Below are 1153433 nucleotides of genomic sequence, written 5' to 3' on the forward strand. Positions count from 1 at the left end.
ATGTTTAACTTAATCACTTAATCTGAATTAACACGGACAACAGTGGTGACAAAAGATAATTACATTTAAGTGGTGTTCTAACTTAAAAATTCCTTTGGGAATATCTGTGAGTCACCCTGTTCAACTCAAATATCCATAAAACATGTACCTTACATGTTTTATGGATATTTGATATTTGATAGTCGATCATTGTTCCAGAAGGAAATCATTGTTGCAGAGGGCAAAAGGCCAAGTCAGCTGAAATAGCAGGTTCTTAATTTATAGTCAGTAAAGGACTCTTTTGTAAGCTCTTCTCAAGTCATAGTGTATTATCAGGTAAGTCTGGCACTAAAATCACTTTATGCTTAAATACTTCACAAGGGAACATACACTAAGGGCTTCTCGAAAGCATTTCGTGAGACAGTACTGTGTGAATTTACTCAGCTTTCAAGAATGCAAAGGCATTTTAAATTTTAAAAAGTCACCGGCTAAATACTCAAGATAAAAATACATGCTTTTAAACACTTTTAGCTATCTGCAATATTTAATAACTCAACAGAATTTTATAGCCACCATACTTTGGAAATTCTAGTCAAGGTTTTCCTTGAGACTCTGAAGTAATGCTTCTTTCCTTCTAAGCAGTATAGCTTTCTGTGTCAACATAGGGTGGAATTAGTATTTCTTTTTTTCCCCCTAGGTGGCTTTGAGCCAATGGAGGGGGGAAAAAAATCCCAAAGAGATAACAAAGGACTATAGACACTCTGCAGGTCGGTGGTTGGCCTCCTTCCTTTGGGCTATAGAAGTGCCACTTCTGAGTGGCAGTGACAGGTCTGCTGCTTCCCGGCCACAGGGAAATGCTACCCTTCAGGTGAGATGAGGCTCCTCGCCCTGCGAACCATCATTATGTTCCCATAACAATGTTGATTGATCCCATGCAAGAGAAGCCAAAGCTGGCAGGTAGGAGACACTCCCATTCCTTTTAAGTCTAACACAGAATCTCACAGTGCCTAAAGAAACCTGCATTTTTGGAAGGATTAAAAAACAAAAAACCCCAAACCAACAGAACTACGTTCAACATGTATGAGCTATTCCTGTAGACTGATGAACTGTTTGGGACAATGTTCTGTATTCTCGTGGGAAAAGACGCTCATTGTACTTTCACCGGCTTTAAATTTTTAAAGAAAAATTTTACCACATTTAAAGTTTTTGCTTTAATCTACTGTGATGAAACCTTTAATTGCTGTAGTTGTAGATGGGTAGATTTATCTAAATACATCAAATGAGAAGATGTGTAAAACGTTCAAGAAGTAGATAGGTAGATAGGTGCTTAATGAGTGCGTTTCACAGCTGTGCTTTCCGAGATGTTTTGATGATCTAAGACAACTAAAAATACGAAATTTAACTCAATTTCAGCACATGCATGCTATCTTTGCATGGCCATGAGCTTAGACTGATCATTGAGAGACATAAAACAATTTGAAGAATTTTTTTCCCAGAAGTATCTGCTGTATTCTATTTTCACCCTCTAGAAGTACCTGATTTCACACTATTACAATGGTTACTGGATCTGAGACCATGTGAAATCCTACTTGGTTCTACTTCCCTTTAGGGTGGTCCCCTAAATTGTAAAATTATGTTTCACTGCAGTGGTAAGCAATTTAATTAAAAAGAAACAAAACTAAATGAGATTTATTCATAAAAGAGATTCCATCCAAATCAACAAGTATCACAAATCACTCTAGTGGCAAAATAATTTATTAGGTCCCCTGAAAGGGGAATCAATTTGAAAAGATTTGATTCCTGCTTCTGGCAGGGGCAGCCTGCCCAGGAATCCCTCTCCTCCACGCCCAAGCCTTCCAGGGCTGTAGGTCTCTTCCCTGTTCATTGCTCCTCTTGGGCTCTATTTGTACATCCATTATGGCACTTTGCCTGCTTCTGCCTTATTTCATAATCATGTTCCTTTGCAGTTTAGAAATAGCTGAGGCAAGTATTTAGGCAGAGAAGGCTTGAGGAGACCACCTACAGGGTGCCCTGTGCCAACACGGGTGGGGTGATGGCAGCACAGAAGGAATGGCTGCCCTAGAGCCTACTAAGGTGCCCTGAGGGTGGAAGGGACCCATAAGTAGCTCCCGGCGAGGATATGGAAGGCGGCTGTTGGAGCTGAGTGCCCCTGCCATGTGGACGCCCCTGAGGCCAGCGGTTCTCACACTGTACTATGAAATTTAACTCAATTTCAGCACATGCATGCTATCTTTGCATGGCCGTGAGCTTAGCCCTCCAGGTGTATCAGAATCACCTGGAGGGCTTGTGAGCAAATTCAACTCTTGACTCAACTGAATGAAGTACCACAGCACTTCAGATCATGGTGTTGATTCCATAAAATTCATATTCAAGTAATTTTCCAGTTCAGATCTTTGGAAAGCAGTGTTTTAAGTTATAGAGAGACATGCTTCTTATATACTCCCCCCAGTCCCACCCCTGAGCAGAGTGTTGTTGCTTGTCTCAATAGCTCGTCTCTTTTTATAGCTAAGTAGTATTCCCTTGTATGGATATACACCACGTCCATTCACCTGTCGATGGCCATTTGGGTTGTTTAACCTTTCTTGGTGATCTCAAATAAAGTTGCTAATATCTGTGTACAAGTCTTCGTGTGGAAAATGCTTTTATTTTTCCTGGGTAGACATCTAGTAGTGAAATGGCTGGATTATATAGTAGATATATTTTTCACTTTTCAGAAACTACCAACCTGTTTTCTAAAATGGTTGTACCATTTTACATTCCCATCAGCAGCTGGGAGCACCAGTTGCTCCAAATCCTTGCCAACACTTAGTATGGGCAGTCTTCTAAAATTCAACCCATTCCACTGCATGTGTAGTGGGATCTCCTTCTGGTTTTAACTTACTTTTTCCTAATAACTAATGATGTTGAGCATCTTCCAAGGGCTTATTTGTTCTCTGTGTATTTTCTTTGGTGAAGTGTTGGCTCAAATCTTCTGCCCATTTTTAATTGGGCTGTTTGCTTTCTTATTATTGAATTGTAAGAATTATTTATACAGATACGGCCCTTTGTCAGGGCTTGTTTTTGCAAACTATCTTTTTGCAAATATTTTCCCTCAGCCAATGGTTTAAATTTTCATTTTCATAACAGTGTCCTTTGAAGAGCAAAGCTTTCTCAAAAAGAGATAGATAACCTGAATAACCCTATAGATATTAAATAACCTGAATAACACTATAGATATTAAACAAACTGAATTTATAGTTGGAAACCTTCCCACAAAGAAAACTTTCCCAATCCAGACCCAGATGAGCTTCACTTCACTATCTGCTAACAAGTTCCATATGCTTAAAAATATTGAGACAGATTGCCCAAAGCTAGAAAAAGTTTTCAGCACCCACAAACTGAAAAAAAATAAGGTTTTGCATGCATTTCAGCCTTATGAGTTACATTTAAGCCTAATAAAGAAGTGTTTCTTCTCTGAGTGAGTGCGCTCAGACCTAAAAACTATTCAACCACAGGAAAAGCTTATCCACCTACTGCCTGAAAGGGAAGAGGGGGGTTACTGCAACACTGATAGCATGCATTGAGCACCTCCTATATAAAAGGAAGGACCCAACACAAATGCTTCTGGAAAACAAACAAGAAGAGAAGGGGATGCTTCATAACTCATTCTGTGATTATAGCATTACTCTGATACCAAAACTGGATAAAGAAATCACAAGAAAAGAAAGCTACAGAACAACATTCCTTATGAAAATGGATGCAAAATTTCTTAACAAAATTTCAGCAAATTAAATTCAACAGTACTTTAAAAGGATAATAGATCATGACTAAGTGGGGTTTATCCTAGGAATCTAAGGTTGGTTTAACATTTGTAACTCAGTGTAAACTACCATATTAACTGGCTAAAAAAGAAAAACCTGCATCTCATAGATGCAGGAAAAGCATTTGAAAAAATAAATCAACATCACTTCCTGACCAAAACCTCTCAGCAAACTAAGGTAGATGGGAACTTGCTCCACTTCATACAGAGCATCTATGAAAACCTTTTCTCTCTATACTAACTCCCTAGGAGACCCCATCTAGTCTCACCATTTTAAAATATTACTTATATGCTGATGATTCCTACATTTAAGAACTGAAGCTGATCCTTTTGACATAGGTTGGATCACATCTTTCTTTTGCTCAAAAATGTCCAATGGCTTCCTGTGACACACTTAGGACAAAAGCCAAAGCCCTTATCATGGCCTTGAAGGCAACCTCTTCCAAGCCATCTGTTACTGCTCTCCCCTTCAATCCCAAAACTCCAGCTGACCCAAACGATTTGCTATTCCCTGAATCCATCCAGCGTATTCCTGCCCCAGAGCCTTTGCGTGTTTCCTCTGCCTGGCACGATCTTCCCCTGGATGGCTCCATGGCTTGCTCCCTCGACTGTACTTCATACAGGTTGGTCTCGGCCCAAATGTCACCTCCCCAGAGGGTCCTCCTTCAATTACTTTTTACAAAATGGCCCACCTGATCACTTACCCTTTACTTTTCTTCATTGCATTTCATTACCCCAAATATTATCTATTTGTATACTATTTGTCCCTGCCCAATTAGAATAGATGATCTTTAAAGGCCTTGTTCAGTCCTGTATCTCCAGGGTCTAGCATGTGCCTGGAACATATAGAAGTTGCTCAGTAAGTGTTTATTGCATGAATAAATGAACTATGAATCAGAATGCCTCATTTTCCAATATCCTCACCAGGTATTATAAACCTTTATAATCTGCCCATCTAATATGTGAGAAATAGTATCTCCATAATTTGTATTTAATAGTGGTGAGGTTGAGTATCCTATCATGTTTTTTAGCTTGGCCTTTGTTTTTTTTTTTTCCAGAAAGCTATCTTTTCATATCCCTTGTTCGGCTTATCTTTTTCCTATTGCTTTGCAAGTGGCATTGATACATTAAAGGAATTATTCCTTTGTCCATCATATACTACAGATATATTTTCCCAGTTTGTCATTTGCCTTTGACTTTGTAGTCACATTATCAATCTTTTCCTTTTGGTCTCTGGTTTCGAGACATCTTAGAAAGTCCTTCCCCAATCCAAGATCATCATAGCATTCACACTTGTTTTCTTCTAATACTTTATATATGTATATATAAAAGATTATAATGTTTAGATCTTTGATCCATCTGGGATTTATTCTGGGATATAAAGAGTTAAGGAAGTGATCTAGTTTAAAAAGAAAATTTAGCTTTAAGATACAATGAATACAAATTCCTGGATACCATTTATACAACATTATTATTTTAACAATGAGAACATTCATAATTTAAAAAATAAATTCAAACAAATTTCACCTGTTTTCTAATATATATTTTAATGAGCGGTTTGATACATATATTTGTATGTATGTACATGCTTGCAACAAAATTCTCTTTTTCACCATTCTCTGTAATGTTATATTACAATTTGACATTACTGTCACTATTAAAATATTTTCCCCAGAAAGTTTCCACTTCATTTTTCTCAACATTTTCTTGCTTTCCTGGATCTTGAAGATTTCTTTTTTGTTGTACTGTATTTTGCTTTAAAAAGTCTCTTTTCTATTAAGCTCACTTCTTCATGGAGAAGGGAGGTCTTTATTCTTAGCAAGAAGGAGAAGAGATTTAGTATAAACTGATAACTCAGAGAAAAATTTGATTCTTCGTAGGTTGTCACATGCTTACAATAGCTAGAAGGGGAAGAAAAAGGAAGACACTACATTTAAAGGTCTTTCAGAAACGTATGCAGCCATCCCTTGAACATCCCCCAAATAACTTAAAAAATATATATGGTTAGGCTTAAAATAGTACTCTGAGCTGGAAGAAAACAGAACAATTTGGAAGGAATCCTAAATTTTATAAAGGAAAAAGATTTCAGCACTGTCCCTGGCCACCATGCAATGGGACACGGGTGGTACCGAGCCAGGTCTCGTGACTCCTTCCACTCCAGGTGGGCCCCCCTCTTCTTACCATGGTCAAGGCAAACAAAAGCAGACAGGGAGAGATTCTGGACATACTTTAAAACAAAAGAAAGAAAGAAAATAATCCCCCAACTCCCATCCAAAATAAGACACCAGGCATAATAATGTATGTTGCAATTCTGTATGTATTATAGAAAGAAGAGTTTACAAAGCAATTTTGCTTATTGTAAAGTAGTAGAACCTGAATCTGATCAAATCTCTCACTACCACCATCAAATCTCTAAAACACGAATTAAAACTGCTAACTAACTCTACCAATCTCTAACTACATCAAGGTATAAGCAGGGGGACAGGAGAACACCTTAAGTGGTATCACGGGCTGTAATCAGTAAAATCTAGACTATGGGAAATTGTACAGGACACATGACCTGGATTACTCAATAAGTAAACTGCAAGGGGGAATAAAAAAGAGATAAAGGGGGAATTTATGAATTAAAGCACTTAAGGGATATCTCTACCACCTGCAATGTATGGACTTTATTTGGATCCTGAGTTATTTAAAAAATTACGTGACAATCAGGAAAATCTAGACGTTGGCTGCATGTTTGATGGGATTAAGGAATTACTATTAGTTTTTTATGTCTGATTAATGGTATCATGGTTTGTTTTTTTTTTTTTTTTTTGGTATCATGGTTTTATTTAAGAAAATTAAAATGTATGGGATTTTCTTCCAAATAATCTGGGAGCAGAGGGGTGAAGGAGTGAGTTGGGGAATGGGGGAAGCAAGTCTAGCCATGTAGACAACTGCTGAAGTGGGGTGGCTACGGGTGCAGGGGCGTTCATGATACCGTGCTCTCTACTTTCAAATGCCATTGAAATTTTCCATAATAAAAAGTTTTAAAAAACAAGTGAACAGTACACAGAGTATATAAACGAATAGATACTATGATTTATATAACATATATGGCCCTAAATTCCTGAAGGAATGTTTCTATTTGCACCACAAAGTTTGCCACCCATCAGTTGTGACTCTGGGTAACTACTCTTGGTTCTTTCATCTGTAAAACCGGAAAAAATAACAGTACCACCTCATAGGATAGAAAAGAGGATTGCATGAGAAAATATATGAAGCACTTAACCAATGGTTGGCACATAGTCAGGGCTCAAAAATGTTCACTTTCCCTACATTCCTTTAAAATTGATTTTTAAATTTTCACTTAAAATCTTAAGCCTATTTTAATAATACACAAAAAAGCTAATACCCTACTATGTTCACTAGTAGGAAATTTAAAAGCCTCAACTGTTTGTGCATTGACTGGTTTAATGGAAATCAAATATAAGTCATTTATGGTGCCCTCTTGCTTTTCTTCTAATTTTTAATTTTAGCTGTATTAAGAGAGATTCTTTCAGACAAAATATTACCAACAAAAAGGGTAAAAATATTGTTCTCTTGCCTAGGGACCATAAGGAAAACTCTGTTTTTACAACAGAAAGCTAAGAAAAGGTATACGAAGTATCTGCCACAGTAAGACTTTTTCTTTCTAAGTTGAATCAATAACAATATCTTTTTTTTTTTTTTTTTTTTTTTTTTTTTGTGGTACGCGGGCCTCTCACTGCTGTGGCCTCTCCCGTTGCGGAGCACAGGCTCCGGACGCGCAGGCCCAGCGGCCATGGCTCACGGGCTTAGTTGCTCCGCGGCACGTGGGATCTTCCCGGACCAGGGCACGAACCCGTGACCCCTGCATCGGCAGGCGGATTCTCAACCACTGCGCCACCAGGGAAGCCCAATAACAATATCTTTTAAGGATTACATTCCTTATCATAAACTCAGAAAGTTTAAATTTTCCTGAAGTTTTAAGTGATAAAACCAAATATAATATATAATCATTGAAATGCATCAAGATTGTTGTCCCCGCCTCAGAGAAGAAGGATAAACACCTTCGAGTATCTGAAGTGCTCTTGCGGCCTCTCTCTGCTTAGTTCTCAAGGCCCGAGTGTTCTCAAAATTATTTTATAGTACAATGTTTGTCTCTTCTGAACCCGCAAAAATGGGTCCTTCTGTGTAACAAAATTCTCCATGTAGCTGAAGATCTGCTCCCTTAAGCATCAAAACATTTCATTTTGACCACTTTGGATGGAAATCTTTAAAAACTGAGTTATACATTATTTGGTTATTACTAAGCAGAGTATATTCAGCATATTTGTTAAAGCCTTTACAATTGTATTGTGACAACCTGTCCACTTGTATTGCAGAAATGTTAGAAAATACAGGTAAGAAAAACAAATCTAGAGAGGACGCACACAATTTGAGGACACGCTCTGTGTTAAAGCTGAGACACGGTCAGCTTTATTCAGCTCGGCAGGGCTGCTGTGCGCCACCAATGAACTTCAGACCACTGCAATTTGAATTCTTTTGTCTGCTTTTGCTTCTGCTGCTGGTTCCTCGACTGTCTGTCAAAGGGATATCATTTATGCTTGCTGTCAGGACGCGTATCAGCAGACACCTCTCAGTCTCCTGCCTCGTCTGTTTCTTCTGACGAGGAGGCGTCTGCAGATCAGCCGCCTCAGCCTGACAGAGACACACCTCCAGGCGGAGTGAGCTTTCTGAGAAAAGCGTCTAAGCTTTAGTCATGGACTTAGTGACCTTTTCATAGGTTAGCTGGACCCTTTTTCGCTTACTCTGTGCTTCTAGGCTATGGTCTAAATAGGCAAGGTGATTCGACGGATGATTTTGGTGCATAAAATCGTGGGATCATAAAATTATTCATCTACATGGTTTGGTGTTTAGCCTTGTAATTCCTGAAGAGAAAAATATCTTGGTTGTTTCATCTCCGACTATACCGAGGTCTATTTGTAACTAACTATCTTTTATTACAGTATTAAACCCATGAGAAACATCCAAAAGTCCACTGATCGTGCCATGTGAAAAGTGTAGGGTGCAGGCCCCCCTCTAACTTCCCCAGGCTGACTCTGCAGACAGAACAGCACCAGCACGCCACATCCTAACTTCCCGGTCCTGGGTGTGGGCCCCTCGTGGGACAGGGCTACAGCCTTTTCTCCTCCTCTCGACGAAACCTTAAATCTTAAAAAGCCATTGCACTGACTGCTCAAAGGCCTGTATCACCCCAGATGCAGAGCTGACCGGAGGTTGGGATTCTGGCCTTTCGTGGTTGCTGTTAAGACATTTATACTCCTTAACCATTCTAGACTCGGCTAAAGATTTTTTTTTTTTTTAATGCATTTCTTTTATTTATTTATTTTATTTTACTTTTGGCTGTGTTGGGTCTTCGTTTCTGCGCGAGGGCATTCTCTAGTTGCGGCGAGCGGGGACCACTCCTCATAGCGGTGCACGGGCCTCTCACTATTGCGGCCTCTCTTGTTGCGGAGCACAGGCTCCAGACGCGCAGGCTCAGTAGTTGTGGCTCACGGGCCCAGCCGCTCCGCGGCATGTGGGATCTTCCCAGACCAGGGATTGAACCCGTGTCCCCTGCACTAGCAGGCGGGTTCTCAACCACTGCGCCACCAGGGAAGCCCTCGGCTAAAGTTTTTTTGAGCAGTAAATTTTAATACAGATAACTTCCTTTTATTATCTTCTACTGTATTTTCTACATTTTATTTATCTCGATTGATACTCAACTCAGGAAGTTAAACTCTTCAACAGAAAATTAGTTTTGTTTAAAAAAATGATCATAGTTATCATTTATCGAGTATTTACTATGTGACAGAAACCACACATCTCATTTAATTCTCATGAAAACCCTATGAGGCAGCTTCTATTTTCCATTCATTCATTCAACAAATACTTGGTGACCACCCACTATGTGCTACACACTGTCCTAGTCTCTGAGATTTTTCATTAAATAGGACAGAGTCCCTGCACTCAAGGACCTGACATTCTAGTGTACATATAATAATATAAATATAAAATAATATGTAATAAATATATAATAGTACATTATATATATAATAATATAATACATTCAATAGTGACAAAAGCTATAAGAAAAAAAGATAGGCGGGGGGGTTGGAGAGTGATGAGGTGTGTGTGGGTGTGAGGGTGGAGCTGTGATATTGTAGACAGGATGGCTAAGAAAGGCCTCTCCGAGGAAGTGAAATTTGAACAAAAACCTGAAAGAAGTGAGCCCCTGTAGACACACGGCGGAAGAGCATTCCAGGCTGAAGGTGCAACACGCGCCGAGGCCAGCGCGGGGAGCGTGGCCGGCAGGCCCCAGGAACGGCCAGGAGGCCGGCGTGCACCCGGGCGGCGAGCACGGCGAGCGGAGGAGCGGGAGGTCAGAGGAGAGCAGGGGCTGCTACAGGCCCCACAGGGTCTCCTGACTTCACTCTGAATGAGGTGGGAGCTGCTCGAGGTTTTGAGAAGGGGAGGAAGGTCAGTACCACACCCTCTGCTTTTACAATCAGGGCAACAGAGCTGTAGAGATGGTAAATAACCTGCCCACACGAGCGAGCAGCAGGCCTGGGATAGGAACACCTGGATTCACAAGCACGTCCTCTTAACTACGGGAATACGCGCCTTACAGACAATTCCTACGTCAACATGGGAATGAGACTAGTATAAACATATAAGGTTACAATCAGAAAAGTCTTTATAATCTAAGACTTCTCCCAGCTTTATTGAGATATTACTGCCATACAACGTATGTGAGCTTAAGGGGTCCGACACGATGGTTTGGCACGTGCGTACATTGTGAAATGATCATCACCGTGAGGTTAGTCAACACCCCCATCCCCTAAACTACACTCAGTGTGTAATTCTTGAGTGTCTTGATTCTAAGTTCACTACCTTCTAATTCCAACAAATAACCTGTCTGGCTCTTACTACAGCCAACTCCTTTAAATTGTACGTGGCCTGTTTTTAATTAGAAAAGAATACCACTTCGGGCCAAACTAGAAGTTTCAACATGTTTTTCATCCTGTCATTTCTAAGAGCATCACATACCTTTTACAGAATTTCTGAGTACTCAGCCAATAGAGGGAATTCTTGGTCGTCAGGGACTGGCCTTTCTGCTTCAGGACGCCCTGGAGGCTATGCCCATGGAAACAGGTTCCATCGCTGCCCTCCGTGGTCCAGCTGAACTGAAAACTTGAAGGGCTTTTTTTTTCCACAGTTGGTGCGGAATCAACCAGTGTGCTAAATTGTTTTTGTAGACTCACGACCATTTCTGGAAATGAAGGAAAAAAGAAAAGGAATAAAATAAAAACTAATGTTAAATCACAAATAAAGTCTGTAGTTTACTTGATAGTCATGTACCAACGTTAGTTTCTTAGTTTTGACAAATGCACCATGGTGACATAAGGGCATAACGCTAGGGGAAACTGACAGTGGATGAGGGACGTCAAGGAACTACTTTAAAAGCCTTTAAAAAGGTGAATTTTATGTTATATATATTTTACCACAATTTTAAAAAAAAAGAATGAACAAAACAACCTAAAGGCAGTTCTCCAGATAAAGAGTTCTGAAAGTCATAGATATATGGCATTTTAGATTTTGGTGGAAACTTAAGTTCTGTTTTGAATAATGCAATGTTCCTGAAATCAATAGATAAGATTCCTATGGACATTTCTTGCAGAGGATCATGTCTCTTTGGATGTGCATTGGAACACTTCCTAAAGAAGTGAAGAAAGTACATATGCATTTACTCTTCGAGCTAAGATATGCAGCTTTTCTACAACTGTGTTGTTACTTGGCGTTAGCAAGAGGAAATGCAGCTCACCTCTTCTTTTATATACCACTGATCTGTCAATCGCTGAGTGGTAGAGTGGCTTTTCACTTTTCCATAGATACCTGCACAAGGTAGAAAAACATTTGGAGCAGGATGGAGAATAAATGGACTCAACACATTTCAGAGAAGTTTCTCTAAAGCAGTGTCTGAAATTCGTGATACCCCGTGTAATAGCTCTGACTTAGAGTGACCTACTGACACGTGTCTGTATGGAGCTTATGACCTAGGAGTAGGCAAGTAGCACTGAAGGAGGCAGCAAGGCCACAGAAAGATATGCTCCTCCCCAAAGTCTCCCAGATGCCAGAAGATCCCAAAGAAATGATTAGTTACATCAAAATGCAGGAACAGCTTCCCTTACCAAAGCTACAAAAAACAGAGGCCCGCTACAAAGTCCTAACATTTTCTCCAGGATGCCACAAAGCCTGTATGCTGTGTTTGTCCAGTCTCCCCACGTGATTTGTTTCCCCACTGTTAGAAATTAAGGTATAATTTACATGTAGTAAAACTGACCCTGTTCAGTGTACAGTTCCACTAGTTTTGATAAATGCATACAGTTGTGTAACCACCACGATTAATCTACAGAACAGTTCCACACTGCAAAAATCTCTCATGCCTTTTGACAGTCAACCCCTCTCCATACCCACAGCTGAACTTGATCTCAGACAACCACTGATCTGTTTTTCTATCCCTATAGTTTAGCCTTTTCCAGAATGTCATATAAATGAAATTAGACCATATGTAACCTTTCGAGTCTTTCATTAGCACACTGTATTTATGAGTCATTCATATTTCTGGATGTATCAGAAGTTTGTTCCTTTTTTATTGCTGAATAGTATTCCATTTTACAGATATGCTACTGTTTGTTTATCTGTTTACCAGCTGAAGGGCACCTGGGTTGTTGCCAGTTCTTGGCCACTGTGAATGAAGTATATATATCTACATATATTCATATATAGATTTTTGTGTGAACTTAATCTTTTGCCCCTTTAAAAACCTGAACTGTTTTCTTACTGTATGAGAATTCTTCATATATTCTAGATGCAAATCTTCTATCAGATATGTGATTTGCACATATTTTCCCCCAGCCTGTAGCTTCTCTTAACAGGGTCTTTTGAAGAACAGAAATTCTTTCTCTTGATGAAGTCTAATTTATCTTTTTTTTTCTTTTATGAATCATGCTTTTGGTATCATATCTAAGAAAATCTCTGCCTGACCTAAAAGGCTGCAAAGATTTTCGGCAAGTGCTTTGAAATTTTCCTCCATGTTCTCTTCTCAACATCTCCATGGAAACTGGAAGTCATCAAAGCAGTCTCTAAAGGGGTCTCCAGGCTTTCAACTACTGTTTATTAGTGTTTCTCATAATCCCATGCACAGGGACCCACGCTTGGTGACTTTTATCTGACAATATGGAAGATGGTGTCCAGAAGAACAGAGAGGACAATTAGAAATTTACACCAGCGATGGAGGTGGGGTGAGGGTAAAACAGGTCACCAGCATGCACTGGGGCTCTGGGCCCACACGGCAGTCAGTAGTCACTTACGTAAGTTGCCTCACTCAGCCCAAAGCACATACTCTGTGAAGGATCTTGGTAATGGATCCCCTGGACAAGCTCCTCCCTGGGGCCTGGTGTCTGTCTGGAAAATGCCAGTTTGAAACTAGACATACTTTCTTTGGTCACTAAATTCTCCCTTAAAGTAGCTAAAAGTCAGGAAGTCTTAGATGTGCAATTGATTGTAGCACTGCAACATGAGTTTGGGCTCTAATAGCTATGTGTGAAGTGTAAGCTGTTGCCCAGGTTGAGTTCATGAATGCCTATTCACTACTGAGACGCCAAGTGGCATGGCCCCCGAATACCTAAGCTCGCAGTATCGGTCGAGACAACCCCAGCTGGCCCCCCAAAACACAGGTCCAATGGCTGATTCTCCAGGACAACCTAAAAACACAGGATAACCTTCTGTTCTTGCTGCTACTCTTATACCTGCTGAGATCCAATGACTTCTCCGACAAGGAAGAGGAAGGGCCCACCCAGTTCCCCGGGTGCCTGCAGCTTTCAGAAGACGTTCACCTCCCACCTCTTCTCCCTCATCATTATCCAACCTGAACAGGAAGAAACTGCTCATCTTCTCCCCTTTTGGGCAAAAGGATCCTCTCTCCCACAGCACTTTATTCATCCCTGGAAGTCTGCTTCTCTGTTTAAAAGCTCTCTTAAATTTAGAGGAAAAGTAATCTAATTCTACCTGCAAAAACTGAAATTTAGTTCTTAGCTAAGAGTATAAAGCAGGCATTACCAGCCCTATTTTATTGATGAGGAAACTGGAGCTGAATGAATTATCATTTTAACTAATTTGAGGAACACTGACTTTTCTCAAGGGATATAAAATTACTTGATCAAATGAGTACTACTGTAAATTTACATAAACTAGAGAGATGTTAACTTTTTCTTCAAAGTTTCACAGAGACTCCAAGTTCTAAGAAGAGATATAAAACCGCTCGAATCAGAGATCTATAGCAATGTACCCTATACTACATAAGATAGTGTCTCTGAAAATTCACGAGCTAACTATGTTTTAGTGCACTGAGGCTAAGAACTGAAGTCATTTGCCCACAGTCAAACAGCTGGCGGTAATACAATCAGGATTCGAGCCCCGCACTGTCCGTCTCTAACGCTACGCTCTTTCCACTCTACCGCAATGGTCCTACATCAGACTGAGAGCTCCAAGTCAAACAGTGAGACTGACTGAATTAAGTATACTACTTTCTTTCTGCTCTCCTTTGTTTTGATTTTTATAGGGAACTTTATTTGGGGGGAACATTCCAATGACATATGTCACAGGTTGACATCTGTAATCTTTGTAATATTGCGAAGCATAGATGGGAAACGATCCCCTTTGAGAAAGGAAAGAGGGAGCAAATCAGAAATGCAGAAGAGAGTCATGCAAATCATAAAAAGTTGATGACTCAGTACAATATGGTACCCTGGACTGGATCCCAGATCAGAAGGAGGACATTAATAAAAAGGACATTATTAGTTTAGTTAATAGTAATAGAAGAAAAAAGTTAATTTGGAGAGATGGGTCAATAGTGCTAGAAAAAATTTCACAGTGCTGGTAAGTCTAAACTGATGAAACTTCAGCTTTCAAATGTAAAGTAAACTAGAAGAGATAACATACTTTGCCCTGGCTTCCTCCCATTTTTGTTTTTTTTCATCAATAGCTTTCTTCATAACTTGGTACCATTTTCTGAAATCAAACCATGGCTTATCTGAAAGAAATGAAATCCACGATTATTAACCAAATATGTCACATTATTGTAACACACACTGTTCCTCCGAGTCTTCACTCACTGATGTGGCCCAGCAGTTACGGACCAGCCCTTGGAGATTACGGAGGGAGGTGCTGCTGTCTCCGTGCTCTGACACGACTGCTGAGCAACCTGCCGTCACTCCCTTCGCTGAGTTCCTACCTGTACCGTGGCCCCAACTAAATTATACCGAAACCAAAAATGTCTGTTTCTCCTAGATTTGACTATTACCCCCCTGAGAATAGAAGACATATTTTGTCTGTGTAGAAGACTACACAATCAGGCCTCTTCCTCCCGACCCAGGTCCCGGCACAGTGCCTGGTACGGGGTGGTGCTCCAAGATGTCTCGGAATACACGAATTAAGGAACCAACGATGGCTGTATGTGTGCAATGGCACCAGACTTCTAGTTCCCTCGGCTCCTATTTCTGTTCTTCCTAATTCTAATCCAAATCCCAATCCAAAGACTCTAGAGATAAGTGAGAAAGTAGATTGCACTGGACAGGTGGAGTGAGCATGTGTTCAAGACGTCAAGGTGAGACAGACAACAGAACTGAATATATAGTCGAGCATAAAACTCCACTCCTCACTCTTTTATTCCATCCATGTGGGGAGATGGGAGGAGGAGGCAGGAAAAACATGAAGTTAAAGGTAAAGCAGGAAAGAGGCTCAGAGAGTGAGGAAGTTTGAAGAAAGGAAGGCTGACAGGAGGAAGGTGGCTGGGTGAAAGGCTGAATTTTTTATATATTCTCTAATGAAGATAAGTCTACCCTCAATGTCTAGTTAAAAATCTTTCAACTGGCCAATCTAATCGTTACTTATGGCCTTGTAGGCCACAGAGCCACAGAGGACAGGCAGCTACCAGAAGAGCTATAAGGAAGAAGGAAAACTGTAACAGTGAATAGAACACAAGGTTCTCTGACCTTAAGTGAGTCATAACTTCTCACACTCCTCATCAGTAATGTGGGAAGGCAGGGGACAGTGGACAGCTGGGGAGCAGAGAGAACGGGGGCCACAATCCCCACCCTGCTGACACTGTGGGCTTCTTTTGAGGGTCACAGGAAGACAATATGTCAAAGCACCCTCTACTCTAAATGTCTACACAGGGCTTCCCTGGCGGCACAGTGGTTGAGAATCCGCCTGCCGACGCAGGAGACGCGGGTTCGTGCCCCGGTCCGGGAGGATCCCGCATGCAGCAGACCGGCTGGGCCCGTGAGCCGTGGCCGCTGAGCCTGCGCGTCCGGAGCCTGTGCTCCGCAACGGGAGAGGCCACAGCGGTGAGAGGCCCGCGTACCACAAAAAAAAAAAAAAAAAAAAAAATGTCTACACAGTCTATGAGGGCCCTTTAACATCAGAAAACATCTTGTCCATCCTTTTACTTTATGTAGGAGCCAACATGAAGCAATGTGCAGACAGAAGCGTGCTGCACGTGTTCTGGAAAGAACAGACGAACTAACTGCCACCATTAAATCTAAGCTCCTAAAACCAATGAACATATATGTGGAATCTTAAAAAAAAAAGTCAAACTCATAGAAATAGAGTAAAAAAAGTGGCTGCCAGGGGCTGAGGGGTGCGGGAAAGAGGGCGAGATTGGTACAAGGAGACAAACTTTCAGCTATAAGATGAATAAGCTCTGATGTAAAACATTAGATAATACCGTATTGTATGCCTGAAATGCGCTAAGAGAGAACGTAAATATTCTCACACATACAAAAAGGTAAATATGAGAGGCGATGGTGTGTTAATTGACTTCATGGGAATCCTTTCACAATGCAAACACATCAAATTGCTACAATGTACACTTTAAAGATCTTACAATTTTATACGTCAATTATACCTCACAAAAGCTGAAATTAAAACAATGAACATAAATCCTAGTGAGAACATTAAGAAACTGGAACTGAATGTAAGAATTCATGCATTTACCACACTTTATTAAGCGGGTATTAGGCCAGTCACTCTGCGCCGTCACTATGCGGCAGATACTCCAGGCACTTCACAAATACTGGCAGCCTGACAGGGATAGACATGCTTTGTCCGCTAGTTACAATTCAGCGTTTTAAACAACCAAGAGAAGTCTGGACAGGAGTGGCTGTGGCAGCGTCATCAGTTCTGGTTTGGGAAGAGGTGAGCTGGGGAGTGGGTGTGAAGAGAGGCTGAAGAGGGCATTTATGTTGCGTCTTGAAGCATGAAGATGGACTTGCCAGGGATAGGAGGAGTTAGCGGGTAAGAAGGAAGGAACACTTCAGGTAGAAGGGCCAATGTGAGCAAAGCTTGAAGGCACTGGAATAGACGGGACACCCACAAAGCTGCCAGTAAGTTAATGGTCTAGTATGGCTAGTGAGTGGGAGCTGGGAACAAAAAAGCAGGCTGGCCTTTACATACAGCAGGAAGTCACTGAGGTTTTTTAGTAGCCTTGAGATATAATTAAATAATTATACATCTAAAACATTGTATATATGTATACATATATGTGTATGTGTATATGTCTCAAAGTTTCTTCCCTATATTGATTGTATCTTTTAATCCACCATTTACAATCACTTTGAATTTGATTGTTAAAAAAAAGTAAGTACCTTCTTCATTCTCTTCATTATATTTCTCAGCAATGTTAGACAAAGACCTGGAGATACAAGTAAACAAATCAATTTGTTTAGAAATCATTTATTGGAAGACAGTTAAATTTTGAATTCTTCTCAAGGAAACGTACAGAACAGTACTTGAAGCTGATGCCAACTTTTAATGGAGAAGCAATCGCTGAAACAGGGAAGGAGATGCTATAAACACTGCCACTCTGTTGGCATTTTAAAATTCTTTTACTTTCCAAAATAATCTTTGAAGGCACATAGTGCCAGAAGCCTAAAGGTATACAGACGAGTGCTAAAGGACTCTTTAGGATTTGTGTATGATGATTCAAAACTCAGGACTCAGTAGAGCAATGAGAAACACGTGTTATCTACCTAAAAATAGGAAGAAAACATGATCCAAACAACCTACTAAGGGAAAGTGAAATCTCTCACAACTGTAGCTGAGCCAAAATATTATGTAAGAAGCAACTGTTGCTACTAGTCAATGTTCTGTTAACACCTGAGAGTGTTTATTTTCTACTGAGATATAGCATATGGATTCCTTTACTCTGAATAATTAGGTAAAAATAATACAATTTTTTCCTCATAAAATTGACATACACTTACCATTCTAAATTGTCATCCAATAAAAAGAGCAGTTTCAACACCACTACAATGACAGCTACAGCTTGTACATCATATTTAACAGTTTTTGCCTTTTTAGCTATAGGATCAAATGTCAGAAAATCCACGTCTCCCATTCCCGTCACTTTTACCACGTGGCAGGTTAAATCATGCATTTCATCTGTTGAAGAATAAAACAGTAAAATGTGAATTAAATTCTTTGGCTAACTAGACTACACTAATGTGTATACCTATGAGACAAGTTTATCTTAAAATATGATACTATGCTAGAACTCTGAGACACACATTCTGTAAATAAAGTAAACCAAGAAATGATATTTGTATAGAAAAATTAATGGTGGAATGCTAGCAAGGAGTATCTTCTCCTATTCTGACTTCCCCAAACATCTGCTATTCACAGGACACATCTTGGCACCTAATGCACAGCCACACATCGTTTTTCTATTGTTTCATCCATGTTTCTCGCCTGTGTTTCTACAGCAATTTGCATTTACCTGAAACTAACTCTCCTGTAAGAGCAAGCTGTGACAATGCACACCCGCTCCCCAGCAGGAAGCCTGGCTAGCACACTGCAAGCCCGGCGTGCATCTCACTAGCTGCACTGCTTTCCCCAAGAAACTAAGTGCTCAGCACAGACTGCATCTGTTACTCAAGGCTGAATAATGTGGGACTTGGAGCCAGAAAATCTACAGCCCATGTATTTAGGCTTTCTAATCATTAGCTTTGTGACTCCAAATTAGAGTCACCTAACCTCAGTTTCTTAATTTGTAAAATGGGTTATGCTGAGGATAAACACTAAATAAGATAGCACAAGTGAATATACTTTGAAAACTCTAAATTACTAAGCAAATTTCCTTACTCACTAATTTAAGTACCCAGGATGTACCACATTCTATTTTAATTAAATTCAAGTAGAATGGCTATTATTTATAAGAGCATAATAAACTGTATTGTATTGAATCTCCTACATGCATTCGGTCATTATATCCTATTGATTCTATTCTCTTAATGTAGTATACAATACTTTAATTTTATAATAGTATATATAATATTACACACAGCATATATATTACCATATATAGTATATAGTATTATATACAGTTTATATTATTATACATAGAATTATTACTATAAAGAACAGCATTTCTTGAAAAATGTCGCCCCTATTTATTTCAAATTAATTATCTCGAAACTGCTTCTCTTATGCCAAAAGTACAGAGTAATAAAAAAGCAAGTGGAAGAAATTACGAGGAAGGCAGCCAGGACAGCAGAGCAAAGCGAAGCGGTGCAGGGTTCTGAACCGGAGCGTTACGTGGCAACAACACTAGCTTTGGAATAGGCAGTGTGTACTCGGCCATCTATTACCAGCAGGCGTCACTCAGCTCGCCTGTGTTTTGTCTATAATGAGAATGCCCACCTGCCCACCCTTCCCACCTTCACAAAGGAGGTGATATAGATGGAGGCGCTTTGGACACTCTGTAATAAAGTTCCCCACAAATCATATACTGATTGTGAAAGCTGTCAGAAACTCTCTCTGGCAGGCTCCTCAGTGCCAGTGTGAGGGACGATACTAAGAAATGTGTTTGGAGTTCGCTCAAAGCCATCAACGAGGCAGTGCTTACTCAGTAAGGGTGTGTGTGACATGCTTGCTAAAACCTTTCTACCTTGTTCCAGAGACGACACTGTCATACATAAAGGCGCTGAGGAGGGGCATTTGTTGCCCCAGTATGCTTAAAACCACTTTTAGCTTTCCAGGAAAGGGCCAAATACACAGGTTTCTTCTTTTTGATCAACAGCACCATAGAACTGATAGTACTGTAGAGAGCAAACTTTAAACTTTGAAAATGGCAATATTCTAGAGGTCTTCTTATAAACTTACGGGTGCTTTGTCAATCAATGACACATTTTACAATATAAATCCTAAGGTGCGGGGACTTCCCTGGTGGTGCAGTGGTTAAGAATCCGCCTGCCAATGCAGGGGACATGGGTTCGAGCCCTGGTCTGGGAAGATCCCACAGGCCACAGAACAACTAAGCCCGTGCGCCACAACTACTGAGCCTGAGCTCTAGAGCCCTCGAGCCGCAACTACTGAGCCCACGAGCCACAACTACGGAAGCCCGTGTGCCTAGAGCCCGTGCTCCGCAACAAGAGAAGCCACTGCAATGAGAAGCCCACGCACAGCAATGAAGAACAGCCCCTACTCGCCGCAACTAGAGAAAGCCCACGAGCAGCAACAAAGACACAATGCAGCCAAAATAAATTAATTAATTAATGAAAAAAACAAAACCCTAAGGTGCAGGGACTATTACATGTTAGTCTGTCGATCTATTTTGTGTGCCGTTTCCCCCCCACAATTAAGTAATACAAACTCAGTACAGGACATTTACAAGATACATAAAGGTAGAAGAAAGGAAAAAAGGCATTGCCACAGCTTAGAAATAGCACTTCAATATTTTGGTATATTTATTTCTAATATTTTAATGAATACTTTAATTTTATGTAGCTATGGTTATATTATATATAATTTTATAATTTGGCCCATTTCATTTTTTATTATAACATAAACATTTGCCATGTTTTATATACTCTTCACAAACATGATTTTAAAAGCTGCATAATGTTCCACTGAATATACATAACATTGTTTACTTAAACATTACCTTTCTGTTGGATATTTATTTCTAATTTTTCAGTATAAATAAGGAGGTCAATAACATTTGTGTATAATTTTTTTTCTATATTTCAAATGATTTCTATTGAACAATTTGTGAGAAGTAAAATTTCTCTATCCTGGTTCTTTTTAATAGAGTCTCCAAAAAGGCACTTAAACATATCAGATGCTAGTAGTGTCTCTCTGCCTATTATAATGGTTTTAATTCTATTTGTTACTCTCAGAAAGAGTTAGGTAAAAAATAGTATTAAATCACACACACTGGTCAGAAAATAGTGCCACCCTCATCTCTGTCCAACAGCACCTACGTGAGCTATAGACACTTTCCATAACCCAGCCCGTGTCAGTCACGTGTTGGTAATTCCTTGTATTCCTTCCATATCTTAGCATTCCCATTATAAGCTCAGGATTTTGGAGTATATGAGAGAACACAGGAGCTTTCCATATTTTGAAAGAACCATCAAAAAAGTAAATGAAAAAAACCAAAATCCAAAACAATAATCTGATCTATGTAACATGCCAAAGTGCAGAAACCAGACTTTACAAATTCTGGAATCTTTTTTTTTTTTTAAATTAATTAATTTATTTATTTTTGGCTGCTGCGTTGGGTCTTCGTTGCTGCGCACGGCGTTTCTCTAGTTGCTGCGAGCGGGGGCTACTCTTCGTTGCGCTGCGCAGGCTTCTCATTGCGGTGGCTTCTCTGTTGTGGAGCACGGGCTCTAGGCACGTGGGCTCAGTAGTTGTGGCACGCAGGCTCAGTAGTTGTGGCGCACGGGCTCTAGAGCACAGGCTCAGTAGCTGTGGAGCAAGGGCCCAGTTGCTCCGCGGCATGTGGGATCTTCCCGGACCAGGGCTCGAACCCGTGTCCCCTGCATCGGCAGGCAGATTCTTAATCACTGCGCCACCAGGGAAGTCCCCAAATTCTGGAATCTTAATCAAATAGCTAGTGACTCCTGAAATCTTAACCAGAGACACACATTCCTTAGCTTAATAAATGATGTATTTGAAAAGTTTAAATTATTTTCCTTTTTAAAAAAATATTTTAAAAATACAGACTTAATATTTACATTTGCGTATATGTTACTCGAATTTGTTTATGTTTATAGTTAAAATTATACCATACATACAGTTTTACATATTGCTTTTTTCATATAACATATGTATTTTCCTCCCCTATTAAAAATACATTCAATCACATTTTCATATTGCTTAAGCAATAATACAGTCACACCATGTTTGTATTTTCTGTTAAGAATAGAAATCCTGCGTTTCTCACATTTCTAGTTTAGCAAGAAATTCAGGAATGGATTCCATCAGCAGATTCCATTCGGGTTACATGTGTCTTGGTATATTGTGAACAACAGCTAGAAAGGCCGTCTTCACATTCTGTGTTTCATCCTACCAGACTCGGACCTCCATTTCTTTTAGGGACTGGAAAAAGCAATATATTAGTGAACAACAAAAATGTTACCACAGATTAACTTCTGGGATTTTTAAAATTAGAATTCTTTATGTAATGATCATGCTTCATGCAAATGAAGAAGTGCTGCTTTTCTGGGGGGAGTGGGTGCCTAGGTAATTAATAACACATACTGAAACATGTGTTACTTTACTTCTACTCAGAAAACTTACTGTAAAAACCGAACATATTCTCTCAAACTTATCCCTCACACCAAAATAGAACTCATTATTTCTGAACAGTGTCCTTTTACCCATTTTAGGTTTTTGTTTGTTTTTGCAGTACGCGGGCCTCTCACTGTTGTGACCTACTCCCGTTGCGGAGCACAGGCTCCGGACGCGCAGGCTCAGCGGCCACGGCTCACGGGCCCAGCTGCTCCGCGGCACGTGGGATCCTCCCGGACCGGGGCATGAACCCGTGTCCCCTGCATCGGCGGGCGGACTCTCAACCACTGTGCCACCAGGGAAGCCCCTTTTACCCATTTTAAATGGTCCAAAACATTTCAAGATAGGATTTTAAAATTAAGCTTCATGTTACTATGGACCCTGTCAGGTGACTCTAATAGTCTCTGATTTGAGAAGATGCAATATATTGTTCATAATAATTTAGTAAGTCAAAGCTTGCTCATTATATACACCACAGACTTACCAGGGAGATTGACTTCCATCAAGTATTTCATACACAAGATGTTTGGATGAAGATAGCAGTCTTCAGTTATGTCTGGAAAACGTGGCAAATCTAAAAATGTGGCAACTTCAATTATTTTTTTATAGATATCTTCATAGTTAGGCCAAGACTGAAATGAAAGAGATAGTCAAGGTAGCAATTTTGCAACACAAATTATTTTAAAAACTACTTTCTGATTTTAAAAGTAATATGGGGACATCCCTGGTGGCACAGTAGTTAAAAACCTGCCTGCCTATGCAGGGGACATGGGTTCGAGCCCTGGTCTGGGAAGATACCACGTGCCGCGGAGCAACTAAGCCCGTGCGCCACAACGACTGAGCCTGCGCTCTAAGAGCCCGCGAGCCACAACGACTGAGCCTGAGCTCTAGAGCCCGTGAGCCACAACTACTGAGCCCGTGTGCCTGGAGCCCATGCTCCACAACAAGAGAAGCCACCGCAATGAGAAGCCCATGCACCGCAACAAAGAGTAGCCCCCGCTCACCGCAACTAGAGAAAGCCCGTGCACAGCAACAAAGACCCAACGCAGCCAAAAAATAAAAGAAATTAAAAAAAAAATTTTTAGAATAAAAAACAAAAAAAATAAAAGTAATATGTATTCATTGAATAAAGCTTGGAACGTAGAGAAAAGCATTAAGGGGAAACGCCCATAAATCCCAAATATTCTCACGAAGCAGTTTTAAAGAGTAATAGTGGTAAATTAAAATTCTATCTGGCTCATAAAACTCTTACTGGCCTTACCCATGGTGTAGTGAAATCATTACTTCTTGTCAATCATGGAAGAATCTGGTATACAGCTGCAACCCAACTGGAGTTACTATGTCGTCATAATCACTCCAAAGCACGACTTCCCTTTCACCCTCCTTCACCGGCACCCTCTCACCAATCTTCAAATTCACAGCTAACAGATTTAGCTCAGTGTTACATAATATTCTCATGCTTCTATGTGAGAGATGACACCAGGGTTTAAGTGTAATAGATAAAAATGTGCAATTCAAACTTCTATTTTCCCACATTAATAGACTATAAGAGTATCTTACAGAATTCAGGAAAATCTATGAGCTAATATTAATAAATTAATTCTGTTCACTTTAAGATCACCCTTGTAGTTTATTGGGTATGCTACTTATATTTCTGCAATTTCCAAACATTCTTCTTATTAATATTACATATAATTTTTCCTCATTTACTCATCCACTCACATAAAAATATTAAATTTAGAGTCTGTTCTATGTAAGATACTTTGGGAAATATAAAGATGAATAAAGTGATCTCTTCAAGGAGTTTATACTCTAGAAAAGGGATCAGTGTACAAAAATAACTATAGGATAAGATAGAAAGTTATCGAGTACTACAAGCAGGATTTTTTTTTTAAGGCTTATGGGATTTCAGAAAAACTAACATTTCCGATATGGTAGGACCCCATTAAAACTAGGCCTGAATACAAACATTCTGGAATCCTGTTTGGCAGTATCTGTTAAAGTTGAGTGTGGACATATTATTCTACAGCAAAGCAGTTCTAGCTACATACACCCAACAGAAATGTGCATGCATGTCCATGAAGAGACATGCACTAGAATGTTCATAACACTATTTGTGAAAGTCCCAAGCTAGAAACTACCCAAGTGCCATCAACAACAGAGTAAGTACAAGAATAACTATCTAGTAAATTTTGATATAGTCTCACAACGGAACATTATACAGCAAAGAAATGAATGCTCTACATGCAACAGTATGAATGAATCTTCAAAACATAATGTTAGAAGAAGTCAGATGCAAAAGAGAATGATTCCATGTATGTAAAGTACAAAACTTAGCAACTCAGCACCGAGCTTCTTTCTAGTCTATACGGTTAGAAGTCAGGAGAGTGATTGATTACTCTTGGAGTCGCAGAGGTAATGACTGCAAGTGAGCATAAGGGTGGAGCTCCTAGGGTGCTAAGAAGGTTGTTTCCTGATCTCGGGGCTGGTTCAGATTATGAAAGTTCATCAGGTTGGGTACATTTGTGATATGTTCACTTTTCTGCATGTATGCCTAGTTTAAAAAAAAAAGTGGTAAGAGAAAGATAATATCAGTTCAGTAAACTATTTTGTGTAACCGAATCACTTCATACATCACCTTGTAGGAGAAATAATCTAATTGACAAATTCAGAGTTGGAAAGACCTTTAAAAGTATATGGTCTAACTTTACAAAATCCCCAGCAGGTATATGTCTAGCCCTTCTTATAAATCTCCAGTGATGGGAACTCAATACCTTCCCTGAGGGTAGTCTATTCCATTTTTAATGGGTTTAATCATTAAAAAGTTCTTCCTTATTCTAAGTAAAAATCCATTTCCCAACAATTTGTGCCAATAATACCATTATGTCATGTCTTGCCCATTTTCTAAATGTGTGAAGGTGTTTGGAAGCCAACTGAAGGAATGAGTATTTCTCTGTTAAATGTTACTTTGGTACATTCAGCTCATATGCAATTATAAAGCACAAGGACATGATTTATAATTGGTACAAGAGTATGCTTATAGGGACTTCCCTGGTGGTCCAGTGGTTAAGAACCCATCCTGTGGGTTTCCCTGGTGGCGCAGTGGTTGAGAGTCCGCCTGCTGATGCAGGGGACACAGGTTTGTGCCCCAGTCTGGGAAGATCCCACATGGCGCGGAGCGGCTGGGCCCGTGAGCCACGGCCGCTGAGCCTGCGCGTCCGGAGCCTGTGCTCCGCAACGGGAGAGGCCACAACAGTGAGAGGTCCGCGTAACGCAAAACAAAAACAAAAACAAAAACAAAAACCAGAATCCATCCTGCAATGCAGGGGAAGCTGGTTCGATCCCTGGTCTGGGAACTAAGATCCAGCACGCCGCGGGGCAACTAAGTCCACGTGCCACAACTAGAGAGCCTGCGCGCCACAACTAATGAGCCTGTGCACTGCAACAAAAGATCCCGCATGCCGCAACTAAGACCCGATGCAGCCAATAAATAAATAAATATTTTTTTAAAAAGAGTATGCTTATAGAAAACAATCAAAGTGTTAACTATGCCTGATTTTACTTTGCCTGAGGTTACAACCTTCTTTGTATTGTATTTATTTTGATACCACTATTTCAATGTCTAAACTCTTGAGTTTTATTAGGAAAAAAAAAAAAGGCTTTCAATTAGCTATATTATTAACATATGATTAATCTGGAGCTGAAGAATACCAAGTAAATTTCTGTCAATCCAAAATAGCAATGTGGCCTTTCAAGTCTTTTTTTAAATGTTGAGACACAGTAATTCTACTTGTACACTAAAATACTATTAACTGTATTCTAATCTGTGAATTTAAAGGAGAAAAAAAGGAAAACATATATTCTGTGACTTCTGGCAAAAGCTCTCTTTTTTCTTTATAAAATTAACTTACTTAGACATCTGCATTTCGCACAAAATCTGAAGCATCTTTTCAAGTTAAAACAATTAACATTACTGACAAGATGTATGGCAACCCTAATCCTTTCAAATAATGAAGGTAGGAGATGAAATTAAGTACTTTTATCTGCAAACAAAACAAACTCTAGAGCTGTGAATGTTCCCCTTTGAAAAATAACCATCTCAAAACACCAATGTAATGGATGATAAATTCATGACAAATAACTGCAAGGTCATTAATGAAAAGGAATCTGGTTAAAAACACCTAATATATGTGTAAAACATCCCCAATGACATCCGCTCCCTTCGGCCTCCGCCTCCGACACCACTTGAAGTGGTGGCCCAACTGTCCCTACGGGGCTGGCTATGGACGAACCTCCCTAGACATCTGCTCCTATTCCAACCAAGGCAGGCCGCTCTTGAACCACGAGCTCAGCAAAGTATCCAACCTTGGGCAGGAGGCCGGGAGTACTGTTACACAGCATTGTTTTAGAGAATATGATCACAGTGTCACATTTTCCTTTCTGTCCCATTGTCCTTAGCCTGGAGAGGTGAATCAGGCTCTAATTCTGACAAGATTGCAAAACATGGATATATAATAATTACAGTGAACATTTAATGACTGCGTTAGAATAGTCTTACTTTGACTTTTAGAAAATGCATGCATGTACAGAACACACCCAAGGAAGGGGTCTCATAGAAGCTGCTGGGTCTTTGTATTTTCATACAAAGCATCTCTGAAAATACTGAGATGGAAATCTCTGAAAATGATGGGGAATCTCTGAGGTCTTAAGTAGAATCAGAGGACGACCAGAGTCCTGTTTAAAACTCAGCACATCTAGTTAAGGTATAACAGTACTTTGTTTGATACTGGTCTTTGGTTATCTGCTAATTAGTCTACTTTTTACCTCAAATTTTTTGTGGAATAAGATGTACTAACAAAAGAACGACAGAAGCAGAGATAAGAAAACTAGTCTGTACTGCTCAAAGCACCATTTCTATCAGTACCGCTTGCAAGATGCTTGCATAAAATATTCCTAGATCCCACACCAGACTTAATAAATCCATCCCTAACACTAGGACTAAGAATCTGTAGTTTAAACAAGCTCTCTACAATATTCTTGTGCAAAAAATAATAATAGTAAGATAAAACGGAGTGGCTCTCAACCTCCTTTTTCTTGTAGCCTGGAAGAGACCCCCAGATGGTCTTACTTCACAAACTTGACAAGAGAAGCACACCCACCGATCCCAGCGACGGAACAAAAGAACACATCAGCTGGTTTCTATTCATGCTGGCCTGGCAGTAGTCATTCTGGAAGGGAGCGGGAGTGAGGGAAACTGAGAACACCTGTTATCGTTACATTCGCCTTAATTTCCCTCAGGTAGATTTCAAACCTGTTGGATTATTACTCTAACAAAGATTGCACAAACAATCCCAAGAGCTACACACGGCCTACAGAGTAAGATGGTGAAAAAATCTAGAGTTTGAAGACTCAGAGTGTTATCAAACCTTGATCCAACAAGACAGTCATTTGGAGAGGCTGAAAGAGTGACTGACAGCTCTGGACGAGTCTTTTTCTTCCTTCAGCCAACAGGACCTAGTTTCACAAAGGGTGTAAGATTGCTCCAAGGCAAAGTGAATCATCACGGCAAAGCGCCACTCAGTGGGTCTGGCTGAACCAGCATTACATCTTCTCTTTTTACTCATTCAGAGAGGATGCTGTTGATCAACGTTCAAAATACTGGAGATGTACTTTGGAATGAATTTCCAGTTTCCTCTTTATTACTTCTTGCTGAGTCTAGTGAGGGATAATGAAATGACTAGTTCTTGAGAGCATTTAGAATTACTGTCAAGGACCATGGTAGAATAACATGTATGTTACATATTAACTGTTAAGAAGTTGGTCTGTGGGTTTTAAAATACATAAAGAAAATCAAGGCTGAAAAGATAGAAGTATCCCTACTGTGTGTTAAGTCACTGGCAGAATAAATTCTATCTGTAATAGAGATAAGTGTGTCTAGGCCCAACCTTGGTTCAAGCGGCAATTTGACTATTTGGTACTCCATATGGAGGTGGTAACCCTGAAAAAGAATAGATTTTTAGTTTATTCTACCAGATGAACTGAAAGATTTTTGCTAGAAGTAACTGATGCTTCAAATCAGCACCACACTTCAGAAACTTGACTCAAAAATAACGCAGCAGAAGAGGCAGAGGCAGAAAAAGAAGAAGGTGGTTATCTTGAAATTAAACACGGACTTCCCTCATGGTGCAGTGGTTAAGAATCCTCCTGTCAATGCAGGGGACACGGGTTCGAGCCCTGGTCCGGGAAGGTCCCACATGCCACGGAGCAACTAAACCCAGGAGCCACAACTACCGAGCCCGTGCACTGCAACGAAGAGTAGCCCCTGTTCTCCGCAACTAGAGAAAGCCCACGTGCAGCAACCAAGACCCAACGCAGCCAAATAAATGAATTAAATAAATAAATAAATTTATTTTAATAAATAAATTAAATGAATACGGAAAATGAAACAGCTACCTACCAGGAGTTGGGAATCACAACTCAGAAAAAGGAGATGGATGGAAATACTAAAACTTAATTTGCACACCTGTCTCCTCTCCTGAACTTTGCTCTTAAGTCACGGTGATGGCAGGAAGACTCAAACTCTTATGGCCTGCTTGTTACAAGAAACAAGCCACATCAATACCTGTACTCTGTATTCCATTACCCTATGTTTTAAAGTGAGTTTTGTCAGATTTGTTGTTAGTGGGACAGAGGGGCCCACTTAAATATTAACAGAACAATTTAATGGAAAGAAACAGTTCACACAGGATAAAGGTTTAAGGGTCTTTAAAGCTTTTTCCCCCCTTCCCTTTGGTTTGTTTTTAAGGTGTGCTCAACTTTCTGGAATAACAAAAACAAAACAAAACCAAACACAGAAGAAAAACAGTCCCGAGCAGCCCCCACACACAAAACTCCACTGGCATTATCTTCATCACCATCTTCTAGAACAATTGCACCTTTTGTCCTTTCTGGTGGAGGTACTGCTGCTGAAGAAGCCAAGACTTGGTCGAGAAAGCTAAGACATGGAAGGAGGAAAGAAAATGCTTCCTTTGTTAATGAAAAGCTGTTTCCACTTAAAAGTTTCAACATACTATGGAATAGTGAATGCACTTTTGTAAGCAAAGGCAAAGCATACAATGAAGAAAAGGTGCCTGTCAATTAAGTAAACAGTCATTTGAAGACATCCCAAACCTTCTCCATTTTTCTTGAAAAGGTGGGGGGAGGGGAGGAAGGGAATATGGACTACTACGAGACATGGCTGAGGATGTGTCTAAAAGGTACAGTAAAAATGACACACAGGGCTTCTAGAGCGCTGTAGATTCATTTAATTATAATACTAAGAAGTCACAAGGCTAGTATGTTTTTTAAAAGACCACAAGGCTATAATAAATTGTTCTAGCATGCATTAAAAATGGAGTGCTTGGGAAAGCATTTTATTGAATTTCACAAATATTCCAGTGAGTTTATTTTCCTTCATGAAGCAATGCCTTAAGACAGGTAAGGACAAGCTAGAGTTTCTGTTACACAACAGCAGGCTCTTGTGATAAACCTGATTACAATACCCTGTCAGAGGTGAACTTCCTGCTTTGCTATTAAAAAAAAAAGTACAGTGCCTCACCCTTACTTATTCTTAGTGTTGTTTTGAAGCAAAGATTCAGCTGAGAAAAAGCTAATGCTACACGCACCTGTTAACCCAAACTTAAAACAAGACTTCCTATTGCAAAGGAAAACTAACAAGGAATAAAAATGTCAGAAGAAATGACAAAGCACTGTAATGTATTATTCATGGAGGAAGGATAAAATGAATTCCACATGCATTATGATTCACAAAACAGTTCAATGTGCATTTTTAGTCTGCTAGAATTATCTTAATGGTTGTAAATCTATCAGCAGTAGCAAAAAATACTTTTTTATGTTCAATGTCTAATCTTCTGGAAGTTTGTGGTGAATACATTATTTTATGTGAAATACAGTCTTGGTCCTGGGGATGCGACCATTTCAGAAACATGCTGTCGACTTGCACAGAGCAAGATAAACCTTATGACTAAATACGAATGTGTGAACTGATGACCCTCTGAACAGGCGACAGTTCTTTGCTTGGGGCCCGGGATCCGAGCTGGGAAAAACCTATCTGCGCCCTCCTTCTTAAGATGTGCCCGTCCTCCAAATATCCTGCGGACTGTGGAACACCAATGTTCAAATTTCACACACCTGCACTAAAGCAGATTCAAAGCTGGTGTCCAAAAGGGTAGACAATCCCCAAACAATTTTGATTTGATTTTGGCAGGGTTACGTGAGTATTTTTGTAGCAGGCTAACCTTTGTCATTATTCAGTTTTCCTCACACGAGTGTAGTAGCACTTGGCTCTCATTCCTTCTCCTGGGAAGCAGAGGTAGGGGGAGAAGTGGGCCCAGCATGCTGGGTACTAGGTAGGGGTGGGCACTGGCACGGGATCAAACTAAATCACAGATATTTCACATGAAATCACTGGTTTCACTTGGCGAGCGTGAGGTATGATTCTCCTAAAACAAGCATCATCAATGTAGCCTCAAACACACATTTCCTGACTAGAGTAATTTACTATTGGTTTCAGTATACTGGTGAACAGCACAAACAACTGATAAGATTATTTATCTCACACACTGGTTTTCATGAGTGATACTGACACACCCATAACTCAGTTTTGTTTTGTTTTTTGTGGTACTCGGGCCTCTCACTGCTGTGGCCTCTCCCGTTGCGGGGCACAGGCTCCGGACGCGCAGGCTCGGCGGCCACGGCTCACGGGCCCAGCCGCTCCGCGGCACGCGGGATCTTCCCGGACCGGGGCACGAACCCGTGTCCCCTGCATCGGCAAGCGGACTCTCAACCACTGCGCCACCAGGGAAGCCCCATAACTTGGTTTTTTAAATGTCCTTGCTTATAAGCAGAAGTTATATCCCTTACACATTTACCACTAAAATATCAGTGGAATGTTTTAATTTTTTCAGTCAAATGCCACTATTTAATAGCCTCTGGGTATATTATATAATAAATACAAAAGCAGCAGTCTGGATGTTTACTACTTAGGTGGAAAAAAATCCCCAACAAATCTATTTGAAATCTTCTCTAAATAAAGTATTTAATTCTGTTTTTCAGCTATTTCAAATCATTTAACCAATACACACAGAGTTCTTACCACGTGTACATAATTATTATATATTAGGTCTTATGTATGATAAAATAGAAGCATTACACATGATTCCTACTCTCAAAGAGTAGTTAGGGATGCAAGAATATACAAACAAAGCCGACTGTTACATCTAGCAGCGTACTCCTTCTCTAGCCCTCCCTCTCTGTGCCTCCCCCTCCAGAGGTAACTAGTATCCTGAATTTTGCTTACCATAAACTTATTTTTTTTAAATAGTTTTATCATGCACATAAATATATTTATATAAATATATTTAGCTTAACTTCTTCTTTGAGCTAAACAAAAACGATACCATACTGTATGTAGCTTCCTAAGTCTTGCCTTTTACACTCAATAGAATGTCTCTTAGAGTCATTCCTGTTGCTTGTGGCTGTAGTTGATTCATTTTCGTAGTTGTTTAATATACCATGTCTGATTATGTCACATTTTATTCATTTTCCTGTTGATAGACATTCAGATTGTTTTCAGTTTTGTTTGTTTGGTTTTTTCATTACCTAGCTGCCTTCTTTAGCCTTTAATCCCCAAACACAAAACTCCATCAATAGAAAACTAGTCAGGTAAATTGTGGCATATCTATACTGTGCAGCTCCTAGAAAAATAAAAAGTTAATAAGTAAATTGCAGTTATATAAGAGAATATCCTTATATCTTAGAAAATATACGCTAAAATATTTAGGGACGATGGGCCATGATAAATGTAACTTACCCTCAATGATTCAGAAATAGAATTACATAGATAGATACATCGATAGGGAAGAACAGCACAAAGGATAAAATAAAACATTAATAATAGTTGAATCTGGGTAAAGGATATATTTTTATTTTTGCAGCTTTTCTATAAATCTAAAATTATTCCAAAATAAAAAGTTTATTTAAAAAAAAGCTCTCTAAGGTACAAGTGAAAAAGATAAAGTGCAACAGTTACTGTTACCAAGACATAATCTCATACATTTTTATGCTTATACTTTCTATCAAAATCTTTACAAGAAATCACTCCCCTAGTTTACATACACCTGTCCCCTCAACTCAAGATTAATTTAAAAATAGTCAACAAAAGAGATTATTACTAGGCAAGTATTTCGTAACACTCAGCTAAAAAGCATCTGAATATTGACTCTATTTCTAAATGTCTAAAAATGAGTATTTATCTTTTTTTTTTTTTTTTTTTTTTGTGTGGTACGCGGGCCTCTCACTGTTGTGGCCTCTCCCGTTGCGGAGCACAGGCTCCGGATGCACAGGCTCAGCGGCCACGGCTCACGGGCCCAGCCGCTCCGCAGCACGTGGGATCCTCCCGGACCGGGGCACGAACCCGCGTCCCCTGCATCGGCAGGCGGACTCTCAACCACTGCGCCACCAGGGAAGCCCTAAAAATGAGTATTTAGAACAATTCTGTTTCTGCCCTTAAAGGATTAACTACTATGGGAATGGACTTCCCATGATAAACAGAGAACTGGAAAAAATATATGAAACAACAGTTTTAGGCACTGGATAACAGGAAGCACAGGACTATATAATTGCTGAGAGAAGAGAAACAAATGGCCCCAGATTACTGCCTGGAGGCAGTCTCGAAGCTGTAGTGCAGGGAGTGAAACAGGGCCCAGTGGTCTTGCTGAGTTAAGCAGACAGAGATTAGAGTTCCTGGAAGCTGAGGTGGCTATAATTTGCAGGCAGAGTACCAATGAGGATAAAACCGCAGAGAGAGAACTCTGGAGGTCTGCAAAGGGGTCCTCTCAAGTCTTTGGCTGAGTACCAATCTGTGCACGTGTGAGAAAAAACCTGAGGCCAGGGGAGAAAAAAAAATCATTGGATTTTTCCAATGAATCCAAACAATTCTCAGAGTTTGCATAAGGCACCAGCTGGAGTGGAGAGACTTCATAATACTGGAGGCTCTGGGTAGAGTCTTCCAAAGGGACATGCTTTAGTAGTGGGGCTTCCTTAGTCTCACAATATAGGCTCTGGAACAGCCATTAAAAAAAACAAGCTTCTAGGGCTTCCCTGGTGGCGCAGTGGTTGAGAATCCGCCTGCCGATGCAGGGGACATGGGTTCGTGCCCCAGTCCGAGAAGATCCCACATGCCGTGGAGCGGCTGGGCCCGTGAGCCGTGGCTGCTGAGCGGCCACAACAGTGAGAGGCCCAGGTACCACACAAAAAAAAAAAACCACAAAAAAAAAAACAAAAAATGAGCTTCTAAATGATCAAACTGACATCTAAGTTACCTAATCATACACCAGAACAAAAATCCAGTATTCAGCAACACAAAATTCACAGTCTGCATCCAATCAAAATTACCAGGAATGCAAAGCAGGAAAATATGGCACATAATCAGGAGATCAGTCAACAGAAACAGACCCAGAAATAACAGAGATAACAAAATTAGTAGACGATAACCTTAAAGCAACTACTGTAAATATTGTCAATAAACTGGAGGATGTAAAAGAAAACATAAACATAATGAAGGAAATGAAAAACATAAGACTAAAATGGAACTTCTAGAAATGAAAAATATAGAATCGGAAATGAAAAAAATACTAGATGGGTTTAACAGCAAATTAGACATTCAAGAAGTAAAGATCAGTGAATCTGAAGATATTATCATAGAAACTACCCAAAACAAAACACATTGAGGAAAAGAAAAAGAAAAGAAGCCTTAGTGAGCTGTGGTCTAACATGTAGTTGCAAGGAAGGAAGGAGAGAAGGAAGGAAGAGAAGGGAAGAGAAAGGAAGGGAAGGGAAGAGAAGAGAAGATAAATCAGACAGTCCTGTAGAAAGAAATATTTTTAAAGTGCTGAAGGAAAAGTACAAACCCAGAATTCTGTACTAGTGAAAGTGTTTTTTTCAAAAATGAAGGCAAAACGAAGACATTTTTAGACCAAAAAGTGTCAAAAGAATTCACTGCCAACAGATCTGTACTATAAGAAATGTTACAGGACTTTTTTAGACAGGAAGAGTGCCAGAAATGGCAAAATGTGGGTAAATATGAAGTAGTTCTTCTCATTTTAATTTCTTAAAAAGATAAACAACTTTTTAAAGCAAAAATAATTCCAACGCATTGTGGAATATCTAACAGGTAAAGATAAAATGCTTAACAGTAAGGGATGGGAGGAGGGAATTGGAAGTGTACATATCCTTGTAGGGGTCTCACACTGTACATGTACTGGTTTATCATTATTTGAGGCAGACTGTGGTAAGGTAAAGGTGAATTTAATAAACTCTAGAACAACCTCTTAAAAAATAGAGGTATGGTTAATAAATCAATAGTGGAGATAAAATGGAATCATAAAAAAAAAATCTTAATTCAAAAAAGGCAGAAAAAGAAGAAACAAGAAATTAAGACTAGATGGGACAAATAATAGTAAGATGGTACAAAACCAGAACAAAAGACCATACAATGAGTAAAAGGCCTAAAGCACCGTAGTTCCAAGTCTGAGACTACCATCTGCATGACCTTGGCAAATCATTCTACCTGTCTGAGGTGTTTACTCACATGTAAAACTGGGAAGATGGTGAACCATACTGATGCAGGGGTTTAGTAAGGATCATAAATGTCTCTTGAATTAAACTGAAAACAATGTGAAGGTTGTGAAGGGTAGGAAAGCCTATGAAAATAATTCCTGAAGTGGGTAAACCGAGGATAATATTTAATATTAATATTTAGTACACTGAAGACCTTCTGATGAAGAGCACAGGGAAAATAACCTTTGAGTACTACAAATAGCGATAAAGGCTCATAATTTAAAGGACAGAAGCGCTGCCATTAGAGACACCTGAAAAGAGATCTAGAAGAAGACTAACACAAGCAAAGGACTTAAAATAGTGCCTCTTGAGGGACTTCCCTGGTGGACCAGTGCTAAAGAATCCACCTTCCAATGCAGGGGATGCAGGTCTGATCCCTGTTCAGCAAACTAAGATCCCACATGCCGCGGGGCAACTAAGCCCATGCGCTGCAACTACTGAGCTCATGCGCCTCAACTAGAGAGGCCGTGTGCCACAATCTACAGAGCCCACACACCCTGGAGCCTGTGCCACAATTACAGAGAGGAAACCCACATGCCACAATTAGAGAGAAGCCTGCACACCGCAACAAAAGATCCTGCATGCCTCAGTGAAGATCCTACATGCCACAACTAAGACCTGACGCAGCCAAAAATTAAATAAATAAATAAATAAATTTTTTAAATGTATGCCTCTTGAAACAACATAATAACTTCCATCTCTTTTCTCCAAAGCAACATAGTGTGCAAATAACAACAAAAAATACTGTTTTTTAAATTTGAAATTACCTAAAGGTCTCTATATAAAACTTTTAGTCTCAACAATACACCTATTTGCAATGCACACACCTCACATTATAGCCGTATTTTGAGGATTGCATAACCTAAAGGATTAGATGTAGCCACATAAGGAAAACAAAAAATAATAATTCTACTCTTCATTAAATTATGACTAATGTCCATATTTGAATAGGACAAAAACTAGATGACATTTTTGTTTTTCTTCGCAGGCCTCTCACTGTTGTGGCCTCTCCCGTTGCGGAGTTCAATCTCCGGACGCGCAGGCTCACTGGCCATGGCTCACGGGCCTACACGCTCTGCGGCATGTGGCATCTTCCCGGACCGGGGCACGAACCCGCGTGCCTTGCATCGGCAGGCGGACTCTCAACCACTGCGCCACCAGGGAAGCCCCTAGATGACATTTTTTAAGACTCCAACACCAAATAAGTCAGGAGAGGAATATAAACCACCAAATTACTCTTGTGTCTTATGAGTCACTACAAAGTAAAAAAGAAAATAACTTACCTCAATAGCAAAGATTCCTTTGTCACGCCCATATAATTTCATCTCTTCTGGAAAATGCTGAAAAGCATTTATATAAGGAATATGATCCTCTTCAACGAATCTATATTTTTTAAAAGAGTTTCAATAAAAGATATGTACTGATTTGGCAAAGTAAACAAAAGAGGTAAAAATGTATTTCAAAGACAAGGTAAGAATCAGTTGAGTATACCGTATATCCTACATATATGTAAGGATAATTAATCTGAAAATATCTATTATTCTCTGTACCCTCGTGTGGAGAAAACATTTAGTTGATTAATAATCTCTTAAGTTTCTGCCCAAATAGACAAAATGTTTCTAAAAGGTGTGTTTATCTGATTTGTCAATTTACCACCAGGCTTGCAGACATGGCATTCCTTCCTCCTATCCCTAGTTCCTCTCACATGATTAGCTCCTACTCATCTCTTAAATCACTTCTTCAGCGAGACCTTCCTTGATCCCTGTTTTCCTTGTTAGAATACCTCCTTGCCCACCATTCGGTCTCCAGTACCTATGACAGTGCACCGTACGTGCCTGTCACTGGAAGAACAATTAAACAAAGGAACATTTGTTCACCACTCCATCTCAATGTCTGGTACATAGTAGCTGATCAAATATTTTGAGTAAATTATTGAGTTTGAAGAAACTAGCACATATATATAAATAAACACTCATACATACTTATTTACAATTCATTCATTCATTCAACAGAAATTTATTGAGTACTATATACCCAACACTATTCTAGGCTGGGGGATACAGCAGTGAACAAAACAGTAAAATATTCTTGTTCCCATGGAGTTTACATTCTAGTGAAAAGAGAAAGATGGTTGGAAACAAATAACACAGGTGGAAGCAGGGAGACCAGGTGATCTTTTCTATGCTTAAAGCAAGAGGGTAGTGGCTTTGGTGACCAAAACAAATAAGTGAAATTTATAGTATGTCAGATAGGAAAAAATGGAAGAAGACAAATAAAGTAGAGAAAAATAGAGAAAGAGGGATGGGCACAGACTAACAGCGTCCCATATACCCCTCCTAATCAACAAACCACCGCTCCAGGCACGTCCCCTGGAAACACTGTCTCCACTTACAATATTATTACACTTTTCAAAAGTTTCAATCTGTGACAGACTGGAAATATAACAAATTGGTTCTTCATTACAGGTAATTTAAGAAGCACTGCATTAGAGGAAAGTTGTGTCTACCTGTAAAACATATCCTGAACCCCTTCCCCTCATTCCATTTCCATTACCACCACCCTAACCCAAGCCACTACCCTCTTGCCTTAAGTATAGAAAAGATCACCTGGTCTCCCTGCTTCCACCCGTGCCTACCCAGAATCCACTTTCCTCACAGTTGCCTGAGTAATCGTGAAAACATTCATCCGATTATGTGTCTCCTGCTAAAATCTTCCAGTGGCTTACCACCACACTTACAGCCAAACCCCCGGTGGGAATGGGGTTTCCTTTTGGAGTGATGAATATATCCCGGAAATAGAGGTGATGGTTGCACAACCTTGTGAAAACCTACGGAAAACCACTGACTTGTACACTTGAAGAGGGTGAGTTGTATTGTATATGAATTATACCTCACACCCAAAAAAATCCAAACTCCTAACTTGGCTTACAAAGACCTGCATCTGGCCCCTGTTTATTATCTCCCTGTCCTCATCTTCCTACTCCTCCTTCAAGTTCTTACTCCCATCACTTCAGCCTCCTCCGCTCCTTGATCACGTGGAGCTTGAAACTGCTTTAGAGCCTCTGGCACTAGCAGAGCCTCCCTCTACCTGGAATGCAAGTACTTCAGATATTCAGCTGCCGGTTCTATTTTCAGTCAGAGTGCAGCTTAAACTCCACCTTCTCAGTGAGGCCTTCCCTAATAACCCCTCTGAAGTAGCCATCCGGTCATTCTCTATCACATCATCCTATTTCAATCTTCTGAACAGCACTTCACTGGCTGATCGTTTTTGAATTTATTTGTGTATTTGCTCATCTGTTTCCTCCTCTGGTCTTAAACTTCACGAGAGCAGGGACTCGATCTATATATGGTTCACAACTGTATTTCAGGCATCTAGACTCTAGAACAACGCCTGTGTATAGTAGGTATTCAATGAATATTTGTGGAACAAATACATGTTGGCTATTTTTATTTATTATTATTGTTATTGTTAGGTAGGTAGGGTTCTTTAAAGGCTATCTAAGGGTTATGAATTTATCCTAAGGACTACGGATGCTGCTCAAGGATTTAAACAGGGAAGTGACATGCAGGATCAGTATAAAATGCATGGGTATTGGGGCCAGGCTAATAATATAGTCCCTTCAAATCAGTGTTCTTTAAGTAGTTTTCCAATAGTAGTTCTCAAACTTTAGCATCCAATAGAATCCCCTGGAGGGCTTATTAAAACAGAGACTACCAGGCCCTGTCCCCACAGTTTCTGATTCAGAAGGTTAGAATGGGTCCAAGAATTTACATTTCTAACAAGTCACCTGGCGATGCTGACGCTGTTGTTCGGGGGACCACACCTTGAGAAGAACCTGTGACTTGGAGCTCTTTTCCAAGAAAAGCAGAGAAAGAGGATCAGCGGTGAAGTCTCTCCTGTTGCTCCAAGCAGCTAAACTGGGTCCCATCTTTGTTTGTCCCACAGAGCAAAATAAAAGCCCTCCAGCTAACTAGATCTAATCTCCTCGGAGGGAATTCCCTTTGGAGGGGGAAGGGAGGAAAGAGGGAGGAAAGGAAAGATGGAGACAGAGGGGTGGGGAGAGAGAGACAGACAGACAGACAAAGGTGCAGGATCTTACCCCCACCCTTCCAACCACATACAGTATTCTCCTTGAGAAAAATTTTCGGGCAAATGTTGCTTTCTCCATCTTGTGAGATTGCTGGGAGAGCTGTGTTACCCCCTTACAGACGGCCCTGCTAGGACGGCTAACCCTGTTATCCAGCTCCAGTGACATGATTAGACTGCTGTTTCTAGTAAGATCCGGATGGCGTTCGGGAGGAAATGGACAGGAGTGGCACAAGACTCACTTCGAAGGCTGCTAAGTAACCCAGGTGAACAACGAGGGAATCGGGGAAAAATAACTGGAGAGTTATTCTGGAAGCATAATTGAGAGGACACAATGATTAACTATATGTAGAGAGAGCAAAGAGTCACGGATGAGTCTCAGGTGCCTGTATGGGATGCAACATGGCGCAGGTACTTATGAAGAAAGGAAACACTAGAGGAAGAGCTGGATTGCGGAGAAAGACGATGAAGGAGTGTCCAGAGGGCAGGTGAATATATGAATATATGGGTCTGGCCCTCAGTAGACCACTCTGGGCTGGAAATCCAGATTAGGGAATCATCACCAAATAGATGGTAATTAAAGCCTTGGGAAAGGATGAGATCACCCAATGAGGGCATACATAACAAGATGAGGTTTTTATTTATTTAATTTTTGGCCGTGTTGGGTCTTCACTGCTGTGCACAGGCTTTCTCTAGTTGCGGTGAGCAATGGCTACTCTTCATTGCAGTGCGTGGGTTTCTCATTGTCGTGGCTTCTCTTGTTGCAAAGCACGGGCTCTAGGCACGCAGGCTTCAGGAGCTGTGCCAAGTGGGCTCAATAGTTGTGGCTTGTGGGCTTTAGAGCTCAGGCTCAATAGTTGTGGCACGTGGGCTTAGTTGCTCCGCGGCATGTGGGATCTTCCTGGGCCAGGGCTCGAACCGGTGTCCCTTGCACTGGCAGGCAGATTCTTAACCACTGCGCCACCAGGGAAGTCCCGAGGTTTTTAGCTTAACAGTAAAATTCACTGAATCATGGACTCTGCATGTACTGTTTTTTTGTGTTTTCTTTTAAACATCTTTATTGGAGTATAATTGCTTTACAATGGTGTGTTAGTTTCTGCTGTATAACAAAGTGAATCAGCTATACTTACACATATATCCCCATAACCCCTCCCTCCCACCCTTCCTATCTCACCCCTCTAGGTGGTCACAAAGCACGAACTGATCTCCCTGTGCTACGCGGCTGCTTCCCACTAGCTATCTATTTTACATTTGGTACTGTATATATGTCCATGCCACTCTCTCACTTTGTCCCAGCTTACCCTTCCCCCTCCCCGTGTCCTCAAGTCCATTCTCTACGTCTGTGTCTTTATTCCTCTCCTGCCCCTAGGTTCTTCAGAACCATTTTTTAAATTCTATATATATGTGTTAGCATACAGTATTTGCTTTTCTCTTTCTGACTTACTTCACTCTGTATGACAGACTCTAGGTCCATCCACCTCACTACAAATAACTCAATTTCGTTTCTTGTTATGACTGAGTAATAGTCCATTGTATATATGTGCCACATCTTCCTTATCCATTCATCTGTCGATGGACACTTAGGTTGCTTCCATGTCCTGGGTATTGTAAATACTGCAGCAATGAACATTGTGGTACATGACTCTTTTTGAATTATGGTTTTCTCAGGGTGTAAGACCAGTAGTGGGACTGCTGAGTCATATGGTAGTTCTGTTTTTAGATTTTTAAGGAACCTCCACAGTGTTCTCCATAGTGGCTGTGTCAATTTACTTTCCCACCAACAGTGCAGGAGGGTTCCCATTTCTCCATACCCTATCTAGCATTTACTGTTTGTAGATTTTTTGATGATGGCCCTTCTGACTAGTGTGAGGTGATATCTCATTGTAGTTTTTTTTTTGCGGTACGTGGGCCTCTCACTGTTGTGGCCTCTTCCGTTGCAGAGCACAGGCTCCGGACGCGCAGGCTCAGTGGCCATGGCTCACGGGCCCAGCCGCTCCGCGGCACGCGGGATCTTCCTGGACCGGGGCATGAACCCGTGTCCCCTGAAACAGCAGGCGAACTCTCAACCACTGCGCCACCAGGGAAGGCCTCATTGTAGTTTTGATTTGTATTTCTCTAGTGATTAGTGATGTTGAGCATCCTTTCATGTGTTTGTTGGCTATCTGTATATCTTCTTTGGAGAAATGTCTATTTAGGTCTTCTGCCCATTTTTGGACTGGGTTGTTTGTTTTTCTGATATTGAGCTGCATGAACTGCTTGTATATTTTGGAGATTAATTCTTTGTCAGTTGCTTCATTTGCAAATATTTTCTCCCATTCTGAGAGTTGCCTTTTCATCTTGTTTATGGTTTCCTTTGCTGTGCAAAAGCTTTTAAGTTTCATTAGGTCCCATTTGTTTATTTTTCTTTTTATTTGCATTTCTCTAGGAGATGGGTCAAATAGGATCTTGTTGTGATGTATGTCATAGAGTGTTCTGCTTATGTTTTCCTCTAAGAGTTTGATAGTGTCTGGCCTTACATTTAGGTCTTTAATCCATTTTGAGTTTATTTTTGTGTATGGTGTTAGGGAGTGTTCTAATTTCATTCTTTTATGTGTAGCTGTCCAGTTTTCCCAGCACAACTTACTGAAGAGGCTGTCTTTTCTCCATTGTGTATTCTTGCCTCCTTTATCAAAGATAAGGTGACCATATGTGTGTGGGTTTATCTCTGGGCTTTCTATGCTGTTCCATTGATCTATATTTCTGTTTTTGTGCCAGTACCATACTGTCTTGATTACTGTAGCTTTGTAGTACAGTCTGAAGTCTGGGAGCCTGATTCCTTCAGCTCCATTTTTCTTTCTCAAGACCGCTTTGGCTATTTGGGGTCTTTTGTGTTTCCACACAAACTGTGAATTTTTTTGTTCTAGTTCTGGGAAAAATGCCATTGGTAGTTTGATAGGGATTGCACTGAATCTGTAGATTGCTTTGGGTAGTATAATCATTTTCACAATGTTGATTCTTCCAATCCAAGAACATGGTATATCTCTCCATCTGTTTGTATCATCTTTAATTTCTTTCATCAGTGTCTTATAGTTTTCTGCATACAGGTCTTTTGTCTCCTTAGGTAGGTTTATTCCTAGGTATTCTATTCTTTTTGTTGCAGTGGTAAATGGGAGTGTTTCCTTAATTTCTCTTTCAGACTTTTCATCATTAGTGTATAGGAATGCAAGAGATTTCTGTGTATTAATTTTGTATTCTGCTACTTTACCAAATTCATTGATAAGCTCCAGTAGTTTTCTGGTAGCATCTTTAGGATTCTCCATGTATAGTATCATGTCATCTGCAAACAGTGACAGTTTTACATCTTCTTTTCCAATTTGGATTCCTTTTATTTCTTTTTCTTCTCTGACTGCTGTGGCTAAAACTTCCAAAACTATGTTGAACAATAGTGGTGAGAGTGGTCAGCCTTGTCTTGTTCCTGATCTTAGTGGAAATGGTTTCAGTTTTTCACCACTGAGAACGATGTTGGCTGTGGGTTTGTCATATACGACCTTTATTATGTTGAGGGAAGTTCCCTCTAGGCCTACTTTCTGGAGCGTTTTTATCATAAATGGGTGTTGAATTCTGTCAAAAGCTTTTTCTGCATCTACTGAGATTATCACATGGTTTTTATCCTTCAATTTGTTAATATGGTGTATCACATTGATCGATTTGCGTATAATGAAGAATCCTTGCATTCCTGGGATAAACCCCACTTGATCATGGTGTATGATCCTTTTAATGAGCTGCTGGATTCTGTTTGCTAGTATTTTGTTGAGGATTTTTGCATCTATGGTCATCAGTGATATTGGCCTGTAGTTTTCCTTTTTTGTAACATCTTTGTCTGGGTTTGGTATCAGGGTGATGGTGGCCTCGTAGAATGAGTTTGGGAGTGTGCCTCCCTCTGCTATATTTTGGAAGAGTTTGAGAAGGATAGCTGTTAGCTCTTCTCTAAATGTTTGATAGAATTCGCCTGTGAAGCCATCTGGTCCTGGGCTTTTGTTTGTTGGAAGACTTTTAATCACAGTTTCAATTTCAGTGCTTGTGATTGGTCTGTTTATATTTTCTATTTCTTCCTGGTTCAGTCTCAGAAGGTTGTGCTTTTCTAAGAATGTGTCCATTTCTTCCACGTTGTTCATTTTATTGGCATATAGTTGCCTGTAGTAATCTCTCACGATCCTTTGTATTTCTGCAGTGTCAGTTGTTACTTCTCCTTTTTAATTTCTAATTCTGTTGATTTGAGTCTTCTTTTTTCTTCAGTCTGGCTAATGGTTTATCAATTTTGTTTATCTTCTCAAAGAACCAGATTTTAGTTGTATTGATCTTTGCTATCATTTCCTTCATTTCTTTTTCAGTTATTTCTGATCTGAGCTTTATGATTTCTTTCCTTCTGCTAACTTTGGGTTTTGTTTGTTCTTCTTTCTCTAATTGCTTTAGGTGTAAGGTTAGGTTGTTTGAGATTCTTCTTGTTTCTTGAGGTAGGATTGTACTGCTATAAACTTCCTTCTTAGAACTGCTTTTGCTGCATCTCACAGGTTTGGGGTCGTTGTGTTTTCATTGGCATTCGTTTCTAGATATTTTTTTATTTCCTCTTTGATTTCTTCACTCATCTCTTGGTTATTTAGTAGCGTATTGTTTAGCCTCCATGTGTTTGTATTTTTTACAGTTTTTTTCCTATAATTGATATCTAGTCTCATAGAGCTGTGGTCAGAAAAGATACTTGATACAACTTCAATTTTCTTAAATTTACCAAGGCTTGATTTGCAACCCAAGACATGATCTATCCTGGAGAATGCTCCATGAGCATTTGAGAAGAAAGTGTATTCTGTTGTTTTTGGATGGAATGTCCTGTAAATATCAATTAAGTCCACCTTGTTTAATGTATCATTTAAAGCTTGTGTTTCCTTATTTATTTTCATTGTGGATGATCTGTCCATTGGTTAAAGTCCCCTACTATGACTGTGTTACTGTCAATTTCCCCTTTTATGGCTGTTAGCATCTGCCTTATGTATTGAGGTGCTCCTATGTTGGGTGCCTAAGTATTTACAATTGTTATATCTTCTTCTTGGATTGATCCCTTGATCATTATGTAGTGTCCTTTTATTCTTTGTGTCTTGTAATAGTCTTTATTTTAAAGTCTATTTTGTCTGATATGAGAATTGCTACCCCAGCTTTCTTTTGACTTCCATTTGCATGGAATATCTTTTTCCATCTCCTCACTTGCAGTCTGTATGTGTCCCTAGGTCTGAAGTGGATCTCTTGCAGACAGTATATATACGGGTCTTGTTTTTGTATCCATTCAGCCAGTCTATGTATTTTGGTTGGAGCATTTAATCCATTTACATTTAGGGTAGTTATCAATATGTATGTTCCTATTACCATTTTCTTAATTGTTTTGGGTTTGTTATTGTAAGTCTTTCCTGCCTAGAGAAGCTCCTTTAGCATTTGTTGTAAAGCTGGTTTGGTGGTGCTGAATTCTCTTAGCTTTTGCTTGTCTGTAGAGGTTTTAATTTCTCTGTCGAATCTGAATGAGATCCTTGCTGGGTAATCTTGGTTACAAGTTTTTCCCTTTCATCACTTTAAATATGTCCTGCCACTCCCTTCTGGCTTGCAGAGTTTCTGCTGAAAGATCAGCTGTTAACCTTATGGGGATTCCCTTGTAGGTAATTTGTTGCTTTTCCCTCGCTGCTTTTTTCTCTGTATTTAATTTTTGACAGTTTGATTAATGTGTCTTGGTGTGTTTCTCCTTGGATTTATCCTGTAGGGGACTCTCTGCGCTTCCTGGACTTGACTGACTATTTCCTTTTCCGTATTAGGGAAGTTTTCAACTTGCATGTACTGTTAATCACATCTGAGAAAAGCCTTGTTATTTGGTTGATGTGGCCAAATTCAAAGGCACTATCTTCATTTACCAGAGGCATTTTATTTAATCAAAGGGCCTAGTGCCTATAATGATGATGATGATGAAGCAAACATAAACAACAATAACCAGCATTGAGTTCTTATTACGTGCCAGGCACTATGTGCTTCTCATGTAGTACTAATTATTGAAAGTAGTCTCAAACCCTCTGAGGTAGATATTCTTATTAGCCTCATTTTACCAATGAGGAAGCAGAGGCAGAGAGAAATTAAATAACTTACTCAAGGTCCTATAACACATAAATGGCGGAGCCATGATTTGAACCCAGGAGTCTGGTTCTAAATCTGTGCTCTTAAAATCACTCTACACACTAAAAAAACCTCAAATGTTACTATTTAGAACACATATGAAGCAAGGGAAAATTAACACATTAATGATTTTGGCACATCTTCTATTTAATGAGAAATTCTTACATAGAATGCCATAATTTATTCATTAACTATAAAACACGGCAGATTACCTGGAAAAATGTAAATGCTGACTATCTACATAACAGGTTCTTTTAATAGCTTTGTTTTTAATTTTGGCTTATAAACACAACCTATATTTTAGCTCTTAACAATACCAATGTATGCTTTTGTGTAACTACTAATAACATTTGCCAATGTAAAGGTCGTCTGTTCATCTTCTCTCTCAAAAATGAAAAATACTTAATAATACTACTCAGGTAATTAAATATCACTTTTCATCTTCAAAGCACTTTACTCACATTAGATAATTAATTTTCTAATACCCCATTGTAAGATAAATAGTATTATTTCCACTACATAAATAAGGAAACCAAGGAGATGAATTATTATCCCAAGGAGAATTAAACTTCAGAGTTAGAATTCAGACTGCCCAATCTTTCCCTTTCTTAATTTAAGCCTCCTTGTAAAATCCAAAATATCCAAGGTTGTCTCCTAGCGCACACAGAGAGTCAGCAGAAGCAGCATTATCTGAGAGGCCCAGCTCACCTCAGAAGATCCGCAAGAGTGATTGTCTCCCTCTGCCAAAGCAATGACAGGTAGCAGAAGGCTAGCGTCCGCGGCACAGTCATCTTCACAATTCCCTTCTCCTTTCGCAGTGCATACTCAACTCCGTCCAGAGATCCAGAACAGACAGATGCCGTTTCTAAAAGGACAAAGGGAGATTTTTAAAAGTGCAAGCAACTATTTGGGACAGCAAAGAAGAAAAACAGCAAAATCCAAAGAGGTATTTTAAGTATCTTTAGATTACTGATATAATCTTTACAAAGAACAATTTGGCAATAAAGAGCAATAACGATTCAGAAGAAAATTGTCCAAAAAGGTAACTGCTGGTTCTTTGTGGGAGTCAGATGAGCTGAGATTCCAAGGAGGGGTTTGTCTTGTTTGAATTTTTGTATAGTTAACAGGAACAATTTTTCAAATAAATAAAAGGACAAACAATTACAAAGCAAAAAATGTGTAATTCCTTTGAGTCACGCCTCAACTCACATGTCCCCTTGTCTGAGAGGCTCTCCAAACACTAGCTAAGGCAGCACCCCCTCCCACTCCCATCCTGCAGGCATCCTCCTCCACGGGGCATTATTCCATCCTCAACTCATTCACTCCACAGACACTTATCTACCTCATTCTTTGTGCCAGTCTTCTAGCTCTGTGGAAATGACCGTGTACAGTCTCTCATCTCTCCTAAAACCTACATACCAGTAGTGAGAGACAGTAAATAAACACCCCACACACAAAAATTTGCAGACAGTGGTTAAGCACAACACAGAAGAATAGCACTGGAGGGGCATACAAAATGATGGGAAGGGAAGAGACATGTGCTATTTTACACAGGTGGTCAGAGAAGCCTCTTTGGGAAAGTGACATCTGAGCAGAGACCTGAATGAAATCAGAGAATAAGTCTTAAGGATCTGGAGAGGAACACCAAGTACATCAGCAGAGTCAACCTGAAGGAACATCAAGGAAGCCAGTGTGGCGAGAGCACCACGGGTGAGGGGAAAGTGTTAAGACATGACAGGAGAGAGTAAGAAACCATATTGCTAAAGGGCTTTGTCGGTCATGATTTGTACTTTAGATTTTCTTCGAAGTACGTAAGAAGTTTCTGGAGAGTTTTAAACAGAAGAGCTACACGATCTCATTTATGGTTTTAAAAGGTTCCTCTGGCTGCTATGAAGAGTGGAGCTGGGGAGGGCGCACGGGAGACCACGATTCCAGGTCGACAACGACGGGCCCCTGTACTGGCGAGGCGACCCCACAGACGGTGAGAGATGGCTGGATTCTGGACATATTCTGAAAGCAGAGTCAAGAGGCTTTACTGATGGACTGGATGTGAAGTATGAGAAAAAAAAAGAGAAGACAAGTAGGATTCTAAGGGTTTTGGACTGAGCAACAAGAAGAATGGAGATGCCAGTTACTGAGACAAGGAAGATGGCAAAAGATCAGGTTTGACAAGAGAAATCAAGATATCAGAATTGCACAAGTGTAAGATTTTATTAAGCATACAAACAGAACTGTCGAGTAGGTAGCTGAATATAAAAAATCCTATAGTTGAGAGGATGGGAAAGAGATAGGAATTTTAGGGTTGTCAGGATATAACTGGTGTTTAAAGTAAGGAGTGAGGATAGATTTAAAAAGCAGGATGAGGAATGACCCTGAGAAACTCCAAGCTTTCTTGAGCAAAAACTCTCCAAATTATCCCTCAAAATCCCCTTTTCCAAATCCTGTAAATCCTTTCTTCATCGCATTTATCAGGAACTGAACTTTCCGTTTTCAGGGTTGCATTTATCGTCAGCTCCTCCCAGGACACTCTAAGCGGCCTGAGGACAGTCTTGCTCACCACCGCGTCCCCAGAGCTCAGAACAGTCTCTAGATCGGAAGAGGAACCCAATAAATATTTGGTGACAAACGGTCTAGCGGGTCTACTTCTCAGATTTCATCCTAGTGAAATGATTTTAAAAACATGCAAAGGTTCAGGGTCAAGGCATGTTGTGGCAACACTGTTTATAATAAGACAAAAATTTCAACCAACCAAGTGACTGGAATAGAAATGTAATTAAATAACTCCATGCAAGGGAGCAGTGCATAACAATTTACACAATGCTTTACATCAGTGGTTCTCAAGGTACAGTCCCTGGAGCAGATATATTAGCATCACCTGAGAACTTACTAGAGCTGCAAATTATCGAACCTACCGCTCTGTGGTTTAACAAGCCCTCCAGGTGATTCTGGTAGATGCTAAAGTTTGAAGACTACTGTTTTAAAGGAATATACAAGGACACAGATTTCCATAAAATATCATGTTAAAACCTTCTATATATATTATATATATAACAACATGTAGGGACTTCCAGTTAAGATGGCAGATTGAAAACATACATTAGGCTCTGTTCTGTCCCACTTCAATTATAAAAAAATTTTCACAAGATATAAATACAAGAACAAATAACATGGAAAAGGAGACAACAGCAATAAAATTTTAAAAGCTGGAAAGCAAATGGATGGATGATTATTGCCTTAGCAGTACTGAAAAAGCTGGATTCACAGCCAGCAGTAGGGAAAGCCAGGGATCAATCTAATTTTCCCCTGGGGACCTCTGAAGAAAGCTCAGGAATCAGTTAAACCAGGCACCCCTGGCAACTGAGTGAAGCAGGACTAATACTGGGAGGGTAGCTTGAAAGTCCGATTAAGAAGAAGTTAGGCACCCAGACCTCTCCCCAAACTCCATGCGGCCAAATGACTGCTCCCCACTCTTGCCAGAAAATTGGAAGTTTCTCCCCTAGAGACAGTAAAACAAAGGGCTCTCTGGGATAGGGCGTCAGTCACATACGCAGTTGAAGTAGGGGTATCTTACTGAAAACAGGAGGATTAAGTGAATGTTTACATATTGAGTATTGAGACAACTCCCTCCTCCCCCAAGGCCTTTTGCCCACCCAGTTCCCGGAACAGTCAGGGTTATAACCCCCAAATGGAAAATCCGATCAGCTAAGGCAGGGAAAAAAATTAAAGATGACAATGCTGAAGGTTCACTAAGAAAATAAACCAGAGCAGAGCTCACAAGATTAATCATGGGTACAAAGTTTCAATCAACTTTTCAATCTCCATTTTTTTTTTTTTTTTGCGGTACGCGGGCCTCTCACTGTTGTGGCCTCTCCCGTTGCAGAGCGCAGGCTCCGGACGCGCAGGCGCAGCGGCCACGGCTCACGGGCCCAGCCGCTCCGCAGCATGCGGGAATCTTCCCGGACCGGGGCACGAACCCGTGTCTCCTGAATCGGCAGGCGGACTCTCAACCACCGCGCCGCCAGGGAAGCCCTCAATCTCCATTCTTAAACAGGACTAGCCTTCTTAGGCTCGCTAAACACTTGAAGAAATCCTCTAATATAAACAGGCAAGGCCAAAACAAATTTTCAAATCAGTGGGAAATAATATTAATATCCTCAGCAAAATAAGAAAAGATGCTCCACAAAAATGAGGGAGTGAACCAAGAAGGAAGATGAAGTGAGATCAAGGAAATAAGAAATTTAACAAAAGAGAGGGGACAGAATCCTTGGAATGGTGGTAAAGAGATCCCAAAGACAGCTGGGACACAGGTCTAGAAATACATCATTCTCAATCAGAGCAGCTCAGAAGCTCCAGAAAGTCTATTACAGAAGATGAAATTGACAGAATATCTAAGGAATTGAGAGATTTTCAGAACTGAGGGGAAGTGTGGAGATATATTAGTAATAAATTATAGATTAGTAATAAATAAGTAGAAAACTAAACAAATAACAAGACAATTATCAACTCTGGAAAAACCAAAAGATATACAGAAAAAGTAATCATAGTAAGCTATGTGGTTCAGTTCTGAATAGCATTTATACACTTATAATTTAAGCACCAAAAACTGATCCAGTAAAAAATTATATTGGAAAGATAGAGAATGAGCAATTCGTAATTGTGTGTTGGTAACTACATGGGGAGGGGGCAGTGGAGGATGAGTGAAAGAGCTAAGGCTTCTTCTCCCATAGTGGGAATTTAATCGCTAATGTCCAAAACCGGAAATCAAGATGTAGTACTAGAAGCATGCGATAGAGATACGCAGGTTGCAAAAGAGTTGAAAATGAATGCCTCTTGGAAACAGGACATTTCAGGGAGACAATGGACTGCAATTTAATTTTATTTGTTATTTTTGTGATTTATTATAACAAGTCGTAAATTTATTTGAATTAACATGCATGTAGAATTCTGATTAAAAAAATTTAAAGAATGAAGAAATAGCTCACATTTTTGCAAAACAAAATAATAAAACTCTTTCCCTTTCTCTCTATATATACATGAATAAAAAACCTGAGCTGGGACGAAGTGAGAGAGTGGCATGGACATATATACACTACCAGATGTAAAATAGCTAGCTAGTGGGAAGCAGCCGCATAGCACAGGGAGATCAGCTCGGTGCTCTGTGACCACCTAGAGGGGTGGGCTAGGGAGGGTGCGAGGGAGGCTCATGAGGGAGGGGATATGGGGACACTGTATACTTAATAGCTGATTCACTTTGTTGTACAACAGAAACTAACACAACATTGTAAAGCAATTATACTCCAATTTAAAAAAAAAAACCTCTTGGAGTATATAGTAGAATACAGTGGCAGTGGTTATTCTGGGGTGATACAATAACTGGTGATCTTATTTTCTTTATGAATATCTGCATTTTTTTGGCCGTACCGCACAGCTTGTGGGATCTTAGTCCCCCGACCAGGAATTGAACCTGGGCCCTGGAAGTGAAAGTCCTAGCCACTAGACCACCAGGGAATTCCCATGAATACCTCCATTTTAGAGTTTTGTAATAAGAGTTGTTTGAATAGTTACACTTAGTGTAAAAATGAAAATAAGGCTCTAAGGATCATCATTTACTAAAAAACAAACATGCAAACAAAAACCCCTAACATAGGTAAATGATCACGATGCTTTATTTAAAAGGCTTGGATGGGGGTAATTCCATGGTGGTCCCGTGGGTAAGACTGCATGCCCAATGCAGGGGGCCTGGGTTTGATCCCCGGTCAGGGAACTAGATCCTGCACGCATGCCACAACTGAGAGTCCGCATGCCGCAACGAAGATTCCGCGTGCTGCAACTAAGACCCAGCACAGCCAAAACAAACAAACAAACCAAATAAATAAATAAATATATTTTTTAAAATAAATAAAAGGCTTGGATGGTTTGCAGTCACAGTCCTCTGGGCCTCTCTGGGCCAGGCTTGCCTGAAAACATGGAGAAGGAAACTCCAGAGATTCCATGCCGCCCAATTATCCTATGATTCTAACTTCTTTGGACACAAAATGTAACTTAACTGATATCTGTGTCATTGTGCAGTCCAACAAGAAATGTAGATACGCTGAAGAAAACAAAATAAAACAAAAGAAATGAGGATATGCTGATAATAGGAATTTTTAATCTTTGGAGGGCAAGGGGCTTGCAAAGAAGTACTCCATACTTCTGAAGTGTTTTGTTGAAAATTTTATATAACCATGCTTAATGCAGATTTCAACAATCCCTAACACCAGAGGTTTTGGAAGCTATCTCTCAAAGAACTCTATCAGCACACATCAAGATTCTAGCAATCTATAATAAATTCTTGGTCTGTTCTTTGAGCTCTGTTTTCCACTGCCTTTTTTTTTTTAAAGGAGTGTGGAAACTAAAATCATGAATAAATGCTTTCATGAGGTCTGTATCTGTAACCTTAAATATATTCCTTATCTACTTTAAATTATGGAATTAAATCAGAAGGTAAGACACATGTATACACACACATATATGGTACGTTTTATTCAGTCTGCTATGCTGAGAAATTGGGCGACTTATCTTTGACTCTTGTCTATCTTACCTTCTGGCTAAGTTCTGCCATTTCTCTGCTGCAACTTTTCTCCGAAAATTCTGAGCCCACACCTATCTTTATGGAGCTAGCATCCTTTCTGGATCTACTTACTGTTTACTCTCTTTAAAAATCACACCAGGACTTCCCTGGTGGTGCAGTGGTTGAGAGTCCACCTGCCGATGCAGGGGACACGGGTTCGTGCCCCGGTCCGGGAAGATCCCACATGCCGCGGAGCGGCTGGGCCCGTGAGCCATGGCCGCTGAGCCTGCGTGTCCGGAGCCTGTGCTCCGCAACGGGAGAGGCCACAGCAGTGAGACGCCCGAAAAAAAAATCACACCAAAAAACTCATGTAGAGACGATGTACCTTTTTAAAAATTGCACTAAGATTTCATTTAGTTTACCTTTCTCCTTGCCATATGATTCAACAAGTCATTCTTCCTTGCTAGGCCAAGTTTCCCTCCTTGGAATATGAAGAGGTTAGACTATTTTTAAGATGCATTGCCAGGTTTAAAATTCTAGGTAGTTTGATTCTCATCTTACCTGACTGTGAGGCTCTGATGATGGGGAAAGGCTTCTGAGTGTGGACAGCAGGCTGAGATTCTGCTCCACTCTCAACAAACGCAGGACAGCTCAAGTCACTCAGCAGCTCAGGTTCACTATCCCAGTCTGAATGACTTGGATTATCTTCTAATACCTATTTTGTAAGATAGTATAAATTAGGATTTTACAGGAATTTACAACATAATTACTTTCCATAGACATAAACAGTTGCTGAGCATCACAAACACCGGAAAAGGAGCCTCGAGACCTGCAGCCGCCTGCCCGGCCCCTGCGACCGAGAGGCCCTGCCCTCCGCACGTGCTCCCCACCGTCTCCGGCAGTGCTCCTGGAGAAGGTCTTCAAACAAGCGTGAGCAAGTCAACAGGCAGCCATGCCAGGCCTCCTTCTCTCTGGACCTAACACCTCTCTTGCAGCTCTGGTATCCACACCAATAAAAACATCAAGTGTCAGTCACTGACTCCAGGCACACTAACTGTTGACAAGGATATACCACCTCTTACCCTTGTTGAATTTTTCACACATGTATGGTTGAAACGGTGGTCAGAGTGTCCCTCAGAAAGGTCAGCTGGCTGGCTACCTGAAGGCCTCATTGAGTGACATTACCTCGGGGAACTGATCACAGTCCCCAAACCATGCTCTCAACCACGCAGGCCAAGAAACTTGATCTTATTATGAGGAGATAAAGCTCATATGAAGGAAACTCACAAGAGAATGAGACAAAAAAATCAGGGACAGGATAATGCTTGTGTCTTCTGTCGAGCACATCCCCTCCGACAGGCGAGCCCACGAGGGGCCAGGCAACCATAAAGCTGGCTGATAAGCGGAGCCTCTGAGAAAACCGAAGCAATCCTGAGGAAACATCCACAGGCTCCCGCAGGCAACCGTCTGCCGGCAGCTCCACCACGCGCTCTGCCCTCCGTCGGATTCTTCTGGTGTGCTGTCCACGCCACGCTCCCCTCTAAAGCCAGTGTCTCCCTTTGTGCACTCGATCCCACCCCCTCTCTACGCAAAGATGATCACTCACTTCTATTCCTCCTCCATCAAGAATTTCTTCTTTCTCCTGTATCATTCCTATCAGTGCACCATCATGAACTCCACTTGAAGAAAAAAACTCCCCTTGACTCCAGCTACAGCGCGATTTCTCTGGACTTCCTCGCAGCAAAATGCCCAGAGGGCGCTGCCCAGACGTGCCGGCTCCACCCCTCCTCTCCGTCCTCTCCAGGCGAGGCGCTGGTCCCACTCTGCCCGGCTGCCCGACTGTCAGCCTCTCCCTTCCTGAGCTGGAGGCAGCATCTCTCCCAGTGGATCACTCCCCTCCCCTTAAAACCCTCTGTCCCTTGGTTTCTAGAATGCCCCCTTCACTCCCTAGGCTTTCCTCCCACCTCACCAGTGGCTCCTTAGACTTCTTTGCTGACTCCTCCCTCTTTTATCCCAGACCCAGACCTTAACCCTAGAGTGGCCCAGAGCTCAGTTCTTGGTCCTCTTCTCTGTTGTCACTCCACAGGGATGTCATCTGGTCTTGTGGTTTTAAATACCATTTACTACCTATATTGCTTTCAATTCTAAAATGCACTCCCATGTCTCCACATTTTAACATCCCTGAAATCAGGATGTATCTTACAATCAGTGGCATGTCATGATTTAATTTGCAGCATTATCTTTTCTTGGAAGTACTTAAAATAATGGTGCATCTTACAAACAATGGCATTTTAGTTTTGATTATGGTGTAAGCTGCCAGCTTCTAAATTTACATCTCCAGCCCAGACATCTCCTCTGAGCTGAAGATTTGTATATCTGAGGACTTGACATTTCCTCTTGGATGTCCAAAAGCTGTCTCAAACTTATGCCCCAAACTGAACTATCATTATTCCTGCTCCACCTGCTACTTCTTTTCTTTTTTATTTATTTATTTATTTTATTTATTTTATTTTTGGCTGCGTTGGGTCTTCGTTGCTACGCACGGGCTTTCTCTAGTTGTGGCAAGCAGGGGCCACTCCTTGTTGTGGTGTGCAGGCCTCTCGTTGTGGTGACCTCTCTCATTGCGGAGCACGGGCCCTATGTGGGCAGGCTTCAGCAGTTGCAGCACACAGGCTCAGTAGTTGTGGCTCGCGGGCTCTAGAGCACAGGCTCAGCAGCTGTGGCACACGGGCTTAGTTGCTCCACGCATGTGGGATCTTCCCGGACCAGGGCTTGAACCCATGACCCCTGCATTGGCAGGCGGATTCTTAACCACTGTGCCACCAGGGAAGCCCCCACCTGCTATTTCTAAACTTCTCGTTCTTAGGGACCTATTTCTTTCACTGCTGGGTCGCTAAATTCTGCATGTGGAACCTACGAGACCCCAACCAAACAAGGAAACACTGGGCCAAGTTTCTAAGCTCTTAACAAAAGTCTGTCAAATAGATTCAGAATCTTTTCCCAGCCCTGGAGAATAAGTATCACACATAAAACACATCAAAGCTTACCAAACCCACGTTTCTCAGCAGTGGAATCCTTCCCTACCCCAAATAAAGTGATCCACGGCACACTTACAAAGCACTAATAGCAAACTGCTAAAAATCTAACTGCTTTGACGGATGGGGGTGGGTGGTGAAACACCCAGATGATAACTGAGCTGAATCTTGAAACACCAAGTAAAGGAAGTAGGTGTTCCAAGCAGAAAGAATAATATATGCAAAAAAGCTTTTAATAGTACAATGGTAGAAACTCCTTAAGCTTCTATTTAGAAACTTAACCACAAATTTCTTTGTTTTCAACCGGTCAAAACTGGTCAAATAAGACATCAATGTCTTATTTGGGGTCAGTGTCTAGATCAGTGACCCTGTCCTTCTGGACTATAAAGGAAACCTCTTCACTGAAAATCCTCTGACAAGCATCAGAAACCCAGGTAAGGTGGAACCTCATCGTCATCTCTACCTTTCGCTAGACATGTTTTCTGGTCCCACTTTTCAGATTTGTGACTTACCGTAGTTTTCCTTCTACTGGTATAAACTGGGTTTTTACAATACGCCTGCTTGCTCTTCTGAAGGTAGCGCTTCCAAAAATTATGTAAAACTTCATTCTAAGGTAGAAGGGAAATGAGTGGTGCTTCAGGTTATGATGAAAAATATACTGGCACATGTACACCACAGAATCTCTACTCTCCTGTACTTTACATACTGCTTCCATCTAATTTAGTATTCTTACCTTTCTTACCTAAATTTCCTTAAGAAGAATGATCATTTCAGTGTCAGGTATGTGGGAAACATGGAATTAATTCTTCTTAATCTTAGATTTTAGTTCCTTAAAGTCACCTAGTTGAATCCCTTCCTTTGACAAGTTAAGCAAATTAAGATTCAGAGAAAGAAAGTAACTTACATGTGACTATACTTCCAGTTAGGGGCAAAGCTGCTACTGGGTCCAGTGACCTACTGACACCCCTCCCTCTTACTGCCCCCACCCTCGTCCAGTGAAAATAAAACAAAACAAACAAACAAAACAATTTTTCCATTTAGTCATCACCTACCTGCTAGGTACAAGGCATCCATAAGCTTGAACACAATCCTGCAAGATAGCTATTATCTCATTTTACCACTGGAGAAACTGAGTAGCTTTGCCAAAATGACCTAGCCAATAAGTAGAAAAGCCATGAATGGGATTTGGAGTCGGTCCTGATTCCAGAGCCTGTGTTCTGGCTGTGCCGTTTAACTGGTCAGGTCTAAACAGTTATACTCATTGGTTAATTTCGGAGAAACTGCTTTCAGGATTAATCCCGATGAAGCCGGTAGAAGGCTACACAGGTATAAACCTTACTGAAGCCACTTATTGGAAAACACGTATCCACAGGATGACTATGCAAGGAGAAAGCGGATCCACAAAGCCCAGGCTGCCAGTAATGTCACCTGACGCCATGCCCGTCACGGGTAAGGCTCAGAGTCTGCTTTAGGCCACGCGCTGGCCTACGGGTCACTCCGCCAACCTGCCGCAGACACTGGTTTGAACGGCAAAGGCTACTTTACGAACCTCTTCTTGGTGACTTCAGGAGACATTGATCTTTCTCCCTTTTCTTTTTGCTCTTATTTTCATTTATGAGCATATTGCTATCTACTGTCGTGTTTACTCACTCCACATATGCATGAAGCCCTCTCTCCAGCTACAGTGAATCCAGCAGCATCACTGTCACCTGGAGACTTGTTAGAACTGCAAATTCTTGGGCCCTACTCCAGACCTACTTAATCAGAAACTCTGGAATGAGGTCAAGCAATCTGTGCTTTAACAAGCCTTTTAGGTGATTCTGATACACACACACTCAAGTTTAAAAACCACTGGTTTAATGTATCACTCCACCAAGTGCATTTCCTGGAACTCAAGTCCCAATGGATGCTACCCACACATATACATGCCAAAGGATTTTGTTCTCAAATTGTGAATACTGCATACTACATCCCCTAGGAAATTAAAAAGCACATTAACACATAAAAGGCACCAATAAGTGGGCAAAGTTATTTGTTTTACTTTAACCCAGTGTTTCCTAAATACCTGAAGACTAAAACCTTATTTTCTTTTGGATGCATTGCTTATTTCTATCCTGTAGAACACACTTTGGGAATTGCTAGTCTAGTAAAAGGATTAAAGCAAAATCATCAGAAAAATGATTCTTTCTAGCAGGCCTAATGTTATTACTGATAGCCCTCCTTAGTATCACTCTAAATCTACTGTTCTTCGAACAACAAAATGTAAAGCTAACATCTAGGCACAAATGGACTTACCTTTAACTCTGGGCCTACTCCAAGGGTCTGTAAGGCCTTTGCTTGTTGATAAAGTATGTGCTGAAAACCTTCGCACACGTACCAATCCCAGCCTTTCTCTAAATGACAAATGACAGGTTTCAGATATTTGCGTTCCTAACTTACTAAATGTAATGCTGCTACATAGTTACAATTTTGTTTTATACACTTCAGCTGGAATTTGTGCATACCCCCGAGTAGAGTTTCCATTCTTATACTCTCTTGCTTCCCATCTGGCAAATCTGTACATAAATCCTAAAGCTAAACACCATTTTTATAATTTATCAGATTTTACATATTTTAAATTATCTATAATTTTTCTGAAATGTTAATGTCAGAGACAGAAAAATGAATAGTCACCACATTAAAAAAATGAAATAAGTTTTATAAATGTATACAGAATCCTAAATGAAAGGATACTCAACACTCAGCCACCGCTTCTATGACTCCTCTGTTCCAACTCACATGGAAAGGGAACAGGGAGTATTTGGAGAATGAATGAACAAAAGTGAAGATGTGACGCTCCAAGATCGCAGGAAAGGGCAATAAGAATATACAAAGTCAATAAACTGCTCAACGGCATTTTCCTTTGCTCAAGATGGTTCTAGGTTCTGGGGTGAAGCTGAAAGCAAGGACACTAAGATTTACTGAGCTCAGCCTAGTTACCAGGTATTTTAAGTGGGTTATTTTTTTCCAACCTCAAGAGATTGTGACGAGAACTGCCACTACAATGGACAAAGCTACATGTTTAAATAAAAGTACCAGTTGAAGAGAATGTTAAAATCTGTTAAGACCCTTATGTTTCACCCCTCCCTACTGGACAAATACCGTAACTCTTTGAAAAATATGTTCTGAGCGCACAGCTTCTGAAGTCTGTCACCATGGCTCGAAAAGGTTCTCTCCCCTCAGGTTGTCACAGGACTCCTATGCCCCTCCCTTACCTCAAAGGTCACAAGGTCTCCCCACCCCTGCTGTGACTAATGCACTTTCTGGAGAGGGTCTTAGCTTGTGTGGGAGTAAAACAGGAAGCCTATAATTCTGACGCTTTCCAAAGGTGAGGGAGTTTAAACTCTCCAAGCTTCATCCGTGTGCGCTCTCTCCTTCCTGCACACTGCGCTGACAAACTGACAACGTCGTATTTTAAATTCTCAGTCTGGGTTCCTAGTCTATATAATAAATGGTATTACACTCTCACTTTACAGAGGGAGAAACAACTAAGGACAAAGAGGTTGAATATAAGACCCAGCATTTAATTTGAAGCACCTGACATTCCTTCAGCAATTTAAGTTTAAAATATACAATTTTAACTATTAGATAGGTCAAGTCCAAATGAATCAGGTTTTACTCTAATAAAATTTAATTAAAATTAATCAGGTTTAGCCTAATAAAAATAGTCACCACTAAAGGTTAAACAGGAACATGAGTTGGCATTTAGGCCGTCTCTCTGTTATTCATCTAAGAACAGCAATGTGTTTCATACAGATATTCCATTAACATTCACATATGTAATACGTTTCATGTGTGTATCCTTAAAGCTACCTCGGCAAGAGCCCGCCATCCCCATTCGCCGAGTTTCAAACCTGAGGACCCGGTCCTAGGCAATTAGTCACAGAAATAAAAAGCTTCCGCTAAACTCAACCTCAGATTCTTCTCAATAACGGTGAATTATTATGTACTCACTGGATTAATGAAATAGATTACCTTCCAAAGCACACCCATGCTGAGCTTATTTTAAGGGAAAATAATTTTCCCTATTTTAAAAGGGTGTGTTCAGAATTCAGTGTGAGAAATGGATTTCCAAAAGCTGAATATCATGTTTAACTTGCCTAACCTGACAACTCCACAGCTGATTCATTTCAGAAAATAAGCATTTTTCTTTAAAAGCACAGAAAATCTTACAATAGATAACAGATATAAAACAGAAAAACATATACCAACAGACAAAAAGAAATATGCCACCTTTGCTATTATTATTTTTTGCATAATAGTTGCTCCACCGGAAAATCAAGTCATTAACAATAAGCAGAATAAAAAATGGACATGTTTTAAGACATCTGCTTCCAATTTTACCATCAATAATTATCCACTCTAATTCTACTTTGGATTACCTGCTTAAAATTCTGGCAACTTCTTTAGAATCTATTTAAAATTCCATTCCACATCCCCAAATCATGAAAGTGAAAACATGATTGAAAAATGCTAAGCACATATGAAGAAAGAGCTTACCAAGCTTTCGTTTTCTTTTAAGTCCCCGGTTGATGGCTTGTATTTTAGTATTAGGAATAGCCCCAGTGTTTATAACTTCCTTAGATCTCTGCAGGAAATAGAAACAGACCATTAAACAGACCATAAAAAGATAGCTTTACATCTCCTTAAATATACTGCCAAGCATGCTCTGGGATGTATAATGAACCAGATTGTGAGTGCCAGGACCAATGATGGTAATATTTTGGGAAAATTAGATAAAGTGTAACATTCTGGTTAGCCTTTATATTGCTTTCCAATTCGAAATTTCTCAGTACCTAAAACTGTGCCAGGAACACAGTAAACACTAAATAAATGTATGTCAAATGAATAAACTTTTACTTTAAATCAATTTTTAATTGTTTGAAACTAATTGCAAAGTCAAATTTATTCACTTTTTTCTCTATCCAAAACATACTTTGAAATTAAAATAACTTCTGTATTCATTGTAGTCAGCAATGCCTAAGCTACATACAGATTAATTTCATCCTACTTTTTTCTATGTGTTTGAATAATACTCTAAAACAGCTTTATTTATGAAATTATAAAAGTGCTACTTTTATTCTTAATCAAACCTATAGGATTTTAGAATGACTAAATGCTGAGTACAGTTCATCCCAAAGTCTTCAATTCCAAGTTCTCTCAAGGGCTGGTACCTAAGATTCTGGTTCTCTCACAACCAAAATATAAAAGAATTAGGTCTAAATGATGGGGAAAAGGTGAAGATTTTTAACCAACAGGGAACATTTATATATTTGTCCAAATTTAGAGATTTGGAATGAAATTTATCTTCAACTTTCATTAAGAACAAAAGAAATGTCTCTAACAGGATTTTTGGAAGACATCCTCTCTTGTTAAAGAAACCACATTCAAAGCAGTTCTGGTGAACCGGGTTGGCCACACTGAGAAAATAAGACGTGTCAGAATACACAACGAAGCAGTTACCCAGCAAAAACAGGTAAAACCTATGAAGAGTAGGCAAGAAAAAAAAAAGGGGGGGCTTAAAATCTGGATTAGACAAAATGTGAAATAACTAAAAACTAGAAAAAGCTACATATACAAACTGAAGCTGTAACTAATTAAATTACTGAATAGTTATATTGTGGAATATTTATATAGTCAATTAACACGTCCACAATGTTTAGAATAACACAGGACAATATTTATTAAGACAGAAGATTCAGTGGTACCCACCCACATCCCCTTTCCCTTCTCATACACAGAAAAAAAAAATAAAAGACTAAATGGAAGCTGTTGAAAGAAATGTTGTATGTTGAGATCACTGATAAGTTTAGCTTTCATTTCATAATTTCTAAATTTTCTACAATAAATCTGCTCTTATGATCATAAAAATCTATTAAACTCACACAATTCTAGCATACACCTTTATTAAATACCCACAAAATACTTCAGAGAATGTCTATAATATAAATTGGCCAGATTTAAGACCTGAAAATTTCTTTCCTGTATAAAATCAATCAAGATAACATTCTAATTCCTTTATCAATTCAGAAGGCCTTCTTCCAGACGGTGGAGTATCTAAAGCATGAGAATTGTATACAGAGTAAAAGCTGAAGGGCAATGAAAGGAGCAGAAAAACAGGGGAAGTTGTGCCACAGCTTCCACTCTTTGCAGGTGCAAAGCACCACCTCGTCGGCCGTTCCCCACCCGCTGGATCTCCACACCGCCACGCCACACCCCCGCTCTCCAGGAAGGACTGATCGTGTCACACTCTCTCTATATGAAGACAATAAAGCCAAGAGAAACCACTGAAGTTGTGCAACACAGAGCTCTGCCTATCACATGGGAGGCACTGAGATGGGTTCTGCGTCTGTCTAAAGATGGTGCCCACCCTCAAGAATGCTACATTCTTGACAAGTTATTCCATACAGGCTGATATCTTTCAAATGTGGAAACAGTGGTATTAGGGGCTTTCGGGTTAAAAAACAACTGCAGCAGATTTTATCAGACAGAAACAAACAGAAACATTATCAAAGACAGAAATAAAAGCAATTAGTTAATGTAGTTTAATTTCTCCAAAAATAGTATATGCTGACTTCATCTGCTAACGATAAACAGTCCATTTAGACACATCTTCCTTCACCATGTTTACATTTGCACTGCTGGTACAAAAGCAAAAACTGTTAATGCCTCAATATACATCAAAGCAAACTGCCCATATTTAAAGTGTACAAGCTGATGTGTGTGCATGTGTGTATGTCCACAGACCATCACCACAAACAAGGCAATGAGCATATATCCATCACATCAACAATTCCATCGAGTGAGTACATATCTTCTTAATACTCTGTGTGACCAAATGGGAAGCAGACTGAAGAACAAAGACTATCTCAAGGAAAAGCTCTCAGGTGATTGAGTTGCAAGCTAAATTAACCACTTTTCTCAAGAAAACTATGTTTTACTTCATACATTTTGTCCAGGCTTTTAGTTGTTTAAGGTGGGCTCCTGTTACTCCGTCCTGGCCAGAAGAAGTTCACACAGTTACTTATATTTGTCCCCAATTTACCTTTCTTGTATAGGCCTATATGGCAAAGGCAGTATATCTGTTCCTTCCTGGCTCTGTAGACCTTGAGCAAATCCTTTTCCAGAGAGCAGAGTCCTGGCATGTTTAGCCTGTCCCATAGCAGGCTAACCACACCCTTGATTATTTTGGTTATACTGCCCTGAAGGTGTGGTAACCAGGAGAGGACCTAGCACCCCCAGTGTGAAGGTAGCCTCATTTACCAAGGTTCCACAGGACAGCAGGCCAACCTCTACCTTAAGAGACAGGTGCGGTGGAATAAAATGACCAGTGGCGTCGGAAGCCTGAGGTTCAGGTCCTGGCTCTGCACTCTATCCATGTGACTACGGCAAACTCACTCAACTGATGAGCCTGGCTTGCCCCACCTACAGACAGGTGTAATAGTATACCTATCTCACAGGCTGTTATGAGGAGGGGATGAGTTAATGGATGAGAAAACGCGCTGTAATGTGTGAGGCACTGCACAAAGACAGAATGAGGGTGAAGCACATTTCTCGAGCTCCCATCAGTCTTTCTAACATTCCGTCTTCCAAATCTCTAAGCGACCACAATACATTAAAAACTCGTAAATAAGTGGTAACTAATAAAAATAAATGCATCATCTTGTAAGTGCAATTTTATTGATTTCCCCTTATATACATACTACACAGTCTGAATCAGGAAAACATTTGTATATGTGGCCCAACATAATTTCAAAAGCTCACCCTAAATCTGCCTTACAAAGTCTTCAACCCTTGTGTAAGCATTTGAGGACCGCTTACATTCTTCATATTTGGACAGTGCCTGAGTAATAAAAATAGAGCAGTTTTGGAGGGACCTAGGCCACATATTAGGCTGAAATTGCAACTTTTAAAGCACAAGCAAATTCATAAATGAGGTCTGTTACTTACTTCTGTAACATTGTGGCAAGAAGTGCAATAATATTTGCCTTCATCAGTGAGACCCCAAGAGACAGCAGCACACTGAGAACAGCGGTCTTTGAACTCTTTCTGTAGGAGAAAAGGAAAAGCACGTTCAATACATTGTACCTAAACCCTGCAGTTCTACTTAGAGGGTTCCCTACAATTTTACTCTATAAATAAAGAATCACTGAGAATAGAACATATACCAGAGGGATTATCTATAAACAAGAAGAACAGTTCAGTCTGAGCCATTTGAAACTGAATTAAACTATTAAAGAAATGTTTCTAAAATATGCAGTGTGTGAGGGTGAAAAAAAAAAAAAAAGACAAAGAAGACAAAGTGGTAGGGGTAAAGTGGGAAAAAAAAGATGAGTAAATAAAACTCCCTGAACATGCTCTGAGGAAACAGATAATAAGATTCAAGTATAGAGAAGACTTAAAAAATAGAAATAGCGTACCATTTGGAACTTCCTCTAGGACACTAAGAACACATACCCACCACAAAGGAGCCAGAGTTTTATTAGGGTTGTTTCAAGTTTCGATTTGTTCACTCAGCAATATAAGGAGTACCAACTATACATGCTAATGGTGAGTTCTAGTTGCTAATTTCATTAACCTAGCATCTACAGACGTTAACCCTCATTCAGTAGACATTTATTGAGCATCTACAAATGAGTAAGGCCTTCTATCACCATATGCTTCTGTACATACATAGACTGGCACCAAATTATCCATTCGCAACTCTCTGGTGCGTGAAATCTTATTATCGTTGATCTGATTACCAAATGTTCCTCTAACACCATCAAAGAGTGGCATTTTATGAAGTGGGTCAAAATGCATGCCAAATCTATTTAGTGACAAGTCGGTCAAGTTTTCAGGGACCCCATGTGAATAACTATCGTAATCTTGGAGTGTCCCCAAACCCGAATTTGGAATTCCTGCACGGGCCATGGCTAAGATTCGCAGAGACACCGGCAGGGGTTACTTGGGGGCATTCTGGTTCCAAGCCCCGCCTCCCTCGTCCAACCTCCAGCATCAAAGGGAACTTCTGGGTGGTCCCGTTTAGAGATGAGCCACGTGGGTGGCCACCCCACAAACCCCACAACTTCATCCTCCTCCCGAAACACACCCACATCGACCAACGCCCCACCGTCCCTTCACCCACAACCTCACCCAGCCAGAAACTCCAGCCTCTTCCCCCAAAGAGCGGGCACACGCGGCCCGCCAGCCCCGCCAGCCCCGCCAGCCCCATCCCTGTCCCCACGCTGCAGCCTTCCGCCCCGTCCCCGTTCGGCCAGTGGCCGCCCCCACAGCCAATCGGCGTCCTCCACCCCTTCTCCTCAGCCTCCCTCCCCGCCCGCCCCGCCGCCCCGCCGCCCCGCCGCCCCGCCGCCCAGCTGCGCGGCACTCGGCCCCCTCACCGCCTCCTCCAGGTCCATGCCGCCGCCGCCGCCGCCGCCGCCGCCGCCGCCGCCGCCGCCGCCGCCGCCGCCGCGGCCCGTTACCCCGGCAGCGAGCGCAGCTTCCGGGAGCGGCGGGAAGAGCCCTCCGGGCGGAAACCGAGACCCTTAACTTTGGATTTCCGACTCTTGCGGCGGCGGGAAAGCTTCCGCTAGCTCCGGGATGAAGCGCCACCAATCCTGCATCCCCACACAGCATCCCTTTCCTAGTCGAGGTAACTAAAACCAATCAGTAAAAAAGTGGGCAGTGCCTACTGCTGAGAGGAATCAGTCTCCTTACCGACAGCCGTTCCTTCCCGGCCGTTCTCCTGCTTTCGGGCTGCGAGGGGGGAGCGGTGGCGTGGACTCAGAGCGCTCGGGGCTCTCCACCTGGTTCTGGCACAGGAGAGGCACCGGGTTCTGGAGAAAAGAACACGTGGTTGAGTTAGACCTGGGTTTGTAATCATGGCTTTTCTGCTTCTTTGTGCCTCAATTTCCTCCTCTGTAAAAATTAGCTATTACCTGTGGGTCCCTCGCGATGAGGCCTCACATGGTAAATGCTCATTAAATTTAGCTTTATTGTTGTCCCTTCACTGGGCACTTTCATTTCATTAAACAGGCGCTGTTTTAGGTCTTGGGGATTCAGCAGTGAACAAAGTAAACAAAAATTCCTGCCTTTATGGAGATTATAATCTGGTGGGGAGAGACAAAAATACATAAGGAGAATATATGGTATGTTAAACGGGCATGAGTGCCAAGGAGAAAAATAAAACAGGAAAGGAGAATGGGACCCATACTGTGGTTTCAGTTTTAAATGGAGTGGTCAAGAAAGGTCTCCCTGAGATGGTGACCTTTGAGGCAAGGGAGCAGGAACCAAGTTGGGAACCTCATTCCCGGCAGAGGGAAGAGGGAGTACCAAGGCCCTAGTCCTGAACCTGATGCCAGACCATTTTAGGATCAGCAAGGAGGTCAGCGAGTGGCTGGAACAGTGAGCTAAAGGGAGAGTAGAAAATGAGGCAGGGGCAAAATACAGCTCTAAGGACTGAGACTTGGAGAAATTGGAGACGCTGTTGGGGGAGGTACACAATCTTACATGTTTAACAGATTACTCTGGCTGTTGCGGGGAGAGTAGACTGCTAGGGGGCAAAGGTAGAAGTTGGGAGGCAAGTCAGGAGTCTGTTACAATAATCCTGGTAGCTTGAACCAGGTAAAAGCAGTGGAGAGAGTGAGAAGTAGATTCTGGAATCTACTTCTGTATATTTTGAAGGTAGAAGGATAAGGATATCTTGATGGATAAGAAGCCCATCAAAGCAGCTATCGAGGATGAAGGGAGTCAAGGATGACTTCAGGATTTTTGTCCTGAGCACCTGGAAGGGTGAAGCTGTATTTGACAGAGTAGGGGCAGACTATGGGTGGACCAGTTTGGGGCGGGGTAGAGGAGGAATCAGGAATTTGGCTTTGGACCTGTGAAGTTAGAGATGCTTATAAGACCACTAGGTAGGATGAGAAGGCAATTGGATATAGCAGTCTAGCATTCAGAGGCAAGCTCTGGACTGGAGATATTTATTTGGGATTTATCTCTGTCTAGATGGTATTTAAAGTCATGAGAATAGAGGAGATCACCGAAGGAGTAGCTCTGTATTCACTCACTCCTTATTCACCTGTCAATTCATTTCTTTTGCAAAGTCATTAAACACCCACTATATGGCAGGCACTGTGCCGGCAATTGGGAAATGAGAGATAAACAGGACAGAGTCCTTGCCTTCAAGAGGCACCCAGTACAGTGGAGCATTCAGTCTTATTATTTTAATCATGGCATTGGATAAATGCTCTTCTCCAGCTGTCACCCAGGTCATTTACCAGGCTTGGCTCTGAAACTTCAAACTCTTTCCAAAAAACCTTACCCATCTTCAAAGCATTAAGTATTGTCATATAAACAGGTTGATTATAAGCCTCTAATTTTCTAGACAAACCCTGATTTCAAATGTTGAAATTTTACAACGGGAAGGGGGCACTGCTGAATGCCCAACTAAATTGGAGTTAGTATATTGAATTGAAATATGAGCACCACGGCATCAGGAAGTTTTGTCTTTTTGTTTATTGCTATATCCCCAGGGCCGAGAACAGTACTTAGCTTATAGGATGTGATCAATAAATATTTGTTAAATGGATGGATGACTTTGTAAGATTTTTACATATATGCAAAATAGTTTATAAATAGATGATGTATCTTGATTTGAGACTTTGGACATGTGGTTGCACAGAAATGAGTCACAGATTTTCCCAGCCATTCCTTAACAGAAAATTGAGTGTTTTGAGCAAAGTCAGACTCCTTGGAAGAAAATGTCTTCTTAGACTGTAAGACTTAGATGACTATTTCAGCAGAGCAGCTTTAATATGCATTTCTTAAAACTGGTTCACATGCCATTGCTGAACTGTCAGATTGGCACAGATGATTTTTGCTTAATGGAAATGATCAGTGGCAGAAGGGCTCAGTGAGATGGACTCTGTCTTGTACAGCAGGTGAGAGTGAATGTGGACATATTTCTTGAAAATAGTTCAGCTGCATATCAGGTGATATGGTAGAGCACTATTGAGGCAATGCCAAGAAGAGGAAACAGGGAAATAAAATTAGAATGGAGATAATAAACCCTTACAGGGATTGAAGAGTCCCTGGGCCAAGATTTGATATAACATCAAAGCCTGATTGAAGGTATTAATATATCTGAAGAAAGAATGTGTAATCAGCAAGAGAAGTATTTAGTCCTTCAATCCTAACAAAAGGAGGACCTAACCATAGCAAGGACCCCCACACCACTCTTATGCCCACGCAGTTAACGTCCCCAGGGTACCATACTTCTTAAGTGACAGACACAGAATCCAACACAAACTATTACTCAATTCTGCCTGTAGGGAGAGAGGACACTGAATATAAAGGATATTTTCTCTGGGTATAGATTACTGGATCAGCAGTTGTTCTTTCAGCTCTCTGAAGACATTCCATTTCTTCTGACTTTCATTGTTTCTGTTGAGAAGTCAGCTACCAGTGTTATCAACTGTATGCTAAGTAACTAGAAAATTCCCAATTGTTTGGAAATTAAGCAATAAACTTCTAAACAGCCCAATCAACTGAGCAGTCACAATGGACTGACAGAACATTTTGAACTGAATAAAAATGGAAATGTATCATAGCAAAATTATGAAATGCACTTAAATCTGGAGGGAAATTTATAGCCTGAAATTCATGTATTAGAGAGAAAAAAGAAAGACCGAAAATCAGTGATAGGGACATACATCTGAAGAAGTTAGAAAAAGAAGGTTAAACCAGATAATAATAATAATAATAATAATAATAATAATAATAGAAGGAAATTTAAAAGAAGAGAGATTAATAAAAGAAAAAGCAAACATTCATGGGGGGGGTCCACAAACTAATATTAACTCTTTAAAAAGAATCGTAAATTTAGTAAACCCTGGAAAGACCAATCAAGAAGAAAAGCAAAATTAACCAATATTAGAACAATAAAAGTGGCATCACTACAGATACCATAAACATTAAAAAGATCATAAGAGGATACAGCTGTAAGGCAATAAATTTGAAAATGTTGATGAATGGACAGATTCCTAGAAAAATACATAATCAAGAGCTATGCAAGAAGAAATACAAGATTTGACCAATCTTATATCTATTTAAGAAATTGACTCTAAGTAAAAAAAAAAAACTCACAAAGAAAACCTCAATCTCAAATGGCACAGCTGGTAAATTCTACCAAAATTTTGAGAAAGAAATAACACCCATCTTACACAGACTATTCCAAATAATGAAAAAAGAGAGAGCAGTTACCAATAAATTTTGTGAGGCTACCTTAAACTTGACACCCAAATCTGACAAAGATATTTCAAGAAAAGTAAAAATTAAAGTCAATTCTCTCCTCAGAACAAATGAAATATCAGCAAATTGAATGCAAGTCCTTTGCTGTATTCAGCAATATATAAATAGAACAGTAAATCAAAATGACGTTGGGTTTATTCTAGGAATGCAAGGTTGTTTTAACATTGAAAAACAATAACAACAATTTAAATAGTAATCCAGATAGTGTGGTGCAAGAATAGACAAAAGATCAATGGAACTGAATACAAAGTCCAGAAACTGACCCATAAATACATATAAGATAACCTGATTTTCAACAAAGGTGCTGCTAAAATTCAGTGGGGAAAGGATCGTTCTACAATAAATGATTATGGATCATTTGAATTGAATTCATATGAAAATTATTGACCCCCTATCTCACACAAAAATTAATTTGAAATGAATCACAGACCTACATGTGATAAGTAAAACTGTAAAGCTTCTAAGAAAAAAAAAAGTAGGTAAATATCATTACGGCTTAGGATAGGATAGATTTCCTTAAAAGATCACAAAACGGGGGCTTCCCTGGTGGTGCAGTGGTTGAGAGTCCGCCTGCCGATGCAGGGGACACGGGTTCATGCCCTGGTCCGGGAAGATCCCACATGCCACGGAGTGGCTGGGCCCGTGAGCCATGGCCACTGAGCCTGCGCGTCTGGCACCTGTGCTCCGCAATGGGAGAGGCCACAACAGTGAGAGGCCCACGTAACACAAAAAAATAAATAAATAAATAAAAAATAAATAAATAAAAGATCACAAAACGGCACTATCCATGAAAGGAAAGATTGTTATATTGGACTTCATTAAAGTTTAAAATTTTAGTTCATCAAAAGACATTGTTAAGGGAAACAAAAGACTGAGAGAAGGTATTCATAATTCATATATTCAACAAAAGACTTATCTCCATAACAAAGAATTCTTACAAATCAATTAAAAAACAATTAAAAATAGGCTAGACTTGAACAACTATTTCACAAAAGAGGACAGCTAAAAGAACAATAAATATATGGAAAGGTGCTTAACATCACGAGTCATCAGAAAAACGAAAATTAAAACAACGAGATGCCGCTACACATCTACAAGAATGACTAAATATTTTTTTAAAAAATTGAAAGTATCAAGGTTTGCCAAGAATATGGATGAATTGCATCTCTTCTACATTCCTGATGGGAGTATAAATTGAATATTTTGGAAAAGTCTTGGAAGTTATACTAAATCTATGCTAATTATGACCCAGCAATTCCACTCCTAGGTATATACCCAAGGTAAATTAGTGCATATGTTCACCAAAAGATATGTTCAATTATTTTCATAAACCTTTCTTTATAATAGCCAAAAGTTACAAACAACCAAATGTCCATCAACAGGAGAATGGACAAGCAAATGTGATTTAGTCATTCCAATGGAATACAGTACAGCAGTGAAGAAGAATGAACAACTGCTACATAAAACAACATGAATGGAACACAATGACATGCAGAAGAAGCCTCTGGTGAATTTAAAATGGCCTTAAATTTTTTGCCATTTCTCACATTGGTTCTTTTTTTTTGCATTGGTTCTTGAAGTAAAATATGATGTAACAAAAACCTGGGACTTCCCTGGTCTCTCGGGGGTTAAGAATCCACCTGCCAATGCAGGGGACACGGGTTCGAGCCCTGGTCTGGGAAGATCCCACATGCCGCGGAGCAACTAAGCCCATGCACCACAACTACTGAGCCGGTGCTCTAGAGCCCACGAGCCACATCTGCTGAGCCTGCATGCCACAACTACTGAGGCCTGTGCGCCTAGAGCCCATGCTCCGCAACAAGAGAAACTACCACAATGAGAAGCCCATACACCGTAATGAAGAATAGCCCTCACTCGCCACAACTAGAGGAAAGCCCGCATGCAGCAACGAAGACCCAATGCAGCCAAAAATAAATAAATAAATTTTTTTAAAAAACTAAAAAAGCCTAAAACATGTGCCCAGATCTAATCCTATCCTAACACATACCCTTTAGACAGCAAAATACCAGAGAAGAATTTTGAGCATGCATACCCATTATACAGATATGTATTTTTGTATATATTATATACATGCAGGACTGTTCTAGTGATGTATATTATAAAACACTCATAAATATATAAAATAAATGTTTATATGTTTACTGATAAAATAAATAAAATTTTAATTTACTTATTAACATAATAACGTATCTTTCAGTGAAAATACTAGTAAGAGTTATGTAATTAAAGAGTTCACTAGTCTTTAAATCATGGCTTAATACTGTAATACAGTGATTTGTAGTTTTTGTCCTAAGTTCAGTTTGATACTTCTTTTTAATGGCAGTCATAACAGAAAAAGCTACCTTACAAAGATGCATAGAACCAAGTGTTTTCATAACAGTGGACACATTTGCAGACATCTAGTCTCAAAATGCTCTCTCCATAGCGTGTTACTTCGAACAAAGCAGTTACTTTTTTATGCATTAAACAACTGAGTGCCTAGCTTGTGCCAGACACTTTTTATTTATTTATTTTTGGCTGCGTTGGGTCTTTGTTGCTGTGCACGGGCTTTCTCTAGTTGTGGCGAGCAAGGGCTACTCTTCATTGTGGTGCATGGGCTTCCCATTGCGGTGGCTTGTCTTTGGTGCAGAGCACGGGCTCTAGGTGCGTGGGCTTCAGTAGTTGTGGCATGCAGGCTCAGTAGTTGTGGCTCGCTGGCTCTAGAGTGCAAGCTCACTAGTGTGGCGCATGGTCTTAGTTGCTCCGTGGCATGTGGGATCTTCCCCGACCAGAGATTGAACCCATGTCCCCTGCATTGGCAGGCAGATTCTTAACCACTGCTCCACCAGAGAAGTTACCAGACACTTTTTAGATACAAGGAGGAGATAAAGCAGTAAACAAAAACATCTCTACCTCATGAAGCTTACATTCTAGCTGAGGGAGATGCATAATAAATAAATAAATAATTATAAAATATGTCAGATAGCAAAACACTGCCGTGAGGAAAAAGAAAGCAGAACATGAAGATTGGGGGTGGGTGGGAGTTGCTATTTTAGACAAAATGGCCTAGGAAGGCCTCTCAAAGGTGAAATTTGAGAGGAGACATAAAAGAACTGGGGGACTGGGACTTCCCAGTGGTCGGGTACTTAAGACTCCCCTCCCAATGCAGGGGGCCTCGGTTCGATCCCTGGTTAGGAAACTAGATCCCGTGCGCCGCAACGAAGATCCTGCGTGCTGCACCTAAGACTTGGCCCAGCCAAATAAATAAATATTTTTTTTAAAAAAAGGAACTGGGGGACCTAGCCCTTTAGATTTGTTGGGGTTTAGCACTCCCGGTGCAAAGACCTTGAGACAGTAAGGTGGTCCTTAATAAGCCAGGAGGAGGTGGCAGAGGGCAGGAGGTCAGAGAGGTGGCCGGGCCAGGTCATGAGTAAAGTCTTGTGGATAATAGTAAGGACATTAGAGCTTATTCTCGGTGAGATGGAGAGCAGAAGAGTGACGGCAGCTGACTCATAGTTGAGAAGGGTTGCACTGGGGGGTCTGGAGAGTAGATTGGAAGGGGCTGGTGGAGGAGCAGGGAGATCACTTCGGAGGCTATGGACATGACCCAGGTGCGGGCTGCTGGTAGGGTGAGGGTGGTGATGCTGATGGGAAGTGGTCACCTTCTCCATAGATTTCAAAGGCATAAGCAAAAAGTCTTTCCTTATGGGAAGGGGTGTGAGGAAAAGAGAAGAGTTACGGATGACAGCAAAGTTTGGGGTCAGACCCTGCATAAGAACGCAGTTGCCATTTTTCTGAGACAGGGAAGACTTAGGTGTGGGCTTATGGTAGAGTTTGGGGAAAAAAATCAAGAGTTCAGTTTAGAAGATGTTTAAGTTAGTGATGCCTATGTGATATCCAAGTGGAGATGCTGAACGTGCTGTCGAATAGATGTTTCATGCTCAGGGGAAACGTAGGAACCGGAGGTATAAAGTGGGGAGTTAAGAGCCTGGCTGAGGTCCTCAAGGGTCTGAGAGTAGACAGAGAAAAAGGTGTGAGGACTAAGACTGGGCGCTCCAGCATATGCACGAGGAGGGGCCAGAAGGAGGACCCGGAAAAGGAGCCTGAGCCAAATGCCTGGGCCGTAGAAGCGTAGCCAGGAGCGTGCGGTGTCCTGGACGCCAAGTGAAGAGGGCGTGTCCCAAAGGAAGAAGCCCTCAACTGTGCCCAGTGCTCTGGAGAACTATGGTAGGACAGGGACTGGGGGCTGACCAGCAGATTTGGACAATGGTGCCATCAACGACCTTGACAAGAAAGCCAAATAGAGTGTGTTCAAGAGCGTAGACCTCACTTGTGAGGACTTCTGTTGCAGATAGAGGCAGGGGAGCCGTAGCTGGTAGGCGATGTAAAGTCCAGAGAGACTTTGGTCTGCTTTGGGTTTTTTGCTTGCTTAAGAGGTTTATAAGCTGATGGAATGCAGGACTACAGGGGACTATGTCCCAGGGAGAGCGACAAGTCCCGCGACGGAACCGGGCTTGGTGTGTTTGAGGAACAAAAGGAAGCCTGTGTGTCTGGAGGGTAACAGGTGAACAGCAGAGTCATTGGCCTCGGGGTCCGACGCTGGGCCAGGCCCGATGGCTGATTGCTGAAGGTCTCCTGGACCCACGGGGCTAATACGGGGCCAGTACACCCTACAGCCCCTTCTCTGTGTTATTCCAGGCGTCCCTGGTGGGTCCTGCCTCCCGGCCACACCATCACTGGCTCCCACCAGGGCGGCGGGAAGGGACTCCCAGTGGATCAGCCACGGCTGCCTTGTCCTGCCCGCTTAACCTGGACCTGTGTGTGGGGATAACAGGCTTCACAAGATTCTGACTCGGAGAGCGCAGGGAGAGCCTGGGGCAGGAGAAAAATGAGGCCCCACATAGGCATAAGCCAGGCGTGGGGGCTCCACTGGGAGGGCAGAGACTCCCACCCCAGCAGTGGAGGAAGGAAGGGCCTGAGGACAGCAGGGTGCAGGCCTCACTTCTCACCGTTCTTGCTGAAATTCACTTCCATCTAAGGGCGTGCATTGGTTAAAACCCTCCACGAGTCTTCCGGTCAAGGGCACTAACAGCGCTGGTTTCCTGAGTGAGTGAGAGCCAATGCATATGTATCGTTTTCTGGGCCAAACACCAGTCTAAACCTGTTAACTCCTTTGAATGTTAGCAGCAGCAGCAGCCCCGTTTTACAGACAAGAAAACTAAAACAAAGAGATTTTAAATTTCTGTAAGTGGCAGAGCCAGGAGTCAAAACCAAGTAGCCTAGTGGAGAGCATAGTTTTGGCCACATGGTCCTCTCCGGAAGGTCAACCTCATGAAATACGGCAAAATACAGCACTCCACGGTAGGTCCCTGTGGCTTAGCCAGTAATAAGATATCGACTACGTTAAGAACCTGAGATGATATTGTAAGGCTCAGAAAATGTTTGAGTATAATTACTCTTAGTTCAACAGAAGCTGAGGGACAATTCAGTACCGCAAACAATATTGTTTTATTAAGAGAAAATCTGTATTTCAAGACCACAAGTGACCTAGTGGCTACTGATTTAATGGGGAAGTTATTGGAGGAGCTTGATGTGTTTCACTCTGTCAAATCCTAGCCCCAACAGGGACATTATTTAATTAGTGAGAATGTATCAAACCAAAGATCGCATGAAAACCAGAAATGACTTAGAAATTATTACACTGATTTGATGAATGCTCTGTGTTTCAACTTACATCATCTATAAGCACTTTTATTATATAAACAGATATAGTTTGGTTTATTTAGAAAATAGAAGGGAATGTATTTTTAAATTGTGATTTATGTAGAAACTTATACATAATATATATTTCCCTACCAGTTGTTAAATATGAGTCTTTCAAATATTTCTTCTGGGGCCACAGAAGGTATTTCAATTTAATTCTAAATGTGTTGAGACGTCACTGAAGGATTTTGAACAGAGGAATGACATGGTCTCATTTATTCTTTTAGTTGTTATCCAGGTCTCTGTATGGGGAACAGAGACCTGAAGATCTCTGTGGATTGAGGATGGCTAATTGGGAGTGTCGACTGAAAAAACGCACACCCTAAAAGTTGAGAATTATGTTTTATTCAGCGGACATACTGAGGACCTAAGCCCGGAGACAGCCTGTCACGTAGCTCTGAGGGATTTCTCCGAAGAGGTAAGGGAGAAAACAGGATATATAGGAATTTTTGCAGCAAACAGACAAAACCCAGGTAGTCGGAACATCAAAAGATTACTGTTAATGAAAGAAAGACCAGAATCTCAAGTTAATGAGTTCAGCACTTTTCTGCGTATGGGCAGATGCAGGATATGCTCATTGAAATCATTTCTTTGATGTGCACCTTAGCCATCCGGGGCCAGTGTCCTGCTCTCTCCATCCTGAACCCCGTCAGGGTGCACCGTGGGGGGGTGGGTTGCCTGTGGTTGCTGATGGCTTGATGACTGCCACATCCTTTGTTTACTGATATGGCAGGCGACATTCTCTGTCCACAGGAGGCTGTTACAGGAATCCAGCCCAGACGTGGGGGTACTTGGCTGAGGGCACCGTCGTCGTGGGCAAATAGGATATAGATATACTTTGGAGGTGGAGCCAACAGTGGATCGGGTGTAGTTGTGTGGAAAATCCTAGGGATCTAGGATAACGTAGTGAGGTGAATGGTGGAGCAGAGATGGTTATGAGCAGGCGTGGGGTGAAAATGAAGATGTGGGACACGTCAGGTTTGATGTGTCTCTTAGAAATACAAGAGGAGACATTACAGATAAATGAATCTGGAATTCAGAGATGTTCTGGCTGGAGACGTGGTTTGGGGCGTCCTAGTGTCAAAATGAGATTTAAAGCCCTAGGACTAAATGAGAACATCTGGGGAGCGAGAGCAGCAAGTGAATGCGAGGCGAGAGCCCCAGGCTGAGACGCGGGCTCTGTGGCGTTTAGAAGTCAGAAGGGCAGAACAATCTAGTAAAGGGAGTAGAGAAGGAGCGGCTAAGGGGAATGAGGAAAACGGGCGGACTCTGGTGACCAGAACCACGTGAAGAAAGTGTCAAGAAAGAAGAAACATCAAATGCTATTAAGAGTTAAGCATTTTAAAAAAACCCCACAAAAATAGTTAAGCATGGAGCTGAGCTTAGCACAGGACCTAGCAAGGTGCACGGCACTGACGAGGCGGTTTTAGTAACGTGTTAAGGATGACAGTTGAGTTGGAGCGGGCTCAAGGCAGAGCCGGAGGAAAAGGATAGACGGTCGGGAAAGGTCTGTAAGGAAGAGCAGGGAGGTACAGAGAGGGTAGAAATGTGAACTGTTGCAGCGGCTTTGTATGTGAATGGAAATGAAACATCGACTGGGGTGGGGGGTAGAATTACAGGATCAAAGTCCTTGAGTGGATGAGAGGGACAGATCTGACCTCCGATGAGGCCACCCTGAGGGGCTGCATTATTCTCACCTGACCAGGCCATGGAAATTCCTGGAATGTGGCCACCTCTCAGCCAGCCTGGGGCCTCTGTCTGCCGGGTGTGGCCACATCGGAGCTGGTTCCACCGCCTCCTCCGGACCTACCCCCCCCCTCCCCTGGTGTTGCCAACATCCCAGGGCTGGGAGCCCAGAACAGCTCAGCTAGATTTTAGTTAAAAGGTTCTGCTGAGTGTGGAAATAGCTAAATACTATTTCTAGGAGGCGACAGAGCAGAGACTCTGCAATCAGGAGAGTAGATTTGAATCTTGGCCCTGAAACTTACCTGCCAGCTGTGCGCCCTGGACAGATCACTTCTCTGAGTCTCAGGTTTCTCATCTGCAACGTGGAGATGATAACTTTACCAAGACGCCTTCTGAGATTGTGGCGTAGAAGCGGGCTAGTGGATGTGCAAAGGCTCCGCCGAAGCTCTGTAAGCTGGGACGTGAGATACAAATGCCATAAACTGTCACGAGGCTTCATTCACTATATCATTCCCCCATTCATCTCACAAAACAGACACAGCTTGTAGAGGAAGCGTTTCTTGGAACACATTCCTGGGCACTCCTCTCTGTGGGTTTAATTTTCATAACTAGACTTTTGAGTTTTTTTTAAAGATAAGAGCAAGTCTTGGCTCCTTGTGAGAGCCTCCAAATTTCATTACAGACATAAATATATCACGTCAAGATCACCAGCTGAAAGCGGGGAGATGTATTATTATCTTCAAAGCTTTCTGGGAACCTATTAAATGCTAATAACAAAGCACTGGGATAGTCCAGAGTGCAAACACCATTCTTGACACCTATCACAACGCACGAGCCTCCTTTCTCCCTGGGCGCCCACGAACATTTCTGCTGGAGGAAGAGAGAATGAAGTGAGTCCCCGAAGAATGGACCCTCCGAGTGCCCCAAGGCCTGCTAGCGGCCTGGCCTATCCATAACTGAAGCTGTGTTTTGCGTAGCGCTAGGGAGAAAGATAAAGAAATGAATACTGGCTGGGTACAGAGTGTTTGGCGCTATCAAAGGCTCATTACTCAGGTTATCTCATCATTGAACTGGGAGGTAATCGTTCTCTCCTCATCAAATTGGGAGGGAAATTGAGGCTCAGGAGGTCACACTGGGTCACGTGGCCAACAAGAGCCAGAGGGGGGACACTATAACTCATTTCTCCCTGCTTCAAAGCCCACTCTTTCTGCTAACAGAGTAGGTGCTTCATAAAGGTTTTCGTAGTGAATGAGTGAGTGGATGAATGAATAAAGTCCTCTGGATGCAAAATTGCCTTGTCAAAGGACATCAACAGCCAGAAGGCACAGCCCCAATTAAACAGAAGCAGAACAACCTTGTAAGATTCATGTGAGGTACTCAGAGTGTGGCCTAAATAACTCAGGAGTTTCCCGAACTCTCGAGTGATAAGATCACAGGCAAGTTGCAGAACCTGTTGGGGGCTGGTTTCTCCATTTCTAATCTTGGGGCAAACATGTCTTGCTCCTCCCTCCCTTCCAGGAAACAGAATGAACAGAACACAGGTGTTTGTAGCTCTGGCCACGAGCCTTGAAGTCCTTGAAAGATGAGTCCTGGCTTGTGACCCTCCCGTGGCCAGTACTGGCTATATAACTCATGGGGCCCAGCACAAAATGGAAATGTTATTCCCGTGGATTGAAAACTAATAAGAACTGCAAGGCGGTGGCCACAGAGCAGTAAACCGAGGCTGGGGCCCTTCCGAGTATGGGGTCCCGTGTGACTGTACAGGCTGCACACCCTCGAAGGCAGCCCTGCCTGTGGCCGTTGATTCCGGAGAAGGGAAGAAAAGATCTTAAAAGGAGATTGGTGGGACATCTTGGGAGCACCCAAAATAGGACAAATCAATAAAGTCGCCATGGAGATCGGGTTCTAGTTTCTTGAAAGACACAATTTCAGACTAGAAAAAGTGTTAACATTCATCTAGTAAGGACATATCATATGATATCACTTATTTGTGGAATCTAAAAAAATAGTACCAATGAACTTATTCACAAAACAGAAATAGAGTCACAGATGTAGAAAACGAACTTACAGTTACCAAGGGGGAAAGGAGGAGGATAAACTGGGAGATTGGGATTGGCATATACACACTGCTATATATCAAATAGGTAACTAATGAGGACCCACTGTAGAGCACAGGGAACTCTACTCAGTACTCTGTGATGACCTATACGGGAAAAGAACCTCAAAAAGAGTGGATCTATGTGTATATGTATAACTGATTCACTTTGCTGTACAGCTGAAACAAACACAACATTGTAAATCAACTCTACTCCAATAAAAACTAATAAAAACAATAAAATTCATCTAGTACTAGTCTTCCATTTTATAGGTCAGGAAATTGAGACCCAGACAGAAGCAGTGACCTGGGGAGTCGTGAGGTACCACAGGGAAGGCAGATCCTCTCTGAATCTCATTTAGTCTCCTTTTCACTGAAACAAAGCGCAGGCCAGATTGAATAATGCATTATTTCTTTTTTTTCTCCCCTATCCCCACTAAAATAACAGTAAAATAAAAGGGTTAAGTCCACTACTGTATAGCACAAGGAACTATACTCAATATTTTGTAATAACCTATAATGGAAGAGAATGTCAAAAAAGAATATATATTTATATATATGTGTGTGTATAACCAAATCACTTTGCTGTACATCTGAAACTAACACAACATTGTAAATCAACTATATTTCAATAAAATTTTTTTTAAAAAGTATTAAGTCCACAAGGACCAAGGAAATGGGAGGAGAGGCAATGGTAATTGAAGAGGATTTGAAAGTGGGCATGTGGGGTAGGAGGACACAGACCAGAAATGGGGGAATTGAGTGAAAATCTGAATACTACCCCTCCCCCTTCCTAGAATACCAGTAGCAAGTTTTATATCCCCCCTAAGGCAGGAGGTAAGAATCTTCTCTTGAGTAAATACCAGAGACTACCATTTGGGATTCTTTACGATGAGCTGGTTTGAAGTTCTGTCCTATTAGACTGAAGCCCTAGGACCCAAGTCTGGCTTATGTGCAGAGAGATTTCTAGGCTCCCAAGTGAGAGCCGATGGCTAAGTACCTCCAGACACGGGAAAGCTTCTAACTTGAAGACAGAAAACAAAACAAACAAACAAAATGGGAAAAAGAATTGGGAGGATCAGAGACAACCTCAAACTGACAATGTCCCTGAAAAGAGTAGGGATGATCTATGAAAGAAGAACCAGAAAGCTTTGGGGGGAAAAAAAAAATCCACTAAATAAGGAAAACCTCTGGAAAGTTACATATATGAGTCAAAATAAAAATTCAATATAAAAAGTAGGGCTTCCCTGGTGGTGCAGTGGTTAAGAATCTGCCTGCCAATGCAGGGAACACGGGTTCAATCCCTGGTCCGGGAAGATCCCACATGCCGCAGAGCAACTAAGCCTGTGAGCCACAGCTACTGAGCCTGTGTGCCACAACTACTGAAGCCTGCGCACCTAGAGCCCGTGCTCCGCAACAAGAGAAGCCACCGCAATGAGAAGCCCGTGCACCGCAACAAAGAGTAGGCCCCGCTTGCCGCAACTAGAGAAAGCCCGCATGCAGCAACGAAGACCCAACGCAGACAAAAAAATTAAAAATAAAAATTTTAAAATCTAAAAAAATGAATAAAGCAAGAGGATAAGTATAAGAGGTTAAAAGCCAATTACTAGAAATGGAGAGCCAAGGGAACAAAATTATGAAGGAAACTTCTCAGAACTAAAGCATGAGTTTCCAACTCAAAGAGCTAGCTCAAGGGATGTTCCTAGCACAAAGAATGAGAAAGACCCATGGTCAGGTACACCATGGTGAAGTTTTTGACTCTCAGGGATACAGAGAAGATATTATAAACTTCTAGAGAGAAAAAGAAGAGGATCAGAATCAACGGACCTCTCAACAACACTTTGGGATCCAGTGGACAATGGGCCAGTGCCTTCAATGTTTTAATTTATACCCTACACTTCTATATTCAGCCAAACCGTTCATCAAATGAAGACAGAATAAGATATTTTCAGACATGCAAGAACGAAAATCATTTACTTCCCTTGTACCTTTAGTGAACTACTGGAGGTAGTGATCCAATAAAACGAGGGAGTAAACCAAAAAAGGAATACATGGAATCCAGGAAGCAAGGGATCCAAAGCGCAAGAGGCAACATGAGTCCCCACGATGATGGTGAATGGAAATTTCTGGTTGACGTTGGTACGGCATACAGTTTAAATTGGAGAACTTGGAAGGAAGGCTCTGAGAGGAAGGTCTCTAGGAATAAGATGAATATGATATATTTGAGATTACAGAAAACATTATTAATAGAACTGAAGCAGGCTTTATTGGGATATTAGGAAAAATTAAATGCGTAGAAAATCAGGCACATGGGAAAATGAGTAACTCCAGTAAAAGTGAAGGACTGAATAACCGAGGTGTTGTGGGGTGGGCAGAGAGTTCGAGTGATGCTCTAGTGAATGACATCTGCACAATCACAATTAAATATTTCCCGACTATAACTACGCTGCGGGATAGGGAAGTGGAAATGGGAAGGTGAGGGAGGTCCGAGTCCTTCTTTATCATTGTAGGGACTCAGTAGTAGCGTCTCAAAATGTAAATTCATAATTAAGAAATAGGGATAGCTCCAATCCATAGCTTTTAATATCATCTGTAAGACTTCCAAGTTTAAAATGGTGAAGGAAAGGTGTTCCCACTTCTTTTTTCGCTCAAAAAAAACCAAGGAAAGTAACAAGAAACACAAACTCTATTCTTGACACTTAGCAGACATTGCAAATCTGAACCATTAAATGTGAACCACTAAGTGGCTACAAGAATGACAAAAAAGTGAACGAAGATGAATCCAAATGCCAGTAGAAGTATAATTTATTTATAATAAAATTCACCAATTTTAAGTCCACATGATGAATTTTGACATATGTCTTCAGTAGTGCAACTGCTGTCAAAAATATGATTTAGAACATTACAGTCAATCCCCATCCCCAATCCCTGAACCCCTAGCAATGGCTGATCTGCTCTCACCACTTCAGATTCTCCTTTTCTAGAACTTCATATAAATGCATATAGTATGTAGTCTTTTGTATCTGGCTTTTTTCACTTAGTAATGCTTTTGTGATTCATCATGTTGTTACATGTATAAGTAGTTTATACCTATCAATTGCTGAGTAGTATTCCATTGAGATATAGATTTTTCTTTATCCATTTACCAATCAATGGACATCTGGACTGTTTCCAGTTTTTGGCTACTCTGAACAAGGCTCTTATAAATATTCACTTACGGATCTCTGTGTAGACATATATTAAATATTTTCGCTTCACTTGAAAAATACACAGGAGTGGAATTCCCGAGTCATATGGTAAGTGAATGTTTAACTTTGTAAATAAATGCTAACCCGTTGCTCCACGTTCTAGCCAAACTTGGCATTGTCAGTCTTTTCAATTCTATCCACTACAGTGGATATGTAGTGGTATCTCCATTTGGTTTACATTTGCATTTCCCTCACAACTAATGATGTTGAACATCTTTTCATGTGCTTATTTGGCATCAGTGTTTCTGATAAAATGTTCAGATCTTTTGCCTAATTTTAATTGTCTTGTCTTAATATTGAGAATTCATTACATATTGTGGACCTAAGTCCTTTATTTTGTATATGTTTGCAGACATAGTCTCCCAGTCTGTGCCTTGGCTTTTCTTTCTTTCTTTTTTAAAAAAATTTATTTTATTTATTTATTTTGGCTGTGTTGGGTCTTCATTGCTGCGCGCGGGCTTTCTCTAGTTGCAGCGAGTGGGGGCTACTCTTCATTGCGGTGCACAGGCTTCTCATTGTGGTGGCTTCTCTTGTTGCAGAGCATCGGCTCTAGGGCGCATGGGCTTCAGTAGTTGTGGTACACGGGCTCAGTAGTTGTGGAGCATGGGCTTAGTTTCTCCGCGGCCTGCGGGATCTTCCTGGACCAGGACTCGAACCTGTTTCCCCTGCATTGGCAGGTGGATTAGTAATCACTGCACCACCAAGGAAGTCCCGCCTTTTCTTTTTCCTAATTGTGCTTTCAAAGAGCAGACATTTTCAATTTTGATGAAGTCCAAGTTATGGATTTTTAAAATTTTATGTGTCCTATTTTTAAAATCTTTGCCTAACCCAAGGTCACTGAGGTTTTCTCCTATTTTTTTTAAAGGTTTATAGTTTTAGCTCATTTTTGTACATATAGCCACCAATTATTTTAGCACCTTTCATTGAAAAGATTATCCTTTCTTCCATTTAATTGTCTTGGTACCTTTGCTAGAAAACCAATTGACCACATATATGTGTGGATCTATTTCTGGACTTTCTATTTTGTTCCATTGGTCTATATGTCAACCTTTACTTGAATACCATTCTATTTTGATTTCTGTCAGCTTTATAGTAGGTCTAGAAACCGGATCGGGTAAGGTCTCCAACTTTGCTCTTTTTCCATGTTGTTTTGGCTATTTTACATGCTTTGCATTTCCACATAAATTTTAAAATTTGCTTACTAAATTTTTCAAAATAACTCTGCTAATATTTTGAATGTCATTGTGTTGACTCTATAGATTAATCTGGGGGAGAATTGGCATTTTAACAATACTGAATCTTCCAGTCCATGAATATGGTATATCTCACCATTTGCACTCATCTTTATTTCTCTCAGTAATGTTTCATAGTTTTCAGAGTACCGTGATTGCACATATTTGTTAACTGTATCCCTATTTCATAGTTCTGTGCATGTGTGCTTGTGTATGTGTTTGAGAGAGAGAGAAGAAAAGGGAGGGAGGTAGAGAGTTTCCTTTATGTTCCCAAAGTTGAGGAAAAGAAAATTGGTTAATTGAAGATTGTGGTTAGCTGAATTCCAGTTAAGTAAGATTTTACTGTATTTGGCATTCGCACTAATAGCTCTGATTATGTCACACCCCAAGTTCAGAAACCTTCACTGGGAAATAATTATGGGATGTGCTCAGAGAATGTAGTATCGATTTACAAAGGGAAAAATTGGAAACAACTGAGCAAGCTGATTAAGTGATGCTATGCTCTTACCTTGCAGCCATAAAAATGACGTTATGCAACAGTGTTTTTCAGAACGGGGTCAGGGTTTCTTACAGGGTCAGGTGGGCATCAGGGCTCCCACTCATGTTCTGATCACAGTAGTTCTACTTATATCCCTTTTGGCCTTTGAGATTCCTGGTAGGATTTTGTTTAAAACCAGAGTTCCGGTGCATACAATGTTTAAAAACCATTATTGCAAAAGAATTTTTAATGACCAAGAAAGATGTTAATGGAATTGTAATCAGATTAGAAAAGAATCTGTGTTTTATGTCCCTGTTTGGGGAAAAAAAGAATATGTGTACAGAAAAAAATTGGAAGGTTATACGTTTCAAAATAGTAATAGCAATTACATCTGCACAGATTGTGACTTATTTCTGAATGTTCTCATTTGTATTTTTCTAAATATGTACAGTGTAAAGTGTAGTGTTGTTTAATGAGAATAGAATAAACTACAAATTCCTTAGCGTGTCATTCAAGGCTCTCCACCATCTGATATTAAATGTCTTTCTAGCTTCCTTGGTAAACCTCAGCTCATAGAGTTACAAGTTTAGTCTCGAAGAATTACTCACTGTTTCCTGAATACGCCCTTCGTTTCCTTGTCCCCACACCTTTTCTCCAGCTATGTTCTTTCTTTTTTTTCTCTTTTTTTATTTGGCTATGCTGGGTTTTAGTTGCGGCCGGCAGGCTCCTTAGTTGCAGCTCGCCGGCTCCTTAGTTGTGGCATGCATGTGGGATCCATTTCCCTGACCAGGGATCGAACCCAAGCCCCCAGCATTGGGAGCGTGGAGTCTTAACCACTCTGCCACCAGGGAAGTCCCTCCAGCTATGTTCTTAGTCCAGAATTCCCTAATCACAGACCCACTGGCGTTTAACCCATTCAAAGTGAATGTGATAAAATGTACAGTAAAGGGGAAAAAAAGACAATTCAAAGCTATAGAGAGAGTATGATTTCAACTACTTTAAAAAACACAAAGAAAAAGCTGGAAGGAGCAATGTAAATGATTTTATAGAGGCAGCACCTCTGTTATCAGGATTATCAATCTTTTGTTTGTTGCATTTTATTACACTTTCCAAATAATCTACTATGACCTATTAAAATAGGAAAAAGGGAAAAAAATCATAGCCATTTAAAGACCTATATCAAATGCTAATCCCTCCAAGAGGTTTTCACAAAATAACAATAATAAATTTTTTTAGATTCTCCGGCCTGTGTCTCCTAACAATTTCACTGTATCTGTGTGTTGCATGATATAGTATGAAGAGCCCTGAATCTGTAAGCAGAAGACCTGGGGTTAATCCTGGCCTCTCCTCTTGCTGGCCTATACTTGGCAAGTTGCCTTACCTCTCTGAGTGTCTGATGCCTCCCAGGGCTGTAGTACGGATTAACTGAGACAACATGAATAGGCTCTGTAAACTGTAAAGTGCTTTTCAAATGTATGCTGTCTGATTCTCCCACGAGGCTGAAGTTCGGTCATCCCAAACTATCCACCATAGGCGACACTCAACAAAAGGCTGTTGATTTAAATCTTCCCACAGTTGCAAAAGAGAGCAAAAATCTCTTTGTATCCTGAAATGTTACCAGTAGACTGGGATTTAATAAAGGCCTGTGCTCCGGAGAGACTGTGATTTTCGTTTTGATTTCCCTTTGCTGTTCCCAGGACCTGTGGCCTTAATAAGCCATCCAGTAATCAGTGGGCTGCAGCACAGCCTGGGGGTGCTATTCAGTGTTACTAAAAATAAGAAATTACAGGCCAGAGCAATACTTACACTGAAGATGGCTCTGGGTTTATGACACCTACCCCCAGGAGTTAACTCCTTGAACTGCATTCAAGACCCTAACCAAGGGACTTCCCTGGCGGTCCAGTGGTTAAGACTCCGTGCTTCCACACACTGCACAGGACATGGGTTCCATCCCTGGTCAGGGAACTAAGATCCTGCATGCCGCAATGTGGCGAAAAAAAAAAAAGAAAAAAAAACAAGACCGTACCCAAGAATGTTACAGAGGACTAAGCATTTGTATTTGTGAGCTCAGAATGAACATGTCCAGATCGAAGCCTGCACTTACTAGAATATTCGTTCCAAGGGCAAGGTGTGGGACAAAGAGTATAGAAGTGCAAAACCAGAATTCCAATCCCAGTGTTGCCACCAGGGCCACGTGTCCCTGAGTAAGTTCTTTGTTCGCTCTGGGCCTCAGTTTGTCTATCAACAACGTGAGCATCCGGACCAGGCTGCTTCCAGCTCCGGAGTTCTCAGATGTCAGCATCCCTATCAGCTTAGCTTCCTGGTGCTCCAGCCTGTGCCCTGCTGTGGGGACCCTGCCTGTGTGACCTGGTGCTGTCACATCCTAGCCAGGGCCTCTGCCTTATCCCCAGGCACACGTGACCCAGGCGGGCTGAAACTCTGATGGAAGCTCAGTGAGAAGGATGGGCTGCCTTAGGGCTTGAATTGACTCCTAAGACGAAAATCAGACAGAGGGGGGAGGCAGATAAATACCAGCCAGATGGAGGCTCCATGGAAAGTAGACCCAGGACGTTCTGAGGCTTTGCTTTTGTAGGGGAAAAAGGTCTTCCTTCTACCTTCCTAGGGTTTTTCAGCTGGCCTGAGAATTGAATTGACATAAGACAGATCAACAGGAGAAAAGCATATACAGATTGATTTAACAGAAGTTTTGTGTGACAGAGGAGCCCGCAAAAGGACATGAAGACCCAAAGAAGTGGCAAAATCTCTGTGCTTTTGTATGAGGTAAAACAGACAGAAGCAATGGTGGAAAAGAAACTAAAATAAGTGGGTAGGCTAAAGGAAGATAAGAGTTATTTTAACAAGGCACAGAATTCCGTGGTCTCACCTGACCATTCTTGATGATAAGCATGTTACTGTCTCTCTGGTGTAGGGAGGACGTCTTTCACATGGGATTTTCATCTCTTGCTTTTAAGAAAAAAAAAAAAGGAAAGTCAGGGTGTTCTTCTTGTATCTGCTGTTTTTTTTTTAAGTGTCTTTAACTCAAAATGGGCGATATGCCAGAGTGGCATATTTGGGGTGGCGTGTTCTGACCTCCTCCTTGAATTGATGGTGTTGGACCAGATTTTTTGCAATAGCAATCGTTGTATTGGGCCCTGGCCTGTGCTCGGCACTCCACAAAGTGCTTCCACACACATTGCCTCGTCGTGCAATGAATCTCCTTACTCTGAGGCTACAGGTTGGGAGACAGGCTGCGAGATTTCCCCGAAGACAGAGTCACCTGTGGGGGGTCAGGGCCCGCACCCCTGCCTCTCCCCTCAGTACTGTGGGCCCTAGTGATCATGCATTCACATTGGTCCTCCCATTGGGCGGGCACTTTTTGCCTTGAGTCATTCAGTCTTTACAACAACTCTGCAGGGGGATAGGTTTCACTAAGGAGAAAACCAAAACGGAGAGTGGAGTAACTTCCCTAAATCCATGCAGCCAGTAAATACGTCTGAGGGCTGGAACCTGGGTCCATCTAAGTCGAGTCTGAGCTCTTAACCCCTCTACCCTGCCCCCACCCCCCAGCGGCTGGAAGAGCAGGAGCCAGGTTTCTGATTCTGTGACTTCCTCTGAGATTTTAGTCTGGGCTTCTGGAGGAGGAGCCCTCTTAGGTTCGCTCTCATCATCTCACCTTTTCTCCCCTAACCCCAAAGCCGGAACCACGCGGCATGAACTGACTCTCCTCTGCGTGACCCTGGACAGGTCCCTTGACCTCTCTGGACGGGGCTTCCTGGTCTGTGAAGGCAGAGGAGAGGCACAGGATGCCTGCTGAGGGCGCTGTGCTCCTGTGTGTGCGGGTGTGTCCCCCTAAGACCAAAACCTGTGTGAAAAACACAGCCCCCAATCCCTGCTCTGCTTCTGAAGTACCATTGGAAGGATTAAGGAAGAACAAGGATCCAGACTGGCTAGGAGTCAAGTAGGCCCTTGAGACCCACGAGGCCGGCATTCTAGAAACTTCTAAAAGTCCCAGATTCACAAATGCCAGTAGAGCGCATGATTTCTCCTAACAACAAATGCCGAACACTAGAACCGAAAACATTCCCGGGACCCCTTGGACCTTTAGTGAGCACAGTGCTGCTGCACAGGAGCCCCCGGGGAGACCCCCAGCTCTGTGCCCAGCCGCCCAATGACGTTTCAGAAGAAGGACACATTACCACGTGTGGTGGCTTCCAGGAGGCTCATGTAGGCCAGACTCTGAAGGCCAGAAACCACCTGGGAACCTTTGGGCCCCAGAGACTGAACATCCTCACTGCTAGCAGCCAGGAAGCCTTTTGCAATACTTCTTGCAATATTTCTGTCAACTTCAACATCTTTGCACTCTTCCCTGGGAGATACTGCAAATGATGAGAAGACATTTCTGGGGTCTCTCACCATGTGAACTGGGTGACCCCAAAGAGGGAGTTTCTTTTCCCTGCATGTGGAACCGAGAGTGAATCACAGGAAAAAACATGATGTGCCTCAACACGAGGCTTTGAGATGAAAAAGCACACGTGAGATCCGGCTGTCTCGTAACTTTCATCCCGTTCAGTTTGACAAATATTTATCACTGCCTCTGCACAGAGCTGTTTAAAATACCAGTGGGAACCACCCCAGGGAACCTCTAGATGCTTTTTCGTCCCATCATCACCTAACCTTAAGAGGCTGCTTGTGATGGTTCTGACTTTTCAGAATGAGAAAACGAAAGTTGGACAAGAGAAAACGACTTGTCCAAGATAACACCATTCATAAAATGGTTAATCCAGAATTTTAACCCATTTCTATGTGTCTCCAAAGCCTGGGAATGAGTGGAAAGGAGAGGGTAGTTTTCTATTGGTATAGAAAAAACACTAGAAGGAAACACGGAAATGTGAGCAACGCTTCTTTCTGGTAGTGGGGCTACAGTCATTTTTTGTGTATCCTTGTGCTTTTCCATCTTCCAATTTTTCTCTGACCTTGGACCTGAGGTGCAGAGGATGGCACTAGACGTACTCCTCAGTCCCTCTCTAGCTTTATTTATAATTTAAAAAAATTTTTATTTATTTTTGGCTGCGTTGGGTCTTTGTTGCTGCACGCGGGCTTTCTCCACTTGCGGCGAAGGGGGGCTGCTCTTGACTGCGGTGCTCGGGCTTCTCGTTGTGGTGGCTTCTCTTCTTGGCAGAGCGCGGGATCTAGACACGCGGGCTTCAGTAGTTGCAGCACTCAGGCTCGGTACTTGTGGCACACGGGCCCTAGAGCACAAGCTCTAGGCACGTAGGCTTCAGCAGTTGTGGCACATGGGCTCAGTAGTTGTGGCACGCGGGCTCAGCAGTTGTGGCTCGCGGACTCTAGAGCGCAGGCTCAGTACATGTGGCACGTGGGCTCGGTAGTTGTGGCTCGCAGGGCTCAGTAGTTGTGACACGTGGGCTTGGTAGTTGTGGCACATGGGCTTAGTTGCTCCGCGGCATGTGGGATCTTCCCATGCCAGGGCTCGAACCCATGTCCCCTGCACTGGCAGGCAGACTCCTAACCACTGCGCCACCAGGGAAGCCCTCCAGGTTTATTTAAATGATGAACCACCAATTCCCTTTATCCCCAGACCCTACTCCCGTTCCTCCCTCCCCTCCAGACAACAACTCCTCTACGTGTTAGATGTGTATTGCTTTGTTAGTACTCTTGTAAAATGTGTTTTGTTTTGTGTATTATATATTTAATTTACCTAAGAGAAAATCTCATTTTGTTTTTCACTTTTAAAAATACTTAGTACTCAAGAAAACAATTTTTTATTCCAGAAAATTTCCAGCTTTTAACAGTCGAGAGAATAATATAATATAGCGCCTTGTATATCCATCACCCAGCCTCGGCTATTGCCGGTGCGTGGCCAGTCTTATTTATCTGTACCTCCTCCCTTTTCTTAACTCTTTGGATAATTTCAAATCAAATCCCACACATATTATTTCACCTGCAAATATTTTAGTCTATATATTTAAAAGATAAATGTCTTTAGAAAAAATAAAACTATTATTGCACACGAACAGAATTAAAAATAACTCCTTAATATTTTTAAAAACCTAGTCAGTATTCATAGTTTTTGTCTTAAAATTTTGGGGGGGTTAAAATTTGTTTGTTTGAATTGAGATCAATGAGGTCCATACATTGTGATTGTTTGCTGTGATTCTTCAATCGCTTCTAATCTAGAGGGGTTTCCTCTATTTTATTTTCCTTGCAGTTTTTTGCAAGGAAAAAATCTTGCCAAATTTCCTACACTGTGGTTTTCCTTCTGGTGTTGGTTAACATGTTCCTCGGTCCCTGGTATTTCCTGTAAATTACTAGTTAGATCTAACAGACTCCAGTTGTTTTGTGGGTTTTTTTGTTTGTTTTGTCCGGACAGCTTCCTAGGTGGTACCATCAGGAGGTGTGTTTGTCTGGTTCTCTCTCTTTGGTGGTGTCAGCCATTGGAGATCATTGCCCAGATCCATAAGTCATTAGGGGTTGCAAACTGGTGCTTGTATTAGTCTGCCTGGGCTGCCATAAAAGATTAACACAGACTGGGGGCCTTATACAGCAGAAAGTTATTTCCTCACAGTCCTGGAGTCTGGAAGTCCAAGATCAAGGTGCCACAGGGTTGGTTTCTGGTGAGACCTCTCTACGTGGTTGCAGATGGCTGTCTTTTTGCCGTGTCCTCACATGGCCTTTCCTCTGTGAGCCTGACGAAAAAGAGATCTCTGGCATCCCTTCCTCTTCATATAAGGACACCAGTCTATTGAATTAGGGCCCCACCCTTATGACCTCATTTAACCTTAATTACCTCCTTAAAGGCCCCGTCTCCAAATACTGTCACACTGGAAGTTAGGGCTTCAATGTATGAATTTCAGGAGGACAAAATTCACTCCATAACAGTGATACTTTAATTTTTATCATTCTTTCTTTGTGTATTTGTTGGAATATATATATAAAGAGAAATGTTCCTTCATCACCTATTTGGTTTAACTCTGAAGTACAGTTCATTTCAGAAAAGCACAACAATTACTTGACTCTTTCCCTTTATTTATCTGCTTTCAAAATAATGAAGCAGTTTCCTAGTATTGTCTAAAAGAAGTCAATCCTTTTTTGTTTGCTTGTTTTTTGGCATCATTATGAGCTCATGAATATAACCACGTTCAATTGGTTTCCCCTGTGGTTGTTATCATTATTGGTACTCGAAGCATCCCATCTTTGGCCAGTGGGAGCGTCTTCAGGTTGGACACTGAGTTCTTTTAACTTGACTTTAGTGTCCTCGTCTGGCTCCTTGAGAATCTGGTCTGACCTATTTAGACCTGGAATCAATCAATCATGATGTTCCCCAGAGATGCCTCCACAAACAAGGCCACAAAGAAAGTCCCTGTGGGTGTCCAGGGGTGGAATTGCTGAGTCATGTACGAGATTAACCTAATTTAAGAATCGGGTTAAGGAACCAGAGTAAGAATTTCCAACTCAATCCAGAGGACGGCTGGACGAGTTCCCACTCCCACTGCACACTTGGAGGGGCCTCTACCTGCTTCCTGCCTCTCCCCTCCCTGGCTCTTGGCTCATTCAGCCCTTTGCTGTGGGAAACCAACTTTTTGTTATTCTGGTTTCCTTTTCTGTGATTATTGATGAGTTTAACAGCATATGCTTGCTTGCCTTTCAGATATCTCTTTTGTAAAATGTCAGTGGATCTTTGGAATAGGTTATGTTGTGTTAGGTAAGGAACAGTTTTAGTTTTCTCCTTATAGTGAGCCGGTTTTCCCAATACCATTTACCTTTTAAAAAAAATCTATCTTTCCCCTATTGATTAGTGATGCCAAGTTATCTTATATTAAATTTGCAAATATGCATGAGTCTGTCTAAGTGCTCTGCTGTATTGCATTGGTCCATTGGTCTCTTTTAGGGCTATTTTTATAACAGTGGCTTTGTAGTAGGTCTTAACTTCTGGTAGGGTAAATCCTCCCTCTTTGCTTTCCTTTTTTAAAGATGACTTACCTAGCCAAGGATCTTTTTTACTTCTATGTAAATTTTAGGGTAAATGTCCAAGCTCCTGTAAAAAAAAAAATCCCATTCTTTTAATCTGGACATTTCTCCGCCTTTCTTTGTCTTTCATGACTGATGTGTTTGAAGAATACAAACCCACTGTTTTGAGAACCTCCCTCAATTTGCATTTGTTGGATTGTTTCCTCAAGATTTGGTTGGGACGTCTCAGTTTCGGCAGGACTGGTGCATAAGTGCCACTGTGACAGCAGGAGGTACCTGGCGTCAGAGTGTGTCATCACTGTTGATGTTTACTTAACCACTGGTAAAGGCGGGCAGTGCGCTCCTCCACCTTCTCCACTGTATTTCTCTACCATAAAGATATCTATCTTTTCTCTTTGTAATTACTAAATCATCTCTGGGGAGATACTTTGAGACTGTAAATATCTGTTCACCCAACGATCTTTTGCTCAATGGTTTGAATATTCTCGTTTGAATCAATTACTCAGCGATGGTTGCAGAAGGTTTGTTTTCGAACTCTCACATCTCTTCCCCGTTTGTCATCCTTCTACTATAAAGAAGAGCTTTCCCATCTCCCCCAGTTTATTCGTATGTTGGTTTCATTTTTGGGATCACGGTGGACTCGTGCATTCTTTTTGATTCAATATGTTATAATCCATCATCGTCATAGTTCTTTTTGCTGCTCCAATGGTCCCAGGTTTGGCCAGGGCCATCCTCTTCAAGTGGACTTGCTCAACGTCTTTTTGACATGTCCCCACCGATTCCTACATCACACCCTTCCTTACTTCCAGGCATAACAAAAAGTTCCAGGCTCATCTTGTGCTTTTCCCTTCCCAGCCCTAGAGTCACCCATTTATCCAAGGAGTCCTGTCCCTTTCGGTGGAGAACAGCATTTAGAAACCAAGATCTGGGCATCAGTTGTGCTCGTTGCTGCCGAGGTGACATCGGGGCTGAACTTGGAAATTGATTTTTTAGAGCATGAGTTCATTCTGAAATCTCTCATCCCAATCCAACACTACCAGGTTTTTCATTACTGTTATGGATTGAACTGTGTGCCCACAAAAGAGGTTGAAGTCCTAACCTCTCCCACCCCACTCCAGTACCTGTGAATGTGACATTATTTGGAAAAAGGGTCTTGGCAGAGGATCAAGTTAAGATGAAGTGATTAGGGTGGGCCCTCATCCAGTATCACTGGCATACTTATGGCAGTAAGTACTTTAGAAGTGGATTTATTCACTTTTCAAAAGGGGGAACTGAGACACATACAGGGAGAACAGCACATGAAGACAAAGACAGAAATGAGGGCAGTGCTTCTATAAGCCAAGGAATGCCAGAATTGCTAGCAAACCACCGAAAGCTAGGGGAGAAGTCATCTCCCTCACAGCCTCAGAGGGCACCAACCCTGCTGACACCTTCATCTGGGAATTCCAGCCTCCAGAACTGGGAAACCAAACAGTTCTGTTGTTTTAAGCCACCCAGTTTGTGGTACTTTTTACAGCAGCCTTAGGAAACTAATACACTCACCTTTCTCTGTTCCTTACTTATGCCTCCTTTCTCCCACAGTGAAAACTCTGGCTCCTAACAATACCTCATTTTCTCAGTCTTACGATGCACAAAAATTGTCTCAGAATTGTTACACTCATATCTCTACCAACCACAAAATTATTAAGTAAAGTTAAAGATTCTTTGCCGTTCTTTTTGTGTTTATACAAAGGGTATAAAGTCAAAGTACTGCATTCAAAGCTACTTGGATTAGTTCTTTATTTCCCTCCTTTTTCTTATGCAATCATGTTATCGATTTGATGTATAGTTCAGTTTATTTGTTTTGGTTTTATTCAGTTTTAGGGGTGGTGACCTCCCCGTTCATACTGATGGCATTTTAGTTACTCAACATGTGACGCATAAACAAAGTTCCAAAGATTCGTCAAAACTATGCAGAAGAAGTATATTCAGAGAAGTATCATTCTCTTTCCTTTCCCTTTCACTCCATTCCTACCCACCCCTGTGGGTAATTAAATGTGGTTTCGTTCGTTCCTAGTTTACCCTTCTTGTGATTTTGCAAAACTAAGCAGATTTGTATGTATTTTCGTATTTCTCTTTTTACACAAAAGATAACATACAGTGTATCACTCTATTTTTCTACTTAACAGTATATTCTGGGAATCATTCCATAAGAACTTTCAGAACTCTTCCTCATTCTTTTTTTACAGCTGCCTAGAGCTCCATTTTGTGGGTGTACCACGTTTAATTCATGCAATCTCTGATTATGGGTATTGAGGCAGTTTCCACTATTTTGCTATTACATATAATGTTGCAGTGAATAACCATGCACATAGGTATTTTCATAAAGTTGGAAATGAATCTTCAGGATAAATTCCTGGAAATGGGATTGCTGGGGCAAGGGTTAAATACATGTCTAGTTTTGTTCGGTATTGTCAAATCATCCCCATAGGGCTTTACCCCTTTGATTTCCACCAGCAATGCCTGAGAACGCCAATTTCTCCACAGCCCCTCCATGTGGTGTGTTGTCAAGCTTTTGAATTTTTGCCAACCTGATGGGTGAAAATGGTATCTCAGTATAGTTACAACTTGTATTTCTCTTACTATGAGTGAAATTGAACATTTTTTTACTGTGTTTAAGGGCCGTTTATTTCATTTTTTGTGAATTGTATATTTATGTTTTTTGCCCAGTTTTCTGTTGGAACTTTGGTCTTTTCCCTCACATTTTAAAGAGTTCTTTAACTATTCATCATATTAGTGTTTTATCTTTGATATAGGTATTACAAGTACTTTCCTTCAGTACGTCATTTTGACTTTGCTTATAGTGCTTTTTGCCGTGTAAAAGTTTCTTTTCTTTCTTTTTTAAAAAAACTTTCCTTGGATATATCCAGTTATTAAACTTGGATTTATCCATTTTTTAATTGAAGTATAGTTGATTTACAATGTTGTGTTAGTTTCTGGTGAACTTATCCACTTTTAAAACTGCATCTGGATCATATTTGAAGTGTTAATGGCTAAACAGTAATAGCATTCCCGTTAAATCCTAAGCAATCAGAACACTTGCTTCAATAGATTTTGCCAAATGCCAATCATACTGGACTGAGCTAATCTACCCCTCTTTCTGAAACTATTAGGGCAAATAGTTAAAATAAGACTTCCTCTTATTTTTTTTTAACTTATTTATTTGGCTGCGCCGGGTCTTAGTTGCGGCACACGGGGTCTTCGTCGTGGCGTGTGGAATCTTCTAGTTGCGGCATGCACGTGGGACTAGTTCCCTGACCGGGGATTGAACCCCGGGCCCCCTGCGTTGGGAGAGTGGAGTCTTAACCACTGGACCACCAGGGAAATCCCAAGACTTCCTCTTACCTCATCTTGCTGGGCCACAAATTGTCCCTTGCTCCGAGTTCAAACTGTGACCGCCTTCTAGCTACAGTAAGGGGGGCCTGGGGCAGAGCCAGACGCTAACGGTGGACCAGCTGCTGGTCGATGTATTGTCACTGTGAATGAAGCAGGAGACGGCCTTGGGAACCGGAGAAGAGTCCTAGGGTCCAAGGGAGCTGATTTTACTGGTGAGGATGGGAACCTATTTCTCTCGTATGATTTGAGGAACTTCAGAAGACTCCTACCTTCCGTATTTGGTCACATCTCCAAATACGGGCCTGCCGTTCTGCCTGAAATTTCACTACGGGTCCCCGCTTTGGGCTAAGACATTGAAACAGAAGGATTATGTGCGTATACATACCTGCTAGTCCAGAGGCATGGAGTGGTCGTGAGCTTATCGGCTCCCTCTTAGCAGAGCTGGGAAGGAGTGGGCCATAGGAAGGTCATGCTTTGATAGGAAGCCTGAGCCTGGGGCCAAGCGTGGTAGAGGGCATTGAGGTAGGAGGACATGCCCTCGTGGGACCATCTAGAGAAGGATGTGGAGCTGAGGGTGCACACACGGGGGCAGAAGTGTCAGGACAAGGGGTACCATCTCTGGGAACGGTCCGTCTCTGCTCCACGTCCTTGCCCAGGTCCCCGATGCAGGATGTGGCTTCTGCCTACTCCCCTCACATGCAGCCGGAGTGATCTAGAGCCTTCCAGAGGCTCCCTGTCACCTTCTGAGTCCTAAACAAACTCCTCACCCTGGCATTCAAGGCCCGTCGCTCCAGGTTCCTGTCCCTCCAACTTTGCCCACAGACCCTATGAGTCTTCTCTGAACAAAAACATTGGAATGTGCAAAGTGACAAGGACAGAGTATTCATGACAAGTGGGGAACTGTGATGTAAAACTAGGACCTTTCTCATAAATCTGGGTTCAGGCTCAGCCAAGGTGGGAACTGTCTCAAACACACTTTCAAACCTCCAGGTCCCCCCCTCCGTCTTGGGGGTCCTTTCCCCATCCCTGGCACGACCGAGGCCCCGCATTCTGAAAGGCTCCAGGATGCCCCTCTGGCAGAAGCTGTCTCTGGTGCCCCCCGCCCTAGCCCACAGCAAGTGCCCCAGCTGCCCTGCTGAATTCAAGCTGTCCAAGGACTTGGCCCCGAGGGAGGGGTGCCGGCGCCACCTTGTGGCCCCAAGCGTTCATGGCACTGAAAGCTGACTCCAGACGGGAGAACTGCTGTGGATCCCAAAGCTTGAGGGCCCCAGCCCGTGGGTGGGAAGACCGCATGCTCCCAGCCTGCCTGTCCTGACACCCCAACCCCGCTAAGACGGGTCCCCGGGGTGCCCCGGGCCTCCTGACAGGGAAGCTGGTTTTAGCACTTGGAAGGGGAAGGTCCCATTGGTCTCATTCCTACAGGTCCTTAGGTTCCTCCATCCCCGCCCCCAGGTCTCACCAACTCTGAGGCTGCCAAGTGGGGCCGCAGCAGGGTGCCGCCTCGTCGGGGTGCCGTGCGGTGTAGGAGCTGAGGATGAGCTTGGCGTGCAGAGGGGCCCGGGTTGACCAGCCTGCCGCCACAGGCACACGGCTTGATCTCTTGGGGCCTCCGATTTCCTCTTCGTAAAGAGGGTAATGATTCACACCACAGACGTTCCCGAGAGTTGGAGATATGGACATAGACTCCTGGCACTTAGTAGGTGCTAAAAATGGCAGCTTGTGAACCTGAGTGGCGGCCAGGCCCCTTCTCCAGGAACGCACTCCCGCCCCGTGTGGGGGACGTCTCCCCTCAGGGGTCCCTGGGTGCCCTCGTCGCTACCCTCAAGCCCCTGCTGGGCATCACTTGCTTGCTGGCACGCCCACCAGCCGGGAGATGGCTCATGGCAGGCAGGTGCGAGGTCGTCTGCCACAGTGCCAGGCACCCGGAACGTGCTCAGATGGACACGTGGGTCAGATGTGACTCCTGACACGGGGGCTGTGAGACCAGCGTAAAATGGACGAGAAGGCCGCCCCCAAGTCTTCTAGGAGATGGTCAGTGAATGAAGGAGTTGGGGGCAAAGCGCTCCCTGAGTTTCTCTCAGGAGGACTTGAGTGCCAAGATGCCAACCAAGAGACCAGAGCTCTGCCCCGTCCAGCCAGAGCAGCGGGGCGCCCAGCCCATCGCGGGAAGGGAGCTGCAGAAGGCGTTGCAGCCCCCGCGGCGCCCACGGGCTGCGTGAGCGAGGCCTGGCCCGATGAGCGCTGCCTCCAGGGGAGGGGAAGCTCGAGCCGGGCTGTGTGCAGAGCTTTCTGGAAAAGGGGACTGCACTCCCTCCCTGTGCGGAGCCCTCTGAGTCCCCAGGGAAGAGGAGAGACCGTGGGGTGGAGGGCGGACACCGGCTGGGCTGCAGGGCGCCCGGGCCTCAAGCCCCCGAGCGGATTGCCCTCGGGGGGGAGCTGGGCGGCCTGAGCCGGCCGGACCCCCGAGGAGGCGCACCCGGCCGGGTGAGGCCGCAGCCCCGCCTTCCGCATGGCGCCTTGGCCACGGTGCCCGGACGTTCCCGGGGCCGGGCAGCCCGCGGGGCTGGGGCTCCGGACACGTTCTCGGGGCGGCTGGAGAGCCACACTCGGCTGGCCTCCCCGTGGATGCTGCGCGGCCATACGGCCCTCTCCAGCCAGCCGCCTGGTCCCGGGAGGGGATGAGGGCAGAGCGGCAGCAGGCGGCTCAGATACCCCTGTCCTGAACCCCAAATGTGCTGGACCGTTCCCAGAACTTTCCACAGAGCAAAGGGGAGGCCTCGGTTAGCCAGGAAGGAAATCGCCTTCCCTTCCTTCCTCCTGCTTTGATCCACCTCAACAAATACTTAGCATCACCCGCTCTGCGTTGATTCGCCTCAACAAATACTTACCATCACCCGCTCTGCGCTGGGCCCTGTGCTGCCCCGAGGGCTCCCACGATGACAGAGTGCAGACGGGCGGGCAGGTCCTGCAGTGCAGCCCCCTCCCGGCTTGGTCTGAGCCCACTTCCTCCAGGAAACCTGCCCGTGCACCCGTGCCAGGTGGGCTGGTTTGAGAGCAGGAAGGCACCTCCGGCTGGGGTAGGATCTCACTGCCGCCTCCCAGGGCAGGGGGGCACAAGAGACTTCTCTGGGGTCTGGTCTCTCGCCCCTCGCCCCTCGCTGGCTTCAGCCGTTGGGTCCGACACGGCTGGAGGGAGCTGTGAGGCTGACCAGCGCCTTCTCTGAGCTCTCAGGCTGCAGGATCCCTGTGGCGTCCCCGGCTGCTGCCCGGGGCACAGCCTGAGCTGCGTCCCTCCTCCTGGGCCTAACCGGGCCTGCCACCCGAAGGCCCAGCTCCCCTCAGACGGTGGCCAGGATGTGGAGAGTGCTGGTACAGTTACCTGCACGTAATAGCAGGACAGTAGCAGCGGGCATTAATCATGACACAGGCGACATCTGCCAGGAACGGGCTGGACCCACATGAGATGGAAACTGAGGCTCCGAGTGGTGAAGTGACTTGCCCGCGGCTGCGCAGCTGATGGGGCAGGGCTCCCTCCGGCCAGCTTTAGGGCTTCCCACACTTTTCTAAGTCAGGGACTGTGTCAGGTTCCTGGAGCTGCTGTAGTAGAGGGCTTGAAACAAGAGAAATGTATTGCCTCCCAGCTCTGGGGCCACAAGTCCGAGATCAAGAGTACCAGGGCTGTGCTTCCTCTGAGACGTTTCCAGCTTCGGGTGTGGCCGACGCCTCGTGCTCCTTGGCTTGCCCTGTGTCACCTCATTCTCTGCCTCCGTCACCTCTCCCTCTGTGTCTCCATCTTCACGTGGCACCCCCTCTTCCTAGAAGGACATCAGTCATACTGGATTAGGGCCCACCCCCATGGCCTCACCTGCAAAGACCCTCTTCCAAATAAGGTCACATTCGCAGGTACGAGGGGTTTTGGACAAGAACATATCTTTGCGGGGAAGGGGGACAACTCAACCCACAATCGAAAAGAAACCGAGATCGGGGCAGAGTCTGAAGCCATGAGTTCCAGGTTTGAAATTTCTTTAGAGACTCCAGTTTCATCTTAAAAATTCTTGCGTTTCATACATTATTCTCTATTTTAAATTCATGTTTGTTTTCATGGGAAATATTATTTCTTCAAAGCTCTGACACTTTGGTGAGGAGCAACATGTATATCCTATGGTTTCATGAGCCTTCAGGACATTTCTTAATTTCCTCAAGGGAATTTATATCCCGGTTGGAAAAGTATCAACCAGCAGAAATTCATTTAATTCCCTTAAAAAACCCAGAGAGGCAGATACATTTAACCAAAGAGGAAACTGAGGCTCCTAGAGGTTCATGATCAGCTAAAATCACACCATAATGGAATTCGGTTCTTCTGGCTCCTTCATCGGCTCTTCTGCTGTAAGTGTGTGACGGTGTGTGTGGGGGGGGGGGGGGGCGTGTGCCCTTTCCCACACGCCCACATGTGCAGGGAGGGATTTTTGTACTTGTTGTGAAGTTCAGTTCCAGGAATTCTGGAACATAAACATAGTTAGCTACATACAACCATAAATTTTTCATTAAGATAGAAAAGAAAATCTACCCACACCGCATTCAAATGTTATATCACAAATACTCGTGTCAGAAACGCCCTTCAGTGTTTGCTTGTGAGAAGGGCCCGTGTTCTTCATCAGCTCTGCTGGTTATTTAGAAGGTAGTTAGTGGACTCTTTGCACGGAGAGGGTTGTTTCCAGCAGCTGCTGTGAGCGGCTCTAAGTGAACGTACTAGTGTTAGTTGGGTGCCCACCCGGCTTCACCCAGCCACGCCCGTTCACCCGGTCGCCCACCCTCCCTCCACGCAGCAGACCTCTGCTGGGCATCACTGGGTGACACACGCCTCTGCCCGCAAGGATCTCGTGTGCTGGAGCACAGGGGCCCTGACACGAGACGTCCTCGTACCCGGGAAGGAGCAAGGGGGAGCCTCGGGGGCTGGGAGAACAGCCCCGTCCACGTGCCAGGCGGGCCGAGTGTGCACGTGCGTGTGCACGTGCGTGCGAGTGGGCAGGTGGCAGCCCCAGAGCTGCCCATCCGCTCGGTCTCACGTGGCATCCACGGCCCCACCCTGAAGCTGCCTCCTCACCTCCAGGGGTGGGTGAAGCCAGGACACCCGTTGCAAACGTGAGCAGCTTCCCAAGACAGCCCCGGTCGCCAGGCTGGGACCCCTGACACCCCTGCCCCGCCCAGGCACCGGGCAGCCTGGTCCTGGCCCCCGCTCCCCAGTTTGCTCCCAGAGCCCATGGCCCTGGTCTGGGGCTGTGTGAGCATCTCCTTGTTTTCACCCAAGGGTTCTCAGGAGGATCTGCGAGAGGCAGGAGACACTTAAGGCGACAGCCGTGCTGGGTGGAGGAGGGTGAGTCTGAGGTCTGTCTGGGAGGCCTTCGGTTCTTAGTTCTGCCACCCCGTCGGCTGAGGGAACAGCAGCTACTACTTCTGAGTATCGTGGCCAGAGCGCCGTGCCACCTCACCACAGACACTGCCGTAACCCTCTCTACAGGGATTGCTCGTTTCCCTCCCCAGAGAGCTTAGGTGACTTGCCCGACGTCTCCCAGCCAGGAAGTGGTGCAGTAGGGCTGCCTGCCGTACCCTGTGGCGTCGTGGCGATCCCGGCCCCTCGGTCCTGGCCTGGGAGAGGGTCTCGGGACGCAGAGCAGACGTTTCTCACGGAACCAGCCAGTGCTGTGTGTCGGTGAGAGAAACCGGACCGGCCACGGTGCCCACGTCTCGCAGCTGCCTTGTCCGGGTGCCTGAAACTTCTCCACTTGGGCACCTTTCCTCTGTGTGGAGTTACCGCGTCGGCGTCCTTGGAGAAGCAGCCCACGCCGCCACCAGCACTGGTGCAAACAAAACCTGGCGTAGATGTCCAGGCTGGTCCTGGGTGGGAACGGCACCCCTGGTCCAGGATCTCTCTGAGTCCTCATCTCTGTTGTGAGTCTGAGGTTCCAGGGCAGGAAACCGAGGCCCAGGGGGGCTCCCGGAGTTGCCCAAGGTCCCCCCACAAGTAAAGAATTGATGTTTAACTCTTTAACGTGCGGTGATGACAAGGGCTTTTGTAAGTGTTTGAAACTGAGGTGCTCCTGGCACACCAGCGCCGAGGCTGATCTTCTGGGAACAAATTCTAGTGAGATGCCACCTGCAGGCTGGTGGCAACTCTCTATGGCAAGAGGAATACAGCACTAATAATACTCACTGCCGCCTCCAAGGGCCCTCTCGGCACAGTGGTGATCCCAGGCTCTCAGCACGTAGAGATTATGTTTGATCTTCGAACAACCCTGCAGACAGGCGTTCTCATTTCCCAGCTGAGGATGTGATGGCGGCAGAGAAGTTCTTGATCTGACCGAGACCATCCATTGGTGTGGAGAGGATCTGGTCCTGACCCCAAAGCTTTTCAGTTGCACCCACTCGTTTTCTAGAAGTTTCGCCACGTGATTAGGGACGTCCTTTGCAAACATGATTATTTGTATCCGCTCTTATACCAGACGCTAGGCTGAACCGAGGGAAGAGGTTTTGTCCTCACCAGGTGAGCGTGGGGGGCTGCAGGGAGCAGCAGGCGGGTGCCCGGCCAGGAACGGATGTGGGTCCTCCCGCCTCCTGATAAGGTCCTACCTCTCCCTCAGGCTTGCAGCTCAGCAGGCGAGCCCTTACACCAAAAACCCCAAAGGGGGCTGCACCAGCCTTTGTGAATGAGGAGGGAGAGGGGTCGACAGAGTCTCGGGGGCAGCTGGACCAGGAGGGGCCCAGGCAGTGGACCTCTGGGGGGGAGGGTGGGGGGGAGGGGGCGTGTCCTCTGGGTAAGGTGAGTGACGGTGTACCTCGGGCCAGTCTGGGCAATGCCCCGGAGCCTGGGGGGCACTGGGGTCAAAGGCTCCCAGAGGAGCAGGGAAACTGAGACCCCAGATGTGTCTTCAGACTTCTGTGGACCCATCCACTCAGCAGCTCCTCCTAGAACGGCTACGTGCGCAAGCACGGCGGCACCCGGGCTCTGTGAGCCCCTCGCGGGGCAGCCGGGCTGGGGTGAAGGAAATGGAGCAGGGCGTCCGCTGGGGCTTTACAGGTGGTGGCACCAAGCTGGATGCACGGAGGGAGAGCAAAGAGACGGTCTCGTGGAGAAGAGAAGCCATCGAAAGAAGAGCTCCAGCACCGAAAGGGGTGGGGAAGGGGCTGCAGGGCCGGAGCAGGGCCGGTGCACCTCGTCGTGTTGCTGGGCTCCTAGCTGCCGTCAGAAGCAACCCAAGTTTTAGAGAGAGAGTGAACCTCTGAGAAGAAAAAGTGACCCGTGTAAAGAGATAAGGACGCGGGGTCAGGGACGATGGCCTCTGCGGCCACAGCTCCTGAGCCGGTAGGGAGCAGGCGGCCACTCCAGCCCCTCGAGATCCAAGCCACAGTGACAGGGCCGTGCCAAGTCCAGCTCGGAGGGCTCGAAGGGAAGCTTCTAGATAGAAAACTCTGTTGGAAGAGCCACCAATCAGTCACTGGCCGAGGGCCACCCCAGGGGACTGAGCAAGTGCTGGCCAGGTGGCCTCAGGAGCCCGAGGCCGGTGCCCCCAGGAGAGCTGCGGGCGAAGCCACAGGTAGCACCGGCAGCTGACTCCCAAGAGGGGTGCCCGGAAGGAGCCCCAGGGGCCCGGGTGTCTGGGTGGGGCAAGGCAGTGTCCAGCACAGGGAGTGGAGGCGAGGGAGGCCCCAGGGCCGCCCGGACTGCTCTGCGGACGTCGTCGACTTGCTTCCCCTCTGCTTTCGTCCTCTTTCCCTCCCAGCCTGTCTCCAGTGCTGGGGGTCTCAGGCTCAGATCCTGCAGACACTCTGTCTGCGGCCCCCGGGGATGGGAGAGGATGGTCTCCTGGCTGCATGGAGAGCGATACCCACTGCGGGTCCAGGTCTCTGAATAAAGACTTTCCATCACTCCCCTCTTACCAACTCCAGGCCTTCTGTGGTTCCATCGACTTCAAGAGCTGCAAGGGTCTGCGATCCTGCAAGGCAAACTTTACCCTTACCGCTGCTGACCTGCTCTGCAGGCCCTTCTGTGTAACTTCAGTGCTGCTACCTCCGTTACCTTGGCTCCGTGTGCTTCCAGACAGTCCGTGAACTCTCACTGCTGTTGCCATCACTCTACGGGGCTTGGGGGACCACAGGTGATAAACGCACGGGCCAATCTGCCATCGCACCGGGAACCAGGCTCTGACTATTCACCCATCAGCTTGCCTGGGACAGATGCCAGCCCCGGGGTCAGAGGCAGGACTGGCGTTGGGGCTTGGAGCCAAGGTTCTGACTCAAGCAGAGACAGGGCTTGAGTAAGATGTCAGGGTGCAGGGCGGAGGCTCCAGGGGACTGCCAGGCCCGCTTGCGAAGTGGGTGTGCAGGCTGGCCAGGGCAGGGCACACATAAGCTGGGGCTTTGACTACAGCAGGGTGACCGGGTGGGGCTGGCCTCAGAGGCCAGTCTTCAGGCTGTAGGGTCAGGAGTCACCGTAGGCGAGGAGGCCCGGAGGTAGCTGGTAAGCAGCAAAGCTCCAAGGGCCCCGGAGCGGAAGGCAGGGCATCAGAGAAGACCGGAGAGATGGGCTGGTGAGGCTGGTGGGCACGGCACGCGGTGTCCAGGCACCAGGGCAGGGCAAGTGGCGCCTCCCCCTGTGGTCCGGACTGAGGGTGGGCCCCACTTTGGACCAGAAGCTGTCTGTCCGTGGCCCCCAGTCAGGATGGGCCGCAGCACTGTGGCCCGGGGTGGGGAGGCTAGGCCAGGGCCCCGGGTTGGGGTGGAGAGGCCAGTGGGCCCAGAGTCACAGAATGGAGAGGAAACGAGACAGACTCTCCAAGGGCTGGCAAGAGTGTCACTCTGGAGGAAGCCGCCCAGTGGCAAGTGGATAAAAAAACACACTCCTGGAGGAGCCCAGAGCCAAGGGGACTCGGGGGAGGCTCTCAGAGGAGGGCTGACCGAGTCAGACTGCCATTAATCCTCATCTCTGAGGGCTCCACGTGGGGAGAGGCAGCCTGTGGTGAAGGAGCGTTCAGCCAACGCCATCGCAGGCGCGTCAGGGTGGGGCAGTGCCCAGCAGGCCCCTCCCTCCCAGAAAGGTTGCTGCAGGGCCCTGGCCTCCAAACCCTAAAGGACTTGTTTACCCACCAGGGCTCTGGATGTCAGCCTTCCAGGCTCGGAACCGGATTTGCCAACTCGGCAAGATGGATCCATCTCTGGGGGAAGGGCTCACATTGACCAAGCTCGCGTGACTGATGGATAAAATGTTGATTTATCAATAATAAATGTCATACGGACCAACTTTTTGTTTGTTTGGTTTTTTTTGACCGTGTTGGGTCTTCGTTGCTGCGCGCGGGCTTTTCTCTAGTTGCGGCAAAGGGGGGGCTACTCTTCGTTGCGGTGCGTGGGCTTCTCATTGCAGTGGCTTCTCTTGTTGTGGAGCACGGGCTCTAGGCGCACAGCCTTCAGTAGTTGTGATGCGTGGGCTCAGTAGTTGTGGCTCTTGGGCTCTAGAGCACAGGCTCAGTAGTTGTGGCACACGGGCTTAGTTGCTCTGTGGCATGTGGGAGCTTCCCAGACCAGGGTTCGAACCTGTGTCCCCTGCATTGGCAGGCAGATTCTCACCCACTGCGCCACCAGGGAAGTCCCTGTGTTGAAGTCTTGAGGAGAATTCTTTCTTGCATTTTAAGTTCTGGAGGCCAGAAGTCCGCGATCAAGGTGTCAGCAGGGTTGGTTCCCTGTGAGAGGTGTGAGGAAGGACATGTTCCAGGCCTTTCTCCTTGGCTGGTAGATGCCACCTTCGTGCTCACATGGTGTTCTCACTATATGCAGGCCCGTATCCAAATTTACCCTTTTTATAAGAACACCAACTGTATTGCATTAGGAGCTCTCACCCTGCTCCAATATGACCTCATCTTAACTAATTACATCTGCCAGGACCCCGTTTCTAACTAAGGTCGTTTTCCGAGGTCCTGGGGATTAGGACGTCAACATATGAATTTTAAGGAAACACAATTCAAACCATAACAGAGACTGAATTCAAAGGAAGGTGGAAAACCAGGCCTGGGCATGGCCAACAGCCATGGCAGTTCCAGAGGCTTCAGAGCAGCAATTAAACGATCTGATTTAGAGCCCACACAGTCGGGCCAAGCAGCTGCCCCTTAGCCTCTCGAGAGGACTGGCTCACCGTGCCCAGGTGCTGTGTCTCTCTCTTCAGAATTCGAATCCCAGCAGGGAGCAGCTGGCTGGTGTAGTAGAGCCAAGAGCCAGACCCCTTAGCCTGCAAGGGGGCGGCAGGAGGCAGTGGGGAGCCGAAGACAGGGCCCCCCAGACCGTGTCCCACGTGGAGGAGTCACTCCAGCGTCCACTGGGGGAGCGGTAAGGGAGAGGGAAGCGGGCAGAGAGCAGGCCTTCCAGCCCTGCCTCTTTTAAGTGGCTTTCACACCTCTGCCGTGACCTGTATGCGTTGCCGTCACGGCCTAACTCTCAGAGAAGGTTCACAGATGTGGACTCTGAAGCTCAGAGATCTGGCCAGGAGCCTGGAGGCCCAGGTGCCCCTGACTCCACCGGGGAGCCCTGGGCCAGCCCTCTTTCATGGGGAGCATTTGGGGCCAGGTGAGCTCTGAACACCTTACAGCCCAAATGTCTGCACGGGTAGTGTGTGGGGGGCAGTGTCTACAGCCCCTGCGTCCCCTCGTCCTCAGCTCCTCCTAAGAAACTGAGGCAGCAGCCTCCCAGCATCGGGGAGGGAGCTGGGGCCATATTTCCAGGAGGGCTGGCCAGGGGAACGTGCCAGGCTATTTTTGCCGAAATCTCGGTTTCTGTACTTGGCGCCGAATAGAAAAACGAAGACAGAATTTAGGAGGAAAGAGAAAGTGTAACTTTACTCTTGGCCAGGCAAAGAGGGAACACTGCAGCCTAGTGCCTCCGAAGACTGTGTCCCCCACCCTTCCAGAGGGTAGTGAGAAGTTTTATAGCAATAGTTCAAAGAGGGCGTGATCAGCTCCTGGACATTTTCTGATTGGTTGGTGGGGAGGTAAGTGGCAGTCGGCATCATCAACTTTCTGGTTCCAACTGGTCTGGGGTTTACATGCGTGCAGGCAGCAGACCATCATTAATCGTTAACTTCTCCCACCTGGAGGGTGTTTCAGCATCTGCAAAACGGCTCAGAGATACGGTTGTGTGTATCCATTGATGGGGGCACCAGCACTTTGCCCCAAGGCTGAACTATTGTTTCTCTTGACTTTGTTTCTCCCTGGTCTTGCATTCCCTCCCCTCCCTAATTAACAACTGCTTGAATATGCCCCTTGGAACTCAGGGAAGGTCATGGAGGCTGAATGAAGCCTGTTTCCTGTAATCAAAGAAATGGGGGACGCAGACTTCATGCCCAGGAGCCCCACAGGGCCCTGCTCGGTATCATTATCTGTTGGGACTTCCCCTCAGGGCCCGAGAGGAACCAGTGGGCATCCCTCCTGAGGACGCGGACCTCCCACCCGCTGGCCCAGGCCAGGCCTCCCGGCAAGGTCAACATCCCGTGCGGCCCGGACCCCCATGCGGTCACTGACGGGAGGCCTGGGCCAAACTCTTCTGAACGGCGAGCCACCAACATGCAGATGGCGTTGGGGAGTGAGGATGACCTTGCAGCGGAGGTGGGGTACAGACCGCCGCCCCCCCGGCCCCGGGTGCGTTCCCGCCTCTGCCCGGAGGGGCCTTGGCTGGCGGCCAGCTTGCCACCTCTGGGTGCAGCCACGAGCTTGAAGCCCGGTGTCTGAACGGCCACAGGGACTGGGATGTCTTTGAGGAATCACAGAGAGAAGGATGTCCAAGCTACAGGAGTCTTCAGCTAGGAAATAAGGCTCCAAGCAAGGTGGTACTTGGACAAGCGGACAAACCAGATGCTGGGCTAGTTCCTGACCTTCAAACGTCTGCTCTCCGAGAGTTCCTCAAACTGGGGTCCCCTGGGTCTGCTTGGGAGTCTAGGAATTCTTTACGAAGAAGACTTTTAGTTGGGTGTTTGTAACCTAAGAAAAATCTAAAAGGAATACGATTTGCATATTCTGGCTCATCCTGACAAACCTCTAATAAGTGGGGACAGCCATGCAATCACGTGGGGCTCCTTGAACCACTGCAGGCTGGTGAGAGAAGGACCCAGAGAAGCTGGATGATGTCATGGCCCTCGGCTGGGGAGGGCGGGGGCAGCAGGGAGGGAAAGGCGGGCAGCCCCAAAGAGGAGCCAGGCCCGCGGCTCTGCAGGTCTGAGGTCTGCGGTTCCCAGCAGCCTCCGGCAGCTCCAGGGCGTGCAGGTCCTCTGACACAGCCCCATGATTCATGCCTCATCTTGACTCAGGAACTGGAGCCAAGCCAGGGGCAGAATTTTCTAGGCTGTGTGGCGACAAGATCAGCCATCCTGAGAGAGCTGGGTGTGCCCAGGTTGGGGGCGGGGCTCGCAGCAGAAGTTGGGAGGCTCTGAGCGGTCCCCAGGGCAGCAGGGACTGTGCAAGAGTCGTAAAGGAGAAACCAGCCCCAGACACACGCGGAGCCCCTCCTTCCAGCCGCTTAAATTGCGTGCCTCCGTGGGGGTGCTGCCCGCCTCCCACCCCTTACCCCCTACCTAACAGGGTTCTTCACTCACTGCCCTGAGGACAGCCTTGCGGGGAGGGGCAGAGCCAGGCTGACACCAGGAAGCCCACGGGTGGATAGGCAGGTGTCCTCCCACGGCTGGTCAAGTTTCTGCGATATTGGTCATGGATTCTGTTTGGGCCTCTGAGAAGCTGCGCTTTGCCCTGCCCTGGAGGTGTTGACAGAGTCGCCTGGAAATCTGGGTCGGCAATGGGCAAGTGCCGACAAGCGGCCCCGGTGCCAGGAGAGACATAAGAAAGCATGAGCTCAGCTGGGGACCGAGAACCCACTGTCATGACACATCTCATTTCCGGGCCCGCCCAGAAACCCTTTCTCTGGAGGCAGCGTGGCGTAAGGGAAGGGCCGGAGCTTGGAATTCTGGCTGTGGGTTGTCACAGAGCCCTCAGTTCCCTGGGATTTGGACTGGAGCATCTCGGGGTCCCCCCTGGCTAACCCTCTGGCCAGTGACTTCCTTTGAAGCTGGCTGACTGGTGCTGCAGCCAGCCCGGGATGAAGGAGTAAACCCTCACAGTTAGTAGAATCCTTACCCCGTCCCCAGGACAGCCTAGACCAGGGCCATTTGTCCCCTAGGGCCACCACCAGTGGGAAATGCCAAAAGGACAGGGAGCTTCGAAAGGGGGACAGGCTCTCAACTGACTGCATTTGGAGCCGGCCTCCAAGAGGCTTAAGAAGGCTTTAGGGTTCTGCTGGCAGTGGGTATGAAAATCCCTTTGCTACAAATGCTCTGAAGCAAGTCTCGAATTTCTCTCATCCATCCACCCATCCATCCCCGCCTGCTCGTCTGGCCCAGCTGACGTCCGGCAAGCATCCTAGCACAGATGGCTGCGGCAGCTCCTCGGCTGGAAAAGCAGTGGGCCTGCCAGTCCGGCCACTTCAGCCAGCCCCAGGCAGCACCACAGACTCAGACCTTGAGATATCGTCCACCAGGGATGGAGCGGGAGGCCTGATGAGGACACAGCTTACAGCAAGGGGGACACGATTCTGCCTGAGCACAGCCTGGACCTCCGCGCTGAGAGCAGGGAAGGGCCAGGCTAAGGGAGGTATAGCCTTACACCGAGGATCCCAAGTCCCTAGGTAGGAGAAATGCTCAAACCTGAGATGAGGAAACTAAGACTTAGAGGGAAAAAGTACCTGGCCCAAAGTCACTCAGAGTCAAGGTTGACCCAGGAACCTGGAAGGGGAGGGAGGAGGGGAAAGAGGAAAGGAAGGAAGAGAAAAGGGGGGCTCTGGAGCTGAGGCTGGAATTAGCAGGGGAAGTGCAGAGATTTCCTAAACACCAAGCCGGCTCACCTGGCCTTCTCCTGTCCAGAGGTCCATTCGCTGGGCACTCAGGGACCCACACAGCCCCACCTTCTCCCAGTGGCTAGGCCCGTGTTCCCGCTGCTGTGTGCGCCTGCCCTCTGGTGGCGAGATCTGCAAGTGCATCACCACTGTAGGATGCAAGTCCGTTCAGCACCTACTGTGCAACCAGGTGCAGAGCTGGTAGTCAGAGAAAAAGGAAAATGGTCCCGGTTCTGAGAGCGCATGGATTAGGGTGGAAGACAGAGGAGAAAACAGGCCATGATAATACAACGAGGAAGGGACTTACACTGGGGAACTTCGGGGTGTTACAAAATAGAGCTGGTTTAAAACAGGACAGCCTCAGATCTGGGGGTAGGAGCCTTTCCCAGCAGAAGGTACCAGGAATTTTGCCAGCCTCCACTCCGGAGGCCCTAGGCTGCCCAGGAGGGCGGGGAGGGGCCCAGGAGTACTCTCCAGTACTTGTCTGTCTGCGGCCAGAGCACCGGAGCCAGGAGGGATGCCTGGAGGAGGTTTGTGACCGTGTCTGCAGAGGAGCCTTGGGGCTGTGGCGTGAGGGGTGGAGAGGATCCCAGTCCGTCTCCCTGTCTGAGCCCAGCCTCACACGAGAGAGGCCTTGGGGCCAGTTGGTTAAGTACCTGGGCTTCGGAGCCAGACTGTCCGGGGCCTCACGGCACCATGTGACCTCGGGCAATCCCTCTCTGGGAACTTCGGTTTCCCCATCCGTAAGATGGTAGTAAGAAGGCAGGTGCCCACCTCCGAGGGTGGCCATGGGGGTTAAAGACACTGGCACAGGAAAAGCACGTGGAATGGTATGTGGCACGTAGTAAGTGCTGTTTACGTGGGTCCTTCTTTCTTTTAAAAGTGTCCCCTCTCGGGACTTCCCTGGCAGTCCAGTGGTTAAGACCCCACCTTCCAATGCAGGGGGCACGGGTTCTACCCCTGGTCAGGGAACTAAGATCCCACATGCTGCGCGATGCGGCCGGAAGTTTTAAAAATAAATAACTAATAAAAGTGTCCCCTCTCGGGACTTCCCTGGTAGTCCAGTGGTTAAGACCCCACCTTCCAATGCAGGGGGCGCGGGTTCTATCCCTGGTCAGGGAACTAAGATCAGGGTCAGGGAACTAAGATCCCACATGCTGCACGGTGCGGCCGGAAGTTTTAAAAATAAATAACTAATAAAAGTGTCCCCTCTCTCACTCTGATGCCAGACAGTGCCCACGGGGCAGAGACCCCAAGAGAGGTGTCCCACCCGAGGACACTGGCTCTGCTGAGCCTGGAACCAAGAGCCGGGCACAGGCCTGGGTGCTGCAGAGACTGTGCCCTGATTCCAAGAGCCCTCATGTGATTTCCCGAGGCCCGGAACTGCTCTCCTCTGGGAGGGCTGCTCTGGATTCTCCCACGGGCCCTGTGGGCAGCTGCAGGCTTATTTCTGAGCTGCATCATCCAGTTTGCACAAAAGCATTGGCTGCAAGCCGCACATCTATTGCACTTGCTCTCCAGCCTCAGCACTCAAAGTGTGGTTTGATGCTAAACATCGAACCTCGGCGTCACGTGGGAGCTGGTTGGAAGTGCAGACTCTCAGGCCCCGCTCCTGACCTACACGGTCAGAACCTGCGTTTTAACCAGAGCCCAAGTGGCTCGCGTGCCCATTACACCTTGAGGAGAAAGAGTGTCTTAAGCAACGGGGCTGAGGGGGCAGACGAACTGCAGGGTGATGCACGTGCCCACTGAGCCTTCCCTGGGCAGCTCCCCTGCCAGGCCCGGGAAATTCCAGGGATGTTGGCCAAGTTCAGAGCCTCCTGGCCTCCACGCAGCCGGGGCAGCGCTGACCAGCGAGTGCTGAGAGGGACAGAGGCACACAGGCCCCTGTGAGCCCGGGTCTGCCCGGGGGGAGTCAGGAATCCGAGCTGAGACTTGAGGGGAAAATGGGAGTTGGCCAGGCAGACGCGTGGCAGGGGTCGTTCCAGGAAAGGGGAACCCATACCGGTTCCAGGGCTGGCTTTTTCAGACGAGAGGACTTCGCAGACCCCGTCCTAACACCGTCAAGCCCCGGGGCAATCGGAGGCCCACATCCTCTATGGCTAAATATTTTAAAGCTGTAAATCAAGCTCCTAAACTATTAAATAAAGTACGTTCCAGCCTCTTACCTTGACAAATATGCCTTCACGAGGGCTGCAAGGCCAGGTTCAAATTTAGAATTTTGGGCCTCCTTGGAGTTAGACAGCAAAACGTGATGGTGCGGAGAAGCCAGCTTTGCCTGCCCCTTTCTGTCCCACCCACACTGCACCGCGAGGACACACGCGTGCCACCGGCCCAGCCTGCGCAGCCTCACGCCCCTCGCCCCACAAACAGCTGCCCTGGGTGGCCTCCAGGAGGACAGACCCCAGGAGCAAAGCCCACAGAGTTCCTGGAATTGGAGGAGGGTGACTCGGGGAGGGCATCTCCTTGACCCCATCGTGGGGGCCCCAGCTGGAGAGGCTCTATGACAACGAAACTATGATACCCTCTATAAGATACACTCTAATTTCAGGGATGTTAAAATGTCAACAAAATGTGCATTTTTTTAAATTTAATTTTTTATTGAAGAATAATTGATTTACAATGTTGTGTTAGTCTCTGGTGTACAGCAAAGTGATTCTGTTATATGTATATAACTGATATATATATATTTTTTCATATTCTTTTCCATTATTATTATTTTTTTGCGGTACGCGGGCCTCTCACTGTCGTGGCAAATAGTGCTGCTATGAACATTGGGTGCATGTATCCTTTTTTTTTTTAAATAGATTTTACTTATTTATTTATGTATTGGCTGCGTTGGGTCTTTGTTGCTGTGAGTGGGCTTTCTCTAGTTGCGGCGAGCGGGGGCTACTCTTTGTTGTGGTGCGAGAGCTTCTCATTGCGGTGGTTTCTCTTGTTGCAGAGCACAGGCTGTAGGTGTGTGGGCTTCAGTACTTGTGGCACGCGGGCTTCAGTAGTTGTGGCCCTTGGGCTCTAGAGCGCAGGCTCAGTAGTTGTGGTGCACAGGCTTAGTTGCTCCGCGGCATGTGGGATCTTCCTGGACCAGGGATCAAATCCATGTCCCCTACATTGGCAGGCAGATCCTTAACCACTGTGCCACCAGGGAAGCCCTGCACGTATCTATCTGAATTATAGTTTTCTCCGGATACATGCCCAGGAGTGAGATTGCTAGACCATATGGCAACTCTATTTTTAGTTTTCTTGAGGAACCTCCATACTGTTTTCCATAATGGCTGCACCAACTTACATTCCCACCACCACCACCAATAAAAAATATTTGCATCTTATATTGGATGTCCAGCAGCCTTCTGATTCCCTGGCTGTGAGGGTGTTTTTAAGCCTAATGTTGCACAGAATCTATAGGTCAATTTACATAGTATTAGCAATATTGATAATTTTAAACCTTAATGATGTTAAATCTTCTAATCCACAAACAAGGAATACCTTTCCATTTATTTAGGGCTTTAATTTCTTCAAATGGTGTTTTGTAGTTTTCTGTGTAAAACCTTTGCACTTCTTTACAAAGCCTTTTTACAGCTATTCCCTCTTCAGAGCCTTGAAAACCCCTCTGTGAAGTAGAGATCACATTCTGTACATCAAAGATGCCTCAACTAGTAAGTGACAGAGCTGGGATTTAAATCCCCAGCCAGCAGAGCTGGGCCTAGACTTGCTTGCTAGGGGCTGCTCGTTCTAGCCCCTAACTGCATAGGGACCGGACATCTCTCCTCTATCCGGGAAACCTGCTGACCTGGTGACGACAGTCCCTCTGACTTGGAGCGGGGTTTGGAGGGAGAGACAGGGGCAGGACTGGCCTGAGATGCTCAGGGTCAGGGAAGGAGGGTCCAGGGGAAGGTCCCACACACAGGCTACAGGCAGAGAGGGAACCTGTTTGGTTGAAACAGTGTCCCCAGCCCTTGGCTTCCATGAAGACCACCTGGGCGCTTAAAAAGTTCCCAGCGTCCAGGCTCCACCTCCGACCAGTTAAAGCCGAACCCTGGGAGCAGGGCCGGGGAATCTGGGGTCTTAAAGTCACCCAGGTGGGGCTGCAGCTCGGGCGGGGAACCGCCGGGTCAGGTGGTGAAGTTGGCCGTCAGTCCCGACGCATCAGCTCTGCCCCGGCACACACTGAGGCCAGCAGAAGAGTCCAGACTTTAGATCAGACAGACCAGGCTACAGGCCCGGCTGTGGATCCTGGTTCCATGTCACAAGCTCTGTGACCCTGGGTGCTTGACCTCTCTGACCCTCCATCGATTAATCTGTCAAATGGAGACAGTTATACCTACCTTGAGAGACGGGCTGTCTCTCCTCATCTTGGACCTGGACTGGCCTGTGAGTGCTCCGACCAACAGGGTACAGCAGAAGGGACGCTGCATCAGCTCGGGGTCTAGACTCACAAGGATCGGCAGCTCCCCCCACCGTCTCTTGGGCCTCTTACCTGACTTTTCAGGGGAGGAGAATGAGGCCGAGAGGTGACGTGGCCAAGTAAAACTATCAAGCGCTCACTGCTCTCCTGGCTCTGAGGGAGGAAAAGGCGACATCTGGGGCAGCAGACTTGACCAGACTTTCGGAGTTTGAGTCCTGTGGCTCTGCCTCTCCCCTGCTGTGTAACCTTGGGCTGCTTGATAACCCTCTCTGTGCCTATGCCACTTCTTTTGTAAAATGATGATAAATGGTTGCACCTCAGGGCTGTTGCATGGGTGAACTGAGGATACCCTGTCTTGACGCAGCGGCTATAACAGCTGCTGTTAGCAGGGAGGCTCTGCCAGCGCCGGCCTGGAGGTCATTAGGGGCCTGGCCTCAGCTGTGCTGATCTAGTGGCTTATTTTTGAGGAAGAAGCAGGACCTAGCACGGAAGCGCCTGGAAAAGCCCCCTATTTCCCACTGGGCCCCTCTTCTCCCCTCTGGAAACAACAGAGCCATCCCGGGGGTGTCAGGGTGGGGCAGGATTTCCCCTCTTGGGACAGACCCTCACTTCCTCGGCTTGCGTATCAGAGCCAAGGTTCAAGTGTCGGGCGGGGCTGGGGAGGCAGCATAAGTTTCGCCCTCCTCCTGAAGCCAAGGGCACGTGACCCCACCTTTTTCTAGGGGTGAGCCAGATGCCCGGTGGGCCTCCTGGTCCCTGCATGCACGGGTCACCTCCCCTGGGCTCTCCCAGTTCTGAGGCCTGCGGAGGCACCCGCTCCTGCCCAGGTGTGCCCGGTTCCCAAGAGCCTCGGGACTCCCGTTCCTTGTGCGAAACCCTCAGACCTTCTCGGTGCTTCTCCCCGGTGAGCACGTCTCCCTGAGCAGCACAGACCACCCCTGCGTGCGGTGCTTCCTCTCCCTGTAGTGCAGCGGTCACACCTCAGACGACACTGGACAGAGTCTGCTGTCAGAAAGGGCCTCAGGGATGATCTGATCCAGCCCTTGGTCGGAAGATTATCTTGACTGCAGGCAAATGTAAACGGGATTTACCATTTCCACCATGCGTAAGTGTACCGTTCAGTGGTGACTGATTTTTATAGCTGAGGAAACATTCATTCAAATGAAAGTCTCAGCAGGAGCCTGGTATAAAACCGTCCACGTGTTGCGGCCCGTGAAGGGCTGGGCCTCCGCAGCCGCTGCAAGAGCAGGGAGGGAGCAAAGTGCGGGGCGCGGAGGACAGAGGCGGCCCTGGCCGTCGTCCCCGCCACCGCCCCTGCTCTCCATCTGGCACTGGGCCCCCTCGTCCTCGCCCTCCAGGCCTGGTCTGACCCGTGGACACCCCGTCCACTCGGGGACTCGTGGCCTGCTCCCCGGTGCCCACCGGGCCCTCCAGCCCCAGGTCAAGGCACTGTGGACAGCGGCTTACGGCAGGTCTGGGTGATGGACGAGTGGATGCCGGGCCTGAGCCTGCCGGATAGGGGCCAGGACAGCAGGATGCTGTCTAAAGCACTGAGGGTGGCCCGTGCCGTGCCAGGAAGACCCGCCGCCTGGCAGAGCCGCCCACAGAGGCACAGTTCTGAGATGACTGGGCGACCGTGGGGCTGTGGGCTCAAGACACAGGCCCGTGGGGGAAGGAGCCTGGCCACGGGCCACCCCCCAGGAGCCCCGTCAGGCGTGCTGGGACCGGATGGGACAAGCTGGCTCCACTGAACGTCCGTGAGATGTTGGGATGCTGCCCGTTTGGATGCATTTCTTCTGAGTGAAAAGCGGGTCACGAGGGAACCCCTTGGACGAGGCCTTTCGGTCCTCTGCCCCTGCCCAGTGGCGGGAGGCGCCGCGTGAACAAGGAGGGCCCTTCGGGGACCGAGGCGGGGAGGGAGGGAGGAGAGAGGAGGCCCCTGTGTCCCTGGTGGCAGGAGGGCGTCCAGCTGCAGAAGGAGGCTTTAAGTCAGGAGACGTGATGATTTTGTCCTCCACATAGAGGACCCACCTCCTTCCAAAGGCTGGAAGGAGGAAAACAGGAATACAGGAGACGTTCTGTGAAGAAAAGCAGATGCACAAAGCACTTACAGTTCAGATGAGAAGCCTCCAAAGTGAGCGAGCGCACGTGCGGCCTGAGATCCCACGGCTGGACGGTGAGGTGCCGGGGCGGCCACTGAGACCTCCCGCCCTGCCTGCACCTCGGCGAGAGCAAGTGCTGGGACTTCGCAGGAAGGCCGCGGGGGGGGAGTTTCCCGCGCGGAGGTAGAGAAGAAGCCACCCAGCGTGCGCGGAGACACCAGCCTCACGGTCACTGGAGTGACCTCCTGCGGGAGGAGACGGGAGAGGGGACGGGAAAGGAGAACCTCCTTCCCTCCAACAGAAACGTCTTCTCTCTTCTGAGAAGGAGGCTGGAGAAACGTGGGCACCAGCTCTTCCCACCCAGCTCGTGAGAAGCGTGTGGGGCGCGGACAGCAGTCGTGGAGGCAGAGGCCCGGGGCCGTGGGTCAGCAGGTCCCCAGGGCAGGAGGCTGCTGAGCTCACTGGCGGGGGTGATGCCACGTTCGCAGCAGCAGCCCCGCGGGCCCAGAGACCTTTACCCGTTTCCTCTCCTAAAAGCAATTTTGATCAATAGTTTTTAGTTTAGTTGCTGTTATTTAATTGATACCACACCTGCTCTTATTGAAGTTTAAGAAAATTGTGTTTCCTAAGACAGCGCTCTTCAAAGATGGATGATTTTGACATAATCATTACAAATACATTATTTCCACTTCATTGGACCCTCTAGAGTTAGGTGGGATAAGTATTGCATTTTGATTGAAACAAAAGATCCACTATCACTTAACCTGTAATTGAACTTGGATGCGCCGGGATGGAGATGCGTGAAAAATAAATCCATTTCTATAATCTGGGGAAAAAAACGATGAGAGTGGGTTCCTGCCCAGGGCGTCTCCTGAGGGGCGCCCTGAAACCCCGGAGCTTTTCCACGGATTTAAGCCTTCACGTTGCAGGTGGGGAAACAGAGAAGAGATTTCCCTGGGTAACCCCGGGAAATTCACGGCAGCACAGGTACGAGCGCCATGTCTCTTTGTTTCCAGTCCAGCTCTGAGCCGCGAGTTGCTCAAGAATAGGCTTCTCGGCCCCCACCTGTTAATTCTAAGAAAATTGAATCAGCTTTCTGGTGCTTTCCAAAAAGAGCCAGCTCTTTCTACTTGTTTGCAGCCTGGCCTGATGTTACCTTGGCAACAGCTGTCAACAGAAATATTGCCTCCCCCGGGCCTGTCACGTCCTTTATCCCAGACACGTGTGTGCCCAGGTGAAGGGCAAAGCAGCCGGGCCTCGTAGACCTGGCTGCGGGGCTCCTTTCCGCTAAGATCTGCTTATTTACAACCCGAAGGAAATTTGTCCTAAAAACAGGACTTCCGTGCTCGATTGGCTAATTTTCTTTTTATACTCTATAAGGACTTCATGGGGAGAAGCCTGCCATTTGAAGAGGTTATTTTGAACAGCAGTATTAGCCTGACATCCTAAAAATGGGATGTTACAGATCAGTAGGAAAACCCAGCGGACCTCACTGTCCAGAGGAGAGAAGGAAAAGCCCCTCCAGGAGAGCTGATTGCCCAAAGTCTGTGTAATTTATTGGCAGTGCAGGACTTGAACTTGGCTGGAGTCCCGGTTGCCTTTTAGGGGTTTGACATTACTGCAGGTCTGGCTTGCAGACAGCACCGCTGTGTAGGTACTGTCATCCCAGGGGACGGGCACAGGCTTGTTCGTGGCCTTTATTAGAGATGGAGGTACATTCTGGGGGGTAGATCCTGAAGTCGTCTTCTGGGAACCCTATTCTCTTGCTCCCAAGTCTCCCTTCCCTTGTCTCCCAACTGTCCACCACGGGCTGGAGACCTGGAATCTCCAGGGTTTGGGCAGGGGACGGACTGAGTGAGGTGGGCAGGGTGGGGCTGGTGAACTGGTCATCTGTCCCCACTCGGCCTGCATGACATCTGGGGCTGGAGCTTTGCGTCTGTTCCTTCTCTCCTCAGTCAGGATCCGAGGTCCGTTCTGCTCCCAAGGCCCCTCCTGGACTTCCACGGGCTCCATATGCGCCCCTGGCGTCTGGCTGCACCCCCAGGTGGGAGGGGGAAGGCTTGACCTCTCCCCTCTTAGGTCTCCAGCTGGGCCTGAGGATTCAACTGACCTAAGACAGATTAACAGGAGAAAAGCATGCAGATTTTTACCTCTACATGGGGGCCCTACAGGAAGACGAAGGCCCAAAGATGCGGCAGAACCTAAGTGCTTATATACCAGGTTGGACGAAGAAAGGAAACTGTGGAAAAGGAACGAAAACATCTGGGGAGGCTGCAGGAGGAGAGTTAGTTCAGCAAGGTCCGTCTGTACGGCATCCTCCCTGGCTTGACTCCCTGTCTCTGATGATGAGCGTTTCTTCCTCCTGAAACAGGGACCCCACTTTGATCTGCCAGCAGCAGGGATGCCTTCTGCGGTTGGGGACATGTGACGACCCACAAAGACCCCTTCCTGGGGGACACTTATTAAAATAGGCAGGAAAGTAGATTTCCCAACCGCCATCGTGGTCTGCACCCCGGGGAGAGCTGTGGACCCCGCTGTGGACCAAGGACTTGCTCCTCGTCACCCAGGCTACCAGCTGGGTTCCTCGTTTTACTAAAACGCTCACCTGTTCGCTGTACCGCCTCCCCGCCCCCCCCACCAGAGTGACCTTATGTGCGTGTGTGAGGGTTGCTAGTGGCGGGGCCACAGAAACGAGAAGCCTGGGTCAGGGGACCTGGATGGGCCTGCTGGCCCTCAGGGCCCCCCGTGCCATGAGTTGGTCTTTGTCCTTCTCCCCTCAGCCAGCCCCTTGGCATCAGATCCTGGAGATGAGGCCCCCGTGCCAGGATGTCGTGAGGCCCAGTCAGGGAAACAGGGAAAGCTATTGGCACTGCATCTGGGACTCTTGCTATCAGTTTGTAGTGGCTTTTTTCAGGGTCGTGCGTGGCCCTCTCTGCCGGCCAGGCCTCCCTGGCCCTCCGTGTGCACGAGTCTCCCTGCAAGTGGAGGCTGCTCTGAGACGGGATCAAGAGAAGGAGGCGGTGTGGGAGGGAAGCCAGGCCCACCTCTAATCCACGTACCCCTCCTGGTCCCTCCTTGGCCAGCCTTGGGGTTTGGGGAGCTGCTCTGAGCTGGAGATGAAATGGGCCACAACCGTGGTCACTGTTGGTTATGAAAAGTGGGGGAGACATGATCCAGCACGCATGCACGCATGCATCCATCCATCCGTCTATCCTTCCATGCATCCGGCCGTCCATCTATCCATTCATTGACCCATTGATCCATCCATCCATCCATCCACAATTTATTAAGTGCCTCTACCGTGTCTGAAAGAGTGCACCCCACCCCCACGGATGACTTTCTATGCCCCTATCCTGCTCTGTTATTATTTATGCCTTTGTTCATCTGTTCAGTCTTTCTCCCCCACTAGAATTTTAATTCCATGAAGACATTGTCTTATTCACCACTGCATCCACACATCTAAAATCAAAGCTGGCACTTAATAGGTGCTTGAAAGCATTTCTTCAGTGTATGAATTTAACGCCCCTCCTGCAGCAACCCTGGGAATAGGTGTTATTATCCTTCATTTTTATATGAAGAGAGGCCAAGGGACTTGCCCACGGTTTCATTATTAGTAAGTCGTGACCTGGGAGGTGAAGCCAGGTTTCCGGAGCTGGGTCTAACCCTTCATACTGCTCCACGCTTGGTGAGGAGGGAGAGAGGGGCACAATTAGTTCTCACTGGACAATCGAGGGAGGCTTCCTGGAGCAGGGGGCCGTGGGCAGTGGAGGGTGGGTGGGACGTCCCCAGGCAGGGGTGCAGGTAAGGACAGCCAGCCGAGGAGACTTCTTTGGCCAAGGCCTGGGGGATAGGAGTGTGGAACTGGCCTCTGGGGTGAGGAGGGAGGCCTTGCAAGATCCAGCGAAAAGCCTGCCAGACTTCTCGGGAGCTAGAAGCAATCCTCCATCCTTGCTGGTGGCTCTCATTAGGACATCGGTGCTGAGTCTGGCCTGTCTTTGTCAATCAGCTGACAGCAAGACATGTCCCCAAACACCTCTCGCTGAAAGGGCCTTTCTCCCAGGTTGTGGGCTCAGGGGCACCTCTGCCGTGCAAAGTGGGCTCCCCCTGGGCCCAGGAAAAGGGTCAGCTTAGCCAGGCCTGGGCAGACAGCAGGCCGGCCTGGGAGCCCTGCGTACACTCTCCCTACCTGCTGGACGACACCTTCCCCGCCCTGGACCTCAGCACCCCCGTCTGCAATCGAAATGGTTACTGCAGCTCTTTGTCACCTGTGATGCCGGTGACCTCACCCAAAGCTGACTCTCCTGTGCATCTCGCTGCAGGCGAGGTATCTTTTCACATTGGACCCCTCCTCTGATCATCAAGAACCCCGTGAAAGAGGCAGGGCGGCATCAATTATCTCCACTTTCTCAGATGAAGGAACTGAGGTTCGAGAGAGAAAGTCGTCGGCCCAAAGTCGCTGAGTCAGTGAGTGACGTGTCCCGGTCTGGAATCCCAGCTCATCCCTCTGCGGCCACGAGGCCGGAGACTGCAGTCAGAACGGTGTCATGTTCTGATTCCGCTGGGGTTCCAGGCCAGGGTGTCCCTTTCTGAGTTCTCCTATCACGCCACCCTCTGCCCACGTGGCCCCGGGGAAGGGGCAAAAGGCCCCCCTAAATACACCAGAAGTGACTCCCCTCCTCTGATCTAAACCCCACACCGCGTTTGGGCCACCACACTGGAGGCTCCTCACCTGCGCCGGCATTGGAGCCGTCCTGCCGTTCCCGCACGGCCCACCCCAGGGAGGAAAGCTCGGGTGAACTTACAACCTGACCTCATTTCCGGGAGAGATTTCTTTAACCCAGAGAAGCTAAGCCTAGCTGGCGCTGGGCATGGGGGCGTGTTCTCAGGTGGGGAAAGCAGCTGCTTGGGGCCAGGCTGAGTGCATCAGCAGCGGATTCTCGGGGTAGATGCAGGGGGACCACAGCTTTGGCCCCTGGTGGACGAACGCCAAGCCCTTGTGGAGGCCAAAGCCTTTTTTCCAGAACTCTGGGCTCACTACTTCCCTTTGCCAGGCCTCCCTGCCTACAAAGTGGGGTAATAACCCTTCCCCAGGCTGTCCAGATCCAACAGGACAGACGGGGCAGGGAGAGGGGGCAAGGGTGCGGGGTTCTAGGTGGTGATGCACACCTAGATTTCCGCCCTGGTTTTGCCACTTACTAGCCTAGTGGCCTCGTGCAGGTTACTTAATAATAAATACTATTCACCTGCTAGGATTGTTTGGGGCCGGGGGGTTAATTTGATAGAAGGCACTTTGAACACCGCTGAGCTTCCCAGGGGGCTGCTGTGTTAGGGGTTATGGTGGCAAGGCCCAGCAGCAGCCGCACAGGCAGAGGGCTTAAGGCTCTGAACAGCGTGATGGCTCAGGGCCGGACGAAGGCTCAGGGCATGAAGCCCTTCGGAGATGCAGATGCCAAGGACGGGCTCTGGGTTGTAGGGTGACAGAAGGAACCAGGGCCAGATGGGGATGCGTTCTGGTTTGGGGGGAGACCTTGAGCTGTGGGTACCCTTTTGGGTAAAGCTCCAGAGAGGGGACCAGACGTGAACGGTCGTTGGATGAGCAGGGAAAATGCACAGTGACGGTAGCTGAGAGCCTCTGCAAGGCTGCCTGGGCCTGTGCGGAGGGCTGTACTCTGAGACATCGCCTTGGCTGGCTTCCCTGCAAGACGCTGGTCCTGGGGGAGCTGTGCTTTGTGAGGTGACAGAGGAACAAGGTGAGGGCTGTCGTGGGGCGGGGAGAGCCCCCAAATGGTCGAGTTTTAGGCGCAGGTGGAGACTCGAGAAGCCCCGAGATCCCCCAGGAGGAGAGTAGGCCTTCCCTAACCCGGCACTCCGTCCCTCTGTGCCTGTCGGCCACCTGGTTCCCTGCCTTTTCTCTAAGGCCTGTCCCAGAGGCACAAACATTTCTGTAGGTTGTGGGCCCTCTGTGTGTCAGGTCTGGACACGGACATGGGACCACCGAGGACGCAGACTTGCTGGATTCTCTCAACAGCTCCGAGAGGAGGTGTCATGACCCCCGTGTGCCCACGAGGAAGGGGAGGGCTTGGGGGGATGGGGATCTGGCCGTTGCCCGCTCTCCATGTGGCCCAGGGCCCTGGGGCTCTGGCTCAGCTCTCCCAGCAGGTCCTGTCCCCTCGTGCAGCAGATCCGAGGACAGGTGGGTGTGCTCAGGGTTTGTGGCCTGTCCAGGGGGCGGCTCCCACAGAACCCTTCAAAGGCCCTTGCTCTGGCCCCTGCTCCCGTGTGCTACTTAAAAAAATATATATATAGAATGAAAAAGAAGAAAGTTTCTATTTTTGATGAGACACCGATGAAATGAAGGCTTTTAAATGATTAACATCCAGAAATAAATTATTTATTCAGGTCAGCCTTTCATTTCACGCACATTAACCCCACCAGCCCACTGTCATGAATTTGCTGAGTGTCCTGGCAAGTCATTTACCCTCCAGGGACCTCGGTGTTCTCTTCTGTAGGATGGGTCAGGGGCCAGCAGGGGGCTGGGTTTCCCAGGTGCTGGAGGAGCCTGCAGGGAGGAGCCCAAAGACCGGCCAGAGCAGGCCTGTCTGTTCCCTTCATCTCTCTTCATCCTGTACCCTTGGCCTTCACGATCAGACCTTCCCTGAGCAGCTCAGGTGGCTGGGAAGGGGAAGAGCTATTATTAATAATAATAGTACTATGTGCCAGCCCTGCACAGTGGTTTACACATCCAACTTATTTATCCTACAGCAACCTCTAAGGTGGATAATATTACCATCTCCAGGTTACAGATGAGGAAATCGGGCACCGAGTAGTGAAGTGCCTTGCCCAATATCACCCAGCTTGGAAGTGGCACAGCTGGAGTTCAAGGGCAGGCAGCCTGGTTCCCGTACTGACTGCTGCAGCACACGGCCTCGCCTTGGGTGTGAGTGAGGCCCTCGGGAACCTCCCGAGATGACTCTTCTTGTAGGTGCCGTGCCTGTTCTCTCTGCCTTTGCACTTGCTGTTCCCTCTGCCTGGGGTGCCCTCCCTGCCCCAGGCCAGCAAAAATGTCACCTCCTCCAGGAAGCCCTCCCATCCTCCCTCTGTGCTTCCACAGCATTCTCCCACTTCCCTGTGAAAGCCCTTACCCGCCAAATCGTCCTCATTTACACACCTGTCTCCCCACCAGACTGTGGCCTTCTTGAGTTCAGGGACCGTGTTGGATGAATTTCCACAACCCCAGCCCGGTGCCTGATGTAGACCAGTTGGTGTTTGTTGAATGAATGAGCGAGTGAGTGTTTGAAGGGATGTGACTCCCTTGCCCGTGGGGGAGGGTTGCAGGTTGCGTTACGGCCTGGCCCTGGGAAGACCTCTAAGTTTGCCATCCCTGGCATCCCTGAGATTGTTCTCCCACCAAGAGACTCAGCTTGGCGGAGAAGACATTGGGTTTCCATGGCAACGGAGTTTTTTCTGCCCGAGAAAACATTTCCACAGAAATCCCAATAGATGCCAGTGGGTGCAGTGGGCACTGCCTCTCCTCCCACATCCTGCACACCTCCTGCCTCCGCAGGGCTCTGAGCCCAGAGCCAGCCCTTCTCCTTCTGTGGGTTTCCACTGGGTTTCTCACAACTGCCCTATTTGAAGCTGCTTGACGCCGTGCCGGCTTTGCCCCACACCCTCTCTGGGTGAGGAAGGGGAGCCCTGGCCCCAGGCTGTCGGCATTAGGGAGTCCAGCCCCACCATCCTCAGACGGGAAAGCTCGGCCCAGGGCGGGGAAGCAGAGGGCTCCCACCCCCTGCCCTGGCTTTACGCTGCCATCTGCAAGCCCCTCCTCGCCTCAGGCATGGGCGCCTGCACCTCCCCCTCCCCCAGGGCCCTGGGGTCAGGGGGCCTCACAGCTCACCTGGCAGAAGCCGAGAGGCCTGAGAATTACAAGGTGTCCAGCCTCAGACCCTGCCGAGCACCAGACCCACTGCCCTGCGATCCCGGGGGCGGGGGGGAGCCTCTCGGGCGGGGGAGGAAGAAAGCGGCAAAGGCACTTGGTGGGAGAAGCTCAGAGAGGCCCGTGGCTTCGCTGAGGACACGTGGTAGAGTGGCGGAGGCAGGACCCGTGCTCTGGTCTCTCTGGTGACACGGCCAGCCTCTACCCAGTCTCCGGCCAGGCGGGAGCCCACTTTCCCCCCCTAGAACCGGGGTAGACGGCCCCTTCTGGAAGCACGGGCAGAGCGCCTGGTGTGCGTGTGGGGCGCCGGCTGGTCAGGGGAGAGTCCAGCCCGAGGACTGAGAGCTCGCTTGGCCCTAGAGACCATCAGACCATCAGAGATGCGAAATGACTTTGCCCAAGCTCACAAGTGGTGGCCCAGGGGACGGATAGGGGACGTGTCAGACTCTGACCCCTTCCGTCTGTCCGCGTCCCCCCCTCGCGGCTGTCTTCCCAAAGCCAGTTATTACCTTTCCCTGCCAAGGCCCGGCTCTGCGCTCCCTGTGGGCGTTGCCTCAGCTGTGGACTCGACACAACTGCCGGTGAGGGAAGAGGGCCAGGGGTGCGTGGCCCTGAGGCAGGGACAGAGGCCCCATGGTCTGGCTTTGTGCAGCCAGCCGGAAACCAGCTAACAAGCTCGTCGTCTCATGCCCAGGCCTGCCACGCGGGCAGCTGGTCCTGCCATCCCGGATCACTTCAGCCCCCCCCCCCCCAGACCCCAGGAGTCTGCCTCCCAGCCCGGACCCTTAGACGCCCGCCCTCCCTCCCTCCTGTAGTCGATGGATCTGTGCTTGGGCCTACGGTGTTCCGCCACCCACACGGAGCCGGCCTCCCAGCCTGGCATGTCCAGGTCTCATCGCCATGGCAACACTCACCACCCCCCGCGCGGGGACCACTGCGCTCAGCTAACCCGTGGCCTGTCCCCTGCCACTGGCCACCCATTTGGGTCGGGAGACACCCACACATCCGCTCAGGCCGAGACTCGGAGCTCACTCGCGTTCCTGCCTCCCCCCACAGGCCAGAGAGGCGGTGTGCGCGGGTGTGTACGTCCCACCCGGCAGGGGTGTAAACAGGCACACGTGTGCACACGTATGGGCGCAGGTGTGGAAAACACCGGCAGCTCATCTGACTCTGGTCTGAGGGACTCGGGGGCCGCCGGCAACGCCTAATTGTGTGTCATGGGTCCTCTGAGGGGGGTGGTCTCTGTGTGCCTGCACCTCATCAGGATTGCGTGTCTGTCTGTCTGTCTGTGTTTGTGTCTCGGCAGTGGCCAGGGAGGGGAAGGGAATGTGTCCGAGATTCTGGACAACAGCTCCTTTCACTGCATTTCTCCAGCCGCTGGAGAAGGACACCCTCTCCTCTGGCCCGTTCTCCTAGGACGTTCAGGACCCAGCAGCGGCTGATGGGGGCAACCCACTTCCCGTCTCTGCTGGGCTCTCCCCTGGGGCCAACAGTTACACTGGACTTTGGCCCTTGGAATCCACATCATCTTCTCTTGAGGCACCACCTGATTCCATTTTCCTATGCAAAACACAGAAGCTGTAGAGAGGGGCCCGGGCAGGGCATTGGGAGAAGGGACACGTAGTCTTGGTTCTGTTGACAGCTGGCTCTGTGACCTTGCACAGGACACCGTGCCTCTGGGCCTCAGTTTCCCTGTCTGTTAATGATTTCTTGTGGACTTTCTATCCAGACCATCCAGAGCTCCATCAAGTGGCCACTGTCCCAATACATCTTCCTCTCATCTTCATGACAGCCCTTGTGGGTCGCCTGTTATTATCCCTGGACGATAAGGAAGAAACTAAGCGCAGAGGAGGCTGGTGGGATGGGGGCCCAGCCGCATCACCCTGACCAGAGCCTTTGCTCTTTCTCTCACCCCTGTGCTCTGCCCGCAGGTTCCAGGGCCAGGATGGGCCCTCTGTGCCACCTGCCACAGCACAGCCAGCCCCTCACGGGCACCAGGGCAGGGGGCTGCCACTGACAAAGGGCACCCGCCGGCCCTGCTGGGAGACCCCTCCTCACCTTCACTGTGGACAGGGCCAGATACCAGAGAGGGGAGTGTGGGAAGGCAAAGGAAAAAGACAACGACTTCAGGCTGCCCTGTGCTGGTGAGTAATGACGCATCGAGTTCCGAGATCAACAGGCAGGGCTCGGCTCCAGGGCCGTGTGGGGATGAGCCTCAGAGCTGGAGCCGGCAGGCGGGAAGGGCTGGCGGGCGCTGGGTCAGGTGGTGGGAGAAGGCCCCAGGCTCCATGCAGTAGGGCAAAGCTTCTCAGACTTCCTTCCCCACGCAGACCGGTCACCGGACACTTGTTTAAATGTGCGTCCTGGTCCAGCAGGTCTGGGGTGGGGTCTGAGTTTCTGCATTCCTAACGAGGTCCCAGGTAATGCTGCTGCTACCCATGGTCTGGGACCACCTTTTGAGTGCCTGAGTGTGGGCTGAGAGGTCACACGAGCCGGGTTTGAACTTGGATCTGGCCCTAATTAGTTGTAGGAGTGGGCAGGTGAGTTCCCAACTCAGCAGGCCTCCGTTTCCTCACCTATAAAGTGGGGATCATAATAGTACCTGCTTCAGGGAGGCAGTGGTGAGGGTTCAAAAGTTAATCTATGTTAATCTGTGTCAAAGCCCGTAGATGGTGCGTGGTAAGTGTGTTATTATTCTACAATGCCAGGCTGGAGAATATGTGCTTTTCTGCTGTGGAGAGTGGGTTGCGGTTAAGTGTTAAGTGGGGGGTGACGTGACCAAAGTCTCACTGGAAAGACTTTCTCTGGGCGCTGCTGGGAGTTGAGCTGGAGGTGACGGCCGGGCCTGGGGGAGCCGTGTGGGGCTGTCGCAGGAGGGGTGTGGGTGAGGGAGGAAATGCAGTCTGGAAATGGTGGATGGGAGGGACGGAAGGAGAGAAGGGGCAGGAAGGATGGACATTTCCGAGGCAGATCTAACCGGAGGTGGCCTGGGAGGGCCTGGTAGTTGGCGTTGCGGTCCTTGGGCTCTGCTGTACCCGCTCACCACTTCTCCTCAGCCCGGCCCAGATGACTATATATGACTATATTGATTATATTTGGGAGCGCAGCAGGCAGAATTCTGAAGGAGGCTCGCCTGTTGGTTTCAGCCAGTCTGGACACCGTAACCTTGACTCTAGCTATTGAGAAGAACCCCCTGTGCAGAGAGCTATCTGTAACAACACGTTCGGGGGATTCGTAGGGAATGACTGAACCAAACTCCGGAAGGAAACATAAGAGTTTGTGCATGTGGGTATGAATATGTACACACATCAAGGGTATAACAGAGTGGGCCTTCCCTGGTGGCGCAGTGGTTAAGAATCCACCTGCCGATGCAGGGGACACGGGTTCGAGCCCTGGTCCGGGAAGATCCCACATGCCACGGAGCAACTGAGCCTGTGCGCCACAACTACTGAGCTCATGTGCCATAACTACTGAAGCCCGCGCACCTAGAGCCCGTGCTCCACAACAAGGGAAGCCATCGCAGTGAGAAGCCCACGCACCGCAACCAAGAGTAGCCCCCGCTCGCCGCAACTAGAGGAAACCTGCATGCAGCAACAAAGACCCAAGGCAGCCTAAATTAATTAATTAATTAAATTTTTAAAAAAGAGTACAACAGAGTGAGTTTTGTTAGCAATTCCTGCTTTTTCCCTTCAAAAGAATTGAAGGCAACTGTAGCCAGCGTGGTGAAACAGGTGTTTTCTCTTCTACATGCAGCCCTGTTCCGACGTTCCACATATTGTTGGTCCTGTCCTGGGGGTGTTTCATTCTCCGTAAGTCTTGGGGCCCAGCTAGCCCACGGGGGCCTTTTGCGTGAATTAGGGAAAGGTGTCCCCTCTGGACAGATACAGCCCCATGGGCACATAGTGTGGTGAGTGGAAGGCAGACTGGATTCTAGTCCCCACTTGTCCCTCGGGTGGGCGCCCTTGTGCAGTGGACAACCTGCACAACTCTGTGTGCCGTCTCTGCACGCGGACCACACAAGCTGTTCAGGAAACGGACACTGTAGAAAATTCTTTAACTGCAGAAAATGCTTTATCTGGGCATCCAGCTCAGCCCTTTAGCCCAGGTTCTTTCTTCGGGTGATTTCTTCTGGGCCTAGGTCCCCCCTTGTTATTCTCTGCACCCTGCATCTGCTGGCTTTAGGCTTTAACTCAGGGAAAGGCTGCCTATTGCTGCAGCAACCTGGGCTGCTCTTTGGGGTGAGGGCCCCGTGTCCACATTTTCTTTGTTGACAGTATTATCTCCCCAAGACGGGTGTTTAAAATTGCTTCAGGGGCTTCCCTGGTGGCGCAGTGGTTGAGAGTCCGCCTGCCGATGCAGGGGACGCGGGTTCGTGCCCCGGTCCGGGAAGATCCCACAGGCCGCGGAGCAGCTGGGCCCGTGAGCCATGGCCGCTGAGCCTGCGCGTCCGGAGGCTGTGCTCCGCAACGGGAGAGGCCACAACCGTGAGAGGCCTGCGTACCGAAAAAACAAGAACAAAAACAAAAAAAACAAACAAAAATTGCTTCGGGCTGGACCAATGATTCTTATGGGGGGGTCTACCCCGAAATGGCATTATTCTGTTGTGCAAGGCTGTGACTGCCTATCGTAACACCAGTAAACATCCCCACCATCCAGAAGGGTTACTATGCACCTCATGCCAACCTCATGCCAGCCACAAAGGGAAACCTTTATTCTTTTCTCCAAACTTTCTATAATGCCATATAGCTTTTACAGCATCAATGACTAAACCAAACCAAACATAAAGAAATACCCTTTTGGGGTAGGGTTGTTTAACCAGAAGAGATCTACCTAACTGCACCAGAGTTGTCTAGAGCCAGACCGCCTGGGACCAAATCCTACTCTGCCACTTATTAGCGGTCATCTTGGAGAAGTCATTTAACCTCTCAGTGCCTCAGTTTCCTCATCCATAAAATGGGGATAATAATAGGACCTACTTCAAAGGCTTGTTGTGGGGACAAAGTGAATACACGTAACGCTCTTGAAACCACTCCAGGAACATGGTCAATGCTGTGGGCGTGTTAACTCTTGCTCTGGTGACCAGACCCAGAGGAGAAATTGGTCAGATGGCTTGTTGAAATCCTGATTCCGCCTCTCTCCAGCCTTCTCTGGTTTCCGCACTCAGAATCAATTCCAGTGTCTTCTGGGTTTGTTTTACATTTTTCCTAGTGTCTCTATCAAAGCTCCCAGGACAGTGTCTGTCACTCTGTGGCTCTAATGGTAGCCCATGTCAATCTGCCCAAAGAGAAGCGCTCCCAGCAGGCAGGGACCCCCTCCTTCATTTCTGCATCCCTCGTGGCAACAAAAAGCCTGGTAGGAAGCCAATGCTTGATCAAGGACTGTCGGCGAGTCAGTGGCTGCATATGGCCAAGGGCATCCTTTCTCGTCTTCACCCCCCACTTCCCTCCTGGCCCCAGTAGGTCCTCAACAATTTTGTTTGAATCGAACTGAATTTATTCTGGAAGCTTGAGACCACACATCCTCACTGAATGGGTGCCTCGGAAGCCCCGCCCCAGAAGGTTATGGGATTCTTTCCCAAAGGGTGCAGTAAAATCCTGAGGGCGAAGTTGTTCTTCTGCCTTTCCAGATGGACTGAATGCGAGGTAGAGATGCGTCCAGGAGTCTTCCACCTACCGCAAGATCTTCCCAAGTAGTTGGCAGAGACGTTTCACATTTAGATTACCCTGCCGAGATACCCACTGCCCACATTTCTGGAAGCATCTAGAATTTCTCTCTGGTGCACTCTTCTTCTAAGTGATAATTCTAGAAACCCATTCCTTTGTCTTTGGCAATAACAACCCAATTCCCAGGACTCCATATGGAAAATAACAGCCTTCATTTCCAGACTCCTGGGGGGAGGAAAAGCCAGACAGAACCCTCCCAGCTGTTAGGTCTGTCTGCACCAGGCCAAATGCATCAAGCCCAAATGATTACTTGAAGCGTTATTAGAATTCAGGTTGCCCCATCATCACAATTCTCTCTGAGCTGGGAGGCTGGGAAAAAATAAGGCAGATCGTGTGCCATGTGCAAAAAGCTGGACCAGGGAGCCTCTGAGACTGATTACACCCGGTGAATCCAATGTCTGGGAGCCCCGGGGAAGTGCTCTCTGGGGGAAGCATAAACCAGGCTCTCCACAAGGAAGTAGGGAGGAGCTCCATTCCACTGTGCAGACAAAATTAATGCTGCTTATCAAAGTCCTTCCTCATCAATATAAAGTTGGATTTCTATTAGTCACCAAGGGCCATTTGCCTAGGTGCAAATGGCCTTACCGAGCTGGATGATTTTAGCGCAAAGTCTGATGGAGGTTCTGGGGAGCAGACAGCCCACGCCAGTAGATTTAACAAGCACTGGGGCTTTTTCCTTTGGCTCTATAATGAGGCTTAGCTCATTATCCAAGGAACAAATGGAATATGAAGGCTGCATCGGCGCTGCCAGAGGCCATAAGAAATTTTCTATGAAACAAAGTCGGTGCATTGTTCAGCTGTGCAGAGAAGAAACTTGGAAGCAGAGAAGGTAAAAACAAGGGTGGAAACCTAGTTACACGGCTCGCTCTGTGATTTTCTGCAAGCTCATGTTCTCTCACCACCTGGTTCTCAGCCAGAACACAGACTTCCTCAGACAGTTTCCAAAGAGCCCTCTCTGACCCCCATTGCACAAAACCATCCCAATTAAGAAGCAACTCCCAACCAAAATGTCCAACTGTTTATTCTCACCTTCACTCTTTAAGCAACAAACAAGAACCACCTGACATCTTTCTTTCTTAATTCATATGCCTCAAACTCAGTCAACTCAGTACCTTCGGAACTGCCTCTCTCTCCCGACTCTCCCAAACTCGCTCTCCGTCCTGGGTTCTCTCTTCCAAAGCCGGAACCCTCGGAGCCCTCATAAACCCCCCACTCGGTCAGTGTTTATCCATCCTGCCTGCCCGGGAGGGTCACCTGGGCCCTTTTAGGAACTACCCTTGTCTCCTGCATCACCCAGACCATTTCACTGAGACTGATTGCTGGGCCCAGGCGTCAAAACCCCTCCAGGTGACTCTCTGCTTCTCTTTACTCGCCCACCCGGGCACCCGGGCACCAGGTCACGTAGACCTTACCTCTTGGGCTTTTCTCCTCTCTACATCCCGTCCCTTCCGCCTCTGCTGTTCCTGTAGACAGTTTGCACTTTTCACCTGGATTATGGCAATAGCATTCTAGTCAGTCCCTCCCAACCCCAAGTCACACCTCTCTGCCATCTCTCCTCTATTTGCTGCCAGAATGATTTTTCTCCAGTGCACAACAGATCTTGTGACTGCCTTTCTCTCCCTACCTACCTTCCCCCCATTTTCTAACCATCCACTATGACCAGGACCTCTTCTAAGTCTAGAGAATCATAGGGTGGAACAAAAAGACATCTTAGTCTCTGCTTTCTTAGAGATTATATTAATATTGGCTCAGAGGAAATGCTAAATATCAAACTATATCAGTAGGTTTTTTGGTTTGGGTTTTGTTTATTTTTGCTGTGCTGAGCAGCTTGCAGGATCTTAGCTTCTGGACCAGGGATCAAACCTGGGCCATGGCAGTGAAAGCGCCGTGTCCTAACCACTGGATGGCCAGGGAATTCCCAGTAGTTGTTTAATAACAACTGTGTTGTTATACAGCAGAAACTAACACACCATTGTAAAGCAGTTATACTCCAATAAAGATGTGAAAAAAACAAAACAAAACTGTGGTTCATACCTGGAAGAAGTAAGGGGTAATATTAGAATGTTTTCCCTGCTTAAAATCCCCCAGCAGCTCACATACTAGACTCCTGGCTGAGGGTTAAAGCTCAGCTATTCCCTTTCTTCATTGTGCTACTTAAGGGCCGTCTCACCAAACAGCCCCTTCTCTGAGTACACAACGCTCTCATGCCTGAGCCTCTCTCTGCTGCCTGGATTTCTTTCCTCCACTTCTCTTGTCCAACTCAGATGTCACCTCCTCCAGGAAGACTTCCTTGATATGCCCAGCATGGATTAGTTGTCCTTACTCTGTGCTTCCAGACCTCCTTCTGCCTTCCATTGTCCTTACACTTTCCCTATCACATTGTAGAGGTCTGTTATGTGTTATGTATCTGCCAGGGCCCCTGAGCCACCATCGGACTGGGAGTGCCCCAGAACAGGACAGTCTTTTAAACGTGCTCCTAGCACAGGGCCTGAAGCACATTCAGTGAATGAATGAATGCAAAATAAAGCTAACAGTATCTGATTAGCAGGAACACTGAGAAAATTCTAAGGAAAGGGGGAAATTTTGTTATTTACTTATTTATGTATTTATCTATCTATCTTTGAAACTTTACTGAAGTTCTAGAGATTGGGAGAGTGAGCCTCCTGGCCCCCTCTGCCTCTAACAGGAATGCTATAGTTGAACCTTGACAAGCTCTTAACCAGGATGTGAACTTAACATAACAGAAGGGAGTAGAAGTATTGGGCTGGAAAAACCCGAATGAACTTTTTGGCCCACCCAACAGTACTCTAGTAATATTTGTGTCTTGGATCTCCTATTACTACAAGTCATATTTATGATAAGTAAATAGAGTTTTTAAAAATCAAACCCAATCTAAATGCTTCAGAAGCCTTGCTCCCTGGTTTCAAGGCCCTGTTGACGTAAAGAAACCCTCGAATAGGAGCCCGACAGTCCCTTAATACTCACAGTCCCTGACACGAGGTTACCACGCATGTGGGAGCAGTTTGTAAACCGAGGGCACTAAACAGATGTCATTCATGAAATGCAATCCTAAAGCAAATAAGTAAGCACGCCTCTTTTGCGTAATTACCCCTGTCTAACCTTAGGAGTTGCTCACGGCCAGGAACACCTGTTACCCTAACCCGCTGGCTAAGTCACCCAACTCCAGGCTCTGCCACTTGCAGCTACACCCCATCTCTGCAGCCGGTGGGCCTGACCTCAAAGAATTCTGACCAGGTCGCAGCGACACAATGTCCGTGAGAGGTACATTGAGGCTTATTTAACCAAACTAGTATCTAGAGGTCAAGAGGGATAGGAGCCCAGCGGCCCAGCTGGTGTCACAGAGGCTGCTGAAGGGACACAGGACGTCAAAGGCGGGCGGCCGAGGGAAGTGCTTCAGGTCTCCGTCTGTGTCTGGCTGGAGAACCTCACATGTGGTCACGATGGACGAGGCACAGTTGTGCGGACCAGGCCACCTGAGCTGGTCCGTCACGAACCAGCTCCATGGCCATGAGCAAGCCGTTGGGACTGGGCCTCCCTTTCCTCGCCTGTGAGAGGAGAGACTAATACCGCCTACTTCCCGGGGCTACCTCGACAGGAAACAAGAGAATGGCGTGGAGGCCGGCCCCTCTGCGGGACCACATCAAAGGTCCCGCCTTTCTGTCTGGTCCCTAAGAGATGAGGGCAGGGGAGGGCGCTGGAAGGGCGGCCACGGCTGAGGTGGGCATTTAGTCACAGCTCTGCTTCTCACAGCCCGCTGAAACAGGATCTGTGGTTATGGCCTTGGAGATGTCAGCTGCCCTCCCAGGTGGATGCTCCAGATCTATTTCTCATTCGGCTGATTTAGGAGATGCTGCTAATCGGTCGCTATGGTTTCTTTATTTTCTCTTGAGAGAGAACAAATTAACCCGGTTTAGGAATAGTTCTTTCAATTATGTCCCAGGGAGAGAAGAAGTATGAGGAGGATCCAATGCTTGGAACGAGGAGGAGCTGGCCGACCTCAGAGGCGGCCTCGAGTCTTCGGGAGGACGGCTGCAAGAACTATCCGAACCCACTGCCAAACCCGGGGACACTGATGCAGCCCCTCCAGCCAGCCCGGTGTGGACCCACTTCCTGAGCCCTCCCCCCCCAGGCCTCCCAGTCTCCCTTTTCATGCATTCATTCAGGACCAGATACTGGCTTAACGCTATTGTACCAAGAAAATAAACAGGACGGGCTGGCCGGGGAATATGGGCGGAGGTGAAATCTTCAGTAGAGCTGTGAGGGAAGGCTGAGTTAGGAAGCGACAGCTGAGTGAAGGCCCGAGGGAGTGGGGACAGAGACAGGAACTACTGTCTTTGATGAGGCCAAGTCCCTGGGAATGGCCTTGTGGAAGGGCTGCCCTTTCCTCCCTGACTGCTGAGGACTTAACATGTATTATCTCATTAAACCTGAGACCCTGTTGAAATCTCCATACCAAGGGGGAAGGGGGGGAAAGGGATAAATTGGGAGATTGGGACTGACAAATACACACTACTCTACAGAAAAGAGATAACTAATAAGGACCTACTGTGTAGCACAGGGGACTCTACTCAGTACTCTGTGATGACCTATATGGGAAAAGAATCTAAGAAAAGAATGGATACCTGTGTACGTATAACTGAAGCACTTTGCTGTACAGCAGAAATGAATACAACATTGTACATCAACTCTACTCCAATAAAGATTAAATTTAAAGAGTAAAATCAGGGCTTCCCTGGTGGCGCAGTGGTTGGGAGTCCGCCTGCCGATGCAGGGGACGCGGGTTCGTGCCCCGGTCCGGGAAGATCCCACGTGCCGCGGAGCGGCTGGGCCCGTGAGCCGTGGCCACTGCGCCTGCGCGTCCGGAGCCTGTGCTCCGCAACGGGAGAGGCCGCAACAGTGAGAGGCCCGCGTACCGCAAAAAAAAAAAAAAAAAAAAAAAAAAAAGTGAAATCAATAAAATATAAAATAGAATCTCTGTCTCCCAGGGGCCTGTGATGGGGGACTAAAGCCCAGACAGAAGAGGGAACCCGCTCAGGGTCGTCCGCTTACAGCCTGGGCACAGCGCGGCCCCCAGAGCCGGGGAAAACACACCTCCCGACTCCGCATGCCCGGATGCCGCCCTTGGCAAAGACAGGAGTGGGAACTTCTTCTGGTTGAGGTTATCGGGGAAAGCTTGCTAGAGGAAGAGGCATGCGGGACAGGCCTTGAAGGCCGTGTAGGGTTTCAGTGGTGGGGGATAAATGAGGTACAGGGAGAAACGGACACATGCACGAGAAAGGCCGGAGTCGCAGGGGAACGGAGCAGGAAGCGGTGGGCCAGAGCGGGAGGGGCTTGAGCGACGCAGACACAGCAGATGCTGCCTGAGACCCTCTCATGTCTGTGAACGGCGGCAGCTCCCGAGTTTCCACAGGAGGGTTGCCCTGGCCTCCGCCAGCCCTCCAGCGCTGCCACTGCCTGTGGGGAGGGCTCTGTGCCCAGACTCGCCCTAAACAAGGGCCGGTTCCTCGGGGCATTCAGGGCCAGGCAGGCCGGGTTCAGAGGCGGCTGAGCGCCTGCGTGGGGGATCAGTTCCCCTCCTCTGCCTTCCTCCCCTCACTCTCTCCTTGTTGGGAGCTGGGGTGTGGACAGGTGTATAGTGGCACAGGTAACAGCAAAGGTGAAAAATAAAAGCCAGGGCTTCCCTGGTGGCGCAGTGGTTGAGAATCCGCCTGCCGATGCAGGAGACACGGGTTCGTGCCCTGGTCCGGGAAGATCCCACATGCCGCGGAGCAACTAAGCCCGTGAGCCATGGCCGCTGAGCCTGCGCGTCCGGAGCCTGTGCTCCGCAACGGGAGAGGCCACAACAGTGAGAGGCCCGCATACCGCAAAAAATAAAAAATAATAAATAAATAAATAAATAAAAGCCAGCTGTGCGTGGGCAAGTTGGGAAAAAGGAGGAAGTTAGAAAATGTGGTGTCCGGGGTCTGCACGGGGACCTGCTGAGGGCTGGGCGTGGCCTGGGTCCAGGTTTCCTGAAGATGGAATTTCAGGGAGCAGGTGTGATCCGGGGCTGATAACGTAGCGGGCAGTTCTGGGGGTGGCTGGGGCTCAGCGGCAGCCCTGAGAAATGTAACTCAGCTGTCTGTGCTTGAGGGGGGGTAGCGGACAAGAACCAGGAATGGAAGAGGAGGGCCCTGGAAGGTCATCTCCAGTCATCTGGCGTCGACACCATAGCCTGTGCTGCCGCGGGCAGAAAACCTCTCGCTTTGATGAACTTGTCATAAAGTAGTATTTTTTTTTCTCCCATCCTGTATTAGTTTTCTAACGCTGCTGTAACAAAGTACCACAGACTGGATGGCTTAAAACAACAGAAATTTATCATCTCACAGGCTGGAGGCCCAAAGTCCAAGAAGCATCCCCCTTCATCGTCAGACGGCTTCCCCTGTGAGCATGTCTGCCTGTGTCCGAGTTTCCCCTTCTCATAAGGACACCAGTCATATTGGAATAGGGCCCATCCTACTGACCTCATCTTAACTAATTACAACTGTAATGACCCTGTCTCCAAATAAGGTCACATTCTGAGGCGCTAGGGGTTAGGACTTTGTATTCGTTTTCCAGAGCTGCCGTAACAAAATACCAAAACTAAAACAACAGACATTTATTTTCTCACAGTACCTGAGGCTGGAAATCTAAGATCAGGGTGTCGGCAGGTCCAGTTTCTCCAGAGGCCTCTCTCCTTGGCTTGCAGACAGCCGTCTTCTCTCTGTGTCCTCAAGTGGACTTTCTTCTGTCTTTGCATTCCTGGTGCCTCTGTGTGTCCTAATCTCCTCTTCTTATAAGGACACTGGATTGGATAAGGACCCACAGAAACAGCCTCATTTTAACTGAATCACCTCTTTAAAGGCCCTGTCTCCAAATACAGTCACATTCTGGGGTACCAGGGTTAGAGCTTCAACATGAATTTTGGGGCACAATTCAGCTCATATCAGGCTTTAACATATCTTTTGGGAGGGACACAGTTCAACCCATGACATATGTCACAGTCTCTTTTTTCCTTCGAGCCTCAAACATTTTCTCAGCTCCCATTCTGTGCCAGGTCCTGTGCTAGATGCTGGGGATACACAGAGAGAAGCCAAGAACCAAAGTGCTGTCCTTCAGGAGCCCCCAGTTTACAGGGGGAGGCAGACCGGTCATGATTGTGGCATGGGTGATAACCCCAAACTAGAGGCCCAAATGTAAGGGGCTCTGAGAACCCAGAGGGCCAAACTAGCTCTACCTGGGTCAGGGAAGTGCTGGCTGGGAGTCAGGGCTGCACCTGCAGATACTCTGAAGCACCAGGGAGCCTGGTGCATTCCGGAAACTGCAGGTGGTGACATGATAGAGCACAGAGGGGTAGTGTGGGGAGAGGAGTCCAAGCAGGTCCGGCTGTTGGGGTTTAATGGGTGACCGTAGGCCTGGGAGCGAGCTGGTCTGATTTGACAGGTGATCAGAGTGTGTTTGAATGAGTGAATGAACAGATGAATAAAGAAATGAATCCATTAGGCTCACAGACCATGCTAGACATTAAAGATAATTCAGAGCAAATGAAAACAACAGCCAGTCTCCCAGAGGCCAGGAAGATTAAGTACTGTGCCCAAAGTCACCGTGCTAGGAGGGGGCAGAGCCGAAATATGAAACCACACGGATGGGACCCTACAGGCCGCCCTCTACGCTGTGCTACCTACACAGCCTTCTTCTCCCCCTGGATTCATTTAAGACCAGTGCTTCACAAAAGGAGCCTGTGAAGCCTTGGTCCCCGTGCAGGGGTAAGGGCAGGGGATCAGGAGGGGAGCGGGAACGCCTCTCTCCCGAGACCGTGCCACTCTGTGTGCCCATGGCCTTGGGCTGGCCTCAGCTACCACTCTGACCCACAGCTGCTTTCTCGCTGTTGTTTCTAAATTGTGGGTCAAAGACGTTTCTCTGGGGCCTTTTCAGGCTCCCGTGTGACCATCCATACTCAGCTTTCCTTCCTCCCCACCCGGCACTCCTGCAGGAGCCCCTCCCGCCTGCCCTGAGCTCCCGCAGTCCTCCTGGCAGAGCAGCATGGCCCAGAGCTGCGGCTGCTGTGACCCCGTCAGCCTGGATGGCATCTCTGACAGGTTCTCCTGGCTAAAGCGTCTCTTCTGGCTCAGAAGGCTGCTTCTCCCCCTGCAGGAGTCTGCTCTGGTCTCCATGCCCCCACTGTCTTTCTCTGAGCAGGGCACGCCCGGCATGACAGAATACCTCCCGCCCTGGCTCCCGGTCCCTCTAGCTGGACACGCTCCCGTCTTTCCTGGGATCCGTTCTTCCGTCCTGCGCCCACGTATCTTCGTCACTCCCCAGCCCGTCCTCCCCTATCCTCCAGCGTATAACTAGATCTAGCAAAGGAAAGGGGGATTTGTGGTAATTACACCTCACGTAGGCACGTGCTCTAGAGTTCACACATCTCAGGTGAGGCTCACCGCAGTCCTGTTAGATTCATGGGCTCAAAGAGCGCCGTGCTCTGTGTGTGTGTGCACATGTGAGGGGTAAAGAGTACTGATGTTCACTGAGCACCTACTGTGTACCAGGTGCCGTGCTAAGCCCTTTCCTCCATGCATGTGTGTACATGGGGGCAGGTTCTAGCCCGAGCGAAAAGAGTGCCCTTGCTACTCAGAGCACCCTTCAGAGACTAGAGAGGCAGCTCCAAGACGCACCTGTTTGGCAGGAGGGATTGAGGAACCCCTGGACCCCGAGGGAACCCCAGCTAGGCGGACAGGCTTGGCCCGGAACAGAACCCGGTCTTTGGGAAGGACTGACTCCAAGCCGGGGTGCAGTACAGCTGCTCAGCGTGGCCTCCAGCCCAGGCTTTGGGGGCTCAGGTGTGAACCCCGTGGAGGTAGTGACCTTGAGGAAGACCCAGACGTGCCATGGTCACTAACAGTTCTTCAGGGCCCGAGCCAATATTGCTTTGGTCCCCAGTAAAATGCCACAGAGGGCAGGGACACTGGCCACAGTGTGCCGACCACCCCAGAGGATGAGGCGCCATCTGCCTCGGCACTGGGACCTCCCACCAGCAGCCCCAGATGGTGTCCAGAGGGGGAGGAGCCCCTGGGGGAGGGGGAGGGGAGGAAAGGGTCCGAATGTGAGCCTCAGAGACAGGGGCTGGGAGACAGAGGGAGACTGGGCACCAAACATCCCTGCGGGCAGCCCGAGTGGGCGCTGACAGATCTCCTCAAAGGGTCTTGGAAGGTGTAGGGTGCGGGGGCTCTTCAGAGTGTCAGGCAGCTGTGGTTTAGCACGCGGGGCCTGGCCCAACTGCCAGCTGGCTCATTTCCACAGCGGGCCCAGGACATGGGCATCTTCCCTTCCACTAAGGCTGGGAGAGGCTCCGTCACCTGTACAAGGTCACTGGTCTGACAGGTGGGCAAGCTGGGATTTGAACCATTTGGAGGCTTAAAGAGAAAGAGGAAATTCTTTTTTTAAAATATTTTTATTGGTGTATAGTTGATTTACAGCGTTGTATTAGTTTCTGCTGCAAAGCAAAGTGCTTCAGTTATACACATACGTATATCCACTCTTTTTTTAGATTCTTTTGCCATATAGGTCATTACAGAGTATTGAGTTCCCTGTGCTCCACAGTAGGTCCTTATTAGTTATGTATTTTCTATGGAGTAGTGTGTATATGTCACTCCCAATCTCCCAGTTTATCCCTTTCCCCCGTTTTCCCCCCTCGTAACCATAAGTTTGTTTTCTACATCAGTGACTCCAGCAATCCCAGTCCTGGGCATATATCAGGAGAAAACCGTAATTCAAAAAGATACACGCACCCAGCGTTCACTGCAGCACTATTTACAACAGCCAGGACATGGAAGCCACCTAAATGTCCATCAACAGATGAATGGATAAAGAAGATGTGGTACATATACACAATGGAATATTACTCAGCCATAAAAAGGGAACAAAATAATGCCATCTGCAGCAATAAGGATGGACCCAGAGATTGTCATACTGAGTGAAGGAAGTCAGACAGAGAAAGACAAATATCATACAATATCGCCTATACGTGGAATCTAAAAAAATGGTACAAATGAACTTATTTACAAAACAGGAAGAAGAAATTCTTGAATAAACCGGCCTAGGCAAGGCGGATGAGCAGGCAGACAGTCAGAGAGGCAGCACTCAGAGAGGAGAGAGGTCATCTCTCAGGGTCTCGAGTGTAAGCCGGGCCAGCCTTAGAAACAAGTCCCCTCCGTGCTGAAGGGGAGCCCACCATGGTGTGCAGATTCCATGCTGCGGTCGCTCTGTCTGGGGCTGGACCTGTGACAACCGCGACGAGTGAATGCACAGACTTAGTGAGAATCCGGTGCCAACTAATCAGCATTTACTAAACCACCGTGTATCCCAGATGCTTCCCTTTTTTGTCTGTCTGCTGTTTTCACTGTGAAACATGCGCTTCTTTTTGTCTCTAAGACTTTTTTTCCGATACGTCCTTGTGGAGGTATAACTGACATTCACTGACCCGCACACATTCAGAGGGCACAATTTGGCGAGTCTGACATATAAACACCCATGAAACCATGAGCACCCAAATGCCCCTGTGCCTCCCCATCACCGGTCCCTCTCGTCCCGCCCCACCCCTCCATTTCCCGGCGGCCACTGGTCTTCTTTCTGCCACTACACATTAGGTTGCATTTTCCAGAATTTCAAACACATGGAATCGTGCAGCATGTGCTCTTCTCTGGCGCTGGCCGGGCGATGTCTAGCTTTTTAAGGAACCGCCAAGCCGTTTTCCAAAGAGGCGGCACAATTTTCCTTTCCCGCCTGCGGTGTGTGAGGCTTCCAGGTGCTTCGCGTCCCGTCAGCCCTCGAGGGGCTCAGTCTTGTCCACCTCGGCGCCCCCCGCAATGGGCATGAGGTGCACCGCCCCCATTTCCCCGGTGACCCGGGGGTCGGAGAAGACGCTCCGCTGTCATCGTCTGGCTGGGCCCTGCGGCTGCCCCGTGGGCGGGGCGGGCTGACCTCGTCAGGCGCTGAGGCAGCTCCGCCTCAGCGCACGTGATCGACCGCGGCTGCGCGGCAGAGCCCCCTTCGCGCCTCTCGCTCAGCTCCCGTCTCCTGCGCCGGCGCGTCCTGCGTGACCCCGTGAACTCTGAGCCGCTGCTGGGCCTGCAGTCAGGGCCGGAGCACACGCGCTTCGGGAAGGGAACCGTCTGCGGGGACGTGTCAGCCAAGCTCCCCGCGGCTCCGTCTTCAGGAGCAACACACACGTCAGCACTCAGCACAGAGCCCGGCCGGCTGCCTCGGTCCGCGGAGAAGGGCTCCTTCGCCTCTACGTTTCCTCACACTCAGCCGCGGGCTCGAGAGCCAGGCCCCCTGGAGCCCAGGCTGCGGGGACATCTCCGGAGGCCGCGGCTCCGCAGGCGCGCGCGGCCCACGTGTCCTCGGGGTGTCGACAGGCCTCCTCCGCCGCTGGGCCACCTCTGACCCGGCCGGTGTCGGTCAGCTGGGCCAGAGGCCCCTGAAGGTCTGAGGGAGATGCACACAGTGGGTCGGAGAGGTGGGAGGAGAAAGCGCCTATCCCCAGCCAACGGCCTCCTACCTGCGGCGAGGGCTCAAGACGAAAGGCGAGAGGTGCCCATTTTAAATCAGATTCAGGCCTGGACCTTTGAAATTCCTGGACTGAACCCATTTTATCAACTAAGAGCCACCAGAAAGGCCACAGGACTGGAGTGTTCAGAGGGGACCAGGCAGAAGGGGACAGAGGGAGGAGACGCTGCCTGGTGGTTTCGTCCCACGAGTCCAGCTCATTCGGCGTGTTGGTCAGCTTTGGTCTGAGGAACGACGCCAGTCGAAGAGCTCCTGACAGGTGTGCCTTGGCCTCTTACCCGTGCGACTAGCCTGGCTGGTAAGTGGTGGAAGGATGTGACCCAGACCTGTCCAACTCAAAGCTCCCACGTGTGTCTGCCTCAGAGGGAAGCTTCCTGTCCGGTAAGAGGAGAAGGCCATAAATGCAACTAAAATAAAGCAGGATTAAGTAAGTGCTACCATAAAACCCGCAAGCTTGAAGCTGCCCGGGAATAGAAGAGGAAGCCATGTCTGAGGGTGCTGGGGAAGAGTAGAAACCAGGGAAGGCTCCCCTGAGGAGGTGGCGTTTACACTGGGCCTGGAAGGGAGAATGTCAATAAGCAGAGAAAGGAAATAATTTTTCATGGGTTTTTAAAAAAAATTTTATTGATTGATTGATTTTTGGCTACTTTGGGTCTTTGTTGCTGTGTGCGGGTTTTCTCTAGTTGTGGTGAGCGAGGGCTACTCTTTGTGGCGGTGTGTGGGCTTCTTATTGCTGTGGCTTCTCTTGTTGTGGAGCATGGGCTCTGGCCTTCAGTAGTTGCAGCACGCGGGCTCAGTAGTTGTAGCACGCGGGCTCAGTAGTTGTGGCTTGCTCTAGAGCACAGGCTCACTAGTTGTGACGCATGGGCTTAGTTGCTCTGTGGCATGTGGGATCTTCCCAGACCAGGGCTCGAACCCGTGTCCCCTGCATTGGCAGGCGGATTCTTAACTACTGCGCCACCAGGGAAATCCTTTCATGGGTTTTTAATTTACTTCTTACAGGAACTTTCCCCTCATCCCCCTTTAATGGACTGTATTGGGAAGGAGCTCAAACAAAGCCAGACCTTTCCTTATCTAGATTTTGCCATTTCACGTGAAAAAAAAAAAAAAAATCACCCTAATTTTCCTCCTTGGGAAGCTTTCTTCTAAAACACTCATCCATTCAACACCTATTTATTAAGCACCAACTACATACCAGGCACTAGTAGCATTTCATGGTTTAACCCACTTAACCTCGACAGTCTTTTGAAGTGGGTACCAGTATTATTCCCATTTTACAGATGAGGAAGCTCAGGGACAGAGAGATTAATTTTCCAAGGCTCCTGGTGAGTAACTGGCAGAGCTTGGATTTGGGCCCAAGTAGTGGGGCCCCGGAGTCTAAAAGCTGGACCATCACCCTCTATTGCCCTTTCTTTAATAGAAAACTCAGGGTGACTGGCCATTTGGAAAGGAGGAGAAAATGTGCCGCCGCTATTCGGATGGTCTGCTGTAAACTGATGCAAGACTTCCCCATGTCTGAGGCAGCTCCTGTGCAACCACAGTTAGCTTCATGGCTCAGCTTGTGGTCAAAGCATCTGCTCCCACCACTTACGGGGCTAAATTGTCAGAAGAGGGAAAAACCATACAGCTGGCGTGGGGCAAGGAAGGGCTGGTCTCTCCCCAGGCACCAGGAGCCGCCTGGGGAGCTTGGGCTCCAGAACGGCCTCTATCACAGGCCAGCTTGACTTCCCCTGAGGGACCTGCAGGACCCAAGGGATGAATGAACCGAGGCTCCCCATGGCCACCCTAACATGAGTGTAGCCGGTCGTCTCAGCCTCCCGTGACCTCTCCCTGGCCCAAATGCTCCACGGGGTCCTCCCAGCCCTAACCCCACACACGCAGTCAGTCGTCCGGCTTCTGCCGCGCCCCCTGCATGCTAACCTTCCTGCTCCCACTCCATCACGTGAGGCCCTCAGCATGTCTTACCTGAGCAGTTGCAATAACTTCCTAACCAGTTTTCCTGTCTCCAGGCCTGCGGCCCCATAAATCATCTTCCAGCTCCCGATTCACTTCTTAAAGTGAAGCTCAGTGTGTTGCTTCCCCACCTCAAGAGCCTTTGGTGGCCCCCCAGTAACCTACTGAAATAAGCATTAACTGCTCAACTTGGCAGTCAAGCCGGCACGCATCCATCCCAGGCCACCAGCCTTCACCGGCACGGAGGAAGTGAGAACAGTGTGCTGCTTCAGGCGTAGGGGTCGAGCCCTAGCTCTGGCACTTGCAAGCAGGGTTACCTGGAGCAAGTCCCGTAAAGTCGTGGAGCCTCACCTTCCTCATCTGTTAAGGGGAGATAGGAAACAACCTCCCAGACTTGCTAGGAGGAGTAAATGGGGAGATGCATGTACGTGCTCAACAAATGTCCCCTCCTTCCCTCTGTAGAGAGGTGTCCATTGGCTGAGCTGCCTCTGAAGCAGGGTGAGGACAAGGCAGGTGGATTTGGCCAGGGGAGATGAGTCCCCCTCTGCGCTTTCATACTTACATAAAGAATGTCACAGATTTTTTCCGCAGTGAAAGTAGATCCTGACACATATTCAGGGAACTCCCAGCAGGTGTTTCTCCAAGAACAGAGAGTGTGGGGGGGGGACCCACCTCCAGTCCATCGAGGCCTCAGGCTCTGAGTCACCAGCCCAGCCCAGACACAACCGGCACCATCAGGAAAAGCAAACGGCATCAAATCCACGAGAAGGCCATTTACAGAATTAATGGGGGCAGGGAGCACAGGCCTGTTCCTTTCCCACCTTGGCAGTAGAGGTGGAAGGTCTGATTTGCCCAGGAAGACACGAATTGTAGAGGAGCCAATGCAGATCACCTGGCCTCAGCAGTCCTGCCCTTTTTGTGCCAGAGCCCCTTTAATAGTCTGGTGACTGCCAGTATTATTATTATTATTATTATTTGTGTGTGTGTGTGTGTGTGTGTGTGCTAGGCGGGCCTCTCACTGTTGTGGCCCCTCCCATTGCGGAGCACAGGCTCCGGACGAGCAGGCCCAGCGGCCATGGCTCACGGGCCCAGCCGCTCCGCGGCACGTGGGATCCTCCCGGACCGGGGCACGAACCCGCGCCTCCTGCATCGGCAGGCGGACTCTCAACCACTGCGCCACCAGGGAAGCCCTGCCAGTATTATTTTTGAATGAATGAAATAAAATACATAGGATTTAAAAGGAAACCAATTATACTGAAAGACAGTTGACAGAGAATGCGCAGTACGGTAGCATAGGAGTGTCATTAGGGAAACATTAGATAACCAGATAGCAGCAGACGTCAGCCTTGGTTTGACTGTGTGATGATGCACGTACCCTAGGTTTGGAGCCGTCCATAACAACTGTCATGCCATGTGAACATATCTGTGACTGCACTGGTGATAAAGACTCTAATAATGCACTATTAAGTGCTTTGGTTTGTTGCCCACAGGTACGATTGAAAGAAATGCCAAATTTCGGTTTGAGATTAGGGAAGTTACAGATGCATTTTTTCTGCGTTAGGTTATAGAAAATACTGTGCCTTCTGTTCTCTCTCTCCCCATCTCGTGCACATATACGCACACAGATATCTCACTCTGGGGGGAGCCAGTTGTCCTCAGAGACTCTACGTGGAGTCTGGAGGTGCTCAGGAAGGAACTGAGGACTCCAGCCAAAAGCCACTTGAGTGACCCTCTTGGAGGTGGGTCCTTGAACCCTTTCAAGGCTTTCGATGATGCCGGTCTGGCCAACAGCTTGACTGCGGCCTCGTGAGAGACCCTGAGCCAGAACTACCCAGCTCAGCCACTGCCGGATTCCTGACCCTCAGAAACGGTGGGAGAGAATAAACTGTGGATCAGTAGATAACACATCAGCCTCTGATTTCTCACTACCCTGCCCGCAGCAGCCCTGAGCACTCAGGAGTGCGGGGCCACCATCCCTGTGTGCACCCAGCACATCCAGGCACAGGCAGACATTGCTAAGGGCCTTTGGAAGTAACCGAGGACGCGCGTCTTTCAGGGATGCTCGGGGGCGTCCAGGTGAAGGCAGACCAGAGAATACGATTTGCTGCAGAACGGTGCCTGTGATCATTTTCGGCAGGTGCTCTCTGGCCAGGGAGAATACGAATCTCACATCTGCTAAGTGTGCTTCTCAGTGTGAATTCTCCCAAAGGTAAATATTATGAACTTTTAATAGGATCCAGGTTTATCTATTATTTATGGAGCACTTACTAAGTACCATGCACCTAATCCTTACAAAAGCCCTGTGAGGGGTGGCTATTCATCTCACTTTTGGATGAAGAAACTGAGGGTCAGAGGTAAAGGGATTTGCCCAGTTTCAAAGCTAGTGAGTGATAGAAAAGGAATTCAAACCCAAAGTCTTTGGATTCTAAGTGGCCTTTCCACCGTACCACGCTGCTTCCCGCAGGGCAGGAGGGGTCAGAGAGAGGGTGGGGACATAGGTGCAGGGAGGAGGACGTGGTTCTGGATTCATCAGGATATCTACTGGCTCCGTCTTGAATCCTCTCTTCTGCTGCAGGAAAGAAGACAGGAAACTCCCAGGTGCGTGGAGGCCCGTCCACAGTGGCTGAGGGAGTGGCCCTGGAGGTCACAGCAGGGGATCCCCAAACGTTCAAAACATTTTTATGTATGTTAAAATAATACATTCACGGGGCTTCCCTGGTGGCGCAGTGGTTGAGAGGCCACCTGCCGATGCAGGGGACGCGGGTTCATGCCCCGGTCTGGGAAGGTCCCACATGCCGCCGGGCGGCTGGGCCCGTGAGCCGTGGCCGCTGCGCCTGCGCGTCCAGAGCCTGTGCTCCGCAACGGGAGAGGCCACAGCAGTGAGAGGCCCGCGTACCGCAAAAAAAAACAAAAACAAAAACATTCACATAGTTCAAAAGTTCATACTGTATACCTTTTCCACTCCTGTCCTTCAACTAACTATTCCCCTTTCCCAGAGGCAACTAAGAAACCCAAGGTTTCTTGGGTACTTGTATTAGTGTCCTCTTGCTGCTGTAACAAATTGCCACACATTTAGTGGCTCAAAATAACACAGATTTATTACTTTGTAGTTCTGTAGGTTGGAAGTCTGACACAGGTCTTATTGGCTAAAATCGAGGTGTCATGCATTTTAGTTTAAAACTTAAAAAGCAGTGTTGCACGTTCAAATGTGGTATATACCTAATTTTAACCTACTGAAGATATGCAACCTATTAATTGCCCTGCTTCATGACCATCATTTACTTTTAGGAAATAGGATGCATAGAATGTAATAAAAGTAACTATTGCTTTGTGAAAAAAAAAATCACAGCGGGGGAAGGGTGGGATCCAGGAGGGAGCGTGGGATGCTGGTGCTGTGACGGGGATACAGTCAGATCCAATGTGACTTCAGGCTTTCCAAGAGCCGGAGCTGACAGCACAGGGCCTGCCTTGGAGGAGGGGCTCCCAGCCCGCGGGGCCTTCTGCCGGGGTGGGGAAAGGGAGGTGAGGGTCGCAGAGGACATCAGCCTCCAGTGGGACAGGCTCCCCACATTTTGAGAATGGAGACCCTTTTGAGACGTTTTATAACACTGTTTTACATCAAAGCCCCTCGTGATGATGATTGTGCTTTTAGTATCCATCATCTGAGAAAATGTGCAAGGATGAAAAGCCATTATAAATTTAGTAATGCCTTTAAAAAAACTATCTTTTATTAAACACGACAGCTCCTGCAGATGTGTTTAAAATAATAAGCACAGAGCCAGGCTTGGAAATATGCCAGTCCGTCAAATGTGTCATTCTCCTTCCTTGGGAAGAGAACCTGGTGGCAGACACATCAGCCACCGCTGGGTACCACCAGGCCAGAAGCCAGGCATCTCGGTGCTGAAGTGCTGCCCCTTCCCTGGGTGGGCCAAACCCACCTCAGGTACTCTGCAGTGTACCTCCCTCCACGAGGGAGGTGGCCCCAGGAGAACAGCTATTCCTGCAGCACATTTAAGGCTCCCAGGCAGCCCTCAACTAATTCAGGCCCCTGTGGGTACCCTGCTCAGCCTGCCCAGCGAGAGAGGAAGCCCAGAGCCAGCTGGACTGGCCACCCGCTGCCATCGCCCTGACCCCCTCTTTCAATGCTCACTAGTGACTTCCCTGAGGCCCCTTTCAAGGCTGGCATCACTAACCTCTCCTGAGGTCCGCAGCTCAGAAACACATGTTCAAGGTCCGCAGGAAGAGGGGTGATCTGACTGACTGGAGAGATTTAAAAAATACTGGAAAGGCAGAGCCCTTTCTTTTTTTAAAAGAAAATGTATTTATTATTAATTTAATTTATTTATTTTTGGCTGCACTGGGTCTTCGTTGCTGCACGCGGGCTTTCTCTAGGTGCGGCGAGCAGGGGCTACTCTTCGTTGCGGTGCACAGGCTTCTCATTGCGATGGCTTCTCGTTGCGGAGCACATGCTCTAGGCACGCAGGCTTCAGTAGTTGTGGCACGCGGGCTCTGTAGTTGTGGCTCACGGGCTCTAGAGCACAGACTCAGTAGTTGTGGCGCACGGGCTTAGTTGCTCCGCGGCACGTGGGATCTTCCCGGACCCAGTCTCGAACCCGTGTCCCCTGCATGGGCAGGTGGCTTCTTAACCACTGCACCACCAGTGAAATCCCAGAGTCCCTTCTTAAAAAGAATGCCCTGGCTTCACTTTGGCTCGATCCTGGAGAGACCACTATTAAATTGTCCATATTTGTGTATTCATTTTGCGGAGACCCGAATTCAAACACAAATGCCCACAGGGGAATTAAAACCTTACATACTCTCGGGTTGTGGCGCGTATTCCCCTGGAATGCAAGGTTCCTGGTGGGGCAGGAACCTTGTGTGAGTTGTCATTGCATTTCCATGCCTGCCCCACAGCAAGGGCTCTGGACCTGTTGGATGGATGGATGGATGGATGATGGATGGATGGATGGATGAACAAGGAGTGAAAAATACACAAATAGAGGGGAGAGAAAATCAAAGAAATCTGTGTCCTTGCTTGTTTCCGGGAAAGAAGCACACTGCTCCGGACCTCCCACCAGGTTTGTGCCTGGACAGTGGGTCCCAGGACCTTCTCAGTGGCGTCGGCCATCTGTGGAGAGAAACAGCTACCTGGGCCCACAGGCCTGAATAGAGGTCAGGTTGCCTCCACTTCCCGTGCTCGCACCTCGCCTGGGGAGTGGTCCCAGAGGGCGTCCACAAATAACAGAGCCATGCAGGACAGGGAGAGGGAGCCCTGGGGTGAGATCAGGCCCCCCTTCTTGGATGGAAGGGGCATATGGGTCAGTGAGAGGGCTGGTCCCTTCCTGGGGCTGGGAAAATCAAAGGTGCCGGCATTCCTAAGAGAATCAGAAAGCAGGGGAGCCGGTCTGTAAAAGCAGGGCCTGGAGCCATCTCTCCACAGGGGCTTTCTGGAATGGGACCCAGAGAGCCAGCGCAGGCTTACCTCTAATCTGCAGAACCAGGCTTGCAGATAAGGGAAGCCTCACGCCAAGAGATGCCACCCTCCCTGGCTGCAGGCCCACAGGAGGGAGCTGGGAGAGCCTCTCTTGCCCCTGGTGCTCCCCTGGGGCCTCCACGTGCCTACAAGCAGAGCAAACACCATGCGAGGATTCCTCTGGTGGTTAAACTGATGCAGTCACTGCAAAGGGACAGCGAGAGCCGTCTGACAGGACCATGAATCTTTCAGTGCAGTCCGTCCACAATAGGAAAGGAGGCTTTCACTCCCAGACCTGCCAGGCTGCCTGAGGATGCAGACCTATTGGTCACCTAGGCCAACCAACTGGTTCCCTCTGAGTCTTAGTTTCCTTACTTGTAAAATGATAATAACCCCTTTCTCGTAAGGTTATGATGAGAACAAGAAATAAGGTGGGTGTGTCAGGCCCACACGCCTCTGGCTCCCCTTCGCTGCCAACAAACCAGAAGCCAGCTTCATTCAGATATCCCTGTGCTTCAGGAGAGGCAGTGCTCCTTCCCAGCTCAGCAAGTGTGGGTCCTGATTGGTCTAAGCCAGTTATGGCAAGCCCATTTCATCTCAATGGGTAGTTTATGAATAGGCATGTAATTTTATTCTGGCTAAGGGGCCAGGAGGGGAAGCATCTGGAGGAATTTGTGGATGTTTCCTTCATCTTAAAAAGAACCATAAGGAAGGGACTTGCTCTTTTGATGGCCTTTGGGTGTTGTTAGGTAAGGATGTGATACTTGGAGCTGCTGCAGCCATGTTGTAACGTAAAAGGATAATACTGAACAAAAAAGCCAAGAGGTTAAAGATGGCAGAGCACAAAGATGAAAAGAACCCCGGTCCTTGGTGGCAAAGTTGAGCTGTTGAATTAATTGCCCTTGGAATTTTCCCACCTTGGGACATCTTGTTAAGTGAAAGAATCCTATCCCACGGTTTCATGCACAGTATAGTGGTGGTCCAGAGTGTAGGCTCGGAGCTAGACTGCCAAATCCAGGCTCTACCACTTATGACGTTTAGCATGCTTATCTCTCTCATTCTTCTCATCTGTAAAATGGGCATGGAGATAATAACTATATGTACTTTATGAGATTGTTGCAGGATTAAAAGGGTTAATATGTTGGCCATTATTATGACAAGCCATTTGGAGTCTTTTCTGCTTTTTATAGCTGAAAGCATCCTGATATAGTAAGCGCCGAGCACTGAGTAGGTATCCAATCAGTAGAAGCTGTGTCCACTACTTACTAGACTGAAGGAATATGTGCTTGTGTGTTTGTGTGTGTGTAAAAATGGCAAAGATGATCAAATGAGCTTCTCAAGGCACAAAGGCTGGCACTGGAGAGGCAGGGGGTCGAATAAAGGGCAGCTCAGGAGTGTCATGTGAGAGTAGCGGAGGACAGTCGTGTGCGTGCACCAGGAGCAGGTACTGCTGGCCAGGACTTGTTCCCTGTGCGTGAAGGCCAGGCAAGATCAGACAGGAGCAGAGATCATCCCATAAACAGATCCAGGCCTCTGTGGAACTGGGCTGTGGGGGGAGAGATAGCCAGTGCTGAGCTGGAGTCAGAAGAGGGAGTGAGGGCCCAAACAAAAAAGCCTTGGTTTCCAGTGAGACAAATACTCTGGCACTGAAGTACGAGAAGGGATGTAAGGTGGACTAGAAGGGAGGCTGGAGCAAAGAGGAAAGCTTCTGATTACAGGGGACACACCCCCTGAATCAGAAGGAACTGAATACTGAAAAACTCTCCCGGTGACAGGAGCCACTGCAGTTGAGTCCCCAATGGCCAGAAAGCCAGCAGCGGGGCCGTTATCTTGTCGTGGACTTGGAGGAGCCTTCGTAGGACCACAGGAGAAGACAGTGCAACGCAAAAGACCTGTGCAGCGGCAGCCCAGGCCAGTCTCCAGCCCATTGTGTGATTCAGGCCAGCCCTGGACTCAAGACTCACCCGCGTCCAAAGTCGCAGAGAGGTTTCTGGCAGACTCTTGGCTGTTCAAGGAGTCCCAGAGGTTCATATCTTTTCAAGGAGAAGCAGGAAAAATGTGACCCTGTCCCTGCTCTGCACCCTACATTCCCCCACAGATCAATTGCTTTATAATGCACAAATACGGTAAACAGTGACTGTCTCTGAAAGAGAAAAATGAAATTTCCTTAAATCCTTCTTCTTTTTTTTTTTTTTTTTGCGGTACGCGGGCCTCTCACTGTCGTGGCCTCTCCCCTTGCGGAGCACAGGCTCCGGACGCGCAGGCTCAACGGCCACGGCTCACGGGCCCAGCCGCTCCGCGGCACGTGGGATCCTCCCGGACCGGGGCGCGAACCCGCGTCCCCTGCATCGGCAGGCGGACTCTCAACCATTGCGCCACCAGGGAAGCCCCCTAAATCCTTCTTTATTTCTGGCATTGGAAAGACTCAGCCCAAGTGTGGTTAGTTAAGGAACACTCTACTAACCTCTCTGGGAAGGACATAAAGAAGGTGGTGGCCCGGCAAGTCCTCATGTGGACTGGGACTCCTCCAATGACAATCAGAAAATTTCAGAGAGTATGGAATTTAGGACCAGACCGTTCCTGAGTCATCCAGTTCAGCACGTTTGGCTGCCATGTAGGAAGAGGAGCCCCAGAGAAGTAAGCACCCCAGGAGCCCAAGTCACCCCTGGGGCATCTAGCCCAGCCGAGGTAACTGAAGCCCGGCAAGCTTCAAAGATTGACCTCAAGCAGCTCAGCAGCCTGGGGCAGAGGGTGACCCGGTCTCTGAGTCTGAGGCCCTTTCTTTACATTCCCCCTCCCCAATTCCCCACCTTCCTGTATTATTGAGAAATCAACCCACAAATGCCTGTCTCCTTCCCCATCCTATGCAGGCAGTATTCCAGACTGTTACAACCTCGAATAACAACCCGCTCGGTTCCCAGAGTGAACATTTCCATTTTTTCAAAACTCTGCATTGATGCAATGGTTTCACAACATTAGAATTATATGTTTTCAAGAGCAACTCTTGCAAAACATGCAATTTCCCGAAGAACATTGTTTGGAGCTTTAGCAATGACTCCCCTACCTAATTAGAAAAGCAGAGTTTGGCTCCAGGGCAAGTGGAGATTTTTAAACCTTCGTGACAAATTTGCATAAACACTCTCTTTTAAAATGAAAATTGCAAAGGAAAGCCCAGGCTTCAGATGACAGGCTCTGCTGTAACGCAAGGTTCACTGAACCTCAGCTCTAATTTAAATGTTTCTCTTTCCAGAAGACGGGTTTGGAAGAGCCTTCCGGCTATACCAGACCCTGGCAGAGATAAGGAGGCAGATTTTTGGAGCCAAAGCTGGTTCTTGACCAGCCGCCAGTCTCAGATTCAGTTTTAGACCCTGCCGGGCCCTGTGGGCCCCTGGAGCACAGCCCAGCCAGTGGTTTCTGGACAAAGAAGAGCCCGAGGACTCACCTGGGGCGCTACCTGGGGTGAAATGGGGGACACGGTGGCCGCTGACAAAGTAGCTCATGGTTTGAGCCTGTCCAGAAATGAACAGAGTTGGCAGAAGACGGGAGAAAGATGATGTTCTTGGATTTTTGCGAAACTAAGTTCAAATTATTGGCTAAGGCCCCCTTATTGATCTGTGACCCTGGACAAGTCACTCATCTTCCCTGAGGCCTCATTTAACACCTCTCTTCAGTGGCACTAACAATATATGCCTTGGGCATGTTGTAATAACAGAGATCACAGAGACTTTGCCGTTGCGGGGAGTGGACCGCATGGATCGGGGGAAAGTGGGGTGGCGAAAACTCTCAAAACTGGAGATTAGTGAATTCTGCTATGGGGACACCAGAATTCCCAACCTGCTCGTTATTTGACCTGAATTCTGTTCCAAACGTATATGAGTGTGATGTATTCCTCACTGGGGTTAGCAGCACCGTGATGAGGACCAGATGTTAGACTCTTTTTAGGGGGTCTGTGGAGGCAGGAGGGTAGCGGTGTCCTGAATTAGAAAGAGCACTGAACCGCGGGTCCAAAGAGCAGGTGTGACATCCACTCTGGTCTTCATAACTATGGCCTAGACATTTCCCACCTCTGGGGTTCACGCCCACCTCTGGGGCTAGAACAGTGGTTCTCTATCCTGGCTGCACGTTAGAACCACTTGGGGGGCTTTAAAAGAATATCAGTGCCCAGGCCTCATCCCCAGAGGCTTTGATTTATCTGGTCCAGGGTGGGGTGCAGGCGTGGGCATTCCCAGGTGATTCTAATGGGCAGCCGGGATGGAGAACCCCAGACCTCCATGCCTTCGAGGCCTCACCTTCTCTGATGCCCAGGAAAGATAAGCTGCAGAGCACAGTGGAACAGGCCCACCTGGGAGTCAGTAGACTTCAATTCCATTGTCTTGCTGTGTGGCCTTGGGAAAATCACCCTCCCTCACTGGGCATCAGCTTGTCCCACCTGCAAAGTGGGGAGAGGGAAAAATTCAGTGCCAGTTTCAAATGATGTGAGGCTATGCGTCTGGTAGCTCTGTGATCCTGAGACCCAGACCCTCCACTACAATAGAGACCGTTGGGCCCCAGCTCAGTTTCCCTGGAAACCCAGGCCCAGAGGTTCCGAAGACCTGTGCTCTGTGAACTCCTGTTGATCTTTCCCTGAGCCTGGGAGAGACCTGAAGGGAAATTATGAATAGTGCTGCTGTAGACATTCTTGTGCGTGTCTTTTCACGAACGTAGGAACGCATTTCTATCTAGGAGTGGGTCATCTAGGATGCAGGATATGCGTGGATGCAGCTTCAGAGGGAAAAGCCTCCTGAGAAGGCAGCCTTTGAGTCAAGGAAGGGAGGGAGCTGCCCTGGGGTGTACGCAGAGGATGGTTCACGGAGGAGCAGCCAGGGCAAGACCTGGGTCCTGGGAGCCTAGCCATGTGCTCAGGAACCGCAAGATCGCCAGCGCCTGGAGGGAAGTGAAGGCAGAGAGCAGAGATGGAGGAGGGGTCCGGGTGACTCGAGGCTGCCGGCTGAGGTTAGCCTGGGGAGGAGATGGTGAGAGGGGGCTCAGTAGTGCTGCTCTGGGTAGGATATGCTGAGATGCCCATTAGACAGTCCAGTGCGGCGCCTGCATACGCTGTGGAAATGAGTCTGGAGTTTGTGGAAGGGGCTGGATCAAACAATGACAGCACACGTACGTGCTAATGGGAATAAAGCACTAGAGAGGAAAAGTTGATGCAGGTGACAGAGGAGAGGCTGGGATGTGGTGCACGTCTGTGCCCGAGAAGGTGCGTGGACAGGTCGTGGAATACGGCTGGCAGAGGGACTGAGGGAGTTCTGGAGGGAGGAGAGGGCTGAGTTGATGACCAAGAGAGTGGAGGAGTGGCTGGGTGGGGAAAACATCGGGTTGCCAGGTAACTCAAGGGTTTAGCGGTTGTGAACGAGAGTCGTGTGTGAGTCAAGTTTGGCGGTTGTAGATTACAGCTGTGATGCCCGAGAGGTCATCATCACTGGTGGTGACAAGGCTAGATTTTGACCATGGAAACAGGGGGCTAAGGTAGGGTTCAATCCTTCAACAAACATGGATTAAGCACCTTCTACAGGTGTAGACCCTGTGTAGACCTGTGCAGATTAAGCACCCGTGTAACCCCTCCATACTGAGTGCTGACTAAAATAGACACATCTATTTCCAAGTCCAGAATTATCTGTTACATGAGTTTCCATTAATCACAGGCTGGCATTGTACTAACAACTACCATTTACTGAATGATTACCTCATGCCAGGATTTAAGCTAAGAAAATGTCCATACTTTATCTAATTTAATTTTTACCCCAAAGAGTTTTCACTTCCAAAATGTTAGAACTTGGGCATTTGACCTGGACTACTTAAAGTTGTTTCTAGTTTGCCTGTTTTTTGAAATGGAAGTGGGGTTGGATTAAAAAGTTGGTGGAGAAACCGGCCACTTTCTACAGGTGGCCCTGGAGTGGAAGGGCCTTTCGCCGTAACGTGTTCTCATCCTGGAAGCTCCAGGCCCTTCATGATGCTGAACCAAGCTGGTCTCCCTGCTTGCAAATTATTTTCCCTCTAGGAGTTTTTCACTGCAATGTCTTATTTCTGTTCCAACTCATAAACTTCGGGAAATGTCCTATATTTGAACCTGAAAAAGAAACCCAACTTTCTAGTCTTCCTCTCTACTGAAGAGGAAAAAATAGGGGACACTAGTGAGCTGTGTGACTTTGGACAACCTCCCTACCATCTCTGAATCGATTCTCTCTCACCTTTTCCTGGACTTGGCCCTGCCCTCTTTGCCCTTCTCCTCTGCATAACTCTTCCTACGCTTCCAGTTAGATCATCCTCATCGACACACAGCATGTGCTGTCACCTCCCATATTATAATTTTAAATCCTATAAACAACATAGACTGTATAGCACAGGGAAATATATTCAATATCTTGTAATAACATGTAATGGAAAAGAATCTGAAAAAGAATATATATATATATACCGAATCACTTTGCTGCATACCTGAAAGTAACACAAGATTGTAAATCAACTACACTTTAATTAAAAAAAAATATCTCTGTAGCTTCCTTCTCACTCTCTAGTCCCCTTCAAGGCAAACGTCCAGAAAGTGTTGTCTAGGCATGTGTTTTCACTTCCTAATCGTCTAATTCTGGAGACCTTGCTTCCACACCAAGCCTGCTCTTGAGGTCGCCAATAACCTTCACATTACCCGATGGACAAGCCTCTGTCCTCTCCCACCTGAACGCTCAGCCCCACTCGGCACAGTTGACTGACTTCCAGGGTGCCGCCCCCTTGGAGTTCCCCTCCCTCTCCTCTGGTCCAGGCCCTGTTTATTGGCTGGATCCTCCCCTCTCCTCTTCCTCTAGATACCGGGGTTCTTCAGATCTGGTCCCAAGCTCGCTTCTTCAACTCTCACCCTAGGTAATCTCATCAATTCTCATGTCTCAATTTCCATTTTTAGTTTTAATTTAGTTTTTGGACTAGGTGATACACACAGTACAACATCTTTAAAGTACACAAGGCTTACAATGGGAAGAATGTGTCTCTCCCTTTCCTGTTGGCCACTTCCCAGAGGCAGCCACTGCTCCTAATTTCCTGTGCATCCTTCCAGAGGCGTCCTATACATTACAGACAAGTGTATATATTTCTCCCCATAAATAGTCCATGTTACACAAAGGTCCTGCGTGTGGTGGCCAGGAAAACGTGCCCACCAGTCTCCTGCTGCAGGGAGTATAGTTGGCTGACAGCCCAGCTGCTGCCCTCTGGATCCACTGCCTTTCTTCCCTGAGGCCTGGCTTCCTTCAGGGTATTTCCAGCTGGTGACTGCCAGCAGGGGCCCCTAGGCAGGCCTGCTCCTTCCATGAGACAGGAGACTCCCCTGGACAGGCCGCTTCGACGTGGGAACTCCTCCATTAGCCTGGTGGAGACTTTCTTACCCTGAGCTGCCATCAAGATGCTTCCTAACTTCTCACCCTCCTTCCTTCCTGCTCTTCTCCCACAGGTGTGAGACCTGCACCCAGTCTGATGGCTGCCACCACCCCTACCTTCCCCTGATCCCTCCCCCAGTAAGTGTTTTGTACTCTAATCCCATCTTGGAATTGGCTTCTAGTGGTACCAGAACTATCACATTGCTGAACTATCATATTTCTCCCTTAAAAATATTTTTAGAGAAATTTCCTTTTTTAGTGTATATAGAGATTTCTCATTGTTTTCTCTGCCCCATCTTATTCTCTAACTTATTTAACCAGCCCCCTACCAATGGACACTGAAGCCGTTTCCAGTCATTTGCTAACAGTGCTGTGGTGAGAGCACCCTTGCGCACACATCACCTCCCCAGGTGCGAGTTCAGCTGGAGGATAAACATGCAGTGAGAGAGCAGGTCACACCCCAAGTATGACAGGGGTGGCCAACTGACCTCCTTAGACGTGGGAACAAGTCACACTCTCAGAAATACAGGAGCTCGAAAACTTGGCCGCTCCCTCTGTGTCCTGGCATTCTCAAACGCTTTGATCTTTACCAGCCTGAGAGATGAGATATGGTATCCCTTGTAGTTTATTTTCCATTTCTCTTATCACAATGAAGGGACATCTTTTCATATTTTTAAGGTCCATTTGTCTTTCCCTTTTGTGCAACTGGTTGTTAATAGCCCTTACCTAATTTCCTATAGTTTGTTAGTCATTTTCTGAATGATCTGTAGATGTTCTTTGTTGATTTATTTTAGCATTTATTCATTATACCACTTGTTTAACTTTTTTTTTAACTGAAGTATAGTTGATTTACAATATTGTGGTGGTTTCAGATGCACACTTGCTTAATTATTTGTTGTTTTGGGTGGTTTTTTTTTTTTTTTTTTTTTTTTTTTGCTACAAATAATAAAAACAGGACATCCCTGGTGGCGCAGTGGTTGAGAGTCCACCTGCCGATGCAGGGGACGGGGGTTTGTGCCCCGGTCCGGGAGGATCCCACATGCCGCGGAGCGGCTGGGCCCGTGAGCTATGGCCGTTGAGCCTGCGCGTCCGGAGCCTGTGCTCCGCAACGGGAGAGGCCACGGCAGTGAGAGGTCCGCGTACCACAAAATAAATAAATAAATAAATAAATAAATAAAATAAAAACAGTGTCAATTTTACTGAAAGGTTCTGCCTTGATTTGCTCATTTGCATGATGAGGATGCGAGCGTGACTCGTTACCCACGTGGGCTCACGGGCCCCAGTCCAGGGGCACAAGCACCTCACCAGCCTCTGGAAAACAATCCTTTTCTTTCTTTTGCTCCTCTAACCCCCACCCCCTTTGTTTTTGTGATCTTCTAACCCTCCCAACAGCTGGAAGCCAATTCCCTATATTCAACTCCCTCTGACGTGCCTAGAATGGTTTCTGCTTGCCTGACACTGGACTGGACGCCGACTGTCTTTGTCAGCTAGAGCTGCTGTCACAAAACATCTCAGAGACCAAGTGGCTTAAACAACAGAAGATTATTTCTCACAGTTCTGGAGCCTGGGTAGTCTGAGTTCAGGGTGCCAGCGCAGGCGGGTTCTGGTGAGAGCCCTCTTCCCGGCTTGCAGACAATCACCTTCTCACTGTGTCCTCAAACGGTGGCGAGCCAGCGAGCTCCAGGCTTTCTCTTCCTATCGGAGCACTAATGCCATCTGAGGGCTCCGCCCCCATGGCCCTGTCTATACCTAATTACCCCACCGCCAAATATTATCACTTGGGGATTAAGGGCTCAACGTATGAATTTGGGGATGGAGGCAAAAACATTCAGTCCGTAGTGTTGACTGATACACTTAACTGAGAACAAAACGTGCTTTGTGATTTCCCCCGACTTCATCTGCTTTGCACATGCTAGTCATGCTGCCTAAGGTGCCCTTTCCCCTCTTCTTTCCCAAGCGATTCATTCTAACCATTCAGCCCTTTAGCTGAAACGGCACCTCCTTTGATCGACCGGCCCTTATCCTACTATCTAGGTAGATTTACCCCACAGACACATTAATCTGTACTCTGCATCCTGTGTTCTCCCTTCCCTCTGCTTGTCACAATTTGTAATTATTTTGTTTCTTTATTTCCATGGCTCCCCACAACCCTACCTAAACCATAAGGTGCTTAAGGGCAGAGTCTGCTTCATCATTGAAACTCCAGGGCCTAGAACAGTTCCTGACAGAGGGTAGGTGCTAAATGAATAAATGACTAGAGGAAACGCTAGGATGGTAGACATAAATTGAGATTGTGGATGTGGAGTGCTGTACGAACACAATATAATTTTGATATTGCTTTTAGCGTAATTATTATCGGCCTTGTATTATTTCTTTCCACTCCTTCCACGGTTCCCTGGGCCCGATGACTACTCTAAAGATTGGTGAAATTGGTCCGTTTTTTCCAGGGACTTCATTGTCTCACGTGCACACCTCTCAGGGCTGAGTTGGAAACGCAGCTGCCAGAGGTTGCCATGGCAATGGCTTGACAGAGAGTCTGGTAGCTGCAGCCTCATGTCTGTGCTGGTAGAAAGGGCAGCTTTGGGTGACAAGGGCCTTGTCCATGGACTTTGGGGTAGGGGGGCAAGGGTGCTGCAATCTCCTCAGGGGAGCCTGGCCCCAACCCTGTGGTCTCCACAGCTGGGTGTGTGGCTTTTTGAGAAATGGGAACAGAATACCTGTGCTTTAGCAATTAGAGACTGATGAGAAAATACAGACGGAAGCTAGAGACCTAGAATGAAATCACTTGACAGGCAAATAGTTACCGGGAGGGCAGGAGTCAGCCAGCTCCCTCAGCCAAATCTATCCCTACCTGTTTTTTTCAATTCAGTTAAAGATTCTTTAAATTCTATAGTGCTTTACAATTTTCAAAAGCTTCACACACATGATTTCACATAATCCCATAATAACCCTTTTCCCCACTACCTCTATATTGTCCCTCCCCCCTCGGTAACCATTAGTTTGTTCTCTATATCTGTGACTCTGCTTCCTTTTTTAAAAAATTTATTTTTGGCTGTGCTGGGTCTTTGTTGCTGCATGCAGGCTTCCTCTAGTTGCAGCGAGCGGGGGCTACACTTCGTTCCGGTGCGCGGGCATCTCACTGCAGTGGCTTCTCTTTGTTTCGGGGCATGGGCTCTAGGCACGCAGGCTTCAGTAGTTGTGGCACACGGGCTCAGTAGTTGTGGTTTGCAGGCGCCAGAGCACAGCCTCAGTAGTTGTGGTGCACGGGCTTAGTTGCTCTGCAGCATGTGGGAACTTCCCAGACCAGGGCTCGAACCCATGTCCCCTGCATTGGCAGGTGGATTCTTAACCACTGCACCATTAGGGAAGTCCTCTATTTCTTTCTTCTTTTATTCTAAACTTCTTTTATACTAGTTTGTTTATTTTTTAGGTTCCACATATATGTGATATCATACAGTATTTGTCTTTCTCTCTCTGACTTATTTCACTCAGCATAATGTCCTCCACATCCGTCCATATTGCTGCAAATGGCAATATTTCATTTTTTATGGCTGAGTAGTATTCCATTCTATATATGTACCACATCTTCTTTATCCATTCACCTCTGATGGACACTTAGGTTGCTTCCATACCTTAGCAATTATAAATAATGCTGTTGTGAACATTGGGGTGCATTATCTTTTCATACCCCTGCCTGATTCTGTAAATAAAGTGTTATTGGAACTCAGCCATAACCATTTATTACATATGGTCTCTTTGCTGTTTTTATTCTACATGGAAGAGCTGAGTATTTACAACAGAGACTTAATGGCCCACAAAGCCTAAAATATTTACTAACTGGCCATTTACAGGAAAAGTTTACCAACTCCTGGGTATGAAGCTTTTGAAGGTTGGGGGAGGAGAGAACCAGAGATAGTTTATATGGCCTTCTACAGGTGCTTGTGTTTTCTTTTTTAACATTCACTGAATGCTATTTCGCGGTGGATTCTATAATACATTATCAAAGTTACTCTTCACAACAGTTCCCTTTTACCTGTTAAAATTAGAGGAATAATTAGAGTTGCCAGGTGTCTTAGTTTGTTCTGGCTACTGTAATAAAATACAGTAAAAGACTAAGTGGCTTATAAACAACAGAAATTTATTTCTCATAGTTCTGGAAGCTGGAAGTCCAGGATCAAGGTGTCAGCAGATTTGATGTCCAATGAGGACTCACTTCTTGGTGGACAGGTGGTTCCCTTTTGCCGTGTCCTCACTTGGCAGAAAGGGCAAGGGAGTCTTTTTCATAAGGGCACTAATGCCATTCACAGGGCTTCACCCTCACTATCTAATCACCCCAAAGGCCTCACCTAATACCGTCACCCTGAGGGTTAGGATTTCAACATTACAATATTGGGAGAGACACAAACATATAATCTACAGGATCAGAGTTAGCAAATATTGCATGGAACATACTTATTCTAAAAACACCTATTCATTGTTCACCTGAAATTCAAATTTAACTGGACGTCCCGTATTTTAGCTGGCTATTGATAACACACTCAAGATTATACAGCCAGTAAGTGGAAAAGCCATTATTTCACCCAGGGCTTAAAGCTTTAAAAAATATCGTCATGGGTATGGGCAGACTGTGAAAAAGCACTGGCTTAGAAGGCAGAACCAGAACTCCTGGGCCCACCACAAACAAGCTCTGACTAGGGGAGAGCCATTTAACTCTCCGAGCCTCAGTGTGTCATACTCATAAAATGGGATAATAAACCCATCTTCTTTATCTCCCTGGTTAAGAAGAATAGTAAACGTCTCTAGTCCTCTGAAGGATGACAGTGTAAGAGAGAAAACATCTGGGGGCCCACAGAGGGGAAGTCTCTTGGCTTTCAGAAATAGCTCCCATTCTCCAAAAACATCTGGAAAGCTTTTCCCCAGAAACGTTCCCCAGAGCATTCTCTGTCTTCCAAATCTGCAGGGCTCAGCAAGGCATCTGCTAACCACGTAGGTGTGGACCTCATTCTTCCCTGATCGCTGTTGGATTCCTAAGGTCTTCACAGCACTGACCCAGGGCCAGAGAGGAGTCAGATGCCAGGCCTCCCCCTGCGCCCCTCCCTCTGAGGGGGGAACGCGCTCTCTAGGGTGGAAATCCCTCAAGCTTGGCCTTGCCCGCTGCAGCTGAGCGCAGGGAACCCCGGTAGCGGTAGCTAGTGGGAACGAGTCCCTTGGGATGCTGCCTGGCAGAATCACCTGTGGAGTTTTCTTCCATTGGAATAAACCTGAGTCCCTTAGTGTGGCCTCCAAGGCCTCCGTGGGATAGAAAATGTTATCCCCATTTTGAAGCTGGAGAAACTGATGCTCCACGAGGCTAACAGACTTGCCCAACATCTCCGCTCTTGATGGGCACAGGCAGGGCAGGCCAAGGTCCCCACCCAGAACTCAGCCTCCCAGAGGATCTAGGGCCCGGAAAATTCACATGTACCAAACTGGTTCCTGGGGGGCCAGGGTGGGTTGCTTCGGGCCTCCGGGAGCCGCAGAGCTCCTGGCGGCAGGACCATGTCTGATGGGTTCTAATGAGGCTGGTTTATTATTTTTTAAGTTTATTTTGGCCACGGGGCTTGTGGGGTCCCAGCTCCCCAGCCAGGAATCGAACCTGTGCCCCCCGCAGTGGACGCGTGGAGTCCTAACCACTGGAGCGCCAGGGAAGCCCCAAGGCTGGTTGAAATAGAGCGCCAGAGGGGTGCCACGTCACCTCCCACACCTGGCAGGGAGGCATCTGGAAGCTCCCATTGCTGGCGAGTCAGAGAGACGGCCCCTTTGCCAAGTGCACATTGAGGGCGCACGTTGAGCTCAGGGGACACCAGCTTTGGAAGCAGGCGAACCGAGTCCTTCCCCAGCTCCTCTGTTGCTTTGTCCAGCTGTTCCACCTTTGTGGCCACCTGACTGCTGCATGCTTCTAGTTAGGGTCTAAGACAACGTGGAGGGAAACCGTTTCACCGATCAGAGGACTCACAAACGCTTCCTTATTGTAGAGATTTTACATGTTCGCTGCAGATACACTACACAAATAAGGATAACCAAAAAAACACCACATAAAAGTCACACATCATCTCACACCTAGAGATTAGCCGTGTAACGTGTTTGTGTATACCCGCTAGAATTGTGTGTGTGTGAGTGTGTACACTGTGGAATATCGCTTTGGCTGGCAGTTAGGTAACCCATCCAAAGAACACGAATCCCCTGCCATTAGTTCTGGGGGTTACATCCAATCACTTACTACAATAGCCAGTGCTATTAGGGGTGAGCATTCGTGTAACTAAATCTTTGAGCATATTCTTAATTATTTAGCATATTCTCTTAGAAGTAAAGTTTCTGTAGCGAAATGTCCTTTTATGTCTTTACTGTATATTTCCATATTTCTTATTTTTGGTTTTATATGCAAAACTGTATTTTCTTGTTATTTTTAACTTGCATTTCTTTTATCTCTAATGTGGTTAAGGTTTTATTTGAGTGCTTACTGGGCATTTACATTTCTTGCCCTGGACATTTTGTCCATTTTTCTATTGGAATATTTTTCCTGATTTATTTCTTTTTTAAGTGTTCTTTTATATTAAGCGTACAAACACAATTGTTATCAAATATCTTCCCACTTCCGTTTTTAGTAGTAGGTAATAGTAGTAATACCACCTGACCAAGAAGCTATGCCTGAAACTAAGATTTTATCTACTGTGTTTGTGGAAGTTCTGACCAAGCTGAGTGTGTGTGTGTGTGTGTGTGTGTGTGTGTGTGTGTGTGTCCCCACCTGAGGTCACCAGGTCAGATTAAATAGATTTTAAAAGGCAAACACAAGATAAAGCAAAAGTCACTGCACACTGGTTAGCAGATTTGATCACATAGTGGTGTTTGTCTTTCCTGTAAGCTTTTTCTTTTTAAGGCATAACTTTACTGATCACACACTTTAGGTTTCCTGGTCTTTCATCTAATTTGCAACCCTTAGATAAAAATATAAAATAAATCTGTGTTTGAAGGAAGTCCTTATAATTGATGAAACTTTTCACGTGTATTCTTCCTTGATGTGACATCTCAGTAAGGTAACCAGGAAGGAAACTATTTATGCCCATTCCATAAGTGAGTAATTGAGGCTCCAGAAGAGGAGTATCAGTGTGAGGTTAAAAGGGGTGGAAACCACACTCAAACCCACAGACTCTGACTCTGGTGGAATATTCTCCACCAGCCCACAGTGGCTCGTGGCCCATGTGCAGAGCAGGCAGTCAGAAACTCTGCCTTTAGAACCCGGGTGATTTGGTTCTTCAGCTCTGGGGCCTCAGTTTCCCTGTCTGTGTTATCACTGCAGCATTAGCTAAAGCCCCACAGGGGCGTAAGGGGTGGAGGACCCTGTGTCACGGCAGATGCTGTCAGCAGGCTTCTGAATTGCCTGCTCTTGGGCTTCCCTGGTGGCGCAGTGGTTAAGAATCCACCTGCCAATCCAGGGGACACAGGTTCAATCCCTGGTCCAGGTAGATTCCTCATGCCATGGAGCAACTAAGCCCGTGCGCCACAACTACTGAAGCCCACGTGCCTAGAGCCCGCACACTGAAACAGAGAGTAGCCCCCACTCATGGCAACTAGAGAAAGGCTGCATGCAGCAACGAAGACCCAGCACAGCCAAAAATAAATACATAAAATAATAAATACATTTATTTTAGAAAAAGAATTGCCTGCTCTTGAGCTGACGTGGCCACCTCAGCTTCCCAGAATTAACCTATCACAGGGACAGTTCTCACCTCTGTCACTCGTGTCCTGGATGATTTCCCATAATTTTCTGCATGAGACTGTGGGTAAACTGCTCCACTTTCTTTCAGTCACTTTGGGCTTGTTGACAAGTGGCTCGAGTCTTTGTTCATCCATAAAAAGTCATTGAACCCTTCCCCGTGCCTAGCATTTTGCAGGAAGATTGGCGAGATCCCTCCTCTTCCAAAGCCCTCTGTCCAGCGAAGGACCCCTGTGAGCAGGACCCCGGCAGGGCGAGGAGAGCACAGAGGGGGCAGCAGGCGGGGAGGCCCAACTTCCCAAGGGTGACGCTGGACCTGGGCGTTGCAGGGTGAGCAGCACCTGGCCGGGGGAGGAGGAGGAAAAGGCAGAGGAGACAGCACAGTTACAGGGCCAGGGTTTGGCGTGGCAGTGAGAAATCCATCAGGCTGCTCATGAAACCAGGGTGCCCCAGGTTGCAAAGAGCCCTGAGTGCCAGTCCGAGGAGCTGGTTTCATCCTGTCCTCCTGCTCTCTCCAGCAGGGCTGGAGGTCAGAGGTGCCGAGCCGCCAACTCTGGGTGCACCCAGGACAAGGAGGGGAAAGGCTGCCTTCCAGAATCCTCTCATGGGACCGGCATCCACGAGAAACCCTCCTGCTCCTGCAGCACACAGGGCGCAGGGCTGGTCATGCCCACCCGGACCACCAGCTGCGGCGGCTGATTTCTGGTTCCCTGGGCCTTCAGGGCCATGGGCAGTTGATGTTCACAGCACGGGCTGGAGGGCTTCCCCTGTGGCGCTGGACAAACACCTCTGCTGATTCAGGGTTGAATTTTTTCCCGCTCTCTTGTCAAAGTATTGTTTTAACTCATGCCAAGTATTCCAGTGCCCAGGTTCAGGCTCTTGCCTTGTTCTCAGACCGTGGCAGATGGCGTTCCCTGTTCCTGTTCATCTCGACCGTTGACCTCCCTCCATGTTGGGCTCCCTTCCACAAGGCTGTGGCTTCTGAGACCCTTTGAAATCCAGAGCTTTGTCAACTAAGGTTAGATTCAAATCTGAACTGGTTGGGATGTTGGGTTTGGCTGTGTAGGTGTAACAGGCACTCAAAGTAACGGTGATTTAAGCAACACAGGAGGCTCTCGATGGTAACCTCCTTTTATTATTGCTGTTATTGTTTAGTAAAGGCTTCCAGGCAGGAAAGACAGGAGCGGAGCCTTGCATGAGGCACGTTCAGACGACACTGACTGTTCCTGCAGACGCTCCCCACAGGCTTCTGGGAATATCATTAAGCACTTTCAAAAATAAATCCCCCTCCTCTTTCTGAAATGACCAAGATGACTTGCCAAGAAGGGCCCAGGCAGCAAGATGCAGAAAGCAGAACTGGAAATAGCAGACGCAGAGGCACGCGCTCTGGGCAGCCAGGCTCCTGGCCGTGTCCCCATGTCCCCATGTCCCCGTGGCTCTGTGGTCCTGAGCAGCGTCCTGGCCTCCCCAGGGCCACCTCCCACTTCGGGCTGGGTAGGAGGGTCACGCGTTTCTGGGGGACCAGTTCTCTTTCCAAAACTGCTGACTAATAAGGAGCATTTAAAATAAGAAGGCTGCTTCTTCAAACAAAGCTACAGCTGAATTTATTGAGCCCCTGCACCAGTCCCTGGACTTCCCCTGGGGAATCAGAGTGAGCAAAATAGAGCCCCTGCCCTTGAGAGGCCCCCAGGCAAGACGAGTGTCAATAACAAATACCGGACATCAGCGCCTGTGATGGGTCTAAGAGGAAGGGACGCGTGGGGCGGAGGATCCAGAGCTGGACAGTCAAAGGGCTAGCAGGCAGTAGACAAAGGGAATAGGATGCCAGGACGCGGGGTGTTCCCCAGAGGCGCGGTCCTGCTGGAGGCTGCAGGGCAAGGCGGCAACGGGGCAGGATGTGGGTCTGGCGGGGCCGATGGGACCAGAGGTCCAGGGCCCGAGGTCAGCAAGGACTTAGGCACCAGGGAACCACTTGAATGTAAAGCAGGGTCAGATTTGCATTTCAGGACTATTGCACCAAGGGGCAGCGTGGGCTGCACCCAGGGGGCTGGGCAGGAGATGCTCACTCATCTTGCCCTCTCCGTAGACCTGGAGCCCCCCCAAAAGTAGGACAAGGCCTTTCCTGTTTCCGCGATACCAGCTCATACCCAATCATGGAGCAGGTGATGGATAAATATTTATTGCATAGACACGAGTGACATGAGTGAATGCATGAAGTACACATTTAGACCAATATTTTCTAAAATAAATTCCCAAACCAGAAGATTAATTGCTCAAGGAGGGACAAACATGCGAGTTATTTACTTACTGCTAGTCTGGGCCGGGTCCTCACATACGGGATCTTGTTCAGTTTCACACAACAACCCTCCCATCCCCACTTGACAAATGCAAAAACCAAGGCTCAGAGAGTTTACTATTTTGTCAGAGACCTTAAATGTCATGGCGGAGACAAAATTTGAAACCAGGTATTTTTATATCAGGTCCAGTGTTCTTTCTAAAACAGAGCACACACCTGCATGTAAAAACGCGTGTTCTGCATCTCCATTGTGTGGGCGAGAATGTGTGTGTTCACCAGCCATCCTCTGAGAGTTTCCGTTGAGCCGTTGTGTGAATGGAGGTGGTTCAGCCCCGAGGGATCGACGGGAAGCCCCCGCCTGAGGTTGTCATCACAGATAAAGCCAAACGCACATCCAGAGAACGCAGGCAGGCTTGGTTTGCTAGGAGCAGAGGCTGCTCGGCTGAGGGGAGCATGGATGTTCCACCGGTTGTCTGCAACTGCTTTTCAGCTGGGATGTTTTTAAATAGGGTGATCTGCCCTCTAAACATGCGCGTTTCCAACTCATCTCCTTTCCAAGCAGAACGTGTCATCACCGGGGCATGACAAGTCACAGCAAAGTCCAGATGGAAGGGGTCACTCGGGCCCCTGTGGGCCACTCCGCAGGGCAGTCACGGCAGGAAGGTGGAGGCACTGCGGTGACAGGGTGGTGGCCGGAGTGGCCTCCGGGACGGGAGCAGGCTTTTGTCTCTTAGGGACACAAAGCTCCTGCAAGCTTGAGGACAGACTTGTAGCCTTGCACGCCATCTGCCCCAGGTTCTCGGAGACTTCCCAGAGAGCATCCTGTGGTGACATTGTCAGGGCCCCAAGTGGGGAAACTGAGGTAAGCTGTCACCCAGCACCTGGCCCAGAGCAGGCTCTGGCTCCTGAGAACCCTCCCCACGGCCCTGAAGTGGCTTTGGCCCCCTCATGCTACACAGGGGGGAGCTAAGACGCAGCAGGACCTGGTCACTCACCCAAGGTCGTGCAAGAAGCAAGTGGCAGAGTCAGGACTCCAACAGGCTTAGCTGGGTCCCAGGCCCTGGCTTCTGGGAGTCGAGTTAGAGGGCTAGGTCCGTGCAACCCTGTGCCGAGTTCACCTGCGATATACGCACACTCTGTGGAGGGCCACAGTCTTTTATCTCTTTTGCTCTCTGCTGTGTCTCAATTTTCTAGAAACATTCCTGGCACATAGTAGGTGCTCAATAAGTATTTACTGAATAAGTAGCTGGTGGTTGTCATTTTTCTTGTTCTTGTCGTTTGGTGAAGAGTGGGAAGAGAGCTGATGAGGAAGGCGCTTGGTCTTTCAGAATTCCCAGAAGCGTGGAAAGAGGTGGACGCTGGGGGAGCAGGGGAGGCAGGGAGCATGGGCCTGGGCTTCCTGTTATCACATCACCCAAGCTGGAGTCACAGGCAGCAAGTCCGATCACGGTCCTCCTGCCGAAACCCCTTCTATGACTTCCTGTCATCTAGACCAGGAGCTCCCTGAGGGTAGGGACCATGTCTCATTTTGTTTTCCCCATGCCTGGCATCCGACAGGCACCAGTAATTGATGAATAAATTAATGAGTGTGAGGGACGAGCATCTTGCTCTGTGGTGGTCGCAGTATTTGATGTGTTCTGTGGGATGAAAGGTATATTTAAAACTTTTAGGAAAGAGCTGGAGAGTTCAGGAGGCAAGTGGAGGTCTCTAAATCCCATGGCCTTAGGGGTGGCATCATGGAAAGAGGCTCTGGGTTTCTGGGGACGGAAATAAGGGTTTTTCTTCCTGCATTATCCCCCTCCCCCCTCCCCAGCAGAAGAGCCAGTGGCCTAGGTCCCAAGCTTTGGAGGCCTTTGTTACAGGCCCCAAAGTCCTCTCCTCCCCGTCCTTTGTTTCCTAGTCTGCTGGAGGAGGGTGGAGAAAAGGGGGCCCCAGGAGCCATGGAGGGGTGGGAGCCAGCGGGGGTCATAGGACTGTAGGGTCCTAAACCTGCTTGAAGACCCTCGCCCTCAGAAGGGGGCACACAGGGAGGCTGGGCTCAGGGCCCAGGACGCCAGGCTGCAGGCTCAGAGGCAGTGGGGCCTCGGGCTGTGCTGTGCAGCTGGGCCAGTGGACATCTCAGCAGGAGCAGTGGGGATTTTGCACATTGCAGGGTAGGGGTGAGGGCCCAGGAGTAACTGACAGCGCATCTCTCCCAGCGTGGCAGGTGGGTTGAATTTGGTTTAGGAAGACACACGCTCACAATCAAGCCTCACACAGGTCACCCATGATCCCCTCTCCTGAACAGACGGGAGGCTGGGTGTGGGGCAGGACCCTCACCTGGATGACAGCTAGAGAGAAGCAGGGTTTGTGTTTCTCCTTTTCGCTTTGCAGGAACATCCTCCCTGGCAGCAGGGCAGGCCCACATTCCCAACCTGATTCTGTCCAAACTTGAGACTTTCTCCTAGAAATGTCACTAAACTCCCCCTAGAATCACCCTCCCTGTCCTGCTCCAGGAGCCCAGGGCATCCCTGGGGGAGGTTTCCTGCCCACTCTTCTCCGATCCTCACCTGCTCCTGGAGCCCAGAGGTGGCAGGTGGTGGGTGGCATTCAGAGGAGCCCTTCCACTTGTCCGAGGCCATGCAGGCTCTCAGCAGTGGGCCAGGACTCGACCCAGGTCTCCAGACTCCGAGGTCTGGCCCATCCTGCTGCCCTGGCCTCGACTGCTGGGCGGCTCAGGTTGCCCCAGAGAGACCAGTGAGCTGAGACAGGGGATGGGGAGACTGGGGGACACTTGGCTTCCCCGCTCTGGGCGTCAACAGCTAGTTACACTTCCCACCGGTCTTTCCCCTCCGGGCAGGCCGTCTGTGTCTGTGTCCCTGGTGGGAGAGGGTGTCAGTCAAAACAGGGGATGGTAAGGAGGGCTCAGGGACCCTAACACATGGGTGTTGACAGTCAACCACCCAAATCCTCCCTGGAATTAGCTGCTCAGAACTCAGTGCCAAGAGCCATGGGTGGGTGGCCCTCAGGAACCAGAGGTAATGGCCTCCCCCCAGGCAGCCCTCACCCCAGTGAGCAAACCCACAGTATAAGAGCTTGTGTACATGTGACTCTGGCAGAAAGAGGCCAACCAAAGCCTCTGAGCTGGGTGTGGTGGGTGTTGGCGGCCCAGTGGTGGTGAGTGGTGGTGACAGGATGCCTTGTTTCCCTGGCAACCTAGTGGAGGCTGTTCCACAAATACCAGCTAGTGGCTGCTGCCGCTGGGCAGCCAGGAGGACTGAGATCTGAGATCCGAGTCTGCCCGGCTGCCACCAGGTGCAGGGGGGCCCCGGCCCCCTCCTCAGCGGCCGTCCTCTGTGGTTGGTTCTGCGTGTATTTATTTTGTCATTCAGCAAATCCCTTACATCTCTGCATACACATCTGCACATCTTGGTACAGTCTCTGCCAGGAGTGTCCTTTCTTCTTTGACTGGTGAACTCCTCCTCCAACCTCAATGTCCACTTCAAATAGCCCCTCGTATGGTCACATGACCACCCCGAGGTAAGCTCAGGACAGTCAGTGGAAAAGATAAGCTTTATTCAAAAGGCCTCAAGGAAGGTCTAGGCAAGCAGATCAGGACAGAGGGAACAAGTCAGGTCAAGGACAGGACTTCGGGGTGAATAAACTGTTAAGACTCTCCATCAACTGTCTTTAGAGGCATCGCAGAAGGAACACTATCTTGCCCTGACTGGGTGGCCTGGGACAAGCCCCTTTCCCTCTCCAAGTCCCAGAATCCTCTTTCCTAAAATAGGGACATCAGAGAAGGTAATTCTTAAAGGCCCTCCCAGCCCTGACAACTTCATGACTCTGTGATTCTGGGGTGCCCTTTCCTCTCTCTCTGAGGGTTACCTATCTTCCTGGGGAGCTTACATCCTACCTGTCTGTCTCCCAGGCCGGCCTCTGTCCCGCTGGCCTCAGCCTGAGGCGGGGCTGTCTTTACTAGGTTTTCTAGTGTGGGATCCACCGGCCGCTCTCCCCGGAGAGTCCCACAAGTCTCCCCAGTCTACCTGGGGTCTCTGCCACTTCCACCCTCACTCTTGCCAGGATTTTCTCGAGGATCTACAACAGCTACTCACTTCCTTTTTTTCTCAGATTCTCTCCAAACTCTTTCCCTGGCCTCAAAAGGATTTTACTACTTCTGTGGTGGGAAAACCACCGTGTGGTTAATGGCGTGAACTCCACGCTCTGAGGCCTCTGGACTTTGCTTATGTTATTGAAACCAGGCTTCCGGGAAAAGACGGCAGAAAGAACATCTAGTCTTACTCTCTCCCAAAACCTCAGTAGGGCTATGTTAAAGAGAGATCGATCCATGTATGCAAGCACACGTACACACACACACACGCACGCGTGCGCACACCAGGAGAGCAGACCACAGCAACGATTGAGAAGCTGGGAAGCAGGTGGAAGAATGGAACTGACCTAACAGATCCCAGAAAGTGAAATCTCAAACCCACAGGGAAGAAAACTAAAAACTAGAGTTGTGCGTCTTAGAATTCTCAAGGAACTAGAAGTATCAGGAAACTTTAGAACTCAGAGTAAAGGCATGGCTGAAATGAGGAGGATTAATCTAAAGTAGCCAAAGAAGGAAGTGGGTCCTGAGGTTCCCTCCACTCCTCACTAATGGGCAACTTCCCATTCCCACCCCAGGGTAAGACTGGAGATTTACACCCTGGAAAAGGGTAAAAAGTGACCCTTTGGATTAGAGGATATGGGGTCTCACCACAAACAGCGAGATTAAGTTAATGTGGGAATTCTGAATGCCAAGGCCATACCCCCAGGCCCCCTGCCTGAAGCCTGGGGTCTAAGTCTTCACCCTGGGGGTGGAAGGGGGCCGCTGGAAATGTCCTCTCTGGAGAAAGGAGCCCTGGTGAGCCTCTTGTTCTCACTTGTGCATTCAGACGACACCACGACCCATCACCATGACATTTCAGATTACTGTGGCCCAAGAGAAGATCCTACCAGCTTCCAGAAAGAGGAAACAAGTCGCATTCAAACATCGAGGCACGAGTTTGGGTTCTTACAGAGACCCTGGAAGCTAGAAGACCTTTCAAAATTCAAGGGATAGTGATTTATGATCTAGAATCCTATAAACAGTGAAACACTTTGTCAGTTGAGAAGTTAGAACAAGGACGTTTCCAGACATGCAAGAACTCAAAATACTTGCCTTCAGTAACTGTCTTCTCAGAGACCTCTAGAGAATGTGGTGCCTCAAAGGGAGTAACCCAGGAAAGAAGAGGCCACCGGACCCAGGAAACAGGTGTCCCGACACAGAAGAGCAACGGAGGAAGCTCCTCTGCCGAAGCCAAGACAGAGGCCGGGCAACAGCTCAGCTTGGGACACGGGGTGGCCGGTCCTGATCAGGGTGGTGAGGAGGCGCTGGAGAGCCGGGCTTCTCCAGGACGATGAAACCCAGAGAGCCCCAGAGACAACTGGATGTTTCGGGAAGACCCTTTGACAACTGGCAAAAAGCCTGGAGCGGAATTGGTGATAAATACACAGAAGATCAGGCTGTGAAACAACACGGTGATTAATTTCAGGGATGACAACACTCTGTAGAGAAGGAAAAGGGGTCATAGTTCACCACACTTTTAAACTATAGCAAGTGTTTCCATGGCTTAATAACATAAAGAGTGGCTTGATCTAAGCAAAATTGCATCACAGTTCAACGGGGACCAAGGGGTATGGGAAGGGTTCACACGTCCAGGGGCAGCAGCGGGTGGGAAGTCAGGGGACAGTGTCCATGCTGAAAAATTAAACAGCGAGCGTGCACGCGCGTATCTGAGGCACAGAGGCCAGCCCAAATCCTCGGGGAACAAGATTGGGAGCGACCGCTTCAGGGCGGGAAACGTGGGCCGGAGGGTCAGGGACTCGTGTTGTGCTTCCACAACCCACCATCTAGAGCACTCTGCCCGCTTAGTAGATGCAGCGCGTAAAACGGAAAGCAAGGGCAGCGCGGGCTGGCCGAGGCTCTTCGCTCGGGCGAGGTGAGCGATGGCCTCGTGGAGAGCCCTGCACAGCGCGGAGGGGCACGTGCCGGTGGACTGGAATCTACTTTTGGAGCCCGAGTTGCCAAGTCACAGGCTTGCTGAGGCAGCCTACAGCGCAGAGGCCCAGAACCAGTGAGAATCCCGAAGCTTCTCAAGTCCCACCCTCGAGGACAATGACGGGAACGCAGGAGCCAGCAGTGGCAACTTTCCAGCCCGGCCTCACCGTGGACGGCGGTCACCCACACCTGATGCAGCCCCAGGTCCCAGCCCGCCCCGGCCTGGCGCCCCCTGGGTGCTCTGAACGTTTGTTTGGATTCATGTCATGGACAAACTGTTGAGCTAAATTTGATCTCAAACCTGGTGTGCCGGGGGGAGGGGAGGGGGGTGGTGTAGGTCTTTTTAAGGCCATCTTCAGGCTGTAAATAATACATACACGTGTGTGTTCTGGCCCCGGACTTAACCCTTCTGATAGTCACATCCTCTAAGGATGTATAAGGGAGGCGTTTTAATTGTTCTCTTTGCCCAGAAGGCAAAACTCAAGAGTCTGGGAGGTTAAAGCATGAGCCCAAGGCCGCTGGGCTCCTTGTGGAGCCTGAGAGGATGTTCTCAAACTCCCCCAGCTGTGCGCAGGGCATTTGATTTATTTATGGCCTTTTATTTCACCTTTAATTTCTGTTTCCATCAGGCCTCCCAGAACCCACTACAGGGAGGAGGGAGGCCGAGGCGTCCAGGCACTGGAGATGGTGTGTACAGACCCCCGGGCCCAGCGGCACCTTCTCTTCTCACACGGTTCATCAGAGAGGGCTCAGGAAGCAGCTGAGGGAGGGGCTTCCTTTACACAGCCAGCCGGCCTCAGATCTGGAGGGAGAGCTAGGGGATCCCGTTCCGGGATCTGAACCCTCCAAGAGGGACCGAGCAGAGAGGAGGGTCAGGGGAAAGGGGAGCCGACGTGGATCAAGCCCTGGGTCTGGGTTGAGCTCTCCACCCAGGCTCTCCTTCAATTGTCACAACAGTGATATACAGAGGAAACATTACCCCCATCTTCCAGATGAGGACACTGAGGCCCAGAGGCTCCCGACAGGCCACGCTCACCCAGCTGGGAAGTGGGAGGTGGCACAGCAGGGGCCCTCCCACCTGCCCACACTGACAGACCAGAGTGAGGTTGCAGGGAGTCAAAACAGCCACGTGGGCCCTGTCCTGGGGGTCGCGAGGCACACCTCAAACTGCAGAGGGACCGACTCGAGAGGGCGTTAGCTGGTGGCGGGCCTGTGGGAGCTCGGTATTTTTAGTCATTTTGTCATACAGACCAGGATGGAAAGATGGGAAACCACAGGGGCTGGCACAGGCCTCGGGATGAAATCATGAGCCCAAAATAGGTGGAGCCGAAGCCCTCCGACGCCTGTCGTGGAGCCTCTGCACTGACAAGCCACAAACACACTGGGTTCTTTCTTTATTTTTGTTTTTGTTTTCTGTGGAGGGCCCCAGACCTCTTTTAGAAGGTATTAAATCAAAGGATGTTTGAGCTGGCAGGAACCTTAGAGGCTGCAGAGTCTGCTCCCTCTCTGTGTGGCTGGGGTCACTGAGGCTGGAGAGCAGGGAAGTTTCATCTAAGGAAGCAGCAGAGTGGGGGCCCATCCAGGCCCCTGGGCTGCATCCTCTCCCGCATGCCCCACTGCCCCCGCACCAGCCTCCTGCCCTGGCTGCCACCCCATCTCAGGGGCGGGATGAGGCAGAGTGTGGAGCCTGCAGCTGCCACACAGGGACTTAGAAGGCCCTGGGCTTGGGGACTGTGGACCCACCGCTTCCCTTTTTCTGTGATGCCCATTTCTCAGATCAGGATGTTGTGGATTTTCATGAGATTCCAAAGATACAGCATGTAAACACGACTTCTGCTCCACCGACCTGGGGGTGTTTCTGGAAGGAAGGTGGTGTACAAGGTGGCGTAGGCACCCGTGCTGGAAGCTCCCAGTCCCTCCTTCCTCCGTCCTAGCAGAACCAGATGGTGTCAGGTAGCTGCTCTCACGAGTGGTCAGCCCCCAGCACCAGGGCCTCAGGACAATGGTAGTGACCTCATTCTCCTGGCAGGTCACTGTTCAGCATGGGCTTGTGACACAGTTCTGGCCAATAAAAGATGAAAGGAAGTCTGCAGGAGGCTTCCAGGGAAGGCTCCTCCATGATTTAAAGGGATAAAAAAGCACATGGGAAGAAACAGTCCCTGGACATTGTCATGAAAATGTGACAACTGGGTCCATTATAGCTTTACCATGAGGGACTCAACTTGAGGGCAAAAGACAGCAAAGCAGAGAGAGGAAATGAACTTGGGTCCTTGTGGCGGGTCTTGCCTCTGACTGCTTGCCATGTGAGGTCACAGATGCGTTTACCTTGGGGGCTTTTAATATTTGAAGCCCAGATCATACCAGATGCTACCGATGAGTCTGAATAGAAGTACACGGTAATTTTATTTTATTTTATTTTATTTATTTATTTATTTGCGTTACGCGGGCCTCTCACTGCTGTGGCCTCTCCCGCTGCGGAGCACAGGCTCCGGACGCGCAGGCTCAGCGGCCATGGCTCACGGGCCCAGCCGCTCCGCGGCACGTGGGATCTTCCCAGACCGGGGCACGAACCCGTGTCCCCTGCATCGGCAGGCGAACCCTCAACCACTGCGCCGCCAGGGAAGCCCCGGTAATTTTATTTTTAATGCCAAGGCTGACTCAGGATTTGGATCTCCTTGTGACCCTTTCAAATGATGGTGCAACCTCATTAATCCTGCAGCTTCCCTCTTTTATTTGAACTTCCTGATGCAGGCTTTTAGCCTCTCACCTGCTCCCAGGACCTATGTGTCGTGTTCAAGGTGTATCACTCTTAGATCATGAGGTCAGGCGTCATGACGATGCCAGAAGACATGGTGAGTGCATTTTGCATAACCCAGCATTGCTGCTAATCCTTGGCAGTGCTGGACACCAGACTGGGGAAATCTGTCTTCTGGTCCCTCCTGTGTGATCTCCTCTCCCCACCTCATGGTTCCAGCATCTTCCTCGTGTTCTCTCGCCATTCCTCACCTGGTACCTGCCCTCAGATGGTGGGTGCGATCGAATTCTGTGCAGGGGCTCAGAAGGCTCAATTCTGGCTCTGCCACAAATTCTCTGGGAAGGAGCCATGTCTCCAGTCCGAGCCTCAGTTTCCTCACCTAAACCATGACAGGGTTGGGTTATAGCAAGTGCTGCTTCAACCAGGACAGCTCTGTTTATGCCTCTGGGTTTGATCTTATGTCTGCCCCAAAAGATTTAAATTCACTGGATGAGATTACCTTTAAGGGTCCTTCCAGATCGAATGTCATTTTCTACCCCACGTGGGAACAATCTAACGCAAAGGGTGCACCACAGGTATCCACAAGGCAGGGCAGGGGATGTGAACAAGTGAAGAGGGCCCAGTGCAGGCAATAGGGAATGGTGAGGACTGAGGCAAACGCATGAGCACGGACAGCTAAACGGACCGGCTGTATTTTAGTTGTTGCCCTGAGGGAGTTCATAATCAGGGCTCCCAGAGTTTCTGATTTTTCGAGAGAAACCAGAAATCTGAACTTCTGTGGGAAATACTTGGGCTCAAGCCAAATGAAGGAAATCCAGCGTGTGGGCTACCAGTTAGCAATCCTTTGTGTGCAGGGCGACTCCCATGGAGGACTGTTGAGTCGAGGGATGAATCGAAGTGTAATTGGAGTGACTGTTTACTCAGTGTCCCTTGAGTGCAAAGCCCTGGGCTCCAAGCTTCACCGGCAGCATCTCATTCCCTCCCGGCCACGACCTGCGACCTCTGGGGACGTTGCCAGAGTCTGCCTCCCACCCCGCCCCCTCCCTTGTGAGTCAGTTTTGGCCCCTGCGAAGCTCTGCAGTTTGTCCCTCCCAGAGGCAGCCGGCTCTGAGCTTGTCCCTCACACTGAACCACGGAGTGTAATCTGGGAGAGGGCTGGAGTGGGGGCCTGTGAACATGGGGTGGAGGTGGTGCAGCAGTGGTAGGCGGGAAAGAGCGGTGACAGTGCTGTCAGCGCCTGTATCGTCAAAGCAGGGGCCCACCTGTCAATGGCCTTGACTGCACTCTTTGCCCTAAAGGCCCCGGTGAGTAGGTGTAGTTTGAAGGCAAGAAACTGGGAAGGGAAAGAAAATCAACAGTTACCGAGCACCTCCTGTGTCCCAGGCCCTGTCCTTTATGTATGTTACTTCATTTAATCCTCACAACAACTGATGAGGGTGATATCCCCATTTTACAGATGAGGAGACTGGGGCTCAGCAGGTGGAAAACATCAAATCCAGGCCAGAGGTCTGGTGCATTTAGCGCCAAAGCCTGCGCTTTCCACGGTACGAGCTGCCCTTGCACATCCCACCGCGGACAGGCAGTGTGGTTAACTGGACTAACTGCAGCTCCTGTGGAGACAGGTCTCGCTGCACTTGGCTCTTCGGGGGGCAGAACAGTGTGGTCTCTTCCATATGTCTGCCCACCAGGAACAGCGAGGCCGCAGCTTACAGCCTCTCGCGTTCCTGGACGGTGTGTTTCTTCCCACTGTCCTCGGCAAGGAATGACCCCAGCCCTCTCTGCTCCGTCATTCCTGGCTGGTCTCCCATTATCAAGCCGGGAAAGGCGGGTGGTTGGAACAGCAGCGTGTGTGTGTTGAGCTTGTGACTGTAACGCTGGGTGCGTGTGTCTGTCTGTCTGTCTGTGTGTAGTTAAACCTGATGGGGAGGGGGTGAAATTAAAATGTGCATGTGTATTTATGTGGCTAAGTCCCAACTGTGTGTGTGTGTGTGTGTGTGTGTGTGTGTGTGTGTGTGTGTGAGAGAGAGAGAGAGAGAGAAACCTAAATTTGTGTGCATGTTTCTGTCTTTCTGTCCTTCTGTGTGGCAGTACGGCTGACTTTCAGCTCAGGCCCCTGTCGCTGGAGCAGCAGCTCCTTCGAGCCAGCGTGAGAAGGTTGGCAGTCCTGCCAGGCTCCTCAGAGGAATCCTCCAGGGTTAGCTGTGAATCTCCACTGCTCTCCTCCCAGATGGGTCTGGACAGGTCTGGATGAACATAAATTCTGAACCTCCTGGGCCACGTTTCTTCCATAACATTCCCCTCTGTCTGCTGGGATGAGAAGAGTGAGATCAGACTGAGGCCTCACTCAGGGGGCTCCCCTCTAAAACACAGCGCCCCGAGGCGGCCTCAGAGCCCCGTGCTCCTGGGACATCAGCGTCTTGGGAAGCCAACAACACTCTTCCTGGCAGGGATGGAGGGCCACGCCCCCTCCTTAGCTCCTCCCCACTGTGGCCCCAGCCTGGAAAGACCCCAGTGCTTAATGGGCACGGATCCCAAGGGGCAGACATGACATCCCCCTCTGTCTCTCTCCCAGGTGTCACTAACTAAGGGACCCTGGAGCCAGTGCCTTTCCTGCTCTTGCCCTCATTTCTAACGACCGTCAAGTTGTACCTGTGACGGGCCCAGAGGTCCACCTTCTCAGTAGATTTCAAGCCCATTCCTTCCCAGGAAGCCCCTCAGGCCTGGGGAAGCATCTGGGGTGTAGAAGGAGTACTTGCCTTCACCTCCAGAGTTGCCTCCACACTCACTGGCTGGGGGTCTCTGGCCAGTGGGCTCCCTGAGCCCCTCTCCTCCCCTGAAGCAGAGGTTAGGTTCACATCCACCTCAGCTGAGACAAACAACTGAGTTCTGTGCAGGGCAAACTCTTGGTGAAAGAACTTTGCCCAACTTTTTCTCTATCATGTACGTAAAATATCTTTTGCTTTTTGTTATCTGTACAAGTTTCTTCTGGTTAAAGGTAATATATCTTTTTTCAGTGTTTACTTTCAACATTTCTGAACTCTTATGTTGTAGATGTAAATAGGATAGAGTGGAATTTTGTCTTTTATCCAGTCTCACAATCTTTAACAAGATTATTCAGTCCCCTTTAACATAGTTTCTGATTTGTTTCTGGTTAAATATAACATTTTTGTCATAATGGTATTGTAGTGCTATATTTTTAAGTCCTTTTCTGGTAAAGATACATCCTAAAATATTTATGAATAAAATGATGTGATGTCTGGGATCTGTTTTAAAATACTCTAAGAAGAAAAATGAGGGAGAGAAATGCAACTAGATTATTAAGTGTCTAGGATGATGGGTACATGAGGTCCATTATACTGTTATGTCTATTTTTGTACATTATTTAAATTTTTAATAATAAAATATTTTATTTAATCTGCCATCTTATTTTATAGTTTCTAATTGTCCTGCCTATTCTGTTTCCTTTTCTCTCATATCATGCCTTCCTTTAGATTGATTGTTTTCTAGCATTCTACTTCTTTCCCCTTACTCATTTGGAAATTACATATTCCATTTAAATTCATTTAGCGTTTACCTTTAAAATTACAACCTGCATTCCTGGCTTAGCCGTATTTTTACTCTGCTCCCTCCTTTTAACTCCATTTACTTCTCTGTCAATTTACATGCTATTGTTGTCGTCATGTATTTAAAACCCTACAGGACATTGTTTTCATTGCCAGATACAGTCCATGTTCATTTAAATGTATCCACATATTTACTAGTCTCTTTGTTCCTACTATCTTCTTTTGCACTTCAGTCTTTCCAGCTGGAGTTATCTTTCTTCTACCTTAAGTAGATTCTTTGGAATTTCCTATAGTGTAGGGCTTTGTGTGACAGACTCTCTTAACTGTCCTTGCATGAAGACAGCTTAGGCTTTATTCTTTTTTTTTTTTTTTTTTTTTTTTGCGGTACGCGGGCCTCTCACTCTCGTGGCCTCTCCCGTTGCGGAGCGCAGGCTCCGGACGTGCAGGCGCAGCGGCCACGGCTCACGGGCCCAGCCGCTCCGCGGCACGTGGGATCTTCCCGGACCAGGGCACGAACCCGTGTCCCCTGCATCGGCAGGCGGACTCTCAACCACTGCGCCACCAGGGAAGCCGTTGAAAGATATTTTGTTGAGTGTAAGATTTGAAGTTGGCGATTCTTTTCAGCATACTGAATTCTGTCTTCTGTCTTCTCTTGTTGCTTTGAGAAGTCAGCCCTTAGTCCTAGCGTCGCTCATGTGAGTTTGCCCTCCAGCTGCTTATCAGATGATCGCTTTGGATGTTTCTTCTGAAGTTTCACGATATAGCTAAGTGTAGATTTCATTTTATTTTTCCAACATGAGATTCATTGTGATTCTAAAGTTTGTGGATTAATGTCTTTCTTTCATTAGTCGTGGAAAATTCTCAACCATTAGGTCTTCAAATATCACCTCTGCCACATTCTTTTTCTAGGATTCCAATTTTATATGTATTAGACTTTTCCACTCTTTCTCTTGCCTTTTCACCCTGGATTTTCCATCTTTCTGCTCTTCCATGTTGCTCTCTGGAAAGCTTCTTCTAGCTTATCTTACAATTCACGAATAGTCTCTTCGGCCATGTACATTCTGCTATGGAACCCATTCTTATAGTTTTTTGTTTTACCCTGCGTTGGGTGTTCGTCGCTGTGCGCGGGCTTTCTCTAGTTGCGGCGAGCGGGGGCTGCTCTTTGTTGTGGTGCGCGGCTTCTCATTGAGGTGGCTTCTCTTGCACGGGCTCTAGGCGCGCGGGCTTCAGTAGTTGTGGCTCGCGGGCTCCAGAGCGCAGGCTCAGTAGCCGTGGCCCGCGGGCTTAGTTGCTCCGCGGCAGGTGGGATCTTCCCGGGCCAGGGCTCGAGCCGTGTCCCCTGCATCGGCAGGTGGATTCTTAACCACTGCGCCACCAGGGAAGTCCCCATTCTTATCGTTTTAATTTCAATTATTGAATATATTTATTTCGACAAGCTTTATTTGGTTCTTTATCAAATTGGCTCCATGACTTTTGATAGTTTCCTATTCCCTGAAGATATTTTCAGGCCTGCCTTTATTTGGTTAGACATAGCATAGTTGCCTTGTAGTCTGGTTCTTGCACATGGAGCCTAGTTTCCTTGAAAGCCTGGTTCTCTAGGACTCTTCTAGTCATCGTATTTAAAAATTTACTTGTGGGAATAATTTGCCAACCATGATAAAGATACCTTCCCGCAGAGAGGATTTCCGTTTGCTTTTCCCATACCTGGCAACATTACCAAGGTCAAGGCTTGAGAGTTTATGACCCAGGGGCTTTTCCACTTCCAGATTTTAATTCTGTGTCTCTCACCTCAAGAATCTGTCAAACTTGGGTTTTATATTTCTGGGTTTAGCAAATGACCTTTGTGCAAAACCATCTTCAATTCAGGCTTAGCTCTCCAAATGAATGTTCCTTTCATTTTGGATATGGCTGTGCCTAGCTGTCTTGAAATCTCTTTAATGCTTTTATGAAGATGCATTTTAACCATATTTTTTTGGTTTCTTTCAGTAGCAGAATTAACCCAGATAAGCTGCCAACCGTTCTGGAAATTAGAAGTCCTTTTGAATTTTAGATTCTAGATTCTAAATGTTTATCCTAGAGCAGTGCTTCACAAACATTCATGTGCATACAGATTACCTGGAGATCTTCTTAAAATGTATACTTTGACCTAGTGGTCTGGGGTTGGGGTCTTGGACTGGCTTTTTTTTTTTTTTTTTGCGGTATGCGCGCCTCTCACGGTTGTTGTGGCCTCTCCCGCTGCGGAGCACAGGCTCCGGACGCGCAGGCTCGGCGGCCACGGCCCAGGGGCCCAGCCGCTCCACGGCACGTGGGATCCTCCCGGACCGGGGCACGAACCCGCGTCCCCTGCATCGGCAGGCGGACTCTCAACCACTGCGCCGCCAGGGAAGCCCTGGACTGGCGTTTTTAACAAGCTACAGAAAAGGCTGATGCTGCTGGTCCATGCTGGTCCACGACTCTGTAGCGAGGCTATAGAAAACGCTTTCCCAGAAAACACTGGGAATCTGTAAGCTCCTAAAACAGGGCTTCTGAGTTTCCTAAATGGGTGTTATAAAATCAAGTGTCTCTACTCTCCTTCCTCCTTATTTGGAACCTATGGACTTAAATTTATACTTAATTTTAACAAACCTTTATCTGGTTTCTCAGGAGAGAGAAAATCAGGAGTATGTGTGTGTGTTGGATATTGAGGAGGGTCTGTCAGACATGGAGATAATTTGGATCTTTGGTCCTTGAATGACCTTGAGCTGCCTCTTCTGGCCAAAGCAGGGTCAAGTATAACAAGTAGCCTCCAGGTTTAAAAGCTCATTATCTACAGCAACAGTCTTCAAATTTTTTGGTCTCAAGACATCTTACTCTCTTAAAAATCATCAAAGAACCCATAGAGCTTTAAATTATGGAGGTTATATTTATCAATATTAACTCAATTGGAAATTAAAACTGATAAAGTTTTAAAATATCTCTTAATAAATTTTAGATAATAGTTACCCATTACTGTGAAGGTAAATATGTTTTTAATGAAAAATAATTGTGTATTTCAAACAAAAAAAATTTAGTGAGAAGAGTGACACTGTTTTATATTTATAGCTGGAGTTTTACACCATTTTGCACTCAATGAACTGTGATATACTGGTTTGGTTGAAGTATTTAAAGAATAGCTGGCCTCACAGATACATAGTTTGAAAAGAGGAAGATTTTAATGGTCTTTTCCAGATAATTGTGGATATTCTTCTTCCACATTACATAAGTTCTCAACAAGTAGTAGTTTCTTAAACATAGTTGCAACGTAGAATCTAAATCCATATCAATATACTGTTTATACTCTGTTACATTAAAATCCATTATTCTGTCTTGTACTTTGAATGGATCTTTTATCTATGCGTGATTTTGTAACAATGCATTTGTTGTTTGGAAAATATTGGTTCCTTGAGTTGTACAGAGCTTCCAAGTGTTGACACAGTTCATCATATAATATTAAAAAAAAAAAACCCACGTTAATCCTTAACCATATCTCATCAGCCTTTAAGTATGGGAGGCTATCAGCTTAAGGTGGCCGATACAAATTTTCCAAATTCTAATTTCACTGGAAAACTTGAATCTTCTCATTGGCAACAAATACTGTCAGTCGCTTTCCTTGAAGTGACAGTCCACTGTGTTCATTTTTGTGGAAATGTTTGCCAAACATCCAGGTCAGAATAATCAATCATCCCTTGGCTGTCAGTTGTTCTTTTCAAGTAAAAATGATGTTCCATGGAAAGGCAGCCCATTCAGCTTGCAGCTCCATCACACAAGCGCTTTCCTCCAGACGACCACCGCATTTCAGTACGCATAAAGCTGCCTTACGATGATTTCCCAGTGCTTCCCACAGAATGCTAAAAGGCCATGTCTTTAAAGATTGAGATTTAACAAAATGAATAATTTCTACTGCCTCTTCAGGGACATTCTTAAGTGCAGCTGGCTTCTTTTTTCCACTGTGAGTGCAAGGTGGAGAACAATGGCCACTAGCACAGTTTGGGGTCTCTGTCTGCTTTGATTCGCGCTAAGGCACCAGCAGATCACCCAGCATGGCTTTTGCATCCTCAGGGCAACTGTCAGCACAGAGAAAAAGGCAGAACATCTTAGTATTGGTATGACAAGACTTTTGATTTCAAGGACTCCCTGAAGGGTTTCAGATTTCCCTAGAGATTCAAGGACCACAATTTGAGAACCACTGATCTAAGATTTTTTTAAATGATGGTTAATCCTACTGTAAAATATGCCATTAACAACATAGAAACAATGAAGTAGAACTGTATATTCTCACATGGAATTTCTTCCAAGTCAAATTTAATATGTAAAACTTAAAATTTAAAAAGCCACGGGATAATAGTATTTTATATACTACAGCATTATCGCATTATGTTAAAAAATGTATACGTGGTCTATATGACACATATACCATACTGTTTGTAATTATAATTTGAAATTAGTAAATGATAAATAGTAATTAGTTATAGATGTATGATACATACCACACTGTTAGTCATATCTTCTGGGAAGCTTCAAGCTTTCATTGATTTGCCTGTATTTGAATCTATTATAGTGATGTATTCACATGTTGCTTCTTTCCATGACTAAACAATTTTTTAAGATGAAAGGGGAAAAGAGCTGATTATCTCAGCTTAACACCTCCTCCCTTCAAGCCTTGAGTCTGGCAGGCCTCAGGAGGCACACCAGCCCGATCCTCTGCTACAGCAGCTCTTCCCCAGGAAATCAGCCCACATTTGTTCCTTCAGGAGGATGAGGTGGCCCGGGGGTCGGGTGGCAGGTGCAGAGCTGGTCCCCCGGTAGTGTGATCTTGCCAGGAGGGCCTCTAAGAGGCCAGAGGGATGCAGCCCTTTCTCTTTCAAGGTTTGCAGACAGCCTGGCTTTTCTCACTTTGGAGAGGAAGGGAGCCGTAGGGATAGAACTGGATGCTTTTTCCCTCTTGGTGTTTAAAACGTTTGCAGAATCTGTAGGGACAGAGGCAAAGTGACTCTCCGACCTCGACCTCTGAGCTCCGGATGGCAGCAGGTGGTTCAGGGGTTGGCGGGGAAAGGCTGGACTGAACTATCTCCCTGGGGGTGGAGCCCTGGGAGGCCCTGGAAGGAAGTTTGCTCTACAGGTGGAGCCTGATGCCTGAAGGGGCCTCAGAGACCCCAGGTGCAGAGAGAGACTGGGTCGAGGTCCTGACCCCCCCCCCCCTTCAAGATGGTGAGATCCCAGACAACTGACTTCATCTCCCTGACTCTCAGCTTCCTGATTGGTGAATGAGGATACAATACTCTCAAACTCTGTTGGTGAATATACAGGAGGTACTGTGTGGACAGCATCAAGCAGAGTCTGGCACGTGGCGGACAGCCATTAACATATGAAGAATATGCAGTAACGTGACGCGGGGAGAGTCTCACTGGGGTCTTGTCGTAGACGCGCCGCTTTGGGGGGAAGAGGCCGGAGGCTGGCGGGCAGGAGCAGGGCGATGCTGGCAGGCGCTGGGGCTCTCGGCGCAAGTCTGGGGTTGGGACACTGAAGAGCCCCCGTAGAGATGGAGAGACGAGTGGCTAGAGGGAGCCGGAACAGGAGGAAAGTCACCAGGAAAGAACCCGACGCAGGAAACCAGACAGCTCAGCGGGCAGCCTGTCCTGGAGGTGGGCAGGCAGGGCTGGTCAGACTCTCAGAGTGCTGCCCTGGCCTCAGCATCTCCAGCGTGGCCATGAAGGCAGCAACGCAGCGTCCTTCCCCGTTCCCAGCCCTGAGCCCGGGGGCTGTAAGGAAGGCCAGAAGGAGGTGTCCGTGGAGGTCCGCCGTGTGTCCGCCCTGTGATGTCCCAGCCCCCAGGTGCTGAGGCCGGGGTGCCGGGCCACAGCTCCCCAGACCCTCCCAGCCTCTGACCCAGACCGGCCCGAAGGCCGGGGCTGGCTTCTCCTTCCTGCTCAGGACCCTTGCTGCATGCAGAGGGTACAAATAAGGAGTGCCACGGGTGTTTGTTTATTCGTTCATTTATTCACTTTTTTGCTTTTTTCGGCCGTGCCGCACGGCATGTGGGATCTCAGCTCCCCAGCCAGGGCTCGAACCCACGCCCCCCGCATGGAAGCCCAGAGTCTCAACCACTGGACCTCCAGGGAGGTCCCTTATTCACTTCCTTTCAAGAAGTATATATTCTCAGAAGCTGGAAAAGATGAATAGTTTTGACTACTGTATTTAAAAATTTGTGTGGCAAAGATAAACAATAAAAGAAGAAAGGAATAAAATACAATGATAAGAGATCTCAAAAAAAGGAAGGGAGAAAGAGGAAATAAATAAAATTAAACAACAAACTGAGGAGATTTTATAATATATATGAAAACAGACTAATTTCCTTAAAATATAAAAGACTTCTACAAATCAAGGTGAAAGTGAAAAATAAACAAATATGAAAATGGGCAAAGGACGTTGTAACTAAGCAGTTCATTACAAAAGAAATTAAAATAATCAAACTACAAAAAAATACAGCTTTACTCATAATTAAATTAGTGCCAGTCAGAACAGTGAATTATATTTTCCAGACTGATAAAAGTCACAAAGGTTGATTATATTGTATGTCATGATGGTAAGAGTTTCTAGAAAAAGACACACACTGTACATGGGAACTTAATACGTTGCCATCTTTTTGGAGAGCATTTGACAAATTCCAACTACTTTTTCTATGTCCTAGCAGTTTCATTTCTAGAAATTTATCTTATAACTATCCCTGCACAGAGCAGAAAAGTGCATATTAAAAGGAAGGCTATTCATGCTGCATTCTTTTAAATATCAAGGGAAAATATCAACTTAAATATTCTTGAACACAGGATGGTGTAAATACAGTTTTCTACACTTACATTATGGTATGTTATGCTGCCGATAGAAAGACTGAGGTGGATCTGTACACACTGACGTGGAAAGTTGCCTAAGATCCATCACTAAAGAGCGAGAAGCAAAGCCAGGGACAGAGTGCATCTCTTGACCGGCGGTGTACGCATCCGCTCACAGACTGTGCTCCTTCACACAGTAAATACCCGGAAAGGCCTCTGAGGAGCAGGACTGAGAAGTGACAGGCAGCATTATTTATTTTTTGCTTTAGACCCTTCTGCAATGTTGGAATTATTTTAAAAACCAGTTTGAAATTGGCGCTGAGCACCAGTTCAGGACGTAGCACCACGTCAGACCCTGAAAGAACAGAGATGAAGGTAGCGTGTGTGAACATGCTGACCTTGAGCAGCCCCGCAGGACAGGAATACAAACAGACAGGTTGGGTACAACGTTTTGAGAGTGACAGAGTGGGCACAGCCTTCTGTGCGGAGGAGAAGGGGTAGCCCCGTTTTGGAGGAGCTGGTGTGTGGGCTGAGATCTGAAGGTCAGTGAGGGCAGGTGCACCCAGGCTGAAAGAAGAGCCCACCCGGGAGCATGGAGCCCCGTGGGGAGGGTGCCATGGCTGTGGGTGTGGTGAGAGGCGTGGTTGTACAAGGGATCAGAGCACATGGGGCTGGGGGACCTCGGCCCAGGGTGGGTAGCCGCCCACCTGCTTCACCAGGAGTTCTGAGGAAGGAGTCATTGAGGCTGTAGTCAAAGTGGAGGCCTCTTGGAGGAAGAAGTTTCTGGCTGCTTCTGGCACCGTCTAGGATTGTTGGAGCAAGATCCCAAACTCCATCTCTTTCTTGGTTGGGTTTTTTTAAAGTCTTACTGTGATGGGGAGGGTGTGAAGGGCTGAGAAGACAGAAGCCAGAAGTTGGGATTGGGTCATCTGTATTACTCCTTGAAGAGGATGTGTTTTCCCAGCTGACCTGGTGCTGCTGTAAGTGAAAATTGCTGAGAGAGTTGGCTGCTGGGTGTGCTTATAACAGCTCCCCCAGGGGCCTAGCTGTGAAGGCTGATGAGCTCCTTCTTCACTGCTGTACAGGAAGCCCAGGGCCGTGTGGACTAGCCCTGTGACCGCTCGGACACGGAGGAAGGATCGGGGGCAGAAGAGCAGGTGACACGTTTGCAAATGCGTGATTCCTTTTTGTCCGTCTCTGCCTGTGTTTTTATCCAGGCTCACTGAGGGAATAAATCATGAGTGATGTCAGCAAGCCCAGGGATTCTGACTCTTGAGTCATGCTCAAGGGAATGGGGCATCTGGTTAACTGAATTCTATGGCTGCATTTGAGTTACCACGGTAACAAAGGATGTACGTTCCAGAGCTGAGAGCATTAAGACATCAAAAGAGTGCACTTCACACTCCCGCTCCACAATGGGAAATCAGAGAACCCAAGGAAACCTGATAGTTGGCAAAGCCTGACTCATTGTAAGGGGCATCGTTCATGGCCCTGGATTCTGGGCCCCAGACATAAGAGGCGCTCGAGTTTGGGCTGATTCAACCGCTTCATGCATGTCTTGGTTCGAAACCCTTCATTGACTCCCTACTTACGATAGCCAGATTTAGCAAATAAAAATGCAGCATGCCCAGTTAAATTTGAATTTCAGATACCCAATTAATACTTTTTTAGTATAAGTATATCCATGCAAATATTATTTGCTGTTTATCTGAAATTCAAATTTAACTGGGCATCTTGTATTTTATCTGGCAAAGCCTATCTTCTCAATGGCTACAACTTGCAGCCCAAATTCTGGCATCCAGTTCTCAAGGATTTAGCCCCTTTCTAACTTTGCAACATCGCCTCCTACTCACCGTTCCCTCTTTTTTTTGCGGTACGCGGGCCTCTCCCTCAGCGGCCATGGCTCACGGGCCCAGCCGCTCTGCGGCACGTAGGATCCTCCCGGACCAGGGCACAAACCCGTATCCCCTGTATTGGCAGGCGGACTCTCAACCACTGCGCCAACAGGGAAGCCCTCGTTCCCTTTCTTGCATCTGGTTTAGTTTCCAGACAAACTTAACTACCTTCTATGTGTGGCTTTGCCTTTTGCTTTCTTGCTCCTGGGCCTCTGCAAACGTATCCCCCTTCACTCTCCATCTGAAATGCCATGCCTAGTATGCCATCGCCGATCCCCGATGGGGCAGAACCTCTCTCCTCTTCAAACATCTTCGGTGTCTTTTTGAACGGGCTTCTACAGTTGAGGAGGATGGCTTCTTGCTTTTTTTTGTCTGGCTCCTCCTCCTTCTTCTGGGAAAAGCACCCTTCCTTTTGAGAACAGCTCCTCCAACTCCAACCCCTTGATTCCAGCAGGAATTTCCATGCTCTTATTGACATGATGGCCATAGATGATTAGCCCAGAAGTGGACACCTGATCTGAGCCGAGCCTATGAAATCCTTCCATAGGCATTTTTATGCCTCATCTTTTCTGGCACCCAGCCTAGGTCACACCTCAACACCTGTACTCAGCATTGAACCAAGATCACCAAGGCTGTCAAGGATCTAATCAATTCACCTATAAGGATCTACCATGCTAATTGCCCTACTGTGTAAGATCACCCACCTCCATGTGACCGTGGTGATAGAAGAGGCCCCAGTAGAATGGGATAAGCACTGCCCTGGAAATCCAGAGAGACCTGGGCTTTATTTGGAGATGGGCTGCTAACTCCCTGGAAGACCAATCATCTCAACAGACGGCCAACTCCTTGAGAGTGAGACCTCATCTTATTCTTCTCTGTAGCCTCAGATGCATACACTTGGAAAGTGTTAGGTAAATGGTAGACGGTGGTGGTGATGAGGAAGATGGCAACAAAGACACAGCAAGTTGCTGCCTCTCCCTGGGCCTCAGGTTTCTTTACTAGGAAATTGGGGGATTGAATTTGATGAGCTTTAAGAGCACTTCCAGTTCAAATAGTCTATCACCACCAACGCCAGTCCTAAACGACTCTGAGAAGTGCCTTACAACATCGACCGAGCATTAAGCCAACGTCACAATTGCTGTCAAAGACAGAACCATTTTACCTGTTAGGGCCCATACGCAAAGGGTCAACATGTGCTCTAAGGTTTGATAAAAATGTGTGCAACCAGAAAAATGATACTGACTCATGAAGATGACAAGATCAAAAATGTTAAACATTTCATTAAAGTATTATACCAACTGGTCATCCACCACTCGAGTTACAGAGTTATATAATTTTATTAAGTTTAAGTTGTAAGAATTAAATATCCTTAACAAAACTCAAAATTAAATATTTAATGTGATTCTGTGAAAGGCACCATCAAGAGAATGAGAACACAAGTCAGACGAGGAGAAATTGTTTGCAAAAGACACATCTGATAAAGGGCTGTTATCCAAAATATACACAGAACTCTTAAAACTCAACAGTAAAAAAATGAACAATCCTATTAAAAAATTAGCAAAAGATCTGAACAGACATCTCACCAAAGAAAATGTCCAAATAGCAAACATTAGCATAGGAAAAGATGTTCAACGTCATGCATCATTAGGGAATTGCAAATAAAAACAATGGTGAGGGACTTCCCTGGTGGCACAGGGGGGTCCCAATGCAGGGGGCCCGGGTTCGATCCCTGGTCAGGGAACCACATGCATGCCGTGACTAAGAGTTTGCATGCCACAATTAAGACTCGGAGCAGTTAAGACCCGGTGCAACCAAATAAATAAATAAAACAATGGTGAGCTATCACAGCACGCTAAATAGAATGGCTAAAATCCAAAACACTGACAACACCAAATGTTGGCAAGGATATGAAGCCACAAGAACTCTCAGTCATTGCTGGTAGGAATGGAAAAATGGTAGAGTCACTGTGGAAGACAGTTCGGTGGTTTCTTACAAAACTAAATATCCTTCTACCATATGATCCAGCAATCATGCTCTCATGCTCCTTGGTATTGACTCAAATGAGCTGAAAACTTATGTCCACACAAAAACATGCACACAGATGTTTATAGCAGCTTTATTCATAATTGCCAAAACTTGGAAGCAACCAAGATGTCTTTCAGCAGGTAAGTGGATAAATACACTGTGGTACATCCAGACAATGGAATATGATTCAGCACTAAGACGAAATGAGCTGTCAAGCCATGGAAAGACACGGAGGAAGACAAAACACATATTCCTAAGTGAAAAAAGCCAATCTGAAAAGGCTACATACTGCATAATTTTCTAACTGTATAACATACTGGGAAAGGCAAAACTGTGGAGACTGTAAAAATAAAAAATCAGTGGTTGCCAGGGGTCGGGGGAAGGGAGAGGTGAATAAACAGTGCACAGAGGATTTTTAGGGCAGTGAAAGTATTCTGTATGATACAGAATGGTGGATGCGTGGTATATAATGATGTATTTGTCAAAACCCATAAAACGTACAACACTAAGAGGGCTTCCCTGGTGGCGCAGTGGTTGAGAGTCCGCCTGCCGATGCAGGGGACGCGGGTTCGTGCCCCGGTCCGGGAGGATCCCACATGCCGCGGAGTGGCTGGGCCCGTGAGCCGTGGCCGCTGAGCCTGCGCTGCGCGTCCGGAGCCTGTGCTCCGCAACGGGAGAGGCCACAGCAGTGAGAGGCCCGCGTACCGCAAAAAAAAATAAAAAATAAAAATGTACAACACTAAGAGTGAACCCAATATAAACCATGAACTTGGGTGATTAAGCTCATCAATGGTAATAACTGTACCCTCTGGGGGAGAATGTTGATAATGGGGGAGGGTGAACATGGGGTAGCGGTGAGGCCGGGGTACATGGGAAATCTCTATACTTTCCTCCCAATTTTGCTGTGAGCTTAAAATAATGTGTGGGATATGATATGTCGTGGAGCTACAATATTCTTAAAGCAAAAGTGAAGTCCAGGAGTAGCACTCTGGGTAGGATCATTTTTCACCTTCTTCTTTGCTAGATATACACCTTGTCAAACTTCTCCTATGGCAATGGTCACACTGTTTATCCAGCTGAGGTGTGCATAGCATTAGCGGTATGTGAAATGATTTTAGGTGGTACACAGATGAACTTTTTTTATTCTGACATTTTTATGTTTATCAGAATATAATTAGCATGTAGAGTATTGATGGAAAGTTCCTTTTAAAGTATTAAGTGATGACTAGTACCAATGACACCGAGATGGCCTGATACACAAATATGGGGGGAAAAAATCCCAACCCAGGGAAACACATAGGTCACAGGTGAGTGGATACGTTTCGTGACCTTGCGGAGCAGTCCTGACCTGGTTACGCATCAGGGCGCTTGCAGGCTGGCCCCAGACCTGTCTCAGCCACCCTGAACGGAGGCCCTCTTGTACTCAGCAGGCCAGCATGCAAAACACTGGTGTCGCTCCCTTTATAAAGCCAGCACATTTTAGCAAAGTTGTACTTAAATTGAACTTCTGCAAAGTAAAAATCTGTAGTGACATTTACTGTTCTCTGGACTGCTGAAATGACTTTTAGTCCCTTAAGGGAAAAAAATGACAGGGCCGGTGAGAAATCCATCAGCTCCTTTGTGTCGCGGCCAGAGAATAACTAATGGCCTTGTCACAGGGCGATGGCTGCCCAGAAGGGTATTACGAAGGATTAAAGAGTATCAGGGGGGTGATTCTAACTCAAGACTCATAGCACCTTAAAGCTGTCATGAGAAGAAAATGAAAACTTATATCTCCATGTGCTGACAGGGAGGCTTTGAGAGACATTCTCAGAAAGAGTCAGAAATCTGACACCGGGGCGTGGAAGGTGAAGTGGGAGCCAAAGTGTGTCTGGGGGGCTGCCTGTAGGAGGGGGTGTTATACAAAGCGGGGTGCCGCAGAAGCTGAGAGGAGGCTTAGAAGCCTAAGAAGGGGCTCAAAATACACTTCATTCATTCATTCATCCATTCATGAGCCTCGCAGCTCCTTCTGTAAAATAACAGCGTTCAACTCGAGAGTCTATGGGACCATCCAAAGAGTCTGTGAAATATTCTGTTGGTGTTTTCTCGGCTGCATGAAACTCTTTACTTTTTAGGGAGAGTTAATATCTCCTTTTGTATTCATGAGTAAACAAATCCTTAGAGCGTTGAAGCCAGCAGGGCATAGCGTGCAGATTTCCTGATTGTAGGGTCGAATCTACACATTCTAAATCAGCACCTGCACCCAGGCCTCAGGTTCTGCCAATGGCCCCCAAGAAGGAACTGCCAGTCAGCAAAGCAAATGCTCTGACATGGGCTGGCTGCAGCCCAAGGAGAGCAGGTGCATGTCAGTCTTGAGCAAGAGCAGGGTGTGGCCCGCCCCAACAGACTTCACCTTCCCAGCCCTCCCCTCCAGGAAAGGAAATAGCAGCCACGATATACCTTTGCCAGAACAATTGATACAGGGGTTTCTTGCACTTTAGACTTGGCGCTGGGATCTGGGAGTTCAGCTGCAGAAAATGGTGCCCACGCTCTGGAATGAACTGTTCAGGTTCACCCCCTTACCCGTGTCTCAGGACTCAGAAACATACATAAAAATAAAAACATCACTCCAGATATAAACTTACATCTACACACACGTAAAATAAAAACATCACTCCGGAGGGAGTCTGGAGTCACCGGCCAATTTCGCCCCACTACATAGCACTTAAATCCCCACCTGGGAGCATCTGTAGTCTCTGCCCTGGTTTGGGCCCAGATAGCTTTTCTCATCACTCTCTTTGCGCTTGATCCATTCCAGCCCCACAAAGTCCATGCGGTTACAGCATCCATTGGTGTCGACAGTGTTAACTGCGGAGGGGCCTCATTCTCTCTGTCTACCAAGTTTTAGCCACCATCCCCTGATCCTGGATATTTCCATTTCTGTTCATTACTGTGGGATCCACGTGAGGCTGAAGTGCTGGTGGGATCCGTCTCCAGGCACGCTCTCTTAATGGGAACAATTCTGAAAATCTTCCTCTAAAAATGGCTGTCACAGCTGCAGGGCTTGGGAGGTGTTTCATTGACCTCTTTTGTCACTAAGCAGGGAAAAGATTCATTCCAGAGCTGAATGGAAGCCCTCCCTCCTCCTTGGATTCTTCTTGTGTTCTGTTACCAAATGATCTCTTAGTTGGAACAGTCAGAGTTAAGCACTGTGCCCATTCCATTCTTCCTCCCTAGGGTTTTGCAGCGTGGCGGTTTCACACCGGTTCACCTGCTGTATGCTCTCTTCAGTGACCCGTGTGGTCCCAGCAAGAAACTCAAGACCCTGATTCAGACCTTCCCATGGAAGTCTCCTCCAGACCCCCAAACCCCACAATTACATATTTGGAGTCTTTTCTTTTTCACTCAGATGAGCATCTTATCCAAATGAAAAACAATTTCCTAAAGGGGCCAGTTAAATGAACAGATCAGACCATGTTTAAATAGGATTGGCTAATAAATTAGTTTTTTTCACTCATCATTGGGTGGGGAGTGGAGGGTGGAGAGACTTCGGGAGAAAGACCATATTCATTATGGAAAACATAAAAATTGCACTCACTTTACACATTCAAGTGGTAGTGAGTTACGTTCTGTCCTACTCAAGTTGTGGACTAGATATCAGTCAAACAGAAGAGACAGGAAGCTATGGGACCTAATGAAATCTTGGAAATGGACATAGAGAGTTTGCATAGATCAGAAGAAGACAGAGGACAACATCTTGAAAATGCCCTTGAATTGTATCAAGCAAACCCGATAATCCTGCAGAATTTGGTATCCTGTGCATATATCCTGTTACTGCTAAAGCCACAGTTAATTGAAACATCTGCCTTTCCATCTTACACGAGGCAGGGTTACCTGTGCACGTTTCCAACAGTGACTGGCACTTTGCGGTAATCAGCTCGCCATCACTGGGGCCAACAGTACCGATTGTGTGCCTCCACTGTCAGAGACCAGCCAGTAAGCCGAGGACACGCCAGTACTTCACAACCTGTATCATTTCGCACCTTGAAGTTCTTGTGTCAGAAAGGCAGCATTTGGGGCTTCCCTGGTGGCGCAGTGGTTAAGATTGCCGGCTTTTGGGACTTCCCTGGTGGCACAGTGGTTAAGAATCCGCCTGCCAATGCAGGGGACACGGGTTCGAGCCCTGGTCCGGGAAGATCCCACTGGCCGCGTAGCAACTAAGCCCATGCGCTACAACTACTGAGCCTGCGCTCTAGAGCCCGCGAGCCACAACTACTCAGCTCGCGTGCCACAACTACTGAAGCCCACACGCCTAGAGCCCATGCTCCACAACAAGAGAAGCTGCTGCAATGAAAAAAAAAAAAAAGATTCCGGGCTTTCATGCTGTGGCCCATGTTCAATCCCTGGTCAGGGAACTGAGATCCTGCAAGCCACATGGCATGGACAAAAATAAAATAAAATAAAAATCACCCACAATTCTGCTACACTAGCCCAAAACAGCCCTTTTCCATCTTGCACACGACCTTACACACACACACACACACACACACTTATATACCCTTGTAATCAAGTGTACATACAATTTGGTATTCTTCTCTTTTGTTTCATTAAGAGTGTATCAAAAGCATTTTCCCACATTTTCATAATGATCGTTAATACTGGCTACAAACATTTCATCACGTGGCATACCATAATTTACACAGTTTATGTTTTGGATTCAAAGCAGAAGCTGTGTCTTACCTACCCTGTAGCTACCATGACACTCGGCCACAGTAGACCCTCAACAACTGTCAGAAAGTCTTGTATCTGATCAATAATCAATAGCATTGATTATTGATCAGTGTTTGTCTTGGCCTCTGTCAGCCTCCGGCGTCCCCCTGCTGCTACTCCTGCTTACTGATGCTGGGTCTCCCCCCTCAGCCCGCTTCTCAGCACTGAGGGGGGCTCAGAGGGGCACAGGTGGTGACTGGGCTTGCCTCAAATGCCCACCCAGAGGCTGGCCAAAAGCAAGCCCGGGACCACTGAGAACCACCTGAAGCAAGAGGCACCAGCTGCTGCAGGGCTGTGGAATGTTCTGGGCTGTGCTGTCCTATGTTTAAAAGCAGCTGTACCAGTGACCCAGTTCCACGGTGTGGTCTCAACCACGACTGTGGTCATTTGCCAGAGCTCTTCACTCCTGAGCATTTTCCACACCTGGTTCTGGGACCTCTTGGCAAATCTAAAAGCTACTCAATATACTGCCAATAAGTCTCTTTTCTACATCATTAGCCCGAGTCTGTTTCTGTTGTTTGCAACTAAGCACCCTGTCTGGTTCAATCCTCATTTTCTATTCCTATTGAAACCTGTCCAAGAAAGAATTAAAAATCTATTCCTACTGAGGCATAGAAATACTACCTCTTGTTCATCCAAGGCTTTACTGCTTACGATATTCTTCTTTCGTTATGCACTCTCTCACTTGATTTAAGTCAAAGCATTCTAACATAAGTTTTTATTATATCCAACTTAAAGATAAGAAACACAGGTGGCTCAGTGACTGGCCCAGGGCCACACAGTGAATCATCAGGTCTTCTAACTCAAAATTCCACGTCCTTTCACTCATCAAGCCACTTCCCACCTGAACATCCTCCGTTTCAGGTATCTCAGACAGGAGGGAATAACTGGGGACCAGGAGAGGCAATACAGAAGGGGAAATCACGCCAAGCAGGTAGCGATTTGTGCCAGCGAAGGGAAAGAGGTCCCGTGTGTCCACACTCTCCCGCACGCGCACACACGCACCCGCCCACCTGATGGCTCCCCCCTGCTTTCCATTACGAGCTGCTAAGCCTCACAGGAATTGGTTGGCAGCCACCCAGCTGAGCAACGCACACCTTTGATGAGCTTCTACCTTTGTGATACCAAGTGCTGCATCCGTGAGGACTTTAAAAGGTACACACGCAGCAGAAATGACTCAGCCGTGGAGGCTCTCGTGAGGTGAAGTGAGCCAAACTCTGCTGCTTTGAGAGCTCTGTGTGAGGGGCAGCCAGACACACGTCTCCTCCCATTAAAGGAATAGTGTGCTACCTGCAGGCGGAGATATCCGTCAGCTTTGGAAGGGCTTAGATACAAATGCAGGGAGGGTAGCTCCAAAATGGGTTACAGGAGACATGAGAGTAAGGCTCCAGAGTCTTTGAGGTAGAGTCCTAATGTTTTGAGGCACAAAATACTAGCAGGTGCCCCGCCTACACAACGCCAGTGACAGATGCGGTACAACAAAGCACACAGCACCTCCTAAGAAGCCGACCTGCCAAAAAGAAAAAGATAAGGAGCCTGAATCTAGCCAAGCCTCTAGATGTAACCATCCCTTATGGGACATAAGGAGGTGTCTTAGTTTGGGACCCAGCAGGAAAAGGGCCTGAGACAAGGATTTGGGTGGAGGTGGCTTGTTTGGCAGGTGGTCTCAGGAAGAAGTGAAGGAATGAAGAACGTAAAACCTGGGCGAAAAGACAATGAAGTCTGTGTGTTAATAATAAAGGGTGGTTACCTTCTATTAATAAGTTAATAACAAAGAACCAATGAAAGATGGATACCTGGGGACCCTCCGAGGAATCATCTAGAACATGCCTCAAAATAATCCCACCAGAGGGTGGGGAATTTATCTGTCACTGGTTAAGGGTTCTCAGAAATGTTAATTCTCCCCCTGGACCTCCCCTCCTCCGCACGATGTTTGGGAGAAACCCAAGAGGCAGATAAGCAGAGTAACGGCTGCAGTGTTTCGTGTGGGACCACAATTATCATCATTTAAGCCTCACTGAAACCAGGCGGGTCCAAGCCGCGGGGCCCAGTGCAGCACAAGCATCTGCTACCCCGGGGTAGGGGAAAGTGCCAAGTGCCACGAGGTGGGAGCAGTCAGCCACACCCAAAACGTGGGAGATGTCTGCAGGACCCGCGAATGACCTGGCTTCTACAAATAAGCAGTCTTTTAAAGATAAATAAATAAAAAGAGAGCAACTTAGAGATTAAAACAGACATAGGGACGTACCAATCCAATGCCACACGTACTCTTTTAAGAATCCTCGAATTCCCTGGCGGTCCAGAGGTTAGGTGTCGGCGCTTTCACTGCCGACAGCGTGGGTGTTCAATCCCTGGTCGGAGAACTAAAATCTCGCCAGCCATGCGGCACAGTCAAAAAAAGAAAAGAAAAGAAAAGAAAAGAAAAATAGAACCCTCATTTGAACAAAGCAACTGCAAAAAACCTCTTTTGATAGATGGAAAATTGAATCTGGCCTCAGTGTTAAGATGATATTAAGAGATTATTGTTAATTTTGTTAGTTGCAAAAATGGCATGTAGTTGGGTTTTTTTTTTTTTTTCTTAAGAAGTCCTTCCCTATTCAAAATCTATACTGAAGTCTCTATGGTTGAAATTACATGATGACTGAGGTTTGCTGTAAAATACTCTAGCAAAAAGTGTTGGCGGGAGTGTGGATGAAACAAGAATAGCAGCATGATAATTGTTGAAGCTGGCTGATCGGTATGTAGTGGTTAATATGCAACTCTCTCGAGTTTTGTGTAAAGAAAATGTCTATAAGCTAGTGTTAAATCTGGAAAGAAAGAAAGAAAGTGGTAATAGGCTATCTATCCACTGCTCATTTACGGAGTAGCTCTTCTGCATGTCCAAAGTGACTGGAACAGTCTCTACCCTGTATGAGTTTAAGAAAGCAAAATACTCAAACAGCGCATGCACAGTCAGTAGTTCAGTGCCAACACTGGACAACTACAGGCTGTCACTTCACATCAGTGATTAATTCACTTCTACACAAGTAATTGTGAAATAATAATGAATATATATATTAGTCTCTGTTCCCAGTTCCTGGCATAGAGCTCCTAAGCCCCTTAGAATTTCCTGGAGCATCTTTTGTTGTAATGAGATGGCTCCGGGATAGCTTCAGGAAGGGGGTGCTCACCAGAAAGACCCAGCCCTGATTAGAAACCTGCAGCCCTACCCCCTATCCTCCAGGGAGGAGAAAGGGACCAGGACTGAGCTAATAAATGATCATTCCTACATGGGGAGCGTCCATAGAAATCCCTAAACTATGGGATTCAGAGAGCTTCCAGGTTGGTGAACGCATCTATGTGTTGAGGGGGTGATGCACCCCAGCTCCACAGGGACAGAAGCTCCTGCACTTGGGACCCTTCCAGGACTTTGCCGTATGTACCACTTCTTCTGTCTGTTCATCTGTATCCTTTGTTATATAATAAATCACGTAAGTACGTGTCTCTGAGTTCTGTGAGCTGTTAGAGCACAGTATTGAACCTGAAGGGGGCTTGCGGGGACCCCCGGCTTGCAGCAAAGTCACACGGAAGTGGGGCTACCTTGCCGTTGGCCTCTGAAGTGGCAGCAGTCTTGTGATATTGAGCCCTTAACTTCTGGGGTCAGCGCTACCTGCAGGAAGTTAGTGTGAGAATTGAACTGCAGGACCCTGACTTGGTGTCCAGAAAGGTGGAGAATTTGTTGGTGACACATTTGGGGTCAGAAGTGTTGATGTGAGTGTGGGTAGAGAGAAGGAGGGTTTCTTCTTTTAGTGATATTAACAGGAAGTCCTTGAGCAACTCTGGATTGAGTTGTTTTTCCTGCCACGGGCAAAAGACAGACAAGTTATGGGATGCCACCCCTTCCCCCAACTGGGATCCCATAACTGCCTGCATCAACACTTTCCTTCTAAAGCCCTGTTTGAAAAAAATCCGATCTGATTTCTGATTTTTAAGGTATCTGTACGTTCTATTAGCTAATAAACAGTATTATTTAGTGTTTTGAGAGCTCCTAGAAAAAGCAGAACTGGGTGGTTAGAAGTTGAACAGAGAAAGAGCAGGTGGTGTTTTGGAAAAGCTTCACCAAGGAGGGGCTGTCAGAAGCATGCTTAGTAGCGCCTCAGTAAAAAAGCTCTTATAAAGGGAAGTCGCTGAGCACCCACTATGGATCTGACGGCCTCGTTAGCCTCTCTGGATTCTGTCTAGGAACAGAAGGAGAAGGGGAAGTGAGGAGGGAGGGCAAGTTCAGGGGAAGGGGCCGGGGTGTGCGTGAGGGGTGCCCGCCGTGCTTCCCACTCACTCATCCCGAGTCAGCCCCATCCGGGACCTGAGATCAGATCGGTGGTTCTCACGTCAAAATCTGAGATAATCTGTAAATGGTTTTTTCCCCTGGTTTCCTTTCCCAGCAGAAGCAGTTCATTTAAAAAGTTTATCTTTGCAAGAGACGTGGTTCAAAACTTGATCATTGATTTCGCTTTGTTTTAAAAGTTTAAGTTTCTAAAAACAAGTTTAGAACTGTGGAGGGGACCAGCCCCACCCCAGGGGTGCAGGCCCTGGAGGAGGCTGCCAGCTGGCTCAGTGGGCTCTGGTGGCAATCAGTAGCGTGAAATCAAGGAGGAAAGTGGGGCAGCGGAGAGGAGAAAAGAAAGTGAAAAGGGCAGATAAGGAAGCAGGGAGGGCCGATGACTTTCCACCAACACCTGCAGGGTTTTCCTACCTTTCCGGCTGCTGCGGAGCGTCCCCTGCCTGCCCTGCAGGAGGCTGGGCCGTCCTCGCCGACCGCCCCCCACCCAGCCCCCGGACCCCGACTCTGTGCCCACTTGCTGCTGTTCGGAAGGCTGGCTCTTGATGGAGTCCTCAGCATCTCCACTCAGGCTCCCAGGGAACTGGGCCCTGGAGACAGAGCAGTGCAGGGTGATGGAGCAAAGAGCCTGTGTGTGTGACATGAGCCCCGGGGCTTGGGGCTGGGCCCGGAGAAGGAGTCCCTGGAAGCTTCCGGCCCGGTGCAGTTGGTAGCTACTCTGGTTCTGGTTGTGGGGCACACTTCAGAATTACCCCGACTCTTTTTTTTTTTTTTTTTTGTGGTACGCGGGCCTCTCACTGTCGTGGCCTCTCCCGTTGTGGAGCATGGGCTCCGGACGCGCAGGCCCAGTGGCCATGGCTCACGGGCCCAGCCGCTCTGCGGCACGTGGGATCCTCCCGGACCGGGGCACGAACCTGCGTCCCCTGCATCGGCAGGCGGACTCTTGACCACTGCGCCACCAGGGAAGCCCCTCCCCACTGACTCTTAAGGGCCATCCATTTTATAGACAAATAAAATTAGCTACAAGATGATACAATTTGCTCCATGAAACACACTATATATTTTTATTTAAAAAATTTTTTTGAATTCTGTTTATTTAATAGTCAATCCTTTCCGTTGTAATAGTACATGGTTTTTTAATGTAGATAAAAAATCCTAGGAAGAAAAAAATAAGAACTCCTCCCTGAACTTCCACCCCTTATGCTAGGACCAGGGAAAACAGACACAGGAAGATGGTAGAATGAAGGCCAGATAGATGGACAGACACATCTTAAATAACAAAGCACTTCTGTTTTCGTTATTTTGTTGAGTCTCATTAGGACTTTTGTTTTCCCCTTTCACTTACATACAAATCTTGGCTCAAAGAGGCTCGCCCAAGGTCAATCCCATTATCACATGGGGAACATCATACTACAGTTACACAGTCACCTACATAGACTATATGCTCTAAGGGTCAAAGCCCAGTCTGTATCTCACATAATCCTCTCCCCAGCCCGATGTGATAGATACCACTGTCCTCACTGTACAGAGATAGACCAGAGAATTAGGTAAGTGGCCTAAGGTCACACAGCTAGCAAGTGACGGGCCCAGGATTCCAAGCCTGGCGGCTCGGGATACACCACCAGTGCTGTGTCTACTCAATTTATGTGGGAAACTTCCTCCCATATAGATAGAATTCCCCATTTAGATAACAATACAAATAATCTGTATGAAAAGTCTGTTCTGTTCTGTTCTTGGCTAAACTCCTTAGTCTATAGAACTCTGAAACACAAAGCATTTCACAGACACCCAATACAAGCAAGGAAAACACCTCCCATTGTCTTTTCAGTGATGTGCTCCGTAAGATGAAAACTGATATCCAACAAAGACTGGCCCCAAGCGCTGAATCTATATGAAAGAACAAATGCTTAAAAAAAAAAAAAAAAAGGCTTTGTAAGCAGAATACAAAATTGTATGTTCACTGTGATTACCATGAGTATAAAATATGCTGCATATAGACAAAGGCTGGAAGGCAAATGTGAAAATTAAATCAGTCCTGTGGCCAAGCGGTGGTTTATTTTTCTTTCTTAAAAATGTATTTAATATTTTTATCATATGTGCAATAACAAAAGACTTTGCTATCATGTAAAGAAGTTCATAATGTGAAACACAAAGGCTCTTCACACAGTAGTATAACCCAAGATGCAGCTGCTGGAGTCCCTGGGAGTATTGCTGCTTGGTTGACCATGTTTGACCTTGACCAGTCCTAGTAATGGTCACCATAGAGATAGACAGGAAGAGAGAGGGGAGGGAGAAGCCTCTTCACTGGGCAGTTTTGCTGATTGCTTGTTATTATAACATTTTGAATGCAGACTGTTCCCTACGTCTCCATTTTTGCAGGGACTCCTCTTCAGGGCAGAATCAATTAAATTCTACAGAGTTCACTGAGCACCGACTAAGTGCCGGGCTCCAGAGGCACACAGAATAGTAGGACAGGGTCTCTGCCCTGTGAGACCTCACACCCAGTTCACTCCTTGGCAGGTTTTGGGGGCTGTGGAGTGCAAAGTCACATGGTCTTCGTACACCCCTCTCCTCCCACAGCCTTCCCCTTTGCCCCCCTAAAGGGAAGACTTCCAGAATTAGAGGCCCTCTCTCTGCCTCTTGTCCATTGCACCTAGCAACCAGGCAATGCCAGGCACATGGTGGGCGCTCATTATATATTGGGTTGGCCAAAAAGTTCGTTTTGGTTTTCCCATAGGATCTTACTTTCCCGAACAAACCCAAATGAACTTTTCGGCCAAGCCAATATTTATTGAACAGACTTCGCCCCGGCCTCGACGCTAACGCCCGCCGACTGGCTGCATGATCTTGCGGAAGTCTCCTGGCCCCCCCGCCGCGCGTCAGTCTCATTACAGCTCGATGATGAGGTTGTGGGATCTGGGGTCTTATCCTTGCATTGCCAAGCCTGGAAGGATGAATTGCTGTTCCAGGGACTCAGCTGAGGCCTGCTGAATTGACTCACCTTGACTCATCCTTGGAGGAGGCTCAGCTCCTTGGTGGCTTCTGTGACACTGTCTCACCTGCTCAGCCCCTTACAGGTTACACGGGAACTGTTCAAAGAAGCCACTGCAGGAGCTTCGCCGTGAATCCAAACTGCTCTGGCTCCCTCCCTTCCCTTGTTCCTGTGTTTGTTGTCAGAACGTGCCCCGCTCCTGGGTGGACCAGAGAATGAAAAGAAGGCTGTCTCAGGGGCCCGACGGAGAGCTGTCTTCCTAGGACATGGCCAGAGGCAGCTGGCCATCAGGAAGCCTCTTTCAGGGAGAGATATTGATGATCAACTCTAGTCTCTCTGTCCCTTAGAAGACAAAAGGAAAATTTCAGACCTAAGCTACTCCAAAATGTAAAAACCACAGAGCCCAGAATGTACCTCCTAAGTTGTCTCCAAATCTTGCTGAGTAATTCTCCAGGCATTTTTCCCCCACTAGATGCAGAGAACTATTAGGAAATAAGGCTTGTATATTTTATTCTTATCCCTGGACTGTATCATCAGCTTCTGGAGAACAGGCACTGTGTTTTACTTACAACATTCCTGGCACAGGACCTGGCACTGGCCGTAGCACTAATGCTCAGTGTTTGCTGAATATATTGAGCACCCACAAGGCACTATGTCCTGTGCAGAAAGGAAGAGTGGGTGGATGGACAGGAGGATGGGAGGGTGGGTGGGTGGGTGAATGGATGGATGGATGGATGGGTGGATGGATGGTTGGATGGATGGATGGATGGTGGATGGGTGGATGGATGGATGGGTGGATGGATGGTTGGATGGATGGGTGGATGGGTGGATGGTGGATGGGTGGATGGATGGATGGATGGTGGATGGTGGATGGCTAGTAAGGCCCCGTGTCAGGAAACAGGTGCACAAATTGGGAAATCAAAGGAGAGTTTAATTAAGAACTATTTACAAAGTGCTCTGGGTAAGGGTTTAGGGCCATCAACAAAAGATGGGTGCAGTTCCAGGGCAAAGGGAAAAAAATGATTACCAGAACCTAGAGAGAGTAGCTGACAGGAGAGGAAGATGTGGTTTCCAGTAGAGGGAAGTAGCCAAACAAGGGAGCAGGCAAGAGACCTTGATCTCAGCTCCTCCTGATATGTTCTGGGTTGAATTATGTCCCCCTAAAAGATGTGTTGAAATCCTATCCCCCAGCACCTCAGAATGTGAACTTATTTGGAAATAAGGTCATTGCAGATGTAATTAATTAAGATGACATCATACTGGATTAGGATGAGCCCTTAATCCAGTATGACTGGTGTCTTTATAAGAAAGGAGAATGCCATGTGAAGACAAAGACACACAGGGAGAAGATGGCCATGTGACAACAGAGGCAGAGATTGGAATGATGCATCTATAAGCCAAGGAACGTCTAGTGGAAAGAAAGAAAGAAAGAAGGGAGGGAGGAAGGAAGGAGGGAGGGAGGGAGGGAGGGAAGGAAAGAAAGAAAGGAAGGAAGAAAGGAAGGAAGGAAGGAAAGGAAGGAAGGAAAGGAAGAAAGAAAGAAAGGAAGGAAGGAAGAAAGAAAGAAAGAAAGAAAGGAAGGAAGGAAGGAAGCAAGGAAGGAAGAAAGAAAGAAAGAAAGAAGGAAGGAAGAAAGAAAGAAAGAAAGAAAGAAAGAAAGAAAGAAAGAAAGAAAGAAAGAAAGAAAGAAAGAAAGAAAGAAAGAAAAAGAAAGGAAGGAAGAAGGGAGGGAGGGAGGGAGGAAGGAAGGAAAGAAAGAAAGAAAGAAGGAAGGAAGGAAGGAAGGAAAGAAGGAAAGAAGAAAATCCTGGAGAATTACTCAGCAGCAGGCCTAGTCTATTTTAGAGGTGAGGAAGTTTAGGTTTGTAAAGAGTACCTATGCAAGGTCCCCCAGGCAGTAGGTGGCAGAGCCAGAGCCAGAAACTCCTGTTGGCACAACGTACACCCCATTGTTCCCCAGTGTGGCGTCCTGGGCCCAGGCCGAGAATGGGAAGATAGAATGTTCCCTCCCACTCATGCCACTGGCATGCTGAGTACAAGTGAGGCCCAGCACCAAGAGGCTGCCATCCACAGCATGTACTTGGCCTCCCAGACGTCTGGTGCCCCCATAAGTGTGACAGGTAGGGAGGAGGGCCTTCCATAAAGCCCTCTCCAGAGCTATGCGGGCCTCCAACCCAGGCCTCCTTGGGGTGAGGAAAATAGCCCTCCAAACAGCATCTCCAGTCACTGTTGGACCTGGCAGGGGAGGAAAGCCAGTGTGTATTTTACACTCTCAACACACCTCAATTCGAGCTAGCCACAACTCAAGTGTTCATGTGGTTAGCGGCTACCATATTGGACATTGCCCCTCCATACCCATCTCAAAAGTAAGGCTCAGAAAAGCAGGTAGCTTTCCCAAAGTCACACAGCTAGTAGCTGGCAGAGTTGTCTGTCTGATACCAAACCTGGGCATTGCCCACTGCCCTGCACAACTAGGATGCCTAAAAGTCAACATCTGAGACCAGTGCCAAGCATCCCACATAGGCTGGGCAGAGGTGCCCACTGACTTCTAGTTAAAAAGATGGCTCCTGGACTTCCCTGGTAATGCAGTGGTTAAGAATCCATCTGCCAATGCAGGGGACACGGGTTCAAGCCCTGGTCTGGGAAGATCCCACAGGCCACTGAGCAACTAAGCCTGTGCGCCACAGCTACTGAGCCTGTGCTCTAGAGCCCACAAGCCACAACTACTGAGCCCACATGCCACAACTACTGAAGCGTGCAAGCCTAGAGCCCGTGCTCTGCAACAAGAGAAGCCACCACAATGAGAAGCCCACACACTGCAACGAAGAGTAGCCCCTGCTCGCCGCAACTAGAGAAAGCCTGCGTGCAGCAACGAAGACCCAATGCAATGAAAAATAAATAAATAAAATGAAATTATAGAAAAAAAAAGAATTTCTGAGTTTGTCTGCAGTGAATATTTTTTGCTATAAAAGATTCCTGATATTAATATTTGTTGAATACCTACTATGTGCTGGGAGAGAGACAAACACTGTCCCTGCCCTTAAGTTAGGGAAATATCAAAACATGTAGTGGGGCTTCCCTGGCGGCGCAGTGGTTGAGAGTCCGCCTGCCGATGCAGGGGACGCGGGTTCGTGCCTCGGTCCGGGAGGATCCCACATGCCACGGAGCGGCTGGGCCCGTGAGCCGTGGCCGCTGAGCCTGCGCATCCGGAGCCTGTGCTCCGCAGCGGGAGAGGCCACAACAGTGAGAGGCCCGCCTAGCACAAAAAAAAAAAAAAAGCATGGAGTGAACAGCAAACCTCTTTTTCAAGGCACTAAAAGATGTAAGGACCTGAAAAGTAAACTACATAGGGTGATATAGAACCTCAAGCCTCAGACAAAGTAACTTCAGAAGATCTGTGGTGTTTAACCTCAACGAGCAATTCTTTTTAAAGCACCTTAAAGGTTTTTCCATCAACAAATATTTGATTCTGTAATCATTTGGTCAATTAGGTACATGCCCAGCCCTGTGGATCTTGCGAACAAAGCAAGTGATCTAAAACTGGACACCGTGAAAAAGAAAGCACGGGTCTCCCTCAGGCAGAGAGAGCCTAACCAGGTGGGAACAGACAAGGCTAAAGCCATTTCCTACTGGTGTGAGTTTCAAAGCTGCCTCGACTCATGTCTTATCCATTGTCTCACCTGCCAGTCTCTTCTCAATCAGCAGAGTTCACACTGGCCCCTGCTTTGTCCTGGATGCAGCCCTGCACCTACCCATGCACCGGCTATGCAGCTGGCACAGAGCTCAGGCTGTCCCGCTGGTCCCTGTGGCCTGGCCACCCAGTGGAAAACCTCATCATCCAAGGCTCTAGATAAGATTCTGTGCCCAGAACACACCTTTCAAAAGGGCACCAGAAGGGGAGCTCCAAGAGCCAAGGAAGGCAGAGAGAGGCTGGTATGCAGGCTCTGAGAAAGAATGGGAGACAGACGGCTGTGGTCCAGGAGAGCGTAGAGCGAAGAGGGCTTGACTCCTGCGTCTCCTGCGCTCCCACACCCGGCAGGAGATGAAACGTCTCAGCTGCTAAGGAAGACTGGGCAGGGTGACTGGAGCCAGCGCAAGCTGGGGGAAGCAACGAGAAGCAGAGAGGATGAGGCTGTGGCAGAAACAGCACGCGCAGCGTTTCTCCTGCGGAAGAGCTGAGGCCGAGTCTTCAGGGAGGGAGAGAGACCATGCAGGGGGCAGGCAAGTCCTTCCTTTCAGAACCACAAGGAATGGACAATTCCATCGCCCTCCAAGAACTCCTGCAAAGAGCAGGGTTTCAGTCCTGAAAGAGGCCTCCGAGGTAATCATCATCACCATCGAGAGCACAACAACAGCCGCAGAACCCAGGCACTTACTGTAGGGCAGACACTGCAGTGCTTTGTACACATCAGCTCATTTAATCAACAACCACTTTACTAAAGAGGACACAGAGATGCAAAGAGGTTAAGTAAATTGCCCAGCGCCACACTGCTGGTGGAGGGCAGAGCTGGGCTAGAATCCAGGTCGTCTGAGATCCTCTCCAGACCCTAAGTGTAGTCAGCTGTCCTTTGAAGGCAAAGCTTCGGATCATTTTTCCCAGCACCGGGTTGCCACTGCACGTTTAATGACCACAGACGACTCCTCTTGTGAATTCTTTCTCTTTAAGAAAGTCGATCATAGCGTGCAATGATCAAATCCATCCCAAAGTCACCTCACACGTCCTACAGTAATGATATGGGGCTGTACTTTGCCATCTACATAGGCTGTAATTTTGAAATATTTGTGAGCCAGTAGGGTCAGAGAGTTATTTAAAAATCAGTTTTATAGGCTTGTAACTCCTCTCTCTCTTCCTCACACAGGAAGGGGCGTGGAGGTCAATATAGAGAAAATAAAATAGAAAAAGGTGTCTAGGAGTATTCGACTCCTACATCTAATCAGTATCTCTGCAATGTCTTCCCAGTCTGTCTACCACTATCGCCATTGCCCCGATACAGCCTTCTCAGTTCTTCTGCAGTTTTCTGCCACCGCTTCCTACCTTAAGTCTTCTAAGCCATCCTTCATACTGTAGGCAGAGGCATCCTTCTAACTCCATTAGGTCATTCTCTTGCTTAAAAGTATCTGATGATACAGACAGAAAGCAGATGGCGGTTGCCAGAGCGGGGGGAGGGGGAGGGGGAATGTGTAGTTGTAGTGTAACAGGCACAGAGTTTCAGTCTGGGACGATCAGAAAGTTCTGGAGGGCTTCCCTGGTGGTGCAGTGGTTGAGAATCCGCCTGCTGCCAATGCAGGGGACACGGGTTTGATCCCTGGTCCGGGAAGACCCACATGCCTCGGAGCAACTAAGCCTGTGCGCCACAACTACTGAGCCTGCGCTCTAGAGCCTGCGAGCCACAACTACTGAGCCTGCGTGCTGCAACTACTGAAGCCCGTGCGCCTAGAGCCCTTGCTCCACAACAAGAGAAGCCACCGCAATGAGAAGCCTGCACACCACAACAAAGAGTAGCACCCGCTCGCCACAACTAGAGAAAGCCCGCGCGCAGCAACGAAGACCCAACGCAGCCAAAATTAAATAAATAAAATAAATTTATTTTTTTTTAAAAAAGTCCAAAAGTTCTGGAGATGGATAGTGGCAACTGGTGCACAATGATGTCAATGTGCTTGATGCCATTGAAACTTACGTTGCAAAATGGTTAAAATGGTCAATTTTATGGTACACATATAAATTACCAGAAAAATAAATAAATAAAAATAAAGATGATTCCTGGTGTCTCAGGATACAATACCCCTTCCTCAGAAAGATATTCAAGGATCTTCAGAATGTGGTTCCACTCTTCATTAGAAACCATATCCCCCCGCTTTCTGTGCCTGGGCCACACACACACCACAACCCACCCATTCTGTTTTCCAAACACATCACAGCTTTTCACGATTCCTTGCCCCTGTCTATGCCTCTCTCTGAAGGGCACTGCTTCCTCCCACCCACCAACGGCTGAGAACATCTTAATCTTTAAGACTCATTTATACCAGGTCAGAAGCCTTCACACCCCCGCACCTGCACCAGCAATGACCTTCTCTAAGGCACAGGCCCTGTCTTTTCCCCCTCGGTCTCCCCAGGGCCTCACAGACACTCAATAAATGTTTGTTAACTATTAAATGAATGAGATTTTTGTCTCCATCCTGGGGGAGATTTACAAGACATATATAAATGAAGCAATTCATTTCTAAAAAGTATGATGCAATCTAGAGGTGAAATAACATCTTGGACCAGAGAGAGATCTTTGTGGATCTGGGAGGAGGTCCAGTTTGAATGGAGACAAGCCTTCCAGTAGGGGTGTCAATGACAGCAAAGCACCCTCCCTTTTTATTCCAGAGTAAGATGAGACCCAGGTTAAGGCTTTCCTCAGGCTCCAACTTTCACATGCCCCTTTCCCCCACCACAATGGCTTTTGCTTTTGTCCATCGTGCAGACCCGAAGTTCAAGTATAATTGCAAGGGACATGGGCTATTTTGGGGCCGCCCAGCATCTGAAGCCCCTCCCTTTGAGGAATTCCTCACTTTATGAATCTTATTTGGGGGGGTGGGTGGAGGATTATACACCTTTTTGGAAGGTGTATATTCCAGATACCTACCTCCTAAGCTTGTCTTGTAGCAAGATACGGCACTTAACTCAGGCCTGGCCAGACACCCCCGACTCGGATTTTGAATCTAGAGCAGGTGACCCAAAGAAGCAGGGGTTGTGGAGAATTCTTTCTGGGGGCGGTGGCAAAGCTTCTTTGGGTTTCCGTGAGGGTGGAGCCAATGCAGGGTCCAGGGTCCGGTGCCCATGGTGTCAGAGCAGCAGGAACTCGTGCCTGGGGTCCAGTGGAAGAAGCAACAGGAGTCCCTCTGGTCGAGGTCTGCTGTGGGATTTCGGCCATGTTTCGGACTGCACCCTCTCTCCAGTGCCCACGCATCTCGGAGGACTGGTTCGCCAGCCTTCCTCACAACTGGTAAGAAGTAATTGTCTGATATTTAAGTCAATTAGAGTCAGTGTCTGTTACTTACAAATAAGGACTCATGTAGAAGCTAACCTTGACCAAGCTGGTCTTCAGGAAGGGGAAAGGAAACACATTTTCGGAGCACCTACTAGCGAACGTGGCTAAACATGCTTTTATGTGCGGATCCTCTGAGGACCCTGAGAGTGCAATGGGGCTGCCAAATCCCTGCCACCTCATTGTCATGTCCAGGCTGAGTTTCAGCATCAGCCCCCTAACCCCTAACCCTTCAGGGGCTGCCTGCACGGCTAAAACATTCTTTTGAAGACTCCAGACTGCCTGCTTTGGTCCGGAGAGCCAAGTTCTTGTTTCACCGACTTCCTGTATGTTCTTTCATCTCTCTTGTTCTAAATTCATTGGCTCAAGAGCAACAGGCTGCCGCCTTTTCCCCTTTATTTCCGGAAGCTTGCCCGACAGCTGTAGCAGCTGCTGCTACTGCATTCTGTTTGAACACATTTTGGCAATTCGGCTGCTGTACGATCCTTCAAAGGGGTCCTGGGCTCATCAGTCTGACTGGCATGTCTCTGAGTTTCAGAACGCGGAGCAGGGAGAGTGGCTGGGGATCATTTGCTCATTAACATTGATTAGAGCCCTGGCAAACTGTCCAAGCACCTCACGGTGTATTAAAAGCCGGGCAGGGCAGCATCCGCTCCTTCCTTCCAGGGGCGGCTTTTGATGGAACGAGGTGTTATGTATTTTGTTGAGACGTATGATGCCCCAAAATTTCTTACCTGGGCTTATCCTGGTTTAAGGAAATCCTGGAAGAGAAATTGTCCAAATGAATCAGGGGCTTATTCATACTCAAAAGCGTCTTTGCTCTGCAAAGTTTCCTTCACTGGTTTCTCTTAATCAGCAGGCCTTCTGGGGCCACTGGGAGTTTGTTTACAGAGCTGGACAGGACTGAGGGGAAGGAGGGCCATCAGGGGCTGCCTGGGGCTTCCAGCCCCTCCCAGCTAGAGGGACGGGTGCCTCCAGCTGGGGGCTGGACTCCAGCCAGAGCCTGAAGCCATCCTGTGCCGCAGCAGCCTCCGTTCACCCTGTCCCGTGGCCAAGGTGCACGTGCCCGTGACTCCTCCTTGCCTCCCTCATTAGTTTGTCCATTCACTTGTCCGCTCCTCGGTAGCCAGTGTAAGCCCCAAGCACCCTGCTAGGCCCCCTAGGCAAGTCACAGGGACACAGCCCCGCCTCCCTGGTGCTTCAGCCCGGCGGGAAAGTGAGGTGCCAGGCTTCCTGCTTGCCGAGCGCAGGGCAGGGGCGAGTTCACCTAGCTGGGAGGGGAGAGGCGCCCAAGGACAGCCCCGAGAAGCTGTCATTTCTGCAGGCTCAGGACGTGAGAAGTTAGCCGGGTGAAGATGTGAGGAAAGAGGGGGTGGCGGGGGCAAAGGTCAGAAGAGGCTGGAGCACAGGTGAAGGAGGAGAGGGCCAACAGATCAGACAGGAGAGGAGCTGGGGTGAGATCACTGGGGGGCTTGTGGGTCACCTGAAGGATCTTGAGTTGATTCTATTTATCTAACAAACACCTGTATAGCACTGTTCAAAGCACCTTCCCAATATGAACTCACTGGATCCTCATAACAACCTATGAGGTAGGTATCATTACTGTCATCGTCCCCATTTTACTAGTGGAGAAAGTCAGGCACCGCGCACTGAGCTAACCTGCCAGGATCACCCGCCTAGCGAGTACGGGGGCCGGGCCATCTGGCTTCCGCGTCCAAACACCGTGTTGAGCTGCAGTTCAATGAAGCCGAAGGGTTTTAGGCAGGAAGGTAAAGCAAAGGTGAGACTTGCGTTTTTTACAGGATCAGCCCTGCCCAAGGGGCCAGGGGTTTCATATAACCAGTCTCCCCAGTGCGCCTGCACTTGCTAAGCTGCCCGTGTGGCTGCGCTGCTTCTGCCAGGGTGGGGTAAAGAGGCACACAAGGGTCCACCTCCAAGCTACGGATGCCGAGCCCCCCTCGGGTGGTCTGCATTCCCGCATTCTGTCCGGAGCCCCCTTCTCGGGGTTCAGCCCTGTCCAAAGCTGACTTCCGCACAAAGGCTGCCATGGCCTTTGCTGCGCTTGCAGAGGCCTCCGCTGGAGCGCAGAAAGGTGGGCGTGCAGACCATCGCCATCTGGACGGCTTTCCCCTTCTACCACGATCCCTTTCTTCCTGCAGCCTTCTGATGCCTGACGTCTTCTGCCGCGGCCCCGGCCAACACTTACATCTCCCTGCTCTCCACTCCCGCAGCACTTATTGTGAGAGCCACACAATCCGTCCTGTGTGCATTGTTCTCCGACTGTTTTGTGTTCATTCATCCATTCAACTGTCCTGAATTGTCTGCAGATGAGTCATAATTTGAGAGATGGCTGAAGATCTGTGGCTTTCTGTACCAAAGCTTTTTAAAAAACCCCAAACACTCTGGATATATGTGCGTGTGTATATATACACACACACACACATACACACGTAGTATATAACGGACTTCAGCGACAGCAACAAAAACATGGAACATAATGAACATTTTTTGTGATGATTGAGGCACCTTTCTACGTACCTAGCCCCGCCTGAGACGTACGGGTCGTGTGCCCTTCCACTAAAAGGGGCCAGCCTCTTGGGCTTTCTCATTCACTTCTTGTAGGTTTGTTGTCTCCACCTGTCAACTGATGGCCTTGCACAGACCTTCCACGTAGACTAGATGCCAGGTCAAGTCATGGGGACAGGCCCGTGCTGGCCCCAGAGCCCCCTGCACTTCCTCTCCTCTGAATCACGTGGTGAGACGGTGGAGTGGATTTCAGAGGGGCTCTCAGGAGAAATTCTACTCCTATTTTCGGAATAGTTCCTTCTGGACCGCTGTGGCTGGCAAGTCAGGTTGCTGAGCATCTGAGAACTGAAAAGCCAGGGAGACGTTCCCGCCTCCCCCCTGAGCCGCAGGTTAGGTGCCCTACTTCCAAGCTCTCCATCAGGCTCCTCGTAGGCACTGTGTCTTAATCATTTTTGGAATCCCCTAGGGCAGTGTCTGGCACATGGCAGACTCTTCAATATTTTGTTGAATGAACTAATAGGAAGTTGAGCCGAGTCAGGGCGTGGGAGCTCCTTAGAGGGCCTCACACACTCCTCCGCGTGTAAACATCGGTGCTGGACTTCAGGACGTTTTTCTGATGCTCAGAGACCTTCAGGGCCAACTTCAAGGTTCTTAGTGTGCTCGTCACAGCAGATGCGATTCCGTGTGAAGGGGACACCTGCGAAATGGACAGCTCTGCTTTGTACGCTTTCCTCTGTGCATTTACTACGATTCTAGTGACTTTACGTATGCTTGGATACAAAGTAAGCGCCCAGTGCAAATAATTGCTGGTATTGGAAATGTCCCCCTCGATGGCCGGGATTCACTCTCAAAACAAGCCCTCACTGAATGTCTTCTACGAGTCAGAGTCACTAGGGACATGGAAAGCAGATGAAACTCTGGCCCCTGGAAGGTCACAGTCTAATGGGAGAGCTGGGAGAGGAGAGGAGAGACAGACATGTAATTAAAAAAAGGGAACAGATAAAAGATGAGGAGGTACCCTCTCGCTGCAGACATGCTGAGAGTAAAACAGAGACTTCTATATGAAAATAAAATCAGCAGCTGATTCACCAGCAGATATATACTTAGCCACCCACGAGCCTCAGATAACTAAACATTGTTCCCAGACCAGCAATCACTGGAGTTTTCATCTTCCATTGCAGGTAGTGTAGAGTCTTGCTTATTGTTGTAGAAGAAGATTGAAATTAGACAGACTTGTTTTTGAATCTTAGACGCCGTAGCTTACCAATTTAGACTGGTAATTTAACCTCCCTGGGTATCAGTTTATTCACCCGCGCACCTTTGTTGAGAGGGCACTAAGGATACATACAGATCAAAGAAGAAAACCCACACCCTCAGGAAGCTCACACTCTGGCAAAGGAGAGACGTGAAACATATGTCACGGACACACGCTTAAAGCTAGTAAAAGATACCAGATTTTCTGTTGAATGACAGTATCAGTCAAGATTCTCCAGAGAAACGGAAAAAGATATGTACATATAGGTATATATTATACGATAATAATAAGATAGATACATTGGGAGATTTATTATAAGGAATTAGCAAGTCCGAAATCTGCAGGGTGGGTTTGCAGGGTGGGGATCTAGGAGAAACTATATTTCTGTTTGAGTCTGAAGGCTAGCTGTTACAGACCCAGGGAGCGTTGATGTTGCAGATGAAGTCCAAGGCCGTCTGCTGGAGAATTGTCTTTTGCTCCAGAGAGACAATTCTTCTTGTTCGATTCAGGCCTTCAACTGATTGGAGGTGGCCCACCCACATTATAGAGGGCTATCTGTTTACTCAAAGCCCACCCGTTTAACTGTTAATCTCTCCCCAGAACACCCTCACAGAAACATCTGGAATAATGTTTGATCACCAGGTTGACACACAAAGTTAACCACTGCACTGAACAAAGTGAAGAATGTAATCTCATGCATGCAAAACCGCATGCATATGTCCAAATGAAAAGAGCTATATCTAGAAGGAGGTCACCGAAATGCCGGCAGTGGTCCCCTTGCAGAGGCAGCCTCTCAGGTTCTTTTCTACTCTCCTTTTGTACATTTATGTACTGTTTCATTTTTTAATACAATGTGTGTCATTACATTTTTACTCAACATTGTCATCATCACTATTCTCATTACAAAAGCAATCAAGCTTTTAAAAAAATACCTTACTGGGCTTCCCTGGTGGCACAGGGGTTGAGAATCCAGTTCGATCCCTGATCCGGGACGAGCCCACATGCCACGGAGCAACTAAGCCCGTGCACCACAACTACTGAGCCCTCGTGCTGCAACTAATGAAGCCCGCGCTCCCACAGCCCATGCTCCGCAACAAGAGAAGCCCACGCACCACAATGAAGACCCAATGCAGCAAAATAAATAAATTAATTTATATATATTAAAAAATACCCTACTAGCATAGAGGAAATGCTGGAGAAATGTCAGAATGCTTAAGCCTTTCCCCAGAAGCCTGGTGGATCAAAAGCTGGTTCACAATGCCTGAAATTCTACCAGTGAACTTTTTGTTGTTGTTTCTGGCCGGGCCTCATGGCTTGTGGGATCTTAGTTTCCCCCACCAGGGATTGAAACCAGGCCCACAGCAGTGAAAGGGCTGAGTCCTAACCACTGGACTGCCAGGGAATTCCCCTACCAGTGAACTTTTATTCTTCCAATGTAAGAGCTTTCTTTCTCTTAAAATGCAAATCGTGGCAGAAGAAATACTGCTGGAAGACTCATCTGTTTTTTAAGATGGAATGATTTGATTAGATTTTTTTTCCTGAGAACACACAGTGAGAGTTGGAAAACACTGTGTAGCCGACGGGTGTCCAGGAGGTGCCAGAAATGGGACACCCACGAGCACACAGGGATGCCTCCAGATGGCAAGAATGAACCTCGCCAGCTGCAGGTCTGATGGGAGACTGAGTTCTACAGGCCTGACCCCGGTCCTAAGCCAGGAATTGTGTAGGAAGACCTGCCTGACCAGACTCCTTTGATTTCCCCGCCTGTCCTGGCTCTACCTGAGTCTCATTTAGCCCCTCCAGGTGGAGTGGAGAATGGAGGCAACTCTTCAACTGCCCCTTCGACAGAAGTATTGATAATGATTATATGGAAATTTTCAGTGAAAAGTCCCACTCATATGTTTGTTTGTCAATGAAATATCTGCCATGTGGCAAGAGAGGAAGAAGTTCCTCTCTGATGACCCACTGCTCTGGGCAAATAAACCACTGAAACAATTTATCAGAGTAAACTCAACCAGAAGAACTCATTCATTCTGAAATGTACACTGAATGTAGCCATTCTGCAGACCATTAACTCTGCTAATTACAACAGTGATTCAAGAGATAAACCTTCACTAACTTTTTCCGAGGTTCCTTGCAGCATGACAGACATCGCCCTCCCTCCACCTGCGCTCTACCACCAAGCAGAGGGGAAAAAGGGGGGAAAAAAACCCCTAATATTTACTGAACACTTGCTATATGCCCAGCATTTTCCTATGGGATAGCTCCACGATCCCTTTGGGGTAGGGATTATTTTTACAGGTTAGGAAACTGAGGTGCAGAGAAGATCATGGAGTTCAAGGTCAAACTGCAAAGAAATAGCAGCGTTGGGACTGAGGACCTTCTGGCTTCAGGCGCAGTGTGCTCCCTCCTGCTCTTCTCCGGAAGCTTCTTCTCACCAAGTAATTTAGGAAAAATAACAAGAACATCAAACAAACAAAGAACTCAGTGCTTTCTTTCTTAGCTGTCTGTTCCCTAGAGTTCTTCCCAGCACATTGGACGTGGATGTTTAACACGTTTCGTATTTACTGGGATGAAACTCCTAGAGAACAGAGACTAGTGTGATCTTTCCTGGAGCCCCTACAGCATCAAGCAAAGGTCGGGCAGAGCCGGTACTTGGATGGGCTTTGGCACCCAGACTGCGCGCATCGGTGCACATCAAGGCTCTGGCACACTCACTAGCTGTTAGACTCTGTGCACAATCCAAGGACTGTGCCTCAATTTCCTTATCCGTGAAATGGAGACGGTGATCAGAATAGTACCTACTTCATAGTGGCATTAAGCAGAATAAATGAGTTAATACTTGCAAGAGACTTAAAATGGTGTTTGACACACCTAATCACTTAGTAAGTGTTAGCTCTTTGTGTGTCCAGGGGCTTCAAGTCCCCAGAGCTTTTTAAAATAAATTTATTTATTTATTTATTATTTCTTTTTGGCTGTGTTGGGTCTTCATTGCTGCACGCCGGCTTTCTCTAGTTGTGGCGAGCGGGGGCTACACTTCGTTGAATTGTGCAGCTTCTCATTGCTGTGGCTTCTCTTGCTGCGGAGCATGGGCTCTAGGCGCTAGGGCTTCAGTAGTTGTGGCACTCGGGCTCAGTAGTTGTGGCTCGAGGGCTCTAGAGCTCAGGCTCAGTAGTTGTGGCGCACGGGCTTAGTTGTTCTGTGGCCTGTGGGATCTTCCCAGACCAGGGCTCGAACCCTTGTCCCCGGCATTGGCAGGTGGATTCTTAACCACTGCACCACCAGGGAAGTCCCAGTCCCCAGAGCTTTAATTTTCCCCAACTGAGTTCTTTCAGGTGCCAAGGACTTTAGATTTAACGAATCCCTCTGGTTCCTCATAAAGTATAATTTCATAGTTGTGCCATCACTTCCGAGCAGTTTTTACCCATGATTCCAGCTGTAACTGTATGAGTTGGTGCTCCATAAATATCTGATAATTGGATGAAAGCAGAAGTTATAGAGACTGAGTTACAGGCAGCAGCAAAAACTTGCCCAAGGTCACCTGGGGAGATGGCAGGACAGCCCAGACTTTCTGACAAAGAATTAGTGTTCTTGCCCCTGCCCTCCCTCGCTACCACAAAGGTTCTGCCCTTGACCATCCTGCTCAGGGGTCTCCATCCCCCACCACCTGCGCTGGTTTCTTCTCTTGCCTGAGCTGTCTCTAATTTCAGTAAGCTTGAAATTCACTGGTCATACAGAAAGCATTTTATCTGCCCTTGCACATGCAAATTCTTTCCATTGGGATTTCTTGGTGTCCGGCTCCACCCCAGCCCACATGGCCATAAAAACACTCATGTGTCTACAGCCCGGCGGCCCCAGGGATTCCAGAAATAACAGCAGGGCCCTCCATTAGAACGCTGGAACATAGTAAGGCATTTCTGCATTAAGACACAAGCCCTTTCCAGCCCAGGCCTCTCCTGTCCGTCAAAGCACAAAGCAACCTTTACAAGTCAGGACAGGGAGGGGCAGCTGGGAGGGAGTGTAGATTTCTGGAAAGTCCGCACACCTTCTCCTGCCGTCTCTCTGCTCTCAGATCTTCCATTCTAGAGAGTCTCCAGATCTCCGCTTAGAATCTGAAATTCTTTCTCGGCTGTGGCATTCTTCGCCTTCAACGATCTATTCTCCCTTGGACTTGCTGGAACTGGAATCATGGCAGTGTGAGCCCGTATGGCACAAAGGCCACTTTCCAGACACCCAAGACAGCCACCTGATTGGAGTCAGGCACTGGGGAAGTGCCAGGAGAGAAGGGAATGGCTGGAGGGGAGTGCCCAGTTTAAGGAGAAAGGAAAAGGCTAGCAATGACCCTCAGTAAAGGGCATCTAGGGCGATCATTCTCGTTTCAGAAGGATGTTCACAAGTAGAAAGTCAGAAGTCAACATCTAGGGAGAGAAGTTTAGCTTTTCAAGTGTCCTCTCAAAAATAATACCAGAAGGTACTTCCCAGGTGTCGCAGTGGTTAAGAATCCGCCTGTCAATGCAGGGGACACGGGTTGGAGCCCTGGTCCGGGAAGATCCCACATGCCACGGAGCAACTAGGCCCGTGCGCCACAACTACTGAGTCTGTGCTCTAGTCTGTGAGCCGCAACTACTGAGTCCGTGTGTCACAGCTACTGAAGCCCACGAGCCTAGAGCCCGTGCTCTGCCACAACAGAAGCCACCGCAATGAGAAGCGCACGCACCGCAAAGAAGGGTAGCCCCCGCTCAACTAGAGAAAGACGGCGCGCAGCAACGAAGACTCAACGCAGCCAAAAATAAATAAATAAATTTATTTTAAAAATAATAATAATACCAGAAGATTAAAAAAGCGTGTACGCATAAGACGACAATGATGTGAGAAATACGTATTTAGATACATGACCTAGAAAGGCTGCAAAGAAATATAAAAACAGTTGCTTTTTCGTGGGGCGGGGGGAGGATTAAATGGGTGTTTTTCTCCAAATTATCCTTAAGGTCATTTCCCATTTTAAAGAAAATCATAATATCTGGCATTGCCAGAGACACCTGCCTGGACTTTTTTGGGTATATTCCAAAGGAATTTCAGGTTTTAGGTGCCCGTCTGAAACCGAATTTATCTTGTAAAACGCATGCTTATGCCACTTTCTCCAGGAACTAATTCCTCTTTAATGGGGATGGGATTATTTCTAATTCGCGGTCCCCATCGCAACGTCATTAAAGGCTGAGTTCAGTGTATTGAGCTCCAAACCTTTGTCACGAATAGGAAGGTGGAGGAAAAGCAGGCGCTTGTGCAACAAAACAGCCGATGGTGTCACCCTCCCAGGCCGGACCTCACCGACGAGAGCCGCAGCTGCATTAGCCCACAAGATGCAATGCACCATCAGCAACGGTGCTGCAGCAGGAGACCCAGCCACCGCAGGGGAGGTCACGCGAACCTCCTGCTCCCGTGCCGCGCCCACGAGTGCCGGGGGTGGCGGGGAGGATGAGGGGAGTTGGTAACAGCATCGCCATGGCAACAGTGACGTCCTTGTACCCTGGATCTAATTGGAGGAAACCCCGTGGCCGAAGCCGCAGCCTGTCGGCCAACCGAACTTGCCCAAGCCGACCCACCCTCCTAGCCTCCGCTTCCTCTCCCGCCCCGCCCCCTTCGCCCCCTTCCGCGCGCTCAGTCCTCATTGGCCAAGGGCGGGGCGGAAGGCGGGACTCTCGGGGACAGCTCAGCGCGCCACTGGGTGGAGGGAGCGAGGGCCGCCGCGCTGAGGCCCGCCTCTCGGCTCGGAGGTAGGCTGAGACGGGAGGGTCCTCCGCTAAAGCCAAAGGCGGATCAAAGTGGTGGGACTCGCGCTGCGGCCGCGGAGACGTGAAGGTGAGCGCCAGGGTCGCCCCCGGCCCTCCTCGGGTCGGGCCGGGCCGGAGAGTCCGGCGGGAGGCCAGCCCCGGGAGCGGCTGGCCTCGACGCTGCTCTCCTCAGGGACGGCTCCGGCGAGAAGGAAGGTGCGGGCCAACGGCCGCTTCCATCTTGGGCCGGGCGGGCGCGGCCCTCCCTCCTCCTCCTCCTCCCCTTCCTCCTCCTCCTCCTCCTTCTCCTCCTCCTCCTCCTCCTCCTCATCCTCCCCCCGCCGCGGGCCGCCTCGGCTGGTGCCCCCGGGCCTCCCGGACACCCCGCGGGGAGCGTGGGCTAGGGAGGGAAATTCAACGGGGCCGCGCGTGCTGACACAGACAAAGGGGGCGGCGGGCGGGCGGGCTGCCGGGGCGGCGGGCGCATTGTCTGACGGCGCCACCCCCGCCTTCTGCCCGCGACCCCGCCCCGCCCGCCCGCTCGCAGGCCCTCCGCACTCCTCCTCGGCATCCGGGTCGGTGCTCGCCCTCGCTGTCCTGTCCCCGGCCCCATGGAGAAGACGGAGCTGATCCAGAAGGCCAAGCTGGCCGAGCAGGCCGAGCGCTACGACGACATGGCCACCTGCATGAAGGCCGTGACGGAGCAGGGCGCCGAGCTGTCCAACGAGGAGCGCAACCTGCTCTCGGTGGCCTACAAGAACGTGGTCGGGGGCCGCAGGTCCGCCTGGAGGGTCATCTCGAGCATCGAGCAGAAGACCGACACGTCCGACAAGAAGCTGCAGCTGATTAAGGACTACCGGGAGAAAGTGGAGTCCGAACTGCGGTCCATCTGCACCACCGTCCTGGTGAGTCCGCGACCGTCCGGGCGGCGGGCGCCGAGGCGCCTTTGTGTGAGGCTCTCCGTGGGGAGTTTCCCGGGAACGGGAACGAAGTGGGGGCCTGGGCCTGCCCGACGCCCTGCCGACGCGTAGAGGGCTTGAGGAGGTCAGCCGTGGCCTCCTTAACGCGTTATTTCAGCTCTTGAGATGAAGAAGCTGCTTTTTCCTTTTTTTCCCCCTCTTTCCTTTTTTTTCCGGTGGTAAGTATATCTTTCCTAGGTGCTGCGTTGCTCCTCCACCAGATAAGTTTAGACATGAGAGTAGATTTGTAGAAGGCTGAAAATCGTTTTCCAGCGTCCTGAGGCGATCTGGGAACCCTTTAAACGTATTGAATCAGTTCGTAGGCTTTAGGCTTCCGTTGAAAGAAGGGGCGGGCGCCTTTTCCATAAAGATCACGTATGTAAGTCGGTTTTCCTTCCAAATCCAGCAATGGAAATGTACTTCGAAAATCTACTCGTTTTTCAAGTAAGAGTATCTGTTGAGTTTTTTCCTTGTTAAAAGCGGGGAGGGGGGAGAGTTTGGTAAATGTGAAAAAGGCACAGCTAAATCAAAGGAATAAAATGTCCTGGGAAATTTCGGTGCTTGATACCATTTCTTCACTGTTACATACATAGCTACACGTGAACCCCGAGGTGTTGAAATGAATTCATATCTGGTGTGGAGTAAGCGAGGAAAGCTTCCCAGGCTTTGAACTGTCTAGTCTTAGCTAGGGTGGCTTTGGGTGGAGTAGGGTGACTGCTGTATTCACGCTTATTGGTGAGAGAGAGCAATTTTAGCTTTGTCATCGTATGGATCTTTTGATCAGTAAGATAAGTTTTTAAAATGTCAATACCAGCATTATATCCTGAGGTGTTTCAAAGTGTTTTAATACTGCAAAGAGTCATTTCTACTAATAAAATATGAAATAGCCGATGCGGTTGCCTTTTTTAAGTGCCACTTTTCCAAGGGGCCTACTGATTTTTGATGTGTTTGTTCCACGTTGTGTTTTAGGTGGGCTTTGAAAGACAAACATGCTAGATGGGTGATTTTTCAAGAGGGAACAGAGGGGCAAATGCCTCTTGCTCTCCCAACCTTTTCTTCCTTTGCCCCTGAGATTCGTGGGGCAGGCAAGTTGTTTTCTTTCACCTGTTTTTCCAGCACAAATAACAGGTGATCTGAACGAAATCATGGCTGATGGAGATAACTGGTAAAGGGGTTAAGGAAGCAGTGCAGAGCATGTGTATGAGGTGGAGAAAACATTTCGAGATTATTTGCTTTATGTAGGCGAGACTTTATGTTCATCCATGTCTTAGGTTCCACTCCCCGCCTAGCATAGAGGAGACACTTAGGCTTTTTGAACTGAACTCCTTGTATTCAAAAAATTTGCCAACTTGAAAGTGATGGTAGACTTCAGTGGCATGTGGTAACGGTTATTGACAACGTCCACTCTGTCATCAAGGAAGACTCTAAGAACTCCATACGTGAACGAGAAGCTTTTCTATACATGTTTTACTTTGGGACACTCTCACAGCATATTTCAGTCTCTTTGTTCTGTTATTGTTTTGCAGTTTGTTACTTACCCTGCAGCAATTCAGAATTACCACAGAATTTTTTCGTGTTCTCTAGCAAGTTAGCTGGGAGTATTTGTTTTATCTTGTGGCTCCTATAAATTTTAGTTTCTCTAATGGCATAAGTAGAGGAGACTGCTTAGTTGATAAGTGCCTTAAAATAGAGACCAAGTAGATCATTTCAGTAGGAGAGAACGCCTGAGATTAGGACACGTTTTGTGTTTGTTTGTTCTGTTTTCTTCATATATACTAAGTGAAATAGAAGAGTTGATTCATCAGACACCAAGGAATAAATAAAATATTTTTATTAGTGAAATGGCTTAAAAGACTAATTGTGACTTAACGGCCAACCTCCGAAAAAAGTCCTGAGGAAAGCCCGTCGTCAAGTTGCCCGCTGTATTTGAGAGCTTAGCATGTGCCAAGGCACTGTGCTAAGCAGCACGGGGAAGAGCAATGCTGAAAACGGTCAATTTTGTCCTCCAGTAATTTATAATAAGGAGTGCATATGAGAAATACCCAAATGTAAATAATATATAATTCCTGTAAGATGGTTATGAATAAAATGCTATGTAGTTTAAAGGAAACAGAAAACTCAGGAAAAGCTTTACAAGGAGTGGCTTTTGGAATGAGCATTGAGGGAGGGGGATCAAAGAGGGGGGAGAGTGTCAATATTCCAAGCAGAAGAAGTATACAGGATGGGCCTTATTCATGGAAGAAGGTTTCTGTATGAAGAGCAGAATACGTGCAGAGCTGGTGCAGGAGAAAAGCCTGTAAAAGAAGACAGGAACTATATGAGAGAATGTCAGAGGGCATTTTTCTCATTTGATTGACAGTGGGAAGACTGAAGAGTTTCGGATGAGGTGCAGGTGGCAGGCAGTATCTCGAATTCATGGTTTGGGTGCTAATTTCCGGTTTGTAATCTGAACTGATAGATAAGGAAGTGATAGACTAGCGAACAAGAATTTGAGAATTGGTCAATTAGTGATTTAATCAGGAGTCTATCAAATAATGGGGAAAGAAGAATGAAATCTAAAGTTGCTGAACATGAGTGCCAAAATTAGGTTTTCTCTCTTTTTTCCCCCCTTTGGTGAACAGGAAGGAGAATTTAGTGTGGAGGAGGTGGATGACACTGACTTGTTATAGAGGCTAAGAAAAGAGTAACGGGGAGGGCTAGGCAAAATTTTGGTTTTAAATAGCAGAGATTCTCAGCCTCATCTTTCTATTTCATAGAGTAGGTTCAGGGTGCAATTATTTGGACTGTTTACTCAAAATCAACATGGCAGACAACTCTCAACCCTGTTGATAGTCACTGTACTGAGAGAGATTATTGAATTGCAGAGGCAGTAAAAAATGTTAAAATCCAAATATGTAATCTAAAGAGCAAAAGGAATTAACAAGACCCAAACGTCCAAGACCAAACTCTTTGTAGAATCTAAGAGAAGTTAAAGAGGAAGATACTACCAAGTTATCTCTGTCTCTCAGTGTCATTTGTGAAACCAGAGGTTGCGCTAAAATTTCTAAGTCTGTTCCAATTCTGATACTTTGGGACTATAGCATTATATGGTCCCAGTCATTCCACCTGTGCTCTGACTTCCAACTCTAAAATGAGTAATTTTTATAGTCCAGGTTGAAGAAGAACATGTCATCAGTCATTTAAGAAATGTTGAAAAACTAACGACTTCAGTGAAATGTCTTTAGGAATAGGGGATGCAGAAGTCATTGGTGATCCTAGTAAGCAGTGTTGGAAATAGCAAAGTTTAAGTGAAAAAGGTTAATACTGTAAGTTGGATGACAACCGGGCAGCGGTTAAAAACTTGAACAAGGTGTTTAAGAGTCATTAAGAACTGGGGTGTGAGGTAAGGGTAATTGAAGAAATCAGAGGGGTCCACAAAGCCCTTCTGGGACCTGAGAACAAATATCATGTACAAAGTTCATGACCTTGGAGTAAGAACAGGACACTTAGAGAATGTAGTTACGAGATAACCTCTGTCTCAGGCAACCCCATGTTATCCTTCTGTGTTAATGGTCTTTTTATTAGACTATTTTCAGTAGGTTGCTTTAGTATAATGTATAGATGGTTTCAGGAGTTAAGGTCTATGTTGTGATTTTTTTTTTTTTAAGTAAGAATCATTTAAAATATATAGAAACTGAAATTTGTCTCTGGTGTGTAAAAGCCCTGTAATCTTAATTCCATAATGTGCTTGAATTTAGTTGTGTTCTAAATTAATCTCTTAATGAAAATATGTCTAGTGCTGGTTGTTATTTTGAAGTAAGACCAATATGTTGTTCTTGATAGTTAATGAGTCTTAATGTAATCTTTTTGACATGATGGAAAAATTACAGGCTCTGGAATCCAGACTGACTGTTTTTGGGTCATTGCTCCATAACCTTATAATTCTGTGACTGCAGGCAAGTTTCTCTCAGCCTCTGTTTCTTTATCTATGAACTGGTGATGATGGTTCTTGCCTTTATAGGCTTGTAGTTAAAATAATAGGTAATAACTGACATTTATTAGGCATTTACTATTATATACTAAGTACTATTTTAAGCACTTGATATACTCACTGTGTTCCCATTAGTTAGGTTGATAGTATTATTTATGTTTTAAAGTTGAGAAAACGGGGGCATAAGGAAGTTAAGTAACTTGGTCAGTATCACAGAACTCGTGAGTGGTAGAGCAAGGATTTGAACCCAGGTGGTGTGACTCCAAATGAAAGTATATGAAACACATTTGGCCCTCAGTAACATAGTAGCTGACTAAAGATCACAGTGTTTTGAGGAATTTATGCAGTTTAATAAATGTTTGTAAGTTAGGAGGGAGGGAGGATAGATCTGTGGTGGACAAAACTCAGTCTATAATTTTGAAGCCCTCCTTATATGCAGGATATTGCAGTAAAATTTTAAAACTTGACTTTTAGATTTTTTGCATTTAGAGTATAAGCTCCTTGAAGGTAAAAGTTGTTTCTGAAGAGTGAAATGGAATGGAATATTGTACATACAGGCATAGAAGTATAAGGTGTAATCAGTGGTTCTCAGCCAGGGTGAATTTACCCACCAGGGAACATTTGGCAAGTTCTGGAGATAGTTTTTGGTTGTCAAGGCTGGGGTGGGAGTGGGGAGATGCTGCTGATATACTGTGAGTAGAAACCTAAATGCTGCTAAGCATCACCTAATGCATAGGAAAATCCCCCACCACAAAGAATTACCCAGCCCAAATGTCAGTCATGACTGAGGCTGAGAAACTCTGGGTTAGGTTATAAATAAAACAAGCAGTATTAAGTTGTATTGAATTGTATCACACCTGTCCTTTAGATTCTTATTAATATATTGGCATCTTGTCAGAACCCTTTGTCTAGACTTCAGCTGTTTGTTTTTTTTTTCTTTGTCACTCTTGTGTGTATGCTATTTAACTCTGCAGTTCACCTTTCTGGCACTTACTCAGTGGGTCCTGCATTTTCAAAGTTCCACCTCAGGGTTTACCTCCAAGGCCCTGAGCTTTTTTCTTTAAAAAAAAAACTTGGCACAGAGAAAAAGGATCCAGCTGAAATTATAGTGAAATCTATTTAGGAAGAGGCAGTTAAAATTGATGAACAGCAGGGCTTCCCTGGTGGCACAGTGGTTGAGAGTCTGCCTGCCGATACAGGGGACACAGGTTCGTGCCCCGGTCCGGGAAGATCCCACATGCCGCGGAGCGGCTGGGCCCGTGAGCCATGGCCGCTGAGCCTGTGCGTCTGTAGCCTCTGCTCCACAACGGGGAAAAAAAAAAAATTGATAAACAGCAAATATTCCCCTCTCTTTCATAACTGCCATTAATAGTTCGGCATATGTGGTTCCAGACTTTCAAGCCTGTACTGTGTGTTTATTTGGATGTTGCATAATTATACTAATGCCCCACTGAACATTTAGGTTGTAAACAAATTTTTCTCTTTTATAAACAACACTGGGAAGAACATCCTTGTTGCGTGCTTTATGCTAGGATTTACTTAGGTTAAGTTTTGGGAAATGAAATTTCCAATCAGAAGATAAGCATTTTTTTTTCCCCAGATAGCCCTCTGAAAAGATTGTATGTGTTTATACTGTCATCAGCTGTTGTTGAGAAAGGCCATTTCCCCTTACCCTCTCCAGGACAGACAGTTGTTTGAGGTTAACAAAAATCTAGTGACTGGAATGGTTGAAATTTTACCTCCTTGTTCAGTTTTGGATGTAATGAGGACTACCTTTGCTCTCATAAAGGGCCAGTTACCAGACTTTTTTTTTTTTGAGTCTCATATACATATACAGTTTCAGTTATAAAATGATACCATAGCATGGGATTAGTTAATTCAAGGTGCTTAACAGTTGGGAAATCTGCTTGATCATACTGATGTTTATTTATTCCTTTTTTGATATTTATCAATAGCAATTTTTGTATTTAGCACTAGTTCTTTCAGAGTAACAATGGAAAATACATCTTTGTACCATTGACTTTCTAGGTATCAAGGAGGGCTGGTAGAGAGGCATCATTTGAAAAGATGAGAAAAGAAAAAAAACTATAGTTCATCCATTTCTACTTTAATTAAACTCTTAATCCATGGGTAAATCAACAATGAAGGTTCCTGAAATATTTCATGATAAATAATTTGATCAGATTCTAAAACATTGTTTGCATATTGAAGTGTTTAAAGACAAAATGATGATGATACCTAGAACTTCAAAATAATGGGTGAGGGTTATAGATGAAACAAGTGTGTCTGTGAATTAATATAGTTGCAACTGGCTTTAATGGGAATTCATTATACTAGTCTCTCTTCTCGTATATGCTTGCAGTTTTCCATAATTAAAAGGTTTTCACCCCTAGAAATTTTCCACTCTTACGTACTTACACAAGAGGAAAGACCTGTACAAGAATGACCAGAGCAGCTTTGTTCTAAGAGCAGAAAACTGAAAACAATCCATTAGTAGGAAAAAGGATAAACTGAGGTATATTCACACAGTGGGATACTATTCAGCCGTAAAAAGGAATGGACTACTGACGCATACTATAATGCAGATGAATTTCAAATACACCCTAAGGGAAAGAAGCTTTGTGCAAAATAGTACATAATGTCATTCTATTTGTATGAATGCTAGAACAAGCAGAAGTAGTCTGTGGGTGAAAAATCAGAAGAGTGGTGACCTCTGGGGATGGAGGCAGGGACTGACTGAAAGGGGCAGGAGAGAACTTTCTGTGGTGATTGTAATGTTCTTTGTGTTGATATGGATTTGCATTACACATGTATATGCATTTGTGGAAACTCAGCAAATATGCGCTTAATATTTGTTCATTTTATTGTATGTAAATTTTTGCTTCAAAAGAAAGTAAACTCTAGGTAGTGGTATTCGTGTACTGATGTCTCAGTTTACACAAAAACTAGTAGAAATGGATGGATATTTGATAAAGCAGTTTGGTAAAAGGTTAATGGCGGGCTCTGCGTGGTGGGTATATGAGTGCTCACTGTAATTGTTGGTTGCTCTATATTAGGGCTATAATATTCTACACGGTACGGTTGAATGCCTTTAATACCTATAGCAAAAAAAAAAAAATAGTGAAACCCATGTCTTGTTGACCTCAAGATGTGAGAACATGTCTCCTATCCACCTAGGAGATGGCCCTGATGGACTTGGCACCATAGCTTTTGTTTGCATTTGGTGCTGGATGCTAACTAGATTGATGGGGGTACAGAATGCAGTGGAAGACTTACAAAACTGACCATACTCTGGGGCAGTGGTTCTCAAGCTTCTCGGTCTTTGGATCCCTTTGCACACACTTGAAAATACTGTGGAACCTCAAAGGTTTTGGTTGTGTAGATTATATCTGTAGATATTTACACTATTAGCAATTTAAACTGAGGATTTTATCATCCATTTTAGAATAATAAGTCCATTAGAAATTAACATTACTTGTTTCTTTTTCAATTGTAGTAAAATATACATGATGTAAAATTTACTATTTTAAGCATGCAGTTCTGTGGCATTAAGTACATTCACACTGTTGTGCTATCGTCACCACCATTCCAGATATTTTTCATCTTCCCCAACTGAAACTCTTTACCCATCAAACACTAACTCCACATTCTCCCATCTCAGCAACCACTGTTTTGCTTTCTGTCTCTGAATTGACAACTCTGGATACTTCGTGTAAGTATAATAACATATTTTTAAATAAAAAATAAAATTGAATGAGAAGAGTGGCATTGCTTTATAATCTGTTGTGGTATCATGTCTCTTTTAGCTTTTGGAAAACTCCACTCATGAGAGAATGGCAGTGAAAAAGCAAATAGTACCTTAATACATATTATGAAAATGGTTTGAGTTTGTGCCCTTCCCCATCCAAAAAGTGGGGATGGGGGGTAGAAGTTCTCTGAACACACTTCGAAAATTGCTGCTCTAGGGGCATTCTGTGTGATTGAGCAGTTTCTGAGTGGTGGTCATCATGTGGTGATAACGACATTTGTAAAACCTTCCCCTCCCTTCTCATTGCCCAGTCCCTTTACCCCTCAAATTATTCTAGGAATATGGTTTTGGAGACCAGAAAAATCACACACTTGATAATAAAGAAAAGTTGATTTTAGATATTGGGTAAGAAAGAGTCCCTGTTCATTCCTGAAAAACTAACTTGAGAACTAGTATGTTGGAATGGCTTCTGCTTCCTTTTGTTGAGAATGGTAAAGTAAGGTTAATATGATGTCTCACTACCCAATACCCAACCCAAAAGCAGAGGTGGCATGAATGAAATATGTAGATAATGGGCTTTTGGATCTGGTTGCATTTAGGTTTGAAAGTTAGCTCTTGAAGACAGGAAGTCAGGTTAGTTGTTAGCCAGCATTGGTTGAAGCATTTCAGTGAAACTTGTCTTTCACGAAGATCTTGACTATCCATTTACATTTTTTCTATCCAGCTGAACAGTATTCCATGATTTCTTTGTCAGCTGGGCCTTTTGCTTCGGATGGATTTGGCGTGGTGTGGTGCTGAATACATGTTGTAAAGTATTCTCAGTTAGTTTACTGACTGCCTTTGACTATTCTCCTGTATGTTTGTTGCAGGCTTTACTTAGAGAAATGGAGAAACAGTGGTGCAGGTGGTGAGACCATGACTATAAGGACTTCTGTAAATTTAATCTAAATGCTTTATTCTTTTTAAAAAATTCATTTATTTTATTATTATCATTTTTATTTATTTTTGGCTGCGCTGGGTCTTCGTTGCTGCGCGCGGGCTTCTCCTTGCGGTGGCTTCTCTTGTTGCGGAGCACTGGCTCTAGGCGCATGGGCTTCAGTAGTTGTGGCACATGGGCTTAGCTGCTCCGCGGTATGTGGGATCTTCCCGGACCAGGGCTCGAACCCGTGTCCCCTGCATTGGCAGGAGGATTCTTAACCACTGCGCCACCAGGGAAGCCCTAAATGCTTTATTATTAAAGGGCAGTCTTAGATTGCTCTTTGTAAGTGCCAGGGTGACTGTGGGAAATAAGTGGGAAGGTACATGAAACTGCTTTAAAACCATAATGATACTGACTTTTATTTTTATTTTTTATTTTTTTATTTTTTTGGTGGTATGCGGGCCTCTCACTGCTGTGGCCTCTCCCCTTGCGGAGCACAGGCTCCGGACGCACAGGCTCAGCGGCCATGGCCCACGGGCCCAGCCGCTCCACGGCATGCGGGATCCTCCCGGACCGGGGCACTAACCTGTGTCCCCTGCATCCGCAGGCGGACTCCCAACCACTGCGCCACCAGGGAAGCCCGATACTGGTTTTTAAATCAGACTTTCTACTGTTACTCGTCTAGAATATTTAGTACTCCCATTTTCCTTCTTATTTTGCTCATTCCACCAGACATACTTGAACACAGCTCAGAAAGGTTTTGCTCTTTTAAAACCTATAGTATTAGATACCTGCAACAAAACATATATCAATATATATTAGGTGTACTAATCTTTCAGCCTGGTACTATTTCCAGGTATTTGGCAATATACTTTTAGACCTTCAGCGCTTGTGTTGCTCTCTCAGGATTCTGATGGACTAGTAAAGAGGTTAGAAAGGTTATAGTAGGGCTTCCCTGGTGGCGCAGTGGTTGAGAGTCCGCCTGCCGATGCAGGGAACACGGGTTCGTGCCCCGGTCCGGGAAGATCCCACATGCCGCGGAGCGGCTGGGCCCGTGAGCCATGGCCGCTGAGCCTGCGCATCCAGAGCCTGTGCTCCGCAACGGGAGAGGCCACAACGGTGAGAGGCCCGTGTACCACAAAAAAAAAAAAAAAGAAAGGTTATAGTAAGGGTTTACACATCCTTTAATCAGAAAATACTCTCGATTATTTGGGGACTGATTGCAGAAACCAGGTATTTGATTCTTAAGGATGTCAAAAACTGAAAAAAGAGTTTGGAAGGATTGACTATCCCGTTAATATAGTTAATGCTATATGTAAGTTAATTTTTATGTAATTTAGCTTTTTAATATATTTGAAAAAAATATGCAATATTTAAACATCGAGGGACTGACATTTGAAATGGGGAATGGTATATATTGAGGTGACTTTATATTCCTGAACAAATTGAGATGGGAGTCTTTATCAAACTACCAATGGTCCCCCGGAAATTTTTATTTCCTCCTGACCTTTCCCACATCTGCCAAGATACTTGGAGTAGAAAAAAACTTGAGAACCATATAATTAGAGAAAGGATCCAAGAGAGTATTAACTTCAAAAGATTAGGGAAGGAGGTAGGGGAGAGTGCATTGGTCAGGCTCAATGACAAAATTTGTTAATTTTGATGAAATATGACTTTTTTTTTCTTAGGTTGCTTGTGCTTTTGTTGTAATATTTAGGAAACCATTACCTAATCCAAGGTCGTAAAGATTTATACCTGTGCTCTTATCTAAGAGTTTTACCATTTTAGGTCTTACATTCAGACTTTCGGTCCATTTGGAGTTAACTTTTGCATGTGGTGTGAAGTGGGGCCCAACCGTCATTCTTCTCATGTGGCTACTCAAGTTGTCCCAGTACCATTTGTTGAAATACTCATGTATGCTTGATCTGAAATTCTCAACTTATGGGGAAAATAACAAGTGGTTTGGCATAAAAGCTCACTTAAGGAAAACTTGTGATTGCTCCATTCTTCATGCTCTAGCCAAATGGTTCACCCAAAGCCCTCCATATTTTGTTTCTGTCCCTCTACTCACTACTTTTTCTTGGTTGGAAGGCCTTCCTTCTCCCATTTCTATATGTTGAAATCACACCTATCCTACAAGATATAATTTAGGTGCCACTACAATTGTTATTATAGTCAGTTACAAATTACAGCCTATTAATACTTTCAGACCTGTTTCCTTCTACTCTCCTATGTGCAATTATGGGTGGATGAGATATGTGTTTACCTGCAAGGAAACTGAGCCATATTGATTTACTTAGTTACATAGCCAGTTAGCTGTGACCTCAAATTCAGCTCTTCTAGAATAGTGTTCTGTCTGTTCCCTCCTGCCTTTCTCAGGAAAGCTTCCTTCATAGACCCTATTCTTCTGAGATCATCTCATCTTTCTCTGGGTTCTCTCTTGTGTGGAAGTCGGGGAGAGTCAAGGCTTTTTTAAGTCTGTGCTCTTCAACTAGAGCAGCTCCCTTTTATCTCTTTTACTGTTTACTGGTATTGCTTTAAAAAGACTTAGGGCAGGGTAGAGAGAAAATAAACACTTCAAAAAATTTTGAAACCATTACCCTGTTAGATGGAGTCCAAGTTCCTTAACAGGACTTAGGAGACCTTCAAGCCTTTCCCTTTAGCTTCCTTTCTCACTACTCATTCCTTCCCTCTGTGTTCCAGCCATGTGGAATTATATGGTTCTGTCCTATATTGTGTACTTTCTTAGCTTTGCTCTTATTCTTTCCCCTGTGTAAGCATGGGTTGTTATATTAATATAATGCTTTATTTTCCACCATCTAGTAATGAGACCCAATTCTGTATTGTCTGGAGTTTACCAGTGTCCTGGGTTCCTCTTGTGGCTGCATCTAAGTTAGATCAGTATTGGTTAGCTGTAAGGGTGTGTAAGAATAAGGGCTTCGTCTGTATTTTTTTCTTCTGTATACTATTAAGCACTGCTTTATTTTTCAAGGTTATTTTTTGTGCTGTACCCAGTAGTTCAGTTGAATATAATCAGTAACCCATGGAAGTTTAGGTGCAAATGCAGATTAATTTTTTTTGTTCTTCTTTCTTTTTAAATTTTCTTCTCTTTATGCTCTGTAATAGATCTGGTAGACGAAAGGCTCAGCTACAGGGTTGTCCATAATTCAGCTGCAGGGGTAAATGTATGCGGCATGGGTTAGCCACAGATGGAAAAATTAGTCCGCAAATGTGTAATTTCTGTAATGTAGAAATGGCTTAATTCAATTTGTCGTAGACGTACAAAAGACAAAGCTCATGTGAAAGTACACTGGTATCTTTGCTATTATCTATTTTTGGTAGTTTTCCTAGGACATAGCAAAACTTGACCCATATACTAAGCTAGCAAGACAATTTTGACCTATTTTTAATTACTTGAACATATTTTCTTTTAGGTATCAGGATGTCTGTCCAGTTGGATTACTTATGATCAAACTAAGATTTGACTTCCTGTTCTGTTTGTTTTGTTTTCTTTTCCTTTTAAGGAACACTCTTGTTTTCTCACTATCATTTGTCATGTTTTACTTTGCAAATTGCAGTGGCTAACATAGTTTCTGAATACTAGTAAATTGCAAGTTCTCTAAGGGGAAGGAAGTATGGACATTGATGCTTGCCTTGGTTCTTTTGGTAGCGTTGATCTGTAAATGTCGGTAAATTGTGGTTGTTTATGTGCTTTGATGCAGATTGACACATTTGGAAATCAGAATTAGTGTTGCCAGCGTATGTATTAAACTGTCATTCCAAACCTTTATATCTTGGCCAGAGGGTTTGGAACTTTGAGCAGAAGGGATAACATTTTATCTTGCTGTTGTGGCCACTCAGTGTCTAGCTGCTAAAATGTGGAGCTACAGCAGGTCAGAGACAAAGGACTGGACATTACATTTGTTTCTAAGAATATCTGGAATTGGCTCGGCTGCCTTGGGTGAAGTAAGGGGACAAAGACCATGACTTTCTTTAATACTGACACATTGCAGTTTGCACAAACCGTATTATTTGTCAGAGGCTAAACTCTTTCTGTTATGTGTCTTCACCACTGCGGTCATAACAGCTCTGTAGCTGCGTTGGAAGATGGGACGAACATTCTTATACAAGAGAGCATTTTTATTGTTTTTAAGTGCTAATTGTTTAGGAGAGGAGAGAGGGGTGTACTATGCTCACAGAAGGGCCCCTAAAAGGCACCACGGTGCCACAGTAGATGTTGATAGCAATAGTACTGTCATTGGTGATCATTTCGCCTGGGTCATGGGTGGTGGTGGCTAGACATCTTATAGACCAGGAGAAAGAGTTTGGAAATAATTGGGGACAGGGACATAGATCAGAGCTTTTTCTCTTTTTGTTGAGAACTTTGAATTCTTTTTATCTGTTTCCTCCCCTTCCCCTTTGCCTGTTTATCTTCTGGGGGTTAGCTCCTTATTTCCTTTTGCCCACAAAATAATTAACCGCTTGATTGCATGGACTACTCTGGCTTATTTTACTTTCATTGAAACTACAGTAGCACATATCATATCCCTTTGGATCTGAGGAATCCATATTAATTTATCTGACCACGGTGACAATTCATCGTGTCACATTAGTTCCTATTTTATTTTATTAATTTGACATGGATTTCAGGCAATGTTGGATTTTAGGTCTTTTGTTACTTTTAGAATCATATCTCAAAAGTTTGAACACTTATTGTACAAGGTGGTTTTTAGTCTATACCCTTTCTCCCAGGAAGGCATGTTCACATTCATGAATGCTCCAGACATGTTTAAATTTTAGTAAGTAAAAATTGGAGATAGGAAGAACTTGGTTAACACTTTTTCACAGATTTCCGTCCCTCAAATCAGGGTAAGGCAGAATTGTCTGTCTGTCTGTCAGGGTGCCAGATGAGTAACACAGTAGTGTACATTTATTTATTTTTTATTTTTTTTATTTTTATTTTTTTTTGCGGTACGCGGGCCTCTCACTGTTGCGGCCTCTCCCGCTGCGGAGCACAGGCTCCGGACGCGCAGGCTCAGCGGCCACGGCTCACGGGCCCAGCCGCTCCGCGGCATGTGGGATCTTCCCGGACCGGGGCACGAACCCGCGTCCCCTGCATCGGCAGGCGGACTCCCAACCACTGCGCCACCAGGGAAGCCCAGTAGTGTACATTTATGGTCCAGGGTTTGTCTCCTTGGATTTAGGGCCTCCAGATCCACTTTGCTGGCACACTGAGAGGGGGAACTACTAGAGTTACAAATCAGGCAGTCATTGTCTAGCCGTGTTTATTGCTTGAAGGCAGATTTACTGGAGGAACCAAATTAGCGTTAGAAGGTTGTTTGATGAGCATAGAAACCAACAAGAAGCGGCAGTAGTTGGATGATCTTAATGACTAGTTACTATCAACACTGCTGCATCCCGCCTCGCTAATGGAAGACTGGTCATAGACCCAAGTACCGTCTTCTCTGAATAGTGCTGTAGATACTAGCAGTGTTTGCTTTTTCATTAACCTCCCCCCCCCCCCCCCCCCCCGCATACCTGCTGTATTCCCATCACCTAATAATGAGTGTTTTGCTTCTTAGCGCACCACTTTAAGTATTGATATTTGGGAGGCACCTCGTTGTTGCTCCATGCTCTTCCTGCTGGTGCAGGAATGGTGACAGTAGAAATAAGTGTGGGTGTCAGTCAATTGAGACAGTGCTTCCCAGCTCCTTTTGTCTTGTGGCACATGCAGAATAACCATATTTGTGTGACACACTGGGGCAAATGGATTTCTTCTCCAGCTTCATTCACCCTGCTGCTCTGATGGCTGAGAGGATCAGTACTTCTCTATCACTTGTATTAGTTGAAAGCTCTTGGTTTAGAGTCTAATCCTGAAGGACCATGAGTGCTAGGCTTTAAGTTTATTCTTTAACAGCCATTGGGATTTTTTGAGCAGGGGATTAACATGTCTAGAATTTATGGTTAATCTTGTAGCAGGATATAAAATGGATTAGAGAAAGAAGAAAGCCTAAAACCTGGTAGATCGGTTAGGTTATTGGATTAGTTGAAGTGAAATGATATGGTTAATTCTGGGTAATAGAACTAGGAATGAGACTGAAAGGACAGATCAGAATACTAGTACAGAGGTACAATCAGTAGGGCTTAACAACTGGTGGTAGGATGGGAAAGGGGAGTGAAAAGTCAAAGGTTGTGGTGATGAGGCTGGGTGGCTAGGAGGTAGGAAGATGGTGGGATAATTAGTAGAAATAAGCAATATAAATATAGAAACAGGTTTGGAAATAAATTTTTTCCTGTTTAAGGCATATTGAGGTCTAATGGCTATTCATTTTCCAAAATGTATACGAATACTTAGCCGTGTCACACAGGGGAGAAGTGGGGATTGTGGATGGGTTAGTGACGGGGGTTGCATTACCTCCGTGAGTTTATTGCAATTTATAGTGTGACCTTTAGCCTTTTTGACTCACACACACCAGAATTGAGCTACTTTTCGGGGATAGATCCACAATAATCAAGCTCGTGTGACTGATATATAAAACCAAGAATATTAGTTTATTCATTTACAGTGAGGAATAACTAGCACAGAGATTGAAGTACTTGTGTTGGCGTGACCGGTAAGTTCTCATTCAGGAGGCAGGTAGACTCATAGGAATCAAGTCATAATGAGGGAGTTGCTTAGTAAATGTGGCATTGTAACAAGAGAAGTGGATGGCTTTTCAGGTGTTTAATGGCCATCATCTCCAGGGTAGGGCATGGATGGATCAGTGGTTGATTGACTGTGATTCACACTCCCCTAGACTATACAGTTATCCCTTAGTATCCAAGGGGGAATGATTCCAGAAGCCCCCAAGGATACCAAAATCTACAGGTGCTCAAGTCCCTTCCATAAAATGATGTAGTACAATGAATAGGGTTGGCCCTCCATGTAAGCAACTTCCTGATTATGACTGTATATTGGATCCTTTTCCTTCAATGTCTGTAACCCTTTTCTGTTGCCATGCCTCTGAGCGCTGTTCCTTCTGATTGACTCATCCTTATTTGTAAAGTAGATTTACTTTACGTACTGTCGGATTAGAGTCAAGTCTTGCATTCCTATTAATTTGCTATACAAATATATATATATATATATGTATTGTAGACAAAATAAAGTCTTTTCCTTCAGTGGTTTATAGTTAAGAGCAGGGAGATGTGTGTTCCCAAAGTATACTCTGTTTCTTCGAGAAGATTTCCAAAGCCTTGACTTGGAAAAAATTACATCCACAGGCTTGGGTGACTACAAATATGGGGGACCAGTGGAGTGAGGCCAAAGAAGCATTAGGTAACACCCAGGTTTCTAACTAGGGCAACTGAGGGCTTTTCTTTCCTAAGACAGAAAATTGAGTAGGGGAGGAGAATCAACAGCAGATTGTATTAGGAAGGCAAATTTAATATGTTTTAGATGAGTAAAGTTTAAAGGGCCAGTGGCCCATCCAGGTGTCAATAAATATGAATAGGAGCACCTTGCTTGGTGCTTAAGAGAAAGACTCGTGTTGTGGTGCTTGGTGATGGAGGTTTGTGTACCAAGCACTGTTCTAAGTAATTTGTATTGAGTCATTCAGTCTTCACATCAGGCTGCTGAGAAGTAGAGATTGTCATTAACTCTATTTAACAGTAAACTGAGGTTATGAGCTGCAAAAGTAAATTGCCCAGCCAGGTAAAGGGCAGATTTGTGAGTAATCAGCATGTAGATAATTGGCTAAAGTCCTGCCAGTAAATATCTAAAATGAACCCACATCTTGTCAGTTACCTTAAAATGGATGGTGAGCTGTAGAAGTAGTTGAGTTACATGATTATTCTAATGAAACATTTCCTCCTAGTAGCAGATTGTATTATCATAGTTAATTGTCAGATTTTTAGAAAGTGTAGTCTCTTAAAGGCAGACACTTGTTGGATTAAAGAAGGGGGAAAGGGAGCACATTAACTATCCTTAAAAATTTTAGTTAATCCTCTAAAAGAGGGTAGGAAAACACTTGTCCTTTACTAGCCAACTCAATCCTTTGCACATACTTAATACGAAAGAACTTTTGTCCTTTTTTCGTTTTTTTTTTTTTTTTTTGCGGTACGCGGGCCTCTCACTGTTGTGGCCTCTCACGTTGTGGAGCACAGGCTCCGGACGCGCAGGCTCAACGGCCATGGCTCACGGGCCCAGCCGCTCTGTGGCATGTGGGATCCTTCCGGACGGGGGCATGAACCCGTGTCCCCTGCATCGGCAGGCGGACTCTCAACCACTGCACCACCAGGGAAGCCCAACTTTTGTCCTTTTAAATCATCTGAAATGCTATGGTCTGCAGACGTGAAGTACCACACATGTATTGTTATTCAGCATCTTGTAATACTTCTGTGTTGTTACAGTTTTGGAGGAGTTGTTTTCATAGATTATGACCAGGAATTTTCCAGTTAGTATTATAGTTGCTGTAATTATTCTACTTGGTGACTTCTCTTTTATTCCATTACTTCTTCCTTCCCAGCTCTAAAAAGGTTCTTCCAGTAAAGGTCTGAGTGGGAACTTCTGTCTTTGTCTGGAAATGTCTTTGTTTTGCGCCTGCTTTTATGTGGTACTTTAATTGGTTTTGGAATTCTAGCTGACAGTTGTTTTTCTCCTCACTTTGAAGATACTTGATTGTTTTCTGATGAAAAATCAACTGTCAGTCATACTGTTGTTTCTTCCTTTATAGGTTACGTGTCATTTCTCTGGTTGCTTTTAAGAATTTTCTTGTCTTTGACATTCTGCAATTTTGCCATGATGGTCTAGGTATGACTTTATTTTTATTTTATTTTGCTTGGGATTTAGTGTGCTCTTCCACTTTGAAGCTTATTTATATTCGTAACTGGGAGACTCTCAGCCATTATCTCTACATAACATCTCTGCCTCATTCTTTCTGTTTTCTCCTGGAATTTCTGTTGCATATTACCTTAGACATCCTATCTTAGACATCTCTTTCTATTTGCATCTTTTGACTTGTCCACACTTGTTTCATCTTGTTAGTTCTGTGTTCTATGGCGTTTCCTCAAATATGCCTTCTATTTTACTTTTTTTTTTTTTTTTAATTCTAAAAGCTCCCTCCCCCACCTCCAAGCTACTTTTTCTTAATTCATTGTATCCTGTTCTTTGTCTGCACTTCTGTTTTGGGTTGTTTTAATCAAGAAAATTTTCAAAAAGAGTCTTTAGACATTTTTAATATACTTATGTTTTATTACACGATGTTTCATTTTTTAAGCTCTTGGGTACTAAACATCTGTTTGTCTCCTGATCCCTCATTATGGTGGATCTGTCCCTTGATTAGTTTTGTTATTTTTAGAAGTTCAGGTGTAGTTTTTCCTGTGGAACTTGTGTGTGTGTGCCTTGGATTATGGAAGTGGTTTTGATGATTTGTTTCTGCTGTGCACACTAAGCCTCGGCCCAGTTTTACACAGATTTTCAGCTCGTGGACTCACACATCATGTATGAAATAAAAATTTGAAGAGCACCTGCACAGAACATGCGTTTGGGTTTCAGTGTTTCATGGGAGACGACACCCACATCCATCCACACCCCCAAAAGCCCAGGAAATAGCTTCCTTGCTACTTCCCAGCAGTGATAGACACGGTTTTTCTAGGGTCCTTACCCCCTACCTATCACTGTCATTGTGTTGTAAATTTTTACTTTTTTGCTCTAACTTCATTTCCTCTTCCTATCTAGCACTTGAATATTTCCCTTCCTTCCTTCGGAGCTTTGCTGTAATTTTTTCTTCTCTTTTATCTGTTTCTGCTTAGCATTTTGATTATTTTTAGAAGGGAAAGTCTGCTTGGTCTTACTGTATTGCCACCACCAGGAATCATGTTTCTACCCATCTATTTTAAGGTGAAGAGTCATAAATTTCTTAAATACTCCATACAAGAGTGAGTTAAGGGCTTCCCTGGTGGCGCTGTGGTTGAGAGTCTGCCTGCCGATGCAGGGGACGTGGGTTCGTGCCCCGGTCCGGGAAGATCCCACATGCTGCGGAGCAACTAGGCCCGTGAGCCATGGCCGCTGGGCCTGTGCGTCCGGAGCCTGTGCTCCGCAACGGGAGAGGCCACAACAGTGAGAGGCCCGTGTACCGCAAAAAAGAGAGTGAGTTAGAGGGGGGGGGGTGTGTGTGTTTTAATCTGATACATTGCTATTCAGGTAACATTTAGTATGTGTTACCATTTCATCTGGTGAGGTAGACAATACCTACAAACACATTCAGACTTACATTTCAATTAAAAGTCTTCTGTTCGTGTATTTGTGCTAAAATCGAATAGTTACATTAACTTTTGCATCTCACATTTGTCAGAAACGTTGGTAATATTAGATCTCATTTAATGTAACAGAAAAATATTAATAAATGCAGTTTTACTGCCAGACAGAGTCTTTATTGTTTAATATTTACTTATTTAATTACTTATTTACTGGGCTGCGCTGGGTCTTAGTTGCGGTACGTTGATCTTTAGTTGCGGCATGAACGTGGGATCTAGTTCCCAGACCAGGGATCGAACCCAGGTCCCTCTCGTTGGGAGCGTGGAGTCTTAACCACTGTGCCACCAGGGAAGTCCCAGACAGAATCTTTAAGTACATGAAGTTACATGAGATACATCTGGAAAATGGACTAATATCATTAACATATATCCCTACGTATCAGTAAGGGAAAAAATTCACTGGGAAAATGGCAAAGGATATAAACATACTGTTTAAAGAAAACTGCAGATAGAACCATAGTAAGATGTTTTTCCTTATGAAATTGGAAAAGATAAAAAATGATAATACCTTGGGTTCAGAAGGATGTTGAGAAATTGGAACACTTAGCATTGCTAGTGGGGCTGTAAATTGAAATTGCCCCGAGGAAGGACAGTTAGGGACAGTTAAACATCTGTCTTCCAGGGGTCAGATGTACATTTGACACATTGTTGGAAATATCAACAAATTGGAAGCAACTTAAATGTTCATCAGAGGAAACTAAATAATTATGATATGCCCGTACAGTGGACATACATAATACTGTTCAGTGTTCTATAGCATGAGGCAGTTATAAACATATGAATATGGAATGATCTCAGAGGGATTATTACATGGTAGAGGCAAGGTGTAGAACAATGTAGTATGCTAACATGGGGGAGGGGGAATGTACATGGATTTTAAATGTTTAAAATATCTGGAAGAACATACAAGAAACTGGTGATGATGGTTACCTTGGGAGGGAAGAACTGGCTGGCTCAGGATCCAAGGAAGGGAGAGAAACTTTATTTTTCACTTTTGAGTTTTAGGGGATGGACAGTATTACGTATTATTTTAATGGAAACCAGAGTGTTATTGTGTGTGAAAAGAAGATACAGGTAAGGGAAGAAGAATCCTGTGAGGTTGAATTTGAATTCTGGATATATCCGTATAAGATCGTGATTTTTCAAAAAAAAAATTTTGCTGAAAGAGTGAAACAGTGAGAACAGAATGGGGGAGATTTCTTTTTTCCTTTTTTAGAAATTTTAGAGTGGTAGTTAATTAACTATTGTACATTATTACTTTGATAAAAATAAAGAATTACAAAAACAAATAATTCAGGAAAACCCTGTGCCATCTTAAGCCCTATAATACGTGTGAAATTCTCTTGCTGTTGCATCCATTTCAGAATGTTGCCATGTCATGGTTAATGTTCATTTGACAAATAATGAGTCTTGCTCTGTGGTAAGCACTGTGCTGAATACTTAATATACGGTATACAGAATTTTGTGAATGAAAAATATTAAGGAAACATTTTCATCTAGAAGTTGCTCTGCTTAACAGGTTGCTCCTTTGATTTAATACCTTAGAATTAGCATAGATTATTAAAACTAGAAAATATTTTGATTGTTTTACAGAAGAAAATTAAACTAAGGAACTTGCTCTAGATGGAGACTCTAGAACCAGATGTTTGGTCCAGCATTCATTCCACTGAGGTTCAATTGTGAAATTTGATTCCTTTTTAAAATGTACTTTTGCTGGTTTGGAAAGTTTTTTTCTACTTATTTCTTCTTGTTTTAAAAAGATTTTACTGTCTTCAGTGACTTTCTACCTGTTTGTGCAATTGTGCCTTTTCCTATGCCATGGGCTCTGTGCCTTGGAATGTTTTCTTCCTCCATGCTTTCTGCCTGTTTGCAAAATGCGATAGAATTTTCTGGATGAAATATGACTTCCTTCTTGAGTATTGAATTTTTCTTTGATTTTGGTCTCTTGGAGTTAAAACCTAATTAAGAGTTAGTTATTGTCTAGAGACTTTATTCTTCCTACATGTCAGTGGTTCTTTGTACTATATATAATACTTGAAGTTGGGATGTTAGAAAAATTTAGCTCTTACCATTAGATAAATGTTCCATTTGTTGAATAGTTATGTTACCCTATATACTATATTAATTCTTTTTTTAAAATATAAATTTATTTATGTATGTATGTCTGCGTTGGGTCCTCGTTGCTGTGCGCAGGCTTTCTCTAGTTGGGGTGAGCGGGGGCTGTTCTTCGTTGAGGTGCGCAGGCTTCTCAATGCGGTGGCTTCTCTTGTTGCGGAGCAACGGCTCTAGGTGTCTGGGCTTCAGTAGTTGTGGCACGCGGGCTCAGTAGTTGTGGTGAACGGGCTCTAGAGCACAGGCTCAATAGTTGTGGCACACGGGCTTAGTTGCTGTGCGGCATGTGGGATCTTCTGGGACCAGGGCTTGAATCCGTGTCCCCTACATTGGCAGGCAGATTGTCAACCACTGTGCCACCAGGGAAGTCCCTATATTAATTCTTTTGTTTGCTTTACTAATTAAATAACTTAAGGTCAAAGCCTTATCTCTCATAGATATATGCTCCATTATTATTTATTTATTTATTTATTTATTTTGCGATACGCGGGCCTCTCACTGTTGTGGCCTCTCCCGTTGCGGAGCACAGGCTCCGGACGCGCAGGCTCAGCGGCCATGGCTCACGGGCCCAGCCGCTCCGCGGCATGTGGGATCTTCCCGGACCAGGGCACGAACCGTGTCCCCTGCATCGGCAGGCGGACTCTCGACCACTGCGCCACCAGGGAAGCCCTATGCTCCATTATTTTATAGGGTAGTGCTAAGAATGCTAGCTTTATTTTCAGATTCTAGCCCCATTTAATTAATAATATGACTTTGTGTAAGTTTCTTGATTCCTAGGTGATTTTATTCACTTGTAAATTTATCGTAATGGTTCTTATATGTAAATAATACATGCAAGAGTGGTTAGAATAGGGCGTGGCACATATTGAACACTTAAATATTTGTTGAATGAATAATGTAATCTTTTATGGTTAACGTGTACTGGTTAAATGGATAAAAATATACAGATAGTGACTAGTATATGTGCCATAAAGTTAGAGATTGAACATGTTAATAATGTTTTATTTAATGAATTTCAATATGCTGATAGAGAGGAAATTGAAAATCCTTAGAGCATTTTTTGTTTCCTGTTGATTATTTTGTTTGTATTTCAAGGCTCTTCATTGGTTACCTGCTCTCTTAAAAAAATCAGTTTGGAAAAAAAAAATCAGTTCGGTATATATAAAGAATAAGGTATATAATGAGGAAGAAGAGCAGCTTATTTTGTTTATAAAACAAATCACTTATAAATGAATTTAAGATAAAAGTATTACTTTGTTGAATGCCACACTCGGACTATTACCACTGAAGGCAAATTAATTGTTTTGGAAAAGCTATGGAAGTGATGGTAGGATTATTGTATGTAAACATAATTCACTCCTAGAGATAGAGTTGGTACTGGAGTTTTGTTATTCTTCCTAACCTTTTCTCTAAGGTTTGGGGTTGAAGAGGAATAATTACTATACTAAATTTGCATCACTGTTATTTCTCACAATTTCATTTCTTGCGTAGTTCTTTACTGCCTTTATGATGTAATCCTTTTTATTGTTACTCCCATCCTATTTTTCTGAGATTAACCTTATTCTGGGGTCCTTTAGCATCTCCTAAAACAACCTGTATAATAACTACTTATATTTTTTCCTCTGACTTTGCTTGTGTTTGAGTTTCTTTCCTCTAGAATGTTTTGTTACTAGGGCATCTTGTCATTTGGGGTAGTAAGCGCACTGACCTCTTCACAGGTCCCTCAGATTCTCAAAAAGGAATGTACTTCTTGCATCTGCCTCTCAATCGGGTAACACTCCACACTGAAGGGGGAGCCCCGATCTTAGTTCTCCAAGCCTCCCAGGATCATAAAATTGGCTGGTTGAAGCGTTACAAAGGGGATGGATCTCCTGCTTAACGGACAAGAATAATGTAAAGGGGGAATTAGTGGAGGAACTTTTAACTACATTAATGTTAAAAATTGATTCCTTTCCTCTCTCCTGACTTCTTACCAATGACCTTATCTGGGAAGATTTTCTTATTCCAGGGAGCCACTTGTCATTTTGGTTTTTACTCTCTGACCTGTATTGAGTCTTTTTTATAATTTAATTTTTTTAACAAGAAATTGTGCACCTAGGCTCTATATACCTTAAGTGTTTATAGCCTTTATTCTGTGTGGTATTAATAATTAATAACTGGTATTGATATACCTGATACAGCCGTAAATCGTTTTGGTAAGACATGAAGCAGAATCCATTGTCTTTTAACTGGGCTAAAATCTACATCGCTACTACTGATAGCACATGGAAAGACAGAATTATTCTGTACCTGTTGTTTCCTTCACAGAGAGCTAGTGGCATCTGACAAAGAACCATGATACCTGGCTGAAACTCCAGGATGGAAGTAATGCACAAGTCACTTTATAAAAGCCAACACTGTAAATCGTACGTAATGGCTATATGCAAACTAGTGATCAAATTTAATAATTTTAGAAGGGAAAAGTTTACAGTTAGCTTATAAGTGGCTGTGTAAACTGATGCAGTAGCTGCTGAGCAGCTTTCCAAGCCCTTGGAAGGCCAGTGTGCCAGGAAGAGAGTCCTCATGAGCATTCCCACATCTGGCTCAGTGACTTAGGGGGGTGAGAGCTAGAATCACATTCCTCTCCTCTCCCCACGTCCTCATTCTAGTCAGTCAGGCTTTTCTCAGCCCCTGCTGCCACATTTCTGCCACATTTCATCACAAAGTACTAGGTCTTAAATTGTAAATACTGTCTTTACCAGAGCTGGCGCTGGCACTGTTTTGAAGATCCTCTATGGGATCTCATCTTAACTGCCTGACTTACTTGCGAGAAAAAGAAAAGTGAGAGGCTCTTCATTTTACATTGTAGTTCGTTAGTTTGGATATAAGCCAGGGGTGTTGGTTCCCACAGTATAAATACTGTGTTTGCATTATTTGATACTGCTTCTCAGAATCTACTCTCGTTTAAAATTTTTTTTTTTTAAGATAGAGATGACTGAGTCAGTTTGACGTTTAGAAGCTTAGTGAACGTTTTTGTGGCTGTCTCACCATTGCCCCCCCTTCCTCCCCCCAAACCCCCTAAATTCAGGTGTTCCATAGAAATAGTTTTAAAATTAGAAGTCATCCAGGATGTGTAAAAATGGTATTAGAGGAAAAATTTAAAGTAGTATGATTTTGTAAGATTCCGGGAAAGAGAATCCCTATCTGTTTTGTAAGATTCTGGCCCTTTCTCAAGTTTATTTTAATAAATAACCATTAAAATTGTATTGGTGATGTTGAGCAGGAGAAATTCTTACAATATGATCCTTCAGTTCTTTTCCCACTTAGGAGTATGATGGTGCAGAAGCAGCATTTATTTTCATTTGACTTTAGTCTTTGGGTGTAGCCCATCTATTTCTTCCCTTCTTGGCCCAGCAGTTTTGCAGATGTAAGCCACACTTTTGATACTTGCCACTTTTATAACGTATACATTTCTGGGGCTTCATTAGGTAATTTTAGTGTAATACTAAGTTTAACTTCCCCTGAGCTTCAGACCCTTTATATATATATATATATATATATATATATATATATATTTTTTTTTTTTTTTTTTTTTTTTTGCGGTATGCGGGCCTCTCACTGTTGTGGCCTCTCCCGTTGCGGGGCACAGGCTCCGGAAGCACAGGCCTAGCGGCCATGGCTTACGGGCTTAGTTGCTCCGCGGCATGTGGGATCTTCCCGGACCAGGGCACGAACCCGTGTCTCCTGCATCGGCAGGCGGATTCTCAACCACTGCGCCACCAGGGAAGCCCTATATATATATATTTTTAACCTAAACATATTTTTCATTAGATTTAAGGATTTAAAATGTTTCTCTGTTTATTTTCTTTAATATGCATATAATCATTGCATTTTGTTTAGGCTCTTTTTATTCATATAAACAGCAAGAAAGCTCTTGAGTTAAAACTACATTTTCTAAACCATCTTTTACTTCTTTAGTTTCTATTTGTTGATTTTACTCCCCCCAAATTTTATTCACCATAGTATTTCTTATTACAAAAAGATTTTTAAATTACTTAGCATCAAGTAAAATCGATAATCCAAGAAGGTGTCTATCATATTCATTTTTTGTGACTTTTTAATACTCCTGGGCACACCTTGTACAGATTACCTCAGTTTGAGAGGCACTAGCTCATTGGATCAAGCGGACATTTCTTGCATGAAATGAGGGATAAAAGACATACTTAGATACTAACCCAATTTTTAAAAATAGTTGTATTTGATAGACATGACTGTCACATTGCTAGGTAAGTTTTTAGACCACTTGCTCTCAACCCCCTAGACTCACCCTGTTTTTGGATGAGCGCTGGTCGGCACAGGACACTGAGTAGCCCTACTCTGGGCCATAATGACTGACTTACTCTGTGATTATACTCTTCTTCGTATTTGATGTCTTAAACATTTTATTTCCCCTCCCTAAAATGATGGCACATCCTCGTTTTCTAGCTGCTGCATTCCTTCTGTTACTTCTTGACAAGGCAAATATCCCTTTCCCAGGGAAGCCTGTCTTTACAGTGATCACCACCAACAAAGCTAGACATTCCGTCTCTGTGCTTCCATAGGCCCTTATTCACATATCTGTACTGTGAACGGTATACTTACCTCTTATTAGACTGTGAACTCTTTGAGGGCAAGGACCTTATTTCCCCTCTGGTCAGATACAGTGCCTAGCACCTAGCAGGTATCAGGAAATGCTTGCTTCAATGAGTGGATGAGCGGACAGACAGGCTCTTGCTAATTAGTGTTTGATGTAATATAGCTCTACCATTAGAAATTATGACTTGCTGTGACCCCAGAGCATTCAACTAATGGCAACCACCTGACCCCTGCTCTCTAGCCATGCTTCCAGTCCCGGGTGGTATGGTGTGGAGTTACTACGGCAGTTAGTTTTGCTAGTACCTAATGTTTTAACTTATTTCTTTCAGGAATTGTTGGATAAGTATTTAATAGCCAATGCAACTAATCCAGAGAGTAAGGTCTTCTATCTGAAGATGAAGGGAGATTACTTCCGGTACCTTGCTGAAGTTGCTTGTGGTGATGATCGGAAACGTAAGTGTATTTGGCTTATGGGTAAAGCTCAAGTATAAAAGAGAGGGAGGATAAATTTATAATGTGACCTTACATTCTCAAAAATGAAAACACAGTTATGGCTTTACATTATGTGCCCTTTATAAAAAATTAAACTCATGAACTCTCTGATTATAACCTGATAAGGTATTATTAAAAACAGGCTTTTAATCTTTTAGGCTTTAGAATTTGGTTCACCATATTTTTAGCCCCAGAGTTCTTTGCATATGCTCTGGGTGATTCTCTTGTGTCACATGGTCTTCAGCATCTTGTATCTTGAAACTTAAGATCACTGGAAATTACGTATAGACTAGAAACAAGACATTGTACTTTTTCTACTTGACGTATTTATTAATTACTACCTATTTTGAGGGATCATAACATTGACTACTAATTACACATAACCAGATTTCTGAAGAGGAGAGGTGAGAGCAGAGTGTTATTGCTAGTATATAATCTATCACAGAAAACACAGCTGTGGGGCAAAGAGTAACCTAATTTCCTAACTTGATTGTAACGCAGTCAAAGTAAATTTATTAGTAGTGAACTCAGTCTCCTGGAGTATTGGTAGCTGAGTGTATGGTAGTATATTGTGCATGTGCCTGCTAGTCTGGGTAGCAGCAGGTCTGGGTAGAAGTATCACTTAAGTCCTTATTTTTTTCCAATAAGTTTATTATTTTGTTTGTCATTTTACCCTATCCAAAAAGGGCATGCCCCACAAACGGTTATTACAGCCTCCTCTTCCTCTCTCTGAGAGAGTTACTAAAAGTGAGACAGTTTTAGCATCCCCAAAATTAGTGTAATTGAAGATATAAAGAGAAAACTTTTGTACCTTGCTGTAATAGAATCTGTATACTAAACTGTTGTGTTATCAGTATATAATTTCTGTTGCCATATGATAAGCAAAATTGAATGTGACAGATATTTGCACAGGATTGAACATTAAAACATCAACTAGTCAAAGGGATATCTTTGGGAGATTGGGCCATAGCCCCAGCATTGATCTGAGCTGACCCTTTCTGGCTCATTGGGATTTTCTCGTCCTATACGTAGAACACTCCAGTAGTCTGGGATTCGTAAATAGTCTGTATTTACAAAGTCTAGATGCTGAGACGCTTTAGAACTCTCACTGTAATGCCTCCTTATGTGCTGGACACCCAGAGCTCCTTAGTTAAATGTGAGGGCCATACCATCTATGTTTAGATCAGTGAATGTGCCATTGAAGAAGAAGAAGGAAAGGCACATATTCGGGCTTTAAAGGGTAACTTGGATTTCTGTTAGGTCAGTCCTTCTAGAGCTGTAATGGGCCCAATGGCCTTATTCAGAAAAACCTAACCTTTTCAAAACATGATGTAATCAGATTAGTGTTGGTAGTTCTTCCTGAACATTTTATTCAGGAAGGTGACATTTTTATTAAGCCAGTAATCAAACTCTGGTCAGAGCAGATTTTGATCTGTATATTGGTGCTTTTATATTGCCTTTCACATAATACATCTTGATACCGAGGGTCAGTGTTATTTCTACAGATAAGTCACAAAAATAGCGATTTTGGTGGTGATGATCTTTGTAAAATGTTTTCATTATTGTGGGAAGGAATATTGCAGCTGATTTTTTTTCAAGTTTTATTGAGATATTATTGACATATATCAGATTGTTTTTAATTGCTGCATTTTCAGGTAATAAAATTAAAAGACATGAAAGAAGAAAAGTGTTTTAGACCCAGAGATGAAAAAACCTGATATACTGTTTCATGGTTTTTTTTACTAAGCTGATGATAAACAAGCAACATTATAAACTAGTTTTTTAATAGCCCAATACAGGATAATTTTTTTTGGTTTGCTACTGTGGTTTTAAACGAAGGCTACAGAGAGAAGTCTGGCTCTACCAAGTTAGTAGCATATGTTAAAGGTATTACTGTATACTGGATGGATATTTTCAGTATCATGCTTTTTTATTTCGTTTTTTCCCTTCGCAGAAACGATAGATAATTCCCAAGGAGCTTACCAAGAGGCTTTTGATATAAGCAAGAAAGAGATGCAACCCACACACCCAATCCGCCTGGGTCTGGCTCTTAACTTTTCTGTATTTTACTATGAGATCCTTAATAACCCAGAACTTGCCTGCACACTGGCTAAAACGGTAAGATGTGTGTCTAGAAATACCCTCTTTAGGTTATTTGAGATAGCAAGCATGTTAATTTCTAGGTATTTTACTTGGATATCCAGGGATGATTTCTACATTTATTTGGATATCTCCTTTTTCTTACCATCATGACCACCTACCACTGTCCTTCTCAAGATCTTACTCTCCCAGCTGTGGTTGTAAGCAGTAAGATCTGTCTAAAGAGCATATTGGTCAGAGTAATCAAAAAAGTATGAGAGGTAGGACTGGAATAAAACACAGACCTACTAGAGCATGGACTTGAGGACATGGGGAGGGGGAAGGGTAAGAGGTGACGATGTGAGAGAGTGGCAGGGACATATACACACTACCCAAAGTAAATTAGATAGCTAGTGGGAAGCTGCCGCATAGCACAGGGAGTTCACCTCTGTGCTTTGTGACCACCTAGAGGGGTGGGGTAGGGAGGGTGACAGGGAGGGTGACGCAAGAGGGAAGAGATATGGGAACATATGTATATGTAGAACTGATTCACTTTGTTGTAAAGGAGAAACTAACACACTATTGTAAAACAGTTATACTCCAATAAAGATGTTAAAAATAAAAATAAATAAATAAATAAATAAATAAAATTTTTAAAAGTATGAGAGAAATGTAAAGGATTGGAAAGTAATGCCTGCCAGGTTTGATCAGTAGAATCTCTGTATTCCTCAGTGTTTCAAAATGGAAGTGTTCCAAGGGGTTTTTGCAAATGAATACTACTTCTTTGTAAAAAATATATTGGGCATAGCTACTGTGCTGTCTGTCCTGTGAAAGAACTAAGAAATGCTTGTTTACTGATTAAGTACGTATAACTTTATAAGTTTTAGTCATTCTCAAAAATTCTTAAGCTGAGAATCGGAGGAAGTGATTTCATTGAGTTTTGTTTTAAGTGATAATAGAACATAAAGTGGATGTTCATCTATTTTATAAAAATGGTTTGTGACTATAGAGTATCAATTTGTGTCAATGTAAATATTGTTTACCATGGATATTAATATTTGTCAGGCTTTTGATGAGGCCATTGCAGAACTTGATACACTGAATGAAGACTCATACAAAGACAGCACCCTCATCATGCAGTTGCTTAGAGACAACCTAACAGTGAGTTTTTCGTTCTTTTAATTTTATTTCCTTTTCAGGAACAAAAGTATTAATATTTTATTCAGGCTACCTGTGTTTTGGGGCAGCTATATTAGAGGTACACTTGCTCTTAGAAAATGAATATATAAAAATTACATAAAAATATTAAATATGTATTCGTATTTTGTATAGGACAACTGTTCTTCGTAGGCAGATTTTCAAGTTGAATAGGCATTTTACCAGACCTTCCTCAGAAAGTACTGAGATTTTAGGAACACATAATATTAACATTATTGACTCTTTATTTCACTGGTATGAAGATGTTGATAAATTATGTTAATATAGAGAGTTTGTCTTTTTTAATTTGTTTTTCTCCCTACCTCTTGTATAGACGGGGGATAGAGGAAAAAGTAATGGCGAAAAAAATACAGGGTGAACTTTACTTAGCTTCTTTTGTAGGTTCAAGTAAATTGGATATGTCAAAATCTTAGACAAAATGTGGAAGAAATACACCTTTTAATATAAATGTAGTTCTCCCGCCCCCTCCCCCATTGCCACCCCCAGTTTTGATGCTTTATCTTCTGCTAGATAAAAAAATTTTTAACATTAGCAGCCTATCTGTTCAACTTTGCTGAAGAGAGTAATTATGAAGACAGTTTATTTCCAGCCATTAGAAATCCCTCTGGTTGTGAGGTGACAATAGAAAAATGATCAGCATAAATAGCTTCTATAGAAGAAAAACAAACTGAGCAATTAACCTCTTTCCAGATGTGCCATGGAGCTATCTTTCAACTAGTTCTGTTTTGTCTCTCCCGGAGACAGTTCTTTGGGGATGTTTGTTTTGTTTGTTTGTTTTTATTTAGTATCTTAATAATGACTTAAAGGTTAAGACTTCAGCTTTGCTAAAATTGCCACTAGTGTCTTGGTGCTGGTCTAATAGAAATCCATTTCGTGAACTATTATTATGCGTAGTCGACAAGTATTGACTATTCCCTTTTTCACTTCATTGTTCCATCCTAAAATTAGAGAGACTAACATCCTACCTAATTCAAGAACCGTATCTACATATCTTCATGCACACATGCTGCTTCCCTGTAATTTCACATCGTTCACTCCTGTTTATCTCTTTGCAGCATACAAAGTAAGCCTGCTGCTTTTTCTATATGATAGCCCTTCAAGTACTTGGCAATGGTGACTTTGGTCCCTGCCCACCCCCCAAAAAAAAAATTGTTTTGGCCTTATTAGTCTCATAAATTATATTTTAGTAGTGCTTTTAAAAAGAGCATTGGGCTGCCAGAAATTGAGAGAGCATTAAATTCTAAGAATGTTGGTTACCGTGTTTTTATCTGAGATTATAGTAAGCTTTGAAAACATACTCAAATAGCGTATATGTGTTTGTCGTTTTGTAAATGCACAGTGAAAGGAATACAGGGGGTACACTTTGGGAGGAGTTGATGAAATGTAACTTCCAGTCTTAGTCATAATCTCTATTGTTTAATTTACTGCTCTAAGAATTACACTTTGATACAATAATAAGACTTGAACTAATTGATCTAGAAATAGTAACTTAATTTGATTTTTTTTTTTTTCTAGTTATGGACATCAGACAGTGCAGGAGAAGAATGTGATGCAGCAGAAGGGGCAGAGAACTGAGTGCATACAGGGTGTCGTCCTTCCTCCCCTCAAGAAACCTTTTTACTCATCTCCATTCCTTATTCCATTTGGATTTCCTATAGCAAAGAAACCCACTCATGTGTATGGAATCAACTGTTTATAGTCTTTTCACACCGCAGCTTTGGGAAAACTCCATTCCTTGATTTGTGTTTGTCTTGGCCTTTCTGGTGTGCAGTTACTGCTGTAGAAAAGTATTAATAGCTTCATTTCATATAAACATAAGTAACTTCCAAACACTTATGTAGAGGACTAAAAATGTATCTGGTATTTAAGTAATCTGAACCAGTTCTGCAAGTGACTGTGTTTTGTATTACTGTGAAGATATGAAAATGTAGTTAATTACAATTTAAAAAGAGTGTTCTACATAACTTCTTAATTTCTACATTCCCTCCCTTACTCCTCTTCGGGGATTTTCTTTCAGTAAGCAACTTTTCCATCCTCTTAATGTATTCCTTTTTGGTAGGAATCCAGAAGTATTAGATTGAATGGAAAAGCAGTTGACATTTTGAGGCTGGAGGTCACAAATTAAAATGCCTCCTGTATCATATATGATGGAGGTTTTGTGTATCTGTGACAACAGGGAGTTTCCTCATTCACTCTTCATTTGCTGCTGTTTAAGTTGACAACTTCCCTTCCCAATAAAAATTCACTTACACCTCCTGCCTTTGTAGTTCTGGTATTCACTTTACTATGTAATAGAAGTAGCATGTTGCTGCCAGATTACAAGCATTGCTTTTGGCAAATGAAAGTGCATGTCATTTCTTAATACACTAGAAAGGGGAAATAAAGTACACAAGTCCAAGTCTAAAACTTTAGTACTTTTCCATGCAGATTTGTGCACATGTGAGAGGGTGTCCAGTTTGTCTAGTGATTGTTAGAGAGTTGGACCACTATTGTATGTTGCTAATAATCATCGACTGTAGTCCCAAAAAGGCCTTGTGAAAATGTTATGCCCTATGTAACAGCAGAGTAACATAAAATAAAATTACATTTTATAAACCATTTACTATGGCTTTGTAACAATTACATACTCATATTTTAAGGGACAGGTGAATTTACTACTTTCTGAAGTTTATTGATACTTCCCTTTTATCTCCTGTAAAATGGAGTAGTGGTACCCATTTTTCTGCATTGTGATACACTTGTCTAGGGATGCCTGGACCTGTATAAAATTGGACTACATTTCTTAAGAGTTAGTGTTTTACCTTAGATCAGTTTTGTGGACCCTCTCTTCCTTAGATGTAAATGATATTAGTTAACTGTTAAATGAAATAAAGTGGACATTTTAAAACTAGAAAAGTTAAAATTATGTGATTGTGAGTGCTTTGGCTCGTGTTAGAATTATGTTTCAGTGGATATTCAAACAGAATGTCAGAGTTTAAGAGTACCTTGTTTTGTTTTCAGATAATTCTCTTGTAAACACCCAGTTGTACCATTGGTGAGTTCAGAATAATTTTGGTTTTATAATATTGCCATGGCTATTATACTAGCCTGTCTTAGTATTGGCCTGAGAATTTATTTTAAAGTCAGAAAATAATCTGAAAGATTAAGCTGTGTAGGATTATCCTTTTTCTCCTAAAAGTGTAACTGTGAAACAAGGTTTTGTTTGCACTTGATTTGTTTTCTTAGGGGAAATGAAAAGACAGAACTGAATGGGACTTGCAGAAATTATCCATTTAAATAAGATTAATAGAACTCTGGTCCGCCAAAATCAGTAAGACAGTGCTTTTTAAATAAAAATTTCAATAAACATTGAAAGAACATTGTGAATTAGGAGAAAAAAATTATCAGTCCTAACAAAGTTGTAAGTACTGAATAAAGTAATGGCTACACTACTTTGGTGAGTTATGAAAGTAGCCTTCTTTCTTAAAGAGCAGATTAGTCCCAGGTTATCTCCTTGCTTTAGGGGAGGTGAGCATCTTTAAAAGGGGGCCCAGCCTGTGGTATTATCTCTTTTTGACTCTCATTGTGGGGCCTCCTTGTACTAGATGTAGAGGATATTCATAGAATACTGCTAAGAACTCAGTCGGGGTAGAGGGAGGGTTTAAACCCAGGTTTGAGCTTTCTAACTTCTATAATTACTTTCTGAGATAGCTTAGAAATTTTAAATGTTACACCTATTTTGTAGTTAGTTTTCCCTTTAGGAAAAAACTGTAGGCAGTTTTCCCTTTAAAATGTCATTTAGGTTTTAATCATTGAAAATGACAGGAGGGTAGATTGCATCCTAATACTGATTATCCAAAATAGAAACATTAGGCATTTCTCTTCCAACATACAGTGCGTTCAGCCATGATTATTTGATCCAAGATTGGGAAAGAACAGTACATTTTTTTAGACGGGATTGGTAGACTGCAGTCATGTCTATAAATATTAAATATTTATCAGTAGAGACTGTTTGTTTTTTAAAAATGAAAAACACTAGGAAGCCCATTTAAAGTGTGTAAACATTCTAATAGAGTAAAATATTTTGAGATCAGAATTCTAGTCACTTATATTTAAGTGGACTGATTTTTTTGTTTTGTTTTTGTGGAGTTGAGCCAAACATTCAAAAATATTTTAGGGCCTATTTTAGGCACAAACGTGACAATTTTTGTTAAATTATGAGCCTGAGTTTATTTGGACTGGTTATAGATAGGTGTCATCTGATATGTTTAGGAAGACTCACTTTAAACTGATTAAGACAGTTATGTTGTTATGTTTTATTCTGCCGTATATCATCTTCCCTTGTATAATTTGTATTTCATCAGCTTTGCAAAAGGAGAGTTAGCATTGTATATCATATATATTACAGTTGAATTTTGAGGCCATCACAAGTACCAGTATAAACCACCTGCCACAATAATGTTTTTTTAACAGAAACCACTAATTTTTAAAAAAGTTATTTATGCTTTGGCTGTGTTGGATTTTTGTTGCTGTGCGCGGGCTTTCTCGAGTTGTGGCGAGCGGGGGCTACTCTTTGTCGCGGTGCACGGGCTTCTCATTGCGGTGGCTTCTCTTTTTGTGGAGCACGGGCTCTAGGTGCGTGGGCTTCAGTAGTTGTGGCTCACGGCTTTAGAGCACAGGCTCAGTAGTCGCGGCGCACGGGCTTAGTTGCTCCGGGGCATGTGGGATCTTCCCGGACCAGGGACCGAACCCGTGACCCCTGCATTGGCAGGTGGATTCTTAACCACTGCACCACCAGGGAAGTCCCCCACAATAATGTTTTTGATGCATTCAGCAGGTGCTTAAGAAACCTGTGGTATCAATACTGGAAGATGAGTCCCAGACCATCATGAAATTCAGTTCACAGCAGACTTGCCAGTTACTGCTTAGCCACAATTCACTTACAAAAGCCTTTAGACTTGATGCTTTAAAGGGAGTAATAATAAATAGTAAGTAATAATAAATACCCAGGGGGAGAATCTGGAGACTGAACCATCTTCAGTTTAAAATTAGAACACCTTGAACATGTCCATAAATGGTCTGGCCGTTCTGTTTTAGTTATAGGGAACCAGCGTTGATTGAATTCATTTTGGTGCCTGGTCATGTATTAGGCACACACATTCATATTTAGTCATATTTAATCCTCTCAACTGCCCTGCCAAGTTAACTTCCCCTTGACTGATAGGACATCTGATCAGAAAAACAATGAAGTTATTTGTCCAAAATTATGTGTATTAAGTGGTATACCTATAGTTTGAAATCAGGTGCCAAAACCAAATTCATTTCTGTGTCACTGTTGCCAGCTGTGGATGCGTCAGCTTGTTTACTATGGCTAGTAAATAGAATTATTTATCTTTTATTTTCTGTCATATTTGGAGGGTTTGTTTTTTTAACTGTTCCTCCACTTACCCTTGATCTGTCAGTTTTGCCCTTGAGGAAGACCTTAAAAGCAGCTCAAGGAATATTAGGACATGCTGGACCTAACCCATGTTATGGAAGCAAGTCCAAAAAAAATCAACTGTATTTCCCAAGGTCCCAGCTAATGTTTGACCTGAAACTAGACAAAATTAGACCAAAAAAACAGATGAAAATAGCTCCAGATTCTCAGTAATTCTCTACTGCCTAAGTTGAAAAGAATTTTCAATGAAAATTATTTGTTCTTGCCACTCAAACTTAGAAAATGAAGGCTTTAATTTACATTTCTCTAGGAGGTTTGTTTTTTTTTTTTTTTTTTTTTTGCGGTATGCGGGCCTCTCACTGTTGTGGCCTCTCCCGTTGCGAAGCACAGGCTCCGGACGCACAGGCTCAGCGGCCATGGCTCACGGGCCCAGCCGCTCCGCGGCATGTGGGATCTTCCCGGACCGGGGCACGAACCTGTGTCCCCTGCATCGGCAGGCGGATTCTCAACCACTGCGCCACCAGGGAAGCCCTAGGAGGTTTTTTTAAAAGGTGTTAGCCCTCTAATGATTTTCAGAAAGTAAGGAAATAATGTTCATTACAAGCATTTGTCAAATTTATGGTTCAGATACGTTCTTCATTTTGTATGTTTCGCACTGAAGGCCCTTGTATTGTCAATGTATCGTATACTCAATGCTTCAGTATAGTGATAAGGCCATCGGCCAGGGTTCTAGCCCAAGCGTCCCACTGGTAGCTGCATGTGATCTCGGGCCACCATATCGGGGGGGGGGGGCCTGACTTACCCATCTTCACAAGTTCTGTTTTTAAGCATCTTCACAAATAAAACTCAGCTTCATAAAATTTTTGAGGTAGAGTTTTCTCCTGATTTATGAATGAGGAAACTGAGGCACAGAAGCTAATGACGTGTCCTAGGACTTGGGTCCTCATAGCTAAGCAAGTGGCAGTATCAGGATTCAAACCTGGGTAATCTACTTGAAAGTTGGTATTCTTGCTGCTGTGCTATGTTGCCCTTTTTTGGAGATAAAAGCAGTGACAGATCAGTGCTTTTTAAAAATTTCATTATGACCAATGAGTAGATAGTAGAAACCTAACGGATCACAGCCAGCTCTTTTATAATAGAAGTATATGGCATGGGAATTCCCCGGCGGTCCAGTGGTTAGGGCTCAGCGCTTTCACTGCTGGGGCCCGGGTTCAGTCCCTGGTCGGGGAACTAAGATCCCACAAGCCGCATGGCGTGGCCAAAAAAAAAAAAAAAAAAATACGGCATGTTAATAGGGATAATAGTTTGTGAAATCATTTTCACTTTATGTGAACAGTGGGTCGTGATGTAAAATTGATTTCAAATGAGTTTAAGAGCCATTTGTTCCAGATGGTCTTAGAGGTTTCTTTGCAGTTCATGTCCTAGGACTGTTCATAATTTCACTGTTGTGAATAGTATCAGAGTTTTTAATGGTGACATTGTTGGGTCCCTTCCACTTACAGCATTGTGTTAATGGCAACACTTTCTGCTCTAGAATATGCTGAGCAGTGAGTCCCTTAATGCTCTTTAGAAAAACGGAGACTCCCTCTTTTGAGGGCAATACTTTTATTCCACATTGCTTGAAGGATTATGTGAAGATTAATTCTTGTATCTTTTCTTTGTCCTCAGACACTGTTTTCTGCAGCATTATCACAGCCTTGGCCTAAGACCATCAAGGAGGTACTTAAACCCTAGAAGCATGGCAGAGTTAGGATTTACTCAGCTAGCAAAGAGGATTTAAGGGCTTTCATGGGATATGAATTACTAAGTGGGTTTGAAACTGGGTTGAGTCCCAAGTAAAAATCAGTACAATAGGCCTTACTGCTCTAGGCTCCTGAATTCTTTTATTTGAGCTGGAATACAGCTCTTTGAGGAGTACCTGAGGTTCTTACCCAAATGCCTATCGAAAGAGTTGTATTACTGTAATTTGAACTAAAGATTTAGGAATTTCTTTGCTAATTTAGACAAATGAAATTATGTATTGTAGACTTATTTGTTTGAGATGAGATTTACTTGCTTTTATACAAAAATCACCATTTTTCTTTCTGTGACAGCAGATGACATTGTTGAAAACTAGGAAAGGTCCGCTTAAAAGTCAATTAAAATTTAACTTAAGAGTGCAGCCTGGTTTTCTTTCCATTACGGAAATGTAGGGGAGCTAAACCCACTTAATGAGGCTCAGGTTAACCTCATTTCTGAGGACGTGTGCATGTATATGCTAGAAGTTGGCATTTATTGAAAAAAAATCCTGCCCCTCACTCATCTTATGAGCGCCTCTCCACAGCATCTGACTTGAATAACTCTGGACCCTGAAGGAGACCAAACTACTTGTTTTTTTATTTTCTGCTGGCGTCACTATGTTTTTTGCCCATTTGGAATTAGTGCTGAGCACTCTCTCCATCCTAGAGCCGTGGGTCTTCAGACAAGGCCCTGCATTTCAGCCGTTCTCCTTAGGTGGTGTTCTTTCAGCTAGTCTGGAACTTAGAACCTTGGAGCATTCAGTGGAAAGATTTCAGAAGACTATAGTGTCCTGAGACTGGGGCAACACCACTACTCTGGAGCTGGGAACATAAGTGGGACAAGATTACTTGTCTATTCCTACAGCTGCGTGATGTGAGAGACATGTGACCTAGCCGAAAAAGATCTAGCTTACGTGATCATTTGTTCATTCACTTACTCGTTAAATATATTGAGTGCCTGTTATGAGCCAAGAACTATACTGGGTACTAGTACTTGCAGCTTTGCCACTTTTTTAGTTGTAGGCCTAATCTGTCTCAGCTTCCGTTTTCTCACCTATGAAAGAGACACCTGCCCGGCCTGTGAGCCAATACGTGAAAGTATTTCCAAGTGTAAATGGGTTGTGAGATATACATATGTGGAATACTCAGTGAGTAGCAGGACAGCCTAATTTCAGAATTGGAAAGCTCTAATGAAGTGAAACCAGGCTTGTGGAAGAGAAAACCGACCACACTTGGAGCAGACCTATTGCTCTAGATTTTCAAGGGCATAGAAGACACAAAAAGAAAATGAGTGAAAAAAAAAAGTGTAACTTGCAAAGTTACAAAAAAAACTTAAAAGTTAAAAAAAACTTAAACTGGTTTTGCTTCTAATTAGCAGCATTCGCTGACGGAGCAGATGGGGAAAGGTCGTTCCTTTGACATAAGAAAAAAATCGAGACCCAGGAACAAGTACCAAGAGGAAATGCCTTTGTTTCTCAAGAGGTAACTTCAGTAAGTGATTGACGGTGCCACCAGGCCATACTTACGAAACTTTAGCATCGTGATCACCTCGAGGGTTTGCTAAAACAGATTTTGATCCAGTAGGCTTGAGGTAGGGCCCATAGACGCTGTGCATCTCTAACACCTTCCCAGGCTGTGCTGATGCTAATGATCGGGACTTGGTACAGGACTTAGGAAAACGCTGCTTTAAGGAAGCATGAGCAGTTAAGGCCAAAGCAAAGATCAGGTGATTTTCACAGCAGGGGAGTAAAAATAAGTCAGAGGATTCTGAATCTAGCGGCACACTGTTGAGCTTTGTGCCCACCTGAGGCTAATGAGTGAGAGGGCCCTCCCCTCGGCCACTGAAATTGATTGGGCTGATTATGCAGAAGAGCACGGAGGCTCTGGTTCACTCTGCCTGGACTCTCAGCCGTGCCCCTGTTAATGGTTTTGTATTTAAAGTGAAAGCGGGATATTCCCTGGTGGTCCAGTGGTTAGGACTCTGTGCTCTCAGTAGCAAGGGCCCAGGTTTGATCCCTGTTCAGGGAATTTAAATCCCACAAGCCGTGCAGTGTGGCCAGAAAAAAAAAAAAAGTAAAAATACAGTTATACTCTAATACTGAACAGGCAGATTTTGTGATTTGACAAGATGCTGTGGAGGTGAGTTAGAACTGATCCTTCAGGTCTTAGGTAAGGAGGATCCATGTGGCTGGTGGATGTGAGGTTAGAGGCCTGCATTCAGTATTAATGGGAGATCAGTGTTGGGAGATTGGCCCAAAGCTTGAGGCAGGAAGCCAGGGGTGTATCTCAGCAGTCGGCGGGAGGCCCAGAAACTTGTTAGGGCACCGTGTGAGCTGACTAATGGCTCTGTGGGTCACCAGGGTCAAACTGGAGGCCCAATATTCCTGTTACAAGGTAGAGCACTTGAGTTCCTTCTGTCCTTATCGATCCTAAATTGTTGATCCGGGGCAAAATAAAATGCAAATTAGCTTTCTCTCTAAGATAAGCTAGAGGGGCTTCCCCGGTGGCTCAGTGGTTAAGAATCCACCTGCCAGTGCAGGGCACACGGGTTCGAGCCCTGGTCTGGGAAGATTCCCACCTACCGTGGAGCAACTAAGCCCGTGCGCCACGACTGCTGAGCCTGTGTGCCCTACAGCCGGTGCTCCGCAACAAGAGAAGCCACCGCGGTGAGAAGCCCGCGCACCACAACAAAGAGTGGGACCCGCTCGCAGCAACTAGAGAAAGCCCGCGCTCAGCAACAAAGACCCAATGCAGCCAAAAAAATAAGTGATGAAAATTCCTGATGGCTCTGGGGAGATAGTACTTAGATAGAAACGAGTATACTAGTCTCTTTCTCCTTAGTTCTTTACAGGCTAAACTACTGGGTTGGCCAGAAAGTTCATTCGAGTTTTTCTGTATGTTGTTACAGAAAAACCCAGATAAATTTTTGGCCAACCCAATAGAATAAGACGTTGCAAACCCAAATTAGGCTGCCCTCCCTGTCTTTCTCTTCTTAAGACTCTCAAGGGCAAGTGTCCCTGTACCTCTCCAGGAGCTAAAAGCTCTTTAACTGTAAAAAGAGCACTGTACCCTCTCATTCTCTCAAAATAGAGGTCTCACTCTTGAATTTGGCATTCTGTGCTCGACTTGCGTACCCTGTTGTGGAGGCGGTGGAGGTGACAGCTGGTGAATGACGGCCCTTCCAGCTGTTCTCTTTGTGTATGTTCTGCTGGGTGGGTGCTTCTGTTCCTACCAGCTGTTGGACTGCACACTCATCAGCCAGGTGACAGTCAGAAACTAGCCGGTCTCAGCCAGGGCCCATTTTCAGGAGTTGTCTATAAAGAGTTACCACCGTTTAGGCAGCAAGGCCACAGACTGGAGATCTGAGTCCTGGCCTATCATTCCTGCCATTAACTTGCTGTGGGACGTCGGGAAAAATCAATGAACTTTCTGTAAACTTCAGGAAGGCCTAGGGATTCTATGAAGATGGTTCAGGAGTACTTCAAACCCAGTGCTCTCCTTTGATCTATTTTATACATTAAGTTTCTGCAAAAGATTTCTTGTGGAGCTAGAGTGCTACAGCTAAAAACAATAACAACCAAAAAAAGACTTGAAAACATCACCAAACTGGATGACACACACATTCCCTTGTTTATTTAAAATTCACATCTTTGACACAAACTGGAGTTTTTAATGGATGTCTACTTTGAAATTACTTCCAGAACAAGGCAGAATGTCAATAAATCTACAGTGCTCACTTCAGCAGCACATAGACTAAAATTATTGGAATGATACAGAGAAGATTAGCATGGCCCCTGCGCAAGGATGACACGCAAATTCATGAAGCGTTCCATATTTTTGAGAGGGGGAAGGGTAAGCTGGGACGAAGTGGGAGAGTGGCATGGACATACACACACTACCAGATGTGAAATAGCTAGTGGGAAGCAGCCGCATGGCACAGGGAGATCAGCTCGGTGCTCTGTGACCACCTAGAGGGGTGGGATAGGGAGGGTGGGAGGGAGACGCAAGAGGGAGGGGATATGGGGATATATGTATACGTATAGCTGATTTGCTTTGTTATACAACAGAAACTAACAGCATTGTAAAGCAATTATACTCCCATAAAGATGTTTAAAAAAATCATTACATAACCAGATGTAGTGATGAAATATCGAGGGCCGTACACGATACTAAAAATAAGCCAGCGTTGTAATTCTGCATGGATTTATTTATCTGACCTGTACTGCTTCAGAGTAAGCCAGTAAATAAATGTTAATGTCCCTGCAGGCAACTCTTACATTCAGGATCTTCAGTGTGACTGGTCCATCAGAAGCAGAGCACAGGACTGCACAGTGGCCACACAGATCAGAATTAGGGAACCTCTGCTCTGGAGAGAGGCAGCACTGGACAGGGAGTTCTCCCTGATTTTCATGCATAATCTGAACAGTGTGGAAGCAAGAGTGCTTCTTTCCGTTGTATAGATTCTAGGATTTTTTATAAGTAGATCTCATTGATTGGGATCCTAGACCCTGACCTCTTAGCTCCCTGCAGGGATGTCATGGTCAGCTGGGAGACCACCCACTGCCCAGCTCTGAGCGCTCCATGCGCATCAACTACAACGTAAGTGAGTGCTGTCCCCTTAAGGAGTCTGCAGACACCCCACAACTGATGGTACCTCCTTTTCCTAAGCCACAATGTGGGTAAACAATATGCTTTTTTTTTTTTTTTTTTTTTTTTTTTTTTTTTTTTCTGTATGCGGGCCTCTCACTGCTGTGGCCTCTCCCGTTGCGGAGCACAGGCTCCGGACGCGCAGGCTCAGCGGCCATGGCTCACGGGCCCAGCCGCTCCGCGGCATGTGGGATCTTCCCGGACCAGGGCACGAACCCGTGACCCCTGCATCGGCAGGCGGATTCTCAACCACTGCGCCACCAGGGAAGCCCAACAATATGCTTTTATAGAAGGACGAGCTCATTCCTAATCAGCTAGGACTCTCTAAGCCTAAATTTTGCTTACTTGTGTCATAAATTTTCATTGAGCACCAACCCCTTCTGGCTCCAAGCCAACATCCCTCTGGAAAATTAACAATTTCAAAGGCATGAAAAGCACTCCACTAAGATCCTAACACTTTTCTTTCAGGGCCTGTCTACCCATGGCTTTGCTTCTTCTCTTTCAATCTCCTGCTGTCTGATCTCTTGATCATCTTATAATTCACAAGAAGCTCTCTGCCAGTGGGCAGGACAGGGGGAGAGGAGAGAGGGAAAGGAAGCCAGGCACACGGCTACTTGATAGTAGCTTTGGCAAGTAAACGAGGTTAAACTGCTGGGTTAGGTCAAAAATGTGGGAGTTGACGTGTGGATTTTATTGTTCACCCTCAAGCAAGAATAAACTAGAATTTGCCAAAAAGCAAAGAGTGAATCATTCAAGGCTATTAGCCAGTTATTTTATCTTCTGGGGACAGATTCACGAAATACAATTCCTTGAATGGAGTCAGTCCCCACGCCCTATAGCAAGTTTTCTCCAAACAGTGCATCAGCCCAGGATGAGAAGAGCTTTCCCCCAACTAAGAACAGAAATAAAGAGCTTGAGGAGGGAGGAGCTTGAGTCCATACCTACCATGACCCGGCCTCAAGAATTCTTGAAGAGAATGGGAACAGCTGAAGAAGAATGATTAACTCATGAGAGCTTTAATATTAAAAGTTAGAATTAGGCGGGGAGGAGTAAAATAAAATGTAAATTTATTCTCTTTCCTGCTGGCGACCCTCTGGCAGACTGGCTTTGAAAGACCAAATGTATGCATAATGTATAGCTTTTCTGTTTTTTTCTTTCATCATTCAGTTGCCCCAACAAATTGCTTTAAAATGCTACAGTTATTTCCCTACATCTCTACCAGATAGAGACCAGCCTCTCTCATTTAACCCTATGAGGTAGGTACTTTTCATTCCCTATTTTAAACGTAAGGCTACGAGAGTTTCAGTGATGTGTCAAACAGATGGTAGATTGTTCCCATCCAGGCTGTTTGGCTCCAAAGTGCATGCCCTTAGCCTCGAAGCCATAATGAAATCCTCAAAGAACAAAGCAGGATTGAGTGGTGAAAGTATAAGTTATGGAATAACAAAAGATGAGGCCTGGGTCCTGAACCAGATGACACTAGTCCTTCGGTCCCCTCTCTGAGGAGGGCTGCCATGGCTGGAAATGACACGGTACTTGGCGGAACCTGGGGTAATATTGACTATGATGTTGAAACTTATCAAATCTACACAGAAGCTTCTCTGTGTTGGGCTTGCATTAGGGGGTGGCCTCATTCTCAGGGCTTAGGACATGCTTTGTGTCCAGTAAAAAAAAAAAAAAAAAAAGTCTCCTAAAAGTCTATTGGTTAACAGGTCTCTGCCTACTCTTTATCAGTTACCATGGGATCTTCAACAGGCGACAACTACTAAAAAATTGTGAAGGAGACCTGGAACCCACAGAGTCTCTTAAGGTGGCCACTGAAGGATAGGTAGGTTTTTGATAGCTAGTAATATGTTCTGGGCAAGAAGAATTTCAGAAGAAAAGGTAGAAGGGGAGGAAATCTCAGGGTGTGTTCCATGAGCATGTATTAGTTTCTTAGGGCTGCTATAACAAATGATCACAAACTAGGTGGCTTAAAACAAGAGAATTTTAATATATTTATTTATTTATTTATTTATTTATTGCTGCACCGTGGGGCTTTCGAGGTTAGTTCCCCAACCAGGGAATCAAACCCAGGCCCCCTGCAGTGGAAGTGTGAGTCCTAACCACCGGACCGCCAGGGAATTCCCCAAACAAGAGAAATTTATTCTCTCACAGATCTGTAGGCTAGAAGTCTGAAATCAAGGTGTCAGCAGAGCCTTTCTCCCTCTGAAGGCTCTCGGGAATAATCCCTTGCTTCTTCTTGGCTTCTGGTGGTCAAGAGAAACCGTTGGCTTTCCTTGGCTTGTGGCTGCACCACTCCAACTTCTGCCCATGTCATCACATGGTGTTCTCCCTACGTGTGTATCTGCGTCATTTCTCCTCGTAAGGACACTGGTCGTTGGATTTAGGGCCCACCCTGATCCAGTAGGACCTCACCTTAGCTTGATTATATCTACAAAGACTTTATTTCCTAATTCGATCACATTCATAAATACAGGGGGTTAGGACTTGAACGTATCTTTTTTATGGGACACAGTTCCACCCATGACAAGCATTAAATTGTCTAATTTGGTTGGTGAATGAGAATAGCCTTCTGCACAGGACTGTGTTACTTGCTGTGGAAGGTAGCGTGGCCCTTGCCTCAGGAACTTATGCTCTTGTGGAGGAAAACAAGATAGCATCGTAGACAACAATGTGGGACAAAACGGAGGATAGACTATAAAAGAAGCAGAAACATGCCATGAGGAAGAGACATTTAGCCAGTGTTATCCGAGGCAAGAAGAGATGTTGGTGGAGAGAAAACCAGAAGCAAGAAAGTCACTTCAGAGGCTGTTAGACTAGTACAGAGGAGAGAGAAGTGAGGGACTGAGCTGGATAGTTTCCTTCAACACCAGTTAAGCATATTAACTGGTCCTTCTCTACAGAGTAAAATATTGAGGAATAGTTTTATATGTCCTAAAGCGTAAAAAGGCAACGTGACTAAATGCAATAGGGTATCCTGGGTTGACTCCTGGAACTGAAACTGTGCAGTCCTATTAGTGGTCATCAAGGGCCAGGAAAAGGGGGTAGTGGAGAATGACTGCTTAATGTGTATTGGGGTTTCCTTTTGGGGTGATTAAAACCTTCTGGAACTAGACAGTGGTGATGATTGTACAACACTGTGAATGTACTGAATGTCACTAACGATAAATTTTATGTTACGTGTATTTTGTCACAATTTTTTGAAGACTACAAAAAGGCACATTTAAAACATTGTGAAATCTGATGTTATTTTTCTAGTTTTGACAAACATACCTTGATTATGTAAGATATTAACATTAGGGGAAGCTGGGAGTATATGGGAACTCTGTACTATCTTGCTACTTTCCTGTACATCTAAAATTCTTCCAAAATGAAAATTTTATTTTAAAAAATTAATAGGAAAAAATTCATGACACCAGTTTTTTTTTAAGGCCAATACACATTGTATGTATTTTTGTGTTTCTGTGTACCTTTCATCTTTTAGGATATAAGTCCTTTGAGATCAAAGGTATGATGTGGGTCTCTTTGGTATTACTTTATTTCCAGCCTTATTGAGGTATAATTGACAAAAAAAATGTGTATGTATATATATATATATATATATATATATATTTAATTGTGTATGTTTAAGGTATACAATGTGTTGATGTTATATACCTATTCACTGCGAGATGATTATCACAATCAAGCTAGTTAACACATCCATAGTTACCATTTTTTTGTGTGTGGTGAGAACACTTAAGAAATACTGTCTGGGACTTCCCTGGTGGCACAGTGGTTAGGAATCCACCTGCCAGTGCAGGGGACATGGGTTCGAGCCTTAGTCTGGGAAGATCCTACATGCCGCGGAGCAGCTAAGCCCGTGCGCCACAACTACTGAGCCTGCGCTCTAGAGCCCACGAGCCACAACTAATGAAGCCCGCGTGCCTAGAGCCCACGCTCCACAACAAGAAGCCCCTGCAATGAGAAGCCCGAGCACAGCAGTGAAGACCCAACACAACCAAAATAAAATAAATAAATAATAAATAAATAAATAAATAAATAAATAAATAAATAAATTTAAGAAAAAAGAAATACTGTCTGAGCAACGTTCAGTTATACAAAACAGTGTTCTTAACTATAGTCACCATAGCGTACATTAGATCCGCACATTTTATAACTGAGAGTTTGTACCTTTGACTGATACCTCCATATTCCCACCCCTCCCACGCCCCGATTCTGTCAAACACTGTTCTACTCTCTGCTTCTTTGAGTTTAACCTTTATAAGATTCTACATGTAAGTGAGATCATACTGTATTTACCTTTTTGTGTCTGACTTATTTAGCCTAATGTCCTTCAGGTTCATCCATTTTGTTGCAAATGGCAAGATGTCCTTCCTTTTTACGGCTGAGTAATCTCCCATTGTACGTACACACCACATCTTCTCTATCCATTTATCTGCCAGTGGACACTTCCGGTTGTTTCCACATCTTGGCTGCTGTGACTAACACTGCAGTGAACAGGGCAGTGCAGTTATCTCTTTGAGATTCTGATTTCATTCACTTTGGAGGTATTATTCTTAAAATGCTAGTAGAATTACCAGATTTTAAACATTCAACAACTGAGTTCTGTTTTTCTAAACAGGACAAAATAGAACAGGTTTTCAATTAAGGCCTCTGGCCACTGCAGAACTGGAGAGTAATTGGCGATTGCTTCCTCTCTGGGGCCTGTCAACCCAAGAGTAATGACTTTTGGCCATTTCAGACCTGAGGTAATTTCAAACCGGCACAAGTTTCCATTTTTTTCTCTTTATCCAATCTATTCTCTGTGTTCCGTTATTCCTGTGGTTCAATTACTCTGAGATCTCTAGGGAGACAGAAAGGGATTTAAGAAGGAAAAGGACACAGCTCCATGTTCTGTATGGCGTACAATACATAGGAGATGTGCTACCTCTACACAACAGACAGATTAGCCGCTGCAAATATTGATAATTCTGTGATAAAGACAAAGATGCCCGATAAGAAAGAGACATAAAAAAATGTGTGTGTATGTGAGAGAGAGAGAGAGAGAAATTGTTACTAAAATTTTAGAAATGAACCTTCCTGAAATAACATTTTGAATGAAATGGCTGGTTTCCTTCTCTTTTGAACTTGAGGGGAAATACTATTCCATTTTCAAGAGGGCTGGTTATTCTTTTGCCTCTTAAAAAATTCCCAAAGAATTCCCCCAAATTCCCAATGATTCCCAAAGAATCATCTGTTTATCAGATGAGGATCCTCAAATATTCTGCTCTGCTCCGTGTGTGATGTATTTTTCATTTTTCTTTCTAAAAGGATCTGAAATACATTAAAATTTCTGAACTAAAATCCTGGAAACTAGAGTTCTTGATACATGACTTTGTATATAGTCATATTCCAGTAAGAGCGGTCTACCGTCTAATGGAGATTTGTGGATTGACTCATACTTTTTAAGTTTTTTATCGAATTTGTTACAATATTGCTTCTTCTGTTTTACGTTTTGGTTTTTTTGGCCGCAAGGCATGTGGGATCTCAGCCCCCCAACCAGAGATCGAACCCGCACCCCCTGCGTTGGAAGTCTTAACCACTGGACCACCAGGGAAGTTCCGACTCATACTTTTGGAAGTGCTAACTTCACAAAGGTTTGTTTACTGGCAAAAAAGGATACAGATGTAGCAATAATTAGCATTTTAGAAATAGAGTGATGAAGAATCTATACATCTATAAGGACTGGTGGGATTGGTATAGGACAAATAGTGGCTAATAAGAGAAACAGAGCGTGGATGACAGAAGAAAAAGCCCCCAAACTCAGCTAGAACTAGACAGCCATGTCTCTGATCATTTAGATGAAAGGTCTTACCAATGCTTATGTGGATCTGCTAGTTAATTCCAGAACCATAGGTGGCAACAGGTGTTCAATGATTGTAAATATTTTACTCTTACATTCACTTGCAGTAAGTAAACTGTAAGTAATTCATTCTATAGCCTGGGATCAGCAAATCTCAAGTAGTCTTTTACTTATCTTTATTAAATCCTAAATTAAAAGAACCACTTCTGTTGTTAAGGAGAGGAACCCAGGATCCAGTTAACTTGTTCATGTGTTTTTCAGACACAATAGTGGCTGTGTAACAAATTACCCTTAATTTAGGAGCTTGAAATAACCAGTATTTATTATCTCCCAGTTTCTGATGGTCAAAAATCAGGGAAGGACTTGGGTGGGCAGTTCTGTCTCAGGGTCTCTCCTGAGGTTGCAGTCAAGCTGTTGGGTTGGGGGGCTGCATTTGTCTTAAAGGTTGCCTAGGGCTGGAGGATTCACTTCCAAGCTCAGCCATATAGTCTTTGGCAGGTCTCAGTTACTTGCTGGCTGTGGGCTGGTGACCTCTCTTCCTATGAACCACTCCAGGGTCTTCTTGAATGTTCTCATGACTCAGAAGCTGGCTTTGCCTAGTGAGTGATCCAAGAGAGAGCAAGCGAGTAAGAGAACACCTGAGATGGAAGACAGTCTCTTACAACCTAACCTTGGAAGTGAAATACCATCACTTCCTCTTTGCGCTATTGGCCACAGAGACCATCTTTGGACCAGTGTGGAAGGGGACGGACTCTACAAGGGAGTGAATATCAGGAAGCAGGGATCATTGGGGGCCATCGGGGAGGCTGGCTACCACAGTGGCTTTCAAATCTGTCAGGTATTTATATTCCATTGGGTAGATTTAAACCTAAGAGTTTTAATTTTGAATGCCAGTGTTGGGACTTCCTTGGTGGTGCAGTGGTTAAGAATCCCTCTGCCAACGTAGGGGACACGGGTTCGAGCCCTGGTCCGGGAAGATCCCACACGCCGCGGAGCAGCCAAGCCCGTGCGCCACGACTGCTGAGCCTGCGCTCTGGAGCCTGCGAGCCACAACTACTGAGCCTGCGTGCCACAACTACTGAAGTCCGTGTGCCTAGAGCCCGTGCTCCACAACAAGAGAAGCCACCGCAATGAGAAGCCCGCGCACCGCAATTAAGAGTAGCCCCCGCTCGCCACAACTAGAGAGAGTCCGCAGGCAGCAATGAAGACCCAATGCAGCCAAAAATGAATAAGTAAAATTAAAAATAAATAAATGTCAGTGTTTACAGTATGCTGGAAATTTCATCCTTTGCAGTTACTTACATTTATGATGAAAAATGTTAAATGTATATAGGGAGTACATATTTTTTTAAAATTCTTTTGGGGATAAGAGTATACAAGTTTGAAGACAGCTGGCTGGCTCACAGACTACTAGTTCTATCCAAAGTGTCCCTCTTATTATGTTCCTCTGGCTCTTTATCTCCCCCACGTGGTGCTCTTATATCTTAAAGGCATGGACAATTTATAAATGAAAGATAAACCTCAAACTGGAAATCATTATTTGGGTCCTGATTTGTGAATGGGAAAAATTACTTGAAACCTTGACTGTCTTGAAAATCTAGGACTTCTGGATATGAATAAGCAAATGAATCAGGAACTTTACTTTTTAAAAATGGCCTTTATTAAACAGATAGTGAAGGGCCGTCTGTGAGCAAGGTACTGTAGAGGAGCTGTGGGTGGAGCACAGAAAGAGCATAATCTAGGATCTACTGAAGGTGTAAGCTGGAGAGCATCGTGTCTGGGCGCTCAGAAAGTAAGATGATATTCTCACTGTACAAAAATAAATTGTCCACAGCTGTCACGTTTTATGGGGTACATCTTTTAAAAATTATGTACAATTTGCAGAGGTGAACCTCTGCTTACTTTTTGATTAGGTATGCCATCAATGTATGTTTAATGAAGGCATTTTATACCTCAGATGAACACAACAGGTTCAGTTAAGCCCCAAATGCACAAAACCAGTAACTCTGGATAATAACTGTTGGGAAAAGATGCTGAGGTTTTACTGAGGCATGCCACAGTGAACCTAAATTCTAACCATAGTTTTGAGTATTTTATTAGGAGTGGCCGTAAAACTTGACCAGACAGGACTAATATTTTATTCCTAAGAATTTTCGATTTCATAATGGAGACAAGGCTGTCCCACCCACTCACTCTTAAGCGGAAAATGTGTTCTGTCATACTTGCATAAACTGTAGTTGAACCAAAATAGCGATTCACGTCCAACGTTATTAGAATGTTTTATTCAGTACCATAAACACTAGAGCTAAAATTATGCAAAGGATTGCAAAACAAAACACAAACTGTCTTTCCCAGGCACTTCTCTGCTGGGTCATCACCCCGAGCCCACCCGGCCCGGCGCTCCTCCTCGTCCACTCTAGACCCCACAGTGGTTTCCACAGCTAGGTAGTAAAAAGGGTAACAGGGATCCTATCCAGACGTGGGTCGGACCGAGGCGAGGGAGGTGGCCGGGCGCGCCTCTGAAGCCCTACTCGCGAGCTCCCGCCTCCCTCGCGGCGGTCACCCAAGGACAGAGGTGTGGCCCGGGTGGGTCGAGTCAGGACGTCGCGGGCCGCGTCAGAGGTGGCACCGGCCGAGCCACGGCGGGACGCAAAGGGGCGGCCGGAGGGGCGGCAAAATGGCGGCGCGCCTGCGCGGGGCCGGCGGTAGCGAGGGCCTCCCGGCATGCCGCGCGGCGTCCGGCTGTGGGCGGTGCGGGGGTTGGAGGCGGCCGGAAGCAGGCTGAGCCAGCCTGTCCGAGCGCTGCCTGCGCTTCCGGGAACCTGGAGCCCGGCTCTAGAGTTTTCCGGTAGGCGGCGCGGTAAGAGTAAGAGGCTGCAGGCGGCGGGCCGTGCGGATACCCTCCTCTCTCTATGTGAGCAGCGTCCTGAGCCCCCGTCAGGCGAAGGCTGCCCAGAGAGGTGGAGCCGCTGGCCGGGCCGGGAACATGAGGCAGTGTGTCCTCTTCCTGAGCACCTTGGTTCCTTTCGTGCTGTCGCCGCGACCGCCGGACGAGTCGGGCTTCGGCTCCCCCCAGCGACTCGGTAAAGACCCTGCGGATCTGGCTTCGGCCGGCACCGGGTGCCTGGAGCGCGCAGCTTTCGGGGAAGAGCAGGGGAGCAGGATCTATCAGGTGTTTGGGGGCGGGGTATTGGACGACGGTGGCGCGTCCCTAAGTTTGCAGCGTAGCAAGGGGGTGTGGCTCTCAGAGTTCAAGAAAGAATGGAGATGGGCTTGTCTCGGGATGGGCAGGGATCCTGGAAGGAGCCTCCGGGAGTGACTGAGGGCCTGGGAGGGCTCTGCCCGCTGAGTTCGTGTTTGGGTGTGTGTTCCGGACAGAGGTGAGGCGGGGTGGTGGTGGCTCGTGTTCGGAGAGGGAGATGTGGTCCAGGTCCCTGCCCTTCTCGGGAGCAAATCTGTATTGTGTCCTTACCAAAGGCAGGGTTCTGGAGGAGGATAGGAAGGCCCAAGGCTGCACGGCTCTTCCTGGCTCTCCAAGGAAGCGAACTAGGTTTTCTTCTGTAGGAGGTACTTAGGCAGTAATCTGGTTGGAAGGCGGTGCCTGGGGAACTCGTCTTGGAGTTGCTTTTTGCGAACATCTTAAGCGTGTTAGTTATTTAAATTGTAGCTTATGGAAGGTTCTTAAACTTGCCGGGCCAGCTCGTAATGCCGCTACTGTGAATGCCTTCCTTGCCATTTGAAACAAAAATTATCAGGGACGACCAGTTTGGTCAGTTTTGAGGCGAGAAAGTAGAGGGTCATGTGGATTTTCTAAAGAGCTTGGATTTGAAGGATGGACTAACATTGTGAGATGTGAAATTTGGTGGGAGTTAGTTTGTGTAAACGTATAGTGACCCCTGTTAGGGTCCTTTATCTGTTAAAAGTTAGCATGTAAGAGAGCTTGATTAATAAGTAGCAAAGTATGAAACAGTATATTTTCCCAGTGTGAGAAGTTGTAGCCTCATTTTTCATGGTTGCTTTGGCCCCCAAATCTCACCATGAATCCATATAGTATAGTATCGTGCAGATTGAGACACTGTGTAGATTTTCTTTATGACCAATAAAAACTTTGCATTAGTTTACCTGGGAATTCTTTTTCCTTCTTTAATGGACAAAAATTGTAATTGGCGGAGGGTATTAAAGGTGTTGTGTTCTCACCTGAACAACTGCTTGTGGTTATCTCAAATTGCAGTGGATTGCAGGTGATTAGTTTAATGAAAGGCCAGGGAGAACCTGGTAGGAAGTGCTGAGTTGTGATAAGTTAATACAAATTGAAGGAAAATGGTGAGCTAGGGGTGGTGAGGATGGAGGAGTAGGGTAAGGGTCCACTTAGTAAGGATAAACGTTAATGAAAGGAATAAACGTGCATTTTGAAATATTAAAGTTATATTTTTACCACTCTAACACAACTGTTTCACTTTTGTTATCATTCTCTTGTTCACAAGTGGAGAAATAAGTAGAACGAATCCTAGGAATGCACATAGTATAGAAGAAAACCTTATTTTCTAGGTCAATTCTCAGCATTCACAAATCGTAAGGGTTTTTTTTTTTTTTTTTCCTTTGACCGTGTGTTTTCATTTGCAAAGTGCAGACCACTGGTGCCAGAAAAATGCATAGACTTACCATTTATTAACTGCATGTTTGAAGAACACATACTGTTTGCAAGTTTTATGTGTGGCATTGGAAATATGAAGATCAGACTATATTCATCTTCAAACAGCTTTTGGTGTAGTAGAATAGAGACATCTAAACAGACAATTCTAGAACAATAGGAAGGAGAGTGAGAGAAGACATTATGGTGGGTATTATTTTCATCAGGGGACACTGAACCTATCCAGGGAAGGTTAGTGAAGGCTCCCTGAAGGAGGTGATGATAATTGAGCCCAGGCTGTAAGGTTAAGTAGCTGAAGAGAGAGAATAAGGACAGTCGTGATAGAGGCACTTAGAGATTGTTAGAATTGAAATGAACCTTGGAGATCGTGTCTAGTTTTTTAAATAAAGTGGCAGGTAAGATGAGTCTCTGAAAGGTGTAGTGACTTGTCAGGTTCATTCAGTTAGTGATAAATATATGGCTTGAGAGTATTTTTTCTTTTGAAGAATGACTTTTTTGTGTGTTTGTTTGATAGCTTTGGATGTAGCTTGTTGCTTAACTCTACCCTCCCAGTTAGATTGAATTGGTCGAAGCCAATGAATGATTTCATAGTTAAAGAGCATGGTTTATTGTTTAATAGCCTTCTTATCCTATAAATGTTGCCATAACCCCATAACTGCAGTTCTAAATATTGATTAGGGGTTTGACAACATTTTCTGAAGAATAAAAATGTATAATAAAATCTGGCTTTTGGAGGACTCCACAGGTCACCCAAAATGATTTCAATTGAACTGTCATGAATTGCATAATTTAGGAAATTTACAAGTCATTTGAGCTCAGTCATAATGATATCTTGTTGAAGTTACAGCTGGGGGTATATAAGTGTCACTGTGATTTCAAAAGAGTTTTCTCTGTGTTACTTTTAATAAGAGAATATAGTGGGTGGAAGGAAAAAAATATATAGGTCACAGATGAGGGATGAAAATTTGTGTCTGAAACATATATTTGAAATGTACCTTTAGGTAATTGGCATGGGGATTCTCCACATTGCAGCGCTCATTTCTCATTCTTGAGGGCAACATTTTGTTCTATGTTTTGACATCTGACTTCGTCTTTTGGTGTTAATTTTGCTTACAGGCTGGATTCTTTTGAAACTAAAACACCCACCCCATCTGCTTCAAGAGAAATTTAATGCAGTTCTCCTTTGTACTAGTCAGAGAGAGAAACTGTATTTCTAGAGTAGAACAAAGAGAAGAGTTAAGCAGAACGCCATGGTGGGGAAACTGGAGAATTCCATTTGGCCTTTGTGGGGTTTTCCAGAACATTAAGTGTAGGTGTCCTTCAAGACCAAGTGTGGTTGAATTTTAGATCCTTCACCATTTTGTATTTGTGAGAGATGGTGAGTGTTTTCAGTTGGAAGTATACTTTGAGGAAAGTCAGAAAAAGATGGGTAGGGAAGGAGGGACAGGAAGAGGCTTCACAGAGGTTGGGAGGTGAAATGAAGTGCTTTTTCACATATTCCTTAACTTAGTCCTAAAATGAACCAAGGAGATGGGTATCTCCCTCCACACATACCTCCTTTTCTTTTTTACTCTCTTTTAATAAGAGTTGTAGGCTTTGACAAGTCTCATCTGTTGCCCTGGTTTCACTTACCATTTGACTGTTTGGGTAACTACCAAATATGTGTCTCTGACCTAGACTTGTTCTCTGAAGCTCCACTCTCATGTATCCACCTCAGTGTTCACAGGTACCTCAAACATATGTCCAAAATTACTTACCTCTTTGATTAGAAAAATGTGTATAGGAGACAAGGTTTAATCTAGGAAAAGGCAGCAGCGCTGGAAATTGTGGAAGTAATCTCATTGCTTAACCTGAATTTGCTTCCATTTCAGCTACAGAGCCTTATGGATCAGTCCAGGTTCTTTGGAGGTTCCCTTGGGCTGTGCTCACTTTGATTTTTGGCTCAGGGTTTCCATGTGACTGGTCTTGCTGGAGAGTCTTGGCCCAGGGGGTTTAGTCCCAGCCCACGTGGAGGGCTCATGATAAGGAATTATTTGAGGCAGCTCGCCCTCCAGCTTCCCTAACTGGTATAAATCCATAAAATTAGGTTTTTAGTTCCCAGGTTCTGGGGTCCACTGCCTAGCAAACAGCACTGTTCTTTTCTTATCCCTTAGTCCCAAGGAGGGACTCACCCATGCCTAGGCTTGTTGCAGAGTGACCCGACCAGGCCTCTCCCTTGTGCTGCATATTTTGGGGAGTATTGAAGAGCAGTCAAGTCTCATGTGTCTTCTGCACAAGCAGAATAAACAGTTGACAGCAGCCCTGGCTTTATCTTTTCCACTTCTGACACCAGAAGTGGGCACACGACACTGTCTTTTTGGGGGAGCTCTTCATACTCTGCGCAGCAGAGCCGTGGAGAGTGAGCAGAGTGCTACAGGGAGTCTGCATGACAATTGCAAGTTGAATTCCAGGAAGATGCAATTTATTGCAAAAAAAAAAGAGAAATTAAGTAAAAAGTTCACAAGTGTTCCCAGACTCTTCTAACACCTCATTATTTAAAAATCAGTTTTATCTTAAAAACCTGCCTTGGCTTGATGAATGAAGTAAGGGTATATTTTGTGTCATTGTACCAAAAGTCAGTGGTCATACAAGCATATCCTGGAGACAGAACAGTTTAGGTATGAGAGAAGGGTAGAGTAAGAAGGTTTATCAAATCTATAGGCCACTCCATATCTGTATCCAGAAAGCCGGTTTGTTGCAGGCGTGAAGGTCCAGCTTCCTCTTTATTATTATTTTTTTTAAAGGGAACTTTATTTTATTTATTTATTTATTTTTGGCTGTGTTGGGTCTTCGTTGCTGCACGGGCTTTCTCTCGCTGCAGCAAGTGGGGGCTACTCTTCGTTGTGGTGTGCGGGCTTCTCATTGTGGTGGCTTCTCTTGTAGCGGAGCACAGGCTCTAGGCGTGTGGGTTTCAGTAGTTGTGGCTCACACGCTCAGTAGTTGTGGTACACAGGCTTAGTTGCTCCACGGCATGTGGGATCTTCCCGGACCAGGGCGTGAACCCGTGTCCCCTGCATCGGCAGGTGGATTCTTAACCATTGCGCCACCAGGGAAGCCCTCTGTTTATTCTTTGAGAACGTAAAAAAAGGAATGAAGTATCAGCTGCTTTTTAACCACTGATCTTGATTTTGAAAATCATAGAATAACAGATTTACTCTTTCCCTGCTTAAAATCATTGTGATTTAGCAGTGACATAACTGCAAATATATGATGACTTAGTGCAAAAAAGTTCTATGTAAATGAATAATTGCAAACTGTATATAAAGGAACAAGATACAGTGTAGAACTTCAGAATCTTTCAGCATCCACTTGTCCCCTTATATCAACCTGCTAAAAAACCAAAATTCAACCGAGTAAATCTGAAGATCTAATTGGCTTTATTAGGCGATTTATGAATTGGGCAGCATCCCTTCTAGCAACTAGAAGGGCCCTCTGAGGGTTTGTATCAAATGGAAGGTTTTTATAGGAATAAGGGTGGGGCAAGGGATCTGTTAGTGAAAGAAAAGAAAAGGATTGTTTTTAGGCCCAGACATCATCTTTTTTGGGGGAAGGGAACTGGCAAGGATTTTATCATATGGATAACCTCTTCTTCCTCTGGGGGGTGGAGGGGGCCCCTACGACAGATTACCTCATTAGTAGACAATTCCAAACTTGTTGGTTGAGATTACTTTTCTGGTGAAGGTCAAAACTACAGTTAGGTATTAAACCTAGGTTTGGTATCGTGGGCTTTAGCAAAAGTGGGCTTATGATTTTTCTCTTCAACAAATCCCTCCCCCAAACCTCCTCTTAGTTGTGTATTTTTTTAAATCTCAGTGAGTGTGGTGCCACTGTCTACCCAGGTATCCAAGCCAGAAACCTGGGGGTCTTTTAGTGATCTCCACCTGGATTGCTCAGCACCTTACTGGCTGATTTCCCAGACTCCAGTTTTGTCCTCCTCTAGCCCGTTCTGCGCACTGCAGTTGTTGAACCCAAGCTCACGTGCCTGACGCACAGTGAGGCCCAACAGATGGAAATGTCCGAGTTTGGAGCAGAAGAAGGTTTATTGATTGGGAGGGCACCGATGGAGAAGATGGGAGATGTAGGCTTGTCTCAGATCCATCTTCCTGGCTGGCCATGTGTTTTAAAGGCAACATTTGGGGTGAGGGTTGCAGGGAGCATGACTTTCTTCTGATTGGTTGGTGGTGAAGTAACGGGGGTTTTCATGAGTCTTAATCATCAGCTTTCTGGTTCCAACCAGTCTGGGTTCTGTGTGCTTGTGGTCAGCTTGTAGTCACTATCCTCCACTTGGGAGGAGGGGGGGTGTCTTTAGTTCCTGCAGAACAACTCAAAGATTTGTGTCAGATTGTTCTGTATATCCCCGGAGGAGGAACTAGGACTCTCTCTTGTTTCTTGACGGTCTTCCCTTTGTTTCAGCCTTCCATCACTTCTCTAATTAGTAATTGCTTGAATCTGCTCTTTGGACCTCGGGGGAGGTCTAAGAGACTAAAGCCTTTTCTACAAACCAGAAACGGGGGACAGAAGGGCTTTTGTAGGGACTTCCCTGGTGGACCAGTGGTTAAGAATCTGCCTTCCAGTGCCGGGGACACGGGTTCGAGCCCTGGTCCGGGAAGATCCCACATGCTGCAGAGCAACTAAGCCCGTGCGCCACAACTACTCAGCCTGCCCTCTAGAGCCCGTGAGCCACAACTACTGAAGCCCACGCACCTAGAGTCCGGGCTCCGCAACAAGAGAAGCGACAGCAATGAGAAGCCCGCGCACCGCAACGAAGAGCAGCCCCGGCTCGCCGCAACTAGAGAAAGCCCGCGCGCAGCAACGAAGACCCCACGCAGCCAAAATTAATTAATTAATTAATTAAAAAAAAAAAAAGAAAGATTTTTTTTTTTTTATCTGGGAGGGCCCTGAAACGTCCTGCTTGGTTTCAATCCCGCCTTTTCTTTGATACTCTTCAATCCTGAGGGCAACAGAGGCAGGTCAAGAAAGAATAAAGTTTCAGATAGAGAGGCTAATCATAAACTTGGCAGGGGAACTTGGTTTTAGGGGCATTTGGTTTCACAGTCACGATGAAATTTCTAATTTATAGCTGTTGCCCTTATCCAAAGTAAAAAATCCTTAATTTAGTTCCACGACCCTCCACGACCAGACCTCCGCCCGCCTCTGCAGCCTCACACCTCTTCATGTCCGCGGCGCCGTCCTGCACTCCAGCCTCACTGACTTGCTCTCAGTTCTTTGAGTGTATTGTGTTCTGTATTTCTTGTGGACCTCAGCCTAGGTATGCCCTCTGCTTAGAACCCTGTCCTTTCTTTTCGTTCTCTTGGCTGCTTCCTCATCCTTTCCGTCTTAACTTCAGTGCTGTTTCCCTGGGAAAGCATCCTTGGCTTGCCAGACAGGGGTCATGCTCCTGCTGTGTCCTATAAATTCTTCCCATTTCCTCTCCCTTGGTTTGTGACATACTTTATAATGATTTTTTGTGTGGTGCTCTTTCCCCCAAAGTCGCAATATTGGAAATGTATCTCTCCTTCTCTCCATTAATATCCCTAGTGCTTGGAAAGTAGGAGGTTTTCAATAACTTTTTGTTGAATAAATGAATAGATGGGGTCTGGTGGAAAGGGGAAAAGTATGTGCAGAATGTGTTGGCAAGAAAGGAGGGATGGGAGTGGGGGTGGAAGAGATTAAAAAAGCAGTGAGTAAGGGTAGGGTCCCTAAGGAGGACCAGACAGAGGAGGCCAAGTGAGGGAAACTAACAGTGGCAGAGAAGAGCAGAGAGCTTTGGGGAGGGGATCCTAAATAATAGAGTACTCTCGTCTGACCTTTTGAATAGTGTCTGTTTTCTAATATGTGTTTGTAGCAGCCGAAGTGAGAAAAGCTCAGTTGTTGAGGCTGATCGCTGGAGCATCCTGTAGGAAGCAAGGAAAGTGTTCTCGTTGTAGAGCATTGCTGGGCAGCCATCGTGGCGTTTCTCAACAGGAGGATGTGAGCATACACTGAACTGATACGGAAGGTAGTTTCTGTAGCATTGTCTAGTATAGACTGTCATCAGCTCTACTGTAAGAAGTTAAGTGGTTTGTACTTAAGATTTTTGAGATTTTTGGATATGGATGGGGGAAATATAAATTCTGTTGAAAAAGCTATAGAAAATTGGATTACCGATGATTGGAATTTTGGAAGTAAAGTGCAGTGAAATACTGAGCATCTGAGAGGTTACCTGCAAGAGCAGGAGCTCAGGGTGTTGGACAAAGAGAGCGCGTTTACCATGCTGTTTGTAATGGCTCCCGGACGTCCAATTTGAGACCTGTCATTATTGAAAGGGGTAAATTACAATTCAAACATATTAGTTAAGTATTTTAAAGTGCTTTAGCAAGCTGCATTTAAAAAGTGCTTATTGGGGGGCTTCCCTGGTGGCGCAGTGGTCGAGAGTCCGCCTGCCAATGCAGGGGATACGGGTTCGTGCCCCGGTCCGGGAGGATCCCACGTGCCGCGGAGCGGATGGGCCTGTGAGCCGTGGCCGCTGAGCCTGCGCATCTAGAGCCTGTGCTCCGCAACGGAGAGGCCACAACAGTGAGAGGCCTGCGTACCGGGGAAAAAAAAAAAAAAAAAAAAAAGTGCTTATTGTAGAAAAATAGCTAAAGATAACCGATGATGTTACTATCTTGCTCTTTTTTTTTTTTTCTAGCCCTGTTTGTATACATAGTTAAGGTCATGCGGTATGAACAGTTTTAAAAATCTACCTTTGTTTGTTTAATATTGTGTTTCCTCATGTTCTTAAAACCTGTTGTTGACAGCATTTTAAATGATTGCAAATTTTTTTTTTTTGGTCATTTGGAAATACTATAACTCCTCTATTTGCCAGGTATTAATTTACTTCGTTTCCAATTTTCTTAAAACTAATACAAGGCTGAACAGTGAACATCTGTGTGCTTAAAGGTGTTTTTCTTTGCTTTATTTCCTTAGTTTAGCCTAGTTCAGCGGTTCTCATACTGGAGTAGGTGTGCATCAGCATATCACCTGGGAGGCACGTTAAACGCAGGTGGCTGGGCCCTGCACCTGGAAGTTGCGACGGAGGAGGACTGCGAAGGGAAGCAAGTTCCCAGGCGGTGACTGGGTGTAGCGGCCACTCTTTGAGAACAGCTGGCCCCTATTGTTGACAGTGAAACTGTAGAATTGAGGTTAAGTTTCTCAGTCAGTGGGAGTGATGATGATCTTGAATGAAACTGAGTCTGTGTACCAGCCTGTATCAGGGAAGTGGAAGAGCTAAAGGACTGACTGTATCAGCATATTGAGAATTTGAGCAAAGGAGTGCTGTTTTGTGCAAGGTTCTGTGCCAGGCGTTGTGAGGTAAGAATACCGTGATTTTAAAACAGAGCTCATTTTTGGCCATTTTACAGTCTATTTGTGAGGTAAGACAAATACAACTAAAAACTGCCAGAAGAAAGGTGTAAACAAAAAACTTCAGAATTCAGAGGGAGGCATGGTCATGTTTGATTGACATGTCAAAAAGTAGGAGGCCAAGAAGCGGAAGGTCCAGGGAGAGGTAGGCTATTTTTAAGCAGTTTCAAAAGTTGAAATCAATAAAGCTTGGGGTTTTCAGCCAGACAGGCCCCAGTTCAAATCCTAGTACTGTGCTACGTTAGCTTTGTGATATTATTCCCTCCGAGTCTGTTTCTTCATTTGTAAAATGGGGAAAATACCCCAAGATGTTTGTGTAGATAACATAGAACACCTAGGATGGTGTCTTGCGGGAAACAAAACACTCAAAAATTGCTGAATTTTTTTCATTGATGCCTCAAAGCGTTGTAATTAGCAAGGCCAAATCACCAATACACATCCCTCGGCATAAAAGAGATTGACGCCTTCTGAGACAGCTTTCCTCTGGATTAAAATTAAAAGGAAATTTTTGTTGACCGAGAATGGGCGGCACCCAGCAAGTGTGGAATTTGCTTCCTCTTTTACCTTATCTTGAATTAGAGCCTTGAATGGACTTTGATTAGATCGCTTTAACCCTATGCTAGCGTGCGCCTCTTCACGTTCGCTCAAGGGTTATGTGACAGTGGGGCATTTTTCCTTCTTTGACCGCTCCGTATAAATTGGCCCTTCCCCTGCCTCTCTGCTGTCCTGTTTTCATACCACACGGCACTGACGTGGATCTTCTTGTGCATTGTCCGTCTCTCCCACTAAAACGAGTGCTGCTTTAGACAAGGACTTGGCTGTGCTGAGTGCTGTATCTCAGTACTTAGCCCAGGGCCTGGCACACAGCAGTGAATGAACGGATGAAAGAGCCAATTGAGGATATTCAGGGGAAGAGGACGGAGAAGAGTATTGGGTGGATTCTTTCTTTTAAAAATGGTTTTGTGAGCATATTTAACTGTAGTAGCAACACACTTGTATTTTAAGCTCCTGCTGCTAGATTTTGAGGACATTCTAAGTCCAGTGGAATGATTTTGAATACCATTGCTTCTCCAGTGATATTTGTTGAGAGAAAAGGAAAGCATCAGCTCAAATATTTTTAGACAGTTTTTACAGAGCCTTAAGTCACCAAAATTGTCTTCCAGAAATCCTCCTGATTGTGAGAGACAGCTGAGTTGCTGTTGATAAAAAGTGACTTATGGGGGTAGCTTATACTCTATAGTGTTTACTCTTGCTCTATACCAAATAGAAACTTGTTTGTGCTTGTTCTATCTTTGGGGTAGTCCATCTTTGCTTTTCCTGGGTTCCAAGTCAGCCTGGTAAAATAATTAATGTTTTTCTTTTCCTAGGGATTGGTTTGGTCTTACCACTTATACTTCCTGCTGTCCGGTGGATTGATACTCTGCTGTGTTTGTTGAGGGCAGCAATGATCGGGATATTACCACTTCTTTGCTCTCTAATTTGGAATATGTGGTTTTTCTGTAAAAGATTTACTTTCCCAGTTTGGTTTCCTCCGGCCATTAATACATTTGTTGCTCTTTGTTACTGTACATCAACTGATAAGGGATTGATGTAGCCCAAGTGGGCAGTTGGCAGGTCAAGTTGGCAGGCTTGATCTTAAAAATTCTAGACATACAAGCCAGAAATGCCTTGAATTTAGAAGTTAGTTCACTGCATACTGTGATACTCTCTGAGATATCAAAATTATTAGTATCTAATATGAACATGGACTCATGTTCACATTTCCCTGATTGTCACAGATATCTTTCCACAGTTGGTTTGCTTGACCTAGGATCCGAAACGGCTCACACACTGGCTTGCTTAAGTCCCTTCTGTCTTAAGTCCCTTCTGTCTCCACCCCTCCCTTCTTTCTCATGCCATTTGTTTCCTGGAGAAATTGGGTCATTTGTTTTGTAGGAATGGAACATTTTGGGTGTGGCTGATTACTTCCTTGAGTTGTTATTTAATTTGGCAACCTCTAATCCCTTTTTGTCTTAAAAACTTGTGTGTGTGTGTGTGTGTGTGTGTGTGTGTATGTGTGTGTGTGTGTTTGGTAAGAGTATTTCGTAGGTCGTGCTGGGGCATTATTACATCAGGAAGAGTTTGTTGTCTGACTCTCATTTTAATGATATTACAATTGATTAGTAAGTTTAGGTGTCAATAACCTTTTTACCTTTATTTCAGAAAAACTTGATTCTTTGCTCTCAGACTACGATATCCTCTCTTTATCCAGTATCCAGCAGCACTCTGTAAGAAAAAGGGATCTACAGGCTTCAACACACTTAGAAACACTACTAACTTTTTCAGCCTTGAAAAGGTAATTTGAATTATTCATAGAATAATGTTGGGGCAATGAGGGACTTGGTTTGGTAAAAGCAGAAAAATTGGAGTGTCTAATTAAATCTTAAAAAGTTACATTTTAAAGATTTGTAATATAATTATAGTCTGTCATGATTCTTATAATAGTGTATTGCTTATTCTAAAATTCAGATGATGACTATTTTTTAAAAAGTAAATGTGTATTCCAAAGGAATTAATGATGGTATATTTATTTATTTTTTGGAATTCTGACAAAGAATTATAATTAATTGAATATTTATAATACTTTTGTGCTACTTTAGAGTTGTCCACCTTATACTAAGTACTGTCTTAATTTTATATATGAAGACACTGAGGTTTAGAGATGAAGGATTTGTTTAGGACTCCACAACCTAGTGGTGAGCTGGGTCTCTTTGCACATTGAATTGCTCTTATGTCATAGCACAAATTGATAGATGTGGTCTATTTGGGCATTAATTTTAATATCTCATGTTTTGCAGATGTAAATGTGTTAGATAATAACAGGCCCCTTTCTAAAGCCTTTTTAGGGAGCTCTGCTAATGTCAATAACAAACATTGGGAGCATATAAATGCGCTGACTTTTTCTTTATACATAGGGTAAGCCTTCTCCAACACACATATAAAAGTAATATATGCACCTGATTTAAAAAACAAACTACAGAGGGACTTCCCTGGTGGTCCAGTGGTTAAGACTCCACGCTTGCACTGCAGGAGGCATAGGTTTGATCCCTGGTCAGGGAACTAAGATCCCTCATGCTGTGCGGCGTGGCCAAAAAAAAAAAAAACTATAGAGGGTATGAGAAGTGTTTACTTCCCAGACCCAGCAAGTTTCCTGTATAAACTTCCAAAAGATTTTAATGTATATTTTTTGCATATAGATCTATATATATGTAGGTGATATAGATAACATAGATTTACCTCATTTTTAACAACTGCATAAATATTCCTATTGCGTAAAATTATGACAGTTTGTTGACTAGTACCATACAGATGGATACTGTTTAATCAAAGTGATTTTTTTTCCTGTAACAAACAGTGCTCCAGTGAATATCTTTATAAATATGCCCTATCTAGGTATTTTTATAGGTTACATTCCTAAAAGGTGAATTACTGTACTGGCTCAAGGGTATACATATTATAAATGTTTATGGATCTTGACATGTTTCCTCCTAAAGACATTAGACCAATTTATTCTTCTAGCAACAGTGTGTGTTTACCTCTTTCTTGTTATCCTTGCCAATACTAGGTTTTATCAACCTTTGACTTTTCTTGCTCTGAAAGGGGATGGTACCTCACAAATGTTTTGATTTTAATTTTGTATAAAATTGATCATCTTTTCATGTGTTTATAAGTTATTTTTCTGTCTGCCTTTTCGTATCCATTTACCATTTTTCTATTGGGTTTATCCTTTGGGTTACTGAATTGTAGTAGTGCTTGGTATTAAGGAAATGAATCCATCATCACATGTGTTACTGATATTTTATGCACATATTTTTACTATATCTTTTTATTTTTCCTAGTTATTGCCATCATCCTTAGATTATTTTTGAATGATTTCTTTTTGTTGGATTTTATGTCAAAATTTTGCAGTATAGGTTATCTAGCTTCACCTACAGCAAATTTGAGCAGAGTGGTGATACTAATAATAGCTATAGTTTATCAGGTATTTACTTCAGTAGGCACTTTACATATATTATCTCTGATTCTCACCATACTTTGCATAGAAGTCTTTGTTACTCCCTTTTGAAGGCAAAGAAGAACTGAGGCTCAGAGAGGTTAGGTAAGTTGCCCAAAGTGACTCAGCTAGAAAGTGGAAGATAAAGGATTTGAACACAAGTCTGACTTCCAAAACTTGTGTTATTTCTGCTATGCTGATGAAGAGTTTGACGAAGGAGTTGAGATTTAGTAGCAAGAAATGAGTAGGCTCAAAAGGAGGATGGGAGAAGACTTTAAAATGATAAGAACTCAAAGTTTAGTTTTCTGGGTTTCTTTTGAAGTTAGACTTGAGGTAGCCTTTAGAATCCTTACTCTAGGGTCAAACACTGCCATAGCCTAACATACTGCTCTTTCGTGTTTCATAGATGCCATTGATTCATTAAGGAATGTTAAACAACATCTCCTTATCTTCCCTCTGTGTAAGGAAGCAGAGAAATTTATAATTTAAACTTTCATCTTAAATGTCTAACAGGAAATGTATCTAACAATATATGAGAACTTTGTATCTGGTACTTTAAAGTAGTTTATTTCATTTAACCCTCAAAACCATTCAGTTAGTAGTTGGTATTACTTCCACTTATAGATGAAGATAAACTAGGTTCAGAAGTTAAGGTCGAGATCAAATAGCAAGTCGGTGGTGGAGGCGGGATTTGAGTCAGGTATGTCAGAATCCAAAGCCCCATACCCTTTCTTTTCTGTTATACTGTGTTATTGAAGCTTAAAAGAAAAAAAAAAAAAGGGATACTTGAAATGATCAAATTGTAGAGGCCTGAACTGCCTATATGAAGCCACTCATTATCTGATGGTGATGGTAAGTGAGATGTTCTGTTTTTAGATGGTAGAGGAGAGCAAAATAATTTAAGATCATAACATTAAATTTTGATGTGATTATTAGTGGTTGAAAAAGCATGGAAATACTGAGAGATTGTATGATGAGTTAAAGAGTAATCTTATGGTAAAAAAAAAAAGTTTGAAACTTACCCAGAAGTTACATTCCCTCTTTTTTATAAATCAAGAAATAGTATTACTATTAAAGTAATGAGGGTGGTGGCGGCGGAGGCCGGAGACTCCCGGCTCGCCGGGAGCGGAGCGGAGGATGCAGCAGCCGCAGCCGCAGCCGCAGCCGCAGCCGCAGCCGCAGGGGGAGTGGCACCGGGGCGGCCTGGGGTTGGGGGTGGGTCCGGGGCGGGGGCCCGGCCCGAGTGCATCCTTAACCGCGACCACGAGCGCTTCCGCCTTGCCAGCGCCTGCCAGGACGAGCTGAGCTGCGAGTTCCTGCTCGCTGGGGCCGGAGGGGCCGGGGTGAGGGGACCGCGCCTGGACTGCATCTCCCCTCACGGGGGTCGCTGCCTGGGGATCCCGTCCGCATCCACTGCAGTGTCACAGAGTCGTACCCTGCTGTGCCCCCATCCGGTCAGTGGAGTCCGATGACCCTAACTTGGCTGCTGATCACTATGAAATGAAAGAAGAAGAGCCAGCTGAGGGCAAGAAATATGACGGCATCGGAAAAGAAAACTTGGCCATACTAGAGAAAATTAAAAAGGATCTGAGGCAAGATTACTTCAACGGTGCCGTGTCTGGCTTGGTGCAGGCTACTGACCGGCTGATGAAGGAGCTCGGGGATATATACCCATCACAGAGTTTCAGAGGTGGAAACTACGCAGTCGAACTCGTGAATGACAGTCTGTAGGACTGGAATGTCACACTCCTCAAAGTTGACCAGGACAGCGCCTTGCACAACTATCTCCAGATCCTCAAAGAAAAAAAAGGAGCTGACTTCATCCTACTTAATTTTTCTTTTAAAGATAACTTTCCCTTTGACGCGCCGTTTGTCACGGTTTTGTTTCCAGTCCTCTCCTGGGGGTATGTTCTGGGCGGAGGTGCCATCTGCATGGAACTGCTCACCAAGCAGGGCTGGAGCAGTGCCTACTCAACAGCGGCAGTGATCATGCAGATCAGTGCCACACTGGTGAAGGGAAAAGCACGAGTGCAGTTTGGAGCCAGCCGATCTCAATACAGCCCGACAAGAGCACAGCAGTCCTACAAGTCCTTGGTGCAGATCCATGAAGAAAACGGCTAGTACACACCCCCGAAGGCAGATGGCTAATCCGGGAGTGCCATCCCCTTCCTCCTTCCCTAGGCACCACTGGACCAGTTACCTTTGAATGCTGTATTTGGATCTCACGCTGCCTCTGTGGTTCCCTCCCTCATTTTTCCTGGACGTGATAGCTCTGCCTATTGAAGGACAATGATGGCTATTCTAAACGCTAAGGGAAAAAAAAAACAACACAGAACTGTTTCAAGTACTCAAGACTGACTTACAGACCAACCGACCACCTGGCTGGAGTCCTTGCTAGCAGGCATTCTTAAACTTTTGAGCCTCCTTATATTGCTGGAAACTCAGCTGTGCTCCAGCCTAGAGCCTCCTTACCTATGCTATGGTAAGGATTTTTAATTTATTTTCTCTTATTTCATGTACACTGCTTTTTTTGGTTACAGTGTATGATGGGTGTGTATGAAAAAATATATATCTTTGGGAAAACAATTACAGTTAATTTGAAAAAAAATAATGAATACAAATATTGTTTTAATACTTTTTTTATAACGTTATAATTTTTTTGGAGAAAGTTATACGTATTATATGATATCACTTATATGTGGAATCTAAAAATTAGTACAAATGAACTCACATGCAAAACAGAAACAGACTCACAGACGTAGCAAGCAAACTTACGGGGGTGGGGGGGGAAGAAAACAAAACAAACAGGATTACCAAAGGGGAAGGGAGTGGATTAATTGGGATTATGGGATTTACAGAATGCACACTACTGTATATAAAATAAAAGATTTATGTGTATCACAGGGAACTGTATTCAATATCTTATAATAAACTATAATGGAAAAGAATTGGGAAAAAAATATATAGATGTATACATATATATTGATATATAACTGAATCACTTTGCTATGTACCTGAAACTAATACAATATTGTAAATAAACTATACTTCAATAAAAAAAGAAAAGAAATATACACAGGAACCTAGGAAGAGATGAATTCCCAGGCGTCAGGAGAAACAGAAACTGGAGGGTGTTTATGCCCCTTTGCCCTGGTGGTCCACTGTGAAAATGACTTCTGTAGACTGTGTGTGTTCCCACAAACGCATCTGTTGAAATCTTAATCCCCAATGCAATGGTGTTAGGAGGTGGGGCTTCTGGGAGGTGATTAGGTCGTGAGAGTGGACCCGTCATGAATGAGATTAGCGCCTTTTAATTTTATTTATTTATTTATTTATTTGTGGTACACGGGCCTCTCGCTGCTGTGGCATCTCCTGTTGCAGAGCACAGTCTCCGGACGCGCAGGCTCAGCGGCCATGGCTCACGGGCCCAGCCGCTCCGTGGCACGTGGGATCTTCCCAGACCGGGGCACGAACCCGTGTCCCTTGCATCGGCAGGCGGACTCTCAACCACTGTGCCACCAGGGAAGCCTGATTAGTGCCTTTTTAAAAAGAGGCCCCAGGGACTCGCCTGGTGTTCCAGTGGTTGAGATTCCACACTTCTACTGCAGGGGGCGTGGGTTCAATCCCCAGTCAGGGAGCTATGATCCTGTATGCCATGTGGCCAAAAAATAAAATAAAATAAAACATGAAATAAGAGGCCCCAGAGAACTCCTTCATCCCTTCTGCGATGTGAGGACACAGTGAGAAGGTAGCTGTCTCTGAACCAGGAAGTGGGTTCTCACCAGACATTGAATCTGCCAGCACCCTGATCCTGGCCTTCCCAGCCTCCAGAACCATGAGAAATGAAATTCTGTTGTTACAAAACAAACAAGCAAACAAAAAGTGAAATATCTCAAAATATTTGAAGAGGGCTAGAACTGGTAAAGAAATGAAAGTGGGGACTTCCCTGGTGGCACAGTGGTTAAGAATCCGTCTGCCAGTGCAGGGGACATGGATTTGAGCGCTGGTCCAGGAACATCCCACATGCCGTGGAGCAATTAAGCCCGAGCACCACAAATACTGAGCCTGCGCTCTAGAGCCCGCGAGCCACAACTACTGAGCTTGCGAGCCACAACTGCTGAAGCCTGCGTGCGCCTAGAGCCCATGCTCTGCAATAAGAGAAGCCACCGCAGTGAGAAGCCTGTGCCCTGCAACGAAGAGTGGCCCCAGCTCGCCACAACTAGAGAAAGCCTGTGTGCAGCAACGAAGGCCCAATGCAGACACAAAGAAAGAGGGAGAAAGGAAGGAGAGAGATATATACCCAGCTAAATGGACCATTAAAAATAGATATGATGGGGACTTCCCTGGTGGTCCAGTGGTTCAGAATCCGCCTTCCAATTCAGGGGACGCAGGTTTGATCCCTGATCGGGGAACTAAGATCCCACATGCTGTGGGGCAACTGAGCCTGCGCGCCACAACTACTGAGCCTGTGTGCCGCAACTAAGACCCAATGCAGCCAAAAATAAATAAATAAATAAATAAATAAAACACTATTAAAAAAAATAAATACGAGGTACAGACTTCCAGGTATAAAATACATGTTTTGAGGATGTAATGATGTATAGCATGGTGACTCTAGTTAGTAATACTGTACTACATATTTGAAAGTTAGACCTTAAAAGAGTAGATCTTAAAAGTTCTCATCACAAGAAAAAAAAAACTGTATGTGCGGTGATGGATGTTAACTAGACTTATTGTGGTGATCATTTTACAGTATATACCCCCCCAAAATAAGAAAATAATGTTAATTCAGACTGATTAACACCAGTTTGCAGTCACTGTAAATCCTTAAAAGTCAGAAAGATAAATTGCTAAAGGAAGTTTGTAAGTACATGATTTCACATAATTTGGGAAGGATAAAGTAAAATATAAGTTCTGACTGACATATCCTGTTGGAGGTTTTATAGCTCAAAGGTGAAGATTGGAAACTCAAAAAACAGGAATTTTACCAATACTTGGTCCTTTTCTTTACGACATAGAAGATTAATGTAGAAAATGAAGAGTGCAATTCTAGTGATTTTCCTGGAAAGATCATTAAGTAAAAATAGTAGTGAGACTCCTAGAGAGTCTGAAACTAATAAGGCATTTATAAGAGGGATGCTCTTTTTGGTTGTTGTTGTTGTTCTGTTTTTTTGTGTTTGTTTTTGGCCGTGCCACCCGGCTCACAGGATCTTAGTTCCCCAACCAGGGATTGAACCCGCGCCCTCAGCAGTGAAAGCACAGAGTCCTAACCACTGGACTGCCAGGGAATTCCCAGGAGGGATGTTTTCTTTTCAAAGTTCTCAGCATAACTGACAGGGGAAAAGAATGATAACTGTGTGTGGGAAGGTACATTTTAAGGTAGCAGGAGAAAATGTTCCAAGGTTTTCTGAGATTATGTTCTGTTGTGTCTCCTTCCCAATGACCATTAAAAAAAACCACAAACAAACTGAAGTTACCTTGTTATGCTCAAAAAGTTTAAAAAAAAAAAAGTGTTGGCATGGAGATAGTCCCACTCTGGATTCTTCCTGGCAGTTTTGATTTACCAAGCCTGTAACATTTTATATTTTCAACACCATAGCTGACAAAATTAGTTCCTGTGGCTGAGATAAAAACCATACCTTTATCTTTGGTGTTCTTGGGTACATTGAAAGAATTTTGTAAGTGATCATTGAAAATTCTTTCTCACCATGTCCAGTTTTTATGTCAGAATGAAACTTGTACAAGAGTGTATTAAGCCAACTAAAGAACTGGAGTGTGTGTTTTGATATCTTTGTTGGATACCTGATACTTATTTTCCTCATGGTAATTGTAGATTACTTTTTTCAAGGGAAGTTCTCTTTAGAAGGAGAAAAGCATGGCTGGTTTTAAACGTGGAAAGTAGCATATTTATTAATTTTGTGCAACAGTAAGAGCAGCTGATTGCTGGAGGCAGCGGAGTGCAGGTGTTTGAAGTAAAAGCCAGGTTCAGTGTTCAGTTCCTCTGTTTACCAGCTGTGGAACCTTGAGCATATTGATTACTCTCCAAGGCTCAGTTTTTACTGTGTGAGGTGGAGACAGCGTACAGAGCAGCTAGCACTGAGTAGGTGTTCAATAAAAGGTATCCAGTAATATCAGTCTTCCCGAAATTTTTAAGATAAGCAGAACTCCAGCTTAAACTATCCAGTTGTGTTTCTTTATTTTTCTGAGTCTCCAGAAAAGATGAATATATAGGCTCTTGGAATCTTTTTCCCCCCACTTTTAGTTTCTTTTGGTCTGCGAAGTTCTTACAGCTAAAGAAATTAGTCTGTTTTGTCTTTACTGGAGATAACAACACTCTAAGTACCTTATAACTAAGTAAAACAGTAGTTATAACTTGCATTGTACTTTGTTAATGTAAACTCAAGTGTCAACTTTTTTCTCAAGAAAGTGTAATTAAATGAAAATTAGGCCTCTGTTTTATGTGCTTAAAGTTCAGATGCATTCTTTCTTTAGGCATTTTAAATTATACCTGACATCCAGTACTGAACGCTTTTCCCAAAATTTCAAAGTCGTGGTGGTAGATGGGAAAGATGAAAGCGAGTACCCCGTCAAATGGCAGGACTTCTTCAGTGGACATGTGGTTGGTTAGTAGGTGCTCATTTGCTTGTCTTTGTGCTTGGGGGGTTAGGTGTCCAGATTGAACTAGATTGTATATTCTTTTCTAAGGGGAGGAAAAAGGGGTGTCAGAGAAGTGCTATTGTTTGTCTGTTTTATTTGAGCTTTGTAAATCTGGAAGCAGAAACATTAAAACAGGAAGAAATGGGTATTATCCATCATGTCATACTAACTGGCTATTTTCATGATTACAACAGACTTCCTCTTAAGTCGTACGAATTTAACCTCCTTTTGTCTTCAGGGAGGGATTGTCAACTTCCCTTATGAGATTGTCGACTTCCCTTATGAGATTGTAAGCAAGGAAGATAGGAGATAAAATAATTGACTCTGATCCTATCATGTATTTATTTAAGAAAATATATTAAACAAGCAATTGCAGTTTACTTCAGGAAAATTTTCTGCAGTATGAAAAAAATGGCACTAAAATATCCAAGTAGTGCAGTTCAAGACCTGTATATTCTGAATCATGCTTTCTGCCTCTTTCTTACCCCAGAGTAGGTAAAGTTATTCCAGAAGAAAATCTACACTTTGTTTGTTTTGTTCTATAACACACTAGATAATTCTCATAAGAGGCTTCAGGGAAAGAGGCCGATTTCACATGACTAGAGTTGTGGCTCCTCCTTAAGAGTGAGAATACCCAGCTGCTTTCTGGGCCTGTGTGTTTTACATCTCCACAGTGCCTGGGCACATTCCACTCTGTAGAAGAGCTTGCTTGATTTTTATTGATAGTGCATAGTTTATTTTTTGATTTAAATATTTTTTTAATAATGACTTTTTTTTTCTCTTAAGGTGAGCCTGACTCTAGGGTTCTAGCCCACATAGGAGATGATGATATTACAATAAGAATCAACACAGATGGGGCGGAATATAATATAGAGGTAAGTCTACATGTGAATTCTTTTTTCAGGAGCATGTATCTCTGATGTTTAGAAAGCCATTATGCAGTTGTTTTAAGAAGAAAAGGGTCTTTATACTGAACTTCTCTTCTTGTATTAAAAAATTTTTTTAAACCAGAAAAGTAGATGAGTAAAAAAATATATATATATTTTATGTATCTAAGATGCTGTCATAGGATGCACTCTGTAGTTTTAAATACAGTAATTGAAAGTCACATGTGAGATGAATAATGGGAAGAGGAAACTCCCTCACTTTTTCTTTATTCTTTGTCTAATAATCCTTCTCAAAGATGAAGGTGAAATCTTCTTTCCTAGATGCTCTGGAAATGCAATACCTATAAAAGGTGATAGTTTATAGTCTTGAGAAGTTAAAAGAGGAAACTAGGAAACACAGGCTCTGGCCATTCTTCCATTGAAATCCTAGCAGTAGAAACCAAGAGCAAACTGGCCACATTTGTGTGAGACACATGGCTGTATGTCAGATACTAGTCCAGAAAACAAAACATTTGCTACAGATCTGTGGGTTGAAGTGTTTCTGCGTCTCTAGGAAAATGAGAATACTCTGGCACATGGACACATATTCTCTGAGGTTGCCACAGAAGGGAAACAGCTGGAGGATCCCACCCCACTGGGGCTTTTTATGGCCAGGCTTGGAAGTGGCCTACATCACTTCCACCCACGTTCCAGAAACTCTTGTCTCTGAGCTGCCTACAAAGGAGGCTGGGAAAGATAATCTCTTGTGCTCAGAAAGATAAAACTGTGTGGGGAACAGCGTTGTTTCTGCCACAGTGCACAGGTTTGCTTATTTCCTTAGGATCATCTATTAATTCTTAATCCAAAGTGGGTGCATTTAGGGTCCAAGTTAAATTTGCTCAGATTCCTCACTTTTCCAAATAGCTCCCTTTGGGACAATTAGGAATTCTGTTTCCATCCGTATCTCTCGGTTTCACTAAGTACAAAAATGACCATAGTTAACATTTCCCTGTGAGATGTTCACTTAAAAGTAAACTCATCAGGTTTATTGAAGTACTTTTGCATGATATTAATAATTTTTAAATTGAAAAAGTGGTTTATTACTTAGAAACCCACTTCCTCCCCACCCCAACCCTCCCAGCTCTAGGAAACCACTAATCTACTCTCTGTCTCTTTAGATTTGTCTTTTTTGTTTCTTTAGATTTGCTTGGTCATTTCCATAAAAATGCAGTCACACAACATGTGGTCTTTTGTGTCTGGCTACTTTCATTTCGAATGTTTTCAGTGTTCATGTTATAGCATGTGTCAAGTACACCATTTCTTTTTATTGCCAAATAATATTCCATTGTTTGGATATACCACATTTTGCTTATTCATTCATCAGTTGGACATTAGTGTTATTTCTACTTATGTTATGAATAATGCTGCTATGAACATTTTTTTTTTTTTTTTTTGCCGTACGCGGGCCTCTCACTGTTGTGGCCTCTCCTGCTGCGGAGCACAGGCTCAGTGGCCACGGCTCACGGGCCCAGCCACTCCGTGGCATGTGGGACCTTCCCGGACCGGGGCATGAACCCATGTCCCCTGCATCATCAGGTGGACCCCCAACCACTGCGCCACCAGGGAAGGCCTGCTATGAACATTTTTGAACAGGTTTTTATGTGAGCATATATTTTAATTGATCTTGGGTAGATAATATACTAGGAATGGAATTGTTGGGTCATATGGTAACTCTGTTTTTAACCTTTTGAGGAACTGCCAGACTGTTTTCCATTGTGGCTGCCCTTTACATTCTCACCATTTTACATTTACTGCATTTTATATTCCATATTCCTTTCTCACCAGCAGTAAATGAGGGGTTCTCCACATCCTTGCCAATACTTGTTGTTATATGTCTTTTTGATTACAGCCATCCTAGTGGGTATGAAGTGGTCTCCTTGAGGTTTTGATTTTCATTTCTGTGATGGATATGGAGATACACACACACACACACACACACACACATACACAGAATCTTTTCTGTATGAGCTATCTGGTTCTGATGAGACCATTGTTGTTACAGAGAAGAACTTTGTTTTGACTAGTCAGTTTACTTAACCTGGAAATGAATGTTATCTAAAAATAGGGAAAGGATGTTGTAAGACTTGAATATTTAGGAAGTTTTATATTTTCCATCTCAGTTATATTTGTTTTCTATTTTAGCCACTTTGGAGACTAATTAATGATACTAAAGACAAAAGAGTGTTAGTTTATAAATCTGAAGACATCAAGAATGTTTCACGTTTGCAGTCTCCAAAAGTGTGTGGTTATATAAAGGCGGATAATGAAGAGTTGCTTCCAAAAGGGCTGGTAGGCAGAGAGCCACCTGATGGTAAGACTAAAAAAAAAATATTTCAAATAAGAAGCAAGCATAACAGTTGTCTTCAGTAGGGGTGGTTGTTAATTGATAAAAAAAAAAAAAAGAACATGATTATCAAGTTAACTATAGTATTTGGCTTGAAAATAGTTTTGTTCAGAAATTTCTTGATTTTTTTGTCTGTAAGAATTGAAAACACTAGAAAATAATGGTGGCAATAAAGATTGGACTTTAAAAAAGATTGGGGAAAGGGGAAATTGAATAATCTGAGGGAAAATATTTTCATTTGTAGGTATTTAGAAATGAGAGAATAGTACTGTGAAGAAAACAATCTTCAGATAAGTTTATAAGAAATTAGTTGGTAGCAAGAGAGGTCTGTCCTGTTTAGAAAGAAGAAAATTATCAGTCTTGGGACAGATGAATTGAGTCATTTAAAGACCATCTACCCATCTTGGAGAAATATTCTGTCCTCATTTTTGAAAACTTTAGAATAATATTACTAGCTCTTAAACAGTGTGATTATTTGATAAGAAAAAATGACCTGTTGACAAAAAATAATTTTTCAATTTTTTGTTTGGCTGCTCTGCATGGCTTGTGGGATCTCAGTTCCCTGACCAGGGATTGAACCTGCACCCTCAGCAGTGAAAGTGCGGAGTCCTAACCACTGAACCTCCAGGGAATCCCCACTAATTTTTTAATGTTTGATTATCTGGATATTTTTACTGTTACTTTTGTCAATTTTGTAGACTTCTTCTAGAAGAAAATGACACCTTCATAGCCCAGCAATAGATAGGTGATTGTACTTTTAAGTACTTTTGCACTTTTCCTTGGTTTTGAATTCTACAATTTGAAAACCTCATATTACTTTTCACTTTTTGTCTTCAAATTGTTTTCCTGTTCAAGATACCGTTAAGGATACTGAGCTCAAATAATATTTGTTTCAAAAATATGGTAGATGTAAAATGTTACTATAAAAAACTCCTTGTTTTGATGAATTTTGATTTAATAGTGCATCCAAATTCATATTAGAGCTTGTTCATCGGGTGAAGAGAAGAGCTGACCCTAATCCCCTGAAGAACACGTGTAAATTATTGGTGGTAGCAGATCATCGCTTTTACAGATACATGGGCAGAGGGGAAGAGAGTACAACTACAAACTACTTGGTAAGTGTTTGGTATTGGATGAGGCAATGGACCAAAAAGCTCATGTAGGCAGGCAAATTCCATTTAAGAGAAGACTGCTATAATTTGAACGTAGTGAAATGAGATCTGTTTCAGATGCTCTGTGATTTCCTAGAATATTTGAGGGCTGTCACATGAGGTTCTTACATTATTGTATAGAGATTCTAGTTTCAAATTTTTGAAACCCCATTTTGCCTTTCATGTGCAGATTTTCTGCACATGAGAATTTTTATGCATATTATGTTTAGGGAAAGTTCATAACGTAGGCCTTCCTTCTTTATAGAAGTGAACTCTGTGAAAACATCTCTGCTATAATGGCAGTGATCCTGTTGGTGACACGTATGGATGTATGCTCCAGAGTGGGGGAAAAAAGTATTGATATTTGTATGAACTTGTGTGTATTATTTCTGCTTATATGTATATGTCAGAGGAGTTGGTCAATTTGGTTTATGTTGTACTGGTATAGAATAGCTAATTGTTGGACTATAACTGGATGAAATAGATGGGACTTTTGTGGTCATAACTAACTATAGGGCAAAGATTTGAAGGCAGGATTACAGAAGTATTGATGCTGGCTTTTTAAGCATTTACTATTGTAATTTTAAAAGTCAAGGGAATCATATTTCATTGACATTTTTTTGTCAGTATGACCTCGTTCCTCGTGATAACTTGGCACTGACAGAAATGATGTTGAGGGAATAAAAGAGAATGCAGCTATTCATTCGTAGTGCAGAGCCCGGTGCAGCAGAGACGTCTTTCTCCTTGCCTTGCTATCCCCATTCTGTGTTTTTCTGTGCCCTTCCTCACCCTTCTTTCTTCCCTTCCATATCAAGTGAATTTATTACGAGGGTAGTAGGATTAGTGTGTGAAGTCACTATAGTTCTTGTTCCTAAGTAAGAGAGTCCTTCTTGAAAAGCTTCTTTCTTGGGCTTCCCTGGTGGCGCAGTGGTTGAGAGTCCGCCCGCAGATGCAGGGGACGCGGGTTCGTGCCCCGGTCCGGGAAGAGCCCACGTGCTGCGGAGCGGCTGGGCCCGTGAGCCATGGCCGCTGAGCCTGTGCGTCCGGAGCCTGTGCTCCGCAATGGGAGAGGCCACAACAGTGAGAGGCCCGCGTACCGCAAAAAAAAAAAAAGAAAGAAAAAAAAGAAAAACTTCTTTCTTAGTATGGGTTTTGTATTAGGGGCTCTTAGTTTGCTTCTTTGTTCATTACACCAAGAATATGAATGTAACGAGAGGTCTGGTGTTAAAAATTGCATTTCTTGGGCTTCCCTGGTGGCGCAGTGGTTGAGAATCCGCCTGCCAATGCAGGGGACACGGGTTCGTGCCCCGGTCCGGGAAGATCCCACGTGCCGCAGAGCGGCTGGGCCCGTGAGCCGTGGCCGTTGAGCCTGCGCGTCCGGAGCCTGTGCTCCGCAACGGGAGAGGCCACAACAGTGAGAGGCCCTCATATCACAAAAAAAAAAGAAAAAAAAAGAGAAAAAAAATTGCATTTCTTGGTTTACAGTTACTGTAAGCAAAGAACAATTTCTTAGATGTATAATGTGCTTCACAGCTGCCAGAACAAACCTCATTTACCCAGTTTTTGAACAATAAAATCTTCCCTTTAGGAGCAGGTTGGTAATGAGTATTCTGTTCCTATATATTCAATAGTTTGAATTGTCCTTGGCTACTGTACTGTGGCTCCTCCCTCAGTAATCTCTACCCACCTTCCCCCTTCCCAAATCAGAGGACTGGAGAAAGGAGGTGTGGTGAGACCTCATTCCTCTCTGTTTCTACCTGGTCCTCAGCACTGAACTTTGCCCAGGGAGGGTCTGGTGTAGGGTTAGCAGTATCTGTCACTGTTTCTTACCTCTTTCTGAAGAAGGTGTTTTTTTGAGGTACGTGGCAAGAGATAGAATGAACAGAGTACTTATTTTTAGGAATATTTTAGGTAAGTTGATTGACTTTTAACTTTCATTTCCATAGTTGACTGGAATGGCAGTTTTTAAAAAACTTGTTACTTGATATTTTAGTTCCCTGTGCAGTTGATTACCTGAAATTTGGGATGAACTGTACCACTGCTCTATTCTGGTACCAACATTTTAAGTTTGAGCTAGGAATAATTTTCTTTATTAGCGCTGTCAACGTGAAGCGTAACATCTTAATGCTAGTTTTTGTAATTGGTGAGACTTTTACAATGGTATTTTATCTGAACTGATTTTTTTTATCCCTGCAGAACTTATATTACATTGCAAAGAGTGGTAAAGATAAACATAATGTCTTTCTCTCGCTCTCTTTTATACACACAGATAGAGCTAATTGACAGAGTTGATGACATCTATCGGAACACTTCATGGGACAATGCAGCTTTTAAAGGTTATGGAATACAGATAGAGCAGGTATTTATCAATGGATGTGGGTTATAATACTCAGTAAGTTATGTGTTGTAAATATTTGTCACTTGTTTTCACAACTCAGAAACTTATCTTCTACTTTACTCATAAATAAATATTCCGAAATGCCAGTGATTTTTATCTGATAAACTTAACAGTGTTTTGATATTATTTATAGATTATGAAATATTCTTTTCTTAGGCTTATTTTAGGCAGAAAGCCACCTTATGCTGCTATGATCTCTCTTTTTTCTGAATTCATGGCCTATTTATCCCCTGCCTTGCTTTAGTTTTCTATGATTATGCTTAACGTCTTTAGTTAGAATTCTAGCATGTATTGTTGAATGCTTAGAAAATTTACTTAAAAATAATATGTACATTTGCAAGGGCATTTATACATATAGAACCATTAGATCTCTTTTCCCAAAAATCTCCTGAGTTCTTATCTGTCAATAGAGTATGTCCAGCAATGATGTATTAATGTCATCCTAATTATATCACATGGTAAAAATTGTTCCAAACTGATAAGACTGATTAACAAGACTTCTGAAATTGGGTATTGCTTTGGACAGACATTTTGACATGTAAATTAAGGAAATTATTGTCTCTGTTTTTTCCAGGCTCTTTGTACTAAACTAGACATATTCTTATAGGTTCTGTAGTTTAGAATTTAGAGAATAAAAAGAAAAAAGCTTTTGAAATCATACTTATAAATGCTAAACTTTTATAGTACTTGTAGAAAACTAAGAGAATTATTTTCCCCTTTTCCATTCTTTTACTGTTTTGCATTTTCTTTTTTAAGTTATTATTTGAATAGGTAATATATACACGGTACAAAAGCCAGTGAAAAGTAAGTCTCCTCAACCTCTATCCATTGTCAAACCAGTTCCTTTCCCCAGAGACATCTGTGTCACTAGTTTCATCCATATCTTTCCAGAGATATTTTATGCATGTATAGCATGTGTTTGTATATGTGTGTATTTGACATATTCGTGGTATGTTGTACTCTTTTGCACCTTGCTTTTTCATTTCATGAATATGTTGGTGATTATTCCATTATGGTACAATAAAGATGTCTCACTTGTTTAAAATAGCTGCATCACGTTTGAGTTTTAGGAGACCAATAAATAAAGCTCCGTTTTGCTTTAAAATTTGGAAACAATTGAAAAAATTAGGTGTGATAGGAGATTATTAAAAAACCAGTTTCTTTAAAGATGGTAGGTGGGTTGGAGGCTGTGGTTTAGATGTGCTGTCACAGTGGGCCCCCACCTAGTTCATCGCAGAATTGATCTTGATCCCCCACCGCCAAAGCTGCAGAGCCGCCCCAACAAGCTTACCACATGGTGGCAGAGCAGACCCCAGTATCCCCTCTGTAGGCAGGCAGATCTGGACGAGAGACCGGACACAATGAGCTGAGCATGGCTCTGTTCCTTTGCCAGATCTGCCGGCCTGTATGTTTCATCTCCTTTGGAGGGAAACCTTTGTTCCTTTTTTTAGAAAATTAGGATTAATATGAATTTGTACTGAATGTGTAAGGAAAAGCCCTTATTTTTTGTACTCTTATTGCTGTGGTGTGCGGTGCTGCACATCTTATTCTGTATCTCTGAATCAATGACTGTAGTTGGAGTAAATTATTTTAGGCTCATGGAACCTAGATTTTCATTTTTTCCAACTAAATATAGAGGAAGTAAAATTTTAGGAGTACATTTATAAATGTATAAATCATTCTTTGACATATGTGTTTTCCATACCATTTGCTTCTCAGTTTGTTTTTAAATTAAACATTAGATATTAGAGCTGAAGAATTTTATGGAATTTTGACTCTAAAACTTTTTTTTAAAAAAAATTGTAGATGGTCAGTTTTTGAATAGCTGAAACAATGCAGTATTATTTCAGTCTTGTGACTTTTTTCTGAAGTGTTCTAAGTATTTTATCTCTTTAAGTATAGATTCGCATTCTCAAGTCTCCACAAGAGGTAAGACCTGGTGAAAGGCACTTCAATATGGCAAAAAGTTACCCACATGAAGAAAAGGATGCTTGGGATGTGAAGATGCTGCTAGAGGTACGTCGTGGAACCCTGAAAGTGACACCATTTAACACCATTTTCTGATTCCTAAAAATGTGGGTCATGTCTGTATTAATGAAGGGGCATCTTAGGAAAGGTGACTGAAAACCAGGGGCAACCCACCCCAGCTGATCCAACAGTGACCTTATCCCCTGTCGCAGGGCAGACAGCAAGGTGGGCAGAACTGAAAGCGAAAAATGCTGCAAAGCAATGCTTCTTAGCCGTAATATCTCTGCGAATCTAGTGAAGTAATCGGCCTTTAGAAAATAGATGGATGGGCTTCCCTGGTGGCGCAGTGGTTGAGAATCCGCCTGCCGATGCAGGGGACACAGGTTCGTGCCCCGGTCCGGGAGGATCCCACATGCCGCGGAGCGGCTGGGCCCGTGAGCCATGGCCGCTGAGCCTGCGCGTCCGGAGCCTGTGCTCCGCAACGGGAGAGGCCACAACAGTGAGAGGCCCGCATATCACAAAAAAAAAAAGAAAAAAAAAGAAAAAAAAAAAAAAGAAAATAGATGGATACCCAACTTAAAGATTTTTTTACACACCAGTTTGTTAGTTCAGGTCTCTTTGAAGCTTATCAGTAGATCTTTTAGGTCAGTAATTACCAAATGGTATGAAAATGTATTAGATGGTAGAAGTATAACTTGGAGATCTGCAAGTTCTCTATGGAAATTTTAAATTTTTGTGTTTTCATTCTGGTAACAAATCTAAAGATAACATAAACATTCTATGTCATATGGATTCTTGCCTTGACAAGATATGATTTATCCTTTTTGTCACATGATCTCAGTTTGTCTGTGTGTCCTATTGCTTTGTTGTAAAATGACCGCCTATGAAGTGATAGTGTTTATCTTTTACTGTGTTGTTAATGTGTTAGTTTCCTATGGCTGCTGTAACAAATCACTGCAAATTTGGCAGCTTAAAACAACATCTTTATTTATGTGATAGTTTCTAGGGTTGGTCCAGGCACAGTGTGGCTTATCTGGTTCTCTGGTTAGAGTCTCAACAAAGCCAAAGTGAAATCAAGTTTTTAAAGCTTGAATGGAATTAAAGGATATTATCAGGTTGAGATCCATAGAATGCAGTATCTGTATAGTACTCTGACATACCTTATCTAACGTGGGCCACTAGCCACCGGAGAGGTTGTTTGAGATATAGCACCATTACTCTTCTAAGGAGACTCCGCCAAGTGTATTAGTCTGTTAGGGCTGCCAGTAATGAAGCACCGCAGAGTGGGCAGCTTAAACAATAGAAATTTATCTTCTCACAGTTCTGGAGGCTGAAAGTCTGAGATCAAGGTGTTGGCAAGGTTAGCTTCTTCTGAGTTCTGTCTGCTTGGCTTGTAGGTGGCCGTCTTCTCTCTGTGTCCTCATATGGTTTTCCCTTTGTGTGTGTAAAGGCACCAGACATTTTGGATTTGGCCTACCTGCATGACCTCATTTTACCTCCGTCACCTCTTTAAAGGAAGACTCTGTCTCTAGATACAGTCACATTGTGAGCTGCTAGGACTTAGGACTTCGACCTATGAATTTTGGAGGTGGACACAATTCAGCCCATTAACAGCAAGGTTAAATGACTTGTCTACGTTTAGTTACACAACTAGTGATGACAAAGCCAAAAGCAAGTGGCCAGATCTCCAGACACCTAGGACAGCTGAAGGATCCCACCTCTGCTTTTCTGTGGGCCTCCAGACAGCTCACACCAGGGGAGAAACAAAAGGGAATGACTTGCCTCTGCAGATTCTCCTCTCCAGTTCTCTTCCCTAAGGCTCCTAAGAGTGTCCCAGAACCTAAGCCTGTTATCATGGAACTATCAAAATCCCTATGTGGCTATGGAGACAGCTCCCGGGAGCACCTCATTCCTTCTATGGGGCTTTCTGACCACTCATTTTAAGCATTAAAAAAGTCAGTCTTTTTAAGTTGGAGTCTCTGACTGTTATGGTAGAGGTTTTTAAAGTAACATGTGGACCCGTTCTGGGGAATTCCCTGGCGGTCCAGTGGTTCGGACTTGGCGCTTTCACTGCGGGGACCTGGGTTCAGTCCCTGGTCTGGAACTGGCGTCCTGCAGGCCGTGTGGTGTGGCAAAAAAATTAAAAAATGAAAAAAATAAAGTAATATGTGAACCCCTTTTAAGAAAAAATAAACCCTCCCAAAGCACCAGTGCTGACTTGAATGAATTTTTATCTTAATTTTAGTAACATAAAACTAGTTATATATGTTTTCCTGTAAGTTTATAACTCCTATACATCGTAAAACCAAAGCAAACTTTAAAACCCCTACAAAACCAATAGAATCCTTGAAGTCCTTTAGAGGGATTTGTTTGGGTATGAGGTGCTGAGATCCCCTGGAAGAAATACCAAAGCCCCGAGTCTTGCAGAATTGGAGTGTCTCCAGTGCTGCACTGCATGTGTTTACATCAACCCTCCTAGTTCCGAAACGCTATAGAAAGCTCCACGCTCTTGCCTTTTTGCACCCTCCCCGTGACAGTCTGCTTCTCATCTGTGTAGATGAGTGAGAACCATAGGTAAGGAGCACTATACCGCACAGTTTTGTGATTGCGGGTGAAAAACTGCAGTCGATCAAAGAAACAAATACTAATTTGAAAAGAAACAGGCATCTCAATGTTCATAGCATTTTTTACAGTTACCAAGATATGGAAGCAGCCTAAGTGTCCATCAGTAGATGAATGGATAAAGAAGATGTGGCGTGTATAAACACACACACACACACACACACACACACACACACACACACACACACACACAGTGGAATACTACTCAGCCATAAAAAAGAATGAAACTTCGCCATCTGCAACAACATGGATAGACTTGGAGGGTGTTACGCTAAGTGAAATAAGTCAGAGAAGGACGAATACTATATGATATCACTTATATATGGAATCTAAAAAGTACAACAAGGGACTTCCCTGGCGATCCAGTGGTTAGGACTTGGCACTCCTACTGCAGGGGGCACAGGTTCCATCTCTGATCAGGGAACTAACATCCCGCATGCCACCCGGTGCAGCCAACAAACAAACAAACAAATAAAAAATGCAACAAACTAGTTAATGTGGCAGAAAAGAAACAGACTCACAGAAGAAATTAGTGGTTACCAGTTGGGGGTGGGAGGGGCAAATAAGGGTAGGGGGTAAGAGGTGCAAACTGTTATGTGTAAGATAAGCTTCAAGGATATATTGTACAACATGGGGAATACAGTCAATAATTTATAATAACTGTAAATGGAGTATAACCTTTAACAATTGTGAATTACTATATCTGTAACTTACATAATATTGTCTATCAACTACACTTCAATTAAAAAAATGTAAAAAAAATTGCAATCAAAGTATGGTAGTATTCTGGAATATTAAGTTGATATATCTTTTAGTCTGATGTAACTGTTAATCTAATTAAGAGTACTTTGTTTTTTTAAAAGCAATTTAGCTTTGATATAGCTGAAGAAGCATCTAAAGTCTGCCTAGCACATCTTTTCACCTACCAAGATTTTGATATGGGAACTCTTGGATTAGCTTATGTTGGTTCTCCCAGAGCAAACAGTCATGGAGGTGTTTGCCCAAAGGGTAAGTTTTCCATTTGTTGTATGAATATGTGGGGATAGCAAGGTGATTGGATTACATTATAATTCTGTATTGAACAAGCAGTTTGTTTGTTTCCTTTCTCCTATAGCTTATTATAGTCCAACTGGAAAGAAAAATATCTATTTGAATAGTGGTTTGACCAGCACAAAAAATTACGGTAAAACCATCCTTACCAAGGTATGTTCTTTAATTTTTAAAAGTGTAGATTTTGACTTTATTGTAGTAGGACCTGAGCTATTACATATTTACTTAGGTATCTTTTTAAAAAGCTATACATACTGTTTTTTGTTTCTGCCTAAAAAGATGTATGCTTTTAGTGGGAAATATGAAAATAAAAAGTATAAAGAAGAAAATAATCGTTAGCTGTCAAATTTCTTTTGAGACAAGTCGGGATTATTGTTTTTCCTAAAGACATCCCTTCTGGAGCCCTTCATCTACAGCTCCTGTTAAAGGACTGCTATTCAAAATATATAAGGAATATACTAAAAACTCAACAATAAAGAACTGAACAACCCAACTTAAAAATTGGCCAGAGATCTTAATATACACCTCACCTCACCAAAGAAGATATACAGATGGCAAATAAGCATATGAAAAGATGCTCAACATTATATGTTGTTAGGGAATTGCAAATCAAAACAACAGGGAGATACCATTACACAACTATTAGAATGGCTAAAATCCAAAACACTGGTAACACCAAATGCTAGCGAGGACGTGGAACAACGTGAATTCTCACACGTTGCTGGTGGAAATGCAAAATGGTGCAGTCGCTTAGGAAGACGGTTTGGCAGTTCCTCATAAAACTGAACTTACTCTGGTATTACCATAGGATCCAGCAACCATATTCCTTAGTGTTTACTCAAAGGAGCCCTCACCAAAACCTGCCCACGGATATTTATAACAGCTTTATTAGTAATTGCCAAGACTTGGAAGCAGCCAAGATGTCTTTCAGTAGGTGAATGGATAAACAAACTGGTGTATCCAGACAATGCAATACTATTCAGCACTTTAAAAAAAGAAAAAGAAAAAGAGTTATCAAGCCATAAAAAGACATGGAGGAACTGTAAATGCCTATTACTAAGTAAAAGTAAAATGCCTATTACTAAGTAAAAGAAGCCAATCTGTTTGATTCCATCTATATGATATTCTGCAAAAGGCAAAACCACGGAGGCAGGAAGGGATGAGTGGTTGCCAGTGGTTGCTTCCCCAGGTGGGGAGGGCTGAGGAGGTGGAGCACAGGATTTTTTCAGGTGTTGAAACTATTCTGTATTCTTTAATGATGGATATAAGACATTATGTGTCTGTCAAAACCCATAGAAAGTGCAACACAGAGTGAACCCTAATATAAATTATGGACTTTGGTTGATAAAAAAGTGAAATGGGATGAGAGAAGAAAAATATACTAAGCAGTTCTTGGAAACTTTTTAATTTCCAAAATTGTTTCTTATGGTACTCCTTTACCATTTGGGTATCACAGCATCATCAGTGGTTTGATGTCATGACATGTTTTCCTCGGTCTTCCAGAATTTTTCTATTATAAGACACACAGAACAAAAAATAAATTGCTTTGATGTTTTTAAAGTGTCAATCTGTTAGAGAATCCACTAATGAATTTTTCCAAAGCACAGTTTGGAATCACTTCTCCATATTGCACCTTTGGGATTTGAGTACTTTTTTGCTAAAAATGCAGTTTTCTTTGCTGCCATTTTAATATAAACACTTGGTAATCTTCAACACATAGGTTTCAGAATTGGGACTCTGTCTTAAAAAAAATTCCCATGTCTTGCAAAATACATAGAAATTTTTTCAGATTCTATGGAGTGACTTTTTCCCCCCTCTTAGGAAAAAAATCAGTAAATTGTTATTTTTTGCAGTTAAATACAGGAACATTTTTAGCTTTACTGGCTAAATTCGTTGTTACATTCAGGTAGAAATTCTCTGGTGATCTCATCGGTTCAGTGCAGCCCTTTAACTGGATTCTGATAAATAAAATCCTCTAGGTCATTAAGATTGTCATTGGACATGAATTCAGTCACTGGGATAGGAACACTGTTTTGTTCTTCTTCAGTTGTCTTGTTTTCACACACACCCCCGCCACCCCGCAATAGTTAGATCTTAACAGGCGTGTGATTGGGGTGAGGGGCGGGGGGCTTGGATGATTGACTGTTAGCTGTTTGGTTTACTGGTGCCGGGCAGTTTTTGGAATGGCCAATGTTGGTGCCTCAGTAAGAGCATTCCAGTATATCTTTTAAGTTATATTTTCTTACATTGATTTAAATTCATCCTTACAATACTACTTACAGTATTAAATAAAATCCCACGAATTCTGTTTAATTTCTATAATTGATAGAAGAAGTCATAGTCTAACATGTAAGACAGCAGGGCCCAACTGGCCAAAGCACTTGATGGTTAGGTATTAGGAAATAATGTTTTCTCTGCATGATCCTTCAGGAAGCTGACCTCGTTACAACTCATGAATTGGGGCACAATTTTGGAGCAGAACACGATCCAGATGGTCTAGCAGAATGTGCCCCAAATGAGGACCAGGGAGGGAAGTATGTTATGTATCCCATAGCTGTGAGTGGCGATCATGAGAACAATAAGGTATGTATCTTTTGGAGCTTTTTTTATGTGGTTAGGAAAGGAAGAGGCTATGTTTAATTACAATGAGAGCTCAGAAAAGCTTTCCATTCTAGGGATGGAACTGCAGATTACGAAGTACTTTGAGACTTGGTTGTGTGTGTTAAGAGTGAGACATGGCCCATCTAAATCTGCTCATCTGGACTGTTTGCTGTCAAAGATGATCATGTGTTGGTTTGGGCTCTGTGGAAAATTAATTACTTAATATAATGGCTTGCACTGGAGTCCTGGTTTGCAGGATCTGGTGGGCTCAGGCTTTCAATTAAAATTTTCCATTCATTTCATTTACAGGTTTGTCATTCATATTAACCCTACAGTGCTTCACAATTTGCACATTTTAATAAACCTTTGCAAAAAAATATGTAATTTGCCAGATGTAAGCGTCTGTGGGTAGGGCCCCTCCTTGCCTTTCTGGTTACTGGATCTGTCTCCGGTGCCTATTCAGGGTAGCTGGTACATAATAAATACTTGTCAGGTAAATAGAGGAACGGTTTTTGAGGTGTCTGGTGGAGTACACAATACTCATTGACTTGGGACACGGTAAACAGCTTCAGAGGCTTTCCTAAGAGTGGCTATGACTAACTTGTAGAGCCTGAACTGAGAGTGTTCATAGATGTCTGTCTGGTCCTTCTTCCTTTTACTTGGAGTTGAGCAATCATGAGGAAAATATTGTGGTTTTGTGCTGAATTTAAGTGGGCCGGGGGATGGGCTAACCATCTGCAGCTAGTCAGGAAGGAAGGTCAAGTTACTTGTCCTGACTCCCCTTTTAACGCCTGACTAGGAGCTAGAGGAAAGGGTTGCTTTTGTGTTTCCCTGGCCCTGACCCTGCCTTTTAAAATTCTGGTCTCGTGGTTTTTTTGTCATGTTTTTTGTTTGTTGCATCTTGTTTTCTTTGGCTGTTAGGTGTAAAGTCCATTCCTCTCTTTCTTTGCTTGTCATGCTTTATTTTTCCTCCACTGGACAGCTTGTGCCTAAGGAACTACCTGTTTTGCCTGTTCCTCCATTGTATCACACACCCTATTGAATTTTTCTCCTTTTTTCAGGGGTTGTCTCTCTCTAATGATGTACATTATAGTTCAGCACTGTTCACTGGAAGGTTCTGTGATGGGGGAAACACTGTCTGCTGCACCCGATACAGTAGTCACTAGCCCCGTGTGGCCAGTAAGCACTTGAAATGTGGCTGGAGAGAGCAAGGAACTGAATTTTAAATTCTGTTTTATTTAAATTCAGCAGTGGTTGCCTGGGGCTGGAGGTGGGAATGGGCATTACCTGTAAAAGGATCTGAGGGACCTTACTGAGGTAATGAAATGTTCTAAAACTGATTTATGGTGATGGTTTCATCGCTTAGTAAAATTACTGGAAATCACTCAGTTGTACAATTGAAACTGGTAAATTTTGTGATATGTAAAATATGCCTTAATAAAGCTGCAAAAAAAACCAAACAACAACAACAAAAAGCAGGAACAGAGGGCAAGTGGTGAGGATATAGGTGAGTCACGAAGCCATGAGTTGATCATTGCTGAAGCTGGTGGGGGGCCATGTGAGCATTCATGAATCCATTCTGTCCACGTTATAGATGCTTGAATGTTTCTGCAACTAAAAGTGTGAAATATGTGGTGAGGAAAAACATTTAAATAATCACATATGGCTAGTGGCTGTCATATTAGACAGTGCAGCTCTAGTTGTTTGTTAGTCACTGCTTCTTGGTTGTGAGGATGGCATCAGTACTTTGGGGTAAAATGTTTTACTTTGCAGACTGTTCAAGTGAGCATGCGTGGTGCTAACTCTTCCTGTTACAAGTTCTTCCTAAGTGAGACTTCGCCGACGGGCTCTTGGAACAGCCCTGTTAGAACTCACTAACGAGAATGGAGGCTGGGCAGAGCCATTTATTTCTGGAGCTGCTAGTCTATCAGCGAAGAACACTTTATCCATTTATTTATTTTGTCCCAAGTGTATTTTCTTTAATAGTTTGGTTTACCCAAGTAGCAGTCTCCTTGTAAAAAGATACCGAGGGCTTCCCTGGTGGCGCAGTGGTTGGGAATCCGCCTGCCGATGCAGAGGACACGGGTTCGTGCCCCGGTCCGGGAGGATCCCACGTGCCGTGGAGCGGCTGAGCCCGTGAGCCATGGCTGCTGGGCCTGCGCGTCCGGAGCCTGTGCTCCGCAACGGGAGAGGCCACAACAGTGAGATACCCGCGTACCGCAAAAAAAAAAAAAAAAAAAAAAAAAAAGATACTGAGCATCTTCTAGTCCACATTTTAATTCCTTAATTAAAATTAATTCCTTAAAATGTTTTTAACTAGGTAAAAAACGTTCCAGGACAAAAATAAGGGGGTTCCTCGACCTAGAAAGACAGGACCTGGCGCCTTACACCAGACAAGCCACTGAGAAGTATCAAGCCACAGGCTCTGCTGTGTGCAGAGGCATTAGGGATTGTAACCTCTGAGTGTATTGGTGGGAGGAGAAGGGGGTGTGGTAAGGCTACAGAGAGAGGGATCAGAGGTCCTCGGGGAGTGTGGAGGCAACAAAAGCGAGAGTGAAGTAGTCACCTTTCCCTCAGCTCTGTCCGGGGGTCCAGCTGCTTGGGGGTGTGACTCTGATAAATTAGCAAAGAGACCTTCTTATTGGTTCAGTGTGAATTTGAATTCATAAGGACCTGGCCTCCCATGATGAACTGGTAGAATTGAGCTCATGAGCCTGCAGTGCTGGTGAATAAACGCAGCAAAATACTAACTGCCTGAGACCTAGACTGAAATAACCAGGCCCCTTAAAAATGCCTTTACTGTAAAAATACATTGGAAAGTCCTTTAAAAAAAATCCAGTTAGTGTTTCTGTTTAGGGAGGTGGGGACTTCAGTGTCTTTCCGAGAGTAATCCTTCTGTATCTGATGCAGTGGTCGCAGTCCCCTTTGGAGGGTTGAAAAGGAAAATCAATTCAGCTTTTTCTTCCTGTGTAGGGGAAACCCAGTTCTTCCCTATTGTGTGTTTCTTCCTGTGTGTCTGCTTTACTATTCATAGAGCCCACTTCACTGCTGACCCTTCTCGTCACCAAACGTGGAGGTTTTTCTTTACACCGAGCTGTTTCCTGCAACGCCAGCTGGGTTTAATTCAGCTCTGACGCTCTCTTCCTGGAGACAGCATCAGATCCCAAAGGTTAAGGGCTCAGCCCCGTACGAGTGCCCTGACGCTGCACTCCCCCTCACGTCCCCAGATGCCACTCAAGCCCAGGTCATCGCCTGTGCTTCTCAACAACTGCCTATAGATTGGGGGTTCCAGTGACCCCCTCCTTGGGTCCAGTTAATTTCCTAGAGCAGCTCGTAGAACTCAGGGAAACACGTTTGCCGGTTTATGATAAAAGGCTATGATCAAGGATGCAGATGAGCATCCAGATGGAAGAGAGATGCATAGGGCGAGGTGTGTGGAAAGGGGCGTGGAGCTTCCCTGCCTCTGAGTGCACCCCTCTCCCAGCACCCCCATGTGTCCACCAAGCCCTAAGCTCTCTGAACCCTGTACTTTTGGGATTTTATGGAGGCTTCATCACGTAGGCACGATCAACCATTAGCTCCGTTTTAAGCCCTTGTCCCTTCGAAAGAGAATGGAAGGCGGGGCTGAAAATTCCAAGCTTCTCATGGTGGCTTGGTCATTTTGGTGACCAGCCCCCATCCAGGAGCCACCAAGGAGCCCACTCCAAATCGGCTCATTACAACAAAAGACACTCCCATTTTGACCCAGGAAATTACAGGGGCTTCGGGAGCTCTGTGCCAGGAACTGGGGCCAGAGACCAGTGTGTATTTTATACTATTTCATAAGGGTCCTGTTGCTCTCTGTTCCTCAGGGGTCTCATGGCCCTTGTCTGGGTTGAAAGTGAAGCCAGTTTAGCCATTTGCAAACTGTGGCGGCCCTACCTCTAGAAGTACCCACGCTGAGTTTTACCCATGTCTTGTTCTGCTTTTCTTGATAATTTGAGATGGTTTGGGAAATGGACTCCATTTTAGAGCTCCAAGTAAAAATGCCCAAATTTAGAAGGTCATTTTCATGTTACTGTGCACCAAGTGGGCAAGCTAGGGTTCAGGCTTCCTTTGAGATGCTGGTCAACTGTAGAAACTCAAAGAAACTTAAGATCTTGGGGACTCATGAAGGCGTTTAGGTCATAATTTGGAATTTAATCTCTTAATAGACGATATGCAATAACATGCCTCTTACTAAGCTCAACTATTTAAACACTTTCAACATGGATCATTGATGTAAATATTCAGGGAAAGATGAAGAGGTAAACCAGAGCAGATCCTGTTTTGCAGGCCTGGATCGTTACATCTAGGAAGACGGCTGCCTGTGCCCCCATTCTCAGTGTCCCTGCGGTGGGGCCTGTGCCTGAGCCTGGGGTGGCGTAGCGTCTGGTGGCTCTCTGCTCGTGCCGGACTGGCTGGGGTGTTTGGTCTCAGCATTCGTGTAGCTTACTTTCCTGTGAAGAATTTTAGGCTCTTAACCACGTTCACGTCACCTTTTTAGCATCTTGCAGAGGGCCATGACTCAGTTCCATACAAATGACATTTAGAGGCGACAGTGAACCTGACATACCTTCAAGGTGGTTCTGATTGTGGCTTTTGTGTTAAAGTTTGTCCCTGAAAAGAAGCACAAACACCACCTGGGAATGAATTTTTATGTTATTTTGGGTCCTATGTGGTCTCTTTTCTCTTCAGATGTTTTCAAACTGCAGTAAGCAGTCCATCTATAAGACCATTGAAAGTAAGGCCCAGGAGTGTTTTCAAGAACGCAGCAACAAAGTGTGCGGGAACTCCAGGGTGGACGAAGGGGAGGAGTGTGACCCTGGCATCATGTACCTGAACAACGACACCTGCTGCAACAGTGACTGCATGCTGAGGCCGGGCGTCCGGTGCAGGTGAGGAGCGCGGCGTGGGGTGGAGTTGGGCGCCTGACAAGGGTCCTCACAACAGCGGGTTGAGAGCATGGGACTCTGGAATCATCAGAGGGCCTGGCAAGTGTGTGTTTACCCCTTCTGCCCTTTACAGCGAGAGAAACGTTTTCTGGAAAGCAGCGTGATGTTGTATCACACATCCTCCATCTTGCATCCTCTCCGCTGTAGCGATGCCATAGTACAAAGAGTCTTTTCTAAGGAAACATAGATGTACAAAGATAACTTAGCAGCTGTGTTCATGGCTACATTCTTTTCTAATAACAAAATATGGGAAACAATCAAAATGATAGTCCTGCGACATAAATTAATTATTGTGTATCTGTACTGTAAATAGTGTTGAAGAATACTGTTTAATCCCAGAGACTGTAGAGGAAGCAGGTTACAGGTTAGAAGGTCCTTATATTTCCATTTTTAACATCCAGTGCCTGGCTTAGAAGTAGAGGGGAAAACTTTAATTTATGGTAACAGATTTAACGGCATACAGTGCATATTAACATTGTAAATACTGAGAGGGCTGACTAGTTTCTTGACCACTGTTGCCTGTGGGCTTGTGTATTTGTTTTGTTTTGTTTTTTTTAATTTTTTGGCTGCGCCATACAGCACGCAGGATCTTAGTTCCTTGACCAGGGATCGAACCCTCGCCCGCTGTGTTGGGAGTGTGGAGTCTTAACCACTGGACCGCCAGGGAAGTCCTTTTATTTTAATTACTGTATTAAGTTAATGAAAACCAAGGACACCAAGATGTTTTAAAGATGGGTCACTTTGGGGCTTCCCTGGTGGCGCAGTGGTTGAGAGTCCGCCTGCCGATGCAGGGAGCGCGGGTTCGTGCCCCGGTCCGGGAAGATCCCATGTGCCGTGGAGCCTGCGCGTCCGGAGCCTGTGCTCCTCAGCGGGAGAGGCCACAGCAGTGAGAGGCCCGCATAACGCAAGAAAAAAAAAAAAAAAAAAAAAGATGGGTCACTTTGGACCACTGTGCTGCGGGAGTCTGCATCAGGAAGGGTAGGTGGGCCATGTGCCGGTGGTGCTAGCACCTGGGAGTCTGTGCAGGAGTGGGTGACCCAGCCAGGAGACCCTGCCCTGCCATTTCAGAGTCCTGTGGCATGACCACAGTCTGTGCTGTGGGGCTGTCCTTTGATTTGGACTGTCTGCTCTTCCTCTGTAGTGATAGGAACAGTCCTTGCTGTAAAAATTGTCAGTTCGAGACGGCCCAGAAGAAGTGCCAAGAGGCTATTAATGCTACTTGCAAAGGCGTGTCTTACTGCACAGGTATGTCCTCCCGTTGGTTCTCTTGGAATAATTTGCTCTAACAGGTATGTGTGTGTTGGAAAGCAAGATTGTGTTTCATTCAGATGAATATAGCCCTTTTTTTTTTTTTTTTACCTCATGTGCAGAGTTGAGCTGATCTCAGCACACTTGTCATTGGTCCGTGCAAGGCCCGTGGCCATTTCTCTTCGTTGTCATTCCCTTTTATTCACTTCCATTCTCCTTCCCCTCATAGGCATCTGCTTTAACGTGTCTAATATTTGCCTAGATAGGTGTATATCCTTGAAAGATAGTGTGTTTATTTTCTGTATGTGTGTGTTTTTAACGTGCCAAAATGATACTCTACCTTAGATCATTTTTTTAAAGACTCAATACCATGTTTTTACAACTGTTTTCTATTGCCCTGTATTTCTGTCTGTGTATCTGTATCTTTGTATCTACTTCATTGTTTTGGGCACTTGCTGAGTGTTTAGTCTTGTGATTTACTATATTTACCTGTTCGCCAAGCAGAAGCTGCTTGGATTGCCTTTATCTCCTAATACTGCAGATAGGACTACACCAAACACCCTTACATATCTACTTTGGGAGCTCTGAGAGCTTGCTGAGTGCATTCAGAGGAGTGGAGTTGCTTAGTCGTGGAGGGAGGCACTCCAGTGTTCTCTAGAGCAGCAGTAACGGGTTTTGTCAGTGCCACCGTCAGTGGTCCAGGTGCCTGTATTTTGATGTCCTTGCTGACACATTGTATTATCTAGCGGTCTTGTTTTTTTTGCTGATCTGATGAGTATAAAGTGATTTCTTCTTATTTACATTTTTCACGAACATCTCTTTATATTTGTTAGCTATTTAGATTTCTCCTTTTGTGAATAACTATTTCATTTATTTGGTCCATTTTTAAAAATTGCACTTCATTTTTGCTATTATTGATTTGGAGCAGTTCTTTTATGATAATCCATTTGGTTTAAACGTTGCATATGCCTTCCTTCTATCTGTTGTCCTTTTTGGAACTGAAATCTTTCACTTGAATCAAATCTGTCATTTTGTGTGTTTATTTTTTTGAGTTGTGGATATAAAGATATTTTCCACAGCTGCTTCTGTAGCTTCATAAGTTTACCTTTTACATTTAGGACTTTATCTGGAGCTAATTTTGAGATTGTGTTGATTATCAGTATTACCTGTAGTTCTGTTAGTTGTTCCTTTAAAAAATCTCCAAGCTATATTATTATTAGGTACATGATTGGACATATTCTCTGCATCTTCTTGATCTGCTATTCCTTCATCAGTATGTAATGCTCCTTTTTGATCCTTGTGATTTCTTTTAACTTTTTATTTTTTTTTCCGGTACGCGGGCCTCTCACTGTTGTGGCCTCTCCCGTTGCGGAGCACAGGCTCCGGACGCGCAGGCGCAGCAGCCACGGCTCACGGGCCCAGCCGCTCCGCGGCACGTGGGATCCTCCCGGACCGGGGCACAAACCCGTGTCCCCCGCATCGGCAGGCGGACTCTCAACCACTGCGCCACCAGGGAAGCCCTTTTAACTTTTTAAAAATTTTCATTGGAGTATAGTTGATTTACGATGTGTTAGTTACAGGTGTACAGCACAGTGAATCCGTTACACATGTACTGTTTTAAATTGTTTAATAGTCAGTCTGCTACCTGTTTGTTGTTGTTCTTGTTCCTGTTTGTCTGGTGTGTGTATCCCATCTTGTATTTTTCTAATTTCTGTGCCCTTTGGTTGCTTGGTTTGATTTTTGTACCAGCTTTATTGAGATATAATTAACATATTATACCGCCTGCCTATTTAAAGTGTAAGTTCAGTGGTTTCTAGTATATACTCACATTTGTGTGTCCACCTACCAGTCAATTTTCATCACCTCAAAAAGAAATCCATACCCTTTAGCCATCATTTCGAGTCTCCTCATCATCCCAGCTCCAGACAACCACTAATGTACTTTCTGTCTCTATGGATTTGCCTGATCTGGATGTTTCATATAGATAGCATCATACAATATGTGGGCTGCTTTCCCTCAGAGTAATGTTTTCAAGTTTATCCATGTTGTAGCATGAATCAGCCCTTCATTTATTTTTATTGCTGAATAATATTCCTTTGTATGGATATATCACATTTTTTAATTCATTCATCAATTGATGAATTTTGGATTGTTGCTGCTTTTTGGCTGCTATGAATAATACTATGCAGATTTGTGTGCAAGTTTTTTTTTTAATGAACCCACCCAATTTTTAATTAATTAATTAATTAAATTTTTGGCTGCATTGGGTCTTTGTTGCTGTGCGCGGGCTTTCTCTAGTTGTGGTGAGTGGGGGCTACTCTTCGTTGTGGTGTGTGGGTTTCTCATTGTGGTGGCTTCTCGTTGCAGAGCACAGGCTCTAGGTGCGCAGACTTCAGAAGTTGTGGCATGTGGGCTCAGTAGTTGTGGCTCACGGGCTCTGGAGCGCAGGCTCAGTAGTTGTGACGCACAGGCTTAGTTGCTCCGCAGCATTTGGGATCCTCCCGGACCAGGGCTAGAACCCATGTCCCCTGCACTGGCAGGCAGATACTTGACCAATGTGCCACCAGGGAAGTCACTGTGTGCAAGATTTTGTGTGGACTCATGTTTTTATTTCTCCTATATATTTATCCTGTTGTTGAATTGCTGGGTCATGTGGTAACTCGTTTAATCCTTTGAATAACTGCCAGGCTGTTTTCCAAGTGGCTGCACCATTTTACATTCCCACCAGCATGTGTGAAGGTTCCAGTTTCTCCACATCCTCACCAACACTTGTTATTGTCTTTTTTTTTTTTTTGGCCGCACCACACGGCATGTGGGATCTCAGTTCCCTGACCAGGGGTCGAACCCATGCCCTCTGCAGTGGAAGCGTGGAGTCCTAACCACTGGACCACCAGGGAATTCCCGTCTTTTTGATTGTATCCATCCTAGTGGATGCGAAGTTTTATCTCATTTTGATTTTTCCTTCGGCCTTTACATGTGCATTTTATAAGATGTTTGTTACTCATGATTCTTACATTCTGAGATCTGAGATCTGTCAGCATCGCATTAGTTTGGCAAATGTCAGGAGCCTGAATATCTCAATCAGTCTTTAAAAAACACTTTCTAGCTGTGCTCAGTGTTTGTCTGTATTATAATAGTAGAAAGATGTTTTCTTTAAATAAGTGTTAAGTAAAACAATTTGAAAAAGATATTCCTTTTCAAACAGCCTTTTGTTCCCTTGGTATTTTATACAAAGTAGCAGCAGCATCACCTGGGCTCTTGTTAGAAATGGAAATGCTTGGTCCCCTCCCGGGCCTCCTGCAACTGGCAGCTCGGGGGGCAGGGCCCAGTGCTCTGTTGCAGCGTCCACTGGCGGGTCTTGATGCATGCTCCACTTTGAGTACCATGTTACATAGGTGGTGCTATGTTTTAAATTATTTTCCTGTGCGTTTTATACTCTGATTTTAATCTTTTAAGAACAGATGTTCAACGAATATTCTAAAGCATTTTTTATGTCTCTGCTGAGGGCAGCATAACATACGAAAAATATGGTGACAGTACAGAGTATAAGCCTTCACTGAACTGGCTGTACTTTTTCCAGAGCTTTGCTTTCAGTGGCAGTGAGTTTGCTATAAGACAGTCTTGTTGACAATCTGAATGCCCAGTACACGTAAACGGGTTTTATACAACCAGAGGCAGAGGTAGCAGCCTAAGCAAGTGTCTCATATGTGTTAGGTAGTTAATGAAAGGCTGCTTTTGTAGGAAATAGGGCAGATTCCTTTAAGTTCACAGACCTTTAATTCCGAATCTTTTGATGGGTTCCATTCCTCAGCTGAAAGGCCGGGCCTGCAGTGTTTCCATGCAGTAGTTTTTCTCTTCCCTTTTTAGTGTTGACTTTCACCTGCTTGTGCTTCTCATTTTCCAGAATGAGTCATTCGTTCCACCCTTTCTCTCGAATTTAACATCCTTGGTTGGCTTTTCTTTGTCCTTAAGAATCATTGATTCACTTAAAAAATATTTGTGGCTTACCTACAGTGTGACAGGGATTGGACATAACTGATTCATTAATAGTTTTGGTCTCTGCTCTCATGGAGCTTTCCAGTCTGGTGGTGAGAAACAGAAAATAACCACAGATAATCGAATAGATGTAAAGTGTAAAACACGTGCTGTGAGGGGGAGGAGCCCGTGTAGTGATCGAGCATGGCGGGGGTGAGGGCTTAGGCAGGGTCCTCGGGGTCCTCGGGGATGGCTGAGAAACGCTGAGGAGGTCTCGGAGAGAAAATCTGAAGGGTGAGAAGGAACCAGCCCGTCCTCCTGAAAGAGTGGAGACAAGAACATTGTGAGTACTGAGCGACGTACGCTCAGGTTCAGAGGTGAGAGAGAAATGGAGTAGATTGAAGGGAGGCCGTTGGAGCAGGCGTGTGGCTTGGGGACGGTTGTGTGCCTTCCTAGGGAGTCTCCCTTAGTCAAGGGAGGGCACACAGGTGTCTTTTATTGGTGATAGTAGCAGAGATCTCTTTTATATATTTTTATAACATTCTTTCGTATGTATGTTATGTTTCACAATATAAAGGTAAAAGCAGAATGCTTGGCACGTGTAAGTAGTGACGGGGGCGAGGCCGCAGCGGCCGAGTGGACGCTGGGCGGAGCGGGCAGCTCGGTGCCGGTTGCCGGGAGACGGGCCGCCCCGAGGAGCTGGGCCACGTGACTCACGGCGGCCCGTGTGCGCTTTGCGTGCTGCAGGTAACAGCAGTGAGTGCCCCCCTCCCGGCGATGCTGCCGACGACACGGTGTGCTTGGACCTCGGCAAGTGTAAAGATGGCAAGTGCGTGCCCTTCTGCGAGCGGGAGCAGAGGCTGGAGTCCTGCGCGTGTAACGGTGAGCACGCGATGCCCCGCCCATCCTCGCAGCGGGGCGAAGGGGCGAAGGGGCGGGGCGAAGGGGCGGGGCGGCGGGCAGTGTGCGCCGCCGACCGAGCCTGCCTCCGGTCCGGTCCGCTCCTTCCCCGGTCGTCTCCCTCGTGGCTGCCTTTTCAGACCATGGGGCCTCTCGGCGGTGAGGCCAGAGGGGACTGCGGGAGGGCGGGTGGCTGGAGGTCCGTCCCCACTCCTCCTCCCGCCGGCCTCGAGCTCTGATGCTGCCCAGGGTCCCTCTGTCGGGATGTCTGCTGGGCCAGCCCCTGCCGCCCGCTGCCAGACGCCTGGGGCAGGGGCCTCTCAGCCGTGGCCCCTGGGACCCTTGTCGTCAGATTTCCACACTGTTTTTGGAACCCTTGGGTCTGAGGAAGGGCCTGAGGGACTGGCTGGGCTCTGAGCTCCCGGCCCTCCCTAGAGAGAGTTCTGCTGCTTTCGAAACAAAACTCCCGGAAGTCAGAACCCCACACAGTGGAGCGAGCGGCTCTTCCAGGTGGAATAACATGTAAATGAAGATGACACACAGTAAAGTCCGTCCCAGCGGCGGGAGGCTCGCGGTGCCCTGGAGGCACACACAGTAAATGCCCGGGAAATGCTTGACACGTGAATGAATGAGGAAAAGGGTTTTGTTTTCCCTTTAAAGTGGTTTTGCTTGTTTTTGTGTTCTGGTTGATTTCAATTCTTCCTAAGAGGTCAAGTAAAGATTGTCCCGAGTTATGCGGCCAGTTGGCCTTTTGGACGTCCCTGCCGATTTTACGTGCCAGATACCCCATGTGCTGGCGGAGGTTGGTGTCCGTGGAGGGGAGAGGTCGTGCTTAGGCTGCGGTGCTCCTGTCGCTGGTGGGTCACTCAGATCTGCACCCGGGGCCGGCACTTCTGTCACAGTGGCTTGGCTCTCGCTGGAGCCTTAGCTTTCCCGAGTGTGCTGGAAACTGAGAGGCCAAGGATTGAAACCCGCGGTGTAAAAACGTTGGGTCGAAGGGAGGGAATCACTGAGCGTTATGAAGGGTTTGAAGTAGAGAGAATCATCTGCCTTTTAATCTCTTAAAGGAAACTTTTCTGTGTAAATCGGGTTTTTTTTTTTTGTGGCCTCCCCCGCTGCGGGGCACAGGCCCCGGACGCGCAGGCTCAGCGGCCACGGCTCACGGGCCCAGCCGCTCCGCGGCACGTGGGATCTTCCCGGACCGGGGCACGAACCCGTGTCCCCTGCATCGGCAGGCGGACTCCCAACCGCTGCGCCACCAGGGAAGCCCTGTAAATCGTTTTTAGCTTGCTTTACCTCTCTCAGGGCTGAGGAGCCTGAACTCAGGAGTTACTCTTTGGCGGGGGGAGGGGAGGGGAGGGGTGTGAAACCTGTATCATATTCGCTGTTGGAATAAAAAATGAGAGTGATTCCTTCCCCGCGGGAGCGGGGTAGGAGAGGGGCAGGCAGGAGGGGAGCGCGTGTCTAAGAGGCTCTGCTCTGTTTCAGAAACCGACAACTCGTGCAAGGTGTGCTGCAGGGACCCCTCGGGCCGCTGCCTGCCCTATGTCGACGCCGAACAGAAGAACTTATTTTTGAGGAAGGGAAAGCCCTGTACAGTAGGATTTTGTGACATGAATGTGAGTATTTATCTACAGCTTTTTCTCTAACAGCCAGATGTGAAGTTTTTATTTTGTAAATGCTGGGTTTTGCAAATGGAAGGGAATCAGAACACAGATGCTGGCATGTCTATCCATTGTCCTTGTGTGAGAGTCTAGTTACGTACTGAGCGTGTGACCTCGGAGGAGAGGACCAAGTGTTCCCAGGAGACCCGGCAGGACCTGGGGGACTTTGTGGTAAAGTTGAGTTTGAGGCAGGGAGTCCTACTTACTTGGTTTCCTGGGCTAATTGTAAAAGTCACGAATTCTGCAGGATTGCAAGCTCTGATTTTGCAATGGGTGCTGAGTGGGTAGGAAAGACCTACGGGCAGCTTGACTCGCCTAAGTCAGACCCTTCTGCTGTCCACAGAAACACGATTTTATTCCTGCACTGTCACGGAAGAGGGCTTAAGGGGCTCGAGAAGCTTCTCTGGCAGTGTGTGTGTGAGATCGGTGCAGTCCTTAGTGAAATTGGCCCATCATTAACAAACTGGTTTTCTTGAGTTTTGTCTTCTGGTGACTCTAAATTCACTTATAAAAATAGACTGACTGTGGAGTGTCAGTGACAGAGAATGCTACCTTCTTAGGTACCCGTTCCCGTGTGTCAGAGATGGCTCCCCTGGCCGTTTGGTTTCAGTGGAGCCCTTTTCGTGTTAATTATGTGTTGGACTTGAAGGAAGCCATGTTCCTTCTAAATGCATGGCCGCCGGGGTAATGCCGGGTGCTCTCTGTTCACAGGGCAAATGTGAGAAGCAAGTGCAGGATGTCATTGAGCGGTTCTGGGAGTTCATTGACAAGCTGAGCATCAATACTTTCGGTACGTGGTTTCCCCAGGTGGGTGGTTGCTTGGAACTGAGCCGATTTCACTGATGACATTAGAAAAGTGTGGTTTCAGACTGATAGGCCCTAATTGTGCAACAGAAGATGGAAATAGTTACCGCTTTTGTTTTGAAACGACTTTGTTGGCTAAAAAAGAAAAGTGGACACGTTATAGGTCTGTGCCTGTGTAGCGTGGATGCACAAATTTTCAGACAAGGGAAGTAAAAATACTGGCTTCTTTACTAAAAAATGAACATGTGACAGCGTAAGTGTCCTTCAGTCCTATAGATTGTAAAGCTGAATCCCGCTTGATATAAGAGTCATTTATTTACATGTGGGCCTCAGGCTTTGCAGACGCAAGGATGCACTGTGTCCTCTAGGGCTCATAATTTAGGGTTTAGTCACAAAAACAATAGTACCCAGAGAGCATCAGCGTTGTCTTTGCAAGCATGGTTCCTAGTAGGAGCCGCCTCCAGGATGAGTCCCCTGCACTGTCCCTCCGGGGACTGTGCGGGCCCTCCTGTGATGTGATCTGTCCCCCACAAGCACGTGGGGCCATTCTGGGGAGAGCTCCCGTGTATGGGGGGGCGGCTGGGTGTAGAGCAGGCGGCACAGAAACGCTCCTCGGTGCCAGCTCAGGTGTTATACCCCGCCAGCAGTCTGTGCCGTTTGACACATGATAATGCTCTAAGAACGCTGCATTTTCAATTTCTAAAGTACTTGGTCAAGACATTCACTGTTTGGAATTGTTCACAGGGAAGTTTTTAGCAGACAACATCGTAGGTTCCGTCCTGGTTTTCTCCTTGATATTTTGGATTCCTTTCAGCATTCTGGTCCATTGTGTGGTAAGTCACCAGTTTTTAAGTAATGAAACATTTTATTAAAATTTTGAGCAACTCGAACCATGTTACCTTCGGAAAAGATAAAAATTCTTAGAAAAATCTGACCTGCTGTTTCCAATGACATTTTTGGTGCCATCCCTGGGAAAGCATTTTTTGTAAAAAGATTAACTACTGGTCTCTTAAAAAAATTACACTTTTTGTGCACGGATGGTTTGCTCTCATGTATAATTTCTGAGCAGTTTTATACTTCTAAGCACAGGAGACTGCTTAAGTGGGCTTGTCCAGGACCTCTGACGAGTGAAGCTTCTAGACGAGCGCGTCCAGGCTGACTCTGCCGTGGCAGAGCAGATGCCAAACAGCAGCTTTCCAGACGTGCTGCCCCACCTGGTCTGCAGGCTTGGCCTCGTCGTCCGGGGTCCTTGCGCAGATGCTTCCACGGGAGGAGAGGGAGCCGGGAGCCGTCTTCCTTATTGTTCAAAACAGTTAACAGTTGAATAGGGCTTTGGGAAATTCCAGGCACTTTATAAAGTTTGATTTTGAAACGGGTGCCGAGTGCGTAGGAAAGACCTACGGGCAGCTTGACTTGCCTAAGTCAGACCCGTCTGCTGTCCACGGAAACACGATTTGATTCCTGCACTGTCACGGGGAGGGCTTAAGGGGCTCGAGAGGCTTCTCTGGGCGGCCTGGTCCCTTTCTTCCCGAAAATTTGTTTCTCCAGAAATTTTCTTATAGGTCTATTCTCCTTGCTTCTGTGGGAAAAGGAGCATTTGTCTGCTGTGTAGAGACGAGGACGGCAGAGCCAGGCTTCCAGGCCTGTGCCCCGACAGCCGTGCGCGGGGCCCTCCCGCGAGCACGTGGGAAGCTCCGGCACGGCGAGCTCTCGGGTCTGCGCGGGCCTGTGCCTTCCCGCGGCTGCGCCTGCGCCTGCGCCTGCGCGGAACGGCTCTCCTCTCGGGCGGCGAGCGTGCCGGGCGCCAGGAGGAGCCCTGCTGAAGCGGAGCGGTGTTCAGGGGGACGCGGTGGAGGCTGAGGCGGATGGGCGACGGTGCCGTCCATTACAATGGTCGCTTTTATCCGAGAGTCAGAGCTGCGTGGTTTGCGGCGAGAGTTTCGATTGTGGACCGAGAGGCCTGACGCTTGATTTCTGCGCGGGGCTGCCGACGGGAGGGGGGCCAGTGGCTTGTCTCTGACCTCGGCGGCCGTTCAGGGCGGCGGGCGGGAAGCCAGGCCCCGGGCAGGGACTCGAGGCCTGGTGCCGCCAAGAGCTTGGGCCCCAGCGGCCCTGGACATGGCCGGCGGGAGTAGCGAGGCTCCGCCGGGCAGCCCCTCAGCCTCCGGGAGCCGCCCTCGTCGTGCCTGCCCGGGGCGGGGCCTCAGGAGCCTGCGCTTAATAAGCCTTGCGCGTTTGCTTCCTTAACGCCGAGAACCACCTTTCCTCGTCGTGCAGAGGCAACACTTGGGCGGAGCCCGTACAGCTTTGCAAAGCTTGCGTGTGACGGTCCTCGTGCTGTGCGCGACCTGCTCCCGCTCGGTACACCCGCAGGCTCCGAGTTCGCTCTTCCCCCGATATTAGGAGGGGCGCGTGACGGCGCTGTTCGCAGCAGTGACGCCGCTCTGCTCTTCTTTCTAGGATAAGAAACTGGACAAGCAGTTTGAATCTCTGTCCCTGTTCCACCCCAGTGTAAGTGTCTCCCACGAGTCGTTCTCGGTTGTATTTTGAGGCCCGCTAAGCAGAGACCTTCACTGGCCTCCCCAGCTGCGCCTTCTCTGGCTGCAGGGGTCTAGGTTGGATGCTGAGGTCAGTTCTCGTGACAGTGACGGTGAACGTTTGCTGGTCGCTTGGACGGGGACTGAGAGCAGCGCCGCCGCCCTCCCCGCAGCCCTGAGCGGCTGGCTGTTCGGCGCCGCCTAGTTTAACCCGGAGGGCGCTTTTCCCGTCTTGGGACCCTGACGGGGTGGTTTCTCGTGAGCCGCCTTTGGCTCTTCAAACGGCGCGGCGGGCCAGCACTTGAACGCTGACCGCTCGAGCCGCTCGCTTCTCGGGGTGCCTTCCCCAGCGCGGGGACCAGGGCGCGGCCGGGACGGTGGGACCCGGGGTGCATCTGCTCCATGTCTTTGCAGAACGTCGAGATGCTGAGCAGCATGGATTCCGCGTCGGTTCGCGTCATCAAGCCCTTTCCCGCGCCCCCGACCCCGGGCCGCCCGCAGCCCCCGCAGCCCGCCCCTGCGGTGCCCCCCGCGCCTTCGGTGCCCGTGGCCCCAAAGCTGGACCACCAGCGGATGGACACCATCCAGGAGGACCCCAGCACGGACTCGCACGCCGACGAGGACGGCTTCGAGAAGGACCCCTTCCCAAATAGCAGCGCGGCCGCCAAGTCGTTCGAGGATCTCACGGACCATCCGGTCACCAGAAGCGAGAAGGCCTCGTCCTTTAAGCTGCAGCGTCAGAACCGCGTTGACAGCAAGGAAACCGAGTGCTAGTTCGGGACCGCGGCCCGAGCTCTCTGACTTCCGTGTGCGGAATATTTGTACAGACTTGACCTCAAGTCGCTGCATAGTTTTTGTGAAGATCTGGGAGAAAAAAGGAAGTGACTTCACAGCAGATGCCGGTCATGTGTTTGGACTTCCTTCGCTTACGTAATACTTGTGTGGTCAGGCCCTTTTCCTTCTGAAGAGGTAAGGTGACTCTAGCTTATTTTGAGGCTTTCAGGTTTTAGTGTTTTTGATCTCCAAGATGTCCTTCAACCTCTGATGCAAAAGCAGAAACTACAGCTGGATTCGGTTGTGAGTATTTACATTTTTGTAAATTAACTTTTAATACTGAGAACGGCACTGATTAGGGAGATGATCAGTTTTTTTAAACACTGTAATGATCCAGCGGACATAATGAGGCATTTAGCAGTTTCTTGTGAGGATAACGAACACAGAAGAGATTTATTTATTCTTTTGCCTTCAGGATGAAGGGAGATAAAAACCAACGTATATACGTTGTCTCCAAAATGTGGGTTCTGTTCCTAGGTATCACCTAGAACTTGTAGCAGAAGAAGGGAATTACACTGCTAAATTTAGGGATAAGTTGGGTTAGTGTTTCTTAATTCTAAATTATTAAGAATTTCTAATGTCTAGAATTAAAAGTCTAGCTTATAGTGAGGGTTACACATTGTAGCCCAATGAATCTACACAATTCTGCCAGCTGTTTTAGGGCCCTAGATAGCTGGGCAGTTTTTGAAGTTATCTTCATGTATCGATACTGTCACCATCCTCTAAAAACATTCGCCCTTCAGAAAGCCTGAACTCCTTCAGAATAAGCGGGTTGTGTTCGCCTCTTCTCAAACACTAGTGGCCAAGAGCGCACAGGAGATGGTTTCTGCGAAAAGAACCGGGTGTGATGTGCTGGCCTGGGGCTTTCTCCCCACACAGCTGATTGCTAGAAACCCTTGGTTTTGACCCACGTTACTTCTTGATCTAGTGCTTCAGTATGGTCTGCATCTACTGTGTGAAGGATAAAAACCATCAGGTTGAATTCTGATTGATTTCCTTTTACAAGCTTCTTTCCCCTGCTAAGTACTGAAATGTGCTCACCAGGGAAGACATTTTAACTGAGATAACTTGTAAGCTTTGAGAGCAATCAACCAAACCTGTGACAAATCGTATCTTTTTTTCTAAGGATGTTTGTTACGCAGATACCTGTTACACTAATACTTGAACTTGTACCTTGTGGTATATGCTGTCTTTTAACTAGTTATAATATTTCTTATATTGTAGTTAACACTTCTGCAATCTGATATAAGGTGAGTGGGTGTATGTATGAGTGAAATGGTTCCCAGCTGAATGTAAGAAACCATTTTTTATAAAATTGTGACTTAAAAAAAAAAAAAACACTGTCTTTACCTTTTTTCCATTTATAAAATTAACAAGCTGCTCAGGGTATCAGGGTATATTTTGTAGCTGTGGCACTGATGACACCTGCATCAATCAATAAATATTTATTATCAAATCACGATGTACCTAGGTACAAAGCTGTCAAAAATTCCCATGCTTTTACTAATTTTGGTGGCAGATGTTTGTTAGTGATTTTTATGGCAGGGCCATGAAAGTTGAGAAAAGAATCTTCTCTGACCCCTTATCTTGGGCCTCTGTGCGCTGGCGGCTTCCTGTTCCGTAGACTAACAGCTGGGCGTGGTTTTCTGTGACTAGTGGCCCCCATCTCCCAGAAGACTTAGTGCTGGTTTTGCTTCTGCGATGTCTCGCCAGTAAGGGAGCAGCAAAGGCAGGGAAGAGACTTTCTTCTCGATCAAAGGCCAAAGATGGGAGAACAAAAACTCATTTCCTTTTGGTGATAAATGTAGTCCATCTGACAAATAGGAAGAAAAGTCCTGTAAAGGGAAGAGAACGCAGTTAAAGGGGTGGCTGGTCTCCCAGCTGTGGCCCCAGGCGGCGAGTCCCCGGCCTGAACAGCAGCCTCTGGTGCTGCGTCAGCTCATCAAATGGTCCCACGCCCTTTGTGGAGGGACGGTGTCTGCATATGACACGCGGAGCGTCGCAGAAGCTCACACCATTAATGAGCGCCTGAGCTGAAGTGTCCTTCCAGGTCAGCAGATGGAAGAAGAGGATCAATGAGTGAGTACAGCACGCTGGCGTAGTCAACAAAATGAAAGATTTGTTAAAAGAGCTCAGGGCCCAGTGTGGCGAATTGTTTTTGACTCTTCTCAGTCTAGGAATTAAATTGACAGGCACAGTATTAGATGAAAAGGCTTTGTACCGGCCAGAGTCCAGACACCCCAGCCCTGGAGCCCTTTCTCCTTTGGGGAAGAATCCTTTCCCTAGGCGGGAGCTCCGCCCATCCCCCGTCCCCGTTACAACCTGGAGCTGGTTCATGACTTGCAGACCAGCGATTCCGATTCTAGCCGCACTCCTCCCCGGCCTTAGTATTCTCATCTCTGCTGTGTTTGTTAGGTCAGATGATCGCTGAGGAAGACCTTCCCACCTCTGGACTCTTAATGTTAAGCAAGTCTAAAAGGACTGTTCAAAGAGCCACTCGCCCAGCAGTCTGCAATTTCCTTTTCTCTAGCAGCATTACTTTTCCAAACCATCTCAGGTGGAAGCGTACGTAACCCAGACAATAACAGCTCTGGGTGCTGTCTCAGCGGTCACGTGGCCAAGCCTGCTCCCGACCTGGGAACGCACAAGGTGGGTCAAGTCCAGTCAGGGTGCAGAGGAACACAGACACGGCCGCCTCGTCTGCGGCGGGATTGCTGGGTCCCACACAAGCGCACGTTCATTTAACCGTACAGGAAGCTGTCATGCTGTCTTCCGGGGTGGCTGTGTCCTTCTGCACGGGGACTGACTTTTTACCTTTTATATTTGTAAGTGGGCTTTCTGGCTTTAAACCAATTAGAACTCCATACCTCAAAATACACATTTTAGTTAATACAACACCATATTCTACTTAAATTCATTGTTTTGCCTCTTAACTTTCCCTCTCCCCATATTATAAAACTTGGCCTGGATGTTCTTAAATATGAACCATTTGTTGCTCATTCACTTCACTATATGCCAACTGCCATTAAAGGGGTTCCCAGAGCACGGTGCCAACTGCTGGGTGCTGGGTCTGCAGGCTGTCCTGGAGCCTCTCCAGCTCCTGCACTCCATCCAACTCTTTCATTCCAGTTGGTGAAAAGGACAACTATCTTACGCGCTCCGAGCTGCTCCAGGCGGACGGTGCACAGCCGTGGTCACTTCTGTGTGATCCTACTCACCCAGCGGGGCCGAGCATGCCACCGTACCTGACTGTCCTTCTGCATCAGGCTCCACAGGTCGAGTGCATCAGTCCCACAGTCTTGGGCTACTTGTAGGCAGGCCCTGGCATATTCACCAACGACCGAGTTGAGGCGATTTAATTTGCACCCTATCGAGAAGAGAGAATCCACTGTGCAACTGGTAAACCCAAGTGCTGGTCTTTGTGTAAGTTCTCCTACCTGGAGAGTTTCTCAGTTCAGGTGAACGGGCGTGTGCTTACAGACCCAAAGTGGGCGAGCCACGGGGCCTGGGGGACACAAGGACGGGCCTCACGGGTCACTAGTGTGCTGCTCTCCCCAGCACGGGACCGAGGACGATGGGGGTGAGGGGCCATGGAGGGCACTTAGAGGACCCCGAATGGACAGAGAGGCAGAAAAGGCCGGGCGAGCTGAGCGGCTTGGCTGGAGTGCAGGCCAGAGGCGAACGGAGTTGGCCAGGTGGCCGCTATGGGGTACAGCGGGGAGGACCGCTGGGCTCAGGCCCGTGAATTGTTATGTGTAACGAGAAGCCACTGCCACGTAGTGGGAAAGTCACTTGTAGACTTTGGACCAGAGAAGGCGAGAGCTGGAAGGGAGCACAGAGGTCACTCAGGCCAGCCTGGGGGTCAGCAACCTTCCTCTGCCACGGGCTGGACAGGAGACAGGCTTTACAGGCAACTACCAGCCCTGCCGTCACAGCTCCAAAGTAGCCACAGACGACATGTAAACCGTGGGTCTGGCTGTCGTCCAGTGAAACTGTGTTTGTCGTAGGTGACGGGGCGTGGTTTCCCCACCGCCACCGCACTGCGGGGATTCTCAGCCTCGGGCACCGCAGGGTCACGGGGAGGATGCCCTGGGCGGCTCCCCTAGACCTCTGCTTCCACAGGTCTGGGATGGGTCCAAGAACCCGCACTTCTACCAAGTTCCCAGATGACGGTGATCTGCTGATCTGGGACCACGGGGGGACCACGCGTGGTCCAAAGTCGTAAACCTGGCTAAAACTAGAGTGATACAGCAGGACTCATTACGTGCACGTCTACAAGAGCGCAACGGTCTCATGAGACGTGCCCACCGCATTCTAGATACGGGTTTTTCTATTCTATTATAGTCCATTAAAAAAATGTCACAACTCACTTGGTTTCACGCTCCACGCGTGGGTCGTGACCTGCAATGTGAGAAGCACTGAGCTCTGGCTGCACTCCTCTGCCCGTCCAGGCTCAGCGTGAGCGTTTCCTGTGGCGACTTTCTACCTCACAAGCGATCATTATGACCTCAAGTCGCCCTTGAGGATGCCCACGGCGGGGGTCTTCCCTTTGCCCTCTGGAGCTAACAGCGGGGCGTTCTGTCCTCTTTACGTGACAGCGCCCCTCCCCTGCTAGCCCAACAGCAGGAACTGGGTTCTGGTCGCCTCTGTACCCCGCGCACCTGGCCAGGTCCTGGTACAGCACGTAAAGGTGCCAAGAGGCACAGCTGGTGGGGACAGAACGGGAGCCAGAACCCCGGCGCCGGCAAGCCCCAGAGCAGCCTCCGGTCACTCAACCACCAGTGATGCTGGCGGCCCCCTTGCGCTTGAGCGCGTGCGGGCCGCTGAGCCTGCGGAGGAGCCTTGGATCTGGGTGAGAGGTCCCGCTGCCGAAGGCAGGCTCGCAGGTGAGGCGAGGCAGCGGAGAGGGGGCCACGTGCAGGCGGCCACGGGCAAAGCGACCGCCCCCTGCCGCCAGAAGTCGGGAAGACGCCCCGAGTGCGGACGTCGGCGTCAAGGCGCGCCCGGCCCGAGCCTCAGCACCACGGCGGGAGCCGCAGCCCCGGCTGCTCAGCGCGCTCCTCAGTGGCCGCCTGTGCACCCCGGAGTCGGGCAGATACCGGGCCCGGGGCCCGACTCGCGCCCGGCCAGGATCCTTTTCTGCGTCACGCCGCGCCACGCCGCGAGCCCTGCTTCAACCTCTGCCGCCTACAGCAGGCACACGGGAGTTCCCAGGCGCCCACGAAGCCAAGGCCCCGGCCAGGCTGGAGACCAGGTCCCGCGTGCCGCCCCGGGGCCAGCATGCGGGGCCCCCCCGCGCTCACCCCCGCGCTCACCTTGCCGGAGGCACTCCTGTGCCCAGGCGGCCTCGCCGAGCGGCGGCGGCGTGACGAGGATGAGCCTGCTCCCGGGCACGTCCGCGGACCGCAGGTACCGCACCATGCTGGTCAGGTTCGCCGCGTACTCCTCCAGGGGGACGTGCTGCTTGGGGCTCTCGTCTGTTTGGGAGGAACACGGACGCTTCAGCGCGAACGCGCATCTGCTGTGAGTGATGACGAGGCGAAGGCACATTCCCCAGTGGGCGTAACTCGCGACGTCGCCGGCAACCGTTCAGCGCCAAGTGCAGAAAGAGGAGGAGGACGCGTTCAAGTACAGACTCCTACGTAAGACAGACTCCAGAGGCTCCGGCTCGGGGCCTTGTCAGCACTCTCGTCTCTCCTCCTTTACTGGTCAATCAGGCTGAATTTGCTAAGACGACCTGCGCTGGGCGGTGAGGCGGCCCAGGTTCTAGCCCGGCTTCGTCACTGGCTGGCCACGTGCCCTTGGACAAATGATCAGCCTTCCTGTACCTCCGTTTCCTCGCTGGTAAAATGAGGATGACAGTAGGGTCTACCTCATGGGGTAGCTGTGGAAATCACATCAGCAGTGTGCGTAAGGCACTTAGAGCAAGGTGCCTGCCAGGAAGGAAGCCCTCAGTAAATAAACTAACAGCCAACGTCACTGCAAAGGATTCCTTCTAGACAGGCTGACACACGGCTCACGCAGGCCATTTGCAAACCACACCGAAGTATAATTTAGGAGAAAAGAACAGCACTCGTGATCCTACCACCCAGGAAACCACTGTTGGCACTTGGTCGTACTTCTTTCCAGTCTTTTCCATGCAGATATGTAGACTTTTAAAAAAAAAAAAAAAAGAGGGATCACACTGAAGATAAACGACCATATTGTGCTTTTTTCACGTAACATTATGAGCACTTCTGTGCCTACAAACAGTCCTCAAAAACGTGGTGTTTAGTTGTCGGGGGACCACGATGGATGCTTCCATTTCCTTACTGCGCAGCATTCTAAGTGTTTGCTAGTATAAGTAACTGCAGAGAAATCTTTACACATATACCTGGCTGCATTACATGCTAGGTGCTTCCTTAGGCTGGGTTTCTAGATGAGGGAAGTCTCTAGGGAAGCTTTCCAGAAAGGTTTCAAGTTTTCCCACCAGTACTGTAAGAGTGCCTGTTTTCCACACTTGTCAGCTCTAAGTATTACTGCTTAAAACCATGGATTTGAGAGTCAAAAACCAAAACTCCTTGTTTCAGTTTTCATTTTGTAGATAACTGAAGTTTTTACACATTTTCAAACATGCACTGGCTACTAAATTTCTCCTGTTGTGATTACCTGTTCCTGCCTTTGCCTATTTTTTAAACCGGAGTTAATACTTTTCTTAATTGATTTCTACATTAATGACATTAACCTGGGCTTCCCTGGTGGCGCAGTGGTTGAGAGTCCGCCTGCCGACTCAAGGGACACGGGTTTGTGCCCCGGTCCAGGAAGATCCCACGTGCCGCGGAGCGGTTGGGCCCGTGAGCCATGGCTGCTGAGCCTGCGCGTCCGGAGCCTGTGCTCCGCAATGGGAAAGACATTAACCTTTTCTCTCATGCTTTTGCAAACATTTTCCTTAATGTGTCATTTTTTAAATAGTTTTTATGACATAGCTAATTTACTTCACAAATCTGTTTTTTCCTTTGCAGTTTCCTCTAAGTTTTTATACGTAGAAAGTATTTCTCCTTATCCTAAATTTGATAGAAGTTCACCTGTTTGAAAACTTCTGGGTTTTTCTGGAGAGAGCTTAGCCTCCACCGACACCTGTAGTCTATGATCTTACAGGCGGCAAGACTTCCATCACAGTTGGCAGCTGTCCCTTCCCTTCTCTCCAGCCTCACCTGAGAGGCCCGACCGTGTGCCTGTTAATAGCAGACCTTCGCTGCCGGGGGTGGGGCATATGAGAAGCCCCTGGAAGCTGACTACTCTTCTCCTTTATGCCAAGCAGAGGGCTGTCCTTTCAGGAGCAGGAAAGGAAGAGAGGCCTGTGCCTCTAGTCACAGCAGCAGTTCTTCCAAAAATACGGAGACACGTCTCCTGTTCAGACCTGCTTCCCATCGCCCAGGAGCCAAGCCTGTGCTGGGTCAGGGCGCTGCTGCCCTGAGCTGCCCTTTCTCCGTCAGTGTGAGTCACACCGCACGGTGCCCAGTTTGACCTCTCTGCCGCCAACAACATCAACTAGAGAGAAAGAAACATTAGAAATGGAGCACAGCACCACCGGACTCTAAAAAACATGCAAGTGCTTGCAATTTTAGGTCTGCCAACGACCCAGGCATGTAGAAAATAAGTCGGGAATGAAATTCACTGACATTAAAGAAAGCCAGAAGAAATACATGGAAGTAAACTCAGGGAACTCATTATAAATTTGGCAAAACTACCTACTGGGAGATAGGTAAACAGATGAAAAAAGTATATAAATTTAAGTTTGCTGTAATGAAAGAAACAATTAAAAATAAACTAGGAAAACAAGAATGCCTTTACCTTTTAGCGCACTGTCATTGGCACCAAAGAAAATTGTAACTGCTACTGGGCTGTCCAAACTGTTCCCCTTCCTGATTAGCCTCGGGAGAATAATTTTCGCCCATCTGGTATTATAACCTGAAAATCCACGATTCAGAACATCGCATTTTCTGAAATGAAAAATTTTTAAAGATGAATTGTAGGGACTTCTCTGGTGGTGCAGTGGTTAAAAATCCGCCTGCCAATGCAGGAGACACGAGTTCGAGCCCTGGCCCGGGAAGATCCCACATGCCGCGGAGCAACTAAGCCCGTGCTCCACAACTACTAAGCCTGTGCCCTAAGGTCCGAGAGCCACAACTACTGAGCCCACGTGCCACAACTACTGAAGCCCACGCACCTAGAGCCCGTGCTCCGCAACAAGAGAATCCACTGCAATGAGAAGCCCGTGCACCACAACGAAGAGTAGCCCCAGCTCACCGCAACTAGAGAAAGCCTGCGTGCAGCAATGAAGACCCAATGCAGCCCAAAAAATAAATTAATTAAAAAATAAATTAAAAAAAAATTTTTTTTAAAAAAAGATGAATTGTGAGCAAAGAACTATTTCTGGTCGCCGGGAGCCAACCTTCCGTGTGGGAGGGTGTGCTTGGGCTCACAATGCCTGCTCTGTGCCGTGGCCCTGCCGCTGCCCAGGTGTCACTTTGGTAAGACCAGAGCGGCAGCAGAGTTGAGGCAGTTCGTCTCCTTCACGGTTCCAAGATGTAGCAAATCCATCCCATTCCTCGATGAGAGAGGCTATGCGTAATAATGAACAGAGGGGCCGTGCAGACTAGCTGAGTTCATGCATGGTCGGGGGGTGCTTGTAAAGTGGAGGTCACAGCAGACAGGTATTAAAGGTAGACAGGCACCAACAGGCGGGAACTCTAACGGAAGTGCACACAGAATTCCTGGGACTTATTTTACAGCCTGTCTCTAAGGGGAGATTTAGGTTTAGGGAGAAACCAAGCAGAAGGTACAGATTTCCCCGATACCCCCAGCCCCACTCCCCGACGACGTACACCGCCCAGCAGCGGGTGCATTTGTCACAGGTGACGAACTACACTGACACATGGTTCTCGTCATTACCCAGTGGTCTTGACTCAGTAGTTTTAGTAGGTATGTATTAGTTGCGTTTCAGTTTAAACCAGTTTGTTAACGGGCATTTTATTCCTTCTTAAGAATATATGACTTGATTCACAGTGCTGGACGGTGTACTGAAAAAACAAACCATGGAAGCTGAGCTGCTGCCTGCGTGAGAAGCCCAGCCCCAGCACCGAGTGCCTGCGACTTTGGGTAGGTTTGTAGATGTTTCAAGTTGTCCACTAAAAAACATTTTTTCCCCAATGCATCTCAGACTTCAATTGATGGTTAGCAAACTGATGTGGTTAATTCTGGTGTACGATTCAGATTCCTACACATAAGCAACTAAGCAGCGAAGCTAGGGCACCAGTTAATAACTGCAGGCCAAAGGCCAAGCACCAGAGGCCAAAGAGCGGCAGGAAAGGACTCTGGTATGACGCTACTCGGAAAGCTCTCAGTGTTTATAAGCCTTGGGAGCAACAGAAAACTTCAGCCACATTTATGTCTAAGTGCGGTTCTTGTGTTTTTAGTATGTAATGATTACAAAATGCTGACTAGCCATTTTAAAGCCTCCACTTAGAATACTTTAAAATGGAACACTCTAGAATTTTGACAAGTCTGTCTTACATCCATCCAGTGGTTCAGTCACGCACGGCAGCACTTTGAAAAGCAAGAGGCGGAACAGCTCCCTCTCCGAGGCCTGTATGCTGTGGCAGTGATGCAGAGCAGCCAGTGCCGGGATCTCACTGCCCTCGGCTAGCAAGGAGGCCCTGACAACTTACTTAATTTCTCCCTGCCTCAGTCTTCCCAGCTGTGAGAGATGAACACTGATACCCAATCTGCTAGGATGTGTGAAGATTAAAAGTAATGTAGTGGCCAGATACGTACAAGGAGCTCAATAAATGCCAGCCATTATAGATTTAAAAATATATATATATGTATCATTATTATAAGGCCGTGAACCAAAAAAACTGCTAGTGAGGCCCACGGTTGAAACTGTTAAAGTTCCCTTGTGAAAGGGGAAGAATACCTGAATTTCTCTGGATTGAATAACATAATCAATAGTGCCCAAGTTATTCAAAAGGCTGGAAGAAACTGGAAAATTAAGGAAGGTTTTTCCATGAATTCTTGGCTAATAACAGGTATTTAAGTTCAGATGAAGTTGGGAGAGGGATAGGAATTAACTAAAAGATTCCTTCCAAAACATCCAGGCTCTGTGAGATTGACTGCCTTCCAGAAAAAATGTAAATTAGGTTTTTATAAATGACAACAGGCAAGAGCATATCTTTAAAAGCAAACAGCAGACGCTTTTAAAACCTGAAAAAGGTGAGTTTTTTCTAACCTTTCAAACCAAGTATTTCTGGTTAAAGAAATACTAGGATAAGGCTTAAAAAAGATTGATGAAACTGTATCAGTAAATTAAAAGCATTTAAGTGGATTTAAGAATGGCTAAAATGCTTTTTGTACCAGTATACAAAAATCTTATTTAAAGCTAAAACTTAAGGACGTCACTATGGGACACAATTCCACGCAGGCAGTACGGACGGGCAGTCACAGTAAGGTGACTCTTAATAACCTTCAAACTTGGAAGTGAGGTGAAATGAAAACACCGAATGACGTCAGCTCTGGGCCTTGCCCGTGGCTGAAGCAGAGTGTGGGGTCTGGGTCTGCAAAGGATTCACCCCAAGCGTCAACGTGGCTAAAGAGCGCGTTCCTCCAAAGGGCAGCGGCCGCTGCGGGACAAAGGGCGGCGCTGCCGGCACAGAAAGGAGGCGGGGCTGGAGCTGCGGTCCCCGTGCCGCGCACCCCTCCCGACACGGCCTCCTGCTTTGTCCCGTGGGCCTGCCTGGTGGACGGGGGACCCGCCTGCCCGCTCACGGGGGGAGCCCGCTCTGCCTGGGTTCCAGCTCCCGGGCCGCGGTGCCCCTCTGGCTCACAGCGGGCTCTCGCGGGCTCGGCCGAGGGCAGTGAGCCCAGGAGACGGGAGGCGGGCTCACCCCGCTGAGGCCTCCCGGTGGCCGCTCGGTTCTGTGCCTGCTGTCCCAAGATGCCTGTAAGAGTGACACAGGTAAAGCCTAACAGACCACACACTGTCTACAGCTTCATCTTTTCCTATAATTACTCTCAAATAACTACTTGCTAATTAAATGGTCTTCTAGCAATCACACCTGTAAGCAATCAATTCTGACAGGATTTTAGTACTAACATTATGATGTACCGGAGAAACATTTGCAATGCCTGCAGTTTCTCAGGCCATTCGAATAATTATTTAGCTTTTCCGTATCTTCTATTTGATCAGAAAAGGTTGATGGACTAATTAAACAGGTACTGAATTATCTTTAAAAAAAGAGCCAGTACTTACCGAGCACTGCTCACGGGCCAGGCGCTTGACTAAGCAGTGCACAGCAGCTGACCCGCCCTCGGACAGGAGAGCAGGGCCGCCGTCGTCCCCAGGGCCCGAGGACCACCTGACCCCTCTTAGCTGTGTGACTTTGTTGTCTACCTCTCTCCACCTTATTCTCCTCAGCTATAAGACGGCTCGGAGGGTGATAAATCACTGTATTACTGGGCAGTTGTAGATTAAATGAGACAACAAACATGAAGTATTTTAGAGTCTCTGGCCCCCGAACTGGACACTGTTTCCTTTTAATGATTTCCAGTTAGCAAATGGAATACCCAAATCATCACTATTTTTATTAATCTGATATATTTTAAAATATTTTTTATATATCTGATATATTTTATCATTTATTTTATATATCTGATACCTTTTATAAAGAGAATCTGGGGGGAAAAATCTCTATCCAAAAATGAATCCAACTTTGGTTTTAGAATATATTTTGTATTCTTTCAGTTGAACTCCTTGCTAACTATTTAAATCGTACCCACCGTAACTGAAAAAGAACTTGTCTTGTTTAGACAGTGAATAGCTGTATTTTTGGATCCAAGCCCCTAATATATTTTACAACTTTTAGGGTTTGGTTTCATGAGGTGGCAAAGTTTTAACTGAACCTGAGTGCTGCCCTTCTCTCCCCCAACCCCTTATATACACTAACTAGGAAAGGCCTGCAAAGACAAAAAGAGGAAGAACTTACTGTTTCAAACTGCATCATTCACTCTCTTCTCCATCAATAAACACTCAAGTAGGAATCTAGAAACTATTCTCACCTGACCAGCTTGTCAGCCAGTGACGCTCCCCATCCACCCTGCTGGAAAGAAAACTGAAGAAAGAAAAGCCCATTACTCTTTATCAATGCAATTAGGACATATTGCTCAGCAACTCGCCTCTTGTTTTCTCTTTGCACTCCCTGACTTCTTGGCCCTCACCATTTACTGTGCTCCGAAGTCGTTTTAGGGGTTACTACGCTACACCTCAGCAGCACTCTGGAAGCAAGAGGTAGTTTTCTTCCCTGTCAATTGGATTTGAGCCAATCACCTGCATTTTATTGAGACCTATATTAGACTCACTGTTATCTAGAAAAGCTACTTAAATCTAGATACGAGATGAAATCAACTGTATGTTGTTAGGAAATGAAATCCACACACTACCTCTTCATAGCTGAAATAAAGAAATTAATTACAGAACTCACGGTGATTATTTTTTGATATACATTCCCATTGAACTTGGAGAGTCCTTACTGCCCTAGATGCCTAAAAATAATGTTACCAATTATTGGCATACACACAGAAAACTGGTTTAGGAAGTCATGTCCGAATGTGAGAAAACTAAGATAAAACAAAACGAAAAACACCATGGGAAGGTAATTTTTAAAATGTACTCCCTCCCTGAAGTAAGAACACCTATTTTTCCTTGGATGAGAGTTGAAATAATCTTGGGTGAAAAGGTGATCTGGGACCTGGGGCCCTCGGCTGCAGATCTTGCCCCTGGACCTACATCTCCTCCTTCAGCAGCAGAATACAAAGAAACGCTAAGGGACTAAAAATAACTGCGTCCCTGCGCAGCTGGGGCAAATTATGGACAAGACACAAAAAAGGCCAAAAACCCTAACTACCACTTCTGAAGAGCCAAAGCAGGGGCCTGCGCATGTCCCCTGCGCTCAACACCGCCAGGGGGTGGGCGAAACACCTCAGCCGCCCCTCCGCCCGACCCCTGGACACACCCCTACCCTCACTCCATGTAAGGGACGAGCTCGCCCCCCTCCGCTCGGCCCCTCTTTGGTTGGTAGGGGGCGGGTGTAGCGAGCAAGGGAACCTGTTACTTGTTTTCGCTCCCCTCCTGCAGCGCAGGAGCCCCACTCAAGCCCTGCCTGAATTTCTGGCCTGGCTTCTCATCCATTTCTACTGACTCGGAAGGCCAAGAACCCTGGTCGGTATCACTTGGCGGCATCTCATTCAAGAGAGCGGCGAGATGTTCCATCAGAGGAAGCACGGGGGTTGAGAGTGTTTTCCGCATGGAATGGGAGGTACGAAACTTCAGGAAGTGCTTCAGGCGCCGCCGTGATCTGTGCAAGGCGACGCCCCAGGAAGCTCCGCGTGTTCCTGCTCTGAGCAAATTCAAAGTACCTTCCAGGGAAAAGGACAACAACCACTGACCAGGAAGACACTACGATGAAAACAACGCGCCAGGTCTTCCCAAAATCCCTATGAAAAATGACACAGGAAGAAAAGAGCGGCCAGCCCAGGCCCTGTCACTCCCAGCGCGTGGCGTGGACAAGTCCCTGAACTTCCCTGCACTTTGTCTCATCCGTCAAACAGGCCCCCTAAGACTAAACGGAACGTTGTGTCCACTATTGCGAAGCCGCGCTACCCTCCTGAAGATGTCACCCTCCCTGAAGCTACCAACACCGAGAAAATGAACCACTGCCAGGCTGTCACGAAGGGGCCCTGGAGGCGGCGGGGACACGACGTTCTGTGAGCGTCCAGGCCTTGGCGCAGCATCTGCTGGGGGAAGCGGGGCGCAGGGAGGCGGCCCCGACAACCTCGTAACAGTCGGGAGGAATGGGCCCCTCCCGCGCGGAGAGGAGAGCCAGGAATCACCGAAGAAGCCTGGCCCGCGGCTCTCGGCCGGGGTGCCGCCCCCCCCCCCGAGGGCGCGGCGAGGACGCCCAGGAGACCGGGCCACGTGAGGGCCGAGCCGGGTTCCGCGGCATGGACGGCGCCGAGCGGTGGTACCTGGGTGATGGAGTCGCCGAAGAGCAACACCTGAGGCCAGAGCAGAGAACTTCCGCACGCCACCGTCTCGCACAGCGCCATTGCCCCGGTAGCCGGGAAGCGGGGCCACGCCGGATATCCGGGCGAGGTGAATAGCGGGGGGGCGGGGCAAGGCCGGATATCCGGGCGGGGCGAGCGGCTGGGAGGAGGGGCTCCCCGGGGGCGGGGAGGTGGAGGCGCCTGCGCAGTCCGACGCCTTCGCTCATAGGCTATCTTCGGCCGCTGGTTTTCTTTCCCGGGTCGACCCGTAGGGGCTCCACTAGCAGGGCTCCTTCGGCGACCAACCGGTCACTTTTAAGACGTGCGATAGCTGTTGCTTCTTGGAAAGCTCATTTTTGTCTGTTTACAAAAGCTTGGCCTCCTGCATGCATTCGCTTTTTGTTCACTTATCCGAGTCGTTAAATGCGGGGCGCGCGTGGCTACCCTGCCCTCGGGGAGCCCACCCGCCCTCTGGCCATTGTTGCCTGTCAGTTCCCCAGGCGAAAACCAACCCCGAAAAGAGAGTGATTTGGCGCTGCCACCAGATCCATTATCACCCACCCCGCGAAGGTGGGTTCAGTTGTTTGAGCGAGTCGCAAGCACTTCCAAGGGGCTCGTTCATCACGCAGCCCTCTCTTGTTAAGTAAAATTAGGCAAGCATTTGTCCAGCGTTTTGACCTCAGTTAGAGAAGCTGACGACATTTGCTAAAGACAGTAAGGCCGACTATCAAGGAGGGATAACGAAGGTGGGCTTTCGCAGTAGGGGAGATTAGGCTAAATCCTAAATACAAGAAAGAAAAGGGATTTATAGCCAGGGAGCAGGGTGAGGGGGCAGGTGAATGTAAAAGTACTAAGAGGCAGGGTAAATCTTTGCTAAACTGCTCTGACAGGGTTCTTGCTGAAGGCAGGGCAGGGTGTCATCAGGATGAGGAATTTGAACCGCTACCCAGGGGGATCAGACCAAGAGGGAGGGATTTTTGCTAAACCGACTCAGCGGGATTCTTGCTACAACTGGGCTGAAGGGGCCAAGAACAGGACCCAAGTGGGATGCTTAGTCAGAGAGAAGACAGAAGAGCCTGCCTCAGGTTTGCTCAAGCACGCAATGAAGTGTGACAGCTGTGATAAAATCGAGCCAGAAGGGTGTCTTGAAACAACTGAGCTTAAGGTGAAAACCGGAAGGGGAGCAGTGTGCGTTAGAATAGCTGCCGTTTCCGTGGCTTGGACGTAGGGTGTTGGGGGGAGAGTGGCTAGAGCTGGAGAGGCAGGTAGGGTGATACAGAGCGGGACCCCCGTCTTCAGGCCGGATTTCCCTGGCTTCAACTAGAATCAACTGGGAGCTTTAAGAATGTGCTGATAAAGGACCACCACTCTAGACCAAATAACAACACTTCTAATGGCAGGTCGTGGGCATCAGTACATTTTTAATGCTCCTCAGGTGATTCCAATATGCAGCCAGGGTAGGTGTTTGGATTTCATCCTAATTAATCACAGTAAAGAAGCCCTGAAGGATTTTCTGCAGGGAGGCTTTCAGCAGATCTGTCATTTTAGGAACCAGCTATAGGTAGAGGAGGAAGGGAGGCTGGGGCAGGAACCAGAGGGGGAAAGATGACTTGGACTCCGAGCCACAGTGGAGATAAGACGAGGACAGATTCAAGAGCAATTTAGAATCCTTAACTGAAATCGGTTACCTCGGAGAGGGACTTGCCATTTTTGCTGTGTATAACCTGCGTGGTAAAGATATCACAAGTGTGTAGTTTTTCTAACTTAAAAACGTTTTCACATCTATCATAACACACTCTTATATGACACTTATAAAAGGTGACCCTTAGGGCTTTGGTTTGGGCCAAAGACAAAGTAGGGTATCTAACAGAAATAAATGTATTTGGTTTCAAGTAAAAATTCAGATTCAGGCACCGAAGTGTGTCACCAAAGCACAGGGAAGGACTAAGCAATGTCAGTGCAAACTAGTGACTGTGGCTGACCGATGGCTTTAGCTTGGCAGTGAGTGTAACAGCTCTTTAGCTGCCCCTTCCCGTGCTTGTTCCCACCCCCTCCGCTGAGGGAGCAGCCAGACCCTTCACTGAAGTAGAGGCCAAAGCCGCCCCGGAGCAGTCGACCTGCTCCCTCAGCACCCGGCACCCACACTCCTGTATCCAGTTACTTGCAAGTGTGAACTGCTCGTACTTGGAAGAAAATGGATTAATGTTAAGTTATACATGAAACGAGTCAACACGCATGACGAGCCCTTGAACCTGAGTCATAAAAATTATATTTTGAATATCTCTGAATTTTTTTTTTTTTCTTTTTTTTTCTTTTTTTTTTTTGCGGTGCGCAGGCCTCTCACTGCTGTGGCCTCTCCCGTTGCGAAGCACAGGCTCCGGACGCGCAGGCTCAGCGGCCACGGCTCACGGGCCCAGCTGCTCCGCGGCACGTGGGATCTTCCCGGACCGGGGCACGAACTCCTGCATCGGCAGGCGGACTCTCGACCACTGCGCCACCAGGGAAGCCCGAATATCTCTGAATTGAATGTAGACATTATACAAAGAAAATATTATTGACTCTCAAAAGTCACAATTTTACAGACATAAATTAAGGAATTTGTCAAGAATAATGGGAGGGAAGAAATAGAAAAAGGGCTTAAAACTTTAAGTGATAATATGTAATTATTAATTCAAATTCAGAAAATGGATATGAAAATTCAAACCATCACTCATTTCCTTCCTGAAAACAGACAATAAGACATTCTGTTTCAGCTGCTATGAGCAGATCTTAAAGGTGTCAGTGGGAGCTGCACACAACCCCAGAAGCAGAGTCAGTAACAGCAGTTAGTTTAGCGGTGCTAGAATAATGGACAAATTCGTTGGTAATTTAGCAGTATTCACACAGGTGCTGGAATAAAGGCCATTTGCTATCAAAAGTCAATAGGCTACCCCAGAGAAATTCATGTATTTTATTTTAAGTAACAGAAGTAGAGTCAAGCATTACAAAAAAGTTTTAACACCTACAGACACATAAGGTTATTAGTGAACTGGCGTGAGGGCCTCATACAGTCTCTGGGCCGCCAGTTCCACCATTTCTCGGAGGGACTCGTCATCTTCACTTCCTTCTTCACATTCTACAGTCTGAAAGTGAGAGCACAAACATGCCTTTCAACGAAGTGTCTAGAATTATTATATGGAAGATAAACTAATGCTCTTTAAGAACAAAACTGTTTCCCATAGGGGTGGGGGGGTCTTGATTATTAAGAGCCAGAATCACTGCACACCTGTGGGTCTGCACCTGGATAGAGACGTTCCCGAGAGCACGATGAACTCTGTTAGAAATTAACTTTGGAAAAAAAAAAGAATAAAGGGAAAGTCAAGTGAACTATGTTTACTTCAAAGCCCATGTTTGGATCTAGTAAATAATACTCCAAGGACTCTAGCCTGTGCAACACAAATTACTTAGCAAGCAATGGATGTGGTCATCTACTCAACATTTGGTATTAAATTTGGCTTTAGATTCACTAATCATCCTCCAGTTACTCCTTAACTACAAAACACTATGCTGTTTAAAACAATTTTTATCACACAATAACTATCCCTCATGTAAAAATTTAGGAAAGAAAAAAAATACCCTTAATTCTATGACCTAATGATAAATCACTGTGAACATTTCAGTGTATAACCTTCTAGACTTCTGGCTATACATGTGTATTTCTTTAGAACACAAATGGGATACGTCAGCACCCTGACTGTCTCGTGACTCCCCCACTCACTACTGTAGGTGGGCAACTCCGCACCTGAGTAAACCATTTCTAGTGGCTGTGTATACAGAGTACTCCAGGTACGAGGGCACACCATACACATTATTTATTCCGTTATTTTATGAGATCCTACTCTTGGAAATTTAGGTCTCTTGTAGTTTTGCTAATCAATACTAAGATAGACATCCTTGTATATGTATATCTTTGCTCACTTGCCTAATTATTTTCTTTGTTAAATCCAGCAAGTGGAATTGTGGATAAAGGCATTCACTTTTTTAAGGCTTTTGATGCAGATCACCAAACAGCCCTGCAGAAAGAACACACCACCTAACGTACAAGCTTCCCCCTGTCCTATGTGGCACTTGAAAATAACTGTTTCCCTCTTCTTTCACCATCACTGGGTCCTATCACTGTTTTTCATCCGTGCCAGGATAAGCTCAGAAACAGTGATATTTCATACTTTCAATTTGTATTTCCTTTAATTATTAGTGGATCTGATCTGAACATTTGTTTCATATGTTTACTGGCTCTCTATATTTCTTCTCTAGTGAATTACTTGTTTATGTTCTTAGCTTATTTTTCTATGGAGGTAAAATAAATCTAGTGTTTTCTCAAAAGAATATACAGAAATAACCCCAAACATGTTATTTGTTTAGTAGAACTGTTGTAATCTTCAAAAACAACCCCACAAGGAAGATGATACTTATTCATTTATGCTTGGGAAATAATTATGAAAGGTCTGCTGGGTGCAGTGGGCATGGGCCTCACGCTCTCAAGTTCTATTGTTTGGAAAAGCCACTTGGATCTTGCTGCAAAGAGAAAAGCAGCTTCTCTGAAAGTCTGGAATCAACTGAATGCCAAAGTAGAGAAATGCTGAGGTGGATTAAGGCATATTATGAAAATGGAAAACAGTGGAGTAATAAAGACAAGGGAAATGTGTACTATGCAGCAAGTGGAAAAACGCTTATGCCAGAGAAATAAAAAGGATGTAAAACCTGACATATGATAGCGTAAACACAATCTATTAAAAAAATGTAGGAAAACAACTGGAAGAAAATGCCAAAATGCAAAAGTAAACTGCAAAATAGATTATTTTTGCTTTCGCTTTATCTCCCAAGTGTCTTAAAATGTAGGAACGAACAGCTACGTACCCGTGTCTCCAAGTTTATGTTAGCAGTTTTTCCGTCCACTGTGACGCTAAGAATAGAACCATCTTTTACGCTAACACAGTCCTCTCCAAATATGTCCCTTAAGATAAACAAAGATGCAGTATTAGTGGACAATGCTTTACAAATATATAAAGTACAATTTTATATATTTGGGGAGAAATAATATTGAAGATAGGCCCTAGTCCTGAAGTAGAATACTGACTGTATCTACCCCTGAGATGTACTTCTTATTTACTTTCACATACTTTGTTCATTTTATAATACAGGTGAAATACACAGCTATCGTTCATTAAGAATGCTCCGTTCAGCAGGCATTGCACTAGGCACTTTATATATATTATCTTAACCTATATTAATTTTGGTAAGGAGCCCTTTTTACCCAGACCTGGGACTGCTATAGCCACAGGGTTGGAAACCAACAAACACAGAACCTGCTGCCTTTTTACCAGCAATGGAAATCAGCGCTCCTGCACCGTTGCCTGCTTTTTAGTTTGTATGACAGGGATGCTTTTTAAAATCAAAATGACAACACCAAGAACACTTCTGAAGATGTGTGACGGCTTCTGTAGGCAAAGTCACCATTTAAAGCCTAGCATCCATTTTTTAAAAGCCACTAAATGGCTGCTTTAAAAGATTATCAGTGTGGAATTTTGAGGAAAGGAACAGAGGTGTTAACATAAAAATCTCCAAACATGCAGAGCACCTCAAAACGTCTAGTTAAGTAACTTTCAATTTAAAAATAGAAGCATTGGGACTTCCCTGGTGGTGCAGTGATTAAGGATCCGCCTGCCAGTGCAGGGGACATGGGTTCGAACCCTGGTCCAGGAAGATCCCACATGCCGCGGAGCAACTAAGCCCGTGCACCACAACTATTGAGCCTGCGCTCTAGAGCCCACAAGCCACAAGTACTGAGCCTACACTCTAGAGCCCGTGTGCCACAACTGCTGAGGCACATGCGCCTAGAGCCCGTGCTTCACAACGAGAAGCCACCTCAATGAGAAGCCTGCATGCTGCAACTAGAGAAAAGCCCGCACGCAGCAACAAAGACCCAATGCAGCCAAAAATAAATAAAAAATTTAAAAATGGAAGCATTTATTCAACAAGTATTTGAGAGATCTGCTATATGTTCAAGGCACTGTGCTAGATGCTGAAATTATAAAACTAAATTCAATCTTTTTATTTTTCCTTTTTGGGGTACAATACATAAGCTTAACTTGTAGTTGTCCACTAAGAAACAGTTTTAAAAAAAATAAATTTATTTATTTATTATTTATTTTTGGCTGCATTTGGTCTTCGTTGCTGCGCATGGGCTTTCTCTAGTTGCAGCAAGCAGGGGCTATTCTTCGTTGTGGTGCGCGGGCTTCTCATTGCGGTGGCTTCTCTTGTTGCAGAGCACGGGCTCTAGGCGCCTGGGCTTCAGTAGTTGTGGCGCATGGGCTTAGTTGCTCTGTGGCATGTGGGATCTTCCCGAACCAGGGCTCGAACCCATGTCCCCTGAATTGGCAGGTGTATTCTTAACCACTGGGCCACCAGGGAAGTCCCAAGAAACAGTTTTATATGATTATTTTATTTGGAAAAAAACATTCTGAAATCAGGCTTAACAAGTACTGGAGGAAAGGGGAAAGACCTAATTATCTGGCATGTAAGAAAAATATGAGTTTAAAGGTGATTCATAGTTTACAGATTTACTGAGAAGAGTCTAAAAAAACATTCTTAATGTGGAATTCACATTTAAGGGGAAGTAAATATGTATAATAATTCTTAAAGGTGTAGTAACACTAGGTTAAGATTTCAGCACATGTCCTTGATAACAATGCTTTATTCAGCTACGCCAGCCACAGAAAAGCATCCTGAGGCTGTGTATTAAGTGAAACGTATTTCACAGGGAAGTGGCTGACCAGGCAGGTCACATGCTCTCAGAACTGGCCATAGAGTGTGTAGCTAGAAGGAAGTGGTTCAAACTGCGCCACTGATAGAAACAGCGGCACCCAGACCCGTTAAGTGACCTCGTCTGACCCCACCCCCGGCACCCTGTTGAGCGGTAACGTACGCAACACTTACTGGAGCATGATCTCCAACCTCTTGCTATAAACGTGCATTTCTAATTTTTTAGAAACCTTCTGTACTGCACCTGGGGAAAAAAAGCAACAGAGGGTTCAATTTCCAAACTCCCGTTCAGAATAACTTCCAAACCAATAATCGGAATGTAGTTGCTGAGAAACCAAAGTGGTTAATTGTAGAATATCCTTCAAGTGACAGATGTATACAGAGCATCTACCTGCTGAGGCAGACTGATATCTTCATCACTTTATTTCATGTTCTTGTTAAGTAACCACAAGTGACATTTAAGATTATTTAAAAATTTATTTCCACTGTTTCTCCGTCTTCTCCATATTTATGAGCAGAAGTGAGTGAAATTAGAACTCCAAGAGGTCTAGGAGCACATCCATCCTCAGAGAGCTCTGAAGCTTTTGTTTTATCTAAAATATTAAGTAAATTTAGCAATTCTACTACATATAATGCACTTACAGTAGTTTTAATAAAATATTTAAAATCACTGGCCAGTTAGATTACTTAGCTTTTCCCCTAAAACAAAGTAATCTGACAGCTCAGGAAGATGAGCCATACGTGATCTAAAGTTTCAGTATTGCCTTAGGGAGCATCACTAAGTACCTCCCAGTTCATCACCAGCAACAAAACAGTGAATTAACTGGTAGTTTCTCAAAAAGTTAAACAGAGAGTTAACATATGACCCAATAATTTTACGCCATAGACCCGAGAAGTGAAAACATGTCTATACGGGAACTTGTACATGAAGGTTTATAGTATGCAGGATTATTCACAATAGCCAAACTGTAGAAACAATCCAAATGTTCATCATCAAATGAATGGATAAACCAAATGTGCTTTATCTACACAATGGAAGCTTATTTGGCCATGAAAAGGAATGAAGTACTGATTCATGCTACAACGGGGATGAACCTTTTTTATTTTTTTTAAAGTCTTTACGCTCGTTGTTTACGTAGTTGAATTCGGCCACACAATTCTACATTGTTACAATCCCCCGGGCATGAAAAGCTCACGGGCTGTTCATTAGTAAATTCAAATGTCATAGTTTCAGGTTTTAACCTTAGAGTGTCAATAAAAACACAACACATGGCCAGGAGAGGTTGTTTCTGAAAGACATGGATGAACCTTGAAAACATTACGCTAAGTCAAAGAAGCCAGACGCAAGAGACTACCTTTTGTAGGATCCCATTTATATGAAATGTCCACGACAGGTATATCCAGAGAGACAGAAGTAGATTAGTGGTTGCCTTGAGTTGGGGAGAGTGGGGAATGTGGGGAATTAGAGCGAAAAGATACACAATGTTTCTTTTTGGAGTGGTGTGTATGTTCTCAAGTTGAATGTGGTGAATCTACTCTATATGGAAAGGAGCCAAGCTGTCATTTCTCCTAAATTGTTCTATAGTTCAGACCATAGTCACTCTAATTTTAAATTCATCGGTTTTCACTGAATATACAAGTAACTAAATGCAAGCCAAGAAAACTATATAATAAAACTTTTATACTTTAATTATAATCAATTCTGTTAAGTATTAAGCACTTAGCTGACATGTAAAAACAATCTCATAAAACACATTATTAAAAAGCAAACATTAAGCTATGAAACTGTCTATTAAAAGAAATTTTCCGAAGTGTGTATATATATTTATTACTAAGGTTTATGACAAACTCCTCAGATACATGAGATTATACTAAATGTGAAGTCATACACTCATACACATACATCTATCTGCCCTTAGGTCTATGTGTCAAAACAGGGCACAGACATGCTGAAAACAGGTACAGTGTGAAACAGAAGAATGTAAAGGAATATAAGGACATTAAAGAATACATTTTGAAAATGTATAAGATTTCTCATGTGTTCTCAGTGAGAAAAGGGGGACTATATATAAATGGAAGTTGGGGCTCAACACACACACAGATACAGATATAACTGTACTTCCAGAATCTGGACCAAAGTGTCAGCAGGCTAAGAAATGAAAAGGGAGCAAATGCTATCAAAGAAGAATCAGAGTGTTTCTAGAATAGAGCTGGCCAGCTTTTTCCGTACATGGCCAGATCGTATCTTACGCTTTGTGGACCACACGGTCTCTGCTGCAACTACTCAACCCTGCGGTGGTAGCTCAGACAGCAGCATTACATGGCATATAAACAAATGGGCCTGGCTGTTTCTTTCTTTAAAAAAAAAAAAAACATTTTGGCCATGCTGTGCGGCATGTGGGATCTTAGTTTCTTGATCAGTGGTCGAAACTCCGCCCCCTGCGGGTGGAAGCACGTTGCCTTAACCACTGGACCACCAGAGAAGTCCCATAGCTGTGTTTCAATAAAACTTTATTTACAAAAATCAGGTGGAGGACTGGATTTGGCTCAGGGGCCATAGCTGCTAACTCAGCTCTAAATTGTTAAAATATCAAATTTGGATAGGATAAAGCCAATTAATTTAAATGATAAATATATAGAATGAACGCTCTCAACTTTGAAGAGAGGGTATGTGCTAGTCCTTGTGATAATTTTTCATCTTCTGAAGGAGCAAGTACTACTTATTAAAACCCTGTTTAATAACTTAGCCCCACGGGGGACAACTTTCCATACTGATGTATCACATACACTCCTCGGGTCACTGTCTTATCTCTTTAAAACTCATCTTGTCTGTTTCCTTTCTCACGCTCCATATTTAATCTGTCAGGAAATACTGCTGGCTTTACTTTCTCCAGAATCCAACCACTTTCTGCTACCTCCACCACTTCCACCCTGGCCTGAGCCTCTATCTCCCACCTGCATGACCACAAAAGCTCCTCACTGGAACCTGTCAGCTTTCATACTTGTCCTCCTAACAGTCTCCTCTCAATCAACGCCAGAGTAATTAAAAAACCCTACAACGTAATCCATTTCACTCCAACTACAAGTCCAGAGCCTTAAAATGGCAGACAAAGCCCGACGCATCTGTGCCCACTCCAGAACCTGTCAAGCTGCCCAGCCCTCATTAGAGCATCAGCTCCTACAGGGCCAGCATCTGTTTGCTTTGTTCATGGACGTACCCTAAGCACCTAGAATAATACCCACTAAATAGCAGGTGCTCAGTAAGTATCTGTCAAATGACTGTTAAAAGAAAACAAGGAAGCACCTCATTACCCAGAAGAGTATAAAATCCCACTCTCGATACACCACAAAGTGGGGAGAAACCAGGAAATATGAGGCAGCCAGTTAGCTTTTACAATCACTCATGGAAAATGCCTGTTCTGACTTCTCCGCAATGAACCTCTTCCGAAATGCCCAGAGGTGTAACTTAGTGAACAAATGTTTTGGGGGGGTTTTATCTGTGGTACGCGGGCCTCTTCCGTCGCGGAGCACAGGCTCCAGACGCGCAGGCTCAGCGGCCATGGCTCACAGGCCCAGCCGCTCCGCGGCACGTGGGATCTTCCCGGACCGGGGCACGAACCCGTGTCCCCTGCATCGGCAGGCGGACTCTCAACCACTGCGCCACCAGGGAAGCCCTGAACAAATGTTTTCATAATTAGTTTAAGACGGATCACTAATAGTAGGATGATTATTTTTAGTTCCACTAGAGCAGATCAGAGTAAAGGTGTATTTTCACTTTGGACCGGAGTGCTAAGAGAAATACCCAAGATAAAGTCAAGCCAGCAACGATAGCTCACGTATTCCTTCCTGTACAACAGACATTAAATATTTGGTGATTATCTGTTAAACCACAGCATGTTGTCGGTTTTTCAGCACAATCATTAGGTGGAGTCTTCATTGGAACAGCAGATGACATCCTGACAACACAGCCGACAATCTCACACCGACACGCACTGGGTCCCCTCTTCTGCCACCCAGCGCGGAAATGGGCTTAGAGGAGCTCAGGTACTTAACATCCCCGAAGACCACACAACATCCTAACTGGCCTTGGAAAAGTGTCATTTTTGCATAGAAATTTCATTTTTCAGTAAAGTATAAATATCTGACTTCATTTTACAAAAGAGTTATCAGAATTTAATGAACAGAAAGCAACCTTAGAGGTTAAAACACAATTCAGTTCAGAAGTGTTTGATTCCAAGTGACCAAGGCCATGCTACGAAGTGAAGGGGCCGTGCTCCTGGAGAGCTGGGTGTCAGCACGGGGAGGTGGGCTGGCTCGTGCGCTCCAGCCTTGATCTCTCACTCCTGGTCTCTGCACTTAATCCTGTCCCCCACTTCGCTGCTCCTAACTTTGCACCATGAATTAGTTATGACCTTGGTAAAAGGTCCTCTTTCCCACATAGCTCCCCCATTTTAATATTTTTACCACCTAAGATATGAAAAATGTAAAATAATAAGAGAAAACCGACAACTGCCTTTAAAACTGTTCTGGCATGAATGTATTTGTACCCCCGGGCAAAGACTGTGCTACTGAACATCATGTGAGAATCCAAGGTGTGATGTTCTTCTGTGGCTTGTATGAATGCACAGCTCCATCTCTTACGTTACAGGCACACAGGGGTATCCATTACCCACGAATTAATTCAACTAAAAAACAAGTTATCAAATGGTGTCCAAAGGGTAATTTTACAATGACTATTACTCAAATTCAAAAACTTACCAGTAACTTAGATGAATGATTTGGATTTGTCTCGGCATTCGTTAGTTTCATGTTATAGATGTGACCAATTACAAGCAGATGCGTTATGAAGTGGTTACCTCAGCTTTTTTTCTCCTGAAATCAAAGAACTAACTATTTGCTTACTTTAAAAAAAAATTTTAAGAAACAAAAATATTCTATCAGAGATCTGTTGCCATGTGAGGCTTCCCGGAATATTTCAAGGGTGGCTTCTTCCCACAGGAACACAAAGGGCTACGGTGTATGTGCACCGTAATGTGTTATACTGAATTATGTACAAAACAGAATCAAACTATAAAGAAATGACACAAAAATATTTTCATTGGTGTTTTCTTTGATTGAAAATTGCTTCTTAGAAAAGGAAAGCAAGTTACTGCAAAACTGTCCCATGTGGAAATTCCATTCTATTCAACAAGTTTTATTCAACACAAATATAGCAGCATATTTTCCTATTAGACATTCTGGCTCAATTCAGCAGTATCTTGGAATTTCCGATTAAATTGTTTTTAAGAGGACTGTTACTAAGAGATTTTTATCTTCATGTTAACTGCAGCCACGTTTTTACAGCATGAATGAAGACTCAGGACAAAAAGTAAAATATTAGTAATACACATTGTTATGCATATATCATATCTTAAAAGTTACAGGAATGAAAAAATCAGGATATTTTAAGTTCTTTAGGACTCTTGTTTTCTGCTTTTTATTTCAAAGAACCATAGGAGAAATGAAAGAAGTGATAAAAATGAAGTAATTCTGTACCTTTCCTTATTTTCGGGTTTGATTGGACTTCTAATATCACGGTTGTTACTGTATCTGCATACATATCATTGGAAGGGTTTGCCAGCCACTGAAAAACAAGAGGCAGAATTAGGGAGGTACAACCCAGCCAACCCCCAAAGCTGCAATCGCTACCACCCATCCACGGACTGCATGTGGAGGATTATTGTTTCTAGCATTTCACTGAAACCAATTTTTTTCTGAAATTGATTAGCATTACTAATTAATTTCAGTAAACCCATTGTTTACTGAAATTAATTAGTAATGCTGGAATTCTCTAATTTTTTTTTTTTAAACAACACTAAAATGTACGGAGCATGTCCTTTGTGGCAAGTGTCTTATATGCATTATCTCATTTAACTCTCACATCTTCATCATAAAGGAGTAAACTGACTCAAAAGTAACTTGTGCAAGATAACATAAGCAGTAATTAATTGCTGGTTCTGTAACTCAGACTGAAATTCCTAGTCACTGTATTTTAGTAGCATAGGCAGTAATATTTTTAAAGATTTACTTTTGTTTCTCACATGAAGCCTAAGATCCCCTGACACTGTGCCATGTGCCCGCTGCTCTAAGAAAGTTTTCCATGTCTACCAGGTTAGGGTGAGACCAGCTGAATTACTTCAGGAATGAGTAAACCCCCTTCTTTTAATTCTCTCTCCAAAGAGTACTTTTACGAGCAACACGAGTCACTTGAAAAACCTCCTGTAAGATCTTCTTTGATCTGTTAATTCTAGGGAATAAAAGATGCATTCTCTAATAGTATTTGGTAGCAAGAGCCAAACTAATGTCCCTAACAACTTTTCCCCTTTCGCAGATAACACTTTATATATTATCATATGTAACTTCATGTTATAGATAACTATTCCTCTTGATAATTTCTCCAGTTACCTTTAGCCGTATAAATCAAATTCAGACTTAAATCAGTGAACTGCAGTGGAACCAGAGCTGACAGATCTTTTTTTTTTGTTTTAGAAAATAATATGTATGACAGAATAGTTGACCATATAGCTGGGAAATTTACATTCAACCTTGAGGCAGAGAAACAAAGTATCTCCCTGTATCATTCGGTTCCAGGATTCACTTTGAAAGTCCTTCTTTAAACATAGCGGATGCTGAACTATTAAAATCAACCATCAAAGTCATTTGGTGTCTGGGTTCTAAATTCTACCAGTATGGATTTAAAAGTCTAACAGTGGCAACCACATTTACCTAAATTAATTATTTCTAGCCTTTAGTGGATTTGGGTCATTTTAATGTTGCTTATTTGAATCTTCAGAATTCCACTCTCTTAAGAAGTGTTGCATGACAAGTTTGTTTGCTTTAAAGTAATGGAATTATATTTTTATCTTGATAATTTTAAGACCTTTTGATATAACTGAAGACACCTGTGGTACCACAAAATCTGTTAAGACTCACTCAGATGAGAGACCTCTGCTCATTTCACATACTAAATATTGTCTTAATTTATTATTAGTTTCCATGCTACTGTAACTATATAAAAAATGCTTAGTCATGTTATATTTAATGTTGATCTTGGAAAGAAAAATATACACATATATATTTTCCAACAATTTTTTTCCTGATTGGGAAGAACTCAATTTTCTCTACATTTACATGTGAACTCAAAACTTTTTTCCCCTCCTTGTTTAGGTAAATGATCTTACTTCTAATACCACCATTCCTGGTTCCTGTATTACAGTAATATTTTTGAACACTTTCAAAGCGGGTTTTTCTTGAATTTCTAATTCTTCTACATCACCTGAAAAAAAGAAATTGTAAGATGTATATAATTTTTTTGGGGGGTGGCAATATAAGGGTGGGGAGTGGGAGGTACAGACTGCTGGGTGTAAGACAGGCTCCAGGATGTGCTGTACAACACAGGGAACAAAGCCAATATTTTGTGATAACTGTAAATGGAAAGTAACCTTTCAGAATTGTATATAAATAAAAAAATTTTTTGAGAAAGCCAGCATAAAAAAAATTTTTAAATAATCTTCTAGAGTATAATTATTCATTTGTTTATAGAGACAGCTGAAATAAGGCGATACACAATGAAAAAATTTAATAACTTGTGTATAGGCAGATTTTAAGTAGCGAAGTTTTATATTAATTGCTTTAACAACTAAAAGATCTCAACATGTATTATAAATATTCATATAACTTGATAGGATTTACCTTGGATATTAAACATCTTATCAGTTGCAAACTTTGGTGACTGTCAAACACCTATGTTTGTACAAGGGATTTAGTGACTAGCATCTTAAAATTTAACACGAACCTCATCAACTACATCACTTCTACCGTCTGTATTCTTAAGTTTAAAGGTTCTACAGGAAAATTCTGTTGTCTAAGACAAGGCTTTTCTGGTCTTCCCAGTAGTAACTTCTTAGTTAAGGATTAATTCAGATGCATTTGATTAACTTCCTGTGTTATAACCTATAATTCTAACATGAGGTTCTGAAGTAAAAAAAATATATATTCTACTGGTTTATTTTATGGCAGTACTTCACTCTATGAATTACAAAGAGCATATTCATAGAAAGCATAACTTTGTGATCTGAAGTGTTCTTGTTTATCAGAGAGAGCCCACGCCTTTTAACTTAATTCTTCACCTCTCATGATGTTAATACACAAAAATCTCTAATTCAAAATGGTCTAATATAAAAACAGAATAGGTTTACTTTTTACTGGCCTTTGGCCAGTGGTCATGCACTCTTATATAACCTGCTGTAAAGGTTTGTACTGATGGAACCAGAAAAATTATTTTCACTGAATAAAGAAAAGAAATTATGATAAAATCTAGGTATAGCAGCTAAAGTAGATTTTAAACACAAGAAGCAAAGACTACTGACAATTTTAGAATTTTAAGTGAGTCATAATAAGAGGTATTATGAGATTTAAAAATTGTTTATCAGTGTATTTTCAAAAATTTCACCTAAAGGTGGTAATAACATGACCAAGTAAAGTACAAAGAAAATGTGTGCATTCTGACACAAATACCAAAATTAAATCCTTTCCTAGATATATAATTATCTTACTCAAAACTAGAAAACAGTTAAGTGAATGTCAATAAATAAACACACCTGTCAATTTCTGTAGCTGGTAATAAAGCAAATTAAAAGGACCAGTATATGGAATGGCTTGGGTCTGCTTTACAGTGCTCATGGCCAAGTCCGTATAATCTGGAGAGGAAATTAGAATGAATATACTTTAGGAAACAATACTAGTCTCACAAAATACGATTTGCAAACACATACCAGGAGTAAAGAAAAGAGAAGTAAAAGCAAAGTATGCGAGAACATGCTTGTCAAGCTAACAAAGTGCTCCACAGTTGGTTCCCATCCTACACTCCCGCCCCACCCCTACCCTGGCCAATAGCTAACCTGTGCTTCAGCCATAAGAAGGCACTCTCATTCCCCCAAACATATCTGGTCCCTAACATCTCCAAGCCAGTAAGCCAGCTGTCCTCCGCCATCTCTGCTGGTTAGCTATCCTTCACCACCCGGCATGAGAGCTACCTGGTATGCAATGCTTTTCCCAACCCTTCTAGGCCCATTCTCTCCTTACATGTTATCCTGCACTTCTGTATGTCCCGGGTCAATACTGTGATTAGCTTTGCACAGCATGGTTTCTCTCAACAGACAGTTTTTCAAGAGCTGGGACTGTGCTGCTTAGTACATCTCTAGTCCTCCAGCACCGAGCACAATGCCTGGCATACAGGAAGACCTCAGCAACTGTTAATGGAACAAGTTGTATTCTACTGTGTGACAGTGTGAAAGCTGACAGGTGGCTTATCTCACAGTTGAACAGCTAAACACTGCTGCTATTTCTTATTCCTTTTTTTTTTTTGCGGTACGCGGGCCTCTCACTGCTGTGGCCTCTCCCGTTGTGGAGCACAGGCTCCGGACGCGCACGCTCAGAGGCCATGGCTCACGGGCCCAGCCGCTCTGCGGCATTTGGGATCCTCCCGGACCGGGGCACGAACCCGCGTCCCCTGCATTGTCAGGAGGACTCCCAACCACTGCGCCACCAGGGAAGCCCCACACAAGTAACTTTTTTTTTTTTTTTGCGTTGCGCAGGCCTCTCACTGCTGTGGCCTCTCCCGTTGCGGAGCACAGGCTCCGGACGCGCAGGCTCAGCGGCCACGGCTCACGGGCCCAGCCACTCCGCGGCACGTGGGATCTTCCCGGATCACGGGGCACGAACCCGCGTCCCCTGCATCGGCAGGCGGACTCTCAACCACTGAGCCACCAGGGAAGCCCTATTTCTTAGTCCTTGATAAAGCACTTTTAATTTATTAGTGCCATATAAATAAAATTGAGCACAGTTATTTACTTAAATTTAATATGATAGTTACTGCAAAAGTAATGACAGCTTAGCATTTACACGTGCATAAAACACAAGGCCCAGCAAGCAACTTAACACTACAGGTCATAAAAATCAAAAAGCTTGTGTGGGGAGTCCAAAATTACTTCAGGAAATAAAAGTAGCAGTATTCCATGGTGAAAGGTAGAAGACAGGCTTCAGAAGGCAGTAGTCAATCGTTCTTACAGGGGAACTTATGTTTCCAATTAAGAAAAAAGTTATTTAAATATTGTAATAGTTCAAGGAAGATTTCTTTTTTCAAATAAAGCTAACTAGATTATTAAGTTTCAACTATTTATACTTTTGTTATTTGGCTGTTACTTAAGATTTGGGCACTGGGTAAGAGAAGTTTTTGAAGATTTTCTTTAAATGCTAAAATCAAATTACATTTGACATTTAATAGTATACTTACTAGAGAGGTCACAAGGAGAAAGTATGTGATAATTAAAGTTTCTTTTAACAAGTATTCCTGAGACCCGCTGGCCTTGTTCTGGTTTTTTGTCTGCTAAAAAGCCCATGACCTATTAAAAAGAAAAATCAAAACAAAACAATTTGAAGAGAACAGAATCTTGTAAAATGAAATTAATTATTCAGGGACTCAATCATAATGATGACCATTTGAACCATGAAAACAACCCATGAATCTAAACATGAAAAATATACAATGTTATGTACCTCTCTGACCAGGGCAGTAACAAGGTTACCAAAAGACCAAAAGCAAGACCCACGGGGGCAGATCTGGCAAGAATGCTTCGGTTCCATTAGTTCCAATCAGTTCAGCAACCAAGTAAACCTACAGGGCGCTGGGGCTTAAAAAAGCTCTCAACAGAGACAGCATGGTGGGAAGGGTAGCAACCGAGGGCCAGACGCGTGTGGCTCCCTCAGGCTGGCTCTCAACCCTGTACATGGAGGGAGCCCCATAATACACAGATGCAAGGCCATGCCAGACCCCAAAAGCAGCAGCATCTCTGAATAAAAAGGTCTGTAAAGACAGGTATGGATGAACTCATACAACTGAGGGGGAACATTTTCTAAGAGAAGAGAGTACTGACTGTTCAAAAACTAACAATAACACCAAACAAACAAACAAACAGACTCTTACAAACACTAAATCCAACATTCTTAAATATAACTTTTCTCAGCTACAAATAAATGAACTCAAAGGGGACAAAGACCCTATATTTCATATTTGTTTACCTTTCATCAGTTAAGGGCAGATGGCAGCGGGGCGGTGGTAACATTTGCTGTTGTAACTATAATGGGACCTAGCTCTGTTTCACATGGTTTGTCGGCGCTATTTTCTCCTTAAATGCTGGTGACTTAAGGAGGCTGATTTCCGTGCACTGGCATTCCGGACGCTGACGAGGTGTCTGCCAGCAGAACCAAGTACCTTGGAGAACAAGACTGAGTGGTTCTTCTGGCTTCACCCTCTGCTGCCAGCCTCGGTTTCTTTCTTTATTCAGCTGTGTGCTAGTTCCCAACATGCTGATTTCTTACACGCACACAACTGCTTGGCCTGACAATTCTCGACAGTAGACCGCATGGATTTTTTGATAGTTTTTGTCGATCTGATTTCTTTACCTCCTTCTTAGTTTCTGTTTTACACGCCTGAGGATGGCTGCCATAAATCTGACTTCTCCCGAAGTAAGGTTATTACACTTGAGGAAAAAAAATAACTAAAGCTAATGATTTTAAATAAAACTATGGCTAAAATAACAGAACAACACTCTAATACAAAAACTACATTTGGGGAAACAGACATTGACAACAGTTTCTCTATGCCTGTATAAAGTTAAATATAAAAATGACACATATACCTAAAGTGTGTTTTCAGTTCTAGAGTCAAAAAAAATTTTTTTTTTTTACAGCGAAAGCAGTTCTAAGAGGGAAGTTCATAGCAATTCAAGCTCACCTCAAGAAACAAGAAAAATCTCAAATAAACAATCTAACCTTACACCTAAAGAAACTAGACACAGAAAACCCAAAGTTAGTAGAAGGAAAGAAAGCATAAAGATCAGAGCAAAAATAAATGAAATAGAAACAAAGAAAACAATAGCAAAGATCAATAAAACTAAAAGCTGGTTCTTTCATAAACAAAATTGATAAACCTTTAGCCAGACTCATCAAGAAAAATAGGGAGAGGACTCAAATCAATAAAATTAGAAATGGAAAAGGAGAGATTATAACTGACACTGCAGAAATATAAAAGATCATAAGAGACTACTACAGGCAACTATAGGCCAATAAAATGGACCACCTGGAAGAAATGGACAAATTCTTGGAAAAGTACAACCTTCCAGGATTGAACCAGGAAGAATCAGAAAATATAAATAGACCAGTCACAGGTAATGAAATTGAAACTGTAATTTAAAATCTTCCAACAAAAAAAAGTGCAGGACCAGATGGCTTCACAGGTGAATTCTATCAAACATTTGGAGCAGAGTTAACACTTATCCTTCTCAAACTCTTCCAAAAAATTGTGGAGGGAGGAACACTCCCAAACTCATTCTGAGAGGCCACTATCACCCTGATACCAAAACCAGACAAAGATATCACAAAAAAAGAAAATTACAGGCCAATATCACTGATGAACATAGACACAAAAATCCTCAACAAAATACTAGCAAACAGAATCCAACAACACGTTAAAAGGATCATACACCATGATCAAGTGGGGTTTATCCCAGGGATGCAAGGATTCTTCAATATATGCAAACCAGTCAATGTGATACACCAAATTAAAAAATTGAAGGAGAAAAACCATATGATCATCCCAACAGATGCAGAAAAACTTTTGACAAAATTCAACACCCATTTATGATTAAAACTCTCCAGGGGGCTTCCCTGATGGCGCAGTGGTTGGGAGTCTGCCTGCCGATGCAGGGGACGCAGGTCCGTGCACCGGTCCGGGTAGATCCCACATGCCACAGAGCGCCTAGGCCTGTGAGCCATGGCCGCTGGGCCTGTGCGTCGGAGCCTGTGCTCCGCTACGGGAGAGGCCACGGCAGTGAGAGGCCCACGTACCACAAAAACAAAAACAAAAACAAAACTCTCCAGAAAGTGGGCATAGAAGGAAACTACCTCAACATAATAAAAGCCATATATGACAAACCCACAGCAAACATCATTCTCAATGGTGAAAAACTGAAAACATTTCCTCTAGATCAGGAACAAGACAAGGATGTCTACTCTCGCCACTATTATTCAACATAGTATTGGAAGTTCTAGCCACAGCAATCAGAGAAGAAAAATAAAAGGAATCCAAATTGGAAAAGAAGAAGTAAAACTGTCACTGTTTGCCAAAGACACGATATTACACATAGAAAATCCTAAAGATACCACCAGAAAACTACTAGAACTAATCAAGGAATGTGGTAAGGTGGCAGGATACAAAATTAATGCACAGAAATCTCTTGCATTCCTATACACTAACAACAAAAGATCAGAAAGAGAAATTAAGGAAACAATTCCATTTACCATCACAACAGAAAGAGTAACATACCTAGGAATAAAGCTACCTAAGGATGCAAAAGACCTGTACTCAGAAAGCTATAAAACACTGATGAAAGAAATCAAAGAGAACATAAACAGATGGAGAGATATACCATGCTCCTGGATTGGAAGAAGCAATATTGTGAAAATGACTATATTACCCAAAGCAATCTACAGGTTCAGTGCAATCCCCATCAAATTGCCAATGGCATTTTTCACAGAACTAGAACAAGAAATTTTACAATTTGTATGGAAACACAAAAGACCCCAAATAGCCAAAGCAATCTTAAGAAAGAAAAATGGAGCTGAAGGAATCAGGCTCCCTGACTTCAGACTATACAACAAATCTACAGTAATCAAGACAGCATGGTACTGGCACAAAAACAGAAATATAGATCAATGGAACAGGATAGAAAGCCCAGAGATAAACCGACGCACATATGGTTGCCTTATCTTTGACAAAGGAGGCAAGAATATACAACGGAGAAAAGATAGTCTCTTCAATAAGTGGTGCTGGGAAAAACGGACAGCTACATGTAAAAGAATGAAATTAGAACACACCCTAACTCCATACACAAAAACAAATTCAAAATGGATTAAAGACCTAAGGCCAGGCCTATAAAACTCAGAGAAAAACAAAGGCAGAATACTCTATCACATAAATCATAGCAAGATCCTTTTTGACCCACCTCCTAGAGTAAGGGAAATAAAAACAAAAATAAACAAATGGGACCTAATGAAACTTAAAAGCTTTTGCACAGCAAAGGAAACCATAAACAAGATGAAAAGACAACCCTCAGAATGGGAAAAATATCTGCAAATGAAGCAACTGACAAAGGATTAATCTCCAAAATATACAAGCACTTCATGCAGCTCAATATCACAAAAACAAACAATCCAATCCAAAAATAGGCAGAAGACCTAAATAGACATTTCTCCAAAGAAGATATACAGATGGCCAACAAATACATGAAAAGATGCTGAACATCCTAATATTAGAGAAATGCAAATCAAAACCACAATGAGGTATGACCTCACACTGGTCCGAATGGCCATCATCAAAAAATCTACAAACAATAAATGCTGGAGAGGGTGTAGAGAAAAGGGAACTCTCCTGCACTGTTGGTGGGAATGTAAATTGATATAGCCACTATGGAGAACAGTATGGAGGTTCCTTAAAAAACTACAAATAGAACTACCATATGACCCAGCAATCCCATTACTGGGCATATACCCTGAGAAAACCATAATTCAAAAAGAGTCATGTACCAAAATGTTCATTGCAGCTCTATTTACGATAGCCAGGACATGGAAGCAACCTAAGTGTCCATCATCAGATGAATGGATAAAGAAGATGTGGCACATATTTACAATGGAATATTACTCAGCCATAAAAAGAAATGAAACTGAGTTATTTGTAGTGAAGTGGATGGACCTGGAATCTGTCATACAGAGTGAAGTAAGTCAGAAGGAGAAAAACAAATACCATATGCTAACACATATATATGGAATCTAAGAAAAAAAAATGTCATGAAGAGACTAGGGGTAGGACGGGAATAAAACACAGACCTACTAGAGCATGGACTTGAGGATATGGGGAGGGGGAAGGGTAAGGTGTGATGAAGTGAGAGAGTGGCATGGACATATATACACTACCAAATGTAGCGTGGATAGCTAGTGGGAAGCAGCCGCATAGCACAGGGAGATCAGCTAGGTGGTTTGTGACCACCTAGAGGGGTGGGATAGGGAGGGTGGGAGGGAGGGAGATGCAAGAGGAAGAGATATGGGAACATATGTATAACTGATTCACTTTGTTGTAAAGCAGAAACTAACACACCATTGTAAAGCAATTATACTCCAATGAAGATGTTAAAAAAAAAAAAGATATATGTACCACAATGTTCACTGCAGCGCTATTTACAATAGCCAGGACATGGAAGCAACCTAAGTGTCCATCGACAGATGAATGGATAAGGAAGATGTGGCACATATATACTATGAAATATTGCTCAGCCATAAAAAGGAAAGAAATTGAATTATTTGTAGTGAGGTGGATGGACCAAGAATCTGTCATACAGAGAGAAGTAAGTCAGAAAGAGAAAAACAAATACCATATGCTAATGCATATATATGGAATTTTAAAAAGGGGCACTGATGAACCTAGTGGCAGGGCAGGAATAAAGACAAAGATGTAGAGAATGGACTTGAGTGAATGGGGCGGGGGAAGGGGAAGCTGGGATGAAGTGAGAGGGTAGCATTGATATAGATACACTACCCAATATAAAATACATAGCTAGTTGGAAGCAGCCACAGAGCACAGGGAGATCAGCTCGGTGCTTTGTGACCACCTAGAGGGGTGGGATAGGAAGGGTCGGAGGGAGATACAGGAGGGAGGGGATATGGGGATATATGTATATGTATAGCTGATTCACTTTGTTATACAGCAGAAACAAACACAACATTGTAAAGCATTTATACTCCAATAAAGATGTGAAAAAAAAATTTTTTAATGCTGTATACTGCATTTCTTGAGGATTTATAATGCACAATGGCCTAATAAAACCTCTGGAAAGTCTCGCTATAAACTCAGCTTAATTTTGTTCAACTCGGCTTCTCCTCAACTGACCGAAAAACTTTCTTTTTCTCCCCACACTGCAACCAGTAGAGTTTGGGATGTACCCTTCTAGATTCCCAACTGTAAATATTCTTATACCTATAGAATATACTTTTCTACAGGTATAAGATCTCTTCCATTAAACTGGCCCCTGGAAAGTTTTGTGAACAGTAAGATTCAGGAGTAAATACAACCATTTGCTCTTCTTTGGCAAGAAGAGCCTCACATCCTAATTTTTGCAAATTTTCCTCAAATTCAACTGCAAGAAACGATATTCATCAATTAGCTTCCTCATATTTGGCTCATTATGTACTAAAACAATTCTGTAAAGTTGCTCATTACCATGTTTGATATTTAAAACTTCAGACAGGACTTCCCTGGTGGTCCAGTGGTTAAAAATCTGCCTTTCAACGCAGGGAACGCGGGTTTGATCCCTGGTAGAGGAACTAAGATCCCACATGCTGCAGGACAACTAATCCTGTGCACCGCAACTACTGAGCCTGTGCACAACTACTGATCCTGTGCACCACAACTAGAGAGAAGCCCGTGTGCCACAACAAAGAGCCCATGTGCCGCAACTAAGACCCAACGCAGCCAAATAAATAAATATTAAAAAAATAATAAATATATAAAACTTCAGACAGATAATTTAAAAGTTTCCTTTAAAGGTATCTTAAAAAGATTTTTGATGAACAGGAGGTAAAAATGCAGACTTCTTATAGCATCCCTCTAAAATCCCAGGTAAGGGTTTTTTTGGTAACCATTTCTTTTTTAAATTTTGAACACCTTATATTTCATCATCAAAAATGATTAACTCTTGAAAAGACAAATCTTTATAAATTCCATCATATCCACAGACATTATGTTTAGATATGGGCCTATTTTTAGATTCTTAGGGAGAATGCCAAGAGGTGGACAGAATACTGTATTGGATGTAGTGAAAAACAGTAATGGAAAAAAACAAAACAGTAATGGACATTTGTTTACTCTCTAACATGGGTATGAAAAGTAAGTGGGAATGTGGATTAAAAGCCATCAGACTGAAGATCTAATTTATTTGAAAATTTTCCATGTGAAAAACAAATTAGTGGAACCCAAAAAAGCCTAAAAGCACAAGGATCAAGGTCTTACAGCATATTGAGTAGGCAGAAATCATCGTTGAGCACATTATTTGATTAATTAAAAGCTGGATATTCTTAAGAAGTATACATTTCCCTAAAGGGATTAGCCACTATTTGGAATGGACAGGATTAAAAACCATAACCTTTTACCTTGGCTAGTTTTTCTCCCCTGAAGTTCAAGGTCACTGCTTCTGTATTCCGAGGATTATGAACCTCTATGTGAACTTCATCATTATCTTCATATTCTCGAATCAGGGCTGCTTTCAATCTGGCCATTTCGTTTTGTTCTCCATGGACTAAAATCTACAAAGTGTAAATTGCAAAGGAGCACAGGGAAGCATCCTTAGTTCAGATTAATGATGGCTGTTATCTGAATTAGTTAATTATATGAAATGGAGATATAATTGAAGTTATTAAACTTTACTACTTTTAAGGATCTCCAGTCAATCAAACTTGTGTGACGTTTTCATTCTATTTGGCTTTAAAAGATCCTTAAGTGGAACTATTTCAAGAGAAAGTAAAGAAACTTCTTTTCTGTTCCAGTTTTTGCCACTACCGAGATACACAACTTTGTGAAAGCCATACTTTTTCTAAGCTTCTGCGCTCACACTAGAAAAGGGCTGGACCAGGTGACTTCTGTAGTCTCTACCAGCTTTAAATTCATATGGTTCTTGTACGCGACTATTGCTACTCCTACTATCTCAGAAAACGCTCACAGTTTTCTTCAGGTTTCTTAATATACGACTAACAAAATAAGCTTTTTATGTGAAAAAAAATGACTTCTGATACTTTATTTGTTAAAGTAATATCATATAAAATATTCCAGAACCAAATGAAACCATGTTTTAGAGAGGTGTTTACAATTGCATTAGCTACCAGTCTTTCTAATTCACTTTCATAACTTATTATTTATAAGACAGATCATTCTTAACCTATAGACTACTGGTAGATGATTTCCTGCCTGGACTAAAAGAAGGTTGTCCAGTGTCACCACTAGGCAGAGGCATATGGCCTAGACATGATGAGCCCCAGCTCTGGGGCCTGGCTGCTGTAACACAAATCTTGGCGTTGCCACTTACTAACTGGGTAACTCTACGCAAGTTATTTAACATCTTTGTTTTCTCATCTACAAAACAGTTGTTGGTTGTGAGGAGTAAGCGACTTGATACATGTAAAACACCAGTACAGTGCCTGGCGCACAGTAAATACTCGATAAACGCTAGCTATTATTTACCACTACCACCAACACTACTATTACTTTATCGTGTGGACAGACTTGCTGACTTGGTTATTGGAGGAAGGTAAGCATCAAATTCAATCCAGGAATTTAAACTGATGGCAGAGACAGAGTCTGGAGAGCAACAAAATGGGACCGAGGACGAGGTGGTGATTCCAGAGAGAAAGAGCAGTGCAGCTTATCCTCCCCAGCTTTAAAATCTGGGAGGATATCCATAAACAACACACACCAGAAGGCACCCATGAACTGCCTGCACTGTAACTAAACTTGACGTGCTATAATTTTCTCCACCAAAGAATCTACTCATCAAGGGCCAATGGTAACTACCTGTGAGGACTATATGCTAGAAAGAACTAAAAAACAAACAAAAGGTACACAAAATGCTCAGCATCGTTGGTCACCAGGGAAGTGAAAATCAAAACTACAAAGAGGTACTACTTCACCCTTACTGGTATGGTGACAATTTTAAAATGGGAAAATAACAAGCAGACAAGAATATGGAGAACTGGAACCCTTGTGCGTTGCTGGTGGGAATGTAAAATGGTGTAACTGCTATGGAAAACAGTTTGGTGATTCCTCAAAGAGTTAAACACAGAATTAGCCCATGATCCAGCAATTCCACTCCTAGGTATATACCCAAAAGAACTGAAAATGGACTCAAACAGATAGTCACATGCCACTGTGCACGGCAGCATTATTTACAATGGCCAAAAGGTGGAAACTACCCACGTGTCCATCAACAGATGAATAAACAAAACGTGGTCTATACAGACCATGGAATATTACTCAACCATAAAAAGGAATGAAGTTTTGATACATGCTACAATCAGAAAGGGTACTTCATTGCTTCATCTGTTCTCTAGACTCATGTTCCGTAAGTGTTCCTCTAATTTAAAATACTTTTATTTTTAGCTTAACTCTCTCCAGTCCCCCCATAATATAACCGTTACTGTAATAATTACATAAAACTTAAAAATATAAACAAATCACATTAGTAAGGAGCTGTGTAATGTATTTCATATCTAACTGCATCTTTAGCTTTCACTATTATGACTTGCCTTTCTCCTCTCTTCACATTATTAGGTATTTCCCATTTGCCAGGCACCCTATTACGTGCTTTAGATATATGTGCTCTTATTTGGTCCTCACAATAACTTCATGAGGTATTATCCTCCCTATTTACACATGAGCTAAGGAGAGGTTAAGTAACTTGCCCAAGGCTACAGAGCAAGTAAGGGATGGAGCTGGGACTCAAAACAGTCACATTGCAAAGCCAGGGCTCTTAAGTGATTGGGGAGGCAGCAGAAAAGAACAGAAAGAACGCTGGAGCTGGTAGATCTGAGTAAGAGATGCCATGTAAAATGGAGAAGACTGAAGTGCACAGCTTGCCTAGCTCAAAGGGGAGTGGTAAAGGTCAGATGCAAGTGCATGTGAAGGCACTGCTGAGAGCGCTACCGGCTGCTGTAAGGAAGGCAGTGTCTGCTCTGAGAACCAGCTGCTGCTGGGCATGCCTCTTCCAACCTTTAATGCTGAAAATCAAATTCACAGACTAACCACATGAGGCGGTTTCAAAGCACGAATAAATTCACTGGTTTGCTGGTAATCTGTGTGAGCAGAGAAAGAAATGTAATCAACAGACATTTTCAGTGGTAGCTTCTGTCCGGACATGGTAGTGATTTCTTCAGGTTCAGACATGATATGCTGTTAAAAAACAAAGAAAAGTAATCAAAACAAAACACATAAACTCTCTAATTAGAAAAGAAAAGGTACATTTTCTACTTTTTCACCCAGCCATAAAGTCTTACACTAATTTAGGACCTTTAACACAAAAAGCATTCTAACACTATTGACTTAGCAAATATCAAATACTTCTTTTCTCGATCAAGCAAACATTTAATCAGGAAAGTAAGCAGACTAACAACAATTTGATATACCTGGGGTCCTCGAAGTGAAAATTATAACTTATGATTAGAAAGGTACACTTGTATCCCGAACTATCTGCTCTAAAAAGTCACTTTCCAGGTAAGAGGATTTGTATAAAGGACAGATGTATTTCTATTCTGGACATCTATTTTAGATACACAGCCAACACTGTCTAAGTGACTTACAGAGTAAGGTAATGTAATAAAAGTGATCAAAGCAGGGAATCATAATGTATTTAAAAAAATAAAATTGAAGTTACCGATACAAGATAAGAGAACGTGATGCAAGAATATTCATAAACTTTCTCTAAAGTTTTGCACATCAATGTCCATATACCTCAGAATTAATATCAACCATCTTATATCAAGAGTAAGATAGGCAGTCAACCCAAACACACCCTCCAGCTTTTCAAGAGAACACTTATTAGTAAACCTCTTTCTCATCAGACGAGGGTATCCATGTGTTTGCCTCAAATAGATTCCCTTCCATTCTTTTTTTCTTACTGCAACCAGATGAGTGCGTCTCAAACTTTCTCGTGCCGACCACTCACCTGAGGACTTCATTCTTCAACCTTAAGAACATCTCCAGCTGCCTACTGCCATCCTCATTTTAAAAATCAAAACCTGCACTATTTAAAGAACTACTTCAATGGAAAAACCTGGGAGGATACTGCCACCTCTGCAGCCTTGATTAGGAAGAACACGATGGTCTCAGGCTCTGACTGACCTTGGCAAGCGTCCCTTCTACACAGTATCCCGCTATGATGACACCATTCCTCTTATCAGTACACCAGCTTTCAAAGAGCTCTCTGGATAAGCCACTCTGCATCATGCCTGGGGAGGCCATTACAACGCTGGGGCCAATGTCATCGAAATGATCCATGCTCTGAGAAACAAAAGGGAATGGTAAAAGCATGTTAAATACCAAGGTTTGACGAAGCATTCCTTATTTGTAAAGAATACCGAAAAGTGAGGTAAAAAGGTTAATCACATGACTGGAAGGGCCTTGACAAGACTAGAAAACATTTTAAGTCTAATTTCCAAGTCCCTAAACAGTTTATTTAGGCTGGGAATGAAATGAAAACAAAATGATAAAAAGCAATTAGTTCACATTGACTTCAAAACCTTCTAGGATAGCTAAAAGACAATTAGGACCATTTTCAGTGCCTAGCAGGCAGGCAGGCAAAAAGTAAACGGATGAGTCAAATGGGTTTCTATCCACCCAAGAGAGAACTCTGAAAGAATTTCCCCGAAGACTCACAATGGCTTTGCACACTTCATCAATATTTTGAGCTGGCCAGAAAATCTAACTAAAAAGTTTAACATTGTTTCGAGGGAAACCTTGGCTCTAATTCCTAAGCAATTAACTTAAAAAATAATACTTTATGAACAGAGCCTATTGACAACTGGAAGACCACTTATGACTTGAATTATTTGGGGTATTATGTTTATTATGATTAGAGGATTAGTTCAAATGAAACATTTTTTTTATATTAAAGGAAATCAGATTTTACTGAATGCCCTAGAAATATAAACATGAAAATTTTCATATATGGAATCTGTAGTGCTAATCAAAAAGATGATTAGGTTTGAGTAGGAACAGAAAAAATATGTAACAGATATTTTTCTCATCAGGGCTTCTTATTTCTATGGCAGAGAAATCCAAGTTATTTAGCGATAGTAAATATTGAGAACATGCAGAGACTTGGAACAAGTGGCTATATTTGTTTAAGCAAAAAAGAATATGAGTTGCTAAATTTTTGATTTCCCTCAGAAAAGTGATGCCTGCTTCAGAAAAGGTAAGACTCCAGCAAGGATTCAGCCACAGAATCAACGTCAGGCATCTCCTACTACTAACGACTTACTTGAGTATTATCTGTCCTTCTTTCTTCTACAAGCACTCACCTTAAGGTTACTAATATGTTTGAAAACAAAGGGATTGTTGATGTTGATCTGTTTGCGGATTTTGTCATTCATGGCATTTACATATGTCTGGTACACTGCCATACACTTCTTGGCCAAAGACGATGCATAGTATATTGGAATATCATGGAGTTCTGGGTGATTCTGCCAGTACTCATCTAGAGAGATGTTACAAGAAACAAATATGTTGTTATGTGGAGTAAACAGTTCAAATAATAAATGACATGTACAATCAGTTTTTTAAAATTCAGACAAGAAATAAAGCACATAACTATATTTTAAAGAGGTTAAGAAAAATTAGCCTGGTCTTAACTCACACTTATAAAACAAGAACTTCTTTCTTTCCTTCTGTTTTTTTAAATTGGAGTACAGTTAATTAAAAATGTTGTGTTTCTGGTGTACAGCAAAGTGCTTCAGTTATACATATATATACATTTCCTTTTCCATTCTAGTTTATCACAAGATATTGAATACAGTTCCCTATGCTATACAGTAGAACCTTGTTGTTTATCTCTTTTACATATAGTAGTTTGTATCTGCTAGTCCCAAACTCCCAAAGTATCCCCCCACCCCACTCTTCCCCTTTGATAACTATAAGTCTGTTTTCTGTTTCTGTTTTGGAAATAAGTTCATTTGTGTATTTCAGATTCCACATATAAGTGATATCATATGATATTTGTCTTTCTTTGTCTGACTGACTTCACTTAGTATGATAATCTCTAGGTCCATCCATGTTGCTGCAAATGGCAATATTTCATTCTTTTTTTATGGCTGTGTGTATACACATCTTCTTCATCCATTCATCTGTCAATGGACATTTAGGTTGCTTCCATGTCTTGCCTATTATAAATAGCGCCTCTATGAACACTGGGGCGCATGTATCCTTTAGAATTAGAGTTTTCTCCAGACGTATGTCCAGAAGTGGGATTGCTGGATCATATGGTAACTCTACTTTTAGTTTTTTAAGGAACTTCCATACTGTTCTCCATAGTGGCTGCACCAATATACATTCCCACCAACAGTGTAGGAGGGTTCCCTTTTCTCCACGCCCTCTCCAGCATTTATTTGTAGACTTTTTGAGGATGGCCATTCTGACCTGTGTGAGTTGATACCTCATTGTAGTTTTGATTTGCATTGCTCTAATGATTTAGCAATGTTGAGCATCTTTTCATGTGCCTCTTGGCCATCTGTATGTCTTCTTTGGAGAAATGTCTATTTAGGTCTTCTGCCCATTTTTGATCGGGTTGGGTTGTTGGGTTTTTTTTGATATTGATTTGCATGAGCTGTTTGTATATTTTGGAGATTAAGCCCTTGTCGGTCGCATCATTTGCAGATATTTTCTCCCCGTCCGTAGTTCGTCCTCACGAAACCTATTTCTAAGTATTAGCGCATGACCTAAAAAGGACGTTGTGATCGTAGTCCCAAACGTGGAGGCCTTTAAAAATAATTCGGTAGAAGTTTACGCTGAATAATAGACCATAACTTATTACTCCAGAGAGACACTAAATTCTGTGATGGTTTTAAATAAAAATGTTTTATTAATATTTCATATAGACTTACCGATATTAGACACTTTGTAATTAGACTTTACTAATTACAAGACAGGACCACCAAAGGAGGTAAAACCGATTTTGAACACACACAAAAATGTCACATTACTGTGTGATTATATTTTTAGAAAACTGCTAACCAGTTTCTGATAATTATTGAAAACAGTGGGCAACATACCTTCAAAAGAAGGCTTGTTTTCATTGAAAATCCTCATTAAATCCCCAAATATTATGAAGGTAGTGTGGCCAAGACATCATTCATTCTACTAGGTACACCTGCATTTAGGAAATTTATTAAATGTCTAGTATGCAATTTACATATATTATTCCTATTTTCAAAACAAATTTATGAAGATTTATTTCCATCTTATAGATTAGGAAGCTGAGGCCAAGAAAGGTTGAAAAGTGCGGGAATGTTCTTTTTCCACTTGATTTATAAGTGAAAACTGTATATAAGGACAGGGCCTTTCCCTGTCATGCATGTTACAAATACATTTCCTGCTTTGCCCTCTGGTTTAATTGTTCATGTTCCTTTAGATGTAATTAAAATTTTTAATGGTTGTCATATACTCTCATGATTTCTCAAATACCTTGCAAAGTATGTTACATCCCGTGATCACATCACAGTCTCCTATTTATTTGGTGTATTTTTTTTTTTAAACCCCACATTTGTTTATTTATTTATTTTTGGCTGTGTTGGGTCTTCGTTGCTGCGCGAGGGCTTTCTCTAGTTGTGGCAAGCGGGGGCCACTCTTCATCGCGGTGCGCGGGCCTCTCACTGTCGCGGCCTCTCTTGTTGTGGAGCACAGGCTCCAGACACGCAGGCTCAGTAGTTGTGGCTCACGGGCCTACTTGCTCCGCGGCACGTGGGATCCTCCCAGACCAGGCCTCGAACCCGTGTCCCCTGCATTAGCAGGCAGATTCTCAACCACTGCACCACCAGGGAAGCCCTTTTGGTGTATTTTTAAGAAAAAATTTTATTTTTTTATTTATTTATTTTTTTTTGCGGTACGCGGGCCTCTCACTGTTGTGGCCTCTCCCGTTGTGGAGCAGAGGCTCCGGACGCGCAGGCTCAGCGGCTATGGCTCACGGGCCCAGCCGCACTGCGGCACGCGGGATCCTCCTAGACCGGGACACGAACCCGTGTCCCCTGCATCGGCAGGTGGACTCGCAACCACTGCGCCACCAGGGAAGCCCAAGAAAAAATTTTAAATGTTAAAAAAAGTTGAATAACTTGCCCAGGGTCATATGGTGAGATCATAGGTGAGATCTGAAACCAGTGGTTCGCACAGTTATCCTCTTTCTACTATAGCACATTACGAGGAGAATTTAAGGGACAAGGAGCAACCAAGTGAATCGAGCAGTCCTGGTTCATAAAAGGAATCATAATATACTTGATAGTAGGGCTGTCAGACAAAAACAGCAAATGCCCAATTAAACTTGAATTTCAGGCAAATAAAAGATTTTTAGTATTATTATTATTTTTATTTTATTATTTTATTTATTTATAAATTTATAAATTATTATTTATTATTTTATTTATTTTATTATTATTTTATTATTATTATTTTTAGTATTATTATTTAGATATTGTAGATATCTGACATACCTCGGCTAAAATATTATCATTTATCTGAAATTAAAATGCAACTGGTGCCTGCATGTTTATTTGCTAGATCTGGCGACCCAGTTTGACGGTGACAACATGGTTTCAGTCGCAATTTCTTCTGCTTCTCAGGCTACTTTGTAATGGAGACTTTTCATTTCAAGACTCTTCTATAAGGACAAATGTGACTTGCAGTTTGAAAGAAGAACCAAGAGAAAACGGACTGGCTTAGGCTTTAGAAAATTTAGCTTCTACTAAGTCCTGTCTCTCTCAGATTTGCTTTTGATCTGAGGTCATTTATTCCTTTTCCCTTGTTTCCCTTTTCAGTGTAACAGGGATACTATTTATTCCTGTCATTGTACAGATAGAAGAACTGAGAGTAAGAGCTCAAGATCATTTCTAGTTCTTCACACTGAAGCTATATACGTACGAGGCACTTATCAGTTATTCTTTAAGAAGAGTGTATTCCCCAGAAAATAATCACAGAATGTTTAAAAGGGTCACATTAAACACAAATATACGCAAAAAGTGACACCCACTGTTCCTCTTATTACAAAAAGTTACACATGCTCATTGCAGTATTTGGAAAACGGAGAAAAGCAGAAAATGAAAAGGAAATCATCCACTTTCTCACTAACCAGCTTTAACATCTGGGTATCTTTAAATGTCTTTCCAGTCATCTGTGTGTTTTTTACCTAACTAGGATCAGCGTTCACAGTTTTGGACCCTATTTTTTTGGTCCACTTAATATATTACGTAAAAATATATAATGACTCATCTGAAACATGATTTTCTCCTACAATATATTTACTAACATAATATTTACTTAAAAATATTCAGAATTATGAATTTTACTTACAAAATTTTCTGTGTATTTATTTCCCAGAAGTTGAACTGCTGGGTCAAAGGGTAGCATATTTTTAAGACTTCTGATGCTGATGGTACACCATTCATATTCCAGTAGCACTGTATGAGATTCACTATTGCTCTGGGCTCTTTCTGGCACCAAGTCCCTATTCTTAAATATAGAAACTGCAGCCCAAAAGGGTAGAATGACCTATCCAAGGACATGCAACTATCTTGATATAACTGCATTGTAAGATTTTGAGAATCTCCCAAATAAAAAGGAAAAGACATACCTAAAATCAAGAGAAGCTCCTGAGCCCTTCCAAGAGCAAAGACAGGAATGAGACCTCTGCCCCCTCGGTTCACAATATCGTGAACAGTGTTACAGAACCTTGCCTCTCGCTCTTCTCGCTTCTCATGGATATGGGTTCCGTAAGTAGATTCCTAAAGAACATATCAGAAGTGTTGAGACCAAGGTTGATAATTCTCAAAGAATACAAAAGTTAAACATCAATGAAATGCAGAAGCGAAGTGACCTACTTCTCTATTAATATGCCATTTACTTGAACATATATTGTTAGAACACTAGTTGGAAAGAGCAGATACAAAAGTTAGAATTCACATCTAAGTAATAAGAACTTTTTAGAAAATGGAATCAGGAAATAGTCCAAAAATGTATGTTCCCTGCTCCAGATAATTTTGCGATGCCTCTTTTTTCTTTTAAAGCGTTTTGCTTTCCATGGCTGGGGAAAAGGATACTTCTCCCACCTCTGATAAGTCAAAGCTTATAAATCAGAAATAGACACTGTTTCTTATAGTTCTGTTTAAGAATATCCCCTAGACCTTACTCTGTGTGGTGCACTGACCAGCAGTGCTGACATCCCCAAGAGCTTATTGGAAGTGCTGAATCTCAGGCCCCAGCCCAGCCATAATCAAAATCTGTATTTTAACAGCATCACCAGATGATTCATAAGCACATTAAAATTTGAGAAGCACTGCTCTACAGTACCAGATATAATGAAAATAACTTATTCCTGAGGGTTTAAAAAAACCTTCCTTTAATTTAAGGTCAGTTTATATGCCAAGTATACTGTGAGCTGAGCCAACCGAATTTGCTCATGACACACTGCACACGGACGGCAATGCACACCAGTCCCTCACTCTTGGGCAGCTGGGGGACGCCGTAGGTGGTGAGGGAGAAACAGACGGCTCTTCTACCTTGAACTAACTATCCTTGATATTCTTATATAAACCATAGGCCCAATGCACATTTATTAATTTGCTCCTCACCAATCACCCTCCCCACCAAAGCTTCTGTGTACAGTTAATATTTTTAAAATTTTTCTGAGACTTGTAACCTAGTAGGCAGGTAGAGCATACACATAAAGTCAGCAGGTGCTACAGGCCAAAAGACAGTTACCATGGCAAAGACAGTGGGGCCGTGCCATTCTACACAACCTTTAAGATACTTGAGAAATTTGAGGTAATCAACCTAGACAAGAATATTCAGAAGACAGCATATCATCTCTGATATTAGATTAGAGTTAATATATTTAACAGCAAGAAAGTGGAGCTGCACTACAAAGAGAGGCCCCCAAATAAATTTTTATACTAAAAAACCAGACACATTTATATCTGATCACATATTATGAAAATGAGATCATATTTTTTCCCATTAGAAAACTTCTGCTTACATTACACTAATTACAATACAGGGCACTAATACTTACAATGATAAGAATATCAGGTTTAATATTAGGAATTTCAGCTGCCATTAAGTGTCTATCTTCTTGTCTTGAGAAATCACCCGTGTACAAAAGCTGTGAAAAAGATAAAACCAGAAAGTTAGGATTTTGGAAGGCTTCGTTTTACTACTATCTTTAGCTCAAAAATTCTTTTATTTATTTTTGGCTGCGTTGGGTCTTTGTTGCTGCACGCGGGCTTTCTCTGGTTGCAGAGACAGGGGGCTACTTTTCTTTGCGGTGCACAGGCTTCGCACTGCGGTGGCTTCTCTTGTTGCGGAGCACGGGCTCTAGGCGCACAGGCTTCAGTAGGTGCAGCACGTGGGCTCAGTAGTTGTGGCTCATGGGCTCCAGAGCACAGGCTCAGTAGTTGTGGCACACGGGCTTAGTTGCTCCGTGGCATGTGGGATCTTCCCAGACCAGGGCTCAAACCCGTGTCCCCTGCATTGTAAGGCAGATTCTTTACCACTGGACCACCAGGGTAGTTCCATACTGCTATCTTTTAAAAGCAATGGCTAAGTACTTCCTGAGTAGCTTCAATCCACTGAACAGGAAAGTAGAGATCATCCAATTCAGAGACCTATTTATTTAGGTCTTCTTTAATTTCTCTCAGCAGTATTTTTTTTTATTGGTCAAAAGACTTTATACTCCATTAATATCTAAAAGGACAATTACTGAGTTCCATTTTACTTTCAATATCTTCAGATCCTCTCCATGTTACACTTCTACCACTAGTCTTTACATTCTGAAAGTAATGGGAGTTTCATGCCATTTCTAACAGATCATTCAAGTAAAACCAATTATAAAATTACTCATAAGTCTACCAGCTTCCCTGATCACTTTATTTTGTTTTTAATTTATTTTTTTTGCCACTTCTTGCCAAAGTTTATTTTAACATCTTTATTGGAGTATAATTGCTTTACAATGGTGTGTTAGTTTCTGCTGTATAACAAAGTGAATCAGCTATACATATACATATATCCCCGTATCTCCTCCCTCTTGTGTCTCCCTCCCACCCTCCCTATCCTACCCCTCTAGGTGGTCACAAGGCACTGAGCTGATCTTGTGCTATGCAGCTGCTTCCCACTAGCTATCTATTTTACATTTGGTGTATATATGTCCATGCCACTCTCTCACTTCGTCCCAGTTTACCGTTCCCCCTCCCCATGTCCTCAAGTCCATTCTCTATGTCTGTGTCTTTATTCCTGTCCTGTCCCTAGGTTCATTGGAGCCATTTTTTTTTTTAGATTCCATATATATGTTAGCATATGGTTTTCATTTTTCTCTTACTTCACTCTGTATGACAGACTCTAGATCCATCTACCTCACTACAGATAACTCAATTTTGCTTTTTATGGCTGAGTAATATTCCATTGTATATATGTGCCACATCTTCTTTATCCATTCATCTGCATCTTCTTTATCCATTCATCTGTGGATGGGACACTTAGGTTGCTTCCATGTCCTGCCTATTATAAATAGTTCAGCTCATAAATTCTTAAAAGTGAGGTTCTATAGAAAAAAATGGCCTATAACTGATGAATTTAGATGCAGTGCTTGTGTCTAATTCAAAATGTGTAAAGTAATTCAGTCATAAACCATCCAGTGTTTCAATTATTAAATCTAACTAATGGGAATAATATATTCCAAGAATCAGCCCACAAAGATAACCTCTATATTAAGGAACTTGAGACATATTCTCAATATCTTAGAGAAAAAAGTCATGATGATGAGGAAAGAAATTTACTGAGGTATATGGAAAACCTATCTAGATAGAAGATAAAATCCTATTTCCAACAAATTTCATCAAATTTGAAATGCGACTTTAGATTTGCATTCGTGCTATTTTCTGCTTATTTTATGTGCTTTTGAGCAAGTGGCAAGAATAAGTGGTTTAGCAGTACACAGTGCAAGTCATTGTGTCAAACTTTCAAACAATGAGCAGCTACAGAAAATCTAGAACACTATTACACTATAGCACTGGTTCCCAACTCTGGCTGCACGTAAGAATCACCTAGAGGGAATTCCCTGGCAGTCCAGTGGTTAGAACTGCACGCTCTCACTGCTGAGGGCCTGGGTTCAATCCCTGGTCAGGGAACTAAGATCCCACAAGCCTTGCCATGCAGCCAAAAAAAAAAAAAAAAAAAATCACCCAGAGAACTTAAAACTAAAAGGCCAATGTCATTCTCTCAGATTCACTGGTATTTTATTTTTTAATTTTATTTCTGTAAAATTTTATTTATTTTTGGCTGCGTTGGATCTTCGTTGCTGCACGTGGGCTTTCTCTAGCTGCGGAGAGCAGGGTCTACTCTTCGTTGCGGTGTACAGGCTTCTCATTGCGGTGGCTTCTCTTGTTGTGGAGCACGGGCTCTAGGTGAACGGGCTTCAGTAGCTGCGACACGTGGACTCGGTAGTTGTAGCTCACATGCTCTAGAGCGCAGGCTCAGTAGTTGTAGCACATGGGCTTAGTTGCTCCGCGGCACGTGGGATCTTCACGGACCAGGGATGGAACCCGCGTCCCCTGCACTGGCAGGCGGATTCTTAACCACTGTGCCACAGGGAAGCCCTTCACCGGTATCTTAGAAAGCTCCCTAAGAGATTCTAATGTGCAGCCAGAAGTTGAGAACTGGTGCACAAGTGAGTCCTGAAATCCATTAGTCCACCTACATTTTTCTCAAGTTTTTCAAGACTCCCATCAATCTTTTTCATCAAAGATGGCTGGAAAGATCTCTTCTGATTAACCTCTTTCACTCACGCAGTCTACCCTCTTTAGGGGTTTATATGTGAATCCCAGACATCAAGAGGACATGAATGCCAAAATGTACTTCAATGTTAAATGGATGCAGCCACAAAGAACGTTCTTCCCTAAAGAGCTTTCAGTTTTCTAAGGGACACTGAAAAGGAATTAATCCTACGGTAACATGAGGGGACTTTATTGAGATGCTTATTGTTCTCCTTTCTTAATCATGATTAGAGAAGTATTATTATGGGGGTATGAACTATGATATTTACAAGGAAAAAGTATCAACTTAATTTTATCTTATGTTTCAGTGTTTCGACACTTTGCTAGTCTTAGGGAATATTCGTTAAAGCCCTGCACTGATTTCTTGTGAGCCGGAAATTCCCGAGCTAGAGCATACCTTCACGCCCGCGATCTCAATCATGAACATGGCAGCTCCCAGGACATGGCCTGCGTGGTAACACCAAAACTTGATTCCTGCAACTTCCTTCACTTCATGAAAGTTGATGGTTTCAATTTTGTCCATGCTCTCTTCCAAATCTGTCTCAGTATAAAGCATGTCGTCTGCTGATATATTACTAAATTTTTAAAGATGCCAACAACAACAAAAATTAACGGTAAGATTTTACAAGTCTTTGAACTCAAAGAAAGTATCTGTGGATGACATATCCACGTATTTCTTAAAATTATATTGTACATATTATGCTATTTAGAATCTCTTGGACCTTTTGTGTATTTTTTTACTCTGCTATTATAATAAAAACGTCCAGTGCGTGTAGCTATAAAGCATGATTTTAAGCAAAGCACAAACAGTAAATTAAGGCAAAGTACTCTTTAGGCTAGTACTTCTCAACCTTTCTTCCTGCCCCAACACTCCTGCGAGATAAACTCACTCACATACATTGAACCATGCAGAGTTTTTCACTCTGGGATGTGAAAAGATTTCTCTAGAAAGTCTAACATAAGTGTTCTCCTGAAAATCATGCTAACATACTTCCAAAAAAGCAAGAGAGAGTAGGGGTTAAGGACACACACTCTGAAGCCAGATCGCTTGGGTCCAAATCCCAGCTTTGTCTCTTACTGTGACCACCACAGGCAAATTACCTAACCTCTCTGTGCCTCAATCTCATCATCTGTAAAATGGGATTCACAGCAGAACCTACATCATGAGGTTGATATGAAGATTAAATAAGTTAACATATATTAAGAACTGAGGGCTGTGCCTGGCACGTGGTAAGCATTTTTAAGTGTTAACCAGTATAATTATTACTAAGGATAACTGTTCCATTCTTCTATATTTATATAGAAGAATAACAAATTGCATCTTAGCTACCCTTGGAATATACATATTAAATAGTAAATGTCTGAAGGTTAATCATTTGTGCTATAGGTATCATAAAAATGCTTCAAACTTTCTGGTAAAGGAGTAGATTTTCCTCTTGCAACTGGAAAAAACTTCCCCAGAGAACTTTTTCACTTAAGGTAGTCAATTTGCTTAGATCAAATCATCCAAAAAAAGATTTCAGTATATACAGCATTGTAAAATGTATTTTGTTTTAAATTTTAATAAAATCATGAAATTCTATTTATAGAATATTGCTATCATACCTTATAACTCACCTACATTACAAAGATTTAAAAGGATGCAAAAACTACATGAAGACTTTAAGGCCAAGGAGGTCATTGGGGACACAACAGGTATCTGATGAGTTGTTATGATGAATGACTAAATTAATGACATCCTTGTGAACAGAAAGAAAACATCTCATTTCAAAACACAAAATGGTCTATATCTTAAATCGTACGTTTTGTGTAGAACCAAGGGCATGTATAAATCTAAAAAAGTAATTTACCTAACTTTGACATAATCTGAAAGAAGCCATCTATAAATAGCTTTTGTGGCATGAGTCATAAATGTTCTTCCTTTGAAACTTGTCTTCTGTAGAAACCAGGGCAAAGCTCCACAGTGATCCAGATGGAAACTTAAAAAGAAACAAAGGGCTTCTGTCAGTTCTTAAAATATTATCCATCATGTATTTTATGTAATGAAACTCACTGTACAGAAAAGTTCTATGTAACAATTACATACTGATACTTTCAGAACACCAAGGATAGGTATGTGCAGAAGGAAGGGATAATGCATCTAGTTCTAGTGTAAGAAAAGGATATTAAAAGTTATTTTTTTGTGCGGTACGCAGCCTCTCACTGCTGTGGCCTCTCCCGTCGCGGAGCACAGGCTCCGGACGTGCAGGCCCAGCAGCCATGGCTCACGGGCCCAGCCGCTCCGCAGCACGTGGGATCCTCCCGGACCGGGGCACGAACCCACGTCCCCTGCATCGGCAGGCGGACTCTCAACTACTGCGCCACCAGGGAAGCCCTTAAAAGTATTTTTTAAGCATCAAAATGTAGCCAAACCTATTCTCAACAGCTAAAATTATAACAAGCGCTTTAGTCGTATAAAGTTGAAACATGTCACTGTTTATATGTGAAGTTCCCACAGAACAATGTGACAACACAGTGGCCTCAGGAGATATTCTGCAAAAGAGCTTTCTTGGTCTTAAGTTTCACAAGGATCCAAGGCACATGTTACCTTCTTCTCACTCTAGAGATGGGAAAGTAAGTTTTTCATAGTAACCTTCTCTCACCTGTGAGGATGATATGGTGTGTTGTCTTAGACTTAGATATCTGCAATATAATTCCTAGTAGAAAATACTCTTAAAACATGAGAATCTTAAAATCTGGCAAAGAATGATCTTTACAGTAAAAGTCCTTGAAAAACAGTGTCCTTAATAAAGAAAAAACCTTACTGACTAATTAGTAGGAGATCAATCTCAGCTGGGTCAATTAAATCGATGTAAGGAAGAGCATCCATTCCTTCTAGGCCTGGGTGGATCCCACAGTCCAACTGAAAGAAACAGAAAAAAAGATCATCATCTCCTCCACGTTATATTAAAATTCATTCAACAAACGGACAATAATTATAACTGATCCAGCACACCATATATAATCAGGATGGACTCTATACACGTGGGAAGCATTTGGAATGCAATTCTTATTAAATGGGCAAATACGCCATTAACTCTAACTTTCCAAACAAATTTAACTGTAGCTCACATGTAGAGTCACAGGACACAAATACAAGACATCTTCTTTCCAGCTACTTTTTGTAGGCACTATAACAACGAATGACCTCTTTTTCAAGAACTTTAATAGCAGAGGTGGTGAACGTTTTTAAAGTTTATAGATTCGCTACTACCAGATGCAACTATTGTGAGAAGACAATGATTAGAAACTGGAAACTTCCCCGATCAGGGCAATTTAAGTATTAGAAGGCAAAATCTGAAGAGTCATGAATGGGTTATATCCTCACTTTGGTCATATCCTATCAATTAATACAATAAATGACTAAAGAGACGACCGTGTCTGCCATACGCCCGTTCTTTTAAGAGTGGGAGAAACAGAGGAATGGGACCAAAAGACCATGATAAGCCACTGCACTGCCTTCCTAACAAGGACCACAGAGACCATCTCTTCTAGTCCCTCCACCTCTCAGTCAAGGAAATGGGCTGAGAGGAGAGACTGACTTGCCCAAGGCCAGGTGTCCTAGTGCTAACTTAGGTACCTAAGCTGCCAGACCAGGGCCCTACTGTCACACTGCACGGGGCTGGCTGGAGCTCTGCATGTGTTCAGGTGGCCAGTTTCTTGGGCTCTCCCACTGGGGGCGGGGCAGTTAGGTTGGCCAGACCTTCAGGAACGGAGGAGGGACTTTGAAGATACAAAAGATCAGGAGATCCAGTGACAATTTTACAACCTTAGAATATATTTTCTCAGTTTACTTAATGTTTTGTCACATTACTAAGTGGAAGGTGTACTAGCTTTCCACATTAACATTTCACACAGACGACCTATACCAACCATGACATTATTCTGGGAGCTAAACAGATAACTACCGAACTAGAAAAAACTACCGAACTAGAAAAGACCTAACACCCGAGGCAGACGGGAACATGCTGTTAACCAGACTACAAAATAATAATTACCATTATTTTTCTTCCTTTGAACTCCAGAATAATACATGATCTTCCCACTTCTTGCCCAGCTCCACTGTAAACATTCAAGGGAAGAAATAAAAATGATTGAAAAACAATCAAAATAAAGCCCATAAATTCAAACGTTTTTACAACTTAAACTATGTTCCATCTGATGCCAGCACTCACTTGAGGCAGAGAAAAGTTCCACAAAATTACAAAGATAGCAAAGAACAGCGTCAATGTGGGAAAAGAAGAAAAGTGACCTTTGGGAGTTCAGGGATCTTTCAGCTGTTAAAATTGTGAGAGAAGCTGGTACAGATCCGAGAAGCCCAAAGGTTAAATCCAACCTTCTGAATGTTACGGTTCAATTGTGATGTATTCAACAGGTAAACTAGCAGTGATTCAGATTATTTAATAAGACTTTTTTTTTTTTTTTTTTTTGCGGTACGCGGGCCTCTCACTGTTGTGGCCTCTCCCGTTGCGGAGCACAGGCTCCGGACGCGCAGGCTCAGCGGCCACGGCTCACGGGCCCAGCCCCTCCGCGGCACGTGGGATCCTCCCGGACCGGGGCACGAACCCGTGTCCCCTGCGTCGGCAGGCGGACTCTCAACCACTGAGCCACCAGGGAAGCCCTATTTAATAAGACTTTTGAATTAGCACTTAAGTAAAAACCCATAAGCACTTAAAAATTCTTTCATTTTCTTTAAGATGATAATATGCATTTACCAAATAGCTTAAATTTAAATAGACTTATCTTATTCATACTTGTGAATCTCATTCCCTTTTCCTTCTACTTTCTGTTGTTTCAGTATATTTGATACCAAGTACTTCAAACTAATTTCCTTTCTTCTAAAATTAATGAAAGAGCCTTACTTTCCAATTCCCATGAGACTTTAAGTTAAACTTCGCCTGCTTTTCCAATCCCTCCCCTCCTCTGCCTGCCTCTCCCCAACCATTCTAGCTCATGATTCACCCACTCATTCAAGACCAAGCAGCTTTCTGTGTGTGTGTGTGTGTGGCTGCACTGTGAGGCTTTCGGGATCTTAGTTCCCTGACCAGGGATTGAACCCGGGGCCACGGCAGTGGAAGCACAGAGTCCTAACCACTGGCAGCTTCTACTTGCCAAGCACTGTATTAGGTGCCTGGAATATGGAAAGGCCTAATACCAAGACCCTGAGCTCAAGGAACGCATAGGCTACTAGGAGACAGGCGCGAGATGGATGCATCCTCAAACCGAGGTCCTGCTTCAGAGCAGGACAAAGAAACGCAGACCACCACAGCGCTACTGTGAGTACCTGGCCTTCCACTTTCGCTGGTCCTCTGCGCCCCCTCTTAAGTGTCCCTAGCTCAGTTTTCTCTCAGTTAGTGTGGTAACTCTTTCAACCTTTCTCCCCGTCCCTAAATTTTCCAACCCTCTATCCTAACTCTTCACTCGAGGCATGGCTTTCTCTGCATCAAAAAATTGTACAGTTCAGCTGTCAATTTCCTCAACTTACCAACCCACCCACATCTTTCGCTCCTTCCATTTCTCCTGCAACAGAGAACAGACCTCTCTCTCTAGGGCTAATCCTTTCACCATGGCTCTACACTCTGCACACTCTCTCCTTCTGAGGAACCGGGCCCTGCCTGCTACATCATTGGCTTTTCCCTCACCAGCCGCATTTAAACATGCCACAGTCTCGCTCATCCCCAAATGAAAACCCCTTAATTCTAATCTCCTTTAGTCTCCCCGCCCGCCCGCTTCCTAAAAGCTGCGTACACTCTCTGCCTCTATTTCCTCACCTCCGCTCACTCAACTCACTGCAATCTGGCTTTTTACCAACCGTTCTTCTGAAACTCTCCCTGCAGAACAGCTCTTTGTTGCTAAGTGCAAACAGCCCCTCTTTCCGTTCTTATCTCACTGTTCTCCTGGCAGCACGTCACCCCTCCCGCTCCGTCCCTCTCCGACTTCACGCTTTCATCCTGTCCTCCTGGTTTTCCGCCTTAGTTTCCTCTGCTCAGCTGCCTCTGCCCATGCGTCAAATGCTGTTATTCCAAGGGTGCTCTCCTTGGTCGTCTTCTCAGTCTTCCTGATCTTCATCCTCACATTTTTAACATGCTGAGGACTTCCAAATTTGTATTTGTAGCCAGATTGTCCTCCTGAATTCCAGACCTCTAACAGTCAGTCACCTGGCGTTGGTATCTCTCCTGGGACATCTCACAGGCACCTTATACTCAAATATGCCAAACAAGTTTGCACCTCAGGTCCCTTGCCCTCGCTCTTCTTTCTTTCTGGAATGCTCTGCCCTCAGATATTGACATAATTGGCTCCTGTGTATCATTTGGGTCTCAGTTCAAATGTCACCCCCTCATCTGCCCTTCACAACATTCTATAATAACACTTAAAACTACATGAAGCTATTGTATCTACTTCTTTATGGTTTTCTAACTATTAAAATGAGAGTTTCATAACAGCAGAGACGTTGTCTATTTCATTCACCAATGTATAGCTAGCTACACTGCCTGACATGCAGTAAACCTCAAGAAATACCTATTGTGGGAATTCCCTGGTGGTCCAGTGGTTAGGACTCTGTGCTCTCACTAATGAGGGCATAGGTGCAATCTCTGGTCGGGGAACTAAGATCCCACAAGCCGCAGCGTGGCCAGGAAAAAAAAAAAAAAAAGAATTAAAGAAATATCTATTGAATGAGTAAAAACTCCCAAATTATGAACCTTGGAAACATTATGCTAAGTGAAAGAAGCTGGTAACAAAAGGTTACATATTGTAACCCATTTATATGAAATGTCCAAAGCAAGATAATCTGTAGAAATGGAAAGTAGATTAACGGTGGCCTAGGGCTAGGGAAGTTGGAAGCAAATGGATATATAAGGGCTTCTTTTTGGAATGATGAAAATGTTCTAGAATTAGACAGGGGTGACAGTTGTAAAACTCCGTATATATTAAAACCCATTGGACTGTACACTTTAAATGAGTGTGCTGATGTAAATTCAATCTCAATAAGGCTGTTATAAAACAATAAAACTCCCAAATTACCCCAGACCTGCCCCATCTCCTATACTCCTGGAGTGCGCAACACACCACTTACCAGCTGTCCTACCTACGAGTCCGTGTCATCCTAACACTCCTCTCTGCACCGCCTTTCCCCCCACAACGGCCCCTTACAATACATCTGACCGGTTACAAAGTTCTAAAGATTTCATTTCTTTACTCTCTCAAGCTTCTCTCTGTCAAATCCATTGCTGCTCATTTCACTCATTCCAAGCTCTCACTGCTTCATCACTTGGTTTATTTCAATATGACCCCATTGGATTCTCTCCGCTTAATCCACCCTTTTTTTTTTTTTTTTTTTTTTTTGGCCGTACCATGCAGCATGCACGATCTTAGCTCCTCCAGCCAGGGTTGGAGCCTGTGTCCCCTGCCGTGGAAGCTCGGAGTCTTAACCGCTGGACCGCCAGGGAAGTCCCTTGATCCACCCTTTTATTCATTTGCTACACTGCCGCCAGGAGCATCTTCGATCTTCCTAGAACATAATTTCCACCACATCCCATCCTTGCTTAAGATCCTTCCTTGGCTTTCTATAACTGGCGATAAAGACCCCAAATCCTTACACAATGTCCTTCATAAGCTGGACCCTGAAAGCCTCTACCATCTCATCCGCTAATCTTCTAGCCGAAGCCATGGGGAGACTGGCCACAAACAGAGCCCTCTCATTTTCACACGTGCCACTTCCTCGGCCTGGAGCATCCTTGCCCACACTTCAGCAGTCTTTAATTCCTACTCATTCTTTAGGCCTCAGCTCGTATCATAATTTCCAGGATGCATGAGGTGGCATCCTCCTCTCTGCTGGAAATCCCTTTTGCACTCTCACAATGCCTATCGGTACTCTTAACAGCAGTCACCATTGACGGAGCACCTACCGTGAGCTTTACTCTGCACAGTTAAGTACTGCTGTACTATTTCCACATGAGGAAATGGGTTCAGTGAGGTTGCTGTCCTAGCAATCGATAGTGTACAGATAGGACTTCAGGTCTGACTCCAAAGTGACGGTCTGCTATTCCTCCAAACTATCTTTCCAGTACTTTTCATGCGGCGCTGCAGCTCCCTCCAAAAGGGTGAATCCAGTTAACTCAGCCCTCTGTCTTATTTGTATCCCTAGTGCCCAGTGTGGCCTTGACACTTGCTCAGTGTTTGCTGAGCACAGGAAGAGAGGACAGGTGTGAACTGCGCAGTGGCAACTTGGGTTACGTCCCCAGTAGGTGCTCAAGGAGTCCTTACGAAATGAACATGTAAAGGAAATACTTTCTGCCTTTTGAAAAAGGCACGTGTTCATGTGGTGCTGACTCATTTCTAACAGCGAGCATGTTTGTGGATTCTAGCTGCTCATTTACAGAATAAGTTCCTCCACATTTATGTTTCCCTTTCTAAGCAGCATTCCAGATCTGTAAGGTGCTTCGCTGACAGAAGGCCACTTCCGGTGAAAGGCCAGCCCTCTCCTGGTCAGTCAGGGGCTGAGATTTTGTCCTGAACACCTCGGCTTTTTCTTCCCTCCCACTTTCTACCCTCCTTATTCACCAGAGTTGGAGCTCTGAGTGGAGCTCACAGCGAGTCCCTAATTTACTTCCTTTCTCATCTTGGCAAATATCACGTTCTGGAGGTAACAGGTTAGTTCTTCCTCGCACTGCCACAGCCTTATCCAGGTCCTCCTCTCATCCTGCCATCCTCGGCGTCACTGGTTCCCTCAGAGCTTCCCTCTTTGGCGAACAAGAAAGCGCCCAGCGGCCCCACAGACCTTCTTTCCCCGCCCCCCAACTCCACATACTCTCCTCCCTTGGAAAAAGCAAAATCCCATGAAACCAAGCAGGCCCCTTCCGATCTACAGGTCTCCAAAGCCCTGCATCCGGAGGCCTGGCCCGCAACTGCGGACCAAGGGACCAAGGGCCGACTGCAGAGGCGCGCCGGCTGCGACCGACTGAGGAGCCCAACCACCCGGTACCCTCCTCGCCTCACAACCCGTGGCTTCATTCCCTCTCGCTGGTCCCTTACAGGGGTCGGATCAGCAGCTGGTCACTCTCCTCTGCGGGAATCGCAGACATCTGCAAACGGGGACGAGGAACAGGTTGCGAGAGGCTTTCTAAGTTGGAAGAGCAGCCACAGGGAACCCAGGAGGAAGGTCTCCATCCACCGAGAGCACAACTTCCGGCGCTCGGGCGTCCGCCACCCTAGGCTCCTCCCTCTGACTTCCGGTCGTAGAACAAGGGGTCGGTCCGGGCACCAGGGGCGGGGTCAGGGATGCGCCTGCGCTAGGCTTCGGAGGCGGGGCCCGGCGGGCGGCGCCACGGGGTTGGAAAAACGGGCGCTGGTCTTTGATCCGGAGTGGCTGCCGCGGCTCGGGCTGCCTAGGCTGTGGGTGTCTGACCTCCGACCGCAGTCGGTGTTGAGGTGAGAGCCCGGCCCTCACTGCGCTCGGGCTGAGCCTGGCGGGGAACGCGGGTCCCGAAGGCGGCGCCGGCGGGGATGCCCACGGCGGGGCGGATGGGTGGGGCCGCGGGGGCCGCGGTCTCCACCGGGACCCGCCTTCCCTGGGTGGGGGACCCAGGCCCCGAGGCGGCGCGGGGCCGGCGGCTGGAGCCGAGGAGCGGGCCCGGGCCTGCGGGAGGAGGCAGTGCCCCGGTGCCGATTCCTGTCCGGGGTGGGACTGCAGCTCCGCTGACGACGGGTGTGGCGTGTGGCGTGTGTCTGGGTCCGGTCGGAAGGGTGATGGAGTGAGAGCATCCGCGGAGCTGCTCCCCACGCTCCTCACGTCAGGCTCTGATTTGAGGGGCGGTGGAGAGCGTTCACTTTTAGTGCGGGATCCTGTTGGTTCCTCCACGCGTCGTGGCTGTTTCCCCGCAGTGCGGGGCCGGGTTTGCGTCTGTTTTGTTTACTGTCATCCTGAGCACCGGCACGTGGCAGGCGCTCCCGACAGGAGCTGGGCGGGGTCTGGAAAGAGCTTTGGAGCCAACTCTACCAAGGTTCCAAACTTGGCCCCATGCATTACCAGCCTGGTGGCCTTGGGCAAGCTGCTTCATCAACTTCGCACTTTGGCTGCCTCATTGGAAAGGGGCTGTAATACTGCAACCTTGCTGGTCAGTGGAGAGGGTCAGAGGTATACACAGATGGCATAAGGGTGTGTGTGTGTATAAAACATATCACCTAGCACTGGGTGGCAGATGGTAGGTGCTCAGGACGTGGGAGTTGTCATCTGGATGTTATCTCACAAGAAGGTTCTCCAGTTCACTAAGCATGGCCTCTGCCCCGCTGTAGCAGGCATCGGATATACAGAACTGACCTAGCCCTGGTCTTCAATGAGCTCAGTTCTGAGTGAGATAGTTACAAGTAGACAGTAGCCGACTAATGCTAAGGTCAGGGTATAAACTCAAGCTGTGGAAGACCCATCCCGTAGCCCAACCTGCAGGCTTTCTAGAAGAGAAAAGCCGGAATTGAGTCTTGGAAGGCGACCGGTTAGCCAAATAAATAGAAGGTGGAAGAGCATTCTAGGCAGAGGGAATGGCAGGAGCAAAGCGTGGAAACAGAGCAGAGTGCATGCCGAGAACCGCAAGCCATTTTGCATTCCTTACAGATTTATTGAGTGTGAAACTGGTTGTGGACCATGAGACTAGAGGTCCACACGAGCCCGGTCATGGAGGACCTTGCGTGTCCTGGCAAAGAGCCTGACTTCAGCCTCTAACTTTGAGGAGCCAGCAAAAGATTGTAAGCAGGTTAAATGGCATCTGACTTGAGTTTTAAAGAAATCATTTCAGCTGGAGCTTGGTGACAGATTTGAAGCCGCTAGGAGTCCAGCTGGGACTGATACCGACCAGGGTTCTTGGCCTTCCCAATCAGTAGAAATGGATAAGAGGCCAGGCCAGAAATTCAGGCAGGGCTTGACTGGGGCTCCTGCGCTGCAGGAGGGGAGCGAAAACAAGTAACAGGTTCCCTTGCTCGCTAACCCCCCCCCCCCCCACCAAAGAGGGGCCGCGCGGAGGGGGGCGAGCTCGTCCCTTACATAGAGTGAGGGTAGGGGTGTGTCCAGGGGTCGGGCGGAGGGGCGGCTGAGGTGTTTCGCCCACCCCCTGGCGGTGTTGAGCGCAGGGGGCATGCGCAGGCCCCTGCTTTGGCTCTTCAGAAGTGGTAGTTGGGGTTTTTTGGGTCTTTTTGTGTTTTGTTGTCCAGAATTTGCCCCAACTGCACGTGCATGCACGCAGTTATTTTTAGTTCCTTTATAGTTTCTTTGTATCTGTTACTCGAGAAGACGTTTGTCCACGTGCAATCACTGCAGCAAAGGGTCCCAGGTCCCAGCCTGTCTCAGGACAAGGTCCCTCACCCTTGAAATATCTCCTGATGGCTTGTGAATTCCGTAAATTGCATTTTTGTGCATTTTTATGGGTTACGGGCCCATTGCTTTCATCACATACTGAAAAAGTATTTCTGTGTAGCCATAGCCTAGGATGATGCAGGCCCTGTTCAGAGGCGTGGGTGAGGGAACGCTTCAGGTGGTATAATCGGTGCGTCTTGGACTTGCCGGGATGTGAGGGCTGCAGGACCGAGAGGAGTCGGCGATTTCCTGGTTTCTACCGGAAGTAAAGGAGTTTACTGAAAGGGAGCGAGAGGAGCAGCTGTGGAGGGGAAGAGGATGGGTTCTGCTTTCGGCCTTCTGGCCTTTGCTGAGTCTGTGGAACATCCAAGTGACAGTATCTTCGCTCTCATTTTTATGCACAAATAATTTAGAGACAAGAATGATTTGCTTAATTAAGAACACGCATCAAAATAGTGGCAGATATCAAAGGTTTTCATAAATGCATTTCCCCTTCAGCTCCTAGATTGATGATGGAAAGAAAGTCTTAAGGAGTTGCAAAGGCCTTATTATGTAGTGATTTTCGAATCATTCTGGTATTCCAGGGATTTGAAGAGATGCTTCAGGATTTCATAACAATATCAAATTTTTAAAAATCATATTTAAAATTGTTATATATATATATAAATAGTACTTATATATACTTAAAATATAATGTGCTTAAATATGCTGTACACCGACATTCTAACCCATCAGATTTTGGTGTTTTATGCTGCCAGGTTAACCCTGTTTTGTGCAGACCTTGGAATAAGGCCCTCTTGCCTTCTCTTTCTAACTGAGAAGTATCCTGTGATGGCAGGGCTATCGTTTGCAACGAATTATCCACGGAAGCCTTCTAAGTAGGCCCCCTCTTTTTACTCTTATCCTGTGCAACTAGTTCCCTACCCAGCGGCCAGTCATCTTTCTAAAACAGAAATCTGTTCATATCACCTGACTTCTTTTTTAAAACCCTCTGAGTCTTCCTGTGAAATCCAAAACAAAACCCCAGCTTTCGTTGTGTCCTGCAAGGTCTCCTGTGGATCTTTCCCTCCTGTCACTCTCCCTCCTCCTCCTATTCTTAGTCTGTTGGCCTCTCACGGTCTGTGCGTCAGGGGACATCCCTCAGGACCTTGGCGCTTGCTGTACCCTCCTCTCTCGGTGCTTCTCCTCCACGTTCACGGCTACCCCCCCACTTCTCTCAGGGCTGAACTCCCCCTTCCTCAGAACATCTTTTTCTGTCTAAAATCGTCCCCCCTTCCTTTGATCACTATCTCCTTAAGTTGCTTTAGTTCCCCTCGTAGCAATTATTGTTTCCAAATAATGTGTTTTATACTTGGTTTTCCTGTTGGTCTGTCTACTCCCTCTAAAAATGAGCTCCGTGAGGTCAGGGGCTTTTTCTGTCTTACTCACTGGTGTATCCCCAGCACCTGGTAGGTGCTCAGTGGTTACTCAGGAACAAATGAGTGAATCACATGTTCTCGTTACTCCACAAATGAAGCAGAAATATAGAAATAAGTTGGCTGATGGGGCTGATTAAAAAGCTTGGGCTCAGGAGTCAAGTTTTGGGTCAGTGGCCTAAGGTCAGATGCTACTGAGTGGACTTGGCGGTGGTGGGGGGGTGGCCTCCCAATTCAATGGGAGAAACTGTGTGTTGGAGAGGGGCATTCATTGACCACCCCGTGACTTTCTCATTCTTTTCCTTGGTCAGGCCCCCTGTTTTTCTAATGAGAATTGACCGTGTCGGAATGAAAGGAAGCTATCTGTGCAGACTGCTGTCTGTTGGGCGTTTGAAGACGATAAGCTAGGGTTCAGTTCTGTAGTGAGTAGGTTCCCCTGCCCCCTCTGTAGAACCAACCTGTAGGGAACATTTGTTAGGTTCTTGTATTCATAAACCCTCCTGAGAGACGGGTCACAGTTCCCTCGTCTACAGAATGCAGGTTCTAACCTATCTTCTGTAAGCCCCCTGATGGAGGGCCTAGAGCTCCAGCAGAGACCCTCAGAGAACATCTGTGTTACCAGGTTGCTGTGAGGACAAAGTGAGACGGTGTGTTTGGAAGTACTTGAACTATGAAACATTATGCCGGCTAGTTCGTACTTTTCCAAGTGTAATATATGTGCTCCTATGAAATGTGCAAGGAGAAATCGAAAATTTTAAAAAAGAGTTACATAAGCCTGACTCTGGGAAACTTAAGGTCACCTCCTTCCCTGGCCTTACTGGAACGAGATGAGAGGTGGCACCTGGCAATGCTTTTTTTGTCAGCCTTTACTTAAAGATAGTTGGAGACTTTAAGAAAAATGCACATTTCCGAGATGTATCAGTGCCTTCAGATCTTAGCCCTGCCATTTACAGAACAGGAACCGGAGACAGTGACTTGGTAGATAAACTAATATGTCACATATTTTACTAACGTCTTGACTTGATTAAAGAGAAGGAAGGCACTTGAATATATTGAGAACTAGATGTTACTTCTGAACAGGGCTTTTCACACCTCCAGAGATGACAAGAAGTTTCCTACCTTTTTGATTTATTGGGTTAGAATTTTGTGATTCAAAAAGAGAATAAGAATGAAAAAGAATAATACCCACATTTTGTGGTCAATGGAAAATATTTATTTATTTTTTTGCGGTACGCGGGCCTCTCAGTGCTGTGGCCTCTCCCGTTGCGGAGCACAGGCTCCGGATGCACAGGCTCAGCGGCCACGGCTCATGGGCCCAGCCGCTCCACGGCACGTGGGATCCTCCCGGACCGGGGCACGAACCTGCGTCCCCTGCATCGGCAGGCGGACTCTCAACCACTGCGCCACCAGGGAAGCCCCAATATTTATGTTTTAAGTAAAAGGAATATGCCGTGGAACTGGGAGGAATTGATGGTTTTTATTTATTTTTATTCCTATTATGTGTAAAGGGATCTAAAGTTGCTTTTCTCAATGTATCTAACCAATGCTTGTTCTTCCAGGGGCCGTGCCTCTGGATCGAGCTATGGTGGAAGATGTTTCGGAAAGGGAAAAAGCGACACAGCAGTAGCAGCTCCCAGAGTAGTGAAATCAGTACTAAGAGCAAGGTAGGGGTGATGGCGTGGAGGCCACAGTCATTGAGGGGTGAGAATTTTGTTTCTTGGCACCGACGCTGCGTGAAGCGTACTAACCACAGCAGACCTACTGATGTTCTTCAGACTAGAGGTTTTTCACATTCCTTTTTTTGCACTCGAGACACATTGTGCGTTTGATTTAATTTTATTTTGTTTTGGTAGATTTTCCGGAGCTCTTAACTCCGCTAACCTGGAGGGGTCAGGACTTACGAATGGTCTCATTGAAACGCTGATTTTTAAATTGTTTGTATGACAGGAATTGCAGGCAATCAGGGAGCTGGATGTCTTGAATTCTAGGGTTTGAGGTGTGTGTGCAAATTATAATTCTGTTTTGTCACGGTGAGTTAGTTGGATAGTGAGGCGAATGCCCTGATTTGAGTGTGTGGGACCCTTCGAGTCCCAAGTCCTGGTCCACTGGGTCCACCGGACTAGGACTAGAGAGCCTTTTAAAGTCATTCTCCACCCTTGTGAGCTCTCGGTGCGCAGCGCCAGGACTGGGTGAGGCAGGAGAGGAGCCCTCGGCCCACACGCCCGGGTGCCCGCCTCCGGGGCGCCTCTCACCAGCCTGAGGGCGGCGCCCTGGGCGACGACGGCCACGCTCAGGGACGGACACACGCGCCCCCGCCTTCGGGAGTTTCCAGCAGACAAGGGGAGCGGCGTTGCACTGAGCTGCCAGCACGTAGCCAAAGGCACCAAAATCTGACACTTTCGGAGTCCTGTGCGGTCTTAAATGGGAAAATTAGCCGTTTCCCTGTCAGGTTTCGGAACTCCGGAAGCCAGTGGAGACCCGCCCCGCCGCGCCGTTAGCTAAGTGTGAGCGCCTCGGCCTGGGCGTCAGGCCCGGTTTCCTGTTCTCTGGATCAGCAAGTGGATAAAGGGCGACGCGCTGACCTGCGGCTCGCAGAGTGGGACCGGAGCGCGGTTTCTGATTCCCGAAGGAGCTGCTGGCCCGGGCAGGCGGGGCCCGAGAGGTGCCGGAGGGCCGCGCGCCCGGAGGGCGGTCTTAGCCCCGCGTGACGGCGAGAGCCCCGCCCCGTGCGGTTCCTAGGCGGGCGCGGTGCCTCAGATTCGTGCTCTAGGAGGATGGACGCTTCTGCTGTTGTACCCCGGCACCTCAGAAAAACAGGCCCGTTCCTGCCTTCCTGTGCTTCTGTTCTGAGGGCTGTTAGGCTCCCCTGTGCGGAGGGGTATTTGAAGCACAGAACCTCACTCTGCGACACACTTGCCGGAAGCCGGCCTGACCTGGTGACGGCATCTTAGCTCCAGCTCCCCTTCCCTCGCCCTGACACGTGTTTCCAGGTTGGCAGTACCACACAGACGGATGTTGAACTTCTGTGTGCGTACAGCTCTCCTCTTATTTTATATTCCAAGAAGTGCCATTATTAAGAAAGGGGAGAAATAAGGCTTGATACATTTTTTGCATTCGCCTTGATTCACTTCTTAAACATCTAAAAATTTGAGTGTACTTTTAAAATTTAATTTTGATTTGAAGTGTAAAAAAGTGATTTTTTTTTTTTTTTTTTTTTTTTTTTTTTTTTTTTTTTTTTTTTTTTTTGGTCTTTTTTGGCCGAGCTGTGCGGCTTGCGGGATCTTAGTACCCTGACCAGGGATTGAATCTGGGCCCCGTCAGTGAAAGTGCCAAGTTCAAACCACTGGACCGCCAGAGAATCCCCAATAAGTGATTTGTTTAATCAAAAGCTTTTACTGTTATTTCTGAAAAGTGAAGCACATCGAGAGTATGGGGCTGTAGAACAAACTAAATTAACATGTATGATTCTGTGAATTTTGCTTAAGGGATTTGTTGGTTTTCCTTTGTAGTATTCACGTTGCAGAGTTATGCCCTGGCCCGCCGGTCGGCCTGTGTTTGCCTCTTGTAGGCCAGGTGGTAGTTGGAGTCATTGCAGGTGCTGGGGTGAGAATTAGGAGATGTAGATTAGAGATCTGGGGTATTTACTAGATGTAACCTTGGGTAAATCACTTCACCTCTCTGTGTCTCTCCGCTCCTTTACTAAACAGGATAACATTAACCCCCTGCCCGCTTTCTGCACAGGGTTCTTTGGAAATATTACAGAAGCGAGGTGTAGGTTTTTCGCATATGACATAAGTAACACGTATCTTATAAGGAGACACAGGTAGTGGCTCTGATTTAAACTGGGAGTGTTGGCCTCACGTTTACCCAGTGTCGTGTGATGGGGAGAGCAGCTGGGGCTGTCTTTTCTTTTGGAAGTTTGCTAAGGAGTTTGTCTTTAGAAAAATCTGTCACCGTCCACCTACCTCAATAATTGACCTGATTTTTTATGTGCTAATTTAACTATAATAAATAAGTCATTTGAACGTTTGGTAGAGAACTTGAGAGAAGATAGTGCTTCTAATCACGTTCACAACTCTTCTGTTGGTTTGTTATTTCTCAGTCTGTAGACTCCAGCCTTGGGGGGCTTTCTCGATCCAGCACTGTGGCGAGCCTCGATACTGATTCCACCAAGAGCTCAGGTACGGAGGGGGGATCGTTTTGGCGAAGGCTTCTAACTGATGCTTGTGGAGTTTTGCCAGAGTGGCACAAGGAGTCCTTGAGCATTTGGGGTTTTCCTCCTCTGCTCTGCCAGGGATGGTGCAAGATCTGGTGGAACGCGGGTTGGGGTGGGGCGAGCGGTGGAAGCTGCTGCCTTGGAGCAAACTGCTCTTAATGGTCGTGGAGCAAAAACTTGTGCAAAACTTCGTGGTGACAGTTTAGAAGTGTCAGAATAGCTGTGTAAGAAATGGGCTGGCCGATTGTGAATTATTTTGGAATGACATTCTTTGTGGGGGGTGAGACAACATCCTGCTGATTAAAAAGATTAAAGAGCTGCTTACAGCTCGTTAACATCAGGAGCATGTGGTAATGAGGGGAGCATCTGTCACAGGCCCTTGAAAACATTTATGTGGCCTTCCCAAAGGAGCAGCTCTTCAGAAATCGAAAGGTGGTTTTTGACCCACCTGCTAGCTGGTGTCTAATTGGAAACCTACTACATTCATTTTCTTGTATAAAATCCTTCCACTTTTCCTTTCGCAATCGCAGGCGACTCGATCCGTAAAAGGTGGTAGGAGTGGGAGAGAAGATGTAAAAGGGAATATAGTAGCATAAGGTCTATGGTCTTTACTTCCAGATGCTTTAAAACATTAAAAACGTGGGCATCTTTTTATTACATAAACATAAGCTAAAAGTGACCACGGAGTATTCCTTTACTATTGCAGACGTTGTAAAATCCTTTGTGGTACTTTTGTACTGGCTGGATTTTATGGCACACACAGTTCTTCACCTATTACCGTGTGTTTTGTAAGGGACTTCCTGTCTGGCGTTATTCCATCTACATTGAAAAAAAAATTTCTGGTCTTTTCTGACGGAATGGGAGAGGTAGATCAGGTTTCCTGAATCAGGAAAGAAAGCTAGAAGTGAAAGGTAAAAAGGAGAAGAAACCAAAAAAATAATTAAATGTCATATGCATTGCAAAGGTACTCAATCATTGTCAAGTCGACAATTTAGTTTTCTTCTTTTTAAAGGAGAAATGAAGCATAGTAATAATTTATTCCTTTTGAGATTTTTGTGTACTTAGTACATTGTGAGTCACTGAGGAAAAGGTTAGTGAAATGTTTAGTTCTTTCCCATGACATCGAAAAGTTTGCATTTAAAATTTTTTAATTTTTATTAAAGGTTGACTTCTGATGACACCGTCTGTTTCCTGGCTGGGGAGAGGCTGAGGATACCCTGTAGTGCAGCTATTTCTTTTGAAGTCTTACTCTTACAATTTTTCTTTTCACCTTTAGGACAAAGCAACAGTAATTCAGATACCTGTGCAGAATTTCGAATAAAATATGTTGGTGCCATTGAGAAACTGAAACTCTCCGAGGGAAAAAGTCTCGAAGGGCCACTAGACCTGATAAATTATATAGATGTCGCCCAGGTAAAAAAAAAAAAAAAAAAAGAAAAAGTTCGATTTTCTCAGATTCCAGAGTGAGCTCATGGCTTTGGAGAAAGACAACACTCCTCCAGGTCTCCTCACTGCTTCTCCTGAAGCCACGCTTTTATCACTGTTACGTTGTTCCTGAGTGCTGGGGTCAGAGGGGGTACAGGGCACCTTGGATACCGAGTCGAAGAGGAACACAGGGACACAGTCCCTTCCTTCAGACAGTGCTTTTCACTTTTTCTGGGGCTGACTGAAAGAGTCCCCTTGTTTCAGTGGGGAGCCGAGTACGGTGGCTGGGTACACACCACAAGCTTATCTCCAAAACAGCCTGGCCAGTCTTACCGTATCTCCGTTGAACTAGGTTCAGCTCTTTGAATAATCTAATTCATAGTGGTGTTGACCTACCGTATCTACTTATTCATCCCCTGTTTCCAACAAGAACTGAGGTTAGTTTCAAAAAATATATCCTGGTCAAGAAGACAAAAAAATAAATCACCACGAAGGAAAACTTAGTGTGAAAATTAAGACAAATCAAGGTGTGAGGTTTGTGCCTGAAGTATTGTAAGGTCCGTAGCCTCCCAGTGATGGGAGTGGATGAGCCAGAAGACTGACTTAATACTGTCCACAGTTAGTAACTTGCTTCCCAAGTTTCTAGAAGATGGAATTGCTTGTCTGTGTTCATTAGCAAAGGGATAGTACTGCAGTGGAAAGACCCCCTTATCAATTTATGGAGTGCTGGTTACTATTAAGAGTATATAGTCTCTTAACTCATGGCGACGGCATCCTTAAATATGCTGTTTCCTGTCCTCATGAAAGTGAAGGACGTCTCCGGTGTCTCAGGGGAAATCAGCTGATCTAATCTGCCATTTAACAGACAACTGTTGGTAGTCTGGGCAAACACAATGATCCCCGCAGCCTTTAGTTTGAGATACAAAGTCATTCCAACATGCAAGCAGCAACTAACCTAAGCAAAGTATTCTACTGAAAGATGGCTAATAATGTTTTCTCCCAAAAGTACACTAGGGTTTTCATTCTGACAAGGACTGCTCATTTTCTCACATCACTGTAGAAATGGGGCTTATCAGAATTCCATTAGTGACGATAGCATTGCTATTATCCCGTCTGTTGATTCTTGGAATCGATTTAACCTGCTGTGAGAAATGATTGGCAAGAGTTTACTCTTGCATGTGAGGACCCAAGAATTAAGGTAGGTGGACGTGGCTCATTTACCATAATCGCTTTAGTGCAGGCAAATGGCTCCACAGAAACATTGACCGTATGGAATATCTGCTGATTGCCAGCAATATCGTATTTATTTTAGAGAAGGCAAGTTAGGCATACTTAACAGATAAAACTGGACCGTCTGCTAGGGAAACCATCAGGCATTATCTGCTGTTTTACTTGTTTCTGAATAGCTCAGAATAGTGGTTGATACTTTTGAGAGCCGAGTAACCATTCTTCAAGCAGCGTTTACTTGTGCAAAGCCCTGGGGCGCTGGGAATACCAGACATATCCGACCCCCGGGTCAGATGTAAAGCGGCTGAGAAAAATGGCTCTTGCGGCCTGTTACCTATCATTTAATGTGCTGACATGAGTATAAACGTTGAGTAAAGGGCCTTAATTTTTCTGATGTTTCTAATGTAAATATTTATTTAAGCCTCGCTGGGATCTGTGAGGAGTATCACTTTGTAACTGGGGTTAATGGTAAGCATGGGATGCATGGATCTGAGTTTTGGTCAAATTTGTGGACTGTTAAACAGGTGGGGGGATATTTCTTCTGCCTCTTTGGAGAGAAATTCCCGCTGGGCTGTGTATGCCCCACATTCTTCAAAGGGTTTGGGTTTGTGATGGCCAGATGCTAAAACTGACTAATCAGAATTAGGAATGAAACATAATTTTTTAAAATGTCTGTTATGTAATTTATTTTTACTTTAAAGCAAGATGGAAAGTTGCCTTTTGTTCCTCTGGAGGAAGAATTTATTATGGGAGTTTCCAAGTATGGTATAAAAGTATCCACGTCAGATCAGTATGTAAGTAATTTAATTATGGGGGAAAATGTGTTTTAGGTGTTGGGGGGTTGAGGCCGGGAAGGGCCCTCTTGTAGTGAGGTCTGCTTCTGTTTGCAGAGTGGTTGGTTTGTAAACATTTCTGACACCTGGTCTTAAAAGTGACCAATTCCCCTGGGTCAGTGAATAGGGGCTTTCGCTTCTGTGTGTGTAGAGCCCAAGCCAGTGCCCTCCCCTGCTCCGGCTGCTCCCTCGTGCATTTTCAGCTCAGGACCCCATGCCAATTCAGAGCAGGCATCAGCTTGGAAGCTGGGCATAGAGGTGGCATCGTGAACTTAGATCAAATCACTCCATCTTCCTAGAACTTAAGTAGGAAGGTATGATGCGAAAGGCAAATTGGCCCATAACTGAGCATCCTCGAATGTCCCTTTGGGTGAAAAACCTGTAAAACGACTTTCTGCCCGATCCATGGATGGATGTGCTCGGTTTAAAACCTCATGATAAATTCTGCACAGGAAAATGTGTTATAAGGATAGAGAAACATGTAAAATAGCGTGGTCTTCCTTTTCCCTGCTTTCTGCAGGATGTTTTGCATCGGCATGCTCTATATTTAATCATCCGGATGGTGTGCTATGACGACGGTCTGGGGGCAGGAAAAAGCTTGCTGGCTCTGAAGACCACAGACGCGAGCCACGAGGAATACAGCCTGTGGGTTTACCAGTGCCACAGCCTGGTGAGGTTTAACGTCTCCTTGGTTGCCAGTCTAGGAAGTCATCCAACAAAGTGGCCAAACCAGAGACTGTTTAGTCTTCTCAGAGGCGGAAGAGATGCTCTCTGCCATGCGCCTAGCACACAGCTGGCAGAACAGGAGAAATGAGTGTATCAGTCAGGCCCCAGGCCAGCCGGGCCAGACCTCCTGCAGGCTGTGAGCTGTTAGGCCAGGAGCAGACGTAAAGCTGGCGAGGGAAAGCGGCACGTGCTCCAGGGCAGAGCCCCACCTTGACGTACCTTGTTGTTCTGACTCGTGAGGGTCCCTGCCAGGGTCCACGGGGTCCTGTTACTGCGTGCAGTTCCCGAACGGGCACAGGAACGTGGTGACCCAGGCAGGCCGTGTCCGGGGCTTTCCAAAACTGGTGATGTGTAGGTTTAGGAGAGGCGTTAGGAGGGTGAGTCACATTTACTTCGGGAAGAGATTTATGAACTCTTACTGTATCTTCTCACTTAACGTAGGAACAAGCACAAGCAATCTGCAAAGTTTTATCCACCGCATTTGACTCTGTATTGACATCTGAGAAACCCTGAATTCTGCAGTCAAGGGGAAGTAGACCTCACGTGCAAGTTCAGCTGTTTTCTCAATAGTTCTGTTTTCAATCTGCGGTGCTGTTGAACTATTTTGGAAATATGAGCGATCCTTTGCTCTAGATTTTCTGAAGAAACGCAATACATAAAATATCAGTTGTTTGTTTTTCTATTAAAAAGTGTGTTATTTAACAGTGAGTTAAGTCTTAATGAAGTTACCTACCTACTGGGACTAAAAAAGCAACGTCATTTGTCGCTTTTAAACACAAATAAGCTTAATAACCTTTATGTGTCACAGAAGTGCCCTCGGTGATGAATGAACATGGAGAACTTTCCGAGGACGACCAAGGCCATCTGTCCTGCAGCGCTGGCCGGGACGTGGTTTCAAACGGTGACACTGCCGACTCCGGTCACAAAGAGTAAAACTGTAGAGTGTCCTGTCAGGATAACATGCTGGTAAAACACAGTAAATCATCTTCAGGGTAATTAGAAATAGTAAAACCTTCAAAGATTACCGCTCACGTTAAAAGTCACACACTGTAAAGAATCTCATGTTCAGGGCTTCCCTGGTGGCGCAGTGGTTGGGAGTCCGCCTGCCGGTGCAGGGGACGCGGGTTCGTGCCCCGGTCCGGGAGGATCCCACGTGCCGCGGAGCGGCTGGGCCCGTGAGCCGTGGCCGCTGCGCCTGCGCGTCCGGAGCCTGTGCTCTGCAACGGGAGAGGCCACAGCAGTGAGAGGCCCGCGCACCGGGGTGGGGGGGGAGGATCTCATGTTCAGTAGGCTAGTGTATTTTTTAAAGGACTGTTTTTATATACAGGGCTTTACTAAAGATTAAAAACATGAAAAACACCATGTCCATTTAAAAGTATTTTATTTTTTCCAGTCAAAGGACTAGCTAACAAGAAGAGTAAACTTATTAAACATGCTCTAATTAGGACAATGAAAATAAGAACTGATTTAGGTTATACACTATGTACAGTTGCGCTGCAACTAGACCAAAGTAATCAAGTGAATGAACTGAATATCATACATCTCAGGCAGTGTCCACGCTGTGGACCGTGGTACCCGCCCCCCCCCTTCACAGATCACACAGTAACCATTCGTCTGTGGACAGATTTCGGAGTCGTCATCCCTAGAAGTCAGATCTGATGGAGAACGGCAGCCAAATGCCAGAATCCCACAGCTAAGTTCATGACATGTAAACTTTCAATATAAATAGATATCTACAATGTTTTCCTTTCTCTCAGTTGCTTTTTTTTTTTTTAATTTGCAAAGAGCAAATAACTAGGAAAGGATATTAGTAGGGAAGTTAATATAATTTCTCCTCTGGCAAGAGTAGTATTAATTACTGCACAATAGCACCACCAAATTGTAGACTGGAAAAATATTTCCTAGATATTTATGTACCAGTGAACCTGATATATTAGTTTGGGACCGGTGTTCAAACGTTGATGCAAATCAACTTTAATTCCTTATACAGCTGGCACCAAGTAGTCAAAAGGCTGATCATAAGATACAGATGTGGGAGCACTGTATTAAAATATACATATGAAGTGCACTGTGCAAAACATCTGTTTACTTTCTTAAATCGGTGAGAATTAACTAAATGAAGGGTTCAAAAACAAATTAACAATTGGTGAAAACAGATGTAGTGCTTTTAAAAAAGACTTTAATTACAGATCTAACACATTTTTTTCCCAGAACTTTGAAAGGCAAATTGCCATACAACATTATAAAACATTCCAGTTTATTCTGTCTCCCTGTATAATAACAATGAAAAATAAAATGCAATTAAAAAAAAAAAAGCTCTATACTTACAAGAGTCTTGCATAATAAAGACAGGCTGCTTCAATCAAATGTACCATCATAACAAATGCACTAACAGCATTGTCTCCTTGCTTTCCAAGCCTCTTCTTAAATTTACTCCTTCGCTTTTGGTAAAAATCTAAGTGGTCATCCATCATATGCCTATTTATTCTCAGAGTGCCAAAATTTCCAATATACCTACCATGAATCTTACACAATTACTAAATAGAGGTATGACAGTCAAGTTCATTAAACTAATGAATTTTGATTTTATCATATACAACCTAATCCCCCCACCCCCAGTAGCTTAAGAATGATACGATGGACTTCATAGTAAAACCGGGATGTTTGAGACTATTTTATTACCTGGGACCTACAGATTTCTGATAAGCTCTTGATTACAAACAAATGGACAGATTAAATTTCAAGACAGTGTAACTACCATTCCTGTTGGTATATTATATAAATACAAGACACTAAACTGAGTGAACATTCTCTCGGGCTAGAAAGGGAAGGCGGTGGTACACTCGCTAGGAAACAGCAAGTCTGTGGTAATACGGGGGGTGGTTGGTCTGCACCGCGGTGCTCTAGCTGTGTGACCAGGGAGGCTCAGGAAGGCAAATCCCAAACACCCAAAGCATAGAAACTAGTTTAAAGAACTGTTTTGCAGTCCATCATCCTTAGTTTTTAACCAGATTCAGGAAATGCAGTTAATATAGTCTGGAACTGAATTAACTGCTGTGACATATGCCATAATAAACCATCTGTAGTCGGGTCAAGCAGGCTTGTTCACAACAGGTTACACACACATGCAGGATACACTGATAGTTGCAACCTCACACACCAGGGCTGGAAAGTACAACGCTTATGAATACATTTCCAATAAACATTGGGTGGATTTCAAAGGAAATCTTTATCTTTAAAGAAAAAAACGTCTTTAAAGGTGAACTGAAGCATTGTATGTAGAAAGTGCAGGCTGGCTATGGACTTTGAAAGCAACAATTTCCTGGCTTCCTAAAAAGAATAATTGTGCTACAGGTCGCCAACCTCAGAAGTGGGCCAAGAAAAACAGGACGAATTTCTTTCCCACACTCAAAACATTTTTAGGTTCAACTAATGCTGTAGATTCAGAGTCTTCATTATTTAGTTAAAATAACTTTTCAGTTCACCTTTTGGAAATTCAGTTTTTCCTAATAAAAGTATAGGAATGTTTCATGAAAAACACGAATTATAAAAACAATTCACTGATGTATATAAATTGCCTTTGAGTTTTTAAAGCAGAACAGTGGCCTTAGAGCAGGTGGGCGACCGTACAATACAATTCATGAAACAGGCTATCTGGCAAGAGTTTTGGTACCAATAATGAGACAAGACATAACTTTAAAAAGTGTTTTTGTTCAGTAGCAATTCAGTCAGCAATAAAGTGCACAAATGACACGGGAAATGCTCCTTTGCGACTGGGATCTCCATCGATGTGGCCGATCTGAAATGAATAAAAGGTTATGTTGTTACAGAAATTCCAAACGTTGGAAACTTTGAAGGGCGTTATGGCATTTGGAGGAAAAAAAAATAAAGATGTGTTTGGAAGAATCTCTTCTGGGCAAGAATTACTTGGGTACAACATCTAAACCGTCTTTTCCTTTCGCTCCCGTCTCAAATAGTGCCGGCCTGCTACCCGCAGGGACTCCTATCGGCGGGGAGTCAGTGTCTGCACACACGCCCCCCCGCGGTCCTGGTGGTCTCTAGGGGCAGGCAGTGCAGGATCAGACCGCCACCCCGACCCCTCTTTGCGTGTGTGAATGTGTGTGTGTATATGTGTGTGTGTGTGTGTGTGTGTGTGTGTGTGTGTGTGTGTGTGTGTGTGTGTGTGTGTGTGTGTGTGTGTGTTCTAAACGGATGAAGAAACTGAATGTCAGAAGTCTGTGTGCTGCCAAGTCACAGAAAGCGGCAAATGTGAGTTGGCCCTATTTAAATGTCGTCAAAGCATTTAAGACTTCCGTAAATCCATTTACTTTTGCTCTGGGAAAATTATATAAATTATACCTCAAGTCTGATCTCAACGATGTAAGTTAAGTAGTTAAATAAACATCTAAAACAAAATCACCAAAATTTAAATTATTATTTGTGTGTGTGTGTGTGGGGGGGGAACACCCTGAGGTTATAGACAGCATTTACTTTCTTTATAGCTTCCTGATTTTGCCACAGTTTTTGAAATGAACAGGTGTTTTCCAGATGCCTAAGCCTGGTGTCAGGCTGGAGCCCCATCCTTGTGGTGGGCGTACCCAAGTGTGAAGGCCAGACCTGCCTCAGGTCTCAGGGCCGGGCGGGCAGAGCCCTGGACGGGCGCCGAGGAGCACCAGGAGCCGCTGTCCCCCTGCCGCCCGCGGCATCGACTGCGCCACGTGGGGCAAGGCTGACGGAGGAGGGGCTCTGGACCCACAGGCACGTGAGCCCCTCAAGGGGAGAGGCCACAAGAAGACCCCTGAATCAGCCATGCCAGCGGCGGTGCCAGGCCCTGAGTTGGTTCACAGAGGCCCTGGAGAGAGAACACACAGCTCACCCAGGAGGGCGCCTGGCCAGGGACTGGGAGCAACACCCTTCGCCCTCGGCAGAGCAGAGCTGTCTCCGTGAGTCCTGGCTGCGTCCTGACGGCACCTGTGACCCATCTGGTATCTGAGCTCGAGCCCCGGAGCTGGGCCGTTAGCGGCCCCCAGGCGGCAGACGCTGCCAGGCGCGCGGGAGCTGTTTACGCAACTGCCCGGTTCATGACAGCCACTTCTCCCTGGGGGCTGCCGTGCCGTCGCTGCCACAGTGCTGTGTCACCGCCCCTTCTCAGGCGAGGTGGCTGCGGCTTAGCAACATAACCACCTTGCCCAGCGTCACCCAGCCTGACCTTGGCTGGGGCTGGACACTCAGGGTCATCAGGGGAAGTGTCACGTTCATCCCGTTCCAGCTCCCACCCGGATGCCACGGCTGGTTTCAGGACCAGCCCGACACCCAGCGTCTCTGCCCTCCGGGTCAGCTCTCCCTCTGCGCCCCACTCCGCCAAACCTGCGACGCGGGGCAGGAGGCGCCACCGAGAAAGCCGAGGCCTCGTCTCAAACCCTCAGGTGCGCTCTGCAAACTGCAGCCCACGGGGCCTGTCCACCCTGACGAGGGGGGACCCCGCTCAGAAGCGGGTCCACGGAAAGGGCAGCTCACGGCGGGCCTCACCCGGGAACACACCTCCCAGGCCCCGACTCACCCACCACTCCTGGTCCTCCTCCCCGTCCACGATGATCACGTCCCCCTCGGAGAACGTCAGCTCGTCGGGGTTGTCGGCCACGCAGTTGTACAGGGCTTTGACCCGCTTGGGCTTCAGCTTGGTCTGCGTCAAGGAGAAGAGGGCTCACAGCTTAGTGTGCGGGGAAGCGTCTGCTCCAGGCCAGAGAACCGGGCCACTCTGCTTCCAACGGGTCCCGAGGGCCGCCCGCAGGCCGGGGAGCCCGTGGGTGTCAAGATGGGCGGCTCAGTGGGGCTCGGGGCAGGGGGGCTTCCGGGAGGAGGCCAGCCGAGGGAAGAGAGCAGGGAGCGAGGCGGCCTGGTGCCGGGTGGGCACGTGGGGGCCTGTCCTGGAGCCGCGAAGGGCCCAGCCCACTGGCCATGGGCTCTGGCTTGCATCCTGCTCCCATCCGAAGGACCAGGTACCCAGGAAGAAGCCTCCCCCACCCCAACCAGGGGAAGAGGGAGAGTTTCCTCGGAGCCCTTGGACGATAACCCACCCCCGCTCCTGGCCAGGGCACAGAGGCAGAAAGGAAGGGGCTCGTCCGCTTACCGCCTGTGACTTCCTGGGCACGGGCGCCGGGGGCTGCAGGACCATGGCGTTGGACAGAGGACCCAGAGCTTCTGTCCCAGACGGACCCACTGCTTTAGGGCCAAAATGAACGGACTTCACAATATGCCCCCTCAGTCAACACCACGAGATAGAAACGACGTAAACGCCGTCTGTCGCAGCCACAAGACAACTTGCCTGAGACTTCCTAACTGTTGAGGGAAAGTCCCCTAAAGGCCAAAGAACCTTGTGACTTCCACGCAACCCCTCTAGAGCGTGCCAGCCTGAAGGTGTCACAGAGTGAGGCAGACGCCATCACCACCTCCACTGACTCCCAGACCCCGCCAGGGCTCCCCGACACCCCCGTCCCCATCGGCAGAGGGGGACGGGAATGCAGGGCATGGGACAGAGCAGCCCAGGAGCAGGGGTGCCAGAGGTTCTGCGAGGGCAGGGTGGCTGCCAGGCCAGGACAGCGGGCCTGACCCGGGGGCTCACCACAGCTGGAAACACCCTCCACTTTGCCCCCCAGACCCAGCAGAAAGTAACCCAGTTTCACACGGAATAATTACCAGGTCCTCTTGGCTGGCCTTTGTTGATCAGCGGGCTTGACTTGTCAGGCCTACAAAGAAGGGGAAAATAGATTCACTGGTGCCCGAGGCCTGCGCGGCACGTTACCGCTCGCCTCACTCCCTTTTCTAAAGGACCTCTGTTCAAGTGGAAAATGGTTGAGCTGATTTTATCAACTGCCATCCAACTACCTCTTTTTTTTTTTTTTTTTTTGGAAAAAGGAAGAACGAGAGGTCCAGAGGGCAGTGCTAGATCGAAGGTTCCCGATTCCCAAACCAGGCTCCTCCTGAAGCTCTCCTGTCCCACGTTGAGCCCGTTGCCGATGCCCCGGGTCTGGGCTGGAAACTGGGCACCACCAACCACCTCTGGCCGTGAGCTGCTCCATCCCCTCCCCGCGCTGCCTGGCTCTCTTCCTATGTCAGGCGGGGCAGTATCAACCCCAGGGCCCTGGTGGCTCTGCTAGGACCTGTCCAAGCACCACTGGCCCGCGTTACCCATGCCTCTGTACTCTGTGACCCCTGCTGCCTATTAACCGCCGTGACTGGCACGGCTCAGCATCCCCTGCCCCATGAACCCCAGGCCCGGCACGTCCCAGCACCACAGGAAGGGACACGCAGGTAAGAGAGCCGGCTCCCAGGGCTGGCAGACAGCGGTCTGTGAACTCAGGCTTGCCGGGTGGGCCTGGATAAACACGTTTCTGTGAGTTGGCATTTCCACCTGCAAAAGGTGTGACACCAGTTCTGTCAACTCTCAAAGTAAGGACGAGTGACAAGAATGTCTGTGATGAGCCGAGAGAGGAACCCTATTCCAGTTCTCTGCACAGAGCCAGGCACACAACTGGGGCTTGACATGTGATGGGAGGGGATGGAGGGCAGAAGAGGCGGATGGGGACAAACAAGGGACAAACGGCTCTCCATACACACAGACACACACACGCGTGTGTGTGTGTGTCCCTAGTTCTGACCACTCAGAGGGCCTGCCTGGGTGCAGTGACACTCCAACAGCAATGAAGACACTAAGCACCCAGATCGTGGCTTCTAAATATCATTTCCGCTAAAAAGGAACCATTTTTCCACCATAAAGATCCAGACTGAGAGCCATGAACTGGATCCCTCTGTAGTAAAGGACAGTATTTAGACCCACGGCAAAACTTGGAGTCTGAGTTTTGGAAGGTAGCACCCATGTTAATTTCCTGACTTTGCTGGTTGTATTGTGTTTATGTAGTAGGAGAATGTCCCCGTTTGTAGGAAACACATGCCCCGCACTACAGAGGGTCCATGTAGTCGAGATAACCCTGTGAGTGACCAACAAATAAGACCTAGAGACCTCGTGTCTTGAGGACTTTAACTCCCCAAATCCTGGTGTCTGTACTGAACAGAAATCTAAATTCATCATGTGGATATAAGATGTACATCGGCATGAAATTTTTGCAGTTTAAACGTTCTTGATTATTTTTTAGACACCTGAAGCATAACCACTTAGTTATGTAACACTTGACCTTAGGGGTCACAGCAGTAGAAACACGGAAGATTTCAAAGGCTCAGAGAAATCTCAGCAGGTGAAGTTAAGGGGCCGGTGCCCCCGGGAAGCAAGGATGGCCGAGCTGGCCTGTCCGAGGGGGATGCGGAGGAGCCGCAGTTACCCGGGAGCAGGCCTCTTCTGGGGCAGGCGGCTGGGCAGCTGCGGCGGGGCTTTGCCGGGCAGGAGCCCGGGCTGCGCCGGCTTTTTGCTCTGCTGGCCCAAGGCCTCCAGCACGCTGGGCGTTTTCGCTACCGGAGGGGGCGGCGCGGGAGCCAGGGGGTCTGTGGAGAGAGCAAAGGACAGAAACGCAGAGGGTCACACTTCAGGCGGCCCCCTCCCGGCCTTCTCACCCGAGGCTCTCGCGGTCAGGGCTTCCTTTTTTCCGTCCCCTACCTCGGAAGGAAAAAACCTACTTGCATCGACGATTCTCAGCAAACAGTGCTGGCGGGGAGTCCTTCCGAGCCGAGCCTCGAGTGGGACTAAAATCCCTCTATGGGCCTGGGAGTGCTTTCTCAGCTAGAGCCCCTGCGGGTGTCCTCCCTCCACGGGACCAAGAAGGCAGCGGGAGGCCCGGCCAGGGTCTGGCCCCGCCCCGCCCCGCCCCGCCCCGGGGCCCCACCCATGCCGCTGGCCGGTCAGTCTGAGGAGAGGCTGCGAAGAAGCGGCTGGAGAGGCTCCCGGACCGCGAAGCGCAGCGGGACGGGCTCTACCGTTCTCTGCGTGTTCCAGGCGGGGAGCCACCGCTGCTCCCCCAAGCGCACGGGCCGCCGAGGCTGGGGGCCGGGCCTCGAGCCCACGCCTCCTCCCCGTTTCCCCGGCCAACAGCAGCCCTCCCTCCCCTCAACGTCCAGCGGTCGCGGCGACCCGGCCCGGGCCTGGACGCTGGTACCCAAGGACCTGGCAGCTCCTCTCTCCCAGGACAGCGGCCGCGGGGAGCCAGCTGACCAGGGAGGGATCGGTTTAATCCTTCTTTTCTTTTGTCATTCTTCTCTCCTTTTTGTGCTTTAAAGGGAAAGTCAAACGGCAGACTCTAGCATGCAGATCTACAGCCCCGGGGACGCCAGACTGCGAGTGTGAAAGTGGGCTTCTGAGACCCGCTGGGTGCCCCCCGCCCCGGCGTCCCGAAGACCCCGTGCCCGCTCCGCCTCCAGCGCACGTACGACACCGACCGCAGCCAGGGCTGGGCTTCTGCCCCCTTAACTCCGGGTAAGGAAACCGGGGGAACCAGGGAACACCCTCAGCGCCCTCAAAGCACCCCCTGACCCCGCGATGCCAGGGCCCCTCCCTCCTACAGCGTCCAGGCCTCGCCCCCCGCAGTCCAGTCGACCCCCGCCCCCAACCTCGCAGCTGGAAAAAAGCCCCTCCCCTCCCCCGGGTGCTGAGACTCTCACGGACAAGTGACACTGAAGAGCAGAGCACAGACCAGATTATCATCCACAGGAACGCACCCCAGCATCGAGAACCACCCAGTGGCCAAAGGCAGCCCCGGGGCCAATGCGTGAGAGACAGAAATGCTGCTGAAGTGCTCGGGAGACAGAGCAGGAGAGTGAAGGGCCCCCGTGGGGTGTGAGACAGACTGGAGTCTGCCGCTGGGGGGCAGCGGCCGCAGGGTGGGGCCACAGCAGAGCCACAGGCCCCCAGGCAGCGCCGGGCGGCTGCCGAGAGACCCCCCAGCCATCCAGCTGCACAAAGCCCAACAGCGAGAAAGGAAAAAGGAAAAAAAACGTACTGGTAGATGTCACGCGGAGAGGGGGCAGCGGTGGATGGACAGCTGGCGGATCTGACGAAGATCGCTGCCGGCTTACACTGTCCACACTTACAGAGTTTGTCTTCCACAGGGCGTTAGCTGAGGAGGCTGGCTGAACTGCACACGCACGCACACGCACACACACGCACGTGCACACGCAGGCATGCACACGCACGCGCACAGAACAAAAACAGAAACAGAACACTGCATTATTGATCCTCTCCCCTACAAAATGGTACACATGACCCTTCTAGAATAGCATTAAGGCCACAAATAGGACGTTGATTTTAAAAAAATTCTTGTTTCTGGTATCTGGAAGACAGATACCAATACACACGGAGCCAATGATGCTCCGGGGAAAATTCCCAGCGGGTCTTCTCGGTCTCACCAATTTTATTTCTCAAATTTAAACACTGTTTGAAGAGGGAAAGGATGACCCCACAGTGACCCTCCCGAGCACTGCCACTCGGGGACAGGAGGCCTGCCTGTCTCCGCCCATCTCAGTCCTCCCTGTGGGGTCACCACCTCGCACAGGGGCACCTGTCCTCAGACAGAGCACGTGGAGAGAAGGGTGCAAATAAAAGACATCTGGTGAAGGGCAAACTTACTTCTGGCTGGAGGTCAGCTCAGGTGACACACTAGGGAGATGGCACCACCCTGGTCACACCCTTCCTCCGCCCACAAAGCTCCTCCTCACGGAGCAGCGTCTGCCCGGCGCACAGGTCTGCCCGGCGCACAGGCGTGACTGCGCACAGGCGTGACTGCGTCTGAGGCTGGGCCTGGAGACGAAAGCAGGCCAAGCAGGCCGCGGCCGCACAGGGCCCACCGGGGTCAGAGGGGGTCAGAGGGAGCCTTCACACGTCTGCCACGGACAACGTCCTCCTGGGTGCAGCGCCCGAGAACATCAGTCCTGTCCTACTTGTTGGGTGGTGACTCCTCGTGGATCGAGTGCGGAGCAGACGGAGAACAAAGACACCCTTTGGGGGGCTGGCAGGGATGAAGGGCAACCTCCGTCACCAGAGGAAGAGACGGGGCTGGCGGTGGGAGTGGCAGAAAGAAACGGGGGAAACCCCAACGTCCTCGTGCTGAGCTTGTAAGACACGGCAGCAAGCAGAGGCGAACAACTCTCTGCTCCTCCTCCAGCCCCGGCAGAGCAAAACACATCTTTCCTAACGTGACACACACAGTCAGGAAAAGTCACTAATGGGGAGATGAACCTAGGGACCGGGCTCTGGGGGGGAGGCGACAAGACACGCCCACAAGGCCCCAGTCCCCGCAGCGGCCCCCTCGCAGCCGGGGGACGTGGCCTCCTTCCTCGCTGAGGGACCTCCTGGTCGGGCCTGGGTGCCGTGGAGGAACGGGCTCTGCGGGCGGTGAGCGGGCGGGTTTCAGGGGTCTGCCCCGTGCAGCGTGGGTCTGCTCCTAAGGCGTGTGGCTCGGTGACCCAGACAGGAGGCTCATCAGCCTTCTCTGCCTCCCTGAGCGCTGGGGGCAGAGCCGTGTGGGAGGCTCTGCAATACACTCAGGGCAGCCGGGGGGTGGCGGTGGGCACAGCCACCCCACACCGTGAGCACAGACCCCACAGGACGGCAGACGTGCGCACTCCTCCCTCCCGGGGCTCGCAGCACCACCGTCGGGCTCCTACACGCCCCTGTGCGCCCCTGCCGGAGAGCAGCTCCCGCACAAACGCAACTCGGGATTTACTTTGGGGACCACCATTGGCCTACGGCAGCTGTGGGCCCAGACCTCACGCCCCATGGAGGCTCCTGCCCCCCCATCCCCTGGGAGCGTCATGGCCATCATGGCCGGTGGGCCTTCCGTGCTGGGCAAATCGGAGGGCTTAAGTTTCCATTTTTATAAAAACAAAAAACAGCATCTGTCGTGTCAAACTCACTGTGCTGTGACACAGCGACTGAGGTTAGCACAGGAAGCTGTGGCACTTAAGGCGCTGGTAGGACCCTCGGGGACTATTTCATATTTTTACAGTTAGACTGAGCACCGTTTCCCAAGCTAGCATCTCTTTATCCTTCATTTCAAGGGGATCACAGAGGTGGGAAATAATCGGATGCCACAAGCTGGCCGAGTACAGGTAAGAGAAAGATAAAAAGGGAAAGAATGAAGGCAAAGGGAAGGGTAGTAAGGGGTGGACCGCAAAGAGAAAAGGACCAGGAAGAAGGTCTGCAGGAAAACAGCCAGGGGCCGGCACCAGGTGCTGACCCCTCCATCTCAGGCCTACCCTGGTGGCGTCCCTGCATCCCTCGAGGCCCACGTGCCACACCCCTGCCCAGAACGAGAATGAAGTCAAGACGCTCTACCACCATCCCAAGAACGACAGAGTTCTTTTAGGAAGCAAACAACGCAAGTACAAAACAAAGGACCCCAAATGCAAACACATGTCCTGACGCTGGCCCACACGTTAGCCAGCCGGGGGACAAAGCAACTACAGCTCCCCCAAAGCAGAATCCTAACGACACCGCTCGGGCAGCCAGGGGCTAACAACAGCTCAGTACCTTTGGCAACGTTCCGCGGGGGCAGTGGGGGAGCACCGGCGGAGCCGGGGGCCGCGGGCTGGCTGGGCAGTGGGCTGCCGCTCAGGACGGCTCCGTACGTCTCGTTCTGCAGGATGCCGGGCACGAAGCTCCTCTGCTTGTCCTTGGCCAGGCTGGCGGCGTCTCTGGCCAGGCTGGCGGCGTTGGACTGCAGCTGGCTGGAGCCCAGCTGGTAGAAGCTGACGGGCCGGTCTTCTCGCCGACTGGGACTGGGCTGCGGGGGGGGCAGTGGGCAGAGGCGTGTGGGATACAGACGCGCGGACCTCTTCTCGGTCACAGCGACTGACGCACCGGGCACAGCCTCAGGTACCCCAGTCTAATACCTGGGCAGGGTGCATTTTTACTGCTACGTGACAGCACAAAACCTAAAACTCACTCTTACCGTGTCCCTTAACGGAAACACACCCACGAGAAAAAGCCATGATTTACAAAAACTTACAATTCTTCATTCTGTGAAGAATTTAAAATACAAGCTATTCCCTCTTTACCATCCAGAGGTACCTCAGCCTAGCTCTGTATTTCACTGCATGTCCCCTCCATAAACATCCTTCTCTGACGGCAGAACAGTGCAGCTGCTCTAGGCACGCACAGCCACAGCTGATCCCCAACAGCTATACGGCTAATTCGGGGGAGATCCGCGTCTTCTTCCCGTAGGAACTGGAACTCTTAAGAGTCCTCTAACTCAGGGCTCAGCAAATCACGGCCCATGGGGCCACGACCTGTTTTTATAAAGTTTTGTTAGAAAGCAGCCATGCCTGTCATTTGCATATCGTCTATGGTTGCTGTCAAGACACCGACAGAGCTGAGGAGTTGCACCAAAGCCGAAAACATTTATTATGTTTTTACGAGTCTGCTGACCCCTGCTCCGCCTGCAAGTCATGTGCGTGGAGCCACGGACTTAATCAGATGGAACTCGTATTTCAAAGTCAGCTTCGTTATAATGGCTGTGATCTTGAGCAAATTAACCTTCCTGATCCTATTTCTCATCTGATAAGTGGGTCTAACTTTATTTTTTTGATTTTTATTTTTTGGTCTCGCCACGCGGCATGCGGGATCTCAGTTCCCCGACCACGGATTGAACCTGGGCCCTTGGCAATGAGGGTGCGGAGTCCTAACCACTGGACCGCCAGGGAGTTCTCTTGTGGGTCTAACTTTAACTGCCAGCACGGTGCCCGGAGCTTAGCAGGTATCAGTATCGGCAGTCACCCACTCCTCCTCTCACGGGACCACCCACCCGGCCAAGGCTCTGGCCAACCAACGGCTCATGCCCAGCTCCAGTACCAGGAGCTCAATGGCCAGTGGCTCTTCATGCACCATTTAAATTTCAACAAAGCCCACAGCTGTGCGAACCACCACCTGCCACTCTCTGCTGAAGGGGCGGGGACGAGTGTCCGCGCCGCTGCCCGGCTTTCACTGGGTCCACGGCACCTGCCGAGTCACTGCCTGCACAGCCCCGGGAATGTGACGTGTGCCTGACCAAGAGGCACTCGCTCCAGGGCAGGTGTTTCAAACCTTCTCCCCTTTTAAAGGCAAATCTAAGTGTGAAATAGCCAGCTCCCCTCAATTTGATACCATTATACAGCTAACTCAGAAATCTCTTATTCCAAGAAACCGTAAGTACGGATATTAACTGCTCCATAAACTGGGGTAGTCCAATAGGTTTTGGAAATGCCATATATAAATAATCAGACATCAATACACATCAGGACATTAAAATCCTACAGTAAAAATTAAAACGTTACACCCGGCTTTCCCGCTAATTTCACAGCAGCTAGGTGTACGGGCTTTGGCATCAGTCTTCCTGGGTCTGACTCTGAGCCTCGTGTGAAGGTGGCAACCTTCCAAAGGTGCCCTCAAGTGCACAGGACAGAGCATCATGAGGAGAGGCTGGACCAGGAGGCAAGAGCCCGAGGTTGGTCTCCAAATACTGGCTTCGCTGTGGCCAAGACATCCCCTCTCCTGAGGCTTGAATGACCCCATCTAATGAAAGAGTGTTGGTTTCTAAGGGTCAGTGATGTCAGTGAGGGTTTTAAAGATCAACTAGGTGAACGTGATCACTGCTCCTGGGGGAACCTGGCTCTCTATCACATTATCCATAGTGAGAAAGCTCCCTCTAAAATCCCCTAGAATCCAAGGCTCTCTGTACCTTGCCTTCATGTCAGAAGGTGAGAAGCTGCCTCTGATTACATAATTATCGTTCGTTTACAGTCACGTCTGTAGGGGCTGGGAGACAGGAGGCAGTTATGGGAAGGGTAAAACCACAAACCTACTGAGATCACTGGAAGCAACAAGTAGACTGCATTTCCTTTTCTACAAACAGCTCTCCACCCCAATCGCAGGCCAGGACCCACACGGCTCTGCAGGGCGCTGATGGTCACACCCTTAGTGCCCCACAAGCCGGCACAGACCTGCAGCTTCTCATCCACATCGTCGTCGCTCTCATCCAGGTCTTCGTGGAGCAGCCGCCACTCGTACTCGACATGAACGTGAGAGTTGAACCTTCCAGATAAGGCTTGGGTCAGCTGAGAACAACAAAGCACTGTTGGTGACGCTGCTCATATCCTCGGCCTTGTAAAGTGGGTGGCCCCCGAGATGGCCAAGAGGTGGCGGGCAGGGAGCCTGCACCCCAGTGTGAGGCTGGCTTATCCAATTCGCTGCGTCTCAGGTCAAGCCCCCGCTCCCTAATCCACAGATACCCTTGAAGCTCAAACCCGACAACTCCCATTTAGTGCTTCGTAAGCTGCAAAGTTGCAGCACGCAGCCAAGGCGCGTCTGAGATCTAAAGGGTGACGGTCAGCCTGCAGGTACCCGCAACAGCACATGGGAGCATCTCAATCTGAGGAGAAGGAACATGTCCACTAACTGTGAACCCCGCTTTTCCTGACCAGCACGAGAGAATGAAGCCCTGCGGAAAATAACGTGAATGGCCAGCTTCTCAATTCTCTCCAGGAAGGTAGGTAGCTGTTTCCATTCTAGGTGCACAGGACAGACGTTAATCCATTAGATAAATGGGTGTCTTAGCACATTAGGGTCTGACTTTTCTCCAAAGCCAGACAGTAGCCATGTGGTCTTGGGCGAGCTACTTAACCCTTCCGTACCTGTCTCCTCATCTGTAAAATGGGGTAACAGTAGGTACCTGTTAATTAATGCTTTAGGGTAATTATCAAGATTAAATGAGTACTGGACATGAAGAGCTCGGGATAATACCTGTGAGCGGTCCTACAGCGCTGCGGCTCCGACTGTTAACGGTGCCATGGACTGAGCACCTACTCCCTCCTGCTGCTCTGCAGAGGTCAACAACGATCCCCCCAAAGACCTGCGAACTGGTGTGCCTGACCCCCCTTCACACACGAGGCGACGGCGCAGAGAGCCGGCAGGACCTTCCCAAGTCGCAGCGGTGGGGCCCCCCGTAAACCCGGCCTGACTCGGAGGGGCCTCGGCTCCACTCACCCCGGACAAAGCCAGGGCCGCCGTCGACACGCGCCACCAGCACACACTGACTCGTGTTCCGAGTGTCACCGTAAGGGGCATGGTCGCCTCCTCCCTAAGGGGCCCCAGGACACCTTCTCCGAGCCGTGCCCTCTAGGCCACTGGGGTCCGCCCAGGAGCCTCCTGCAGGCTCCCAGAGAGCCCCCCCCAAGCAGCAGCGCCCCCAGCCCCAGCCCGTCCGTGCCGGGTGGCGGCAGACTCACCAGCTCCTCACAGCGCTCGTGCCGGAGGCGCTTGGCGATGTCCAGCGGCGTCTCTCCTGACTCGTTAGCTAAGAGGTGGGGGAACAAACAGCGTGTCACGGCAAAGGCGAGCAGAGGCCTGACACTGACCGGCAGCTAAAGAGAGACCCAGCGAAGCAGCACCAAGCGGAACTGAGCGCGACCAATGAAATCCAGCTAGTCTGCCCCAGTCGGTGCTGAACTGTCCTGAAATCGTACAGAACCGCAGCCGTGTACAGTCGATACGGTTTTATAAGACAAGGTTTGAGCTAATCTAATGAAGATAAAACAACTGAAGTGGCCAACTAATGGAAATAAATCTCCAAGGCATCAGTTGTTGAATAAAGCAGCTCACGGTAATTCTCTAAGCAAAAGCACTGCTAATCTAGTTCCAGGCATCTGACTGTAGAAGACTTTACACCTCCTTTTAAGCAGTCTGAAGATTTGGAATTGTGTATTTTCTTCTAAATGAGCCTCAGTCAATGAGATTTGATGATTAATTTAAAAAGAAAAAAACCCCACTTGGCTCGCACGCAGGCCCGTGCCTTCTTTCTGCTCTTTGCTCTGTTTAACAGTTCTTCAAAAGCCCCACCCCAGGACACCGTCACAGCCGGACACCCTCGGGGCTAGACTGCGCCTGGCCGGCTACGGGTCCGGGCCCCACAGGGGAGGGAGGGATGAAGGCCAAGCAGACGTGGGTCCCTCGTGAAGGAGGCTTGGTGCCAATGAACGGAGGGGCCGTGAACAGTGACTCTCCAGTAAACATGCCCACCCAGAGCCAGCGAGGGGCTCAGCGTGATCCCAGGTGGGGGTCAGAACAGGAGGGCGAGATGCCCAAACCTGGTCCAGGTCACCTGGGTACCAGCGACAGCTGCAGGGCCATCCTCTGCCTCTCAGAAAATGCCTGCACGTGACGGCAAGCCTACAAGACAGCAGAGGGAACTGCTGATGAGCACGAGCCCACAGCAGCCTTGCAGGGCGGGACTCCCTCCCCAGCTCTGCGGAGCCGCGCGCCGGGAACTGCACAGGGCGGCAGGGGGAGGCTCACCGATGCCGATGGAGGCCTTGCCCCGCAGCAGCAGCTTGAGGCACTCGGCGCTGTCGGTCAGGCAGCAGTAGTGCAGGGCCGTGCTGCCCTTGCCCGTCTGTTTGTCTAGGTTCCCACTGGCAAGGACGGGAACGGAGAGAGAGAACAGTGAGTCACAGGCCAGAGGACCGGGGCTGCCCGGGCAGGGACTCTTAGCTCTGCCAGGCTGCCTGAAAGCGGCCATAGACAATATGCGAACGGTGGGCACGGCTGCTTTCCTTCCCCGGGAGAGGCAGCCAGAACTCAGGTTCAATCCTCCTCCAGGGTGGGGGGCCCACAGCACCGGCCCTGCCTGTGGGCAGGAGGAGGCCCTGGCTTAAGGCCATCGGGGAATAAACAACAACGGCAGAGGCTGCCAGAAGAGGAGCAAGGCACGTGTGCGCACCTGAGCGGGGGCACGGGGAGGTGAACCCGGCAGCCCTCCCGCTTCAGCGGCAGTGCCCGTCTGGGCCTTAGGAAGCTGCGTGACTCGCCCGGTCCGTCCCACACAGAAGGACGGGGTGAGCTCGTCTCACCTGACTAACAACACTCCTGCCGGGGAGGGAGAAGCCGTTCTTCCAAAGTTCGGGGTCCCCAGGCTCCTCTGAGTCGCCCTGAAAACAGGCTACGGGGGAACCGTGAGGAGACCACAAAGATCCTTCCACCACAAAACAAAACCAGGAGACCCCAGGACAAGCCACTCAGCCCACTGGTGGAGGTGGCCCTGGGCCTGCTGGGAGCTGGACAGACGCGGGGACAGGAGGGTGACCATCAGGAGGTGACGCCCGCAGCTCCCGTCAGGAGGAAGCCAGCGACACTTCCTCCTTCCTCCTGCCCTCCCTTTCTTTTTTAAAGCAGCTACGTGTTCAGTGTACAAAAAGGAGCCTCGCTTCTGACCTCCCTCTACTCCTGCTGGCCTCCTCCCGTTCTGGAAGAAAAGAAACCAGGATTCCCCTTCTGCCCCTGAGAACTGGCACTGAGGGGGACGGCACCGCTCAGCTGCTCACGGAGCTGGCCCCTGCCACGCTCCTGGCTCTGGGACAGCATTCGGGCTCCATCAGAGGATAGGGCGGTCCGAGCAGCTTCCCCCAGGCGTCCAGAGGACTCCCGGTTCCTGGGGAAGGAGCTGCCTCCCGAGCTCCTCCACCTCTGGCCATTTCTTCTTCTGAAGACAGCCAGGAATGGCGGAAGATTCAAACTGCAAAACCTCTCCTTGCTTCTGCACTTTGGAATCTTCTGTTCCACCCGAAGCCAATCCCTGCAGCTTTTAACCAGCACCGCCCCCTCCGGCACCCACCCGCCCACGCCAGGATCAGGCAGTCAGGATGCTCCCTGACGGGGCTTTCACCACTGGCCTTCGGCAGCCAGGCAGGCCCCGCACCAAGCGAGACAGAACGTACCGAATGGGACTCCTGGGGTCAGGGAAGCCGCCCGCCGTGTCCTCTCTAAAGTCAACTTCTAATTAAAAATTACAGCTTTTCCAACCACGCAAAACGCCCACAACCACGTGTTGCGGTTTACAACCTCAGCTCGGCCAGCGGCTGGAGGAGGGTCTCTGCTCCTGCTTCCCTCTCCCTGTGATCAGTCAGGGTGCCCTGCCTGGACCTCGTGGGACCCGTACCTCACGGCCCAAGCAAAGGGGTGGTCGTGGGGGCCTCAGACAGAGGCTGCCTTCCCGGGGCTCGGAATTCAGCAGCCCTATCGACGGGGTGTCTCGCTGAGTCCCAGACACTAGAGGCGGGACCTCGCGGTCCCCGGGAGGGGGCTTTATTAGGACTGCATCCGAACACTCCACAGCTTGGCAGCACTGTCCCTGTCCCATGGTTCCTATTCAGACCCGGGGAAATGCCAGCATCTTGGCCACACAACTAAAGCAATGGGGCAACCCCTGGCTCCATTCTCCGAAACACCAAGGAACGAAATCAAACACCCTCCCTGATTTTAGAACACCTACCTGTTCTGAACTAAAAAGTCTACAATGTGAAGAGAAGTCCGGTCCACGGATCTGACGGCAAGGTGGAGGGCAGTTTCATCCGGCTCCTGAAGGTCAAGCAGAAACATTCCAGAATTCCAAGGGAAGCATTCAGTTCTGTGTCCCACATGAGAAAAATTGTGTATTTCTCTTCCCAAAGCCTCTAAATCTTTCCTTTGAAAAACGTTACCTCTAAGATACCAAGGGCCCCTTTAATCTCCATGGCAAACTCTGCCCCTGGGAACCTGCAATTTAGAGACTGGTCCTGTTCCTCCTTACTCCACGGGAAATAACGAGGAATTCAGGGGTTTCACGGCAAAGTCCTCTCGATCTTTCTGCCCTCATCCCTGCATCTCAACATGAGGTGTTGCCTGTAAGAGGGGTCTCTGTTCAGACTCCAGGAAGGTTCCCCGGGCTCTTATACCTGCTCCTTGGGTAAATATAAATGTATGTCTTAAATGCCGGGTTAAATTTTTTCACTCTATACTTACAGATAATGCCATCAGTGCTAATAGCTGGGCTGCCTTCAGTTCCTACTGAATGGCACATGACTACCACCCCTGCCTCTTCTGAAGGAAGTTCTGGCCGGTGGGAGAGAAGACTCACGAATGAAGGCTGTTTCAGGCAGGTGGGTGGGAGGGAGCTGGACGCCGGGGGAAGACCCAGGTGACGGGGAACGTGAGGCAGAGGGGGACACCGGGCCACCCCCCCCTCCTCGGCTGCAGCACAGCTCTGAGCTGAGCACACGCGGCCCTGGGCACCCTGCTGCAGTTCCCTATCTTACTCTCGAACGCTGAACGTTATGGCTCCATACGACGTGCTCAGCTTCTAAGGGTGACCCAGTCCCGTATGCCTTTATTCTGAGGGTAAGGAGGGTCCGGGGGGCTGTGAGTGTGCGTCCAAGAGCACACCCGTGGAAGAGAATTGGGACACAGCGGCCGTAACACTGGTGGTTTCCTGCAGACGGATCCCAACGGTGAGACCCCACCCTCCTGGCCCAGTTCCCCCCAGGGAGGAGAGCACGAGGAGCGGGCGGGACAGCGGTGCTCCCGGCGTGGTCCAAGCTCTCCTTCCCGGTGTGGCCTCGGGAGCTGCAGCCGAGGCTGGGCTGAGGCGCTAACGCGGCTCTCGGAAGACAGAAGGAGGCGTTTCTTCCCCCAGGGATGGACCTTCTTTCCAGAGCTGCCATTACTGTTTTGGCTGAAGAATCAACCACTAATTTCCTCCCCCAGGACTCACTGCCTCTTCTTTCAGAGTCACACCATTTTGTCAGCATTTCGGATGACACTGCCTTGCCGCTGCCCGCCCTCTCGCCCTCTCTTTTCTGTTTTTACAGGTCTTTCCTTACATGTCCGTTGGCCAGTGGGATTTTTTCTGTAAGATCCACACCATCAGCGTGTGCCTGGAGTAGTCCAAACATATCTCTTGCTTTGACGGCCTCACAAAGGCTGTGCAGTTTGGCCGCGTCGTCCGCGTGTCTTTTCCGTGCGTACTTCCTCTCAATGTACTTGGCAGTAATGTAGTCCTTTCTTGCATTCCTGAAACCAAACACACCTGCCCCGTCAATGACTAAGGGCCTCTATTCAAACAGATCCAACATCCATTCGTCTATAACTACTTTTAAAAAGAAATCCCGTCCCACCCTCCTTGTAATAAGCAGCACTGGCAGAGAGACACGAAGCAGGAAGCGGGCGCCGTGTGGCCCCCCCTCGGCGCCTGCGTTCACTCAGCCCCCAGGCACTTTCAAGAGGCCAGAAACCCTGCAGCTGCCAAGACAAGTGGCATCAAGGCCCGAGCGGCCAGGTCGCGGGGCTGGCAGCCCTCACGGGAAGCCTGTCTTCCTGTTTGCGGGCTCCGTGCCTGGCAGACAGGCTGACCACACACCCGACGAATCAAACGAACTGTCCGCCTTGGTGGTCTATCTCCCGGCCTTCACGCGGCCTTGTGTGTGCAGACCCCGCCTCTCAGAGGAGCTCGGAGCAGCAGCAACTCCAGGGAAGCCAAAGAAGCCCGGGCTCGAACGCTGCCCCGCCTCAGACTGACTCGCGACCCCGGGCAAGTACGCGGCCGCAAGTCTTCTTATCTGTGCAAATGCACACGGCCTGTGAGAAGGGCATGAGCTGACACGTTTGCTGCGCTCACGGTCCTCAGGGCCTCGGAAAGTACCGACGAATTTGAAAGACAGAGAGCAAGAAAAACAGCAGCTCCCGGTCCCGGGGACTCGGCATTTTGCTCCAAGGACTTTAACAAACAGCAGCAGCAATAATAAAAAAATGTAGACACAACTTTTGAGGGACAGGAAACACGAATTACTTCCAGTGACAATCAAGTCAGCAGAAGTGCCAAGAAACGACCCAGCGTCCATCAGCTGATGAACAGGTATACACAATGCGGTGCCCACACGACGCAAGACGATTCAGCCACAAAAGGAAGGAAGCACTGACACAGCCCATGATGTGGATGAACCCTGAAAACGTTACGTTACATGAAAGAAGCAAAGCACTGAAGACCACACACCGTGTGATCCCATTGACTGAAATGCCCAGAACGGGCAAATCTGTAGACAGGTAGGCAGTTGCCCAGGGCTGGGAGGAGCGAGGGGACGGGGTCGGGGATGGCGAACAGGTACGGGGGCTCATTCTGGGGTGATAAAAATGTTCAAAACTTGCTTGTGGTGATGGATGCACAGCTGTGAATATTCCGAAAGCCAGTAAATTGTACATTAAATGGGTGAATTCTATGGTATGTGACTTATATTTCAACAAAGCTCTTAAAAAAAAAAGAATGTCAGGGAAAACCAAATTCCAAATACAAAAACCTAACTTTAGCCAATAGAGCTGCCAGAGATATAGGAAGAATGACATGAGAGGACTGAGCCCCCTGCTTCTTTTGTCCCCTCTTTCTGGAAAGTGCGAGGTACACTGAAATTTCACAAGAGCAGGCAGGGGAGGCTGAACTAGAAGAAAGGGCCTGGGTCCCCCGTCCCCGCCCCAGGCTGGTGGTCAGCTCTGAGAGCACACAGTCACGCGGCCGGATCTCAGCCCGGCTCCACGCTCCCCCCGCCGCCGCCGCCCCCCCCCGGTGACTTTGGGCTGGCTGCCCAACCTCTGCATCGTGAGCACAGCTGCTTGCAGGGCTTTGCAGGATTAGATGAGATGGCACGCTGAGGCCTTTAGCCCAGGGTTTCGGAGGTCATTACTGTGGCAGCACGGAACAAAGAGGGGCTGGTGGTGGCCCGGGCGGGTGGGACCCACCAGCTCTTCTCGGCTGGGGCACCGCTCACTCCCACCCTGCCACCAGGGCTGCACCCACCACACCTGCTTCTACTACCATCAGGGGCCCAGCCCCCCACGTCAACCCACCAGGCCTCGGGAGCGGGCAGGTCAACCCCAGGCTCCCAGGGGGGCCAACACCACTCCGACTGCCTCACCTGACAAACCCACTGCCTGGGTGTTTATCAACGCAGCCTCGTGTGAGCCGTGCTGGTGGACTCACACACCAGGCCACACGTGGACAGCTGCTGCGGGCTCACAGGTCGCACTGAGACGCGCCGCCCATCTGACCCTCACAACAGTGCTGTGGACGGGAGCCCGTCCCCTCCGGCAGCCGGACGGCTCTGGGGGCTGCCCTGCTTTGCTGGACTGAGCTCCCCTTCCAGGGGCTCCCAGCCAGAGAGACGCTCAGGCTGCTGCCTGGCTCCCGTCTGGGGTTGACAACTGACAACCTGTCTGATGAAACTCGATGGGTCCCTTCTGGCGGGCAGCGGGGCTGGACATGTGTCAAGGTTTAGGCGGCTCCAGTGATCACTGTGGGACAGTCAGGAAGGGGCCAGAGGTGAACTGGACCCTTTACTCCTTACATGCACTACCCACTTGTCCAGGGCTCCGGGTCCCGTCCCCTGAAGGCGGTCCCCCCACAGCTCAGGTACAGGTCTGTTCTGGGCAACACCACGCCCCATGGTTTCGCGGAGGGAGTTCACTCTGCCGGAGCGATTCCCCCACGCCCTCTTTTTTTGGGAAAGGATAAGGCTTTTGGAGAAAAGGCAATGAACTTAATATAAGAATGCACTTGGCATTCGTGTTCAGAGAGAGGGGCTTCTTATACTCCCGCAGGACAGGGCGTGCACGAGGGCCCTGAATCACAGGACAGAAACAGTTCTGGCCTCTGGAAGCAGACGCAAACCTGGCCGCTCCCCTCTTCCTGCCTATGTATATCCCTCAACACCCCCCCAAATCCACCTGAGGATTCACAGGCCACGAGATGGTCTTTGGCTTCCCTTTCAACCAATTTATCTGCAGATGGTGTGTTGCTCTGAGATAAAGCCAGATTCACTTTAATCTGGAAGTGAAATATTAGCTTATTTAAGTAGCCACAAAGCTAGGACTTCACCTCTGACTTGTTGATTCATTATATATGTATTTCCCACCACAAGCAACATATTGTGGTGGGAAATACAAAAACGAGTAAGATGCAATTTATTAGAAAAATATGTGTAAATACCTCAGTACAATGTAAAGTGGGATGGACTGCTTTAAAACAGAACTAAATGCTACAGGAGCACGGGAGCCCAGTGACTGATTTCAGCTGAGGAGGTATCAAAGTAGGTGGCGTTTTGCCATTACATTGGTCACCTGCTCTCATTTTGGAAAAACAAGAGGGGGAGGAGGAGTAACCGTCCTTTTCACCTGTGCCAAGGCCGGGGGGCGGGGAGGGGCCTCAATGCAGACGGAACGTTTATATCCAAGAGTCCCGAGCAGATGGTATTCATTTTTTTAGAATCATCTTGCCCCACAGTAAACAAATTATCTGCTTTTATAAAGTGACCCTGGTACTTGGAAGAAATTAGCTACCATATACTTTGTTCAAAGTTGATCAGTGTTACAGCATTTCGGGAGACAAGTCCCTTCGCCGAGAGAGCAGGTGTCCGTCAGACAGTAAGTAAAGTGCCACAGTGGGCCGTGATGTTTCCTGTCCTAAACAGATCTTCTCGTATCCCAGGAAGAGTCAGCTCTCCTCGGGGTAACTCTCCAACTGACACCTGCCCCGAGAGGACCCTAGCCTTCCAGGGCGTGTGGAATCAGCTGCCGGCACGTGTGCTGCCCCCTTGCCCACGACCACGGAGAGCAAGCAGGGCTGCCGACACCGACCCAGTACAAGATGCGTGACCGCTTCACCCCTTCGCACGTCCCAGCGACTCTGCGAGGTGGGGACGGCTGCACCTCTGTTTCTCCCGGAGGAAAAGGGTTCAGAGAGGTTGATGCACCTGCCCAGGTCCCACGCTCGGGAAGGATGCAGCTTTCTGTGTCCCGTGCCGCCTCTCCCGATCTGGGTAAGGACAGAGGTTTGGAACTCGGATCTTCATCAAGAGAGGACGATCACTTTATAAGCCCTGTGCCTGGAATCTAACATCACACCTCGTCCAATCTCAGGGAAACGCTTCACCACTGACATCTGCTCCGGGGCCCGACCGAGAACTGACTCTCACCCAGCACCAACGCACGCACGCTCACCTCAGACGCTGACACCTGTGAGGGTGTGGAACGCACACGGGTACCTGCTCCTCCCTTTAATTGGTCTAAGCTCCCTCACCGTATTAAGTCACCTCACCCAAACGCAGAAGAACACAGATCCCGTGGCCTCAGCTTCCAAAGACCGGCCCCCCACAAAGTGTTTCTGCAAAGGGCCGGGAACCACACCTGTCTGCAATGCACTCCCAGCCACCGGTCCTGCCTGTCCTCGCTCGAGCCCCAGGGGGAGCCCTGCCAGCACTTCCGTAGCAGGCCGTTCCCAGGGAAAGGCGGTCTCGGTGAAAGAATTTCCTCTTCTCCCTCATCACCTGTTTCTCACTTGGTGCCCCCGGCCCAAACCCTCTGACCCAGGCCCGCCACTCAAATGCTGTTCCTCTGGACTGGCCTGCCCCTCCCGCCCCGTCTGCCTCACCTGCATGGCACTTCAGCTGTCTGTAGTGCAGCAGACAGGCACCGGGCAGGGCTGCAGTCTGAGGGGGCAGGCCGGGCACTGTCCTGACCAGCTCGCTGGTCTCCCATCCGCCTCCCTCGCAAGGACCGGCGTGATCTGGGTGATTTATGATTTATTTGATTAGACTGGCAGGAAGCACCCCCGTCAGCTCTGCCTCACGGGCCAGCTGGACGCGTGACGAGGCACGCAAGGTTCTTGATCAGGTTTTGTGTCCACAGTAAAACAGAAACAAAGAAAAGCTTTTTGAAGGAAACAACACCTTTGCCACATCTGCACTGGGAAAGAGAGCGGGACATAATCACGTATCTAGGACAGCCGACCCTCCCCGCGGCTCAGAATTCACACTGAGAGAAGGCAGGTGGGAGAGCGACTCCCCTGCCCAGAGGCAGAAGCGAGGTGGTGCCCGCGCGCCACCAGCAGAGGGCGCCACTCAGGACTCCCTCCGCCCCCGCCCCCTGGCAAATCCGCTTTCCTCTGGCTCCTAAGAAAAGCTGCCAAACCAAATTTCTACTTGGACATCCAAAAAGGTTAAAGTGACTTTATAAACAACATAGGCTGATTTCTTCCCTGAAGAAGCAACAATCGATGCACCCAAGCTTGTTTATTCCTCTGCCTCGGGGCGGGGGTTGGGGGGGCCGGGGACAAGGCCAACCTTTGCTCAGAAAGTGAGAACAGCCAGCCCCATACTTACATGTCACTGCTCGGGTTGGGTTTGATCGAGTCCTCAGCTGGAAGGCAACACTCCATAATCTCATTGAAGCCTGCATTCCCAATATTCTTGGCAAGCTGTACAAACAAAAGTCTATTTCAGGGTACTCAATTATTAATACCTTCCACTGCTATACACAACTCACACAGCTGACGATTTATTTAATGGTCACTAAGAAACAGAGCGATAAAGTGGTTTGCCTTTAATGAAGCTGGACAAAACCCAAACCCCAAAGGTACCCATAAAACCAGAGATAAGAAACAGCATGCGTCTTACAGAGGAGTGTTCTCATAAAACGTCCCCTAGACAGAATGCCTCCAGGGACAGGGAGAAGCAGGAACTCGGCCCAGCTCAGAGTTTCTTTCCTTGCCCCCCACCCCCCAGAAAGAACCTGTGCTCCAGCTGAAACAGATCTAACAGCCTTTGCTTACACCAGCTGAGGGGGTGGCTCATACAGCAGAGAGGGCACTGGGCCAGGAAGCCAAGATTCGGGTTCAAATTGTGGTCCTATTTCCTGACTTTGTGACCACTGGCAAGGCAGTTTACCCGAGCTTCAATTTTTTAATAATAAAATGGAGATACCTACCTACCTCCCTTGCCAGGTGGTAATAATGATAAAATGGGATAATTCCTGTAAAAGCATTCAATAAACTAGAGCACTAAAAGTGTATCCGTTCCAATGTAAGTAAGGTCCTTACTTGCCGATCAACCTTCTGACTTGTCAGAAATGAGCAGGTTTTCACCAGTGCTCACTGATACAGGCACTGTGCTGGATGCAGCAGGTACGAGATAAACGCCTGGCCACCCTGGCACGCTCCTGAACGGATGTGCGGATCTGGAGTGACCAGGATCCTTCAGAGCACGGATTTCATCCCACCCCCGGCACCCAGCTCAGCATCTGACCGAGATCGGGCTCTTCAATATCTAACGAAACAAAGAAACCGAATGGAAGCCCCGGGCCCAGTGCTTTGGAGAGAACAGACATTTTCATTTCCACGTCGAAGATGATGCCGTGGTAGCAGCGACGCTTCTGATGCATGTGGACACAGGCTGAGTGGGTCTCCCTGCGAGGAGAGGCTGAGCCCCAGTGGCCTCTTCTCGCTCCAGGGGGACCGGCTGGAGCAACAGCCAAAGGGACCTGGGTCAGACAGGGCCGAACTTGCTGGTGGCCAGTAAGAGGGGAGCTTGAGGGAGGCCGAAGGACAAGGGAAACACACCGTCAGCCTGACAATCGGGTGGGGAGCCTTCCTAATTCTTCCTTGTCCTTGACAAGTGAACAGAGCTTCTGGATGCCCCGAGCCCCAAGCTCTCAGCAGCCCTGCCTTGGGTCTTCCTTCAGTCCTCAGCCCTAGCCCCGGGGCCTCAGGCGACGTCAGGTGGCAAAGCCCCAGGTTGCCTCACTGCACTTTCCTGGAGACGGGGTTGCCCGTCAGGGTGGCGCAGAGCAGGGTGCCCGGCGTACCACGGAGCCAACGCCCCGACGATCTCGGGGGCGCCTGGTGCCGGATCCAGGCTGAGCCTCAGCATCAGGGCCCCGGTTTAGAGCCAGGCCCCACCGTGCAGTGCAAGGTGGACGCCACCCCGCACCCAAACCTAGTTATCTGCAGGGCAGTGAGAGGACGAGCCACAGCACCTGCCCCTGGGAGCCTCCCAGTCTGCACGCAGCTGGGAGGGGCCGCAAGGAGGAGGATTCCCCGGAGTCCGAAAGCTGCTCCCCTTCTGCTCGGGCTTGGCTGGCTTCCTAGGGGACAGCTGGTCCGGGGAGCCCCCACGGCGTGCGTCGCACTCATCCAACGCGGAGAAGTATGCTGCCTCGCAGCTTCACCAGGCTCCAGCGAACAGTTCAGTCTGCAGAGAACCCTCTGGAACCATCAACAAAAGCAAAGCACTTGCAGATGGAGGCTGCAGGGTCATGTCAAGAAAAGGTGCGGTCCAGCAGGCCGCGCGGGCAGGAGCCTAGGCAGCAGGAGGGCTGGTTAAACAGCCCGGACACACACGCCCTCCACTCCCAGAGCCCCATCCCCGGCACACGGGGCCGCACCGAGGCTGACGGGGGGCCCTGGAGTGTTCAGGTGCCGCGTCCTCAGGGAAGCGAGCCCCAGGACACACGCGGAGCCCTCAGGCCGGGCTCCGGGCATGGCACGCAGGCCTGCTCCAAGGGGCTCGGTCTAACGAGACAGAGGAGAACGAAAAGGAAAAAGAGGGCTCCGTGATGCGGACTGGACTGAGTGCTATGGAGACGGCCGGGGGCCGGCAGCAGGTCAGGGACCTGCTCTAGACACCTGCTCTCCCACACCCCGAATTTGCACGAAACCCTCGCTGCACAAGGCGCCCTGAGGACGGGGACCAGGAGTCACACACAGGGACCAGGAGTCACACATTCCTGCAGCACCAACCCTTGAGGGGCCCCCCGAGCCAGAAAGAGGCCATAGGTTTTCTCTAGAGATTGTTGCCAGAGTTTGGGGTGAGGATGGGGAAACTCCTGCACCCTGTTTTCATGTTTCCAGGTGGAGGGTTACCAGTTCCTGTGACTTTCTGTCTTCCTGTTTTTATGCACCCAGAGGAAAGAAGCAGACAGTGGGAGAGACGACTTCTGTGCCCGAGGGGCTAAGAAGAACGGGCACCCACAGGAGGCAGCATCTGGTGGGTGTGCTGCTCTGCCCGTGCCCGGGCCCCGAGACCGCGTCTGGGGCTTGGCTGCCACCACACGTGTGAACCAGGTCGCCGATCCCGCTGTTTTCAACCGTAAATCAGACCTTTGCTCTCTCAAGCGGTTCCAAATGCATGTGGGGAAATGGGGGGTGTTGGCTACTGGGCCCCCTCAGGTCCCAGGAGGCTGGAAGGCTTGGAGCGCCTGGCACATCTTTAACATACAGGTGGATGAAAAGGCCCGGGGCAGTGAAGGAACCTGACCCTGGCAGGCCAGCTAAGAGACAGCAGTGAGCTCTAGGCTGCTGCGCCCAAAGACCGGGGCACGAAGATACCCTGCGGTGCGCGAAAAGAGGTGTGTGTCGCGCTTCGCCTGCACCTCTAGAAATTCTGCTCTTGGTATATTTGGCAAAGCATACAATACACTCCTCAGTAAGTAGTACAAACATAACTCTGCATCACATACATGTATATGTCTTGGTGCTCAATTTTTTCTGATAGGGTTTGTGGTTAAAAAAAGTTCAGAGTTGTGATTTAAGAAAAAAGAATAGGACACAGGCTCTGGCCTCCTTTTTAAAATGGGGTTCTTGTTTAGGTTCGATAAGACAAAGGACCTGGGACAATGCCTGAGGCATAACAGTCACGCAGTCAACGGAAGCCGGAAGCCGGCGCTACACCTCTTGCTGCTCTTTGCAGCCTTGAGAGGCTTCGCTTCGGACCCAGGTGAAACCGCAGTATGGATCTGTGAGGAAGCTCTTGGCTTCGAGGGCTTTCCTCTCCACTCCCTCTCTCAGATCCAGCTGTCAGCTGGTCTGCTTTATAGTTAACGGTTTGTTAACAACTTCAGGAGGAGGCAGGAGAAAGTCATAAAATAGGCCCGAGTCAGTAATATGTGCTCCTGGGGGTTTCTGACCCTGTTCTTTGATGGAAGAAGGTTTTAAAATTACTGACTCAAATTCAATTCCATAATACTGAAATTTCCTTTACTAATTTCACTCACGATGTGAAACTGATCAGATGAGATACTAGGATCCTCGTACCAACAATACTGTTTTATGTAGGACCTGAAAATCAGAACTGAAATCATAATCTTCTGTGTTAAGGAGGAACTTTATCTTTTTAAAATTTATGCTTATCAGGAGGTTTTCTGAAGCAGATTTGCTTTAAAATCTAAGGATCTTAGGCTGATGCATGCTAGAGTAGTGAAAATGGCACAGCTTCCCTGAGCTCTAATCAAATGAATACTTCAATTACCCCAGTTTCCCTCCACTGAGTAAGAAGTGACTCTAGAAGCAGGAGGCAAAGGGAAGGCAACATGACTGCAGACCAGCCGCCTTCAGGATGCTGCTGAAACCCACGCGGGTGACATGGGAGTCAAGCACGCTTCGAAACAAAAACAAATTAAGGAGGAGGTGGTGAAACCGCCAGACATACCATCAGGGGAAACTGTTTACAAACCCCAGGCCAGAAAATACTTTATGGAATTAAGCAAAAGACTTCTGTCACGAGGACCACGGTGAGACCACATGGGGGGACAGGAGCTGCACTTTACGGGGTGAGCATCTGTCTATTTAGAACACAGTGCCAGCCAGGAAGTGAAAATCCCTGCTCGCGTATCTGCTGCCTCCATCAGGCCGTGCAAAAACCCCTCTCCTGTCCTGTCACAGCACATCCATGTGTGTGGCTCTGTGACTCTGCTCCGGAAAGCAGCCCTATCCGGGCTGCAGCCTCAGACACGACGGCAAGTTATCTTCCAGTTCACCTTCTTATCTCCTTAATAGGGTACAAGGGGTCTACTTAACATGTGCTGCCCAAGAAAGCATATTCTGATGAACACACCAGCCCAAGACCCTGACACCACTGTTCTGTGAACCTGAAAGGTTCACAAACGGAGCAGTCAAGCCGGGTGGAGTCTCCCTGCGGATTCGCACATTAGGACACGCGGATGCTTTCTCTGGAAGGATCCTGTTCAAACCATCTTGGAGGAGAAGGTAACAACGATAATAATAATAGCTAATGCTTTATGGTTCTCACTATGTGCTGGATGTAATTCTGAACACACACACAAGCCTTCAGGGGATCTTTTGTTCACGCATCTGACCGTCTAAGCAAAATAATAAAAGAACCAGGTTCCCTAAAAAGGCTTGAAATTCTCATGCTTTACAAATGGTACTAACAACACCTGACACACACCCTCCACCTATTGCGTAACAAATGGCTGCGGAATAAGGGTCTGGAGGTGGTGTCATGCCTGCGGTAACAGGGTTGGGGTGAGAGGGGGAGACGTCCGCCTCCTGTGAGTGGCCAGACAGGCAGAGTTCAGGGGCAAAGAGAGGGTGGGAATGAAGCCCACGTGACTCAGGCCTCTGCCCTTTGCTTTTCTGATATAACCACTCCGGAGAAGAGGTTTAGATAAGGGGGAGTTTAAAGCTACAGCAGAGATTAGACATCGGAAATATCTGCCCATCTTAGTTAAGCAGCCTCTTCCTGATTTCTCCATAATGGCTGAGAGTCGGTCAAACTTTGAACACCTAGGAGAATATACAGACAGAGATGCAGACGGAGGCTCCAGGAGAAGAAACAAAGATCTGAGCCTGGGATCGGAAGCCAGCTCATCTTTTCATCGAGATGGAAACATTCTCCTCCCAACGGTCTCTGGTGTTTCTCTCCGCAGCAGGCAGTAGTCTCAGGCAGATCATCAGTTAAGTTTCGGAGACACATTTAAGCAGGTGTAACAGATGTGTCAGGATCAGGCTCCTGCCAGCTTACACAAGCCAGCTGTTAAACAGCCGTTATTAAAAATTACATCATATAAACTCATGATCAAATAAACTATCATAGGGAAGTCCCTGGCGGTCCAGTGGTTAGGATCCTCCACTTCCACTGCAGGGGCCCAGGGGTCGATCCCTGATCGGGGAACTGAGATCCCATAAGCTGCGTGGTGCAGCCTCAGAAAAAACAAACAAAAAGACTATACTAAAAACAAAGTAAGACTCAAAACTCATCACTTCCTAACGATTTTACTATGCCGTGTTTGAAGCTGTACTTGTGCGGCAAACGTACTACATGACGTGTGCGGTCTTTCCCACCGCACATTCAGTTATCCACGCCGTGGCCTGCAAACGGCCATGCCGGGAGCGTGTACATCACGTGACTGGGACTACAAAGCGGGCCTTTCGTCGCTCCCAGAGAGCCGGCAGCCAGGCATGGGTCAGGGGTGAGGGTGGGGGGTGAGGAGGGACAGCAGTGATGTTTAAAATGCTCTCCACAGGAGAGTCCTCAAGGGTTAAGAGTGCGAGCTCTGGAATCAGATTAAAGAGGCCTCCACCCCAGATCTGGTGCTTTGATAACCACATAACCTTGGGCTTGTTAAAACATTCTAAGCCTCAGTTCCTCTTTTGTAAGACGGGGATAATACACCAGGGCCACAGGGCTGGAGTGAAGAGCAAAATGAGCTAAGACACACAAAGCGCTCCGCCTCGTGCAAAACCAACAATTACTGTACGAGGCAAAAAGGGCCTCCCACAAAATCAGCAATTATTACTTAGGAAAACCACGTAACACTTCCAATTGTTCAAAAAAAAAAACCCACCAGGGCAGTAGAGCAACTGCGGTAGTTTACCAGTGTTCACTGAGAAGTAATTTCTGTTTCTCTGAAAATGTACTGTCAGAATTTCAAATCTACGCCATCACCAGTTACCCGGGATACCGCCTGCACACACACAGCTCTGTGGTGGAGGCTGTACGCGTTATGACATCCACAATAACTGTAGTGTGTCGCCAAGAATACACTGCCTGGGGCCCGCCAAGGCTAGCTTAGATGTAAACTTGAAGTAATCAGTGACGCTGCTCAAACCGGGCTACCAGAATCCACTCTAGTTTCTCCCAGCTCTGTCTCTCCAGACCGTAAACGAACTCCTTGGAAAGACAGGAAGGACTTGACAAGATAGTCCTAAATGCTTTACAAGTTCAGACACGCTGGATCCAGAAGAGTCATCAGCACGACTTACGGCCCCGAGAGATCTACTGACCACAGTCATTGATTTTCTGCCAAGACTGCTGCTCCTGACACGAAAATCAATGGCAATCGATATCCACTTACGAGTCACTGTCCAGGGCTCAGCCACCTCAAGAAACAATGTCAAACACTACCTTCTGACCGGCAGTTACAGACTTTGAAAACAGTCCGAAGGGCTCACGTTTTAGGCGCCCCAAAGCACCGCCCACGTGTGATAGGCTTGTTCCTCAGTGCGGCCAGTCTCAACCCTCTGAAAGTCACTTTACAGGCAATGCTTCAACCCCCGGATACACTGCATGGCTTATGTGTTATCACCCAACCAACAATGAAACACTTTTTTCCTTTAGAAACGAAGGCAGTAGAAGCAAATACCAGTATCTCTCCCAAAAGGCAACAATAAGGGACAAGGACAAGGCCACCGGAGGCTTGAGCCAGGTAGTGACCGCACCGCAGACTCGGCAGACGACTCAGGAAGAATGAGTCCTTTGCTGGCTCTGGGTTCTGCACCTGCTTCATGACTGGGGTGAACTGGATGGACTCTGCCACCATCCTATTCCAGAATCTCACACCAGTCTCAACGCTCCTCCGTAAGTTCAATTCATTTTATTCATTTAAGGATAAACCTTTGTGGGACTTCCCTGGTGGTCCAGCGGGTAAGACTCCGTGCTCCCAATGCAGGGGGCCCAGGTCTGATCCCTAGTCAGGGAACTAGATCCTGCATGCATGCTGCTGCAACTAAAGATCCTGCATGCCACAACTAAGAACCGGCACAGCCAAAAAAAAAAAAAGAAAAAAGAATAAAGCTTTGCAACCCTCAACTATAATACTGAGGAGGAGGAATTACCAATGAGTTTCTAATTGCCCAAATCCACTTGGCAATATCAACAGCTACCAGCCCGGTGGCATTTTAAGAAACAGAAACAGATTCGAGTGCCAAAATGAAAACTTAGCTTTCAGAGCATTTGTTTTCACTCCAAGATCAAGGATTTGGAACGTACCAGCAGCTCAGATGTTCCTAACACATCTAGCGTCAGGGACTGCATCCTGGAGTAGTGAACCCCCAGCTCTCGGTGGATCCCAGAACACTCAATGCAGGTCAGAATGCCCAGGTTGGTGGACAGCCACGTAGGATCTGCCAGAGAGAACGGGGAAAATCGAGCTTGTAAGGAGAGGGCAGGGGTCAGAACTTTTTTCTCGCATAGTTACTGAACGTGGAGTTTTGTTGCATCATTAGCATTTTTTTTTGGATCCTAGATGCAGCTGGAACCCTCGTTCATCATTAATTACCACCAAGACACACAATACACACACACGTGCACCTGTCTACTCTCCTTCCTCTTCCTAGGGCTCCACCTCCCCATCCTTCCATTCATTCGTTAAGCACTCCCAAGGGGCAGGGCTGTCTGTACAAGAATAAGTAGGACACGGCGCCCTCTAGTGGCCGAGGGTCCCTGGATACAGACCACCTCCATCACCAACCTGATGGTACCAGCAAAGGGGACAAAGTCTAGCACCACATGGGGGGCTGTCGTAACACACGTCTATATGTCAAACGTGCTAATAACCGGCAGAGAACACCCACTATGTGCTGATGCCATGCTCTGCTCAGCACAGAGTTGAAGCAATTATAGTCGCAATAATAGCGCAAAGTGTGAGAGCTTCAGAAATTACAGGTGCTTTCTCTTAAGTTCTCATTTAACACATACAAGAGTGCCTAGAGGCACACAGGGCAGGTGTCTTCACCATCTCGCTCAGAGAGGTGAAGGGCCTTCCTTGCTTGAGGCTGCAGAGCCAGACTGCAGCCCTGCCTTCCTCTGGGCTCAAACCCACACCCACACTGCATGTTTACTTGCTCAGCGAAGCCTCCTAGCCATGTGCCAGAGTAGGCGCTCAAGAAATGCTTGACGGATGAATGCTGAATATACTGCAAACACGGAATTCAAAATAAAACATTCTTGAGGACATGATCACAGCCCAGAAGTACAATTCTCTTTAGAATTGCTTGTTGCCCTCAGAAACTCACAGGAGGCAAATATTGCAACCTTGGTCACTAGTTGATTGCAAAATTATTTTTTAAATGTTCAAATTAGAAACATTTTATCCGAGTTCGGAAATACTCCTGGGCACTGGTGTTTTCACTTCACTAGACCTATTCTACCAAATCGACTGTCATGCTTTTGGTGGGTATGAGTGTACATTTAGACTGTTTTATATCACTCAGACTGTCTTTCAGCATTTTAAAACAAAAATGTCATAGCTTTGATTCCTTATAAGAGTGTTTTAGAAGTCCAAGTACTACACTGTCCTCGTCTAAGAAAAAGCACAATTTGCTACCTTCACTCCCTGCAGCATCTCCTGCCAAAGGTATGTTTTTAACAGTCTGAGACCCCATGAGGTAATTCCTCAAATTACCCCCAAATACAGCCTCCAGGGTAACAGGAACCCACGGCACTTCTCAACTGTCCACTCTATTTTCGTTGTGCCTTTTTTAAAATGGAAGTTGTCACAGAATGAGGGGAACGAAAAGGCACAGGGCCATCCTAAGCAGCCCACAGCGCCTCTCATTCCCCGACGTTCAGGGAACGTTCGCTCCTCCACAGCTCCCCTAACACCGGCCCATCTGAGCTACAGGAGTAAGTCAGCTCATTAAACGCTTAAAATACCGGTTGTTAAAATCTACGATAGTTTATGTCCATTGAAAATGAAACCCCAGTAGGCCTTATCAAAACACAGAAATAAACACCTCATTTCAGGAATGTGGCAGCTGGCTGGGGCTCACAGACAATCTCCACTGGTCCCTTCATCTTCCAAAAAGGGAAACTGACATCTAACAAAGTAAGTGGCTCTTCCAGGGTCACAGACTAGACAGCGGCTTAAAGTTGCTGCAGAAGTTCTACAAAGCGGTACAAAGGGAGGACGGATTGAATCCCGGAAAAAGCCGCAGGCTGGAGCCAATACAATGACCGGATGACCCTGGTTCCACCCTCGCTGTGTGCTTCTGTTTTCATTTCTCAAAAGGCATTTGAACCGTTTCACCTCTATGGGGCTCTCTCCCCGCAGGCAGGCATCTTCCCACCCTCTCTCCCACTTAGTCTGCACACAGTTCAGTAAGCCTCTGTGTGACAGCGTGAGCTCAGGCTGGGCTGCGCTGAACTTGGTGTTTGAAATGAAAGGGAAAATCAGTGACTGGCTTCTGAGAATCGGAACAGGATTTAAAACGTCCTAGAGCCGGAGGGGGGGCTGGGTCACCTGGCGCCCCGCAGTCGCAACACACGTCATTGCCTGTCATCCTCTGGACCTCGGAGATGATCTCCTTTGTCAGTTCCTGGACTATGTTATTTTCTCCCGTATTGTCATCTCCCTTAAATGCATTGTTTAGAGCTTCTTCTTTGCTGTTTTGCAGCACAGACATCCATCTAGAAAAATGACAGTGACGCCGTGTTAAATTCCAAGGACAACTGCCCTTCCAAGGTCCCACCCCCAAACAACTTACATTTGACATTCCTGTTCGTCCTCTGCTTGGAAGTGGTATGTCCTGTCATCTGCACGGCAAGAGGGGTTTCATCAGTTGTGAGCCCGGACAGTAATCCATACACAATTCCAAAAGAAAGTGGTTTGTAATTAACCTCAGGAAGAGTCTAAACTCTGCCACGAAGTCAATTATTTGTATACAACCAAGCACTCCCTCCTGCCCTTTACAAGCCCTCGCCTGGGAGCTGTGGCTTTCTAATGCAAATTATCCAGCCAGCTCTGTTCCTCCATTCAAGTCTAAAGAGAAGCAACTTGCAAAAACTGAAGCTCTTCAATGAAAACCATCACTATCCTTTCAAAAGCTTTTTTTTTTTTTTTTTCCTCAACTTGCTACAGAGTTGGCCCCCAATTGTTATGGCCCTTTGAATAGTAAAAGCCTTATCTAAAGCAAGAATCTTAAAAGCTTTCTGGCCTTCTTACTTAGCCCAAAGCCTCAGTCCAATTGTGGGAAAGCATCAGAGGAACCCAAACTGAGGGACAGATGACCAAAAAACTGATCAATAATTTTCAAAGTATCAGAGTAATGGAAGACAAGGAAAGATACGGAACTGATATAGACTGTAGGTGACTAGGGCGAAATAACAGCAGCAATGTGGAATCCTGGAACAGAAAGAGGACACTAGTGGAAAAAATGGTGAAATCTGAATAGGGTTCTTAGTTAACAGCATCACACCGATGTAAATTTCCTGGTTTTGACAGCTGCAGATACGGCTGATATTATGTACTAAATAGTAACTGACAACCTGTACTATGCCGTCAGTATCACGGGGAGCTGGGTAACGGAGATACAGAAATTCTTTGCCTACAATCAGTCCAAAAAAGAAGTAAAAAAGAAAATTAAATTTAAAAAACAAAAAAGAAAAAAAAGGGGAGGAGATCCAACTTCTGCAGATGGCAGAGCAGTGACAGGCAAGGACTGTCCTCGGGGTTCACAATAAACACCTGTGCCCCTCAAAGTGAGTGAACATTGCGGCTTTTACACTCCTGAAAGCACTTTAGTTCTTAGGGCAATTCTTGGTGAGCTGACTGGGAGGAGGCTGAGGCCCAGAGAGGTTAAGAGGCAGGAACAAGCGCACCCAGTGGCCGAGGGGGGTCAGGTTTTGACCCCAGCTCTGACCCTCTTCCTTCCTATTTTCCTGACACAGAGGGGACACCCCACACTCTCTCTCCCCAGCCTGTTACTGAGGAAAGGAACAGGGTTTAAGAGAACTGTACCAAGGGACTTCCCTGGTGGTCCAGTGGTTAAGAATCCGCCTTCCAATGCACGGGACGTGGGTTCCATCCCCGGTCCGGGAACTAAGATCCCACATGCCATGGAGCATCTAAGCCCGAGCGCACAGCAACTACTGAGCCCACGCCCTCTGGAGCCTGCGCCACAACTAGAGAAGCCCACATGCCACAACTAAGACCCGACACAGCCAAAAATAAAATGATTACTTAAAAAAAAAAAAAAAAAGAGACCCGTGTCAAGTTCAGAAAAATAAACTTAATCCTGTGATCCAAATGTTAGTGGTCGGGTGCTAGGAAGAGAGGCTGCTTTCCCTGCCCCCACTCTACCTGGTGTGCAGAGCCTTACCTGTCGGAGGGCCGGAGGGGGCAGGTCCACATCCACTCTAAGTGGATCTCAGAGTCCTCGGGAAGCCATGACCATGGCAAGTTGCACCAGAGGACCGGGTCTGGCATCAGGCCTAAAACCCTCCAAGCTTTCCCTGAGCCACTTCATGGTCAGACCAGGCACAGATGCCACAGGAAAATCAAGGAGATGGGGAAGCAACCCACTTCTGTGGCCAATGCTGCATTTTAACATGTGAATGGTGGAGAAGCAGGGGGAATTCTCGGTGAAAATTTCCAAATAAGAATTCCCTTGTATGGAACCCTCCTGCACTGTTGGTGGGAATGTAAATTGATACAGCCACTAGGGAGGACAGTATGGAGGTTCCTTAACAAACTAAAAATAGAACTACCATACGACCCCGCAATCCCACTACTGGGCATACACCCAGAGAAAACAGTAATTCAAAAAGACACATGCACCCCAATGTTCACTGCAGCACTATTTACAATAGCCAGGTCATGGAAGCAACCTACATGCCCGTCGACAGACGAATGGATAAAGAAGATGTGGTACATATATACAATGGAGTATCACTCAGCCATAAAAAGGAACAAATTTGGGTCATTTGTAGAGACGTGGATGGACGCAGAAACCGTCATAAGGAGTGAAGTCAGTCAGAAAGAGAAAAGCAAATACCGTATATTAACATATATATATATGGAATCTAGAAAAATGGTACAGATGAACCAGTTTGCAAGGTAGAAACAGACACAGAGGTAGAGAACAAACCTACGGACACCAAGGGGGGAAGGTGGCGGGGGCGGTGGTGGGGGGATGAATTGGGAGATTGGGACTGACACATAGACACTAATATGTATAAAATAGATAACTAATAAGAACCTGCTGTATAAAAAATAAATTTAAAAAAAAAGAATTCCCTTGTACGGACACTCTTTCAAGATGCCTTTACACCAAGAACAGTTTCTAGCAGATTCAACTAGAGGGAGGAGAAAAGAGGAGGTTTCCAGAGCCCTGCTGTGACGGTATCCTGGGAAGGGCTGCTTCTCTGCCCCAGGCTCGGGCTCCAGCTGGCCACGAACCCTCCCTGTGGACCTGGAGAGGCACCCTGTGGGTCCATCCCACTCAGGGGACTGACCTAGATCATGTGCACCTTCTCCTACACCTCCCACCCTACCTGGCATGACTGCAGGATCTGAGGATAATGGCTCAGGACTTGAATTCGTGAACAGTGGGGTCAATCTGAGGGCAAGAGGACGGGAAAAGCTCCAGAAGGGCTGGCCTTGCCTCAGGGACGTCCTCCTTGAGAAGCCAGGCCCACTGATGGCTTGATCTGGGCGGGGAGTCCCTGTCTGGGGGAGAGATCGGTAAAGGAGGATCCTGCAGCGAAACAGCTGAAGCCAGCAGTCAGTCTGTTCCTCCCGGGCTCTCCGGGTGATTCCAAGCTGGCTGTGCAGGTTGAGGGACACGAGGAAGGGGCGGCTCCTCGGGGCCTGGTAGACTCACACCTGAAACAGCATCCTCGCTGCCCATCTACAGCTTGACTTTTATTTCTCCAGCCACCCAGACGTTTCAGGAGCACAAAAGTGTCTCGGGGATGCGTGTTGTGTCCCAGCAGCCCGGTCAGCTGGTAGAGTCAGGCCCGAAGCCAGGCCCCCACCTCTCAGGACGCTCGTCAGGTCACAGTTTTCTAGCTCTGCAGTGTCTCCCTTGATGGTTCTTATGGGGCGGGGGGGTCCCTGACCAGTTTCGACGTTTCTCTGGAACGACCCAAACCCACACAGCGCTGCAACAAAGCACTGCCACGACACACGCTCCCAGGGCAGCGTCCCCTCCTGAAAACCAGCTGAGGATGACGAGTGTGCAGGAACGGGGTCCATTCTACCCCCGGAAGACAGCGGCAGGAAGACACGAGAGCATTTGCAAGGACGACCGTGGACTCAGCCCCTAGGGCCAGACTCGGTAAAAGCCCTTCCGGGTACCGGAGGCTGGAAGCTCTTGACCGAAGCTATTTGTCACGTCAGGCAACAGAGCAAAGACACTGATGGAATCTTGCAAACGACAGGTGGCCAGAGCGCGAGCACAGAACCGGATGCCCGCAGTAACTCACGCCTGTAGCAGCAAGGCACGCTCACACCTACCGATCCTCCTCGGGGCCTGGCCAGCTGTTCAAATGTATATGCTGGGAGGCTTCGGAGTCATCTACACGCCTGAAACAACTGCTTCTGCACACATGGTCTCTGACGGGGGCCCCATGGGGGTGCTGGAGCGACCGGGGCAAGCGAGGGTGTGCAGGCCCACCTCTCCGTGACCAACCGCCGATCAGCTACTGGGGGGGAATGCGCCACTTCTCACGAGTTACTGCGTCAGAAGATGGAAAGGCCGCAGCCCTCCGAGTGTCCCCTAGACACCGGCTGACGTCAGATACGACCCCCAAGCTGTCTCCCTTCAACTGTCCCTTTTTATTGCCCTCCAGGGGCACATTTGAAACCACGGGCAATCCTCCACATTGCACACCGTCCTGAGGGAGCGAAGGATCTGAGAGTGGGGGGGGGACGCATCTGCGGGCCTCACGAAACTGAGCAAGGACAGGGGACCGGAAGCTGGAGACCAGAACAGACAGCACCCAAACCGCACACCACACCGCTCAGCGCGCTCCTGCAGCAGAACACGGGCCCAGGCCTCCGTCTCCTCCCCAAGCACACAGCGGGCGGCAATCATTTCCTCCAAGTTTGCCGTGAGCATTAACTTACATAGTAACTTCCTACCCTCAAAAATACAACCCAACACGCACATTAAAAAGCAGCCACTGAGGCAGATAAGACAGCACTCATCTTCCCAAAAGGCACGGTCTGGAGTTTTCCTCTATAAATATAACTCTTGTGCCCACATCCCCAGCGACTGCCTTTTCAAAGGGGAGCTGGCCCTTTCCTTCCCCCAAACTGTAACCCTGCCACCGAAGACTGCCAAGACCAAAAAGCCATCACATCTCTTTAAGACATCGCTCGCCCTTTCCCTCCTTCCTTAGGCGATGCTGAGACGTCACTCGCCACAATGGATGGTTCTGCGGTGGTTCTCCTGGGTGTCTGCCACAAAGACGAGCAGCACAGGAGCAGAAACACTAATTCTGGGGCGGGAAGACAAGTAGATTTCAACCCGAGAGTTTCAAGAGCTCTGCCGGGGGCCCCATCACATCAGTGGTGCAGCAGTTCTAACAGCGCCCAAGTTAGGGGAGCTCTGACGACAGAACCGTCCTTTTTTATAGTGAAGTGAAGGGATTTGGGGGCCTGAGGGCTGATCTAGTATGATCTCCGTGTTTACGAACAGGAAACCTGAGGCTTGGGAAGCCGAGAGGATGGGCCCAGGTTTACAGATCCGAGAGTGGGGCAAGGTCGTCTGCAGATTCAAGCCCTGAACCGAGAGACCGGCAAGTAGACCATCACCAGCGGAAATAAAAAGCACGCAGTCACCTGAAATAAAGGGCTCTCGCTTTGAAAACCAATTCTTTAAATTAATGCACTGTCTGAAATGGGGTTGATGCCCTAGATGAGAGTGTAAAATAATTTCTCTGCAGTGAGAAATAAACTTACGTGAAATTAGGTCAAAACACTTCTTCTCCTCAGGGTTGGTTTTCACTTGGCAGGTTAATAGGTTAAGCTTTGCAGGAGGCCGGTTAGCCTGTTGAAAGACAAAAAACAGAGATGGGTGGAAAGGAATGGGGAAAGCCCAGAATCATTCCTTATTAAAATATAGCAAGAACACGTTCTCACTGGCTGGCAAAGATAGCTGTCAGAAGGCAGGTTTTTATGCGGAAGGCATGACAGAGGCACGCGCATCACAGGGCGTCCCTGGACCTCGGCTCCCAGGGAGCAGCTGCCCCTCTCTGCAAGGGACACGGGGGGCCCACACACCCACCCAGACAGGGCTAACAAGTGATGCCAGCCCAGCTTTGAGGTCAAGGGCAGTGGGCTCCCCGAGATCAAAACGCTCCCCCCGTCTAAAGTTCAGAGACATTCCATCCTGATCAGCTGGGCACATGGGCACCCAGATCAATTTCTGGTGATCTTAAAAGTTTTCCTGAGTATAAACACTCACTTTCAGGGAAAGTAACCTCACAGCACAAAAATGACAGAGAAATTATTTATATCTATAAAATGACAGATGACAGATTCAAAATCCTTAATGCCAGCCATTCGTCACTTAAATTTCAACAACACCCACCTCATTCACATACGTGTCCCCCACCTTCTGCCCTCCACGCACAGTGGTAACAAGAGATTACAATACGTTTTTGTCAGAGATGTGTCAAAAATGACTATCTTATTACCATTTCAGAAACGATCATAACTAGTTCAAAAAAGCAAAGGGCAGAAGATAAGATAATTTCAGAAAAAAAAAAAAAACAAGAAGAAGAAGAATTCTGAATGGCAAAACGCCTCTCAGAAACCTTGGAGAAATATTCAAGTATGAAAGGCTTATCTTACCCACCCACCAAGCTGCTAAAGGAAAGACCAAATAAAACGTCTTAGAGTTCAGTTGTTCTTGTTTACCCCTTCCCGTGGCCACCAGCCATGTCGAGAAATTGTAAAAGCTTGGATTAGGGATTAATCGAGATACACACTCACATGCATCTACATCTGGGCAGACCTGCATTTATAGACCCCTCTCCACTGAGCTCAGAGTCAGGGGTGAGGCAGTGTGGCCTCCGTGAAAACAGGACTGATCCTTGCAGTGTGGACAACTGGGTCTGATGACAGCAATCTGGGATAGGCAGCAGCTGGATAAGCAGGGTTGGACTAGACTCTCCTGGTTCACGGCCGTGCTGACAGGTCTTACGTGGAAGTCACTGCATGTTCTGCAGTCTGCCGAGGCCTAACAGAGGCCCTTGGGTCATCAGAAATCAGTATTCAAAGCCTCCAAGCTCTGCCTGATCTTGCAAACCTTGACAATTCCAAGTAGAAGTACCATCAATCCTATTTTTGATCTTTATTAACAGAATTAACTGGCGTGTCCAGGAACCAATACACCAAATGATACGTTTCTACGGTAGGAGACCACAGCACAAATGCAACCAAGCACTCTACCAAGGTGTTCAGCCCATAAAAAGTATGTGCCTATTCCATTACCTCTTATGGTCACACAACTATACAGGCGCATTTAGGTGATGTTCCTGGACTACTTCCAAATGCTGGTGTCCACTGAGTCTTAGAAGCAGGAGCAGTAAAGGGGGTGATGCACTTTGGTAAATACAGAAAACTTCCATGGACAAGAAGATGATTTTGAATAATAATAGCTACCTTTACTCGGTTGCTGCTGCTGCTATTGTTATTATCCTATTATGTGCTTACCTGAGGCAGGCACTGTTGTAAGCATTTTTAATGAATTAACTCATTTAATTTTCCCAGCTGCACTCTGAGGCAGGAACTACTCCCCATTTATAGATAAAGATACTGTCCGCGACAGACTAAATAATCGGATGGAGCTTATACAGCTTGGGAGCAGCGATGCCAACGTTCCAACGAGGCGGCCTGGCCCCAGAGCCCAAGCTCTCAGCGGCCGCTCTCTCCTGCCCTGGGCATGACTTCCTGGGAAGCAGAGCCACCTCCCAGGATTGCCTCTAAGGATCTCAAGTGCTGCGAAGAACCACACTGGAGCGAGTACTGCCCCTGCCCCCCAAGCTGCCTTCTTCCATCTTCCCTGTGCTATTAGGGAAGCTGTTCATTCTTACTGAGACACAACCACCCTCAAAGACAGATTTCTTACTTCACAGTGTATGTACCACAAAATATGGAAAAATATCCGGTGCCTATATGTGAAGTAGGAATAATGACAAAGGTATAAATGTGGCTACTCTTCAAAAAGGACAACCGTGAGAATGGCCCACAAAACCTAGAAGCTGGCCGTCTTACGCTGCTCCAAGTTGTGCATTAATAATCGCTTGCTACTGGCCCATTCAGATTAACGATCAGCTGACAGTTAAGGCTGTAAGACAAATTCACGGGAGAAAAATCTTACATAGAGAACATTCGATCCATTAAATTCCCTCCCTGCTACAATTTGGGGAAAATGCTGTCATCACTGAAATTCAGCTATAGAACAGGTCTATCTAATTCATCAGATACCAGTGGTTCCTTGAGAACCTGATTTGAGAAGCCCTGGTTTAGCAGAAAACTCAGGAAGGAAGGAGCAGGAAACAGACCCTACAGCCCTAAGTGTCTGCCATGAAGACACGGATTATTAGTGAAGCTCCCAATATAGCCAGGCCGTTCAATTTTCCTCCAATTTGTCAGCCTTTTAAAAGCAAGTTTATAGCCTTCCTTCTGCATGACTGATGATCATTTAAAAACTTTTTTTTAGATTTTGTAAGAAACAACAGACATTCCTTCCAGCTTAACGCAGTCTCCAGCCTTTGGCGGTGTGGCAAAGCGACGAATTTGGCAAAGAGGATATTTAATTGGAGTCATTTTGTCCCAAGGATAACTTCCTTCCGGGGCCGGAAAACACAATTAGCCTTGTCGAACGGGGAAGACCATCTCGGGCTCTTTACTGAATTCACGCCAGATGCTATCACTGTGCCTCTGCTAAAATACAGAACACAAGAATCTCACGTCCTAAACCATCCCTTTTTTCCTGACGGTAAATTAACAAACATACTCAGGGAGAATGCTGGCTGAACAGGTAAGCCACGAAAGGAGCCAGATCCAAACCAAACCAGACCAAGCAGGCGTCTCTCCACTCTCTTTCTCAGTGGAGGTTAATTCACATCACAGTGTGTGAACGCTCTGTAGGTGCGGCAGCACTGGGGTGTCGGGATCTGGCCTCCCAGAGCATGCAGGGCACCCCGCAGCAGAGACGGCTGCCACAGGGACCCACTCCTTTCCCAGGGGAGGCAGCGGCACAGAGCTCCCACCTGCCACTCCTCTGGGCTGGAAGGCAGCTAAAGGCAGGAGGCGGCATCCAGAGAGCGGGACTCCGTCAAGAAGGGCCCCCCCGAGGGCGAAGCGCTAACACAGCATCGAGTGGCGTGACGAGCCGAGCTCTCTGCATGCTGGTAAAGCTAGTTACGACCGTCTACCCGCCAAAAACTGGGGCAACCCGTCAACATTTGAAGAAAACTAAGCCTCCATGTCTTCTGAGAGGAAGCTCAAGCAACAGAAATGACGAGACCCAAAGTTTATGCTGTCAGCAAAGGACCACCAGACCTGCTGTCATTTCTGTGGTCGGGGGCGGAGAACCACTCTTTGGCTTAAGTCGAGGCCCTGGGTCTAGTGGACACGCCAATGAAGCAAATATCCCAACTGGCTTTAGAGCTGTAAACAAGCATGAAATGAAACCCAGTCTTGTTTTATGAGATTTTCTGCACTGAGGCAGTAAACCTGACTCAAAACAGAGTAGAATACAACTCGAAAGCAAATCACAGAGTTGCAGGTATTAGATGAGGAAGGGAACGTGGCCTTTACCCAGTCTAACACTCTCCTTTGTAAACAGGAGTGGTGACTAAATCAATTTGCCTTCCTTAGTCTACAGCGCTTATACCCAGTCACACACACACACACACACACACACACACACACACACACACACACGTCCATACAGAAAAAAATTACAACAGGATCCAAACTGCATGGCCCCATGAGGGCCGTGGTGAGCGTAAAGAAGGCCAGTGAAGGCTGGATCTTGGAAAAGAGAAACGACCTTTATTTGCCCAGGCAGGAGCCACGTTCAATCCCCCAGGCCAGAGGTCCCTCCAGACACTTGGTATCTGCTAGTTCTGCGGTCTCTCTCCCTTCTCATACAGAGTCAGTGAAAACGAAGGGACCCCACTCCCACCTCGTGGAACGCAGTCCATGCTGCAGTGCCACCCTTCAGGTGGGGTTTTACTCTGTCTCCTCACTCCTGAATACTGACAAGGGCAGGGTTTCTCTGGAACCACAGTGAGCCATGACCTCTGCCCAGGGCCCTGAAAAGGCTGCCTGCGCTCCTGCCCAGCTCTGCCTTTCACAGGGGAGCTGGTGGGGACAGGGGAAGAAAGACGAAGGCTGAGGCTCATCTCCACTGTGGGACTGAGGTCAGGGCCAGGCCTCCCGCCTGGGGTGCAGGAACGCAGGCCACCACCAGCATCCTCGTTCTCAGCAAAACAGCAACCAACTCTGCCTTCAGACATTTAAAAAATAGCTGCCAGCCTCCACGGCTTTCATCAGATCCCGTTACACCAGGTAAGGTGATAATATGCCTAAAGCCCACCGTGGAAAAGGGCTGTGTTTGTAACTGCGGTTACAATCCCTCGTCTCCGAAAGCCAGATTAAGTAAATCATTTTATTCCAACTGGTATTCCAACTGGCTCAGCATATGTTGGCTCAGTTTCCTGCACGGGAAATTAAACACAGGGTCGTAGAAGAAGAACCTGATGAAGGCTGGATGCAGTATGTCTACAATAAAATTACTGAAATCTCTCTTCTCTTGGATTTCTGACTCCCAGACTCCTGACCACCTAAACTCTTTTCCCTTGACGGAAAAGTAGAACTCTTTCCAAGGGTGATGTTCAATTTCCACAGACAAAGAGAGCTGGGGAGCGGTTTTGCTGCTTGTTTCTGGGAGTCACAGGTCTCTGAACACAGACCACCTGGCTCCTCAGGTGTTCCTGACCCTGTGAGGCAGCAAGGGCCCTGCTAGGGGAGCGTCAACAAGGGGCAGGGGTACCAAACCAAGGAGGCACCCAAGCAGGCTCTTCTCAGCAGGGACCCTGTTTAAAGTGCATGCCTAGTGCCGCAGCGCGGGTTCGGTCCCCTTACCAGGCCTCCAGCCCACATGCCCTCATCCCGCTACAGCGGAGCCTGTGATGACAGGGGATACTTACGGTGCCATGGGATATGGTCAGAAAACCGTTTTTCACTGAACATTTCCTTTTCTGCCACACTTTTCGGATCCTTGCAGATAAATGAGGAAAAAATAAGAGTTCAGAGATTCTGGACGCAGGAGATACAAACAACACACTGAAACTCTAGCAACGCCGTCTACGCACCCATCGCTTTTCTTGTACAGGTTGCCATTCCGCTCGGTGCCGTGCTCTTTGTTTCCCTGAGGCTGGTGTAAACTATAGGCTGTGCTCTGGCGAAGCTGTAAATCCTGAAAGCAGTTAAGTTGTTAGTGGTTTTTAATCCTGTCCAGATTCCAATTTTTAAAAAGCAGTACACAGAGACACTTACACCCTTAAAATTTTTTTTTTTTTAATTAGAGAATTTCCCCTCTTAAACACACCAAAAAAGGGACATAAATTCATATCCTGGAACTCATAAATGCCACCTACCAGGCTGGAGAAGGAAATGACAAATGCCAGTATCCCCAAACTGGCTGAAAGAATGAGCCATTTGGAGATTACGAGATTTTACTTATTTACGAGGCTTAAGTCCCTGACAGGGGCAAGCAGCTCCTGGTGTGGCAAAAGCAGCCCTCGAGAAGGAGGGCAGTAACGCTACATGTTGGAAGAGGCGGGGCTTTCAAGCAAAAAAAACACAAAAACAATGTTCTGCCTCTTACTTTGGGCAAGCTACTTAAGCTCCCTGTCTCAGTTTCCTCCTGGGAAAACAGGAAAACAATTTCTAGTAAGGACAGTAAATATAGGGAGGCTTGAGCGAGACCACGTGTGTGAATACCTGCTATGTAACCCACAGGAACAACATTTGCTTCCTGACCCCACCGATCCCAGCAGAGGGGCCGTGGCCCTAAGCCCAACTGCTCCAGCCTGAGGGCAGACTGAGAATATGGCCAAGTCCACCACCGCTGGGGAACTCCAGCCTTCAGCTTCTTGAGGGCAAAGAGCATTAATGAATCCCCCGGGCCTAAGTCCAGTGTCTGGGATCCAACATGTGCTCAACTGGTGTTTCACAGACGATACCAGAAGCGCTAACCCTGGAAATTCTGGCAAAGGAAACAAGGGGGGGCAAAACATGAACAGGGAGTTCACAGGTCAGCCAGGCAGGACTAGGAGCTGCCCCACCTGCTATGAGAGCTCCCGATCCAGTTCACTTCGTCACAGAAGAAACAGAAACGATGAAAACAAGTGACGTGCTCAAGATGCAGGGCTCGTTGGCGCCAGAGCGGAGGGTGGGAGGGAACTCCGCCTTGCACTCTGAGGCTCCTTCCACTGCGCCTCGTGCCCTCACCAGAGGACGCCCAAGGATCCAGAGCTAGCCTCACTCCGCTGTCGAGCAGCTGACCATCCCCCGGGGCCCTAGGCACTGCCCAAACAAGGAAAGGACCAGTGCACGACAGTCAACGTGATCCGAACTGAGGATACACCGGCTCCAGAAGTGAAGAGTCAAACGGAGAAAACCATAGGAGCATCTGGAAGAAGTGAGTTTTAAAGATGAAGGTGAGAACCGCCAGAGGATAAGGGGAGTGACACACACGGAGGCCTGCAGAGGAAAGTGGTGGCGGTGGCCATTCTCCAGGGAGGGAAATGAGGACAAATACTGCAGCCAAGATAAGAGGGCCCATCAGCCGAAGGGACAGGCGGGCTGGAGTCAGAGCCTAGGCTTCATTCGAAAGCCACAGCCAGCCACCCAAATTCTTGACTGTTTTTTTTTAAAAAAAATCTTGAAACGTAAATTTTTAATTTGGATGATGTCCAGATTATCTACTATTTCTTTTGTCGTCTGTACTTTAGATGTCACATCTAAGAAGTCATTGCCTAATCTAAGGTCATGAAGATTTACATCTATGTTTTCTTCTAAGTTTTATAGTGTTAGCTCTTACATTTAGGTCTTTGACCCATCTTGAATTAATTTTTTATTATGGTGTGAGGTAGGGGTCTAAATGCATTCTTTTGCTTTGGCTACCCAACTGTCCCAGCATCATTTATTGAAAAGACGGTTCTTTCCTCATTGAATCGTCTTAACGCCTTTGTTGAAAATCAACTGACCATAAATGTAAGGGTTCAATTCTATTTCATTGATCCGTATGCTCACCCTTACGCCAGCGCCACACTGTCTTGATTATTACAGCTTTGTGGAAAGTTCTGAAATCAGAAAGAATGAGTCCTCCAACTTTGTTCTTCTTTTTCAAGATTGCTTTGGCTACTCTGGGTCCCTTGCATTTCCGTATGAATTTTAAAATCAGCCTGTCAATTTCTGCAAACAGGCAGCTAGGATTTTATTTTGACGGGGATCCCACTGAATCTGCAGATCGGTTTGGGAAGTCCTGCCAACCTAACAAGATTAAGTTTTCCAGTCCATGCACATGGCCTGTCCAGCACCGACTTTTTTTTTTTTTTTTTTTTTTTTTTTTTTTTTTTTTTTTTTTTTTTTTTGCGGTACGCGGACCTCTCGCTGCTGTGGCCTCTCCCCGTTGCGGAGCACAGGCTCCGGACGCGCAGGCTCAGCGGCCATGGCTCACGGGCCCAGCTGCTCCGCGACACGTGGGATCTTCCCGGACCGGGGCACGAACCCGCGTCCCCTGCATCGGCGGGCGGACTCTCAACCACTGCGCCACCAGGGAAGCCCAGCACTGACTTTTTAAACTCTGAAACATATATGGGATAACTCAGCAAAAAAATTAAAAAAAAACAACCAACCTTCATCTGAGAAATCAATAATGTGCTCAAGCATTCCAGTACTGAACCGACAACAGACCCCCTAACAGGAGAAATGTCCTTTTCCACAGGGCGTTCACGCCTCTAAACAACTAGGGCACACAGCTCATTCACCGGGTAAGGATGGTCCCAGTGTCTACATTCTCTCAAAGGGGCAGCATATACTAGCACTAGACATTTAGAGCAAACCCAGCTTTAAACATCACTGGAAATGAATGCAGCAGAGGGGAAACGGAGAAATACTGTTCACCTGTCCGAATCTCTGTGAAAGACTAAAAATAAACCTGTCAAAAGACTAAATTGCACAACCAAGAAAAACGTCTATTGACTTGGGGAGAAAAAAAATCCTGCACAAAATAAGGGAAGAAACCACGTGACAACACCTGCTACAGGTGTTCACGCCAAGCATATTAATCAGAACTCTTCACAGGTCTTATGAACAGGATAACGGACACTCTTCTTTTCAACAGGATCAGACCCTATGCCGGAGGTTAGGAATGAAATCACTGTTTTATTCTTTAGACAAGGCATTTCTTGAATCAATTTTAAAATGCAAGCAAATCTGAAACTATGAAACTTAAAATTTGTAAGTAATATAATCTGTGTAACATAAAATTGAACCTGCTTTAGAACTAATTATTTCAGCATCTTCCAGGTGACTTCTACGTGACCCAACAAAACTAGTCTTTCGTCACCTGTCTGTAACAAGTGTTTCATACAACACTTGACCAAGGGAAGGGGTGACAAATGTCGTCGGCCCGTTCACATACTGAGATTTCACCCGAATGGAATATAGTTCAAGGGAAAAGAGCCTCTCTTCCTGAGGAGAGCCATCATCTAACAATACAGCAGGCAACTGGCCGGGGCATCCACGTTGCCCGGATTCTTGGAGACGCTCCCACATATTCTGTGCTTCTCCAGGAGAGCCAAGGACACCCCAAGACTCGACTGAGTGAGCCACCACGTGGAGACTGTTATATGTCTGAAGCATATAAGTTAAGTAGGCATTTTATGGACCTTCAGAAAGCTCTCATAAAACCCTATCAGTATCCACAAATCCTCTGTCCTGTGACATCCAGACAAGTTTTCAGATCCCAGGCACTGTCCATGGTCTTAAGTTTTGTGTGGCCTTATGACGTGTTAGCCATGGGGTCCTGCTGCAGCAGAAACCGCCCAGATGAGCGGTAGACTCAATATCTGAAACCTTTAGGAACGGGGCGTGGGGCCGGGGAAGGGTGACCCTGCATACTCTATACACACGTGTATGCGCGAGCACACACACACGTCTACTCATAACGTCAGAAGCATCCCCGAGCTCCCTAAGACTCTAGAACATCACGCACACTTCTTCAATTCACCTGTCCACCTCTCAGAAAGTCTGTGTTCGGTCAATTCTCGTGATGAATGGATTGCCAAAAGCAGTCACCTCACGAAGCTTAAAGCTTCTCTGCCAAGGGAGGGCTGTGCCGTCCAATCGCTCCCCATTTTCCCAAGGCGTGTCAGGTGTGTCCTTGGACACGTGTGTGTGTGTGTGTGGACGCACCGGGAACTGGGGGCTCTGCTAAGCAAGCACTAAGCTGTGGTCAAAGAACAGTGTTCTCACATCTCTTACCACCTATTCCCCATTATTTCTGGGTAGCTTTGTTTTTGGCCACACTGCATGGCTTGAGGGATCTAAGTTTCCCAGCCGTGGGCCCCTGCAGTGAAAGTGCCAAGTCCTAACCACTGGACCACCAGGGAAGTCCCTCTGGGTAGCTTTTTAAAAGATTCTGACACAGGCTGTTAAAGTCACGTAATATAGCTGACAGAGAACAGCCTTGCGGTGGAACAGACCAGGGCTCAAACCCTGGCCCCAAAACTCCAGCAAATGCATTTCTCCTCTCAGACTCACGTTGTAAATGAGGGCTAATACTACGTGCCCAGCCATGCTGTCGTAAGGACTGATTACTGGTCACGCTTATCACGTGCCTGGAGAAAGCTGCGAAGTGAAGCGAGCAGGAGACGCCATGACAGCAGAGAGCAGGGGAGAGGACGGGGGAGTGATGACGAAGGCCTGGGAACGGGGAGTGGGGCAGTCGGGGGCACCTGACAGGCCGGGGTCGGGAGCAAGGGCAGCAGCCTAGACTGGAGTACGAGTCAGGGTGGGGAGGGGGGCAAAGGTCGGGGCCAGGGTCACGGAGACAAGGTGCCAGGTGACCAGCCAAGAGAGGAGGGTCGAGTGGGGAGAAGGACCCCTCCGAGATACCACCACCGCCACCCACCACCGTCCAGCTACCAAGGCCGGGGGAAGGAATCGGGTCTTGTTTGTTCACTCCTGTAATGTCGGCATCAGGAGCCCACTATCTGCGGAATGAATGAACGAACCAGTATCCGTTTATCAAGACAATGTGTTCAGTGCTTTACAGAACTTGTCCCTTAGATCTCATAGTAACTCTCACTCCTGTTTTACAGATGAAGCGACCGAGGCATGGAGAAGCCAGGTAACTTGCTCAAGGTCACCGTGGCAGGAAGCGGAAGACCTAGGGTTCAAACGGTACGCGCTGCTGGACAGCCGGCTACCAGGCAAGCTTTCGGTCCTAGGCAGAAGCTGGCCCACCTGTCTCACCTGCTGGGCCTCTCCTAACTCTGAATCATCCTCCAAACCCTCCTTCCTGATACACACCTGCCCACCCCACACTGGGGTGACACCCTCCTTGGAGGCGACCTCCAGTAGAGCTCTCATCACACTGTGCTCAACTCCTTTTCTGTCCCCACCCCAGACTGTGCGCCCTTTCAGAGGGTCTGCTCTGGTGTGTGTCTGTGCAGCTCCTGCTTAGAGTAACTGCCGAGGAAATGGCAGTCGAATGTGCCAAGTCTTGCATGGAGTCAGCACTCGAGGCTGGTTCTAGGCTACCCAGCAGCCTGGCAGGAGGGGTGGGAAGTGGACACCTAGCCAGAGGGCTCTGATTAAGGCCAGATCTGAGCATGATAAGATATGCAGCCCCAGACCAAAAGGCCGGAGTTGGAAGGAAATCCTGGCTGTCTTGGACCTCTGCTCCTTGGACAGCACATACTACTCGACCACATCCTACCAGACAGGGACACTTAACAAGGGGGAAGCAAAACTGGCACGAAGAGAGATCTCCAAAGCGGAAAAGTCGCTGTGGTTTCAGCACTTAGACCTACAAGACCATCCCCCAGAACCTGAGTCCTCCCCCGCACAGCACACGTCCGGGTTCTCAACAAATAGCAGAGAATCCTCCAGCACCGCAGCGGGACCTGTCCCAGCAGAACGCAGCTGCAATGGACACGTGTGGGATGAGGAAGGTAGGAGACGTTAAGGCACACAGGGAGGAAGTTTATGCAAAGATTAGCAGTGTTGAAGAGTTTTCACTTTGTAGAAGGGGTCTTTTCCAAATGTTAAAATATGATGCGTATATAGATGTTCACTGTATAGTTTTTTAACTTCTCTGTAAATCTGAAAAATTTCATAATAAAATAATGGAAAAGTCAAACTGTAGCATCCTATTTACAGGGAACAGAAATATCAGGAACAGAACAGGAACGCCGGTGGTCTGGAGGTGTGGGGGTGCTGGGATCGTGACGGCACAGTCTTCTCTCCAAAGTACAGCCGCGAGTGACAGAGAAGCGGCCCAAAGCCCCTGTACGTGACGGCCATGCCCTCCACTTAGACCAAACGACTGACGCTTAAGGTTCACAGGAAGGAACTAGGAGAGTAACTCCTACCAACCATCACTGCAGTTTCCTTGGGGCACGTTACCTAATTTTTATGAACTAAACTTATGTAGAATTAGAATTTTTATAACACTGAGAAAAATCCAACAACACCTTCATTTTTCTGCCTCACAGAAGAGAATCCAAAAACAAGGGAGGAGAGCTAAACAACAGTAACGCCCAAATGTTTGATTCTTGTAATTGGAGGGACCCCAATTATAAAAATTATTTTAAAATAGATAAAATTTAACTTATCCATATTTGCTTATTACTTGCAACTGCGTTCACAGACTGTCCAATTTATGGAATACCATCATCAAAAAGCAACGCAGAATGTGATACACAGAGAAGACAAGACATTCACAGCCAGGAGGTTGGTGGGTTCGCCCTTTGGGCATAAAGCCAGAGAAGAGCAGTCAAGAGGTTCACGCACCCCGCTGCGCAGCCGGGGCAGAACGCTGGCCCACAGAAAACACAACAACAACAAACCGCCAGAGACTTCTGGTCTGTGCTGGTAAATTTGTTATACTTTTCCGCAAAGTTGTAAATAACCGGCTTTGTGACAAGAGCCAGCTCTCCCCAACCTCCTCCTCCAGCACAGCCAAAGCAAACATGGCTCTTGCTCTGTGCCCAGAGGGCGGCTGAGCTCCAGCACCTGCTCTCCTGTATTTTAAACCTGAGCTTCGCTTCACAGGTTGGCTCCTCCTTCTCGGGTCCTTCTTGCTGCCAACCGTTCCCAGCAGCTCTCCAGGGCCCGACGGCATCCTGGCTCCTGCGTTAGTGCTACCGCTTCTGGTTACAATCAGGCCACTGTATGCTCCATACCCCGGGTTCTTTGTTTCTTTTTCTGTTCATATTCCATGTTTAGGAATATCAAAGTGCCAGGACCTAGACCCTCTAGACGGGGAGGAAGTCACCATGCTGTGGGTAACTTCCAGCGCTACGTGGAGCCTCGGCGGGCCAGTCTCTCCCTTAGCTGGCCTGTTTACCGAGAACCTATGACAGGAGCAATAAGGTGCTATGATGTGACGGCCAGGTGGGCACAGAAGGCAGGAGGGCAGCCTCAACCTGCTTGAGGTCCAGCTGGAGAAAAAGCATCTGTGCACTTGAGCGCATGGCCATCAAGCCCCCAAAGATACATGCTGCCGCTGAAAAGACTCCCTCAAACACAGTGTGTGATACAGATCACTGCGGGGGCGGGGGCCAGGGGCAGCCCCCTCCAGAGGGAGGGGTTAGGGTACATGGGAAGGACAGGCAGAATTCTGCGAAGCAGCGGCGGGCGGGAGGGTGAGAGGCTCCGCGTTCACAAAGGAGTGACACCAAAGGCTAAACTGTAAACCTGGAACATCTCCATCTCACTAACACTTATGCGTTCATATTCTTTAGTCTTTAATGAAGTCCACAGCTACTGAAAGAAGTAAAGATAAAAAATGCTACTAGCTATTAGTACATACATGGAGGAAATATCTATTTTTTGAAGTTCATGAAGAAAGCATGCAGAAGTTCTATAATTTATTAAAATACTGAACTACTTACTCTCCTAGACTTCGGTCACAAAAGGTAAATGCATTTGGGAGAAAAACAACAATATTCAGTTACAGTACAAGAACTTAAAACAAAATAGAGCATGCCACAGTGCCAGCGGGGAACTTTATGCTCTGGTAAGCAGTTTAGTAGAGGTATCCATCGAAAATCGACCAGCTGTACACGTAAACACGTTCCTTGATTGACAAGGAAGTGGATTTATGTGAAATTTCACATTATAATATCCACACTGTAGCAAACATATGCAATTACCTCAAAATTTACTTTTTGATGGTTTTCTAACAAGCCCCCCCAAATACAAATCATCACTGCGAATGTGCTGGCCCGCAGAGAAGTGAGTACATGAAAGAGATGATGCAAGAAAACTAAGGTTTCTGCCCATCAGAAAGCAGCTCCAAGAAAATCAAGCTCCTCCCATTTTGTGGAACATAATCTCCAAGCTGGAAGATTCAGATGGTCACCAGTCACCCACCGATGCCACATGGGCAAAGTCCATGTATATCTGTGGGCAGGGAAACCACAGAGCTCCAGGGAGAGAACCAATGGCATGAATAATGAGTGTCTATGTGACAGAGACCCCGAGAGCCACTCACCCAGCAACGGACGGAGCGGAAGAGGTTTAAATATTGCCATGAAGGCCTTGCCTACGGTGATGCTTCCCCATGAAATAAGAATATTTTTAAAAAGATGGTTTTATAAAACCAACTTAAAGAACAAACTACATGTTTTCTTGTTGCCGGATAACAGCCCCACAGTGAACGGAGCACCCACAGACCTGGATCTCACCTCCTCAGTCCCAAAGCCCCCGAGACTGAGGGATGAACACACAAAATAGCAATCTTTCAAACGTAAATCCCCTCACCTCTTTCTGTTCAACCTGTAATGCTGACTTCAAAATATCTCGAAGCTGTATCAACTGCCTTCTCTCTTCATCTTGGGCCTGTTTGATCTTTAAAACACAAAACAAAGCACAGACAAGTACGGCTGAGGTACAGTGAGACAGTGGAGAGCGCGGGGCATTTCTCCATAAACGCAACCTTCTCCCGACCGAGACCGAGGACGCAGTGGGGACCCCACTCCCCACACTCCGCGTGGAGCTTCAGGGCTGTCACTTTCAGGGTAGCACAGCATGCAAACACGAGATCACACAGAAGCAACATTTAAATCAAAGTGTCTGTTGCAGAAAAACCCTTTCAACACTCATGTGGGAGGGAAACTACTTACTGTGTGAAGATCCGTTGAAAGTGTTTCAATGGAAGGTTTGAGGCTTTCAACTGCTTTCAGTCCATCCTGGAAAAAACTAGGAGGAAAAAAACAAGAAACACAGATTGTGTCTCATAAAAGAGAAAACAATTTTGTTAGATGGAGAAAAAACTTCTTTACAGGAAATGGCTGAGATCACGATGTAATTCCTGGGGGGAAAGACTAGGACCCAAACCTTGAAACATTAGGCAAACCAAGAATAAAGTGACACTCAAAACTAAGAGAAAAGGCACTGCAGTAAGCCTCGTATTTGTGATTTTTCTTGACCCATATAAAATGAGCCCTAAATTTTCAGTTTATAACGGGAAACAGGACTCCACTGACAAATGGCAGCAAAGGCTTTGGTTCAGGAACGTAAGAGTCCGAGGCCAGGAAAGCATGGGGTGAACACAGAATAAGACGCTAAAATATTTTCCTTGACAGGCAACAGCTAAGTGGAAAAGAGAAAGAATGCAGGAAGAAAGCAAGCGCGCCTGAAGCACATGAATGGCCACGCCCCGTGGGCAGAGCAGGGAGATGTGGTTGGAGAACTTCAGATCGAATATCAAAAGGAACTTTATATTTTTAACGCTCAGAACCCAGTGCTTGTGAAGTCATCTTTAACCAGTGATTCAGGAAGTACAACAGAGGCTGGATGAGTTTTTCTGCAGCAACAGCAGGCTGACGTGCAGCACACTGCCTTTGAACCCTTTTGAGAGGAAGAAGAGGCTTCCCAGGGAGCTTAGGAGAGGGTTCAAAACCTGTAACTAGGCCTAAAATGCCCGTGAACTTGGCCCCTGCCTATGTCTCCAGGCTTCCACCCACACCATCTGCCCCTTTATTCACGTCTCTCTATTCCTCTATGGAGCCAAGGCCTCCCTGCCTCAGGCCCTTTACACTTGCTGTTTCTTTCCTCTAAGGAGTTCTCCCTGCAGCCTACCTTCTGTTTCACCGGGTTCATTCCCACTCACTCTTCAAGTGTTAAGTTAGATACGGCCTCACCCTTGAGGTGTGCCACAACCCCCATCCCTTCAAAGAGGTCTCCTTGCCAGATTCTCTCAGAGTATTCTGTCTCTGGCTTCAAAACACTCACCACAACTGCCATTACGTGTTTGCTGGTGTCCTTGTTTAAAATAAAATTCCCCCATTAGATCTGAAGTTCCAGGAGGGTGAGGACACAGCATCCACAAAACCTGACACATTTCAGGCACACGATATTTGTTGAATGAAGAAATTAATGAGGAAAGGAAGGAGAATTTCTAACTTCTGCCAGTTTACTGGGTACCAAGGAGACTATCTTCAAAAAGTGATCTGAGGTTCACATGTTTATTTCTTTTAAACTCAGCAGTGGTCCTATGGGAATTTCCCATATCAAGTATGCAGTTAGCAGGAGGGGTTGTAAAAACAATGCTGCATGACACTTAATACAATAACTCCAAGGAGGAAGGGAGGAGGGAGGAAGGAAGAGGAAAGCGTACACACAGGATGTGGGTTACGAACCACTACTAGCTAGTTATTAGGAATCAGAGGCTGGGCTATTAGAATTTCTTACCTTAAAAATCTTCAGATATATGCATAATTTTAACTTTACATTCTCATTCCTGTATTTTGCCTAATTCATTTTGTTCTAAATGTAAAATATGCTTCTGGTGCAGCAACTGTGTCCATGTTATAATGACTCTTCCACATGTCCGTTTCCACTGACAGGGCAGAAATGCCATGCCATATACGTCTCTGTGTTTCCACTCTGAGCACAACGGCCGACACAGAGCAGCAATTTTAAATTGAAAAGGAAACTGGGAAGAACAAACACAAGAATGAGAAACTGAGCTTTTCCCTCTTGTCATGAACTCATTCGGTTCTTATGTTTTGTTTCAGCTCTATTTTTTTTGGTATAACTATTTTATTAATCAATTCAAATTCTTATAAAGTAGGCAGGGTTGGCAGGGAGGGGGAGAGAGAGAGAGAAGCTGAAAACACACTAGTTCAGGGAGTAGGAAAATTATCACAGGAGATCAGCAGAGAAACGGTCCTGCTCTCGGGGAAAGGGAGCGGGTGCACAGCTCCCGAACCTGTGCCTGGCAACTGTCCCCACAGTGAGAGGCCCTCGCAGTGGAGTCAAGGGCTCGGGGAGGTGTTTCTCATCACAGACGCTGTTTCCATCATGGCACTGCACAGTGTCACGCCTGGAATAACGATACAGATTTAGAGTTCATCTTTGTAAAAGCACAGCCGATCCTGGCCATCTACCTAGAAAACCTCCTCCCTCTCGTTTTCAAAACTCCTATCTTTCTGTACCGTCCTTACTGAGGCATGTTTGTGTACTTTCTCTGGCCTTAGGGAAAGCTTCAAGAACAAGGGGCCCCTTTGCTGACTGCTGTCACTGCAACATTCCTCAGTACAAACCCCCAGACATTTTTCTTAGCTTGAGCCTGTTAACACTTTCCCAAGCTTCAGTCAACACATTTACCATCGGCATTACCAATCGTCGACTTTTGTTTTTCATCTAACGTTTTCTAGCCTACCTGATCAAATTCGCCAGCCTTTAACATACACCCACTGAGAGCCAACCTTCAGGCGCCCACAAGCGGGGCGGACTCTCCCTTCTCCAGCCTTCACAGCTGCAGCCTCACGGCCGGCAGCGTCCGCCCTCCCCGCCGCTGGAGGGCGCTTGTCCAGGGCACCGGACTGGGTCTCGCTGCATCTGCAGCCCAAGTTCATCACGCCGCAACTGGTCACGGTGGTTCTCAGCAGGTATTTGCTCAGAGAACAAGTCACTTCAACGCTCATCACTACTGTTGAGAACATGACCGTTTTTGTTTATTTCTGTTTTAAAGACTGCCCTATTTCTAGGTTCCCACTAGAGAAAAGGATCTTCAATCTTTAGCAGCAAAGGCTAGTAATACAGGTTTTCCAGGCTCTTCTAGGAACTAGAGATGCTAAGTCTTTCCTTAAATGAAATAAAAGACAAAGAACATACTCTTCAAGAATGCTTCCAGAGAAAAGCCAAAAGGAGTAAAAAGCAAAATAATGTCTGTCTAAGCAGTTCTGAGGGTGAACACCTGAACATGGTTCCACAGAATCGAGTTTCCACCGAGAGGCCTCTTGGTACCTGCAGAGACCAGCAGCTTCAGCTGAGCAGGCTGCCTCTGCCCGCTGGGCACAGCTGTGCTCCCCGGCGAGAAGTGGAGACCGGGAATGTTCAATGGGGACACGAAGGAACTGCCCGGAGGATAGAGACACATATGGCCACAGGCTCCTTTGTCCAGTGGCTGAGTCACTCAGGCTCCACATTTTACGCCCCAAAATATGCATGTGAAAAGTCAAAGCTTTCCAAATGCTTTTAAGAGCGTGCAGTATGTATGTACACGTGTACACACACACACACACACACACACACACACACACACACACTCATCCAGAAAGGAAGTAATGGAAGATTCATCATTTTTAAAGGTTACTGAGCTCATGCCCATAAAAGGCCAATTGGTTCAATTTTCCACAAGTGGTCTGTTGCTACCCAACTGATTAGTTTGGGCAAAATAAAGAAAAAAAAGGAAATCCTAGAATAACTTCTTTTTAAAAATAAAATATCAGCAAGGAAACAACCCACTTCCTAAATAGCCTCACATAAGGTTACAAGGATAAGACTGAAGAAGTAATTTATATGTTAATCACACAGGATTTTGAGTCTCTGTAAAATAATTCATCTTAAAAACTCTGCAAATTAGGGGTCTTTCTATTTCTGAGCTCCGCGCTTGGAGCTCTTCTGTTAACCCAGAGGCTGGATCACACAGCACATCTTCCTTTGCTGTTGGACCTCCACCGCTTTAGAAATGCAGTGTCGCCAGAGATGTAGTAAGAATTCCAAAGCACAGCTCCATCCAATTCAGTGCAATTCACCACTGCAAATCGTTCCAGGTAAACGTGCTAAAGGTTAAAATATAGAAGTCACAGAGGACGTCCTTAAAGAGCATACGGTTCAGTGGGAGACACCGTGCGAGGTGCCGTCAGGGGAGTGCGCAGAGGGCGCAGTGGTATCAAGAAGGAAGAGGAGTGCTCAGGTAAGCGGGGGAGCAGACGGCTTCTAAGCAGCCAGGCGCACCTGAGCCGGGCCTCGTGCAGGAACAGCAGCTGGGGAGGCGCGGGAGGAGAACTGCATTCCAGGCACAGGGAGCATCGTGTGTAAGGGGGCGTCAGCGTGGGGCAGTAACACCCTCAAAGATGTCCACGTCGCTCTGCACCCCTCCCTGTTGCCGCCGTCTGCGTCCAGGCACTGCGGCTCCGAGCGCCCTCGGACGCAACCTGCAGGCCTAAGTGATCGCACACCCACTCCTCCCCATCTGGGTCCTTCTCAACACACACACTGACCTGCTGGAACAGAAGGGAACGGGAGGAGCTACCCTGGCGCCCCAGCCAGCACACTCGCTTCCCGTCACGCTGCTGCCCCTGCACAGCCACAGCCAGGCCCCGAATCTCTGTCACGTACCTGCCCGTGCGCTTGACGTCTCCCCACCCCACCTGAAGGTCCATGCAGGTTTCCTTCATGCTGCACCACCTGGCACGCAGTAGGAGCTCAATCACTACTTGCTGAATGAATCCTCTGCTCGAAACTCTGAGAGCTTCCCAACACGTCTGGGATAGAATCGGACGCCGCCGTTAACCAGACCTCCAGGCCATCCCCACCTCAGGCTTTCCTATGCAGCTTCATCTCCTTCACTATGCTTAAGTCACACTGGCCTTCTTACTGCCTTAAGACCTTGACTTGGCCTGGAATGTTCTTCTCCCGTTCCTTACCTGCTGGCTCCTACTCACCCTTCAGACCTCAGAATACATGAATACATGTCCCTCAAAGAGGCCTGCAGTGAATTCAAGAAAAATTTGAACACCTACTGCGGGCCAGGTACTGTGTTCTGGCTGCTGGAACACACAGCAAGGAACGAAACAGAAAGAAGACAAAACAACTCTGCCCTCAACCTTAATCTGAATTATATTCTTCTATTCTATTCTATTCTTTCTTAGGCTCCCGTACTTCAGAACACTTTGTTAAACGTGCAGTTATAAGTGTGTTTACCTAAGTCCAACTCCCCTACCTGATCCAGCAGGAACTGTGCCTGAGACCTACGTACAGTACTCTGTCTCCAGCGACTCGGACGGTGCCCCGAGGCACGGCACACACTCAACAAAAGCAGTGAATGAGCCTGCAGCCTGTTTATAGCAGCGCCGGGGTGGGGGGGTGGGGGGGTGGGGGGTGGGGGGTGGTGGTGTCAGGGAGGAGAAGCAGGACGAGGAGAGGGGAAGACAATGAGGCCAAGAGGTGAGGCCCAGGTTGTGAAGGGCTGACGGCCACGGTGAAGTTCCCACACCTGGAAGTTCCTCCTCCTCTTCCACACACAGCCTCCTTTGCTCAGTACTGTCATTTGTTTTACGTGATAAGTAATACATGAAAGTATTCTTTTAACTGAAGACACTGCATTAACACCATCTCACTTCTCTTTTAACAAATAAAGAATATCCGAGAATCAAACTAGTTTCCCACTTTACAAAAAACAGCAAAAATAAGTATATTTGATAACGTAGATTTTTACATTATTTTTAGTTTTTGAGATATAAAACTCAAACCATAAAATCCACCCTTTTAAAGTGTACAATTCAGTGGTTTTTAGTATATTTATTCACAAGGTTGTGTAATCATCAGCCCTATCTAATTCCAGAATATTTTCATGACCCCAAAAAGAGACCCTGTGCCCCCTGGCAGTAATTCCCCCCTGCCCCCTTCCCTCAAGCCCTGGCAATCACCAATCTGCTTTCCGCCTCGGTGGATCTGCCTATTCCTGACCTTTCAAATAAATGGAACCATCCAGTATGTGGTCTTTTATTTCTGGCTTCTTTCACTTTACATGTTTTCAAGGTTCATCTGTGCTGTAGCCTGCATCACTGTTTCATTCCTTTTACTACAGAGTTCTAAGTAAGTGTTTACTTTCCTCAACACAATACTACAGATCTCCCAGAAGGTGCCATAAAGAAAGAAACATCTGAAATACCATCATAACAAAGAAAAAGAACTTACTTGCATTGGGCATGAAAATATTTGATCAGATTCTGAAGTAAATCCACTCCCTTTTTAATCTTAATTTCATTGACCTTCAGCAGATACTGTTAAAAAACAAAACAAAACAAAACAGGAAATGTCATAGACAGAAGCAGAATATGAGCTGAACGTGAGCCTCTGAGGACAGATCACCTCTTCGGCTTCTCTGACATCTTGTACAATGGGTAGGGCTCATGGTAGATGCTTAATATTTTTTGAATGCCATAACTGTTTCTTTCAGTTTGGTGCCACATGAATTATCTGACATACAGGTAAGTAAATGCTTAACTTTAAGTGCCAAGAACTCCCAGTAATAAAACATTCTGTCTTAACCAGCTAGGAGAAATTTTTGCCCTAGTTGTGTGAAAGAATGAGGACAGTTCGAATGAAAGGGATTCTACCCATCTTAAACACTGCTGTCCACATACTCTGGCCCAGGTCCCTTTCTTTAGGCAGGTCATCGTCTGAACACTAACTGCTAGTCTTCTGTAGTTGAGACTTTGTCTCCATGTCTCTAATACTAAGACACTTCCCTGACACTTTTAAAAAAACACCATGATCGTTTTAAAAAAAAGAAGAATTTTAAATTCAAATAAATTAAAGCCATTTTTAACTTGGAGGCTTCATTAACAACCACTAAGACATCAGGAAGCCCCAGGGATCCACAAAACAAGCACCCAGAGATACACTTGTTCTTTGCTAAAAGGGTATAGAACACAGCCTCCATAGATTCCCCGTCCCTTCCACTGCTGAAACAGGGTGTCAACAACTCTGAGAATGCGTCGCCTCTAAGACTGAATGCCCCCGAAAGAGCTGCTGGCCCCAACTGACCACAGGCATCTCAGCTGTAACCTGGGAGACTTGCGTTCAAGCGGCCTCCCGGGCCAGCCGGCAGCCCAGCTGGAAGAGGGAGGCTGAAACGGTAACTATGTCAACTGCCACTGCCTTTGCGTCCTCATCCCCCTCCTTTCTGACACTTATTCTCTGTTAATTAAATAAGATGTCTGGCAATGCATCAAAATGGTTAAATGGTTAATAAGATGCTTGGCCACGCGTCCAACGTTAAAATGCACGTACCCTTTGACCCAGAAATTCTACTTACAGCAACTTATTCTAAGAAGATAATCATAAAAGTTTACAAAGATGTATAGAAAAGAAGGTTCGTTGCAGACTTGTTTGTAAAAGTGAAAAATGGCAACAACCTAAATGTAATGAATGGGGAATTCAAGTGTGGTACATCCACAGAAAGAAGGGCTATGTAGCCATTAAGCCAATAAAGCAGAGAGACTTCCTGACATGGAAAGATGTCCGTAGCACACTAGTGAGTGAAAATAGTCAGGTTACAAAGCAGCAGTGGAGAATGATCCTGTTTATACAAATTGTCTTTATGTATGTATAGTAGGGATATCTGAAAGATGTTTAGCTAAATGTCAAAGTGGTAATCTTTTGGTAAGTAAAATCTGTGGTGATTTTAAATTTCTTTTATATATATATACATATACACACATACATATACTGGCCAATTTTTTAAAGCACATATATATATTTTAAAATTAATTTATTTTTGGCTGTGTTGGGTCTCCGTTTCTGTGCGAGGGCTTTCTCCAGTTGCGGAGAGCGGGGGCCACTCTTCGTCGCGGTGTGCGGGCCTCTCACTGTCGCGGCCTCCCCCCTTGTGGAGCGCAGGCTCCAGATGCGCAGGCTCAGTAGTTGTGGCTCACGGGCTTAGTTGCTCCGCGGCATGTGGGACCTTCCCAGATCAGGGCTCGAACCTGTGTCCCCTGCGTTGGCAGGCAGATTCTTAACCACTGCGCCACCAGGGAAGCCCTAAAGCACATATTTTTAAATGTATATATTTTTTTCATTTTATTTTATTTTATTTGCGGTACGCAGGCCTCTCACTGTTGTGGCCTCTCCCGTTGCGGAGCACAGGCTCCGGACGCGCAGGCTCAGCGGCCACGGCGCACGGGCCCAGCCGCTCCGCGGCACGTGGGATCCTCCCGGACCGGGGCACGAACCCGCGTCCCCTACATCGGCAGGCGGACTCTCAACCACTGCGCCATCAGGGAAGCCCTAAAGCACATATTTTTATAATCATAAAAAAGCGAGAGCAGATCTCTCATACGTTCTTAATTCACGGAAGCTCTGTATTATCTATCTGGCATACTGACTGTCTTTATAAGATTCATTTTGAAGAAAAAGTTCCACAGCTTTAAAACAAACACCTGGAAGTCACTTTTCTACATTAGATCCCACACATCTAAAACTTTAAACACCTAAACAACACCAAACGTTTACAAAACTTGAGAATTTCAGTTTGAGGAAATGGTTAAACAATTTAAAAATGATTTTAACTGCAGCACTCTGTTCACTCGGAGGGGTTGGGCTCTCAGGGACTGCTCTTCAGATGCTCTTTCCTTCCAGCCCAGGTCTGTCTGGTCAGTGTGTACAGGCTTCATCAGATGTGTGCTCTTCTGTAAACTCCAACCTCACTGCCGGTCAGCCCGCCTCTGCCGTTGTGCCTGCACAGAGCGCCAGACCCCGCCAACCGCCAGTTCTGCAGCACAGGGACCCCGCGATGCTCGGCACAGACTGGGGCCCGACGGCCACCCGGGGACCCGCCCAACAGATGACTCACGTGTGTGACTTAGAGGCGTCGGGTAGATAGCATTTTTCCAATAAAATAACCTATTTGACCAGTCCACACAACCCATTCACCCAGACGAGGAAAAGAGCCCAGTGCTGGGTGCACGTCCCAGAAAGCAATGACAGAGCTGAGGATGGAACCCGCACCTTCACCTCAAGGGTATGACACTAATATGCTGGCTGAGTCTCTCGGTCACTAAACATACTTTAACAGGCAGTCCTGCAGAGTTTACGTCAATAGCTTTCCTCCCCACTAGCCAAAATGAGAGCTCATCCTGAACTCACACACACACGCTTCCTAAATCCACTCTCTGTGAAACATTACCGCTTAATTTTACCCCGAGTCAATAAGAGCAATACCGTGTCTGTATAACACACAGCGGTTTCTTCGTCCCTGTCTCTATCACCCGGGATGATCTCACCAACACTGTGTGAAACAGTTCAGGCAGGAATTATCATATGTGATGTCTGTTTATAAAACAGCATGTGTATAAAAGCATCCACTCTCCTATCTACAATAACACTTTGAGCTTAGTTAACTTTCTAAAAAGTCACGTAATGAAAAACAAAGCAGCAAAGGAGGGACAGAGGAACAAAAAAGACATGAGACCTAAGAAACAAAAAAGTAAAAGAGCAGAAATAAACCCAACCACATCAACAGTAACATCAAATGTGAGTGACTAAACAATCCCATCAAAAGGCAGAGACTGTCAGACTGGATAAAAAAAAAATGACCTAAATATAGATTGTCTACAGGAAACACACTGTAGATCCAAAGATACACATAAGTTGAAAGTAAAAGGCTGGAAAAAGAAATCCCATGCAAATAGAAACCAAAAGAGAGCCGGAGTGGCTGTACTAATACCAGACAAATATCCCCGATCCCTGGGACTGATTCCCCTCTGCTGACCACTTAAGAGTTTGCTCTAGGAATAGAAACGCATTTTAATATACTCCTAAGACATAACAACTATTAAAAACTAGGCTCCTACTGTAATCAACAAATTAACAAACATTCTAAAATCAAAAAGTGCCTTTTGATGAGCTCTGCTGTTGACTGCTTACAGGGAATCGAGAGCTGGCCGAACCCAGTTTCAACACCTGTCACAAATATCACCCCTGCATTGTGCACACTCGACAGGTAGGTCTGCCCGGCTACAGGAGGGAACACAAATGCCACCACGCTCAGGGGGCTTCACTGCCACCGCCGGAGGAGCGAAGCCTCAGGCCGGGGGGTAAACTGTTTCCACAAACAGACCCCCAGGCAAGGTATAAAAAAGGCCGGAAGCAAAGGCCTACGTGATTGGTCTTCGATATTTTCCACCCCTGAGCCTCCAGCAGAGAAATGTTCTGAGTGTCAGTCCTGCCATTCTCCCTCCCCGAGGCAAGGCCTTGGGCCGCCGGTGGAGCAGGACAGAGGACCTCCCCGGGGTGCCTGGGCCTCTGGCCTTGGGGACCGTCCCCACCCCGAGCGGGCGGAGCCCGGGGGCACGCACCGGCAGTGGCTCTCACACTCACAGAGGGGACCACGGCTGGGGTCTCACCGCCCCGCCCCCCCTTAAGAACACCAAAGCGGGGCGAGTGTGCAGCGTGGAGGCAGAAAGAACCCGCTTTCAAGTGAGTCGCTCCTTCAGAAAGGCTGCAGCAGGCCTGGTCTAGCGCCACAGCCCAGGAGCCCCAGGCTCCCTGAACGACAGAACTGGATGACAGGGTCCAGCCGTGCATCTGGCGTTTGCCCCGAAGCGCCTGGCAGGCGTACCTCGCACATCTGCAGCTGGAAGAGTCGCCGCTCCTTCTCCATCTCCTCTGCAATCTCAGCGCCGCTGATTTCCGTGCGGATCATCCCGTGCAGCTTGGCGTGTTCCTTCTTCTCCTTTTCTATCTTGGTTCTACGTGTGAAAACAGCGAGACTCAATCAAGACACCTCCAGACTGCACAGCCCCGCTGCGACCCCGACACCCATCCTGGACACAAATGCTCGCCGAGCCTTTCCAGAACAGGACGGCCTCGAACTCACTGGAAAGGAAAAAGCGTTTCCTCATAAACATGTCAACCTTGACCCTTTCTGCTGAGTACCGACCCAACAAATGCTTCCAAAGCAACTCGACTAGGACAGTGCTCATCATCACAGAAGAAAACAAGTGACCTTTCCCGCTTTTAAGCTTCGTTCCCCTTTCCACGTCTATCTCATGCTCGCCTGTGCTCGAGTCCAGTGTGTGGGTCAGGGTACCAGCTGACCCTCGGAGCGCATCCCGAGACAGGTGACCAGGGTGAGGCAGCCACGCGTCACATCGGTTAGGAAGGGCTTGGACTAGTAACTGGATTTTTATCCTGGAGAAAAGGAGGCTAAACAAAAGCCACAGAAAGGGGCTTCCCTGGTGGCGCAGTGGTTGAGAGTCCGCCTGACGGTGCAGGGGACGCGGGTTCGTGCCCTGGTCCGGGAGGATCCCACATGCCGCGGAGCGGCTGGGCCCGTGAGCCGTGGCCGCTGAGCCTGCGCGTCCGGAGCCTGCGCTCCACGACAGGAGAGGCCACAGCAGTGAGAGGCCCGCGTACCGCAAAAAAAAAAAAAAAAAAAAGCCACAGAAAGCACTCAAAAATATAAAGGGTACCATGAAGAGGAGGGCGCACTTTTCCTGCAGAGCCCCAAGGCAGACACTACACAACGCAGGCAGCGTCTTAGAAGGTTGTTCAACACGAAATGGGTTCCTCTGGGTCCAGAGGCCCCATCATTTGGGGAAGAGGAGAGAAATATAGTTTCTAGTTCTTGTTCTTTATCTTGAAGCACCGCACTGGGCACACAGCAGACCCTCAGTGACTTGACTGGGTGAGTAAGAACGTACAGCAAAGGTGAGCGTTTGGTGAGGATGTGGTTAAGGGGCTCAGGCACCAGGGAGGCAGTGTGACTGGGGGGCCCCGGGGACAGTCACACAACTCCAAGCCTCCCCTGACGCCACCGCAAAGGCATCAAGACATGGTCCAGATGTCGGTCACTCTTGTAATGATCAGGTATGGAACGACAGGCCAGGAATTGTAAAGACGTCTTCAAGCTGTTTGTTGCATATCACAGGGCCTCTCGGGATAAATCAATCTTGCATGTAAAGCGGTAGAGCTAATGTTTAAATTTATCCCAGAATTACTCTGAGTTTTAAAGGGTGCTGCTCCTTCGTTCTCCAATTCTGGGACTTTGTGAGTACCTCTATCCTCACCTTATCTATGTGTGTCTGGATTATACAGAATTTGATCTCATTCCTCTTTCAAACCTCTTCCTTTCAGAAGCAGAAGACTCTCTCAGGCAACCCTCTTCAGAGACCCTCTCCTGTCCCTGGTTCAGAAATGCACAGAAGCATTTCCTCTAAGGCCCTCGAGGGCAGCAGCGACGGCAGCTCAATGACGTCGGCAAATCCACGTCCTGCCCTTGGACCAAGGCCAGGTTTCCCACCCGTGAAGCAGGAACGTGGACCCTTTCCTTACTCACTGCACTGAACAGACACACAGACACAGGATGCTAAAGAGCCAGGGACAGTGAGTCTGGAGCCTCTCTGGGTTGGGCTGACCTTCGAAGCATTCTGGTTTAACACCGTTTCTGTGCTTACATACGAATGTGTGCCATTAGTGAGACTCCGGAATTTGGAGTATGGCAACTTAAGACTTCCAGGATGGGATGAGTACCAAATTCTGGGATTCCTTGGCGTGAGCTCTTTGATCCTTTAGCTCTGAACAGAGACCCAAGGCTGGTAAAAACAAACAAACCCAATTAAATATGTGTAGTTACATCTGAAAAGGCTTTCTTCCTATCGCGTCCCACTTCACCAGATGGCTTCATATAAAAGTTTCTATTTCCACTGAGAAAACTCTATTACCCAATGCACAGCAATTACAAAGCAAGCATGAGGCATTTAAACATGTTTTCTATTTCTCAAGTATTTAAAATAATTGAAATCATCATTCGCACAATCGCTAGCCCAATTCTAGCTAGCTCAATCCTCTCCACTGGAGGAAATGAGAAACTGTGATCAGAAATGTTACAAGTGCCTGAAGTCAACCAGTAGAAGTCCATTAACGTTTCTGAAAATAACATTCTGTCGCCATTAGGACGTAAGAGGAGGGATGAGGAAAAAACAGTTTAAAGAGGTTTACATCACGAATGTAGACACCTGGTATGAAAGCATCTGGTATCACAACAAACCACAACAACACAGTTTTGGGTGAATTCTTTCCTGGATTAAGGTTTATTTAGACAATACCTTTAAGCAATAAAGGCTCGATTTAAAATTAAAATCTCAAATTACCTATGCTTACTTTTTTAAATGAAAATACTCACATTTTTGTTTCGTAGTCCTTCCAAGCTTTATCAAAAGGCTTTTTCAGATCCTGTAAACAGAGAGGCATAAATTAAACAGGACTAATCATTAATTTCTGGGCAAGATAAACTTATCCCTAAACTAGCCCTGAAAGGAGTATTAATTTCCGCTATAAATGACGTATGTGGTCCCAGGAAAAATGGAGAGCTTAGAGCACAGGCTTTTAATCAGACTAGCGGGAGCATTTAGTTTTTTTCTTTATCTTTAAGAAATGTTTATTATAGAATATACCAAATGCACACAGACAAAAGTGGAGAGAATTATATAACGTACCTGTCAGCTAGCTATAGCAAGTATCAACTCACAGCCCATCCTGTTTCACTTATACCCTGCCCTCTGCCCTGAGATTATTCTGAAATTGAACCTGGAAAGACATAACATTTAATCTGCAAGTATTTTAGTATATCTTTCTAAAAGAAAGGGACGCTGATTTTTTTCTATTAATATAGGAATCTCCTTAACACATGTACCCCTGATCTGGGCCCCAAAAGAAGAATATAAAAGCCATTCACCTTCTCCTGAGGTCTCCCGATTCCACAATTCTGTCTGGAACTCAGGACCTCATATTCTCTGATAAAGCCTGACTCAAAAATATATTGAGCCACTAGAAATTCTATCAAATTTGGTTCCCACCTATTTATGCTCCCTTTAACAGGGGTCTTTTAGAAGAGAAAACCCTCTTGTTTGGGAATTTTTTTCTTTTTTTGACTCTTCTTTGGCCTTCTGACAAGGCCTAAGCTCCACAGCCTGGCATCTAAAGCCTCCAGGAAGGCGTCTGCCCACCCTGTGAGCCGCATCTCCTACCCTGCAGCCCGCCGACCCAGGGCCCCTTGTGTAGGGCTGCGGCGTGCTGCGGCGGACGGGCATGGTTTCCCCTCTGCTTGGGGTGCCCTTCCCGCCCGCTTTTCTGGTTCTGGCCGGACGTGTTCTCGGGCCCCACTGAGGGTGCTGAGCAGTGACCCTCAGGGTCCTGACGCTCCCCGGGCCCAGACTCCTCACCCCAACAGCTCTCCTGGCACTTCTGCCCCTGCGGAGGCCCCCGCGATCGGCTGGGCTTCCGGATGTGCCCGAGGCCGCCAGGGTTCACTCGGTCGCCTAAGAACTGGGGCACGATTGCCTCCCTTTCACATCACACACCTGTCTGGGCCAATGACACGCGAGAGCAACTTTCTGCTCGGCGCCTGGTGCCCACACAGCGCTCAAGCCCCGACTGTCCCCGTGCACGTGCCCGGGAAAACAGTTCATGGCTCAAGTGTTTGTACGAGGCAAGGCGAGGCCTCCACAACGAGCACCCTTTGGAGGACAGGAAAATAACGGCAGCTCAGGCCTTGCTGGTGCCCATTCTCCCTCCAGGAAACCACCCTGCAAGGATCCTTTCCCAGGGCTCAATCAGTGACACGCTAGCTGGAAAAACCAGACTTCACGCAGGGTTCCCTGCTCAACCGGCAGAACCCAAAAGTCGCTGACAGTTTCCAGAAAAGCTGTTTCTTTCCCTGTCACATCAGGGGCACCAGCGGGACAGCCGGAAAGGCCACGGGTCACCACCGTTAGGGCCGAAAGGTGGTGCCACGATGGCCAGTCCAGGGAGCCCGAGGCAGCACGGCGCGCCCCCGCCGTCCCAGGAAGAAGGCTGGAGGCCGTGCTGCCCCGGCTGGCCAGCGTGACGTGACTCCGTGTCCTATGAAAGCCGCCCCCGTGACGGGACTCTTCGTGTCATACCCCTTTCACTCCTTTCAGGTCCCCCTTCAGCAAACTGTCCAGAGGGAAGGAGATTATGTTGTTCATGTTCTGAATCTAAAAAACAAGAACAGAAAAAACAGATCCTTATTCCATTTCCTTTTTAATCTAAAGTTAGGACAGCACGGAGGTTAGAGAACACACGGTGATAATCAAACTTCCCTACAACCTGACAGCAGAAGTATGACAGCCTCATTCGTTCTTACATTCTCTGTAAGGAACGCTTTTACCTTACAAATGAATATATAACTAACGAAAAGTCTACATCCGCCTGTATTTCACAACAATAATAACCTTCTATTACTGGGCTATGAAGTCTGTGGAAAGATAATCGTTACAACGAAGAAAAAAAATCAATGACAGAATCACTTTAAAGATACAGGAAGAGAAGCCCAAACACTTCCTATTCTCACTCCTGGCTCCATCTGATGCCCTAGGGCTGGGCTTTGGTCAGTTCTGGGGGCCCAGAGTCCCCAGTCTCCCGAGCACTGCCCCCCAACAGGGGGGACTAAAAGGAAAAACAGAACGAAGGGGGCTTCTGTCTCCTGAGAACGTGTATGAGTGGATGTTGAGAGAGAACTAGAAAAGAACCGAGAGAGAGAGAGAGAGAGAGAGAGAGAGAGAGAGAGAGAGAGGAAAGCAGATAAATGAGAAAGGGAAAAGGGGGGACAAGTGGTCTTAAGGTCCCCTATTCTCCCTGAAGCAAGAAGGCAAAAGATGGTGGCTTAGCAAGCCGTCACCACAGATCAAAGGCAGAGAACCAGACCCTCCTGACACACTCGGGCACACTCACGCCAAGCAAGCCCGTCCCCGCTGGCCTTTCAGCTCTGAGCCTACTTAAGGACACAAAGCTTCAGTGAGCAAGACCCTCGACGCACAGACCCCCGCAGGTTCTGAACCCGACAACAGTCCCGCCCCAGTGAGAAAATAAGCTGAGGCTCTACTTTCTCACCGCCCCCCCAGGCTCTTTCTCTCCCTAAGTCAGCACAAGTGGCACACAGCCTTCTGGGGCCGTGTGCACGTGTCACTTTGGTGACTCGCACCGAAATTACGGGACCACAAAAGGACAGGGACAGGAGTAAGGGCTTTGGAACCTTGTGCACTCCTTCTTACAATCGAGCAAAGGAGAATTTTATTTTTAGTAGAATTACCTTGACTGGGAAGACCCACCGCAGCACAATTTTTAGGGCAATATGGGATCTGATTTCCATGCACTAGTCAGCATATGAAATCTCAAAACAGAGAAAGAAATTTACTTGAAAAATACTGGTAAGGTGTGTAATAACGCCTGTACCAACCACCTTTCCTGCCAAACAGATGGTCAGTTAATGACCGTCATTTCAGAAATGCCTTCGGGGGTAACTTCTGTCTGGCGCTTACACAGCTCAACATGTGTCATGCGCCCGGCAGAGGCAGTGTCATCCGCTATGACGTGCTAGGATTAGCCCCGAGAGTTAAGCTGTAAATACCGAAAAGCTGAGCTTAAGGCGAGGTCCCTTGGGTGACGGGAAGGGATGGAGACAAGGCCGTGCACGTGACTCACCCCTGGCGCGAGCACACCTGGGCTTCCGCTGAGCCGTGCAGGGCTCCATCGCCACACGCGCCCCCCCATTCCCACCCGCTGCGAGAACGCCCCCACCCCCGCCTCCTCGGGCCCCCACCCCCGCCGCCGCCGCCCCTCAGCCCGGCTCGCGCACTCTCCTCCTCCTGGGCTCCGGCCCTCCCGACCCGCCCCCGCCGCTCGCCCACAAGCTCCCCGTGGCCTTCCCACCGCCCTGCCCCCCAGAGGCCTCAGCGCCCCTCGTCCGGACTGAGGCACCGCTTCCCCTGCTCCTGGCCACCGTGTCCCAGGCTCTGTCCGTCCCAGCCCCTCCTACGCAACGGTCGGATTTCTCTGGCGCTGTGTCCCTGATGAAGACCGAACCTGCTCCTGCATCTGGACCTCACAGTCCAGCCTCCTCGGCCACGTTTCATCTCGGCATCCGCTGTTCAAAGCTTCCCATCCACCAGGATTTACTCAGATGCTACCTTTTCCAACAACATCCCAACCTCCCAGCAGGAAGTGACCCCTCCCTCCCCAAATCCTCGGATATTTTCTTTTAAAAAAAATTTCTTGAGGGACCTGACAGGTTCTACCCTCCATTTGTCTTATCAAGCTCGCCACGAACCCTAAGGGGCGGCTTGAAGTTTTTCTATTCTCTACCGCACTCAACACAGAGTGTGGCAATGGCTGAGTGAATCAAGTTACCTAAGTATTTTTCTGAGCATCTAATACATAAGAGACAGAATCTAGAGATACATTAATAGCTTTAAAGATCATATAACTAACGTGTGAATTCATGAATTCATTCATCATGTATTGACTGAGTACCAGCAGTAAGCTGGCTACAGTGTAAACAAAACATGATGCTTGTCACCTCAGAGGAAGAATCAATATATACACAACAAGAATTAAACAGAAAGTCTAAGACACACCACATGCAGCATGTTTCACTCTGTACAGATGCCAGCGGCTCCTGGGGGAAAGAAACGATGACTACGGCTTTAAGCAGTCAGGCAGGCTGACCTGGGCTTGGGAAGAAGGTGACTGGTCAGTTCCTGAGCCGCGAGACTCTGCCCTTTCATCCGCTCGATCGCAGAGCCAGGGCTGGAGTCGGAGCACAGGTCCGTTCAGTCCTCAACGCTGCCCAGAGAAGAGCCACGGCAGCGCCATCCTGGACAAGTCACGTGCAAGACAGCAGGAACAGCCCAAGGGGGAGGGGCGGTGGTCAGAGCTGCTCAGGGTGGGAGGCTGAGCCAAAGGCACCAGAGCAACCCAGATATACGGCAGGTTGGAGGAAAAAAAGAATAAGGTGCTTGCAGATTAAAAACTGTATTCCTAGGAAGAACCCTAGTATGTTTTTATGAGAGGTGTATTATGTGTGAGTGTGTGCATGAATGAGCGAGAAAAACAAAATCCCCTATAGCAGGGGTGAAGAGCATCACCCAGGATTTGGTTTACACATCTATTTTAAGACCACTTGTTATCGGGACTTCCCTGGTGGTCCAGTGGTTAAGACTCTGCGCTCTCACTGCCGAGGGGCTGGGTTCAATGCCTGGTCGCAGAGCTAAAATCTCACAAGCCGTGTGGCAAGGCCAAAAAAAAAAAAAAAAAGACTTTTTGTTACTTAATTCAAATAAGAACTCAGGTAGTGACGACAGGTATTAGGTAAGAGGAGGTCAACTAAGCTCTGGCATCCAGAAGAGTGAAAATCTAAGGACATCCAAACACTGGGCCAGCTTGCTTTCATTCTGGACACCGGAGACAGGGTAAGCATATTAAACAGCCGTCAAAACTGTGAAGACTGCCACAAAGGAGGCACACGGCGCCCTCAGGGGGCGACAGGAGATGAAACTGGGCGGGTAAGAGGGCTTAGGGGACAAAGATGCATCAGACAGAACCTCAGTCCTCACGAACTCACCGTCTAATAGGGCAGATAAAGCGCCTACTTAAGTAAGTAAAGTGCCACGTGGAAACTCTACGAGCCAGAAATAAAACACCACCGAGTTTCTGAGAGGAGAAAGTTACTTCCAGTCTGGACACCAGGGAAATGTTTGCTGACTGGGGTTATGTGAGATAGACCTTCAATGACAGGGAGAATTACGTCTTGCAAGATGGGGTGGAGGGCGTCCAGGCACAGGAACAGTGGAGGGGTGGGAGCACAGCAGCCAGGGGAGCGGCGGGGGCAGCAGAGGTAAGAGCTGAAAAGAGCAGCTGGAAGAGAGTCCACCAAGGGGGCTCTGGCCTCCATTCCATCCACCTCTCTTTCCGGGGGCTACTCAAATGACCTAAAATAAGAAACTACTGCTCCTCTAATCAGAAACCAATTCGCTAAATTCTTGCAAAAGAGACAGAAAGTAGATGGGCAGTTGCCTGGGGCTGGGGGTGGGAATGGGGGTTAACTGTGAGGGGACAGGAGGGACCTTACTGGGGGGAAGAAAGTGTCCCCAAACTGGTTTAAGGCGATGGTTGCATCACTTGGTAAAGCTACTAGAAATCAATGACTCGCAGAATTGAAATGGGTGAGTTTTATGATATATAAAATATACCTCATAAAGCTTTTTTTTTTTTTAAAAAGAAATTATTACAAACATACACAGAATCCCCATCAGTGGGCTTCCTAACAAAGCTCCTCCACTCCTGGCACCAGCCTCTGCCCGCCCTCTGCATTCACCTGCTCTTGCACGGAACCCGCGCAGCACACAAGCATTCTGACTCAGGGTGAGCGTCCAGGAAATGACTGGCCCTCGTCTCTGCCTGGGCCCTGAACCTTGGGCTGGTGCCCAGATGTCCTGTCTCCGCAAGAGCGCCCTGCAGCAGGAAGGATGGGCTCGCTCCGGGTCTCCCTTTGCCCCGCCTGTACTGGGGCCGCCCAGCAGCCTCAGGCCCCCAGCTGAACGAACCACCTCCATTCTGGCCGTGAGAGACGAAAACCACAGCCAGGAGATCACTGTGCACACGCGCTGTGCTCAGCAGCTCCAGCCTCAATTTACGAGCAATAAAACTGTTATGATTGCTGGGAAGAATTAAATTACCCCTGGGTCACCCAGCTAGAGTATTTCCCTTAGCACCAAGCAAGCACTGGGCTTTCTCTTATCCTCTGACTTGCTTTTAACAAGTATATGAAGTAAAATGGCCCTTTGAAACCCCAAGCATGATCTGAATACAAAGTATTACTCTTAATTGCTGCTAGTAAGTATGGATCTAATACCAACAGCACACAGACAATCTTCAGAGTCACAGCCCTCCCTGCTCTGTCTCCCCTTTTCCTGGGTTCACCCGGATACGTCTGACAAGATGAGCTGACTACACAAGTGCTCACATGTGTGTAATCTCAGAAGGAGAAGGAGAACGATGCAGTCGTGGGGAGACAGGCAGACAGGGCTACCAGGGATCACGAGCAGCCTGTGAAATGTCATAGCTGATTAGCAAACAAAGACAGACCAGGAGATGGGGCAGGGGTGGGGGAATATAGCCATACAGTAGCCATCTTCCCACATGGGTCTTCCTAATTATTATTAAATATACTTTTTGGAGGCGGGGAGAGGGGGTCTAAAAACTCCTTGACTCGTGGGCTTTGCCACTTCCATACTCTCTAAAAATCTTTCCCCCCTTCCCCGTAACACTTCCCCTGCCCACAGGGTCAGTGTCTCGGCTGCTCCTTCGGCTCTGTCACGGGGTTACCAGCAGCTGCTGAACCAGCCAAAGCTCCGCCCCTGGTTCCAGCCTGACCCCTGGGAACCCCAGCGTTGCCTTCTCCTTGGCTGGGGATCTGTCGAGAAGCCTGAACCTAGACAGGATTTTTGTATCATAGTGCTCTATTCTTAAGGAGCAGCAAAGAGAAGATAGACTCAAAACAGAAACGCTGCTGGGCAGAATCTTCCTAGCTCCAGGCTCATGAGTCTAGAAAAGACCAGGTCTTCCCAGGGCTCTCCTCAAAAACCCTTAATAGTGTCCAAACCTCTTTGGGGGTATTCAGCTTTTCCTAAAAGACCATATATAAAACATGGCCAAAGAGCCTTACCTGAAATGTACCTGTGTCATTAAGTTTATTTTAATATATGCCTGATTTATGAGAAACCAGAGGCAGAACGCTGGGATCTGCAGGGTTTTTTTCTTTTTGACTCTCGGGCAAATGCTGCTCAATCACAGAGTTACAGGTAAAATCAAGCCCTCAGAGAAGGGCAAACACCTGTGTTCATGTGGGCATAGGCCCTGGCAGCACCTCCGTGCCAGAGGGCGGAGAGTTGCAAAAAGACCTCAGACCTCATTGCTTCAATTAAGGGCATTCTTAGCAGAGGCTTCAGCATTAGCCAAGGATATGTACCTGGGAAACAGCCAGCACCTGCGGAAGCGTCAGGTCTTCTCCAGGAGCTGGAGCCTGAGACCCAGGATTGTGGGTGCGGGTGGCATTGCCGGGGGTGTTATAGTAGCAGGTAAGGCTTTACCCCGGTGCGGTCCAGTATGACAGACACCAGCTACATGTGCCCATTCAAATGTAAATGATTACAATGAAATCAAGTTAGAAACTGAATTCCTCAGTTGCGCTAGCATATTTCAAGTGCTCAAGAGCCGTGTGTGGCGAGCGGCTTCTCATACTGGATACAGCAGACGCAGACCATTTCCATCACAGCAAAAAGTTCTGGTGGACAGCAGTGCTTCAGACGAGTAGCCTAAAAACAATTTTAAGCATCTCTAAAGGTGTAACTGATGTACAATAACCTGCCCATACTTAAAGTGCACAATTTGATAAGTCACAGCACATACATACACCCACAAAACCATCGCCCAAATCCAGACGGTGAACATACCCGTCACCCCCGGAAGCTTCTTTGTCCCTTTCACCGTTCCCACCTCCCAGCTGCCCGCTCCCCAATCTCCGGTGCCCAGGCAACCGCTGATTTGCGTCCGTCACCACAGAATAATCTGCATTTTCTAGGACTTCCTATACATGGCGTCCTACAGCACGCACCGCTCCTTGTCGGCTTCTCTCACACGCGCTTTGAGATCCATCCGTGCTGTTGCATCAACGGCTCATTCCCGTTTCTTGTCGAACGGTTGTCCATCACCTGGCTTACCCAGACAACTGCCGACGGGGTTCTGAGTTCTTTCCAGCTTGGGGGCTACTACAAACCTTACATATAAGGCTGCTCTGATTGCTCGCGGGATGGGACTCTCCAGTGGTGACCAGGAAGGCCTCTTCAGAAGGTGGCGTGGAGCCGGGCACGAAGGAAGCGAGCCGGCTGGCCCCGTGAAGGCCTGGGGGAGGAGCTTTCCCCGCGGAGGGAATCCCTAACACAAAGGCCGCGAGGCAGGCGCCTGGCAGGGTCAAAGCACAGTTTTCGATGTCTCCGAAGGCTGCTTATCTGCAAGAATGAACATCCAGACGGAAAATCTTTTGGAGAAGCAGAAGGTCCTAGGTAAAGCGGCCTGAATAAATCACTAAATGGCACAGGGCCACTTAGTCACACGTAAGGCTTACAAGTGCTCTGAGAAGTCGGTGTTAGCCCCGTGTTACAGAAGTGGAAACAGAGGGAGAGTTAAGCCACCCACTTTGACCCCAGACCCCACAACTAAGCAGCAGCTGAGCTGAGAATGAGGCCGGAGCCCTTCCCATCATTCCCCTGCCACAGGCAACCGGCCTCCAGAGCGGTCAGTGCTACTCACACCTGACCCACGGCCGGAGCGGGACAGGCTGTGAGACCGGAGGTGCCATCTACATCAGGACGTACAGGGAAACACTTGACAAAGGAAAACCGTCTAGGCCACTTCCATTCTTAGGGAGTTCTGCCCGGGGGCCGGCGACACCACCGCCCAAGGCCTACCGCGTGCGTGCTTGTGCGCACACGCACACGGGGCCCTCAGGAACACATGCTCCCGGGCCGGGTTCTTCAGCAGCAGGGCCACTCTGATGGCTCGTTTAATCAAAAAAGGAGACGGGGGAGCCCACGCAGATCTTGAGTGTTTAACACAAACTGAAAGATCAAAACCGGGCAGCTGCCAAGAACACTGGCAACTTTCACACCACAAGAAAGAGGGGAAGCAGCTGACCTGGTTTCTGCCTTTAACGCTGGGTCTCTGGCAGTCACACAGCTTTGATCTTTCAGGTTCTAAGTGGAGAGAAAATAGTGACCCTCTTCCCCTGGAGAACAGATGATGAAACCACACACCGCAGCCTACTTGCAACCGTCTGGAAAACCCACGTTTTCCGGGGGCCAGCACAGAAGGGCCCAGGATTCATCAATCCACAGCTTCTTGTAAAACCCACACGATGTTAAAATGCTTTGTTAAGCCACCCACCGAAAACGAAAGCAGCTTTTCGAATCTATTACCTCTGAGAATTGGAGGTTGGATACTTGCATCCTCAGCTAGGCCCTGGCGCCCTGGCCTCAGTCTCCCCGGGGGAGGAGTCGGAAGCGGTTGCTGGTTCCTGACCAATGAGGTCAGTGTCACCAGGGAACTGATTAGAAATGCGAATGGATCAGGAATTCTGGGAAACGGCTCCCAACAGGGAGCGTTCTAGCAACCCTCCCGGCGCTGCTGCTGAGCGAAGCTGGAGAACGTTAAGTAGGTGTGGGTGTGGCCTTTTAACAAGCTGCAGGTCCTGCTGGGGCTCCTGGTCCACAGACGGCACCGTGAGGACCTCTGCCCTAGGGCAACGCTTCTCAGACTTTAATGGGCTGACTCGTGCCCTGGGGAAATGGAGATTCTGGTTCAGCAGGCCTAGGGGACAAGGGCCCGGGAGCCTGCATTTCTACGAGGCCCCAGATGACTCCACCTGAGGGCAAGGCAAGAATAGGACCCTAGGGATGCAAATGAAACAAACTACATCCAAGTGCTCTGTAAACCAGAATCGGGAATGTTGATGCCGTTTGTCAAGTTTCAGATCTTAAGGAATGGCTAACAAACAGTGGAAATTCCCACAGGGAAATGCACCCAGAGAGGCTGGACCTGGAATTTATCTCCAGGTCCCAGGGAGGCAGGGGCCTGAGTCCTGGCTGAGCCAACGGCCAACAGGAGGAGACCCGGGACGCCCAGCCCCCCAGCTCACAGCCCCCTCTCTTCGGGGCCATCAACCTCCTCCAGCCCCCAGCCCCTTCCCCCGGGGCCTAGAAGTAGGCGCCAGGCTCTCCCTTCACAGAAACCCTCCCTTGCTCACCTTCTCCTTCCATCAGCAGCCTCCGCCTGCAGCAGCAAACTCCCGCCGTCTCTCCTTCTGCTACTGTGCGGTCCCCTGCCTGCACGGCAGAGTCGCTGTGGCATCCCCGGCGCCGAGGCCAACCGCACTCAACAGTCACCCTCCTCCTGCTCCTCTGCCTTCCGGATGCAGCCGACCCTCCCCGCCTTCGCTCACACCCTCTACTCCAGCCCGTCCACACGGCATCCCTCGGGTTTGGCAGAAGATTTTCAAGTTTGAGGTGCCCCGCGTCGTGGCAGCCGTTCTTTTAATAGCCAGCAAGTGAGAGAAGAAAACAAGCACAAACCCTGGTCTGAATTCACTAATGCTTTCAAATGATTATCCTGTAACAGCACGCCCTCCACGCACTCGACAAGCTGTTCAAGGCAAGTACAAGGAATGTGTTCGCAAACTTTGCCAGGGGCTTAGACGCAGATGGACCCTGTGGTGGCCCACGGGCCCCCAAGCCACCCCTACTCAGGACCCAAGCACCCAAGGCCACGAGTCGGGGCTCCGTGGCGTTTGTCCCAGGGCCTTCCCAGCACACACGGCACCCTGATAAAAGCGGCCCAGAGAGCCGGGCCACCCTCAGCGGGCGGTCAGTCACTCTCACCAGCTGAGCTCTCCTGCTGGGCCCAAGGCCTGGTTCCCGCCCTGTCCTCTCCCCCATGGCCTCTGCCACTTTCTCTGACCTCAGGGAGTCAGTGTACCGCAGCAGTTACAATGAGGTGGCACTGCCTTTCAAAAAAAAAAAAATAGTATCAAAGTACAATTTACACACAGTCGTGGCTGTGCTACAACCAAACACAGGACTCTGACAGCAGCCTTACTGCCTTTGTCGTTTTGGTCAAACTAAGGCCATGCTTTCATTTTGGTCAAGGATCTCTGAGTGTAGGAAGCAGCCTGCAGTGCTGAAGCTTGTAAGTCTCAGAGCATTTCCAGCCGTGCATTAGGCCAGATTAAACAACTGGTGGCAGAGATTTCTAGGTGTCCAAAGTAACTGTCAGTAGGTCCATCCAGGAACTCTGTTCCCCTAGAGAAGGCCCGGCCCTCAAGCGCTCGTCACTCAAAGCTTACAGACTCCTGCTCTGCGTACAAGCCTAACAAGCTGGGCATCGCGTTCTCCAGCTCACAGCGCTGTGGAACAAGGCACCAAGAATGGTAGAAGCCAGCAATTAGCAGGGAGAAGGGTGTCAGAATATTAAAAAGCCCACGTTGAAAATGGGAAAGCCGACAGTCTGGCACCAATCTAGCGGCAGGTACTCCCACACCGCAGGTACCAGGCACCAAGAGTTTCTCTAGATTTCAGCGCTGCCCCTTAATTTATGCCCCAAACAACGGTAAGCCTTCCTCCCCAGAAGATAAGATATGACCAGTGCCCACACTGAATAAGAAAGAATGTAAAATATTTTAAAACGGAAACAGACTCACAGACATAGAAAACAAACTTACAGAGGGGAGAGCGACCGGGGGTAGGGGTCGGGGAATAGATTAGGAGTTGGGGGTTAACAGATACACGCTGCTATACATAAGATAAACAAGGACCTACTACTGTACAGCACAGGGAGCTCTGCTCATGGACAAGAATCTGAAAAAGAACAGAAATGTGTATAACCGAATCACTTTGCTATAACTGAAGCTAACACAGCATTGTAAGTTAACTCTACTTCGATTAAAAAATGCTTTAAGGGCTTCCCTGGTGGCGCAGTGGTTGAGAATCCGCCTGCCGATGCAGGAGACACGGGTTCGTGCCCTGGTCCGGGAAGATCCCACATGCCGCGGAGCAACTAAGCCCGTGAGCCATGGCCGCTAGGCCTGCGCGTCCGGAGCCTGTGCTCCGCAACAGGAGAGGCCACAACAGTGAGAGGCCCGCATACCGCAAAAAAAAAAAAAAAAAAAAAAAAAAAAAAAAAAAAAAAAAAAAAATGCTTTAAAAGAAAGAATGTAATACATTTAAAAATATAGGACATTTTCCATAGAAGAAGTGAAAAGAGAAGAAAGTTTACGGGAGCACTGAGGGTGAGGACCTCGGCTAGAGAGAGCTCTACGCTAAGCAACACGATGAGCTTTATTGACGTGGGGAGTCAGCTCCTGTGGACCGCCGACGGTGCTGGGAAGAGAGCGCCACCGCCACCGTCCTGCCAATCAGCAGGTGGGCAGGCCCCCCCGCCGGGCCCTGCGCACATCACAGGGACAAAGCCACACACTCCTCAACAACCTGACTAGCTCTTCACTCTTTGGCTATAATGTCTTCTAACTCCAATCACTTGTGTGAAGGAAAAACAAACACACGAAAACAACACGACTTCTGTGCCCGCCGGTCAGCAGGACTTCCAGGTTCCTCTTTCCGGGTGAGCGAAGCGAGACTCCTCAACCCCAGGGCCCCTCGCGGCTCTCGCCCTGGAACTCTGCCCTGCGCTGAGCCTCCGCCGGCCCCTGCCCTCACCTGGAGCAGGTTCTATGGACCAAGAGTACCTATCTCACAAGCGATTCTCTGAAACCAGAGACGGAGACGACACACCTGTAGTAAATGACCTTCCAGGAATGTGCTTTCGTGCAGCCGTTCATCAGAAGGCCCTGGAAAATCTTTCCAGGATTCTCACATCCATCTGGTAAGAGGAAAAGAACCGAGGAGCCTGGCCTGACTTTATAACCAGCCTAATTTCACACATGTTACATTTCTGGAGCTGCCGTGTTTTTCCCTTTATCCTGCATTACTGCAGAGGAATTCACAGACTCTCTGAAGGTGAGAATCTCACCCTTTAGGAACAAAATCTCACTTTATATTAAGCTGGGCTTTCTTTGGAGACATTCCAACTGCTTTACAAGCACTCTTTCATGCTGAAGAGCAGGTAGGTGGTAATTATTATTCCTTCTAGGCAAGAGGTAGGGTTGAGAGTCTTGGCCATGCAGAACTGAAATGTTTTTTGAACGCCTGAGGAAAAGCAAAAGCAAGGCTTTAAAAATAAGAGATAGGACAGATGTGACCAAAAATAGGAGTAAGAATGGTATACAAAATACCAAAAAAGGAGAAGTCTCCTATGATCAGCTCACTCTCAGCGACAGCTTCTTAGAAGCAGCCACTTGGCATCCTTACGGCTGCAGACCTTCAACACCAGCCCTGGCCTGGAAAACCCGGCCTGGTGAACGTGAATTTGGGCACAGATAAGGTATCTGCTGGGAAACAGGATCAAAAACCCTAACTCCATAAAGTAAAAGCAGAAACTAGTCATGCACGTGGACTCAGAGCTACTGTCTCCCGGGCTTTAGTAAGTTACCCGGCCATAATGACACTGAAATGTCACCTGTGGGGTGGTTTCTTATTTACCAACAACCCTCCTGCTTATCCCTGTCAGCCTGATGCCGGCCGGTGAGGCGGGAATGGTTTTCTCGCACTGCTTTAAGGTGAGGAAGCTGAGGGCTCTGGCTGCTCGTGGCTGCAGCAGTTCGGCCCGCTGGGCACCTCTTTTCATGCTACACTTTACCCTGCGCTGCCTTCCCTTCCATTCTGCCCCCTTTTTCCCCCAAGGAGTTGACAAGGGGCCTTACGTTCTTTAAACACCACAGTGGAAAGAGCATGGGATTGGAGTTTTAAGACCCAGATGTGACCCCTAACCTGTCCCTTGCGGGCTACGGGCGCCATCTGAGACGGAGGTAACGTGAGGGACCCCGTGCAGCTGACAGGAGGACTCAGCGAACGAGGAAGAGCCATTACACGTTGCTGGCAGTGCTGCGGGCGCTCAGGAAGTGACGGCCGTGGGTAAGCCACTCACTGTAGGAAGCGCGGGCGGGGGGGGGGCAGCGAGGCCTGGAGGGGATTTCTGATGTGGCAGAGCCACGGGGTAGTGGCCAATGCGACAATGTACCCATCACAACGACCAGGCCCTGCTCTGCTTTTAGTTTCGCAGGAAATCAAGCAATGAAGGGGCTGCTTTTGTCTAACTGTGCAGCTGCTCATGTTAAAACTGAGGACAAGCTCCTTCGAGCAGGATTCCACCACGTGGAGCGACGCAGGCGGGGCCCTTCCACACCTGGAGGTGCGCGTCCGAAAGCTGGCAAGGACTCAGACCTGTCGCGAGAGAGGTGAGCCCTTTAAACCACCGGGGCCTCAGCTGCCTAATCTACAAAGTGGGGCCAACGCTGATTCACCTCATCGTTACAAGGGTTCAATAAGCTAAGGTGTGTAAAAGCAACTGGCTGCACTTCTTACAAAACAGGCACGGCGTTATCATCTCCATCGTACAGCTGAGAAAACCTGAGGGGAGACCAGCCGAATGAAGACACAAGAGCTGGCTGGCTGGGGAGGGGCGGCCCCGGCCTCCCGCGCCTCTGTCTCCAGGCTGCCTGCTCAGTCGCCTGCTAGGGCTTCCCTTTGCCGTCCCCTTGGGACCCCCCCTCCCTTTCACTGCTTTCCTTCTGGCTGGATCCTGTCCCCCGACTCACACGTCTTCCTCTTTCTTGGCTTCCCTCTTCACGCTGCTAACGCACAACCCTTAGGGGTTTCAGAGGAATGAGGCTTGGGAGCAAACCTTCTCAAGCCTTGGGCACCTGAAACATCTCTAATTCTAATTTCATGCTCAGGCGGTGGGTCTCATTCCAGCTTAGAATTATGTTCCTCGGGATTTTAGTGGCAATGCTCCGGGCCTTCAAGTTTCCAGGGTCACTGCTGAGACACCGATGGCATTGTGATGCTTAATCCTCTGTCTGCTTTCTGAAAGCGTTAAGATCTTTTGCAATTTCACAGGGGGGTGCCTTGGGGCAGGTCCTTTCCCCTTACTGTCCTGGGCCCTCCCATCTGGAGATGAAAATCCTTCAGTCTCAGGAACCATCTTTTGTTCTGTTGCATTCACGGCATCCTCCTCTGTTTCCTATTCTCTCTTTCTGAAAACGCCTGTCAGTTGGATACTGGACCTTGAGAATTAATCCCTGACTCGTCTTTCATCTATTTCCCACTCTTTTGTCTTTTTTGTCCTTTTGATCTATTTTCTGAGAGATTTCTTTTACTCTAACCTTTCTCATAGGATTTCCAATTTTCTATTTTCTTATACTGATTGTCTCTCCCCTTTTTTAAGGACAAGCTTCATTCCATTCCCTCTTCTGATTTCTCTGAGGAATTAAATATAGTTTCTTCAAAGTTTTCTTCTGCACTCTGCATTGTCTCTGTTTTCCCCAAGTTCTTTCTTCTGTTTATTTTGGTCTCTTTCTTTCTGGAGGCCATTCATTCATATTTAAGAGGGAGGCATGCAGCAGCTGGCTGGCAGCTCAGGGGGAGAGGAAGGGGCTTACCCCCCGAGGGTCTGGGAGATGAGGCGGCAGGCTGATTTTACACTAGACCACCCCAGACACATCAGCAACTATAGATCTTCCCCAGGACCATGCAGCTTCCCCAGTTTAAAAAAAAAAAAAGCTCCACTGTGACTCAGTGGTGAGGCCCTAACAAGCCGTGTGCCGGTGTCCGGGCAGCGGGGCTGGAAAGGGGCTGGGCTCCACTGTGTGCTCTGCACGCTGTCAGCCTGTTTGGGGCAGTGATAAACAGGCGACAAACTTGACAAAGGCCCCAAGAGATTCCAAATTAACCTGAGTAAAAAAACTTGAGCACAGCAACGGCTTTTTATATGTACCACTTCCAAATGAAACACTTTACAAGTGAAGACAGGGAGAGAGACAGAGAGACTTCATGATCCGGTTCTTTCCCCTCCTCCTTATTAACTCATACACTGTGTTCCCCTGCTTCTGCCCTACTAAGAGCAGACCGACAGACCCGCCATCACCACCGCTTCAAGAATGATGAGCTATTTTTTCACTTGTTATGAGCTTGCTGACAGGAGAAATGAAAAAGACTGTTGTTTGCGACCTACACAGAAAGCATTATTGAGTTCTTGACCTGGTCTGCTTGTCCATGACCTTTGGGAGAAGCTCGGGGAGAAAAACAGGAAAGAGATGCCGGGACCGTCCCGACGTACATTCCCCTTGTGAAAGAAACCGCTCAGCAGGGACCCAAACCCCTCTCTGCTCAATTCTTCACAATTCTGTTCCCACCGTGAGGATGGCACAGGGCTGCCAAGTGCAAGGAAGAGTCCATTCACCCACGTTACCAAGAACCTACTGCAGGCAAGAAGTACTCAGTCCGCATCTCCACTCACTTAAAAAGTGAGACTTTTCTTAGGCTCTGCATGTGAGAGCATAAAAGGCCTTTAAATATTTATTCACGGTAATTTCTGTGCTCTGATTATAGGTTACCTTGCTGTGTAAGATGGGTCTGAAACATATTTATGAAATATTGTTAAATTTAAATACCTACTATAATTACCAGAAACAGACTATTCTACACAGTTTAGGAACTACTGAAAACTGAAGTCAGAGGCCCTTAAGAAGATGAATGCATTTATCCATTTTGTGCCTCAGCTGCGCAGCTTTAAAATGCCGAGTTAAATTTGAAAGTCTTGTGAGAGTAGGAATCACAATTCTAAAATTTACTCCAAAGTGACCTCGCGTGTATAGGAAATACAGTTCTTTTAGGTATCACAGGAGCTATGAAACGTATTCCTCGGTACCAAACAAACCTTAATTACTGTCTAGGGGGCTACCTTCCCAACTAGAGCAACTTCGGGCCCCTCCCATGCTGCCCGTTCGCTGCACACGATCGTGACACTTACCAGGTTTTTGAAAAGCGCCGTCAACTCCTTTGTAAACACTGAGAACTTCAGGAACGCGCTTCCTAAATCCGGGTCATCTCTGCATACGCAGTTGCCCCCAAACTTCTCCAGAGCCTGGGTGTACTGCTCTTCGTTCTCCACGTGCGCTGCAACAGCAACGGGAGAGGTGCTGTTAAGGCCCCAACCGCTCTAGCCCTGCCCCCCACCAGGTTCTTACTTGCGGATAAAATCGAACACATTTACAGCCTGAAAATCTGAGAAAAGCCAAGTCACACCGCGAACAGAAATAACTCTGCTGTCCTGACAACCGCCCGTGGTGCCAGCGACAGATCCCAAAGAACAAGCGCAAGGACCAGGAGGGAGAGCCTCACACGAGTGCCACAGCCTCCAGCTCGTGGGATGAGGCCCCCGGGGACGCCCGTGCCTCCCCATCTCCTAGGACTCCTCCGTGGCCCACACGCTGGCGGGAGACACAGGACAGACCCAGTCTTCCCCTGGAACCCAGCAGCTGGCGCGACGCTCACCCAGCCGCATGCCCTAGCTTCTCCTTTCAACACCGGAAAAGCCACGGTCCTCGGAGCACAGGCCACAGGCCAGGGCGCCTCTGCTTGTGACAAGTCCTCTGCCTGGGGGCCTTTCCGTGCCTCTGGCTCACGTCCCTGGTACCTCCCTGGACTTGCGCTCCGAGTGGTACGTTCCAGACGTCCAACTGGTAAGCGTGGTTCCAACACACTGCAAGTGCTCCCAGGGTAGGGACTAAGTTTTATTCATCTTTGTGCTTGAAATATAAGACAGGACGCATGTCGTTTGATCAGAAACAGCAAAAGCTGGTCATCCATCTGAAGCCATTCTACTGTCATTAGGCTTCAAAGCAGCACCTTAAAGAGTGAAAAACCCGGATTCTGTGTCTCCAGCTCTGTGGTTCCCAGGCCCCGTTGGACATCGAAATCATACACGGATCTCTGTCCAACTGCGAAAGCTGGAGTCCCGTCTCTGAGTCAGAAGCTGGGGTGGGAAGGGGACACAGGTAACTCTGGCAAGCCAGCGTGGCTGGACACGGCTCCCTCACTTCTGGGTCAAGCATCTGAGATGAACGCAGCCGGTCTGTAATAGAACAACTTCCCGGCACGGACACTTGACTTCTGCCCCCTCATCGCTCCCGTCAGCAATGTAACCCCACGACTGTACAGGCACACCAGTGCGGGCGGGCGGGCGTGTCACCTTGCATGGGGACTCCACTGCGCAGGGTCACACACCCCTCTCAGGCTGCCCGCGCCTTCAGAATTCTGCTCCCACAAGGAGGACGGCACAGGGCTGCCAGGAGGCCACAGAAAGCCTTAGCGCTGCAGCTTCTTCGCCAAAGAACAGACCCTGAAAAGCCCCTGGCGGTGCCCCAAACAACTCCTCAGGGCAACAAAACCACTGTCGGCAGTGCGCGTGCCTGGGCCTGACAGCCGGAGCACACAGGGGGCGTGTGCTTGCGGAAGGCGGCCCTGGGGCTGAGCCGGATCCCAGGATCCATGGACCACGTGTCCACCGACCCCACCAGGCAAGCACTTTGCCCTCGACTTCCGGGGGCATCTGGGTGCCTTAGGGGATGCCCGTGTGGATCTAACAAACACAAGAGAACGTTAATGTCACTGTTTAAAAGGCCCTTTTCCTTTTCCTCCTTTCTGTTATTATTATCATCTTTTACATCCCAGAAAAGAGCCCGAGAGTTCTGGATACATTAAATGTATTTCTGAAACTATACTCAGCAAATGACTTGAGACAGAAACACAGACACACACACACACACACACACACACACACACACACACACGAGAGTGACAAAGGGGTGGCAGAGCAGGAAGAGCCCTCAGAAGGTCTGGGCTTCAAGCCTATGCCTCCCAGTAAACGTGGATGACCTGGTAACATACGCATTTACTCTCTCCGGAGCTGTCTCAGCCCCGTGACAAAGACCCCGCTGGGAGATACTCACAGGGTTAAGGTAAGAATCAAAGAATGTGGGTGAGGATAGGCAGTTCAACCACACCCAACACATACATGCCCACCAGAACTGACAATAGTTAACGGCAGCACAGACGTCATCTATACTGAGCACAAATGGTTTCCATATGTTTTTTCCTAGACTTCACAACAACTTATATGTGACATGCATTATTTCTCACAATGCTGAAGCTGGGACTCAAGGAGATCAAATAACCTGTCCTAGGAAACAGGGCCAGAAAGTGGCAGGGCTGTGGTGCAAACCCAAGTCTGTCTGATCCCGAAGCCCATTTGCCCCCCACTCTACCACACTGATGTGTGTTTCCTTCTAAAAATAGCTTACCTTGCCAAAACCAAAAGTACCCAAGTTTTAGATTTTTAGAATTCCATTCAGAGGCAGATCAGTTACACCTATTTTGCTCGACTTATAATTCTAGAACATGTGGTCAACAGTGAAGGGCAGTTCCTTTCAAACCACACGCTATTTTATAACTATCTCAAAATTGGTCGTCAAGACGTGGGCAATTCCAGTGTGGTTTTGGAAGGGCGTGGCAGCCACAAGCAGACATCTGGTGCTGATGTCACTCCCCCGGGGGAGAGAAACAGGAATGCGGAGGCTGAAGTCGCCTGCAGAATGACCCCGGGCCCCCGCAGCTGCTCTAGGTGAGCACCCGGGGGGCGGGCGGGGGGACACGGACCAGCCCCAGTAAAGGCCACGAGGTGGCCTACGGGCCTTTCGTTCAATTACACTTGATAAGACTGTAAGGTGTCAGAAGCATCATCCTTACTACCTGCTGAGCCAAGTGGGGTTCCGAGGGGTTTAACGATTGGCCCAAGATCACACAGCTGGAAGAAGGTGGGGAAGGGTCAAATCCATCCTGTGTTCACGCAGGCTGCCCCCAGCCTGTGACAACCTTGGAGAGAGGAACCTGCCTTCTGTCCACGGGCAGTCCACCAAACCAGGACAGAGGAGAAACAGCCAGCGAGGCTTCCGGCTCTGGCACCAGGACGGACAGATGCACTTCCTTTCACCCCTCCTTCTGGGCCTTTCAACTGACCACCTGGTATCGGTCACTTTTTTTATAAAAATTACTTCCCTTTTAAATCTTCAAAATAATGTGTTGATCCCAGCAAGCTCAGTGTGATCAGTGAGTGTTCTGGACCATCCTTGTCACCCCATCACCTCACGTATTTACATTTAAAGCATTTTGATCCACTGTGATCACTATCTTTTGATGCTCAAACTGTCCCGGCTTAGGTCAGTGGGAACCTCTTTACGCTGATCTAGTTGGAGTTTCTAAGACCAATTTCTCTTCTTGCAAAGAACTCGGAAGCTTCCTGAGAACGACCACAGCCCCGTGTGTCCCTGGAACAGCTTGCCTGGTACCCACTGTCAGGACAGGAAACACCCCGTAACTACACACGAGCCGACTGGCCTACTGCTCCATGTCACCCAAAGTCGGAGACGTTCCCAGCAGAAAGTCCTGGAGTGTCTTTATTTTCCTTTAGCCAAAACTAAATTTAAAATAGGAGCCTAAAATAAATGGCTAGGGAATAAACTTTCTGGAAAGAACCCAAACTGGCTCTATCGTCTCTTACTTACGCAACTGTCAAAACTGTTCTTCTAAAAAGAGCTCCCTCTCCCACCGCCCCCTTATTCAACTGTCTCTTTCACTCTGGTTCTTATTAATGAACCAGACCCAAGAATCTCTGACGCGGGAGGGACTTGGGAAAATGAGAAGCTGAGTTGCTGAGACCACAGCAGACGAGAGCCCGTTTCTCCCCAGTTCTAATCCCACAGCCTTCCTTTTTCCCACACCTCACTGCACAAAGGCCAGACCTTCCACCAATCCGTGCAAGGGGATGAAATGAAAGACTAACAGAAAAGTCTGCTACGGAGCCAGCGAGCATGTGCACACATTGCATTTAGAGGCAAGGGTCGGGTCTCGTTGTGTGCCTTCTAGTTTACTTGACTATGTCATTTTTAAAAACTGGTACCAAGAAGGCGGCCCGGGGCATATAGTTCAAGCAAAATTGTTGGCTCCAAATCGGGAAGAGGCAGCCTTCTTACTCCTACTCAATGGGCCTCAGCGTGGCGGGGAGCCGGCCGCCTGCCCAGCGCTGCCCGAGGACGAGAAGGGTCCCTCAGCCAGCTCGCCTCCACCACCTTCAAGTCCACCTGAATGTCTGCTCCTCTCTGTCAGCCCTGCAGCGGGCGGTCTCGGTGTGCTGGGTGCACGCGAGACGAGCGTGACCGATGTCTCAGGACAGATGCACCAACCCACGCACGATGGCCTGCGACATGCTGAGGCTGAGGATTCAGAGACGCCAAGAAGGCGACGTTTGAGCTGGGGCTCCGAGGTCAGCTGGGAATTTCCAGACAGAGACAAGCAGGAACAGGAAGGTATCAACCCCAGGGGAACAGCAAGGAGTCCTGTGTGTTCAGAGGCTGTGAGCGCTTTCTCCGTCTTCCAGACCCCGCCTGCACCCAGCTCCCGACGCAAAGCCATCTCAGGGCAGCCCCAGCCTCACTGTCCTACCCACCCGGGGCCGCTCCTGACTCTTTACAGTCCGAAGGATCCTGAAAAGAACCCTGGTCCAGAGGCCCCTCTTTACAGACAAGGACGCCAAAGCTGAGAGAGGGCGCTGACTTGCTCAAGTTCACACAGCTAGTCTGCAGCAGTTCGAGAACCAGAACTCAGCTTTCCAGGCTCCCAGTCCGCGCAAGTCCTCCCAAACCAGGCGAGGAAGCGTTTCTTCACTCGCTCGTCACACAGCCTAGGCTAACACAAACGTGCTACAATCCTCCAGCCAGGCACACGCACTGGTAGCCCGAAGTCCAAGTGCCCTAACCAGAGGCAAAGAGGGGTACATGTCAGGGGGGTGGGGGCAGCCTGACGGTGCTCGCCTTGACCAGGACCCTCCAACCCCCCGCTCCTGGCCACGCAGGGGTCAGGCTGAGGCAAACTCATCCACAGACACTGCACACGCCAACCATCCACAAAGACGGCTCCGGCAAGGGTGCAGTTTAGGAGAGACATATGTTCTCTGCGGTAGAGCTTTATAAAGACCCTCCCTAGATGAGGATTAATATTCAAATGTGAGCCACAACTGTAATGTCAGGATAATCTGCGTGACTTAATGTCAAGGAGGCCAGGCCACTTCCCCTCAAGCTGTCAGCCCCACACATCACCTGGTTTCAGATCCAACTCTCCGCAAACAGCTCCTGGGAAAGCAATTTCCTGGAGTCAAAGATAATCCCCACTTCTTAACAGGATCTCTACCCTGTGAACACCTCATGGGTGAAAACCATTTTTAGAACTTTATTTCTAGACTCATCCCAGATAAAAATCTTTCCATTCACAATTTGGTAATCTGCATTAAAAGTTTTAAAAACATTTTTTGCCATCCCCTCCCACTTCTAGAAATCTATCCTAAAGAAATAATCAAGTGATCAGAGATGTATGTACAGAACAACTGATAAACTGAAAACGTATTAAGCTCCAACAAAATGGAAGTGGTTAAATAACAGTGTCTCTTCAAAATGGAATATGATGTAATAAGCTTTTAAAATCATGATGTAGGAAGAATATGGTCAGGATAGAATGCCAAGTGAAAAAAAGGCAGGACACAGAACTATATATTTCATCTCAATTTTGTAAAAGGTAAAATGTAGAGAAAGGCCGAAAGGAAAGGACATGAAAATGCTAAGGTGGTGATAAAGGAGCAGGCGCGCTCGGCAGCCGGCGGCTGGTGCAGGCCAGGTGCTTTCCGTGCACTGATGTACCCTCCTCCTTGAGGGGCATTTCACAGAGGAGGGGACAGACTGTGGTGGCGGAGATACCTAGGCCAGGCGGAAGCTCCGAATGGCCAGGGTCACAGCCTGGGGGACCTCAGAAAAAGAATGCAGCTCAGCCCCTCCCATCTCACAGAGGGTGGCATCTAGCCAGGCTGTGACTTCATTCTAACGCTTTTCTGAATTTTTTAAATGTTCTAAACTAAGCTCATATTATCTTTATAACCAGAAAACAACAACACAAGGAATAAACAAAATAGAGAAACCTGAAATGTCAGCCCCAACGGCTCAGTTACCTTGGTTCTCCATGCCTACTGAGGATATCCGAATCTCTTTCTCCACCAGTTTCTCCTGCACAAGGTGACATGATAAGAGACAGCCTTTGCAACCTAACCTGGGCACCTGCATCGTCTCTGGTAAGACACGAGCACCCACCACCAAGGGTCTGATGGGAACGCCCGTCTGATTTCACAAGCCCTCAGGGCCCCGCTCAAGCCGGGCACATGGAAAGATGGCCTTGCCCCTGGGGCTTTACCATCGCCATTCCACCACTCTCTCCAACACTCTGCGCTCCCCCTACTTTCTTTTTTTTAAAATACATTATTTACTTTTGGCTATGCTGGGTCTTCATTGCTGTGTGCGGGCTTTCTCTAGTTGTGGCGAGCGGGGGCTACTCTTTGTCGCGGTGCGCGGGCTTCTCGTTGCGGTGGCTTCTCTTGTTGCGGAGCACGGGTTCTAGGCATGCGGGCTTCAGCAGTTGTGGCTCGCAGGCTCTAGATCTCAGGCTCAGTGGTTGCAGCGCACAGGCTTAGTTGCTCCGCGGCCTGTGGGATCTCTTCCCAGACCAGGGCTCGAACCCGTGTCCCCTGCATTGGCAGGCGGATTCTTAACCCCTGCGCCACCAGGGAAGTCCCCCTGCGACTTTCAAAACTTCATGCAAAACTCATTTCCATCAAGACTTTCCTGGGGCGTCCCCTGACCTTACGGAGACCTCACGATTGTTAACACAGGATGTACCTGGACGGGTGATGTCTAGCACAGGCAGCCAGCGATGGAGTTAAGAAGGGCAAGGTGTGGGCTGACTATTAAAATGTGTAAACTGTTGTCTGTGATCACCTGCTAGCCTTTGATCTTGCCCTATATGAAGGACAACAAAATGACACTTGGCGTCTGTGTGAATAGCTGAACACAACCCCAGCTACTTCTCGATAAAACTCCTGCAGTAGCACACCTGGGGGGCGGGAGCGGTGAGGAGTCCAGACTGAGCTGCTGGATGGTGCACGGTTTACGCAGGTTCTTTCTGCCCCTCGCTAGCTGGGCTGCAGGCCCAGATGACAGAAACCTAGCAACGGTCAACGTTATTGATTCATCCTGTATTTCCTGAATCCCCCATCAGTCGGGAACTTCCCTGGATCCCAGGACAGAATCCAGTCGTGGTGAGAGCCTACTGCGCCGCAAGCACTAACGAACGCAGATTCAGGACACGGAGCCCCTGCATCCAAGGAACAGCTTCCAATGAGAGAGACACACACACACACCATCAATTTGGCACAAAGACAGGGTGTAACAGGATGACCCTGGAGGAATTCGGGGTGCCTGGTACGGCCAGAGCACGGGGAGAGTCCACAGATGACGTGGCTGGAGGGGCAGGAGGGGGCCAGGGGAAGGAGTTCATCCCAGGTGCCCCCAAAAGGTTGCAAACTGACAGGATAAGACGTGCATTTAAGAAAAGTGAAATTGGAGGGGACAAAGATGAACCAGGCTTGGTACCAGCCAACACACAATTTTGCAAGACAAAGACAAATTAGCAAGACAAAGATAAACATGCAATAACAATCCACGTGGTATACATTACAGGAGGTGGAAAAGAGGACATTTTCTGGGGCCTGCTGACAGGAAAGGCTTCTCAGAGGACAAGCTTACAGGAATTTTCCTTCAGAATCCAAGAGAGGATGAGATTAAAACTGGGCTTCCAGTTGCTTGCCTCACCCAACTCGCCTTATCCTAGGAACTCTTTAAGTCGGAGGAGACAGGGGCTCCTGCTAATGAACTGGCAGGGTCCCCCCGGGAGCCGAGAGTCCCCAGAGGCCGGGCAGGCGCAACAGGGAGGTGAGTCAACATCTGCTGGATGTGGACCGCCAGCGATTAGAAACTTCACGTCAATCACACGGGCGCCCTTTGTTGGCAAAGCCATCTGATGAGCTACGTTACAGGGTGTGCACGTTGCGCTCAGCCTTTTCCCGTTTTTTTTTTTTTTTTTAAATTTGCGTTACGCAGGCCTCTCACTGCCGTGGCCCCTCCCGTTGCGGAGCACAGGCTCTGGACGCGCAGGCCCAGCGGCCGTGGCTCACGGGCCCAGCCGCTCTGCGGCACGTGGGATCTTCCCGGACCGGGGCACGAACCCGCGTCCCCTGCATCGGCAGGCGGACTCTCAAGCACTGCGCCACCAGGGAAGCCCTCCCCTCTGTTTTTACCTCACTGTACCTGAGGGATACAATTCCCATCACTCACAGCAGACGCCCCCAACCCACCTCCACGGGGAACACAGCAGACCAGGAGAGAAGTGACTCCTATGGCCTCAGGGACAAGTAGCCCCTGGAAAATCAGTGGTCTCAAAGCCCATGTAACAACAGCCATTCACGGAGGGGAGACTTCACCCATTTACAGAGTCTCCTTCATCGTCACCACAACTCCGCAGGATTTTACAGATGAGGAAACACATTCAAACATATTTGCTACATAATGTAGTCAGTGTTTTGCAGTAAGTAAGGCACACAGCCAACTCTGTGATGGTGGCCCATCCACAAACCATGGGGCTTTGGCTACATCAGTGGTTCTTTAAACTTCTCATCATCACAGACAACAATAAAAATGAGAAGAACGCTGTGGATTATCTTTGCAGGAAAAGGTATCCTTACATAATTGCTTGTACAATTTTTGGGATACAAGGACCCTTTAGGCCTGTCCATAGACCCAACACACCAGGTAAAAAGCCCTAGCCTAGATGAGCATAAATCCCCTACCAAAAAATATGATGACCATGTTAATCACATGTAATTAAGTATGATCATACACGATTACGCACGAACCACGTATAATGCAAGTTAATACTCGGGACACGAAGGCACAAATCTCAGCGTTCCTTCGGACGAGCTATCCCTCCAAGAGTAACATGCTGATCTCAGCTGCCCGGATTCCACAAATCAGCCTTCTAAGTTCCAATCATTATCCTTTGCCATCAGAGAAGAGACAACGAGAATCTCAGAGCCTCACCACTGGAAAGCATCTCAAGGTCTCCGAGTCCACGTCCCCACCTCCTCCTGCAGCTTCCCTAGAGACAGACGGCCACCAACCAGCCCTCTGCTGGAACCCTTCCCGCATGCAGCTCACCGCTGGGGCTGCTCCCCCAGCTAACTTCCCCCTCAGATTTGAGTCAAAACCTACTCTCGTGAAACTACCCAGGAGAGAGGAACAGATAACATGTCTCACTTCCTCATGCCAGAGGAAAGCCTTCAGAGGCGCCTTCTCCCACCCTCCCCAAGCAAAGACATCCTAGGTTCTTCCAACACCCCTCCTCCCACAAGGTTTCCAGCTCTAACATGAGCTTCCTCCTAAAATATTGCTCTTACAACACAATAGTGGGACAACTAACTACCTTTTTTAGCAGCACTACATACTTCCCTAAGGTCACCTGTGCTCACCTTTGGCTCGCCTGTCATGTGCTGGCTCCCACTGAACCTGTGACCAAGCAAAACCACCTGGAGGTTTTTCATCAGCCATATGACATCTAAGACGCCGCTGTGGCGTTACTGCTCGGCGTTTCTCCCCTGTGCACCCTCGCTCACACCCAGGCAGTGTGGTGCCGTGGTCACAAGCAGAGCCTGGGAAGCACATCTGGTTCTGAATCTCAGCTCCTCTAACTGCCAGCTGGACAGCCGTGGGTCAATTACTCCTCTGTGCCTCACTGACCTCATCTGTAAATGGAGTTACTGATAGTACCTAACTCACAGAGCTGGTGTGAGGATTAAACTTATGTATTTATTTATTAGCACAGTGCTTGGCCTCCAATCAACACTTTATATGAGTGTCAGATTTTTATTATGGTTATGTTTCCACTCTTAAATTTATGAAAGGGCTTCCCTGGTGGCACAGTGGTTGAGAATCTGCCTGCTGATGCAGGAGACGCGGGTTCGTGCCCCGGTCCGGGAAGATCCCACATGCCGCGGAGCAACTGGGCCCGTGAGCCATGGCCGCTGCGCCTGCGCGTCCGGAGCCTGTGCTCCGCAACGGGAGAGGCCAGAACAGTGAGAGGCCCGCATACCGCAAAAAAAAAAAAAAGAAAAAAAAAAAAAAATTATGAAAGTACATCAAGACAGATGTACTTTCTTTGCTTTAATCATCATTTGTTACAATCTATTCTTTTTTTTAATCACAGACACGGTACACACATCCTTTGTATCCTCGGTTTTATTGTCTGAAGACTTCATAAGCATTTTTCTTCACGTTGCTACATAACCCTAATTCCATCAAGTAGCCGTATTCTAATTTAGTTACAGGAGGCTATCTGTTTTTCACCGTGATAAGCGATGGAACAACACAGTGAGCATCGCCAATGCAGATTTTACTTTTCTTGACGCGCACGGCCAAACTGCTGTCTGAAAACTCCGTGCACCAGCTTTCAGGGCCACAGCAAAGTAGCAGAATGCCAGTTTCACTTTATGCTTGACAAACACTGAGGGTTATAATTTAGTTATTTTCTTATGTAACAGGTGGGAAATCATGGCAGATATAGTACCTTCTTAACACACAATGAAATTTCACTTCCCAAACAATTACATATATTTCTTCTGAACTGCTCTATCCTAATTATGATATGGTAATAGAAACAATTCTGTGTTAATTTAATAGCCATATTCTAATTAGCATTGCAAACAACAGGGAGAAAAACACACAAAAATTCTCATTTTCTTTTGTAGGTAGAAGATGGTAAGGGTTTGAGGGAAAATTCGCATTTCTTTCTTTGTATTTTTCATTTCTAGGATGTGCCAATTTCTCTAAAAAAGGGTAGAGAAGGGATATTCCACTCTAGGTAAGAATAGCTCCACCAAGTCTTTAAGACACAGTAATTCTAGAGAAGTGAAAATTGAAGTCTTTTCTTGCTTCCTTCTTGATAAAGATGAATTTTTCCACCCACTGATATGTCAAATAGCTGAAAAATGTTAGCATCAAATTCCGGGGGGGGGGGCGGGAAACACCTATGAGCTGAGACAGAGATTGGGAAAGTTTAGACTAAGAACAGTATTAGAATAAATATGAACTGGGTTTTTTTTTTTTTTTAAAAAAAGAGGTCAGATAGCAGTCTATTGTAAGTGGGAAAAATTACTGTAGAAACAATTTCTCAACAAATCATCATCATAACTGCTTTTGCAAAGCTGTACACAAGACGTTCTAGAACATACATCTAGCTGTGTTGTTATCCTTTTGAATACTGGGAGCAAACATAGTATACTTGCTATTGTGTAAGAAAAGTACTGTTTTGCATATATTGGGAACATACTGATAACCTTCTGGCTCAGTCCAATGTTTAAAGTCGGGGCGGGGAGGGGCAGGGGTGTCCAAGGTGGTATTTTCAAGACCAGCAGCTTCAGCATCACCTGGGAACTTATTCAACTAGCAAATACTCAGGCTCCATCCTGGACCTACTGAGCTGGAAACTCTGAGGGTAGAGACCAGCAATCGTGTTTTAACAAGATCTCCAAGGGACTCTGGGGCTCTCTCAAGTTTCAGAACCGCAACTCTAAAACAGGGGATGGCAAACTTTTCCTAAAAGCAAGAGAGAGATATTAAAGGCTTCTGTAGGCGCCAAGAGGCAACACTGAGGTTATTGGGTATATATGTGCTAAGATGCTAAAAGCCATGCTTAGCTCACAGGCTGTAAATAACACAGCTGGCTGCTCCAAGGCATTTCAACCACTCCCCCGCCCCTTCTACACACACAAATCTGTATAAATCCTGTTTACCCCTAAAATTTTAAGTCGATCTCTCCTACACTAAGAGGAGAGTATAAGAACTTACAGCAGAGACGTAATAACATACAAATGAATGTTACTGACGCGTACTGTGTGTCTGCCGGCCTCTGTGCTGACCACTGCAGGGCCACACAGGAGGTACATTTGCAGCTGTCACGCTGTTCATGTATCCAGAATCACATCTGTCGCTTTTTCATGTTATCTCAGTTACTCGTCACTAACAAGCCTATGAAATATTAATATTCTCCTTTTACATATGAGGAAACTGAGGCTCAGAAAGATAAACAACTTTCCCAGTGTCACAGACTTCCTGAGCGGTACCACCAGCTTTGACTCCGGGGCTCCTGGATCTTAACACCCATGTGCTCTTTATCCTAAACCACACCGCCTTTCAGAACGGGTCACGGACCTCAGGGCTTGTCATCTAACTGGGGGGCAAAGATCAACAGACATAAAACTATTTATAAAGAGCAAGATTTAAAGAGAGAACAGAGTCTGCATATTAGATACTCTTTCAGTTTCGGCTGAAAGAAAAATCAAAACTGATTCAACCTCAAAACTCACAATTCAGAGGGGAACTGTGTTCAGCAGAATACTGTCCCCTCCCCGACAAAGATGTCCACTCCTAATCCCTGGAGGCAGGGATATTATGCCATCTGAGGTTGCAGATGGAATTCAAGCTGTTAATCAGCTCAAGTGGAGATGGAAGATTATCCTGGATCATCGGGTGGGTCCAATGTACTCACAGGTCCTTAGATGTGGAGGAGGGAAGCAGAAGAGTCGGTGTCTACTAGGGGCTGAACTGTGTCACTCCCCTCCACCCCCCAACCAAATTCATACGTTGAAGCCTTAACCCCCAGTATGATGGTATCTGGGGGTGGGCCTTTGGGAGATAATAAAGTTTAGATGTGCTGAAGAGGGTAGGGCCCTCGAGACAGGATTAGTGTCCAGAGCTCGCTCACTCTAGCATGCCTATGCTCTCTGTCTCTGTCTCTCTCGTTCTCCACCACATGGGGACACAGTGAGAAGGCCAGGGAGACGGCCTTCACCAGAACAAGAGCGTGCCGGCACCCTGATCTCGGACTTGCAGCCTCCAACACTGAGACAGATGTCGTGGTTTAAGCCCTCCAGGCTGTGGTATTGTTATGGCAGCCGGAGCAGACTAAGACCGCGTCAGAGTGACGGAGCGTGAGAAAGACTCCACCAGCCACTGCCGGCTTTGAAGATGGAAGGAGGCCCCTATCCGAGGAACTCAGGGGCCTCTAGAAGCTGGAGGGGGCAGGGAAACCTCCGTGCTTCCAGGAAGGAAGCCAGCCAACACCTTGACTTCAGCCCAGTGAGGCCAGTTTGGACTTCTGACCTCCAGAGCTGTAGGTGAATCGGTGTCATCTGAAGGCACTCCGTTTGTGGTAATCTGTTACAGCAGTCACAGAAAACTCATAATACCGAGAGTTAAAGGAGGCTGATACCGCGTCAAGTCTCAGCTTGATGGAGATAGCCGGGCAGGCCTTCAACAGGCGCCTGGGACGGGAGTGCGCGCGTACAGACCAGGGGCAGGGCCAGATGGGAGACTGTGTGAGAGACACACGTACGGCTGTGACACGCTCGTGCAGCAGGGAGCCACCGGTCAGCCTGGAGCAGAGAGAGACCGCGGAGAGCTGGGAACCACTTAGAGGTCAGCCGGGGCCAGCCCATGACCAATCAGGACGCTCGGCAGAAAAGTCCTGCTGGCACATAAATTCAGGAACTTGAGACACAGGAAGAAGCACACGGCAGAGCGAGGCACAAATACTAAGTTATCTTCCCTGTTCTCTTAATCATGCGTAAAACGAGCGTTCTTCCTACGCAAGCCGTCGCCTAAGGATGTTGAACACTCTAACGATGGAGCCACCACGGGGACTCCTGGAACTGACGGCAGTCAGAGCCGGAAGGATGGCGGTTACAGCGCTCCTAACCGACGTGGTCGCCAGCAGCTCAATCCCTTACCGAGTACGCCTGGCTCATTTCCAACATCTAGTTCTAAAAAAGGTTAATCTATCCTTAAATTCCCCCACTAAATATACTCAAAAGAATGTGCTACTAAAAGCAGTTCTAGAGAAGAGATCCAGAATGCTGTAAAACGATGTCAGCGACTCGCAGTAGAAGGCACAGGGTTTCCTCAGGTGACTGTTGTGAAGGAGACAACACTTGCTCTGAAATAAAGACTTCAGGATCAGGATTCTGGCTTAAAAAAAAAAATTCAGATTCACAGCCTTATAAGAACTCAAACTTGGCATGATATAAAGATGGGTAAAAGAGGGCCCCCGCAAGGTCAGGCTGACGGTCAGCCTGCTGTGTGCGGTTCCTCAGAAAGGACACAGGCTGGTGTCCAAAATGCCATGTTAAAATTCCAGAGCAAATGTCTCAACTTCCCGAAGCCTCAGTTTCCTCCGATCAAGCAGCAAAATGCCATTTCAAGCAGACAGAAAAGCATGTGCAGAGGGAAAAGGACGCGAAACGTGGCACGCTGGGGCAAAAGGCAAGTCGTATCAAAGAAGGGCGCAGAGAGCTGGGAGGGACTCCGCACAGGTAGCCGGGGTCCAGGTGATGCGAGGAGCTAGGACCAAATCTGGTCTTCTGCCGTGTTTACTAACCCGAGGCTTGTGGTGGGAGCGGTTAAGGGATGCGGTAGTAGTTTCACAGGCAAAGTCATTTGGAAAAGGTTAAGACCAATTTGCCCTCACAATTCGCTTTAGCATATTAAAGTCTTTGGCTAGTCCTGCAGGAAGAAAAACCTGTTACCCGAGCTTTAGTCCAATTTCCCTAAAATTCCGGAGGCCACAGAGGCCTTCCCCATCTCCCCCAGGCTCTGGAACGTCATGAGCCTCAATGTGGACAAGAAACACGGCAGAGTGGTGAGCTGAGAAGCAACACCACTGAGATGTGTTTTAGAAACTGACTCTGGGGCAGGTAAAGAAATGAGGTTTATGGCACACGCTCAGCAATATAGGTCAGAAATGCAGATTAGCCACGAGTGGTGTTAAATTCGCAAAGGCCAGCTTCCTGACACCAAAGTGTTTACACCTTCCCCTTCTAATGTTGGTTTGCTGAAAACTCCCCCTTCCGGGTGCCCGGGCAGCCTCAGGGGCCACTCAAGTCCTTCCTCAAGGCTGGCGGCGGCCACACAGCCAGCGCTTGCACGTGACTTCATCCTATTTCTCAGGGGCCACTCAAGTCCTTCCTCAAGGCTGGCGGCGGCCACACAGCCACAGCGCTTGCATGCGACTTCATCCTATTTCTCAGGGGCCACTCAAGTCTTTCCTCAAGGCTGGCGGCAGCCACACAGCCACAGCGTTTACACGTGACTTCATCCTATTTCTGCTCAGAACCACTTCTCAGAATAGGGTTTTAAGATCACTTTTGAACCTGTTCAGAATATGAAATATCCCTTTTATACAAGCATTATATTATAAACTCAAAAAGGCCAAGTGAACACAATTAAGTAAAAATCTCTTAAGATCCTTTTGGAAATCTGCTGTTTGTCAACAAAACTGAGCATCCATCTCTTGGTTTCTTGACGTCTTGAGGACAGCCCGTCAGCGCCAGCACAGTGGGGGCCTCGCAGCAGGGCGGCCGCCGACCTCAGTCCTACCCGGCCGGAAGCTGAGCTCCAGAAGCATCCAGAGAACACTGGGAACCCTCTGCCCTCAGGTTCCCCTGTGTAAACCGAGAACAAGTCTTTACAACGATTTGCTGTAAAGATGAGCATAAGGCACAGAGAGCCCAAGGTACGCAGGACGTGTTCAAAGACAGGAAACAATCATTACTCTTCTTGTCCACCTCCCGCTTTATCCAGAAAAAGAGCTTCTCCCGGGCGTGACCGCCTTTTCGGATACTGCAACACCCGTTTCAGCAAATCTCAGTGCTGTATTAAGCGGAGGGAGTTTTATACTCTTGTCTTTGATATTTACTTTTAAATAGAAAAAAAATTAATAAAAATTTCCCTACACATTTACTTCCAGTTAGGTGTTAGCCACTGAAAACTGACTCTATTTCCTTCTTTCATAAAATCAGTGGTTGTCAGGTAATCAGTTAATATCTATGTACTGGCGAGCTAAGCATGGTGGTGGTTTTTGTTTTCGTTTTGTCACTTGTTTTTAAAAAACTGTAGAGGATAAACCACAAGGTCCTACTGTAGAGCACAGGGAACTATATTCAATATCCTGTGATAAACCATAATGGAAAAGAATATGAAAAAGAATGTATATATATATATATATATATATATATATAACTGAATCACTTTGCTGTACAGCAGAATTTAACACAACATTGTAAATCAACTATACTTCAATAAAATAAAAATTTTAAAAAAACTGTAGAGGACTTTGAAGAACAACTAGATGGGGGTTTCTCAACCTTGGCATTACTGACATTTGGGGCCAGATAATTCTTTGTTGGGGGCTGTCCTGTTCATCACAAGACCTCCAGCAGCATCCCTGGCCTCTAGCGCGCGCACACACACACATACATACACACACATACACACTCTTCAGCTGTTAATAACCAAACTGGGACAAATCACCCTGGCTGAGAAGCACTGATCCCCATTCTAACCTAAATGACTGTTTTTCAGACAAGGAAACCAGGGCTAAGAGACGCTAAGTAGGAAATACGTTAATATAAATGTTTCAGACATTACATGAAATTTCTAAAAATCTTGTATGTTCTGGTATAATGTTGTAAGTCATAATTCTAGTTATTACTTTAAAATGTATATCTCCGAAATAACTAAATTTCCTTGTCAATTGCATTATTATGAACTTTTATCAAATCTTTAACCGTGGTCATTTTTAAGTCTTTTTTGTCATTTACAGACAGTTCTGGGTGTACTCTGATGCTTTTGCAAAAATGTTCCTATAAAAGGGTTTCATCTTCAAGGAATTCATGGAAAGGACTCTGACAAGTACAGGTTTCTGGTAACTGACTGCACTGCTGAACTGCATGAATAAGCATTTTCAGAACTCTAATAGAAAACTGATGAATTCATAAAAGTGCTAACAAAAGATCAAGATGAAAAAAAATTAATTACATGGGACTGAGTGAACGGATGAGGATGATTATAATTTTTGTGACTTTCTCTTTGAATAATAATAATTTAAAAAATCCCACAAGGACCCAGAGGCAAAAAATATACAAATCAATTTTCACTGCAAAGTAAAAGAGCTGTTACGGTGGAGGATGACTGGACTGAATGTCAATATTATGACGTAGTGTGAGCGTGTTTCGTGTTTGGTAATTGCAGTCGTTGTTGCTTTTGTTGTGGTCATCTATTTACAATGCTTGGTGTCAGTTTATTTATCTCTTGTAAAAATAAAATACAGTGTGTGTGTGTGGGAAAAAAAGGAATAGTTTTGGAGATTTTTGAAATCTATATGTATTTCTATATCCATATCTATTCAAACACACAGTGTGTATCCTTTTGCTCAGTATTTTATCTGTGACATTCATCTGTGTGGCTGCATATACTTATAGTTAATTCATTTTCATTCTATACAGTATTCCATTGCACAAGTATGACATTTTTTAATCAATTTTTTTAAAAAAAGTAACTTCTAAGTAACTTCTTAGAAGTTACTTAGAAGTTACTTTAGTTACGCTAAGTTACGCTGCTTTAGTTACGCTAAGTAACTTCTTCCAGGGTATGACAGCCAGCACCACAGACTCCAGGTCCAGAAGGCTTTCACACTTAGTCGGGAACTAGCTCAGTCAAGAACAAATTAAGTCCCTTCTCTTCTTTGTCTTCCCAAACTTATTTCACATTCATTTGGTACCTGTCATAAACAAATGAATACCTGACTAGTCATATTAACATCAATGTAATTGCCATACATAAAATATGCAAAATAAAGGGAGGAAAATATCTATACAGTCAAAACTCTGAAACAATCATTTTTTAGCATATTTTCTCCAAATATTTTTTCCTACAGATGTGCTTTTCTCCCCATCTGGGGTAAATCTTTAATTTTCTCTTTATACCTGATGTCAAGACAGTAGGACATGTCTTGAGATATGCACACATACCCACCCATACATAAATATACATACACATGGACATGGTACACACACACACACACACACATATATAAAATTTGTTTTGCTTAGAATTCAGTGGACTCTCTAAATCTGAGATCTGAAATCTTTCTTTAGTTCCAGGGATTTTTTCAGCTACCATTGAAAAAAAAACAATTCCCCCCTTTCCACTCTCTTGTCCCTCTTCTGGAACTCCTTTTAGGTGGGTGCTAATACTGACCCCTCTAAATCGGTTCTCACTGGCTCTTAATTTTTATTTTACACTGTCCACCCATTTAACTCCTTGAGTTCAGGCAACATGGGGCCTCACTAATTCCTTCTTTCTATGTGTGTAGCCTGCCATTTAGCAAATTTTAGTTTTCAGTCTTGCTCTGATTACCTTATCAAATCTGTTTCCTCAAGTATGAGTTCTTCAGTTTCTTGATTTGGGGGTTCTTCAAATGTTAGGCTATTCTTGATACTATCTCTGAGTGAGTGAGATTTTCATTTTGATGAGGTCTATCCATTTTTTTCTTCTATGTTTATTGTTTTCTTTGTCCTACCCAAGAAACCTTTGCCTACTCCAGGTTGCAAAGATATTCTCCTAATTGTTCTTCAAGAAGTTTCACAGGTTTAGCTTTTACGTTTAAATCTGTGATCCATTTCAAATTAATTTTTGTGTAAGGGATGAGAGAGGGTCGTGACTCATTTGTTCTCACATAGATATCCAGCTGTTCCAGCAGCATTTGTTAAATTTTAGAATCAGCTTGTCAGTGCCCCTGCTGACATTTTGATTAGGATTGTGGTGAATCTTGACATCAATCTGGGGAGAAATGACCTCTTATCAATATTGTCTTCCAACCCACATATACCATATACCTCTCCGTTCATTCAGGTCTTCTTTAGTTTCTGTCAGCAGTAGTTTTGTATGTTTTCAATGTCGGGTTCTTGCACATCTTTTGCCAAATCTGTTCATAAATATACTTGGCAGTTCTTGATTGTAATATCATCTTTGTAGCTGAAATCTCCTACTAGACCCTTCATTATCTTGCTTTGCACAGCCCTCCCTGGAGGGGAGGCAAAGCAGCTACTGGAGTTGTGCTCACACTACAGGTGACTCTTGAACAAGGCAGGGATTAATCAGGGTATAATTCATAGTCAGCCCTCTACATCCGCGGTTCCTCCACATCCGCAGGTTCAACCAGCCATGGACCACGTTAGTATTTGCTACTGAAAACTATCCACGTGTAGGTGGACTCGTGCAACTCAAACCAGCCTTGCTCAGGGTGAGCTGCATTTTAGTGGGGGGCGGGGGCGTTGGGCGGGACACGCCCCTCCAGAAGGTCTCACTCACATCCCTGCAGACGTCACAGCCACCTGAGGCGTTCTGCTCCAACTGCTACTTCCGCTGAAGGGAGACCCCACGAGGGTGAAGGGGACAATGTACAGCGATCAAGCACCTGGGCCCCTCCTCTTCCCAGGCCACCATCCACAGGCAGCGCCTGGTGTACCCGCCACCCTCAGCAGTGCTGTGTCTCCCACCAGGCAGCCTTCCATCTGCAAGCCCTGCTCCAACCTCTCCAAGATTCCTCACCACCGCTAGTGCCCTAAGGCTGCCACTGCCTTATTTCTGAGTGAAACTTTATAGTCACTTAATGACTTCTAAAAACTATTTTCTATCATTAGTAACGTTTTGTGCAGGGAGCAGACCGGCCACACACGTGCAGCCCGTCATCTTTGGGTCAGAAGTTGCAGTGTCTTTTGTTTTTAACCTGTTTATATAAGTCTAGATCAAATATTACTTTGAGTAGTTGATCGTGTTTTTATACTTACTAATTTTCCTCCCAGACAAGAAAGGCAAGAATTGGATAAGAGAGAAATGGAAAGGGCATCTGGCATAATTAACCGCACAAGCCAAATAACAGAGACAGAAGTGAGTCCACCGTTCTTAGCCAGCCTGACAAAGCTAGCTGGTCCGTGCAGGGCCATCAGGCGAGACTCAGCTGCACTTCAGAGAACCGGAAGCACCCATGCTTCTAAAAGTTACACATCCCGACTCACCTCTCTAACTTGTATGCCCAGGAAGAGGAGTCTGGGTGATGATCCATTAACGGCTGATTAACACTACGATATCAGGACTGCAAACACTAAATTCTCCACAAAGAAACCCCCAGGAAAGGATGCATACTTACCCAGCCCAGAGATGTTTATTGCTTTCACGGATTTCTTCATTTTGTAAAGAACCATCCGGTCCACGTCCAAAGCCTAAAATACAGAGAATGTATTCATTAAAGCATGTTTGAGCTCAGGTCACAGCTTCAGAGAGCAGCCACGGGAGCGCCACGGGGAGGCCCCCCTGGGGATGCCTCCGTGGGACCGGTGCTCAGTGCGGTGGGAGTGAAGATGGAGCAGGTGGTCCCTGAAAGCCACCACCCTGTCACGTGCCTCCTCCACCTGAAGCTCCCGAGCCGCCTCTGCCCTCACTGCCTGCCGGACACCCGCCTTCTGCGGTGAAGCGAGCTAACCTGGACCACCTCCGCTTCCACCAACCCTCGCTTCTCCCTGTGAACCAGTGAGCCCTGGGGGTGTGCCAGCCTGCCGGGGCCCGTCCCCCGCGTAATCACACAGACACACTTCCTAATGTTCTCCTCTGAAGGCACACACCTGTTCGCCACTGAATCCTCAGCTCCCAGCAGAGAACCTGGCAGAGAACAGGACTCAGAACACAGCTCAGAAAATGACCATGAGACCAGCACGGCAGGACCCCAATCCACATAACGGTTGTCCCTGCTGAGCCCAGAAACAAGGGGCAGCCACCGAAAGCTTCTTACTCTTAGCAGTGGGGAGGTGAAGGTCACGCAGGCCCCAGTGAGAACAACGGGGCAGGCAGGAAGTGGATTCAGGGAAAGGCTACCCAAAGGTGAGGGCCCGGCCAGGACCCACAGACGGAAGCTCGACGCGGGGCAGCAGACGTGCTGGAAAAGCCAGGGAGCGGCCTTCGAGATCGGCTGGGCCACTCTCAGCCCGGTTTTAGTACTCCAGCCGCCGGCCCTCCCACAGGTGAGGGTAATCTCCTGTCGCGGGGGGTCTGGCTCAGGTGTGCTGAGAGAAGTGGGAACTGGGGGTAGTCAGATGCCTCAGTGTGGAAAGCCGAAGGCAGAGGAGATGCCCTTGATCACACAGCTGAACTCTGACGAATTCCCTCCCGGCTGCGCTGCGGGGCACACCCCTCCCTGAACGTTCACCGCAGGAAGCCTTGTAAAAATGCCACCAGATGGAAACTGTACCCTCGTCGTTAAAGGCAGGCACGGTTTCCTGAACTCAGGAAAGAGGAGATGAACAGTAACTGTTGCTTTTCGAGTCTATCATAAGGAGCTTAGAAGTACAGGTGAGGTGGGCGGTAGAGGTGATTTTTAATTAAAATTACAAGAGGGAAAAGCAATTACCTCGCCACTCAAGACACACCCCTCATTACAGTACATATTTACAGATAATTAAGGTTGAACTTGGTCAGAAGTTAAAATGATTAAGACTGAACACTGGAAAAAGTCTGTCAATTATATATAAAAACAGCATGGGAATTTTAGAGCAAAAATAATAAAACTCGAGATTCTCAAGGAATCTTAAAGTTTCTACCAATCAGGCTGAGACTTCCAACCAGATCATTCACTCACCCACACCCTGCCCTCTCCAAAATCTACCTAAACTTAGGAGAAGGAAAAAAAGCTGCAACTATAAACAGAAAGCTTAGGACAAGGGGAAAAAAAGCTGCAACTACAACCAGAATTTGTGTGGAAAAACTATAAACAAGCAAAAATCTAATAGACAATAGGGCCCTAAGTAGGAACTGCGTAAAAGCCTAAGTCTGGCCAAAAACCTCATTAATTCTCAGGACCTAGACCACAGCTGACCTTTAGTTTACACAGCAGATTTCAGAGAGTAAATTCATCGCATAAACAAGCCGGTACGGATGTGTCACAGATATTTCAGAGGAAAACAAACGACTGCCTTCAACCACTTTAAAAGCATCTCTTCTGACCCCCTAAACTGTTACATGAATAGCCACGGCTCTTAATTCATCCATGGAAGCAGCTCTCCTCCGAGTCCGCGGCTGGTCTGGGATCCTGTGCGGCGTGGGAGAATGCTCTCACACTTTTCCTTTTCAGACCCATGCTGTCCAGGATGGCAGCCACGGGCCACAGAGGAATATGGAGAGTAAAAGTTAGAGTAAAATTAAAATGTAATAAAATTCACTAGCCAGCTCCTCAGTCTGGCTGCCCAAGAGCTCCAGCCACGTCCCATGTACTGTTTCTAAGCACACCCCACTCTATGCTTCTCCTCTGTACCTGCACCCCTCTGTGTGCCATCCCCCAGGGCTACCCCGTAGAGCACTGGTAGCACCTAGGGGGTCCGTTTCCTCTTCCCTCCGTGCGACACGCCTGTCTCCCTTTGGAGGGCTGCCTTAGTCTTTGTTCCCAGGGCCCTACGGGGACCTCCACCTGTCATGGAGGCACCTATGTCCTGATGCTGGCCCATGGGGCCAAAACGGCAGTCTGTCTGAGATGAACCTTGAACATCCAGGGTCCACAAGCCACTTCTGTCCCTCGGCCCGTTTTCATGCAGCCATGCACTAAGGATCTGTACAGATGAATATTTCCAATCCATGTAATGATGGGGTGATGGAGAATACTAACTCTGAACAACCAATTCAGAGAAAAGGTTCGTACATCAACTATACTTCAAATAAACAAATAAATAATGAAAAAAGAGAGGAATGTTATCCCCCCAGAAAGAATTCCACTCTTCTATGGACCTAGAGTCTGTCACACAGAGTGAAGTAAGTCAGAAAGAGAAAAACAAATACTGTATGCTAACACATATATATGGAATCTAAAAAAAGAAAAAAATGGTTCTGAAGAACCTAGGGGCAGGACAGGAATAAAGATGCAGACGTAGAGAATGGACTAGAGGACACAGGGAGGGGGAAGGGTAAGCTGGGACGAAATAAGAGAGTAACATTGACATCTATACACTACCAAATGTAAAATAGAGAGCTAGTGGGAAGCAGCCGCGTAGCACAGGGAGGTCAGCTCAGTGCTTTGCGATCACCTAGAGGGGAGGGAGGGGATATGGGGATATACGTATGCACATGGCTGATTCACTTTGTTTTACAGCAGAAACTAACACAATATTGTAAAGCAATTATACTCCAATAAAGATATTTTTTAAAAATTCCACTCTTCTTAGTAGACCTGCATTACCAAAGAAATTATATTCCATTACTATCATTATTATTATATTTTAATTTTCATTTAAAAATTTTGTGGAAATCTCTTTTCTCTCTTATTATATAAAGATGTACATAATTTTGCCTCAATTTTGCCTCTAGGCCTGAAAATCCTAAATATTTTAGGGCCACAAAGCCTAAAATATTTACTATCTGGCCCTTTGCAGACAAGGTCTGCTGGCCCCTGACCTGAGGATCCACACAAACGTTTCTCCTGCACCGTCAGCCGGCGCTGCTGCTCCTGCCCTGAACTAGAGGCGACACCACAGGGACGGCTTGGTCCCTAGCACCCTAAGGTCACAATTTGAGCCCGCAAGGGTGGGAAGGGCCTGGCTTAGTCTTGGAACCCAGAGATTCTGCCCTGGAGGGGACAAGAGGACAGCAGACCACAGGCCTCCCCATTTGGGCCATGACCCATGCCTGTCCCATCTCCTCTCCCCTCGTTCCTTTCATGAAAGGCCAACTGGAGAAGAAATGACATATCTGAAGGACAGAAAACTAAACAACGAAACAATGCCCAGACCTGTGCCCCAAGGACAGCTTTGCCAAGAAAGAGTCATACAGACATTTAGATGGTGGCTTTGCCTCAGCGCACATTTGACTTGACCTTTGAAGCAGCTGAGAACGTTAATGACAGCGTCAAATATTTCCAGACCACTTTTGGGAAGCACAGAAATGCAATGTGGCCTGTAGGCTCGGTTTAAAGTGAGGGCAATAATGGATCCACCTCCTCCTGGGAATAAAGCAGAGGCCCGGAGAACAGCAGGCGTCATGAAGAATTAAGATCAAATAAATAGCCAAGCGAGATCACAGCTGTGCGAATCGTGTGCGTAAGGACAAACACGGACACACTTTGGGATTACCTAACAACATTGAAGTTACTCATAGCACTGAACGTTTGCACTGGAAGATACCTACAAGGATGTTCATGACACGCTTCCAAGTAGCTGAAAACTAGACAAACCCAAATGCCTGTCAATGGGAAAATAGATGAACTGTTGTGTATTCACGTCGCAGAATGCTACCTAGCAATGGAGATGAACAATCTTTACCCACCCAGAACACAAATGAAACTTCACAAAAATATTAAAGATGCAAGTTGCAAAAGTAAACACGCACTATAATACCATGAAGTTTTTTTTAAAAAATAGACAAAATTATGGGACTTCCCTAGTGGCTCAGTGGTTAAGAATCTGCCTGCCAACGCAGGGGACAAGGGTTCCACGCCTGGTCCGGGAAGATCCCACATGCCGCAGAGCAACTGAGCCCGTGTGTCACAACTACTGAAGCCCACGCACCTAGAGCCCATGCTCCGCAACAGGAGAAGCCACTGCAGTGAGAAGCCCGCGCACCTCAACGAAGGGTAGGCCCCGCTCGCCACAACTGGAGAAAGCCTGCGCGCAGCGACGGAGACCCAACGCGGCCATAAATTAATTAATTAAGTAATTTTTAAAAAATAGACAAAATTAGATTATGTTTAGGGATGTGGATTTTGTTTATGTTTAAGGATGTAGATGTTGCTGAGAAAAAAATGGGAAAGAGCCCCAAATGCCTAACCTAGGAGAAAAACCACACAAACTATAGTGCACTCCTACGACTCAAGTCTAGACAGTTGTTAGTATCACTGATGCCCACTGGGTCACACTACGTGAAAACGTGGAGTGCAGAAAGAACGCAGCCTGTGTACAAATATGCATGTTAACAAAGGAGAGCCCTGAGGTAAGTAAAGTTGAAGAACCAAGTACGCACAGGCACCCCACGGACCCTCTCCCTGGAGAGGTCTCCTTTGTTAACATGGATATTTGTACACAGGCTGCGTTCTTTCTGCACTCCACGTTTTCACGTAGTGTGACCCAGTGGGCATCAGTGATACTAACAACTGTCTAGACTTGAGTCGTAGGAGTGCACTATAGCTTGTGTGGTTATTCTCCTAGGTTAGGCATTTGGGGCTCTTTCCCAGCACAGCTAGATCACTAATGTAGAGAAACGTAGTAGGAAACAGATGATGTGAATGCCAGCTTTATAAAAATGCTTCACGTCCTGATTTTTATTGGGGGGGAAAGCTACTGGGAGATCTGGCGGAGCTGAAAAGGGAAAGGCAAATTTTGGCCAAACAGCTACAACCCACCAGAAGCAAAGAAAGGCACCCCCAGTCTCCCTGGCCCTGGTGCCCTGTTCCCGGGGAGACAAGGAGCGGGGGGGGGGGGGGGGGCCTGGGTCCCCCGAGCCTCCCATAGTGCTCTGCTCCCTGGGCCGACAAGAGAGCTCGGATGCAAGCAGGAAACGGGCGATCTCAGGAGACTAATCACAAACAGAATGGACCTTATCCCAGAAGGTGCTCACACACCCCCTGGCAGGAAGTGGGCGGGAGGCGGTGCGGGCGCTGCACCAGATCCGGCACCGCAGGCCTGGTGATGCAGAACGGGCTGGGAAGGCGACCTTCAGCTGAGAGCGAGGCCAGCCTTCCACATCTGTCCCAGTCCCAGAGGACAACGTAATCACAGGCCAGGCTGATTTCCCCAGGAAACGAGGATCAAGCCACGTGAACTCCACTTTGGTAACATAAACAGGGGAGAGAAGGCTGGAGATGGCCGCTTTCTTTCCAAGACCCACACGCAGACGAGGAGAGCTCAGTGCTGTCCTATTGGAGAACAGGGCAGATGTTAGAAATCACTGGCTTTGGAACTGGACAGATGTGGTTCTCAGCCAGGTTCCACTTACTAGCAGCACAGTCTCAGGAAATGACTTCACCTCCCTGACTCAGTTTCTTCATCTATAAATTGGGAATAATAATATCTGCCTCCTAGGATAAGGCCACCAACATATACAGGATCTGGCATATTGTAGGCACTCAACAATCAGCAGCTGTTGTCAGTGTCTTCCGGTTTTCAGAGGGTCTAAAGCTATACCACACTTATGACCAAGTAAGGTAGCTGCTCAGAAACACCATCACCCCAGTACTGTCCCAATCAGTAGGATAAATATTTTAAGGTCTGATAACGGTTATGATAGCAAGCGGAAATAACTCAGAAAAAAAACACTTTTGTAGCTCTTGCCAGCCTTTCACTTCAACATGCATCCGTTTATTTCCATCACTTTAAATTCTCCAAAACTTTTCCTGGTGCGTTTCTGACTCTCTGAATGGGTATCACGACAAAGGCAGGGCCACATGACTAGTGGTAGCAGAGGGTGCCCTGGGCCATATCAGCCTTAACATTTAGTGAGAGGAGTGTGGAATCCCAGGTCTGAAGTGCAAGGGGGTGGTGGGCACCTGGTATCAGTATGTCCCCGCCCCGCACAGACCCCCAGGCATCAGGAACCCCACTCGCAAAGCAAGGCCTCCAGGCGGGCTTGCCGCTCTCAGAACCTGCAGGGGCCACACCAAGCTCTGCCCACCCACTGCTCACAAAGGGCCGCACTGTGAAGGTGACCGTAGGGTAGGGTTGGACAATGCCTGAAGCTCTACAGGTGTGTCCAGGGAATGAACAGCCAGAGTGTTACTCAGATAAGGGCATCAGCATTTGAGAGAAACACCTTTTAGTTCCAAAGACATCAGGAGATGGGAGTCTAAAAAGGCATCTGCAGTCCCAAGTATCATACATCAATTTAAATTCCACAAAGCACTTTAACATACGTTATCTTGGGCAACATTTACAACACCCTGTGAAATCATCAGTTCCCCTAATTTAAAGTAGAAGAGGGCTTCCCTGGTGGCGCAGTGGTTGAGAGTCCGCCTGCCGATGCAGGGGACACGGGTTCGTGCCCCGGTCCGGGAGGATCCCACATGCCGCAGAGCGGCTGGGCCCATGAGCCCGTGAGCCCGTGGGCCTTGGCCGCTGAGCCTGCGCGTCCGGAGCCTGTGTTCCGCAACGGGAGAGGCCACAGCAGTGACAGGCCCGCGTACCGCAAAAATAATAATAATAAATAAATAAATAAAGTAGAAGAAACTGATTCAGAGTTTAAGTGACTTGCCCAAGGTCATTTATTTGGCCTTGAACTAAAGAAAGGCTAGAAGAGCTCCCACAAGCTAAGGCGCAAGCTTCCCGAACTGTGCCCCCCACCCCGTTTGCTAACAGCCTGGCTTCCAGAGGTCGGAGGGGCGCCAGGGAGCTCAGTGGGCTTCTGCAGCCGCCTTCCCTAACGTTCGGGAAAATCATCCCCCTTACACCGGACTCCCTGTGCTTCCTTTAAGCCCCTCTCCACTAAGCTCATCCAGGCAGAGGAGCACACCTGCCCAGACTACCTGTGTAACCAGCCTGGGGCTTCAGAATCTTCCCGAGGGCCTAGGGCGTGGGTAATGCATGAAGGTAGGTGGCGGATTTGCCACCGTTGGCATTCGCCTGCCTCGCCTGCCGGTTACACGATCTACTCCTGGGCTTTTCAAGAGGCAGATTAGATAAGACGATGACTGGCCTGCCATGTGTTGATCTTCCACTTCTTGGTTCCTGCTTCCCAGCCCAAAGACCTGGCGCCCTGCCCTGTGATGGAGGGGAAAGTAGGGAGGAGGGAAACCCAGAACAAGGAAGGGAGACCAGAGGAAAAAGGAACCAGCAGGCTTGCTGAGGCCCCAAAGCTGCCTGCCACACACAAAGCCACCCTTTAAACACAGCAGAGGGAGGTTTCTGAAAGAAGCAGGCGAAAATGCAAATAAGGCCAACGTGTTACCTGGATCCCCCGGTGCCCCTCCTGCTTTACACCCAGAGTCTCGGCGCCTGTCCTCCATCCACACGCCCCGCCGATTCCCAAGGCTGCACGTCTAGGAACTAACCTTTTCCTTTTCTGCAATTCAAGTAGTGCAGTAATGGGCGGAGAGAAAGATAAACTGGGGAGGCCAGGTGCGCATGGGAACCACCCAGGCATCTTCCTGCCCCAGACCACGCACGCTGCACCCCCCTCACCCTCGTGACCCCGGCTTATTGTGAGAGCACTGCTGGAGTAGAGGCCATGGCTGAGCACACAGAGCTGGGCTTCAATCCCCGCATCTCCACCCACGAATGACTCCATCCCTGGGCCTCAGCTTCCACGTCCCTAGAATGGGGCGATAACGTCCACTCGATACGGCGACTGTGAAGATTACACCACACGGGTGAGCACTGCCCAGCAGCTGGAGAGCATCCGCGTCGACCTGAGGACCCTTCCCCTCCCGCCGCCCCGGCGGCTGGCACAGCACAGCGGGCAGTAGCGCGGCTGGTCACTGACTGGCACAGACCCACGGCTGCCGCTGGACCTGGCGGCTACCCTGGAGCGTCCTGCTCCAGCTCTCCTGCGGCCGCGCCCTGTCCACATACGGTGAGAACAACAGGGGCCAAGGAGGCGCACCTACCGGGAGCCCACACCAACCCCCAGACCGCACTGCGGATACCCAGAGCCCCCAGGACCCTGCATCCACAGCCTTGGTCTGAGTGGGCTTCTTCCCCAGGGTGCCCCACCCTAGACTCAAAGGGTGGCCATCTGCGGGGAGAGATGGACAGAGCTTGGATGTACACTAGAAACACATGCTGGGAGCGAAGCTGGAGGCACCCAGAGGTGCGAAAGCATCAAGCCTGCCCCGAGCCCTGGCGCTGTACGTGGGGCTCCCGGCACCAGGGAGCCTAGAGGTGGTCTGCACCAGGTGCCCACCGCTCCCGTGCCCTGCAGAACCGGGCTCCACTCTCCTGCTCCGTTTAACCCAGGCCGCGCAGAATGCTTCAGGCGTGCGAGAGCCGAGAAGATGGTATGGGGAAGTTCAGCATCAGCACCCGCAGCCTGGGACACAGCAGGGCCACTCTTGACACGCCGGGGGTCAGAAGAGTCCATTCAAAGAAAAGAAACCTCCGCCAAACACACGCACAGAAGACTGCTTCCACGGCGTCGGAAGGCCGGGCACCCACAAACTGCGCCCAGCTGGGAGCAAAGCGGGGACCAGAGAGGAGGAGCCGCAGGGGGACAGACGGCCTCACTCTTTCTTCTTCCCTCCGAATAACCCCACCCCCAAACAGCTCCCTCTTCTCGAGGAAGCAGGGGAGAAGGTGTGGAGTTGAGGCCGTGGCATGGACAGAAATGAGGGACTGGCCAGGTCAGGGAAGCGAGACAGGGTGACATTCCAGAGGAGCGAGCAGCTGGGCAGGAAGGGCAGGCCACAGGGCCAGGCAAGGCGGCAGGATGAGGCCAGACACGGGGGCGGGGAGGGGGTGTGCAGGGCAGGTCCCTGTCACAGAGGGGCAGTGGGGGTGCGGGTGGGGGGGTGGGACGGGCAGCCAAAGGCAAGAGCAGCTCTCAGCTGGCTGACACGGCTTCTGAGGGTCATTAAAGACTGTCTATTTTCAGCATCTGGGGATGTGAGTGTTTCTCCCCAAGGAAGGGCTCCTGACCATTCGTTTTATTCTCTTTGTTCTCCATCCAAAGAAAAGAAAACTCTAAACCCCAGTAACAGAACGAGAGGGAGAGCAGGGGGCGGGTTTCCTCAGCCTAGGGGAGAGGCCCCCTCCGGCCCGCACCGGGGGGGGCCGCAGGGCAGACCCCGCCCCTCTGACAGGACACGTGCCCGCTGCATGCTGCAACCCCCGGGGAACTCTGAATGCTGAGTCCTAAAACCAGACACTACGTGTAGCAGTGCGGTGTCTCACACCAGACACGGTTTCTACATTTCTCAGACCAGAATGCTACCTGCTTTAAAGCTAATACGCAAAGTATTTACTACCTTTCAAAAAAAGCAGAGATACAAATTTACTGTTTCTTAAGAAACCTGAGGAAGCTGCAAGAGTACACAGATGTTCTGCTGGCCCAAGCCACGCAGCCCAGGCATCTGGGAAGGTCTACATTTATCACAGTGACTGGAATGACGGATGGTGCAAAGCAAGAGGTGAGCACGGTGGCGGCAAAAGGCACCATCCAATCTCTGTCATCTGCTCGTACTGTAGCCCTAGACAAGTCACTTCTCCTCCGAGGTCCCCGACGTAAAATTCTGTGAAACTACTGTCTTTAAGACAGTTTGCATTTCAGCTGTCTTTCCACGGAGGGACTACAATTGTATTCAAATACATGTGATGTAATGGATTAATCTTCCAGGGTAACTAAGAATCCTGCCCAAGACTCTCAACAGAATCAATTAATGACTAGCTATTAACGCTGTGAATAATCAGTCCTATTCCAAACGTAAAAACAAGTATTTGGCAATGGCAAAAGGTAATTTTTAACTAAAACTTTCGTATTTCCCTGGCTTGGACTTCTCACAGTAGGAAGAAATGTAAAGTGTGTGTCAGTACAATTTACCAGAAGGTCAAAATACCAACGTGGAGATACCAGCAGGCAGTCATGTTGCTGGTGGGAGTGATAATAAATGTCTCACATCCCTACAGCACTTTCAACACAAAGTGCTTTTACATATACTATGGCTGGTGATCCTCAAACACAGGTAATATTATCATTAACAGAGCAGAGACTAAGTGAAGTTATTTTTCCAAGGCCACAGAGGTAATGATGAAACCAAGATGCCACCTTTGTAATTTTTTTTAGTTCAAAAAAAATACTTTCACGGTATCTTAGCCTGTTGTTCTTTCTGACATCATGTGCTGTTTCCTTAGTCTGTTCAAGGTAAACAACTGTTTAAAAGTCAAGAAACAACAAACCAAGAAAATAAAGCTATTTTCATTTGGGGGGAAAGTTTTTTTTAAAACTTGCAGTCATTCCATAAAGCTTATTAAGCAGCTATTCTGTTCACATCCTTGTGTGAGATTTGGTTCATACCACTGTGTATGAAACAGTCCCTGCTTTCAAAGCCTTAAAATTTCCTGAGGCAACTGAGATCTCTCAGAAACGAAGCCCCAGGGAATAAAGCCAGGCCTAGCAGCAACTCCAGGACAGGACCCCTGACTTCTCGTCTCTGAATCTCCACACCCAGCACAGCGCCTGAGACCTGTAAGCGCTCCATGAACATGGACTAACATGGACTCAAACCACGGTCATCGTCTTTCATTTACACCAAACAACGCGGAGCTCGGCTAACAGGGAAAGGTTTCCTGTGGAAGGTAAACACAGTCACACCCTGGCGACAGTGGCAGTTGTGAGAAGGTGGAGGAGCCCCGGCAGGCAGATGACACAGTCAAACAAGCAGGGCTGGGCAGGGCGGGACCATCGCCAAGGGACAGTCAGGACGTGTCCCACTCACTCACGCGTTCAATGGCTTTTTAAACAGAGTAGATTTAAAAGGTATCTTACTAGAATACAAATTGTTCAAATATATACCATCACATGCTATAAATGGGATCAACGAAACCATAAGGCTGTTTTCATTCATTTGAAATCGGCTGTGTGGATGCCAGTGGCCTGTACTTGCACTTCAGTATTCTTTCAGTTACAAGATGGAGAAAACTCTGAATTGCACATATAAATAGAAACAGATGGTCAGAAACATTTTTTAAAAACAGCCCAAGATATTCTTTATTTAAACTAATTCAAAAGCTCTGAAATAGTATGAAATTTGTTTCAACTCTCTATCACTGACAGCATCTAATATCTTCTTGCCCTCCATATCTCAAATATGTTAGACAACAAGCACCTGAAACTTACAGTAACACTAAACCCATGTCAATATTATCATGGCATCATGGGTGGAACACTAATTTCTTCTTGCACGACTGCCTGCTGCTTTGCCTGACATTCAACTAAAGGTGGTCCAGGCACGCACGTGCGCGCAAACACACACACACGCCCCAAACACCAACTCTTAACATCCTGGTGCCTGTGCTGCTGTGCTGTTTTTTTTCTATCTTGATCACCCCAGAGCCATGCTTAGCACATAGTCGGCACTCAATGAATAGTCACTAAATGAATTAATTGTGCTGCCAGGACAATCGCTTCTCCAGGGACCCTAAAACAGCTCTCCTCCTCCTGCCTTCTCTGCGAACCTGTCTGACCTGTAAACGTGTCGTTGATTAGGAAGGCTGCCTGCAATGGTCATTCCATGAATCCGGGTCCACACGAGTTCCTTCATCTAAACAGCACTAAAAACAGTATCACTGTAGAGCTACGTCACTGGAGCAACGCCAGTTTATGAGTCTTCCTCAACACCTGCCGAGCTCCCTACCGACAGACACAGAAACAAAGAAGTGAATTTGCACCCCTCAGTCCACTCTCATCAAGAGTTCAAAACGTTCCAGGTATATCACCACATTGCTGGGAGATGCAAGCATTATAGTGTAAATCTTGGCTTTTGAAAACGTTTTAACAACTGTAAACACTGAAGGTAACCAACTTACATGGGGTAAGTACCCACATATAGATCAAAGAAGTTATACAGTGGCCAAGAAGGACACGAGAAGATGTTGAACATCATTATCAGAGAAATATAAATCAAAACCTCAGGGAGAGGGACTTCCCTGGCGGTCCAGTGGTAAAGAATCTGCCTTCCAGTGCAGGGGACGCAGGTTCGATACCTGGCCAGAGAACTAAGATCCCACATGCCGCGGGACAACTACGCCCGCATCACAATCAGTGAGCTGGCGGCACGCCTCAGCGAGAGAGCCAACGTGCCGCCAACTACAGAGCCCACGCGCCACAACTAGAGAGCCTGCGCACCACAACGAAGATCCCACAACTAAGACCCAAGGCAGCCAAAAATAAAATAGATAAATAAATATGTACACACACACACACACACACACACACACACATAAAGCCAGACACAAAAGGCTACATGCCGTATGATTCCATTTTGTTTTCAAAATTATATGAAATTCTACCAAAGACAAAACTATAGTGACATAAAGCACATCGGTGACTGTGCAGGCCCAGGAGAGGAGGAACTGGAGGGCTGACCTCAGAGGGGCACGAGGTGACGGGACTCCTCTTATTATGACTGTAGTGGCAGTTATATGACTGATACATGTGACAAAACTCATTGAACTGCACGCTTAAAACTGGTAAATTTTACTGTATGTGGATTATACCTCAGTTAAGCTGATTTTTAAAACTAAAACAATAACACAAAAACTTGACTATGTTTCTTTCCTAACTTTCCATCCCATTTATTTCTTTCAAATGGCTGTTCTCATTCCCTTAACTTGAAAAAAAAAGTTCAAGTCCCTAGATGTCTGGCCTCTGGATTCCCTCGTGACTGTTCCTTCACTCTCAGGACACTATTAAACACCACGGTTTACCTGAGGACAGACTGAGGCCGAGCGGAGCACAGGATCCTTTTGAGGGCTGGAGTGAACTACGGAAGCTCGGCGTACCTGGTGCAGGACTGCATGATGCCTCAGTTCATCAAGTACCTTCCAAAGACGTTGAGATCGATTTCTCTGTATTCACCGGTTCCTCAATTACTTAAACTCGAATGCAGGTCCAGCACCACGGCCTCGGGCGTCTGTCTGCCCCACCTGCCCCAATGCCCGCTCGCAACAACAGCGCTGGTCAGCGTCCGTGCAGGGAACGTTACTGGCTGTCTGACACTGAGGACGACTGCTTCCAGCCCTTCCCTGAGGAATGTGTTCTGCAGGCCACACTCAGACGTCTCCCTGTCAGCATGTCCCAAGCACGTGGTCTGGCTCGTTACAAAAAACTGATGAAAGAAACTCGATGAACTACACGTTAATTTTTGGAAAAAAAATTTTTTAAGGAAAGGAAAAATTGAGAGATGCTGCCTCTCGCACCTCCTGCTCCTCAAGTCCCTCAGCTCAGCCCAGACCCGTCTGTGGTCCTCTTAGGTGCAGGCTTCCTCCCTGCCAGTTCCCTCGCTAGACAGGCAGTGGCTTATCTCCCAGCCACCCGGCTCTCCGTCACAAAGCTGAAGGTCCCGGGAAAGACGTCCGTCCCTACGAATTCAATGAGGTTGGCGCCCCCCTGTTCCCTTCATCTGCTCCCACGGGTCACCGAGGCCCAGCACTCACCAGCTGGGACGGAGGAAAAGGGAAAATCAGGTGAGGTGTCCAGGACAAAATGCACATGTTACCTCTAATCATTAAACAGACGAAACCTACCCGGCGGACACTGAGGATGAGCGGTTCTTCTGAGAACTTCTCAACCTCTGCCCAGGGCCCTGCAGCCCCGTGCTTTCAGCACCCACCAGGAGGACAGCGTCCCCCCCGCCTGCCCCCTGCAGGGCACCCCAGCACAGAAGCGGGGAGTCAGGTCCCCTCTCACCCTCAGCCTAGTTCTCAGGACCTCAGCTCCTTTCTCCTCAAAGTTAGTGACTTGCTGAAAAGCCACAGGGCTCACATCCCTTCACAGAATAAAACTCTGTGATGACAAAGAGAGCTGCTTCCCAAGATGTGACCACCTTCCTCTTTTGCCTCTATCTCCACAATCCCTTTATCAACCCTCCACACCCTGTTCCTATCGGACGACTCATTCCCGGAAGAGCCATGGGTGTTCCTGCCTTCGCCACTCGCGCCCTGTCCTCTTATTAAAATCCTTCAGAGCCCTCAGGATCCACCAAGATGCCACCCTCCCTGAGAAGCCTTCCCATTCCCCAGTTCTCCCCAAATCCCTGATCCTACCTCTTGGAGAAAACCTACTTTCACCCTGCCTTGTTTTATTGTTCATTGGTGAAAATTTGTCTTCCCCACTAGATGCCAGGTTTCTTGAGGGTAAGGCATGTGTCTCACCTACTTCTGACCGCTACGATGCTGTGCTCGTGTTTTCCCCATGGGGGGCCCAAGATGGCTGCATCTGATTTAATCTCTACGGCCCCTTTCACCTCCAGCAGTTACTGTTTGATCCCATGAGCCAGATTAACAGGAAGAGATGCAACATCTCAGAGGCGGAGAGACGGCCCCTCCATCCCGGCTCTGATTTATGGCTCCTGAGCACCACAGCCCAGCCCTGTTCCTCTTAGGCTCTGACTGCTTTCACCTGTGTCTGACGGCTATCTGTGGACTCAGTTTAAACAAAAACCCACCACACTGTATTCTTCTTGGGGGCCAGGCAATGTGTCCCCCATCCTTTTATACCAACTGTGGAATGGGAAACCACTTCACGCATTCCAAACCTTGTTACGTGATTAAGACCGAGGCCGTGATCGCTGCACGGGGCCCCGGGTCCGACACGCCCACAGTTGTGCATGGCTCTGGGCACTGCCAGAACTCCGAGGTTCTAGAAACGACTGCGCGATGAGCCTGCTTTGGATTTCTCGTTCCTTCCCCCTGCCCCTAAAGTCTGTGGGCAAACACCACCAGCTCAATTATTAGTAACAACTACCATGTGTGTAGCATACCTTACAGATGACAGAATGCTATTCCACAAAGCTAAAATGCCCACTGTGTCAGGCAGCATGCTAAATGCTAAAAATGATGAGGAAGGAGTTTCAGCCCCAAGAAGACCGTGTGTACCATTTCAGCTTCAAAAACAACCCTAGAAGGCAGTTAGCATAGGTGCCATTTCCCTCATTTTACAGATGGTGAAACTGAGGCTCAAGAGATGAAGTAAAATTCCTAAGTAAGAAAAACAGTACAGACGGGAAGAGATGTAAACTCGGATGCGACCTCCGACCCCTGCCTTCCCCCCAGCACGGCACGCAGCCTGACGTGCCTGCGCTCTCGTCACAGACCACGAGCCCAACCAGCCCGAACAAGAGCCCAGAGGTCAGCAGCGTGGTTTCCAGGGCGCCCCTGTGTGACCAGGGCCCTCGGGCATCCCCTGCAGAGAAGCAGCACAGCCAACTCGACTCAGCCCACGCGGGCTCCGGCCTCACACAGCGTCCGCCTTCTGGGCGCCACGGCACCTCTCGCGCTGCTCCACCCGCAAAGGCCCGATGTACAGTCCACGCGACACCTGTTGTCTCCTTCCCAGGAATTCTCCACATGGTCTCAGCAAGGTCCTTCCAGAGGACACTCCTGGCAGGGCCCTAGCGGGGGTGTGTGTGGCAGATACGGCCTTCTGACATCCGCTCAAATCACTCCCCATCTGAGTACAAGGAGAGGCTAAATGTGTGGTTCCAGTTTATAAGTATAAAACCCTTCAGACACCATAATCATCACAGAAATGAAAATTGCTACATGGAGAAAGCTCTGCCACCCACTTTGGAGACACGAGGGCAGACGCGGCAGACAGAGAGAGGGTTCAGGGACAGGGTTAAGCCACAGACCCCGGTGTACAGACCACGTTCACTCCACATTTAAGGTTCTCTCAGGGCAGGATTTTGACACCAAAGCCTCACAGCAAAAGAACAAGGCATTAGGCCCCATCGGCTGTAAAGAGGGAAGAAACCTGGGTCACGCAGACACCCAAGGGCCGGCCTGGCTCCACCACTAACTGCCTGTGTGGCCCTGGCCAAGTGGCAGCTTCTGAGCCCCTGCCTGGGTGGGCTGACCCATCACAGAACCCGCCACTGTCCACAGGAATGCCAAAGCGAATTTTCTTCTAGACCTAAATTCTAGGAGTCTAAGCTTCTATGCACATGGGGGTGGGGGGATTACAAAAGTCCAAGGACAGCATTATTTAACACAAACTTCATCCTCTGGATTCAGGGACAGGAAGAACTCTCAGTGACAGATGAACGCAAGAGCCAGTCTCACTCGACACCAATGCTGAGCCCCTGGCGGACTGGACCACAGCAGCCGTGGCCAGTCTGGCAAGGAGACACTATCAGTAAAATCCGTGGTTGAAAACAGGGTGCCTGACCGTAAAGAGCTTATAACCTAATTGAAGTACACAACCTACATATCAAACGGTCTAGGAAAATTCACCAAGTCACTGACTAGTAGACACAAGGGGATGTTATTGCTAGAAACAGAGGGAACAGCAGGGAAACAGCAAATTCCCACACCCACCGAGCACCCGCATCTGATGCCTTCCCGTCAGTATCTCACGAATTCTCCTGGTGACCCGCTGAGCCAGGGGGTATTACCCTTATTTTACAGAAGAAGAAACTGAGGCTCAAATAGTTAAGTCTCATTGGGTCACCCAGCAAGTAGGTGTTCACACCCTGGACTGTGACCCCATAACTCACCGTCTAACATTTTCATCAAACTTGAAAAATTAAGACTTCTACATAAATTAATTATCTGGGGGTGGGGGGGGGGAAATGACACCAAAATATCAGAGGTGTTTTTTTTTTAAACTATCTTGGTTGGAAATCCCAGAGAAACAAATTTTATACCGTCCTGTTTTCTTAGAGAAGGGAGTGCAATTCTGCCCTAATTCTCAGGATCACTGGGAGCACCAGAGACCGTAACACCCTGGACAGGCAGCGCGGGAACAGGACCGCTGGCCACGACACCTCGCGGCCCCGCCCTGGCGCTGTATTCTCCCCGTCCCCGTCCGCTGCCGTCCTTGGCACCCACCCTCCGGCCTGGACCCTAGGGCAGCTGAGAGAGGCCTCTGCTCTTGACTTCCAGTTCCTGGGTATATTGCAGATGCTACGTGTCTGACCTCTAGGTGTGTGGAGGAGAGTGGGGAATGGAGCCAGAGAGGGACAGCTTCCTGGACCAGAGAGACTATGTAAGGAGGGGCACTGTTTGCGTGTGCAAAAGATAACAGTGACAGTACGCACTCACTGAACACCCACTCTGTGCCTGGCACTGACCCATGTGCTCTAGGAACACGGTTGCCTTTAACAAGTGACTCAGTGTCATTCCCAAATTTCAGAATGAGGAAGTTGAGGACCAGAGCTTTTAGAACCAGAAACACATGAGCCAGTAAGCAGCAGCGGTGAGACCTGAACCCTGCAACGCAAACACCACCGCCCATCCACGCTCCTTCCACCGTCTCACGCTCCCTTAGAAACCCTGCTGACAGAAGCAGCCAGCAAAGCCACAGAAGCACTCGAATCAAAAAGCTCAAGTAGCACATGAGGTAATAAGGTCGATGAGGCCAATATCCCATCAGGCAGGCAAACTGCTCAACCATCGCCTGGTGCGGGTGAGGACAGCGGACCGTCTGAGGCTCCCCTATCGGAGGCATCTGGTTACCTGAACCCTGCTGAGGTGGCGCCTCTCCGGCAAAGGGCAGGGGAGTCTCCCTAACTGAGGGCAGAGAGCTCAGCCTCATCAAGACTCCCAGCGGCTGCTGCCTCAACACCAGATCCGTGCAGCTCGTGAACAGACAAACCGCTGTCCCACAGAAGAGCCTTCTCCTCCATTAAAAACACTACTGGCCGCTGGTCCTGCACACACGCCCGCAGGCTCGTGCGGAAGCCGTGAGCCTCCCGGGGACGAGCCTTCCCCAGGCAGAGGGGCCGCCGAGGCTCAATGACGGGATGTAAAGAAGACAAGGACCGGGAGCGCGGAGGACGGAGAAGCGAGGAAGGCGTATCGTACTCAGAAGTACTGAGCTGAAGGCATTTCCGTTTTCTAACAAACTCTGGACCCAGGATGAAACCTTATACAGTTGAGGGATGAAAAGTTTCACACATTTCACCTGCTCAGTAGAATCCGGGTTACTGAAAAGATACGTGCACATCCAAAGGTGGTTGAGTCTGCCTATTTCTTTTTTTTTTTTTTTTTTTTGGCGATACGCGGGCCTCTCACTGCCGTGGCCTCTCCCATCGCGGAGCACAGGCTCCGGACGCGCAGGCCCAGCGGCCATGGCTCACGGGCCCAGCCGCTCCGCGGCACGCGGGACCCTCCCGGACCGGGGCACGAACCCGCGTCCCCCGCATCAGCAGGCGGACTCTCAACCACCGCGCCACCAGGGAAGCCCCTGCCTATTTCAAACGGGTAGGGAGCATGGGTCTGAAGAGACTTACAGAGAATCTCATCCAATTCTTTACTCACGAGTGTGAAGAGTTGCCCAAAGTCAAGTAGTTTATCAGGAGCAGATCCAAGGCCCCCAAACCAGGTCTGCTGGCGCCCAAACCAGAGCTCCTTCCCGGCCCGGGACATGACCCTCCTCCCCTCACTGAGCTTAAATCACTGCCTCCTCTGGACACTAGCTTTGAGTTGCGACCCTCAGTAATCAAAGGTGGGCTCGCTCTTCCTGCATCTGGGTCTCAACAACCGCAACAAAATATTCCGTAAGAGCCAGTCACGTCCTGGGCTCCGCTCTGGGCACCGGGGAGCCGGTGGCAGACAAAACAAAGTCTCTGACCCCACCGAGTGTCCAGCGTCGTTCCAGTGGGGGCAGAAAATAAAGCTGCACGCGCAGGGCACAGCACGCCAGACGCTGAGGACTGCAAAGCCAGAGCATCGTGGCCCTCCCCAAGGCGGGGGCTTCTGCATCCTCTGCTCACTGCTGTACCACCAGCTTCCCCCAGGCGCTCCGTGGATATTTTCTGACTGAAGGAACACAGAGACAGTGAAGAGTGGTGCTAGTTCAGACAGGGAAGTCGGGAAGATGTGATATCCGAGCAACGTGTGCAAAAAAGACGCAACAACTGCGTTTTAGGTGGTGATTGCCACTACTTCAAGAAACGACCCAAAATAAATGAATGGCTAATCTCCCGGGGCTCGTTTTCACAGAACGCGCCACACTCAGCACGGTGAGTGTCCGAGCCGGCGCTGAATAAAGTGACCAGCCTTGCAGGCCGGCTGCGCTTCAGCTGCCCCCACCCCACCCCCCCGGTGTCGAGGAGGGGGCAGCCGCGGCAGCAGCGCGGCATCCACACCACAGCCATCAGAGGGTCTAGAAGCCAAGTCCTCCCCAGCAAAGGCAGTACTGGTCTTTCTCAGACCGCCAAGCTCTTTTCTGGGAGGATTCCTGCTCTTTGTACGAAGATCGAGCACGGTGCCCACAATCTCTATTAATAACAATAATATTATCACCACCACCTAGTACTGAACCCTGACCACGGCTGCATACTGTAGGAGGCACTTAACTGCAGTATTACATTCGAAACTCCCAACAATCTGCAGAGTGCGAAACAAAGTGAACTTGCCCCAGGCCACACTACCAATTAAGAGGTAAAAGTTGACACCCATTCCCCAGTCTGTATGACTTATGCCTTGACCTTCCATATCACAGTTAGGTGCTCACTTAATGCTGGCAAAACACAAACTCAAGCACCATCAAAACCAGCAGTTTAGGGCTTCCCTGGTGGCGCAGTGGTTGAGAGTCCGCCTGCCGATGTGGGGGACGCGGGTTCGTGCCCCGGTCCGGGAGGATCCCACGTGCCGCGGAGCGGCTGGGCCCGTGAGCCATGGCCGCTGAGCCTGCGCGTCCGGAGCCTGCGCTCCGCAACGGGAGAGGCCACAACCGTGAGAGGCCCACGTACCGCAAAAACAAACAAACAAACAACACCAAAACCAGCAGTTTATTTCTGCAGAAAGCCTAAATACCCAAGGCTAAGCCATGCTGTTCACGATGTTTTACAAAGGACCCAGTGAACATGCTTTTCCTTCATGTCACACATTCCAATTAAACGGTAAATAAGAACACGGTAAATCCACCCCCTGTTCTTTGTATAAACACTAATGGGTGCCTGGTAAAGATTCGGGACACGGTCATAAAGCATCATCTGCACTGTGGCACCACCTGAGAGCCTGTTAGTGGTTCTGTCCTCCAACCAAGCAAAGATCGGAGCCACTGAGGCAAAGAGCCTAACAGGAAATGTGCCTCGATTCAGCATGCTGTCAAGTCCTTCCCATGAGTGTTAAGCACATAATCCCTGCTGGGAGCTAGAAATGTGTTCTCATAAAGGGTTCTCTGTTCTAGCCCCATCATAAAACCCTAGAACTTTACTTCAGGATCTTACAGAACCCCCTCTGCCTACGTAGATCAACAGGCCCTTGATATTCCAAAAGCAAGCATTTTGACTTAATCTTAATGGCTTGTTGAAGCCTCAATAGCTTCAAATTGTTTAATGATGAGTTTATGTAAAAGCGATTTTCCCACTAATTCCCAAAAGGAAACTTCATATACATATTTCATAGAAACTAACACACGTGCACCACCACTTATTTTGGGGAACAAATTTTGCTGGCTATTTTTACCACATTATTTCCTAATTACATCTATTTGTCCCTTACAACTAGACTGTGAGCCTTGGAAGGTCCATATTTACACAATTCTCAGCAAGTAGCACAGTATACAAACCGCCTGATGAGTAAGTGAACAAGTGGATGAATGAATACACACCAGAGTGACCTAGATATCCATTCATTCTGCCTCAAATTAGTCCAGGTACAGACAAAACAAGCTCTAGCTCCTCTAAGTGGACCCTATCTCCCTGAAAAATATACTATATCTTTGATTTTCCACCTAACTAGATCTTGAAAGTATTTTAATTAAAATTCATCTGTATGACACAGTAAGCAGATGCTTTTTAAAAATATATCATTTTAACAGTTCCTTCTCTGATTTAGTCACATTTTCCATCTGAGTTCCTATACCAACTTTCATTACAATTTATGAACAAAAATGTGCATTATAAAAATTTTTCAAGGCTCACTGGGGCAAATCATACCTGTTGTTGGAAGCCTAAGTACAAACCTTTGTTAATACATACGCCTTCTCTCCATAATACCTAAAATCGTTATTCAGGATAAGCCAAAATACAGAAAATACACAAGGTTGCTTGTGTATCTTTTATGAGCAAAAATTTGTTTTTTATGTTACTGTGCCCCAGTTATATCCAAGCAGCCAATGCTCACCAAGGTCTCATACCTAATGGCCTGAACATATGTAACAGTCTCACCTGACAATCATTACACAATCGAAAGCTGCTTCCCCAATAACATGCAGCCCCATAGAGGGCAATTTTCCTCCACAAAGGAGGGAGGGAAAGAAAAAGTTGAAACAGAGAAAAATGATTAAAAAAAAAAGATAAAATGGTGACCAACTGTGGATTTTCTCCTTGAATCGATCCTGGAGCGACAGGAGGCACAGGCCTTTGGATCCCCTCCTTCTAATAGTGATCTAGCCACCAGCTATTCTCCCCAAAGACTTCAGAAAGAAGGCTCAGAAGACAGAAGCCACACTCCGTTCCAACACAAGACGTTCGTTCCAGGCCAGGCTGAAAGCACATCAAGCAGCCATCGCCACCAGGCTGAACGCAGCTGCCACAGTGCTGGCACTCGTCACCGCTTGCAGCATCCAATCTCCCAAGGGCTGATCCTCCCAGAAGAAAAGACTTCGAAAAGCAGATCTCCAGAGGTGACTGTAAAACTTCAGTGCACTGATTCAACAAGCATTTACCTTGCACGACCCATGTGCTGGAAGAACCACTGACAGTCTCAGCAAGGGACTGAGCCTGCGCTTCCCGTGGTCCAGGCCAGATTAGATTTTATCTGTAAACCACCAAAACATGCTCCCATGAGATCACAGTCCAAACAGAACGCCTATCGCCACTGTCTGGCCAAAAAAATAAAGTTTCATTCCAGCACAGAACACAGACCTCTGGCCTCACTTCCAAGACAAGAAACATACACACACACTGAACACCTGTGAAATATACCTTGTACCTTCATCTCCATTTTTTTCATATGAGGAAACAAGAGCTAAAAAAAAAGATTAACTACGTTGCCCAGAAGTACAAAGCTACCAAACAGTAGCATCAGGTCTGAAATTCACACGTGCCTGTCCAATAACAAAGTTCTTAATCTGTCTAACATGTTACTCTAAACATTAAACTTACTTGGATCCTAACACATACAACCAGGGAATCAATCCTCTGTCCGCTGGCCCTGAGTCCTTTTTTTGCCTGTTGAATTCATCCTTTAAGGCCTAGGTCGTTTCTTTCTCTCTTCTCCCTTTCCTTGATCTAGCATGGTATCTGGCATGACGTAGGGGCTTAATAGACGTTGCCTGTGTCCACAATAGGAAAATTATGGGACACATTTTTGCTGCGGCACGAGCATTTACTTAAACCAACTCCAGCTATGCGTAAGGAACTCACAACCTCGCCGTGGCTTGGCATACACAGTGGCAATGGGCGATGGCTTTACCAGAAAACATCTCACCGAAAACTATTAGGCAAATAAAGAGTTAATGTTCTACATGCGTAACAGTTCAACCCAAATTCTACAATATCAGCATCACTGCTTAATACTGATAAAGTATCTTCCTGGACACATGCTGAATTAAGAAGGAAGATTGTTGTTCATTAAATAAATATGTGAGCTAATAATATTTAGTTTGGGAATGTATTCTTATACTCAGACAGGTTTGTGAAGACAAACTATGAAAATCTTGGCTGCATTGCTCTAGAAAATAGTCTGGTTTCACACTGACTTAATTCCTTTCCATAAACCACCCCCAGAGTAGTAATACTACAGGGAAAAGAACTCAACTTGGAAATGAAAGAGCTGGATTCAAATCTAGCCCTGCTTCTCATCAGCTATGTGACCTTGGGAGAGTTACTTCAACCTCTCCATCAGTATCCTCTGTAAAAACTGAGGATGCTGCCTATGGAAAAGCTCTGTACCAGTTATACGGGTCCAAATGGTTAGCATATAAATAAATGTTGCTCAGTTAAAGTCAGGTGAAATGGAATTACTTCTCTTAACTTCCAAGAAGCAGGACCTCAATTTCATTTGTAAAAGGAAGGAAATGGTACCTACGCCTTTGGGTTGTCATGGCAATTGAGAGGTCATCTTAGACTAGTATCTGGCATAGAATAAAGGTTACAGAAAGATATGTTGTTATTCTTTCCCACACACATGGCTTCATGTGACTCAAAATACAATGAAATAGTAAAAAGGTTAACTGAATTATAGTTAAACAGATCTGACCCCACAGGTGAGACTATTTATGTAGAGTCATTGCTGTCAAGAACTCTGAATGTACTAATACTAATACAATTACGAAGTGCGGCTATGAGGTGTGGAGAAAAGAGAACCCTCCTACAATGTTGGTGGGAATATAAACTGGTGCAGCCACTATGGCAAACAGTCTGAAGGTTCCTGAAAATAATAAAAACAGAGTTGCCATATGACCCAGAAATCCCACTCCTGGGCATACATCTGGAGAAAACTCTAATTCAAAAAGACACATGCACCCCAATGTTCATAGCAGCTCTATTTACACTAGCCAAGACATGGAAGCCACCTAGATGTCCAATGACAGATGCATGGATAAAGAAGATGTGGTGTGTATACACACACACACACACACACACACACACACACACACACACACACACACACAAATGGAATACTACTCAGCCATAAAAAAGAATAAAATAATGCCATTTGCAACATGGATGGACCTAGAGATTATCATACTAAGTGAAGTTTAAGTCAGATTGAGAAAAATAAATATCATATGATATCACTTATATGTAGAATCTAAAATATGATACAAATGAACTTACAAAACACAGACTCACAGACATAGAAAACAAACATGTTTACCAAAGGGGAAAGGGGGTATGGGGAGGGGTAAAGTAGGAGCTTGGGACCAGCAGATACAAACTACTATATACATCAAATAGATAAACAAGGTCCTACTGTATAGCACAGGGAATTATATTCAATATCTTGTAATAAACCATAATGGAAAAGAAAAAAAAAGCAGCACAGCTAATCCTCAAATCCCAATATGATGACACAAAACCTGTGCTTACCCTGCAGATAAGGCTTCCGTACCAAAGGGTAGTCATGGCATTAAAGATGTAATGTAACTCACCACAGTAACAAGCTAAAAAAGGAAAACCATATGGTCATTTCAATAGATGCAGAAAAGCATCTGACAAAATTAAACACCCATTCATGTCGGAAAATTCTCAGCAAACTAGAAATAGAAGAGAACTTGATAAAGGGCTTACAGAAAATACCTACAGCTATGTCATACTTTATAATGAAAGACTGAATGCTTCCCCTTAAGATCAGGAACCAAGCAAGGATGTTCGCTCCCCCCGTGACTGCTTGACATTGTATTGGAGCCCCCATGAGTGCAATAAAGCAGGAAGAATAAGGCAAACAGGAAAGGAAAGAGGTAACACTTGTTATTGACAGATGACATGATCATCTGTGTAGAAGATGCCAAGAAATCTACAAAAAAGCTACAAGAGGGCATCCCTGGTGGCACAGTGGTTGAGAGTCCACCTGCCGATGCAGGGGACGCGGGTTCGTGCCCCGGTCCGGGAAGATCCCACGTGCCACGGAGCGGCTGGGCCCGTGAGCCATGGCCGCTGAGCCTGCGCTCCACAACGGGAGAGGCCCGCGTACTGGGAGAAAAAAAAAAAAAAAAAGCGATGAGAACCACCAATAAGTCAGTTTAAAGCAGGAGGAAACTCTTGGGGGTGATAGTAGTGTTTTAGTGACAGTAGCGGTGATGACTAAATGACTATTTGTCAGAGTTCATTGAATCCTACTCTTAAAATCGGTACATTTTATTACACGTAAATTAGACCACAATGAAGCAGACCACAGCAGGAAACGCTGCGCCACTCCTCACTCGCAGGCTGCAGACCCGCACCCTCCTCCCCACGTGAACACAACACTACTCAGAAGACCTGAAATGCTCCAAGCGTGGTGGTTTCCCCGCCTTGAGGGGGAACTTCTGACTTGTAAATCAGAAAACGCTCTTGAGAAAGACATTTTAAGTAATTCAGGGATAAAACAACTTCCACACGAGGTCAAAGTGATCAAGATTCCACAGAGCCTGATGAGGCACAGCTTTGCAAGGTGAACGTGGCTGCAGCCAGCGACTCTGTGCGTGGAGTCCGTGTGTTTACAAAGACCTGGAATGTTACAACCCAAACTGTCACATCTCAAGGGGCCCCAGTCTAGCTCTCTGGTGTTACAGGTAAGGAAACTGAGGTTCCAAAAAGAAGAAGTGACTAACTAGCCCAAGAGAACACAGAAGTTTCTACCGAAGACCAGGAGATGAATTTTTTAAAAACTTGGGACAAACAGCACAAAACAGCACTGTGTAAACCTGAACCTGTGGTTTACGGGCACAGTTAATAAACAGCACATGTGCAAGGTCACTAAGTAGCCAGCTGGGGAGCAATACCAGGGGTGCTGGAGCGGGACTCAAACCCAGTATCAGGGGCGAGAGCCACCCACTCCCCGCCTCACTGAACCACCTCCCAGCTGTGGAAGAGGGAAAACCGCAGAAAGCACACACAAGACACCCACGCAAGACATCGCCTGAGCTACACACCTGCCCGCAGAACCGCACACGTGGGACCACAAGGTAGACACAGGATGCCGCTCACCTTGAACTTGTCTGCCGTACTGCTCGCTTTTAGTTTGGAATAGGTGTAAGACCACTGCTATCTGACTGTCCACGGGTTTTTTCCAGGACAACCACTCCCAAATCAAAGGCAGACCACTGGGAGCCTCCGGCGCGCTACGTGCTTTTTACCAGAGGAGCGAGACTGGTTCCCATCCTTCCTGGTGGCTCAGAACCCAGCCTTTCAATCACACAGCTGAGAGACCACACAGATGCTTCCTAGACGCTTGCAGAGGAAGAAGAATCATCCTAATCTTCCCAAAGATGTGAAGTGTGTCTTTATCAAAAATTCACAGTATAAGTGAGAAAGGTCTCAATCCAGCCTCAAGACTTGAGGCATTGTTAAAACTTCTCCATTTTCACTTACTTTTGAAAAGCAAAAGACAGAAAGCAACATTTACAAACGAAGCATGTACAAAACAGGGATTTTTCCCTTTTTTTTTTTTAATGCTTGTATCCACGCAAGCCAGAAACTTGGGTGTTTTCCTGACTTCCCACCACTTCCTGAGCCCCCGCGGCCAAGAGGTCACCGAGACCTGTCTGTCCCTCCTGCGTATTTCCTCCCTGTCCCCTGGCTCCTGCGCAGGAGCAGAACTCGTCCTCTCGTATCGGAACTAGCCTCCCCTGGTCTGTCTGCCTGTCTCCCCGCTTCCAGCCTCAGAGGTATCTTTCTGACTCAGCCCTTGCCCTGTCCCTGCCCTTACGCTCAAAAGCATGCCACACCTCCCCACCAAGAACAGGATAAAGTCTAAGCTCTTCAGCTTATGGCAGAACTTTAATTAAGAGATAAACCAGAAGTCAACACATTCTCAGAAGCAAATGAACACCTTTTATCCGACCCAGGAAAGGAGAAAGAAAAGCAAGAGAAAAATGGATTTTAATTCTGCTGGAAGTAAATTATAGTTCCAAATTTTAAAGGCAGGGCATTTCAAAAAAAAAAAAAAAAAGTAAAATGTGTCATGTATCTCTCATACATATTGGGTTGGCCAAAAAGTCTGTTCAGGTTTTTTTGTAAGATGGAAACATCCGCAACATCTTAGGGCAAAACCCGAACGAACACTTTGGCCAACCAATACATACACATACATAATAATGGGGTAATAGGTTGCCTTTTTTTTTTTTAATTCTATCAATCTTTATATTTCCCCTCACCTTTCCAGTGAAAAGTCTCCCGATTTTTATAGATACCCAATTAAGATTTTTAAGGGCAAATAATTATAAAAGTAAATTACATTCAAGCTCTTTACATCAGTACTAAGGCAGTTTTAATTTTGTTAATCTTCATATCATAAACGTAAGCTGTCAAACTATACCCTAAGCCTTTGGCATTCTGCACAGCACAAGGTTAAAGGGTGGAAAAAATAATACAGGCAGAGGCGAGAACATGTCGGGAGTTTAAGAGCATCGGCGTCTTAATGCCACTCTCTGCAGGTCTCAACTGACAATACACCTGAGTGCCCTGAAAGCACGGTTTTCACTCCACGGCACTGGACTGAGCTTCAGCTTATGAAAATTTCTAAATCATCTTCATCCTGTCCAACTTAAAGAGAAACCCAGGCCCACCAAGACCCTCCCCGTCCTTTCCCGAGGGAACCAGAGCCAAGAGCAGCTGGGGTGCAGACGACTGTCCCCCCTTCGCCCTCCAAGCCTCCCAGTACTTGACAACCTTCCAGCCCAAGGGTTCCCCGCGCCGCACTCGTGACGCCCGGGGCCTCCCTGTGCTCGGGAGGGTGTTCAGCAGCACCCCTGGCCTCCGCCCACTGAAGAAACCACCAAGCACGTCTCTGGACCTTGCCAGAAGTCCCCTAGGAGGCACAACCGCCCAGGCCGAGCAGCTCTGTTCCAGCCTCCTCCGACTGCCTTCGCCATTCGAGGGAGGGCGGCATCGGCCTCATGCGCCAACGAAGTTCTCTGGGTCCCACCACCACGGCCACCCTCAGGGTTCAGGCTCGGACAGAGCAGCCTGACTTGCTTCTTAAACGTTCTCATCATTCTGCCACTGGGCCCAACGCCACGTCCGGCAGCCATGCCCTCCCACACCAGCGCCCCCCCCCACCCCCGCAGCCTCACCTGCCCTCTCCACGGCTCAAGTTCAGCTTCTATTATTTCACTGCCTGATGTATCGAGCTTTCCAATCAGCATGCCAGAAGGCCTCGGGCCATACAAAAGAGAGCCACTGCGTGATGATTTACAACATCCGGCCTCTGTTAGAACGAGGAAGGCCTATAATAAAAACTGAAATAACAGCAGCTCACGGTAAAATCAGACCATCCAAGGAAAGGGCCAGCTGATTCCGCACTGGGCGCTCTGTCTGCGCCCAGAGCCTTCGCTGCTCCTCTACTTCTCATAACAACGCTCTGAAAGCAACTCTGTCCAGGGCACCCGGCGCATAATCCATCACGGCCACCCTGGTGCATATGAAGTCAGGCCACCCGTTTGGTTCAAAAGGTCATCTAAGTCAGTCAGGTTCAAAACTCCAGGCCCCATCTCTAATCTGATTAATTCCATCATCAGTCACTGTAGCCATGCACAGATCCCTGCTTACAACACAAGAGGGAAACTTCCAGTTGGCACACATCAGGTCAAGGCACTGAAAACACCGCATCTGGAGAAATCCAGCTCATCGGGAGAGACGGGTACGAGGCAGGGTGAGGGCTGTGGGTTTTGTGGGGGAAGCAGAAAAGCGGAGTCACCTCCCGCCTGCACCGCCCATCGCTCGGAGCACACTTCACACCATCCTCCAATTCCTCCTCAACACTTCCCCAAACAGGATGTGTCCCAGCAGTGAGTCACGAAAAATAGGGTATTTCTAGAAATCCACAGGAAAGAAGGTGTGGGAGAAATTTTCTAAAGAGAGGGAACAAAAAGACAATATGCAAAGCTAATTAAGCATTCACAAGGCCGGAAGTGGGCTCTGCGGGGCCACACCGCACTGGCCAGCTCTTAATCTCATTCCTCCCTCTGCTGAACTCAAGGGTCCAACCCACTGGACCCCCCAACAAACCCCCCTTCCCGCACTGGTCACCTCTCCCATCTAGTCAAACCCTGGGCTTTGTAACCATTTAGAGCCCCAGCCTCTGGATCTATCAAATGGGACGGTGACTGCCTCACAGATGGTGAGTCAGTGCCCGGGCGTGTCCTGCCTGTCCTCCCCGCCCCCTTCACGAAGGTTTCCTTAGGCCTCACAGGCACCTAGCACACGTTACTCTGTATTAGTATAATTTGTGTACCATCGTATCTCCCTGCGCCAGGCTGGAGCAGGAGCGCCAGCTGCCACGAGCCCTCACCAAGTGGCGGGCGCTGCGCCAAGTGCTCTTCCTGGGTTTTCTCACGTAACCCTCACACCGATCCTGTCCCTAGGCAGTATTATGACCAGTTCTCCCACTTTATGGATTTAGGGAGCTCAAGCTTTGAAAGCTGGGAGGCAGCACAGATAGTGTGATGATGAAAAGCATGAACTCAAGAGCCACAGTATCTGGGGTTGAAATTCTGGCTTTGACTGCCTAGCTCAGTGACCCTGGGAAAGTCACTCAGTCTCTCTGCGTCCCAGTTTCCCCTTCTTTAGACGCAGGGAGGACAACAGTGCCTACCCACAGGCTTGTCCTAAGGACTAAACACATTTAACATCTGCTAAGCACGTAGTGCCTGGCACGCAGCAAGCGTTCCGTGTTGGTTAAATACACATAAGTCAATGAGCCCATCTGCCTGTGGTCATACAGGCATTAACTGGTGAAACCAGTAGTTGAGTCCAGGTCCAAGTGGCTTCAAAGCAGAGGCTCTTGGGCTTCCCTGGTGGCGCAGTGGTCGAGAGTCCGCCTGCCGATGCAGGGGACACGGGTTCGTGCCCAGGTCTGGGAAGATCCCACATGCCGCGGAGCGGCTGGGCCCGTGAGCCGTGGCCGCTGAGCCTGCGCATCTCCGCAAGGGAGAGGTCACAACAGTGAGAGGCCCGCATACCGCAAAGAAAAACAAACAAACAAACAAAAAGCAGAGGCTCTGATCTCTGCATGGGCTCAGGAGTAACATAAGCTCCTCACCGGAATGAACCATTTCATCTCCGTATTCCTGCAAAGCTACTGGTCCCAGGCCACCATGCAAGTTTTCGAAGTGTCGTGTTACTAAAGGAGGGAAATCTGAAGAATTCATGAAAAGGTGTCTCCAAAAAGAGATTATCAACGCTAAAGAACTACCAGGCCTGCAAAAGAAAAAAGTACAAAAAGCATAGAAGCCTCTCATCATGGCAACCCTATAATTTGGATAACCATTCCAAGGATGTTTATTTTGGAGGCATTAACAAATAAATTTCCACAGGGCAATGGTACAAACCAGAAAACAGGGTGACAGGGCAGGTGGTAACCGTTGCTTCTCAATCCCGTCACCACCTGACAAGACTCTTCAAAGTCCCAGCAGAATACCAGCTTCCATCACAACCGTCACGAGGACTTCAGATCCCTGTAGCCAAAGCAACCCTGGGGTTAACCTTCCAGCCGTCCTGGACAATGATTAATTGACTCACACGGTTTTAAAGCCATGCCTGCGAACTGCTCCAACTCCAAACTGCTTTGGTCCCTGTAGGTAAAAGAAATAAGGAGCAGCATTCTCCACTCCTACTAAGAGGCAGTTTGGAAACATACAAGGAATCCTCTGAGCCTGGAGACATGGATACAGAACAGGTGGGGCACATATCTAATAACCCCGGAACCCCCTCATCCACAGGCAAGAGGCAGCCTCAACCCCTGCTATACAAGTTCCTAAGGGACTGAACCACTCCAACATGCTCTTACTTTTTTAGGATCCACATTCACTCATTCAACTTTTCAAACACTACCCTACCCTCTAAGAATCAAGTCTCTTCTCTACGGCCAGAGAAACCAGATCTCTGTGAGCCGACAGCACCAGCACTCCTGGATCATGTGCCTCACTCCCTGCAATCTAAGCTGTGTTTGTTGGCCAGTTTGACTCATTCAACAAACATGCATTACTCACGTATTATGTGCCGGGCACAATTCTGGGCCCTGGGGATGCTTCATTAAATAAGAGAGTCAGGAATCCCTGCCCATGAAGCTTAGGATCTAATGGAGGGAAGTAACTTACTTGTTACTTACAACAAGTAAGTCAATTCTGGACTAGGTTAGGAGGTGTTGAGAAGAGCCGTGGAGAAAAGAGAGGCCAGGCAGCTGGCCTCAGCGGTGGTCAGTGCAGGACTCACGAGAAGGTGACACACAAAAGGGACCAGGGAGGGAGCCGTGTGGATGAGCAGGAAGAAGAGAAGACAGTCTGGACAGAATGAACGGCGGGGAAAGGCTCTCAAGCAGAAACCCCTGCGCCTGCAAAGCGGCCAGGAGGGAACGTGGCCACGGCAGAGCAAGGTGGCCGAGTCAGGTCACGCCAAGACAACGTAGGGTCCCGCGCAGGGACCTCCACCCTGAGCAAAAGGAGGGAGATGCCGACAGAGCACCAGCAACGCCGGCCCCTCCACCACGTGACACCCAGCGACTGGCACACGCGCTCCGCAGGTGGCGGGTCTGCTGAGTGACTCAAACCCACGTCTCTATAGAGCCCGGCCGCGACCACCCCACCAGACGCCCCTTAAATGCAGGCTCAAATTAGACGTGACATCACACATACCCCAGGAGCAAGAGTCAGTGAGGGAGAGGAGATGGCAGAACAAGACGCAGAGCCTGAAAGCCCAGTCAGGAGTCAAAGGGAGACTGTCACCTGCCTCCCAGAGGTGACAAGCCCTGGCTGGAGGGACGGGAAGGGCGGAATCACACCAGAGAACCCTTCCAGCACTTAGAGATGCCGCCCACCTGTCCTGCTGGTGGAAGGGGGACTCCTCTCTCCAGACGGGTATGAGAAGAAAAAGGAAGTCAGTGGCTCAGGGAAAGTGACACACAACCACAGACCAACCTGAGCCTGGGCGTGATCTCCCCTCCGGAAACGGAAAGGTCTTTGTACCGTCGGGAGGCAAGAAGCCGACCTGTCACCTGCCACTCGGAACTAGGTCTCCCTCACGCACGGCGCCCTGGTCCCACAAAACCCCGCGGCCCCGTGTCTGCAGCACAGCCAGCCAGGCTCTGCACAGAGATCGCTGCTGCCTTCTCCACCGTTCTCGTCAAAACCCTCACAGATCCCATCTCATCTGACTGGAAGGGCTTTTCCGGGGATTATGAAATACAGATGTTTTCCTGACAATCTTCCCTCAAATGGGGGGTGGGGGGGAACCTACTCTCCTTTTCCCATACCTGCCCTTGCTCCCAGCCCAGATGGAAAACAAGAAACATCCTCTTCACCCAGCAGCTCAGGAGACGTGGGGACTATATTTATAAGCATCTCGATTCCTGGCAGATCCCAGGTCCATGTGCAGAAGCTGCTCTCCATTGCTGCCACCCCTCCCCTTCATGAGGCTGCACCTACCCAGAGAAAGCTTCTCACAATCTGGTTGTAGAACCGCCCTCTGGGGAATCAGTCCCAGCCTGGATTTTTCTTGCTAGTTCCAGCGAAGTCACAGGCCCACAGCTGCTGTACGACTGGTGCATGGTAGAGCCACTCGCTGGGGTAGCCAGGCACACAGTGGCAGGCTCAACCCGACCGCGTCACCATCACTTGCCTGCTGGGTCCCATTCAAGACCCTGAGCAAGCAAGCCTGTTGGCTCTGGCAGGATGTTATGAGTGACTTGGCATTGCCATAGCAACTGCCTCTGTATCTTACGGCATTTATCAAACCACAGTGTAATTGCTTGTTTACACATCTGTTTACACTGTGAAAGCCTAGAAGTCCGGATGCTCTTTACTCACATTAGTAAACGCCCAGTGCCTGAACAGGACAGGCAGACCTTCAATGAATGATGTGGAGAAAGCAAACACAATAATCTCCCCTTGCAGAAATCATAAAGCTGCTCTCAACCACTGCCTTCCTGTCCTCTAACAGCAAGGCTAGGACCTCTCTTCACTCCACTCACAGTCACTTCTATCCCAGCCCACAGAACGAAGAGCCCAACACTGCCCTGCCCCCCAATCCAGAGGGAAACCCAGCAGGCACAGCCCTCCAGAGCCGTGCATTTTCTTAGTTCTCTCCATGCAATCCATCTCCCCACCCTTGGGCTCAGGTACTTTGTCCTCATCCTAGAAGGCTCTCATCTCCTTCTGCTATCATTTATTCTGTCATTTACTCAACAAATACCCCAGAAGAGTCTTTGGTGAGTCAGGCCTCGTTCCAGGCTACCTACCTAACGCCTGATTACCATTGCAGATCCAGCAAAGGCTCAGGCTCCTGCAGGAAACACACCAACCACCGGCCCCTTCCACGAGACTGCGGCACAGCCAGGAGAGCAGTCCCATCTACCTGCTGTGCAGGTGTCCCCAGTGCCCAGCTTGGCAAGGGCGGGGCACACAGTCCTCGGGCTGGTTAATCACCAGATGCGGAGACACCGTTGTCAAGGCTCAAGGGAGTGCAGAGGTGAAGACAGCAGGAGTGTGGCTAACACTCCCCTCCGTCATGGCCGCTGAGTAAAGTACGGCCCAGTGACAACGTCCCCAGAGCAAAGAGCAAAGCAAGCGTGGGACACGCACCACCAAGGCTGAGTGGTTCCCTCCAGCACATGCAGGCTGCCCCCGCCACCAACTCTGCTGATGGAACCCTTCTATCTTGGAACCTGCTTGGATTCTCTGTCCCTGAATTTGAGATGTAATGATCTGGGGGGGAAATAAGGACCCAATTTTGAAAAGGAAAAGATAACTTTCTTTCCAAAGTGCTCCCCTGTCTCAACCCCCCCCCCAAAATCTGTACTGAAACTCCTCTTCTCTGCTGAGTCATTGCACTATCCTGACTGTCCACCTTCCACACTGCCCTCAATCAGGGAGGGCATTTCTACATGGGGAGAAAAGAGTCAAGGCCTTTAGCAGACAGTAAGGCAAGCACTCGCTCCAGAAGACGCCGAATCTTCCAACTCTGGTGCCACAGCCCCATAACGGGCTTTGGAGCTGCTGGAAATGTCACAGAAATTCAGCAGGAACTGTGCTTCACTACTGTGACGATAAAATGAAAATTTCAGTTATATAACACTACTGAAAAAGAGTGTCATTCATAATGCCTTTGTCAACCAAGCGGCATAAATTTACATACATTAGGTATCAACAGAAATAATTTGCATTTGGGTGTACCAGCTCATATACACTTTCTGTTGTCCCTTGGGAGTCTGAGAAATTCAACGTTCAAATGGCACCGTCGTTTTCGCCTGTCTGTGTGACAGCCAGATGGAAAGAGACCATTCATTTGTCCATCACAGATCAACTCTGCTCAGGAGGAAAGGGCACAGTTTACTTTGTCAAGCATAACAAAAATACGTCATCTACCAGCCCCTAAATGGGCTCAATTCTGCTGCAGCCACCCTATCGACCTTCCCAAAGAAAAAGATCTGAAATCAAATATCAAAACAGCAACCAAAAGGATTGAGAAAATTGTAAAAATGTGGAATATGATTATAGATACAAGGACTGGGTACCACTTAGCTACCACCTAAAATCCCTCTCTCTTCTCAAGGATAACCAAGTGAGTGAGCAGGATATAAAAAAAGAAACACGCAACGTAACTAGAACACTCACTATGACACATGATAGAAACATGTTTAACACTGAAGGAAGATATGCTTCTCTCAAAAGATACTTTATTCCAATGATAAATAATTCAGGACTGATGACTTCTCCAAGATTACACGGCCAAAGAGCACCTCCTATTACAGACAAGACAGGACTTATGCCTTACACTACAACCCAGCCCTTAAAACCTTATATTTAAAGATTCCCACCCCCCACCATGGCATTTAAATTACAATTACACCTACACTCACTGTTATCTGGGCTTTCCTCTCCAATCTGGCTGGTATTATCTGGTTATTATGAATAAATAGTACCTTTTCCCAGAACAACTAAATACCACTAGTATTAATAGTAACAGGTACTATTAACTCTCCTCTGACGTAAGGCGCAAATATTTCTAAATTATCTGTCCTCTCTAGTCATTTCTAAAGACAGTAACTCATAGCAAACAACGCATGTACAACATTTTGAATCTCTTTTAAAGTTGAGAGACTAAACGAAGAAGCTTCTAAGCATAAATAATCTGTGCATAAATACTATACCCACACATTTCTTTAACTCGATAAAATGATTATTGAGCACCTCCCCAGGTACTCTGATGCTCTGGGAAACAGAGAGATCGCTCACTGACAAGAGCTGTAAGATTCTGGTTCAAGTCTTCAGGGCTACCACTGACTACCTATCTTCTTCTTTTTTAAACTTCTTTTTTTCAGTGGTTTGAAAGACGGCAATTTTATTTATTTATTTGTTTCGTTGCTGCGCGCGGGCTTTCTCTAGCGGCGGCGAGCGGGGGCCCATCTTCGTTGTGGTGCGTGGGCTTCTCATCGCTGTGGCTTCTCTTGTTGCGGAGCACGGGCTCTAGGCACACAGGCTTCAGTAGTTGAGGCTCACGGGTTCTAGAGCTCAGGCTCAGTAGCTGTGGCGCACGGGCTTAGCTGCCCGGCGGCATTTGGGATCTTCGTGGACCAGGGCTCGAACCTGTGTCCCCTGCATCGGCAGGCGGATTCTTAATCACTGCACCACAAGGGAAGTCCACTGCCTATCTTCTTTTGCGAAGCCATGAAACGTCTGGGAGGCTGTTTCCTCAGCTCAGTGTATAAAACCTGTCCGGCCCAGTGTTTCGAAAACAGTCAAGCTTAAATAAAAATACAAGCATATTATTTTAAAAAGAGCTCCTGCTCTCGGGAGTGTGCAGTTTGGTTTCAGGAAACAAGAACACAAAGGCAGGAAGCAGGTCCATGGTGGGAATGTGCAGTTGCTCCAGGACAGTCACCCCTGACCGCTCCTGCGGGAGGGCCTGGGGGGTCGGGTCGGGCACCGCTGGACACAGGCTGCAGAACACCAGGCCCCCTTCTGAGTGACCCCCATAACGCAGGGCTGAAGACTGCAGCACAGGCCAGGTGTCCTAAAACTGCAGGAGATGCAGCTAATGGAGGCTACTAGTGGTAAGGGGAAACTCCTCAGGCACAGGAGGGCTGGAGAAGAACCGAGAAGCTAAACGGGTGGATCACAGGTCCACAGGGGGAGGAAGGCCTCTGCCATGTGGAGTCCCCAGCACCTGACTCTCTCAACCAGGGAGCAGAAGTGAGCACCCGGCCTCGGCTTGCACACCAACTCTCCCCCACCGTCCCCTACCACCCAGGCTGGGCTCCGCCGGCAATCGCCCTGTCCCAGCCCGCCCTGCAGGCCTCCGAGGTGTGTATCGATCCCTCCCCTGGGCCAGGCAGGAGAAGGGGCCGGCTCCCTGACCAAGAGCGCCCGTCTGCAATCTGTCTCCAGACCGCCAGGCAATTTTCGCCCCTGGGGTGAGAGCTGGGCCAGGCGGCCTCCGGAAAGGCCAGGCCGGTGATGTCAGGCAAGGGAAGAGCAGGTTTCTAGGCGGCTGACACTGCAGTGGGCTGGGCAGCAGGCTTCTTTGTTTTTCTCCAGGCTCCCTGAGTCCTCCCTCCCGCTCAGATTCGTCCCTGGGGCCAAGAGGCCAGTCTGAAGAGGGAAAGGAGAAGGGGAGAGTGATCCTCCTGTGGCGGCCAAGGAAGATCTCTGGCAGAGGCCACAGTTCAGAACGGGACAACGTGAGTGACGCTCACCCTGCCACCTCCCCTCTCCACTGAAGCCGCGCAGCAGGCAGGCTAGGAGGTGCCTCCGAAGCCATAAATGGACGTTCTCGGATCAAGAAAGAAGGCAAAAGGCATTTAGAGGAAAAAAGCTCAAGCGGGGTGGCAGGCAGACGTGTGCTGAGTCCTGCGTGGCCTAAGAGATGACCCCGCCCACTTCATACACATCTGAGTGATTACTAGGCATGTGCGCATGCGGGTATATAATGTGCTTCCTATAAAATAAATAGGGAATAAATTAATTAGTGGTTGGTCTTTTATTTTTATTTATTTATTTATTTATTTTATTTTTTTTTGCGGTACGCGGGCCTCTCACCGTTGGGGCCTCTCTCGCTGCGCAGCACAGGCTGCGGACGCGCAGGCTCAGAGGCCATGGCTCACGGGCCCAGCCGCTCCGCGGCACGTGGGATCCTCCCGGACCGGGGCACGAACCCGCGTCCCCTGCATCGGCAGGCGGACTCTCAACCACTGCGCCGCCAGGGAAGCCCAAGGTCTTTTATTTTTAAATGGTAGTTTCCTTAAGGGTAGAGACAAGATTATATTTTTAATACTTTCGTATAATGCTCACAGCGTTATCATTCTCTGCGTGTGTGGCCACCTGCCAAAGACCATACTCAACCTCTGAGGCCCCACTACCGGCCAGGCCTGATGCTTCCCCCCACCCCCTCCCTGGTGGAGTCACTGTTTCTCCTTCCCTCCCACTCACAAGCACCTCTGAGGCAGGAACTCTGAAGTCCAGGGCCTGGTACAGAGCCAAGGGCTCCACGCGTTTAATGAAGGAAGGAATTAAAGCCTGAACCAACCAACCACAAACCAACCAACCTTAGGAGGCGGCCAAAACCAGAAGAGGGCTGACTAATGAGTAGCCCCCATTTGACTACCTCGTGATGTACCTTCCTTTGTATTCCCAAAGCCCTAATCCAGGCCACAGTGACTGCTCCCCTGGGCAGTGGCCGATGCTTCGCTACTGGGCTCCCTGCTCTGGGTCCTTCTCGCCTTTGACCCTCTCACCTCTGTCCCCCATCCCCGCCATGCCAGGTCAGTCTGCCTTAAACCCAGCTTCTGTTCATTTCACTCCCCTACTCAAAAGCCTTGGGTATTTCCCTACAACCTTGGGCAGAAAAGGCTACTTCCACAGGTAGCAAGTACCTGGTCCTCACAGCAAGCAGGGATGTTGAAGGCAGGGGCTTGTGTGATATGTGGACCACTATTCTAAGCAACTTGAAGACTCTATACCCCCAAACATTCTGTCCATTCAGTCCGGACAGACTCTCTACAGTCACACCCTATCTTCTCCCCTAGGGGTAGGAACACTTTTTCTATAAAGGGCCCGATAGTAAATACTTTAGGCTTTGCAGGCCATATACACACAGTCTCTGTTGTATATTCTTCAGATTTGGGGTTTTTCTTCTTTCTAACTCTTTTTAAACCGCAAATACCACCTTTATTTTCGTTCACTTGTTTTTTGTTTTTGTTTTGTTTTGCATACAAAAACAGGGTGGACTGCAGTTTGCCAGCCTCTGCCCCGACCAAACAGGGGCTACCCTGAGAGCCCTGAAGCCACCTTCCATTGTTTCAACTTACCCACCTCAGTCAAGCCACGCCCTCCTTTGTCCCGCTCCCTGACGAGACCCCTGCCCTAGCAAGCAGGCACGGAGGAGGAAGCCAGGGCCACCCCCGGCACCAGGGCGGACCACAGCTGCAGCACACTTCATTCCGGGCATCAGACAGCCCAGGTCTGTCCCAGCGACGGGCGGGTGGGTGGACGGACAGATGGATATGCATCGATCCATAGACGGCCCAGCCAAAATCCACGGATGGACGGACGGACCAGAAACTGCTTTAAGAATTCAGAGAAGAACGTGGCTCCGATGAACCGGGAATGCCAGGGAAGCCTTTACAGAATAAGGAAGACATAACGTAGTTTTCAATGAAGAAACTAGATGACCAGGGTGCTTTACAGAGTGCGGATTTTGGTAATTCTTAAAGAGGTTTTCCTGCTTCAAAGGATAACATGACAAATCTCGATGTTTCAAATCAAAACGAATTTACTTCTAAACATACAGCAAGTGTTCTGAAGGTTAATATATAAAATCACAGAAACAGCAAGATTACCTAGGCCTTCAACATTCAACAGACATTTTCTGAGAACTGTGTGCTGGGAACCATGCGGGCTCTGAGGATTCAAAGAGAAGCCACACGTAATCTGAGGCACACTCGGTCTGGCGTGAGGCTCCAACAGGAAAACTATCTGCAAGCAGGCGTAACTGTGGACTTTGAGGCTCCCTCACCCCAAACAGGAAATGTCAAGATGCTCTGAAGGCAGCCAGCAAGCCTCGCGCTCCTTCACAGCAGACACCTAGGAGCCAACGGTTGTCCTCACTTACGTCTACGTGTCCCTGAAAGAGGTTTCCTCATCATTCTGCCGGAGCCCAAATCCCATCCTGAAAGATGCCCTAAATGCCTCTTTTAGGCCAACACCAAAGGAAAGAGTTGTTCCACATCATTTAATTTTCTCAGTGAACTAAAAGTAGTCAAAATTACACAGCGAAACTCAAAACCTATTTTCACGCAAACTCTCCTCAGTGGATTACGTGCTTCCCTGCCCAACACAGCAGAGTACTGATTCGGACTCGTCTTAAACCTGCTGCTGCGTGAAGACCCTCGGGGATGCCTAGAGCAGGGGTAGCTCCACACTTCTGAGTCCAATTTTCTCTTTTCCTCCCTCTCACTGGCCTCAGCTGTTGAGCCCTGGTCCCTGCTATTTCTACTTCACTACATGGTCTTTTCCAGAACCCCGAAGATGACCATGACCTACAGAGAAACAAGATGGGCTTTAGAGCAGCTACTTACACAGGGTTTTTTTTTCCTGTTTACCACCAAGTTCTAACACATGCCTACCGCCGGCTTTAACCACCCAACCTAACAGTACATTTTTCTTTGGAAAAACAGTAGCAAATTTCTGAAACACACATGAGCCGACACTGCTACTCCCTAATTCAAACCAAAATCTAACCAACTGTCAGAACCCTATACCAGCTCATGGTTTATCAGGGACAGGAATAAAGCCCTGAATCTGATACATCAGGCCTCACTGGCTTTGTGCACAGACGCTTAGGGATCCAAGGAGGTTCATAAATTAAAAGCGCAAATAAAACAGAAGCCCTAAAGAGATTTCACATTAGCTATGACTAAAGCAATTTTGTCATAAGATCAATCAAATCTCCTTTACTTTGCTCTGACCATAAAGAAGAAAACTGTGCACTTCAAAAATTAAGCTCCTTCCACACTGTTACAGAGGACAATAAATCATTTTTAAAAGAATAATAAACCCAGTTCTGGAAAACTGAAGGGAGGCAGTGTGGTAGGAAAGGAGGCCAACTTTAAATGTCATCACCAAAGCAGCAGCTTACCGGGAAGGAAGGCCTCAGCCTGAAATCCCAAAGTAAAGCTTCCCTCCTGAGTCCCCTCTGGCTGGAATCTCCACTTTGAAAAGAAAGTACAGGGCCCCGAGGCTCTGAAAATACACTAAGGGAGTGAAGGTAAGAGAATGCAGGGGAAAAAAGAGGGGAGATGATCATTTTAAGCTTTGGACGCTGCCTAGACAGCAACCCCGTCCTCAAGGAAAAGAAACAGGAGCATGGAGGAGGGAAGGGAAGGGAGATGAAAAAGGTGCAGAGCCGCCTGCCTACCTCAGGATTTCCACTGTGCTCCACCCCTGCTGGTACCTCTTCCAAATGAGAAGGCTGCGTGTGGCTGGCAAGCTACAACCAAGGCAAACAAAAGCTACAGGTTCTGACAGCCCAACAGCCTGAGTAATAAACACACCTCATTCCTATTTGCCACAAAAGAAAAACCAACAAGAGAATTTACAAGGTGAGAAGAAAACCAGGAATCTCAACAATTACCTTTTGTCAAGAAGCCAGCGGTCTCCACAGTGACAAATAAAGGTGATGCTTATAGAAAGAGGCAACCAAAAAGCTGCTAACGGGGAAAAAACAATGTGTTGTTCTGAGTTTGCTGTTGCAGAGACAGACAAGACCTGGCCCTGGACTGGAAACCTCCCAGGTACTCCCTACCGTACACCTTGGCTGGTCAAGGCAGATGTCTGCAACCCAGTTATCAACGCAGGTGACAGTTCCACTAACGAACTTTGCAACCAGAGACCAAGCCTCCAAGTGTTCCAATTTTCTCAGTATATTCAGAGCCCAAATGAGAACAAACATACCAATTAAATTTATTGCACCCCAATTCTGTGCAACCCATTGGCATTTAAAGATGATCAAGAGGGGCTTCCCTGGTGGCGCAGTGGTTGAGAGTCCGCCTGCCGATGCAGGGGACACAGGTTCGTGCCCCGGTCCGGGAAGATCCCACATGCCGCGGAGCGGCTGGGCCCATGAGCCGTGGCCGCTGAGCCTGCGCGTCCGGAGCCTGTGCTCCGCAGCGGGAGAGGCCGCAACAGTGACAGGCCCGCGTACCGCAAAAAAAATAAATAAATAAAATAAAGATGATCAAGAACTGATCCAGCAATGAGACAATGAAAAGAAAAAGTATCCAGACTGTTAGGGAAGAAGTAAAACTACCTCTATTTGAAGATGACATGATCTTGTATACAGAAAATCCTAATACATACATACACACACACCCCATTAGAGCTAATAAACAAGTTCACCAGTATTGCAGGATATAAGATCAATACACAAAAATTAATTGTATGTCTATACCCTAGCAATGAATAATCCAGAAAGGAAATTAAGAAAGCAGTTCCATTTACAACAGCATCAAGAAGAATAAAATACTTGGGATTAGCAGATGCAAACTATTATATATAGAATGGATAAACAATAAGGTCCTACTGTATAGCACAGGGAAAACTATAGTCCATATCCTGTAATAAACCACAATGGAAAAGAAAAAAAAGAAGAAAATACTAAGGAATAAATTTAACAAAACTTGTACACTGAAAATTACAAAATATCATTAAAAGAAATTAAAGACTTAGTAAGTGGAAAAACATCCTACCGCCATAGATTGGATGATATTAAGATGTCCACAGTCCCCAAGTTAATCTACAGATTCAAAGCAATCCCCATCAAAATCCCAGCTGGCGCTTTTTTTTTTTTGGCAGTATTTGACAAGTTGATCCTGAAGTTCATATGGTAACAGGGACCCTGAATGGCCAAAACAATTTTGGAAAAGAAAACAAAGTTGGAGGACTGGCACTTCCTGCTTTCAACACTTAGCATGAGCATAAGGATAAAATCAGTGGACTACAACTGAGAGTGCAGAAATAAACCCATACATCAAACTTCAACTGATTTTCAATAAAGGTGCCAGAAGTATTCAATGGGGAAGGAACACTCTTTTCAACAAATGGTGTTGGGACAATTAGACATTCACGTGCAAAAGAATAAAGTTGGAATCCTACCTCATATCATACCCCTACCTACCTCACAAAACAAACTCAAAATGGATCAAGGACTTCAAAGTAAGGGCTAAAACTTTAAAACTCTTAGAAGAATATGTAGGTGTGTATCTTTGTGACCTTATATTAGTAACAGTTGCTTAGGTATGACAACAAAAGCACAAGCAACCAAAGGAAAAACAGATATTCCTGACTTCATCAAATTAAAAACTTCTGTGCTTCAAAGAACATCATCAAGGAGGTGAAAATAGGAGAAAATATCTGCAAATCATGTATTTGTTAGGAGTCTAGTTTCTAGAATATATAAAGAGCTCTTACAATTTAACAGTAAAAAAAAAAAAACCAAATAATCCAATTCTAAAGTGGGCAAAGGATTTAAATAGGTATTTCTCCAAAGAAGATATACAAATGGCCACAGGCACATGAAACAATGCTCAACACCACTAGTCATCAATCAGGGAAATGCAAGTCAATCCAGGAGAGATCACTGCATATCCACCAGGATGGCTACAATCAAAAAGACAGACAGTAACAAGTGCTGAAAAGGATGTGAAGAAAATGGCACCCTATACACTGCTGCTGCTGGGAATGTAAAGTGGTGCAGCTTCTTTAGATGATATTCTGACAGTTCCTCAAAAAGTTAAACACAGAGTTACCACATGCCCCAGCAATCCCACACCTAGATATATACCCAAGAGAACTGAAAACATTTGTCCGCCCAAAAACTTGTACAAGAAAAATCACAGCAGCATTTTTCATAATACACAAAAACAACCCAGACGTAAGAGACATAAACATAATACACAAAAACATCTGGAAACAACCCAGATGTCTATCAGCTGATGAACGGATAAATAAAATGTTATATATACAATGGAATATTGTTCAGCCAGAAAAAGGAGTGAAGTACAGAATCATACCGCAACTTGGATAAGCCTTGAAAACATGACGCTAAGTGAGAGAAGCCAGACACACAAGGCCACAAATCCTATGATTCCATTACATGAACTCCATTCCACGAAATGTCCAGAATAGGCAAATCTGTAGAGGAGGAAAGTCGATTCGTGGTTGTCAGGGATTGAGGGAGAGGGAAATGGGGAGTGACTGCTAATGGGTATGGGATTTTCTTTTAGGGTGATGAAAATGTTCTGGAATTGGGGACTTCCCTGGTGGCGCAGTGGTTAAGAATCCGCCTGCCAATGCAGGGAACATGGGTTTGAGCCCTGGTCCAGGAAGATCCCACAGGCCGCGGAGCAACTAAGCCCGTGCACCACAACTACTGAGCCTGCGCTCTAGAGCCCGCGAGCCACAACTACTGAAGCCCACTCGCCTAGAGCCCGTGCTCCGCAACAAGAGAAGCCACAGCAATGAGAAGCCCATGCACCCAACGAAGAACAGCCCCCGCTCGCCGCAACTAGAGAGAGCCCGCGTGCAGCAACGAAGACCCAACGCAGCCAAAAATAAATTAACTAATTTTTTAAATGTTCTGGAATTGGATACAGGTGATAGCTGAACAATTCTGTGAATATACCAAAAAAATCACGAATTAGACACTTTAAAATGGTACATTTTATGGTATGTGAATTTTATCTCTATTTTTTAAAAAAGCAACAACAAAAATAAGCACCTGAGGAAACCACAGAAAGGTTTTTTTTTAAATCAACTTGATTAATTCATAACCTATACTTTTTTTCAGGACTAAAAACTAGCCATTCATTGCCGATTTTTATTCCCACCATTTATTCTACTGTCTTTTCAAATTGAATATATGTGATACAAAGAACCATGAGATTTTCAGGCTGGAGAGGGTAGTCGGAGATCAACTAGTCCAAACATCTCTTTTAAGAGATCATACATCCAGGGCAGTGACTTGCTCAAGGTCATACAGCAAGGTGGAGACCACATCAGAAGTGGAATCGACTTCCAAGCCCTTGGCTAGTGCTCTTCCCATGCCACCATATTAACACAACCAAATCCACAGGGCTTCATAATAGCATGTCTTCCAGTGATGGAATGCTGGCTCCCCCTAAGCCTAGGGAAAAGCTCTTGGAACCCTGATGTCAGAAAATCAGTATGTACTTAAAATTCAACAGTCCAAATTATTTAGTGATCGCAAAACCCTGTGATCATTAACACAATCTTCTTCTCACCAGAGAAGCAAAGCACAACAGAGCTGCAATCAAGAGATCAAGGCATGCACCTGGAAAAAAAGTTCAAGGTGAGACGGGTAGCACACTACAGAGCCCCATTTGTCCCAAACTTAAACTAGCGATACACCCAAAGAAATTCCAGCTCATGGGCCAACCACCATATCCACTCCAGTGGTATTTTGGGGGAGAGAACCTTTAAAGGGGGAGTAGAGAGGGAAAGGGTTATTTTCACCTCTAGCCTCTTGAAAAGTATAAATACGAATGGCCAGCAGAAGTGGAGGAGGTGGTCAGAAAAAGTAGAGTGGCACGAGGCGGGTGAACTGTGTTGCAGACACAGAATGTCAGGAAATGTCTCACCTACCCTCCGCTTTACAAGTGAGGCCACTGAGCCTGGACTGGTGAAATCGGCTGCCCAAGGCCCAGCACCTGGGTAGCGAACAGGTCAGGGCTATCAGAGGAATAAGTACAGTACAAAGACTTAACATGTCCCTTCCTCTCAGAATCTCCCCGAAGTTCCCTAGCTGGCAGCAGAGGCGGCCTAGACAAGCCACATCTGTAATTCCCCCTTCAGTGGTCCCCTCTCCAAACACAGATCTGCTGACACGGAGGGAGCAGTGCATGGACCTGATTCCTGGCTGTGTGGCTCTGGAGTCCTTTACAAGCAGCTGCGAAGGTGTCCTCGGTCCCTCAGCTCTGAGGGGGAGGGAGGGGAGGCAGATGTACCTTTCTAACTAACTCCAAAACAGTTAAGGCCACTTAAATAAACACCTCTGATGCTAAGTACCTCCCCAGGGGTTAGAGTCTGATGACCTAGGCAGACAACTATCAACCAGCACTAAAGAAGCCCAGAGAAACACCTGAAGAGGGAAGTTCACGGGCAACAGAGATCCCAGCAGGAGACCGGCAGGTGAGGCATTAAAGGGCCAGCAGGAGGAACACCCCTAAGCACACAGGCTAAGCTCAGCGTGGCTAGGACTCCTGGTTCTATCAACCACTAATTGTGGGGCAGGCTGGCTACCTGCAGTCATGGAACTTGTCTGAGCCTCGGTTTCTTCAACTATAAAATAGAGATAACAGGATCTACAGCAGATAGCATAGGAGAAAGGATTCAGCAATTTAAAACACAGCACAGCCCCTAACCCAGAACTAGGGCTCAAAGAAATGTCAGCCATTGGTGTTAAAAACAAAAACAAAACCTCTATTAAGATTTCTTCTGGGAAACTAGGGAAAGAGGCCCCCAAATCCCGGTCACCTGGCTAGAATCCTAGACGCCGAGGGAATTCACAACTAGAGGGAACTGTCTTCACCAGCCAGCCGACTTTACTGCGAGCATCTGTGTATAAAATCACACTGACAAAGCCATCTTCAGCACCAGTGGAGAGATGATGTCATTAATAATCCCGTTAGTAGGGCAGGCCTCCTGCCAGGGTGTGAGCAATGCCTGGGGCCACTCGGCTCTGCAGGGCTGGGCATGTCAGCAGAGCAGTGGAGAGAGTAACGAGGAACCATTTCTGCAGCAACACGGACAGAGGAGGCAGAGGAAGCAGTGGCAGCGAGGGCTCTTCAGAAGCATCCACTCAGGAAATGCAGTAGATGCATCACAATGCAAGACAGCAAGAGAGGGGTCACACTGGTCACAGAGCCGTCAATATGGAGGGCCTTTTCCAGTCCAGGCTCTACAGAGGCAGTTGGCGGCTACCGGAGCAAACTCTCGTGTCAAAACGCTTGAGTCTGAATCCTGACTCTGCCACTTCCTAGCTCTGTGATCCTGGGAAAGCGGCTCAGGTTCTCTGGGCCTTACAGGGTTTTTGTAATCATCAAGCAAGTTAAGAGTTAATACGTGTAAAGAACTTAAAGCATGCCTGGCACACAGTAAGTGCTCAATAAGTGCTAAAAGGCAAGGAAAAAAACAACAACAGGGACTGACAGTTTAACACTTCAGTCATGCTGTAGATACCCCAAACACACTCATGCAACAACAGCATCGTTTCAAACACGTAACCTCACCGAAAACACGACAGAACTCAAACTCTGCCTTAGAACTCTGGGCGGAAGGTACCTGTCAATCTATCACTTCACACCCAAGCTTGCCCTATAGAGTCAAGGACAGCATATGACAAACCAGAAAAACAAGAAAGGTAAAAGTAGGAGAATTGGCGGCCCAGCTCAGGGTCCTGACTACAGGACTCATCAGATGCAATTCAGTTTTGCTGAACGCCAAGGCATGCGTGAAGGTATGAACTAAACCAGGACCACATGAGAAACTGCCAAGCCCTGACCTTGAAAAAAGGCAGAGAGCACCACGGCTGTCAAACCACAACTGACAGCTTTACCCTCCCCCCCTAGTTCCTCGACGCACCTTTACTACTGGATAACTATAACACCGGCTTGGGGTGTCACCCCCCTCTGCTCAACTCTAAGAACCAATTCATCACAATGGCGGTATAATTATGAAGCTTGTTTCAGGTGCATTGTTGCAGAATCACTCACTCACTCACTCCAAAATACAATTAACTAAAGTAATCTTACCAATAAGCCTGGAATTCTTAGCCTGAATTCAGGGGGGTCCATAAACCTGGATTGGAAAAAAGAATTACATCTGGATTTCATGAGCCCCCAAATGAAATTTAGCGTTTCCCTCAATTATGAACGTAAGCACCACACTGTGGTAGTATTAGCAGTACCTGCGACTCCAACAAAAGACATACTTACACAGCTTTAGAGTTGTTGGAAACAGCTCCCAATATTGTATACATTCATCAGTACCTCAAAATTAAAATATTTATTAGACCCAAAACCAAATCTTGATATTTAATGCTTTACTAAAGAAACATATATTAGTATGACACAGATTTTTCAAATATATTTTTCAAATATATTTCAATATACTTGGTTCCCTTTGAGATCCTATGTATTTTATTCAATGCATTAAAACATCTTTCTGAAAAGAGGTCCACCATCTTCACCAGAGTACCAGAGGGGACCATGGCACCAAAAAAGGGCTAAAAGGATAAACACTAACTGCACACCAAAGATGAGAAAATAGGTGCTTTATGGGGAAGGAGCTCGTCCCGCCCTCTTCCATCACTGGCACCTGGCAGTAACAAAATACCAGTAGATGCCCACACACATTTACAAATCAAGAAACCCAACATGTCCAATAAAGATGTTAAAAAAAAAAAAAAAAAAAGAAACTCAACACAACCAAATACAAATAAAAATACAGCCCAAGCATTCCAGCTCTGGTTGACAGTCCACTTATTCCACATCGTCCACACAAGAAAACGATAATGGTACAAAAGCACCTGGAAGGGTGCTGGCAACCACTTGAAGGCCACATGACACAGAAAGTATAGGCAATGAAGGCAGTTTCCTATTGTGGTAGAACTAGGTGAATTCACCACCTCTTTGTAGTGGGAAAGAAGAGTGTTTAGGGAGCTGAATGGGGACAGTATCCCAGGCATCAGACAGCTAAGAAAGTGTCACCTGCTATCATCTGCCTACAAACAGCAGAGGAGAGAAGCAGACATACCCCGCCGGCCCTGTCTACACAACTCTGCTTAATCTCTCCCTTCCATTATCAGTGTCTGCAGAAAACAAAATGAATACCCAGCACTGGCCCCAACACAAGTTCTACAGCCAGTCATGCTGAGCAGCACACAGCCGATCTTGATACCAACACTAAGTAGCTCCAGAGAGTGTCAGCTTTGCTACAGGGACACCAGCAGGCCCATTCTTCAAGTGCCTGAGTGAACCGAGCCTGGCCTCTGCCTTCTCTGGGACGGGAGCCCTGCTCTGTCCCTCTCGCCCCCCAGCACAGACAACACAGAGGGTCTCCATCGGACCTCTCGTCACCCCCACTGCTACCACCTAGGCCACGACGTTCTTGCCTGGGTGACGCCCAGCCCCAACTGGTGCCCCTCTTTTCTCTCATGCGTTGCCCATCTACTCTCCCTGGAGCAACCACCGGGAAAAGGTTTAAAATGTAAATCAGATCAAGCCCTCCAATGGCATCCCACCACGTTAGAACGAAATCCAATTCCCTCCCAAGACCCAGAAGGCCTCTTGTGATCTGGCCCTGCCTGGCCCTCACCCTCTTCTCTCCTCCAACAGGGCCTGAGCCATGCACATCTTCGGGCCTTTTCACGTGCTGCTCTCCCCTGGCTACTTCCTCATTGCCTTCTGGGTTCTGCTCTAATGCCACCTCTTCGGAGAGGCCTTTCCTGGTTTCAGTTTCCTGCTCTCCAGAGTCACATTCTATTCCTGTATTCTGTGTTAACTTCTCTTCAGAGCACTTATCACTACCTGACATTACATTACTTTACTGCAGTGATTATCAACCCCATTTACGGAGTGGCTTTAAAAAATGCCAATGCTTCAGGCCCCACCCAAACCAATTAAGTCAGAATTTCATGGAGTGGGCGAGGCATCTCTATTCTACAAGCCCCCCAGCAAGTGATTCTAATGTGCCGCCAGGGTTAGAACAGTGCTTCTCAAACGTTAATGTGCATATAATGCACCTGGAGATGTTATTAAACCGTCGATTCTGATTCCACAGGTCTAAGGTGGGATTTGACAGTCTGCGTTTCTAACAAGCTTCCAGGTGATGCCAAAGCAGCTGGTCAGTGGACCCTTCTCTGAGTTTCAAGCATGTAAAAAGCATTGTCCAGCAGAACTTTCTGCAGTGAGGAAAATGTTCTAAACCTACGCTGTCCAGCGCACATGTGCTTTATTATGAGCACTTGAAATGTGGCTAGGGCAGCTGAGAAACTGAATGGTTAATTTTAGGCTACCATATTGGACAGTGCAAGTCTAGAATGTATGTGCTCCACAAAGAAAGGCATCAGGGCCTGGACATGTGGAGGGTAAGAATCAAGGATTATTCCAAATTCGTGGCCTGAGCAGCCCTCTGTGGATTGGCTATGAAAATCCAACCAGAGGCCTAGATGGCCACCGCCTCAGGAGTGGATCAATATTTACCTAAGGCTGGGAGGCAGATACAAGAGACTATATTGAGACACTTTACTAATTAAAGCACGTGGTAAGCCACAGATGACTACCTTGACTTCAAGACTCAACTGCACAGCACCATGCAAGGCCCTCCTAACCACGGCCCCAGGCACACCTGACCACTCCCATCCCCAGGCATCCATGATTCTGGACAGTCTTGTGGTTACGGCCTCCCCACGTTTTTTATTGCATTGATTTGTTTATAGGATATCCGTCTCTCCCACTAAGCTGACGGCTGCTTCAAAGACAGAATGCATGCCTCTTGGGAAGTCTATTCCCATCACCTAGCACACAGCAGCACTTAATAAATACTGAATAAACGACAGGGCTTGGAACCCACCACGGACAGCATTAGTACTTTCACTGTTAATCCCAAGAAAGAGAGAAATTGAATGGGGGGTGGGGGAGAAGGGGGATCACATAAGAAGAGGTCATTCCCTCCTCGAGTGACTCGAAAGTTTCCAGACACCTATATCCAGATTACAGAACACAGCTTAACCAGGTGGCCCTGTCTGATCCAAAAAGGCTCATTTCCAAAAATAAGAAGGGACTGGGCAAGCGGATGATGTCCTTCTGACAACAAATCTAAAATCTGTTAGTCTGGGATGTGGAAGGGCTGTTTTTCAAACAAGTCACAGAGGGCTAAGATTCAGAATCACACTCTTGCCTAAAAAGTACGTAGGCCATAGGCTGGGTTCCCACTAATAACTGCTGGGAGGGGCTTCTGGCCCCAAGGACAGCAAGGCCCCTGGGAGTCTGTGCAGCCCAGATGCTCATTCTACCCCTGCAGTTAGAACCCTGGGCTGTGACAGCAATGAGATTTCCAAGGCAACCAAGGACAACAGAGTGGAGAATTATGACCCGGAAGGAAGAAGTAGATTAAATTTTAATACTCACGAGTCAACATCAAATTTATTTTTAAAACTGCATATCTGACAAAGCCAAATAAGCAAGCCAGAATGGATGATGCTCTACAGGAGGGTCTAACTATGAATATACCCCACACACGTACACAGTTTTTCCCTATGTTGAGAATATTTCAAAGATCTCAGAGACCCAAAGAAACTGAGACAGCAAGAAAAACCCCCAAAAGGGGGGAGAGGAGGGTTTTCAGATTCAGCCACAACTACTTATTTTTTTCCATTATTTCCAAAAACACAGGGCAGATTCCAGTTGAAGCACCAGACTTTGCTAAAATTGTACAAAACCATTACTTCACCAAGAGAAAGTGATCACTTTGCTAAAATTGTACAAAACCATTACTTCACCAAGAGAAAGTGATCATCACAAAGTGAAAATTTTAAAACACAGCTATATGCTGACCTGCTGCCAAGACAACGAACTAGTTAAAAAATAAGCAACAGTGAACAGACATATAGTAGTTTTCCATTCGCTCATTCAACCATTCCTTTCCCTTACTTCCCCCCACCCCTGCCCTGGCCACACCAACCCACCCATGTAAGTCCCACCTTGGGGCCAAACACCCTCATCAGGTTCTACGGATTAACTGTCATGTAATCTATTAAAGCAGTTAGCATTTAGTAAACCGGTTGTCTACCAGGTATTGCGCTGTGTATTATCTCATTAAACCCTCACAACCCTCTGAAGTAGACAGGTATTGTGATCCAGACTTTAAAGCCAAGGAAAATGAGAAAACATTAGGTATCTCATCCAAGTTCACACAATTGCCCAGTGGTGGAGTGTGAACTTGAACCCAGGTCCATCTGACAGAGGAGTAATTTAGAGAATTCAGCATTATTAAAAGTAACAGAAAGCAGCATCATTTCGGAAAACAGCGTGAAACCAAGTTCAAACCCCGGCTCTTCAACTTATTAGCTCTAGAACCTTGAGCAAATTAACCTCTCTAAGCCTCAATTTCCTCATGTGTAAAGCAGGGATGAGGAATAAATACAACAGATGTGAGGTTCATAGTACAGGGTAGGGATCCATTAGCTACCCAAAGTCCAGCTACAGGTTGTAGCAGACATAACCTATCTTGGAAGTAATAGGTTCACAAACATTAACCAGTTTAAAATTAGTTTACTAATTCCACAACACATTTGTTTTAAACACAGGACCAAGGACTTGCAAATTTTAAATTTATTTATATTTATTTGTCACCATATCCACTCTCATGTCTCACTTCAGTATGAAGAGCAGACGCTTGCTTAAAATCAAAACATCAGGGCATCACTGGTTAAATAAAACTGTTTCAAATTTAGTTCTCTCATAAAGGTAAGCTCACATGTACCATTATCTTAGTATGTATACTGAATTTGCTTAAAGTGAGACAGACCTGTAATGATTTGTTTTTTCATTTTGGAGACTTCAAGCAATTCTTGTTCTTAGACGGCAACACGGAGCAAAAGCCTTCAGTTTAGTAACAAGACCAAATCCAGTCTCTCTCTAATCTGCTCAGTAACTGAGCTCTAGGGCAATCTCCTGCACAGCATACAAAAAGAGCTCTGGAATTACACACTGCAAACTAAAATTAATCAGGAAAGGATATGCCAATTTTAATAGCAACTCCTATTTGCCTAGCTTTCCAGCATCTGCCAGTTATAATAATATTTAACTGACAAACTTCAGCACGAAAAAGAAACAGAACTTTAAACACAATTAAGCTTTCTTTTTAAGGCACTGTGTACAAAGCTTCCTTCCCTTAAAACATATTCAGCTACCTCTTGGGCTGCAATCATTCCATAAACATTTTTAATAGTGTATTTTCAAAACATCGTGAAAATTTCTTCTTGCTTTTCAACCGGCACTTCTGAAAAAACTTACTATGCTCGTCCCCATCTGCCTCATTTGAAGGCATCATCTTGAAGCCTTGCTAATACAGGTAGAATTAAGTGATGTGGGATCACAGAGCTCAGTACAAAAGGTTTACATTCAGCTCTCCTCTACAAAAAAAAAAACGGGGGGGGGGAGAAAGCCCTATACTAAGAACACTCAGAATGTTGAATCTGCTACTTTTGATTTAGCCTATTATTGACTGTTTATGTCTACGAAGAAAAAAATTTCCATTAAGGGAAAACATTCTGGATTTTTTTTTTCCCCAAGCAATTCCTAACAGCAGCTGCTTTGTTCAAGTGGGCAAAAACCTGAATGCCATCGCTTAATTTAAAGCTCTCTGGTGACCTCTCCTCACTCATTCTAGCCCAGTCATCTCCTTCGAAAATACCTACCATACCCCATTTTAAGAACGTAACTTGACATTCTGGCCAAGAGGAATTTAATCATCTATTCGACACTGGCACACGTGTGGCTGGTAAACCAGTTCTCTATTATGAGCCAAGCACTTGACACAGCGTCTCTGACCGTCATAACCACCCTGGAAAGGATGCATTGCTAGTCGCGTTTCATAGGTAAGGAAAATGAGGGCAGAAAGGAGAGAAGCTGCCCCAAACCACAGTCGGCGGTGGCCCTGGACTCACGAACTCTGCCCTTCGGTCCCAGGCTGCTCTGTCACCTAAGCTTGCGGGTCCTAAGCGCTCTCTCCGCAGGATGTACAGGGCTTACTAGTTAGCACTAGACGATGACTTTGCACCTTGACTAAAAGCAGGCCTTTTCCAGGCTGATGGGGAAGGAAGGCGTCCAAGGCTGCGAGCAGGTAAGACACACGTCCTCGGGGGTCAGCAAAGGCCTTTGGATCGGAAGCCCGGCTCGCCCACTCCTCCCCGGACGCCGCGCGGCGTGGGTCAGGCCTTTCTGGCTAAGGTGTGCACACCTTTCCTGGGCAACCGCGGTCCCCCGGGCCGACCCAAGAGTCGTGCAGAGCGGGTCCCGGGCAAACGGGCACCGTGCCGGGCAGGTTGGGGACAGGGGCACTCCACGCGCTGAGAGGGGGACGCTGGGGGGCCGCGGGCGAGCCGACGACCCCAGCCACAGCGGCCGAGGGGCCCCCGCTCACCGCCGGCCCCGACTCTCGGGCCAAAGTTGGCGGAGCGGGGGCGACGGCGGGGGGTGGGGGGGTGGGGGTACCGCCCGGCCCGGGGCCCCGCGAGGGGATGAGGGGCGGAGGAGGGTCTTAAAAAGGCCCAAGGTAGGCAGCCTGCAGCCGTCTCCTCCGAGCCACCTCCACGGAACAAAGGGCTTGTTTCGGGCAGGGTTCGCCCAGCCGCGTCCGGATCCCGAGGAAAAGAAACTTTTCCCGGGATGCGGGAGCCGGGCCAGGGTGGGGGCGGGCTAGCGGGGCGCGGCGCTACCTGCGGCCGGAGCCGCCCGCCCGGCGAGGCCCGCCGGCGCCGCTCACCTCCTCGATGGCCGCCACCGTGTTCCGGCACTGCGCCGTGCGCGTGGTGAAGCTCGAGGCCGTGGGCGCCTTGTAGTCCTCATGGGTCTCGGCCACGAATTCCGACACGGAGATCTGGTCCGGCATCGCCTCAGAGCGCGGGCGGCCGGCCGCGGAGGAGCCGCCGCCTCAGCCGCCGCGAGGGCTCCGACCGACCGCTCGGACGTAGACGCCGCCGCCCTCGCCGCGCCCGCAGCTCGCCCGGCCGACGGACAAAGGGAAGCGCCGCGGCGCGGGCCGCCGCCGCACGAGCCGCCGCAGGGCGCGGGTCGGCCGCCCTCGGGGCCCGGCGGCGGGAGCAGGGGCCGCGCGCGCAGCCCCGCGCAGCTCGGGCCCGGCCCGTCCGCCTGCCGCGCCGAGGGCTCCGCTGCCGCCTGCCCTCCCGAGCGAGCCCCGAGGCGGACGCGCACAGCCGGCGGGAACTACCCGCCACCCAGCCGCGGGCCCCGAACGCCTCCCGCGGAGAGGGGCGGGTCCGGGCCGGGGGCGGTGGCCGGCCGGGCGCGGGGCGGGGCGGCGCGGAGGGCCGGGCCGCCAATCCGCTCGCTCGCCGCCGCCGCAGCCGCCGGGAAGCTGAGCCTGCAGGAAGGAAGGCGGCGCGCGCTCCGGCTCGCCGAGCCGCTCGCCCGCCGCCGCCGCCGCCGCCGCCGCGCGCCGCATTGTCTCGGCGTTCTGGCCCCCGCCGTGCGCCGGGGTTCCAGGGCGCGCCCCGCCGGGCCGGCGGGTCAGGCGGGGCCGCGTCCGAGCTTCCCGTCACTGACTCCCACCCCGGGTCCGCGAGCGCGCGCGCAGGGTGCGCTTGACACCTCCCGGGCCGAGCCACCGTCCCCCCCTCTCGTCCCCGCCCCACCCCCTGTCGTGGAACCCTTCTTGGTGTCCCCCATAAACCGCTGGGAATGCCCGTCCGGGCGCGGGAGAAGGTGTGAGGAGCTCGCCCCCTGCAGGACCATGCGCGCCGCCTGGCAGATGCCTCCCGCGCCCCGCCCGGCAGCACCCGCCCGCCTGCTTGGGATTCGGCGACAGCCACGAGAAATGACCATAGAGTGAGTGCTTTTGTGCCATCCAATCCTCACGGCCTTGTGAGGCAAGTAAAGAGATGGTTATGTATTTTACATAGAAGGAAGGCAAACGATGCTCGCGAGAGTAACTGAGTGGCCCAGTGGGCTTCATATCCAAGTCGGAGCGCTTCCGAGGGCTTAACAGGACCCGTGGTCAGTGTCCCAGTCGTGTTTCCTATGCTTTTATCCTAAAATCCTCGGTCGTTCTCGGTTGGTTGGAAACAGTTTCAGGGTACTAGGCCAGGATCCACTCTGGGCAGATAAGAATACGCTGAAATGGTACTCCTGTAGGAAGTGGAAGGGACCCAGGGAGTGTGTGAGAGAACCAGGAGAACGTGCAACGAGAGGGCAAAGTTCATATATAACTGGCCCAGTAAAGAGTTTGAGTTAAAACAGATTTTCTTTGAACGGCTCTTAAGGAAACTCTCATAATTATTTTTAAAAATCTAGCTTGCCAGGGGGGAAGGGGGAGAGGGATAAATTGGGAGACTGGGGTTAACATAAACACACTACTCTATAGAAAATAGATAACTAACAAGGAACTACTGTGGAGCACAGGGAACTCTTCTCAATACTCTGTAATGACCTTTGTGGGAAAGAATCTAAAACAGAGTGGCTATATGTATAACTGATTCGCTTTGCTGTACAGCAGAAACTAACACAACATTGTAAATCAACTATACTTTAATAAAAAAAAATTTTTTTTAATCCAGAAGTTCTGAAGACACTGGCCCAATAAAATCACACCCCATAACTCTACACCAGGCATATGGCATGGTTTCTGTAGCTGCCAGCAATAAACCCAAGAGAAACTTTACAAAAACCTTTTGTGCATCTGAAAAGGAGGAAGTGTAAGAGACGTTGGAAATTCAATATGTGAGACTAAAGCAGTCTCCTGACACTGAAGGAGAGTGGACCAGTCAATCTTTTTTAAGCTCCCTTGTAAGAATTTGCTATATGAGGTGGCAGCATGGGTCAGACATTATGTATGGCCTTTGGTATTTTAGTAACATTGCATATGAAATTTCGCTTTCTGAAATAACTGTATTAGTGGATAGCTTTTATAACTGCAGTAGGCAATAAGTTACCGTTGTTAAAACTGTAGCATCTCTGCTTCTATCTTCCCTTTATGTTTTTTCACCGTTTCGGTGTCTTTGGTGGTTTCCTCTATTTGCAACTTTCTACAATTCAAGTCCTATAGATAATACTTCTGTTAATGCACCCTTTCCTACACCAGGCAGATTCTGTTCCCTCCTAGGTAGTTTTCTAGCTACAGTTTTGTTGTTCTTCTTATCTTGGGTAAGTTTTCAAGTCTTGATTTTTAGAGGACTAGTATCTATCAGGCTATAGATTTAAGGATTTAAGAAGAGAAAGTAGTGTTTTTCCTTGACATCTAGTACAGCATTAACCAGACTGATCCAGACTTCTTCTACAAGGACTAAGTTAAGCTTCGTGTTCTTCTTTATTCTCTTTATGTGCAGTTACTGTCTTTTTTTTTTTTTTTTGTAGTCTAACAGTATTTTTACAGGAATCTTTAGTAGCCACAGAAATAAAATTGCAAAGCTGCATTGCGTTATACAAGTAGATGCAAAGGTTAGTGGAAAGCAAGTCATCACCAAGTCCACTGCAAAGAGAACATCTGTGATAGAACACCAAAGCAATTTGTTCATCCAACCATCACTGAGAATCTCAAAAAACCTTGCGTAGCACAAAAGCCTGGAATTAAAGCAAGATCAGAATAAAATGTAGCTAATGGGTCTCTGAGATTAATATAATGAGAATGAGTAGTTTCCAACAAATAATAATAAAATGAAAGTTGAATGTGGATCAAGAAAACATTACAAACACACACTTTTTTAAAATTTTGGATTCATGAAGAAAAGAAGAACATGATGGGAAAACCATTATAGGTCTATACCCCTTACCTAGAACTTTAAAATCTAAATAGCTCTGAAAAATCTAAAGTTAAAAAAAAACAAAACTATTTTGGTGGTAAAATGATCGGAAATGAATTGACATGTGACTATTTACAGTCTTGCTTATCCCACTTCATATGAATATTTATGTTTTAGCATAAACTATAAATGTACTTGCTTATGGAGTATTGCCCCAGGCCCCACTGGGGGTGACTCAAAATATCTAGTGTATGTGCTGTATTAACTCTCTAGAATCTGAAAAATTCTTAATTCTATACACATCTGGCCTCAGGGGTTTCAGATAAGAGGTTGTAGACTTGTATTATTTTTAAAAAAGAAAAGAAAAGAAACATCATGTTGCAGACTTGTCATTTCTAGGAAAGAGGAAAGAAATCCTCTTCTCAAAAATGGGATTTTCAGCAGCCCATTGAGATTGGCCAACAGCCCATTTTCCAAAGGAATTTTCTGCCCCCAGTAGTTCTCAAGAACCTGAGATTTTTCACTCTCAAATCAAGTTTTAAAATATGTTCTTAACTCTGAAATTTGCTTGAGGGTTAGCTGGTTTAACACAAGACTTACCCAGTTCACTTGCTATTAATTTGTAAATGATGACTCTTGGAGAGATGTGTGTCTTAAAAGAACTATGGTAACGGTGTAATTAAATAGGAAAACAACAAGAAGAGACTCGCTAGTGATGTGAACATGTGAAGCATAATGAGAAGTTTCATCTCCATGCTTAACAAGATTGACTCTCAGACAGTGTTGCTGAAGGGACCGATTTATCCCCAAAGTGAGAGCAGTTTAAATACACTTAGCACAGTGATCTCACCTTAGTACTCTAGGGGAAAAAAATTAGCATGCAGAAAGTATTTTACAAATGAAAACTTTGGTTTTGATGTCGGCTTTGCTTCTCTGTGACTTTGAATAAGTTAATTAACCTCCCTGGACTCAGCTCATTTGTAAAATGAAAGCAGCTGGACTAGCGAATTTTGAAGACTCCTTCCCTGTGCAGGCATCTCATCATTCCATGATCCACCTTTTATGTTCGTTTGGTCACAAGAGGGAATTGCTACAAGGGCCATATTCCTACTGAGAAAATCTAATCATTGGTCCTAGACACTTGAGAGTAAGCATGTTTTATTTTTTACGTTTTTTTGAATTTATTTATTTATCTTTAATTAATTTATTTATTTTTGGCTGTGTTGGGTCTTTACTGCTGCGCGTGGGCTTTCTCTAGTTGCGACGAGCCGGGGCTACTCTTCATTGAGGTGCACGGGCTTCTCATTGCCGTGGCTTCTCTTGTTGCAGAGCACGGGCTCTAGGCACATGGGCTTTAGTAGTTGTGGCTCATGGGCTCAGTAGTTGTAGCTTGCAGGCTCTAGAGCGCAGGCTCAGTAGTTGTGGTGCACGGGCTCAGTTGCTTCGTGGGATGTGGGATCATCCGAGACCAGGGCTCGAACCCGTGTCCCCTGTATTGGCAGGCGGATTCTTAACCACTGCGCCGTCAGAGAAGCCCAAGGATAAGAATGTTTTAGATGACATTGAGGGCTAATTTCCGAGAATGTTGTCATTTTGTTAAGCTGGTAGATTTAGATGACAAACTGATTTATTCATAGCTAACTTCATAGTAAGATATCAATACTTGAGGTCTGTTCAGTTTGTTTGTTTGTTTGTTTGTTTGAACAAAGCTCTTTCTATCGGAGATATTCTGATCACTGAACTACAAAAGTCAGTTCTAGATGAACGAGGTATAATCTACTGCACTGGAGGCAGCTTACGCTGACTCCAGAGAGCTGACTGCTAAATTTCCAGAGTTTTGCAAACTGTAGATTGTATCTATACGGCAGAAATACCACTATAATGGTGTGCTGCTACACATCTTTTCCTAACTCTACGTTCTGGCAGCTTGAAATCGTCCACAGTGGGAGTATTTACACCAGCGCAACTGGCAAATGTAAAAAAATCAAGACTTTATTTATTGGTTTGTTTGTTTTTGCGGTACGCAGGCCTTTCACTGTTGTGGTCTCTCCCGTTGCGGAGCACAGGCTCCGGACGCGCAGGCTCAGCGGCCATGGCTCACGGGCCCAGCTGCTCTGCGGCATGTGGGATCTTCCCAGACCGGGGCACGAACCCGTGTCCCCTGCATCGGCAGGCGGACTCTCAACCACTGCGCCACCAGGGAAGCCCTATTGTTTTGTTGATTGTCTAAGCTTAATAAAGGGATCAAGAAAATGTTAAAAATGCAGATTTCAAAGCTCACAAATAGGGGGTTCTAAATCAGAACATACTGTACAGCACAGGGAAAAAAACAAAACAAACAAAAAAGAAATAGGGGGTTCTGCAGAGAGGAATGGGCACAGTTGTCACTCCCTTTATTTACACCTTTCAGTGGCATCACCTTGCCCCCCCCAAAAAAAAAATGGAGATTAAACTTAAAAGTGTGTCATGTCTGTAGCCTTCACATTGTGGGTAGTGAAAATATTGGAGGTAATATTCTTGCAGTATTTGCAGACTGTCATATGATTCAGCCAAGAGGGCACTCATGTCATTGACAGATGAGTGAAGTTACAGCAGGCATCTTCATGGCTTTACTTTTGTCTTACTCATTAACATAAAAATGTTAACCAGCATTCATGTTGGAACTACACTCATTTGTCAGTGACATGAGGAACGTCTCTGCCGAACTGGATAATAATCAAGCATTTATTTGTAGTCTTATTTTGTCAAGTCGTGGTTGAATTGCAAACACTGATTGGCTATGAATACAAGAGTTGGGCAAAAATCAACAGAAGTGTTCTGTGAAAATTAATGAGCTCTATGGAATTTATAATAAACAGCATTGTATAATTTGTTATTACTTACAAATTGGGTGCTATACATCCTTTATAGGATTAAATGAAAATAAACTTACGTATGTATGTACACAGACATTTTTTGCAGAGCAGGTTGTTAAACATTTACCAGCCCGCTGCTGAGTATAATTGTATCTTCCCTGCCCAGAGGCAGAACATTAGACCTTCCCACGCTGAGTCATGCTGATGGGTTAAAGCCCACGTAGGACAAAACCTCAATAAACTGAACTGTACATGCAAAGCAACTTGTGTTAATAAAAATTCTTGGAGTAATTCAGAAAATGCCATTTGTTGTTTTCAAGTACTTAGAACAACACAAACCAGGGCCAACAGAGGGTGTGGACTGTTTTAATGAAAAAGCAAAAAAAGTTTAATTAGCACTCTGTATGCAAATAAATTTTGCTAAAGTTTCTAAAGAGTGCTTGCAATAATTTATTTTCTTGAGTCAAATCACTCTCCTCCCCTCCATTTAGACCCATTCTTAGGTTTTGTAGGACACCCTCTTAGGTGGCCCAGCAGGCCACTTGTGCGTGGTCCCTGCACTGAAGACCTCCAGTGGTTCCCTATTGGCCACAGGATTAAGTTTAAACTCACAATGTGTCCCAGGCTTCTTCCTAACTCCTTTAACTGTTACCTTCTCCCAGCCAGGTTGGCAAACCATAGCCCAGGGACCAAAGATGGCCTGCAGCGTGATTTTGTACTGCCCCTGAGGAAAGAATGGTTTTGACATTTTGTAATGGTTGAAAAACATCAGGAGAAGAACAATATTTTGTGACACATGAAAATGATATGAAACTCAAATCTGAGTGTTCATAAAGTTTTATTGGCACCCAGCCACACCTAAGCGTTTACATATTATCCGCAGTGGTGGTGGAGTTGAGTAGTTGCAACCTGCAAACCTAAAATGTTTACGTACTATCTGGCCCTTCACAGAGAAAGTTTGCTTACTGCGCTCTAACCTCACCAAGCTTCTCATTTTTCCCAGCTCACAGAGCCCTTTTGTGCTGGGCATTAACACGGTTCTCTGCCTTTAATCTGCTTCCTAGCGGTCAAGTCCTCACTCAGTACCGAAGGCCTCTCAAGCTTTCCCGCCGCTCCAGCCTCATCCCCAGGCACCGACCGCCCTGCAACCCTAACCACGCCAGGCCACGCCTAACGCTCACTCTTCTCTTAACCCTAAGTATTTCCTCCTCCGCAAGCCCCTTGGCCTGGAGCACGCATCCTCTTCCCCATCTGACAGACTTCTGGCCATCTTTCAGGGTCAAAACCAGACCTCTCCTCCATGAAGTCTCTTTTGAATATTCTAGGCAGAGTCAGCCTCTCCTCCTCTCTGCTTCCACAGTGCTTTAGACATATGTCCAGGGCTTCTGCTAGGAAATGAAGTACCCGTTTCCACATCCTAACACGCTGGGAAAGGTCTCCTGCCCTTCCTTGGTCCTGTGCTCCGCGCCACCCTCTCTCTTCTCATTGGGGTGTGGAGCGATCACGTTAGCCAAACAATGAGTCAGACAAGATGGGAGCTCTCGTCTCACTGAACTGATAAGCCTTACCTTCACTCTGGAAAGAAAATGCTTCAGCTCTCCCGAAGCACTGGATGCTTCCGCTGCAGAAAGTTGCACATTATATCCTGACCAGAGCATTTGTTTTCTCATCTCACTGACATCATAGACTAGGCTCCTGGGGGAGAGGGGCCCGTGTTTTATTTATCTTTGCACCTCCAGCTCCAAAACACAGGGCACACACACAGTAGGTGCCCAATTATAAATGTGGATTGAATTGCTTGGAGCTGCTTCTCTTCCAACACACAAAATGAGAGAATATCAATTCAATATAAGGAAAATTCGTAGGTTTGAGAGATGCAGGGTGGCACCCTCGGCTTTTCCTTCTCTGTCGGCTTGAGTAAAGATGTGCTTGTAGAGGGAAGTCAAGCCTTGGGGGTGGGGGGCAGGTTGCTTGGTGACCTGACCTCTTCAGAGATTGAAATGTTCAGCCTTCCTCCCTTGATAATCAGTACTGGAAGCCTTACTGCGTGGCTGGTTTCCACCTGGTGGTGGAGTGACTTTGCCCCATGTGAACTGAGGCGCTCTGTCCCCTCAATCCTCGCTACTCAAACTGTGGTCCCTAGACCAGCAGCAGCAGTATCACTGGTGCTGGGAGCTTGGTAGACGTGCAGAGTCCTAGACCTACTGAGTCAAGAGTCTGAACTTTCACAAGACCCCCAGGTAATTTGTCTGCACTTTAAAACTTTTGAGAAGCAGTTTTTTAGCATACGTGAAGGATACATACACCACAAGCAGGAAGTGAGCTTTGCCATCCTGTCAGAAGCCCAAAATATGTCAACTATACTGTACTAATGGGACTTGATAAAACCTAAAGGGTTAAGGTTCTTTCTAATGCTGAGATTCATGAAGGTTCCTTTCGGTTCTGAAGTGTCATGCTATCATCCATTCTGTCTAGTTTGCTGCTGTACTCCGTTGCTCGGTAGTTCAACCATCATTTACGAACTACCTACTGTATGTCAAACGCTGTCCCCCAAACTAGGATGTAGCTGTGAACAAGCCAGAAAAGGTCACTGCTGTTATCAAACTTAGATTCTAGCAGGGAAAGGCAGATAGTAAGTAAATAGGTAAATAAATTAATTTCATGTGAGTCCCATCGACAGGCATGGACCAGGTGATGTAGTAAAGAGTATCTGGGGTGGGTGGGGAGTAGCAGCTTTAGAGAGGGCAATCAGGACAGACTTCTTGGAGAAAGGAACATCTGAGCTGAGTCCAGAATGAAAAGAAGGAGCAGGTGAGCATAGTACAAAAGCACAGTGAGTGCAAAGTCCCAACGCAGGAACTGGGTAGACATTTAGAGAAAAAAGGTTGGAGCAGCTGGGATGTTGTGAGAGAAATATCCACATCAAAAAAAAAAAAAGAGAGGAAGTAAGGTGATGATGAAGGTGCATGGGGACAGATCACATAGAGCCTCAGAATCTTCATGATTTTCCTGCACAAGAAGGATGGGCAGAGTTTGCTTTATACTTAACAATGAAAAAGATCACTGACTGCTTTTGGAAAAATGATTGTAGGCAAGGGTAGAGGCAAAGCAGTTGGCTAAAACACTATTTAGCAATGGATAAATTGGACTTCATCAAAATTAAAAACTTCTGTGCTTCAAAGGCACATCAAGAAAGTGCAAAAAAATCCACAGGTTGTGGGAAAGTATTTGCAAGGAAGATATCTGGTAAGGGACATGTATCTAGAATATAGAACATAAAACTCTTAAAACTCAATAATGAAAAGAAAACCCAATGGAAAAAATGAGCAAAGGGTCTGAATAGACATTTCTCCAAGAAAGATCTACAAATGGCCAAGAAGCACATGAAGACATGGTCAACATTATAGTTATCAGAGAAATGCAAATTAAAACCACATCGTGATACTACTTCAAACCCACTAGGATAGTTATAATAAAAGAGATAATAACAAGTGATCTGAAGATACGGAGAAACTAGAATTCTCATGCACTGCTGGTAGGAATGTAAAATGGTGCAGCCACTAAGGAAAACGGTCTGGCAGTTCCTCAAATGTTTAGACACAGAGTTACCAAATGACCCAGAAAGTCCACGTCTAGGTTTCTACCCGAGAGAAATGAGGGCACATGTTCACACAAAAACTTGTTCACAAATGTTTATTGCAGCATTATTCATAATCACCAGAAAGTAGAAACAACTCAAATGTCCAACAACTGATGAATGGATAAACAAAATTCACATAACGTGTGCTAGCTTGCTAGGGCCGTTGTAGCAAAGAACCACAAACTGCGTGGCTTAAACAGAAGCCTATCATCTCATACTTCTGGAGGCTAGAAATCCAAGATCAAAGTTGTGGCAAAGTTGATACCTTCTGAGGTCTGGGAGGGGGAATCTATCCCATCCCTCTCTTCTCGTAGCTTCCGGTGGGTGTTCCCTGGGGTGTAGAAACAGGACTCTCATCTCTCTCTTCATGTTCACATGGTATTCATCCTGTGTACACGTCTCTGTGCTCAAATGTCCCCTTTTTATAAGGACATTGATCTTACTGGAGTAGGGACCCACCTACTCCATATGACCTCATCTTAACGAATTATATCTGCTATGATTCTATTGATATTTCCAAATAAAGTCACATGTTGAGGTATTAGGGGTTAGGATTTCATCACAGGAATTTGGGGGGAACAGAAATCCCTAAAATAGTGGAGTAGCCTTCAGCCATCAAAAGAAATGGAAATAGACTGACACAGTCTATTGCATGGCTGAGCCTTGAAAACATTATGCTACATGAAAGATGCCAGACACAAAAGGCCACCTATTGTATGATTCCACTTATATGAAATATCCAGAATATAGAAACCTGTAAAGACAGAAAATAGGTTACTGGTTGCTTGGGGGCAGTGGAGGTGCTGGGGGAACAGGAGGGTGACAGTTCAAGGGTACATGTTTCTTTTTTGGATGATGAAAAAGTTCTAAAATTGCTTGTAGTGATGGCTGTACAACTCTGTGAATATGCTAAACATCATTGAATTGTACACTTAAAATGATTGAATTGTATGGTATGTGAATTATATGTCAGTAAAGCTGTTACCAAAACAAAACACAAACTAGTGCCATAAAAAGTGTTAAAGACTAAAGAAAAAAAGTGTGGGCTTCCCCGGTGGCGCAGTGGTTGGGAGTCCGCCTGCCGATGCAGGGGGCGCGGGTTCGTGCCCCGGTCCGGGAGGATCCCACGTGCCGCGGAGCGGCTGGGCCCGTGAGCCGTGGCCGCTGAGCCTGCGCGTCCGGAGCCTGTGCTCCGCAATGGGAGAGGCCACGGCAGTGAGAGGCCCGCGTTCCACAAAAAAATAAAAAATTTTTAAAAAAGATAAAATAAAAATTAAAAAGTGTGGGCTTCCCCGGTGGCGCAGTGGTTGAGAGTCCGCCTGCCGATGCAGGGGACGCGGGTTCGTGCCCCGGTCCGGGAGGATCCCACAGGCCACGGAGCGGTTGGGCCCGTGAGCCATGGCCGCTGAGCCTGCGCGTCCGGAGCCTGTGCTCCGCAGCGGGAGGGGCCACAGCAGTGAGAGGCCCACGTACCACAAAAAAAAAAAAAAAAAAAAAGTGTGACTTCTAGGGTTCATGTCCAAAATTCAAATCCTCCAACCTTCTGTAACCTTGAGCAAATTGCTCTGGGAGCCTTAAGTTCTCCTCTGGAACGACGGGGATATGTGAAAGGAGTCACTACTACTCATCTAGCAGGACTGTTCAAGAATTAGAGATTATCTAGGTAAAAACACCTGGTGCGCAGTAGTTGCTCCCTAAAAGCTATTATTAGTGATAACATTTCACCCTTGAAAGCATAGTGTGATTCTATCACAGATAAATCTTTCTTTGGGTCATTTATTTTTCTAAATTGTCAAACAAGGCCTTTTTAATGCCCCCTCAGAAAGCAAACTCCCATAATGGAACTACAACTTAGGAGAAGAACATATTCCTTCACATTATTCCTGCCACAGGAGGACCCAATTCTGTGCTGCTTTTCTGCCTCTGACACCTCCTCCTGACTTTCGTTTTTATCCCTTGAGCTGATAATTGAAGCTGTCAGAGGAGGGTGACGCTGCTCAGTGTTTCAGTGACACATTCCAGCCGGGACTAAAGGGCAGGTTGCTGAGTTGAAGAAAGGGAGGGAAGCTTCCTCAGGAAGGAGCTCACCCTCGAGGCCGTGGGGGATTTGAGCGTCTGGGCTGCGGGGTTATTAATTTTGTGTCCAGGAGGGTTTCCTAGCGCATTCGTTTGAAGGGACGGACCTGAGTCGGCGTGAGTCTGAAGAGAGAAATGAATACAGAAAGACTTGAGAATAAGTCTCTGAAATGCCACCAGTCTTAAGCATTTCCTGAGGCTTCATAGAGAAAATCAGAATCAAATCTTGCTCTGGCCATGAGTCAGATGTCTCCATCACAGTGCCCGGAGCCCTAAGGCCAAAAAATATAAAAGATGCCACTCAAAGCCATTAAGCCGCACTCATGGATGGTGTACTGTGTCCCAGGCCCTGTCTGTGCTGGATGCTGGGAATACGGAGATGATGGTGAAATGTTGTCTGCAGAGGCACCTGGTCTCAAGCACAGAAGCAAACACCCTTCGTAGAGGCATTCTTCAGTCAGTGGAAGAGGAGCTCAAGGTCCCACCGGAGTACCTGTGACTTGGTGCCATGTGATCTGAGTGTCAAGTCCCAGTGAAACCTCCCCAATAATTGCATTCTCTCCCAACTCTCTAGACAGTCAAGTTACTCCATCCTGTCACTATGTTCCAATCATTTCCTATCTAAACAATCCTACGGTTACGATTCATAACCCCAGCAGATGCAGCCTTATTTAGAACATCTCACTCAGAGATGATCTTCTCATAAACTTTGAGGAAATGGAGAATGGCTGACAAAATCCCCTACCTCTCCACCCCGTCCTGGTGCTGCTTCCTTCCTCCAGAGCATTCCTGCCTATTGTCCCCATGTTACCCTCTGGTCGCCCAGGTCAGCGTGGTCTCCTCCTCCTTGTGGTCACTGCTTACCTGTCAGGGGTGCAGTGGAAATGACCGCGGGCTGGCCTTCCCCCCTACCAGTGCCCCATGACTCAAAAGCATTGCTGTTATCTGCCTAATCACAAGAATTTCCGGGGACCCTTTAAAAAAAAATCCAGATTCCAAAATAATAATAATAAATAAAAAGGAGAACATTCTCAAAAAAAAATCCAGATTCCAGAAGGCCCTACTCTAGACCCACTGAATCAGTCTTCAGGAGAGAGGCCTGGAAATTTAGATTTTTAAGACGTGCTCCAGGAGATTTTAGATAAAGCAAGTTTGGGAAGCTTGACCTAGCGTTTTAGAGGAGAAACCCCAAACGAAGACTTTTGGACTTCTTTTCAAACGCACGCATGTGTCAGGCCAGATCCTAGAGGGGAGGTTTTAAGTCAGCAAGCCCCCTTCACAGACCATTAATTTCAGCCCTCCGGACAACCCCTGACTCGATTCTGATCTGAGAGCGAAACCGTTCCCACGGGGTCTGAAAATGCCCAATATACATTCTGAAAGTGCTTGCTTAACTAGAACTGAGGGAGGGCTTGGTTTGCCTGTAGGATTTGGAGCTGTGGATATTTCCTGCCTCTAAGCAGAAGCAATAACCCTTAGTCATCTAAGAGACCTGGCCATGGCTTTAAACAGAGGCTTCATTTTCTCAGCTCTGTGGAATTCCCAGTGTCTGCGCGGCTGTGTGCAGGACTCTCTTTGGAAAGCGGTTGTGAGTTGTTTTCTAAGGCCTTTTAACTTGACCGGGAGGCAGCGTTGAACGAACTGCTCAGGGCAGCCCTGGTCAGACATCAGATGAGCCACGGCCAGTGCCTCTGGGTCTGGAGTCAAGGACCTTTCTTCCTCCAAGGGTTCCTTTCTCTGTTGTTGTTTTTAAACGAGGGCTACACCCTGGCAACGTGCTCACCAGCGTCCCTTCCTTCCTCCCCTGGGCGCTCCCCCTCTGTTCGAGGTTTCGCAGCCAAAGCTGACCTCACCGACTCTGCGTCGCGTTCTGGTGAGGCCCTCTTGCAGATGCCAAGAAGTGGGCTGTGCTGTTTGCTCAGGCCCTGCTCAGATTTTCCATCAGGCTCTGAGCACAGCAGCTCTGGGCCTGGGCTTCCAGGCTCCACCAGAGTCCTGTCCTGAACTGGGCAGAGCCCCGAACGTGGTCAGAAGGCCCGCAGAGGGCCAGACCTCTGGAAATGGAGTCAGGCACACTGGGTCAGTTGGAGTCATTACACCGGAGACAGGACCCAGCAGAGGAATGACTGAGGGATTCGATGGGAGCAAAGGCAGCTGATCAATGCCTCCTTTGTGCCCCGCTCCACAAAATGACACTGCAGTCCAGCCCGGAGCTCTCAGAAGCAAAGAGCGCATCTTACAGACCTTGAATCGGATAGAAGGCTGGGCATATGCTGAACTCAGGTGGGTTGAGTAGGGCCTCAGAGCCCACCTGGCTTGCAGACTGAACAAGTGGTCCTTACACTTCTTGAGTGTAAGAGTCCCTCACAGAATAAAAGACACCTCACTTCCTTGCTCAGAAAGGCTAATCCAAAGCCGTAGAAAAGATGGTTTTCTTTGATCAAGGCCCCAGGGAATGACAACCCAAATAAAAGGATAATTCACTTCATGGCTCTATTCATCTAACTCGCTCTTCTTTTCCATGTAGCTGTCGAAACAGAAACTGTGTCGCCATCCTAAATTCTTCCCCTTCCTCATCTCACACGTCCAGTCAGTCACCAGGCGCTGATGGTTCCACCTACTTAATACACACATACTTGTCCCCTTCCCTTCAATTCACTCCTCATGCCTCATTCATTCAGCTCCTTAGCACTTTTGTGCGTGAAGAACGGGCTTTATAACAAATCCTCCTATTTCCAGTCCAGACACCTCTCCAACCCCTCCTGTTTGCATGGGTACCAGGGTTATATTTCCAGAAACGACCTTTTAAAAACGCAAATCCACGACTTCCCTGGTGGTGCAGTGGTTAGGAATCCCTGGTGGCGCAGTGGTTAGCAATCTGCCTGCCAATGCAGGGGACACGGGTTCGATCCCTGGTCCGGGAAGATCCCACATGCTGCAGAGCAACTAAGCCCGTGCGCCACAACTACTGAGCCCACGTGCCTGAGCCCCTAATTCAATTCGTATTCATTCACTCAACATAATTATGGAGTGTCTTTGTGGGGCCTGGACCTTTGCCATTTACTTTACACGTGTTATGTCCTCACCAAGCCCTTGTCATACAGGTATCGCCATTTTCCTTGCCCAGCTTATACTCTAAACAGGAAAGGTCACGAGAATTCCCTGGCGGTCCAGTGGTTGGGACGCTGCACTTTCACTGCCAAGGGCCCAGGTTTGATCCCTGGTCGGGGAACTAAGATCCCGCAAGCTGTGCGGTGCAGCCTAAAAAAAAAAAAAAAGAAAAAAAGAAAAAAAAATGGGAAAGGTCATGACATGTACTTAGATAGAGCCACACGTTTAGGACACTATGGAACTGGGATTCCAGCCTGGGCCCTCTCCCTCCAGGGACTTAAACTCTCCCAGGGGAGACAGAACATATAGAGAAATATCCATGATCTGCGAGAGAATGTAACACTTAGTCTCCAAAGGGGTGCCTACGATGTTTCTGGGAGGTTAGAGGTGGGAGAGACCCTTTTTGGTCACCAGGATGGGAGATGGCTTTCTGGAGGAGGTGGCATTGGAGATAGACTCGGGAGGATTTGGATACACAGAAAGGGGATGAGACTCCTTCTCTCTACCATCCTGAGATGATGGTCTTAAAAGCTGCTCTGGAGCTTTAAGCCTTAAAAGGATGCAAACGTCAGGAGGTGGCAAAAATGAAGGGATGAGCCCAAGATATAATTATCGAGCATCTCTCTTGGTACAGGCCCATGAGGAAGCGCACAAAAGGTCATGGTCCCGGGACTTCCCTGGTGGTCCAGTGGGTAAGACTCCACGCTCCCAGTGCAGGGGGCTTGGGTTTGATCCCTGGTCGGGGAACTAGGTCTACCGCATGCATGTTGCAACTAAGAAGCCCGCGTGCTGCAACTAAGACCTGGCACAGCCAAAATAAATAAATAAAAATAAAATAAATATTCTTTTAAAAGTCATGGTCCCTGGGGCTTCCCTGTTGGCACAGTGGTTAAGAATTCGCCTGCCAATGCAGGGGACACGGGTTCGAGCCCTGGTCTGGGAAGATGCCACATGCCACGGAGCAACTAAGCCCGTGCGCCACAACTACTGAGCTTGTGCTCTAGAGCCCGTGAGCCACAACTACTGAGCCTGCGTGCCGCAACTAATGAAGCCCACGCGTCTAGAGCCCGTGCTCCACAACAAGAGAAGCCACTGCAATGAGAAGCCCCCGCACCACAGCAAAGAGTAGCCCCTGCTCGCTGCAACTAGAGAAAGCCCGCGCGCAGCAACGAAGGCCCAACGGCAGCCAAATAAATAAATGAATAAATAAAATAGGTTTTAAAAAGTCATGGTCCCTACCCCAGTGGCCAGCAATTTAAGAGGCAGACAAATGGCCACAGACCATACAAGCACACTCAAGGTAGGGGGGCATCGGATTAGCAGAGGAACACGCAGGAGGTGAAGTGGCGTTTGATTTTATCTTCAGAGGTAATAAAATGTGGAGCGCATTCTTTGGCAGCAACCGGAAAGGCAGATTGCTGGCTTTTCGTAAGTCTTCGGAGTTTTATAGCATGTCAGTTATCACAGCAGTGTTTGCAGCAGAGACCTTGCGTTGGGGCCGGGGAGTGGGCAAAATGAACTGTGGTTGGAGCGTTAGAGCTTGTGACACAGCGCTTGGTGGTCAAACTGTTCTACCTCTGCCAAGAAGTGTTCAATTAAAAAGCCCGCCTGGCACATATTCCAGGGCTCTCGTGGGAAACGATCGCTCATCTTTAGGTATCTGTGTTACATGAAACCAGTTACGGTAATGTTTCTAATGCGGAGACCGTATTGCTCTGAGTGCTGTTTTACTGTCCGGTGGATTGACGTGCCTGAGGTTAGTTCGCTGCGATTCACATTTATTATGCTTTCAAAAATGCTTCTCACAGAGGATCCCTTTAAGTTTTATTTCATAGCCATCTAGCGAGTCGGGTTTAACATGCGAGTCATATGGATCGTGACGGTTATCCTTTCCTGGTAAATAACCTCATACAATTGATAGATCTTCTAAAAAGTCATAACTTCATACTCATTAGGATGTTGGATGCGTGTTCTTTTTTTATTTAGTGAGTCTACAGTCCGTGAGGCAGGGTTTTTATTCCTGTGTGAGAGATGAGGAAATTGGCTCAGTGAAATAAAGTTATCTCCAACGTCCCCAACTAGCGAGGAGCACAGCGGGGGCAATGAACTTGGGTTTGCCCAGCTCCAGCACCCATGCTCCCCTAGGACAGTGGGTGCCTTTATGCGAACAGTCTTCTCTGTCAGACTCTGGCCACCTGGGGCCACCGTCAACCTTCCACCTTCCACGCCAACTGGTGCTAAAGAAATTGTCCCTTTACATTTCTAGGAACAGGAGGCATATCGTTAAAACTAAGCCAACTCCAAATCACACCTTTCCTGCCACAAAAGGAAAAAAAACAAAACCCCGCAAATCAGAAGAGAGAGCAGGCAGCGTCTTTCATTTATCCACGGAAGGAACGTGCCAGGATGTGCCCAGGGAGCTTACCCTGGAGGAAGGCACTCCTGAGCCCTCCCCACCTTCCGAGTCAACCACCACGGCCCCCGCCGGGACGGGCATTGGCCCCTGGAGCTGCGTCTCCCGGGAAAGGAGCCCGTGACGTTGTGGGCAGAGCAGCGCTTGGCAGACGCCTTCCTCCCTCTCCTCACCAGTGTCTGGTCCCATGATGCATCTTTGTGGAAGGTCGAAGGTTAGTCAAACAGAGTCTGAATGTCTGAGACCTCCCTGGTGGTCCAGTGGGTGAGACTCCACGCTCCCAGTGCAGGGGGCTTGGGTTTGATCCCTGGTCGGGGAACTAGGTCCCGCATGCATGTTGCAACTAAGAAGCCCGCGTGCTGCAACTAAGACCCGGCGCGGCCACAATAAATAAAAAATAAATATTTCAAAAAGTAAATAAATATCAAACGTCTGCTTTTCTGAACTGTCTGAAAAGCTGCGTGACCCACGGTGGGCCTGGCATGCCTGTTCCGGCCCTTAGATGCCACACCTGTTCCCAGGGGCTGTGCAGTGATGGGGGCAGCAGAGAAGCTGCTCTTAGCTGGTGTCAGGGACAGATATTGGAACCCGTTTTGCTTCCCCTGCTGTGAACATTTTCGTTTTAACTCTTCTGTGCTGAGCCCAGATTACTTAGTAAGTCACAGACTAGAGAACATAGCCTCCTACAGGGCACAGAGGTGGCTCATAGGCTTGTGGCAGAGCCATCCAGGGCACGCGAGACCTTGGGAAACTCCATGCCGGGGGGCAGGCTGGTCTCAGACCTGGGCCCCTGGGAAGGGTCAGCCCACTGCTGTAGGACCACATGGCCCAGAGGCAGCATCAGAGCCATCTATCATCCCAGGAAGCAATTTCTGGTGCTATATAATTGACTTCTGTTCCTTGTGACAGATGAAGTTTTGAAATGCCTGAGTCCATGCCTGTCTCTTTCATTAGTGACAGGCTCTGCCTTGGAGGGCAGTTCCATGGATGAGGGCAAGGTCTGCATTCAAGCTTTCATTCCAGTGTGGGGGTCAGACTGAGACCCGAAGTCATTGTTTCCACCATTTAGGCCCCAAATCCCCCTGCTGTCTCTGTCTTTACAACTATCTGGGAATATCTGATGATCCCAACATTCTAATCCTAAGAGTTAATGTTACTTACATTTGTACACAGTTTTTTTAATGCTTTTTCACACTTTATCCATTTTCATTCCTTTTTTTTTTTGTAGTACGCGGGCCTCTCACTGCTGTGGCCTCTCCCGTTGCGGAGCACAGGCTCCGGACGCGCAGGCTCAGCGGCCGTGGCTCACGGGCCCAGCCGCTCCGCGGCACGTGGGATCCTCCCGGACCGGGGCACGAACCCGCGTCCCCTGCATCGGCAGGCGGACTCTCAACCACTGCGCCACCAGGGAAGCCCCATTCTTTTTTCTTTCTTTTTTTCCCGCGCCACAAGGCTTGCAGGATCTTAGTTCCCCGAGCAGGGATTGAACCTGGGCCCACGGCAGTGGAAACGCAGAGTCCTAACCACTGGACCACCAGGGAATTCCCTTGTCAATTTTTATAATAACCAAGCTGTATATGGTGTGATACGGTTGACATCATGTCACTTGATCTCCTTGTGTGGCAGGCACAGTAAGGAGGGTACCATTAGCCCCTCTGAAATTCAGAAAGGTTAAGCGAGGGGCTCATAGAGCAGAGAGAAGCAGATCTGGGACCCGAATCCAGGTCTTCCGGGGCTGAGGTGCTGCCCCCGACTTTGCTACTCCTCAGCCTGCAACTTGTGGACACACAGTGGCCCTTCCCACTGCTGTTGAACAAATGTTCAAACTCCCCCCGTCTGCCTGAACTCACATCCTCTGGCCCCCCGCGAAGGCCCGCTTGTGCTCCTAACGCCCTGCTGGCTGCGGCATCCTGCTCAGTCCTCCTCGAGCCCGTCTTCTCCTTTTCCTTTTCTCTGCCTCCACATCCAGTTACTCAGCTCTTCCTCAACCTTCCTTCCCAGTCAGATGGTTGCAAGGCTGCCCCTGCTTTCCCGTCCTCTCTTCCCTGCTCAGGACCCCCCCACCTCACAGCTGGGCACTCGAAGCAGCCCCCGATGGCATCCCCACCCTGTCCAGTCCAGCCAGACACCTGCCCACCAGTACCAACCACGCACCCTTCCATCAGCACCAGTTTCCCACCATTGTGGACCAAGTGTGTTAGGTCAACGAGCGCTTATCATTCCCGGTCAAACATCATTTCCAGGATGAAATTAAGAGTGTGTTCCTCGGGGCGAGGATTGCGTGTATTTACCAGTGGAGGGGCCAGCACAGGGTACCTGGTAGCGCTCAGATGTTTCTTGAGCGTTACTGTAAACCACAGGATGCCCTTGTAGACACGCAAATCTTCGGAGGCTCCCTCCCAACAAGGCAATGTTCAAGCTGCTGAGTCTGACATTCCACACACCTTATAGGACATACCTGTATTAGGGCTCTTTCTGTTTGAGAGATTAAAAATCCAATTCTAAAGAACTCAAGCCTAAAAAAGAGAATTCATCAGCCTGCACAACTAGAAAGTCTAAAGATCAAGAATGCGATCAATGAAGCCAGAGGGTTCAGAGGGGCTGCTGCAGCCCGGGGTGCCTGAGACAAGAGCTGGAAGGTGAGCACGGAGGCTGAAGCAGCAGAAATGTTGGGAGGGGTCAGACTGCCTGTGCCCCAGCTGTGCCACTGGCGAGCTCTGTGACCTTGGGCGAGCGACTTACTGTCTCTGAGCCTTAGTTCTTCATCTGGAAGGCTGTGAGAATGAAAGGGATGGCTGCCCGTAGACCAGCTCACCACACAAGAAGTGCCGTATAAATGCGCTCTGAGTTTCTTACGGTTATTACATCACCTTGCCACCGAACATGATCTGCACTCAGAAAAACAACATTCTAGAAAACAGCCTCCTTTCAAGTGGAACCCCGGGAGCACTCGTATCCCCGGAGAAGCCTGCCTTCCCTTTCCCACCCAGGCCGGTCTGTCCCTCATCTGTGGGCCCAGGCCAGGACGAGGCCCTTACGGGGAAGGTCAGCCTGAGAGCTTCAGTGAGTTTGCCCTTATTGGCCTAAATTAGATGCTCTGACGGCTGTTTGGAAAAATGCACTGCATTCTTTATGTATTTTCCCCACCAAAACACGTCTGTTTCATCCTCTTTTAAAGGGCATTCATGAGTCATTCAGCAGGAACAAAGAAGCTTCAGTCTGGAACTTCCATGGGGAAATAGCGTGGCTCACATGGATTTTTGAAATCTGAAAACATGCCTTCGAGGGGCCCTAAAGCACCTGCGCTCAGCTGTTCTCACTCGACAGCCGGATTCCTAATGTGAATAATATTTGCCGGAACGTGTAGAATCACTTGCACACAGAGGTAGACGGCCCTGTGACAGGCGTGCTGGGAGGCAGCTCTAACACACTTCCTGCTGCCTCTGCCTGGTAGAGCCCAGAGTGTGTTCCTAGATTTCATTGCCATGTTGCCTAAGGAGCTTGAGCGTCAGGCCAACACCATTTCTCTTCTTAGGGGCGACTCTCCAACACCCGAGCTCCATCCCAAGTCTTCAATGTGCAGCAAAGACACCAGAAGGCAAAGGGAGTGAGAGGATGGGGGAGTGATGTCCCTCAAACCCCCACAGCCTGAGATTCAAACGTCCGGCGCCTGGAAACTTCACCCCACGGCACCCAGACCCGGCCTGTCTGGAGGCAGGTGCCCCCTCGGCCCCCTGCGTGCCCGGGCCCACCTGCGCACACCCAGGCCCGCGTGGGCAGGTAGAGCGTGGCCGTCTCTGATTCAGGCACTTGCCTCTCCTTATCGAGTGAGCTGGCAAGTTATTTAGCATCTCTGTTCCTGTCTCGTCAGCGGTTTTGACAGGGGACGACGAAAGTCATTCCACGTCCTCGGGTTGTAGCGAGGGTTAGATGATACGCAGGTAAAGCGCCAGCCCGGAGCCTGGATCACGCTGCATATGCTCGCCCGCGTCGCCCTGTGGTTCAGTCAGCCCACAAGGCCCCACGGCTCTTCTGGGTTATCACGTATAACCTCCCAGGGATATATATCCTCGTTCCCGTCCCACCCCACTCCGACCCGTCCTCCATGCAGTTGTAAGAGTCAGCTCCCTAAGTCCTTGAGACCATTCGTGGTTTCCCATGGCTGCAGGGTACACACCCCAGCTCCACGCGTGGCTCACAACGCCCCCCTGGTGTGTGTCCTCACTCACTCCCTCACTCAACACACACACACACACACCCCCTCAGCCCAGTATCTCCCAGCCTCCGTGCCAGCCCCAAGCAGCAGGGTAGCGAACACACGGCCCAGTTTCTGCCCCCGTGGAGCAGGGGAGCCAGGAGGAAAGACCTCGAGGAAGTGGCCTCTGAGCTGAAGTCTGAGGCCGCACCGCAGTGAACGGGCTGGGTGGAGAGGGAGGGCACGGAACCCTGGCAGCAGCGTTGCCCTCCGGGACCCTGTCAGAGCCCCATTGCATTCTCCTCGCCTTCCAGCTGACCCCTTCTGGTCCCTCGAGGCTCTCAGCTGGGCACCCTCGTCCCTTCACCCACACACTGGGATGCTGTCCTTAGCTGGTGCTCTGCCAGCCCCTCGGGCTCTCCTCCGCCTGACTGCTTCCTGCACTCTATTTTCACTGCCCACCTGTCTGTCTCCCCAGACTGGGAAGTCCTTGGCGGCAGGGCCTGCCTCAGCGGACGGCCCCAGGGCAGCCAGCCGGAGGCTTCTTCTATGCTGGCTAAGCACCGGCGGAAGAAGCGAACGGCCTGGGTGACTCACGCTTGCTTGATATGGGTCTCCCCAAAACACTCTGCAAGGGCAGCTGAGTTCAGCCTTGGACTCAGCTTCTTGGACTTGTATTAATCTCTCTGGAGCCTACCTCGGGAGTGTGGTTTGTTGGGGGTTGGTGTTAGGGGTGGCCAGCAGTGATACTCAAAATATTTAACTGCTGGTGAGGCCCAGGCACTGGTCAGTTGGGTTGCCCTGCACAACCGCGCTTGACAAAGAGGCTGTTTTTGATGAAGAATGATGCCAGGTGCCCAGTTGTGGGTGCCTATGAATTGGCAGTTTTAGGAAGATCTTGTGCTTTCAGTATGGAATTTTCTGTATCTTCTCACACACTCTGTTAACTTTGCTTGCCAGCTATTATAAGATAAAGCACTAAGAATCTTTTATCATTGACCTGACGCTGTATCAACTCTGTGGGATGAAACTTCCTTCTTTCCTGTGTCAAGAGAGCTGAAGTTTTGGAACCAGACAAATGAGCGTTGAAATCTCTGCCACTGGGACAACGAACTTAAGATCCTTGACCCTCAGTTCCTTTCCTGTTAAACAGAGGTAATAAGTTGTATCTAACCTAGCAGCTGTGAATTTTAGAGCAGAAAACATGTGTACAGTGCTTGGCATGTTATAGGCATCAAAATAAGATTCGTTTCCTCTTTCTCTTATGGTAAGTAGAACTCGCTTACCTGACAGATTAATTGACACTCTCACTCTAACAACCATATGGACCCCATCCACTTCGGGCTGAAAGTTCTTGGTCAGCAGGCTACCCCCGAGAGCGCTCACACCGCTGTCATTGATCCTGACAGCAGGGCTACATGCTGACCAAGAAGCAGCTGCTTGTCCCCAAACCTGTTTATACCAGTAATGCCTGCTACTTTCATTCCATCCTTTAATTATATGCAATGCAACCAATAAAATATGCAGGTGTAGAGTCATCTAGAAACAGCAACTTTCTTTTAGAGAAGAGACTTAATAAGGGTGCCTTACTATACATGGAAGTCTAATCAGGTATAATTACTCAAAATATGAGTGAATCAGTGTACTTTTTAGTTAAAACAAGATGTTTAAGAATACATAAACATTTTTTATGACTCTCTAGTTTATCTCACCCTTTTGGTAGACTGACCAACCCCTGGTCCTGGTCCCATCAGAAATGCAGGTACTTAATTAGAGGATTTATGTGTATATCTCATCATCCTCACCCCAAGCTAAGATTTTTTTTTTTTTTTTTTTTGCGGTACGTGGGCCTCTCACTGCCGTGGCCTCTCCCGTTGCGGAGCACAGGCTCCGGACGCGCAGGCTCAGCAGCCGTGGCTCACAGGCCCAGCCGCTCTGTGGCATGTGGGACCTTCCCGGACCGGGGCACGAACCCGTGTCCCCTGCATCGGCAGGCGGATTCTCAACCACTGCGCCACCAGGGAAGCCCCCAAGCTAAGATTGAAGTTGAACTGTGTATGACCGAAAAACTTAAATGAGTTTAACCATGACAGTTTATATCTTTTTCATGTAGAGGAATTCTAGAGATCGCAAACTCTCTACGAGATGTCATAAAGGAGCCAGGCTCCTATCTTTTTACTATTTCACTTCCTCAACACATGGCTCCTGTTCTCAAGGTTTCTTCTTGGATCCAGGATGGCTGTCAGAATTCCAGTTATCACATCCTTAGCTCCAGTTATCATATCCTTGTTTCAAGCAACAGGAAGAAGAGAGGAAAGGGGTGGTAGTAGGGAAGGCCATTCCTCTATCTTTGTAAAGCTGGGAACTGTAGTCTTTTCTTCCTGGTGGCAATATGGCCACCAAAATTCAGGGTTCTGTTAATAAAGAGAAAGGTGAGAATAGATAACAGAAAGCAATTAGCCGTCTTTCTCATCTGTTTTTGTCCCCATGTTACAGTGAGGAAACAGGCCGAGAGAGGAAAGATCACACAGCTAGCAAGTGTCAGAGCTGAGGTTCAAATGCAGATGAGCTGAAACGTCTGACAGGGTGAAAACATTTTCCTGCCATCCAGTGTACCTAAGGCAGCCCTTAACCACTGTTCTGAGTCGCATGTCTCTTAGGAATTCTATAAATTTAAGATTCGGAAGTCTGCCCACTTCAGCTCTCATTTAAGAGCTCTGAGATGACTCCTGGTGGTGTTTGTCCATGGCAGGTGTTCAACTGGCTTCCAGTTTTGAAAAATAGCCATAGCAGCTTTGGTCATTACTGTGACACGATTCTTCAATGCAGTTTCTTGTTACAGGAAGAGAGAATTGTCAGAGGAAAGTCTTGATTGAGTTAGAACATCATCGATTAAGAGGGATTGCCCTGTGGGGTCTGAATCAGTGGTTCACAGCTGGGGCGGTCTGGCAATGTCTGGAGATATTTTGGGGTGTCACACTAGGAGGGGTGCTGCTGGCATCTAGTGGGGGAGAGGCCGAGGATGCTGCAGTGTGCAGGACAGACCCCCACGGCAAATAACGTCAGTAACATCAAGGTAGGGGTACCCTGAGCTGGACCACTTGAGCTGATCGAGCCCACATAACGCGGCATCTTCCCTTTTGTTGTAGACGTCCCAGTGAGAGCCTTGGGCCCTGCATCCTCTCCTTGTTCGTAATGTCTCCACCTTTGGCTACAGGAGAAAGAGATTCTGTAAAAGTCTGCTCAGTGGATGTTCAGTTGATGGTCATTATTTGATAATAAGGCTTAAACTGATATCTTTTTTTTTTTTGCGGTACGCGGGACTCTCCCTGCTGCGCCCTCTCCCGTTGCGGGGCACAGGCTCCGGACGCGCAGGCTCAGCGGCCACGGCTCACGGGCCCAGCCACTCCGTGGCACGTGGGATCCTCCCGGACCGGGGCACAAACCCGCGTCCCCCGCATCGGCAGGCAGACTCCCAACCACTGCGCCACCAGGGAAGCCCTAAACTGATATCTTTTTAAAAAATGTATTTATTTATTTTATTTTTGGCTGGATCAGGTCTTAGCTGCGGCATGCGGGATCTTCACTGGGATCTTCGTTGCAGCACGCGGGCTCCTTGTTGCGATGCGCGGGCTTCTCTCTAGTTGTGGCCCGTGGGCTCAGTAGTTGAGGTGTGGCGCTGGCTTAGTTGCCCCGTGGCTTGTGGGATCTTAGTCTCCTGACCAGGGATTGAACCACGTCCCCTGTCTTGGAAGGCAGATTCTTAACCACTGGACCACGGAGGGAAGTCCCTTAAACTGATACCTTTTTTTTTTTTAAGATATATTATTTATTTAATTATTTTTGGCTGCGTCGGGTCTTAGTTGCAGCACGCAGGACCCTCGTTGAGGCATGTGGGATCTTCACTGCAGTGTGCAGGCTGTTCGTTGTGGTGCGAGCGCCTCTCTCTTGTGGCATGTGGGTTTTCTCTCTCTAGTTGTGGCGCATGGGTTCCAGAGCGTGTGGGCTCTGTAGTTTGTGGCAGGCGGGCTCCAGTTGAGGAGCACGAGCTCTGTAGTTGTGGTGCTGGATTAGTTGCTCCGTGGCATGTGGGATCTTAGTTCCCTGACCAGAGATCGAACCACTTCCCCTGCATTGTAGGCAGATTCGTTACCACAGGACCACCAGGGAAGTTCCATACTGCTATCTTTTAAAAGCAATGGCTAAGTACTTCCTGAGTAGCTTCAATCCACTGAACAGGAAAGTAGAGATCATCCAATTCAGAGACCTATTTATTTGGGTCTTCTTTAATTTCTCTCAGCAGTATTTTTTTTTATTGGTCAAAAGACTTTATACTCCATTAATATCTAAAAGGACAATTACTGAGTTCCATTTTACTTCCAATATCTTCAGATCCTCTCCGTGTTACACTTCTACCACTAGTCTTTACATTCTGAAAGTAATGGGAGTTTCATGCCATTTCTAACAGATCATTCAAGTAAAACCAATTATAAAATTACTCATAAGTCTACCAGCTTCCCTGATCACTTTATTTTTTTTAATTTTTTTTTGCCACTTTTTGCCAGTTTTTTTTTTTTAACATCTTTATTGGAGTACAGTTGCTTTACAATGGTGTGTTAGTTTCTGCCGCATAACAAAGTGAATCAGCTATACGTATACATATATCCCCGTATCCCCTCCCTCTTGCGTCTCCCTCCCATCCTCCCTATCCCGCCCCTCTAGGTGGACACAAAGCACTGAGCTGATCTCCCTGTGCTATGCAGCTGTTTCCCACTAGCTATTTTACATTTGGTGGTGTATATATACCCATGCCACTCTCTCACTTCGTCCCAGCTTACCCTTCCCCCTTCCCGTGTCCTCAAGTCCATTCTCTATGTCTGCGTCTTTATTCCTCTCCTGCCCCTAGATTCTTCAGAAACTTTTTTTTTTTTAAGATTCCATATACAGGTGTTAGCATACGGTATTTGTTTTTCTCTTTCTGACTTACTTCACTCTGTATGACAGTCTCTAGGTCCATCCACCTCACTACAAATAACTCAATTTCGTTCCTTTTTATAGCTGAGGAATATTCCATTGTATATATGTGCCACATCTTCTTTATCTATTCATCTGTCGATGGACACTTAGGTTGCTTCCATGTCCTGGCTATTGTAAACAGTGCAGCAATGAACATTGTGGAACATGACTCTTTTTGAATTATGGTTTTCTCAGGGTATATGCCCAGTAGTGGGACTGCGGGGTCGTATGGTAGTTCTATTTTTAGTTTTTTGAGGAACCTCCATACTGTTCTCCATAGTGGCTGTATCAATTTACATTCCCACCAACAGTACAAGAGGGTTCCCTTTTCTCCACACCCTCTCCAGCATTATTGTTTGTAGATTTTTTGATTACGGCCACTCTCAGCAGTATTTTGTAGTTGTAAAAGTGCAGGTCTTGAAAACCCTTTGTCACATTAATCCTTAATATTTCATATTTGAGGGCATTATTTTTAATGAAGTTTAAAAATTTTTTTTCAGTTTCTGATTTCTCATCAATAGTACATAGCAATACAATAGAGTTTTTATATTAATATATCCTGAATCTTTGCTCCTCAGCTTATTAGTTCTAGTAGCGTTTTTGTAGATTCCAAAAGATTTTCTATGGAGATGATCATGTTGTCTGTGAATAGAGACAATTTTACTTCTTTACCTTGTTTTTCTTTCTTGTCTACTGCATTAGTTAGCATCTCTAGTACAATGCAGAACCGAAGTGATACAGTAAGCATTCTTGCCTTGTTCTTGTCTTAGAGGGAAAGCAGACCTTAAACACTAAACATGATATTATCTGTAGGTTTGGGGGATTTTTTGGTTTGTTTTTGTAGATTCCCTTGATCATGGTGAAGAAGTTCCCTTCTGTTTCTAGTTTTGTTTTTATTTTTATTTTTTATTGGAGTATAGTTGATTTACAGTGTTGCATTAATTTCAGGTGTAAAGCAAAGTAAATCAGCTATACATATACATATATCTATTCTTTTTCAGATTCTTTTCCCATATAGGTTATTACAGAGTATTGAGTAGAGTTCCCTGTGTTATATAGTAAGTCCATGTTTTGTTTTGATTTTGGGGTTTTTTTGGCCATGCTGCGCAGATTGTGGAATCTTAGTTCCCCAACCAGGGATTGAACCCAGGCCCTCAGCAGTGAAAGCGTGGAGTCCTAACTATCGGACTGCCAGGGAATTCCCAGCAGGTCCTTGATAATTTATCTATTTTATATATAGCAGTCTGTTTCTGTTAATCCCAACCTCCTAAGTTATCCCTCCCTCCTTTTCTAGTTTGTTGATAGTTGCCCTTTCTGTCTCAAAACGGATTTTTCATATGCCTTTTTGAATCTATTGGTGTGATTAGATTATTTTTATTTTAGTTTGTTGATAAGGTGAATTACATTAATAATTTTAAAATGTGAAACCAACCTTGCATTCCTGAGATAAACTTCAGTTGATCATGCTGTATTATCCTTTTTATATGTTGTTGGAATCGATTTGTTAAAATTTTGTAAAATTTTATGTCTTTGTTTATGGAGGATATTGGTCTGTAGTTTCCTTGTAGTGATTTTTTCTGGCTTTGGTATCAGAGTAACACTGGTTTCATAAAATGAGATGAGCAGTATTTTCTCCTCTTCAACTTTTTGGAGGAGTTTGTATAGAATTGCTATTATTTCTAACTTAAATGTTTGGTAGAATTTCCCAGTGAGGGTATATGCATCTGGAGGTTTCTCTGTGGGTAGGGTTTTAACTACAAATTTAATTTTAAAAATAAGTATAGGGCTATTCTTCTTGAATTCTCTATAGCTTTGGTAGTTTATGTCTTTCAAGAAATTTGTCTTTTCATCTAAATTGTCCAATTTATTGGTATAAAGTTATTTATTGAAATTCCATATTGTCCTTTTAATATCTGTAGGATCTGTGGTGATCTCTCATTCCTGATATTGGTAATCTGTGTCTTTGATTTTCTTGATCAGTGTCAAATAAAGAACATCGCTTGCCATCCAGCTCTGCAAAGTTTAGGTCATTAGCCACTGGAGTCACTGACCTCCAATATATCCTGAAAGGAATTCAGGATGGAGATCAGGAATGAGGCACTCTGTGCCCTGGGAAAAGCTGGCAGAACAGGCCTTCAGATAGATATTTTCAGGGGAAAGTTTTATGAACCCAATTTTGTGCATCTTCTCATACCTAGAAAAGCACTAAAATCATTAACGGAGACATGTCCTTGTGACTAGCAGCAACTTTCCACCGAGATGCGTGCTGGATTGCATGTACCTCCTTCAACAAAATCTCATGTATACTGACCTCCCTGCCTACCTCTTTGGAACAGTTTCTCAGAGCTATGTGAGAGGATGTCTCCCGGGTTAGTGTCTCAGTAAGACACTAAACTCGACTCACAGCTTTTACGTTGTGCTTTTTTTTTTAAGTTGACATCAGTCTGTTTAGAAGTTTATCAATTTTATTGATGTTCTTAAAGAACTAGCTTTTGGTTTCATTGATCACCTTTCTCTCTCTCTCTCTCTCTCTCTCTCCTTTACCCCCGTCTCTCTCACTCCCTTTCATTGATTTGAGTTCTACATAGTTCTTAATGATTTCCTTTCTTCTTCCTTCAGTTTAATGTGCTCTTCTTTTTCTGTTTTCTTACGGTGAAAGCTGAAGTCACCGACTTGAGACCTTCATCTTTAGGATTTCAATTTGAATCTTTTTTTACTATCTCCCATGTTTGTGTTTAATATTCCTATAGCTTCTTGAACATATATATATAGAATATGGTCATAATGACTTTTTAAATGTTCTTGTCTATTATAGTTCTATCAAGTGTGTCATTTCTGCATTAGTTTCAATTGAATGATTTTTCTCCTCATTGTGGGTTATATTTTCATGCTTCTTTACTTGACTACTAAGTTTTGATAGAAAGCTGGATGTTATAATTACACCTTGTATGACACTGGATATTTTTGTATTCTTACAAATATTCTTGAGCATTGTTCTGGAACATGGTCAAGACATTTAGAAATAGGTTAATCCTTTCAGGTTTTGCTTTTGAGATTTGTTAGGTGGGACCAGAGCTGCGTTTAATCTAGGGTTAATTTTCCCAGTACTAATGCAAGCTTCTGAGGACTCCTGAATTATGAGGTTTTCCACTCTGGCTGTTAGGATGACACGATTCCTGGATCCGTGTAAGATCCAACACTGTCCCCTCCTATCCTTTTGATTGATCCTTTGCTTAACCTTGGGTATTTTTCTCATACACGTGTGTTGATCAGTACTTGCTGAATACTTGGGTCAGGGCGGGGAGGGCACCCTCTGCAGATCTCCAGAGCTCTCTGCCTGTCCGCCTCTCTCTCCAGCTCTATTCTCTCTGGTACTCTGCCTGCGACTCTGGCTGCCTTAGCTTCTGTGAACTTCCACCTCTATGTCCTCAAGTCACAGAGATGGCTGGGCTCTGCCTGGGTTCCCCTCCTATTGCCACAGCCAGGAAAATTTCTCTACTGAGTAAACTGGGGCAACAGTAGGGCTCACCTCAGTTGTTTCCAGTCTCTCAGGGATCACTGTCCTTCATTGTCTGACGTCCAATGTATTGAATGTCATGGTTTTATTATTCTGCTTTTTAAAAAATGTTGTTTCAGTTTGAAGGGTAATCTGATTCCATCTTGATTGGGAATGGAAGTCTCTACAGGTATTGCTTAGCTTCTGAAAGGTGGGAGAGAGTTGAGAAGAAAGAGCAACAAGGGAATTAACATGGGGGGAATCCAGAAGGGAGAGAGGCTGTAACTAGTTGAGATGTAGATCCCCTGAAAGCTCTCCCTGAGATCTTCAATGAAGTCTACTGAACCCCAAATGATTGTATGAATGGGAGTTTTGTGTCACTTAAAAAATAAGGCTGAATTTTATTTCTGGCTCCAAAAAGCAGGATCATAGGAGGCAAAGGAGGCCAAAAGAACATAAGCCCCCCCCCGCCAGGACTTCACGAAAGTCTTGGGGAGGCTTTGAATGTCCTCAGGCTGTGGACCAATCTCTCTGGATCTCAAGAAGCTCCAGTTGCCCAAGACACCCCTTCAGGGCTGAGACGTTCATTCCCTTGCTGCTGGGAGCATTGGTGTTGACCACTCTCAGCCTAATCCTTCAGACGTTGCCCTTAGCCGTAGGGCAAAGGAAACCCTCTCACCCAAGGGTTTGCCCTCCCCAGGGGTAGCTCACATCCAGCGACTGGTTGATGAATGGGATACACACGCTTGGTCTTCTTTTCTCGAGGCCAGACAATTCTGGAGGGTCATCCCAGTGCTAGGGCTCCCCGTGGGGTCATGGATTGGCTGAAACCTTTGTTGTGACTCCACCCTACCTCTCAGCTGTCCTCTTCCCTCTGCTGAATCCTGCCCCCTTCACTCTCCCTTATAAGGTGTTGGCCCTCAGGGTATTCTGCAGTAATCCCGCTCCACGAGAATCTCTCTATGCACCTCTGAATGTGTTATTCACAATGGATGCCATGTGTACATAGTACTTACAATTTATGCGTGCATACAGCGTTTACATACAATGGATATATAAGGCATTAGGGTTTAACTCACTGGAACCCCAGTTGAGAGGGGCTGCCCAGGCTGTGGGCACCCACCTTTCTGGTCTAGAAAGACTGTCAAGAGCTGTCCCAGGAGCTCATGCCCAACTCCTGTGACTTGGGTCTGCTGCCCGCCCGTGGCTTACGCTCGTGGCGTCCCCATAGCTCCTCAGTCCCGCGCCTGCCCTTGGGGCCCTCTGCACCAGCTCTCCTGTTCCTCTGGCCCCTTGCCGGCCCCTCCGCAGCTGCCGCCTTGGGCCCCTGGGCTGCGTCATCACGGCTGCCCTCGCAGGTTTTCTCAGCCACTAACTCTGTAGTCCCATCTGTTTATCTAGCCCCTCGGAAACCCTGTTGAGCTGTAGGAAAGGAACTTCTGATAGCAGCAGGAAGAGGATTTCCCCCTGGAAGCAATACAAACCCATTTCCATGCTGTGTCCTGTTCCTTCTGTTCTAAAGAGGCAGGGCCAAACCCTACCAGAGACCAGGAAAACACACGCTTCACATTTTCGCTTTTAATCATGTAATGCCCCCCACCAGCAGGTTACATCATCGGTAAGGAGAAGATTAAAAAAAATATTTCAACAACTACCTTAGGGCCTAGATGCAAATAACTTGTTTGCTGAGTGGGGTTTTCTACCTTGGACTGGATAGAAGCTTCACAATACAGTTGAACTTGGCTGTTTGAATGACTAACATTTTGCTACTCTTGACCAAGATGCTGATAAAAGCACATATGCAGTTATTCTATTTTCAAAATACTTTGTGTGCACCGACAGATCATTATTTTTCACCATCTATGTGCTAACTCTTGGCTTTACAATGGGGATATGGAGCTAAAGGGCAAACTTTGGGGTAAAATTAATACCAAACCCATGAGTTCTATCTAGACATTTAGATGATGGTCTTGGGATATAAAGTGCCTTGGCATTCCTAGGCAAAAGCAGCTCAAGAAAAATGCCGTATTGTAATAAAGAGAATGTTCAGATGTCTATTTACCTGCCTGTCTCATGGGAAAGTCAATAGCCTTAGATTAAATATGAAAAGCATACTTCACCCAGTGTTGCAAGGGTCATCAGAACAATCTCTTTAGATTTTTCAAATGTTGGTCAACTCACAGGGGAGTATTCTTAAGTGTCACATGTCCTTGTATGCTTGAAGTTGAAGTTGACAGCACAGCCTGGAGAACGCAGTGCTTCCATTGTCTTCCCAGCTAATCCTGTGTTTGGAGACCCGGACTGGAAGGCTCTGCCTTATCGCTGTACTGGGTATTGACAGAAGGGTCAAGTGGGTGAAGCCAAATGCACCGTCCTGAGATGAAAGGATCCTGTTATGCACACAGACATTGTGGATCAAATGATACAGGCAGAACGGCGAGTGGCTGACAGATTTCATTAATCCCGGGGGCGGAAGGGACCTTAAAGGTCACCGAGCCCAGAGTCCAGGGAGCCGCAGAGCCACGTGAGAACTGGGCCTTCTGACTCACGGTCCAGGGCTCAGCTCTGACCATTGATTAGGACCTGAGTGCCAGCTGTGTCCAGTGAGGCTGTGAAAGGCCACACCTCCGGCCCACTGCAAACCAGTTGACTCGTTCTCTGGAGGTGGGGACTGGGCACCAGTATTTTTCAAAGTCTCCCCAGGTGATTCTAACACGCATCAGGGCTGAGAATCACTGCTTTAAAGTTTGAAAAGCTATGATCGCGGTGTAAGACAGGCAGAAGCGTTTAGAAAAGGAAGCGATTCAGCAGAGGTGGTACTTCCCATCCCCTCGGCAGACGAGAGAGAGGTCCTGAGCTGGTGGAGGGGAGAGTCAGGGAGGAGGGGGCAGGTGGCCTGCACACTGCCCTCCTCAGGCAGGGCCCCAGGTTAGGGGAACGTTCCAGATATGTTTGTGACCCAAGGGCAGAGGGGACTGGAGCCACAGATGAGGCTGCTTGGAGCCTCTGGAAAGAGGCACTGATAGCAGGCTTATGGTCCTCACCGTGCCACTGGGGCATGGAGAGAAGCTGAAGATTTTTCCTGGCGTGAGGATGCTAAAATCAGCAGCCCTGGAGGATCCTTATGGCCTGGAAGAAGGAAGGTGTCATAGACCTCGGGACCGAAGGCCTCGTGGAGGAGCAGCAGGACTTGGCATTTATTTTTTTATTTTATTTTATTTTTTTTTCTTAAAACTACCCTTTTATTTTTTTATTTTTGTGGTATGCGGGCCTCTCACTGTTGTGGCCTCTCCCGCTGCGGAGCACAGGCTCCGGACGCGCAGGCTCAGCGGCCACGGCTCACGGGCCCAGCCGCTCCGCGGCACGTGGGATCCTCTTGGACCGGGGCACGAATCCGCGCCCCCTGCATCGGCAGGCGGACTCTCAACCACTGCGCCACCACGGAAGCCCCAGGACTTGGCATTTAAAAGCACAGACTCTGGAGCCAAAATGCATGAGCTTGAATCCCAAATCCACCACTTTTAAGTCTGTGACCTTGGGCAAGTTACATAACCTCTCTGTGCCTCAGTCTCCTCCTCCGTAGAATGGAGCTGTGACCCACCTGATAGCGTTGCCTTGAGGATTATGTTTGTCGGTATCTGTGGGCACTAAAAGCTGTGTCCAGCAGATGAGCAGTGAGCACTGTAGGGAGTTCTGACATAAATGCATAAACGGGCATGTGGACATCTGTGTGTACGCCAGCTCAGAGATATTTTCTGACCAAGGACCATATGCCTGCCGTCATCCTCTAATGCTAAGAATCCCCCTGGGAGTTTAGCTGCAACTCTAAGGAGAAAGTGGAGAGCAGCGAAACAAAAATTGTGTCATTTTCTCATGAGTCAACTGAGAAACCGTTGAATTGGCAAGATATGATTTTCTGCTACTAAGGGGAATGGGGACTACTGATAGAAACAGTCTAGGTCCTAATTAACTAAAGAAAGATACATTTTGTGTACCTGAGTCCACAGCTGAAATATTTGCATTTTTGACATTTCCTTTGAAGCTCCAATCTTATAGGAAACATTCTTTGGTCACCACAAACAAATATAGCACTGATTATACTGTGGTTCCATTTTCATTAGGAGGTAAGCATTCTGTTTTACATAGGCTCCTACTTGAAAGCCTGGAATTCTTTCTAGCACTTTGATTACGTCCTGCCTCTGCCTTCTGGCCTCCATGGTTTCTTTCTTTTCTTTTTTATAAAATTTTATTTATTCATTTTAGCTGCCTTGGGTCCTTGTTGCTGTGCGCGGGCTTTCTCTAGCTGCAGCAAGCGGGGGCTTCTCATTGCGGTGGCTTCTGTTGTTGCAGAGCACAGGCTCTAGCTGTGCGGGCTTCAGTAGTTGCAACACGCGAGCTCAGTAGTTGTGGCTCGCAGGCTTTAGAGCACAGGCTCAGTAGTTGTGGCTCACGGGCTTAGTTGCTCTGTGGCATGTGGGGTCTTCTTGGACCAGGGATCGAACCTGTGTCCCCTACATTGGCAGGTGGATTTTTTAAAATTTATTTTATTTATTTATTTTTGGCTGCATAGGATCTTTGTTGCTGCGCACAGGCTTTCTCTAGTTGCGTTTGAGTGGGTGCTACTCTTCGTTGCGGTGCACAGGCTTCTTATTGCAGTGGCTTCTCTTGTTGCGGAGAACGGGCTCTAGGTTCACTGGCTCAGTAGTTGTGGCTCACAGGCTGTAGAGCGCAGGCTCAGTAGTTGTGGCGCACGGGCTTAGTTGCTCTGCAGCATGTGGGATCTTCCAGGACCAGGGCTCAAACCCATGTCCCCTGCATTGGCAGGTGGATTCTTTTTTTTTTTTTTTTTTTTTTTTTTTTTGCGGTACGCGGGGCTCTCACTGTTGTGGCCTCTCCCTTCGTGGAGCACAGGCTCTGGACACACAGGCTCAGCGGCCATGGCTCACAGAACGGCATGTGGGATCTTCCCGGACTGGGGCATGAACCCCTGTCCCCTGCATCAGCAGGCGGACTCTCAACCACGGTGCCATCAGGGAAGTCCCTGGCAGGTGGATTCTTAACCACTGCAACACCAGGGAAGTCCCATGGTTTCTAATGAAAAGTCAGCTTCTCATTTTATTGAGGCTCTCTTTGATGTGTCTCTTTTCTCTTGATAGTTATAAGATTCTTTCCTTGTTTTTGTCTTTCAGCAGTTTAATTGTGATGTGTCTAGGTATCTATCTCTTTAGTTCCTGCTACTGGGAGTTCATTGAGGTTCTTGGATGAGCAGATTGATGTTTTTCATCAAATTTGGGACGCTTTCAGCCCTTATTTCTTCAAATATTCTTTTGCTCCCTTTCTCTTTCCTTTACTTCTATGACTCCTATTATACATGAAAAAAAGACTGTCAACCAAGAATTCTATATGCAGCAAAACTATCCTTCAAAAAACAGAGGAAAAATTAAGGTTTCCCCAAATAAACAAAAACTGAGTGGATTTGTCCCAGAAAAACTCCTCTGCAAAAAATACAAGAGGGAGTCCTAAATGAAAGGACATAAGATAGGAACTCAATTCCACAGGAAGAAAGAATGAATGCCAGTAAAGATAACTACATAGCTATGTATAAAAGACATTTTTTTATTTGTAATCTTTCTCCTGCAATCCATTTAAAAGATAATTGCAAAAAGAAATAATTATAAAACTGTGCTTGATGAGCTGATAATGTAAAAAGGTATGACTTGTATGACAATAAGCTCAAAAGAGGGAAAAATAAAGCTACATTACAGCAAACTTTTTGAGTACTATTGAAATTAAATTGCTACTAATCTGAGCTACAGTGTTTTAAGTTAAGATGTTAATTGTAATCCCCAGGACAAATACTAATAAAATAACAAAAACATAATTAAAGAAACAACAAGGAAATTAAAATGGTACGTTAGAAAATGTCTATATAACAGAAAAGAAGCAGTGATGGAGAAATAGAGGAACACAAAATGTATAAGATATGTAGATAACAAACAGCAAGAAGGCATATGTAAATTCTACCTCATAAGAAAGTACACTTAATGTGGGTAAACCGAACACTCAGCAATCAAAAGGAGCACACCCAACAACATGGATGGGTCCTTAAGGAAAAGGCCAGTCCCATAGAGGAGGGGGGAGGGGCTGGGGAGAGAGCTGGGTGTGGTTATACAAGGACAACAGGGGGATCTCTGTGGTGTTGGAACTGTCCGGTATCTTGACTGTGGTGGTCGATCCACAGACCTCCACAGGTGGTAAGATTGTATAGTGTTTAATACACACACACACGCACTACACACAACACACACACAGACACACACACAAGAGTACAAGTAAAACTGGGAAACATCTGAATAGGATCAGTGGATTGCATCAATGGCAGTAGCTTTGTGAAATTCTACTATAGTTTTGCAAAATGTTACCATTGAGGGAAACTGGGCAAAGTGTAAAAGTGATCTCTCTGTATCATTTCTTACAACTACTTGTAAATCTACACGTATCTCAGTAAATTTGTAAATTAGAAATTCTATTAAGTGTAGCATATGTTGACATGAGTATAGCTAACTGTTTGAAAGGGTGAATATCAGACTTAGTGGTTTCTTCTGAGATATAGGATGGAAGGGGAATTCTTTTTTCAACACTTTTTACTTTAATTTTTACAAGTGTGACTTATTTTTGTTTTACTTAAAAGTAAGTAAGGGCTTCCCTGGTGGCGCAGTGGTTGGGAGTCCGCCTGCCGATGCAGGGGACACGGGTTCGTGCCCCGGTCCGGGAGGATCCCGCGTGCCGCGGAGCGGCTGGGCCCGTGAGCCGTGGCCGCTGAGCCTGCGCGTCCGGAGCCTGTGCTCCGCAAGGGGAGAGGCCACAGCGGTGAGAGGCCCGCGTACCACAAAAAAAAAAAAAAAAAAAAAAAAAAAGTAAGTAAACTGTTTTCTACTTGCAGTGAAATTACTAAGTTCACTAAGTCACTCAGTTTATTAAAGAAAAAGAGAGAGAGAGAGAAAGAAAAAGAAAAACAACGACAAGGCGGAGATTTCAAATGCCAGTGAGGACTCCCTGGGATTAAATGCCCATATACCTCTACCTGGGGTAACGCCAGCCGGCTTCCAAGTGAGAGTCAGCACCAAAGCCCAGAGGTGGGTTGTGTTTCACTGGTGAGAAGTCGTTGCTTATCTTTATTCTTCTGGTCTCATATTTCCTGAAAGCTTTCAGATTATTGGATTTTTTCCTTGGCTGAGTTCGTATTCTTGTTTTTCCATCCGGTCGATATGCCTCCCACCCCGACCTGCGCCGGTCTAGCCCCAAATGACCTCATTCTCCCCTGTTCTCAGATCAAGCTCTGCACCTTGGCCGGGCCAGGCCCCCTCACTGCCCACAGAACAGTGCATTTCGTACAGACCCACCACGTCTGCCACATTGTTCCCTCTTGTGAATTCCCAGGGGCATTTTGTCCTGCCCGGGGCTGAGCAGTGTCTGCGAGACAAGGAAGAGGGTCAAGCCTGCGCTACCCGAGGGCCCCTCAGACAAGCGCTCAGCTCTCTGCCGCCTGATCTGGGGCAAGGCCAGAGCATCCAGGGTCCAGCAGGGGCACCAGCATCCACTCACACGGACTGCACAGAGGAAACAGAGCTTTTATTCGATCGAATCCTAACTAATAATCTTCCCCTCGAGTCCCACCGTACGGACACAAATTGCACTTTTTGTCCAGTGGGCTTTGACTTTCCATCTCGTGACTAACAGGCTTTATCTGTCGATCTTTCCCAAGTGAGGCAGGATACACCAGTGAACAATTTGGGTTCTGTAGTCACACAAACCTGAGTTTAAATATACAACGCCTGCTTACTAGTTACATCACCATGGGCGTGTTATTCAATCTCCCTGAGCCTCAGTTTCTTCCACTCTGAAATACGTACAGTTATAATACCTCTCTTGTGGGTTTTTTGAGGATTAATGACGTTACGTGGGGCAGCTCCTTAGCAGTTCCTTAGCTTGGCAGATGGTACCTGCTCACTTTGGCTTCCTGATGGGCACTGTTTTCTGTCCCTGTCCAGTCCATATAAAGTTGGGAGCTATGCCATTCGTTCAACCTTCAATCATAGACTGTCTCCTGTTGTTGGCTAACTGTTCCCTGGTTGAATGGGCCATAGCAACATAATATTATGTGGGGTTACTTGAGCATGTAAAAAACAATTCTTGACATACCAGATTTTTAAGATAATCTCTATAATCCAGCCCTAAATAAATCATATTTATTATAAGACTATATTAACTCCCTGATTAAAACTGATTTGCTAACAGTGTCCTAAAAATGCTATTAACTGGTGTACCTTACTCACATGTGGATTTCATGGTTATTTTTGAGCAGTATCTACAATTCCTAAGAATTTATAATTTTGATAACCTTCCAAGTCCCCTGTTCCATTGTCAAAGGAACAACAGCCCATCACGGAGAATGATCCAGTAGGCAGGTACGGCATCGGGGCGTGGGGTGGTCCCCTTTGTGATGGCTCTGCAAACTCCAAGACAAAGCTTCATTCCTGCTACGGGGAATTCTCCCCAAGAAGGAGGAGCTGTCACCCCCTCACCACTCCATCCTCACGGCGATGAGGGTGGAAGAGGAGCCCAGCCTCAGTGGGCCTCAAGGAACGAATAGTTCCATAGATTCTATTCCACACTGGGTACTGTATGGGGTATTTCTTGACAACCATTTTACATGCTGTGATTATCTTGATGCCACCTTAAAGTACTATGACTACTCCCTTCTCACTTCTTGAGACTGAATTTGGCTGCAATTAACAGATAATACAAATAACAGTAGCTTACAGAAGACAGGGAATGTATGTTTCTCTTATGCAAAAAAAGTCCAGTGGAGGGCAGTCCAATACTGATATGGCAGTTCCTCAGAGACCAGGGTTCCCTCTATCCTTCCTTACAGCAATCCTTGGCAGGGGTTTGTGGCCCTGTGGTCCCAGGCTGGCTGCTGGAGCTCCAGCCATCATATCTCTATTCCAGAAAGACAGAGGCAAAGGTTAAAAGGCAGGAGGGGCATAGAAGCCTCGTCCAACACCTTTCACTGACTCTCCTTTGCCAGAACTGTGTCACAGGACCACACATCATTTCAGAATGACTAGGAAATTTAGCTTTTTAGCAAGATGTGTTGCTTCCTTGAATTGAATGTGGGTTTAATTAAATAAGGAAAAATCGTTCTTGGGTGGGCCTTTCTCAAGCTCTGTCATAAGATACTAGCCCAGAAGAGAAGACAATTGTCAACAGTAGTCCAGGAGGAGGAAAGGACTCAATGCCCAGAACTTAGTTAACTTCCCAGCAGAAACCTGTGTGCCCCGGGACCACTTGACTTAGTCTAGCATCTGGGAGAAGTTCCTGGCTCTTCACCAGCCCCTGGGTTCCAGCTGACACTGCATGTGCTGCGGACTTATTTCTATCCTGCAGTTCTTGCCCCACGTGTGATTCATCATGTGTAGAACTCCTAACTCTTTATAACAAGGCATTGCACAGTTGGAGGCCATTCAAGTGAACTTGTTTTATTTTAAAATTTTAAAGCATTTGATTTGTTGATTTTAAAAATGACCTACGAAAGAGCATGATTTAAGGAAGTAAAAGTTACCTCTTCTTCCTAGCCTTAAATAGATTTATTCCACTCCAGCCCTAGACATGACAAAAGCCGGTGAGACAGAGACGGATGAGGCTCGGAGAACACAGCTGGCTCTCTGGCCGCACATTCCAAGAAGTGGTTGGAGCCAAACCTCATGGGAAAATCGATCAAATGCAATTTTTAACTAACTGATGAATTGCTGTTGAAAAGCCCATTCATTAAAACACACTTTTACCACTGACGGAGTCGTGAAATTGCAAAAGCCCCAGCAGGAGGGGATGGAGTCACTGTCCCTGGGCGGCTCTTACAGTGCCTGGCGGAACAGGGCCTGGGCCACCTTTGCTGAAGACCTTGTGCAGGGGAAAGAGCCTGGGCTTCAGGGTCAGAGAGACCCTCGCTCTGACCCCCAGGTGACGTAGACGAGTGTGTTCACCACCTCTGAGGCTCCTTTTCTATAAGCAGACATAGGCATCCACCTCACGGCATTCAGCTACATCCTGTGTATAAACGCTGCTGCAGGATTCATTAAAGCTCCGCGTTTAATCGCGGCATTTGGGGCTTGAGGAAAGTGGGGGCCAGGCCATTTGTGAGAGGCCCTCCGGAGAGACTGTCACTAACTCACCCTCCCTTGTAAAGGAGAAGGCAGAATCACACTGACTTTTTGGGGGTTCAGTCGTGCCAGGAAAAGACACCCTATCCTGGTCAGTAAAACTTGGCTAAAGGTTGTTCCCGTTCACTAAAGTGAGTGAAAGCCCTTGAGCTATTTGTCGTTAGAACCCTCCCCGTTCTGGTCAGGCCTCCAGGACAATGAGGTGATTTGAGAAGAGACTTTCCTTCTTCTATCTTCCTCTCCCCAGCCTTGGGCCACTGGCCTCAGGATGCAGGACCCCATAGAGACGTCCTCTAGGGCCTCCTTGAACAGGGCTGTACCTGGTCCCTGCACTGTGAGACTCAAGGCATGAATAATGGATGAAACACACTCCAAAGCTAGCCATTTATGGTAGAATTTTCTCTCGTGATTTAGGACCAAAAAAAGGAACAATTAGTTCTAAACATCATGCCCTCAAAGCCTGCTGTGAAGTGTAATTTTTATCTCTGTCCTCTCTTAGTTTTTTTTTTTTGCGATACGCGGGCCTCTCACTGCCGTGGCCCCTCCCGTTGCGGAGCACAGGCTCCGGACGCGCGGGCTCAGCGACCATGACTCACGGGCCCAGCCGCTCCGCGGCACGTGGGATCCTCCCGGACCGGGGCACGAACCCGCGTCCCCTGCATCGGCAGGCGGACTCTCAACCACTGCGCCACCAGGGAAGCCCCTTCTCTTAGTTTTGACATCTTTTTTCAGACAGCTTTGGGGCAGAGGAGGTCCACTGTGAGCGCTGACTTGTCTTGCTTCTCGAGGCCCTGTAGCAGCTCTCCTTTCAGCCCGAGGACCTAGGCTGAATGACAGAGCCCATCGCTGGCTCTTCTCTGGGCCTGAACCACATGGCCCTCCTCATGGCCCCTCCCAGGGCTGCCAGGGCCACACCCAGGGTCAGCTGCTGGGGCACAGAAAAGCAGTTTGCCCCAGTGGCCACTGGAGTCTGTCCCCTCTGGAGGAAGAGACTGACGGTGGCCTTCGCAGGGTCCACATTCTCAAGGTCAGCACACGGAGGAGCAATGGGAAGGCGTGGACTGAGTTCCATTCAGACGGTCTTGGGACTGACCCTCCGAACTCTGTCCCCAGCTGGCTGTGTGATCCTGAGCAAGTCGCTCGACCTCTCTGAGCCACCATTTCTTTAGCTGTAAAATTTCGAGGAGACTGTTTCGAGGAGACTCACCTCAGAGGGTTGCTGAGATGATTCCCGGAAGTAATGAATGTGGACGTGCCTGGCGTGGTGTCTGGGAAATGAGAGGTGAGCCCAGCCCAACCCGCTCTTCACAGAGCCCGAGTCAGGTCCTATCCCAGGGCCGCGTCCCTCTCCTTCAGAGCGCGCATCGCCCCCAGAGCCCATACCTAATTCCCTGTCTGGAGTACAAGCTCCATTTTTGGCATGACTTTGAACACGGCCTGACCTCTGGGTGCTTGATAAGTATCCGCTGAAGAGACAAACGTTAGTTCCCTTCCCTTGGCTGACTTGGCCCTTTCCCACCCGAACTGCTGTCAGAATAATCGCGGTTTATATTCACTGCGTATTTCCCACCTGTTGGTCCTGGTTCGTAACGAATATTATCCGTTTAATCCCACAGCCAACTGCTGTAAAGTAGATGCTACTGTTCCCATTACACAGGTGAGAAAAGTGAGGCACAGGGAGTTTAATTACATTGCCCTAAATCCCACAACCTGTAAGTTGGAAACCAGGATTAGAATTATCACTGGTCCTTGGGATTTTTATCTACTTGACTTGAGAGAGGTCAAGTTCACCACCCCCAAATCACTACTCAACCCAAGTCAAATCCTCCTCCTCCTCCTGCCGTGGGTTGCCCACCGATGGGGTTTTGTACAACTGGCAGAGGCGGTTGGCCCTGTCCAGGCCCTCATAGAACCCAGAGCTGCTGAGCTGGACCTCGGTGTCCGGGGGGGGGGGGGCACTGCCCCAGAGGTGGGCAAATGGTCCGCAGACCTGTGCCTCCGTGACAACACCCGTTCTTTACCGGCAGCACCCATCCCAGGCTGCTCTTCCCAAGGAGGGGCTTAGCTTGATGGGTTCTCAGATAGGCACGGCACAGATGACTGAGGAACCCCTCTCATCTCCGGGCTGAGCCTTCGGCAGAGCTGCAGGAGCGGCCAACAAGGTGGCCCAGGGGTCCTCAGGATCCCCTCCCGGCTGGTGCTGAAGCCCGGTCGGTCCCGAGCCCTGGCAGCTCCTTGGCCGTAAGGACCGAGCGGGGCTGCCATTCCCAGTGGGCGCAGTGTCTCTGCACATTTATTTATTTTTTTCTTAATATGCATGTTTTTTTTATTTTTATTTTTTTTTAACATCTTTATTGGAGTATAATTGTTTTACAATAGTGTGTTAGTTTTTCCTTTACAACAAACTGAATCAGTTATACATATACATATGTTCCCATATCTCTTCCCTCTTGCGTCACCCTCTCTCCCACCCTCCCTATCCCACTCTCTGCACATTTAGATCCTTACGGTCTGGGGCGTCCGTGGCAGAGATTCGGGGATGCCCTTGATATCACCTGAACTCCCAGCCTCCTGAAACTGCCATTCATTGTAGGCTTAGTATCCGTGGAGAATCGTTAGTCATTTCACACTCGTTTTGTGCCAGGGAAGAGTGCTCTGGGCCGCAGCTCTGTTTGTCACGAACGTTATCGTTGGAATCGTCCGTTCATGCTTCGGTCTATTCATTGAACGCTGCTCACTAGCTGTGTGGTCTTGGACACCTCACCTGATTTCTTTAAATCTCAAGTTTCTTCACCTGCAGAAGGAAGATATTAAAGTACTAACCACGTAGGGCTGTGAGACGGCAATCGTGCTTCTGTGTGCCCGGCGCGATGCCTGGTGTGCAGTTAAGTGCTTCAGAAAGTTGTATTATTACTGAATACTTGCTGACTGCCTCTGTGGGCTGCGGAAACAGAAAGGAGAGAGAAGATCCCTGCCTTCCGTGTGTTTCCTGAGGGATCCTGGAGACTGACATGGAGCCCACTCATTTTAGCAACGTAAGGGACCTCAGGGGAGAGAGCGAGCCGCTGCTTGGAAAGGTCAGAAGGCCCTCGGCCAAGGTGACAGCAGACCCAAGACTCGATGGGTGAACGTGAAATTGCCCACCTGGTGGGAGCAGGTCCGGAGGGACCTGGAGGTTGGAGCTCCCCCACCAGAGGAAGAGCTTTGCCCCCAGGCTTACGCCTGGCTTTGGCAAGGGGAGAGAAGGGCACAGGAAGCGGAGTAGAGCTGAACAGAGTAGAGCTGATGCGTCTCCTTCGGGCTGGAAGCTGGGAGAGGAAGACTTCTCACTCAAAACAGTGAAGGATACAAAATCGAGGGGGGTGTTTGTCAGCGGGTCACGGAAGAGTAACTGCACAGGAGCGTGAAGCCAGAGCAGGGGCGCCAGGGATGGAAGAGCCGAAGGTGAGAAAGGAACACAGCCGCTGTCCCACTTCACTACCCGAAGCAAGTGCCCCCCAGCATGGCTGCAGGCAAGCAGCCACATTTAGCGCACTGAGGGTGAGGCCGGACAGCACAGGCAAAGAGGCAGAGCCGCGGAAGAGGCGCAAAGGAACTCCTGCAAATCCGCAGCCGTGACGGGAAAAACGGGCAAAGGACACGGACAGGCAATTGACAGAAGATGACTCCCCCAGATCCAACAAGACTATAAAGAGGTGACCAAATTCATTAGTGCTTAGGGAAATACACATTAAAGCAATAATGAGAGATCATTGACAAACTGTTAGATTGAAAAGAAATATAAACCCGCCTACAGCCAAATGTTGTGGAGGATGGAGGAAAAGGAACCCCCGGATATACATGGCCCTTCCGGAGGGCGGCTGCCAGATCAAAAATGCGTTTATCCTGTGACCCTGTTGTTCTGCTCCTGGGAATAAATCTCAAAAAATTCCCACCTGGACCCATAAGGGGCAAATGCAAAGATATTCCCTGAAGCTTCAATTGTGCTGGTGACAATTTGAAAGCAACCAGGGAGAATGGATAGGTAATCTGGTTTTTATCCATACCATGAGGAACTACGCAGCGATTAAATTAGATGCGAAGTACATAAGGCAAAGAAAATGGGAGGAAATAGAATATAATAAGACTGTTTATAGGCATTAAAACACACACCCAAAGCAGCAGTACATATTTTTCAAGACACATATAAACGAAAGATACATATTACAAGTATTAAAATTATTGCCTCTGGGGAGAAAGGAATGAGAAATGGTCTACGGAAATGACAGAGAATCAATAGCTAATTAAAAAGAAGGGTCTTTAAAAGAAAAGAAAAAGAAGGGTCTGGCATGGAATAATGATGATATTGAAGAATATGATTAACTCCACCTCCTGTACCCGAAGTGTAAAGAGAAAATGTAAAAGCAGGGTCTGCTTGGGGAACCCCCGGCGGAGCTGAGTGTCAGAGTTCAGAGAGTGTGTGGGAAAGGCATGGGGGTGAAGCGGGCAGGGCTCGACCGTGAAGGCTGTGGGTGATCATCATAGGAGTGTAGGTCTTGAGGGGCCGCTGAGATATCTTGAGTAGCTGAATGATGTGATTAAATGAATGTGCTACAGAGATGGGGAGGATATGGACCCGATAGGAGAGACCAGTTAGCATAACGTTGCCACGATCTAGGGCAGGGGTTGGCAAACTTTCTCTGTAAAGGGGCAGGTAGAAACAATTTGGCCCACAGGCTGTGGTTTGTGGGTCGAAGTGCAGAGTATTATGATTTGGGTCAGGCCCGTGACAACTGGAAGAGGAGAGACAGGGCCAGATATGGATGCTGTTGGGAGGATAGAACTGACCAGGCCTGGGAGACGGGGGTGGTGATTCCCAGGTTTGGGGAACTAGATGGTTGGTGGTGCCAGCAACCAAGACAGGAACTCCAGGAGGAGGAGTGGGTTTTGAGGGCAAGGGTTCACTTCTAGAACCAGCCCACACATTAAGACAACCCGTGGGCTTCCCTGGTGGCGCAGTGGTTGGGAGTCCGCCTGCCGTTGCAGGGGATACGGGTTCGTGCCCCGGTCCGGGAAGATCCCACATGCCGCGGAGCGGCTGGGCCCGTGAGCCGTGGCCGCTGAGCCTGCGCGTCTGGAGCCTGTGCTCCGCAACGGGAGAGGCCACAGCAGTGAGAGGCCCGTGTACCACAAAAAAAAAAAAAAAAAAAAAAAAAGACAACCCGTGAAAGAGGGGAGTCCGGAGGGACCCCTGGAGAAGGGAGCCAGAACGCTTGGGTAAGTGCATCCTCCAGTCCCTCCTGCCCCTGGCTGTGAGGCAAAGCTTCCCTACTGTTCAAGCTGGTTTGCGGGGTCATTGCGCATACGTGAGAGGCGTGGTCGTGGCGTGGGGTGAGAATGAAGCTTACCAGACCCTTCTTGAAACGACCATGACGACTGCTTGTGTTATTATCAAAACGTTTATATTTAGTGCTCACCACACGCTAGGCACTGGGCTAAGTGCCTTGCAAAGATGAACTCGATCCACAGTTGTTGCGCAGCAGAGTTAAGTGCTATAATTGCACCCACTTTACAGATTAGAAAACCGAGGCACAAGAGGCTATAGAGCCTGCCCAAGGCCACACGGTGGCAGAGCCTGGGTTCACACCCAGGACTCTTGTAGTACACACCCTAAACCTGCTCCGTCCAGGTGGCACTCTTCACTTTCTCACCCAAACTTTTGTGAGCAGGTGTGGTTAAGCCCATTTTACATAGGAAGACATGGAGGCTTGGGGAGCTTAAATGATTTCTCAGGCGGCAGCACGTGGGTCCCAGGGGTGGTGCAGCTGGGATTCAAACCATCTGTCTCCAAGGTCCAAACACCCCTGTCCCACCATCTGACCTCTGAGCAGCTTATGAGACTAGCTAATAAAAGTTCCAGATTGCAGAAAACAGAGCCAAGTGGGGGAGAACTGCTACTGGGGACGGCCAGCAGGAAGAGGAGGCTGGAAGCTCCCGACACAGGGGCTGATGGTCCAGGACCCAGACTAGCTGTGGACGGAGAACACGCTGAGCGTTAAATGAAGCGGACGTTGTCTCGTTTAACCCATGAAGCATGATTTCCAGGCGCTGTCGTCCCCGGTTCACGGAAGAGAAAACAAGCTCGGAGGCATGAAGTTACTTGTTCAAGGCCTCACGTCCAGCGGGTGGTGCAGCAGGGGAGGTGAAGTTCTTTCTGAAGCTCCATCCGGTTCTGGAAACCGGACGTTCAGGTTCTGCTACTTGGTGTGACTGACTAGACCCTTCCTAGCCCAGCCCGCCTGTCAGCCTCAAATCAAATGTCTCGACTCTCAGTAGTCCTTTGTGTGTGTCTGCCCTTTGCTCCCGAAGCCTTATTGATATAAAGTTTCAACGAAAGAAGTGGCTTTTACTTCAGCTACTGTCCAAGAGAACCAGAGCTGGACAGTAGCTAAAGCAGTGGAAAGAGATTTAATCAGAAGCTATTGCAATGGGGGAAAACGGACCTCAGGACAGAACTGGGCTCAATTCTGAAAGCAGCATGGACACGTGGGCATTTACAGCCCAGGAAGGAGGTGTGGGTGAATGGGTAGAAAATTACTAAGAGGGAGCATCATGGGTAAGGGGGGATTCTGGTTGAACTGACCTGGCAGGATTCTTTCTGGAGGCGGGCCTGGGGGGTCAGACTTCCCTGGAGGGTGGTGGGGTGTGGAATTTGATCAGATATTGAGGGTGATTAAAGGCTGGGGGTTCTTTCTCAACTGACTTAACAGGATTCTCGCTACAACTGGACCGTGTAGGCCCAACAAGGACAACCCATGTCGAGGCCTAGACGGTTAGGGGAGCCTGATTGAGTGAGGTCAAGGAGAGAGACTGGTCACTATCTAAATGAATTCTCCCTGTCTACCGTATCATCAGACTTTAAAGCAACACCTGAGCATGTACTGCACTCGGAAGCCAAAATGATGGGATGGCTTTTGTGTTTAAAAAAACCTCACTGGGGCTGAAGACAGGCCTGGGGCAGGGAGTCTGGCCTTTGGCCTGGGGTCCCGGGGAGACTAGAGCCCAGCGGAGCAAGTGGGTGTGATGGGGTCCCTCGGCCATGCTGGACTGAGGAAGCTGCAGGAATTTGCATTGGGGGAGGGTGGTTGAACGCATAAGCCTGGAGCCCAGGACAGAAGTGTGGGCTGGACACTTTTTTAAAAAAACTTTTAAATTTTCAAATAATTAGATTCACGGGAAAAAGTAAAAAAAATAAGTACCATTAGGCCTTCCTCCAGTTTCACTCAGTGGTAATATCTTGCATAAGTATAGTATCAAAGCCAGGAAGCTGACATTGACACGATCCACGGAGCTTTTTCAGATTCCAGCAGTTTAACATGCCGTGTGTGTGTATGTACAGTTCTGCGGAATTTGATGATGCGTGTAGATTTGGGTAACCACCGCGACGTCGATTGTTCCTGTGTTTATTTCTTTCTTGGATGTCTCTGTTCAGCAATAGTGTCTTGGGGGCACCTGTGATAGACACTTGAGGCCGTAGACCTGGATGAGATTTTCAGAGGGAGCGAAGGAGGACGCTGGGGTGGAATCGCAGACGGCGGAGGAGGAGGGCTCCTGCGAGAGCCGCTTCCTGAAAGAGAAGGTTCTGTGAAAGGAAGAGGTCCGGGCTCCCCTCCAGGGCACCGTGTTGCCTGCAGCCCTACCCCCCCCCCCCGCTGTCTCAGCCCTTGGCCCCAGGTTTTCCGGACCTACTCATAGGTCCCCAAATCATCCGCCCCAAATGCCATCATAGTGGTCCCTCTGCTACGTTCCCCAGAAAGCAGTCCGTATCTGGAGTGCTTTGTTGGGCCGTGTGTACCAGATCTGGGCTTGGGAAAATGTAAATGTATTTGAATAATGTGTCAACAATACTTAATACTATAACTAAGGCGGAGGGGACCCTGAGGCTGGACACCAGGATCTCATTCGCCCCAGCACAGGGCTGCCGTACAGGGCACACTCGTGTGCAGCTCAGCTGGTTGTGGCTTATCGCTACCGTTTGGCACCTTTTTTTCCTAGGAGGGCACAGCCAGGCTGCATCTCCTGAAAGCCTTTAGCAAGTCAACGCCTACTTAAGGACGGAGGATATTTTTCCCCAAAGAGGACGGAGGTGACTTAGTATCAATGTCATGCTCTCTATAGTTTTATTCTGTCATCTGCCCGTTAATTCTTTCATCCCCGAAGTCTCAGTTTTGCAGACTCTGCCCACCACAGCTTCGGACACGCGCCCTATGGAAACCCCGCCAGGCGCCTCCCGGGCTGCGGCGGGGCCTGAATGGTGCAGCAGCGCCACCTGCTGGTGGATCTGAGCGCTGCAGCCTGAGGACGGCTAGTGCTTGTTCTCCATCACCTTCCACAGGAACCCGGTTCACTCAGCCTCAGCTGCTCCCAGCTCTGGGAAAGCCTGGTGTGGCGGAAGGAGCTGTGGACCTGGGAGACAGGGACCATCGTTTATGGATCCCTACTGGTTGTGTGTCAGGAGTTACGCTGGCTGATGAGGACCAGGGATGAACGGGACATGGCCCCCGACATCCCAGAGCCAAGACAATGATGGGAAGAGCTGGAGCGCCTGGGGGTGCAGCTCTGGCTCTGCCCCTACCAGCCGTGGGACCTGGAGCAAAAGCTACTTAAGCTCCTCGAGGCCCAGCTTTTTTTGTATTTAAACAGGAAAACGAGGCTAATAATTAGTCCCTGGTGTGGTTGCTTTAAAAAGACACACAACGTGAAATGTAAAGAACATAACAGAGATTCACTAAAAGGGCGGTAATTGTATTCTTGGTGATGTAATAACAACTGGTGAGACAAAGAAGGGAGTGCTGGGGAGGGGCGGTCAGGAAAGGCCTCCCAAGTGAGGATACATTTCAGCTGGCTTTTGAAAGATGAGAAGGCGTTTTCCAATCCGACAGAGGGGAAGGGCTTTCTGTATGGGTGAACGGTGTGTACAAAGGCACAGTGGTAAGAAGTTCCACGGTGCATTTGGGAAATGGCATACAGCTTGGTCTCACCCAAGCAGAAGTAGGGGGGCAGTGAGGTGGAGCAGGTAGAACTGAAGCTGGGCAGCTGAGCTCCATCAGAACCTCTAGGAGTGGGTTGTGAAAATCTGTTTCATAAAAGATGCCCAGGGGATTCTGAGGCAGCCTGCGAAACGTCCGATGTCTGAATGTCATCACTCTACCAAGCATTCTGCATAATTCTCTCTAATCCGTAACCTGGCAAAGTAAACATTATACACAGCAGAGAGCTGAGGCTCAGAGAGGTTAAATGACTTGCCCAAGATCACACAGTTAACGCGAGCTGAGATTCAATCCCTGGTTATTTTGACTTCAATCCCATACAAGCAGCGAATGCTCGATAAAAGCAGACATTACCCTAGTCCCGATGCTCTTAAGGCCTGGGCTACCAGAGGTGCTGGTGTCCTGTTTTCCTGACGTCTGTGCTGTCAGGATTTGAGGGGAGACAGGTTCAGGGCCAGGGAAGCCCACTCTGTGGGCCAGATTCTTAGGCTGGGTGCAGGCAGTTAGGTTTTTCCGGTTGGAATTCCTTATTGGAAGGAAGAGAGCACTGCTTTTCCTTCTCAGGAATTCTGCCAGAGGTAGTTTTGTGGGTGCGCACAGCTTTTTTTTTTTAAAAAAAAATGCAAAACAGTCTCAAACTTACAGAAAAGCTTCAGCACAAATGATACGTTTTTTTCTGGAACCATTTGAGGGTACGTTGACATGAGGCTCCATTGCCCGTGAATACTTCAGTGTATTTCTGCAATAAGGATCTTCTCCTATTCGGTCATAATACAGCCATCACTCCCAGCCGGCTAGTAAACGCGATGTGTCACTGCTGTTCAAGTCTCACCAGCTGTCCCCATGATTCCTTTGTCGTAAACGGAGCCAGTTCTGGTCTCTGCATTGGCATCTGACTGTGGGCCTCCTTGGTCTCCTACAGTCTGGAGCCCTTCCTCAGTCTTTAGCTGATTTTCACGACTTTGACACTTGGACGATTAAGGGCCAGTTTGTCTGTAGACTGTCCCTCCGTTTGGGTGTCTGCTGTTCCCTTGTGGTTGGATTCAGGTGAAAAATCGTTGACAGGTAAATCCTAGGAGTGCTGCTTACGTGGCACATGATTTCAATTAGTTCCATTAATGATGACACTCCTGTATCGTTTGGTCACGGCGGTGACCACCAGGCTTCTCCCTGTCAAGTTACCTTTGCAATTAAGAAACATTTGGTGGGGTGATAGGTTGCAACTCTGTGAATATCCCGTTCCTCATCAGACTTTCCGCTTATTCATCTCTATCCTGTTTACTCAGTGGGTTATAATCCATTATATCGTTATTTTATCTGATGAGCAAATTGTCTCAGATTTGGCTAATGAGGAGCCCTTGAAACTGGCTTCTGTGTCCTTTTGACACGTCCCCTCGTGCTGAGCACTCCCTGTTTTCTGCTGCAGTGAGACAATCCAAGCTCACTATGTTCTTTCTCGGCCCCAGCCCTGGAGCCAGCCAGTTCGCCAAGGAGCCCCAGTCCACCTAGTGGGGAATAGAATTTACAGTCAGTAACCGGGTGCCAGGTGTGCTTGTTGCTACTGGGTGGGTCACGGCTCCCAGACCCTCTCAGTGGAATATATGTGTGTGTGTACATACACATTTGCATCTATTTTCTGTACCTATCTATACATTTATCTATTTGGATCACACGTTTACTTACTTATCAACCTCTTTGGATGTTCCCAGTCTCTTAGCTAGATGGCTTTTGAGCTTTCGGAGAACAGTGGAACGTTAAAGCTTTTCGAAACGATCTAGTCTAACCTCTTTATTTTAGATAAAAATAAAATAGGTGGAGGACTGGGAAGAGGCGGGAGAACGCCAGGCTGACCTCGCCTCCAGGGAGCTGCAGGCTGTGATCGTTAGACAGGGGCTCGTCCTCGGAGGGAGGAGAGGGCTGACCCGGGGCCATCCCAAAGGCAGAGTTAGAGCCCTGCAAGGGAGCAGGTGCCTCCTGAGGTAGGGAAGGACTCTGGGTCGGTCAGAGCCGGCCACGACGGGGATGAGGACTCCGGGGGGTGGCGAGCTCGCCAATGGGCCCCCCATGGGCACTGCTAGCGGCTCCAGCCGGGAGGCTGGTGGAACTGGGGCGCTCCGGCTCCTCTGCAGCCCCCCTCCCCCCGATCCACCCACCTGCTCTGGTCAGCAGGCTTGGGAGGCCTTTTCCACGTTCTGATGGGCTGGTTCCCTGGCTCGGTTTTTCTAAAACTCTCTTCCCTCCAGGTTCCCCCAGGGGCCAGCTCATCCCCTGAGCCCCGAGCACCCTCTCCCTGGACGCCCTGGAGCCTCCCCTTCCCCTGGATGACACGCCCACCACCCCTCCATTCTGTGAGCGAAACTGTCCCTCACCTGGGACACGGGGTCCGGCGTGGGCTGAGCCTGAGATCGGGGCACAAGTGCAGGGCCGGCGCCCAGCAAGACCTCGTCCTGCCTTCTGGGGTGTGGATTCTCCCACCCTTCCCGGGGTCACACGCCGTTGGGGTTCAGCCTTCCCCACTCGCCTGGTCTCCCTGACTTCTTGCAGGTTCCAGCCCTTTTGAATCCATGTCTACAGTTACAAATGGGCTTTTGGGGTCATCTGAGAACTCTGTGATTCTGGAGGCTTCCCTCAGAGCTCCTGTCCCCCTGTGGTCTCCCCTCAGATTCCGCCCCCCCTGGAGAGCCTGCGGCCGATCAGGTTCTGCCAGAGATACCGAGGTGACCACGAGGTGGCGCTGCTAGGCCGGAGCTCTGCACCCTTCCGTGCCAATTAAGTTCAGAGAAAGGACCACGTGTAGGGCAAAAGGGAGGGGTAGGGACTGGGAACTAGAGGAGGTATAGTCCACCTAAGAGCATTGTGTGTGTGTGTGTGTGCGTGTGTATGTACACCAGTAAACATGTACATAAATACATACCAACCAGCTAATACATACACACACATCATACATACTAGTAAATATATACACACACATAAATGCATATAATATATACACCAATAGGTATATATACACACACACATGCATACCAGTATACACACACATACACACATATACCAGCATGTGTATGTATATATATAGTGTATACATACATATATACAAGCATATAAAATGTATATATAGACACACATATATACCAGTACAAACACACACACACAGGCATGCACGTGTGTGTGTGTGTGTATACTGGTATGTATGCCTGTGTGTGTGTACATATACACTAGTAGGTGTGTGTGTATGCACACATGGATGTGTATGTACGTGTATACACGTATGCACACGCACTGGTATGCACGTGTGTACATGATGTCTATGGAGGTACCAGCGAGTAGGCACAGCCAGTTTGTGGCTCTGGCTCCTGACCTCTGAGGCTCTGGAAAGGCAGCAGCTTCTCCACAAATCAAGCAGCCTGTGCCCAGATCTCCTTTCTCCTCTCAGATGTTTTTTGATGCATATGGACAAGAAGTTAGTACAGCTCCTAACAGGTACCAGACGAAAGTCCAGCTGGGGGGGGGGGGTGCAAGATTCTCACAGCAATTACAAAGATTGACCCTAAAATATGCCTTCAACCACACAGTTGTCTTTTTTATGTCCTCAAAAATTAATATAAGATAGCAGTGGATTTCCCCCGAAACATCATCTATCCCTGCACAGGAAACTGGGGATGCGGGTGCCAGGGGGCCTTGCAGCCCCTGGTCCTGGCTGGGAGGTTGGGGGCAGTTCTGAACTTAGGACAGGCCAGGCTGGCAGGGCCACCTTTGCTCAGCAGTGACACCCTGTGGCAGTGACCACAACAGGCCCCTGGATACCGTCTGAGAGAGCATTCACTGGGGTTGGGGAGTCTTGGGGGTATTCGCGGAGGAGGACCCCAAGACATCTTGGAGAGAGATGAGCTCATCTGAAAAGCAAGAGTCACGTGACAGCATTTTATACCCCAAGTAGGTGAAGCTGGAATCTGTTTATAAATGTGTCCATGCCTCTTTCTCTGGCAGAACAGGCTTTGCTTCCAGGCTCCTTGCTAAAGTGTGTGTGTGTGTGTGTGTGTGTGAGAGAGAGAGAGAGAGACAGAGAGAGAGAGAGAGAGAGAGAGAGAGAGGAGAGAGAGAGAGTTGGGGGCGGGTATAAACTGCAAAGGGTTAATGTCCACTGGCCCAGGTGAGGGTTAAATGCTCAGGTCTCTGGAGCATATTCTAGAAGAGCAGGCTTGCCCCCTGCAGGCTGGGAGTGCGGTCTGCTGACCAGTTGGCCCCACGTAGCCTTCATGGCACCGAAGGAGAGACGGCCGAGGAGGGCCGCATCTCGGGCCAGCTTTCCTCAGGCTGGTCTCGTTTGTCAGGCCGGGGCAGCTCTGGGCAAAGGTGAGCAGCTCGCACGTCAGTTTGGTGTTGTCGTGACTCCACACCGTGAGCGCTGCTTCCTGTCCGTTCACACGGAGGCCCTGCCACACCCAGCCCGGAACCAGTTTATGGCCTGAGAGTTGAGGGCAGGAAGGTATGGGGAACCGCATATGTCAATAATATAAACAACTACTGGCCACAGAACCAATGTCAAGTTACTAAAACATGTTGCAAACTGCTTGCTGTCTTTTTTATGGGGCTTCTGACTTGTGATTAAAAGGAAATCCTGGGGCTTCCCTGGTGGCGCAGTGGTTGGGAGCCCGCCTGCCAATGCAGTGGACACGGGTTCGTGCCCCGGTCCGGGAGGATCCCACGTGCCGCGGAGCGGCTGGGCCCGTGAGCCGTGGCCGCTGAGCCTGCGCGTCCGGAGCCTGTGCTCCGCAACGGCAGAGGCCACAACAGTGAGAGGCCCGCGTACCGCTAAAAAAAAAAAAAAAAAAAAAAGGAAATCCTGAAATCCTGCTAAAAAGAAGGTGAAGTCGGGACTTCCCCAGCGGTCCAGTGGTTAAGACTCTGTGCTTCCACTGCAGGGGGTGTGGGTTCGATCCCTGGTTGGGGAACTAAGATCCCTCATGCCACGAGGTGAGGCAAAAAAAAAAAAAAAAAAAAGCCTATGTCCTGGGTGTGCTAGAACATTCCTCAGCTTTGTTGGGTGCAATGTTTAAAGATGCAGTGCTGACGGGTGCTTGCCATTTCTGGTGAAAGAATTAGCAGGTATCAGAACTGGAGGTGAGCTCAGCTGGGGCAGGTGCCTTTCCCAGCTCCTGGGTGTCCTGTACCTGTCCTCCTGTGGCCGGGGGCCCACTGCAGCCTTTGCCCTGGACACTGGGCCTGCACCCAGCATGCTGGCGTTTCCCCCAGGGCTTCGTGACAAGGAAGCGTCCCCTCCCTTCGCGGGCTCTGTGTCAGTTTCCCTGAGCCTCCTTTTCCGTCCCTGTCGAGTGGGAATGAGCAATGCCTGCCTTTTGCTGCAGTGAGGCTGTTGGGAGGTGCCAGGTGTATGGAAGGGCTTGGCAAACAGCAGACGGGGCACCTGGCGTGGGCCACGCTGCCCAGGGAGCTAAGCACACAGCCGGGGAGAGCACCAGCCGTCTGTGCTGGGCCCGCTGGCTGGAGCTGCTGCCGCCCGGCCCACAGCAGCCCCACCGGTTCCGAGGAGACGTTCACCACCAGCCACTGATGCTCCAAGTCCTGCTGGCCGACATCGCCTCCTAGAAAGTTCCCCTTCCCCAAGTACGTCTGGGAGTCCTAAGGGATGTGCAGAAGTCGGTTCTGCTGTGCTGTCCGTTGTGAAATGTGAATTTGTCCCAACATGATTTGATAGATCAGGGAACAAGGTGAGCGTGACACAGATTTCAAATTTCACATTTGTTTCTGCATGATTTTGTGTTGAGGGACGCTAGGTGATTGCAGACAGCTACACCCCGCTGATCCGAGCCTTGGAACACAGATACACACACACACACACCCCTACCTCTCACATCTCCCGGCACCTCAGTCCACCACGTCTGGTGTCACTTCTTCCCCTCCCATCCCCGTCTCCCTCCTTCCTCCCCTTCACAGCTCACAACCTGTCACCCTCAACCCCCATGTCCTCAAGCATTGCTGAGTGACTGGAGATATTAAGAGGGCTAGTGACAAAAAAGGAGAACTTTCAGAGAATGTTGCCCAGATTTCCAGGGTCTAGAAACCTCCCTGAATGAAGAAACAGCTGGGTTTGACTAGAGTGAGAGATGTTATCTCTGGGATTAAGGCGGGGATGTCATCAAGTCTGGTGTAATAAGAATGTCGAGATGGAAGGGACCTCAGAGACCACCAAGGATAAGACCCATGTTATGGTTCAGATAAAGAGGGTGTGTTGATTTGCTTGGCTTCTGTAACAAAGTACCACAAACTGGGTGGCTGAAAACATCAGAAATGTATCCGCTCACAGCTCTGGGGGCTGGACGTCTGAAAACAAGGCGTCGACGGGGTGGGTTCCTCCCGGGGCTGCGAGGGAGCATCTGTTCTAGGCTCTCTCCCAGCTTCCGCTGGTTTCCTGGCGATCCTTGGCACTCCTTGGTTTGTAGACACATCACTCCAATCTCTGCCTTTGGTATCTTCAAGGGCGTTCTCCCTGTGTGTGTGTCTGTGTCTCCTCTCCCCTTTTCATAGGAACAGATAAAAAAATAAAATAATAAAAACCTATGTAGTCATATTGGACTAAGGTCCACCCTACTTCAGTCTGACCTCACCTTATTACGACAGCGGCAACTATTTCTGAATAAGATCACATACTGCGGTCCTGGGGGTTGGGATTTCAATGCACCGTTTTTAGGGAACCCAATTCACCCATAACAGAGGGGCTGTGACCTGATTCGATCTCACAGCTAATTCACTGATTAATTCACTTTGTTCTGCCCAGTTAATAGCAAATTATCTTTCAAATTCTTTGAATGCTAGTAGCTTCTGGCTTGTCTGCAATTCCTATGTACCTGTTATTCAGGAAAAACAAGACTTGTATGGTGGATGGAAAGAAAGATTAGCTAGTTTTTGGTGCACTGTCTTGTTTTCTGCAAGACACGTACAGGCACTACAGACTGGAGGAGCAAACAGTTGCATAAGACAAGTGAAGCTACGACATCCCTGCCAAAGAGCTCTTGAGCTTTGAGTAGATGTTTCCTCTTCCCCGTGCCTGGGGTTAGAGGGTTGTTGATGGATCCGTGTACCACTGCCATTGGACCTTGGCTGGGAGACTAGATTTCTCCCTCAAAGAAGGTGGCTGCAGTGTCAGCCAAGAGATTGCAAAACTGCAAAGTTGGAAATGCTGAAGGATGCTGTGTCAGCTAGCCCAAGAGATACACGCCCACAGGGCACGTGGCTGGATATTGGGGTCAGAGTACGCTCACAGCCGAGCCCAGGAGAATTCCCTTCTGGTTGGAGCCGGAGAGTGGAGCTGACTAGAGATCTGTCTGCTCCGTGTATCTGGGCATTTGTGAGACAGGGACAGGGGCACGGTGGCTTCAGGGGTGTGTGACCTGCACTTACAAGAGCCTGAGCTCAGTTTACACTCTAGTCTGGCCATTTGAAATCCTTAATGATTTTTGAACAAGAGGTCCTGCATTTTCATGTTGCATCGGTCCCTGCAAATTACATAGCGGTCCTGATGAGTGTCCTTGGTCCCTGGTGATTTGTGAGGCAAGTGGTGCCACCGGCAGTCTTAAACCCACGCTCAGGTGTCTGAAAGAGAGAACCCGGGGCCCGTGGAAGAAGACCTGAGGCCGGCGCTTAGCACTTTACCCTCACCATGGCTAGCACCTGAAATCACTCTGAGACCTCGGGCAGGTCATCTAGCCTCTCTTGGCCTCAGTTTCTTCATCTGTAAAATGAGCATGCAAATAACAGCCCTGCCTATCCCCTGGAATTGCTATGAGCTCCTTGAGCGTAGGGACTCAAGTTCTCCCTTTTGCACCTTGTGCAAATCCAGCCCAGCGCCTTTGCATTTAGTACAGGTTCAGTACACACTTGATAAAAGCAGGAGATAACGCAGGGGAAGGTCTCAGGCAAAGCCACGCGAATGTTGGGTTGGGTGTGATGTGTTGTCATAACACGCTGTCTGGTGTCTTGTGCAAATGTGCCCATTGGACTCTGCTGCTCTCGGTTCCATTCAAGAGGATGACAGATGCTGCTCGCTTTGGGGACAGACCCTTGAGAATCTACCCCGAGGTTGCTTGGAACACTCAAATGAATGCATGATGCCTTCCTTCTCTCAGCCAAGTTTTGACCATGCAGGTCTGCCCTTTGGATGGTGCAGTGATTATCTCAGCAGCAGCCACCTCTTTGAATATGCACGCTGTGGGCATGGGGTTACTTTCATTCACACCAACCCCAATTCCATCTCTCTCCGTTTTACAGATGACACTCTAACTTAAGGGACCTGCCCGCGGTGTTTTGCCACTTGGAGGGGGACAGAGTCAGCCTGGGGCCCGAGTCTCTCTGGTACCCCTGTCTTGGGTCCTGTCAGCCGTGCTGCACGCCCGTGTTCAGCGTGTTGCCTGAGCTGGGTCCGCTGGGGTTTTTAGTATGGGTCACTTCGCGAGGTTGTCTAAAGATAGCCAGTTTCGTGTATTTTAGCTTCACATGTTTCTTGAGGCTTCTGAAAGTGAACCATGCACTCTCCTTAGAAGTTTAGGAAGCTTTAGCATTTATTTTTAATTTGGGTAACAGCTTTATTGTGATATAATTCACATACTATACAATCAACCCATTTAGAGTGTACAATACAATACCTTTCACCGTATTGAACTAATTTGCACAACCATTGCCACAGTTAATTTTAGAACATTTTCATCACCCCCAAAAGAAACCCCCACACGCTTTTGTATTAACCCCCCCTCTCCCGTCCCCTCACTAGGCAACCACTAATCTACATTCTGTCCCTACGGATTTGCCGATTCTGGACATTTCATATAAGTGGAATCCTACAATATGTGGCCTTTATGTCTGGCTTCGTTCGCTGAGCATTGTGTTTTCAAGGTGCATCCATGTTTGTAGCACATGTCAGTACTTCCTTCCTCTTTAAGGCGGAAAAACATTCCGTTGTATGGAGAGACCACATTTTGTTGATCCGTTCATCCTCCGAGGGATGTAGGGTTGTTTCCACTGTTTGACTATCACGGATAATATGCTATCGGAGCACTCTTGCATAGATTTTTGTGTGGCCATGTGTTTTCATTTCTCCTTTATTTTCATGTGATTCTTTTCTAGGAGCCAAATGTTCTGGAGACCCCTCGTGGGTGACACCGAGTAAACTGTGTCTGCTTGGGCTCCAGTTTCTCGTCTATAAAACAGATCTGCGAAGAACAGCAGATCTCTGTGTGTGTGTGTGTGTGTGTGTGAGCGCACATGTATATGTCTTCCTCTGTGCGGGCTGGAGCGAGGGTGAGGAGGGGTGCGAATCAGGAACCAGGCCAGAGGGTGGCTGGTGAGACGCTCAGAACAGGAAGACATTCTTGGAGGAGAGAGGCATCGCTCAACGACCCCATCCTCTCTCCTCTCTCAGTGCCCCTCTGCTGAGCCGGGAGGAGATGCAGGTGAGAAGGGCTTCAGGCACTTTGAGCTCCGACGTCGGATCGGCACAGTTGGACTTGGAGAGAGAATGCGGAACCAGGCCTTCAGTGAGTCACATCCGCAAGGGGCACCTTCCTGCCACCCACTGCCCCTTTCCCTCAGCATCCTGGCGGGGCCCCTGAGTCTATAAGATGCAGAGCTTCTATCAGAGCTCTTGCCAGGGGTCTGAGAGGAGGCACTGCTTCATCTTTCTCCGCCCACCGTCTTGTCTCAGGGTGACAGACGGCTCTGGCTCCCTCAGGTGTGAGCCTCATCTGGCCAAAATCGTTCAGATTCTTCACACACAGCTTGGCAGAGTGAAAAGAGGATACGCTGGGATTGGACAAACTTGCTTCCCGCTCTGGGTCGGTCACTCACCAGGTGCACAGCCTTCGGCAGCTCTCTCACCCTCTCTGGGCCTCGTTCTGTTTATCTGAAGAAGAGGAGGAGGATTTTTACTCTGTAGGGTCGCTGAGAGCATCACATGAGGAACACTAAGTGCCTGGAGATAGTGAACAGTCAACGTCAACAGCTGGTGGTAGAACAGTGCTGGCTGCTCTGTTAAAACACAAGGACCTGCTGTACAGCACAGGGAACTCCGCTCACAAGTGTGTAACAACCTAAATGGGAAAAGAATTTGAAAAGGAATAGATACGTATGCACATAACTGAATCACTTTGCTGTACACCTGAAGTTAACACAACGTTGTTAATCAACTGTACTCCAATATAAAATTAAAAGTGAAAAAAAATAAAATAAGCAAAACAAAACAAAAACACACCTGACACTGGTAGGTCTCATGTAACCTGGAGGTCGAAGGCAGGGAGCTTTCATCTGCTTCTCTGTGGGATGCATTTTTCCCCACATACGACCCTTCTACTACATCTCCATAAACTCACGGATTTCCAAGGGATTCTGAATTTTTCCTTGGTGAATTTTAGGGAGTTTTACTCCATGTCTGAGTTCCATTCAGTATTTTACAAATATTTATCCACCTAACCAGTGCATACCGGTCCATCTTCTAGGCTTACCTCTCTGATGGGTGTAGATTAGGGAAAGTATTTGAAAGATGTGTAAGACATGGATACTCTTCACAGATAGATCAGAGACCCAGGGGTGGAGGGAAGCTGGCTCAGGGGACCGCCAGACATGGGTTTTTACTTCCGGTGTTGCTGCTGCCTCGCTGTGTGACCTTAGGAAAGTCATTCAACCTTTGGTGGATTCCTTTCACAGGGGAGTTGAATTAAGCGGTTGTTAGGAGCCCTCGCCAGGCCTGACTCTCTAGAAGAATCCTCCCACGTGCCCTCATTCCTTAGTGGGTGGGGACGTAGCTTGGGAAACAGGACAGTAGTGCAGTCTGGGCTTCCTGGTTTCAGTCTTAATCACCACACATCTACACTTTCCTAGGGTGGATGATTTTCTGTTGGAACCCAAAAGGTGGGATGTGTTACAGCTGGACCTGGGCTGAGGGCGGGGCAGCATCACAGGAACTGGGCAGGACACAGGTGGCTTCATCACCTAGTTTGCTTTGAGTTTTTATTACGGAAATTTCCAATATACACAAAGGTAGGGAGAACGGTGTAATGGACCTCTTATCACCCCAGTTCACCAGGTGGTATAGTAATATTTTCCCACCTTGTTTCATTTATCCTCCTTCTCCAACGTAATTTTTTTATTGAGGTAACATTGGTTTATAGCATTATATAAGTTTCATGTGCACAACACTGTATTTCCATTTCTGCTTACCCTATAGATGTAATTTTCACCACTGAAAATGTAGTTTCCATCCGTCACCACACCGTTGATTCTCTCCACCCATTTCCCCCCTCCTGCTTCCCCTCTGGTGACCACCACTCCGCTCTCTGTATCAATATGTTTCTTTTTGTTTGCTTTGTTCATTTATTTTGGTTCTTTTGTGTGTGTGTTTGTTTCTTTGTTTTTCATATTCCACATATGAGTGAAATCATACGGTATTTGTCTTTCTCTAATTTTGTTTTGCATAACACCCTCAAGGCCCATTCATGTTGCAAATGGCAAGACTTCATCTTTTTTATGGCTGAGTAATATTCCATTGCATATATGCGAGTGCGTGTGTGTGTGCGCGTGCGTGTGCGCGCGTGTATCCCATATTCTTTATTCAGTCATCCATCAAAGGGCACTTAAGTTGTTTCCATATCTTGGCTGCTGTAAATAATGCTGCTATGAACGTAGGGGTGTATGTATCTTTTCGAATTAGTGTTTCTATTTTCTTTGGATAAATATCCAGAAGTGGGATGGCTGGATCAGATGATAGTTCTGGTCTTAATGTTTTGAGGAACCTCCATGCTGTTCTCCATAGTGGCTGCACCAATTTACATTTTCACCAACAGGGCACAAGGGTTCCCTCTTCTCCACATCTTCACTAATACTTGTAATTTCTCGTCTTTTTGATAACAGCCATTCTAACAGGCATGAGGTGATATCTCACTGTGGTTTTGATTTGCATTTCCTTAATAATTAGTGACGTTGCACATCTTTCCATGTGCCTGCTGGCCATCTGTATGTCTTTGGAAAAATGTCTATTCAGCTCCTCTAACCATTTTTAAATCAGGCGTTTTTTTTGTTGTTGAATTGTATGAGTTCTTTATATATTTTGGATATTAACCCCTTATAGGATATATTTGCAAACATCTTCTCCCATTCGGTAAACACACTTTTTTTTTTTGTCTGTTGGGCCTTCGTTGCTGCGAGTGAGATTTTTCTCTAGTTGTGGTGCGTGGGCTTCTCATTGAGAACAGGAGCTCCGGCTCTAGGTGCGCGGGCTTCAGTAGTTGTGGCTCATGGGCTCAGTAGTTGTGGCTCACAGGCTCTAGAGCATAGGCTCAGTAGTTGTGGCATACGGGCTTATTGCTCTGTGGCATGTGAGATCTTCCCAGACCAGGGCTTGAACCCATGTCCTCTGCGTTGCCAGGTGGATTCTTAACCACTGAGCCACCAGGGAAGCCCAAACACACTTTTTCCTAACACACTTTTAAATTTTTATTTTAAGGCAAATCTCAGGCATCTTCTTCGTTCACCTGTAAGTAATTCAGGATGTATTTCTAACTGACACACGTAACTGTACATCACATAACTCTAATGCCATTATTGCACCTAGCAAATTTAACTATAGCCTCTACTGCCCAGTCTGCATTCAAATTTCATGCATTTTAGAGACTGTCCACATTGTGAAGGGTAGCTTGGCCTCTCCAAGTGTGCCTCCATTCATTCAGCTGACAGGATCAATGAAGTCTTTAGCATGCCCGGTCTTGATGGAGCTCATTGTTTAATCGGGAAGACATCCAGCTTCACAACTGTGAAATAGTGGGATAAATCATAGTAGAGACTGGCACAAGGTGTGACTGTGTCACCAAGAGAGGCACAATCTGCAGGAGGACAGGAGGGACATGGAGGGCTTCACCAGGGGGGAGGGTCAGGAGTTCCCTGGCGGCCTAGTGGTTAGGATTCTGGGCTGTCACTGCCGTGGCCAGGGTTCAATCCTTGGTTGGGGAACTGAGATCCCCCAAGCTGAGCTGCGTGGCCCAAAGAAAAGGGAGGGGTGGGGAGAATCATGGCTGAATTTTTAAGGATGAACAGGCTACTGGCAGGCAGGTGACGGAGAAACAGTGGAGCCAGAAAGAGAGAGTGTGGGGAACCGGCCGCACTTAGGAAGCACTGGGCAACCTCTCTTTAACCAACATACGTCGACCAGCTACTCTTCTGGGCCCGTGAACAAAACAGACAAAAATCTCTAACCTAGCGGAGCCTGTGTCATTTGTCGGGGAGGACTGACAGGAACCTAAGAAATAAATATATAAGTAAATGTATGCAACGTGTTAAAAAGAAGAGCCGAGGGAAAGAAAAGCAGTGAAAATGAGGTGAAGGGGGTTAGGTGTGCGGGCTTGGGATGGGTTGCCATGTAAATCAGGAAACAGGAAACTGGCCGGATGCCTACAGCTCCCTTTTCCTTCCTTTGCGCACACACGAAGGCCACGTTCCTCGGCCTTTTATGCAGTTAGATCAGGGCAATTGGACTGCCTTCTGGCCAACAGAGGAGAGTAGATCATAACCCCTGAGCGACCGTCCATGTCCTTCCGTGGCTGTGCAGGTGACACACCCTGGAGATGAGATGGCAGAGCTCAGGCCACTGAGTCATTAGTTTGGAGCTGTATTTACAAGCCCTGAACATGAAGCTGGGTTCACAGAGGAGGTGCCCTATCTGGGGTGCCCCTGTGACACCCCGCCCACTCTCTGACCCTCTTGCACCCTTCTCTTCCCTGGTGTATCTTCCTCCAGGGCAGGACAGCAGCTGCCTGGGGCAAAGAGGACAGGCTGAGGAAGGTTGGCTGCAGACTTGCACCTGTGCCAGCTCAGAGGTGCCAAGCGGAGCATCCCAGGATGCCCACCCATCCTTAGCAGCCTGGTCTCATCACTCAGCCACACTGACGAACGAGTTTGGCCCCTGGGAGGTCACCCTGAGCCCAAGCTCTCCTGGAGGCTGCAAAAATAAATCCAAGCCACTGCTAATGTTATTTATAAGCTGTGGGATTAAAACAGGGGGGGAAAAATCAATGAATTAAAATTAACCCTTTATCCAGACTGCAAGCATTTTGCTTCCCCAGAACCTAGTACAAATAGGTGACTGATTCTTCTGTTATAAAATGAGTTTGCCATTTTTACTGCAAAGAAAAGTTTTCATTTGAAATAGGATTGATCCCAGTGGTTTTATTCTAAAAGATAAAGCCTAAAAGAATGCTGTTTATTCTCCAAGAAAAACCATCTCTTATTACCTGTGTCACACTGGTCAGGTTACCTTAGGAATATGAGGCTCTGCTTCCACATTTGTAAAATGAGAAGAATCATGCTACCCTCACAGGGCTATTTTGAAGGTAAAATGCGATGACACCCGCTGAGCACCTGATCTCGTGGCTGGGGATTTGGTAAAATCTCAAGGAATATTCCCTCCCTTCTTTAGGGTAAGGCGATATATGAGGGTCCAAAAAGGCCTGTTGAATGTGGAAGAAGAAATTAAGGTTTTTGAAACTAACACACTATTGTAAAGCAATTATACTACAATAAAGATGTTTTAAAAAAAAGGAATTAAGGTTTTTTTTTTTTTTTTTTTTTTTGCGGTACGCGGGCCTCTCACTGCTATGGCCTCTCCCGCTGCGGGGCACAGGCTCCGGACGCGCAGGCTCAGCGGCCATGGCTCACGGGCCCAGCCGCTCCACGGCACGTGGGATCTTCCCGGACCGGGGCACGAACCCGCGTCCCCTGCATCGGCAGGCGGACTCCCAACCACTGCGCCACCAGGGAAGCCCAGGAATTAAGGTTTTGATGTAGTCACAGAAAACAGAGCTGCAAAGTTATAACCAAAAAGGATGGGGTGTGTTCTACAGACAGGTTTTAAGAGGGACGTATGGAAAGTGTACATAGATATATGTGCGTACACACACCCTTATGTAACAGGTACCGTCTGAATTTGGAATTGGAATTCCTAGATTTCAGGCTCTTGCTGTCCTTTAACGTGATCCTTATCTTTTTCAAATATAAAATCAATTTAGTTAATCTGCTTCATCCGTCACTGCAGGGATGGAATGAGAAAACGCATGTGAAAGCACTTTGACCAGGGCAAATATGTGAAAAATATGAGGAGTTAGTATTGCACAGGTGTTTGAAAATGGACACCTTTCCGAGGCGTGGTATGATAAGGTGTGCGTCGTGGGTTCTGGGTAAACGCCAAGCTGCAATAACCCAGAAAAGAATGCCACCCAGGTGTCTCTAAGAATTATGGAAACTCTAAGAATTACGGAATTTTTTGCCCTTTTCCAGGCAGGAGTAATATGGCCACGGCTGCTATGTGATGCCAGTGTTAAGTGTCCTGGCCACCCAGCAGGAATTCAGAAGCAAGTTCTTGTTTATTAAGCCTCACCAATCTTTCGAGGAGGGAGGTAAAAGGTGAACCCCCTCTTAAAACAGAAAAAAGCTATTGACTTGAGCAACACAGAAAAGGAAAAGAAAATTGAAACCAATTCATACCATTCAAGTGTTTTCCAAAAATTTCATCAAGAATATGGTCAATGCCCTCTTCATGCCTCTATTATAATAACGTTCTCACTGTTTTGTCATTGTCGGCTTACAGGTCCATGTCCCATTCGCAAGACAGTGGGATCCAGGGGCTGGCCCTGAATCTTTTTCATTGCTGGTTCCCCAGGGTTTAGGTGCAGAAAAGAGCTTAATAAATGTTTGTTGAAAATGAGTGAGTACCCATGTTCAGTGTTAATCAGTGTGAACATAGTAATTTGAATTCTGCTAGTTTTTCTTGTCAATTTTTCGCGTATACAGTTCAGATGTGGAAATAGTGCGTTTGACTGATAATTGTCATTTTAATAATTTATTATGTTCCAGATAAATGTGCCATCATCTGTCTTTCCATTCCTCTCCTATTGAGCATTTGTGGTGTTCCCAGTTTTTCGCTATTGTACATAGTTCTAAAGTGAACTTTCTTCTCCTCCCCCTCCCCTCTGCCTCCCCTCCCTCCCTCCTCCTTCTTCGTCTCTTCTTGCACGTTTCTCTCCCCCACTTTAGAGTTATTTCTTGGGGATGTATTACCCTATGTGGAGTTATCCGGTCAAAATATGTACAAATGGCAGGAACATTCCACAGAAAGATCAATACAATATTTTCAGGGCCACCATGTAGAATGAGTTCAGCTTCTACTAATGTCCTAATTCTTTTTTTGTCCTAATATTTTATTTTGAAAAGTTTCAAACATGCAGAGAAGCCAAAATAATTTTACAGTGAGTACTCACCATCTAAATTCTACCCTTGATATTTCACTGTAGTTGCTTTAATCACATATCCACCAATCTAGCCATCCAATAATATATCTGACTTTTCAGAGTAAATTGCAGACACCAGTTCACTTCCTCTCACATACCTCAGCATGCTCATCACTAACTAGAATTCAATATTTGTTTATAGTTTTCCCTTTTGAGGTCAATCAATGATATGTATATAACGAAATGCACAGATCTTAAGGTACCTTTGCTGAGTTTTGACAAATGCATATGTAAACCCATATCATGATATAGAACATTCCCATAGTCCAGAAAATTTCCTCATGCCCCCTCCTAGTCAATCCCTGACCCCCTCCTCCAAAAGCAACCACTATTTTGATTTTTTCTAACACAGATCAGTTTTTTCTAGAGTTCCAGAATTCCATAAAAATGGAATCATCCAGTAGGAAGTCATTTGTGTAAGGCTTCTTCCACTCTGCATGATGATTTTGCTATTCATCCATATTCTTGCATGTATCAGTGTGTCATTCTTTTTATTGCTGGGAAGTATTCCATTGCATGAATATATCACAATTTGTTTATCCACTGATGGACACCTGGGCCCTTTCCAGGATTTGGAAATTATGGATAAAGCTGCTATGAATATTCTTGTTCAAGTCCTTTTGTGAATTTGGATATCTTTTTGCTACTTCAATAGAAATGTCATGTTACCTTTAAATTGTCATCATTTCCATTTCTTTAATTGCCAGCAATGGTGTGCATTTTTACCTTCTGATGATAATAATAATCCCATTTCGTGAATGCTCACAATAGTGACAGGCCCTCTAATTTATCATTATAAGTATCCTGCAAAGTAGGTATAATTATATCCATTTTACATGTGAAGGGACAGATGTGGGCTCATTAGGTAATTGGAATGTGTGGACTCTGACTCATTATGGGTCTGAGACTCTCTCCAGGCCAGACCACGGCTCCTGGAGGCCCTGAGTACCAGCTGGACACATCTTTGCTCACTTCTGGGAGGAGCATCTAGACCTGTTCATTATGCAGTTCTACCAATTTAAGTAATTTTGTTAATAATCTCTTCACAGGGACTTCCCTGGTGGCGCAGTGGTTAAGAATCCACCTGCCAATGCAGGGGACATGGGTTCGAGCCCTGGTCTGGGAAGATCCCACAGGCTGCAGAGCAACTAAGCCTGTGTGCCACAACTACTGAGCCTGCGCTCTAGAGTCAGTGAGCCACAGCTACTGAGCCCGGGTGACACAACTACTGAAGCTCGCGTGCCTAGAGCCTGTGCTCTGCAACAAGAGAAGCCACCACCATGAGAAGTCCGCGCACAGCAACGAAGACCCAACACAGCCAAAAATAAATAAATAAAAATAAGCTCTTCACAGTATTTTTTTTTTTACAGGACCAGATTTTAATTTTTTAAAATTTATTTTTTGTAACTAATTTATTTATTTTTTAACATCTTTGTTGGAGTACAATTGCTTTACAATGGTGTGTTAGTTTCTGCCTTATAACAAAGTGAATCAGCTATACGTATACATATATCCCCATATCCCCTCCCTCTTGCATCTCCCTCCCACCCTCCCTATCCCACCCCTCTAGGTGGTCACAAAGCACGGAGCTGATCTCCCTGTGCTATGTGGCTGCTTCCCACTAGCTATCTATTTTACATTTGGTAGTGTATATATACCCATGCCACTCTCTCACTTCATCCCAGCTTACCCTTCCTCCTCCCCATGTCCTCAAGTCCATTCTCTATGTCTGCATCTTTATTCCTCTCCTGCCTCTAGGTTCTTCAGAAACTTTTTTTTTTTAGATTCCATATATATGTGTTAGCATACGGTATTAGTTTTTCTCTTTCTGACTTACTTCACTCTGTATGACAGTCTCTAGGTCCATCCACCTCATTACAAATAACTCAATTTCATTTCTTTTTTGCGGTATGCGGGCCTCTCACTGTTGTGGCCTCTCCCGTTGCGGAGCACAGGCTCCGGACGCACAGGCTCAGCGGCCATGGCTCACGGGCTTAGTTGCTCCGCGGCATGTGGGATCTTCCCGGACCAGGGCACGAACCCGTGTCTCCTGCATCGGCAGGCGGACTCTCAACCACTGCGCCACCAGGGAAGCCCCTTCATTTCTTTTTATGGCTGAGTAATATTCCACTGTATATATGTACCACATCTTCTTTTTTTTTTTTTATTTTTTTTTTTTATTTTATTTATTTATTTATTTATTTTTTTTATTTTGTGAAGGATTTTTATTTTATTTTTTTTTTATTTTTTTTTTTAACATCTTTATTGGAGTATAATTGTTTTACAATAGTGTGTTAGTTTTCCCTCTACAACAAACTAAATCAGTTATACATACACACATGCTCCCACATCTCCTCCCTCTTGCATCACCCTCTCTCCCACCCTCCCTATCCCACCCCCCCAGGCGGTCACACAGCACAGAGGTGATCTCCCTGTGCTATGCAGCAGCTTCCCACCAGCTATCTAATTTACATTTGATAGTGTATATATGTCCCTGCCACTCCCCCACTTCGTCACAGCCTACCCCTCCCCCTCCCCATATCCTCAAGTCCATGCTCGAGTGAGTCTGTGTTTTATTCCCGTCCTACCACTAACCTCTTCATGACATTTTTTTCCCTTAGAGTCCATATATATGTGTTAGCATACGGTATTTGTTTTTCTCCTTCTGACTTACTTCACTCTGTATGACAGACTCCAGGTCCATCCACCTCATTATAAATAACTCAGTTTCATTTCTTTTTATGGCTGAGTAATATTCCATTGTATATATGTGCCACATCTTCTTTATCCATTCATCTGTTGATGGACACTTAGGTTGCTTCCATGTCCTGGCTATTGTAAATAGAGCTGCAATGAACATTTTGGTACATGAGTCTTTCTGAATTATAGTTTTCTCAGGGTATATTCCCAGTAGTGGGATTGCTGGGTCGTATGGTAGTTCTATTTGTAGTTTTTTAAGGAACCTCCATACTGTTCTCCATAGCGGCTGTATCAATTTACATTCCCACCAGCAGTGCAAGAGGGTTCCCTTTTCTCCACACCCTCTCCAGCATTTATTGTTTCTAGAGTTTTTGATGATGGCCAATCTGACCGGTGTGAGATGATATCTCATTGTAGTTTTGATTTGCATTTCTCTAATGATTAATGAGGTTGAGCATTCTTTCATGTGTTTGTTAGCAATCTGTATATCTTCTTTGGAGAAATGTCTATTTAGTTCATCTGCCCATTTTTGGATTGGGTTGTTTGTTTTTTTGTTATTGAGCTGCATGAGTTGCTTATAAATTTTGGAAATTAATCCTTTGTCAGTTGCTTCATTTGCAAATATTTTCTCCCATTCGGAGGGTTGTCTTTTGGTCTTGTTTATGGTATCCTTTGCTGTGCAAAAGCTTTTAAGTTTCATTAGGTCCCATTTGTTTTTATTTCCATTTCTCCAGGCGGTGGGTCAAAAAGGATCTTGCTGTGATTTATGTCATAGAGTGTTCTGTCTATGTTTTCCTCTAAGAGTTTGATAGTGTCTGGCCTTACATTTAGGTCTTTAATCCATTTTGAGTTTATTTTTGTGTATGGTGTTAGGGAGTGTTCTAATTTCAGTTTTCCCAGCACCACTTATTGAAGAGGCTGTCTTTCCTTCATTGTATATTCTCCTTTATCAAAAATAAGGTGACCATATGTGTGTGGGTTTATCTCTGGGCTTTCTATCCTGTTCCATTGATCTATATTTCTGTTTTTGTGCCAGTACCATACTGTCTTGATTACTGTAGCTTTGTAGTATAGTCTGAAGTCTGGGAGCCTGATTCCTCCAGCTCTGTTTCTCTTTCTCAAGATTACATTGGCTATTCGGGGTCTTTTGTGTTTCCATACAAATTGTGAATTTTTTTGTTCTAGTTCTGTGAAAAAATGCCATTGGTAGTTTGATAGGGATTGCATTGAATCTGCAGATTGCTTTGGGTAGTAGAGTCACATTTTCACAATGTTGATTCTTCCAATCCAAGAACATGGTATATCTCTCCATCTGTTTGTATCATCTTTAATTTCTTTCATCAGTGTCTTATAGTTTTCTGCATACAGGTCTTTTGTCTCCTTAGGTAAGTTTATTTCTAGGTATTTCATTCTTTTTGTTGCAGTGGTAAATGGCAGTGTTTCCTTAATTTCTCTTTCAGACTTTTCATCATTAGTGTATAGGAATGCAAGAGATTTCTATGCATTAATTTTGTGTCCTGCTACTTTACCAAATTCATTGATTAGCTCTAGTAGTTTTCTGGTAGCATATTTAGGATTCTCTATGTATAGTATCATGTCATCTGCAAACAGTGACAGCTTTACTTCTTCTTTTCCGATTTGGATTCCTTTTATTTCTTTTTCTTCTCTGATTGCTGTGGCTAAAACTTCCAAAACTATGTTGAATAATAGTGGTGAGAGTGGACAACCTTGTCTTGTTCCTGATCTTAGAGAAAATGGTTTCAATTTTTTCACCATTGAGAATGATGTTGGCTGTGGGTTTGTCATATATGGCCTTTATTATGTTGAGGTAAGTTCCCTCTATGCCTACTTTCTGGAGGGTTTTTATCATAAATGGGTGCTGAGTTTTGCTGAAAGCTTTTTCTGCATCTATTGAGATGATCATATGGTTTTTCTCCTTCAGTTTGTTAATATGATTTATCACATTGATTGATTTGTATTGTATATTGTAGAATCCTTGCATTCCTGGGATGAACCCCACTTGATCATGGCGTATGATCCTTTTAATGTGCTGTTGGATTCTGTTTGCTAGTATTTTGTTGAGGATTTTTGCATCTATGTTCATCAGTGATATTGGCCTGGAGTTTTCTTTCTTTGTGACATCTTTGTCTGGTTTTGTTATCAGGGTGATGGTAGCCTCATAGAATGAGTTTGGGAGTGTTCCTCCCTCTGCTATATTTTGGAAGTGTTTGAAAAGAATAGGTCTTAGTTCTTCTCTAAATGTTTGATAGAATTTGCCTGTGAAGCCATCTTGTCCTGGGCTTTTGTTTGTTGGAAGATTTGTAACGACATTCTCAATTTCAGTGCTTGTGATTGGTCTGTTCATATTTTCTATTTCTTCCTGGTTCAGTCTCAGAAGGTTGTGCTTTTCTAAGAATTTGTCCATTTCTTCCAGGTTGTCCATTTTATTGGCATAGAGTTGCTTGTAGTAATCTCTCATGATCCTTTGTATTTCTGCAGTGTCAGTTGTTACTGCTCCTTTTTCATTTCTAATTCTGTTGATTTGAGTCTTCTCCCTTTTTTTCTTGATGAGTCTGGCTAATGGTTTATCAATTTTGTTTATCTTCTCAAAGAACCAGGTTTGGTTTTATTGATCTTTGCTATCGTTTCCTTCATTTCTTTTTCATTTATTTCTGATCTGATCTTTATGATTTCTTTCCTTAGGCTAACTTTGGGTGGTTTTTTTGTTGTTGTTCTTCTTTCTCTAATTGCTTTAGGTGTAAGGTTAGGTTGTTTATGTGAGACTTTTCTTGTTTCTTGAGGTAGGATTGTATTGCTATAAACTTCCCTCTTAGAACTGCTTTTGCTGCATCCCATAGGTTTTGAGTCATCATGTTTTCATTGTCATTTGCTTCTAGGTATTTTTTGATTTCCTCTTTGATTGCTGCAGTGATCTCTTGGTTATTAAGGAGTGTATTGTTTAGCCTCCACGTGTTTGTATTTTTTACAGATTTTTTCCTATAACTGGTATCTAGTCTCATAGCGTTGTGGTCAGAAAAGATACTTGATAAAATTTCAATTTTCTTAAATTTACCAAGGCTTGATTTGTGACCCAGGATATGATCTATCCTGGAAAATGTTCCATGAGCACTTGAGGGGAAAGTGTATTCTGTTGTTTTTGGATGGAATGTCCTATAAATATCAATTAAGTCCATCTTGTTTAATGTATCATTTAGAGCTTGTGTTTCCTTATTTATTTTCATTTTGGATGATCTGTCCATTGGTGAAAGTGGGGTGTTAAAGTCCCCTACTATTATTGTGTTACTGTCGATTTCCCCTTTTATGACTGTTAGCATTTACCTTATGTATTGAGGTGCTCCTGTGTTGGGTGCATAAATATTTACAATTGTTATATCTTCTTCTTGGATTGATCCCTTGATCATTATGTAGTGTCCTTCTTTGTCTCATGTAATAGTCTTTATTTTTAAGTCTATTTTGTCTGATATGAGAATTGCTACTCCAGCCTTCTTCTGATTTCCATTTGCATGGAATACCTTTTTCCATCCCCTCACTTTCAGTCTGTATGTGTGCCTCGGTCTGAAGTGGGTCTCTTGAAGACAGCATATATATGGGTCTTGTTTTGGTATCCATTCAGCCAGTCTATGTCTTTTGGTTGGAACCTTTAATCCATTTACATTAAAGTAATTATTGATATGTATTTTCCTATTACCATTTTCTTAATTGTTTTGGGTTTGTTATTGTAGGTCTTTTCCTTCTTTTGTGTTTTTTGCCTAGAGAAGTTCCTTTAGCATTTGTTGTAACGCTGGTTTGGTGGTGCTGAATTCTCTTAGCTTTTGCCTGTCTGTAAAGCTTTTAATTTCTCCGTTGAATCTGAATGAGATTCTTGCTGGATAGAGTAACCTTGGTTGCAGGTTTTTCCCTTTCATCACTTTAAATATGTCCTGCCACTCCCTTCTGCCTTGCAGAGTTTCTGTTGAAAGATCAGCAGTTAACCTTATGGGGATTCCCTTGTGTGTTATTTGTTGTTTTTTCTTTGCTGCTTTTAATATTTTTTCTTTGTATTTAATTTTTATAGTTTGATTAATATGTGTCTGGGCATGTTTATCCTTGGGTTTATCCTGTATGGGACTCTCTACACTTCCTGGACTTGACTGACTATTTCCTTTCCCATATTAGGGAAGTTTTCAACTATAATCTCTGCAAATATTTTCTCAGTCCCTTTCTTTTTCTCTTCTTCTTAGACCTCTATAATTCGAATGTTGGTGAGTTTAATGTTGACCCAGAGGTCTCTAAGACTGTCCTCAATTCTTTTTATTCTTTTTTCTTTATTCTGCTCTGCAGTAGTTATTTCCACCGTTTTATCTTCCAGGTCACTTATCCGTTCTTCTGCCTCAGTTATTCTGCTACTGATCCTTTCTAGAGAATTTTTAATTTCATTTATTCTGTTGTTTATCATTGTTTGTTTGCTCTTTAGTTCTTCTAGGTCCTTGTTAAACATTTCTTGTATTTTCTCCATTCTATTTCCAAGATTTTGGATCATCTTTACTATCCTTACTCTGAATACTTTTTCAGGTAGACTACCTATTTCCTCTTCATTTGTTTGGTCTGGTGGGTTTTCACCTTTCTCCTTCATCTGCTGTGTGTTTCTCTGTCTTCTCATTTTGCTTAACTTACTGTGTTTGGGGTCTGCTTTTCACAGGCTGCAGGTTCGTAGTTCCCATTGTTTTTGGTGTCCGACGCCAGTGGGTAAGGTTGGTTCAGTGGGTTTTGTAGGCTTCCTGGTGGAGGGGACTAGTGCCTGTGTTCTGGTGGATGTGGCTGGATCTTGCCTTTCTGGTGGGCAGGACCACGTCCGGTGGTGTGTTTTGGGGTGTCTGTGACCTTATTATGATTTTAGGCAGCCTCTGCGAATGGGTGGGGTTGTGTTCCTGTCTTTCTTGTTGTTTGGCATGGGTGTCCAGCGCTGGAGCTTGCTGGTCGTTGAGTGGAGCTGGGTCTTAGCATTGAGATGGAGATCTCTGGGAGAGCTTTTGCCCTTTGATATTATGTGGAGCCGGGAGGTCTCTGGTGGACCAATGTCCTGAACTCGGCTCTCCCACCTCAGAGTCACAGGCCTGACACCTGGCCAGACCACCAAGACCCTGTCAGCCGCACAGCTCCTGTAGACATGGGAGATATCCAGGAAAACTGAGAAACTCCCTGAAATGTCACAGTAATATTGGTGACATACTTTTCCCGTTCTGTTGTTTTCCTTTTAATATATATTTTGTAGAATTTTGTTGTACAAAGATTTATTTATTCAAACCCATCTATCTTGTCTGATGACAGACTCAATTTTTCAATAGCTGGAAATTTATCTTTGCTCCATTGCTGGAATAAATGTGTAGTTCTGTTTTCTTCTTTTTATGCTTTTTGTATTTAAACTTCTGACGTATTGGGAGCGTATTGCTGTATGTGGCAAGAGATATGAGTATGAGAAATGCCTGCTCAATAAATAAATCCAAAATGGAAATTCCATTGTATACATGGAAAATGGAAGCCCAAAGAATTAAGATTTGTTTCCTAACGTTGTATGGAACAGCCAGCAGCTCAGCTCGGTTTTCATGCACTGTTTCATCTCTGAACGAAGGGGCACTTCATACAGCACATGCTCCTTAGAATGGAGGCTCTTCAGGAGCAGTGCCAGGAATCTGCAGAGCATGTATTCGGTTTACGCTTCTTCTTCCACCTTCTTGAATTCTCTCCTGCTTCCTTTGAAGTTCAAAGTCTAGCAATTTCTAAAGTTAACAGGGAAACAACAAAACCTCAGAGCTGGAAGGGACCTCACAAGGTGACTCATTCTTCCATCCAAAAACGTGCACTGAACTACGACTGGTGCTGGGGCTTCAGCAGAGAAAGATGAGGTATGCCACCTTGACCAAATCTATTGTGGGAAAGAGACAAGCAAATAAGATGTAATGTGAAAAGTATGGTGATGGACATCCATCCAGGGTTTAGGGCTGGTGACCACTGCACCTGCGGAGGCAGGAAGTGTGCCGCGGAGGCAGCAGAGCCTGAACTGGGGCCTGGAGGATGAGGAGGATGAGGATGTTCTTACACAGCCCAGAACCGGCAAGGAGATGGCGTGGGCAGTTAGGACGAGGAGCTCCGCTGTGGAGGGAGGTAGGGCAGGAGGAAGGGAGCCTGGAGAGTGAGAAGGCCCCTGGGAACCTCTATGTGTCGTGCAGAAGCTCGAAGTTTCTCCTTGAGGCGAGTGGGCATGAGAGTGGTGTGGCCAGAGCCTGGGCTGTGGAAACAACACTCTGGCTACCGAGGAGGATGAATTTGGGAGGATACAGAGATGAGGAGGTCGATTCCACCGAAGAGCTAGAGGTGGGTAGTGGTAGCACTGGAGAGAAGGAATAGGTGGGAAGGAAAATCAGCGGGACTCAGTGACTGATTCAGTCATGGGGGGAGGTGAGGGGGAGGCAGGAATCAGGAGTGAATCCCAGTTTGGATGGGATGGTGGTAGTGCCCACTGAGTGAGGAAATAGGAGGCCCAACTTTTGTGGGGAGAAGGACTAGGGTGAGCTCGAGGTGACTGCAAGTAGCTCAGGTGGTGACAAGTAATAGGAAGTTGATGTGACAAGGTGCATCTCACCTGTAGACATAGATCGGAGAGGCCAGAGCAAATGTGTGGTGCCTGAATCAACTCGCTGTTGAATTATCCAAGGAGAGTGAGTAGAGAGGAAGAAGAGTGGGCCAAAGACAGACTCTGCAACATTTAGGGGCAAATAAAAGAAGGAGTCCAAGAAAAAACAGTCCAAGAGGTAGGAGGGAAGCCGAGACAGACCGTGGAGAACAGTGGACCAGTGAGTTTCAAGAAGAGAGTTACAAGAGAGCTCCAAAGTAGAGATGGCTGGAAGGATAAGGACTGAAAGTGATGTTCTGTTCTGTTTGGCATTAAAGGCCCTGGAGAATGTAGGCCTGTTTCAGGGAGATGGGAGAGGGTGGTGGAGTAAAATCCGGGTTGCAAGTCCTCGGGTAATGAGGGAGGGACCCGAGGTGGAGAGCGGGAGTGCAGGCTTTTCTTTTAACAGGAAAAGAGGAGGAGAGATTGGATGGTGACTGACGGTTAAGGGAAGTCCTCTTTCTCGGGTTGGTCGAGAGGAGGGGAAGGAGAGAACGAAGGTCCAGGGTAGGAGGTGGAGGGACAGGCCAGGCCGGTGCACGAGGACCAGGGAGGGGGCGTGGTCAAGGGCAGAGGAGGGCTGGCCTTGGAGCTGAGCTCGATCCCACCCTGACCGCAGTGTAGGGAGGAGGGGTGCAGAGCGTCGGGGCGGAGCTTGCCGCTCGTTGGAAGGCAGAGTCGTCTGCGGAAGGCCACTCAGGCTGCAGAACTTGCCTGAGGTCTGGTGGGGGGTGGGTGGAGGTCTGGGGCGGGGCTCTGGGGGTAGTTACAGTGAGACCTCCCGGCCTGGCCCAGGAGTGTGGCCTGAGCTGGGAGGGCAGGGTGGGCCCTGGAGGACTCCGCCAGTTACCGGGAGCCCAAGCCCTCACCTTCTGCCACCAGGCCATTGTTCTAGAGCCTGGGTGGAGTCTGAGACCTGGCGGTCTGCTCCAGTCCTAGAATATGCACGCTGGTCTAGTGAAAGGCGTGTCAAGGCAGAGGTCCCAATTAGAAAGGAGCAAATTGCTGTGACGGAATGTGAATCCCCATTTTCACGCCCCAGTGACGAGTGCTGGACGAAGCCACCAGCCTCTCCTCTCCTCCCGCTCACACCAGCCTTCCTTCTCCTCTGGGGGCCAAAGCTGTTCAGTGCTCTGGTTCTGGAACCCAAGGGCAAGGCCGGGGCCTTGAGGTTCTGGGCGAGGCCTGACACCCGGCTGCCCGCCTGAGGCCTGCAGAGAGCTGGAAGCCCCCTGCGTTCAGCTCACCCTTCGGTCACCCTCTGCGTCAGCAAGTCGGGTTCCTACGTTGTCCCCAGTGTACAGCAGACTCCTTCCTCCTGCTTGGGCCCCTCCCCCTTCCTTGGATTCTCTACCACTTAAAGGAAATTCTCATGGATCTCAGGCACACCAAATTGCCTAAATTGTCACCCTTGGTGCATGATAATATTTTTATTATGGGTCCATGCATGGCCCTACTACCTACCTACCTACCTATCTGCCTACCTATGTTATATATCACATTTAAAAGTAATAAACACCTGCGAAACCGCTGCCCAACCTGAAACCCAGAGCCCTAACGATGGTGAACACCCAGCTGTGTGATTCACACCATCACACCCCTCTTTCGTTCCCTTCTCCTAAGTAACCACCATCCTGAATCCTAGGTGCCTTCTTTTCTTATTTTCCTTCTTATACCCTCTCACGTCATCAATAGGTATGTATCTCTTCCATACATATTTCTAAAATGTGTCTTTAAGATTTTAATTGTCTTTACCTTCTTTAAGAATGTCATGCTGGGGCTTCCCTGGTGGCGCAGTGGTTGAGAGTCCGCCCGCCGATGCAGGGGTTACGGGTTCGTACCCCGGTCCGGGAGGATCCCACATGCCGCGGAGCGGCTAGGCCTGTGAGCCATGGCCTCTGAGCCTGCGCGTCCGGAGCCTGTGCTCCGCAACGGGAGAGTCCACAGCGGTAAGAGGCTCGTGTACTGAAAAAAAAAAAAAAAGAATGTCATGCTGTATGTAATATTTTAGGACTTATTTTTCTCACTTAATATGAAGTTGATAAGCATCAGCCATTGTTATGTGTCACTGTGGTCTATTTATTTTGACTGCTGTCTGATATTCAGTGGATGCTGTGAGTATATCTCAGTCTGTTTATCCAGTCTTCTTTGATGAGCACTTGAACAGTCCTACTATGAACATTTTTGTTTATGCATTTTCTTGGAAATAAACCCGGATGTGGAATTGCTGGGTCACAGTGTGTAACTGGTCCACTGGGGGTTGCTGAACTGTTTTCCAAGGATCTGTGGACCCACATCTTCTCCAGCACTTGGCAGTGCCATACTCATTAATTTGTGCCTGAATAGGAGTGTATTAGGGGTCTCCAAAGAAACAGAACCCACAGGATGAATAGATAGACAGATGTAAGAGGACATTTTTCATAGGGAGTGGCTCACGGGAGTGTGGAGGCTGAGAACTAAGTCCTGACCTCTGCTCTCTGTAAGATGAAGAACCAGGAGACCAGCGGTGTCATTCTGTCCAAGTCTGAAGGCCTGAGAACCACGACAGCTGAAGACATAAGTCTCAGCCCAAAGGCCCAAGAACCTGGGCCTTTTGGTGGTAGGAGTCCCAGCTCAAGCCGAGAGAGCGAGTTCACCCTTCCTCCAACCTTTTGTTCTGCTTAGGCCCTCAGCAGACTGGACGCTGCTGCCACCTTCCGCCAGGGCCATCTTCTTTACTCAGTCTGCTGATTCAAATGCTAATCCTTTCCAGAAACAGACTCACAGACCCACCCAGAAATAATGTTTTACCAGTTACTGGGGCATCCCTCACCTCTGTCAAGTTGACATGGCAGGTAAAATACACCTCAGTGCATCCTGTTCCACTTCCTGTTCACCTCCCCTTCCAGGCCCAGTTCATGGATGACCCCACGCGGCGCGGGAGCCCTCCTCCACCAGCACGTGTGTCCGGATAGCGCTTCTGGCTGCCACTCAACTGTCCCGTGTCTCCTGCCGCCTCCCCTCCAGGTCCTTGACTCCTTGACAGCAGGGGACATGTGTGTCTTTCTAACCCCCCAGCGTTGCAGAGGTCACGTCCTCCAATTCGTTATTGATGTTTGAATAAAGCGGATTTCTTGCTTATGCAGATCAAGGAAGTCAGGTGCCATTTACGAGGGAGGTGGCCGTGTCCGCAGGGACAGGGGCTCGGAAGCCGCCTGAGCTCCTGATGGCAGGCTGCAGGCGGCCAAGGGAGACCTGAATTAGCCACTCGCCCGGGCCCGGCAGCAGTGACGGGAGCCGTGGGACTTCTCCCAGCCGCTGGGCCGAGGCCCTGAGAACTGGGCACGTGTCACGTGACGAGGCAGGGGCTGATGTTCTGCCCGGAGGCGCTGACTTCACCTTCTTTCCGGAGGCGAGCCCGTGCCCCTGGGAAACTCTGCGCCCAGGGCGTGGGCAGAGCATCTGGTTTCATCTGTAGTTACAGGCACAGGGTCTGCGCCAACCCACGTGCCAGGCGCCACAGGCTGGGCGGAGGAGGCCTTCCGGTGAGGGCCGGGCAGGGTTGGGGGGGGCGCCTGCCTGCTGAGCGCTTTGTCCTTCAGAGGAAAGCCAGGGGCTCACGGCGAGCACGGCCTCGGCCTGGAGGCCAGAATCCCCATCAAACCTGCCCCCCTGGAGCTCACTGGCGGGTCTCGGGTCAAGTGCCTCTTCCTTCCTCTGGGGGCCAAGGGAGCCACTTCCCTTGGTGGCTCGGTGCAACAGCCGGGGGCACGGAGGGCGCTGTTCCCGGTTTTCTTCTTCTAACCCCACGACCTTACGTGTGTATCATTACTGGGATTCTGTCCGGGCCTTTGCTTTTCCTGGCTTCTCGCTGCAACCCAGGGAAGCCCAAAGAAGACCCCCCACTAACTCCTGCTCCAGGGTGCTGCTGTTCCTAGAAACGGCCGTCCCCCTCGTTTTCCTAGGCTGTAGCATTTTCTGTGGGCTCTGTAGCCCTTATCCCATCTGACCTTCCCAATGCTCGCTCATCACAAGTTCCCTTATGGGTTCCCAGCCTGTGCCATTGCGTATTGAGGCCATTTCTGCCACCTCCGACACTTCTCCGTGGGGGCCGTTCCTCTGCCTACAAGGAAGGTGGACATCAGAAAGCCTTCAAGCCGCCTTCCCTGCAGTCAGAGGGGAGCTCACAGCCCCACCCCGACTTGTCAGGCACACGGGGGTCTCTATCACAGGATCACCTTGACTCAGCGGGTCAGCCCCGTCCGGGCGCTGCTTCAATTCTTCCGTCACTTAACGCACATTTCGGAGGAACTGGGGGGTGCGTGCGAGGTGCCGTGTGAGAAACGCTGAGGATACAGAGAGAGACGCACAACGGCGCCCTCGACCTGCTCGCAAACCCCGGAGGTGAGACATCCAGGGTGGCAGTAGATGCCACGAAGGGTGTGAGTCAAACCCCCTCCGAGCCCGACGCCTGCCCGCTGGAGGGAGACCGTCAGGCTCGTCTGTGAAGGGGGACACATCTGTCACACGCCTGCTGTGCGCCTGGCACGTGCTTCACACCCCTAAGGGCACTCAGTTCTCCCAATACCCTCTGAGGCCACCGATGTCACTCCCATTAACAGATGAGGAAACTGGAGCTCTCGCTTCGTTCCCACAGCAAATGGCAGAGGCAGGAGTCAAATCCACTAACGTTTGGCGTCTAAATGCAAGTTCTTTCGGTTCCCGGTGGCTGCCTCCCAGCGCTGTTGTGAGGATTCAATGAGATTTTCAATGCAAAATACCCGGGACAGAGCCTGGGTGCGGCAGGCTGCTGATCAGGAGGCGCTCTTGCGGTTCCCTCTCCAGCCATCTCCTCTCCACACGTCTCGCGCCGGCATCCTCCCCTCAGATGGAACACACGGGCACATTTCCCCCTTTTGCAATAATTAATACGTGTGCCAGCGTGTTTATGGGAAATCGCTTACACTGTGCCTTTCGTCTCTAAGGACCCAATCGTGTTTGGCAAAAGCAGCCTCCCAGATGCGAGGATGGTTCTTTCCGCCAGGCAATGGGGAGGAGATTATCCAGGAAATTTTGACAAAGGAAAGCAATTACTCCGTTCTGACACATGTGGGCTTCTCGTGCCAAAACCAAGCCTTTGGCCTGAATTACCTGCGTGATGGGTCTGGATAGACCTAGACACAGCTGGTTGTTTTTCCTAATGGTTCCAAGTGAGGCTCCCTGAGCCTCCACGTCCTTGGCAACAGGAGAGCAGGGCTCGGAGGCTGGGGACGGGGGTGGGCGGGCGGCACCGGGACGCCCACGGTGCGAAGCAGGGAAAGGTCTTGGGCCCCTCCTCCGCCCAAGACTTTCGCAGTCACGCCAGCAGGAGAGGGCCCCTCCCCCTTCCTCTTCCGGAGTCTTCCTCCCCGTCGTGGCCCCCTGGCTCTGCGGCTCTGCCCACCCTGGGTGCCTGCCCGGGCCTGGGGGGCCCTCCACTAATCCCCACCAGGGATTACTCAGCCCGGCCAATGAGCATTTCAGTAGTAATTGTCCTTACGTTTCTGCGACACTCGGCTTTCACATCCATTATCTCTCCTGATCCTGACAGCAGCCCTGAGGGACGGGCATTAGTGGTGCCATTTCAGATGAAAAAATAAAAAGGAAAGGAAGGAAGAGAGTGGGTTTATCCCAGGTCATCAGGCTGGAAAAAGCAGAGCCAGCACCAAACCAAGGGGCGGGAACCGAGGGCCAGGTGTCCTGTGTCCTCTTCTACTGTAACATCCCGGACTCAGGAAAAACATCCGAGACCCAAAGGACTGAATTTAATTTAATTTTATTTTATATTTCATTTCATTTCATTTATTTTTTGGCCGCACCATGCGGCATGCAGGATCTTAGTTCCCCAACCAGGGATCGAACCTGCGGCCCCTGCAGTGGAAGCTCCGAGTCTTAACCACTGGACCGCCAGGGAAGTCCCAGGAGTAAATTTTTAATGAAGGGATTTCCAGCCCCTGTGAAAAGTCATGGGGTTTGTTTTTGGCTGCGTGTATCCTTTTAGGAGTTTGTCAAATTATACCCCACGCACCGCTGCCTCCTCCTGGGGTGGGAGGGGGCCGGGTGGGGCACAGGTCTAGTGTCACAATCTCCCCAAATGAGATTCCACCTCCCTGCTGAGGTTGGGAATCTGGGCAGTAAATTGGCGACGCAGACAAGCAGCCACACCAGCTGGAAGCGCAATGGCCCATCCTGACAGTAACAGAGCATCAGTCGCCTTTGACACCTCCCAGGGCAGAGCTGTGCCAGAGAAAAGTGAGTGTCAGCTACCGCCCTGAATAGTCAGAGCTGGCCCAGCCCCTCCCAAAAAGGATCAGAAAGGTCTTTGCAAATATGAATGAATCCTCCCCACCCTGTGAAGAGAGAGAGAGAGTGTTTTCCAAAAGCATCAGCTGAAGGCCCAGGTGCTCAGGTGATGGCTTCCTGGCCCCCCTCCCCCAGAGTCACCTGCCGAGAGGGGACCAGCGTCCGGACCACATCGCCAAGGCTTTGAGTGGCGCCTGGCTGCAGCGACGCCGGTCTGAGCCGTCCGCGCTCCGGAGAGATCCTAGTCCCGGCACACCTCCTCTGGAGACAAGCATGTCAGGCTGAATTTCTCCCTACTCTTTTCCGTTTGCTTTTTTCCCTTCTGCAGCCAGTGGTGGAGAATTTGAGTCATCTGCTGACCTGGGAAACCTCAGACTGAGGGTTTGTCAAAGACAGACTTGTACGTAGCACTGGGGTTTCACTTCTAACTGCGTTTCTCGAGGCCAGTTCTATGTCTCCGAGACAACGACCTTCTTTTCCACATCGTGTCCCTCAGCTCCTTCAAAGCTGTAAGCCCTGAAATGGCCAGCACAGTGCTTTGTAAACTGTAAAGTGTCACACGGATCTTAGTTCTATCACTCTCCTGCTTATTGGCGGAATTGCTTCTAAGTTTTTTGTGCTGCATCTCCGTGGAATTGCATGATGCCTTAAGACACCAAAAAACAGTAAAGTGAAAGAAAGAAGAAAAAAAATGAAACTCCGGTGTTGAAATGAAAACATATTAGAAAATTGCTACTCTTGTGCTGCCAAAGGCCTAGCGTTCCCGGGGGAAGTTCTTGTGACATTCATGTATTTAAGCTTTCCTGACGGGTCGTGGGTTCATTCCTTTAACACGTTCGGAATTCCGAGGGGCCACTGGCCTCTCTGTCCCGGCCTTTTGGGGGTGAAGAGGTCAGGGGTTCCTGGATGGGTGTGACCACAGGGAAAGGATCTCTGCAACGAGGCTTTTCTTCACTTTCCCTGTTTCCTAAAGGAGCTGATCTGCCTTCAACAATGGCTTCCACCTCGCTCCAGTGAGTTTAAATTTGCCGAAATCTCAGTCTCAGCTTCTAATCTTTCTAGTCCTGATGATTTTCAACAATAAGCTAAGAGGCTTGTTCAGATTCCAATTTCTTAGGGAGAAAAAGGGCAAAACAATTCCTAAAACCTCAAAACACAGTTTTCCTCGCTCCCCCAAAGGGCCACGGGGGAGGCCCGTCTCCTTCCAGAACCCGGTCCCAGTGCAGACGCGGAGCCCCGCGCCCCGAGCCCTTGTGATACTCACATAAACGTGGCCCCCTCGGTTTCTGCACGACTCACCCCGACTCTCCCCAAGCCTCGCTCTCTGCCCTGCTCCAAAGGGCAGCCCCCCAACCCCACGCCCAGCACTGCGCTGGCTTTGACCTTCAAGCCCTTCTGTGCCACCATCCCTGTCGACGTCTGGCCCGGAGGCCACCTGGAGCTGCCCCGAGTGAACGCCCCGCCCTCCCTCCACCACCCGCCGCCTGGCGTCTCCCTGCCTGGCACGTAGCCCCAGAACGAACATGCCCAAAGCTGCCTGGTTTTCTCGGGTTTCAGCTCTACTCCGGCCCGCTTCTCAGGGATGACCTCACTTGCCCTTGCGAGTGTCCGTCTTTGGTCTGCTCTCCCTGGAAAGTGGAGGGTGGCTTCTACCCGCACCTGCTGAATTCGGCCCCCATTCGGCACCAGCTGCGTCGGGTTATTCCCAGGAGCCCCCTCAGATGAACACCGCATCGGAGGGGACTGAAAACAGTCATCTTGTCTTTCTGCGGCGTGAAGGACATGGTGAAGTGTTAGCATCTGCGTGTTTTTACAGCCTGCTTTCAATGATACCAGCGAGCCTTTATTGATGCATCAGGCACGGGTCACGTATTTTATCTACTTTAGCTTGTTTGATTCTCATGATAACCCTTTTGCATGAGATTCTTACTATTACCTTCCCTTTACATATGGGGAAACTGAGGCATAGAGGTTCTTTTGTTGTTGTTTTTAAATCTTTTTAAAAGTTTTTTGTAAGTTGTTCAGAATCACAGCTTGTAAGTGAGAAAGATCAGATTTGGCCCAGGGAATTCGGCTCCAGCCGCGATGGATCAGCGTCTTACAGGGCATCACTTGTAGTACTCACTTGCTCACTGGAGTCCATTTGCCCTGCCCCGTCTCCCTGGCATACTCCACAGGGACAATTCTACTACGACTTTAATGCCTTAACCTTCAGGAAGAACTGATGGAGAGTAAAAGGAGGGAAACCTGTCCTTGGGGACTTGAGGGGGTCCTAGGTAGGGGGAAGGGGCTGGAAGACCTTCAGATTCTTCTACAGCAATGACAGCCTGGTCTATTCTCTGTTCTGAGGGCTGGGCACAGAATGTAGTGCTATGAACCTGGGTCCTTTCTCATCTCTGACACCCACCAGCTGTGGCATTAGAAAATCATCTCTCCACTCTCAGTACCTCAGTTTTCCCATCTGCAAAATGGGCACGATAATCTGTACATATATAAAACGGGTCATTGTGAGGGTAAATGAGATGAATATTGTGAAAGCACGTGGTGAACTATAATGTATTGTGGAAACGTAATGAGGAGAATTCTTTGTTATTGGGTGATTCATATGGAGTTTAATATTCTAAAATTTTACCTCTGGGGTCCTCCTCCCCTCCCTGCCCCCGGGATTTCTTTATATACCTTGGCCCTTTCAGGCAGCAGCAGGTAGGCCGTGAGGCTCATTACCCTGGCAAAGGGAAGCAGCATAATAGAAGAGAGGAAAAGGAAGGGAAACCTTTTGGGCTTCATTTTCAACAGTTTAGGCCGCTTTCATGAGGGAATCTTCTGGGTTGATGGAAACGTATTTTTTGTTCAAACTGAATACTTAAAATCTGTGCATTTTATTGCATCAACATATAATGCCACCGAAAAACTCACATTGAAGCAAAACAAACTTAGGTCCTTGGAGGAATAGAATGGACTTGGGTGTAGACAGCATAATCTGACAGAAAATATGGGAAAAGAAAATACGGTGAGGGCAAGGTTTCCTTCCCTCCTCCCCAGACTCTGGGTTAGAAGGTCAGAAGGCAAGTAAGTGCTTAGACTGACAGGTGTCGGAAACAAGAGGCTGAGAGACCCATTTCCCAGGCTGTGAGCCTGAGGCTGGCACTGAAATCCCCAATAAGTGTATAAGTTTCCAAACTTAGAAGAAAGGCTTCTGGGAGAGGAAATGGCACCGTGTGTCCGGTGGACAGGGCCTTTGTCCACTTCCCAGAGTTTCCTGTGACTAATGCAGCACAGGAGCTGCTGAATCATGTCCATAAGTCTGTGAATAATACCAGGAGGACCTGAGGGGCAAAGACCAGGAGATGTGGCCTGTGGACACACAGTGTGGACCTTCAACCAAGGGGCAGGTGGCCTGTGGACACACGGTGTGGACCTTCAACCAAGGGGCAGGTGGGACAGTGTCCTCCGATGACGGCGTGAGATGATGACATTGAAGATGAGACGTGCCCCTTCCCAGGCCCTCAGTGCTACGGAAGTCCTACCACCATTACTCTGCCGCCAGAACTTACGGGAACCCCAGAGAGAAGAGGGTAAGGGAACTCCAGCATGACTGAAGTTAGCTTTTACTATCCCAGAAGAGGGAGGGCTAGTAAGATAGAAAAATAAAGTTACGGTTTTTGCATATTTGGTTTCTAAGAGTCATACCACTTTACTAGGTTGTCTTAGCTATAGCTTCAAATCATGTGCTACACAGAGAGGGTCTCCGCAGGGTCCCCAAAGGGCTCTCAGAGCAGAACGCTGTTTAATTCATTGACAGCAGATGCTTGAACTGCTACACGAGGATGTTCAGAGTTTAAAAAGATGTGTTCCCAGTAAGTATGCTTGTCATCAAAGTGCCTTAGTAATGACATGATTGGGGTATTTATTGGTAACACTTGCTGAAGCCTAGCGCTGTCGGCAGCCGGATCGTGCACATTACCTCCCTAGCCTTTCGTGATTCATGGAGGCAACTTGGAAAATCGGTTTCCTTTTCAGAAGCATCCTTTCTTTTGCTCTCCCAGGAGTTGGTGCTGAGCTCGTCTCCCCGATGGAGGGCTGATGATGAAGGATGCCTGCTGGTTGCCCACCGCAACGCCTGGGAAGGTTTCCAGCTGCAGGCCTTCTCCCACCACCCTCCCCTCTTTAACACGTGACTTTGTTGATGTCACTGTCAGGGGGGCTGAGCACGTGGCAGGAGAAGAATGTGGGAGCAACCAGAGGCCTGGACTGGCCTTCAGTGAATCCTGTAAAGTTTGCAAACAAACACCAAGAAGGAGCCAAATCACTGAATAGCCTTAGTTGCATAAATGGAATTAACCAACACCAAACTATCTCAGCCGGACTCTAGGTGATGAGCGCAGCTTGCTGCACGTGCAGCTGTCTGGGTTCTGCTAGCCGCTGGCTGTGTGCCTGCCTTCCTGGGGCTCAGTGTCCTCTCCTTCACAATGGGCACAAATGACATTGACCTTGTGGCGTTATTCTATAAAGGATTGAGTGAGGAAAGCACTTTGTGTCTAGAACTATTTAAGGCTATAACATGAATATGGAGAGCTACACCGTATTTGTTTTCTGTTATTGTAGGGCTCAAAAGTAAAACCTGTTTAGGGGTGTGTGTGTGTGTGTGTGTGTGTGAATCTTTTAGAAATCCCTCTAGAAAAAGATATTTGGGGAGGGGTGTAGCCTTTTCCATCTACATTGGAAATTCGGGCCTTCTTCAACTGTTTCATTTATATACAAAAGAGTATCTTGATTCCAAACATTTTTTTTTTTTTTTTTTTTTTTTTTTTGTGGTACGCGGGCCTCTCACTGTTGTGGCCTCTCCCGTTGCGGAGCACAGGCTCCGGACGCGCAGGCTCAGCGGCCATGGCTCACGGGCCCAGCCGCTCCGCGGCATGTGGGATCTTCCCGGACCGGGGCACGAACCCATGTCCCCTGCATCGGCAGGCGGACTCTCAACCACTGCGCCACCAGGGAAGCCCAGTTCCAAACATTTTTAACCCTCCGGCTTTATTCTCATTCATTCATTCACTCACTCAGCACACATCTGCACACTGGCCTGGGACCACTGAGCCTCCATCAAGAAAACGGTCCCTGGGGGTTCCCTGATGGCCTAGTGCTCGGGATTTGGGGCTTTCACTGCCGTGGCCCGGGTTCAATCCCTGGTCAGGGAAATGAGATCCCGCGAGCCGCGGAGCACGGCCAAAACAAAACAAAACAAAACAAAACCACACAACAACAAAAAGAAGAAGATGGTCCCTGTTTTAGGCTCTGAAACCCACCCAGTTCCTGACAAGTGGTGCGTCAGGAGGCCCTAGGCCGGCAGTGGCTTGATGCTCGAAGCCTTCCAGGTGGGTCAGACCAGGTTTGGCTGATGCGTTGGTCCAGAAGGCCAGCAGGCGACTATATATGAATTCTGGCCTTGAACAGCATGGAGGAGAAAAGTAGAGAAGCCAGAACCAGCCTCAGAGTCCTCGGGTCTCGCCTGGGGCCGGAGATGAGGGACAAAGCCGAAGGATGTAGAGCCGGGTGTGGGAGGAGAGGAGCGGGACCATGGCGCGCAGAGCTCCCGACTCAGATGCTGAGGGTCGAGGCCCCCACTCCCACTGGGGGTCCTCCTAGACCTGGGCACCCTACTCCGCCAGGAACTGGGTTCTGATGGTCCTGCTGCCCCAAAGGGCTACACAACACGCCTCTAGGCCTCCGGTCCTGATGCTGGTCTGCACGCCTGGGACCCTGTCTGCTGCCATCTGCCCCAACCTCGTTTGGGCAAATTCCCAGGCTTTTGGTCTTGTCTTGGCTGATAAGCCTCGTGTCCTGTGCCCTGTGGACACAGTTCTGGGCTTCAGAGCCTCCGGGACCCGCCTCTGGGTCCATCCTAGGCTCTTGCCCTTCATGACATCAGACACGATCTGCTCATTTGTGTTTTTTTTTTGTTGTTGTTGTTGTTGTTTGCGGTACGCAGGCCTCTCACTGCTGCGGCCTCTCCCGTTGCGGAGCACAGGCTCCGGACGTGCAGGCTCAGCGGCCATGGCTCACGGGCCCAGCCGCTCCGCGGCACGTGGGATCCTCCCGGACCGGGGCTCGAACCCGCGTCCCCTGCATCGGCAGGCGGACTCTCAACCACTGCGCCGCCAGGGAAGCCCCTGCACATTTGTTTTTATTACTCATGTTTGTCTTCCCAACTAAATTGTCACCTTCCTGAGAACAAGGGCCACGCTGGTTCTTTTTCCTCCTGCCAACTTTCTCAGCACCTAGCATGAGGCGTGTTCGCTGAACGAATGAATGAACAAAAGCCAATAAATGAATATGCACATAGCGTCATTCTAAAAAGTAAATTTGGGCAGTTTCCTTTCACGTCTGTTACATTCCTTGATTCTTGAACAACCTCTGAAGGATTAGACCCCTTTTTAAACTTGAGACAGGAAAGGCCCAGAGAGCGTTAATGGGTCCGCTTGCTGGAGGCCCCGCGGCATGTCTGGGCAGAGCCGGATGGAACCCAGATCCTGGCACTGGTCACTCTAACCCTTATTCGAAAGCCTTGCGGGTAGACGCACTCACGCACACGTGCACACACACGATAACTGGGGGGGGATGGAAAGGGTCCCAGGCCCGAGTGCAGGACAATGTACTATAAATAGTGACAGTCATGGCACATCCTTTATAGACCCCCCACCCTCCCCGCTCCCCACGCCCCGCCCCTGCCCTGGGGAGATGCCTGTGGAGCAGGAAGCATCGACTTTGACATTCCTGACATTTCAGTGTCCACCAGCCATGGTGACCGCTGTCCCAGAACTGTCCCTGGGGCGCCAGCCAGCTGAAGTCTTGTTGCAGGAAGAGCCTGAGGGCCGCAGAGGGGTCCCTACAGCTCCCAGAGCCTCCCTGGGGGCCTCCAGGCCCCCCGCCGGCCCCGCGCCCCCAAGACCCCAGCACCCACACCCTGGCCCACTTTCCCCTCCGGCTCCTCGGCACAGCCCAACCACCGCTGGTTACTTGCCGCGTCTGCGTCTCAGCTGCGTAGGTAGAATTTCAAAAAGGACCCGCTCTTGTTTGGGATAATGGAGAATGAGGTGCACGTCAATCCAATCTACCCTCACTGTCCCTCCTGCCCGAAGCGAAGAGGTGCGCGTGGCACTCACCCTGGCACCTGGACTCGGCTGCACCTCCCGCACCCAGCCTGCTCCCCAGACGTCTCCCCTCGCTGGCCCCAGCGCCCGCTCTGGCCCCGGGTTTACTGTCCTCTCTTCTGGCTTCCCTGCCTTCGGATGCCCAGCTCTTTGGTTCTGCCCACACCCTCCTTCCCCCACCCAGAGGGAAGGGCTCACCCCCTCAGGAGGCAGCAAGGGGGCCCCTCCCGGCCCCTGCCCCTGCTGCTTACCCATTCTGGCACCTTCTGTGCAGCCCAGAGCCATCTCCGCTCCCGGGACTGAGTCACGGGCTTTTGCAAGTCTCCAGCTCAGTTGCAGGGCCTGTGGAGTTTCCCGGCCGCTCCAGTAACATCCGCGAGCGCTCCTGTGGACCAGCAGAAACGGAGGAGCCGGCCGCTGCGGACGGGGCCTGACTGTCCTCTCTGAGGCCCTGCCGGGCGTGCCGGCCCCTCCCGGGCAGGTCGCTGAGCTGGAGCCTGTGAGGAGTAAGCCCAGGAGGCAAGGAGGGGCCCCGCCCCGTGGTGGAGGAGGCCACCAGGAGCTGCGTGGGGGCCCTCCGCTGCCAATAGGGAGGCGCTTGCGTCTCACTGGAGCCCAGTTTATTCCTCGGTGTCGAGAGGCGATGGACTCTGCATCACCCGGATCCCTTTTTGCTTTTTGCTTTTCACACGATTTAGAGTGTGCCTAGAAGTTAGACTCCCGGGACACGCGTGAAGGCGGCAGTGTGTCTGGCGCACCGGCCCCAGCCTCTCTGCCTTGCCTGTACCCTGCCCTCATCTCAGGGCTCCCCGAGATGACTCTCCAGGGGTCTGGAGGGCACTGGGCCACCACAACTGCCATCATGGCACAGAGTCATTTGCACCCGGACAGGAGGCAAGGCTCAAGCCAAAGAGCGAGAGACATACAGGTTGGAGGCCGCTGTCGGGCAGGAGTGGGGCTTGCTGAATCCTTCACAGCCGCCCACACCGGCCCAGCTGCTGGCCGAGCTCTGAGCCCAGGGCCTTCTTCACAGGGTGGACGCAGCGAAGGGCCACTGCATCTCCCGGGCTCCTCGTGGGGTGGGCTTTTTGGAGACTGTTTGTTACTTCACTTCCTGTCCTTCCTGCCAAGCACCCTTCCGCCTCCGGATGGCCAGGCAGGTTCAGCTAAGGACTCTGCCCTCTGCTGCTTTCATCCCCGGAATATCAAGGAGGCCAGGGGGGCTGCGGCCTGCGCTTCCGGTCCCCTCCGCTGCCATCTCTGCTGGGGGCCGGGTGCATCGGCTCTTCCCAAACTGAAACCGTCTTAGGGTAGAGTTAGGGCCGCAGGAATGGATGTGGGTCTCGTCCACTTGCATGGTTTCAGCCTCTAGAGCTCAAAACGGCATGAATGACAAGAATAACCGTGACAGAATGTTCGTTCAGGGGAAGTGGGCAGTCATACTACGTGTCCGTCTGTCTCCCAGGAAGGATGCTGTGATAAGTGACGCTTGAACCCTTTCTCCTGAGCTTCCCTAACTTCAGAGAAGAGTGAATGCTGATTACGGAAGAGCATCCAAGCTCCCAAAGTGATCATATTTCCATGAAGGTTCCCATCTTAGTTTTATCCTACTCCTTAATATATCTCTGCTTGCTTTTATATACAAGGAATATTTTCAATCACTGATTGGCCACTTAATTTACTGATTTCACTCAAAATCTTTGAGTAAATTTAACACAGCAGGAAGACGCACCGCAGCACCCTCTGGTCTGCCCCACAGGGACCTCAGTTTGAGAAGCCAGGGAAGAACAGGTTATTTCCTCTAGAAGGCTCAGAAATTACCTCATTCCACCCACCTCACCCGGTGTTGTTAAGCCACCCACGCACCGCAGGTGCTCTGCACTTACGGAGGCAAAGCTCCCCCTTCCCCTCCCCAAATCCCGCCGCTGACACTTTCCCTTTCGTTTTCACATTTAAAGTTGAAGGTTCAGAGCTCAGCAAGAGTTGTAGGTAAATTCTCCCCGAAGGGGTCCGCTTTCAGCAAATACTCAGATGCACCAGAGCGGGAATGAGAGATTTTTAAGGAGATGGTTTAAGGGTCTTGACTAGAAGCCCTTTAAAGGTTCCTCCACGGGCTTCCCTGGTGGCGCAGTGGTTGAGAGTCCGCCTGCCGATGCAGGGGACGCGGGTTCGTGCCCCGGTCCGGGAGGATCCCACGTGCCGCGGAGCGGCTGGGCCTGTGAGCCGTGGCCGCTGAGCCTGCGCGTCCGGAGCCTGTGCTCCGCAACGGGAGAGGCCACGACAGTGAGAGGCCCGCGTACCGCAAAAAAAAAAAAAAAAGGTTCCTCCACTTTAGAATCTCAGAATAATTAACAAAAGGGCTGGGGGGACTTGCTCTCTGGGCCTCCCCCTCCAGGCCAGTGCCTGCTTCACCTACACCTACTCACATGACTGAGCTTCCTACGCACTTGTCCCACCCCAGCTAATCGTTACTCTAACTTTATTTAAAATATTTATTTATTTATTTTTGGCTGCGTCGGGTCTTAGCTGCGGGGCGCAGGCTCGTCACTGCGGTGCGTGGGCTTCTCGCTCTTTTTTGCGCGCCGGCTTAGCTGCCCCACAGCGTGAGGGATCTTAATTTCCCGACCAGGGATCCAACGGTCATCCCCTGCATTGCCGGATGGATTCTTACTCGCTGGACCATCAGGGAAGTCCCTACAGGATAGCTTATCAAAAGGGCGGTGAGGGGCGTGCCCTTCTGCTAGTTTCCCTGGTAACTGATGAACCGGCCTGAGGCAATTCCCCCTGTAACTGCTAACCTCCCCCTGACCCCGGGAGCGAACATTGCAGTCGTGTCCTGCCCGCTGTCCACCACGCACGGTGGGGTGTCTCTCCAGGACCTTGCTTCTGACGTGTAAGATCCCCTATCCGTTAAACCACTGATGTTTCTGTCGCCAACTCCGGGCTCTTTCTTTGGTCCCAAAGCTGGGCAAGTACAGGCCTTGCAGGCCTGCAGGGTGCAGCCCAACACCAGTGAACATGGCGTGCGTGGAGACTCGTAGCGTCAGCAGATACGTGAGGGGGTCCCCCGAGAAAGAGAACCGGGAATGGTTTTCTTGACACGAGAGAAGCCATTTGGGCCCTACAGGCATTTGGTGATCGAAGCCTGGCCACAATGTTTGCTGCTCTTGAACAGGTCTCAGTAATTAACGATCTTAAGGGAACAAAGGAAGGCAGGAAGAGAGAGGAGGCAGTCAAACAATAGTGCAGTGCTAAAGCGGAGTCCTGGTTCCCCCTCAAGGGATAGACATAATAACACAGCTCTGAGTTCGGCGGGAGCTAAGTGCCCCACCCAGGTGGAGGTTGGAATGACGGTGTTGATCTTCCTGACTTCAGTCTCTAGAGCCTGGGCTCTGCCGACCTTTGCCCCAGTTCTTTTTTTTTTTTTTTTTTTTTTGCGGTACGCGGGCCTCTCCCGTTGCGGAGCACAGGCTCCGGACGCACAGGCCCAGCGGCCATAGCTCACGGGCTTAGTTGCTCCGCGGCACGTGGGATCTTCCCGGACCAGGGCACGAACCCGTGTCTCCTGCATCGGCAGGCGGATTCTCAACCACTGCGCCACCAGGGAAGCCCTGCCCCAGTTCTATGCTGAACTCTCCTCTGCTCAAGCCCCTTCGTGAATATGCATGTGCCCTTTGGCTTAAAACTTCCCCGCAATTTTGCCGTAAAGGTCCCCGATGTTCCCTTACTTGCTGCAAGTAATAATACATCCTTCCTTCTCCCAATCTTTGGCTTGGTTGTGTCTGTTGGCTCAACACCCACCAAGAGGCAAACCCAGTTCTCCGGTGACCTTAGAGGGCCTGATAAATGTCTGGTAAACCTGACTCTGAATCCAGCGGTCATGTGATCCTCCTAGGCAGCTATAGGTGTGAGCAAGGCTGGTTTAGTTGAACTGCCATCCTGGCTGTGGTTGCTGGAGAATCCGACAGAGGTGGGGATGGCGGCCACAGCACAGCTTGTGAGGGCGCAGGGGCACGGGGCACAGGCAGGTTGGCTCAGGTGGCTGGGGGCAGAAGGCCGGGTGGGAGTGGTGGCGAGGAGACGGGACAGCGGGCAGGATCCAGGTGGGGGGACCTCGTGTTGGTCACGCTTGGAGCTTGATTCTCATCCTGAAGGTTCTGAGAAGCCGATGGAACATTTGAAGTGGAGAAGTTCTGGAACTGCCCAAGTCAGATTGGGACTCGAACCCAATCGCACCTCAGATGGGATTCGAACCCAGCCAGAACTCAGGACTTAATGCAGAGCTCAGCTTCTTTATGTCTCAGCACAGAAGAAATTCACTGAGAGACAAAGTGATAGGTCAGAAGTGGATTTATTCAGAGAGATACACATTTCATAGGCAGAATGCGGTCGGTCTCAAAATGCAAGAGTGGCCCCCAAATGTGGGGTGGTTAGTTTTTATGGGCTGGGTAATTTCATAGGCTAACGAGTGGATTGTTCTGAGTATTTCGGGGAAGGAGCAGGGATTTCCAGGATTTGGGCCACCGTCCACTTTTTGGCCTTTTATGGTCGGCCTCAGAACTGTCATGGGGCCTGTGGGCGCACGTCACTTAGCATATGCTGATGTGTTACAATGAGCGTACAATGAGGCTCAAGGTCTAGGGAAGTCAAGTCTTCCGCCATCTTGCGCCTAATCAGTTCTAACCAGTTTTCGTCGCGTCCTCAAGGGCTGTGTTCTTCTTTGAAAGGTTGTGCCCCCTTCCCTCCTGTCTCATTTTCATGCCTGGCTTTCTAGTTCAGGAAGATCCCTATGGCTCAGCATGGAGAGAGTGGATTAGAGGGAAGGCAGACCCAGGTGGGGAGCCCAGCTCTGAAGCCAGTTACAGCAACAAGCAGGTAAGAGCAAAAGCCAGGTGAGAGATGATGGGAGCTCCAGCGCGGTCAGAGCTTTTTGTCTTTTACAAGGAAAATGGCTTCCGAATGGGGGCTGTGGACAACAGCTCCAGGACTACTGAGATGTGACCTTGAATGCTGCCACACAGAGGGGTGTCACTCTGATACTGTTTAGCATTCTTTCTCAAACCCGACGAGACTCTTCCTATGGTGGGGTTGTTATTTTGAATTTTAAAAATGCTTCAGGGGGTGATATAGCTGCCCTCACTCCCAGGTGGAGAGAAAGCCAGGAATGCCAGGGCTGCGTCCCTCGGGGGTAGCGTCAGGACCCAGGTGCGGCGTGAACTCTCAGCAGTGGAGGCTGCAGGGCCAGCCCTGCATTCCCCCGGCCAACATCTCCTGATTCCCCCTCATCCCCGGGCCGGCTGTCTCTTACCACACTGCCCCGGAAGGGCAGGAAAACCAGGCCATTCTGGCTGAGGGGGGACACTGGCGACACGCTCCTCAAAGCAGAGGTGATGTGGGGTGCAGGCTCCAAAGCTGGCGAGCGCTAGGGGTACAGGGATACTTGAGTTCCCTGAGGGCAGGGCCTGCCCCAGCCAGGGTCAGAAATGTGGCTCCAGCACCCAGCCCAATGCCTGGGCAAAATAACTGCCCACAGATATTTGTCAAATGAATCCATGAATAGCATGTTTTATACCTTGAAAATCAATCAGTGTAATTCACCAGATCCACAGACGAAAGAAGAGAAACATGATCATCTCAGTGAGTTCAGGAAAAGCACATGACAAAATTCAGCCTCCGTTTTTGACAAAAAAACTCAGCAAACGAGAAATTGAAGGGAACTTTCTCAACCTGATTAACAGCCCTGTGCAAAAACACACAGCTAACAATGCACTTAATGGTAAAAGACTCAGTGCTTTCCCCCTACGATCAAGAAAAAATAAGGATGTCTGCTGTCACCACTTCTGTTGGGTATCACCCTGGAGGTCCTGGCCAGAGACAGGTAGGACAGACAGGACAGGCACAGACAGGAAAAAAATGGCAGATTGGAAAAGCAGAGACAACGCTGTTCCTATTTGCAGATGACAAGATTGTAGAAATTCCCAAAGAACCTACCTAGAATTACTAGAATAAGTGAGTTTTTCAAGGTCACAGAATACAATGTCAACATACAATAGCCAATCAATCATATTTCTATATTTTAGTAATGAGCAATCTGGAATTGAAAAAAAAATAGTACCATTTAAAATAGTACCCTAAAATATAAAATATTTAGGTATAAGTCTAACAAGATTTGTGCAGGATTTGTATGCTGAAAATAACAAAACACCGGCTATGTTCACATGGGACCTGGCTAATTCTAGCTGACATTATATTTAGTTCCTCTTGTTGAAATATGTTTGGGGATTTGCTGTCATGTGTGTGCATATTTAAGGTAATTCTAGCTGTTTCAGTATAAGAATGGCTTCCAGGAATAATTGTATCATCCACCTACACAGCATCATGACCTAGATTGTTTTCTAATAAGGATGTGTCCCTCTGTGAACAGCATTGGAAGTACGTGTGTAGCCATTGATGAGATAAGGTTTGAAATATACAAGGCTAGCTTGTCTTTGGAACATGTTTCCAATTATCAGATGTGTATTCGTGGGCAGAAAATTTGTTTTCTATTGATGCCTAATCAAAATAAAAGTTATTGGGAGTTCCCTGGTGTCCAGTGGTAAGGACTCCAAGCTTCCACTGCAGGGGGCACAGGTTTAACCCTGGTTGGGGAACTGAGATGCCACATGCCACTTAAGCCGGCCCCCCCAATTTTTTTTTAATTTAAAATAAAAGTTCTCTTATTTTGTTAAATGCATGTACTTAAAAAATCTTTTTTAATTAAAAAAATTTAATTAATTAATTAATTAATCTTTTGGCCACACTGTATCCTTGCGGGATCTTAGTTCCCTGACCAGGGATCGAACCCAGACCCCCCGAAGTGAAAGCACTGAGTTCTAACCACTGGACTGCCGGGAAGTCCCTAAAGGAACATACTTGGTCATGAAGCATATTCAATTACAAACACATCAAAATCTTTTTTTTTCTTTTAAATGAATTTATCAGAATTCCTGTGAATACATTTGTGTGTCAAGTCATATGTTTTATGTATTCCAATGATCAGGAATAAAGAACAATAAGTAAAAAAATTTCAATCAGCCATATTAGAAGAAAGACTGAATTGTTTTTCTGTTCTCTCTATAGTAAATGATATTACAAGATTATTGCCATATAGAAAAGCAGCACAAAAAAGTAGGGAAATATTATAGAAGTATGTTATAGGCAGTCAAAAATATTATGTTATTTTTTTCTGGGTTTGGTGATGTTTGTGATATTGGTCAGCTTTTTAAAAGTTGAAATTTGTTGTGATTCTCTCTCTCTCTCTCTCTCTATATATATATATATATATCCTTCTTATTCCTAATTTTATATCTGTAATGTTTTATGGCTTTTCTTTTTAAAAAACAATTATTTATTTATTTTTGGCTGCGTTGGGTCTCTGTTGCTGCGTGTGGGCTTTCTCTAGCTGCGGCGAGCGGGGTCTACTCTTTGTTGCGGTGTACGGACTTCTCACTGCAGTGGCTTCTCTTTGTTGCAGAGCACAGGCTCTAGGTGCGTGGGCTTCAGTAGTTGTGGCTTGTAGGCTCTAGAGCGCAGGCTCAGTAGTTGTGGTGTATGGGCTTAGTTGCTCCACGGCATGTGGGAACAGAGATTGAACCCGTGTCCCCTGCACCAGCAGGCAGATACTTAACCACTGTGACACCAGGGAAGTCCCTATTAGTTTTCTTAATAAAGGCACTTGAAATTGTATAAGCTTTAGGTCTCCAGAAAACCTACATATACCTCTAACCAACAAGCTAGAAGAGTATGGAAAATATAACAACAAATATTTAGTTAACTAATACAAAAGAAGGCAAGAAAGGAGAAAGGGAATATAAAAGATGTGGGACAAATAGGAAGAGGTGATGATGAGATGGTGGATTTAAATGGAAATATAACAATAATTACATTAAATGTGAATGAACTATACACAATTAAGATTTAAAAATCGATGAAGGGCTTCCCTGGTGGCGCAGTGGTTGAGAGTCCGCCTGCCGATGCAGGGGACGTGGGTTCGTGCCCCGGTCCGGGAGGATCCCGCGTGCCGCGGAGCGGCTGGGCCCGTGAGCCGTGGCCGCTGAGCCTGCGCGTCCGGAGGCTGTGCTCCGCAACGGGAGAGGCCACAGCAGTGAGAGGCCCGCGTACCACAAAAAAAAAAAAAAAATCGATGAAATGGCTTTTAAAAAACCAAACTATATGCTGCTTACAGGAGATAAATTTTAAATGTAAGGCTATTGAAGCTGAAAAGTAAGTTTGAAAGAAATAATTCAATGCAAACAAAACAAAAATAAAACAGAACAAACCTAATTCAGCTATACTAATGTGGCACAAATAGACTGAAAAAATGAGTACATTATAACAACATTATGCCAGTAAATTTGGAAGTTTCAATGAAATGCATAATTTCCTAGTAATACACAATTTACCAAAACTGACATTAGAATAAAGAAAAAATTTAAGTAATTGAACACTGTGTTTAAAAACTTTCCACAAAATATACCTCATACCCAGATGGCTTCTCAAGTGAATGCTATCAAACATTTAGGGAAGAAATATCAATTTTATGTATCTCTTCCAGAAAACAGAAAAAGAGAAAAGATTTCTTAAGACTTTTATGGGGACAGAAAAATCTTTATTCCAAAATTTGGTAAGAATATTACAAAAAAGAAAATTATAGGCCCATTTCATTCAAGGAGATAAATGCAAAAATCCTAAACAAAATATTAGCAAAACAAATACAGCATTATGTAAAAAAGAGAATGCATCACAGGCAAATTGGATTGATTCCAGGAGAGCAAAGCTGGTTTATCATTGAAAAATTGATCCGTGTTTTTTACCATGTTAATAGAATAAAGGAGAAAAATCATATAATTCTCTCAATAAGTGTAGAAACAGCATTTGATAAAATTCAACATGCATTCATAAAAAATTCTTAGCACACTGAAGAAAGAAGGGATCTTCCTTAATCTGATAAAAATATATCTATCTTAAACATCCATAGCAAACATATAAAGGTGAATTTTTTATATTTTCCTTCTAAGAACAAAAAGAAGTTGAGGATACTCCCTTGAATAGCCCCCTGCTATTCAACATTTTACTTAAGATCATAGCCAATGCAAGAAGGCAAGAAGAAGAAATAAAAGGCATAGGGATTGAAAAGGTAGACATAAAACTAGATTACTTGATTGTTACATAATTTTATATTTTAAAAATCCCAAATAATCTACAGGTAAGCTATTAGATTTAATAAGTCAATTTAGCAAAATTGTTGCAAGCACAGTCAATTTATAAAAGTCAGTTGTATAAAATATAGTTGTAAGTTGTATTTAAAAGATAGCATTTTAAAATCTAATAACCAGAAATAAATCTAACAAAAACACATTTAAGACTTCTGTGCTGAAAACTGTAGAACATTAATAATAAAAAAAATGTAAAAGACGATCTAAATAAATGGAGAGATGTTCACAGGTTGAAAATTCAACAACCTAAAGATGTCAGTTCTTCTCAACTTGATCTATAGGTTCAATGCAACCCCTATAAAATTCCAACAGGTATTTTGTGAAAGTTAATAGTCTGATTCTAAAAGTTATATGATAATAGGAAAGGACTAGAATAACCAAGCAATTTTGAAGAAGAAGAACAAAATTGGAGGAATTTCTCAACTGGATACCAAGACTTCAGAAATAATTCAGTATGGTATTGACACAAGAAAAGACCAACAGATGACTGAAACAAAGCAAAAAGCTCAGAAGATCACACATATAGCAACACTTGATTTATGACAAAAGTACCTCTGCAGAGCAGCAGGGCTGGGAATGTCTTTTCAGCAAATGGTGATGAAATTTGTCCACTACCTTACACCAGACATAAAAATCAATTTTGTAAGTGAAAGAAGCCAGACACAAAAGGTCACATATGGTATAAGTGCATTTGTTTGAAAGTTCAAAAGTAGGGAACACTAACATATGGTGTTGGAAGGAAGAACAGGTTAGTCATTGAGAAGGGCCAGAAGAATAGCTTCTGGTTCCATTTCTTGTCCTGATTGGTGGTTACGTGACTGTATTCACTTTTTAATAATTCAGCAAACTGTACCCTTAAAATGTGCACACATTTCTGTATACATGTTGCATTTCAATCTAAAGTTTAAATATTTTGGCTTTGCCACTTTATAACTTTATAATCTTGGGTAAATTACATAATCTCTCTAGGACTCCTTTTTGTTTCTATCTTACAGGATGTAAGAATTAAATAAGACGTGTTTCATAAGTAAGCATTTTGTTCAGTGACTGGACCATACTGGATACTTCTTAAATATTCAAAATTATTAGGTGCTAAGGTCACTTAGTAGTAGAACTGGGATTAGTCCAAACAAGATACTTTTCTTATCACATATCCTGTATCACATGACTGTTTATTAGCTGTACTTTAAAAGGATTATTGGATTTAAATGGCATTTGCTGGGAGTTATCATAGATAGTCTGCATGTTTAACTTTATTTTTTGCAAGAGATCAAGCATCTTAATTCCACTCCCCCGCCCACCCTGTCAAAGTTCCTATGAGTATACTTTGGAATCTCGTGTATCTTAGTGTACTTACCCCTTACTAAAAATGGAAGTAAGCCCCTAGTATTCCAATTACCAAGTTAGAAAATTGTCCGGAGTTGTTGGCTCCATCCAACACCCAAAATAGAAGGACATCCTGCTGAACGTGTACATTTGGCCAGGTTTACACAGCCACCAAGAGCTATCAAATGAATGGACCTGTGTTAAATACAACAGCATTGTTTAGCATAGCCCCCTTGAATCCTGTAGCAACCAAGATCTCATTAAGTGGAATAAAGAAAAAAAAATTTAAACCACATTAGCTGTTAAAGGGAATGTTTGGAAAAGTACTCAAAGATGAAGCAACTAAAAGGAGAATCGTATGTCTTATTAACTAGGACATCAATGGACTTCTGTCCAGTAGATTTTATCACGGTGAATGTGGTTTTGGATGTGAATCAGTTCTTGAATCTTAATTAAATCAGTCACCAAGAGATAATTACATACGGTTCCTGAGCAGCAGTGAAGACAGGGCTCTCTTACATAATCTCATTTTTTATGGAATCACACTGTCTGAGACAGACATGAGAAAGGCCTTGTGTCCTTCTAAACTCATTATCAGAAAATACATTAATGCTACCGACAATCTGTATGCAACTTTCTGTTTGCAAAGAGCGTTGATTAATGAGCTGTTCATTAGAATGATCTGGGGTAGGTTAATTTTGTGATCATCTAGGGTAGTCAGCACATTGGAGAAAGCATGAACTTTGGAGGGACATACCTTGATTCAAACCCTGGCTTAGCTACATCATGACCTGTATGATCCTGAGTAAGTAACTTGTCTTCTTAGCCTCAATATCCTTTTCTATGGGGTAGCACTACAAAACACATAAAGGGGTTGGACTTTATGGAGGCCATTTGTCTTCTCCCTGATGGACTGCACTGAACATAGCAACAGAAGATAAGCCCTCTCTTTCAGCGGAATAAGAGTAGAGAAGGGGGGCTTCCCTGGTGGCGCAGTGGTTGAGAGTCTGCCTGCCAATGCAGGGGACGTGGGTTCGTGTCCCAGTCCGGGAAGATCTCACATGCTGCGGAGCGGCTGGGCCCGTGAGCCATGGCCACTGAGCCTGTGTGTCTGGAGCCTGTGTTCCACAACGGGAGAGGCCACAACAGTGAGAGGCCCGCGTACCACAAAAAAAAAAAAGAGTAGAGAAGGGGAGAAAACCCTTCGTGATATAGAGATTTCTAATTGTTCAATTAGTGATGAAGTTGACATAGGGGGACAAAAATCAAAACTTCTTCAGTCAGTAGGTAGACTCTGGTTAGTTTACTAGAATTACTCAGTTATTTATTTCATTCCTTTTGGTTTTATTTTTAGCACTCTAATAATGGTAAGTAAATCCATACAAAAATGTTTTCTCCCTAATAACCAAAGGAATGCAATTAAAGTAAACTCCAGGGAACTTTTGCACTAAATTATCAAATCATCTAAAAAGCAAAAATGTTCTCTGCTGGTAAAGATATAATGAAACTGGAAGTTTTAGCTAGTACTGTTGTGTAACCTAATTAGAAAGAAAAATACTGATGTTTGCTTACTGCCATATTCTCTAGTACATCATAAAGCTATATGTAACTAAAATATCCAACCACAAGAGAATATCTAAAAAATGATAGTTTATCAACATGAAGACTTTGAAAAAAATGATCATTTTAAAGAGTATGTATAAACATCACAATATTTTACCTTATAAAGCAGGCTGCAAAAGTATGTATATGGTGTGATTGCAACAGCATGGAAATGTTCATATATGGCCAAAGAATGGTAGACATGTAAAAATGAAAATAATTTTTGTATTAAGATGGTGAGATTATAAGTACTACCTCAAAAATTTACTTATGTTGTTCTTAAAAGAGAACAGTCTTGAGAACTCTGATTTTCTGTTCATCTTTCTTTGATGTATATCTTACTGTCCTATAATAATAGTAAAAGTCACTAAAGAAATATTTCTTCCACCCAGTATGATTAGCTGATTAGATAACGTAGCTAACATTTATATAGACTTTGTGGCTAAAATCTAAGGCCAGTGAGTTGAAAAGGAAATCTTCTGGGTAAATTGTTCACATTTTAATTTACATTTATTTGTACTCTGCCTCCGTCCTACCAGGAGTTAAAGGCTGTGGAACTTACTAATATGGATAGTTAATTCTCTCAGTAATAGCTAACTAACTGTGTGCTTCTGACTGTAAGTCTGTCTACAGTTGTGAAGTCAGTTTTATTTAACATTGGATTGTTATTTTTACCTCAAGTACTCGAGGCTTTTAACATGGCTATACTGTAACATAGCTAAAAAATAGAACTAAAGTGAGATTCCCTTGCTAGACAACCCAATTGTTAAGAAAAATAAGAAGTGGGGAGGGGGTGTGCATACCTCCTTTCAAACAAAAGCATCACTATCCAGAGGAAGGAGCTTTTTAACACCACCTGACATCCTAGGGGACAAAGCACTGGAACACAGTAACCCAATATTGAGATGAATTTTGTTTGTCTTCTCATATCTGAGTTGGATTTAGTTATGAGTTTTCACCCTTAACATTATTTAATGAAATATGTAAAGTCCTGTTACCATTATTAGCTCTTACTTATGAGAAGTACATTCAGTCCCTCCGCAAACAAATCCCAGGGACCTAGATTACATAATGCAACGGCTATTGTTTCATAATCATTACCCACTTTTAGCCTGGGATCTCGTGCTTGTCAGGAGGAGGAAGAGAACCCAGTTAGAGCTGCGGTCAGTAAATTTCAGTGTATTTTGTCTCAGCCGCTGCTGGCTTGGCTCTGCACTCTCTCCTGGGAGACTCCCGTATTCTCTCTAGGTTTCCACCATCCCCCGGTACACGGACGGCCCACTGCCTCCCCCATACTCAGGTTTCACATCGCACAGCCAGGTTTCTTCGCTGGACATCTCCCAGAAGTCCCATGGACACTTTGAGCTTCATTCGTACGGCACCAGACCCATCCAGATACCCAACTTGTTCTTTTTCTGTGTTCGTGGGTCCATCCACCTTCCCCTCCCCATCTCCAGCATCGCCTGCCTATGAGACACGCAGGATGACCACCAGGTCCACCTGCTTTGACCCCCTTCATAGTCCGGCTCAGACCCCTCTTCTCCATCCCCTGTCAGTTCTCAGGTCAGCTTCCCCCCTCTCTGCCCACCCTGCAGCAGCCGGGGCTGCTCCAGGGTTTCCAGGGACCTGGGCAAATATGTTATTAGATACACAATTTGATTAAATATGTATTACAAAATTTATAGACCATACAACTTTTAGTGGCTTATCAACAAAGATTTAGAATTATTGGTAGAAGAGAGGTGCTTGTGGTTTTGTTAGTGACCCAGTTAGTGCCTGTCCGGGTACCATCTCTCCCTGCACAGCCCCAGGAGCCAGGTCTTCATGCTCTTTTCTGTCAAATGCGCCTTTGCTGCTAGTTGCGCACTTCCCACCATAAAGAAAAAGTGGCGACACCGCTCTTGCTTGCAGTGCCGTGGCTTTCTGGTCCAGTTGGTATTAAAAGTAAACTTTTCCCTGAAGTTCCCTGATATCATTTGTTTAGTGCTGGTTGCATCATTACTCATGATGCTGCGTCCTTCCTCCCTTATGGCTCCGGTGAATATGGGCTTCCAGGGACTCCCTCAAAAGCTGTCACTGTGCGTGGTTTATGATGCCCACGAACGCAAGTCTTAGACAGAGTGTGCGGGAGAATGTTCTCTGGTCGTCTTAAATTTACCAGTTGAAATGTTAGAGTATAAATGTGGAACAATACGTCTGTTCTATAGTCATGCCTTTAGCCATGTCTTCTCTTCATCTCCTTGGTCCGTAATTGCTGCATTCCTAAGGATGTGATATCTTTTCAATGGTGACTTCACTCCTGCCTCCCACAAACCACCACTAGCGGGGAGGATAGGCAAGGGGCATTGACCCGAAGCATGTCTATCCCTCATCTGGCATGGTTCAAGACTGACCTGTGAACACAAAACGTCACCACATGGTCGGAGGCAAGAGAGGACGTCCCTGAGACTGGGGGCAAAAGAGGACATGGATGTGTTGCTGCTGACATTGTGGAGAAAGGGTCTCAAGGCCCTTGGAGGAAAGAGGTGCTGTCACCCCTAGAGGATTGCCCTACATGTGGCACAGATCCCGCAGAAGGTGGGGTGGCCACCCTGTGTGGCCAGCAGCAGAGGGTGCACAGGTAAAAGACGCCGCCACCTCCCTGCCATCCTCGATGATGTAGACCACAGGCAGCACCACGGTTGGAAGCTGGAAGGGCAAGAGCCAATCCATGGGAACACAGATGTGGATCAAGCCCAAGGATCAACCACGGACTCTCAGTAGCCCAGAGCCCTGAACTTGTCTTGTGTACAATGCGAGTGAGAATCAACGTGAATCAGCATGTCAACACCATTCTGGTGGCCCAACCTCAGGATCCCATGAAAGAAATACTGGGCTGGCCAGCTGGAGGAATGTGTTGGCCAAGCTATTGTCCTAGTACCTGGGCCCTGGGAGACGACACCATTGACATGAATCTTGGGGCTCCACAGGACATCTGGTCAACCCCTCATGCATGCTAGAGGGTTGGAGAGCAAGCACCTCAAAGGGAAGAAATGGGGACTGGGTCCACACAGTTCTTGGTCCAGCTTAGTGCACCCTTCTCAGATGGCTCTGCAGATCCCAGTCAGTCCCAGGCACTGGAGAGGGACTTAGAAAACTTGGAGGAAGGCCCTCCAAAATATGAGGCACCCAGAGGCTAAGGGACTGAGCTAGGAGCCCTGTTTGGCCAGATCTAAGGGCAGTAGTGACTGCAGCTGCCACCTAACTGGGCTCCTGACCTACACATCACACTGTTACTCAACTCTGGGCCTTTGCTTATGATGTTCCCTGTGCCTGGTAGCCCTTCCCTTCATCCCAACTTTACCTGGACAACTCTTACCATGATTTAAGATTCAGTTCAGGGACCCCTTTCTTCAAGAAGCCTTTACTAATCCCTTAGCCTGGGGAAGGCACCCCCTCCTGTGGGCTTATGTTTATCACAACACTCACTATGTGGTATAATAATACTGTGTTTCAGAATCTGTTTTCATCTTTGTAGTTTTAGTCCCCCGCAGAGTAACTGGTAGATAATTTGTGTTCAATAAAGTGTCAACTGAATAATAAGTGATTAAAGTAATGTGTGAAGGACATGACACTCTTTCTTCAGAAATAATTACGAGGATATTTTCATTGACTCACTGTCATTTTAAAACCTCTAGTTTGAAATGTCTCTTCCACCATAAACATGAAGTACTTTTCAGCTCTCATTATCTCTACGTGAGTTGCCCTGGGATTGAGAACTTGCATACTTCAGGGCCCAGACCTTCCATTGTTGCACCAAATAGACAGTGGATAGAACACAATTAGGACAGTGATTGGCATACTGTAAGCATGCGCATTAATGTATTATTTATATATTCTTTATTACTGTGGTGGGGAGACTAGACTTCCAATTGTTGGTTACGGTGGACTATTTTTCAGGCCCCCAAACTCCCAAATTAAAAACAACTAAAAATTCTAAATAAGTGATTTTAAAGCCATCAGAGATCTGAAAATATATTAAAGAATAGTCAGGCCAAAATTTAAGGAAAAATGGAAATCCAGAAACAGACTGGGAAACTTGAATTTTTTTGTTTTTTTCTTGGCTTCATGGAGTAATAGAAATCAAGACCCAGGTCTGCACAAGGTGGAGATTCTAAGAGATCTTCCCAGCATGAGCTGGGGCCCCACTGAGATTCCCCTTCATGGTAAGACTGAGATAAAAGTCAACCAGCCCGAACAAGGTTGATTGACATTGCCTGGTTCATCAAGAAAACCCCCAAGCCACAGCCTTGGTTTAAAATGGTCCCATATTGGTCATGCTTACAGATGTTTGGAAAAAGGCCAACACAAATCCTCTCTAGATGAAGCACATTCATTACAGTCATCAATTTTTTTCTTAATAATACATTTCGGGTCTAAGGCACAGCACATAGTCAAACATACCAAGCATATAACGAAGCACACAACATGTGAGAGAACCATCTGCAAGAATGGACCACAGAAACAGACTTTCCAATACTTTCAGATCTTGAAGTTATTGGACACGGACTATAAAATAACTATGCTTGCTGTGATCAGCTGAATATGGCCTCCCAAAATGTCCACATCCTTAGCAGGCCTCTTTTGCAGTATGGATCTGAGAATTATTCTCAGGAGCTAATCCTATAATCTGTTTCTTCAGCTCTCCCAGTGATTCTTTCAATGATCTCTATCCCTTTCTGCTAAAACTAGCTGGAGCAGATTCTGCTTTCTGCTGCTAAGATCCTAACCAATGCTGTGATGATACTAATTCTCACGTATCCACAGTATCTTTTTTGTTCGTCTTGGCTGCCTATGGGATTCTTGGAGTCATGTTATTTTTTCCTCAGTGGTTTGTAGATTCTCCTCTGTTGTTTAGCTTCCAGAGTTACAGATAAAAATCTGATGCCAGTCTGATTCTATTTCCTTTGTACGTATCTTGTTCTTTCCGCTTGGAAGCTTGGAAGGCTTTATCTTTAAGTGGGTCTGTCATTTTATGATGATGATGGATGTTTGGAAAATTCCAACAAACACCATTAAGGGATATGAGGTTTCTTTAATTGCAAAGGATGTGAAAACTTCTCCGCAGAGGCGTCTCCTCGAGGAGCAGATGACGGCTCTGCCGGGGCAGCAGCGTTACAGGCGGACACACAGCATCCCAGACCCCCTGAATCGTCACGGACGTGCCCATTGCTTGTCAGTCCCCTCACGGAGTGTCAGCCCACCAGGCACGAGAACCCCACTTCAGTCATTCTCAGGTTTCCAAAGCACCTTCTTGGTCCCTCTGGATTCTTCTGGAAATCTCCCCATGTGCTCCAAGGGCAAATGACAGGGGCAAGCAACCGTAGCACATGCCTGAGTGTTCAGCGTGTGACTGAATATAAAACCCAAGTCTCCAGACATTCCTTAGTTTAAACCATCTCTTGGAAGAATTCCTGCTCTTTGAAACTTTGAAATTGTATGAGAATAATGCTCAGATGTTCTTCTCTTCAATCTTGCTTGATTTGGAGGACTTAAAAAATTTTTAGCTTTATCTCTCATTGAAAACATTTTTTTTCTATTATTTTATTATCATTCTTCTTCATCTCTTATATTTTTCACATTCCAGGCTTCATATTTTTCCCTGTGAAGTCTCCCAAATCTCTCCTCCAAGCACCTTTATTCCATCATGATTTTCAACTCTATTTTTGCTCAGCATTCCGAGAGTCCTGTCTTCTTCTTTATCAACCAGACCAAGACCATGATCCAGGCCACAGTGAACGCTCTTTCTCAGCTTGACTATTGAATTTTCGCCCCCAGTTTTATTGAGATATAATTGACATGCAGCACTGTATACGTTTAAGGTGTACAGCTTAATGATTTGACCTGCATACCTCATAAAATGATGACTACAACAGGTTTAGTGAACATCCGGCATCTCATATAGGTACAACATGAAAGAAATAGGAAACATTTGTTTTCCTTGTGGTGAGAGCCGTTAATGTGTACTCTCTAAGAACTTTCATCCATAACATACAGCAGTATTAGTGATCTTTATCACGTTGTACATTACATCCCTGGTACTTATTGATATGATAGCTGGAGGTCTGTACCTTTTGACTATCTTCGTCCAGTTTCCCCTCCCAACACCCCCTACCTCTGGTAGCCACAAATCTGATCTCTTTTTCTATATGTTTGGTTTTTTGTCAAAGTATAATTGACCTGCAACACCATCTTAGTTCCTGGTACAAGACATAGCGATTCAATATTTCTATACATTTCAAAATGATCATCAAGATAAGTCTAGTTACCATCTGTCACCGTATAAAGATATTACACAATTCTTGACTACATTCCCCACGCTGTACATTTCATACCTGTGACTCATTTATTTTGTAACTGGAAGTTTGTACTTCTTAGCCTCCCTCACCTATTTCTCTCTTCCCCCTCCCCCCACTCCCCTCTGGCAGCTACCCGTTTGTTCTCTGTATCTATGACTCTGTTTCTGTGTTGTTGTGTTTGTTCATTGGTTTTGTTCTTTAGATTCTACATGTAAGTGAAATCACTCAATATTTATCTTTCTCTGTCTGACTTATTTCACTTAACATAATACCCTCTAGGTCCATCTGTGTTGTCAAAAAATGGCAAGATTTCATTCTTTTTTTATGGCTCTCACATTCCATTTATATATACATATATATATATCTCCATTCATCTATCTTTATCCATTCATCTATCAGTGGGCACATAGGTCGCGTCCATATCTTGGCTACTGTAAATAATCCTGCAATGAACGTTAGGGTGCATGTATCTTTTCAAATTAGTGCTTTCATTTTCTTCAGATTTGAGTTTCTAAATTTGAAAAATATTTCATTGTAATTCTCAAAAGTCTGTCTTATGATCTAACCAAATCTCTGTAACTGCTTTTTTGTTATTATTTGACTCTTCCAGGAATTCATTTTCAGTGGCAGTGGCCTGCTTCGAGTGAGCTCACTGGTCATCCCGTGCTGAGCAATGTTTCTGACTCCACACATTTCCATCTTTGAACCTGTGGGAGTTTCATCATTTCCTTTTCTTTAGCTCACTTCTGAATTCTCTTTCCATATTTATATGAGTATACCCTGCCTTAATTCTCAGCAAGGCAAATCTTTTGTTTTTTAAGAGGATGGGAGAAGGAGGTGAAGTCCCAGCAACATTCGACCGGCACCTCAGTCATAAGTAAGCACCACCCATTTCCACGTGCTTCTCAAACGCCAGCGGTCAGTTTGAGCGCCCAAGGAAGTCTCTCTCAGGGTGTGACTCTTCAGAAGGCTGCCTATTGCATCTTCAATCTTTTTATGTCCTGATTAATAATGACTGAATTACCTGGGCCACTTACACACAATTCCTAGCCTATTAGGGCAATACCCTCTCAAGGTGGCCATTTATGCTGTTAACATTTCACAGTTTATAGGTGCAACTTCAATATTAGCGTCTTCTGAGCCCATCTGGTAGGGAGTTAGCTAATGCGGCTTCAAGAGAAAGGAATAGCTTTTGACTTTCTCTCAGGGCTTTGAAGTCTCCATGTGTGGGGCAAACTGTTCCACAGAATTGTTTTCTGAAATACGGGGGTAGAAACAAATTGGATGCTGTTTTTACGGATCAAGGTAACAGGGGTCACATTGCCAGTAGTACAACCTCCATACAACCCAGGTTGCAAGGAATAATTTCTAGGCCTTTTTTTCCCTCACAGATAAAATATAGGCCTTTCAATGCTATAAGAGCAATTTTGTTCAATTCACAGGAAATTGCATTGGCATAAGACCCAAAACTATCTGTGGAACAATTTACCCATGATGATTTTTAACATGTCACAGTGGAAAATGGGACTCACCGCCTTTGGAAAGTCTCCAAGCTGAGAACTTTTGAAAGCAGTGCTGGTATGAGGTAATTGTATTATGACTTTGAATATCAGACCCTTCCAGCTGTCTCCTGAACTTGCTGGTCCCACGGACTAGCTTAAACTGTGAATTTCATTTTGTGATGTCACTGAGGTTAACGGAGTACAGGCTGGTAGAACTTGCTGGCTGGCTCCGTAAGTGTCTGCCTTTCTGAAAGGAAAGGGGTGAAAGCGTCCATTCCTTGTGTGCTTGTCATAACCTTGAGTCTCTAATGGGCTGCCTACAGGCAGCCATGTACAGCACCGTGGCCTAACGGAGCCAGATGAAGGGTTTCTCCTGCGAGGATCCCTGAGCTCAGGTCAGACACCCTGAAACAGGGAAGTCTTCCTAACTGTGGCCTAAGCCTCACTGCGTGGGTGTCACAAAGGGACGGCAATGTGACAGCTGGAAAGATACATGGTTAGAAGAGGTGATAGAGTTAATTTAATGGCGAAGGATAAAAATTGTATGGATATCGTGATGTAAGGCAGAAGACCACAGACACAAATGTGGGTCTCCCAGAACCCCAAGCGCCAACCCGCTGATACTATCACCGCCTGGTGCCAGGACCCACCAGGGCAAAGGAGCTTGCCTTTGCCATTCTCATGGAGAGGGCGTAGCTTAAATTTGCATCCCCTGCACTACTGGACCTCACTTTGGAGACTGTCTACGGGCCTATGCCTACCCAGCACCCGCCCATCGCACACAGAATGTTTACTATGACTGCGGATTAATCAAAAGATAGTTTCCTACCCATCGTGTCACTAAGCAGGTCCAGGAGATGGGCCTGCCTGAGGTCCATTTCTGTACTTCAGTAGAAATTATTTTCCTCTAAAACCCCTTTTGGGCAATAGAGCAACTGCAGCCTCGGTTCATTCTGAACTGGGGCTGGGGGCCACAATGTCTTTGCTTTGTTCCTTTAACACAGGGTCCCCAGCCCCTGGCCCCTGACAAGTACTGGTCCACGGCCTGTTAGGAACCGGGCCGCACCGCAGGAGGTGAGCGGTGGGCCGGCTGAAACTTCATCTGCTGCTCTCCATCGCTGGCATTACCGCCTAAACTGTCCCCCAAGCCCTCATCCATGGAAAAATCGTCTTCCACGAAACCGGTCCCTGGTGCCAGAAAGGCTGGGGACCACGGCTTTGACATACAGCCAGACAGCTTGAGTATTTGAGCCTCTCTTTTCAGTCCTCATGAAGATGCCCTCCCATCTCCTTTTCCTGGGGAAGATGCTGCTCGACCTCCTGTAGTAACAGTGCAGGACGAGGAGAGCCACCCAGGCGCCAGACAGCTGCCGCTGCTGTGTATGCCAACCCGTCGACAACGAGACAGCACCCGTGGGTATCAAGTCTTTCAGGCAGAGGAGATACCGCTAACGCCATCTTCCTGTCTTCAGAGCTGTGATCACCAAACTCGGGTTCCAGGCGGCTAGGGCTGCACCTGGTCTGTACGGCCACACTGCTGGACACGAGGCCAGCTGAGAAACTCCTGGTCTAGAATGGGGATTTCACTTATGGAGGAAGGAAGAGCCCCTTAGCAACCTCCAAGCATGCGGTACAATAATCGACCGGCACGGTCGTGTCCACCCACGGTAATCAGGGGGTGGGATCTGTTTCCACAAAAAGGTAAGAGAGGTGTTCCGGGCAGAGAATAGCTACCGCGTGGATGTGTCGCAAAGCCTGCTTTTCCTGCCTGCAAAGATGGCAGCTTCCATCTCCACAGAGGCCGTGTTGATCCACTGGGTTTGCCAGCCAGTGCGGGGTGTGCAGCTTAGCTGAGCAGTTATTATCCAAGTCTCCCTCGTTTTAAATGACCGTGTACAGAAGACTTGTTCTATCGGGAAGTAATCACTAAACAACTGACCACTTGTAAAATCAGTCTCCATTCATATGTCACTCCTACCTGCTGTGAGCATTACTATCCCGGATCCGCTAGCTGCTAGCTGCACCTTCATCACTCTCTCACAAATTGTAGTTGCATATGGAAATACCATGCAAATACATGCAAATCGCGTGTGAAGTGATGTTGGAAAGTTTTCTAAAGATGTAGGATTTTGATGAAGTTGGTGAAGTGAGGCTGGAGAAAGCCTGGTACCCAACAAAGAACAGGGAACGACTAAGAACACAAGAACACTGCTTGAAAGGAGGATTTGAATAACAAAGGATTAAGAGAAACCCCTGGGAAAATTTAGGAAGCTCTGATACGTTTCTGCCAAAGTGCCTCTCTTTAAGATCATTTTTTTTTTTTTTTTTTGCGGTACACGGGCCTCTCACCGCTGTGGCCTCTCCCGTTGCGGAGCCCAGGCTCTGGACGCGCAGGCTCAGCGGCCATGGCTCACGGGCCCAGCCGCTCCGCGGCATGTGGGATCTTCCTGGACCGGGGCACGAACCCGTGTCCCCTGCATTGGCAGGCGGACTCCCAACTACTGCTCCACCAGGGAAGCCCTAAGATCATTTTTTGAAAGTCAAATGGGAAGTGAAGGATGTGGTTTGTTATTATGGCAAAATAATGCCAATAAAAGCCATCAACATTTAGTTCTTTCTTTGTTCATTCTAAGAGGTAGTTTGTCATGGCAATTGTAAATATCAGGTACACTTTCATTCTTCAAGATAAAGTCCCAGTCAACCTTTTTTCACTATTTTCTGTAAAAATTTAGTCCCTATTTTTTTTTTTTTTTTGCGGTATGCGGGCCTCTCACTGTTGTGGCCTCTCCCGTTGCGGAGCACAGGCTCCGGACGCGCAGGCTCAGCGGCCACGGCTCACGGGCCCAGCCGCTCCGCGGCATGTGGGATCTTCCCGGACCAGGGCACGAACCCGTGTCTCCTGCATCGGCAGGCGGACTCTCAACCACTGCGCCACCAGGGAAGCCCCCTAGTCCCTATTTTATTCTTTTTTTTTTCCCCCGGTACGTGGACCTCTCACCATTGTGGACCCTCCCGTTGCGGAGCACAGGCTCCGGACGCGCAGGCTCAGCGGCCACGGCTCACGGGCCCAGCAGCTCCGCGGCACGTGGGATCTTCCCGGACCGGGGCACGAACCCGTGTCCCCTGCGTCGGCAGGAGGACTCTCAACCACTGCGCCACCAGGGAAGCCCCCCTATTTTATTCTTTAGTGATTCTTCCCAGTATCAATTATCTTCAGATAATGATATTGCAGTGATATATATTTGATGTGATGCACATAATACATGACACTTATAATGGTAAATAATTAGAAACATTTAAACACAAGGATTGAAATATAATTTCTTTTTTCCAATTACTCTTGGTCAGCTTCACATTCTTGTAATCAGCATATCCAAATCATGAGTGAATGCAGATGAACACTAGTCAGAAGCCTGTAGTTTTTCTACCTTGTTTTCTAAGACCATAAATGAACATTTGTGCCAACTGGGATTACCAGGTAAAGTTAAGAAAACCTCTTAAAACCTGCAGTGCTGCTTAATGCCAGTTTTATTTTTTTGGCTTTGTCACTAATTAGCTGTGTGACCTTTCAAAAGTTACTCCCCTTTTCTGGGCCTCACGCTTAAAGTAAGGAGGCTGAAATAGATCAATGGTCTCCAACCTGGTTAGACATTAAAGTCACCTGGGCAGATTATTAACATGTGTTTTCTTTTAAAAGCTCAGAGTAACCCTCCCTCTCCCTCCTTAGAGCAACTGAACAAGAATCTCAGGGAGTGGGACTCCGGCAAGCTCCGCAGCTGATCCTAATCCAGCAGGATGTGGAGTCACCGAACCAGGCAGTTCTTACATCCATTCCACTTTTTTCATTATTTAATTGTCTTAGGGTTTAGTTTTAGTCCCAAGGATGTGTGTCGGTGCAAAGGAAGTGTTTATGTAACCCCATCCCATTCTGATTGGGTTTTAAGCCTTCATCCTAAACAGCTTCCCGATAAACAGTGGAGTTTAATGGGGGAAAAACACCATCACTGTTTTCGCCACATTTGCCGTGAACACAGCCTCTTCTCACTTCACACGTATCGCTGTTCCAGTGAAACAGGATGCTGCCACCTTACCATAGAAATGTCCTACGGCTGCTGTGAATAAAGGGAGGTGACAGATACAGAAGGGAGCGGATGGGGTAACACCGTGGAGTGAAACAGTCTTCGGACTTTTCTTGGCCACCGTTGGCTCTGGGGCTCCCGTGTCGTTTAACTCCTCTGGGTCGTTGGAAACTGCCCGACAAGTTTCTGAACGGGGGCAAGTGTCTGGCACTGTCAGATCCAAAACCAGTGCCTCTGGGTCAGTGCCATCAAGATGAGCCTGTCTGCCAGCTGACTTCAGGCACGGACTGTGTTCACAGTAGATGGTGTACAGTAATTAGACCGAAATCAAGAGTCCAAGTCCTATTATTGGGTTTCCATCTTTTTTTCCTCTTGGAAAATGAGATTATCTTGAAATTATTTCCTGAGAAAAAAGAAGGTTGAGTGATAAAGATTTCACAGCAGCTTCTTCTGATTGTCACAGATGGACCTGGAGGCAAACCAAACTTGAATCAGCCTCCACCGAGCCCTCTTTCTGACTAGGCCTCGTCCTTAGGTCCTGTCTGTAGCCTGCCGAGCCCGGTTTTAGCAAGAATCCTGCTAAGTTATTTTAGCAAGTCTCCTCCCACCTTTGATATTTGGCCAAGTTCCTCCCTCCTACCCCCACACTCTTATCATCTGATCACTCTGGCCAGGCTTCAGCAAGAGTCCTGTTAGGTCTGTTTATCAAAGGCCCCCCCTCCCAACTCTTGACGCCCCCTGTTAGTAACTTTGCATCCACTGACCCTCTCGTTCCCTTCTTGCCTATCATAAAACTTATCCTTGCTGTAGTCAGAGTTGAGCCCCATCTCTCTCCCCTGTTGTAACAAATTAAACCCCTACTGCAATACTCCTGGAAAGTCTCGCTACCATTTAACAAGTGTCAGGATAATTTTCTTTTCATATTGGAACATGACACTTCAGCATCGCCCAAGCAAGAGCTGTGGAATATTAGCCCCTCAGGATGTTTATAAAGGTTGCAAACTGGGAAAGACTGTCCTGGACTCCCATAAGCTTAGGTTAAACCAACAGTTTTCTTTCCTATAGGACATTTTTAAAGATCCTTTAAGATGCTAATGGGCCTTACGTCTTTCCAAACGTGGGATATAAAATACAGTGTTTCCAAGATTTATTTGACCTCTTTTTGTGGAGGTGTCCGTTATCTTTAAGTTCCAGCATTGCACAAAGCACACTTTGTAAAAGCTGGAATAGAGTTACTCAGTTGGGGGTTTCTAACAATTTTATCAAGCGTGGACTCAGAAACTGATTGCTTAAAGAGGATCTAGTCAAAGCCTTTCATTGTATAATAAATAAGGAATCCAAGGTCTAGAGAAGTTACATGGCAGGTACCAGGCCAGGTGGACAGTAAAGAAATTAAAAGTGAAAAAGTTAAAATTCAGAAGCCCCGACTTGGGTCCCTACTCCTTCAGCTAAATCCTACTGTTATTAATATATAATTACAAATCAGCAAATGTTTCTAAATCTCCTGCTACAATACCTGCATTTTGCTCAGAAATCATGTTTATCCGTTAGCTAGTTCACCTGGGCTGCCGTAACAACGTGCCACAGTCTGCGTGGCTTAAATAACAGAAATTTATTTTCTCACAGTTCTGGAGATTGAAAGTCTGAGATCAAGGTGTCGGCAGGAGACCTGTTTCCCTGGCCTGCAGATTTTTGTCTTCTCCCTATGTCTTCACGTGCTCTTCCTCTGTACGTCTCTGTGTCTTAAATTCCCTCTTCTTATAAAGACACCAGTCATACTGGATTAGGGCCCATCCTCATGACCTCATTTTAACTGAATTATCTCTTTAAAAACCCTATGTCCAAGAAAGGTCACACTATTGAGGTCCTGGGAGTTATGACTACAACATATGACTTTTAGGGGGATATAATTCAGGCCCCTAATACATGTGTAGCATAGAGATTTATTTATAATTTAATGTAGGATGGAGATCTATTGATATTTGCCCTACAATTTGTTTTCATTGCTGTAGATTCACCTGGAAGGAATTAAAGTAAAATATTTCTCCCGTCCTCTGGAAGCCTGAGCTCTCCTTTCCCTCAGAGGAAGAGCCACTTGTTTTTTTTTGTTGTTTTTTTCTTTTCTCTGTACGCGGGCCTCTCACTGTTGTGGCCTCTCCCGTTGTGGAGCACAGGCCCTGGACGTGCAGGCTCAGCGGCCACGGCTCACGGGCCCAGCCGCTCCGCGGCACGTGGGATCTTCCCAGACCGGGACACGAACCCGCGTCCCCTGCATCGGCAGGCGGACCCCCAACCACTGCGCCACCAGGGAAGCCCCACTTGTTTGTTTTTGATGTTTGAAGGGATGGAAGATTCCAGGCTTGAGGAGGAGACCCTGGAGACCATTCATTTCAGACTCTTGTATTTGGAAGGTCTGTGCCCTAAAGGGAATTAGCTGTATTGTCCAAGAACTCAGAGTTCAGGGATTTAAAGATTTGAGAAAGGAGTGGTCTCTGCTAGTGAGTCAGATACTCTGAGACTGGCAAGGGCAGGTGAGAAGTAGGGACATACATGTTAAAGGGAAACCTGGATGGGGAGAGTTGCGTATATTCCGGACAGAACTGACCACTAAGAGCAGTGACTGTGGCAGCCACAACTCTAGAGACTGACGCTAGATCTCGGGACAACAGCAGCGTAGCTGGGGTGGCTAATGGATCCCACACCCACATCTACCCTCCCTCCTCCTCTTTAGGGACGGAACCTCTAAGAGCATTAGCAGGGCACATGGCCACCTAAGTAGCTACTGTAGTTACCAGCCTCCTTACAGCTGGGTGTGGAGAGGAGACAAAGCTGTGTGACCTTGAGTTTCTCTTCCCTCCTTCCCATGGGCCACGGATGGAGGTGAGTCAGCTCCAACCACACAATGAGGACGGAGCCCTGGGCGGGGGCACAGACAGCAGATGCCGAAAGGGACCCGGAGGAATGGGACCCAGATCACTGAGTGATCCCACAGGCCAGAGCCATCTCTCTAATCCTGGACTGCTCACCTCCAGACTATTTCGTGAAAAAGAAATTAACTTTTAACTTTTTAAAGCCATGGCGTTTCAGAATCTTTTTGTTACAACAGCTTAGCCTGTACTCATATCGTAGATCTAGCAAGTGAGAGCTTAAGACAAACTTTATGTTGTGGAGAAACTTAAATCAATTGTATATGCTGATCAAGCATGCTGAAACTGCTTCCTCCTTAAAAAGCAGTTACAACGGATTTTATTTTTAGACCTATGAAAACCTTTAAGTAGACTATATTTCGATGAGCCATAGTACTTTCTTTTAGACTAGAGTATGAATATCTTTTTTGGTAGATGGAGCACATGTTATGCTGATAAACGTATAAGGAACACATCATGTTTTTTTACCCTCCAGTTTTATTGAGATATAATTGACATACAGCACTGTATATGTTTAAGGTGTACAGCATAATGATTTGACTTACATACGTTGTGAAATAAATTTAGTGAACATCCAGCATCTCATACAGATACAAAATTAAAGAAATAGAAAAAATTTTTCCTATAGTGAGCCAGTTTTTCTACAGTGAAGTAGGAGTTTACAGAAAAGAAGGGGGGGAGGCCAGAATGATCCCTATGGTAATGGATTAAGAGCTGGAGACGTCAGTGTGAGCTCATGTTTAGCTTAATATCGGTACAGATGGTTAAATTTAGAATTATTTATAGATACATGTACTGTATATACATGGTTTAGTATACACACATGTATCTCCTCACTCTGTCAGCTGCAGAGGACAAGAAGAAATGATACCCCGGTGGTAATGAGCATACCTAGTGCCCAGGTCTTGGTGTTAAAAATCATTCTTCAAAAAAGTAAACAGGGCCCCTTAGAGAAATGGCTGATTCTAGGACTGGGCAGGAAATATATGAGATGATTCTGGAGCATCTTGGCAGTGGCAGAAAATAAGGAAGTGTTAAATAAAAAACCCAAACCCGGGCTTCCCTGGTGGCGCAGTGGTTGAGAGTCCGCCTGCCAATGCAGGGGACATGGGTTCGAGCCCTGGTCTGGGAAGATCCCACATGCCGCGGAGCGGCTGGGCCCGTGAGCCACAATTACTGAGCCTGCGCGTCTGGAGCCCGTGCTCTGCAACAAGAGAGGCCGCGATAGTGAGAGGCCCCGCGCACAGCGATGAAGAGTGGCCCCCGCTCGCCACAACTAGAGAAAAAGCCCTCGCACAGAAACGAAGACCCAACACAGCCATAAATAAATAAATAAATAAAATTTAGAAAAATAAAAAAAATAAAAAATAAAAAACCCAAACCAAAAACCCACATTGATCGTGGTATGTCAAAGGGACAAAGGAACCAACTGAAGGAGCACCCAAAGTCCAAAGCTGAAACAATTTGAGCAACAAAATAAATCAAATAGTTCTGGATTACAACCCAAAGTATAAAATAAATCAAATAGTTCTGGATTACAACCCAAAGCATAAAATAAATATCCATGAGTGCATACTGATATAGAAATGATTGAACAAACAGATTCATGAGGGAGAAAAGACAAATCTTTCATGCATAAGAATCCCACATGTTCCATGTAGATACCCTGCCCTTTCGGAAGCGGAGCGTGGCCTCCCCCTCCTTAAGCGTGGGCTGTGCGTCGTGACTTCCTCCCAGAGAGGACAGTATGGACAAGGGGGAGAAGAATAACTTTACAGTGAGAAACCTGACAGATGTTACTTCAGCTGGGTGATCAAGTCAACATCAGCCATGATAAGTCATATTTATGGTCTGTACCCTTGATAAGATGTGATGAAAATGGCACTTTACTTTTATGTTTGCCCTCCCCCAAACCTAAAACCCCAGTATTATAATGAGGAAAATACTAGACAAATCCCACTTGATAGATACTGTAAAAGTGCCTGACCGGTCTTTAAAGTTGGCGAGGTCTTCAAACACAAGGGAAGTCTGGGAAACTTGCACTGAGAAAAGGAGCCTGAGAAGACATGATATTGTAACTAAAAATAATGTGGTGTCCTGGGTGAGATCCTTGAACAGAAATGGGATGTTAGGTAAAAGATACAATCTGAATACAGTTTGGGACTGTGCTTAATAAGAGAGTATTAATATTGGCTCATTACTTGTGACAAATGGATGTTACCAATGAACACTGTCAATAATGGGGGAAACTGGGTATTAGGTATACGAAAACTCTGTACTATCTTCGCAATTTTCCCGTAAATATAAGCTTCTTCTAAAATAAATATAAGTAACAAATACAAAAACAAAACTTGTATGTTGCTGGCACTCAACCCCTTAAAGGGTTGTGTTAATAGTGGTCAGTGTGTATATTTGGTTTTCTGTTTTCTTGATTCTGTGCCCATTTAGGTGATGATTATGATGTAATGTAAATTGTCATTCAGGATAGGGCAAAGCTTGCAATAATTAAAATTCTAGAGGAGAGACTCTAAATTTGAATTCCAAATCTGACTCAAAAACATCAGAAATTCACATTTCAGAAGCCCATGTTCAAGGCTTGATGCTTTCATTTTATTTTACATTAAATAAAATTGTACATCAAAGTGAAAAAAATGGGTTACGGTTGCACAGGTAACATTTTTCCTTTCTCAATGGCTCATAACATGATAGTACATCATGTAACTAATGCATCTTAGATTTGATTAAATACAATATTATCTTTTAAAAGTGTTTAATAACCGATGGGGAAAAAGATTTCTAATTTAAATTTGCAATTTGGGGGAGGGTTTAGTATTTTTATTAATTTGCACATTTTTTAGTATATTAGAATATTATTTGTCCCTCGTTTGTAGTAAATATTTCCCCCAATTTTTTTGCCTTTTAATTTTAATTATGATGCTTTGCTATAGAGCACTTTTTGTTATAGAGTGCCTTTGTTACCGTACCCTACTTGGGGGTCCCCGCTAAGCAGGCTTTCCAGGGGTGGATTCTTAAGTGATCCCAGCCAGCAGTGAGCAGGGAAGGAAGGAAAGCCAGTATGGATGCACTATTGCATTGGCTATGTAAGGACAAATACAAACTAAAATAAGAGTCTTCTTCTTTTTTTTTTTTTTTTGCGGTACGCGGGAACTCTCACTGCTGTGGCCCCTCCCGTTGCGGAGCACAGGCTCTGGACGCGCAGGCTCAGCGGCCACGGCTCACGGGCACAGCCGCTCCGCGGCACGTGGGATCTTCCCGGACCGGGGCACGAACCCGTAACCCCTGCATCGGCAGGCGGACTCTCAACCACTGTGCCACCAGGGAAGCCCTAAAATAAGAGTTTTAATGCTCCCTGCTGAAACAGGGGAAGAGATTTGTCTCCTCTCCCTTTTCTCAGAGCATTTACTTTAGAAAACCTGTATGTACTTTCTCATCTCTTTAAAATGTGTTCCTTTGAATACATAAGTCTTTTGTCAGCTGGCTTTTATTTTTCTGTTGCTGTTGTTTTAAGCTTTATGACCCAGGAATGTCTTTCTCAATAACCTGGGAGACATCTCTTAAAAGGCAAACATTTTGAGAACCATCTTTTTGAAATTCAAGCATCAAAAGAAGTAGTTCCCTATCGTCTATACCTCAAGAAATAAAATTTTTAAAAAGAGGTAGGCGAAAATCACTTGTAAATGTAAAAAAAAAATGAAACAAACAAACAAATAAATGGCAGAATCTGTGGGGAAAAAAGAGGTAGTTAGTTCCCCTGCTTTCCAATTCCTGCGGAAAGGGAGGAGCCTCACTTTGGTGGATGCTTTGCCCCAATTTGCGAAATGACCTCCTGTCATAAGATAGAGGTTTGCGGGCTTCCCTGGCGGCGCAGTGGTTAAGAATCCACCTCCCAATGCAGGGAACACGGGTTCGAGCCCTGGTCAGGGAAGATCCCACATGCCGCGGAGCAACTAAGCCCATGCGCCACAACTACTGAGCCCTCGTGCCACAACTACTGAAGCCCGCATGCCTAGAGCCCGTGCTGTGCAATAAGAGAAGCCACCGCTATGAGAAGCCCCCGCACCGCAACGAAGAGTAGCCCCTCGCTCGCTGCAACTAGAGAAAGCCCGCGTGCAGCAACGAAGACCCAATGCAGCCAAAAATAAATAAATAAAATAAATAAAGTTTATTTTATAAAGTTTATTTTTATAAATAAAAAAAGAAAAAAGGATAGAGGTTTGTTTTTCCACTGGATAACCCCAACTACAGGTGAAATTGAGATGAACTCTGTGTGACCAATGGTAAGCTCGGGTCACTGCATTGCAGGAATGGTTGTTGTTTACCTTGAGAACATGCCCGGAATGGGCTGTATCTACGTGGCTGTGTGAGGCCGTAAGATTCCTGTGCCTCTGCCTTCTCTTAGCAGATTCATGGCCTGTGATGCACGTCACATTCGGGTTTAATGCTTATTCAATAATAAAAATGTTTTCTTTTTCTACCACCATGGTGGAGAGGATTTCTGGGTTGGGAGAAGGTCTTGGTTCTGATTCTCCCACTGGAGGCAGCCACTCTGACACAGGGGATCAGGGCACGTGAGGACCGCTGGAGCCTGGAGAGGGCGCATCTCAGAGCTCCGCGCAGGGCTCAGGAGGAGGAGGAGTATTTAGACGGGGGCTCCCACCCCCGTCCAGTCTAGGGGCCCGTTCAGCCCCCGCACTGGTGGGCGGTGAGTGCCGGAGTGCGGAGAGGACTACGGTTTCCCCCTCGGGGAGGTGCCAGGCAGGGAGAGGTGCCGTGTGTGGGTCTCAGGCGAGGTCGGTTCACGGCACCTGCGTGGAGCTGGCCAGAGCTGGAGCAAAGCCAGTCTAGCGGCAGTGGCTGGAGTGGAGCGAGAAGGGTGGCAGCACACGTAGGCTTTTTTTTTTTTTTTTTTTTTTTAACTAGTAAAAATATTAGAGTGGGTTTAGCTTTGATCCTAAGATACCATAAATTAACAACTGGTGTTTCCTTATTTGGTCCTGCTGCCTTGCAAGTATTTGCTTAGAAATAACACCGTAATGGTGATGGAGAAGGAACAGGGCAAAAAGGAATACGCTGCAGCATTGCAGAGGAGTTGAGCAATTCTGTGCACCTTAGAGAACACAGAATCTTCGTGCTGGGGAGACCCCAAGAACCATCCAGGCATGGCGCCCACACCTCAAACATGGATTCCCTTTTCAACGCCGCATCCTTTTTGCCACCTACGCTTTGCTTCCAGATTTCTTTCTGGCAAAGAATTCCAAATTATGGTAACAATTACTGTCTCCAGCTAATAATGTTGTCAGAGTTGTAACATTCTTTAAATTCTTTTTCTAATTTCACTAGAAAATTGAGCAAGTGAACTATTAGGAAATGTTACCGAGGTCGAATAAATTCGACAAAATCTACTTATAATAAAATTAGTGCTTTGCTGCCTGGATAAGGAAACCAGATAGGTCTTGTTTAAATAGACCTAACTAGAGAAAATCCTGATCAGCCATAGCATAGCATAATGAGACAGATATGTTATATAAATGTACTCCTTTAACTATAATAAATGATAGAATATTTGCCAGAAAGATCAAAGTGCAACACACCTACAGTGGCAGAAGCAACAGAACTGTTCGAAGGAGCCTTGAATGAATTGATACCAACCACTTTTATAAAGGAGAAAAAAGAGAAAGACTTACAAAAGAATGCTCTGTACCTATGAGCATTAGTATACGAATGTTTTCAGAGAAACCCAAGACATCTGGGTAGTTGTCAAGAGCAGAACTACTGCAGCAAAGACACAGTGGGGCTGATAATACACCAGCAGAGAGAACCCCAATTACAGCTAAATTATATGAACAGATGATAAGGATGCCAGTTAAATGAACCACCCTAGCTAACTAACTAAGAGCCAACATAGCAATAATATTGGTACCAAAGAAGCCAGACACTGCAATGAAGAAGTAATTAAAGAAGGTATTCCTGACATGAAAGCCAGTTTATTTGTGTCCCTTTCGACAAGGGACAGAGGAAGCAGACACATTGTTCTCAGAGGGTGGAGGGCTAGATTGAGAAATTAATTTACCTTTCAGAATTGTGTCAGCTAATTTCCTGTGTCTAAAGTTAATGCCCTGACTAGAAAAGACTGGGTGTCCTGGCAGAGGCGTGGAGAGCTCCCTGCACGTGGGATGAAATACGGCGCTCTGATCCCCCAAAACCTCCATAGTTTTTTCCATCTGGAGCCGGGATGCAGCCTGAGCCTGTGCACAAAGGCAAAGTCCTCGGCCATCGTAACCTGCGGCTCCCCATCTGTGTTGAGGCCCACGCTAACTGTTAAGAAGAGGAGAGTGTTGCTAAATGATCTCAGGCCAAGACTGTTTAACAAGAGGAGCCATGAAAATGTGGCTGAATGCTCTTACCTCAATTTCTAAGAAGCCTGATGAACACATCACGATAACCGTCATGAATACTATTTGTTCCATCTTTTATATTTTCCATGCCTAAGTGTTTGACATGCTCCTACCACAGGTGACCGGATGTGAGCGCTCTCATTATTCCCATTTATAGACTCGGAAACAGATTCAGTTAAAATTTGTGCAAGAGCACGTCATTGGGAAAAGCCAAGATTCCAACACAGGTCAATCTGACTTCAGAGCCTGCATACACTCTTATCCATCCCACGATACGGCCCACAGCCTTGTAGGCGTGGAGGAGCTGAGATCAGTGAGATTAAAACACTGACATTGCTTATAACAGAGTCTCCCCCAGATGAAACTGACAGACATTTCACCCTGGTTCTCCAGGAGTTCTTTCCAGAAAAGAAGTTCTTTCCAGAAAAGACAATCCAATCCTGGTGATAAGAGATCCATGCTGGTCTTAACAGAGAATCTCAGCCTCTGTAGCTATTCCCAGACCCAGCTGCAAAGAATGGGACAATAAGTGGAAGAGGTCTGCTAGGGATATGGCACGTGCTTACACACACACACACACACACACACACACACACACACAGACACACACACAATCACTCACTTTCCCAGCCAGAGGTAGTTCTTTATTTATAACGCTCCTCTCAGATGTGCTACTTAAGCAAATCAGAAAAAGCAAATATTCCCAGTGGTTGAAACCTGATCAAGAAATCCACTCAGCTGCCAGGCAGGAGAAGCTCAACAAACGGACCCTCAGGGGATTTTTCAGGCCTAAACCAAAGGCCAACGCACGGTGCTGCTAAAGATCCTTTCCTCCGTGATCACCCTCTCTTCTCTAGATGGTTACCCTCTTCTCTTCTCTTTTATTCTCCTCTCTTCTCTTCTATCTATCTTGATTTTCTTTCTTGTTTTTCTTGTTTTTCTCTATCTTGCTTTTCTTCTATGCTGTACCCCAAGAGAAGTCAGAAATTGAATACACTCATATTCAGAACATAGTTTCGGTTGCTCAGCTTCATCTAGTTTAATGGATCTTCATCAAATTTAATGATGTATCAAAATATAATTACAACCAATTATATTAGTTTGCTAGGGGTGCCATAAATAAGGAGCACAGTCCGGGTGGCTTAAACAACAGAAACATATTCCCTCACAGTTCTGGAGGCCAGAAGTCCAAGATCAAGGTGTCGGCAGGATTGGTTTCTTCTAGGAGGCCTCTCTCCTTAGTTTGTAGACGGCCGTCTTCTCCCTGTGTCTTCACTTGGTCTTCCTTCTTTCATGTCTGTGTCCTAATCTCTTTTTATAAGGACACTAGTCGTATTGGATTAGGGCCCACCCACCCTGGTGACCACATTTAAACTAATTATCTCTTTAAACACTATCTCCAAATAAAGTATTAGGAGTTAGGACTTCAACATATTTTTGGAGGGACACAATTCAGCCCATACACAAAGTGAGACTTATATAACAGTCTGACTCAATTTTTTTTGAGTGAAACTATGTGTCCTCTGACCAACGCCTCCCTCCTGCCAGCCTCTGGTAACCACCATTCTACTCTCTGCTTCTGTGAGTTTGACTATTTTGGATTCCTGGTATAAATGGTATTGTGTAGTATTTGCTTTTTTGTATCTGGTTTATTTCACTTAGCATAATGTCTTCCAAGTTCATCCATTTTGTAGCAAATGGCGGGATTTCCTGATTTTTTTTTTAATGGCTGATTTATCTTCCATTGTATGTATATACCACATTTTCTTTATCCATTCATCTGTCAATGGACATATCTTTGCTATTGTAAATAATGCTGCAATGAACATGGGAGTGCAGATATTTGAGATCCTGATATTAATTCTTTTGGGTGCATACCCAAAAGTGGGATTGCTGGAGCATATGGTAGATCTATTTTTAACTTTTTTGAGGCGATTCCATACTGTTTTCCATAGTGGTTGTACCAACTTACCCTCCCACTAACAATGTACAAGAGTTTCCTTTTTATCACATCCTTGTCAATGCTTGTTATATTTTGTTTTTTTATTAATAGCCATCCTAACAGGTGTAAGATGCTATCTCATTGTGGTTTTGATTTGCATTTCCCTGATGATTAATGATATCCCATACCATTTCATATACCCATTGGTCATTTGTCTTTGGGGAAATGTCTGTTCAAATCTTTTGTCTATTTTTTAATCAGGTTGTTTGGTTGTTTTTTGTTTGTTTGTTTTGGGTTAGTTTTTGGTTGGTTTTTTTGGGGTTAGTTGGTGGTGGTGGGTCTTTTTTTGCTATTGAATCATAGGAGTTCCTTATATATTTTGAATATTAACCCTTTATCAGATATATGGTTTGCAATTATTTTCTTCCAGTCTGTAGTTTGTCTTTTCACTTTGCTTATTGTTTCCTTTGCTGTGAAGATGCTTTTTAGTTTGATGCAGTCCCATTTGTCTGTTTTTGCTTTTGTTGCCTATGCTTTTGGTGTCATATTCAAGAAATAATTGCTAAGGTCAATGCTAAGAAGTTTTCCCCCTATGTTTTCTTCTGGAAGTTTTATAGTTTCAGGTCTTATGTTTAAGTCTTTAGTCTATTTTGAGTTGATTTCTGTATATGGTGTGAGATAAAGGCCCATTTCATTCTTTTGCATGTGGATATCCAATTTTCCCAACACCACTTATTGAAGGGATTATCCTTTCCCCATTGTGTAGACTTGCCCCCCACCCCCCCTTTAAAGATCAGTTGACTATAAATGTGTGGGTTCGTTTCTGGGCTCTCTATCCTGTTCCATCGGTTGATATGACTCCATTTTTGAAGTTTGACTGCTGGTAGATTTCAAATTCCACCCCTCTCTCTTCCCGTTCAGCCTCACATTTGGACAAGCTGATAAGAAAGCCTGGGTTCTCCCTCCTTTGGCTCCAGAAGGAGGTTCAGGTCCCACACAAGTCCCAGACCACACAAGTTCAAACCACAGGCCTAGCCTTTAACCATAATAAAAGGCAAACCAGTCTCCCTTTCCTCTCTCTCAAGCCACTGTTCTTTTTTAGTTTAAGTTTATTTATTTCTTTATTTTTTAACATCTTTATTGGAGTATAATTGCTTTACAATGGTGCACTAGTTTCTGATTTATAACAAAGTGAATCACCTATACATGTACCTATATCCCCATATCCCCTCCCTCTTGCGTCTCCCTCCCACCCTCCCTATCCCACCCCTCTAGGTGGTCACAGAGCACCGAGCTGATCTCCCTGTGCTATGCGGTCTCAAGCCATTTTTGTACCAACTTGGGAACCTGCTCTGCTCTTCCCCAAAAGTTTTGTTACATGAGTAATAAATCTTTAAATACTTTAAGGTGTATGTGTGGTGTCATCATTCTCGACAGCCAAACCAAATTTCACGTGGAGTGGGGTGCTGTCCTGCTCCTGCCCGATGGCCACGACGGTCCACTTACATTTAACTAAGATAACACTCGTAAAGTCAACTATATTTCTCATAATAGTGACACAAAAATAATAAAAATGTAGTTATTTTGATAGATGTCAAGAAGCAATGTCTTCCTGACAAAACATAAATATGTAATAACAATAGGAATGGAATATTCATTTCTTTACATGATAAAGAGTACATATTTGAAATGGATTCAGCATTATACTTGAAGGAAGGTACTAACATCACTCTTTTAAAATATAGGAACAAAGCCAGGATATGGTCTATCACCACTCCAACTTAATATAGCACCTGTGCCAGTTAGTAAGCCATTGTCTCTCAGCCCTAAATCGACTTTTCTTTGTGCTGCTCTGTGAGATGTATCATCTCTCCTTTGCCACATGGCTCCATGTTAGGTGTTATCAATAGGAGGTACGATAGGAGCCTGAAAGATAGACTTGCCCTAGTGCTCCTATTGACAGAGCCAGGCATGGAGCTTCTGGCAGAGTGGAAATGTGGTTTTCAGAGTCCTAGCTCCAACATCACAGAGTATGAAAGGGTGATTTTCACGCTAATAGGCAATAACTCAGTAACTGGCACAGGTCTCTTCAGCCTGTTCCTCCAGCACGCTGAAGTGGATTATTACCTCGCCCCAGTTGGGTTTTTTGGTAAAGAAAAACTCACAGACAGAAGTTATTAAGAAGACCGTACTCCTGAAAATAACAACCATAATAACATCCTTCACATAAAGACTTTCCTTGCTCTGCGTTTATACTGTTCCACTTGGCTGTTCTTCTACACATACGAAGTCAATTTGTAGTTGGAGAAAAGTCTGGTAACGGTATTAAAACCCTCTAACTAGCTCTCCAATTCCCAAATACTTAGGGGTTATGTCAACATGATAGGATGCTCTAAGGATATTAAAATGACAAGTGTGCTAACTAATGTCAGTATGTGGACATGTTTATATAAAATAAAAAGATGAAAAAACCCCAAACAACACGTTAGGTGTATCTTACGTATTTCAGTGTAAAGTTTATAAGTGTGCATAAAAGGATTTGAAATAAAATTGGAGTTATTTGTTTATTCTTTACAAATTTATTTATTTTTATTTTGTTTATTTTTGGCTGCGTTGGGTCCTTGTTGCTGTGCGCCGGCTTTCTCCAGTTGTGGCCAACGGGGGTTACCCTTCATTGCGGTGCACAGGCTTCTCATTGCTGTGGCCTTGTTGTGGAGCACGGGCTCTAGGCGCCAGGGCTTCAGTAGTTGTAGCTTGTGGCCTCAGTAGATGTGGCTCGCGGGCTCTAGAGCACAGGCTCAGTAGTTGTGGTGCACGGACTTAGTTGCTCTGCGGCATGTGGGATCTCCCTGGACCAGGGCTCGAACCTGTGTCCTCTGCATTGGCAGGTGGATTCTTAACCACTGTGCCACCAGGGAAGCCCTAAAATTGGAATAATTTAAATAAAGTTGGAATAATAGCAATTGCAGTTTAATGCTACATTAAGGTTTTCTTCCTATAAAGTCACACAAGTTCATAATAGTTTCTTTCTTTTTAAATAAGTTTTTTCCCCATAAATTTATCTATTTTATTTATTTATTTTTGGCTGCGTTGGGTCTTTGCTGTGCGCGGGCTTTCTTTAGTTGTGGCAAGTGGGGGCTACTCTTTGTTGCAGTGTGTGGGCTTTTCATTGCGGTGGCTTCTCTCTTTGCAGAGCACGGGCTCCAGGCACACGGGCTCAGTAGTTGTGGCTCGCGGGCTCTAGAGCACAGGCTCGGTAGTTGTGGCACATGGGCTTAGTTGATCCACAGCATGTGGGATCTTCCCGAACCAGGGCTCGAACCCGTGTCCTCTGCCTTGGCAGGCAGATTCTTAACCACTGCACCACCAGGGAAGCCCCATAATTGCTTCCTAAAAGAAAAAAAAGATATGAGAATATTTTCTCATTTACATTTCTCAGACTGCCTTCCTCTCTGATCTTAATGTTCCTTTTAATTTGTTTTTTAAAACATCTTCTTTGAACAAATGAAGTAATATTGATTTTGTCTGACCTATACTCACAGCTTTTAAAACAAATCTTGCTTTCACAGCTGCTTATTCTAATATTAACAGGCTGAGTGAAGTTTTCCCTCTGAATTAATTCTCAAAATAAAGTAAGATTGAGATGTATAATGAAGAAAAATGAACTATAAAAACTAGGACTCTCCAACATACAATGAATTGTTCTTTCTCCTCTTTTTTAAAAAATAAATTTATTTATTATTTATTTATTTATTTTTGGCTGCATTGGGTTTTCTTTGCTGCACGCGGGCTTTCTTTTTAGTTGAGGCGAGCAGGGGCTACTTTTCATTGCAGTGCACAGGCCTCTCATTAAGGTGGCTTCTCTTGTTGCGGAGCACAGGCTCTAGGTGCATGGGCTTCAGTAGTTGTGGCACATGGGCTCAGTAGTTGTGGCACATGGGCTTAGTTGCTCCATAGCATGTGGGATCTTCCCAGGCCAGGGTTCGAACCCGTGTCCCCTGCAATGGCAGGTGGATTCTTAACCACTGCACCACCAGGGACACCCTCCCCTGTTTTTATTTTATTTATTTATTTATTTTTTTGCGGTATGCGGGCCTCTCACTGTTGTGGCCTCTCCCGTTGCGGAGCACAGGCTCCGGACGCTCAGGCCTAGCGGCCATGGCTCACGGGCTTAGTTGCTCCGCGGCATGTGGGATCTTCCCGGACCAGGGCACGAACCCGTGTCTCCTGCATCGGCAGGCGGATTCTCAACCACTGCGCCACCAGGGAAGCCCCCTCCCCTGTTTTTAAAAACAAATAGCATTACCTGACTTTGTCCTGCTCTGTGCAGAATGAGACATGATTAAAGTAGTTTGTGTGCCTGATGATAATACAAAGCAGAGAGGAAAGGAAAAACCTCCTCTCATGAAAATGTGTTCCTTTGATGGGAAACTTACCGTCTGGTTGCAGAAAAGGAAGAGAGAAAACAGCCAGATATATTCAGTTTTCTTTGTCATAAATGTGCCTTTTGGGAATGGTCAAGGTATCCCAAGGAATGAGATGTGGAGCAAAAGATTATTGAATTAGAATGACCTCAACTTCTCTTTTATTGAGCTCAAGGTCATCTAATAGCTGTTCTCACAACCACCCTCTTCTCCTCATCACATCTTTTGTTCTTCTCTTTATTTTTCCCATCCATATTAAAGGAAGATTATTCTAAAACCTCAATTCAATATAACAGCTATTTGCAAAGTAATTACCATGTGCAAAATATTACAAATTCTGTAAAAAATTCCTCTTGCCGGGACTTCCCTGGTGGTCCTGGTGGTAAGACTCCACACTCCCAATGCAGGGGTCCCAGGTTCAATCCTTGGTGGGGTGAACTCGATCCCGAATGCCTGCCACAACTAAGAAGTCCGCACGCGGCAACTAAAGATCTCTCATGCTGCAACTAAGACCCGGTGCAACCAAAATAAGTAAATAAATATTTAAAAAAATTTCTCTTGCCTTTTAAACTAGCTTGAATTTATTATGTTATATGCAAAGTAATTTTGACTAATGTATGTGCCTTTTAAAATTCATTTATTTTTTAATCGAAGTGTAGTTGCTGTACAATGTTATATAAGTTACAGGTGTACAAAATATAGTGATTCACGATTTTTAAAGGTTATACCTATACATGCTTATTTCTTAGAAAACAAAGTCCAAATTTCTAAGAAGTGCACTCAAAGTTCTGCATAATCTAGACATATCTTACCTTTTCAACCTTATTTTTTATTGCTTCATTTCTTTTTTTTTTTTTTTTTTCTGTGGTACTCGGGCCTCTCACTGTCGTGGCCTCTCCCGTTGCGGAGCACAGGCTCCGGACGCGCAGGCTCAGCGGCCACGGCTCACGGGCCCAGCCGCTCCGCGGCACGTGGGATTCTCCCGGACCGGGGCACGAACCCGCGTCCCCTGCATTGGCAGGCGGACTCTCAACCACTGCGCCACCAGGCAAGCCCTTTATTGCTTCTTAATTGAAATGTTTTTCTCCAAACAGCCTGGCATACCCTGTATTCTTAAACACATCCTGTTCACTCTATGATCACACCTCTGCTCATTTAAACATCATCTTCACGTCACTTCTCTCTTTAAATCCCATCCATCCTTCAAAGCCCACTTATCTCAAAGCTCCCTTTTACGACAGAGACAACCCTTCTTTGGACGATTTATAGAACTTCCTGTATGTTCAATTACTTTGGCATTTGTCATATACTCTCATGAACCATTATTCATTAAAGCATTTTTAAATGTATGTGACTAAAACTGTAAGATCCTCGGGGTCAGAAAACACCTCTTTTGCTTGTTTGTGCTCTGAAGGAGATGCAGAAATGCTTTCTGATTATTCACTACTGATGGTGGGCCACTTCCAAAACTTATACCCAAAGAGAAAATTATACTTTTACCCAAGGAAATAAAATATAACCCTTATATTCATTCACTAAAATGGGTTTACTGAACACATTCTGTAACAGGGGAGAACATTTTGTATTCTATTACAAGTTAATCACTAAAGGGATGTTGCCTATAAACATAAATTATACATAATGGCCCATCTCTGGGAACACTGCCTCCCAGGTCATGGGCATTAAGCTAAAATACTTTTGTGTAGCTCATAGGAAACCTCCTGACCAGGCCCACCTGTGAATGACTGCAGGGAGGAAAACATTAACACCTCCCCTCTGGAGGCTGACCGGAACCGGAAATGTTTGACTTTACTCCCTCCCTTTTTAGTATGAAAGAAACATGAATTCTTGCTCAGGCAAGATGGTTCTTTGGGACATGAGTCCATCCTCTCAGTCTGCTGACTTTCCGAATAAAGTCTCTGTTCCTTGCCCCAGCAACTCGTCTCTCAATTTATTGGCCCGTCGTGTGGCGAGCATTACAAGCTTGGACTCAGTAACAATTCTATGTGCCTGGTACGAATGATGAGATACACAGTAGGAACCTGGCCCTGCAGACCCACAGCCATCAGTGGTGACACAAATGGGTCACCGGGAGCTGAACCCAGAGCCCAGGTCACAGGGCACACGGACTATCACAGGAGAGAAGAGCACATATGCACGGAGCTGACAGAGGGAGAGGACAGTCTGGAGCTAAAGACCGTCACGTGCAGGCCAGTAGCTCCGTTCTGCAAAGACTCCACCCGTGTTGGGGCTTTAACGGGGACAGATATACAGCACTGCTTTCTTCTACTCCGAAATCTGAATTTAACTGAGAAATAGACACAGGACCGAGACTGAAGGAGATGAGGACTTGTGGCAAGTGGGATGCTATCAGCCCCCTGAACTGAATTTACTCGACCCTCGGCTGGCCTCACCTGCAGACAGAATCTGCCCTGCCAAGCTCACTGTGCACCAGAAAGCAGGCCAGGATCTGAGGTGAATTAACCTCCAGCAAGGTGAGAATTTGGGGAAAAACAGAAAAGGTAAACTATAGTCCCAGACTCTATATGGGGCTAAAAACCACGGATGCATAATGTCATCTCCTCACTCTTCTCTGGGCCTCTGGGGAGTCAGGGAGGTGAGATCTCTGACAACGTGTTGCCATCTGGAGAGGAACTGGGGGTGGGAGAAAGCCATGAAGGGTGGTGTCCTGTGAAATGCTGAATGGTTTGGGTTTAAATACCAGTTCTGTGGTTCATTCACTGTAATTCTATAAATAACAGAGTGTCATTTCCCTCATCTATAAGATGGGAAGCTTACAAGGTTTTTATATGGTTTATTATTAATCAATATTTTTGATACTGAAATCCTCAAAAATGGGATTGAATTTGATTCAACAGTCCTCAAAACATGTTTTCAAAATTTTTATTTTAAAGATTCCTTTTGGGTCTCTAACTTACCTTCCGATTAAGTAAACAATTTCTTCTCTAGTAATAAAGAGAGAAAAGCTATCTTTCATTGCAAAGTGGATATCTGCAGGTTAGTTAACATGAAGCTTATGTGTTCCAGCTTAGGGGAAAGGGTAAAAACGCATCTAGTTAGGTTGAATTTCTTCTTCGAACCTGACAAAATATCAAAATTTTGGGCTTCCCTGGTGGCGCAGTGGTTGAGAGTCCGCCTGCCGGTGCAGGGGACGCGGGTTCGTGCCCTGGTCCGGGAGGATCCCACATGCCGTGGAGCGGCTGGGCCCGTGAGCCATGGCCGCTGGGCCTGCGTGTCCGGAGCCTGTGCTCCGCAACGGGAGAGGCCACAACAGTGAGAGGCCCGCATACCGCAAAAAAATAAAAAAAAATAAAAAAAAAAAATCAAAATTTGGGAGGAGTTGGGATGGGGAGAGTTGATAGTTGATAAAATATATTTTAAATTATAGAAGCCCAAAGACCTCATGTATTTGTTCAGACTTCATCTGGTAACACTGACTGTGCATTTCAGACATTTTGACACTTAATTTAATCAAAGGGATGCAGAGTCCTTCTCGGTGACATTGAGCTTCAAGGGTATAATCATTCTGTATGTGCCCCACCCTCTTGTGTTAACTACTGTGATGAACTGTCTTTTGCTCTAAGAGGTGATATTTCTTTAATTTTTATTCCAACAGAGAAACATGAATCTACCCATTTAAGAGCAAGGAGCATTTTGTAAACAGAACTTAATATTTGTTTTTTATTCAATTAGATACTATAATACAATTTCAATAAACAATCTCTAAATTAAAATGCCACTCTTTTGGATATTTTTATTTTTGTTTTTTAATTTAATTTAACTTTTAAAGTTTTAAAATGGTACTTTAACTCCAGGGAAATAAAGCAGCTTGAAAATCAATAAATAAAAGGTGATTTGAAAACCAGGAAAAGAATGACATTTTATCAAAAATGATAATCAAATTGGCCAAAAGGCAGCTAGTCATCTTGACTGGTTATTACTAGAATTTCCATTTGCTATAGTTTTGTAAGGGTTTGTCTCCTTATTTTTGGTGGTATTTATTCCAGAGTTTCTAAAATTGGTGATACGTTGGTTGAAAAATTGACAGCCTAAGATCCTTATTTTCTTCAGCAAACTCCATTGACCATCATGTGATCTCATAATACCACAAAAGACATTCCTCTAAAGCAGGAAACAGACATATGAATTGGGACTATCCAGAGAAAGACAGAGGCCCTGCATCCCTTCCATTTTTATGATGTACTTAAAATAAAAACAAATAATAATAAACATTCTCAAAGCAGGATTCTCCAAGTTGCGGTAGGTTTTGAATGTTTACATTCAACCATGGGAGTGGCGTGAGGGAAACCTTCTTTTAATCCTGTCAGTGCCTCTGTAGTTATTTATAGAGATTATTCAGAGACAACTCAGGACAGCTGAATCTGAGGCCGTGTGTAAATTAGGCCCTGATGTGCACAGACAATATAGGAGATTGGCCCTGGTCTTCGTGGCTGCTCCTGGAAGAAAGATACACAAGTTTTCTGGGGACTGGAGAGGTTTGAGTCCATGTTCACATGGGCCAAGATAAATGAGATATGAGATGAATATCTGGCTAATCCTAACACCTCCCCTAACTCTGCTTTTAAAGGCAAAGCAAGAGGCTCGAGCCTAATTTAGGGGAACTGGATGAGGAACCAGGACAATAGCTGTTGCCCTGCCCACATCACGCCTCTAGCCCCGGCCAGCAGCAATTGCTGTGGGGCTCCCAAAGCCACACCCGTCCTCCCCACAGGTTGTCCTCCCTCACCCACTAGAGTTCAGGGCACCGGAGACCCCATGGTCGCTACTCAGCCCAGGCAGAAGGTCATGGGGCTTGGGGGACGAGGGACAGCTCTGGCTGGCATTGAGTCCTGTCTCCAGAACACGTGGCCTTGGTTGCTTCATACCTAAACTTCAGTTTCCTTTTTTTAAAAAAAATTTATTTATTTTATTTCTGGCTGCATTGGGTCTCCGTTGCTGCCCGTGGCTTTCTCTAGTAGCGGCGAGCAGGGGCCACTCTTCACTGCGGTGTGCGGGCTTCTCTTGTTGTGGAGCACGGGCTCTAGGCGCGCGGGCTTCAGCAGCTGTGGCACGTGGGCTCAGTAGTTGTGGTGCATGGGCTCAGTTGCTCTGCGGCATGTGGGATCTTCCTGGACCAGCGCTCGAACCGATGTCCCCTGCATTGGCAGGCGGATTCTCAACCACTGCGCCACCAGGGAAGCCCTAAATTTCAGTTTCCTAATCTGTAAAATGTGGATAAGCACAATGGTAGCCAGCTCACTGAGCTGAGATGATTAAACATGAATTAATTGTCTAGCTCCTGGTAAGTGTCCTCTCAAAGGCAGTGATTAGAGGTGAGAGACCCACAACTAGTCTCCACATTCATTGACGATTCTTGCCTAAATCAATTATTCGTATGATAGTTGCAAAACGGTAATTTTCTCAGTCCACCATTCTAAATGTGTTAGTTGCTTTAGATGACCTTTCCCTTCTTGCTTATGTGCTTTTTTGTTTGTTGTTTAATCAGGATGAACTAGTGGCGTCTTATTTTACTTAGTGGGCTATAGTCCACTCCTATCGCTGTTATTCAACTTTCCCAGGTCTTGGTCAGTGGGAGCTCCTCCTTTCTGGCTCCTGTGTCCTTTCAGCAGCTACCGCCCGCACCTCATGTGTTGAGCACTTCTTTATTTTATAGCCTAGCAAAGCAATTCAGGTTCATCTTGTACTTTCCTTGTCTCCGCCTTGCTGTCAGCCATTTTTTTCAAGAAGCTCTGATTCTTTGTGGTGGAAAACAGTATTTAGAATCCAACATCTGGGCACTAGATGAGATTCCGAGAGACGACAGAGGTGAGTAATAACGGAGTGGGGTCTAAAAACAGACATTGGAGTTCAAGGGCAGCAGCTCTCCCAGTACACTGTGCTGGTGGCCTTCAGACCTCTTAATCCTGTGCGTGATAGGGAAGCTCAGGCTTTGTGGAAATCTAGTCTGGAACAGTGACCACTATTCATAACATGTCTCTAGGTTTAATGATAATAATAAAATAATGTATTCTGAGTTCCAAACAACTACTTCAAAACAAAATTTTTTAAAATGACCTGCATCAGGACCCTGGCATACTTAAATTCGGTAATTTGAGGAGAGTTCATAAAGGACCTTGATGTAAATGGAAATTAAAACAATAATGAGATACCCTTTCCTAATCATCAAATTGGCAAAAATTAACGAGCCCTACCAGACCAAGTGTTGGAGAAGGTATGAAAAAATACGAATGCTTGTGTACGGTGATGAAAGTACACCTACAGTCACTTGAGAGAACACTTGGCGTATCTTGTAAATTTAAAGCTGTCATTTTAACATAACAACATGTAGTGGATTTATTGTTGCTACTTTATTTATTTATTTTTTCTTTATTGAGGCCGTGCCACACGGCTTGCGGTATCTCAGTTCCCCGACCAGGGACTGGCAGTGAAAGCCTAGAATCTTAACCACTAGGCCACCAGGGAACTTCCCTTATTGCTGCTATTTTAAATGAATTAATAAAATTAAAATTTCTCAGTTTTTATCTATAATGTGATAAATATTAATAGCTCTAACACACATAAACAAAACCTCTTTGGGGTCCTAAATAAACTCATGAATGTAAAGGGGTCTTGAGACAAAAATGTTTGAAAACTGTTTCTTGTAATGAGTTGTAAGAGTTGTGGGGAGTTCTTTATACTTTCTGGATACAAGTCCCTTATCAGATATATTATTTGCAAGTCTTTTCTCCCATCTGGGAATTATCTTTTTACTTAAAAAAAAAATTAATTTATTTATTTTTTCTTGGCTGCGTTGGGTCTTTGTCGCTGCATGCAGACTTTCTCTAGTTGCGGCGAGTGGGGGCTACTCTTCGTTGTGGTGCGCGAGCTTCTCATTGTGGTGGCTTCTCTTGTCATGGAGCACGGGTTCTAGGCACGTGGTCTCAGTAGTTGTGGCTCACGGGCTCAGTAGTTGTGGCGCGCAAGGTTCAGTAGTTGCGGCGCACAGGCTCTAGAGCGCAGGATCAGTAGTTGTGGCGCACGGGCTTAGTTGCTTCCTGGCATGTGGGGTCTTTGTGGCATGTGGGATCTTCCTGGACCAGGGCTCGAACCCATGTCCCCTGCATTGGCAGGAGGATTCTTAACCACTGTGTCACCAGGAAAGTCCTGTCTTTTTACTTTTTTGATGATGTCCTTTGAAGCACAAAATTTTTTAATTTTGATGCAGTCCAGTGTATATATATTTTATCTTTTTTTCACTTGCACTTTTGGTACAGATCTAATCTAATTAACCACTGCTTGAAATCCAAGATCACAAAGATTTCCTCTTATGTTTTCTTACAAGAGTTTTATAGTTTTAGCCCTTACATTTAGGTCTATGAGCCATTTTGACTTAATTTTTTGTATGTGATGTGAGGCAGGGGTCCAATTTCATTCTTTTGTACGTGCATATCCAATTGTCTCAGTGCCGTTTGTTGAAAACCTCATATAGATTTATAAGTTTTGGTTACATCACTATTCAGTGTTTACGTTATTATGTATATGTAAATATATTTTCTGCTGAGCGAAGAGATATACTGTTATTGTTTCCTTTCTCAGAGTTAGCAGTAGCCTAATTTAAATTGTTGCTGTTGTTTCCTTTTTTTGAACTCATGCTGACATCTTTTCCACACACTTCAATGGCCTCCATTTCTACAAGACCAAACCTGGGGCTTCCCTGGTGTCACAGCTGTTAAGAATCCTCCTGCCAATGGAGGGGACATGGGTTCGAGCCCTGGTCCGGGAAGATCCCACATCAGCCACGGAGTAACTAAGCCCGTGCACCGCAGCTACTGAGCCTGAGCTCTAGAGCCCGCAAGCCACAACTACTGACCCTGTGTGCCACAACTACTGAGCCCGCGTGCCTGGAACCCGTGCTCCGCGACAAGAGAAGTCACCGCAATGAGAAGCCCATTCACCGCAATGAAGAGTAGCCCCCGCTTGCTGCAACTAAAGAAAGCCCACATGCAGCAACAAGGACCCAAAGCAGCCAAAAATAAATAAATTAAAAAAAAAAAAAAGACCAAACCTGTCTGCTAATCTATCAATTCCTCTTGCTTTCTACAGAGACATTGCTTTGGGGCGTCTGTTCCCTACACCAATCCACACTTCCTGCTCCCTAAAAATGATTCTGCCCAAACCTCCACAGCAATCTGCCTGCTGACACACGTCCTAGCAGTGCAGCAGCATTTTTTCTTTGGAGATGCTCCTCCAGCGCCCTTGGCTCCTGCCTCAGCTGGCTGGCCCTCCCCTCCATAATCCCCGAGGATCACCATGACCTCTCTCTCCTCTTAGTTCTCTCATTTCCTGGATCCCACCTCTCTCTCTTTTAATTTATTCCCTCATTTCGGTGGAGTAGAGATTCCAGTAGCTTCCTGAGAAAATGCATGGGAGATAAATTATTTTTTATCTTTAAATGAGTAAAAAATGTCTTTATCTCCACCCTCATGTAAATAGTTTGGCTGGGATTAGGACTCACGTTTAGAAATTGTTTTCGCTCAGCACTTTGAAGGGATTTCTCCTCTGTCTTCTGGTTTTCAGTGCTGCTTTTGAGGAGTCAGTGCAATTCTCATGTGGCATCTGAATTCTTCTGCCCCGTTTTGTCTCTTCAGAAGTCTTTATGATCTTTTTTTTTTTTACACTTAATACTGTGAACTTTCATTATAATATGTCTTATTCTGGGTCTCTCATCATGCATTGTGCTGGATAGTTGAGGAGTTCTTTAATTCTGGGGACTTGTGTTTCAGTTTGAGGAAATTCCCTCGTATTGATTCTCTGATCATTTCTTCCTCATTCTTTTCTCTGTGGAATTCCTATTACTTAGATGTTGGACTTCCTGAATGAGCTTTAAAAATTTCACCTGTCTCTCTTCTCTTCCAGCTTTTTCCCTTTATTTTACTGTAGAGGGTTTTTTCAGCTTTAGCTTTCAATCCTTCCACTGACTTAAAAATTCTTTTGGCTATCTATTTTTTAAAAATAAATTTATTTATTTTTGGCTGTGTTGGGTCTTTGTTGCTGCACACGAGGTTTCTCTAGTTGTGGCGAGTGGGGGCTACCCTTCATTGCGGTGTGTGGGCTTCTCATTGTGGTGGCTTCTCTTGTTGCAGAGCACAGGCTCTAGGCACGCAGGCTTCAGTAGTTGCAGCACACGGGCTCAGTAGTTGTGTCTCGCGGGCTCTAGAGCGCAGGCTCAGTAGTTGCGGTGCACGGGCTTAGCTGCTCCGCGGCAGGTGGGATCCTCCTGGACCAGGGATCGAACTTTGTCCCCTGCATTGGCAGGCAGATTCTCAACCACTGTGCCACCAGGGAAGCCTTGGCTATCTATTTTTAATTTCCAAGAGATGAGGTCTTTCTTGATCTCTAATGGTACCTTTAAAAAATATTTCTGTTCTTGTTTTGTGGCTATAATATCTTTTCTCATCTCTCTCAGGATATTAACATTAACAACTCATATTAACATTGACCCATTTCCTCTGAATTCTTTGTTTCCTCTTGGTTTGTTTTAGCCTCTTGTTTGTTGAAATGTTTCCTCAAATGCCTAGAAATCCTTAAATCTCGTATTTAAGATTGGGACACAGAAAAGCTGATTGGAAATTGTGTGTGTGAGTGTGCATGTGTGGTATGTGCTTATGTGTCTGTGCCTGGTGTTTGTGTGTATTTTGTGGTACATGTGCGTCTGTGTGGTATATGTTTGTGAGCGTGTGGTATGTGGTGTGACTGTGTGTGTGAGAGTGTATGGTGTGTATGTTTGTGTGTGAGTGCGTGTAATAGGTGTGAGCATGTGTGTCTGTGTATGGTGTGTGTATCTGTGTGTGTGTCTGTGTGTGGCATGTGTGTGGTGTGTGTATGTGTGTGTTATGTGAGCGCGGGTGGTCGGTGTGTGTCCGTGTGTGTGTACCGGGGTGGGGCAGGGTGGGGAGTAAGGGCTGTGGACTGTTGGGCCTCGCGGTTATGTGATCAGGAAGCAAAGCCAATTTTTTTTGTAGGGGAGAGTGGGGTGTGGGGTTTGGGTTTGGGGTAACAGAAGTCTCCTGACTTTATCAAAGATGGATAATTTTCTATTTTTTTTCCTTTTGTTTTTGTTTTTGGATGCTTTTCAAGAGGAGAAGGAGGTGGGAATATCTTTCAGTTACCTTAAGACAAGAAGTTTCTTGTTGAATTATTTCTAGTGTTTCCCAAAGTAAGAAGACCAGCAAAAGAGGAAAAGCAAAAGAGGCCCAGTGGAAGAAAGTCATTACAAAAAAAGCTGTACATTTCTTTGGTGTTTCTTCTCAAGACTGTTACTGTAAGTGACAGTCAGGCAACCAGTATAATGAGTAAATGCAGCATTTCATCTTCCCGGGAGAGCAGTCTAGCACATTTCACAAACATTTCTTGAATAGAAATTGCTCTTTATTGTAGGTGAAATGCCACCGGATTTTCAGTTGTCTTGGAAAGAGTTCCATATTGTAGTGATAAGAGGTAGTATCTTTCTGGGTCTTTAAAATCTCAAACAAACTCCTAAAATTTGATGACACCTAAACATAGAGCGAAGAAGTTCTTGGAAAGTTAAGTATGTAAAGACAGGGAAACCTCAAGAGTCAGCGTTCAAAATCATTATCCCAAGCAATTGATAAAAATTGGCAAACAAGGGCTCCCCTGGTGGCGCAGCGGTTGAGAGTCCGCCTGCCGATGCGGGGGACGCGGGTTCGTGCCCCGGTCCGGGAGGATCCCACGTGCCGCGGAGCGGCTGGGCCCGTGAGCCGTGGCCGCTGAGCCTGTGTGTCCAGAGCCTGCTGTGCTCCGCAACGGGAGAGGCCACAGCAAAACAAACAAACAAATAAAAATTGGCAAACAAGCAGAAGGCCCAGAGGAGGAGGCTGTGTAATTCGACACAGAGCTTGGAGATGAGCAGACCTGTGTTACTGTGCCCTGGCATATGCAGAATCAATTCAAATGCCAGCTTTCTGTACAGGTTTTTACATTATTTTGCTTGGCATAACAGTTTTTCTCAAAATGCTCCAAGAAATAGCATAATGTGTCTTCATATATCATCATGAATTAAATGTACCCAATTACTTATTTAAACTATTGCTTGGCCCTGTATATTTGTTTCATAGCTAATATCTGTATGCTTCACTGAGATAATTTCATGTACTTAGTAAATCTGTGGTTCCCCTCCTATTTACAGAGTTTTAGCGCTGACCAAGAAATGTTTTAGAGCTTCAGACTCACACAAGTAAGATTGTCTTTTGCAGCTTTGTCTCAAACAAGCAAAGCAGATTCATGATATCTTTTCCTAAGTTATTCAAGGTGTCACTAAAGATCCTATGTCCTTTATGGGGAGACTGTCTGAAGGCAGTATTACACTCTTAAAAAACAAAATGACGTAGTCTAAAACCTAAATTTTATATAGGAAGGCCATTAAAATACTTTGAGCCACGAGATAAACACTTTACGTATTATGTAGCCAGGATTCTGAAATGTGTTGAGATACTCTTTGGTAGAGGCTACACAATTTGGATTTGGAAGCAGATTAGAATTACTTCCCCAATATAACTGGCCCAGGGAAAATGGTATTTCCAAAAAGCACGGAAACAAAAAGAAAGATTGTTTATCCAGCTCTTTCAGTTGCACCCTTAAGAATATATCAAAGGCCCTTGAGTGACGTTTTTCTTTTTTATGTCTTTCTGTATTTCCACATACTCTGTAATGACTATGTATTTCATTAATAGTTGCACCAAGATTAATGAATTCTGCTTTGAAACCTTTACAATCCAAAACATATAAATGAAGTTATGGGAGTTTACAACAGCAAATATTTCTGATATACCCACAGATAGTAAAATAAATTATCATCATCTAGGTCGTAAGAGGAGAAAGTTCTTCTGACATCTGTCCTACATTCTTCCACCCTCAATTATGCCATGATGTCCTAAAGGTAAATGTTAGAGTCTTATCTCTCCATACACAAGCGAGAACATGAGCATACTCCCTAGAAGATACCCTGAAATTCTGCCCCTCCCTCATGAAAATAGATGTTTCTCTTTTAAGCATAATCTCTTAGAATTCATATTTCAAGGGTCAGACTCTGAACTATATTTGAAATTTTCCCCAGCTCTTTTCTTGGTGCAATTCCAAGTTGGCAGGAAAGGCTTTGCTTGTTAACTGCCAAGTAATTATTTCATCAGAAGGCTCACAAGAGAAAGAGTTTCTATTACCTTTACTTGTGAGGATGCACCTCCCAAAAAGATTCAGACTCATTACACAAGAGATGGAAAAAGCCACAGATGCCCGTGATTTGACTTTGGCAGAAGCCCAAACGCTTTAGAGATATTAGATTTTCCAGATGTGTAGCCTCGCAGAAGGAGATCTGCCAAATTTGGAGAGGCGTGCGTATTTTTGGTATATACAAACAGTGTTCTGTTCATAGGGGTAACAAAGTTGGGGGGAGTCCTATGTTGTAGGAAGAAGACTGACTTGTGAAATGCTTAGGTCTTGGACCTCTGTTGCAGATAGTATATATCATCTTGGATAAAGTCCCTAAATTTGGAGAGGCGTGCGTATTTTTGGTATATACAAACAGTGTTCTGTTCATAGGGGTAACAAAGTTGGGGGGAGTCCTATGTTGTAGGAAGAAGACTGACTTGTGAAATGCTTAGGTCTTGGACCTCTGTTGCAGATAGTATATATCATCTTGGATAAAGTCCCTAAATTTGGAGAGGCGTGCGTATTTTTGGTATATACAAACAGTGTTCTGTTCATAGGGGTAACAAAGTTGGGGGGAGTCGTATGTTGTAGGAAGAAGACTGACTTGTGAAATGCTTAGGTCTTGGACCTCTGTTGCAGATAGTATATATCATCTTGGATAAAGTCCCTAAATTTGGAGAGGCGTGCGTATTTTTGGTATATACAAACAGTGTTCTGTTCATAGGGGTAACAAAGTTGGGGGGAGTCGTATGTTGTAGGAAGAAGACTGACTTGTGAAATGCTTAGGTCTTGGACCTCTGTTGCAGATAGTATATATCATCTTGGATAAAGTCCCTAAATGAGACCTCTGTGCCTTTGTTTTCTCTAACGTGAGTATATCAAAGTCCACTACTCTGATGCCTCTTCTTAGATGTCATGAGGAAATAAGCACTGGATTAGGAGGCAGACACAGGCTCTGGGCCCCTTTTTGTTACTTATTGTGGGGCAAGACACCTGAGCTTTGAACTTCACTTTCCTCATCTATAAAATGGGGATACTGGGCAGCTAATGTATAAACCTACACCAGGGGCCCTGACTCCATTGCTTTAAAATCACCTCCTACTTTAGAGGAGAGTCCTAAAACCTTAATGTCCAGGGAATTAATGAATACATCAAGCATTTCTGAAAATTAGATTTTACTTTGAACCAGTTCATAAACCAAAGTCATTCAACATGAAAAAAACACAGGCGTTTGAATTGGATGGACATTGATTTGAATCCTAGATTGAATTTACTAATGGGAGATATTAGGTAAATTGATCACTCCCAGCCTCAGTTTCTCCATCTTTAAAATGGGTGAATAACTACTTTGCAGTTTTACCATACAGAAAATGCATTAAAATACCTGGCCCATACTAGGGACTCAATAAATGGTCATCGGGGCTTCCCTGGTGGCACAGTGGTTGAGAATCCGCCTGCCGATGCAGGGGACACGGGTTCGTGCCCCGGTCCGGGAAGATCCCATATGCCGCGGAGCGGCTGGGCCCGTGAGCCATGGCCACTGAGCCTGCACATCCGGAGCCTGTGCTCCACAACGGGAGAGGCCACAACAGTGGCCTCTCATACCACAAAGTGGCCCGCATACCACACACAAAAAAAGCAACAAAAAACAAAACACACACACACACAAAAATAAAATAAATGGTCATTGTTCTTCACTGATGAAAACATATTTCTAAAATTCGGTGATTAATCGCACAATTTAGCTAGGAATGAGTTGGAAGGGTTTCAGAATGAAAAGGTGTTTGCAAACTTTTTTCCCAGTTTTAAAGGTTTAAACTGTAAACAGAACCTTTATAGAACATGTTATTATTCCTTATATCCTATGTTAAAAGAGTAAAGAGATTTTTCTTTTTTATACATTATTTGATGTGTAGAATTTTTGTATACTTTAGCGTTTTTTTTTTTCTTCCCCCCTCCAATTTTCTTCTTCTTTAAACTAACTTTCTCTATTGAGATATCTGAAAACCTAAATTATAACAGAGTTGATTCAGATCCCATGGTGTGCTGGAGTTGGCTCACACCAGTGCCTGAGAGCTGTGTTTGCACATGTGTTCCTAACTCTGCATTCAGTGCCATCTTGTTGATAGCTGAAAGTGGCCACAGTGGGAGTATTTATACCACGGAAATCAGCAAACAGTATAAGTCAGGTCTCTTTAATTTTTCCCGAGTCAATTGTTAAACACTTACAAGCACACCACTGGATACAAAATTCCTGGAGTTTTTCATGTTTGGCTTTATTATTTAAAATGTAGGGACTTCCCTGGCAGTCCAGTGGTTAAGACTCCGTGCTTCCACTGCAGGGGGCGTGGATTTGATCCCTGGTCAGGGAATTAGGAGCCTGTGTGCTGCTCGGCACAGCCAAAAAATAAAATAAAATGTACTTTTCCAAATTGTTAATATTAGTCTCTCCTTGAAATAAGAGCAAGGGGTTTCTTTTATTTACTGATGAATTCCAAATGTCTGAAACAATAAATATTCCAATCAATATGGGAAATAAGCAACTGTACTTTAATAGCATTTCCCGGGCTTCCCTGGTGGCGCAGTGGTTGGGAGTCCGCCTGCCGATGCAGGGGATACGGGTTCGCGCCCCGGTCCGGGAAGATCCCACATGCCGCGGAGCGGCTGGGCCCGTGAGCCATGGCCGCTGAGCCTGTGCGTCCGGAGCCTGCGCTGCGCAACGGGAGGGGCCACGGCAGTGAGAGGCCCGCGTACCGCAAAAAAAAAAAAAAAAAAAAAAAAAAAAAAAAATAGCATTTCCCCTATCACATGCTTAAAAATTACTACTACTCTGAATCTCTTCAAATGTTCAAACTATCACAAAATTGAAGTTGAAATTTATCTTTCTAAAGCATGAAAGTCCTAAGAGATTTTTCAGAAATAAATTGATTATCAAATGCCAACTCTCAGCTTGCAGGATCTTAGTTCCCTGACCAGGGGTCGAACCCAGGCCCTCGGCAGTGACAGTGTGGAGTCCTAACCACTGGACCACCAGGGGCTTCCCAGTGCCAACTTCCTGTACAATGCAGCACACCTGTAAAAAATATAACGTTGAGTCACACTGCATTTGGTAAGGTCTAGCTAAGGTATTCACAAAACAACCTCCAGATCACGTGAACAAGTTGATCTATTAAGTAGAATTGTTTGGCATTATCTATCTAAATGCTAAATAGATGATTTTGACTTTGATATAATTGTTAACAAGATGTTCTTCTAGGGAGTAGTAAAGACTATATACAGCTTTTAGAAGCTAGCCCTGAGAAATAATATGTCCCTGCTGTCAACATATAAAATGTGCTTGCCTTCATATTTTATGTGCTAGACTAAACTGATATACTTCTAATCAGACCTGATAAAGTGGAAATGGCAAAGAACAAACATTTTTGAGAAATATGAAGGATAAAAGAATTGACAGGAAAATGAAAGATGGATTGGAGAATTTGGAAGGTGTTGTCAAAAAGTTGAGTCGGTGTAAAGATTTCTTGAAAAGTGTCACAGTGGAGGATTGGGAGTGTACTACCACTATTTGAAGAGGAAGATGAAGAGCCTGATTGTCAAAGTGTGAAGTTTCAGGTGTCAGAGAGACATTCAAATGCAGACGCTGTGGAGGAAAGCCGGGAGGTGATAAAGCAGGCTCCCAACCATCCCACGTTCAGAATGCAGGTAAAACACACCAGAGACTCTGCTTTTTCCCAAATACCTCTCCTCGGGCACACCTTCTTAGGAAAGGCACACCTTTCCTACCGTGAAACTCACACGCGAAGAGGTCACAACAGAGCGGGAAACAGATGGGGAAGCGCCTTTCAAACCAGGGCGACTTTACTGGCGGACAGAGAGCCGTGGAGCTTGTGCGCAGTATTTTTAGTTACAAAGACGTCTGGGGACGGGCAGGGCAGTGTCGAGTCAGCGCGGCGTCGGGGGGAAAAAGCAGGAGGAGCCAGTTTGCACACTGAGCTCACCAGAGTGTTGCCCCGGATCGAGGCTAACTTTAGAAAAAGACCCCACGTTCAAATACGGAGGCGGAACGCTGCCCTGATCTTAGAGATTATTAGTGTGTCAGAGACTCAGACGAGTCCTGAAAATAAAGAAATCCTTCAGACAGCTTAAGCGCACACTTTCTGGAATAATGGGACCCCAGGACACTTCTCTGTGCCGTAACGAGAAAGTTCTACCACCAAACACCCCCTTCTGGGCGTTTCCTGTCACACTTCATCCTGGTCTGACGGTTGTTCTTCTCCTGGACCTTGATCTTTATGATTACAATACTTGTAATTAATACACATGACTCCCCCTCTAGCCACAAATAAACTACTGTTTTAATCTTTTTTTGTTTTTCTCTTAGACTGGAATCCTTTCTCTTTGGGCCTCTGGTACATTCCAATAGTCACCAAGTCCACTCATCCTCTTAGCTATGATTTTACGGATGTTATTTCTTGTATTGATAGCCTGTGAGTTTTATTTCTTAGAGCAGCGCCGACCAGTAGAGTTTTCTGTGATGATGAGAATGCCCTCTCTCTCTGCTCTGTCCAGTACTCTAGCCGCTAGCCGCATGTGGCTACAGAGCACTTTAAATGTGGCTGGTGCAATGGAATTTTTAATAGAGCTGAATTTTTAGTTTTATTTAATTTTAATCCATTTAAATTTCAGTGGCCACACATGGATAATGGCTATCATTTTGGACAGTGCAGTCTTTGTGGGTCCTCTATATCTGTATCTGGGAGAGAAGGAGGAAAAAAGCCACGTTGACAAGGTAAAGCCACAGTGACTCCTACCCTGCAGAAAGCGTTGTTGATCACCAATTGTCTCTTTAAAATACATCATGCTAGGGCTTCCCTGGTGGCGCAGTGGTTGAGAGTCCGCCTGCTGGTGCAGGGGACACGGGTTCGTGCCCCGGTCCGGGAAGATCCCACATGCCACGGAGCGGCTGGGCCCGTGAGCCATGGCCGCTGAGCCTGCGCGTCCGGAGCCTGTGCTCCGCAACGGGAGAGGCCACAGCAGTGAGAGGCCCGCGTACCGCAAAAAACAAAACAAAAAAACCCACTAAAATACATCATGCTGAATATTTTTCTGATGTGCTATCTGTGCAATTTTTAATACCAAGAAAATAGATTAATTTTGGTATGTTATCGAGGAAAGGTACTATTAAAGTACAGGAGATGAAACCACTTAGTGGAGAGGCTAGTAGAGACTAACAGGAAAAGTTTGGAAAGACATGCCTTAAATAATGATGGAAAAATTAGAAACCATCTCCAGGGATGCTTAATTTGGATCAAGTCTGATGTAAATTGACTTTCCAGTGTTCCAGGGGAAAAAGCCAAAATTTGAAAAATAAAAAATCTGTGTAACCAAAGTACCTGTGCAGTCCTATGGCCCATGTTTCCAGGGTGGAGGGGCCGGCCTTCCATTCGGTAAGAATATAACACAGGCTCCTCAGTGTTCACAAAAGGGCACCTCATGCCTGGTAACTGGAGCATTTGGATCTCCCTTCCGTTTACAGTATTGGTATGTCCTTTGGATACTTATTAGAGACTCAAGTAATGAATTGTTCACACAAAGTTCCTGTCAGAAGTCCAGCTGAGACAAATGGTATCTGGAAGGGCTTTGTTCCTCAAGGTTCTCTAAATTTATCCCAGTATCAAATCTAATCTCTAGAAAGCATGGACTCAACTTGTATCCCTTGGCACCTTCGTCATAGAAGAAAACTTCACATCATGCCTCAGCTTTTATCAAAAGGCCACACAAGAAACAGCCATAAGTAGAACTTCTGTGCCTTCCTGGTGAGGCTACTGGGGGAACATTGTCCAGGGCTAGTCATGCTATCTACTGACCGGAGAAATTTGGCTCGGATACCAGAGCCAGAAAATGCTTGTTTCATGATGAACTGGAATGTCTCATTTTGTAAGGCAATAAAAAACTGGTCTCTTTCCCTCACTGTCTGCTTCCCCAAGAAACTCAGAGCTGGTTTTGTGCTTATTTGCAGTAGATTTTCTCAGCCCAAGATTTCTATTATAATTTTTTCTTATCTTCCCTCATAAAAATCTGGTCATTTTATTTTTGTTGTTACATTAATGATTTTATTACAGTCACAATTTTTGCGGTACTCTGCACCAGATCCATTTTGGAAGAGGTGACAAGGATTCTCTCCTTGACCAAACTCTACTCGGGCTCCCCTGAACTTTTCAAATAAGCCCAACTTTTTGACTTCTGTGTTTGTTTCTGTATTATCCAATCTTCGCGAGAATCCTGCTAGGTCAGTTTAGAAAGAACCCCCGTCCTCGGTATCTGATCACCACAGATGTATAATCAGGTTTCTCATCCTCCCTCCCCCCAGGTGATGCCTGATCCCCCTGGCCTGACTCTAGCAAGGATCCTGCTATGTCCGTTTAGCCAGAACCCCCCTTAATCCGGATGCCTCCTCTTCGTAGTTCATCCACTGACCCCTGCCCTGCTCCTTCACCATGAGTTCCCACTTGCTTATGCGGTATTCAGAACTGAGCACGGTTCGACATTGAGGTCTATTTTCCCCTATTGCAGTATTCTTGAATAAAATCTGTTATTGTTTTAGCTACTATCCAGCTCTGGTTTTTTCCTTAACAGAGGACAGAATTTAAATATAAATTCATTTTCCTTCCTTTGTCCCTAAAAAATTGGGACACCTTCTTATAGCTATTATTCTGAAACTTTGGCTTCAACACTGAGAGTCCAGTCAACGTTTTATAGCCAGTCCCGAACCTTCTCTTCCAAGGTGTTCCTTCAAACAGCGGGCAGGTCCATTCCATGTCGCAATGTCACTGTGGGTCACAACTCACCAGCAGAACAGTTTGTCAAGTGTCATTCCATCATTTCTTGTTTCAGGAAATAGCTCCAGAGTCCCTGTCATTCAAAACGGAAACAAGGGCTCTGTAGCCCTGTTTTTTTTTTTTTTTTTTCCTTTTGTGCTATGCGGGCCTCTCATTGCTGTGGTCTCTCCCGTTGCGGAGCACAGGCTCCGGACGCGCAGGCTCAGCGGCCATGGCTCACGGGCCCAGCCGCTCCACGGCATGTGGGATCTTCCCGGACCGGGGCACGAACCCGCATCCCTTGCATCGGCAGGCGGGCTCTCAACCACTTCGCCACCAGGGAAGCCCTGTAGCCCAGTTTTAAAAGTTCTTCTATTTCTTTCATATCCCTCCACAGTATCAGCTGAAATCCCTTTCACACCAAAAGCCTTCATCAAAGGTGTTTTCGGTAAATATGCTTCCTTCCAAGTAAACGTCACAAAAAAAAGTCTTTGTTGGCTGAAGGCATATTTTGCTAGATTAAGTGGAAGATAAATTTCAACTTCATGCTGCTTTACTTTCTTTACTATATGTTAATCATAAACATTTCAAAAGAATAATTTATATAATACAGCAAAAAGCATTCTCCAAAAAATGTTTAGGTCTGACACAGTTCACAGATGAATCCAGATCTTTTGCCCTGACCCTCATACCTCTACTTTAACATTCTTCTCATTTTGCTTATGATGATCAGAATTAAAAATGAAACATTTTCTGCCTTCTAGAAAATAAGAGGAAACTTCTTCACCTAAGAGTTTTAAAATTAAAATCTTTTCAGGGAGTTTAGATTTGCAAAATAAAACAAAGGGCTATGTTGCTGGCCCTCACTGGGACACTTTTCTCTATGATGAAGGACAGTCTAGTTCATAAAAGGTGGGTAAAATGTTCATCTGGTTTATTGCAGATGAATCTTATGGGACAGAAATGAATATTTTTGTGCTCACTTAAAATATATAGGCATTCCTTGGGTGCAGAAGACGTGGTACGTGTGTGCAATGGAATGTTACCCAGCCATAAAGAAGAACAAAATGATGCCATCTGCGGCACCATGGATGGACCTAGGTATTGTCATACTGGGCGAAGTGGGTCGGACAGAGAGAAACGAATATCATGTGATGTCACTTACGTGTGGAATCTAAAAAAAGTGTACAAATGAACTTATATACGACACAGAATTAGAGTTACACATGTAGAGAACAAACATGGTTGCCAGGGGTAAGGGAAGGGGGAGGGATAAGTTGGAAGATTGGGACGGACATACACACACTACTATATATGAAATAGAAAACTAATAAGGACCTACTGTGTGGCGCAGGGAACTCTACTCAGTACTCTAATGGCCTGTATGGGAAAAGGACCTAAAAAAGAGTGGATAAGATGTATGTGTATATACCTGATTCACTTTGCTGTACACCTGACACTAACACAACATTGTAAATCAACTACACTCCAATGAAACTTTTTTTAAAAATAGGTATTCCTTAGGAGAAATCTGGCTCTCTTTCTTATGGCTCTTTCAACATTTACTTGCTTTGTCTTTTAACTGAAAGCCATGATTTACTTCTTCTTGTTTCTGTGTGCATGCTAAATTACTCATTTGAGGGTACTGTTAGTTATCTGATGTATATTGTAAATATATGTACATTGCAAATCATACGCATAAGGTAAGTAAAATGCTTTATTTTGTTTACATTTCAAGCAATATAGACCATATAGCAGTAGGCTTTGGAGTAAGCTAACTGTCACTAGTGAAAAGTTCAAGCATCTAAAGATGGTAATAACACCGTAGTTACTGTCAGGCAAAAATCAGAAGTAGCACATAAATTTCTCCCTGACCAAGAACCCTCAAGACTCTTTTCTTTGAAAATCTCTAAAACACCTAAGTGACTTAAATGTCAAATATCATTCAAAGAAAACTCATGAAGCTTGATTAACTGATAGAGTTGTTTTACCTGCTGCCTGAAGGGTAGTAGTACTGGTTTTACTACTCAGAACTCGAAGGACTATTACTGCAGCCTCAGCAGCTTAGTACCAAAATTTTATTCATGGGTCAGTAGGAACAGCAAAAATGTTCTCTCCAGGTTTCTTACCCTTGAAAGCTATTTAGCAGGGGACTGGAACCTGTGTATATACGGACAAGGGCCAGTGTCGTTTCTGAAGCCAGTCACACTCTTACGACAATCTGGGGAGATTACAGCCACACGGTTTCAGAATTAGAAAATAATTTAGACACCATCTAGCAATTTCCTCATTTTACAGATGAGGAAAGTGAGACCCAAGTGTGGCTTAGTGGAGATTAGTCAGCTAGATATTGGGTAACGTGAGATGAAGGTTCTCTGCTCTTGCTCCTGAACTATGTTACAGACATGTATTTCTGGGTAAAGTGTGGCTTTCAGTTATAGGGAGGATGAAAGATCTGACGCCACCAAATTATCAAGGCAAAGGATTAAAAATGAATCACGGCTGTTGGGGCTTCCCTGGTGGCGCAGTGGTTGAGAGTCCGCCTGCCGATGCAGGGGACGCGGGTTCGTGCCCCGGTCCGGGAGGATCCCGCCTGCCGCGGAGAGGCTGGGCCCGTGAGCCACAACTACTGAGCCTGCGCACCTAGAGCCCGTGTTCCACAGCAAGAGAAGCCACTGCAATGAGAAGCCCGCGCACCGCAACGAAGAGTAGCCCCTGCTCACCGCAACTAGAGAAAGCCCATGCGTGGCAACGAAGACCCAACACAGCCAAAGATAAATAAACTTATTAAAAATTTTTTTAAAAAAGTCACAGCTGCTAAAACTGTTAATTCAGGGAGTTCCCTGGCGGTCCAGTGGTAAAAGGACTTTGCATTTTCACTGCCAGGCCCTCGGTTCAATCCCTGGTTGGGGAACTAAGATCCTGCAGGTGTGGCCAAATAGCATAACATAACATATCATAACATAAACACCATTAATTCGAATGCTGATGAGGGAACATTGTAAAGGATCAGCCTGTTAACACCCGAATCCCCTTTAATGTCACCCAAAACGACACAGCCACATATTACGTCTGCCCGTGCAATGCAATTGGAATTACACATTACCACCTACGAAAGATTCTTGCCTCCCAAATCAAACCTGAGTCTGATTAAGGCTCTAGGTCTAACTACCTGTTGAAAGGAAATCCTGAGGATAGAGGAATATGTTAAACACCACCCCAGGGAAATCATTGGCCAAATCCAGACAGAAAAATTCTACTGAATGGATGGTCCTGTTTCTTCAACAACAACAACAAAAGAATGATAATAAGAAAGAAATCAGAAAAGAGAGGAGTATTTTTATCCATTAAAAGAGACCTAAGAGATGCAGACTGTAGAGAACAGACGCGTGGACACAGTGGGGGAAGGGGAGCGTGGGACAAATTAGGAGATGAGGATTGACATATATACACTACCGTGTGTGAGACAGACAGCTAGTGGGAACCTGCAGTACAGCACAGGGAGCTCAGCTCGGTGCTCTGGGGTGACCTAGATGGGTGGCATGGGAGATGGGGTGGGAGGGAGGTCTAGGAGGGAGGGGTATATGTATACATAGGGCTGATTCACTTCACTGTACAGCAGAAGCTAACGCAACATTGTAAAGCAATTATACTCCAATAATTAAAAAAAGAGACCTAAGAGATATTCATCAAATGTAACACATGAACCTTGACTATCTCTTGATTCAAACAAACAAAAGGACCATCAAGGAAATTTGAACGCTGGCTGACATTAGATGATATTAAGGTACTATTCTTAATATTTTTAGGTGTACATTTTTTTAGAGCTAAAATTGAAGTATTTATGAATTAAATAATATAATGTCTGGGATTTGCTTGAAAGTTATCTATGTGGGGATGGGGGAGAGGGATGCATAAATGAAAGATTTGATCCGTGTTGATAATTATTAAAGCTGAGTGATGGGTATTCCTTATACTATTCTCTCTACTTTTGCATATGTTTGAGAATCTCCAGAATTAAAAAATTAAAAATAAAACCAAGATAAACAGAATACATATAGTAGACTTTATACATACATTCTGTTGACAGAAAATTTTTTATAGGATTTAAAGGATCATGGAGTCTATGATGTTTCTATTCAAAGTTATCTTCCTGTAACTTTGCTGAATAGCATCCCAGCACTGCTGGACAGGTAGTACCTGTGGCATGTCTGTATTCTGCGTTTCTTATTATAATGATCTGTTAGTGTGTCTGTCTCTCCCACTGTGAGCTCCTGAAGGGCAGAGGTTCTATCTTTCTGTACCTGGTCCATAGCACAATATTTGATGGGCACCGAATAAAGAACTGAATTTGCAGGAAAAATGTTTTTCTCTTTTGCTATTTTAATCAAGATTTTATTTAGTTATATATTGAAATGCAAATCTGTCTTTGTTGTGGCTGCTTGTTATTCTGCCCTTACTGAAAATGGGAAACAATGTTTAAAAGAATCAAAAGAGAATAATCAAATCCCCATCTATAGTTCCCACCTTCTGCCCCCATCCTTTGATTTTCAAAACTTTCTTTATGAATAATTAATTTAAAAAATTATTTCTGTGTATTTGCCTTGGAACGTTTTCAGATTCTCAATCACACTTAAGCTGAGATTTTTTAAAATTTCAAGATACCTGTACAAATGATTCCAATAACTTTTGAATATCACTTTTCATCTTTCATAAACAGAACTCTCACTCAATGTAGGGAACAAGAATTTATTGATCCTTTAATGATCACATTGTTCAAATAAAAGTCACATAATGCTTTCCTATTCAGCTGTCTGAAACTCTCCATTTCTTCCTTTCCATGTTGGAATTCAAAAAACTACTAACTTAACTTCAAGAAATTGAAAGGGTAAAAAGAGGATGTGGTTGATTGTGTTCAAAGATCTTCCCATCCTGTACATGCATGCTGCTCCTTCCATCAAGAGGTGGACTGTATTTCCCCCTTTCTGAAACTGGGCTGGCCTTATGATTTGCTTTCATCAATCGAGTGCAAGGAAAATGACCCTATGCCAGTTCCGGGCCAAGGCCTTAAAAGGCCTGGCAGCTTCTGCTCTTACCCCCTTGGAGCCCTGGGCTGCAATGTGAGGAAGTCAGGCTCTCCTGATGGAGACAGAGGCCACATGGAGGAGCATTAGTGCCCAGCCAACAAGCAGCACCAAGGTCCCAGATGTGACTGGGGCCATCTTGGATCCTCTAGCCTTGACTGAGCCCAGCTGACACAAAGTGGATCAGAGACAAGCCACTCCCATTGAGCTTTGCCTCAACTGAAGATCCACTGGATGACTGTTTTAAGTGATTACTTTTAGGTGTAATTTGTTACATAGCTGTAGAAAACTTAAACAAAGAGGGAAAGTGAAATCCTTTCTCTGTGTTCAGCATATTTCTTGTTTGAACCTGAAATGCTAGTGTTCATTCTCTCTGCCTGTCAAAATTCTACCCATCTTCAGAAGCTACCCAGAGGTTCAAGTATAAGAGACCGGCTGTTTCCAGGTAGTTTCCTCCCTAGGGCTGGGACAGAGTAGGTGTGAAATGGGTCTGGAACATATTGTTCCATAAATTCTTCCATATGCCAGGAAGTAAGGAAGTGATCAATAAAAAAATGTACGGCGTACCCTAAGGACATAGGCACCAGCTTGAAGGCTCCCAATGACCAAATCTGGGAAATTTGCCTCAAAATAATTAAATACAATAATGAATTGTAAAGCATTTAAAAATAGGAAATCAGGAATTCGTTGGTGGTCCAGTGGTTAGGACTCCACGCTTTCACTGCTGAGGGTGCAGATATAATCCCTCGTTGGGGAACTAAGATCCCACAAGCCATGTGGTGCAGCACACACACAAAAAAGGGAAATCATTATTATCAAATTACAATAGACAAGAAAGAATGGAAAGAAGAAGGAAAGAAAAAGATAAGTCAATCAACAGATAGAAGGGTGAGAAGAAGGAAGGGCTCCGGTTTACACCAGAATGCTGAAGCCGAACATTAAATGAGGTGGGAGAGCTGGAGCTGGAAAATCCCCACTTTGCAACCATCGTTGTAAAGATTGACTCTGGAAATCAATGGCTACTAAGTTTAAGAGAAGTATTGATGAGGAGCAGGATATTTGCAAGATCTTAATATATCATTTCCTAATAAAACTATTTATTGTTTGCAAGGGAGGAAAAGAAACAAAATTGTAGGGTGGGGAGATTGGACAACACCTTGACCACGTGATCAAAATGAACATCACCTCTGAAGGACAGATGGCTATCAGGGGCAAAGAATACAACATTACCCCAATGCAATCATGAAGAAACAGCAGATAAGCACAAAATGAGGACTGTTATATTAAAAGCAGAAAAGATAGTGGGAGCTAGAACTATTGTCTTCGAAATTGTCCACGTCACGGAAGACAGGGAAAGGCTGTGGCTACATCCCAGGTTAATCAGTGTTCCAGACTGACTGAGGCTAAAGAGACCTGATACCTCAAGGCAATACCTAACCATAGACTGGATCCTATACTGGGAACATGTCCTAAGATTTAAAAATGCTGTTAGATCAACTGACAGAATTGAAATATGGATTGTAGATGGTTAGCTTAGATAAAGGCATTATCTAGCAACATAGTTTATGAAGTTGATAACTGTGTTGTGGTTGTTTAAGAGAAAATTCCTAATCTTAAAAAATACACACTGGGGCTTCCCTGGTGGCGCAGTGGTTGAGAGTCCGCCTGCCGATGCAGGGGACGCGGGTTCGTGCCCCGGTCCGGGAGGATCCCACGTGCCGCGGAGCGGCTGGGCCCGTGGGCCATGGCCGCTAAGCCTGCGCGTCCGGAGCCTGTGCTCCGCGGCGGGAGGGGCCACAGCGGTGAGAGGCCCGCGCACCGCAAAAAAACAAAAAAAAAACACACTGAAGTATTCAGGGGTGAAAAAGTCATCATGTATGTAACTTACCTTAAATGATTTGGAAAATAATGTGTGAAAAATAAATGAATGAGTGAAGGAATAAATAAATAGTGCAGATGACAAAGCAAATGGGATAAATGTTAACAGCAAGTGGATCTGAATCTGGATGAAGGGTATACAAGGGTTTTTTGAACTCTTTTTATTTTTGTAATTATTTTAAGGCTCAAATTATTTCTTAATAACAAGTTAGAAGGAAAGTTCTACTGTTCTAAGATATAGTTCATGAAACTATTTTTCGGTCCTCAAACCCAGGGGATCCCCCCTGGACTTGCAGCAGGCGAGCCAGCGAGGAGCCAGCGAGGAGCCAGCGAGGCTTCATCTGTCGCTCCCCGTCGCTCCCCGTCGCTCCCCGTCTCTCCCCGTCTCTCCCCGTCTCTCCCCGTCTCTCCCCATTGCTGGCATTACCACCTGAACCATCCCCCTAACCACCTGCGGAAAAACTGCCTTTTACGAAACTGGTCCCTGGTGCCAGAAAGATTGGGGACCACTGCTCACACCTACATTATTCCCCTTCTCTGAACACCTACAGCACTTCACTGTCTTGTTTTTGGTTTTTAATTTCTCACATGCAGCCTTGTATTGTTATCTAGCTGTTTCGGGTTGTTTTGGGTGTGGAAGGCTGCACCTCATCTTCGTAACTGCATGTTAAGTCCTCAGCATGCTCTTTGTGACTCTCTTGTGTCCCCCGTGGAAGGCCGACACAGAGGAGGCTCCGCATAGTCTGGAAGGAGCTCTGAGCGGGAGATTTGGCATAAGGTCCATGCTCTGCCACTCGACTGCTCTACGAAGTTGGGCAAATTAATACATGCTCCCGTGCCTCAGTTTCTCCATCTGTTAAATTGGTGGGCTATAAGGGCTTTCCCTGTTCTAAAACCGGGGGTTAAATATCTGGTTACATGGGAGAAATTTTATATTCTAGAAATACCTTGTAAAAAAAACTAGGAATTAGAATATGAGTTTCTCTCTATTAAAAAATGTTTATTAGCATAGCAGGCGGCAGCTATTAAAAGTAATTCAACAATTCTGGGGAGGGAGTCCAAAAATCTTAGAAGTGACATGTTGAGCAAATCTGTTGAACCACACTTAGATCCTTCTGTTTCATTTTGGAAACGTGTTTTCTTTACCATGAGCACCCTGATAATTGTGGACTGAGAAAGCTGGTGCCCCTCACCCCACATGCTTGCCTTGTCTTTTTCAGCTGTTGTTGATTTTATAGCAATGTATCCACACTCTACCCAGCTTCCCTGTGGCTAATGAAACACATGTGTAAGATACTTGGCTGAGGTGATTAAGTATGCCCAAGGTCCTTGGCAGTTTGATGTTCACTTCATAATTCTTCCTTTCTGACTTTATTATTGACGCAGATGATTTTGAGCAAAAGCACCAAAGAAGAGTCTCAGTCTTTCTTGCTCCCTCTCAGGACTAACAATTGCTCAGTTTTCAGATTGAAGATCATTCAAATACATATTTTGTTACTGAAAGATTAAAGTAATGGACATAAAAGGAGTCCCTCTATTTTATTGATTGAAATAAATGCTTTCTTTTAATTTGATCTTTGCCTATTTCATACCTATCTAATCCACCATGATATTAGAATTTTAAAAGGTGTCAGCCGTTTTTGAAAAAATTTGATCCATTGATGTAATAACAAAATATGCTCCAAGTTTTATTTATATCTACAAACAAAATTTCAGCTAATAAAAAGTTATTTGAGCATTGTGCTTTACAATTGTCGAAGCTCCTATAATGTGTATGAGAATTAACTTAAAGGTGGTAGGTGCACTAAGTTAGACGTATAGTTAAGGAGGTTTGCAGTTCATGGAAGGACAGTTAGATATATTTCTATTATCTCTTCAATAAACAAAAAAAGTTTCAGAGTAAATGAATAAATGTGCAATAGCTAACACTTAAGGACATGTTAACTTAATGAACTTCATATGAATTTTTTAATGTTCTCTAAAAACTCAATGAGCCGTTCAGTCATCAGTGAGCTTGTTTCCTCTCGATCTTGTCATCTGTGGAAGTTTCTAAAATTTCTTTAAAAAAAGATTTATTTAATTAATTAATTTATTTTTATGGCTGCGTGGGGTCTTAGTTGAGGCACGCAGGATCTTCGTCGAGGCATGCACGATCTTTTGTTGTGGTACGTGGGCTTCTCTCTAGTTGAGGCGCGCGGGATTAGTTTCCCCGCGGCATGTGGGACCTTAGTTCCCCGACCAGGGATCGAACCTGCTTCCGTCCCCTGCATTGAAAGGCAGATTCTTTACCACTGGACCACCAGGGCAGTCTCTAAAATTTCTAATACTGCCATCACTGATGCTAATTTTGCTTATCCGTTCAGATTGAATCAGAGTTATTTAATTCTCCAGATGGGAACATGTGTAGTCAATTAGAAGAGATATGACGTCAGAAGGAATATTCTTTCACACTTTTGAGCCCTAGTTTTCCTCTACTGCATCGCTGTGTTTGTGCTTTATATTGGTCAATTTAACTTATATTGGGGATAGTGGAAAATTTTCCAGGATTGAGCTTGTGTTTTTCATTGCTACTTTTTTTAAGGTTGATGAGAATTTTATCTTGTGCTCTAAGCTCTTATAGACATCAAAATGGCCACGAGTGAAAATATTGTTCAGAATTTCTATCTTGTTAGCAGCAAACAGTGATGGCTCGTTTGACTCTGTCACTGTTACTTCTCTAAATAAAAGTATAATTTTTGACTTTGTGAATATGATATCCTGGGGAGTAAACGTCTGATTTGTATATAGAGAATCAAATATATTACACAGGCCATCAAATGAGACCACTGCCCAAGGTCAAAGATGCATCTACGGCAACACCATTAAGGAGGAGAAGTAATATTGTGCGAAATTTATATCCATGTTATTACCGACTGCCCACATCTTTAGCAGGAGTATTGGTTTTTCTAAAACGAAAGGATTTTCAGTACGTTGGTGAGTTTATAACCCACCATTCTCCTTTTAAATAAAGGGTTTATCTTTTCTAGAAATCCAAGATTTGTTTCAACTTGGAAATCCAGGGGCTTATTATGAGATTGCATACATTTTAAGATGAAGGTCAAATTTTTTTCACTAAATTGTTTGCCTGAGAAAATGTTTAGCCCCCAAATCTGGACAAATATCTTTATTCAGAAGAAGTTTATACTTTCATATCTAATAGGTGGAAATTTGGCATTGGAAGTACTACTGTAAGTTTGTTTAATTAATACACTTAATAATTACTTTTATAAGAAAATCTCGATGACATAAATATAACTTAGGAAAAAGTAAACATGGTCCAGAGCTTAAATCTGAATATTGTTTATGCATAATATGAAATATTTTAAATTCTAAAGATGCATGTGTGTTTGTTTTTCTTTTCTAAATAAACTGTAATTCTTAACGAATATACAAATATGAATTTGGGGTTAGGTATGTGGAAACTATTGACGGGTGAATCCATATTCTTTGATATGGTGTTATGTCTTAGGTAAAGTTGGCTGATTTGACAAGCAGGCAATTCAATTAGAACATGGTTCAAATCAATACTTTAATATGTGTAGGTATTACTCTTAGTGATATTTATTCGGTGTCCTTTATTACTCATACTATTTTACTATAAGTTGAGTCAGATTTTCCTTGTAAGTACAGTGAAGTCCACTATTTCAGCAAAACCTGCTCAGCAGGCTCTAAGAATTGTCCGCTTTTTACTTTGGAAACATTTAACATTTAGAGTCAGTAAAGATACTATTATGAGTCTAGTGCTGGCATTGTGAAAATTAGAAACATGAAGTGGATCTCATATTTCTTAATGGTCTTACTTATATTTCATAAGTGTTTGGTCTAGTAATTATGCAAACAATAAAACACAGTCAGCTAGTTGATGGGTATGTCTTTGCACATACATTTGGGAGTGTTCTGAGTGCTTGCTTTCTTTTGCTGTACAAATTCTCTTTCTTCTAACAGGTAATTTTTTAATGTATGAAACATATGTCACTGTTATCTCATTTTGTTACTTTTATTCATTACAAGAATTTTTGATGAGGGAAATGTGTATAATTTTTTTTTTTTTTTTTTTTTTTGCGGTACGCGGGCCCCTCACTGCTGTGGCCTCTCCGGTTGCGGAGCACAGGCTCCGGACGCGCGGGCTCAGCGGCCATGGCTCACGCGCCCAGCCGCTCCGCGGCATGTGGGATCTTCCCGGACCGGGGCACGAATCCGCGTCCCCTGCATCAGCAGGCGGACTCTCAACCACTGCGCCACCAGGGAAGCCCTGCTTTGTATTTTAAAGAGTAAGTGTTTTTGGCCTCCCCCTTCCTCCAAAACAATTTTTGCCCCCTATTGAGGCAATATTGCCCCTGTTGAGAATGCATGTACCATCTGGTCCCTAAAATCCTAAGTATCAAACAGCAGGGGGTAGTTGGGCGGAGAGTGGTTACTGTTAGAACAGCCCCGTGGTGTGACTGAGTGTTGCTCCTGGCTGTGCAACTTCCATGTTCTCCAATGTAGGAGAGAAGTGATAGGGGTCCTTCCATGGCACCCTAACCCCGCGCCCCCCCCCAAAATAAATCCTACACTGAAGGCTTGGTTTAGAGTTTAGAGAGCAGACAATCCAGGACAGACCAGGAGGAAGTAGGGTTCCAAGACACCTGCAAAAACATAGAACTGATAGATTATACAATGCATATGATCGTGGTGATAAGAGTTTTAGAGTTGTGTGGTAGGATTTAGAGATGAATTAGTGATAGGTACATGGAAAACTGAAGAAAATGAAAAGCCAAATGCTAACTCTAGGAAAAATACAAAGTAGTAGAGAAATGGAAACATAATCATAGTATATATGTGACTTATCTTTGAACAATATTTATGAGGTCATAATAATGGAAACTCTGACTATTTACTTAACCCAAAGGAGTGATACAATTATATTGGGAGGATAGGGTTGGAGGGAGGATGGGAAAGGAGCTGTATTCTCACCAGGCATAGTAAAGCAGTCAATGTATAATGTTTAAAATGAGAAAGCCTTGAAATAGAAGTATGAACTTTTTTTTTTTTAAAGAAAATGTAGAGGACAATACAAATAGAGACAGTTATAAGACTTGAAAATGTTGGCTATGGGAAGCAAAACAGGAGTGGGGAGAGGACTTTCCTTTTTTTGTTGACCACAGTGCTATTTGATTCTTTAAAAACTTGTACATGTATTACTTGACAAAAAATAAAAATGAAATTCAAAAAATAGAAGCCTGAGGATAAAAATGTCTACATTGTTCTAAGATGTCTTAACTGCTCCTTTTTTCATTTTCTCCCTGGATGGTCTTGTTAATATTTGTCTGTAATTACTTTTTTTTTCCATAGAAGACCTTAGATATACTATTCCTTGGCAAAGACTTTACGCATGCCTATTGCTTATAGGTCTTGATCTAGATGAGGCTCTTAAAAACTGAACACTGTGGTAAATGAATTCCATTTGATTTCCAAATTCTCTTCCTGGTCCTAGTTCTCTATCATTTGAATGGTGCATTGGCCAATGCCGGCTCTCAAACACAGAATCTCATAGTTGGCAGATTTTTGATATTTGTAAGAAAACACAGAAATACAGAGGAATATTGATATCTTTATTGCACATATGCAATTAACTAGAATGTACTCAGAACTTCATTTTGACTTTCAAAAGCATTCTCCTCCTCAGTGACCAAAGCAGATGTACAATGCATGTCTGAAAGACCACAAAACAGGCTACTTTGGTCAGTAAAGTGTAAGTTAAACCATGTATAAGCCGGAATGACTTCCCCATACCTCATTATGTGCAGATTTTTCCATCATTTCCCCTCTTCATTACAAGTATTTCAATAGAAAACATCAATGATCAAAATATCTGTCCCTTGATGCTGGGGTGATTCAGCTGCTTGCCCTGGGTGTAGATCACGTCCCTCAGTGCTAGGCCTCTTTTATATTTGCCCAGTTAATTCACATTAGGGGAAACTGATTAGATACAGTGAACAAGCTCAGAGGTATGTTAATAGGGAAACACTTCTTAGACTTTAGTATATGCGTAAGAATTACACATTGGTAAAATGCAGACTCCAGCGCCTTGACCTAGAAATTATGGTTCTTCGTCGTCTTCTTCTTTTTTTAAAAAAAAATTGATTCTTTATGTGTTTGGTATGGTATAGGAATCTGGATTTTAAACCAATGTCCTGGGTGATTCTGATTAAGGTGGTCCTGTGGAAGGCACGGAGACACACTGACTTGTTGCGTGTGTCAGACATACTGGGGTTGATTTTATTATTCATTTATTTCTCAGTGATACCCAAGCAACTCCAAAGGGAGCAATTTTAAGTGCTCTCTCAGCTAAATATCTAGGGACCAGTAGGTGAATATATTTTATACAAAGAGGAATGAAATAGCTTTATGCAATAAGATCAAGTTCCTGGCTCCTATCCTAGAATAATGTAAGATCATTTCATTGGTTACCAGCTGGATGCTAACCAGAAAAAGATAAATATTTGTGGATTCAGAAATGATATTCAAAGGAATACTGTATGGAAGGATGAAGTCTAATGCTACCTGGAATTTTCAAGATCATCAATCAGAGTAATCATTTAAAAATGTGTCACAAAGTAATATGCCAAATTATAAATTATACATTCATTTGCTTAGTTCTTACCCGTGGAATTCTTATATAAATTACCATTTGTCTTTTTTTTTCCCATCCTTTTCCTACTGTGTAGGTTGTAAAGGCTCAGAATAGATACTGACAGTTAAAAAACAAAATAATATAACTTACCATAATATATTCCAGGATCTAAGAAGATGTAAAAGTTTAAACCTAGCTGTCATTTGTTTTTGTAAATGTAAAGCTCTCTTAATGTTTTCATGTGCGATAGGCCAGGACTGTCATAAATCATTTAAGTTAAGGTACTCTTTATACTCCAAATCTTAGCGCTTGGTGTCCCCCCACTCCCCGCCCTCAATTTGGAGGAAGAAGCGAAACCAGCCTTTGTTGCTAAACTACACTTCTACTTTGTATATAGGACCCATGGTAAATGTGACCATATACTGTAAGACCAGCAATTCCTATAATAATAATAATGAGGATGATGATCATGATGATGGAGGTGATGATGGCTGATATTTATTGAGAGCTTACAATGTTACAAGCATTAAGTACTTTATGTGTATTGACTTACTTGAATGGCACAAATCATTATTATTCCCATTTTATAGATGAGAAGATTGAGGCCCAAGGAGGTTAAAACACTTGCCCCAAATCAATTAAGTCATAAGTAGGCTTCAAACTCAAGCAATCTGGTTCCAGGGCCCAACTTCTTTTTTTTTTTTTTTTTTTTTTTTTTTTTTTTTGCGGTATGCGGGCCTCTCACTGTTGTGGCCTCTCCCATTGCGGAGCACAGGCTCCGGACGCGCAGGCCTAGCGGCCATGGCTCACGGGCTTAGTTGCTCCGCGGCATGTGGGATCTTCCCGGACCAGGGCACGAACCCGTGTCTCCTGCATCAGCAGGCGGATTCTCAACCACTGCGCCACCAGGGAAGCCCCCAACTTCTTTACTTGGTACTTTCTATAATCCTACCTTCCCAGTGCCTCAACAAAATTAGGGATAATATTTCAAATGAAGAATCTAAGAAAGGGGCTTCCGCTGGAGATTATTTCTACCCGATCTGCATTCTCATTCTGGAAGTGGCAACACATTATTTATAAATTTAGTAGTACAATTGGTTTAAACTAACCTGGGAACATTTGGTACCTCTTTCATTACAGTTTTCTCCTTAATTTTATTTATTTATTTAAAAAATTTTAATTTTTATTTATTTATTTTTGGCTGCGTCGGGTCTTCGTTGCTGTGTGCGGGCTTTTGCTAGTTGCGGCGAGCGGGGGCTACTCTTTGTAGTGGTGCGCTGGCTTCTCATTGCAGTGGCCCCTCTTGTTGCGGAGCACGGGCTCTAGACGTGCGGGCTTCAGTAGTTGTGGCGCACGGGCTCAGTAGTTGTGGCTCGCGGGCTCTAGAGCGCAGGCTCAGTAGTTGTGGTGCATGGGCTTAGTTGCTCTGCAGCATGTGGGATCTTCCCAGACCCGGGCGCGAACCCGGGTCCCCTGTGTTGGCAGGCGGATTCTTAACCACTGCACCACTAGGGAAGCCCTTCCTCTTAATTTTAATGTGTTGTGATTTTCATAAGAACTGTCTTTGATGTACAGTATTTTAAGCCTGGGTCAGAATTTACATACAAAAACCCAAATAAGAGAGAACAACTATTGGCTTTCAAATGGAAAAGAAAAGATATTTGATGAAATTGAAACCATGATCTGTTTATAAGGACCTTCCTTAGCAGGTACCTCATGTTTAACTAAAAGAGTAACCTGTCCAGGACAGCAAGTCCTGTGGCAAGGGAAGTGGGTTAGATGTGGCAACCACAGACTTTACATGTAGAGACGATTCTCATTCCTAATTCTTCACTGCTTAGGGCTCTAGCATTGGTATTGAAATTTGTGGAGCAAAACCCAGCATCTGAAAAATGACAGTAATATGGGAAGGGTCTAAGCAGAAAATATCTACAACAAAATATGTTTTTTGACACATTTACTCATGAAGAGGGAAATTTGCTGAAAGTGATGGGCTTCTGAGGGACAACGCAGAATTCTTTGGTGGGCTGGAGACTCACTGAAGGCTTTCTCTTTGTTCCAGAGCCGGCAACAGAAGAGGTGAGGGCCTAGCTCCTCCCCTGCAGCCAGACTAGACTATTTGTAAGAGCAGTGAGATGTCAATATATGTAATAATTCTAGATAAACCTCTTATAATTATAGATAAATCGAAATAGCCTGAACTGTCAGGCAGAACCGAGAAAATGAGGTCTTCTTACCCACTGTGGTCACCTAAGTAGGCACAACAGTGTGACTAGTGGTGTTGGTGATTATGATGAAATCTGCGGTGGATATTTTGACTTACATTTAAGATGTTTCATAATTAGGACACAAATGCCATTATGCAAGCATGGGAAGTGTGAGAGTTTGTACTTTGTTTTTCTATGCCTAAGGATCAGAGGGTTTCAGATGGTGTACTTACAATAAATAAGCGCTAAGGAGATTTTTTTTTGAGACTTGACTCATTTATACAAAGGTGGAAAAGCTAAATAAATCTATGAGGAAAATGAAATATTTCCCCAAGATGCACAGATACAACAAAGAAATCGTCACAGATCACTGAGAATAATAGATATTTTCGAGAAGAAAGTTGATTAGAGATGTAATACATTACAGGTAGTTCTGAAACCAGTGGAGCAACTGGAAAGCAATGCAATACTCAAATTAATGATAATTAGTTTTTTTTGTATCTCTTAGTCAAATAAACCTAGACTGAATGGCTCAGAGAGACAGAAAAAATTCTAGAAATTCTTGGGAATCATAATTTTAGAGGAAGAAGGAACCATTGAAATTATTTAGTTTTTTAATCTCCTAATGTATAGACAATGAAACTGAAGATAAATGGTTTGTTTGTTGTTACAGGTCAGCCTTAAAGCCAGAAAACAGCGGAGCCAGGACTTCAATGGCTCCAGGCAGGTCTCCTATCTCTACGGTTTCCTGTGTTTGTTACGCTTGATGTCCTAACTGAAGCACATTGTCTTAAAGCAGCAGTCCCCAACCTTTTTGGCACCAGGGACCGGTTTCATGGAAGACAATTTTTCCGTAGACCAGGGGGTGGGGTGGGGGAATGGAACAGGCGGTAACACAAGCGATGGCAAGCGGCAGATGAAGCTTCTCTGGCTTGCCCGCCGCTCACCTCCTACCGTGTGGCGTGGCTCCGGTCCGTGGCCCGGGGGTTGGGGACCCCTGTCTTAAAGGGTGTTTGCATTGAGTCTTCGTTGCTGCGCGCGGGCTTTCTCTAGTTGCGGCGAGCGGGGGCTACTCTTCGTTGCGGTGCGTGGGCTTCTCATTGCGGTGGCTTCTCTTGCTGCGGAGCACAGGCTCTGGGTGCGTGGGCTTCAGTAGTTGTGGCACACGGGCCCTAGAGCGCAGGCTCAGTAGTTGTGGCACACGGGCTTAGTTGCTCCGCAGCATGTGGGATCTTCCCGGACCAGAGAGAGAACCCATGTCCCCTGCCTTGGCAGGCGGATTCTTAACCACTGCGCCACCAGGGAAGTCCCAAGGGTGCTTTCTGAATTTCAGTTTTTGGTCTCAGGCTAGGGTTAGCTTGTAAGTGCTTAAAGATGTCAGCCAGTTACCCGGGGCTTTTATTATGTGAATGGTCCAATGCCTCTCATCAAAGTTTCCCCAAGATATTATATGAGGGCATAGAATAGGCAAGATAATTGTCTTGGGGACTCATTTCACGACACATACCATTTTTATGAAACAAAAGCAGCTTGGTAGATTATTCATTTCTTCTGAGTGGTTTATTCAAAATTAAAAGTAAGTTGGGAAGGGAACTCTTCATTTTAGCAATCTTTAATGACCACAGCCAATTCAGGGGGCAGACCCGTGTAGGCGGGATGCGAACACCGTTAGACAGTCATTTTATTAGACATGAACTCTGCGTAGTGCTCTTACCATTTGGTCTAAGGTAGTAACTCTTGTTAAAACGTGGTTGCTATTTTGCAAGCTTTTTCCTGCTCATTATTATTTCTAATACTAATATTGCTAATATCTTTAAAAATAATTTAGCCTATTATTAATTTCATGCTCATAGTCATGATACTTCTGTGTGGTAGAATGAAAAGCTATCATTATCCATATTTACCAGTGAGGGGACTTCCCTGGTGGTCCAGTGGTTAAGACTCCATGTTCCCAGTGCAGGGGGCCTGGGTTCGATCCCTGGTCAGGAAACTAGATCCCTCATGCCACAACTAAGACCCCGCATGCTGCAACTAAAGATCCTGCGTGCCGCAACTAAGACCCAGCACAGCCAAAATAATAATAATAACAATGAGAAATTGAAGGCACAGAAAAGTTAAGCAGATTTCTCAAGTTCACAGCTATTTGGTGGAAAAGTCAGGATTAAAAGTTTGGGATTAAAATATACACACTAATACATATACAGTAGATAACCAGCAAGGACCTACTATATAGCACAGGGAACTATACCCAGTATCTTTTAATAACCTATAATGGAAGAGAATGTAAAAAAAAAGAATATATATATTCATATATACACATGTGTAACTGAGTCATTTTGCTGTACACCTGAAACTAACACAACATTGTAAATCAACTATATTTCAAAAAAAAAAAAAGTCAGGACTAAAGTTCAGGTCTTTTGACTTCCAGCCAAGTTTTTTTCTCCTGGATGCTTTCTTTTGATTTTAACATTAAGAAAAGGATCTTACTTGGTACTTGTAACACCTCACTCTCTGTTTTGTGTATACATATGACTGTTTCTTTTTTTAATTATAAGCATCATTTACTCGTTACAGCAAGCCCTGCCCCACAGTTCTTGAATATAGCAAGCGCTCAGTAAATGTTTTAAGAATCAAGTACATGAGAATCATTTTTATAGCATGAATGTTATCTGTGGTAGGACAGTGAGGCATCGTATATAATTAATTCAAGTCTTTTCCCCTTCATCACAGTTTAAGAGCTTCAGGTCTAATTAGCAGATACTGGTCAGAAGGCCTGCATCAGATTTATGCTATCATCACTGAGCTATTAGCTTAAAGCATGGGCCTCATTTTCTTCATTAAAAACATGAAAATGTAGTACTTTTAATATGAGAAAAATAGTTTCTATTTTCAGAATCACATTACATTTCTTGGATGGTAATTAATATTTCTTCAGTCTTACCATATACAAAGTACAGTTCTGAGTTCTTCACTTAGGTAAGCTTTTATAACCTCATAACTCAGAGTTGATGCTATTATGTTCAGTTTTACACATGAAGAAACTGAGGCTTAGCAAGGTTAGGTAACTTGCCCAAGATCTGGTAGCTAATAAAAGGCAGAGACTACCATTGTAAAGCAATTATACTCCAATAAAGATGCTAAAAAAAAAAAAAAAAGGCAGAGACAGTCAAAAATCTAGGTCTGTGTGACTCCAAAATCTAAGTTATTAATACTACGCTATATTTTACCTATACCTTTACAACTCTGACACAGCTAAATTTTCCAGATGGCTAATATCCTCCCCATTGTAGACATTAAAGTAATTTCATGTAGTTACCCCAAATAGAGAACTGTGTTCTGTCAAGTCCTACTGAAATAAAAATTCAGTCTAAGGAAACTCCTTTTCATAGACGTTCCTTGTTCTAGACCTGAGATTGTATCTTTATGCTACTTTCGGTTGCAGTATGTTCCCAACACCCACTTTTTAAGTTACTAAAATGGTATTTCAAGTTTTCCTTCAGTTTGTATGCTCAGCCACCCGTATGCTTTCTCTACACTTCTCCAAAGTGGAGGAAAGGAAAAAAAATTTTCTGAGATTAATAGAGGGCTCCAGTTTTGGGGGATAATATATTTGAATCAACAGCCCATTGAGCAGGTTTGGTCTCTGATTACAACTCCCACTGAATCACTACCCCATGTGGGATTTTCTCGGACCGGGGCACGAACCCGCGGCCCCCGCATCGGAAGGCAGACTCTCAACCACTGCGCCACCAGGGAAGCCCGAAGGTCCTGGCTTTTTGATTCTTCCTTCTATCCCTCATTCAGTTTGGTTGTTAGGTTTTGTTTGTTTGTTTTTTCCTGGTACGCGGGTATCTCACTGCTGTGGCCTCTCCCGTTGCGGAGCACAGGCTCCGGACACGCAGGCTCAGCGGCCATGGCTCACGGGCCCAGCCGCTCCGCGGCACGTGGGATCTTCCCGGACCGGGGCACGAACCCGTGTCCCCTGCATCGGCAGGCAGACTCTCAACCACTGCGCCACCAGGGAAGCCCGGCTGTTAGGATTAAGTTAACCAAACAAAGGAAGTTGGGCAGGAAGGAATTGAACCAATTAGTTCAACCACCTCCTTTTCAGAGAGACAACTAAGTTCCAGGAGAGTGATTTACTGAAGCTCATGTATATGTATCTGTGCTGTCTCATCATCCAAGACTCTACAGTACTTATCAAGTAAATGGCACACCTGACAGCTGATGAAAATTTCTGGACTGGGTTTAAGTGTGAGGAAGAAGAGGGCCTAGCAATTAAGAAAAACTCTGAAGCCACATATCTTGGATCCCAGTCCTGTCTCTATTTATGTGCTCTCTTGGGCAAGTTACTTCTCTGTGACTCAGTTTCTTTGGTTGAGGGTGGTAGCAGTACCAACCTCATGTGGTTAGTGTGGGGATTAAATGATTTATTATACTTTTAACGCAGCAATTAAAGCATGCGGCTGAACTCTCATTAACTGTTATTTCTACCCCAAATTTCACACTCTTAACTCCTTGAATTTTGAGCTCTCCTGATGCTCTCCCCCAGCATTCCTCCTCGTCTGAAAACTTCTCCACAGAGTCGACGCTTGCATTTTCAAGGAACTCAAATGGCTTATTTTCACGGAGTTTCGACAAATAGATGTGACATACACGTAACACACACAACCACCACACACCGAAGGTACGTGGAAACAGCACAATGTTAAGAGTCTGGGGGAGATGGCGACTCGGGTGACGAGTTGCTGAGAAAGCCTTCGTTCTGAGGAAGACGGCAGAGGCCGGGCAGTTACGGACAGACAGACAGACAGACACACACACACACACACACACACACACACACACACACACACACGCCGCAGGCACAGGTGAGAACAGCCTCCCTCCCTGGGGAGGGGCGCCATCGCGGCGTCGAACTGGACCGGTCGCAGCCCGCCAGGCCCAGGTGGGCTTGAGGGTGACCGAAAAGCACACACAACTGGAACTGGACTGAAGTTTGCGCTTTTCCACAGCAATCCTGAACACAAAGGGACTTCTTATCTAGGTCACTTTTTTGGTTTGTTGCCCTCCTCCTCCCGGCCCCCAGCTTTGTTCCCAATTTCCCCCAGCGTTGGCTCGACGGCGCCCCGCACGTCGCCCGTTCGTCTGGCAGCCAACCCGTTCCCCTTTGTCGTCCACCGTTCCTCCGAGAGAGGGGTGGGCTGGCCGCCGACCTCAGGCAGGGAGGAGGAATAAGGGGATGAGGAGGCGGAGACCTCCCCGCTGGCACCGGAGAGCGATCCCCGCGAGCCGCCCGCCCACTGTGGCCAGACAGCCCCTCGTCCCCCGGGCCGGGGCCTGGGATGGGGGCGGGGCGCAGCCGGCGCCCTCTGATTGGCTGCGGGCGTCGGGGCGCCGCTCGCGATTGGGCCGCGGGGCTGTCTGGCGCGAGGGTGCGCGAGGTGGGGAGGGGGCGGTTGGAAGCTGCTGGAAGTCAGGGGGCGGGGCGGGCGCGGGCGGTCGGGGGCGTGGGCGGGGACGCGGGGACGCGGGGGCGCGGCGGGGGCGTGGGGGCGCGGAAGGAGGGCCGAGCGGGTCACCGCCCCCGGCCCCTCCCCGGCCCCGCCCCGCGCGCTCCGACCGCGGGCGGCCAGGGGGCAGGCGCGCCGGTCGCTTCCCAGTCCTCGGCGTCGCCCGGCTCAGTCGCGGGCGAGCGGCGCGGGCGGCCGGAGCGCCAGGCAGGCCATGGCCACCACCAGCACCACGGGCTCCACCCTGCTGCAGCCCCTCAGCAACGCCGTGCAGCTGCCCATCGACCAGGTACTCGAGGCGGCCCCGCTGGCACCGCGCCCTCGCCGCCCCCTTCGCGGCCGTGTGCCATCCGCGCGGAAGCCGGGACCCGGGACCCGGGGCGCGGGCTGGGGAGGGGGCGAAGGGAGGAGGCGACCCGCTTGTTATTGTCCGCCCGCTGCCTGGCGCCCACTGCCCCCCCGCCCCCAGATGCCCACCCAGCCCCCACCCCGCCCGGGCAGCCCGGGGGGGCTCTGGGCACCGACGTGCGCGCGTGCATGCTTGGCCCTGCTCCCTGCCACAGCAGCGCCCGACCCGGGGCGTGCGTGCACCGCGTAGTCGGCGATCGGAGTCCCGAAGCCGCTTCCAGTGCGTGTGGGCACGGGTGTAGACAGTGCGTGGAAAGGCTGTGCTTTGGGGGAGCCGGGGTGTCTGTGCCCTGCGCGCGTGGCACCCGATACTCCACGGGGAAAGGATGGACGTGCCTAGGTGGAGGGTGCGCTGGACACGACGTGTGTGGCGTGGAGGAGGCCAGCTCAGGTCAGGGGTCGGCGACCGGCTCCTTGGGACAGTTTGCGTGGAAGTGCGGCGTATTCAAGAGAGAGAGGCAACAGTTTGGGGCAAGGCAGGCAGGGGTTAGGAAGAAAAGGCAAACTGAGTTAATGATCCCAAGGTGTCTAGCGGAGAAAGTGGCAACCTTGTAGATGGAAACACCTCCGCTCCCGCCACCCCCCCCAAAAGCATTTGACACAGTATAGGGAAGAGTGGCATTTAAGTCCTCACTTTGAGTTTGCATGAGGGCCTAAGGGTTACTGAGATATAAACAGGTTTGTGTGGGAAAAGCAGCGCCATTTTTATTCAGAAAAGAAAGTTTGGGAGTATTTGTCAGAGTGACATTTAGGGTAGTTGGTGGGGCAGAGATAATTGCTTTAGCCCCAGGCTAGAGGTAGTTCACTGAAAATTTTGCTTAAAATTATTTCAAGTGGACTTGATCTAGAAGTGTTTGCACTTTCCAAGGGGTCCGGGTTCACTGTCCTCCTGAATGTGTTGCTGTCATTGATGTCATCAGGGATTTCATTTATAATACTGGATTCCTCTGTGTCCAGACTCTGTCGCATAGCAGCAAGATGGGTCTAACATTATGACACTAAGTGCTTTGTGCTTCAGTGTTTTAAAAAGTAAAACAGAAGTATGTTCAATGAGTATAAAAAAATTCTACCTCTGTTCAGATTTGAATTCCTTACTTATAGTTCAGTAATAGCTGTTGGTTCTTAGTAAATACCTATCCCCCATACATCTTGAACTACAGTTATAATGTGAATCTTGCTAATAGATTCAAGTGCCACTAGTGAAATTAATCGCATACTATAAGAAAGTAGTCTTCTCTGTTTATTAATAAACTGATCAGAACTTATGGTTTTTCGTCTTCTCAGCCCTGTGGAGAATTCTCACTTTTCTGAAGTGAAGCACAGTGTATGGCCTTTTAGTGTATCACAACCCTCCTTGACTTAAGTAGGTTGCTGCCAGGGGGTATCAGCAAATGCAGGGTAGGTATCTGTTTAAAAATTGTTTTGCCAATGAGAGCAAGAAAGATAGGCCTATATATAGCTTTTCACTTATTTTAGGGACCAGGATTATGCTCTCTTTTTCCCTCTTACTCTCTGTTTCATTTTCTCTCTGCCTATCACGATGAAATATTTTCTCTACTGTGCTCATGCCTTCTAATTTATATAATGCCTGTGACTTTAAAAGTGATTTAATATAATGAACTCATTTAAAAATCTCAGCAATCCAGAGCAAGTTCTTTTTAGTGCTGACATAAGCAGGAGAATCAAGGGAAGGGGACAGGACTTAAAATTTTGACTTTCCTCCTTTATTATCTACAGGTTTTGATTTGGTACCTTGGACACCTTTGTTCTCTTGAGACCATTCTGAGTTTGCATAGCCACTTGTATTTTGGGTTGTTTTCTCTTAGCAAGTCTTAAGAATATTGGATTAATACCACACAAGCCTTAACTTTTTATGGTAGTAATAAACTGTTTCTCTGAAGCACCGAAGAATTGACTTTTTTGCTGTTAAAGCACTTGGAATAACTGAAAACTCATTTAGTAAAATTGGATGAATGAGTAGTCACTGAGCCATTATTTTGAAGTTGAGCAAAATAGAAATTAATTTTGGTAACATGTAAATAACTGGGTCCCAGTTGAGAGAAAGCCTAAGAATTAGTTGTAATCAAATAGTGTGATTCAACAGGAAAGACAAATCAGGAAATGAAAAGTGTAAAAATATAACTTGTTAGTGTGTTAATTTGGTATATGCTAATTAACAGTGTTTTGAAAATTTAGGAAATTATAAAAAAGCAGTTATTTGATGTCAGAGGAAGAGAAGGACCTTAGAGCCAGAAAATAGTTAAACTTTTTTACTAGAGTGAGTGTGGAATTTATGAAATGAATAGAAAGTACTGGTATGTATGGAATAGAAGAATGCAGGTTGCAGGGTCAGGTAGGAGAGAAAGGAGGAAATATGTTGCAGTAAAGACCAGGCAAGGAACAGGGACAAAAGATCTTGCCTGCCTTAGGCTCCTGGATTCTTTCATGTTTCCTGAGAATTCCAGAGTGACCTTGAGGTAACCGTAGTATTTGTTCAGTAGGTCTTACATTTAAATAAAAATATAAAATCTGGTATTGAGTGAGGTTCGATGATGCTTTAAGATGGGAAATACTTAGCATCTGATGTTTCCCCTTTCTAGGCCTTGCATTCCAGGCGACTTTATTTCTCGGGCGGTTAGTTATCATTAAAGGAATATCTGGGGGGATTTGGACTGGGGGAGAGACAAGGGCCAAATGTGCCATCGAGAAGACATCAGATGTCATTGAACAGAATCGTATTCTTTATTAGTTGGCTATGTGGTGAATTTTTTAAAAACCCCAACATGAATACCGAACAAGGGAGAATAATTGTGTCCAGATCAACCTATTTTTTTAAGAGGTTTTTTGGTTTTTGTTTTTTAACCTGAACATATATGTTCTCTTGCATTTGACTTTCTTCTGAGTTATCAGACTGAGGGGCTCTCTAGCCCTCTTCTTCCTCCCTCTCTTTACCCTTCCTATTAAACCATTTTTCTTTCCTTATTTCCCTTGATGCTGTAATTACTATGAAATTGGAGTAAGATTCCCTGGTGACGTGATGTCCAGGATGGCATACTTCGCCGACAGCCAGTGAGGGATGAGATTGACCTCATCGAACAGGCCTGTTTGGGGACAGGGCCCTTGTTTTAGAGATGACATGCTGAACTTTTTGGGGTGGGGAGAGGGGGCAAGAGGGAGACTCAAGATATTCGGAAAGGTTTGGAGGAGGGAGGAAGAAGGACCAGCTGTTGTAACCAATCCTGCCAAGTCAGGTAATAATTATCACGGTTAACATCTTACAGTTTTCAAATCTCTTTCACATGCGTTATATTTTTTTCCTGTGTCCTCACAACACCTTATGAAGTCAGATAAAATTCAGGTCCTGAAGTGTTTTAGCTTCAGGTACGTATGTACGTATGGTATTAAGCGTTTGAGTAAAAAAGGTCCATTTTAATTTCTATTCTGAACACGTGGCAAATCATTTTGACAGGTCCATGTTTTCGATGCAGGTTGCCAGTGCATTTTTGGAGGACAGGGTGGAGAGGAAGAGCTTTCCCGACACTGAAGTGCTGGGGGTGCTGGTTAGAGTGGGGAAAGCCATGTACGTACAGAGGGAGAGTCCTTGTTTCCCTCTTTTTGGTCATTTCGTTGATTGACGGGTTGCTGTATATTCTCCCCCGCCCCATGCCATGTAAACAACCAATGAAGTGAAATAACATATTAGGGAAGAGAATAGTTGAGAACATTAACTGCTTTAATCCTCTTACAATTCTGTGCTGTGATGAACCCCATTTTATAGATGAAGCAATAAATGACGTTCTCACTTTTGAGCCTTTTGAAGATGATAATTTCTGGGGGAAGAAGGTGAATGGCAACAAAACAAGAAAATCAAAGGTCTATTTTATTTTAAAGTTGCCATTTGAATGCTTTAGGTTTTGGACATAAATATTTAACTCATTTGTCGCACCTGTCTGCTTTTACACCCGTAATGAGCCTCAGCCTTCATCCTGAGAGCCCTGCCATACTGAGGCAATCTGCTGTGGAAGATTCCTTTTCATCAGGAAGGCATATGGGCCTGAGAATCTTGAATCTGTATTTTGGGCCCTGTCAGTTAACTAATTTTAGAAATGTCACTTTACATAAATGAGTTTCCCCCTGTGTAAAATGTGTGTTGCACTTAGTTTTAAAATTCCATGATTCTGTGTTTGTTTCATCAAGCTGCCTCAAATTCTTGTTCGACTGAGTTGGAGGGAATATAAATATGAACTCCGGGGAGGAAAATGGACTAATAAATGTTGAAGTTGAGGCCGCCTCTGTGGTTAATCTGAGGCAGTGAGGCAAAGGACCGCGTGCCCTAAATTGTAGTGCGTGTCGGTTTTCCTGTGTCTGTCTCCCTGCATCGGTAGGAAGTAGTCACGCCGCGGTGATAACCGGCCTGGAACCACATTCTGCCAGCCTTGTGCCCGTTGGCAAATTACTGTATATTTCTTTTAAGGCCCAGTTTCCTCACCTATAAAAGAAAGATAATAAATAGTAGCTATTTGTAGATTATTGTGGAGATTAAAATACATAATCTATGTAAAGTGCCTGGCTCCTAGTATACATCTGCTGCACGTTCCTTTCTTCTTTACAAGTTATGAAATATTTGGAATTTGTCTTCTATTTTTCTTTTGGGAAGTTAACATCTGTTCACATATATTCCATTTTAAATCTCTAGGACTTCCTTTTTAGGAAGGGAGCTATCAGGCTCAGGTTCAGTCCTATTCCCCACACAGTGATTAAACTAGGATTAAAATCTCGTTTTGGATTTGGAGTCAAAAGTGGTTTTTCTGCTTCCTCACTGTTCAAGAGTTCTTTGTCCCCTGCTTTAAAAATGCTTCCTGTGGTATTACTGCCTCGATAGGTACAAATAACCCTAGTCTCTGTTTACTGTGGCCCGTCAGGGCTGACTTTCCAGGGAAATAATCAAAACAACTCACACACAGCTTTTGCCTGCAGTCGATTTAACAGGTGGGAGTCTACGATGATGGAACTTGGCAAGACTTCTTTGAAATAAAACAAGCTGTAAACAGGGCCCCCAGCAGATGTGGGTCCTGCTTTGGTAAACGTGTAGGGTTTGGAAGAGGGGAGGGATGGCTGATGTGTGGAAAGATAGAATTCGGATTCAGGAGATTGAATAGGCGGCGATGCGGTGCCCCCCTCCTTTGCTTATCAGAATGCTCACTGTTCTTCCAAGCCCGCATCCGGCGCACCTTGCAGATGAATCTTTTCCTGAATCCCATCTGATGTGACTGCTGTTGTATTTGAACCACAGTAGCATTTTGGATTTGGCACTGCTCTGGCATTTATACTCTGCTTAATGTTGTATGTATCTGGCAGGGTTCTGGTAGGAGACAGATTGAACTAGGTAACCAAGGAGACTTTAAGAACCATTTACTAAGATATGGACAGGTTTAGGGAAATCAGCAAGGAATGGGGTGGTCTCCCAGAACCAGCTCCTCTAGGCCTGGAGGGGCCAGAGGAGGAAGGGCAGAGCCCTAAGGAGATCAGAACCCCACGAGGGAAGCTGTAGGGGCTCCTGCCAGGAGCCGCTGTGGCCCCCAGCGAGGAACCCAGCCAGCCTGCGGGTGGCCTTGAGGGAGGGGGTGAGGGGAGATGAATATCCCACTCCTCCCATCCTCTCTTTCCTGCTGGTGCCTCCTTCAGAGGGCAAGTTGATACTTTGGGGGCACAGAGTAAAGCGGAGAGTGGGTCTGGAGGGCGTGGAAATCCTGTGCAGGACATTGTGATTACTGATACGTCCTTTACATTGTTACTCATCTCTCTACGGGATGAATACAAATAAAAAACCTTTTGTCAGGCCCTTAAGGCACATCCTTATTCTGTCTCTTTCTTCTCAGTCACACGTTTTGAGAGAACAGTTGAATCTTGCTAATCTCTGCTCACTCTTACAACCCTTAGAATCAGGCTTCCCCCTGCAGCACTGATAGCCGCATCCAGCGCCCACTGGGTAACACTGATGAGTTACTTCCTGCTTAAGCCTCTTCCCAGCTTCCCTGCTGCCCTTTGCAGTGCTTTTTCAAGTGTGGCTGTGAGACCACTTGTATCAAAAATCATGTGGGATTGTTGTTGTATATTCCCAGGCTCTACCCAGAGCTACCCAGTGAGGGCCAGGGAACCTGCATTTTTAAGCAGGCTCATTCCTACCCACCTTCTCCTACCATCAGAGGTAGAGAGCTACCTGGCCACGTTTTTTTAAGGCTCTCCATATTACTGAAAGCTTATCACAGTGTGATGCATTTTTTAAATATTTGCATTTAACTGATTAACTTGTAATCTCCAAAAGGTCATGCCATGTAATTGTGCTATTGACAATATAGTCACAATACACGGAAAGAATAAAATTCATAAGTGCACACACGCTATAGGCAGCGTGGCCCCCAGTTTTCAGCTGAATGACGTCCCCGTCCCCGTCCAGTCCTGTCATTGTGTCGCTAGTGACTGCCTGTGTAACCTCATGTGTAGAAAATGTCAGAAGTCTAACTTCGGGGTCCTTCCGGGCTGAGAGGCCTGCCTTGTGAGAGGCCCTGCCCCACCCATTCTCAGGCCTGCTTGCCTCTGGGAACCCCTGGCCCACAGGAGAGGCCTAGAACCTCCCGAGTGTGGCTGCCAGCTCCTTTTCTGTTCTTTGGGCCCTGCCCCTACTGTGGCCACCCCTCACACACCCACACTCTCTCCCCAGAGGAGCAGGAAACTGCCAGAAGGCCCCATGCACGAGGCAGTGGCTGGGCTGGAAGTCCAGTCCCGGTCTGCTGCCCGAAGGACCTGCAGAACCAGTTAAGTTCCCCCAATACGTTTTCTTGTCTTCTAACTCCATGCCTTGGATCAAACTATCCCCTCTGCCGGGAATCCTCTCCACGCTCCTTTGGGTCGGCAAACCCATATTTTGCACAAATACTCCGCGAAAGCTTATGCCTCCTGGATGAAGCTTTCAGAGATCGGCCCCGTCCTTTCCAGTCGCGTGTCACTCCCCATGGGGCCACTGTGTGCGTCTAACGCGGGCACACGCGGTAGGTAAGTACATGTTGCTGCCTGAGGCTGCGGCCATCCCCGGCAGAGCCCCTTCGAGGAGCTGTTTCTCGAACCTCTGCAGCGGTTCTGCACTGAGGCTGGCCCTGCAGAAGAAGCTCGAAGAGAAGATAGACAGACAGTCGTCCTGCTCAACCTCTGTCCTTCGCTCTGGGCTCCCCCAGCCTCTCCTGTGTCTTCCAAGCAAAAGCCGAGCATCGCCTCGGTCTGGCTTTTTCAGGAGGGGCGTAAGGGGCACATGTTGGGGGTCTTTGCCCCTTTCCACAGCTGCCTGTCAAGGGTGTGTATGCTCCTCGCTCTCGGAAGTGGGGGTCCGAGAACCCCCGCTCATTGGCGGTGCTTTGGCCGCCCTTGCCCTTGTCAGTCGGGGCCTTGGGGGAATTGCCTCGGCTTTCCCTGCTCTGATGGCACCTGCAGCACTTCATTTTTTTTTTGCTTACTTCGCGCGCCTCCCTGCCAGGGTGTAAACTCCTCAGGCACAGGGCCTCTTGCTCAGGTTCGCCTCTCGCGCTCAGCACCGCCGTGGGCACAGAGGGCATCTGGAGTGAGCGGCTCGCGTGGGAGGAGCGCGTGGGAGGAACGCAGACCAGCTAAAGTTCCGCTCATCACCGATAGCGGGGCGGTCCAGGCACTGACTGCGCTTTCCTAAGCGGCAGCTTCCTGGTCTGTATCTGGGGCGGGTGAGGGCCCCTCCCGCAGGGCTGAGGTTGGCCTCAGGGGTCCTGCCGGCAGAGGGCCGAGCGCACAGAGCTCAGTCCGTGCTGCGTGTTGCAGCTGCCGAGCTGCTTTTCCAGGGCTTGTGGAGGACACGGTGTGTCCGTCCCTCGGGTGCATCAGGGTTTGCGGTGCCCGTTTGCCGTGATGCATTTTGCAGGCCGGACAGGCGTGCTGGCCGTGCGGGATACAGAGGAGAAGGCGGCTGCAGCTTAATGCAGTGGTTCTCACACGTTTCAAGGCAGCAGCTACCAGAGGAGTTGGCCGGGCGGCCAGGCGGAGGCTCCCGGCCGGGGTGGTACCCGTGCCCAGCTTCTGCGCAGCCCCGCGCCAGGGGCTCTCAGGGATCCTTTTCCCGGGGACACTTCACTTTTCCAGCGTCTTTCGTTGACACCCACACTCTCCCCGGCTGGAAGGCTGGTCGTGGGGTCAGGACAGCAGTGGCGTCCCCTCCCTGGACGGGGTGCTGCCTTGTCTCTGCAGCTCCTTCGGCTCCCCAGCTGGCCGAGCTCCGCAGATCGGGGTCAGGTCACTGTGACTCGGTCCCTCCGTGTGGGCACTGCTGTGCTTCTTCCTAGCTGCACAGCCGCGAGAGTTACGGGGTGCCTCTCACGTGAGTGTTTACGTAAAGGGCTGCACGGTACATCTCCGTGGGTTAGAAGGGAGCTGTGTAAACCTTTCTGGCTGACTTTTAGTTTCCTCGGGAGGGTTTACCTAAAAGGAGATGTGCGGAGCATTGAAGAATTTGGGAGGAATGTGACTCTGCTGATTCAAAGGAAAATGAAGGTAACTGTGAGAGGTACCAGGATCCGCAGCTGGACCATGACACTGTCATGACACTGTTGGGTGATGAGGGGTGACTGGAAAGAGCAGCTCCATCAGCATTGTTATCAAGCTGTTCAGAAGAAAAGACGCCTGCAGGGTGCAGAACTGTCTTTCTCCAGAAAGAACAAAGGGCTGTCCTTACCACCCTGTGGGTGGGGCCCTGCGAGAGGGCTCCTTGCCGATATTACCCCTCCACCCCCTTGTCCCCCAGCTGGCCAGTCCGGGGAAGCCTGGCTTTTGGCCCGCAGCAGGTGTCATCAAGGGATCCTCCCCGGGCGGCCTGTGTCCTTGTGGAGTGAGGAAGCCAGGGGCCAGCCCAGTTGCCAACTAGATGGACCTCCCTCTTCCGTGAACGTCTGGGCCTCTGACCAGCTTGCCTTGCTCCTGTCTCAGCATTGGACGGAGATGCCACATACTTTCTGTTTTAATCCATAATCCCATAGAAACTTTTTTAGTTTATAGAGGTCTTCTGTGCCAAACTAGATATCTGTGGAAGGTCAGAGTTGTACATAATATATACTTTTAGACATATTTAAGTTACTCAGTTACATGTTATTTTAAAATAAATAGCTCCCAAAGTTATACTCAAATAAAGATGTTAAAAAAATAAAAAGTAAAAAAAATAAAAAATAAAATAAAATAAAATAAATAGCTCCCAGCTTATACAAAGAAAAAATTCTGAATCCTTTCAGTTTCTTTTTGAAGGTAGATTATAGGTAAAACTAAGCATATGAAAGACATTCAGGTGATACTTACCTTGTTAAAACTGGAGAGAGAGGCTCTGCCTTTTGCAAAACCACTAGTTTCAAAACCGCTCGGGCTTCCCTGGTGGCGCAGTGGTTGAGAGTCCGCCTGCCGATGCAGGGGACACGGGTTCGTACCCCGGTCCGGGAGGATCCCACATGCCACGGAGCGGCTGGGCCCGTGAGCCATGGCCGCTGAGCCTGCGCGTCCGGAGCCTGTGCTCCGCAGCGGTAGAGGCCACAGCAGTGGGAGGCCCGCGTACCACAAAAAAAAAAAAAAAAAAAAAAAAACAACAAAACTGCTTGTCCTCTAGGTGCACAATAAATAGTGATTGAGTTGAATGTATCTCATTTAACAACATCAAATTTCAAAGATAAATGTAAAGACTTGCAGTGAAGTTCTCGAAGTTAACTGTATAGAAGGAGACTTGCCTGAGACCAGGATTAAATTTTATGGATAAACCATGGGAGTTTCTGTTTACTGTAAGGTGCTGTTACCTGATGAGGTCATGGCTTAGGTGAAGTAGTTAATGCCAACGTAAATTCCAAATGCACATGTCTAGAGGTTGACGGGCAAGGAAAATGAATGGATATGAGTGTAGATGCAGCCATTTTTTGAGGTATGGACAGGATGACCATGTGGAAATCCCATGCCCAGGCTAAAAGGAAAGCCCCCACCCCCACATTTGCTGATGGTTACCAAAGCTGATTTTTCAAGGGAAGCTGGAATTCTGGATTTTTCTGGTGAAAATCTGTGATTTTTAAAATTTTGGCTGAAGTTTTCTTAAGTCTTCTGTTTTTTGAGCCCAAACAACATAGCTAGGCCAGATTTAGCTTATTGGCCATCAGGAAGTAGGTAGCAGTTTCTGTTACAGTTGGTGGTGGTCATTCCAACCTGAAGAACAGTGTGCCCTTCTGAGATGTCGGAGACCTGATTATAACCGTAGCAGGGCAGTCAGGGCTGCAGAAGCCCTGGGAACCATGTCACGGGATTGTTGAAAACGTAATTCTGGTATTTCATCACTTAGTAATTTCGTCCTTAAACTGGCCAGCAGGACTTCAGGTTAAATGTTGTCTGACTAGTTGTAGTCATTTGGAGAGGGTCACACCTTAGAAATAATCTTGAAAGTTAATATCCCATTAAAGTGGGAAGGTTGGACTTTCACACCGCTATCATTTTGTTCTCTTTGCAGATCCAGCGTTTCAGTTATTAACTGGCCTAAGCGGTCAAGGCTATCTTATGGGTGTGATGTTCAACAAGAACATCTATTAGCTAGCAGAGAATAAAGTCTCTTGGAAAGGTCTTGATTGTGCAATAAGCCCTTACCAATTGTTCAGGTTTTTAAAGTGTACATTGAACTTTGGCCAGCATATTTTATCTCGTGATAACTGTTCAGGCTTTGGAGTCTAAGTTTAATCTACAGTGCGTTTCACTGCAAGTGTTAGGGTGCCTTTTCCAATACTGGGACTGGCACAGTTGTTCATGTTAGCTGCTTACCAAGGAGAGATAGAAGTGACGAAGATTTTTGGTGTCTGCGTAGAGCCGAGAGGACAAGGTACAAGTACCCTTTGGCTGGTATTCAGTATCTTTGGGGATGGCTAAGTGTCCTCAGTCTAAGATTATCATCCTTCTGTGTGGTCCCTGTAGCTTTCCTGTAGTATGAGACTAGTTATGTCTTCTCCTTTTGTTCTTGGAAAATATTTTAAAAGCCACATAGTAAAGGAAAATCTTGGTATATTTGGTATCACAGCATCGAGCTTCAGCCTTCCGTTGGATTTGAATGGAAATTCTGATAGACTAGTCAAAATCAAAGAACAGAATTTTGGGGTATTGTCGGTATCGTTGGGTATTTGTTACACTTTTCCATATGGATTGGAAGGATTCATTTCTAAAGAGTTAGAGATCTTTTTTAAGGTATAGGGATTATAAATTAATGGGGAAATAGATACGCTGTTCCAAGTAGGTTTTTGGCACAGGCTCAATTTTAGCGCACAGGACTATGAAATGATTGCTGCAGTAACTTTGTTAGGAATGTGGCATTTGGTAGGAAACCTGTGAGTCGATTTAGAAAAAAATCCTGCTCGGGATATTAAAGACAAAAGGATTTGGGACCATTTCAGCAGAGACAAAATAGATTAGAATAGTGCCAGAAGGCTGGTCTTGGGTTGTTTTCCTTTTTGTATTGATTTTACTGAAAGCAGGAACCTCTGGGAAATAATGAAAATATTAAATCGCTTTTGCTCATTTTGTCCCTGACTCCAGATTTGGTAAATGCACCTTTCAGCTCTTGTAAAATGAAGGAGAATGTCAGTACAGACCAGCGCCCTGGCTAGGCTAGTACCGTGGGTAGCGAGGAGATTAGCTGTCTTTATGTTGGACAGTAAACAGTGAGGAGCAGGGCAAGGTACAGCAGCGGAAAACAAAATGTGTATTAGTATAAGTTATATATCGGGGAAGATGGACTGGATCAAAATTAAGAGCCTTCTCTCACACTGGGACCCAGGGAAACGAGGCAGTAGCAGTGCCGAAGACAGACCCTTTGGCAAATTGGCATCATCCTGAGAATCGTAGAGTTGGAAAGTTTTAGTCTAGAGTGAGTGTTGTTACTTTTAGAACATTTTTACAAAAGGAAGTTGCTGGCTTGTTGGTATCATTTTAGATATGACGAATTACCATTTTGGCAGTAAAGATGGAAAAGGGTAAGTAGGTATTGTTGTTCATCGAGCACCCGGTATAGGCCAGGGGTTTTCTAGGCCCTGGAGAGAAGCAAAGATGAGTGAGAGCTGGTCTGGCTCCCGAGCTTCTAGTCTAGAGGGAAGAGAAAGACTGACACCTCTGCACAGCACGTAAAGCAGTGTCAGAAGGGAGATGCTGGACTTAACCTGGTTCCAGCTGCTGCAGGGAGTCCCAACCATAAGTCAGGGCCGTTAAAGGTAATAGACTACTTGTTCTCTCACATGAGTTTTGATGTAAATGGCCCACACTGGTGGATAGTTCCACTTCACCTGGTCCTACAGAGACCAGTGTTCCTTCCAACACACTCTTCTGCTCCTTGGGGCCTTATCGCCTGATTGCAGTTGAGGCTGGTTTATTGAGGGCAGTGGTCCTTAAGCGTGAGGTTGCATGAGAATCCCCTGTAACACTGGTTAAAACACAGGTTGCTAGGCCCTATGACCAGAGTTTCTGATTCAGTTAAGTCCGAGTTTGCAAGTGTGACAGGTTCCCAGGTGATGTTACTGCTGCTGGTCTGGCAGCCAGACCTTGAGAACTTAGAGGGATCCAGTCCTCCAGCAGACAAAGGGGGAGAGAACCCCTGTGGCTGCAGGTGTGGGCCAGAAGTGGCACATATGCGTTACTTTGACCGTCCTTCCTTTTGCCAGAGCTCTGTCACGTGGCCACAGGTCACAGCAAGGATATGGGTGCGGGTGAGGGCTAGTAACGTAGCTCGTCTGTGGGAGGGCAGAGCAGGCTCCACCATGCTGGCATCTTCTAGGGAAAAGCAGCCGTAACTCGAGCTTGGATTGGTCAGGGCAAGGTAACGTCTGAGCCAGAATCTTGAAGGATAAATTTTCCTGGCATCCCAGAGCAGAAGTGCGACTTGTAGTTAAGGAAGCAAGGAAAGCGGAAAGCAGGGCAGGCTCGCCCCCTGAATAAGCCTTGATTGATGGCCAGGCTTTTTGTGAGGCCTCGAGCTGCAGAGACTAGAGGGGAGATGGGCAGGGTCTGATGCAGCTGGTTGAAAAGCAAACAGGTTTCGTGTGTTAAGAGTCTAGCAGTTGCACCAAGCTGATCTCTTATATGGGTTTTAAAGAAAGTAATAAAAGCTGGTTGCAAAAATCAAAAAAAAAAAAAAAAAAAAGAGTCTAGCAGTTTAGGACCGTGGGTTCAGGAATCAGCTTAGATTTGAGCCGTGGTTCTGTGTGAGTGGCTTGAACCTTGCTTTATCTGCATGGCTGAGCCTCGTGGGTAGGAAGCACTCCGCAGATGTCAGCAATCATGGTCGCCGCACCTTTGGTGTGAACTGCTTGTGTGAAACGAAATCCTCATGGGAGGCTCTGGTGAATGGCCTTCTGGCTTCTGCGTGAACACGTCTGTGCTGGCGAGCTTGCTCCCTTCGCTGGGGAGGCCAAGGCCATTTCTGGGTAGCTGTCATGGTTAGAAGGTTTGTCATCTTGGTGCTTACGGACTTGCTGGAACAATCCGGAAGTGGTCTGAATAAGCCCACTTCTTCATGGTCACCTTCTGGATTGTTGGAGACATTCCGTCTGCCTTCACATGGTTGGCTTATGAACAAGTGCACTTCAGTAAATTAGGTATCGCTACCCCTAAATCTTCTACTTTGGAATGCAGAGGCTCACGCGTGAACGTTTCTAGCTGTCCTGGGATGGGTAGCCCTGCACCTGAAAGTCTGGTTTCCAAGGGTTGCCCTCTTTGTAAAGAGCATTACATACTTGTGAGAAGATTTATTGCTTTTTGCCTCTATTATTTGCTAGTGTGTACTAAAAATAAAAGTAAAATTGCTGATTTGGTAATAGGCATGTTCTTTGAGACAAAGATATTTGAGACACTGAGAGAAACCACTAGGCATACCCCGAATACCACTTCTTTAGGCTCAGTGGACCCCTGGTACTCATGGTTTATTGTGTTCAGGCGTGAGAAGAAGAGCATCACTGAGGAACGTGGATGAAATGCTGGCAATGTGTTATCTAAGGTTGCCTTTAAATAGGGGTCCATCAAATCACAATTTTGGTCAAATGTCTGATGGCTGAGTGTTCAAATCAATAGTGAGTTAAAGCTGAATATTATCCAGACAAATCTCAAAAATTTCCTTGTCTTCAACTCCTGAAAATGGTTGATGGTGTCCTGTAATCATTTCTTCAAACAGCTGTTTCTTTGTAGATTCAAAACAATAGGGATTCTCTTCTTAAAACATTCTTTTTTTTTCTTTAACATCTTTATTGGAGTATAATTGCTTTACAGTGGTGTGTTAATTTCTGCTTTATAACAAAGTGAATCAGCTATACATATACGTATATCCCCATATTCCCTCCCTCTTGCGTCTCCCTCCAACCCTCCCTATCCCACCCCTCTAGGTGGTCACAAAGCACCGAGCTGATCTCCCTGTGCCATGCGGCCACTTCCCACTAGCTATCTGTTTTACATTTGGTAGTGTATATAAGTCCATGACACCCTCTCACTTTGTCCCAGCTTACCCTGCCCCCTCCCTGTGTCCTCAAATCCATTCTCTACGTCTGCATCTTTATTCCTGTCCTGCCTCTAGGTTCTTCATAACCATTTTTTTTTCTTAGATTCCATATATATGTGTTAGCGTACGGTATTTGTTTTTCTCTTTAAAACATTCTTATGAAGACTATTGATCTCAGGTTTAATTAGTGAGAATAAAACATGTTTTGGGAACCCCAATTCTCTCTAACACTTTCCTTTTTTTCCATACTCCTTATATATTTTTATTACATATGTATGATTCATTATGGATATTACTGTGTGTGAGTTTAGCATTCTTTCTCCTTGTGAAATTGAGATGGCAGAGCTAATTATTCTGCTTTTAATTCATTTGCATAAGATGTATAGAATTCCCAAATAGAGCTTTTTCATTAAAAAAGGTCACTTTTTCATGATTTAAAACTAAATAACTAAAAATCGAATACGGTTCTTAAAGGTTATTTTGTTTTATGTTAGTGCACTAAACAATTTTATAAGTATAATAGAATTATAAAATAATATAATCTCTTATTGACTTCTAAAAAATTTTCCTCAGTGAATATAATGTTTTTCCTAAAGCTGTCATATAAGTGAACCCTTTCTCAACTCTCACATTAACTCATTTGCTTTCCTGTTAATAGTTTCATACTCATCAGTTATAACAGCATTTTACTCTCATGATAACAAGCACATATTCATATTTTAACTGATAGAGTATTAATATATAGGCACACAAGGTGATTTCACAGCAATTTGAATGTAGAGTTCTTATCTATATATATATTTGAAAGTTAATATTCATTTATGAACAATAGATACGAATGACATGCACTGTTTATATTACTGGTGTTATTTTGCTGATCAGAAATGACAGTAGGATTAAAGACCTAAAGGTAAGACTGGAAACCATTAAAATCCTAGAAGAAAACATAAGCAGAACACTCTTTGACGTAAATCGTCATAATCTTTTTTTGGATCTGTCTCTGAAGGCAAAGTAAACAAACGCAAAAATAAACAAATGGGACCTAATTAAACTTAAAAGCTTTTGCACAGCAAAGGAAACTATTGACAAAACAAAAAGATAACCTACTGAATGGGAGAAAATATTTGCAAGTGATATGACAAATAAGGGATTAGTATCCAAAATATATAAACAGCTCATATAGCTCAGTATTAAAAAACCAAACAACCCAATTAAAAAGTGAGCAGAAGACCTGAAAGGACATTTTTCCGAAGACAACATACAGGTGGCCAACAGGCACATGAAATGATGCTCAAGATCGCTAATCACCAGAGAAATGCAAGTCAAAACCACAGTGTTATCACCTCACACCTGTCAGAATGGCCATCATCAAAAAGACCACAAATAACAAATGTTGGTGAGGATGTGGAGAAAAGGGAGCCCTCCTGCACTGTTGGTGGGAAGGTAAATTGGTGCAGCCACTGTGGAGAACAGTATGGTGGTTCCTCAAAAAACTAAAAATAGAACTACCATATGACCCAGTGCTTGCACTCCTGGGTATATATCTGAAGAAAAAAGAAACAGTAATTCGAAAAGATACGTGCACCCCAACGTTCATAGCAGCATTATTTACAGCAATGACGATATGGAAGCAACCTAAGTGTCCATCAACAGATGAATGAATAAAGAAGAGGATAGGGCTTCCCTGGTGGCGCAGTGGTTGAGCGTCCGCCTGCTGATGCAGGGGACGCGGGTTTGTGCCCTGGTCCGGGAGGATCCCACGTGCCACGGAGCGGCTGGGCCCGTGAGCCATGGCCGCTGAACCTGCGCGTCCAGAGCCTCTGCTCCGCAATGGGAGAGGCCGCAACAGTGAGAGGCCTGCGTACTGCAAAAAAAAAAAAAAAAAAAAAAAAAAAGAAGAGGATATATATGTTTGTGTGTGTATACAGGAATGAAATTTTGCCATTTGCAACAATATGGATAGACCTGGAGGGTATTATGCTTGGTGGAATAAGTCTAACAGAGAAAGACAAATGCTGTATGTTATCACCTATATGTGGAATCTTAAAAATGAAAGGAATGAATATAAAGAAATTTACAGATCTAGAGAACAGACTAGTGGTTACCAGTCTGGAGAGGGAAGTGGGGAGGGGCAAGATAGGGATAGGGGATTAAGAGGTACAAACTACTATGTATAAAATGAATAATCTACAAGGATATATATTGTACAGCATAGGGAATATAGCCAACATTTTATAATAACTTTAAATGGAGTATAATCTATAAAAATATTGAATCACTGTGTTGTATACCTGAAAGTAATGTAATATTGTAAGTGAACTGTACTTCAATTTAAAAAAAGAAGGAAATGATAGATTAGTCTATCTCAAGTGATAAAATTGAGATAAGTGTGAAATTCAAGGATGCTAGAAATGACCAGGAAAAAGGCATTAGGCCTTTTTGTCCTTTTACAGGCCAAGATCCAGAGCAAAGCAAAATCGTGGATTTGGGCTGAATAACAGGGTGAAACCAAACTTTAGTTCATCTATAACTTGAAAAGTTGGCGAAGTTAGGGGTTTTTGTTTTGTTTTGTTTTTTGCTCATTAGGAGCTGATTCTTCTCTTATAACATGTACATGTGTTTGACATTTGTGCCTTTCCAATTTCGTGTGTTTTTACTAATGTATTTTGTATCCTAATAGGGAACTGAATATAGTTTGTGTGTTTTCTATCTGATTTAAAAAGTAATATGTATTCATTTTATAAAATTTATAAAACACAGAAAGGTATAAGATGAAAATTTAAAAATCACTCATTGTTCTTCAACTTTTGCTACCTTTCTTTTTAGTGCGTGTATACGTAAACCAAATTGCCTGCATACTGAATGTAAGATTTTTGTAACCTTTTGTTTTTACGTAACGCTTTGAGAGTCACTTCCAATTTTATTAAATTGATTTTCAAAACCAATATAATGTTCCATCATTTGGATATATCATAGTTAATTATTCCTCTGTTGTGTACAGTTTTTTGCTATCATGATACTGCAGTAAATTTCTTTATATATTCGTTTGGTGCATATACCTGTTTATTTCCTTAGGAAAAGAAGTTTCCTGAGTCCGAAACAATATGCAGAATCACTGGTTTTGAAACAATTATTAGAACTTTTGCTTTTAATTCATTACAGTTCGTTTTCTCCTTTAATATTTGAAGTTGTTTTCACTTTTTATTTCTTCATACTTGCACCCTTTAGAAGTTGCATTGCCTTGTTCTTCAGTACTTGAATGTTTTATGAGTCAGAAAGTTACCGGAGCTCACCAGTTTAGGTGGTGTCAGCTCTGGTCCAGTGGCTGTACTTTCCCCACTGCCTTTACCAAGTGCTGAAAGAATTGAGATTATGCCTTAGAGGCCTGGCCTCCTTTCATCCCTCGCCTCTGGGTGTCTTCTGCTCTGTTTCTGTGTCTGTTTACTAGGTTATTTCCCCCACTAGACAGGTCTTCCTCCTCTCCATTGCTGGTGCCCTCCCTCTGCAGGCATTTGTCATACATTTGCATTGCAAACAAGTTTATGATGATTATATTTCTGATGCTTAGAAAAATGACATTACATTCATTTTAAGACTCAGAACCATCTGGAAGTCCAGCAGCAGCATTTATGCTCGACCTATTCAGAGCATTTGCTCACCAGTTCTCCTTGCAGGCTTGGTTCCCATTCCAGTTGGTTTAGTGTTGAGAGAGTTAGACTCCCTCTGAAGAGGAACCACACCACTGGCGGGTCGGCTGTTACCGTTAGGGATGCTGGAGACTGGTGTCTGCTGCCTGCACACCTGCTGGTGCCACCTGCCTGCCTCGTGCTCAGAGGTCCGGAGCCCCTGCCGGCGAGGGTCGTGGTTAATAGAGCAGACACTCCCATTTTTCCTTCCTCCTTTTAGAAGCCCCACTTCATGTTCCTGAGAATAACAGGGAAGACTCCGCTCTTTCTTGCTCTCTCCACTTGGAGGTGAAGAAGAAACAAAAAATTATCACATAACTTTAATCTTGTAAAGGAAGTGATGGTGGCATTTAGTGCAAATCATACCTCCTAGCCCTGCTCAGACCGCTGTGGGGAACCCTCTTCTCACTTGGAATGGACCCCCAGGTCCCGCCATGATTTGGCCCTGCCGACCTCTCTAAGCTCATTTCCTACCATGTTTTTCTCCTCTATTTTGTCTCCACTGGCCTTCTCACAAATTGCTTGAATACTGTGAGCACGTTCCCGCGCGGGGCCTTTGCCCTGATGTTCCTGCCCCCGAGATGTCTGTCCAGCTCACCCCTCACTTGCTGTAGCTCTCTGCGCAAGGCCTTCTAGAGGAGGCCTCCTCTGGTCTCCCCGTCCCCCCGACAGAACCTCCTATCGTTTTGCTCTTTGTCAGTCTTATTTTTTAAAATATCGACCTTACATTCTTTTGTACACTTTGACATTATACATTTATTTGTTTATTGTCTGTTTCTCTCACACTAAAGTGTAATCTCCATGAGAGCAGGGACTTTGTTTTTTTTTTTTTTTCTTTTTTCTACTGCCTAGTGCCTGGAGCAGTGCCTGGCACATAGCAGGTGCTCAATACGGATTTGTCTATTGTCTTAGAGAACTATCAATCTGATGATTATATGTGTTTTTTAGATTTTAATTTCTTAATGCTAACTGAATATAATTTACAGCAGCAAATGATAGAACAAATGACCTGTTTTAGCATTAACTGCTCTTTCCTTTTTGGAATTTCAGCTTAAGCTTAATGCAATACCAGTTTGGGAACTTATTTTTCTCTTGTTGGGAGGCAGTGGTTTCAAATGGTGATATTGCCGCTTTTTAGGAAGGAAACTTAACCTCTCTAAGCTGTAGAAGCCTCCATTCCCTCAGATATAAAATAGAGTTAATGATCATGTTGGCGTTTTCAGGTTCTAGTAATTAATAACCCTTTCTTGCCACATTTAGCCCTGGCTGACAGAGAGGTAGATACAAGAGTCAGACGAGGATCAAACTGTCAGCCTTACTGATGAAAGCTGAATTGGAGGGTGTGACTTAGGGGTCCTGCCACGTGGAGTTCCCAGTACTTTACCCCTGCGTTAGTTTAACTCCTCCAACACAGGCAGAGCTGGGCGCCTGCAGGTTCCCCAGAAGGAGCAACTTCCCCAGTTAACTTCCCACACGGTGAAGCAGGCTGAGGCTGGCAGGTCTGAAGAAAGCCCCAAAGGTTTAGTGAAGTCTTTCCTCCTCTCGTGGGGAGGAATTGCACCAGAAGAAACAGGAGGCCCGGGGAGCGGAGGGTCCTCCAAGCAGGTAGTACCTATTGTGGGGAGGACTTCTGTAAGATATTTTCTCTGTAAAGAGTTTGGAACATAGCAAATGCTGAATACATATTAGCCATTAGTGTTATAACACCTGTGCATGTCATTACTTATAGCAGTTATCGTACTGGACTATAATAGGTGTTTGGTTTGTTTTTTTTAAAATATTTATTCACTAGGGTAGACTGGAAGCTCTTGGGGGAAGGAACCCTTCATTATCCTCTGAATCTCCAATGCTAGACTAGCTAGTGTTGGCTTGTAGCAGTCAGTGAATGGATATTTGTTTGCGAAGAGTGGCTTACTGGAAAGAACGTGGGTTTTGGAGTCAGAAAAAGGGAATCTGCTTTAAATTCTTTTTAGACCCAGGAGGAGATAAGAAAGAGTGAATACCAAGAAAGGAAAGTGGACTAATATATATATATATATTTAAGATTTTTAACAATAGTAGTTGAAACAATTTCCTTTTCATCAAAGGAAGTAGCTAAACAAAATAGCACACACCCAAAATGTTTCAGTTTCTCTAGGTTTCACTAGGTTTCTTTTCTTCACATTCATAGGTGGTGGTAAAGAAGTTAGCCTCCTGCAGAGTGACGGATAGTTTACACATGTTAGGATGTGTTTCTAATTAAAAAGTAAGAACAGGGGCTTCCCTGGTGGCGCAGTGGTTAAGAATATCCTCCTGCCAATGCAGGCGACACGGGTGCGAGCCCTGGTCTGGGAGGATCCCACATGCCGCGGAGCAACTAAGCCCGTGAGCCACAACTGCTGAGCCCGTGAGCCACAACTACTGCATCCCACGCCCTATAGAGCCCATGCTCCGCAACAAGAGAAGCCGCCGCAATGAGAAGCCCGTGCACCGCAACGAAGAGCAGCCCCCGCTCGCCGCAACTAGAGAAAGCCCGCGCGCAGCAACGAAGACCCCACGCAGCCATAAATATAAATAAATTTATAAAAAAAAAAAAAAAGAAAGAAAAGTAAGGACGAAGTAGGAGAAATTATTATTGAAATACACAGTGAGGTCTTTTTCGATATATCCCATTATGAACAGTAAGTGACTGTTCTACGGGAAGGTGTGCGTATGTTCACAGAGTTTAAGTAGAGGGCCGATGTCACTAGTAGACAGTCGTTAGCCCTTTCCTGTCTGCCTCCCCCGTTAGGGGTCCTTGAATCCAAGCTCCTTGTCGTCCTTCGCGATGCTTTAGTTTTAGCCGTTTCTGTGCCCTGGCAGCGTTGTCACATCCTCCTCCGACGGCGCGCGGTGACACGGTGAGGCTGTAATGACGTCGGTGCCCCTTTTTCACTGTGGCAAATATTACCTGCACGAACTCTGCCAGACGCAGCCTTTCTCTTTCTCGGCCCTGGGGCTTCCCTGGGCTTCTCCAGTCGTGGTTTCACTTGCAGAGTAAAACGTCACACGGCACGTTCTCGAGATCGGGTTTGGTGTTCAACATCCGGGCAAGCGCGCCTCCCCGTGGCTGCAGGGGCGATGGGTGCCACAGCCCGGAAGTCCCCCTGCCTCCCCGGGGGGGGGGGGGCGTCCCTGGAGCACGTGGCCCTGGCCGGGTCCCTGCAGCGCACCACCTGCACGGGCCCTGGACACGCCAGGCGCTTTCAGTCCCGTAGTCCAGAATTAGCACTTGTGTGTTGGAAAATAGTAATTTTCTGAGCCCCTGGTTTTAAAATGGGGAGAATAGTGACTCTTTTCCAGGTTATTGGGAGTGTTACTCAGTGAATGGAGGATGTAAGATGCCTCGCACGTTCTAACCGCTCAGCAAACGACATTTCGGAATACGGGCAGGTGGTGTGACGTCACCTGCATGTGGTGGGTGCCCGCCTGTGCTGGCACGTGCTGTTCATCCTCGCCGCTCCACCCGCTCCACTGCTCCTCCTGACCGCGCCCCGATGCTCTGGCTGCAGGCAGACAGACGGCAAGGGCACAGCTGCCTGGTGCCTCCCCGGCCTCCTGGCTGGTGAGTGGCAGGACTTGGACCAGAACCCACAGCTGGTGACACTTGTGCCATGTGGCTCCGACTGCTATGTGCACACGTGCCAGTAAGCGCTTCCGATAGTCAGTTACTTCCGAAATGGGGTGGGGGGATAAATGAGGAGGTTGGGATGAACACATACACACTCCTATATGTGAAACAAATACATAAAACCAGCAAAAGGACCGAATGTGTAACAGAGGGAACTATACTCAACATTCTGTAATAACCTATGAGGGAGAAGAATCTGACAAAGAATATCTATCTATATATCTATATAAAACTGAATCACTGTGCTGTACACCTGAAACTAACATGACATTGTAAGTCAACTCTACTTCAATAAAGTGAAAGAAAAGTATATCATGGCAAGGTTTGTTTTTGTGTGTGTGTGGATTTACTGTTTAGTGGATAACTTTTTTAGAATTATGGGTTTGTTTGGTAAATCACTTCTAGTAGGACACAGAATGGGACCCTTAAAAATGGGTCATTTTTGTTGGCAGTTAAATGGGAAAGAAAACTATTTTCTTTGTTTTGTGGGCTGGGGAGCGTAAGATTTTAATGGTCATTGTTTCTCTTTTGGGAAGAAAAAAACTTCCAAAGACTTAGTTTTAGGCAGAGAAGCAGGCAAATTTTAAAACTCTTTAAAGATAGTTTTCTGTCATTTAAATTTGCTATTTAAAATTTTTCTTTATATAAAAATTTTTTTGTTATTAAAATTAACAATACTTGCCCATTGTAGAAATTTGGAAAGTATATTATTAACATAAAATTTGAATTCCGTACCCTTAGGGATAACATCTGCACTTCGAGGATTTGTCTTTCTCTCCTTGGATAATGGTCTTCTGGAGCCTTTCACTTTCCATCTCAAATGTGGGGTGACTCCTCCACTGGCCTACTGCACAGGTTGCATTCTGCAGCTTCCTTTTACTGCACCTATGAGCCAAACTCGTTATTTCTTGAATCCTTGCCTTCTTTCTTGGTTTAGACTTTTATTTTTGCTGAAGGGCATCTCCAAGTAACTTCCCAAGAAAGACTACATGGAAAGTAAGTTTTCTGCCTCTTTATATATTTGAAAATTATCCTCATGCAGCTTTAGGTTGAAAATATCTTTCCCTTATAACTTTCAAGACATCGTGCCATTATCTTTCAGCTTGTAGTATTGTTGATGAGAAGTCTGATGCTAGTCTAATTCTCTTAATGAGTAGTTGACCTGATTTTCTTTCTTGAAGAGTAGTAGGATCTTCCGTTTTCCTTGATGTTCTTAAATTTCACATCGCGTCTGTGTGGATACTTGGTAAGTTTGTTCAAATCGAAGACTCATGTTCTTTATCTCTGGGAAATCCTCTGGAATTACTTCGTAGATAACTTCTTCCTTATGTTTTCTTTGTTGTCATTTTTCTCTTCTGGAACTCTTATCTATTAGATATTGATTTCTTGGATGAATTCTGTCTCTCTTGCTACCTGTGTCTTTTGGAGACTTCCCTCAACTTTATATTCCAACCTGTGATAGATTTTCTTTTCTACAGGTGGTCACAGCAGTATTTCTGGTACTTGTCACTCCCTATCAAGAGATGAGATTTATTTCCTTTCCCCTTGAACCTGGCGAGGTTTGTGACTGTTTCAGCTGAGAGAGTACAGTGGATGCTGTGTGACGTTGGGGGTTAGGTCACTAAAAGGCTACAGCTTCCGTTGCTGTGGGTGTGTGTGGCTCTTTCTGTCTGTCTGTCTCTCTCTCTCAGAATGCTGGTTCTTGAACCCCCCTGCCATATTGTGAGGAAGCCCAGGGCGCACAGGCCATGTGAAGCTGGCTTGAGAGTGAGTGGGCCTTTAGATAACTACAGTCCCTGGCTAATGCCAAGGAGAGCGGAGATGAGTTCTCCCTTCTTAGTCGTGCTCGAATTGCAGATTCAAGAGCAAAAGGTATGTTATTGTTTTAAGCTACCAAGTTCAAGGGTAATTTTCATGTCATCAAATTTCTCATTTTGGCAATCCTGTTTTTTTAAAACGTTTATGGAAGTATAACATATATACCCAGATCTGAAGTGTACAGTTTGGTCAGTTTTGACAAATGCATATGTATTTTCTTGTGTGACTAACCCTGTGAAGGTGATCTTGGTAGACCAGACAATTAGGTATTGAGTTGAAAGAGATTGGCAGGAATTTGGTTAGAATATAAATAGGATAGGAAGCCACTGGATTTTTTAAAATGAACTTTTTAAAAATAATTTTTTAAAAAAATTTTATTTATTTTTGACTGCATTGAGTCATCGCTGCTGCACGCGGGCCCTCTCTAGTTGCGGCGAGCAGGGGCTACTCCTCGCTGCGCTGTGTGGGCCTCTCACTGCGGTGACCTCTCCCGTTGCTGAGCATGGCCTCTAGGTGCGTGGGCCCCAGTCGCTGCGGTGCGTGGGCTCAGTGGTTGTGGTGCACAGGCCTAGTTGCTCCGCGGCACGTGGGATCTTCCCGGACCGGGGCACGAACCCGTGTCCCCTGCATTGGCAGGTGGACTCTCAACCACTGCGCCACCAGGGAAGTCCTTTTTAATTAACTTTTAATTTTAGAACTCTTTTAATTTACAGAGAGTTGTGAAGATAGAAAGTTCCCATATAACCCACATTCACTTTTTCCTGTTGTTAATGTGTTACATTAGAACGGTCTTTTATCACAATTGTCCTTATCAGGGTGCCAGTGTGGTCAGGTTCTGGTGAGGCCTCTCTCCCTGGCTTGCGGATGGCTGCCTTTTTGCTGTGTGTTCGTGTGGACTTTTTTTGGGGTGTGTGTGTGTGTGTGTGTGTGTGTGTGTCTGTGTCTGGGTGTCTGGGGAGGGAGAAGGGCAGGAGCTCCCTCTTTGGTGTCTGTTCTTATAAGGGCACTAATTGCATGATGAGGGCCCTGCCCTCATGACCTAATTACATCTCAAAGGTTCCATCTCCAAATTCCATCACACTGGGGGTTAGGGCTTCAGTGTATGGATTGGGGGGATACAGATATTCAGTCCATAACAAGGTCCCTCCTGTGGCCCAGGACCCTGTGCAGGATATTCCCATTTACATTTAGTCGTCAGTGTTTTTTGGGTTCCTCCGGACTGACAGTTTCTCAGACTCCCCTTGTTTTAGGTGACCTGATAGCTTTGAGAGCCATCAGGGATTTTGTAGAAAGCTCCTCAGGTGGGGTTTGTCCAAAGCTTTCCTCACGCCAGTCTGGCTGGTGGGTGTCTGGGAAGCAGAGCGCAGAGGTGCAGCGTCACTTCCGTCGCGTCGTAACCGGGGCGCGTCTTTCAACCTGACTTAGTGCTGTTGGTGTCACAGCCTTGTCACCCGGCCGAGATGGGGCTCGTCAGGGCTCTCCGTGGACGCGTCTCTTCTCTACCCTGACTCTCCACGTTGTCCTCTGGAGGAGGGCGTCTGGGCAGCCCGCACGTGGGGCCAGGCCATCTGCCGAGCTGAACAGAGGAATTAGCTCGTCTGGTTTCCTTTAGGAAGATCTTGTTAGTGTGTGGAGCGCTAGAGGAGAACCAGGAGGAGCAGGGTGTGGTGTGTGAGCAGCGGCTTTGCTCGGGGGGCTCCTGGAAGGAGGAGCTGCCGTGACTACTGGTGGGCGACGTACGTGAGGGAGGGGAGTCGGGGGCGACGCCTGTCCTGCGTGGTTGGCCTAAGCGGCTGGTCAACGATGGGGGCTCCAGGGGCGATATGGCTTTTGCAGCGTGGGAAGGGAAGGATAGAGAGTCTCCTTTGGCCGTGTTAAGCTTAGGGAGCCTGTTAGACTTGAAGGAGGAATGCTGAGTAGACCATTGACCGTGAGTCTGGAGTTCAGGATGGAGGACAGGGCTCAGGATGCAATTCAATAATTCCATTGTGCCTTCAGACTAAGACTTTGTTTTGGTAGATTAAAGAGCCTGTGGTAGTTTGATCAGAATGATGAGAAAAATTAAAATCAAACAAATGTCCTTTCTGAGAGCGTCATGAACAAAAAGAAGAAATGCTGATTTTGGTCAGCATCAGCAGCCCTGTGTCCCAGCTTTTATGGCCAGTTGAGCAGTGGCAAATTCAGAATTTGATCTGGATGTCTTAGTTTTTTCCCCGAGGAACTGTGTACATGTATTTTGGGGGCCTCGGAGATAGCCAGCGTGCAGTGCATTACATTTCCTCCTTCTCAGAGGGAAGCTAGGCAGGAGTGGGAGGCCTCCCGCCAGCTGGATTTGGCCGCGGCCGCGGCTGTGGCCTTTGCCTTCTCTCAGGCAGAACGCCGGCCCTGCGGCCCCTTCTGGATCCCTCCTGCTTGCACTGCCTCTCCTGTGACCAGTGCGGGTGACCGGCTTTCCTGTCTTGGTTCCTCTCCTGGTGATGATGGAGAGACGAGACTGAGGGATTGATATTATTTGGCACTGTAATAGGACTTTCTAAAGGTCTTTGACAGTTACATGTCAAATTATGTAACATTTGACCAGCGGTACTGGTGGCTTAAGTGTTAAGTTGCTGTATACATAGAAGTTGGTCCATTATCACTTAGAAAATGGAGTAAGTGAAGACTTTGGGGGAATTTATAGTTCTTTCTTTTTTCCTTTTCTCCCCCAAAGCTCTTTACTTGTTTTTAGATCCTTTTTGTACCAGTACGTCTTCCCTTTTCTGGGGAGTTTCTATAACAATCAGATTTGCAGGAGATTGTATACCAGCACCACGTGCTCTTAGAGGATGGTGAAACCTCCCTCGTGCTTCCAGCTTCGGGAGAACCTTTCCAGCCTCCCTGGGTGCCCCTCTTAGGGCTCATCCAGGAGAGGAGTGATTTCCAGAGTTTGGGGTTTATCATTTTCTTGCTTTTCTTCATAGTGTTAATCATAAACGTGTGTATCTGTAACAGCATCATGTTTAGTTTTGCTCAGTTTTGATTTTGATCTTTCTGTAAATGATTCATACTGTGTGTTTTCTTCTGAGTCTTGCTTTTTCCATCAGGTTATGTTTATTTACATTGGTGGCTGTAGCTGTGCTTCGTACATTTTCACTCTGGACTAGTGTGCATATACTCTCACTTGTTTGTGTTCTCCTGTCCAAGGACGTTTGCATGGTTTCTGGTTTCTTACCGTATAAACAATGCTGCATTGAACGTTCTTGTTCACGTGTCCTTGTCACATGTGCAAGAGTTTCTCTAAGTTTATCTCCATACTGGCGGCCTTATGGTCATGGAGATTGTATCTTGAACTCGACTAAATAATGGCAAACTGTTTTCCAGAGTGGTTATACCAGAATATACACTCCCACTGACCGTGTATTAAAAGTTCTTTTCTTCCTCATCCACACCAGCTCCTATTGTTACCAGGTTAATAAATTTTGGCCAGTCTTGTGGGTATGAAAAGATCTTTTGTGATTTTCATTTTCATTTTTCCTGAACGAGTGAGGTTAGTGTGTTTTCATATAGCTCCTGGCCATTTGTAGTTCCTCTCCTGTGAAATGCTTAGTCCTGTCTTTTGCCTGTTTTTAAATAGGGTAGTTTGTCTTTCTCACCTTGATTTTTACAGGTTCTCTCTGTTTGGGATTTGAATTATTTCTCCATTATACGTGTTGTAAACTATCTTTTCCCGGTTTGTAGCTTGATTTTCCATTTTCCTTACGGTGTCTTTCAATGAAGACATTCTCGATTATTTATTTATTTTAGAAAGTAATTTTAAAAAAACATTGTGATAACATTATAAATATATAGAAGTTACCATCTTAACCATTTTTAACTGAATGATTCGGTAGTGTTAAGTATATTCACGTCATTGTGTGACAGATCTCCAGAACTTTTTCATCTCGTAAAATGGGAACTGTATACCCGTTAGACAACTCTCTGTTTCCCCCTCTCCTCCAGCCCCCGGTAACCACTATTTTACTCTCTGTTTCTATGAGTGTGACTATTCTCGGTACTTCATGTAAGTGGAGCTCCCCTCATGGGGTCTGAACCAGCTGACCAGCTAGGCAGACCACGTCAGGGCAAGGATCAGAAGGATGTATCATGTTTGTTTGGGGGTTTTTGGTATATTTCATAATCTAGAAGTGCAGGTAGAGGGTATTCTTATTTTCATATTAAGAGACTATTGCATAAAGAGGTAATGAATGCCAGAGACTACCTGGGCAGGGCCGGAGCAGGGGTTTGTGTCTGTGGTTTATTAGGTAGTAATGAGCTGCTTACTTTAGACCTGCAGCCGTCGGCCTGCTGTGATGCACTTGGTGCCGTTCATGGGTGGTTCCCAGCAAACTAGGTGCATCTCGACTGCCTTTTCCTTTGAGGGGAAACTTTATTAAAGTCAGTCGTTCACAAACTTGACTACTTTAACTTTCATTAGCAATACGTACTTGTGACACACCTCAAGAGACTCCCCCCCTATAAGTCGAAACCGCTGCCTTTGATGGCTTAATTATGTGACTTTATCAGCTCTGTGGTGCTGCTGAATATTCACCTCGGAGTCGGTGTAAATATTTGATAATCCGTGTTGTACAGATGGTCTGCCAGCTGTGGCTTCCTTCCAAGCCCGAGAGCAGAAACTTGTTAGCAGTTTGCTGGGGCAGTCAGTGTATCAGACTGGTGGAGTGTGGCCATCCAGAACAGCCTACGTGGCAGGACCCAGGTGGATCTCTTGTGATTGATTTACCACATGACGCTGCAGACTTTGGAGGTCAAATTCTTACTGAGATTTAGATCCAAGAATTACTTCTTAGCTCCTGCTTGGTATTCAAATAACATCAAGCAATAGGAAGAAGAGATGATACATAAATTTGGAATAATATGGCGATCAGAATAAGATAAAACAAAATATGAGTTAGCAAGTGTTTAACACACGTGTGTTACGTGCTGGTCATATGTCCGAAATAGATGCTGCGGAATACGGTAAACAAAATAGACAAAAATCCCCGTTCTCACGAAATGTACATTCTAATGATTATCTTAATGATTTACTATAGGATAATTCAAACTACATGACATTAATAGGCATAATGATCGATTGTGATTTTCTGGGTAGCAGTGTCTGAAACCTTTAAAAGTTCTAAAAAAAAAAAAAAAAATTAAACATGCTTACATTGGCTCATTCAGATAATGTGTTGTTTAAATGCTTAATGGCTAACTATTACAAAAGCAAAGTGTTCAGATCCCAAGCTAATCATTAAAAGGTAATACTTTTTATGTTGACATGATTGTTATTGAAAAGTGTACTATTTTTGATGGGAGGCAATGTAATTTCAAAATCAAATCAACATATTTGTAAGTTGGTATTGTATTGAACTGAAATCTGATGATAATGAGGTAGCCCAGGAGAAAAGTGAGTCTTTTGCATCATTTGAAGCCTTGTGTAATTAATAGGATCGTTAAAATTGACTTTTTTTTTTTTTTTTTTAGGGTGGGTGCTTTTTACCCAGTAGCACCTAGGTCCCTGGATATGAATGCTTTCAAGTTAAGTCACTATTCTTATTTGGACTAAAGCTTCTAATAGTCATAGCAGAAATGAATGAACGAATGGGTATTAGAAATATAATAAATAAGTAAACATTTACAAGATACTTTGAGGTAGTGATGAGTACTGTAAAGTCAGTAAAATGAGATATAGTATATGTTAAAGAATGATTGGAATGCTGCTTTAGCTTGCAAGATACATGGGCCTTTTGGAGACATGATGTTTGAGTTCTGATGTGTGAAGGGTGAAACGTCTGCATTTTGTGCATTCCAGGTATGGTGGGGGGTGCTGGGGAGGCCGTGGCCTTGAGGCGGAGGTGCGTTTGGTGTGTTAGGGAAGATCCCGCGTTGAAAGGTAGCCAGCGAGAGAAACAGCGGTAGATAAGGCTAGAAGGGGGTTCCGGCTCTTTGAAGGCAGAGTAGAAGGAGTTAAGATGTTATGTGGACCATGATGGGCAGTCCGCTGGAGTGTTTTAAAGAGGAGGGACTGACGCGGTCACATGACTGTGGTGTGGTACCCGGCTCGGAGAGGCAAGAGGGCACACAGGGAGCCCCTGTGGGCTTGGTCGTCCAGGCAAGAAGAGAGGGCAGCAGTGGGGCTGGAGACAGGGCATGCATGGCACATGCAACATGGAGACAGAGCTAAAAGGACTTAGGGACGGATTTGACGTGGAAGGTGTTAAGGAGTGGGTGCTTGCTGGGTGTTCAGTTGAGCCACTGAATTTGTGCTGGTGCACTGGCTGAGATGGGTAGATTTGGGGGAGAAGTTGCCTGGATGACTAAGTACCCTTTTGACTGCAGCGAGTTTAGGATACTTATTATTGTTCAAGGAGGTGGCAAGTCTGAAGCTCTGTGGAGAGGTCAAGATTAAAATTACAAAGTTAGGCGTCAGCAGTGTAGACATGAATTCCTGGGATGGAATCTTCAGTTTCCTCCTTTAAGTTGAGGAAGTCGGACTGGATGGTCTTTCCTTCTTTCCGAAAGTCAGACATTTATTGAGTCACAGAAGCTGTCTGTGATGGGAATTTTCACTAAAATTCTTTTAGCTTTTTAAATCGTGAAAGTGACGAATGGGAAGGAAACACAGGCGTTTAAGTATTCCGCATCTGTATTCCTTCCAAAATTGCTTGACAATTGCTTGTCCACAAAGCAGGATATATAACTGAAATGAAATATCTTTCCAAAAGCAAAGGTAATCTCAATCACATTGTTAAGGTTTTCAGTTAAACCCAAATGGTGGTCAATGTGAATTTATTTTTATTTAAAAAATTTAAACAGCTTTATTGAGGTATAATTGACGTACAATAAAGTGTGCCTTTTTAGAGTGTAAAATTGAATGTCTTGACATATGCATCCATCCGTAAAACCACCACTGCAATAAAGATAATGCACGTCTCCATCACCCTAGAGTTTCCCTGTGTCCCCTAGTAATACCTCCCTCTTGCTTCTCCCTGCCCCGCGTCCCCGGGCAACCACTGATCTGCTTTTTGTCACTATGGATTAGTTTGCATTTTCTAGAAATTTGAATAAATAGACTTGCACTCTTCATTTTTCTGAATTCTTTTACTCAGCTTAATTATTTTGAGATTCATCTATGTTGTGAGTGTCACGATAGTTCATTCCTTTTTCTTGCTAAGTAATATCCTCTTGTGTGGAGGTTCTAGGATTTGTTTATTACATCATTGTGAATTTAGACTCCTCTTCCTTTTTCCCTTTAGTAAGTCTTCTGATTTGCTAATATTATTTGTAACCACCTAAGAGATAAATATTGAGAGTCTCTCTCTCTCTCTCTCACCATAAATGCTCCTAATAAAAGGGGAGATGGTTCCTTGTTCTTATATTTATTTCCCCTTTATCCTTTTTAGGAATGAACTCCTCAGTCATTTGTTGGAGTATGTTTGACAAGTGGTGTTGATGCGAAGCAGACCAACCCTTTCTTTGTGTCTGTGCTCTGTGTGATATTTTGGGATGTGTGTATGGTGAGTTTATTTTATCTGGATTCAGCTTATTTCCGTTGATTGCCTTTACTTGCGTTTCATAATTTAGCAGTTGTGGATGCAATTAATCTAGCACCTTTTAATTTTACAAGCAGATGGAAATAAATTCCTTCTTAGTTCATAGGAATCTTATATAGATGGCAAGACTGAAATTAAGGAAACTCGCATTAACCTCGTAGGTAAGAGGTGTGTCCTTTTAATCTCTGGTGTCTTGATTGAATCACTTGCTTTCTGCTTCTGTTTCAGTGCCTTTGAAAAAGCTTACTACTTTTTGGTTTCTGTGGATGGTCTGAGAATATACTTCGGGATCTGTCAGTTAACGAACCCCCGGGAGTCTGGCTCTTTTTAACGTCGTCAAATTTAGCACAGAGTAGGAGGTTAGGGGATGTCTGGGCTCTCGCTTTGCAGCTCTCTCTGTGCTGTTGTCTGGGAAGGAAGAGGAGGGAAAGTTGTATCTAAGGGCCGGCCCTGTCCTGGTGGACACGGGGCTTTGCGGGCTAAACCCAGTGTGTTTTGTTTATGTGGGATTCGGATAGGCAGTTGCCGTGTAATTCAGGAGGCAGGATGGAGCCCCAGGAGGCATGCCCTCTGCCTCCCAACCTGCCTGGCAGCCGCCATTGTTATAGTTCATTTGTGTGTCTTCTTGCCCACCTCTAAGTTTTATGAGTGCAGATCTGCCATGTCTGTGCTTTCTTCTACCTAAACTGTGTTCACAGAATGTTGAGTAGAATGCATATTTATGCTTACATATTTATTTTTTATTTCTTGTTATGGAGTTTCTAATTGGAGCAATTATTATTAAGGCTTTAAGTCTCTAAGGAAGAAGATAAACTATGAGCTGTTATAGTTGTAAGACTCTGTACTATTTAGGCAAACTCTTGAAGCATATTTTTTCCCTCCACTCTTTCAGTAAATTGAAAGCACAGATGGAGCCAGGCACTGCAGTCTGGGATGGGTAGGGATTCATAGATGAATAAAGTTTGTTCCCAAGCCCTGAGAAGTTCACAGTCTAGAGGGAAAGTCAGACTGATAGGCCAGTTAGTGACAAGTGCTGCATAGAACTGATTTAAAAAGTGTTCTGGAAGCCCAAAAGTGTGAGTACAGGTTCCATAGTTTCTATTCGAGGAGCGGGGTGGTCCCGTTCACTAAGATTCGGGTCCTTGGAGGAAACAAGCCAATTGGGTAGAATGATAAGATGGTCGAGGATGCAGTGAAGAATTCTGTTCATGTGTCCAGTTTGAATTTTGTGCAGAATGTTATTCTTTTGGGGAATCTGTAGATTTTTATGGCAGTTTATGAAAACCTGTTTCCCAGAGTTTTGCTTGGGATTCGTTTTTATTATTTATGGGGAGGTTGTGGTTGTTGAATTAAATGAGTTTAATTTACCAGAGTTGCTTCTAGTAGGAGTGGAGTTTAATTAACCCTATGCTGGAAAGAGTTGTTTTTCTGTGGCAGTGGCTCATCATGTTTGAAAATGCTGTAAGGCCTGGCTGCCCTTGTATTAAATTCAGCAGGACGAAGCTAGCAATGCGGACTCAGTGTAGGGAGGTGACGTCATTACAGTCTGAAATCCTGGGGCTCAGTGTTTGGCTTGGAAATGTGGAAAGAAGCATGAATTACTTTATTTATTTAAAGAATCAATTTTATTTATTTATTTCTGGCTGTGTTGGGTCTTTGTTGCTGCGCGCAGGCTTTCTCTAGTTGCGGCGAGTGGGGCCTACTTTTCGTTGCGGTGCGCGGGCTTCTCATTGCGGTGGCTTCTCTTGTTGCGGAGCACGGGCTCTAGGCGCACAGGCTTCAGTCGTTGTGGCACGTGGGCTCAGTAGTTGTGGCTTGCAGGCTCAGTAGTTGTGGCGCACAGGCTTAGTTGCTCCGCGGCATGTGGGATCTTTCCAGACCAGGGATCGAACCTGTGTCCCCTGCCTTGGCAGGCGGATTCCCAACCACTGCGCCACCAGGGAAGTCCCAGCATGAATTACTTTTAAAACATTTATTTTGGGGGTGGATAATACATGTCCATGGTGCAAAATAAAAAGTTGGACAGGGCTGTACAATGACAAATAAGTCTCCCTTTACCTCTGTCCTGTGCCCTGAAGGGCAACCACTGTTACCAGTTACTGGGGTTTCCTTCCAGAGAACGGTGTGGTAGAGACTGCTAGCTCTTCCCCAGAAGTCGGTTTTTTTCCCATCCTGGCACGTTTCCTGGTCAGCCTTGCAGGGGGGCGGGCTCTGTGTGTGTGAGTGACAATGATCCATGTCCCATTTTCAGGCGAGGGCTCTTTAGAAGCAAGTGTGCCTTTTCCGTTCTCTCACGTTTCCCTTCCGAAGGCCGGATGCAGCAATGATGAGGTTCTGGTTGATGGCATCACAAAATGGAGCCAGGACCCCGAAATCACCTGCCCAGGAGGGCTGCCCACTGACCAGGAATATCTGCTCTAGACTGTTACCTGAACCTCAGTTTTGTTGGAGCCATTGCATATTTTTTTGTGTGTCTGTTTATTACAGCACCTAATGTTACCACAGCTATTACATAAAGTTTAACAAAAAGTTAAGAAGCCAATATCTCTGTAAGCACCCTGGGCAAGAGAGAGAGATGATCACCAGCCCCCCGTATGCCTCTCATTGTGACCTCTTCCCTCCCTCCATGCATTATCACTTTGCTGACTTCAGTGATATTCATTTCATGCTCTCTATAGTTTTACCACTCATGTGGGCACCCCCCAAACAGTACGGTTTATTGCTTGTTTGGGGGAACTTTTTATAAACATATGTTTTTATGTTGTATGTGTTCCTCTGAGTTAAATTCAAGAGATGTATGGCTTCTTTCATACAGCGTTGTGTGTTGAGTTTAGTCCATATGCTGTAAGAAGCTGTAATTTTTCATTTTCATTGTTCTGTGTGTTGCCTGTTGTATGAATACACCACAATATATTTAGCCATTTTACTGTTAATGGGCATTGGGTGTTTTCTAGCATATGGCTGTTATGAACAGCACAGTTTTGAACACTCTTGAACATGTCTCCTGGTCCCCATGTTATACCTCTAAGTAGTGGAGTGGCTGAGTCCTAGGGTGTGAGTATCTTTAGTCCTGTAAGAAGATGCTGAGCTGTTTCCCTAAGAGGTTGTGTTAGCGTGTGTGAGACCCCATTGCTCCACACCATAGTCTACTTTGGTATGTTGTCAGTCGGGTCGATACATAATGGTATCTTTTTTTTTTTTTTGGTGGTACGTGGGCCTCTCACTGTTGTGGCCTCTCCTGTTGCGGAGCACAAGCTCCGGACGCACAGGCTCAGGGGCCACAGCTCACGGACCCAGCCGCTCCGCGGCACGTGGGATCCTCCCGGACCGGGGCGCGAACCCGCGTCCCCAGCATCGGCAGGCGGACTCTCGACCACTGCGCCACCAGGGAAGTCCGTAATGGTATCTTATATGGATTTAATTTATATTATTTCCTGAAGATACGAGTGGGTTCTTTGCCTTGCCTTTGGGCCCCCTTGTATCTACTTGACTTTGAGGTTGGTTGATGAGGACGCATTTCTCAAACACAGAGCACACGAGTTTTGCCTGTGGAATTAAAAAAAAAAAAACAATCCAAGGTTCTGTTTCAGACCAGGGGAATAAGAATTCTGGGGCTAGTATTCAAGAATCTATTTCTAATCAGCTGTGCAGGTGGTTATTACACAGCTGGACTTAAACACCAGTAGATGCAGGCACAGTGCTGAGGATGCTAAAGGTTGTATCTGTGGGGCCTCGAGGACCCCCGTGATCCTTGGCCACGGGCTGTGGGCCTCGTTCCTCCGGCTCCACCCATACAGGGTCTCCCAGAGACGGCCTGTCTGCCGTGGGAGCCACTGGCTAAGAGTGTAAGTATGCTACCCAAGAGCCATTTATACTAATAGAAAAGTAACATTAGACGTAATTTATGTTCCATTGATAGAGACATGGAGGCAGCAGTTGATTTGGGGGTACTTCTGTTAATTTGTTGAGTATTGCACTTCATCTTTGAAAAATTTTATTGAAGTACAGTTGATTTACAACGTTGTGTTAGTTTCTGCTATGCAGCAAAGTGATTCAGGTATACATACATGTACACTCTTTCTCGTATTCTTTTCCATTGCGGTTTAACACAACGTATTGAATGTAGCTCCTGTGCTGTACACTAGCACGTTGTTCTTTATCCATCCTCTGTATAATAGTTTGCATCTGCTAATCCCGAACTCCCCTTGCCCCCTTGGCAACCACATGTCTGTTTCGTAGATAAGTTTACTTGTCATATTTTAGATTCCACATATAAGTGATATCATAGGGTATTTGTTCGTCTTGAGCTGCCTTGTAGTTTAAGTTTTTCCACTCTCAACTTATTAATAAGTCAGCTGTTGGCTTCTTATAGAATGCTTAGTTGGGATGTGGCAGTAATTAACTGTTGTATGGCGTGAGTGGCAGGTTATACATTTTTCCATAAGAGGTGTAGCTGTTGGTTTGGTATGTCCGTGGAAGGAGGTGAGCTGACGAGCCCCCGATGTCACTGTTCTGGACCCTCTTCCCTCTCTGGACGCTTTTGCAGATTTGTTTGGCGGTATCATTAAAAATTTCTTTGGCTATCCTTAAAAATAAGTGAATCTTGTTGCTGTTTCTTTGGAGTGGCATCAATAACTGAGCTTTTTCACCCTGAGCGCCTGGACACTGACTTCATGGTGAGATTGAACGACGTCATTTGGTGTCGAAGCAAATTCTCCTCTCACCACCTCACGCGGAACATGCTCCTTAGAGAGCATCCTCTGGTTTGTCTACAGCAATTACTTCTATGTGCAACTTTTCACAAAAGTTAAATTTTTAATTAAAACAATCTTAAATTAGCTAGATGTCTCACCCTTGCTTCTGCCCCCTTCCTGTGCCCTGCCTCCCCCCCATCCCCCACTCCCAAAGTTCTGGGGGCGCTTCTTTGAAGGTATATCAGGTCATTTTTGAATAGGTATATTTTAAACAAAATGGTGTTGAAAAAAAGAACGTAAAGTCTTTTGGGTCTATATTTCTTTCCATTTGGAAGAAAGCTTGTACGGAGGGTTGACCGGTAACAAAGCAAAACAAGTGTACGACGCAAGCTCAACGCGGCTTCTCTTTTATTGTGTGTATCAGGTGTGGGAAGTAGCCGTTTGGTGGCATTTTGTTAGCTGGGATGGACGTACTTTGCGGATCGCAAATTCTCCATATGGGCTTGTCTGTAGCAATCAAGTTGGACCTTCAGACCTTCTCTAGAAGTAGAGAGGCAGCCATTGAACGGCCTAGACTCAGACGAGGGTTAAGCCTGGGGGACTCACCTGTGTTGTAGGTGGCCTTGAGCTGGCTGAGTGAACTCGGGGAAGCAGCACCTCTTGCTTCGAGGATTAAAGGCGGGAAGTAGTGGGAAGTGCCAGCCCGTGATGTGATGGATGTCCCCGCCTTGCAGGTGTGTTAGTTCCTTCTGGCTCTGTTTCTGTCTACAGTGTGCATTTGCCTCCCCAGCCCTACCCCACCCATGACAGAATGACTAAGATATGGGGAAGTTTCACCTTTAAGACCTTTCACAACAGCTATTTGAACATCTGGCTGTGGACCCATTCTGGTGTTTCCTGTGTAAAGTAACAGTCTGGATTTCCCCACCTGCATATCCTATAGGGCCTTTTTTTTTTTTTTTTTTTTTTTTTTTTTGCGGTATGCGGGTCTCTCACTGTTGTGGCCTCTCCCGTTGCGGAGCACAGGCTCCGGACGCGCAGGCTCAGCGGCCACGGCTCACGGGCCCAGCCGCTCCGCGGCACGTGGGATCCTCCCGGACCGGGGCACGAACCCGCGTCCCCTGCATCGGCAGGCGGGCTCTCAAACACTGTGCCGCCAGGGAAGCCCCTCCATACATTTTTGTTTAGTTATATTTGAAAGTTTTTAAACTGTGAGAAGTTTTGTAGATGTGAGTAGTTATTAATGTCAATATTCATCTACTTTTTGCTTAATTTAAAAAAGATTGTTGGAAACCTTTAGGAGAGAAAAAGTGCTTAGAACCTGTTGGAATGACATTTTGCTTGTATTAAGTCTAGCTGTTTCAAAGAACAATGGTCTCTCAGACAATGTCCAACAATGTTCGACTGTTTCTCTCCTTGTAATGCAAGAAAAAGCACGTAGCTGTCTGTGTCTTTAGGCAGAGACGTCTCTGTGGATCTGCGGCAGCATCGACATGTAGATGGTGTGATTTGTTCCTGATTTAGGTCTCCCTGCAGCAGTGACTTCGTGGTTGTTAAATGCGTTTCTTGTAAAAGTTCCTAATGTCGTCACGTGTATTTTTCTTGTATTTGTAGATTCTCAGGCATGTGCTCCTTAACGTTCTATGAGAATCTACTTCATAGGAGATAGAAATGCAGGTTTTTCTTGAGTCTTTAAACACCACAGGAGAGTCTTATTTGCAGTTTTTCATTTTATCATTTTGCAAGGGCAAAAGTAATGTTAAGGGAGAGAAAAGACCCGCAGCACTATTACCAGCTTGTATGCATTCCTGGAAATTGAGAACGAGGTCGTTCCTGGTGAGTTATGAGGACATTTAAGAACTTGCCTTGGTGGGCTTGGGGGTGAACGCCATCCCTCGTGGCTTTCTGGAGGCTCCTTTCTCTTATTCACCTGCTTGCCTCCTGGATCAGTACTTGAGGCCCCCAGAGCTGAGACATTTGGTTCCTTTCAGTGGTAGTTTCAGTCTAGTTTCAGTCAGACCCCTAGACTCCCTCGCCAGGGATGGTACGGAACTCCAGATGGAAGAGGGTGCACGTGCTACAGACTCTCGGGGATCTTCACCACATCTTGACCAGGAGGAGTTTCGGAGAAACTCAGAGCTCTTCTTTCCCACCAGCTACAGGGCCGCCCACGTCATTAAAATAAGTTTCTCTTTCTCTCAGACCATAGGGTACCCCGTGCTTTCCGTTTCTGCGTCTAAATCCCTGTGTCTTCCAGACTCTTCCGGGCCCCCCCCCCAGGCCCCTTCCCACGCTGGGCGCCAGCGTCCCTGCCAAGTGCAGCACCCACACGTGCATCAGCCCTTCACTTTGAACTTGAGGCTGCCATCCCCGGGAAGACGCCCCGATTTTGTTTTGTTTCTTTGGTAAACCGGGAGACCTTAATTTTCTGTAACCTTGGTGTCTTTGTCCTGAGAATTTAAATGTAGCATCAAGTGAAAACTTCAGGTCTGTGTTGCTAATGTGAGATTTTGATTTTTCTTCACAGGTCAACTTTGTAGTGTGCCAGCTGTTTGCCTTGCTGGCCGCCATTTGGTTTCGAACTCACCTGCATTCAAGCAGAACTAGCTCTTTCATAAGACATGTCGTTGCTACCCTTTTGGGCCTTTATCTTGCACTTTTTTGCTTTGGATGGTAAGTAATTATCTTGATCATATTTAATGAAGACTTTGGACATCTTTGTGAATTGAGTGTGTAGAAGGATACATTATGTAGAGTTTTGTTCTTATAGTTACCTGAAAAGTTTTATATATTTATTTTTAATATTAAAAAAAGAGTGGAGAGTGGGCTCTGTCTCTTCATTTGGGGTTCAGAGGGCAATTTATTATTTATAACTTATGAAAAAGGACAGATGAAGAAAAAGGATATAAAGACGTTTTATTCTGTCATGAGTAGCTCTTTCACCTGTTTTGCGGGTCTTTTATGCCAAGACAAATGAACCATTTAAAACAGCTTTTTTCTTTCTCTGCAAGTGGCTTTTAAGAGTCTGGTAAAGCCCGTTGATAGAACTCTATTACCATTTTTTAGATTCTGCCATTAGCCAAAAGAGGTTTTTTGTTTGGTTGGTTTTGGCAGGGAAGAATTATTTAGCATGGAAAGCTTTTATTTACGGCCCTTCAGATGCTGTGTGTTTGTGTGTTTCCTTCACTTAGCTCCCTTCTTAGCTGTCGGGGCTGCGAATCAGTACAGAAACACTGTCGCTTCCTGTTCGTCCCAGGTGACGGTGGTTGTATGTGACAGAGGAATCAGGAGGAGAGCACAGTGTCTCCACGAAACAGCAGAGACGCTCAGTGAAAGGACGCTCTGCTCTACGATTTCTCCCGAATTGTCCTCCTTAAGTGAGAGCGTATGCAGCTTGCTCATTTGCTGTGTTTACACAATCCCAGAGAAGGCTTTCTAGGTTTGCTGCTGGCAGACTGTTGCTGGACATGGAAACTCCCTGAGAGGATGGAAATGCAGTCGCTTGACCTGTGGTTTAGTAGCTTCTGTTGTGGGGTGTGGACTCTTGGACTTTGACAATGCCTCTGCATTGCTTCTAGGAGGTTGTTTTTGATTCTTGGGAGGGTTGAAATGTACTGGTATTTCTTAATCTAGTTTTTGCCTCTGGCAGTTGCACATGTGTCCTAGAAACTCTCGAAAAATTGGAGATAATTTATTCAGTCTCTGCCATGTTGCCCCGTGGCCAGTGCTCTGATAGGCCCTGCCAGCGGCGGCTGTGTGCGGAGTCCTTGGGGTTTCAGTGGGATCTCTTAAATCAGATCTAGGCATGGTTTCTCCACTTCCTTGATAACATCAAATTTATGTCATCAAAGTTTGCTTACGTTTCTCAGGTGATTCTATTTAAACTTCTTGTAAATCATGTCATGGGGGTAGTGTGTATGTGTGTGTGTGTATTTAGCTTTGTGTTTTGGAGCCTTTCGAATACAAAAGTACAGAAAATAATATAATGGACCCTCCTATATCCATCGTCCAGCTTCAACGATTATTAAAATTCTACCGTTCTTATTTTATTCTTTCCCCAACTTCTTTTTCTGGAGTATCTTGAAGGGTATCCCAGTCTACACACTTCACCCTTACATACTTGGTGTCCAGCGTGTATTTCGGCAGCATATTTTGAGGAGGGGTCGGGGAAGGCGTGCCGTCCAGAGTGGCCAACTCCGGGACACCCTTCACGTTGCAGCCTGTGGACACAGAGTAGAAGACTGAGATGTGAGCTGTGTGTCCTGGGGCCGTGTGACTCGGGGCACTGCCAGAGGGGAGGTCTTTACCGACGGGGTGCTTTCTTGCTGTGAAGGCTTCTCACATGCTTTATCACAGTGTCCCGAGGAACCCACCTTGATGTCAGGTGGTCCTAAGTATTTCAAATTATATGTGATAGCCAGGATTTTTTTTTTTTTTAAATAGAGTTCTCTATTCTTTTCTTGGAGGAGAAGATTTTTATATTCCTTTGTTTGGGAAGAGAGTTCGTTTGTGCCTCTGTGCCAGGTAAAAGAGAACTCTCTAATCGGAATGAGTAGGGAAGTAGCGTATCCTTCTGATTTGCATTTGAGCACTTTGTTTTTTAGGCTCAAAGGTAATCCTATCTCTATTGATTTTGACAGCGTCTCTTTCGGAAGACATGTGTTAGTGAGTTGTCTAAATATGATTGGCCATTTTACCTGCTTGTATCTGGCCTCAGCTTTTTTTTTTTTTTTTGGACCATCATCTATAAGTTTCTGTTAACTGAGAATTACTTTATACTTTTATTTTCTTATTTAGCTGTTTGACAGCAGTGTAGAGTAACAGACTGGAGCTTAGACCCTGAATCCAGACAGACCTGGATTCCACTCTGGGTGCCTCGGCGGCAGCCGTGCGACCAGACGTGTTATTCAGCCTCTTCAGCATCACTTTTCTCATCTGTAAAATGGAACCAGCGATGGCTGTGACGACTGAAAGATGTAGTACTGCAGAAGGGGGCTCGGCACAGCAGCAGCTCCTCGTGAGCAGGGAAAGTTTCTCGGGCTCAAGACCGTTATTGCGACTACGGTGTCTGTTGGAACCATCCTGCAGTCGGTGGTCCGGATTACAAACGTTTATGCTTATCCGCCCTCTTCCTCAGTTTATCATGCAGTGTTAAAGCGTGTCTTTCTCTCTAGACTGGAAGGTCTCTGAGGACAGAGACTGTGTCCCCTGACTCTTTATTCCCAGGGGCCAGTCCTGTGCCTTTCGGAAAATGGACATTCAGCAAAGATCAGTGGGACAATCGAAGAGGTGTTTCCCAACCTTTTTAAAACTCTCTTTTTTTGCGAAAAGTAAATTTTATACCTGCCTTTAGTGTGATTTGGAATTCAACATATGTAAAATGTGACATCTAAAAACAAACGGAAGTTTGGGGATAAAGGACTGTTTTGTTTGTATGATACACAGTCTGTGGGGTTCCACTCCAGCTCACCCTGTGAAGAATCAGCCACAGGGGATACGTTGCCCAGGAGCAGACAACTTGAGTCTCAACGTCACTGAGGGTACTAACTGGGTATATGTTAGGACTTAGTTTCCTCAACTCTAGAATGAGGAGGGCTGGATTATGATAAACTTCTAAGACCCCTTCTTGCTTGCATTTTTACCTCCCTAATAATACTTAATATTTGAAAGCGTACTGTGTGCCAGATAAGCCAGTCAACGCTTTTCATGTGTTATCTTTTAATCCTGAAAAGTACTAGGTGGCTACCGTGTACTTATTATGCTCATTTTTCTAACAAGGGCAAGCAGAGTAGCTGCAGGTGGGAAATTACGAGGAGAGTCACCAGTGCAGTGGTTGAGTGTACAGGCAACTGGATGCTTGTTTTGGAGGCCGGTGAAATAGAGGGCAATGCAGGTCCACTCTGTACAGGTAGACTTATATCGTCCCAGGAGCAAAGGCCTGCACAACTGGCAGAGTGTCACATTGCAGTCCGGAAGATCGCTCAGCTTGTCATCTGAATGGCGATGCCCGGGGAGTGGGCGTCTCGAAGTGATAGAAGGAACCACTTCGCTGTTTGAAACATACAACTTTTAGCTTCTAAGTTGTCATATATCCCTCACGTTCCAAGAAAGTTTATTCAGTAGGAAAGGAAAGATATTTCCCCAAGAGTCTTCAAAATCTTTTTTCGTTTAAGACATTTGTCGTTAATGAGTTCTTTTCTAATTGGTAAAGCCCTTGCAGGTGTCCAGCAGGCCACGTCAGCATTTTCACAAGAACTCCGTTAGTGCCGGCAATAAATAGGAGGTGGTAATTAATTTGAAAAGTGTGTGTTTTAGTCATGTTTTCTTAGCTTCTTTCTGCTTCAGTTTATACACAAATATGTTTTTCTGCCGCCTCCTGGTCCTTTGGTTATATAGTAGCATTCCAGGCCAACATTGTTTCCGTGTGTGTGTGTGTGTGTGTGTGTGTGTGTTAGGCAGAGGAAGAGACAAGTAGACAGACTGACAGACATTCTTTGTACAATGAGTAAAATAAGTTTCTTCTATGGGCCTGCCTTGGAGCCTACTTCTTATTTATAATATTTCTATGGAAAATTTTAAAAAAAATTAAGTAGCTTTTCCACATTGGAGGTGCCTGTTATTCTATGATGATTAGGTTAGAAAGTAATTTTAATCATAGCTTAGGATACTTATTAATACTTTAAATTGTATACAATGATTTGAAAATTTTTTTATACATTATTCATGCCATCAAAGGGGAAAGAAAATGGAAATTTTGTGTTTGTGTGTGTGTGTGTGTGTGTGCGCATAATCTTAGGGATAATTTGGATGGATTTTAAAACCAGAGATCTGAGTCATGTTTTGCCTGAATTTTGTGACATGAATGGATAAGTTAGTTCTCTCATTTAATGGTAGATTTCTACATTAGAAAGTTAGAAGAAACTGTGTCATCTCAGTGAGAACGTTCTGTAGATAGATTACTGCAAATTAAGGGTTGACTGGATTTGTATAAGGAAGCTTATTTGACTTGAGCCATCATGTTTTCAGAATAAATAAATTTAGGTGTACCTGCTTTTAAGTGAATTCTAATATTTAGTATTTTTTGCTATTTTGTAATTAATACTTGAAAAGATGACTTCAGATACAAAGCTGTATTGGCGAAGTTAGTTTGGGTAAGCCAAAAACTGGTGTTCTGTCAGGACTATTCTGAAATCCAGGTTTCTTACTCTTTTCATCCCTGTTCCTGAGTTATAGAAAAAGCTGTAAACCTTGAGCCTCAGGACCCCATAGAGCTTTCATGTAGCTGGTAAACGTGGAATGCTAGGGTCCCAAGTGTGGCTTTTTGGGGTTTTGTCTTATTTTTCCAGCCCTTGTGGGGCTTGTGGGATGGGACTCCCGCTCTAGGGTATCCACAGAATTTTAGGCTTTGGAGGTTTGCTTCCTTTTTTTTTTAATCTGGCAGTGTCGTGTGTTATATATAAGCACTTTTTAGCCTAAATTATTTCAATTTGATGTTTGTGCGTGGGCTCTTCTAACAGTGTTCTTACTTTTCACAGGTATGCCTTACATTTTCTTGTACAAAGTGGAATTTCCTACTGTATCATGATCATAATAGGAGTGGAGAACATGCACAAGTAAGTGTTTGCTTTATTCACATATAATACGTATTCCAACATAAGAGAATTGGGTCAAGTAGCATTTTATTACATTAAAAATTATTATTTTTAACAATTATTATTAAAAATTATTGTAAATTGTGGTCACTTTTTCAAGAACTGTCATAAATACAAAAATAAAACCCTTGGTATGCAGCACTCTTCTGTTTACTTAGAGCAGGGTTTCTCAACCTCAGCGCTGTTGACAGTTTAGGCTGGATCATTCTCGGATGCGCGGGACTGGCCTGTGCACTGTAGGATGTTTAGCGGCTTCCCTGGCCCCCGCCCACTAGACGCCAGTAGTACCTCCTCCCCAAGTTGTGACAACCATGGATGTTTCTAGATATTTTCACGGGTCCCTTGGCGGGCATAACCACCTCCAGGTAAGGGCTATCGGCTTAGTCTAGGAGTGGCGGCAGTGGAGGGTTGGAGTGAGTCTGCCACATTGGAGAGAGATTTAGAAGGTGCATTTGGAAGGATTTAGTGATTGACGGGGAAGAAGGGTATCAGGAGGACTCCAGCTTCCGGGTGTGAACAGTCCGGTAGACGGAAGCCCTGTTTTCTGAGTGTAGAGAACCCTGGAGGTGGGGAGCGTGTCTAGGGGATCAGCGTTTCAAACAGGTGTATAGTCCCCTAAAACAGTGCTTCATATGTAGTAAACGCTCTGGGTATTTGCTGAATAAGCGCCTGCTGACCTTAGGGTGTCTGTGAGGCAGTCCGTCGATGCCGGGGAGCCGGTGTGGAGGGCTGGGCCGGAGACGCACACCGGAGAGTAGAGGTGTGCAGCGCTGCCTTGGTTGAACGCCCGGGGGCCGGGTACCCGCAGATCTTGCTGGCCCACCCTGCTGGGGGTGTTCTGTGATATCTGTGGTGCACAGGGTCTCTGATTTCTGACATACATGTGGCTCCAAGAGTCCTGTACAAGGAATGATGGACTTGTAACTAATCGATCAGCTTTTTTCCAAACCTCATTCTGTTTTGCATCTTCGGTGTCTGACTCATGGGTCACCCGCTCTGTTTTGACCCAATATCTTCCCTCAGTTTCCACGGGCGCCACCTGCGTTGATTTCCCCTCCCTTCCGCACTGCAGTTCTCCAGGTTCTTGGTGTTTTGATTTTAATGTTTATAAGAGGAGTAAAATATTTTGATGGTGTATCCAAAAAAAGCAATTTCTATACCATCGTGACCCTATTTATAAAATCTCATACAGATGACAGGTTCGAAGCGATACTGTCTTTAATATCTGAACAAAGGAGCTGTATGTTTTGAATCTGAAAAAAGAAGGAAAATCTGGTTAGATTACTGAAAACAGGTAACTTGTGTATCCCTGCGTAAACAAAAGTCTTTTAAATCGAAAGGCTAGTAGATTCCTGTTTGGTCAAAGGAAATTGTCTCTTTTCTTTTTCTGAAAGGCAACGACAGTCTGTGAAGTTAACTTTTTTATTTTTTTATTTTTTGCGGTACGCGGGAACTCTCACTGCTGGGGCCCCTCCCGTTGCGGGGCACAGGCTCCGGACGCGCAGGCTCAGCAGCCACGGCTCACGGGCCCAGCCGCTCCGCGGCACGTGGGATCTTCCCGGACCGGGGCACGAACCCGCGTCCCCTGCATCAGCAGGCGGACGCTCAACCACTGCCCACCAGGGAAGCCCCGTGAAGTTAACTTTTAACGCTTCAGACCCTGTCCAGTATGGCGCCCTTAGCCACCTGTGGCCTGTAGGTTGAAATTAATTGACATCTAAAGCTCAGTTGTTCAGCCACACTGGCCACGTGGCACCTTGGGCAGTGCAGACAGAGAAGATTTCTGTGGTCACAGAAAATTCTGTTGGAAGGTGCAGCCTTAGAGACACACAGTTGGATACAGTTGATTTTGTTGCTGTTTTACAGTAAGTGATCAGGAGGAAAGTGCGACTTGCATATGTGCTGCCCGTGTTTAGAATTTGACACCGTCCACGGAGCAGGCTTTGATAAATGGGTTTGCCACGTTAGTGGCTAGTGTTGGCAATAAAGAGTAGGTGAGTAATTAAGTTAGAAAGTGTGCATTTTAATCTCTTTTAGCTCCCTTCAATTTCAGTTTATACCTATGTGTTTTTCTGTTTGACTTTACTTTTCCCTTTTTGTTTTTTTTCTTGTTTTCCGTGCATGCTTTTCTCCCCCTTTTCACTTAGGCCTTTACATTAATTTAAAATGTTTAATGGGTCCACACTTCAGAATTTCATTCAAGTATACTAGATGGGGCTTATAGCATTACTCTGTTGTCTAAAGTTATTGTTTATGTATAATACAGTTCTGTTTATTTCCTTCAGTCTAGTTTTACATGGTATGTGTAATATGTTTCTTTGAACAACAAGGGTTTAAACCTTTTTAAAGTGAAGGATTTGGACTCCCCGAGTATTTAACAGTTTAAAAATTCTTGGATCTCTTTGTTTCATATACTTTGTAAGCTGTTCATAGTGTAGTTTTTGCACTCTCTGTAACAAATCCATTTGTAAATTAAAATATTTTAATATAAACTTTATTTTTGTAGCTCCCTTTATTTCACACTTATATGTATGCTGTTTTATTCTGATCCATAATTAGATAACTTACCATTAAAATTTAATTTATTCTAGAATTCAGTGCTTTTTAATTTACCATTAAAATTTAATTTATTCTAGAATTCAAAGCTTATTTTCATATAAGCTTTGAAGTTTTTGAGGAAAAAAAATTGAAAACCTTAAGTGTTAGAGGCAAGAAGAAAAAGAGTATTTAGGGATAGAAGGTCCTATATCTTAGGATATTGATTCTCCTTAATTAGTATGGGGAGAATTTAACTTTCACAGATTTGACCAGCGTTTCTGAGAGCAGGGATTGTCAAACTGACTGTAAAGGACCAGATAGCAAATATTTTAGACTCTGCAGGACACACAGCCTCTGTCACGGCTTTTCTCAGTTCTCTCGTCGTGCACACAGACAGTATGTGAACAACGAACTTGACCTGAGCTTCCATCAGACTTCCTTTACCAAAGAAGCGGGTGGACCTTATACTAAGCACACTCCTGCCACAGGAATTTGAAAAAAGAGAGGAAGGCAGACACACACTCTTCCTGCTAGTTTCAAAACGATGAAATAAGGTTTGCCAAGTGGTAATTTTAAACTTGCTATAGCACAAAAAATAGAATAATGAACTTTGTTTATTTATTTATTTAGCGGTACGCGGCTTTTCCCGTTGCGGAGCGCAGGCTCCGGACACGCAGGCCCAGCGGCCACGGCTCACGGGCCCAGCCGCTCCGCGGCACGTGGGATCTTCCCGGACCGGGGCACGAACCCGCGTCCCCTGCATCGGCGGGCGGACTCTCAACCACTGCGCCACCAGGGAAGCCCTGAACTTTGTTTATTAATGATATATATTGGATTATTGTTCTGAAGCAGAAGGTTTCTAAAAAGCTGGTTGAAATGTTCGCCTTCTTGGCATAGCTTTTGTTTGAAAGGGAAGTGAAATAATGCAGGACTCAGGACTTGATGTTTAACACTTAGCCCGATAATGAAAAATATCTCATTCCAAAAAATTATACAGGGAATAGTAAAATCACAGTATATAAGAGCAATACACAAAAATTCTTTTTATTTCTACATATTGAAATAGTCCCAAAGTGAAATTTGTTAAAAGTTCATTCACAGTAGCATCGAAAAGGATAATATGCTTAGGAATAAATTTATTGAAAGAAGTGCAAGACCACTAAACTGAAAATAAAGATCTTTGCTGACAGAAATGAAAGAAGACCTAAAGCAGGGAGGGAGACGCCACACTCATGGATTGGCGGACTCAGCACTGTTAAGACGGCAGTTCTCTCACAGTTGGTCCGTAGAGTCAATGCAGTGCCTGGCAAAATCCCAGCAGGCTTTTGGTTGCAAAGCTGCCTGTGTAAATTCACTAAAATTCATTGAATCGTACACTTAAATCAGGTGAGTTGATGGCACGTAAATTTTACTTCCATAAAGCTACTAAAAAGATAAAAAAACCGTGTAAAGGGAGGTGCAAGAAGGAAGATCTGTCTTAAAGTAGCGCGTGCTTTCCGAAAGTTGGTTCAAGACTTCTGTATGTTTTCTCATTTAGGCACATTTTTAGATGTTCAGATTCATCCACGTTTCCTTGAGTTTAGTTATAAGAATGAAGGGTCGAAAGGAACGTTGAAAACCTGCAGTGCCCTCGAAGGAGGGAGATCTCGGTGTCGAAGGGGGATGTGAAGCTGTCTTCAGATGCTTCAAGGGAGTATACATGCTGTTCTTAGGAATCCTGCGATGGAACTGGTACCCGCTATAGGTGAAGTAGGAAGATGCACACATTTGACCCAAGGAAGGGTGGCCTCAGTTACAGTGAGATGCTTAGGGGAGTAACGTCTTTTGCCTTCATACACCACAAATTCAGTGACGGCAGTCATGTCTTACCCGTTTGGTTTTCTGGACATAGTACACCACCTTGGAGGTTGTGTGCTCCCAGTAGGCATCTACTGAATGAATGAGTGAGTGATAACCTGACTTCTGCATGGCAGCAAAGCCCTTTCCAAGTAGCCTCCTAGAGCTCTTGCTTCTGGTCCATGGTCTCTGCCTCCTTCAGAATCCCTGGGCACCATCTCAGGGCTGCCCCGTGAGAATCTTGTGAACAAGCATCGTAGCAGCCCTGATTCTCAGAACTGCACATCTCCTGGGCTTTGCTTGGATCTCTGTTCCCAGGGAGAGTGGAGTTTAGGGAGGAGACAGAAGGGATGGGAATGGGGGAATGGGTGGAGGGAGAGCCTTTCTCACTTGGTTAGAAGAGGAAGAGGGATAGCGGTGCGTTTCAGGTGCTCCCAGCTGGGCCTGGGAGGCGTTGTCCCTGGAGAAGGTCGTGCAGGGTGGCCGGGTCCTGTGGTTTTCTGATGGGCTCAGTAAGCTCTTGTGGATGGGCCTGAGAACCTAAGTGCCCTTCGTGTTACTTGTGCGTTTTTGTGTTTTGTGCTTTTTAACTTCTCTGTGGGGAAGCTTGTTTCGAGTTCCAAAAAACAGTCTCAGCTTTTGGAACACGGCACGAGGCAACTGCCCTTGTTTAAATATAAACAGCAGAAACGCGGGATAGTTAATACGGGAAGCACAGGAGAGCCTCATAGCCTTGAGAAGTCAAGCAGAAGTATTTTCTTTATAACCTGGCAAGTAATTTCCGCCAAAGCAAATGACCTAAAGACAACACGGAGAAGAGGTAGATACATAGAGTAACACTGCATCTGTGAATGGGTTGCCAAGCTTTCTATGGGAGGAGATTGTAAAAGCTGTAAGAAGGTGATTTTAACCCCACCGTCCCATGGCTCAGCTACCCACCAGTCTGAACAAACACCTTGCGTGCCACACTGTTTCCAGAAGCTCAGAGACAGTGGAGATGTGGTCCTTACCCCTCTGATAGGCACCGCTGAGTTGGAGATGTTACGACAGTCAGTCATGCAACAAGTACTTGTTACGTGATGCTGGGACCCAGTGATGGATAAAATGACATGCTCCGTCTCCGCAAGACACTCACTGTCAAACTGTCGATCACACTGTGATTACTGTTACAAAAGATGAGGCCCTCAGGGCTGAGGAAGCATAAAGGAGTGACCAGCTTGGAAAGCAGTAAAAAGAAGGAAGTGTGTCTACTTCAGCCATTTACTATGTGCTCAGCAGAATGAAACAGGTGGAAACAGAATACAGATGTTTGGTGTTAAGTAGACATATGCTAAAATATATTTTTAAATATTGGGAAATATTAAAAACCAGGTTCCTCAGAATCCTCTTGTACTGGTATAAAATTGAACAGCAGGCCTAGGACGTGAGAGAAGATCAACTTCAAACTCCAACTTCCCCCCAGGTGGCCTTAGTGATTCACTGGATGGGTAAGAGGGGCAGATATGTATGGGTTCGATTTCAGGTTCTGCTGCGTTTCATTATCTCTGGGACCTTAGCCAAGTCACTGTACCTTTCTGAGTCTAAATTGCATTAAACCAGTGACTCAGCTGAGGAGCATGTGGGTGCCCAGGTGAGCCCAGGTGAGCTTTTGTCTGCACACAGGGTTCGCTGCCAAGAAGAGGGTTCACATTCTGGGGGAAATGCTTTCAGAGGCCATTCCTGGCCACCGAGTGCTTTGCTGCTTTTTGCTGCCCCTGTTGATTGACGTCACGTCAGAGCTTGCTGTCAGTATTCACACAGTCGCTGTAATTCATTTTTTCTCCTCCCAGACTATGAACTCCTCGGCGGGGACGCTCTCCTCATTTCAGAACACCATCGTTGAGCGTGTGGATGATAGGAGCTCAGGAAGAGGGGTTCTCTGTTCTGTTCTGTTCCATTGAATGAATATTTGTAGGCTTTTTTGGACCTCTTTTTGGTTGGGCATTTCCGACCAGGTTATAGTCATCTGTGCAGCGGGCCTTGAACGGCAAGCTTGATGGGTTGACCCGCAGTCAGTGGTGTTTCCGACTCCCTCCCTGATTTCCTCCCCCTGTGACTCTGGCTGCAGAGCAGCGGCCCTGGGCATGGGGGCGAGGTTAGGGAAAGACCAGGCAGTTTTAGCTGATGTGCTTCTGTCTCAGTCGTCCGTGACCCTGAGCAGGTAGGACAGGGATCCATTTTCACCTGTCATCTGCCAGGACCACCGAGACTCGTGCAATATGGATATCTGGATAGAAATATCGTGAAGAACTGCTTGAAGTCTGCTAGGAAGGAACGAAGATCTCGGAAATGCTGTCTGGCGGGCAAAAGCCTCAAGTCACTGCGAGATTTGTCCTCGTGGAGTTAATGAGCGGTAGTTAGTGGCCCGGCGGGAACTCTGTGGGGAGAATATTAACTTCACCAAGGACAACCCCATAATCCCATGAGAGGGAATAAAATGGGGCAGGAAGGAAACTGAACTCTTAGACTTTTTCTTTCCCGCTCTCTGTGGACTGCACTCAAAAACCTTTCAGTGGCTGGCAGTGAAGGTGCAGGCCCTTTGGGTATTGCTGTGCTATCCTGAGCTAAGAGCTGGATTTCAACTGGAAAACCGTAATTCTATTTATTAATTAATTTATTTATTTTTGGCTGTGTTGGGTCTTTGTTGCTGCGCGCGGGCTTTCTCTAGTTGTGTTAAGCGGGGGCCTCTTCACTATCACGGCCTCTCTCGTTGCGGAGCACAGGCTCCAGACGCGCAGGCTCAGTAGTTGTGGCTCACGGGCCCAGTCGCTCCGCGGCACGTGGGATCCTCCCGGACCGGGGCTCGAACCCGCGTCCCCTGCATCGGCAGGCGGACTCTCCACCACTGCGCCACCAGGGAAGCCCGGAAAACCGTAATTCTCAAATTGATTTTTTTACATGATCTTATCCTTACAACAGTTGCTGTTTCAGTAATTATTCGTATCCATCACCGCGCAGAGCACACCGATTGTCACCTAATCCTTGCAGCGGCCCTGGAGGTGGGCGCGGTAGATCTGTTTCCCCAGGAGCAGGTTAGTAGGAGGTAAATCTGGGATTACAGCTGGGTGTGTCTGATCGCACCCACAGCACCCAAGCGTTTTGCTTCTGCGCTTTATTACTTCTAAGCATTTAAAAGCTTTTTTTTTAAAAGCCTTATGACTAGGAGTACACGTCGTTAAATAGAAACACCCTGAATTGATTGAGGAGAGGTAACGGGGACCAACCGGGTCCTGAACAAAGGCAGGGGTTTGTATGTGTTGGTTACGCTTCCTTAGAGCAAAGATGCAGATGTTTTTATGCAAAAGGATGCAGTGGCCTTTTGGCATCTTGTGCTTGGGATCTGAGGTTTTTCAATATTCTCAATTCCCATGGGAAGGAGAACCCGTTACTTGGTGAGAAGGTAGTAGGATGTCCAGACCGTGTTGGATTCTGAAGAATCTTTAGGACACACACCATCACACCGTCAAATCCTGCACTCGGGAAGGGGTCTGATTCAGATTCCTTTACACCATTAAGGCACTGTAGTATCTCTTTGGGAGGTATTTGAATTCTACGTTATGTTTCCAGTTGTAAACTGGATCTCTGTTAAGGATCCAGTCATTCTTGAGCCAGGAAGGGAAGCTTTTTCTCCTTGGATTAAGGGTTTCTATAAGAAGTAGGAAGATTACGCGTTAGCGTGGGGTTGCCGACAACGCGAACACCCATCGCCTGGTAAATAGCGCTGTTACTATGGGTGTTGCTGTCATACCTGACTGTGTTAGCGTAGGAAGAGGTTTGCACACGTGACTCATGTGACGGGGCCCTGCCAGGTCAGGTCTGTCTAAAATGCCAGTTCGATAGCTCATTCTCCAAACTAATCAGTTAAAAAACAAAAGGGAGTTTTGAAGATATTATCCAATTAGATGACATATCTTTCTTGGTTTGAAAATAACAATTCATATATTAATAAACATAACCAGATAGTCGTAATAATTAAAAAGGAGAATATGTACTTCTCGTCGGCAAAGTACAAGGATCCACCTTTTCGTTTTGGGTACCTCTGGAAACTAATCGTTTACACCAAGATCCTAATCCTTGATAGGATGTTGAAGGAAAAATTAAAACCCATGTAACCGTCTGTTAAAATGATGAACAGAATTATTCAGTCATGTGTCGTAACACCATGCTATTTACCTAAAATCTGTGGTCCGTGTTGAAGTTTTGTGAGAGAAAAAGCTTGCATGAATGGTCTTTTTTTTTTTTTTTTTTTTTAATTTTAGGTAAGAAATGAGGAAATTGTTTTGGAAAATTAGGGCTTGCTGAATGCTGAGTCTGCTTGTGGTGTATTTTTATAGTACATTATAGACTTGACATGGGCAGGTTTTGTCTTCACTGTGTTAGAAACAGCATGATTTAATAGGGTGTTTGGACTTGGACTTTGGAGCTTGAATGGTGGAGTGGCTTCCATGTTCAGTCACTTTGTTGAGTGCTCTTTATAAAGATCCCATTTAACTGTGCCTACAGTCCCGTGTAGGGGTGTCATTATCCACTGTACAGAGAAGGAAACTGTAGTTCCAAAATGTGAGGTCACTAGAACCAGTAACAAAACCGGTGACGGTCAGCCCTGGAAGTCTGTGAAATTAATTTCTGTTGTTAGATTATTGATTTACTGAGATTCTTTTAAAGCTTTTTTTGTTTCTTTGTTGTTGTTTTTTTTTTTTAATTGGAGAAACAAAAAGAGATTCTCACGTGCTTACCAGATAGCATAAACAGCCTGGTTTATTTTTTGAAATAGCAAGAATGGAGACATTGTATTGTGACTGGTTTTTCCTTAGTCTTCATTAGAATGCGGTGTTGGGATCTTTTTAAAAGGCTTTACCCTTTAGAGAAATCTTTGAATAATAGTGATTTTATTCTCTAAATAATCTTCCTTTATTTAAAATTGTTCAGATTTTTACAAGCTCCATGCTTGAGGTTGATATTATTTCAAATGCATAATAAACACAGACTTTAAAAAAATTATATTGGAGTTGATTTATGATGTTGTAAATACTACTATAAAATAGTGCTTTAGGGCTTCCCTGGTGGCGCAGTGGTTGAGAGTCCGCCTGCTGATGCAGGGGACGCGGGTTCGTGCCCCGGTCCGGGAAGATCCCACATGCCACGGAGCGGCTGGGCCCGTGAGCCACGGCCGCTGAGCCTGCACGTCCGGAGCCTGTGCTCCGCAACGGGAGAGGCCGCAGCAGTGAGAGGCCCGCGTACCGCAAAAAAATTTAAAAAATTAAAATAAATAGTGCTTTAGTGACTTCCCTGGTGGCTCAGTGGTTAAGACTTTGTGCTCCCAGTGCAGGGGGCCTGGGTTCAATTCCTGGTCAGGGAACTAGATCCCACATGCATGCTGCAACTAAGAGTTCACCTGCCACAACTAAGGAGCTGGCAAGCCACACCCAAGGAGCCCACGTGTCACAACTGAGGAGCACACCTGCCTCAACTAAGACCCAAGTGCAACCAAATAAATAAATAAATATTTTTAAAAATAGTACTTTAAAATACTATTTTAATGTCAGTTGACTAAAAAGAGAATTTTAAAATTCTTTCTGATAAATTAATTTGTGTAGGCGAAAGGTACTGACCTTGTCCTACCTGCTGCTGCTGGCTTATTAAACAGAGTCCTTATTTAGAGTAGTTATGGGAGAGAGACAAAGAGTAATAGGGGAGATATCTGATGACCTGAAAAATGGCTGTGGGTATTTTGGTGAAAGGATGTTACAGCAAGTGAGCCTGGGCATCTGTTTCTCACAGTGAAAACTGAGCTGTGGCTTAAACTTAGCGAGGCCCAGAAAAGAGATGGGTTTGCTCATCTTTTCCTGGCCTGGAAATTAACCTTGGGGGAGTACAGAGCATGTGCCTTACCGAGACTTGCCTTGGGAGGAAGATAACAGTTTCAGGAGGGCCTTGGCACTATTTGCCTCTCAAAGCTTTAAAAAATCTCGTATAGAACTCATTTTGTTGGAGCATAGTTTCATTTCAAAACATGAGTGAACTTAGAGCTGTTATTTAGAATAGTATGCAAAGCATTTTTCCTTAGACACGAGAGCTTTAAAATGTATAGAGAGTGGACTTAAAGCCTTGAAAATAAAATCCAACGAAGAAAATGATAAAAGTTAAGAAATGAATAAGATGAAACCCCTAAAGGACAATAGACAACTTTAATTGCAAATAGGTTACTCGTAATAGCTAAACTGCCAGTAATAGCTAACGTGTATTAAACACAAATCCTATGTCAGATACATGTTAAATGCTGAGGTGCATTCCCATGCAATCCTTACAGCTGCCTGTACGGTAATCATTGCTTCTCAGATTTATAGTCGGTCATACAGAGTGAAGTAAGTCAGAAAGAGAAAAAACAAATACTGAACGCTAACACATACATATGGAATCTAAAAAAAAAAAAAGGTTCTGATGAACCTAGGGGCAGGACAGGAATAAAGACGCAGATGTAGAGCATGGACTTGAGGACACGGGAAGGGGGAAGGGTAAGCTGGGACGAAGTGAGAGAGTGGCAGGGACATATATACACTATCAAAGGTAGAATGGATGCCTGGTGGGAAGCAGCCGCATAGCACAGGGAGATCAGCTCGGTGCTTTGTGACCACCTGGAGGGGTGGGATAGGGAGGGTGGGAGGGAGACGCAAGAGGGAGGGGATATGGGGATATATGTATATGTATAGCTGATTCGCTTTGTTATACAGCACGAACTAACACACCACTGTAAAGCGATTCTACTCCAATAAAGATGTGGAAAAAAAAAAAAGAAGCCCCGTGCAGCCACTAAAATCGGCTTTCCCCCCACCTTATCAACGTGTGGATTTTCCATGGGAAATGTTCAGTGTCCCATCCATTTTATTTTGGGGGTGTTTTCCCTCACTGTTAATTGGTGTGTATGCAAGTAGTATAAATTAATCTTAGTGTGAATGCTGAATTGGGAAGCTCAAGTTCTTAATTCTACTTCTTGGGTTAGTTTCTTAATTTATCTAGGCTTCATTTGATGACTCCTGTTAAATCTGAGAGCCATAAGTTAATCAGTGATTCTTAACCATTTTTCTTGCCCCCAGTACACCCAACAGAACATACTTTTATCAGGAACAGTATTTTCTATAGCAGTAATTCTCACCTCTTTGGGATGAAGAATGGGATAGTGATTCTGATATATGACCCACTCCATCCACCCCTCCCCCAGACAAACCAAAACAAAAGGGGCTGGCCAAATTTGGTGTCTGATTTCATGTTTGTGCCGGCTGACATATCAGATGGAAGCCCTCTTGCCTCCCCACGACTCCTTTCCCAATCTTGGGGCTTCTCTGGCCACTCTGCTGTGTGTCCCTCCAGAGTGCTGTCATCTACCCTTCTCTAGGTTAGCAGTTTGCAAAGTGTGGTCCAGAGACCCCAGGAGTCCACGCAGTCCTTTTAGGAGGCTGTCAAGTCAAAACTGTTTTCATAATAATATTTAGACATGATTTGCTATTTTCACTTTCTTTCCCCCCTTGCACGTACAGTGGGGCTTTCCCGAGGCTACATGATGTGTGATACTGCGGCAGAAACATTTGCGAATTCAGCTGTCTTCTTATTAAGTCAGATATTAGAAAGATTTGCAGAAGCATAAATATAGTGCTGCCCTTCTCCGTAATTTTTTTTTTTTTTTTTTTGGTTTTGGGAAACATACTGATTTCTCATAAAAACATTGTTACATGAAAACCTAGCATCGTAGGTTTATTGTCGTTATTCTTTTTCTTTTTTTTTCTTTGCGGTACGCAGGCCTCTCACTGCTGTGGCCCCTCCCGTTGCGGAGCGCAGGCTCCGGACGCGCAGGCTCAGCGGCCACGGCCCACGGGCCCAGCCGCTCCGCGGCACGTGGGATCTTCCCGGACCGGGGCACGAACCCGCGTCCCCCGCATCGGCAGGCGGACGCTCAACCACTGCCCCACCAGGGAAGCCCCATATTGTCGTTATTCTTGAATTAGCAAATATTTTAAAAATTCTCAGTTTTGTTCTCGTATGGTAAAACATCAGTGGCCATTATTTAAGTGGGTCATGCTTCTTTGGTTTTGTCAGTAATTTTGAAGCGTGCAGAGGACCCTGGGGCCGAAAAGCTTGAGGACAGCTGGTCTAGAATTCTCTCATGCCTTGTGGAACCTGGCCCTGTCATCAGAAGCAGCTGGGCTCTTACAGTTCCTTGCGTTCATGCCCTCGCCGTCCACCTCTTTGCCTGCTGCGGCTCTGCCTCTGAAATCTGCCAGCTGAGAGCCCAGATTCTGTACCCGAGCTTCCTTCCTCCCTTCCTCCACGACAGGACGTGCTCCTGGAGGTGCAGTGAAACGACAGAGACAGGTTGAGAGCCTACAAACCGTGCTAGAGGGGACGCTGGTTCCACGTGTTCTCCTGGTCAGCGTCCTCCTGACCTCGCCTCCCTGCTGTGCGTCGTCTGGGCCACTCTTGCTCCCGTGTCGCTCTGTACAGCAGGCGGATGTCCCGTCTGGGGTGGACACAGACCTCTATCGCATTTGGGCAGCAGAGTGTTGGAGAGAGACCCACGTCATGGTTCTGGGCTGCCACTGATTCATGATTTATTCCTTCACTTAAGCCTTCAGTTCTCTTGAAAATTAGTTGAATTGACATGTTTCACTTCCTTTTCCTATTCTTTTCAAAGATGAGTGTAAATCTTAGCCACCTTTAAATCTACTCACCTTATGCACTCATGCTTAGCAGATAACATAAACTCCTAGGTAAAAGTTGAAGATAAAGATACTTCTTGGGAGCTAATCCTTAAAGATGCAAGGTAAGGCGTTTAGAAGTAACAGAAATGGAGACAAAGGGGGAGGGGAGACGTCCCTGGCAGGAGGAGACGTGAGTCAGTGGCCTGCGGGGGTTCCCTCCCTGCAGAGATGCTGCTGCCCGCCCTCTGGTCCTGCCCGTCTCCACTGCGGCCCGAGTGATGGACACCCAGAGCATCTTGGGCCCCAGCTCTCTCCTTCCTCGCTGACACCCTCTTCGGGCAGCTGAGCAGCGAAGCCAGGCCATTGGGATAAACCCTTACTTCTCCCTTCTTCTCCCGCGTGTTAGCCGTCACCGAGAACGACCTTGCTTCAGTTTCCTCTTGGGTTGTTTTGAGGCTTAGACATCCGAACGCCACGCCTGGCGTGGTCAGCCTGCAGTCGGTGGTGGTGCCCGTCAGCTGTAATGATTTCCCTCCTGACCCCTCCAGTCCGCTGTTGCTCTGCAGCCGCAGCCGCTTCATTAGATCACATCACGCAGCTGGACTTTCATCGTCTTCCTTGCTGCCCTTGCTTTGAAGATCTTTACAGAATTACTTGAATCACCTTTTTCCTTTTCTCCTTTCCCACCTGAGTATTTTTTACCCCGAAGTGTAACAGAAGAAAGATGAGTGACCTTTCATGCAGGTGGGGAGGGGGCTCAGGACCCTTTGTTACAGTGCAGCCCTGGAGAACAGAGAGTGACAGGTTCCTGGCCTTCCAGCTGGGAGGGGCCCGGGATCTCTGACTTGGGGGTGGCAGGGGTGACATGAATCTTTTCCAAACTTTTTTTTTCCACGGCCTTGGTTTTAGTAGCAACTAGAATAGGCTGAAATCTGGATGCATTTTTGTGGGTAATTGTCTTTCTCAGTTCAAGAGTCTGTCATTACATTGTCTGCCAGACACAGTTTTCGATGTTTTTAAAAACTTTACATTTTCATTTCGGTGTATTTATTGACTTAAGGACTATTTAATCAGATGATATTTTGAACTACAATTCAGAGGTCTTAAATCTTGATGTAAACTATAGAAGTCTTTGCTTTTTTTTTTTTTTTTTCCCCCGGCCGTGCCGTGCTGCTTGTGGACTCTTAGTTCCCCAACCAGGGACTGAACCCGAGCCACGGCAGTGGAAGCGCTGAGTACTAACCACTGGACCGCAGGGACGTCCCGTAGAAGTCGTTGCATTTTGAACGATCAAATAATCTTGCTTAATACCACCAGCCAATACCCAATTTTATTTGTATATCTGAATCAACTTTGGAAATTTTCTTTATAAAACACAATTAAGTGACTTCATTATGTTACAGAGCCAGGTGTGGGAACAGAGTTAGATTTCTTAAAAGAGCTGAGCAGTAGCCAGGCGGTTTGGGTCATTTCTGTCATCCATACACAAAGTGAGGACAGGAAAGAATCGAGTGGCTTCATGTATCTGTGTCACTGTTTGTGTAGTGAATACAGCTAAGCTCCCTTCCTTTTTTTTTCATGAATAAGGCTTTGTAAAAGAACAAACACAGTCCCACACGACTTGTCTTGTATTTGTAACCTGTGGAGACCTCATGGTTCCAGGTGAGAGGGCACTGGGCAGAGGGCCAGGGCAGGGAACCCAGCAGGCCCCGCCTTCCGAGCCACGGCAGTTTTATTGAGGAACAGAGATTACCTGCAGGTCTCTAGGAAGAAATCAAGAGTGTGTGCTGGTCCCTGGACTCCAGAATCTGGTGTCTCTCTATCCAGGGAAAAGCCTAAAATGGGGATCCCGGGGAGGTGGTTACTGACCCCCCCACAGAGGACAGTGGCACCTTAGTGACTGGGAGCAAAAGGGGCGCCTCTGAATCTTTATGAAGACGGCATGGCTGGCTTTGGCTGGTAGAGCAGCTGGTTTTTTAAAGTGTTTTAAAACTCTTCTGTTAGAGTCCCAAATACAGCGCCGATTTCCCAGTAACAGAGCTCAGCTGGCTCCCATTGAGGGCTGGCAAGCTCTTCCTGCCACCAGGACTCTTCCAGGTGCGGGTATGTTTCTGATTTTCTGGGTCTATTTCAGAACTTGAATTTACGCCCCCCCCCCCCACAGTAGCCTACCAGATCCTATTTTATTTTATTTTTTTTTTAATTTTATTTTTTTTTTTTGCGGTATGCGGGCCTCTCACTGCCGTGGCCTCTCCTGTTGCGGAGCACAGGCTCCGGACGCGCAGGCCTAGCGGCCATGGCTCACGGGCTTAGTTGCTCCGCGGCATGTGGGATCTTCCTGGACCGGGACACGAACCCGTGACCCCTGCATCGGCAGGCGGACTCCCAACCACTGCGCCACCAGGGAAGCCCCCAGATCCTATTTTAATTGACAAAGTTCCAGCTATTGAGGAATGAGAAGGTCTGCAAATTTTCTGCCTCCAAAACAGCGATAAAACTGGATCAACTGGTCAAAACCATTTTAAGGCTCTGGAACTTGACCAAAAGTAGACAACAAATTGAGACGCATTTATTTAAAAGAAAACAGGTGACCTTGGAGGGAGAAGAGTGGGAATTGTGGTGTTCTTGCCTGGGCTTACCTCCATTCTTCATTCCCTAGCAGAGTAGTTCTCCTGGGGCAGGGGTGGCCACAGAAACAGCAGCTTTGATTGACTTGATTTGGAGTGGAAGGCAGAAAATCCATGCAGTGGTTCACAGAGAATGCCTGCAGCTCTCCTGTCCTGAGGATGTGGTCCATACGTTTAGCAGAGAGATCCTGGCAGCGAGAGAGCTTTCAAGGGACTGGAGAAGATCTCAACGCAACCCTGGCTGACTGGAGACTGCATCCATGCCAGGGGAGGTCTGGGAAGGCCTGAGGGACAGGGAAAGCTGGGGCGGTCTTGAGAGCTGCTGGACCACAGAATGAGCTCTCAAACCCACATGTAGATCCTTCGGTGGAGGGCAGAAGCCTTACTGGCTGCAGGTGTTTGAACACAAGCCCTGACCAACCCTTGGCTGGCCACTGAGATTACAGACACAGGGGTGACTCCTTGAGTGAGGCTGAAAAGTAAAATCAAGAATTTAAAAAACTGAGTGGAGATGTCAGCCACTGTGTACCGTGGGTGAGAGAGATTCAACACAAAACAGCACAACAATGCTCAAGAAAAAAGACCAAGTTGAGTTACTATATTATTTTAACGCGTCCCTTTTTAAACAAAAAGTTATGAGAAACGGGAAAAAAGCAGTCAATTGAAAACCGTCTCTAAATGGACCCTGATGTTGAATTTACCAAAGACTTCAAAGCAGCTATTATTAATATGCTCAAAGAATTAAAGGAAGATATGATCACCATGACTCAACAAATAGGGAATATCAATGAAGAAATAGAAACTATTAAAAAGAACCAAGGAAACTCCTAAAGTTGAAAAGTAAATAACTAGAATGAAAATTCATTAGATGTGTTTCACAGTTATTTGTGATGGCCAAAGAAAGAATCACTGAACTTAAAGATGGATCAGTAGCTATTAGCCCATCTGTAGAACAAATGTAAGAAATACTGAAGAAAAACAAACCTCAGAGACCTGTGGGATGACATCAAGTGTGCCGACATAATGGGTAATGAGAGTTCCAAAAGGGGAGTCAAAGGAGAAAAGGACAGAAAAAGTATTTGAAAAAATGGTGGCCAACAGTATCACAGATTTGATGAAAAACATTAATTTCCAGGTCCAAGAAGCTCAACAACCCCAAGAAGGATAAACAAACATCTGGTTACTAAGATACATTATAGTCACACTGTTGAAAGAAAGGACAATGAGAATATCTTGAAGGCAGAAAGGGAAAAATAGCTCATTTCAGAACGGAGGACAATGCAGTTCTTATCAGAAACAGTGGAGGCCAGAAGAGTAGAATGGCTTATCCAAAATGCTGAAGGAAAAAATTTTCAACCCCAAGTTCTATCTCTAGCAAAACTATCCTTCAGAAATGAAGGTGAAGTAAAGACATTCCCAGGTAAACAAAGACCAGCTTTACAAGAAGTTCCTCAGGTTGCAAGTAGCATACCAGATGGTAACTTGAATCCACAGGAAGAAATGAAGAGCTCTAAAAGTGGTACATATGGGGATAAATATAAAAAGTGGTATACATAAATATTTTCTCTTTTTTTATTTAAAGGACATATGGCTGTGTAAAGTAGTAATTATAATACTGTATTGTTCGGATTATAACAATACATAGATGCCATACATATCATGATAATAGCACAGAGGACAAGGGAGAAAATGGAGGTGTATTGGAGCAAACTTGCTATGTTTTATCGGAATTAAGTCAGCATCAATCTGAAATATGCATGCTGTAATCCCTAGAGCAATCACTAAGAAAATAACTAAAAAAGGTATAGTGAAGAAAATCAACAGTGGAATTAAAATAGCATACCACCAAATATTTTTTAATACGAAAGTAGGCAGTAAAGGAGGAACAAAAAAGACCCAAGACGTACCTAAGACAAATAGCAAAATGGCAGGTGTACACCTAACCGTATCAATAATTACATTAAATGTGAATCAAAAGGCAGACTGGATAACAAAAGATGTAACCATATGCTTTCTATAAGAGGTACTCTTTAGAGGAAAAGACACAGCTTGAAAGTAGAAGAGTGGAAAAGATATATCTCACAAACAGTTGCCAAGGGAGTGCTGGGGTGTCTACAAAAGAGACCTCCAGGTCTAATAAATGAGTTTGGCAAAGTTGTAGGATACAAGATGGGTATACAAAATCAACTATATTTCTCTATATTACAAATATTCCAAAAGTGAAAGTGCAAAAACAGTTCCACTCACAGGAGCATCAAAAGGGATAAAATACTTAGGAATAAGTTTAATAAATGCAAGTACACGTGAAAGCTATAAAACATCCCTGAGAGAAATTAAAGAAGAGTAAATGGAGAGGTACTTCATATTCGTGGATCGGAAGACTTTATATTGATAAGATGGCATTTCTCCCCTAACTGATCTACAGATTCACTATAATCCCTAACAGAAATTTCAGAAGGCTTTTTTTTTGGTAGAAATTGACAAGCCAGTCATAAAATTTATATGGAAATACAAAGAAACTTGAATAACCAAAACAGTTTTGAAAAAGAACAACAAAATTGGAGTTACACTCTCCGGTTTCAAAACTTACTGTAATGCTCCAGTAATAAAGGTGCTGTGATAATGATGTAAGGATGGATATGTAAATCGTTTAAACAAAACTGAGAGTCTAGAAATAAGCCCTTAGACTTGTGGTCACTGATTTTTGACCAAAGCTCCAAAGCCATTCATTTGGAAAGGGTGGTCTTTTCAACATGTGGTGCTGGGACAGTTTGATATGTGAAGAAATGAGCCTGGGCCTTACCGCACACAACTAACTGAAAATGTATCATAGTCCTACTAAATATAACAGCTAAAACTATGAAACTTTAGAAGAAAATATAGAAGGAACTCTTTATGTCTTTGGATTAGGTAAAGACTTCTTAGATATGACACCCGAAGGATGGTCCATAAAGAAAACACTGATTAGTTGTACTTCATCAGAATTTAAAACTTTTGTTCTTCAAAAGACACCATGAAAGGAAATTAATTCCCTGGCGGTCCAGAGGTTAGGACTCTGCACTGTGCTCTCACTGCCGAGGGCCTGGGTTTGATCCCTGGTCGGGGAACTAAAATCCCACGAGCTGCGTGGCCAAAAAAAAATTAAGAAAACGAGAAGGCAAGCCTCTGGGGGAAAATATTTGCAAAACATATATTTGATACAGGACTTATGTCCACAATATATAAATATATAAAGAACATTTACAACTTAATAATAAGAAGCCAGACAACCCAGTTTAAAAATGGGGAACTTGGGGCTATCGTCAGCAAGTCCGCGTTAAGTACCCAAGTACCTTCTTTGTGCCGCGGTCGGTTCTAGGTGTGGGAGGAGTGGCCCGTGAGCCGGGCTGCTGCAGGACCGACTTGCTGGAGTTGCTCTTCACGCGGGACGAGACAGACTAATGAGCAGGTAAACACAGCGTTCGGTCAGTGTTACTTCCGAGACTGAGATGAATGAAAGAACATGGCCGCTATTTTAGATGAGCTGAGAATTAAATGATGCACATGAGCCAGTCATTCATGGAACCGGAGGGAGACCCCTCGAGGCAGATGGAGGAGCCTGGCCAGGCTCTCAGGAGTCCGGTGTTGGGTGTATTCAGAGCCCAGCAAGAGCTCCAGCCTTGATGGTCCCTGGGGGGTCAAGGTCTCCAGTGGTGTAAAATGAGGTCAGAGAGGTGGGCCGAGCCACACTGCAGTTAGTTAGCTTGTTTTTTTTTTTCAAATCAATTTTTATCGGCGTACAGTTGATTTACAACGTTGCATTAGTTTCTGCTGTACAGCAAAGCAAATCAGTTATACATATACATACATCCAGTCTCTTTTAGATTCTTTTCCCATATAGGTCATCACAGAGCCCTGAGTAGAGTCCCCTGTGCTGTACAGTAGGTCCTTATTAGTTATCTAAGTAGCGTGTGTATGTCAATCCCAATCTCTCAATTTATCCCTCCCCCCACTTTCCCCCTTGGTAACCATGAATTTGTTTTCTACATCTGTGACTCTGTTTCTGTTTTGTAACGGATTGTGGTCCTCAGTGCAGTGGGAGCCCAGCAGGGAATTCTAAGTAACGTCACAACGTTGTTCCCACTGCTCTGTGCGGGCAGGATTGTTGGAGGGTGGGCGTGGTGGAAGGACCCCCAGTCAGAGCGGGCAGGTCGGGTGGGAGACGGGAGGGTAGCAATGGAGGTGGGGAAGGGTGGGTGGATACGGGCTCGCCTTCAGAGGTAGAACTGGTGGGATTGGATTGCAGATTGGTTGTGGGGTGTGACGACAAGGGAGGAATCGCCTTTCTCTGGCCTCGGCGGCTGGGTGCACTGTGTTAGGTAGGAATGGGGTTACTGGGGGGAGAAGCCGCTTACTGGGCAGGAGGGCTCTCTCTGCCAGGTTAAGTCTGAGAGGCCTCGTTAGGTATCCGCGTCGGGACGGCAGGCAGACAAGCCTGGTGTCAGGCTTTCAAGGCTTAGAATTCAATGAAATCATCTAAGAAAACATGTATACGTGGAAAAGAGGAGAGGACTGAGGCTTCATTTAACAGCTTGGCTGGAGTCACCAGCTGGGAAGAGATCAAGCCAGCTCTCCAGCCGGGCCGGTCTTCACTCCAGAATCGACTTCTATGTTCTCCTGATACACCCTGATTTACAAACCTGACCTTTTCTTCTGAGTTGCTATAGCCAGTGGGCTACGAGATAGTTTTCAGTTCCTCCGTGGAAATCCTTAGCATTTGCTGGCCCGTCCCCTGTCTTAGCTCGGCACTTACTTCCTCCTGCTGTGCAAGTGCCCTTCTGACTCCCAGCCTTCTCTCTTACCGTCCATCATATTTATGGGTTAGTCTTTATTATTTGCCTAAAAGCTATTACATCGTATCGCTCTTTGTTCAGAAATCTCTGAACGCCTGTGGGAGGATAGCCGCAACGCTCAGTCAAGAGACTCACGGCCCTTCGGAGCACTCCGACTCCATTTTACCCACCCAGCTTACTTCCTGTTGTTTCTCCCCGTTTTCACTAGGTAGGCGTCAGGCGGCCCAGTCTTGGCCCTGGGCGCGCGGCCTGACTGGGCGGCGTCATCTCCTCTGTGTCTCTCCTGCCCCGTGTCTGCAGCTACATCGATGTTGCTGCTGGCCTCGGAGGGCAGCCTTCACTTGCCTCCCTGGCCTGCGATGGTCTTTTCGTGCTGCTTCTGTTCTGCCTCTTCACAGAACGCCTTCTCTTTGTCAGGCGCCACGCCAGGCTCACATACGCAGATGTCTGCAGTCTTCAAGGAGTGTGGTCTAGTGAAGGATACGGACATCTAAGAGAACAGTTTCCGCAGAATGTGACTAAGACGCTCTAAATAGACATAGTGAGACGGGTGACTGGCGTTTCGATGGCTGATCCTGGGAGACCCAGCGCTGCAGTCACGATCGGCTGCCAGACATTGTGACCGTTGTTCCTGGCTCGATGTCAGGTTCTTGAGATGGAGAAGCCGTATCTTACTGTTGCTTCTGTAAAAGGCAAGTGTGTGGAGTCAAAGTGACATCTTTAACAAACCAACTCTGCGAAGAGATGAGACACGTGATCGAAAAATGTGAAGAATGGCTACCGTGTATCTTTAAGAGGGTGTGTTTATAAATGTGGTGATAGTGGAAGGAGCCTTTCAGCTTGGTTCTTAAAGACATCATATGGTTAGATAGTTGATAGTCACCTATGGGTTACCCGAGGATAAACTTAACCTTTGGTCCTAATACTTTAGCAGAAGTAATGTATCTTTTAAAAAAAATATATCTATTTATTTGGTTGCACCAGGTCTTAGTTGTGGCAGGCGGGCTCCTTAGTTGCAGCTCACCGGCTCCTTAGTTGTGGCATGCGAACTCTTAGTTGCGGCATGCACGTGGGATCTAGTTCCCTGACCAGGGATCAAACCCAGGCCCCCTGCATTGAGAGCACAGTCTTATCCACTGCGCCACCAGGAAGTCCCAGAAATAATGTATCTTAGAATGTGTTATTGTACACAAAGTAAAAAGAACAAGAAACGTTCAGGATCGCATTTATTAAAATTCCATTAAATTTATGACTAGCCTATTAGAATAAAATGCAGATACTATCAAAAAGATTTTAGAAAACTGATGTTTTGATGATGGTTATAAAACTAAGTTTTGAGACTTCCAGTTAATTGTAGCAGATTAAACACACACATTTATCTGAAACTCCACTTAAATGGTAGTGAAACGTCAAAGAGGTGTAAACTCCAAGACGGGGCTGGAGATGGTATAAGAAGCCAAAACCTAAGTGCCTGCGAGGATGGTGCTGTTGCGGACCAGCTGGTCTGTCCTGCCAAGTCCAGGGCTGGATCTGGGAACTGGCCTGGCAGCCTCTGGAGAGCAGAGCCTGCATGTGGGGTGTAGGGCTGCAGAAGGCTCTGTCCTGGTGACCGCTGTCGGACCCTTTGACTTTGAAACTGTGCATGTGTTGCTTTCATAAAAGTAGAGGTGAAGGAAAGGCCGAGCTCACTCTGGGATGCTGGTTTTAGAGTAACAGCCTCCTATTTAGGCCACCTCCGCATGCCACCCTGTAGAAAAATAGCTCTTCAGGTTGCCTTGTACATAATAGCCACTAAATGAAAACAAACAGACTTGATTAATCATAAATTTTTACATAGGAAACTTGAACAGTTTTTAAGCAGTCATCTTTCCGGGTCTCTGCTGACTTTATCAGGCTTAAGATCCTGTTTTGAAATAATGCCCAGAAATAGAACACTCACCTTTGCTTTACTTCATTCACCCGTAGGTCAGCAAACTCATTATGTCTAATAATTGTGTTTGTATTCACATGACTTGTATTTTTTTTTTTTTTTTTTTTTTGCGGTATGTGGGCCTCTCACTGTTGTGGCCTCTCCCGTTGCGGAGCACAGGCTCCAGACGCACAGGCTCAGCGGCCATGGCTCACGGGCTTAGTTGCTCCGCGGCATGTGGGATCTTCCCGGACCAGGGCACGAACCCGTGTCTCCTGCATCGGCAGGCGGATTCTCAACCACTGCGCCACCAGGGAAGCCCAATGACTTGTATTTTTAGTGCAAAAATTTTTACCTGTGTACATATTTAGCATTTTAGCCAGTTGTCTCTCTGGTTAGTTAATGTGAGTATTGTACAGTTTTTTTTTTTTTTTTTTTTTTTTTGTGCTAGGCGGGCCTCTCACCACTGTGGCCTCTCCCGTTGCGGAGCACAGGCTCCGGACGTGCAGGCTCAGCGGCCATGGCTCACGGGCCCAGCTGCTCCGCGGCACGTGGGATCCTCCCGGACCGGGACACGAACCTGCGTCCCCTGCATCAGCAGGCGGATTCCCAACCACTGCGCCACCAGGGAAGCCCTGTACAGTTTTCTGGTTACTTGTTACCAAAGTCTATTTTTAAGATCCTGTAAATCATTGATTAAGTACTTTGCAAACTCTGTTTCTCACTAGTGCCATCTTTGGAGTTAAATCTAGTGTCCACCCCCTGCCAATATTTACTGCTTTTTTGTATCAACAGTTCTTGGCTTACATTTATTGCTATTTAAATAGATCAAAATGTAGAAATAACTAGATTAATTTTTAATTATTTAATTTGAAATGGTGTATTCTAGAAATGGAAATGTGTCATTGTGGATAGTAATTTTGGAATAGATTTTAAAAGGAACGGAGTGTAGGTTTGGAGAAATATTTACTTAGAGGTGTTTGCTTTTTAAAGTGAGTGGAGTCTCTCTTCAAAATTACATAATAACCTGTGATATGCAGGGTTATATGCCAGGATGTACAGGTAAGGTTTGGAGATACCAATTGGAAGAAAACTTGACCCCTGACTTAAAGGCTGTTGTGACCCCTTAGCAGTTTTAACCTGAGCTTACCTTCTGTCAGCTTTACAGTTTTTCACTTAGCAGGGCCATCGAGACAGAGGGAGGGGAATCAAATAAGGCTCGGGACGGTTTAGCAAGAAACGATTATAAAAGAACACAGTCATCTTTAAGGTGAAATGGAGCCCTGTTTCAGCAAATCATGGCCGACCTGAGACACCACTGATGGTGACTCACTTATCCTCCCCCAAATTGCTGGAATCCCAGTGGTCACCTGTGTGCACGTGTGATGGGCGATCTCACCGTTGCCAGGCTTCTCTAAGCTTCAGCAATATTCTAGTTTCATCGCTCTTAAATAATTATGTATTTCTGAAGTTATCAAGTAGAAGCCCATGTAAATGTGTTTCATTCATCCAGTAGAACCAAAGAAAGAACTCAGTTTTTTTTTTTTTTTAAGTTAGATTCTGGGGCAGCAGAAGTTCGTGAAGAAATTTGGATTTTGTTCTGAGTGTGGTGGGTAGCTGCTGGCAAGTCCTGAACACTCTGGATGCTGTGTGTATAACAGACTGGGGAGGGGGTGGGAGCAGGGGGCTAGTCAGGATGCCCGTACAGCGGTCCACGCCTGGACCTGCTTCCAGTGGGGATTACTCAGTCCAGGGTGTATTTGTGATGATAGATTTGGATATGGATGTGGGTCATACATGATGTGAAATATGAAGATGGATTTGAAGATTCGGATATGGGATGTGAGTATAGAGATACATAAAAAAATGACTTTGGTCATTTTTAGTTTAGTTTTTTGGGCAAAGCAACTGGGTGAAAGATGATGCCATTAATAAAGATAGAGAAGACTAGGGAGAGGAATTGTTTTGGGGAGGTCAGAATTTCTTTTTTTTTTTTTTTTGGTACGCGGGCCTCTCACTGTTGTGGCCTCTCCGGTTGTGGAGCACAGGCTCCGGACGCTCAGGCTCAGCGGCCATGGCTCACGGGCCCAGCCGCTCCGCGGCATGTGGGATCTTCCCGGACCGGGGCACGAACCCGCGTCCCCTGCATCGGCAGGCGGACTCTCAGAATTTCTATTTTGAACATGATAAATTTGAGATGCTTGTTAGGCCAACCGAACAGAGGTGTTAAGTAGCCTGTTGATGGTTTGAGTTTGGAGGTCAGGGGACACGTCTAATCTAGAGATATAAAATCTGGGTGCTGTCGGTATACAGCAGCAGGTAAACACCTACATAGTTTAAAATCATGGCACTGGATGAAATCCTTTTGGAGAGAGAGGTGCAAATGCAGAAGAGCACTGAACCCTGGGGCCCCGGGTTGAGAAGGAATCTGCAGTGGAGATTGTAAAATCTGTTTCCAAATTAATTTTTAAATCAACTTTATTTAGATAAAATTTACCTAAAACAAAACAGAACCACCAGTTCCGTGAGTTTGGACAAATGTATAGACCTGTGTAAGTACCACCCAAATCCAGATACAGGACGCCTCACTCGTCCCCCACAGTTCCTTCCTTCCCTTTGTAATCATTCTAGCCCGGTCCCCTGCAACCAGCTAGCCGCTTTCTATCACCATAGATGAGTTTGCCTGTTTTGGAATTTCATAGAAGTTGAAGTGTATAGTAAGTAATCTTCTGTGTCTGGCTTTTTAAGCTCAGCTTAATGTTTTAAAATTCATTCATGTCATTGTGTTTATCAACAGTATGTTCCTTTTATTGCTGAGTACCCTTCCATCGTGTGAATATACCACCATTTACATATCCTTTCACCTGTTGATTAATGGTCATTGGAATTATTTCAAAATTTGGGGGACTTCCCTGGCGGTCCAGTGGTTAGGACTTTGCCTTCCAACGCAGGGGGTGCGGGTTCAAACCCTGGTCAGGTAGCTAAGATCCCACGTGCCTCGCAGCCAAAAAACCAAAACATAAAAACCAGAAGCAATATTGTAACAAATTCAATAAAAACTTAAAAAAAAAAAAACCCGTCCACATCAAAAAAAATATTTAAAAACAATTGTATGTATTTTTAAAAAAACCCCAAATTTGAGTTATTAGGAATAAAACTTCTAAAACATTCTTGTACGAGTCTTTTTATGGATATACTTCTTCATTTCTCTTATGTAAATACCTAGAGAGGATTTGCTGGGACATAGGGTAAAAGTATGTTTAATCATATAAGAAACTGCCAAACTTTCCCAAAGTGGTGATACACCATTTTACACTCCTGCAAGCAGCAAGGTGGTGATACACCATTTTACACTCCTGCAAACAGCAAGGTGGTGATACACCATTTTACACTCCTGCAAGCAGCAAGGTGGTGATACACCATTTTACACTCCTGCAAGCAGCAAGGTGGTGATACACCATTTTACACTCCTGCAAGCAGCAAGGTGGTGATACACCATTTTACACCCCTGCAAGCAGCAAAGTGTGAGAGTACCAGTTGTTTACATTCTCATCAACACCTGGTTTTATCTGTCTTTTCAATGTTAGTCATTCTAATGTGTGTACAGTGGAATTTCACTATGACTTTAATTTAGATTTCTCATGACTGATGATGTCAAGCATCTTTTCTTGCCCTTTTGGCCAGTTGTACATCTTCTTTTGGGACACGTTTATTCGAACCTTCTGACTTGAATTTTATTACTATCTTACAATTCATTCTTCTGTTTTCTGGTTGTAAGTCTTTTGCAGGTATGTGGATATATTCTCCCAAAATGTGACTTGCCTTTTCGTCTTCTTGGTGGTGACTTTTGACAAATAGAACTTTTAAGTTTCGATGAAGTCAATTTAACAATTTTTTTATGTGATACTTTAGAGCTTTCTGTGTCTTTTCTAAGATGTCTTTGCCTGCCTAAGGTTATAAATATTTTCTTCTAGAAGATTTATGGTTTTAGTTTTTATGCTTATGTCAGTGATCCATTCTGAGTTAATTTTTGTGTGTGCTATGAGGCAAGGGTTGAAATAGTTTTTTTCTGTGTATGTATCCATTTGTCCCAGCACTATTTGTCCACATACTGTCTTTTCTGTTTTGAATTGCAATTCACCATATATGTGTGACTTTATTTCTAGACTCTTTGTTCTGTTCATTGATCCACGTGTCTAACATGCAAAGCACTTGTAACATCTGAATACTAACTTTACTTTCTCCTTAATTATTTTTTAAAGTTCCATTGTATAATTTTTTTTAATGTACTTATTTTATTTATTTATTTTTGGCCGCGTTGGGTCTTTGTTGCTGCATGCTGGCCCCCTCCAGCTGCAGTGAGCGGGGGCCCCTCCTTGCTGCGGTGCGAGGGCCTCTCATTGCGGTGGCGTCTCTTGTTGCAGAGCACGGGCTCTAGGCGCGAGGGCTCAGAGCACTGTAGTTGTGGCTCGCGGGCTCTAGAACTCAGGCTCAGCAGCTGTGGCGCACGGGCTTAGTTGCTCCGCGGCATGTGGGATCTTCCCGGACCAGGGCTCGAACCCAGGTCCCCTGCACTGGCAGGCGGATTCTTAACCACTGCGCCACCAGGGAGGCCCGTCTCCTTAATCTTTTTTCTCTGTTTGCTTACATACTTTTTGTTTTACAGTGTTCCTTGTATTTTTTAAGTGGCTTCAAAAATTACTTAGAAATGCAAAGACTACAGAATGTTTTGAAAGAGAAGAGTAAAGTTTGAGGACTTAGGCTACCTGATTTCAAGATTTCAAAGAGAGCCTTGGAGAGTATAGACAGTGGGGAAGGCAAAATAAGGAGAAAATGCAGTTAATACTCAGATATGCAGGCCTTTCCTGAATTTGGGCTGCACCCAAAGCCATCTGATCTCAGGCACCTTGGAAAGTAAACAGTTTAATGTGATTTCAGTACATTAAAACAGCTACTCATTTATTAGTTTTTGTCTTTATTACCATCGAGATTTTGAACCTTTCCTTGACGTTGCCTGTTTTCCTCATTTGGGGAGAAATTCTTTCTCAGTTCACATCATTGCTAGCCCGTTAGTTTCCATTGTCCCTGAGCACTTTGTTTTTCCCTGAACAATTTCCCATTTGTATCTAATATCTAGAGAATGGGTGTTTTAGATGTGGTTTCTCTTTTTAAAATGGGGGCAGTAATTCAACATTTAGATTTCAATGAGTAATAAAAGGTTCTTTCTGGAACTCTTCAAATCTTGTTGATTTAATTTTGTTATGAGTGATGATAATATCAGGATGCTTTGAAAAACTGCAAAGAGCAGAAATCCCAGCTCATAGTGGTATAATGGCATAACAGTACAGGAGGATTTACCTCTTGAAGCAAGAAGTCCTGAGGCAAGGCAGCACTTGTTGGTTAACTCGGCAACTCGGTTTTAAAGAGGGCGTCAAAAAGTTCTATTTTTTGTCCTATATAGCTTTTCTGCTGCGCTATGTCAGCATATTGTCTGTAGGCTAGCTCCTTTTATACGCTGGGCTTATCAACATGACAGTAGCAGGTGCCCTACCTCAAGGAGGAAGCCTTTCCGAAAGCTCTGTGTCATGTTTCGTTGACCGTACTTAAGTTTTATGCCCACATGTAAACTGGGCAGTTGCAAAAGGAGGATGAGACCACAGTGATTGAGTTACCGTAGTCAGGCTCCCTCCCTGTGTGTCTGCCTTTTATAAAGACTATGGTTCAGAAGTAAAGACACTTTCTTAAGATCACACAGATAGAAAGAGTGAAAAGCGATGGGGCCATTATTTAAATCTAGATCATGGCTGTCTGGATTTTATTTGCATGCATACTTTTCTGTTTGAAGACATTCAGTGAAACCCATGCGGTGACCATAGCACTTAGAAGAATATCGTGCACGTATGTATTGGCTTATGTATCTGCTTTCCTCTGCTGTTGTGTGAACTTGAAAAATCAGGGGCTTTCCCCCTCACCCTTTCCTGCAGCCTGTCTCAAAAGAAAAGACAACAACAAAAGTTTGGTGTGCTTTGGTATCAGTTAGGAATACAGTTCAGTTGCAGAAAAAAACACCACCTGAGATTTTTTTCTGGACTTAGGTTATTCAGAGCTGGTGTAGCTGCCCAGCAGTGTCTATTAAAGGAGCAGGTTTCTTGTTCTGCGGTGCTGTCCTTCGCCTGTTCGATCGCTACTTCATGGACGCGAGACGGTTGCTGCAGCAGCAGTCAGATCCATATTCTGGGCAGAAGAAATTCACACCACACCAGCTGCATGTATCCCCTCTTTTTCTTTGATTCTCACAGAATGCTTTCACTGACTTTTGACAAACTCATAACTAATCTATGGTTGCAGTTCAACCATGATTTGACGGAATTAGACTACAGATTTTTTTTCCAGTTCAGTAAAGAAGTTCCGTGGGCAAACAAATGTGGTTCCATTAGGAATGTCGGTTGATATTTTTGTTTACATTAATGAGTAAATTCAAAGTGAAGCAATAAAGATAGATGTTGGCACTTCACTCCTCTTGTCCATAATGTGAGTAAGAGCAACTTCTTTGCTGAATTGAATAGCAGTTAAATACTGGAAGAATAAGATTTCCTCTTTTTTTTTTTTTTTTTGGCTATTCACATGTAGTGGCTACAGGTCATGACATACTTTTAAAAGTTTAGCATGCATTATTGGCATTCTGTTCATTACTTCTAATTCGGCTCAGCAAACATCTTCCATAGAGGGCCAGATAGTAAATATTTTAGGCTTTGAGGGCCATGCAGTTGCTGGTGCAACTATTCAGCTTAGCTCTTCTAAGCCAAAAGCAGGCATAGACAATATGTATGTAAACGGGCGTAGGTGTGGTCAAATAAATTTCATTTATGTAACAGCAAGGAGGGGGCGAGATTTGTCCTGCAGGCTTCAGTTTGATGATCCCTGCTTTAAACATTCTATAGTGTTTGCCAATTTTCAAGGTGTAAGTATTTCCACCACGGTGGATTTCAAGCTACTAACTTGATGCCCCCGAATGTGGAATTGGGAAGAAATGCTCAGTAGCTCACAATTACATACGATTTCTACCGCACAGATACAGGAGATGTAAATCACCTCAAGAGCACAGAAAACGGCAAAAGTCAAGAAGTAATTGAGAAGAAGGGATGAGTTTGAACATTTAATACCTTTGAAAGATAATTTCTGTAATTTTATGTTTATATCATTTAGTTTTTGGTAATGGCTGAGTTTAACAACCACTTTACAAAAACTCTTGAAAGATTAACGGCTTTCATGAGCTGGTATGAGCCGGATCTGGAACCCTCCTGCAGACGGCCGCCACCACGGGCCACACAGACGCACACCTTCCCAGGAGCCTCAGCGGACGCCTGCGTACGCCTCATAGGCAGAGCTGTGTCTCTTGCCACCTCTAATGGCAAGAGAGGCTGGGAAATGGAATATTTAGCCTTTGGCCTCTATAGGCATGGAAAGCAAGGGTGAGCAGAGATGCAAATGCACATGCAGTGAGTCAGCCTAGAGTGTCTGCTACGGTTCTGTTCTAGAACTTTTTCCATGGTGTATCTGTATATGTTTCTATATACACATACATATGTGTACATATATAGAGAACCTAAAATGGGATTGCATTTTAAGCACACTGTTCTTTAGCTTACTGTTTCCGTTTGACTCTGACTTTCATTGTGTGTACATGTAGATATCTCTTTATTCACTGTTACTGAATGCTATAGTGTGGCTTTCTATTTATTTTGTTATTTACATTTATTGTAGCTAATATCAGGAGACATTTAGCTGGTTTTCCATTTTTATCATTAAATACAGTGCTTTAGTGAATATCTTTGTATGTATCCTTGTGCATATATATAAGTAGTTTTATTTTTTAGGATAGACTTCTTGCAGTGAAATTGGTGGTTCAAAGAGTATGTACAAATTCAGAGGTATGCTGCAAAATCACCTACCAAAACAAGATATTTAAAATTTCATCCCTACCAGCTATGTTTGCGAATGTCTGTTTTTCCCTCCCAAACTGGATATTATCTACTTTTAAACTTTTGCCAGTCTTACTAGTCTTTTTTTTTTTTTTTTGGCTGCTCTGTGCATGGCATGTGGGGTGTTAGTTCCCCAGCCAGGGATCAAACCCGTGCTCCCTGCAGTGGAAGCGCGGAGGCTTAACCACTAGACTGCCAGGGAAGTCCCTACTTTTAAACTTTTGCCAGTCTTAAAGTATTATCTACTTTTAAACTTTTTATATTGGATAAATATTATAATTCTAATATGCATTTCTGGACTATTATTATTATGTCCTGGTCATTTTCTATCATGAATCTAATTTATTTTTCTAAATGGACTGTGGCCCTTATAAGTTTTTTATTCTATAATTTGCTCATTCACATTCTCATACAATTTTCACTTGAATTCTTAATTTCTTTCTTTGTTGACTTGTAGAATTTCATCGTTAGGGATATTAACCTACGTGTAGTAGATAATTTCTGTTACTTATTTAATTTTCTGTCATCTCTCATACAGAAATTTCCAATAATCTCTATATAATAAATATTGTCACATTTTGTCTTCGTGGCATTTATGATTTTCGTCATGCTTATGAAGGTTTCCCCAATTCCAGAAATTTGAGGATATTCTTTTGTGTTTTATTATAGACTTTTTACTGTCTTTTTGTATGTGTGTGTAGTGTGAACTCGAAAACTATTTTTATTTCTGAAAGGAGAGCTAACTTTTTCCACTTCATTTCCCTCATTCATCTTTTTCCCACTAATTTTTCACATGCCAGCTTTATAATTACCAAAACTTTCAGTTGTACAGTGAGTCTTTTTTTGAACTTTCGTCTCTGTAAGGTTGATCTTTTTTGGGGGCCTGTTTCTGCATCAATACTGCATTATAAATCGCCGTGACATATTCTTTTATCTGGTAGGAGAGGGCAAGTCCTCCTCATCGTATGTTTGTTTAGTTTTCCAGAAGACCTTGCAAGTCAACTAATCAGGTTCCACTAAAAGTATTGTTGGGATTTTGCTTGGGAATGCTAAATTTAGAGATTTGAGGGGAGTGGACTCTAATGTTATCTGAATTTTCAAAATAAGTCTAAGAGCAAGTTATTTTACAATAACACATATACCTCTTCTTTACCACTTCAAAAACTTTCATATGCTTTCCCCCATGAATTACTAGTGTTTCTGGGCCAACAAAGTACTGAATATTTTGAGAGATCTTTTTAATGTTAAGAGAGCATCCTCTTCCCTTAGTTTACTGAGTTCTATTTGTTTTGTGGAAACATTGTAGTATTTGATTAAATGCCTTTTTATGTATCTGTTATAACTATTTTTCCCCTTTGACTCGCCACTATGATGATACATGTTACTGGTCTTCCTCTACTGAATCACTCTTGCATGTATCCAATAAGTCCTGCTTGGTCGAGGTATCTTATTTTAAATTACAATTAGTTTCAGGTGCGCCAGACTCTTTTTAAGGAATTATTTCAGTTATCCAGTGCAGCAGGACAAATCACCCCACGTTTAGTGTCTTAGCAGTGATCTGTTATTAGTTTTCATGGTTTTCTGTTTTGAGTAGACTCAGCTGAACAATTTTTGCTTAGGGGCTCATGTGGTTGTTATTAAATATTGGCTGGAACTGCAGTTATTTGAAAGCATGACTGCTTGACATCGAGAAGGCTTCCTTCTAAGGCTGGCAGTTGATGTTGGCTGCTGGCTGGGAGATCAGCTGGGGTGATTGACTGGAGCCACCTGCATGTTACCTCTCCGTGTGGGCTTGAGCTGCTCACAGGTAATGGCTGGGCTCAGAGAGGGTGTGTTAAGGACAAGCATTCCAAGAAACCTAGGAGGAAGCAGCAGGACTTCCTATGACCTAGCCTCGACGTTTCAGGAAGTCATTTCCATTGTGTTCTGTTGGTAAACCAAGTTATTTCAACCAGATTCGGGATGAGGAGAATTATATTCCAACTCTTGAGGTACAGAGCTACATGTGCAGCAGGGAGGGTTGTTCCCGGGGGCAGCAGTCGTAGGAGCCCTTCTGTCCTCCGGCCCCCACAGTTCACAGCCATCCCGCATGGAAAATGCACTTACTTGGCTCCCAGGATCCCCCAGACTCTTCTCTCATTATGGCATCAAGCTCAAGGTCTCTATCTCGTCATCTCAGTCGGGTCTAGTACGGATGAGGCCTCTTGGCTATGGTTCCTAAAGTACAGTTCTTCTCCATCTGAGGACCAGTGAACTAAAGAGGGCCCTGGTGGACCCAGTATACAGTGGTGAACAGTGATAGGATAGCTGTAGTAGACCTTCCTGTTCAAATAGGAGGGGAATGCAGGTCACTTAGCAATCCCCGGTCCGTAACAATTGTGAACTCCAGACGGACACCTGTTATCACTTCCTTGATTAGGGCCCAGACCTAGTCCCTGCAGGTGGCTCTCTGTGGCTCTAGAGGGCTTCACCCTCTAGACTCTTGACTCCACACCCTGAGCTCTCCTTCCTTTTTCATAAGAAATAGCCAGATTTCGCAGTTGAATAGCTTTCTTAGCCTACTACCCAGCAGTGGATAGCTGGGCACCCACAGATCTGTTTTCATTTTGAGCTGTCTCTCCCTTTCAGTCCAATCTCATGTAACTCCCTTAAAAATGATGTGGGCTTCCTGTGTATCTAATTATAACCCCCCGCATTAGACAAAGGCTGCACCCACGGATCTCTTTCTGATAGTCTCCTTTTTAATTTGGTCTGAAAGTGCTGTGGGACCACATCCTTAAGGTTCCTAAAAATGTTCTTGCCTTGTGGACAGTCTGAGAGGTGCATACCCTTAAGATTCTTAGAAACTCTTTTTTTAAATCTAAGAGGTTCCATAAAGCTGTGTCCTTAAATCTTTCTGAGGTATCATCAAGAGCACCCCTGAGTCCATCTTTACTCTGATTTTACTGTAAGAGTATTTTGCTGACAAGAAAGAATACCCTGAGCCCTTTCCGTTTTTCCTAAATTCTGCTCAAACCCTGCACATTTTCTTTTTTAGCTCATCTCTCTCTACCCGTACCTTGTGGTATGCATCTAACAGAAACCTTTCAGCACTTTTATTGGGTATTTTTCTAATAACTCTGTGTTACAGCAGGCAGCAGTGTTCCCCAGTCACTGTATTATAACCTGGGGTGCCTTTTCTGTGCTTCCAACTGTAATTTCCCTCCTGCTCTTTAGGTCTTCAGTAGCAAATCTCCTCGAGACCTTTCCTGCTGCCACCTGCTCCCTATCTTAAAGCCAGTGTGTGTTAGGTTTTTCCCATGGTAGCACCCTGTTTTCACTTACCAATTTCTGTTCTGATTATGTCACTACATCAGAATTCAGTGGCTTAAAATAAAGTGCTTATTGTTCCGTGGGTCGGGAATTCAGGAAAGGTTCAACTGAATCGAGCCCTCTTTTTCACCTGACATCAGCTTCTTCGCGTAACATGTCTAAAGACTCAGAGCTCCCTGGCACCTCACTCTCTGACACTCCCTTCCTCCAGAACCTGTACATTTGTTGGTCTTGGGACAGTCATGCTTTTTTCCTGACAAACAACTTCCAAAAGGCAGGAAGGAGAAACTGCCAGGCTAATTATGGGCTGCCCCTGAACGAGCAAAGGGTTACCTCTACCGTAGTCTACTGGTCAGTGCAGTTAGAGGGCCAACCGAGATTCCAAGCGGGTAGAGAAAGAGACTCCTCCTCCTGATGAGGGAGCAGAGGGGCAGGTTGTAGAAGAGCATGTGAAGTGGGGCCCTCTTTGGGAAATGCAATCTGCCACATGATATTTAGAAGTTATGTTAGGTTTGATTTCTCAGCGCTTTGTGTATGGGTATGCACATGTGCCATTTTATCAGATATAGCTATCGGGAATATATTAACTCTGTAAATCATTTGAATTAGGAAGCTTTCCTCCCTTTTTCTTTGCTCGGGAATAATCCAAGTAGATCGGAATTACCTACGGGTATAAAGTTTGAAAGGATCTTTTCATAAAACCTCCTGAATTGCCTACCTGAGACGTTTAAGGTTTCAACTTAGCCAAATCCGTTGGTCTTTTTCCATTGATTTCTTCATTATATATGTTTAGGAAGTCCTTCGCCAATTTGAGAATGTTTGAATATTTATCCACAGCCCCTTTGTGTTTTGGTTTTATGTTGTATTCATAATTCTTTAATCCGTCTAGCCAGATCGTTGACTAATTAGGTGATAATCAGTCCATTCCTGCTAATTTGCATTGCAGCCTTCATTTTATTCAATGTTATGTATTCTGGAGTCTGTGGATTTCTGTTCTTTTGATGTGTACATTCTTTTTCCCATACCGTGTGTTTAATTATTGTAACTCTCTCCCATACATCTTTAAGACTGAAAATTACTAAACGTTCATGTTTTAAAATGTGAATAAATACCACCTGACCCACACTAAGTGTTTATGATTTTAGACAATTGAGGACAAGTTTTAAAAATCCTCTTAAGAACTTGTTTAATGTATATTTCAGCCAAATATTTTCATACTAGATTTTGTTTTCTAGAAAGAAGGAGGAATAAATAGAACAGATATCAATACTCCACATATTCAGTTTCATGCTGTGAGCGTGACTTTCAGAGACATAATTTGTGTATGGAGTTTTTTCAGAAGGAAAAAATGAATAAAGGTAGGAACTAAATGCACTCACCATTGAAGGTGGTACAAAGTTCAAGTAAACTGAAGCAGACACTAGTAAAGATTTTTAAAACTTATTGAAGAAAGCTATTTGTGGAGTAGATCTAGTAATGTTTAATTTTTTGAACCGTATCATATAGTTGATAACTTAGTTTAAAATGTATTCTTTAACAAAATGAATCTTTTTATTTCACTAATCTAGCTTATTTTTGTTTTCCAGATATTGTTTTGTGTTTGCTTTGGGTTACCTCACAGTATGCCAAATTACTAGAGTCTATATCTTTGATTATGGACAATATTCTGCGGATTTTTCAGGGTAAGCCTGTTTATTCTAACATGTTGGTTAAAGGACAAAATATAGTTGCATTTAGTAGTTCAAACGAAAAGCTCTGTTATTTGAAAACTCTTTTATGAATTTAGCATTTTTCTTCTTGTGAAGTGGTCTTTCATCGTGCTACGTAAGTCACAAAAATAACCTGGTTTTTAAAATTGACTTATACAAAATTTCTAAACATATGGCAATTAAATTTGTTGTACAGCATTCTGATATTGAAAGCATTTTCTCATTCTGTTAGAAATTTCTGCAATCACTAATAGCTGATGAAAATCAGCCCCTTTGAGCCTGCATCCTTGGTACCTTCCCTCCTTCCCCCCTCTTCCCTCCCTTCTTCCCTCCCTTCTTCCTTTCCCTGGAGTCCCTTTTATACAATCGTTTCACCAGCTTCTGTGTCACGTCTGATTGCTTGTTCTTGCTTCTTGGCACACTGTGGGACTTGCTTTGGACCAGAGGTCCTCGGACTAGCTTTGTCATTTTGAATTTCCAAGAGAGGGCACTCGAGCATGTATTTTACTTCTCTGCATTTCACTTCTATGGAATGTTTTACATTCTTATGTTCAGTATTCTACTGAGAGGTAGAAATAACTTCTGGCTTTTATTCCTTCAAAGGAGATTGAGTCCCAGGAGGTCTTTTCCCTGTAACAAAACTGATGGAATGTCTATTATGAGATAAATGCAGTCCAAGTCCTTACGAATGAACTTGCTCACCATCTTTATAAAGGGACACCTGCTAACACCTAGGTACCAGGTGGGGAAGTTGAAGATAAAACTCTATAGTCTTTATGTCAAGCCTGACAGCTTTCTCTTGTTGAACAAGATACAGAAGACCCGCTGTTAAGTCAGTCTTGAGTCATCTAGACAGGATAAAAAATGACCAGTAAATCCAACTTAAGGATAAGTAAGTGGAAAAAATAAAACAAATCATGACATCTATGAAAAAAAAATTGTTCAACAATAGAAAAGGCCCAAAGTTGTATGAGCTTAGAGAAAAATCACTGTTATAAAACAAGAGAATTTCAGAAGATGAAATATCTCTTTCTCCTTAATGAGATCAAAGTGGATTTTACTTTTATTCAACAGATTTTTAAAATAGGCTTGGATGAAAGGAGACTGCATCCAAAAGAACAGACCAAACAAAATTGAGTAAATACACTAAAACACTAGTTAGTCAAATTAGCAATATATTGACTAGCATTGAGCAATACACCTGGCATTCAGAAGAAGTGAATAGATGCTGGTGATCTAGCTTATAAATAATAGGAATTCTTGAAGAAAAGAGCTATTGAGCAGAATCAATAAATGTGTTGGGCCACCATGAAAATCTTGGTGACCTTGAAGAGGTGACGCAGGTCACGTGTTGTCATCCTAGTATAACGAAAGTAGCAACTAGCTGCTTATATTTTTAAACCGACAGGTTTAATAAGTAATTTAACGTAGCTGACTTGAGTTTATTAGTATGGATTGGTACAAGTACAAATTCGTGAGACCAAGTATTTGCTGGATCCTTGTAACCCCTCCTTCGTTTCAATCTTAGTCATTACCTTTTTTTTTGTTTGTTTTTTGCGGTACGCGGGCCTCTCACTGTTGTGGCCTCTCCCGTTGCGGAGCACAGGCTCCGGACGCGCAGGCTCAGCGGCCACGGCCCACGGGCCCAGCCGCTCCGCGGCACGTGGGATCCTCCCGGACCGGGGCACGAACCCGCGTCCCCTGCATCGGCAGGCGGACTCTCAACCACTGCGCCACCAGGGAAGCGCAGTCATTACCTTTTTTATTTACTTTATCTGCTGTTCTGAACTCATGTCGCTCTCTAGCTAGGGGTTAGGCTAACACTGTCAAAACCACGACATCATTTCAGTGGCTTTACATAGTGAAGCTTTATTTCCCACTCACAGTCCAGTCCAGTGAGGAGGGGGCCTCTGCTCTGCACAGCCGTTCAGGGAGCCAGGCTCCTGCTTTCCTGTGGCTCTACCTCCTTCAGGGTCTCTGGAATCCTCTTGAGTAAGGAGATGGAGGGGGCGTGTCCAGTAGTGAGTTGAGCAAAGAGAGAACATGCCATGCTTTCTCCCATTCTGTTGGAAAAGGCTAGTTCCATGACCCCACAATTTAGAGGATAGTTCACGTTAAGAACAAAAGGCGTGTGACATGGCTTTAAGTATTTTAATGAAATTAAAATGTTCATTTAAATGTTTAAGTATAATTTAAAATATTGAAGTATGTCAAAGAGAAATAACGTAGCGTTTTAAAGGTGGACAACCTGATGTAAAACTCCCAGTTTAATGTGTGATTCTTATCCATTAGGAGAAAACGTCTGACCATTATCAGTGAACTGATAAAGATTAGACAGAGACACATCAGCTCAAGGAAACCGTCGAGGCTGAACTAAGTTAAAGGACTCTCTCTTTTTCTAACGGGCACAGAAGGGAAAAGAAGCATTTAGAAGCCTTGAGTGTGTTACAACACATGAGCAGAGAAGATACTGATTTGATCCTAATTAGGATAGATATGGTAGCCATCCAAAATGTTGGCTGTCTGAAGAAGGTAGAACTGAATAAAGGGAACCATTCTTTGTGCTAAGCTGTCCCATTGCCCTGCAGTTAGAAAAGGGAAGCCAAGCTCTTGCCGAGGAACGGCACGGGAACTGTTTTGTACAGGGCAGAGTTACTTGCAGAGGTGTGGAACACTGATTTTGTGTGTGTGTGTGCGCGCACGTGTGTATGTGTGTGCAATGAGAGAGAGAGAAATAGGTTCAATATATGTTTAAAATGTTGATTAGATAAAAGGGACTCACCTCTTAATAGAAGCTTCTTTTTGCAGAAAGGTTGAAAAGCTAGGTTGTTAGCTTTCACGTTGGCCTCAGAGAAGTATAAAACAATGAAATAGCTTTCCTTTATATCAGCAATAACCGGTTAGAAAATATAATGGAAAAAGGATCCTAGTTTCAAAAGCAGTAAAAACTATGAAATATTTAAGAATACATGTTGGGCTTCCTTGGTGGCGCAGTGGTTGAGAATCCGCCTGCCGATGCAGGAGACACGGGTTCGTGCCCCGGTCCGGGAAGATCCCACATGCCGCGGAGCGGCTGGGCCCGTGAGCCGTGGCCGCTGAGCCTGCGCGTCCGGAGCCTGCGCTCTGCAAGGGGAGAGGCCACAACAGTGAGAGGCCCGCGTACCGAAAAAAAAAAAAAGAATACATGTAGAAAGAAATGCAGGGACCTCTGTATAGAAAACTGTGAAACTTTACTATAGGATATAAAAGAAGACTGACTGGAGAAACATCTTGTTTATTCAGAGAGTAACAGTCAGTATTGTAAAGATGGTCCTTTTTCTCTAGTTAATCTGTAATGTTATGCAATTTAAGTTGAGGTTTTGAGGGAAATTAGACAGATTGAAGAGTTTCTCTAGAAGTGTTTGAGAGTAGCAAATTCAATATAAAAACATACACTGCCTGTAAAGCAGCTATCATTTAAATATTGTAGGACTGACATAGGAATAGCCAAATCCAAGAAGGCAGCACAGAGACACAGACGCGTGGATCTGGCAAATAAATGTACAGAATGAAACTGCTGGGCTTATAGGTCAATGAGGAAAAGCCCCTCTCGATATTCAGTACGTGGTATTGAGACAGAAAAAGAAACGTAAATACTTGCATCCGTGTAGATGGAAGCAGAAAAAGATATTTTGGGGGCAGGAAGATAATGAGTTCTGATTGGAACATGTCGATTTTTGTGGAGCTGAAGGGTTGGTTAAGCATCCACCATGAAAAAGATACGTGACATATTTTCCATTGAAATCAAGAGTATATTTTAGAGCTAACCAGATAGTATCCGATGACCAGTAAGTATCTTATTACCAGCTGCCCCCGTGTGTTCATTCAGCTAAGATTTATTGAGCCTGCGCCATACGTTTCGCTGGGCGCTGAGTACTTTTGCGGGTGACAGTGCCGTCAGGCAGAGGAAGGGAGAGACCATTTGGTCTGAAAGCCCCATTCCGTCTCTCTGTACTCTCTGAGCTGAGGCCTGGAAGGTTTCTGCTGCTCTTCACTGTCCTCCGCTCTGCTGTGCCCGGTACCTGTGTTATAAGTAGAGTTGATGTAAATTATTCAGCCCATAAGCCGCAGTGTTCCATTTATCCCGCTTCCTCCCGTGGGAGCGTCTCCCGACACCTTGACCTACATTCGGTTAGGGGAAGCGTTCCGTCCGGCTGCCACCGGCGTAGTTCAAGTTACCGGGAGTAAACAGGCACGGGTCTGTTATATGCTCTGGTATGTCCGTTCCCCGCCCTCCCTGAGCCTTTTCCCCGATTTTAGGTTTGTTCACAAAGCAGTGTGGTGTAACGGTACTTATCGGAAATCTGCAGTGCTCTCTTAAAGACTCTAAAACGTTGACCGCTGGCCTTCAGAGCCCGCACGGCGTGTGCCCGGCCTCACCTCTCAGCCCGTTTCCATGCTGCAGCCCCTTTCACGTCCTCACACTTCTGTGCAGCAGGTTCTTTCTGCCGGGAACACCCTTCCCAACCCTACCTGCACATCCAGACCTCCCTGCTCTTAAAGGCCCAGATGAAGTGACTCCTGTTCTAGGTGTTTCCCCCTCAGTTTGCTTAGTTTGAAGTTATCTCTCATTTCTCTGCACATTTCTTCAAATATCTCATTTAGCACGTAACACTTTTTTATGCAGCTCTTCGTGTACCGGCTTAGCTCCTAATTTAGTGAGAAAGCTCCTTCAGAGACAGCACTTTACAGTGAATTATTGCAGCCCTCCAATGCTTTCTGCTGAGTAGCAGTTCCGATATTTATCGAACGAAGGTTTTATCAAACATCTGCTGTGCCTCAGATACTGTTCATGGTATTTGTCCTATTGCTGTTTTATTTAGCCTCTCACCGCTGGGGCCCCTCCCGGTGCGGAGCACAGGCTCCGGACGCGCAGGCTCAGCGGCCACGGCTCACGGGCCCAGCCGCTCCGCGGCACGTGGGATCCTCCCGGACCGGGGCACGAACCCGCGTCCCCTGCATCGGCAGGCGGGCTCTCAACCACTGCACCACCAGGGAAGCCCTATTATCCCCATTTTATAGATAATAATTTTTTTTGGGGGGGCAGTTAAATAGCTCCCCTGTCTCCACAATTGATAAGTACTGGAGTCGGGACGTGACCTGTTTTCTGACTCGCGGGTCCACCTGTCTGTTCCCCACGTCTCCGCCCGGTTGTCCCGTCAGCATCTCACACTGAACTTGCCTAACACAGAGCTCCCGATTTCCCTTCCCTGTTCCCCCTGCACCCCTTCTCAGCCAGCCCCATCCTCCTGTTTCTTGCTGTGGCCAGAAACCTCGGTGGCTTCAGGTCTCAGACCCTGTATCTGATCCATCGTCAAACCTTCATCAGATCACGCTGTCTTTGCCATCAGAAGGTGGCTGGAGCCCATTTCACGAGGCCTGTGCCGTCACCCTGGTCTGGGCTGCCGTTCTCGCCCGTCTCTTAGCCCCATCCCAGCACCCCAAAGTCCTTTCCCCCCAGAGCTGGAATATGCCCATTTAGAACCAAGGGAGTTCTCTCCCGTCACCCTCCACGGTTCCCAGTGTGTCTTGGGTCACAGCCTGTGCCCTCACAGTGCCCTGCAGAAGCCTCCTCCATCTGCCCCCTGCCCGCCGTCTGCCCTCACCGTCTGCTCCTGTCCTTACTTGCCGCGTCCCGTCACATCAGCGCCCTTGCCAGCCTTCCAGCAGCCCAGTCACACCCACCTGAGGGCTGGCGAACTTGCCTCACCAGGCCGTGCTCCCTGACTCAAGCTCTCTTGAAGCGTCACCCCCGGGTGCGGCCGGTCCTCACCCGCGTCCTGGCACTCCCTCGCCCCCACCCTGAAGAGCAGGACAGCAGCAGGCATACGACGCAGTTCCCTGTAAGCTCGTCTGTTCTCCATCCCTCCCCAGTACAAGAACGAGAACGCCCTCTCATTCACGGCTGTGTCTCCAGCACCTGGTGCCTTGTAGGCGCTCATTAGATACTTGTTTTCCAAATGAGGGGGGAAAGGGGATGGATGGATGGCTCAGAAGCCTTTTCCATCCTCTCTCACTGCACATTCCTGTGGTGTTAGGTCCCTGGGGTTTGTCGGTTTCAGGGGGTTTTGCTGTTTTGGAGGAGAGAACGCCTGTGTATTAGACATGCCTGAGAGTGGAAAAGTAAGTTTGGTTCTGTTGCTGGGTCACTTGTACCCTGGTGACAAACTGACCTTTACCTAGTAGGTGCTTTGTAGCAGCATTGTTCGAGTTTAGCAGTCTCCTGGAGATGATGGAACAATCTAGAAAGTGATGGTTCTTTTTTAGTATTCATTCTCTGATAATGTTTCACTACAGTTTGAGTTTCACTGTGTGATAGAAGTAAATCCCATTATTCTCCTTCTTCGTAGAGAAAAAAAAATGCATGTAAATGTTTTAGTTAAAAAGCAAAGCTAATTTGTACCCTTTTAAAAAAATTATAAGAAGTCTAGAGTTTTTTAGTTCTTTACATCTTATTTTATATTACCTGAAGCTTTTTCATCAGTTGAGGTATTTATTTTGAATAGCTAGATGGCATATTTTTCCATGTTCGTGGCAGAGTGCCGGGGGAGAAGGTATGTGTAGTTCCACCTAAATCTAGTGATGTCATATGGTACAGAACGTGCAGGTGGCTCCGTCCAGGCCCGGACCTCACTCCATGGAGGCCCGGAAGCCGACCGCCTGCCCCCCCCACTCCGCCTCGCAGCCTCCACCCCAGGCAAACAGGAGAGTCTGATTCACGTTGCGCGTTATCTCAGGCTGCCGAGGACCCGGGAAGCGATTAGATATTGGAGGCAAACAGGTAGTTAAAATGTCAATGAAGGTGTAAGTGCAAATTGCGTGAGTCACTCTAATTGTCGCCGTTCAGGTATTTGTGAACAAAGTGCACTGCTAGGAAAACCACTGCAGTTCAACTCGTTGTCCGCCCTGGGAGTGTTTCCACTTGGAAGCGCCCTCTGTGCACCGCGCCACCCCTGCCTCCGTCAGTCTGCTCCGTCTCCGGGCCGGGCTCATGCCTGGGTGGGACTCATCCGTCTGCCTTGCCCCCGGGTTTACTCTTCTGAGCTCTCGTCAGCCTGTTCCTCCCATGCCGAGCTTCCCCCTCGTACTTTTTTGCTTTCATTCAGAAAGTGCTCCTTCATAGTCACTCTGTAATGATTTTGTCTTCTGTCATTTTCCTGTCACATTAGCCACCCTCTGATCCCAGCCTGTGACAGGTTGGACTAGAGGCTGTGGAACGGCCGCCCCTTTAAAAGCAAAGGAAACGTTCCGGGGTAACGATCATCAGTTAAGGAAACGGAGAAGTGATGTGAGACGTGCTTACAAGCCAGTCACAACTTTGAGCCCGAGTATATAGCAGGAACCGAGGGTGCAGAGGTGAACAGGGCAGTGTTCCTGCTGTTAAGGAGTCCATGGGTTTTGTGGTGACAGGAAAATAAACCAATAATTACAGAGCAGCCTGGTACCTGTGTTCAAGCACAGAGGAGAGCGGACAGGAGGGAAGGAATGTAATCAACCTACGGAAGGGGTGATGGACCTTGGCTGGACACTCAGAAGATTCCGTTTATGTGGTATTTTAGAAATATTTCTTCAGCACACATCCTATGCCAGGCACTGTGCTTGGCACTGGAGGATCCGTGGTGGAAAAGACGGTTAGCTCCTTACAGCAGGGACCTTCTAAAGAGGGAAGACAGATTTTAAAACACAGCCATCACTGGATGAAGGAAACACCCGTGAATGTGAAAAATTCTTTGAAGGAAATGAACAAGACGCTGAGATGAAAGTGAAGGGCGTGTGTCGCATTTGGGCAGAGGTGGCTGCCGGGGTAGAGCTGCCCACGGACGGGCCTCTTGTACGAAGTGACTGTGAAGCTGAGACCTTGGAGCAGGGGGCGGGGATCTCCTTGCAAAGCAGCTCCGGGAGGAAGCAGCATTTGGGGAGAGTCGGGGGCACGGGGGTCTGCTCCCCGCCTTCGTTCCGCCTCTGTTAGGGAGCATGTGCTCCTCGGAGCCCCTCTGGCCCCCGACCCAGCTCACGTTCACGAGAGCCTGCGTCCCGCACACCTGATAGAGCAGAAATTGCGCGGGGCTCCCAGTAGGCACGGCAAGGGCACGCACTCGAGACGCACATACTGGCCTTTGGGGAACATCTGATGCATGTGGACCTAACAATTGATAGTATAAATTTAATAATTATTTTATCAGGTGTTTTTATGATGTTTTAAGGTGATGTGAGAATTAAAATTTAGAACCGAAGAGTATTTTCTCATCCATTTTTTAACTAAACTATGAAGAGAATTAGGCAGGTGAGAAAAATGATTCTTTTCCCCCAGGGAAGTGGGAGTTACAAGGTATTTTTATAATCCTCGAAGGCATGTGAAATATCTTGCAGAGTTAAAAAAAAAAAATGGCAGCTGGGTGTTGAAAGCAGCCTGGGGGATAGGTTAGCCGAGGAATAATTTCCTGAGAGTGAGTGATGTCTATGTAGGAGCTGACCTTTAAGGGAACTCAAGAGGAATCCTCTCAGTTAGTACTTTGAGTTTAAGAGCAATCGTCATCTGACAGGTTTTCTAGGAGATCTCGCCTGTTAGGTGAGGACAGTGAGCTGTAAGTTCTCGGGGAGGCCCAGGTCTGTGCATCTCTTGCCAGTGGTCGGACCATTTAAAAGAAACCCTTGATGACGTTGCTGACACGGTGAGAAATCACCAATCACCTCCTTTCTTTTTTCTTCTTTTTTTTTTTTTTTTTTTTTTTTTTTTGCGGTACGCGGGCCTCTCACTTTTTTGTGACCTACTCCCGTTGCGGAGCACAGGCTCTGGACGCGCAGGCTCAGCAGCCATGGCTCACGGGCCCAGCCGCTCCGCGGCATGTGGGATCTTCCCGGACCGGGGCACGAACCCGCGTCCCCCGCATCGGCAGGCGGACTCTCGACCACTGCGCCACCAGGGAAGCGCTCTCTCTCTTTTTTTATTTTCCGGTATGCGGGCCTCTCATTGCTGTGGCCTCTCCCGTTGTGGAGCACAGGCTCCGGACGCGCAGGCTCAGCAGCCACGGCTCACGGGCCCAGCCGCTCCATGGCACGTGGGATCCTCCCGGACCGGGGCACGAACCCGCGTCCCCCGCATCGGCAGGCGGACTCTCGACCACTGCGCCACCAGGGAAGCGCTCTCTCTCTCTCTTTTTTTTTTTTTTTCCGGTACGCGGGCCTCTCACTGCTGTGGCCTCTCCCGTTGCGGAGCACAGGCTCCGGACGCGCAGGCTCAGCAGCCATGGCTCACGGGCCCAGCCGCTCCGCGGCACGTGGGATCTTCCCGGACCGGGGCACGAACCCGCGTCCCCCGCATCGGCAGGCGGACTCTCAACCACTGCGCCACCAGGGAAGCCCTACCTCCTTTCTTTACAAGCTTAAAAATGCTGGTTGTTTTGGTGAAGGTGGCAGTCTGTGCTCTGAACAGTGGGCACGGGGTGGGGGTGGGGGGGAAGCTCAGGGTCTTCGCGGTGGGTCTGAGGCCCCCTGCCGCTCCCCGGCTGCGATAGGCCTTCCATGATTTCCTCCTGGTTTTACTGAGATTCCAAAAATATAAACAAGTAACTTAGGGTTAATCGTTCTTTAATACTAATGTCTGTAAGCTAACGTAAAGGATAAAAATGTAGCCTGGTGGGTTTTCTTATGTGGATTTGTTTTTTCTTCGCAAGTTATCCTTTCAACTAGAGATTATGAAATGTGGGAAAACGGTTGCCGTTTTCTCACTTGTGACACACATTTGAAGTCCTCTTTGTGTGCAGCGACCTGGCTTGTGTGCGTTCAGCGCCGCCCCAGGACGTTTTAACAGCTGCTCCCCCGCCTTGCCTGGTTCCTGGAATAGGGACGTAGAGGTCGTCCTTTCTCTTTTTGCCCATTTCCCTCTTTCTGTTTTGCTCCGCATTCCTTACCCAAACTCCTTTAATTTTCTACCTATTCCCTTTTCCCAGGCGACTTACTTTCCATCTTTAAGTTCAGCCGTGAGGCAAAAGGCAGCACAGAGTATTGAAAAGTACTGAGTGAGAGTAGGGCGATGAGGTCCCATCTGGTGGCTGTGTGGTCCTCAGCTCTGGCCTCAGGTTACAGGCAGGAAGTGAGGAGGTGGGGCTGCATCTCTGCTCACACGGGTTTCCTTTAGAGGATGAAGCCTTTTCTTAAAGCAAGGGAGAAAGCCCAGATCCCGTCTTCTGTCGCTTCCCCAAACATAGCAGCCCTGGAGTTCTCTCTTTGAAATTCCTTGGGGTCTTGTTTTTATTAAAAAATGTCAGTGTTTTGTAGTCATAAGCAGAATAAAAACTCTTTCACATATCATAAGTGTTATTTTAAATTTCTTCTTTTAAAATATTTATTTTCTGTTTTGTCATAGCCCCATGATGATAATTACCCAGAAGATCACTAGTTTGGCTTATGAAATTCACGATGGTAAGAATTTGGAAATTAATTTTTCATCGCTGAAAAGGTTATATTCCAACCATCATTTGTTTGAGAGATTATGATAACTTTCTATTAGAGGAAAGAAAGGGATGGCGGTAAGATAGGGAAAATGTTGAACTCTGCTTAAGGTTACTAAAGTGCGCTTGTTTTCTTTCACTGTTTATTCTTAATTTTGCATTCAGTTCAGTGACAAAAACAAAGTGAAATCGTGTGAGTCAGGCACGTGACCCACATCAGTGCCAATTTGAAATATGAAGGAAATAGACACTTGGTCTAAATCAAGTTTTATTAATCCCTGCTTCATCTCTGTGTTACATTTTTATTAAAATTTGCATGTTTTCCCCCTGCCCCGCTCCCTTATACACGTGAACACACACACACATTTATGTATCCTTTTAGTACAAATACTTACACATTCATATTCTGTATCCTCAGTGAATGGACACCTTGCCGTGGCAAATGCCGGCAGTCTGGATTCTGAGTCCTAAGAGTTAGACTCTGGTTTCTTCAGAGATTGAAGGAGGATTCTCTACAGGACAGTCATTTATATGTAGCCTGGATGGATTTGTAGCCTCATAGTATCCAACACCCGTCCTGTGCCACCTGCTTGGGAAGACCCACAAGCATTTTCGGAGTGTGTTGTTGCTTCTTAGACCTCCCCTGGCCTTTAAATTGGGTTTCAGATTTAGTAAGTTGGTGTGTAATCATAGGTAATGTTCTCCTGTTTGGAGGAAAGGTAAAGAAGTGGGTGAAGATGGTATACTGAGTTCAGTTTTATTCACCAGAGTCACGTAGGAGTGAGGAAATCCTTCCTTGCTTTATCCTGTCCATACCTTTGAGGTTAGTCATTCGAATCGTCCAATAATAGAAACATTTTCATGCCTCCTTTTGAAAAGTCATTGTATTTACTATTAAATATGACAGCATTGGGGAATTTTTAAATGTAATAATACCTTCCTTTAGAAAAGAGTCAAATTAGTTCCCTGACGTGTGTTATTTATCTTGCCCAGAGCCAGACGCGTGTTTGGTTACATGATGGTCCTTTCACATGATTGAGCCTGTGTTGTAATGAGAAAGAAAAGGACTAGTTATGCCAAATAGTTAGACCAAAATTGGGATTATAACATGAATTTAGAATGAGGAAAGTAATGCAAGTGTGAATGGGAAGAAATACCATTCTTTTCTTGGGAGAAATCATAATTGATAAATTGCCTATTTTTATTTCTCAGGGATGTTTCGAAAGGATGAAGAACTGACTCCGTCACAGAGAGGCTTAGCGGTAAGGTATGTGCCTTTAAATCGTCTCCTGCCGAGGTCACGCTGTCCCTGCCGGGGACACACGCTTACTCACGGCCAAGGCTAACTTGTCCTCCTAGAAGCTCTTAGCTCACGGAAACCAAACGTTCCCCCGTCTGCACACCTCCCGCCACGAAATCCGGCTGGGCTGGGCCTCCCTTCTAAGACTCCCATAGCACCGTGAGTATTTCATCATACAGCATATGCACCTCCCGTGCACCACAAGGCAGCTACGAAATCTTCTGTCTCTCCTGCGAGGCTCTGAGTTCCCTGAAGACAGGAAGATTGTTGGGTCTTCACGTAGTAATTATGAGTCATAATCACAGCTACCATTTCTAGACCAATGGCCTGATGGCAGGTGCTGGGCTTAGATGTGTTAGTATAGCACAGAGATGCCATGTTTTGAAATAATGAAGAACCAGCAAGATATTCTCATTGGTACTTGAGGAATTCATTTTGGGATAGGCTGCTGCTTTGTTTATTGTGCATATCCTCTGTGGACTCATCGGAGGCATAGCTTAATTTCTTGGCAGGGCCTATCTTAATCTAATATAATTAGAGGTCAGATACTCAATTTACCTAAAGAAAAACTTCCCACACGCACCTTGTTTCCTGTAAATCTGGAACTAATAATATATTCTTGGCTGTCAGAAGAATGAAATTGTGTGTGTAGTAGGAAGGCCCTACTTTTAAGTGCTCACCTTTGACCCCAGGTAGTATGTCTTGAGGATCTTCTTATATTTTCCCCACCTTTAAAATTATTCTATGTTGATATTCACCATAGCCAGTCTTTATATATCAGCGAATATGCACTTGAATTTATTTAGTTGCTAAGAGGTTAGTTTGACCTGGACTCTGTGATCTGTATGAGTCCTTGGTCCACCCCAGGAACCGCTCGTCAGGAGCCACTCAGCCCTGGTCCCCCCTTTCCCTCCCACACGGCCACCTGGCAAGACCCCAAACCCGGTTACGTTCAGCTCTCCGCCTGCCCGAACCGCGGAAGAAGGCAGAGGTGGCAAAACGCTGTCTTGCCGATTGGAGTGTTTCGGATTTGTTACCTCGGATTTAGAACTGCGGAGCTCAGTGTCAACCGCGGTTCCCCTGCCTCCTCGCCGCCGTCCGCTCACTTTGCACCTGCTGCGGGACTGGGACCGGCGTCCTCCTTTCTCCCCCGCTCCCAGCACCCCGTCCCCGACACGCACGTGGGATGGTGTTGGCTTTTTGGAGAAAATAAGGCAACTCTACTTCATTCTGCGACCGCCAAACCCACGGGCCTGCCCGCGTCTGTAACAGATACTCTCCTTCCCTTCCCAGTGCCACGTGTACGCCGTCCGCGGTCCGGCCCAAGGCCACCTTGCCACGTCAGCGCTGAGCCCAGTTGCTTCTTGAGCACAAAACTCAAGGGTTTTGCTTCTCCTGTTACCGCATCTTGTGCATCATCGCTCGTCGATGTTTCCCTCTCTGTGGGCTCATTCCCTCCAACTTAAAGGGAAAACACTCCTTCTGGACCTCGCAGCCCCTTCCGGCTTCCTCCCCGTGACTCTCCACTCCTTCAGAGCAAGACTCCTTGAAGGATTTCTCTACTCTTACGTCCTCATCTCCTTTTCTCTCCCCAACCCACCGCAGTCAGGTTTCTGTCCTCCATGCTTGTCTGCCACCGTTCTTTCAAGGTTGCTCTTCACCTTGGCAGATTTAATGGTCCGCCTCGGTCTGCGGGCCGCTCCGCCTCTCAGCACCACGTGACCCGCTGGCTCGCTCAGTCCGTGAAGCACCTTCGTCGCTTACCATCCGGCCGCCACGTGCTTCTCACTGTCCTCCTGCCTCACCGGCTGCTTCTCTTGGTCTTCTCTGCTGAATCCCCCGCCCCTGCCTCACTGCGAAGTGTTCCTGTGCGGCTGGGCACATCCTTGGACTTCTCCGTCTTCTCCGGGCGACCGCTTGCCTTCCATGGGCTTTAACGCCGTCCACACATTTGAAGTCTCCTACGTTCATACCCCCATCCAGCCTCTGTCCTGGGCCCCGGCCTCGTATATCCACCTGCCATTGCGGCGCCCAGGCTTGGAGGGTAAACAGGGTCTCAGATGGAACCTGTTTGAAACAGGACTTCTGATTTCGGTGTCCCTTCTCCCACACCCCACCCCCATCTGTTCTTCCACCCTTACTTCCCTCCCAGTTGCAAAAACTTAGGCAAACTTCCTTTCTCTTACTGCAAATCCACCTCACCCTCAAGTCAAGTGAACTCTTCCTCTGAAACCTGTCTCCCACCTGACCATGACATCTGGCCGTGTCTAACCTGGCTGGCCTCTCACCACCGTTCCTGCTGACATCACCCCAGCCTAACCTTGCTCTCTACCTGGGCCACTGTCAGAGCTTTCCTGGCTGGTCTCCATTTTCTCTCCTGCCCATCCGGCAGCCAGAGAGTCTTTTACTACGCATTGGATTATATTGTCACCCTCTACTGATGGAAAGCCTCCCGTGGCTCCTTATGCCACCGACAATAAGCTAACAAAGGTCTGACGGCCACCTGGCAGGTCCTCCAGGAGCCGTAGCCTCCTTTCCTCCCTACTCAGCCCAGCTGTCACCACACAGCCCTCCCCTCCAGCACCCTGTGGCCCTTGACCCCGCTTGACTTTCCTTCATCATGTGTATCACCGTCTGATGTTTTATGATATATTTATTGGGATTGTCCCTCTCCCTGGCCCCCACTTGTCAGCTCCGGGAGGACAGACGTTCGTCTTCCTTATCACTACATTCCCATCTCCTCAACAGCAGTTTGCCCTGGGGGTGCTTGTGGCCCCCAGGAGACATTTGCCAATGCCAGGGACATTTTTGGTCGTCACTGAAGGAGAGGGGTGGTGCTACTGACTTCTGCCGGGTCAAGGCCAGGGATGTCGCTAAGGCCCTACAGTGCGCAGGGCGGTCCCCTTCAACAAAGAAATATCGTCCCCAAATGTCAGTCACGCTGGGACTGAGAAGCCCTAACCTGGGATGGCGCACAGTTGATACCAAATAAGTATTTACGGAATGAAGAACGAATCTTCCGCTTGATGTCATAAATAGGGTATTACGGTTACACTTAGTTATCATTTCATAGCACGTGTTATAGGTATCTGTCTCTTTCCTAACGTGACTTGTCACTTGTACGTCAGCAAGTTTCATGGTTCAGAATCATCTGTCCTTGAAAACCATGATACATATTCAGACATGGTAAGATGGAGATGCAACTTGACAACCTGGCATTGTTCTGGTCTTGAAATAAGTGGTGTTGGAGATGGGGCTCTGTTGCCTGAGCACAAGGAGCTCTCTGGCAGCTTTGTGAAGACGGGGGGCACTCGTCCGGGTGTGCGAGGCAGTGAGAAGGCCCTCCGTTACGTGGAAAGAACTACAAGAGGAGAAATCTGCCGGAAACGTTTTGCTCCCAATCACTTGTGAGCCCTCAAGAAAAATTACTTAATGTTCCAAAAGCTTTTCAATGTAGAAAAGTAATTCAGGGAAAAAATTTTACGGAGTTTTGGCTAAGGGGTGACCTAGCTGAGCGTCAGTCGGGCCAGAAGCACTGTCTTCTCTTTGTTTTTTTTCATGAGAATATACGTGAGGGGGTCCCGTCGACTCCTCTTGGCCGTAGAGACTGTGCTTCCTCAGGAGATTGCGTGCCAACACGCTCAAGGGCCTACTTACTCTCCCCAGGTGTACTCGTTCTTTTGTTTGTGGTAGTTTACAGCTGTCAGTGGACGGCAGACTTCACACATGGAGCTGGTTTTAAAAAATAAAAAAAATACACTTCTGATGCGTTTGCATGATAATATACATGGTCTGCATAATCTCCTACGTTATTAACTGGTCTTCTCCCAGTTACCTGCACTGAGAACTGGAATGCTTGGTACACTTTAGATACTGTGTGCCATTTGGACTTACCTGAGAGCAGTTGAATTAAAAACGTTGCAGTAGGGCTTCCCCGGTGGCGCAGTGGTTGGGAGCCCGCCTGCCGATGCAGGGGACGTGGGTTCGAGCCCCGGTCCGGGAAGATCCCACGTGCCGCAAAGCAACTAAGCCCGTGCGCCGCAACTACCGAAGCCCGCGAGCCACAGCTACTGAAGCCGGCGCGCCTAGAGCCCGTGCTCCGCAACAAGAGAAGCCACCGCAGTGAGGAGACCGCGCACCGCAACGAAGAGCAGCCCCTGCTCGCCGCAACTACAGAGAGCCCGCGCACAGCAACGAAGACCCGACGCAGCCAAAAATTAATTTAAAACAAAAATATTGCATGACATCCTTGACTCCTTTCTCGCTTACGCCGCACATCCGGTCCACCAGCAGACCCCAGGGCTGTCCTGCCAGAATGCAGGCCGACGCTGCTGCTCCGCGGCCCCAGCCCCGTCACCTCCCCGTGGAAGCCAGTGGCCTCCTGGCTGGTTTTCCCCATCCACCCTTCTCCGTCCACACCCAGGGGCTAGAGGGATTCTTTCAAAACATAGGTATTTTAAAAGCCAGCCGTAGTTTCTCAGCACATTCAGAATAAAATCCAAGGTTCCCTCCGCGCCTTGCAAGGCAGGCCCTGTGGTACCTCACCTCGGCTCGCTGACTCCCCTCCTGCCTCTCGGCCTGGCTCAGCCCTCCCAGCCAGCCCGGGCTGCCTGCTGCTGGGCCTGCCCCCGGCTCAGGGCTTTTGCCCTCATCGTTCCCTCTGCCTGGAGTCCTTGTCCGGGACATTCACACCACTCACATGTCTCCTGATCAGAGAGGCCTTCTCTGACTGATTAATATAACAAAATGCCCCGTTCTCCTTGCGCTTAGCATCTCTGAAGTTACTTTATGTATTTTTTTGTTGTTGTTTATTTTCTGCAGCTGTTCTGTAAGCGCTCTGAATGCAGAATTCCTCTGTTTTATTTACTGCGGTATCTCTAGACCCTGGAGCGTGTGTGTAGTGGTCGGTGCACACGTAGATTTGTTAAATGACTGAACGATTGACTCTAGTACGAGATGATACTTCCTGCCATACCTTGTCCTCCTCGGGTTCGTTTCATCATGAGGAGTTAGGTAGAAACCCTTCGTAGTTGCTCATAAAGACCTGTACGGAAACTCTTTTATCCAGAAATACTGTTGCGCATTCCTTCATCCTGAACCTTTAAACTCTCGTTGTTTGGATGCAAATGAAAATCAAAGCTAGTTTTATTTTGGAAATGATAAGAGAAGTGAGGTTGGAGAAGATCATTCCTGTCACATTTTTCTGGAAGCAAACGTCCCGTCTCACATGTTGCGCGTCTTTTCGTTGCAGACGCATGCCGAGCCTTCTGGAGTATTTAAGTTACAACTGTAACTTCATGGGTATCCTGGCAGGCCCGCTCTGCTCTTACAAAGACTACATCACTTTCATCGAAGGCAGATCGTACCATATGACACAATCAGGCGAACATGGAAAAGCAGAGATACAGTATGAAAAGACAGAGCCATCTCCAAATGTAAGACCGTGACATTCATCTGCAGCCTCTCTTAACATGTATTGATTAGCCTTGTTTATTTCAAGATACTAATGTTCTCAAGCTTTGAGTTTACCCATCTTTTTCTTTAAAAACATTTTTCGAGGTAAATGACACTTCACACAGTACCTAGTGGTGGTGCCTGGTGGAAGTACAGTCATGATTGAAGAACAAAAATAAGGGGACTTGAAAAGCTGTGCTGCCTTCCTTAGTGAGGATAATGCTTTGTAGTCATGGAGTAGTTTACAGAAAAGCCCATCTCGTGGATCTGACCGAGCCTCGTTTTCCAGGCTTTTTCCTTAGCTGTACCTTACGTCTCTCCTGACGTTGATCATTTTGCAAGCTGAAATCTTACTCCTCTTTAGAGGCCTACTTCAGGTGTCACCTTTTGCATAAAACCTTGTCCAGTTTTCACAGTAAAAAAGATAATAACGGTGAACACTTTCACAGCCCTTGGGACAGTCTTACGAGGCAGGTGCTTTATTCTCACGACTTCACAGATGGGGAGGCTGAGACTCAGAGGCTAAGTAATTTGACCAGGGTTTCCCAGGGTGGCCGTGGAGAGAACCGGAATTCAAGCCCAGGCGGTCTGAGCCTCACACCCGAATGTAATCTTTATTCCCTGGGACAACTGCTGCTCCTTGTGCAGGGAGCCTGTGCAGCTCTGTGCAGGCCAAGTCCTGCTGGATTTGACCTGGTGGAATCTAAAGGTCCATGAGAAATAGGCCAATCGACAAGTCAGTAGGACAAAAAGGTGGGGCTAGTATGCTTTCTCTGCATGTGGGGCTTGGAGCAGAGGGCCAGCTCCTTTCCAAGTTACTATGAAACGAAGAGGGAATGAAGACGTGCACTCATTTGCAAAATCTCTCGTATTTTCTCTTTCATGCCGCACGACTCGCTGTGTTTCGCACCAAAAAGATGCTCCCGTCTTCACAGTTTGCGTTAACTGGCCAAGTGTTAATTGATAAACGCCAGCTCAAACTGGGACGAGAAACTGGGTATATTCCGATCTCTTCGCTGACTGTTTTGTGTCAGGCTGACCCCTTAACCCTTTAGAGGCCTCACTGCCGTAGGAGGAACAGACAGCTTCCATATCCCAGAGGTTTATTCTAGAATACTATGAAGAGAATGAAATTAGGAATTTAGGAACTTCCTAGTTACGAATTTAGGAATTTAGAAATTCCTAACTAGGAAATTAGGAATTAAGATGCTAGACTTAATTTTGTAAAATGCTGGAAAGATATCAGGTGCAACAAACATATAAGTAGTGGTAAATCAAACCCAACAAAGAACAGTGCAGATTTATGTATTAATTCTGTCACCTCACTCTGAATTTTTATGGGATTTGCTCTTAGAAAACATCACTTTCCTGCTTCAGGTGATGGACATCATAAATAAGGGATTGTTGGGCTTCCCTGGTGGCGCAGTGGTTGAGGGTCCGCCTGCCGATGCAGGGGACGCGGGTTCGTGTCCCGGTCCGGGAGGATCCCACGTGCCGCAGAGCGGCTGGGCCCGTGAGCCGTGGCCGCTGAGCCTGCGCGTCCGGAGCCTGTGCTCCTCAGCGGGAGAGGCCACAGCAGTGAGAGGCCCGCGTACCACAAAAAATAAATAAATAAATAAATAAGGGATTGTTGACAATAGCAAATACTCATCATATATTATCTCACTGTTTTAACATACTTTAAATTTAAATTCCGAGTGTACCTAGTTCACACAGTCAGATAGTGGTAGTTATTTACAGATCACTCAAAGGCCCTGAGAAGCTCTTCGTGTTATGGGTGGCGTGGGTAGACTCTTTGAATCCAAAGCGGGTCCGTCAGGTGCCCAGCGGCCCATTTGTTGGGGGCCCTCCCAGTTGTCTTCATCTGCGTTAGTTAAGATACAGGGTTGGCTGCTGAACCAAGGACCAAAATAACAGGAGGCTAAACAAGGTGGAAGTTTATTCTTCTCTTACAGGACGGCTCAGGTGTTAGCGGTCCATGGGTGATACGGCAGCTCCACGGGTGCGGGATCCAAGCTCCCGTTCTGGCCATCCTTAGGCCGTGTCCCTCATCCTCATGGTCTAAGATGGTTCGCCCCAGAAGTTGTCCATGTTGCTTGTGACCACATGGCTACACTCAGCCGCAAAGGAGGCTGTGACGTGCGGCCTTTAGCTAGACTTCACCGTGCCCAAATAGAAAGTCCACTGCTGTGTAAGAACGGGAGCACGTCTCCTGGGGAACTCCTGTCCGTCTCTGCTGTGATGCCTGTAGGTCTTTTCTCCGAGGCTGTTTGGTTTCTTGAGTGCGGGCTTCTCCCGTCTTCTGCCCGGGGTGTTCAGACTTGACTGCTGGTCTCTGGAGCTGGGAGGGAGGGGCTGCAGACATCGCCTCTCGGGGTGCACCCACCACAGGCTCCACATTCATTCCAGCCCCGCTCTGGACCCGTGTCCTGAAGCCTGGCTCTCCTCTGGTTACGCTTCCCTGAGAGTTAACTTCTGACCTCCTGCCAGCATGGGGGAGAGGAGGCTGAGGGAACTGGGGGTTACACCTGGCTTCCCAGCTTCAGGCGCCCTCACCCCTGCCTTTCAGAGTTCCTGATCCCGCATTGACTGAGATTCTGGGGGGACTCTCGTTGGGGTGTGTGCCAGCTGGTAGTTGAGATCAGGTATATGTTACTTGAACTTGTTTTAAACTGAGATCTGGAAACTAGTGTGTACAGTCTAATGGCCACAGTACTTCTCATTATGTTACTAAAGTGATGTATCCGGTTTTTAGGTTCACATATGAGGTCATTCGGTTCCTCTCACTTCACTTATAGTTATAATTTTTCCCTAATTACCTGTTGCAAATTCAGATGTGTAGGTTAGATATTTTGGATGTAGGAGTGAAGAAAAGGTAGCCTTACTTTACTGGAGGAAGCTTTGAAAGACGACCAGGAAAATGAGAATAAGGGCAGTTGCAGCGAAGAGCCCTTGACCTTCCAGCGCCTCCTGAGAATAAGTGAAGGTTTTTCGAAAGTGCAGGAGTCAGGCATATATGCTCTTTGAGCCTTTCTTTTTGGCCCCGTTACAGAAAGTGTTAAACGTGGGCGTTCCTCTGCAGGTTACTGTAGTTAATTTGAATATGATTTGATTACTGTGCAGGACACTAAATCCAAGTATTTTGTTACATTCTTTCATCTGGATCCAGCCTTTTCTTTCCTCTGTTTGTTTCTTTACCTCTGTAGCCTGTATAATCTCCTTTATATTGAATCAGATTGAAATAGTCTAGCCTGCTGAAAACACAAAAACACCATGAGCTGGTGTTTTTCAAGGTAATTGAACCTTACCAGAATAAAGTAAAGGTTATCCTTTTCTTTCCATGAGAATCTTTATGCAGATCTTTTTGTTTTCTTGGGTGTGGCTCTTTGGGTTTTATCATTTGAACAAAATTGCTTTAAAGAACTTTCAGGTTTAAAGAAACGTGAAAGTTGTTTATTGTAAAAATAGTTTTCCATGAAATACCTAGAATTTGGAAAATAGGGAAAAAGCACAATGGAAAAAATAAGCCGTGTGTGTGTGTGTGTGTGTGTGTGTGTGTGTGTGTGTAGTCACATAAAATCCACTACCAGAACTTATTAATGTTAACATTTTTACGTAGTCACCCAATACACCTGTGTTTGCTTTTCGTTTTTCTAAGTCTACTGAAAGTCCTGAAAATACACATTGGGGTTTCTAGTGTGATTTGAGCCATAACCCAGAGGCAGTCGTTAGACATGAGGCTTCATGTGTTCCAGCTGAGACAGCGGCGGCTTGAAATGCTGAGCACACCTGAGTGCAGGATCTTGGATGGAGTTACAGGGTTAATACTACTTTCAGGAAGAGTTATGTGGCAGTGATACGTAAATACGTGTCGATTAAGTTTATGAAGTCTTGTCTTGCTTCCAGATCGCAGTTACTCAGAAGCTCCTAGTCTGTGGACTTTCCTTGTTATTTCACTTGACCGTCTCTAAGACGTTACCTGTGGAGTATAACATTGATGAGCGTTTTCAAGCTACAGCTTCGTGGCCAACCAAGCTTATCTATCTATACGTCTCTCTTTTGGCTGCCAGACCCAAATACTATTTTGCATGGACGTTGGGTGAGTAACACGTGAATAAACCTTCGTGTCAACGTATAAATCTTACCCCGGTGGTAGCCGGCAGAGAGTACGCTCTTGAGAATATATAGTTCAAGGCCAATGGGAAAAACTAGGGTCATCTACGCGGGAGAAACAAACCTTACAGTTCATGTCCTACATATAAGGATAGATAGATCCTAAACACTGTTAGGAGAGCCTAGAAACTGGATCAAGGCCCATTTTATTATACTATCATATAAAAATGAGAATGAATCTACTGTTTTTAGGAATTAAAGATGACAGTATATGATAACGTACATCTTCTGGGAGAACATAGTGGTTTGTTACACAGGTTTGTAATAGTTTCTTGTCCTTTGTGTATTACAGCTGACGCTATCAATAATGCAGCAGGCTTTGGATTCAGAGGATATGACAAAAATGGAGCAGCTCGTTGGGACTTAATTTCCAATCTGAGAATTCAGCAAATAGAAGTTAGTAAATCATTAAGAAGTTGGTTACCGTTTGACACTTTTAAGTAGCGTAATTTGCCCTCATAGGTTATGATGTGATGTCCCAAGAGCGGTGCTGAAGGATTTGTAACAATAACGTTCATTCTTCCAATCAGCCAGTATTTATTGGTCACCAACCACGTGCCCCAGGCCCTGGGGAGCCGGTGAATAAGATCAGTACAATCTGGGCCCTCCTGGAACTTTAGTCTAGGGGGGGTTACAGGGATACAGAAAGATTGGCTGTGATCAGAGAGGTGTAGGGCGTTTCTAAGGTAGGAGGCCAGCTTAGATTAGTGAGGTGATTGAGCGTGTGTGTGTTGTGTGTGTGTGTTCGGAGGATGGGGCTATGTCAGGCAGAAGGCGTCGCCCTCCTGAGACAGTGACCTGTCAGGAGGGCGCTGTGTTAGTCCAGCATGATGGTGACCTCAACCAGGGTAGTGGCAGTGGGGCTGGACAGACGTAAACACACTGGACACTGTTCAAGAGACTCAGCAGAACTTGGTGATACGCTGGAATCAGCAAGAGAGAACGAGTTATGAATCATGCCCAGAGGTCGGTTTAGACCGCTGTGTTCACCGTGGTACCTTTCACTGGGGTAGGGAGCAAGGAGTAGGCGCAGGTTTGAAGGGAATGGTGGTGTGCTCAAATGTCAGACTTACCCGAGTGGTCCAGCAGGCCAGTGAATGCTGAGGCATGGGCTGAGATTGTAATTTGGGAACTCTCGCACTTCAGGTTTTGGGAGGAACCACGGGAGTAGCCATGAGGGACACTGAGGGGGTGGGAAGAGACGAGAGCCCCCAAAGGAGCCGCCATCTTACAGGCCAGGCCAAGGAAGGCATGCGGGAGGGGATGGCTGGAGAGAAGAGAGGAAAACCAAGAGCAGGCATTGCTCTGCAAGCCTGTGTAAGGGGCTGTTCCCGATGGGAGAAGTTACCAGAACTTTGGGTGAGAGGCTGACCGGGAAGGAATAGTGAGTGGAGCGGCTGGGCCCCTGGACCTTGGCCAGGGAGGGGCTGTTACACATTACAGGAGACGTCAGCCAGACGCGCCATATGTTTGGATCCTGATTGACCCCGCCGACTGGAAAACCATGTTTTTAAACCGTCAGGGGTATTTGAATACAAAATGGATATTGGATGATATTAAGGAATTATTGTTAATTTGGTTAGATCTGGTCATAGTTTTATTTTTATTTTTTTTGGTCATAGTTTTTTGAATTTATTTTTTTATTTTTTTTTGGTAACATTATTTTTTAAAATTATTCTTATTCTTTTAAAATATATATAAATATATGTATTTATTTGGCTGTGCTGGGTGTTAGTCGCAGCCCGTGGGCTCCTTAGTTGCGGCCTGCGAACTCTCAGTTGCGGCACATGGGATCCAGTTCCCTGACCAGGGATTGAACCTGAGCCCACTGCAGTGGGAGCGTGGGGTCTCAACCAGTGGACCACCAGGGAAGTCCCTGATCATAGTTTTTTTTTAAAGGTCCCTATTTATTATTGGACACAAATTCTGAACTATTTACAGGTGAAATAAGATGTCTGGTATTTGCTTTGAAGTACTCTTAACAGCGTCAGTAATGAAATGGGGAAGGACAGGCGAAAACGGATAATTGTGGAAATTGGGTGAGGAATATATGGCCGTGTTTTAACATTTTGTTCATTATTTGCCAACTAAGGAGCTTTTGAGACTTTTTTTTTCCTAATCAGGCCCCATGAAATTTTAATATCACAGATATATTGTGTATCTCTTTATATCCTGTATGTATATATGTGCCTTATTCATAAAAGAGTAAGATTTTTTTGCCTCTTAAGAAGTTTTCATCCTCAGATCTTGACGAGAGCAGTAAATAACGGACCAGAGAATCTAAAGTGGTGAGAAGTGCAGAGCCGAGGAGGGATGGTTACACAGGGCAAGAGTAGTGGCCCGGAGACCAGAGCTTCCCTCTGAGATCGGAGGGTGGCATTAGTGGCGGAAGCTTGACTGAGGCACTGGGAAGGTAGGAAGATATGCAGACCACCCCCTCAGGGGGAGCAGGTCCCGGGAGGCCCAGACTCCCAGTCGCCGGGGAGGGAGGCACTGAAGGAAGTGAGGCTGCACCTGATGGGGCGTCCAGTCCGGGCCCCAGTGAACGGCCACTGAAAGGTCATTCACCTGCTCCATCAGGAGTGTCTTTGGGATAATTCCATGGCAACCCCTGTACGTGTTAACACACAGGAGAAAATGGTGCGAATCCATTCACCTCACAGATGTTCCCTCCAGTAACTCCTTTCATAGAATTATGTTAATCTATTAGAAAAAACGGTGTTAAGGAAAGAGATCATACACTACTGTCACTGTCAAGTAATGTACTCTTAGCACAGTAAGATGTTCCTTACATTTAAAGAAAGCTTCATTATTTTGTCGGCCAAAGAAGAAAGTTCCTTTGTTTTTCAGATGTCGACAAGTTTCAAGATGTTTCTTGATAACTGGAATATTCAGACAGCTCTTTGGCTCAAAAGGTAAGCTCCTTCCGGAACCGTCATGAGCTGAGCTTTGGCCTCTAGTTCTTGAGGCTGAGCTTCGCGGAGTTCACATTGTTAACTAAATTAAATTAACGCTGTGACCTTGTGTTAACTGGGAAACAGAGTTAATGTCCTCTGAAGCCGGGTGCTACCAAGTCAGGGAACTGTTTAGGCTTGAGTCATGAATGTAGCCACCACTGACCTCGTAGCCTGCCTTGGAAGGTGCCCACCAAGGTTTGAGATCACCAGTATGTCCCTCATTCGTGGGAGATTTGGCCAAATAAAAATGCCTACACAGCCACCATACGTATGCCCTGGATTTTGCACAACACTTCCAGTTTTAAAATGTTTCGGGACAACAGACCCCTTTATGTGCTGGGCACAGGATGCCGAGACGCAGCCTCTGCAGTGGGAGGTCACCGTCTGGGTACAAACTCGGCCGTCACCTCCGTGCGCGGCTGCTCCCTGTCGTGAGGGTGACGGCAGAGTAAGCGGGCAGCACGCGAGAACCGGGCGCAGAGGCGCCTGCGCTGAGGATTATGGGGGCTGGTCCCGTGCACACGGGGAAGGCAGAGGGCCGATTGCGAGAGACGGAGTTAGGACGCTGTGCAGAAACTCCCAGCGGTCCTTTCTCCTCGTTCTTGATGGGACACACTGCCCGATCTTGAGTTGGTTTCCTAAAAGACTGCTCCTGTGATGGGAGGGCCCTAAGCACCGTTCTGTGTAAAGAAGCCTTCTTCTGTCATGCCCTTTGCTCAGGACGAGTTCAATCCCTTTACCTCCTGAAATGTCCAAAACACATTATCATTGCTTCATGGCGCCTCGCGGTCTCCCCAGTGGGTGCAGATTTCCCGAGCTAATCTGTTGTGTTATTTGTTGTTGTTGGTATATTTTAAATTTGATACCTTAGGAAAATCTTATTTTCATCTGAGTTCTCTACCTGTGACAGGAAAACTTTACACTAAGCACAGCCTACTTCCCAGAAGACTATTGTTAGATCAGTTCAAAGTTCTAAATGTTACTAAAGAAAATAATAGAATAATGTAAAATAAAAATAACTTTTATGTTTGTTAAAGTTCTTCTGTACATAGTAAAGACTTGCAGACACTAGAAATGATCATTTTGGCCATTACGTGTACCAGGAAAAAGATGGAAATGAAATTTCTTTTCATAGATCTGATCCCTAATAGCCATAACCTCCATGAAGTCACAGATCAAGCTGATGCCCCAAAATAAGTTGTGGCTGTTTTCCCGGATCCTGACCAGGAATAAGAGTGATCGTTGTAGACCTGATAAGCTCTAACCACTCATGTTTTGCATGGCTTCCAGGGTGTGTTATGAGCGCACCTCCTTGAGTCCAACCATCCAGACGTTCATCCTCTCTGCCATTTGGCATGGGGTGTACCCGGGCTATTACCTGACCTTTCTCACGGGAGTGGTGATGACGCTGGCAGCACGAGCTGTGAGTATGAGTTCCTTCCCGTCCTGCAGTGCTGGTCACGTGACCTGGTGTCAAAGGCCCAGGAAGCCTCTCACCTACCGGGCAGCCTTGCTCCTCTGGCCGGGTCAGTGCTGCAGGCTGGCTGGGAGGTGTGCCTGGCACGTATGTGGAGTGTGCCTCGCGGGCTGCGCGCTTGGTTCATCTGAGAGGAAGGCCTGGCCCGCAGAGGCCTCCACACCGTGTTCCTTGTTGTCACAGAATCTTCGGGAGGGTTGTTGAAAACTGGGTGAAATAGAGACGACCAGGCGAGTCGGTTTATTTTAGAGCTGTTTCCTGAAAACTACAGCCTTTGAGTCCTCTTTTAGACGAAGAGGGGACCGCGGCCAGGCCTAGGTAATGTGGACGGGCCATTCCGCATGGCAGACACCACGTGCAAAGCAGGCCGCAGGTCTGTAGGGTATTTGAGACCTGGTGTATTATCTGGGAAACAGTTGAGGAATTAGGTTGGTGACGTGGGAAAGAAGGGGGGCAGTTTAGCGTAAGTCCTTGGAAGTCAATCGGAGGAAAGTGATGGGACGAAAACAGTGTTTGGACAAACTTCTTATGTCACTTACAGGTGAGGTGGCTTCATTTAACAAGCTAGCAGATGTTTACTGTATTCAGTTTTAAGGTACCTTGGAGATATATGAGTTAAACGTCAAGAAGTATTAACTAAAGCCTATTCTTCCGTGGTCTGTAGTCTAGGGGCATAAGGTGTATGTATGTATGTGTGTAGGTATCAGTCTGTAGATGGGGGGGTGGTGTGTGGGTACATATACCACAAGCCATATATGACAGATTCCATCGCTTTTATGGATAGAAAGCACCATAGGTGTTTGGAGGGAAGGAAATCCCTTTTGGTTGGGTTGACTAGAGGAGGCCCCAGGAGGAAAGTGTGCTGGGATTTGGGCTTTGAAAGATGAAAGTTGTTTCAGTAGTGACTGAAGCGTAATGGGGGCAGAAAATGCCTCTCTAGATGTAGAAATGACATTAGCAAAACCAAGTTAGAAAGTGTGTGGTGTATTTGGGAAGGACGAGCAAATCTGATTGAAGCAGAGCCTTCGTGTATGTCTAAAGGGTGGATGATTCCGGAGAGGCAAAGGGCAGGGGCGGGGTGGGGCTGGAGAGAGAGGAAGAGGCGAATAATAGACGAACTTGAACAGCAAACTGGGAAAGAGCCTCATCCCCATATTCTGTCCCACATCAGGGGGGTCAGGGAAGGTGGGGATGGGAGGCCGAGCGCCACGCCTTGGGAAATGCATTTGCCCCTGGTGGACAGAGGGGAGAGAGTGCAGGTAGCTTTTGCCGCCTTGAGCAAGGGCAGGAAGCCTGGGTAGGGTCCTGCGACTAAGAGTGCTGGTGTGTGTGTGGGAGAGCCACTAACCCCACACCGCTTCCCCTCTGAAGCTCTCGCGTGGCATCTCAGAGCAGGGCCGCGCTTCACCCATGACCACGTTAGACCGAAAAAGCCGGGACACAAGAGAAAAAAAAAAAAATAGTGTTTGGTTAAGTTTGCACATTTCAAAATGGAAAGGTTCTGACTGTTTTAGAAGCTAAAAACTATTAAAATAGTGGTTATTAGAAAGCGCTTTTTTTTTTTTTTTTTTTTTTTTTTTTTTTTTTTTTTTTTTTGTGGTATGCGGGCCTCTCACTGCTGTGGCCTCTCCCGTTGCGGAGCACAGGCTCCGGACTCGCAGGCCTAGCGGCCATGGCTCACGGGCTTAGCTGCTCCGCAGCATGTGGGATCTTCCCGGACCAGGGCACGAACCCGTGACCCCTGCATCGGCAGGCGGATTCTCAACCACTGCGCCACCAGGGAAGCCCAGAAAGCGCTTTTTTCCTGAGAAGCCCTTCCCAGTTTCCCCTAATGAATGATGTGTCTAATTGCCATTCATTTTAATAAGTGCTCTTTGACCTAAGCTCAGTGTATAACAGCTGTCTTTCACAAATGCAGAGGTTAAAGAAGAGGAAGGATGTGTCTCCTTTCATAGCAGTAGAAAAATTGATCACGGAGTGAACCTTATCTACGTACAGGCAGACATTGCGGATCCGGTTCCAGACCACGGCAATAAAGTGAATGTTGCAGTAAAGGGAGTTACACGAATTTTTCTGGTTTCCCAGTTCACATAAAAGCTATGTTTATACTATTGTGTAGTCTAGGGGTGCAGTAACATTATGTCTAAGTATACATACCTTAATTAAAAAACACCTTATTGCTAAAAAATGCTAACCATCATCTAAGCCTTCAGCGAGTCATAGCAGTAACATCAGAGGTCGTTGATCCTACACCACCATTACAAATATAATAATAATGAAAAAGTTTGAAGTATTACAAGAATTGCCAAAATGTGACACAGAGACAAGAAGTGAGCAAATGGCGTTGGAAGAAAGGCTCCAGCAGACCCGCTCGACGCAGGGCTGCAGCACACCTTCAGTTTGTAGAGAAACGCAGTATCTGCCAAGCCTGGTAAAGTGAAGCACGGTAAAGCGAGGCGCGCCTGCACTATAGTTTGCAAAATACGATTTAAGGAGCTCAAGGAAGTGTAATTTTTAACTTTGGGGGGGGGAGCTTTTAATTTTAATACCACTTCAAATCTACGGAAAAATTGCCAAGAACTCCTGTACGCCCTTTACCCAGACTCACACATTTTGCTCACGTGCTTCCCCATGCACTCTCCATATGTTTTACACATACGTGTATTAGTGTTTTCTGAACCAGATCCAGCTTTTCCCATCGTAACAGTAACAGTACCATTTTAGATGCCCACCAGCAACGCAGGAGTGTTTCGCTTGTTCCACATCCTTGAAACAGTTGGTATATAGTCAGTGTAGTTTTATAAGCAACGTTGAAGGTAACTATTTTTGTTTATTTCAGATGAGAAATAACTTTAGACATCATTTCACCGAACCTCCCCAACTTAAACTATTGTATGATGTCGTAACGTGGGCAGCAACTCAGATAGCAGTAAGTTACACAGTTGTACCGTTCGTTCTTCTGTCTATAAAACCATCATTCACGTTTTACAGGTAAGTGTCACTCTTAAAAATATGCCATCGGAAATTTTTTAAAAAATTTTTATTGAACTATAGTTGATTTACAATGTTGTGTCAGTTTCAGGTGTATAGCCAAGTGATTCGGTTATTCACATGTGTGTGTGTGTACGTATGTATGAGAGTGTGTGTATGTGTGAAGATTCTCTTTTAGATTCTTTTCCATTGTAGGTTATTACAAGATACTGAGTGTAGTTCCCTGTGCTCTACAGTAGGTCCTTGTTGGTGATCTATTTTATACATAGTAGTGTGTATCTGTTAATCCCAAACTCCTAATTTATCCCTCTCCCACCCTTTCTCCTTAGGTTAACCATAGGTTTGTTTTCTGTGTCTGTGAGTCTATCTCTGTTTTGTGAATAAGTTCCTCTGTATCATTTTATTTTCTTTTATTCATTTTTCATTTTAATTTATTTTTAAAAGAAAGCTTCTTGCTATTGGGTAGAATAGAAAAACAGTACCCTAGCTTGTTTTCTGCAGTTAAGTGCATTGTCAGTTACTTTTAAATCTTAAACCAAGCAGTCACAAGTTTATTTATGGAATGATTAGCCCCACCCAGACCTCAGATGAGAGTGTGATTTACAGTGAGGAATATCCATCCGCTGGGTAACCATTGCCTCAGACCGCTCAGAGGCTGCGCTGGAAAGCAGAGCTCTTCTTCCTGCACTTGGATGTGAACTAGATGATTGTGGTGATCATTTCATGATATATACATCTATCGAATCATTATGTTGTACACCTGAGACTAATAATGCTACATGTCAGTTATATCTCAATTTAAGAAACAGAGACATCAGACTAGCTTTGGCCCACAAGCTGTAGTTTGCTCACCCCTGCTCGAGAGCCAAGGTTTAAGAGTTTATTTGTTAAAGCGGAGGTGTAAGAGTCACCAGGGGTATTTTAGGGACGGAAGTAAAATATATCCTCTGGTAGTCACCAGTCACGGTTGGTAAAGTCCATGGAACAAGAGTTCAGCTATAAGACTGCTGACTCCAAAAGGAAAATAAAAATTTAAAAAGATGAACAATAACGAATATGATGAAGCAGTTAAAAAAACAGCCTAGCTTGTTCTTTATAACGAATTATTAATTCTCTTAATTTCTTCAGTCAAAAGATAATAAATTACTTGTATTTCATCTATTGCTTCTCTTTTCACTCTTTTATATTTCATTGGTACTTTTTCATCTCTACATGATAGAAATTATTGTTTTGAATTCCATATTTCGTTTATCTGTTTATCTTCTCTCCCTCCCCCACCAAATTCCATTCCCCCCATAGTAGCTAGTGACACCTTTGAGATCAAAAACTATTTGCCATTAGCCTAGCATTTAGAATGACAGCACAGAGTCATAATAATCATACAGGAAGACATAAGTAACTCCTGCTAAAGTGTCCATTTGAACAGAATAATTACATATGTCTAAATGTGACTGAGCTATTGGTTGGATTTTCTGTCTCAGGGACTTTATTCACAGGCACTGGCACTTACAGCTGTAGAATCAGGAGGTCACATTTGCTTTATATTTAATTTGAGTCATGATACTTCGAATAATATCTTTAATAATGTGACCTTTATTTCGTGACAGTAATCATCAAGAAGCAATGTTGCTTATCTATTACTCACGTCATTGGAATATTTGAAACTTAATTAGGGACAGTAGATAGCAGGCAAGGCTATTACTGTCCCTTTACTACCTCCATAGTTTTGCTCAATATTTGATTCTATGGACTTGAGAGGTTTTTTTTCAGATCTCTGCAGCTGTTAATAAGTACATTTTTGTTTTTGTTCTACTTAGTCCTGGCCCTATGACCTTTACAAAGGAATGCAATATGATATCTAGTATGAGTGTTTTATAAATACCCACTGGCATACACGGTTAGAGTTTCATCTAAGGGGGATGGGTAAAAGAATAGTGTAGGGCTTCCCTGGTGGCACAGTGGTTGGGGATTCACCTGCCGATGCAGGGGACACGGGCTCAAGCCCCGGTCCGGGAAGGTCCCACAGGCTGGGGAGCAACCAAGCCCGTGCACCACAACTACTGAGCCAGCGCTCTAGAGCCCACGAGCCACAACTACTGAGCCCACACGCCACAGCTGCTGAAGCCCTCACGCCTAGAGCCTGTGCTCCACAACAAGAGAAGGCACCGCAATGACAAGCCCGTTGACACAGTTGGAGAAAGCCCGCGTGCAGCAATGAAGACCCAGTGCAGCCAAAAATAAATTAATTAAATAAATAAGTTTAAAAACAAAAGAATAGTGTAGTAAATATATACATCCTAGGTGGGGCTTGTGACATTTTGACAAATGTCAAATTAAGTCTTGTTAATTATCAGAATTTAATAAAGTAAAGTTTTCTTTTTTTCTTTTAGCTCCTGGTATTACAGCCTTCACTCTGCTGGTATCTTAGTATTATTGTTGTTGCCGGTGAAAAAAACTCAAAGAGGAAAGAATATACATGAAAACATTCAGCTGTCACGATCCAAAAAGTTTGATGAAAGAGAAAATTCTTTGGGACAGAATAGTTTTTCCACAACAAACAATGTTTGCAATCAGAATCAAGAAGTAGCCTCTAGACATTCATCATTAAAGCAATGATGGGGAAAGCACTCTGATGGCTATTTTTTGTATGTTAACAGAAACCAATCTTAGCACCTTTCAAGGGGTTTGTGTCTGTTGGGAAAGAGATCACGTGGGGGGAAATCGGACAGTTTTAGGTAGGGAATGCCCTGTATACCAGCTTGAAAATGGAGTGAAAGACCCCTCCCATGCCATGTCCCTGTGGGCCATGCCTTATCAAAAATGTTTCCATTATTTCAATGGGCACTCAGGACCTCAGCATATGTCCATAGGGTCATAAGTGTGCCCTGCTGCTGAATGTATGTTGTGTATCCCAAGGCACTGAAGAGATGGAAAAATAATTGTGTCAATCTAGATGATTGAGAAAAATTAACTTTTCCAAATGAATGTCTTGCCTTAAACTGTCTATTTCCTACAATATTGTTTCCTAAATGGTATTTTCACGTGTAGTATTGTGAGAACACTATTTCAATATTAGATGTTGTATGCTGCACAGGAATTCCAGAGGAATTTGAACAGGATACTTAAGACTGTGGATACTTTAAAATGCAATAAACATCTCAGTGTTTGAAGGGTTTTCTTAAAGTATCTCCAATGACTATGGTCTGTTGTGAAGCTGTAAAGTGATGGATGCCCATTTCCTGGAGAGTTTAATTACCCTGTGTCAGGCAGAGAGCCCTTCAAGGAAGGATTTCTCAAACATAATTAAAGGTTGGTAATGTGATACTTTAAGCTATTTTTCTTAAAAAAAAATAAAAAGGGAGAGAGAGAGAAGATGACTGAAGGAGAGAAGGAAGACATGAATGAAGAAAGCACTGCGGGGGCCAGAGCCTGAGCCGGCGGCAGCTGTGAGCAGCGCACACGGGTGTGCGGGGCAGGGGACCGCTGCTCTGCAGAAGGGCTCCTCGTCCCTATTCATCTGAGCTCTTTGTGATTCTGTAAGACATACGAGTTTAATAACTTTTTATTACGTTGGACTTTTAAAAGAAATGTATCAGGCATAAATTATATAGAATGATAAAAGGACTGTGAAAATAATAGCGGGAGATTGCTTGAAGGTTTTGAAAGAGAAATCACTGAGTGAAATTACTCTCTAGCTAATCACTTTTTTACCCTTGACAATTTAATTCATATTGGGGGAAGTTTTAGGAGGATGAAAACTTAAAGTCATTGGGTCTGAGCCACCTCTGTAGAGAATAATATAAATTAGTTTCCAAACTCTTAACTTCTCACGTAAAAGTTTTGCCACTAACTCTTGTTAATGAGTTTCAGATTATTTAAGTAGAAAAATGTGCTTTTATCTCACGGGCTGTTTTCACCATAATTAATCTCGCCAGAATTGCTGGGTGTCTCCTTGAACCCCACAGTCTTGTGATGCTGCAGTAGCTGAAAGCAGAGGAGTGGGATGCGATGCCAGCCTGGCATCAGGGCCACGGCCAGAGAGGATGAATCACTGGGAGGCAGTGAAGCGAGAAGGATGGGCAGGGCCTTCTGACTTCTTCACTTTTCTGTGACCCATCTTTTGTGGAATTTATTTACTTTTTTGCCTTAAATTTTTAAATGAAATGCAAATTGTCTACCTATGATGAGTCTCTCTTTTTTTTTTTGTCATTAATAAATGTGCAAATGAAGTTAAGGACAGAACAGCTCTCTGGCTTCAGCTGTGTAGTATTTCAGTTAAAGACGAAAGGAAAAGCAAACGTACTTGGAACTTTTGAGGTCTAATCAGCAAAAATATCAGTGTAGCTTCCCAGAACTTTAGAAATAGCCTCCTCTTTGTTTATATGAAATATTTTTATTTTTCTAAAAGGAATTTTTTTTTTTTTTCTCCACCTGATGATGTTAGCCATGCCCCGTTACCTCCTGGGAAAAGATGGATTGCTAAATAAATTTTCTGTGTTCCCATGCATTGAATTTAAGCAAACTGTGGAATGTGAGAGGCTAGAGAAGAATAATCAATGGAAAGTATCTGCCCCACACAATGTCTCCTCCATTTAATTAATGCTGCAGAGAATCTGACCAATATTAAGAAAAAGTAAACAAATTTAGAGGTTAAAAGGCAAGTCTAGGCATGTCATAAGTGAAAACAAGAAAGTGCATTAAAAACTTTCTTTTTGTTCAGCCTACCTAGCCATTAACAAATAATCATGATTTAGTTCTATTACCTGACTATTTTTTATTTCTCAGCCTATAAACCTAATATCACTGTTATCTGTTTTTTGCTCAATGAAGGTCATCATAACACTACCATCTAGAAAGCAAGATGATCGATGAATTTTCCAGTTACTTTGAAGATAATACCTTATATATACAATTTGACTGATTTCCATCCCCCTGGATTATCTAGGTTTTTTGTTTGTTTTTTGTATGAAATGGGTTTTGAATAGCTTTTATTTAATTTTGGAGAAATTATAATCACAGGTATACAATCTAGGAGAAAAACTAAAGAAATAATTCTAATTCTCAGCTTGACCTTCCTCCACAAGAAGAGACTTTTTGTGCTCTATAAACTGAATATATCTACTTGGAGTGTTTTAAGGATTAATACTTTGCTTCTAATTATAATAGAAGAATTGAAGACTGGTACATCTCTACTATGTTAAACTTAAAGGGATTCATTGTAATATGTGCTTGCTTCTTTTTTAATCAACAGAATAGGATTCAGTGCATATTTATATTATTTCTCCACTCTTCAGTTGCCATGAAACCACTCCAGAGGAGATCAATCAGCATCATATTTATATCAATATTTTTGGTTATTATTATACTACTCAGGGAAAAAAAAATGAACAAAATACTTATTTTTCCCACAATTTTATTTTTTTGAAACAATAGCAGTTAATTTATGTTGATGTATCTCAGCTGTCACCGTTTTACAACCCACTTATTCTTGGTTTTTAAAATAAGCATTTATAATTGGAACTCAGGGCAATTGAAGAAATTTATTTAGCTTCTAAAATACCCAGCATAACAGAGAAGGTTTATTTGGCTTCCAAAATGTCCAGCCACCACTTACGCCTCCACCATCCTTTTGCTTAAAAAGTATTTTTGTTACTGATTCCCACCATGTGTGATGTTCACATACAGGATTTCCACAGATACCAGTTTTGAGAAAAATTTTTCGGTAAAAAGAACGGTTTTAAAAAGTAGAGGTGACCCACATTGCAGCACTGATCGTCCTGGGAGGAGACGTGGATATTCCCCTGGCTCAGTCCTTAGTGAGCCTTGTGACTGGAACGGGTGACCTGTCCTCCAGCCGAAGTTCCTTAATGAGCCCAAAGGGTTAGTTCCCAAGGTTTGTGACCAGTTGTGTTTGTAATGAATGGAAACCATTATCAAGATCTGTAAGAGTCACGAACCAGGGCAGATTCGCCAGCAAGATGAGCTTCACGGTCACTTATTTTTACTACTTGAGCTCAAAGCCCTGACTTTTCAAAAGTTTTCTGAGGCCGTCGGAAGGCGTGCAGCATACCATTTCTACTGAATACGGCCCTTAAAGTGAACCTTTCATAACGAAATAGTCTCCACTGAAGGAAAGTATTTTCTCCTTTTGATTTCTCCGTTTTTTTTTTTGGTTTCTGTTTGTGCTATATGTAAAACTGAGGAATGTATATGCTAAAAACTGTGTTTTATGAATTATCGATTTTACTGGACAGGGTTTACCACCGTATAACTTCTCAAATATTATTTCATTCAAAGATATTTAAAGAATGTTTAATTTAGTTATACCTTATTTTAAACTACAGAAAAAATTACTTTAAAATGTTGACATTAAAATAATTATAAAATTTATACTTTTATTCGAGGACTAGGTTACACTTAGGGCAAAAATCTTGCCTATTTAAAATGTATACCTTGTAAATTTTCATTTGTAAGTTCTTGAACAACTCTGGACATTTGTGCTTTTTTGTTTCCTTATTATAAATTGTTGAAAATTATTAGTTTATTGATTTGAAGAGCTCTGCATTTTAGTGGAAAGAAAAAATTACTTGAGAGAATAATTGTTTCAGAATGGTGCCTATTATTGCTGTGTCAGTGAAGCATTTGTCCAGAGTTTTAGGTATGAACCAGTATTTTGTAGAGTTTTATACAGCCACTAGTAGTCCATCCTGGCTGACATTGAATACATCATATTTAACAGAGGTGCAGAATTCTAAGTAACACTGTGAAATGTAATCTTAACTGCCCTCCAGGACTTTATAAAAACTACAGGTAACCCGGTGTACATTTTAACGAGTAGCTGATCGTTTAGACACTTAAATTAGATGCTGAAAGTTCTGCTGTCTACAGCCCTTCCTTGTAAAAGTGTGTTTGTATCAGTGCACACTCCTTATGCTGAAGAAAAAAGATTTGCTTTAAAAAAAGAAATTTCACTCTGAAATACGGATTTGAGAGACTAGGATGCAGAGGGTCTGTTAGGATGCAGAGGGTCTCTACCGTGTTTTCCTGCAGCACCACTTAGTCAAGTCTATTTATAGTAACTCGTTACAGAAGAAAATTTTAAATGAAATTTTCCATGTTGGCATTTTGTAGGACTGCTCTCAGAATCAACAACTAAGCTGCTTTTTGAGCTCTTGTACAGAGGATGCAGCCAATTACATTTTACTTGGTGGGCTGCTTAATAAAGTTTTATATATGTTTTCAAATAATATTTATTTTAATAGGTTTTTAACGTTATGCAAACCCCAGTAAAGAACTGACAAGCTCTAGAGGTCATTGATTAGGAAGACTTTCTGAAATGGAGCCTAAAGACACATTTTTATGCCAACTAATTTGTCTTGCCTTTAACGCTGATTATAACTGTCTTCTTTCAGTACACCTTTTATAAAGCAACAAAACAAAACAAAGGAAACCCCAGGACTATATGATCTATAGATAAGAGTATAAAGATCCATGCGAAACCCCTGTCTAACTTCCTCAGTGATGATAGCCATCTCTCCAGTCACATTTTATCAAATTTTGCTACTATAAAAAGAAGTGGAAATGTAATGAAAAACCAGAAGTTACAGAGCCACATCAGTAGACCGACTAACCATTTTCTTAATGACACGTTTGAAATGGAAAAAGTGACTGGCTGCCTTTTACTGGAGTCCTTAAGTGACTGTATCCTAACCAGTCTCTATTTTGGGTTAACTTTGAGAAGTTGATTTGTCAGTATTCCTCTTTGTTTTTCCCATCAAAGGGCAAACACGTGTAAAGAGTTCGACAGACCTTTCAAATATGCTTCTTTTCCGATGTTAAGTATTTTTGGTTCTGTTTCTGCGGATTCGTCAGCAAAGTACGTTTGCTCCTGACTTTTTAATCGCAGGAGAATCAAACCAACACACATGCTCCATCTTCTGTCACCCGTCCGCATCTGGCTCCCCGAGCCCCAAGGGGCGCGATGGAAAAGCTGTAGGAATGAGAGTAAAAATAATTCCGGCGGAACCAGAGAAACCCTCCTCCACGCAGAGTGAAAACGTGGGATTTCATTCCTGCCTTCCTTCAAAGCTTGCATCTTGATCTCTGCGTAGGAGCAGTTGAACACTGTTACCCCAATACGAGGGGGGCCCCAGCTCCAGCAGCCAGTATTCACAGCCCTTCATTTGCCTTCGCTGGGGGAGAATAGAACGTGGTGTCTGTGCTTTTTGTTTTTATGATTCCGAAATATTTTTTTTAAAGATGTGTTATTTTTTCGACAGATCCATAAAGTAGTTCCTGTTGTGTGGTAAATTAAAATTACCACTCTGTCAGTTACACTGTGATGTGATAATTTCATAACCACTTGTTTCTAGTCTCTGTCCTCAGAGCTGCACTGCTGGCTTATTGCTGGGTTTTAAAGATGTTTTTAACTGAACATATAAATGTTTTTTTTTCTAATTTGTGTCTTTAAAAACGATTAAACAGTAGTTTAAAAATATATGTGTGTGTGTTTGCTGATTTCAGAGGCTTTAAATTCCATCTCTAGAACTGAGTATCAGGCCTGTCTTGAGAAGCAATGGTCTTTTTTCATCGAAGGATTCTTCCGGAGTCGTTGACTTTTTAACTGGTTAAAAATTATTTAAAAGAAGCTACTGTCGCATTATAAACATTTTGGGAGGCAATTAAAAGGACCTTAGGTTAGTATATAGTATCTTGTATTCTCTGTTAAAACAGACTTATAAAGTGAAGAGGATGTGACTGTCCTCAGTTACAAAGAAAAAGAGCTGGCTTTCCCAGTCCTGCTGTCGGCACTTCCACTGGCCTTGTACCAGGATCTGGTCTTTGCTTCTGAGAGGCAGAGCCCTGGGACAACCGCTCGGTTTCTGTACCACGATTATTACGGACTTAAGGGGACTTTGGGGTGCACTTCCAGGCTCTTCTAGATGCTGTCGCGAACAGCTGTGGGGAAAACATCTTCTATTAACTTGTACTGGTGTACGAAGATGCTAGATGAACGCGTACGAGGGAGTCCAGTTGTGGTGCGTTCTCGCTGGAAGGCCTTAGACTTGATGGCAGGTTTAAATGACCCCGTTTTGAGATTCACGACAGCGAGCCACCGGGAGCAGCACGGCACTCGCACGTGCTGGTCCGGACAGGCGTGACGGCGAAGGTAACGCGATTCGCTCCACGGTGAGGAAGGCCGGGAGGCCAGGTGACAGCAGGACTCCGGGTGCACACAGATGAGCATTGTAAGGTGTTTCGTATTTTACGAAAGTCATTAAATGACTTCCAACCGAACGTGCTGGGTAACTAAAGAACAAATCACGGCTCTTGCCTTTGAGCTAATAGTCACCATATAATACAGTAAGTGCTTTATGAGAGGCGAGTACAAGGGTCTAGGGGCAATTAGAGGGGCGGGGAGCTCAGGAAGAGGCTCGGGTAGCCGCACAGAGGAGCTGGCACTTGGGTTTGTGAGAAAGCGTTTTACTGCGCCGACAAAGCATACGTCAATGGTTTTATAGCGTTTACACAAGTAGAATAAAAGCAACAGGAGTTATGCAAGTTTTGATCTACTGTGTGCCAACTATCTGTTTAACAATAACTTATCTCCCCCCATGTAGAAAAAGGAATAATAGGAAAACATTGAGTTTAGCCAGTGTTTAAAAACTGAGACTTTACAAACTATTTCAAGCGTATGGTTCAGTACAGAACAATAAAACAGACTCTAGTGCCCACCGCCCAGATTGAACAGCTCTTCCTGCTTTGCCACATTAGGTTTAAAGTTTGTCTTTTTTTCTTAGAAAGAACGTTGCACATGAGGCCCGTGTACCTGCCCCAACCTTTGCCCTTCCCCTCCCTCCTCAGAAGTCACAACTACATCAATGTGAGCCTTTTTGGGTAAGCTTTTCATTTGGTCACCTTTCTTATAAGCTTAGCTATGTGATTTTATTTTTGTTTTTTTTTTTTTTTTTGCGGTACGCGGGCCTCTCACTGTTGTGGCCTCCCCCGCTGCGGAGCACAGGCTCCGGACGCGCAGGCTCAGCGGCCACGGCTCACGGGCCCAGCCGCTCCGCGGCACGTGGGATCCTCCCGGACCGGGACACGAACCCGCGTCCCCCGCATCGGCAGGCGGACTCTCAACCGCTGCGCCGCCAGGGAAGCCCAGCTATGTGATTTTAAAAATAATTTTGTGCTCTATTTAGTCTCGTTTAATAGGTGTTTATAGCAAGATGGGCTGTGTTGGCCCAGTCGCTGGAATCAGATGTCAGCTCAGATTCTTAATGTCATTAAAAGATGCCGTTTCTCTGGATTTTTATTTTTTAGGCACGCTTTGTTTTGTGCTTGTGCCTTCTCTTTTTGTCACATCATCCCAAGTGATACCCGTGGTGTCCGTTAGCACAGCTGAGACCCCCGCCAGCAGAAGGGCAGGTCCGGATCCGCCAGCCAGGGCAGAGCCGGACACGCCGCGCCCGGGAGAGCGATGCCGCCACTGGCTGCCGTCCCTTTCTGCAGGGTGAGCCTGAGTGCAGCCTTATAAAAACAGGCCTAGGGTCTGAGCTTAGCCGCCAGCCGCTTACAGCCATCAGTGGGAAGTTGGCTGCCGGGGACCCGGAGACCCAGGGCCCGTGAGAAGGGAAGGCCCTGCAGAGGGGCCGCCAGTCCCCCGGAGAGCTGAGTTCCTGTTTCTCTCTCCACGCTTTTTTTAAAAAAAAATTAATTAATTAATTAATTTTGGCTGTGTTGGGTCTTCGTTTCTGCGCGAGGGCTTTCTCTAGTTGCGGAGAGCGGGGGCCACTCTTCATCGCGGTGCCCGGGCCTCTCACTGTCGCGGCCTCTCTTGTTGCGGAGCGCAGGCTCCAGACGCGCAGGCTCAGTAATTGTGGCTCACGGGCCCAGTTGCTCCACGGCACGTGGGATCTTCCCAGACCAGGGCTCGAACCCGTGTCCCCTGCACTAGCAGGCGGGTTCTCAACCACTGCGCCACCAGGGAAGCCCTCTCCACGCCTTTTTAATGCACGCATCATCAGCCTCAAGAAGAGGCTAGAGAAGAAATTTGCAAGTACTGGAAATCCATCCTACGGTCCTGAACCTTTACTACAAATCTTCTGGAAAGAGTGGTCAGCGCAGCACCCCGCTTCCTTCATTGTCTCCTACACTCTGCAAGGGTCATTTTTTGCCTGTTGCTGAATGTGACGCTTAGTTTTCCAACTTTGCATCGCTCAGTCTCTGCAGCATTTGGCTATGTTGACCACTCTCTTCTTGAGATGCTTTCCTCAGTGTCTGTGAAACTGTCCTTCCTTGCTTCTCCTCCTTCCTGCCTCTGGATGATCTAAGTCAGCCGAGACCCCTTGTCCTGGCCCCAGTTCACACACTTGTCTGTTCTTATAGGTCCTCTGCACTGGCCCTACCTTCAACACTGACCTCTGTCTCCTAACTTCCCCCCCACCAACTCCAGCTAAATATCTGCACCCGGAAATCACAAGCAAACTCAGAACATCCAAAACTGTGCAAAACACGTGATTCCTCCCGTAGCGCTCATGTCATGAAATGTCCTGAATGTCCCTCGTTCCCCAGGTCAGAAGCCTGTGTCTCACCCTCACTCTTCTCGCTCTTTCCTCCTTGCACGCCATCACGTGTCGCCAGCCCCCGTGTGTCCCGCCTCCCAGACAACTGACTCCATCTCACCGGCCTTCCCTCCCCACTCCTCACCTAGTTCATGGCAGGGACCTCCCAACTGGTCCTACATCCTCCAGGCATGTCATTCTGTGACATGCAGCCTCGAGTCATCTCTCTAAAGTCAACAAATTGGGTTTTTATGTTCCTGCTTCAAAAATGAAACTGTTAAAGCCTTTGTGGTAAGTTCAAACTCTTAAGTATGGCGGAAAAACACTTTCCATGATCTAACCCCTGCTTACCCTTCATCAGGCTCCTCTCTCCTGATTTACACCCCTCCCAGTACACACATGCTGCCCTGCATTGAATCTGTCCCCCTAAAATTCATGTTGAAATCCTAACTCCAGGGTGATGGTATTTGGAGGTGGGGTTTTGTGGGTGTGATAGGTCATGAGGGGAGGCCCTCATGAATGGGATTTAGTGCCCTTATATAAGACTCCAAAACGATCTGAAAAAGAAGATATATAGATATATATCTATATATCACTTTGCTGTATACCTGAAACTAACACAACATTGTAAATCAACTATACTTCGATCAAAAATAAAATTCAATTTAAAAAAGACCCCTGGGCTTCCCTGGTGGCGCAGTGGTTGAGAATCCGCCTGCCGATGCAGGAGACACAGGTTCGTGCCCTGGTCCGGGAAGATCCCACATGCCGCGGAGCAACTAAGCCCGTGAGCCATGGCCGCTAGGCCTGCGCGTCCGGAGCCTGTGCTCCGCAACGGGAGAGGCCACAACAGTGAGAGGCCCGCATACCGCAAAAAAAAAAAAAAAAAATAAATAAATAAATAAATAAATAAATAAATAAAAATAAATAAAAAAGACCCCTGAGGGCTTCCCTCGTGGCACAGTGCATAAGAATCCGCCTGCCAATGCAGGGGACACGGGTTTGATCCCTGGTCTGGGAAGATCCCACATGCCGCGGAGCAGCTAAGCCCGTGCGCCACAGCTACTGAGCCTGTGCTCTAGAGCCCGCGAGCCACAACTACTGAAGCCCATGAGCCTAGAGCCCGTGCTCCACAACAAGAGAAGCCACCGCAGTGAGGAGCCCGCGCACCGCAACGAAGAGTAGCCCCCGCTCGCCCCAACTAGAGAACGCCTGCGCTCAGCAACAAAGACCCAACGCAGCTAAAAATAAATAAATAAAATAAAGTTATTTTTTAAAAAAATTAAAAAGACCCCTGAGAGCTCCCTCGTCCCTTCTACCATGTGCAGATACAGCAAAACGTTTGCAGTCTGCACCCCGGAAGAGGTCTCTCGCCAGAATTTGACCATGCTGGCACCTTGGTCGCCAACTCCAAGCCTCCAGAACTGTGAGGAATAAGTCCCTGCTGTTCAGTCCCTGGTACTTTGCTCCGGCGTCTGAACAGACGAAGGCAGCTTATGCTCAAGCCACGCTGGGTAGCCACACTGCCTCCAGTCTCTCTCCCCTGCCTCCGACCTGCTGCTCCTGTTACCCAGAAATACCATCGACCCCGCATCCTCCCCACCTCTGCCCTCCAGCTGACTCCTGCTTCACCGCTGGGCTGCAGCCTGACTGTCACAGTGAGAAATGTTCAGTGGGCTTGTGCTGTATGCCAGGCGCTGAGATGAATGCTGAGCGTCAAACCGATGCTTTTCTCTAGGCAGCTCTTCCTGAACCTTCCCGTCACAGGTTCTCTATTCTCATATGTACCTTACACTCACCACACAGTGCTGTAATTGTTGATATATAATATATATTTGTTCAGAGTTGCACAACCAAAGAAGGAAGTAGAGTGATGAATGCAGAACAATATGCAAATTCATAATTATCGGATATTTACCCCAGACTCATAAACTAATTCCTTTCGCTGCAGGACCTCCATTTCCAAGGACCCTCATTACCATCAACTTGTGGACGATGTAGGAATAGATTCCCAAAGTCTCCACATTGCGTGGTAGAGACACAAACTAAGATGCTTAAGTCCTGGAGGCCACATTTAAGGCACGAGGACCACGTACATCTCAGGTATGGGTATAAACAGAATTATTTAGAAAATCAGTCATCATTATGCATTTGCTAGACTGAAGCAACCTGTACTACTTGATACTAATAAATTGCCTTTCACACAAGCAACAAGGTTTTGTGGAATAGGATTAATTTTAGAAAATCTTCAGTATGCCCCAAAATAAAAACCTTAACACTAAGACCGAAGGTGTTTTGTAGGCAAGATTAAATGTTTTCTATCCAGACCTTCAGATTAGGAATTATTTCATCGGTTCCTCCACACCCACATTAGCTGATTGTCTCCCCCTCACTTTATATTAGGCACATCGTAGCTCGTAAATGTAATCAAATAAGTCAAACAAACACCCATCATTCTGTCACTGATAACCGATTTTAATATTCTGGGGTATTTCTAGTCTTTTTTCCCGTTGCTAGATAAACGTGTGTATTTGCCAAATAATTTTGTAACCTTCATTTTTCACTGATATTTTGTACCTCTCTTTCCTTATTTCACCTATTAAGTTTACTTAGAGGGGCAATAGGAAGAAGAAGAGAGAGAAATGAAGGATGTAGCTAATATGAACATTAAATAAACCACATGTTCATTGAACTCTACTCCAACCCATAAAAACAGAAAATCAGTTGTCAGGTTCATTTATGAATGAATTTGAATCAGGAAGAGAGTAAGTCACACCTGCTTCTCACCCTTTATACTGGTGGGTAGTATTTTCCCGAAAGTACTTTTCTTTCAGGGGCACGTTAGGCCATATACAGATAAAATCATTTAAAACTCTTATAAACTTTCATCAGGGACAGAAAAGTGGATCATGGAATGATTCAAGATAGATCCAATAGAAGGAACCAGCCCAGGTGACTATCATTTGACTTTCTGAACCAGTTTGCTCGGGGAGAGACTGACTAATAATGGAGAACTAAGGAATCTTATGCCAATAATCATGTGCCCCTGACGTTTTATTCCATTGGAAATACGGACCCATAAACCACAAGGTGAGTGAATATTTTTAGTATATGATGGTGCAGCTTCCTGTGTGAATGGCTAAACAATTTGAACTTCATGCTGCCACGGTGAGTTCATCGAAGTGTCGTTCACGTCTGGAGTCATCGCATTTCAACCCGTTTATGTCTGCCAAGTCACCTCCATTTTCATCACGATTGAAAATAGCAAGCTCGCTATCCCCCTGCAGCTGTGTACACCCATCTTCCACTCCCCTCCCCAACTCCCCCAAACCTGCCCCTCTCCTGGGACACATGGCACGTTGTTAGCAAAATCTCCCCTATTTCCTTTAGCTCTTTCCTCCACCTCTTGCTCCAATGAAAACCCAGGTCTCTCCCAGGACGTGCCATCCCTTGCTGACCTCACAAGTAGTAGCTGGTTTCCCTCGCTCGCCACTGGGCCCGGAGGTGGGGCAGGTGCCCTCCTACTCGCTGTCACATGCACACAGTGGTCCCTGCTTTCCTCCTAAGATACTGGAGTGTGAAAGCACGTATCAGCCCTCTTTCCTGCCTCTGTCTCCAGACTTCCCTGGGTAACTCCCCACTGGAAGAGATTAGACCCTGGCTGTCTCTGTCCAGCACAAGGCCCTTGATGATGTCAGTATCCTTCGAGAAGAGCCTGCCAACATTGGCCTCCCGGCTCCCTGACCTGCACCCCGACCTTGTGATCACCAACGGTCTCCGTTTCCAGCGCTCCACTCCCAACCCCCTCCAACTTGCCACCTCACTTCCGCTAGTAGACGGACTCCATCAACTCTCTGACGCCGCCATACACGCTTATATGCCAGTGATCTCACTCCATGTCCTAACTCCTCCCTACCCTGCTTGAACTCTCTGCTCTGTAGTTAGGTTGTAGTAACGCCACTGCTACGGCCCTGTAGACTGCTACAGGCTTCTGTCCTAAAAGCACAGGGATTCTGACGAATTCTATATTGTGTGATTCAGCAAAAAAGAAGAATGAAGTGAGTGCAGAATCATTGTAAAAATATACCTATATTCTGAAATAAAAAGTTTATTTTATATATGTATGTAAAATAGTTTAGAGACATAATAAACTTTTAATTTTAGAATAGTCTTAGATTTACAGAAAATGTGGTGGACATGGTACAGAGTTCCCACATATCCCCACACGGCGTTTCCCAATTGTTAACATCTTAACGTTAGTGTGTACGTTCGCCACAGCTAATAAACCAATGCTGAACAAAGGCCACACTTTATTCAGATTTCCTTAGCCTTAGTTTTTTCCTAACGCCCTTTTCTGTCCCCAGACGCCTTGCGGGACACATTAGTGGATGTGTCTCTTACTGGCCATGCCACGCATCTTGTGGGATCGTAGTTCCCCCACCAGGGACTGAATGTGGGCCCACGGCAGTGAAAGAGCCGATTTCTAACCACTGGACCGCCAGGGAATTCCCAAGAATTTGATGATCGAAAGGAGCTTTTAGAGAGACTAAAACAGCCATGGCAAGGCAATGGGTTGGCAACACCAACAAGTGGCTGCCCTGCTGGTAGTTTCGTTTGACTTACGTTGAGCTTTGCCAACCTCTAAAACCCAAAGTCGTTCTTATATTGATTCAGTTATAATTCTTTCTCTTTCCTCCAGCTCTTTGTCTGACTCTTTTTCCACCACTCCCTGCCCACCCCCCACTTGAAGGCTGGGTTTTATCTTTGCCCCTCTTCTGTTGCCTCTCAAATCTGTTCTTAACTCTGTCTGGGAGTGTGTTCCTTCTCTTTCTGGCGCCATCCCAGAGTTGAGGAAATGTCCTTCCACCTGTTTTTTATGTAGCAGGAACATGCTGATTAAATGAGTCAGGGAGGAGATTGGCAAAGCCATCAAGAGACATGGTAGCGCCAACCATCACTCTTCAAGGCCAAAAATGACGTCGTAGGAACCTCCCTGTTACCCCTCCCCTTCTCAGTAAGAAATGTTTAAAATAATGACTTTCATCCATTCAGTTTTTGTTTCAAATCTCTGTTTAAGATGTCAGGGAACTCTGAGTGGTAAATTAGGGGCGATCTCTCTTCTTCAAATATTTCTGTGTTTTCTGAATACTTTATAATGAACACATATTCCTTTTAGAGTCAGAGAAAAACATTTTTTAAAGCAAGATGGTACGTGAAACATCTGAAGATTTCCGTGGAAAATCTGATGTACAATGAAACTGAAACCACGTAAAAAGATTGGACTGCTGAAATCATCATCCCAATATGCTGATACTGTTGAAAAAGATGAAAGCGAGATTAAAATTACAGCTTTGGTGGGGAGAGTGGTGAGGAATGGAAAGATAACTCGTATTTTTCCTCCTCCATAATGCATGACAAGTGAAAAAGACAGACTCTTGCAGTGATTTGAGTGATTCTGCTGAAGCAAGAAACCCTTAGGATACCTCTACCAGGAAGATTTAGGCGAGCTGCCTAAACCATAAAAAGACCAATGAGAGTGGAGAGAGTGATACATTTGAAACTAAACCGAGGAGAAAGCATTTCAGTTCTATCTTACAGCAGTCATTACCATCACAAGACGAGAGTCTGAGTCCATAAATATGAAAGGAGTCAACAGCATTTGGCAGAAGTAAGAAAATATTTAATCTATTAAATGTAACCATAATGTAGGTAAAGAAGGATCGGCTACAGTGGGATCAAAAAGCTACTTTACACAAGGTCCTACTGTAGAGCACAGAGAATTATATTGAGTATCCTATGATAAACCATAATGGAAAACAATATAAAAAAAGAATGTCTGTGTATGTATGACTGAATCACTTTGCTGTACAACAGAAATTCACACAACATTGTAAATCAACGATACTTTAAAAAAAAAGTAATTAAAAAAAAGCAACTTTATTTTTCCTCAGGACAGCATCTGTAAACGCTCCCTGTCTCTTTCTTGTTTCCCAGACAACATTTCTAATAGGTCTCATAATTTTTGTAATTTTTCTCATTACTCTTGGATCATTGAAGATCACCTAGTCACGTTTGGTCATTACACATTCTCATTTGAGTAACGAAATGCCTGGCCTGGACTACTAATAAAACCCCGGATGTAAGATTTCTCCCGTCCCCGGTTCAGACCTGCAGGGGAGGGGGGGCCCTAGCTGATAACCCTATTCCCTGCTCCAGGGCTTCTCCCCTTTCCTGCCACCCTTGAACCTGACCCTTCTCCCATCTTCCATTCAAACGTTTGCCAAAGGAAAGCCTGTTTCTAGTAGCTTCTTTCCAGGCTGTCATCTGGACTGCTGTTAAAATGTGCCTGAAAGGACAGCTTGTACACCGAATAGCTTCAGGATTTTTCTCTGGGAGAAGAAGTGGGGAGCGGATTCAGGTAGTGTGGGTGATGGTCTTGGTGTCTGGGACTCAATGTCCCACTTCTAGACGGGGATTTGCAAAGTCCTTGACTGAGAAGCCCCAGCGGCGGTGCAGCGGTGCTTGGGGCCGCCTAAGCTGGGGGACCCCACCGCTTCCTGTCCCCCCTCCCACGCCTTCTGTTATATTCCAATTGCCCCCAGGAGAGGCGTTCTGGTCGTGCTGGTTCACTGCTGCTCAGTGTGGCTCACACCTGGTGGGCATGAGCCGACCTAAAGCCTCCTGGACTCGTCGTGGAGAGGCTCGCTCACCGACCAGGCATCGCTTCCTGGAGTTACAGAAGTTACGGGGTGAAGCGGCTGGGGGTGGTCGTGGTGAGGCGGGCTGGAACGGTGAGGGCTGTCACGGGGGCAGCTCTCTTCTCAGAATGGTGTTCCATAGGGGAAGCACTTAGGGACTCAAGACCCCTTCTCCCTGAGTCACCAATTCATAGCCAGCACACCTCAGTGAGATCTTACAGGGCCCAGTCTCTGATGTGTGATCCACATTTTCCCTTTGTGTCCCCAAAAGCTCATCCAGAAAGCCCATCAACATCCCAGGGGAAGAGCAAATCTCTTGGAGAGTAGCTCAGAAGGTCAAGAAACTCAAAGACAAGGTTTAATGTACAGACAACTTTCTTGGAAGAAGAGCAACCCAGATTTTCCCCAGTACTAGGAATCCTGGAAACAGATTTAACCATTGTGGGATGAGAGTGCAGCTTTTTCACACATGGTAACCCAGCGGTGTCAGGAAGTGTAGGAAGTCTCATCTCATTTTTAATATTTTTGCCCGGGGATTCTTAACCACTTTTGTGTTATAGTCCTTTTTGGCAGACGGGTAAGACCTGCGACTGCCTTCTCAGAATGTGTTTAAATCGATAAAAATAAAATCAATATGATTACAAAAGACACCAATAATATGAAAATGCACTCATTAAAATATTTTAAAAACACCCCCCCACCCCCCAAATAACAAGAACAAAACGGAAAGCCTTTCAAATGCCTCTGCTGATGATTCAGATGGTTCCTTATGATCAGAGCGCTGGCTCCCACGCTGGGGCCATAGATCCCTGTGAAACCACAGATTCCGATTCCCATGTTGCTTTCACAATCAGTGGCTACTAAAAGGCCACTGTGTAGGTCCTCAAAAACCTGCTTGAGGGCTTCCCTGGTGGCGCAGTGGTTGAGAATCCGCCTGCCGATGCAGGGGACACGGGTTCGTGCCCTGGTCCGGGAAGATCCCACATGCCGCGGAGCAACTAAGCCCGTGAGCCATGGCCGCTAGGCCTGTGCGTCCAGAGCCTGTGCTCCGCAACGGGAGAGGCCACAACAGTGAGAGGCCCGCATACCGCAAAAAAAAAAAAAAAAAACAAAAAACAAACAAACAAAAAACCTGCTTGACACTGAAAAGGGATATTCATACCCGCTATCACCGATTTGGACACAATGGGACAAAAACCACGTCTGAGAATGATGTGTCGTTGGAATCAGCTGGGAAGACATTTTAAAAATCCCCAACAGGAGTCGAGTTTCGATGTTTAAAAAGATCTACAGATGATTTTGATGTGCCAACCTTGGGCACCATTGAAAAGCGTCTGAAATGGATCACCCCGGCAGCTCGTGGAAAAAGCCCACAAGGAGCCAACATGTGGCCCCGTCCGATGTCGGTGTGGCAGGCGTGGACGATGCGAGGACACCCCAAAGCGTGTGGCGAAGTCATAAATGGTGCTCTTTCTTCCTAAAGGCTTTCCAAGGCCACACACTGTTCTAAACAGGGTGAGGGAGGCTGGTGTGGAATAAGAATGGAGTGAACCTTATAGTGGGGGAGAGACATGGAAACAGGTTAAATATGCTTTAACACGTACTTTTGGAATAGCTACGGGGCCCCGGGACTGCGGAGTAAGAAGGTGAGTACAGAGAATGGATGACGAGCTCTGGTTGAGGTCCTGCTACACAGGAGGGGGCTGTTCAGGCTGCCTCTTCAAAGACAAATAGAATTCATCTGTTGGACTCAGCTGCACAAGAGGCAGGAAAGAATATCCAGGGGAGAGGGAACAACACTTTGGAAACAAAATGGAGAGGAGAAAGAGCATGGCCCAATGTTCCAGGAACTGAACTTGCCAGCAGGATGGGGTGGGGGCAGGATGGGAGGAGAGTGGTGGACGGTACAATGGCAAGAAGTCTGGCAGGGGCCGGCTCCAGGGGAGCCTTGCCTGTTAAGTACTATTTGGGAATCTGGTCTATGGAAATGGAAGGCTGCTGAGGAGTTTCATCAAAGAAGCGACATGATCCCCCATCCCCTGGGGAGATGGTTAGTGGGGCTCCAGCAGAGACAGGGAGGGTAGTTGGGGGCTTTGGATATGTAGTCCTGGTGGGGAGCTTCTGAAGCCTGTAAGCAGCTCAGGGGTGATGAAAGTGGCTGCAGTCAGGCGGTGTGGGCTGATTGGATGACATTAGGCAGGGGTGGAGGAGGAGGTGCGTGACTTCCCAATTCCTGCCTCGGTGGATGGGGGCAGGAGACAGGTCCCCCGATAGTGTCAGGACAGGAGGATCACACCAGGTCGGGGCGGGGGGTGACGAGTCCAGCTTTGAGCTGAACTCTGGAAACATTAACCAATTTGAAGGGAGGTGAAATCTGAGAGGAGCAGCTAGAGAAATGGGAGGAAAACGAGGAGAATCAGAGTCACAGAAGCCGAGGGAGGGGAACATTTCCAGGAGGGAGTCGCGAGGGAAACTGTAAGTGGAAAAGTGGTCAATCACATTTGGCCGCCGGCAGGTCAGAGGTTCGTCTGCAGAGACCCGGGTGAGTCCGGGCTGCCGGGCTGCGGAGGGGGGAGTGAGGAAGCAGGGGAGGCGGTGGGCTCTCCGGGCCGGGAGATTAGGTCCCACAGGTGTTCTGGGTTCAGGAGGACGGGATTTCAGCTAGCCTCCATTCGCAATATGTTTGCAGAGTCGTTTGAAGTTATAACTGCGGTTTATTTCTCTGCATAAGCTTTGATGATAATGGTGAACTGGGATAATAAACTCGCCATAATATGAAGAGTGACACTGAAGATGAAGAAAATATTGCCTGGGGCGCTTACCAAAATACGCCAAAATTTGGAGGCCAGAGAGAAGGTGCCCAGGGCGGCAGGGCTGGGTGACTGGCTTCCCTCGCCCCAGTCCGCCTACCCCGCATTGCTCCCGCTGGCGCCGGCAGCCCCACCCAGCTCCGCCTCCTTCGGGCTCCCCGGGCAGAAACGGGGCGTGGCCACCCGCCGCCCCGCCCCTCACCCTGGGTCACGTGATCTGTCAGTTTGCGGAGGTGGGGGGAAAATGGCCGCCGGCTGCGGTGAGGGCGACTCGCTGAAAGCCGCGGTCTCTCCCTTTCTAGTTCTCTGACAGCGCCTGCGGCAAAGCGGGCCCCTTCCGCCCAAGCTGTGGAAGTCGTCCTGGGGCCAGGTTCTGAGACGGTCAGTGTGGTGGTCGGCGGGGAGGGGCCGTGGTGGGGTGTGTAGGGGGATGAGGCCTAGCGAGGAGGGAGCGGAGGAAGGGTGAGGCCGGGTGTGGGGAAGGGGCCGTGGCCGGGTGAGGGGGGCGCGAGGCCGAGTGCGTGTGCGGGGTCGAGGGAGGGGAGGGAGGGCCGTGGCGGGGCCGTGGCGGGCACCGGTGTCCGGCTTTCCGGGCGGGTCTGCGTTTGCTGGGGCGCCGGGAAGGTCTTGGACTTGCTGTCGCAGGTGGTCAGCCTTTTGTGGGGGTGAGATGGGGAATGCTAGTGAAACAAGTGTTTTTTGGTTTGTTTTTTGGAGCAGCCGCAGGCACACCCACCACCTCGAGAGCCCCCTTAGCTGGTACCGCTAGGGCAGGCGTTCGAGGTTTCTTTCCCTGGGCTTCCACGGAGGAGGTGGTTCGTTTTTCTCCCTTTGCTTTCATCTTGGGCTCCATTACTCCATTGTCCTGTGCAGGCCGTTATGTCAGCAAAATATCAGCAGGCCATTGATTACGACGCTTCCTTGATTTATTTATAGGGAAGCGATTTGTCAGCCAGTAACGTTGGATTATTTTTCTTCAAAATTGTTTTGACACATAGTAAGGTTTAAACCAATGAAGAATATTTTCTTATTAATAACTATTTATGGAGCCATCTTTGCTAGCCGCTAGGGGGCACTGGTTAAAAATGTAGCTTTCTTAGCCTTACCCTCAGAATTCCCATTCAGCCGGCCTGGGGTGTGGCTCAGGAATCACCCCTTCAGATAGGTGACTATGATACGTTCTGTCACTGTCCCCACTTTGACAACACTGAAGATCAGACAGCTAAATTTTTTTAAAGCACCTTAGGAGACCTGATGCAGAGCCAAGGGTGAGAAATGCAGCGTCAGGGATGTGTTCTTTGTTCTCTAGCTTTACTAGCATGGAAACTTTCATCAGAATCATTTTGGGGTGCTTGTTAAAATGTCAGTTTCTGCGCCCCAGATCTACTGAATAGGATTCTCTGGGGGAGAAGCCCAAGGAATTTGTGTATTGACAAACTTCCTGAGTAACTTTGACGCACACAGGTTTGAGGATCTTGGTGTTACCCTCTGTGCGAGTGATTTCCAGGTCTGTTTTTCCAAAAACTGGGTGGATTCTCCAACCCAGGTTTTTTCGGGCACCTCACATTCAGCATGCAGGAGTGGTGGGGAAGGAGGGGATACTGACCAAACAGAGGAAAGTCCTGACCTTCTCCGGACTTCAGTTTTTTTTTTTTTGTTAGTGGCACCATCATCCTCTCATCACCTATGCTTGGTATCTAGTCATCTTTGACCAATTCTTTCATTTCTGGTCACATAATTTTTAAAATTGCTACATCCAGAATCTCTCTTCTGGATATTTTGGTAGGTCAGAGGGTCCAATATGGGGGATTTTATACAGTTCAAGGTCATCTCTCGCATGTCTTCTGCATCCCTACCACGTGGCCCCTCTCCTGTGGGCTCTTCTGCTGGTTGTCTGGCTGGTATCCAGGGTTCCGATTCTGGGCCGCATACACTGCTGGGGGAAATTTTTCCTAGGATCATGTGAGTGTGCCATCCCCCTCTTCCTGCTTTTGCTCAGTTTCTCTGCTACTGTATTAGTCAGGGCTGTTTAGAAGGCAAGGGACAGAGATTTACTCTTTTACCTCAGGGAAAAGGAGATTTGCAGGACTGACTGAGAATCAGAAAGAAATCGGGATCCAAGGCAGCTCCACCTTCTGTAGATCTCGCAGGGGCCTCATTTGTTTCCTCACTTATGAGGAGTCTTCTCTGTTCACATCTGTTGGATCCTCTCTGCTGACTGGCTGCCTCAAAACTGTATCATTTTGTTCATGGTCTGTAATGACTGGGTATCTGGTTTCTAATTTCCAGGTCTAGAGAGAGGAATCTGATTGGCCCAGCTTATCTTTTTGAACAGTCACGTGTCCTCATATGCTTATCACTGGCTGTGGCTGTTGAGGGTGGTGGGGGCTGTGGGCAGGCAGAGTCCTAAAGAAGAGGCCTGGTTAGTCTACCTATACAGTTATTCAGTTTGGCAGTTATCTTTGCTGTTTCTGCTTGCTCTGGACCTGTAATAGGTTCTGGGGAGATAAGAACAAAAGAGAGACAGCCCTTATCTTGCAGAGATTACAGATCTAACCACCCTCACTTTCCAGTCTTAGCTCTAACTTTTTACTTACATTCCCTGTCCACGCTGTTCATTGTTTCCTGGACATACACTGCGTAGTCACTCGGCACTCTCTGTGTTCCTTCTGTTCCTTTTGCCTGGTATGCCCTCTTTCATTTCCCACCAGTGGACCCATTCTTCAAGGATCAACACAAAGTGATCCTTCCATGATATTCCAGTAAGAATAGGAACTTCTCTTCAGAACTCTCATAGCACTTTGGGTTTCTCCAGCACTGTTCTACCTTAAATTATGACTTGCATTTATCTGGATACTACACATTTTCTTTTTGAATTATGTTGGGCAAGTTACTTGTGTGTGAAACCTGTTTTCTCATCTGTAAAATGAGAAATAATACTTAAGATTATTGGAAAATCAAATAGATCATAGATGTAAAAGCATCTCGTAAACTATAAGGTGACGTGTAAATGCTCTTTTCGTGATGAAGTTCTCTTATGTCTCCTAGTGAACGGTTAGCTTGTTGAAGGCTTGATAGGAATCCTCTAAAGGCTATCATGGGCCTTGCACATGATGGTGCCCCGGAAATATTTGCAGAACAGATGAGATCTTGCCCCCTGGGCTGCCTTTGTTCACCTGATGCCTATTGAGCCCGTCCTTTGTTCCTGGAAACGTGTCAGGCATGGGGGAAACAGTGGTAACCAAACCAGACACGCTTCCTGCCTGGAACACAGTCACTGCGATGAAGTGCCGTGTATCTTTAAGGGAGACTGAGAAAGGGGGAGGCCCTGAGCCGGTCTGGGAGGGGAGCGGGCAGTCAGGGAAACCTCACTGGGGTTTTAAATGGACTTTTAAATTGAGACCTCTAGGCTGTCTGTCGGTGGGTTGGGCATACTGTCTGTCGGGAAGCCGGGATGATGGGGAGGAGATCCTGGTCCTTGGGAGGGGGAGGGGGAGGATGGCTTGAAGCTGACAGGGAATTTCTGAGAATGAGAAAGCCCAGGATGGGACGTGGTGGGTGCGGGCATTTGTTTTTAGGTGAGAATAGAACCTGTTCAAAGGAGTCAGTTAAGAGGGAAAGCATGGCTAACCAAAAGTGAAGCCTCTGAGGGAGGGATTGGGAGACCTGGCCATCGAAGAACATAATCTGATTTACTGGGCACACTTGAGATCAAATTCTTGATTTGTTAGAAGTCTGGCTCATGGGAATCATTTTATAACTGTCAGCTGTGGTAGACTGTTTTCTCCTGTTAAATGAATAAATGTGATGTGACGATCAAATTCAATTCAGGAAACATTTAACATTTCTTTAATAGGCACCAGAAACTGTTTTAGGCGCTTCTGAATTTGTGAAGGTAAGACTTGTGAAGTTCCTCCCGTTAAGAAACTTAACAGTGAAGAAGGGATGGGTGGATGAATGCAGAGATTACCAGAATTCCAGGCGTGTAATGCTGAACGATCAGCAAAGCCTGCTCTCTCATATTTCCCCCTAAATACACAAAGTAGAGAATCGTAATGAACCCTCATGTACCCGTCCCCCAACTCCAGCCAACCAATTTTATTTCAGCCATTTCTCTCTGCCCCCAGTCACCTCTTTTCTCCTCCAGTACTTTAAAGAGCCCTAAGTCTCCACAGGGCAGAAACAGTGTATTATTCAACTTGTCGGTGATAACCTGAAGCGTTGTAAATTACAGACTTGAACAGACTACTCTTAGATGGAACTGTTATTCAATTATGGCTGTGTAGAATTGCATTTTCTCAGAACTGTATGACAAAGGTAGATCACCTTTGCTTAATAGATTCGTTTAAAGAATATCTTTCAGGTGGCTTAAGGCAAGGTAGCTTCAATTTTTTTTTTTTTTTTACTCTTACCATTTTTCTGCTTAATCATAGTCTAAAGGGATCTAAGTCTAAAGTCTTTTAATATTAGTCACAGTCTATGAGTGATAACTTTTTAAGTTTTATGTATCTCAAGGTGATACACATACCATCCACATAACAGATAGGGGGAGAGAGGTAACAAGATTTGAAAATCTTAAGATTTTCAAAATTTTTTTTCTTTTTAGCAGCTGAGGTCAATGACTCGAACTACTTTTCTTTACTATGCTCATTCCAGTCTTGTGTGATATTATAGTGAGGAAAAATATTTGATCTAAATAAGGGCTTTCTCAGACATTTGCATGTGTGTTTAAAATTCTTGTTTTAAAGTAATTGCAAACTTACAGAAGACTTGTAAGAATAGTACAAAGAACTCTCTTTTACACCATAACCAGATTCACCAGGTGTAACATTAAAATTTAGGGTGCACATAGCCTCTGTAATTATCAGATATTCCTGTTAATTCTGTAACCATTTAATGACGATGTACCAAGCCTTTCCTTAGTCGCTGAGGATGAAAAGGTAAGACATGATCTTGTTTCCAAGGATTTCAAAGTAAATTAATAATTGTGATATGCTATTATAAGTGTAATACTGCAGATATGCATGACATATCGGTGTACTGGGTGAAACTGACCAGGGCGGGGCAGGACAGAGTGAGGGGAAGAAAGGGAGAGGAGGTCCCAGAGGAGGAGCCCCCTGAGGTGGATTTTGAAGGAATGTTTCCCTTTGTTGGAAAGTTAAAGATGGGTGAAGAATTGCAGGTGGGTGGATCAGTAGGCATCCTCATTCATTCGCAGAGATCGGGTGTCGGCTGTGTGCCAGGCACTGTTGTACGTGCTGGGGATTCAGCATGAAACAGAACAGAAGTAGTCTCTGCTCTCGCTGAGCTGCATTTTGGAGGTGGGATGGACAGTGAGGAGACAGACGAAAAACCCAAACCCAGAACACAAAGGTTTCTTGAGTGATGCTAAGTGCTGCATGGAAAAGTGAGGCAGGGTTATGTAATGAGGAATGATAGTGGGGGTGACGGCTGTTTCATACACAGTGGTCAGGGACGCTCTGATCAGGTGACGTTTGAACAGAAACCCTGGGTAGCGGAGCAAAGTGAAGGAGAAAGAGAGCGGTAGATAAGCTCAGGGACGTGGAGAGGGGCTGAAATAGGTCAAGCAGGGCCTTTTGGGCTAAGGTGAGGAATTGGGGTTTTTATTTCGAGTGAGAGGACGGCTGTTGGGGAGTTTTGAGCACAGGATGGCCAAGATGCAACTCGGTGATTTAGGAGTGGTATTCCAAACGCAGGGAGCAAATGGAGCAAAGGCACGGGTGTGGAGCCTGTCAAAGCTACAGATACAGGGGCTGCACCAGGACCTACTTGTCAGAATCTCTGAGGGAAGGGCCCAGGCATCTGTGTTTTACAAGCTCTAGGTGATTCTGATGTATATTATGATTTAAGAAGCTCTGGTCCAACTTACCTTTTCAGAAGGCCACCTGGTTGCCTTGTGGAGGATAGACTGTGGGGAAGGCAAGTGGAGGAAGGGAGAGCATTTGGGATCTAGGTGAGAAGTCACAGTGGCTGGACCAGGGTGGTTGTGATGGAGGTGGTGAGTAGTGACCAGGTGTGAAATACATTTTATAGGTAGAACCAAAGGATTTGCTAATAGACTGAATGTAGAGTGTAAAGGGACGAGATAAGTCATGGATAATTCCAAGGTTTTGACCTTGGAAGAATGGAGCTGGAGTGGCCGTTTACTGAGAAGGAGAACGTAGCAGGAGAGGCAGTGGAGCGCTTTCTTTTATTTGTGGGTGGTGGTGAGGAGGAGGGTTTGGGGGATGGGTCTGGAGTTTGGGGTTTGGAAGAGTTAAGAGAGAGACGAGTGTGAGTCTTGGGAAGAGAGGGGTGGGCATTTTGAGAGCTGAGCTGTGGGGCCTTGTTTTTACTCCTGCCAGTGGAGGTGTATTTGTACAAGTTTAAGGTTAAGAAAGTAATATAGTTAGTAGTAACTTTTTTTTCCTAATCCCAAATTATTATCTGATTTAACAGGTATTGTAGCTTTCTGTGAAAATGTCAGTTCTCATATCACAGAGCGTAATGAATTATGTAGAAGAAGAGAACATTCCTGCTTTGAAAGCTCTTCTTGAAAAATGCAAAGATGTAGATGAGAGAAATGAGGTAAGACCAAGTTTCTAAAATTAAATTCTTCTTACAAGTATTTGTTGAGCGCGCACTATGTAGGAGGCACTGTGCTAAGGGTAAAGGTAAGTGATAAATTTGCAGTTCTCACCCTCGGGAATGATATAATTTCTTATCGTTAACAGTGATTTGAATTCTGTATTGTTGGAATACATTTGAACTTATATAAATGATTGAATATTGAATTTATGCTTTATGATTGAGACTTACGTTTGGCTTTTTTCCGGATAGAACAGTCACCCTTCAAGAAGTTTAATTACTGAAATCAAAAGTGTTTCTAGGAAACTTTAGAAGAGCTTCTAGACCCAATCTTCTTATAAGTAGATTAACCAAAAAAAAAAAAAAAAAAAAAAGATTAACCAGACAAAATTAGGACTTTCTGAAATATTTTCTTTCCTGGAGCCTCAACCCTCTTCCCGAGTTGTTCATTCCACACGCCTTGGGATTTTAAAGACTTACATCTTTAAGAGACAGTTAAATATGTGGCGAGCATTGTCCTCTGAGGAAGGCGCCATTAAGACCCTCATAAGCCTCAGGGCCCGATTGTACTCTCCTTGGTTTGCATCCTGGACTTTGTGGTATGAACGTGAAAAAGGAGATGGCCTTTGGCCAAATCGCTCCAGGGACCTGCTCAGTTACTGGGAGTCCCTGGTTCCCTAAAGCTAGGAAAAGCAACCCTGGAGGGGAAATTGGTGCCTTTGAGGGAGAAGCCGAGAAGCCAATCAACCAGCTGATGCCGATAAGGCGTGACTAAGCCGAGAAGCCAATCAACCAGCTGATGCCGATAAGGAGTGACTAAGCAAATTCCCTGCTTTAGGGGGATGTAGACGGCTACGCTTTGTTATTAAGCTTGCCTTGCAACCATCAGTTGCTTGTGCCCTTCTGATCCCATACCTTGGTGCGTTCAGTTCCCTACCCCCTCTCGTCGATTGTTGCTACACTTTGAGGACCCGCCGCGGCTGGTGGCAAGTGGCGACCGGACGAGAGGGACATCTGAATCTCGGTAGGTGAATCCCCGGAGTGAAGAGTGAAAGTGTGGCTACATAGTAAAGTTGATAGTAACTCGGGGCAATAGTCAGAAGTAAAAAAATATGGGACAAGAAATATCCAAGAAGCGACCTGAGGTCACTGATCAAGAGAAGGAGTTGTCCACCAGTGCTTTCCAGGCTTTTACAGCTAGAAAGTATGATGTCTGTCTGCAACATCTTGCCTGCCTACAAGATATAAACAAAGACGATTATAAAATAATTTTGAATACGGCAGTAGCTGAGTTTTTCAAAAGTAACCAGACAACAACAGATAGTTTAAGACAGACACTTAACCAATTGAAGAATCAGGTGCACTCGGCTGTTGAAGAAATGGATGGACTAGATGATCTTGAAAACAGTATGTTGTATTACAATCAAGCAGTCATCCTGTATCATGTCCGACAGTATACAGAAGCCATATTCGTTGGTGAAAAACTTTATCAGTTCATAGAACCTTTTGAAGAAAAATTTGCCCAAGCAGTGTGTTTTTTGATCGTAGACCTGTATATATTAACCTACCGAGCTGAGAAAGCTTTACATCTTCTTGCTGTTCTAGAAAAAATGATTTCACAGGGCAACAATAACAAAAATGGAAAGAATGAGACTGGTAATTACAGCAACAAAGATGGGTCTAATCATAAAGCTGAAAGTGGAGCTCTAATAGAAGCTGCAAAGTCAAAGATACTATTTCTGTGTTGAAGTATATGTAGGAGGACAAGGGACTTTACTGGCCGGCCATAGTTTAAAGGTAGTTAAAGCTGTTACAAGTTTGAAGTTTCCCTCCTTTTTTCCTTCTGATTTTCCCCAATCTGATTTTGAATTCTCAAATCTGGTGCACCTTAAATTATAATAATGGTACCATTTTAATTTCTTCAGTTTCTGTTACTAATAATAGTTTGGTTTTTATAAGCATTGGGATTTTGGGAAGTTTGCATTGTCTTATTCTTATCAACCGGTTATTACTTGTGTTACACCTTCATATGCCTTGCTAATAGGAGATTTACAGATTGAGTTTACTTCTGGTTCCTTAGGATATAATATAACTTGTCAGAATTGTATTTTTAGTACTTGCATTCTGCCTATGAAAAGAACTTTTTCTGTTATGATGTTAAAACAACCTTCCTATGTAATGCTGCCTGTAAATATTTCTGAACCACGGTATCATAGTACTAGCATGCAAGCTTGGCTAGAATTATCTGAAGTTTTAAAAAGACCTAAATGATTCATTGGAATATTAATATGTAGCATATTAGCCTTAGCCGCTTTAACAGCCACAGCCGCTACCGCCGGTTTAGCATTAAGTAAAACTGTACAACAAGCATATTATGTTAATCAGTTGTCTAAAAATACCAGTATGCATTAGCATTACAAAGTCATATTGATACTCAACTAAAAACTGAGGTTGATGAGTTAAAAAATGCTCGCATAGGTTTAGGAGATCAAATTATGGCTTTAAAATTGAAAATGCGTTTGATTTGCCATGCTAAGTATACTTGGATTTGTGTGACTCAACACGCTTATAAAGAAACTGACTGGGATTGGAACAAAGTAAAAATGCACTTTTTAAGTGTATGGACTGATGGACACATTAGTTTGGACATACAAAAACTTAATGCGGAAATACAAGCAATTCAAGAAGCTCATCTACAAGAAGACCGGCCCCAACAATTAATTCAAGGACTGTTGGATCAGCTTCAATGGTTAAACCCAATGCATTGGTTTCAAAATGGACTCACAGGATTGATTACTGTGGGGTCATGTGTATTGTTGATGTTAATTGCATTACCTTGTTTATTATGCTTTATTGTTGGCCTTCTCGCTGCTCTTCGTCAGGAGGTGTATGGGTTGAAATTGCATTATCAAGCTTTAAAAAATAAAAGGGGGGGAAATGTGGCGAGCATTGCCCTCTGAGGAAGGCGCCATTAAGACCCTCATAAGCCTCAGGGCCCGACTGTACTCTCCTTGGGATGCATCCTGGACTTTATGGTATGAAGGTAAAAAAGGAGATGGCCTTTGGCCAAATCGCTCCAGGGACCTGCTCAGTTACTGGGAGTCCCTGGTTGTTCCCTAAAGCTAGGAAAAGCAACCCTGGAGGGGAAATTGGTGCCTTTGAGGGAGAAGCTGAGAAGCCAATTAACCAGCTGATGCCGATAAGGCGTGACTAAGCCGAGAAGCCAATCAACCAGCTGATGCCGATAAGGCGTGACTAAGCAAATTCCCTGCTTTAGGGGTATATAGACGGCTACGCTTTGTTGTTAAACTTGCCTTCTGATCCCATACCTTGGTGCGTTCAGTTCCCTCCCGCCTCTCGTCGATTGTTGCTGCACTTTGAGGACCCGCTGCGGCTGGCGGCATAAATAGGTAGTGTGTTCTGTTTAATAAGACAGGGAAGTATATATATTGATCATTTTCATTAACTCGTATTAGATATTTCTGTTCAACAATACAAACAAATAAAATGTTGATTATTTTATTGTGAACAGCCAAGCTGCAACATTTTAGGGACTAATAAACTTATTGTATGAAGTTTTTAAGTGGCAAAGTATGTATGTTTTATAAAACTTAAGAAAAATTCTTTTTCTTAGGACTGTATTTCAGTTTCTTTGGGAATTTTGAGAAAATAGCTTCACTTGGAAGGAGAAAAATGGCACATAATAAGCATAAACGTAATCTTACAAAGAATGAAGTGTGTTTGGTATAGAGCTTAACTTGTCATCGTGAATATGCAGTAGCATTTAATGGTTATTAGTGATATTTACATCTAGTTTAGTATTCTAGAAATTAAAATTGGATTTTTAAAATAATACTTTGAAGCAACCTGGGATTTTTACATTTTGGCTTAATGTGAAGGTTGTGGAGAAAGTAGCTTTCTCAAGGCCTTTTTTAGCATTTTGCTTCTACAGCTTCTGGTTAAATTTAGTTTTTATAGAATTCTAAAAAGTTGCTTAGACCTTCTTCTCTGTTTCTTGCCTTTAAAAAGTGAAGTACTTAATTACCTCACATTAATATGTTTGGTTATCAGTTTTCAAAAAGTTTCTTAAATGTTACATCAATAAAATAAAATAATGTGGGGAAAATTGCTGTGCTTAGCATAGGATGGGCTGCAGTTAATAAGTGCTAATTTCCTTCCTTTTTTTCTTTCGACTTTATTTGTAAACTAGATACATCTCTTGGCCTCTGAATGTTCTTACTGATGGCAAGTCTTTGCACTTTGTAGATTAGTGAAGGGCTTTAGTTTAACTTTATTTTTGAAAAGAGCGCTCTCAGCTGTCTTTGATACAAGGATCTAGTGTTGAGGTTGGACGTTATTCCCTGTCTAAGAAAATGAAACAGGGCTCTAAATTCAGGAGGTGAATTTTGTTACGTGCTTACAAATGTAGACGGAGAATTGAAAAATGTTCTAGTTTCACTACAATTATTGGAAGACATATTGATCCTGCAAAGGTGACTGCTTTGAAGGGCAGTGGTTATCTAGGTCCAGTTCACCTGAATAAATAGAAGTGGGAAGGGCAAAAAGATGCTGAATAGGAGATGTTTTTGCATTGTAGCTTCTGGGAAGCCGAGATAAAATATGATGGCCGTTGTGTGGAATCTTAGCTGGCGCGCAGTGTTCTGTTTCGGTGTGTTTTGGTTTGAGGTCATTATCCATACAGTATTATATGAGTTATGTGATCCTGTACTTTTTGGAAAGAAATGGGTTTGGGATGTGCATGTGGGGTTAGGTAGGGAAGGGCGCTTTAGTGATTCATATTGAAGTGAAAGAGTAAAGTCGTCATGACTGTTTCTAAGTCACTCTATCTCCACAACTGTAGTTACTAGATTGGCTAAGCAAGAACTAGTAGAATAAATATGTTTTGTGATAAGGCACAACTTATAAGGTAAATATCCTTCTACCTTAAGGGATTTAATAGAACTTAATGGCAGCCTTTCCTGAAAATCCCTTATCTATTTAGATAGTGTAGCTACAAAAGGTTAAAGATTGCTTTGGACTGCACGTAACAGCTCCCCAGATAGTGGCTTAATCAGATTAAGATCTTATTTTTCTCCTGTAATGACAGAGCTGGAGGAGCCATTCCAAGGCTGATAGGGTGTGGCGTCAGGATATCTTCCCAGGCTCCTCCTGGCCACTCCTCTCTGTGTGCTTGTTACTTCACATCAGCTGTCTTCATACAACTGCGGCATTGTGTCCACATATCAGACAAGGAGGAAAAGGGAACGGGCCAGCCGAGTTAGTCTAATTACTGAGCCTTCCTGGGAGACCTAGCCAGGGTGGTGCCATGGATTATTTCCAGCTGCAAGTAAGGCTGAACAATGTAGCTGTTTTTAGCTGAGCATGCTGCCACCCCCAACAAAATCCTGTCGCTCTAGATACTGGGTAGACAACTAATAGTTTCTGCAAGAGAAAGTTATGACTGTTCAAGTCTTTCGTTTGGCTGGTTTCTAGTTAATCACGTTTACACCATCTGTCTTATTTGTGTTATGGATTTTAATACACATCAAACTTATTTTTTTCCCTCATACTCTAAGAGCACCTGTCTTTGTGAACTATCTGAAATGTGACTGTGAACCCAGAAAGTAAACAGAAAGCTCCTGAGTCTTTGGAATTACAATTTTGAAAACTGATGTACAAGTCATATATCCTTAGGGCCATAGATTCAATTAGTTGGCTTTAATTTATATATTATACCATTGATTTTGATATTTCACTTTTTTATCCCAGTTAATCTAATCAGAAGGGAGAAACATGCTGTAGAAAGTAACTCAAAGCCAATCAGCGCTCACAGAGGCAAGCCTGGCGTAATAATTGATGTCTGTAGGTGTGACTCAGAATCATCAACATAGTGTTGAAGTTAATCTGTTTAACAAGTAGCAATGTGGGTGTTACTTTTTAGAAAATGGTAATCATAAAAGTTATCATCAAATTTAATACTTAAAGGATAAACTTTTTCACCTGGAAAATCTATTTATGCCTAATGTCTCATTCCCTAATGACCCTGGTTGAACGACAGGTGACTACCACATATAATTTAGTATCCATCATTATATGAGTGTCTGTATTTAATTCGATTTTCTTTTGTACTTTAACTCAGTATTTGTGTTTCTCTTTACTTGTATTCTTATAGTAGCATCTGTTGTATATTGCCTGTTACTGTACTTATTTCCTTGTTTGTATGTTGCCATTAGTGGACTTTTAAATTCTTTCAGACTGTGCTCACTCATCTACTCAATAGATATTTGAGTACCTGTGTGGCAGTCACTGTCCCCCACGCTGGGGGTGTACAGTACCAAACAAACAAAACAGACATGCTTCCCACCCTCTGGGAGTTCAGGGCCTTTAGAGGAAACACAATAATCAGTTGTTAATCACACAAATAAATGTGTAATTACAAACAAGGATCAGTACAGTAAGTGAAATCAGAGGGGGTTAGCAAGGCTTCCCTAAGGGGTTGATGTTTGACCCAAGAGCTGCCGGGTGGGTGGTGGTGAACTGGGTGGGGTAGAGGGAAGACACTGAGGGTCCCGAGGTGGGAAAGAGCTTGAGGGCACATTGGTGAGGAGGGAATGGCCTGGCACCGGTTTCAAGGTAGGCCTGCTGTCACAGGCCACGTAAGGATTTTGGTTCTCATGCAAAAGAGCCATAGGAAACCATTGAGGGTTTTAAGCAGTGGAATATTGTCAGATTAGCATTTAAAATAAAATCACTGATGTTTCCCTCCCACTGATACACATTCAGTAAGTAGGTGCTTAGATAAATATTTCTCTAGTTGAACTTAGTTTTTGGTGTAATTTTCATATACCTTAATATGTTTCAGCACCTTTAACCCAGTGCTTCTAATCTGTTTGATATCACGGCATGTGCAGAAAGTGATAATGTGTGTGCTGCACTTGCAATAGCCGAGGCTTGCTGCTGGAGGGAACCTCTCCCAGGGTCCTGCCCAGGCCCTGCCCTGCTGTCTCCGGGCTGGGGAGCACTGTGTCTTATGCTGTGACTCATTCTAGGCACAGGCCGGGCAGCTCTGATGTAGCTAGTCGGGGCTTTAGTTTAATGAATTAAGGTTGTAAGGGAAGGCTTAAAAAAATTACACCTGTTTTGTTTTTATTTATTGCACCTGTATTGTTTTTATTTCTTGCTTTACCTTCCTCCCTCTAGTCCTGATAAAACATCTTATACATACAATAAAACCACATTCTATATCATATTCTAACTATTGGTAGAGAATTTGGTTACCACAGATATCCTAAGATTTTTATACACATTGTGGTAATTACTGTTCAGTGCTTAGTATTATTCATGCTTACTTATTTTGAATAAAATTGCAGTGCCAAAACAGGTTGCTAATGCTGTCATAAAAAAGTCTCATTTTCTCTTTGACTTTTACATTATTAGTAAACTGAAAACCTAAGAATCCAGAGGTGTTTCTAAATTAATGAAATACTGTAAATAGCGCTTAACATAACATCAGGAAAAAGTAAGTGTGCTATAATTAACTGGTATTTCAGCTAGTACAGCATCTTGACAAGTTCTCTGTGTCTTTTATATCTCCAGTGTGGCCAGACTCCATTGATGATAGCTGCTGAACAAGGCAATCTGGAAATAGTGAAAGAATTAATTAAGAATGGAGCTAATTGCAATCTGGAAGATTTGGTATATATTGAAATAATTTACTCATTTGTCTTTTTTCCTTAACTTTGCTTTTAAGAAATGATTCAAAAGTAATAGATTATAGATTGTACTTCTTCTGTATCTCAACTTTGCCTAGTAATATGCCAACTCAGTTTTTTAAAAGGGGTAATAACAGGAGAGAAATTTTTACTTTCAGTGAAAGTTCTCAGCTCTTCAGGTTTTTTTACGTATAGATGGCACTGGTTGAATAGGGAGCACATATACTTCAAATTAAATGCCTGCCTAGAAGATATGTATGAGTCATATTTTTAAGTAACTCCCCATAATGGTATCTTATTATTGTAAATATTACATATGATAAGCCAGAAAGATGTGGTCCCTTCTGATATCATTTATGAGGGATAAATCACTATTCTAAGAGGCTTGCTTTCTCTGTTTCCCAGGAATTATTTTTCAGCGTTACACAGCTACATCTGTTTCTCTGTTTTTATGATTCAAATTGATGATATTAAATTGGTGATTTTAATTGAGTGATCATTTGAGTTAAATTATAGTACACTCATGGACAAAAGTTAGGATAGGATACTTGTAGGCTTTATTTTAAAAAATAAAGAATAGTTCTTCATCATACAGTTTCTAAACTCATCATATGGGATCTCTTTAATAGTTCGTAAATGTGCTCTTAAATCTGACTACAGGCTCTTTAATTTCAATTTATGGTAATGGCTGCTGACCACAAGGATTAACTTCGAGGTTTTGATAGTCACCTTTCCTCCTTTTTAAAAAACTCAGTATGTGATTAGAAGTACAGTGAAAAGACGGAACAAGCAGTTGTGGAACCGTTTTTAACACCATTGCAGTCATACAGGTAGACAGATAAATTCTTAACAGAGCTTATGCTTCAGTGTAATTTCAGAGTAGTTTAGAGTGGATCGGATCATGTCAATTTGGTATGGTCATCTGGTATGTAAATTCACATTTATTTTTCCTCACTTTGGAATGTTGTTTTTGGTTTTGAAATGATAACATTTGTGTCTGTGTGTTCAAGGATAACTGGACAGCACTTATATCAGCGTCAAAAGAAGGGCACCTGCACATTGTGGAAGAACTGCTTAAATGTGGGGCTAACCGGGAGCACCGAGATACGGTATATGGACACTCTGCATCCGTTGTTAATCAGCTGGAATCTTATTAGCAGTAATGGATATGTGTTAAGTCTTGGTTTTTTTTTTGCGGTACGTGGTCCTCTCACTGTCGCGGCCTCTCCCGTTGCGGAGCACAGGCTCCGGACACGCAGGCTCAGCGGCCACGGCTCACGGGCCCAGCCACTCCGCGGCACGTGGGATCCTCCCGGACCGGGGCACGAACCCGCGTCCCCTGCATCGGCAGGCGGACTCCCAACCGCTGCGCCCCCAGGGAAGCCCCTAGAAGGGCATAGTATAGTTTAAAAAATATTTTCAGTTGTTTAAAGTCATGATTTTCAGAATAATATTTATTAACTTATTTTCAAAATGTGATTGTGTTCATAATGCCATCTGTACACATTACAAGTTTAACAAGATATGATTCTTAATGATCTTAGCTCTTATTTGATCTTGGCATCTGCTTAAAGCATAAAGGTGAAGAAAGGGATCATTTCTGGCTTATTTATTCTGCAAAATGTTCAGCCTTTTCAACGATTAATTTTAACGGGAAAAACAAGGAATTGAACTGCCTTGATGTAGAAAACATGTATTACTTTGCTGATGACACTTTATGAAGTACAGGTGGTCTGAATTTTTAAGAAACTGCAGCACTCCACCATCTCGCACTTAATATTGTACGATGTAACTTACACAGTGTTCTTCTACAGTGTTATATTTATTCTTAAAACTTAGTGAAGTGGTTGTTATTTTTATAGAAGGATACAGAACCATTTGTATCCTCCCTATTTCTGAAAAGAAATTGAAGTACATTGCTATAAAAATTTAGGGAGAGAAGGTAATAATGTCAGTAACTTAGGCAAAGGATGGGTATGGCAGGTAGAAGTAAAATGCCGTGTTCTTATCTTAACTGGGCTATAAAGCAGAAGAGAAATTCATGGAATTACCTAGTTCTCAATATTTTATTAACAGCACCGTACCATTTTATCAGATGAACTAATATTAGGTAGCTATTGTATGCCTGATCCCTTTAGGTGCTTTTTAGCCTCTCTGTCATTAATTGACTTCTCAGGAGAATCCTATGGGCTCGGGGTTAATTTTGTTCTCAGCGTATACAGTTCAGGAAATTGAGACTGGAAGAAGTACTCTTTGCCCAAAGTCACTTAGCTCTTAAGCAGTCAGACTGAGTTTTGAACCCAGGACTGCTTACTCCAAAGGCTTTCTCCTTTATCATTCTTCCACATATATCAGCAAGGGAGTTAGGAACTATAAAGATTACATTATGAATGTGTAAAAACGTGGCAAGATTTGTAAAAAATGGTTTCTTAAACTTTCTTAGTTCTCCATATTTCTCATTTCCCTGAAGTACTTATCAAATCACAGCACATTTTAACATTTAAAGGGCCTCTGTGTTTGGCTTTTAAACACCCCAAATTAGGGAAACTGAGGACTGTGTCTCCCTTAGTAGTCAGTATTGAGAGACCCTAACCTCAGAGAATTGGGTGGGTGGTGGCAGCTGCTGAACTGTGAGGGAAAGCAGAGTCCCTGGGGCTTGTGTGAGGAGAGGAGAGTGTACCAGGGGTTGTCTGGGATTCGGGAATAATTCCAGGATATGATGTCAGGAAGTCTAGTGAGGATTCTTCCTTGCGAAGACCTTTAATGGACACCAAACTACAGCATTGCTATAGGCAGTCAGTTCCAGTCTTTTCATTTTGCAAATTTGGGCATAGGTTTCTCAAGATTAAGTTTTCATCTCAGAGATTCTTGCATAGGGTGATAGTATACAAATTAAAATGAGGGAATGATATTAACACAATTCTGGGCAGGAGTTGTACGGATTAAAATACTGATGTGTGTAAGACTTTGATACTTTGAGACTATACAAATATCTTGTTTTTGATTAAACTTTCATTCATTTATTTTAGCATCCATCAATGCATCTTGCATGCAGCAGTTATGACTGTGGTGTTATAATGGTCATTTTTCTATTTTCATCATTCCATCTACATTTATTAATTAGAATTCTTCTGTAAAGAAGAGTTCTCTCTCTCTGACTCTGTCTCTGTCTTTCTCTGTCTCTCTAAATATATATCTCTATATAGATATATGTAGATATACATTTTAGCACTTCCTTACTTTCTGGCATTACAAAATGCTTCAGGCTCAGGTTTACCTTATATTTTCCCTGCCTTATTTCCCTGATTATCAGCCCTGGAACCAGTCAGTTTTCCAAGGAATGCTAGTTCCTGTTGTTCAAAAATGATATTTAGAAACCAGTAATCTAGGTGTTAGGTATGCTTATGGTTACTGGGGTGTCACTGCCTGTGGTCCTTCTCAGTGGATAGATGTAGGAAATACATGCCTGTATATTAACTCTTGCACACATTTACATCTATTCTGTATCTGTGTGTGTATGTGTGTATATATATATATATATATTTTTTTTCTTTTTAAATAGACTAGGTCGATAACCATGAACCCAATCCACTGTAGCCTTCTCCCTGTTCTTATTGTAACTCTCCTCTGACTGAGAAATCTGGCTCTCACTATCTACACAGTATATTTACTTATTTGTTCACCTCTCGTATACAAATAAAGTAGTTTCAGAATTTCTCATCCATACCCGGAGAGAAACAGATTTGCTACTAAATACATTGTTTGTGTACAGTTCTTTTTGTCTTTAGCATTATTACAGAATTCAGTCAAAATATTGCTTTCCAGAGTTACCTAGATAAGCTTCTAAGTAATTATGTGATTCATTTGTAATATAATTAATTCATCCCAGTCTATATTCTGTCTTCCCCATACTCTAGTTGATTTTTTAAAAATTTACATACAATAAAATTCGTCTCTCTGGTGTTCAGTTCTGTGGGTTTTGACAAGTGCATGATGTCATATGTCCACCACCACAGCTCTGTGCAGAGCAGTTCCATCATTTCAGCTGCACCCTCACGCTGCTGCTTCATAATCAGCCCCTCCACCCACTCCCCAACCCATGGCTACCACTGATCTGCTTTCCCTTTCTATAGTTTTGCCTTTTTCCGATGAGGGCAAGTATTTTTTTAAAATCTCCTTTTTAGTGACAATGAAACAGAGTCAGAAGGATTAAGTGATTTATATTCTTGAACCCAAATTTGGATTGGTGCAAATACTGATTTTTTTAAAAACAAACAAAACATTCACTTCTTAGTATAATTTGATTGCATTTGTCTCTTTCATTGAATTGCATTATAGCTAAAGAGAACATTGCCAAAACAAGAACACTACTCCTGTAGCTTAAAAAATAGAAAGTTATCATGCTGTTAACTCATACTTAATGACTTTGCCCATCCCTAGAAATCATGGTCTACAGATCATTGCCTTCTCATCCTCCCTTTTTTAGCAAGAGGTATGATAATGATCTGGAATTTATAGGATGGGTTTAGATGCAGGAGTTGAATAGGGTTGCTGGAATCCCTCTCTGGAAAAAGTCTAGACTCATACCAGGAGGAGACTGTCTAGAGACATAGAATGTTTACTGAAGGAAAATATTTATAAAACCAAAATAAATCTTGGAAATTTGGAACGAGTCCAGCATGAATGTTCCCTATGTCAATTTCCAGAATATAATACAAACTTTGGAGTAATCATTACTGGACTTAAGAGATTTGACTTTTTTCAGATACTATTGTGTATTTCTCTGGGGAGCTTAGGTATTTAAAACTACATAGTAGTGATTTCTTAAAACAACGGTTCTATAAAGAATAAAGCTCACAAAAGGAATGTCATTAATGCCATTTTTGTGCTGAGAGACAATCCAGTATTTTGTTTCCCTCCCCCACCCCACCTTGTTGTTTTCTTTAGGGAGGATGGACAGCTCTTATGTGGGCGTGTTATAAAGGCCGCACTGAAGTGGTTGAGTTGCTTCTTTCTCATGGTGCCAATCCAAGTGTCACTGGTCTGGTAAGCGTTAACAAAAAAATCCATCTGTAATGTAAGTGGTAAGTTCTTTTAGGGAATACTTAAGGCTGGTTATGCTTTGGACTTCATAGTGGATAAAAATTATCTAGATCGTACTAAAGATAATAATGCAGAATGTGATTGCAAAACGCAATGAGAATTTTTTTCTGAGGCTAAGCTTATTTCTCAGTTTTTATCAACCAAAAGGCAACTCTTAGAGTTTAAATGTTAATTATAACTATACAATATTTCAAAAGGAGATTTTGAAATCCTTAAGTCATCTTACCTGTTTTCTGTGTGTATGTATTCTTAATCTAAACTCTTAAAGAAAAGAGACATTTACCAAATATCCATGCCACTTTTCTATATTGTTCTTTTTTTTTTTTCTGGCCCTCTCCACTGCTAAAACCTTACTCCAAGACACCTGTATTAGTTTTCTGTGGTTGCTGTAACATCACCACAAACTTGGTGGCTAAAAACAGCAGACTATACATTCTTATGGGTGGTAACACATGCATTACTATTGTACTTTGCTTGAGACTTGATCTCAGACTGCGGATTAAGACATTGTTTTATTGATGGGGGATTCCTTTCACGATGTATATGTATGTCAAATCATTACATGCACTTTAAATGTCTTACAATTTTATTTGTCAGTTATACCTCAGTACAGCTGAAAAAAAGGAAATGGTTTTATTCAAGTTAATGGCCGGATTATAAAGAAAGGTTTTATATTCTTATTAGTCTTACCTGTTGGTTAGATAATTACATTGTGTGTTGAATCTATAAAAATAGATGTGTTCATAATATATATTTATTTACAGTTGAGTGCATCTCAGTTCTCAGTTATGTACTTTGAGTATTGTGTGTTTTTAAAATGGAGAATGGTCTGTAACTTGATTTTGTAAAATACTACTTCATATTGCTCCCTTTGTTGTTTCCTCTTCTTAGCAAATGTGTGCTGTAAATATCCACCTAAAAGACTTTCTTTCCCTCCCTCCCTCCCTGTGTACCTACCTCCCAGCAGTACAGTGTTTACCCAATCATCTGGGCAGCAGGGAGAGGCCATGCAGATATAGTGCAACTTTTACTGCAAAATGGTGCTAAAGTCAACTGCTCCGATAAGGTAGGTCAGCAGGATCTTTCCGGGTTCTAGTTCATATTTTGTCCACTCAGTGTGTCTACCTTACAAGGATTTTCATATGATCTCATGCGGCGGCTCTGATGTATCTTATGTTTATATTTATTAATATATTTTATAAAGACACACATCTCATAGGTGGGTTCCTTCTAGGTATTAAATACGTGCTAAGTGTCCTTCCATTGTCTTTTGGATCACATTCATCATTCTCAGGAAAATAGATAGGGTTGATTCCCAATCTTCATTATTTTCTGTTGTAGCTCTTCTTTCTACTGTGGGTCCTGTCTGCCTTCTCTGTATTGTTGCCAGATGATCTTCTAAAATTTAAGTCTTGTTCTTTCTCTCTCATACTTACAATCCTAAGACACCAATCCCTGTTACGATGTATAAAGATAACCCTTGCCTCCCTCTCTACCCTTTCTCCTGCTCTCTCTACCCCAAACCACCTTTGCTCAACTCTCAAATGATGCGGGTTCCCGAGCCCCTCTGTTCCGAGCCCTCCGCATCTTGCAGGCGCCCTTGCGCAGCGCGGAGTGCGCTCTCACCCTCGTCTGCTTTAGCTCCTGTTCATCCCTCACACTCGGCTCCAGAACGCTCCAGAAAGCTCCCCAGGATTCGGTTCTGTTCATTTTAAAAAATCCTTAATACCCCAAATATTTGATAAATATTTATTTCATTATTTCATTCTTTCTTGCTTTTGGAGAGCTTTGATAGCTTCTGTGGTTTCAGGGCAAAGCTCAGACTTTTCAGTTGGGCCCCAGTCTTTCTTCCCAGGTTCACTTCTTGCCATTCGTCTCCATGTACACTAAGCTTTTGGATACAGAAGATTGTCTATCATTCTGTGAACTTTTTTCATTTATTTATTTACTTATTTATTTTTGGCTGCGTTGGGACTTCGTTGCTGTGCGCGGGCTTTCTCTAGTGGCGGCGAGCAGGGGCTACTCTTCGTTGCGGTGCGCGGGCTTCTCATTGTGGTGGCTTCTCGTTGCGGAGTGTGGGCTCTAGGCACGTGGGCTTCAGTAGTGTGGTGTGCAGGCTCAGTAGTTGAGGCACTACTACTCAGTAGTTGTGGCTCGCGGACTCTAGAGCGCAGGCTCAGTAGTTGGGGCGCATGGGCTTAGTTGCTCCGCGGCATGTGGGATCTTCCCGGACCAGGGCTCGAACCCGTGTCCCCTGCATTGTCAGGCGGATTCTTAACCACTGCACCACCAGGGAAGCCCCATTCTGTGAACTTTTATGAATTTCTGTGAAGTGCGTGTCTTTGTTTATCCTGTTCCCTCTGCTAGGAATGTTATGACCTCCTCTGCCTGATGAACTCCTATTTATTTTCTCAAGGCTCAGTTGAGGTGTTAGCTTCTCTGTTAAGTCTCCTTAACTTACCCAGTCAACTTAGATGCCCGTTCTTCTGTCATCAGTGTTCACTGTCCATACCTGCATCAGTGCACAAAAGTTCTGCTGGTCAAGGCTGTTATAAAAAGTAGGTATTCTTTAAACGTTCATTTCAATCTGCAGTCTCCCATGTAGTTAAATGTCACTGTGAGTATTCTTGTGTCTCTTCATTGCCTTATGAATCTCCCCAAAGATAAAGCCTTGCTTTTATGCATGGTTTATATTCTCTCATGTCCTTTGAATCACATTCCAACAGAAGGTGCTTTTGAGTGCAGTTTCTAGACGGACGTTTATTTTGTCAGGTACAGAGGCCGATCTGGGGTGGTGGTGAAGAGCACAGACTGAAGCCAGGCTTGTTGGGTTCATGGGTCTTGCTCTACCTCTTAGTAGCTTTGTGACTTCGAACCTGTAATTAACTTCTCAGGGCCTTGTTTGCTCATCTGTTAAAATGTGATATTGTGATTTGTACTTATTCTTCTGGTAAGGATTACACACGTTAGCTCGTGTAAACTATTTCGAACTGTATTTGACACTTGGTTGTTACTATTTCATACTGTTGGACTTTATATTTCACAAGATATGGGAAGCAAAGAAAGCGTGTTGGAAATTAGAGGCTGTATGACATTATGATGGAAAAATTGTCACTGATTGTTAAAGTTAATTAAAATATATTTCATGCAATAGTTAATCATCTATTCAGGAGGAGTAGTATGGGGAAAATATGATTTATCTAGGATTAAAATTATGATTGGTATAAACCATAATCTAAAAATACTTAAAGTATGATTTTTATCAAAATTCATGGTGAGAGCTAGTTTCTTTTAATATACCTTAGGTAATAATTTTAAATTTATTATTTCTTTAATAGTATGGAACCACCCCGTTGGTTTGGGCTGCACGAAAGGGTCATTTGGAATGCGTAAAACATTTATTGGCTATGGGAGCTGATGTTGATCAAGAAGGAGCTGTAAGTATCTTTTCTATTTTAACTAATGGTAGTAGAGAGATGTTTTTAGTTTTAAGAGAGAGAATACTTTTACCTTAGTATATACCTAGAAAAATTTCCCTATAGTTTCTAAACAATACTTAGAAAAACAAACATCTTCTGTTATCCTGGTAAATATATTATATTATTAGGTATTATGTATTACAGATATGTGCTTTTAAGGATTTACTGCTAACGCACGTAAATTTGGGGAGGCTAAAACTACATGGAATATCTTTTAGTAACCTTAGTATAAATTAAAATACTCCCCAAATCAAATTGTTTGAATTACTATTGTGGAAAGAGTTTCTATTCTGTTAAAATACCTTTTCTTTAAAATTTTGAAATAATATCATAATTTTTTGATATTTTAATCTGTGACTTGTTTTCTCTAATAGACAGATTTAAAAATATCAAAAATCAGTGGTCAGAACCTATATAGCTTAAAACTTCGTTCAGTATATCTTACAGTCTAGCAGTTATGAATTCCTTATTGAGTACCCGCTGTCCACCCAGCCCTGTGCCAGACGTGCTGGGGGATACTGGAGAAGCCTATCATATCGCTCTTCTCTTGAGCTTATAAGAATATAGGTAAAGGAGATGACATTTATGCACAAGAAACAATACAGACTTCTGTTAATATAATTATTGTTATTGTGTGAGATGGATCATAAAGGATTCTGAGAAGAGTTGCTACCAAATCTCTGGCTGCAGTGTAACAAAAGTGAATTCTAAATCATCAAAAGTGACTTCCTGGCATAATACCAACCAGATCCTCCTATTGTCCCTGTTGACAGAAGCTACTAATTGATGACCTTCAAGGGGTATATAATATTTTAGTGGTGTGCGGAGATAGAGCATGATTCTTACCCAGCCATGGAAGTCATACCTTTCACTTGCCTCCTTTCTGGACAGTTTATCAAGTGGATGAGTGGCTTGTCACTATGATTATTGACTGCTGAGGAATCTGAAAAGGCTATGCTATTTTAATATTGAGAGAATTATGGCTTAGTTCTGGGGGCTGATATAATAACTGAAATATTTCTATAAGGAAATTGCATGGTATCTCAAACTAGATCAAAGTCTCAAGAATAAATTTTAATATTTCTTTTGTAATGAGTCAGATTCTTCTCTTATGTGATTTTGTTATCAATTAAATGTGCGGTTTTTAAAAGAACCACTAAAAATAAGACAGTTTTGAAAATGTGGTTTCTAGATCACTGTGGAAAACAGAGGAATATGTTATACTTTTATTGAAATATTCGATAGCTTATTAATTCATTGTTTTACTTCAGTTTTTCATATAGATTTTATTATAGACAATTCTTTGAAGTCTGATTGATTCTTACTTTGGATTATTTAACTTAGAATGTGTTTAATGTTGAATCATCCTGTCAGCTATTTTATATGTCAATACTTTAGTGAGAGGGTTTGTTCATTGTAAATGACTCCAATTTTGGATTATCATTTAAAGAATTGAATGTCGTAACAGTCCTATCTACTGAAGAGAATTAATGTATCTTCAAAAATGGAAAATATGCTTCTGGCCACTTTTGGTCTGTTTCTGGTTATTTATATTGGCATTTTATTATCAGAAATAACTGTTAATAATAGGCCATCTATTTGAAAACATCAGTTTGTTGACTATAGAATAAATTATATGTTTTTGAAAGTACTAATCTCTTGGGCGTTGTTTGATTTGTAGAATTCAATGACTGCACTTATTGTGGCAGTAAAAGGAGGCTACACACAGTCAGTAAAAGAAATTTTGAAGAGGAATCCAAATGTAAATTTAACCGATAAGGATGGAAATACAGCTTTGATGATTGCATCAAAGGAGGGACATACAGAAATTGTACAGGATCTGCTTGATGCTGGAACATATGTGAACATACCTGATAGGGTAGGTTATCTATTTAGAATTTGTCTTTCAGTGGTGACACTGATGGAAGGTTACCTTAACTTCTCACCACCTTTCAAGATTCTTCCTGCATGACACACATTTAAGATGTTTTATTTCTGCCTTTAGAACTAATAAGTTAAAACCTGTCCAATCTTTGTGAAGGGTGTTCTTTTAAATTTTTTAGAAATAATGCTGTTATTGAAAACGTGATCTTGAAACCGTCCTAACTGTAGGTGTTGTTCATGGCTGGTGTTACTCATTGTTCCAAGGCTTCAAGTCTCCCACCCTTTTCCGCCTAGAATTTTCAAGTCGGGATCTCTTGCTCTCACCTCTTCTCGGACGTCTACGCTTGTCTGTGCAACTCCACTTGAACTGTCCACTTGAATGTCTAATGGGCTTCTTAACTTACAGCAAAACAGGTGTTTTGTTGGTTTCATCCCACACCTGCTTTTCCCTCAGTCTTCTCCCTCTCAGTAAGTGGTACCAGCACCTGTCCTGTTGTTAAAGCACCAAATCCTGCACATTAGTCCCGATTTCTCAAGACTACCCAGGCCAAAGTAGCTACCCAGTCACTTTCTAACACATCACTATATTTTATTTGCGTTACATTTATCTGATTTCTTGTTTGTGTTTATTGTATGTTGTCTGTTAGTCTCCTCTAGGCTGTAAATTCAGAGCTGGGACCTTGTCTGTCTTATTTCCTCGTGCCTAGAACAGTGCATGGCACATCGTAAGCAATGAAATATTTATAACCTTTTATTAATTTACTAGTCTGAACCCACATTAATGCTAATATTCTCAACTAAAATGTGTCTGCCATGGGTTTATTTACACTTTTAATGTAGTAGTTAAGGTACTACATCATGGTGCTAGACTTAATAATCCTCGAGGACCTGCATCTTGATATAGAGCCCACTGGGGCCCACTTAGGATTGAGATGAGCTGTAGCTCATGGAATCACCCAACCCAAACTCATTCAACTGATTTGTAATTCAGCAGTTAAAAAAAAAAAAAAGGCCATTTACAGTATTTGAACTAGGGGAAGATATAATTAATAATGATTATTGCTTGGTGGGTATAATTTCAGGGCAGAGATGTCCTTATGAGGTAGTGAACTTCATCTAAGCCTTGTAGTGGGGAGTGAGTCAGTCTTGTGCACTGTTGGCCTGTAATGCCAACTGATAGAGTATAGATGCTGTTCTGGGAACCAACCTTCTCCCTTAATTAAATGTGGTTATAAACCCACAGATGGCTCTAGCTTTATAACTCCCTTCTTTTTAGAATCCATGGCTTTTGTCATATAGCATTATTCCAAGGGATTTGTATTATGTAATTTCCAAATGTTCATCTGGTTCATTGACAGCCACTGTGTTATTTTATTTAATCTACATTTGTAATGGGGGGTTACCTTCGAATAGAATGGCTTATTGTCCTGGGTGACTTATCTTTCTAAACTTTTGTCCTGGAATTTCAGGTATAAATCTTCTCACTTTGAGGTATAAAGTCTTCTGTCCCTTATTCTGAAGGCTATTAATATCAGATATTAATATTAGTTAACTTTCTATTATTTAGAGATAAGTTTTTCCAAGAAATTTTCAGAAAAAAATCTGTTAAATTAATACATGACTAATTTTAACTTCAAAACAGTGTTTTTTGTTCTCATCATCAATTCACCTTTTTTTTTTGTCTTTTTAGAGTGGAGATACTGTTTTAATTGGCGCTGTCAGAGGTGGTCATGTGGAAATTGTTCGAGCACTTCTTCAAAAATATGCTGATATAGACATTAGAGGACAGGTGTGTGTGTGATTACAGGGCTGTTGTTATCTTAGTATAATTGTTTGTGTATGTCGGCTGATCATAATGTCATTCTTCCTGTTTTCCTATGGAGACAACCATATAAATCCTAATACGTTTAATGGATGCCTGTATTATTAAGTTTCACTGCCATTATTATGAAATTTCTGTATTGATGTCAAGTTAGATTTAGATAGAAGTAAAGCATAAAGAAGCGCATGCTTTTCAAATACACCTCCCTTACTAATGTCTCAATATATTCAATTCTGACATGAGTAGTTTATGATACCGAGACAGTTGGTGGCGCTCAGAGTGTGTGTGACTCCTTTTCTTTCGTGTGTGTGCTTTTCCTCTGTTTTGTCTCCTTCATCCATATATTGTTCTTCTATTCCTGTTGTCTCACCTTTCTTCTCCTTTTCCCCCATTTGCTAGCCTTTCCCAGGACCACTTGGTAGTGTCTATGGATTTTGCCTAAGACAGTCACAGCTCACAGAGCTGTGAAGGTTATTTATTTTAGGGAAAAGCTTCCCTAAAGTTGAGAAGTTATCCAATATGTCAGGAGCTTTAGATTAAAAGAAATCTGTACTGAACAGCCTGTTTTGTGGTTGGAGAGTCTACATTTATGCTCAGTTTTTTCCTTGTATTTAGCTTGTATCCAAATCCACTTTTAAATCAAACTGATAAATATTATGCCAAATGCCATGAGGGTCTTAACATGGGTCCCTTGCCTGAAGAAACGTGTTTTAGTTAGGAAGATTTTAGTTTGTTTTGTTTATATTTATTCTCATGTTTTTATGTAAACATAAAAAGTGATGCCACTTTTGGTATAAGATAGTATATGATTGCCTAGTGAAAGGTTCAAATGTAAGAGTCTTGAGGTGGGGAAAGTGGGCATTAAGGGGAGCTTTTAAGGGAAGGTAGAATTTGAGCTAAGTTTAAAAAGTAGGTTAGATAGGGAGAGAAAAGGAAGGCTTGGTAGTTCAGGCAAGGATAGTGGAATAATGGGATGAGAAAATTTAGGAAGAAGGGAAAGTGAAAGACTGTATTCCTTAGTTGGTGAATAAATCAGGTTGTCAGCGGGATGGTGGGGAGGGTGGGATGGGAGATAGAGAAATAGAAAGGGATGTAGTGCCAGAGAGGCCGGAAGCTAGTGTACAGTGTTAAGAAGGGAACTGCATTGGGGAAATCTTGGTGTAGGAAAATTAATGTGGCAGTGGCAGAGAGCCATTCCCTGTCTTTTGGGATAAAATCACATTATCACTAAAAGTTGGTGACTGGATCACCTATTTAGACTTTTACCGATCTCCTTTGTGTCTGTCAATTTTGTTTTCCTATGTTTTAGTCAGTTTTTTGGTTCTCTGCCTCTGCATTGAAAGTCCACATGGATCTGTTTTTGGTTTTTGGACTAGATAGGATTTTAAAGGATCTGATGAAGGTCAGTATATAGGTGCAGTGTAGTGATTAAGAAAGCTAAATAAACATGGTAAAAAAACAATGCAGCGTATGTTTGTGTAGTACACTCTTATGCATTATCTTTTGAAAAGATTGGGCAGATGAAAAGCCAAAAGCCAAAAGTCAGAATATTTATGTGACTTATCACAGGATACAGGGCTCAGGTACTGATGACTTCCGACAGTGCAGGGCCCTGAAGCCTGTTCGCTTTCCAAAAGCGTTGTTTCCCTTATCAACTATGTGGGGTTGCTGCTTTCTCAGTCAAGAAATATTAAGTTTTCTTAGGCTTCTTTCATAAAGAATTTCTCACAAGTACATGCAAGATAGAATAAGGATTAATGTTATTTTCCACCATGCTGCTTCTTGATAAGATATAGTACTGCTTTAATAGAGATGTTAATAGTGTTTTATATTTACAAATAGAAGTTTTTAATATTATATCTTATATGAAGTGATTGTTGATTTTCTTATTATGCAGGACAATAAAACTGCCTTGTATTGGGCTGTTGAGAAAGGAAATGCAACAATGGTGAGAGATATCTTACAGTGCAATCCAGACACTGAAATTTGCACAAAGGTATAGACGACATCTCTCTTCTCTTAGCAATACCTAGTGCTGGGTGCTAGTACTGCTTGTTTGTTTCAGTGTTTTACAGTTGTTTGATATTAGAATTATACTGATTTAACTGGAAATGTTCTGTATTAAATTGAGGAGTAAGTTTATACCCTTTCAGGAGTTGTATATTCACAGCAAAATGCAGTGTGTAATTTATTTTAATTATTACTTAATTTATTTTAATCAGAAAGTACAGTATCAGCTCTTCATAAACTGTGGACAGATCATTTCCCCAGAATTATTTTATGCTCCTGTTGTTTGGAATGCAGAACACATTTCCTTTTAAAAGATCATTGTGTGTGGTTATGGCTTCCCCAAGCCAACCACTTTTAGTCTATTTTACTCAAATCATGTAGAACGTATAAAACTGTATAAGACTTTAGTGATTATATTTGGCTTTACATGTAGTAGTTGTCCGTGGGGAAAATATATGTGGAGTTCTGGATTGAAATGGCAGGAAAGAATAAAGCAAACTTATGAAAACACCGATAAGACAGTCCTGTTTCATCCGTTAGAGATTTGGACCAGCATCTTCTAAACCAGTGATGGTAACCTCAGTGCCCTTTTCCTGGGGTACATTCTCCTTTGCAGATGGTGGCTCCTTGGAATCTTGTTTCTTTTTCTTTTAGACCTTTGTGTCAGCTACTGTGACCACACGTGGCTTCTGACCAGATTTGGCTTTTTCCTAATTCAGTGCTGAACTGTGGTCTCTTCTTATTTCTATTAATTTGATTTTGAAAGCAATTGTAAACTCCTTTGAGCTTTCCTAAAGGCATACTGCTTGTATCAGATTGTTTCCCTGTTATACACAGGTCCTTAGATGCACAGAGGCGCTGGTAAAAACATCTGACAAATCTAGATGCTGGCTTGCCCGGACACTGACAGGCTAGGCGATGGGTTGCTTGGGTGAGGTGGTCAGAACGGGAAGCAGCCTCTGGAGGAGCCGCCCCAGATGTCAGCGGTGGGACCTGGGGAAAGACAGTTAGTGGTGAGGGCAGAAGCGGCTGGTGAGTAGTGGGACGTGTCTCTGGCTCTGCTGAGTGATATAAAAGTATTCTGATACAAGTGATTGGTTGTGAAAGGAAAAGCACTTGTTAGTTTTTCCAACTATGCTTTCTTGAGAACATTTTCAGTATAGACTGGTCAGATATTTGAATTCTTGACATGTGTGTTTATGTGACTTTAAAGATTTAGGAGTAAAGGTATTAATCTGGCACACTTTCTTATCTGTGCCCACAGGATGGAGAAACACCTCTTATAAAGGCTACCAAGATGAGAAATATAGAAGTAGTAGAGCTGCTGCTGGATAAAGGAGCTAAAGTATCTGCCGTAGATAAGGTAAAAACATCCGTGTAGAGAGCAGTTTTTTTTTTTGAGGGCTGTATATCTGGTGGGTTTAATGGGGGTCTGATGTTATTTTGTGGAGGGAGAGATTACTTGCTGGGGCTATTTGTGTGGGATTTGGATGCTTTGAGATCTTCTTGGCTGTTCTGAGAGCGTGCTGAGGAGTGGGCGGGCTCAGTATGCAGCAAAGCAGCTGCTTCAGAGGTTGCCTCTATGGCTCAGGTCAGTTATGGCGAGCTGCATTGACCACCACGCAAGGAGGATGTCATCAGGTGTGGAGCTTGTTCAGAGAAACAGGAGGAAAGAATCCAAAATTGGCTGGAGAAGAGATTGACTCTCAAAGGAGGCTGGCATTCATGTTCACCAGCAGGGGAGGGGTTCTGCCATGTGTCCTTGGCTTAATCCTTTTAGAGGAGTGTTCATATTTTCCATAATAAATTTAACTCCGAATTGCTTAATACTGTGTGTAGGATTGATTCCTGGTTTTAGTTTGTCCACAATTTAAGCAGGTTTCTTTCTCTACTTCAAATTGATTTCCTCATAGAAAAGAAGTGAATTGATTTATGTATGAACTAAGAAATATAAATTTTTCCCTCTGAATATATAATATGATTTGGGCTCTCCTAATCCACAATAGATTGAAGTTTATCTTTTTATTATTCATGAGGCAATTAAACAAAAAACACAGAATTTATATATATTTGCCTTTTAGTTTATCAAGAAACGTTATTTTAAAAAACCACAAAAAAGCCTCCCACCTATTATTACTACATTAATGTATTTATATATGGTGTATATATTAACGTATATTAATACCATATTAATACAAAAGAAAGAAAATATAAAGAAAAATTTTAATCTTAAAAGTTAGGGCATAAAGTCAAAGAGAAGTTGTTGAAATTGAATATACTTAGCTTTCTAGAAAACTTCTGTAGTGCCTGTTTTTCTCGTTCTGCTGTTGACTACTTTCTGGCACTGGCCCCCTAATTTGCAAAAGGGAACCACTGGACTGCGTGCCCTGTAAGGTTCCAGTGACCTCGTTAATTCTGTAACACGCCATTTATAAATAACTGTTTCATACTCGTTAAAATCCCTGAAGGACCCTGTCTCGGACCCTGTTGTGTGTGCTTTGTCTTGAGTCAGCACATACTTGCTGAGAAGCACACATGATACCTGGAATGTTCTTGGAGTGAATGTGCACTCATTCACACATACTTACAAAGGATGGATAAGGTGCTGTCTTGCTTGAATTGGGAATACAAACTTGTAAACGTCTTGAACCTGGCTCTTCATAAAGGATTACATAAAAAAAAGTTAAGAATAAAGATTAATGTTGTTTTTACCTGGCCCCTCGCCAGTCTCTGTTTATCTTCAGCGTAGTGGCAGGGTGTGCTGATGTCGTCTCTGCATTTTCAGAAATTTTGTGTGTGGCTGAAATACCACTGATGATATTTCTTCCTCCTCACGTGTTTGGGGATAAGAAATGGAGTTCAGGTGGAGAAATAAGATGATGAAATTCAGTTTAGATGTGTTTGGTTTGAAGGCTAAGATGTTCAGGAGGCCGTGACCGATAGGGCTTGAATTTGGGCAAGAAATCAAGGCTGGTGATAGGAATTTCACAGTTAGTTACCAACAGATGAGAGCTGCACGGGAGTGACTAAGATCATCAGTTTGAAAGAAAGATGAAAGCTGAGGTCAAACTTCCCTTACAGCGTGTGTCACATTCTAGTTTGTTTTATGATTGTGCATGTTTATCCAGTCTCCTTCTGTTACATTGTAACTTAGTTAAGGCCATGGACTGTTTTGTCTATCATCCTCATATCCCCCAAAGTATCCAGCTCACTGCCTTACTATATAGTGAGCTCAATACGTAGCTTTTGTGCCATATGTAGGAAGGGGATCTAGAAAAGGAAGAAGTAGACCTGAGGCAGAAGAGGAGATTCAAAATCACGATAAGATTGTGCTATAGAAGCCACAGGAAGTGAGTGGGTGAGAACTGAGAATTTCATTTGTTAATTTGTGGGTCATTGTCTTTAAGAGAGATGTTTGTGAAGTAAAAAGTGGAGAACACCTTGTGGACTGAATTTTTTTTTTTTTTTTTTTTTTTTACGTATTAGTTTTCTTTCCTTAGTGTTGGATGTGAATACTAATTTGATGGAGGTTCTAATACGGGAAGAGGCAGGTTGATGTTAGGGAGCCATGAAAGCTGAGGAGAACAGAAGAAGTTGTAGTAGCCAGAGAAGGATGGATTCAACAGAGGACTCTGAGGAAGAGAATGTAGGGAACCAACATAATGGTGACAAAGGGCGTGGGGAAGGACGAGGTCGCTCATGCTAGTGGAATAGCAGCATGGATTGGGAAGCTTTCTAGACAAATGGAGACCACGTTGTGAAATAGAATATAAATTAGTTGAGGAAGGTGCTTGACATCTGTGGACAGTAAGTATCTGGATGATAGACGGTCACTAACCTGTGATGGAGGTGGATCCAGGGCCTGGGAGGAGCCACAAGGAAAAAGCCTGTTGCTTGTTCTCTTTCGTTCTAGAAGGCTGTGGAAGAAATAATACCTGAGAAAAGCTAGGGAAGGAACTAGAGAAAGAAACTGTGGGGAGGATACAGAGATAAAAATTCATATTATTTATACATTCTGTATGAAAAATATGAAAAGTTTGGATTTTCTGTTATTTTATAGAAACATGAAAATTGTTACTCTGTATATACTATATGTAAGAAATGTGAAAGTTCAAGTTTCCTGCCACTATTTTACAGAAAGGAGACACTCCTTTGCATATTGCTATTCGTGGGAGGAGTCGGAAACTGGCAGAACTTCTTTTAAGAAATCCCAAAGATGGACGGTTACTTTATAGGCCCAACAAAGCAGGCGAGACTCCCTACAACATTGACTGTAGCCATCAGAAAAGTATTTTAACTCAAATATTTGGAGCCAGTAAGTATTGGGTTTTGTACCTGACTGGGCTTTTAAGAAATGAATGTCTATGAAAAAATTAAGAGACTTCCAGCAGTTTTGCATTTCTCACTTAACTGAAGATTATAAAAGTTAAGAAAGTTATTACTTTACTGTAGAAAAGTAACTTTTCCCTGTCTAAAGCTGTTTTGCATTGTGTTGTAGCATTCGCATTAAGTACATTCGGAGTCAACAATCAGCTTTTAAGACTTCTAAAAATCTAGCCTACTTTTCTAAAACTCTCTTCCCCCTGTTATTCTCTGAGGTATACTTTGTGCTTTTATCAAAATGCACTCTGTTTTCAGAGTGTGGCTCTTTACCTTTGCGTGTGCCGTGTCCTCTCCTTCCCCATGAATGTTCTTGTTAAAATCATCTCTCTCCAACGCTGGGGTCAGTTGTCTCATTCTCAGTGACGTTTTAACTGATCTGCCTAACCAGATACAATTTTTGCCTCCTTTGAATACTTAAGCATTTGTGTTTGTATTTCCTTTTTTAAATACTTCTTACATATGGCCTTTTATTTTGTTTCTTTTAAAATTTTCTCCCTTATTTCTTTTAGAATTTTCTCCCTTCCAGATTCCAAGTTATTCAGGGCAGGGATTCTTTCTTCTTATCTTGTACCCTCCATAACATCTAGCACATAATACCTTGAATGTTGTACTAAAATAGTTTTTGCTTGTAAAGGATGCACATGAGAATGTCATCATTCACATATGGTCTTTTGAAATACGGAACAGTTTTCTACTAGAGTTAAAAAAGAGACATGTTAGTCCCAGAAACCAACAGGAGATAGTAGAATCCTTCCACCTTCCAGTTTAGCTGTTTACTTACGTAAGCAAGTATGATTCTATTCAACATTATGAGTTGTATTTTAAAATACTTTTTTCTGATGATAATATGCACACATTAAATTTTAAGGATTAAAACACGAATATAGTAGAAAGTGGAAATTTCCCATTGTCCTCTATCTCCTAATTTGTAATTGTTTGAATGACTTGCCAAGATTTTCTTTATATTTCTAAAAATGTTTTATACTATGTATATAGCCTTAAAAAACTTGAAATACCATAATATAAAAGTTTTAAATAATGAACTATACCATATTTTAATTGTTGCACAATCTTTCATTCTAAGTTCTAACAGTACATTCAAGTTCTTTTTTTTTTTTTTTTACACGGGCCTCTCACTGTTGTGGTCTTTCCTGTTGCGGACCACAGGCTCCGGACGCACAGGCTCAGCGGCCATGGCTCACGGGCCCAGCCGCTCCGCGGCATGTGGGATCCTCCCGGACCGAGGCACGAACACGTGTCCCCTGCATCGGCAGGAGGACTCTCAACCACTGTGCCACCAGGGAAGCCCTACATTCTGTTCTTTATTGATGAATATTTGGTTTGTTTTGCTGTTAAAAGCTAGTGCTGAAGTGAATATCTTTTTTGTACGTATATCCGTTAACTCTTATTTTTAGGATTATTTTCTTGGAATAAACTCCCAAAAGTAGAATTGGTAAGTCAGCGGATGTTCAGTTTTTTGAATTTTTTTTTTTTTTTTTGTGGTACGCGGGCCTCTCACTGTTGTGGCCTCTCCCGTTGCGGAGCACAGGCCCTGGACGCGCAGGCTCAGCGGCCATGGCCCACGGGCCCAGCCGCTCCGCTGCATGTGGGATCTTCCCAGACTGGGGCACGAACCCGTGTCCCCTGCATCGGCAGGCGGACTCTCAACCACTGCGCCACCAGGGAAGCCCGGATGTTCAGTTTTGATAGACTTTCCAAAATGGTTGTAACAATTTCTCCTTCCTTAGACCATGTATGATAGTGCAGTTTCCTGCAACCTTGCTAAAACTGGATATTTCTGGCTTTCTTAAGCTTTCTAATCAGATCAATAAGAAACAAATTTCATTTTAATTTGCATTGTAAAATTATTAGTGAGATAGAGATCTTTTAATATATTCATAGGCTATTTGCATTTTTGCTATTTTCCTCTTTGTATCCTTTGCTCTCTTTTTTCTTGAGTTTTTGATCCAGGATCAATATCCTGGATCTAGCCTATATATTGTATCTCTCTCCCGTGCTTATTCTTTGTTTATGGTGATGGGGTTTTTAAATTCCCCACCCAAAAGTTATATAAATTTGTAGTTTACTTGTTGGTCTTTTCCTGCTGTTCTGGCTTTAGTATGATATTGAGAAAGAAAGGCCTTTTCCACACAAAGATTTTTATAGTTTTTTCTCTTATATTTTCTTCTAGTGCTTTTATAGTTTTACTCTTCACATTTAATTTTTTAATGTTTCAGAAACTTATTTTTGTTAAAGTATGAGGTGCAGAGTTTTAATTTTATTTAAAAAAATGCATGGCCTACTTCTCCCAACACCACTTACTAATTCACCCTTTCCCCACTGATTTGAAATGCCACATGTTAATATCCTGTGTGAGTTCTGTGATGTTGTAATTATTGTAGCTTTAGAATGTATTTTGATTTTTCTCCAAAGACAGCTACTTTTTGGTAGTCTTTAAATTATTTTTCATAGCTATTTTTACATGTTCTTCTTGCTTTTCAGTTTTTCAAAATACTCTCATGGAATCTTATTATTGGAATTGCCTTAAAGTGGTAGATTCATTTGGGGGAGAATTGCTCTTTTTAAGTCATTGAACCTTTCTGCCTGGAACCATAGAATGTCTCTTTTTCTCTGGTTATCTATTATGATTTTCACTAACATAGCCTTCTTTATATAGGTATTATACATATTAAAATGATTCCAAAGGACTAGTTACTGTTTTAATCATTTTATCGATTCCAAAATGTACTTTACTCCACATTTTAGCATCCCTGAAGTTGGAATATGTTTTATAATTGATGGGTAAGAAAGCATCATGTCATAATTTGGCAGCACTTTTTCTTTCTTAGTTGTACATAATAATGATGCATCTTATAATTAGTAGGTATCTTAAGTTCTATGAAATATGGTATTAACTTAAGCACCTCTGTACCTGTTTTTACACAGGTCTGACCATTTAAAATAAGTGTTTTTCCTCAATTAAGTAAACAATAAATGAAAATTGATGCTCCTTTTTAATAGTAGTGTCTTTAATGCAAGGATATGATGTGTTTATAATTACAGGACACTTGTCTCCTACGGAAACAGATGGTGACATGCTTGGTTATGATTTGTATAGCAGTGCCCTGGCAGATATTCTCAGTGAACCTACCATGCAGCCGCCCATTTGTGTGGGGCTGTATGCACAGTGGGGAAGTGGGAAATCCTTCTTGCTCAAGAAACTAGAAGGTAGAGGGCATGTTTGTAAAAAGTCTGCATATATAATAAAGTTTTCTCTTGTGTATTTTTTTTTAAGTAAAGAAGAATAGAGTTTTGTGTTTTTTTTAAGCATCTTTATTGGAGTATAATTGCTTTAAAATGGTGTGTGAGATTCTGCTTTATAACAAAGTGAATCAGTTATACATATACATATGTTATACATATGCATATCATTTATACATATACATATCTCTTCCCTCTTGCATCTCCCTCCCTCCCACCTTCCCTATCCCACTCGTCTAGGTGGTCACAAAGCACTGAGCTGATCTCCCTGTGCTTTGCGGCTGCTTCCCACTAGCTATCTGTTTTACGTTTGGTAGTGTATATATGTCCATGCCACTCTCTCACTTTGTCACAGCTTCCCCTTCCCCCTACCCGTGTCCTCAAGTCCATTCTCTAGTAGGTCTGTGTCTTTATTCCCGTCTTGCCCCTAGGTTCTTCATGACCTTTTTTTTTTTTTTTCTTAGATTCCATATATATGTGTTAGCATATGGTATTTGTTTTTCTCTTTCTGACTTACTTCACTCTGTATGACAGAGTCTAGGTCCATCCACCTCACTACAAATAACTCAATTTTGTTTCTTTCTATGGCTGAGTAATATTCCATTGTATATATGTGCCACATCTTCTTTATCCATTCATCTGTTGATGGACACTTAGGTCGCTTCCATGTCTTGGCTATTGTAAATAGAGCTGCAATGAACATTTTGGTACATGACTTTTTTTGAATTATGGTTTTCTCAGGGTATATGCCCAGTAGTGGGATTGCTGAGTCGTATGGTAGAATAGAGTTTTATGTATGGGTATGTTGTTGATACTCCACACTGTTATTTGAGTTCTCTTTCTAAAACAGAGATCCAGCTGGGTTATAGCATACTTAAAGCCCCTTCGTAACACATTCCCTGTGTGTGCTGTTTATAACCGTCCTACCCAGGCCCTTCACAGACTGTCGGTTTGCGTGAGCACCCCTGCCGGGACTGCCCCCTGTGTGTGCTCAGGGCTGTAGGCATAGGGGCTCTCTGCACCCACGTGAGCCCACTAGACCCTTCCTGAGTGGCCTCCTCTACTAGGAGCTTCCTGGACAGGTCCCCCACCTCCCCGCTAAGCCCCACTCCTTTTGTTTGGCAAAATCTCACTCGTTCTTCAAGGACAGGTGTCAGTATTGCCTGTAAAAATTGTTGCTAAGTTGTTTTTTTTTTTTTTTTTTTTTTTGTGGTACACGGGCCTCTCACTGTTGTGGCCCCTACCGTTGTGGAGCACAGGCTCCGGACGCGCAGGCTCAGCGGCCATGGCTCACGGGCCCAGCCGCTCCACGGCATGTGGGATCTTCCCGGACGGGGCACGAACCCGCATCCCCTGCATCGGCAGGCAGACTCTCAACCACTGCGCCACCAGGGAAGCCTGTGTTTTTTTTTTTTTCTTGCTAAGTTTTGTAGTAAGAATGCCTTGTTCAGGGCTCATCTGGACTGAGCATGCACCTTTAAGAGGAGTGATCCTCAAACGTAATTGGAGGGAGAAGGGGTGAGGAGGAGCAGAGAGGAATGGTGGTGCTAGCTAGGTATAATAGTTTGAAGACACATAACAGAGTAATAGTTTTTAGTTTTATATCTGGGAACAGTACCTTGTTGATTGTGTGATACAAACCACAAGAATAAATATCAAGAATCTTGACAGATGGGAATATATGAAAGAGGATTTTGTGCATTTTCAGTAGGAAGCAAGAGAGTGGGTAGGACAAGGGTCAAGGGTAGAGGTACCCCTAGGGAATGAGATTCTTATCAGAAGAGAACATTGGTTAAGATGGTTAAGTAGCAGCATTCTATCTAGGGACTTGGTAAGTGCTCAGTAAATGTTTATACTGAAAACGTGAAATTTTCAAAATGCTTGAAGTTGTATTTCTTAAATAAAACAGAAATAATGTTTTCATATTAATTTCTCTTTCAGATGAAATGAAAACCTTTGCAGGACAACAGATTGAACCTCTTTTTCAGTTTTCATGGCTTATAGTATTTCTGACCCTGCTCCTTTGTGGAGGGCTTGGTTTATTGTTTGCTTTTACGATTGACCCAAATCTTGGAATAGCGGTGTCATTGAGCTTCTTGGCTCTCTTATATATATTTTTTAGTAAGTCTTTGCCTTTTGTCTTTTTCAAAAATGTAGAGAATGTCAAAACTCATTGTTTTGCTTAAAATTGTATCTATATCTTTCTCCTAAAGTCTGTAAGAGGTTTTCATAATTAGGTGACAAAATTGATTTTTTGCTATTTTGTAAGTTGGCCTAGAGGAACATTGTCCCCAGCCTGGCTGGTACAGCTTTAAAAACTAGTACACTACTTGTTATTATTGAAGCAGAGCTTTTATTTATTATACTTTCCCTTTTATATGTTAATTAATGATTTATATTTAAATCTTTTTTTGAAAATAAGTTTTTATAGCTGTCTTGACATGCTCTTGATCATTTTGACCATGACTGTGATTTTTATTTTATCTAAAAGCAAAGTAATAAATATATATAATCCCGGTTCTCGGGAGTGTCTTCAGTTGCAAGAAAGGAAATAGATTTACCTTTGGAGGAACTATTGGTAACTTCAGCAGTTGCAAATAGTGATAAAACCAGTCTTTTACGTTTGAATCTGAACTAAGGGTTATGTTTCTGTATAAGGCATTATCTTTCTGATTGTGTTTCTTAGGTCATATTTTAGTCAGCTTACTTTCCATTTTTCACATACCTGATATATGTTGGGGGAGGTTAATTAATTGAGGAATTCTTTGAGGAGTAGTTAGGAAATGGAATGGGACCATGAAAATTATGTAAGTCTACCTGTTACTACTTGATACTTGACTGTTTGGAGAAAAGAGGCTGCTTGACTAATGATTGTTCTGGATAATTTTCTTTTAAACCGTGAATTTCAGTTGTCGTTTACTTTGGTGGACGAAGGGAAGGAGAGAATTGGAATTGGGCCTGGGTCCTCAGTACTAGATTGGCAAGACATATTGGGTATTTGGAGCTCCTCCTGAAATTGATGTTTGTGAATCCGCCTGAATTGCCAGAGCAAACCACTAAAGCTTTACCTGTGAGGTGAGTTGGTCCCTTTGACAGAAGTAACTTTTAATAAGATGAAGCAAGTAGAAGTTTATAATGCATCATTTCTCAATGTATATTCCAAAAAAACATTGGTCCCTTAAACTTTTTAATGTGAGAAATAAAGCAGACAAATACTCCCTGGACAAATCTGTGTGGGAAACACTTCATATTATAGCTCCCTCTTGTACATTAAAGGATCAGAGACACCTTTGCATAAAGAAATTAATTTAACTTTGATTTACCAAATTTTATTTGAGCATAAACCCGTGTTCCCCCCTTATGACACCTGTTATCCTTTGGACAAATTTGAAAAGAGTGCTGGTCTATTTGAAAAGAGTGAAAGGAGTCTTGGCATCTCTTTACATCAGGGTGTAACTTCGGCAACTCAGCTTGTGCTCCGAGCTGCTCTTTCCTCACCTGTGGAAATATATTTACCCACTCCTCTAAAATTATTTTTAATGTCAAATAGGAAATGTATGAGAAAACAGTTCAGAAAAGATGAGAAACATGGAAGTCAAAGAGTAAAGGAAAGCTAGAGGGCTCCAGAGGAACGTAACATGGAAAAAAAAAAAAAAAGTTTAGAGAACTGAAAGCAAAAAGAATTCAGTAGAAATTAGTAAAATAATTAGTAATAATTAGTTAAATATGCATTAAAAGATTAAGAATTTAAAAATTATTATAAGATAAAATATGTTTAAGTTAAGCTGAAAATAAATAGGCCAAACCAGATAAGACATCAAAACTGTAATACAGGAAGATAAAAATAAAAGCTTACAAGTAATTGGCATATAAGAGTATTAAGAAGAGGATTTAAAATGAGAAGTTAAAATGAAAAGCATAAAAAGAAAACATGCAGAGTGTAATAAAAGAATTGGAGAAGATATGTTTACATAAAATAGAAACACTAAATTAATGAGATGGTATTTTTAAAAAAAAATAGAACAATTAAAATAGCACACATATACATAGTACAGTGTGATACTAGATTGTATTTTGAAAGCAATGCCTATCTATAGGATTGAGATGAGAGCTTAGTTTAGGGGTAGAAGGGAAGAAAGGAACTAATGCAGAAATAATATCCATTCAGAGACTCAAAATACAAATAATTCAGTTACTTTGTAGAACAACTGTGAAATGAATATTTTATAGCTGCTTTCTAAATCCCCAGTAGATGTTTAAGCTATAAATAAAACATTCTAAAGCTTGAGTTTTTAAATGGCATTCAATTCTTAATGACTATAATATTTTCTCAAGGTTTTAATCTCTTCAGTTGGTGCTTAGAAAACTTTCTTTGTGCAGCATTTTTGGGCTGATATGGGGTGTCACCTTTTAATCGTTTTAATTGTTGTATCATGAGATCTGTTGAGATGTCTGATTCCTTGGCTAAGCTGTCATAATCTTTTTCCCTTTCTGCCTTTAGTCAGAATTACTTCATATAAGTCTACCACATTTAACTTTTGTTATTGCCTTTTCCTGAGAAAAGTATATAAGATGCTAGAAATGGAAGATACCTAATTACAAGTTGTTTTCCCTCCTTAGAATTTTTAAAAACAACATTTTGAAAGAGACATGAAGAAATACAGGCTAAATGATAGAGATAACATATGTTGAAATCGTTTCTTTAGATAGCTGAGTAACATTTTCTTTCCCCTTTCCCCAAGGTTTTTGTTTACAGATTATAATAGGTTGTCCAGTGTAGGTGGAGAAACATCAATGGCTGAAATGATTGCCACCCTCTCGGATGCTTGTGAAAGGGAGTTTGGCTTTTTGGCAACCAGGCTTTTCCGAGTATTCAAAACTGAAGATACGCAGGGTAGGATCTCCTTCTCTTCTTTGTGTGTGTGTAGGGCTTGAGGATGGGATGGATGGAATGCATGAAAACATGAATTGAACATCAGATTCATTATATGCTGTCCCCCTAATGATTGAGATTTTCTGGACGCTTGACATGTTAAAACCATTTGTTGTATTACAGGTAAAAATAAATGGAAAAAAACGTGTTGTCTCCCATCTTTTGTCATCTTCCTTTTTATCTTTGGCTGCATTATTGCCGGAATTACTCTTCTGGCTATATTCAGAGTTGACCCAAAGCATCTGACAGTGAATGCCGTCCTCATATCAGTTGCGTCGATAGTGGGATTGGCCTTTGTGCTGAATTGTCGTACATGGTGGCAGGTGCTGGACTCTCTCCTGAATTCTCAAAGGAAACGCCTCCATAATGCTGCCTCCAAACTGCACAAATTGAAAAGTGAAGGATTCATGAAAGTAAGCACTCACTGCTTCTTAGAAAATAATCCTGGGAGTTTCATGGTGGTCCAGTGGTTAGGACTCCGTGCTTTCATTACCGAGGGCCAGAGTTCAATCCCTGGTTGGGGGGAACTAAGATCCCACAAGCCGTGCAGAAAATAATCCTAATGTGAATATGCTCCCCATGACCATGGGGCTTTAGGGAGTGTATTCTCTAAGTGTTAAAGCGTTGCATTTGTTTTTAGTTTTACTCTAGATTTTTCCTATGAAAATACATATGTGAAGTGGGAAAAGTTACAAAAATAACATATTTTTATAAAACAGACTTTTATAAGATACTCAAAAAGTTGCAGATTATTCCACAGTTGGTAATTACTACCTAATAATACAGGTTGCTCTAGAGCCTGGTAGAGTAAGCAGATTGAACTACCAAAACATATAAGATAGGAACATACTTTTAGAACAAAAAAGGGCTTTATACAATTATCTGCAGCCCCTTACTTTGATCAAGGTCACATGCCGTCAGGGAGTCAAATGTAGTGTGGTATTTAGATTATTTGGATTTGCATTCAAATATGTCTTCTGACATTCAGAGCATGTGATCTCAGCAAGTAAGTCACTCAACCAAGCTTGTCCTTTTAAAATGGATATGACAGTGTCTACCTTATTGTAATAAATGCTCTAATTTAGGTGAAGCACTCCCTACAATTTTAAGTGGAACCACAACTGGCAGTGAGGACTTCGGATTTCTTTTCTTCCTTTAGCTGACTTTCTGTCAGGCTTTTTAAGAAATGTGCTTAACTTTCTCAGATTTCAGGGCTTTGTATCCTTTCTTTGGCACAGGTTCTTAAGTGTGAAGTAGAATTGATGGCCAGGATGGCGAAAACCATTGACAGCTTCACTCAGCATCAGACAAGGCTGGCGGTTATCATCGATGGGTTAGACGCCTGTGAGCAGGACAAAGTACTCCAGATGCTGGACACCGTATGTCTTAACCAACCTGAACCTTGGCATTGTCACATATGGGGCAGCTGAGAGGAATCGCTTCATGAATATCTCAAGTGGAGTTTGAATAATACTTCCTTTGTAGAAAACGACCATATTTTATGCAGAAACATAGCAAGAGTAAAAGTTTCATCACGAGCAGATTTAAACAATTCTAGCTTAACGGCAGTGTGAGGAAAAACGTGAATAGAGGGTCTCTGACGTCCATAGTGTGACTCCAGCTTTTCTTTGCAGATGGTTATGGTTAGAATAGAGTTAAGGGCGGGGAAACCACAGAATTTGTGGAGTTCTGTTCAAGTAGGGCACGTCGGTGGCTCTCTGTAAAGTACGTTAATAAGCAGCAGCGGGTAACTGGTCGGAGACCAGTGTGTTTAGTACGTCGTGTATATTCATGAATATTTCTCGCGTGTGGATCTTACCTCTTATGTAGACCATAAGTGTCTCAAAATACGACAGGATTAATTGTTTTCTTTGGAGATTTTATCACTGTCGAATGTTGAAAAATTGTCAGATGGTGACAGACCAGATTGAGACTTCGGTAAAATTTGTTTTCATATAGAATAATACTTGAATGCAAAGGAAATGTTATTTAAAAAATATAGTCACCAAAGGACAACACAGATTTTGAAGAGGTGTTTTATTACTTTGGATAATTTAAAATTTTTATCTTATCATAACTATACGTTTCTTCTACCACAGGTCCGAGTTCTGTTTTCAAAAGGCCCATTCATTGCTATTTTTGCAAGTGATCCACATATTATTATAAAGGCAATTAACCAGAACCTCAACAGCGTGCTTCGTGACTCAAACATCAATGGACATGACTATATGCGCAACATAGTTCATCTGCCTGTTTTCCTCAATAGTCGTGGACTAAGCAGTGCAAGAAAATTTCTTGTAACTTCAACAACTAATGGAGATATTCCATGCTCAGATAATACAGGTAAAGATCAAGTTCCTCAGGTACTTTGGATTTGAAGTAGTTGTATACTTTTTTAGGGTGCATCTCCTTTTACCTTGAAAAATATTGTTCATATTTCTCTACTCTTTAAATATCACATACAACAGAGTTTTAATACAATGGTGCTTTCTTGATAAATTCTTTAAGGGTTGCAGGAAGATGCTGACAGGAGAGTTTCGCAGAACAGCCTTGGAGAGATGACGAAACTTGGTAGTAAGACGGCCCTTAATAGACGAGTAAGTTACCTTATGTTTTGAGCCATTTGTTTGTATTGCTATTATTTAAATAAAACCAAGGTGATGCCACATAATATTTTATAAATACTGTGTTGAGCTCATCAAGTAAATTTTATCATTGGATTTCCTTTCAGCTTCAGGTGGTTTTTCAAGGAATGTCTGAACCTAGAGCCATAATAACTGTAAATTATATAGGAGTGTCTGTCCTCCCCCAGCCTGCTCTCAGCCCAGGTGCCACTCCAGACTCCAGACCAATTGAATCAGAACCTCTGAGAGTGAGATTTTAAAGCTCCCCAGATGATTTCATCGAGGGTTAGAGAACCACTGGGTTCATTCCAGGTCAAGTTGTGTTCATTCCAGGGACCCATGTCACCAGAGCTGTAAGGGAGAGAGAGGCGCGTAGTGTGAGAACAATTCCTTGCTTTGTTTTCCTGTTGGCCTTCCTCCTTCCCTGATGTCTGTGAGATGTGTACTCTTTTTTTTCTCTCCCCACATAGTGATTTTGTGCCCTTCCCAGTCCCTTGGTCTTCTCCTGGAACCCTGTAGTTTCCCTGTCCTACCCTATCTTTAGGAGCCTTCTTTTGTAAAGAATAAGGGAGTATTACAAGGCAGGAAGATGTCCACTTGCAGGTAAGTTATGGTGATAGTGCTGCTTAAGGATGGCTAGGTTGGGCTAGCATTAGTGCCGTTGATTCCCCCCCCCCAGTTTGCTAACATTAAATTGGGACATTTTACATTTTAGAAAATGTGTCTTCAGTGATATTTTGACTTTATGCCTCTACCATGTACAAGTATGGACATGAAAATAATATTATGAATGACAGTTGACAGCTCTAAATTAAGAGCAGAGTGTGATTTACAGTTTTGAATTTCTCTCCTGGGAGTCTGGACTCTTGGGTTCCCTGTACTTGTATCCATGTTCCCCTGTCTCGTGACCTTGTGACCTTAGATGAGAGCGCACCTTTGTAGTGCTTGTTCCTCCTCTGATTAGATGGGATTCCCTACCCCACCCTGCCCAGGAGAGAGCCTTTAATTCCTATGCAGATGTGAGGGTAGTTAGAGCAGCTGTGTCATACGTTTAAAAATAACCTAAAAATCAAAATGCTGAATCCTTAAATCTAGACGAGGGGTTATTTGCTTTATTATTTCAGGGTTCCTATAAATACTGAGCTCCCATAAGAGTTTGAGGTGAATTTTCTTTACACAATTCTGCTTATTTATGATCTTCAAGGCATCGAGCTTTCTCTGTACAACTATAAATCAAAATACATCTGAAGCTAAACCATAGCATTTGATGCAGTTGCTGCTAATATTACTTTATAACTGTTCTGTAAATATTCTGCCTCAGGAAGTAATAATAATACTTTTTATTACCATGTAGTCTTCCTCTTTGACTAAAATTTTGGATTGTTTTTGTTGTTGACATGTTTAAGTTCTCAGGCTCAAAGTATGGGTTCTTTGTTTCAGGATACTTACCGAAGAAGGCAGATGCAGCGCACAATTACTCGGCAGATGTCCTTTGATCTTACAAAACTGCTGGTTACAGAGGACTGGTTCAGTGACATAAGTCCTCAGACCATGAGAAGATTACTTAATATTGTTTCTGTGACAGGTGAATTTTGTTTTCTTACTGTTGTATGGTAGATAATAAGGTTTAACATTAACAAAGCAATTCAGTTTCAGAAACAAAAGGATGTACTGGGTTTATATGTTGACACTGCTGAATACCAGTTTTATTTGCATTAAATGTGTCTAATAAAACCAATATTAGCTTTGACAGTGAAAATCAACTACCAGTTGTCTACTGTTATTTTAAAACTCGATGATTTAAAATTTTTTAAATTTCATCTCAGCTTTAATTTTTCTCTTTGTATAAACATAATTTTATGCTAATTTGTATAACTGAGTATAATTAATTTATAATTTAAAATGTTGAAATTCAGATTTTGCATGCTGCTCTTTCTGTTTTCAAATGATATATATTTTTTCTTTTTTTATTGTGTTAAATGAAATACACATAAAAATTTATCATCGTAACCATTTTTAAGGGTACAGTTCACATAGTTGTGTAGCCATCACTACCACCCATCTCCGTAACTCTTCATCTTGTAAAACTGAAACTCTATACTCATCCTCCTGCTCCTCTCCCCCCAGCCCCTGGCAACCACTATTATACTTTGTCTCTGTGCTTTTGGCTACTCTAAATACCTCATATAGTTGGAATCATACGATATTTGTCTTCCGGTGACTGGCTTATTTCATTTAGCATAATTTTATCAAGGTTCACCCATGTTGTAGCATATTTCAGAATTTTCTTCCTTTTTAAGGCTAATATTCTACTGTATGTATATACCAAGTTTTGCTTATCCATTCATCTGTCAGTGGACATGTGGGTTGCTTCCATGTTTTTAGCCATTGTGAATAATGCTGCTGTAACACGGGTGTTCAAATATGTTTCGGAAACAGTGCTTTCAGTTCTTTTTCGGTATATACCCAGAAGTGGAATTGCTGGGTCACATGGTATTTCTATTTTAAATTTTTGGTGGAACCTCCATACTTTTTTCCATAGTAAAAAAAGAAGTTTTTCCCACCAACAGTAAACAAGCAATTTTTCTACATCCTCACCAACCTTGTTGTTTTCTGGTTTTTTGATAGTAGCTATCCCAGTGGATGTGAGGTGGTATCCCATTGTAGTTTTGACTTGCATTTCCCTAATGATTAGTGATGTTGAGCATCTTTTCATGTGCTTATTAGCCATTAATATATCTTCTTTAGAGAAATGTCTGTTCAAGTCCTTTGCCAATTTTTGAGTCGGACTTTTTTTGCTGTTGTTGTTGTTGAGTTTCAGGAGTTCTCTGTATATTCTGGATATTAATCCCTTTTCAGATATATGATTTTCAAATATTTTCTCCCATTCCATGGGTTGCCTTTTTATTCTACAGATAGTGTCTTTTGATATACAAAATTTTAAATTTTTTATTAAGTTCAGTTTGTCTATTTTTTTCTTCTGTTACCTGTGCTTTTGGTGTCATGTCCAGAAATCATTGCCAAATCCAATATCATGAAGTTTTTATCCTATGTTTTCTAATGCTTTAAGTCGTACATTTAGGTCTTGATTCATTTTGAGTTAATTTTTGTATATGGTGTTAGGTAAGTTCAACTTTATTATTTTGCATATGGATATCCAGTTTTCCAAGCATCATTTATTGAAAAGACTGTCCTTTCCCCATTGAATGGTCTTGGCACCCTTGTCAAAAATCATCTGACCATATATGTGAGGATTTATTTCTGGGTTCACTATTCTGTTCTGTTGGTCTGTATGTCTGCATTTTGCCAATATCACACTGTTTTGATTACTGTAACTTTGTAGTAAGTTTTGAAATCAGGAAGTGTGATTCCTCCAGTTTTGTTCTTCTTTTTCAGGGATGTTTTAGTTATTCAGGGTCCCTTGAGATTCCATGTGAATTTTAGGATGGATTTTTCTATTTCTGCAGAAAATGGCATTGGGATTTTGACAGGGTTACATTGAATCTGTAGATTGCTTTGGCTAATATTGACATTTTAACAATATTAAGTCTTCCAATCCATGAACATAGGATGTCTTAATTAGCTTATATTTTAAAATGTTGAAATTCAGATTTTTATACTTCTATTTTCGTTTTCAAGTGACATTTTAAATTAAAATATTGACAAGAAAATTAAGGATTATTGCCTTGTGACTAAATTCCTTGCATGGAATTCTGCTCTCCACTATGTTAATGCTTACTTAAATATAAATATTTGTAAAATATGTATTTCTTTCTTTGCATGATATTGAATGGTACTTTGTAATATTGACCAGTGTTAATTCTCTTATGATAGTTACACAGAAATTTGTTTTTATACTAATGTTGGGTGCATGCTATGGAACTATGTTGCAACTGAGGTTGTATCAAGTATATTCATAATTTTTGATAACTTAATGCCTTTAAGTGAGGTCACAGACCTCATTATACTTGATTATGTTCTACGATGGAAATGTTTTAGTATATTATCAGTAATACTTATGTCGTCATTTAACAAATATATAGTGAGTGTCTAGATATGCTAGGTATTGGTCTAAGTATTGTGGAGATAAGCAGTGAACAAGATAAAATTCTTACCCTTTGGGGGAAAACAGAAAGATGTAAAGTCATGTAATGATAAATGCCATAAAACCTCATCTTCGCTTACCATTTAGCATTGGAGTGCCCTTGGTTCAGTCCTTGGTTCTTCTCTTTCTGTCTAAACCAGATGTACCATCTTTATGCTGAAGGTTCTCAAATACATCTCTTCAGCCCTGTTGCTCTCCAGTTGCCTAATTGCTATCTGATGATGTCTGATATACGTCTTACACAACATGTCCAAAAATCAACTTCAGATCCTGTGACAGAAACTTAATCCACCCATAGTTTACCTTCTGAGTGAATGCAAATCTTATTCCATTTACTTGGAAAAAAGGTCTTGATATCTTTCTTTCATATACCTTCTCCAGTCTGCATTAAATTCTTTTGTTCTGTCTTCAGACTATATCCAGAATCTGACCACTTCTTCCCATTTCTAAAATACTATCCTTATTCAATGCACCATTATGTCTCATCTGTATTAGTTACAGCAATAGCCTTTTGACAGGTCTCCCTGCTCCTGTCTTTTCTCTACAGTCTGTTCTCCATGTGGCAGCCACAGAGATCCTTTAAGAATAAAAGCCAATCATGCTGTGCTTCTGTTAAAAGCTCTATTATGTGCCCCTATTTTACTGAAAATAAAAATCTAAGTCCTTACACTTTCTTACAAGCCCATTTGATCTGTCTCTCTCCACCCCTTTCCCTACCTCTGACCTCATCTACTTTCCTCCTCCAGTCCTTACCAACCTCTTTGCTGTTCCCTGAAAATGTCAGGCATGATCCTGCCTAAGGGCTTTTGCACTTGCTATTTCTTCTGTCTGTAAGGATCTTTCTTTGGAGAGATGCCTAATGGCTTTTCTCACCTTCGTTTAAGTCTTTGCTTAATCGTCAGCTTTTCAATGAGACCATCCCTCTGTTATCTTATATAAAATGACACCTCCCTATTTCGTACTCCTTTCTTCCATGCTTCATTTTACTCCATAGAATCGATCACCTTCTAACACATGGATGTACTTACTTATTTTGTTTTTTGTCTGTCTCCCCTCAGTAGAATGTTAGACCCACATGGCCAAGATTTTTGTGTGTATTATTTTCTCTTTCCTCCATACCCAGGACAGTGTCTGGGACACTGTTGTAGAATGAGTTTGAGACCTGAAGTGGAAACCAAACTTTACAAATAACTTGAGAAATGCATTCTAAGCAGAAGGAACAGCAAGTGTAAATGCTCTGAGGTGGGATCCCAACTCTGAGGCCAGTCTGGTTGGAGTTTGGGGAGCAGACAGGAGAGTAGTGGGAAGTTATGGCAGAGAAATAGCCAGTGGCCAGTTCACTGTGGGCCTTACAAACCCCATATCCCTGGTAAGGACTTTGTATTATATTTAGACATCTTTAGGCACTCTAAAGATGAGCAAGATAATATCATTTAACAGCTGATATTTAGATACACATTAAAAAAATAATGATGTGTACACATTTTGGAGTAGAACCAAAGATATTTCCTAAAGCCTTGTTTTAAATGTAAGAATTTCTCTAGTATTAGTCTTTGACTATAAAAGCAGTCTTTCTAGATTGTTACATCAGAAATATTTTTGTTTCATCAAATATAGCTCTGCCTGAAAATGAAAGATTCTAGGTAAGTTTTTCATTTTTTGAAAGCATCTTAATGCCACTAGTTTCATTGCTTAAATATAAAAGTATTATGTTGAAAATAACCTACAGATTTAAACTTGTATTTTAATAGATTTTTGATAGTTTTCATGATAAATTTTTCACTCAGTTGGCTACCATTAGTTAGATGTATATAGGGAAATACATTTTATTTATTTGAATAGATAAAAATAATTTATTTAGTTAGAATTTGAAGACAGAAGACTTGAGTTTGAGCCCTGGGCATGTTGATTAGCCTCTGGTACCTCTCATTCCCTTATATGTAAAAATGTATAATGTTATCTGTTGAACACTATGCAAATGGTTGCTGCTATTAGGAAAGGTATATAATGGATGGAACTAATATCAGAAAATAATTTGGGACTTTAGTATATAAAGTATTGGTGAGTATTTAATTAAGTGGTTTCCTACTTTAAAATTGTGCTTTATTTTATCAAATGTGCTTTATTTAAAATTAGTTTTATCGGATTATTTTGGAGGATAATATTAAAAGATAACCTTAGACACATACATTGAGCAAAATTTTTTCCCACTACTGCTTTTTTAAAAAAAAATAAATTATTTAATTTTGGCTGCATTGGATCTTCATTACTGTGCACAGGTTTTCTCTGGTTGCTGTGAGCGGGGGCTACTCTTCATTGTGGTGCGTGGGCTTCTCATTGTGGTGGCTTCTCTTGTTGTGGAGCATGGGCTCTAGGCATGTGGGCTTCATTAGTTGTGGCATGTGGGCTCGGTAGTTGTGGCTCCCGGGCTCTAGAGCACAAGCTCAGTAGTTGTGGCACACGGGCTTAGTTGCTCCGCCTCATGTGGGATCTTCCCGGACCAGGGCTTGAACCCATGTCCACTGCATTGGCAGGCGGATTCTTAACCACTGCGCCACCAGGGAAGCCCCCGCTACTGCTTTATTTCTTAACTGTTGTATGCTAGAACACTTCAAATACTTAACGTTATTTTTAAGCACTCACACTTTTAAAATAGTTTTTCAGTTCTCTGTATCTGCTAGTTTCATGAATTCATGACTGCATTTGCTGTTCCCTTTGTTTGACTGCCCTAACTTTCTCCCCTTGCCTCAGCCCTTCCTCATCAGATTGACTCATACTCATCTTGCATAGCTTAGTTCTCGGGGTTACTTTCTTAAGGAAACCTTCCCATAAGTGCTGCTTCTGGATTTGGGGTGCATTTTTTATTTTCTCACAGCAATATGGGTGTATCTCCAGTAGAGTTTTATCTGTTAGGATTGTAATTGTTTTCTTATCTATCCATCTTTTCCAGTACACTCTTGAGTTCTTTTAGGGTGGGGAATAAGCCTTCTATGTCTGTCATCAGTAACTAACATACTGAATGAGTGAGTTTTAAAAACTCAGTAGAGCAACTGTAGTTAGATTTGAAGCCTTCATTGCCTTCCCACAAATGTTTGGGGGATCAAGCCTAATCATTACGGGATGAAAATTAGTTCACATATTGTTTTAACCCATGTTTCCAATTCAGTTCTAAAAGTTTTTTTCACTGGTTTTTTCATCTTTTAAAGTTCGAGAAGTATGTTGTCCATGTTGCAAGCACATTTTAATATGCCTTGCTTCTAGTTGCCTAGGTTTTTAAACTTTTAGTTCTGTGTTAACCTGTTTGTACTCTACTGAGGGTAGATCTCCTCTCGTCACAGTTTGTGATTAAGTCATTTCATGATTTTTGTTTGATTTATTTGTCTGGCCCACTGGAGTGTAAGCTTCATGAAGGCTGGGATCATATCTCTTCTGTTAAGCGTTTTATCCCCACCGTTAGTGTCATATATCCATATAGTGTGATACGTCAGTGAGCTTTTCTAGCTCTCAAATGCATGTGACCGTAGCTTGTTTGGATTGAAGGTAAAGACCTTGTCACTGACTTAGCAGACCAGACCCCATTTTCTAGGGAAAGAGGAATCCGGTGATGGTAATGTGGTTTGCCCATGAAAGCAGATTTGCTGAGGGAACGAGGGTCGGAGGATATGGGAAGAATTGGATGGGGAACTACAAATCTACATCTGTTAGTAGTAAGGAAAGGGATGATTCATATTTGAACCAAAACAAATAGATATCTTAGTCTAGATAATGATGAAAGAAAACTGACAATGTTTAAAACTAAAAAGCAATGATATCAGCAGTTCAGAATCCCAACGAGATCAAGGAAAAGTTGATGAAGCAATGAAACAAGTCATCTGTTCTGAAAGTTCAAGGATTGCAAGTGTCCTAACGTAGGCATGCCCAATGGTAGAACACTGAATTAGAGCCCTAAGAAAACCCTGGTGATAGACAGTTTTAAAATATATGCAAACAAATTTTTAGAAACATATTATTATTCACTTGATAGATTACTTACATAAGCCACCCTTAGTACATAAAAGTGAAAGTGTATGGGATTGTACATTTACCCATAATAAACGAGTGGACTAGCATATTTGGATTTGTTCAAGCTCCGTAGGAGGATGGGGCTCATCATGGGTGCATTGATGTTCTGCTGTATGATTGGGTAGGGTCGAGACCGTCTGACATGCCATCCTGAAAGATTTTTGCCTGCATAAATGTCATCAAAGCAGTGTATAGCACCAACGGCAGATCACAAAAAAAATTACTTTAGAATTAAACAGAGTTGTGTTTAAGCCATATCCATTATAAATACTCGGTTTCAGTTTGTAGTGTAAATTAAATGGCAAATTTTAGAACATTTAAAGTTGAATTATTTTTGAATATACAGAATATTTGGCTTAACGTTACATGTCTATTAATTTAAAACATTTTTTGTATTCCTTAAAGGGCGATTACTGAGAGCCAATCAGATAAGTTTCAACTGGGACAGGCTTGCTAGCTGGATCAACCTTACTGAGCAGTGGCCATACCGAACTTCATGGCTCATATTATATTTGGAAGAGACTGAAGGTATTCCAGATCAAATGACATTAAAAACCATCTATGAAAGGTACTTTATCTGACCTCTTTATATTTAAATTTATCTTAGACTGAGTTGACTTTTCAGAAGCAAGTTAATGCATATAAAGCAAAATGAATACAAAATGTATAAAATGTAAAGTTCTGGGTTCAACTAATCATTCTCATTGATTCCGTTATAATTTGGAGTTGTATTAGCACAGGTATATATCCCATTGTGTAAAATTTACAACTTTATTTGTCTATATTCTTCGTTTCTCAGTGTAACCTATATGATGAAAAATGTTTCATAGTCCTGTTAGCTCTATGTTATTTATATATACAAAATGCAAACCTTAAAACATTATTATTTATTTCTATTTTATTTTTTATTCTAAGTGTCTATAGAATATTAAGGAGGTTACATTTTCCAAATCATTAGTGCAGGTATATTCACAGCTTTATATCTGGAGGATTTGGGGAACTGTGAATACTGGCTGGAAAACATTCTTTGCATTAAACAATAAAGGATTTACAAACTATATGAACAATTTATTTTTCTTTTATAGAACAATAAATTGGTCTACAAAACAATAAAAAGAACAACTTATTTTTCTCTTATAGTCAGTCAGTTGAAGTAACTTTTTAAATCTACTTCTGGTAAAGAAATTGATTAATTTTTTCTGGAAAGACATACAGTTAATGCTTAGTGAAATGTCAAGCATGTCAAGTTTTAAGAGTTTGACTTTCTTGTCAAATAAACAAATAAGGGCTTCCCTGGTGGTGCAGTGGTTGAGAGTCCGCCTGCCGATGCAGGGAACACGGGTTCGTGTCCCGGTCCGGGAGGATCCCACATGCCGCGGAGCGGCTGGGCCCGTGAGCCATGGCCGCTGAGCCTGTGCGTCCGGAGACTGTGCTCCGCAATGGGAGAGGCCACAACAGTGAGAGGCCCGCGTACCGCAAAAAAAAAAAAAAAAAAAAAAAAAATATATATATATATATGAAAAATAAATAAATAAATTTATAATCCCTTTTGTTTACCAGAATATTTAATACCTTCAAAGTTTTCAATTACAACTCTAAATAAAAATACCTCTTAGAAAAAATATAATACAAGGGAGGGAACTATACAATTGTATAAAACGAGGTATAATTGAAACTACTATTTTGAACATGTAAATGAAATATTAAATTAAATTAAATAGTTTACATTAAATGAATCCAAGAACTGTATTCCTTAGTGCACTTCTGTGGTTTTAGTAACCTTTACACACGTGCCACGTGTAATTGAAAATCATTATGTATATATACCTAGCTCTACTGAAAGCTTTTTTTAAAAAAAACTACCATTTTGTTTCATGGTGGCAGGAGGAATCACAAACCACACTTTACTGATTGATTGATTCTAATGTTAGAATCCGCTGGTGCCTCTAAAAGGCACGGAGCAGGTGGTGCAGACGGTGCAGTGTTCATTAGTAGTTTAAGACCTGCAATCCACAAATGCCAAGAAGTCAAGTTAGCCAGTTCTGATCCTGTAGGAAGTAAGATGGACAGTCCATCAATGAGGTCAAGTGTGATTAGAATCTGCAACTCTTGGGTTAATGAGCTATTCACGTGAAAAATCATATATATTTTAAAAAATTTTAAAAAATGCACAGTGTCTAATTTCTTTGCAGAAAACTTATCTTATTTCTTCTGCATGTTGTCAAACTATATAGAAAATATTGAGCGTGTTTTTATGAAAATGAGCTTTTAACTTATCATTGGCAGTAATTTAAATTAGAAAGTCATGGTTTTGTAGTTTTCTAGTTACTTTTTTGCTGGGATGGTCGCTGGAAGACAAAAGCTATAAAAAGGGTGAAGAGTATTTCAGTCTCACCTTAGATATTATCATTGGAATAAAACATGCCTTCCTGAAATCTTGTCTCTTTTCTTAAAGAAATGAAGATGAGTAGGTGTGAGACCTAATGGCTTCCCTTGATTTTTGTTAATCCATTCTAGTTAATTTTCTTCATTTAATGTGTATTTAGTGTGAGTTTTTACTATGGGTCAGGGCTTAGATTGTTGTCCTTTGTACTTTCATGCGTTCCAGGGGCTGGCTGAGCAGGTGGGGTACATAGACAACTGTACAAAGCATCTTAGGCCCTCGAGCAACTTACACACACATCTACACGCACATACGTACATACTTTCCTTTTGCCAGACCATCCAAAAGTGTATTTCACACCTAAATACTTCAGCATGAATCTCCGCAATACACCATTACCCCCCCACACACACACCCTTTTTTTTTTTTTCCTAGACCATTAGAGGGTGTGTTACATACAACATATCTTTTGTCCCTAAATACTCAAGTGTTGAGGAACTTATATTCTGATTGAAGGTAAAACATACATATTTGAAACAACTGGAGGAAAGTAAAAATGTGATGGCTCAAACAGCCAATGAACAGGCTTTTATCAATATCAGGCTAAAACATTGCCTTATGGATGATAGAAAACTTTTCAGGCTAAAACTACTGTTATTTGCTAATAGGCAATTACTTGATCTTTTAACACTTTCACCCTGATTTCCAGCATTTGAGCCTCAAGCTTATATGACTTCCTAATATTCAAGGAAACTTTCAAAATTTATATTTTTAATTAATTAAAATATATCTTACAATAATGTATCACCTGTAGTTTAAAGATAATAATTTTTCACCCTGTTCATTAATATATCAGTAGAACATTTGTCAAAGAAATGCTTTTGGGGGGGTATTTTTAATCATATAATAAAAATAGCTTGGAGTAAATTTTTGTAGGGGGAATATTTTATTTTGTTCAAATAAATATAGACTGTTATATATTGGAGGTATAATGAGGTAGTGGGAACTTTGTTTTGCCATTAAGTTAATCTCTTATTTTGGACTTCAGCTCTTGGTGGGCCTGCCATCCATGAATGAGTTGGATTCAGGGTGATTTTGAGATGCCTTTTTTTTTTTTTTTAAGATATAATTGTGTCCTATATGCCTGCAAATACTTACAAAGACTGCTTTGTAGCTAGTCTAAGGAAGAGAAAAAAGACAATGTGGTAAGAATCTGAGAATTCATTAAGGAATTGACAAAGTAATTTAAGATGATTTCTTAATGAAAAACTATAGGCAGCCAATTTGATCAACATTGAAAAATCATATATTGGAATATGTTAGAATAACTTAGATGACTGTTTCTAGTTAACCATAGTTGAGTTCTTAATGCTATTGCTTGTCATTTGAATAATAAAAAGTGTTATTTACAACAGACAAAAAGCAGTATATATAATTGATATTCATTTATTTTATTAAAGAAATCTGATTTGGTGAAAACAATCAGAAAATAGTATTTTTAACACTAGTAGTAAAATTTTTTTAATCCATAAAAAGCCTCACTTATTTTTATAGCAATTTGATGACACATCTGCTTGATTTATTCAGCTGAAAAAGAAAATGTTGGTTCTTGGTGTTTGGTAAAATTGCTTTGTTAAATTATTTTCTAAATTGTTCAACTTTTAACAAATGACATTTGATACTAACACTGGAAAGCAATTTCAGCTAATTAAGTATATCCCTCTGTAAACCATTGGAACATTAAGATGACATACTGCTCATTCAAGATTATTTTAATTGGTACAATTATTGTAATTTTCTGGCAATTATGTGTTGAGCTAAATAAAAGCTTTTGTCTAGATCATTTGAGGGTTTTTTTGTTAACATACATTTAGTAAGAAGAAAGGGAGTAAAATAAAAACTGTAGATAAAGATTTTCTGTCTACTTTTATTAGAGTTTTAGACACTATTGAGATATTTTAGTATAAAACTTTATTTCTGATATTTTTCAGTGAGCATTTTAAGCAATGATAGAGGTTTTTAAAAGATCAATTTAAATAGTTTTCATGAAGATAATGTTTCAAATTTCTGTTTTGACACTGCTCAACTAGCCTTTTACTTAGGATGATGTGGTCAGAATTAGTTTTGTGATAAGGATAATGCCTTACCAAACAATACTTTGTTTTGGTCCTTTATTTTGATTTTTTTACAAACAATTTAATACGTTACTACTTGCTGACTAGACACTACAGACATCTAGTTTGTAACATTTATCCTAAATTCAGTATCTTTAAATTATTCAGGTAGCAATATTTCTGTACTTAGGGCGTTTTTCATAATCAAACATCATACCATCTGATATTCCTTCCTGATATTCAGCCAAAGTTTTCATAAGCTTAGTTTTATCACTTCTAGTTATCTCATGCCTCTGTTTAGCTCTCACTAACCGCCTTCCTCTTTCCTTGAAGTTCTGGATGATTACTGGTACCCCTCCCTACCCCATTATGCGGCCCAGATTATGCACAGGCTTGTTTGTTTTGCATGTGGACTTAAGTTATGAATTTGAATAGCATAAAAAATTGGACAGTACTTAGTTTAGATTTGCGAAGAAGTCTTCTCTCCTTTGTAGCGCAAAGTACATTCTTTGTACTGATGATTTTTTCTTAATTTAGGTTTTGAGATACTATAAATATTTATTCCCAATACTGTTTCATGTGTGCTCGTTTAGTGTTTTTTATATATAGTTGAGAATCTTAATGAAATTCTATCTTCTTGATATGATGTGACTTCTCTGTAGGTGTTGGTGTTGTCATCATCCCACCATTATTAAATTACTGTCTTGTGTATAATTATTATTTCCATTTTTTCCCCCAAGACACTTTTGCCCTTAATGTATATATAATGTAAATACTTTATTCAGGGGTTCAATACTTTATCAATATCTTTATCTTTAAAAACAAAAAAAACCTGATCGAATTCTTTGCAAAATCATGAAATAATTCTCCATATAGGGAAGGAAACTAAGCAGGTTTGTGCTGAAAAAAAAAAAATATATAATCTGAAATAGAAATCATATTTTAACTGGATAAAATAAATAACAGTATATTTGCCAGGTTTAATGTGAAGATTGAGTCTTCAAACCATGAACAAAGATGCCATAAACATGTAATGTTACAGTTAAACATGCATTTCTTATTATGCATTGTTTATTTTTATTCATTGTCTTTGTGGAAATTGATTGGAAAATTCAGTTTCCTAAAGATAAATAAAGGTGAAGGGCAGAATTTTTTAGTTTACTTCGATATACCTGCAAATCATGCCTACTTTTGTTGTTCGGAGAAAAGTGAAGCATGAAAACTAGACATGTTGGACTGTTTTTGAGTTTATCTATTTATATATTTTGTTACTTCTTTGTTTTATTGTTGCTACCAGACTCGTAGCAACATGCAAAGGTATGAGAGAAATTAATGGGAGAAAGCTTAGAATTCATTCCTTTATTCAGAAAATAGTTATTGAGCACCCATTATGGACCAGGCACCATTGTAGGAGCCTGGAGATGTCCATGACCAATACAGACACAGATCCCTAAGCTGAGGAGCTTATTACTCTATCAGGGAGGTATGAGTTATAAGCGGTCTCTGTAACACATACCTCTGCAGCATGTTAAAAGGTGACAAGTGCTATGGAAAAAATAGAAAGCAGAGTTAGGGGGAGGAGGAGTGGTGCAGGGTCCACAGTGCTCGAGAGGCTCAGGGTAGGCCTCCTTGAGGAGAGAAATATTGACCAAAGACTTGAAGGAGGAGAGAGAGAATTAGCCAAGTAGGGATCTAGGGAAAGCATTTCCAGGCAGAGGGAACAGTTTGGACAAGGGGCCTAAGGCCGAGAGTGCCTGGGATGTTTGGGGAGTAGCAAGAGCAGGGATCTGGTGTGGCTGGAGGGGATTCTGTAGGCGGAAGGAAGCCAGAGAGATGAGGTCAGGGAGGTCAGGGGGTGCGGGTCACCGACAGCTTTTAGGAGGACCCTTGTAAGGACTTTGGCTTTTACTCTGAGTAAAAAATGGAGATCCACTGCAGGATCTTGAAAAAATTATGCACATACCCGGAATGCTCTAAGGTGCCTGTTATTTGGTCATATCAGTGTAACTTGGAACAGACTTAGGGAACCCTGTTGACCTAAGGGAGTGTATTTGCAGAATCCTGTGCTGGAAAGAAGATAACAGTGAAACTGGGTAGAAAAATTAGGGTAAGTTGAAAGTTGTGGAGAAAGTAGGTGGCAGTCGCACAGTAAAGATGAAATGAGTGGTAGAGAATGGTCCATGGTGGCACTCCGCGAATATGAGAAAGCTGAGAAATGAATAACATCATCTGTAGGCTTGTTGCAGTGTCCTGATAGAAAACTCATTAGTTACTGTAAACATCTGCAAGAATTTATATGACTTTCCTACCTATGTCTCCTGCTGTAATAGTTTCGTGTTTCTTAAGATCATTTTATTCTTTATTTTCTAATAAAACGATGGATTTATAAGCCTACTTTTCGGATCAGTGTTTTCACCTGCCTCTTTCCTTTGGAAATGCCAACTGCATGGCCTGTCCCGCCCCGCTACCCCTCACATCTAAACCCCAGCTTGAGAGTGAATGAAAGGTGCTTCCCGTTGCATTGAAAACGGATAGGTGTACACAGCGTCTTGCTTGTAGAGTAGTATTGAATTTGATGTATGAGCAGTGTAAGATGGAAATGGTGGTCATGTCAGTATCAAATTGGGTTCTAAGGATAATGAGAAATAGTTGGTCAAAATTCTAAATACAGGAAAATCAGGTTTATCTGGAGCTCCAAACAATCTTAGCATGGATTTCCAGCCCCTTCTCATGCCTTCTCCCTCTTGCCTTTTACCTTTCCACCTGCATTTCTCTCTGGCCCATAACTCCCCTCTCCCACCTTATTCTGGTCTCACCTTCAATGTCACTACCTCGGGAAGCCTTTTGTATCCAGCCATATCCCAGTCTCCAAGATTTATTAGATGTGTTTGTTATAGATGGGTATGTTACTTCATGATACTTCCCATAGTTACCTTTTATAAATATTTGCATTGCTGTTTCTTTAATATTTGTTTCCTGAACTAGACTCTTAACTCCACGAAATGTAACTTCCTTAAACCTTTCTGAATTCCTTGTTTCTAGACATTGTTGGCATAGAGTAGGCAGTAGTGGGTATTTCTGAAAGAATAAAGAAATATGATGAGGACATTTGCATTGAGGAAAGCATGGATTTGGGGAAGGTGGTAAATGAGAAGCCACATTTTATCTTGTAAAAAGTAACTGTCCATACAGACGTGTCCTTCTTTGGTTCTAAACGTGGGTAAACATTTTCCTTTGTCATTAATACCAGTAGATCCCTGGGCAAGGCACATAAAACGTTCTCAGAACACAAAGGTTGAATGGTGACTACGTATTTCAGCTGACACCTAGTAGATTCTGCCTTTTGTCAGGTGATAGTAAAATCAAAGCAATGTTTTCATAGGCATTTCCTTGTAACGGTGAGTTCAGCTGCATTTGGAAGATTTCTTACATTCGTCATGGTTTTATGAATGCCCCGATTTGGAGTTGCTTCCTATGGGCACACTTTTAGACAGGTTCCTCCCACTTTGGTTTCTATTTACAGGCTGTTGTCAGTGTTGTTTATAAAGGCCCTTTGACTTAGCTGGACTCCGTTTTTGTTATGCTTATCATTTTGATTGTGTTCATTCATTAACCGAATGTTTATAGAGTTTATTACGTGCCGGCACATGCTAATAAAAGCGGTAGCTAGTATTACTTGAGCCCTCAATATATGCCACACATTGGATTTGCCTAGATTATTTCATTTAATACTTGTAACTCTGGGAGGCAGAGAGAGCGGGCATTACCTAAGGTCACACGGCTGTAGCTGTTGGAGCTTCCCCAGCCCCATTTCTGGAAGCCAGGAGGCTGTCTGTGACTACAGAGCTAGGCAGTGGGTCTGAGATATTAGAAATGCAGAACGAAACTAATTTTATTATTTCCAGATATAATTTATTCATTTTCAAGTGAATATTTAGAATCATTTATTGTGTATCAATGGGAATGTTATAGCAAATACACATTTTTTTAGAGGATGGAATTTATCTTTTCCATTAAAAAAATGCAAACTTCTTACCAACTTGTGTAAAACCCCAAATCAGTGCTTCATTCAGTCCTGATTGTGTCTACTAACTGCAGTAAGTTTTGTATGGAAAACTGGAAAAAAAAAAAAAATCAGTTGTGATATTTAGCAGTTAAACAGCTGGTACATCTGTGTGTTTAAGCCTTTATACCGTTTTTATGTACGCTAAGTGTCTAATTTTTTTCTTGAGAGCGTTTTCAATAGCTTTTCTTTTGTTTTCAATAAGATAAAATTGATTTTTAAAATATTTTCTCATTTAAACTCATAATGCCATTTTCAGTATTTTATACTAATATAGAACAAAGAAGGAATTTTAAATGTTTCAAAGTTGTGTGTTTCTAACTTTAACATGAAAAACTAAAATATATTAACTAAGACTATTTGAAAACAGCCTTAAAAAAATCAGTTTTTCTAAAATATGTTTTAATATGTAAAATAAAAAATATCATTACCTATGCAGGTTTATAGTTTATTTTATAATACAGTAAGAATATTATGCATATTTACATTAAAAAACAAATGATTATTGAAGGATTCAAATTTGTCCAAAAAATTAAATATACCATTAGAGATCAGGTAGAGATCAGTATTTTCCCTGAAATTATTTTTTTTCAACAGAGGTTTGTGATTTCAGAATTGCAAATCAAATTATTTTTAAGACTCTTGAAAATTTGAGAATAAGCAAAAGTAATGTATAATAAAAATACCAGCTAATTGAAGTGCTAAGGTAATGGCGAGATGCTTATGTAAAAACCACGAGGCACATGACCTCTGTTTGCAATGTCCAAAAAGTCCACGAGGGGGGAGTATTTCACCAGAAACATTGTTAGCACGGTCTGCCAAGAATTAAGAGTGAATGCGTTTTGCTTTCCCTTTTCCATGGCAGTAAAACAAGAAAAACACTGAGTTTAATGAACATTTTAAACTGTCTAAGGCTCAACTTTCATTCCTGTTATTTAAAGAATGGCTTCACAGGACTTTTGTAAGCACTGAGAATTATGATCATAAACGAATGGTTATCTGATCGTATGGTATAGTTTTTATTAAGTTTAGTGTAGTATTTTTTTCTCCTAAAATTCTTTTAAAGTTACTATTGGGCAAAGGGATATGAAGAACAAGGAGTTTCTTTTAATTGGTCTGCTTACAAATTTATGTTTATATATTAAAATACTAAATCCTAAACATTGTAGATCTTGGCTTCCATGCTTATTAAATGTTAAACCTTTAAGATAACTCGTATAATAAAAGTTTTGCTCTAATCTTGGGCATATTTATAGGCAGACTCTGAGTTCAGAGCCTCCATTCCCTGCTTGTTATTCAAGAGTTTTACTGCAAAACATTTGTGCCCTGTATATGATTGATCAGTGTAACACTTTTTAAGATTTCTTAAAGGCAGCAATAACATGAACATCTCTTATTGCTTGTTAGCACCTCACGATGTTATTAGTGTTCCTCAAACAGCTATGAAAATTGGATCTTATTTACTTTTGTCAGAATATTTTAAAATGTCATATCATCATATAAACTCTTGATATAAAACTAGGGCTTTGCTTTTTTAATAAGAGATAACTATTTTCGTATTGTCTGTTGTGAAATGTTTTGCCTCTCTCAACCTCTTTACTGAAGTTTTCTCTGTTACCTTCGCTGGAAATTACTGTTTTGTCATCTGAATTGCTATCATCTGATCACCTGCATGGGAATAATGGGGTAGGCATCATGCTGTTGTACATGATCTTTCAGGCTTTTTCCCCCAGGTGGAAACTTGTTGCAAATTCAATCTTACGTAGAAACCCAATAAATAAAGCAGAATGAATATAAATTAATTGATTCAAATTATAACATTTCCTGATAAATTCAGTGAGGAAAATGAGCTGTTCTGAAGCATATTAAAATTAAAACATGTGGACGATTGTTGCAGTCCTATGTTGGATCAAACATGTTTGTTTCTGTACTTAGTTTTGGTAATGTAATATCAAGAAAATTCTAAATCATGAGTAGATGCAAATGTTAAGCAACTTTTAAACTTGCTTTGCAATGGTGGAATATTTTCAGTTAATCTGATTCAGAAACTTGAAAGTTTAATTGGGGATTTTGTTTCTTAGGTGAATCACTAATATAATTTTACAGTTGCTCACATTTTTTTTTAATAGTCGAAGTGTTGGGTGCTGCTTCTCTGACTAGGTCCTGTCACCCGGGTCATGTCATGAATTATCACTGAGATTTTCTCACTAGCTTTGGCACTCTGTGCTCAGGCACGTAGGGTGGAGTAGTGTACTTGCTTGCATAATTTTGTTAACGGAAAAGTGCTGGTCTGGATTTTAAAACAGTGAAGGAATTTGAAGAAATACATGAAGATGGAGGAGAAACTTTATTTCAAAGTCTGCAAAAAATTGAAACAAAAAACCAGGATAACTTGCTAACACAGGCTTATATGTTGGTCTTCTTCAGTGTGTTAAAATTTAATGTGTAACAGCATTCTGTTTTATTATATTTTAAGGAGTTAAAAACAGGTAAATCATTAATTTAAGAATTACGAGCCATGTCTGTGGCACTCGGTTTGAACCGGTGCAGGGAGCAGGGTACAGGGTTGTGAATCTGGCCGACACAGGCTCCAGCTCTGCCCCTCACAGCCAGGCCATGTCAGGCCAGTTGCTTAACCTCTCTGAGCCTCAGGTTCCTCATTTTAAAAACTGAAATAACACCTCATGGAATGTTGGGAAATTAGACAAACTAGATAAAACATCTGGCTCAAAGAATGGCAAGGAGTATGTATTCAACAAATACTGTTTTTTTAAAAAAATTTTCCTTTCAATTCTTTACAACATTTAAATATCTTTTCTATTAGATTTTATATAAGAAAGGGATACCTCACTCAGAACATTTTACGTAATACACATGAATGAAGGCAGTGCCTTACCAGTATTATAGTTGAGCCTAAGCAGATACTTTCTTATTTACTTCTTTGGGCTTTCATGTTTTACCTTCCCTGTTGATCCTTTCTCATCCCTGTAGTTACCAAAATTACAGTCTTACAGCCAGTAAAATTATGCTTACATGTCTCGTGTTTACACCACAAATCAAGGGAGCTCGGACATGGAAGGGACATCTGTGCGTAGGCCAGAGCTTTCCTTCATCTCTTTGAGAGAAGGAGCATCTCCCCACATGGCAGGGGCATGGGAAGCATCTGGAGGGCCATAGATAGGGTTTTAGAAATCTACCTCAGCCCCTTTGAAATAAGGAAGCTGGAGTCTAGAGAGTTAAATGACTTGTCCCAGATCACACACAGTTAACAAGTGACCCAGCCTTTAAATACATTTTTATGCCTTAAAAAAGTCTCATTGCTTTTAATTTTAATTGTCAAACATTACAGCCTTATTCTAAGGAATCTGAGATCATCAGGTCTGGATCTAAGGAAAGTTATTGCAGTAAACACTCTGCTTTTTGTTTCAGAATATAGCCAAGTTGCATTTCATGCAGGCATTGTATTCCTAGAAATCACTGCCTTTATTAAAACTGAATTTAATGGGAAGCATCTAACATGTAAATAAGCAGTAAGTTTATATAACAGCCTCAGAGGGGATTTTTGTCCCTCTCGGACTTTGATTGTATTACATTTGTTTCCTAGCCAATTGAACAACCTCATTTCTCTTTGAGTGTAAATGCCTTTGTGTCAAAATGATTCAGCGCCCTTTTTTTTTTTTTTTAACAAGAATGAGATTTTTGTGGTCATAAAATTTTCCTCCTATTACTTCTACCACCAGAGTTACACCTTGTGCTACCCAGGTGAAGCTCAGCTGAAGCCCAGCTGCAGATATGCAAATTGTGTGTCTAATGGTAGTCTACTGAGTTTGCATATTGAACACTCTTTTATCCATTAAATTACAGGCCTACATGTTTCCTCCATTAGTGTAAAAAAAAGTAATCTTGGGCCGTCATGTTTTTGCCAAATAGATCTCCTTGGAAATGAACACCCTCAATGGGAAATAGTTCTTTAAAAATGTAGAGTAAGCTCTTCTAGTAAGTAAAAGAGTAACATTGTTTAGCTCTGCCAGTGATCCCTGTGGCAACCTGGACAAGTATTTTTATGGTTTGCAGTAGTTACCAACCCTAATTAGATCACCCTTGAGCATACAAGTCACACATATCAGATATCAGACATCAGAAACAAACGAGCAAGCCTGAAGGTTGGCATGATTACATACCCAGTGTGCCACATGTACAAGTGCTTTGTTTGTTGTTTCCTAGTGTGCTTACTGAATAGGATGCCTATAAAATGCAACATTACTTTTGTGACTTTAAAGAGTGAGCAGACCTGACACTGTGCGCACTGTTGTCTTAAAAATCAGCTCTGACAACCACGTGGAGATGCCTCTTTGTTTTCTCTGCAACAAGTTCTTTGCTCCATTGAATGTTGCTTTGCACTCAGCACAACCTTCTGCATATGGACAGTTTTAGCTTTTAATTACTTTAGTAACAGAAGTAATAAAGTAATTCTGTTACTTTAGCTATAGCAAGGAAAGTGTCTATTTTTCTGACCCCGTATGCTAACGTTCTCTCCAACACAATATGAAAGGTGACTCATGGAATCATTCTCAAGGTACTTTTTTCTGTTTTTGGCTGCGCCACACAGATCTTAGTTCCCCTGACCAGTGATTGAACCCATTCCCTCAGTAGTGAAAGCACACAGTCTTAACCACTGGACCACCAGGGAATTCCTTGAAGGTACTTTTTAGGGGGTGATGAAAACATGGGCTGCAGTAAAGGCAGCACACAGGAAAATTTATAGCTATAAATACTTATATTTAAAAAGGAGAAAAATCTTGTATTAATAGCCTAACTTTAACCTTGAGAAACTAGAAAAAGAGGAGCAAATTTTACAAATTTCAAATCTAGCAAAAGGAAGGAAATAATTATTAGAGTGGAAATAAATAGAGAATAAAATAATAAAAAATAGAGAATAAAATAAATAATAATGATTAGAGTAGAAATAAATAGAGAATAAAATAGAGTGGAATAAATAGAGAATGGTGAGAACTGATGAAACCAAAGCTCTTTGCAAAGAACAGCAGAATTGACAAACCTTTCACTAGATTGACAGAAGAAAAAGACAGAATTAACTAAAATCAGAAAATATGGATGTTACCACCCACCTTACAAAAGTAAAAAGGATTGCAGACTACTCAATGGATACACAAAAGGCATCTGACAAAATGCAACACCCTTTCGTGATAAAAAAAAAAATGTTAGAAAACTAGGAGTAGAAGGTAATTTACTTAATGTGGTAAAGGGCATTTATGGAAAAACGCACTGCTGACATTCTCGATGGCGAAAGGTTGCAGGCTTCCCCCCTAAAGACAGGAGCAAGATAAGGATGCCTGCTGCTATGGGCTGAATGTGTCCCCTGCAAAATTCATATGTTGAAAACCTACCCCCCCCCCCAATGTGATGGTACTCAGAGGTGGAACCTTTGGGAGGTAAGTAGGTTTAGGTGAGGTCATGAGGGCTGAGTCCTTATGATGGGATTGGTGTCCTTATAAAAAGAATCAGAGAGCTAACTGCAAATCAGAGAGAGGGTTCTCGTCAGAACCTGACCATGCTGGCACCCTGATCACAGACATTCAGACTCTAAGAGCTGTGAGAAATAAATGTTGTTTAAGCCACCAGTCTATGGTATTCTGTTATAGCAGTCTGAGTTGACTAAGTCACTTGCTTTCACCACTGCTATTCAACATTATACTGGAAGTTCTAGCTAGTACAGTTAGACAAGAAACAGAAATAAGTGGATCCATTTGGAAATGAGGAAGTGAAACTATCTGTAACCACAAATTACATGATGCTGTATGTAGAAAATCCCAAAGAATTTCACAAGAAAGCTACTAGAGCTGATAAATACAACGTTTCAGGGTACAGATCAACACAGAAATCAGTTGAGTTTCTATACACCTGCAGTGAACAATCTGAAAGGAAATTAAGAAAGCACTTTTATTTACTATAGTGCCTAAAAGAATAAAATATCCAGGAATAAATTTAACCAATGAGGTAAAGAATTGTACACTGAGAGCTACAAAACATTGGTAAATTAAAGAAGTTCTAAATAAATGGAAAGATATCCTATGTTCATGGATAGGAAGACTAAATATTGTCAGTATTACCCAAAGTGATCTACAGATTCAGTGCAATCCTTTCTAAATTCCAGTAGCCTTTTTTTGCAGAGACAGAAACCTGATCCTCAAATTCATATGAAATTGCAAGAGACCCCAAATAGCCAAAACAATCTTGAAAAGGAATAAAGTTGGAGAACTCTTTCTCGATTTTAAAACTTACTACAGAAAGAGAAAAACAAATACCATATGCTAACACATATGTATGGAATCTAAAAATAAATGAATAAATAAAATAAAATATGGTTCTGAAGAACCTAGGGGCGGGACAGGAATAAAGGCACAGAGGTAGAGAATGGACTTGAGGACATGGGGAGGGGGAAGGGTAAGCTGGGACGAAGTGAGAGAGTGGCATGGAATTATATATACTACCAAATGTAAAATAGATAACTAGTGGGAAGCAGCCACATAGCACAGGGAGCTCAGCTGGGTGCTTTGTGACCACCTAGATGGGGGATAGGGACGGTGGGAGGGAGACGCAAGAGGGAGGAGATATGGGGATATATGTATGTGTACAGCTGATTCACTTTGTTATAAAGCAGAAACTAACACACCATTGTAAAGCAATTATACTCCAATAAAGATGTTTTTTTAAAAAAACAAACTACAAAGCTATAGTAATCAAAACACTGTGGCACTGACATAAGGACAGTATTAAACCAGTGGAATAGAGTTGAGAGTCGTTAAATAAACCCATACATCTATGGCCAGTTAAGCTTTAATAAGGGTGCCAAGTCCATTCAGTGGGGGAAAGAATAGTCTCTACAAGAAATGGTGCTGGAACAACTAGATTTCCACATGCAAAAGAATGAAGTTGGACCCTTATTTCACACTATGTGCAAAAATTAACTGAAATGGACCAATGTACTCTTTCCCAAGCACAAGGTTTTTTTTTTCAATATCAGAAAGGGTAATTAAAGTGAAAATTATTTTAAAAGAACAGAGTTCTTTGGGAACAATACTTTTTTGTGTAGTTTGTTCACTCTGCAAATATTTATTAAGCTAAAGTCATATGACAGCATTCTGCACTAAGCACTGGAGATACAGTGGTGAACAACAACAAACTTGTTCTTAGCTTTAGTGGAATTTACTGTCTAGTGGGGGGAGATAGACATTAATAAAATAATTCCACTATATAACGTAACATTCTAATTGTGATATGTGTATGTAAGAAAGCATATGTGCTATTATGAGGGTTTGTAATAGAGGAATGCAATGTGTTTTCACGGAAAACTTCCCTGAAGAGGGGGAGCTGAGCTGAGAGACAAAGGATGAGTAGGAATTAACCTGGTTAAGATGGAAGGGGAGAGTGTGTTTAGCTCCAAAGTTGTCTAGGGTTTTTGTCTGCAGATAGTAATGGACTTAACAATGGATTTCATTTTATCTTTTGTTTCTGACCCTTTGGCTACAATGCTGAGTTGCTGTTTTCTGTGTGTTCCATCTATCTTCCAGAATCTCCAAGTGTTCTGTGCATAGAGAGTATTTAACAAATGGACACTCACTGATAGAAAGTATTTGAGAGTCTACTGGAAGTTAAATTGTTTCAAAGTAATTCAATTCTGAGGCAGTTAAAAGTTTTCCCTTTTTAAATTTTTGAAGAAAATTTATCTTAATTTTTAATCTCTTATGATTAAATAATGAAATTATTAGGCAGCTACTTTTAGACAAAGTAAGGTAAATATGCCTTCTTCATAAATTATGCTCTTGAACCTATTTATATTTTGATTTAAAATGGAATTTTTTCTATGTAATTTAAAACCTTATTTTGAATGGAAGTGATATGAATGGCTTACGCAATTTCTGCCAAGGAATTAATATGGACTTTCTGTAAACCACTGTCATTTATAATCAAACTGCTTTTAACTTACATTGATGTTGGCATTAACAAGTACTGCTAGATTGGTAGCATAGAAGGAGATTGCATTTAAACTTACTGGGAGATCACTGATGCCTGAGGTTTTATAATGCCTTCTGTGGGCCGTTTAACTGCTGGCAACTTTAATTCACATGATTCATAATACTGGAAATTTAAATTCACTCTTAATTGAAAAGTGAAGTTGCTTAAATTCTTTAAATACTAACCTTTGGAAAAATATCTTAAAAATAAAGGCACATATGATTTTGGTGGCCTACTGCCAAAAGATTATCATTTACATAAATATCTCTTTCAGTAGAAGAGTTTAATGTATTGAGCTCAAAAGGTTAGAATAGAGACTTCAATCTGGAAACCAGCAGCAAACTGTTGGCTTGTGAACAGCAGTATTGTTCATCGTATTGAGAACACTGTTCACATTCAAGCTTAAGCAGAGCTGGCATTAAAATTCAGTTAATTTGTTTCATGTGACTTGTCAGCTGTGTGTTTTTATCTAAATCTTTCTAGCTTCTCTTCTTAGTATTTTATGTTAAACTCCTGAAATAGATGAACTACCTTTTTAACTGTTTAAGCTCTGATATTTTGGCGACTTCTGCAGATGATTCTGTGAGACCATTCTTCAAGTTTTCCATTTCATTTTAAATATATTGAATAATCAGTTTGAAAGCCAGTTTATTAAGAAGTAATCCCATTTCAGAGGGCTTTTTGTTTTGTGCACGTGTGCATGAGTCCATAAAAGGGACTTCCTGAAATTCATTAAGACAAAATTGCTATCCTTATTTTCTCACCAGCACCCTATTCTTTTCTTGTTTGCTAATTTTGTTCTCTTGATTTTCTTTTAGATGGCTTTTAATAAATAGCTACTAGCCAAGTAGTGGGCCTGAGTAGTAAAGTGCTTGTCCCATAGGAATAACGTAACTATAACTAGTATTAGAGTAAGATTCCATTTCACTTTTTTGAAGGGCATGAAAATCTTACTGCTTCTCTGAAACTAGACTCAGTATAATCTCACAGTTAATATTCTTGACTAATTGGGAATTGAGTGTTTTGAAGACATCTTCAGATTTACAGTGATTCTAAAACAGCTTTATGAGATATAATTGACATACAATAACCTGCTATATTTAAATTGTACAATTCCTGAAGGTTAAATATATATACACATATATACACACACACACACACGTCCCCACCAAATTGTCGCCGCCGTCAGGAGAGCAGACATATCACTTCCTAAAGTCCCCTCCCATTCCTTTGAAGTCTCTCCCTGCCATTTCTCTTCCCCACATCCCTGACTTCACAGGGAACCTTTATCCTTTTTCTGTCACTATAGTTTGGTTTACATTTTCTAGTTTTATATAAATGAAAAAAATACAACTGTGTATTCTTTATTTGCTGTATTCTTTCACTCAGCATAATTTACTATGAGATTTATCCATGTTGCATATATAAATAAGTCCATTCCTTTTTATTGCTAAGTAGTATTCCATTATATGGCTATACCACAAGTTATTTATCTTTTCCTTGTTAGTGGACATTTGGGTTATATCCAGATTTGTCATCTGCTTCCTTGTCTTTTAAGCTCCTTCATATTTTCCATTCCTGTATCTCTCTGTGATGTATTTTTACTCACTGCCTCAGATTGGCACATGGCCTGGTATGTAGTAGGTTGAACCCTGTGGAATTATCAATATTTGACCGTTTTGACCTATAAAAATGGCAGTTTCGTATAGTTCAACATAGAAGTGTTTACTAAGTATTTTTTAATGAATGTCACTTGTTTTTACATTTAAGACCTCTGCCTGATACAAAATTATTTACATATATAAACTCAACTAGGTTAAAAGTTATGCATAATGAAAAATAGACTAAGTGACACTGTAATTGGTAGTTACCGTGTCTGGTTGGTAAAATGATGTGGTTTTTTTCCCCTTTCTGTTTTTCTGTTTTTCTTTGCCTTATATATATGCTTATATAGTAAGCACAGATTACTTTTATAATAGAAAATAAAACCTTTTTTAAAAAAGGAAAAATCTGTGCTTTTTTCTAGTTCATGTAATTTATTTAGAAATTATTCTTTATTTCTTCTTTTCTTTGCAAAGGCAAGAACCATGGTATTTTATAATAAGCATGGATTTTAGAGCCAGTCAGATTCTCTTAGTTGTGTGACTTAAGCAGACTGTTTAATTTGTCTGAGGCTACTGTTCACATGCGTAAAATGGTAACTCATTTAGTCTTCACTGAGAGGTAATCATTAACATGTGACATACCTAGAATATGTTACTTTCCCCTCTCTGTTTCCCTAAACCAAATCCTGCCTTTCATGACGGCAGTGTAATTCTGACCTCACACTTGTTACCTTAGTAATTTTGTAACTATACCACTTGTTTTGTTCCTTTTTCTTTTCTTTAAAAAAATTATGAGAGCAAGGTGCATAATGTGTTATTTTTATAAATAACAAATTTTAAGTTACATGCAGAATTTGCCTAACAGTGACATAAACGACCATTTTCGTTTGTTTCTTATTTGAAGAATATCCAAGAATATTCCAACAACTAAAGATGTTGAGCCACTCCTGGAAATAGATGGAGATATAAGAAATTTTGAAGTGTTTCTGTCTTCAAGGACCCCAGTTCTTGTGGCTCGAGATGTAAAAACCTTTTTGCCATGCACTGTAAATCTAGACCCCAAACTGCGGGAAATAATTGCAGGTGGGTATTAGTAATAAATTTAACTTTTCCTCTCTGAGGTACTGAAAACTTCTCCTATTTCTAACTTACCTGTATAAGTTTGTCCTGCTCCATGAAACACCAAGAACTATTGAGCCAAGCACTACACAGGAGAATTAATGAAAGTGAGGATCGGCAGTCTGACGTCTTTGGGGAACGCTAGGAAAATGCTGTTTGTTCAGCTGACCTTCTTATGTTTCCCAGCCTACACAGCCGAACCTTCTTTGGAATCAGATTCCTTTCAACGGTATAATCACCACTTTAAGATGTCAGTCCATTGTAATTTTTCTGTCACCAGTCCTCTGTCTCTAATAGGGATCTCTATCCAGAGGGGTAAGAAAATCTATATCACTTCTAAAATTTTAACTTAAATCTGTGGACTAGAACTTGAGGACAGTGACATGAGGATTTTGGAAACATTTAAGTTGTTCTTGAGGCACCAGTATATGCACATGAGCACACACAGAACCTTTGTTGAAACATACTATCTTTTGTATGATGCAGGTGCTCCTGACCCACCTGTGCATTTTCCAGGAATTATGAAGAGAGCGCTTTATACTCCTACATCCCTTTTTTAGATACCTGTTATAAGGCTGTTGTCAGAGGTGTATTTTGTGACTATGGAATTGTTTATTGTTATTGTTCAGAGGTGGATGAGACATGTAGTTTGCAAACCCACAATCTTAGCTAAGGTTATATTTACTACACAAGTTTGAATTATTAATAATTCACAAAACTTTATGAGTCACAAGAACTGTTAGAATAGCACAAATACCTTGAAAAGTCAGAAAAAAATTTATAGTTCTGGTAACTGAGGAGAAGAATCCAGATGTTGGTGACTTTTCAAATGGTGAAAAAAAGCTTTTATGCAAAGTAGTTGAGTTTCTCTTGCTAAAATGTCTGTGGAGTATTCAAAATTTCCTGTCTACTTCTGTAGCCCCGTTGAAATCCTTGGCGAGAGCGATACAGTCATGTTTCTATGTGGTACCTAAAGCTGGAAATGGTAATTGGACTAAATACTAATGTTCTATTTTCTTTTGCCTTCTGGGGTGTTGTTTAATCTTTTAGATGTTCGTGCTGCAAGAGACCAGATTAATATCGGAGGACTTGCGTATCCCCCACTCCCTCTGCACGAAGCCCCCCCCAGACCAACGTCGGGATGCAGTCAGCCTGCGTCGGTCTGCTCTACTTCCACCTCCTTCAACGCCCCGTTTGGAGGGGGGGTCGTGTCACCACAGCCTCATAGCAGCTATTACAGCGGCATGACAGGACCCCAGCATCCATTCTACAACAGGGTAAGCAAGGGCTAGGAATCTTAAATTTTAAGAATTTCTTCCAGGGAAGTAGTAGAAGTGTTCTGCTAATGGAGTCTGTTATTATTTTAAAACTGTACTTTAGCTTTAAAGACAAAAAGTGTTAAGCGTGAGTGCAGTATGATTCTTTAAAAATCAGAAGAATTTTGAATTTTAACAGTTCTAGGTCTCAATTGAGTCTGAATTTTAGAGATTCTTTTTGCTTTTATTTATTATCTTAATAAGAAAGTGAACTCTATGGGGTCAGCAGAGACTATCCTATGCTTCAAAGGGATCTGTTTTTCTATTTGTTTATAACAAATATTCCATTTGTTGTATCTTGTATAATAATTTATATTGGCATTTAAAACAATGATTTTTTTAATAGTAGTTCAGTAAACCTATATTTAATATGTGTTACAGCTTTTAAATGTGAGATAATAATGGGAAATACTGCTGGTAGGACTCAGGTGCTGTTGCCAAATAATAGCACTGTAGCCAGTTTCTAGAGTTTTATTTCAAGTTATCTTCAGTCATGTATAATTATTTGCATAGTATAAATATGATAGTTTTCTACTTCAAAAGATGAGAGCACAATTAATTATCAGCAGTGTTCAGACCCTATCAAGTTTAGTAGGTCCAAGCTATCCTCATTTTAATGGTCTTATTAAACACTAATATTTCCTATAGGAAAATGGAGCATCTGCTCTAGTATTATACTTTCTGGAACTGTACTCTAAGATCCCTTGCAGTTTCTTTATTTTTGTGGTCTCCCTCTTTAGTCTAATTTGAGAAAACACAGGAGCTAGTATTCATAGAAGCCAAATGCATGCCTAAATAAATTTCATATAAGCTAGGAAGATAGAGAAGTTTGAATAAATGTGGCAAAGCAGGAATTCTAAAATTTCAATGTTCCAGTTTTTGAGAAATGTCAGCCGTGTAAGTTATTAGGTATACCGTTTATAGAGGTCCTGTGAATGTTATTCCATTCTTTTACTCAAATAAGGAGAAAAAAGGAACAATAGCGTTTTATAATGTATTTCATCCTCGTAAACTTTAACTGAGTGGTAGGCAGTGTGAAATGCAGGTTTTTATTTGCCAGTCTTAAAATCTGCTATAATTTTTCATGAAATGGTTCCATTGATAATTAGATGACAGTTGAAGTTTTGAGACCAATAATTTTTTTAAATATTAAATTACTGTAGCATCTAGATGGAGACCTTGTGTTCACTAATTTCACACGAATAACAATGATGTGATGCTTTAATATCGTTTTATTATTTTTAAAACATTAAAAACTTTCTCATGTTTTTAGATCTAGTTATTTTTTGCTGTAGTTATATGAGGTTTTTAGTCTGAAAGTTAAAAGCAGAACAATTTTCTTAAAATGGCAGGAGTGAAAAAGGTAGGGGAAGATGTTACATCAGTGTAATGAAAGTTAATCTGTTTTAATCTTTATTTTTAGCCCATATCATCTTGATAGCTCCTGTTTATATTGAAGCTGGATACAAATAAATGGTGTAGTTATAGATCTCCTCTAAACAATGAATTCCCCGTTTAAAAAATAGGCTTGCTTGTTTAGGAGACAGAGTAAAGTCCAGGATATAGAATATAAAGTAAACTCTAGGAACTTAGAGTAACAGTATTCCTGGAATCCATGCTTAGGACGTTCTCATATAATTCAGACTTTCTTTGGTCTTACTTAAGGCTAATCTTTTTTTGGTAAAAATAATAGTATTCTATTGAGATTCTATTTTGCTTTTTTTTTTTTTTAATATAAGAGTGTTAGTTAATATTTGTAGATCACTTAGAACCTGACACCTGGTAAACCCATAAAACTGTTAAATGTAAAGAGAAGGTCCGGTGTCAAGTTGTAAGGTACAAAACTTTAGTTGCTTTTTAAAAAGCTTTATTAAATCAACAATATAAAAATTTAAATAATATGTCTTAAGTTTGGGTTTGATATCTTATAGAATATGAGTGAGGCATGTTTTCTTCTGTTTTGTCACTTGCATTAAAAACTTGGAGTTGTATTTTATTGGTTAGTTTCATTTGCTACATCTCATTTCGCTTTGATTTCGGTAATTGTTTTGTTACGTGTTTTCTCCATAGCCATTCTTTGCCCCTTACCTTTACACGCCAAGGTACTACCCTGGCGGCTCCCAACATCTCATCTCACGTCCATCAGTAAAAACGAATTTGCCCAGAGATCAGAGCAATGGCCTAGTAAGTATAAAAAAGCGTAACTAAAGTATTACTCTAATATGAAACATAGTCAGCATTAGAAGTTTGCTTATTTCCTTTCTGTAGCAAAAGCGCCACTTATTTTATAAGTAGTTTTAAGAAACATAAGCTGTTACTAACACAAAATGTATTGTGTTTTCATTTCTGGTAAATATCTATGAAAGGAAAATGACTTAAAGTGTCAAGAAGTAAATGATGAGTTGTTTACAACCAGAGTTTCTGGCCGATAATGTTTGTTATCAAACTTTTAAAACTAAACCTTTACATCTGCTAATTTCTGATTTCTTTTTAAAGGATATACATATATGGTATCTGTATCTATCTATCTATATATATGCTAGCCCTATGGTATAAAAATTAGAGGACGTATTGAAAGAACATTTTGATGGAATAGCAGAAATTAAATAGAATCAGGGAAGTATTCAAATGTACTGTTAACTCTAATCCAAAACAAAATACATTTGTGCCTAAAATTATAGGTGTTCCTGATGATAAACATAGGTGAACAATTAAAAAAAAAAAAAGAGATTCCCTGTTAATATATGTTTTAAATTAGGAGGCAAAAGCTATAGAACTTAAACTGTTATTTAAACTTAAAGATATTATCATTGAAGGAAAAACATCTGATCATGTCCAGGTTTCAGTGTTATATATTATTTTAACATCATGTTCATTCATCATCCTTGTTTGGCTCAGCCCTTCACCTTTTACCCACACTCTTGTTTTGTGTTGTTAGGAGGTTATCAAGGAGGATGCTGCTGAGGGGCTTTCTTCACCCACAGACTCCTCGAGGGTAATGGAGTAGTCTTGTGGTGTGGAACGCGAGCATCTCCCGCTTCTGCAGCAGTAGCGACTGTCTTAATCGTGATGACGGCAGCTCACTAACTGTGCGTCTGCAGTGTGACGGGCAGCTGAATACTAATACTTAGAGTTCACGGGTTAACGAAAAAGCGAATGTTTAACTTTACCCTTCATTTCCTCCTGCTTTCCCCCTTTTTCAGTGACGTGGGATGGGGGGTTTTTTTTGTCATCCGATAAGGAATGGGTTTTTCCAGCAGCCGTCAGGAGCTCTCATTTGGTGGTGTTAGTTCCTTAATGTTGGGCTTTATGTTCACATTTGCCTGTTTTTCTGAAGCCCGCAGTTGGTACCACACATGTCGAATAGGTTTGAAAATATCTCCAATCAACCTTGAGACTGCAAAAAGACATTATGAGCTGGATGGTATAGACCAGGAGTGGATCCTTAGTGGCTCGTGCTTAATCTCGGTGCCCATGCTTAGTGTAAATTCAGTACTGCTACAGCGCTACTTCTCCTTACCCGTATCCAGCTGATCCTTAAACAATGCAGGGGTTAGGAGCACCGAGCCTCCTAGCAGCCTCAAACCCCAGCAGAGTCTAAAGTAGAGACTGTGACTTAGAGTCAGCCCTCTTGTGGAAGTAGTTCCCCCTTATCCGTGGTTCTGCACCTCCAGATTCAACCAACCGCAGGTTGTGTGGTACTGTTATATTTACCATTGAAAAAAATCTGCGTATAAGTGGACCTGCACAGTTCAAACCTGTGTTGTTCAAGGGTCAACTGTATTTATTAAAGTAAAATTTCTAGATAAACAGAGCTAGTACAGCATGTAAAGGGAATTACTTAAAACTTTTTTCCCCCAACACTTTAGGATGGGTGTCTTTAAAAATACCAACTTTTGTAGGAAGTCTCTTTGTATATTTACTTTTCAAGGCTTTGTACTTAATAAGAAATACATTTAATGTGGTGAGCCATAAAATCTTCATTCATTCACTCAATGTGGAATTTAGAAACCCAGTTTGTATCTTAAGTTCTGTTGATTTATTTGCAGAATGTTATGCCCATGTAAACATGATCAATTTAATCTAAAGAAATGTAGCATAGCAGTTAGAATTACTTTGGTGAAATATTGCATCCTGAATTTATGCATGATTTTTAACTTAAAACATGCATTTGAATAGGCAATAGTTTTTTTTTTAACTTTAATTTTCTTTGAGTTAATATTAGTGAGATAGGAAGAGAACCATTTTGCTGTTTTCATTGAGGAGCTGATGATTCTTTTTAAGTCATTAACATTTTAGCTGAAGTGTTTGAGAGACTTCAATTATCCATGAATGATAGACACAATAAACCATAGTAATTCTATTTGGGTGTTGGGGGAGTATTTAATCCATGGATCATTGCCACTATATGCAAGAATGACTTTTATTTTAGTCACAGAGCCTTTAATACATAGTTTCATACATGCAGTGTAATTCTCTGAGCTAAAATTCCTCCGCAAACTTTTGATGAAAGTTAGATCCTGTGAAGAATTTGATGGTCTTAATGACAGAGACATGCTGAAGTAGTAGCTATTTCCATGCTTAAGGACAAACACTTGTGAGTAAAAGGTGTCTCTAATTTCAGGGACCAGTGAAGAAGCATTAGGCAAATTTTAAAATGAGTTTTTGGGGAAGGGGAAATAATGCAATTCTTAAGAAGTGTTTACAAGCGCAATAACGCAGAGTAAAAATGCTCTGAGAGTATTAATGCCTTTGTTTAGTAAAATAATCATACTATTTTCTGTTCTTTTAATATTAAAAGGTAGTTTTGTAATCTGCTTAGTGAATAATAGTTGCTTCCCAAGCCTTGCTTTTAAGAAATTAACAATGACAATAGCATGTAAAATTTATTTAGAAGTAGACACTTAGTTCTAGTAGACACTTAGTTCAAAGCTGTGTTAAAAACAGTGGTGGAAATGTGGAGAAGTATCTATACATGAGAACATTGTATGGGGTTTTTGTAGCTGAACCAACGAAGAAGCAGTTAATATAATACAAAAGTTTTTTAGCCCTTCATGGCTCCTGTAGTTTTCCAGTACTGTAGTAGAAAACGATATGATTTCTGAGATAAAGAAGACTGCAGGTGAGTTCATCTCTGCTCATTCATCTGTCTCCTGTATGCAACACTTGATGACAAGAGGTGCTCATAGATAAGTCAGGAGCTATGCACACATTTTTGGACAAATTGTCTTGTCATTATGGACACAGAATAATGAGTTAAAAAAAAACCAAACAAACCAGAAAACCAGATCATAGGGAGTTAAGCAGCTCTCTGTGGTCTTTTCAATATAGGTGGTCCCATCTTTTTTTTACCTCAAGGAATTTCTCATAAACCTTCATAAAGCAGAGCCTTATGAAAATAGTTGAGTTTTCTCACATTAAGGAGCGTTGTAATGATTGTGACTTGTGAAGACCAGCCAAGGACTCTTAACAGATAAATTACAGAGATGTCCGAGTGTCTCACTGAGGCAAAGACGTGAAAATACAAGCCTCTGTGCTGGCTTTTTTCCACTGTGATTTTATAATAGAGAAAATATATGCTAAATCTTGTAAAACTGAAAAAAAATATATTAACATTGGGCCCAGGATATGATCCCCAGGATATTAGAGCTAGAAAGGACTAGTGTTTTTCAAACTTTCAAAGCAGAGAAGCCTTTTTTAGAAATGAAATCTTAATGAGAATTCTAGTTTACAAAACCAGTGAAAAAAGAACTCTGCCCCCCCCCCCCCCACCTTGGACTTGCCTTCCCTCTGGGGAATCCTCAGAGAATGCTAGTACCCATGGTCTAGTCCAGTACCACGGTGCAGACTTACCTGAGGCTCACAGGAGGGCGCGCCAGGTGCAGAACTGGAATCCGTGTGGCTGTTTCCACGGACCGTTCCTCACCACCGTGCTGCCCTCTTTGACCCTGTTAATACTAAGCATGACTTGGTCAGGTACTTGGTCATTCAAGTTAAATAGGCCCTGGTGATTAACTCTTTGCCTTGGAGAAATTAACTTAACCTCTCTGATACTCAACTTCCTCATCTGGAAAAAGCAGACCTACCTCACGGGTCTGCTTTAAGGATTACTCAGCCTTTGCATTCTTTAAGTACTTAATAATCATTATCGTTACTACTGTCCCAAAGACCAAATTCCATGGAGCTTTAAAAAGACTCAGAAACTAAAACAGTTTTGTGTTAAATAACCTCAGTGGTGGGAGTAGCGTATAAACACTCCAGTCAATTTAGATTAACTCAGCCTTTTATCTGTTGATGCTTCTCTGGCCCAAAAGGTGGTTTGATTTCCTAGAATCGGTTTGTTTTCCTAGAATTTAGAAGGATTTCCGGCTTATCGGAATGCTCCAAATATTTTACAGTTTTAGAAGCTTCCCAGGAGAATTTTACTTGGTGCCTTTACCTTCGTTCAGTCCAGGGCCCACTAAGAAGTAATGGCATTCATAACATTCTGTGACCCTGAAGGGAGGGACCCACCGAGGAGGGCCTGTCTCGAGCCAGGTCTCCTCAGTGGTATTTTGTTGTGGTCTTTCAGAGAGTTGTTCTTATGAGTCAGTTGTTTTTATTGAGGGGGTGCTGCTCGTGGTGGTCACTGTGTTTCCTTGAAAAGCAGTTGTCGAAGGAGGGAGTGATAGAGCATTTCTTTACCCTTTTATCCCTCCTTGAATTATTTAGCATTGAGTCCTCCAGATGCCTGTTTGATCAGCCACTCGTTCACTGTTACAGTGGGATGTGGCAGTGAACAAAACTGATGGAAATCCCGCCTCCTTGGAGAATTATTTAGCATTGAGTCCTCCAGGTGCCTGTTTGATCAGCCACTCGTTCACTGTTACAGTGGGATGTGGCAGTGAACAAAACTGATGGAAATCCCGCCTTCTTGGAGAGGATGCGCTTGAGGCTGCCGAGCGGGAACGATCAGTGTTGCTACCAAGTCATTCTTGCCCGACCTTCTATGCCGCAGGGGTTACTAGATACCTTTAGATAGCTTCATTTAGATCAGCCACCTCACTGAAAAGGCATGAAAACAATTAGCACAGCGTTTAATTGCGGAGAACTTCAGAGTTGCAGAGGCAGTGTTAATGACAGTATCCTGCCTTCCAGTGTGCTGTTGCTTTTACTTTTAGAGATTGATGAAACTTACTGAATTAATAAAAATCTTAAAAATGAAGGTCTTGGTTTTCATTAAACCGATCCAGTTGGTGGAGTGACCAAGGTAAAAGGGAAAAAAAGATGGGACTCAACTGTAGATCATTTTTATTTCCACCACTGGTTTAGAACTCATAACCTGGTAAACAAATACATGTCCAAATCAAGCTGTCTCTCATCACTCAGGAGCAGACTTGGATGAGGAAGCTAAAGATGCCGTGGGTAAGGCGGGGCGCCTTTCGGGTTTCATTGAGGTGCAGGCTTAGGGCGGGCGCTCTCTGCCAGCAGTCTGCACCTTTTCTCAGGAGGTTCACTCGCACTTTCTGAAGCATTTTAAGAGTGTACTTTTTTATTGATCTGTTTCAGTTTGGAAAAGTTTTAACACATTTTTTCTCTAGTAACGTAGTGGAATATTATATTCACTTCCCGCTTCAAAGTCTTTGTGCCAGACTTCATTCAGCTCAAGAAAGCTTTTCTCCTAAACAATAAACTGCAACTAAACTGATTGAGATATTGTCGAAGAAGTAGGATACTGCAGTAAGGATATCATTGAAATCCTAGAGTACAGTTAAAAGTTAAGAAAATAACAAAATCGTGTCCTGAACTTGTGTTTTTTTAAAAGATTGCCCTTTACATGTGGTGTTAAACCTCATCTGTCAACTTTGACCTAATTATTACTGGGTTGGCCAAAATGTTCGTTCGGGTTTTTCCATACGATGTTATGAACTTTTTGGCCAACCCAAAATTTCTCATGTAGTTCAAGTCTCCACAGATATACACAGTAACTTTCTAAAACACCTACTTCTAATAACGTTGATATGTAAACTAGAAAACAAGGTTCCCATAAGGTACTCCAGATAATGACACAGTAAAAGAAAAACATTGTAAATTAACTTTGACTCAATAATTTTGTCAGTTATCTATAGATTATTTTAACTATTTTAAGAATGTTTACCACCAACCTAATTTGTACAGAGGAATAATTAGTAGCAGCGTGTCTGCTTTGAATTAGAGTTTTAAAGAACTATATCAGTAAAATAGTTAGGTTACTCACAGGATGCAAATATTTTTCACTGTTATATTTATGATTTCTTGAGCCGAAAGGCTCTTAGGGCCTTTCTTTTCAAATGGTGTTTTAGTGCATCTATTACGTGCCACATGCCCAGTGAAACAAAACCCAAATTTGAAAAGTATATCTCTGAATGTTAACTATAGTGTGGCTAGATAATATTTTATTTTATGAAGTGAGCATGTGAATTCCAAGTATTTAAACCTTATTATTAAATTGGCCTGCAATTAATAGTGGCAGTTTTTTATCAGAATATTTAAAAATTAATTTAAAACTTGTACATAGTAGGAATGTTGACTTTTTGTAGCACTTTTTTATTTACCTGGTTTTCTTGTTGACTGTATGGCCCATGATTTATTCTTTTAAGAGAAAGAATATAAAATTTGAGAGTACAATTTACAAATTTCCAAGCACATGGTTAATAACAGGAAACTAGTGTGTGTGTGTGTGTGTGTGTATGCGAGTGTTCCTTGCTTTGTGTTGCTGTAGAGGTGGTGTGTTCGAAGTCATAGGAAAGTAAGAGGAGTGACAGAAGTGCTGCCTGTTTATTACATATGTGTATTTGATGTTTTACTTTGATTAAGCTCGTGCCCTTCATTCTGTTTTATTCCTTCCTTAAAGCCGTGTGACTCTGGGTTTAACAAACAGAGACAGGTACAGAAACTTTCAGTGAAATCTTACTCACTTTTCTTGTTTTAGACTATTAGAAGCAATCACTGGCAGCTTCATGCTGGGCTGTTTATAAATCTGTGCTCATTTCGGTGCCTGGGGTTTATTTTAATAGCTGCTTTCAGCCTTTGCATGGCTCTCATTTCTGGCTAATCAATTCTAAGCTTGTTTAATAAATTTACCAAAGATGATAATGTTTCAGAGTGTAGCTTTAATCTACTTACAATATAAAATCATATAGTTATATCAAAGTAATTTAAATCTGTCTTGTTGTTAGCTTTACTTTGACCCGGAGGAATTCTGATTTGTATGTATTTTGAAGTTTATATTTAACAGTTTAAACAAACTAACATCCTCTGCATTCAGTTTTCTGTATTAGAAAAAAATTTTTAAAAATAAATTGTGATGTATACTGAAGTGATCTTTTCTTGACTTGTAACAAGTAAATTTCAAGTGAGAATGCATGACAAACTTTAAAGTATTACCATTCTTTGTATTGCCAAAGTAATGTAATTAGTCTCCTATTAATTTACATATTGAGTTATTGAATATGCTTTTTCCTGATCACTTTTATACTCTTTCTCCTTCTTTTTATGAGAGTTCCATCGAAAGATCATTATTTTGGCTACTAAGATTCATTTGGTTTCAAAATAATTTTATTATATATGATTATTTTAGAAAAGACCTGGCAAGTAATCACTATTTCTCTTTTATTCAAAGAAGCATATTATAATATATTTTAATTTATTGTTAATTTATACCTTTTCTTGATAAAACCCAACTCACTAATAATGAATAGTCAGACTATAGCTTTGATGGAATTACAGGCATATCCATTGTGTCTTTTCTTTTTTTTTTTTTTTTTTTTTTTTTTTTTGCGGTATGCGGGCCTCTCACTGTTGTGGCCTCTCCCGTTGCGGAGCACAGGCTCCGGACGCGCAGGCTCAGCGGCCATGGCTCACAGGCTTAGTTGCTCCGCGGCATGTGGGATCTTCCCGGACCGGGGCACGAACCCGTGTCTCCTGCATGGGCAGGCGGATTCTCAACCACTGCGCCACCAGGGAAGCCCCATTGTGTCTTTTCTTATAGCTTCTCAAAGCCATTCAGAGATAATATATGTTTGCTACATAATTCCCAATGAGGGACAAAATATGTTTTCAAGTGATAAAGTGTAAAAGTTTTGAAGGATCATGAAAGTAAAATAATGTGGAGTTTTTTGTTTTAAAGGAAAAGGGTAGTATCTTTATTAATGTGTCTCCATTGCTGAATTCTCAGATTCCTTTAAGATACTCTTTAACATTTTACATTCCCCGCCCCCCCCACCCCGCCATGCAGACAGAGTTAATCTGTTGCATGTCTGTTATACTTACCTTTTTTAGCACAATCAGAAATAGAGTTTTTTTGTGATTAAAAAGGTTTTTTTTACTTTAAAATAATTTTAGACTTCAAAGGTACAAAAATAACATTCCCTTAATGTTAGCATCTTTCCTAACTGTAGTATATTTCTCAAGAGCAGAGAGAAAATTTGTACAATACTCTTAATATAGACTTTATTTGAATCTTACCAGTTTTTCCACTAATGTGATTTTTCTGGTCCAGGATTCAATCCAGTTGTATTTTGTGATTTCTCCTTAGAATTCCCTAATCTGTGACAATTCCTCAGTCTTTCCTTGTCTCTTATGTCCTTAAAACTTTTGAAGAGAACTGATCAGATATTTTGTAGACTGTCCTTCTATTTGGGTTTGTTTGCTGTTTCCTAATGATTAGAAGGTTATACGTCTTTGGCAAGAGACCCACAGAAGTGATGCCGTGTCCTTCTCAGTGCATCATATCTGAGCATCTGTGGGGGCCTAAATCTTGCCACCGGTCATGCTAACCTCAGTCGTGTGGTTAAGGTGGCATCTGCCAGATTTCAACACTGTGAAGTTTTATTCTTCCCTTTGTAGTGAGTAAATATTTAGGGGGAGATACTCTAAAACTCTGCAAATATCCTATTTCTCCTTATACTTTTGCCCATTAACTTCAATGTCCACCAGTGCATCTTGTGTACAGCCACTCTCGTGGTGTTTTCCTGATGGTGATTTTCTGTTCCCTTCTTCCGCATTTATTAATTGGAATTCTCTAAGTAAAAGCTGTCTCTTCTTCCTCATTTATTTACTTATTCAACTTTTTATTTATATCAGTATGGATTCATGGATATTTTATTCTATGAATTATAATCCAGTATGATCATTATTTATTTTGGTGATCAAACTGTTTGTTTGTGATTTTTCTAATCCAGAAAATGTAAACAAGTATAAATGTACCCAGAAAGAAGAGCTAGGTTGAGGAATAAAAACATTTGAAAGACAGTATTAAAGATCATTGAAAAGATAAATATTGTTCAGCAATAAAAAAGAATGAAGTACTGATCCATGCTATAACATGGATGAACCTTGAAAACATACCAAGTGAAAGAAGCTAGTTATAAAAGGTCACATATTGTGTGGTTCCATTTATATGAAATGTCCAAAATAGGCAAATCCACAGATACAGTAGATTAGTGGTTGCTAGGGGATTGGGACTAGGTGTTGGAAGGGATAAAGAATGACTGCTAATGGTACAGGATTTCTTTTTAGGGATACGAAAATGTCCTAAAGTTGATTGTGGTGATGGTTTCACAGCTATGTGAATATACTAAAAATCATTGAATTGTACACTTTTAATGGGAGAATTGTATGTGAATTATATCTCAAATAAACCTGTTTAAAAGAAAGAAAGAAAAACAAAACAAATATGGTTATTAAAAATTCATGGAAAGCAGTTTAAGTTTCCGTAGTAGATACTGGATAATTAACACTTTGAATATTGGCTGTACTCATCCAGGCAGAAAATAGAACTTTGTATAAAAATATGAAAACTAAATTCTGGAAGTACTAGTGTTTTGCTGTTAGTATTTTTGAAGGAATTGAACCTCAGACCGTATAATATATGGCATATTTTAAATTTATATTTACTTGAAAGCAGACTATAAATAAATGTGTTTTGTGCAGTATATTCCAAGGCATTAATTTACAGATTTTTATGGGACTGTCTTACCCTTGTAAACTTGCTAAGAGTCCCTCTCATAAAATTACTGCCTCACTGTCTGTTCAATATGGTCTCATCCCCTAGCTGTATTTATATGTAATATAGGTATATTTTGTTTATATACTATGTGTATATTTATTTATCAGTTCATAATAGAGTATTAGGTTACGCTTTCATGTTACAAATCATCTTTAACAAGTAGCCAACAGGCAGTTTTGGCTGTCATAGTCTACCTTGGTAATGATAAAAGAGGCGGCAGAAAATATAAATTTACACATACTTGAGGATAGGATAAATTGTATTTATTTTAAGACTGGATTGACTGGTAAACAAGACAGGTCATTTGGAGCGTTTTCCTCTGTACTAGTTGGTTTGTCTTCTCTTTATTTTGGTTATAGTTTCTATAAACTCTTTAAAAATAGACAGTTGCAACAAAGAAAATAGGAAGTCATAAGACCTGATAAGTTAGGGCTCCCATCCACATCTGCCACTAACTAGCTATTTATTCTGTGCCTTTGAAGCCAGAACTTACCTCTCTGTAAGCCAGCGTCCACATCTGTAACTGAGGAGCTTCATAAACAGTTGGCCACAGGCAAATACTTCTTTAGTATGTCACCATATTCAGAAAATATTCTTCTTCTAAGTAAATGCTAGATTTATTATTTTGACTTTTCTTTTAAATGAGACCAAATTTTCATGGATCATATTTACTTCCACATGTGTTAAGAAGTAATACTGTTGTTTCATATTTACATGATTATTGTATAGAATCTTAAGGGGAAGTTTTAGATCCCTTGGGTATAAAATATGGTCACGATCTGAAAACTTCAGATAGTTAATAGTTGTAGACTGTTAAGGTAGTCTGTAAAGACATTTAAAGCGGTTTGGTATAGGCACTTTAAAAATTATTTCATAGATTTACTTTTTGTATTTTTGTAATATAGGCATCAGTAATTCCCCCCATTCCTTGTCTTTCTTTAACCCCCTGTCCTTCCGTTATTAAGGGCTGCACCCTTCTCTCTTGAGGTTTGAAGTTAGGCTCTCTTGCAGTTGGCCTCGGCTTGGCTCCTGGAATGTTCTGTCTTCTTCGAAAAGTGGTTTTGGTCAGGCTGTATCTGCTATAATAAAAGATACTTGTTAAGGTATAACAGTAGCTAAATCTGTTCCCTAATGGCATTTCCCCATACTGCACACATTCGCTGTCTTTACTTTAGTTTGAAAATGTGTTGTTAATCAGAGTACTTATAGTGTAACTTCACAAGTTTCTCTGTCACATGACTGCGTATATCTGACATTAAATGCTATTCATACATGTATTTTTCCACGACTTATCTAGGGATCAGGCCCAGCCTCAGGAGCAATATCACTGAATTCAATGAATGTGGATGCGGTTTGTGAGAAACTGAAACAAATAGAAGGGCTGGACCAGAGCCTGCTGCCTCAGTATTGTGCGACCATCAAGAAGGTGACCTGCACATTTCCCCGCGGACTCGGGACAGGGCTGAGGGCGGCAGCGGCGGGCTTCGTGCGCGGCGAGCACTTTGTATTTAGCTTCTCAAAGACGAGTTCTCTGTTGAAATGGGAAAGCTCTAGGTGGAAACAGGTTTCTTACTATTTGTATCTTAAAATGGCCCCTTTATCCCTTTGTTTAGAAATGGATAAAAGAAAATAAAGTGTTGTATTACAACATTCCTGTAAAATGATCTAATATAAGGGGGAGTTCCCTGGCGGTCCAGTGGTTAGGCTGTGGTGCTTTCACTGCCTGGGTTCCATCCCTGGTCAGGGAACTAATATCCCACGAGCCGCTCAGCATGGCCACAAAAAAAAAAAAAAAAAAAAAAAAATCTAATATGTCGAAAATGCTTTGATGAGAAGTACAAAGCTTTAAAGGATTTCACATTAAGATTAACAATAACTTATATTACCAATATGCAACAAAGAACATTTGAAGGCCTTTTTTATGTTACATTTTCTTTAATTATAATATTTATTTGTGACTTAGTAATTATCCAAGTAAACCATACTTGCTTCATTTTCCTCAAATTCTCACTTTCATGTCTTACAGGACTTCTGATCATGTCCCCTTTGATAATACCTCAGAGGTTTGTGTTTGCAAGGCTAATGCGTTTGAGGAAGTATATTTCTTCCGAGATCTTTTCTTGCAATTCCAGTAACTACCACGAACCTGGGATTTTGAGGAGGCTTCCCATATACAAAGCTAAGCCAGTCCCAGTTTTAATAGATACTTCCACTAAGTTATACTTTTTCTATCAGAGACACAGTGAAGGAGAACATGAGCAACAAGCCTGTAATATTGACATACTTTAAAGATTGGCATCTAAAAAGGTTTTAAAAGAATTATGAGCACATCTACCATTTCACTAATCTTAAACTATGTTTGGTCAGAAAGGTTCAGATAATGTTAGTTTTCTCACAGATCTAGTTAGTGTTAATCCCCATTTGCGAAAGTGTCAAGCGCTGCCTTTCCAAGGTACAAACCCGACTCTCCTCGAGGCAGCTTGATGAGCGTCAGGAAACGGGGAGGTCTCCACATGAACCCTTCGTGGGGATTTTGTTTCCCTCAGGACAGTGGTTCTCTCCCCACTCAGCTCTTTACTCTCAGGCCTTGGCTGTTGGAAGCGCATCGTAGCGACTGGCTTCTTAAGTGCTGCTAAGTTCCTTGCATTTCTGCAGCAGGACCTCTGCCGTAGGCTTGCTCTGTACATTCTTTTCTTCAGAATTAACTTGGAAACTGAGCATTCTGTTGGTTTTAAACCCAGGTATTCCACAATTTTACCACAGTTAATAAAGTCAGGTTTTGTATTTTGTAAAATAAGTAAGCTACCTGTTATTAATAAAGAAAATTCTGTCATTTCTTACTTGGAAGGGGCTAGAATTACAGAGACCCAGTAGTGACAAGATCATTTTCTGTGAATTTAATAGACTGGGAAATTTGAGGGTGGACATTCTTGGTGGCTGAAGTTACCTCGTATAGTTGATAAGCAAGTTTGTCAGCGCTTCACTTCATTTAGAAGTTCATCAGTGACCAGCATGCTGACAGATGTCTCCGTCCCCTCCCAGCAACTTGCCTTCCTGTTCTTGCTTTATGATTAGAGGGAAAAAGCTAACAGTTTTGTTATTGCTCATGGCAGAATAGGTAGCTTTGGAAATAGTTGGAGGGTGAGCTCTTGGGTTGGTCCCTGAAGAATGATTTATTTTACTTGGGTGCCTAAGACACTTGGAAGCGTATGGAGAGGCTTACGTTATTCGGATTCTGCTTGTTCTTAATTATTACATGGGGTGATAACCTTCTTTAGGTCAATATTTTCTGGTCTCTAATATAAATGTACTTGTTAATCACTAGAAGTTCAGAATCTCTCACATTTTGTTTATCTTTGTGTTTGTTTTTATTCAGGCAAACATAAATGGCCGTGTGTTAGCTCAGTGTAACATTGATGAACTGAAGAAGGAAATGAATATGAACTTTGGAGACTGGCATCTTTTTAGGAGCACAGTAAGATATTTTTAATATTTGTAGAATTATTTACAACATTTTATAAAACAAGTGCCAGTAAGTACTGGTCTAAACTGATATCTTCCTATATTTTTTAAAAAACATGTAAAAAGTACATTTTACACTTAAGTGTACAACTCTTGTATATCCTGTTATGTAGAATATACACAGCAGCACTTAGCAACATTTGCCTTTGGGGCATTTCACTTGGAAATCTGGGAGAGAGGCCACCTGCCAGTTCTCCATGCTTTCATTGACCAGGGCACTCTCCTTGACCTCACCCAGTCAGGCTTCCCGAAGCCTCTAGGCCTCGACCTTGGTGTCTGTCCTCGTTGGGCCTGCATTGCCCCGTTGTAGGAAGAATCCTGTTAAGTCAGCTGAGAAAGAACCTCACCCTCAGTGTCTGATCACCCTCACTGTCCGATTACATTCCTCATCCTCCACCCCTCGTCCGCTCCCCATGGGGTCCTAGACCCCAGGCCTGCCTCCAGAAGGTATCCTGTTAAGTTAAATTTTAAATTAAAGTAGTAACACAGCAGTCCAGTTAGAGTTTAGTATCTATGTGATGGCTGTTGTCATTACAGTTACCTGTCAGTATCTGTGGGTGGGTGGGTCCAGGACTCCCGTGGATACCAAATCTTCAGATGCTTAAGTCCGTATATAAAATGGCATCGTAATATTTGCATGCTACACACATCCTCCTGTGTACTTTAAATCACCTCTAGATTACTTATAATGCCTCATACAATGTAAATGCTGTGTAAATAGTTACCAGTCTGTGGCAAATTCAAGTGTTGATTTTTGGAACTTTCAGGAATTGTTTTCCTGAATATTTTCAATCTGTGATTGGTTGAATCTGCAGGTGCAAAACCACTAGATTCTGAGGGCCGACTGTACTTCTTTTAGTACAGATGATCCTTGAACAACTCGGAGATTAATCCACTGACAACAGAGTCAGCCCTCCGTATCCAAGTTTCCTCCACATCTGCGGATTCAACCTACCCTGGACCATGTAGAAAATATTGCCGTCTTCACTAGTGAAAAATAACTGCGTGTAAGCAGACCTGCGCAGTTCAAACCTGTGTTGTTCAAGGGTCAATTGTATTATTGATACAGAAAGATAAGCAGATAAGAACAAATGTATTTGAAATTCACTTACAGAAAGTATGCTTTCTCATTTCCATTAGAGTAACTTTATGTTTAATTTTTAAGATAATTTCTAAAGCTTCTAAAATGTGATTTGTCAGTGCTGATACTGATGACTTTTTTTTTCCTCTCTTAAGGTACTAGAAATGAGAAATGCAGAAAACCAGGTGGTCCCTGAGGACCCACGTTTACTGAGTGAAAACAGCAGCTCAGCTCCTCACGGTGACTCTGCACACCGCTTGTCACACGAGTTGCCTCACACCGAGCTCTCCAGTCAGACTCCCTACACGCTGAACTTCAGCTTTGAAGAGCTGAACACCCTCGGCCTGGATGAAGGGGCTCCACGTCACAGTAACCTAAGTTGGCAGGTATTTATTAAATTCCATTTTTCTTATTACTGAAGAAGAGGGTGGTATTTAATGCTCCGAGATTATGTCGGTGCATTTATGTAGTCATTCAGAAAATCTTCAATGAGTCCCTGAGTGAAGAGGATGGCGGGAGGAGTCCCTGTTCTCCAGGAGCTGTGTTCTTCTGGAGAGGACAGTCAGTAAAACAAAAAGAAAATAACATGATTTCAGAAATTGTTGAGAATTGAGAACATAATAAAATAGAGTCACGGCATCGAGGGTGAACAGGAACTGGCCTACTTAGGTGGTTAGCTGAGTTCATCTTTCACTTGCTGTTTCCTTGTTAAGTTCAGTCATCGTTGGCTAAAACACTTCTTTATTGGATAACCTGCCATGTTATCCCTTTGAGCACCGTGACCGGTTTTGCAGTACGTGTGTTGCACACTGTTCATGGATATTCGTTTTCTTTTTATTATCTGATGTTAGATACGGCTGAGTTCTTTCTTTGGATGTTCTTAGAAGAGGGAGGAGAGGCGAGGATCAGGAATAAAAACAAAAGTGAGAGAACGTGAGAAGGAGTAAGGGCTGGACAAGCAGAAAAATAAACTAGGAAAAAACCTAGAGCAGGGTACAGAACAGAGAGAAGACAAGCAAGGGAGGAAAAATAGTAAGTAGCTACCAAGAACTCTCTACTGAAAGGGAGCCGTATTTAGAGAAAGGAGTACCTGTTAGGTCTACCATTTTTAAGGGTGTTGTGTTTGATTTGGTAGTAAAAATATTTTTTGGTTGTTATTATCTTTTTCTACGTACTATCAATCTTATTTCTTTACGTTGAGAAGCCATTTTGTTGTGTGTTAACTAAGATAAAAATTTCCTTATTTTACGATAAGTCCACACTTGACCCTTTTATCTCCCTGTTTCAACAACAGTAATTCCTTTCTTTTCCCTGGAACTCCTTTTAACATTTCTTAAGAAATCCTCAGGGCTTCCCTGGTGGCGCAGTGGTTGAGAATCCGCCTGCCGATGCAGGGGACACGGGTTCGTGCCTCGGTCTGGGAAGATCCCACATGCCCCGGAGCGGCTGGGCCCGTGAGCTATGGCCGCTGAGCCTGCGCTTCCAGAGCCTGTGCTCTGCAGCGGGAGAGGCCACAACAGTGAGAGGCCCGCGTATCACCAAAAATCAAAAAAAAAAAAAAAAAAAAAGAATTCCTCATCCTCTGCTTTTCCATACTTGGTATTTACCACCGTGATCTGGAAACTCTCACAGCCTTCCTATCAATGCAGCTGTTCTCAAACTTTTTTTAAATCTCAGAATCCTTTTACACTCTTAAAAATTATTGAAGACCCCCAAAGAGCCTTCGTTTATGTAAGTTTTATCTGTCAGTATTTACTATATTAGAAATAAAAACTGAGAAACTTAAACCAATTATATGTTAACATAAATAACATTTTAATGAAAAATGACTGTTTTCCAAAACAAAACATATTTACTGAAAATGATACTGTGTTACAAATCTCTTTAATGCCTGGCTTTGTAGAAGACAGCTAGATTCCCATATCTGCCTCTGCATTGAATCTCCTGGGAGATCACACGTGACCCAACCTCTGGAGACTCCACTGTACACTATTGTGAGAATGAGAGTGGAAAGGCAAAGGTCATCTTCATATTCTTAGGAAAATAGTTTCGACCTCATGGATCCCCTGAGAAGGGGTCCACATACTGCATTTGAGAGTGAGGGCAGCACTGTCCTGAACTGGGTCTCAGGGAACCTTCTCGGGGAGCTGCGTCATTTTCTCCCGGTGGCAGGAAGACTCTGCCTTATTTCTGCTTCGTTTCAACCTTTGCTCTTGCCCTTTCTTCAACTTCCTTGATTCTTTTTCTTCCATTTCCTTCCTCTTTTTCCTAATCTTTACTTTTTATTCCTCATGTTATTAACCTTTTTCTGGGGTCTAAAGCAGTTCTCATCCTAAAACTTCACATTGGAAATCAAACTTTTAAAAATATTTTATTTCTGTTTACTTGGACCTGAATGTTGACCTCAAGGTTTCCATTTTTGTTCATTTGGATCCTGTATTTATCTTCCTATCTTTTACATTGCACTTTATACTTTTCCTTTTAAAATATCTTTTTCTTTGTTTTTTGCATTTTGAGTACATTTTTTTTCTCTGAATTGGAATTTGACAGGAACTTCATGTCGTGCAAGTTGAGAAAGTTTCTATTTAACATACATTTAAAGACTTGAGTATTTTGTTTTTGAGATATATCTTAACTCTCATCTTCGTTCTCTTTTTTAAGGGGAACTTTTATATTTTATCAATGAAGGTGACTTTTGCCATAAATAAATTTAAAAGTTTGAAATGATAAAAACAAGTCCTAAGGTTATTTGTTAATATAACCTTAAATTATACTTTTAAATATTAACTAATTTTATTAAAATTTGTATAAAGCTTTCTAATAACAGTAAAATTTTTCAAAAGTTCACAGCTTTTGTTAAACTGTGTTATGCAGAATTCTTCTAAAAGAATTTGGTATTTTAAGGACTTTAAAAATTCTTATTGTCCATATGTTTATATATTTATATATATTTATATATATATAAATATATATATATATATAATTTCCTAAGCTGATGTTTATTGTGCCTTTTTTGGGGTTTATTTGAATTCTTAAATTATTATTATTTTTTTGTCTTCACAGTCACAAACTCGCAGAACCCCAAGTCTATCGAGTCTCACTTCCCAGGATTCCAGTATCGAAATTTCAAAGCTTACTGATAAGGTGCAGGCTGAGTATAGAGATGCCTATAGAGAATATATTGCCCAGATGTCTCAGTTAGAAGGGGGCACGGGTTCCACGACAATGAGTGGCAGGTCTTCTCCCCACAGCACATATTATATGGGTCAGAGTTCATCCGGGGGCTCCATTCACTCTAATCTAGAACCAGAGAAAGGGAGGGATAGTGAACCAAAGCCAGATGATGGAAGGAAGTCATTTTTAATGAAGAGGTCAGATGTTATAGATTATTCCTCATCAGGAGTTTCCACTAACGACGCCTCCCCCCTGGATCCTATCACTGAAGAAGATGAAAAATCTGATCAGTCAGGCAGCAAGCTTCTCCCGAGCAGGAAGTCCTCGGAAAGGCCAGGTCTCTTCCAGACAGATCTGAAGCTGAAGGGAGGCGGGCTGCGCTATCAGAAACTTCCAAGTGACGAAGATGAGTCTGGCACGGAAGAGTCAGACAATACTCCACTGCTCAAAGACGACAGAGACAAAAAAGCTGAAGGGAAAGTAGAGAGAGCGTTGAAGTCTCCAGAACACAGCGCGGAGCCTATTAGAACCTTCATTAAGGCAAAAGAGTATTTATCAGATGCCCTCCTTGACAAAAAGGACTCATCTGATTCGGGAGTGAGATCCAATGAGAGCTCTCCCAATCATTCCCTTCACAATGAAGCAGCCGATGACTCCCAGCTTGAAAAGGCAAATCTCATAGAGCTCGAAGATGACAGCCACGGTGGAAAACGGGGAATACCACATAGCTTGAGTGGCCTGCAAGACCCACTTGTAGCTCGGATGTCCATTTGTTCAGAAGACAAGAAAAGCCCTTCCGAATGCAGCTTGATAGCCAGCAGCCCTGAAGAAAACTGGCCAGCGTGCCACAAAGCGTACAATCTGAATCGCACGCCCAGCACTGTGACTCTGAACAACAACAGTGCCCCGGCTAATAGAGCCGACCAGGATTCCGATGAAACGGACGGGGTTAGGGAGACGCCCCAAGTCATTTTGAGGTCTGGTTCCAGTTCCCACTCAACTGCCATTCAGAATGAAAATCTAAAAAGCATGACGCATAAGAGAAGCCAGCGTTCAAGTTATATGAGGCTCTCAAAAGATTCTTCAGAGCTGCACGCAGTAGCCTCTTCTGATAGTACAGGCTTTGGAGAAGAAAGAGAAAGCATTCTTTAAGAAAAACAGGCAACTTTAAGGAAAACAAGCAGAAGTAGAATAGTGTTACTATAATCCCTGTGACAAGACTGACCTGAGTTTTATGGTGAATCCATCCACGCACATTGCCTGTACATTTCACTCACAAATAATGGATGAGAAGGTCTTTGGTTAAAAAAAAGAGACATACGCTATATACAACAGTGGGAAGTATAGGATAGCCTGGTTCATCCGTCAGCCCCTGTTGTCTTTGTACTTAGAAGCTTAAAAACCCAATATTGTTACTGCACCTTTCGTTGGCATATAACTGCAAGACAAGATCTGAGTATAAAGATAGGTCAGAAATAGTTTATTAAATATAAAGGGCTTAATTGGCCAATAAAAATTAAAAGCTAGAGACCCCTTTCGTAGAACATTCACTCATTAAATATTTGAGGGAAGACATGATGTTAAATGAACCAGAAGCACATTTTGCTCTTAAGGGGTGAAACATAAGAACTAACAGCTTATGGAATAACCTAGAGACTAAAGGTTAATGCTCTGTAAGTTGCGAACCGGCGTTCTGTATAATAGACAAATTGCTTATCAAAGAGTTTTTAAATTTTAAGTAGAAAATATAAAGAGGGCTTTAAAAATTGGTAAGAATGTGAGTCAACAGTGCCCAAAGTAGAGCCCCAGTAACTGGGTCATTGTGAGCTGCTAGGAGAGTGGCCCGTGGAGAGGGGCCGATCACCTTCCTATGACCTGGATGCTCTTCTCTCCAGATCCCAGACCTGGCTTCAAGCACCATCCACCTGCCCGAGAACCCGCCCTGGTCTACTCTGTTATCTCCTTTAAATTGTGTGCTCAGCTTTCCTTAGTGAGCCGAGCGATGGGAGGAAAAAAATGAATTCTTTCTCTGGGAGAATCAGGGAGACATGGATAATGATATAGGCACTAATAATCTTTATGGAATGAGAGACTGAGGACATAACTATAGCAGAAAGGTCGGTGACAAGTGACAAGGAGATATTTAGTTAGGGAAAACGAAGTCACTGCCTTCCATACCAGGGCAGGGCTTATCTGCTTCATCTGTTCCTAAATCAGCATGTTAATTCTTGGGGAGGATCATAAGAAACACTTGTAGACAAAAGTTTAAAAACATGTAACAAAGCAAGAGTAAAAATAAGATAAATCTGGGTGTGACTTTTCATTTACTGTTAGCAGAGTTAAGAGAATGATCACATTTCAGTATTGTGTGGACTAGAGATTTACCCTGGCATCATGCTTTGACATTTGTTTGGTCGTTTTAACATAGCTTGCTTATGTAGAACAACTTTGGCAGTATATCTTCAGTCACAGATAGGAGTGTAGGTGGGGAGATCGTAGACGAGCAGTTACCTAAATTTAGTGTTTACATTTTTGATGTTTTTCACTTACTGGATTTTTAATATGTTGAATAGTTTATCTACTTGACCAATCGTTGCATTAAAAAGTTGCTCTTTCGGGTTTCATTGCCTTGATGTTTGAGTGTAATCTAACATTTTCATAAAGCGTTTATTTTGCATGACCTTAGCAAATGTTTTAACCAATTAAAAAAGAAGGCAGGGTGTTGTTGACATTGTATGTTGAAATGTTAACATTTTAGTACTTACAGTGTTTATTAGTCTGCAGTATTGTGCAATTAGTAATTATTTCAGGGGCGATACTTTGTTCCTTTTCAGGTGAGTAGTTGCAGCTTAATATCACTGTAGTGTATTCTTTATTCTGTTTGTAAAGTTAATACCACAGTATTAAGTGTACAGATAGATTTAGAAAACAATAAAAAAAATTTGCATGCTATTCTGAGTCATGAATTTTTATTCACTGTAGTGACGATGATTCACAATTCAATTAAAAATAAAAAAGTAATTTCTGTGTTTGTTTTGTCAGAGGTCTAAAGTTCATTAAAGACGTTCAGGTGCACGTTAGCAGTTGTGCAGCTGGCAGGAGTGTTCTGAGCCGCGCTCTCTAGTCTTTCCGAGAGCGCGTGGCTCAGTGCCTGAATGGTGCCTTTGTGAAGCATTAGTGCCCACGGCACAGCTCTGTACGGTGCATTTCTGTAACTACAAGAAGTAGGTTTTCCAGATCCTGGGAGGGTATCAATTTAATTGTTGTATGAACATTCTGGAAAAGGTTGCGTTTTCGTAGTGTTTTAGAAATTGACAAACCAGATGGGTTATTGAGTCACCCCATCATCCCTTTGAATCTGTGTGTCTATGTGCGTGTGTATCTGTATCTATTTATAATCCATAGCTCAGCCCAGCTCTCACATATGCAAAACTCTGCTTTAAGCTGGGTGAAAAATGATAGAAAAGAGAATCGGTGCTCTGAATTTGCTAGTCCCTTAGATTCTGCCTCAGAGTCTTGCTGTGTTTTATAAACCGTTTTGCCTTTACTTTAAGCCACCGGTAGTTCTGTTCATGTACCATAACGTTAAGCCAGATCCATTCACCGTGGACGTGTGGAGTGGTACCTACGAGGACAGCCTTTCAGTAGGAGAGGCTAGAAAAGAAGCTGTTGCTCTCTCTCAATTGACACAACTTTCAGGACGCTGAGCATTCGAGAATCAGCTCTCAAATGTGGAGAAATGTGAAATTCATAATAACCAACATTTTCAGTATTAACAAGGAAAACTTGTTTTTGTCCTATATCATATTTATGTGTTTTCTATAGCAGTCGGAATAATTTTAATTGCTTAGCCAAATAATTTTAGTAACTTATTTGCTAAAATTCTTAATCTTAAATTGAGGACTCTTTGGATCACGTGCATGTTATCGTTCTGAGTGAAACATACTTGTAATCATGGGTTTTTTTCTTACAAATACTAACCATTAGAAAATATTTTTGAATGAAATTACATCCTTTATCCTTCTGGCTAAAATACTAAGTTTAAAAGGTTTTAAAACTACATAGATTTTGGCTGTACCAGGAATTCTCAGCCTATCTAGAGGTATCCTAGAGCTTAAAAATCCCTGAATTCCTGGTTAACCCTTGAGTAAATCAGCGTTAACTACCAAGAAAAGAGAACCAGAGGGCACTGTGCCCTCTACGAATGAGTGACATTGAGGGAAGAAGCAGGTAAAAGGGAAGGAGCAATGAAATTAAACTTCTTTGACAAACACGTGACACTGAACACCTAGGCTCCTTTGCCGCTGCCCTTCTAGAACCGTGCTGTCACTTGGCAGAAGGGAAGAAACAGCCGAACAGCTGGGGAGCCTTTTTTGCTTGGGGTAGGGGTGGGGCTGGACCCACCCTGCGTGGGCTGTCTGAAATGACTGCATTTTTAATTTCCAGGGTGTGGTGCCCCTGACCCTTCCCTACCTCGGAATTCTGAGCATAGACTATAATTATGCAAATGAACTGAAATATAGAAAGAAAGTGATCTGTAACTGAGAGCCTGCTCTTGGATGGTCTTTTAATGGCTCATCACTTGAGAAAGGTTGAGAATCCTTGGTTGAGACTGATTAACTAGAAAGAGAATTTAAGACCTTACGTATTTTAAACCCTTTCATGCCTAGGAAGAAAATGCTGCCCTTGAGATAGCTAGATCTTCAGAGGGATCCAGTTTAAGCTAAGGTATGTAAAAAATTAGTTTTCAAAGTAATTAGTTTTAAGCCGCCGTTGAAACAGTTCTCACCAATTAGAGGATTTACATTCTCACCACTTTAAGAAATAGAGTTAAGTAAGAAATATCTAAAACAGTTGCTAGAAATCAACCACTGTCACCTACATGGTCCAAGCTTTTTAAGTAAAATTACTGGTAAAGCACCACGTTGGTTAACACCAGGTCTGCCGTGCCCAGGTCTGTGGGTGAGAGGTTTCCTAAAGGGGCTTCCCAGCACGTGGAGCAGAAAACTCTTTGAATGGTCCTGGCTGGCTGTGTGGTGAGCTCTGTCCTGAGTTTCCAGTTACAGTGAGTCACTAAGAAAACAAAGAATTTGTTAAGAATAAAAAGCATCAGTCAAGAAGGAAGAGCGATTATTTCCAGAGTATTAGTAGGATGATTCCTTAAAAGTGAATAAAAATGCCAGTGATTTGACCTAACTGGAGTGAGGAGCTACCAAAATTGGCCAAAAATGTGAATTACGGTAAAGACTACGAGAAAGGCAGTGTGACTGTTTTAAAGTCCGCAGGATATTCTGACAGTGTCTGTACAGGATGATAAGCGGTCATCTGTGTACCAAGAGTATGCTTCGGTCCTTAATCTCCTGAGGTTAATGTGCTTTTGGTGCAGGGTTATTTACACCAGTGAGATATATTACGAGCCCTTCGTTTTGCCGGGATTTAACAAAACACAAAACAGTCTATCAAACAATTATTAGAACTTGAATAAATAAAATTTTACTTTAAAAAGGAGTATAGAACTACATGCTCCATATTATTCAAATTAAGGAGTTGTTTGAAATAGTTAAGATTGTCTTGATTACCCACTATCATTTTCTAATTTTAACATATATTTTATACTTATTTACCTCATTTTCTTTCAAGGCAAGAAGGGCTCTAGATTTTTAGTACCCTGCCCATAGACCACTCCTCCTCACAATTCGGTTCCCTTCTCCCAGTTGTTGGCCTCCTCACCAGACACAAGGGGGTAGTGAAGATTCTATCTACCCCTCAGTAATCCTGCTATCCAGTCAATTGAAGAAGAGAGACTTGTTCACCTCGGCCAGTTTTCCTTGTTCCAAGTAGTTGTAAAATTTGAATTCGTTTTAATGAAGTGTTCCTTTTATAAAGTTTTAGATAGAAGCCCAAATGTATAGCAAAATGCATGTAAGTAAACTCTACATAACCTGACATTTCATTATCTTATAGCATCTTCTTGGTCAAATGTCTAATAAAAATTTAGATTGCTGTTTTCAAATTGCCATAGTTCCTGACGCTTGCACTTTTTAGCTGTGTTTCTGAGAATTTGTAGACTGTGTGTTGATATACTTAATGCGAATTTAACTCTTTTTAGTTTTAAAGAATTTATTTGCTTTTTGAGTTCTTTGTGTTTTTTTCCCTCTATCTTTTACCTGGGTTTTTTTCTCTCTTTTTGTGTCTTAAGTTCCGTATTGGTTGTCATGTATTCATCCATTTTACCGTAAAGCATTCTTCAGAGCATTAGGATGGGAAAGAAACCTCAAGAAAGGCCAAATCCTGGATTCCAGATAGCCAGTGGACATTCCGTCGGTACTTGATGAGTGAATAGGTATACCTAAACTAGGAGAGTCTGCCCACACATTGTAAAAATGCTGAATTTGAATGCCTTCATACTGTGTGTGTGTGCTGCGGTTTCTTACAGGCCCCGCCCTTCCCTGTCACTTTATACCCACTTGCTACCTGTCTGGCCCTGTAAGCTTTTCAGCTTACGACTCTGGGAATCTTTCAGGACATAATACCATGCTTTGTTAAAAACTCTCAGGGAAGAATATCCACAGCCCGTCTTGCTAAGTGCTGTCATTTTAAAGCGCTAGGCTATCTGTTCTACATGGATGTATTTTAAAACCGCCTGTGTGCCTTCAGCCCTTTGTTTAGTCCTTTGTGGAGATGCCCATCTTATAAATTAATATAGAATCAAATTAAAATGGTTCAATCCTACATTTTACTTAAGAATATTGAAAATATTTTTAGGTATAACTTAGCCATGGTGAGCGTGTTTTCTCTGAGCCCAAATTGGGAGGAATCATGATGGTGAGGATATTAGCATCAGGACCATCCCCCCAAATCTGATATGTAGGTTTACCCTTTCTCTAGCTCACAGCTTTTCAACCTTTTTGTTTTTTTATTATTATTATTTGTTAGTTACTTATTATTTTCATTGACCAGCTGTAATTGCTGTCTCTCACTCCTTATCTCAGGTTGACCACTGATAAATTTGAACTAGAATTCATGTGTTATATACTGGGATTCTATACCGACTTTTTATACATGAGTGGGCCCTTGTGGATTCGTTGAAAATGTCTTTATTAAGGTAGGCTAAACACTGTAACAACCACCTCAAAATCTCATTGACTTAACACATTTGAAGTTTATTTCTCGTTCCTGGAACAGGTCAGTGTTACCTAAGTTGACAAAGATTCAGGGACCCAGATTCTTTCATTCCGTGGCTCCACCAGCCTCCAAGGCTTCAGAGTCCTCTGCCCCATCTTCTGTGTTCTGTCGATATGCAGGGGAGGAGAGAGGGTGCAGGACCACGCATGGGAGGTGGTGTCCATGCCACCAGCCTTCCCAAGTCCCCTGGTCGTGCTGAGGGCCAAGGGAGGCTGGGAGTTGGTGAACTGCATACCCCGGAGGAAGAGCAAACATTTTTGTGGTTCATAGGCGTCTGGCCGCTTAGGTACTGGGCGCGGACGATCCATGGCAGACTCACGACTGCGACTCATCTTGTTTTCAACTGTAGTAGCCGTGGGTTTTGAAGACATCTCTTTAAAATTTTGCTTTTCATTCTGGTAGGGAAGTCTGTTAAAAGAACACCTAACCCGGAAGATTTTTAGGATTTTAGCGTGTTAGGGTTAGGTAGTTTCCATTCAATTAGCCAGTTCTTTTCTTACATCCCCAGAAACTTTGCAAATTTCTAATATGGAGCAGGTTGCAGGAAGAATTAAGCAAGGTTGGGACTGGGGAAAAGAAGAAAGTTTCACAACTTCTCTAGAACCCTTTTTGTAATCCAAAGACTCAGGCCACCCAGACTCCCTGACTCTTGGGATCTGATGGTAAGTACAGACCTTCCGTCACCACCAGCTCTTTCAGCTTTCTTCCTCCTAGAGCAACGCAGGGGCCCCTGGTTCCTCCTCGAGGTACCTGGCGGACGGGGCAGGACGCGGTCCCTGGGAGGTTCCCGCTGCCAGCGCAGGAACTGGTAGGTGAAGAGAAGCTAAATTTACGTAGTGGCCACTCCTGTCCGGGAAGTACGGCTTCCACCCTTAGAAGGCAACGGGAAAATTAGACTGTATGTCTACCATTTTGTTTTTAAACAAACCCGTCTGCAATCTAACGCTGCTGACCACTTTCCAGTTTTTTCCCGACTGGTATTTCATCAATTCCAAGGTGCACTTTTTTTTTTTTTTTTTTGCTGTACGCGGGCCTCTCACTGTTGTGGCCCCTCCCGCCGCGGAGCACAGGTTCCGGACGTGCAGGCTCAGCGGCCACGGCTCACGGGCCCAGCCGCTCCGCGGCACGTGGGATCCTCCCGGACCGGGGCACGAACCCGTGTCCCCTGCGTCGGCAGGCGGACTCCCGACCACTGCGCCGCCAGGGAAGCCCCCAAGGTGCACATTTTTTCACACTTTGATTTTTCTGAAATATAAGCCACAGCATCAATGGCGGCATTTTCCCCTCAGTGTTTCCTAAAATAACGACAGATCCTGCAGTTGATGGAGTCTTGCTTGGATTGATGAAACGTGATACTACTTTAATATTATATATGCCATGGTCACGTTGAGTTGTGATCTTTAGCAATAGTAATGGACTAGTGATGATTTAGGTTCAACTGACCCCCCAAATTCAACATTTTGGGTTGAATATTTATTTTATCAGTTATTATTCTATATTCATTTGGGATATTTAAAGTATAGTTATGCATTTGTTATAATTTAAAAGTTTACGTTTATTGAACACATAATGTGCCTGACATTTTCCCAAGATCTCTACATGTATTAACTAATTTAATCTTCACAACAACGTCATGACTTAATTACTGCTATCCTCATTTCTACGAATGAGAAACCGAGAGACAGAGAGATTAAGTAATTTCCCGTGGTCACACAGCTACTAAGTGGCAGAGTCAGGATTCAAGCCCAGGCAGTGGGGTTCCAGAATGCCCTCTCTTTATACTACAGTTATCTTCATTGCTCTTTAGCTAATTGGGGACTTTAGCTAAAGTCAATTCTTACATGTTTTTCCAAGATGCACTTTAATTATAGCTTTATTTGCTGTGCCATCACCATTGTCTTACTTGTTTTAAACCAGGGTTTGGGGTTTAAGAAAGATAAAAATCTTAAAAAAAAAATCTATATCCATGTAAACCGTATTTATAGGGAAAAATCATTTTTTTAAACATCAAACATCTTTGTTCCTACTAGTTATTTTGGAATGATGTTCAATTTTTGGTTAAAAATCTACCTTTTGTGTTTAACATCCTTTATCCCATTATTCATGAATTAGACCATTACATTAACGTTTATACACAGTGTTGGATATATTCATTTCACTTGCAGTCTTATTGTTATATGGCTTTCGTACACAAACGCTTGCCCTTCTACATGTCTATTGTCAGTATTCTGTGTTAGATTACAATCTTAAATACCACTATATGTATTTTTCTTTATATTCTATTATTAAATAGTATTAATGCTTAATAATGTTAATAGATAAGTAATATATGTCTATTTAAAAAATCATTATTGCAGTAGAGGTTTTTGGGTTTTGTTTTTGTTTTTTTAATGATTCTGGTCACTGTCTCCTAAGAAGAAAAGAAAATAGGCAAAATGGAACTCTTTGTCTTTCATAATGACAACTAGTCACTAAAGGCAAGAAACCAATAGACACATCTGGAATAGTGGATAGACAGCGGATCGAGATGGTGCTCGGTGACAGTTTAGCTTAATATAATCATCTGCCTAATTATTTGCGTGCTTACTTGAGCCGGACACTGTTATAAGCACTTCACATTGATTAACTTATTAAATCCTAACGAGCCTATAAACTAAGTGCTATCATTGTCCCTGGTTTACAGATAAGGAGACTGAGACGCAGACGTTTAACTTTTACATGACAACGATGCGTTAGATTTTTATAGCTGTTCCCTAAACTATTGGTATTATTGTCATTATCTTAATTTTGAGAAAACTGCGAAGATTTGGGAGTTTGAGAGCCCTCTTTCCCTCCCACCCCCAAGGTCACTCAGCTAGTAAACAGAACAAAGACACCAACCCTGGTTTTCTGACTCCAAATCTGATGATTTTTCCACCACGGTGCCGACTTCATCTCCGCCAGTACCCATCACTGTCCTATGTGGGTCTGTGGTCCTTCTGTTTTCCATATTCCATTGTTGTAGAAAATGTTAGTGGAGAGTATTAAACACATCTGAGTCTTCAGGCTCTGAGAACGTGTCCTGGGTTTTCCCACGGAAGCTCTATCTTTTTCCGTCCTCTCCCCGTGAGCCCTGCAGCTGCAGGGCCAGGCAGTAAAGGAGTCCAGATCTGCAGGCCATGTGGGCCTTTAAATCCTTGTGTATCTTGAAACGAACCCTCTGTCTGGCTCTGCTGTCCTCACTGACCAGATCTCCTGAACTGAACTCTGTCCATTTGGTATAAACATAACCAGTGCAGCGTGTTTAAACTGGTGCTGGGGAAGGGGGAGTGTGTGCACGTGAGCCCGTGCATGTGTGTATTTAAATGTGACCTTGCCAGATAGCCGATTTGACCCATCACTGAAATGGTGGGTCGGCTGGTCAATACGTCACAGGCGAAAGAACGCAGAAGTGAGTCACAAGGCCGGAGTATGGACGGCCCGGCTCTGCTGTCTATCCCATGGCCATGTACTTGTCGGCTATAGTTTCTTCATCTATTAAAAGTATGTGATGGAGGAAAGATGGCTTCCTCCCTCGGTAATGGGTACTACTTCCCCACTACTTGTTATATGTTAGTCACTAGCTCCCTAATCTTTGCAATAATATTGAGAAGCAGATACTCTTCCTGTCTTACAAATGGGGAACTAAAGCTGAGAGAAGTGAAAAACCTTGCCCAGTGGCTCGCAGCCATTACGGGCTAGAGCAGAAATTTGAAGCCAGGGCTACCGCTGAGTTAACGTATCCCCAGCTGTACCTTTTTGCCCCTCCAATGATGCATGTGAACGCAGTCTGCAGCCATTTAGGTGGTGTTGAAGGGATGAACACGAGCACATAGAGTGAGAAGAAGTCCTTCTGGTCACTTAGTCCAGCCCCTCAAGTTTACAGATGAGGAAACTGTATCATTACAAATATTTTGGTGCTACATAGGATGGTTTGCTTTCACCCCACTTTTAGCTTCATTTTATCTCCGTCTTAGCTCAGGCTTCTGTAACCAACAAACATAGACTTACCATAGGCTTATAAATAACAGAAATTTATGTCTCATTGTTCTGGAGTTTGGAAGTCCAAGATCAGGGTGCCAGCACGGCTGGGTTCTGGTGAGAACCCTCTTCCAAGTTACAGACCGCTGACTACTCCTTGTATCGTGGTGTGGCAGAGAGCAGGGGTAGGGTAGGGAGTGAGCTCTCCCGTGACTTTGATCAGGGCACGAATCCCTGGGGGTTGCACCCCATGACCTCACCTTCGAAGTCTCTCGTGGCTGTCTCTTCTGGAAGTACCGCTCAAATACCACTCTCTTGCCTTTATGATAATCATTTCCTTGCTTACCTTTATGCTTTTACCACGTATGTATGTATGTATCCTTGAACAGTTTTACCTGGTTTTGAGCCCATATCAATAAAATCATACTGTTAGTGTCTATCCTTGACTTGCTTCTTTCATTAAACACTGTCTGTGAGGTTTATCCCTGGTGATGTACGTAGTTGCCATTCACTACTTTTCACTGCAGAATAGTATTCTATTATATAAACATGTATAACGTATCTATTTACCTTGTTGGATATTGGGTTGCTTCCAATTTTTATTGCAAGGTTGTATGAATGTGCGTTACCTGTCTCCTGTTGTACATGTGCAGAGGTTTGGAGTTTTTATTACAGATTTCTGGATTTGAGTTATTTTTAAAGACACATATTTCTGCGATGAGAAGAAAACTGCAGAAAGACAAGACGCTTTTGGTTTATCATATCTCTAAACCTCCCCAAGGGGTACCTCTATGTCTGGACTGCTGCAGCAATCGTGAAACCTTAACCAAGGTATCAGGAGCTGGGAGTGAGTGAACACAAGAGATTGTCATTTGGAAATAGACTCAAATCGGGACCTTTTCTTTTGGGATGATGCAAGGAGAAAACAGCTGTGGTGGAGGCCCTGGCACCCTGACGGGTGAGACGGGGAGAACGTGCACGTGCCCAGCAAGCCCTAGATTCCAACCTCCCGCTCCTCCGGCGCCAGCTGAATGTTCCCACCCGGGTGTCGGCCGTCGCCTCGCGTACAGCTTGTCTAAAACAGAGCTCAAAGCTGTCCCCCAAACCAGCTCTCCCGCTGTGGTTTCCTCCTTGTCACTGGCGCCATAATTATCTCCGTTACGCAGGCTCAGAAACTGAGTCAATGTTCACTTCCTCTCTCTCTCCCATCCCCTCGCCCCATCGGTCGCCAGGCTCTTAGCTCCTCTCTGTGGCGTCTCTGCAGACCATGCCCTTAGGGTCCCTCCACCTTGAATATAGCCACCACCGTCGCCTGCCTCTCACCTCTCCCCTCTTCATTCCTGCCCACGAATGCCAGTGGAGGCTCCGAAAACGCAGAGTTCACCTCCTGTTCATTAGTGGCGATGACTCCCCCGTCATTCAAAATATCCCATTCTAGTAGTCTTGGATGGGCATTCAAGGCCCTTCAAAGTATGGTCCCAATTTATTCCTGTGCAAATTGATTTCTAAGCTAAAGTTGTCCGTTTAACCTCGTTTTCCATGAATACTACAAGGAGCTTCAGGAAACTAAATCCACAGATGGTCCATATTTTTGTGAGTTTGTCCTCACTTCCTCCCAGGCTCAGGTGTGCGCTCTTTTCTTCCTCACATGCTATACTTTCTTGGCACAATATCTTCTGTTGAAGTGTAATTGTCTGGGGTATCCTTTAAAGCTTATCGCAACCCAAGAGAGTGTCCACTTGTACCTTCGTGCACGCAGCCACCGCTGTACGCAAGGCACTGGGCCAAAGGTCAAACTTGAACTTGGTGGTTAGCAAGTTAACAGAATTTATTACTGCAAGAGCCGCAGTAAGTTGAAAGATAATTGAATCTCAAGAACTTTAGAAAAATCTAATGAATGATAAGCGATTAGGAAAGTTATTGCATAACTTATGGAAGCCCAAGAGTCTTGAGCTTTAGCAATATACAGAAGTACAAAGCTCTCCGAAGAGACCTTAAAAGAGTCAAGTCTTAACACCCTTAATTTGTAAATTAAAAATGGGACCCAGAGTGTTTTGCAGCATGTTGCAACTTGTTTTGACTTGCAGCGGCATTAATCTCAACATTGTCCAAATTCATCTTGTTCTAGCAGCCTTGAAAAAAATAGAAGAATGTATTATTATACACTGGCTTAAAAGGAATTACCATTATTTGGAGCAAAGACTATCAAAGATTATGTGAAGTCAAATTTTCCTGTAAAATTTAAATAGATAAAGAGGGATTTGATTGGAATGAAATGACATCAAAAGTGAGAGTGTGGCCTTGAATATTAAACAATGTATAGAAGATACTGGTGACTATCCAAGTCAGCATCAGTCACTTACACGATCATGAAAAAGCTAAGAGCTGTGACTTCAGCAGTGTGACCAGGGCTGGGAAAAGAAGGAACTTTGCGACGCAAGTCACGTATCCTGAAGGACAACTTGAACCTAAGGTAAGACTTTAAAATCTGTCCCATGAAGTCGAATGACAAGTGGAGAAATCAAAGGCTCAGCATTTGTTCTGGTCTTTCAACGGAAACTGGACAAACATAGCATGGATCTGAGGAAAACAGTAATTGGTGATGAAAGGTGGTGTTTTCTCTGTGACCCAGACACAAAGTGTCAAAGTTTGCACTGGAAAACTACAACATTCCCGATGTCCCCAAAGCGCGCATGTCAACGTCACAAATAAAAGGCCCGTTGCTTTGTCCCTCTGCCATCTGGGGGACGTTCAAACCTGGAGGTCAAGAGTCAATCCAGCTGGTCACACACGTGCTCACGAAGCAGAGAGTTGCACAGGGCCTGTGGCCTCACCACATCCAGGATCCAGCTGAAAGGGGGCTTTCAGAGGAACAGTTTTTGGCCAAAATCGGTCACCAGATGTATCACTTAGTTCAGCCTTTCCCTTGGGACGTTTGTGGAAGGCTGGTTACGTGAGGATGTTGGCAGGTATTACATGAAAAACTGGATTTGAGGTCCAATAAGTTTAGAAAGTCCAAACATTTTTTTTTTTTTTTTTTTGGTGGTACGCGGGCCTCTCACCGCTGTGGACTCTCCTGTTGCGGAGCACAGGCTACGGATGCGCAGGCTCAGCGGCCATGGCTCACGGGCCCAGCCGCTCCGCGGCATGTGGGATCTTCCCGGACCGGGGCACAAACCCGTGTCCCCTGCATCGGCAGGCGGACTCTCAACCACTGCGCCACCAGGGAAGCCCCCAAACATTTTTTTAAAAAAATTTTATTTTATTTTATACAGCAGGTTCTTATTATCCATTTTATACATATGAGTGTCTACACGTCAATCCCAATCTCCCAATTCATCCCCTCTCACCCCCCACCCACCCTGCTTTCCCCCCTTGGTGTCCATACATTTGTTCTCTACATCTGTGTCTCTATTTCTGCCTTGCAAACAGTTTCATCTGTACCATTTTTCTAGATTCCACATATATGCGTTCATATACGATATTTGTTTTTCTGACTTGCTTCATTCTGTATGACAGTCTCTAGGTTTTTTGTTACACAATTTCTTAGAGCTTTCAATGTATATTTTGAAACTCCAAGAAGGGAAAATGATGTGCAGTCTCTTCCAAATATATCCCACCCCGAATCCTTTTTACCCCAAGCAATATGTAAGACAGTATTCCATCCTGTAAAGGGCCTTGCTTAATTAAGGCCTTTCCTCCAAAGGACTTCTAGAAATATCAATAAAGCAAATCCACCACTGAGCACATGAAAAAAAACGATGGGTTCCTGTTTAAATGATTCCAGAGGAGGAGAGCCACCCGAGGCTGGTCTTCAGAGCAAAGACACTCATTTGGTTAAGTCTAAGTACTAGCGCTTTCTGTTTACTAGTTACTTCACTACCAGTCAGGAACGGGAGAATGAACACAAGCATCTCTTTCTTCTCCATCCTGACGTATCAACCTGTGAGGTCAAAGAGCTCAGGAAGGAAGATGACAGCAGGGGAGAAGTTTCAACAAATATTGTAATGCAGAAAGGCCAGGGAGGTGGGGAGACTTATCAGAGAAACAATCTATATCCTGGGTGCCTGCCAAGGGGCCCCTAAAGAGAAGAGACGTGATGTGCAGGGCCCTTAAACGCCCAGAAAGGCTCTGGGAGCCCAGGGACGCCCCCTAGAGGCAGAGGTGAAAGTGGGATGAAAAATGGAAGGTTGGTTGAAAGTCTTCCAAGGCCGTCTAAACCCCCTCCTCCTTTTGTTCCCTAGAACATCTTTGGGGAAATGTTCAAGGCCAGTGATTCCCAGTTCTTTGCTACCAATAAAATGGCAGCTAGATGTAATCGAGTTGTCATGGGGTAGAATACTAAAAATAAAGTCTTGATAATGAATTGCTACATAGTTTCTAGCATGTAACTTGGAAGACGTTGAAAGAATCAATGACGTTATTCTTTCAAAACAGCTTCCAATTCCATCTACTTCTTTGTGTGAGTGAGGTTTCTTGGCACTTAAATCTATTCAAACAAAAATACCGGGATTAAAATTCATGCTGAACTCTGGCTCGTTCTGTACAAAAGTAACATTCATCCATGGATACTTAAAATAATTGAAAATATCATTAAGAAATGTGTTTCCTGTAAAATATTATCTTAATGTTTATAAAAATGTTAAAAGGATTTAAACATGAAGACGGATTTGTGATAACTGGAAACAAAAATGTTTATAATTTCAATATATATATATGTGCATATATACATGTTCTTTTGCAGAAAGGCATAATAGGGTAATAAATAAGTGATTTTTAAATACAAACATATATTACATTAGAACAAAATTTTGTGGGAGAAGTAGATAGAAATACTAGTTCAGGGAGAAAAAGAAACTGTGAAATTTTTGACTTCTAAAGAAGAAATGGTACTTGTATTTTAAATATGGGTAATCACAGCTATCAAATTGCACCGATACTCCAGGAGACACACTTAAGAGAATAGTGCAATGAATTTGTGTGCAAATTTATTTTGCAAACTTATAACAAAAATTTAAGTGACAACTAAAAACTGTGTGAGCACATAGATGGTTTTTCAAAATCCTTTAAGGAGGTTATATCAAAAAAATTTTGGAGATTATCATTTTTAATCTGTGTGATGTTTTACCTCTTTGGATCATGTTCATGTTATCAATTGCTATGTAAGGAATCACCCCAAACTGATTGGCAAAAACCACAACAATTATTTATTTTATATATGTATATATATATATATATTTTATAAATATTTTTATCACAGTCCTGGGATTGACTAGCTCAGCCAGGTGTTCCTACTTAGGGTCTCCCATGCAGTTGCGGTCAGATGGTGGCAGGGCTGGAGGCCTCTCAAAGGCTTTCTTGCTCACAGGTCTGATGGGTGATATGGTGTCAGCTGGGGTGTCAGCTGTAGGTGCAACCCCTACACAGGTTCTCTGTCTGCAGCTTGGGCTTCCTCACAAAATGGCAGCTACATACCCAGGGTGAATGTCCTGAGACTGAGAGAGAGAGGGTATCAGGCAGAAGTTATATCACCCCTTATGACCTAGCCCTGGAATTCACAGAGCTCCTCCTTCGTTGCATTCACAAAGTCCAGCCCAGGTTCAGGGCCAGGAGACAGACTCCACCTCTTGTTGCAGGAGTGACAAAGTTCTAGAAGAACACGTGGGTCCGGAAATGTTTTTGCAGTCATTTTTGGAAAATACAAACTGTCACGGATCACCACAGGGATAAGGAAGACAGATAAATCCTCTCCTATGATTCCATCACGGCAGAAACACTGATGGAAAAATCGCTCTTTTACCTGCTGCACGCGTCCAGCCTGATTGTAGTAGAGAGCCGTTCATCTCCCAGGGCAGGAGAATTACAGGGAGATGATGGAGCTGAAAGGATCGCTCGCTTTGCTTCTAGTGAGACTGAGACCTAGTGTGCACGTGCTTGCCCCCACCTCCCGGGGCTGGGGGGGCGCCAGCACCAAGGGTCGACTGCTTGCCGCCTCATCTTCTCCCATGGGCTGCCCGGAAGCTCTGTGCTCCATGCAGCGCCTGTGACGATTAGTCTGGAGCAAGAAACTGTCTTGGCTGAAAATATTTGAAATCAAGTAGATATTTTCCCTTAACATTGAAGCCTTCAACATACTTTTGGTGTGTAATTGCCTCCATTTTCCACCCCCAGAATGATTTTCTTCATTGGGAAATGTCAGTTAAAATTTACACCCTTACTGTAGTGAAAAAGATGTAAAAAATAGAAATGGCTTTCTTTTCAGACATTGTCACTATCTCTCTCTTGCATATGGCTTCCAGTAAGAGTTGTTTTTTTTCCTTTTTTTCCTCCTATTTCACTGATGGTTTGGCTATGGAATCTCAGAAAACTTGGGCTCTTGCCTATAACTAAGAATGTAAAGGCCTTACACAGAAAATGTTGAAGTGTATAAGAATCAATATATACTATTTTTAGATTGCATATCAACATAAGATTTAGAATGCAAGTCCCTTGTCTTTATCTAGATGCCACACGAAAGCTACCCCTCTCCTGTGTATAAAGGTGTGGAAATGGCCCAAGGGCCACTTTCAACATTTCCAGAACTTTGGTCCTTTTATCTACTTCAACTGACCACTTGGACTTGAAGGGTGTCACTTTCAATGGTGAGACTGAAGAACACTATCAATTGTGTATAATACGTTTCCAGTATCTCTCTCTCTCTATCTCTCTATCTGATCTATCTATCTATCTATCTGATCTATCTATCTATCTATCTATCTGATCTATCTATCTATCTGATCTATCTATCTCTCTATCTATCTATCTGATCTATCTATCTATCTGATCTATCATCTATCTATCTGATCTATCTATCTGATCTATCTATCTGATCTATCTATCATCTATCTATCTATCTACCTATCTGATCTATCTATCTGATCTATCTATCTATCTCTCTATCTGATCTATCTATCTATCTATCTGATCTATCTATCTATCTGATCTATCTATCTATCTATCTGATCTATATCTATCTCTCTATCTATCTGATCTATCTATCTCTCTATCTGATCTATCTATCATCTATCTATCTATCTGATCTATCTGATCTATCTATCTATCATCTATCTATCTATCTGATCTATCTATCTATCTATCTGATCTATGTATCTATCTCTCTATCTGATCTATCTATCTATCTATCTATCTATCTGATCTATCTAGTCTTTTAGATATGCCAAAATTATCCCTCCCATTGTAGAAGTGAAAATATTATTTACCTCACTTCAAGGTTCTGCTTATAGCCAGGTATTGAATCAGGTGGGAATAATATTTGGGAAAAGTAAAATGATCCAATGAGTTATGATGCTCTACCATGTGTGGTTACTTAATATGCTATGTTTTCTTGAGTTCAAAAAACCAAGGTAATTGTGCTCTTTTTAATAAGTTTAAAATGTATTGGCTGCAACTAAAAAATACACATGTAGTCCATTGACATCTAGACATCTTATCAGCTGGAGGAAATGCCAGCATAGTTCCTAAATTGAGAGTTTTAGTGACACAGCAATAGACTGGAGGAGTCACACGGCCAAAATTATCACTGCCATTTCCACCAAATGTTTCCAAAGAACTTCTAACATGGTGCCTGTGGTAGGAAGTTGGCCATTCCCTCCTTTTGGGACCTCTGGATTCCAGCGCCCGCTCAGACTGCGTTCTCTCCACTGTCGGCAGCAGCAAAGGAATCAGGACCCCCAGGCTGGCCCGGATCCTACCCCACCCCCTCAGCCAACATTCTGAGCAAAGAGACCTGGTAGCCACCCTCCAAGATGGCCCCAGGGACCCCACCTGCTGCTGTTCACACCCACACCCTGGTGGTCCCCCCTCTTTGTACCCGGCTTGGTCTGTGTGAGCCAAGGTGGTGGTCCGTCACTTCCGAGATTTGGTGAGTCAAGGCTGCAGCTTCTGTCTTGGACATTCTCTCCCCGCCTCGCCCTGGGGGAAGCCAGCTGCCCTGTTGTGAGCAGCCCTATGGAGAGGCCCCAGGGTCTCTGGCCAAAAGCCAGTGAGGAACAGAGGCAACCACACAAGCGAGTCTGGAAGCTGATTCTCCAGCGTTGCCAGCCTTGAGTCAAGAGTCTTCGTCCAGAGCCACCGAACAAAGCCACTCCCTGATTCCCGACCCTCAGAAACCGTACAAGGTAAGAAACACTTGCTGTCTTAAGCTGCTAAGTTTTGGGGTGCTTCCTTATGCAGCAATATAGGACCAATATATCACTAAAATTCTATTTTATTTATTTTTTGCTGTTTATCAATTTATTTTTAAATTTTTATTTCATATTGGAGCATGGTTGATTAACAATGTTGTGTTAGTTTCAGGTGTACAGCAAAGTGATTCAGTTATACATACACATGTATCTATTCTGTTTCAAATGCTTTTCCCATTTATGTTATTACAGAGTATTGAGTAGAGTTCCCTGTGCTGCACAGTAGGTCCTTGTTGGTGATCTATTTTACATATTGTAGTGTGTACGTGTGAATCTCAAACTCCCAATCTATCCCTCCCCCCATCCTTCCCCCGCGGTAACCATATGTTCGTTCTCTAAGTCTATGAGTCTGTTTCTGTTTTGTGAATGAGTTCATTTGTATCATTTTCTAAGATTCCACATATAATTGATATCATATGATATTTGTCTGGCTTACTTCACTTAGTATGATCATCTCTAGGTCTATCCATGTTGCTGAAAATGGCATTATTTCATTGTTTCTATGTCTGAGTAATAGTCTATTGTGTGTGTGTGATATACATATCACATCTTCTTTATCCCTTCATCTGTCGATGGACACTTAGGTTGCTTCCACGTCTTAGCTATTGTAAACAGCACTGCAGTGAACATCGGGGTGCAGGTACCCTTTCGAACCAAGAGTTGGTGAGCCGTTGGAGTTTCTCCTCTGAGCAGTACAGGCTCCACATTGTACAGGGAGGTTGAGGGGTTGGGCCCAGTAGACCAGCCAGAGTCCAGTCAGGAACTTCCACAGAGAGTATACAATTGTCAACTCAGTGTCAAGTGTTAAGTAGGTAACCGAAAAAGCAAAAAAAGAACTCTAAGGAGGTAGCAGGGAGGTAGTGACTGCAGGAAGCATGTCCCTCCCTGGGCTGAGGGCACGGGGAGAAAGGCTGGGATTGTTGGAATGGTTAAGACCCAGAAGCCTTGAGGAGGGGATGCTGATCACTGGTGCAGGGGAGGGTTCCCGGGGTTCTACTGGCTGTGCTGGAGTCCCAGGGAGGGGAGTGCTTGGAGATCTGCATACTGGACCCAGGGTATGCATGCTACAACTAAGAGTTCACATGCCACAACTAAGGAGCCCACATGCCGCAACTAAGACCCAGTGCAACTAACTAACTAAATAAATAAAATAAAAAAAAATAATGCCAACTCTATTAACTTGGAGCATCTATTATTTCATACTTTTGCATTGTGATTTTGGGATAGATTCCTAGGAGTGGGATGGCAGGGTCAAAGTGTAAATGCATATATAATTTTGCTAGATACCATCCAATTCCTCTGCATAGGGGTTGTATCACTTTATTATCAACAAGGTACAGGATTTGTCAACACAGTACGTGGCCACTTTTGGACTTTTGTCCATCTGCTAGGTGAGAACTGATATCTCATGTCATATCCATGTGCACTTATTATGAATGAAGTTGACTATCTTCGTATGTTTAAAGGCCACTCTATTACTTCATCTGTGAACTCTTTGTCTTGTGTTGTTGAACTTTTTCTTCTCAAGTTTTAGGATGGATATCTGTGTGGCCTGCCAGCTTGACTAAAGGCTTGTCTACTATTTAGCCACGTCTAATGTTCAAGTTCAAGTTGCTTGCTCACTCCCCTCATTGCCACGACCCTCAGTAAAGTCTTTCCTGTGTTGGATCTTCTCATTCTATCCTCTGTGTCTCCAGCCTTGATTTCATATTTGTGATATATTTATCTCTTTGTGCTACATTCTGGGATATTTCCTCAGATCCATCTCCCACGTAACATAAAATTTACCATCTTAACTACATTTAGGTGTATAGTTCAGTGGTTCTACTAAGTACCTTCATATTGTTGTGCAGCCATCGCCACCATCCATCTTCAGAACACTTTTCATCTTGCAAAATGGAAATTTTATACCCATTAAACAATAACTCCCTCTTTCCCCCCCCCCAAGCCCCTGGCACCCACCCTCCTTACCTTCTTTTTTTTTTTTCAACATCTTTATTGGAGTATAACTGTTTTACAATGGTGTGTTAGTTTCTGCTTTACAACAAAGTGAATCAGTTATACATATACGTATGTTCCCATATCTCTTCCCTCCTGCATCACCCTCTCTCCCACCCTCCCTATCCCACCCCTCTAGGTGGTCACAAAGCACAGAGGTGAACTCCCTGTGCTATGCTGCAGCTTCCCACTAGCTATCTGTTTTACATTTGGTAGTGTATATATGTCCATGCCACTCTCTCACTTCGTCACAACTTACCCTTCCCCCTCCCCATATCCTCAAGTCCATGCTCTAGTAGGTCTGTGTTTTTTATTCCCGTCCTACCACTAATCTCTTCGTAACATTTTTTTTCTTAGATTCCATACATATGTGTTAGCATACGGTATTTGTTTTTCTCCTTCTGACTTACTTCACTCTGTATGACAGACTCCAGGTCTATCCACCTCACTACAAATAACTCAGTTTCATTTCTTTTTATGGCTGAGTAATATTCCATTGTATATATGTGCCACATCTTCTTTATCCATTCATCTGTTGATGGACACTTAGGTTGCTTCCATGTCCTGGCTATTGTAAATAGAGCTGCAATGAACATTTTGGTACATGACTCTTTTTGAATTATGGTTTTCTCAGGGTATATGCCCAGTAGTGGGATTGCTGGGTCGTATGGTAGTTCTATTTGTAGTTTTTTAAGGAACCTCCATACTGTTCTCCATAGTGGCTGTATCAATTTACATTCCCACCAACAGTGCAAGAGGGTTCCCTTTTCTCCACACCCTCTCCAGCATTTATTGTTTCTAGTGTTTTTGATGATGGCCTTTCTGACCGGTGTGAGATGATATCTCATTGTAGTTTTGATTTGCATTTCTCTAATGATTAATGATGTTGAGCATTCTTTCATGTGTCTGTCGGCAATCTGTATATCTTCTTTGGAGAAATGTCTATTTAGTTCTTCTGCCCGTTTTTGGATTGGGTTGTTTGTTTTTTTGTTATTGAGCTGCATGTGTTGCTTATAAATTTTGGATATTAATCCTCTGTCAGTTGCTTCATTTGCAAATATTTTCTCCCATTCTGAGGGTTGTCTTTTGGTCTTGTTTATGGTATCCTTTTCTGTGCAAAAGCTTTTAAGTTTCATTAGGTTCCATTTGTTTATTTTTGTTTTTATTTCCATTTCTCTAGGAGGTGGGTCAAAAAGGATCTCGCTGTGATTGATGTCATAGAGTGTTCTGCCTATGTTTTCCTCTAAGAGTTTGATAGTGTCTGGCCTTACATGTAGGTCTTTAACCCATTTTGAGTTTATTTTTGTGTATGGTGTTAGGGAGTGTTCTAATTTCATACTTTTACATGTACCTGTCCAGTTTTCCCAGCACCACTTATTGAAGAGGCTGTCTTTTTTCCACTGTATATTCTTGCCTCCTTTATCAAAGATAAGGTGACCATATGTGTGTGGGTTTACCTCTGGGCTTTCTATCCTGTTCCATTGATCTCCTCCTTACTTTCTGTCTCTATGATTTTGACTACTCTGAGTACTGCATGTAAATGGAATCATACAGCATTTGTCTTTCTGTGACTGGCTTATTTCACTTAGCATGATGTCCTCAAGATTCACCCATGTTGTAGCATGTGTCAGAATTTTCTTCCTTCTTAAGGCCGAATAACATTCCTTTGTATGTATAGACCATATTTTGCCTTCTATTCATCTGTTGATGGACACGTGGGTTGCTTCCACATTTTAGCTATTGTAAATAATGCTGCTATGAATACAGACATGCAATATCCCTTTGAGACCTTTCTTCAATCTTTTTGGGTGTATACCCAGAAGTGGAATTGCCGGAACGTATGGTAATTCTATTGTTTAGTTTCGGAGGAGCTGCCATACTGTTTTTCACAGCAGCTGTATCATTTACATTCTCACCAACAGTGCATAAGAATTCCAACTTCTCTACATCTTCCCCAATACTTGCTCTTTTCGGGGGGGGGGGGCGGGGTGGTGCATTTTTTGTTTTGATAGCAGCCATCCTAATGGATGTGAAGTGATAGCTCACTGTGATTCTGATTTGCATTTCCCTAATGATTAGTGATTTTGATCATCTTTTCAAGGTTTATTGGCTATTCATATATTTTCTTTGGACAAATGTCTATCCAAGTCCTTTGCCCATTTTTGAATTGGGCTGTTTTTGCTCTTGTTCTTGCTATTGTTGAGTTTTAGGAGCCTTTTATATATTTTGGATATTAATCCCTTTTATATATTTTGGATATTAATCCCTTAGCAGATATATGACTTGCAAATATTTTCTCCCATTCCATAGGTTGCTTTTTCACTCCGTTGATAGCCTCTGTTGATACAGAAAGTTTTAAATTTTCATGAAGTCCAATTTGTCTATTTTTATTTTATTTTATTTTATTCTGTGCCTTTGGTGTCATGTCCAAGAAGTCATTGCTATATCCAGTTTTGTGAAGCTTATGACATATGTTTTCTTCTAAGAGTTTTATAGTTTTAGCTCTTATGTTTATCATCTTTAGTGTATTTTGAGTTAATTTTTGTATATGGTGTTAGGTAAGAGTCCAACTTCATTCTTTTGCATGTGGCTATCCAATTTCCCCAGCACTGTTTGCTGTAAAGCTTATCCTTTCCCTATTGAATGGTCTTGGCATCCTTGTTGATCATTTGACCACATCTGTGAGAGTTTATTTCTGGGTTCTCTAGCTTATTCCACTGATCATTATGCCTGTGCTCATGCCAATGCCACACTGTTTTGATGACTGGAGCTTTATAGTAAGTTTTGAAATCAGGAACTGTAAGTGCTCCAACTCTGTTCTTCTTTCTCAAGATTGTTTTAGCTTAAGGGTCCCTTAAGATTCCATATGAATTTTAGGATGGATTTTTCTTTTTCTGCAAAAAACACCATTGTGATTTGTCAGGGATTGCCTCAAATCTGTAGATTGCTTTAGGTGGTATTGTCATTTTAACAATATTAAGTTCTCCAATTCATGAGCATGGGATATCTTTACATTTTTTAATGTCTTCTTTAATTTCTTCAGCAATGTTTTGTGCTTTTAATTGTACTAGTCTTTTGCCTCCTTGGTTATGTTAATTCCTAAGTATTTATTCTTTTTTGATGTTATTGTAAATGAAATTGTTTCCTTAATTTCCTTTTCAGATTGTTCATTGTTAGTGTATAGAAATGCTCCAGTGGTTTTTCATCTGGGTTTTAACTTTTGCATTGTTTTCAATTTCAATAACTATATCTTGGGATTGTCTTATGTTTTCAATTAGTTCTTTGATTTCTTTAATCATTTTAGTCACTTGCATCCTTTATAGTTCTCTTGTTCCTAATCTTTCTCTTCATTCTATCTACTGATCCTTTCTCACGTGGTAAATTTATTTCCATTGTTTTAAAAAAATTTTTAATTGTAAACTTACTTTCAGTAAGCCATTAAATATGAGAATTTTGTGCGGTCTGTATGGAGGGCTTTTCTCTCCAGAGAAGTTTTGTATTTGCTGCTGCCAAACACCCCAGAAGCATCACCAGCCAGGACCCATTTTTATGTTAATTTATCAGCATTAGCATTTCTGAAACTAACTGGGTAGTATATATTTGAACCCCCATTCCCCATGAGGGCAGATCTACGGCTATGAATTTTCAAGGGAGATATTTCTTTCCCCGCCTGAGCTCAGGCTGACAGACAGACTTTCTTACGATCTTCCTGGGCTAGTGAGTAATATTTTATTTTAGTCTATACCTTAGCTGAGATCTTAGGCCTTCAAGGGTTCTGCGTGGTGGTCTTGGTCGCAATGTCCTGCTTCACATGGTTCAAAACCTTGTTGTCCATTCCTGTTGGGCCCATGCCCCTAACTTGCAGGGCCTGGCACCCTCACGCAGGGCAGCCACAGATGTGTGCGTGCACCTCACTCTGAATCTGCTCACTCCACGCGTCCTCTGCAGGGTTCCCTGACGTTCTTGCGACCTCAGGCTGGTACCCCTCAGAGTGCCTACGTCAGTAGTTGGCACTGAACACAACACCTGCTGCTAAGCTTCTCAGCAGATCTTGCTGCCTCTGTCCCAAATTATCTTTGTGAGGAAATAGAAGGACATTCAAAGCCTTGTCAGAACCATCTCCAGAAGGACACTCAGAGCCTGGAGGCGCTTCTCCACCAACAGAGAGCGACAGAAAGGGAAGGGTGGGCGGTGAGTCAGGCTATTTGACTATTTGGGTGGTCCTGGAGCTGTGTGCCCACACTGTGGAGAGCGAGCCCCATAAATAATGATCCTTGAATTTTTTTAAAAAAAGCTCCACGGTACAGCTTTTTATTAACAAGAATGCTATTTCCTATTAAATTCAGAAGCCCCTTCTCCATTCCAGTAAAACACTGGGCTGAGTTTCTCTGTTCACTGACTGTTGTGTGCCCTTGTTCACTCAGGTCACATCTCTGAGTCCAGTTTCTGTAGGATGGGGAGACCAAATGTCCGCCCAGCTCTGAGGATTTATCCATGGCTTGGAGGACTAAAAGTAAATGCAATCTGACCCGCACATTTATTGTTTGAGGTCAGCGTGACCTTGATTCCAAAATTGGGTAAGGACTGCAAAAGACACCACAGCTCAATTTCATTCTCAAAAATTCCAAGTAAAATACTGTCTAACAGAACCCAACAGTGTCTATAAAAAGTAATAATACATCATGTTCAGGTAGGATTTAGTGCAGAAATGTAAAGGTAGTTACCATCAGAAAAATTAGTGTCATACATTAGAGAAATTATATCAATAAATACAGTAAAACTATTTTACCACATTCACCCCCAAATTATGATTTAAAATTCTCCAAAAAAACCTGTAACAATTGATAAAGACTACATATTACAGCAAAATCCTAGAGCCAGGTCACACATAATAGACAGAGTTTGACCTGTTCTCATTAAGGTCTGGAATAAGACAAGGATGCCCACTCACATTCACACTTATTTCTTTAACATAACATTGGAGGTCCTGGCTAAGGTTATTAAGCAATTCACAAACAGTAAAATTAAATTAAACAAAAACTTAAGGAAAGAGATGGGAAAATGTTCCGGCTTTCATTGGACTTCACATTTCTTTTTTTTGTTTGTTTGTTTGTTTTTGCGGTATGCGGGCCTCTCACTGTTGTGGCCTCTCCCGTTGCGGAACACAGGCTCCGGACGCGCAGGCTCAGCGGCCACGGCTCACGGGCCCAGCCGCTCCGCGGCATGTGGGATCTTCCCAGACCGGGGCACAAACCCGTATCCCCTGCATCTGCAGGCGGACCCTCAACCCCTGCGCCACCAGGGAAGCCCCACATTTCTTTTTTCTTCACAATCTGGTTACAATCTCTTTGAGGCCCGGGACCATGTCCGATACTTTTATTAAAATCCAGGATAGCACCTACTGCAGAGTTGGTGGTAGATATTCGTTTGCAAAAGGGGATCGTATCCAAGTTATGAAGTAGTAAAGATGAAATAAGAGCCCCATGTGGAAACGACTGTACACATTCTAGAGGAGTAGGCTCTCACGACATCATCATTCATTTTCAAAAGCTTGTTTCTCCCCGGTGATTTCTCTCCTAACTCTCCAGCTGATTAACTCGGGTTCCAAGCCCCTAAGCCCTGGGCCCCTTAGACCCCGCTCGCGAACTGCCTTCCTCGCGCCGGCCAGCAGGTGGCGCTCGGCCTCCACCGGCCGGACCCCGAAGGACCGCCCGGGCTCCGCCGCGAAAAGTCCCCTCCGAAGGGTGCCTCGTTCCCTTGACGCTGCAGCTACTCTAGGTCGTCGTCCAAAACTTGGCAAACGGTCCCCGGCTCCCAGTGACAGTGCAGCTGTCGAAGGGCCCCGCCCCGGCCACACAGCTTCCCCCCGCAAAGCCAGCGAGCCCGTGCACGAGACCCTCCGCCCGGGTCAGATCCCCTCGCCATCTGAGCCGACCACGCGAGGGTCACCGAGGCTGGGGGCGACCCGGGGCTGGCGTCTGCGCAGTCCCCCCGCCTCCCCGCCCAGAGGAAAGGACGGGGGTCGGCAGCGACCTGGCCTCCCTCCCCCCGCCCTTGACCCACCCGGGTCCAGCCCCACGCAGGGTGGCCTGTCGTGCAGGGCGCCGGAGGGGCTGACGACAGGTGGACGGACGTCAGGCGACAGGCCTGAAGGGGGGCGTGGGTGGGGTGACCCGCTGCGCCCAGGTGCCACAGCCAGAGCCCGCTTCCCTGGGGCTATGATTGTCAACAACAACGACGGCCCTGGTACTGTGCCCGGATCAAAGGACGGGCCCACCTGCGGACCAGGATGAGGTCCAGCACGGGCATGACGCGCAGGGCGCGGGGGGTTGTCCAGAGCCTCCCTGGCCGGCTGCAGGGCCCCAGCCCAGGAGGAAGGAGGCTCCGGGGCCGGGACCGCTGCGAGGATGCGGGAAGGTGGCGGGGTTCGAGCTGAGGGCCCCAGGCTGCCTCTCCCCCCACCCTCCACCCCTACCCCGCGCTCACCGCTCACTGGTGATGGATTCCGTGTCAGGGCCGGAAACACCGCAGCCGCCAGGTCAGACTCAGTGGCGCCACCCAGCACCTGCTCGGCTGGGGCCCCGAGAAGGTGGCCACAGGTGAGACACCTATCCTCGCCCGCAGTCCTCCAGCTTCCTTCTCCAGCTCCAGTCCTCCCCGGACCGCGCTTCCAGAACCTCCCCCGCTCCCCTCACACCCCCGCGGAAGTGTCTTCCAATTTGAGAATATAAATATACGTACACATATGAATTTTAAACACGTATCTATACTAGCTATATATTTTGAAGCTGGGTCCAAAGGCTGCCACGTGAGGGCTGCGGTGGAAACTGCCGGCTGACACTCCGGCTCTCTATCCTCGCCTGGGCAGTCGGGCGGCGCAGTCAAGGGTGAAGGGCGGTTTAATAGCCACCTGTCTTGGAACGTGGGCCCCGTCCGTCCTTCTCAGCGCAGGGGCAGCACACAGAGGCTGGCGCCCAGGGCCGGTTACGGCATTAGTCCCAGGGCAAAGGGTCATCAGGAGAGAGGAGCACTGAGGGGTTTTTTCTGCCCTTCCTCTGAATCTTAAAATCATGTTCTGAATTCTACGGAGCCTTTTGTCTTCTCATTCACAGCAGTTTCATTCACCCCAGAAGTGTCTTGACAGACAGGTAGGCCTCCGGAGTCCACATTTATTTGAATGGCCTACCTCTCAAGAGTCACCACCACAGCAATTCCTTGGTTTGAAACCCAACCCCAAGCATGGAACTAATTTTTCCTTGACGGACTAAGAGAAACTTCTGGGTTTATAGACTTCCCAGCCCGTCAGCTCTCCTAAAAAGCAGCAGCGGCCCTTTGCCCCTAAGCGATAGCCCTGACCACACATCCGGTAAGGCATTTCTCAGCACACAGGTTCCAACACTTAGGGGGTGATAAAAGGGATGAAGGAGGAGGGATTAAATAAAATGGCGCGATAGAGACAGAAAGAGAATCTTAAAAATCATTCAGATTCAGGTATTGACTTCAGACATGTTTATTATAATCTTATACAGTCTACATAAATTTGAACTTGTATTTATTTGGGTTCAGTTATATAACAGCATAATAAAAATCAAAGCACTGGTCCTCTGAAATAAAGCAGGCAATCACCATTCAATAAACACACTTGATTTATTTTGTATAAAAGGGTTAAGTTTACAACTAAACTTTTATAAAAAGTTTAGCATGAATAAGTATATCATTACACTTTGTATGCAGAAATATACATTTCTGCCACTGTACAAGAAAACTCTAATTAGAGAGTTCACAAGGTTTCACTCAATATATATATATTTATATATAAATATATACACAGCATTCAGTAGGCTTGCGTCAAAAAGGTAATTTCTGACCGAAAGTCTTCATTTAAGTAACTGAATACTGGATCCTTCCGGTATTCACGCTCCACCTTTGAAAAAAGGCAAAGTCTGCTTAAATTGGGCAATTCCTTGTGATTTTAACGTTTTCGCTCCCCATGGTGGGAATAGTATATAAAGAAAACCTTCCAACTGCAGAAAGGGCATTTAAAAGTCTTTTTCATAAATAACTAATATCACAGTCCATGTCAGAAAACACCCTGGGGAAGTTGATCATTCTTAGTTTTCCTTCCATTTTTAAAAAAGGTCCCTTTGACTTGTTGTCCTCCTTGGGAAAGGGTTGAAAAGTGAGTTCAGCGCCTTAAAAGAGCCTGTGGAGTTGTTGTTGTTATTGTGCAAAGGAAACAAAAAGTCAGCGCCTGCAAAAGACTGGGAGAGAAGGGGGTGTTAGGAGGTTTTAACCCAAGGGCAGAGGCGGCAGACTGGTGCCAGGAGGAAGCCGCAGTCTGAACACTGAACCAAACACTCAAACGTTGGGCAAACCCCGGCGTCCAGATGCAACACACATACTCGGCCTGGACAGCGCAAATAAAACATGAAAATAGCAGAGACTGGGGGAAAGCTTCCCCACGCCATCTCTTATTTGGATCTCCAACGGCAGTGCTCACAGGCGCCAGTCTGCTTCTTGTAACAATTATTTGATTGAAAACAGCCCTTTCGTTAACAGATAGGGAAGTCGGAATCCCACATCACAGGGTCTGAGGCACAGGGCAGCAATGCTCGGGTTAGCTGAATCCCAGAGGGCTGCAGTTTTGGGGAAGGAGGATCCCTATGGAATTTGCGGCGATAAGATTAATTATATGGAGGTTAGTACCTCATAGTACCAGAGCGATAGCAGAAGACAGCCGGAGTATGTTACGTGCCCACAGAAGCCAGTACACATTTGTCTCCTCCACCTTCAGAGTAAGTAAGTTCCTGGCATCATTTTTTTTTTTTTTTTTAAGGAAAATGTCGTGGGATTTTGAGTAACAGGAGCTAGAGGCCCCCTTCATGTCTAGAGTACGTGTAAACAATGTACTACGTGTAATACAACGAAGTACACATTCATTTACCAAGCCAAACATTTTACAGATACGCAAGTACACACGCGCGCGCGCGCACACACACACTCCAAGCGCCAGTTCAACGCGAGGCACAAGCAAACACTCACCATTTATTCAGCCACAGAGCGCTTTGCTGTCATTTGACATTAAGTCAGAAGGGAATTCAGAAGCCTGCGAGAGAGGAGATAAGAGGCACCACGTTAGACAATCTTAAGGAGAAAGGGCCTTTTTTAAAACAGTTTTTGTTTAAGCAGCAAGTTCCATTAAATACGTTAAATGCTACATTCAGATTCAAAGACAGATGCACTAACAGGTTAGAACTTACCAGTAATTTCACGCACGACTCAATCTACACCATATTTGTAAATAATAATAATAAAGTTATTAGCTCATCTGTAAGTCACCGACTACGGCCGTCCGTCTGGACAATGGCTCTGCCAGGGGCAGCCCAGGCATCGCCGGGGGTGCGCGGCAGCAAGCGGGGGGCATGGGAGCAGGTCTTACCTGAAAGGACAGGATGCTGATGTCCGTGTTTAGGGTGGTCAGCGGCGTCCTGGACGCCTGGCTCTGCCCGGGTCGCTGGTGGTGCAGGCTGACAATAGTGGGGTGCGAGTCCAGGGCGATCTGCAGGTCCAAGATGTAGTCGATGACGTGCTGCAGGATTTCCATCTTGCTCACCTTCTTGTTCTGGGGGATGCTGGGCACCAGCTCCTTGAGCTTGGAGTAGCAGTCGTTCATGTTATACAGCAGGCTCATCGGGTCGTCCACCGGGGTTTTGCTCCGGGAGATGCCCAGGCTGTGGTCCGAAAGGCTGTTTTTCCTAACGGACCTCACTGGACTGAAGGCTTTCATGCTGATCGCGGGGAATGAGAGACCGGGAGGAGGGAGCGGGCTGCCCCGGAGCTCAGTCCGCCGCCGTCGCCGTCGCTGTCGTCGCCGCCGCCGCCGTCTGCGGAGCTACCTGCCCTCGGAACCGGGCTCGGCTCAGAATGAAGCTGAGAGCCCGGCCCGGCGGCTTTTATTAGGGCTCGCCGGGGCAACACGATCCGGCTTCCCTGCGTCCCCATTGGTGGAAGGCAGCGTGTCCATCAGGCCTGGCGGGCTCCCTCATTGGCAGGCGCGGGCGCGAGGCGAGCGCTCGGTCCTTCCGCGTTCGCAGCCAATCCCTGCGGGGTGGGCGGGGCGGGCGCGAGCCTAGCTCGGGTGGTAAATAGAGTACAGTAAGCGCCGGGCCGGAGGGGAGCGGAGGGGAGCGGAGGGGAGCGGAGGGGAGCACAGGGGAGCACAGGGGAGGGGGAGGACAGGGGAGGAGAGGACCGGAGAAAAGGGAGAAGGCGGTTGCGGACAGGGTGGGGGAGGGGGGAGACGAAGACCCCGGGAAGCTAAATGTGCATCTTAATTCTACTCCCAATGGCTAGGCAGGACCCTCCCCTTAAGGTGTCCCCCGACGAAGCCTCTACACCTCGGAGCTTTCAGCATCCCTAAAATCACAGCGACACAGGCCAGGTCTGCACAGCAGAGGGAAAGTCACCACCGTTCCCTGAGCCTCACGGAATGTCATCAAGATAGAAAGCATTTCTGAAGAAAGTGAAAACGCAGATAAGTTTGCCATCGACAAGTGACTTTTGTAGAGTGAGTTCGGTCTCTTAAGATAAGGAAAAGCTTTGTAAAAAAACAAAACCAAAAACACCCACGCGCGCATTCAGCGACAGGTTTAGTGTGGGATCGTGCAACCCGGAGCAACGCAGGAGGCATTATTGTAAACTCTGTAAAATGAGTACTTACTGGAAACCATGCTGATCGCTAAGGAGCTCTGAGAGGCAAGACTCTGGGTTCCTTTTCTAGAACTGGGAAGGCTATTGTAATGATCCTAGTAATCGGAAATCATTAGGAAAATTGTATACTGAACTTGCATTTATGTACGCTGCCTTTGAGAGGCGGCCGATCTGTGTTCTGCAATGTAGGTGGCAAAGTAAGGTGATTAATTATGCACAAGTCGTGATTTCTGGTGTCACATTCCAGCGCCTGCTGTATTTTAAAATTTTTGTATAGGTAGGTGGCCCCAGCCATTGGTAGATATCTTCACACTATTTAAGAAAAAAAATCTGTCAGGTACCAGGTTGGGAATGTTTTCAGCACTAGGACTGGAGGCAGCTTCAGTTTGTGTCTCCCCCGCCCTTTTTTTTTTCTAGACATATTTTAAGGCCTCATTCCTGCGGTCTAAATAAAAAAAAAGTTTGCAGTTATTTACTCAAATCCTTTTCAGTAAATTCACACATAATTCTAGCTTAACTGAAGACTACAGTAAATTAGTTGTGTTTTGAAAATCATATTTCTCTAGAATATGCTAGAAAATCTGAGAAAAGATTATATTGGTAAGTTTACTTTTTTGTCTCAATCTCCATCTACCTCCTCTGCATTTAAGAAAGAGGAAGAGGGCAGAACTGGAGAAAAAGCCAAGCTTAATAATGGGGTTACAGTATTTTTTCCTTCAGTGAATGATTAATTCCTCGCTGGTGAGCCAGCTGGTCTGGTCTGGGACACCAGTTGCAGCCATGTGCCTGCCCCACGGCTTCTCTTGAGGGAGGGAGAGGTGGTGGCGCTAGGGTGGATGTCACTTTCAGAAAATCCAGCCACTTCAGTTTGGAGGATGGAGATGGTTTCCTGACCAGCAGAGAAATCTGCTCGGGGCCTGGCCGGGCAAAGGCTGCCTGCGACTCTGTTCTTGACAGTATTCCATTAACAACTTCTTCTCTGATATTAAGTCTGGAAATGATTTCATACCCGAGTCCCCGACAGTTCGAGCCTTTTGATGTACTTTGTGTGCATGTGTTTCTGTCACATACATGCCACAGTGGAACAGATTTTGTTTTGACACTATTTTGGTTCATGATGTTATACTTTGACTATTTTACAATAATAGCCAACGTAAACAAACATCTTTGGGATTCTCAAATTATTACTTGTGATTCTTGGACATTGCAGCTCTGAGATACTGACGCGTTCCTAGCTTTTTCCAAGGACACCGTATGTTAACATCCGTGCCAGCCTCATTATCCCCAGTCAGGCTCTGGGCTGGTTCCTAATGAGCGTTGTGCAGGATTACTTTACACACTTGCAAAGCTGATTGAAGCACTGCCTTCTCCCATGATCATTTTTGTACCCTGATGCAGTAAAATGGCTAAATATGGTTAAAGTTTTCTGGTGTTTCTTTCTTTAGCGCCCATGTCAGAGTCCAGTCAGCCTGATTGTGTTGAATTCGATTCGATTGGCACACTACCCAGTTCTACATTCATTTAAAGATCATTTTAAGGGGATTATGGGGCTGTATAAGTCAATGATTAAAAAAAAAAAAGCCTTGAGTTACTAGTATGTCTGTCTCAGCAAGCCCAATACGAAATTACCTTTAAAATTATGCTTTCATCGGGAAAACGGTGTTGGAGCATTTTCGGGGTGGGTTACAAGGCATCGAAAAATCTGTCAATTGGGGTCTCAGTGGGTTTGCATTTGAGGACTCTTAAAGCTGCAGAAAGGGCCCTGGATTTGCTGGATCCGTGGGTGGTGGGAAGGTGTGAATGGCTTCCGGTGGGGAGGGTGGAGATGCAATCCGCCCCCCCACACACACACCCACTTAAAGCCACACGCCTGCCCTGGAAGTTTCCCTAACCTGGCTCCACGGCTCACTCCCTCGGTCTCCACCCCGGGCTCGGCCGCCGGCTCCCAGCGCGTCCAGCCCCTCGCGGTGCTCAGAAGCAGCCACGGGCCGGGCGCACCGGGCCGGCTGGGCCGCCTTTGCAATCCCCGCGTGATGCAACTCGGGGCGGGAGGAGCCTGCGGGGGGCCGGGGGGGGCGGTCTCAAGGTCCTCCCTGCACATCTGGCACAATTGGGAGCGCTCGCCTTTCTTTCCCCCGGTTTTGTTCTCACAGCTGTGTCCATTCCGCCCGTGACCCCCCGAGTGATCCCTGACAGGTGATGAATTGGCAGCGGCGGCGGCGGCGGCAGCGCGAGGGCCAGGCCGCGGCGGGGCCGGAGCCGGAGCCCCGGAGCAGACTCTCTGGCGCCAGGCGCGTGACGCCGCCCATTCACGCCGCCCTGCAGCCTTGTCCTCGCGGCGCCGCTCAGGCGGCTGCCATGGCAACCGCGCCGTCACTCAGCGCGCGCGCCCAGCTGATCAATGCCTGCGAGGCCCGGCCGTCCGCGGCTCGCCCCGGCCGGGCCGCTCGGCCCGCGAGCACCTGCAGCCGCTGCACGTCTTAAGTTTCGAGCGATTTGGGGGAAGGAAGGACGACCGAGAAGAAAAGAAAAGGGGGGTTGGGGAGAGAAGAAAAAAAAAAGGCCGGGAGAGGGAGAAGAAAGAAATCTTGCTTGTGCAGAAGGAGGCGTAATGTGGCTTAGAGGTTGCCAAAGCAAAAAAAAGGTTTTGCTTTATTTTATTTGTGTTTGCAACCGAGGCGTTCAGGGTGGGGCTGGCGCGAGGGTTAGGGCGGATGGGGAGAAGGTGACTGTCTTAGTGGATGTCGAGATTTATTTGTTCCTTTGGATCCTCGCTGGGATGACTTTGATGCTGGACTCCCCAAAATACCTTTGAAGGACCCCTCATCCCCGCACCCCTACTGTCTGTCCCCTGCCTTCCTCCTCGGAACCCTTGGAGGTTGCGCTAAAAACCCTCAGATTTTTCCAGAACAGCCCCCCACCCCGCCCCCGGGAGGCGGGAGGATGTGCAGCGTGGCCCCGCGGCTCCCAGCCTCTGAGCGCAGCGGACCCGCGTCTGCGTCCCCTCATTTCCACTACAAAGACGGGCAGGCTTAGCCCCTTCCCAGGGCTGCGTTTTCAGCAGAGAACATCAAGAGGCCAGAAAGTTCCAAGTCAGCCCGCGGACGCAGACGCCTCCTCGGTCCGGGCTTTATCTCCAGGGAAAGTTCCATTTTAAGAACCAGATGCCAACATTCCCGGACAGTTTATGGCATCCGGATCCCTCAAGGGTGCGCATCTGCAGTTTAGAGTGTTAGCAGCAATTATTTATCTTCTGTCCCGGAGAGGAGTTCATGAGCATGGATGTCCTCTGCTGGCCCCGAAACCGCGGGGGTGGGCCACTGCCGTTCCCGATCCTGTTATCTGGTTTAGCGGAGTTTGTTGTGGTTTTCGAGGAAACAGCATCTGGATTACATAAGGATTCAAGTTTTTGCTTTACTTGTTTATTTAATACCTTGGCAAGAGGGAGCCCTTACCCTGAAACCAGATAACCGAATTTGGGTTTAAAACAGCCTTAGATGAGGGGCAAGGAGAGGGGAAAAAATGAGCAAAACCACAAAAAGCAAACAAGGGGATGTTTATTTTTCTCTCTTTGGGTAGTTTTGAAGACCTGCCTAACCTCTCCTCGTTCTTGTCGCACACAGCTAATAAATTGCACCAACAAAGCGCTTCAGCTACTACAATGGCTTAGCAGAAGTCGCTCCTCCCCCGCGCCGCCGCCGTCCCCATCCCGGCCCTAATTCCTTCTAGGATTCGCGCGCGGTCCTGTTTGCCCAGAGATCTCGAGAGCACCAGGAAAAACGCCGTGCTAAAGCCAATTGCTTTCAGCCGTCTGATCTCCTTGTAGGGAGATCACCTTTCAGCCCCGTTCAAAGAAAGCAAAGTTTGGAAAGTTTGGCGGAGGGGCCGATTTAACTACCAGCACGGCAAATATTTAGTTACAAATGCTGTGAAGTGCCCCGATTTGTGGGCGCGTTTGGCTTTCACAAAGGATTTTCCTGTGGCTTTTGTTCCGGTCACCAAATTAAAAAAGAAAATTAACTTGAGCGAGAGATAAGGTCTTGCAAAACAATCCCGGGCCGCCCGCGAGCTGGCGGGCGCGGGGCTGGCGTCGCCGAGTCTGCGCCGCCCCGGGGCGCGCGTCGCGGGGTCCGGCCCCCGCGGGGAGCCCGGGTCACCGCGGGGACCCCGGGCCTCCGCCCGCCGTGCTCCCCCCGCCCGGGCCGCGGGGGCTGCCCACCGGCGTCCGTGGGAATCCGCAGCAGCCCTCTCCGGCCAGCGACGAGGGCGGGCTTGTCCGGAATCAAGCTGCATCTCAGTATTATAACGCGGCACCAAAAGTAAAACCCGAGGCTCGGCTTGCGAGTCCCTAACAAGAAACACATTGTGCGCTTTTTTTCCCCTCTTTCGCCTTTTTGGCCGAAGCCACATTTGCGCGCCGGCCGCGACGCCGAGCGCCAAGTCCATGACTTCAGAGGGGAGGAACCCGCCCGCCCCGCACCGCGTGCGCCCCCGGCCCCGGCGGCCGCCTCGCCGCGCCCCGCTGCCCTGTCCCGCGGGCAGGTCACGGGCTGAGGCCGGGGCTGGGGCGCGCTCGGCGGACACGCGTCCTGCGCCCGCGGTGCTTCGGCCACTGCCCTTTCCCGACCCGAGAGGCCGCCGATGGGGCCCTGGTGGCACCCAGGAGGCGCCAGGACGGCGACTTCTGATCCCTGGCCGCTCAGGTCGGCTGGTGGAGGGAATTCGTTTTTTCAAGTAGTGACACACTTCTCTCCACGCCCTCGCCCTCACCATCCCCACGTCTTTGAGGCTTTCACTCCCAGAGTCTGCCCTCCCACTGGCCTAAAAATGACAATTTACAATGTCCCTTCTCCCCAGCTGGAAACAGCACAAGGGTTCTGCAGGCCCCTTGATGCCTGTCATATGTCACTGCTACCGCTGTCTGCGGGAGGTGACAGGACCCAGGGCTGTATTTTCAGGGAGGTGAGTGCTGGGGACCCAGCCAGCAGGGGGGACCTGCTGGGGCTGGAGCAGTCCCTGGGAACCCATCCTCAGCTCATCCCGGATCACGCTGCCTTCCCAGCACCGCTGATGCCGGGCCCTCATAAGTTTCAGTGCTGGGGCTGCCCATCAGCTGGACCCTGGAGGAAAGGCCGGCTGGGTTAAGTGGTACATTTTCTCTTAACCGTCTCTGCTTTTCCCGGAGTCTTTGTGAAGAGCATAGAGACATCATATTTCAAAGAAAAAAGGGCAACGTGATGATGCTCTTTAAAGAAGGGGAGGTTGGGACTTCCCTGGTGGTGCAGTGGTTGAGAATCCGCCTGCCGATGCAGGGGACGCGGGTTCGAGCCCCGGTCCGGGAAGATCCCACATGCCGCCGCGGAGCAACCAAGCTAGCTCAACTACTGAGCCCGCGAGCCACAACTACTGAACCTGTGTGCTGCAACTGCTGAAGCCTGTGTCCCTAGAGCCCATGCTCCGCAACAAGAGAAGCCACCACAATGAGAAGCCCTCACACTGCAACAAAGAGTAGCTGCAACTAGAGAAAGCCCGTGCACAGCAACGAAGACCCAACACAGCTAAAAATAAAAATAAATAAATTTTAAAAAATAATAAAAAATGAAAAACAGATGAAATCAAATTTAATTTAAAAAATTTTAAAAAAGATAAAGAAGGGGAGGTTAATCATTCACATTGGGTAAGAATAGTCATTTACAAGCCCATCATAGCTCACTTGTTTTACTCTTCAACTTGACCCCATCAGTTAGGAAAGGCAGATGCTGTCCCCGTTTTGCAGAGGAAGAAACTGAAGCACAGAAGAATAACAGATCCATCTGTGAGCCCACACTCCCTAGAACAGTACCCTGTGATGATCCAGACGTGTGTGACCTTGACCCCAGGTGGGATATTGATTACTTTTTTACCTTAAAATTTGTTCCAGTCTCGCAGGGAATTTATAAAACACTTTGTTCTCACCTTCCTCAGAAGTTAACACTGAGTGGGCTTCCCGGGTGGCGCAGTGGTTGAGAGTCCGCCTGCCGATGCAGGGGATACGGGTTCGTGTCCCAGTCCGGGAGGATAGCACATGCTGCGGAGCGGCTGGGCCCGTGAGCTGTGGCCGCTGAGCCTGCGCATCCGGAGCCTGTGCTCCGCAACGGGAGAGGCCACAACAGTGAGAGGCCCGTGTACTGGAAAAAAAAAAAAAAAAAAAAGTTAACACTGAGTGACTGAGCCTGATTTTTTATTAACAAAAGTTCAACTCAGACCTCAGGACTTGACACCTTCGTGTATGTAACAATCACCTTTACAAGCAGAGTCCTGCAGCCCATCTCTAGAAATTCTGATTAATTGGGTTTGGTGAGTAGCCCAGGAAACAGCCTGAGGAGACACTGATGCAGGTGGTGCAGGCACCACACTCTGAGAAGCTTCAGGTAAGCAACTGGCCTCTTAAATCAATCCTGCAGTTGGTGCGGTTTGCCTACAGGATAGAAGGAGCCATCTTGGACCTCTTGAGGACCCATACATTTGTTTTCAGAGAACCCAAGAGGACAAGGGAAATTTATTATATTTACCCGCATTTTTACGTTCTCCTGTGTTCATTCTTCCTTCCTGATGTTCCAGTATTCTTTCTTTTGTCATTTCCTTTCTTTTTCAAGGGCATCCTTTAGACATTCTTTAAGGGTAAGTCTGCTGGTGACCAGTTGTCTTAGTTTTCCTACATCTGAGAAGGTCTTGTAATCCTCTCGATTCCTGGAGAACGTTTTTGCTGGATCTAGCCTTCTGGGGTAGAGTTCTTTCAGCATTTGACATGTTGTGCCACTTCCTTCTGGCTTCCATGGTTTCTGATGAGAAATCTGCTGTTCTTCAAGTTGCTTTTTCCTCTGTAGATAAGGTGTTATTTCTCCTTGCTCTTTCTATCTTTGGTTTTCAGAAATTTGTCCATGATGCATCGTGGCATGGCTTTCTTTCTTTTTCCAGTTTGAGGGTCTCTCAGCTTCTTGACTCTGTAGGTTTAAGTTTTTTTGCCAAATTAGGAAAATTTTCAGCCATTATTTCTTCACATACTTTTTCAACCCCTCCCTCTTTCTCCTCTCCTTCTGGGGCCCTGATGACAAGAATGTTAGATCTTTTTGCTATAGCGTCACAAGTCTATGAGGCCATGTCCTTTTTTTTTTTCTTTTGTCTACTCTCTCTCTCTGTTGTTCAAGTTGGGTAATTTCTATTTTTCTATCTTCAAGTTCAGTGATTCTTTTCTCTGTCCTCTCCATTTTGCTTTTGAACCCATCTAGTGCATTTTTTGCTTTGGCTATTGTATTTTTTAGTTGTAAAGTTTCCATTTGGTTCTTCTCTGTATCTTCCACGTCTTTAATGAGATTTTCAATCTTTTCCTTTTTTGGAGCATATTTACAATTGCTTCTTGAAAGACTTTGATGGTTGTTGTAAAACCCTTATTAGTTAAATCCAGCATCACATCAACTCAGTGTTGGCAACTGTGGTCTTTTCTCATTCAAGTTGAGCTTTTCCTGGTTCTTGGTATGAAGAGTGATTTTTGCTTGAACCCTAGACTTTTTGGGTGTTATGAGACTCTGGATCTTACTTATACCTTCTGTTAGAGCAGGTCTCTGCTGACACTACCCTGGCTGGCAGGGGAAGAGATGCCTCCTCCTGTACCTACACTCTGGGGGCTGAAGACCTCTTACCTCTGGAAGGGAGTGAACACCCCAGCTTTTCACTCAGCCTGCTCTGAGACCACCCTGTGGGGAGCGGAAACAGTGCCAGGTTACTGCTGGGTGAGGGTGAAGGTCCAGGCTCGCACGTGATCTCTCATAACACTGTTGAGGGGGCTCATTGCTGACTTGCAGGGCGGCTGCCTCTCCTCCCAACCCTACCATCTTTAAAACCACCCTATTGTAGAGGGAGGCTGAGATGGGGGTGCCTCATGACAGCAGGGTAAGGGTGGAAATGTAGGCTCTCCACTTGGCCTTTGCTGATGGTGGTGGAGTTGGTGCCCCAGTTGTATCTGTGTGGTGCTTTTTTAGAGTGGTATAGTTATTGTCTAGACATTTTCTGTCTTTCCAGGCTGCCTCGTTCCTGGTCAGTTGCTTGAGAGGGCAGGCTTTTCTTGTTTTCTTTCTTGTCTGTGTCCATCGGTGTTTCTGGGTGCCTGCTTCCCCAGCACCTGGTCCAGGATATAAGAGGCACAAAGAAAACCCAGGGAAAACACCACCATGTCCTTCCTTGGGCCCCACAGTCACCAGCCAGTCTGCCCTCCTCTCCACCTCTCAGAGTCTGCTGATGACTGTTTTCTGGCTGGTGCCTAGAGTTTTTTAGCTCTCCTTGGCAGGAGGAACAGGGAGAAGTACATCTACTCCATCTTATCTGGAACTAGAAGTTCCTATATGTTGATCATTAAACAAAATAGGAAACATGGAGGAGTGGTATCTGTTTAAAGAAAACTATTCACATTTCTTTATTGTTTGCATTTGCAAAGTACTTTTCCGTGTACCTTATTTCATCAAGTCATGGATTTAACTGTTTTATCAGGCCCAGCCTGGCCCTGACCGCAGGTGTGTAGAGGGATCATTAAGCCTGATGGTTGTAGAATCCCTGGCCTAGACAAGTATTGTCCTCACCCTTGGCTGCAAGGGTTGCTTAGAATTCTTTTAGACTGAGTCTAATTCATCCCACTAGCACCTTTTGCGTCCTGGGTAGCTAGGGGAGCTAGAGGGATCTCTCCCCTTCCCACAGCAGGGCTCTCATGCATACTGCTAGTGCTGCTGCCTGCTCCTCCTCTGTCATTCCTCCTTGGCAGGTCCAGCTCCATGGGCATGTCACCTGAACACCTAGCTCAGAGGGGCCCCATGCTTGGGGTTTAATGCTATGCAGGTGTTATCCTGAGATTCTTTTTTTAAAAAAATAAATTTGTTTATGTATTTTTGGCTGTGTTGGGTCTTCGTTGCTGCGAGTGAGCTTTCTCTAGTTGCGGCGAGTGGGGGCTACTCTTCACTGCGGTGCGTGGGCTTCTCATTGCGGAGGCTTCTCTTGTTGCAGAGCACGGGCTCTAGGCGTGCGGGCTTCAGTAGTTGTGGCACACGGACTCTAGAGCACAGGCTCAATAGTTGTGGCGCACGGGCTTAGTTGCTTTGCGGCATGTGGGATCTTCCCAGACCAGGGCTCAAACCCGTGTCCCCTGCATTGGCAGGTGGATTCTTTTTTTTTTTTTTTTTTTTTGCGGTACACGGGCCTCTCACTGCTGTGGCCTCTCCCGTTGCGGAGCACAAACCCGTGTCCCCTGCATAGGCAGGCGGACTCTCAACCACTGCACCACCAGGGAAGCCCGGCAGGTGGATTCTTAACCACTGCACCACCAGGGAAGTCCCTGAGATTCTTAATAATTGTTATCTTTCAGTTGTGTTTTTTGAGTGACATCTGTTGGGACAGTGGAGCGCGTACTGGAGGCTGGCAGCCTGAACCAAATGTGGTCCCGCCTCCATGCTTCCCTGGGTGCTTCCACCTGCTTCCTGCGCCTTGCTGACCCAGCACTGCTCTTCCGTCCCCCGTGAGGGCCTAGGACCGGGGCAGGAAAGGTCAGAGTGGGTGAGCGCGCCCCGCATGCTGAGTTGAAGACCAGGGCTCTGCGCACCTGTGTCTTGATTTGTCTAAGCATCCTTGTGACCAAGAGGGTATGCCTTTAAATCACAAATTAAAAAACACCATGACAGGTAGAGAGAGACTGTGGAAGAAAGAAAGAATCCTTTTTTCTGCTTTTTGAATTGGGGGGGGGGCTGCATTTTCACTTCACAGTGGGCCCTGAAATGGATGTATATTGCCCTTCACCTTGGCCTACAGGTCTCTGGTAGCTTTTGAGGTCACTACCCTCAAAAGATGCCGCCTGATGAACCATGCTTCCCAGAATTCATGCTGCATGTCATCCTTCCCAGACTGGACCTGGGCAGGCCCCATGAACCCAACAGATTGCAGTGGACGTGGTGCTGTGTGATTTCCCAGGTTAGGGTCGAAGAAGCCTTTTAGTTTCCATTTTGGTTTCTTGGCTTTTCTCTTACAGTCACCATGGAAGAAGTCCAGGCCTCTGGGATTCCACCAGGCTGTGAAGAGGAAGTCCAAGCTCAGGGCATGAAGAGGCCACACAGAAAGCGCTATGGGCGGGAGGGGCCAGCTCCAGCCCTCTAGTCAGCCCAGATAAGCACTTGACTGTGAGTTAAGGAGACAACTTGGATGTCCAGCCTAGAAAGGCCTTCAGGTGATCTCACTGCAACCACTAATTGACCACATTCACCGGAGAGTCTTTGAATCCAAGCAATAAGATTGAGAGAGAAGAAACTATGGTCTGGAGCCGCTAAACTTTGGTGTAGTTTGTTACGCTGATGCCTAAATGGCCACCAAAAGGGAAAGTACAGATGGCGGGGGTGTGTTGGTGAATCAGTTTCAAAGTATAACCTTACACATGCATTGCAGTTGTAATCACGGATAACTTACTTCAGCTTTTTTCTTCCTGGAAGTTTTACAACAACAAATGATTTATAGTGCACAAAATAAACGTTATCTCCACGTCCAACAAAAATGCCTTAATTTAAAAAAATGAGTGGTCTTATTGGACATCGTGGTGTTTCGTATATACTCAGGTATATAGTGTGGGTCTATTTTTAAACAATCAGAATCCCTACTGACTTTCCCCTAAGGTATAGGTTTCATACCCCTGTGTGATGAACCCAAACCAAGTAGGATAAATGGCCTGACTGGCTCCGGGCCCTGGAGAGCATGGGAAAGCTGAGCAGGGGGAGAAGTGGCCACTTGTAGACCCCTCAGCTTCCCTGGTGAGGGTGTAAGAGCACCTGGTGCCTCTGGACGTTCCAGAAACCGCATCTTAGAAACATCTCCTCACTTCTCAGCATCAAGATTTTAAGGTGATTTTGGCATTTTTCTTTACACGTCCTGATTTCGAGTGTGGAGCCATCAGGCTTTCTGGTTGGGGGCAGAGGCTCTTTATCCATTGCCTTGCTGATTTGACTTCCAGAGACCCCTGGGACACCGTTTTCCCCGAGGAAGACCGTGCTGGTGTGGGGCCTCGAAGCTTGAGTACCGGGAAGGGGGCTGGGAGCCCCCAGGCTGTGGCTCTTGGCAGCTGCTAGAAAGCCGGGGTCCGTCTTCCCGCGACGCCATTCCTGCTCCTGAGACAGGAGTGTGCTGGTGCGGTTCCAGTTCCTGAAGTCCTGCTTGAGCCCCGCTTCCCCAGAGAGGAAGAAACCCCGAAGAGCAGAACGCTTACAAGAAAGTGTTTACGTTCTGTGGCTGCTGCTGTCGTGGTGTTTGGGAGAGGGGCTGGCGGGGCGTAGAGAGGGTGGACCTGCCACGTCTGAGCCTGAGCCCTTGGCCTTGAGGGGAGGTGCAACCTCACCCTTCATTTCCTTTTGCTCCGTGGGCATCTCTCCCTGGTCACCGCTGCCCTCGGCGAGTCACCGTGAGCCCCGATGGCTCCTCCACCTGCATGAAGAGGCGCACATCACGTGGAGGGCTGGGACGGAGCATTTCAACTCTGACCCTGACTTCTCAGAGTGTGGCGTGAGAGCTGGCCTCCGGTCCAGACCCACTGAGTCAGAACTTGCAGGGAACCAGAGCCGCTGGTGACTCTGCACAGCAAGGCCTGCAGCCAGTGCCAGTGCCAGCCCCCCACCCCGGGGCCTCTGCAAGGAGCCAGGAGCACAGGTGTGTGAGCTCTCCCGCTTTTGACTTCAAAATAGCATCTTTGCAGAGCAACTCCTAGCATGTGAGTCGCAGGGCGGCCTTAACAGCACTGCCTTCTCTGAGTCTCACCTTGACCAGCAGGACACGCACCGTCCTCCCCATTTTGCAGACGAGGCGTCGAGTGCAGAGGGGAGCCGGGCTGCAGGGCCGGGTGTCAGGTGGGGTCAGGCCTGAACCGCAAGGCGCCGGTCCAGTCTCTGTCCCACGGGGAGTGGGAGTGCCTGTGGACGGGGAGGGCGCAGGCGTGTGTGGGGGAAGTGGGCCTGGGATGTGCTGAGCACCGCGGTGCGGCTGTGAGTCCCATGTCGCAGACGCCGGGCCGGGGCCGGGCTCGGGCAGGGGGTGGGGGTCCCCTGGCTGAGACCGCAGAGCCTGGGAGTTGCGGGGCTGGGACTCCCACCCTCCAGGCCCCTGTCCCCGCGTGGCGGGGGGCGTCCTGCAGCCCCGCTCACTCCAGCGCAAGCCTGGCACAAGCCCTTTCGCGGCCTGCTCTCCCTAAACCCTGCACAACCCTCCGGCTTGGGCCGCAGCGCTCTCCTGCCTAACCTGCCGGGAGACTCTGCCCTGTCACCCATCCTGTCCGAACAGCCAGGAGGCGGGAGCCAGAGGCTGGACACTGGCCTGTCTGATGCCAAAGTCTCACCTCTGTCCTGAGTTACTTCCTAAGGCTTTCTGAAAGTGTATCAAATCCATTTAATTATCTTCCGGAGAAATGTTGCTTTAAAAAAGGAAACATTGACAATGGGTATTTTACAAGAGTGTGAAACATAACATTTCCAAATACAATATTCTGCACCATCCTCACCACCGTGCCTTAGGGCTCCCTTATGGGCTAATGACTGCCGAGAGGAACAAAAGCCCCGGCCGCTGTCAGTGGGGTTTGAAGGACTGATGCTGAGGATGGAAGGCCCCTGAATGTGGGCGGTCCTCGCAGCAGCATACCCTGTGGGGAGCGCCCAAGCACTTGGAGTGAGCCTGCCTTGGGCCCCAGTACCGAGGCCATGGCCGGAGGCGTGTGATGCAGGGAAAGTGCAGAACAGACTGGGGTTGAAGGGGAGGTGTAAAAATCTAGGATTGGCGTCTTCCCTGGGAGGGGCTGTCATTTGGAAGCCCAGTAAAGGGGGTTACTCCGTTACATGCACGGCACACGGCATTTTCACGTGATTACGCCTGGAACAGGAAACATGTAGGAAGCTGTTTTCATAGTTTTCTTTATTAACGTTTACATGAGTTAAGGAGCATGCAAACAGATCTGGCAAAAACGTGTCAGTAGTAAAACAACAAAGCTGCTTTTAAAGAGGGAAGTCACTGGCTTGTGGGTAATCATATCTTACCTCAGCTGGAAAAGGAGACAGGTTTTCCAAGCTCAGACGTGCAGCCAGTGTGAATGGTGGCACAGATGAAATAGAGCTCAAAGACAGGTACCCTTCCATCCATCCATCCGTCCATCCGTCCATCCATCCGTCCAGGCACCCTTCTAGGAAATTAGGAATCGTCAGTGAACACAACGGACGAAAATTCTGACCACCAGGATGCTACATTCTAGAGGGGAGAGACAGAGAAACGAAATCGGTGAGTAAATCACAGAGGTTATTACAAGATCGTGAAGACTGTCACTAAAGCAGGGTTGGAAATGAGCCGTGCCAGCAGCAGGGCACAAGAGTGATGGTTTTGAATCGGGTGGTCCTGGAAGGCTGCATGGAGAAGGTGACACTGGATCAGAGACTTGAAGAAAGCGGTCTCCCTGCTTCCATGGCTGGAACCAGAGTACAGTAAAGGAGGAGAAGGCCGGGTACTCGTTAAGCCTGCACAAGGGTATGTACCTGATCTCAACAACCCAAGAGGAGCTTTAGGGGCTCTATTTTAGCGTGAGTCAGAAGCTGAGACTTAGAGAGGCTAGGTAACAAGTCTAAGGTTGCAGAGCCACTGAGTGCCAGGATTAGGGAGTAAAGACAGGGATGACGGACACACTGTATCTGCATCTTTCAGTCACAAGTATGAGAGAAAAAATAGTGAGGAAAGTTTTTCTCAGGTGGAAGAGAGTAACAAAAACCCATAGGCAACATTTTCTTGTCTGCTCAGAAACCGAGGGTCATCTAGGCAGTGGTGGGACTTTGCTGTTTTCTTCTTGTAAAAGCAGAGCCAGGGAAAACCCAACTGGAATGATCTGGAAGCTTCTGGAATATATGGGTTTATAGACCCCACCTTTACCTATCCCATAAGCATTTGAGGGTAGGGTGAGGAGTAGGGCTGAGCCCTTTACATTTTTTCACAAGATTCCTGGGCAGTCCTGGGATCGTGTTTTAAGATACACTCCTGGGACCCCCAGCTTCTTAGCAGAGGTGGAAAGATGACTGCGGAACCTGCGTTTTAGATAAGACGATTCTTATGGCCATAAGGTGATTAGAAGTGGCCACTTTATCATCCCATGAAGGGTCTGACTTTTGGGGACATTGAAGGAACTGTAGGAAATAACCACCCAAATTTACCCATGTTCCATTTAAAAACACAATTATTTGGAGTCAAAATCAATTAGTTCATTGACTTTTTTTTGAAGATGTTGGGGGTAGGAGTTTATTAATTAATTAATTTATTTTGGCTGTGTTGGGTCTTCGTTTCCGCGCGCGGGCTTTCTCTAGTTGCGGCGAGCGGGGGCCACGCTTCATCGCGGTGCGCGGGCCTCTCACTGTCGCGGCCTCTCTCGTTGCGGAGCGCAGGCTCCAGATGCGCGGGCTCAGTAGTTGTGGCTCACGGGCCCAGTTGCTCCGCGGCACGTGGGATCCTCCCGGACCGGGGCTCGAACCCGTGTCCCCTGCATTAGCAGGCAGATTCTCAACCACTGCGCCACCAGGGAAGCCCTAGTTCATTGACTTTTGAATGTCCACCACACAGTATTGGAGAGGACAAATTAAAAAAACAAACAAACAAATGTAAGCAATCTTTTTGTGTTTTGCTAGTGATCAAGTTCTGCTTTTCGGTCTTTTATTTAGTGCTATTTCTGTCTACAAGCGTCTGTAGTTCCGCTCATTGCTCTGGCTCCATCTCAGCTATTCTCCTCGGTAGGCAAAGTTCTAGAAATTCAACGTTTACAGGACTTTGCTGTTTGGTGAGAGCCGCAGTACTTCGGCGGCTTGTGGAATCTTGGCCTGACTCTTCCCGCCCCGCCCTCCGAGGAGGGCCAGCCAGGGCCCTGTGTTTGCCCCAGCTGTTTTGGATGCCCTCCCCCCGGGGATCTCTCGGGGCAAGTGACTCAGCGTGACTCAGCAACCTGGCTTTTTAGGGGAGCCAAGATATTCTGCCACACGGCCAGCATATGGTACACATTCACACCGCTTAGCAAAATCATTGTAAATGAAACACACCAGGGAAAAGGAGAAAGGCCCAGATTTCCTCACACCCAAACTGGAGAGATGGGATCAAGGATGCAGAGGACAAGCTGAGAAAGCGTCCTCCCCCTGGGGCCCAAGTGCAGAGCTGCTGTTGCCCTGAGGTGGGCGGGGGAGGAAGAAGCAGTAACACCTGAGTTTCCATGTGCAGGGGGGTCCGATGGGAGTGTCTCCTCCTGGCTTGAAAAAGAAAACAGCCGGCCACGAAGGAAGCAGCACAAATGGTTTGATGCAACTGCCACCATGGCGGTATCGGCTTTATTTACTGGGGGGGCGGGGGGAGGAAGGTACCCTTTATTCCAAATTTTTAAGCTTAGTGAATCTTTAGCTTCTTTTCGTTCCTTTTTCTTTCTTAGTGGCGTGAAAGCACAGCTCTTTAAAAGGCCATCGTAGCCGCCGATACTTGGCATTCTCTGCAAATGGGATTTTGACGCTGTGAATGCTGCCAAGAGGGACCTTCTGGCATCCCTCCTTGGACAGCCAGTGCGAGCTCTCGGACTGTTTCCCCTCGGCATTTCTCGGGTCATTGTGTTAAAGCCTTCGGCTAAAGAACAGCCTCTTTGAAGCAGCTGGTTTGGGCCGGCCTCCTCCTCCCGGGATGGTTTCTCGGTATTTGGTGCTCACGTGACAGAGAACACACACTGGATTCCTCGCCTTTTAGAGCCCGTTGTTTTCTTCATCTGAAGTAGCTTGTTATGCTTTAGAAAGATTTTGCTTTTTAGGTCATAAAGTGGAGCTTGAGGACTGGAAGAGGGTTTTTGTGTGTGTGTGTGTGCGTGTGTTTTGTTTTGTTTTAATGTCTTGACTCTGTGTTGAATGTTTGAAGTTTCTGAGAGCAAGAGATGAGAGCCTGAGGTTGGCTTGGAGAGGTTTTACAGGATGTCCAGCTTGTCCTAAGGGGGCGGCATTGAAGGGTCAGGCTTGGGCTCAGGGTTAAGCCCTGGTCAGATGGGTCAGGTGGCTTTCAGGCAGGCGTCCCCTCTCCCGCCGACCTGCTCTGGTTCTTTGAACGGCACCTAATACCCCTGTAATGTTCTCAGAGAATGAGCTCCCGGCAGCAGGGCCTGGTTCGTCCTTTGCACCCCTGTACTACAATACCTACAACAGTGCATGGCGCGGGCCATGAGAAGGGATGGATGAAGATGCCTTTGAAATGTTGGCGGCAATGACACGTTCTCTGAGGGGAAAGCTGGGAGGCGTAAATTAGGAGTTTGAGATGAACAGGTATACACTACCATATATAAAATACGTAACCAACAGGGACCTGCTGTCGAGCACAGGGAGCTACACTCAACATCTTGTAATAACCTGCAAGGGAGAAGAATCTGAAAAAGAATATACACTACACATACATCCTTATGTATATATCTACATACATATATATACACACATACACACATATAGTATAACTGAATCACTTTGTTGTACACCTGAAACTAACACAACATTGTAAATCAACTAGACTTCAATTTTTTTTTTTTTTTTTGCGGCACACGGGCCTCTCACTGTCGTGGCCTCTCCCGTCGCGGAGCACAGGCTCCGGACGCGCAGGCTCAGCGGCCACGGCTCACGGGCCCAGCCGCTCCGCGGCACGTGGGATCTTCCCGGACCGGGGCGCGAACCCGCGTCCCCTGCATCGGCAGGCGGACTCTCAACCATTGCGCCACCAGGGAAGCCCCAATTTTTTTTAAAAAAAGACAAATTCTCTGCATCAAAGTCCACTCACTGATTCTTATTTTAAAACAAGAGATCAGTGTCTCCAGTTGCTCCTAAATCAGTGGGAAAGGGGCAATGAGAAGGCCCGCGTGTATGTACTGACAAATGTTTGCTGAGCAAGGAGCCCAGGGAGGAGAAGAGCTGAAGAACACGGGGCCGACACCGAAGAACAGGACATCCACAGCACGGCACAGACTGTAACCATTTACGAATGGATTCTGACCGTCAGGGAACGCTATAGCAATGTTTTTTTTGATCCTGTCGGTATCAAGAGAAAACCAGTAATTGATTGCTTTTTTAAAAAGACACTCACATGGTCTGCTTCATTTTCTTGTTTAATTTTTAACTGACAGAACCTCCTTTCAGTTTGCTTCTGGCAAGAAAATTGTAGTTAGAGGTGGCCTGCTGTTTACCAGAGTCTATATAGGGAAGATAGCACGGGACTTCTCGGAGGTGTCCCAATTTTTCTTCAACCGTAAACTGTTTTTTTTTTCCCCACGTGAAGCCCTTTGGAAACTGAAGTAAATGCCAGCTCTGATCTCTCACCTCCGCCCCGCCCCACTATGGACTGGATGTTTGTGTCCCCCCCCCACCCCTCCACCCCGATTCATATGTTGAATCCCTAACCCCAGTGCGATGGTGTTTGAAGGTGGGCCTTTGGGAGGGGGTCAGGATTAGGCGAGGGAGGGGCCGCCATGATGGGAGGAGCGTCGTATAAGAGGGGACGCCAGGGAGCCTGCCGCCCCGTACACCCCGTTTGCGGAGCCGGCTGCAGCCCTGCAGAGCGCCAAGGGCTCTCCCCAGACACTGACTCCGCCAAGGTCATGATCTTGGACTTCCGGCCTCCAGAACTGTGAGAGGTAGACGTCTGCCGTTTAAGCCGCCCAGTCTGTGGGGTGTGGCGATAGCAGCCTGAGCTGCCCACCCCGTCAGCTCTCCCCACTCAGTCCTGGGTCCCCGTTCCCCTGGCCCCGGCCCCTCGGAGGGATGTTCCCTCTGGGAAGTCACAGCTGCCCGGGGTCCGGGTCCAAACATCAGCCTCCCCTCTGACCCCTCCCAGCCGCCCCTGCCTTCTGGGTCACGTCCAGACTCTGACCGTCCCGAGGGCCCGGCGGGTCGTGCCCCACCCCACGGTCCGGCCCGAGCCCTGCCCGACCTGCCTGCTGCTCTCCGGGACGCTGAGTTCTCTCCGGTGCTGGGTGCGGGTGCCTGCGCCAGTGCCCCTCTCTGGGGCTCCCCGCGTGCCCCCCCTTTCGTGGCCTGGCCCTACTTTGTCCCTCAGTCTCCAGTGTCACGTTCCCCAAACCTTCCCGGGCCCACCTGGGCCCCCTCCGCCAGAGCCTCACCCTCGGGGCCGCGTGCGCCGGGCTGGGCTGCTTCCGGGCCGAGGCCTGTAAGCTCTTCAGCCGAAGGACTGCGGTGGCCCGTGGCCCCGGCCGGGAGCTTTCATCACAGACCCGGCGGGCGGAGCCATGTTCAGGGGCCAGAACCGTCCCCGTCTCGTTGGGGCACTAGGGCCGCGGCTCTCAAAGTGTGGCCCTTGACGTGGGCCCACAGGGAGCGTCAGGGATGCAAATTCTCTGACCTCACCCCAGACCCATGAGTCAGAAGCCCTGGGGAGGGGGCAGAGGTCCGTGCCGACAAGCCCCCCCGGGGGGATTCTGATGCTCGCCAAGTGTGAGGGTCCCCGGGCCAGGGAAGGAATGATGAGGATAAATTGCAGCTCCTCTGGCGGCCTCCCCTGTCCCCTGTGCACTCAGGTTTGACATAAGCATCCAGAGCCACCAGAGGGGGACCCCTGTGTCCTGAAGGCACACTCAGAGGATAGAGTTGGTCACCCATAGCTTAAAACCAAGCGTTAGCAAAACCCACGGGAGACCAGGCCAGACCAGATCTTGGAAGACAGGGAGCCGAGTGTCCATCAGGGGGTCCAGCTAAAGGCTCCTCAGCTACTGTCTCGGGCCCCTGGGCTCCCAGCCAAGCACACCTGGCTGGATTGGGAGGGGGTGTTAATGGTCATCGGGCTGGGGAAGGAAAGGGGTCAGAAGTGCAGGTCAGAGTCCAAGACCGGAGCAGTGGACGCTGCCTGGAATCCTGCTGGCGGAGCTCGTTTCTTATCAGGCCTGGACATCTAATGTGTTGTGTTCACGTACTCATAAAATGTTACTGTCGAAAAGGAGCCCTGAAGGTCACTTTGTGCTGTTTTTAAAGCTACAGTCGAGAACAGAGGTCTCAGCCACTCCTCTTCCGCTGTGTCCTCGGCAGACGTCAGTCCCGGGAGCCGGGGGGTGGGGGGCTCTCACCTGGTCCAGGGTGGTCCCCAAGGCTGGCTGCCCCTGTCTCTTGTCCCCCGGGCTGCCGGGGGGTGAGGGAAACGGGTGTGGGGAGTCCTCAGAGTGGCTCTGCCACCTCCGGTAGGTCCACGCCAATCGTTGGAGGCTTTCTAAGAATAGGGGATGCGCAGCTTCTTTTATTCTTCGGTTTTCACCCAATTCTTGGGCAAAGGGGGAATTTGCACTCAGTGTCCGCTCAATCCTGCGTTTGCCGTACGCTGAGAAATGAAAACGGGGCGGGCCTAGCCCCTGCTGGCCCCTGCTCGCTCCTCCAGAGAGGCCACGGGCAGGGCTGACAGACGCACATCGCGGAGCCCCTCCCCCAACTCAGGTTTCCAAGCAGCGGCGCCGGGACTGGGGTCACCGTATAACTCATTCTCCGAAGCAGGACGTTCGTCAGAGGAGCCGTGGACGCCAGCATAGCAGCCGTGAGCCCTGACCGTCCTGGGCAGGACAGCGGCGGGGTCACCTAACTCAGGACTGGCTGAGGGCGGTTATGAGGGATTGCAGCTGTCGTGTTGCAGCCAAGCAAAATCACAACGCAAAATTGCTGTAAAACGTCTCTGTGCTGACCAGCATCTACGTGCAGCAGAAAGGTGATATCCGCGGCCCCGTGGTCAAGGGTGAGTGGAATTTGACGTCAGTGACAGTTTGGCACAGAGGGTGGAAGCTGGCTGCGTAAGGACGCAGCGGGTATCCGGTTACGAGTTTTGGAGAGCTCCTGGTCTCCCCCCAGCCAGCCTATTCTGTACAAATGAGGCCAGAGCCATTTTCTCCCAGCAAAACTGGGACCCCGCCATTCCCCTGCTCCAGGCGTCTCACAGCTGCCCACGGTTGACAGAAAGAAGCTGAACTTTTGCATCCAGGGCTTCCTCTGTGGGTCCCCGTCCTGGAGGCGCAGGCCTCTGCCCGGCTGGCCTCCATGCTTTCTCACCCCTGCGCCTCTGCTCACGGGCCCTGCGATGCCTCTTCCCCACGGTTTCCTGGGAGGTCTGTACAGCCCATTGCCTAATCACCTCTTCAAGAAGGCCTTCCTGGTCGCCCCCAGGCAGGTGCAGGGCCCTCTGCTGCCCTCACCCCTGGCCACGCTCTGTTCCGTGCCAGACCCTTGCGGGGAGGGCTCTCAGACGCCCCACTGCACGGAAGTGCCACCTTGGAGATCAGATGCATTAAAAAAAAAAAAAAAAAAAAAACCTGTTTGTTTGGCTGGATCTTTAGTTGCGGCGTGCATGTGGGATCTAGTTCCCGGACCAGGGATCAAACCCGGCCCCCAGGCATTGGGAGCGCGGAGACTTAGCCACCGGACCGCCAGGTGCTGGTCAGCTGCCTTTTCTTACTCATCTCTGGTCCTCCGCAGTGGCAGTCGCCAAGCAGACGCTTCTCGGTTAGCTGCTGAGTCGGTTGGTCTCGTCGGCCCGCAGATCTAGAGGAAAGGAGATCGTTCTCCCCTGCCGGGTGCCACCCCCAGCATCTTCCGGGGCCGCGGCGCCTCAGCGTTAGGGGATCTCAGAGTCGGCGGCATCCCGGGGATGGCCTGTCCACCTTGGACGGAGTGACCACTCGAGGGCACACGCGTGGCCCTCGTGTCCGCGCCGGGGCTGGGGAACCTCATCCGAGGCGCACGGCGCGCTCCTCCTCCTAAACGGTGGGCAAGGGATGGGAGGAACCTGCTCAGTTCTCTTCTTCAGCTGCCACTAGAGGAGTTTCTCAGACTCTCACACTTGTTGGACCACAGAAGACCCAGCCCTTCAAAGCAGCAGCTCCGTGGGCCGCCCACTGCCTCCCTCTTCAGCCCGATCCCCTGGCCTGGCCCCTGGGTCCCTGCATCCAACGTTCAGTCACTCACAACCGTCCCTGCTCCCCGAACAGGCTGGGGCAGGCCACCCTGGTGCTTGTCAGCTTTCCGCAGAGCCCCGTGCCCCCTCCCCAGTAGAGCCTGGAAGAGCTCTCATTTGCGACTTGCCTCTGCAGAGCCTTTTTGTGGCCTAACCCTCCAGTTAGAAGAGGGCTGTGCCTCCCTCCCTCAGGCTCCCATCCTACTTGGGGTAGATTGCCCCCGAAGCTGAAACAAGCAGGGTGAGCGCTTGGCGCGTGGCTTCTGCTAATTTTGCCTCGCCAGGGCACTGCCAGCTTCTTAGGGATCTGCCTGGTACTCCTTGTTCCATGTTCCCAGCTCCTTGAAGCTGCCAAGCACCTAGAAGTCCTCAGTTACTGTTCATGGAGTGAATGAATTTATTTTTTTTCTCAGCAGATAAGATAATGGATGAAAGACGCATAACCAGTTCACAGGTATCCATGACATTGGGAGAAAGTAAAGGACATGGATGTATATATACCAAAGTCAGATCTTGACTCTGCCTTGTTTCAGCAAGTTAATTTAACTTAATTGACACACCTTCTACCTCTAGAAGATTCTACATCGGGCTTGAGAAAGTCAGCACTCAGCCACCAGGTTTGCTGGCTAAGTGGTGCATTGGGACAATAGGAGGTCTGAGTGGGGGGCCCACGCAGCCACTTGCACATGTGATGCATGAAAGGCAGGGAGAGAAAAGTGCAAACATCCGTTAGCACCTTGTTGCTTTAATTAGCTGACTTTCTAAGCCTGAAGGGTAAAGATGTTAGTTTGCCATCACGCCTCTGATTTATTCATTTCCCAAGAGGAGGCAAAACCACAGCCTGACGGGAAGCAGGTACAGCGTGACCTGTTAGGTGATCAGCTCCTGTAGAATATCTTTTCCTGTTGCATTGCCCAAAGGTATGATGCTTTTGGAAATCTCCTCAATTTGGAATGTTACTGCTGCCATTTCAAAAGGGAGAGGGAAAACAAACGTTCCCTTTTTCATTAGTTTTAATGTCCCTGCTCTAAAGTAGTGGTGTCAAATAATACACTTCTAAAGTTTATTTCTGGGGAGCACTCCTTATGAGGCCCTGAAGTTTCTGACTTGTCAGCTGAAGAAAATCGGCATTTTCAGAGCCAGTCCATGATGGATCAGGAAGTTGGGAATTTGCTCCAGGAAGGCTGTGCCGCTGAAATTTGCACTAAAATGAAAATCTTCATGTTTCTCTCCTCCTTTCACCTATAAAGCAACTCTGGGGCTTCCCTGGTGGCACCGTGGTTAAGAATCCTCCTGCCAATGCAGGGGACACGGGGTCGAGCCCTGGCCCGGGAAGATCCCACATGCCGCGGAGCAACTAAGCCCATGCGCCACAGCTACTGAGCCTGTGCTCCAGAGCCCGCGAGCCACAACTACTGAGCCCACGTGCTGCAACTACTGAAGCCTGCGCTCCTAGAGCCCTGCTCTGCAATAAGAGACGCCACCGCCATGAGAAGCCCCCGCACCGCAACGAAGAGTAGCCCCCCGCTCGCCGCAACTAGAGAAAGCCCGCGCGCAGCAACCAAGACCCAGTGCAGCCAAAAATAAATGATAATAAATAAAATAAATATAAAAAAGAATCTTACCGATGGAAAGCAACTCTGCTCACCAATCTCACTGGCTGAGTCTTCAATCGGGGCAGAGCCTGGTTCTTCCCTTGCCTTCGGAAGGCTCTGAGCACGTCTCTCCTCTTGCTGAGTCGATGATCCTTTGGAAGAAAGTGTAGGGAATTGAGGTGATGTAATTGGGGGAAGGTCAGGAACGATTGAGGGCCACGTCTCAAGTGGCTATCAAGGCTTAGGAAAGGTGTAGCCCACTCGTCTCCCTTCTTGCACCAAGCTTCTCAGCTTCAGTTCCAGGCAGGAGGAGTGGCGGAGAGCACCGCTGCCTCTCGAGAGCTTTCAGCCAGGTGCCTGTTGCTGACACAGCCCCAGGGGAAAGCAAGCGAGGTTCCACGGCAAAGCGCTGAGCTGCACTGCGCTGGGAACTCCGGCCTCCGGTCTCCTTTCTGCAGGGGAAGCAGAAGACATTCTCGGTAGAGAAAACTCAGCCCTTCGGTTTTGTGAAGCAGCTGGTGGGAATCTCCAGGGCGAAGACGTGCTGAACAGTCGGCGTTCAGGTGGAAGGAGGCGTAAAGCTGGTGCCACGCAGTTTCGCCCTCTGCTCTGCTTCTGGTTGGAGGTGGGTGGGCAACAGCTGTGTCAGGGAGGGTGTGCAGCGGGACGGACAGGAACACTCGTGATCCTCAGCGCCTCGGAGCCTAGGGGAGCAGGGAGAGCTCTGCCATCGTCCGATGTCCTTGAGAAGAGGCTCAACGATGAAGGAGCCTCTGTGCGCTCACAGTGGGATAGATGTGTCTTCCGTTCTCCCATTCATTCTTCTGGAGAATCAGTGCTACGGCAGCTACCAGCCTAGAAGCATAGGAAGCAAAGACGAGAGGAGAGGCAGGTGAATGAACGTGTACACGTCGTGATGCCACATGGTGAGTTCTAGGAGAGAGGCAAGACTGGGGTGCTGGGAGGCCCAGAGCAGGGGCCTTATGACCTGGGTCATGGGAGACGAGACTTGCTGGGGAGATGGGCCTAGAAGACGGTAGGTGTGGCGGGCGATGGTAGTAGTGATGCTGGTGACAGCAGGGGAAAGGCCTTAGATGGTCTGCCTGCTGTGTGCCCTCCTCCGTTCGAGGGGGGCACTACCTCCAATTCCTCTAGGAATCTGAACACAGGGTGGGGAATTCAAGCAGAAACAAGGGGGGAAGGGCACCAGGAGAGGGGCAGTGGAGAGCAGGACCTCAGGCCGGGCCACATCCTGGGGGAGTCAGGGGTGCGGAGCTGACCCTGCAGGCAGTGGTGCCCCTTGCAGGTAATTGCTTGACGCGGGGGGTCGGGGTGATTTTGAAGCAGGTGGGTAACCAGGTCTGACTCACTCTCCAGAGAGATCCCTGGAGCCTGCACGGAGGAAGTGGAAGAGGAGCAACAGGTCAGGGAACAGGATTGGAGTGAGAGGGGATTCGCGGGAGGGCGTGTCACCTACTCCATCAGCCCCAGCCCTTGTCCCAGTGAGGACACCGAGGGTCAGGGTGGACCTCAGAAATACAGCAGGTGTGTCATAGGCTTCCAGGGCAGCTCTCTTGACTCCGAGGTGAGCTGGCTTTCCAGCATGCCATAGAAACCCAGTGTGACCTTCTGTCCCCCCACTTCCGTGACTTTTGTCTAAGTCTTCCCATCCAGCCCTGCAGGCTACAACTGGGTCTCTTTCAGGGTCACGGGAGGGAGAAACCCTTTCCTCTGAGCTTTCCCCTTCCTGTTCCGCTCCGGTAGACACTCGTAGGCTCTGAATGGAGAGCCCAGGCTCCTGGCTCACGTGGGTTGGCGGGTGGTTCTGAAAGCGAAGCAGCTCACACATGTGGCTGCGCTGGCTGTGCGCCGGTGCCCAGAGAACTCTCAGTCCACAGCGGACGGGCTCTGGGCGGATCTCGGGTGGCGTGGCTTTCTGCGACCCCCAGGCTCTCCCGTGTTGCACTGTCTGGCCTTCGGGCCGAAATGGATTCACTTTTACGGAAATACACATTTCAGCGTTTAGTGGCTTCTAGCAAATTTTGTTTAAAATGAGTTGAAATTGGAACCTACAAGAGAAATTTGAAAATCTTCCTTAAACTCTGAAAATAAGGTCACTTGGCTAGGACCCAAGAGTAAAGAGACTTCCTCCCCAGTGATCATTATCTCGAGAAGCTAAGGAGCCAGGAATGATAGAAGAGAAAGGGTCTTGAGCAAACAGGTGACTGTTGGGGGGACATAAAGGAGGAGAGAGCCTGTCCCGCACCTCGACGTGGTCCATCCCCGCCCGACCGGTGGCTGTTTATCCTGTTTCTGTCTGTGCCTTTAGGGAAAGTGCTGGGCGCGGCAAAGCTGGCCTGGCCTCCTCCCTTTTCCTTTGAAACCTTGCAATCCTATTAATTACCAGATTCACTCCCATATCCCTTCTTTTGATAAGCCTGCATTTATTCAGGCCAGCACTGCTCAGCTTCTGTAGAAGCCCAACCTCTTCGCAATTGCAACTTCCTGCCCGGCTGTGCAGCTTCCGGCAGGATGCACACATATCCGCAGGCTCCCAGGCCAGCTTGAAGCCTTTGGCGTGCACGTTTGCCTGGTTCATTGGCTAACAGAGGAAAAGGGTGTTGAACGGTATTCGGTATGAAGGAAAGCTTCCAGCTCCCAGACTCAAGTTTTTCCAAAAGAAGGAGGGAATTTGTAGCTGGAAGAATTTGCTGAAGGCCAAGACAGGAATGAATGAGCTTTTGGTTCAAACTATTTTCATGTATTTTTTTCTCTCTCTCATTTTCCCTGGAAATAAAGTAACGGGAATTATGGGTAAAGACAAGTGCACAAATGCCCATAGCTGTGAACACTTTAAAAGTGGCAGGTTAACGGTGAAAATGAGCCAGAAAGAAAAGGAAAAATCAGTAATACTGGTCTGGTTTTTATGTAATAGTATGGTATTTTGTTAGCCATGGATTTTGCATTAATTTTGACTTCTTAAATACTGCATGAAATAGGTTTTATCTTGATCACTGAGCTGTTTGACATCTCCTTCAATTTCACACTAAAGGCCTCATTTCCCTGTATCCCTTCCCCCCAGTCCTGGCCCTGGGCTGACCCATTATGTCATTAGCCATTGGTTCACTGATGGAGGTAAAGAAATAGACTCACTCAGGCCTCCCTGGACCCTCTGCGTGGACCTCCCTTCTCCCTTTTCTGTCTGGTGAAATCTCATCCTTCAAGGGCCTGCTCAAATGTGCCCTTCGTTTTTAAGTCTTTTTTGTTCCTCCCACGCTGGGAGAATCGCCCTTCCCCGTGCTCCCACAGCACCTGTGCCCACCTGTGCCCACCTGTGCCCACCTGTGCCCTAGCCCTGACCTCCCTGCATGTAAGTTTCCCCCATATCCGGGTCTGCATCTGGGCTCCTCACCAGACATCCAGGTTGGGCGCCATGATTTATTTATGCACGCCTTGCTTGCTTTTCTTAGTATGCGGTTTGTGGGCACCCCCTGAATGATTAACGTGGGATTACGGTGCTAAGATGGGTTTTTTTGAGTGTTAATAAACTGTTAGTTTGAAAAAAGGAAACTGGCCAGGTGCGAGTCCTCTGCCCTGTTCCTGCGACCGTGGGCCCCTTCCGCCGGTCTGGTGATCAGCGTTCTCTGGTCAGTGGCTTGTGGGGCTCAGGTGGGGAAGGGGTCTACCTCTGGGAGTGTAGGAATTTGGAAGGTCAGGAATGTCCTAACAGCAAGACTTGGGGCGCGATGGGGCGGGGAGAAGAGGGGGTGAGGGGAAGTTGTGGGAGTGCCCATTGCAGGAGGCTCGTTCAGTAAATATTTGCTGACCAGCTATGTGGTTCGGTTGACTAAGAGATAAGTGAGCTGCGCTTTCAAACCACAGGTGTAATTGGATGCAGGGCGGGGAGGCTGGCAGGAAGGACAGGGGACCCTGCCGTCGGGGGGACTCAGGGAACGTGGCGGCCTCTAGGGGCACCGAATGGCCCCGAGGAGGGACGGTATTGACAGGAAGCGGCGATTAGGTGACATCTTTCCAGAACGTAGATCTTCAGGGCGATCTGCACATATATTTTTTCCTGTAAACTCGGGTCAGAGAAATGAGGAAGTTGAATGCTGTGGAAAGACTATTGGTAACTCCAGCCAAAATAACTTGATAATATTTTTAGTTTTACTGCTCTGGGATAGTTAAGGAAGATAAATAGGTTTTGTAATGAGACTACAGGGCGCAGACCGTCTGGCTATTAGAAGCTGGACTTCTGGAGAAGCAGTCAGCAGTGATTTAGGTAAGTCATAAAACGGAGAGCAAAAAACAAAAAGGAAAACAGTGGCACCTTCGAATCCAAGGCATGATTCAGGCCGGAATAAAAGCGGTGTAGTTATCCAGGACCGCGCGACACGGGGCCCCGGTGTGACGGCCTGAAACGACAGCCATCGTACCGGGCACGGTCGCGGCGGCCTGGAACTGCGGGCTCGGGACGCGCTCCCTGGGGCGTCCTGAGTTTCCTTCCGGGCTGTCTGCTGCTCCGTGGACCCCCACCCTCCTTGGGGGGCAGCGAGTCACCTCTGCGGTGACGGTGGACTCGTGGTGGGGGAGGTGCTTGCCTGCAGAAACACAAGCCGTGAGATTCCGGGGGGAGGGCTGGGCGCTGATGGTGGGTGTCAGACAGAGCGATGGAAGGAGGGAGACGGGTTCAAGGGACCGACTGATCACCGGGCAGAGGGGCTGGGGCACGTGGGGAACCCCCGTCACAAAGGCCCTCCAGCTGTCCCCCCGCTGAGGGACCCCCTCAGCTCTGGAAACGTCAGGTGGTCCTGCACGCTGCGGGTTCTGTGGGTCCTGCAGGTCAGGGGTCGGGGGATGCAGGGGGAAGGGGAGCCTGGGGGATGATGCAAAGCTGGGTTCTAGCCTGAGGGGGTCACACGGTGGGCGGAGGCCCAGGGGTCCCGTGACCTCAGGGGAGGCGTCGTCTGCCCTGCGTAACGTAACGCGCCTCGTCAGACAGAGCCTGGGACGAGGTGGAGCCTGGTGACGAGATGCCAGCCCGGAGGCACCTCCACTGGGGGGACTCAGCTCCCAGGACCCGTGGCGTTGAAGGCTCTGCGTGGGGTCCCCACGCGAGGCTCGAGCTTGCCTGGGTCACACGCGGAGGGGACAGCTCAGCAGTGCTCCGGAGGCCTCTTCACCACGCGCTGGACGCTTTGAAAGGGTTATTTGCCCGAGGGCGCGGCTACTGTGAGAGAGCAGGTCTTGATTAAGCGATAAACCTGGGGAGAGATTGTTGGGCAAATGAAGGAATGAGGATGTCCTCCTAGATGCACAGCTTCCTGTTATCTTGCAAAAGACCCCTGAGGCCTGGGTCAGGGCCCCCTTCCCGCCCCCCTCTGCTCCCCGCTGGAGGAGGAGGAGGAGGGTCACTGAGTGACGGGGGCACAGGGTAGAAGGGGAGCGGGCCCACTTCTGATACTCAGGGGGCCCAGGGAGACGGGCAGCAGCGCTCCCCTGCCTCCAGTCTCTCCTCTGCTTCCCACCTTTGGGTCTATCCAGCATCGTGAAGGCCCTTGCAAGGGGCCTGTGGCCGCGCCAGCCCTAGAACCCAAGCTCCTTTCCACACCCCACACAGAGCTGGTCCTCGGGGCTTGGGGTGTGCATAGCAGGGGGGTGGGCGCTCCTGGGAGGGTGCACCCAGTCCGCCTCCTGCTTTTTCTTGTCCCCCGAGCCTGTAGCCCCTGCAGGTCAGCGGGCAGAGGGCTCTTCTTCAAGGATGAATGAAGGACAGGTGTCTGCCAGGGATGCATCTCCAAGTCCTGCGATGGCGGGACAGCTCAATCTTGACCTAGAAGCTTTGGAAAGATTCCGAAGAGGGAACGGGGCACCAGCAGAAAGCTGGGGTCGCGCTGGCCTGTCTCCCTGCTGCTCTTCAAGCAAAGCACGGCTTCCTCACGGCCCGTCCGAACGGGCCGCTCTGTGTATTCCGGTAAGGCAGCCACAAATCCATCTTGCACGAGGTCCCTGCTTGCCTCCCCTGTTCCCAGGTCCCCTCTCCAGGCGCCCGCAACCGTGTGCCATGAATGTGGCATTTATTCTTCTTGGCTATGTGCAGAGGCAGGTGGGGTTATTGCAAATAGAATATAGAAATATTCATCTTTCTTTCCAAAAAGGCTCTTAAATGTCAAATGAAATGAAATGAAATCATTGTTATCGGGGTAGAACACACAGAAGTTGCAGATGGTGCAGTCTTTATCTATAAATTCCCCCAACTCCACTGCTTCCTCTTAGGTTTTATCGACCTGGGCCAGTTTAAATGAAGTTCAGACGCACTTACTAGTCGAGCGAATGTCGTTTGCTGGCATCTGAGCAGAATTCACTAGCCAACTTCTCCCTCTCAGCACCAACCACTCCCCACCGCCGGCCCGGACCCCCGGGTTTTGCCTGGCTTCCTTGCCGGGCTACTTAGAAGGTCCTCGGACAGCAAGTTCATGTGACATGGTTTAACTCTTCGGTCGACCTTTGACACCTGGAGATGATCAGACAGGAATTCCAGGTGCTCAGCATCCCGGAGGCCTTGGCACTTGTGGGCGCGGCAGCTTTGGAGCACAGAGGCTGCGGGACGGGCGAGAGGAGGGGACCCGGGAGGCTGGCCGCCCCAGCCGGCGAAGGGAAGCCCGGCCACGTGATGACCGTGCCCAGCTCCAGAGACGGGAGCTCTCTGCGCAGATGCTGTCACGTTATGAGATAATTTGGGGGCCTCCGCGGGGTGAAAGGGTGGGTTTGTCGGAGGGGCGCATACCTAGGGCGGCCTTTTCAGGAGCCGCACGGGCACTTCATTACCATGTCAATCCTGGGAGGAGGCCCTTTAGCGCAGCAGTTGGCTGAATGCATAAGGAGCGGATGGACCCCTGAATGAATGGTGAATGGAGAACCGGCTGGAATCTGCCTTCAGCTTTGTTCGGGGATGACCAGGGTAAGGGACCCCGGAGCTTGCAGCCCAGATGGTAGGAGGAGGTGACGATCTGGCGGGTTTCTCTCCTTTCCCTTTTTATCCTACCACTCGCGGGGCTTTTCTTCCATATCTGGATACGTATTTCAGTTGCTTAATCGAATCTGCTTCGATTTCCTCACTCCACGAAAGCAAATTTAGCTTTGGGGGACCTGAAGATGAAACACAATAGTATCTGCAGCGGTAAACATTTACATTCTTTTTCCAAAAAAATGGAAGTTTAAGATACTCAATTTTGTGAGGTGTAGAAGTCATTGAACATGTAATAAAGAAATCATGGGGCTTCCCTGGTGGCGCAGTGGTTGAGAATCCGCCTGCCGATGCAGGGGACACGGGTTTGTGCCCTGGTCCGGGAAGATCCCACATGCCGCGGAGCAACTAAGCCCGTGAGCCATGGCCGCTGGGCCTGCGCGTCCGGAGCCTGTGCTCCGCAATGGGAGAGGCCACAACAGTGAGAGGCCCGCATACCGCAAAAAAAAAAAAAAAAAAAAAAAAAAAAAAAAAAAAGAAATCATGAAAAAGACAAAAAAACCACTTTGGAACGGCAGGTTCAGAATTACTTCTGGGTTCTCTCGTGTGAGCTTGGCAGCATCCAAGGACAAGGACAAGTGCTGTAAATCAAAGGACTGGCATTATCTAGTTTCCTTTCTGGCTTTAAAAGTTAGAACAGATGTCACCAGAGAGGACAAAATGGATTTTACCCACCAAGAGGGGCTTTTCTTGCCATCCGTAATAGGAAGCGCCTTGAAATGCTAATGTCCACAGTCTGTGTTGCCAGGGTTTGCATAGAGATGGTGGGAAACAGCTCTGATCTCAACAAAACCTTTTGTTATTAATCAAGAAAATCTGGTCTTCTGAAGCGGCGAAGAGCTGGAAATTAGCAAGGCCACTGGCAATGAGGCCAGGGAGCAAAAACGCAGAGAAGATCCCAGTGTCCCAGGAAGACAAGGTATTTGGGGCCACACTGTATTTGCAGGCACCCCTGGCCTTCCCCGCTCTCCCCGAGCCTCTGGATTTAAAGGGGGAGGGATATGGCTCGTGTATCTTGTGCTTTAAAGCCGTGTGTTTTCTTTCTCGGCAATTTCAAGAAGCAGGCTGGAGGAGCCTCCGTTAAAAGCACGCTAATGAAGTAGTGCTAAGAAAAGAAAGCTAAACACCACAAAATCAAAGTGGAACATTTTGCTCGGCTAATGGGCTTGATTATGAGATTTTACAGGCCCTTTTATAAACTTGAATTTTATTTTGTGCTGGGGAACAGGAAATTTCTGTTTGGTTTTAAACATACATGATCACACCACCAAATATTCCTAATTTAAGACCGAGAGTAGAACAAGATTTTATGTCTGAGAGAGGAAGGGGTGGGAACAGCTCCGCCAGTGGTAGTTAATAAAAGCACAAACTTGAAGCCACTTGTTTTACAGAAATGGAAACAGAGGCTCTGCAGCAGCCCCGGCGACTTGTGTCCCTTTCCCCTACGCCTCTGGGGTGCTCAGAACCTGACGCTTCCTTGCCTCGTGCACTTCGGTATCAGGTGTGTTCATCTGGCCTCACCTCCTCGGCCACAGCAGATAATTCTTTGCTGTAGGCCGCTAGCCTCTGCCTTGGAGGGTAATTAGCAACAACCCTGACCTCCACCCACTGGACGCCAATAGCACCCTTCTCCCAAGTGACCACCAGAAGTGTCTCCAGACATCCCTGAAGGCTTCCCTGGTTGAGAACCACTGAACTAGATCAATCACCTGCCTTCGGGTGATGGAAACCACACTTGGGACGTTCTAACCCGCCCAGTGTCTGGCCCGGCGTGGGGCACAGAGCCTCGGGCTGAACACGTGCTGGGTCAGCGATGTTGCTGGGAACTTGGTAAAGGAGCGGACAGGCCAACGGCGACAGCGGACTGGTGCATGCTTTCAGTCTCCAACGGCTTTGCATTTTCCTTGGGCTTCTAGCACGTCGGCTGGAGGGGGGAAAGCAGGCAAAGGAAGAAGCCCAAAGGATCCACAGCCTGGACGATCCACTAGGTGTTAGGTGCGTTGTTTTGCGTACGTCTGGCCCTGTGGGCAGATGGTGTCCTTGTGGAGTAGAAATGGGTCTGCCATCGGGTGGTCGGTTTAATCTCCAGCAAGCTTTTTAAGTGAGGCCTTGCTACTCTTTGAATGATGCTTCATTTTCCTGGTAGGGACGCCTTGCTTTTTGGAATAACTTATTAAAAAGTTGCCTGGGGAATTCCCCGGCGGTCCGGTGGTTAGGACTCTGCGCTCTCACCGCTGAGGGCCTGGGGTTCGATCCTTGGTCGGGGAACTAAGATTCCCACAAGCCATGCGGGATGGCCAAAAATAAATAAACTTACTTACATAAAAAAAAAACTTACTTACATAAATAAGTAAGTAAGTAAAATAAATGTCGGCTACAATTCTAAAAAAAAAAAAAAGAGAGAAAATGTTCCCTGTATGTAGGATGATAGGTTTTCACCCATGAAATATGTATTGTATGTATTTTTCTACTAAAAGCGAACCTGGAGAAAATCTGTTATAAAGAATTTCATTGCACCATCATTAATTGTATCATCATCTTCCTCCCCATCCTGGGTTTGCCTGAACTACGGTACGTGCAGCCCTAGAGAAGCACTGGAAGTCCCTATGGCCTCTTGGAGCTCCCACGGAAGTACTGCGGTCACCTTATGCATAGTTTACTCACAAGAGCTTGATGAGGGAATCGAGGTGATATGATAAATGGAGAGATCAAAGGCATCCACAGAGAGTGGCCGATATGCATCGCACTTAATCCCTAAACTGTGGATCAGCGATATTGCTCACACAGGGAGGTGGGTCCCGGGGAGGCGTGCTTCCCCAGCTGTGCGCAGATGTGAGCCTCAGTGACTTGGGGGCTCCCAGGACACAGGAGGTCCCGGCCTCACCTGCACGTGGATTTATAAACGGCCGCTCTGCTATTGCCTCACCTGCTGAGGAAGCTCTGGTGTCCTTGACCTAAGAGCCGTCAGGGAAAGCTGGGGCTTTGGGAATGTGTGGGGCAGGGAAAGGGAGACCCTGAAAGTCAAGGCCAGGTGAGGAGCGAAGGCTGGGGGGCGACAGGCTTCAAAGTCGCTTCTTCTAAACTGTCTGTGCTTTCATCCCACCTCATGATGCTGCGTTGGAGTCTATCAGGTAGACAGTCACTTGGCTTCACAAATACCTTGTTTTAAATGTGCCTCTGCCTGCGCAGGGGCCCCATGAGATGGTCCAGGGCCCCGGTATCCTCGCTTGATAGAGGAGGAACTGTCCACAGAGGGGAAGCGATGAGTCTGCAGGGAGAGTGGAGGCTTCGGGATGGAGTGGGGGTGGGCAGCCTTATCTGACCTCATGCCCCGAGGATAGGGTGCTGCAGAGTGGGCTTCGGGGTCCGAGTTCGGGGCTGGTACCCGGGGAGAAGGGGCCCAGAGATGGAGGGGGGAGGTTTAACTGAGGACAAACACTACCCACTCTGTACCCTGCCATGCTCACCTTCTCTGGAGGCGGGGGGGACTCCCAGTCGGACTCCCCTTCACCCTGGAGCTGCTCCCCACGCCCCAACCTCCCCCGAGACTCAACACACACGTCATCATTCGTGTGAGAAGCCAGCAAGCCCAGGGATGGAATCAAATTCTGTGGGCCCTCCGGGACAGCTAAGACGTTGCTTCTGAGGGCAGAAGAGTTCTACCTGGGAGCTGTTTTCGCTTCCCAGTGATTTTTTGGAGCCCAGCTGGTGGGTTGGGGCCAGAGGGAGAAAGGGCTCCAGCAATTCCCCCTTCTCAGCCTTGTTCTGGGCAGCCTTTCCGATTGCCTGGTTAGTACCCAGGGTGTCAGAATTGTCCCAGTTTACCGGCCCTGCCGCCAAGTGCCCCGCTCAAAAGCAACCTAGTTTATTCCCCGGCATTAAGAAAAGAGCGGTAGGTGACTGGAAAGCAGCAGAAGAGCCTCCTAGACTGAGATTTCACCTGGGGGGAGAGCGCGGGGCAGAAAAACAAGCTCTATTATAAACACCTTAAAAACAGACAACAAAGGAAACGCTGACATGGCCGGGGCCCCAGGGCCGCTGCAGCAGGCAGTTAGCGGAGGGAAGGGTTTTGTGTGGAGTTCAAAGCCCCAGTGAAAGCTAAGGAGGACCATTGTATTTGGGCGAAAGACAGAGCGAGGGCTTATCGGAAAGGAGGGTTAAGTTTCCCCGCCTCCGGGCTCTGGGGAGTCTTAAAAGGCAGACTTTGGAGCCCCTGGAGGCTTCCAGGGACATTTTCTAGGGGACCCCTCGTGGGGACGGCTCCTGAGGTGTGCTGGCTGGGGGGCCGAACCCACAGCAAAGGGGCCGAAGGATGGGTGGGCTGCCAGTTTGGGGAGGTTCCCCCCGCGATCCCTGGAGGCCTGGAGAGTGAATATTGCCGGGGAGCCTTCATGGTCTTAGGGGCCAGAGAGGCTGCGGTTCGGGAAAAGCTCCATCAGTGAAGAAACCAAGAGCTGAGATGCCTTTTCCGATGGATCTTGAGACAATGTCCTCAGTTCAGGAATATGGGACTAGAAATCAGCTGGTCTCATTTAACGCTGACCAGTGAGTGAGTTGAAGCAGGTGGTTCCTTTCCAGAACCGGCGCTAGTCCCTAGCAAAGGTCCCGCTACTGCTAGGGATCTGGGCTGATGGGGGCCCACACCCCACTTGGGGAGCCGTGAGGCGTCCCGAGGGGAGGGCCTTCCTGTGCGCCGGGGGGGCTCCTGTGGTGCCTTCTTGGCGCTGAGCAGGGCTGTCCAGGCAGGCTGAGCTGTCCCCCTCCTGGGAGGACCCACCTCAGCTTGCCCGCCGCCGTCAGGGGCCACCCCGGGGAAACCTTTCTCAAAATCTGCTCCGGGGTCACCCCCCCCACCCCCGTGTCAAGAAATCGACTTGCATTTTGTCCTTCCACTCCCCCATCTACAGAACGAGAAAAACGAGAGTTTTTACGTAAAAAACGAACCAGCTCCCTCGCCAACAAGACAAGACAAACCCAGCCATGCCCCCTCGGCGAAAATTGCACGCCACTGTTCGAGTGGACTCGGGAGAAGCATGACGAATTATAACATGAATGATGCGGAATGAATGATAATGAAAGAAAACTGGAAAATAATTATGCGGCAGCATTTCTGGGAAAACATGCCTGGCCCTTCAGGACGATTTCGCACTGGCCCAGCGTTGACGTCTAATTAAGATGTTAGCTCCTCTTTCCTCCCAGCCTTTCATTCTTATCAATTCTTCTAAAAGTCTCCAATTTCCTACAATGTAAACAGAAATAAGAGAGGCCGGCCACGCAGGGCTGCAGGGGTAGAGGAGAGTGTTTGAGGAATGCCAGGGAGGAAAACACAAGAAAGGAAAAAGATTTTAGCAGCCTCCTCTCTTTCAGACTTTAAAAACAGCTTGTGGCCAGAGGAGCCCTGGGGCCAGGGAGACAGTTTGAGGCCAACTTCCGGGCCTGGACAGAACCTGGAGGGTGAGGTGAGACAGTCTGCAGGGATTGCAGGGCAGACGGGCAGTCTGCAGCCTGAGCACAGAATGCTCCACCAGTTAGGAGTCTTCAAATTCTCAAAGCCTCCCCGTGCATCTTCAGAACAAAATAATTTTTTTTTTTTTAGTTTCTTTTATTGAAGTATAGTTGGTTTACAATGCTATGTGAGTTTCTGCTGTGCAGCGAAGTGATTTAGTTACACACACACACACACACACACACACACACACACGCACGTATATTTCATGTTCTTTTTCCATTATGGTTTATCACAAGAGATTGAATATAGTTCCCTGGGCCATCCAGTAGGACCTTGTTGTTTATCCATTCTCTATATAATAGTTTGTACGTGCTAATCCCAAACTCCCATACCTTCCCTCTCCCACCTCTCCCTCTCGGCAACCGCAAGTCTGTTCTATGTGACTGTGATTGTTTCTGTTTCGTCGATAGGTTCCTTTGTGCCATATTTTAGATTCCACATATAAGTGATATCGTATGATATTTGTCTTTCTAATTCATCTCACTTAGTATGATCATCTCTAGGTCCATCCATGTTGCTGCAAATGGATGGCAGTATCGCGTTCATTTTTTATGGCTGAGTAGTATTCCATTTAGGCTGTTTCCACGTCTTGGCTATTATGAGTAGCGCTGCTGAGAACACAGAGGAGCATGTATCTTTCTGAATTATCCTTGTGGCCAGATTTATGCCGAGGACTGAACTTGCTGGATCATATGCCAACTCTGTGTTTAGTTTAGAACAAAATCAGTTGCAGTTCACTGGAGTTAGAAATATGTTTGCCGTCAGCGGCCTGACTAGAAATTCTAGGCTGGGGTCACTGCTGAGATAGTTCTCCACACCCCCTGAGATGGGGAGAGAGGTCTGGGAGAGGTGGCGGCCGGCCCGGAAACAGTCTCTCTGCTTAACTGGATGTCAGCTCTGTGCGCCCCCCAGGGCCTTCTGTGCCATTCGTCCTGCGGGAGCCCCTTGATCTCCAGCTCTAAATGTAGAGGGTGGAACTGAAGTGGCTGAGGGGGCCTGGGAGGGAGCACTCTTATAAGACTGAGCAAACAGCTTTGTGTTGAATTTAGCAAAAGGCCGCAGGCTCGGAAGAGAAGGCCTCTGGCCTTGACCTCTGGATTCCTGTTGGCGTCCCTCCGACCCTAGGAGAAGCGTTTGCACAGTAACTATGGCAGCTCACAGGTACCGGGCTCTCAGGCTCTGCCAGGCGGTGCGTGCCGTGTCACGAGAATATTCCACCCGCCTTCACAACGACCCCATGAGGTGGGTGCTAGTGTTTCATGGGTGAAACAGAGGAGGTTCAGATTGCTGGCAGGACTTGTCCACGGTTGTGCAGCTAGTTAATAGTGAGTTGGGATCTGGGCTGGACAGCCAGACCCCAGACAGACCTAAGCTCTCAAGGAAGCCGCAGCTGCCCTGGGCTGTAGGGAAGGGTGAAGGGGACAGATGCTCGCTAAGGAACTCTGTGCTGTATCTAAACGGATGGTTCTTCATTGTTTTAAGAACCGTGGATGTTTCCAAAATCGATCTTTGTTATAAAGGGGCAAAGTTTGCCAGGGATTCCTTAATTAAAAAGAAACACAAAAAAGCAGCGCAGATTCCAGGTTTGGACGGTAGCATCGTTACTCTCCCTCTGATATTTTTTCAGGAGAGGAAGGAAGAGGAAAGGAGAGGCAGCAGTAGATGGGCCCGAAGTTACACCCGCGAGAATGTCCGGTGGCTCTTGACAGAGAAGGGCTGAGAAATCTGTGCCAGCAAGTGGCCAGTTTCCACCTGCGCTATTTCATCACATCCTCACAGCTTCCCCGAGGGAGAGGGTGTTATCTTGAAGGTAAGAAAACCGAGGCTCAGGCAGATATACGACTAGCGCTGGGGTGGAGAATTGTGTCCTCCAGAAAGGTTCACATCCTAACCCCTGCTACCTGTGAATGTGGCTTTATTTGGACGTGGGGTTTCTGCAGATGTAATCCAATTCAGATGAGGTCCTGTGGGTGGGCCAGGCCAATGACTGGGGCCCTTATAAGCAGAGGGGCGTTTGGACACATGCACAGAGAGGACACAGGGAGACGCCACGTGGAGACGGAGGGCAGAACTGGAGTGATACATCTGCAATCCAAGGACCACCAGGGGTTTTGCTGGCAACACCAGAAGCTAAGAGAGGCAAGAAAGTGTTCTGCCCTAGAACCGTCAGAGAGCGCCTGGCCCGCCTGACACCTTGATTTTGGACTCCTAGCCTTTAGAGCTGAGAGAGAATGACTTTCTGTTGTTTTCAGCCACCCAGTCTGTAGTACGTGTCCTGGCAGCCACAGGAAATGAATACACCACGTACTCAGCTTGCTTTGCACTGTGTCCTTGAACCTCGTTCTGAATTAGGTTCTCTGATGCTGCCTGCTTCTGGCTCCTAAGGTGGTTCACTCTCCAGTACTAGCGAAGGAGATCAAGGATGGAACTAAGAGGGCCTTGAAGGAAAGAGGAGTGGAATTTCACTGGGGTGGAGACGAGAGCGGCATCGGGACCGAGGGCAGACAGATGGCAAACCCCAGAGGGTTGGCCCTGGGGAGGGATTGGATGGACCCAGGTGCTGGAGCCGAATGCTAAAATGTCTTGAAAACCAGAAAGAGGCATTGGAATTTGGCGTCATCCATGATGTGGAGCTTTGAAGGTGTGGTAGCAGGCAAAAGGGTAAGAGCAGCATGAGAACGTTTCACATATTTGTGCGTCGTTGAGGGATGGATGGAAGTGAAAGAGCTTTTCCCTGCTGCACCAGGAGTGTTCCCAGAAGGAGGAAAATGGAGTTTCCTAAGGACACGTGGGTGCTTGAGAGTGGAAGAGAAAGGGGGCAGGAAGGGGCTGTGGAGGTGGCCTGGCTGGGGAGGGGGGGACGTGCGTGGAGGGGTCATCCACGGAGGGAGGGGTCCGGGCGCCCGAGAAGAACGGGCTGACTCTGGCTGAGGACGGTGGGCGCTGGAGAGAGGAGAGCGAGCCGAGAGAGAGCAGCCCAAGGGAGGCCGAGGAAGTGAAGCTGGACGGGAGATGCTGACATGTACGGCATACGTGACTCCCGACGATAAATAACCCTGGAAAGGCATTAAGTGCGGTGCCGGTGGGTGACTCAGAACCCAGGCACGCCGGTCCTCTTGTCGTGTGGGCGGCTGAGCTATGCTGGGCGGGGTGAGGCTGAGTAGCTCATGAATGTGTGTGGGAGGCCGGCTGCACTGGGGAAAGAGTTAACGATTAAACCCTTGGCGCCACTGCAACGGGCCGGGCCGGCCCAGGGGCCTCGGGGCCGCGACCCCGTTGCTCACCCGCCCGGTCGGCATGGGGCCCACGTGGGGACACCCCCCGGGAGCTCAGCCCGTGGGGCGCCCAACAGCAAAGGCGTTTTAGTTTCAGAAACGGCCAGGACAGGAGATGCGTGAGGCTGATGGAGAACATCGATTGGGTTTGACTTGAATTTGGTAGGAGTTGGGGGAAGGGCGGGGCAGGGGAGCCGGCATCGGAGGCGGGTTCAGGGCATGTGCTGCACCCCTCCGGGGGGCCGGGGCTATTAGCCCCTCTTTTCTGGGGGAAACTGAGGCTCAGACAGGTTCAGCAGTTGACGAAGGCTCCTGGCCGAGCCAGGGATGAGGGGGCAGGCCTGTTGGCTCCCAGGCCCCCCAGCCCGAGCCCCCACGGCGGCACTGGCTCCCCCAGGCCCCTGGAGCTGCGGGTCGGGGAGGAGCCTGAGGCCGCAGCGGGAAATAGGAGCCCAGATCCCGCCTCAGGCTCTGCTCCGTCTCAGGTGCTCGTGGGGGAGAAGCCCGAGCAGGGCTGCGTGCGGACCCTACACCACCAGTACCTGCCCGGTGGCCCTAGATGACCTCAGGGCTTCTGCAGAGGCGTTGACGGTACCTTCCCCTACCTTCCTCGGGCAGGTGTGGTTGCCCAGGTGACATTTTAGGATGCTGTCCAGTCCTAAGGTTGCAGGGTTTGTGATTTCTGGAGGTCTGAAGGGACAGACAATGTCTTTGTGTTCAAAGGAGCTGGGCTTCGGGCAAAAAGTCACCCCCCCGGGGCACTGGACATCACTGTCCCCCTGTGCCTGCCCAGCGAGCTTCCTTTGCTCTGGGCTGCCGGTCACCGCCCTCCGGCCCCGTGATTCCTGCCCGGGGCGTAGCGGCGGTCCGGCCCTCTGGCCGCCCTGGCTGGCCAGCTCTGCCTCTCGCCCCGCGATGCCCGACCGCCCACTCGCCGGGGCCTGTGGAGAGAGCCCGCCCCACTACCGCGTAGACGACGGCGCTTGCGTCTTGGAGCGCTTCCTGAGCTGCCCAGAGCTCCGCACTTCACACGGCAGGCCTCACCCCTGCTTCAGAGCCCCCCGGGGGGTCCCCAGGATGGCCTCTCTGCCTGAGGACTCCCTCCTTGGGCAGAGCTGCTCAGGGCCCCCGGGCTCCTCTCCCTTCTGGGGGGCCAGAGCCACTCCCCAGACCCAGCCCTTCCAGCTCTTTCCAAAGCAGGAGAGATGCTGCCTCTTGGAGGAGACTTCCTACAGAAGACGGCGCACCCCCCCTCTCTGCTGCCTGCTCACAGGGGGACCACTGGTCCCTGGGATGGTCCTTCCCCAGCCCTGCACGCCTTTGATTACAGCGCCTCCCAGACGCTGGCCCGGAGCGGAGGTGTCTGCGTACTCACGGCGCGTCCTGGGGAAGCTCCCTCTGCCTGTGAGGGCAGAATAACGTGCTCCACCCCGCCGGGAGCCGGGATACTCGCACCCTCAGCCCCAGAACCTGTGAATAGCAGACTGACCTTGCAGATAGGGTTAAGTCAAGAGTATGGAGGTGGGGAGATTATCCTGGATTATCCAAATAGGCCCGAAGTAATCTCCAGGGGGCGCTTAGCGCGGACGAGGGAGGTGGAGAAGTCAGTGTCCCAGTGATGCTGCGTGGGAAACACCCAGTGGGCCAGGGCCGGCTTTGAAGGTCGAGGTGGCCGGAGCCCGGGAACGCGGGCAGCCTCCAGAAGCTGGAAAAGACAAGGAAGCAGACTGCCCCTGAGAGGCTCCGGAAGGGACACAGCCAACACCTTGACTTCAGCCCAGTGAAACCCATTTTGGACTTCTGGCCTCCAGAAGCGTAAGATAATAAATTTGTGTTGTTTTAAGCTGCCGAGTGTGTGGTAATTTGTTAGGTAATTTCTATCTGTGGCAACAGAAAGCTAATAAACCAAGTGACGCTGTTTCTCATGACCTGGGAACAGAGGGGACCGCTCTCAGTGTGCACGTGTCCAGGGTGGAGCTGGCGGGCCCCGGAGTCTCTTGTCTCTGCCCCAGCCTGGCAGCACCCCATCAGTGCCACGCTCAGAGGACGAAGCTTCCCCGCACCTCTCCTTCTAGCTGACCTCATAGCGTTTCCGCAGAGGCTCCCGGGGGCAGCCCTCCTCTTGGCTGTCCAGCTGCACAAATGGGCCTGCGGCCCCTAGCAGGAGAGCATCAGGGCTGGGGGAGGGAGGCCCCGGCCCGGCCCCCATGGGCTTTCCATCCAGCCAGGGACGGGTGTGTGCGGAGAAGATCCCCAAACAGGGCCACGCCTGGGCCGTGGTCACGGGGCATTGGGAGGGCATTGGGGGTCACGGGGCATTGGCCCACACTGAGAGTGGAGGCCAGGCCTGCAGAGGGTGAGACAGTGGCCTGAGGGCAGGGCCAGGACCGGGGACCCGGCAGATGATGGAATCTCGGAAGCCGGGGATCCAGAGGCAGGACCGGGGTGGTGTGACCCCGATTCCTCCTCTTCCTGGGCCCTTGGAGTCTTCCCAGCCCCCCGAGGGATCTGGGCCCCTTCGGCTGGTGGGCTGTGAGTAGAGCTGATGTGAGTTCTCACCGACTCAACAGACCTGGAAGCCACGTGTTCACGAGGCCGGGTCCACAGACATGGGGCCCGTGGGCGCCGTGCACTCGGGTGAGTGAAGCGTGACCTTGGCTCCTGAAGCCTCGGAGATTCCTGCCTTAACTCCTCATCCCGGCGGGGTCTGCCTATCTTGGAGGATTAACTGGGTTTAGAAAGAGCCCCGGGGTCTTGGGAAGGGCGTGCTGTGTGGGTGGAGAACCTGAGTACAATGAGCTGATAGAACGGGAGGCGGAGGCCCAGGAAACAATCACAGGGAGTTAGTGGGAATGGGGGGTGGCAGGCGTCCAGGCAGAGCAGTGACCGCAGAGGGACGAAGGCCACCTTGGAGGAAAGCCTCTGGCTCTTGCTTCCGAGCTAAGGATCTCATTTTAAAAACTCCTCTCAAGTCTTCTCTGTTCCAAGTGTGTGAGTGTTTTTAACTGTTTTCTTGGAGACCTCATTCCACGCCCTGTACAGCGGGCCCCGGGCACCCACAGGTGCTAGAGCAATGAATAAGTTATTCTGGAGAAAAGGGATCATATTCAGGCACGGCCAGAACAGGAACTTTTAAAAATAAACGCTTTTGGAAAATAAACTTTTGAGGCTCTTTAGTTGAGACATCAGTGAAATCCACTGCAGTAGCCCATTCGTTGGCATTTATTCTGTGATTTTATGGGTAAAATCTTGTTCCCTGAATCCTTAAAGGGGAGTATATCCCTCCCGTAAGACTATTAATACATAATAAGGATAGTCCGGTGCCCTTTAAAATAAATTTTAAAGCAAGTATAATGTATAACGTGCAGAGACACTATGTTTTACTCAGTGAATGGTCACATCCACCGCCTTTGTATTTCCATAAAATGATCATTAAGGTAAAATAAATAAAACCGGAATTTTATGATAAGTGGGGTTGTTCTTGGACGTTAAATTTTCTATTAATTAATTCACCCCCTCAACAGTAATTTGCTGCGCACCACGCCCTTTTGTTGAATCATAGCTAAGCTTTGTGCTCGGGGCACGTGAACTGTTTCACTTAATCCTCACAAGAATTGGATTTGGTGGCTTCTATCATGATCCTCAATTCGGAGATGAGGAAACTGAGGCCCAGAAGGATCGGGTAGCTGGCTGAGAGTCACACGGTGTGTCGGGAGGGACGAAATCCAGGCCCAGGCGGCCCCCCCCCCCTCCGCGTTGTCACCTCTCTGCAGGGTGGCCGGGAGGCCACGGGCGTGAGCGGTTCCCCCCAGGCCAGGGCAGGCTCTCCTTCTGTTAGCATTTATCAGGTCGCTCCTGCCCAGGCACCAGCTTTGAGGTTGGACGGATGTGCTGTCCTGGCACCTCCCAATTTTTGCCAGAGCGAGAGCCGGACGCAGGTGGCATCGAGGCCACTGGCAGTCAGCCGGGGGGGCAGGGGACAGAAGGCGGAGCAGGAAGCTGGAAGTTGACACATTTTTCATTTTAAAGTCTGCTGCACTGACTCGTCAAGTAGAAATTAGAACTGTGCTGACTTCTGGGTGTTCGCGCACCTAAAAAAATCCGGAGGTGATAGGCAGTGCTCCTTAACCTCCTAAGGTGCACGTTCCGTGATCGGGTGCGTCTTAAAGGCACAGAGCGTATTACCGAGGCAGCGCGTGGTGGTGTGGCCTCTCGGTAAAATTCGTTTAAAAAATTGAATTGAGAAAAGTCCTTTCTCGCAAATCAAATGAAAACCATCATCCCTAAGACTTTAAAAAGAAGGGCCTGACCGTCGTACCCCAGGTGTCACCTCCGGGGCATGACAGTGGAAGGTGAAATCGCGGGGCGCAGCATGAGCGCTGGCCGCCACCCTCGCCCCCTGGGCTCCCGAGGCCGCCTGGCGTCATCCTGCTCCTCGTGGGTACCGAGTGCCTGGGTTACTGCCGCCCCCGAATTCCCAGCGGGTGGGTGACCCGAACCATCCACGGCGGGGGACACGAGCTGAGGCTTGCGAAGCACGGGGTGGTCTTGCGGGGTTGGGGTGCGAGGCTGCTCTTGCTGGAGAGAACCCCGCAGCAGAGCATCCCCGGCTGCTTCTCCGGAGAAACAGTGACCCAGGTTGAAACTCCTCCGAAACTCCCTCCACCCCAAGAGCCCCCGCTCTGGGAACCCGGGCCAGGGGGTCTGAGGGGTGATTCCCAGGGGTTTGTCCTGTTTGTGGACTTGGGTAGGTCGGAGGCGACCCCCATTTCCCATGGCCGAGTGGCCACTGGGGCTGCCAGGCCCTGCGCCCCCAGGCTCTCCTGCCCCTCCCTCGGTGGCTGATGGGCCCTGGTGTCCGCGTGCCCTGTGTGCGTGGGTGAGGGAGTGGTGGGGAGAGGCCCAGCTCCGCGAGCACGGATGAATGAGAGCGCACAGTGAGTTCGTTGTCACAGAAGGAAAACAGGAAAATCGTGGGCTGTTTCAGGGCTTCGCTGGATACAGTGTGTTATCAGAGTGAAAGGCCCCTGTGGCCGGGCTGAGTAACAGCCCTGTGACTCTTGGACCTCGGGCCCTGGCCTGTTGCGGGGTGACCTCAGACGTCCTCAGAGGGAAGTCTGTGCTTCTCCGTCCTACTCCGCTGAGTGCAGCAGCTGCTCGGGACACCGCAGGACACCAGTGCCCCAAACTACAGGCCCCGGTTGCCCCCTGCCCTGCCATCCCCCCCCCCACCGCCCAGCTGGTCCTCTGATTCTCTCTCGACAGGTTCATTCTCAGGTTTGACACTTGCTAGCTGTGTGACTGTGGGCGAGTGTCTTAACCTCTCTGAGTCTCAGTTCCTTCATCCATCAAATGGATACGACGAGTCTTACTTTGGAAGGCTCTGGTGAAGGTGCTAGGCATCTGACATAGGGCCTGGCATTGTAGGTGCTTAAACGGGATGTCACTTCCCACCGGGCTCCCGCTGTCTTCAAAGCTGTCACTCTCCTCCCTGCCCGGCTTCCATCCTTGTCCCGTCTAGGGCAGCCCCATGCTCTCCGTGGGCCGTCTGTCTGCTGCACCTCCGTGCGCTCCCCCGCCGTTTGGCTGCCCCTGGCTGGTCCTGGCCACTCGGGCAGCAGCGAGGCCAGGAGGAAGGAGCAGCGGTGTTTTCCCTGAGTGAGACCCGCCTCCCAGGCTGACGGGCGGGAGAAGGCCCCGCGGAGCCCGAATGTGCGCGGAGCGCACAGGATCCTGTGCGCCAGCCACAGGATCCTGAGTCTGCGGCCTGTCCTTTTCGCAAAGAAAGGACAAGGGACAAAAAAAGTGTTTATGTGGCTGTTCAGTTGAAGAGACCAGTTCTCCCGGGGAGCTGAGGCACGTGGGCCTGGAGGTGGGGGTCCCGGGGTAGGGGCAGGAAGATGGAGGGACGAGGTCCTCCTGTCTCGAGGGGGAAAGGGGGTCCCCGAGCACACGTCGTTTGGAAGGCCGGCATCAAAAAGTGAGTGTGAGTGTGTGTGTGTGTGTGTGTGTGTGCTGGGGGGGGGGGCACCGGACCCCATCCTTGCCAAGCGCGTGCTCTCCCTCGTCCCGGCTGCTCTCACGAGGGTGGGGAGCCCGCTTCCCAGGAGGAGCCACGGGGACCTGTCCTCGACCCCGGCTCGCAGCCGGGCTCGCAGCCTTGCAGAAGGTATCGTGGGGCCGTCGATGGGGAGAAACAGGGCCTTGTCTGTTTGTCCACTACACCCAGGTCACCGCAAGCTTGACCTGGTTCAGATAGCACTCTATCACACCACTCCCTGCTCAGAAAAGCCCCTGTCATTTAGGGGTTTCCTATTTACCTTGCACTTTTATGGCCACTTGGTGAAATGGCCATGATTACGGCCTGTGTATTTAGCTGTAGAGGTAAATTATATATTAATCAAGATCTCTCTCCGCATTTCTCTCTCGGTGTCTCTCTCTGTGCGTCTCTCCTAGGCCGACACACGCGCACACAGCTGAGGCGCAGAGGTGTCGGGGGTGGGCGAGGGCTGAGCGCCCAGCAGCCGTGTTCCTTTTTTCACTTCCATCAGACAAGCTTCACTTTGCCGGCTTGTCTGCTGGAGCTCTCCCCGAGTCTTCACTTGAAGACGTAATTCTGTTGCCCCCTGCCCGCCCCATGGGGCTCTGAGGCACCCGGGGAGTGTTCTCCAAGCATCTACGTTCCCACGGCTGCTGATGCAGGGAGGAGGAGGTCTCTTTGGGTGTGCGTCTGGGGGCGAGGGCCAGAAACCGAGGGGGCTGCACTAGGGTGGGGGGGCGGGTGATAGAAAGAGCCCTTCAGGGGTGAGAGAGCATCTCTCTTTAGAATCCTTTCTGGGGCAGCGGCGGACTGTTTCCTCTCCTAGAGGCAGCTCCTCTGTGACGCCCTCAACTCCTTCATCCGTCCTTCCTCACTAACCCGCCATCCATCCACTGTCTCCTCACCATCCAGGAAGCCCTCCCTCCTCAAGGCCGCCTCCGGTCCCACCCGCCGCGCCTGGGGGCCGTGAGCGGTGCTGGCAGCCTGCGCTTAGCTGCATCCGGGGAGATTTGGGCTGTGGGCCTGGACCCCTACAGCAGGACCCACTGCTGGACCCAGGGAGGCGAGTGGGGGGAGACCCCGTTACGGGCCCGAAGAGAAGGTGCAGTCTGGCTGATCAGGCTGTAAGCGCAGGGTGGGAAACAGCAGACGTGGGTGTCCCGAAGGGCAGTTTGCTCTGAGGGTTCTTCCTGTAATAACAGAGTCTCCAGCTGGAGCGGGTGATCCAGGGAGATCTGGGCGGGTCAGGGAGACCGGGTCTCCGCTACTAGACCGGCCCGCCTCGGACCACCAGGGCAAGGCCTGGCTCCCATCCTCTTTGCCCACTGATGCCCAGGACCCCGACCTGGGGTCAAGGGGTAGACAGGTGTCTGGCTGGAGAAGGCGTCTGCAGCCCCGCTGGGCACGCGTGCGCCTCCGAGCTCTGTCCGGAAGGGGTGTTCCCCAGATTGCCCCTTGATTGAACCGAGCCTCTGCTAACCTCTTCTCTCAGAGAGGTCCACGTAGACCCACGTAACTCATGCAACGGCTGCCCCCTCCCCCGCCTCCCAGGCCCCCTTCCTCACTCCTTTCCTCCCAAAATATGTGCGACCTTTAACCTAACATAGCACTTCTTTATGTATTCAGCTTATCATTTACTATCTGCTTCCCTCCTCTGGAATGAAGATCCTTAATCAGTATCTGGTCTGTGAAGAAGGAGGGGCTTGACGGCCTCCTTGTAGGCATGGCTGCGGGGGGGGGGTGGGGGTGTGGGGGGTGTGGGGGCGGAGTCAAGGCCTTTGCCTCCCCACCATGTCCCACAGGGAAGGAGTAGCGTGTGACTTGTGGAAATACAACAGAGCTGTCGAAAGGGCATGAAATCAGTCCGTTCTGTTTGTCTGGAGCAATGAGAAGCTGGCCAGCTTACCAACAGAAGAAGGAGAAGCCCCTCCGCCCTGCGCAAGTGATATGCGCCTCTTCAGTATACCCATGAGGGCGGCACCAGCGTTACCCCATTTTAGAGATGAGGGCGTGGAAGACCGGGCGGTTATGTAACTCGCCCGAGGGCTTGGGGCTCCGAGGCGGGATTGCAGCTCGGGCTCCTGGAGCCCTGTGCCCGCCTGCTTGGCTGCACCTCCCCTTCCGGGATTCTCAGGGAGCCGCCCTCCCGGGAGGTGCCGTGTTTCATTGGCGCGCACGGTGGCCCTGATCCTCACTGTCTCATGACGTCTGCGAGGTACAGTGAGGGGGAGGGAGGGACGGGGAGCCGTCGAGGCCTGTGTGCGCGACACCCAGCGCCCAGCCCCTGGGCAGGTGTGCACATCTGGCCTCGGCCCTCCAGCTGTTCGGAGTGGCAGCTTCGTGTTCAGACTGAGGGCTTAGACCTGGGCCAGTTTTCGCTGGTTTCTCCCCATTCAGGTCGTGCGGACAGGGCTGCTGGCTGTGTTCTCAGAGGCCGGCCGGATTGCAGGGCGGCCTGCTGAACACACAGCCCTGCTGGAGCAGCCCTCCGTGGCCAGGACACGGGGCGGGGGGGGGGGGGTCACGTTAGCCAGCACAGCCCAGGGTCCGCAGGTCACAGCTGGCTCTTCACGGGCAGTTTGCAGCATTGCATTTAGGACTGTGGGTCCGAGGCCTGGGTGCCGCCCTGGTGCCCGGGCTGGCCGGGGGGCTCTGATGTTCAGCCATGTACAGGCCTGTCAGGCACCTGCCCCTCAGGTCCCGGGAAGGTGGGGGGTGCCCCCCAGCGACCTGTGGCAGACAGAAGAGCCGGCTCTGGGAGCACATCCTTACCGGGCCATCTGGGTGCCCTTTGCAGCCAGGAAATGCTGGACTTCCACTCAGTGGAGCTGAGGTCGCCAGTTTGAGCTCCTCTCCCTGGGACGTGGGGACTCACACGAACTGACCACGTATGGTCGGCCTGAACCCTTGTCGCCTTGCCCAGCCCCTCCCCTTCCCCTGATCCCATGAGGATCAGGTGTGGGGAGGAGAGAGCACAGGGGGCCAGCCGGCAAGGCAGAGAGCCCAAGACCTGGGTATGTGTGCTGTTCTCTAAGACGAGAGACACCAGCTTTGAAGATCGATTGCAAGAAACTGGTGGAATATGTATACCTGAATCACTTTGCTGTACACCTGAAACTAATACAACATTGTTAATCAACCATACTTCAGTACAAAATAAAAATTTAAAAATAAAATAAAAAAAGAACCTGGTGGAGAGAGAGAGAGGAGAGAGACACAGCTCATACATGTGACAGGGACCTGGGGAAGCCGGAAGGGTGTCGGTCAAGAGCCCAGCTAGAGATTGGCCTTGCGGGGAAGGAGGGCAAGACAGGAGGCGGGCCTGGCTGCAAGTGGAGAGAGTTCCTCTCGGCTAGTGGCCTCTGAAGCGCTGACCGGGAGGGACGCGGCAGCCCCTAGCTTTGAGGACGGGGAGAGGTTTGGGGCAGTTATCATGGGGCTGGCTGCAGCACTAGGGGTCAGGGCAGGGACTCCAGGCTGTAGGAGGGAACCGACACCTTTGGGACGGGGGTTTCCCCTCATGGGGGCCACGCAGGTAAAGGCAGGGGCAGGGTCGGTTTCTGGTCCCAGCGGAGCCTCTGACCTTGTGTGACCTTGGGCGGAATGCTGTCTCCTTAGGCCTCGGGGTTTTATCCGTGTAATGAGGAGGCCAGACTAGAAAAGCAGTAAGGCCCTCTAGAGACCTGGGATTAAATTGAAGGCCACAGGTTGAAGACGGAGGGTTTCTTTCACTCCTTATTAGCATAGGAGAAGAGGAAGTGCGGAGTTAATATCCAGGCATGCCTGAAATGTGAAACTAAGAAGCAGGGATTTTATTACTACGTTGGGATTTGGCACTGGGTTCTTTTTCACAGAATTTAGGTTTGTAGGTTAATTATAAAAACGTTACCAGAAAAAGAAAAAAACCCTCCTGATTTTTCACGGTTGATTGATCTAGTTGTTGCGTTCCCTTCTGTCCCTTTGATGTCTGCATCTAGATGATTCTGCTGCTCTTTGGCATCAACAGCTGGCAGTGGGAAAGCGAAGGAAGGAGGTGAAGGCATTTAGCATTGTTATGTGTTGGTAGCTCTGATGAAACCATCAAGTTCTTCACTCATTTGTCCTTTCCTGCATAAGAAGAGGAGTGAATGAATAAATGTTGGGGTCGAGAAAGGGTGTGGAGAGACCATTTAATAATTTCATTTATCTCTGCTCTCTTGGCCTCTGCCTGTTATCAATGAAAAATTAGGGAAATTGAAAATAAACCATTTATTACATCCAGGAGGGAAGAAATGCAAAGATAAATCAAGCGAGCTAGGATTTAGCTCTGTACCGAAACTATTGATAAATTTGGAATTAACACCCGTCTCAAGGAATTTGAGAAATTTGAATAGGGTCATTGTTTTCGCTCATAGAACAAGCATCATGAAGTCACATGACGATATGCAATGCAGCCACACGAGAGGAAGCAAGTTGAGCAAGAAAATAATATTTCTATTTCTTTAGACTGCATTCGGGGGCTCCGCTTATTTCTGCCTAAGCCCGTGAGGCTTGATCAAAGTCGTCAAATCATTCATCTGTCCCCCCTCCCATTTCCCTCTGTGAGAGGAGAAAGTTCTTTGGGAACCTCTGTACTTTTGAGGAGTCTGTGGAGGTATGGCTCCATCTCCACCTCTCCTGCCCTTGTGATACTTTCCTCTTCTCCTTGAGATTCTGGATATTTTGGAGCAGGTCAATTTCATCCTCCTGAAACGACCTACTCTGGCATCTCCTGAGCTGCTGTCCTACAGACAACTCCTTCATCCTGGGGCATCCCTTTGTTTTTCTGCCTTTAAAAAAATTAACTGGGCTTCCCTGGTGGCGCAGTGGTTGAGAATCCGCCTGCCGATGCAGGGGACGCGGGTTCGTGCCCCGGTCCGGGAGGATCCCACATGCCGCGGAGCAACTAAGCCCGTGATCCATGGCCGCTGAGCCTGTGTGTCCGGAGCCTGTGCTCCGCAACGGGAGGGGCCACAACAGTGAGAGGCCCGCGTACTGCAAAAAAAAAAAAAAAAAAAAAAAAAAAAAAAAAAAAAATTAACTTACTTGAAGCATAATATGCATACAAAAAAGTGCACAAAGCATAAGTGCATGTCTTGATGAATCATCATAATGTACACATGTAGTTGTCAAGAAATAGAACCTCGCTAGTATCCCAGAACTGTCGCGTATTTGCCCCCCAATTACCACTCTTATCCTTCTCCCCAGCGGTAACCCTTATCCTGATGTCTAACAACAGATTAGTTTTGCTATTTTTCACCTTTATGTGAGTTGAGTTATGCTCTTTGAGAAGAAAATGTATTGTGTTGTAGGACAGAGTATTCTATAAATGTCGAGTAGACCACATTGATTTTTCAGGTCACCTCTATCTTTACTGATTTTCTGCATGTTGTGTCTACCACTTACTGATACAGGGGGGCTGGAGCTTTCAACTATAATAGCTAATGTGTGTACTTTTTGAAGTTCTATCAGTTTTTGCCTCTTGTATTTTGATGCTCTGTTATTAGGTACATATGTGTTAGGGACTTTTATGTCTTCTTAGAGAACTGACCTCTTTGTCATTATGTAAGTCCCCTCTTTATCCCTGATAATCTTTCATATTTTGAAGTCTGTTTCATTTGAAATTAATGTTAACTACTCCAGCTTTCTTTTGATTAGTGTTAGCACGATATATCTTTCTCCATCCCTTTACTTTTAATCCATCTGTGTCTGTACATTTAAAATGGGTTTCTTGTATCCAACATATAGTTAGTTGGGTCTTGTTTTTTATCCCCTCTGATAAACTCTGTCTTTTAATTGGTGTATTTAGATCATTCATGTTTTAAGTGATTATTGATATAGTTGGATTAATATTGACCATATTTCTGCTTACTATTGTTACATTCATTTTTCCTTTGCTTCTTTTTTCCCCATCTTTTCTCTTTTCTCTGGTTTTAATGGAACATTTTATATGATTTCATTGTATCTCCTCAGAGTATCAGTTAGACTTTAAAAAATTTTCTGTAGTAGTTGCCTTAAAGTTTAAAATACACATTTTAAACTATTCTATGTCCACCTTCAAATAACACTGTATCGCTTTAAAATTCACTCAGATAACTTTTAACTGACAGTTTCTAATCCCTCCCACTTATCCCTTAAATATTGCTGGCATTCATTTTCTTTATTTACATGCTATAATCACTCAACACATTGTTACTATTACTGCTTTAATCAGTTATCTTTTAGATCTATTAAGAGTAAGGAAAACAAAAGATTTTATCTTACCTTTATTTTTTCCTTCCCCAACACTTTTTCTCTTTTAAGTAGATCTAGATCTGAATTTCTTACTTATATCATTTTCTTTCTCTCTGAAGAATTTCCTTGAACCTTTTTTGTAGTAGAGGTCTGCTGGTGATGAATTCCCTGTTTTTGTCTGGTTGAGAATGTTTTTATTTCTCCTTATTTATTTATTTATTTATTGAAAACAGCTTTATTGAGATATAACTGACATACAAAATATTGCACACATTTTAAGTATACAATATGGTGAGTTTGGACATATGGATACCTCTGTGAAAACATCACCACAATCAGGTAATGATATATTCATTACCTTCAAAAGTTTCCTTGTGTTCTCCCTTTTTTTGACATACAGAAAACTGTACATAATTACTGTATAAAATTTGAAGAGTTTTCTCCTTCACTTTTTTTTTTTTTTTTTTTTTTTTTTTTTGCGGTACGCGAGCCTCTCACTGCTGCGACCTCTCCCGTTGTGGAGCACAGGCTCCGGACGCGCAGGCTCAGCAGCCATGGCTCACGGGCCCAGCCGCTCCGCGGCATGTGGGATCTTCCCGGACCGGGGCATGAACCCGTGTCCCCTGCACTGGCAGGCGGACTCCCAACCACTGCGCCACCAGGGAAGCCCTCTCCTTCACTTTTGAAGGATAATATCTCTGGGTATACAATTCCAAGTTTGTATTTTATTTTTCTTTAAATATTTTGCTCCACCATCTTCTCGCTTGCATGACTTCTGGTGAGGAGTATGCTGCAATTCTTGTATCCTTGTTCCTCTGTAGAAAAGGTGTTTTTCCCTCTGGCTGCAATTCAAGATTTTCTTTTCTGCTTTCATTTTCTGCAGTTTGAATATGATATGCCTAGGTATAGACTTGTTGGTGTTAATCCTGATTGGTATTCTCTGAACTTCCTGGATTTGTGATTTGGTATCTGTCATTAACTTTGGAAAGTTCTTGGCCATTCTTGCTTCAAATATTTCTTTTGCTCTATTCTCCTCTCCTTCTGCCATTCCAATTATGCATATGTTATACCTTTTGAACACGTTCCACTATTCTTGGATATCTGTTCTATTTTTTCATTCTTTTTTCTCTTTGCCTTTCAGTTTGAAAATTTTATTTTGACTTATCTTCAAGCTCACTGATTCTTTTCTTGGCTATGTCCAGGCTACTAATGAGTCTATCAGAGGCATTCTTCATTTCAGTGTTTTTGACATGATAGTGTTTTTAATTTACTTTGATTCTTTCTTAGGGTTTCCATCTCTCCGCTTACATTACCCATATGTTCTTACATTTTGTCTACTTTTTCCAATAGAATCCTTAATATATTAATCATAGTTATTTAAAATTCCCTGTCTGATAATTCCAACATCTGTGTTATATCTGAGTCTGGTTCTGACGATTGCTTGTCTCTTCAGGCTGTGGTTTTGTTTGCCTTTTGGCATGCCTTATACTTTCTTGTTGAAAGCCAGACATGTTGTGCTGGGTAAAAGGAATTGATGGAAATAGGCTTTTGTGTGAGGATTTATGTAAATCTGACTAGAAGCTGGGCTGTGTTTCATATTTGCTGTAGCTGTGTGTGCCAGAGGCTTCAAATCCCCTGAATGTCCTTGTTTCTCTCCCCTCTTGACTGTGGGCTTCCCTAAGCTCTCCTTCTCAGAGAAAGACTGAGTCTTGCAGCTCTTCCAGTGGTAATCCTGGTGCCATGGTAAAGCACTGGGAAGGGGAAAGTGTTCAATTATCTTCTGATTAAATCTCAGTCTTTAATGGATCTGTGTTTTGAGGCTGTGACCATCACAAATAACGTAGCTTTTGTCTCCCTGTCTTCTACTCACTTCCCTGGATGCAGTGTTCCAAATCTATTTCCTTGAAACTATGATCCCTGTTAACTATGTTCCCCTGCCTTTCCCCCGATACATGATCCAAGAAGACTTGGGGGGTGCTGTATTGGGAGGAATGCCCTTCCCTCAGCTGGGATAGGCCCTGGCAAACTCTTCTCCCTTGAGGAGTTGGCATTTGTTATGGAGAATGCTCTGGGCATATTTCACATGATTACCTTTCTCTCCCCCTGCCAGAGCCATGAGGGGATCTTTCTTGGATCTTCGTTGTGAGAACTTGGTGGGGTTCCCAGAGGTAAAGCCCCAAATAGTGTGAGAGCCCCCCCCCCCCCGCTAATCCCATAGCTCCAGAAGTTTTCCCTTTTAGACTACTCCACACTAAAAGACTCCAGCAATTCATTAAAACTGCCTTTTAAGTGTCCCTACTAGTTTATGACTTCAGCAGATTTTGCTCCAGGTAAGATCTTGGCTATGACTCTGGATGTACCTGCCTCTCCGGATTCATGGGTGGCAGTTTGCCCTGCAACATCAGTTATCTAATGAGTCCAAGAAAAGTCATTGTTTTTCAGTTTGTCAAGCTTTTGTTGTTGTTGTTGTTGTAAGGATGGTGGATGATGACTTCAGAACTCTTTACATGTTGGAGCTGAAACCAGAAGTCTGACATTTACCATTTGATCTTCTCTGGAGTTGCATCCCATGCATGTTTTCACAGTTTTCTCTCTTGTTTTGGATGCGAAAGTCTTCTAGTAGCTTCCAGAGGTGTCTGTGGTAAGTATCTTGACACCTTGAATGTCGGACACAGACACAGCCTATAGCACCTTCTGTGTGTCCTCAGTGTTCTTAAACTTCATGGTGATTAACTTGGGGTGTGTCTATTTTCATCTATTTTACTGGGCATTCAATGGGTCCATGTCTTTTAGTTCTCAGAAATTTTCTTAAACTATATCTTGATCATTTCCTTTCCTCTGTTTTCCTTGGTTTCTCTCTCTGAATTCTATTTTTGTATGTTGAACTTGTTGAACTGAACCTTCAATTTTGCTCTATTTCTTCTATTTCTCTATTTTATCTTCTAATCTTTTCAATGAGATTTCTGTTCTTGATATTACATTTGAAATTTTCCGTGGATTTTTTCCCTCGAAATATTCCTCTAAAATATAAATATTATTTAAAAAGTTTCATTTTTTATGGAGGCCATATCTTCTTCTCTCTCTGTTTTTGATGTTTTCTTCTCTGTGCATTATCTCTGTTTCCTCCAAGTAGCATCTTTTCTCTCTGTTTTGGTTTCTATCTCTCTTGTTAGTGGCTTTCTTCAGATGTCCGACACCCTTGGTTCCTGGCTCATATGTACGAGTGGGATGTAAGAAGCTGACCGGCAGCACTGAATGGGTAATTGAGATTGTCGACATGGCTGGGCTGCTTTGCTGGGGGAACTACCAACATTAGGACCTTTATATCTTTCTTCTTGTGCTGGTTTAAGTTCACAAGGAAGGAGGACGGTTTAACCTTCTTCCTGGAGGTGACAGGCTAGACATTCTGGAAGTCGAGTGAGAAAAGAGAACTGGGAGTGGGGTACAGTGTCTCAATATTCAGTATACAAACCTTCATTTGCCCCCCGTTTCTGTATGGTACCCCAGGCTTCAGCTGTGCCTGGAACCTCCTGTCTAGACACCTTGTGTTCTATTCTCTCCAGAGCATAAACCCTCAGTCCTCTGCTGAGGTGGGAGAGGGGATTTGAAGACAAAACTGCTTCAGAAACAGACTTTCAAGTCATTCCATTTACAACTCCACTTTTACCTTCAATTCCAGAAGTATTGGGGACCACCAAATCCTGAGCCCTCCATAGATTCTGCTGGGAAAATCTGGCTGCTTCTTGGCAAGGCTGCCCTGAGACCTGGGATGAGAGCTTTGGAGAGTCCCGAGTTCCCTCTTCCAGCTGTGCCTTTTCACAAGGACCAAGAGGACATGGCTACCCAGAGCCTGAACCTCATTCTGTCCTTCTAGAACATACTTTAAGGGAAATGGAATCTTGAAATTCCCTGTCCAAATGACCCCATCCTTGCTTCTAGGGCCTTTGTGGACCTCTTTCCAGGGCTCGTCCTCCTGGAGTGGACAGTGCTGCCAGCATGTGTACACCTAGGCCGAGGGGTGGCCGAGAGGCAGTGGTTGGTGGGAGGTGTGGACGGAGAAATGACAAGGCCCCTCCGGTGTGGGAGGAATCGGCGGGGGTGGGAAAGAAAAGAAGGGGCCAGGCTCTTTTTGTGATGCCGTGTTCTGGTGTAGAACTCAGGGACATCTGAGGACTCCAGTTTGAACCTGGCTGTTAGGGCTTGAATCAAGTCCTCCCAAAAGGACATGTTGGGGTCCTAACCCCCAGTACCTCAGATTGTGATCTTCTTGGAAATGGGGTCTTGTAGATGTCATTAGTTGATGAGGTCATATTGGAGTAGAGAGAGTCCCTAATCCAATGCAGTTGGCGTCCTCGTAAGAAGAAGGCCATGGAAAGACAGAGACACAGGGAAAAGGCCATGTGAGGATGGAGCCAGTGATCGACAAGCCAGGGAAGCAAAGATCGTGGACCTTCACCAGAGTGAGGAGAGAAGCGTGGACGGTTTCTCTCTCAGAGCCCTCAAGAGAAACCAGCCCTGCCCACACCTTGATTTCAGACCTCCGGCCTCCAGAACCACGCCACGAGAGATTTCTGTCATTTCAAGCCACCCAGTGTGTAGTACTTTGCTATGCATTGACCTTTCATGTCACCAGGTAGGTATAGTAGTCAAGGTAGAAGAGAGATGGCATTTTTCAAATCCTTTCAATGAAGTTCATTATCTTGGTTTAGCCATTTTTCAGAGTTAGGGCACGTGGCTTCCTTTGACACTCCTGCTCGGTCCCCACAAAGGAAGAGGGTGGTCTGGCTTCTTGGATCCCCCAGTTCTGGTTTAGGATCCAGCTTTATCCCAGTCACCCAGCCAGTCACCACCCATCCTGCACTGCCCAGCATTTCCCCCCTGTGCTCTCCCCATGGCTTTTGCTCCTAGCAGGTCTATACCAGCACCATCCGATAGACTTTTCTGCTGTGATGGAAATGTTCTTTATCTGCTCTGCTCCGTATGGTAACCACTGGCCATGGGTGGCTATTGAGCGCTTGAGATGTGGCTAGTGTGACCTGGAAACTGAAGTTTAGGATTTACTTAAGAGAAATGTAAATTTAGCACATGTGACTAGTGGCTATCATCATACTGGAGGGTACAGATCTATACTGTACTATCTATACTGTACAAAAAAACCCTTGTTTTCAAGGTCATGAGGGAGATAATAAAAGTGAAGGAATGTGTTCCACCTGTGCCATCTTTACCCTAGTATCTCTTCCAAGTCTTGAATTTTATTTCAAAGAGATCTTAGAAGTAAACCAGCCATAGTGAGGTAAAAGAAAAAAAAGAAGTTCGGGTCCTGTGTAGTGGATGAGCCCTGTTGTATGGTTCTGTGCAAGGAGGAGGCTTTGCAGAGGTCCCTGCTGTCACAGGTGGGGGGCTGGCCAGGTAGGAAGTGGAGGTCCTGCCTGGGGTCATAGGATGAGCTTGGGACCCCTGCCCCCAGGCCGCTTGTCCCCCTGCAGCCCACCTTTCCTTGTTACTCACGGGTCATTGGTCAACTCCCCGGATCCTCGGCGGTTCAACCTCCCGTCAGGTCAGGGACGCTCGAAGCTTCCAGAGTCTGCGCCTTTGTGACTCCCAAACATCCAAGTTGGCTTCCCAGGTACTGCAGCCACTTGGCTGTTGGAAAACAGATTGGGTTGGTAAAAATATGAGTGAGAGTTCTCACAGAACCTGAGAAAAGCACACCTCGTCTTTGACAAAAAAATCCGTTAGTGTCGCTCCAGTAATCACTTCCTACCTGGTGGGATGACAGACCGTATGCCTGCGAAGTGGCCAGGGGAGAAGACGGTCTATCCACACTGCACCTTGCAAAGCATATTTTCCTTGCTGATCAGCTCTAAATTATAAAGAATCGAAGCCACAGGCTTCTGCTTGCAAACAATAAACCCAGTGCAAACTGCTCCTGGAGGTGGAGGGAGTGGGGACCTGGACTCTGGCCCCGAAGCTTCGTGACCTGTGTGCTTAGGGGTAAAAGCAGCCAATGGGATTTTTTTTTTTTTTTTGGCGGTACGCGGGCCTCTCACTGCTGTGGCCCCTCCCGCTGCGGAGCACAGGCTCCGGACGCGCAGGCTCAGCGGCCACGGCTCACGGGCCCAGCTGCTCCGCGGCACGTGGGATCCTCCCGGACCGGGGCACGAACCCGCGTCCCCCGCATCGGCAGGCGGACTCTCGACCACTGCGCCACCAGCGAAGCCCAGCCAATGGGATTTTTAAGTTTAGAAGTTCAGTGTCTGGGGTTGAGGGGAGATGCCAGCACGCCGAGTGTTAACCAGGCCTCGACTGAGTGAGGAAGGTTCGTCTGTAGAAAGTGGCACTTGCTTTGGGGTTTGGTTTACCGGGGAGCCCTGCCAGCCCCTCCTGGGCACTGGGGCAGGTCCGCACAGGGAGGCTCCGTGTGCTAAACCCCAGCGCTCATCTCACACCGTCCGGATGGTTCGGATGCTGAAAGGTGGAAGGTGAGCTGTCGGTGATGCGGGCTTTCCCTGCCGCCCCTCCCACCCATTCCCGGCCCTCGGGACTATTTGAGTGTGTGGCTCAAGAACTCAACCCTTAAAGTGGTCACTGTCCCGCGGAAGCTAGAGCGCACAACACAGAAATGACAGCCCCAGGGGTTTTTCCTTCTCTCTGCACCCTTTCCCCAGAGTTGACCAGAACTAGTCTAGAGTGACCAGTGTCTTTCTCACAACACTGGTTCCGGGAAAAGCCTCTCTTGACAGGTGACCGTGTGACCTTAGGTTGATCTTAAACGTTACACGTCTTGGTTCTCTTACCTGTGACTGCAAAGGGTAGTGTGAAAAGAAATCAGGTTAAGAGATGCAAAAATACTTTAAAAAAAGTTACTGACCGGCTTCCCTGGTGGCGCAGTGGTTGAGAGTCCGCCTGCCGATGCAGGGGACACGGGTTCGTGCCCCGGTCCGGGAGGATCCCACGTGCCGCGGAGCGGAAAAAGAAACTGACTTTAGTTAATGCCCATTTCATTATTTAAAATTTACTTGTTATACAAATAATTCATTATGTGTTGGATTTGAGATGATTCACTCACCTCCCTTTAAAAAATTATTCCCATCCTGTGTGGTCCAAATTCATTGATTATTTGGAAGATCTGAGAAGTGAAGTTTATCTCTTGGATTTTTCATCACCAACAGGAGTGAATTTACAAAGGCGTGCTGCGTGCTATATGTGCTGAATGTGCTTCCCCCAAATTCACGTGTTGAAGTCGTAAGCCCCAAGGTGATGGTATTTGGAGGTGGGGCCTTTGGGAGGTGATTAGATTGTGAGGGTGGTGCCTCCATGAATGGGCTTAGTGCCTTTATAAAGAGACATGAGAGAGATGACCTCTCCCTCCACCATGTGAGGACACAGCAAGAAGGTGGCCATTTGCAAGCCGGGAAGAGAGGTCTCACCAGAACCCGACCAGGCAGGTGCCCCAATCTCTTGCAGCCCCTAGAGCTTGGAGAAATAAATGTCTGCTGTTTAATCTGCCTAGTCCGTGGGATTCTGTTACAGCAGCCAGGACTGGCCTGTAATTGACAAAGGAGCATGGCTTGTAATTGTCAAAGCAGGTACCGTGGTACTCGCAGGTACTCTGAACCACACACGATGTAAATACCAGCCATTCCTGGGGTCCTGCTTGAACACCTCTGTTCCCGCAACCCCAGGAGATGCCCATGGAGATCCAGGCGTCAGCTCTTTTCACCGTATTAGATTCATTTCGCTGCTGATCATCCAAGGAACAGAGGGTATTAAAACAGCACTGTGGCAGCAGTGGGCGCCAGTTAAACCAGAAGGAAGCCCAGGCCAGATGAAGGAGAGAAACCCTTTATTCCAGAACCTGGAAGTGACGCTGGTAAGCACAGACTAGGCCTGGACCCCAAGGACCCTGCTTCAGATGTTTCCTCCCTGATCTCTTCCAGCTGGAAGTCATCTCCCTGTGGAACTCCCTCAGTGCATCATCTGCTCCTTGCCTGGGGCACTTATTACTGTCTGCCTCCAGGGAGTTATTTCTGAACCCGCCTTATCTCACTTCCTGGACTGCTGGTGCCTCAAGGGTTGGGACTGTCGTAACCACCTGTTATCTTCCTCCGAGGCCCTTGGCTTTCCTCCGAGGCCAAGGGCCTCGCACAAGAGTTATCATTTAGCTGAATCCAGTCCTGTGTGGTGTCAGAGCCGTCCCTGGATTACAGGGCTGAGCAGCTTCTCTGCACCAGCAAGCTGGCACCCCGGGCGGGGGGCGGGGGGCAGCATCTCAGCTCGGCTGCCATCCTGGGATTTCAAAGGCCCCTGGAGCAAGTTGCCCTGGGGAGGTTGTTGGTTCCCATCGTCATCTCCTGCCATGTTCTTTCCCCCTCTGGGTTCGATGTCTTTCCATCGAGCATCACCTCTCCCTGCTGAATCTTCTCTCCCTTGCCTCCTGCCGGCTATTTCCCCAGCCCTTCTTCCATTCTCCCTGTTTAGCGCTCGCCTCTCTGGACCCTGCATCTCCCTCGGCCTCCCTCTCCCCTTCCGGCCAAGCTTCTCCAACGAGATGTCCCCTCTGTCTCATTCCTTGGCCACAGGGGTTTGGGGTCCCTTCCCTTGCTCCCCTGGGATGGCTCTGGGTCGGATGTGAGGTTTCGGTGGCCTGCTATTTGCTGGATCTGTGTGCGCTTTTTGGTCTTAATCCGACTCGCCCTGTCTGCAGCATCTCACCCTGCTGATACCTCTCTCCGCGAAGCCTCTGCTCCCTCGGCATCCTTGTCAAACTCTCCTTTTGCTCTTCTTCTCGAATGGCAGTATCTGCCGGCCCTTCGCTGCCTCCTTTTCTTATTTAACGATCAGTGTTCTTTGACCTCTGCATCCCTGGTTCCCCAATACCGGCCACTTCCTTTCCTTCTACAAGACCTCAGCGACCACTTGGATCGGATACTCCCAAATCCACCGCTGCAGCCCTAGCCCTTCTCTGATGCATTTCTAGCCGCCTCTGTTTCTTTTGTCACAAGCACCCCGAACCCACATGTCTAGGGTAAAAGTGAAGGCTTACTGGCCAGTATCTCTGGCTACTGTTAATGGCACCACCGTCACCTGCCTGCCCCAGTGAGTCGTCCGAGGCTCACCTCTCTCCCCAGCCTGGTCCAACGACAAGTGTCCTGATTCCCCCATGTGGTCAGGTGGGCTATGCTCCGGTGACACCTCTCCCCAAATTTCAGCGGCCTAACATAGTAAACATTTGTGTCTTGCGCCCACAAGTCTGATGTGGGTTGGACATGTCTCCTGGCAGCTCTCCTCCAGGCAGCCACGCAGGGATCGCGTCCTGCTCTATCTGCACCAGAAACACCTGGAGCCCGTGAACATTCTAGGTGCCGCTGAAGGGGAAGAGCAGACCAGAGGATCCCGCGAGGAGCCTGGAAACGGTTTACGACATTTCTGCCTCACCCCGCCGACCAGAACTCAGTCCTGTGGTCCCTGAGCTAACTACCAGGGAGGCCGGGGAACCTAGCACCCCGTTTGCCCAGGGAGAGGAAACGGTTGGATGCCCTGCCCCCTTGCCCTGCCTCTCCGCCCTCACAGCTCCGCTCTGGTCTGCACCCTTGCCACCTCCCCCTGGACGAGTGGGCGCTGCCCTGGCCGGTCTCCCTGCTCGCAGGCCTTTCCTCCTGATCCAGTCCTTCCTCATCCACGGAGCACACCTCCTCCCGCTTGAAACCTTGCGGTGCTCGACTCCTGCGCTCTTAGGATGCAGCCCAGTCTCTGTTTTAGCGACAATCAGGAGGTCGTTCGTGGCTGGTGGCCCCTCCCAACCCCTCCATTCCTGTTTCCCACAACCCTCCCCAGCACAGCTTTCTCTCCAGGGGCAACAAGCTCCTGCAGTTCTCCAGACATGGAGTAGTTACGAACGCCCCTGGCCTTGCCTGCAGGTGTTCTCTCTTCCAGAACATAGCCTGGGATCTGGGCCCAGACCAGCTAGCGAGGCACCTCTTAGGACCCACCTTTTCCCAGCCCACCGTGACAGAGTCAGAGGTGCTCTCCTCTGGGCTTCCAAAGCCCTTTATTAGGACACTCATTACATTTTCTTCTGATTGTTTTTCCAAGAGTCTGACTTCATCTGCAAGCCCGGAGGTGACCAGGACTTCCGTGTACCCGTCCCTGTGCGTGTTTTAACTCATTGGATCCTGTGAGAGAGGCGTTCCTCTGATTTCTATTTAAAACATAATGGGGAAACCAAGGCACAGAGAGGTTAAGGAAGCTGCCAAGCTCACACAGCCAGCAAGTGTGGGAAGCAGCTTGGCTCCAAGTCCACACGTGTGGCCTCCATGCTTCACGGTCTGTCACCAACAGAGCTGGACAATGTCCAGCTTCAAGCCCGTCTCTCACCCACAGAATGCTCGTCCCTACTGGCCGGTGACGTGCACAGGGGAGTCGGATCCACCTCCCAGTTCTCTTGAAGTCCCTCCTCCAGCTACTTCCATCCACGTTTCCCTTAGAAATCGCCCTACTTTTGCCTTCTTGGTCCGTTTCCGTAACTTAAGAAGTGCGAACAAACGTTCGTGAGACTCTTGCTATACTTTGTTTAAACAAATGAACTTGATCTTGTCCGTGAAAGTGGGCACCGCTCCCCTTGATCAGTCGCTCCAGGGATGTCATCGCTGCCTGAGACATTTCGGATGGCTTCCTTGGCAAGTGATTGCAGAGATAGCTGGAAAGCCATTCCCATGACTCTATATCACTGTCTGCACGACACAAGCAGTCTTCCAGGAATTCTCCCAAATAGGTGTTGCTACCTAAAGACGCGTTGCTCAGCATATCACCGCTGTCGATAATTGTGCAAAAATGACGTACTCTAAAATTCCCGTCGCCTAAATGCTGCGTGTTTGGGGGAAGCAGAGAAGGGTGTATGTTAGTGAGCTAGGGCTGCTGTAGCCAAGCCCCACAGACTGGGTGGTTTAAACTACAGACATTTATTTCTCACAGGTCTGGAGGCCAGAAGTCTGCCATCAAGCAGGGTTGGTTTCTCCTGAGGCCTCTCTCCTTGGCATGTGGATGTGGCCCTCAGTGTGGTTCATGTGGTCACCCGTCAGTGCACGTCTGTGTCCTAACCTCCTCCTCTTATAAGGACACCAGTCACATTGGGTTAGGACCACCCGTATGAACTCATTATAACGTAATTACCTCTTTAAAGACCCTGGCTCCAAACACAGTCACATTCTGACATCCTGGAGGTTAGGGCTTCAACACATACATTTTGGGGGGGTCAGAGTTCAGCCACAACAGGCACTGACTAAGGCTCTGGCCTCCCTCAGCTCTGCATCCAGGGCCCCCTCGACCTCGGATGAGTCCCCACCTCGCTGGCTTTCGTTTCCTTCTCAGCAACATAGGGAGTCAGACCAGATCAGCCTGGGTCTTTACAGCTTCCACGTCCTGCTCTGTGATGACCTGTAAAAGCATCACGTTAGAGTGAAATACTGCTTCTGTGACACAGGCCTCACAAGGGCGTTCAGCGTTCAAGGCCACGGATCCCCGTGTGGTCTGAAGTTTCTCAATATTTGACGACAAACTTTATTACCCCTTTCTGTTGGCAGGCTAAACATTCCTCCTGGGCTCTGAAAGGAACCGCAGCATCGTCTTAGCTGGAAACATCCTCTGTGAGACAGTGTTTGCCGTTTTCCTGTCTGTTGAGCCCCGAGCTGGAAGCTCCGGATCCCGCACGGGAGGAAGGAGGGTGTCTGGTCCCTTCCAAGCAGAACAAGGGCACTTTCTTTCCAGGGAGACGCCATAGACATGCACTGTGAAAGCTCAAAGCCAAAGTCAACCCACTGCGGAATGGGAAAGAGTCAGCAAGGACAGCAGCGCCCTCCTCCCTGTGGGCGCCCTGGAGGACCCGCTTGGTCACAGCACCGAGTGGCTTCCTGGGCGTCTGTGGTCGCTTTCAAGTTCCCTAGAGTGGGCCGGGAGGCAGCGCTTGGAGCAGCTGCTTGCAGCCCGTTCTTGACGGAGCAGCGACGCAGCAGGCTCTCGGGGTGGACCCCAGCGCCCCGGCTGCCCAGGGCAGGGGTGGTGTGGGCCCAGCTGGTCCCCTTCGGAGGCGGCAGGGGAAAGAGGGGCGGGGGATGGGGGTCTCCGAGCAGCACCGGGCTCCCCTTCTGCCTTGAGTGGGTCGCTTGCTGCTTCTTTTCACTTCTCTGTTCCCCCCAAACCCCTACTTTGCCCCTCCTTCTTCCATCTCCCCACTAGTAACCACTAGTTTGTTTTCTATGTCTGTGAGTCCGTTTCTGTCTTGCGTGTACGTTCATTCGTGTCTCTTTGCTTCTTAGAGCCGGTCTTCAAACCCAGCTCCTGGTACTTATGCAAATACCCGAACTTTCCAGATGCTTAGTTTCCTTCTCCGTAACGCTGCCCCACTGATACCCGGGAGAGTCGCTGTGAGGGATCAATGAGGTCTTGTGTGCACAGAGCCGGTGCCCAACAGTGGCGGCTACCGGCTTTTTTATTTTGTGCGAGTCTCTGTTGATCTGGGGGAGACGAGATGAGTTTGGACAAGGGGGTGGACTTCCTTGTCAGGATGCTTGCTTCGCTACTCATCTTCATAATCGACATGGCTACAGCTGGTTGGAGGCATAACACATCATACGCACTCTCTCCTCGGGTCCTCAGATCCCCTCCACCACGCTGTGAGATCAGTGCTACGGCTTCCCTTTCACGGGAGGGATGCCCGGGAGAACTGAGGCTCACGTGAGATACTTGTTCAAGGCCAGACAGCTCATACGAGGATGAGGGAGACCCTGGCCTGGGTCCCCATCCCCCATGGCTGCTCTGTGCTTCTGTAGCCCACGGACCAGGCTCCTTTCCCACTCTTAGCGCCCGTGACGGTCCTGTGGAAACCCTGACGACGGATGGCCCTGTCCGAGCTCATGTCGAACCGGGGCCTCTGCCCTCCCACCTCGGAAGCCGCCTGGCTTTGGTTTATCTGAGCACGCTGGCCGCTAATCCACACGGAGGCACTGCGGAGGGCTTTCAAGGCAGATCAGCTACTGGGCTTTATTGAGTTGTCCTCTCTTCACCACATTAGTGAGGCCATTTTTGCATAAACTGCTTAAAAGAAATATGCATTAAAACCTGAGACTGATTGTTGCCCAGTCAGGCCAAATTATCTGATGCTCCGTTTGGCATAGTTTCTAACTTCGCAAAGGACCAGCCTCCTTCTCCTACCCTGGGAAAGAATGAACTGACCACAGGGTGTAAAATCGGGTTTATGTGGAGTTGACCCAGACACAGGCCGTAAAGATCAACTCTTGGTCTGCCTGGAATTCTCCTCATCCTAGTGAGAGCACGTAGGTCTTTATGGCCTCGGGATGGACCTTAACAGGGGAGGCACCTCCTTTATCTGCAGACTTCTCTCTCTGGTTGTCATATCAGTAGGGAATTCCGTGTGTGGTTTTGTCACATAAAACCTGATTGCCCCGGAGAGGCCATCAGAGGGATTTGTACTTTGATCCTCCCCACAGAGATGGATCCCTTCCCGGGACAAAGAGCAGGTAAACAGGAGCTCCAAAAGGCACGTGACCTTGCAGTCTAGTTTAGGGCTCCTGCTGCAACAGAGATGATCGGGGGTGGGGGTGGCAGAATTAGTGGGATGTCAACCTCATCAAAACGTGAGAAGGGGGCCGTCAGGTCCCGAAATGTTGGCACCAGCCAAAGAGCTGCTGGTTCCCAGCTCGAGGAGAGGGGCTGAGGAGGTCCCCCGAATTGTTTTGGGGGTCTATAACTGGAAGGGATAAGGGGAGCAGAAGTCGGCTGGAGGTAAGTAGAGTCTGGTGGAGAGAACACCCGCTTTGGATTTGGACCCGTCTAAGCTTGGACTCTTGCTCTGAAACTGAGTGCCTTTAGGTGTGAGTTATTCAACCTCTCGACATTTCGTGATGTAAAAGAAGATAATAACACTGACTTCAAAGGGATGTTGAGGGGATGTGATGGAATGTTATCTGTCTCAAGACTGGCTCATGGTAGCTGCATCATAGTGGTGACTTCTATTTGCCCAAGAGCTGGACACCAAGTTGCTAGGGCCTGGCACAGAGGGAATTGACAGTCAGTGGTTGTTGAATGAATGCATGATGGATGGATAAGAGGACACTAAACCAAGGCAGCCGGTGGGGTCAGTGAGTCACAGACAATTGAGAGAGGGAGGTATCCGGATGGCTGGCCCAAATTTAAACCCGGCTCAGCCACGTTAAATATTAGCTCCCACGAAGGGAAATCAAGAACACATCTAAAATAAAAAGAAGGCTCCTCACATCTTTCCTAGGTGTTTTCCTCATCGGGGGCCCTGGGAGGGGAAGAGACAGGAGAGGGGGAGGGAGGAGGGGGAGGGGAGGGGAGGGAGAGGAGAGAGGGCGAAGGGGTGGGGTCGAGGGCAACCTTGGAAGCCCAAAGGCCCAGGAGGGCCTCACTTGGCCTCCGTGGGTGGGGACGGTGGCTTGCCCACTTGGCCCTGCAGGACACCTGGCACTGCCACTTACTTGCCGGTGACCTCATGCAGGTTGACTGACCTGCCTCAGCCTCAGTTTCTCTGTCTGGAAGACGGGGACGATAATAGGAACCCCACAGGTGTTTTGTGGGGCTGACATACAGTAGCGCATGTGGACAAAAGACCACTGCCAAGCATAAAATGCCACTCCTGTCTGAAGGCCATTTCCTGGAGCTTTCAGGGTGAGAAGCAGGACAGGGCTTTGGGAGCCCCTTGGGAAGATCAGGGAAGGGATAAGAGATGACCACGGAAGTGGGTGGCCTTTTGCTGCCATCAGTGTTCCTGCAAACGTCATGGCCGCCTCCTCTGTGCGGGGCTGGGCTCGATGTTTGAGAGCCACCGATGCAGAAGTCCCCAGCCTAGGCGACGTCATGCGGGCCCACCGTTCCCTCTGTCTGCCCGGCTCTGCGCTTGGCTAGCTCGCCCACCTTATATCCAGCTGAGGATGCTCTGACCCCTGACCTGACTCCTTCACGTGGCCCATGCCTCCGCCCCAGCTGCCCTCTGCCCCCTGGCTGTGGTCCAGACCCCGTGGTCACTCATCTTGGGCTCCTGCCACATTGGCTTGCCCTGCCCTGGGTCCTGATGCCTCTGCTGCCACCAAGGGCCAGCCCAGCCTGCCTCTTGGCCCTGAGCCCCGTGTCTCCTGAAGCTTCCCGCCCCAGTGGCGTCTGCTGATGGCCTCCAAGGCTATTCACTGTCAGACCAGGGTGCTGGCACCAGTGTTACCCAGAGAGGCTTTTGGAGGCACGTGATTAATCTCAGTCAGTCACAACGCTGACTTTAGGTTTCCTTTGAAAGAGGCCCAGGAGTGTCAGAGCTTCTCCTCCTCCACCCCGAGCTGCCCTTCCTCCCTAATGCCTCTGTCCTCTCCCCAGGTCCCCGGCCCCCAGGCCCTCAGCCCTGAGGCCTCGTCCTGTGATCACGCCCACATGGAGTGGGGCCTCCTCTGCTGTCCGCTGTGCCTCCGTTTCCCTCCACATTTACAGGACATCACAGCAGGACCCTCGCGGAGTGAGTGGTCCTTGGTCGGCCGTCGGATGAGGTAAAGAATGATGGCATTTTTTTGTTTACAAGACGCAAAGCAAAGGACTGTCTTGCTAAACCGACAGAACTGCTTCTGTGGCAGTTCCTTCGCCCGGCACCTCCTCACTGCCTTGGCATGGGCTGCGGCTCTGCCAAACCCATTTCTCACTGTGATCGAGACCGTTGACCACTGAGCGTTCAGCGTGTCTGGGGCCTGGTGCAGGAGCTCGCAAACAGCGGGCAGGGCTGGGGTAAGACCTTAGAACTGACCTCGGGGGTCTCGGATTCCAGTCCTTCCCTTTTACAGATGAGGGCACTGAGGCACCCCCCGCCACCCCAGGTGCAGGGACTTACCCGAGGTCCCTGTTGAGGGAGTTCTAGCAGAGCTGGAACTCGGGGCGATGGACTTGTTCCAGTACCGTTTCTGACAGTATCTGCCCCTCTTCACCGACGTCCCTTGTGAATGATTCTTATGCAAGACGCGGGTGGAGCTGAGCAGGTCCTCCTTAGGAAACGTGTGGAAGGGCCAAGTGGGGAGAGGATCCCAGCCTTAGCACCTGTAAAGCTGGAGGAGAAAATGTGGAGAAAGCACTTGCCACTGGCCTTGGTCACTGCCAGGCTTGCAAACCTGGATGACTGCGCTGGTGAATTTCTCTCTCAAACAAAAACAGACGAACAAAAATCAGGAGAGATTTGCTTTGAGCTTTATGGGGTATCCCTTAAAGCATTTCACATTACAGTGCTGGTGAGAAAGCGGTATCGGTATTTTGTTTGTGGGCAACAGAGAATGGACGTGGCTGACTCCAAGTCACACAGGCTCGGAGATGGAGACCTAGGTAAGAATTTGGCATCTCTTCATCTCTGTTCCCTGGTGTCACCTGCTGTCAGTGTCACTGAACCAGTGGCCTAGATCTGGCTGACACGTCGTACATCTGAAGGACTTTCATGTGAGCTAGGAGTAGATTCCTTCCACAAGCTGCTTCAGAGCAAAAAGCTTGAACCTCTGTGGGAAATCTCAGCAAGGCAAACTGCAGCCCAGCCCAAGAGAGTCCAATCAGCCGGGAGAGCTGCCTTGCGGGATGGAGTTCCTGTCACACTGGGTCTGCAGGACGGTCTGCTGGGCCTGCTTCTGGGATAGAAGCAAGTTTTCCCACTCCTGACGGGTGGGAAAGCTGGACTTGGTGACCTGTAAGCCGCCTCCTTCTCGGAAAGCTTCTGGGCTGCTGGGCCTCTGGCTTTCCTGAGGTTACCTGTGTGGTTGCGTTCCTAAAGCAGAAGCTTCGTTCTTGAAGCCAGTTTTGGGTTAAATCGGAGGGAAAGTTAGGAGCCTGCACTTTAGAGAAAAGTATGTCTTGCTCACCTGTGGGTCTGTTACCTCTGGTCTGAGGCAGCCTTCTGACTTAGCGCTGCTGCCTGGACCGGACTCCGGGGCCAGGTGAGGCTTCTAGGTGCAGGTTTCACAAACTGATCCAAAAGTGAAGATGAAGCTTCGGTGTGAAAATGTTGTTTATCTCCTGACAGCCCAGCTTAGCCTCCTGAGAAAAGCTGGCCTGTACTTTTTCCACCTATTTTTGGACAATAGGAAGTGATCTTTGGTTCACAGTGGGAGACAGAGAACAGCGTGTGGACAAAAAGCCCTGGCTGGGGAGGGGTGTAAACAGCAGGACTTAATGGGACTTGTAGCTGCTGTATTTCACTCCTAAGAACTACTCAAGTCAAGAGTACAGGTTCATAATAAAAATTTCCAGTTTGAGGATTCCTATGTGACCGGCTATTTCAACCTCTGATTGGTTTAGAGAGTATTTAAACCTCAGGCTTACAGGTTTGATCACATTTTCCCTAAACTAGTGTGATTTTTTCCCCCAGATCACCAACAGATCTGAAATCTTCATGTGAACATTGCCTTGTATTATTAACTCAAGGAGGAAACATTCTGTTCATTATCTGCTGAGGTCATCTTGAATATTTTTCCTGTGGCTGTCACTGGGAAATTCAAAAGTTCTGTGCTATAGAGTCCTTGTATCCGCTATTTGGCTTTAAAATGACCTGTAAATAATGATTCATCATAGTTTATTCTTTAAAAATTCAGATACACTGTTAACCCTTGAAGAACATGGGTTTGAACTGCGAGGGTCCACTTATACGTGAATTGTTTTCAGCAAATACATACCACAGTTCTACACAATCTGACGTTGGTTGAATCCAAGGATGCTGGACCTTGGATACAGAGGTCCGACTGTAAAGTTATATTTTCGACTGCAGAGTGTCTGCGTCCCTAACCCCGGCATTGTTCACGGGTCAACTGTAATTCACACACCATAAAGTTCATTCCTTTAAAGGGTCTGATACAGCAGTGTTTAGTATATTCACAGAGTGTGCAACAATCATTACTATCCAATTCCAGGACATTTACATCCTCAAAGAAATCCTATACCTATAAGCAGTCACTTCCCTCCTTCCCTGGGCCTGGAAACCCCTACTTTACTTTCTGTCTCTATGGATTTGCTTTATTTCCTCTAAGTAAAATCATACAATATGTGGCGTTTTGTGTCAGGCTTCTTTCACTGAGTATGATGTTTTCATGGTTTGGCTATGTTGTAGCTTTCATTGTATCAGTTATTCATTCCTTTTAGTGGCAAATAATATTCTATTGTATGGACAGACCACATTTTGTTCATCTGTTCATTGGCTGGTGGACATTTGGGTTGCTTCCACTTTTGAACATATGAATCTGCTGCTATGAACGTTTCTGTACAAGTTTTTGTGCGGACATATGTTTTCAGTTCTCTTGGGTACAGACCTAGCAGTGGAATTTCTGGGTCATGTGCTAACTATGTTTACCTTTTTGAGGGACTGCCGGACTATTTTCCACAGTGACTTCACCATGTTACATTCCCACCAGGATTGTATGAGGGCTCCAGTTTCTCCACATCCTCATCAATGCATTTTATTGTCCATTTAAAAAATTCTAGCCATCCTAGTTGCGTGTAAACATGTTATCTGATGATGATTTTTTTTTTTTTTTTTTTTTTTTTTGCGGCACGCGGGCCTCTCACTGTTGTGGCCTCTCCCGTTGTGGAGCACAGGCTCCAGACGCGCAAGCTCAGCAGCCATGGCTCACGGGCCCAGCCGCTCTGCAGCACGTGGGATCCTCCCGGACCGGGGCACGAACCCGTGTCCCCTGCATTGGCAGGCAGGCTCTCAACCACTGTGCCACCAGGGAAGCCCTGATGATGATTTTGATTTGCATTTCCCTAAAGACTAAGGATGTTGAGCACTGTTTTGTGTACTTATTGACCATTTGCACATCTTCTTTGGAGAAATGTCTATTTAAATTATTTGCACATTTTTGAATTGAGTTACTTTTCTTTCTATTGTTGAATTGTAAACATTCTTTATATGTCCTAGATACTATATCCTTATCAGATATAGGATTTGCAAATATTTTCTACCATTCTGTGGGTTCTCTTTTCATTTTCTTGTTGGTGTCTTCTGTCACACAAGTTTTTAATTAGATGAAGTCCAATTTATGTAGTTTTTTCTTTGCTTGCGTGTGCTTTTGGTGTTCCATGAAAGAAGTCATTGCCTAATCCAAGGTCATGAAGACTTATAGCTATGTTTTCTTCTAAGAGTTTTATAGATTTAGCTCCTAACTCTTAGATAGTTTTCTGCTTAAACTATCAGTCTCAGCTCTGGGAACACTTCTTTCATTTTCAGATAGTTTTATTGTAGAAAAGAAAACAATTAAGAAATTAAAATTAAAGAAAAATATACACTTTTACAAAAGAGTAATCAGACCTTAAGATCAGTTTCATAGTTTGCTTTATTCATTTAATATAGCTGAAACATTTCTCTATGTTATTATTCTTTTATATTACAATTTGATTGACAGCACAATATTTCATTGTTTGGATGTATATTATTTGTGTAATCCCTTATTGGTCATTTATGTTATTCCCATTAAAAAATAATAGAAGTAGTATAGCAGTGAATGTGGCATAATTTCCTTAGAATAAGCTCTCAGAAATGATTTTGAAAGAGTGAGCCCCTATTTCCAGCATCCTAACAAAACAAATATACAATGGTTCCCGGAGAATATTCTAGAACAAAGTGAAGGACAGTTAGATAGACAGATTAAACAAAAAAGGAAATCAACATCTGCTTTCATTTTGGGGAAGTGCCTTCTTGACCTTGCCCAATAGTCACACATTTTTTGTAGGTTATCATGTGGCAATACTAATAGCTTTTTCTTTGTTGCTACAATTATCATTTTAACCACCATGCAATATTATACTGATTTGATGGGACATCATTTACTGATTGTGTCCAGATGTTGAATACTTAAGTTGCATTCAACATTTAACTTATAAATAACACCACAGTGAACATATTTATCCATATAGTATTTTTGTTCTTTCAAATTGTTTCTTAGTGCAAATTTCCAGCAGGCGGGTTTCTGGGTCAAATGGTTAAAACATTTTGAGAATGCACGGATTGTTCCGTTGTTTCTGAAAGGGTTGTATCCGTTGTTCAGCGATGTATGAGGGTCCGGGATCCGGGCAAGCTCACCTCCATCCTCACACATGTTTTCAGATGTTTCCGTAACAATTGCAGGTGAATGGCTCTTGGGTTAGGGGAAGGTAAAATTACCTTCTATCTTATTACTATTTTTAACTTTTTAATTTACAGTGAAAGAGGATTCTTTGCTCTTCACACGGACTGCATAACTCACATCCTTCCCATTTTTTTTTCTTAGTGTGAAGTTCAAAACTTACGTTTCAGAAAACAGAATATAGGAGGCTATACCGTATCAGGAGGATTGATGTTCATGGTCTCTGAATTGGGAAACGTTTACTGTGTGTGGAGAGATATGACATAGTTTCCAGGTTGAGAGAGAAAAACAGAGGTCGTTCCATTTTTTCGTGCAGTGTTCATCTGGAGCAGGAGTCTCTCCATTCAGTTTTTTTGTGACCATGAAGTTGCAACCAGCCCACAGCTGCCTTCCCCTCCATGTCCCTGATGGCTGTAGGTGACTAAACCCGGGTCCATGGGAATTTCTGAGGGTCATGCTGTGGATCCAGTTCCTGGGTTACTGTGGTAGAGACATCCAGCCGCCTGCACACCCGTTGTCTGAGGGAAGCGGATTCACCAGCGCATGATGTGCCAGGGTCTGCCTCAGAGGAGGTGCCCTCGGCTCTGGGGTGTCTCAACGCCCGAGGCCTCTGACGAGGATTCACTGCTGTCACGAGAGCTCTTGGTGGCCTGGATTGTTCTGTGAGTCATTTCCAGTTAAGCTGGACTTAGGAAGGTGTTTGTGCCCCGGACTTCGGAAGCGGGAAGGCTGTTCTCCCGCCATCCCCGTGGGACCCTTGAGCCCTTGGCCACGAGAGGGGTCGTGTTTGGTGGGTTTGGAGGAGAACTGGGGGGTGAAGGACGAACGCATGCGAGGGGGAACTTTGGAGAAAGCAAGGGGCTTTCTTGGCAAGTTAATAATAGCACAAAGCAGCCTCTCCTCTGCTGCGGAGCCCGGAGAATAACCAGCATTTGTTTGGTTACTGACGTTGCTTTGTTTGGCCGTTGAAAGAACCCAGATCCCAGGCCTCTGTTTTGAGCCTGGTGGAGAAGGTGGTCCGGCCCGAGGGTTTTTGACTCTGAAGCTCAGCTCAGCTGGGATGCTGCAGACCTGACTGAGGGAGACTGTCTCATCCTGCCTCCCACCTGCAGACCTGAGTCTGTCTGAGTCCAGGACTCCCCGATGCCCACGGGGACTTGAACTCAGCCTCCGCCGACCGGGCTGCCTTGGGGAACACTTCCGGCCCAGTTCTGGCCTCTCTGAACCCAGCCCTCCCCGGGCTGGCCCGAGGGGGCAGGGACTGTGTCCTCCTGGTTCTTCCTCCAGAGGGGGCAGGAGCAGGGCTTCTTCCTATGATCTGGCTCGCCTGTATGCAAGTGATGCCTCCTTGAAGCCTCCTGACCCCCAGAGGGGCTCCCGGGCCGGCTGCCAGGAAGAGGGAGATGCAACAGTCCCAGGAGGGTTGAGATGTTCTCAGAGGTCGCACCCCCTGAATCTTGGGGTAGCACCACGGCCCCGGCTCTCTCCCAAACTAGAAGCCAGAGAGCGGTCTCTGGGGCCCCTTCACCAAAGCCCACCCTCCTGCCAGTGACCCTGTCCTGGTTATGTCTGCCTGCCCTTGACGCCCGTGCCCAGCCCTCATTTCCACTCCCCCCGTACATTTCCACGGTACATTGTACAGCCATGGTTCTCTATATGCACCGTATATTGTATACTCATTGTATTCTCTATATCCACCGTATATTGTATATCCTTCTTATCCCAGCTCAACTGATGCAACAGGACTCCTAGGTGGTCTCCCAGGTCGGGTGTCCCCAGCTCCCGAGCGACTCTTCCCCAGTTCCCGTCACCTGCCCTGTTTCATGGATCAGGCCCCAGACTCCCTGGGGTGGGGTCCCCCCTCCAGCCCCCTTGCCTGCTTACCGCTCCTCCCGGCTTCCTTACGGGCCTTGACGACATCAGGCTGCCTCACTCTCCAAGCTTTGCCAGCGCTGCTCTCTCTGTCGGATCAGCTGGAAGGTACTTTTTGGAAACCAAGACAAGCAGTTCCACAGCGCGATGGGTCTCAGAGCGCCTTGGTGGACTGGATTTGGTCTTGACAGCGGTCTGAGGGAGGTGTGGTCAGCATCCCAGGTTGCCCGGTGAGTAAACTGAGGCTGGGAGAGGTTGGCTGGCTGGGCCAGGGTCACACAGCTCAGGCAAGGTGGGTCTGACCGCCTCTCCTGCCTCCGGGGCCAGGGTATTTCCATCCCGTGCACTGCCCTGGGGGTCCCTGATGGTTCTGCGTTGACGGCCTTGATTATGCGATCGGATTTGCCCCCTTCCGCCTCACCGATCTGCTAACTGTGCTTGGCCTGGATTGGCCTGTCGTCACTGGGACTTGCCCCTGGCCGCATTCTCCACGTAGCCTCGATCTCCAGCGATTTCAGCTCTAGCTCTGCCCCTGTCAGGCTGGGGCTTCCTGGCGGTCCTTTAGATCCTCGATAGCTTGCCAAAGTGCTGGGGCACAGGGCTCAAGACGGGAACTTTCTCTCGCCCCCATCCTGCTGTGCTCCCACCAGACACCTGGGGACCCACACCTCACCCCACCGCCTGCAGGCTCCCTCCAGTGCATCACACACACACACACACACACACACGGTCCCCACGTTCACACGTACTCGCACGCCTTCTGGTCACAAATTGGCCCAGGAAGCAGGAGGGCCCAGAGCTTGTTCCAAGGACAGCCTCCGTGATCCAGATTCCAGAAAGGCCCTGATGCTCTCTCCTCTATGGCCCACAATTCCCAAGTGCCTGCGAAGTCTCAAGATAATCAGGTGGTCTTCCTAGTAGGATGACTGCATGCCCAGGACATCCGTGTCTATGGGTGATGAAGAGAAAGAGAGACAAAGCAGAAGACCTGAAACGGGAAGGGGAGGCAGGGCTGTGTCCTCGGGACACGTAGGTAGCGGTGCTGCGGGTGATTCCGCTGGGCGGGACAGATGCAGACAACACTTACGGGCTGCTACTTGGGCAGAGGCTCCTCACCCCGCCTTTCTTGCTCTGGTTCAGCCACAGCATTTGATTTCCTTTCTCCCCATTGAATATTGCAGTTTCTGGCCACATGGCCACAGGTAGTTTAATGACAGAGACAGGGTGTGTGTGTCTGCTGCGTGTGGCGTGTGTGTGTGCGCGCCTGCCTGTGTGCAAGTGTGTGTGTGTTTAGCTATGTGCCACCATTACTCTGAAAAAGAGACAAAGAAGGAAGGAAGGAAGGAAGGATGGAAGGAAGGAAGGAAGGAAGGAAAGAAAGGAAGAATGAAAAGTTTATTGGTGGACACGTTGGGGTAGAGCAGAGCTCTGGCCGTTGTGGTGTGAATGGTTTGTCTCTTTTCTCCTGGCTTGTCCCTCACGGCTCTGACTTGGACTGTGATGCTCTGGAATTGACCTTGGGTTGCAGAACATGGATAGGGGGCCTGCCGTCCTCCCTGCTCCCCTTGGAGGAGTCTGGGAGCCGCAGTGGGAGTTCCCCGTCAGGGCTGGGGGTGAGGCGGGCTGAAGACTTGGCTGAGAAGGGAGATCTAAGGGCCAGTCACCACGGACGGGGTGGCAGGGGTTTGGAAGCGGGGCGGAGCCCGGCGTCTGGGCTGCAGTCCCTGAGCAGGGACCCCTGGTGGGCTCCGGGCCAGCCTGAGGGCGGGGCGGGGAGGACGGGGGTCCTGCAGCATCCTCCCTGACTGATTGCTGTCTACACCGCTGCTCCCAGGCAAATTCAGCCTCCAGAAGCTGCAGCAGGTGAGGGCCGGGCCCCCTGAACTGGGAGTAGTTTCCCAGTGCTCAGTAAGGTTTCCTGGAGGAAGGGCTGTCTTGAAACAACTCGTCTGGGAGAGGATGAGAATTAGCCTCTGGTCCTCTTGAGTTGGCCTGCTGGCTGGGTGCCTCCTCTGAAGTCAATACAGGTACGGAGGGAAAGGACACAGGAGAGGGGCAATTCTCACGTGGACTGGTGGCTTTCTCTCAGATAGGCACCACTCTTAGCAACTTAAGTCATCGCCGAGTGGGCAGACGTATGGAAGGCAAAGCGCTGCCCAAGTTGTAAGGGACTCTGGTGACCATTTCTGAGGCTGGTGGTAGTGTTTGCTCCCTCGAAAGGAGCGGGCACAGCAAGGACCCTCTCCGGCCCTGGACGGCGGTCCTGACCTCAGGCCCTGGGCCGTCACATGACAGCCAATGAGTCCATGATTCACAGCCTTTGTGATTTCTGTCCATTTCCATGTTATTACCCTTATGTCCTTCCAAAGAAGGCACATTTTTCAGAAAGAGAAAAACAAACTACTGGCCATTTACTTGATTTAACATTTTTATACATGAAAACTGAATTTACGTATGAACGAGAATGGTTTGGGTAAAGAGAAACACCAATTTTTCTTAGGGGCTGGGCCTGAGGGCAATTTTAGCCTTGGATTCTTATTTTATTCTCATGTTGTTTTTTCAATAAAATAACGTTATGAAACAAGAAAAAAATTTTTGAAGGTGTTTTATTTTGACAGTTTCCCTGGATGGAGAAACAGTTTTCACTGGGTAGAGCCATCGGAAAGAAGCAGCCCACATTCTCGTGTGGACTAAATGGTATCTTTTGAAAGTTTACCAGGGAGAAAAGCCATCTCAAAATGGCTTACTGTGTTTGGTGGGCAGATCCACCTTTCGGCTCCTCTGTGACCCTCATTTCCAGGGCAGTGGCTTCCTTCAGAAAAGAGCAGCCTTTAGCAGTGAACAAAACGGATTACAGATCCCGTGACACTTCTGAGCTCCTGGCAGCTGGGGTGATCTCTGCGAGGAAGATGAAGTTGATGAAGTTTCTGGAACACCTGCGGGGCTCTGCCTTGCTCAGGGAAAGCGGCTCGCACAGTCTGGAGTCCCGCGTGCACTTGGAGCCTGGACGAAACGGAAGCAACCAGTGCTCCCGCGGACGTTCTGGTAACGGCATGGACCCGATCTTAAAACCATGGCCACATCATTATTTATCAGAAAGGCAGGGGAGATTTATTATCTCTTCCAAATAACACCGCCACGGCTATTTTTGGTCAAGTGGACCACGACCTGGGAAAAGGCTTCACCTGGGTGGTACCGAGCAGGCAGCAAGGAGGAAACGGAGAAATAAATCACGTTTTTTTTTTTTTTTTTTTTTTTTTTTTTTTTTTTTTTTTGCGGTACGCGGGCCTCTCACTGCTGTGGCCTCTCCCGTTGCGGAGCACAGGCTCCGGACGCGCAGGCTCAGCGGCCACGGCTCACGGGCCCAGCCGCTCCGCGGCACGTGGCATCCTCCCGGACCGGGGCACGAACCCGCGTCCCCTGCATCGGCAGGCGGACTCCCAACCACTGCGCCACCAGGGAAGCCCTGCTGGGTCGTTTTGAAACAGCACAAGGCAGGCATCCTTCCTCCAGGGCTCCATTACACCACTTTAATTCTTTGACTCACCCTTACTGTGACTTCTTGGCTTGGAGATGTTTAAAGAGGTCGTAAATATTCAGCTATTTCATTAACCAGCTCTGCTCTGAGCACCCACTGCCTTCTGCCCGCCGTCCTCTGGTAACTATTTCCCCCCACTGCACTCCCAGTGCACTGACTTTATTAGGTGAGTCTCTTTTAGTTAAGATTTCTACTGTCTCCAACTGGCCCGACAGCCTTCTTCCTGCCTCGTCTTGGGTTCTAGGGAATGGATTACAGTGTGTGTCCCAGTGACCCTGTGAGGCCACGGCCAGCGTGTTTTCCAGCTTCATCTCCCAGAGCAGCTTGAATCAGAAGATCAGTGAGCCTCCGTCCTGGCCCCCTGGTGACTATTCCTAGAAGGTAGAAAAGGATGTGCTCTTAGAGCTGCCCAAGGCGTCGCCCTGCCCTTGGGGCTCTTCCCCCGTTGTCCTGTGCACTTGCGGCCAGGGCCCTGGCACGTAGCGCTGGCAGCTTTGGTGCCCTTGGTCACTGCAGACCAGGTGGGAGGCTGTTGGAGGGCACCTGGAGGGAGAAAATGAGTTGGGCACCTAGGGGACAGGATGGAGGGAGGTACAGGGTGCTGTGCTGTGGGGGTCCCCACTGGTCACATTCTACCTGGCATCTTTCTAGCATGCAGGGTTTTTTATTTTTATTTTTTTCCTGGTACGCGGGCCTCTCACTGCCGTGGCCTCTCCCTTTGCGGAGCACAGGCTCCGGACGCGCAGGCTCAGCGGCCACGGCTCACGGGCCCAGCTGCTCCGCGGCACGTGGGATCCTCCTGGACCGGGGCACGAACCCGTGTCCCCTGCATCCGCAGGCGGATTCTCGACCACTGCGCCACCAGGGAAGCCCCAGAGTTTTTTAAAAAAATTATTTTATTGAAGTATAGTTGATTTACAGTGTTGTGTAAATTTCTGCTGTACCACAAAGCCATAAAGTTATATATACATATATATGTGTGTGTGTGTGTGTGTGTGTATGTATATATTCTTTTTCATATTCTTTTCCATTATGGTTTGTCACAGGATATTGAATAAAGTTCCCTGTGCTATACAGTAGGACCTTGTTGTTTATCCATCCTGTATACACTAGTTTGCATCTGCTAATCCCAAACTCCCAATCCATCCCTTCCCCACCCACCAACCCCTTGGCAAGCACAAGTCAGCTCTTTATGTCTGTGAGTCTGTTTCTGTTTTGTAGATAGGTTCATTTGTGTCATATTTTAGATTCCATATGTAAGTGATATCATATAATATTTGTCTGTCTCTTTCATTTACTTCACTTAATATGATAATCTCTAGGTCCATCCACATTGTTGCAAATGACATTATTTCATTATTTTTTATCACTGAGTAGTGTTCCATTGTATATATGTACCACATCTTCTTTATCCATTCCTCTGTCGATGGGCATTTAGGTTGTTTCCATGTCTTGGCTATTGTGAATAATGCTGCTATGAACATTGGGGTGCATGTACCTTTTCGAATTACAGTTTTCTCTGGATATATGCCCAGGAGAGGGATTGCTGGATCATATGGTAGCTCTATTTTTAATGTTTTAAGAAACCTCCATACCGTTCTCCATAGTGGCTGCGTCAATTTACATTCCCACCAACAGTGCAAGAAGGGTTCCCTTTTCTCCACACCGTCTCCAGCATTTGTTGTTTGTAGACTTCTTGAGGACGGCCATTCTGGCTGGTGTGAGGTGATACCTCCCTGTCGTTTTGATCTGCATTTCTCTAGTAATTAATGGTGTTGAGCATCTTTGCATAACACGCAGAGTTTTATAAAGGAAAGCGAGGTTCCCGGCCCCTACATGGGTGAAAGGTCCACCCAAGGAAGTCTTGCCGTGCGGGGTGGAGGAAGCAGAAGTGGGGAGAGCTCACTTCCTCCCCTCTGCTCTCTCAGCTCACTGTGGTCCCCCGGGCCCGGGACTCCCGAGTTCACCCCAGAGGAAAGCCAGCAGCCTCCGAGGGTCAGATGTGCCCTCCACCCGGACTGGGCTGGGTGTCTAGGGAGGTGACAGTGCTCTGTGTGACATGGGATAGCCAGGCAGGCAGAGAAGCCTTCCAACTCAAGTCACTTCTCCTTTAGAATCACGTCCTAAGCTCAAGATTCGCTTTCAAGCCTCGTTTTTCTCACTGTAAAACAAGTATGTGTCGTCTTTGGGTTTAGTTGCCAACACATCCCGAATCTGGGGTTGGTTTAAGCTTTGTAGGCAGGCTGTCCTGAGCTGGTCTCTGCCTTGTCTTGGTTTGAAACGAGCTGTTCTGGCTCCTGAGAGGAGCCCTGACCCAGGGCCACCCTTGTTGCCCTGTGGGGTCGGCCCCTGGCTGGGCCCTGCGTCTCACACGCCACTTCCATCTGGACGTGGCTGGGCTCGCACCCTCCCTCCCCGCGCTGAGCTCTGCTTTGGTCGCGCTGGCCTCCCAGTTGCCTCAGCTCCTCTCCACCTTGAGTCTCTGCAACACTCACTTACTACAGTTGTTCTGAGAAGCAAATGAAATAACCAACAGCCCCTCCGGCTTCGCCGCCACTGCTCTGTCTTCTGGCTGCCAGCTGAGTCCTGACTCTTGGACCTGGCGGGGAGACCGCTGTGGCTGGTCCAGGTCCTTAGGGGGGTCAAGTGGAAGCTCAGCTTTAGGCAGGCAAAGCAGAGCTGGCCATCCACAGAGGAGAGAGGGCCCTCCTGCTCTGCCCCCTCCCCGCAGCCTCGGAGAGCTGTCAGCCCCTTTCTCGGAGCCCAGCATATTCTGCACTGCCAAGCAGCCCAGGGCCAGGCCCCTGCTTCTGAGCCCAGAGCTGTGGCTGCAGGTATGGGAGGAGAAGCCTCTCGAGGGGTCCGGTGTCGTGCGCGTGTTCCTTTGTGTGCTATCACGGGGACTGAGTTCCACACTCAGTAGCCAGGAACCCCATCACTTATGGGGCGCCCTCCCCACGGCAACCTTTCCTCCTGTACGCAAGCAGGATGACTTCTCAAACTCCAGATCTTTGATTCTCACCTAGCAACACCCGGGTCAGGTGACTTACAGACAACTTAGAAGTGGAAAGTTCAGGTGTTTCTGAGTGGTTTGAATAATTATGAAAAAGATCCTGAAACAAGATGAAAAAGGCCCCAGAAAACCCAAACTTCACAGATCCCCAAACCCAGTTGTGCGTCTCCTTCCTTGGGAAGGTGACAGGGTCTCAAGATCTTGTTACTGAGATGTGACTGAGGGCACACTTGAGGTGCTCCGGCCATGATGGGAGCTCATGGCAACAGTGAGCGGGTCATTCTGGTCCTAAAGTGACCAGGAAAGTTGAAGCCTATGTTAGTCCAGATTCTCTGGAAAAACTAATAATCAACAATCAACAGAAGGTATTTGTAACTATATCTATAACTGTATCTATGTAGTTCCATAGATATATCTATGGATATATATTTTCCATAGATATATCCATTGATAAATATGTATTTCCATATCTATCTATCTATCTATCTATCTATCTATCTATCTATCTATCTACCTACCTATCACCTATCGATCTGTCTATCTCTTGAGAGAGGTGATTATTTTGAAGACTTGGCTCATGAGATTGTGGAGGCTGGCAAGTCCAAAATCTACAGGGTAGGCCGGCAGGCCAGAGATGCAGAAATAATTGGTTGCAGCTCAAGTCCAAAAGCCATTTGCAGGCAGAAGTCTCTCTTCTTCAAGGAAGATCAGACTTTTTCTATCAAGACCTTCAACTGATTGGACGAGGCCCACCCACATTACAGAGGGTCTGCTTTCCTCCAACTCTGCTGATTTAAATATTAATCTCATCTAAAAAATACTTTCAGTGAAACATCTAGAACAATGTTTGACCAACTATCTGAGTACTGTGGCCTAGCCAAGCGGCCATCACATGGCCCCCGGGGACCCTGGACACTCACCTGTCTCCCCGCAGGCCTACTTGTCCTCCACCTGCATATGGTGTCATTCCTGCTGTCCACCCCGCTGCCACCATGAGCCACAGGGCTCCCAGCTCGGGAGCCCTGCAGCTTGCTGCTTGCTCAGACTCAATCTTACGTCCTCTCCACATGGTTCCCCAGACTATGGTGATAGGTTTTGATGTCAGACACACCTGGGGTTTGAATCCCGGCTTTGCAACTTCCATGCCAACGTGATTAAAGTTCTCTGACTGTCAATCTTTTTGACCCATACAATGAGTAAAAATGCTTCTTAATCTTGTAGGGTTCTTATAAAGATGAGATGAAATGATGGATGAAGTATATTGATATGCTAGCCAACATGGGACACAGTGCTGCATAGGGTTTTAAACTTTTCCAAGCACTGTATGGACTCATTTAATCCCCTCCAATAATCCTGTCAGCTGTGTATTATTATCATCTCCGTTTATTTAAAAACAGTTCTATTGAGATACAATTCACGTATCATACATTGCACCCATTAAAAGCCTGCGATTCATTGCTTCTTGGTATATTGCACTATTAACTTTGTGAAATTGTGATTAAAGTATACATAACATAAAAAGTTCCATTTTAACCATTTAAAGCTACATTCAGTGACATTAATTACATTTACAGTGCTGTGCAGCTATTACCACTATCTATGTCCCAAACTTTTTCAACAGCCCCCAAACAGACTCTGAAAAGTGTTCAGTGTATTATCCCCATTCTATTGGTGAGAAAACCAAGGCACAGGGAGGTGAGGTAACTTGTCCAAGGTTACACAGCAAACTCATGGGGGAGCCAGGGTTTGAACAGGTAATCTGGGTGCAGAACTTGGGCTCTTATTCCCCAGTGAACTCCGTGTCCAATAGCAGTTCATGTTTACTGAGAACCCACCGTGTGTCACACTTTCCTTATATCTTTATGACAAGTCTGCAAGCAAGTCTGCAAGATATTATTGTCTCTATTTTACAGCTGAGAAAACTGAGGCTCAGGAAAGTGGGGTAACTTTCCCAGATCACCACGACAGCACGTGTTAGGGCCTGACTTTGAAGCTGGGTCTCCCTGACCTCGAGGTTCACACTCTTCCCACTTTGCTGTGTACCCCTGCACAGCACCAGCCGCGTCTCATAGCTTTCCTGCTGCCTCATCTAACACCCAGCACACGGTAGGTGCACGAAGGTGCAGGACCGGTGAGCGGAATTGCCCTTCAAGACTGCAGTTGGGAGGGAAGCCTGGCGGTTCTGAGGAGCACCCAGTGGGCTCCTATAGATGGAGGCAAAGTCGCGTCAGGGTGGAAGGAGCCTTTCCCAAAGGCAGGGAGGAGGGGTGGGGGTGAGTGGGGTTGTGTGTTCCTGTCCTGGTTCCTGAGATCTGCACGGGAAGGTGTGGTGTGAAACCCGAACCAGGCAGAGTGTAAGGGAAGCAAGTCTCCTCTCATTCAACTCCACAAGTAGTGCCCGCAGTGGGCAGACCACAGGGTCTGTGGGTCTGTCTGGAGCTCCTAGAGTCTGATCTACTGGATTAGATGTCTGCACAAATTGCAAGGGTGGGATGGGGGTCAGGGAGGGGGTGGGGGGAAGTTAAAGGAGAGAAAGTTTATATCAAGGCTCAGGAGTAATGAAAGGATTCAGCAGAAAAAGCAATGAAACGGACTTGACAAAAAGGTGATTCTGACTGGTCCGGTGATGCCAGGAGGTGGGTACAGGAAGGTGGGAGCTGCAGGTGGGTGAGGCAAGCTGTCCTGCAAGAGGCTGGGAAGGTAAGCAGGGAGGAGGAGCCCTGTGGCTGGAGGCGTGGCCGGTGGGCGAGACCACGGTTGATGGGCGGGGCCTACTGGAGCCCCACCCTCAACCCTTGGCTCCTCCCAGAGGGCCGCGGCCACCTCTCTGGAGTGGCGGGTGCTCTGTCCCAAGGGGAACCCGCGGCGTGCCAGAGAGCAGACGACCTGTTTCTCCCACTGAGCAGAAAGAGCTGGCGCAGGTGGTGCCCAGTGTGTGTTCCTCTTTGCCTCTGACGTCTGGAAGGGGAATTCAGCAAAAAGGACTCCAGTCTGGACCTCCGACCCCAACTTCCTCAATCCAAGCTCTAGAGAGGCACCTGTGTAGCCGAGCCCCGGGGTCCTGTGGGACCCGCGCCCTCTCTTTCTTTCCCTCCTCTGCACCGCCGGCCCACACTCGCACTGTGCCCTCTATGCCCGCCCCGGCGCTGCAGCCCTGCGCCGACCTGGGCGGACCATCACCCTTCATCACCCTACATCATGGCCTGCAATCACGCCTCTCCCCCGGGCCAGGAGCTCCTGGGGGCGGAGCTTCTGGTTTATGACCCTGCAGAGTGAGGCATTGGGTGTTAGGGAATGAACGCGAGCGTGTCCGAAGCCCCTCTCCTCCCCTGAGCCCTGCCTCGGGCGGAGACCCCTCCCTCCAGCAGCCTGACTCCCGCGTGACCGTGACCGTGACCGGGCCGGCTGCACGGCACTCAGGCTGCCCCTGCGGGCAGGGCCACATTCCACTTCCTCCCTGGGGGCCCGGGCTGCTTCTGGCCTCTCAGGCCCTGGATGGAGGGGTGCCCGCACCTCAGGAGGTGTGCTTCCCGGGTCCCGGTGTCCTCGGCGTTCCCGTCCCCATGAAGAGTGAGGCCTTAGGTCGAGGGAGACGCGAAACTTGGCTAATGAAATACTCTTTCCTACAGGTGCCGTCGTGGGCACTGGCTTCCGAGCCCTGGGGTGGTCCTGGCCACAGTATCTCTAGGTTCCTGCCTGGGGCACCGGCTCCTTCCCCTGGGAGCAAGGCCTGTGGTCACTGGCGGAATCTGTGCTGGGGCAGTGCTTCGTCCCAGTGTCCCAGGGCTGTGGACGGCAGCCTCACCGACTCCTGGAAGAGGAAAAGAGCTTGGAACGTTCCTCTGTGCACGGATGCCACTTCCACAGGTCCCTCGGGGGGTGGAGAGTCAGTCCCAGGGCCAGGAAGCCTGCCTGGCTCAGCGCCCTCGGGGTCAGGCAGTGCTGCCTTCCCGCTGCTCTCAGGTCCATCTTGGGCGCCCTTGCCCTCCCCCCAACCCCCAGAGGTGGCCCCGAGGCAGGGCAGGAGGCTGGTGAGGGTCTGAGGCCTTTGCTAAGCTGCAGAAGAGTCCCCAGGCTGCTCGGCCCGGGCCCCAGTTCCCTGCGGGCCTCTGACCACCGGTCCCCTCTTGCCTCCTGTCTCTGGCCACCGTGTGGCCTTTCTGGCCAAGCCCTGCTGAGCAGGGAAGGACTTAGAGGTTAAGCGAGGGAGAAAGCTGGTGGCTCTGACGCCTCTGGGCTCTGGGACCTCTTGTGCCCGAGGAGGGTGAGTATCGGTGGATCCATTTGGTGTCAGCAAGAGCGGGCGGCTCTGGGTCCCCTTTTCTGGAGGTGGTAGGGCCTCCCCTGGGTCCCTGCCTCCCACGGTGGGTGCCCCGGCCTTGGTGTTACCCACGCTTCCCGCCAGGGTGTCCTCATCCCAGAGGGCGATGTGATAAGGGGGGCCCCAGGCCCTGGGGTTGGGAAGGGTCTCGGGACTGTGTGTGCTTTGATGAGCCCTTAGTGCCCGCAGAGGAGAAGCACCCACATCTGCCCTCGGTGGCCCCAGGGCAGCTTTGCAGGGTCAGCAAATTCTCCTCTGCCGGCTGGGCCCCTGGCCCCAGGTGATCTGGAGACACCAGCTCCACAGCTACCAAATATCTGCAACCTTGTCCTTGAGAGGAGGCCTTAAGGCTTTTCTCTTTTGCCCCCAAGTAACCTCAAGGGTGTAGCGGGGTGGAACCACTGCTCAGGGTCAGGGGGTGGTCTGATGTGGTCACTGAAGGCTTCTCCCAGGGAGCTTCGGGAAGAATTTCTGATACTCACGTTGTCTCAGGACAAAGTAAACCATAATTGTTTCATACCATATAGCTGCAGTTTCCGGCACTATTATATTCCATCTTATGAAAAATATTTGACGGTACCTCCAGGGCAAGACTTGGGCCATGCTTGCGGGTGGGGTGACGAGCGCCTCTTATCAGGACATTCGTACCCTGACCTTCCCAGTTCCCTGGACCCTGGGACTTAGTTAAAGTCACAACTATTTTTTTTTTTTTTAAGTCGTCTTTGTTGAGAAGTTGCTGAACTTTGCTGAGCGTGGACGATTGATTCAGGAGTTCAGTCATTTATTCATTAAATAAGTAAAACTTCTTGAGCGCCTATACTACGTGCCAGGCGCCATGCTAGATCGACGGTGGAGACACAGCCCTCACCCACGGAACTGTTGGCTGGTCGGTTTGAATCCCAGTTCCGCCATTTACGGTGTCCATGAATCTTTCTGAAACTCAGTGCTTTTATCTCTCAGGTGAAGATCTGGGGATCTCTGTCTCCCTGAGTCTGCCTGGTGTCTCGGAGCTACGTGCAATAAATAGATGGTTTCCTTTTCTTAATTTAATTTTTGAATTTTATATTCGAGTACAGTTGATTTACAGTGTCGTGTTAGTTTCAGGTGTACAGCAAAGCCATTCAGTTATACATATATTACATCCATTCTTTTTCAGATTCTTTTCCCGGATAGGTTATTCCAGAATATCGAGTAGACTTCCCTGTGCTCTACAGTAGGCCCTTGTTGATTGTCTGTTTTATATATAGTAGTGTGCGTATGTCAGTCTCAAACTCCTAATTTATCCCTCCCCTGCACCTTTCCTCTTTGGTAACGGTACATTGGCTTTCAAAGTCTGTGAATGGATTTCATTCTTATGCTATTTTCCAAGCTATAGACTGTCCTCTTTCTTCTTGCATGGGCATTGCCTGAGGAGCCACTGAACTGCTGGCTCTTGGGTCGCTGACTGTCCTGAGTGTTTGAGTGCCTCGGAAAGGCCCCGGGAAGCTGGCTGATCGGCTCCTGGTGCACGCGGGGCTCGGGGCTGCGCCGAGCGACCCGGATGGGGAGCCGTCTCTACGTCCTGTTCTGATTTGTTTCTCGGTGTGCTTTGTAATTGAGCCACCCTTTCCGTCAGCCAGAGTTGCTGCTGACCTTGAGAACTGATCCCGGCCCTGCAGAGAGAGTCCTGCTCTTTTGAAGTCACGCACTTTCTTTGTGGGTCTAAGCGTGTTTGAGTTTTCCCCTCTTGGGCACACCCTCCCTTCCACTTTGATGCTGCCTCTGTAGCAACAGGGCTCAGAATTATTAATTCCTACTGCACTGCGAGGTGCAGTCTTATTACACAGAGTGGGGGGGGAGTATAATTGCTACCTTGAGTAATCATTTTCCGAAGGCTGTGAGCATAACCTTTAATTAATATTTCATTTGCAGCCAGGATGGGTAACTTGAATAGGGCCTAAAAATATTGCTGTCCCTGTGCATGGAGAGATTATTAACTGGGAGACACGGAGCCAGCGTGCTATTCGATTGTTTGCAATCATTTCTAAAATTAAACATGTTTGAGCCACTAACCCATAATAAAATGAGGGAGCAGGCTTAGAGGGATGTGGCTCTTTATTGAGGGGGATAAAGCTGCAAATCCCAGGCCTAGTCCAGCTCCCCCCACCTGCCCGTGGAGTGAATTTGGGGCACAGGGGCTCTGGGGGGCCAGCGACTCCCTGATCAAAGCCGGGCTCCCAGCTCGTGTCCGACAGGCACCGTGCGGCTGGCTGCACACCGGTCACTGGCTCTAAGGACCAACGGGAAGCACAGTCGTCTTTGATGTTCGCTGGAGAGGGGCACTTGAGATGTTCAAAGTGCCTCCTGGGAGAGAGCCAGAGGCTGTTTCCTGGGTGGCTGGGAACCCTTGAGGGGCGGGGGAGGGCAGGGGAGGGCTGCGGGCAGTGGGGGAGGGGAGCAGGTCAAGGGCGCAGGACTGTCGCGGCCGACGCTTTGGCGGCTGAGTGAATGATTCTGGACCGCTTCCTTCCCGGCCTTGGGGATTCTAGCGGGTGGGGGACCCAGGGCTGGCTCCTGGGAGGCCGCTGAAGGCCTTCAGACACCCAAGCCCGTCCTAGTCTGCACGTGATGTCACAGCCCACGAGCCCCTCCGTCTGAAGGCCGTGGCAAGCTGGTCGGCAGCCGCTATGGGGACTGGGCCAGCTCTCAGCTCTTGGCTTTATCTCATCAGGCCTCCCGACAGCCCCCCCGAGGAAGGAGATGCTTCCTTACAGGTGAGGGACCTGGGCCTTTTGGCTCAAGTCACTGACTCCCAAGGGCACACGGCTGTGGTGTTGCTTTTGCCAGTCTGGTTGGGTGCTGTGGATCCTTGGAGGCTGAGGCGGGTCCTCGTCTGGTGACGACGGCAACACAGACGTGTGAGGCCAGCTGCGCCGGGCACCGTCTCCCGTCAGCGTCTCCCTTTGAACTGGAGTTTGCAGGAGACCTGACCCCCTAATCCAGGGCGTATCGATGTCAAGGGGTGGATCGTTTAACGTCACACACCCACCCACCATTGGGGTTATTTAAAACCTTCCTGCTCAACCCCAGGGCTGCTGTGTTTCTGGGTTTTTGGGCTTACGGAGTTTTCCTGAAACAAAGAGTTTTAAGAACATCGGCCAATAGGTTTATTGCCACATTATTGATGACAGAGGGGGTTGTCTCAATCCTTCATCATCTTGGGGTTTCTAGGTGTGCTCAAGCCGGCTTCCCATTTGTGCCCAAAGCCTGGCTGTTGTCAAGAGTTCCCTCTCCGCAAGAAAGCACACCAGGCCGCCTGCCCCCTTGCTGGGTCCAGCCGTCTGGGAGGCGGGGGAGGGTTTGAGGGGCAGCCATCAGTGTGGGGTTTCTTTCTCTCGGAACCTCCTGCAGGAAGGAAGTCGCAGGACAGGACGCTGATGGTGGCCCCTCTGCTCTCTCCATTTATCCCATTAGACCTCAAGGCAGCCCGGCCGCCGGCTAGCCCTGTGCTTCCCATTTCACGCACGGGAGACTGGAGTCCTATACCTGGTTAGTGCTGGGCGTTGGGGTTTGAACCCGGTCCCCTCCTCTCCGCCCTGGGGAGAGCCGCCCTCTTGGGGCAAGGCAGTGGTCCCTGGCCTCTGTCCCCTGGGCACGCCGCCTTCCTCCCCTCACTCCACTTTCCCGAGGCTCCGCTCCTGCCAGACCTGTGCCCTACAGAGGTTCAAGAGTGACTGCATTTTGTTTATTTTCTCCTTCACTCATGCATTTTTTAAAGATTAAAAAGTGACACTGGCTTACCAAAATTTGAGTTTCCTTCCCTAATCCTATCCCTCAGAAGTCACCACGGTTAACTTGGTGGGTGGCATTCCAGACTTTGTTCGTAGGCACATATGCACCTTCAAAGATATATGTAGACATCTACACACAGAGAACTTGCTTATTTGAAATGAGTACATATGAGCAATGTTTGTAAAAGCCCAAGATTGGAAATACCTGAAGTGAGATAACCTCGGTAGGGGTTCAGTTAAACGTTTTGTGATACGGCTGTTGGAAAGACAGCTCTCCACGTACAGCGGCAAGAGCTGCTTACCACGAGCTTTAAGAGAAGAAATGAAGGAAGGATTGTCCGCATCACGTAGACTCACTTAATTTGCACAGTAGCTGCTCGTGGATGGGCAGGGAGCAAGGGAAGCCCATCCAGACAGAGCCCGGGATCCCTGTGCAGATTTGACAGCAGTGTCGCTGGCCGGGTGGCTCTGGCCCGAGCTGCCTCTGACACGGGGATGCCTCCAGAGAGCTATGGCCACCCCAGAGGAAGTGACTTGCCGCCACCCTCGGGGGAAGTCCTGTGCCGAGTGCTTGGGCAGGGGGCAGGGGGAGGGGCTGAAGGGCAGGGGCGACTGAGGACCCCAAACGTGAACTGACGCCTTCCTGGAGGGCCGCGCCTCAGAACTGTTCACCCCATTTCTCGACAGGCAGAGACGCAGGCCCAGAGAGGGGAAGTGACCTGTCTGAGGTCACACAGCAATGTGGAGACAGGGCGCCACCAGTTCTCAGGTCTGCTCTGCTGTGGCTCTGGAGTCTGTGCCTGGGGGGTGTGCGTGAGCGCTGCAGCCGGCTCTTCCAGCCTTCCCGGGGGGCTGTGTTCTCTGCGGGGGCGTCTCAACTTTCCTCTTCCCCCGCTTCCTCATCGTGCCTGCAGCCCCTGCAGTTTGGTCTCTATGGCCGCTGGCCAGCGCTGAGGCAACTTGGGGCAACTTGCTGGGAAAGGGGGGTGAGGATACTGGTGCATTCCATTCTCCTGAAACCCTTGGATGTTTCTGGTGTGTGCCGTGCACGTGTGTGTGCCTGTGTGCTGTGCGCACTTGCAGGTGCATGCGTGTGTATGTGTGCACGCGTGTGTCACGCACGTGCATGTGTGCGTGCGCGGCGTGGGAAGCGCGTGCAGGTGCGTGTTCAAGGGCAGACCGACGGCGGCTCGGATGCGGCAGTGTCGGAGCTGACCCAGGAGCAGGGGCCGTGTCTTGCCGAGCCAGTCGGGCCCAGCAGAGCCCGGAACCGCCGGTTAAGAGAGCCACACCTTCGGAAGGAGTAAACCACTGGTTTCTTGCCGGCTGTTTGCCCGTATTAATTCAGGTAGCAATTACCCATCCTGGATATTTGGCGGCTGATTAGTTTTCCCTGCGGAGATGGCAGGACGAGGCTCGCTTTGCTCTGACCTGATCCCCTTGCTTGGTTTCCTGAGGAGGGCGCGAGGGAGGCTGAAGCGGGGCAGCGGGGACAGAGGGCGAGAGAAATCTGCCCGGTGCCCGGTGCCCGGGATGCCCCCGTAGCCGCCCGGGTCTTTGCTACGAGTCTACAGGGTGATCAGAACAACCCTCCCAGTTTGGGTTTTATTCTTGCTTTCACGTCGCCTGGCCCATTTCCCCTGGGAAAGCAGCTCCCGGGCGTTTGCCTGATGATGTAGGTGGTGGTGTCACAGCGAAAGTTCGAGGCCGCTGGCTCAGCTGGAGTCACCTCATCCGGGAGCTGCGTCCTCTGAACCACGAGGTGACCAGGGACCCTGAGCGCGGGGACAGCAGGCTGGGGGAGAGGACAGGTACTCACGTAGGGGCTGGGACGCCGAAGGGCGCGCGGTTCAGGGTGACGGCGGGAGGAGGCGGGGCCAGGCGCCCCTCGGGCCCCAGCTCCGCCCTGCGTGGGTTTGGCTTCTTACCCGCTGCGGAGCCCCTCACCCAGCACCTGGCCTTGATTTGCCTCTTTGCTCTTGAGCGTTTGGTCCCTGGGGGAATAGCCGTCAGTGTCGCGATTGGTCACGGGAGCACCTCTCAGGAAGGGCTCCGGGGGAGACAGGAGGGTCAGTAGTTCAAGTCCGGGCGGCCTCCTGACTTGGAACAACCGACGGGCAGGAGTGTATTTGGGGGAAGTGGTAAGTGGACAAGTCAAACAAATATTGCTGTACCTGTTCTGGGGACTGGGGGGCAGTGGGGCTCAGGCCATGGGGAGCTGGACAGAGATCTGGGCGCTGCAGCCTAGCCCACCAGAGCTGGGGGCGGGCGCTACCCCCGAACCCCCCCACCCCCCCGGGCTTGCTCCCCTGCACGGACGCACGCAGGATGCATGCGGCGTCGACCCAGCACAGCCGCGGTTAGGGTCTCTGCGGGGTGCTCTCCACCCGCCTCTCATTTCAGATGAACATTTCTGCTGGGGTTGGAAGGCCTCCGGCCGCCGTCTCCCTGCAGCTGTGCTCTGGGGCCCGGTGTCGGCTGCGGGCGAGGCCCGCTGCCCCTACTTCCGTGTCTTCTGCAGCCTCGTCGGGTGGGCATCAGCGCTTACAGGTGGGTGCCAGCCGGCTGGCCGCATCCCCCCTCGAACCGTGCGGCTGTACAGGTCTCCGCAGCTTCCCCACGCCCCTGACCGCTCGGCACGTGCCTGTCTGTCTGACGCAGCTGGGCCAGCCCTGCTGATGCGGGAATTTGACTCTGGTCATTGGCACCTGCTGTCCCACAATCTACTGCGGGTCACGGCCAGGGACCCTGTCCTCTTGTGTCTGGGGTTTCCCCGGAGCACGGAGGCTCGTGCTGGTTTCCCTAAACCGTGGTGGCCACGGTTCCTGTTCAGATCGGCCCTGGGAAAGTGCAGGAGCCGGACTCAGGCCTGGCTCCGGTCCTGGCTCCTCCCGTGGCCTGTGACCCTGAGTGGGTTATGTGAGCACTTTGGGTACCTCTTCTGTCTGCTGCCTGCGTCTTTGGGGTTCGCTGCCCCACACGTGGCATCAGAGGGAACCAGATGCTCGGGGTTTCCGGCCATGTGATCTGGGGGCACAAGGGGGCGTTTGCCAGCAACCTGGACAAGTGGCCCTGGGGTCTCCCTTGAAGCCCCCTGGAGCCCCTGGGGGACAGAGCATTGCTCCGTCCTCTCTGGACCAGAGAGCCTCCCTGCCGGCCTGCAGGCTGTGGCTCTGAGGGCCCCTGGCGAGGGGTCTGGCTTAGACCAGATGTCTTCCAGGTCACCTGAGGGATGGACTTTAAATAAACTCCAGCATGGAATTTCCAGGCTGGGACGTGAAGTGGCTGGGGGTCTAAGCTGTCTTGGGAAATGCAAAAACACCAGGTGCAGGGCTGGCGGTTCGAGTTTCCATTTACATTACCTGGGACTTCTCTGTCCAGCTTCCCCTCCCCCACCCCTCGCAGCTGGGACTTCACATGCCCAGGCCAAGTCCACCTGAGGGATGGACGTGCCAGGTGGGGTGGGGGGGCGCCGCTGCAGGCGGGGCACACCCTCCACGGGGACTTCCGACCCCAGAAGGCAAAGCAGCATGACGGAGGCCGGGCCCCTTGGGAAAGTCATCTGAACGTGGGGATAAGAAGACCTCCTTGGCGGCGGGGGTGAGGGCTAAAGAAACCAAGAGACAGAAAGGGTTCAAGGGTTCAGCACTCTGGCGGGCGGTGGCAGTCATAGCAGCAAGAGGAGCCCTTCCGTGCCGCCTCCCTCCGTCCGGCTCCGAGAGGGCTTGAAGTATCAGCTCGTGTAGACGGCACAGCAAATCTCTAACGTGGAGAACGTGGTTACTGTCCCCCCATTTTACCGAAGGGGAAACTGAGGCACCGAGAAGCAAAGTGACATGTCCGAGGTCACAGAGCTGCTACGGGGCGAAGCGGGCATCGCCCCCCAGGCACGTGGGCTCCAGGCCCGTGCCGTGCCCGCCCCTCATCCTGCTCGGGTCGTCGCTGGCCTTGGAGGCTGCCGGCCAATTCTCCCTGAGCAGCTCCTGTCTCCTGATGTCCCCGTGGGTCTCAGGCAGTTGGCCTGACCCGCCCCTGCACTCCGTGCTCTGGTGAGCTCTGGTGAGCCTGGGGGGGGGGGCGCCAGCTCCAGCCCCGCTGTCCCGTCTGCAGGCAGCTGGCGCCAGGGGCGGGGTGTGCTCTCAGCTCTGACATTACAGCCGGGGACCTTGATTCTGTCACTAGTGAGAGTAAGTAGCAAAGAGTGGCTACTCTTATCATGGGTGTTCTTTTTAAACAACATTTTTAAGACCATTTTTTTAAGAGCACTTTTAGGTTCACAGCAAAATTGAGAGGAGCACAGAGGTTTCCTCTACGCCGCCCCGCCTCCACACACGCGTCGCCTCTCCCACGATCAACGCTCCCACCAGGGTGGGACGCTTCGTGCATTTGATGCTCCTACACTGAGGCATCGTTATCACCCAAAGTCCATAGTTTCCATTAGGGGTCACTCTTGGGGGTGTATATTCTATGGGTTTGGACAAACGTATAATGGTACGTCCATCATTATAACGTCATACAGAGTATTTTCACTGCCTTAAAAATCCTCTGTGTTCCGCCTTTCCATGCGTCTCCTCTCTCCTTCTTAACCTCTGACAATCACTGATCTTTTTACTCTTTTCATAGTTTCACCTTTTCAGAATGTCATATGGCTGGACTCAAGCAATATGTGGCCTTTTCAGATTGGCTTCTTTCACTTAGACTCTGTATTTAAGGTCTTTCCGTATATTTTCATGGCTTGATAGCTCATTTCTTTTCAGTGCTGAATGATATTCCCTTCTCTGGATGGACCACAGTTGATTTTACCCATTCACCTGCTGAAGGACATCTTGGTTGCTTCCAAGCAAGATGGATTTGGCAGTTACGAGTAAAGCTGCTGTAAACGTCCACGTGTAGGGTTTTGCGTGAGCGTAAATCCTCGTCTCCTTTGGGTCACTACCAAGGAGCACGACTGCTGGATCAGACTGGGAAGAGTATGTCAGTCTGTCCTCCAAAGCGGCTGCATTCCCACCTGCGTCCCCACCAGCGGCGCGTGAGCGTTCCCGTTGCTCCACACCCTCACCAGCATTTGCTGTTGTCAGTGTCCTGGGTTCTGGCCATTTTAATAGCCGGGTAATGGTGTCTCATTGTGGTTTTAATGGCTGTTAGTTTTCACTTTTAGCCTTACCCACATTCCCCTGCCGTGGGCCTGGTTTCTGTCAATGAAACTTTCTGGAAGAACTTTTAAGTCTCCTAGCTAATGAGCAAGACTCAGCCCTCACTCACTGTTCGAGGGCGTGTGCGGGTGTGTGTTGTGTGTGTGTGCATTTGACACATAATTATAAAGAGGTAGAAGTGAAACAAGAGGACTGGAAAAGGGCTCTGACAGAGGCACTGGGAGGGGCTGAGACTTCGAATCACTGTGACGTTTACTTGCCCCTCCAGGGTCGAGGCAGGGATCACTTCTTTGCCTGTGAGGTTCCTGAGCCAGGGTGGACCCTCAGGAAATGTTTGTTGAGTGCATGAGAGAAAAAATCAAAGAAGGCTTCCCAGAGGAGGTGGCAGTTAAGCTGAGGCTGAAACTTAAGTCATGTTTGATCAGGGAGAAGGGAGGGGGCGCTGGTGGGGGGACCAGGCTCAGAGACCTGGAAAGGCACACAGCTTCCAAACTGTAATGGAGTGAGGGGTCTCGTTGGGTCTTGTTTTGAGACGAGCTGTGTGTTTGAGGCCAGTGACTTCCAGGAGGGAAGTAATAAAGAGCCACATGTTTGCTGAATAAACATTCCCCTGACGTGTGTCCCGTCTGAGGCTCAGTGAAGGCCAACATGAAGCTGTGGAAGGTGCTGGCAGGCTTGGGGGAGACCCGCCTGGGAGCCACGCAGGCCCCCGCGGTGTCCCTGGTGCCAGGATGGAGGTCATACAGGGAAGGGGAGCGAGGGGAGTCGGGGCGGCTTCGGGCCAGGGGCAGCAAGGATGGCACCGCCTGGCTGCGGCTTCGCGGGGGAGTGGGTGCCAGAGAGGGAAGGCAGGCCCGGCAAGGATGCTCTGGGAGCTTTGACTTGGGCGCCAGGGAGCCACTGCCGGACCCTGGGAGGGCCCTGGACACACCTCGTGGAGCTGGTCGGGGGCTTGACGTTTCCAGGGCAGAGACGCTCATGTCCTGAGCTAGGACTTACCTGGTCAAAGTACGGATCCCTGGTCCCATCCATCCAGAGACTCCGACTCAGTGGACCCCAGAAACGTGAGTTTTAGTTTCATGCGTTTGTTTTCGGTAGCCCAGGAAATCCTTACGCTGCTGGTCCTCCGACAGCAGAAACAACCTCTCTGTGGGGCTGGGAGCCATGGGAGCTGGAACCCCCTTAAAATCTCTAACATGGCTGCTTCTGCGGGAGCCCACCCTCTCCTGGCCCCAGGGGGACACGGGCAAGGGTGTCACACTGGGGCTCTGATTCCCCTCCTGGGTCAGGCGACAATCTGACAGCCGATCATTCATCTCATTTCATCCCATTTCATCCCATTTCACTTCAGGTATTTTACTGTATCCTTCCCTGTTCAAGAAAGGATTTCGGGTGGCTTATAAGGGAATAAAAATGTATGAACATAGCATAAATGAAAAGTGGGATAAAGAAAGGTAGAAAAGCAAAGGAGGAGACAAAGTGGAGTGAAGGAGAATAACGCTCAGTGATCTTGGCTGTCACTTCACTTAAACCTATTCTCATTTCTTTCAGGGTCTATGGCTACTTTGGGGCCCGCGTGACGGATTAGGGTGTAAACTGCCAGCGCTCCTTCCGCTGCAGAAAGCCTCGCGTCTCTATAGGAGCTGGAGCCACCAAATCTGTACTTGGTTTGTTTAATGAAATGCTGTGCTTCTTAGTAGGCGTGCGATGTCGAGCGAGCATTGTCTGCTGGTGAGAAAGTCTGGCTGCCCGGCGGTATTGCTGAGCGCTTCTGCCAATGACTTTTTGTGCCCGTGAACGCGGGGTCCCGCGGCCGTGCTCTAAGCCAGCCCCGAAAGCAGACAGCTGGCGCTGGGCCTCGGCCCCTGGAACTGACCCGAGGTTCCTCGGCCCTGGAGGCCCCTGGGCCTCGGCTCAGCTTTGTGGCAGCCACCCCAGACTCGGGGGTCTTCTTGGAGCCAAGGGGATAACAGGCCCCATCGTTTGGGGTGTTGGGTGGAAGAGAAGCGACAGTGATTACGTTTGCGCTGTGGTCCTTCACGGAGGGAGCATCCCGTGGTGCAGAAGCAGGAAACACACCTCGCCACCGTCCATCTGTCCCCTGCACACTCTTTTGTCGTGTCCCCTTTGGAATGAGTGAACTCATGAGTGGATGCACCTCCCGGCTGAGCCTCTATTTCAGGAAAGGAAAGCAAACGTAACTAGATCAGGATGGCAGAGCATTCCCCTCGCTTCCCCTAAAGGAGGGCAGGTCCACCTGTGTGTCTGCGGGGTGTCGATCTCGGAAGCTACTCTGAGGACGTTACATCTGAGATATGAGCTAATGTAAGCCAATTTGAGGGAATAAAAAAGCGATTCTTCTCTCCCGTGACCTTCCTTCTCTTGACGACTTGATGCCTCAGGATCACCATTCAAGAGTAGCATCTGCTTTGTGTGTGTGGGGGGGTGTGTGTGTGTGTGTGTGTGGGCGGTGGAGGGGGGGCTGTGACTTTCTCTAAACAGTAACTATGAACAAAACCAAAGGGGAGTCTTGTACAAAGATGCTGTTTACAAACATTTGCCCCTTTCACAATCACTGCTTGAGGTTGCAAAGCATTGGGTTCTTAGCTCCTTCGCTGACTCCTTCGGCGGCTGCTTTGAGGGCTGGGGTGAGTCTCCTGGGTGACGTGGCCTCGTCCACAGGCCGCTTCTCTCCTCCTGAGCCCTCCCTGCACCCCCTGCCCCTAACTCAACTTGTCCAGGGCTCTTCACCTTGATTCCTGTTGGAGGTTCCGGGGTCCTGGCTGCTGAAGTCACCTGCTTGCTTCAGGTATGCGGACCAGGGCTCACCGTCCTGGAGGCACCTTGGCAGGGTGGCCTGTGAGGCCCCTGGGACCAGTGAGATTGGCTGACGTCGGGCTGCCGGCGCCCGCAGGAGGGGCCCGGGTCACTGCGTGCCGCCTCGGGAAGGGTGCAGAGGCCACGGGCAGAGCTGTGCCCGCCGCCTCCTGCAGGGCCCTCTGTCCACGCCTCTGTCCTGCTCAGGATGGATCAGGTGCGTCAGTGGGAGAGTGAGGGTGGTTGCAGGTTGCGTGGGCTTGGAGAGGTCGGGCCGGGCCGGGCTCACCTGGGTGGCGGTAGCCGTGGGTCACGGGTGGGCTGGCGGCAGCATCAGGGAGAAGGTGGTGGGAGCTCACTCCTTCATGGAGGGGGAGCTGGCTTTCCAGCGGTGGCTTCGGGTGGGAGGCCGTTGGCAAATGCCGGGGCCAGATGGAGGGAGTGGTGAGCTGGAAATCGGGCCAGGGACGGAGCCCACCCTCCCTCCCTCCTACCTTCTTTCCTTTATTCAGTCAGTGTTTCTTGGGCATCTAGCGCCTTCCAGGTACTAGGCCAGGCACTGGGAAATCAGAAACGAGAAGCCATCTTGCTACAAACAGGGAGCTTAGTGCCCAGGAGGGCTTCCAGGGCTTTAGAGGTCAGGCTGGTGAGCCAGGCCCCCTCCCCTTCTCGAAGGCTTCCTTAGCACCTTAGGGTCTTAACAGGCAGCCGGCGATAGTCCTGGGGGCAACACTGCATCTTAGTACAGAACATCTCTTCCTTTAAACAGAAGGGCCCTGCCCCCTTTCCCTAAAGGTGGGATGGAAGGCCAGCCACATTACCCGGCAGCTGGCTGGAAATGCAGACGCTCAGGCCCCACTACCCGCTCACCCAATCAGCACCTGCATCTCGACAAGATCCTGGGGGTGATTCCTGAGCATGAAAGTCTCACACTTTCTTCCGTAGCCCTCATTCCCCTCAGATACACAGAAAACTCCCCGCAAGATCCAGAAGGATTGACAGCCTAGAAGACAAAGAGTTTTAGCGAATGCAAGAGGTTGGAATTCATTCCCAAGCCGAGCAGGGGAGGCGCCCAGGTACCTGCCTCTCGGGCTCAGGGGGAGACAGCCTGGGCCCCTCACTTGGTGTAAATACGGCTGGGGAGACGTGTGTCCCCCGAGGCTCCCCCAGGGGAGGTGAGCCTTTGTCTCGGCACCTCCACTGACTTCTGAAAGGATCTTGAGCAAAGAGGCTTCAGTTTTCCAAGATAGTTGCTCCTCTGTGAAACCGGGTTTTGGGAAAATGCGTGTGGATGGTGCGTCGGGAGCCAGCCGGGGCCCTCGCCTGCACGACGGCAGCCGGTGCGTGGGGAGGGCTGGAGCTCCCGGGCTGGTGCTGGAAGCAGCTGGCCTCTCGTCTCTGAGTGGAGGTAACGTCTGCTGCAGAGGCTGTCCTGAGCATCAAGTGAGCCTATGCATGCAAAGCGCCAGAACAGCAGCCATTATTTTTATAACAATTGGCTTGTGTAACTGCCCTGAGTGCAAAGCCAATAGGCTGTGGCTTCGGGGAGGCCACTGAACCTGACTCATCCAAGGACAGGTGGGGACAGGTCGAGGAAGAGGCCACTTTGCCTGCGGCAGCGCCTACTAGATGGTTCACCCTTTGCCCCCGCGGTACTCAGGCCTGGATTCCTGAGAGAATCCATAAGAATCACAGAAGTTAGTTAACCTGACATGTTGCTAAGTAGATTTCTTTTAAAACGTGTTCCCTCTCTGAGGTAGTGACAGATGTGAGTGTTGCTATGGTGACAGGTCATCTGTTTAGAAGCACACGGCACCATGGTTCAGAAGCCTTGCCTCTAACCTATGGTCATGGGAGGTTAGCAAGGCCCCTCCCAGAAAATTTTAGCAGGGGCGGGGGCTTCTCCTTCTGGGTTCTGATTTCCAAAGCTGATTTTACTTTGTGCCTTGGGTGACTGGGCAAGATGGGGAAAGCACTGCGTATATTCAGGACAGATTCTATGCACAGCACATGATGAAAGGTTGAGGTCTTTTCAAGAATTGAAGGAGATTTCAAAAAAAAAGATTCCACGGGGAGCTTAGAGCTTCGAAGAGTTGGATGTGCTGGGATCCTCTGAGAATATTTCACCAACCTGTGGCTTTCATTGTACCAAAGAGTACTGCCATTTTGCTAGATTAGGAGCAGCATCTGTAGCTGGCTGTGAAGTTATGTCAATATTACAAGGCTCCATTGAGTACCTACCGTGTACAGAGAGGGTCTTGTCCTGGAAGGAGATGATGGTGGGTTAGCGGGATTCAGAGATGAACAGGATGTGGTCTCTGCCCTGCAGAAGTCAGTCGGGGAGACCAGGGGGATCTAGGACTGAGGTAGAGGCTGTAAGAGCTGTGGAAGCAGGGGGTCAAGAGTGAGTGCGTTTGGGGAGGGCCGGGTCCAATTCCAGTGGCAGGGGTCTGGTCCGAGGGGTCCGTGTGGCGGTGGAGGGGAATTTTAGCAGGATCGCCGAGGACGGTCGCCTAGGGTTCCAGTGGGAACTGATGCAGGAGAAGGGCCTCCAGGAGGTCAAGGTGCTGGCCAAGGTGGAGGATATGCAGGGATGCTGGGGCAGAGCCAGTGGCCGGGGTGGCCGGAACCCCAGGGCCGTGTGGGGTGCAGTGGGTGAATCTGGAAACTGGAAAACTTGGCTGAGGCATCTTCAGTGCTGGGAGGGGGAGTCTGGGCTGGGTACCACTGAAGACCCGTCACCAGGAAGGTGATGCAGCTGCTTAGGCCCATTGCTGTCAGCGGGAGAGGGTGCCATGAAACGGAGAGACCGAGGCAGGGGCGGGGGAGGACCGCTCGGAAGTCGGGACAAATGGTGATGACGTCGGCCCCCACCCCTGCCCGGCGAGGCCACGGGCTCCCCGGCTGGCCGCTCAGGCTCGGCTGGTTCCCAAACCCCAAGGGCCTGCTGCCTCCCCTGAGGCCTGGTCAGAGTGAAGGACTTCGGCCCCAGGCCTCAGCGGCTTTGCTCTCCGCCAGCGGGGAAGGCCCTCCGCGCTGCTCGCTTCTGGGCCAGGGATTCCCATGGTTCTGACGGGGCACCATTCTTCTCCCCGTGGGGTCCCGGTCAGCCCCGCCAAGCAGGAGCAAGTTTCCTAGATGCTGAGCATCTAACCCCGGCTGGTCTGACCCGGGCTGGAACCCACCCCCAGAGACTCAGAGCTGCCGGGAGCTGACCCCACGGATGTCACGCCTCCTGGACGGGGCGGTCAGAAGTGCGCTGGAACAGGCGGGGGGGAGAGCTCAGTGTCCATGGGAGCCCAGGCCATTCATGGCGAGAAAAGTGCCCACTGGAGCCTCCGCTGTGGCCCAGAGCTCGGGCAGCAGCCTCCGTCGCGACAGGAAGTAACTGGACACGAAAACACAAAGCACAAAGATGACGACACCAGAGCTGAGAGGAGCTGGAACAGCGCCTTGGTCTGGGGTCTTGAGTCCAGCTGGGGGCGGGCACAGACTTGGGGGGACCTGGGGCGCTTGTCCTTCTTAGGTTCTGCGCTCCCTTGATTTCCCCAGTGAAGAAAGAGCCCCGGAGATCCAGCCTAGGGTCCCTCTGTTCTAGGCAGGAACCGGTCAGCCTGAACCCCACTTCCCCGGCCGTGAAGTAGAGACGATAGGTATTATTGTCTCCGGCAATAATAATTATTGCTCCGGCGACCTCTGCGAATCCCAGGATCGTTTAATGCCAAAGGGCTTGTAAACTACAGATATGGTTCAATTCCGTGGGATTTGAAAAATGAAACAGAAACATTTATTTTGTTCCAGAACATAAAATTGATACATGTTCACAATCTGGAAAATACAAAATAAAAAAGAGAAAATAAAAATACCCGTTTTGCCACCACCCAGACGGGCAAGCGGCGCATATTTTGTAGTATTAACTCTGCCATTCTTTTTTCTACGCCTGTATGTGAATTTCTGCCTTTTATATCCTTTGGCCGAAACTGGATCATATTCTGTGTCCGTCTTTGCAAACGTTTCTTTTTCATTTGGCAACCTCTTCTAAACATATTTCCTTGTCAATAAACCCTCCCATACAACATCAGCTATGTGGCAGCCTAAAATGTCATCCTGTGGGTAAGTATCACATTTTATTCTGTGGATTTCCTCTTCTATGTTCATCTAAGTGGCTTCCAAATGTTCTCTTTTATGAGCAGTGCCACGCTGATTGTCTGATTATGCTGTGTACCTCTGCCTTTTGAACTGGGCAGTTTTGAATAGGAGGTACGTTAGAGTAGGCAGTGTTTTTCTTCCAGAGAAACGTGTCCCCACCTGCTCAGGTCTGGCCCGCCTATGTTTTACCTCGAGCAGATGTGAGTCCTTGTCCTGGCATTTTCTGGGCTCTGTGTCTGTTCTTTGATTTTTCTGTGTCTGTTGTCTTTTGAATGAAAGAAAAAAAAAATGCCCCTGCTTAAGAGAGCGGAAAGGACTAAATAGCGGGAAGAAGTGCCAGTCCTTTCTCGGCACCCCGGTGAGTGACCATCTCATCGCTGTCCAGCGAGCTGTCACTGTCACTGTCCCGTGAGCTTTAGACGCCACAGCTCTGGGCTCATCCCCTAGGGTCATTCTCCAGCTGTTTGTTTCTGTGCCGTTTCCCTGGCACCACCCAGCAAGGCAGTCACTCTCTCCAGAGTCCGGAGCAGGCACTGCCCTTATCCTCCCAGCCTCTGGCTTCCCTGATCACAGATGCAAAGATCCACCGATGGAAACTGGAGCCACTTGCTGAGGACAGCCGTGCCCAGTGACAGAATGGCCCAGTATTCAGGACTCCTACTGCCGTAGTTACAGGAAACACCGCCGCCTGCAGGGGCTGCCTTGTGTCTTCCCCGGGACGGTTTCCATCAGGGAGGGGAAAGGAAAGGAGACCACCGTCCACTGGGTCCCTATCGGGATGTGGGCCCTGACCTGGGTACCCCCACACCAGCTAATGATCGGCTTTGACCTCAGATCAGGGCTGCCTGTCACTGCGGCACCTGGGCTGGGGTGCCTTAAAAGCTGGGCTCAGCTGGGACTGTGATGGGAGCACCTACCCTTGACCTCTGTGTGGCTTGGGCTTCCTCGCGGTATGGAGGCCTCAGGGTGGTTTGACTTCTTGGTGGAAGCTCAGGGCCCTGGGAAGGAAGAGAGCTTGGAAGAAGCTGCATGGCCTTTTAGGGCCTCACCTTGGAAGGCACATTTCACTTAATTGGTTGGAAGTCACCTGTCCAACCAGATTCCTGGAGAGGGGACATAGACCCCACCTCTCAATGGAAGACATTTCAAAGGATCTGTGGCCATGTTTTAAAACTGCTTTACCCTGCTTTACTGTATGCTGAGTTTCCATTTCCAATGGGTCTCTTTCTGGACTCTAATATATTCCACTGGTCTATTTGTCTATCACTGCACAAATATTCCTGGTGCTTTAAATATTACAGATTATTATATGTTTTGATAGCTGGAGGGGCAAGTTCCTCCCTAATAGTTTGTATTTTTTCCCCCAGATCTTTTAGACACAATTTGTGTAATTTTTTTCGGTAAGATGTTTAGAATCATCTCGTTAAGTTCCACGACAACTTTCTACTTTGCATTTAGAGTCTATGTTGGAGGAGAATTGACGTCTTTAAAAATGGAGGCTTTGCATCCAGGAGTAGGATTTTTAATGAGAAATGTTTGATAATTTTCTTTATATAGGTCTTAACATTTCTCTGGTTAGATTTATTCCTGTATATTATCTTTATAAGCTATAAAGGGTAATTGGGAGCTTAAAAGTTTTCTAAGTATTGTTGCTCTATAGGAAGCTATAGACTTTTTTATGTTGTTCTCCTCCTGCCGTCTTCCAGAACTCTTGGTTCTAAGAACATTGTTAGAGGACTTCTTTACACGTGTTTGGTTAGGAAGTCATATTATCTGTAAACAATGATGGTTTTTTCATGTCCATTGGGAGTTCCTGGAGTCTGTAGGGTGAACACACATGGTGGTGCCAGTTGCTGACGTCTCATAATTATACCTGCGCTTCTCAGGAGAGAGTTTCAGAAGCCATTGAATTCATCCACCCCATCCCTTTAAGGGGCCAAGGAATCCAGCTTTTCCGCGGTTTGGGCGTGGGCCCCAGCGTGCTGCAGACGGGTCTGGCCCTGGCGTCCGGCTCTCCTGAGCCCAGCACGATGCCCTGCCCGCCGTCATATCCACCCGGGCCCGTCGGTCACAGCCTTCATCTGCTGTGTCTTGCTCACTCGTGGAGGCCACTTGCGGTTACCTGTGTGTAAAATGCTGACGTCAAGCTATGGAGCAAATGCGTATGTGCCTGACCTTCTCGGGCACCTTCCCGCTCCCGAGTCCCTCCATCTCAGCGAAGGAGAGGAGAAGCCTCTGGAGTCTGGGGTGCGCCCGGCATTTCGTAATCTGTGGCAGATCCCTTGCTTAAGGGGATGATATTTCGACCTTCTCTCTCCTGCGATTACACGAGGTGAGGAGCGTTGTACGCGCCCACGGTGGGCACTCTCCCCCCTCCCCTTTCCTCCCCCTGCTCCCCGCTTTTCACGGCTCCACCACCTCCTCCTCGTCTCTGTCCTTCTTAGTTTGAGCATTTAGCCACGTGACTGTGTCCTCTGGATTTATTTCTCATTCAGCTCCATTCATTTCCTTAGTTCCTGACTTTGGCAAGAGTGCTGGTGATGTTGACAAAGTTCTCTCGTGAAAGGAGTGCGGACTGGGTCCAGAGTCATTGCAAACTGAGGGTCAGGACGCTTCCTCAAGGGCGAAACTGTGCGTGGAACAGGCCCAGGAAGCTCTCGGCTGGCGGGCTCGTGGATGGAGGGCCGGCGCCCACGGCGGCCCCGTGGCTGTGCCTGTCTGCCTGGATCCTGGATCCGTTTCACCTGTCGTGTGTGTTCTCGCTCAGGGGGTTGTTACCTGTTTTGCGGGTACTTCCTGTTCGAGCCACCTGTGCTGACGCCACGCCTCTCTGAGAATCTGAGGCTGAACCGTCAGCAGCCCATCCTCTGCCTTGCGGCCCTTCTCCGGTGACACGATTTCTGGGGCTGTGCCTCGTGGGCCAGGGGTCCCCCCCCCCAGTGGTTCTCCCCCCAGGGCTGGCACGTGTACCCATGTCTGGGTGTTGAGACCGTGTGGGCTGTGATGGGAGCTTTCACACAGCTTTCCCCAGATGCAGGTGTCTCCTCTGCTTGGGTGGCTGGACGGGACCTGCGGGTGCTCCCCGGGTCGCCCCTCCTGTCACCCGCGACCCATCGGATTTCCAGACCGAAGGGCTCCTGTCTGTCCATACCCATCAGCCCTCACTGACAGGAGGGGGAGGGAGCCAGGAGGCGCTACCTTCTGTCTAGCTTTTCCAGGTTTCTGGCCACGCCGTCCCCCGAGGTGGGGACCAGGGACTGCCTGGGCGCTGGGAGAGCCGGCCGGTTCCTGAGGCTCTCCCAGAGGATGAGCGTGTCTTCAAATGGTGAGCCCACAGTAGCAAGAGCTGCGTCCAGTGACAGCCTCGGTGTAAGTAGGCCACTTGGTTCTCACAGTGGTACTGCCAAGTAGATGCTATTATTATTATTACTGTTATTTTTGTACTAATGGGACTGTGCACTTTGTAGCCTTTTAAAATTTAATCTTATTTATTTTATTTTTGGTTGCGTTGGGTCTTCGTTGCTGCACGCGGGCTTTCTCTAGTTGCAGTGAGCGGGGTCTACTTTTCGTTGCGGTGCGCGGGCTTCTCATTGCGCTGGCGATGCTATTATTATTGACCCATTCTACAGCTGAGGAAACTGCGGCACAGAGGAACCAATTAACTTGGGAGTAAGTAAGACAGCCAGGATTCCAACTCTGGCAGCCTGGCTCGAATGTATGGCCTTACCCACCTCTTTGTGCCACGCCTCAAACAAAGCAAAACTATTCAAAGTACATGACAGCTAGTGGATTTTAATTAACAGTGATTAAAAAACGAACTGATATGGCTTCAGATTCCAATGGCAACTAACCTTTAAGAAGCTACTGCTTATAAAGCAGAAACTAACGCACAATTGTAAGGCAATTTTACTCCAATAAAGATGTTAAAAAAAAAAAAAAGAAAGAAACTACTGCTTGTTATGTCTCGGTGTAGTATCAAAGAATATCCACCGGGCTTCCCTGGTGGCGCAGTGGTTGAGAATCTGCCTGCCGATGCAGGGGACACGGGTTCGAGCCCTGGTCCGGGAAGATCCCGCCTGCCGCGGAGCGGCTGGACCCGTGAGCCACAGCTACTGAGCCTGCGCATCTGGAGCCTGTGCTCCGCAACAAGAGAGGCCGCGATAGTGAGAGACCCGCGCACCGCGATGAAGAGTGGCCCCCGCTCGCCGCAACTAGAGAAAGCCCACTCGCAGTAATGGAGACCCATAAGTAAATAAATAAACAAATTAAAAAAGAACAAAAAGAACATCTGCCATCATCTGAAAATCCTATTACAAAATTGTCCTCTCTTTCCAGCTACATATTTGCTGGAGGCTAAACTTTCTTTGCACACCTCAGCCAAAGCAGCATAATGTCCCAGACTGAGTGCAGAAGCAATATGTGAGGGTCTGGCTGTCTCCTGTGAATTCAGACGCTTAGGAGCTTGGGAAAACTATAAATTCCTGCCATCCTTCTTACCGGCTTTTCTGTTTGTTTGTTTGTTTTGGAAAATATAGTGATTTCTCTTAAAAATTATGCCAATATGTAATGAATTTATGATTGTTATTTTTGATACAAATTGATAAACATCCACAATTTTTTCTCAGTTTTAATTTCTAATACAGTAAATATCTTCAAATACAACCCGCATGAAAAAAAGCTCTTTCATTTTTAAGGGTGTGAAGTGGTCGTCAGACCCCAAAGTCTGAGATAAGGTGCTTTTCAGAAAAGCCAGCCTTGGTTGAGAACAGTTACAGGACCTCCTTCAAGGCCCCTGGTTGGTGGCGGCAGCGCCAGGAGAAACGCAGGGCTCCACATGCCCTCACCTGTCAACTTTCACCACAGCTAACTTCCTCCTTCTGTGCAAATGGCCTGCCCTCCCCGCCTTCCCGTCTCGGAGAGCACTGGGCATGTCTCCTCTCTGGCAGCTGTTTAAAAGCAGAATGTAACGTGGGCACCAGTGTTTATTTCTGAACGACGTGCGAAAAGAGAACAGCAGAATGTAAAGCTGAACGGTGAATGTGCAGTGTGTAACGTGGGTGTGAGCCCATGGGGCCCAGGGAGCAGGAGAAACTACCAGGAAGACCTCAGCCTTCTGTTAGGAGGTGGGGGTGCGATGCTCACCCCGGATCTGCTTCATGGCAGCCTCTTCCGCGTCTGCGTTGCTACCTCCCCGTCTCACCTGGAGGTGTTGGAAAGTGGGGCCTCAGGCCCACGTCTTCCCGGGCTCTGTGGTTGCTGCTTCCGCAGCAGTCGCTGGGGCTGATGCATCTCTAGCGCTCCCCGTCCTTTCTTCTGCGTCAGTGTAATCCTGAGTTTATATTCTTCGATGTCAAGCAGGAGCAGAGCTTTGTGTTTCTGAGCACCGAAGCAAGAGAATGCAGCATCTCGGCTGTGTTCTTCAGAGGGGGGTCCTCTCAAGGGGCGGTTGCCGCCGTCTTCCTCTTTCCTGACAATATTTACCCCCGTCTCAGCTCGGTTCTGGACTCAGAGATGCACCGGACAGAGCCCGGCCGTGAAAGTACTCAGACTCGGTCAGCGTTAGGGTTAGATGCGCGTGGCGCAGAGAAAGCAGGTGCTCGGATGAGAGAGCGCTGGGAACCGTTGCCCGGCTGAGCTGGAAGGCTGAGTCTGGGGTGACCAGAGGGTCGCAGGTCATGCAGAGGAGGGCGGGACAGCGGGTTTAGGGAGGGGAGCCCGGACGGCTTTTCTAGCGCGGTTTGCTTGCCGAGGTGAGCATTTTAATTTAACCGACCCTGCCTCCTGCCAGGTTCTTCCTTGGAGAGTCGAGTCAGAGTAGCCTTGGAGAGGTTCATTGAGAAGGTGGGGCATGAACCTGACCTTGAAGGGAGACCAGGGTTTGGGTAAGTGAAGAGGAGCAAGAAAAGTATTCGAAGGTTAGGGGGTGGCGTGAGTGGAGGCCGGGAAGCACCAAGGTTCAAGGTGCGTGGACCAGCGTGGGTGGGGCGAGGAGGGCTGTGTGGGAGCAGGTTTGAGCTGTAGGATAGGGTGGCATGAGGTCTTGAGGGTCGGACTCGAGCTAGGGCCTTGCCCCTTGGCCACAGGGGACCGTGGATGGTCTCTGAGAGGCGGCCTGTCCTGTGTGCACAGGGATCCTCAAGTGACATTGACTGTGATGCCTGGAGGTGACTGAAGGGGGAAACTCCGACAGCGGGGCCACGGGGGCATTTCTTCATGGCGGGAGGTGGGGAGGGAGGGAGAAGATGAAAAACGAAGCGCTAGAGAGGCACTGGGCTGGCTGGAGTCAGATGGCGAGCGAGTGGGTAGAGGAAACGGCAGTGCCAAGTTCTCAGCCTGACGCCAGTGAAGTACAAATACACTTGTGTTTCTTTACATAGCTGCGTGTGCAGATGAGCGTGAAGAAGCGTTCGTCTTATTTGGCACTTAGTTCCTGGGAAGAACAGGAGGAAGTTTAACTCACTCTGAGGCTGTTCTTATTACTTCAGGAAACACAATTAGGATCCCTGGGCCGGGGAACGAGACAAAAGATAATGAGAGCTGGCACCCCACGTTGTCGGGGGGCGCCCGTCTCCTCCACGAGCCCCAGGGGCCCCTCCCACTTCTGGGGTCCGTGCCCTCGTGTAACACGCTTCCCTTGGGTGTGGGCTGGGCTTATTGGCAACTCGCTTGTCGTGAATCGACGCTGGCAAAAGTGATGGGCCGTCACTTCCATGATGAGGAGGCTACACAGGGACTGTGGCTTCTGCCCCCTTGTCTCTCACTCGGAGGGAAGCCGGCTGCAGTGCCAGGAGCTGCCCTGTGCAGAGGCCCACGAGGCAAAGGCGTCCAGGGCTCCAGCCAAGCCAGCCGAGACGGGAGCCCTGCAACAGCCACGTGAGTGAGCTTGGGGCCAAACCCTCCCCTTGCTGAGCCTGAGGTGACCACTGGCTGTCACCTGGATAGAGAGGCCCGGAGCCAGAGGAACAAGCTAAGCCACTCGCAGATTCTGGACCCACTGGAACTGTGAGGCAAAAAAAAAAAATATGCTGGGTTAGGCTGCTTGCTAGACCCGGGGGCCTGTGTTACACAGGTATAGAGAGCGAATATCCGCAGACCCCCTTGACGGTGTCTGAGAGCGCCGTGTTCCCAAAGCCAGAGTGCACGGGTTCCAATCCCGGCTCTGCCGTTTGCAAGCTGTGCAAACGTAAGCAGATTATTTCTATCTATGGGCCTCGGTTCCTTTGTTTGTAACATGGCAGTAAGATGAACACCTATGTTGTAGGGTGATCGCAGAGATTGAGGGAGAGAGACCATAAACATGGATTAGGACAGTGTTAGCGTTCGGCCACCATTAGCTACAGTTATTGTTATTATTAGTCTACCCTTTAGGGACAGCCGGATGCCAATCCGTCCTACAGTTTCTATCGTGTGCAGGGTCCCCAGGAGGACCCCACAGAGTGCTTGACACAAGATAAGGGGTGAGATTAAATAAAGTGGGCAGATGACAAGGGGAACAGGACCCGCTGTGAGCTCGTGAGGTCAGGGAAGTGCGGAATTACCGGGTGCTGTGGGACCAGGGCCTTAGCACCGTCCCAGCGCAGAGCAGGTTTGAAACCGTCTCGTTAAACCAGGTGGAGGGAGTAGACCCAGGACAGGAGAGATAGGCCACACGTACACGCACGAGGCCAAGGAAGTGGGGACACGGGGGGCCGTGAGGGCCACGTTAGGTGGGCCCACGGCACAAAGTGAGTGCTTGACAAATGGTTTTGGACAAATGGATTATGAGGCCCAGTGTTAATTCTGGCTGATTTGCTGCAAGTTCTGGGAATCTGGGTGAAGTGGTTGGAAATTGGATGATAGCGGAAAGAAGCTCATCCCTGAGAGGAAGGGAAAAGCTCAAAGACCCTCGGAGCGGGAGTCAGAGTGCTGTGGCCATCACATCCTGGCCTCTACTTCCCAGTTCGTTTCTTCCTGGCAGCCAGCTCTCTGGGCAGGCCGGAATAGAAGGTTGTGGAATCTCAAAAAATGGTACGAATGAACTTATTGACAAAACAGAAATAGAGTCACCGATGTAGAAAACAAACTTATGATTACCTGAGGGGAAAAGGGCAGGGATAAATTGGGAGACTGGGACTGACATATACACACTACTCTATATAAAACAGATAACTAATAAGGACCTACTGTAGAGCACGGGGAACTCAATACTCTGTAGTGACCTATATGGGAAAAGAGTCTAAAAGAGACTGGATAGATGTCTATGTATAACTGATTCACTCTGCTGTACAGCAGAAACTAATGCAACACTGTCAATCAACTGTACTGCAATAAAAAAAAAAAGAAGGAAATGCTTAGGATCTAGACAGAATGAGCCAGTAGCATCTTTAGTTAAAAAAAAAAAAAAAAAGTAGGTTGGCAGCAGGTAGGGAGACTGTGGAGACCCCTCTACAAGCAGAGAAGGGACCAAGGTCCCCCTTGGCACGTGGTCAAGGGAGGACCCTCTCCCGGCCACTGAGCGGCCACAGGTGAGAGGACGCAGCGGCTGACTCGGCCCCGCGCGGCTGCGCTCTGGGCAGGTGCCGCGGGGCGAGCGTCTCCAGGGCGCTGAGGCTCGCTCTCTGGTCCGCCATGGGCAACACGGCTTCCGGGACCCCAACCGGAAGTTCCTCGTGAGCTGCTGCCAAGCTGATCGGAGCGGCTTGTTCAGAAACCTACAGGCAGGGGCTGCCACTCACTCGCCCAGGTGCGTTTTCTGAGCCACCTATGGGGCCTGGGCCCTCCTAGGCAGCCGGGGCTGGACACACCCAGACAGGATTCCTGTTCCTGCCGCTCCCGGCATCTAGGGCAGGTGGCTGGGGCCCAGCCACCCAGGGTGTGTGGAAAGGCAGAGGGCTTTTGATGCTGTCACCGTGGCTGGGAGGGCCGCAGACACTTAGTAGGTGGGGCTCGGCCCTCCTGCCGCTGGCAGACAATCGCCGGGTAAAGCATTACCCCGCTCAAAATGCCACTGGCCCACTCCTCCTTTGGGAATAATTAGCCCTGTGGGAGAGCTAGATGTTAATCAATTAACCACACAAGTAAGTGGATAATCACAAAGTATAGGAACTGCTGTGAAGACAAGTGTATAGGAAGCTGGGGGGGGGGGTTGGTGGATAACAGGGTCCTCTCCTGGCTGGGGATAAGGAAGGCTTCCTGCGGAAGCAGCGCCGGGGCTGAAATCCAAAGGGGTGAGTGTGGGGTGAGGAGGGGAGATAAGAGGAAGATTGAGAGAGACAGACAGACAGACACACACACACAGAAACACACACCCGCAGACACACACACGTAGGCTGAGGCTAGTCGCCCGGGGCCTGAGAAGCCAAGCTGAGATTCTGGTCAGAGTTTCCTGCATATGAGGGTGACCGGACGGCCTCTGAGATTTGGAAAGATCCCCCCGGCAGGACATGGAGGGTGGACTGGAGGGCGAGGCTGGAGGGGAGACGGGTTGGACGGTGCCGCGCGGCCCGGTCCCCAGAGGTGCACGCTTGCACCGGGGGATGAGGGTGAAGACAGGAGACCAAGAGAATGGGTTTGCCGGGTGCCAGGAGGGATGCGGGTCTGGGGGTAGATTAGATCTGGGGCAAGAGAGAGGATGGTGGCCTAGACGACCGGGTGGCAGTGGCCGTTCGGGAAGTGACAGCCTCTGGAAGCAGAACGGGTCTGGGAGAGGGTGGTAAGCTCAGTTTTGGACAAGCTGAACTTGAGGTGCTTCTGAAACAGCCGAGGCAGTGTGTGGAATGGCCTTTGGCTGTGTTGCCCGGGGGGGGGGCATGTTTGGGAGAGGCTGCTGTGGGTCTAGAGGGACAGAGGCCACTGGGCTGGGCAAGCTCCCTGGACGGGGTTTCCAGGGGAGACATGTCCCCAGCTAAGGCTCCAGGCAGCCTGAATGCCCTGCCGGCTAGAGGGGGCTGCCACGGAAGCCGAGAGCTGGGGGGGGGGGGGGGTGTCAGCAGGACTTCCCGGTGCTGCCGGAAAATTGAGGGAGAGGATGACTGAGGAGTGTCTCTCGGATTTAGAAAATGAGGTCACCGGTGACGTCGGCAGGAGCTGCCCAGGTGGCTGGTGGGGGCCGAGGCTGTGGCCATGGGTGGACAGGTGGGCGGGAGGAGGGGAAGTGGATCCGGCCTGACAGCGCTTGGAAGAACCATAAAGCAGTAGCTGGAGGGGATGTGGAGCTGAGGCGAGACAGTGCTCTTGACTTCGGGGCGGGCGAGGCTCTAACTGCCCCTTACGGACCCGCGCCGGCGGGCGAGTCACACGTGTGACCTCAGTTCTGCGCCTAGTACACCAGCTATGACATAGGGATTCTTCCTCCCGAACGGTTCCCCTTATAAGGAGGGTGACTCTTCTGGGCCTCCCTTCACACATGAGGCCCAGAGTAGGTATGTAACTTGCCCAAGGCCACACAGCTAGTAAGAAGAGGCAGGACTTAACCAAGTTAAACAGGGTAACAGCTAACCACAGAGTCTAACTGAAGACCCTTATTACACGGGTCTGTTTCTCGGCGGTCATGGGCTGGGCGTTGGAGCTCGTGGAGGTGGATCCTGCAGTATCTTCCCGAGTCCACGTTCGGTGATCGCACCGGCCGGGGTGGGGATATTTGCCCCATGAAAACTGGCACAGATCAGAGCTATTTTTGAATCCCCTGCAGAGCCGATTGTTAAACATTTACTAGCACAGCTCACCGCTTATCCCAAAGGACCCAGAGGTGAACTGGGTAGAAGCCGTCCATCCCAGACAAAGCTTCTGTCTTGGACAAGTGACCCGAGGGCCTCCTGGCTCCCTTGGAGGGCCCCCCCCAACCGCCCTGAAGCTGGGAGGTCTCCTACCTCTCAGAGACCACGAGACTGGGGCTCTGTTTGCTGAGCTCTGAGAAGTTGGGAGGGAGGCGGGGTCGCCTGCCCGGGGAGCCCTCGCGGCCCAGGGCTGCCGGCTTGAGCAGGCTGCCCTCCTGCCGCCCGTTCTGGGGCAGCTGGCTTCCTCCACCCATCGCAGCCCGTGGCGTCTCTCCTGTCGTCACTTTGCCCTCCCATGGCGCACGCGGCATCGGCCCCAGGGTGTAACGTGAGACCCAGACTTTCAGAGCTGTCACTTCCAGTTGCCAAACCATAGCCTGGTTTAAATAAGGACGCGAAAGGAGATTTCAGGAAAGGGGAGCAAAGGCCCAGGGCTGCCTCCTGCCTCAGGGAAAGACCCCCGAGCCCCGAGCCCACTTTCAGCCCACCTCCCCAGGCAGGGCTGCCGCAGACCCTCCGCCCTCCCTAGAGAACAGTTGCTGAGTTCGCTCCATTTTAGAGATAAGGGAACTGAGGCGCAGAAAGAGGAAGCGACCTGCCCCAGGGCGTGCAAACAGAGAGTGACAGATCTGAGATTTCTTCCAGGGTGCCTCGGAGGGCCGCGGCCTTGCTCCTGTGTCCCCGCTGCGTGTCTCTCAGGCCCAGGTCCTCTCTGTGGCCGTGGGTCACTGGGGCTCAGGACTGTCATGGGGCCGCAGACTCTACTGCCACCACCTCCTACAGGCTGGGTGGACAAGGCCTCCCTTTCCTGCCTTCCAAGCCCCGGCCGCTGCGGCCGGTGCCCGGCTCCTGGGTCCCAACCTGCAGCCTGCAGCGCCCACCCCCAACGGGACTGGCGGGCTCGTACATTTCCCCATTCAGCTGATGGTGAGTGCTGTGCTATTTTAAGCCCACATGGAAGTATTTTTTTTTCTAAGGACCATCTGCTACAGGCCCCAGCCCAGATGATACAGTTAGAACCTACCCACAGCATCCTCTCCCGCCTTCAGACAGTTCCAGGAACAAGGGTGAGTCAGTCGCCCAGCTGAACTCCCGTCCTGCTACCCCAAGAGACGGCCCCGGTTCCGTGCCAGCCTAGGGGGCTGCTCCAACTCCAGGGGCAGACGCACCGCGCTGCTCCTCAGAGACAGGAAAGGGACCCCCGCCCCTCGCAGCGCGCTCCCTGCAGAGAGAGCCAGAGGAAGGCCTGGCAGTGCCCAAGTGAGCCCTTCTCAGCTGAGTCTCTTTGCCCTCGGAGGCTGAGACCCGGTTCAGGAGTTTGAGTGCAGACGCTGGAGCTTGTCACAAAGGGGTCACGGAGAAGTGGGCGGCCAGCAGGGCACCCTGCTCTGGCTGCCCCTGGAAGAACCCCTGGGTCAGCTTTGGGGCGCAGAGAGGTTGGGTGCCCTCTCCCTGGGCTGCGTGGGCTGGTGTCCACCCCGGGCCGTGGGAGGATGTTACTAAACGCTGACCGCAGGCCCTTACTCTCGGCTCCGCTCACCTTCCCCCGTCTTTCCCTGCCTTCCCTCACCGAGGGGCTCCCTGTGAATAGAGGATCATGGACTCAGTGTACAGCACAGAGACTGCAGTCAGCCCTCGCATCCGGGCTCTGTCCCTCATAAGCTCATGACCCAGGGCGAGGTGGTCTAATCCCCCGAGCCTCAGTTTGCTCATCTGTAAAATGGGGATGATCCCCCTCGGAGGCCTGTAAGCACTAGATGTGTGCAAAGGGTCTGGGGTGCTGCCCGGCTATTGTTTTCTCCATCACTAGGAAATTCAGAGGCTCTGTCCCAAGAGCTGGCCGAGAAGCTGCAAGAGTATTTGAAAGCGTTGGGCCTGTGCTCTGTGAAGAGGTGCTTCCTTGCTTTTCGTGCTCAGTGGGGCTGGGCCCCTCTGCTCTTGGGAGCTGGTCATTTTGCTGCGGGGACCCTGGTCGAGAACCGCACGGGCAGCGACTGACTGGACCCCGACGGGGTAGCCCCGGGCCAGCTGTTATCTCATCACAGGACCGGCGGCTAGAACCGTTGCCTCTGCCGCTGCTTATGGCAGAACCTGGAACTCCCATCAGGGGTTTTCTCGGTGCTTCCTCCGCCCGCCCGCGGCCCCTTCTCTCCCTCCGGCGCTGAGGGCTGTACCAGTCTGGCCACGCCTCCCTGGGTCGTGACCGCACAGCTGTATCCCCGAGCATTATCGGGTGCGTGCAGCCCGCGGTGGCCCCGGGAGTGCCCTGTGAGCAGGCGTGGGGCTGAGGCCTGGCAGCTCGACTTCCTGTCCCAGGGTCTATCTGCTGCGGCTCTGCCGAGGCCCACGGTTTATCTGGGGTCAGTGCTCTCACCCACTTCCTGACAGCTGCTACTGGTTTCCAGCCAGCTCCGATAGCTCCGGTAGCTGGGAAAGGAGCGGGCTGCGTGATTCACCGGCTCCGGCCGGCAGGGACGCCGCGCCGGGGCGAAGGGGCGTCTCCCCCCGCGCGGGGAGGGACGGCACCTCCCCGGTTCCCGGGGCCTTCCCCGCGGGCCGCAGCGAGTGAGACACACCAAACGCCCGCGCGTCGGTCGCCAACCGGGAGCTGCGGGCGTGGGCGCGTGTGTACGTGCGTGTGGCCCGCGGGAGTTTGTCCCGAGTGCACCCCTGCAGAAGTAAAGGGGCTCGTGTTCTGAGGAGTCAGAACGTAACTCCCTGGGCTGAGTGCAGCCCCGGTTCTCTCCGAGGGGGACCAGGTGAGCTTGCGGTGGACCAGACGAGGAGAGGGGAGTCTCGTCTACAGTTTTACTTCCTGGCATTTCAGAAAGCGCAGAGGAAAATTCCCCACTATAACAAATGACTGCTTCAAACAGAAAACTGAGAACACGTTCATTCGTAATGCCACGGACCAGAGGGTTTTTTTTAAAAAAAATTTTTATTGGCGTGTAGCTGCTTTACAATGCTGTGTTAGTTTCAGGTGTACAGCCAAGCGGTTCAGTTATACATGTACACACATCCACTCTTTTTTAGCTTCTCTGTGCTCTACGGTAGGTCCTTGTCGGTTATCTATTTTATACACAGTAGTGTGTATATGCCAACCCCCCTCTCCCAATTCACCCTGCCTTTCCCCCCTTGGTAACCATAAGTTTGAACCAGAGGTTTGAAGTTGTCCAACGTGTTGGTAAGCCCCGTGTTCAGTGTCTTTAGTTGGCTAGATGGTTTGCTTCTCGAGCCTGGGCTCAAGTTGAGAGAGCCTGTGTCTCCGTAAGCCGAGGCCAGGACCGGCAGCGCCTGGTCGCCTGTGTGAGATGCATAAGCCCCCAGCCCGGCCCGGCCCGCTGAGCCCACCCTCTGAGCGGCGGCCCACAGGCAGGCAGGCTGCGCTTCCCCTGGCTCTCCAGGTGGTCCTGTCTCATCGTCGGGCATGGGAAGACGCGGTCTGCATCGGTAGGTGTTATTAGTCTTCTTGATAGACGTGGGTTGTGAAGAATGGAAACGATGCTCCGGGGCAGGATTAAGTGTTTCACGCCGCACCTAGTTGCTGACCCCATCGTGGGTGCCAGGCTCTGTGAGGGACATGGCCAGGGACCACCTGGCACCCGGAGCCCAAGTCCCTGTCCCCAGGGGTTCCAAGTCTGGAGGAGGCAGATAAAGCCACCGACAAGGCTGCGGCCTCGTCTGGAGGAGCTCCCTGGTCAGACATGGGCGGGGGGCCTGGGGACGGGTTCTCGGGAGCAGCAGGGGAGACCTAAACCCTTCCACAAGGAGAGGAGTTAGATGAAGGGGAGGGACGGCCTTGCTAAGCTGGGCCTTCATCCTGGCTCTGTCACTGCATAGTGCGGCGGGGCTCCGACAAGTCCCTGAACTTCTCTGAGCCTCAGCTTTCTCTTTTGTATAATGGGCTGTGTGATATTTCCTTTTACGCTTGTTTTGAGGCTTAAATGAGGTGAGACATGCCAAGTGCCTAGCACAGCTTTCACTAATCCCTATACAGATGATAACAGTGATTACACCCGAGGGCAGTGGAGAGCCACTGGGGGGTTTTAGCTGGTAAGAGACACGAGCATGTATTCACGCCTAGAAATGCCATGTACATTTAGGCAGATAGCTGCTCGTTGTTGAGCTTAAGACGCACGTACCATTAGTATCTCAAGCTACAGTCAGGTTTAAAATGTGTCTGAGAAAATATGTTAAATCCTAAATTCCTCCCTCGTTATATTTTTGGATCCTAAAATCAGCCAAGTGCAGAATCTGACCATTATCCAAAGTAACGTGCCTTTGGATCGAGAACAGACTTGCAGGACAACACTTCACTTTTTCCCTCTCAAAAAGTCCCAAGGCCCAGAACAGAAGAAAAATTTGGCTTTTGAAGCCTGTGCTTCTCAAGGCAGCTGACAAACCCCACTGCCTTTGGGTGGGACCAGCTCTGGAAGTGTCCATGCCAGTGGCCCGCTTTCTGCACACGCGGCCCGGAGTGGCTCTGGGCAAAGCTGAGTGGACAGCTGACCAGGACCGGTTCTTTTCAAAGACAGAAAACCCGTGGAGAGAGGAGCGTAGTGGGTCACGGGGAGCTGAGCCCCGGGTAACAACTGGTACCACCTCCAGGGTGCTCTGGGGAAGCTGCATCTTAATCCCCTCCCGTTTCGAGGCGGCCTCAGCACGTGCTTCATTCATCCCACATGTGACCGCCGGGCACTTTGCACACACCTCTGCTCAGAGCGCTTCTCTAGTGGAAGAGACGGCATTTGACGAACCATCGCACGAAGGTTAGGATGAGCACTGGCTGGAGAGAACCAAGGTCCTCCCCTGGGCTCTGCAGAGCCAGACAGAACCAGCCTCAGCTCCCTGAGAAGCTTCCTCTCTGGCCTTAGGTTTTTCTTCCTGGAGAACTCTCCATCGGCGGCGTTGAAAGGAGGGCCACGGCGTTTCAGGTGGGGCACCTCCAAGCACCCCGATGCCCACATTTGGAGGCAGCGCAGACAGCCAGGTGCACGTGCAGGAAAGCGCGTGCAGCTGCCGTGCCCACATCAAAGGCGTGTGGCCCGGTGTGGGAGTCCAGAGGGAGCGGGTGCTATTCCTGGCACAGGTACTGACTTACCGTGATACGAAGCCTCCCACCGTCTCGGTTGCCCCGTCTCTAGACTGGGGCAAGATCTCACTTTTCTGGTTGCACAGAGCTCACGGGCAGACCACGTCACTGATCCGGAGCCTGGATGTCTGCCGGGTCCTGGGAGCGGACCTTTCTGTTCCCTCCCCGAGGTTTCCTGAGCGCCCATCTGGCACTGTCTCCACGCAGTTTCTTAGAGGAGGCTACCCCATCAGAAGTGCTCCTGGTTCCGAGAGGAAGCGTCCACGCGGCTCTCACAGCTCCGGTCTGGCCTCTGCGCTGCCTCCCAAGTGCCCTTCCCAACCCGTAGTCTGATTGTGCCGCTGTCCTGCCCAACTGCCATTAAGAACCACTGGGCATGGGGCTTCCCCGGTGGCGCAGTGGTCGAGAGCCCGCCTGCCGATGCGGGGGACGCGGGTTCGCGCCCCGGTCCGGGAGGATCCCACGTGCCGTGGAGCGGCTGGGCCCGTGAGCCGTGGCCGCTGCGCCTGAGCGTCCGGAGCCTGTGCTCCGCAACGGGAGAGGCCACAACAGTGAGAGGCCCGCGTACCAGGAAAAAACAAACAAACAAACAAAACCTAACAACCAAACTGAATGAGGGATAGAAGGAAGAATCAAAAAGCCAGAACCTTTGGGCTTCCCTGGTGGCGCAGTGGTTGAGAATCCGCCTGCCGATGCGGGGGACGCGGGTTCGCGCCCCGGTCCGGGAGGATCCCACGTGCCGCGGAGCGGCTGGGCCCGTGAGCCGTGGCCGCTGAGCCTGCGCGTCCGGAGCCTGTGCTTCGCAGCGGGAGAGGCCACGGCAGTGAGAGGCCCGCGTGCCGGAAAAAAAAAAAAAAAAAGCACCACTGGGCAGAAACACGCAGGGCTCCTTCCGACCCTGCCCAGCCTCTCTGACCTTCCGAAGTTTACCTGCAGGTCCTCTTCAAGTCGCGGGGCCTCTGCAAGTGCTGTTCCCTCTCTACACGCGCTCCCCTCGGATCAGCTCAGCAAGCTCCTTCTATTGCTTCAGAATTCAGCTCCATGACCGTCCCGGCTGGGAAGCCTTCCCTGACCCTCGTCCTCCCCCACCGTCGTGCTCGGCTCCAGGGGGCATGGGGTGCCCCAAGACTTGCTTCTCTTCACCTCCTAGGGCAGGCTGGCTGGAGCGCCTCTCGATCTGGGGGAGCAGGAGCGCGTCTGTCTCGTGTCAGGCTCCTGCCCTGCACGGGGAGCTCTGGAATTCCTGTTTCAGGAAACCCTGGGTCGGGAAGGCTGGGAGCAGGGAAGGTCAGCTGACAGGTGGAGACTCCTTTTCAGGGTTAAATCAGATTGGAGCTGCTGAGAGGACCACAGGGGTGGTTCTGAATGGGTTAGGGGCTCCCGGCTCTGTGGGTGTGATGACCCCCTGCTGGTGCCTTCAGCAGCCCGGGGAATGTTCTTCGGGAGGTAGGAGAGGGTGCTGGGAGGGGCTGGCGCCCCAGCGGGGCCCTCGCTAACCTGTAAGCACGAGCGCGCCCAGCGGGCTGTGGGTTGCCAGAGCAGCGAGTTTAGGCAGGACCTGAAGGTGACCTGACTCCCAGAATCCTCCTGACCGGGCTGAGCTGCCGCCTTCAGGAAGGCAGGGAGGCCGTGAGAAAGGAGAGGCCCAATTGAACAGGAGATAAAGACAGGGAGGGGAGGTGCTGGCAGGCCATCCTATTCCTGCCCGGGGCTGACGGCTTGTGACATTCAGATAGCTCCCTGGGTCTGGTTTTTCCTGTTCCTGAGGTTTCTGCAGTACACGCATTTGCTGGGCTAGGTCAGAAGTGGCCTTCGGGGTGTTGCTCGTGAGCACGTGTGTGTGTGTGTGTGTGTGTGTGTGTGTGTGTGTGTGTGTGTGTGAGATATCTCAGTTTAAGGAAACAGGGAATTCAGGATTGTATCAGCACCACACCCCAGGCCGCCTTGTTTCCTAGAAAGGAAGGGCAGATAGCGTGGAGTCTGGCCCCCCAGTGAGGCTGCGGCCTGGCCAGAAGGAAGGGCCTCTGGATCTGTCCTGGCTTTGGCCCGGGGCCAGACACTGCCCCGTCTGTGGCCTCTTGTGCTAGAAGAGGCCCAAAGCACTTGCTGCCAGCCTGGAAGAAGCCAGGTCGGGGAGCGGGCACGGCTCCGGAAAGTTCTGGACTCTGGGCCTTGCTGGCTCTGCACGTTCTGGTGGCCTCTGTCCCGGGCAATCAGTGAGAGTGACAGGAAGGGGACTCGGGGAGGGGGGGGAGGCTTATGGAGGAGGGGGTGGCTGGGGCAGCCTGGAGTGTCCTGGGCCTCTCAGCTGGAGCCTCAGGTTCCCGAGTTTAGGGCCGTGGGAGCTGGAGGCGGGGTGGGTGAGAGAGGGCCCCTCCCTTCACAGCCTAAGAAGCAGGCCCCGGCATCGGGCTGCTGGTCCAGCGTCCACGCGTTCACCTGCCGGCCGGCCACCTGCCGTTAGGTGGTCCCAGACGTCCCTGCTCCGAGCGCCGGCCGGGCACCCGAGGGGCCTCGCCCCCGCCCCTCAGCGCAGGGCCCCGTCGCAAGCACGCGCGGGCTTTGCTGGTCGGGCTCCGATGAGGGGTGCGGACCCCGCGGCCTGGCAGCGAGACGTGGTCTGGTGCCGGGTCTCCGACCTGGGGCTCTTTGGCTATATCTCTGTCTCTACCTGCTACTCTTATTCCGAAAGACCATGAGCTGGGTGTTCGGCTAGGAGGCTCCGTGCCGTGGGGAAGAGGAGGGCCTTGGAGCAGCTGCCTGGGAGCTGAGTCCTAGCTGCTGAGCCCAGGCCTCTCCCTGGTGTGGGCTCCCTAGAGCTTCGTCCCAGAATGCAGCCCTCAGGTCTCCCCGCAGGCCCTCCCTCCCTCCAGGATCCCTCCGATCTCTGACCCTTGACCTCGGTGCCCCTCGGTGCCCGGGCAGAGCTTGGAGGCTAGAACAGCTCACGCTGCAAAGTCTCTGCGCGCTGATTTCCCCGTAGCTTGTTCCACTTTTAAAAATAACTAATGAGGAAATTAATTTTGTCACCCAGATGTATTCAGTAAAAACATGTCAGGGAAAGACAATTAACCTCTGAACCAATAAATCCTTCCCAAATTAATGAAGTTAATATCTGTAGATGTTGAGACGTTCAGCTGGGGAGAGGGGCCACAAAAGCAGAGCTCCTTCCAGGCAGAAAAGGAGAGACACCAAAAAGAGAAGGGGGGAGAGAGAGAGACAGAGAGACTGACACAGAGAGACATGTACACACACAGAGACAGAGATGGAGAGACAGACACAGAGAGAAAGAGACGGAGAGACAGACACAGAGAAAAGTATATATTAAGAGAAAGAATGGGGGTGGGGATAAGCAAACAGGAAGGAATGTCAGAGCAAGACAGACAGACGGAACGAAGGAGAGAGGCGAGAGCATGTGTTTAGAGGGAACAGGGCTGTAATATTTTCCGAGAATTTCCAATTATTCCAGGTAGCCAGTTGCAGTAGGTTTGGGGGCAGGAGAAGACTCGACAAACGAAAGCGCAGGATGAAAGGAGTGCGGTGTTTTTCCCATGGGGACTTTTCCAGCCCACTTGGATGCAGTCTTCTCTCCGCTTGAAGATTCTGGATTCTTTTTCGCATCGGAGGCGTCCAGGGAGCCCCGGGCCGTGGGAAGTGGCCAGCCAGCTGGAGGGGGCTAGGAGGGTGCTGCATGCCTTCCTCCCGTGTTTCCCTGGGGGGTCACCTGGCTGGAGACACGGTCAGGTTTAACCTCCCGGCCAGTGCGAGCCCTCCTTTCTCTCCTCCCCTTTCACCTGGAGGCACCAGGCCAGAGATGACAGCCCCTTGGAAGAGGTCGGCCTCTGCCCTAGTTAGATCTTTTCATCCCAGGCTGGGACTGCAGAGCAAGGACAGGAGACGTTATGCCAGGGAGAGGGACAGGTCGGGGGGCGGGCAGGCTGGTACCCACGTGGGCAGGGGTCAGCACAGCCGGACCCTTGAGCTCTTACCCTCTGCGGTCTCGGCCCCCATTTCGGGAGCACGGCTCAGGAAGCAAATCCCGACCTGGCACTCCTGGAACTCGGATTGAGATGGAATCTTCTTTGGGGACTTTGGGCCTCGGGGCTGTCGGGGAGAACGGGGAGAGCGGCTGAGGGGCCGTGTGAGCTCTCGGGGTTCCGCCATCTCTAAGGCTTAAGTCCGGGCCCTGCTCCCGAGGTGCTGACAGGCAGGAGACACCGTGCAACCCAGCCGGCACAGTTTTTCCAGCGGGCGAGACTGGGCCGTCAGACGCCGGCCAAAGGCGCTGCTTTGCTCTCGTCTGTTAAAAGACCCTTTCTTCATTCATTTCTTCCACCTGTGTGACATGCAAAGAGGACACGAAGCAGTTGCCATTCAAACCCTGTCAAATCACCGGTTCTGGGGAGCAAAAGTCCGGACCGGGGTGGGGAGGCTTGTACTGTGGGTGGAGCCTTTCCAACAGGAGGCAAAGGGAAAGGGGAGAGATGCATGGGACTGCGTTCCTTTCCAGAAAACCCTGGGGCCGTGACAGTGACCCGCCAACGGCAGGGCCCCAAAGGCCCAGCTGGGCCGCCGTTTCGGAAAGCTGAGGGGGCTGGAGGGAGCCTTCAGGGTGTGGACACGGCCGACGGGGAGGGGAGCCGGGTACGGGGAGGCCTGCCTGCTCCTTTCTACACTTGAAAAAGAGCCAGCCAAGTTGCTCTCACCGAGGCACAGACAGAAGAGAACTGGACATGAGGTGTCTGGAGTTGGATTTCTCACTGATCTAATCTTCCCAGGCCACTGTGACAAGCTTGCAGATTGCAGGGAAGTGATAGATGTCACCTGTCTTGAGCTCCCGCTAGGCCGTTGCTCTCCTCTGCGTGACATTCCTCCCCCTGCCCCAGAAAATGGGGGGTATTTGTCCAGATCTCTGAGCCCTAAGCTGTGAGGACCAGGGCCTCCGAGGGCCAGCTGCGCACAGGGCCCAGAGGGACCTCTCAGGGCTCTGGCCCCCCCCGATGGCGTCACCCAGGACAGTAACCTCGTCGGGTTTCGCTGAGGACCCCAGTGTCCGTGGGCTGGGCTCGGGGGTGGGGGCGCAAAGGCTCTGCCTGAGTCCACGTCGGCCGCGGGAAATAGCAGGAGTGGTGAGAGACAGAGGTGAGTGCGCCGAGGGCCCTGTCCACCTTCCCGTGCCTGGTGCTGAGCTGGGCTGTAGGTCGTCTTATTCTGTCACCCAGAGATGGGCGTCTGGTACTGTGGGGAGAAAGGAAGCCAAGGATGCCCCTGGCCCTATGCCTCACACCCTCAAACCCCAGAGAGCAGTAAAGACAGAATTAGGGCGGGAGGGGAGTCTGGGGGGTGATGAGACTTTGGGCAGGTGTTGTATCTGCAGGCACACGAGGGCTTTTACAGCGCGAGGGCTTCTCTCTCCTCTGCTCTGGACAGAACACAGGGGACAGGCTCGGACTGCAGCTTGCAGGGCTGGGTTAGAGGTAAGGAAAAGGACTTTGCGGGCAGGGGTTAGCTCTGCAGAGGCTCTGGGAGTCGGGCGGGTGCTGCTTTGTAGCCGTGATCCATCCTGAAGGGAGGGGTCCGGGACACTGAGGGCCTCAGCCGGGACTCTCGCAGGCTTGACTTCCAGCCCCGTCACCGGGCCGGTCTAAATCCCAGTTTTCCCGTCTGTGCATTAACCCAGCCGCGTCAGCCTCATGGAATCGGAGGGAATAACGCGCGTGAAACACGTTTTTAGCGCAGAGATGCCAAGTGATGGCAAGCCCATCCGGCTTGGGCTGAATGGCTGGAGCCCAGGGTGCAGAGGACAGCCCGCTGACATCCCTCCAGGTCACCTTCCCCTGTCTCCCGATCCGCCTCACCCTTGTGAAGAGGATGAGAGGATTTCTCCTAGAGTAGGGGGAGAAAGGGAAGCAGCTGGGTTTACAGTCACCAGCAAAGCGGCATCCACGGTCTGAGACCCCCTCCTCCGAGGGGAGCTCGGACAGCATCCCCAGGTCGCCCAGGGAGAGGGGTTTCATCGACCCCTCAGTTCAGGCTCATGCTCACAGGGTGCTGGGGGCTCAGGGAATTTCTGGCGCAGCGGCTGCAGGCCTGGGCTCCCCCCCAGCCCCAACTCCCTCAGCAGGAGCCGTCTTGCCTCTCTCTTCCCCTCCCTCCGGGCTGGCCAGGCTCTGTAGGGGATGGAATACTTCTCCAGCTCCTGTCTCTGCTGACCCCCAAGGCCAGCCTTTGCCACCGTGAGGGGTTACTTCACAGCCACGCAGGGCAGAAGGGTAATTACAAAAGGGAAAACAGTGGGGAAGTGGCAGAAGGTGAAGAAATCTCACGGGGCTCTGGCAGCTGGGGCTCTAGTTCCCGATTCTCCTGCTGAGATAGTGCCGAGGGCCCCTGGCCTCTGGCTGCCCTTTCACCCGGTGGAGCCCATGATACCCCTGACTCAGCTCCCGCCACGGGCGTGACCACGGCCAGGGGTCAACTGCATTGCCAGGCCGGTCTGGACTGGATGTCTTCTACTCCGGGAGGTCAAGAGACAAGTGACAGGCCAAAGTTCACAGGGTCAGTGGTGCCACCAACATCCAGCCCAGATGCAGCCTGGTGCCCAGCTCTGCTCTCCACAGGGGCCCCAGAACTAGGCCCCTCTGTGGCCACGTGACCTTGGCAAAGTCCTTCATCTCCAGACCTCCAGTTTCCTCAGCTGTAAACTAGGTGTCATCATAGCTCTCAGGTTGCCGTAACAAAATACCCCAGACCGGGGGGGTTTGAACGGCACAGACGTACTCTCTCCCAGCTCTGGAGGCTGCATGTGACATCGAGGTATCGGCAGGGCTCTCGGGACGGCTTTATACTCTTAAAAATTACTGAGGACCCCAAAGAGCTTTTGTTTATGTAGGTTATATCTGTTGCTATTTACTGCATTAGAAATTATAATTGACAAATGAAAAATTACTAATTCATTAAAAAATAACACTAATAAAACCATTACATATTACCTTAAATAACAATTTTATAAAATAAACTATATATTCTTTCCAAAACAAAAAATAGTAGAAAGAATGGCAATAATTTATGTTTTTGCTCTTTAACATCTGACGTAACAGAAGATGCTGGATTCTCTGTCTCTGCGTTTAATCTGCTGCAACATATTTTGTTGGTTGCAAAAAATCCAGTCTCAGACAATATGTAGTTAGTATTTTAATGTCTTTTTTCAGATAATTTTGGGTGTTTTTTTTTTTTTTTTTGATACCGCACTAAAGCTCTGCAAGTGATAGTTTCTTAAAAAGTTAATTGCCATGCGTATTCACTGTTACTTTAAAGTCTGTTAGTCTACCTGTTTCTTTGCGTGGATCTTTTGCATTGTCATTTGGAAATAATACTGGCTTACTAAATTATGCAGACCTTGCAGATGTTGGCACATTTTATTAGGCAACATCCAGAAACCACATTCACTAATTTACCATCAACCCCAACAGAAAAGTCTTTGAAATCTCTCCCTTGACTCTTCTTACGTCAAGTATGGGACCAAGTGTGAAGCAGCGGGGACACAGAGCTAAGGGGTCTGGCCGTTGTCCTGCAGGACACTGGGAGACATGGCGGCACTTCTAGGTGGGAAAGTGTGCGGTCAGGAGCGTGTTTTGGGAAGCTCACTCTGAGAGCAGTCTGGAGGGTGGATCTGGGAGGAGCAGTGAGAGGGGAGGGCAGAGATCCCGTTGAGAAGCTGTAGCCTAAAGCCAGGAGAGAGTGGACGATGGCTGGCGGTGGCAGTGGCCCCAGGGGAGGGGAAGGCCTGTGTACCAAGATGAAGGAGGCAGACTCTCCAGGACCAGGCAGCAGGCTGGACGGGGGGTTGAGGGCAGAGTGGTGAGGAGAGTCCAGCATGGTGCTCTGGTCTCTGGCTGGGATGCTTGCATGTGTGCAGAGACCCTTCCCCAGGATGGAAGGCACAGGACTGGGGGAGGAGAGGTGACCTTGGGGGCAAAGTGCTTTGAACCCAGGTCTCTGAAGATCAAAGTTCTTAATTATCTCCATTCGAATATCCTGAAGCTAATGGTATGGGAGTGAGCGCCCTGTCCCTGGAGGTAATCAAGCCCAGTCTGGCGGCCTCTCACTGGGGCATGTTTAGAGGGCTTCCTGTCCTGAGAGGGCAGGTAGAGGGTGTTTTAGTTAGCTCAGGCTGCCATAGCAAATTACTAAAGGTGGGGTGGCTTAAACAACAGAAACTCTCACAGCTCTGGAGGCTGGAAGTCCCAGATCTGGAACAGGTCTGGCACAGGCAGGTTCTGGTGAGACAACACAGAGAGAGAGAGCTCTGGTCTCTCCTCTTCTTATAAGACCACCGATCCTATTAGATAAGGACCCCACCCTTATGATCTCAATGAACCTTTTTTTCAACTTTTTAAATACATTGAGGGGTAGTTGATTTCCAATATCATATTTAGGTTTCAGATGTACAACATACTGATTCTCAATTTTTAAAGATTATACTCCACTGATAGTTATTAAAAAATATTGGCTATATCCCCTTTGCTGTACAATTGATCCTTGTGGCTTATTAGCCCTAACTTCAGTTACGGTCACGCTGGGGGTTAGGGCTTCAACATTGCACAGGACAAGCCTACATGGTTCCCCCCGCCCCGTGGCCGTGCTCAGGCTGACCTCCTGTCTGACTCTGAGGAAGGGGAAAGAACTAGCAGCACACCCTGGGCTACACCTGGCCCTGAACTTGATCACAGCCCTGCAGGGCCCAGGACTTGCGTGCGGAATGGAAGGCCCACCTGTGTGCCGGCTGCCTCTGCCTGTGTCACGAGACATTTGTTCGTCCCGTGGAAGTCACTTTGGAGCCAAGCAGTTGATGCATCTAATTAGTCCTGCTCTGCAGCTGACAAGTGTCAGCTCCTCTGATGAAAGGACAGGTTCCTCCCAAGTGCTTCCTTCTGGCAAAGCTAAATATTAATTATCTCCCTTTATTTCATGAGTATTCATGGGCACTGATGTCACCACATCACGGAGAGAGAAGTCAGTGCCAGGAGAGGTGAAAGAGTGGGTAAATTGTAGTGAGCTGCCCAGCGACCCTGAAACATGGGAGAGATTGTCGTTGCCTGGGGAGCGGGGGCCCCTTTGTTGTGGGGTGTGCCTCTGAGCCGGCCCGGTGCACGAGCTGCCATCCCAGGTGGAGTTCCAGCCTGGAAGGGGAGGGAAGCTCTGCCCAGCCAGGCAGCTCAGGAGAGAGATGCTCCCTTAGAACCAGAGTCAGAGATGCTTCATACGTGACCTATATACCCAAGAAGTTGCTGGTGCAGCCCAGGCGGTCCTGGCTGAGCAAACATCCACAGGGGACTCGGCACGCTCCGGGCAACGGGTCAGCCCTGGAGGTGGAGCAAGGGGTCAGGAGGTGTGGCCTGATGTGTGTGCGGGTCTAGTTCTAAAACGGGACCCTGGGAGTTCATGTCAGCAAACTACCTCTACGGGTGTGTGTGTGTGTGTGTGTGTGTGTGTGTGTGTGCATTTTGCACATTGGTGGCAGCCCCAAAACTGACAGAGAGTGAGAAGAAGAGTGCACGGTGATGATGAAAATCCATTTTCTAAATGACTCCCCGCTTCTTGGCACCTGGGGTCTGCTAAACATCAGCTCATTGATGGAGATGCCTGCTGGACGCCCTTGACTCTGCTTTCCTTCGGAGGCCACTGAAGGGGAGGAGCCAGTGTGAAGCCTGGATCTTCCAATGTGGCAGGCGGAGAGAGAGTTCCAGCGTCCTAAGTGCTTCTAAGTAAGGGAGGAGCAGGTCTGTAATTATCGTATGGGGTCATCTTAATTAGAATGACATAAAATAATGTCTAGCTAGGCATCATCCTATCTTTTAGAGACTTGTCACAGATTCAAATGGGAAACCTTTCAGCTTCTCCGTGGTGAACTCTGAAATTCTCAGTCGGTGTTCTTTCTCTCTGTGTCCCCTGGGCAAGTGGCAGGGCAGACCAGCTGCTGGCCTGCAGTGGGGGCTCCAGCCTGTGTGCTGGCCCTCCTTGGTACCATCTGCACACAGAGGAGAGGCAGGGCTGGAGGTGGTCCAGGGGGAGCCAGGAGGGCTCTGGAGGGAGGGCCAGGCTCCCCCCCACCCCCGCTTTGCTCTCGGGGACCCTCCTTTTCCCGGGAGAGAGTGTCGTAGAGGATGAAAGAGCCACAGTAGGGACCAGGACAGCTGGGCTTAACCCCAGACAGCCTTCAAGGACCTGTGAATGCCGCCGTTTCTCGGACCCTCTGTTTCTCCATCTGTGAAATGGAGCTGCTCTGGGAGTGGAGGTCGAAGAGCAAGGTTGGAACAGAGCGATGGTTTGTAAAGTTTCAAGAAATCTCCTCATTCCTTAAGGTAGGCCAAAGGCTTTTGCTGCTGAAACCAAAGAATGAAGTTTCCCCCTGGTTTGTAGATGCAGTGACATCAACACGAATGGCAAAGGACCCCAGTTCCCCGCTCGCTTTGGGGTCACTTGTCCTGAGTGTCGCACTGGCGCCGCCTGAGCCCCCAGCCGGGGGGCTTGAAGGAGACGCAGCCTCTCCCGGGCCTCGCCACCCCGTCCTGCTCAGCCCCGGGCACCTCCAGCCGGGCTGCCACGTGGGCTTTCCCACCAGTGGCCCCGGGCCAGCTGGTGACAGTGTCTGCTGGCCCGCTCCTTTGACGCTGCCCCTCGCCAGGAGGGGCAGAGCCCGCCCCGTGTCCCGCAAGCTGCCACACGCTCAACTGGCTTCTTGGAGGCTGACGACAGGGCCAGGGGAGGGCCAGCGCTGGAGGTGCCGGCCAGCCGCCTGTGCTGGTCGCCCTGGTGTCAAGCCGAGTGTCCTACGCCCACCTCCCTCCTCGCCCCGCCCCTGCCTCGGAGACCTGAACCGGAGCCCCGCACAACTCACTCTGAAGAATCTGCATTTGGGGTATTTCACCTTGGAGGGCTTCCCCCCAATCATGGGGAATTTCTCACCTCACATTTGCATGAATAAAAGGATCGTGTAAGGGGAGTTCTTTCCAGAGGACAGAGTTCTCTCAGAATGCAAAGAGCGGGTGTTACCAAAACCGGACAGACTCACTGAAAACCAAACTCACCTACTTTGTGTTAGCTTTTCGTAGAGAATAGGATGTTCTCCGTTTCAAGTTTCTCTTCCATCAAGTTTAAACTGTGGCAAAATGCACATAACGTGAAATGTGCCATCTTCACCATCTTCAAGCGTGCCGTTGGGTGGTATCAAGTTTCCCTTCCATAATTTTTAATGCTTCGTAACTCGTTGCCACCTGACAGTACTGCCTTCTTCTATGAGGGGCAATAAAACAATAAACTCTCCGAATCTGTGCTTCTCCAGAGAGCACTGTTCCCTAGGGGGTCGCCGTTCCTGGCAGCTCTGGATTTGGGCCAGGCTGGATGTCCACCCTGGCGTCCTCCACTTACTAGCTCTGTGATCTTGGACACGTTCTTTGGTTTTCCTGCCCATAAAATGTAAGTAGTGAGACTTTCCCTGGGGAGAGAGAGTAGATTAAGACAATGCTTCTCAGGAAGCAACCAGCGCCCATGGGCCGGGAAAGCCACGTCTCGCCGTGACTGCCCTCGACTGCTCTCGGGTGGTCACGAGCAGCTTCTGAGCCAAGCCGGAAGCCCCGAACAGGCCGAATCCTGTTACAGCAGGTTAAAGAAAGGAAGGCAGCTCCAGCAAGGGAGAAAGTGGATGAAAAGGACCCAGGCCTGAAGCCAATCGCTGACCTCCTGCTTGGTAAAGTTAATATGGACTATCCATTTCCCCTTTGTGGCTTCACTTCATAGGAAAGTCCCTGCAGGTGTGAGCTGGGAGATAGTAGCCCTGGAAAAATAACTCCACCTGTAAACACCTGTGTTAACAAGTGCTGTATTTGTCCAGCTCGTTTCTTTTTCAAATACTGTTTACACACCCCTATTCTCTTACCCCGCTCAGGTGTGTGTTGCGTGGCGTCTGGGGACCCGCTGGCTTGGGGCCAGCCTGCTCGCCGGAAATGCTTCCCCTCTTCGCCCGGCCAGCCCGGGTCTTCCCGGGGCCTGCTGTCGCGTTACTGCTCCTGGGGTACCCTCTGGGAGCTTAGCCAAGTCAGGTCTGAGGCCTCAGTGTGGCAGGAAGGGCCGACAGTGACCCCGGCTGGACCAAAGAGGACACCTGCTCTTTTCCTAGCTGGCCCAGGTCACTTTGTATTTTCACACCGAGAGGAAATTTGAACCCTTCAAACGCCTGATGACAACAGCCTTCCAGGACTCGGGGTGATGGTGGGGGGAGGTGGGAGCTGCCAGAGATCCAACAATGAGACCTTTAGAGGCCTTGTGGGCAGGGGAGGAAATGCGTTTTTTGTTCTATGAGAACTCCAGAATTTGTTCAGAATTCCATCTGTTTCCATGGAAGCCCTTCGGACTTAATTCATGTCTTACCCTGGCGAGTGGTTTCGCCCTCATCTGCATGGGACACTCACCAGGACCCTGTGAATGTCCGAGGTTCAGGTCCCAGGCCCAGGGACTCTGGTTTACTTGACCCGAAGCGGTCCAGCATATTAGAACCCCCAAATCCGCCTCCTGCAGGGTGAGTTCAGCACAACTTCTCTGGTAGGGTCGCCAGAAACCTCTGCGTGTTTGTGTACTATAAACCTCTCACTTGGAATAACTGTGCATTGACAGAGAAATTGCAAGGATGCACAGAGAATTCCGGCACCCCCTCACCTGTCCCCCTCTTGCTAGCAGCTGACATAGATGTAGTCATTTGTCTCAACTAAGGCACTGGTGTCCACCCATCACTATTAACCAGACTCCATGGGTTACTGGGCTTTCACCGGTTTTTCCCAAGTCCTTTTTCTGTCCCAGGGTCCCCTCCAGGATCCCTCCTTACATTTAACTGTTACATCTCCGCGGCCTCCTCTGGTCTGGGCCGTTTCCCAGACTCTCCTTGTGTGTGACCCCGATGGTTTTGAGGGCAGGTATTTTGTAGACCCCGCACTCTGGGCTTGGCTGCTGTTTTTCTCATGCTGAGACTGGGGGTATGGGTTTTGCAAAGAAGGCCACAGAGGCGAAGTGCTGCGTTCGTCTCGTCATATGACCCACCGCTGCTGACGTGGGCCTTGGTCACCTGGTTGACTGAGGCAGTGTCCGCCAAGGCTCTCCACGGTGAGGTCAGCCCCGCTTTCCGTACTGTCGTCTTCGGAGGCAAGTCGCAGAGCAGAGCCCACACCAGTGCGGGGTGGGGGTTGTGGTCCCCCTCCACCTGTTGGACGGGGCGGCATCTACATAAAGTCTGTGGAATTCTTCTGTCAGGGCGAATGGCCTCTTCTCCCCATTATTTCTTTTTTCAGTTATTTGTTTATCTTGGTGTGGACTCTGTGATATTTTAACTCTGGGTTATAATCCAATACTACGTTACTTATTTTGTTACTCTCATTGGCCCAGCTTTGGGTGGTGGGAGCTCTTTCGGGGTGGCTTCTGCCTCCCTCTGAAATGCCCCATCCTTTGGGTTTCCAGGTACTTCCTTACTTAAGAAGAAAAGCACGGCTTTACGGACACCTGCTGGCTTGTTTTAGGCGCTTTATTTGCATTTGCGTTGTTTAATCGTAACCACGCGTTTCTTTCCTTGACACGCTCTCTCTTCCTCTCCGACCTACAGTTTTCACTCTTGTCCCCGGAGGGGCATCTCGGGGTGGTACAAGGAGCCGGGATGGAGAGTCGGGCGGCCGAGTTCCTGCCCAGATTCTGCTTCTCACCGGCTGTGTGACCTAGAACAAGTGCTTCCGCCTCCATCAGCCTCGAGTCTCGGGTCTGTGAGAGGGAGCCGGCACTGAGTACCTCGAAGGAGGACTGTGAGCCTTACCGGCCAGTGTAGACGGTGACTGCGACGTGGGAGGTGCTCATACAAGCAGCTTTGCCCTTCCTGCCCCCGGCTCTGTTGCTAAGTGACTGTCACCTTTTTGACCTCTTTGGTCCTCAGTTTCCTCGTCTGTAAAATCAAGGGACTGGACCAGTTGGTCTTGGAAGAGCCCCCACCGCCAGCCCGATGTTCCGCGTGGGCCCGGGTGCAGCCGGCTGGTGGGGATGGGGGATGGGGGGGAGAGGGCTGGAGAGGGGTCAGCAGACAAGGTGTCGGGAGCCCAGCACCCAGGCCCAAGACCGGCCCCAGCCTCATACTGGAGTCAGCTTTGCAAATCTGCCAATCAGAGAAGGTGGCTTTTTGCCCAGAAGACAAACTTTTATACTGAGCATGTAACCTGCATGCCTGGGCTGCACCCCTGCTGCCCCCTGCCAACCTCTAATGTGTTTCAGCTCTTGGCACGTCCCGGCTGGCCGGGCACAGGCTGGAGATCATAAACCAGTCTGATCTGATAGAACGTGACATACGTTTGCGTTCACCGGTCTACGCGTTCCGTGCGTCCTTGGATGTCTGGTCTCCCATCGCTTTGCTGCCCTTTCTACCCAGCAGTGGTACTTGTCAGCTTCTTTTGACAAGTGGGATTTGGGTTGGGGTGTGAGGTTGGGTTTCTGGTGTGAATTTCTGAGGCTGGTTAGAGGTGCTGAAACCGGGGCCGGGGCCTGGCTGGAGGTGGGGTGTGGCTCCTCACTGTGTTTCCTGTGGGAGCCGGGCCTCAGGCACCCACGTGGGCCAGTTTACCAGAGCAGGAAAGGGGCAGATGGGGAGGGTGGGCTCTGGAAGTGGCTCGGGGGGCAGGGCTAGGAGAGCAGACCCAGGGGCCCGCAGCTCGTCTGGTCTAGCACGGGCTGGGGGCGGAGGGGGGCTGGGCTGGAGGGAGGCCTGCTTAGGGCAAGCCGGGGTTTTAGTCCCAGAGGAAGAAAGCTAAAGGTATTTACCCAAACTGGGTCACAGGTTAGTGGGAGCCCAGGGCTCTGGCCAAGGCCGTGGATGTCCCACAGGATTCAGGCCTGGGCAGGGGGGTGAATGAAGAAAAAGGGGAATCTGAGTGTGAACCCTTGGTGATGGGCTGGGAGGCCAAGGGGGGCTCAGAAAGTCCAGTCAAGGGGGTCAGTGGCAGCATGGACAGGATCCACTGCACAAATTGCTGCAGATGTGTGTGCCCACACGCACATAGAGATACACCTACTAAGATGTCTGTGGAAGCATTGTTTGTACTAGGATAAAAATGAAACAGCAAAAGTGTCCAATAGCAGGGTATCAGGGTTTATCTGTAATATATATTTACACAGTGGGATATTCTGGGGACATTGAAGAGAATAAGGTAGGCCTGTAGGAATCAATGAACTAACACCAGCGGGGAAAAGAAATACAGGTTTGCTTTTCTCGTGTAATCTCACATCTGGAGGCAAAGCAGTTCCTGCTTACCAAGGTTGTCAGCGACCCAGTTTCTTTCTTTCCCATATGCCACCTTCATGAAAGGTGTTGGCTTTTAGAGCCTTACATTTATTTCCTCATGGTCCCAAAATGGCTGCTGCAGCTCTGAAGATCACATCTAAGTAAAAGGGATGAGGAAGGAGGACTGGTCACTGCCAGACACAGTTGTCTTTTTAAAAATCTGGACACTGAGAGCTTCCCAGACATCACCTGCCCCCTCCTTTACCAGCATGGGACATCTTGCCCCCATATCTCATTGTCCAGGACAGGGTCTTACCTGCCCACACCCAGCTGCAGGGAAGGCCGGGAAAGTATCTGGCTTTCCATCCACGATAGCAAGGAAAGAGAGTCTGAAAAAGCTGTCCAGTTAGCCGGCAAATAGCATTTGCCCAGTGCATGTAAAGGACTCCATAGGAAGGGTGTCCAGGGGGCTCTTGATAGTAATGGCCTCTGGGGAACAGGATGTGGGATCTTACAGGGAAGAGCATCTCGCTTTATTTTTTATTTCATATCCTTTCCTGCTCTGGCCTTTTTGTTACCATGTGTATATGTGATTTTTTTCCGTTAAAAAAATTTAGTTAATTAAAATCAAATTAAAGCATAGTGAAATGCAGGGGATGCAATATGCCAGATGAGGGAGTTGATTCAGGAGACAGAATCTGGGTAGAGTCCTGGGGCTTCTGTTTACGGGGGAGCATGGCCATTTATGGGGTTCCTGAGTCTAAGGGTGAGAGCTGACGATGGGTGTGTGGGAAAATCCGAGCACTTGGCATTTGCGGGGGGTTGAGGTTGGGGGCGGGACTCCCCCAGGTCAGCACCAGCAGTTGGGAGAGAAAGGAGGCAGGGGCAGGGAGCTGGGAGAGCTGGCTCCCCCCATCTTTTGAACATTTACCTGGGGAGCGTTCATGACTTTCTTGCTGCCTCTTCTTCCAGAGGGCAGTGCTGAAGCCGACGTCTCAGGAGAAACCCTCCCTGCGCTGCTATAGAAACTGACGTGCGTCTCTAATTCTGCTCACCAACTGGACATGGGTCTTTGACATCACAACATGAAACAGAAATGGGATGAGGATTGGAATCAGTCCTTGAATCAGATGACTAGGATGAGATCGGAAGAGCACGAAGGAGCATGTGATTTTGCTTTTCCTGAGGGTGACCTCCCTTACGGTGGGCAGGAAGCCATTTGTCCCACTGTACATATGGTGAAGAAGGGGGTGTCCAGAGAGGAGCAGAGGCCAGGTGGCCCACAGTCAATGCCACCCAAGTCTTTCCCTGCCTGGCGAGTGATCTGAAATGACCCCCTGGGGAGACACGTCGGGGCCAGACTCAGGAAAGGGTCAGAGAATGGATGACTCTTAAAAATAGACCTGAAGGATTTTGCAGAAGAAAATGGTCTCCTGGTTCTCCATCAATCAATCTACACGAGGTTCTTCTCTATGAACGTCTAAGGTGGGATATACTTTAAGTTTGCTCTACTAAAATTCTCTTTAGTAGAGCATCGGCCTGTACCGGTGTGTATCTGATTTGCTTGCATGTGCACGAGAAAGCCCCGCAACACGTGAATCCTGATGTGCGTGAATACAAAAGCCAACAGAGGGCAGTGCTCCAGTGCCTCCCTGACAACTTATGGGAACTGACGGTGGAGTCCAGAGAGGACTTATGGAAGCTTCTAGATTTTTCAGGTAGCTATTCCTTAAACTCACAAAGTATACAAATTGCCTGTTTCTGAGAACCTAAGGGTAGATGCATCCGTCAGAGCTCATTGCAGGAAACAGAAACTGCTCTAGGTATGTTAAGCAGAAAGGGTCTTAATACAGGGGATTTGGTCTCTGCAAACCAGATGGAAGAGCGGAAGGAGCAGATTCTAGGCTGGACACTGGAGTGATTCCTATAAGAATATGCAGAGCTGGCCACCGGGAGAGCCGCTGCCTCTGAGGCTTCCCCCGAGTGGGGCTGGAGTAGGATGCTGCAGCAGCATCCACTTTTACTAAAGAAAAGCCTTCCGAAGCTGCAATCCAGGGGTTAGGAAGCCAGGTCAAGACACCAGGAGCTGGAGGATAGCATGGAATAGAATGTGGCTGTTGGAAACCCCCACGTCACGAGGCCCAATGTGCAGCAACAACAGTCGTGTTCTGCAGGCAGAGGGCCTCTGCCTCACTTCTATCTTCTAAAGGTGTCATTTGGTGCAAGCTGATTTGCATCCAGAACCCTAGCTGCAAGGGGGCCTGGGAAATGCTTCCAACTCTTGCATCGGATGAAAGAAGAGATCAAATGGGCCATTCCAGAGGGTCTGGCTCATGGGCAGTGCCCACGGGTGCTGGATGGCTAAAGTGGATTTGTGCAATATTGCTCCTTCGGGAAAAGTCTGAGTCAGAAACATCTTCCGCTTTGGGTGGGTAAGTTATAGAAATCAACCATTTCTCCCAGCTCCCATGTGTGATCCTAGAGGCTTCTGGTCTCAGCTCTATGATATTTTGAAATGTGGCCTTGAACAAACCTCACTTGCCCCAGTTGTGAAATGAGGGTGTGTGACAAGCTCGAAGGTGGCAACTAGCTTTGGGGTGGTTTCTCGCAGTGTTATTTAGCCCAGGCTTTGGGTCTTGAGTCGGGGAAGTCTTACGAGCCCTTCTGTGAACAGCAACCCTTTGTTCCTGGGTTTTCCAGACTTCAAGTGCACTTCAGTGGGGGAGGTTTCTGAGAGCTCTTGAAGATCAAAGCAAATTAGGAGGAGGAAAACTTGTGGAAATCTTGGTAAAACCCAAGCAACAGTGGATTGTTGCCCGAGCAACGATGTCAGGGAAGGTCCTGCCTCATTTGCTGTGCCCAGCAGGGGCCTCCTTTTGCAGATGGGAAACTATGGCTGGCTCAGCTCTATGACATTAGAGATGATGCTCTATCCACCACAGGACAGTGGTGGGACTGAGAGGAGAACACGTGTCCCCGTGCTTTGGCCCTGTGATGCGTGCCCTCGGCCAGCGGTAGTCAAGGGCGCCGTCTCCTTGGAAGTCCACACCAGTGCCCTGCTGGGCTCCCTGGTATCAAGTGGAGGATAGAGTGGGGAATCGAGGGTTTAGTGTGGGGTCCTCTCTGCCTGTCTACCCACGGGCTCCAGTGGCGTGCTGGTACATGTTTAACAACTGACTGAAAGAAAGACAAAATAGCCCACGTCTGCCCATGTCTGTGGTGCAGGTGCTCTCACCATGCCGATTCCAAGCTACCGACGAGACATCACCGAGTACACGTTTGGGAAGGGGTGCTCACGCGTGGCTACAGCGGTGCGGCGAAGGCTGGCTCTGCTCGCACCGGCTTGGCTGGTCCACCGCCGTGTACCGATGGGTGACGTGTGCCCCATCCTTCACGAGACAGGTGGGGAGGGGTGACTGACCTGCGTGAGCATCAACCAAGGGAAGAGAAGGGAGAGGAGAGAAGAGAAGGAGACCGAGGGAAACACGGGCTGGGGGATTCAGGGGCCCTGCCCCGAGGAGGCACTGACGTCAGCCTGAGGTGGAGATGCTCTTGAGCTGCATGTGCTGACTGTTCTCCAGAAGGGACGGTTTTAGGGCGTCACCCTAACCACTTCCTAAGCAGCACCAGCGGCCTCGGGGACTCACCCAAGGTCACACAGCTAGTGACTGCCCGTCCGAGGCTCGTGTCTCAGCTCTGTGAATAAGCTCTCATTTCTCAGAGCCTCGGAGGGCGCGGTGTCCCACGGCTCTCCTCCCCCAGTGGGCCAGAGGGACAGGAAGGGGCGCTGGCCCGCGGCCTGGAGAGGACCCCAGACTCCCGGGCTGCGTGGAGTCATCCGTCCCCCACCACTGGAAGCTCACTCCCCCTCTCGGGTGGCCTGGCCTCCCCCTCCCTTCCCTTCTCCTTGATCTAGGACGGAGCTGGTGTCCAGGGCGTGCAGAGGACATTCAGGGGCGGCCCTTGGGGCACCGGAGAGGCGCCACAGACACCCCTCCCACCCGCGTGGATGAGACAGGCTGGCCCTGGGCAGCAGAGTAAAAGCCCTGAGGGGGAAGCAGGGTGACCCGCGGCCTCGGGCTTCCGGCGCCAGCGCAGAAGGACTCCAACAGGAAGTGACTCTTCACCACAGTGGGACCCCTGGATGCCCTCTGGAACTAATCCCAGCTCACCCTTTAAAAAATTAAAGCACAGTCCTAGAAAGGAAAACAGCACACTGGTAAGAGGACAGAGGCCAGAGCCCCCGGCGGCTGGATTTGACCCCAGGCCACACCGATTCCCATCTGTGTGACGTTAATCCCATTTCTTCTCTCCAGCTCAGTTCCTTCGTCTACAAAGTGCTAATAGCGGTGGTCACTAGAACCTCCCTTGGGAGCTTGTGGTGAGGACTGAGTGATTCTAGATACTTTAATGTGGTCCTGGCATATATACCGTCCCTGGAAGATAATAGGAAATCAGTACATGTAAGTTATTTAGTAGTATTTATATTAAAGTTGGTGGCCTCTGAATACTGAGGTCCCCTTAAGTCTCTGGGGAGTTTGGCTGGTTGGGAGGGAGAGTTTGTGCCTGTCACCCTGCTCCTGGCCTCCAGGTTATCGCCCCGCACAGGCAGCCGGGGGGGAGACGCACGCGCTCAGGGGCAGCCGTCGTGCGTCCTTCTACCCCAGGCTCCCCGATCTCAACTTCTAAGCCTCTAGCCCTGTTGCGCCACAGGGCATATTGCCTCTGGGACCACCTAGGCGCATGGACTGTCTGGGGGAAGATGCCGGGGGCCAGAAGGCTCAGATGGGCCTCAGTTCCACTGGGTGTGGAACTCCAAGCTCTGTAACACCGACCAGGTCGCTTCACCTCTCTGAGCCTTGATTTCCGACCTGCCGCAGCTGAACTGCGGTTACTGGTACCGATTGTGAGGTCGTAGGAGGTACAGCTGTCAATGTTAAAGGAGATCGCGGGGACCTACCAGGTCCAGGGTGGAAACACAGCCTTTCACACGCTAGTGCCAAGGCTTAGGGCACTCTGTCACTTCAACCTCATAACACCCGAGGGGGAGTCACAGGTCTCAGTGACCCAGTGCACAGATATGATCGACTGAGGCCCAGGGCCGGCCACCTGCCCAGAGGCCGCAGAGCCTGGCGCTGTCAGCGCCGCTTCCCTCTGAGGCTGCAGGGAGGCTCTGCCACCTCCTACTGTGCGTTTCCTTTCTTTCTGCCGCTTTTGAGGAACTCGGCCCCAGAACCACCAGCTGCAGGCCTGAACGGGGCCCTTTCTTCCCTGAGGACACCTGGATGGAGGGTGGGGCATCGGAGGTGTTAAGTGACAGTAGGAGTGGAATGGCTTCTGTTTGCCTCTTGGTGCTCAAGCGTTTCCTCTGATAAAGTTCACGGAGAGGAGAGCCGAGAGCCTTGCTGCTGCTGTTGGATGTAGCTGCCCTCCCTGAGGCTGGAAGTGCCCGGCGGGGGAGGGGGAGGGGGAGGGGGAGGGGGAGGGGGAGGACGGAGGTCAGGAGGGAGGATGGCGAGGAGGAGCGGCGGGAAAGAGGAGTGGGGGAGACTGCCCAGGGCCTGAGTACACTGTTCCTGGAGGCCTTTAGAAAGTCCAGCTTCCTCCGGGCTGAGGAGTTCCGGAGGTATTTGCAATGTAAAGGGCGGCCATCCTCCATGACGCAGGGGGTGAGATACCATCAGAACAAGCATATGTTGAGAAGACAGGAAATGAGCCCTCCAGCCGGCCCTTGACTTTACAGCAGGCGTTTTTCGCCTCGTGAGCCCCCAACTCCCAGCCGACCGGAGAGGCTGCAGGGTGGTGATGCAAGAGGAAATTGCTCTGGTCTTCTTCTCCCTCTCTCTCTCTTTCTCTGTCTCTCTCTCTCTCTGTCTCTGTCTCTCCTCGCAGGCTTCGCTGGGGTTGTCCCAAAGTGATGGGGAGAAGTGGCATTTTGCTAGGGACTGAGTCATTTTGCTGGATTTTCTGAGCCACGTCCCTGATTAGTAAACGTGTTTCAAAAATGCGAAAATGCACAGGGCTATTTTTAAGTGTTCTCAGCATCAGTGCTCCTAATTCCTAGAACAGACATCAGTGTCTTTCTCAAGTGTAGATAAACACTGAGCAGCTGCGTGACCTTTGGCGAATGAGACTTTCCGAGTGTCAGTTTGCTCATCTGTGAAGTGGGGCTAACGCTACCCATCGCACAGGGGGAAGGACAGGCCGACCGACTGGGTGCACTCCACCGCGCCCACCCCCAGTGCGCGGTGCCCGTGGGCTTTCAGTGTGTTCAGAGTTCCTCTTGTTATTTTTATAAGATTGACTTGTCCAAGAGCAGCATGGGGAAGGGGTGAATTCAGCCATGTGCTAAACACAGGTGTGTCTCTCAGGTTAGACTCCACCTTTGCTTGGCTAGTGGGGGAAACAAACGGAAACTCGCACCTCAGTTATCAGGCAGGGGAAAACCTGGCAACTTCTGTCCAGTAAATACACATTTGCCGGGGTCCTCTGTGCGACCCCGTGAGGGCGTCCAGAGAGACAGCGAGAAGTGGGACACTGGCCGGGGTCGAGACGGACACAGATGATTACGAGGGGCACCTCGCTCAGCTCGGGGATTGTGGGGACGGCTTCTGTGCAGAACCCGTTGTCCATTGCTGTCCCAGGACGCCGGGATGCAGTGGTGTTACAAAACCTGGGGCGGCTGATGGGGGAGATGTTATAGGTGTGCTCTGTGCAGACGCGTCCCCTCAGAATAAGCTGTGGGCAAGAGGTTACATTCCAAGAGAAACACATCTATGCGTCTAATAGAAACACCAGCTCCTCTCGGCAAAGTGTCCCCTGTGTGCTGGACATGCTGCTTTTGGGGCTTTGCATGGCTCCCTTTCATCTTCACAACAGCTCTGTGGGGTCACCACTGTGACGGTCTCCAGCCTACGCATGGGGCCAGACCCTCTCCCCAGGTCTTAGAGCCTAGAGAGGGCGGAGCTGGGATTTGAACAGAGATCTCAGTGTCCCTTCAGGTTACCAAGGTCCACACGTGTGTGAAACCTTCTCGACTCCGAGCTGATCTGACGCCACGGAGAGACATGATTTTTGCTGTGGTCACTTATGGCTCCAAGAACGTTGCCCCTTTGCTGACAGTAGTTTCTCCGGAGTGAGATTCTCTGGGGACCCCTGCAGAACAGAGCTCTCCTCTCTCTTTGCTATCTGCCTTCAACATTTCTGAATGCAGGTCAGCAGACAGTAGGGTCTGCTGATTCTGTAGCAGCTGCTTGTGTTGCCTCAGAGCCCACGAGGTCTCCTGTCGCCAGTGTGGTCATCAGGGGCCCAGGCCAAGGCCAGAAGACAGCAGAAGAGGTACCGGCCTTGGTGTGAGGGGCGGAGAACTCCAACAGACAACACGAGCCCGTGCAGAGACAGAGCGGGATTAACGTCGCCGTGGAATGTTCCGTGTGCTTAAAGAAAATACTTTTAAGAAACTTTAGCAGGTTTATTCCTCCTCTTGCAGTATAACTCAACGTGTCACATTACATGAATTTATGTTATATGTGAGATATAATACACGATTAGTTCTATATCGCATGATTGGTGTCTTAGTTAATTTCCAGGCATACAGCTTTCTCACCAGGGGTCAGAGTTGACCTCAGATGAGTCAGTGGAGCTACTGGGTAGCACTTCTCATAAGTCTGGGCTTGGGGAACATGGAAGTTACTGTTGGAAGGAGTCATAGATGAGCCTCGACCTTGAGGAATGAGCAATTTGGACTACAGTCGGCCTCCGTATTCTTGGGTTCTGCATCCATGGATTCAACCAACCTCGGACTGAAAATCCTCGAAAAAATAAATTCCAGAAAGTTTCAACACGCAAAACTTGAATTTGCCATGGCTTGAATTTGACACATTGTATTAGGATTATAAGTAATCTAGGGATGATTTAAATAACGGAGTCACTTTGCTGTACAGCAGAAATTAAGACAACATTGTGAATCAACCATACTTCAATAAAATAAATGTTTAGAAAAGTACACGGGAGGATGTGCGTAGGTTACATGCAAGTACTACACCGTTTGTACAGGGGACTTGAGCACACAAGAATTTCAGAGCCAGTCTGCCAAAGCTACTGAGGGGATGGCTGTAGTTTTGAATGACTCGGAAAGTCCAGATGCAATGGGCTGAAGGCAGTTGTCGCACAGCATCTGGGCTGGGAGGCTGTTGTGCTAGTGAGAAGGACCGGGACGGCCTCTCGGTGCAGCTTGGTGTCCCCTGTGGGAAGTGAGGAAAATCACGTTTCTCTGATAAGAGAAAAAAAAAAGAAAAACTCCAGCACAGAAAGTCATCTGCTAGGGCGCTGATAAGGGACACAGAGCAGTGACGGTTGTCCTCCTTGTGGGGGTCACTGTGCAGGCTTCAGAGCGGGATGGTGGCAGGCGATAGCAGGGTGAGAGATCTGGGGACTCTGTGGAATTTCCCATGTGCCCCGAGGCCCATTACATCATCGGAGGACCCCCAGTGGCTGCCTGGCTCTCAGGAGATGGGGCACAGGGTCAATGCAGAAGGCTGCCCTCGCTGGCTAGGCTCTGGGTTTGCCTTCCTTCCATGCTCCGTAGCTGAGTGAGGGTCCTGGGACCCAGGATCCCTTAGAGCACTCCGGGGGGGACTGACGGAGACCTCGAGGCCCATTCTGATGTTCTGGAGGTCTTCTGGGACCCGGCCGGACACGCCACATCTGGTGGTGGGTAACACGGGGAGTGCCCAGATGCTGGAGTTAGACCTGAATTCTCGTTCTGGCCGTGTGGCCTCAGACAAGTCACTTCACCTCTGAGAGCCTCGATGTTATCGTCTTTCCAATGGGGATAATAATATTTATCATCACAGTGCAGGGAGGTGTAAACGAAACAAGATATTTACGTAAAGCACTCAGCACTGTCCTGGCATACAGAAGGTGTTTGATAAACAGAAACTATTATTAATGAAGCACAGTAGTTCGGGATTTGGCTTCTTTAAGAAAGCTGTCTTGGAGAGATTTTTACATCCTACTGTACAGTGCTAAAGAGACAACGAAATTCCCGTCTACATATACACCTAAACCCTCTTCTTCTAACTGTGGCACTACCTTAAAAGACATATATTTATGCTTTCGGTTTTAGCTGTTCATATGTTTAAAAGCGGCACACACTTCCGGATTATGCTAATATGCATAGGAGTTTAACAATCGCACTGACTGCTCCAACCATCTATTTGAACTACATTGTGCAAATACGATGTTATCTTAAATAAACTCCTAATATAACTCAGTGATCACTATAATGCTTGCTGGTGAAATTGTGGTGCCATTACTGAATTTAGCCCTGAATCTCAAATACTGAACCTTTGCGCAAACACCAGCAGTGTCCAGTCGCTGAGCTCCCGGCTTGGCAGAGCTGGACGTGGCGGTCCGTGCAGAGGCTGGGGAAGGGCAGGGGCGGCCGGCATCGTGCAAAAAGCCCCGGGACTGACACGCACAGCTGTCGGTGCGCCAGGGTGTAGGATCGCACCTGCCTGAGGGAGAGTCACCCTTATCAGAAGGCTCATCAAAAAGTGGAGAGGGGGGGGCTTCCCTGGTGGCGCAGCGGTTGAGGGCCCGCCGCCGATGCAGGGGACGCGGGTTCGTGCCCCGGTCCGGGAGGATCCCACGTGCCGCGGAGCGGCTGGGCCCGTGAGCCGTGGCCGCTGCGCCTGCGCGTCCGGAGCCTGTGCTCCGCGACGGGAGAGGCCGCGACGGTGAGAGGCCTGTGTACCGCAAAAAAAAAAAAAAAAAAATGTGGATAAGGAATAAATACTGCAGGGGCTGCGCGCTCCAGGCACAGCAGAGAGATGAGGCAGGCTGGGCCTGACTCAGGAATTGAGATGCAGACCGGGAAGGCTTTCAGCCAGTTACCGGTCCTCTCTGCCAGAGAGCCCACCTGCACGGCCTCTTGACACTTACCAGGAGACTGAGAAAGGCGCTGTGGGAACTTTGGGGGCAGGTGGATTTCTCTGACTGGCTCAAGGGGGAGAGTCAGTTTATCCTCACGTCGCATTGAAGAAATAGGAAAACGGAACATCAAGGTGCAAATGGAGGATTTAAAAATGATAGCAACTGTCTCTTCTTCCCTCCCTCTCTCACTCCCTCCCTCCCTCTCTCCCTCCCTCCCTCCCTTCTTTTTATTTTAATGGTTGGAAGCACTTAGCTTAAAAGGAGGAAGGGGAGCCGAGCTGTGAGGATGGTAGGCATCAAACGACACAGATTTTAAGGAGAACTTTGGACGGGCTAATTAGCCAAGTGGTCTGAGAGCAAACATGGACCGCAGAGTTCAATGCCCCGTCCCGAACGGTTCAGTGCAGCTCTCGTGCCGTGCGGGTCGCTGGACTTTCTGCAGAGGAAGAAGAAAAGTTTTATTTGTTTGCCATGGGAAGAGTCATGGATCTGGAATCAGCAGACCAAGGTGAAAGGTATTAGATGTGACAGTGTACTCTCTAAGGGCATGTGTTGATCACCTATTAATTGATGGCACCAGGAAGCACTTTTTAGACTGCAAAGTGCTTTGCATGTTTAACTGGTATTAGAGTATCTTCAGAGGCTAGAATGAGAAGGCCTTGCACATGTAGCCTGCTTGTCGGGACATAAGGAGGAAACTAATATATATATATATATATATATATATATATATATATATCACACACATATATATATATAAAAAATATTACATGATGAGTGTCCTTTGTCGAGTGGAGAAACTCATGCTTGGAGAAGCTATGGCACTTACCCCCAGTCCCTTGGCTAAGATGCAGAGGAGCTCAGAAGTCAGTTTCCCCCTCCGCGAGGTCAAGTCCTTTCTCTGTCTTTCACCCACGGCCTCAGAGAGCCACAAACGTTTTCCTTCTCCTCTCTGATTTTATAGATGAGCAACTAGGAGTTTAGAGATGGAGTTTCCCCATCATGAACCAACATGGCACAAGGGTCTGGAGCTTCTGGGCTTTTCCTTCTTCTAGAACACTGGCTGCCTCATACACTCTTGTTTTCTGCAGAAAACAGAGAATTCCAGCGGGACCTCTCTGGGTGTTGGGGGGGTGTCTATCTGCAACAGGGATGCTTCCGCAGCCTCCAACACTTTAGAAGACATGCAGTCTATTTTCTTACACAAACTCATGGAAATCCAGAGAAGCCGATTGCGTTTGGTCTGGAGGTGGTCTTAGGCAGAGGACTTATTTCAGTGTCTCTCGATGACCTGTGATTTAATTTACGTTTATCATGTAAAGTGAAACCTCCGAAGCATGCATATAGCTTGTCCTCAGGTAGCTTCCATGTTCTCTGGGAGCTTGTTTAAACTTTCCTTTGACTGGGCCCGCCAGCCCTCCTTCTCATGGCCCGAGGTGCTTATCAAGGCAGACTTCACGCCCTAGGGATTTAGAATTAACCTCTCCCTTTTACAGAGGAGGGTACTCAGGCTTGGCAAGTATTAAATGACTTGCCAGAGGTCAGAGCTGGTAGCTGAATCTGATCCATGAGACTTTCATCTTCCAATCCAGGGCTCTTCCGTAAAGGAGCAAGTGGGAGTTTTATCTGGGCTGGCTTGTGGCTACAGGGCTGTGGAGAGCTGAGTGCTGAGTCTAAAGGATGTCGGGAGGGGGCAGAGGCTGCAGGTTCAGGGGACGAGCACTGGATTCTGGTCTCTGGCCTCCAGCACCAATTTACTTTGAGATCTAGGTAAAGCCTCCGCTTTCTCATCTGTAAAGTAACAGTTTGGATGATATTATGGTCTGAGTTGTGTCCCCCAGATTCATAGGTTGAAGTCCTAACCCCCAGGACCTCAGAAAGCCACTCTATTTGGAGATAGACTTTTTTTTTTTTTTTTTTTTTTTTTTTTGCGGTACGCGGGCCTCTCACTGTTGTGGCCTCTCCCGTTGCGGAGCACAGGCTCCGGACGCGCAGGCTCAGCGGCCGTGGCTCACGGACCCAGCCGCTCCGCGGCACGTGGGATCTTCCCGGACCGGGGCACGAACCCGCGTCCCCCGCATCGGCAGGCGGACTCTCAACCACTGCGCCACCAGGGGAGCCCTGGAGATAGACTTTTTAAAGAAATGATTGAGGTAAGATGAGGTCACATGGGCGGGCCTAACCCACTATGACTGGTGAGGAGATCAGGGCAGAGACACACACAGAGGGGTGACCGCGTGAGGACACAGGGAGAAGGCAGCCATCTACGAGCCAAAAAGAGAGCCCTCAAGAGACACCAACCCTGCCGACACTTTGATCTCGGACTTCCAGACTCTAGAACTGGGAGAAAATAAATTTCTGTTGTTTAAGTCCCCCAGTCTGTGGTGGCCCTGGCACACCAATATAGACATAAGTCTCCGGTGTAAAGAAATGTCACTCCTTGCTGCTGGTTACTGAGGGTTGGGTTGGCTGGGAGTCGGGCAAATGAGGTTGGGTCTCGAGAGCTGTCTGGAGCCTGAGGTCTCCGAATTGGCACTTCTTGGTTCAGAGAAACGCTCTTGCCGTCTTTCTTCACAACCTCGCTCCCCTGCGAGCTGCCCCTGGGGCAGAGCACGTGCTGGTGTGTTCCTTTGCCCCAGGCACTCCGCGTTCTTGGCAGATTTCGTCCAATGAGCAGGTAAATGCCACAGGAAGGAAAGCGTGGCGACTTATTCAATGGTTGAAGGAGCGAAGAGAAAAATTGGAGAGCATCTCACCATGGTGATGGGAGTGGAATGAGGTTACTGTTGGTGGGGCTGGTAGGAAACTGAGCCGTGATCTGGTCCAGGCTGTGCACCCCACAGATGGGAACTGGGGCCCCAGAGGAAAGTGACCTACCCAAGACAGGGCTGACTCTAGACCACCCGTCTCCTGAGCACCACTCGTGACGCTTTCACTGGATTGTCCTCACTTGGAGAAGGGGAAGGGAAGAAAGGAGATTCTCTTTAGATTCAGAAATGCCTAACGCAGAGAACGCAACACACTGAAACCCTAAAAGCCTCCGAAGGAAACGGCTTGTTTAAGTTCTCTCTCCACTGTGTGGAGGAGTTGTTAGAAACAGTTAACTGTTTTCACGCTCCTATTGTGTGAGAATAACTGTGAAGGTCAGGGAGGAAGGCAACGTGCTTATCTCGGCTCATCTGAGAGTGACCCTCATCACGGGCATATGTTTATGTCTGGGGGAGCTGAGGCTCCAGTCACACTGGAACTTTCTCCAGGTGAACTAGGGCGAGGGCCACAGGGAAAGGGGGGCAGGGTTGGATGTGCACCTTTGCCCGCCATGGAAGGTGCTGGCACGCTCTGTTTTTGCTGAGTCCCTCCCAGACCGGGGTGCCTCAGCCTGGGTCTTTGCTCCTACAGCAGTCCTGTCCGTGGTCCTTCTCTGGAGGGAAACACAGCCACTCACAGGCCACGTCTGCCCCACTTAACAGACTCACATCACCCCTCAAACGCCCCGGAATTACCCTTAAGAGGTGTTCTGAAAAATGGGCTTAGAGACCCTTGTCAGATGGAATGAGGGCAGCTGCTGGGTTTCAGCTAAGTCACAAACCATCTCCTTCCTGAGCCCACTGTGGGGGGCACGTCTCTGGGTCTGCACGGCTGTGCAGGGCTGCTCATCTTGTGGGAGGGGAAATGGAGGGACAGAGGGGCTTGGGGACCCCCATGCCCAGGCTCACCCACTTGCTCAGGGATGGACTGAGCTCGGATGCACATTCAGACCTGCCCCGTTGCCAGGCTGAGCCCCCTTCAGTCGACCGCATTGCCTCTGTTGGGGAATCTCCTGAACGCCTGCGACCTGGGAGGCCCTGGGCCACGCAACCGGGAGGTGGGGAGGAAGCAGAGCCCGTCCCTGACCGGGTCGCTCACAGCCCCGCACCAGGAGTTTCTCCCGGGAGCCGCGACGGATGTGAGGCTGGTGGGAGTTAACGGAGGGGACACACGTCTTTTAAACGATAAGTGTAGAAGTCTAGAGAAAGCAATACTCCAAATTTAAAAACACAAAAAGAGTGAAAAGAAGAGAAGAAACCAAATTACCTATGTTTTCACACTCAGAAGTTCACCGCTATTTCTCTTTGGTGTATTTTGTTTTGGTCCGTTTTTTCCCTACACAATAATTTTCTTATCTAGTTCTAATGACCCCTTGATGGTAGCTTTCAGTATTCAGGATCTACGTTTTTCTCATTTTCCACTTTATCGCCTAACAGTTATGCAATTGGAGCTCAATAAATGGTTTTAAATACATTTGTAGAATAATCACATATATTCAGTTGTCTAGTCTCGCGTTCTCACGTAACATTATAATGTGTTTTTCCCACATTTTCACGGTCTTTTTCTGACTAGTGTCTTTTTAATAAATGCATAGAAAACCATAGCTGTGTGTACTTCACCATTTCCCTACTGTTGGACGTTTAGGGGTTTTCCAGAATATAGTTTATTCTTAATAAATAATAAAGCAGTGAACATCTTTGTACATAAAACTTTTTCTCCCATATTCTGGGACATTTCACCTGGATGGATTCCCAGAAGGGATTTAACGTGTCAACGTATATGAACATATTTATTTCAAATCCTTTGGATACAGATGGCTAGAAGCAATTTTCAAAGCTTTGTACCACTGTACACGCCCACCAGTAGGACTGGTGGCTCGGAGACAGAGCATGAGGTCTGGGCTCTGCCATCTGGGCTGGAGTTCTGGCATTGTCACCTACTTGCAGGTGACCTCATTCTCCTAGATGGTGAAGTGGAAGTGGTAGTGACAGGTGAGAATCAGATGAGAAGAGTTTGCAGAAGTTCTTCACAGCCCGTAGGACTCTGAAAGGTGAGTTCTCCGGCAGAGAGACCTGCTGTCAGGAGGGCATCGAGCCTACAGCATCCTGGGACAGAAGGTCACAGCTTCCCAGGGTGCAGAATACAGCATCCTGGGGCTCAGGTGTGCAGTACCTGCGGCTCAGGAGTTCCGTCTTGAGGATATGCCATGTGGTCTGTCCCCGCCCACCTCCTCGGAGAGCTGAAATCTGAGCTGTGCCGGTTCTAGTGACTCAGTTCAGAGTCTGCCACCGGCCTGTTTTGTTACGCGTTTCTTCCAATGCGCTGCCTGACAAAGAGTCATGGAAAGAAGCACCTGGAAGTAAGCCGTGCCATTTCTGGTTCTGCTTATATATACTAAGGTCAAAACTACCCTAACAAATCGGCCCCCAGAGCTGCAGAGGCAAAGGAACGGCTGTGTTAGACTGAAGGGCATGGTTGGCGAGGCCTGGGCCCTCGGGGGGACGAAGGCAGCGAGGGTCACAGGAAGGAGGGGAGATACCGGATACTTCTTCCAGGAAGCTATTCACGTTTCCCTCCTTCCTTCCCTCCTACGCTCTCCTCCTTTTGTTCTTTTGCTCATTTATCCAATCTCCACTCTTCGCCGAGAATTCAAGGATCAGAGGACACAGCCCCCGTTGTGAGGGGCTGCTCGGTCCGAGGAGGCCTTGGGGAGTGACGGAGCGGTGATAACACAGTGGGCGTCTGGGAGGGCAGAGGCGGTCCGACTCCACCCAAAGCACCTGGGTCACATCAGCTCTGCGTTTAAGGGACCTGCTGTGCAGAGGACGGTCAGGTGGGGTGGGGGAGCTCCATTTGTGGAACGGGCTTTTCCACAGCGGCCTGAACCGGGAGGGAGGTGAGGCCTGGCGGGCAAGTGGGCTCCAGGATGGGCGGGTACCTCGGGGAAGCAAAGATGCCGGCTGGCTCGAGGGCAAGTCCCACGGCACCAAATCCTACTCCTGGAGGCTGAAGGCAGCAGGAGAAAGCTTCCCTCACAGGTCCCGAGGGGACTGCAGAGATCTTCTGTGGCTGTGCTGGGCCGGCGGGACTGTCACTTTCCAGGAGGAAAAGCTGCGCGGCTGTGGAGATGCAGCCTCTTCGCATCGCGTCTGACTCCTGCGCTTAGAATCACGCCTTTCCAAGTCAGCGGCTGGCCTGACCCGGGACTCCTCCGTCAGCAAAAGGAAAATGGGCCGCCCCGTTTGCGTCTGTGCTATCGAGTGTGGGAACCAGTTGGCTTTTCTTTCCCCTGTACGTTTGGACTCACGCTTGGCAGTCTATACAAATGCACAGGTGCTGTCGATTGCACAAGTTTTAGGGGAAAAGCGTATCAGTAGCACAACATAGGGAGTGCTTACTACGTGCCGGGGCCCGGGGCTTTGACGCTGATATTTAGTTCTGGGAAGACGCCCCGAGTTAGGCGCCATCACTTACCATTTTACAGAGGAGGATCCAAAGCTTAGCGATCAGTGAGTTGCTTCAGGTCACACAGCTGATAGAAGGAGACCCCGTTCTAGGACACACACTCTCACCCACTGCTCTGTACCCGTCAGAGGAGGAGAAGGCATGGTAGTGTATACGGTATATATGGCTTTCAGGAAGTTCTGCTTTGAGGAACTGGGGTCGCAGGACTGAGCTTGGAAGTCTCTTCCTTATTCATCCAAGTTCCCGGGGGTCAGGATTTACGTAGTCTGGACTAGACTCTGGAAACAAAGTTGGGTCCGAGGGACAGGCCGACTACTTTAAAATATCTGAAGGAAGATCAGAATAAAAAGAGATTAGAAGTCATTGATGGGTTAAGACGTAGACCAGAGGTCAGAGGGTGGAAAATGCACCACTGCGAAATTTAGCACAACAAAAATGACGCGCTTTATTAATAAGAAGATTGCTGATAAATGCGGAGTAAAGAAAAGAGTGAAGTGCTTGGGCCAGCTCTAATTCTGACTGCGTCGCGTAGTAGCTTGAGACTGGGGTTGCCTTAATTCTTCCAAGCCTCCCCGACCTTATCTTTATTGGAGATGGTACCAGGACGTATAATTCACAAGGCAGTCATAAGGATTAGAGAGCAAATCCACTGGTTGGCACCTAGACTCGCTGGCTCAGCACATACTAATTCCTCCCAACAACGGGAAGTGTCTAAGAATGGAGTGACCTGCCTCCACGGGTGGGAATCTCTATGGCTGAAGAAGTTTCAGGACACGTTAGACGGCCTCTCGATGGGAGAGTGGAAAGAGGATGTTGTGACACGAGGAATTTCCATATCTGCTGGGGCCTGGGGTCTGGCGGATCGGTCAGGCCTTTCACAGAGAGTGGGAAGGTTTTCAAACTGAGAAGAAGTAACCCTCTGACCCATCTGCCTCCTGCCTGATAAAGGTGTTCGCTGTGTTGAGGACTCGGCTAGAGATACATCCAAACTAAACGGAGGGCTTGTGGGCACAGTGGTGGAGCAGGGCCGTTTCCTGTGGAGGGCTGTCCTTGGTGAGGATGCTGGTTAGGTGAGGAGAGGGTCAATGGGGAACCCTGACTTTCCGTCACAGCTGATACCAAAGCCTGAGAACCAGGTCCTGTCCTGATGCCAGCGCTCCTGCATCCCAGCTGGAGAGGAAGATCTATTTACACAGAAAGGTCAGTAACAATCGGGACCAATTTATGATTGGTAAGAAGTCTGAAGTGGGCTGCATGGCCCTGCATTAGGGGTGGTGGAGAGGCTCGGGACACTTAAGAAATGTGGGCGAGAAATCCAGGCAGGGAGGCGCCAGAGTGACTATTGTTTTTTTTTTTTATTTATTTTTCTTATTCTTTTAAAAAATTTTTAATTTTATACTGGAGTATCATTGATTAACAATGATGTGTTAGTTATAGGTGTAGAGCAAAGCGATTCAGTTATACCCATACAAGTATCCATGTTTTTCAAATGCTTTTCCCATTTATGTTATTACAGAATACTGAGCAGAGTCCCCTGTGCTACACAGTAGGTCCTTGTTGGTTATCTATTTTAAATATAGTAGTGTGTACGTGTCAATCCCAAACTCCCAGTCTATCCTTCCCTCCCTCCCCTCACCCCTTCCCTCTGGTAACCATAAGTTCATTCTCTAAAGCTGTGTTTCTGTTTTGTAAGTAAGTTCATTTGTATCATTCTTTTTTTCAGATTCCCCATATAAGTGATATCATGTGATATTTGTTTTTCTCTGTCTGACTTACTTCACTTAATATAATAATCTCCAGGTCCATCCATGTTGCTGCAAATGGAATTGTTTCACCTTTTTCATGGCTGAGTAATATTCCATTGCACCCGTACATCTTCTTTATTCACTCATCTGTCAGTGGACATTTCGGCTGCTTCCATGTCTCGGTTATTGTGAACAGTGCTGCTACGAACATAGGGGTGCAGGTATCCTTTCGAACCATGGTTTTCTCTGGATATATGCCCAGGATTGAGATCGCGGGATCGTACGGTAGCTCTAGTCTTAGATTTTTAAGGAACCTCCATACTGTTCTCCATAGCGGTTGTACCAATTTACATTCTCACCGACAGTGTAGGAGGAACCAGAGTGTCCCTTTGCTGTAGAGAGGAGGGCGTTTGAGAAGAGGCAGGAGAGAGGTGTCAGCTCCATGTTGCGAGGGCTTCCCTGCCCAGCCCCCCTCCCCTAGACACTGCTTCCTCGATGGCGGGGCTGCTGTCTCATCCTCCCCTACTTCTGATGGTATGTGGACAGGGAGGGGCTCAGTACAAGTTGTGGCTGTGGAATTTCCAGCCTGCTGGAGGAGGGATTCGAGCCGGGGAAGGAGCTGGGCAGTGGAAGGTTACTGTGGCGGGGAAAGGGAGGGACGGAAGGATGGAAGGATGCTGTGGAGGGAGCCTACTTGGCAGCGAAGAGGGAGTCGGAGACAATGCCGACTCTTTTCGGGCTGGGGGCGGGTGGGTTCCGGGAGAGAGGGTGAGAGTCACAGGAAAGGCGCTGCTGACACCTACCCTGCATACTTCCTGCTTCCGTTGACACATCAGGAGCCCCCATGGCACGCTGTGCTGGCTGGGGACACGGACAGCCGTGGGCGCATGGAGACCGTGGGAAGCGACGAGACCATCCTCACAGGTACGGTGTGCCAAGCACCCGCCAAGCAGCAAGTGGTGTGCAGGGCTTCACGTACTCCACCTGTTCTAAAACCAGCCCCCGGGGAGGCAGGTTAGGACCCACCGCCCCGAGAAACGGAGGAAAGGATAATGTGGATGCGTGGGTGTCCACAAGGAGCTCTGGGCCGGATCCCGAGCCCTCCTGATCCCCCAGCCCGGGCCCAGCTGACGCGGGACGGCGCCTTCCTCGTGTCTGGAGCGTGTGGTCCGGGGGGCAATCTCCTGGTTGTGTGAGAGCCACTCCCCCCACCATTTCCCTGCTCCTGGTGGGGGACTCAGAGGCCAGCGGTCCCAAGCTGGTCGCTGGGGAGGTAGTGCAAGCAGCTCTTGGTGCCCAGTGGGCACCTTGTAGAGGGTGGGGGTGGATGCTGAGTGAGGGACCACAGCAGAACTCTTCCAGGCATCTCGGTAGATTCACAGGGGCTGACGCTTGTCATTTGAGCTTAGGGTTGTCTTTCTAGACTCAGTTATGATGGGTCTCGTAGACTCAGTGCCCCTGGGTCAGTTGCCATTTTAGCCAAAGTTACCAAACAGTCAACAAAATGAGACTGTCCCAGATCCTTCCGGCCCTCTTTGCTTCCTGCCTCTCCCCAATCTAGCCCATCCTCCTTCATCTAAGGACGGGTCAGAGTCAGCGTATATGTTTGTGTGTGTGTGTGTGAGATCCCCCAACCTTATTAAACAGCTATGGCGTGTCTACTCCTTGATAGGTACCACGAGGCTGACTTAAACCCCTGAAGAACCCACAGACAACTGAGAGAAATAAAATTATTTATTAATCTGACATAAAGTGGAATGCAGTAATCTCTGAGATCCGGTGCTGGCGAGAGCCCCCTCTTCCAGGCTGCAGATGAGTGTCTGCTCGCGTATCCTCACAGGGTGGAGAGAGACCTAGCTGGCTCTCTGGCCCGTTCTTGTAAGGGCACTAATCCCGCTCATGCGGCCCCACCTTCATGACCTAATTACCTCCCGAAGCCTCCACCTCCAAATGCGTCACATCTGGATTAGGGTTTCAACATAGGGATTTGGAGGGGACACAAACGTTCAGTCCACAGCACTGAGGATTGCTGGGAACCAGCAGAAGCTGGAAGAGGCAAGGAAGGGTTCCCTCTCCTGCAGGTTTCAGAGGGAATGTGAGCCTGTTGTCACCTTCATTTGGGACTTCTGGCCTCCAGAACCCTGAGTGAAGCAATCTGTGTCGTTTTAAGCCGTCCAGCTGGCGGTACTTTGTACTGCAGCCCTAGCAAAGAATACAGTGGGGTACCCTGATGCCGCTAACAGCCCCTCCCCTGGCCTGCTGCCTTGGCCCGGGGTCCTGCGCTGTGGGTATGGGTCACTTCTCAGCTCACTGCCCACCTCCCAGGTTGCTCCGGCAGGGGCTACTGACCGTCTCCTCTTCACCCCAGCTGAGCCATTCAGTTCTTTTTTTTAAAAAAAATTTATTTATTTATTTAATTTTGGCTGCGTTGGGTCTTTGTTTCTATGCGAGGGCTTTCTCTAGTTGCGGCGAGTGGGGGCCAGTCTTCATCGCAGTGCGCGGGCCTCTCACTGTCGCGGCCTCTCTTGTTGCGGAGCACAGGCTCCGGACGCACAGGCTCAGTAGTTGTGACTCACGGGCCCAGTTGCTCCGCGGCATGTGGGATCTTCCCAGACCAGGGCTCGAACTCGTGTCCCCTGCATCGGCAGGCAGACTCTCAACCACTGCGCCACCAGGGAAGCCCAGCCATTCAGTTCTGAGAGCGTCGGGGGTTAGCTTGTCGAAAGCTTGAACTGTTTTGTTGGCATCTGGTAGGGGAATAGGTGGGAATCCCTCCAAGCAGGGGCTGAGGTCAGCGAGGAGGGGGAGGAGAAAGGCCCTCTTCTGCTGGCTGCAGGGGTCGGTCAAGGTGAAGGCATGCGAAAGACGCTGCATCCCGTTGAGGAGAAACGCAAGGTGCTTTTGGCTTCGTGTGGTGGAACCGAGGTCTGTGTAGTTGTTTCTACACGTGTGTCAGGAAAAGCAAACAGCTGCGGCGCAGGGTTCAGCACATCACCGAACCTGTGCGAATCTGGTGGGGTCAGATTTGCGTGAGTTGAGGCCGTAGCTGCCTCTGTTAAAACAAAGTGCGGGAACGGCTCTCTTATTCCCCATCGCCCTGCGTACCCTTCTCGCTCCCGACACCTGCTCCCAGATCCTTCAACAGCCTGTTTCTCCAAAAAAGGTGGAGGAGAAAGTCACCCTTGTTGGATACTGATCGAAGGGCTGCCCGCGTCCTGCACACTGGGCACATTGTTTAAGACGGTGCCACCTCTGTGAAAATATTGGTTCTGTAGTGATGCCAAGATTTCTGAGTTAGCTATCAACCAGAACTCCCTGTGCAAACCCAATCTGCCTTTGACAGGTTTAATCAGCATGAGATCCTTGTTAGAAAATGGTCACTGTGCCTGTGTGCACGTCTTCTCTGTTCCCTGCTGGTCCCCAGCAGCCCCTGGGGTAGGAGCCATGAAGCTGTGGTCTCGAGGCAGAGTTGAGTGATTATGACACAGAGAAGGGCTGGAGAATTCTTTCTCCAACAGGCTGGGAGAGATGACAATTCTCTTCATACTGGAGTGTCTTTAGAGAATATCGTTAAGCCAAAGATGAAAAGGAAAAGTGTTTTAGTCACTGAAGGAGATCCATTGCTCGCACTTGAACCTTTGGTGTTGAGGTTCTGAGACGCTCATTAATGAAGTCAAGATTTTAAACTATGGATATCTATCGGCTTGGAAAGGAAAACGTAACGGTACTTCCTTTGATGTAATCGCCTTGGAAAATAGTGTTGTAATTCCTAGGCTCTAAGCAAACCCTGCAATCTGTTTTTTTTGTAAAATAAATCTATACAGATATGTAGATGGACAGGTGGAATTTATGCAGGAATGAGGTTATTTTAGCCATTAATTTACTTGGGATTAGAAGAGATTATTTTCAAGTACTAAAAATAAATAAGGAGCTCAAAATTTAGGTAAACATTAGATGAACATTTTAAAAAAAAATTTAAGCATGGCCAGAAATTTGTAACCATATATGCTGGACCTTTGAAGTAACTGAGTTAATAGGTAGCGTATACAAAGGCCAATGATTTGATAGAAGTATCCGATACATTTCCTCCTGCTTTTCCTCACTCCTCCCACCCTGTCTAGCTGCTTAGAAATGACTGTTTTGAATTATGGATTTACAGCAGGGAGGAAAGTAACAGAGAAATAGGTACCTGGAGCGGTGGCCCGGGAAGTTAGATTCTAAGCCTATTACTTCTCTGCTCCTGACTTCCTGTGCGGCCTCGGCCAAAGCAATTAACCTCTCTGGGCCTCAGCTTCTCTGGCTGCGATGGAAGACTATTGCTTGTCAACTGCCATATGGGGGGAAGATGAATGAGCCAGCACTTGGGAAGAGAAATAAGGGAAGGGCTGGAAGACGTCTGGCTGGAAAGCAGCAGGGGAGTCACAGACAGCTCCCGCTAATCCCACGCCTCTGACTTCGGCCCCTGATGTGTGCGATCTGTGGTGCCATTAAAGACCTGCGGGGAATTTGGCCTATGACTCCAAAATACTGAAAGCAAGTATTAACTGAAGCTAATGCAACTCAAGAAACACAGAGGCCAGCTAACCTGGAAGAAGAAAATATCCCCATGTTTTAAGACGATGGCACACGATGCATCCAGAATTGCTCGTAAATTCCTGTCTTGTGGCAGCAAGAACCTGCCTGAGAAAGGAATGCCGGGGTATCTCAGGGCAGCCTTGTAATCATGTCAGATCTGCACACTGTCCCCAATTACTAAAGCTCTTTGTGGCTGATAAGGTGCTTGTTACAGAGACGGGAACTAAATTTATAGTCGGCTTTTGTGGAGCCAATTTCCATGTGTGCTGCTGGGGTTTGAAACGAAAGGAAATGTGCTTGAAGCCAAAATTGGCTTTGTGGCTCCAGTTTCCTCAGCTCAGCACCACCTGCCTCCAATCAAACTGTCCAATTACAGGAAACAATTGTTTTCTTGCTTTCTGGGAAGTGAAGAAATTCATCCAGTAAAGGACCGATTTCTAAATGTTTCTCCTCCCCCCGACCCTTTTTTAAAAAGAAAAAGAGAACAAAAATCAACAACAAATCCAAACCATCAACACTGTTTTGGGGGAGAAAGTGTTTCCCAAACAAGTTGCTTTCAAAGTTCCAAAGTCAGAGTGATGTGGTCCCCGCACTTCGGTGTGATTGACCACAAACCCCTGATCTGTAATTACCTCCGATAATAATGTCCTTAGCCATTCAGGAGAAAGGGTCTCCCTTTTAAGATGTGAGGCAGTAATTAAAGGCTGTGAATTTCACAGGTGGAATCTTGCAGAAAGTACAATTTTGAAGTCAAAGAATTTAGTGATCCACCTCTGGTTAATTGAACTTTCTTCTCAAGATGAAATCTTGTGTTTGAAACAATGGAATCAGTGGCAATGATACTATTGATCTTTGAGCCCAAGTCTCATTTCTTTACACCCTCCTTTGATTTGCTCAAGCTGATTTCTCTGAAATGGTTAAAATAGCAGCAGAGAAGTGGAAGGGAAAATAAACCATTGGCCACGTGGAGATGATATTTTGCCTGCACTGAGCATGGATGGTAATTATGGTACATACTTTCCTCTGGTAGGTAATATTTTAATGGAACAAACAAATTTCCCTTGACGTGTTTCTGTGTCATCTCCTGAGTTTTCTTTTTTAAAATAAAAATAGAACTGCTCAATATTTCATGATTCAGTAAAAATCATGACCTCATGAAAACCACTTATAAGCACTGTTCCACATCACTCTGGAGGGCATTTACATATCTGAGGCTACCTCCAAAAGCTTACATATACAACATTGATTTTTGCCACATTCACAGTCCACTTACGTGGTATTTCAAGGGAAGAGTCCCACTCCGCTCCATGAGTTCTCCCACGTACTGGCGTTAGCTCATAAGAATTAATGTTCTCCTCCTCCAGGAAGCCTTCCCTGATCAGATCAGGTAGAGGCCATCTCTCACTTTCTGCCCCTGCTCTAGTCCTGTTTCAGCCTCTGTCCTGGGCAGTGGTTTTCACTTCTGCAGTGTAGAGTAGCCCTCTGGGGCTATGAACTCACTGGGCACCAGGCTATTTCTCTTCCATTTGGTTAAAATGAGTGAGTGGATGATTTTCCTCCCATTTATTTCCTCTGAGCTCCCTTAGAGAACTTTCCTCTTCTCCGTATCCCCCAGGTAGTGGTGGGACACTAAGACTCCAGCCTGAGCACCTTCTCCTTTCATTCTGCAAACTTCCTGGGTGACCTCATGCTCCCTCCTGACGTTACCTAAAAGCTTTGGTCCCCAAAGCACAGGCCTGTGTTCTTAGGCCCTGATGGGGTCTGGGGCTAGGTGCTGAGCACACAGGCTCTAGATGAAGTAGGATACCCCTGTCACCTCAGGGACGGTACTTACACTCCTGGAGTCTTAGTTTTCTTACCACATGGGGGTGTGGGATACCAGTGAGATCAGATCTTTAATCCTGAGAAATGCCTCCTCATTCATCAGCCTCAGCTGGGCTCAGGCATCACGGCTCGAGGCTCTCCCTGCCTGTACACCCCATCTCTACCACCCCAGCCTCACGCTGCCTGGGGCCACCCTGCTTCTGTGCCCGGCAGGGACGGCAGCTCTTTTCGATCAGAGCCACTGGAAAGTGAGTTTCTCCAGGGCAGGGGCTGAGTGTCACTTAGCTTTGTGTCCCTGGCGTTGAGAAGGCACCCAGGAAATCTTTACTGAATGAACACGTCTGGTTTCAGCAGCAGAGTCTGTGTTCCTTCCCCACCCGGTACTCTTTATCCACAAGAATGAATTTCGGATACTGCAAATCTACCGCTTCACGGAGATCTGGTGACTCAGGGGAGAGCTGTGGGCATGGGGGCTTTCCAGCAGCCTAGTTAGATGAAACCACACAGTAACCTTCCCACCCCAGGGGGTGACCTATTTCTCAATTCCTGTAGTCTCAGCATCCCTTGCTGCAGAATTCTGACGAGGCCGGGCCATTTCATGGCTGCTACTTGATGAGAAAAGGGAATTGAAATGTAGGTGATTGATTTGGACCTTGAGAAGCCGATGGGACGTCGTCCCGTTCTTTCTGACAGTGGGAACTAGTCTGCGGGAAGGGGGCTTCCTGTGACCCCTCCTGGGCCTCCCAGAAGTTCTGCTCCATCCCTGCAGAATGAGACGGGAAGGCTGCCCTGACACGCGGTGCAAGCGATTGATTATCTGGGCTCTTGTAGCCTCTCTGGGTGAGTTTCCCAATCAGAATGAAAAATCTCTAACAATTCCGTTTCCACCCGGATCCTCATTTTGCTTTTTAGAGCTGAAGCGAAAACTGAACTCTACACGTCTTGCCTGATTGAGTTTATCTATGAGGTAGTCGGGCCGGCGGCTGCAACTCCTCTGGGCTGACGGACAGATGTTCCTTCCTCCCCGCGCCCGGCAGGACCCAGTGGGCAAGCAGAAACCGCTGCATCTCTGGTGGGCTGTGTTTTCTCAGCCCCGCCAGCAGCAAGGAGAAGCGGAGATGCTACAGTGGGACATTCCTTTTCTCCTCTGCTTTTCTCTGGGCACTTACTCATCTTAGAGTCCTCTCCTCTATAATCCCGCTCCTGACCGTTCAGCCCTCCCTCCTGTAACCCCCCTGGCGCTCTGGTTGCCCCCGTTGGGAAAGGCCTCAGGCTGGATGTGGTTTTCTGCTCACGGCTCAGCCTCCCACTGTCTGGCAGCCTCTGGAGGGCAGGAAGCGGGGTAAACGCAGGGGCCCCGTGCCCGTGACCGCTCAGTACAGATTTGTAAGGAAGGAAAGAACCTTGAGGTGGTGATCAGCCCTGTGCCCAGTGGACTATTCGATCTTCTGGAGACTTTTTAAAAAGAATGCAGAAGCCCTGCCTCCCCCCACCCTGCCCCGCAACCCATGGGATCAGTATCTCTAGGCATCAGCATTTAAAAAGCCCTCCAGTTGGTTTTGCTGTGCAGGCCAGGAGGAGGATAGCTCCAGATGGCAGAAACGGGGCTTTGGGCCTGGATCTGGGCTTCCCTCCTCACTAACTCGGGTTTCCTCGCTTAAAAGGATGGGGTTGCTGGGTTCTAGATATTGCATATAAAGTATCTACAAGAGAATATGCATTCAGTAACTTTTGATCTCGTGGTTGCAGATGCTTGGGGTACATCGGGCTTAAGCCTACAGGATTTGGAGTTAGGCAAGTCCTGGTCGGAGTAAGTTACCAAGTATTTGAATCTGGGCAGACCGCGTGACTTGTGTGAGTGTCCTCTGTGACACGCGTTTCATACTACGCTGCACATCACAGAGGTGTAAGGATTAAATGGGCTGAGCCATTCAAGTGATACGATTTGATAATCGGTACCTGTTCATTGTTATTATTATTCACAGGGTGAATGAATGCTGGCCGGCATTCATAGAAGACGAAACAATTAGATATTGACAAATATGAATTGTGGTTACTTGGACTTACAAAGCCTATAGCTCTTTAAGGAAAAGCCACGTGCCTTGATTTCTGACCTCCATGGATCAAAATATTGATTAGACTTTGTCTATTACGTAATGCTAGATTCCTGAACTTCCAGTACATCTCTGGAGTGGAAATACATTTTCATTTGCTAGTTTCTGTTAACAAGGCAAAAAGCTTTCTTAAATAAACAATTATATTGTTGGGGGGGGGTGTGAATTCTTAATTTTCAGTGCTTAATTGAAACACTGTTCAGAGTTTTGTTAAGCTTTGCCTTCCTTCCATTATTCACTGTGATGGTCACACTGGTAACGTGAGAAGCTCTTAGCCAGCCTCAGTTTCAGCTGTTAGACGTAGGTGACCCTGGTAGAGATTTTGTCTGGGATTGAGCCTGTGAACCGGGAGCCAGAGTTTGAGATCTGCAGGCCCCTGTCCTTTTTACCCCGCCTAGGTTAATGGCGGTGAGGAAGCCACCATCCAAATGTGGACAATTTAGCTTTCCAGTATGAGGATGGATGGGTGAATAGACTCTGGCCATGAGAAACCAACTAAATGCTGAAAAACTATGGGGAAAAATTATGAATGTCTAATTCCAGCGTCTGTTGGCTCAAGAGACGCCACCTGACTGATAGTATAAGCCTTCTCCCAGAGAGCACCCAATTATTTCTGACACTCCCCACCCTGGTCCCCCTCAGACCAGGTCACATGGGGTCGCCAGCCTCTTCCATCCATGGCTACTGCCCATGAGTGAATGAGTGGGCATCTTACTGCCGTCACTATCAGCCTGGAGAAGGCCACTGTCCAGGGCAGGGTGCTACCTCCAGGGGTGCCCCAAGCTTCCAGTTTGCAGAGGGCCAGCGGGTGCTGGGTTTCCTGCAGACACGGAGGAGTGGACGGCCTCTTCCTAGGGATCCCTGCGTATGAGACAGATCGACTGCCCAGCATCTCCCCAGGGGTCCAGCGAATGGTTCTGCAGGCTCCCCTCCCCTCGGGACAAAACCCTGGGCCAGTTGGGAAGATACCGTGCAGTCCCTTCGATTTTCCTCCTGATATATGACCGTAGGGAAGGGTGAAGCAGGCCAGGCCTTAGCTTCACCAGCTGAAAATTCCCTGTTTCGTATATAAAATCCAAACCCAGCTCATTAAGCAACCGACAAAGATAGCATGACTTGGTAATGCCTTCCTAGAGAGCAATTTGGCAATATTGATCAAGAGTCTTGAAAATGTTCACAGCCTTTTACTCAGCATTTTAACTCCTGGGAATTTATTCTCAGGAACTGTTTTGTTATGTTCATAGAGAACTATGTTCCAGGATTTCATCTTAAAATCTATCTCCCTAGTATACGGGTAAAATTGGAAATGAGCAACCTTACTGTCCAAAACAGAGGAAGAATTAAATAAATTCTGCTGTTTACATATATATAGTAAAAGACCTTAAACCCATTAAAATCACATTGAAGAGCAGTTAATGATATAAAAGATGTTTATCTTGTAACGTTCCTTTTAAACTCTTTCTTGCATGTAAAATTGTAGGTATGGATTTTACAATCATGTAAAATCGTATATACATATATATGGCCTATATTTATGTGTGTGTGTGGTGTGCGTCTTAAAAAAAGACTAGAAAGCATATGCACCAGGGTATGGACAGTGGCTATACCTGGGCAATGAGACGATGACAGATAATCTTCTTTTTCATAATACTCTGTTTCCCCCTAATTTTCTAGAATGAGCATGCATGATCTAAACAATGCTTTATAACGATTCCAGCAACAGAAGGTAACAGAAGCTCAATGAGAGCATCCTACAACCGGGAGCGCAGGCTGTGTCCCCCCAGGTCTCCTTTGTGGGGGGCCTCCCAGGCTGGCTCCCCAACTCGCGCCCCTCCCCGGTCTCTGATGCTGCAGACTTTCCCAAGGAGACAGAGAGGCAGGGATGGCCTTGTGTGAGCCTGAGCCCCTAGCCCGCGGGAACCACGGTCCCTCCCGTGTCCGGGGGGGGGCAGTAGACAGCATTAGCTCTGGGTTCGGGCAGGTCTGTGGTGGTTCCCAGCTCTACAACCCGCACGCATGGACCTCGGACTGGGACTCCTGCCTCTAAGAGCCTTACTTTCCTCATCTGTAGAATGGGGACAGCAACACCACCTGCAAGAATGTAATCAAGACGTGTGACAGGAGCTTAGTGTCGTCTCTGACATGTAGTAAAGTGCCCCGTAATCGGTGTGTGTGCTCCTGTGTGTCTGTTTGGGTGTATTTTCTCCTCTGATATGTGGATCCAAGACAATTTTCACCATTCACTTCTTAAAGCTTTGGATTAATTTATGTAAGAATACTTATATAAGTGTCTTGTTGCCAGGTGGGGTAAGTGGGGTGTCTTTGCGCTGAGAAAGAGGAGGGGTCGTGGAAAGGGCGCTCAGCCTCTGCAGGTGGACAGAAACGTTGTCGCCGTTCTCTCTTCACAGCGCAAGTGGAGGAGGCTGCTGGTCGACCCTTAGGGTCCCTTTGTGTCCACTGTCCTCACAGCCATGCGGCTGGACCATGGCCTCTCACGCCAGGCACACTTAGGTGAGTGAGTAAACAGTTGCCGGTACAACCGCGTCCCCCTCAATGAGGGAAAGATACCATTGAGAGGAGGCTAATAGCATCACCACCACCATCCTCCTCCTCCTCCGCCTCCTCTTCCTGTTTGTCATGGCAACGCAAGGCATTGATGACGGTGGAGTCCAGGTGTTACCTGGGAGCTCAGAGCCTGGTGCAGCCCACACTCTCCCTTTGCTGCTGGTTCCCTCCTAGAAGCTCAGTGTGTAGAAGCTGTCGTCTGTGTACCTGGCCTTACCCCTTTCTGGAAAACTCTGCCGTGGCTGTGAAGGGAGCTGGCTGGTAGGGAGGGTACAGTGGGCTCACGTGACTGCATTGCCAGCGACTGAAGCCGCGATGGGGCTCTTAGGCCGTCCTGGCTCCCAGCCCATGTGCCATGGCAGATAATCCCACGCTTGCGCCATGGGCTGATGCCAGCGAGAACAGCCACGCGAGAGGCCGAATACAAATTGTGTGAAAACACACACGTGAGCTTTTGGTTCCGGTGGTGCCAAAGGGTTCTCGGTTTCAGCAGAGAGTTATTTTGTGCATTTTTACTACTCTCCTCCAATAAAAACGCAACTGTCCCCCTGTCATTAAGTTGTAGTTTGAGGAGATGCTGTCAGAGAGCAGAAGCCACAAATCTAACCTGACCTGGCAAACGAATTTGAGTTGCTTTCTTCAAAGCCACATCGAACTTTCGAGTCTGGGCGCTTTCTTTTTCTTGGTGAAATGGTTACTCTGAACATTTCGAATCCATTTGATAAAGTGACACTCACCTCAAGCCACTCAAAGTGCCATAGGACTCTAGGGTCTATGCTGTCATTCCTTATTTCAGGGAGCTACTAGGAAAGGTGGCACGACATAGGATGTTAATGGGAACACGTGTGGCGTGGGCCGTGGGTATCATTAGGGATCAGGAAACAGAGGTGATGTCACCTGCCCTGTAATGAGCACCCACTCCATCCAGGGCCAACTTCATGCCCTGCAACCTGTGGAGTGGCACAGAGCCCGTGCTTGGAAGGCTCCTGAACTTGGTTTAATCCTCTGGGTCACAGTTTTGAAATTCTTAGTAATTGTGAGCCTGACCCTCTGTGTTTTCATTTGTACCAGAGCTGTTTCCTTTTCTTTCTGGACACGCAGCTGGACTCTTCTTGCGCCCTCCCTGCAGTCAGGTATGGTCAGGTGACTAAGTTTAACCAGAGGAACTCAAGTGCCATTTCGTATCTGACCCACTGGAACATCCAGTGCACGATGCTTTTAAACACGCATACACGTGCTCCTGGTTCAAGGGGTGCCAAAGAATTCTGGAGCTCAGCCGAGGTCCCAGGGCTCTGTTACTGCTATGATGCAACAATAACACAGCCGCCCATGGGGTCCACAAGCAGCTTCCAGGAGAGGCTGTCAAGGAAAGTGGGCTAGGCTTTTCCGCTTTGGAACTGGGATGTGGCCCTCGGGCAACGCTGGAAGCCTGTTTTGTAGACCGGGTTGCTGCCATCAGCCTGGGTTAGGTCCCTGAGTCACTGCCTGGAGCAGAACACGGTGTGCCCCGCCTCCCTGTCTCAGTCACTTGGAGCTGCCCTGGACTGTCACCGGAGCAACAAATAAACAACTCTTGTGTTGAGAGACTCCAGATTCAGCTCTGTGGGTTCTGCAGCTCTGCCTGCTGGGCTGCCTCATTTTCAGAGGAAGGAGTCTTTCTCAGAATCTCCCAGCAGACTCCCTCCCTCAGATTACTGGCCAGAATTTAGTCTCGTGTGAGTCCCTACACGAATCCTTTTCGAAGGGGAAGGAATTGCCATGATCAGCTTGGATAAATGAGGACTTGTTCCTGAGGGCCAGGCAGGCCTGTGGCTCCAGGAGCCTATGGCTCTTGATACTTGGACACAACTGGGCTTGGAATAGTGGGGAATGAGGGGGAATTGCCACTGGGGAGGGAGCTGAACTGTTTGCCATAAAGGAGGAAAAGGAAGGCTGTAGGCTTTCTTCCCCAGATTTACTGAGCTATGATTGACATATGACATTCTGCAAGTTTAAGGTCCACAATGTGATTCTTTGGTACAAGTATGTATCTACTGGGAGATGATTACCACGATAAGGTTCGTTAACATGTCCATATCCATATCCATATGTGTGTATATTTGTGGAGGGCATTTAAGATTTACCCCCTTAGCAATTTTCAAGGACATAATACATGGTTTTCTGTTGTTGTTTAAACAACAAATTTTTGGTTTTAAGCTTCTGAGGACAGAGAGTGACCGTATCTGTTTCTTTTGGAGCAATAAATTATCATCTGTAAGTTCTCATACATTGGGAGATGAGGAAAGTTTTACATGTTACATCGGTAAAGAGCAACCTCCACTGTGAAGTTGATATGGAAATGAGAATGATCCAGGTAGATGTTCAACCATAACCACTAGTTCAAACCCTCAGTTTTCCCACCTCAAACAGACACAGTGACGTACAGAGAGACCTGTGGGAATTGTGATTAAAGTGGGCTGTTAGGCAAAAGAGTGGTTCAAGCAGTGACTGAGTTCCTCTGGAGTCTACGTTTTTGGACAGACTACTTTCCCTTTTCGTGCCTGGTTGTACACCAGTAGAGGATGTCAAAGGCTGCAAGTAACAGCATAGCTGACTGACTGCAGGGGTATAAAGAATAAGGGGTTGATTTTTTTCTAACAGAACAGGACAAATGGAGGTAAGTGGTTGCTGGCACTGGTCCAGAAGATTGGTGTTATTGGTGACAACCTTCTGCCATCTTCTTGGAGTTCCCCTAACAGTTGCATTAGGGCTGTTCCAGCCCCAGCTGTCATGACTGAGGCAGGATGAAGGTGGCAGGGCAAAAAGGAGAGATGTTTTGAGCCCTGCCCTGTCCCATTTTATCAAGACAGCAAAGTTTTAAAGACTCCAGTCCTGAAGTAGTCTCTGGCTTTGGTCTCAAGACCAGAATTGGATGACGACCCTCTTGCTATGAGGGAGACTGAAGAGTGAGGGGCAGAATTGTTAAGATGGCTTAGACCAGTCGGGACCATCATCTGGGACTGGCTGATGGCTGCTCTGAACCAAAGAGGGATTCTTCTAGCAGGAAACAAGGGAGGGATGGATATTGACTGGATAACAAACAGTGTATGTCACAGTCTGCAAAGAAGTTTGGGGTAAAGAGAGTGGTTTATAAAAATAAGGCAAGTGGGAGTTGAACTTGTCCTGGCCGGGAGGAGGGAGGTTCTGGGTCTGGAATACTTGATACAGATAAAGCCCAGATCAAAGTGGAAACAAGAGCGGAGCTTGCATCTGAGCTGATGCACGTGTCCAGAATGGAAACCACCATTCTTCTTGCTGTCAGAGTTTGTCCTACTCTTATCCAGTCCCTATAACTTTATTGGGTTGTTACTGAGTCTGTATTCTAGAGGCCAGTGAGCATGGTAGATTATCTGTCCAGTCAACTAGATGATCAATAAGAAGGGCTTGACCATCATATTTGTGTTCTTTAGGCCCAAGTGTAGCATTTCACTTGCTCTCCCATGACCTCACCTTTGTGCTTCCTTCATTTTCTTTGCCTACCTGTGTCACAGGGACAGCTCTGTTCACTTATCACCCTCACCAGGCATGGGCCTCAAGAGCAGCACTGCCCAAAAGAAGTGTAACGTGAGCCACGTGCATAACTTTAACCTGTCTCATAGCCACATTTATAAAAGTAAAAAGAAACACATGAAAATAAATTAAAACCTATATTTCAGTTAACCTAATATATTAAAAATATCATTTCAATATGTAATGAGCAGAAAAATGATGAGGGAGCTATCTTTCACTCTTTTTCGTACTAAGTCTTTGAAATCTGGTTTGTATGGTACACTTTACCCATCTCAATTCAGACTGGCCGCATTTGCTGTGATCAATAGCAGCCACCGTACTAGAAAGCACAGTTCTCGAGGACAGACACCCTGTTATTCATCTCGTCATATTTAGTGCCTGCAGAAGAGTAGGCCCTGAGTAAGCACTGAAGAACAGATAGGGCCACACTGCTGGGAATGGGTCTTCTCAAACGTAGGTACTTGGGAGGTAGACCAGAAAGCCCTGGAGTGGTGTGGCCGGTACTCAGGAGCATGGACTTGCATTCACACCCCTTGGGCGTGGCTTGACTGACAGCTGACCCAGATCGAATCGCTGAGCTCTATGTCTCTGTTTCCTCATCTGTAAAAAGAGAGAGAGCAACACCTATCTTGCAAGATGTCAAGGAGATTAAATGGAAAGATATACAAAAAAGGTGGAGCATTGGGCACAGAGTAAGCACTTAAGAAGCCGTAGCTGTCGCTGTTTGAAATTAGATATTCTGTGCATCACACGGAGAACTTGGGTTTTAGTCGCAACGGTAGGGTTTGGCCGGAGCAGCGCCGGGCCTCACAGAGGATATGGGTTCTCCCTGCTTTGGGAATTAGCCTGGGGAGATCTCAAAGTCATTCACGGTGTTTCTCTTTCTGGCTGAAGCTGGGTAAAGTCATGTGCCAGCTGTAGGGCTTGTCAAGCAAGGGCAAATGCTAAGCGAGGGCGGCCCTTGCTCTGGGAGTTGCTAACTGTTCACCGTCCGTCCACAGGCTGGGGGTTCTGATTCCCATGGGAACTCAACGGCAGCCTTCAGAGCAGAGTCAGGATCCGGGACCCTGTTGCCTGCTGTCTCTGCTCCCGCTGGGCCATCTCCACCTCCGTGCTCATCCTTCCTCTCTGTCCTCCTCTGGGGCTCCCACCGACTTTTTTTTTCTCTTAATCGACCGCCTTGAAATACGGTTGTTCTACGCAATGGAAACAGGCATTTCATTATTATACCCAGTGTTGAAAAGCAGGCAAAACAAGCCAGATGCATAGTGACATTGAGAAAAGCAAAGGCTAACTTTATTAAAAAGCTTCTTTGTGGTGCTAGGCAGGAAGTGAAATGGCTTTAAATGGCAAACATTTCTCAATCACTTAATGCATCAGTAATCTTGGTATTCTTTTTCTTCTGTCTGCTTAAAGGAAAAGGAAAAACAAAGCAAAACAGTGCCCAGATATAACTCAGACAAGACAGGGCGAAGTGACGGAGCGAGTGCGTCGTCCCAGGGCCCCTCGGAAGGCCGCTCATCCCTTCAGTGAAGCTTCACGGGACAACCGCTGATGGGCGTGGCGTGCAGAGGAGGATACTGGTCCTGTCGTAAGGCTGAGCCTGGGCCACGCCGCGAACTGCTGACGTTTTGCTGGTCCTGTCGGCCAACTCGCTCTCTCGAATCCGTCACTATTGGAAACACCATCAGTGTCAAATTTTGGACTTTAGCTCGTTAAGTCCATTTTCCGGGGATGCTAAAATCCCAATCCCCACATACATTGGCTTCTCTTGCCAACTGCCATTGTCTTTATTTCTAAGGCAAGTGAGGCTCTTGGCACAGAAGATAAAAACATAAAAAAAGCATGATCGGCTGCATCTTTTCTTGAAGAAAAAAAAAAATCATTCTTATTGAGTACCAAAGGAAAGGGGAAACCAGAAGATTTGGTGCCGCTGATAGACTCTTGCTTGGTTGCACTTTTAAAGGCTTATTTATAGATGTCAGACAGGATATGGCACAAGGGAGGTGTTCAGTAAATACTCCTTAAAACACAAGTAAATACTTGATTAAAACACAGAAATGTATTTGAAGATCTTTAAGGAAATAAGTATACTTTAGAAAACAGCAGTTGACCTTAACCGGCGATAAAAATGGTGCCGATGGAATCATGTTGATTAGGACCAAAAGTCTGACTAATACGAAAGAGCTCTCAAATGTGATGACTTTAGAATCTTTCCTAAAAAGTCTCAGGATGGTTTCCCACATTTTCTCATTAACCTTTGAACAGTTCTGCAGTGTCAGGAGGCAGGCATTCTAATAAGGCATCGAGGAAGGCAGAGGTGCACCTTCACGTGTGGCTGGAACTCCCATTTCTGAACTTTCAGTTTCCTCCTTTCTTATCCAATCTCTACCCTTCTCCCTCCAGCAAAATCCCCTTGTCCTCGAACCCCCACAGTGGACCAGCTGGTTCCAGTATCATGGGCTCCTACCCCTGCTGAACTGCTGGTCCCTGGTAACATAATTGTTTGCTTAGGGCCTCTCTTTCCCTGCGAGCTCCTCAGGGACACGGACCCAGATTTATTCATGTTTACGTCCCAGTAACTCCCAGAGTCTGGTAGGTAATAGTTTAACCAAGGCTGGTTGAATGAATGAAGCGCAGATATGTTCCTGGGTGTTCAGAGTTACTAACTTGGTTTGTAGCTGGTGTTCTTTGCGGTGTGTTTCTAGTCTTGCTTCCTGGGGCTCCCTTTTCTCCCTGAGATAACAAACGAAGCCAGACTTCTCAACTTGCAAAAGGTTAGTCCTATTTCTAAAGCCGTTTTGTGAGCTCTTTTGAGAGGCTTGAAAAGTCTCCTATGTCCCTGGGGGAGAATCTTAGGTGAGGGGTTGGCAAACGTTTCTGCAAAGCGAAAGAACTTGCCCTTGAAGTTAAATGAAAAGAGTATTGTGTCCCTTCCCTTTTGATTTCAACCCCTGTCATTGTCATTTGTCTGGCAGGGAACTACGTGGATTGCGAAAGCTTGATTGTTTTTTTTTCCCCCACTCTGAACTCTCCGTAGCCGGATATAGTTTGTGATCTTCCCTCATTGGTTTTTCCTGCTTCAATGTACTTGAAACGACCTTTTGGAATATGGAACGGGGCTTCTGCACGGTCCCAGCAGCTGGCAGGGGACAGCCGTTGTCCTGGCTGTGCTGTGCTGTGCTGAGTTCATGCAAGTATTTTTTTAAGCCCTGACAACAAGTGGCTGCTTTCTCAGGTGGTGCTTTGTATAAATGTCATAAACAATGGCTGTTGTGGAGACGAGTAGAACGTCTTTGGCTCACATTCCTCCAGAAAGTACTCACCGGTTGATGGGCTGGTGAAGGTTCTTCCTTGTTTCCATCCAGCTGATTATTCTAGTGCTTGTCAGATCTATGATTCCCTGTTTGATAACCCTCCAACCGTTCAAGGGAAGTATTTGTCATCTCAGCACCTGGTTTCAGGAACAAAGTACTCACCTCCCAGCCCAGTAAGCCATTTCAAAATAACCTTTGTTCAGGGATCTGAAACAGCTGAGTAACTGAGCAGCCAGGACGGGACCGTCCCACTGGCTGTGCTGGTGCAAGTAGGGGCAGGGATTTCAGGTGAGCAGGGCGTTAGCAGTTGCCATGGAGACTATCAATCATTTGATGAAACCTGCTGGGAGGGGGGGTTGAGGGTGAGAAACCACAAGAAAATCATCTGCCTTTTAGCAATGTGTGAGCGCTTAGTGCGGGTCTCAGGCTCAAGGCTTTGGGAGCACTTGATTCTGGAAACAGGGAAGCTAAGCATTGTAAGTAACTTTCTTTAAGAAATGCGTATACACACTACCAAACGTGAAACAGATAGCTAGCGGGAAGCAGCCGCAGAGCACAGGGAGATCAGCTTGGTGCTCTGTGACCACCTAGAGGGGTGGGATGGGGAGGGTGGGAGGGAGACGCAAGAGGGAGGGGATATGGGGATATACGTATACGTATAGCTGATTCACTTTGTGATACAGCAGAAACTAACACACCATCGTAAAGCAATGATACTCCAATAAAGATGTTAAAAAAATAAAGAAATAAAGAAATAAAAAGAAATGCATCTGACTTGTGAATCGGGAGCCTCATAATCCCTTAGGGGCCTTCAGGGCCTGCCGTTAATTGTGTGTGTGTGTGTGTGTGTGTGTGTGTGTGTGTGTGTGTGTGTGTGTGTGTTGGGATGGGACAGCCTTTTACCAAATTTGCCCTGTGGGGCCCGTGAGCACAGCTTGGTGGCAGTAGGATTTCCTGGCTCTGATGCTGAATCCTGTTCTACAGTTTTCTGTTTAGAAGCCTAGAGATGATCACTGCCATTTTGGTACCCAACCAAGTGATGATGACATCAGCTCTCCTGTGCTGAGAACCTGCTGTGTGCAAAAGGCGTTACCCACATCATCTCCATTAGCTCTCACTGAAGCAGAGCGGTACTCTGTGGTCCTTGCCCGCCTGTCCTCTGCCTGCCTTTTGTCTGTAGAAAAACTTTAGCCAGAGAACGAGTTTAATCAGAAGTGAGAGAATGCAGAAACAAAGAAAAGCAGTCAAATAGGACAAAATAATAGTAGTCTGGTCAGTAAGTGAAGTCAAGGACCTTTAGTTCCTTCTTAAGGGCTATAGATAATATTCTGAGTCATATCCTGGGAGCTGTCGTATAGATACTGAAGCCTCCACCAGGTGGAAGAAGTTAACTCCATGAAGACCAGGCTGTAGACTTGACACAAGCTGCCACAATTCCGAGAACTGGCTGCAAAGAAATGGGAACAAACAGACCCTGGAACTGAAGATTAACTGTACTTCAAACAATCAAGATGACGCTGATTGGAGAGAGCACCGACGGCCAATTTCAAGATGCCCGTCAGAGCTGCCTGTGCTGTTTCTGCATGGAGCCCCCTCCCTCCGTCTATAAAACTCTTGCCCCCTGATTGTTGGGGTCAGTGTGGGAGCTGGCCTTTGGACAGGCGTCTGCCCTCCCCACCGCCCCTGGTTGCCAGCATCCAAAATACAGCAAACTTTCCTTCCCACCAACTTGCTTCTTCACTGGCTTTTTTTTTTTTTTAAATTAATTTATTTATTTTGGCTGTGTTGGGTCTTCGTTTCCGTGCGAGGGCTTTCTCTAGTTGTGGCGAGCGGGGGCCACTCTTCATCGCGGTGCGCGGACCTCTCACTGTCGCGGCCTCTCTTGTTGCGGAGTGCAGGCTCCAGACGTGCAGGCTCAGTAGTTGCGGCTCACGGGCCTAGTTGCTCCGCGGCATGTGCGATCTTCCCGGACCGGGGCTCGAACCCGTGTCTCCCGCATCGGCAGGCGGACCCTCAACCACTGCGCCACCAGGGAAGCCCTTCGCTGGCTTTTGAGTGTCAAGCAGCTGGAGCCCACTTTCGGTTACGTTACGACGTTTTTGTAGTGGATGTTGTTGAGTCTGTTTTACAGACAAGGAATAAAGGTCTAAAGAATTGGAAAGCGAAAGCTCTTCAGGGCCGCAGAGCTAATATCTGGTGTGAAGCAGGGACTTCCCACCAGCTGACGGTGCCTCTGGTGTCCTTCCATCTCGGTGTTTCTCAGGGGACCGATGAAGGAACGCCCGATGTGTTATCAGGCAGTCACTCGGGGTAGGGGGGTCGCTTCATCAGCAGCTCCTATGTCCCCTTGGGGCACTCTCCACCACCTCTGGTCTCAGTTCCCTGCAGCTTCGCTCAGCTGATGCAGCCCCCTTCCCGAGAGGAGCCTCCTGGCACCATCTCGCCTCATAACACCTGGTAGGGGAAAGCGGTTTGGCGCCTCAGGCGTTGAGCACCCCACACCCTGCCAAGCGCCAGAGCTATCAGTCTAATCAGCCGACGCTGGAGTTTGGGCCCAGCTTCACGTCTGAAGAACAGGACTCTGACTTTGCTAAGTACAGCAGAACCACCGTGAGAAGAACTGCACGTTGGTTGCCTTTCTGGATGCTCAACAGGTGTGTAAGTCTAGACACTCAGGCGCTCTATTTGACTGAGTTGGGGAGTTCCGCCATGACTTGGGGCGTGTCCAGCTGTGGAAGCGACCAAGCCCATCATGGAGCTGTCACTACCTCGTGAGTTTTGGGTTTCGTGACACGGGCCTCTTTTTCCCATGGGAGAGACTCCAGACTCCATGGACAGGCTGGAGCCAACCAGGGTCTGGGACCCCTTTCCCTGCCTCCCTGTCTGCTTCTGCCTCTTTCCAAGGATTTAGATCTGGCCATGTCCCAGGTCCCGACGGAAGGACTGTCTTATAAGAAAGAGAGAGGAAAAGCCAGAGGCCTCCTGGTTCATCATCTCGTTGTGACGCTTAATGACATCGATGGCCGTATAGGGCATCTTTCCTTCTAGAACCGCAAGTGACATCATTGGGAGACGGGTTGTGGCAGTCATGGTAGCAGCAGACAAACTGGGCTCTACCAGGACTGTGAGGGAAAGACCTTGACTTCTCCACCTCACGTTCCACGTCTGCAAAATGGGAATAATGACATGCGCGTTGCCAGGATAAGAAACAAGGCGTGTTTAACACCTGCCACCAAGTAGATTCCCCATAAATGGTGGGAGGTCTTATTACCATGGAACATTCTTGTATATACCCTCACTCTGTAACTCCTTTCTAAGCTCGCGCAGGGGTTGGAAGGGCTCGGCCCCAATGTTCCCTCTTCCTGACCTCAGCCAGAAAGGCTCTGTCTTTCTCTTCCTCCTTCAGCTCTTGGCTAGTTGGGCTACAGAATCCATCGAATATCAACCTCATGATGGTTTTTGAATAGAGACTGTGTCTCATCTGCCTGCTAGAGTGATACTCACAGAGGTTAAGGGTCCCAGAGCCCAGGCTAGCTGGTGTGGAGCTGGGGGTTTGAACACAGACCCCCTCTTCCTTATCCAGGAAAACAGACAGCGTTAGGCAGCAAGTTCTAGGAACTCGCATGAGGAGTTTTCCCTCTCTTTGGCTTCGCGGTGGGAACTAGAAGGTGTGTGCTGTCCCGAAGTGGCCCCGGGAGCAGGACAGGCCCCCTGGCCTCCAGCTCACAGCGTATTTATAGGAAACTACCAACTTGCCGTTTTCCCAATCGGGGTAGACTGCACATCTAGAAACATCCCCTGGAGATGTGGGCGTGGAAGCTCCTGATGAAGAGGACGGCCGTGGAGGAAGTGCTCAGAGGCTGCTGGGCGAGCCGGAAGTGGCGCTGTTTCTAGCACAGAGGATGTGGCTCAGGACAAGGTATGAGAAACGAAAGTCGAGGAGGAAGTAGAAGTGGGATCCGTAGGTGCCTCGAGGACAAGGAAGTGGCTTTGTTGCCAAAGGTGGAAGGAGGAAACTGTCTCAAGGCTGAGTGTTGAGGTGGGTGTGGAAGCCTTTTCCCCTCTGGTAATGTCTGCAGGGCGGGAGGAGGCATTGGAGCCTGCGAGCTAGACATTGCCCAGTGGAGAGCCCCCGTCAGCGCTCAGAGAAACCACCCTTGCAGAGAAGAGAGGTTGAGTTGGTGACCTGGGCTTGTGTTTTAGTTCTCCGGCCATGGTGGGGTCCTAGGGGGTGTGCTGGGTCACTGGGAGTCACCCCAGGGAGAAAGCTCTGGGGGTCCATAACAGCTACCCCCCACCGAGCACCAGCCGTGCACTGGGGTTTACAGATATTAAATAATTTCACCCTCACAATAACCCCGTGCAGTGGGCGAATGCTATTACCCACATTCTACACAGATGAGGAGATTGACAGTCACGGTCTAGATAATTTGTCCAAAAGTGGAGTTTTTCTGGCAGGTTGATTTCAACTGGGTCTCTCTGTTGCCAGAATCCAAGATTCTTTCTGCTAAGCTGCTTGTTCATATACAGGTCTTGCTTAGAACATTTTCTCCCCTGCATATGAACAAGGAGCATAATCAGAGGCCATTTTGAGGTCCAGGGTCCCTCTGAAAATCAGATGAACGCTAGTATATAAGAGCACATACACCCTTCAATTTTAGGGGTTAAGGACCTCTGAAGTGCATCTATAGGCGTCTTAATGTCCACAGACCCAGTTCAGGAACTCCTGAGATAAGGAAAAGGAAGCTGAAAGAAGTCTGAGAAGAAAGAACCCTCAATGGAAACAGATTTAAAAGTTGAGCTGTCCTTACGACCTATACGTTCTGAATTGGTTGCCTTGAATAAAACAAGCTTAAGTAAACACGGTTGTATTATCTCACATGATAAATATTCTTCTTGTTCCTAATGTACTTGTGAAAAAGGACAACTCATTTGTATATTCTACGGGTAGATATGTTTTTCCTACTATAAAAGCCAAAACACAAAGTAACGTGTAATAACGTACAGGAAACCTTAAATGACAATAGCATCGCTTCCTTTTCCTTTCCTGCTCAGGTATTCGATGTTCAAGGCAGTCATCCATTCTTCTGGGCCATTTTGGGCAGACTTCATTGAATCATCCAGAATCATTTTGTTGTAGTAATTGTAAGAGGACTTGCATCTCATTGGAATAGGATTCTCTGTATATGTTTTACTAAATTGATTATTTCTTTTATACAACTTTTGAATAATACTTAAAAATGCTCAGGCACACAGAGAATCACAGGCTATCAGAGATGAGAACGGTATCAGATAGGAAACTGCAATGTAAGAAGGTTTGGGCTGGATGATCTCTGAGGCAAAGAGAGGTTCAAGTGGCAGTTTCAAGCCTACCCGTTGAGTTGGTGGTAGAGCTGGAACGAGAAGCCTAGTGTCCCGGCTTCTTCCAGGACTCAGCTCATTGCAACACATCTGTCCCACAGACACTAAACACATATCTGTTAAACATGTGGCCAGACGGAATTTTCTTCTGACCTCACTTTCTCCTTCCTGCGGCCCCAAGGTGCTGGCAGGGAGAGGACCTTTGGTCACCTGCGGGGAGGCACAGAGACTTTGCTAGCAAAGAGACCCCGCACTCGTTGAAGGCCAAGGCCATGGTCAGAGAAAGGTGCGCTGGTCCAGGGTACATGGGTAGGACCTGCCTCTGCCTCTGGGGGTGGGGCCAGAAATAATGGACATCACCAGCCCAAGGGCACTGGGGAACAGCTCCAGGAGGGGTTGGCGTCCCAGGGGGGCCAGAAACGTCCAGAGGCATGTGGGGTAGGGAGGGGAGGCCGGTGGACCATCGAGGGAAAACTTCCAGGTGCCCTGTGAAGTAGAGCCTGTGTGGATTGAAAGGTGGCTTGATGGGAGAAGGAAAACCATGTGGCTTTGGTGTATGACACCTCTGTGTGTGTTTGGGTCCATTTGGGATGGAGGGGAGAGCTCAGCTGTCAATGTACGAAGGGCCTGTGTGAGCATACTTTGGACCAGGCCCCGTGGAAAGTTATAGAGGAGGAGAAGTCAGGGTCTCTGCTTTCAAGTTCCTAACCTCAGAGGCTGATGTGGTTAGGCACCAAATTTAGCCACCTAACCTTCAGTGTATTTTCAGACATTTCCCCCTTTCAGTTGGATTCAAACCTGGCTTGAAATTCAGTTCATACAATCGCTATCTGGGCAACCTTGGATAAGTGAGTCCCTTAACTTTTTTGAGCCTCAGTTTCCTTGCTGGCCAAATGGAGCTTCTTCCTGTCTCCTCTCGTCTCCAAGAAATTAGAAATAAGCCACTCTAAAAGTTAAAGTATAATTGGAATTAGAGGAGCAAAAAATCCTGGCTCCAATCAGATCCTACATGATCTTGTCCAGAGAAAGAGAGAGTGTTTCAGGAGGAGAACCAGCCATCTTGGAAGCAGAGGGAAGGGACTCAGGGGGCAGACACGGATGTCCAGCCACTGCGGGGAGAGGCCTCCCACCTGGGACCATCATCTCCAGCACTGACAATGCCTTGTTATGGAGGCAAGTACACCTGACGTCAGGACACATTCACATCAGGACAAGTTCAATTCTCCCTGCTCTGGCTCTGAGCTCACCAAGCAAACTTCTGGCTATAATTTGGCATCCTGTGTAATTTGCCGACAAGGAGCAAGTGTTTGGCCATAGGAAGTAAGTGCTGGTGCCCTAGGCGCTCACATTTGGTTTTAGCAATACATGAATACGCCGGCACTCTGGTTTCTGTTCTTTTGTTTCCTGTGGTGGGCGAACATGAGTCAGCACGGTTCTCACATACAGCCTCAGACCCCCAGCGCTGCGCCCTTCCACTAACCCCAGGCCGCCCTCTTTCCCCCGAGCCGCTGTCTCTGCCCCTCTCCGCTAACCACGCAAGGGCTCAGAGCCACTCGGAGATCCCAGGCGATGGCTCTGGGCCGTCACTCAGCTCCCACAGCTGCATCCCAGGGGAGGCTTGGAGGAGGGACTGTGCCTCCACCTTAAGCCCAAGGCCTATTGGTCTCACAATGCTAATGGAGTGAATGGATGACTGAATGCCTGGACTTAAGTGGAAGGACAATAGAAGGCAAAGCTTTCTCGGGGGTGGGGTGGGGGGGGTGGGGGGGTGGGGGGGTGTCCCTATTTGAAGTCAGTGGAGGAAGCGCTCTTGGTTCTCCCTCGGATTCTCTGCGTGGTCGTGGGAACGTCAGTGGGGTTCTTACTTGTAAAATGAAGCAGCTGGAGTCGGGATCTTGGTACTATGGGTGGGAAGGTACAATAGCACAAAGTTGTAGTTAATATTAATCTATAAATTCAATGCAGTTCATGGAACTTGAATAGAGAATCCTAAAATTCACTGGTGAGAGTAAAGGACCAACAATAGACAAGATGATTTGAATGGCAAAGAATATGATGTGGGACTTGCTTTCTAAATAGTAAGACTTATTAAAAGGTTAAATTAAACGTATTCAGGCAAGAATAGAAAATGAATCCATTGAGCCCACCAGAAACCCCAGAAATTGATCCATATGGAAAGTCGGTCTAGGACGGAGGTAGAATTACAAATTAGTGGGGAATGTCTGGATTCGATGTTTGGAATATTTGGTTATCCAAATGGGAAAAAAATGTTAAATTAGATCTTTATCTCACAACATTCAAGCAGGCCAATTCAGGTAAATTACAGACTTGTATGGGAAATGTGGAAGTGTAGGAGAATATCTTCCAACGCTGGAATAGGAAAGCATATTAAATGAGATGTGAGAAGCAAAAGCCATAAAGGAAAGATTCATAGTTTGATATTAAATTAAAATTACTATACAATAAAGTTAAAGACAACCATAGATTGGGGGAAGATATTTGTGACAAATATTATCAGTAAAGATAAGTCTTAAAAATATGTAAACAGGAAAACAGTATGGCAGCTTCTCAAAAAATGAAACATAGAATTCTCATAGCAATTCCATTTCTGGGTATATATCCAAAATAATTGAAAGCAAGGACCCACATGTATATTTGTAAACCAGTGTTCCTAGTAGCATAATATCCAAAAGGTGGCAGCAATCCAAACGTCCATGGATGGATGAATGGATAAGCGCAATGTGGTATATAGATACAATGGAATATTATTTAGCCTTAGAAAGGAAGGAAATTCTGACACACTCTCTAATGTGGGTCAGCCTTGAGGACAGCATGCTAAATGAATTGTCAGTCACAAAAGGACAAATATCGTATGATTTCATTTGAATGTAGTACCTAGAGTAGTCAAATGCAGAGTCAGAGTAAGAAGGTGGTTGCCAGGGGCTGGGGGCAGGGGGGATGCAGGATTTGGGGTCAATGAGTACAGAGCTTTGGTTTACGAAGATAAAAAAGCTCTGGAGATGGATGGTGGGGAGGGTGGTATTACCTTGTACTGATACTTAATGGCACTGAACTGTACACTTAAAAATGGTTAAAATGGTAAATTTTATGTTATGTGTATTTTACCACTACAGAAAAAAATGAAGTATTGATATATGTCACAACGTGGAGGAAACTTGAAATTTGCCAAGGGAAAGAAGCCAGTTCCAAAAGAGCATATGCTATATGATTCCATTTATACAAAATGTCCAGAATAGGCAAATCTAGAGGGGCAGAAAAAAGATTAGTGGTTGTCTCGGGCTGGGGGAAATGGGGAGACAGAGGGGTGATGGCTAAAGTGTACAGAGTTTTTTTGTGAGGGGCTAATGACAAATTTCTAGAATTCTAGAAATTGATTCTAGAATTGATTGTAGTGATGAATGCACAACTCTGTGAATATACTAAAAGTAAAGGAATTAAGTGAGTGAATTGTATAGTAAGTGAGTTGTATCTCAATAGAGATGTTACCAAAGAGGTAACAAATGAGAATATATAAATAACACTTTCAAAAGAAGAAATGGCAAACAATAAAGAGAAAAATGGGCAAAGAATATGATTAGACAGTTCATGGAGGGGGAAACAAATATATGAGAAGAAGCTCAACCCCAGGGAAATGCAAATCGGAGCAACAGAGACTCTATCGCACAGATATCTGACTGGCAAATATTCAGGTCGTTTAATAACTAATATCGGGGAAGATGTGAAGTGGTGATAATGGTCCCACACTGCTGTGTGGAAATGCAGATCTGTACAGATCTTTGCAGAACCATTTGGTAATATCTGGCAAATGTTGAGAGTTGCCCACTTTGATTCAGCAATTCTACTTCTGGGGATACACCCTAGGGAATCTCTCACACTGGTACCTGAGGAGTTATGTGCCCAAAACATCAATGCAGCATTTTTTTGGTAGTAGGAAGAACTTGCTGACATCCTAAATGTCTATCCCAGGCTAAGGAATAAACAAACTGTCATATATTCAAACAGTAGAATACTATACAGCAGTTAACATGTACTGTAGGTGGACTGTATGAATATGGATAAATCTTTCAAACAAAATATTAAGGCAGGAAAGCTAGTTATTGAAAGACAAGTAGCACACGCCACATATAGTGTTTATAAACAGGCAAAACAATGTTCATATCATTTATAAAAAGGACTTCAACTATATCTGTTTTTATTCTAAATCGCTTTCCCTTCTAAAATGAAAGGCCTGAAGGAAACATCGAAATGTTAAGAATTATTAAATCGCAGATATTTCTGTGGGTGTTTGTTACAGTATTTATGTAATTATGAATACTCCATAATTTAAAAAAAATTTAAAGCCACACAAACTGCCATGCAATTGACATCATGTACATTATTTTGAAAAGTATATGCTTCTTGCATTTCATTAATGGTAACCCAACTAACTAGAGAGTAAGTAAGCTACCTCCAGAGTCTAGAGTCAACTACACAACCAGTCAACAGCAAACACTTGGGTGAGCAACGTGAGGGCACGACCTGGGCCTAAATGATGGCTTATGGGTGAACTGTCACCCAAACACACTCAAATAGGAAATGCTGACTCCCACCAGAAGAAGTGACTGGAGTTTAGAGAAATGAAGGCGTCTTAAAAGTCAGTGGGCTCTGCCTGCTAGACCACAAAGCTAGCCTGAGAAGATACCCATACTCTGCCCATCGTTTCAGGTTCAAGGGTAACCCTGCATGCCAACTCAGTAGGCTCACTTACTCTCGTGGAAGAAATGTATTTTACTTTTAATTTTTTAAAAATAAAAACTGTGCATATCTGGGGTGTACAGTATGATGATTTGATACACACAGACTTAGTGACATGAGTACAATAGTCAAACTAATTAACATAGCCTCTTCCCATAGTTGCCATATTTCTTTTGTGATGAGAGCTCCTGAAGTTACCCTCGTAGCAAACTTCCGGTATTCTGTACAGTATTACCAACTACAGGTGTCACACTGTACCTTCAGATCTCCAGACATTCGTCTCACATAACTGCAACTTTGTCCCCTTGGACCAACATCTCCCCATTTCTCCCACCTCCCTACCCTGGTAACCACCATTCTGCTCTCTGCTTCTCTGTATTTGATTTTTTAAAAAATTGAAGTAGAGTTGACGTACAATATTGTGTTAGTTTCAGGTGCACAGCAAAGTGATTTGGATACATGTGTATATATATATATATATATATATTCTTTTTTAATATCCTTTTCCATTATAAGTTATTACAAGGTATCGAATATAGTTCCCTGTGCTCTACAGTAAATCCTGTTCTTTATTTATTTTATATACGGTCGTGTGTATCTGTTCATCCCCAAATCCTCATTTATCCCTCCCCCCCTTTGGTAACCATAAGTTTGTTTTCTATGCCTGTGAACCTGTTTCTATTTTGTAAATAAGTTCATTTGTATTATTTTTTACATTCTACGTTTAAGTGGTATCTGTATTTGATTTTTTAAGACTCCACATGTAAGTGAGATTATGCAGTTTTATTCTTGCTGTGTCTGGCTTATTTCACTCGGCATAATGTCCTCCAGACTCATCCACATTGTTGCAAATGGCAGGGTCTCCTTTTTTGTTTATTTCCCTTTTCTTTATCTAGTCGTTCTTGGAAGGTACTTCTCAACCGTGGGTGCGAGACCACCACCTCTCTGATGCGTGGATGTTGCTAACTGCAATCAAGTCATGCTCATCAAAATGCCATCTGCATCCCTTTCCTAAAAATGAAAAAAAAAAAAACCCCTATTACTTTCAGGCAAGTTTTTAAAGTAGGCGGCACTGAGTGCCCCTGCTAGGCTGAGCTGAGACGCTGAGCTTTAATTGCAAGTGGCAGAAAGGAAGAATGACCGCTTGTATTTTGCTGACGCAATTCTTCTCCTGCTGTGGGCAGAGGGTAGCTGATCGTTACAGGAATGAGAGATGAGCTAGTTTTGTAGGGAGAGTATGTGTTTGTGACATAAGTTAAGAGAGAACAGTAGTTTCCCTCTTCAAACTGAATTATTTGATTTTTCCTGCATGAGCATAGCTCGAAGCCTGCTACACCATCAATGAGCCCAGGGCCATCTCATTTCTGGTCCACCAGAATCTACCAGGCATGGTCTCAACCGAGTGCAGAAGCACTGGCAAAGCGCCCTTTGATGAAAGCTCTCTACTTCTGTACCAAGGAAGGCGTGCAACCGTCATGACCTTAGCAGCTGAGATCCAGGCAGAAGATTTCCAAGTGCTGATGGCTTCTGAAATGTGTTTGCTTGGCTTTCAAATAGTGACTGAGAATGTGTTCAATTTAATGCAGAAAATCTGAAAAGAGTGCCCATCCAGTTTAGTGTGGAAGTATGTGATAGTATTTTAATAATATGGACTTTATGCAAAAATTGCTTTCATCTGAGTAATGAGGAAAGGTTTCACGTGTATTTACTGAGCACATAGTAATAACAGTGCATGAGCCAAATGATAAGGCAACATGGATGCAGACTGCCTGTTTTCTTTCAGCTCAACTGCAAGTTGAGTCCTTTTTTCATAATGTCTATCTTGCTGAACGTTAAAATGGGTTCTAAACTGAAATTAGAATGTCTAAGTGTTCAACCCAAGTGCATTAGAAAAATTACATTGGTAGGACACTTACTTCCTCTTGAAATGCTTGTGGGAAAATAGTTTCTTTACTTTGGCCTCGCAAAGTCTTTGAGAATATCCTCAGTCCTACAAAAAGCTTTATTTAAGAATGCCACAGGGCTTCCCTGGTGGCGCAGTGGTTGAGAGTCCACCTGCCGATGCAGGGGACGCGGGTTCGTGCCCCGGTCCGGGAGGATCCCACGTGCCGCGGAGCGGCTGGGCCCGTGAGCCACAGCTTCTGAGCCTGCGCGTCTGGAGCCTGCGCCCCGCAACGGGAGAGGCCACAACAGCGAGAGGCCCGCGTACCGCAAAAAAAAAAAAAAAAAAAAAAAAAAAAAAAGAATGCCACAAATCTTTTCCTAGCTTTCATTCTCACCAGTGGAGAGAGTGATATACTGCAGAATATGAGTGTAATTCAGTGTTTAATGTTAAAATACTTCGCGTAAAATATTTCTTTCATGT

General features: G+C 46.4%; 10 protein-coding genes, 3 long non-coding RNA genes, 1 other non-coding gene and 1 pseudogene across 61 annotated transcripts; 10 read left to right on the forward strand and 5 right to left on the reverse strand.

Annotated features, from left to right (window-relative positions):
- Positions 1-5144: 5144 nt before the first annotated feature.
- TAF1B (TATA-box binding protein associated factor, RNA polymerase I subunit B) lies at positions 5145-64539 on the reverse strand. 2 transcript variants are annotated; one of them, XM_067008168.1, is made up of 15 exons: positions 64473-64539; positions 63002-63100; positions 59552-59639; positions 57308-57405; positions 55525-55620; positions 52539-52692; positions 46136-46292; positions 36442-36541; positions 22965-23112; positions 18169-18346; positions 17551-17597; positions 14846-14936; positions 11667-11737; positions 10892-11114; positions 5145-5700 (listed from the first exon to the last, which is right to left on the reverse strand). In XM_067008168.1, exons 7-15 carry the CDS (start codon positions 46216-46218, stop codon positions 5496-5498), a joined length of 1146 nt encoding a protein of 381 aa, XP_066864269.1. In that variant the 5' UTR covers positions 46219-46292; positions 52539-52692; positions 55525-55620; positions 57308-57405; positions 59552-59639; positions 63002-63100; positions 64473-64539; the 3' UTR covers positions 5145-5495. The 2 variants fall into 2 exon arrangements, with proteins under 2 accessions (XP_066864269.1, XP_058934365.1); XM_059078382.2 differs by having other exon boundaries at positions 5324-5700; positions 64435-64488.
- Positions 64540-64583: 44 nt separating this feature from the next.
- Positions 64584-124708, forward strand: LOC136792190 (uncharacterized). The gene is made up of 3 exons (XR_010835653.1): positions 64584-64688; positions 74335-74525; positions 124496-124708. It is a non-coding gene; the product is annotated as an uncharacterized lncRNA (long non-coding RNA).
- A 91307-nt stretch (positions 124709-216015) lies between these two features.
- Positions 216016-249569, forward strand: YWHAQ (tyrosine 3-monooxygenase/tryptophan 5-monooxygenase activation protein theta). Of its 2 annotated transcripts, none has more exons than XM_059078414.2 (6): positions 216016-216652; positions 217112-217469; positions 243512-243635; positions 245629-245792; positions 246819-246914; positions 248487-249569. In XM_059078414.2, the coding sequence occupies exons 2-6, from the start codon at positions 217176-217178 to the stop codon at positions 248544-248546; spliced, it is 738 nt and encodes a 245-aa protein (XP_058934397.1). In that variant the 5' UTR covers positions 216016-216652; positions 217112-217175; the 3' UTR covers positions 248547-249569. The 2 variants fall into 2 exon arrangements, with proteins under 2 accessions (XP_058934397.1, XP_066864270.1); XM_067008169.1 differs by having other exon boundaries at positions 216581-216780.
- Positions 249570-249969: 400 nt separating this feature from the next.
- On the forward strand, positions 249970-255647 carry LOC136792191 (uncharacterized). Its single transcript, XR_010835654.1, has 3 exons — positions 249970-250005; positions 254056-254106; positions 255541-255647. It is a non-coding gene; the product is annotated as an uncharacterized lncRNA (long non-coding RNA).
- A 2247-nt stretch (positions 255648-257894) lies between these two features.
- Positions 257895-258004, forward strand: LOC131766043 (U6 spliceosomal RNA). The gene has a single exon (XR_009338346.1). It is a non-coding gene; the product is annotated as a U6 spliceosomal RNA (small nuclear RNA).
- Positions 258005-267405: 9401 nt separating this feature from the next.
- Positions 267406-320877, forward strand: ADAM17 (ADAM metallopeptidase domain 17). Of its 4 annotated transcripts, none has more exons than XM_067008174.1 (19): positions 267406-267832; positions 278936-279068; positions 287259-287389; positions 288210-288298; positions 290492-290660; positions 291675-291808; positions 294114-294203; positions 296145-296258; positions 299696-299840; positions 299947-300035; positions 302313-302465; positions 307200-307399; positions 308598-308701; positions 313427-313561; positions 315068-315198; positions 315955-316033; positions 316792-316880; positions 318508-318558; positions 318999-320877. In XM_067008174.1, the coding sequence occupies exons 6-19, from the start codon at positions 291770-291772 to the stop codon at positions 319356-319358; spliced, it is 1779 nt and encodes a 592-aa protein (XP_066864275.1). In that variant the 5' UTR covers positions 267406-267832; positions 278936-279068; positions 287259-287389; positions 288210-288298; positions 290492-290660; positions 291675-291769; the 3' UTR covers positions 319359-320877. The 4 variants fall into 4 exon arrangements, with proteins under 4 accessions (XP_066864275.1, XP_058934354.1, XP_066864276.1 ...); XM_059078371.2 differs by having other exon boundaries at positions 267406-267743; XM_067008175.1 differs by lacking the exon at positions 287259-287389 and having other exon boundaries at positions 267495-267743.
- On the forward strand, positions 281846-282993 carry LOC131765729 (ubiquitin-conjugating enzyme E2 Q1 pseudogene; annotated as a pseudogene).
- On the reverse strand, positions 320849-333638 carry IAH1 (isoamyl acetate hydrolyzing esterase 1 (putative)). 14 transcript variants are annotated; one of them, XR_010835655.1, is made up of 7 exons: positions 333480-333612; positions 331515-331567; positions 327252-327400; positions 324734-324895; positions 322664-322785; positions 321434-321591; positions 320849-321253 (listed from the first exon to the last, which is right to left on the reverse strand). XR_010835655.1 is itself a non-coding variant. In XM_067008180.1 (6 exons), exons 4-6 carry the CDS (start codon positions 324966-324968, stop codon positions 321071-321073), a joined length of 540 nt encoding a protein of 179 aa, XP_066864281.1. In that variant the 5' UTR covers positions 324969-326948; positions 327252-327400; positions 331515-331567; positions 333480-333638; the 3' UTR covers positions 320849-321070. The 14 variants fall into 14 exon arrangements, 13 of the variants coding, with proteins under 13 accessions (XP_066864281.1, XP_058934393.1, XP_066864282.1 ...); XM_067008180.1 differs by lacking the exon at positions 321434-321591 and having other exon boundaries at positions 324734-326948; positions 333480-333638; XM_059078410.2 differs by lacking the exon at positions 321434-321591 and having other exon boundaries at positions 333480-333611.
- A 2105-nt stretch (positions 333639-335743) lies between these two features.
- On the reverse strand, positions 335744-380279 carry CPSF3 (cleavage and polyadenylation specific factor 3). The gene is made up of 19 exons (XM_059078377.2): positions 380088-380279; positions 375053-375116; positions 373820-373917; positions 372866-372994; positions 371413-371590; positions 368261-368350; positions 366824-366974; positions 362511-362686; positions 361333-361491; positions 360238-360384; positions 357597-357749; positions 350632-350740; positions 348938-349036; positions 347519-347613; positions 345834-345921; positions 340473-340542; positions 338394-338490; positions 336503-336619; positions 335744-336014 (listed from the first exon to the last, which is right to left on the reverse strand). The coding sequence occupies exons 1-18, from the start codon at positions 380135-380137 to the stop codon at positions 336518-336520; spliced, it is 2055 nt and encodes a 684-aa protein (XP_058934360.1). The 5' UTR covers positions 380138-380279; the 3' UTR covers positions 335744-336014; positions 336503-336517.
- A 1-nt stretch (position 380280) lies between these two features.
- On the forward strand, positions 380281-392942 carry ITGB1BP1 (integrin subunit beta 1 binding protein 1). The gene is made up of 7 exons (XM_059078417.2): positions 380281-380483; positions 385373-385477; positions 387916-387994; positions 389306-389442; positions 391383-391475; positions 392035-392184; positions 392682-392942. The coding sequence occupies exons 2-7, from the start codon at positions 385406-385408 to the stop codon at positions 392751-392753; spliced, it is 603 nt and encodes a 200-aa protein (XP_058934400.1). The 5' UTR covers positions 380281-380483; positions 385373-385405; the 3' UTR covers positions 392754-392942.
- A 662-nt stretch (positions 392943-393604) lies between these two features.
- Positions 393605-552215, reverse strand: ASAP2 (ArfGAP with SH3 domain, ankyrin repeat and PH domain 2). 5 transcript variants are annotated; one of them, XM_059078369.2, is made up of 28 exons: positions 551996-552215; positions 498318-498390; positions 478261-478406; positions 462870-462944; positions 461111-461160; positions 458546-458675; positions 454120-454205; positions 448032-448107; positions 447670-447756; positions 438981-439084; positions 438816-438885; positions 433549-433636; positions 428348-428396; positions 428104-428270; positions 425853-425986; positions 418170-418264; positions 412848-413037; positions 411482-411567; positions 409510-409625; positions 408444-408511; positions 407160-407273; positions 404713-404965; positions 402185-402319; positions 400577-400736; positions 398937-398986; positions 398371-398462; positions 397801-397923; positions 393605-396039 (listed from the first exon to the last, which is right to left on the reverse strand). In XM_059078369.2, exons 1-28 carry the CDS (start codon positions 552119-552121, stop codon positions 395965-395967), a joined length of 3018 nt encoding a protein of 1005 aa, XP_058934352.1. In that variant the 5' UTR covers positions 552122-552215; the 3' UTR covers positions 393605-395964. The 5 variants fall into 5 exon arrangements, with proteins under 5 accessions (XP_058934352.1, XP_066864271.1, XP_058934353.1 ...); XM_067008170.1 differs by lacking the exon at positions 551996-552215 and adding an exon at positions 524427-524632; XM_059078370.2 differs by lacking the exon at positions 402185-402319.
- Positions 552216-552974: 759 nt separating this feature from the next.
- MBOAT2 (membrane bound O-acyltransferase domain containing 2) lies at positions 552975-837287 on the forward strand. 6 transcript variants are annotated; one of them, XM_067008177.1, is made up of 14 exons: positions 720549-720723; positions 759345-759490; positions 764353-764430; positions 799824-799919; positions 810352-810407; positions 811649-811703; positions 816988-817171; positions 821097-821289; positions 821656-821759; positions 824214-824278; positions 825611-825743; positions 827716-828228; positions 828637-828788; positions 831179-831415. In XM_067008177.1, exons 1-12 carry the CDS (start codon positions 720649-720651, stop codon positions 827776-827778), a joined length of 1248 nt encoding a protein of 415 aa, XP_066864278.1. In that variant the 5' UTR covers positions 720549-720648; the 3' UTR covers positions 827779-828228; positions 828637-828788; positions 831179-831415. The 6 variants fall into 6 exon arrangements, with proteins under 6 accessions (XP_066864280.1, XP_058934370.1, XP_058934375.1 ...); XM_067008179.1 differs by lacking the exons at positions 720549-720723; positions 827716-828228 and adding an exon at positions 552975-553077; XM_059078387.2 differs by lacking the exon at positions 827716-828228 and having other exon boundaries at positions 720540-720723; positions 831179-837287.
- Positions 837288-850065: 12778 nt separating this feature from the next.
- KIDINS220 (kinase D interacting substrate 220) lies at positions 850066-948674 on the forward strand. 21 transcript variants are annotated; one of them, XM_067008209.1, is made up of 34 exons: positions 850083-850241; positions 853717-853755; positions 856320-856448; positions 864045-864143; positions 865171-865269; positions 869108-869206; positions 870228-870329; positions 872602-872700; positions 874424-874621; positions 876317-876415; positions 878346-878444; positions 879723-879821; positions 882596-882773; positions 885905-886069; positions 888044-888223; positions 889012-889177; positions 890845-890996; positions 891159-891448; positions 892274-892414; positions 893135-893378; positions 893544-893632; positions 895100-895244; positions 902232-902394; positions 920932-921110; positions 922197-922423; positions 924533-924646; positions 925401-925457; positions 931335-931367; positions 935788-935916; positions 937867-937965; positions 939249-939479; positions 942157-942237; positions 946938-946995; positions 948467-948674. In XM_067008209.1, exons 3-33 carry the CDS (start codon positions 856341-856343, stop codon positions 946992-946994), a joined length of 4221 nt encoding a protein of 1406 aa, XP_066864310.1. In that variant the 5' UTR covers positions 850083-850241; positions 853717-853755; positions 856320-856340; the 3' UTR covers position 946995; positions 948467-948674. The 21 variants fall into 21 exon arrangements, with proteins under 21 accessions (XP_066864295.1, XP_066864308.1, XP_058934414.1 ...); XM_067008208.1 differs by lacking the exon at positions 948467-948674 and adding an exon at positions 947982-948284; XM_067008210.1 differs by lacking the exons at positions 946938-946995; positions 948467-948674 and adding an exon at positions 929831-929866 and having other exon boundaries at positions 942157-944891.
- A 22512-nt stretch (positions 948675-971186) lies between these two features.
- ID2 (inhibitor of DNA binding 2) lies at positions 971187-973624 on the reverse strand. The gene is made up of 3 exons (XM_059078439.2): positions 973132-973624; positions 972735-972798; positions 971187-971953 (listed from the first exon to the last, which is right to left on the reverse strand). Exons 1-2 carry the CDS (start codon positions 973477-973479, stop codon positions 972742-972744), a joined length of 405 nt encoding a protein of 134 aa, XP_058934422.1. The 5' UTR covers positions 973480-973624; the 3' UTR covers positions 971187-971953; positions 972735-972741.
- Positions 973625-1003849: 30225 nt separating this feature from the next.
- LOC136792101 (uncharacterized) lies at positions 1003850-1011840 on the forward strand. Its single transcript, XR_010835268.1, has 3 exons — positions 1003850-1003970; positions 1011173-1011355; positions 1011576-1011840. It is a non-coding gene; the product is annotated as an uncharacterized lncRNA (long non-coding RNA).
- Positions 1011841-1153433: the final 141593 nt, after the last annotated feature.

Source organism: Kogia breviceps, chromosome 11 (assembly GCF_026419965.1).
Source record: "Kogia breviceps isolate mKogBre1 chromosome 11, mKogBre1 haplotype 1, whole genome shotgun sequence".
NCBI classification, from domain to species: domain Eukaryota; kingdom Metazoa; phylum Chordata; class Mammalia; order Artiodactyla; family Physeteridae; genus Kogia; species Kogia breviceps.

Excerpts from the sequence above, each read along its gene's own strand:
- MBOAT2 (XM_059078387.2), top strand. The coding sequence starts at position 720,649 with ATGGCCACCACCAGCACCACGGGCTCCACCCTGCTGCAGCCCCTCAGC. Across the intron at positions 764,431-799,823 it reads GGAGTGGAGAACATGCACAA|ATATTGTTTTGTGTTTGCTT; the intron begins GTAAGTGTTTGC and ends TTTGTTTTCCAG. Across the intron at positions 811,704-816,987 it reads CAGAGAGGCTTAGCGGTAAG|ACGCATGCCGAGCCTTCTGG; the intron begins GTATGTGCCTTT and ends TTTTCGTTGCAG.
- YWHAQ (XM_059078414.2), top strand. The coding sequence starts at position 217,176 with ATGGAGAAGACGGAGCTGATCCAGAAGGCCAAGCTGGCCGAGCAGGCC. Across the intron at positions 217,470-243,511 it reads CCATCTGCACCACCGTCCTG|GAATTGTTGGATAAGTATTT; the intron begins GTGAGTCCGCGA and ends TATTTCTTTCAG. Across the intron at positions 246,915-248,486 it reads TGCTTAGAGACAACCTAACA|TTATGGACATCAGACAGTGC; the intron begins GTGAGTTTTTCG and ends TTTTTTTTCTAG.
- CPSF3 (XM_059078377.2), bottom strand. The coding sequence starts at position 380,137 with ATGTCTGCGATTCCCGCAGAGGAGAGTGACCAGCTGCTGATCCGACCC. Across the intron at positions 349,037-350,631 it reads TTCTCCTTGTGACCTCTCTA|ATTATACGGACTTGGCCATG; the intron begins GTAAGTATACTA and ends TTTCCTCTCCAG. Across the intron at positions 336,620-338,393 it reads ACATAAACTTGGAGACACGG|ACTGTAGAATGTGAAGAAGG; the intron begins GTACGTAGCTGT and ends TCTCACTTTCAG.
- ASAP2 (XM_059078369.2), bottom strand. The coding sequence starts at position 552,121 with ATGCCGGACCAGATCTCCGTGTCGGAATTCGTGGCCGAGACCCATGAG. Across the intron at positions 428,271-428,347 it reads GACGAACAGGAATGTCAAAT|ATGGATGTCTGTGCTGCAAA; the intron begins GTAAGTTGTTTG and ends TCATTTTTCTAG. Across the intron at positions 407,274-408,443 it reads ACGAGCGCTGTGAGGAGCTG|CTGACCCAAGCCTTATCTGG; the intron begins GTGAGTCTGCCG and ends TGTTGTTCTCAG.
- TAF1B (XM_059078382.2), bottom strand. Across the intron at positions 18,347-22,964 it reads GATGGAAGTCAATCTCCCTG|ATGAAATGCATGATTTAACC; the intron begins GTAAGTCTGTGG and ends ATTCTTCAACAG. Across the intron at positions 14,937-17,550 it reads TAATGAAGAGAATGAAGAAG|ATAAGCCATGGTTTGATTTC; the intron begins GTACTTACTTTT and ends CATTTCTTTCAG.
- ID2 (XM_059078439.2), bottom strand. The coding sequence starts at position 973,479 with ATGAAAGCCTTCAGTCCAGTGAGGTCCGTTAGGAAAAACAGCCTTTCG. Across the intron at positions 972,799-973,131 it reads TCAGCATCCTGTCCTTTCAG|GCTTCTGAATTCCCTTCTGA; the intron begins GTAAGACCTGCT and ends CCTCTCTCGCAG.
- IAH1 (XM_059078410.2), bottom strand. The coding sequence starts at position 333,560 with ATGGCGCTGTGCGAGACGGTGGCGTGCGGAAGTTCTCTGCTCTGGCCT. Across the intron at positions 331,568-333,479 it reads TCGGCGACTCCATCACCCAG|TTTTCTTTCCAGCAGGGTGG; the intron begins GTACCACCGCTC and ends TTCTTTCTTCAG. Across the intron at positions 321,254-322,663 it reads TGATGCAGAAGGACAGTCAG|GACTTTTCTTCCTATTTGTC; the intron begins GTACGGTGGCAT and ends TTCCCTTTACAG.
- ITGB1BP1 (XM_059078417.2), top strand. The coding sequence starts at position 385,406 with ATGTTTCGGAAAGGGAAAAAGCGACACAGCAGTAGCAGCTCCCAGAGT. Across the intron at positions 387,995-389,305 it reads TGATTCCACCAAGAGCTCAG|GACAAAGCAACAGTAATTCA; the intron begins GTACGGAGGGGG and ends TTTCACCTTTAG. Across the intron at positions 389,443-391,382 it reads ATTATATAGATGTCGCCCAG|CAAGATGGAAAGTTGCCTTT; the intron begins GTAAAAAAAAAA and ends TTTACTTTAAAG.
- KIDINS220 (XM_067008210.1), top strand. The coding sequence starts at position 856,341 with ATGTCAGTTCTCATATCACAGAGCGTAATGAATTATGTAGAAGAAGAG. Across the intron at positions 922,424-924,532 it reads AGCATCCATTCTACAACAGG|CCATTCTTTGCCCCTTACCT; the intron begins GTAAGCAAGGGC and ends TTTTCTCCATAG. Across the intron at positions 939,480-942,156 it reads ACAGTAACCTAAGTTGGCAG|TCACAAACTCGCAGAACCCC; the intron begins GTATTTATTAAA and ends TTGTCTTCACAG.
- ADAM17 (XM_059078371.2), top strand. The coding sequence starts at position 267,647 with ATGAGGCAGTGTGTCCTCTTCCTGAGCACCTTGGTTCCTTTCGTGCTG. Across the intron at positions 294,204-296,144 it reads ATGGAATACAGATAGAGCAG|ATTCGCATTCTCAAGTCTCC; the intron begins GTATTTATCAAT and ends CTTTAAGTATAG. Across the intron at positions 300,036-302,312 it reads GTAAAACCATCCTTACCAAG|GAAGCTGACCTCGTTACAAC; the intron begins GTATGTTCTTTA and ends ATGATCCTTCAG.